The sequence below is a fragment of the Megascapheus bottae genome, chromosome 1, assembly GCF_031878675.1.
Source record: "Megascapheus bottae isolate mThoBot1 chromosome 1, mThoBot2.hap1, whole genome shotgun sequence".
NCBI classification, from domain to species: domain Eukaryota; kingdom Metazoa; phylum Chordata; class Mammalia; order Rodentia; family Geomyidae; genus Megascapheus; species Megascapheus bottae.
The window spans coordinates 43,908,869-45,062,301 of NC_143509.1; the positions used below are offsets into that span (position 1 = coordinate 43,908,869).

The 1,153,433-nt window shown below is 41.3% G+C and overlaps 12 protein-coding genes, 3 long non-coding RNA genes, 3 other non-coding genes and 7 pseudogenes across 24 annotated transcripts; 8 read left to right on the plus strand and 17 right to left on the minus strand.

Annotated features, from left to right (window-relative positions):
- The first annotated feature begins 944 nt into the window (after window positions 1-944).
- Vps8 (VPS8 subunit of CORVET complex) lies at window positions 945-232,874 on the plus strand. 3 transcript variants are annotated; one of them, XM_090343229.1, is made up of 48 exons: window positions 964-1,014; window positions 1,882-1,980; window positions 12,695-12,930; window positions 14,809-14,877; window positions 22,609-22,739; window positions 25,463-25,556; window positions 29,244-29,276; window positions 31,366-31,420; window positions 44,815-44,939; window positions 45,682-45,768; window positions 50,478-50,545; window positions 52,036-52,189; window positions 52,934-52,993; window positions 56,131-56,238; window positions 62,548-62,628; window positions 65,791-65,961; window positions 69,984-70,058; window positions 71,198-71,233; window positions 72,009-72,099; window positions 72,354-72,400; window positions 73,242-73,331; window positions 85,254-85,300; window positions 96,304-96,526; window positions 100,209-100,298; window positions 103,254-103,305; window positions 109,287-109,329; window positions 110,433-110,505; window positions 110,798-110,917; window positions 119,791-119,862; window positions 126,181-126,300; window positions 127,328-127,384; window positions 130,973-131,055; window positions 133,358-133,442; window positions 134,881-134,979; window positions 140,742-140,831; window positions 145,283-145,329; window positions 161,854-162,001; window positions 165,222-165,311; window positions 169,088-169,130; window positions 173,615-173,718; window positions 176,946-177,027; window positions 177,844-177,926; window positions 190,252-190,332; window positions 192,637-192,806; window positions 195,696-195,861; window positions 206,258-206,311; window positions 229,346-229,426; window positions 232,442-232,874. In XM_090343229.1, the coding sequence occupies exons 3-48, from the start codon at window positions 12,778-12,780 to the stop codon at window positions 232,589-232,591; spliced, it is 4,281 nt and encodes a 1,426-aa protein (XP_090199355.1). In that variant the 5' UTR covers window positions 964-1,014; window positions 1,882-1,980; window positions 12,695-12,777; the 3' UTR covers window positions 232,592-232,874. The 3 variants fall into 3 exon arrangements, with proteins under 3 accessions (XP_090199346.1, XP_090199364.1, XP_090199355.1); XM_090343220.1 differs by lacking the exon at window positions 1,882-1,980 and having other exon boundaries at window positions 945-1,014; XM_090343238.1 differs by lacking the exons at window positions 1,882-1,980; window positions 176,946-177,027; window positions 177,844-177,926 and having other exon boundaries at window positions 945-1,014.
- On the minus strand, window positions 4,294-6,834 carry LOC150069038 (10 kDa heat shock protein, mitochondrial pseudogene; annotated as a pseudogene).
- On the minus strand, window positions 127,009-184,978 carry LOC150069039 (uncharacterized). Its single transcript, XR_016537376.1, has 4 exons — window positions 184,919-184,978; window positions 134,848-134,947; window positions 129,094-129,205; window positions 127,009-127,407 (listed from the first exon to the last, which is right to left on the minus strand). It is a non-coding gene; the product is annotated as an uncharacterized LOC150069039 (long non-coding RNA).
- A 14,152-nt stretch (window positions 232,875-247,026) lies between the features above and the next one.
- C1H3orf70 (chromosome 1 C3orf70 homolog) lies at window positions 247,027-307,300 on the minus strand. Its single transcript, XM_090343262.1, has 2 exons — window positions 307,105-307,300; window positions 247,027-248,804 (listed from the first exon to the last, which is right to left on the minus strand). The coding sequence occupies exons 1-2, from the start codon at window positions 307,298-307,300 to the stop codon at window positions 248,251-248,253; spliced, it is 750 nt and encodes a 249-aa protein (XP_090199388.1). The 3' UTR covers window positions 247,027-248,250.
- A 35,227-nt stretch (window positions 307,301-342,527) lies between these two features.
- On the plus strand, window positions 342,528-342,634 carry LOC150069041 (U6 spliceosomal RNA). The gene has a single exon (XR_016538665.1). It is a non-coding gene; the product is annotated as a U6 spliceosomal RNA (small nuclear RNA).
- Window positions 342,635-345,339: 2,705 nt separating this feature from the next.
- LOC150069042 (peroxisomal bifunctional enzyme-like) lies at window positions 345,340-382,771 on the minus strand. The gene is given in 9 exon segments (XM_090330330.1): window positions 345,340-346,565; window positions 347,173-347,514; window positions 361,291-361,297; window positions 362,358-362,455; window positions 365,271-365,275; window positions 367,552-367,658; window positions 370,459-370,662; window positions 371,545-371,644; window positions 382,698-382,771. Coding segments are annotated over 9 exon segments (2,163 nt in total).
- Window positions 357,232-357,752, minus strand: LOC150069043 (proteasome subunit alpha type-5 pseudogene; annotated as a pseudogene).
- A 1,340-nt stretch (window positions 382,772-384,111) lies between the features above and the next one.
- LOC150069044 (low molecular weight phosphotyrosine protein phosphatase pseudogene) lies at window positions 384,112-384,593 on the minus strand (annotated as a pseudogene).
- A 13,422-nt stretch (window positions 384,594-398,015) lies between these two features.
- LOC150069045 (peroxisomal bifunctional enzyme-like) lies at window positions 398,016-427,438 on the minus strand. The gene is made up of 7 exons (XM_090343277.1): window positions 427,221-427,438; window positions 418,979-419,082; window positions 409,066-409,238; window positions 407,017-407,128; window positions 405,845-405,949; window positions 401,493-401,834; window positions 398,016-399,618 (listed from the first exon to the last, which is right to left on the minus strand). The coding sequence occupies exons 1-7, from the start codon at window positions 427,292-427,294 to the stop codon at window positions 398,357-398,359; spliced, it is 2,172 nt and encodes a 723-aa protein (XP_090199403.1). The 5' UTR covers window positions 427,295-427,438; the 3' UTR covers window positions 398,016-398,356.
- Window positions 427,439-429,666: 2,228 nt separating this feature from the next.
- LOC150069046 (peroxisomal bifunctional enzyme-like) lies at window positions 429,667-474,121 on the minus strand. Of its 2 annotated transcripts, none has more exons than XM_090343300.1 (7): window positions 473,953-474,121; window positions 452,113-452,216; window positions 449,477-449,649; window positions 443,342-443,453; window positions 440,412-440,516; window positions 433,249-433,590; window positions 429,667-432,586 (listed from the first exon to the last, which is right to left on the minus strand). In XM_090343300.1, the coding sequence occupies exons 2-7, from the start codon at window positions 452,171-452,173 to the stop codon at window positions 431,325-431,327; spliced, it is 2,055 nt and encodes a 684-aa protein (XP_090199426.1). In that variant the 5' UTR covers window positions 452,174-452,216; window positions 473,953-474,121; the 3' UTR covers window positions 429,667-431,324. The 2 variants fall into 2 exon arrangements, with proteins under 2 accessions (XP_090199426.1, XP_090199417.1); XM_090343291.1 differs by lacking the exon at window positions 473,953-474,121 and adding an exon at window positions 466,690-466,809.
- Window positions 474,122-474,421: 300 nt separating this feature from the next.
- Window positions 474,422-625,242, plus strand: Map3k13 (mitogen-activated protein kinase kinase kinase 13). The gene is made up of 15 exons (XM_090343313.1): window positions 474,422-474,487; window positions 476,436-476,572; window positions 581,324-581,866; window positions 589,077-589,260; window positions 593,304-593,495; window positions 597,046-597,204; window positions 599,246-599,404; window positions 601,505-601,613; window positions 607,832-607,941; window positions 611,265-611,381; window positions 612,399-612,536; window positions 614,455-615,241; window positions 617,133-617,200; window positions 617,865-618,162; window positions 619,607-625,242. The coding sequence occupies exons 3-15, from the start codon at window positions 581,392-581,394 to the stop codon at window positions 619,706-619,708; spliced, it is 2,898 nt and encodes a 965-aa protein (XP_090199439.1). The 5' UTR covers window positions 474,422-474,487; window positions 476,436-476,572; window positions 581,324-581,391; the 3' UTR covers window positions 619,709-625,242.
- Window positions 625,243-625,605: 363 nt separating this feature from the next.
- Tmem41a (transmembrane protein 41A) lies at window positions 625,606-632,820 on the minus strand. The gene is made up of 5 exons (XM_090343329.1): window positions 632,633-632,820; window positions 631,194-631,347; window positions 629,689-629,850; window positions 629,208-629,346; window positions 625,606-627,872 (listed from the first exon to the last, which is right to left on the minus strand). The coding sequence occupies exons 1-5, from the start codon at window positions 632,749-632,751 to the stop codon at window positions 627,655-627,657; spliced, it is 792 nt and encodes a 263-aa protein (XP_090199455.1). The 5' UTR covers window positions 632,752-632,820; the 3' UTR covers window positions 625,606-627,654.
- Window positions 632,821-639,006: 6,186 nt separating this feature from the next.
- On the minus strand, window positions 639,007-676,950 carry Liph (lipase H). The gene is made up of 10 exons (XM_090331611.1): window positions 676,793-676,950; window positions 662,550-662,917; window positions 659,955-660,063; window positions 654,823-654,924; window positions 651,880-651,969; window positions 650,258-650,425; window positions 649,239-649,334; window positions 646,635-646,746; window positions 643,381-643,554; window positions 639,007-641,583 (listed from the first exon to the last, which is right to left on the minus strand). The coding sequence occupies exons 1-10, from the start codon at window positions 676,839-676,841 to the stop codon at window positions 641,496-641,498; spliced, it is 1,356 nt and encodes a 451-aa protein (XP_090187737.1). The 5' UTR covers window positions 676,842-676,950; the 3' UTR covers window positions 639,007-641,495.
- An 8,992-nt stretch (window positions 676,951-685,942) lies between these two features.
- Window positions 685,943-733,935, plus strand: Senp2 (SUMO specific peptidase 2). 3 transcript variants are annotated; one of them, XM_090343352.1, is made up of 17 exons: window positions 685,943-686,266; window positions 690,296-690,351; window positions 696,759-696,892; window positions 697,878-697,944; window positions 698,990-699,080; window positions 705,083-705,248; window positions 708,336-708,439; window positions 709,614-709,708; window positions 712,611-712,662; window positions 713,217-713,280; window positions 714,333-714,509; window positions 715,866-715,997; window positions 717,263-717,466; window positions 718,872-718,951; window positions 724,564-724,648; window positions 728,563-728,658; window positions 730,107-730,172. In XM_090343352.1, exons 1-17 carry the CDS (start codon window positions 686,166-686,168, stop codon window positions 730,113-730,115), a joined length of 1,713 nt encoding a protein of 570 aa, XP_090199478.1. In that variant the 5' UTR covers window positions 685,943-686,165; the 3' UTR covers window positions 730,116-730,172. The 3 variants fall into 3 exon arrangements, with proteins under 3 accessions (XP_090199478.1, XP_090199470.1, XP_090199486.1); XM_090343344.1 differs by lacking the exon at window positions 730,107-730,172 and adding an exon at window positions 732,626-733,935 and having other exon boundaries at window positions 685,944-686,266; XM_090343360.1 differs by lacking the exons at window positions 685,943-686,266; window positions 690,296-690,351; window positions 730,107-730,172 and adding an exon at window positions 732,626-733,935 and having other exon boundaries at window positions 696,814-696,892; window positions 697,912-697,944.
- A 5,125-nt stretch (window positions 733,936-739,060) lies between these two features.
- Window positions 739,061-892,519, minus strand: Igf2bp2 (insulin like growth factor 2 mRNA binding protein 2). Its single transcript, XM_090343373.1, has 16 exons — window positions 892,285-892,519; window positions 890,639-890,699; window positions 786,774-786,822; window positions 785,687-785,738; window positions 776,728-776,791; window positions 771,995-772,267; window positions 767,732-767,866; window positions 762,337-762,459; window positions 761,769-761,904; window positions 759,944-760,069; window positions 748,399-748,467; window positions 747,056-747,172; window positions 744,533-744,607; window positions 742,350-742,481; window positions 740,917-741,030; window positions 739,061-740,114 (listed from the first exon to the last, which is right to left on the minus strand). Exons 1-16 carry the CDS (start codon window positions 892,460-892,462, stop codon window positions 740,022-740,024), a joined length of 1,797 nt encoding a protein of 598 aa, XP_090199499.1. The 5' UTR covers window positions 892,463-892,519; the 3' UTR covers window positions 739,061-740,021.
- A 1,353-nt stretch (window positions 892,520-893,872) lies between these two features.
- LOC150069052 (uncharacterized) lies at window positions 893,873-898,650 on the plus strand. The gene is made up of 5 exons (XR_016535246.1): window positions 893,873-893,906; window positions 894,181-894,302; window positions 894,473-894,540; window positions 896,390-896,452; window positions 898,520-898,650. It is a non-coding gene; the product is annotated as an uncharacterized LOC150069052 (long non-coding RNA).
- A 21,151-nt stretch (window positions 898,651-919,801) lies between these two features.
- LOC150069053 (UDP-glucuronosyltransferase 1A7 pseudogene) lies at window positions 919,802-927,343 on the plus strand (annotated as a pseudogene).
- A 2,464-nt stretch (window positions 927,344-929,807) lies between these two features.
- LOC150069054 (small ribosomal subunit protein eS1 pseudogene) lies at window positions 929,808-930,698 on the minus strand (annotated as a pseudogene).
- An 8,796-nt stretch (window positions 930,699-939,494) lies between these two features.
- On the plus strand, window positions 939,495-940,057 carry LOC150069055 (high mobility group protein B1 pseudogene; annotated as a pseudogene).
- Window positions 940,058-961,984: 21,927 nt separating this feature from the next.
- Tra2b (transformer 2 beta homolog) lies at window positions 961,985-983,037 on the minus strand. Its single transcript, XM_090343389.1, has 9 exons — window positions 982,836-983,037; window positions 972,320-972,453; window positions 970,590-970,752; window positions 969,363-969,551; window positions 967,614-967,729; window positions 965,845-965,928; window positions 964,513-964,572; window positions 963,404-963,477; window positions 961,985-963,003 (listed from the first exon to the last, which is right to left on the minus strand). Exons 1-9 carry the CDS (start codon window positions 982,869-982,871, stop codon window positions 962,993-962,995), a joined length of 867 nt encoding a protein of 288 aa, XP_090199515.1. The 5' UTR covers window positions 982,872-983,037; the 3' UTR covers window positions 961,985-962,992.
- LOC150069057 (U4 spliceosomal RNA) lies at window positions 968,561-968,684 on the minus strand (annotated as a pseudogene).
- Window positions 983,038-985,898: 2,861 nt separating the features above from the next.
- Window positions 985,899-986,002, plus strand: LOC150069058 (U6 spliceosomal RNA). Its single transcript, XR_016538410.1, has one exon. It is a non-coding gene; the product is annotated as a U6 spliceosomal RNA (small nuclear RNA).
- Window positions 986,003-1,004,501: 18,499 nt separating this feature from the next.
- On the minus strand, window positions 1,004,502-1,004,605 carry LOC150069059 (U6 spliceosomal RNA). The gene has a single exon (XR_016538446.1). It is a non-coding gene; the product is annotated as a U6 spliceosomal RNA (small nuclear RNA).
- Window positions 1,004,606-1,039,726: 35,121 nt separating this feature from the next.
- On the minus strand, window positions 1,039,727-1,049,561 carry LOC150069060 (uncharacterized). The gene is made up of 4 exons (XR_016535251.1): window positions 1,049,418-1,049,561; window positions 1,047,051-1,047,232; window positions 1,040,065-1,040,274; window positions 1,039,727-1,039,776 (listed from the first exon to the last, which is right to left on the minus strand). It is a non-coding gene; the product is annotated as an uncharacterized LOC150069060 (long non-coding RNA).
- Window positions 1,049,562-1,075,534: 25,973 nt separating this feature from the next.
- Etv5 (ETS variant transcription factor 5) lies at window positions 1,075,535-1,145,948 on the minus strand. 2 transcript variants are annotated; one of them, XM_090343411.1, is made up of 13 exons: window positions 1,145,817-1,145,948; window positions 1,142,057-1,142,174; window positions 1,141,848-1,141,935; window positions 1,141,709-1,141,756; window positions 1,141,554-1,141,604; window positions 1,113,693-1,113,822; window positions 1,112,519-1,112,806; window positions 1,098,045-1,098,304; window positions 1,095,945-1,096,004; window positions 1,088,292-1,088,360; window positions 1,087,982-1,088,151; window positions 1,081,867-1,081,968; window positions 1,075,535-1,078,071 (listed from the first exon to the last, which is right to left on the minus strand). In XM_090343411.1, the coding sequence occupies exons 2-13, from the start codon at window positions 1,142,099-1,142,101 to the stop codon at window positions 1,077,850-1,077,852; spliced, it is 1,533 nt and encodes a 510-aa protein (XP_090199537.1). In that variant the 5' UTR covers window positions 1,142,102-1,142,174; window positions 1,145,817-1,145,948; the 3' UTR covers window positions 1,075,535-1,077,849. The 2 variants fall into 2 exon arrangements, with proteins under 2 accessions (XP_090199537.1, XP_090199527.1); XM_090343401.1 differs by lacking the exon at window positions 1,145,817-1,145,948 and adding an exon at window positions 1,145,352-1,145,517.
- Between the last annotated feature and the right edge of the window lie 7,485 nt (window positions 1,145,949-1,153,433).

Genomic DNA, 1,153,433 nt, shown 5'->3' on the forward strand with positions numbered 1-1,153,433 from the left:
GTTCAAAACCTAAATGTCAACCAGGTATGTGCATGTTAAGCTTGAACTCCCCTAGACTTGTTTACCTAGCATTGTAAAAGCTGCTGTAAAACTGAGCTCAGGGCCTCTTAGTGTTATCGGGCAACCCAGTGCCCAGAGGACCAAGCTCGAGCTTGCAATGAACGACTCCTTTGCTTTTGATTGTGGTCCTTGGTGGTCTTTTGGAGGGTCTCGAGAACGGGTACAACATAGTAAGCTCAGTTGATACTCGATGTATGTTGGCATATTAGTTATTTTTTGTATTTCCTCCCATGAGTACCTGGCATTCTTTCTTCTTCCAGCTTTTTGACAATCGCCTAGCAGGTATATCATCTATGTCCTAGGGCCATTGTTACTTTTGGGGTAAATCTAAAAGCCAGTCTGTCTTGCAAGCTTTCATCTCTTTTCAGAAACAACAACAAAAATAAAGTTATCTCCTTTCAGTGTATGTCCCTTTTGTGTATGCAATTTTTTTCCCCTGAGCAATGTTGGAAATTAGGAAAATTATTTTCAATGCATAGTTATCATCCTTATTAGCAACATTTGCATGTATTACACACACACACACACACACACACACACACACACACACACACACTCCTTTTGGTTTATTGGCTGCAAACTCCAGAAGTTAGTAATTACTTTTTCAATTATCTTTTCTGTACTGGTTGAAAAATAGTGTCGATTTCTTGATAGGTAGCTGAATTTACTGACTTAGAGCTGAAAGAGTCTTTCTTTCCCCGTCACAGTCTATTATTTATTGGTCTGTGTGCTTCATTCTGACTCTCCTGAGGCTGTTATCCATTAAGAGACGGTATCCCTCTGGCCCTTTAAATAGGGGCGTGGTGTAGAGGCGCCGGCGCGGCGGAGCCGTCCCGCGACAGGAGGAAAGCGGAAGCGGCAGCTAGTGGCCCAGCACTGCGCATGCGTGAGGCCGGGCGTGGGGGCGGGATCACGTGGGCTCCGGGGTCTGGGCCGGAATGGCTGAGAGCGCAGGTAACGTATATCCTCCGTGTGGCGAGCTTGTTGTCCCGGAGGAGCGGGAGTGCCCGGGGGGTGCGGAGGGCGCGCGCGGGAGGCTAGCCTCGGTCCCCCGCCTGTCCGTGGCGCGGCCCGGGGAGCTGACAGAGCCGCGCCGACAGGCACACCGGGCCCGAGACCGCGGGCCGGACCGGGCCGGGCCGGGCCGGGCTGACCCCGGGGCCGAGGGGCGTGTCTTGCGTCGGCAGGCTTGGGGGCTCTAGGAGCGGGGTGGCCCTCCCGTCCGTTCTGGCGGAGCTGGTGTGCAGCCCGCCCGTCGAGAAGGAGATGACTGCGAGGCTTGATCCGCTCGTGTCTCCTCTGCAGAGCCAGGGTAGCAGGAGGGAACGTGGGGGCACCTCGGTCTTCGCTAGTTCTCCAAGTGTGACACTCCAAGGAGGAAGGCAAGGGCTGCCCCAGGTCTCTGAATGTGCAGAGTGCTACGCGAAGGGAGGATGCGGTGAGACAGAGGCATGTCATTGATATTATCTGGATCAGCAAGGGAGCCTTCTCCAAATAGGCAGGCCTCTCTCCCCCTCCTGACCCCCCAGACGGGAATTAGAACACACTGGAAGATTTCTGTCTTCTGCACTGCCCTTTCCAGCACCTCCTCTCATCCTTACTCCAAAGCAATGAACTATGCAAAACAAGCGTGCGGGTTAGTTTTCGGTGCTCTCTTTCAGATGTTGTTTAGTGAAAATGATTTGTCAATTGTGGGAAGTAAATCTGATATAAATGGGATGGAGGGCCGACATGTGTCTTAAGATATGTGTTTGCTTATGTTTAAAGTTTAAGTGAAGGATAGATATTGAATCTGCTGGCAATGTCTGTCCTGTTCCACAGATGCACCATAAAGACAAAGAAAATGTTGTGTGAACTATTGGTATTCATATGAATGTAGAGACAAATGTAAGCGAATGCTTTATGACCGTTAGCAGAACAGTAAGTTGATCTTCCTGTATGTGTTTCTTTGTACTTGGACCATCAGCAACAGGTGAATGCTCTCTGTCTTTCAGGATATTGGAATATGTTGGTGTTCCTTAGGTCTATTCTACTAGTCCACATTCATGACACCAAATTCATATATGTGAGTGAAAAGTAAGGCCTTTTGAACTTGAAATACAGTGTGTTTAACTTTTGATCTGCTTATAGGTTTCATAGAGTAAGATGGCATATTTTCATGACCTACAGCTTCAGATATCATCTTTACTTATGAAGTCACATTGCTCTATTCTCAACTCAGTCCTGAATTAAGGTTTAAGTTATATTCATTCCATATAGTGTGAAAATTCATTGTGGGTTCAAATCAGAAACCATAGATTTGTCTTGGTTATAACACTTAGAAATTTCTAAGATTTACTCTGGTAACACACTTTTTGTTTAGATTTTTTTTTTTCCTTTGGTTGGTCATGGGGCTTGAACTCTGGGCCTGGGTACCACTGTCCCTGAGCTCTTGAGTTCACCACTTGAGACACAGTGCCACTTCCAGGTAACACATTTTTGTTTTTTGTGTGGGGGGGGGGGGGCGTTGTGGCTTACATAGCAAAGTGGTAGCCTTAAGCAAAAAAAGGTCAGGGACAGTTGCCAGGCCCTCAGTTCCAGCCCCAGGACTGACAAAAAATCTTATTATAAAAGTAATGTGCTGAGGAATTACAGTTATAGAAGTCAGCTAACAACATTTTTTTTTTTTTTGGCCAATCCTAGGGCTTGAACTCAAGGCCTGGGTACTGTCCTTGGACACAGTTTTACTCAGGGCTAGTGCTCTGCCACTTGAGCCACAGCTCCACTTCCAGCTTTTTCTATATACGTGGTTCTGAGGAATCGAACCCAGGGCTTCATGCATGCTAGGCAAGCATTTTCAGGTAACACATTTTTAAATGAAGGCTCTTTTCTGTTACAGTGACAGAAATCTAAATCAAATGAGCTTACACAAAAAGAGATTTATTGATGCACAAAACTGGAAAGTGATAGGGCATCAATAACTAAACAACTCCCCCCCCCCCCAGCCCTGAGGCTTGAACTTAAGGCTTGAGGGCCATTCCTGAGTCTCTTTCCCCCCAGTCCTGGGGCTTGAACTCAGGGCCTGAGCACTGTCCTTGGACTTTCTCAAGGGTAGAGCACTACCACTTGAGCCACAGCACTTCTTCAGGCTTTTTTCTTTTTCTTTTTTTTTTTTTTTTTTGTGGGTCATGGGGCTTGAACTCTGGGCCTAGATGCTGTTCCTGAGCTCTTCAGCTCAAGACCACCGCCCTATCCCTTGGGCCACAGCCCCACTTCTCATTTTCTAGTGGTGAATTGGAGATAAGAGTCTCAGGGACTTTAGTGCCCAGGCTGGCTTTGAACCGAGATCCTCACATCTCAGCCTCCTGAGTAGCATGGCTTCTGGCTTTTTTCTGTGTATGTGGCACCAAGGAAACAAACTGGATCTTTGTGCATCCTAGGCTCTCGTCCCCCTTGAGCCTCTTTGTGTTGAAGGGTAGCACTCTACCACTTGAGCCACAGTGTAACTTCACTTTTTCTGAGTAGTTTAATAGAGATAAAAGTCTCTTGCTCAAGGCTCACACTCTACCACTTGAGCCACAGTGCCACTTCTGGCTTTTTCTAGGTGTGTGGTAGTGAGGAATTGAATCCCGGGCTTCATGCATGCTAAGCAAGCACTCTACCACTAAGCCACATTCCCAGTCCAAGAGTCTCACGGACTTGCCTGCCTGGCTGACTTCAAACCACGATCTTCAGATCTTAGCCTTCTGAGTACCTGGGATTATAGGCGTGGGCAATGGCCCATGCCTATATAAACACCTAGCTTATATCATTCTTCCTTTTACAAATAACCTGAGCTCTCAGTCTCCATCTCTGCTTCTTTAATTGCAAGTCTCATGCTATATATAAGTCTTGTTCTACTATATAAGAGATGAAAGATGGACAATTTCTGTTTCATCATCCAAACTGCATATTTTAGAGTAGATAGAAAATTTCTGCTTTCAGTATTTATGGATTCTAGAGCAGGGCTTTGATTGGCCAGATTGGACAAACATGTGTGCCTTATTCTTTTGGTTGGGTTCATAGGCACTTGTTTGACAATACCAAAATCACATAGTTGGAGTTGAGGAGCAGTTTCCTAAGGGAAAGATATAGGAAAGATGCTGGGATATTTATTATAAAAGGGAGATATGGGAATTATTACATGATGAAAGATCTCAGAACTTGCATGGAATGGGCACCTTCATATGATGCCATTTCAATGATGCATTCACTCTACATTCCAAGAATGTCACCATTCCTAAAAAATAATCCTTGTCATCTAGAACTAGTTTGGTGTCTCCATATTCTGGGAGAAGAACTTCATCACCCACTTTTGCATTCATTGGCTGAATCTCTCCACCCTTTTCTTTAGAGCCCAATCCCCACGGCCACTACTATAGCTTGCAATACTTTTCCTTGAGAGTTTTTGGGAAGCATAATACCTTCATTTGTTACAGTTTCAGCTGCACTACTTTTACCAATACTAGGTCAAACAGAGGAAGAAACTTTCTAAATGCTTGTCCAGCCTTGACTCTCTCAGTCCCTACTCAGACTGTGCTCTCATGTTGATACTACAAGGATGATATGTGTGTGTGTGTGTGTATGTATGTGTTTGTTGGTCTTGGGGCTTGAACTCTGGGCCTAGGCACTGTCCCTGAGCTCTTCAGCTCAAAGCTACCGCCCTACCTCTGAGTATATATGTGTATGAATGTGTTTGTTGGTCTTGGGGCTTGAACTCTGGGCCTAAGCACTGTCCCTGCGCTCTTCAGCTCAAGGCTACCGCCCTACCCCTGAGCCACAGCACCACTTCAGGTTTTCTAGGGGTTAATGGGAGATGAGAGTCACATGGTCTTTAGTGGTCGGGCTGGCTTTGAACCGTGATCCTCAGATATCAGCTTCCTGAGTAGCTAGGATTACAGGCATGAGCTACTGCGCCCTGTGAGAAGTGACATTTTAAACTTTTGCTTCCTTCTCTGTAGTTTATCACGAGGCTTCCTCTTCTTACCAAAAACCAAAGAATATTTGTTTTGCGACTTGGCATCCTTCTCGACATCTAACCAAGAAAAATTAGAATGATAGTTTGATTACTTGGGAATCAATAAAGAAGACCATCATCTACTCAGCCAATAACTGAATGAAATCCTATCTTTTGTGTATATACATTTTAGGATTTTCTCTACATCATTTATGTGAAGAGGAAGAGGAAGTATGATAGCCTTTAGGAGATCTTTGGGAGTAGAGTCAGTCTTTGAAGATATTTTTCATAGTTTCAGGGACTTATTAGAAACTGGAAAGAAGTAATCTCTCTCATTCATTTTATTGGTTACTTTGTACACATGGCATAAATTGATATGACAAATACGACATGGACATTTGTAATCTTAGTGCTTATTTTATCAATTTATGTATTGTAATAGGGGATTAGAGCTTTCTTTTCTAGAATGGATTTTTGTTGAGTATTGTTGGTGTCTGTCAGTTTGAAATAGCAACTCAGCATGGTGTACAGGCAGGTCTCAGGTACTGTTCCTTCCCTCCACTTTTCTCTTTTGTTTTTGTTGTATATATAATTTCTAAATTTTTTTTTTGTTGGTCCTGGGATTTGAACTCTGGGCCTGGGCACTGTCCCTGAGCTCTTCAGCTGAAGGCTACCATCCCACACTTGAGCTACAGCCCGACTTCCATTTTTTAGTGGTTAATTGGAGATAAGAGTCTCACAGTTTTTAGTGCCTGGACTGGCTTTGAACCTCGATCCTCAGATCTCAGCCTCCTGAGTAGCTAGGATTACAAGTGTGAGCCACTGTGCCTGGTTTTTCTGAACTTCTTTAAACCATGGATAAAATGAAAATTTGATGTCCTCAAAGTATAATCTGGGAAGGAGTCACAGCAGAGATTGACCTGTGATCTGTCTCTCAGGAAGTACATCACAGCTAGCTTTTGCTCCATGTTGGAACATCCTGCTTATTATTAATGTTGGCACAGAGAAAGCAGATTGCTGGTGTAAACAGAAAAAGCCAGAAGTGACACTATGGCTCAAGTGGTAGAGTGTTATCCTTGAACTAAGTAGAGTAGCCTGACTATGTGAATCATTCTCTTTACTGAAGATAATAGGAAGTGGAAGAGATATGTGAACATTTCTATTGCTTTCATGTATAGGCTCTATTAATTTGAAAGAATACAAAAGTCTGTGATTATGGAGTTGTGTTATATATGAGCTAAAGTATTAAAAAGTCTCTGTCTTTTTTTTTTTTTTTTTTTTGCCAGTCCTGGGCTTGACCTCAAGGCCTGAGCACTGTCTTTGCATTTTCTCAAGGCTAGAGCTCTACCACTTGAGCCTCAGCACCACTTCCGGCTTTTTTTCTATGTATGTGGTACCGAGGAATTGAACCTGGGTCTTCGTGCATGCTAAGCAAGCACTCTACCACTAGGCTAAACTCCCAGCCCCCCCCTTTTTTTTTTTGCCAGTCCTGGAGCTTGAACTCAGAGCCTGAGCACTATGCTTGGACTTTCTCAAGGCTAGTGCTCTACCACTTGAGCCACAGCACCACTTCTGGCTTTTTCTATGTTTGTGGTACGGAGGAATCGAACCTAGGAAGCACTCTATCACTAGGTCAAATTTCTGCCCAATAATTCTCTTTTAAATACAAACTTATAGTGGAACTGTGAGAGGTTGGGGAACTTTATAGAGTATGATGACTAAACGATATCTTATACCAAGAGTTGCTCATTGAGGTTCTCAGAGCTAGGGGTACAGTGTTTTTTTGACCACTCACCCATGGAGAAAGAGAAATGGGTGAATGGATTAACTAGCTACTGTGCACTTAGGCATTAGTATTGGCATTGAACAAAGCAGATCTGATCTTTGTTCTTTTGGAACCTGCATTCCAGATATGGGGAAACATGGTGGTAAAGAAGCCAAAAGTTGCTTTAACAATAATTCTTTTTTTTTTGTTTTGCCAGTCTTAAAGCTTAAACTCAGGGCCCAGGCACTGTCCCAAGATCCAAGGATAGCACTCTACCACTTGAGCCACAGTGCCACTTCTGGCTTTTTCTGTTTATGTGGTACCAAGGAATTGACTCCAGGTATTCATGCATGTTAGGCAAGCACTCTACTACTAAGCCACATTCCCAGCCCTGCTTTATTTTTATTTTTTTTTGTAGAAATATGTTTAACTGATACCTGATAAATAGGACCTGCTGACAAGCTTGGTTACATAAAAGTACAACTCAATTATACCTTGATTTACTAGGGCACAGATTTCTGTCTACTGTGAGCAAACGACACTCTCTGAAGCTTAACAATTATAGGTAATAAAAACTTTCATGTTTAATTTGCAACACAAGTGTTGTTTCTGTCTTCTTATTTGTGTATTAGTCAGCAAATATTATAAAATGTCTACATAGTATGCAAATCAGTGAGACCAGTGATGTGGAAGGAAGCGTGGCCCTGTTTTTATTGCAGTTAGGGAGACAGATATAGTTATATGGTAAGGTAACTCACTGGCTGTGATTCTAGTTGCTCAGGAGTTTGGAGGCTAGTCTAGGCAAAAAGTTCACAAGACTAATTCAACCAATAGATGGTCACAGCACCATGGCATGGTAATTGTCATGCCAACTAGGGGTGTAAATAGGAGGATTGATGCTCAGGCTAGCAAGAGGAAAAAGCGAGACCCTATCACAAAGATAATAAGAGTAAAAAGAGCTAGAGGTGTGGTTCAAGTGGAGAGTGCCTGTCTGGAAAGCACAAAGCCCTGACTTCAAACTTTAGTATTGTACACACACACACACACACACACACACACACACACACACAAAGTGCTAAAATAGTTTTAAAGACTTGTCTTAACTGAGTGAGATGTCACATGTCTGTAATCCCAGGTGGCTGAGGTGGGAAAATCACGAGTTTGAACCCAGCCTGGGCTACTGTGTGTGTGTGTGTGTGTGTGTGTGTGTGTGTGTGTGTGTGTGTGTGTGTGTGTGTGTGTGTGTGTGAGAGAGAGAGAGAGACAGAGAGACAGAGAGACACAGAGAGAGAGACAGAGAGACAGAGACAGAAAGGGGAGGGTGGAGATTGAATAAGGAGAGAGGAAGGGAAGAAGAAAGTGAGGGACTGATTTCCTGAGTAAAAAGAATGACGTTAGGGAAGGGATCATAGGCAATTTCCATTTGAACAGAGTCCATAAAAAAAAGAAGAAACTCCCATAAATGAAGAAAGGAAAGGAATGGGAAGATAAGCCAGCTTGAGTAAACCTGGAGAAATTGGAAGCTTTTCTTGAAGGACTCTGACTGCAAATAATAAATTTAGTTGTAGGAGAAAGTGGCAACTTATATATTCTGGAGTCATAAGCTTAGCATTAGAATTTTATCCTGTAGCCATGGAGGAGCTGTTAAAAATGAGTCAGACCATTTAGAGCAAGATAATAGGAAACTAATTAGAAGTTAACACTCTGTTGTACTCTCTCCCCTCCCCCCAAAAGCATAAAAAGACAAAACAAAGAAATCAGTGACAAATATTTTGATTAGGAACACCAGAATCAAAGTGAACAGCATTGTTTCTGTATAGTATTTCATGAAGTCTTTCTATCACAATCCTATAAATTAAAAAACAAACAAACTTGATTTTACCATTAAGTGAAAAATATAAAGAATGTTAGAGGATTTCAGGATCTTGGAGAATAGTTGAGAATGCTTGCAATTTAGAAACTGGTAGATACAGGTGTGATGGCTCATACCTATAATCTTAGCTACTCAGGAGGCCAAGACTTACCATTCAGGTTCAAAGCCAGCTTGGACTCTGTCTGTGAGACTGATCTCTAGTTAACCAGCAAAAAGATGGAAGTGGAGCTGTGGCTCAAGTGATAGAACACCAGCCTTGAGCAAAAAAGCTAAGGGATGGTGCTGAGGCCCTAAGTTAAAGCTCTGCTACTAGCAAAAACAAAACTGGTGCAAAAGTTCCACATTAACCTGGCTCACTGAAGGCCACTTTCTTAAGTTCTTACTCAGTTGGTTAGTGTCATAATGGGGTCATTGTTGTTTATATGGTACATATTTTTTTAAATGATCCTTGATCAAAATGTCAGATAACCATAAATCTGAACTATTATTAATTTAACACCATCCTTGGTAATGATGATTCTGTAATATTCTATATTCCTATCAGAATAATCTGATTTCACTCTGGGAGAGACTAAAAAGTATTTGATATGCTCTACTGTATATTCTGTAAGTTCCGTCTAGAATTATAAAAATCCTTCTGGACACTGATGATTCAAGCCTTGTAATTTTAGCTAATCAAAAGGCTGAGATCTGGAGGGTTGTGGTTTGAAGCCGGCCTAGGCAAAATAGTTTGTATGATTTCATCTCCAAAATAACTAGCAAAAAAAGTAAAGCTGGAGGTATTGCCCAAGTAGATGATCACCAGTAACGAAGTAAGTAAGCTAAGCAAGTATAAGGCCATACATAGTTCATACCTAGAACTGAAAAAAAAAGAAATGATAAATACTCAGATCATAAGATGGCTGGGGTAGAAGTAGTTGTAGGATTCCATACAAGAGGGAGTGATGAGTAGTTCATTGTCAGTCTTCTTCAGTCTTTTCACTGGGATAATGCTTAAGTGATACATGAACCAGTATCTGCATACAATGTGCATTCTTAAGCATCATATATTATGCACTTCATCATTGGTCTACCTATTGAAATGAAGAGCTTGCTCAATAAATATTAGGGCAAAACAAACTGGTTAAGGGAGGCGTTAGTACTTCAGAATATTGGAGATGTGGCCAGAAACAAATTAATTAAATTGTGTTGGTTTATTCATTTCCTGTTCTGTCAGGAGAAATGATTACAAAGTTAGTGGCTTAAAATAACCTAGATTTACTATGTTAGTTTTGTAGTTCATTAATGTAACACCTGTTTTACTAAAACCAAGGTGTCAGGACAGAGCTATGGTTGTTTGCAAGGCTTTAGGTGAGAATTCATTTCCTTGTCTTTTGCCTCCTCTAATGTAGAGTCTGCCTGGAACTCTTAGTCTAGCTTTGAAGCCTGCAACCAGCATTTTTCTGAACCTGCTTCTGGTGACATTGCTGTCTATGACTCTGATGTACTTTTGCCTCAGTTTTCCACTTTTAAGGACCCAGGTGCTCATACTGGGTCTACCTGGATAATCTAGAATAATCCTTGCATCTCAGGGTCCTTACTTAATCACAACTACAAAGTCCACTTTGTCATATTAGCTAACATATGCACAGGTTCCAGAAATCATGCCAGTACCATTCTTCCTGATACTGGTAGGTTTAGGCCTACAACTGTGAATTTCTGAAAAATTCACAGGAGCTGGCACAGTAGTCTTTCTATTTTTATTTTTATTCTTATTGTAAAGATGACATGCAGAGGGGTTACAGTTACTAAGTCAAGTAATGAGTACATTTCTGTTTGAACAATATCACCTCTTCCATCATTTTCCCTCCTGAACCTCTCCTCCCCACCAAGTTGTATATTTCATTTTCAACATAGTGTCTGGTGAGTATCATGGCTGATTTAGTTAATCCTTTGTCCCACTATTTCTGTGCTCCTCATTATCCTCCCCTAAATTTACATACAGGACAGGAAATAAATAAAAACCAGTGACAACAAAAAGAATCACAAAAAGTAAAATAATAAAACCTCGTTTCCATTTCTTAGAGTTCATTTTGATAAACAGTATTTTATATGATCGTAGCTATTGAGCCTTTGTGATCTCAAGAATTTCCCTCTTTGGTCTTACTGTGTGAAATTTAGAGTACTGTTTAATGTATCATTTCCAAATATAATTTTTTGTCTTTTACTCTCCATTGTCTTTACTTGTAGATTTATAGTTGATAAATTAGTCACAGTAAGAGATTTACAACAATTAATAATAAAGTAAAACAATTACAGTGCACTATAATAGAAGTTTGGTGAATGTGGTATCTCTTAAAATACCTTATTGCACCATACTCACACTTTTTGTGCTGATGTGATGTGATAACAGTGCCTGAGAGATGAGATGAAGGAGATGATGACTTAGCACTCCAGCTGTAATTTAGTGATGACTAAGTGTCATAGCTGTAACCTTTACTATTTGAGGGCTGACAACAAAGCTATTTCTTTCTCCTATACACTTTTCACAGATAGGAGATTTCTTCTTACTATAAATCTCAACAACCTCAGATGTGATTTTATTTTTCTTTTCTAATTAAGTCAAGAACTTGCATCTTTTCATTAAGAGGAGCATTCTAACGTTTCTTTGGTATATCTGAATTGAGATCATTACTCTGTGTTTTGGAGCCATTATTAAGAAAAGTAAGGGTAGTCACCCTTACTTGCTACAATATTGTAGCAATTTATCTGATCACTAGGACAGATACTAGATGATTAACTGGCCTGTGGCATATGTGAGATGGGTACACTGAGCAAAGGGATGATTCAGTGGGATGGATCCAGGACAGTGAAAGATTTCATCGTGCTACCTATACAGCACATAATTTAAAATTTAGGAAATAATTTTTTGGGAGAATTTTCCATTTAACATTTTCAGATCTTAGTTGACTGTGATGAACTGAAACCATAGAAAGTAGAACTGGGGGCCATGGCAAGAATACTGACTTATGGAAAATTTAGGAAACAAAATAGTCTTTATTTTTATCATTGCTACTATGACATTGTATATGCTTTTCTATTTTTATTTCATTCTAAATAGGCAAAGCTAATTGGTCACTTATGGCCTAATTGAAACACAACCTAGAAACATTCAAAAGAAAGTTTAGTTATTTAATGTAATAATTTATTTTTTATTTTTAAATTTTATTGTTGGGGTGATGTACAGAGGGGTTACCTATGAGGTCATGGGTACATTAGTTCTTGAACATAGTTACCCCTTCCCATGTTTTTCTCCCACTTTCCCTCTTAATATAAGAATTTAAAACATTTTTAATTTTTCAGAAATGATGGTTTTGCAAATACATTGGATTAACTTTGTCTTTTGATATAACATAGATCTATAAAATACTTGAAAAAATGTATACATTTCTAGTTTTCTTTAGTATTCTACTTTCCACTGTAAATTTCCGAATTTCTCCACAACTGGCTTTCTTCTTAGAAATCCCTGGGTGTCTGTGTATTTAGATTATCCTGGGGATGCTACTGCTGTCTCCCCTACTATCTGTTAGACCTGACCCCTCAGATGTGCCCGTGTTGTATTAAGTAACCGGGTAATCTAGACTTCATGTCTGTATTGAGATATCTGTGGGTCCAATGTGGATGCCCACAATAAAGCCTTGCTTATCACCAAGGCAACCAGAGAGCCACTCTGAGGTTTTGGAACCTAAGTGATAAATTGCAGCTTTTGGCAGCAGTTTACCTCTGTGCTGTTAGGTACATAGATTTACTTGGCACCTGGTCTAGAGCCTACCAAGTTTTATGACTGTCAATCTAATTAATTTCATGACTTGGGTGGTGGGTTACTTTCCAAAGTGTCCCTCCTTTGTGCTATCATACCCCACACCCCCTCCAGTATCCTACTCTGTACCTCAGTGTCTGATTTTTTTCCCCCTATAGCCAAGTCTTTGGAATGTCTAATTGAAAAGAAATCTAAATGATACTTTTTTTTTTTCTTCCAAAGAGATCATCACTCAGATCATTGCAGTCTAAGGCCAAAAAACAAACATTTGCTTAGATTGATGGAATACAGATACTACAAGCAATATGGAAAGTGAACCAGACTATGAGAATGTGGAACAGAACCTCTCTGCCAAGACTACTGAAGAAGAACTGAATAAGTCTTTTAATATAGAGGCGTCACTTTCAAAATTCTCTTACATAGATTTGGACAAGGAACTAGAGTTCAAAAATGATCTGGTAAGCAGTAAGGGAGATTAGAAAGTGTAAGAGGGGTGAATATGATCAAAGCATACTATATATATGTAAGGGAATATCACAATGAAACTCCTAACTAATTAATAGACATTTTTTTTTTTTTTTGCCAGTCCTGGGGCTTGAATTTAGGGCCTAGGCACTGTCCTTGAGCTTTCTCTAGGGTAGAGTTCTACCACTTGAGAGACAGTACCACTTCCAGCTTTTTCTGTGTATATGGTACCAAGGAATCAAACCCAGGGCTTCATGTATGCTAGGCAAGCACACTTAGCACTAGGCCATACTCCAGGCCCAATATATATGTATATATATAATAGGGAAGCACCTGGCCAAACTCCTAGCCCCTGCACACATACATTTTTAAAAGGATAAAATCCAGTAAAAGTTCTACTCTGTCAAGTGATGATTTTAACCAAAATGTTGCTTACAGTGTGTTTTATGACCCAAACATGCTAAGCGTATCATTTTTGCATGGGTTACTAGGAGTCTGTGCAGTTTTATGAGGTACTATCACTCTTTATTTGTGCAGTCCATTACAGTTTATAGAACACTTTGATTCATGCTGTCATTTGAGCTTATAGCTGTCACAGCACTTAGATAATTTATTTTATAGACACTGGTGTATGGCTATTAAGTGACTTCTCAAGGTCATAGAGCTAATGGTAGTTTTAGAATTTTTATCTTTCAGAGCAACTACTTCCCTCATTGATTGAAATTATTTTAATAGTTTCTGTGATTATAAGAATATTTAATGATGGTGCCAGGAGTTTGGCCTAGTGGTAGAGTGTTTGCCTAGCATGCACAAAGACCCAGGTTAGATTCTCAGTACCACATACATAGAAAAAAGCCAGGGGTGGTGCTGTGGATCAAGTGTCAAGTGGTAGAGCTCTAGCCTTGAGAAAGTTCAAGGACAGTGCTCAAGCCCTGAGTCCAAGCCCAGGACTGGCCAAAAAAAAAAAAAAAAAAAAAAAAAAATATATATATATATATATATATATTTAATGATAACTTCCTTGGCCCAGTCATCTCATAATTTATGAAATAACTGAGAAATGTCATATCAGACTTTGGTGTATTGCTTATGCCTTATGTCTAAATTTATGAAAGCAGAGAGATATCTAAAGACATGGTGTTTATCATGTTGATTTCTTCCTTGGCAGGTGCAAAAGACCACCTTTCTATAAAGAATCATGGGTGTGCAGGCAGTGCGTGCATATCCTTGAGAGTCTCTGAAGGAATGTGGATAGGAAAGAAAATGATTCTGTAGAATTTTTTTTTTTTTTTTTGCCAGTCCTGGGGCTTGAACTCAGGGCCTGGGCACTCTCCTTGGGCTTTTTTTCCCCTCAAGGCTAAAGCTTTACCACTTGAGCCACAGCACCACTTCTGGCTTTTTTCTATGTATATGGTACTGAGGAATCCAACTACTAGGCCAAATTCCCAGTCTTTCTGTAGTGTTTTGATCAACCCTTATTAGCACAGATTACTGAAGAGACTAATCTGGTAGTAGCCTTATTTTTTTTTTGTGTGTGTGGGGGGGTAATGTGTGGAGCTTGAACTCAGGGCCTGGGCACTGTCCCTGAGCTTTTTCACAGAAGGCTAGCACTCTGCCACTTTGAGCCACATAGTCACTTCTGGTTTCCAGGTAGTCAGTGTAAGAAGAGTCTCATAGACTTTTCTGCCTGGCTGGCTTTGAACTGTGAGCCTTAGACATTCTTAATAATAAGGGTTAACAGGTACAAGCCACTGGCACCCAGTCTAGAGTTGTCTTTAAATTGGCACTGTTTCTAATTAGTTTAAACAGTCTCATGATTTTAAGAGGAAAGGCATCATTATGTGGGAATTAATTTCTTTTCCTTTTCTTAGATTGATGACAAGGAGTTTGATATTCCTCAAGTTGATACTCCCCCAACTCTGGAAAGCATACTAAATGAAGTAAGTAAATATTCATGATTGCTACCATTTTGTAAGACTGATTTTTAATGCTTTCTGGGTTATAGAGTGTATCTCAATGTGGCCCAATATGGTAGCTACTAGTTGCATGTGCCAAATTTAAATTAGTTGATTTCAAAGCACCTGAAAAAGAGACCTAGTAACCACAGGTGGATAGTGTCTAGTACACTAGACAACGTAGAAATACAATATTTCTAGCAGTAGTCTAGATTGTGAGCTTGGTAAGGGCAGAAACCATGTTTTGATAAATTTAAAGTCTTTGTGCCCAGAACAATGTGTAATACTTGGCAGATTTAAAAAATCTTTTTTATTAGGGCTGAAGATGTAGTTCAATGACAGAGCATATACTTTGCATGAATGAAGTCCTTGGTTCAAGCCCCAGCACTGAAGAAAAATACCTGTATGTGCTTTATTATGTGAATTGAAATTGTAAATTCATGTCACATTGGAGATACTATGTTGGTTGTGCTTAGATATTTAAATATTTCATCTTCTGACACCCATGAATATCTTATATAATGGGCTTGATCAATCTGCCTGCTCTATGAGGGACACTGAACTTGTAATATTTATGTCATGAATATCAACTCTATTAAGCTTTCCAGATTTAAATTGCTGTTATTCTTTTCTGAATTGGGAGATTAAAACAGTACATGGGTAGTAAAGTATAGTATGAAACTCTTCAGGTGAGAGTTGTTGTTTTCTTTTTTGTGTGTGTGCTGATACTGGGGCTTGAACTCAGTACCTAGATACTTTTCCTAAGCTTTTCCCACGCAGTGCTGGTGCTCTACCATTTAAGCTACAGCTCTACTTCAGCTTTTTGCTGGTTAATTAGAAGTAAGAGTATTACAGACAGTCCTGTCTGAGCTGTCTTTGAGCTGTGATCTTAGATCTCAGCCTCTTGAATAGCCTGAATTGCAGTTGTAAGCCACTAGTGCCCAGCAGCTCAGATGTTTTGACCCCAGAAACTTGCTTAATATTTTTCTTGGAGGCTTTCACTCCTAATTTACAAAAAAAACTTTTAAATAAATCTATTGATCTATTTCAGATCTATAGTTTTGTTCTACAGAAGGTAAGGATGCAAGCATCTCTCAACAGAACCATACTGATATCATAGCTTTGAATATGCTGGGCCTCTGTCTGTGTCACTTCTTTACCTGTACACTAGGATTGTGCAGACAGTATTTCATAGGAAGCAAACTACTTGCTCTTTGAACATTTTTTTCTTATATAGCTTTGATTTCTGATATATATATATATGTATATATTCCTTTGATGTTGCTGTACCTTTAAATATATTTTAACTTTAAAAATGTTCTACATGACCTGTGTGGAGACTGAAGCATATCCAGTTTGACAAAGCTTGGTATTGTGGGTCTGAAAGAATATCTGTTACAATGAAGTGTCCTTTTTTTATTACTTTGTAATACAGAGAAAAATCTTCTATTCAGATATGAGGAATTAGTTTTAGTCAGTTTTGTTAACACGATCTTATTCATATTCTCATTTCAATTTTACCAAGTATGAAATACAAATAATTTTAGGAGGCTGTGTATAAAACTCTACTTGTAAATATTTATATAATATTTGTAAAGAAAATAATACTTATGAGTGAGATTATGGCTCATATTGAAGGCACTCTGTTCTTACATAACTTCCTTATCTCTGGGTAAAGTAAATACTGTCATTAGTGGCTTACAGAGAAGATAATTTTTTTTTATTACCCAAAGTATAATTTGGTGTCTGGTATATTTGGGTCTTGATATTTTAGAGGTAGAGTTATACACTGCTATGTGACTGTCTCCGTCCTTGACAGAGAAAAGGGACTGGAAATTGGCCACCCTTTACACTCAACTCTAGGGAGGTAGGCAGTGGATAAATGAAAGAATCTATCTATCTATCTATCTATCTATCTATCTATCTATCTATCTATCTATCTATCTATCTATTTATGCTTGCATGCATGCCAGTCCTGGGCTTGAGCTCAGGGCCTGACCACTGTCCTTGGACTTTCTCAAGGCTGGAGCTCTACCACTTGAGCCTCAATACCACCTCTGGGTTTTTTCCTATGTATGTGGTACTGAGGAATGGAACCACTGGGTCTTTGTGCATGCTAGGCAAGCACTCTACCACTAGGCCAAACTCCCGGCCCAAGAAACTAATTTTTAATTGCAGACCATTAATAATTAAGGAAGTAGGGCTGGGAATCTGGCGTAGTGGTAGAGTGCTTATCCAGTGTGCATGAAACCCTGGGTTCTATTCCTCAGTACCACATAAACAGAAAAGGCCAGAAGTGGCGCTGTGGCTCAAGTGGTAGAGAGCTAGCCTTGAGCAAAAGAACCCCGGGGAGAGTGCCCAGGCCCTGAGTTCAAGCCCCAGGACTGCTAATAATAATAATAATAATAATAATAATAATAATAATGGCCAGGAGTTTGGCCTACTGGTAGAATGCTTGCCTAGCATGTACAAAGACCCAGGTTCAATTCCTGGGTACCATATACATAGAAAAAGCCAGAAGTGGTTGTGTTCAAGTGGTAGCGCGCCAACCTTGAGGAAAGTACAAGGACAGTGCTTAGGCCCTGAGTTCAAGCCCCAGGACCGGCTCTTACTTTAACTTATTTAATCTCATGAAAGCTACTGCTGTTGATCTTTCCAGTATTCTGGTCCCTGAGAAGAGGAGTCCTATTGAATTATGTAATCAGAAATAGCTTTTTGAACCTTTTTTCCCCCTGGTATTAAAATTGGAACTCAAGAGTCTTGGACTTGCTAGGTAGGTGCTCTGTCAATTGAGCCACAACTCCAGGCTTTTTGCCTTAGGTATTTTTCAGAAAGATAGACAGGCTGTGGATAGCAGTCCTTTCACCTCTCCCCTGCATAGCTTGGATCACAGTTGTATGCTACCATGTCAGCCTTGCTTTTTTGGGGGGTGGTGATGGTCATGGGGCTTGAACTCAGCCTGGACGCTGTCCCAGAGCTCTTTAGCCCAAGGCTACCATCCTACCCTTGGGCCAAGCCCCACTTCCCATTTTCTAGAGGTTATTTGGAGATAAAGAGTTTCAGGTCTTTTTGTGCCTGGGCTGGATTTGAATGTTGATTCTCAGATCTTAGCCTCCTGAGTAGCTAGGATTACAGACGTGAGCCACCGTGCCCGTGTCCGGCTTCAGCCTTGTTTTTGAGACTTGCTACCTTTTACCAGGGTAAAACCATGAACTATGATTCTCCTTTCTCTGCCTCCTGTGTAACTGGGATTACAGGTGTTTACCATCACACTCAGCCTGTCTTTTGAATTTCTTATTGAAGTATAATGGACATACACAAATGATAACATATAGCATAGTAAATTTGTACCAACAGACTATCCTGTAACCAGAGTCTAGAAGAAGTAGAGTATTACTACATTCCAGAAGCTCTTCTGGTGTCCCTTTAGTAACAGTGACGGGGTAATTAGTATCCTAACTCTGTCAACATTGATTTGCCTGCTTTAAACTATAAATGTAGAACCCTATACTTTTGTAATACATATATACTTATATGTCTGGATTTAGTTTCTTCAATATTTTTAGGTTCATTCATAGCTTGTTTACATTAGTATATAAATTCTCTATGTATATACCATCATTTATTCATATCATTTACTATAGACAGCCATTTATGTAGTTTTCTAGTTTGTGACCAGTATGAAGAATATTGCTGAGAATATTTTTACTCACAACTTTTGGTGCATACAAACCCCTCCCATGCATTCTTTTGGGCATATACGTGGGAGTAGAAGTGATAAGTGATAGGTATAGTTTCTTTCAGCTCTCATAAATACTGCCATAGTTTTTCTCTTTTTTTCAACTTTTTTTATTGTGAATAATAGAAGGGTTACATTATATTCACCAGATAGAAGGTGCATAACTTCACAAACATTGATACCCTTTTCTCATGACATGGTCCCCATTTCCCTCTCACCCTCCCCCTGCTTATCTTGATTTCCCCCCTTCCCTATCCAATTTCAAATAACCAATTAAACACATATAAAATATATCAGATAACATGTTGAAAAATTGTAACAGTATGAGATAACCAAGGGATGGCAAAGGAGATGAGCAATAACATAGTACATTAAGGACAACAGTCACTCATTGTGACTGCCATAGTTTTACAAAGTGGTTATATTGATACCTACTTTCTTGTTTGGTGTGTATTTGTCAGCTTTTGAATTTGTTTTCCTTTTGACCTCTTGCTTAGTGGTTTCACATCATGGTTTTAATTTGAATTTGTCTGAGGATTGATGAAACTGGATACCATGACGTATATTTTGGTGATTTGGTATTATTTTTGTGAATAACCTTTTTGTGTCTGTGACTTACGTAATTGTGCCAATGTGTTTTATGCTTGTTTGTTTTGGGTTAAAAATTGCTTTTGGTTAGAATATTCTATTTTTACCTGTGGCTAGCCTCAGACTGCAATCTTCCTAAGATTATAGGCCAGTACTATTACTCCTGGCTTACTTTTTGAGATAGAGCCTTGCTAATTTTACCTGTGTTAACCTCAAAACATGATCTTCCCTTTATTAGATAGCCTCAAAACATGATCTTTCCTTTATTAGATATATTTATTGATCATCTTTTATTCTATAAAATATTGTTTTACTCTATTAATTTTTTTGATAGTGCATGGTTTCATATAATGCACCTTATTAAACTTTCATTATGGCTAATTTTTTGGTGTGTCTTCTGTAAGAAAATTTGGCCAGCTCCAAGGTAATAATGATGTCATCCTATTGGTTCTAAACCCTTTATTGTTCTACCTTTCACATTGAGGCTTGTAATCCATCTGGAAGCTTTTTGTACATATTAATGTGAGCTGTTATCCAACATACTGCTGGAAAGGGTATTTGTGGTGATGGTGTTACCTTTGTGATGGATCAGGTGATCAGCATGTATGGATCTGATCCCGTTGGTCTATTTCACTTACCCAAACATTTCCTGCCCCCTATGCAAAAATATGGGAGTTAAAAGACTCAACATCACTTTCTAGTGATTGAACCTTTGTAGTGGGGTTTGTAACTTCCTACTTTCTAATCTTCTGGCTCTCTTGTTGTCTTTTATGATTGCTCTTCTTATTCTTAGTGCTTTGCATTTCCAGATAAGTTTCTAGAAAATAACATATACAAACACACCATATAAATTAGCTGAAATTTGATTAGATGGTGTGGATTTTACACATCAGCTTGGAAAATTGTTATCTGGACTCTGTGGAATCACTTTAAAATTCAGTCTTGACATGCTCAAGTCTTACATTTCCCCTACTTTATTTATCACTTACCCTATAAGCTCTGCTTCACTCGGCGGATTGATTTTCCTTAATTATGTCCCCAGGCTGCTTAAGGAAATCAAATAAGGTTTTGATTGAGTCTCTTAAGACCTTGGTGCTCGAGTTCTTATTTCTGAATTTTTCTTCTCTTTTCCTACAGCAATTGTTTAAATCTTTTATAGCTCTCAAATAACACAATGTCTCCTTGCCAATTGCTAATGCTGTTTTAGCAGACATGTATGTGAAACAGACCTAAGCCTCAAGAGTAATGTTGATGCTGAGACCATGTTTTTCAGAGTCATTACTATATGGTACTTAAAACCATAGGTAAGGATAGGCTTGCTCAGACAGGAAGTAGGTGAGTGGTAAGAGCTAAGAATATAATTGTGGGAAACAACATTGTTTACATGGCAGAGAAGGAGTTCAAGAACATGACTGATAAAGGGTGCACATAATCTATAAGAGAACCAGGAAAAGGGATGGTGAGAAACCAAAGGGAGAGAAATTTTAGGATGTAGGGTATGGTCAGCAGGGTTAAAAGCTGCTTGGAAGACAAGAGCATGCTCACTGAGCGTAGATCATGTGGTAGTAAATTCAGCAACATTAATAGTTTCTTGGGAAGAGTAGACTACAGTGTGGAGGGGATAATGAACATGAATTATTTTCTGGAGAACTTTGTTTGAAAATGCAACCTTGTGTTTGTCCAGCTGGAAGAGGAAGTAATTTTGGTAACTCACAATCAACTTCTGCAAAGTCTTCTTATTGTACTTGATCTGGCTTTCCATGTGCATTGTGATCTCTTTTTGCTTACTTGCTGATGCTGGAAACCTTGGAATTGTCTTTGACTTCTCCTTTACCAATCGTCCTTCTTCATTTACCAAGGGCTTTTGATTTTATCCTAGTAATATTTCTTTTATCATTGCTTCTCCATATTCTATATTTCTCAGCTGGGATCTCCTTTTCTTCCTGCCTTAATTTCTCTCTACCCTATATCCTTCATACAGTTCATTTATCTCTCCAAAACATGGTTCCCTATCATGCCTGTTCACTTCTTAAAAATCTCAGTTGACTTTCATTGTGTACTACATATCTGTATTGATTTATTAAATAAGTACTAGCTTTGTGTCAGGCATTGAACTAAGCACTGTGGGTATCTGCTGCCACCTGGCTTAATGGAATAGAAGATGTTTTAGAATTTGGATTCCAGTTTATCTTTCTAGATGATCTCCAGCTTCTATTCATATATTCCCACCATGTTCAGCCACTTCATTTTCCATGGGCAGGATTCATATTATGAAGTCAGTGCATAGGTACATGATATTTCTTACACAGGATACCTTTTTTCTGTCATATTTCTTGTAGTAGACTATATTCAGTGGTATTTATTGTCTTCTAATTGAACATTAACTATTAGTTAACCAGTGAAGCATCTGCCTTTCTCTCTCTCTTTCTCTTTCTTTCTTTGCCAGTCCTGGAACTTGAACTCAGGGCCTGAGAACTGTCTGTGGACACTTTTTTTTTTTGTGTGTGTGTATCATGGGGCTTGAACTTGGCCTGGGAGCTGTCCCTGAGCTCTTCAGCTCAAGGCTACCACCCTACCTCTGAAACAAGCCCCATTTCCCATCTTCTAGAGATTAATTGTAGATAAGAGTCTCTGGTCCTTTTGTGCCCAGGCTGGCTTTGAACCTTGATCCTCAGATCTCAGCTTCCTGAGTAGCTAGGATTACAGATGTGGGCCACCAGCCCAGCTCTGTGGACACTTTATGCTTACGGCTAGTGCTCTGCCAATTGAGCCATAGCTTTTTCTGTGTATGTGATATGGAGGAATTGAACCCAGGGTTTCATGCATGCTAGGTAAGCACACTACTATAAAGCCACACTTTCAATCCTGAAGTGTTATTTTTTTTTGGTCATGAGGCTTGAACTTGGCCTGGGCACTGTCCCTGAGCTCTTCAGCTCAAGGCTACCACCCTACCCCTGGAGCCACAGTCCCACTTCCCATTTTCTAGTGATTAATTGAAAATAAGAGTCTCATGTTCTTTAGTACCTAGGCTCACTTTGAACCGAGATCCTCAAATCTCAGCCTCCTGAATAGCTAGGATTACGAGCGAGAGCCACCAAACCCAGCTGAAGTCTTTCTTTTAAGAATTATTCTACAGCTAACAGTCTGCATAACAGTTCCCTCTTCTTGCTATGAGAGAAGTTTTTGGCATAAACTGTAAATGTAGTGATATCTGTGCAGATGACATTTCATTTTGGTAATTATGTATTATACCTCTCTTGTTAATAAGAACACATGAATAGAGGTATAAGGCAGAAGCAAGAGTTTAAGTACTTTGGAAAAAACCACAACAATCTATCTGACTTGTCTCAGACTATTTGAGTTCATTGTTCTGTCTTCTTTCAATTTAGACTGATGATGAAGAGGAGTCTTTTGTTCTTGAAGATCCTACACTGCTAAACATCGATACTATTGATTCTCACTCCTATGATACTTCATCTGTGGCAAGTTCAGATAGCGGTGACAGGACCAACTTAAAAAGGTAAATATTCACATGTGGCATATGGCCAAAATATTTGATAATTAAATATGTCAATATTCCTTTATAGTACAGTATGGTTTGTTGAAACTCTTCATGAAAGTAGAAGTCCCACTTGTTTAGAAATAATAGCTTATTAGATCTAAAGGTTTAAGACCGTGTTGGGGAGAAGATAAAAAGATGGACCCCGTAACCACTGTCTTTTTTCTGTGCCCTACGCACCCCTTACACTCCCACTCTCCAAGGTCAGCTTCCGTGTTCCTTTATCTCTTGGGGTAGGTTCAGAAGAGAATCTCAGAGATGATGAACACCCCACTTCTGGTTTTCTAGTAGTTAATTGAAGATAAGAGTCTCAGGGTCTTTAGTGCCTGGCCTGGGTTTTAACTGTGATCCTCAAATCTCAGTCTCCTGAGTAGGTAGGTGTGAGTCACCATGCCTAGCTGCTTTTTACTTTCTAAATTCTTGGAGAGAAGCTGAAAAGGAAAGAGAAGTGGGGAGAGCATAATACAAATACTTCTTTGAATTTACTTACAACTTTAATGTGGGTAATATTTCCTGTGGCTTTTCTTATTGTTTTATTTGTTTGTTTTTGGTGTTGGTACTGGGGCTTGCACAGCTTGGGTGCTGTCCCTTAACTCTTTTCCTCTAAGATGGTGCTCTACAACTTAAGCCACACTTCCACTTAAATTTCTCTGTTTATTTTCCCTTCTCTTAAGTTGTGCCCATATCTTAGGGGTCATTGCTGGATATTCACTTGTTCACTGCATCTGGTAGTAGATAAATGTTTTAGATGATCTAGACAGTGCCTGCTTAAAAGTGTGGTTACCTCTGCAATAAACTCACATGTTCATTGTGTCATTTGGATCCTGGAGATCACTTCAAGTTCATCTCTAACACTCCTACTCCAGCTGAGTCCAAGCCTCCTTGTACTCACTATCCCCTGATACACAGTGCACCTTAGCATCTTCATATTTCTGTTTGTGCATGTGCCCAAATCACACATTTTCTCTTTTCTAATAACCCAAATAGAAATAATTGTTCTTCATTTGTATATTTTTGCTACTTTACTCATATTTCTATTCTAACATTTACTCTTCAAAAATTACTTAATAGTGGGGCGGGGAGCTTGGCCTAGTGATAGAGTATGCACAAAGACCTGGGTTCAATTCCTCAGTACCACACACATAGAAAAAGCTGGAAGTGGTGCTATGGCTCAAGTGGTAGAGCTCTATCCTTGAGAAAGCCCAAGCTTTCAGTGCTCAGGCCCTGAGTTCAAGGCCCAGGATTGGCACAAAGAAAAAATAAAGTTACTTGCTAGGCCCTTCATCTAGGTTATGAGGTTTCTGATGGTAGAAACTATGACTTCCTTATTTGTTTCCCAAGAGTATACTTTTTTTTTTTATTGGTGCCAGTCCTGGAACTTGAACTTAGGGCCTGAGTGTTGTCCTGGAGCTATTTTTTGCTCAAGGCTAGCACTCTACCGTTCAGCCACAGCTCCACTTCCATGGAGTTAATTAGAATTAGTTAATTGGAATCTCATGGATTTTCCTGCCAGGGTTGCCTTAGATCTTAGATCCTTAGATCTTAACCTCTTGAGTAGCTAGGATTATAGGCTTGAGCCACCTGTGCCAGGCTAGCAGTCTACTTTTAATTATACAGATTAAGTACTCAATGTTTGTCGAAAATTTAGAACTTACTTTTTGAGGCAAGTGAAGTGCCTCAACTACTTGAGAAGCTGTGATTAGGATAATTATAATTTGATGCCAATCCAGGCAGAAATGTTCATAAGACTCCCACCTCAACCAATATAAAAAGTGTGATAGTATGTGCCTGTTATCCTAGCTGTGGAAGAAATCTAAACAGGAGAATTATGTTCCAGGTCAGCCTGAGACCCTATTTTAAAAAAGGAAAAATTTAAAACAAAGCAAGCAAGCAAGCATCATGGGCAAGAAGTATGGCTTAAATGGTAGAGTATTTGCCTAGAAAATGCAATGCCCTGAGTTTAAACCCTAGTTCTATAAAAATAAGTAAGCAAATAAATGTTTCTTGTTCAGTGTTGAGTACTGTTCATGAAAGGAGCCATTAATACAAAAACCAGAGGGTAAAGAGTGAGATATTGAGAAGGTGGTTGAAGAGTAGGAAGAAAGGTCATGATAAGAAGGCAACTGGGCATCCGGTGCTTGTGGCTCATGCCTGTAATCTACTCAGGAGGCTGAGATCTGAGGATCATGGTTTAAAGCCAGCCTGGGCACAGAAGTCTGTGAGACTCTTATCTCCAATTAACCACCTGGAAACTGGAAGTGGCGCTATGACTTAAGTGGTAGAGTGGTAGCCTTGAGCTGAAGAGCTCAGGGACAGGGTCCAGTCCCATGACTGACCAAACAAAAAGAAAAGAAGGCAACTGGGGAAAATGCAGATAAGGCATGAGAAGTGCTTGTTAGCCTTCTGGAGAACAGTAGAGCCTATTGCTATGGTACTTAAGATTAACAAGGAGCCATGTGAGACAGTGGAAAAGAAATGGTGCTTCCATTCATTTCCCTACTTGTGCTTCTGTAAGGCTCAGATTGGGTTTAGAACACATCTTACTGTCTTTATACTTCTTTAAAATAGAGCTAAGAAATTACAAACAGTGCTATTTCTGCCTTTCTTCCTTCAAAGCATTGGAACCTTGCCTTTTGAACGCTTTTCATCTGTTCTTAAATGTTTTTATTTATTATTTTTTTTAGGAAGAAAAAATTACCTGATTCTTTTTCACTCCATGGATCAGTTATGCGACATTCACTTCTAAAGGGAGTTTCTGCCCAGATAGTGTCTGCAGCTGTGAGTATTTTGTTCTCTTAGTTTTATAACCTGCAATGGTGTAATGAAGTAGGAATGAGCATAAAACAAAGCACAGCTCTTCTCTTGGCCTGAGGCTTAAGAAAAATAAAATCTGGCTTTCATGGTTTTTATGTGATTATTTTTGACTCATAATACATGGCTACACATCTTGACATAGAAATTAGTACAGCCATGAAAATAGAGGTCTGCTCAAAGTTTTGGGTGTGCCTTGATGAAATATGGCAGCAAGCCTAAAAGTAAAACTATCTGCCTTTTCTTCACATTCCTTTTCAGGTTAGCTGCCATCTTGGGTGTATGGTTGAAGTAAAGTGCTTCATTTTACAAAAAAGAAATGATTGATGAGTTTTTTTTTTTTAAACAACCAAATGATTTGGAAAAGAATCCACAAGTCTTTCCATGTGCCTTATTTCATTTACTCGTACAACTTTAAAGTAGATAGAGTAGATAAAGCCATTTCACAAATTATAAAGCAATTTTACAAATGAGAAAGTAGACTCAGGAGATATTTTGTTAGGAGGCAGAAGGGTAATTACTTAGCTTTGGGGTTCTAACTCCATATCTAGTACCGCTTGTGAAAGGAAGTGGTATTGGTGAATGCAGCCATTATATGATGATCGGAACAGACTGTCTGTGACCTCTTTTACATTTAGAGTCCTGGGTTAATGTAAATATTTCATAGCTTATTAAGACAATAGGCACTGATCACACTTTACCTTTGACAAAAGCCTATACTTTTGCTAAGTGTTGCAGTTCAAATTTTCTGAATTCATTGTGCAATTTCTGCATACAATAATGTCAGATCTGCTGGGAACTTGGATGTGGTTTCATGTTCTTTCCATAGAGTTTAATTGGTATTTTGCATATTCAATTTGGTCAAGAAGTAAAGGTTTTCATTTCTTTCAAGAGAGCAAGAAATGGATACAGAATGTCACCAGGATACCAAGATCATGTAGTTTTCAGGTTTATCACAAAAGTTTTCATTACAGATTTTTAGAAAAAGAAAGAAAAGTTTTATACCGGGCAGCTAGTATATCCTACCTGCCTTGTATATATGTCAGTTTAAGTAGAAAGATGGTCAAGCAATGGAAGAAAGCTGGGCAATTGTCCTTCCTGTAGGTAGAGAGTAACTCATATTTGCCGGAATGGGAACCACCTGTTAAGGATTACATTTCGATGACGTTTTCTGAATTTAATCCTTATGTAGGTGATGAAATTCATTCCTTTCAAAATCAAGATGAACCAGTACAGTCATTTGACCCACCTGTGCAGTTTTAAAAATATTTTGAATAATGGAGACTGAACTAAAACTCAGACGCTGTCCAATGATTAGATAAATCTGTTTTTTGAAAAGGTTTCTTCTCCCTCCTGAAAAGGAGGGGAAAATTCTAATAAATTCCAGAGTGTTTGCATTCTGTTCTTATTTTCTTGCTATGGCTGAGCTCCTTTGCTATGTTCAGATGAAAACTGCTTTTGCTGCGACAGTCGTCATGTGGTGCCTTCCTAATTTTGGATTACTAGCTCAATTTAAGTTGCATGCTTTTCTGTGATGGTTGGTTTATTAACATGTAAAACTGGTTATATTGTTGGATATTTTTCCTGAATCGCAGGCCTTCAGCCTTGTGGCATTGATGTTATCAGGGCTGCTTAGGGCCTTGATCATCTTGGCTCTGGAGTCCATGCATGTAAAACACTTAGGAGAGATGAAGTTTTTGGAGTGGTGAACCCCATTGCATAATTTTGGGATCCTTCTCAAAGTGGTGTACATGTGGCTGTATTTAAAATTAATTTAAATTAACTTTTTAAGGATCTTTATCATTTTGAGGATCAACCTTAAGATACTATAGATGCCACAGTGCTGTGATTTTGTTTTGTTTTGTTTTGCTTTTGAATATGTCCAGCTCAGAATAATCTCCTTGGGGTGCTTATTAAAATACAGATTTCTGGCAACTACCCCAGACCTCCTAAATAGGAGTCTTGCAGTATAAAGAGGGGATCTGCATTTGAACAGGCATCCCTGGTGCTTGTGTTGAAGTGTGGGTTTAGAGAACCATTATCCTAAGATGTTATAGTAGTGGTATTAAAATTCCATATTTTCTAAAATGATTCCCACATCTGTGTGTTCTTAGTTTTTGAAGTCAGGTGACTTCTGGTTTTATTATTCAAGTTCCAGAATGAATAAGTTTATGTTTTTCATCAGTTGTCTCATTCCTTTTTCCCTCTCCAGAACGCAAATCATGAATCAATACTTATTGCATGCTTCTTAATTGTCTAGCATTATTAGTCATGCTGTACCTAAACATACATACATAAATCTGGGTATATGTTGTTCTCCAAAGCCTTTCCTACATTTCCATGCACTGGAACAAGTTTCCTACATTTACGGGAAGCTCTATAAAACCCAGCAAATAGATTCTGCCTTCTGAAAGATAACACTAAGGAATTAACCACATTGACAGGGACAGACAAAACAATATAAAATGATCTAAATAGCCTGACCTGGGAGCCCTGAATTTGAAACAGTTTAATCACTTCTGAGTAGCTTTGGGCAAGTCTGTCAAACTCTTTGAAATTTGTTTTCTTGATCAGGAAAACTAGAATATTACTGCTTGCCTATTCTTTCTCTCCAAGTTTGAAAAGCTCTTTGCTTCTATAATAGTGCATTAGGGTGAGTCATTATTATGTAATGCTATTTAAGATTGGAAAATGTAAAAATGCATCAGATATATACGTTTACACTTTGTCACCCTTTTTTTGGGGTGGGGGGGAATCATAGGGCTTGAACTCTGGGCCTGGGCACTGTCCCTGAGCTCTTCATCTCAAGGCTACAGCCTACCCCTGGGCGTGGGCATTGTCCCTGAGATCTTCACCTCAAGACTACCGCCCTACACCTGGAGCCACAGTGCCACTTCCTGTTTTCTAGTTATTAATTGGAGATAAGAGTCTCATGGGCTTTAGTGCCTGGGCTGGCTTTGAACTGTGATCCTCAGCCTCCTGAGTAGCTAGGATTACAGGTGTAAGCCACCTCACCCAGCTAACTTTGTCATTCTTTGTACTTAGTTTGAACCCCAGGACAATATATTGGGCTACATAGAGGAATATTTTCTATTTATGTGGATACATTGTGTGTGGGTTTAATACAAGAACCCTAAGAGGACTTTCAGTTTGTTAGTTGCTGAACTTAATGCACGTAATGCTTTATTGTCTTAGGCTGAAGAACTGATTCCATACCTCCTTCTGAGATTTGGTTTAGGGATTCGTAGGCAGTCTGCTGAACAGGAAGCTCCTGTCAGAAGTAGAATGTCTTCACAGCTTATGTTTCCCTCTTGAATCTTCACGGACTCTACCATTTTGACCCACTAGTATTATGGTGTATTTACATTATGGCAAACAGACCTCTTTCCCCTCTTTTTTTTTCTTGAAATTTCTACTTATAATCAATAGTCTTCCTGTAGCATCTGTTGCAGTTAGGAAAAATAATGACCCACTCTTCTGCTCTTTGTATGTTGTGGGTATATGAAGCTTTTGTAATTTCTTCTGGTTGAAGGCAAAAACAGAGGTTCTACTTCTTGTCTGAATTGATTAGATCAAAATGTATGTACAAAGAGAACCTTATACTTTTCAAATAAGAGTATCTTTTAAAATACTTCTTTTTTGAATTTTATTTAGGACAAAGTGGATGCTGGCTTGCCCACAGCAATTGTAAGTATACTTTCAACCTTTTGAAAGTAAGCTCTTCGTCTGATTGAGTTTTCTTAGATTTAGAAGTGGTTACACGTGCTATTATGATAATGAGTTCATAAGTCATTTTAGTCTCAGTAGTTAGATTTAAAATTTGTCCATATAAGATGTTTTCTTTTTTTCTAATATATGTTACACTTTGGTTTTTTGTTTGAGAACAATGCAGTGATGATGAGCTTTTTCTAGCTTTGTGCGTATGTGTATGTAGTGTCACCTTGATAGAATAAATTTGCTCCTCTTGGGATCTGGTCTCCCCTTCTGTCATAGAGAATGGGAAATAACATTCAGTGAAATCATTTTGAGATTAGTAGTAAAGATTTAATGACCCTGGACTCCATTGCCAAGCCTGCTGCATAGTAAATCTGTGTAGTAAACTTGTGTAGAGCTGAGGATTGGAAAAGTACACTAATGCTTCTCTTCTCTCATTTTTCTCCAGCTGCCCCATGTAGCTTTATTAGTCTTTGGTGAGGAAACTGAATTTGTAACATTTCTGGGGCCTTTTGACTCTTTGGATAAACAGGAGAAAAGTACTCTCATGCCTTCCCCACACCTACAAGGAAGCCCTTGATTGGGTTGAATAATTATCTTTTACTTTGTCTGGATACTGGTCTTTTTTTTTGTGATTGGTAGTGGGACTTGAAATCAGGGCCTGGGCATTGTCCCTGAGCTCTTCAGCTCAAGGCAACCAACCTACTCCTTGAGCCACAGTGCCACTTCTGGTTTTCTGGTGGATAAGTGGAGATAAGAGTATCATGAACTTTCGTGCCTGAGCCGCCTTTGAACCACGATCCTCAGATCTCAGCTTCCTGATAGCTAGGATTACAAGCATGAGCCACCATGCCCAGCAACCCTGGTACTTTTTTTTTTTTTTGCCAGTCTTGGGCTTGGGCTCAGGGCCTGAGCACTGTCCCTGGGTTTTCTCAAGGCTAGCTCTACCTCTTGAGCCACAACTCTGGCTTTTTTCTATGTATGTGATATCGAGGAATCAAACATGAGTCTTCGTGTATGCTATGCAAGCACTCTATCAGTAGGCCAAACTCCCGGCCCCAACACTGGTGCTTTTTTTTTTTTGTAATTAAAAGATTTTACAAACACTGATTTTTTTTTTAACATATTGCAAATGCCATGTTTAACAAACAAGTATTCAAGAAAGGAATCTTTATATCCAGTCATTGGCACATAAAACGTAGAACATAATTAAAATTAAGCTGCGACTTTGTATGTCATAGATACATATTGATCTATATAATATAACATTATTTCTATAGAGTATATATTCCATCATAGAACACTGGTGCTTTTTTTTTTTTTTTTTTTTGCCAGTCCTGGGCTTGAGCTCAGGGCCTGAGCACTGTCCTTGGACTTTCTCAAGGCTAGAGCTCTACCACTTGAGCCTCAGCACCACTTCCGGCTTTTTTCTATATGTGGTATGGAGGAATCGAACCCGGGTCTTCATGCATGCTAGGCAAACACTTGAACCACTAGGCCAAACTCCTGGCCCGCCAACACTGCTGCTTTTTAAAAGCACATTTTATTTTTGTTTTGTGGGGTACTTTTATTGAACTCAGAGCCTCACACTTGCTAGGCAGGTGCTCTGCTGCTGAGCCATACCTCCAGTCCTTCTTTATACTTTTTTTTTTTTTTAATTAGGGTCATATTTCCTGCTAGGCACACATTTGGACTGCATTTATCCCGTTCTTTACCTCCCACCGTAGCTGGGAATGCAGGCATATAGTTTGCCTACCAATTGTTTGAGAAGGGATCTTAGGAACCTTTTTGCCCGGGCTGGCTCCCAACTGCAGTACTCCTGATCTCTCAGCATTCCAAGTAATAGCACATGATATGCTGATAGTGTTTCTCTTTGGGGAAATTTAGATGTGTTCCCAGAAATAAGAGTATCTGAAGTTTGATTTCCCATTTTGCTTCCTAAATGAAATTCTTATTTATAAGGGTACCAGAGGAAGTCAGAGGAAGACAGATGAATAAACTATAATTATTTCAGGATCATTGATGTGATGTCTTAAAATGTAATTTTCCCTTTTGTTTTCAGGCAGTGTCCAGTTTGATAGCAGTGGGTACATCTCATGGATTGGCTTTAATATTTGGTAAATTTTCTAAGTACTCTCTTTTAAATATTAAGAATCCCTTCAGGTTGATAATTTTCTTTCTTTTTTTTTTTTTTTTTGGTTGGTCGTGGGGCTTGAACTCTGGGCCTGGGCACTGTCCCTGAGCTCTTCAGCTCAAGGCTATTGTTCTGTCTCTTGAGCTACAGTGCCACTTCCCATTTTCTGATGGTTAATTGGAGCTAAGAGTCTCATGGACTTTTGTCTCTGGACAGACTGTGATCCTCAGCTCTCAGCCTCCTTAGTAGCTAGGATTACAGGTGTGAGCCACCAGTGCCTGTTTTAAATTACATTTTACACAATAGACCTTTTTTTTTTTTACTTTAAATTTGATTCTTTTTAATCTTTAGGGGGTGCTTATTTATTTATTTATTTTTTTGTGTTGGTCGTGGGACCTGGACTCTGGGCCTGGGCACTGTCCTTGAGCTCTTCAGCTCAAGGCTACCACCCTACCCCTTAAGCCACATAGCCACTTCCAGTTTTCTGGTGGTTAATTGGAGATAAGAGTCTCAGGGTCTTTAGTGTCCAGGATGGCTTTGAACCACGATCCTCAGATCTCAGCCTCAGATCGGTGTGAGCCACTGCACCTGGCTTATTTATTCCTATAGTTATAAAAGTATGTGCAGAGTGGTTACTATTTCATAAGTCAGGCAGTGAGTACACTTCCCTTCCTCCCTCCCTCCTTCTCTCTCCTCTCTCTCTCTCTCTCTCTCTTTCTTTTTTTTCTTTCTGTCCTGAATCTTGAACTCAGGGGCTGGGCACTGTCCTTGGGCTTTCTCAAGGCTAGTACCCTACCACTTGAGCCACAGCACCATTTCTGGCTTTTTCTGTGTATGTAGTACCAAGGAATCAAATCCAGGTCTTCATGCATGCTAGGCGAGCACTCTACCACTAGGCCATGCTCCCGGTCCCTGTGAGTATGCTTCCTTTTGGGCAGTATCACCCCTTTCTTTGTTCACTCCCAGTGTTTTCCTCCCATTCCTGCCCACAAGTTGTATAGTTCATTTTTAACATAGTATCTACTCAAAACCCCTGTTGAACTTTATTTCTTAAACAAAACCAGAAAAACATGAAAAATGGTAGCCTCTTTCTCTTTTTCTTACACACACACACACACACACACACACACACACACACACACACACACATCCCACACACATTTGTGTATTTCGTGAGCAGAAAAGTATGTGATGTTCTTATCTCCAATTATCTACCTAAAAAGCCAGAAGTAGAGTTGTGCCTCAAGTGGTAAAATATTAGCCTTGAGCAGAACAGCCCAGGAATAGTTCCTAGGCCCTGAGTTCAAGACCTGAGACTGGCACACACACAAAATAACAGAAAGCTTTAGTCACAGCCTTATTTTGACAATACCCTACCTATTGGTGAAATTCTGCATGTTTATACCTAAAAAAGGCATCTTGGTTTGTCAGTTTCCAGTTGTGGTAGTGGTAAATTTTTATTCTGAATCCTGTTCCTGTGGTGGGCATTGTAAAAGTTCTTCAGGGAGGGCCAGAAGTTTGTCCTACTGGTAGAGGGCTTGCCTAGCATGCACAAAGTCCTAGGTTTGATTCCTTGTACCACGTACATAGAAAAAGCCAGAAGTGGTGCTGTGGTGCAAGCAGTAGAGCTCTAGCCTTGAGAAAGCCCAAGGACAGTGCTCAGGCCCTGAGTTCAAGCCCCAGGACTGGCCAAAAAAAAAGAAGAAAGAAAAAAAAAAGAAGGTTCTTTAGGGAAAGGAATTCCCCAAGGTTGCTGAATAATTTTAATTTTCTTTAACTTGTTGACTGCAAGCTTTTATGTCCATTGTGAAAACTCTCTAACCTCAAAATTCTTAGCTGATAATCACATTGCTTTTGTATTTAGGAAGAGGACATAAGTAGTTTTGTTTTTTTTTGCCAATCCTGTGCTGGAGCTCAGGGCCAGAGCACTGTCCCTGGGTTTTCTCAATGCTAGAGCTCTGCCACTTGAGCCACAGCACCACTTCTGGCTTTTTTCTATGTATGTGGTACTGAGGAATCGAACCAGGGTCTTCGCGCATGCTAGGCAAGTACTCTACCAGTAGGCCAAACTCCCAGCCCCTAAGTAGTTTTTTTTTTGGTTTTGTTTTTTGTGTGTGTTTTTTTTAAATAAAATAGAAATTACTTATGTTCTCCTTGTTTTTTTTCCCTGAGACTTACCACAGTTTAATTAGTTCTCTGCTTTGAATATGATATATGAGCAGATATATTGTTCTGTTTTTGCATCTAAGAACCATTATATATTTCTCTATCCATTTTTTGATTCAATTCTGAATCTTAAATTGTTTCTATCCTTTTAAAAGGAAAACCAATGATGTTATATTTAAGTGAGGAATGTTTGATGAGGATTGGAATAGTGTTTCTATTGTTGGTGGTGGTGGTCATTTTTTGTTTTTGTGTTGGTATGGGGGGCTTGAACTCAAGGCAGGGCCTCGTGTTCTTGTGCAGCTTTTCACTTAAAGCTGACACTCTACCACTTAAGTCCATTTTCATTTTTAGCTTTTTGCTGGTTAATTGGAGATATGAGTCTCATATCTCCAGTTTTTTTTTTTCTGCTTGAGTTGGCTTTGAACCTCCACCCTCAGATACCAACTTCCTGAGGAGCTAGATTTAGAATAGCTTTTTTTTTTTCAATTATTTTCTGAGATAGGATTTCACTATGTAACCCAGGAAGGACTTAAACTTTCCCTTCTCTTGCCCCAGACTCCCAAGTGCCGGAATTGCCTATATGCCCCACTGAAAACAATTGATAACAGAAACATAGTTTAATCTGTGTGTAACCTTATATCTTTATTTACCATACTGTAGATAAATATTGTCGGTTGTTTTTGAGCAATCTGATTTTACATTTATAAATTTTCTGTTATTCCCCAAACTTTATATAATATATAATTATGATGCCTACTGTTTTCAGATGGGATTGAGATAATCAGTTTTATTGATTGGGTACCAGAAGAATGGAAAAAATATAAGCTTTGAAGTAACTTTCAAAATGATTCTCTGAATGATAGTTTTTTCCTGATAAGTAGTTGTTATGTATTCATCATGGAAAATGTAGAAAAATATAGTTGAGCAAAAAGTTGATATAAAATGCCAAATTTTAGTATTTAGGAACAATTTAATATTTCTGTGTGACATTGTAGTTGTTTTGTTTTGTTTTGTTTTGTTTTTGTGAGTCATGGGGCTTGAACTCTGGGCCTGGGTGTTGTCCCTGAGCTCTTCAGCTCAAGGCTATCGCACTACCCCTTGAGCCATAGTCCCACCTTCTCTTTTCTAGTGAATAATTGGAGAAAGAGCCTCTTGGACTTTTTAGTGCCCGGGCTGGCTTTGAACTTTGATCCTCAGATCTCAGCCTTCTAAGTAGCTTGGATTGTAGGCATGAGCCACCGGTGCCTGGCTTTCTATAATACGCTTTTTAAAGGATCCATAGTAACTTGAAAGGACTTAGCAGAATTTAACTATCTCCTCCCAGAAGACATTTAGATTGTTTCTAAGTAAATAATATGTTGACCATCTCTGGTTCTGCATTTTTTGTGCATATTACTAAAATTGTATTACTTAGATCAGGACATGTATACTAAATAATATTTTTGTATAATTGCCTTCTAGAAAAGTTTTATTAGCTTAATTTCCTATCAGGTGTAGGAATACATTTTCTGTTAGAGCATTTTCCTTGTAATTCAGTCCTCTTATTTCACATATAAGATGATTGAAGATCATCAAACTCGGATTTGTGCTTGGATTGCACAAATCCCAATCCAGAATCAGGGAGGACTGAATTCTAGGCCATCTCATTTCCAGAGTCCAAGCAGTCCTCCTGTTCTGAGAGAAAAGGGGGCAAATTCCAAGATATGATGGGAAAAATAGGAAAACTACAGTTAATGAGGATAAAATAGACTACATGTGATTATCTGTCAGTTGGATGCATGATAATTTTTTTATTCCCACTTCCTAATACTCACTTGTCCTCAACTCTGTCTACTTTGACATTCCTTCCTTATCAAAAGGTTCTAAGAATATGTGACTGCTTATAATCAAACCCATGTTGAGCTTACTATAAACAAATTGAAATGAATACTTTAAAAACTAACAGAGGAAAAGAATACATTACCTTCTAATACTGTCTCTTTCATTTCCTTAGGCCTGCTTTCTGGGTTTTTAGATCCCTAAGCAGCTTTCTTATAGATTTGATGAAATAGTAATCTTTTATTACAGCCTCATGGAAAAGAAAGTATGCTAAAGTGACAAGGAATCAGAATATTATTGGTGTGCTTTGAGTTTTAGTAGTGTAGATTATAAATTTTACTCATTCTTTGGAGGAAGCAGATATTTAGACAGTGGTTTTAATAAATGGATTAAAATATGCAAAAAAGCCCAGAAACAAATAGCAGACACTATGAAGTGTCTAGACTAGAAGTCTGGGTTATATCTGATCTTTTAAAAATGTCTGTATTGATTCTTGAAGAAAATGTAGCAGAAAAATATACTTAAAAAGTACTATTCAAATTTCTTTGAAATAGTCATCAAAATAGTCATCATAAACTTATTAAAGTTGATATAGAATGCCTATTTTTATAGACATTTGTGTATCTAGGTTCTTACCTTATATAGGGTCTCAAATGTTCAAAGATAGATGTTTCCCTATCCCAAGATTCTTTTCTTTTTCTTTTTTTTTGGGGGGGGAGGGCAGGTTTGTCGGGGGGAGAGAAGGCTGTTGGTATAATTTAGTACATGTCCTTGTTTTCTAGCTAACTGATATGTGAGTTTACTTTCTTTTTTTTAATATTTTTTATTGTAATTAATAAAAGGGTTACATGATATTTGCCAGATAGAAAGTGCCTTAATTCACATACATTGATACCCTTTCACATGTCTTGGTACCCATTATCCTCCCCCTCACCCCCCCCACCCGTGAGTTTAGTTTCTATACTGTTACTTGAATATTAGACATTTTCTGCAGATCTAGTATCTGAATATAATTATTTTTAAAATTTTATTTTATTACTAGGGTGATGGGTAGCGGGACTATAGGGGTTTCCTTACATTTGTAAGGTAGTGGGTACATTATTTCTTGAACTTTATTACCCCTTCTCATGTTTTTCTCCCTATGAATATAATTGTAAATGTTAGAGACATCAGTGATCAAATTTAGTATCATTCTGATAGATAAGTAGATCTTGTCATTTATATCCTTGAGATTTTACCTGCATTTTCTCTGAACTTTGAACTGACTTCTTTTTTTTTTCTTTCTCTTTCTCTCTTTGGATCTTTTCTTTATGGATTCAAAAGGAAAAGGTATAGTAAATTTGGATTGCATGAGTAGTTCTTTTTCTTTTGATTTTTCAGTGCTGAAAGAGAATACTATCAATTATAGTAGATACTCTTATGAAAGAAAAATAGCTAATTGAAAATTGGTTAAAGCAGGAATTGTGAAAAATTGTAAATATTTGCATATCTTCAGTATTTTGGTCTCTTCACTAGTTTTTACTATGTGAGAACTGCCAGTTTCTTTCCTTTTTGTTTTTGGCCAGTCCTGAGCTTTAGCTCAGGGCCTGAGCACGTCCTTGAACTTTCTCAAGGCTAGAGTTCTACCACTTGAGCCTTGGCACCACTTCTGGCTTTTTTCTATGTATTATGATATCGAGGAATCGAAACTAGGTCTTGTGCATGCTAAGCAAACACTCTACCACTAGGTGAAACTCCCAGCCCCTCTAATTTTTTTTTTTTCTGGTCATGGGGCTTGAACTCAGGGCTTGAGCACTGTCCTTGGGCTTTTTCCTCAAGTCTAGTACTCTGCCACTTGAGCCACAGTACCACTTCCGGCTTTTCTATGTATGTAGTATGGAAGAATCAAACCCTGGTCTTCGTGCATGCTAGGCAAGCACTCTACCACTAGGCAAACTCCTGGCCCCTTTTTCCTAATTGATTACAGCCTTCTCTTTAAGGTTGTATGTGCCAATTGGAGGTCTTCAGCAACCTTTTTAGGGATTGAATTTCATCAGTAATGGGTTGTACACATTTTAAGCACTTGTGAATCAATCTATGAGTGCAAAATAGTATATTTTAACAAAATTTTCCTTTAGTCTTTTACTGTTATTTTTTCACAACCAGTTTCATGAGCCTTATAAAATAACTCACCTTTATTAATTTTGCCTAAAACATCCACTGTTCATAGAAAGTGCTTTCTTTTCCATTGTTGGTCAGTTCATATACCATTGTTGCTCCTCTTGGGGCAGCAACACGGGAACGGGGAGGGACACACAGGGCCAGCCTGTAGTCCCCCGGGAGCCGAGCGAGATGGTAAGTGTCGAAGACCCAGCCCTCCCCCAATCACCGGGGAAGAAAAAACCACGCTGAGTCAGAAGCAGTGTTAACCATGAAAGCGCATCAGATCTCTCTGCTGATCTCTGCTGATCTCTCGTTCTCTCTGATGCTCTCCTCCTTTATTGCGTCAGACAATTAGTTATATACTGTTAGGGTAGGAGAAGGTGGGCACTGGGAAGCTAGCCAGTAGGAAGAGGGCCTCTGTGCTACCACTAAGGGTCTGGGTGGGGCTTTCAGGTAGTGGGCAGGACAGGTGCAGGAAAGCGCGCGAGACTTGAGCTGCTGCGAGACCCGCGAAACTGCGGGGGGTTCAATCGAGTCACGTACACAGAGATGCCTTAAGAGAGGTATGCAAAAGACAGAATGCCTAGACAAAGCCCTTTAATTGCAGCTGAGCCAGAATCAGGCCTCAGAGATGGAGGCTAGGCCCCAACATACCATTTACTTGATTTTTTTCTTCTTTTTTTATTTTTGGGTTATTGTTTGTTTTCAGGTATGAGTCTTGGGCTTGAACTCAGTGCCTGTCCCTGAACTTTTGTGTTCTGGGTTAGTGCACTGTAGCTTTTTGGCAATTAATTGGAATTAAGAGTCTCTTCGATTTTCCTACCTGGTCTGGCTTTGAATCAGGATCTTCAGATTTCAGCCTCATTAGTAGCTAGGATTACAGGCATGAGCCACCAGTGCCCAGCTCTGTTTACATTTTTAAACTTGTCAGTGGATCACAGGTGTCCTAAACCTTGACACTGGGTCTTTTAGAAAGTAGCACCAGTCTGGAAGGTAGCCAGTTAGCCGTGGGGATTCAGTGCATCTTTTCTTTATCAGAAGTTGTTCAGGAGAATGGGACTTTTGAGGTAAAAGTGATTTTCCTGTTTTATAATTATTGGTGATAAATGTCCCCTAATAAGATCTCCTTTCTTATTCTCCCTTGTTCTTAGAGAATATTATATTGTGAATAAAGGAATAAGAATAGTATTGAGAATGATGAATACTGGAAGAATAGAGTTTTCTGCACATATGATCAAATTTGATTTCTTCTGGAATGTGCTTTGATTGTCTTTGGACCTTGATTAAAAGAAATTAGGGTGAAGAGAAAGAGGATCGGGTTAAATTTGATATATAGAAACAGTGAGAAATTCTTGAAGTATGTTCAAATTCAGATTTTAAGGTTATTGTAGACTTTATTATTTGTGACTTTGCTGTTCAGTATTCTTTGTTTTGCCTTATGTTATTTGTTAGATACGATCTTGCTATCCAGGTCAAACTGACCTCAACTCAGGCTGGCCTCTAATTTGCAGTCTTCTTGTCTTCTCCTAAATGCTGGGATTATAGGTGTTTGTGACCAAGCCAGGCTTCTGTGTATTCCTCTGAAGCCAAGAATATGTTGAGGATTGCTGAGCAAAGTATACTTTGAAAGATATTCAGGTTGCCTATTACTTTCATAAAATGCTTGAAACCAGAAGCATTTCAGCTTTTGGAGAAGTTTGGATTTGGGGATTATTTGCATAGACTTCACAGATTAAGAATCCCTAATCCAAAAAGTCCCAAACACTCTAAAATCTAACCCTTTTTGCATGTCAGTATGATGCTCACAAAGTATGGAGTATGTCAGAATTTGGATTTTAGATTAGGGATGTTTAACCTGTACTGATTAAGTAAATTGGGGGCTAAGAGTTTGGCCTAGTGGTAGAGTGCTCGCCTAGCCTGCACAAGGACATGGGTTCAATTTCTCTGTACCACATGCATAGAAAAAGCCAGAAGTGGTGCTGTGCTTCAAGTGGTAGAGTTCTAGCCTTGAGAAAAAACCCAAGACAGTGCTCAGGCTCTGAGCTCAAGCCTAGGACTGGCAAAAAACAAAAACAAACAACAACAACAATAAAAACTACCAAATAAAATAAATAGGCATTATTAATGGCTATGTAAAATAGATTTGTTTGGGTGTATTATGGTATTACATATTAGAGGACTTCAGGTCCTATTAATTAATTTGGTAAGCTATATTATTACCATTAGTAGTGGTTCCTTGTATTTGTGCCTCCTTGTGAATTCAAAAGTTTGAGGGTAAAGTGATAGTCTCATTTCATATTTCTTGTCTAGGTCACCTTTTTTATAAAGACCTAATTCATTTTTTTAAAAATTTTTTATTGTAATTAATAGAAGGGTTACATGATATTCGCCAGATAGATGGTGCATTAATTCCCATACATTGATACCCTTTCACATGTCCCTAATTCATTTTTTAATACTGACTTGGACAAGATCAAACAGAATTTTATATGACTTTTTAAATGAAATTAGATGTACTACTAGTTTAATATCTTTTCCCTAGAGACTCTAGGCCTTGTCCTTATAAGTTAAAGAGGTCAGGAGCAGCCTGGACAGAGCTCTTACCATTGCCTTCCTAGCTCTGTCCAGGTCCTGTTGTTCTTTTCTTGAGACTGTACCATTTATGTTTTATGTTTATTTTAGCTACATATATTTTAACCTCAGAATTTTCCAGAATTATCTGACTACTAAAGTGTTTTGTTATTCTAGTAGGAAAAACCTGTTGTATTCTCTCTACAATAAGCCTACCTTTTTTGAATTTAGTTGTAATTATATAAAAGCAAGTTTGTTAGCACAAAGATAGAATGTATAAAGATAGAATAAGAATTGAAAATCAAAGTGGATTACATTTTATATATACTCCATTGCCCATCTGCCATTGTTTGTTGGTTTTGAATGTTTGTACGTAAATTTAATTTATAAATTAGTTGATGATGGAAACATAACAATACTTGAGGGGCATTGAATTTGTCTGTGCACAGTATTATTAATTTATTCTTTTCAGTAAAGTGATGAGGTAATGGATGTTTTCTGTAATAGGTACATGAAGATAGAAAGGTTAAGAGAAATTAAGTAACATTCCAAAATTAGCCTAGATACATAGCTGAAATTCCTGCAACTCTCCAGGTGTAGTGTTTGGACTACATATCAAGTGTGGGTGTTTCAGAAACATGCTTATAGAGAACATTATAAAAATAGCAAAGAACAGGGGCAGGGATTGTGGCCTAGTGGTAGAGTGCTCGCCTAGCATGCACAAAGCCCTGGGTTTGATTCTTCGGTACCACACACAGAAAAAGCGTAGTGGTGCTATGGCTCAAATGGTAGAATACTAGTCTTCAGAAAGCGCAAGGATAGTGTTCAGGACCTGAGTTCAAGCCCAGGAACTGGTAATAAATAAATAAATAAATAAATAAATAAATAAATAAATAATAGCAAAAACATTTTTGAAATCAAGGTAAAAAATGTACATGTTGACACAGACCCAGATGATTTACTGGAAGATTCCAATGGTATAACTCCCTTCAGCAGCTATCTTACAGCTTAGCAGAAGTTTGTTTTTGGTTTTGTTTTTGCCAGTCCTGGAGCTTGAACTCAGGGTGTGGGTACTATCCTTGGACACTTTTTTCTCAAGGCTAGTCCTCTGCCACTTGAGCCACAGCACCACTTCTGTCCTTTTCTGTGTATGTGGTACTGAGGAATCATACCCAGGACTTCGTGCATGCTTCGTGAGCAGTCTACTTCTAGGCTATGCTCCTGGCCCCTGCAAAACGTTCATCAGGAAGCTAGCACTTATGGTGTGGCATGGTGGATGTATATGTGTGTGTGTGTGGGGGGGGTTATCAAGGAGAAGGAAGGATAGAGTAATAGAAGGAGGGTAGGTGAATTTAACCATAATATTCAAGGTATATATGTGAAAATGGAACTGGGAAAATTGAAGGAATTGATGGGAGAGGTGGGGGGAGAGAATGATGGGAGGGATGACATTGATCAAGATACATTTTACTCATAATTGATAGGTTGAAACCTGTTTGCACAGCTACTGGTTCAAGTATGGGGAAAGTGGAATAAAAATTAGAAATTATGAAAAAAAGTTGATAATTTAATTTCCTCTTTTGGCTAGTTTTGGTATGTGGGAAGAACCACTAGGAATGCACAGTGATACATGGCATTTTAATGTGCATGTTTGATATGGCTTTTCCTTTTCCTTTCTTTCCTTGCCACTCTCCAGTTTCCTCTTTGGGTGCGTTTATTCTCTATTTGATTATGAATCTTTATTCTCCTGATCACTCTGCCTTATAGGAATTCTTAAGTTTCTTAATTTAAATGTGACCTTAGTTAAATCAGAAAGCAATAGTGAGTGTATTGGTGGATCAGAATTCTATAGTTTGCATTTCAAAGCGATTCCATAAAGGATCTCAGCAATGTGGTATTTGAAAACTGTTCTGTACCTGAAAGGCAGTCCACCAGACTCCCTGGTGCTCCTTTGTGGTATGAAATTTCATATCAGCCTTTGTCTTTGTCCTCTTACTTTCAGTTCATCACTTGCCAATATGTGTGACCCAGAGTAGTTAGATGCATGTGCATGTACACACACACACACACACACACACACACACACACACACACACACACACACACACACCCTGTTGCTCACACATAGCATCATGTCATTTTTAAAAAATTTTTTTAATTTTAAAAAATGTTTTGCCAGGGCTGGGAGTTTGGCTTAGTGGTAGAGAGCTTGCCTAGTGTGCACAAAGACCCAGGTTCCATTCCTCAGTACCACATACATAGAAAAAAAGCTGGAAGTGGTGCTGAGGCTCAAGTGGTAGAATGCTAAGCTTTGGGAAAGTCCAAGGACAGTGCTCAGGCCCTGAACTCAAGCCCAGGACTAGCCAAAAAAAAAAAAAATGTTTTGCTAGTTCTGGCCTTGAACTCAGAGCCTGAGCACTGTCTTTGGGCTTTCTCAAGGCTACAGTTCTACCACTTGAGCCACAGCACCATTTCTGGCTTTTTCTATCTAATGTGGTACCGAGGAATCAAACTGGGCCTTCATGGATGCTAGGCAAGCACTCTACCACTAGGCCAAACTCCCCGCCCGGTGTCATGTCGTTTTGCAAACTTAGGTATGTAGATAGTCCACTGTCTATGTAGGTAGCTCTGACAAAGTAAGGATCATGGAAAACACTGAAATAAGAGACAAGAACATTAGAGAATAAGAAGTTTTAGCTGGGCACGGTGGCTTTCACCTGTAATCCTAGCTACTCAGGAGGCTGAGATCTGTAGATCACGGTTCAAAGCCAGCCTGGGCACTAAAGACTCAGAGACTCTTACCTCCAATTAATCACTAGAAAAGGGGAAGGGTTGTGGCTTAAGGGGTAGGGTGGTAGCCTTGAGCTGAAGAGCTCAGGGACAGTGTCCAGGCCCAAAGTTGAAGCCCCATGACCCACACACAAAAAAGAGTTTTAATAATTAGGATTAAAATAAGTGACAGAGTTAGGAGGAGAGCAGTCTGTATATAAGTGGAAGGAATCTATTATTGTATTATTCTAGATGTGAATATATAACTTCTAAAATAGATATTATACATTTGAATTTGTTCCTTTTTGATTTTTTGTTTTGTTTTGGTTATAGCTAGGATTACAGGCATGAGCCTCCATGCCCAGTGCTCTTTGATTTTTTTATTTCAGAAAGCCAGAAGCTAAAATGACTTTAAAATAATTATTTTCTGAGTACGATTTACAAAACAGCTATTAATTGTTTTGGAACTCTTTAAGTGAGGTTGCATGTAGATTCAGTTTATGAACACAGAAAACTACTCTTACATTGTTCACTTTACACAGGCAAAAGTAATTACCTAATATTCCCACACCTGAGAGTGAAGGTCTGAAGGCTCCTTCTGATGACTAGGTTTACTGTAACAGAAGGTAGATTTACAAATGTTTAGAAGGTTATGATGACTCTGAGTGAGAGGCACTGAGCCAAATCTAGTAGTGTTGATTGTCTCATCCTCTTGGCTCTCAGAAAGTTACAGAGGAAGACAGATTTAAAATCTCGTGGTCTAGATAAGTTAAGGGATATACAGATGTTAGGGGCGTTGAGATAACTCCTGGTTCTGTGGTTTACTTTTTTTTTTTTCCTTACATTTTGTCATATACCGCCTTTGTTTTCTATCTCTTTTTTTTCTTCAAATAGTTATAATTATGAACTCTATAAAATAAACGTTGCCAAGGAAAATCTCTTGGGCAATTTCTTCTAATTATTACATAATAAAATTTAATAAATGTTTAAGTCCTTCCTAGAAAAATCAGATGTTGATTTCTACTTGGTGATTAAGGCAAACTCAAAGATCATAATCTACTAGAGATTTGAATTATTTGCTTTTAATCTATCAAACATTATGCATGCAACACTTTTCTGAAGTAGTTTAAATGTTTATTTCAAAAGTTTATTTGCACTGCTCATTTTTTTAGTAAAATTTTTCTTCATGAGTAATACAAATGTAGATTTCAACTTAATTCCAAATGAATATATTTCTGTTTTTGAAGTTTTAAATCTGCTTACAGGAGTGGGCAATGTTCCATCCAAGCGAGGGTAACATAAGGCCTGTGTGACAGAAAAAAACATACATACTTCTTGAATGCTTCTGACTGGCTGCTTGAGGCTATCTGCCTGTATTGATAATTTAGTATGGTTTTCCACTGAAGTTACAAATATGGTAATGGCCCTTGGGGTGCAAAAGTTTCCTTACCCCTGCAAAAAGGTGGTAGTAGTGCCTGAATCCTAGCATCTTGAAAATGCCACAGATACAATTCTAGATGGGGCAGCTGAGAGATGCTTGATATAAATTTTTAGACTTTACCATTGGCACTGTTTACGCTTACCATTGATATTGTACTTCCTTGTAGGTCTTCTTCTTTGTTCTTGGTGTATGATCATCAGTGCCTAACTTGTAGTCAGTACTCAGTACATGTATTTTTTTAAATGAATGTATCTTCATCATCTGCTTTTGAATCTTTTCACTTCTAGTCTTTGGAAATATGTCTATATTATATTTATGTGTTTGTTCTCTTAACATTTCCCCCCCATTGGGGATTGAACCAGAACTTTGTACGTGCTAGGCAAGCACTCTCCCACTTGAGCTAAGATTACCATCCTACCCCCATCCTTCTTCCACTTCTTTCACTTGTCTTTGAAAACTGCTTTGTTCAGACCAGAATCAAGCATTGCGGCTCTGCCTGGGTAGCACTAGTGTTGGAGCTCAGTATGGCGCCATCTCTGCCCTCAGCATCAACAATGACTGCTCCAGACTACTTTGTGGGTTTGCTAAAGGACAGGTAAGCTGTACAATTTCTTTCTTACACAAGATAATGTTATAATCAATCTTGAAAAAAACAAATGTCCTTAGATCACAGTTTTGAAGGTAAAATATGTATTTTGAGGTACAATGTCTATTCAAGCTAAATTGAGTTTGTTCAGTATGACTTTTGATAAAAATTTTAAATTATGAACTAATCTAGAGTTTATCATTTTTATATTGGAGTTCATGAGTCTATTTTAATAAATAGCTTTCTAAAACCAAATGGAATTATGTAAAACATGGTAGTAGTACATATTTTGTGGTTGATTTTTTTAGGTACCTTATATTTTACCTCTTCTCATTACTGATAACTATTTAGGCATATCTTTTCACTTCTGAAATTGACCATAGGTTATGGTTTTTCTCATCTTCTGATTTATGTATCACTGGCTGGTTTGGTACTAAGTCTTTCTTACAATTTTTACTAGTGCTAAACAGATCCACTTATCAGATAAATCACTTACATTTTTCAGTATATGATCAATATTTGAAATCTAAGGGGCTAAGTGGGTTGGGCAGAGTGAGGGGTAGATGAAGGTGGAATAAAGGCTCATGCTTTAATGGAGCTGCAAATTCTAGGTATGTTTTAACTTTATGGTTCTTTTCTTGCAGTGTTTATAGACAAGGAAAAGATTATTTCAGCCAGAAAGACAGCATACTTAAGTCCAAAAAAAAAAGGAGCAATAAATTTGTTTTTAAAGCACTTAGTTGTCTTATAGATCACCATGTGGGATTTGGCCAGTGGAAAACTTCTCAGATCAATAACAGATGCTCATCCTCCAGGAACAGCGATATTGCATATCAAGGTAATAACTGTTTTCTTCTGCTAATCATCTTTATTAGTGTGCCTTTGTGTCTTCCTTAAGTTAAATTTATCTATATTGATAATCAGAAGCCTTCCAAATGCATTTATCACAAAGCTGAACATTATTTGATGAGCTCAACAAGAAATTTTCCCAAGTAAAAGCAGATATGGGTTAGTATTCAGTTTCTGATTGAATTGAAATCTAGTAGATACAGCAGCAAAAAGGGCAGACTATGTGATCTTAGGGCCAAGGCTGGCAACAGAAGCAGGCAGCACCCTGCTGAATACTTGTATTAAGATTTTAAAAGCTTTTTTTTTTTTTTAAACCTTGTTAGTCAGCCAGGGTTTTATTGCTAAGATGGTAGTGTGCTCTGTCTGTTGTTGGAAGTGGCCTGAAGTTCAAGGTACCAATCATGAAAGAACCAAGGTTTGGATTATGTTCGTTTATTTTCTTCCAGGCCTCTACAAGAAACACATTAAGATCTCAGTCTTGGTTTTTTCCTTCTAGACTTAAAAACCATAACCTGACTTAAGTAAGATATTTCATTTATAAGTACATATGAACCTTGGTTCTTGCATGCTGGCAAGCGCATGTTCAGAGGCATGAAAGGTAAAGGATCTTAACTAGGAAATCTAAAATCACATCTTCTAGAGTCTAATCTCATACATATTTTGTTGCTTAGCTATGTGGTGCTGTCATCCCCAGACATGCTTTTTAAGATCTGCAGCATCTGGAGTTTATATATCTGCATCTAGGTTAGTTACAAAAAAGTCTTGTGAGAAAGCAGCATTGAAGCATTTTCTAACAATGAAAACAGACAAGTAAAGTAGAGAGAATTTCTCCTCTTTCAGTACATGATGTTAATGTGTCTTGACCTGTTTTCTTTTTTTTTTTTTGCCAGTCCTGGGGCTTGAATTCAGGGCCTGAACACTGTTCTTGGGCTTTCCTCAAGGCTAGAGCTCTACCACTTGAGCCACAGCACCATTTCTGGCTTTTTCTATGAACCTGGGTCTTTGGCATGCTAGGCAAGCACTCTACCATTAGGCCAGACTCCCAGCCCTTGACCTCTTATGGCATGTGCCAACTTGTAATATGTTATTATTGTTTGTATATGGCTTATTTCTCTTAATAGATTAAGATCTTTGACATCAGAACCCATTATTTGTTTTTGTGTTTTACATATAGCAACTATTCAATAAATGTCTGATTGAAGGAATAAATGGAGTTATCTTTACTAGCTATGCCTTAGACAAGGGCTTTATATCTAAAATATACCCAGAGCTCAAAAAATTAAACCTTCCAAAAACCGATCCTCAAAGAAACAGCAACCCAATTAATAAATGGGCTAAAGACTTAAAGAGAGGCCTCTCTGAAGAAGAAATAAGTATGGCCAATAGACACATGAAGAGATGTTTGACATCTCTGGTCATAACAAATGCAAATTAAAATAACAACAACATTGAGGTTCTACTTCACCTCAGTGAGAATGGCCATTATCCGTAAAACCAACAATAACCAATGTTGGCAGGGATGTGGCCAAAAGGGAATGCTACTGCACTGTAGGTGGGGATGTAAATTTGTTCAACCATTCTAGAAAGCAGTATGGAGATTCTTCAAAAGACTAAACATAGGGCTGGGATTGTGGCTTAGTGGTAGAATGCTTGCCTAGCATGCATGATGCCCTGGGTTCAATTCCTCTATACCACTTAAACAGAAAAAGCTAGGAGTGGCTCTGTGGTTCAAGTGGTAGAGTGCTAGCTTTCAGCAAAAAGAAACTTAGGGACAGTGCCCAGGCCTTGAATAAACCCCAGAACTGCAAAAAAAAAAAAAAAAAAAAAAAAAAAAAGAGAGAGAGAGAGAGAGAGAGAGAGAGACTGTAAACATAGAGCTTCCCTTTGACCCAGCAGTTCCACTCCTGGGCATCTATCCATTTGGCCACAAGCCAGGCTACACTAAAGCCACCAGCAGGACCATGTTCATTGCAATATTGTTTACCATAGCTAAGGTATGGAATCAACCCAGATTTCCCTCAGTGGATGAGCAAATCAAGAAAACACACACATACACACACACACACAATGAAATTCTATTCTTCCACCAGAAAGAATGATACTGCTCCATTCATAAGGAAATGGAGAAAGACTTGTACTAAACAAAGTAAGCGAGACCCCCAAAATATAGGCTTCATGATTTTCCTCATTTGCCATAGTTAGAATGTTCCTTTAACTTTTATTATCCAATGGATAATAAAAGACTAATAATTATACTTGGACATGATTTATTAAACAGTGTGAACATTCACATAGTGAGAATAAAGGATATTCTCAGGAAAGAATCACAAGAGCTCAATAACTATGTGCATATGATCATATAAAATGATGCGTATTGAAATGAACTCCAAAAAATAGAAGCAAGTCGGGAGTTTGGCCTAGTGGTTAAAGTGCTTGCCTAGCATGCATGAAGACCCGGGTTCGATTCCTCGGTACCACATACATAGAAAAAAGCCGGAAATGGTGCTGAGGCTCAAGTGGTAGAGCTCTAGCCTTGAGAAAGCCCAAGGACAGTGCTCAGGCCCTGAGCTCAAGCCCAGGACAGGCAAAAAAAAGAAAAAGTCTCGGGCTGGGAGTTTGGCCTAGTGGTTAAAGTGCTTGCCTAGCATGCATGAAGACCCAGGTTCGATTCCTCGGTACCACATACATAGAGAAAAGCCGGAAGTGGTGCTGAGGCTCAAGTGGTAGAGCTCTAGCCTTGAGAAAGTCCAAGGACAGTGCTCAGGCCCTGAGCTCAAGCCCAGGACTGGCAAAAAAAAAAAAAAAAAAATGGAAGCAAGAGATTTTTTATTATACTATTTTCAGTTCTTTGTCTTTCCTTTTATTCCTTTCTGTTGCTGTTTATTCCTTATGTTGTTGTACCCTTGACTTGCATTTAAGAAATGGTGAGACAGAGGGTAAACTAATTCATCAATGAAACCCACTAGACACTATGTTAGAAATGAACTATAGAACTTGTGGGGAGGATAGTTGGGAGGGGAAAAATTGGGAGAGAATGAGGGAGAGGGTGACACTTGAAAAGGAAATACACTCATTACCTGGCTTACGTAACTATAATCCCTCTGTATATAACCTTTACAATAAAACTTAAAAATTTTAAAAGTGGCCAACGCTTTTGCAGAAAGAAATTGAAATTATTGGGGAAAACAGTAAGACAAAAGAAGTAAGGAAAGAAAAGAGAAGGATATAGCTAGGACTAAGAGCATAGTACTGCTAGGTGCCAGTGGCTCATGCCTGTTACTCTATCTACTTAGGAACATGAGATCTGAGGATAAAGGTTTGAAGCCAGCCTGGGTAGGAAAATCTGTGAGACTCTTATCTAGTTATTTAGCTGGGGATGGAGCTGTGGATCAAGTGGTAGGTCATTAGCCTTGAACAAACAAGCTCAGGGGATAGTGTTCAGGCCCTGAGTTCAAGCCCCCAGGATTAGCACAAATTAAAAAAAAATGAACAAAAAACACATACACAGTATCAGGAATTATTATATTGTTTGAGAGTGGTAATGAATGTGGTGCGTGCAAACATTGACATTAGAGAAAAAAACATGTGGTTGGATACTTCAGACATTTGATTGACAACAGATACTTGCACTTGAGTACCTTTACTCATTGTTCTCTAAACTTAATCCTTCATCCTGTCAATAACAATTTAGGCTTTCATCCTTTTTATGCCTCTGTGTGTGTGTGTGTAGCTATATAAATAGATATACAAATTTAGAGCATTTTATACAGTGCATACACAAGAAGTAGAAAAGGAAATCGAAACATGAGTTCTCTTATTCATCCTGCACTCCAGTGGACCATTTCATGTATGCTCGTGGGGGTACGTGCTTCCAACCCTGGCTTTAAGATAAAAATAGGGCTGGCAAATATCATGTAACCCTTTTACTAATTACAATAAAAAATTAAAAAAAAAAGATAAAAATAGGGCCGTTATGTACCAGGCCCATGTGTAGAGGAAGGAGACTCTTGCTTCCTGCTTTTCACCATCTGAATAAAAAGCATGCTGTTTAGGATGGCTTTTTGAGAGGCTGGGTACCGTAAATGATAGAAGTCACTTTGTGTTCTGTAATATTTCCCTTACTTCATATAACCTTAGGACTGTCATTGTGAGCACAATTATTGAGCTTTCCAGGTAGAAGTATACTCCGTGGAACATCAGTAAAGGAGGTAGCAAATTTAGGGAGTTATATGAAAAGTAGAGATGTTTTAGATACAGGTAGTCACAAAATTTATTCAGACAAGTTCATTTCCAAGTTATTATACATCCTTACTCTGTCTTTATTTTTAGAAACTGGGCAACTGCAAATAGATCCAAATGACACAAATGTAAAAAACATATCCAAGTTGTTTTAAGTTAAAAAAAACTTAATGTAAAACCCAAGAAAAGAACTTGAGGGATTTTATTAACCATTTTATTATTTTTCTCATTCTGAGGAAAAGTAGTTTTACCTTTTTAAAGATGCCAAACTACTTTTGTCTTAAGTAAGGATGGTTTTGTATGCTTAAAGTGATAAGCTAAATCTCATTTCAGGTTGTTTAAAATGCTGAGTTGTGCATGTTGTAGATTTCCACCATTTTATAGTTTTCCCCTTGATCCACTGAATACTTGGCTGGTCATTTGAAATTCTACAAGAAAATTAATTCCTTTTCTGTTTAGTTTACAGATGATCCAACTCTTGCCATTTGCAACGACAGTGGAGGTTCTGTTTTTGAATTGACATTTAAGTAAGAGACTAATGGACATTTATTGACAAATGAAAGCTCTAGCTCAGGTTTAATGATTTGAAATTGAATGTGAAGAGGTCTGGAAAGCCTGTGATTGAAAATAGATTATGGCTGTGTATTACAATTACCTGGGGAGGCATATGGAACATGTATAATTCCAGGCCTAGTTCCCTGTGATATTATCTCAGTAGGTCTGAGGCAGGATCTAGACTCCTGCTCTCCAGGGGATTCTTACATGCCATCGGGCTGGGGAGCCACTATTCTGGAATAACTCACTAAGGTTGATTTAGACCCCAGGCCTACTTGATTATTACCATAATGGCCAGGTGGAAAGGGTTTTTATTGCTTTTGAATTGCCCTGTTTACTCTTTAAATAAGAGCAAAGAATTATCTAATTATATGGAAGAATACTTACTAGACTGAAATTTAAGAAAAATGTTGAATGCAGTATACAGTTTATAAATATGTTTCCTTTAGTTTCTTCAAGGCTAATGCCTGTCTTTATTTATTGTATTCCTCATAAAGCTCCAGAAATACTGAGCACAAAGTAATTGTGAAAAATACTACTTATAGCTTGGCTCCAGTGGCTCACACCTGTAATCATAGCTACTTGGGAAGCTGAGATCTGAAGATTGTAGTTCAAAGCCAGCCCAGGGATGAATTATCTCTGAGACTCTTATCTCTAGTTAACCACCAGAAAACTGGAAGTGGTGCTATGGCTCAGTGGTAGAGTTGAAGAGCTCAGGGACAGCATTCAGGTCCAGAGTTTAAGCCTCATGACCAACAAAAGAGAAAAATACTACTTACATATTTAGCTTATGTTTATTGGGAGTCTCCTATGTGTAATCATTTATCTAGATACCAAATATATGGTTGTAAATAGGACAAATCCCTTTTCTTAGAACTTATATTCTAGTTAGAAGAAGCATAAGGACATACATAATAAGCCAACAAAGTAACACAGGTAGATCTAGATGCTGTGAAGAAACTGAGAAAAGTCAGTATGTTAGAATGCATTTGATGACAACATATGAAAGACTGTTGTAGGTAACATTTGAAAAAAGAGCTAATCAACAGATGGAAAGATCTAGAGGAAGTGCTCCAGATAGATGGTTATTCAAACACAAAGGCTTTGAGATGGGCACACTGTTGACTCTGCTGGAGCAATGCAAAGAAGCCAGGTATGGCTGGAGCTTAGATTTGTTGGGCAGTAGTGGAAGAGGATAGAGGCAGGAATCAGGTCCTATAGGACCTTTAAGATGTAGTAGGTAAAGAATTTGGAGTTTATGTACAGAGGCAGATCAGTGGAGTGTGTTTAACAGAAAAATGATGGATCGATTTGACCCGTGTAATAAAAAGATCATGCTGCTGTCATGCGGAGCTTGGACTCCTGGAGATAAGAATAGGAGCTGGAGGCTCTTGTTAATAGGCCAGGCTAGTGCCTTGGGTCATGACTAAATTGATTGTGAACTATTTGGTTACATTTTTAGGAGAGTGATGGGAGTGAGGACTTGTGAATCTAGATGTCTCTTCAGTGGCTCTAAGGGTGAAGTATGCTGCATTGAGCCTCTACATTCTAAGCCTGAATTGAAAGATCATCCCATCACACAGTTTTCCTTATTGGCCATGGCATCCTTAACAAAGGTAGGTGTGTTTAGAAGATGAAATTCTTTCTTTTCTGTGTTGATGGTCATGTTTTGAAGTTTGCATTTATTAGTTGTACAGGTTTTATTTTGATGTATTCATCTTTGCTTACAATGTGCCCTGATCAGATTTGCCCTTCTTCATCCCCTTACTCTACTTCTTCATACAATTTCAACTGACTTCACTGAACCATTTTCATATATCTATATAAAGTACTTCTGTCATATTTTACCCTCTTTTACCCTGTCCATTCACTCTCCCCCCACCTGTTTTACTTACCTGTCATTTTCTTAAATCTATATAAATTGTTCAAAGAAATATTAGTTTAGTATTTCACACTTGTATCTATTAGATTAATTAGAGATTAACTCTTTCACTCTTTCCCCATTACCCCTACCTCCTATTGTCACTTTTCAGTGGTGCTTGTTATACCTAGAAGATAAAACTTAACTTTTAGGGCCTGGAGTTTAGCCTAGTGGTAGAGTGCTTGCCTAGCATGCACGAAGACCCGGGTTCTATTCCTTGGTACCAAATACTTAGAAAAAGCCAGAAGTGGTGCTGAGACTCAAGTGGTAGAATTCTAGCCTTGAGAAAAATCCAAGGACAGTTCTCTGGCCCTGAGCTTAAGCCCAGGACTGGCAAAAAAAAAACAAAACAAAAAAACTTAACTTTTAGAGGCTTTGAATATAAACCATTTGAAAATATCAAGTTAGATATTGAAAATAATATTTTTTTCCCTTAAAGATACTGGTCATTGGATTGAAACCTTCCTTGAAAGTGTGGATGACCTTTCCCTATGGACGGGTGAGTTTGTGTCTTTCTATCTTGTTACAAAAGAAAGTACCATGTCAGGATGGAGGAAATCACTTCTCAAGAGTGAATTCTTGGGCCGGGAATGTGGTTTAGTGGTAGAGGGCTTGCACAAAGCCCTGTGTTCAATTCCTTGGTAGCACATACACAGAAAAAGCCAGAAGTGGTAGAGCAGTGGTCTTGAGAAAGCCCAAAGACAGCGCCAGGACTGGCAAAAAAAAAAAAAAAGAGTGCATTCTTCAGTTTTGTGAGATGGGCAGAAATCAAGGTAGAATGGAAGTCAGTGCTCTGATATTCAATATCTAGACTTACCTTTAAGTGATAACCTTATACTTTTATGTCTATTGTTTTAAGTTTTTCTCTTATAAACAGCATCTAGCTGGAATTTATTTTTAACCTCAGTTTGACATTCCCTGTGTATTGCTGTTTTAGCACTTTGTGGTCACACCTAATTTCATGCATGGATTTTCCTAGCCCCTTTTACTGCCCTTTAAGGATAGTAAAATTTCTTTATTGGACTTAAAGCTGGACGCTAAATTGATGTATCGAGTCCTAGCCTCACTTTTCAATGTTTAAAGGGCATTGCTCTGAGATAGCAGTGTTGCGCCAGGATTATGTCTGTTATCTGCTGCTTTGACACTCAAATACCGAAAGAACATTCCAGAATATGCAGTATCCAACATAAATTGTGCTACATGTGCTGTCCATAGCTTGTACCTCTGATAAATTACTTTAGTAGATATTTTCCAGATAGAATAGTGCTCTTATCTGTCTGTAGGTTTTGTATCTTGAATTCAATCAGCCACCCATCCAGAATATTCAGAGAAATTACATCTGTACCAAACAGGTGCAGACATTTTCCTTGTCATTATCCTCTAACTAAAACAGTATAGCCTCTATTTACATAGCATTTGTATTTCTTATTATAAAAAATGTACAGGTGATTGAAACATGTGGGAGAATGCGCATATGTTATATGCACATTATATTCCATAATTTGTAAGGGACTTGAGCATTATGGATTTTTGTATATAAGGATAGAAGGGTTTGCCATGGAATTTAAGCACCCCAGATACTGAGAGATTATTCAAACCTCAGTTTCTCCTTTGTTTCTTGCTTAGTGTTTTTTGTTGTTGTTGTTGTTGTTTTGTTTTGTTTTTGTTTTTTGTGGTCCCTTAGGAGCTTTTCCACCCCTTGTTTTTATTTGTGTGTGTGTGTGTGTGTGTGTGTTCCAGTGTGTGCAAGTGTGTTCCAGTGTGTGCAAGTGTGTGCCAGTTCTGGGCTTAAGCTCAGGGCCTGACCACTGTCCTGTGACTTTCTCAAGGCTAGAACTCTAGCCCTTGAGCCTCAGCACTACTTCTGGCTTTTTTTCTATGCATATGGTACTGAGGAATTGAATCCGGGTCTTCATGCAGGCTAGGCAAGCACTCTACCACTAGGCAAAACTCCCAACCCCCTTGTTTAGTGTATTTAGACAGCTGTGATCTTGTATTCTAATGTATGTATGAAGAGGGTACTGGTAGGTTGGAAAATGATGGTAAAGACCTCTGGCTAATTCAGGAAGCAATAGCCCCCATAACAGAGATGCATACTACTGTCTTCTTGGTATATCTCTGGGCAGTATAGGAGAAGCAACTCTGTTCTTTTAGATGGCAAAGCTGATTTACATTGCCACTAACTTTTCTTGCTTTTTTTTTTTTTTTTGTGGGTCATGAACTAGACCTGGGCACTGTCCTTGTGCTCTTCAGCTGAAGGCTACCACCCTACCCCTGGGCCTGGGCGCTGTTCTGAGCTCTTCAGCTCAGGCTGCCACCCTACCCTTGAACCAGGCTCCACTTCACATTTTCTAGAGGTTAATTAGAGATAAAGTCTCAGGTCCTTTTGTACCTGGGCTGGCTTTGAGCTTTGATCCTCAGATCTCAGCTTCCTGAGTAGCTAGGATTATAGGCATGAGCCACCACGACTGGCTACCGCAAACTTTTTTCCTTTCTTTTCTTTCCTCCTTCTTCCTCCTCCTCCTCCTCCTCCTCCTCTTCCTCCTCCTCCTCCTCCTCCTCCTCCTCCTCCTCCTCCTCCTCCTCCTCTTCCTCCTCCTCCTCCTTCTTCTCCCTTCTCCCTTCTTCCTTCTTTTTTTTTTTGCCAGTCTTGGGCTTGGGCTCAGGGCTTGAGCACTGTCCTTGGATTTTCTCAAGGCTAGCACTCTACCACTTGAGCCTCAGCACCACTTCTGGCTTTTTGCTATGTATGTGGTACCGAGGAATCGAACCCGGGTCTTCCTGCATGCTAGGCAAGCACTCTACCACTAAGCTAAACTCCCAGCCCTCCTTCTTCCTTCTTCCTTCTTTTTTTTTTTGCCAGGGTTTAAACTCAGGGCCTTGGTACTGTCCTTTATCCTCTCTGTGCTCAAAGCTAGTACTCTACCACTTGAGCCACAGAGCCACTTCCGGCTTTTTCTGTTGCTGTGGTACTGAGGAATTGAATGCTGGGCTTTATGGATGTTAGGGAAGCATTCTACCACTACCAGTATTCTACCAGCTTTAAGTTAGTTTCTTGTCTGAGCTTTTTATCAAGTTATCGGTGTTTATATCATTTTATATTTTGTTAGTATGTTTCCCCTAATGTTTATTATCAACTTTTCCAAATAAATAGAGAAGTTGAATTTTTCATTAGTTATATACCCGTCATCTAACTTCTATCATTACCATACCATTTTATTATTATACATTCTTTATGAAGTATCTATGAATCTATCTATCTCTCTACCTACTGAACTAACTTAGTTTTTCATGGAAACCAATACTGTACCGTAAGTATTCAGCATACATTTAGTAAGCTAGTTTAATATTACTTAACAATGTCCTTAATTCGTATGAATTGAGTGCCCAAATCTTGAGTGTACATTTGCCAGACTTTTACAAATACATAATATACATTTGTAAGCTAAATCCTTATCAAGATAAAGACTGTCTTCTTTAACCCAGAAAGTTCCCTGGTAATACTTCACAGTTAGTCCTTGTTTCACTGATATTTTCATGTTGGGAAAGGTTTTTTCAAGGGATAATAGCTGTTTTTAAGTAGGATTTCTGCTTTGTAAACTGTAAACTGATGTTTCTCTCACCTTTCTAATGTAGATGGATCCCTCCAGCGTTCCATTGCTGGCCTGGCACTTTGTGGCAGTGCATAATTATGTGAACCCCATGCTTGCCTTCTGCAGGGGGGATATTGTTCATTTTCTCTTGGTAAGTTCTAATAGGATGGAATCCTGTCTGTCTTGTAGTACGTATTTTCTTTCTGAATCATCAATAATTTAATATTGTGTCAGAGAAATCTATCTTATTATTTTAACTCTTTGGAGAGAGATTGATCTATTATGTTTTCATTTAAGGTTTTAATGGTTAACCTGGTTGTGGGGAAGGGAGGAACCCATGATCTTACTTAGTCTATAACCCATCATGTTTTATTCAGTTTTATTTCCTTTGGCTGACAATAACTAATAGTGTATTTCTATGTATGACCACATAATGGAGACATGTCTATTTTTTTTAATCTCTGTCTCTGTGTGTTTGTTAGATATCATTGAGTACCTATTGGGCTCTATACCTTGATGGGTACAAAAAGCAAATTAAGAATACAACATCATTTTTTATTTCATAGAACATTATATTTCTGTAGTATGCTTATTGCTACTAGAAATAACATTTTCAGTATTGAACTATAATGATGAGGTTTAAAAGTTGGTCTAACCAGGTTTTGGTGGCTCCGACTGTAATCCTAGCTTCTCAGGAGGTTGAGATCTAAGGATCACAGTTTGAAGCCTAGCAGGAAAGTCTGTGACATTCTTGTCTCTCAAATTAACCACCAAAAAGCCAGAAGTGGTTCTGTGGTTCAAGCAGAACCATGATAGAGTGGTTGAGTGTTAGCCTTTTGTAAAAAAAAAAAAAGCTCATTAACAGGGCCCAAGCGCTCACGTGCACACACACACACACACACGGGTCTAAATTAGAGTTCAAAGAGATTAAGGTGATCTAGAGAATTGTGGGCCATTTTATAAGCTCTTGGAGCAGGAGAGAAAATGAAACGTGTTATCTTGTCTCAGGTTTCTTGCTTATTAGTAAGAACAAGGTGGGGACCAGGATTTTGGTCTGTTGGTAGAGAGCTTGCCTAGCATGCATGATTCTTTGGTACCAGATACATAGAAAAAGCTAGAAGTGGTGCTATGGCTCAAGTGGTAGAGCTCTAGCCTTGAGAAAACCCAAGGACAGTGCTCAGGCACTTTCAAGCTCCAGGATAGGCAAAACAAGGCGGCACCACTTTCCCCCCATAATTTCCTCAGCTAGAATTCCAATAGTCACCTGTTAGTTACATTTCTTCTTTCATATGTGCTCCATCACTACATCCTGTTAATTCTATCTCCAAAATCTCATTTTTCCTTTGTGACTCCTCACTTTCATGACTGTTTTCCCATAAAATACCTACTTAAGTTTACCCTGAAGTAGCTTCCCAGCTAGTCTCTGGCCTGAAAGCCTTCATTTATTCGCTCACCTCTGCCTGGAAAGCTCTGTGCACTGTTGGGCTTTGTCCTGCTAATGCTTAACATTGCCTTCCCTGTTCTGAATCATGTTAGTGCTTCCTTTTACTTACATAAAATCTTTTCCTTTGTAGCATTGAACTAGGAATTGAACCTAGGACCTTGTGCTTGTTTGACAAGCTTTCTATTACTTGACCATGACTCCAGCCCACATTTAGGACTTTTAAAATTTCTTTTTTTAAAAAATATTTTTTATTGTAATTAATAAAAGGGTTACATGATATTTGCCAGATAGAAGGTGCATTAATTCACTTACATTGATACCCTTTCACATATCTTGGTCCCCATTACCCTCCCCCCACCACCCACCCCATCATGGTTTTCCCCCTTCCCTATCCAATTTCAAATAGCCAAATACAAATATATCCAATATACCAGATAACAAAGTGAGATACTGTGACAATATGATATAACCAAGGGACAGCAAAAGAGATGAGAGATAACATAGTACATTAAGGACAACAATCATTCATTATATGGCTTTTGTTTCAATATCCTGGAGGTCCTTTCAATTAGTTTCATACTGTATAGCCTTATATATCAAGGTTTTGCTCTATTGCAAATCTCTGCTAGTAGAGCCCAAGGTTTCTACTGATTATGACAAATGAAGGAAACAATTGAGCCTATGTTCCTTTGAGTCTGCCTTACTTCACTTAATATGATTTTTTCTAAGTTTTTCCATTTCCTAACAAATGGGGTGATGTTGTTTTTTCTGACAGCAGCATAGGATTCCATTGTGTACAAATACCACATCTTGTGGATCCACTTATCAACTGAGGGACATCTAGGTTGGTTCCATATCTTTGCTATGGTGAATAATGCTGCAATGAACATCATGGTGCTAGTGGATTTAGTATGTCCTTATTTCTAGACAATTGGGTAAATGCCAAGTAGCAGAATTGCTGGGTCATAGGGGAGCTCTGTGTTTAGCCTTTTGAGGCACTGCCATACTGCTTTCCATAGTGGTTGAACCAGTTTGCACTCCCACCAACAGTGTAGTAGTGGTCCCTCCTGGCCACATCCCCTCCAGCATCTGTTGTTATTAGTTTTCCTGATCTGGCACAAGAACAGGCCTGAAGACCATGGAATAGAAGTGAGGACCCAGATATTAAACCACAGACCTATGGCCACCTAATCTTTGACCAGGGAGCCAAAAAAATAGAATGGAAGAAAGATAGCCTCTTCAACAAGTTGTGCTGGCAGAACTGGTTAAGCACCTGCAGAAAACTAAAGTTGGATCCTTCTTTGTCACCCTGCACTAGAATTAACTCCAAATGGATCAAAGACCTGGAGGTAAAAGCTGACACACTGAAAACTTTACAAGAAGGAATAGGAGATACACTAGGCCTCCTTGGGACAGGTCAAAACTTTCTTTTTCTTTTTTTTTTTATTAAGCATTTTTTTATTGTAATTAGTAAAAGGGTTACATGATATTTGCCAGATAGAAGGTGCATTAATTCACATACATTGATACCCTTTCACATGTCTTGGTACCCATTTCCCTCCTCCCCCCACACCCCCCACCCGTCTTGGTTTTCCCCCCTTCCCTATCAAATTTCAAATATCCAAATACAAATAAATTCAATATATCAGATAACAAAGTGAGATACTATACCAATATGAAATAACCAAGGGACAGCAAATAAGGACCAAGAATCACAACAAATCAGAGAAAGGCTGGATAAATGGGACTGCATTAAACTGCAGAGCTTTTGTACGGCAAAGGACATAGCTAGTAAATTAATTAGGAAGCCTACAGAGTGGGAGAAGATCTTCACCAACCATACAGTGGACAAAGGCCTCATATCTAAAATATATCAACAGCTCAAAAAATTGAATCACTCCAAAACTAATCTCCAAAGTAACAACATCCCATTAAAAAATGGGCCAAAGACTTAAAGAGAGTCTTCTCTGAAGAAGAAACAAAAATGGCCTATGGACACATGAAGAAATGCTCAACATCTCTGGTCATAAAAGAGATGCAAATCAAAACAACTCTAAGATTCCACCTCACTCCAGTTAGAATGGCCAGGATCAGGAAAACTAAAATTTCTTGTCTAATATATTTCTTTTTCACTATTCTGAAAGCTCCATAAATCTAGAGACCCACTCTATTGCCAGCCACCAAGAAATTGTTTCTGCCATGAGGACAAGATCTATATATAATAGATACTTGATACATGTTTATAGAATTTTAACATGGAGAAATCCATGGTAGACAATAAGATTGAAAGTGTGGGATACATTTAAATGAAGGGTTGACAAACCAAAACCTATGGGCCAAATCTGGCTAGCCACATCTGTGGTAAATAAAATTTTAGTGGAACATAGTCATTCATATATTATTTATGATAGTTTTCTTAGTACAGTGATAAAGTTGAATAAGGTGGCAGAGACTACATGATCCACAGAGTCTGAAATATTTATAACGTGGCCCTTTGCAGCGTAATTTGATGACCCCATTAAGTTTGTTAAAGAAATGGATTTCAACGGGTGCTGGTGGCTCACACCTGTAATCCTAGCTACTCTGGAGGCTGAGATCTGAGGATCAAAGTTCAAAGCTAGCCCAGGCACAGAAGAACCTGAGACTTTATCTTCAATTAACCTCTGGAAATCGGGAAGTGGGGCTTGGCACAAGGGTAGGGTGGTAGCCATGAGATGAAGAGCTCAGGGACAGGGCCCAGGATGAGTTCAAGTCCCATGAACCACCAAAAAAAAAAATGGATTTCTAGGGCTAGGCATAGTGGTCCAAGTCTGTAATCCTAGCAGTGTGGGAGTTGAAGATGGGGAGATTTCAGTTTGAGGCCAGTTCAGGCAAAAGTTACCAGGACCTTATCTCAAAATCATGTCAGTGTGGTGGGGCATGTCTGTGGTCCCATTTGTAAGGTTGAAGGGTCATGGTTAAAGTGGGTTCAGGTGTAGCTTGGTCCAAGCATATGACTCTATCTGAAAAGGGTCTCTATAGGAAGCAAGCTCATATATTCATGGCACCTGATTACAAGAAAAAGCATGGCTAACTCTAGAAAACAGTATGGAGGTTCCTCAAAAGACTAAACATAGAGCTTTTCTATGACCCAGCAATCCCACTTCTGAGTATCTACCCAAATATCCAGAAACAAAGCCATACTAAACCTACTAAACAGCATAACTGTTCATCACAGCATTATTCACCATAGCTAAGATATAGAACTAACCCAGGTTCCCCTGAGTAGATGGTATATTTACTTGATGGAATTCTATTCTGCCTCAGAAAAAATCACATTGCCCCATTTGTAAGGAAATGGAAAGACTTGGAAAAAATTAAGTGAAGTAAGCCAGACACACAGAAACATTGGCTCCATGGTTTCTCTTTTTTGTAACAATTAGTATACGTTTAGGATTCTCCTAACAGAGGATCATAATAGCTCAAAAGCTATATACATATCCAAATGTGATCAGGCTCAGCAAAATGAACCTCAGGATATGGAAATAAGAGGTTTATCTTTGTGATTGTTGGTCTTAATGTACCATATGAAGCTATTTCTTTTTTCATCTTTTCCCTTTAAGATTTATCTCATGTTGTTACTGTATCTGACTTTGGTAGTTAGTATAAATGTTTATTGTATTTGAAAATGTGAAGGTAAGGGAAAAACAAGATGAGTGGGAGGGGGTGGGAGGAGGGAAAGAGGAGAAAAACATGGGAAGGGGTAACAATGTTCAAGAAGTAATGTACCTATTACCTCATGAATGTAACTGTAACCCCACACCTCTACATCACCCCAACAATAAAATTTGTAAAAGTATGTCCCTAAATAAAATACTTCTAAATGAAATAAAATAAGACATTAAAACTTTAAAAAAAGAAAAAGCATGGTTAAAAAGTATGTATGTTTGTTCTCTTAATAAGTAAAGGGTTTTTTTTACTTTTTATCTGAAGATTCAAAATTCAGAAATATATCTGTGCCAACAAGACAGAGGCAACATTCAAAAGAGGTGGGAATTGGGGCAAGAGTGTAGGCTCTTCATGGACTTTACAACAATCTTAGAGGAATAAGTAATGCTGACATTGATCTTACTGGTTTATGAAACACGTTGAACATATGCAGCTTATCAAAAATTTTGGTACTTTCTTATTTTCATTTGACAGATGTAGAAAGTAGTAAGTAATCACCCCTGCTCACATAGCTAGAATGATGTAACTCTTGGTCCTGTGTTCGTTCTCTGGGGAAGGTGACTGAAGACAGCACCACGTTAAGTGGTCCTGGGTTTTTTGTTAAGGAATAGAGTAAGGCCAGGTGTAAATGACAGCACTAGGATGCCAAAAGGAATTGAGACTTAAAAAGAAAAAGAGCTAGAACACCAGACAGCTGAATGGGATGTCATGAGTATAATGTGGCCATGTTTATCTTGTGCTTTGTTTCTTCCTCAGTAGAAGTGGAGATAGTAAAAGATAAAGATGATTGAGGATTCTAGCTTTTATAGATAGCCATATGTAAATAAAACGTTGATAGAAAAGCTTCTTTGGGGAACTATCATAGTATCTGAATTCAGAAAAATGTAATTTGTCATTATCATGGCTATTGCTCTTCCTCCTTCCTTCCCTTCTTCCCTCCCTTCTTGTTCCTTCCTCTTCTTTAAGATATGATTCTCACTGTTGCATAGGATTATCTGCTGGGATCCTCCCCTCATAGCCTTCAAGTAACATTTTATTTTTTATTGTTTGGTTTATCACATGTGTTATGACAGAATGAAAATTATAGCATTTACTAATACAACAAGACCACTAGCCATATATGCTTTGGGTTTGGTTACAGATTACAGAGTAAATGGTTGTTTTCATTAATATATTAGTTTCTCTTTCAGTAATTTTGGCTTGTACCAAAGGGGTGGCACTCAACCTCTAGATGATACATAAATCAAATATTTTTTAAAGTCCCTAAGACAGTAGCTAATACTTAGGCTGTTTTTATATCATTGTCAGGTTAAGAGAGATGAATTTGGAGCAATCCATGTTACTAAGCAAAAGCACCTTCATCTGTACTATGATCTCATCAACTTTACTGTGAGTATTTTTCAAATGTTCCCATTTATTTTGTGCACTTGTACTGAACCCAAGGTTTATTAAAATGCCAGAATTTTTACTATGAACCATAACCTTTAGGATCATCTTTCACATTGAATCAAGTCTGAATTTGGTGTGATGCCTCGGAATTTGTTCCTTTCAGCCTGATTTTCTGCTTGGTATTGGCAAAGTTGGTTCAGTGTCTTGATGAGTAGAAGAAAGTTTGGGTTCAAAAGAGTTTAGGTGGATCATCAGAATCATTGTTCTACTTTCTGTGTAGCCACATTTATATTTCTGAGCTTATCTTAAAAGGTTAGGACTTTGTGGTACCTGTTATGGTTGAAAGACTTTGTTATAGCCAAACACTTTGATGATTTTTTTTCTCTATATTACATCTCAGTCCTGAGATGCATTGTGGTTTAAAAGAAAAGATTTCTTTTTGTATCAAATTTTACTTTTCAAAATTTGGAGAGTAATATTCTCACAATATTTCTGGGTAGCTATTGTTACTGGTTTGTGCATATCCGTATGTGTTGTCAGGCACCAGTGACTTATGCCTGTCATCTTAGATACTTTCAGAGTGCTGTTATCTACAGGATCATGGTTTGAAGCCAGCTTGGACAGGAAAATCCATAAGACTGTTTTTTTTTTTACCCCAAAATAACCAGTGAAAAGCCTGAAAGGAATTGGTTCAAGTGTTAGAATGACAGTTGAGCCAGCCACTGAGCCTGACTAGCAGGACGAGTTCAACCCTGGTACTGTCAAAGCAAAAGGACTAAAAAAAAAAAGTGCTTTTTTTTTTCTTCTTTGATTCAATAATATATAATAATTAAGCACATAGATGCTATAGTTAGTATTTCTTTTTAATTTGTGATTCATTAATTTAGTTGCACATTGCATATTGAGATAGTCTTGTTGTGTAGCCTAGGCTAGTCTCAGACAGTTTCTCTGCCTCAGGCTTCCACGTGGTGGGTGTATAGGTTTGCATCACCAAGTCTTGTTCAAATATTACTGTGTTTGTAGGGGTGTGTGTGTGTGTGGGGGGGTGTCGTGTGTATCCCAGTCCTGGGACTTGAACTTAGGGCCTCGACACTGTCCATGAGCTTTATTTGCTCAAGGCTAGTATTCTACCACTTGAGTCACAACTCCAATTCCAGCTTTGTTTTGGAGAGGGCAGTTAATTGGTGATATAAGAGTTTCATAGATTTTGCTTCCTAGGATGGCTTCAAACACTGATCCTCAGATCTCAGCCTACTAAGTAGCTAGGCTTACAGGCATGAGCGACCAAGACCCAGCGTCATATTGCATTTTTAAATCCCCTGATAGACTATTGATTTAGAAATCAGTATCAGTTGTTTCTGTAATCTGAAAACAGAAGTGCTCCAAAATCTAAAACTTTTCTTGTTTGTGCCAAATATGCACTAAAACTTGTTGAGTTTGTGCCAAGTAGAAAATTATACCCGTGACATCATCTAATGAGTTGTAGTCAAAATGCAGGTGCACTGGAATACTGTTTTGTGTGTATAAATCAAATAAATTTTGTGTTTAGATTTAGGTCCCATTTCTAAGATAGTTCATTATATTGTTGCAAACATTTCAAAATTGAAAATAGCCTCAAATCCAAAACTCTCTGGCTCCAAGCATGAACCAGTCTTTTCACGTATAGTGGCTATCATGAAATGTAGTATAAATTTAATGTGTATTAAAAGAACATCCATTTTCATTTAGTTGACTGTTACAACACTATGTAATTAGTCTTTTATAATGTGCAGGAGATCATACAAATAAGTTATAGTGAATATCAGGGAATGTATCATTTTTAGCAACTACCAATTCTAAATTTGTCCAATATTAAAAGTAGGATTGTGGAGTTTTCCAATGTGCCTTTGAAAAGATCTTGTTAAAAATTTATATGTCCTAAATGTCTAGGTTTGAAAAGTTTTATTTTTTCCTTGGAGAAGGATTGATAGTCCTAAAAAAAAAAAAAAAAACTTCACATAAAAATTAGCTTAAGGCTGGGAATCTGGTTTAGTGGTAGAGTGCTTGCCTAGCATGTGCGAAGACCCAGGTTCAATTCCTTGGTACCACATACATAGGGAAAGCCAGAAGTGGTGCTGTGGCTCAATTGATAGGGTTCTAACCTTGAGAAAAAACTCAAGGACAGTACTCAGGCCCTGAGCTCAAGCCCAGGACTGGCAAGAATAAATAAATGAATAAATAAAATATCTTAAGACATAGAAATGATAAATATCTGAGGAAATGTCAGTGCTAGTTTGATCATTATGTACTGTATAAATTTATCAATGTATTATATTGTATCCCATAAACATGTAAAAATATGTCTCAAAAGAGAAAAATTAGAGAATTTTATATCTAATTTGATTTGTCAAAATGACACCACTGAGAAGATTTTTAAAAATTATAAAGTTAAAACTTTTAAAATTGTAGTAAGTGCTTATTAGTGAAAATTATTAAAACACCTCTGTAGAAAGATGAAGAACTCTTCCATTGTTTTTATAGAGGTTTGGAAGGAAATATAATTTTCAAAAAGCTTCTATTTTAAAATATATTGCTTCAGTGTTAACATCTGTCTTTTCACTGGCTAGGTTTGTGATGTTTAATTTGTCCTTTTATCTTGCAAATATTAAAAGTAGAATTTGAAGTTTGAAATCTTGTTAAAAATTCACATGTCCAGGGCTGGCAGCGTAGCATAGGGCTAGGGTGCTTACCTAGCATGCACAAAGACCCACTTCTATTCCTCGGTACCACATACTCAAAAAAGCCAGAAGTGGTGCTGAGGCTCAAGTGGTAGAGCTCTAACCATGAGAAAGCCCAAAGACAGTGCTCAGGCCTTGAGTTCAAGCCCCAGGACTGGCAAAAAAGACAAATCACATGTCCTGTATCTATTACAGTTATTAGTATCTCATACTATCAAAATGCCATTTTAACACTCAAAACTCAGTACTCAGCCTTGGGTTGTCATTATTACTGAGTAATATTATTGAGTATTGAGTATTATTGAGTAATTAATATTGAGATTGTGTTGCTGTATAAAGTATTGAAATGGGTAATGTCCTTAGTGTAATTTAACAGAGGGGCCAGACTTTTATCTTGTCTTGAATAATGACATGGGCCTTACTCCCCTTTTGCCCTGAATTGCAGTGGATAAACTCTCGCACAATTGTCCTGCTAGACAGTGTGGAGAAGCTGCATGTGATTGATCGGCAGACACAGGAGGAACTAGAAACGGTGGAGATCTCAGAAGTTCAGTTGGTCTATAATAGCAGCCACTTTAAGTCACTTGCCACCGGAGGAAATGTTAGCCAGGCCCTGGTAAGAATTATCCTTCATCTCAGCATTGCTATAATAAATTTGACATTTTGTTGTTTTGTTTCATAGATAGGAATCCAAGGGGGTTGTTTTTCTGCCTTGATGAGTTTCTTTACAAGGTGCCAATGTGGATGTTTTTGTAAACATTTAGGAATATAAGCCAAAACAATGATTCTTCTTACCTTTTCTTCAAAAATGTGACTAATGGGCTGGGAGTATGGCCTAGTGGTAGAGTGCTTGCCTAGCATGCATGAAGACCTGGGCTCAATTCCTCTGTTCTATGTACATAGAAAAAGCCAGAAGTTGTGCTGTGGCTCAAGTGGTAGAGTTCTAGCCTTGAGAAAGCCCAAGGACAGTCCTGAATTCAAGCCCCAGGACAGTTAAAAAGAAAAAAGACTAATATAAAGAACTTGAAACTTCCATACTTGTAAAATGAAATTGAAAATTTGTTAGAAACATCTTGTAAAATCTAAACATTGTCATAACTGGTGGTTATTATCCAGGTAGTTTTAAGGGACAAATAATAGCTGGGCACTAGTGGCTCATGCCTATAATCTTAGCTACTCAGGAGGTTGAGATATGAAGATCATGGTTTCAAGCCAAGCCAGGCATGAAAATCTGTGAGACTCTTATCTCCAGTTAACCACCAGACAACCAAAAGTGGTATTATGGCTCAAGTGGTAGGGTGCTAGCCTTGAGCTGAAGCATTCAGGCCCAGAGTTCAAGCCATATGACTGAAAAAAAAAATTGAGGCAGGTGGCCAACACGGCTTTGGAGAGATTTGGCTGATATGGTAACAGCTTGAGCAAGTACAGTACCTCTGGACATGGAACAATACAGATGGCTTTGAGAGAAATAAGGAACCAGGTAATAGATAAAATATAGGAACTTAGAGGGACACAAACAAAAGGTAGTATCCTGGGTCTGGGAGTATGGCCTAGTGGGTAGAGTGCTTGTTTAGCATGCACAGAGACCTGGGTTTGATCCTTCAGTACCTCATACCCATGTACCCAGAAAAAGCCAGAAGTGGTACTGTGGCAAATGGCAGAATGCTAGACTTGAACAAAATGTGTCCAAGGATAGTGCTCAGGCCCTGAGTTCAAGCTGGCTAATCAAGAACTCTACCACTGTCCATACATACATTTGTTCAAGTCTAGCACTCTGCCATTTACCACAGCACAAGTTCTGGCTTTTTCTGGGTATGTAGGTATGTGATACTGAGAAATCGAACCTGGGTCTTTGTGCATGCTAGGCAAGCACTCTACTACTAGGCCAAACTCCTGGCCAAGAGGTAGCATCTTAATGTAAGTTTTATTCTGTTATAAATAACTTCAATAAAGGCCATAGGTAATTTATAATTAAAGACCTTATTTGTGGTCTCAAGTTTTTCTAAAGCATTAATCTTTAGAAGAAAAAGGAGTCCATTCTGGAACATTCCTGGGTAATTTGAAAAAATGAATAATGGTGATCATATAATGAATATATATGGCATGAAGTGTAGGCATTGCTCAAATCTCTCATAACTTCAAAGCATGAAGTATATAGGAAAGTGGGTTCCAGCCCCAGAGTTTGAAAACTAAGGAAATGCAGAATAAGAAATGGTAATGCATCAAAATTCATTAAAGGAATATAATTACTTTTATAGACTTAGAAATTTTCTGTGTCTCAGTACTGTGTTTATTAGAAGTACTAGTAAAGCTAGGTAGTGGTTCACACATATGTTTCTAGCAGCATGGGAGGCAGAGATTGAGATGGTTGTTTTTTGAGGCCATCCCTATTAGAATGTTTTTGAGACCCTCATTTCAACCAATAAAATTTGGTTATGATGGGACATACCTGTAATCTCAGTCATGTAGTTAGTTAGCATCAATAGATCCTGGCTCAGGCTGGCCTGGGCATTAATGGTATTAGACAAATATTGAAAGCAAAAAGGGCTAGAGTCATGCTTAAGTAGTAGAGAACCTGCTTAGCAGGCTTAGACCCAAAATTGAAATGTAACTTAAAGTTACATTGAAGTACCCTTGTATTTTTAGCCAAGATAGAGTAATGAGAGATTGGATTTATTCTTTTACTTAAACTAACAATAACAGCAACAACAAAACAATAGGGGAAAATAGTTCTCATGACCCTGGATATCAGCAATGATGGACAACAATAACTAAACAAGGGACTGATGTTCTAGGCTGTGGCCCAAGGAGGAGGAAGCCAGCTAGAGTATGGAGGATTCTGTGAGTCAAGGAGACAGAGCTGAGATTGCAGTAAAACAGACACAGGCTGAGTTTGTGGGACTGGGTGCTAGGCCCAAGGGAGCACATGAGAGCCCCCCTCCAGTCTTCACCCAACTACTGATCTCAGGGCCAGGGAAAGAGCCATTGGAAAGATTTCAAAGATCTTTACCTAGGCTTCCCTTAAGTTTCTATAACAAGTTAAATATTACTGTAATTGTCATTCGCCACATCTATTTTGGCATATTAGTCAGTGTTAACACGATTAAGCCTTACCTTTCAAAGACGGGGAAAATTGAATGTTACCAGTTTGAAATTTGTTCAGTGTCATACCCATTGTTAGTGGTAGTGTTTGCAACTCAGATTATTAATGTGTCTCATCTATTTTGTCTGGCCTGTGCTGACCTTCATATACTATATTACTTTGTCTTATTTCCTTCTGTGTTTTGTGTTGACATTTATTTCACAGAACATGGAGGTGTCTTTTTCAGTTAACTCTACTCCTGTGAGAAGCACTGAGTCCTTTCATCTAGTAAAATGCAGGTTGCAGTCTTTTTCCTTTAGATTTGTACATTGGCATATTTGTTACTTTTCTACATCATTTTGAACAGTAAGGCTAGTTATACAGGCAGAGAATTGCTTCTTTTCTTTTTAACTTCAATATATTTATTATAAATTGTATTAGTATAATAAAACTTGCAAAATAAAAGTTAAATTTGGATAATTAGATAATAGAAGTTGCTGATTCTGGTGATTTAGTTGTTTAATCTCTCTGTCTCTGTCTCTGTCTCTTTTTTTTTCTTTTTGTGATGGTCCTGGGGTTTAAACTCAGGGCCAGGGTGTTATCCCCAAGCTGTTTTGCTCGAGGTTGGCTCTCTACCACATGAGCTATAGTTCTGCTTCTGGTTTTATTGTTAGTTAATTGAGTGTAAGAATCTCACAGAGTTTTCTGCCTGAGTTGGCTTTTTTTTTTTTTTTTTTTTTAATCTGTTAGTCATGGGCTTGAACTCTGGGCCTGGGCACTGTTCTTAAGCTCTTCAGCTCAAGGCTAGCGCTCTACCACTTTGAGACACAGCACCACTTCCAGTTTTCTGGTGTTAATTGGAGATAAGTCTCACAGGCTACCTTGCCAGGTCTGGCTTTGAACTATGATCCTAAGATCTTAGCCTCCTGAGTAGCTAGGATTGGAGGCATGAGCCACCAGTGCCCAGCTTGTTTAACTTTAGTATTTAAATCTGTGAAAAGATTTAATCTGTGTAGAAGATGTTACAATTTAATCTGTCCATTTATATGTGTAGTGCATCCTGATCAGAGTCACTCCTTGGACTTTGTCTTTTCTGTTGCTTCCACTGTCAGGTTGACAGTAGATCAGCATTTTATGCCCACTACCGAGATGAAACTATGTTAGTTTACAGTGTTCTGTTGTTCACATTCCTTTTTTATTTCCTCCTCCTCTTCCTCCTCCTCCTCCTCCTCTTCCTCCTCCTCTTCCTCCTCTTCTTCCTCCTCCTCTTCCTCCTCTTCCTCCTCCTCCTCTTCCTCCTCTTCCTCTTCCTCATGGTGGTTGTGGAGTTTGAATTCAGGGCTTTACACTTGATTGGCTTGCTTGCTTGACTGGCTTTCTACTACCTGTGCCATGCCTCCAACTTGCCTTTTTGCTGGTTATTTTGGAGACAAACTTTTTCTGACTAGCCTCAAACTGTTATCTTCCACATCTCAGCCTATAGCTGACATTATTTGTGGTGACTTCTAATACATACAATTTTTATGTATTTTTATCTTATTTCTTTATTCTTACAGGCTTTGGTTGGAGAGAAGGCTTGTTATCAATCCATCAGTAGCTATGCTGGTCAGATCTTTTATTTGGGGACAAAAGTAAGTTCTTATATTGTGTGTTTGTATGTATCAGGATAGTTGGGGCTGAAGGAGGAAGCAGGCACTGAATAATGATCATTAATGATCCAAAACTTGTAAGTCAAGTGATTAATTATTATTATTTAATTACTTTCCTCCACTGCTTTTTTTTTTTTGCCAGTCTTGGGCTTGAGCTCAGGGCCTGAGCACTGTCCTTGGGTTTTTCTCAAAGCTTGAGTCACAGCACTACTTCCGGCTTTTTCTATGTATTTGGTACCAAGGAATTGAACCTGGGTCTTCATGAATGCTAGGCAAGCACTTTAACCACTAGGCCAAACTCCCGGCCCCTCCACTGCTTTTTTTATTTTAATTAGGTGCTAATAATATACTTTTTAAAATTTAGGAATATACATGCATAACCTTCTTTTTATATTTATTTTAATGACCAGGATGGTAGTTAATTAAATATATGTACAGGTGATCTTTTTATCAAATCAGCTTAGGCTGTATTAAGGAATTTGACTTAGAATAGAATGATTTTTTTTTTGCGGTCATGGGGCTTGAACTCTGGGCCTGGGCACTATCCCTGAGCTCTTTAGCTCAAGGCTAATACTCTACCACATTGAGCCACAGTACCACTTCCGATTTTCTGGTGGTTAATTGGAGTTAAGAGTCTCATGGACTTTCATGCCTGGGCTGGCTTTGAACTGTGATCCTCAGATCTCAGCCTCCTGAATAGCTAGGATTGCAGGCATGAGCCACCTGCATCCAGCAAGCTACAAACTTTATCAATTTGTTCGTTTGTTACTTATTTTCCTTTGTTACTCAGTTTTTATTTTAAAATGGAGAAACTACTTCTTCATTATTAAAATTCTACTGAAATATTGCCAGTATCTCATAATTACCTGCATAAGGAGTGGACTTGGGTTTTCCCTGTTTGTTTCATGGAGTTAAGTCTTACTTTGCCTGTAGGCTTACTAACCTTTTAATGTTAGCTTGATTTACTTGTCAGTGTGGGTGCTTGAAGACTTTCAAATTCCAAGATAGTACTTCCAGAAATAACTAAAATAATTTTTACATAGAGATCTAAAGTTGGGGCAAATGTGTTTCCCAAACAAGTCTGTTAAAGATCATTTTCATTTCCTTCCTTTGTTTTCCAGTCTGTGTATGTGATGATGCTGAGGAGCTGGAGAGAGGTGAGTTCAAAATAATCCTACATGTTATAATTACTGTATTTATAGAATTTATATGTTTTTACTTTGATGTTGCTGAAGATTATTTGGATTGGTACTATATGTATTAGCAGATTCAAAATAATAGTAGCTCAAGATTTCTGAGTCATGAAACACTCTGGAGGTAGGAAGTCCATAGCTAGAACAGGAGCTCCATAGTTTTAAAGATGTCACTATCTCGCATCCGAATTCTAGTCTCAAGGTCATTTTGTAGTCAAGTATGATTGTTTGAACTCCAACTGTTAACTCTGCATTTCAAGCAGGAGGAAACAGACACTAAAGGCTAGCTCTTACCTTTTTAAGGTAACATCACCAAAATATCAGATGATACTTGCAATTATCATTGACCAGAGTTTAGTTACATTGTGCCAAGTTCTGGTTCAGAACTCTTAGGAAATTTTGTGTTAACTAATGGTGTGTTACTGGCTCCAGAAAACTTGGGTTTGTTATTAACTGGATATTGTGATAAATAATTATTTTTTTGGTTGTTTCTCCCTTTCATATTTAGGCCCCGTTAGTCCAACTAGGCTTTACGGTCATAGTATTCATTGCTTTAAGGAAACATCCCTTTATAATCTGGCCAGAGAAAGTCCCAATGTTGAAATAATGTTTCAGTGCCATTGAAATAATTTTAGTACCAAGATATCCAATTCTAGAAAGATAGCAAGCAGATAGAGGGAATTATGACTGGTAGTTGGGCAGGTAGAGAAGTCTGGCTTGTTTCATTTGTTCATTTTAGAGAGTGGATCATCTCCTGAAACAAGATTGTCTTACAGAAGCCTTGGCTCTGGCATGGTCTTTCCATGAAGGAAAAGCCAAAGCAGTGGTAGGTAAGTAAATATAGAGTATAGAAATTGACAGGCCACTTTTGAAAATTCTTTTATAAAGAAAATTTATGAGAATTAAGAGGCACACTAATGTGCTTCTGCTCCAGTGGATGTGGGGTGCCCTGTTACCTAACATTTGATCCTAAGGCTTATTAGAGTTCATCTGTAGTTAGTATAGGCAACCAAGAGAAGATGAGAATTCCAGCTTCTGTTCTGAAGCTGTACAATGTTTCATGATGGACTGTGTGTCTCTGCAGGGCTATCTGGAGATGCCAGTAAAAGAAAAGCTGTTGTTGCTGATCGGGTAAGTATTTTAATGGGCTAGGATGCAGTACAGATTTGTTTTCATGTTTGCTAATATCTTTGGACAGGCCTGGAAAATCATGGAGACAGAATATAAAAATAGGTCATATTATAATTATTTGATATCACTGTGAATGCTTTCTAAATTTCCTTCTTATCACTTTTCTATACTCCCCTTTCACTCTCCTGGAAAGGTAAGAAAATAGTATAATGTCGCCAAAAAGACAGCAGAAAAGTGGAGGAAATGCTAGGGATTCATGAATGGCTTGCTCTGTTAGAGAAAAAAAATACAGAGGAAGAGCCAGGTGTGGTGGCTCCTGCCTGTAATCATAGCTACTCAGGAGGCTGAGATCTGAGAATCATAGTTCAAAGCCAGCCCGGGCACTAAAGAACCTGAGATTCTTATCTCCAATTAACCTCTGAAAAACGGGAAGTGGGACTTGGCTCAAGGGTAAGGTGCTAGCATTGAGCTGAAGAGCTCAGGGACAGCACCCAGGCCAAGTTCAAGCCCTATGACCCACAAAACAACAACAACAACAAAAAACTAGGGAGGAAGATTATTGAAAACTTAATTCCAGTTTTTCATTTCCAAAGCAATATACTATGGAGGTCTAGAGCATAGAGATATTTCATAAGAAAGAACAAATTTAGTTCTGGCCTTAAGGCTGAAAGAAAGGCTAGGATTAAAAATAATTTAGGAAATAAAGCCACTAAAATCTCAAATGGTAGTTTTACTATAACATTGAAGCCTGATTTGGTATTATTTAGAAGGGCCACACCCTAAATATTTAAAAAATTTAGATATATATTTTGATTTCAAACCAAAGTTGTTTTCTTTACAGATGGTTGAAATCCTATTCCATTATGCAGATAGAGCTCTGAAAAAGTGCCCAGACCAAGGAAAGATCCAAGTAATGGAGCAGCATTTCCAGGTACAATTTGTAATAAGACAGTGCTAGGAACAGGCTGAGTCCTGGGCTTTCATATAGCTTGAGAATGTGACTTCTGTGTCTTAGTTAACATCTTTTTATATGCAAAGCTTTATTTCAAAAGCTTCGGAGACACTCTGCATGGTTGATTTTTCAGGAAGTAGTCATAGGCTGCAGAGTTGCTTGGTGCTTAACTACTTAGTGCTTTGTGGAAGGAAAGGATGTGTGGATGAGAGGACACATCTGTGAGTTAACACCTGCCAGCGGGTAACACCTTGTTAATGACTAACATTTACGTTAAGTAGGGTAGTTAGTACCTTAGTATGTCTGCTGAGGTTTAAATTTAGTTCTCCTGGAAGCACCTGTGACTCCAGAATAGCTCAGTTACAAATATACATGATCTATAAAATATGCTGATTGCAGATGTTTAGTTACCTTGGAACTTAATGAAAATGAAAGCCACTTTGAAGATAGGCATATTTATTTTCCAAGTTTTCCTATTGCAGTTATCTCCAGTTATATTGGCTGCAAACCTCTAGTTCTTCATTCTGATCCATGCTAGGGAAGTACTATACCACTGTACTACATCTCAACCCAAGCCACCTTCTCTAAATGAAAAGAACAGCAAACTTTCTAAGACGAGTTGGATGGTAAATGTTAGGCTTTGTGAGTTACAAATGGTCTCTGACATTTAATCTTGTTGGTTTTTCTGTGCGTGTGTTTCTGTGTGTGTGTGTGTGTGTGTGTGTGTGTGTGTGTGTGTGTGTGTGTGTGTGTGTGTGTGTTTCTTTGTGCTAAAGATTTAACCCAGTTACTTGCTCATGCTAGGCATACATTCTGCTTTGAGCTATTCAAGTCTTTTAAAATGTAACATTTCAAAAATGTAATATTCTTCGCTGAGCGCCAGTGGCTCATACTTGTAATCCTAGCCACTAAGAAAGCTGAGATCTGAAGATCATGGTTCAAAGCCAGCACAGGCAGAAAAGTCCCCATGAGACCTATCTCCAAAAAGCTGGGTTTAACCCAAAAGCTGGAAGTGGCACTGTGGCTCAAAGTGGTAGAGCACTAGTCTTGAGAAAGCTCAAAGACAGTGTCCAGGCTCTGACTTCAAGCCCCACGACTACCCAAAAGAAAAAACCTGTTCGTAGTTGTAAACCATATAGAAACAATTTATGGACAGGATTTGACCCTTGTGCTAAAATGGCTAATTCTCTCTCTCTCTCTCTCTCTCTCTCTCTCTCTCTCTCTCTCTCTCTCTCTCTCTCTCTCTCTCTCTCTCTCTCTCTCCTCTCTCTCCCCTCTCTCTCTCTCTTCTCTCTTCTCTCTCTCTCTCTCTCTCTCTCTCTCTCTCTCTCTCTCTCTCTCTCTCTCTCTCTCTCCTCTCTCTCTCTCTCTCTCTCCTCTCTCTCTCTCTCCTCTCTCTCCTCTCTCTCTCTCCTCTCTCTCCTCTCTCCTCTCTCCTCCTCCTCTCTCCTCTCTCTCTCTCTCTCTCGTGGCTATATATACTAGCCACCAAGTAGTAATGACTAAAATACATAAGGTTTTTGCAACCTTAAAGTTTAGGATATAGTTCATTTTTTTTCTTATATGTTAATGGAAATATTTAGAAGGAATTTAAGATTTTGAAGTTCTGAGGAGCAGGTACCAATCCTGTTTTTACACTTCCATTAGATGCTCTTTAGCTTAGAGCACAAGTATAGATAGAGTAATTAAGAGTTGGCTGGATCAATTTATATGGCTTATTAGTGGACAGTTTCTATTAGTTTACTGTAGAACAAACATAATAAATTTGTGTAATTGCCTTTTAAAAGGAATGTGAGGAGGGGCAGGAGTTTGGCCTAGTGGTAGAGTGCCTAACCCCCAAAAAGTAAAGGAATGTGAGGATACTATATTCATGAAGTACCCATAACATTTTCTCTGTGTGTGTGTGTGTGTGTGTGTGTGTGTGTGTGTGTGTGTGTGTGTGTGTGTGTGTGTGTGTTGTGTGTGTGTGTGTGTGTGTGTGTGTGTGTGTATGTGGTGTCTTTTATTCCTTTTTTTCCCCCATAACTCTTCTCTCTCCCTTTCTTCCTTCCTTCCTTCCTGCCTTCCTTCCTGCCTTCCTGCCTTCCTGCCTTCCTGCTTTCCTGCCTTCCTGCCCTCCCTCCTTCCTCCCTCCCTCCCTCCTTCGCCAGTCCTGGAGCTTGAACTCAAGGACTTGAGCTCTGTCCCTGAGCCTCTCTGCTTCAGTCCAGCATTCTACCACTTGAGCCACAGTGCCCACTTACAGCTTTTCTGTTTATGTGGTACTGAGAAATCGAACCCAGGGTTTTCATGCATAGTAGGCAAGCACTCTACCACTAAGCCACTCAGCTTCCTTTTTTATTTCTTTAAAAAAAAAATTCATTGTTGGGGCCGGGAGTTTGGCCTAGTGGTAGAGTGCTTGCCTAGCATGAACGAAGACCTGGGTTCAATTCTCAGTACCGCATACATAGAAAAAGCCAGAAGTGGTGCTGTGGCTCAAGTGGTATAACGCTAGCCTAGAGGAAAGCCAAGGACAGTGCTCAGGGCCTGAGTTCAAGCCCCAGGACTGGCTACATAAATAAATTCTTTGTTACTATGAAGGTGATATTCAGAGCGGTTAGTTATGTGTCAAGTAATGAGTACATTTCTATCACTTCTTCCTTCATTTTCTGTAAGTTTTTCTCTCTAGACCTCCTTCCCCGACAAGTTTTTATAGTTCATTTTCAACATAATGTCTAGTGAGTATCACTGCTGCACTTGTTCACCCCATTGTTCCACCATTTCTGTGCTCTCCTTTACCCTCATCAAAACCGATAAACTTACATACAAGATAAAAGGTTCAGAAGTCAAAAACAGCAACAAGGGAGAAAAAATGAAAACCAAAGGGAAAAATAACAAAAAAAGCCCTCATTTCCATTTCTTGGAGTTCATTTCAGTAACCTCATTTTATATTATCATATGCTGCACATAGTTATTGAGTGATCCTCTATTACCTATTTGTGATCCTCTCTGCATTTTATTTTATTTTTTGCCAGTCCTGGGGCTTGAACTCAGGGCCTAAGTACTGTCATTGGGCTTTCTTAAGGCCAGTGCTCTATCATTTGAGCCACAGCACCACTTCCGGCTTTTTCCGTGTGTATCGACCGAGGAATTGAACCTAGGGCTTCATGCATGCTAGGCAAGCACTCTACTAGGCCTGCATTTTATTTCATTAAAGCATTTACCTATATTCTCCATTATCCTCATGACTGAAATAGATATGTCAGTACTGAATAGATAAATAAATACAAATTAGATTTACAGCTATGTAAGCATTCTCCTGAAGGATATGCTTTGTTAGGTTAGTATTAATTTTAAGTTAGTACTCTTTTTCTTGACCAAGTGTCTATTTCATTGACTTGAATGAAAATTTAGTGCCTGGTCTGTCAGATTTAGATAGCACTAGGAATTAAGGTTTAAAATCATCTTGACAAGAAAATACATTCATAATCACTATGGATAAAACTTAGCAAGGATAAGCATCAAGACTTACACTTGATTCAGAGAATTTTATGGTATTAGATTGGTAAATTCCAGCTGCAAAGATTGAGAGCATAATAAATTTATTTGCCACAAACTTACTGTCAGCCCCTAGTGTGGTAAAGATGAGATGAAGGATCAGATAAAGTAGTTTTTTGGACCTCAAAAGTGTTTTCTGAGAGGTGACAAAGGTACACCCCACAACTGTAATAATAGGTTTAAAAATAGTTTTTAAAAATTGGGGTGTTTAATCTGCAGAGAAAGTAACATACCTCTTTATATATGATTTATTGTTTCAAAGGGAAGCCTAATGTAAGTAAGGAATTAGGACAAGGCGCCGGCCTGGTTATGCATGCTTGTAATCCCAGCACCAAGAGACTGAGGCGGAAGAGTCATGCATTCAAGGCCAGCCTGGTAGCTGTTCCTGGGAACATAGGTAACTACCAATCTAGTTTCTTGAAAATTCTTAAAACAGGTTTATACTGAGAATTTTTGTTTCACCAGCAGGTGGCACTTGTGCCCTCTGCCTCATTTATCTCTATCTTTGGTGATTTCCCTTTGGTCAAAATATCTAATACTCTTCAGCTCTCAAACATCAGTTCCCCAAACATCAGTCAGTATTTTATCCTATCTCTATTATAGACAATAACTTGTATTTTGTGATATTGTTGCCTTTTATGTATTTAAGAAAAACATTTAACCCATAAATGTATCTTATTTGTCTGATAGCTAGTGGGATAAAAGAATTACAATGTCTAGCTTAGACCCTCCTGTTCTTGTTTTGCCACATCTACTTTTATATGTGTACAAATACTTTCCATTTTTAAGGTCTTTAAACAGAAAAAAACAAACTTCCATTTTTAAGGTCTTTAAACAGAAAAAAACAAACAACAACAACAAAAAGGTTCTTTATCCCTACCATTCCTATTATCTTTGTGTCTCCTGTTTGAACTTAAACAGAATCACAAACCTGGAAAACATTGTCCTGTTCTGCTCTGTCACATCCTGTAACCCCTGCCTACCCTTCTTCCATGTCTATAAGTTAAGCAGTCCTTTGGATTCCTTATCCTTCTGGTCCACACCACCATGCAGTATATGAATGACTCCTTGAAACAGTTGCTTTTGGCTTTTCTGCTACCATACTTTCTAGTGCTTCTCTGTCTGTTTGGCTTTTATTGGATTTCTCTCCTCCTCCTCCTCCTCCTCCTCCTCCTCCTCCTCCTCCTCCTCCCCCTCCTCCTCCTCCCCCTCCTCCTCCTCCTCCTCCTCCTCCTCCTCCTCCTCCTCCTCCTCCTCTTCTTGTCTACTTAGTAAATGTTAGAATTTTTTACAATGCCTTTATTTCCTATTTTTGTATTAGTCTCTCTGAGAAAGAGAGAGAGAGCGAGCGAGCTTGAGAGCTTCAAAAATTTTTTGAGAGTATTTGTTAATTAATGCCTTTGTGTGAGAATTCTGAATCAGACTCTCTGGGATTGGCATCTAAGAGTTGTAGCCAGCCCCTAGACAATTCCTAAGCACACTAAAGTCTAAGTATCATTGCTTTACATTCTCTTCCTAAGCAATAGAGAAAAATGACTGATTAGCTCAAGTCCTGAGATTTGTGTAGCTGGTTGCCCATTTACATCTATGCTTGGATTTTTTTTTTTTTTGAGGCAGGGACAGTCCTGGGTCCTGAACTCAAGGCCTGGGTACTATCTGTGAGAGTTTTTATTCCCCCTTAAGGCTAGAGTTCCACCACTTGAGGCACAGCTCCGTTCTGGCTTTTGGATGGTTAATTGGAGATAAGTCTTATAGAGTTCTGTTTTGTTTGCCTTGGCTGGCTTTTAACCATGATCCTCAGATCTCAGCTTCCTGAAGGACTTTGATTATAGGCATGAACCACTGGCATCTGGCTCTGAATTCTTTATAGGTACCTCAGAGTTAGAATAATTCTCCCCTAATACCTTTTGCTGGGACCCTTATTTTAGTGAATGACTGACTGTACTCTCCACCTAAAGCAAGGAGTGATTTTTTTTATTATTTAAAAAACTTTAAATTCTTAAAAATTTATTGTTATTATAAAAGTTACAGCTTTATGTAACTTTTAGGTTACATTCTTTTAGATAGGTTACAGTATGTAAGTCAGGTAAATAGTACATTCTTCTTCTACTTCTACTTTTCTAATTTTCTACTCTTTTCTACTTTTCTACTTTTCTTCTTTTCTACTTTTCTACTTTTCTACCTTTCTACTCTTTTCTACTTTTCTTCTTTTCTACTCTTTTCTACTAACTTTTCTACTTTTCTACTTTTACTTCTACTTCTTCTTCTTCTACTTCTACTTCTTCTGTCCCGGGACTTAAACTCAGGCCTGGATTCTGTCCCTGAGCCTCTTTGTACTCAAGATAAGACTAGGGCTCTACCACTTGAGCCATAGTGTCCCTTCTGGCTTTTTCTGGGTAGTTTATTGGAGATTAGAGTCTCTCAAGCTTTCCTGCCCAGGCTGGCTTCAAATGGCAGTCCTCAGATCTCAGCCCTTCTGAGTAGTTAGGATTATAGGCCTGGTGCCTGCCTCAGAGTACATTTCTCTTGGAGCAATGTCACCCTTCCTTCACTAAGGGAATGATTCTTATCTCACTAAGCAAGATTCTTGTCTTTCATTTATTCCTGTCCATTATCTCTTCTGATTGTTTCTGCAGTTTGAATCCTGCCTTCTTTTTTGCCACTAACTTAGATTCTATAACTATCAGCTCTCTTAGTGTATTACAGTAGCCTCTTTATTGGGCTCCCTGAACCTATTCTTACTGTCCTTTATTCTGTTTTCCACATATAGCAGCCAGAGAGAATTGCATATCAGTGTAGATATGATGCTCCCTGATGTTAAAATATTTTGAGAACTTCCCTTTGTTCCTTGAGTAAGACTAAATTCTTTCTTTCTCTCTCTCTCTCCCTCTCTCCCTCCCTCTCTCCCCCTCTCCCCTTCTCTCTTTCTTTCTCTCTCTCTCCCTCTCTCTCCCTCTCCCAAAACACTTTCTAAGGCCTTGCACATTATATCATTACATGACTGCCTCTAATTCTCTATATTCCTACTGTTCAAGAGTGGTACCAAGGATTCAAACTCTGGGCTTTGTGCGTGCTAGGCAAGTATTCTACCACTAGGCCACATTCCTGGCCCCCATGTCTTGATTTTTAAAATTTTTGTTGCTGCTATACCCCAGCATCTAACTTAGTGTTCTTGATAAATATGTGTTGAGGAGAGTTTACAGTATACAAGCTGTGTTGTGTACACTTATTACCTTGGAAGTATGTCTTAACCTAACTCAATAAGGTTTGACCTGGGAGCAGATATTGGATTGTACCTACAACATGGCTGGCCTTGTGTGTTGTGTACCCAATGACTGTCTTATTTAAATTCTTATACCTGAGGACAATTATTATTACTCCAATATTGCAGATGGGTAAATAAGTACATAGAGAAGGTGAGTAACTTGCTCAAAACTTGCTCTACAGAATTAGTGGAGGTGTGCCTCACATGCTAAAGCACCAGCATTGAGTAAAAAAGCTAAGGAACAGTTCCCCAGTTCAAGCCTTCGTATTGGACTAAAACAATTTTTTTCAATAATTATCATAGAATTGAGAAGGCACTGAGGTTGTCTGGATCAGGAACCTTACCCCACACTCTACTACATTTTATCCAAAATTTTCTTCAGTAATCTCAGACCACTATACTGTTATGTACACTACTTTGAAATAGATTTACTAAGTGATATATATGATTTTGGAAGATAATGAAGTATATGACCTTCCCAAGGTGAAAATCTATGTGAATTAATTTTAGGATAACCAAGGTATACTTGAACAGATTCATTAATGTGACTTGCTAACTGTTCTTAAACTCAAAAGCTGGTCAGTTAGTAGTGGTAACAATATTTTGAGAAATTTTAATAATATGAGATATCTTAACATAAAACAACCTGAATATCTAAGGTTTCTAGTTAATGGTTCTGCACTACCAGGAACAATTTTAACCTTACTCATCTGTGAAGTAGAATAAGCAATAGTGACTGCCTTTCAATTCTGTTATAAAAATTAAATAAGACAGTTGTTAAAGATTTAGCTGTATTATTGGACATATATGTTGCAAATGCTAATTGAGCTAAAAGTTTTTTTTTTAAGAATATAATCTTCTAAGACCTAATAAAGTCTTATGTGAGTTGTTAGCTACTTCACTTGACATTTCCATGAGAATGACATTGTTGCAGCTGGAGGCAGGTACCTTTGCATTCAGATGAGGTCATGCCAGAGTGGACAGTGACTAAAGCCAAATACAGAGTGAGTTTGTAGAGCTTTCTTGTTCTCCCCTATGTTTCTATTGTCCTTGTCTGGCACACCTCCAGCCCCAACACTTGATTCTGATGCCAATTCTAAGAGTGACATCTTTCCTAAAGAGGTATTTTCTCATACCTGAAGAAAAGATAGAAATACATGTACACTTACAGAGAAATGTCTGTGTTTCTACCTACTCAGGGTATTTGTGTACCGATACCAGGATCACTAGCTGCTTAGCTCTGACATCCCATAGAGATTCACATGTCATCCATACACACACACACACACACACACACACACACACACACACACACAGGGTTTTTAGTTAAAATTTTGAATAATGTTCAGAGAATCAGGCTATTATTATCTGAATGAATATAAACCATGAAAATTAATGCCATTTACTTCCAAAAGGAATGATTCCATATTGGTTATATTACTTCTTTTCAGATTCTTCCTGTGAGATAGGGAAGGCTAGAGATTCTATCTTGGCAAATGTTAAGATAGTTACAGTTTCAGGCAAGTGGTCTATTCAGCCACTCAAACAATAACAGACTTAATGTAAGTTTTCTGTTAGCTTCATTTCATATTTGAAAATCTATATTGCCTTCTTTAATCATAAATATACACAAATATCTATCAAGAGAAGTGATTTACTTTGGCCATTTAAAGGCAGTGCATTAAAGAAGAGATTAAAGGTATATTTGTTCTTTCTTTTTTTTTTTTATTTTGAGAGGGGGCAATCCTGAGGCTTAAACTCAGGGCCTAGGCACTGTCCCTGAGCTTCTTTTGCTCAAGGCTAGCATTCTACCACTTGAACAATAACACCACTTCTGGCCTTTTCTGTTTATATGGTACTGAGAAATAGAACCCAGAGCTTCATGCATACTAGACAAGCACTCTACCTCTTAAGCCACATTCTCAACCCCTGTTCTCTAATTTTTCTTTTCCTTCCTTCCTTCTTTCCTTCCTTCCTTCTTTCCTTCCTTCCTTCCTTCCTTTTTTCCCTCCCTCCCTCCTCCCTCTTTCCCTTCTTTTCTTTTTTCTCTTTTCTTTTTTCAAGGCCTGGGGCTTGAACTCAAGACCTGGGCACTGTCCTTGAACACTTCTTGCTCAAGGCTACCACGTGAGCCACACCGGTTTCTGGCTTTTTTTTTTTTTTTTGCCAGTCCTGGGCTTGGGCTCAGGGCCTGAGTGCTGTCCCTGGTTTTTCTCAAGGCTAGGGCTCTACCACTTGAGCCACAGCACCACTTCTGGCTTTTTGCTATGTATGTGGTACCGAGGAATCAAACCCAGGTCTTAGTGCATGCTAGGCAAGCACTCTACCACTAGGCCAAACTCCCGTCCCCTGTTTCTGGCTTTTTCATAGTATGTGGTACCAAGGAATTGAACCCGGGGCTTTGTGCATACTAAATGAGCACTCTTACCATTAGTCTATGCTCCTCGCCCTTCTTTTCTTTTTTTTGCCCGTCCTGGGGCTTGAACTCAGAGACTTGGCAATGTCATTTGAGCTTTCTCGAGGCTAGCACTCTACCACTTGAGCCACAGCACCATTTCCAGCTTTTTCTGTGTATATGTGGTACTAGAGAATTGAACCCAGGGCTTTTTGCATTCTAGGCAAGCACTCTACTACTAGGCCTGACTTGTAGCCCTGGTCTCTGACTTTTTCATTAAAAAATATTTAGGCTTTCATTAAGGATTTTAGAAGTATTTGCCTGTAGTCTTCTGACAGAAAGTATCTTTATATAGAAATCAGAATTTTCCTTTAATAAATAATTTTTTTTCTGGCTATTTCTTTAATCATGTGCATCTTTACCAATGTTGTTATTATCATTCTTTTTAAGACATACTTGTACTAGGGTAAACCTGGAACCATAATCTGCCTATTTCTGCTTCCTTAGTAGCTGTGAACATGGATGTGTTCCACCAGGCCTAACTTGTTCACTAGCTTTTCCCCTTTAGGCTGACCTCAATTGATGATCTTGATGTCTGTTTTCTGAGTAACTGGGAAGCTGGGAATACAACACTGTCTGGGTTCTTTTTTTGTTTGTTTGTTTGTTTGTTTTGGTGGGTTGTGGGGCTTGAACTCAGCCTGGGAGCTGCCCCTGAGCTCTTCAGCTCAAGGCTACCGCTCTACTCTTGAGCCAAGCCCCATTTCCCATTTTCTAGGTTTTCTAGAAAACCTAATTTGAGGTAAGAGTCTCAGGTCCTTTTGTGTCCAGGCTGGCTTTGAACCTTGATCCTCACATCTCAGCTTCCTGAGTAGTTAGGATTACAGCGTGAGCCACCATGCCAGCTGTCTCGGTTCTTAATTTCTCTTTTGAAGATGCAGGTTTTCAAGGAGCCTGATGTTAGGCAAGCCCTTGGCTTCCTTTCCCTGTGTTGTAGGAGTCTTAGGTCTCAGTTTCTGTCTGGCATTAAAACCCAATGGGAGGAAGGGACTGGGAGCAAATGAGGGAAGGGAAGACGCTGTACAAAAGAAGATGTATTCATGACCTGACTCATGTAATTGTAATCCCTCTGTACATCCTCTCTATATAACAATGAAGTAAATTAATTTTAAAATAAGGAAGTGGCACCGTGGCTCAAAGTGGCAGAGCACTAGCCTTGAGCTGAAGAGCTCTGGGACAGAATCTAAGCCCAGAGTTCAAGCCTCATGACAAACAGCAACAACAGAAAATTAAAACCCAAGCTTTTCTGTGACCAACACCCTCAAGGGTAGTCTTGAGAATTTACTGATGTCTCTGAAAGAATGTTTCTTAGAAATCCCCAGCATTTCAGAGAGATCTTCCTCCCATACCATTATCTACCCTTTTAGATGCTCATCTTTGACCTTTTCTTTTTCTTTTTCTTTCTTTCTTTTTTTCTTTTTTGCCAGTTCTGGGGCTTGAACTCAGGGGCTGAGCACTGTTTTTGGGCTTTCCTCAAGGCTGTCATTCTACCACTTGAGCCATAACATGACTTCTGGCTTTTTCTGTGTATGTGGTACCAAGGAATCAAACGTGGGTCTTCATGCATGCTAGGCCAAACTCCCGGCCCCAATTGTCTAACCTTTTTGAAACCTATGATTTCTAGTCCTTGTGCTTGAAGAGTGAAACTAAGATTTCAGATCTGCTCACTAGAGGATGGTGTCAGGGATAGCCTTGTGTTCCTCTCAGGGCTGCACGTCATCATCAGAGTCCTCTCTGTCTAGTAAAAAGGGGCCCTTGGTTTTGACCTTTCTGTCCAGCAGGCATTGAGACCAAGTATGCGTTTTCCCATAGTGTCCTCTCCTCCAGACAGAATTGGTTTTCTGCCTAGAGCCTATGTCCCCTAGGGTTTTCAAAAGGAAAGCAATGCTCTGTTGCCAGCAAAAAGCTCAACAGTTCTATTGAAATCTAGTGCTTGGTTCTTTGACAGTTTCTAGTCATAATAATCTATTGTTTCTGCCTCAAACTATTTCCTTTGAAAAAAGCCAAAATTATGGGTTGCCACTTACTTTTTGTGAGTCCATATATGATGAAGTTAAAGCCATCAAAATATTATGAAACTGAGAAGTTAAATCAAACTTAAAATTGCTGGTTTGAAGGGTTGTGACAGTGCATAGGTGATTTAGTCACCAAGGCACTAATAGAACTGGCTGTAGTCTCAGAGTATTTTCTTCTCTGAAAGTTTTCTTTACCAAGTTGTGAGATACTTGCTGTTTGTTTTACGTTATTGTAAAGTCTATGAACTTATAATATATACATATAGCATATACACATATAGACATATAGCAAAATTTAATGATTTTCCTATGTTGCTTATTGGATTTCATACCAGTCCTTTCTCCTACTCTATATCCTTCTCCCTCTTTCTCCTGATCCTCTGTAACAAGACTGCAGCAAACACCTTAATGTATTAACATTTTTTTCCTTAAATGTATTTAGGAGTAATTTTCAGAAATAGAATGACTAGAACAAAGCATTTTTATGGCTTTAAGACTATTGGCACATCATATCAGATTACTTACCAAAAGCACAGTCCACTGTGTCATCTCAATAAAACTGCCTTTTCTATTACTGTGGATGAGGCTGTGACCAGAATGTGGCTCATGCTGTCTTTGTGGTTCCCCTACAGGATATGGTGCCTGTCATCGTTGATTACTGCCTACTGCTGCAGCGAAAGTAAGTATGCCTGGCCTGTCACCTTCAGTTGCTATTGACTCAGCTAGTGTGGTGGTTGTATAGAATTCTGTGCATTGTGTTCTATAAATTTCACTGCATAGGTTAAAAACACACACACAAATTCACAGATAGTTGATTCTTTTAACAGCATTCAATCCATTCATCTAATAAATTAACTTTTCCTAAATAGATTTTTATGATGTTCTTGTGAGCCACAATAATGGAAACAAAGAATGTAACAAGAGTAATACTACTTAGAGATCTTCAAAGTGAAAAGTGTATGATTTGTGTATATGTGTGTGTATATGCACATGCATTCTTTTGTGCATCACAAAGCACACTTTATTTCAAATGTTTTTAGTACCCCCCCCATGCTAGGTTTATTTTGCTTATGCAGTAGCAACTTTTTAGTGTTTTATTTAAAAGAAATTAGTTTAAATGAACTATTTATTAGGCTTTATTGGTTTAAATAGTAATTAAATTAATCAACATATGCTAATTCAGTTTTTCACACTCATTATAATAGGTAAATATTGTTTCAAGTCCTGTCAGATTAATATATCTAATTTTATGTAGCAACTTACTTAGTTTTTGTAACAGTGAAGTCAGTCTTATTACTCTGCATTATATAGAGCATGTTCCAAAGGCAGAAACTGATTTAATAACTTACCTAGATTCTTTTAGCACAGTGGAGATGGGGGATGGGCACGGGGGTCCAGATGCTAATCTAGACCACTAGCACACCCCACTTCATGGAGAAGATGTGGTGGGATTTAGTGAAGATAGCCCTAAAAACCTGCACACCACTGACGAGACTCCAGATTTATTTACATTATTGCAGCTGGTTCCTAACAGGTTGCCACAAACTTTGAAAATATCAGTGAAAATGATCAAGAGAACAGTTATTTGACATGTCAGAGCTCTGATCAAATCAGATAGTTGTAGCTTCTACTGACTTGCAGCTTAAATTTATTCCAGTGTATTTACTATTGTGTTATATGCAATTAGTGAAATACTTTGTGTTTATGATAGGAACATTATTGTGATTATTATATTTTACACTCTCTTCTTTATGAAGTAATAAGGAGAAGCTTCTTTCAATGTCAGGGCTAGAGATACGATTGAATTTCTGAACAGCTAGTTTACTTTTAACTGATGGACAGTGAATTATGTAATGAAACATTGCTTTTTAAAAACAAGATGATTGGGAGGGGGTAGGAGGAGGAAAAGGGGAAAAAAAACATGAGAAGGGGTATCAGTGTTTGAGAAGTAATGTAGCCACTACCTGACAGATGTAACTGTAACCCCTCTATATATTACCCAACAGTAAAATACAATTAAAAAAAAACAAAACAAGCAAAGCACTTTCCTTTTTTCCCTATGTTCCCCCTTCCTCACCCCGCCCCTCTCCTGAACATAGGACTGTAGACTTTCTCAAGGCTAGAGCTCTACCACTGGAGCCACAGCACCACTTCTGGTCTTTACTATGTATGTGGTACCAAGGACTTGAACCAAGGTCTTCATGCATGCTAGGCAAGCTTTCTTACCACTAGGCCAAACACACAGCCTGGGTCTTTTTTTGGGTGGGGGGGTGGCTTCTCCTGGGGCTTGAACTCAGGGCCTGAGCACTGACCTTGGGCTTTCCTCAAGAGTAGAGCTCTACCACTTGAGCTGCAGTACCACTTCTAGCTTTTTCTATGTATGTGGTACCAAGGAATCACACCTGGGTCTTCATGCATCCTAGGCATTCACTCTTAAGCACTAGGCCAAACTCCTGGCCCATTAATAAGGTATTTTGCATTTTGCCTGGAGCTAGCCTTAGACTTAACTATGCTTCTCCATGCCATGTCAGCTGTTTGTTGAGAAGGTGGTTTTTATGCAACTTCTTCCCCCTACCTCCCCCCAACTTCTATGGCTTAAACTCCAGGCCCAGGCACTATCCCTGAGCTTTTGTATTCAAGACTATTGAGTACATTTGAACTATAGTTCTATTTCTGACTTTTTTTAAAATGGCTAATTGGAGATAGTCTCATGGACTTTACTGCTCAGGCTGCCTGCCAGTTGCAATCCTCATATCTCAGCCTCCTTAATAGGATTATAGGCATGAGCCACTGACACCCAGCTCTCACTAACTCTTTGCTGAGGCTGGCCTCCAACAAAAATCTTCCTGATCTCTTCCTCTGTAGTATTGCTTATATATTTTAGGCACAAGCTACCATACCTAGCCCTTACCTATCTTTTCTTTTTTGTATATATTTTTATTTTTTATTTTATTTTTATTGTAATGTATAGAGGGATTACAGTTATATTCACCAGATAGACAGTGTATTACTTGTCACACATTGATACCTTTCTCATGTTTTTGTCCCCATTTCTCTTTCCTCACCCCTTCCAATCCTCTTGTTTTCCCCTTTTCCCATTACTATTTCAAATAAACAAATAAATGTATATACAATATACCAGATAACAAAGTCAGATACTGTAACAGCAAAAGAGAAGAGAAATAACAGTACATTAAGAACAGCAATCACATAATATAAAGCTCTTGTTTCCATATCCTAGAGATCCTTTCATTTAGCCTCATCCTATGTGGCGTTATGTATCTAGGTTTTGTGCTATTGTAATCCTCTGCTAGGAGAGTCCTAGGTTTGTATTAATTATTACAAATGAGGGAAATCATTGAGCCTATGTTCCTTTGAGTCTGGCTTACTTCATTTAATATGTTTTTTTCCAAGTCTTTCCATTTCCCTACAAATGAGGCAATGTCATTCTTTCTGATGGCAGCATAGAAATCCATTGCGTTCTTTTCTTAACCTAGAATTTTGTTTACCCTATTTTCACATTTAATGTCTTGTTATTTATCTTGTATTTTAAAAAGAAAACAACCTTAATAACTTATGGATTTATTTTACATTTACTTACATTGCTTTTCATTTATCCTTCACAATTAAGAGGTAATATTCTTATTTTCAGATGAGGAAGTAAAAGGTGGTATTACAGTTAATACAGATATTTAAATTAAGATAATTATAAATTTGATGAAGTTGAATACCTAAAAGACCAAGTTTTACTTAGAGCAAGAAGATATAGCTTGCCCTAAATAAAGTGGATTTTTCCCATCTAGAATGAGACCCAGTATGAAGCGAATATTATAAATTAACGAAAGAATTCTGCTTAGTAGCATGACTTGTGTTCACTGTCTCAGACACCTGAATACTTTTCACAGTTATATAAAGTCACAGTGGTTCTAACAGTTGGAAAATAGAGGGAAAAAGAAAAATCTGTATTTTAGAGTTATTTTCCCATTGTTCATCAAAATGTTTTGGAAATAAGTATTTCTTTTTTTTTTTTTTTTTGGCCAGTCCTGGGCTTAAGCTCAGGGCCTGGGCACTGTCCTTGGATTTTTCTCAAGGCTAGAGCTCTACCACTTGAGCCTCAGCACCACTTCCGGAGCTTTCTAAGTATGTGGTGCCAAGGAATCGAACCCGGGTCTTTGTGCATGCTAGGCAAGCACTTTACCACTAGGCCAAACTCCTGGCCCCAAGGAAATAAGTATTTCTTTTAACTATATTTGAAAAAAAAGTTTTTCAACTTATTTGAACCTATTTATTGGCTGAGAATGAAATAACACCAGCACTAAATTTCAGAAAAGAGTTCACTGGTGGCTCATGTTTTTAATTCTAGCTAGGTTTTTAATTCTAGTTAGGTTCCAGAAAAGGCAGAAGTGGTAGGTAGTGAAACTAAGCATTGGGCCAGTGTTTCTTTCTTTGTTGTAGATTTGAGTTCTTATACCTGCTTGTTCTTTCCATTGTGTCTTGTCTGTCTGTCTGTCTCTTTCTTTCTCTCTCTCTCTCTCTCTCTCTCTCTCTCTCTCTCTTTCTTTTTTTCCTCTTAAAGATTGAGATCCTTCATATGAGTCTGAGTTTAGAAAGGATGGAGCTGACATTTGATTCTTTGTTTCTAAGGCCATCTGTCAGTTTTCTCTATTGCAAATAGGTAATGATTAAAGATTTATTAGATTTACTCTGTCTTAAATGGTGGAGTCCTTAGAGAATTTTTTTTCTTAGAGTTGCCATGGATTATAAAAACAAAAGTGATTAATTTTCTGGGCTTAATTGAACCAGAAGATTGTGTGTATGTGTGTGTATGCACACACGTAGAATATATTTAATATATGTATTACATAGAGAGAGCTTCCTTCTATAATGACAGCTTTCTTAAATAAACTCTGTCCTCTATACTGTCTTCTTTGACTTAGTTCTTCTTATATCTAATGTTGTTCTCAAATTACCAAAGCATTTGTGACATTAATATTGCCCTAAGAAATGCTCAGGATGCGTCCAGTGCAAATCTTATGAAACTTAACTCTAGTACTCTACTAGATTCAGGTAACCTCTTCAGCACTTACCACTCTGACACAGTTGTGACACTCCTTTTTTTTGTCTAGTATCCTGGGGAATATAGTTCTAAGGAGCCCACCACTGACCCCCCTCTTCAAGGATCAGGATACGTAGACATCAGTACTACAACAGAATGTGCCATTCATTTGTCCAATAACACTACCTTCCAACCATCTCAGAGTTTTACTTATCACTACAGTTAAGCAATTCACTTTTACAGTGTTTTGGGCCATCATTTTCTTTTAGTGAGACAGATTTTTTTTTTAAAATTAAGGACAGGGAAGCATCAAATCACACAATGATTTAAATACAACCAATGATAAGACTGACTGACAGCTTCTCCCCCTCAGCTGAGCTGGTGTGGTACATGCAGGAATTTGAATGTTCTTTTATTTTTAAAAATGGCTTTACTTTTTTTTTTTTTTTCCAGTCCTGGGCTTGAGCTCAAGGCCTAAGCACTATCCTTGGACTTTCTCAAGGCTAGAGCTCTACCACTTGAGCCTCAGCACCATTTCCAGCTTTTTTTCTATGTATGTGGTACTGAGGAATTGGACCCGGGTCTTCGTGCATGCTAGGCAAGCACTCTACCACTAGGCCAAACTCCCGGCCTCTGTGGCTTTACTTTTTGACTATGCTTGGTCAAAGCAATGTGTAATAGATGCGTGAAAAAAAAATTTCTTTGGCCGGGAGTTTGGCCTAGTGGTAGAGTGCTTGCCTAGCATGCACGAAGACCCGGGTTCGATTCCTCGGTACCCCACATACATAGCAAAAAGCTGGAAGTGGTGCTGAGGCTCAAGTGGTAGAGCTCTAGCCTTGAGAAAGTCCAAGGACAGTGCTCAAACCCTGAGCTCAAGCCCAGGACTGGCAAAAAAAAATTTCTTTTGTACATTTTTTAAAATTTTTACTGTTATTTTAAAGGTAATGAACAGAGAGCTTACAAGTTACATAATTCAGGTAATGACTGTATTTCATTTTGGACAGTGTCACCTTTTGCCTCCCTGTCTCCCAATTTTTCCCTTTTATGCCCACCCACAAGTTATATATGGTTCATTTTCAGGATGGTGCCTACTGAGTATGAGAAGTGTTTCTTAAATGGGTCAATTGTATCCATAATCTAGGCTTCAAAATTAATCTTAACTCAATACCACCCTTCTTACACTTGTTTCATCATATAATTCACAAAACCTCATTCCCAGACAGAATGTTAACTAATATATATTCCTATTCCATTTACACTAATGGCTTTTTTTTTTCTTTTTTGCCAGTTGTGGGGCTTGAACTCAGGGCCTGGGCACTGTCCTTGGATTTTTTTTTTTTCCTCAAGGCTAGAACTCTACCACTTGAGCCACAGAATCACTTACAGCTTTTTTCTATGTATGTGGTACTGAGGAATTGAACCTGGATGTTCGTGCATGCTAGGCAAGGACTCTATCACCAGGCCAAACTCCTGGCCCCTACCAATGGCCTTTATGATGTTCTTTTTACAGTAGCAGGGACCATGCTTGCTTTTCTCTTGCAGGCAGTACTGATCAGTTTATTGTGAGCTTTTTTGTTTTTTTTTTTTAAATGAAATTTGGCTATATCATCTTTTTGTGAATTACTTAAAATCAGAAGTGACAGGTTTTGAAGGTTAATACTTTAGGTTTCTGTTATAACAATTTCAATCAGTTGTTTCTTTATATTTTTCAGTATTAGATAAAAACAAAGTATCTTGGCTTTTGTATGACTTTTAATGACTAGTTATATATATATGTGTGTATACTTACATACAGTGTATATATATATGCATTCATAGATTTATGAAATTCATTTATGTATATTTACATGATACACATATAAATGTATTCATATTAAATTTATAATATACCTTTTGTATCTATACACACATATATTCATGTAACATACATACATATACCTTAAAATATAGTAGCCATATAGTCAGTTTCTTTTTGAAAACAGATCTAATGTTTATGTCATTATAATTGTGAATGTTGTTTGAACATTGTTTTAAAATATGTGCTATGTTATTATAGTGAATTTTATTCCAGTTAGACAGAGAGTAAAAGAAAACAGAGATTTCCCAGCTACTTTGTGTTCATGGCACTGGAAGCAATGTCCAGAACAGATATGAAGCAGCATCCAGCACATAGATAAATGTGGCCCTGAAATGTTTTGCATAAATCCATAATGAACCTAAAGTGGGCTTTTATACATGTTGTGTTGTTCAACATCATTCTTGTTATTTGAGAAACTGTTCTTGATTATGAAATGTGGTTGAGAAGCTGGTTTTTTTTTTTTTTTTGCCAGTCTTGGGGCTTGAACTCAGGGCCTGAGCTAGAGCTAGAGCTCTACTGGTTGAGCACCACTTCCAGCTTTTTCTGTGTATGTGGTACTGAGGAATCGAAGCCAGGTCTTTGTGCATGGTAGGCAATCACTCTATTACTAGGCCAAACTCCCAGTGTAAAGCTGGATATTTTGAATAATTATTTTCTTGACAATTACATACGAAACTATAAAGAGAAGTAAGTGTACATGCCATTTTATTTTATTTTATAACATATATTGAGAGATAATTCTCATACCATAACATTCTTTCAAAGTATACAATTTTAGTATATTTGCAGAATTGTGCAGCTATCACATTGTTAAGCCATGTTTGTTTAATTTTGTTCACTGCTGAGGATTGAACCAAGAATTTTGTACATGCTGGAAAAGCACTTTATTGTTTGAGCTATACTCTCAGCCCTTTAAAGAAATTTCTGATATTACTATCAGAAAATAGCAGTTTGGCCATAATTTCTTAAAATCCACTTGAACTTTGCCTTTACTTTTATAAATAAGAGATCATCTCCAAACAACCTGGAATGGTTTCACCTATATTCAGTAAGAATTTATTTGGTTCTGGCTGTGTATGAAGTATAGCTTGGTTGTATTCTGACTGAGCATGCCCAGGTTCCTCAGCCTTTGAATTTGTGATTATCTTATAATTAAAGCAATCTTTCACATTAAAAATATTACAAAATTGATAATGTACAAAGTGAATTTAACCCTCTTTTCTGTATTTAAGTTAATTTATTTTATTATGAATATTCATAAGTATGGTTTGTGGAAAGATGTCTTGGCTGACCCTCTGTTAGTCATAATGAATTTTCTGGTCTACTGGCTGGAGGATGCTGAGCTCAAAATGGCAAATGACAGTGTTATTCCCTTCTAGGAAATGAAGTGTGCACCCTGGAGAATAGTTCCTAAATATAGAGAGAAACACTAGAGCTAAAAATTATTCTGTATACTTTTTCTATCGCATTCTTCTCCTATGCCCTGGTAAATATTCTTCCAAATGATGAGACCATGTCACAGAATTTTGTTTCATTTTTATATAGGTAAGAGCTGCTGATTCTGACTTTCCTTGATTAAAAAAATTTTTTTTCTAACCATAGCTTTAGACTGGCTAAGAAATGTGTACTCTTGCTATTCATCTTTCCACCTTGTCTGTCAACTTTTATGCTCTGTTTCGCTTTCTTTAATTCTCTTTCCCAAGAATTTTTTTGTACCAAACTCAGATCTATAATTATCTTTGTTAGAGTGTTGCGTTTAACTGTCTGTGCTTGGTGCCCAGGCTGGCAAATAGGACAGTTTCTGTGAATTTATTGCAGTCATTTTGTTGCCCTTTACTCTTTCTTTCTCTCAGTCAGATTTCATTAATCTCAGAAGCTTTGGCTTGACTCGTAATTGACACTCACAAAAATGTGATGGACTATTGATTAAAATGAAATGAACAAAAAAATCTTCTGATAAATGTGAAGTGGAGGGGAAAATGATAGGAAAATTACTCTTGTGTATTTAAGGAAGAAAGTAAGTGGGTATGGATTTTGCCCCAGGGTGTCACAAATGCTGTTCATAGAAAGTACACAGGACTTTGGATTTTGGTGTCATCGGAGCACTGTTCCCTTCCAGAACCTGAAGGGAGGCAGAGCCCTGTCCACTCCTTTCAAGAACTTCCTTGACTTTACTCTGAAACTCCTCATGAAAGACCAATACCTGTGGTTTGTGTAAACCCCCTCCATTTTCCACATGGAAAATGACATGGCACACATACAAAGGAATTGCATATGAAGACAAAATAATTTACAGTTAGAACAGACAAATTGAATTAGCATTGTTTTATATTTTTAAACAAATAAAACAATACAAATTAATATAATCTATAAAGGGAAACAAAATATTCAATTTTGGCAGTTGATGCAGAATTGAAAATGATGGATGATGTTTAATTTGCTTTTGAGGGGAAAAATTGCATAATTCTCTTGTGAAAGAGTTCTGGTGGCCTTATAAGTGGTAATGTGATACATTTTGAAGATAATTTAGTGATACACACTTGAAGTACACAGAATCCTTCATGTTTCTCACCTCATGCATGCTAGGCAAGCACTGTGCCACTAAGCTATATTCCCAGATCCTATATCTTTTCACTTGTGTTACATTTCTAAAAATCCAGTGACTACGTAATTAAGACTGCTATGTAGGAAAAGCTGTCAATGTAGGTATTTATTGTGGCATCACTTCAAATGCAGAATTTGACACATGTACCAGTACAGAAATACCTAAGCCAGCTCTGATGTTTTAGCATATTGAAGCTCCAAGATTTAGACAAAATGATTATGTTAAAGGAATACTTGCAGAGCAAGGGGCAATATAAATAAGAATAGCTAAAGTAGAAAATAGTATAGAGGTTTCTTAAAAAGAAACAAATAACAACTAGAAAAAAGAAAAAACTGGCTGGAAATAGACCTTCTGTATGATCTGTAATTTCCACTTCCATTTTGTAGAAGACACCAGTACCCTTGTTGATTATTGCACTGCTCACAACAACCCATGTTAGCAATCATTGAGGGTCCACCTGTTGATGAATGGGTGAGACCAATATATATACTCAGTGAAATTCTTTCCTTTGGACAACATGGATGGTAAAATAAGTCAGGCTCAGAAAGATGAGTGGTATATTTTCTTATCTGTTTGTGAAAGCTACAGAGCCAATGTCATAGAAGTAGAAAGTAGAAGGCTGGGAAAGTAGTTAGTGGTAGAGTGCTTGCCTCAGTACCACATACACAGAAAAGGCCAAAATTAGTGCTGTGGCTCAAGTGGTAGAGCACTAGCCTTGAGCAAAAGAAGCTCAGCGACAGTACTCAGACCCTGAGCTCAAGCCTCTGGATTGGCAAAAAAAAAAAAAAAAGTAGAAGGTAGGATAGTGGTTATCAGAGGTTGGAAAGGGCATAGATGATAGATGGGAGCTGGTGGAGAAAGGGCGATCACAAGGTATAAGCGGAGCTGAGTTTCTTGGTATACACATGTAATCCCAGCACTCAGGAAGCTGAAGCAAGAATATCAAAAGTGCCAGGCCAGTCTTGGCTTACATGAAATACTTGGGTACATTAAGATAGGCACAGTAATTTCTAGCATTCTGTAACACAGTAGGAAAGCTTTGGTTGATGACAATTAATTGTGCATTTTGAAATAGTTGAAGGGTTTTGAATATTTCTAATGTGACAAGTGAATATGGTATAGAAATGTCCGTTTCCTTATGTGATTATTACACATTGTATACAGGCATTGAAGCATCACTCCATACTCTGTAAATATGTAATTACATGTCATTTAGAAGTAAAAATGACTAAATTCAATAAACCAAACAAAATTGCATAATTTAAATTAAAGATACCAATTAGAATAATGCTTATCATATGATGTTGCATTGTAAACAGAATTCAGAATAGTAACCTGAGTATAACTAAACTGTGGATTATTTACAGAAGAAATATGAAAGAAAACACAGTGTTGAGAGCAATTTAAAATTTTTCTGCAATAAAATTGTCTTTGGTATGTAATTGACATGTCTTTTAATTATTAAATTTTATTTTCTTTGCCTATTAATCATCACTGTGTAATCTTTTTGGGGAGCAAAGGATTAGAACAAGTAAGAGCTAATTGGCTCTGCAGATCTCCTATGAAATCTTTAGTACCAGGGAGGAAGAAAAGATAAATATGAATCATCCTTTTGACTTTTCCTGCTTTATCCATGTCTGCTCTTACCTGTCACCATGGTAGTGTTGCTGCCTTTATGAAGCTGTGTGTCAGAATAAACTTGTGCATAGGATTTAGGCCTGAAGTTGGGGGTTGAATTCTAACTCTGTTATGTTTGCTGTATGTCTTTCAGCAAACAATCTAACCTATTCAGCTTCTCATATTTGTATTTTGTTTTGTTATTTTGAGACAGAGTCTCACTGTGTAGTCTAGCCTCCAACTCACAATCCTCTTGGCTTAGCCTCCTGAGTGGTAGGATTACAGGTTTTTGCCATCATCCTTACACCATCTTGTAAAAGAAGTATTAGGAAGATTGAGTATATAGGAATGTATGTATTTATATATGTATATATGCATATGTGTATATATGACTATGTGGAAGCTTTTATAAAGTTCTACCCAAATACTGTTACTACTTTTTAATAAATTAATGAGTAAGTTGAAATAGGGAAAAGATGGATAGATAGCAGACTAACTTTAACACGTATCTGAAATGTTGCTAAAATTATTTTCTTCTTGTTACAGGGATCTTTTATTTAGCCAAATATATGACAAATTAAGTGAGAATTCAGTGGCCAAAGGAGTGTTTTTGGAGTGCCTTGAACCATATATTTTAAGTGATAAATTGGTAGGGATCACGCCCCAGGTCATGAAAGACTTAATTGTTCATTTCCAAGATAAAAAGTTAATGGAAAATGTGGAAGCTCTCATTGTACATATGGATATCACCAGCCTAGACATTCAGCAGGTGAGTGTGTAGATGTCTGCTAGCTTACCGAATAAACGGTATTCTTGTATTGATTATATTTACCTGACTGATAAAGATTCACTCTGCCTTCTGCAAAATGCTTTTTATTTATTGAATACTTTTGGAAAAATATAAATTTGTATTTGTTAATATTTTTCTTTTTTTTTTCACCAGTCCTGGAGCTTGAACACAGGGGCTGGGCACTGTCCTTGAGCTTTCTCAAGGGTCACATGCTACCACTTGAGCCACAAAACCACTCCCAGCCTTTTCTGTGTATGTAATATTGAGGAATTGAACCCAGGAACTTGTGAATGCTAGGCAAATACTCTTACCACTCTTACACCCCTTGTCAATATATTTCTTAGGAGTGTGTGTGTGTGTGTGTGTGTGTGTGTGTGTGTGTGTAAAAGCTGGGGTAGTTAGTGCATGCAAGCCAGGGATTAAGTTCTCTCTCTCTCTCTCTCTCTCTCTCTCTCTCTCTCTCTCTCTCTCTCTCTCTCTCTCTCTCTCTCTCTCTCTCTCTCTCTCCCCTCCCTCCCTCCCTCCCTCCCTCCCTCCCTCCCTCCCTCCCTCCCTTCCTTCCTTCCTTCCTTCCTATTTTTCCAGTTGTGGGGCTTGAACTTAGGGTCTGCACACTGTCTTTGGACTTTTTCCTCAAGGCTAGAGCTCTCCCCTAGAGCCACAGCACCACTTCTGGCTTTTTTTTTCCTATGTACATGGTTCTGAGGAATCGAACCCAGGCCTTTGTGCATGCTAGGCAAGCAGTCTACCCCTAGGCCAAACTCCCGGCCCCCAAGTCTTCTAAAATTCTCAGTAGCTTATGGCATAGACTTTGCTTTTATTTGTTGTTTCAGAAATGCTTCTTTAGCCAGGCACTAATGGCTCATGCCTGTAATCCTAGCTTCTCAGGAAGCTGAGATCTTTGGATTACTGTTTCCAGCCAAGGCAGGAAAGTGCATGAGTTGTATCTCTAAATAAACAACAAAAAGCTGAAAATAGAGCAGTGGTGCAAATATTTCAGCACCAACATTGAGCAAAAAAGCTCAAGGACAGTGCCCAGGCCCTGAATTTACACCCTAGGATTGGCACCAAAACAAAGCAAAGCAAAACCAAACAAAAACCCCATCATCCCAACAACAAAACAAAACAGGCTTCTTGAATGATTAGTTGGTTCATTAATGTAACTTTTACCAGTAGCTCAGTTTCAGTTATAACCTTCACATGATCTATAGAGTATCTTTGTGTTCTTTTTCTTTTTGTTGTTGTGCTTAGGATTGAACCCGTGGCCTTGTGCATGCTAGGCAAGCTCTCTACCACAAGCTACATTGCAGCCTAAACAATAGAATATTTTTACCTTTAAGAAAATGATTCCACTTTACCAAGAGCTAATATATAAAGTTTTGAAATGCTTGAAGATGATAGAAAGGGCAAATTACAGAAGTTCTTAGCCTAGGCAGCCTGGCTGAGAATATGCCTCTGGTATAATTTAAATTCTCACAACATGTTTTCAGTCCCTCATTGAGAGTCATTATTCTGGCTTAAGATACTATGCAATGTAATTCTTTAATTCTACATTAGTTCTAATAATGAATGTCTTCCCACAGAAGTGCTAAGCCCTCTTGAACTAAAATATATGTGATTAACAAAGCCTTTAGAGAGATCAAAAGCTTTTTAACTACAAAATTGCATAAAAATGAAACATTTGAAAACATGGTGTTGGTCTTCCTTCTGGAACCTTTTTCTAGGGTGACTGTGAGGTACAAAGAAAAGTCAGATCTTTTTTATGCATGTCTTTCTGTTATCTGGGTAATTTGGTCTTTCTTTGGTCTGGTAACAGTCCAGTGATTTGAGAGCGCATTGTCAATCTAGTTTTCATGCACCTCTCACATGTAGGAGAATTTTTCTCTCCTGGTCTTTGAGGCTTGAACTCTTGGCCTGGGCATTGTCCTTGAGTTTTTGCTCAAGGCTAGCTAGCACTCTACCACTTGAGCCACTGCAAAATTTCCAGCTTTTTCTGAGTATTTTATTGGAGTTAAGAGTCTTACAGAGTTTCCTGACCAGGCTGGCTTTGAACTGTGGTCTTCAGATCTCCACTTCCTGAGTAGCTAGAATTGCAGGTGTAAGCCACTGGTGGCCAACTAAGGAGATTTTTTTTTTTTTTTTTTTTTTTTTGTGGGTCATGGGGCCTAAACTTGGCTTGGGTGTTGTCCCTGAGCTCTTCAGCTCAAGGCTTCTGCCCTACCCTTGAGCCAAGCCCCACATCCGGTTTTCTAGAGTTTAATTGGAGATGAGTCTCAGCTCCTTTTGAACCTGGGCTGGTGAACCTTGATCCTTATATCTGAGTCTCCTGAGTAACTAGGTTAACAGGCATGAGCCAATAGCACCTGGCTTAAAGCTTAATTTTTAGTAGAACAGTTTGAAAATAAATATAAACAAGTAAGAAAACTAGAAAAGAATCCAAACAAGTGTTGTTAAAAATCAAAAGGGGAAGCTGGACGCGGTGGCTCACGTCCCTCATTCCATTCCTGCTTTTGGCATACAGGTGGAGGTGGGCATTCTCCAGGTCCTAGCTTCCATGTTGCTTCCTCAGGGATATCTTTTTAAATATAGTAGACCAAGTCAGATTTTTTAAAGATAATGCCTATCACATTAGTAAAAAAATGAATTATTAATGTAGTAGAATCTTTTTTCATATAATAACTCACACCAATTTGTACCCCTCCTTTCTTTTAGTTACTGTCCAGCTAACCAACAGAGTGGGTCTAGTTTTGGATTCTCCAATACTTTATCCTTGGTGTCTAGAAGAGTGGTGTCTAGATAAGGGCTCTATAAATATTTATGGCACTATTTTAACTCTTCATTGAAAGTAAAATAATCTGGTGGTTCACACCAGTAATCCTAGTTACTCAGGAGTCTGAGATCTGATGATTGCAGTTGGAAGCCAACCTAAGCAGGAAAGTCTATGAGATACTTACCTCCAATTAAACACCAAATAAGGTGCTAGTGGAACTGTGACTCAAGTGGTAGTGTGCTACTAGCCTTGAGCAGAAAAGCTCAGGGACAGTGCCCAGGCCTTGAGTTCAAGCCACAGGACTTCTTCCCTTCCCCTACAAAAAGTAAGGATTGAAAACAGAAGGATAGAGAAGAAAGAAAATGAGACACTGGAAGATGTTTAAAGTAGCTATTGTATGCTAGATGCCAGTAGCTCACACCTAACTACTTAGAAGGCTAAGATCTGAGGATTACTGTTCAAAGCCAGCCCAGGCAGGAAAGTTTGGTGACGCTCTTATCTCCACTAAACTACCAAAAATATCAGAAGTGGAGTTGTGACTCAAGTGGTAAAGTGCTACCCTTGAGCCAAAAGAAGCTCAGAAACAGTGGTTAGACCCCGAGTTCAAGCTCTAGGACCGGCACATGCACACATGTACGTACACGTACACACACACACACACACACACACACACACACACACACACACACACACACAGAGTAGCTGTTGCATTATTCAAAGGAAAACGGAACCTATAGTAATATACCCAGCCATTGTACTTGAGTGTTTAAATTTTAGTGTTTATCAGAGAAGGAATAGAAAGGGAAAAGAATTCAAGATCTTCATTCTTAAAGCTTTAAGGAAAGTAATTGGTGAGATACACTAAATTGTATGAACTTTTCCTTTCTATAGATAGTTCTTATGTGCTGGGAAAATCGTCTCTATGATGCTATGATCTATGTCTACAACAGAGGCATGAATGAATTTATTAGTCCCATGGAGGTAAGTACTTATTAAATATAGGACATATTTACATTGTCTGCCGGGGCCAGCCGGCAGCAAACCAGGGTTCGCAGATTGGGGTTCCTGAAATAGGGGGCAAGGACTAGGAAGAAATAGAAGAGAGACAGACACACCGGGTCCAGGATGTCTGCAGTCCAGGTAAAGACTGCCGCGTTTATTTTCCACTCCAGCTTCTTCCCTTCTTGAGACCCAGGGAACTTCCAGGTGTTACATTCATATGGTAAATCTCAGGTCATTTAAACAGAATAAGGCCAGAAAACAATAAGACAATAAAGCCATTGTCTGATGCAAATCAAGGTACAGTTTGATTCCACTCTGGTTCCCAACAATTGTCTATTAGTTTTTCCCTAGTATCAATTTGCTTTCAGTAGTTGGTTTTCATCCAGTCATTTAAAATTTCTTATTTATTAGACTTTATACCAATTTTAGTTTGTACTCTCAAGTTGTCTTTATTGTTCTTTATTTTTTATTACTGGGGTTGAATTTCTATTACTGGAGGCTTCTTGTGTGCTAAGTATAGTCTTTACCACTGATCCACGTTAGACTTTTATGTCATATCATCTGTCATGGTGTTCTTGTATATTTGAATCTCAGGAAGCAATATGTAAAAGTGATGTTTGCCTATTTAAGTTTTAAGACTTTAATTTTTTTCTGCTAGGTCTCTTTTATATAGTAGTTTTTCAAAAGGTTTAATAAACTTATTTTATATAATTGCTACATATAATAAATTACTATTCTGTAATTCTGTTTTGAAAATATATTCTGCTGGGAATGGGTCCTGAAAACTAGCAGACAGTTACTCTTTGTAAAGTGGCTAATGTATTGATTTTCCAAATTCAGAATTTTGTAACATTTATGATGTTTTGTTTTTAATTGTCCTTGTGAAAAGAATCCAAAAAGCATTTAGGCTTTTCTTTTGCCCATTTAGTTATTTGCCTTACATTGAGGAACGCACTATGGATAACGGGTCTATGAAGAAGGTACACACAGTACCTTTCTCAGCTGCTTGCTGCTTTATTACTGTGACTAATGTAGCACAGAAGATCCAGGCATGTAGTGATGACATCCAGGCAATTTTCCCCTCGCCCCCCACTTCAAACTTAATGCAGTTCCAAACTGTCTTCAGTATTATAAATTTCAGTCATCCTGTGAAATTTCAGACTGCTGATGGATGTCTAATTTCTAGTCTTTCAATTTTGGTCACGCTTTCTTCTTTTGGTCAGTTTCTAAGAGTAATAAATACCACATTCCACTTCCCTTGATTTTGACACTGATTGTATTAATTATTCTTTCCTTCTACACCACCCAGCTGACTCCTCATTGAGGTATCTGAGAATGGTAATTGCCTCTGCAATAAGCTTCAGTACTTCCTTACATACAAAAATGTTCTCTATACCCTAATTTTCTAGTTTCTTTTAGAGAAATCTCTCAAAAGAGATTTGATATAACACATTATACACCAACTGAAATGGTTGTTGGATTTTTATGTTGCTTCTGCAATTTCTATGAGGTGTGAGTTTTATTCCTCCTATCTGCTTCATATTTGTACCTGTACGTGTCACATGGTGTACTGGCTCTTGGGGGTTGCCTTTGTTCAGAGTAGCTTTCAAGTTTAATGGCTTTCTGCAGGAGTTTGATATTTATTATTAAACAGTCATTTGAAGATTCCTATGATTCCCCTTTTTTAATTTCTGTGCCTGTATGGGAATCACTTTTCACTGTTTGAAGTTTAGCTATATTCATACTTAAAGAGGTATACATTAATAAGAGATTTCCTACCTTTTGAAAATTTTTCTCACTTTTTCAGAAGGAAAAAGCAGTTGAAATGACTATTATAGCTTGTGAAATCTAGTGCAGTTTTGGTTGTAAAAATAGGGCCAATGTAAGTTGTGAAGAAAAATTTATCTACCAACTGAGGTCCCCATGATGCTAGCCTAAGAGGAGTCAGTGGAGAAGAGCATCAGTATACAGAATAAAAGAAGAAAAGGAGATGGGTTTACATATGTGTATGGGAACACTAACTAGTGAGTAGCTCTTTTAATGGTTAGAAGTAAAGATTTATATACCAGTTTAACAAACAACAACAGGAAAGTATGCAAAGTTCTTTGGAAAGTTCTTCTTTTTTTTTTGAGGTGAGTGTCTTACTTTGTTGGTTGGCCTATTATTCTTGAGACCTTCAGCTTCCTGAGTAGCTAGTGGGAGCTATTACTACAGGCATAGAAATCATTTTGGGGAGACTTCTTGATGTAGACACCTGAATTTTGTACTTTCTGGAGTTGTGAATCAGTCCTTTCTCAAAGATGAAAGTTTCTGTGGAGGATCCATAGCATATATATACAATGCCCCTGGACACTTTTTGCTCAAGGCTAGTACTCTGCCATTTGAGCCACAGCAGTCACTTCCAGCTTTTTCTGAGTATGTGGTACCGAGGAATCAAACCCAGGGCTTTGTCCATGCTAGGCGAGCACTCTACCACTAGGCTATGCTCCTGACCAGCATGTATAATTTTTTGAGGCTGTATATATGGTCAGATAATGTCCTTTTGTTCCAACGCTATACCCAATAAGATGTTTTGATGTTTTTAGTATAAAACAGTCTCCTTACCACTTTGTTAGGATGTTATATCTTTATTAACTTGCTTTAAAAAAAAGAGTAACTTCAAGTTTAAGAATGTGAAATGCCTTAAATAAGAAATTATTATCTGAACAACTAACCTTGTCTAAATGGCTTCTTTTAATGAGGAATATGACAGAGACTTTTCTTAATAATCCTTCTAAACAGTGCATGTGAACATTACGTTTTTGTATTTATACTCAGTAGAAAAATGTCTAATTCTATCAGAGAAAGATGATTAATAACTTAAGATTCTTATTATCTCTAAAAATATTATTGTTTGAAATGATGGTGATTATTTTTCTATTAATTTTAATACAGAAACTTTTCAGAGTCATTTCTCCTCCTTTGAATGCAGGAAAAACGCTATCAGGTATTAATTTTGAAACCTTTAATTTTATTCTCTTTTTCATATGTTAAGGTATTATTTAAGCATTATAAAATTCACCAATTTTATGTGTGCATGTGAGTTTTGGTAAACCATGTATAACCAATACCATAGTCCAACCATAGAAGAATATCTCATATTGTTAATGTATCTGACTTTGGTACCTGGTATATTGTATATACATTTACTTGTTTATTTGAAATGGGGAAAGGAAGGGGAAAAACAAGATGATTAGGAGTGGGTGGGGGGAAGAGAAAGTGGGGAAAAAACATGGGAAAGGGTATCAATCTTCAAAAAGTAATATACCCACTACCTCTAACCCCTCTATACATTACCCTGACAATAAGAAAGAGAGATGAGAAAGAGAGAGAGAGAGAGAGAGAGAGAGAGAGAGAGAGAGAGAGAGAGAGAGAATTGTAGAAGGAATTGTATTTTTTCTCATAGAAAAAAGTTCTTGTCCTCTGTACTTCTAGTTTCCATGGTGATATTGTTTTTTTAGAAGCATTATTTCTACCTGTTTGTGCACATCTTACAGTTCTTTGTTACTGATTTCTAATTTCATTCTACTGTACTTTCTGATTTCTTTCTTTTTACATTCCTTATAATTTATTTTATTGACTAACGTGTAACTCTTGGGAAGAAAGTGTTGATGTATTCCACTGTGTAGTGGAATGTTCTGGTAGTTCCAGCTGTCTTGTAGTTTTGTTCAAATGTTCTATTTCCTGTTTATCTACTGCTGATTGTTTTATCTCACACTGAAAGTAGGATATTAGATTCTTTAAAGATTATTTTTGCCTTGTCTATTTCTAATTTAAAACCCTGTCAGTTATTGCTTAATTTTATAGCAAGTACTCATTAAGTATTTATCACTTAGACAAATGACAAATAATTTCATCCAAAAGTTGTTAACTTTTTTAGAACTCTGACAACACTTAACTTTCCATTCTTCACATGCTGTTATTCCTTTTGTGTGGTAATTTCTAAAAGTTTGGGCATTCTTTCTATTTCTTATAAAAATTATTTTGTAAATAATTAATTACATTGATGGCATCACAAAATTAGTTCAAATGAAAAGGTAGATCCCATCCAGTTTCCATTGAGCTGAACTGAAACAAAGAAAAACATGAATCAAATCTTTATATTCTTCAAAAATTCATGAACTGAGTTGTGTTATTTTTCCTTTAAATTCACCTTTTTTTCTCTTTCATTCAGCTGTTAAATTCACTCAACAATTTCCTTTTTTATTTATTATTTTTATTATTATTTTTCCCAGTCCTGGGGCCTGAACTCAGGGCCTGAACACTGTTCTTGGGCTTTTTCAAGTCTAGAGCTCTACCACTTGAACCACAGCACCAATTCTGGCTTTTTCTATGTTTGTGGTACTGAGGAATTGAATCTGTGTCTTCAGCATGGTAGGCAGGCACTCTACCACTAGGCCGAAATCCCGGCCAACCATTTTTTTTAGTTTTAACAGTCTAATTTAGTTATCTTTTATTGGTTCTGTTCCTCTGCTGCAACCCTTAATTTATCTGTTGAAATTTTTATGCATTGAAATATGTCTTGTTTTACTTTATTGAGGATAATTATAATAGTTCTTTTAAAGCTCTCATCTGTTCTAACATTTTGTTCATCTCAGGATTGGAGTTGTTCAATTTCTTTTCTTTTTTTTCTTTTTTCCCAGTCCTGGGGCTTGAGTTTGCGGCTCGAGCACTGTCCTTGGGCCTTCTGAAAGGTAGAGCTCTATGACTTGAGCCACAGCACCATTCCCAGCTTTTTCTTCTATGTTTGTGGTACTGAGGAATTGAATCCAGGTCTTCGTGCATGCTAGGCAAGCACTCTACCACTAGGCCGAACTCCCAGTCCAAGGAGTTGTTCAATTTCTTTATCTTAAGTTGTTTTTTTTTTCCCCCTCTGTGGTTCTTCAAATATTGAGTTGTTTTGTATTTGTCCTAGTATTTTGTTATTTTTCTTACCAATTTTTTCTTTGTTTTATCATGAAGTTTTATTATTAGTAGTATTATTTTTTTTGCCAGTCCTGGGGCTTGAACTCAAGGCCTGGGCACTGTCTCTGAGCTTCTTTTGCTCACAGCTAGCACTTTACTACTCAATCCACAATGCCATTCTGGCTTTTTGTGTTTATGTGGTACTGAGGAATTGAACCCAGGGCTTCGTGCATGCTAGGCAAGCACTCTTTCACTCACTAAGCCACATTCCCAGCCCCTCATGAATGTGTGTGTGTGTGTGTGTGTGTGTGTGTGTTTTAATAGTATTAGAGTTTGAAGTGAAGTCAGCCTCACATTTGGTAGGTTCTCTACCACTTGGGCGGTCTTTTTGTTTCTCTCTCTCTCTCTCTCTCTCTCTCTCTCTCTCTCTCTCTCTCTCTCTCTCTCTCTCTCTCTCTCTCCCTCCCTCCCTCCCTCCCTCCCTCCCTCCCTCCCTCCTCTTTCTCCTCTCCCTCCTCTCTCTCTTCTCTCTCCTCTCTCTCCTCTCTCTCCTCTCTCTCCTCTCTCTCCTCTCCCTCCTCTCTCTCCTCTCTCTCCTCTCTCCTCTCTCTCCTCTCTCTCTTCACCTCCCACAGGAAAAAATTGAGCTGAAAGGCAAAACCCACCACATCCAGCTTCTTGGTATAGGTTTTATTCATTTCTTGTGCAGGCTGGCCTCCATCTTCCAAGTACGGGGCTGGAATTTGAGGTGTAAGGTGCCACACTCTGTTGCTTTATTTTTGGGGTAGGACCTTCTGCTTTTTGTGCAGTACCGGCCTTGGATTTTGATCTTCCTACCTTCTCTCTAGTTTCTGGGATTACAGATGTGAGCCACCATGTCTAGCCTCTCTTTTTATTTCGATAGTATTATTTTATATGATCAAAAGTATAGCCTGGACTCTTCATCAGGGGTTTTTCATTCAGCTCATTTGTCTTTAGCTGGTGTTTTGGGTTGTGGAATAGGTTTTTAGACCAGGCCCAAAGTTCCCATGTTAGATTCAGCCACTGTCTCCCATATGCTAAGGAGAGACATGGTAATGGACAAAGAAAGATTTATTATATGAAAGCCATGGGAAGATAACACTTGAGTACATCTTCAGCCATATTCTGGGACACAAACATTAGCTTCAGGTTAAACAGGGAAAGTTGAAGTAGGCGGTAAGAAGATATATACCTTTAAACAGTCCCAGGTCACAAGTGTGTGAGTTGGTTGGTCATTAGCTCAGTCTCTGTCTCTGGAAGAGTTTTGTTATCACTTTGGGACAGGATGGCTGGTGATCTTTTGAGTTTTTAGCTTTTTCCTTTAAGGTGGTAAGAAGGTCTTGCCTGTCTGAGGCGCAGTTTGCATTCCACACAAGATACTTATCAGTTTTCTCTTTGTTGAAGACTGAGGTGATTATAAAATGACTGTAGCTGAGAATAGCTCAGATCAGGGCACAGGTACAAGGTCGGAGAACTTGTAGTTAATTCACAGGGCCCAGCAAAAGCATCTTTTAGGTGACCTTTTACAATTCTGATCTACATGCATGGTTCAAAGTTCACAGGCAAATAAAAACATGCAGAGCCTTAGAGTTGAAATTTTGTTCATTTTCCTTATAAAAGGTCCCTCTGTCCCCAGTCTCTTAAATGTTCATGTTTCCTGGCTTCTCTTTTCCAGTTCCTCAGCCAAAAAGTTGCTGCTTTTTCCAGGTGAGCCCTGACCCTGCTGTGTTTGCTATAGGGTATTTAGTCCCAGGCTAAAAGCCACAGTGATGGTAGTTTATTTGTACCGCTCCCTGTCTATTCTCCAGGCAGCTGAAGGCCCCACGATGCCTGTATGCTTGTCATCACACTCTAGGCATTGTTGGAGGGAGACCTCACTATTGCTCTCATCTTTTGTCCTTGGCTGGGCTGCTGGAGTCTTTTTCCTTCTTGGTGCTTTAGTGATCAGTCACAGCTATAATCTGACAGCTTGCAGATCTACTCTCTGATCTTTTCCCTTTTATTATTTCATTCTCTTCCATCCCTTTGGTCCGAAAAATATAAGGATCTTTCCACAGCTGGCTTCTGAGTGCAGGCCTCAGTGCACTTGTCCTTGGAGAAAGGCTGGAGAGGGGAGCCATGTATCTGAACTCCCCACCAGACTGATGGTTCTGTTCTTTCTCCAATAACTTTAGGAAGTTACATTTTTGTATCATGCCCAGGGTTTCATCTTTTTTTCTGTAAGGGTAAGGGAGTCATTTTCTGTATAGTCTTAATCTCATATCTAGAAACAGCCTTGAGCCTAATCTCTTTGGAACCAACTTGAACATTATTTTTCACATGAGTATCTACCAATAATGAACATGGAATATAGCACTGAAAAGTCTAAGTGCAGTTGTTGACCTTTAACTACAGAAAATGATATATACAGAGATTTAGGAGAGATTAGTTACAGAAAATGAAGCTGGGTATCAGTTTAGTTTACTATACATATACTTATCACCTCCTTACAGACACTACTGAATACTAGAAGTATAGAAATGCTCCAATTCTCTGTCTCTAAGAAGCTCATGATTAGGGGAATAGTATAGATGGCCTGGAAAATGAGTAGATTTCTAGATCATTTCTGTCTAGAAATATTCTGTCTCATATTTCTGATAATAAAATTGATTGTCTAGCTGGGTGGTGGTATGGTGGCTCATGCCTAGAATCCTAGCTACTTATGCCTGTAAATCCTAGCTACTCGGGAGGCTGAGATCTGAGGATCTCAGTTCAAAGCCAGCCTGGGGCTGTATAAAGTCTATGAGACTCTTTATCTCCAATTGATCACCAGAAAACCAGAAGTGGCACTGAGGCTCAAGTGGTAGAGTGGTAGCCTTGAGCTGAAGAGCTAGGGAAAACGCCTAGGCCCAGAGTTCCATGTCTGACAAAAAAAAGTGATTGTTTAGTAAATAAACTGAAACTGGTAATTTCATCAGTAACATGATCTGTACCTTGTGTTGGATTAAGTAACAAATTCACCACACAATGCTTATATTATTTCTAATATCCACATAGCAAAATTAGAAGTTTTAGGCCTTTATTTTTTTTATATATTTTTTATTGTAATCAATAGAAGGGTTACATGATATTTGCCAGATAGATGGTGCATTAATTCCCATACATTGATACCCTTTCACATGTCTTAGTCCCCATTTTCCTCCCCCCTCAACCCCTCATCTTGTTTTCCCCTGTTCCCTATCCAATTTCAAATAACCAAATACAAATATATCCGATATATCAGGTAACAAAGTGAGATACTGTAACAATATGAGATAACCAAGGGACAGCAAAAGAGATGAGAGATAACATAGTACCTTAAGAACAACAATCATTCATTATGGCCTTCATTTTTACCAGCTACAAATTCCCATAAACCGTATCACCTTGTTGATGTTCCTGTTCCATTCTGTGCCCTTGACCCTTGACCTAAATATCTAATTATCTTTCTGATATCCTTCACTCAGGAAAGTAGGCTTATCTCACAAAATAACATAAGCTTACATTTTTGACATAATCTAAAATAGATCCCTAAAACTTTATTCAAAATCAGTTTCTTGAAATATTTGAGACCAATGGCCTTCTCAGCCTTAGAACACAGTGGGTAGTGAAAGTTTGTGTAAAAAACGAGGAGCTATTGTGGCTATTACCTTAATATTACTTAATTATCAACTTATAGCCTGCCCTACACCTTCCTTAGGACCTAAGCCAGAGGATAAGACAGTGATGCATAAACTTCTCTCCTTAGATTTATTTCTTTCTACGTGTGCTGTTGAATAATTTATAGATTTGTGTCTGTATATAGAGCCCAAAGGGAGATTTTTTTTTTTACATTAAAGTGATCATATGTCAATTTGCTATTATTTGGAAATATGTTTATTTCACATTTAAATGCCAAGTTTTAGTCTTTGTTTCTGCATAAAGAGTATATTTCTGAAAAAGTTTTGAGAGAAATTGCTACCAATACTTTTCTTTGTTTTTTAGATGAGCAAGTTGTCATGGGCAATAAGCTTCTTGTGTATATTAGGTAAGAATTTTTGCTTATATATCTGTGACTGTATTCTTACTCTATTTCCCCCAGTGTTTGAAGAAATGTTATTATTTAATACTTGTCTATATAAAACTTTTCCATTTCCAGAGGACTTTTTTTTTTAAATGTTGGTACTAGGGCTTGAACTCAGGGCCTGAGCATTATCTCTGAGCTTCTTTTTGCTAAAGGCCAGCACTCTACCACTTGAACCACAGCTCCACTTTCAAGCTTTTTTTGGTAGCTTGGTGGAGATGAGTCTCTCAGACTTTAACTATCTTTTTTTTTCCCTTTTTCTTTTTTTGCTGGGCCAGTCCTGGGGTTTGAACTAAGGTCCTGGGCACTGTTCCTGAACTTTTTATTTTTATCCTCAAAAGTAGCTAATGTTCTACCACTTGAACCACACCTACCTCTGGCTTTTTTAAATTGGAGATAAGAGCCTTATGGACTTTCCTGCTTAGGCTAGCTTCAAACCTTGATCCTCAGATCCTTTTAGATAGCTAAGATTATAGATATAAGCTACCAATACCCAGCTAACCACCATTCTTAAAGCTCGATCAGACTGAGAAGGCAGCTATGAATGGTGTCACAGGTTCTTTCCAGATGCTGAGTATTAGGTTTTTGGATAAAGTCCTCATTGCTCTCTGTCCCTTTAGTGCTGTTGTACAGAAATGGAAGTCCTCACTCAAGCTCAGGATGGATTACTTCACCATCATTTTCTGAATGGGATGTCATTTTTTTTTTTTTACAGATACATAAGAACATAAAAATGTTAGAGGATACCGTGTGATGTTTTGATAAATGTATACATTAACGTTTAAATCAGGATGAACATATCTGATCCTTTCTTTATGGTGAAAAAAACTCAAAGTCTTGTAGTGTTTTAAAATAAGTAGCACATGATCATTATCTGTAGTTACCCTAGAACCCTATTGTGCAATAGCTATTATCTGGTCTTGAACTTGAACTGACAAAGCTGAGCCTGCTTCTGAAGCAAACTTGAATCTTAGGTTTGAGAGACAATGCAATGTGCTACTCATTTGAAAGATTTTCACTAATCACCACATCTTCTCCTCCCCCCTCCCTTCCTCCTTTTCTTTTAGCTGTTGTCTGGCAGGTCGTGCATATCCTCTGGGTGACATCCCTGAAGATCTTGTCCCCTTGGTTAAAAATCAGGTTGGTACCATTTTCACAGTATTTTTAATATATACCATTTGAAATGCACTGAATATAACTTGCAGTGGAGGATTACACTTAGCTCAGGAATTATTTCCAATATAGGAGTCTATTCACTGTCACAAGAATAAACAATTTTAGTTGATAGAGGATTCTAGAGAGATCTTATAACACAGTTGCAATTTAAACTGAATCCAGTCTACCTTTATTTTATGCAAATGGGACTCATTACTTCAGCAAGATGCTTTGAAAGCTGGGAGGAAATCATCAACAGTTGCTGTTCACCTTGCAGGTTTTTGAATTTCTGATTCGCCTGCATTCAGCAGAAGCATCTCCTGAGGAAGAAATCTATCCTTATGTCCGGACTTTGCTACATTTTGACACAAGGGAATTTCTGAATGTATTGGCACTGGTAAGGGACAGTATGATTTTATTGATGTTTTTAAAGGAGTCAGAATGTTCATTTTTTGATAGAATCAAAGAAGAAACAAGTATCCTTATAAAGACACAGTAATAGTAAATCAGTGTTTCAAATATTTGCTTTTGTTGGGCCACCCATGTTGTCTTTCTAGTTCTTTATAGTTCTCCTTCTCTTTTTTTCCCTGTCTCTGCATACTCATCAGAAAGTTAAAAAGATCAGATTTCATATGCATTTCTGATTTTATAAATTGTATGACCTGGCTTACTAAATGTGAATGAGGGCTCCATGCAGACATGGTAAGGACAATGGAAATAACTGTAGTTGAACCAGAAACATGCAAGCTTCATGCTGAACAAAACCCTTATCCATGTTTAATTAGAGATGAATTTGGATGAAGCAGGATTTCTGAGAAAGTGTCCCTAGTGGGATAATTATATAGAAGATGACAAATCTTGGGGCCGGGAGTTTGGCCTAGTGGTAGAGTGGTTGACTATCATGCACGAAGACCCGGTTCGATTCCTCGGTACCACATACATAGAAAAAAGCCGGAAATGGTGCTGAGGCTCAAGTGGTAGAGCTCTGGCCTTGAGAAAGCTTGAGGGCAGTGCTCAGGCCCTGAGCTCAAGCCCAGGACTGGCAAAAAAAAAAAGAAAGAAAATGACAAATCTTCCAAATTAAATCATACTGTAGTGTTGCTGGGGTTTTTTTAAAGCTTGGGTAAAATGGAAAGTGCTTCTGCAATAGTGGTTAGTGAAAACATCAGGTTCACAATATGTCATATACATACTCACACATGGTATTTGACTTTAACAAAAACAAGGAACCATCTAAATGTTTGTAATGATTGACTCTGAGATGGAGCTTATTTCCCTATGATATGCTAATGATATAACTTGAATAATAGCGTAAGCTACTAAATTATTTTCAGGGGCCAGGAGTTTGGCCTAGTGGTAGAGTGCTTGCCTAGCATGCATGAAGACCTGGGTTTGATTCCTCAGTACCACATACACATAGAAAAAGCCAGAAATGGTGCTGTGGCTCATGTAGAGCTCTAGCTTTGAGAAAGTGCTCAGGCCCTGAGTTAAAGGCCCAGGACTGGCAAAAAAAAAATATATTTTCAGTATTTGAGTACCTATGAGAAAGTTACTGTATCATAATTTGAATTGGTTTAACTTGAAAATTTAACATCAGAAGCAGTTAACTTTAATATCATAGGAGGAAAGGAAGAGAACCTCAGAGCTGAATTCAGGTCTAGTGAATTTAAGAGACCTGAGATGTCCAGAGAACACACTTTATGGCTGGCACTTAGAATAAAGAAACAGGAAGTGATAAGAGTCAGAGAGTTTAGACAAAGCAGTAGAGAATAAGGAATTGGGCCTAATTTTTTTGTCATTTGCAGATTGTGGGGTTTGTTTTTTTTTTTTTTGTTCTTTTTAAAACATTGTTATTTAGGGTGCTTGCACATCTGTGTGTGTGTATGTATAGATTAGGATAAGGGCCTGAAAACTGAACTGAGAGCTAGATCCAGCCCCATTTAGCCCATCCTATTCAAGCTAAGAATGTTTATAAATGTATGGTATGTATGTATGTATGTATGTATGTATGTATGTATGTATGTATGTATGTATTTTTTAAGGATTGTAAAATGCAAGAAGAATTGTTATAGAGACCATGTGTAGTCCACAAAGCCTGGAATATTTACTCCTTGGCCTTTATTTTTTCCATTAAAATTTATATTTAATAACAAAATGAAGTTATATTAAAGTACAAATAAAAACAAGGAAGTACCTGTATAGTATTAGTAATTTTCTTTAAATGAGAAGTACTCTCTATGATCCTGAGTTCCTAGCCAATGGTCAAGTTACTAACACATATTTACATGCGTGGCTAGTAGAAAAAAATATGGCTTTACAGGAAAATAGAAGTAGCCAATGAAGTTCTATGAGATAATGGAACTCTTCTCAATATTTAGAAAATTCATACTTCCATTCTCAAGATCAAGAAGCACAGCATCCTGGCCCTGTGGCTTCTCTATACAGTGAGGAAGTAATGGGGAGTTGGCAAAGAGATTGTAACAACTATTCTCTGCCCATAAGAGAAATATGTCGTCAGATTCAATTATTGTGAGTTTCTTGTATATCCTAGAATTCCTACAGAACAGTCTAAATAGTCATCCATATTGAGCACCTAGTAAAATTTCCCAGAGCTGAGCACCTGGGCTCATCAACCATCAGATCCATCAGAATTCATTGGTGCATCTACATATTTTCACATGGTCAAATGGCATCTTGCTGGGGTTCTGTGTTTCATTACTGGCTGAGCTTCTCTATCCGGCCAGGGAGGGAATGAACACTGAATTATGACCACATTGACTGGGGCAAGAGGAGTTTGGTCTAATAGTAGAATGCTTGCCTAACATGCACAAAGCCCTGGGTTTGATTCCTCAGTACCCCATACACAGAAAAAGCCAGAAGTGGTACTGTGGCTCAAGTGGTAGAGCAATAAACCGGAGAAAGCCTAAGGACAGTGCTCAGACCCTGACTGGCAAATAATAAAAAGGAACAACACTATTTCAGACCTTGCTCGCATGTATTTGAAATCCTATAAATAAAACAAAAGATTAGATTCCCTCAGCCCTATGTGGCACTTTATACAGAATGTAAACCCCGGATTAGCCTTTAACTTGCTGTAATTATTACCCAGAAACACCATACTGATTTTTTAATTATTATTTTTATTATATTTTTGTTATCCCTTAGTTAATTTTGCAAAGGATTTGCCACTCAAGAATCTGTTTATAAGTACAATGCATCTTGATTGATGTCACCCCTTCTGTTATTCTCCCCATGGGTTTTTTTTGGCCAGTTTTTTGGGGGCTTGAACTCAGAGGGGTCGGGCACTGTCCCTGGACACTTTTGCCCAAGGCTAGCACTCTGCCATCTGAGTCACAGTGCCACTTCCAGTTTATTCTGTGTATGTAGTACCAAGGAATCGAACCCAGGGCTTCGTGTATGCTAGTTGAGCAGTCTACCACGAGGCTACACTCCTAGCCCCTCATAATTTCTAAGCGACTCCAGAAAGTTTATATAGCCAAACACAGATTTCTTTGAACTTGAGTTTTAGGTCCTTTGTTACTTGAGTTTTAGGTCCTGTATGCATTATAAACAATAGTCGCCTACGATTCCTGTAGCAAACACTGACTATTTAGAAACATCGTCATAGAATGATCATGTTCTAGCAATGATGAGCCACTTGGGTGGTAGTTGATAACTACCACCAAAATATGTCATTATATGTATCATAACATTTATACTGTCAAATGTCACTACTTAATTATATTCATAGAAACAATTTTTAATATCTATTTTAAAGCAGTGACAACATGCTGCCAGAAGGAAAAATGGCTAAGGAAATTCTTTTTCATTTGCTGTCATTGCTGTCATTTTACATACATTTGTTAATTCTCTACAGTTTTAGATTTTAGCAGAATAGCACTTAGCTTAGCAGATGGCACCCTGTATATCTGTAGAGTGATGTCTTGCTGTAGCAAGGATGAGGGTGGGGGGGAGAGGGAAAGAGAGAGGAAGAAGGAGAAGGAGGAGGAGGAGAGACACAGAGAGCCAGAGACCGAGAGAAATTGATTCTCAGAAGCCAGAGTGCAAACATTAGTCTTCCTGTCTTCAGGCAGGGTCATATTTAACCCATATAAATATATCTCCTGGTTGAAGTTTCCAAATTAAGAGTTCTTACAATCTCCTTGGCAACTCATTTCAGCTTTTCTCAAGTAACTAACAGCAAAGCAGACTAGTTGAAAATCATTTATATGATGGAGGAGGTGGCATTGATCAAGATGCATCATACTCATAAATTGACACATTGAGTTGAAACCCTTTTGTACAACTACTTAAGATAATTTTAAAAGTTTTTTAAAAACCTACATTAGACTTTAAAAACAGTATTTTCTTTTACTAAGTAGCTAGCTGGACAGTTAACTATTAAGCACTTACTATTGGCCCAAGAGAAGAAACCAAAGGGCATGGCAATAAGACAAAGGAAGTTGGAGAAACCTAGCACCCACCCAACGCCACCAAGTATTCCATTTTGAATAGAACCATTATAGAGACCAAAGAGTTCATAGGTGTAAAATTCATTTTAAAGACTCTGTTGAAGGGCTGGGAGTTTGGCCTAGTGGTTAAGAGTGCTTGCCTAGCATGCATGAAGACCTAGGTTCGATTCCTTGGTACCATATACATAGAAAAATCCAAAAGTGGTGCTGTAGCTCAAATGATAGAGCTCTACCTTCGAGAAAGCCCAAGGGTAGTGCTCAGGCCCCAGAACTGGCAGCGACTCAGGTGGTAGAATATTAGCTTTGCTACTATGAGATACTGAGTTGAAATTCCAGGGCACGTGTGTGCGCACATGTGTGCGCACATGTGTGCACATGCACGCGCGCGCATAAACACACACACCCCTAATTGTGCAATGTACAGTTCATTTTCTTTTGGGAGAGTGGTGTAGAGGCTTCACACTTGCCCTAGCTTGCTCACTAGGCTGGCACTCTACCACTTGAGACACCCTTCTGACCCTGCTTTTTTGCTGATTATTTTGGAGTTGGAGTTTAAATGAATTTTTCAGCTGGAGCTGGCCTCCAGGTCTCAGCCTCCTGAATAGCTGACAAGCATGAACCACCATTTGACTTGTAGTCTATTTTCCTGATTAAGAAAGATTCATGCTAGGTGCTCACATCTGTAGTCCTAGTTACTCAGGAGACTGAGGTCTTGAGGATCATGATTTGAAGCCAGCCCAGGCAGAAAAGACTATGAGACACTTAACAGTTAACCACCAGAGAACCAGACATCGGGCTATGGCTCCAGGTGGTAGAGCATTAGCCTTGAGCACAAAATCTCAAGGACAGAGTCCAGGCCTTGAGTTCAAGATGCAAGACAAAAAGAGGGGAGAGAGAGAGAGAGAGAGGAGAGAGGAGAGAGAGAGAGAGAGGAGAGAGAGAGAGAGAGAGAGAGAGAGAGAGAGAGAGAGAGAGAGAGAGAGAGAGAGAGGAGAGAGAGAGAGAGAGAGGAGGAGAGAGAGAGAGAGAGAGAGAGAGAGAGAGAGAGAGAGAGAGAGAGAGAGAGAGACCAGTAAATTATTGTATGTGATTTTAAACATTTCTCAGAACCAAATACCTTAAATGAAAACTGTAGGAAAGATCTTGACATCTTTCATAGGTCTTATTATTCAGTATTTTCATTTCATTTTTTTTCATAATGGATACAATTTCAATTCTTCTAGGAATCCTATTTGTGTTAGGTACTTCTATAACATGCTGTTGTCTATACTGACAATCAGAATACAGTGCTATCATTTACTTTGATGTATCTGAGGCTTCAAAACCCATTTGTGTTGGGGCTGGGAGCATAGCATAGTGGTAGCATACATGAATTCCTACATTTAAATCCTTGGTACCACATACACAGAAAAGGCTGGAAGTGGCACTGTGGCTCAAGTGGCAGAGCACTAGCCTTGAGCAAGTGTCCAAGGACAGTGCCCAGGCCCTGAGTTCAAGCCCCAGAGCTAACCAAAAAAAAAAAAAAAAGGAGAGAGAGGGGCCAGGAGTTTGGCCTAGTGATGAGTGCTTACTTAGCATGCACAAAGACCCAGATTCGATTCCTCAGTAACACATATATAGAAAAAGGCCAGAAGTGGTGCTGTGGCTCAAGTGGTAGAGAACTAGCCTTGAGGAAAGCCCAGGGACAGTGCTCAGGGCTTGAGTTCAAGCCCCAGGACTGGCAAAAAAAAGAAAAGAAAAGAAAAAAGAAATATATAAAGTATGTACTTGGCAGTGTTTGGAGAGTAAGATACCTAATCCTTGTAAGCAGGCTTAGGAATTTTAATATTTTTGCAGTTCATTATGATGTTTTTTTTTTTTTTCATTTTGGTCGATCGTGGGACTTGAACTCTGGGCCTGGGCACTGTCCCTGAGCTCTTCAGCTCAAGGCTACTGCCCTACCCCTTCAGCCGCAGTGCCACTTCCAGTTTTCTGGTGATTAATTGGAGATAAGAGTCTCACAGACTCTTAGATCTCATCCTCCTGAGTAGCTAGAATTACATGCATGAGCCACTGCACCCGGCTATCATAATACTGTTCATGTCTTATTTTTTAAATTAAATTTTATTTTATTGTAAGAGTGATATCAGCGGGATGACAGTTACATAAAGTAATATGTCCAACATTGTGAACCCTTCTTTGTTTTCTCCTGCTTCCCCCCAGTTTCCTTCCCCCCAAGTTGTAAAGTTCATTTTCAACCTAGTGTCACTGTTACATTGTTTCACCCTTTGTCCTTTGTCTCACCATTTTGTTATTCCCCTTCTCTTTCCCAAAAAGATAAACATATATGCAAGACACATGGTATCAAAATCAAAAACAGCAGGGGGCAAACTAAAGGAGGAGAGAAAACAAAAGAAAAAAAATAACTTCACACAGTACATTAGGAAAAAAAACTCTCTTGTTTGCATATCTTGGAGTTTATATGGATTAGCATCATTTTATAGGAATCACATAGCCATTGAGCTATTGTGATCCTCTGCTATGATTATCCTAGACTTATTATTACAAATGAGGGAAACCATGGAGCCTATGTTTCTTTGGGTCTGTCTTAATTTCGCTTAATATAATTTTTTTCCATGTCTTTCCATTTCCTTATAAATGAGGCAATGTCATTCTTTCTAGTGGAGGCATAGAATTCCATTGTGTATGTGCATATATATACATGCATTTTATATATATATATATATATCACATTTTCTTTATATATCCATCTACTGAGGGGTATCTGGGTTGGTTCCATATCTTAGCTAAGGGTAAATAATGCTGCAATTAAGCCAGGCACAGTGGCTCACGCCTGTAATCCTCCAATTAATCTCTAGAAAACAAGAAGTAGGGTTTGGCTCAAGGGCAGAGTGGTAGCCTTGTGCTGGAGAGTTCAGGGACAGTGCCCAGACCCATGGGTAGGGCGGTATCCTTGAGCTCTTCAGCTCAAGGACAGCACCCAGGCCTATTTCAAGTCCTATGACCCATACACACACAAATAATAATAATAATAATAATAATAATAATAATAATAATAATAAGAAGAAGAAGAAGAAGAAACATTGTTGTGCTGGTAGCTTTAGTATGGCCTTGTTTGTGTTTGGGTAAATGCCTAGGAGTGGCTGAGTCATAGGGGAGCTTGATGTTTAGTCTTTTGAGAAACCGTCATACTGCTTTCCTGATTGATTGAACCAGTTTACATTCCCACCAGCAGTGTAGTAGCATTGGCTTTTGGCCACATCTCCACGAGCATGTTGCTATTTGTTTTCTTGATAATGGCCATTCTAATGGAAGAGGTGGAATCTCAATGTAGTTTTGACTTGTTTTGTTTGTTTTTTTATAGCCAGAGATGTTGAAAATTTCTTGATGTATCTATTGTCTATTCTTTTTTTCTTCTTTCTCTCTCTCTCTCTTTTTCTTTCCTTCCTTCCTTCCTTCCTTCCTTCCTTCCTTCCTTCCTTCCTTCCTTCCTTTCTTTCTTTCTTTCTTTCTTTCTTTCTTTCTTTCTTTCTTTCTTTTTCTTTTTTTTCCCCCTAGTTCTGATGCTTGAACTCAAGGCCTGGGCACTGTCTAGCGCCCTGACACTTGATCCACAGTATCACTTCTGGCCTTTTCTGTGTATGTGATACTCAGGAATAGAATCCAGGGCTAGACAAACACTCTACCACTAGGCCACACTCCTGGCCCATCTATTAACTATTCTTATTTCCTCTCCAGAGAAGTTTTGTTTTTATTCTTTAGCCTACTTATTAGAGGGGTTAGTTGTTTCTTTGAAGATTTGTTTTGGGGGGGATTTATTTTTTTTTTGAGCTCCTAGGTATCTTTTTTATATGAATGAGGCCCTTATCTGTTTTATAACTAGTGAAGATCTTCTCCCAATCTGTGGGCTATTTATCCTGCTAGCTATGTCCTTTGTCATACAGAAGCTCTGGAGTTTAATGCAATCCCATTTATTTCAGCCTTTCTTTGACTTGTGTTTCTGGGCCTTTGTTTAGGAAATTTTTACCTGTGCCAAGGAGCCCTAGTGTATCTTCTAGCCTTTCCTATAATAATTTTTTTAAAATGTCTTATTTTTGAACATTCTTTTCTCATTTGTCATCAGAATTAGGAAAGCTATTTTTCATGATGGGTTAGTTAGTACGGAGCAGTTGTAGCTCTGAGTTATACACTCAGTTATTTGAACAGGTGGCATCTTTTGGCCTTCTGTTCTCAGACCTTTGCTTTCAAATTGCCTCTCGCCATTACTTCTGTCTGCTGTACTTTGCTTTTCCTCCTTTCTCACTTATGATTGTGTGATGACACTATATTTAAACTTCTTATGATTTTTAAGGTCTTGGAAAATCATGAAATATTAAATGTTATAACATTCTGCTTGACTTCCTAAATATAACCTGTCACTAAAAGTATATGTGGAAAACTCTGATGAAGAATGGTTACCTTATTTGGGATTTTATTTTTATTCACAAGAATTTGGCCAAGCGTGGTGGCTCATGCCTGTAATCCTAGCTACTCAACAGGCTGAGATCTGAGGATTAAGGTTCAAAGCCAGCCTGGGCACAAAAGGACCTGAGACTCTTATTTCCACTCTAGAAAATGGGAAGTGGGCTTGGCTCAAGGGTAGGGCAGTAGCCTTGAGCTGAAGAACTCAGGGACAGCGCCCAGGCCAAGTTCAAGCCCCTTGACCCGCACACACAAAAAATGAATTTAATAGCTAGTTGCCCTTTAAAGTGTACAAATAATAATTACTTTTTAACTTTTCTGTCTTTCTTCTTCTTAGACCTTTGAAGATTTCAAAAATGACAAGCAAGCTGTGGAATATCAGCAGCGAATCGTGGATATTTTGTTGAAAGTAAGCATTCAAAGATTACACGTTTTAATGTTGAATTCATATTAAAATAACTGAATCATTTTATAACATGTTCTAAAATAGTCTTGTTTAGTGAAGCAATTTATTATAATCAGACCTTAAAATTATATCACTAGGTCTTGATCTGCAAGAGGTGATTAAAGTACAAGTCATTTATTGGACAAAAACCAATGTATCCCAGGATGCGGGGTACTACACTTGAGAAATGTGTATTATGATCATTATTGCATTAGTTTGATTCTGTGTAATAATAGAGACTAACTTCAGAACGCACTGAGGAAATAATGTGAAGCATCTTCTATCTCTCCCTAGCATCCCTTGGTTGCTGTGGTAATGCCATGTTTTGCCATGGCAGTCAGATGATGGGTGACACTAAAAATGATTTTGGGAACACAGAGATGATCACCCTGATCCAACTCTAACTAGCTCAGTCAAGAGCTATTTTGAGAATCTCCTTGTCACTAATGAATGAATTGAGAGACAGATTCTTGTCCTTTCCTTCAGTATGACTTTCAGCAGGCTTTTAAGGTTTTCATTCTGCTCATCTGGCTATAAAATGAAGGTTTCTTACTTATAATGACTTTTACTTTGGACAAGAGACCAGAATTAAAATGTTCTGTGATTCTGCATAGGGTCAGTGGAACATATTTACACTCATTCTTTACAATTTTCAAAACACCTTTACAATATTTACAAGATCTTATTGAGTTGTTTATTAACTATAAGACAAGCAGTGATGCATATAAGGATGGGATTGCTACCTTCTCAAATAATGCTAGTAAAATCTAAATTGTTATTATGGAGAATTTTCACCGAGATTCCCCCCAATACACTTTCCTGAATGTCCTCCCTACTTTTGGTCTGCCTCTTTATCTAATATTCTTCTATTGGTGGTATTGGATCACTTGAGATGAAGTGCTGCTGTGAGAGAAAACTCAAAATGACAACTTAATTAGAATGGAAATGAATTTTTCTCATCTAACTCTGGAAGTAAGCAACCTGACCTAGTAGGATGGTTTCAGAAACCTAGCCAGAATACATCTTCAGTCTTACCATTATACTTAGTAAATGATTTGTCTTTGGCTCAAGATGGCTGCTCAGACTCTACACATTACCTCCATGTTCCAGCCAGCCTGAAAACAGAGATAGAGAAGGAAATGATTTTCTTACTTAACAAAACTTTTTGGACTCTGTATACTGTAGTTTTGCTTATCATACTACTCAGAATTCTTTGCTGCTGAGACAGATTGAGAAATAATGTCTACACTTTGTGTAACCATATGCTTAGCTAAAAATTAGGATTTGGATTTGTAAGTTAGTAGGCATCATTAAACGTTGGCGAGTATATTGGTTTCCTTTTTTAATGTCAGAAAATATATGAGGCCAGTTACTTAACAAAGAAAAGAGATTACTTATGTAGTTCAAAGTTTTGGAGGCTAAAAGTTCATTTGTTTGGTCTCTGGTGAGGGCCAGAGCCTCTAGCTGGGTCACAACGTGGTAGATGGTGTTACAGTATGAGAGCATGTGAAAGGAAGGAATCACATGGTGAGCCAAGAAGTCAAGTCAGGCTCACTATTTTTGTAATACCCCCTTACCATTTTTGTGCCTGTCCTGAGACTCTGAGTATAAACTTTTTTCCTACTAATTATCAATTTAAACTTTTTTTATTTAAAGAATTTATTAACATTGATTTTTATACCATATTTCAAAAGACATATTTAACAAACAAGTATTCAAGAAGGGAATCTCTACAAACTTTTTATCCCAAAGCTAGTGCTCCACTACTTGAGCCACAGCTCCATTTCTGTTTTTTGGTTTGTTTGTTTTTTTTTTATGATTAATTGCAGATAAGAATCTCATCAACTCCCCTGCCTGTACTGGCTTTGAACTGTGCCACTGGTACCTAGTATAATATCTTTTTGAAAGAAAAAAAGTAATTAAGACTTGCTGAGGGAAATTCCTGGTGATATAATTTTCTCTTGCTAGATTCCACTTTTTAGTGTTCTCCCACTCTGCAATGCTAAAGTGAGAACCAAACTTCTAGTATACAAATCTATTGGAGATAAACCATATTCAAGTCATGACAGAGTATAGGAGGTAATTTCTGCTATATCTTTCTAGACTGTTTACCATGACCCCTGAGTTTCTCTACATTTTCTGGTGCTTCACTACCTTTTTTTTTATAATTGGTCCCCTCTCTCACCACCTTCTTACCCCCACACTTGATGTACATTCCTTACACAAGTTATTGGAAGCTTCCTATATTAATGATATATGTTCATTACATTGCAAACTCGTTCAACCACTATGGAAAGCAGTATGGCAGTTCCTCAAAAGACTAAATATAGAGCTCCCCTATGACCCAGCAATTCCACTCCATGGCATTTCCCAATTGTCTAGAAAGAAGGACATACTAAATCCACTAGCACCATGATGTTCATTGCAGCACTTTTTACTATAGCAAGATAGGAACCAACCTAGATGTCCCTCAGTTGATGAGTGGATCAACAAGATATGGTATTTGTACACAATGGAATTCTATGCTGCTGTCAGAAAGAATGACACTGCCCCATTTGTTAGGAAATGGAAAGACTTAGAAAAAATCATATTAAGTGAAGTAAGCCAGACTCAAAGGAACTTAGGCTCAGTGGTTTCCCTCATTTGTCATAATCAGTAGAAACCTTGGGCTCTACTAACAGAGATTTGCAATAGAGCAAAACCTTGATACATAAGGCCATGTAGTATGAAGCTAATTGAAAGGACCTCCAGGATATTGAAACAAAAGCCATATAATGAATGATTGTTGTCCTTAATGTACTATGTTATCTCTCATCTGTTTTGCTGTCCCTTGGTTATATCATATTGTCACAGAATCTCACTTTGTTATCTGGTATATTGGATATATTTGTATTTGGTTATTTGAAATTGGATAGGGAAGGGGGGAAAACCAAGACGGGTGGTGGGGGAGGGTAATGGGGATCAAGACATGAGAAAGGGTATCAATGTATATGAATTAATGCATCTTCTATCTGGCAAATATAATGTAACCCTTTTATTAATTGCAATAAAAATATATGAAAAAAAACTAAAAAAAACCCTGAAATTTACAATTCCAAAGAATTGGGGCTGGGAGTTTGGCCTAGTGGTAGAGGGTTTGCCTACATTGCATCAAGACCTGGGTTCTATGCCTCGGTACCACATACATAGAAAAAGTCAGAAATGGTGCTGTGGCTCAAGTGGCAGAGTATTAGCCTTGAGGAAAAAGCCAAAGGATGGGGCTCAGACCCTGAGTTGAAGCCCCAGGACTGGCAAAAAAAATTTTAAAATAAATAAAATTCCAGAGAATTGCAGAAATAGATTGTTTAATTCTTGCAGTGTATTACATAATGTAGCTCAGTAGACATGGAGAAATACTCTGATCAATCTCATATCATTAGGTGTGTTTAAATTATTGTGGAATCTATTAGTCCTTGCTCTTGAATCTGTTTCCTATAAAGCAAATGGTAAATGGTGCCCCACAAGCAAGGTAAATGTTAATATCCTTAATTTAAGTAATGAAATGAAAAAATGTAGCTGAAAGTCACATGTCTTTAGCAGAAGCTGGGTGGAATTACTGGGAAAGTAAATCAAGTGCCCACTGTACAGCACTGAACTCTGTGAGTGTATGTGGGCTTTCCTTAACAACAGTCTCCTTGGAACCATATCTCCATGGATACCACAGGTCTATTGCGTATAATAAAGCATCCTGGACTACAATAATGAATATACAGTTTCACAAGTGCCCTTTGCCGGACTAAAAGCAGAAAGATTAAAATAAAGGATAGATTATCAGCAAAATAAGATTTTTTTTTTGCACCAGTTCTGGGGCTTGAAATCAGGGCCTGAACACCATCCTTGATCTTTCTCAAGGCTAGCGCTCTACTACTTGAGCCACAACCCCATTTCCAGCTTTTTCTGTGTATGTAGTACTGAGGAATTGAACCCAGGGCTTCATGCACCATAGGCAAGAACTCTACCACTAGACCACACTCACAGCCAGGATAATCTTCTAATTTATCTTTTTTTTTTTTTTGGCCAGTTCGGGGCTTGAGCTCAGGGCCTGAGCACTGTCCTTGGACTTTCTCAAGGCTAGAGCTCTACCACTTGAGCCTCAGCACCACTTCCGGCTTTTTTTCTATATGTGGTACCGAGGTATCGAACCCGGGTCTTCATGCATGCTAGGCAAGCACTTTAACCACTAGGCCAAACTCCTAGCCCCTCTAATTTATCTTTGAATGGAGAATGAAGGAAGGGTCCTGAGATTTTTTTTTTTTTATAGATATGCAAGAGTACTACACTCTGATTTGTGGCAAAGTTGCCTCAGTTAAGTCAATTAGCCCAAGACACTGTCTCCTTGCTCTCCAAGCATCTGCACTTCCAGTCATTTTTATTGTGTCTTTAGTCACATGTTTACATATATAGGAACACTTGTGCAACTTCCTGTCTGCTTTTGTTCCTATTTCTCTTTCCACTTTCATACCACTACCCTGGTTCAGAACACCTTTGTCCCTCCCTGGGATTCCTGTGCTCACTTGCATGTTAGCCTCTCTGCTTGCTTTTTCTTCTATTAGGCAGATGTACAGATGAAGTAATCTAGCATCATTCTCATCACATCTGTATTATTCTGATCAGGATCATGTCTGTAACACCTTTAGCCTGAGTACTGTCTTGGGCTTTCCTCAAGGTTAGTAAATGGTCGACCACTGGAGCCATCAATTCCTGCTTTTCTATGTATGTGGTACCTAGGAATTGAACCGGGTCTTCATGCATGCTAGACAAACATTCTACCACTAGGCCAAACTCCTGGCCCCAGCTGCTCAGTTTTCTGTTTCTTTTTTTTAATTGTAATTAAGAGGGATTATAGTTATATTTGCCAGATAGAAGGTGCATTACTTCACACACATTGATACCCCTTCTCATGTTTTTGTCCCCATTTCCCTCCCTCCACCCCCTCCCTCATCTTGTTTCCCCCTTTTCCTTTCCTATTTCAAATAAACAAATAAACGTATATACAATATACTAGATAACAAGCTAAGATACTTTATCAATGAGAATAACCCAGGAACAACCAAAGAGATGAGAAATAACATAGGCCTAGCTTCTCAGTTTTCTAAGGAGCAAGTCCACATTCAGTAGGTTGACATTTGAGGCCTGATCTCTTTTGATCTGAATTTGAATGAAACTTTCCATTTTCCTGACAAACACCAGTTTTCCCATGTCCCTGTCTTTGCTCACTCCTCTCTCTGCTGACTTTTCCTTTGGCAGGGGGTCTGGAATGAGCAGCTTAGCTTAAAAGCTAATTTTTCTCATTTCTTTGCAAATTCTCTCTCTAGTAGTTGAACTATTTCTTTTGCACTGCGCTTCTGTAATTATTTGTGCCCCAAATAGTATGATCCTGTTACGCCTGTTTTTTTAGATGTGTTTATCAATCTTGCCTTCCTTTCTAGTTCATTATTCCTTTAAAGGCACCTGCCAGAGTACCTGGTGACTGAGCAGTGACTGAGATTTACTGATACACACACTCTCCATCTGCCTGTGGACAAGGCAGAAGCTATTCACTTCTTTAAGGTTGCTGCAGTGACTTCTTTTCAGGGGTCTCTACTCACAGAGCACAAAGTAGCTCTTTTCTTTCCTTGTTCATAGAAACTTTCTTTTCTTTTCTTTTCTTTTTTTTTTGCCAGTCATGGGGTTTGAACTCAGGGCCTGGACATTGTCCCTCTCCCTGAGCTTTTTCTCTCAAGGTTAGCACTCTACCATGTTGAGCCATAACACCAATTCCAGTTTCCTGGTGGTTAATTGGAGGTAAGGCCTTACCTGCCTGGGCTGATTTTGAATATTGATCCTCAGATCTCAGCCTCCTAAGTAGCTAGAATTACAAGCATGAGCCATGATGCCCTGTACATAGGAACATTTTTAGGTAGAGTTATTTAAATTTAGTTTAAATACAATTTTAGTAGGATCCTAAGAATTCAGGAGGGAAACATGATTAATATTTCTTTGAAATTATTTTTCCCCCTCTCATATGATTCAGTTCTCTTCAAGGTTGTGCTAGAAAGCTGCCAAAACCACTAAAATGTTTTCCTTTCAGAATATGGAAGTAATTGTGCTCCCTCTCTGTTACTGAACTTAATTTTTGCAAAGTCCATACAAGAATCTTTTCTGAGTCTTCAGTAATGAGGCTCCCTTCTAATTGTATATATTTTTTTCTTTTTGGCATCAAGCCAGGTGGGCATATTGAATTAATGGTCTCTTGTTTTCCAGGTTATGGTGGAGAATTCAGATTTCACTCCCTCACAAGTAGGGTGTCTCTTTACTTTCCTGGCTCGTCAGCTTGCAAAGCCTGACAATACCTTGTTTGTGAACAGAACCCTCTTTGACCAGGTGAATGTCTTTAACAAAAACTACAACTGTTTTTCTTGTTTACTGCTCATAAAAATATTCAGTTTCTTAATATGACCAGCCACTAAATAAGTACTTTATCAAGGCGAGGACTATAGAGGCCTTAGATCTGAGTTAAGCATATATATTTTAAAGATGTATCCTGAATAACAGTATAATAAGATATTTTGAGTGATTCTGATCTCTGATATCATGGAGTATGATTTGAGAGACTGACATAGAGATTCTGCTCTATGAATTCAGTTGCTTTCACTTTCCTAGAATTCTTTGTGCAAGAATTTTCTAATTTAAGAATCACCTCATCATCGTAAGATCATGATGACAGTCATCTGGAGAAGAGATTACTTTTGGAAAATTTGAATTTACTTACAAATGGCTTTTGACTCAGAAGGTATCTCTTGATCACAATTAAAGCAAAGAAATGTGTTTTTCCAGAAGAAAGCAGTTAGTATTTACTGAGTGCTTCATAGTGCCAAGCACTGCTGCCAAGTTTTGTATGTGTGTATTAAGTCAGGCCTCCAACAGTGCTAGAATGATACAGTTCTCCATTTTAAAATGATGACTAGAGAGGTTAAGTAGCTCATTTAAAGTAATACTTAGGGAGCTTTATTATCCACACTAATTTAATATTATGTGTTATTAAAGTTAGGATTCAAATTCAGGCATCATGAGTACAAAGTCAGTGCTTAATCCATGGCTTCAAAGAATTAAAAGTTAAGGAATATATAGATGATACTACCTTATGGCATTATCAGAAAACATCAACCCAACTACATTTTTAACTGAATTCCTGAACAGTAAAGGAATGTGTGTAAAAGACACATGTTACACTGTTAGTATATGGGAGTCTGGTGTCTCATGTACAAGGATAGTCTGTTGGAATGGTACCACATCCACTATGGTATATGTTACAGCTTCATGAGGAATCTTCACATTATTGCTGTTTTGATCCCAGTTGTGTTAGGGTATGCTTATTGATATACAATAAAGATGATCTCTTTTCGGCTAGGTTCTCGAATTCCTCTGTAGTCCTGATGATGACTCAAGGCACTCTGAGAGACAGCAGGTAAGAACTGCTAGGATTCTTCCCTACAGAATGAGAAAGAAATCCGAACTCACTATACATGCCTACTGGCAAAATAGTGGAAGGATCCTACATCAGAATAAATGTTTGGGCCCGTGGACCTGTCTGCATCCAGCATGACTCCAAAAGAGGGTATTGTTAGGTAGCAAATGGTAGCCTCTGTTGTACCACCAGTATCATTTATCTGACTGGCTATGCTGGCCCTGAAACACTGCTATAAAAGTTACACACTCAAATTTTATGAGGGCTCCTAGACTCCACTGCATTAGGACTGCATTTTTTTTTTTTTGCCAGTCCTGGAGCTTGAACTCAGAGGCTGGGCACTGTCTTTGGGCCTTCTCAAGGCTAGTGCTCTACCACATGAGCCCCAACACCACTCCTGGCTTTTTTCTATGTATGTGGTACCAAGGTTTCAAACCCAGGGCTTTGTGCATGCAAGGCAAGCATTCTACCACTAGGCCATGATCCCAGACCATTAGGATTGCATTCTGAAGACTTGACACTATCTCCTGCTCCTGTGATCACTGTGAGCTGGTAGCTGGTTACCATTCCTTTGTATTCATACTACTTTCTTGAGAAGCACATCTACTAATAGAATCTTTTTAAAGCAAACCAGGAGACCAGGAATGTGGCCTTGGTAGAATGCTCATCTAGAATGCACGAGCCCTGGGTTTGATTCCTTGGTACCACATACACAGAAAAAGCCAGAAGTGGTGCTGAGGCTCAAGTAGTAGAGTGCTAGCCTTAACAAAGCCCAAGGATAGTACCCAGAGCCTGAGTTCAAGCCCTAGGAATGGCAAAAATAAAAAAAGGAAACCAGGAACGATGGTACATGCCTGTAATCAAGTCCTGAAGAAGCAGAGGTAGAAATATTGCAAGTTCTAGGCTAGCCTCGACTACATGGTGAAAAAATGCCTTAAACAAGATGGCTCACCTTCTCAGAACACAGCTCAAGATTGGAGCCCCAAAGAGCATAAAGGAGCAATACTGACTACTTGACACCACTGTAGTCCAGAAACTGCTACAGAGTGTCAGAGGACAGCAAACAGTACTGTAATTTTGGCTAGCTCTTAAATTATATTGGATACAAATAATGAAGACCCCTTTGTCGGTAAGGGTAGATCATATGTACAATGATAGAAATGGTAATAAATAATAAACAGGTAACTTAAGAAAGCCTGGTGGCCAGGAGTGTAGCCTACGGGTAGAGTGCTTGTCTAGCATGCAAGAAGCCCTGGTTCAATTCCTTGGTACCACATAAATACAAAAAGCTGGAAGTGTTGTGGTGGCTCAATTGGTAGAGCTAGCCTTGAGCAAGCTCAAGGACAGCGCTGAGGTGCTGGCTTCAAGTCCCAAGACTGGCAAAACAAAACAAAAAGCCTTGAAAAATAATCACAGAACCCTAATTTTATAGAATGTTACTGGACATGGCCTTTCTGATTATATGCCTTCTTTTCATTTTAGAAATATAGACAGTTGATGCAGTAAGATGTTCAAGGAAAAACCTAGATCCTTCCATTCTAATCCAACACTTTCCCTTGTGTCATTGCTATGTAGCAAAAAAATTTGTCCATGTGGAATTTTCCAGGGCCTTGCTGAGAAGTTATTGATAGTTGACTCCCTTGTTGGTGGTTGTTTTCATTTATGTAAATGTACAAGAAGAAAGTACAACAAATGTGTCAGAACCTTACTTCTTCCTCAGTGAATTGATTCCTTTGCTGAATCAGATAGCTGCTTTTGGATGCTGGGAAGATAAATCCACAGGTTTTTGTTGTTGTTGTTGTTGTTGTTGTTCTCTTCATACTGTAATACATAATGTAGAGACATGGACAATTTTAAATTCAGTTACCCTATTTTTTTTTTTTTTGCTTCGTTTTGTTTTTTGGTCGTGGGGCTTGAACTCTGAGCCTGAGCGCCGTCCCTAAGCTCTTCAGCTTGAGGCTAGTGCTCTACCACTTGAGCCATAGAGCCACTTCAATTTCCAGTGATTCATTGGACATAAGAGTCTCACTGACTTTTGTGCCTGGGCTGGCTTTGAACCACGATCCTCAGATCTCAGCCTGCTGAGTAGCTAGGATGATTACAGGGGTGAGGCACCATCACCTATGGTTATTTTTTTTTCTATTTTTTCTATTTTCCAGCCCAGGATTATCAAACCTTCTCTGTAAAGTTACCAATGGAAAAATATTTTATAGTTTGTGGCCACATATAGTCTCTGTCTAATTTTTTATTTATTTGTTTCTTTGGCTTTACAACCCTTTAAAAAGATGACAGTTTTCAAAAAGCACCTTGCTGATGTATAGCATGTGCCAATTCTGTGTTGTAAGTGATTCCATCATGGTTGGTCTAACTTACCAGTGTGTTGTCACTGGATGTGGAGCAGGGAGATGCACAGCAGTACAGCTGTGAGATATTCCCACCACTTAGGTGGAATATATACAAATACATATACATATTACAAATAATGAGTTTGAGTATTAATTACCTTTGTTTTAAATCTGTTTAACCAAATGTCAATCTTAAGTAATTGCTGTACTTAAAAACTGCCTTACAAAGTTTAGCCATCTGCTCTAGTGAGTTGGTAATATTTACTGTAATAATGACATTCCTATTACTTTATTCCAAACTGACATGGCAGATAGGGTTCACTCCATGTTTATTGTTTATAATAGTTTGTTTTAATGATCAAAATGAATGAAATTTGGGTACTAGAATATAAAATTTGGAGAGGTTTTATCTAAGTTAAAAATAAGAAATTTAGGGCTGGAAGTTTGACCTTGTGGTAGAGTGCTTGCCTAGCATACATGAAGACCCAGGTTCGATTCCTTGGTACCACATACATAGAAAAACCAGAAGTGATGCTGTGACTCAAGTAGTAGAGCTTTGAGGAAAAAGCCCAAGAACAGTGCTCAGGCCCTGTGTTCAAGCTCCAGGACAAGAAAAGAAAGAGAGAGAGAGTGGCGGGGGGAAGGAAGGGGAGAGAGGGAGAGAGAGAGAGAAAGAGAAAGAGAAAGAAAACAAAAGGAATTTACTATGTTAGAAAAGCACTTTGTTAAATGGTTTCCTGGAATCTTTTAAGGTTCATGTGTGTTATAGCATGTGTATGTATCACAGTTTGTGTGTCCACTCACTGTTTGGGTGCTGCTCTGAAATACCCTGTTTAAATTTTTATTAATTAGCATGGAAATATAGATACTACCTATGGACAATAGATTTTTTTAAATCCTAAGATATAAAAGTGCCCAACAAAACCTCATTTCTTGAAAAGATATATGCAGTCATGTTGAGCTTGCCATGGTGGGTAGTCCGTTCTGCTTTTTAATAGGACTGTATTGGCAAACGCTATGGCCTTCCTTCCATGTTTGAAAAGCAGGGCCATCTGTCTTTTTAAATACAATGCAGTCAACAGTGTAATAGTCTAACCCCATGCATCTGTGAAAATAAGCAAAGATATGATCAAGTAAGAATATAAAAAGAGAGAACTATGTTATGGTTGGCATGAACCCTTCTAGAGCTAGCAAATAAAAATAAATTCCCCAGTGTTTTCACTCATTTATTTTATATGTTCAGGTCCTTTTAGAATTGCTTCAGGCTGGAGGCATAGTTCAATTTGAAGAGAGCCGACTCATCCGCATGGCAGAGAAAGCTGAATTGTAAGTTGTTTTCCATCTGTGTATTCATTTTCCATAGAGCTATTAAATTACATTTCCCTAAATTGAAGTCCACTTTACTGATGTTTTGCTGCTTTCTAAAATTAAGAAATATTATGCAAATAACAAAATCTAAATGTCAAAGCTTTTGCTTCTCAGTTGAATTCTAGTATTGGTAAAGTTTTCGGAAATTGATGATACCGATTTGAAATGTTTGTAGATTTGTGTTAACCTTAAAATATTTCAGTTATTTTAGATTTTTTTCTGGTGTTTTGAAACAAGGTCTTACTCTGAGCCCAGACTGGCCTTGAACTTGGAATCCTTCTGCTTCTCCTCTTTGAGTGCTAGATTACAGGCCTGAACCAACACATTTAATTTTAGAATTTGTAGGCTGAACTTAGGGCCTGGGCACAGTCTTTGAGAATTTTGCTCAAGACTTGCACTCTACTACTTTGAGCCACATTTCCACTTCTGGATTTTAGGTGGTAAATTAGAAATAAAAGTCTTTCCTTCCTAGGCTGGCTTTGAGCCGCTGACCTCAAATGTTAGCCTCCTGAGTAGTTAGGAGTACAGGCAGCACCTGGCTTAGATTTTTTTTAACTTTATATTTTCCTGATAGCTCATGGATTTTTTTTCACAAAAATAGTTTGTGAAAGGTCATTTGCTCTTGTGGTTTTTCTAGCAGGTTTCCAGACTCTTAAGGGTAACCAGTCAATGCTGTTTTTCTGCCCCCAAATTGGGGGAACAAGCAGAGGGAGTGGGGGGTCCCAGGCTCATGGATTTTTGATAATTATGTATAGTAAACAAAGTTTGACATAGCAAATAAGATATGATAGGTTAATGCGGTGTATCTAGTTTTTTAATCTTTTGACATTAATTTTGAACAGAAAAAAACAATATAAAAAGTTGCAACTTACTGTTACCTTATTGGCTTTCTTTTTTTTTTTTTTTTTTTTTGGTGCTTGATCTCAGCTCTCTACTACTAGAGTTACAGCACCACTTCTGGCTTTTTCTATTTATATGGTACTGAGAAAGTGAACCCAGAGTTTCGTGCATGCTGGGCAAGCATTCTACCACTAAGCCACATTCCCAGCCCTTGATCATTTCTTTTTTTTTTTTTAATATTTTTTATTGTAATTAATAAAAGAGTTACATGATATTTTCCAGATAGAAGGTGCATTAATTCACATACATTGATACCCTTTCACATGTCTTGGTACCCTTTACCCTCCCCCCAGCCCCCCCCCCCGCCCCCGTCTTGGTTTTCCCCCCTTCCCTATCAAATTTCAACTAACCAAATACAAATAAATTCAATATATCAGATAACACAGTGAGGTACTGTACCAATATGAGATACCTAAGGGACAGCAAAGGAGATGAGAGATAACATAGTACATTAAGGACAACAATCATTCATTATATGGCTTTTGTTTCAATATCCTGGAGGTCCTTTCAATTAGCTTCATACTATATGGCCTTATGTATCAAGGTTTTGCTCTATTGCAGATCTCTGCTAGTAGAGCCCAAGGTTTCTACTGATTATGACAAAGGAGGGAAACCATTGAGCCTAAGTTCCTTTGAGTCTGTCTTACTTCACTTAATATGATTTTTTTCTAAGTCTTTCCATTTTCTAACAAATGGGTCGATGTCGTTTTTTCTGACAGCAGCATAGAATTCCATTGTGTACAAATACCACAACGTATTGATCCACTCATCAACTGAGGGACATCTAGGTTGGTTCCATATCTTTGCTATGGTGAATAATGCTGCAATGAACATCATGGTGCTAGTGGATTTAGTATGTCCTTATTTCTAGACAATTGGGTAAATGCCAAGTAGTGGAATTGCTGGGTCATAGGGGAGCTCTGTGTTTAGCCTTTTGAGGCACTGCCATACTGCTTTCTATCGTGGTTGAATGAGTTTGCACTCCCACCAACAGTGTAGTAGTGATCCCTCCTGGCCACATCCCCTCCAGCATCTGTTATTATTCATTTTCCTGATCCTGGCCATTCTAACTGGAGTGAGGTGGAATCTTAGAGTTGTTTTGATTTGCATTCCCTTGATCATTTCTTATATAACACTGTTTTCTTAACATTTTTGTATCCATCTATATTTCTTGTACACATTATATTCAATAGTATTTTAAACCTGCTGTTAGAGGAATGGCAGGCAGATACCCATCTCTTTTAACAACAGAAATTGCAACACTCATTTTTCTTAATATTAATCTGTATGATTGAGCAATAAGCAAACCAACAACCACCTGCCTGTTGGGTGCACTGAAATTCTTCCTTTTGTGCTCTAGCTATCAAATTTGTGAATTTATGTATGAACGCGAACACCAATATGACAAAATTATTGATTGCTACCTGCGTGACCCCCTGAGAGAGGTAAGTTAAAAAATGGTTTACTTTCTTTTCCCAGTCAGCTCCCCTCATCCCAGAAGTAGTGCTTTCTCCACTTAATTCACTAGATCTTTTACTATGTTCCTACTCCACAACAAGTCTATATTGATAACTAAAATAAATATAGTCCCTGATTCTTCGGAATTTATAATTCAGTGTTAGAGACTGACAATAAGCAAAGCTAAGTGTATACTCAAGTTGTGGTAAGTGTTGTGGAATAGAGATGGGTGAACATTGAAGGATAACAGAGGCTGAATTATAACAGCACAGCCAGAGAAGGCAGAGAAAGAATCTCAGCAAAGCAACTTATAGATTGGGTTTTGTTACTTAAGAAGCCACTCAAACTAGCAACCAAAGGAAGACTTTCCAGGATAGGAAACAATATGTATAAAGGTCCTAAGATGGAAGAAGTTGACCCTTTTAAGGAACTGAGTAGTGATAGTGTAGATGAAATGAAAATTAGTATTGGTGGAGGATACTATAAAAGGGCAGGAATAACAGAATAAATTCTACTCATATTTCTTACAAGATTAAATTTTTCAGGTTTTTTCTTCATACCTAGTACATTTTTAATTTTTTTAAGTTTTATCAGTTTGATGTATAGAAGTATTAGAGTTACATTCTTGAACATTGTTACCCCTTCCTATTGTTTAATCGTGTAAGAAATGTGAGTAAAATTACTATGTCACTTAAAAACAGTGATTAGCAAACTATATTAGAACAAAACAAACTAAACTTAAATAAATTCATGCTGCTTCTAAGAAAAACATTTGAACTGGGTGTCAGTTCATAGGATCCTGAGATTTGAGGATCACAGTTTGAAGTCAACCTATATAGGAAAGTCTATGAGACTCTGTCTCCAATTAATCACCAACTAGAGCTGTGGCTCTAATGGTAGAGCACTAGCCTTGAGCACAAAAGCTCAGGGACAGCACCCAGGCCCTGAGTTCAAGCCTCAGGACAGACACAGTAAACAAAGTAGGCAAATATACAGGTTAATTAATTTAACAGTTGTTAAATTATTTGAAATACTCAATAATTGTTCCTAAGAATAGCTATTTCTAAAGAGAACAGAAAAGGTTCTAGAAGTATTTGGAAGCTTTGCACAATGCCTTGGTCTATTTTGTGTTGTATGTAATAAGAATGAATATAAAGCTGGGGGGAAAAAAGGTAGGAGTGATTTGGGAACTTGGGACAACCAAAAACAAAAGTATGATCTACTCCACGAAGTTATATTGAAGGGTAGTAACTTGAAACCAAAGCTAATTGGAATAGGTTTGTTATTTTTAATAAGCTAAGTAGTTACTTGTTCTCTTCAGTCTCTAAATAGTTTCCATCTGCAACTATTTCCCAAGGTCTGTATGTAGCCAACAGACTGAGTATTGCTCACTGAGTGAATGGTATCTTGTGTTGTGCTCTCCAGGAGGAAGTCTTCAATTACATTCACAACATCTTATCCATTCCTGGCCATAGTGCTGAGGAGAAGCAGTCTGTATGGAAGAAAGCAATGGATCATATTGAGGTACTGACCCAACAAACTAGTTAAACTTTCCCATTTGAATGGACGATGGATTATTCCAATTAACTATGCTAATTAAGCAGTGACATCTATTATTTATTACATATTTATTACATATGTTAATTTGAGGTTACAGGGAGTTTTCTATTTGTTTGTTTGTTTGTTTTTCACTTAAGACTGTGTGTGTGAGCCAGGAGCTGGTGGCTCACACCTATAATCCTCACTACTCAGAAGGCTAAGATCATGGTTCAAAGCCAGCCTGGACAGGAAAGTCCATGAGACTCTTATCTCTAATTTACCACCAGCAAATTGGAAGTGGCACTGTGGTTCAAAGTGTTGAATGCTAACCATGAGCAAAAGAGCTTCAGGACAGACCAGGCCCTGAGTTCAAACCCCATAACTAACAACCACATACTGTGTGTACCAGCAGCATGTTAGGTACAATATCAGGGTGAGAGTTGGCATAGTCAGTCAGGAGATGTGTGGTCCCCAATGGTCACCATGTTAAGCTATGGGTCTCAAGACATAACACACATCACACACATTATTTATTGTTGTTGGGCAGTCCTACACTCAGGGGCTGAGCACTATCTTTGGGCTTTCTCAAGGCTAGAGCTCTACCACTTGACCCACTTCTGGCTTTTTTCTATGTATGTGGTACCGAGGAATCCAACCCGGGTCCTCGTGCATGGTAGGCAAACACTCTCCCACTAGGCTAAACTCCCAGCCCTGTTGTTGGCTTTCTGTTAACAACAATGTAAATGCATGTTGGTGAAAAAAACTCAATGAGACCTTCCTTCAGGTTTGGGTTTTTGTTTTCGTTTTTTAATCTTTTTCCTTCTTTCACTCATTGTGTCTTCCTTTTCATGATTCTCTTCAGATTTGTAGTGTTATATTACACCTCATTCTACTTTTGCACTCATCTTTATTTTGCCCTGGTCTGCACACATGGACTCCAGATATCAAAAAAAGCAGCAATGTCTCTGCATAATGTGAAACGTGATGAATTAATCAGTGAATAGACAAACGACTCAGCAGACAGCTCATGCTGGAGAAGCAAGAAATCTTTTTGCTTTACAACAATTCTTTCTGCTGACTTTCTTCCCTACTTCTGCACATTTTCTCACCTTCACCCTTTTAATATCTAAGGCCATGATTACACTTAAATGGAGTTTTTGTTGAAGGACTTCTGGGTCTTCATTAATGTAAATGCAATCCAAAAAAATCACATAAAAAACATTATGATAGTGGGCCGGGAGTTTGGCCTAGTGATTAAAGTGCTTGCCTAGCATGCACGAAGACTCAGGTTCGATTCCTTGGTACCACATATAGAAAAAAGCCGGAAGTGGTGCTGAGGCTCAAGTGGTAGAGCTCTAGCCTTGAGAAAGTCCAAGGACAGTGCTCAGGCCCTGAGCTCAAGCCCAGGACTGGCAAAAAACAAACAAACAAACAAACAAAAAACATTATGATAAAATTTTCTCTCAAGACACAGAGTGTAAAGTTAATGATTCCTAGTGCTTTTGGGTTCTGGACCTTTCTGAGTATCTAATGAAAGACTAGATCTGTGCCTTTTAATATTATAAATGAGTTTAAATATATACTTTTTTTTGTAGTTTCATGAATCCACCCCTAAAAGCTACTCCTAGATTGTGTCTGCAGTCTCCTGACAAATTATCCCTGGTTTAAATGCTTATTTCAATATAAATAAAACTTATTTCAATAGATTATTAAAGTATTTAAAAATACTAAAAATTTAGAGCTGGATGCAGTGTCTCATATCTGTAATCCTAGCTACTTGGGAGACAGAGATTGGTAGAATTATGTTTTAATGCCAGCCAATCAGGAAAGAAAAGTTCATGAGACCCTGCCTCAACTAATAGAAAAAGCTGGTGCCTCTGTCATTCTACCTACTCAAGAAACAAGATTGTAGTTCAGTCTGATCTGGATATAATACAAGTCCCTATTCAAAAAATAACTAAAGCAAAAAGTATTAGGGACGTGGCTCACATGGTATAGAGTATCTCTCTGGCAAGCCCAGGATCCTGAGTTGACATCTCAGTACCACTAACAACCAAATAAATTTCAGAAAAGTGCTAAATTAAGTATACAGCTTAATTTAAAAAATTATAAAGCATCCAGGCACAAGTGGCCTAACTATACCTCTAGCTACTCAGGAGGCTAAGATCTAAGGACCCACCCAGGTTTGGTGCCAGCTTAGGCAGCAAAGTCTTCGAGACTCTTATCTCTGGCTAACCAATAAAAGCCAACAAAAGTGGAGTTGTGGCTCAAGTGGTGAAAAAGCCCTGAACTGAAGCCCCAGGACCTGTGCATGCATACCCCCCTACACACATACACACTTACAAAGCAAACCTTCTTGGTTTTGATTGAGAAATGAAACATCTAGTGTCCCAGACTCTTTCTACATGTCTTTTCTTGACCACAAACCCTGGCCTCTCCCCTCCTACTAATAAAAATATATCCATCATCCTGGTTTTTGTAATTACTCCCTCCCTTACTGTATACGATTGCTATAGCTTCACTCATCCCTACATTTGTTTTTGTTTTACCTGTTTGTAAACTTTACTTAAGTGAAATTACTCTTTGATCACAGTCTGGGTCTAGGCTCAGCCAAGAACCTGGTAGAAATGCAGTGTTTAATATTATTGCTATTGTAAAATATTTTGACATCTTTTAACAGTTCTGTGGCTTTTTTGTGTACTTCACATCTTGCTAATATACTTCAGAATACTTAGGAAATTGTACCAAAAAAGAAAAGAAAAATCTTTAACGTGTGTGTGTGCATGTGTACACGTGTGAGTGTGTGGGCATGTGCACGCACATGCCAGTCCTGAGGCTTGAACTCAGGGGTAGCAATCTACCAATTGAGCCACAGCTCCACTTCTGGATTTTTTGATAGTTCAGTGGAGGTAAGAATCTCACAGTGGGTGCCATTGGCTCATACCTATAATCCTTGCTACTCTGGAGGCTAAGATCTAAGGATTGCAATTTGAAGCCAGCCCAAGTAGGAGAGTTCCTAAGACTCCCTTTTCTAGTAAACTACTCAGAAAAAGCCAGAAGTGGCTCTGTGGCCCAAGTAGTAGAGTGATAGCCTTGAGCAAAAGAATCGCAGGGACAGAGCTCAGGCCCAGAGTTCAGGCACCAGGTCGGATTTAAAAAAAAGACTTACAGACTCATCTACCTGGACTGCCTTTGAACTGTTACCCTCATATATCAGCCTCCTAAAGTAGCTAGGATTACAAATGTGAGCCATTGGCACCTGGCATAACCTTAATTCCAGTCCTGGGGCTTGAACTCTGGGACTGGGTGCTGTTCTTGAGCTCCTCAGCTCAAGGTTATCACTCTACCACTTGAGCCACAGTGCCACTTCCTGTTTTCTAGTAGTTAATTGGAGGTAAGAGTCTCATGAACTTTTGTGCCAGGGCTGGTAGCTAGGATTATAGGTGTGAGCCACTGGCATCCAACTGCATAACCTTAATTTTGATTCTGATAGGCATTGTGTCAAAACTATACATCATTTTGAAGATAATTGATAATCTTTTAAAAATAATCATTCAGTATCATTCTGTAAAGTTGTATGGGTTTTCTCTGTAGAGCTTTTCCATTCTATGGTAAATTTATTGTCATAACTTTACATTATTTAATGGTAGCATTCATGTGTGTCACTGTATATATAAATCCTGCAACTTGAACTCAGAGCCTGAGCACTGTCCCTAAGCTTTTTTTGCTCAAGGCCAGTGCCCTACTACTAGAGCCACAGATAATCCATAGATCTCCACATCCTGAATGATTATAGGTGTGAGCCACCAGTGCCTGCCATGTAAATGTTACTATTTTTCCAGTATAACTCTGATGTTTACTGTTAAGGATTTTTATGGACATTGTCTTCTCTTTTTGTATGCTAAGGAGGTTTCTCATCAATGGATTTTTAATTTTCTCACTGTTCTTTTTCCCTTTTTTTAATGGTAAATTCTATTGCTGTGCAACCATCTGCAGATATATGTAGCTTGATTCTAATATACTATTTTTATGTATTGGATTTCATTTTTAGACTGTTGTATCAATATTCATGGCAAAGATCAATATGCAGTTTTCCTTTCCTAGGGAATTATCCTGTTGAGTTTTGTTTTCAGAATGTTGCTAGCCTCATAATGAGCTAAAGAAATTCCTTTCCTCACCGCCCTCCCCCCTCACATTCTCTTCATTAGGTTAGCTAATGTTACAAGCATTCCTTTCTTAGTTGCCTACTAGAACTTACCAGTGAGGGGCCAGGAGTTTGGCCTAGTGGTAGAGTGCTTGCCTACATGCACGAAGACCTGCGTATGATTCCTTGGTACCACATACATAGAAAAGCCAGAAGTGGTGCAGTGGCTCAAATGGTAGAGCACTAGTCTAGGAAAGCTCAGGCCTTGAGTTCAAGAACTTACCAATGAGTTTATCTAAGCCTGGCATTTTCTATATGGACTGATTTTTTACTACTCATTCAATTTCTTTCCCTTTCTTCTGTCCCTCCCTCCCTCCTTCTTTCCTTTCTTTCCTCCCTCTCTTCATTACTTCTCTCCTTTTTTTGGAAACAGAATTTTGCTATGTTGCCCAACCTGACCTCAAACTCTTGAACATATACAATTCTCCTTTCTCCAATTAACAGAGACCACAGACATCTACCACCATGCCCAGCAAGAAGTGTGTATGTGTGTGTGTGTGTGTGTATGTGTGTGTGCATGCATCCCTCAAGATCAAACCCAGAGATTTTTGCACATTAGACAAGAGCTCTAGCACATACCCACACCCCTAATCCATCAGTGCCTTTAATGGCTGAAAGCAAATTCATCATTTTTGTTTCTTCTTAAGTTAGTTTATTATACTATAAAGAACTTACCATTTTTCTGAATTTTTAAACTTCTAGAATAAATTTAATGTTTAGAAGTTTCTTTTTAATGTCTGCAAATTAGTGGTAATATTGCCTATTTTGTGAGATAGAGTACTCGTATGCTCTCTCTCTCTTGATATATATTAAATTAAAATAATATAGTACGATCTACAAATGTTACCCAGCACAATAATTATTGAACATATCATGTAACGTTGTAATAACTTGTATAAACTTTACTAGGTAACATACTATGCTGTTGTCCTACATTTAGTCTTTGCATTTAGTCAAGTATCACAGCTGTATTTGTCCCCACAGAGAAGGAATAATGGAAAAGGGCAAAAGGAATGTGATAGAATCCAATGTCAGAGTTTCAAGAAGAAAACTGTAGCCAGTAGTGTCAAGAAGAGTTTGAAAAATCAGATAGACTGGCAGAAGCACATCTTATTAACAATGATTAATGAACAATGGTTTATGTTCTGTAGGCACTAGGTAAAAAAGTTTCATAATAATTAGCTAGAGAAATGACAGCTGTACTCTCTCACTTTTTTTTTTTTTGAGCTCAGAGATAAAGTGCATTACAGGGAATTTGAAAAGCTTTTGTCCTTTTTGTTTGTACTCTTTAATCATGGCCAGAATCCAGAGTTTTCTAGTTTGTTTGTTTTTTTCTGAGAATTCTGAATTGCTTTAGAAATCCTTCTCTGATTTTTATTATGTGGCATATTCCTAATTTTGCTCATTTACAACATGCTTCTTAAATTATGGTGCCAGTTGTCCGGGTCTCCTGGAATGCCTAGTGTTTGCTTCTAACAGTACTAAGCTCAGTGATCATACCTCACACCATGGATAACCCATCTGTCTTTCCTTCTAACTCTAGGAACTTGTTGCTCTGAAGCCCTGCAAGGCTGCAGATTTGGTTGCAACCCACTTTTCTGCACAGATTGAAACCGTCATTGAAAAACTTCAGGTAAATATTGTTATATATTGAGGAGAAAAACATTATTGAAGAATAACTATTGAAACAGTTATTGAACCTCTAACTAAGCACTTTTTATTATAGTAACTTATTAAGTTGATAGTTGCCATTTAATAGTAAATAATGTCTACACACATGCATATATGTGTATGTGTGTATATGTTATTTGGGAACAGTATTATGAAGAACTCTGAGTCTTAAAATGAGGGATTTCATCTTTGCATAACAAATATTAACAGCAAAGAAATACTTCCAGAACTATAACCTTTGTTGATTCTAGGAACCATAATCTACACATGATCCTCTTTTCGATCTTCTTTTTCTTCCTTATGCCACAGAACCCACAACTGGCTTTTCTTGGAGCTCTTGTTACTTACTTAGAACTTCGTTATCTTCATGCTGACTTTATTTTACATATAAAATCTTAACTGGAATATAGCTGCATACTGAATATTGAGAAACTCAGTAGAAGTACCTCTAATAGGTCTAATGTTTCCTTTATCATTTTATCAGTTGCTATAGCAACATAACCAAAATGGTCACGAGGTAGATATGAGGAATAGAGCAGTTACAGGACACAAGAAACAACCCAGTGTCCTCAAATAGCAAGAATAGTTAGTATAAAACATGAAAAACAGAATAGTGAGTTAGAAGGTGTGACAAAGATACAAAATTCATTCATTTAAATATTCATTATGACTTTACTTTGAACCATAGTATACTAGATCCTGAGAATATAAGCTGAGCACAGTGACACATTACTATAATCCTAGCTATGCAAACAGTAGAGATGAAAGGATCATGTTCACGGACAGCCCAGGCAAAAAAAATTAACTGTACTCTTATATCCAAAAACAAACTGAGTGTGGCATTCACACTCCAATAATTCCAGCTACCCAAGAAGAGGCAGAAGGCAGATCATGCTTCAGGGCCAGCCCTGGGTAATAGGGAGACACTATCTGAAAAAGAACTAAAACAAAAATAGCCACGGATGTGGCTCAGTAAGTATTTTCTTTGCTGGTGTAAGGCCCCTGAGTTCAGACCCCCATACCACCTGAGATTAAGTAAACAACAAATAAACAACAGGAATATAAACTTTTCCTTTATTTTTTTCTATGGAACAGAGAAGCATTTATGTAACTACAGTACAGTGTTGTGTGAGCCACCCCATAGAGTAAAAGTACTCCAGGAACTAAAGAAAATAGTGATAGACTGAGAAAGTCTATATGTATTCCTAGAGCTGTCTGAACTGAGTCTCAAATGATTAGTATCTGGTTTCCAAACAGAATTAGAAAAGGCTTTCTAGATAATAGACGTTTGATATATGAAGACATAAAAGCAATAAATAGCACCTATATTCATATTCTCTGGAGTAAGAATAAGCAAGAAAAGGTGTTTTGGAAGAGATGGGCTTTTAGAAAACCTAGCCTGGACCTTAATACTACATATAGTACTAAGACAGTTATACTTCTCTGTTGGAAAATTACTCAAGTCAGACATTTGCCCTAACTTATAGAAACCTCTGAATCCCAAGAGGGACAGTGGGCAAGCAAGAAAGGCAGCTAGAGCACAGAGATCATTTACAGGCAAAAGTCTATGAAAAAATGTGAGGAACAAGACAGAGTGGCAGTAATAAGGCCAATTCCAGATATATTTGTATAGAATCAGGAGTGAATATGCTGAGAAAGTTTTAAAAATGACTCTCAGGTACCAGGCTTTTCCAGCAATAGGTCTTCTAACTCAAGTATAAAGACTCACCCATTAATGCAGTAAAAATGCTTGGGACCCCAAACCTTCAGTGCCAAGGATAACACCAGGGAACATGACATTAATCCCTGCTCCCAAGGTGGGAGACCCAAAAGAGAGGTCCAGAATAGTTTGACTGGAAGAATGTCAGCTCTGCCCAGGATACAGAGTTACTGTATGGAGGGACTTCATATCCAGGTTAGTGAGAAGCCACAGGATATTCCTGTTCATGCCATTCCCAACACTGGAACTTCTGTCCCCTTCAACAGTTAACAGTTCTGGCAATGTCACTATTGTGGTGCTTCTGGTGTCCTTGTCCTTTAAAATGTTAAATTAATAAATACAGGATTTTTTTCTATAACTGTAAGAATGTTAAAAGAGTAGTCCAGTAAATAAATATGACATTCATCTATCAGGTAAAATCTATAAATATTAAAGTATAGTAGAAAAGAAAAAGGTGACTATTTGTGGTCTGTTGCATCTTAGTTCTGCAGTACTAGGAATTAAGCTGTGGTCTTCATACTTGCTTACACAGGTGCTCTGTCATTTGAGCCCAGTACCACTTCTGGAATTTTGGTGGTTAACTGGAATAAGAGTGTCAAGGACTTTTCTGCCCGGGCTGGCTTTGAACTGCAACCCTTAGATCTCAGCCTCCTAAGTAGTTAGGACTATGGCCAAGAGCCATCAGTGTCTCTAGAAAGCACCTCTTACCACTGAGCTATACTTCCAGCCCTGGTTTTTGCTGTCTGTTTTTGAGTTAGGGTCTCCTTTCCTGTATAGGCACATGCCTAGGCACAGACCGCTATGTTAGGTTTCCCTATAGCTAGGATAAGGCACACATCATTGTATCCAGATCTTAGATGAGAATGGACCTCTCCCCAGGCTGGCCACAATCCCAACAATCTCAGTCTTCCAAGTAGCTAGGATTACAGGCATGATACATCAGTTCCCAGACAGGTTCACTTATCTAAAAGAGATTATATTTTACTGCAGAGTTTGTTCACCGTATGAGACTTCCATACAGATCTTATGAAGTCTTTTAGCATTTTATGACAAGCAAAGTGCCTGTGAATAAAAGTTTTAAAAATTCTCTGTGTGTGCACATATGTATGCATGTGTGCCCGCATATGCCCTCTACCACTTGAGCCACATCTCTACTTCTACATTTATTTTATTTTATTTTTTTATTTTTTGGAAGTTTAATGGAGATAAGAGTTTCACAGGCTGGGAGTTTGGCCTAGTGGTAAAGTGCTTTCCTAGCATGCATGAAGGCCCAGGTTCGATTATTCAGTACCACATATATAGAAACGGCCAGAAGTGGTGCTGTGGCTCAAGTGGTAGAGCTCTAGCCTCGAGAACGCCCAAGGACAGTGTGCAGGCCCTGAGTTCAAGTCCCAGGACTAGCTTAAAAAAAAAAAAAGACAGATTTCCTTGCCCCAACTGGCTTCAAACCCAAATCCTCTGATCTCAGCCTCCTAAGTTGCTAGGATTACAGGTGTGAACCACTGGTGCTCCACAAGAATTCTTGAAATGAAAATTAGCTACAGTGTTAAGTTTAATCAGGGGGAAAGTCAGGTAAAATAAAACAAAGTGACAAGGAGAAGATAGGAAATTAAAGACTGAATAAACATAGTTATCAGACTGACAAAGACTAATGAATATGAGAGTCAGACTTTTCAAAGATTAATACTTGTCATGTTTATATATTACAATAATGATTATATAACATTAAAAGAGTTGTACATACACACACACACATATTTTTATAGTACTAGGGATTGGACCCAGGACCTTGTACATGTTAAGCAGGAACACTACCATTGAACGCATGTTCAGTCATAAATATATATTTTAAAAAATCATATTCTAGATGAATATCATTAAATGGTTATTAACCCTTTTTTAACTTTGAAAGTCCTGTGCTCTGTACAGATGAAATGTAAATATATCAGAAATAAAGAAGAAACACTAAACTTTTTTTCTTGGGCTTCTCAAAACCTTAGGAACATGAGGTTATTTTTTTTTTAATTTAATCCACATTGCTACCCTATGCAGAAGGCAAAAAGATACAAATCTCTCCCCAACCCCCCAACCCCCCACCCCTGACATAAAGAAGCTAAATACTGAGGCTAAGTTACTTACACAAAATCCTATAGCTCATGAGTGTGCAACACAGAACCTAGATTTTCTTTTGTGTACTGCCTGCTGACACATTTCAATGTGATTGCCATTTCTTCTGCAGTTGATTATGCTGCATAGATGCTAAGCTTACTGTGGTGATGGTTTTCCATTTGGGCCTGAAACCTACACCCTGCCTGATTAACTGTCTCACAGTTGTAGGCCCTTGTCACCAGGAAGGGATGAGACAGTTTGAAACCCATCAGTGCCTCCAGAACTCGCTGTCATCAGAGCATTTTGAAGCACTGTCTCTCAGATCCTGGCTCTGTTTCCTTCAGGGCCTTTTCTGAGATACCAAGGTGTATTCCTGTGCATTCATGAGTGATTGAGACAGTGATTAGGACCACTGCGAGGGCATAAAGATGCCAGGTTCTTCTTCAGCACTCCCTAGAATGCTATATTTCCTCATGGAAACAGGTATACTGGTGGTTTTTAAAGGAACACTCTAGAGTAGTTCTTTACTGTGGCATAATTCATTTCAAAATTTAATTGTACTTTTTTGGTGTTTTCCTGTTTAGAACCAACTTCTACTTTTCAAATTTTTGAGGAGTCTTCTTGACCCAAGGTATGTTAATAATGTTTTTTGTAATACATAGGTAAGAAATTAAAAGAACTAAATTAAGATTAAGATACTGGTTCATGGTATCCAAATATTAAAATTAGCTCTCAATTTTTAATAGTAAGAATAGTAATTATTGCATAGATAAAATTGTCCATGACATGAAAATGGATATCCTTAGGTAACTCATTTTTCCATTTGAATATGAGTAGATTCAATGCTTAATCATCTATGTAAGTGAAATAATGAAGTCATGTCCTGAGGACAGATTTCAAGAAGGACTTGATGACAATGAAGTTTCCACTTTCACGCTAGCTCATGCCCTCCTGTACCTTATTCCATGGTGTAAATGGAAAGCTCTACCTTTTTTGTTCTTTTTTGTTTTGTTTTGCTTTGCTGTTGCTTTCCTTTTTTGTTGTTGTTATTATGGTACTGGCAATGTAGCTTAAACACAGATCTTGCATTCTTGCTCAGCTTGCTTGCTCATAGCTAGTGTTCTACCACTTTAGCCATACCTCCAGTTTTGCATTTTGCTGATTAATTCTTTAAGATTTTTCTGCTAAGGCAAACCTCTGACCTTGAACTAGGATCCTCCTGAGTAACTAGGGTTACAGGCAAAAGCTACTTGTATTCAACTTAGCTCTATCTTTACAGTTCTCAGCCAACCTGTAAACTGACTGCTTTAAAAAAAAAAAACTATTAGATACATTTACTTTTGACTGAATTGTTGGTGGCATGAAAAAGAAAAATTAAATGGGAGTTTTGCAAGTGCTGGTGTAAAGTTATTTTTAAAAACAAAACAAAAAAAAAAAAAACAGGAGCTGATAAAATTTGTAATGGATGTGTAGGCCAGAGCAGCTTTGCATATGACATCTTTGCTCTACTATGACTAAGAGGAATACATTGGGGATTGAGGATAATGGTATAAATACCCTCTTGAGTTTGTAATCTTGACCAGAGTATGCCTGAATATCACCAAGGATGCTTTTAAAAACACAGATACCTGGGCCCAACTCCACAGAATAATTAGAACTGGGAGAATTCAATGAATACCTAGAGAAGAGCACGAAAATACCTCATCTGAAGTTTAATATCTCTAGATGGGATATGCCTTTATATCAAACATTCCAGCCTGAAATTGAAAGTGAAGGCTCTTCACAAAACTCATTCTGCGAAGCCATCACAACCCTCATCCCAAAACCAGGAGGGAACACTGCTACACTGTTGGTGAGAGTGTAAACTGATTCAACCACTATGGAAAGCAGTATGGAGTTTTCTCAAAAGACTAAACATTGAACTCCCCTATAACCCAGCAATTCCACTCCTTGGCATTTACCCAATCGTCCGGAAACAAGGACATATTAAATCCACTAGCACAACAATGTTCATTGCAGCACTATTTATGATAGCAAAGATATGGAACCCACCCAGATGCCCCTTAATAGATGATTGGATCAACAAAATACTGGCCAACTGTCTTCAGCAACTCATCAAAAAATTTATATACTATGATCAAACAGGATTCATCACAGGGATGCAAAGCTGGTTCAATATACACAAGTCAATTAATATAATTCATCACATCAACAGGAGCAAGGACAAGAATCACATGATTGTCTCAATAGATGCAGAAAAAGCATCTGACAAGATCCAACACCCCTTTATGCTAAAAGCTCTGGAGAAACTAGGAATCCATGGAACATTCCTCAGTATAATAAAGGCTGTATATGCTAAGCTTACAGCTAGCATTATACTTAAAGGCAAAAAGCTAAAGCCATTTCCTCTAAAATCAGGTAGGAGACAAGGATGTCCACTCTCCACTCCTCTTTAACATAGTATTAGAATTCCTAACCAGAGCAATAGGCAAGAGGCAAGCAGAACTGGGATTCAAATAGGGAAAGAGGAAGTGAAACTTTCCCTCTTTGCAGATGACATGATTCTGTATTTAAAGAACCCTATAGACTCTACTCCCAGGTTGCTTGAGCTGATTTGATTGGCAAGGTAGAAGGGTATTAAATAAACCCTCAAAAATCAACTGCCTTCCTATATGCCAACAACAAGAGGATCGAGACAGCAATCAAGAAAGCAACTCCTCAAAGAAAATAAAGTACCTAGGAATTAACTAAGAGTATAACGGATCTTTATGATGAAAACTTTAAAATCCTGAAAAAGATAAATAAAGCAGAACTGAGGAAATGGAAAAACCTCCCATGCTCCTGGATTGGAAGAATTAACATCGTGAAAATGGCAATCTTGCCAAGGGCAAAATTCAGTGCAATACCAATCAATATCCCAATGTCATTCTTTAAGGAAATAGAAGGAAATTTCATATGGAATAATAAAAGACCCTGTATAGCAAAAACAATTCTTAGCAGAAAGAATAGCACAGGAGGAATTTCAGTACCAAACTTTAGACTTTATTACAGAGCTATAGTAACCAAAACAGCTTGGTACTGGCATAAGAACAGGCCTGAGGAACAATGGAATAGAACCGAAGACCCAGAAATCAACCCACAGTCCTATGGCCACCTAATCTTTGATAAGGGAGCCAAAATAGAATGGAAGAAAGACAGCCTCTTCAACAAGTGGTGTTGGCAGAACTGGTTAAGCACCTACAGAAAACTAAAGTTGGATCCTTCATCCTGCACCAGGATTAACTCCAAATGGGTCAAAGACCTCGAGGTAAAAGAAGATACACTGAAAACTTTAGCAGAAGGAATAGCAGATACACTAGGTCTCCTTAACACAGGTCGAAACTTTCTTAATAAAGACCCAGTAACACAACAAATCAAAGAAAGTTTGGATAAATGGGGTAAATTAAACTGCAGAGGCAAAGGACATTGCTAGCAAGCTAAATAGAAAGCCCACAGAGTGGGAGAAGATCTTCACTAACCATACAACAAATGCCTCCTATCTAAAATATATCAACAGCTAAAAAAATTGAATCACTCCAAAACTAATCTCCATAGAAACCACCATCCCATTAAAAGATGGGCCAAAGACTTAAAGAGAGTCTTCTCTGAAGAAATAAGAATGGCATATAGACACATGAAGAATTGCTCGACATCTCTGGCCATAAAAGAAATGCTAATCAAAACAACTCTGAGATTTCACCTCACTCCAGTTAGAATGGCCAGGATCAAGAAATCTAATAAGAACAGATGCTGGCGGGGATGTTGCCAGGAGGGATCACTACTACACTGTTGGTGAGAGTGTAAACTAATTCAACCACTATGGAAAGCAGTATGGAGTTTTCTCAAAAGACTAAACATTGAACTCCCCTATAACCCAGCAATTCCACTCCTTGGCATTTACCCAATCGTCCGGAAATAAGGACATACTAAATCCACTAGCACAACAATGTTCATTGCAGCACTATTTACGATAGCAAAGATATGGAACCAACCCAGATGCCCCTTAATAGATGATTGAATCAACAAGCTGTGGTATTTAGACACAGTGGAATTCTATGCTGTCGTCAGAAAGAACATCGCTCCATTTGCAAGGAGATGCAAAGGCTTAGAAAAGATTGTATTAATTGAAATAAGCCAGACCCAAAGGAACATGGTCTTAATGGTTTCCCTCATTTGTAATAATGGACTCTCCTAGCAGAGGACTACAATAGCGCAAAACCTAGATACATAAGGTCATATAGGATAAGGCTAAATGAAACGAACTCCAGGATATGGAAACAAGAGCTATATAATGTGTGATTGTTGTTCTTTTTTTCCCATATGTTTTTATTGTGATTAGTGGAAGGGTTACATTATATTCACCAGATAGAAGGTGCATTACTTCACATACACTGATATCCTTTCTCATGTCTTGGTCCCCATTTCCTCCCCCCACCCCTGCCACTCATCTTGTTTTCCCCACTTCCCTATCCGATTTCAAATAGCCAAATACGCATATATCCAATATGTGATTGTTTTTCTTAATGTACTATGTTATTTCTCATCTTTTTTATTGTCCCTTGGTTATTCTCATAGTTATAGCATCTTACCTTGTTATCTGGTATATTATATATATATATATATTTGTTTATTTGAAATGAATTATTGGCATACACCATGCCAGTTTGTGTTTTCCTTTCTTTCATTTCATTTCAATTCATTGCTATTATTGGGGCATGCACCCATTCAGAGCACAGTTCCTTAACATTTTAGTCAAGGCTGGCATTCTATCACTTGAACCACACTCTACTTCCTTCTTTTTGGTGTTAGTTGGAGATATGAGGAAAGTCATGGACTTTGCTGCGTAGGCTGGCTTTAAACTGTAATCCTCAGATCACACCTGCCTAATTAACTAGGATTATAGGCATGAGCCAGTAGTGCTCAGCTATATTATCAGTTTTTAAATTGTAGACAGACACATCATTTCTCTCATCTGTGTTAGCTAGTTCTCATATGTAAATACTTATGTAAACATATATATTGTCAATGCATATATACACAATTACATCAAATAAAGTATAGTATATTCAAGGGAAGATTCCATTGGTTTAACTCCTTTGAACAAACAACTTATCATAAAACAAAATGAATACCAGCAAATTGCAACTTGAGATTGTAGGGGGGCATGGAGGAGGTCAAAGAGAGGTGACAGTTATTGAAGAGAAAAGGATTGGAGATGCAGTTATACCATTCAGTGTGTCTATGTGACAATGGAACCAGGTAGTTTGAGAGGATGAGTGGGGTTGGGAGAGTTGGGGAAGAATGATGAAAGGGGTAACATTGCTCAAGATTCTGTTGTACTATAAATGGACATGTTGAATTGAAACCCTTTTGTATATAGCTATTTAAAGATAAAATAAGCAACAAAAAACATGCTATCGTAATGTATCAGAATAGTCATTTGTTGAGGTATTACAATCACTGTTTAAGCTTCTTAAAATAAAAGTGGCGAGTCACAGGAGAATGGAATATTAGAAAGACTTGCTCAGTTATTATCTATCCCTAGATTTGGGAGATGCTAGTGACTAAGTAAAACCTTTTAAAAGTACAGTGAAAGCTACAGATGTGGGTCAGTGGTATAGTGCTTTCCCATCACATTCCAGGCCTTAGTTCAACCCTCAGGAGAGGCAAGGAGGGGAGAAGAGTACATTGAAAGCTGTTTTGTTTGCTAATAAGCCACAAATCATTTTACCTCTACTTGAGAAACATGCATGCTTTATATCCCCAAACTCATGCTAACCCAGGATAATTTCTAACTCAGACAGCTGTTCCTTTCCTGTAGTGTCAGTTCACGTGCAAAGACATGTGTGATCTACCACAGAAAGAAGCAATGTGCCTTTCACATAGAAAGCCTTTGCTTCCCTTCCACCAAAAGCAGTTGACCTGGAATGACTTTTGCCTAACAGAAATTAAAGCCTCAAATTAATGGATGGATGCATTAGATCTACCTTTAATACCTTTAAAGGAACATGCTTTCATGTTGGTCCATTCACCTCGGCATTGTGAAGAACCTCAGGTCTGAAGTCCTGAAAGCATCATACTTCACCCTCTTACCTTATGTCCTATAGAGGAGTCGAGCACAATTTAGATTAGACTTTAAGTTTATGTTTGAGTTTAGTGTTTGGCATTTCAATCATTTTTATAGAAAGAGCATTTTGATTTATTATTTACTATTATTAAGTAGTTATGCAAAGGGGTTACAATTCTATAGGTCAGATTATGAGGACAATGCTTCTTGGTCAATGTCCCTCCTTCCTATGTTTTCCCCTACTTTCCTCCTCCTGTCTCTACCCTGAAGTTATATAGTTCATTTTTTAAAATAATGTACATTGAATACAATGACTAGATAAAGAGTACTTTAAATGATAATATCGTCTTAGTCCAACCTGCAAAAGCCTTTTAAATCCATAATGGAAATATGTAATGCTATTAATATGTTGAATTCTGGATTAAGAGGGGAAATGGGTTAGGAAGCTGAGAGCAGAGGGAATTTTAAAGCTTTCATCTAAGATAAGGTTCTTTTCCTTTCTAGGGGTACAGGGTGTGCATACATCTTCAAGCTTACTCAGATTACTAAACACACTCAGATATGTGGTATTTTTTATAGTTTTTCTCAGCTTTTCTTTTATATATTTCTCTGTCCCCCGTCCCCCTCCTTCCCCTTCTCATAGATTTAATTGACCTACAAAGGTATTGGTGGCATCTGTACTTGGAAAGATTAGATAGGTTTGGGGGGAGATAGGTTAATCCTCCAGAAACAAATTACTTGCCTGAATTGAGGCCAAGAGCTTGGAAAGAAAGGATTTGCATCCTCTTGGTGTTTCTCCTTTAAGAGGCTGCCATGCAGAGCCCCCCATGTTCTGTCCTGTCCCTCTCCCTTCCCTGTGTGCTCCTGCTGGCCACCAGTTTTCATGGGCTTCTAATGAATTCACATCCAGATACAGGCCCTTTGTGTAACCAGCATGCCTGAAGGACAACACAAAAGGACAGTGATGGGTTTTGTGAGGCCTTGAGGTATAAGGGGGAAAATGTGCAAGTGTATTTATATTCAAAATATTTTCCTCAGTGTTGCTTTCCTAGTCCTGTGGATTTGGTCTTTGTTAACAATGTCCTGGAGGTCTCAGAAATTATATGACTTTCTGTGTAAGAAAATAACATAGAAAATTGAATACTGCTAAAAAATGAATAAGTTTGCCAAGAAGCAAAATATAGATTATGGAAATGGTTCCACATGGGACTGTAGTTGAATCTGTCTGTATTTCTATGGGTATTTTCAAAGGGATATTTTAAGATATTGATACTCAGCATTAAAATAGCACATTTCCAAATTAGAAAATTAAGACATAATAAATATTCATGGACTTTAACATATAAAAATACGTTCCTCTTCAGTAAGTACAGTTAGTGGCTAAGTTGCTTTTGGTGTGATCAGGCCTGCTTCTCAATAGCACAGCTTTTAGTATTTTGCTGGCATTCCAGATTCATCCTTTTAACATCATCTCCTAGTCAGTTGTCTGTCTCTGTGCATGCATATGCATCTTCTTCATGTATTCAGTTCTTTATCCCTTTATAATTTATTTATCCCTTGATAATTATTTCTGGTAAAATTGCTATATATACTGTCTCCTGGCAAGATGTGTTCCTTCTACTTCATTTTCTCTCTTTGACATTTCTTTTTTAAAAAAATCTCATTTCTTTTTTCCTCCTCCTCTTCCTCCTCCTCTTCCTCCTCCTCTTCAGTGTGTGTGTGTGTGTGTGTGTGTGTGTGTGTGTGTGTGTGTGTGTGTGTGTGATGGGGCTTGAACTCTTGGACCTTGTGCATGCTAGGCAAGCGCTCTATCACTAGACCATGCTCCTGGTCCTCTTCTGGTTTTGAACCTGGTTTCCCAACCAGTCTTGCCAACGTCTAATTAGCTAATTCTCAACAAACAATAATAATTTTCCCCTCCTCACACTCAAAGTTCTTTCAGTTTTCATTACCCAGAGTGAAGTCCCCATTGTCTTGATGTGCAGGCTCCGCTTGATGGATCCAGGCCTGCCTGGCTGGTTCCTTGGCTTCTTTCCTACTGTTTACTTTTTAGAACCATATTCCTGTTGTATTCCTCCCTTTGTGAACCTATTCCTCCTCTTCAGCCCTGTTATTTTCTTGAGTATAACTTTTTTATATGTAATTAAAAGCTTTAAAGTAATATGTGTTATTTGATTTAGTGATTCCATTTTGGAAAATGTATTTTAAGGAAATATTTTGAAATTAAAAATCAATATTAAAATACCCATATTAGCTTTTCATAAGAGAAAAGGCTTATATATTTTTTTTAAAAAGGAGTCAGGTGCTGGTGGCTCATACTTATAATCCTAACTATTCAGGAGGCTGAGATCTGAAGATCCCTGTTAAAAGCCAACCTAGGAAGGAAAGTCCTTGAGACTTATCTCCAGTTATCCACCAGAGAGGTATAAATAGAGCTATGGTTCAAGTGGTAGAAAACTAACCTGGAGCCAAAAAAAGTCTAGGCCTTGAGGGAGGATTGGCACAAAAAAAAAATAAAATAAAAAGAAAGAAACAGGAAGATGGCTGATGGCCAAACTGTATGTAAAGTATGTAAGCCTAATTTAGTACCAAAGTGGCAAACAGGCAAGGATAATGTAAAAATGGTACTAATGGGGCAGCCGTTGGTGGCTCACATCTGTAACACTAAGGAGACTTAAGATCTAAGGATTGTAGTTCAAAGGTAGCCCAGAGTAGGAAAATCCTAGCCTCTTATCTATAGTAGGCTCCAGAAAGCCAAAAATGGATTTATGAATCAAAGGTAGAGCAGCAGCTTTGAGCAGAAAAGCTCAAAGTGAAATTGATAGCACTAAGAAATTTGAATTCTTAAGTCAGTCTCGATTCCTGTAATTCTAGAAATAAGATCACCATCTGGATTCTAGGTTCAAGCCCTAGGCCCAGCATGCACAAAAAAAGAAAAAAAAAAATGCTGAACTAGAAAACTAGGTAACATTTAATGGTTTATATACATATTCTGTGTGATTGAATAATAAGACAAATAGAGATTTGGATAGTTTCATGTTTGCTATGTTCTTTGCCACTATGAATTTGCTTAAATTAATAAAATGGTACTACTTTGAAAAAATTTCTTTTCTGCTTTTCACATTTCTCATACAATGAACTAATGCATGTGAGTGCTACAAATTTTAGAAACTTTGCTTTATTTTTATTTAAAGAATTTTATCCAAAAACGTATGTGTTTATTGCAATGAAAAGGATATATTTTCAGATACATTGTGGCATTTACAATTTTTTCTTTTGAGATAGATTGATAGATATAAAGATCTATCCACCTAGATATATAGATCTATCTATACATATCTTACATATGTATATATTTTCTTTGCCCTTTTCATTGTTTCTTTTTTTTTGTCTAACTCATTTTCTGCCTGCTTGATTTTAGTGGGGCATTTTATATAAATCATTTTTTCATGCTTCCATATCAATTATACTTTTTGGGGGGGGGTCAGTTGTGGGGCTTGAACTAGGCCTGGATGCTATCTCTTGAGTTCTTTCACTCAAGACTAGCACTCTGCCACATCGGACAACAGCACCACTTTTTCTCGTGGAATTCTAGTGGTTCATTGGAAATAAGAATCTCAGGCTGGGCATAGTGGCTCACACCTTTAATCCTAGCTACTCAGGAGGCTGAAATCTGAGGATCGTGGTTCAAAACCAGCCTGGGAGCTAAAGACCAGACAGTGAAACTCTTATCTTCAATAAATCTCTAGAAAAGGGGAAGTGGGACTGTGGCTCAAGGGGTAGGGTGGTAGCCCTGAGCTGAAGAGCCCAGGGACAGTGTCCAGGCCCAGAGTTCAAGCCCCATGACCCACAAAAAAAAAGTCTCAGGGCCTTTCCTTCCCGGGACTGGCTTTGAACTGTGATCCTCAGATCTCAGCCTGCTGAGTAGCTACGATTACAGACATGAACCACCATTGCCAGCCTTCAATAGTACTTTTTTAAAGTGGGTTGCCATTTAGTTAGTAATATACATTTGCAATTTATGCAAGCCCAGTTACAAATAGCATGCTCTTTGTGGTAGTCCAAGTGCCTTCCTATAACATTTCCAATTCTTTATTACTGTCATTCATTTTACTCCTCTGTAAGCTATAACTTTTACTGCCTTATATTAGTTACAAAAAGAGGATTTCATTGCATAAGCTATAATTATTGCGTATATATTATTGCTATAACTTTTGAGTGTGGAACACTTTGATAAGCCAATTAAGAGTCATAAGATTTTATTTTATGCCATTGTTCTTTCCTTTGTCAGTTCAAGTTTCTGACATAAATCACTTTTCTTTTCTCTGAAGAACTGCTTCCAACAGTTCTAGTAAGGTGAGGGTAGCAACAGTACTTTCCAAGTTTCCATTGCCTAAGAAAGAGTTTTCCTTTAACTTCTGAGAAATAATTTTGCAGGATACAGATTTCTTAGTTGGTGGTTTTTTCCTTTCAATGTTTTAAGTATTACACGCTAGTCTATTCTTTTTTGTGTCTTTGTTTTGTTCTGAAGAAAGGTATGGTGTAATTCTTATCCTTGCTCCTCTATAGGTAAGATGTCTTCACCATCCCACCATTTTCTCCAAGATTTTCCATCTTTTCTTCTGAAGTTTTAATATTTTATGTGTAGGTGTATTCTTTCTTTTATATTTATTCTCCTTGGCATTCTGTGAACTTCATGGGTGTATACTTTGTTGTCTATCATTAATGTTGGATTCAACACCACTAAAGAGGCAGGAAAGCCTGTGGTACTTCACCTCCAGTTAATCAGCAAGAACCAAGTCCCCAAAGGTTCTTATTAGAATTACAGCTATGTGTAACGTGCCACTGGTTGCCTTCTTGCCAGAGAATAGGTTTCCCTCTAGGCCAATTGCCTGTCAACTTATAGGCATTATTGTATTTGTTGTGTTACAATTTCATAAAGATTAATTTGGGTATTTTATGAATACCTGTGAATTTGGTATTTGGATCAATACCTAAAATTTTTTACCGCGCTTACTTTTGTTATCAGTGACAATCTCATTTAAAGTCTTTTTCAGGCAGGTTGGCCCACTTGAATATTTTTTGTTTAGTTGGCTCAGGATTACAGTGTGATCCCACATGGAATGTGTATGGAAAGCCGAAAATTTAGCCTAAAGGCTTGTAAAACAACTTGATTTGAATGAAAGTTGCAGAAAAAAATAAGTTTTCTTTACTCATGTGTTTCAAGTGATATAGTTGAAGTCTCAGCCTAAAATGTACTGAATAGTCATTGGAAGGCTTCTTCCCTCCCAGGACTGGGCAGAGGAGTGATGACTTAGTAAACTGACACAGCCCTAAGTTTTCATAGTGGAAGATTATGAAGTCCCCTTTCTTAGAGAGAAAGAAAAGTCAAGACTGCCCTAAATTTTAGAGTGAGGAAAAGGGTGCATATACCAGGCTCTTTACTCTAGTACAACTCTTACTTTGTCAAATACTAGGAAATTAGAACTTGAATTGTTTTTTTTTTGTTGTTGTTATTGTTGTTTTTTGCCAGTCCTGGGCTTGAGCTCAGGGCCTGAGCACAGTCCTTGGACTTTCTCAAGGCTAGAGCTCTACCACTTGAGCCTCAGCACCACTTCTGGCTTTTTTCTATGTATGTGGTACTGAGGAATCGTACCCGGGTCTTCATGCATGCTAGGCAAGCGGGAACTTTAACCACTAAGCCAAACTCCCAGCCCGAACTTGAATTGTTTTTAAAGCTGATATTTATTTTTATCCTTCCCTAGAAATGATCAATGTACAGGTTATAATATAAGACAGTTTCACAAACAGTAATGGTGAATATAATCTCAGCCTGAATCTTGGGGTTTGTGAAGTTTTTTGTTGTGCACGTGTGCTTTCTGTTACAAATGACATGTATATGCTTTGTGACAGTCTCCCTCCTATATACCCTTATAGCCAGTACTGATATTAACATAGGGATTCCCTGAGAAGTGCATGCAGTTGAGGTTTAGAAAACATAATTCTGGGGCCGGAAGTTTGGCCTAGTGGTAGAGTACTTGCCTAGCATGCACAAAGACCTGGGTTTGATTCCTTGACACCACGTACATACATAGAAAAATGCCAGAAGTGGTGCTGTGGCTCAAGTAGTAAAACTCTAGCCTTGAGAAAACCCAGGGACAGTGCTTAGGCCCTGAGCCTAAGCCCAGAGGACTGGCAAAAAGAAAACAAAAACAAAAAACATAATTCTGATAGCCATTAATGTTAGCAGTGAGCATGGTGGAGTGCAGCAATTAGCTAATAGAAGACTAACAAATGGATGTAACCAATTGTGTTTATGTTCAGGACTGATAAGCAACAGCCAGAAATAGTTACAAATTAATAAATGACTTAGCTTGTTCATTAAAATTTAGATATTGCCTGATCATTTCTTACTGAACGCATTGTTTTCCTCATAAACCAGGGGCATCAAAATCTCTTCATTTGGGTGATTTGCTAGGTCTGATGTGTATTCACATCCTCAGTTCTTCTAAACAGTTTTGTCAATAAATATTCTGTCTTGTGATTCATTGGCAGATACATCAAATCTTAATTTGCTCCATAGTATTGCATTTGGAAGACGTACTCTCAGAGGTCTCATGTAGATAGAATACTGAAAACACCTACCGTTTCTCATAAACATCTTGACAGTACACTGGCTCACCTGAATGTGAGCCTGTTGGTTAACATTCCCATTGTCTTTGTGTGTGTGCTAGTCTTGGGGCTTAACCTCAGCACTTGGATACTGTCCATGAGCTTTTGTATTCAAGACTAGTGCTCTTTCACTTTGAGCCACAACACCATTCTGGCTTTTTGGTAGTTAATTGGAGATAAGAGTCTCACAGACTTTCTTGCCCAATGTGGGATTTGAACCACAATCCTCAGATCTCAGCCTCCTGAGTAGCTAGTATTATAACATGAGTCATCAATGCCAGGCTCCTATTGTCTTTTTCTTCCCCCAGTCCTGGGGCTTGAACTCAGGGCCTGAGCACTGTCCTTGGGCTTTCCTCAAGGCTAGCGCTCTACCATTTGAGCCCCAGCACCACTTTCGGCTTCTCTATGTATGTGGTACCAAGGAATAAAACCTGGACCTTTGTTCATTCTAGACAAGCACTCTACCAGTAGGCCAAACTTCTGGCCCTCCCATTGTCTTTTATGTGCTATTTCTCATAAGATATAACCTCTCTCTTCAGAGATAGTGAAAACAAAACTGTTTCAGTCATCAAAATATGCCCACATCAATAAAACAACTCTCCAGTGGATGCCTGACTAGGTGACCTACAACTTAAGTCAACTCTGACACTGTGTACTTGTCCTTAGTGTGAACTCTCACAGGTTCAGGGCTCACAGAACTCAGGATACCTTATGTATGTATTTCTGTTTATTATGAAGATTATTTCAAAGGTTGCATAAAAGCAACAAGGAGAAAGAGATAGACAGGACAAGAAATGTAAGAAGGGGTGAGGAACTTCCACTATCCTCCAATTGCTTTCATGTGTTCAGATATCTGGAACCTCTCCAAACCTTTTCTTTTGGATTTTTATTGAGGCTGTATTATGTAGCCATGACAATGTGTAGGCATCACTGATCAACTCTTACTTTCTGCCCTTCCTCTCCAGAGATGGGAAAGGGGTATCATACTGAAAATGTTGACATTGCAGTTGGTTACATAGTTTGTTTCCCTTGGAAAGAAGATTCCCCCCACCTTCCATCTGGAGACTGTCTTATTAGCATGTAAAAAGATACTTACCACTTTAAGATCTATGTTCCAGGTGCTTAAGGTAGTAGATAAAAAAATACGTATTTCTTATATCACAACAACACAGTTCTTACACAGAGAACTACTACGTGTAGTATAGATTTATCATGAATATCTTCTAATTTCTCCACCTGGAGCTTTCTAGCAGCATATATTCCCTGCCACAGCACCCTCTAATCTGTTTTCTCTGTTTGTAGGCAGTCCATGAACTATTTATAGTTTGTTCCATTCCATTCATTGTACATTTGCTGGGTTCTATTTATCATGGGCCAGGAGGACTCTGTCAATGCTGGGGACACTGTGATAGCTGCAACCTGCTCATTTTTGCAACCTGCTCATTTCTCTAGTGGGGTTAATAAGTGTGGGTTGGAGCTGGAGTTTGGCCTGGGGGTAGAGTGCTTGCCTAGCGTGCAGGAAGACCGGGTTACAGAGAAAAAGCCAGAAGTGGTGCTGCGGCTCAAGTGGTAGAGCTCTGTCCTTAAGAAAGCCTAAAGAAACTGCTCAGGCCCTGAGTTCAAGCCAGGACTGGCAAAATAATAATAATAATAATAATAATAATAATAATAAATAATAATATAGTGGGGACACAGATATTTAAACAATGTTTAAGTGACATGTAAAAACTAAGGTGGTGATATATAGAGAGATTAGCCAGTTTACAAACTTTAGTGTTTGAATTTTGAAAGGCAGTTATAAGGTACCAAATAAAATTTAAAACTTGATTTTTAGAGCCTGGCACCAGTGGCTCACACCTGTAATCCTAGCTGTTCAGGAGGCTGAAATCTGAGGATCACAGTTCAAAGCCTGCCCAGACATGACACTCCATGAGACTTTTATCTTCACTTTATCACCAGAAGACTGAAAATGGCACTGTGGCTCAAGAGATAGAGTACTAGCCTTGAGCTGAAGAGCTCAGGGACAGTGTGCAGGCCAACAGTTCAAGCCCCATAACCAATGCCTCCCCCCCCAAAAAAAACAAAAAAAAAACTTGATCTTTGGATTTCATAGCCAATCTGAAAAGAACCTGGATTAGTTCACCAACTTACTTAGTTTATCACTGAGGCTCTGGTCTAGCTCAGTATCACAGAGCTCTTTCTTAGAAAAGATTGCCTAATCTTTTGCTGTAACTCAAACCCTTCACTAGTTTAAAAAATAAATAAAAAGAGTGCTGCTATTATTTGCAGAATAAGGAACAAACTCACATCATTCCCTTTGGAATCCAGATTCCCACCGGAGACATGCTGCCCAAGGTTACAGGTGTGATCCCTTCAGCACTCCAGGTAGCCAGAGTGCCCTGTGCATAATCTTACTTCAGTTCTGGATGGGCAGGGAAATCTGCCTTAACTTCTCTTTAGAAGGCTAGTTTCCCCAAACCATCCCTTTTGTGTTTCATTAACCCTATTCCAATTCTTCCCATTCCTTAACAGGGTTAGCAATGCATTTTTAAATTTTTCACATTATGAAAGTGATGTACACAGGAGTCACTGTTACATAAGCCAAGAGTACATTTCTTTTTGGGCAGGGTCACCCCTTTCCTCATTCTCTCCCAGTTTTCCCCTCCCGTCCCCATCCCTAAGTTACATAGTTCATTTTCATAGTGTCTAGTGAGTACCACAACTGCACCCTCTGTCTCTCCACTTCTGTGTAGTAATTCATTCCTTTTTTAAAATTATCTTTAAGTAGTTACACAAATGAGTTTCAAGTTGTGTCAGTTTATAAGTACAGTACCTCTTGATCAGTGTCACCCCTTTCATTGCTCTCCCCTATCTTTTCCAACCCCAGTTTACTTGGTTCCATTTTCATATAGGTACATTGAATACTGTGCTTGTATTTGTTCATCCTTCCTTCTCCATACTTTAATTCATACATTTGTGTCTGTGTGCATGTGACACCATATTTTTCATACATATTTATAATATATATCTAATTTCCACATATGATAGATAACATGTACTCTGAACTAGACATACTTCACTTAACATCATTTTTCCAGGTCCATCCATTTCTGTCTAAATGATAAAGATTCTTCCTGATGGATGAATAAAATTCTACTCTATAGATATATAGATACCACATTTTTGGAATCACAGCATCTGTTGTAAGGCATCCAGGCTGTTTCCATAACTTGGCTGTGGTTAATGATGCAGCAATGGACATGAGTATACAAAAAGTGAAGAAAACAAATCCTTCCAGATAAGTACCAACTAAAACTAGGGGCAAAATGACAGGCTGTATTCAATTCCAACACCTAATACTAATATACTCAATACTCCAATCAAAAGATACAGGATGAGCCGGGCACAGTGGCTCATGTCTGTAATCCTAGCTACTTAGAAGGCTGAGATCTGAGGATCAAGGTTCAAACCCAGCCCAGGCACAAAAGGACCTGAGACTCTATCTCCAGTTAACCTCTAGAAAACCTAGAAAATGGGAAATGGGGCTTGGCTCAAGAGTAGGGCGGCGGTAGCCTTGAGCTGAAGATCTCAGAGACAGTGCCCAGGCTGAGTTTAAGCCCCATGACCCACAAGTTAGGTTTAGTAATTCTAAAGAGAAGAAAGAACTCTCAAAAGGAGCTGACTCCTTTGAAAGCTGGAATGGAGAAGATTCATAGATCTTCATGTGTATCAGTTAATTTCCTTAATAGTTCCTTTGGGCCTCGGTACTTGAGTGCTCACCCTGATGAAACCAACACTCCTTCCAAAGCTTCGGTGGAGGCATCGTGGATATAGGGTTGCGTAGCTGCATATACAGCAAATGAAGAAACACATATTCTAGATCTTATTGTTAATCACTTTTATTTAAATGGAATCAAAGAGAGTAGCGCTTACTACATATAAGATATCAGTTAGCTGTGAAGATTTATTAAGTGAAAACGTAGCTATATGATGCCTGCCCTCACAGAGTTAGTAGGGATTTTTTTCCAAATTACACTTTTATTTTGTAATGACCTATCAGTACAGCAAATATAAACATACACTATAATTCATTACTTATTATCATAGATTCTTAAGATATGAATTGGTTTGTTTCCATTTAATAAAGCAATTTATGTATACAATGCATCTCAATTTAGTAGTTTTTACAACAAATAAGAAGTAATTACAGTATGATTTGACTGGTGCTTAGTTAAAATGTTCCTGATGTTATCTGATGGACTTGAACATGCAATTCTGAATGCACATTTATGTCTGATCTGGGTTTTCATGTGTATGCTCACTCCCTTTTTCCTTCAATTAGAAATGTACTGAATTCATGCTATTACTTGTTTTCAGGGAAGGTATTCATGCAAATCAAGAGTCTCTGCAGTTATCACCCAGTATTACAGAGCAGTTCATTGAGCTACTGTGTCAGTTTAAGCCACACGAAGTTATAGAGACACTGCAAGTCCTTGAGTGCTTCCGGCTTGAAGAAACTATTCAGGTAAGGCCAACAGTGTACAAAAGAAAAGAGTAAACTTGTCGTGAACATTTCCCCTTTTGCCAGATGAGCACAAGGAAACTCATCTACTAAGGTAATCACAGATATTGATAGCTAGTAAGTGGCTACATCAGATATTAAGTCAAATTGTTGGACTCCATAGTACAGATGAAATTGCTATGACAGTCTACTAAAGTCACAAGCAACATATGTTTAACCTGTTATCAACCTTTATAGAAATTCTAGCCAACTTAATGAGGCCTAGAGAAAAGGAACTTAGGAAAGGCATTCAAAGGAGAAAAGTAAACTATTATATGTAGATACTGATGATTACATAGTCCTGTGGTACCATAATCTATAATAGGCTAAATAAAAATTTAATAGTTATAGCACAATTCATTGCCTTGATGTGCTTCCTTTTTCCAAATTAAGTGTGTGTGGTATTTTATAGACTTGTATAAAGCATAGTATTTCGCTCTTTAAATTTCATTTTAAATATATCATTCTTTTCTTTTACTATCAACAAACCAATAAGTACCCTGTAATTTCTGCATTGTATTCCTGAACTGCCCACCTGCTTTAAAAAATGTTCACACAATATTTCAAACATTTAGAAATGTGCAAAATATCAAATACATATGTACTCACTACATCAATTTTAGTCATCATGTTGTCAACTGGTTTCAAATATTTATTGTCTATAAGGTTTTTGTTTTGTTTTGTTTTGTTTTCGTTTCGTGTCTGTGTGTGTCTGTGTCTATGTGTGCGCACGTGCGCATGTCTGTGTATGTCTGTCTGTGAGTGTCTGTGCCTGTGTGTATGTGTCCTAGGGCTTGAACCTGGGTTCTGGGTGCTGTCCCTGAGCTTTTTATGCTCATGGCTAGTTCTCTACCTCTTGAGCCACACCTCTACTTCTGGATTTCTTTTTAGTTTAGTAGAGAGAAGAACTTCTCAGACTTTCCTGTCCTACTGGCTTCGAACTCACCATCCTAAGATCTGGACCTCCTGAGTAGCCAGGATTATCGGCATGAACCACTGGCACCCAGGTCCTTATCTTTGATTAAAATATATTAATTGTACAAAGAGGTTTCATTGTGGTATGTTTATATAGTTATACTGTTCAAACAGTTACACTGTTCTTACACTTTCCTCTCACATTTTTCAATTCTTAATGGACTTCCTTGTTCTGTTTTCATATGTGCATATAAAATATTTGGGTGATGCATTTCCCCACTTCACTTCACCATTTCACTCTCTCCTTCTCCCTCCTCACTCTCCCAGCCCAGGCTGAGTTCAAGCCACATGACCCACAAAAAATAAAATAAAATAAAATACAATGTGGGCCAGGAGCATGGACTGGTGGTAGAGTGTTTGCCTAGCATTCATAAAGCCCCGGGTTCAATTTCTCGGTACCACATACACAGAAAAGTCCGGAACTGGTGCTGTGGCTCAAATGGTAGAGCAATAGCCTTGAGAAAACCCAAGGACAGTGCCATGCCCTGAGTTCAAGCCGCATGACTGGTAAAAAAAATAAAAATAAAACCACAGTGTGTTTGTAGATTAATTCAGAGAACAATGGCTTTGTTGTATTACACAGTTAGAAATACTTGAATTTCAGAGTTCAGGTCACATGACCTACCCTCTCCCAAAAAAAGGAAATATTTGCATTTTTAAATGTTTCATATCCCTTGTTTAGGTTTTATAATTTTTACATAATGTTCTAGCACCATATTTCTTAATTTTTTTCTAGATATCTTTATAGCTTTTTCTGTTACTGTGCAAGGAACTTTCTTAAATGCCATCTTTTGTTTACTACTGTGGCATTAGAATATGATGAATTTTCCCACTTAGAATGAGTTACCTCCATGATAGTTTATGGCAGTGCTTCCTAAGAATAATGGCAGATTATTTTCATGTTATAAAAATTTTCATTCCAGTCTTTTTCTTACCCAATATGTAGGGCTCTAGCTTATTACTGAATAAAAATGGTGATACTTTGAGTGTTGGTCCTCGTTTAACAAGTATTTGCCAAATATTTCACATTATGTGGTACTTTTTGTAGGATATTGAAAGATAACTTTTATTAAGTTAAAATTTCTATTTCTAGTTTTGGTAAATGTTCTGTTTTTTTTGTCATGAACAGGTGCTACATTTTACAAAATTATTTTCTACATTTATTGAGATATTAATGTTTTCCTCCTTTGATCTTTCAAACCCACCAATGTGTTATTTGAGCCTCTTTTTTCCTCTAATAAAGTATTTTTTTTACTTCATTAATCCTTTCAAAAGCACTTTATTGGAGCTTGTCAAAATTTGTTTCTGTTTATTTGTTCCATTTTCTGTACTTTTTTCTTCTTAGCTTTTTTGATCTATCTTTTTAATCGATTAAATATTCTTAGTTTATTAACTTTTGCTGAGACTTCATAAGGAAGTATATTTCCATTACTTTGTTCTGAATATTTTATGTGCAATTACATTTGATTAATTTCTAGTTTATAGTTTATTATTTATGTGTATATGTTAGGTTCCCTATAGTGAATATACTATACATCATTCAAATGCAAAACATTCTTTAAAAATTACAATTTAGGGACCGGGAGTTTGGCCTAGTGGTAGAGTGCTTGCCTAGCATGCACGAAGACCCAGGTTCGATTCCTCGGTACCACATGCATAGAAAAAAGCTGGAAGTGGTGCTGAGGCTCAAGTGATAGAGCTCTAGCCTTGAGAAAGTCCAAGGACTGTGCTCAGGCCCTGAGCTTAAGCCCAGGACTGGCCAAAAAAAAAAAAAATACAATTTAGGGCCGGGAGTTTAGCCTAATGGTAGAGTTCTTGCCTAACATGCACAAAGACCTGGCTTCGATTCCTCGGTACCACATACATAGAAAAAATAAAAATCCAGAAATGGTACTGAAGCTCAAGTGGTAGAGCTCTAGCCTTGAGAAAGTCCAAGGACAGTGCTCAGGCCCTGAGCTCAAGCCCAGGACTGGCCAAAAAACAAAAACAAAAAAATACAATTAAAAAATAAATTTTGTCCAATTAGAACTTTTAAATGGACCTCTATAAAACTAGAAAGTTAAATGTTTATATAGTATACATTAAACCAGCATATTGCAGTGGACTGAATTTTTTACTATGTTGGGAGATTTTTTTCCTTGTCAATGGGGTCTTTTCTCTCCATAAATAAGACTTATGATTGAGAATATTTAACTTTTGTTTTTCCTAGATTACTCAGAAGTATCAGCTCCATGAAGTCACTGCTTATTTGCTGGAGAAGAAAGGAGATATTCATGGTGCTTTCTTGATAATGCTAGAGGTAACATTTAACTGTATCTTTTTCTTGTGATATTTCTATCAATCTCTCAGTCAGTCCCTTTTCATTTCTTATATTTCATTATGTTTTAAACAAAAATACTTTTTAATCCATGAATACTTTTATCATGTATATGACTGACTACAGTTGATTTGGTGTACATATTGGTATTATGGCTTACCTCAGGGCCTTGTATCCTTGCTTGGCTTTTTAGCTCATAGCTAGTATTCTATCAGCATTTTTCTAACTGGTTAGAAATGGACTCACACAGTCTTTTCTGCCTACATTGGTATTGAACCACCATACTCCACGTCTCACAGTCTTGAGTAGTTAGACTACAGATACTAGCCACTGGCATTCAACTCTACAGTGTGGTATGTCTTTGTGGTATTTTTTTTTCAGGTAAAATTTATATACACCAAAAATAAAGATAGAAGTTTGATGAGTTTTTTGACAAATGCACATATTTTTGTAAGCTATATCCCTCAGAACATAGGAATCCTTGCCTTTACTCCAGAAAGTCCCTTCATGCTCCCACCTCCCAACCCCCCGAGAAAAACACTTATGATCGTTTCCAATATCCAGTCAGTATAACTTTTTCAACCAGCATAATGTTTTTGACACTTTTCTTTTTATACATTCATCAATAATTTGATTCTACATAGTATTTAATTATGTGATTATACCATTCTATTGAGTGATATCTGGGCTATTTCTAGATTTTTGGCTGTTATAAAATCTGTTACCTTAACTTTTATGCAAGTGTTTTTTGTACAAAAAGGTTCTGCCATTTTGGACTCCCACTAAGTTGTCCTACATTCTCACCAATATTTGGTGTTCTATCAGTAAAATAAATTTCCATTAAAATTAATTTTTTTGCCAGTCCTGGGGCTTGAACTCTCAGGGCCTGAGCACTGTCCTTGCGCTTTCTCAAGGCTAGAGCTCTGCCAGTTGAGCCACAGCACCACTTCAGGCCTTTTCTATGTATGTGGTACCAAGGAATCAAACCCGGGTCTTTGTGCATGCTAGGCAAGCACTCTACCACTAAGCCAGACTCCCAGCCCCTAAAATTATTTCTAGAGGTGGGTGCTGGTGGCCCATGCCAGTATTCCTAGCTACTCAGGAGACTGAGAACTAAGGATTTCAGTTCAGAGCTAACTTCATGGCAGGAAAGTCTTTAAGACTCTTATTTCTTCTGGTTAGCCACCAAAAAGCAGGAAACAGAGCTATAACTTAAATGATAGAGCTCCCACCTTGTTCAAAAAAGCACAGGGATAGTGCCCTGAATTCAAAATTCTGGAATGGCACAAAATATAAAACATTATTTACAGAACATATATGGTATAAACTTTACCATCTTAGTCATTTTAAATATGCTATTTACAGAAATCAACAAATTATTATGTAACTACCACCTCTACTGCCATCTATCTCCAGAAAGTTTTAATCCCAATTAAAAACTTGGTACTTATTAAATATTCCTTGCCAACTTCAGCTCCTAGCAACTACCATTCTCCTTTCTATCTATGTATCTAACTAGCTAGCTATCTTTCTAGCTATCTTATACAAGTAGAATCATGAGCTAGCCTTTTCTCTCTAGCTTATTTCACTTGGCATAATATCTTTAAGATTCTTCCAAGCTGTAATACCTATTAGAATCTTTCCCCTTTTTTCTTAAAGGTGGAATGGCATTCATTTCATGTATACACCAAATTTTGTTCATCCAAACAACATTTGGTTTAGGGCTATTGTGAATGATATTACTATCAGTTTCAAAGAGCTTACAATTGCTCCATTTTTTCCAACACTTCTTTTCTGTGTTTTTGATAGTAGCCATACTGATGGCATACAGTGGCCTGAGTTTTCTTTTTGTATTGTCATCCAGTTAGAAACAGGTGAGAGATGTCCTGCTTATTTCAAAAAAATGTTCCATATTGGCTTCTACTTCCTTTTGAGCCATATGATTCTAAAACAGTCTGCAAAGAATACCTCACAGAAGCTTTTGTATAGGGTCTTAACTTCTTTTAATCTAAAGATTACCCCACGTCTCTTTTTGGGGGGGGCAGTTTTTCTGTGGGAATACTATGAACCTAGTATTAAAGGATAAATGAAAACATTCTTGGCCTAGATATGGGAAGGAGATGCAGGAGAACCTGGCAGGGAGTAAGACTATTACTAGCAAAGCCTTGGGAATATGAAGACGTGTAGGCTACAAGGAGAGTGCCAGCCACTTTACATTGGCTCAGTTAAACCACATGTAGGCCAAAACAAAGACTTGGTTCAGATCTGAACAGATCTTGGAGGATCAGTAAGAGAACCAAAAGTAAGGAACTAATTTGTTGCATAAGACTATTCCAGTGACTGAATAGGCAGAGGGTGAATTGCAGAGAAGGGAGAGGCTCAGAGCCTTTGAAAGGTCATTGTAGGGATTGGTGTAGGTGTGAGTCTATGAGATTTTGCAGTACTGATGAAAAGGAGGGGGACAAATACAGGAACTTACTGATCATTTGACTCTGTGTGAGGTTAGTGAGAATACTGAGTTATGATTTTAGCTATGAATTTGGCCTATAGGGAACTCCAAGGGGGGTGGGAAACTTTAGGTAGAGAAATAGCAACTTGAGGACCAACTTCAATGTATATTAAGAAGCTTTTAGGCTATCAGTTAAAGTCATCTAAAGATCTAGAATTCACTACTGTAGTGGCTGCTATGACTGCCTATTTGGGAGAACCCACACCTAAAGCTATATCTTGTGTTGTGGGGGATAGGATTACCATGCTCTTTTTATTCCCATCCACCCAGTACCCCCACTTTTTTCTCATGATCCAGTATGAATTGAATAACTTTGAGCAAAGGATGGGTACGTACTAATACTCATTCCTGTCCTGAAGGGTGTCAGTGACAACTATATGGCAGTGTAAAAGAAGCATATATGGGCACATTCTTATACCCTTAGCTATACACAAATACTTGCTTCTGCATGACAGTGAGGGAGCATTCTATTCTTTTTTTTTTCTGATCCTGGGGCTTGAACTCAGGGTCTGGGTGCTGTCCTTGAGCTTTGTCTGCTCAAGGCTAGTGCTCTACCACTTGAATTACAGCTTTGCTTCCAGCTTTTTGTAATTTATTGGAGATAAGATTCTCACAGAGTTTCTTGTTTAAGCTGACTTTTAACAGCAATCCTTAGATCTCAGCTTCCTATATTGCTAGGATTACAGGTGTGAGTCACCAACATCGAGCCGAGAATATTCTTAATAACCCTGTTGCCTTTAAAATATATTAATTCAGGAGCCGGGGGTTTGGCCTAGTGGTAAAGTGCTTGCCTAGCATGCACAAAAACCCAGGTACCACATACATAGAAAAAAAGCCAGAAGTGGTGCTGTGGCTCAAGAAGTAGAGCTCTAGCCTTGAGAAAGCACAAGCACAATGCTCAGGCCCTGAGTTCAAGGCCCAGAACTGGCTATATTATATTCAAGAATGTGAGCCTGGCACTGGTGGCTCACACCTGTAATCCTAGCTACTCAGGAGGCTGAGATCTGAGGATCACAGTTCAAAGTCAGCCTAAGCAGAAAAAGCTGTGAGACATTTATCTCCACTGAACTACAACAAATAACCAGAAGTGGAACTCTGGCTTAAGTGGTAGTGTGCTAGCCTTGAGCAACAAGAAGCTCATGGACAGTTCCCACTCCTTGAATTCAAGCTCCAGGACCAGCATTAAAAGGGGGGGGGGGTTGTATAGAGAAATGTTTTTGTTACCTCCTGTCTTCTTTTTACTTCCTAGAGACTACAAAGCAAACTTCAAGAGATAACACAGCGAGGTGAAAGTAAGTTCTGAAACATAATTTGTAATTGTTTTTCTCTCCAATGACCCCATGTTTTAAAAGATCCTTGTTTCATAAACTGCTTTTAAGCAGTAATAAAATGATCATTTTATCTGTGTAGTTACTGTTTATCCACTTTAACACTAGCATATTTTAGTAGATTCTCAAGGTTTCATAATAAAACATATAAACTTGTATAGTCATCATGTTGGTAGAGCTTAATATGTAGGAAAATGGGGCACTATTCACTGCTACAAGATTATCTCTTCGGTTCTATTTCTCCGTTGATTATGTATAAATGAAATATGTAACACCCTTAAAATTTGTGTAATGTGCCGAAGAACAGCAAATGACAGTTTCTAATCAGTAATAGTGATTTGACTTTTTAAAATATTTTTTAAATTATAGTAAACACATAGATGGTGATTGCCACCATCTAGCTGCAATTTTTTCATCTCCCATCCTGAAATCTATTAGGCTGTAACTCCTTATTCCCTACTCCCCAGTCTCTCATTCTATTTACTGTCTACTATTCTCTTACTGAGTTTTATTGAAACCATATGAACAAAATTATACAGTGTTTGTTCTTTTGTTATTGGCTTATTTCATGTAATACAATGTTTTTATGCTGGAAAACATGTCAGAGTTTTCTTCCTTTTTGAAGACAAAATATGAAATATATGCATATGTATATATGCACATTGCATTTATCATTCATCCTTTGGCAGTATACCTTATGGCTACTGTAAATGGTGATGCTGTAAACTTTTGTGTACAAATATCATTTTTAGTCCCTGTTTCCATTTCTTTTAGGTATTGCTGTATCACATAATTATTTTATTTTTCTTCCTTTCCTTTCCTTTACATTTTTTCATCTGATGTTAGGGATTGAATCCAGGTCCTCACATGTCCTAACATGTGATACCTGTCTCTGTTTTTAATTTTTTGAGGTACTATGATAGTTTCCATAATAGTTGTACCATTTTACATCACTATCACCAGTGATACGTCTTCTATATCCTCACCTCTTTTCTTCTTGCTTTCTGGTGGAGCTACTATTTGAACTCAGGATTTCACACTTGCTTGCTCAGCTGATGCCCTACTATTTGAACCAAGTTTCCAGCACTGCCTTTTGCTGATTATTTTGGTGACATTCTCATAGACTTTTCTCCTGAGCCAGCTGGGAATTGCAGTCTTTCAGATCTTAGCCTCCTGAGGAGCTAAGATTACAGTCATGAACAACTATTCACAGCTTCTTTTTTGATAATTGCTATTCTAATGGATTTGAGGTAGTATCTCATTATAGTTTTGATTTGTGTTTTCCTAATAATTAGTGATATTGACCATCTTTTCATTTTTTTTTAATTTGGTTTGGTTTGGTTTGGTTTTTGGCTGCTTGTATATCTTCTTTAAAGAAAAAAGCTTTCAAATTCTTTATCCATTTTTTTTTTTTTTTGCCAGTCATGGGGCTTGAACTCAGGCCCTGAGCACCGTCATTGAGCTTTTCTCAAGACTAGAGCTCTGCCACTTGAGCCACATCTCCACTTCTAGCTTTTTTTCTATGTATGTGGTACCAATGAATCGAACCTGAGTCTTTGTGCATGCTAGGCAAGCACTCTACAACTAGGCTAAACTCCTGGCCACCATTTTTCTTTTTCTTTTGGTGTTACTGGGGATTGAATTTAGGGCAAGTCTCCTTAGCCTAAGAATCTCTATCCCTACCTCTCAGTAGCTAAGATTACATGCATATTTTCAAAATATCCTGCTGGAAAGTCGAGAAATCCTTTGGGAGGTGATTTTTAGCCTGCCCCACCTCTTTAATACAAAATATTTCTGTTTGGCCTGCACATTCCTGTGAAACACATTTATTTTAATTACCTATACATGGAAGGCTTTCCGAAGAAAATCACTCAGCCATATGGTCACATACAAAGAAGTTTAATATCATTAACCTGACAGGCTACCTCCTGGGCTGAGAGTAGCAGCTAGAGAAGACTACAAGCCCAGTTCTATTAAATTTGGGTGAGATGCAAGGGGAGCAGGGATTTTGTGGTGCTAAGATTTGTGTTGGAGGGAGAGGCGTGGGGGAGGGACACAGGGACAAAAACATGAGAGGAGGTATCAGTGTGTGACAAGTAATGCACCCACTACCTGATGAATGTAACTGTAACCCCTCTATACATTACCCCAACAATAAAATTTTAAAAGATTTGTGGTTGCAGCAGCTTGTATTATCCACCACAGACCTGAGTAAACTAATTTCCAGAAAGTGCCTGTGTCATCTGATTTCAGGGAAAGGCCATACTTTACAGCAAGGCCTAAGATGGTGAAATAGCCCCTAAGGTGGAGGAGGTTAGGCTAACAATACATAATTGATCTATGTTTCTTCATGGTTAGGTCATAGTAGAGTCTGAATATTGTATTGCTTTGGTTTGGGTTTGTTTTGTTTTGTTGTTTGGCTGTTTCTTGTTTGTTGTTGGTTTGGTTTTAGTTTGTTTGCGCCAGTCCTAGGGCATAAACTCAGGGCCTCTGCACTGCCTCTGAGCTTTTTTTGCTCAAGTCTAGTACTCTACCACTTGAACCACAGTTTTACTCTAGTCTTGTTGGTAGTTAATTGGAGTAGGATTGTCACAGACTTTCCTGCCTGGGCTGGCTTTGAATTGGGATCCTCAGAACTCAGCCTACTGAGTAGGTAAGATTATACATGTGAGCCACTAACACCCAGTTTGTGTATTGTATTTGTATTCTGCTGAATCTTTTTTTTGAGCTTCAGTAAATACTTCATTGACTTTTCTATATTGATAAATCCACCTAGACATTTAATTAGTATTTTTATTCTAACTCTGGGCTTGGTCTCAGGGCCTGAGCATTGTCCTTGGGTTTTCTCAAGGCTAGAGCTCTACCATTTGAGCCACAGCACCACTTCTAATTTTTGTCTACGTATGTGGTACTAAGGAATCAAACCTGAGTCTTTGTGCATGCTAGGCAAGCACTCTACCACTAGGCCAAACTCCTGGCTCCATTAATTACTATTTTTGAACTATCAGTTTGTGCTTAATTGATTTGATTATTAATCTTACTGTATTTTATGACATTTTTCTCCTCAAACTTATGAGAATAATTTTTTCAGATACTACATGAAAAACGGAGGGAAAAGCACGAAGTATATTTTTCTCAAATTACTGCAACAATTTATTGGTGGTATATCAAGAAAGGCCATTTTTTTTAATTCCAGTGAGAATAAATTTCCAGTAATGGTCTCATAACCAGTCTAATAATAGCCATCTGCTTTCAGATTCAATTTTGCCTATGTGCTTAAGAACTTTGAACAATTTAGTAATTGTAAGACATTGTACTTAGTTCCTATGGGTAATACACAGATGTTCAAAACACAGACCTCCCTCCCAGAAAAAGTGGCAGTCTTGTGAAGGAGGCCTAGGGAAATAAAAACATTTAATGTAAGTCAATTGCAGTGTGTGAAGGTGCAGTAAAGGTGGTAAAGGGATTTGGAAAATTAGGGAAATTTTTTGTAGCCCATTAGAGTTTGGGAAAGATGTGACAGACCTTTGGAGTAAGATTGGAAGGACTTGAGTAGACAAAGCAAAGGAAGGGTGTTCAGGGGTAAAGGAGGACATGAGCATGGAAGGGCCTCACTGCTCACCTCAGGGAGTAAGAAATAATCTGGTGAAAACAGAACCCAGAGAAAGGAGGGGGTAGGTAAGCCCAAGTCTACATACTCTGTTACCTGGGGTTAGAGCTTTACTTACTTTACTTTTTGGTTTGGAGTGAAACAAGTTGAGTTTTGTACATGGGAAGTTCCACATGCTTTCAGACTTTCAAGATTGTCCTAATTGAAAATTCAACTAGCAGATTATAAATGGAAGAAAGCTAAGGTGTATATTTGAAAGTTGAAAGAGAAATGCCCTATGTTTAAAGATTAATAGGAAAAGTTGAGCACCAGTATTTCATACCTGTAATTCTAGCTATTTAGAAGGCCAGCAAATGACAGTTCAAGGCCAGCCCTAGCAAAAAAAATTTGAGATCACATCTCATAAATAACCATCAAAAAGCTGGGCTGGAGGTATACCTCAAGTGGTAGAAAGCCAGCAGGGCAAGCAAGCTCAGCAAGCATGAAGTCCTAAGTTCCAACTCTTGATGCCAGAAAAATACAGGAAGCAATGGTAAACCAAGAAAAGTGAAATTTCCTGAGTAATCCACAAACAGATCAAACAGATGATGTCCATAGGTAAAGCATATTGAAGTGCTAAGTATAGTATGTTTTGTCTGTACTTGGAATGTCAGACATTTACATAGAAAACTCCTACTTCACGGAAAGATCTGTTTTGGAATCTATTAAACCTCAATATTAGAATTACAGAATGGAAAACTAAAGTAATACAAGAAAACTAGAGTTGATTTTCTTCAAGATGCTTTGAACTTGTAGCTTGCACAGCCTGAGGTGATATCTATACTCTTTCTGCCTCTAGGTACTGAAGAAAATTCCTCTCTGAAAGATGTTGAAAGTACTGTTGTAGAGACGATTGCACTTTGCCAAAGAAATTCCCATAATTTGAACCAGCAGCAACGAGAGGTAGGAAAATTACTTAGATACTTAAAAGCCTATTGTCTGAAACTAAGAATTCATGCTCTTTTCTGCTGTCCCCTTCACCACCTGAGTTTAATTCAGCTGGATTTTAATCACTTTTCAGTGTTCTCGGGAGTTTAAGACTCTTAAAGTAATTATAAGGAGTGTCTGGCCTCTTTTTTTCTCACAAAAGGCTTTATGTTCTCAGCTCTGGCTGTGCTGCAAAGTGTAAAAGCGGAATAATATCTCCCCAGTGTCTCTGGACTGAGGTTTTTGTGTATTCCATGTAGTGATACTGTGGGGGATTTGGTCATTTGTCTTCTGTTTCCTGTGGGTGAAAATGAACATGAAGAACTAGAAGGAATCCCTCAAGGGATACAGAGAAAGCTGGGGAAAGGTCAGAGAAGCCTGTGATATAGTAGCTGTACATTAGCATCACGGGAGAGCGGTGAAAAATCTCATTGCTCAGGCTGCACCCCAGATCAATTAAATGAGAGTTCCTGGGGCTGCGACCCAGCAATCAGTGTATTTTAAAGCTTGCTACATGATTCAGTGTCTGGAAGCACTACTGGTATGGATCCTGGACTGCACAAAGGGAACGAATAAACTAAAGAAGATTAGGTGAGCACTGGTGCGGTTTGAGGTTACAGCAACAAAACAGAAATTATGGAGAAGATATGATTGAGAGCTAAATTCTGTGGTGACTGAAAGAAGTAAAATTGTGGCTTTGAGGAGATAGATAGATAGATAGATAGATAGATAGATAGATAGATATCCATCCATCAGAGACCTTACCTAGTATTTGTGAGGACCTGGGTTAATCTCTAGCACCAGGGACTGGTAGGGAGTGGGGGAGGAGCTTGTAATGCTGTATCATGACACAGCCTCAGTCCTGGCCCCATTATACATATTTAATACTAAACTTCAATTTTTTAATGTGTTCATCTTCTTTCTAACATACTTTTGATGCTCTTCCTTCTTTGTATGAAATAGTAAAGAAAAAAATAACAATCCTGATATTTCTTTTAGTTAGAACAGTTTAGAAACTGAAGTAGGTCCACATTCACAGATATTAACAGTAAAGTATAAAATTATTACCTCCTAAACTCAAGATTTTTCTGACTTTAGTTGAACTCTATATCACTTAATCTAAAATCACTTTGATGTGGCAAAGGCGAATATAATGTGTTTTTGTTGCTACAAATTTGAGTTGAAATTTTATTTAAAAGTTGCTACATATGAGACATTTTTGGCTTTTGAAATTTTTACCTCTCTAAAATTAGGCCATTTGTTGACTATGTCTAGGAGAGGTCTACCTATTGTCTATGTTTTCCTCTCTCTTGCATGTACATATGCACACACACACACACATGCACGTGCTCTTCCTCTCTCTTCTGGAGGCCCCCATGAGGAAATACATAGATCTTTTAGCCCATCCTCTGTGCTTTGAACTATCCACATTGTTCTCATTGGCAGTTTTGTAGCAGAAGGTGGTGAGTACAGCACATACTTCCATGTGTCCTCCTCTGTCAGTACTGACTTTCCTTCATGCTTTAGTTCCACCCAAGATCTAGGGTTAGGGTATTTGTAAAATCCTACGCAACAAGAAAACATACCTGAATTTAAGATACATTGGCTTGATTTTTTTTTGTTTTTGCCAGTCCTGGAGTTTGAACTCAGGGCCCGAGCACTGTCCTTGGACACATTTTGCTCAAGGCTAGTGCCCTGCCACTTGAGCCATAGCACTATTTCCAGCTTTTTTTGTGTGTGTAGCACTAAAGAATCAAACACAGGGCTTTATGCAGGCTAGGCGAGCACTCTACCACTAGACCACACTCCTGCCCCCTTGATTTTTGTATAGTAAAGATTTTTCCTGGATGTTGGAAAGAACCAAGAATTTGGAGTCAGATAACAAAATTGCTGCAACATGATTACTTTATTTCTCAAAACTTCTATTTTTTTTTTTTTTGCCAGTCCTGAGGCTTGAACTCAGGGCCTGAGTGCTGTCGTTGGGCTTTCCTCGTGGTTAGTGTTCTACCACTTGAGCCACAACCACTTTTTTCTATGTATATGGTAACATGGAATCGAACCCAGCTCTTCATGCATGCTAGGCAAGCACTCTACCACTAGGCCAAACTCCCAGCCCATCTTTTTTTTTTTTTAATCTCAAGGGAAGGCAATACCTATTGTATATGGTTGTCAGGAGTCTGAAATGAAACTATATGTTATATGGCATTTAATTGAGTATCTAACATAATAGAAATAAATAAATGGCATATCTGTTTGTCTTAGTGAGGCCAGCAGTTTTGAAGATTATTGTCTCACAAGGCTTTCTTGCCTGGGATGGCTTCAAACCACAATCCTCAGATCTTAACCTCCTGAGTGGTTAGGATTACTGGCATGAGCTACTGGTGCCTGGCTAATTGAGATAATCTTAACTTCCTGGCCTTTAATGACTTTAGGAAATTCAAAGTAATTCTTGATGTAGGAAAAAAAAATCTTTGGATAACCTTTATTCATGAAACTTGCTTGATATTGTTGAATAAAAAAATGAAAGGGTAGATATGAGGGTTATTTATTCCCTTTTGTGAAACGTGAGGTTGTATAGATCGTTTAAAAAAGTCTGATACAGGGTCCAGGAGTTTGGCCTAGTGGTTAAAGTGCTTGCCTAGCATGCACGAAGACACGGGTTCAATTCCTCCGTACCACATACATAGAAAAAAGCCAGAAATGGTGCTGAGGCTCAAGCGGTAGAGCTCTAGCGTTGAGAAAGTCCCAGGACAGTGCTCAGGCCCTGAGCTCAAGCCCAGGACTGGCAAAAAAAAAAAAAAAAAAGCCAGAAGTGGTGCTAAGGCTCAAGTGGTAGAGCTGTAGTCTTGAGAAAAATCCAAGGACAGTGCTTAGGCCCTGAGCTTAAGCCCAGGACTAGCAAAAACAAAAACAAAAAAACAAAAAAAAAGTCTGATACATAGAGGGAAGCTTTTCCAGGCTCCTTTGACCTCCCTACCTTTTCCAGAGACACATAAAATAGTAGTTCCAAGTCTTCCTTGAGTTTTCAAGATACATCGTAAAGAAACATCTTCTACCAATGGCTTCTGTGTTTTACTGTTAGTTTTCTCTTTTTCTAATTGTTACCAAGAAACTGTAAATGAGAACTATATTTCAACTTGATATTAATTATTGAAAAAAATAACAGGACTTCAGTTTCTGTTTCGTTTCCTTTGACATTATAGGCACTGTGGTTTCCGTTATTGGAGGCAATGATGGCCCCACAGAAGCTGTCCAGCTCAGCCACTCCTCATCTCCACTCTGAAGGTAAATCCATCAGAGCTGCATCATCAACCTGACATTGATCATATATATACACATATACACATATACATATATATACATATACATATATATACATATATCAAGGCTTCCACTCTACCCCTTGAGCCAGAGCACCACTTCCAGTTTTCTGGTGATTGTTTGGTGATAAAAGTCTCACGAAGGGCCAGGAGTGTTTGCCTAGCATGCACAAAGACCCAGGTTCAATTCTTACATAGCTGGAAGTGGTACTGAGGCTCAAGTGGTAGAGCTCTAGCCTTGAGAAAGGCCAAGGACAGTGCTCAGGCCCTGAGTTCAAGCTCCAGGACTGGCACAAAAAAAAAAGTTCTCACAGGCTGGCTTTAAACTGGCTTTGAACTGCAATCTTAAAATCTCAGCCTTCTGAGTAGCTAGAATTACAGGCGTGAGCCACTGGCACCCAGCTGTTATATATTTATATTATGTATGTTTATATTTTATACATATGCTGAGAAATAAAACCCACCCAGGGTTTTATGCAGTACCACTGAGCTATACCCCAGCATGTTATTAGGACATCTTTTGCCTATTTTCTATTAGTGAAAGCATGTAGTAGTAGTAGTAGTACTGATTTAAAACTTCCCAAATTTCAAAATTCTTTCAATAATTCCACTTAGATAAATTATCTGGAATATATATAGTACATTTGTAACTTACCAATACTTAATTTTAAAATTTCAGACTTTCCTTATTAAGTTTCTAAGCTAAATAAGTCCACTATTTTCCCTTGACTCAGAGAGAAACCTGGAAACCAAAAGTAACTTTAACTTTTTGTTACAACAGCTCTGAAATCTTTGACTATGCAAGTTCTCAATAGCATGGCAGCATTTATTGCTCTTCCATCAATCTTGCAAAGAATCTTACAGGTGAGTTACAAATGGAGAAAATTAAATGTTTGTTAATTTCAACTAATGTTTTTCCAGGAGATCAGATTCATTTTCAGTGAGTCTTGAGCTTAAAACAGCTACTTTTTGACATCCAGATGTCTTACTTACAACTCTGAGTCTTAAATCTTCCCTGAAATTTTATTGATGTAGATTTGCCTGACTGAAGCTTGTAACCTGCCGTTAGGGTGTGTAAACTGTTCTGTTGTTGGGATTCAGGTACACAACCTTCCCCTTGGTGTGTTAACTCGGAAAGAATTATCATTTATTTCAGCTGATCATACTTTTTAGATCAAAAGAAAGGTAACCTAAAAATAAAGTTAATTGGCACTTCTAATCATAGATTGTCAGTAGTTTTTCTAATGCATTCTGGAACTATTTTTATATTTAAGACTCATCACTGGCCCTAAATTCTAGTCTGCTTTTTTGTCCAGAATCTTTGTAGGAAAAATCATTACCTCCTGTTTTCTTCAGCAAAAAAGCAGGAGCCTTTTCTAACTTCAATGAAGACACCCACTAAAAATATACTGAGATATTTTTAGGAAAATCTGAAAACATTTTTGAGGGAACAGCAGAAATTATACTTAGATTCAATCTTGTCTTCCCGTTCCTCAAGTGTTATAGCCACATTTAAAAAATCACTAAAACTATTGTTCTTTATAATTTTTTTCTTTTTTTCCATATATTTTTTTCATATATTTTTATTGTAATTAATAGAAGGGTTACATGATATTTGCCAGATAGGAGGTGCATTAATTCCCATACATTGATACCCTTTCACATGTCTTTGTCCCCATTTCCCTCCCCCCACCTCCCATCTTGTTTTCCCCTGTTCCCTATCCAATTTCAAATAACCAAATACAAATATATCCGATATATCAGGTAACAAAGTGAGATACTGTAACAATATGAGATAACCAAGGGACAGCAAAGGAGATGAGCGATAACATAGTACCTTAAGAACAGCAAATTTATTAACACTGATTTTTACAGCATTTTTCAAATGACATGTTTAACAAACAAGTTTTCCATATATTTTTATTGTAATTAATAGAAGGGTTACACTTGTTCTTTATAATTTTTATCTAATCAAAAAGTCCCTGTCAGGGGCTAGGAGTTTGGCCTTGTAGTAGAGTACTTGCCTAGCATGCACGAAGACCCGGGTTTGAATCCTTGGTACCATACACATAGGAAAAAACAAAAAAACGGAAGTGGTGGTAAGACTCAAGTGGTAGAGCTCTAGCCTTGAGAAAGTCCAAGGACAGTGCTCAGGCCCTGAGCTCAAGCCCAGGACTGGCAAAAAAAAAAAAAGAAAAAAAAAAAAAAGTCCTCCAAACATTTCTTCCTTGTGTTTGGGAGCTTATTAAAAAAAAAAAAAAAAAAAAAAAAAAAAAAAAAAAAAGAACATTGCTCATGAGCAGTAGCTCATGCCTCTAATACTAACTATTCAAGAGCCTGAAATCTGAGAATCGAAGTTTGAAGCCAGCCTGGGAAGAAAAATCCATGAGACCCTATTTCCAGTTAACCATTTAAAAAAAAAAAAAAACAAAAACAAAAACCTGGAAGTAGAATTGTGGTTCAAATCGTAAAGCTCTGGCAAACTCAGGCACAGTGCTCAGGCCCTGAGTTCAAGACCCAGGCCTGCCTTAAAAAAAAAAAAAAAAAAAAAAGGCTGCTTCTCTCATTTCATAGTATTCTGACATGAATGCTTGCTTAGGGCTGGAAGTGTGGTTCATTGGTAGAATGCTTAGCATAAATGAAGCCCTGTCTTCAATTCCTAATACTGCCAAAAAGAAAAGGGCACATTTATAGAAGCTACCCTTGGCTTCTATCATGTATCGAATAATTCTTCAATGTTTTCAATATTCAAGATTTCTGTCATCTATTTTAAAAATACACTTATTGCAAAATTGTAATTGTACATGAAATAATATTCCATGAGGCAGGAACACTTTGCCAAGTAAATTAGGAAAAAATGAAATTCTGAAGCCATCTCTCTTGAGAGTCATATTTTGCTTTCTGGTGAGCCTTAACTACTATACATTGTAATACATAAATGATAACAAAAACCTGTGTTTTCCTTGCAAAGTATATGATTTTTTTAGTTGCATTATAGCACATATCTTGAAGCCTTTTGATTTTTTTTTTTTTTTGGTGGATCTGGGCCTTTAACTTAGCCTGGGCTCTCTGTCCCTGAGCTCTTCAGCTCAAGGCTACCACCCTACCCCGTGAGCCACTGAGCCACTTCCGGTTTTCTGGTGGTTAATTGACGATAAGAGTCTCACAGACTTTCCTGCCTGGGCTGGCTTTGAACTGAGATCCTGAGATCTCAGCCTCCTGAGCAGCTAGAATTACAGGCATGAGCCACCATACCCAGTTTGCCTTTTGATATTTTTAAATACCCACTTTTATTTTAAGTTATTTTGGCACTCATTATTTCTAATTCCAGTGGCTAACTGAAAGTTGTTATTTCTTAAATTCCTTGATATTTATAATTATTGTGATAGTTTTCCCCTATTTGTACGAAGATTTTGGTCTCTTCAAGGTGCATTCACAGATAATATGTCAAATGAAGCTCACAACAACCTTTTTTTTTTCTTCTAAGTAAATGTACAAAGAAGTTTCAGGCCAGCAAATCAGATTATAGGTACAATGTATCTTGAACAACAATCTTCTAAACTAGGTAGTCAAATAAAAATTTCTCCTAGCTGGACACTAGTATATCATACCTATAATCCTACCTATTCAGGATCTGAGGATTGCAGTTCAAGGCCACCCTGGGCAGAAAAATCCCCATTCCCACAGGAAAACCAGAAGTGGAGCTGTGGCTCAAAGTAGTAGAGCATTGGCCTTCTGCAAAATAGCTGAGGAACAGCACCCAGGCCCTGAGTTCAAGCCCTACGGAAATTAAGGAAAAAGAAGTTAGTTTTTAGTGACAGCACCTGGACTGCTATAAACTCTGTTTTCTAATTCACATTATTTTCTTTTTCTTCTTTTTTCTCTTTTTTTTTTTTTTTTGCCAGTCCTGGGGCTTGAACTCAGGGCCTGGGCGCTGTCCTTAGACACTTTTTGCTCAAGGCTAGCACTCTACTACCTGAGCCAGCACCACTTCTGGCTTTTTCTACGTATGTGGTACCAAGGAATCGAACCCATGGCTTCATGAATGCTAGATGAGCACTTTACTACTAGGCTAACACTCACCGCCCCATATTATTTTTATTATATCATTTAACTTTTCTCCTTTGTTCCCAGACCTGTCTTTTTGAGAAATTAGTCATTAATGTACTAGTTATTCTTGCTATTTATTCATGCAGATGAAAGGCATAGTTCTTGCTCCACAAGCTCTCAAGTGAGTCAGAAAATGTTCTGATACATCTGTTCACAAGGCTCACTAATTGTGGCCACCTTTTTTGTCTTGTGTCAGAACTGGGGCTTGGAAATCAGGGCCTGGGAGCTATCTCTGAGGGTTTTGTTTTGTTTCACTCAAGGGTAGCACTGTGCCACTTAAAGAACTGCTCCACTTCTGGCTTTTTGCTGCTTAACTAAAGATATCTCATTGACTTTTGCCCTAGCTGGGTTTACAATCATGATCCTTACGTTTCAGTAGCTAAAAATACTACTCCTGAGTAGCTAAAAATACTGGTGTCCAATCAATAGTGACTGCCTTTAAGAACTGATTATCTGCTCCAAATTGTCATGAGTAGCTATCATGTCTATATCTCTATATTCAGTAATGCCAAGTGTGGTTATTTGAGCATAATATGGCTTCCTGGTTCCAGTGGATTCATTCAGATGGCAACTGGAATAAACAGGGCCAATCAGTGGCCTTTCTGGGAAATTTTAGAACTGAACTTGAGAAAAAATTCCTAAGTTTCCCTTTGGGACCCTTTTTATTTAAAGCAAAAATTTCAGGAACTGACTGTAGTTGCTTTTATATTATATGGACTAGAAATAGTGTCATAATGAAATAACCAACATAAAGAAGAAAATGGACAAAATATGTAAGAGTGTTCAAAAGGCACCTCAGCTAGAAAAGGAGACAAGGTAGAGAGAAAATGTGATGGCGTTGGCTCCTTGTCCTCATTATAGTTCTCAAGGCTTCTCACATTCCCTTGCTTGGGTCCATGGAACACCCTAATCCTTCCCAATAAGTATCTTTATTTTAGCTGGAGCTGAGTTTCCTAAAATATATATAGTCAGGGAGTCCTAGTAAAAGTATGTATCAGAAACAGAAGAGAGTATGGAAAGGTTCCCAGAGGAATCTTGGATGTTGGAGCTCAATCTTAAAAAGCCTAAAGGAGACAAGGAAGAGAAAGGAGAGGAGCCATATATTCAGTTCCAGAAGTGAAAACATGATGCACTTGGGGAATTGCAAAAGTTTTAAGTGCTCAGCATAGAACAAGAATAAAAAATGCATCTGGTACATAATATTTCTTAAATGATTAAGGAATCAGGGATCAAGGAATTCTATTTCTGACCAAGTTGGCATAACAGAAACAGATTTTCCCAAAACTAGACAAAATACATGAAATAATGAAAAAGTATAAATATGTGTAACATAATGTCTTCTTGGTTAAAAAAAAGTAGTAGCAAACAATATAGGGCTATGATTCCTAAAAAAAAAAAATACATGCTCTTCTACTGGAGAGACATGTGACCAATAAGAAATATTTAAGCATATACTTAATGTATTATTTAGCGTATGTCCCTCATAAGCTGAACATATAAGCAATTTATATGCCCATAAAATGGGCTGCTTCTTTAAAATAAAAGGAAATAAATTGTCCTACACCATATAACTTCATCAATTCAGACTGCTCTTAACAGAATACTGTAGACCAGTTAGCATAAATACCACTTATTTCTCATAGTGCTGGAGGCTGAAAATATGAGATCGTGGTTCCAACAAAATTAAGCCTTGGTGAGGGCTGCCTTTCTGCTTCACAGATGACTGCACTCTTCACTGAATACTCAGATAGATGTAGGAAAAAAGAGAAAGCAAGCTCTCTCCTGTGTCCTCTTAGCAGACCACTAGTCCTACCCTGAGAACACTCCCCTTCTGACCCAGTTACTTCCCAAGTCCCCAGCTGCTACTTCTCTCAACTCGATGGTATGGTTCAATGTACAGTTTGGGAATAGGGGGTCATAAGCATTAAGTCCATGGCACACTACAACATGGTGATCCCCAAATTGCTAAGCCAAGTAAAAGAAGCCAAAGAGATCATATATATATTGCGTAGTTCTGGTTGTATAGAATTCTAGTAGATGAAAAGCAGTCTGTAAGGAGTGAATGTAGAATGGTTACTGTCTGAGAACAATGGGCATTGGGGGTTTAGATTAATGGAAACATGACATTTTTGATGATTTCATGACAAGTCAAAACTTAGTAAATTTTGTCAGTGAAACCCTTATGAAGTGATTTGAAAAGTCAGAGTGGCTCACTCCTGTAATCCTAGCTACTCAGGTGGCTGAGATCTGAGGATTGTGGTTCAAAGCCAATCCGGGCACTAAAAGAACCTGAGACTCTTATCTCCAGTTAATCACTGCAAAATGGAAAGTGGGTCTGTGGCTCAGGGGTAGGCCAGTAGTCTTGAGCTGAAGAGCTCAGAGAAAACACCCAGGCACAGAGTTCAAGCCCCATGACCCACCAAAAAAAAAAAGGGCCCGGGAGTTTGGCCTAGCGGTTAAAGTGCTTGACTAGCATGCACAAAGACCCGGGTTCGATTCCTCGGTATCCCACATACACAACCAAGCCGGAAGTGGCAGAGACGAGACACAACCAAACCGGAAAAGTGGCAGAGACAAGACTGCGACGGCGACAGGGAGCGAAAGAAGCGAGCTGAGCTGAAGTGAACAGAGCCCAACCGAGTGGTGGCCGGAGCGAGCGGGGCCGGAGCGAGAAGGGGCCGGAGCGAGCAGAGCCAGGAGCTTGCGGGAGCGACCTGGGCCGGAGCGAGCGGGACCTGGCCGGAGCGAGCGGGGCCAAGAGCAAGCTGGAGCGAGCCGGGCGGAAGCAAGCCGGGCCAGAGCGAGCGGGCCGGAGCGAGCGGGGCCTGAGCTAGAAAGAGGGCCTAGCCGGGCCGGAGCGAGCGGGGCCAGAAAGAGAAAGGGGCCAAAAAAAAAAAAAAAACTGACAGACTCTCATTCTCATTCAAGAGAGCTGAGAACCCAGAGGTGCCTTTTCCTGCCCTTCCAGATGGTTGGTTACTCCAGATTCATGCATCATCATTAGTCTGTTACAAAAGAAACTGGGTCTTAGAAATACCATGTGTTGGTACGGGAAATATAAACACAACTACATAGACATCAAAACTTATGACTCTATAGACATAATGTTTTATTACATACATTAATATGTATCTATGATATACAAACCCTTAGCCTAATTTTGATTATGTTCTAAAAACTAAGTGCCAATGATTGTATATAGAGATTCCCTTCTTGAATACTTGTTTGCTAAACACATCATTTGAAATATGATGTAAAAATCAATGTTAATGAATTCTTTAATAAAAAAAAGAAATACCATGTGCAATAGAAGAGAGTAAAGTACTGGGCTGAAAATGACGGCTCAGGAGAAATGCTACCACCATCTCCAGTGCTGCCCTTGCCCTTTTCTGCCGCCTCCCCACCTCCCCAAGGAGGAGATGGAGGGTCTTCATCTTGAGGCAATGAATGGTGTGTTCAAGGAAAAAGCCAGCTGCCCTACATCACAGTGCCGCAGTCAACAAGCCTCAGCTTCAGCCAAGCATTTCATTCAAGTTTTATTACTTTCATTTATTCTAATTTATAGAATTGTATTAAGCTTACAGAAAAGTTTACACCAGAAGTACAGGGAATTTAATATACAGCTTCTTCTCCCCCCAGTGTTGCCCAGTTTTGGCATCTAATGTCAGTGTGGCACATTTGTTGGAATTATCACCCAAAGTTGATGCTTATTATTAACTGTATCTATACTTTACATTAGCACTCACCACTTGTGTTGTACAGTTCTGTGGATTTTGATGAAGGCCTCATGTCATGTGTCCATTAGAGTTTCATACAGAATTCTTCCCTCCCCTACATTCTACTCCTCCTCTTGGTCCTCATCTCCTAGAAACCATTGTTGTGGTTTGTAACTATATCTACAGTTTTGCCTTTTCCTTATACCTGGAGGATAATAAATTATGTCCTTTTTCACTTATCAGTAGCCAGTTAAGACTCTTCTATATCTTTTTGTGGCTTGATAGCTCATTTTTATTACTGAATAGTATCCATTCTACTCATTCATCTGTCTAAGAACATGTGGTTACTTCCAAGTTTAGGAGTTTTTAATAAAGCTGTTACCAACACTTACATACAGCTGGTCTGTGCAAATGCACTTTCAACTTATTTGGGTAAATACTGAGGTGTGTGACTGCTGAATTATATTGTAAGCCAAGTTTTCTTTGGTTAGAAATTTCCAGCTCATTGTGAGTGCTTATCATTCTGTATTCCTAGCTATGCACTTGTTAGGTAGGTGTTCTAACTTGAACCACACTCCGAGCCCTCTTACGATTTCATTATTTTCCAAATTGGGTTTCACTTTTGCCTGGGTTGGCTTGAATTGCAATCCTTCTATTTATGCTCCCTTCATAGCTGGGATGACAGATGCACCCATGGGGTATCGTGAACTTTTTTCCTAAGCTTACCTCTAATCACAGTCCTCCCAATCTAAGATTGTGTGAGCCACCTTACTCGGCTGTATATTAGTTTCTTTTTTTCTTTTTGACCTGGAGCCAAACCTCACACTCACTTGACTTTCACCATTTGAACCATGCTTTTAGCATGGGTTTTTGCTCGCTAATAAGAGAGATGGAATCTTAAAAGCTTTACTACCCAAGCTGGCTTTAAACTGCAACTTTCTGGCTCATAACTTCCTGAGTAGCTAGGAGGTTGTGATCTACCAGCACCCAGCCATTTATGAGTTTCTTATTGAAGGAAATTAAATAATTCATATACTGTTCTATATAGGGCATTTTTTAATTTTAAAGTTATAATCCATTAGTAAAGATGTTTACTTTAGGCCAAGAGTTTAGCCTAGCTGTAGAGTACTTGCCTAGCATGCATGAGAACCTGGGTTCGATTCCTCGGTAACAAATACATAGAAAAAAGCCAGAAATGGTGCTGTGGCTCAAGTGGTAGAGCTCTAGCTTGAGAAAGCCCAAGGACAGAGTTCAAGCCCTAGGACTGGCAAAAAAAAATTAAAGCAAAACACTTACATATATACTATAATAAGTACCAGAAAACATTAGGAAAATAGTAATCACCCCTTTCTGATATGCTTTTGGAAATTTTTATGTATGATACCCAGTGTGTTCTTTTCCCCCCACATAGCTTACAAACAAGTTAAAGAGAAACCTCAGCAGTTACTCATTGCTGAAGAATCTAGCTGACATCTTTGAAAACTAATTTGTAGAGCTAGTAGATTGTGCCCATGCTGTGTTGCAAGCCTTGAGCTTACTTTTACATTCTATAATTTGGATGTTCTACCAGCAGGAGGTGGTTTTCATGGTTTTGCTCTTAAATTATGTATATTAAAGTAAAATGTACTGAAGTAAATATAGAAATGACCTATTAAGAGTTCTTCTTGCCAGGATCTGATGGCTCACACCTGTAATTCTAGCTACTCAGGAGGCTGAAATATGAGGATTGCAGTTTGGAGCCAGCCCAGGCAAGAAAGTCCATGAGACTTTAATCTCCAATAAACTGTTCAAAGGGTGCTGAGGCTCAATTGGTAGAGCAGTAGCCTTGAGCACAGAGGCCAGGGACAGCATCTAGGCCTTGAATTCAAGCCCCAGGGCCAGCAAATAAAGTTCTTCTTTTCCTCAGAGTTTAACTTGGTTGTTGGTGGTGGTGTGGGGCTTGAACTCAGAGCCAGAGTACTGTCCTTGAGCTCTTTTGATCAAGGCTAGTGCTCTATCACTTTGAGTTCTGATGGTTAATTAGAGATAAGAGTCTCACAAACATGCCTGCCAGGCTGACTTTGAACTGTAGTCCTCAGATCTCAGCTTCCTGAGAAGTGTGAGCCATGGATACCCAGCAGAATTCAACCTCTTAAAACATCTCAAGGTTGATTCCATATACTGACTGTAAACAATGCTGCAGTGAATATGTCCCCTTTTGGGCACACCCCTGCCAGCATTAGTTAGTTTTCTTGGTAATGGTCATTCTAACTAGGATGTGGTGGAATCTCAATGTTGTTTTGATTTGTATTTCTTTTATGGCCAGAAATGTTGAACATTTCTTCATTTGTCTATTTACTATTCTTACTTCCTCTTCAGAGAAATTGCTTTTTAATTCTTTAGCCTACTTACGAATGGTGAGGGTTTGTTTTTAGAGGGATTAATTTTTGGAGCTCTAAGTATGTTTTAGATATGAGGTCCGTGTCTGATGTATAGCTAGTAAGAATCTTTTCCTATTCTGTGGCTTTCTATTTACCTTGCTGTATCCTTTGCCATGCACTCTTTAGTTTGATACAGTCTCATTTATGTAGCCTTTCTTTGATTTGCTGTGATTCTGGATATTAGGAAGTTTTAACCTGTGTCTAGGAACCTTAGTGTTTTTCTATCCCTTCCTTCATGGTAGCTGGCCTTCATCGAGGTCTTGGAATTGATTGTGGTGCAGGGTGATATATAAGGATCTAGCTTCATGGCCGGGAGTTTGGCCTAGTGGTTAAAGTGCTTGCCTAGCATGCATGAAGACCCGGGTTCTATTCCTCGGTACCACATACATAGAAAAAAGCTGGAAGTGGTGCTGAGGCTCAAGTGGTAGAGCTCTAACCTTGAGAAAGTCCAAGGACAGTGCTCAGGCCCTGAGCTCAAGCCCATGACTGGCAAAAAAAAAAAAAAAAAAATAAGGATCTAGCTTCAGTTTTCTGCACATGTATAGCCAATTCTGCCAGCACTATTTATTGAAGAGGCTGTCTTAGACCTGTCTCTCAGACCTATTCTTGTGCCAGTTTACCATAGCTAAGATTTGGAATCAATCCAGATGCCCCTCAGCAGATGAAAGGATCAAGAAAATGTTGTATATACACATAATAGAATTTTATACTTCCATCAGAAAGAATGTTATTGCACCATTCATAAGGAAATGGAAAGATGGAAAAAAATATATTAAGCGAAGTAAGCCAGACCCAAAGAAACATAGTTGCATGGTCTCCCTCATTTGTAGTTATTAGAATGTGCCTATAAATCTACAATTAAACATTATGGATAGTAAAAGACAAAAAAAATTATACTTAGGCATGGTTAATTAAACAGGGCTATAAACATTCACACAGTGAGATCAAAAGAGGATATTCTTAGGAGAGGATCACAAAGGCTCAATAGCTATGTGCATATGATCATATAAAATGATGTTCATCACAGTGACCTCCAGGATATGGAGGCTTTTTGTTATTTTACTTTTTGTTCCTATTTTTGTTTTTCTCTCCTTTGTCTCTTTTTTTTCTGTACCTTTTTTCTTTTTTCATATATTTTTATTGTAATTAATAAAAGGGCTACATTATATTCAACAGTTACAAGGTGCATTACTTCACATACATTGATACCCTATCTCATGTCTTGGTCCCCATTTCCCTCCCCCCCACCCCCACCCCTCATCTTGTTTTCCCCTCTTCCCTATCCAATTTCAAATAACATATACGCATTTATCCAATATGTAAGTTTGTCTGTTTGGGGGAGGGCAAGGGGAATACACCCTCTGTTTTTTTGTTGTTGTTTTGTTTTGTTTTTTGCCAGTCTTGGGCTTAAGCTCAGGGCCTGAGGACTGTCCTTGGATTTTTCTCAAGGCTAGAACTCTACCACTTGAGCCTCACTCAGCACCACTTCTGGCTTTTTTCTAAGTATGTGGTACCAAGGAATCGAACCCGGGTCTTCATGCATGCTAGGCAAACACTCTACCAAACTCCTGGCCCCAAAGGGAGTACACCCTTTGGGACAAAGGGTGAATAAATGCAGCAGTGACACTCAATAGACACTATGTTGAAACTGAATTTTACAGCTTTCAAGGGAAGAGGATCAGGAGGAAAAAAAAGTGGGAGAAAATGAGGGAAAAGGTGACACTGTTAAAAAAGAAATACACTCATTACCTGACTTACATGACTATAACCCTCCATATGTCACCTTTACAGTAAAAATAAAACTTAAAAAAAAGACACCTGTATTCTATGAATTTTGTCGTAAATGCCTGCCTTAATATTTTAGAATGCATGTGCTATTGTAGATACTATCATAGACTATTATATCCATTGGCACTTTGACTGAGAAATAACTGGTTAAAGGAAGCTTAACCAAAGCATAATTACATGAAAAGGAAAAGCACTGTTATGGTTCAGTTTTTATACAAGAAAAATAAAAGCAATTGTCTGATGCAGGCATAGCCTAAGTTGTTTTCCTATCAAAGGACTAGTTATTCATACTTTTGCCTTTCACAAATGGTCTCTACTTGTTAAGCAAGTATCTCTAGCTTAGATATCTAATCCCTAGCTGTGAAAAAAATGTTTTTCTATTAAGTTTCTCTGGCCTGATCAAACCTAAACGTGTACATTTTATTAATTAGTAGAAAAATACATGGCTATTTTGTGCCTTACATTTCCTTAGCATATGTACAGAAGAACCTATGACAAAGTCAAAAAACTAAAAGCCATCTTAGACCCTCTTTCTGAATTCAGTTTGTTCAGTTTATTAATTGGATGTTACATTTCAGTTTGATATTTTTGTGGAGTTCTCAGTACATTTAGTGTTTTCCAAATTATACATAATAAATAAGTTACTTGATGTGACCCATATGAGAATCTGTGGAGAGAAGATTGAGTTTGTGGGGATCTGTGGTTTACTGTTAGTGACTTTATTGAAGAAAAAAAAAAAACCTTTGAAAGACTGAAAGCTATTTTCTCATATCCTGTTGTCTCCAAAACTGAAGCAATTTAGTTTGTTTGGACTAGGAGGAGTTGTTGGTCAGATTCTGACATTCCACTTAATGCAGGAGATAAATAACTCAAAGAGAAACAGGCAGACAGAGAAGAAGTGAGACTGAACCACAGAGAAGTTTTGCAAAGAAAGATTGCTAAGGAAAGGGCTTTAATCATTTTTATTTTTTCTGAAATATTTGAGATACTCAGAAAGAATTTGGTGCATTTCCAGTGGAAATTACCTTTTGAATGTTAAAAAAAAAAAAAGCAACCTAGGAACATTTGGTCTTCAGATACCTTGTATTTTAAAGTAATTTTGAAATATCAAGAGTCAAATCAGAATTATACTTTTAACCTTTTTCTTCCAATTAGGACCCCGTTTATGGAAAAGGAAAACTTGGAGAGATCCAGGGACTTATTCTGGGAATGTTAGACACCTTTAATTATGAACAAGTAAGCAAGCTACTTGTTATATCCAGAAAACAAGCTACTCTTTCTCCTTTCTGTTGTATTCCTTTTTCTTTCCTTTTGCCTCTATATTTATTCTTTTAAGATTAACTATCTGCTCACTAAAAGTAGATTAAGATGTGTGTGTATTTTTTCTTGATTTTAATTTGTATACACACATGTATATTCCATAATATGTATCTAATTCAAATTCAGCTTTATATTTTGATTCATTGGCAGTGAAACTAGTGTCTTCCTTTCAAGATGAAACTATGAGAGATTTTCTGGGGAAAAAATTGATTACAAAACTGTAAGACCTCAAAAGCAAGGATCAGCATGAAATTTCAGAATATTAAATGAGTTGTTTACCTTGTTCTGAAACAGGTCATTACTATAAACCAAAAGTTGTCATTAGTCTTCCTTTAGCTCAAGACTGCTTATACTTTTAATTCTTGGTAAGAGCCAGATTGGTGTTCAGATTTTTATATCCTTAGAGAAGGTATAATTAAGGCATGTTAGATACAATGTTTTGCTTTTTTTAAAATTTGAAAGAGAAGAAAAAGAAAAATTTTAGGACACAGCTATTTTTAGGAGTTATAGTTTTAGGCTGGGCACTAATGGCTTATTCTGAGATCAGGAAGACTGTGGTCAGATGCTCTCCCACAGAGGCAAAATAGTTCACAAGAACCATCTCAGTCAATAGCTGGGTGTGATGGTACATACTTGTCATCCTAATTATAGTACAAAGCTTAAATAGAAGGATAACTGTTCAAAGGAAAAATCAGGCGCAAGTGGTAGAGTGCCTGCCCAACAAGCATGAAGCCCTGCATTCAAACTCCAATACCACCAAGAAAAAAAAAAAATGCTGGTTTGCTCAGTGTAGTTTATTACCATGGCTGTTGTAGAGTCTAGATGGTTAGAAGTAAAGCTGAACCAGGCGCCGGTGGCTCATGCCTATAATCCTAGCTACTCAGGAGGCTGAGATCTGAGCAGTTCAAAGCCAGCCGTAGCACAAAAGTCCATGAGATTCTTATTTTCAGTTAAGCATCAGAAAACTGGAAGTGGCACTATGGCTCAAGTGGTAGAGTGCTAGTCTTGAGCTGAAGAGCCCAGGGACAAAACCCAGGCCCAGACAGAATTCAAGCCTCATGAGCAACCAAATTAAAGGGGAAAAAAAAAAAAAAGTAAAGCTGAGTGAAAAGTAGAAATTTTTTGCCGACTGTGACAGAATAGGAAAACATGGCATTGACTGGGAAGAATTAGGATAGCTAAGCAGTTAAAACAAAAATGTTTGCATTATAAATAAAGTTAGAAGAGCTAAGCTATATAACAAGGAAGGGTGAGTTGCACCTCACCTTTCTCTAGGGCCCAACTGGATATCCAAATGATAGGTGTGAATGGTAGCAAGTAGTGTATTTTGACAAAAGTACTTGGGAAGCACAGAGATCCTTAAAATGACTTAATGTGATGGCAAAGAAAAATGTCTTTATGACTTAAATAATTGCAAGTGACTTAAAAGTGCTGTTAAGGAAAATGCAGTCTCTTCCAAAGGGAGATGAAAGCTGAATAGTAGCTATTAGCTTTTCAAGGGAAAGGTTATTTAAAACATTGACATGAATGCAGTTTCACTTTTTAAAAATCAGCTAGTCTATTCTCTGCTATGAAACCCTGAGCCATCCAGAGAGAAGTTATTCTATAAATGTAATTAATAGTCATTTGAAAACTATCAATACTGAATTAAGCCACAGACTGGCAGAATACATTTCTCAGGATGAACCTAGTAGCAGACTTGGGAGTTTCAGTGTATATTGCCATCATGACTGTGCAATAGGAAGATTAACTGTGTAAAGGGTCTAGTATGGTGACTTATGCTTATAATCCCAGCTACTTAAGTGGCAGTCCAGTCTGGGAGGGGAGGGTAGAAGTTAACAAGATTTTATCTCAAATACAGCTGGACATGATGGTTTGTGCCTATATTTCTGACCACTCTGAAGTTCAAGGTGGCCTTTGAGACTGGCAGGCAATAACTTTGTCTATCTGGAAAACAAACTGAAAGCAAAAGGACTAGGGTATGTGTCATAGAACATCTAGCAAATGTGAGGCCTTGAGTTCAATTCCCAGTATCATAAATAAGTAAATAAATAAATAACTGCTTAGGTTTGTGGGTTTTTGATGTCTGTTTTTTGCAATTTTATCCTTTGCAGTATAATTTGAGTTGTTTGTAGTAGAAAATAAAACAGATGTTTCTCTCTCATCTCTGTCTTGCATTTTATAACCTTTTGTTTGTTTTCTTGTTTTGATCTTTCATAGACTCTACTAGAAACAACAACCAGTCTTCTCAACCAGGATCTCCACTGGTCATTGTGTAACCTGAGAGCTTCAGTCACAAGAGGACTGAATCCAAAACAGGATTATTGCTCTGTATGTCTGCAGCAGTATAAGAGACGCCAAGAAATGACTGATGAAATTATTGTCTTTAGGTATGAGTGGGAAGGAAATTATTATTACCTGGGTAGCTTACATATGTATATGGCATTATCAGGCAAGAGTGCATGCATGCAGATTCACAGTCCAGTCATTCAAACAGAGACAAAGACAGAGTTTCTACCCCTACATTCTGCATGGGAATAGGAGAGGTGTTAGGGTGCCAAGGTAACAAATAAACTCCAAGTAATGAGAACTGTGAAGAAAAATACGACTCAACACAGGGGGTAGAAGGATGGAGTGTGCCGGAGGAGAGTGTTATTTTAGGAAAGCCAAATGAGGGAAAGCATCTCTGAGGAGATGACATTTGAACAGAATGAGAGAGGTAGGAATGAGATACTGAGAGGCGTTTGGATTCAGAGTATATTTTAGGGTAGTGCCAGCTTGCTGCTACATAAGGTATGAAGTATGAAGGAATCATTAGGTCTTTGGCCTAAGCAGTGCGTGAACATGGTACCCTACCCAAGATGAGGAAGAATAAGTGGAAGGAACTAGGGAAATCAAAAGTTTTATCATGCCAATTTTAAGTTTGACGTGGCTGTTAGACATCCAAGCAGAGTCTTCTCGTAGACAGACATTCTAGTCAGCGATCAGAGAGATGTTGAGGTTGGACATATAAATTAGGAATCATCAGCCAAGAGATGCTTTGAACTCACACTACAGAGGCCTTATGCACACATGAAGGACTTAGATGCCCAGTGCTTATCCAGGGCCCTTAATATGAAATCTGGAACCAAATTGCTTGCGAGCAAGTCTTAACTTTGCCACATACTTACTCTGAGATTGTGGACAAATTAAGCCTTTTGTCTTATCTGAGATGGGAAATGATTCCTCCACCCTAGGGTTTTGTGAAGCTGAAATTACACCTGATCAGTGTCTGGCATGAATGAGAACCATGCTCTTGTCAAATCTTGGTAGATTTGGAGTTTGGAAGAAGATGGGTTTTTAACTGAGCATTTACTGTCTATCCATTCCTCAAAGGGTTAAGGAGAACAAGCAAAACAAAGGAACTGCTTTATGGAGTTTATACTGTAGGGAAAGAGGCAGACAATAAATGAAAAGTAAAATCCTAGCTAATAATAACTACTCTGAAAAAAAATAAGGCATGTTTAAAGACACACAGCATTTAAGGCATTAGTATTTTATGTAGAGTGGTAAGGGAATGCCCCACTGTTAAAATAACTTATGAACATATAGTTTTGGAAAAGATTTAAAATGTAATAATAAAAATAAAACATGGTATACAGGAAAGCGAATAATGAAAGCACCTGATTTCCAAAGAATGGCTGAGAAAAACTTCACTGTTAAAGGTGTACTTGAGTGTCATTAAGAGACTTAGAGGGGGCCAGGCAATCTGACAGAGTGGTTAAGTGGAGATAAGAGTCTTATAGACTTTCCTGCTCAGGCTAGCTTTAAGCTGCAATCCTCAGATCTCAGCCTCTTGAGTTGCTAGGATTACAGATGCCAGCAACCAGAGCCTGGCTGATTTATTTCTTAAGGGTGTCAATTTGATAGCTGTGTCTATAGCATAGACAATGGAGGATCAGAAAGGAAAGTAGAGTGGCTAGTCAAGCAACTGTAGTAGTCTGTGAAAGATGGCTTCAGACAGTAAAAGAAAGTTAGAAAGGAGAATCTGGGATAAAATTGTAAAGCAGAGCTAATATGACTTGCTTATAGTGAGAAAGAAAGGCCAGTCAGGCTGACATTCAGATTTTGGCCTGAGAAACTGGAAGAATGTTGTTGCCATTAATTCAGATGTAGGGTGGGTAATAACACGCAGGAGAGATGGAGTAGAAATGCAGATGGAATAAAAATCAGACACTTGGTTTTATATCTGTTAAATTTAAGATGTTTATTAGACATCCAGACTAGACTTCTTCTTAAAGAGACTGGGTAGGGTTGAGAGAACAAGTTTGGGCTAAAAGTATAAATTTGTTAGTCCTGAGCCTGTAGTATTTTAAAATTATGGAACTGGAAGTATCACAGTAGCAAAGGCAGTAGAGAGAAGAGGAGCATAAAAGAAATCAGTTGCGAATAGAAAAATAGCACAGAGGCCGGGAGTTTGGCCTAGTGGTAGAGTGCTTGCCTAACATGCATGAAGGCCTGGGTTCAATTCCTCAGTACCACATACATAGAAAAAAGCCAGAAGTGGTTCTGTGGCTCAAGTGGTAGAGTTCTAGCCTTGAGAAATCCCAAGGACAGTGCTCAGGCCCTGAGTTCAAGACCCAGGACTGGCAAAAAAAGAAAAAAGAAAGCACAAAGAGAAAGAATATAAAGACTATATAAGAGACTATAAAGACTATATAAGTGATCTGTGGGCTAGTCCATCATTTTAAGTTTAAAAAAAAAAAGGAGAAATGAGTATAAGATAATTGAGTCATATTCAGTACTCAACTTCTAAGGGTTTGCTCATTCATGTAAGCACTAGGGAATTTCTTCATAGCAATGTTGCAACAATGACATTTTATCAGAGTTTCATCAAATCCTAACTCTTGCTTTGAATTTGATATGATAAACCACTAATATTATTACACACTACTTAAATTATATCAACTTTTCCCGCTACTAGATTGTCTTTTCTTTCAAATTACCTGAAATTATTTTCAAACTTTATGGTTTGGGAATGAACAGAAGTTTAACTCATGATCCAGGTGGCCTGTGGTCACAGAACTGTGATTATATTCAAGGACACAAATATGAGAGTCTGTGTTTTTATAAAGCAAAGTAAGCAGCAAGTCCATTTCCTCTCTCCATGGCTGCCAAATACAACCGGCAGCAGTCCAGCCTGTTAGGAACCTTTGCATGTATAAATACATTCCCTCACAGTTTGTGTTTGTGAGTTTTATGGTAACAAAAAGCACAAACTGATTGCCTTCCTTTTGCAGCTGTGGCCATTTGTATCATTCATTCTGTCTACAAAACAAAGAATGCACCATCGAGATCGAGGGCCAAATAAGATGGACATGCTACAAATGCAGCTCAAGTAACAAAGTAGGAAAACTAAGTGAAAATTCATCTGAAGTTAAACAAGGAAGGATAACCCCAGCACAGGTCAGCCTTGTTTCTGTGTCAAAGGGGACATTGTGTTTTCTTGAAATATCCTTTAGGCCTGTCCTCAATCTGTAGATCCTATTAGCCTCTGCAAATTGACCTGATGGGTATTGATTACAGGTGGCATCTTCTGTTTATGCTTTATTTGTGTTTATTTGGTGTTTGAGGATCCTTTCCTCTCTACTCAACACTGAAAAACTAGACCGTTCTAGAATTATTACCGTCAACTCTCCTGTACAACTGATCACACTCATAAAAAAAAAAAAGAAAATGCAAAAAAGTAAGGTGGGCCTTGCCTTGAGAAGGTCATGAGAGGATGTAGACTGAATCTGCCACTGAGAAGCTTTGACAGAGTCCCAGGACAGTGAGGACAGATGAGTATTTGCAGGTACTGAGGAGAACCTATATACCTAAGGGCTTAAAATTTCCGGATTTCCCAGGATTGTTGATCGACCAGGTTCCAGCATGTATTCTCCCCCACAAGACTGTCTCAATTGATAACTTTCTTCCAATAAATTAATTCAATGCTGGACATTTGAGAAATTTTCACGGAGTTTTGTAGCATTTTAAATTTGTTTTTGCCAATCCTGGGGCTTGAACTCAGGGCCTGAGCACTGTCCTTGGGCTTTCTCAAGTCTAGAGCTCTACCACTTGAGCCACAGCACCACTTCTGGCCTTTTCTATATTTGTGGTACTGAAGAATCAAACCTGGGTCTTCGTGCATGCTAGGCAAGCACTCCATCAGTAGGCCAAATTCCCAGCTCCTGTAGCAATTTTTTTTTTTTTTGTCAGTCCTGAGCTTGGGTTCAGGGCCTGAGCACTGTCCCTGGATTTTCTCAAGGCTAGGGCTCTATCACTTGAGCCACAGCACCACTTCTGGCTTTTTGCTACATATGTGGTACCGAGGAATTGAACCCGGTCTTCATGCATGCTAGGCAAGCACTCTACCACTAGGCCAAACTCCCGGCCCTCCTGTAGCATTTTTTTAATGCAGGCAGTAGAGCAGAGTTTGAGCTGTACTCTTTTACAGCTTTTAGAACAGAACTTGACATACCAGAAGTCAGTGCGCACATATTACAGAGTGTGATATCATTATTGTGGTGTACTAAGTTGCACTTCCTTTCTGTAGTGTGACCACATTTGTTTCTTCCTGCTCCTCAGTAACACACAATTCCATAGATGGCCTTCAATGTCTGTTACTTTGCTCTGTTTTATCTACTTTCAGTGTTATGTCAGAAGCAAAGCCAGAAAAGACCCTAGGACCAGCTATACCCAGATTAAAATTTAGACTTTCCTCACTCAGTATCACTCCAGTAATAGAAATTCCATTTATTTTTTTACCCAGTTTGTATTGAACAGTATCCCAACCCTTGTGTTAGATGCTAGGGATAAAATGGCAGACAAGATAAATGTAACTACCCTCAAGTTCTTACTTACTGCAAATATGTGATACACTAATTTGAACAGCAATTCTGCTAATTATCTGGTCACCAACTGAGTCTTGAACTCATGTTTGTAAGATTAACATCACTACGGGTTTTCCTGCTACTAGCCCATTCTATATTTATCATCTTGGCTTTATTAAAACCTGGTAAATTTGATTTAAAATATATCTATACAGCTGGGTGCAGTGCCTCACTCCTGTAATCCTAGCTACTCAGGAGGCTGAGATCTGAGGATCACTGTTCAAAGCCAACCCAGACACTAAAGTCCATGAAACTCTTAATCTCCAATTAACCACCAGAAAACAGGAAGTGGCGCTGTCGCTCAAGGGGCAGGGTAGCCTTGAGCTGAAGAGCTCAGGGATAGCACCCAGGTCCAGAGTTCAAGCCCCACGACCCACAAAAGTGTGTGTGTGTGTGTGTGTGTGTGTGTGTGTGTGTGTGTGTGTGTGTGTGTGTGTATATACTTATCTATATATATACTTATCTATATATATACTTATCTATATATATACTTAAGTATATATAAGTATATGTAATATATCATGTTGTTTATTTATAATATATTTATTATATCTTATATAATTATGTGCATAATATATATGAGTATATATATTTGTGTATATACTTAAGAATATATATATGTATATACATACATACACACACATATAATATTGAGGGTGCTCATTAAGCTTTCTCAGCATTGTATGGAACCATTCACATATTTTAAGAAAATTTAAGCCAGGTGCCAGCAGCTAACACCTACAATCCCAGCTGCTCAGGAGGCTGAGATTGGAAGATAGAAGTTCAAAGCTAGTTCACACAGTCTGTTCAAGAGACTGTTATCTCCGATTAACCAATATGTGACATTGAAAGCCACCTACAGAGTTGTGTGCTACCAAGAAAGGAATAGGAAGCAAGAAATGAAATGCATAGGACAAACTAATTTCAGCTGTAGTACTCAACTTTCTCAAAAAATGTTACTCACTTACATTAGTATGAGCAAATAATTTAACTTTAATCACATAATTTAGATTTCATCTTCAGTTATTCCTTTACTTACAGCAGATAGCTTCATTGGCACTGATTATTATTAGATAAAATTAGCTTGCTGTTGATTTTTCTGAAATTATTCTTGGGCAGTAGACAATTTGATTTGACAAACTCAAACGATAAAAACTCAAAGGGGGGGGAAGTAAACTTAACTATGTCTCAATTTCTATTATTAACAAAATTTGTGGTTCTTAAGAGCAGCCTTATAGGTGATCACATGGTTGTGTATCAGAAGCATTGATATTATTTCATTTTAAGATCAACAAAACCCCCAATGGTATTTAGACATTCACCAGAAACTATTTTGGGTAGTAGTAGGGTTTGAACTCAGGGCCTTGCAGTTGCTCTACCACCTGAGCCACATCCCTGACCCTAGAAGTTTTTTAGTATCTTATTTGAAGTTAGCCCTATCAATAGAACATGAAGCTACTTCCTTTTTCAATGGTAGGTAAATATGAGAAGATCTTGCAAACATACCTATACCTGCCTACTCACCCTTAAGAGTCACAGAGGGAGAGAGCTAAATGAATACACTAATGTTTTCTCTAGTATCTGGAGTTGGTTTTATCTCTTGGATTTTAGGGTTGTCTGTGAAAGTGTTTTTTCTTTTAAAGTAAGTTTATAAATAATGTCAGAAGGACATTTACTACTGTAAGTAGTAGAAATAGTAAGTAAGGTAATACGTATTTACTACTGGCAAGTAATTATTTAGAAATTGATAATTATTTCTATTCACTGGTCCTAATTTTTTACTAACGTTGCTTATGTATTTGAATGTACAAATGAATAAGTTGGTTCCATTACATGTTTAATTTAGAATACTGGTATTAATGACTGGTATCAGCTCCTGTTTAATAATGGTTTCATTCAAATTAAATATTAAGAAATGAAATTTCAGTTTGGAGTATTAACACCTTTCTCAAAAGAATATTTTCTAAATTAAACTTATAAATTAAGTGAAAAGTAATATGCCTTAGAAATACATAGATTATTGGTTCTAATATAAATGAAACTTTTTCAGCAGACCTTCATCCATTTTCCAATAATCTTGTTATTATACTATAGTGCCAAATGATTAATAGCTTTAGCCAATATTTCATGCCTCCTTTGGGCTAAGAGTTGTTCTTGGTACTATATAAAGTATAAATTGGTTAATAGCAAAAATAAATAAAATAGAACAGTAGCCTTATCCCCATAGAGGAGCTGGATAATAAGTAAATAAATATAATGCCAAATACATAGTTTTTGTAAAGTCTGTCGAAAGGAAACTCCACGCAGTTCAGGAGAAGAGGGTTTATTGCGTGAGGAAAGAGCAGACTCCTGCCATCCAAGATGGAGTCGGGGGAGCAAGAGGACTTAGGGCGGGAAGTGAGTGATTATATAGGGGTAGGGGTATAGACACAGCGGAGACGGATGTGATCTCAGAGGATGTGGAAATGCCTCAGTGGGGACCTCCCACTACCCCAGGCATGCCAGTTGCCAGGGTTACAGGTGCTGGGCGGGGATTTCCAGGGTGCAATGGGAGAGAGTTAAGGGAAGAAGTCATTTCTTCCAGTCGGACCTAACAGTTTTAAATTGTAATAGGTATGTAATTGATGTAGAAGAAAGGATATACTATTATGAGGATAAAAACATGAAGAAAACTTACTTTGGATTGCACGTGCATATGTATGCATATACATGTGTGTATATATGCACATTGGAAAGCATGTGGGGGGAATGCAGTAGAGATAACCCATAAGCTTTAACATGAAGGATACAAAGATAACAACCATGTGTAAAGCTTTTCAGGCAAGAGAGAATAGTAGTCACAAATTATCTGAGAAGAAAAATGATTATTTAAGAATCATTGGCTGTGCTGGATGTGGTAGTAGTCACAGATACTTAAGGAAGCAGAGATAGGATCACTTGAGCACAGGTGTTTAAACAAGAATAAAGAATGAAAATTGTAAGACCCTATCTCAAAATAAAAAAAAAAAATCAGTAGCAGTAAACATAATGGCTAAAAAGGAAAATGACAAGAAATAAGATCAAAGGGGTAAGTAGGCAAGGCCTAAGTAACACTGTCATTATTAAAATCTAAGACCCAGTCAGTGATTAAAAACAGAGGAGGTGATAGGATCCGGCGACGGTTGCGGGAAGTGGCTAGTCATCCACATCTCTGTTATCTGCCAAGTCCTCACCACTTTCCCGAGCAGTGTGTAATTATAGGTGCCTAGCAGCCTGCGAGTTTATGAAGCCATTATGATACAGAAAAGCATTGTGTCCCAGTGATCTAAGGGAGTATGACATTAGTACTAAGAAAAGATTTCAGATCTTCGTATAGAACTACCTTTAATGGAAATAAGCTAAGAACTTATTTTTTTTTAACTTTCAAGCTGGGCGTGGTGGCTCACTCCTGTAATCCTAGCTACTCAGTAGGCTGAGATTTTAGGATTGCAGTTCAAAGCCAGCCTAGGCTGGGAGTTTGGCCTAGTGGTAGAGTGCTTACCTAGCATACATGAAGATCTGGGTTCGATTCCTCGGTACCACATACATAGAAAAACCGGAAGTGGTGCTGAGGCTCAAGTGGTAGAGCTCCAGCCTTGAGAAAGTCCAAGGACAGTGCTCAGGCCCTGAGCTCAAGCCCAGGACGGGCAAAAAAAAAAAAAAAAAAAGCAAAGCCAACCTAGACACTACAAAGCCATGAAACTCTTACCAATTAATCACTAGAAAACGGGAAGTGGGGCTGAGGTTCAGGGGTAGGGCAATAAGCCTTGAGCTGAAGAACTCAGGGACAGTGCCCAGGCCCCAAGTTCAAGCCCCATGACCAAAAAAAAAAAAAAAAACCCAACAAAAAAACACCTTTCACTAGCCCATAAAATGTGAGAACATATTTTACCAGTGATTTTTTAAAGAAAAAAACACATTAAAATAGCAGCATACTGCTTTTTTAACACATTAAACTGGCAAATTCCTAAAACTAAAAACTACACATTAAACTGACATGTGTGTAAAATTGCATGTGTGTTTATTTTTGTAAGTACAGTGCTGTGAATATGTGTCTCTCAAAGTCCATGCGTTGAGAGCTCAGTCCTCAGGTGGTATATTAATGATACTTGAGTGTCCTTGGAAATGTGCTTAGGTCATGAGGTGAAGAGATCAGGGCCTACATGAGGGGCCTGGGGCTTTGTAAGATGAGAAGTCCCAAGCTAGCACTGTCCTTCACTCTCAACTTGTGATGCCCACTACCATGTTTTAGTGTGGCAAGTAGGCCCTCACCAACGTGTTCATTCATCTTAGACTTCGAGGCTTCCAACATTAGGAACCAAATAAATAAATGCCCATGCCTGTGGTAGTCTGTTATAACAGCAGAACACGGGCTAAGGAAGAATGTGAGGAGGCTATCACCTTTAAACGCTTCTACTTGAAATGCTTGTTTGTACAATCCACTATCCCTTACTTAAGAAGATATCTTTCAGAATTTAGAACTTTTGGGAATTTATAAAGGTAATACACAGACTTCCAATTCTGGATTTGTTTGGATTTTCTTGAGGGAGAAATAAAATATGTTAAAATAATGGTTCTTGAAACATTGGCCAGCAGACAGTGAAAGACAGTGATTCCTGATTGTTTAAGGAGGGGGAGAACAAATGACTTAAAACATAAGATCATAAGCCAGCTGCTGGTGGCTCACACCTGTAATCTTAGCTACTCAGGAGGCTGAGATCTGAGCATCATGAAAAGGTAAGCCCCGATAGAGACTCATTTCCAATTAACCACTCAAAATCTAGAAGTGACGTTATGGCTCCAGTGGTAGAGTGTTAGCATTGAGCACAAAGAGGCTCAGGGACAGTATGCAGGCCCTGAGTTCGAGCCTCATGACCAACAAAAAGAAATTACTGCCTAGAGAAACTACAAGCTATGAGTCCGAAGCAGGGCTAGTGAGATATAGTTGCTCAGTCTCTCACAGTCAAGGAGACAGAGCAAGAAAGCCCATAAAGCCAAGGTTGCTGGAGTTTGCAGGAGTGAATATTAGACAGAGGAAAGAGTTCTTTAACTATGACCCACTTATGTAAGAAAAAGTACTTGAGATCACAGAAGTACCACCTACACGAATTTTAAGTGGGACCTTGTCCCAAACTGACCTACCGTCAGGAATAATGCCTATTTCTGCCAACTAGCCTGGAAGGCTTTTTAATTCACAGCTCAGCACTGAGAACACTAAGTAAGATCTTAACCTGAAAAGGGAAAACCTAAAACAAACAAAAAAAATCAAACTATTTCCTAGGATTTTAACCACATCTAGAAAAAAGCTCAAGGACTTGCAAAGAATTTTAAATATAGCCAACTCCCAACAAGGTTGAACTCACATTTGTGGCATTTGTTAAAGAATTACCAGATACACAGTGAATTAAGAAAGTATGTCATAATGAAGGAAAAAAATGCTAAAACTTTAATTGTATTCAATACGTTTATGAAGCTAGCAAAAAGATTGAATATATTGAATAAAGATATGAAAGTTAGAAAAAGACCAGAATATCTAGATTAAAACTGCAATGTCTGAAATGAAGGATGAACTAGGCAGGGTTGACAGAATGAGCATTGCCTTAATGAATTTGCCTATATAGCAATGGGAATGTTTGATTTTTCCCCCCAAACTTCTAGCAGATACATAGAAAGAAATCCGTATTTGTTCATGTAGTTACCACAGTTCAGCTGTTAAAACCAAAGGTTCTCTAGAGAGAGTTTTGAAAGGAGCCAAGTAACAGTGATGATTGACTTTTAATTTTAAGAAAATGGCCTCCTGAAGACCATAAAAGGTATTTTCAATGTTAAAAGCACTATGATGTGTATGTCATGTGACAATGCCAGTTGGACTTGGACTGCATCCCCTAATCAAATGTTTGTGTGAGGTAAGAAGGACTACCCATAGCTTCACTTCAGGTCAGACTTTGCTGCCTAATAAGTTTAGGTGCCAAAAATTGTGTTAAAGCAATCCTTTTGGTTTCAGGGCTTTTAAACAATTTGTTTAGGGCATATAGGAAAAGGGTTTGTGGACTGTTCCTATCAAGAGAAAATTTGGCAGTAGGTATTTTTTAATGTTTCTGCAAAACAGGAACTTAAAATGGAAGTTTTTTTGCCAACTGATGCATATTTGGTACCTATGACAACATTTTTGATCATTAAAAATTTGAAATCTGGGGGCCAGGAGTTTGGGCTAGTGATAGAGTGCTTGCCTAGCATGCACAAAGATCTGGGTTCAGTTTCTCTTCCCACAAACATAGAAAAAAGGCGAAAGTTGTGCTGTGGCTCAAGTGGTAGAGTTCTAGCGTGGAGAAAGCCCAAGTACAGTGCTCAGGCCCTGAGTTCAAGGCCCAGGACTGGCAAAAAAAAATAAAAATAAAAATTGAAAACTAATTGGAGGTGTGGCTCAGTAGAGTTCCTGCCAATGAGCAATAAGGGTCAGATGCTGAGTTCCAGTCCCAGTCTTGGACGAAAGAGAAAATTTTGAAAATAATCAAAATATCCCAGTAGCCCATGGTAGCTTAACTTAGTAGCAGTTACCATTGTGTTGTTAGGTTACGATTTTTATTTGCTTTCTTTGTTCCTCTTATATTTTCTCAACTTCCACAAATGAATGTATTCCTTTCATAAAAATAGAAAAATTGTGGCTTGTTTTTCAAAAGGCTAAGTGATCAGGAAGGTATTCCTATTGTTTTTAAACACTAGCTCAGATTGCTGGAATCAGGAATAATTCTATTAACAAAGATTACAGAAGTTCAGCATTATTAAGGCCATCGCTCAGTATATTCTCCACATCCCCACATCTGATGTCAGCCCACCTGGATTTTAAGTGTCTTTTAAGCTGCACTGCCTGAGGCATTTCCGGGAGGAATCCTGTTAAATGAAAAATAAGACCTTTCATGAGCACTGCTGAGCCATTTCTCCCACCACATCAAACACTCTCTGACTTAATCTCCAGAGAACAGCTTTCTCAGATAAATTGTCCACCACCACATCAAGTTCTTGGCTTGTTTTAAAAAGTCTGCAGATTCTTTCATGAGGTCACTTTTTAAGCTTAAATAACCTACTTTGCTTTGAAAATCTGTTTCCTCCCTTTTCAAAAGAGCATAGCAGGAGTTAAAATTGGATCACTTTTTGCAGGCTACATCATACATCTGGAGTGATTTCCAGAGTATTAATGTTATGGTATGTTAGAGCAAGGACTGTCAGGTGTAATTTGTGCAGACCTGCTAAATCTGAAAGGGTAGTCTGGACAGCCAGCAGTTTTGATCCCTAAGCAGAGGTGTGCTTTCTGAAGTTATTCTTGCAGTCAGAGAGGAAGGGCAAAAAATGAGCCTGCAATGTGATCCTCCTTTGAATGGTGATATGACAGTGATAGGAAATGTCTTCGTCATGTATACTGCAAGCCTTTGCAATTAGACTGGGAAGAGTTAGGAGAGTCCTGAGATCCTGAGTACAATTGCTCACCTGGTACTTAGCTCCTCTTCTCCATCATTTTAGATATAACATTTACTACTACTGAATTATTTATAGTGATAATTATGTTTTTCTTTATGAATTAATAAAAAGTAAGTATTCCAATATCACATATTAGTCTGTGCCAGAATTCACTGCAGAAACATTCTAGACTTGAAATTTTCATTGTGGGAAGTTATTTTATAAGAAATTCAATCTTTAGTTGATTCAAGATTATTCATTATTTTCTGTTTCACCTCAAGTCCATTTTCATAAATTCTGTTGTTGGAGAAATAGTGTTCATTCATTTATTTATCTATTTTGCTGATCTTTAAAAAGAACTGATATTTGGCTTTGGTAGTTTTCTCTGTTGCTTCATTTTATTTCTATTTCATTGATTTCTGCCCTTTATTATTTCCTTCCTTCTACTTAGGCTGGTTTCATTTTGCTCTTCCAATTTCTTAAATTGGAAGTATAGGTTCTTTCTTTTCACTTATTTTCCAGTATAGTATGTAAAAGTGTACATTTCTTTTATAACAAACATTTCAGCTTTATCATATAAATTTCTTTAAATTTGGAGAAAATTGATATAAACTATACATTTAAAAATGTACAAATTTAACAAATACATACATCCATGTATCCATAGCCATAGTCAAAATAATGACCTGTCTATCAACACTAAAACATTGCTTAATTTCCTAACGCACTTTCTAGAATTCTAGATAAATGAAACTATAAAATATACTTTTTAATCTGATTTCCTCTACTCAGTGTTAGTACTTGGCAACTCATCCACATTATCATATTGAGAATTCTTTCTTAAGGTGGTACTGATAGCTCATACCTGTAATCCTAACTACTCAGGAGGCTGAAATCCAGGGACTGAGGTTTGAAGCCAGCCTGAGCACACAGATATGAGAGATTCTTGTGTTCAGTTAATCATCAAAAAGCCACAAGTTAGAGGTATGGCTCAAGTGGTAGAATGAAATTAAATAAGTGAGAGCATGAGGCTTGAGCTCAAGCCATAGAAATGAGGGGGGAAAATTCTTTGCTTACAATCCACTGCAAAAAAAACAAAAATTGCTGACCATTGATTACTGCTTCAGTTGTCTAACATTAGCACCAGGCTCTAACTCTATTTAATTTCTCACTATTTTATTAAAACAAGCTTGGGCCATCTGTTCCACTTTTCCTACCTAATCATACTTTTATCTTAGCTAATTACTGCCTTTTTGATCTCCAGGAATATTCCAGGTACCTAAAATAAAATCTTCTCATTAGTACTCTGAAAATGTCTCACACTATTTTCAGTTGAATATGTAAGTTATATCAGTTACAACAATCTGAGTTTAATTATTTTGAATATGGGTCAAATATAGGTAGGCTGTAACCAAAAAGGCATTCAAGTATTTGCTGTTTGTTTTTTTTTCTTCCAGATGAAGGTGTCTCCATCATATCATCAGTCCAAAGGGGACCCTCCTGTTAAGAAGGTAATTTTTTTTGGTAGGTTGTGGGGCTTGAACTTTGGGTCTGGGCTCTGTCCCTGAGCTCTTCAGCTCAAGGCTATAACCCTACCAAGAAGGTAAATTTTTTAAACCAATAATAATTTCTTTTCTGTATTTATTCTCCTCTGTTGAAGAGCCTTCTCAAAATGACATTGTTGTTTAAGCATCTTGATGCTCTCAAGGTCTTTTTCTGATTGGATAGCGTAATGAAATGTTGTTGGAACTCTGACATTTCTAGAAGCACCAATTTAGGTTAGGATCTAGCATCAGTCTCCTGGCAAACAAGTACTGACAATATTCCAGAATTACTATCATCTGTACCAGGATTGGATGGCATCATGATATCATCATGTAACAGCACATAAAAGATATTCCAAGGAGGAAGCTAATTTCTCTTAACATGATTTCCCTCTGGATAATTGTGCCTAAAGCAAGCTAACTTTTTTGTACATACCACAGGTCTGTAGACTAAGCCTGTCATCTATGCCATTTCACTTCCTGTGTATAAACCTTGTGGCTCAGATTGGCTATGAGCTTACCTACTGCTTAATGCTACTACCACAAAATGCCAAAGACTACTTAGGAAAAAAGGGAAGTTTATTAAGCTCACAATTTTGGAGGTTCAAGTCTAAGACCTAGAGGCCCCTAGGTTTAGGCCTTAGACAAGAGTGGCAAATTCACATATTGAAGTAAGAATTCACATCATGGGCCAGGAGTTTGGCCTAGTGGTTAAAGTGCTTGCCTAGCATGCATGAAGACCCGGGTTCGATTCCTCGGTACCACATACATAGAAAAAAGCTGGAAGTGGTGCTGAGGCTCAAGTGGTAGAGCTCTAGCCTTGAGAAAGTCCAAGGACAGTGCTCAGGCCCTGAGCTCAAGCCCAGGACTGGCAAAAAAAAAAAAAAAAAAAAAGAATTCACATCATAAACCGGGAGGCAGAGTGGATAAGACCAGAGCCCCATAGTCCCTTCCAAGGGCGTGCACCCAGTAACCAAGTGTGCCCGTTAGACCTTGCCGCGAGAGGTGCTTGGTGTCTCCTAGCCTGCCATCAAGGACCAAGCTTTGATTGCATAGACCTTTGTTTGAGCACATGCAACATTTAAACCGTAGTAGAGCCTAAATCATTTTAGGCTCCACATACGTACAAGAAAGATAGTAGAAGACAGATGGCAATTGTGTTTTGTGTAAGCTCTCCTAAGTCAGCCATGGGACACACTTCTAAAATAGAGATTAAAAACATGTGCTGAGATACAACCAGACTTTGAGTTCAAAGATTTACTCTTCTGCCACTTATCTGAATGATCCTAAATAAGTAAGGCTTTCTTTTTCCACCTTAATAAAATAATAATTTTCCCTCTTGGAATTGCCCTGAAGATTAAATGAAATACTGTTTTAAGTACCTAGCACTTATGTTTGATGCATAATAAATACTCAAGCTGTTGTTGAGACTGATAATAAAACAGTCTCACAACTCTTAATCATCTGTCTTTTCCATTTGTCATGTTGTTTATCTATTTCTTTGTGCTACTTACCAAGCTAAGCATTGGTCCAGTCCTCGTTCTCAGTGACTTTGGCAGTCAATGGGAAATGACTTGAGTGATTCAATGTATCCTGTGTGCTCTTTATGGCAAAAAATTAAGAAAGAACTTAGAGGAATGATTAACTGCTCGCGTGTACTGTTTATCCAGTTACAGTGAAGACAAATTTCACCACACTGGTGACATTTACTACATAAAGGTTCATTTCAAAGTGGGTTCCTGCAGCCTGTTTTTCAACCCTGATGGTCTTCAGCTCTGTCATACACCATCAGAAATGGAGCAGCGTCACTGTTCCTCTTATAGTCCACAAGTGAAACCTTTCTAAGTCATGATTAGACACAAGTTCCAAATGGTATTCTAAGGTCAGGTTACTCATAATCCTCTCTAAGCAAAAGGTAAGATTCTGTCTAAATTATTTTATCCAATCAACATATCTTAATACCTTTTATTTTGTCAGTGAGAATGCATTTCCAGTATTCAGCAGACTTCTGCGCTGATTTTCAAAATCTTAGGTATTAGTCAATAATTAAAAAGCTGGGCTTATTTGTAGCTGCCTTTGGGAGTTTGAGTTGGCTAGCTATTCCTGAAATAAGATATCTCTCTCTCTCTCTCTCTCTCTCTCTCTCTCTCTCTCTCTCTCTCTCTCTCTCTCTCTGTCTCTCTCTCTCTGTCTCTCTCTCTCTGTCTCTCTCTCTCTGTCTCTCTCTCTCTCTCTCTCTCTCTCTCTCTCTCTCTCTCTCTCTCTCTCTCTCTCTCTCTCTCTCTCTCTCTCTTGAACCCAGGGCTTCATGCATGCTAGGCAAGCACTCTACCACTAGGCCACACTCCCAGGTCCTAGGATATTGTTAATTATGACTACCAACTACTGCTAAGTTCAATGAAGCTCAAACTAAGTATACAGACTTACTAGTTTATTGTGTCTATAGTTCCTTTAACATACTCATCATAAGAGGTGCCTAAGGCAGCTGGAGACAGGGAAGAAAAGGCTGTTTTTAGCCTTGGATAACAAAGAAAAGTGTGTTACAGGTAGACCTGGGTAGGTACAACACATTGAGGAAAATGGGAGTGAAAATCTGCTAGAGATCACAGTAGTCCCAGTCTGCAGAGGCTGCTTCTCATTGGAAGCAGGAAGGACAGTTAAAGACAGTTGTCTAAGCAAGTCTTGAGGCAATTGAAGAGATAATTCAATTTTTTTTCCCAATTCTGAGGCTTGAACTCAGAGCCTGGGCACTGTCCTTGAACACGTTTTGCTCAAGAATAGCACTCTACCACTTGAGCCACAGCACCACTTCCAACTGTTTCTGTGTATGTGGTAACCAAGAATCAAGCCCAGGGCTTGGTGCATGCTAGGCAAGCACTCTACCATTAGGCCTAAATTCAAATCTTCATAATACTTCTCTAAGTGTTCTAGGTGTCCTCTGTGTTCATAGTACCCTGAAGTAATCTCTGCCAACACATTTGATATGTTGAGGTTGCCTCTGCCTAGTCCATCACTCCTAAGACATCACCGCTGACCCAGCCATCTATCCCCAGCAGAGCAATACTGTACTGTTCTCCCCAAATCAGCACTATTCTAGTGAGATTATGTGAAGTCACTCAGAACCTTAACACCTGGTTGGGCTTCCCTGATCAGCTGTGCTTTCACTTGTGCATGTATATGTGTGTCTACATGAATGTTCTAGTTCTCAACCTTAAACTATAGTCCTTCTAAACTTGCTTTAGACCCATAACTGAAAGAAGTATTTAGTGACTACTGTGAGCTTGAACCCTGCCAAGAACTGGGCTCATGTGCTCAGAAGACAGAAGCAGTGCTCTGCAGGGGCACTGCTAACTCCTTAAGACACATCATCCACAACAGTCACATCAAGACATCACTGTTCCATTCAGCTGCCATGTGTCAGATGTATGGCACACACCACAGCATGCATTTTTTTGACAGCACTGTGTCTTTCAGGTATTCTTCTCAATTGTCCTAGACTAGGAATATTGATTTGTATAGCATATAAAATGTATATAAAACATTTCTTATGTAGTTCTTCTTAGTTGGCACTCACTGATAAGGAACCTTAGCAGAGGGTTTTGTATTTTATGGGGAAAGCCTTGCCATGCTTCTGTTACCATAACAACAGAAAATCTGTCTGTGTGTCTCAGCTGGCTGGCACCAAGGACAGGTGGCTGGTCATGTCAGGACAGTCCAGAGAAACCTGAGATACAGAAAGAACTAAGATAGGCACCACATTTCTAGTCATCATTTGGGGGTGGCTTAATAAAATATATTTGCTTTTTAATTTCTCATCTCTGATTCTTTCCTGTGAAGCTGCAAGTCCTCACCAGTGACAGCCTTTGATTGATGTCCATGCTTCTTCCTAAGAATATTTGTCTTAGAAGGACTTCTGTCGAAGTGTGACTTCAATGCTGGTACTGATTTCAAAACACAACAAAAAACACAAGGCTACAGAGGAACTTCTTTGTTATTTGCTTCTGTATAGGCTGGGTTGAAAGTGTTCACCAACCAGGTGCTGTTTTATGCTGACAGAGAAAACCCAGAGTCTTGGTTGCAGATATAGGGAGGGCACTGACTTGGAAGGAAGCACGGGCATTCTTTTTTGTGGTTTGTTTGTTGTTGGTTGTAGGGCTTGAACTCTAGGCCTAGGCACTATCCCTAAGCTTTTCAGCTCAAGACTACCGCTCTACCCCTTGAGCCACAGCATCACTTCCAATTTTCTGGTGGTTAATTGGAGATAAGAGTCTGACAATTAGCATTTAAGAATCAGATGACATCTTGGATGCTTCCAGATTTTTTGTATTAGAAAACTCATCTGTGGACATAGGTTTTCAGGTCATTAGGATCAGTCCCTAGAAGTTACTAGACAGTTTCTATCACTATAACAAAACACCTGAGACAGTAAATATATAAAGGGAAAAAAAAAACAAAACAATTACTTTGGCTCCTTGTTCTGAAGGTTCCAGTCCTGCTCTGTTTGCTTTAAACACTTGCCAAGGGAGCACAGATGTAATGAGCCACATATGCCTGGAACCAAGAAACTAGCCTGAAGGCCCAATCTCACCATTTCCCTAGAGGACATCCCCCCACTCCAGTGAACCTTCAAGTAGTTCCTACCTCCAAAAAGCCACAGCACTTTCACAAAGGGAGCCACGCCTTTAACACATAGGCTTTGGTAAGAGAGGAGGGACATGCAGTATCCAAACTATAGGAGCTACAGTTGGATTTATTTTTTCTTCTTTGCCAAATTCTTCCAAAGCACTCCCCCACTGTGTTGTCCCACAATCTCACCAGAACTTGGGTTCAGCCATTCTAATAGCCGAGTAGTGGTATTTCATTTTTGAGATTTTCTATTCCCTAATTGCTTATGATGTTGGGTATCTTTTCATATGCTTATTTGCCATCTGTCTGTCCTTTTTCATGAAGTCTTCCATGTTTTTTCAGGGGGGTTGATTTGTGTGTTTGGGGGTTTTAGTGGTACTCTTAAGGTTGATGTTATGCATCTGGCTTCTCTGATTGAGCTTATGATTTGTGGCAGCTCTTCCTAGGTGTTCCAAGCTAGCCTTCACCTCACTAAGTAGCCCAGGCTGGCCTCACCTCCCAGTCCTTCTGCCTTAGCTTCCAAGTGCTGGAATTACAAACATAAACCACCAAGCCTGGCTCTACCAGTTAAACATGGAAGCATTGCTCCCTTGCTTACTTCCTGAGGTATTATTGCTATGCCTAGTGCTTCCATTAACATTGCAGACTCAACGATCAGGGTGATTATTTATTACCTTCTCTCACTTCATTAGCTCAATAAAGCTTTGCTTCTACACATTCCCTTTGTGTAAATGTGACGTATATAAAATACAGACATGTCTGTCATAGGCCCAATGTTCTGCTACATGCATATAATTTTATGTAGTTACTTTCTTAATCATGACAAGAAAAGAGGAAAATAGGCATTTATACTGTATCTCACAATTACAGAATTATCTTTTCCAGATCTTGTCTTTTTTTAATGGGGATTTAAATAAGCCATTGGAATCACTTGCTTTCCTGCTGAAGAGCCTTCATTTGTGACTTTTGCTAGGTTGTTCTGCTAGAAGCAGATTGTCAGATTATTTTATTTGTCAAGGAAAGAGAGTCTGTTTCACTGTTGGTTTTAAAAGACAGCTTTAGTGGATCTGGGATTTATGATTGGCAGGTTGTTCTTAGAACATTTCAGATGTTACTGTACTGCCTTTTTTCAGTCTTCTCTGGAACTCTCACTACTCATTCTGGTGATACTCAGGTTTCCCCAAGGCTCTGTGCATTAGTCCTCGTTCTTTTTTTTCTTCAGTTTGCATAATCTATATTGACCTATCCTCACAAGATTTCCAATTAAAAATCTTTTATCAGTTTACTTGCACAAACTATTTTCTAGTCCAAGCTATGATGCAGACCCTTTAGTGGGTTTTTATTTTGGCTGTCACCATCTCCTCCACACATCAGTAAGTGATGTCAGCCCCTCCATGTGGTCTTTGCTCTGTGTCTATTCCCTGACTCCCTATCCCTGCCATCTGGGCTTTTCCATCCCCACCTCCCCTAGTGCTTAGAAAATAGGTGTGGCTCCCTGCTGCTAGCAAAATTAAGTCTAAATAGTGCTGTTACTGCTTCCTGGTTTGGTTGGATTTTTTGAGACCAGGTCTGGCCCCTATGGGGTTGTTGTTGGCTTAGGAAGGAGAAGGGGGTGTGGTTGGTTTTTATTGGAGTTGAACTCAGGGCACCACTCACTCCCTCCCTTGGCTTTTTCACTCAAAGCTGGCACTTTTGGAACCACACCTCTAACTCCTAGCCTTCAACTTCAGATCTCCTTCCTCATCCTCCCAAAAGGTAGCATTAACAGACCCACCAGACCTTTCTACTCATGGCCTCACAGTCTGAGCATTTTTGCTCACAGCTGGCAATCTACCACTTGAGCTATGCCTTCAGTCCATCTTTTTGCTTGTTAATTAGAGATGTCTCACATATTTGTCAGACCAACCTCGTTCCAAACTGACCCTTAGATCTCAATCTCCTGAGTAGCACCTGGACTTGGCTGGCAAAACTTTGGCTATATCAGCAATGTACATTCCATCTTCATCCTCTCCTCTTTCCTTCTTCTTTAACCAAAGGAAACTAATTTTTCCTAAGTATAACCTATATGAGTACAGACCCATATAGAACAAATCTGCTGTCAAGATGAAAGCTGCTCTCAAGATTATCCAGTAAATTTTTCATCACAGATATTATGAACCACTCAGTTGTACAATTTCTATATAATTCCTTTTGTCATCCCTCTACTTAAAAGTTTAATTCACTTTTGTTTTTCTAGCTTCTTATGGTAGAAGCTTATACCACTAACATTCAGTCCTCCTCTTCCTCCTCCTCTTTCTACTCCTCTTCCTCCTGTGCCAGTACTGGAGCTTGACCAGGTCTGGGTACTGTCCCTTAGCTTTTTCTCTTAAGGCTGGTGCTTTACCACTTGAGCCACAGCTCCACTTCTGATTTTTTGCTGGTTAACTGCAGATAAAAGTCGTGTGGACTTCTCTGGCTTCTAACTAAGATCCTGAGATCTCAGCCTCCTGAGGATTGTAGGTGTGAGCCACCAGCACTTAGCTAGACTTCTTAAAGGAAATGTAAAGCTCTCAACCACCATCTAAGCACTGCTGTAGCTGTGTCCCACAAATTTTGTTGTGTTATGATTCACTTTGAAATAGTTTCTAATTTACCTAGTGATTTCTACTTTTACTTACTGGTTATTTACAATTACAGTGTTTTAATTTCTAAGTATTTATTACTTCTCTAGGTATTTTCCTGTTATAGGTTTCTGATTTAATTCTTTTCTGAGACAGCATAACCCAGAAGATGATTATCTCTGGAAAGCCACTGGGATTGCTTTCTATTACCAAGCATATGATCTAAGTAAACATAACTTATATACCAGATAAAAAAAAAAGAAAGGTTAATTTTGTCTCTTGAAAGCAGCCTTTAACTGTGTTTTTCTCCTTTAATTTAATCTGACAATCTTTACCTATCAAATAGAAAGTTCAGTCGCCTTAACATTTAATGTAACGACTATATTAATTTCTGTCATTTAGTTACCTTTTTTTTGCTTTCTGTTCATTTTGTTTTGTTGCTGTTTTGCTTCTGCATTTTGCAGTTTTGTTCTTTGTTGCCTTTGAGTTCATTTGAATATTTTTAATGTTTCACTTGAGCTTAGGGCCTGAGCACTATCCTTGAACTTTCTCAAGACTAGAGCTCTACGACTTGAGCCTCAGCACCACTTCCAGCTTTTTTCTATGTATGTGGTACCGAGGAATCAAACCTGGGTCTTCGTGCATGCTAGGCAAGCACTCTACCACTAGGCCAAACTCCCGGCCCTGAATTTTGAACATTTTTACATTTATTTTTATTCTTTTATTTCCTTTATCGCTATACATCTTTAGCTTATACCTTTAGTTGTAGATTTTGAGATTATAGGATGCACCCTTCCTTTATCACAGTCTAAGTTTGTATTTTACTATCTAACAAAAAAATAAAGGATCCTTGCAAGGCTGTAAGTTCATTTATTATCCTCCCATCTTTTTCTGTTTCACAGTATTGATTTCCCTATTCAGATTCTCCCAATGCATTCATTTGTTAGGCAGATCTTCAGATATATTTATAAAATATCTTTAAATTTTACCATTAATTTTGGCACATATTTAGTAAAATACTTTATCCTCTAACACAAATCTCTCTCATTTGAGTCATCTGTTCTTCTTGCCTGTGGGTAGCACTTTCCTCTATGTATTTACTTGACTATGGCCGGGCATTGTTGGTGCTGCCTTGTTGGGCACTGTGTTTGTTGTCTTCCTTTAAGTTTTGTTCCGGAAGACTATCAGTTACTGCCAATCAAATTCATGTTTAGAAGCTTTTTTAATTTTCATTTGGTGCCAGTACTAGGACTTAAACTCAGTGCGTGGGCACTGTCCCCTAGCTTTTTCCCCCAAGGCTAGTTAGTGTTCTATGACTTGGACTACACTGCTACTTCTAGCTTTTTTTTTTTTTTTTTTTTTTTTGGGTGGGTCATGGGGCTTGGACTCAGCCTAGCACTGTCCCTGTGCTCTTCAGCTCAAGGCTACTGCCCTACCCTTGAGCCAAGCTCCACTTCCCATTTTCTAAATGTAAAATTGGAGATGAGTTTCAGGTCCTTTTGTGCCCTGGCTGCCTCTGAACCTTGATCCTCCGATTTCAGCCTCCTGAGTAGCTAGGATTACAGGCGTGAGCCACCCCACCCGGCTCACTTCTGGCATTTTAACGGTTAATTGGAGATAAGAGTCTTAAAAACTTTCCTGTCTAATCTGGCTTCAAACCACAATTCTCAGAACTCAGCCTCCTGAGTAACTAGGATTACAGGTGTGAGCCACCCGTACCTGCCTTTAATTTACATCTTCTTCACTCTCTGCTTCCTTTCTCCCAATACCAAGTGCTGCAGAGAAGTAATCACAATGTTTTCTCTTTCAGACAGCAAATTGCTACCTAAAATGACTGCAGTCAGCACAGGCTTCCATAATTTTCCCTTTGGTTTGTAATCACATTAACTTATGTTGGGGTTTGCTATTTTAGGATTAAACCTGTTCTTCCAGTTGCTTCTGTCTTCATTCCTCTTATCAAGTCTGTGTCTGTTTAAGCTGGGCGGCAAGAGCACCACTACTCAACCTATGTCCACAGTCAGGATTCTTGCAGAAAAAATCCTCAAGTTCTGTGCCCTGTAGAAGAGCTCGTTGTCATAATTGCAGCTCCCACCAGCCCCGCTGAAGATAACAGCCAGTTAGATAAATCAGCGGGTGAGAAGCCTTAATTACATGTACAAAGTCAGTGCTTGCCCTGTTTTGATGTTTTTTTAAATAAGTCCAGGTGCTTGGCCAACAATCAAACAAATGGTGGGGTGGGCGGTATTTCTGACCAGCAATAGAAAGATGCCACCCCACTATAGGAAGCTTGCTTTGTCACTGCTTCCTGTAACTATAAGTCTTTCTAAAGGATTTGTTTGTTTTTGTTTTTGTTTTTGTCAGTCCTGGGGATTGAACTCAGAGCCTGGGCACTGTCCCTGAGCTTCTTTTGCTCAAAGCTAGCTCTCCACCACTTGAACCACAGTGCCACTTGTCACTTTTTCTTCTTTATATGGTACTGAGTAATCAAACCCAGGGTTTCATGCATTCTAGGCAAGCACTCTACCCCTAAGCCACATTCCTACCTCCTCTCCAGAGTTTTGTTGTTGTTGTTGTTGTTGGATCTTCCTCTTCTGACAAAAGGAGAAAATAATTATGGAATGACAAAAACATATCATGTAAGATGTATCCTCTGTGTTGCATAGGATGGGGCACTGGAGAAGAAGCAAGATCAGGGGGTGCCAGCCTCAGTGCCCTCTGGCTCATCTCCCAGTACTATCATAGTCATTTTTGTGGGAAGTGGCGCATCTTTGTGACCTGACATCACTGCAGAGGAGGTGGCAAGGGGCAGCCACAATTACCTTGTAATCTCTTCCCATGACTGAGAGGCAGGTTTCCCCAAAGGCCCCTCCCCACCTAATAAGTCATTTCCCCCCACCTAATAAGTCATTTCCTGGCAAGGTAACAGACATTCTACTTTAGGTATCTAAAGCTTCAAACTCCATTGTACAGCTGCCAGATAATTTTTTTTATTATTCTAAAACATTTTTATTGGGGTTTGGCCTAATGATAGAGTGCTTGCCAAGCATGTACAAAGACCTGGGTTCAGTTCCTCAGTACTACATACATAGAAAAAAGAAGAAGTGGTGTTGTGGCTCAAGTGGTAGATCTCTAGCCTTGAGAAAGCTCAAGGACAGTGCTCAGGCCCTGAGTTCAAGCCCCAGGACTGACCAAAAAAAAATTATTAACACTGATTTTTTTTTTACATTAGATAAATTTCTTTTTTTTTGCCAGTGTCAGCACTTGAACTCACAACCTGAGCACTGTTCTTGGGCTTTCTCAAGGGTAGAGTTCTACTACTTGAGCCTCAGCACCCCTTCTGGCTTTTTCTATGTATGTGGTACCTTGGAATTGAATCTGGGTCTTCATGCAACTAGGCAAGTACTCTACTACTAGGCCAACCTCCCAGCCCTGGGGTACATATTTTTACATGAAATTGCTTACAGTCCATAACTCCCAGCCCAGATAAATATTTTTAAAAATCCACTTATGAGCTGAAGAGTTCAGGGGCAGCACCCAGGCCCAGAGTTCAAGCCCACAACCAACCAAAAAAAAAAAAAGATCCACTTATTAAAAGCATAATGAGGTCATCAAATTTGTTGGGGGAGGGGGAGCAGGTATGGTCCTGGGGCTTGAACTCAGGGCCAAGGCATTGTCCCTGAGCTTCTTTTTGGTCAAGGCTAACACTCTACCACTTCAGGCACAGCACCACTTCCAGCTTTTTCTGTGTATGTGGTACCAAGGAATTGAATCCAGGGCTTCATGCATGCAAGGCAATCATTTTACCACTAGTCCACACACTCAGCCCGAGATCATAAGCTTTTACCACCACAGATTTTCCTCGAGGTTTTGCCTTTCAAAGCCTGTTAGATAGGAGTAGTCTAGAGTGAGCAGGTATGTCATATGGCTTTCAGACACTTTGGATCAATTTTGTGTGAAAGAGGGTGCAAAATGAGCAGATAAACATGAAAAATGTATTTATGTCCTCTATGTAATGCCAGTGTTTTGTGGTGTTGAGCTGATGGGTGTCTCTGCCAGAGGCCCTTGAAGGCCCAGCACCAACCCCCAGAGAGCAGGCAGCTGTGATTGCCCCTGGGGAAGCCCAACGTGCTGACACATTCCCAGAACATGAGTTTGTCAAATATGCCTCTCACAAACTCTGTTTGAAAGTGTGAGACTTCATTCCCTTATGTGTAAATTAGACCTCATCAGGCTAATGTTTAAAACTGAAAATAGCTAAAATAAGGAACCAGTGGGCAAAGGGAAACTGAGTTTTCTCCATTCCCTTCTCTTCCCTTCTCTCACATTTCCTTCATTTTTACATGAGATGGTTTGCATGGAGGATGTCTGCACAGCAAATGTGTGTCACTAATGAGCGGTGTCAGAGCCAAGTTGAGAATTCGTTCTGCGATGGCACCGGGAGTTCAAGAGCACCCTATGCACAGAATCCTTCTGCACCGGCCAGGCAGCCTCGCACTGCCTCTGTAGAGCTTTGGTTGTTTTTAGTTGGTTCTAGGGCCAGAACCCTATGGCTTCAGTTATTTCTGTCTCTATTTCCCTCTTTCCCTCCTCCTCCTCTCCCCCCACCCCCTTTTCTCCATACTCTCTTTTTCTCTCTTCCCTCATCCTTTTGGGTAGCCCTGCTGGGATGAACTTGAGAGGAAAGAGAGCAGAATCTAAAAGATGTCCTGAGGCCAGCAATCTTAGAAGACTGTGGCCAAGGCTCTGTGAGCACAGTGAGCCCTTCTCTTCCTTTGACACCATCTTTTGTGTTCCTTAAAAGTGACTTTGTCAGGCTTCCTCCACACTGATCCTAAGGCTATGCCAGGCAAAAGAAATACCTGGAACTGGACTGCCTCATTTCAGATCTGTGCTCCACCAGCCATCAGAATAACTTGTTTGGCCCAATACTGAACCCAGCCCTCAGTTTCTTGGACTACAAAGTAGCCATTTAAATGACAGCACATACCATCACATGACTGTGGTTCATGTTTGTAATCCCAGCCACTCAAGAGAATGAGACCTGAGAATTGTGGTTCAGAGCTAAGCCAGGCAGAAAAGTCCAAGAGACTCCATCTTCAAATAATCAGCAAAAAGCCAGACTAGAAGTGTGGTAGAGAGCCAGCTAAACAAGCTGAGTATGAAGTCCTAAATTCAAGTCATTCTGCATCACATGAGTATAAAGTCCTAAATTCAAGTCATTCTGCATCACACGCGCGCGCACACACACACACACACACACACACACACACCACTCTACCTCTCAGAGCTTCTTAATGACTGGTGAGATAGTACCTGTAAAGTTCTTGTGACCGTAGCTGGCAGTAGCAGTTCTGCATGAACTGTTGCTTTGGGAAAGAGATGCTCATATCTCAGAGGGTTTCAGCCAGCATTTTCCCACCTCTGCTGTGAGAGGCCACGCTGTCACTAGCATTCAGAGTTCCTGCTCATTTCCCTTGTCTGTCTAGGCAGTTTAGAAACTTGTGTGTATTTATTATTTCATTACCTAAGTCATTATTGCCTGTAACCTGTGGCGAGTTTTGTAATATTAGGATGGGGGAATGCTGGATTGTGGTGAGCCCTTTAGGAAAGGTGTCCCTTATTCACAGAGGGAAGCAGCTGTGGTTTGCTCTCATCTCTGAAGCCACAGTTTCATTTTAGGCAAGAGCTATAAATAGTTACGACGTCTGCTTTGCAATAGCTTAGGATAGGAGCCCTGTAAAAGATCATAGGATTAACAGATTTGAAACTGAAGTTGAGAGCAGGCAGGAGGAGACATGTGGGAAATAGCATTCTCCATCCATTCATACTACTACAAAGAACTGCAGCAATGCTTATAGAAGGCATGACAGGAGATGGTGTAGACACAGGGTACGGAGCATCTCAAGGAAGATGCTCAAACTGGCTTGACTTGCTTGTGCGTTCACATAGGAAGACTATTAGAGAATGAAATGTTGGGATTTGGATTTCAGGATCTTATTTGTGGTAGAGAATAAGAAATGAACAAGCAGAGCTCAGTCTTCAGAGACTGTCCGTGTCTATGTGTGCCTTGGGAGGCATCACATCCAGAGTCCTCAGAATTATTATTGTCCTGTTATGCCCAGCCTTCTTGGCAGCAGTGATCAGGTTGCTTGCCTGTCAAGGAGCTCAATATGATGGTTAAGAGGTTTGGATCCTAGGAGCCCTGGTTTCACTTGTCTTCTTCCTTCCATCGGATGTAATTATACCTCTCACTTCCACCACATCTGTGAGTCACTGGGCTTTGAAATGTGCTGGCATGTTTGCACTCTCCCTGGGGCTCTCATAGATCATCAGGACCTAATTTTCCATCGGATTTGCTTCAATGCAGAGTATCACAAGGTCACTGCCAGTGCTGTCACTGTTTCTCCCTCTGATGTTCATCTATAGTTTTAATTTTCAGCTTTTATCACTGGACTTCATTACATGAGAAGACAGAAATTTAGTCTGAACATCGCATCATTTTTTCCTTCTCTTGCAACGGGTATATAATTTCTAGTTCATTCTATGCCAAGGAACTGGAAGGGTTGGAAATGCTGGAAAGGGTGTTGGATGTTTATGTATTTTCCAAATTGAGATTTGTGTTCAGATTTTTGTTCCTCCACTTTTATGTGTAACCTTGATAGTGCAAACCCATTGCTCTGTAAAGCCTCTCTAGACTAAAACTACTTTGCCTTCAAGGCTATCATGAGTCTCTCTGACAGTACTTCTAGTTCGTTGTCCTTGTTTGCTTCTGATTATGCAATAAAAGCCATGATTAGCCTCAATAAATTACAATTTTCCTTAAACTTTCATGACTCTTGGGTGCCTCTTATCTCAAAGTGCCCACATGATATAATGTAGCTTAACATGATGTTGTCCTGTAATAAACTGGCACATAGGCCCTGGAGAGTGATATGACCTATTCAGGTTATACAGAGAGGTATGACAAGATGAGGCCAGTAGCCAGACACGGATGGCTCATAGCTATAAGAAATCCTATCTGCTGAGCAGGCTGAGATCAGAGGATCACAGTTTGCAGCTAGTCAGAGTGGCAAAATCTACGAGATACTTTATAATCTACAGGTAACTACCAAAAAGCCAGAAGTGGATCAAGTAGTAGAGCACTCATCTTGAGAAAATAAGCTCAGGGACAGCACCCAGGCCCTCAGTTCAAATCCCAGGACCAACGCAACAAACGTTAAAATTAAAAAGAAAAAAGAAACAAACACATGCATCACAGTAATTGCTGTCATTTATTAGACATCGAACAGGCAAGCTCCAAGCCTATACATTATCCTCACAACAATTTTGCAAAGTTGAGTGTTACTGGTAACAAAACAGAGAAGCTGAATTCTGCCCAGAGGCATTCATCATGAATCCAGGTTGAAGCAGGTCTGTCAGAGCTGCCCCATGCTCTTCTGCATTGCAGACGATTTATGGAGGCTCCAGAGAATCAGAAGTAGAAAAGCAGCTTACTTGCTCTCTCAGCCCTTTATCCATTTGATGGGCAGGAAATGATTCCACAGCTGCTGAGCACCAAGCAGTGCTGGACACTGGTTGAACAGACCTGTCCCTCTTCTGCAGCACCCCACTCCTATCTCCTAGCCTTACCAATTTGCCCATACCCTGGGCTTTCATTCCTCTTGCTTCTGCATGCATGGACGCATTGGGATGAGGTTCAGGTGGCAGTACTTCATAATGGAGACTGGTGCTGAGTGCTCTTCACACCTTCCTGGTACTAGTGTGTTACGAGAACAGAGTCCTGGGTATATTCTGCATGTACTCCCTTCTCTCATCTTCTCTACCACTTCACTCCCTGTGGCTCTGCCCATTCACCCCAGGTTCCCCTAAACAAAAACCACCCACTTCCAAAAGAACAAGCAGCTTCCTAAGATTGTGCTGCTAGTAATTATTGGAGCCAGGGCCAGACCTTGTGCAGAGCACAGATTCCTGCCCCAGACTGCAGCATCACCAGCCCTGGGGGAGCAGCCCTGGCCCAGCCAGCAGGCCTCAGGCATGCCCAGTGGCAGAACCACAACAGAAAGAGACACTTAACCACAGCCCCACTCATTTGGTAAATTTAGCACCTTCTTAAAGAGTTGGTGCTTGTATTTTATAACATTTGAAAAGAATTCTTTCCCCAAACCTGGGTTAAGCAAAATAAAATTGATAGTTTGGCTAAGACACAAGACAGAGTCCCAAGGTCTTGAAAATAGATTCTGCTGCTACACTTACAGTCAGCAATTTAGTGAATCAGCATTTGGGGTCCTGAGCACTGAGGATTGATCTGATCATTGGAGGGCTTGCAGCCCAGTAAGAGAGATACGGGGACACACCCAACTCAGAGTGGGGGGAGGAGAGAGAAAGCAGGCTTGCTGGGTCATGTGGAAGCAGGGAGGAGTAAACTTGTCCTTTGACAGACTTGGGGCCCCAGGGGAAGTGTTCAGGAGGGCTCGAGCTTAAACTTCCGAGTATAATTTGTACCAAATGCTGTAATTTCAGAGACATGTAGATGGTGTCAGAGCTTATTTCCACAAGGCCTGCCCTGGCAAACAGGCACTGGATGGTCAGTAACCTCTTCAGTTCTTTTTTATCACTATTGGAGACGGTGAAATCTTTTTGTGGGGTCTCAGTGCCCTGGAATCAGTGAAGCATTAGGTTCTTTTTCACTTATTATTTATCTTTGTACTTTATGGCCTGATGTAGTAGGGTTTCCTGGCACATCTGTTGAAGCATAGAGGCTTTGATGGGACAGGAGCCAGTTCCATGGGCACACAGGGCTGCATAAGCAGGGCATTGCCTACTCACAGACCTTCTGTAAACATTTGTTTTTCCAGGGATTCTGTGTCTCCCCCATCTAGCCTCCATCTCTTAAGCCCATCAGAACTGTGGACAAATCCATATCATAATGATTTATTGCAGTCTCTTGAGATCCTTTCAAAAATTATCTTACCCTAAAAATACTTCTGGGAAGAATTTCAAGGCAGCTGAACACTTATGAAGCCCCTGGCACATCTACAGTTCTGTTTTCCCTCAAATGACTTTTTTTTTTGGCCAGTCCTGGGACCATGTGTGGCTCTGTCCGTACGTGAGTCCTACCTGCCTAGAGTTCTGGGGCACCCCCAGAAGTCAACCGGAAGGTGATCCTTAAGCCCAGGGACAATGGATGAGTCTTGTTATGAGAAGGAACCTGTCACCAGCAGTTATTCCACACATGTAGAACAACTGTATTTTTCAACTTATGAGGATGCAATCATTAGAAAATAGCCTTCTTGTGGGCATCAGAGGCTCGTGCCTGTAATCCTATATACTCAGTAGGCTGAGATCTGAAGATTCAAAGCCAGCCTAAGCAGGAAATTCCGTGAGACTCTTACCTTCAGTAAACTATTTGAAAAAAATAAATGAAAAGCTATAAGTGGCTCTGTGGCTCAAATGGTAGAGTGCACACCTTGAGCAAAAAGAATCTGGGACTGAGCCAGGTGCAATGGCCCCCACGCCTGTATCCTAACTACTCAGGAGGCTGAGATCTGAGGATCAAGGTTCAAAGCCAGCCCAGGCGCAAAAGGACCTGAGACTCATTTCCAGTTAGCCTCTAGAAAACGGGAAGTGGGGCTTGGCTGAAGGGTAGGACTGTAGCCTTAAGCTGAATTGCTCAGGGACAGCACTCAGGCCGAGTTCAAGTCCCATGGCCCACAAAAAAAAATAAAACCCCACAGAATCTCAAGTCCTATCCTAGACCTGCTGACCAGAATCTTCTTCCCTGCCCTCTCCCCACCCCTGGATGGGAGACAGGGTCTCACTTTTTACCCCAGGCTGGCCTCAAACTCACAATTCTCCTGCCTTAGCCTCCCAAGTGCTGGAGTCATAGGCAAGCACAACTGCACCCAATCAGAATCCACATTTTAACAAGAACCCCCCAATGGTCTCATGGACATTAAATTTTGAGAGATTACTGTGTCAGAAAACATGAACTGGATCATCATGTGAGAGTTCTGCAGTCCTGGTGCTTAAACTCAGTGTCTGGGTGCAGTTTCGGGTGGGGGGGGCGGTTTGTTCAGGGTTAGTGTTCTATTTGAGCCCCAGCTCCATTTCTGACTTTTCGTGATCAGTTGAAGAGCCTCATGGACTTTTATGCTTGGGCTGGCTTCAAACCATGATCTTCAGATTGCAGCCTCTTGAGTAGAATTACAATTGTTGCCCAGCAATGTGACTCTTTTTAAAATATAATATTGTTATTATTAAGATTTTGAACAGAAGGATTTCCATTTCATGATCAGGTAATGAGTACACTTCTTTTTGGATAATATCATCCCCTTGCTTTCACCTAACCCTAACCCTAACCCTAACCCTCTCATCCCTGCTCACAGTTACACAGTTCATTTTCCACATAGTGTCTACTGAACTGTAACTGCATTTGTTCCTCCCTTTTTCCCTCCATTCCTGCCTCTCCCCCTTTGCCTCTTCTATAAAAAGACCAAAGGAGAAGGAAGGAAGGAAGGAAGGAAGGAAGGAAGGAAGGAAGGAAGGAAGGAAGGAAGGAAGGAAGGACGGAAGGACAAAAATACTACCACCACAAACAAAAAATTCCTGGAATTTGTTTGTATATGTAGTATTTTACATATTCAAAGGAATTATGCCTTTTGAGTTCCTCCCCTAAGAGAGTCCTCTTTTAGTCTTACTGTTTGTTTACAAATACCTAATAAGTTACCATGTCCAGTTGTATTTTAGATATAATTTCCACATATGAGAAAAACCATGTGCTTGTTTGCCACTCTGAGCTTGGCTTACCTCACTTAACAAGATTTGTTCTAGGTCCATTCATGTGACATATATTCTTTTTAATGAATGAGTAAAATTCTATTGTGTATAGGTACACATTTTTTATCCATGCACCCACACATTGTGTAGAGCATCTGGGCTATTTCCATAACTTGACTATTGTGAATAGTGCAGCAGTGAACATGAGTGTGCAAGTATCTTTACTGTATCCTAACCTGTGATGTTATGGATTTGGCTAGGTCGTGGGGAAGATGTATGTTTAATTTTTGAACCATCTCCAAACCTCCTTCGAGAGTGGTTGTACTAGTTTACATCCCCACCAACAGTGCAGTAGGGTTCCTTTTTTCCTACATCCCCACTAACATTTATAACTGAAAAATCTTGATGCTGGTTAGTCTTAGCAGGATGTTGATTTTTCACTTCCTTCATGGCCAGAGATGTTCAGTATTTCTTCATGTGTTTATTTGCTATTCTTACCTCCTTCTGAGAAGTCTCTCTTAAGCTCCTTTGCCTATTTATTGGTTGGTTTATTAGTAGAGGTAGGGTTAATTCCTTGAGTTCCTTGTGTATTTTGGACATTAGGTCTTTGTCAGATGGATTGATGGTGAAGATCTATTGGCCGTCTTTCTCGTTTAGTAACTATTTCCATTGCTGTGCAGAAACTTTTGTTTTAGTTTTTTTCTAATTTTTATTGTTATCATAAAGATGATGTAAGAGGAGTTAGTTACATACGTCAGGTAAAAGAGTATATTTCTTTTGGGACAGTGTTATCCCTTCCCTCACTCTCTCCCAGTTTTTTACTCCCATCTCCACCTCCAAGTTGTATAGTTCATTTTGAACAGTGTCTAGTGAGTACCACTGCTGTATCTGCTTCCCTTCTCCTTCCATTTCTATGCCTCCCTTTATCCTTCCCAAGACAAATAAACAAGATGAAAAGAAAACAAAAGCAGCAACAAAGAAAAGATTCATTTCCATTTGTTGAAGTTCATTCTGATAATATTATTTTTAAATGATCAGAGGCACATAGGCATCGTGCCTTTGTGTTCTTCCTTTAAGAGGATTTTAGTCTCTCTGTGAATGCCTAGAATCCTGAATAAGAAATTTTATTTCAATATAGTCTCATTTGTCAAGTCTCTCTGCTTTTTACCGTGGCCCTGGGGTGCTTTTCAAAAAGTTCCTGCATATGCCTATTTATGTTTCTCTAATTCCATCTTACAGTAGTTTTGAAATTTCAGGTCTTATGTTAAGGTCTTTATCCACTGTGAATTGATTTTGGTGCACAGTGACAAACAGGGATCCAATTTTAGTCTTCTGTGTATGGATATCCAGTTTTCTCATCACCAATTATTGAACGGGTTATCTTTTTCCCACTATATATTTTTGGCTCCCTTGACATGACTCTATCACTTCCTAAAAATGCTTATACTGATTGTACAATATATCTAATACAATACGAAAGTAAGGAAGTCTTGGGTTTTTTTTTTTCTTCTTCTGCCAGTTCTGGGCTTGAACTCAGAGTCTGAGCACTGTCCTTGGACTTTTTCAAGGCTAGAACTCTACTACTTGAGCCTCAGCACCCCTTCCAGCTTTTTTCCATATATGTGGTACCGAGGAATCGAAAACCCCGGTCTTCGTGCACGCTAGGCAAGCACGCTACCTCTAGGCCAAACTCCTGGCCCCAGAAGTCTTGGTTTTTAAAAACTGCATGCAAGATGTCTGGAGTTTGGCCTAGTGGTAGCATGCTTGCCTAGCGTGCACGAAGACCCGGCTTCAATTCCTCATACATAGAAATGCTCGAAGTGGTGCTGCGGCTCAAGTGATAGAACTCTAGCCTTGAGAAAGCCCAAGGACAGTGCTCAGGCCCTGAGTTTAAGCCCCATGACTGGCAAAAAAGAAAACTGCATGCATGTCTGTGGAAAATAATCTAAACGAGGGTTGTCATAAGCACTTACTGCTTCCATGCAGCAAACCATTTAGAGCCTACTGCATTTCCTATGGAGAGAAATGAAAAAGAACACAAGGACAGGTGTTAGTTCAGGCCATTTGTTCAGCTACTCAAGATGCTGAGTCACAAAGGTCATGAGTTTTAGGCCAGCTTGAGCAACATAGTGATCCCTGTCACTAAGGAAGGAAAAAAGGGAGAAAGAGAGAGAAGAGAGATTGGTAAGCTGATTATAATTATGAATGTCTGTGTTCCCAGCTACCTGTGAGATAGAGATAGAAGGATCATAGTTTGCAACCAAAAAAAGCTAGCAAGACTAACTCAGAAGCACAAGTCAGGCATGCTAGCATATGTCTGTAACCCCAGCTATGTGGAAAGTAGCTTCATGGTCTAAGGCGGGCCATGGAGAAAACACAAGACCACATTTGAAACGTACAGCAAGAAAACCTTAAGGAGTGGCCTAAGTGGTAGAGCAAATTCTGAGTTCCAAACTCCAGCACCACCAAAAGAAAAGAAAATACAAACAGTAATGAGACTACCATGTCCAAACAGCTTCTCTCTGTATAAATGTGTTCTTTGGATGTGACTGGCACCACCTGTGGCATCCATCATGGAATCGCATGTGCTGTTGTATATGAAATGCAGAGTTTATGAGATTTTGTACTGATAAAACCCCCTCGAGACAAAGGGTTGGTTTACACAGAAAGTGACCTTTCCTTCTTATCACTTCCATCATTGTACACTCAGCTTTTCTGATGCCTTTTTTTTTTTTTTTGTGGGTCATGGGGCTTGAACTCTGGGCCTGGGCATTGTCCTGTTCTTCAGCCCAAGGCTACCGCCCTACCCCTGGAATCACAGCCCCACTTTCTGTTTTCTAGTGATTAATTGGCAATAAGAGTCACAATTTTTAGTGCCCGGGCTGGCTTTGAACCTCAGTCCTCAGATCTCAGCCTCCCAAGTAGCTAGTATTATAGGCATGAGTCACCGTGCCCAGCCTGATATCCTTTTTATTAACTTGCTTCACCCCTTCCCTGCTCCTGCCTCCAACCCCCCTCCTGCCTCCAACCCCCCTCCTGCCTCCAACCTCCCTCCTGGGCCTTGCTTAGTCCCTTCTCTATTTGTCTCCATTAAACCCCCACCACACAATATTAGGGACCAAGTAAGGTGCAAAGCAGACAGGATGGCCAGTCCCTTGTCAAGGGCACTGTGAGATGGCAGGCCCCAGTGCATGACTGTCCTATGCCTGTCCTGTTGTCACCTTGTTTCCCAGCTTATTCCAGTAGCTCTAAAGGGATTGGATGAACCAAGTGTCAGGACCTTACTTTCTACTTTTAATGGCCTCAAAAGAGGTTATTTTTCCTCTCTGTGCTTTAGTTTGAGCTAGGTTTGCAGTATTCGTTTGACCTTCGGGTCTTTTTTAGCTTGGGACTCCCCTGGGCCTCATCCACAGTCTCTCAGAAATGTAATAACACGCACACTTTCTTTCCCCAAAAAGCTGATCATTTTTCCCACTAAATAATACTAAGGACAAAAGTTTCCCAAAGAGTGTCAGGCAAACTCTCAGAGTACAGAGGGACCTTGCGTTTCTGAAAGGCCCAGAGCAATGAGTGTAAGTAAATGAAATGAGAGCCCCAGATGCTGCTCACCACCTCCCCAGAGCCGGCGCCCCCCCCCCCCCAATACACACACACGTCAGGAGCTTGTATGGCCTGCTGGGCTGGTGGCTAATGCCACATCTGCCTTGATACGGTCTCACGTGCCATGTGGTATTCTAGAAGCCTTCTCCAGGGCTGCCATGTTCAGTATCCCCAGACCTCATCTCCACAGTTAGGAGTTGGGGCTGAGGTAGCCGCCTGCCAGGCTAGCAGGACGGATCTTACACAATGCTTGTTTCCATTCTCTTAGCCACAAGAGGCAGACACTTTGAGAGAAGGAAGCAAAGAATCGTAGATGACAAGTGAAATTTGCATACCTGTCAGCAAGCCAGGTCCTTTTGCATCGAGTCGCTTTCAGGCTTTGGGGAGCTGACCACAGGAAGTGTTCAGATCCCCACGCCCTGGCCCTGGGCCTCTGTGCTCCCCTATCCTCTTCACCATCTGCCTTGATGTCTCCCTACATGCAGGCCTGGTGATAAGAGTCACAGTTTTTAATGCCCAGGTCCCTTCAGCACGGAAGCACTTGTCACCCATGTTGGGTTTCTGTTTGGGAATCCTTTACACTCCCTGCTTAAAACCTTTACCATCTAAGGCAAAGAAAGACATCCTTACTAATCTACACAGAAACACAACTCATGCAGCTGTGGCTCAAGTGATAGAACACCGCCTTGAGCAAAAGAGCTATGCAAGAGTAGAAGGTCTTGAGTACTACCATGTGCCCCCCCCCAAAAAAAACAGTACCGAAACACTTGTGAAATCAGGTTTTCACCAATAGTATCTCCAGACCATTGTGTCAAAAGCTAGCATATGCAGCATTGTTAGACAATGTCCCATTGAGGCTGCCTGACCCTCGCCTCTCAGTAAGCTACACCCCCTCCCTCCCCCATGTGCAGCCCCATAGCAGGTTAGTGTGAGATCTAGAGTCCAAGTGTACCCCTGACTCCTGGGCTGCCTCCCTGTCCCACTTGAGTCTCCAAGTGTAAGTTGGAGCAGATCCACTGAAAGGAGAGCACTGCAATGAGACAAGCATGCTAGCAGCAAGTGTGGTTAGCTTCACCTCTCCTCAACCTGTGGTGACGTGAAGGGCCTGGAGAGCAAGACTGGCTGGAGCAAGGTCACAGAGAGGGGTTGGGAAGCCCAAACGACATCCGAGAATTTAGAGGCCATCTTGAGCCGAGTGGGTCCACAGCTAGTCAAGCTGGACACAGCTCCAAGGAAGGGCTGCGCAGGCCCGCCATTTGTAATGAATGTCGTAGAGCTTTTCCTCAGAAGAGCACAGGAACCTCCATGTCCCACTTTACTCTTGGTGGGGGCCAAGTTCAGAGGCAAGCATACATAGACAGCTGCGCAGTGGTGTTTACCTTTTTTCTTTCTTTCTCAGGTAACCTCAGAACCTGTTCTGGATCCACAGCAAATCCAGGCATTTGATCAGCTTTGCCGCCTCTACCGAGGAAGTTCCAGGGTAATGCCTGTGTTTTCTTATTTAGAAAGTCCTGGAGTCCTCATCCTAGCCTCCCTCGTGCTGAGCCTGCATCCCTGCCACGTCCCCCAGAGCACTGAGAACTTTGTGGAGGAAGTAGAGGCAGTGGAAAGATGTTGTCCCTTACTTCTGGTGGACCCTTAGAACACCAAGGGCTTCTGTGAGGCCTTTATTTATGTCAGTGACTGCCAACCCTCCCCTAAGTTCCAGGCCTCCTGGACCTCTGGATGAACGAGCTTTAGCCAGGAAAGATCAATACCACATACAGTGGCTTAAACAAGACAAGTGTCACAGGCTCTCTTCCATGAGGCTCCTTCCCAATTTCCTCCTGCTCGTGGTGTGTACTCACGTGGTTCAGTACAGTTGCTCCAGCTCTGTAGCATTCCAGCTAGCTAGGAGAGGGAAGAAAATGGGCATTAGCCCTCCCTAGAAGCAGTGTGCCCCATTCCACACACCTCCATCACTCAGAATGTAGACCCCTCACCACACCCAGCTCCTGTAGAGACTGGGAAAACTCCGGCCAGAATAAAGCCCAATAATATGCTAGAACTGTGGGAAGCAAGTGCAGAGCTAGCTACTCTTTGTGCTGTGTCCCATAGGCCCTTCAGAATCCTCTAGCTCTCAGCCATGACTAGGGCCAGCCTGAGAAGTGGCACCGTGTCCCCTCATCCAGAGCTGGCAGCTCAGCCTTCATGTTCCAGCCACTTACTGAAAAAGCTGATATCTTCTCCACTCTCCCCTCCCCCTCCCAACTACCGCTGCCCAGGGTCAGGTCTCTGTTACCACAGAAGCCATTGCCTGTCTCCTGATGGGTCAGCATCCATCCTGTCCTTTCCCCACACTGCAGTCTGGCTCCTCTTCCCAGCCCAGCTGTGGCCTGCAGCCACTGTGCACCTTCCTCACCTCTGCTACCGTCTTCACCTCCACCTCACCCAGATCCCAGCCAGCACACTGGGTCAGTGAGCTTGTCCTGGCCTATCTACTCCCGGACTCCAGCCCTGCCTGGCGAGCTGCCCACACCCACTCACAGACAAGCACCAAGGAAAAGTGGCACTCCTGCCAAGAGCTGACTTCCTAGAGGTTCCTGTCCAAGAGACTCCTCTGGCATCTCCAGGGTGTGGCCTACCCACCTTACTGAGCTAGAGACACTCTGTGCTCCCTGGCTGCAGCCGAGCACTGCCCAGGAGCTGAAGTTCTGGGCTTTCTGAGAACAGTGTTGGGCTTCAGGCTTCCGTGCCTCATTTGGGACCCAGCAGTTTCCTGGTCACTAAGTTACAGAAAGAGAACTGAGAAGTAACTTGTGTCAGGATAGAAACCATCTGTGTGTTTGCGCTGTGACTCTCATGGGTGAGGAAGTGGAAGTGCTGATCTGTTGGGAACCACGTGTGTAAACTCCTGGCAGTCCCTCGTCAGGCTGTCAGGACCTGGGAGAGTCACAACAGGGGCAGTGACATAGGGTGGGTGAGCAGAGGGGCACCTCACTGCCCAGCACAGCGTCAGTGGAGACGCTTGCCAGCCTTCCTTCCGTGCCCTTTGTGTCCACTCTCGCAGAGCACAAGCTTGGGAGCTACTGGGTACAAACCTCAGTGTACATCTCCTGTTTAGTAAGATTGAAGAAAGGAACTCGGGGGTCTTCACAGGACTCTTTTACCTCCACACCACTGGTTGTATTTGCAACAGAAGTAACAAATGGACAGTGAGCCTGGAGCCATAATGGCCTGTGTGACAGGAGATGCCTCCAGCAGTCAGAGCAGGGCAGGTGGCAGGACACAAGTGGTCAGAAAATTGTCTCCAAAAAGGCAGGACTGTAGGCCGGCAGCCTGGCTTTGTTGCAATTGCCACATGAACCACCGTATGAACCTCGTGCCTTGTGGAAGCATCTGCGCACTACCTGGCCCTGAAGGACATGCTTACAGGTCCCTGAGGCATTCAGAAGTCCCATAGACAAACATATGTGTCCCTGGGCCGGGAGTTTGGCCTAGTGGTAGAGTGCTTGCCTAGCATGCACAAAGACCCGGGTTTGATTCCTCAGAACCACATACATAGAAAAAACCTAGAAGTGGTGCTGTGGCTCAAGTGGTAGAATACTAGCTTTGATATTATGTTTTCTATTTATGACATTCTTAAATTGAAAAAAAATTCACTTTAAACATATGTGACCCTCAGGAGTCGGCTAGCTCTCTGGGCATGGCGGCCTCCCTCCAGAGTGGTCCCCACAGGCCGGGCTTTCTTCCCTTTGCCTCCAGTAGGGCCTTTCCAGGTTCCTCAGAACGTGGTGCTGGGGCACTTCACATCTTGACACCCATTAGAGCTAGGAGTTGAATCCAGAATCCAGCTGGTTCCTGCCTCCAGCAGAAGTCTCAACCCTGGCTGTGAACTCTGACTTCTGCAGAAGGCAGCTTAGGTGAAAAGAAGCTCCTGCTGTCAGAACATGGGTGCTTATGGCACCAGCCTGCCCAGTCCCGGCAGATCTTCAGATCCTAGACACCGATGAGGGGTAGGGCTGGCACTATTGGTGAAATAGCAAGCTAGGAGCTGGAGGACTTGATTTGGAGGTTCAAGTAGCATTCCAGAGCCTGAGTTTGAGCTGGTGGCTGGTGCTCCATTTGGAGCCATCTAGGTTCGGCGGCGGGGAGGCACACTGATGGAACGTGTGCTAGGAAAGTATAGAATGGGATTAACTAGGAAGGGAGGCCTCTGCTTAGTTCAGGAGAGAGGTGGCAGGGTCTCAGGACCTGTGGGGCCACAGAGCACAATTCATAAGTCTGGAGTAAACCAATCTAGTATCACTGCTGCAGAAATGGAGGTTCAAAATATCTAACTGGAAATTGCTCACCCTGTGTGTTTGTGAGACATAACCCAGGACCCCAAACCCTGATTTTCTCTCTCCTGTAGCAGCAGAACACTGACTTCTCCACATTCCTCCCCGCCCCTCCAAGGCCCCCTTGCTAGATCTGTCTCCACAGGCTTGCCTCATGTGTGTCCCCTTCTTTGCAGCTGGCTCTCCTTACGGAACTCGCGCAGAACCGCGGCAGTGACGGCTGCAGGCCATTCAGTGGCTCCCAGAGCAGCCCCGCTTTCAACAGCGTCTTCCAGAAGGAGAACTTCCAGCTGCGGCTCATCCCCCCGCCCGTGACCGAAGACTGAGGCCACCCGAGGCGTGATCCTGAGAGATAACACCCCAGGGACACATGAGACCTTGTCCCCGCAGGCCCACCTCCACTGCTCTGCGCTCCTGCCAGTGGGTCCAGGAGGGACCAGGGACCTCTCTGCCCAGCTTCCACCTACAGTCCCTTGTCTGGACTCCCTGCCTGTCACAGCTTCAAAGCCATGACTAGAATGTCATCTGTCCCTCCAAGAAATACATTTTGCCTGTTGGGACTTTTCCCATCTCCCTGCAGCCTGGAGAGTAGGTAGAGTCCCAGAGATGGCATCAGTAAGTACCATGAGGAGGGTGGCCAGACTGGAACAGAGTCAGGCTGCAGGTGACAGACTCACCACCTCCAGGGCGCCTTGGAGAGCACACCACCTGTTGATGTGTTGCTATGAGGTAGATTTGTGCTTCCTAGCCATAAACGTCTGCCAGAGGCCTGCAGGCTGCCTGGCTGATTCTCAGTCCATCAAATCATGGAGAGTGTTTGCAGCCCTGCAGCTGTAGTCAGGTTTTATCATCTCCTGGTTAGAGATGCTGGCTCCATTCACACAGCAGCTGCACCACAGGTACCGTACAGCGGCCAGCCACCCAGATGCGCCTGTGACATGGCCAGACTTCCAGGACATGTTCAGTCGGGAACCTCCTCACCCACTCACACGCCCTGTGTGTCTGCCCACTCAGGGACCATCCAGTTCTTGTTCCAGATGCTAATAAGCAAACCCAGAGGAAATGGATGAGTAAACTAGATATCATGGAGTGGGTTTTCATGCCTGCCTTGGTGTCTTTATGAAATATGGCTGTTAGGGAGGTGGAGGGAAGCCAGGCCTAGAACACATAGTGCTCTCCAGCCACCGGGCGGATGGCCAGATGTGAACTAGGCATGTGTGTGGGCAGCTCCTGAGAGTGGCCTGCACAGCCCTGTCTCTGAAGAAGGGTGTGAGGACACATCATTCTGAGGGAAGTAGTGAGCATTAAGCGATTGCCACTTAAGAGTCTCATGGCAGCTACAAACACAGTGTACAGGTGAGTAAGCCCAAGCTCACAGAGGACACATAATTTAACCAGGCCACCCCCTGAAGCGGCAGCAGAACAGGATTTGAATTCTGGCCTGCTGTTAAAGAAAAGGAACTTTATCGTGTCAAGGTACAATTTGGTAGTTGCTCTTCTCTTTCTGTAGTCTAAAGAACTAAAACAGAGGGCCGGGAGTTTGGCCTAGTGGTTAAAGTGCTTGCCTAGCATGCATGAAGACCCGGGTTCGATTCCTCGGTACCACATACATAGAAAAAAGCTGGAAGTGGTGCTGAGGCTCAAGTGGTAGAACTCTAGCCTTAAGAAAGTCCAAGGACAGTGCTCAGGCCCTGAGCTCAAGCCCAGGACTGGCAAAAAAAAAAAAAAGAACTAAAACAGAGGGGAATAGAATGGAAAAAGATGTCACTTATATAGGGCACACTTATAATTCCATTAATAGGGAGGCTGTGACAGGAGGACTGAATGTTCCTAAAACAAAAATGGGACTTGGAACTTCTAAACACACACACATACACACACACAGGAAGGATGTAGTAAATGTGTCTTATGTGGTCAAGGTAAAGTTATCAGTAAAATAGCCTTTTATAACTTGTATGCAAACTTCTTAGTATTGGTGCCCACAAAATAAAATCCATATAGATATACAAAAGACTAAAAGTAAGGGACCAAAACATACTCCTACAGAAAATCACTCCCCGCACTGCTTACACAGCATTATTTACAACACCCAAAATATACAGTCTAAATGTCTCTCAGTGGACAAATAAAGAAAACATGGGAGGTATATATGGTGGAATACTACTCAGCTTTAAAAAGGAGATCGTCTTGTTTATGACCACATGGATGAACCTGGAGGAGACCAGGTTAAGTAGCACAAGCCTCCTTCTGTGCCCACAGAAAGACAAATGCTGTGTGATCTCATAGACAGACTAGAAAGAGTGAAACTCAAGTAGACTGAGTGGTTATCAGAAGTGGGGCTCTCCAAGGAGCTGTTCTGAAAAAACTCAAGCTTGCATTTGGGGAAACATGCTCAGGAGATGACAGCAATACATTATGGGTTGGAAAAGTACTAAGAACTGGCCTTCGGTGTTTTCACCACAAAAGAAAAACAATGAAGTAATCCATGTTAATGACCTGATTAACCAAGCCACGATCGATATTTGTAGAGGATCGTGATGTACATTAGGAATCATACAGTTTTTCCTTGTCAACTTGAAAGTAAGCTTTAAAAAAAAAAAAGAAAAAGCAAAGCTACATTTTGGAACCAGCTTCAAGTCAAGCAGTGAACACCAACGAAGTGTTCCTCGTGGCCCCATTCCTACAGCAGTCCCCAAGAGTGCCTTGTCATTCAAGTCTCAGAAGGCCTGTGTGAACTGCAGCCTCTGTATTCACAGCGTGTGCACCTTTTTAGTCAGGGTTGGGTTTGAAGAGCTCCTCGTCTCACCGAGGGTAGATGGGTGCTGTCTCCTCAGTGCTGGATAGCTCAGTCCCTGCGAGGAGGCCCGAGCCCCCTCTTGTGGCACACAGCCTGAATCCTTCAGCCTCCAATTCAAAGCAAGACTTCCTGGAAGCAGCCTTGGGTCAGTGAGCACAGGTCATGTGGCAAGGCCGGCTGTGGAGCTTTCTGGGAGGTCATGGGGCATGCCACACCCTTGGCTCTGACGGTGGGCAGCAGGGTTCTAAGATGCTTCAGCAGGCGCCTGGCCTGAACTCCTCACACTGTTCCCTGGGACTCTGGGGAGGGGGGGAAGAGTTGGGGTGTCAGGCTCCTCAGCACTTAATTCCCTGGCAGGAAAGGGGTTGAACATTCAGATTGGTCAAAATCAGCAGGGCCTGGCCCTGCAAGTATGAACATTTGAAAGAACGTGGTGACAGCTGTGTGTCACACCTGCCAACAGTTCTCCCCAGCTCCTAGCTCAGCTCTCTTCGCCTGCCTCCTTCTCCGGAAGCCCCCAATCTGTACAGTCACCCCCTAACCATTCACTGCTGGCAGCCACAGACACCAGTGACCCAACAGACAGAGGCCCTGTCCCTAGAGGACTACCCATCCACAGGGAGCACGGACGATGCAGGAAACACTCCGCCAACAGTTTTGCAGTTCATTATTAAAAGATGGCCTCGAGGCGCTTAGATATGTCCACATGTCCCTGTGTCACCTTGGAGGCCGTGATGGGCTGTTCTGCTCTGCTTCATTCTGCTCTTCACATTTTAAGCAAAAGGAGGTTTGGGTTTCTCACTCACTGAACCCTGCCCTCTTGGATGGGTGCAGGCTCCACATGGAATGAATAAACGAGCCTCGCCTTGGTGTTCCGTGCTTTGATTGCGGCCTCTGGCCCCCCCCCCCCCCCCCCCCCCCGGTGTTTTGACTCAAAGCCCCAGGCACTGGGGTTAGGAAGTGACGCCCTTTAGGAAGCCTGCGATACAGAAATGCTTTGCTGCGCCCAGCTTCCCAGCTGGGTGTCTAGCACCCCAAGTCGTAGGCGGCAGGGCGCCATCCTGAACTCGGACCTCAGCCTCTCCAGGCAGGCCTGCGCGGGCCTTAGACACACTACCAACCACAGCCTCCAGAGCCACGAGAAATCTCAGTCCTGTTCTTCCAGGTAATCCTATTTTGAGATATTTTGTGGCAGTGCCACAGAGCAACCCAGAACCTATGTTTCTAGCAGTGTCTGTACTCAACCAGGAGGGAATTCTCGGGGCACAGCCACCCAGGTCCCCGTTTGCCATCTTGAAGCCAAGTGTGCCAGCCACTGCTGGGGAAACGGAGCAGAGGGAGGGGGGAAGGGCCCAGAAAAGCTGAGGTAACAGTAATGGAGGGCGTGAATGTGATCAAAGTGCCTTATGTGCGTATGTGTGTGCGGAAATATCACAGTAATAAAGGAATCCTCGTCCAGCCTGGAGGCCTCCCCTAGCCTGACTTCCTTCTGGGAAGAAGTGCCAGGCTGTGGGTTTTTTCGGGAACTGGGCTGAGGCCTGTGGAGATCATGGGGCTCCTGGCCCTGGCAGGCACTGGAGTAGACACTGTCTGGACACAGCGTCTGCCCAGGCCTCTTTCTGGGACAGCCTGTGCCAAGTCCATCTAGCCATGGATGGGTGTGTGTGCAGGACCCGGGGGGGGGGGAGGTGGAGTACCACCAAGGTTAAGAGTCACCACTGTCCCAGCCTGCCTGGGCTCCCGAGGGCACTAACCCAGCCTGACTGAGGCCCTTCAAGCTGGCCAGCCGGCCGCACCTCCGTGGCAGGTGTGTGGTTCGTGTTGTTCTTCGGTGGCCTGGCCTGGGGGCAGCTGCTGTAATCCCGTCTTCCCCAGGAGGCATCAGGCTGGGAGGCTCTGCAGCTGGGCCCTTTGTCATCTGTATCACATATGGGGGAAGCCAGAGGCTCTGGATGGCCAGGAGATAGGAAAGGACTGTTGGACTGTTTTCCTCCCAGACTAGGCCAGGGGCTGGGCAGGCTCTGGCCAGGCTGGGCTGGCAGGTGCCCACATTTGCCCCTGAGGACCAGCCCCACTTCAAGGCATCTCCTGCGTGCTTAATCATCAGTCGCTTTCCCAGCGTCTGCCCTGCAGAAGCATCCTACAAGACGGTGACTTGCCCTGTTAGCACCTCAGTGAAGGGATGATGACGAATTCTGATCCATTGGTGTCTGCTCACTATTTACTGAGTGTTGCCTCATGGGCCCAGCCATTGCAGAGGGAGAGAGCGAGCAGGACAGGCCCCGGCCTCCCTCTCAAGGGACAGTCAGGTACAATCTACACAGTCCTAGCACAGGCCCAGGTTGAGTTGGTGACCGGGTCAGGAGGGGAGGGGCACTAGACTGCTCAGAACTTCGCTTTCCTTTCAGTCTTGACCCGGCCATCTCGTATCTGGTCCGTTTTTCGTTCATCACTGCCCTCACAGAAAACAGGCCCCCGCAGAAATTGGGCCGCCGAGCAGTGGACACTGCTCCCCTGGCCCAGCGGAGGATGGAAGGTGGGCAGTGGGAGGGAGGCTCAGAGGAGCTACAGGAAGGTCCTGCAGGGAGCTCTGGCACTGTCCCCCAGCCAGAGTGCCACAAGCCCTGCTCACATCAGCCCCTGGTTAGAGGAGGCTCAGCAAGGCCAGGAGGAGATGACCACAGAAGGAAAGACGGGGGCCTCGGTGGTGTGGTCAGTGGGGACCCCACTGAACTGTGGGTCTGCAGGAAGTGTGGCTTTGTCACTTCCTGTTTCATTCCTCACCAAGGACTTTTCAGGAGCATGGCAGGGGAGGGGCGCAAGCTTGCCCTTACCACCCTAACCAAGGGTGTGGCCAGCAGAGCCCCTCCTGGAGAGGGTCAGGAGCCCCTGCACCTCTCCTCTCCTGGAGCAGCAGAGAGGAGCCCACAGGGGACAGCGCAGGCCGGGTTCTGGGCCCAGCCCCATGCCTCCTGCCCCCCTGAGCTGAGGAAGCAGCTGCCCACACAGCCCAGGCCCCGGCTGCATGGGAAATGTTTATCAGAGGTCACCTGGAGCCCAGCAGGGCCGCTGGGGAATGGAGGGGAAAGCAGACAGACCAGGGCTTCGTCAGTGAATCAATAACTGAGAGCGTGGAGACACAGAGGCAGATCTGCCAAAGCGTGTGCCCAGGTCGGGAGGCTCTGCAGTGCTGGGGCACACTGCTCATGAGCTGCCGCCCCGCTGGGCTGGGCTGGGCCGGGCCAGCTTCCCGCCCCAGTGTCCTCCACACCCAGCGGGCCAGGCAGCCTTCCTCTGGCCTGGAGGAAGGAGCAGCTGGCCTCTCCCCTCTCTGGGCTGCATGGCTGTGCTGAGTCTCCCCAACCCCTACCAGGCCACCACTGCTGGGTCCACTCCTCTCAAGTCCCTGGCACCGTAGTTGCTCACTGAATGCCAAGTATCTGCCTCTCAACACAAAATGGTGTCGCTATTGTCTTCAAAGGCATCATCTTTTTTCAAGCGCTATGTGGATCTGTCTGCCTATCTGGTGCTTGAACTCAGGGACTGGGCATTATCTCTAAGCTTCTGTGCCCCAGGCTAGTGCTCCACCACTTAAGCCACAGCTCCACTTCTGGCTTTTGGGTGGTTAACTACTGATAAAAGGCTACAGACTTTTCTGCCTGAACTGGCTTTGAACCAGGGCCTTTGGACCTCAGCCTCTTAAGTAGCTAGGAATGCAGGCCTGATGAGCCACCAGCGCTTTGCTTAAAAATGCAATTATGGAGAGAAAGGTCCACAAACTATGTATACAGCTACATCCATTCACAGCATGAACACTTGGGTGCAGCAACCAAGTCAAGCCCAGAGATGACCTATCCTCAGATTCTCCTACAATCTCCAGCACCCCGACCACATCAGCCAGAAGGCTTTTTATAGCGTTTATGAATTAAGGGGGCTTCAATTGATTTTCTCTTTTTTGGGGGGAGGGGGTCCTGGGGCTTGAATTCAAGGTCTGGGCACTGTCCTTGAGCTTTCTCAAAGCTAGCAAGTGCCCTACCACTTGAGCCACAGCATCACTTCTCGCTTTTTCTGTGTATGTGGTACCGAGGATTCGAGCCCAATACTTGTGCATGCTAGGCAAGTACTCTACCACTAGACCACACTTCCACCCTTGTGGGTTTTTTTGAGACAAGGTTGCACTGTGCAGCCCACACTGGCCTCAAACTTGAAATGTTCCTGCCTTATTCTCCCAAGTGCTGGATTGTAAGAGTATGCCACCACGCACAGTAGCAAACCCACACACAGCAGCTTTGCGTGTGCTGAGCTTTGTATGAAGGGGATGACATACCTGGTTGGTGTACATTACCCACGCGAGCCTCCTCGCTGCTAAGCAGTGTGACACATGGGAGTATACATAATCCTTCATCTACCCGGTTTTTAGTGGGTACAAGAATTGCTCCTTGGTGAAGCGCTGTGGCTCAAGGGGTAGGGCGGTTGCCTTGAGCTGAAGAGCTCAGGAACAACACCCAGGCCCACGACAAAAAAAAATTGCTTCTTGGGCTAGTCTGGTGACATTCTTTTTATTTATTTTTTTGGTGCCAGTCTTGGGGCTTGAATTCAGGTGTAGGCTCTGTCTCTGAGTATCACTTCTGGCCTTTTAGTAGTTTACTGGAGATAAGAGTTTCATGGACTTTCCTGTCCAGGCTGGCTTTCAACTGCGATCCTCAGATCTCAGCCTCCTGAGTAGCTAGGATTATAGGCGTGAGCCAGTGGCTCCTGGCACGGTGTCCTTCTTGTTCCAATGACTTGGCAGGGTAGAGGGGTAGATAAACTTGGTCATGCAGATGCTCAGAAAAGGACTAAGTGAACATGTTTGGTCTTAGAAGGGCGGTTCACCTTCTCCGGAGTTCTCCCTGAGCTTGGCCCAAAGCACAAGGCTTGGTCATTCGCTTCCTGTCCTGTAACCCACACAGCCAGGGGCTGGTTGAGGACCCTTGCAGGACCTTCTGATGCCACTGGGTGGTACTAGGGTACCCAGGCTGGCAAGGGCTCTGAAGTGAGCTTGGTCTCATGAAGAGGCCCTGATTTCTCCATCACTGAGAAGCCAGCTGCCCTGCCCCCACACGTATGTCTGCAAGAACTCTGCACCATCTCCATCGTAAAGGTCAGCTTTTGGTCCTAGGAATTGTAGGAGGCCACAACCCGGCCACTAGCAACCTTGAGGGTCTCCTGGCTTGTCAGTCCTGTTATTGACAGAAGTACCAGCCACCTCGTCATTCCACAGCTAACCTCTCCAGAGCCCCTCCTTGAGTGAACGTGCAATGACATAACCCAGGAACGCAGGATGGCTCTGGGAATCCAAAGCTACCGTGTGCTCGTTGGCTGATGATGGGGAGAGACTGGCGTAGAAATGACCCCTCTAGGACTCATGGTAATCTGAAGGAAGAGAGTTCTAGTTGGACTCAGTGACCTTATGTCTTTGCGACTCATCCAGAAATGCCTGTTGCTGGGCACATCTTCTCCAAGAGCCCAGGTTCCTAGAGAAGCTCAAACCCTTGATATCTTCCCCATCTACTCTGCAGCCTCTCAGCCACGCTGATCGCCTAATTATATCAGGTTCCCAAGCCACACCCAGGTCTCATGGAAACCGCTGTTCAGAGTGGGCACCCCTCACCCCTGCCCAAGGGCTAACCTTAGCTGACCGGCCTCAAAGTGGCTTCACTAGAACAGCCAGTACTGAAGGCTAGCTTCCCACGGCAGCAAGGTTACAGATGGCCTGGGGGTGGTGATTGGCTCTTAGAAGCTCTGACCTCAGCAGTGGAATTCACAGAGTGGCAATACTGGGAGGAGGTGGAGAGGAGGAAGTGGGGGCTAGCTGGAGGAAGTAGATTGCTGGGGGAGAATCCTGGAAAGATTTATCTTGTTCCTGAACCTTTCCTGTTGCTCTGCTTCCTATCATGAGGTGAGCAGGGAGTGTGTGTGTGTGTGTGTATGTGTATGTATGTGTGTATGTGTGTATGTGTGTATGTTTTGGTTTTCCCTATAGCATCTTTCACCATGATGCCCTGCCTCACAATAATCCTGAAAGCAGAGGAGCTGGTTGTGGATTGAAACCATGAACTTCTTTAAGCTATTTCCCAGGCATTTGCCACAGAGACAAACTGACCAACGCAGGTTGAGATGCTTTTCCAGGGCCTTCAGATGGATATATTGCTTTATAAGCTGAGGGGTGAAACAGCCCAGAAGGGTGAGCAAACCCAGTACCTGCGCAGCCTGCCCTCTCATCTAATGTGTGGCACAGAGGGGATTGCTGAGAGCTTTGCTGGCAGCTGGTGAGGCAGCAGGGTCACGTGGGAGCAGCTGGCTCCCAAAGGGCTAAGATTGGACTCCAATTCCAAGACAAGATCTGGGGGCCACATGAGAGCACTAGGCAGAGTCCAAGTCTCTGGACAAAGCCAGAGCAACCTGGCAGCATTCAGGGCTGATTTTTGTGTTTCCTCTGACATTGCAACTACAGCAGGGTAGGTCTCCATCTGGGAAACTCAGTACAGGCCAGGCCAGGGGAAGCGGGAGCCAAGCAGAGATCAACCTGAAGGCTCACTGGTGGGGAGTGATTCAGGCTGGATTAGGGAAAGTGGGGGCTGGAGCTGCTTCAGCTATAAAACCACAAAACCAAATCTGCTATTACTGTGGGAACTGCTGGGATGGAGGCTTCCCTGCCACCGGGGGAATCGTGGGTCACTGACCACTCACTGTAGCATATGATAGTCTGCTTGGTTGTCATCTCACCGAAAGATCCAGCTCTTTGTCTTGGGAGACGTCATTTGGCGTTCTACACCAGGTGATAGGCTCAGTGTCCCACGGGCCACGGTGTCTCCCCAAGTCCAAGCTTTCTGATCACAGACCTCCAGGCTCACAGGGAATCTCGGGCTGGGACTCCAACCAGCCCAGAGCATGCAGACACTGGGCCTCGAGATGAGGCCCCTGCTCATGGAAGCCAGTTCAATCCAGGACGTGTGCTCCTGGCCATGCCATCTCTTCCTAGCACAGGCCAGAGCCCTGCTTCCACTCCATGCACATGGAATGGAGTGCCGTCCACTCACTGGCCTAGAACAGGGCAGCTTCAAACCCATTACGTTGTTTCTGGCTAGAAAACTAGAAAATTCAGAGAAGCAACTGGAAAAACACCTCTAATCTCCTGCTTCTTTGCCTTTGCCTTGCTTTCTGCTTGATTTCCCACATGTGCCTGGCTCCTCAACTCACCCACCCGCTCCCCTCTTCTCAAATGATACTGAGACCCCCTCCTGCTGTGTGTCCACCGCTGTCAACAGTTAAATGCACTGCCAGTTCACATGAAATAGCCTGAGGATGAAATGCTAGCTCGTTTGCTGCAGAATAGTGTGCAAAGTCAGCATTTGTAAGACGCTACTATAAAATGCCCCTGGACTTCAGTAGTTAAACTAGTAGAATGTATGTGCAGTTGAGGGCTCGCTGTCTGCAAGTCATGTTAAAAGAGGGGTTCTCTTTCGTGAAGGCAGAAGGCACCTAGAAGGGTGAGGCAGGAAGGGGTTGTCGCGGAGGCAGCAGCGACGCCTGCGCGAGGAGGCAGGGCACAGCCAGCGAGTTGTGCTGCGGCTACGGGAAGGCGTGGGCTGGGTCAGGACAGCAGCACAGGCTGAGTGGATTCCCCGGCTGATGCCCTGTGTTTGAATCTCAACCATCTGACCAGTGGTGCCACCCGCCGCAGACAACACTACTTCATGGGCTCGTCTGACTGGGGACACAAGCTGCTGTGAAGATGACAGAGCGCAGTAAGGGGGCCACAGAGCCACAATGACCAACAGTGGTGTGATTACTGATAAACAGTGGATTTCTTTAGCAGTCCCTAGGGAGACGACTCTCAGAAGCCAACCCCAGCAAGTGTTTTCTGATATACCAGGGAGGCTCATAGTTCAATCAATCAACTCCCAAGCTTGCTATGCAGTTGTCTTAGATGCACATCTAAACCAAATACAAAGGTGTGTGTGAAGTGAGCGCTGTTGATGGGAGATTGGAGTCATCAGAAAATTCTTTTGAGCTAGACACTAGTGACTCACGCCCATAAGCCTAGCTACTTAGAAGGCTGAGACCTGGGCTCAGAGTTTGGCCTAGTGTTAGAGTGCTTGCCTAGCATGTACGAAGATTCGAGTTCAATTCTTTGGTACCACATACATAGAAAAAAGGCTCAAGTGGTAGAGCTCTAGCCTTGAGAAAGTCCAAGGACAGTGCTCAGACCCTGAGCTCAAGCCCAGGACTGGCAAAAAAAAAAAAGAAGGCTAAGACCTGAGTAATGTGGTTCAAAGCCAGCCCAGACAGCAAAGTCCATGAGTCTCTTTCCCATCCAATTAACTACCAAAGCAAAAGTGGACCCCGTGGCTCAAGTGGCCGAGTGCTAGCCTTGAGTAAAACTCGGGACAGCACCCAGGCCCTGGGTTCAAACCCCAGGACCCACACTCACATATACAAAAACCTCTTCTGACAGGGTCCCACTCCTGAGGGTGGGCAGTGAATAATGGTCCTGAAAGCCTGTGGAGTTTCGTGAAGGTTAAGTGACATAATGGATGGAAAGCGCCCAGCAAACACTGCCTTGAACTTTTCAGTTTTGCAAACATGCATTTTTGCTATTTCACACTGTGGTCGTTGCTTATATGAGACATAGAACTCTCTACGTTGAGGGAGGAAATTCCCACCCTGGAAAAACAACAGATGTGTTCTAGTACAAAAGAAATTCACGTTTATTTTACAATGCAGCGATTTCCTAAAGTGTTACACATAAAAGGAAAGTTGAGCTGTCATAGGAAAACAATACAATTTTAGGAAATTACAGAAGAGTCAACATTGTGCTTAAGACTTTAAAATGGACAGGTTTAAAAAGAATAGCACAGTAGGTGAATATTGCAAGGTCTGAAGTGCCTGAAGTGTGTGTGTGCATGCTCACACACACACAACGCCTGGCAGCCCCAAGCAGCTGTCCAGCCTGCTTCCCTCCGAGGAAAAAGCTCTGCCCCCAGAGGAGTGGGACCCGTTCCCCGTTGCCCCAACACGCTGTCACCTGCCATGGCAAGCAGTAAGCCTTGGAAAATGGTGAATTAAGTGTGAGAAAATCTAGTTACATTTGGAGTTGAAGAAAACTGACATCCTAGGACCACACCACACTAATAAAGCAAGTGGGGTCCTGCTTTCCCTGATCCCCTCCTTACAAAGCCCAACACGTACCCACCCTCCTTCCCTCTGTCCCCCAGCAATTCTGGATTAGGGGACAAGAAAGAAACAGTAACCTTTTTTCCCCCAAGACAAGGAGAGTTTGCAAAGAGGATGTGGGAATAACCAAGAGCTGGCTGCATACATAGTATTTTGGCTTGTGTTTCCCTCCTAACCAGTAAGCTCTAAAAGAGCATCCAGGTAAGTCTGGCAGCGGAAAGTGTCTGTACCTATTCCCTAACTAGAAAACTAACTTTGCCTAGGAGGAGTTTGTTCTGGTTAAGTTCCCCAAGAATTGTATTATTTCAAACCAACAAGGAGAAGCAGAGATAAATAAAAACTAAGGGCTGGGAATGTGGCTTAGTGGTAGGGTGCTTGCCTAACATGCATGAAGCCCTGGTTGGGTTTCTCACAGAAAAAGCCAGAAATGGCACTGTGGCTCAAGTGATAATGCTAGCCCTGAGCGAAAGCAGCTCAAGGACAGTGCCCAGGCCCTGAGTTCAAGTCCCAGGACTGACCAAAAAATATACCCCTCTCAAAATACACAATCAAATCCATGATCAAATCTATAAGGTATATCAGGAAACAATTGGGCTTTTGCTCTGAACTTGGGAGTTTTTATATCAACTTAAATGGCAAGTCTCCCCATCCGGGAAAGCAACTGCCTGAGGGCTGCCTTCAAATTCTTTATATCTTAAAACTTACAAGGTAAAGGGGCTGGAGGCATGGCTCAGTGGAAGAGCATCTGCCTAGTAAGTGTGAGGCCCTGAGTTCAATCCCCAGTACCACCAAGAAAAAAATTACAAGGTTAAAAAAATACCTAGATTTGGGACCCAAGGATGTGACCTAGTGGTAAAGTGCTTACCTAGCATGCACAAAGCCCTAGGTTCGATTCCTCAATACCACACAAACAGAAAAAGCCAGAAGTGAGGCTGTGGCTCAAGTGGTAGAGCACTAGCTTTAAGAAAGCCCAAAGGGGACTGTTTAGCCTAGTGGTAGAGTGCTTGCCTAGCATGCACATAGATCCGGGTTCAATTCCTCGGTACCACGTATGAAGAAAAAAGCCAGAAGTGGTGCTGTGGCTCAAGTGGTAGAGCGGTAGCCTTGAGAAAGCCCAAGGACAGTGCTCAGGCCCTGAGCTCAAACCCAGGACAGGCAAAAACAAAATACAAAAAGTAGATAGTAAAGCCTTATTTTTCAACATAGCAGACATCATAACCACATAAACTTCAAAATTCCTCTGAAGTTTCTCAGAAAAGTTATGTATTTGAAAGTTAATATCTTGGTTAGGTAAGAAAGCCAAATCCGACATTTAGTGGAATTAAGTTTCCACCCTTCCTACCAACTTTCCAAAAGTGGGAATATTTCCAGGCTTCCACTACAGCCCAAGGGAGCAGCTTATCAGGGCCAGCCCAGCCCCACACGCTCATCCACCGAGGTCCACACAGGCAAGCTTTCATCTCCGTCATTGCACAAGTCTTTTGTCAAAAACCTATTTCATATAGCTCTGCTTAATGTCTATAGTACATGTTTCCAGCTAAATATTTCCTAAAGTGCTTATAAATACTGTTATACAAATCAGCAGTATATCAGGACCACAGAGAAATTCTTTCATAGAACAGACCTAGAATTTAAGTTGAAATTACATATTTTAATATCCTATTTTATAATATAGCATAAAGCTGATTCAATCATATTTTAGTGACTTATTAGTATGAACAGTGCCAGAATTTTTTTTAAAAACTTGCTTGTGCTTATTTAGAAAAGGCTGTGTTGAGACCCAGGAGTATCTGATATTTAGAATACAATGGAACGTCTCCAATTCTATAAAATAGCAAGTGAAGCTTAGTGAGTTTAATTTTATAAATAGATTGTGCAAATATTTAAAGTGATTATTAACCATTATACCCAAAAATCGCATTAAAGAGTGGCTAATCTGAGTGGCAGTGGTGGCGTTGATAAACAGGGATCTGGGCAAGAGTCGTAGTTCCCTCCGTGAGGGGCCATGCCTGACCATGGCCACGCGTCCATGGCTTTGGATCACTGGTTGTAGACTCCTACTAGGTTATGCGGCCGCGGGCCCCTAATGACTTAGTAGAAGTCGTCCTGCCACCCCCACTCCACAGGGTTCAAGGAGCTCCCTGCAGGCACAGGCAGAGGGAGGCCCTGGCGTTGCCCTTCCAGCCCTGAGTGCAGGGGCTCGCGGTCTCCATGCCCTCAGCCGGCCATGGTTCAAGGGAAGCACTGGGAAACTCAGGCTGGGAGCAGCAAAGGTCCTTGGGGCCACATGTGGCCAGGGGAATGTCCCTCAGGCCCACGCATCTGCCTTCACCTGTGCCTGGTCACCTCTGGAGCTCCTCATTCCACCTTCTTGGTTTAACAAGTCATTACATTTCAGTCAAGGGGAGATGAATGCTGCATTCTCATTTCACACACACACACAATTAATGCTTCTTCAAAGGGAAAGGCATATCCTCTGCCTTTGAAGTCTTACACATGTTTTGGACACGTAAATCTAATATTTTCTAGTAAATCACTTAAAACTACACATGTAGAAAACAAATTCCTCCTTGAGTGCTTTGTGGAGGGTACAAAGTAAGAGGCCTCGGAGAAGATCCTCACGGAACTCTACTTTCCAAAAATACAAACTAACATGACGTAAAAGATGCGCTGCTCACTGCCCAAGCAGACTGGCTCTTGCTGCCTCGAGGAGGGGGGAGGGGATATGCTCCGCTCGTGCCTGATCAGGAGCTTCCTGGATTCAAGGTGCCTCGCAGAGCGATGTGGAGAAGTGATGGATTCAACACCGCTTGCAAGGACCATTGGTAAATCCGAAGGTGAGCATTCTGAAGAGAAGGCAGTAAGGAAGAACTGTTCACTATTGTGTGTGTGTGAGAGAGAGAGAGAGAAAAGGGGAACATACATGGACTGTGTGGACCATGAACGTTAATGTGGTAAAGTGAATAATACACAAAATATTTTCTCCTTAGAAGTGAACTATTTCAACTTTTCCATTTGCATAAAAAAATCCATGCATCATAGACTGAATTCTAATCCATTTCTCATCTAAGCCATTCTAATGCTTCATACAACCAAATGAAGCAGAATTAATCAAACCTATTAGATTCATTCCTAATCCCTAAAGGACTTTCATCTTTTAGCATTTCCATGCTAACTAAAAACTATTTTTTGTAGGATGTCAGCTGTGACTGCCTTGTAAATACAATATCTGTAGAAGTTCTTAAATGCTTCCCCCAGGTTGAAAAAATGAGGAAAAGCAGAGAAATGCCAGGGACCCCATCCACAAGGCCAGCTCCCACGAGCTCCGTGTGTCCCGTGACATGCAGACCCCTTCGTGGTGGGCATCGGACCTGGTCCCTTCTGCATCTGGTGCTCAGCTAAGGCTCCACTGGACATGGCACTGAGGCAGTTCTCTCTTCCCACGTGAAGACGAAGCCCAGCCGTGTAGCAGAGGGCTGTGTGCACACAGTCCACCCCGCAGGGGCCAAACTGGCCTCTGGAAATCCGGAAGTACACCACCGAGGCAGCGGGGGTCCAGACCCAGTGTGGCTGGTAGGGACGAGGGGTGCTGTCCACTGTTCCCGGAAGGGAGCTAACAGGACAAGGGTGCAGTGAGCGTGCCACAAAGTCACAGGAACCTTTCTGCAAGGCACCGCCTCCATCTGGTCCACTGTTCTATGAGCGTTGCAGCTGTCAACGTTCCTAATGAAATTAAGGCTGGGTCACGATTCATGACACCAGATGCTACATAAAAAGATACAAAAGAAAACCAGTACAATAAAAAGAATGTCTAAGTTATCAGCCTAATTTAGGAGTGACCACCTCAGCAGACCACTGAACTGTTATGGTTGGTAGAAGGGATAGAAAATACCAATAGCAGTGGAAAAGGATCCAACAGACAAAAGTAAAAAGTCCAGTGTGGAGCAGAGGCTGAGGCACCCCGGACTCTCACACGGTGGTTTCTATTGTTTCGATCACTTCCAGGTCAGACTGGGAAGGGGAGAGAAGGGTGCACTCATCCGGTTCCCAGCTGCTCTCGGGACTGTAATCTTCCTCGGAACTCAGTTCTGCTCCTTCTTCCGTGTCCTCATCACATGATTCCACATAGTGGGCTCCGATAGCATTGATCCCGGAGTCCTCAGAACTAGAGGGAGAAGAGCAGTGATCTATTTTTGGTGTATTGCTCTCTCTTGAAATTAAGGCATCGTGTGCAGAGACCTCGGGGCTCAGCCTGTGGGAGTGTGGCGCTGGCTGCTTCTGCACATAGCACATCTTCCCGTTAATACACTTCACCTGATAGTTGTCAATGAAGAGGTCTGAGATCATACAGTACCTCGGGGAGTCAGGGGGAAGAGGAGGCTGGAAAACAGATGCGAGTTTCAAAAAGTGTTCTGTGAGCGAGACTGAGATCTGAATGGTGTTTGCAGGCTCTCGAGGCCTGGCAGGGATCTCAGTGCTTGGGAGCTGCTCCACTGGGGTCATGGGCTGATACACGTATTTGCCTGTGGGACACAGAAAAGACAGTGAAATCTCAGAGCATGTTCTGAGGACTTGCGTTTCCTGAAACATTTTAGTAACATTGAGAAAGAAAATAGTAATAGAATCAACATTGTTGCAGTTACGTAACTTCAGTGTAAGAAACTACACTTTGCTAAATTCATATTTAAGTCATTCTAATTGCTCTGAAAGAGGTATGTGGACAATTTTTGTCCTTAATCTTACAATGAATCTTATATGCCTCATCATACTGGAACAAAGAATGACTACAGTATAGTATGGTTAAAAACACAAGTTGTAAAATAGTATACCATAAAAATAAGTGTGTGGATTCTAGGGCTTGAACTCGGGGTCTTGCATTCTTGTTAGTCTTTTCTACTCAAGGACGGTGCCCTAGCCCTTGAGCTACATCTCCACTCCTAGCATTTTGCTGGTTAATTGGAGATAAGAGTCTCAGATTTGTCTTCCTCAGGTTGGCCTTATAACTCAACCCTCAGCCTTCTAAGTAGCTAAGATTGCAGATGCGAGACACACTGGCTCTACAATCCCATTTTTATCTTTATTAAGTTAATACATTTTGAAACTGGAAGACTAAGAATGCATCATCAGAATTATGGAAGAACATTCACTTAGTACAAGGCCCTGGATTCCATCTCAGGACTGTAAACAAACAAAGGAATCTACTATCTCTGAACCACACCTCCTATGGACTTTAATTAGAACACATGCAAATATTTACTCAGTAGGCAATAGTGTTGTGATGGTCCTGGCTACCCTCCCTGGTTGGGGAAGGCATAGAGGAGGCAGGCCTTCAACCCTCCCAGGCCAGATGCAGGGAGAGAAGACAGGTTTGGACACAGTGCAGAGAAAAGATGTGGGGAGCTAGCCTTTCCTGGTTCGAGTGGCAACACAATGACAGGAATAAAGGTTTGTTTTTTTAATTCTTGGCTAAAGGCTACTGAGCTTAGGAAGCTATCTTCTATCAAACATTTATTATAGGCTGGTGCTAATGGTTCACACCTGTAATCGTAACTACTCAAGAAGCTGAGATCTGAGGACCTAGGCTCAAAACCAGTCCAGGTGAGACTCTTTCTTCCAATTAGCTACCAAAAAGCTGGAAGTAGAATGTGGCTCAAGTGGTAGAGTGGGAATCTTGAGCAAGAAAAGCTCCCAGGTCTTGAGTTCAAGCCCCAGGATTGACTAGTAGTACAAAGGAGAGTGCATGTGTGTGCGCGCACACACACACAGGATTTATTTAGTGTAACTAGAAAAAGGAGAAATAGGAAAAAGAACCATTTCCACTTCTCCAATAAATGGGAGTTAGACTTATTTTTTTAAGATAGTGAAACCACTTAAATAGTACTGGGGATTTGAACTCAAGGTCTAGTAATGGTTGGCAAGCACTTCACCACTTGAGCTACTCAGCCTTTTTTATGTTAATGGCTTATTCGGAGATTTTGCTTTACACCTGGGCCAACCCACTGCTGTGACCCTCTTATTTGTGTTTGCTGGGGTCAGTGGGAGGGGAAGAGTGCACCATTGCAGCCAGCACTGTGCAGCACTCAGCCACTGATTAACATAAAGGATCAAAACTTTTTGTGCTTTGCTTGGCCCCCAGTCGTGGGGCTTAAACCCAGGGCCTGAGCACTGTCCTTGGACTTTTTCCTCAAGGCCAGAGCTCTGCCACTTAAGCCACAGCACCACTTCCAGCATTTTTTTTCTAGTATATGGTACCGAGGAATCAAACCCAGGCATTTGTGCATGTTAGGCAAGCACTCTACCATTAGGCCAAACTCCCAGCCTTCAAACTACATTCTTGTATTTGCTGCCCAAGTAGCTAGGATTATAGAGCTTGAGTTATTATATGCCCAGCTGAACTCAGTTCTCAATAATGAAAAGTTGAAAAAAATCTCACCATAAAACTTGAAATGACAATGCTAAAAAAAAAAAAGTTGATGTGCCATAACTAAATTCACAAATTCACACACACACACATTGTAAGCCTGCAGCTCACGCCTAGAATCCTAGCTACTCAGTAGAATTCTAGCTACTGAGATCCGAGGATCACAGTTCAAAGCCAGCCCCACTAGGAAGAACGTGACTCTTATTGCCACTTGGCCACTAGAAAATCGTAAGTGGCACTACGGCGATAAGTGGTAAAGCCTTGAGCAAAAGGGCTCACAAGCAGCATCCCAGGCCTTGAGTTTAAGCCCTATGACCACTACCTCCACCAAACAACAAAAATATTTGTGGCTAATAAAAAGAAATTCACGTCTCATTTCTTTTTGGGAAATGTGATTCAATACGTCTGGTATTTCTCAAAGCCTATTCAAGCCAATAAATAAGTCGCTTCCACTATTCTACATTGACAATATTTCTAATTCCCCCTCCCTTTGATATTTGGTGATAATATACAACACACACTTTTCACAATGTCTTAATGAGATTTAGATTTATATTCTCGGACTAGATATGGGGGTACATTGGAACCCCAACTACTTGGGGGGTGGAGATTGGGAGACTGAGATTTGAGGCAAGCCTAGGCAAAAAGTTAGACCATATCTCAACAAACATGTTGCTGAGCCACACAAGGAGGCATAGGTAGGAAACTTATAGTCCATGGCTGACTTCGGCCAAAATGTGCAAAACCCTACCAGAAATGACTAGCACAGAAAAGGATGGTGGGGGGCAGTGACTGAAGAGGTAAAAGTGCACATAATAGGAAGCACATAATCTTGAGTTCCAACTCCAGTACTAGGGAAAAACAAAACAAAAAACCACCACCAAAGATTTACATCAGTATCTCGGTTTTCTGGTTAAAAACAGGAAACAGTTGTTGCATATTCAAGCTCATATAGGAAGACAGAGTTCTCAGACCCAGGCCTTGAGACCTCCTGGGCTCTGCCAGCAGGAGGAAACCATTAGTTCAGTTCTAGATAATACCCTAACATCTCAGTCATTCCCCACCACTGGCTTCAGCTGGCATCCCAACTGTAGTCAATTATAATTACACTGTAGATACAGTTGCTTAAAGATGTTTTTCAGTTGTAAAGCAAAAAAGGAAACCAAAATATAAACAAAACACCAAAACAAATATAGAAAACAAGCCAAATAAATGTGCCCCATTAAGCTATTTTATGAACCTTGTTAAACTTTTTGTCTAAAGTCAGTTATGTATTATGATCTTTTTCTTGGTTTTTTTTGGTGGGGGGGTAGTAAGGGGACCTGAACTTGGGGCCTGGGCACTGTACCTGGACTTTTTTTGCTCAAGGCTGTATGCTAACAGTCCCAGATCTACTTCTGGTTTTCCGGTAGTTAATTGGAGATAGAAGTCTCACAGACTTTCCTGCCTGGCCTGGCTTTTTTTTTTGGTGGGTCATGGGGCTTGATCTAGGCATGGACACTGTCCCTGAGCTCTTCAGCTCAAGGCTATCTCCCTACCCTTGAGCCAAGCACCACTTCCCATTTTCTAGAGGTTAATTGGAGATAAGCGTCTCAGGTCCTTTTGTGCCTGAGCTGGCTTTGAACCTTGATCCTCAGATCTCAGCCTCCCAATTAGCTAGGATTACAGGCGTGAGCCACCACACCCTGGCTTCTAGACTGGCTTTGAACCTCAATTCTCAAATCTCAGCCTCCTAAGTAGCTAGGAATATAATGCCCTGCATTCTACTTTGATCTTCAAAAATATCCTATAGGAGGAAAATAAGCCCTTTGCTTTCAAAGATAGTTTTATGATTAAGTGTATGTCCTCTTTTTTTTTTTTTTTGCCAGTCCTGGGCTTGAGCTCAAGGCCTGAGCACTGTCCTTGGGGTTTTCTCAAGGCTAGAGATCTACCGCCTGAGCCATAGCACCAGCTTTTTGCTATGTACGTGGTATGAGGAATCGAACCCGGGTCTATGTGCATGCTAGGCAAGCACTCTACCACTAGGCCAAGTGTATGTCCTCTTGATACACAAAATGTATTGCTCTCAGCGAGTACAAAAAAAATCTTAATATTAGCCTATGCAAAATATAATTAGGTAAATCTGCAGATACCAAGGAGCGGCCTGAGATAAACAATGCACAGTCCAGTTCTTTGATATCATATTTACTATGTTTCTTCTACTCCCAACCGAGTTAAAAAGAAATTGCCGAATGATTTAGCAATTTTTGCAAAGTACACTAGTCATTAAGTTGAAAAGATATCATAAACAAAAACCAAAATAAAACATTATAAAATTTTCATGGCCTGACTTTTTACCTTGCCCCAGTGACAGTTCATCAATATTTCTGTACTTTGACCTATGAGAATACTACCGTTCACACATTTTCCAATATGTTGAAATCCCTATCAGAAACTTAAGCATAGTGCCAGTTTCTTCATTTGAGAGTAATGTTTAACTCCTTAGTGTGACTCACACATTAATATATACAAAGTCCTAGTGAAAAAGGTTTATCTACTCATTTAGTAAATATCATATAGATACTGTTCATACTACTAAATCAAATGCTTCAGGGAAATAAGATGAAATACAATATGCAGCTCCATTTCTGGGAGCTTTCATGTCAGTATTGAAGGTGAAAATGTGAAACAAAACCAGTCAGAACTGGTTTAAGCTCAGGGGTGCAGACAGATGCTGCCCGGGCAGGGGAGGGAGCCTGGCTTCTGTGCAGGATCCAGTCTGGCTCCTACTATCATGGAACTTAGTAGCACAAGCAGAACTACTTCAGGCTGCTTTCAGAGCTGGGGCATGTCAGGTAAGACCCAGGGTTCAGTCAAAGGAGAGAGAAAAGGAAGAGAAAGCACAACTAAGGCTTCGTGGGGCTTGCAGTGCACAGCCAAGCAGTTCAGGGTTTGGCACCACAGTAAATTGCTGAAGATTGTAAGGTTCAAGGAGGATCTGAGAGACTCCATGTGGTAATAAACGTGTGCTGACAGACCAGGAGAGATGGGAGTTTAAAGCTTGTCCTAGATTTTCAGACATGGTGTTCTGACCAAAGCCAGAACACACCTAGTGGAAAAGAAACAAAACAGATGCATCCTATGAATACAGCCAACTGCAGGAGGTCAAGGGACACATCAATGTGACCAGCCCCTTGGCTCATCAGCTGTTGGCCTTTATAAAGTTATTAATATCCTTATATTTTCATTTACCTTAGTGTAAAAGTGATCAGCAAACTCTACACTTCATAGGTTGGTTGAAGATTAAACACAAAAGTGTGTTGGGCACTGGTGGCTCACACCTGAAATCCTACTCAGGGGGCTGAGATGTGAGGATTGTAGTTTGTAGCCAGCTTGGGCAGGAACATCCGTGAGACTCTTATCTCCCAACAAATTACTTAGAAAAAAAACTGTAAGTGGAATTGGGCTGGTCTTGAGGGAAAAAAATTAAATTTCAGGGATAGCACACAGGCTCTGAGTTCAAGCCCCAGAGCTAGCATACACACACACACACACACACACTCACACGCACGCGCACGCATACCCACAAATGCTCCTAAACATGAGCTCAGTGACTGGCACACTGTGAACATTACAGGAGGCACAGTTCCCTTGAAGGCTCTCACGGCACAGTCTATTTGGCTAGACTCTGCATACCTGTTACCTGAGTGTGGCAGGTGCACCCTGAATGAGAACATAGTTCTCTTCAGCCTTTCCTGTCAACTTCTGTCTGTGCTCCAGTGCTCTGCCACCCCACCTGCATTCCCTATCTCTAACTCCTACATTTGCTCACATTCCACTTTTCAAACTTACATTTCTGAACTTTACTTGCATGCTGGACAATTTGCTGGAGACAAGAGTTAAAAGAGCAAGTGAAATGAAACATTCCTGGTCCTGGAGCTTACACAAGGAAATCATTGCATAAAATACAAGCCATTCAAAGTGGTAGCAAAAAAAAATGATAGGAAGGATAAGCAAAATCAGAAATAGAAATGTATTTGAGATGCTTAACTTGGCCTTGAGAGGCCAAGGAAGACATTCCTTGAGGAGTATTTAGTGCCTTTCACCTCAGGAATGGGTGGGTTAACCAGGTTAAAAAAAAATGAACGTGAAGCCAGGCACCAGTGGCTCATGTCTGTAGTCCTAGCTACTTAGGAGGCTGAGATCCAAGGACCACAGATTGAAGCCAGCATAAGCAGTAAAGTCTGTGAGACTCTCATCTTCAATTCACCACCAGAAAACCAGAGTGGTGCTGTGGTACAAAGTGGTAGAGTCTTGAGCAAGGAAAGCTTGGGGAGAGCACCTAGACCCTGAGTTCAAACCCATGACTGACCCTCTCCCTCCCCCAAAAAAGAGCGCAAATGAACACTATCACAGAACAAGAAAACCTGCTGGGGATGTTACCTGGGGAGACAGGGAACAGAGATGATGCAGTAGTGATACAGGGGGTGAAAGTGGAATGCAGTGTAAACATGTATGGAGGGCTAACAATGAAGTCCTCAGTTATAACTAAGTTGAGCTAATAAACAATAAAGAATGGAGAAGGGCCCAGAGTGGCTACCGCTTGGTAGAAAAAGAAGGAAACAGGGTTGGGGTAGAGAAGTGTCATGATCCAATCTACTTTTATACTGTCTTCTATGTGCTTCTCTTTCCATTTCAGCAGTCAAAATAATCCAAAGCCCTCAGCAGAGCTCATCAATCAAGCTATCATCCTCTTCCAGTATCTTACTCAGGTATGGATTTAAATCAAACAGCCGACAGAATGAAGGAGACAGAAAACACCATTGAGCTACTTGTACAAGGCAGTCGTCCTTAACTAACAGATTACCACAATCCCCCTTGCTTCAGGGCACATTTCAGTCCCTTGAAGTATGGCAGCCTGTAGAGTGAGACTGGCTTTAAAAATAACATTTCTGTAAGTGCTGTAAGCTAAGAATAAAGAAGCTATCCACCATACTTATGAATTCACAGCAGCCAATTAGAAAAGCCAAGTCTTTAGGTAAGATACACACACATACACACACACACACACACACACACACACACACACAAACCCTTGGGTATTTTAACAAAATACTGCCTGTGAACAACTATAGGGAAGGCAGATGCAAAATGCATCCTACCTATGTAAACATCTACAGACACTCCCGAGGAAAGGTAAGTACTATGTTGTGGATACCTAGCTACATCGTGTTGGAGTTCCAACAACAGTGAGGACTGGAAGAGCCACAGAAAACACGCAACATAAACGGAAGAGAATTAGGACTTGAACAGATGGAAGTCTGCATTCCTCATGTAAAGAAAGAGAGTAAAGGATTGTGGATGCCTGACGGATGGGGAGATAAGCAGCTTGACTGGAACAGAGGGTTCTTTAACACTCGTCTCATCGCTCAGATATTTCACCAAGAGCAGGACCTTCCCTGATGGTGGGAAGTAGAATGTAGGAAGATCCAGTCTGCTGAATAAGTTGACACAACAGAACCCCTTGAGTTTTTCCTGTGCACAGAGGCAATTCTTTCCAGAAACTTGAGTTCAAAATCATCTTGATATATAAGTTCAGTGGATCTAGCCCACACTATGGGGGGAGAAGGGCACAGAGATTGAAAAGTCTCTTCCATGTCTTTTAAAGCGGCTAAGTAAGCATTTCCATATAGTGACTGTGTCTACCTTTTTCTACTTATGCTAGAAAAGTCCTACTTACTGCTGGAGCTACTCTGCAGAACCAATGGAAGATGGTATCTGGTTAGAAAGAGAGCTGGGGAAGCCTTTTTCCCATGATGGGTCACTGGGGGTAGTATGAAGCAAGAAAACCATATGTTCAAAAAAAAAAACAAAAACAAAAAGGACTGCTGATAGGATACACTGAGACTGAATACAGTACAGGTCTGGGAAGAAGGAGAAAAAACAATGGGAAAGGGGTGATTGTAGATGGTAAAATCATCATAAGGTGAGGAAAGTTGCAGGAGTATGGGTTTCATGGTTGTTTTAATAACAAAAATGAATTTTTAAAGTAAACTTTGACCTTATAGGTATTTCACAAGACTATCTCAGCTTGTTACCCTTCTCTGCCAAAACCAGTGCGCATGAGCTGTATCGCCAGACTGGACAACAGCATTCTAAAACTGTAGTATGGAAAAAATGCATTTGTGCACAAAGATTTCTGTCCTCTGCCGTAAAATAGAGAACTCAGAACATCACAGCATTGGCATCTAGCAGCATGCAGCTGTGGAGATCTACAGATCCTGAGCAGAGCATGTTATCAGCACCCATTCATTCTGTAGATAGATATTGTGAACAGGCAAAGGAAACGGCTTAAGACATCTGTCACATTTATTTATTGATCTATGGATGAGAAGTTTATAATTCACAAGAAATGAATGCTAATTAGCTAATCAGATCCAAGAGCAGTAAGATCTTGAAGCATCTGAAAGTGGCTTGGCTTAGCACAGGGCTCAGCAGGGACTCAGGAAATGTCTACTGAATTTTTAAAGTAACTGAAAGATAATTTTTTGTAGGAATCATGTCTATTATTCAAGAACCTCATTTTGAAAATATAAACTAATATAGTATTCTGGAACTTTATTTTTTAATAATCTGTCACAATAATGAAACATTCTAAATACTAATGAGTTACAATTTTAAAACATTTCTGTATGTGAATTATACTTACTGATACAATTTAAATACATATTTATATAATATTTTTGGCAGTCATGTGTAAATAATTACCTTTCATTTCTCTTGAACTTATAGGTCAGCCAATTTCAAAATTTATATCGCTGGAGAAATCCCAAGAATAGGGGTAAGAAGGAACAAATTTAGTAGCTAATAGCTAAGTAACATCTCTACTACTATCTACTCAATGGGGACAAAGCTCAGATATGGCACTATAACTAAGCCTGGAGCTCTGTTCTGGGACTACCTCTGTCAGCATGGCTAGGGTGCAAACTCTAATAGACAGCTGGACACTGCTGGCTCATACCTGTAATCTTAGCTATTCAAGAGCTGAGACCTCAGTATCATGGTTTGAAGCCAGTTGAGGCAAGAAAGTCTGTCAAAGTCTTATCTTCAACTAGCCAGCAAGTGGTAGAATGATAGCCTTGAGCAAAAAAGAAAGACCAGGGACACTACCGAGGCCCTGAGTTCAAGCCCCAGGCTGCTCCCCCCACTCCAAAAAAAATCGAATAGAGGAATCACTCCACAGTTGATAGTATGCATGTTATCAGCCGTCGATGAACTTTCCCTTCAATATGTGCCATGCTGTAATGGACAGAATTCCTTTAAATATGTTCATATTATGCATAATGTGACCTTTCTCAACACAAGGTACTAGGGGAACACTGCAGGAGGAAGAGGCTCTACTGCTCATGGCCACAGCAAGTGGGAAGGGTCCCGTTAGAACTCCATCCCAGCCATGAACCTAGGACCAGCTTCCTTCACATGCTCACAACTTTGGCCTGGCATAGTGGCAACTCTGATAAGACTATCTCCAGTCAGGAAACAGAGATCCAAAGTCCTTCTGCTCACACTAAGTCCAGCTCCCCGACACAGTCAGCCATCAGTTGTTGATTGTCTCTGCCCACCTGCATTCCCAAGGGCTGCTGCTTACAATCAACTGCAGCCCAATCTTCTCTGGTATCCCTGGATTGAACTAAACTTTCTCCAAGCAAGTGTAAACCTCAGCATTAGCTGAAAATTGACCCTCCCTTCCATCCCGCCATACCACTTCTGGGCATCTACCCTGAACATCATAACCCAGGATATGATAAGGACACCTGCTCAGCCATGTTTCATCTCTGCACTATTCACAAGAGCCAGGCGATGGGAACAATCCAATGCCCTACTGCAGATGAATGGATACAAAAATGTGGTATACACACACACACACACACACACACACACACACACACACATACAATGGAATCCTACAGACAAGATAAAATAATGGCATTTGCAGGGAAGTGGACGAATCTAGAGCGAATCATGTTGAGTGAGACAAGTGAAGACCAAAGGAACAAAAGGCACATGGTATCCTTAATATGTGGCTATTAGATCCAAACAGTACAAGAGAGAGGACTCAATATTTGCATACCCAAGGCCATGGACATGGTATAGGAAATATAAACATAACTACATAGACATAAAAATCTATGACTCTATAGACATACTGTTTTATTTCATAAATTAATATGTATCTGTGATATACAAACCCTTAGCCTAATTTTAATTATGTTCTAAAAATTAAGTGCCAGTGATTATATATAGAGGTTCCCTTCTTGAACACTTGTTTGTTAAACATGTCATTTGAAATATGATGTAAAAATCAATGTTAATAAATTCTTTGATAAAAAAAATATATCTGATTTGGGCCAGGAGTTTGGCCTAGTGGTAGAGTGTTTGCCTAGCATGCACAAAGACCCGGGTTCGATTCCTCGGTACCACGTATATAGAAAAAAGCCGGAAGTGGTGCTGAGGCTCAAGTGGTAGAGCTCTAGACTTGAGAAAGTCCAAGGACAGTGCTCAGGCTTTGAGCTCAAACCCAGAACTGACAAAAAGAATATATTAAAAAGCAGTCTAATAAACTGGGAAATCTAAAAGAAAAGGCTAAATTAGACTTACTGAAACCAAGAGTATGATATAAATCACTTAAATAAATATATGAGAAGCAATGAAATTACAGCAGTAATAAAGACCCCCAATAAAGAAGTGCCTAAGACAAGATGTGGCTGGATTCACTACCAACTTCTAAAAGATCCTCAAACTATTGCATGAAACAGAAAAGAAAGTTTTTCTATGAAGCCTATTATTAAACTGATACCCAAACCACAGGGCACAATAAAAAAATGACAGCCAATTTTCTTTTTTCCCCAATTGTTTTTTATTGTCAGGGTAATGTATAGAGGGGTTACAGTTATATTCATCAAGTAGTAGGTGCACTACTTTTCACACATTGATACCCCCCTCATGTTTTTGTCCCCATTTCCCTCCCCCAACTCCCTTCCAATCATCTTATTCCCCCCCCTTCCTTTTCCTATTTCAAATAAATAAACGTATATACAATATACAGGTAACAAAGTCAGATACAGTAACAATATGAGATTAACCAAAAGACAACAAAAGAGAAATAACATAGTACATTAAGAACAACAATCACACAAGATAAAGCTCTTGTTTTTATATCCTAGAGTTCTTTTTATTTAGTCTCATCCTATATGACCTTGTGTACCTAGGTTTTGAGCTATTGTAATCCTCTTCTAGGAGAGTCTTAGATGTGTACTAATTATTACAAATGAGAGAAACCATTGAGCCTATGTTCCTTTGGGTCTGGCTTACTTCACTTAATATGATTTTTTTCCAAGTCTTTCCATTTCCTTATGAATGGGGACAGTCAATTTTCCTGATGACAAAAATGCTCAATAAATACTTGCAAACAGAATTCAACAACACATTAAAAAGCATGAAGTGAATTTCATTCCTGAAATGAAAGAAGGATCAACATATTCAACATAATACAGCACATATATAGAATCACATTATCTCAATAGACGCAAAAAGTCTTGGACAAAATTCAACACCTTCTCATGATAAAAAGCAGAATAAAGGCTATAGTCAATGTCAAACTAATTGGTGAAAAACAGAAATCCATGTTAAATGAAATAAGCCAGGCTGGAAAGACAGTATCACATGATCTCTCTATGCAGCACAGAGACCTAAACAAAGAATGTCTCAAGTGTAGGACGGTGCTGTTTGGGGTGGGAGTCAGTAGGAGTGGGGAGGAGAAAAGGAGAGGGAGCGAATATGGTCAGTTTCATATGCATGTACAGAGTAATAAAATCTCAGAAAAATTATTTTAAAAGAAGAGTGACAACAGAAATAACAGAATTGCATTATATGCACATATGGAGAGATCACAATGCAATACCTTTGTACAATATATAAAAATTAATCTACAGGCCCAGGAGTTTGGCCTAGTTTACCTAGCATGCATGAAGACCTGAGTTCAATCCCTCGGTACCACATACATAGATAAAAAGCCAGAAGTGGTGCTGTGGCTCAAAGTGGTAGAGCTCTAGCCTTGAGAAAGCCTAAGAACAGCTAGGCATGCCAGCACAGTGGTAGAGCATTTGCCTAGCAAGTGGCATATATGAAACCTTAGTTTAACAGTTGGACCCAATACCATGAAAAAAAAAAAAGAATGAGGAGGAGGAGGAGGAGAAATAATTTATATGGACAGCCATATAGGTTGAGGCTAAATGAAAGGACCTCCAGGATATGGAAACAAGAGCCATATAATGTGTGATTGTTGTTCTTTATGTACTATGATATTTCTCATTTCTTTTATTGTTCCTTGGTTATTCTCATATTGTAACAGTATTTTACCTTGTTATCTGGTATACTGTATATACGATTATTTGTTTGTTTGAAATAGGAAAAGGGAAGGGGAAAAACAAGATGAGGGGAGGAGGTGGGGGAGGGAAATGAGGACAAAAACATGAGAAGGAGTATCAATGTGTGTGAAATAATGCACCTTTTATCTGGCGAATATAACTGTAACACTTCTATTAATTACAATAAAAAATAAATAAAAAGCAAAATAAAATAAAATAAAAATAAAAAGCAAAAAAGAAATAATCTAAATGTAAGGAACACATACAAATAATGTTGGATGTTATATTCTTATAATTCTTTAGGTTTTTAAAAAAAATTTGACAAATTAATTCTGACAAATTCGATATTAATGAAGCAAGAGAAAAATGCATTCTAAAACCTGTTTTGTGTGTATGTTGTTTTAATTTTTTAAAGAATATGGCTTTGAGCCAGGTGCCAGTGGTTCACAACTGTAATTCTAGCTACTCAGGAGGCTGGGATTAGTATCAATGTTCAAAACCAGCCCAGGCACAAAAATCCATGAGACTCTTATCTCCAATTAACTCCAAGAAAACTGGACATGATACTGTGGCTCCAAGTGGTAGAGTGCTAACCTTGAGGTCAAAAGCTCAGGGACAGCATCTAGGCCCTGAGTTCAAGCACTATGACCCACAAAAACAAAAAACATGGCTTTGTTGGGCTGGGAGTTTGACCTAGTGGTAGAGTGCTTGCCTAGCATGCACGAAGACCCAGGTTCGATTCCTCGGTACCACATACGTAGAAAAAAGCTGGAAGTGGTGCTGAGGCTCAAGTGGTAGAGCTCTAGCCTTGAGAAAGTTCAAGGACAGTGCTCAGCCCTTGAGCCCAAGCCCAGGACTGGCAAAAAACAAACAAAAAAAAACCCCATGGCTTTGCTGCTTGAATAATTTGTACACCAGTAATTAATGTCAAGAGCAGCTAATAAGAGTAATGAGAGCTTTTGATTATCTTTATTTGCTCCTGAAAGAATAGCATACACAACTACAATGCTTCCCCTCTGAGACAAATTTAGAGTTCCAGCCTTCAAAATGGATGAGCATATGCTCATCTAATTCCAGAACGAAAAGCTTCGGCAGGATGGCTGGCGCAACATCGGCATCCTGTGAATGACAACAGAGCATGAGCTGCTGAGGATAACAGCTCTCCTTCCGAGCCTGGGAGAAAACTACCTTGGAAAGAAAGCCCTGGAGGCTGACAGGGAGGAGGTACATCTGTGCCTGTAATCACTGGGGAACGCAAAAAGACTGACTCAAGCACGTAAGAAAAGAAATCCTGATTTTCATGTGAAGTTTTAGACAAAATTGCAGTCTATCAGACAGGTCTAAGCACTGGGGCAGGCTCTGTGAAGCTCTGTCCATACTAGGTATTTTGTAGAAATTTAAGATTTGGTAACAGGATAATGCACATTTTTCAGGGCTAAATAATATTTCTTTGCACCTGATGACGGTTTTGAAAATCATCTGTGAGAATGTGATGACAAGGTACTACCACTACACAAGCATGACTCTTACAGAGAAATGAAGGCCCACACCGCCCCACAGCGAGGAGGACGCATGTGTAGGTAGCGTTGCTCTGTGTCTGGACTGATTTAGCAAAGAAAATACCCTGGGAATTGTCTAACTAGGTAGAAGGCTAGATCAATGAGATCCCCAGCTGTGCTTGAAAACAACACAACCAACTGGGGAAATCTTTTTTAAATTGCTAATAAACAACCAAATAGAGTTTCTGTGAATCCTTTTTCAGACTACGATCTGAAAATGTTAGGTGGGATTACTTGATGGCTTCAAAGAAATTAATGAGTCTTTTATTACTAATTTTGGAGAAAAATGCAAGCCACAGTCTATTAAAAAATGATCTCCTACAGTCCATTGATTAATGCTGATAACTTAAAATCTACAGTTTTATAAAAATTGCAAAGGACATACAAAATGTGACGAAGGGAGAAAAGATTTTCCTTTATAGTATACCTTAAAAGAAAAAAACCTTAACTATTCATTTTAATTCCTGGCAGGTGGTTTTGAATGAGACTAGCATTTAAATCAGTCAACTCTGAATAAGCAGCTTGCTCTCCATGTGAATGAACAATATCCTATCAATTGAAGTCCTGAATAGACAAAAAGATTGACTTCTCAAGCAAGAAGGAAATCTCTTGTCTTTGGACCTTATCTGCATCACTGTCTCTCCTGAGTCTCCGGCTTACTGGTACACACAAGATTTGGACTTGCCAGTCTCCATAATCACATAATCCAATTCCTTATACTAAATTAGCTGGCCTCCTTCCATTATTGTCTCTCTTCCTCCTCTCTGCCTCCTATTTCTAGCACATGAGACTTGTTTTACCTGCAAGATGCTGCATGGCAGTATAACTTCTGCTACCAGCCCTCGCAAAATGTACTCTTAGGTCCAGTGCTGCTTTCCCTTAATGAGAACACTCGTAAAGAGAATTTCTTACCTCACCTTCAACCAACCTTCTACCAGCTGGAAGAAATAGCACTAAGAAGCCCCTATTTTCCTTCTTTTAATGGCAAACAGCACATATATTATATACTTTCAACAGATCCAGTTATGCAGCTAGACCTATTCCAATTTGACTACAACAAAATAATAAAAGTCAGATTCTTTTCTTTAAAGTATTCCATTAGATCTTTTCCTTCACTTTCCTTTTCTATTCTATCCATTCATTCAGCCATTGATTTATTGTGCTTATGCTACTAGACACGGATCCTAGTGCCTTGCTCATGCATGCCAAGTGCTCTATGACTAGACTACATTCCCATCCCCCTTTATGTTTTGAGAACAAATCTTGCTAAGTAGCCCAAGATGGCCTCAAAGCTGTGATGAACTTCCCGCCTCAGTCTTCTTATGGCATTACAGATGTGTACCCTCACACCAATTCTATTATGTTTTATTACATATTGTCAGTATGATTTTCCCTACCCGTTTTAGTTACTGTTAGGTTCACATGGGGAAAATGGCCCCTTCCCATGCTTTCCCTCTGCACACATGCCCTCTCTAGAAGTCCCCACCGAACATCTGCAACCCAGGTAACTGGTTCATCTGGAGGCAGGCTCTGAGGTCACCTCCTCATCCTCCTCAGTCACATCTCCTTTGGACCATAAGAGGTTCCCAGGCTCAAGATTACTTCTGCAATCACTGCAGCCATACCTCCTTCCCGCCCTCTCCCTATCTAACCTGTTCCATCGACACACTACATACATCTCATGGGGGGTGCTGGTTTGGTTTCTCCTAATAAACTGTCTCCACCTAAACACCCAGGTTGCAGTCTTCTTTCTCCAAGCCTTACATAATGGCACCGAAACCTAAGAGGGGTGTTGGGAGCCAGAGTGGAATCAAACTGTACCTTGACTTGCATCAGACGATGGCTTTATTGTCTTATTGTTTTCTGGCCCTATTCTATGTAAATGACCTGAGATTTACCATAGAATGTAACACCTGGAGGTTCCCTGGGTGAGGAGGAGGGAAGAAGGGGGAGTGGAAAATAAACGCGGCAGTCTCGGCAGTCTTTGCCTGGACTGCGGATATCCCGGACCCGGTGTGTCTGTCTCTCTTCTTTTTCTTCCTAGTCCTTGTCCCCTATTTCAGGAACCCCAATCTGCGAACCCTGGTTTGCTGCCGGTTGGCCCCAGCAGAGGGGACCCTTTCCTCTCTCTCTTTCCTAAGGTCAGTCTGCCTCCTGGCCCTCCTCCATGAACCCAAACTGCATGGAGCTCCCCTGCTGGACCTCTCACCTTTACATTGCTGGCCACACATTCACTACACTGTCTCTTATCTACGTCGGGTGAGTGATTCCCATCTATGGGTCCTTTTGTACCCACTCCCTCTTTCTCCCCCCCCACACCCCATGCCAGAGGGACCCCTTACGTCTTTTGGCCCACTTTCTGCATCCTCAGGGACTCCACTCTAAGTCTTCCTCACTAGATTCCCTCTAAAGGACTCCATAAAGCTAAAATGCCTTATTTTTATTGCAACAGTTGCTGCCAACACACAGTGGTAAATGGTCAGAGGATATGTTCAGGCTTTCTTTGCTCTCCTCCCTCATCCTTCTCTCTCCTGTCTCCCTCTACCTGCCCTGTGCCTGCCACGACTATGGGGCAGACACAGGATGGTGGTGGGCATTAGCTCCTCTAGAATGGTAACTTGTCTTGTAGCAGTCCCTCCTTCTCCCTCTCTGACCATCTCTGGATCAGACAGCATTTCTGCCAACTCCTAATGTCAACACCCCTTGCCAGCAGGAAGCAGCCAGAGAGAATCAACACCCTCTAACAAACTACCAAAAGGCTGGAATGTTAGGTCAGGGGTGGGGGTGGGGGAATGGTCCGTTCTTTTTTGTTCTCTTTTCCTATGAGGAGATACAAGTCTCTGCCCAGCACCTATAACCCAGGTAATTGGTGTTGCTTCCTCATCTGCCCCAGCACACCTCCTTCAGACTGTGAGGGCTTCCCAAGCTCTGAGGTCACTTCTGCATCTGCTATGGCAACACCTCCTCCCCCATCCCCAATCTGCCTCCATTATTAGTTCTTGGTTTGATTGTTTTAGTAAACTTTCTCCTTTGCCGTACCAATCATGTGGAGGTCTCCTTTCTCCAAACCTTTTAGCTACCAATACTTTAGACTTCAAGTATCATTTAAAATATAATTTAGAGATATTAAGTTTATATGATTGTGATTCTTCTTTATGCCATTTCATTTTGGTTGTGTCTGAGTAAAGGCCAAACTACCCTGCTCTATGTTCTAATTCAATGTGGTAAACTCAAATGAAAATGATTTTAAGTACATGGAATATTTAGAGCTTATTTCATTCATTCCCAATTATTTCCTTTAGGTATTCTGAGTTTTGATAGGGTGATCCATATAATTTTATACCAAATTCTATTTCTTTTTAAAATTATATTGTTTCCTATATAGCTCAGGGTCATCACTAGGAAATGGCTGCCATTTCTACTGCAGAATACTTCAGAAATAACAATTACAAGGAGATAAGTGTCATAATAGGATTAAGTAGAGAGTACAGAGCAGAAGTAGAGGAATAAAGGAGAGGATCAACTGTAGGAGGGCACAAGGGCAAAAAAAAAATCAATGAATAAGTTAAAGGTGATACTTAAACACAGATGGCTAGAAGCTTATGCTAGAAAAAGACAGGTATTCTAAGTAGACTGTGCTATGGAATACATAAGAGCAAAAACTTTCCATGAGTTTTAAAGTACTTCATAATAGTTGAGATGTCAGTTTGAGAAGCACAAAAACCCAGAGATTTGCTACAAAAGGCTATACATGCTGTATTATGGAGGTTGAATCTAAAGTTTTTATTCATGGGAAAAGGGAATGTCACTAAAGGATGTTCAGTGAAGAAGATGCCAAAGCATATATACTTTAGAAAGACCATTTCCATCAGTAAAGAAGTTCAAAAAGTCAAAAAGACAAATTGACTTGCAATAAGAGAAATGAACAAGAGCCTGAACTAAAGCAATGGCAAAAAAAAGCAGGTTAAAGAGGATAATTTCTGAATGAGTTAATAATTTGATATATAAAGAAAAATAAAAGGTCAAAGGTGATTTGCAGGTGTATGGTTAGAGCAAATGGGCCATTGGCAGTACCATTCGCCAAGAAATACATAATGAATCCTACCTCTGGGAAAGAGACTAACAGGGACCAAAAACAAACAACAAAAATTAAAAAGAACAGACAAAACATACAAAATGGTTTGAAAAACCAAACCAAAACAATTACCTCTGAGACAGAAAACAAAAGCAGCAAATGCCTCTACTTCTCCAACTTTCTGCCTTCAGACTATTTCCTGGTATATAGGTAGGAGAAGCACAAGTGAAGCCTACAATACTCTATGAAACAATAAGATGAAACTGCAAGTCCAGGGGCTAAGCACATCAGAGTACCGTAGAGTTCAGCACAAAAAGTAGCCCAACCTTGAGTATTCTTACATGTTCCTGGGAGATTGCTGTGGTTTTTATTTTCTAGTATGTTATACTTTTGTTATTTCTTTAAAAGTATTATCAGAATATAGTACTTGAAGACATGTATGATTTCATGTAGTTTCGCTAACTTCTTTTATTCTCCTCCCCAAATCAGCCAACACATATAAATTCTACCTTCAGATCATTGTTACAGTTTAAATGTATTCTCCAAAGTTCCTATGTTGAACATTTAATCCTCAATACAGCAGTAGGAAGTGGAGCCTAACAGGAGGTGAGTAGGTCCTAAAAGCTTTATGAACGAATTAATGTCATTACTGTGGAAATGGGTTAGTTATGTGGCTTGCTAGGAATTCATCCCTCCTGCCAAGAGATGATTCAACAAGAAGGCTCTCACCATACGTGGCCCCTCCACATTAAGAACTTACCACCACCTTCTACAACTATTAAAAAAAACCCTCTATTGTTTCATTTTAAAGGTCTGCAAAATACAAGCCTAAGTATTTCCTAACTGGTTTCAATAACTGAAATTACTCTTAAAAAAAAGAAGTGCCAGGCACGGTGGCTCACACCTATTATCCTAGCTACTCTGGAGGCTGAGATCTGAGTATTGTGGTTCAAAGCCAGCCTGAGCACTAAAGTCCATGAGACTCTTATCTCCAATTAACCACCAGAAAACCAGAAGTGGCACTGTGGCTCAAGGGGTAGGGCAATAGCCTTGAGCTGAAGAGCTCAGGGACAATGGCCAGGGCCAGAGTTCAAGTTCCACAACCCACCTCGCCCCTTCTCACAAAGTGAGAACTGGGAATGTGGCTTAGTGATAGAGTATTTAAGAGTATTTGCCAAGCATGCATGAAGCTCTGGTTCGATTCCTCAGTACCACATAAACAGAAAAGGCCAGAAGTGGTGCTGTGACTCAAGTGGTAAAATGCTAGCATTGAGCACAAGAAACTCAGGGACAGTGCCCAGGCTCTGAGTTCAAGCCCCAGGAAAGGCAAAAAAAAAGGAGAAAGTAGTAAAATACACACACACACACACACACACACTCTCTCTTTTTATTTTTGGTGATGCCAGTCCTAAGGCTTGAACTCAGGGCTTTGGTGCTGCCCTGAGATTTTGTGCTCAATGCTAGTGTTCTACCACCTGAACCATATTTTTGGATTTTTGGTGGCTAATTGGAGATGAGTCTCATTTTCTGCTTGGGCTGGCTTCAAACCTTGATCCTCAGATTTCAGCCTCCTGAATAGCTAGTAGGAAAAAGTATATTTTTTAATAGCCAGAATAAAGACAGATACAGAGAACAAAGCAGCAGAAAAGAAAGCCTTGGGCCCTCTTTCTACCAACAAACATCAATTCAGAGATAATGCATAGACAAATTCCCTTTGCTGAGATGCCAAGGAAGACTCTGTGCCCAGAACAGACAAGACTGGCTTCATCGGAGCAGAAGGGGGCATGTAGAACCACTTCGCCAGAATCTCTAACCGTAGCCCAGTACCCTACGCTCAAGAAGAGCGCTCGTACTTCCCAGATTTTCCTGGGGAAAGGAAAATTTGTATGCACAGCATCCCCATTTCTCTGAGAGTGCTCTCCAGATGACTGGCTTCTATCTTTCCAGCCACAGAGCTCCTAGGGGAGCAAGCACATCCTACCTTCCTGAAAGAAAATACAGATAGTGTTTTAGAATGGTACACACCATAGTTCCTCAGCCTCCTGAGTCTTCATGGAGAGAATGGACAAAAATCCACAGATAGCTAGTCACTGGAGGCTAACATCTATAATCCTAGGTACTCAAGTCTAAGATCCAAGGATAGCAGTTCAACACCAATGTGGACAGGAAAGTAGAGACTTATCTTCAATTAACTACAAAAAAAAATCTGGAAGTACAACTGTGGCTCCAATGGTAGAGCAATCAGCCTTGAGTACAAAATATCAAGGACAGTGCCCAGGCTCTACATTCAAGTCCTAGGACTGGCTAACTTCTGCCTCATGCCTGTAATCCTAGCTACTCAAGGGGCAGCAATCTAAGGATTGAGATTTGATGCTAGCCTGGGAAGGAATGTCCAAGAGACTCTTATTTAACCACCAAAAAGCCAGAAGTGGACCTGTGGTTCAAATGGTAGAATGTTAGTTCTGAGCAAAAAAGCTAAGGGAGGAAGTAGTCCTTTGGCTCAAGTGGTAGAGCGATAGCCTAGAGCTGAAGAACTCAGGGACAGTGCCAAGCTTTCCATTTCAGGCTGGAAGTTTGGCCTAGTGGTAGAGTGTTTGCCTAGCATGCACGATGATCTGGGTTCAATTCCTTGGTACCACATATATAGAAAAAGTCAGAAAAGTCAGAAGTGGTGCTGTGTCTCAAGTGGTAGAGCCCTACCCTTGAGAAAGCCCAAGGACAGTGCTCAGGCCTTGAGTTCAAGCCCCAGGACTGGCAAAAAAAAAAAAAAAGAAAAAGAAAAGAAAAGAAGGAAGGAAGGGGAGGGAAGGGAAGGAAAAGGAAAAGCTAAGGGCCAGCACACGGGCCCAGAGTTCAGGCTCACCTACCAGTATACAAAACAGCTACACCTTCCTAGGGAGAAGGGTTGGCAGACCACCTCAGAATCTCTCTGTAACCTAATTGGTGGAGGTCTCTATGAGGCCAGTCAACTAGCAAAGGCTAATGAGAGGCTTTTATTTAGTAATCAGACTCCAGCTCAGAGACAAGGGAATGAAAACTTAGGTAAAGGGCCGGGAATGTAGCCTAGTGGAAGAGTACTCGACTAGCCCTAGGTTCTTGGTCGCACATATTCAGAAAAAGTCGGAAGTGGTTCTGTGGCTCAAGTGATAGAGCACTAGCTTGAGCAAAAAGTGTCCAATGACAGTGCTCAGGCCTTGAGTTCAAGCCCCAGGACTGGCAAAACCCAAAAAATTAAAAAGCAAAATCAAACAAACAAACAAAACTCAAGGAAAGATGTTCAAAACAAAACAAAAAAAGAAACAAATCTCCAGAAATCTCCAGCCATATTATTTACCTACCTAATACACAATTTAAAATAACTGTCATAAATGCTTACTGAAGCGAACAATATATACAGTAAGGATTTCAACAGAATTAGAAAATCTTTTCTAAAAAATGTAAATCAAAACAACCCCAAGATTCCATTTCTCCCCAGTTAGATTGGTGAATTTGAACAACAAATTCTGGCAGAGATATGGGGAAAATGAAACCCTATTGCATTATTGGTGGGAATATAAACTAGTATAATCATGCTGGACAGCAATCTAAATAAACTGTGAAAAAAAGAAACCCAAAGAACACAATAATGTACTAAAAAAAACTCAAAAATTCACTAGATAGGTTTAATAGCTGATCAAACTGACAAAAATGAGCTAAAGGCCTCCCATTAGACATATTTCTACCACCTCCCAATAGTGCCAAAGGACCAATCCTTTAATACATGTACCTTGAGGGACACTTAATCAAAACATAGTCTTTTGTTATAGGTCCTTAAAGGTTTATATCAACCTCACAACATAAAATGAACATTTTATCCCAAGAGTCTCCAAAGTCTATTTCAGCATTTCTTCTGTTTGACATAAAAAGTCTCCTCTAAGACTCAAGGTAAAGTCAGATTTGATCCCCATAAAAATAAAAAAGAAAGTACTTTTAAGATAAAATACTGGGACACACACAAGGTTTATACTCCTATTTTAAAACAGCAGCTTTTTGTTCTTTTAAAGCAAATAAAAAAGCATCCTCCCCAAAATAACCAAAAACCAGCAGGGCCAACATTGGCAACTTCTAGGTACAACTACCTAAAGACAGTAATTTTTGAAAATCCCAAATATCTAGCTTCAGGGGTATACTATGGCGCTTGACCAGCTCTATTCTTTGTTGGCTGTAACTCATATGGCCCTTCTCTTGGGTTGTTTGTGGCTTTCCCTGAGGGGCACTGCATGCTACTGGCACCTCAATCCTTTCACAGTCTCTATTACAGGTATGTCTTTATACTCATTGCTTCTAGGCATCACCCAGTGCATATTTGGGAGTATACCTGTAGGGTCTCTGATCCCATAACATACTGCCTGACCTCTTAGACTGTCTTTTGAAATCTTGGTGGAAGCAGCAGTAACACTGTAATAACTCCTACAAAAGCAACATCATGTGGCTAACACCAAAGCCTCTAGCAAACACAAGCTGTACTTGGTACCTGAGCCAACTTGAAACAGTAGCCTCAAACTTCTTTGCAGAATAAGCATTGGGAAATGAATCCTAAAACCACCCTGGGTACAGAAAATCACGGGCCCTTCCCTGAAATGATTATGCCCAGAAAGTCCTAGAGAACCCGTGATGGCTGTGGTCTTCCCTCCCTGCCCCCAGGTTTTCTGAAGTTATCTTTCTTATTGTTCTAACATAAATCATTTACCTAAAAAAAAAAAATCTGTGCTAATCACTCTAGCAGCTACACCTTCAGTCACACTTCTACATGCATTTCCTTTCTGGCCATGCTGTAAGTTTCTTAAATCTTTCTACTTTGTTTCTCTTTACACTTGGTTCTCATGGTAAATTTGGCTGAAAAGAGCAAGTAATACCAGCTAGGATGTCATGCTGTGTTGAGATTTCTTCTACCAAGTAAGATCGTCTATCACTTTTAAATTTGGCCTCCTATAAAGTATCAAGCAATGATATTTTGAAGAAGCATCCAATTCCAATTTTCTTTTTTTTTTTTTTTGGCCATGGTGTAATGGAATGGCCAGAAGTCCAATTTCCTACAGAAGAGTTGAAAGTGTAGCTCAGTGGCAATGCTTATCTCTCATGCACAAGGCTCTGGGTTTTATCCCCAACACTGCCCCCTGAAATCCATGCCCTCCCTGTCCTGTCCCACCCAAAAAAGAAAAAAAGGGCAATTCCCAACACCTCTTCATTTCATCTGAACTTTCATCAGTGGGTCTTTCCTGTTTGCATTTTTGTCAGCATTTTGGTCTTTTGAGCTGCGATCACAATTGTTGACGACAGCAGAATTTCAGCCTGGAGAGGAAGAGTCCATAAGGCTCTCATTGAAGTAGGGATGTTAAATCTAACCAGCGCCATTTAGCCACATGGAGATGATAGGGTATTGTCTTCATGGTGGAGGCAGGGAAGTCTCACCTCCCAGTTGGTGGGCCTGCCTGAGTTTCTACAGACAGGGAGGAAACTTGGACAGTCCTGAACCTGCCAGTCCTAGGTCATGGACTCTCACGCTCCCTGCGACCTTGCCCCCTGACCTGACCCAGACCAGCTCAGGTGTGGGCATGCAATGTGTCTCCTGTCTGCTCCTGTTCTGTCTCCTGGCACTCCTCCCAGTCAACATGGTGTCCCATTTCAGCTCTCCACTGGAGCTGATCTGGTTCGTCAGTATTGTTTTTCTATACTTTCTCTTCTCTCCAACTCTCATGGCTCAGTTATTTTTTTATTTTTATTTTTTTGTTGTTGAGGTTAACATGAAGCTGACAGTACTATAGCATAGTTAGCTAATATTTTTTTACTTTCATAATACTAACCATCATCGTCGTAGCCTACAAAATTTATAAATGTTGAAATATACAAAAACCTCTAGTCTTGTGGAGTGCAATGGCTCATGCCTGTAATCCTAGCTATTCAGGAGGCTGAGATCTAGGGCTCAAGATCCAAAGCCAGCCTGGGCACTAAAGTCCATGAGACTCTTAACCACCAGAAAACCAGAAGTGGAGCTGTGGCTCAAGGGGTAGGATGGTAGCCTTGAGATGAAGAGCTCAGGAACAGGCTCAGAGTTCAAAGACATGCCTAACAACAACAACACAAAAACAAAAAACTCTAGTCTTATATAGAACAAAAGGTTTAACTCTTTGAACATCGACAATAAAACCATTTCTTCCCAATTGGGCATTATGTACATTTCTTTCCTTTGCTAGGATATTGGTTGTTCCTTCTTCCTTTGTTTTCATTAGATATGGGCATCTTAAGTCCTGTTTAGTTTGCCTTGTCTTGTCAAGTTTTAGATATAACACCCGCATGTCAGAGAAACCATGTGCCATTGTCTCTTTGGTCTTGGATTATCTCCTTCAACACGATTTGCTCTAGTTCCATCCATTTCCCAGAGAATGCCATTATTTTATCTTGTCTGATGTTCATTGGTTAGTTTTATGATAGTGTAGTATATTCACAGGTGTTTACAACAAGAATCTGCCTGTTGTCACTGGCTTAATAAACATTCCTGATTACACCTCTCAACACGTGGCTTCTCTGTTTTCTTGCAACATTATCCAATTAACCACCAAAGAGCTAGAAAGGGAGCTGTGGCTCAAGTGTAGAGTATAGCTTGAGCACAAAAGCACAGAGACAGTGACCAGACCCTTAGTTTAGCCTCAGAACTGGCATTAAAAAAAGAATTACTTGGGCCTGGAGTTTAGCCTAGTGGTAGAGTACTTGCCTAGCATACACAAAGATCCAGGTTTAATTCCTCAGTACCACATACATAGAAAAAGCTGGCAAAAAAAAAAAAAAAAAGAAAGGCGGTGTCTTGATTTCTACTTCATTTGAGGTTAACTTAGGAAGAAGTATGAAAAATTCATCCAGTCAGAAAATCATAAACCAACATGGATGCCTATAAATAACAAACTCTACTAAAAGAATTTATTGAAATAGCCCTATTATAAGTCTTAGTGCTTCAAATTATAATTCATTGCTGGACAGTGCCAAGAAGAAAATTATACTTGCGATATATATGGGAAAAGGCAGAGTTGGCTATTCATACCAGGGTAATTAATCCAACCGAAATCTATGAAGCTTGTGTTAAGTGCCAAGGACAAAGCTGTGTGAGAGGAAGAGAGGAAGTACACTGCTTAGTCTCTAGAATATAACAGACCTGTCTGCAGAGCCTATTAACATAGTTTAACTTAAATTTCAAATAATACTTGGCAAATTCATTGCTATAAGTAAATAACTGAATATAAAACTAAAAGAATGTTGATGAAGCAATTCTGTCATACCCATATTACTGTAAACATTTGGAATAAACTGAAAGGACTCAAATAGTTAATCAGATATTTGGATATATCCAAGTTGAATTAGCAGCAATTTTTCTACCACAATATATACTACAACTTCACATCTCCAGTAAATTAATAAAACAAATGAAAGAAATTGAGATATTCAAGACACTGTAGTTTTAAAATGATAATATTAAGATTTCAAAACAGTCAGATTGCCATCAGAAACACATCCAATATATTCTATTAAAATGACTGAATGCTGGAGCTGGGAATGTGGCTTACTGGTAGAGTGCTTGCCTAGAGTGCATTAAGCCTTGGGCGTGATTCCTTAGTACCGTATTAGCAGAAAATGCCAGTAGTGGTACTGTGGCTCAAGTGCTAGTGTGCTAGCCTTGGGCAAAAGAAGCTCAGATACAATGCCCAGGCCCTGAGTCCTGACCCAGGACTGGCAAAAATAAAATAAAATGACTGAATGCAAACGAAAGTACCTTATGTTGCACCTGCTGGATAATGGTGTTCTTGTTTTTGTTTTGTTTTGTGCACAAGTGCTTTACCACTGAGCTAAATTGCCAGCCCAAGATTGTGGGTTCTTAATAAAAATGAAAAAATAGCAGCAATTACCCCTATCTAATGAGTCTAAAATAAAGCTCATTCTTTGTATTTAGTACTGTTCAGGGATAGGAAATGTCCAGCTGGTGGACCATAGAAGGCCTTCAAAATCCTTTGGCATTCAATGTGCAATGTTTCTTTTTGACTGAGGCCAGTCTGCTTGTATTGATAATTTTGTCTTGCCTGTGAATGTTAAAAATATCCAAATGGCCCTTGGAAGAAAATATACTTTCTATCCCAACAGAAATACTGTTTTAACAACAAAACAAAAATAAACAACAACAATAAGAACAATAGAAATGTTCTCCTTTAACTGTTTAAAGGAGAAAGTATCAAATCTAATGACATAGCTAGCTAACAGCAAACAGTATTAAAATTTAGGGCTTCTGAAAGGACTAGTGCCTTTGCAAATTTTTTTGGTAGGCTAAAATTATGGTGAAGAAGTGGACCCAGCAAAAGTTTTGTTTTGAATAAAAAGCCCTGGAGTTTGAAACCAAAAACAGCCAAATTCTTTAGCTCTCACTATATTTATGCAAATCATTAAAAACTTCTGCTGTAGTTGTTGTTGGCTTAAAAAAAAAAAAAAAAAGGTTAGAGCCAGGCACTGGTGGCTCACATCTGTAATTCTAGCTACTCAGGAGATAAGGGGATCACAGTCCAAAGCCAGCCCAGGCAGGAAAGTCGGTGAGACTCATATTCACCACCAATTCACCACCATAAAACTGGAAATGGAGCTGTGACTCAAAGTGGTAGACAGCTCAGAGACAGTGTGTAGGCCTCAAGTTCAAGCTCAGACATATACATGTACTTACACACACACATATGTTATATGTATACACATAGCATATACATGTACATACATATGCTGTGTGCATATATATACAGAATATATGTGTATATATTGCATATATATATTTATATGGTTAGGCTAGATCTGTGATTCTCAGTCTTGACTGTGCAACAGAATCTTCTGAGCTCTTCCTACAAAATAACAATGTTTAGATCCCTGTCCTTTTCCATTCAAGACTTGATTTTTAGGTGAACTCAGACAGTATTCTAGCCATCAATATTTCTTTAAAAGCTCAACTGATTCCACTGAGCAACTAAGATTAAGATATATCTGTCTAAAGAATCCTGAAGGTTCAAATTTTTATCATATAAATTCTAACTCAGCTTTTCTTATCTTTTAGTTATATAGAGTAGTCTCATCTGCCTTCCCGTACTGATGCTTCAAATTAAGCCATGATTCACAGTACTGAGTGATTTTGCCACTAGTCAGTGGTATTTCTGGAGCAATGCAAAATCAGTCTTAGTATGTGAAATATATTTCCTTCAATTCCATTCTTATAAGACTTATGAGTTTTTCAGAAGCCAGACTTATATGATACTGTTCTCACCAATATGTATCATAAAAAGAAGACAGAGGAAGGCCGGGAATGTGGTTTAGTAGTAGTATTCGCCTAGCATGCTTGATGTTAAGGGCTAGATTCCTCAGTACCACATAAACAGAAAAGGTCAGATGTAGTGCTGTGGCTCCTGTGGTAGAATGCTAGCCTTGAGCAGAAGAAGTTCAGGGCCATTGCCTAGGCCCAGAATTCAAGCCCCAGGACAAAAAGAAAGGAAGGGAGGGAGGGAAGGAGAAGAAAGTGTGGAGGGAAAAAGGGAGGAAAGAGAAGGAGAGAGAGGGAGGGAGAGGGGGAGGGAAAGGGGCAGAGGAATAACATGGTTATGGTAGAACTGATGAAATTAAACTTAACATTTCAGTGCATGGAACTCTGCTCATGGAACTGAAGATAGAAACAGCTCCTGTCCTCAACTCAGCAGGTGGATCAACTCTGGCTGAGGAACCTAAATGCCTTAAGGTCACCAGAGACTAGCAAGTCCACACATTGTCTCTGGGTGCCATGTCTTCTGGTCGTCTCACTGCTCTCCATCCTGCCAGACTGTATGGAAGGCATAGCCACAAAGTAGACACACTGCAGTTGTTAAAGACCTTGGCAGATCTGGACAGTAAGTTTTTGGACTGTCATCTTACACGCAACTTCCAGCTTCAGAAGCTGGCGTAGCAAGTATTAAAAAAGACAGCAAGGCCAATATACCATCTGGCATTTGGAAATTTGAGTAATTGTATCTTTGAGGGATTGGGATCAGTTTGTGACCGACTTTCTTAAAGATATGGATCACAGTCATAAGAGGCTGACCACTGCTGCTGGAGGCTTAGGGGTACTGTGGCAAGAATTCTGTAGCATGTCACTGATTTCCTGGAGGGTGTACTGAAAGCCAGAGAAGGTGCTTCCTCACATTCACCAAAGGATTAGAGCAATAATAGGCTGAGAGAGCCAATTATCAGGTGATATAAAACATGAATTCACAGGGAAAGGTATCCTAGGACATCCAGTTACCTCTGATGGAAGGCTTTTTTTTTTTACCAGTCAAAAAAGCCCAGTGGGCACTGTTCTTAAGCTTTCTCAAAGCTAGCGCTGTACTACGTGAGCCACAGCACCACTTCCAGCTTTTTCTGTGTATGTGATACTAAGGAATTGAACCCAGAACTTCATGAATGCTAGACACTCTACCACTAGGCCATGCTCCTGGCCCCTGATAAAGGGATTTTTAAGACATAAATATTTGGAGTTGAGTTGTAAAATGAGGAAAGGGACTGTATAGTAATGCATTGTCCCTGTCATCTTCTTTATTCACCACCTGAATTCTGGGGCCTGATCCCCTGAACCCTGGTCATTGAAGTATTTAATATATTTAAGAGGATCCAGAGTAGTGGTCTGAGAGTGACCTTTCAGGATCAGTGATTATAATTGTGTGGTGGAGGTCATGATTATGAACAGTCTCCAGTATAGCTGAGCAGGCACCCAGGGAGAACTGGTCCCCAACTGCTCCCTGCCCAACCCCCTTTGTGAGTAGGGCTAGACAGGGAAAAGGCGACAGGTGCAGGGTCTTTATCCATTCTGCCTGGATCACAAGATCCTAGCCACACCTCTTATTTTTTCATGTTTCATTCTAACCAATGGGATATAAGAGTTGAGGCCGCACCTACATTCCATGCTATCTAGTAGCACTGGCATTCCTTTCTTTTCCTTTAAAACACTACTAGAAGTTGAAAGAGGTAGGGGTGCTGTGTGGTAATACAGAAAAGCAACAGGGGAAAGAGGAGAAGATGGCCTCTGTGCAGGAAGCACTGAAAACAGAATTGCAGCTCCATAAGCTATCAATACAGATGTTGGTTCAGAAAAAACTGATTTACAATTTGCCCTGGCAAACGTGCAGCAGGTGACCAATGAAAGAGAAATGGAGCACCGGGGTCCTGAAAGCTGCCTGCAGGCTTCACAGCAGCAGATCACAGAGACAGAGATGACACTGTCTGCAATCCCAACCACACAGAATGAGACCAGCAAGAACAACTGAGAGCTCGTGAAAGCCCTAATAACATGAAACTGAAGCTTCAGGAAAAAGCCAGAAGCTATGACAACCTGGAGGAAGAGACCACCAAGCTGCAGGAGAGGCTGGCAAGTACTCCTGACACTGAAGGCCAACATGAAGATCAAGATTCACAAATTCCAACAATTACTAGAGGAGCAGGTAAGAGTTCAAAAGACAACTAGGTAACATGAGAGAGTTGGTGACAACATCGAAGTTGGAGAGAGAGACACCTTTGCAGAGGACCTGAGGGTAGAGAGCTCCAGGTGGCAAAAGAAGGTCCAGCAGCTCTAGAACTATTATATTGAAGTGTTGTATACATTATATTAATAATTTCATGTCATATGTTGGTACATTCATGAGACAATTAATTGCATTGTACTAAACTATACCAGCAATAGTAAATTTTCTTATGTGAATACTAAAATGTCACAGTGGGGATATTGAGATGAGAAAAAAAACTGTGGAAAACAAGAAAAGGTTCTTTTTTATTACAAGTTTTTATTAACACTGAGTTTTTCAAATGTCATATTCTACAAACAAGTATTCAAGAAATGAATCTCTATATGTAATTACTGGCACATAAATTTAAGAACATAATTAAAATTAAGCTGAGTCTTTGTATGTCACAGATATACAAAGACTATACAGACTTCAGATCTATACATCAATATATGTCTATAAAATACATATCCCATCATAGACTTATATGTATATATAGATATATTTTTATCTCCAGATTCATGTCAATGACCTGTAATACCTAAGTATTGAGTCACTGCTCTTGTATTGTTTGGATCTAATACCCACATATCAAGGAGACCATGAAAAGGTTTTCAATGTTGAATGTTTGGGGAAAAAAAAAAAAGAAAAAACTGTGAGTAACCCAATTGGAGATGAGCTGTAATTGCAAATATATACCAAATGGAGTATACAATTGTGATCCTAAAAGAACACAGAAGTACAGATCTATAGAATATCACTTATCTCAGTATTTTTTCAGTGAACCATACTGCAATGATAGATGTTGGATATTATTTCTTGAATAAAATATTAACATTTATAAAAATGCTAACATTTCAAAGTACAGAACCTATCATGTATCACTTACTAAAGAAACAGACATTAAAATAGACTTGCTTTCTCATATCAGTCTTCCATGGTTAACCTTTCTTAATTAGATCTTCCTAAAATGCAAATATGATTTTATCTCTCCCAGGTTGCTTCACATCTCTAATGGCTACAATAGTCTTCACCTACAAGTTTTCCAGGATAGGTGTTCAAGACCCTTCATTTCTTGCTCCTGGCTTACCTTTCTTTGAATTAGTTCCTTCATCCACACATTCTATATTCCAGCATATTGGACTCCTTGAAGATCTTTAAAGGAACATGAGAACTCACATGTTATGGGAACAGGAAAAGTGAGCAATACAACTTTACATAGTTTTTATTTATGGAAGCTTCCTTCAGTTCTCAGGTCTAGGGCCACTTTCTTAGGGAGGCCTACCCAAACACAACCCTATGATCCATCCTCACACCACCTTCCACTTCTCCCCCACTGCAGTCATCATGACCACAGTTTACTATTTTTGTGGTTATTAATATCTTTCTTCATAGAAACCATAAACTCCAAGAAGGGGGAAGTACATATGTAATGTAGGTAACACAGCATACCTGCCTATCAGGGTATGACCCTGAGTTCAATCTCTAGTACCACCAGCGTACACACCTGCATGTACACACGCACACGCACACACACATGCATATGCACACACACAAATTATAATAAAGTAAAAATTGAAGGAGAAAAATCAAACCAAACAACAACAAAAACCAATTCACTATCGGAAAAATATTTGTAAACATCTGCCTAAATAATATCTATAATAGATAAAGAACTTTTACCACTCGGAAATTTAAAAGAACAATGAAACAAGTGAGCAGATTGAAAAGGATACAGACAGCAAATAAACACATGGAAAGACTTCACTATCACTAGATATCAAAGAAATCACATTAAACTTAAAATGAGATACCACTACATACATCATTAAAAATCTTGAAACTACTACAAAAAGAAATAGGAGAAACATTAGGACTTATTAGCATAGGTAGAAACTTCCTTTTTTTTTTTTTTGTTCAGTCATGGGGCTTGAACTCTGGGCCTGGGCTTTGTCCCTGAGCTCTTCAGCTCAAGGCTACCACCCTACCCCAAGAGCCATTGCCCCATTTCCAGTTTTCTAGTGGTTATTTGGAGAAAGAGTGCCAAGCTGGGTTTGAACCATGATCCTCAGATCTCAGCCTCCTGAGTAGCTAGGATTACAGATGTGAGCCATGGCCTCTGGCTGTTTAGGTAGGAACTTTCTGAGAAGAGTTGCAGGGGCTCGACCAATTAGGAAGAGAATTGACACATGGGATTACATCAACAAAAAAGTTTCTGTACAGCAAAGGACATAGCCACTAAGCTAAAAAGACTGTTTACAGAATGGGAGATCTTTACCAGCAATATATCCAACAAGGGCCTAATATCCAGAAAATACAAAGAGCTCAAGAAAATAACCCCCCAAATCAATAACCCAATTAATAAATGGGCAAAGGAGTTAGAGACTTTTCTGAAGACATAAGAATGGTCAACAAACATTTGAGGAAATGCTGAACATCCCTGGCCATAAAGGAAATGCAAATCAAAACAACACTGAGATTCCATCTCACCTCAGTAAGATTGGCCAGCACTGAGGATTAGAACAATAACAAATGCCATGAGGACATGGGGGAAGGGACGCGATTACACTGTTGGGAATATAAACTAGTGCAATCACTCTGGAGGCTGGTAGATTCCCGAAAAAACTAATCATAGAACCTCCCCATGACCCAGTCAGAATATGGTAAAGACACTTGCACATCTAGGTTCACTGCTGCCCTACTCACAATAACCAAGTTACAGAAACAACCAGATGCCTTACAACAGAATGGAGTTGTATTTATCTATCAGAAAGAATATTATACCATTTGAAGGGAAATGGATGGTCTAGAAAAAGATTGTTAAGTATAGCAAGTCAGCTCAAGAGAGACAAATGGCATATGGTTTTTCTGATGTGCAAAAATCTAAAACATAAACATATATAACATATACAGGCATATAAACATATATAGGCATGTAACATATATAGGCATATAAACACAAATTGACTAAATGATGTTATACTTAGGGGAAGAGTTCATTGCTGTGATTCCTCTGAACAGCTAACTGTTTAACAAAATGAAAACAGGGTTAGAGGTGTGTCTCAGGCAGTAGAGTGGTAGTCAATATGCAAAACTGTCAGATCAAGAGTCTGAATCCTGATCTTAAACAAAAAGAAAATCAAAATGTAAACCAGGAAGTAGAAGCATGTCAAGAGGGAAGAAAACGGAGGGGGAAGGCACCTGGAGGGAGGAAGGTGAGACAATGTAGTCATTATATTCAATATACATTAAATGAAATTGAACTGCAAAACTTGAAGGGTAGAAATGGGACAAAGAAGATAGGGGAGAGATGGAAGGAGTAATATTGACCAAGATGCACTGTACTCAGAACCTGATATGGAATTAAAACCTCTTGGTACAACAACTTAATTTAAAAAGGAAATTAAAGTGGGTATAGTGGTTCACACCTGTAATCCTAGCTACTCAGGAGGCTGAGATCTGAGGACTGAGGTTCAAAGCTATCCCGGGCACTAAAGTCTGATACTCTTGCCTTCAAGTCAACCACCAGAAAACTGGAAGGGAGGCTGTGGCTCCAGGGATAGGGCAGTAGCCTTGAGCTGAAGAGCTCAGGGACAGTGCCCAGGCCTAGAGTTCAAGCCCACAACTGATTTAAAAAAAAAAAAAAAGACTAGGCAATAACAACCTATAAGTAAAAAAGAAAAACAACAAAAAAAACACAATGAGATACTATTTAAATACACAAATCTGAGCATCTTTTAAATATAATCCTAAGGGCTGACAAGGCTGGTGGAAAAGCAAAGCAGCATGGCCACTTGAAAAAAGTGTGTTGCTTTGTTTTGTCTTAGTTTAATGTATTTATATGACCCATCAATTTGTTGTTGTTGGGTTTTTGTTTTTTTTTGTTTTTTTTTTTTTTGTTTGTTTTTTTTTGCCAGTCCTGGGCCTTAAACTCAGGGCCTGAGCACTGTTCTTGGGCTTTCTCAAGGCTAGCACTCTATCACATGAGCCACAGAACCACTTCTGGCATTTTTCTATGTATATGGTACCAAGGAATCAAATCCGGGTCTTTGTGCATGCTAGGCAAGCACTCTAATCACTAGACCAAACTCCTGGCCCTGACCCATCAATCTTATTACTAGGTATAAAGATATATGTTTGCCTCAACCCCAAACATGAATCCAAATATTTATAGTAGCTTTACTCTTAAACAAGCAAAAAATACAAGCAATTAAATGTCCACCAACAAGTGACCAAACAAATTGCAATATGTTTTTACAATGGAATATTAAACCATAACAGAAAAAAAGAACTAGTGATAACTTCGTAGGATCCAAGGACCACCTAGTGGATGAAGCCATATCCTATGTTTCCATTTCTGTAACATTCAGAAGTATCTCCAAAAGTATAGCTGCATTTATTTTTTGTGATTCCAACTATGAAACACAAAAACAGATCGTCTTGCCAGCCTGAAGACTATAATTCTAGCTGCTAAGGAGACCGAGATCTGAAGATCAAGGTTCTAAGCCAGCTAAGGAAGGAAATTCCATGAGTGTCTTGTCTCTAATGATCAAAAAGACAGAAGGAGAACTATGGTATAGTGGTAGAGTACCAACCAGCCTTGAGCAAAAACAAAACAAAACAAAGGCTAAGGGACAGAGCCCAGGCCTTGAGTTCAACCTTAATACTGACAAAAAGAGAGACAGAGACAGACAGACAGAGAAGGAGAGACAGAGACAGAGAAACAGTGAGAATGAGCAGAGACAGAGAGCGAGAAAGAGAATCAATTGCCAAGAGTAGAGTTAAGTTTTGGTAAGAGACTGTTACAAAGAGGCATGAAAGAAATCTTGAGGGTGAAAAAAATATCCTATACTTGGACAATGCTGTAGTAATACCATTATACCACTTCTTTCAAATGCACAGAACTGCACTTAGTTTTACTGTACTAAAACAATAATCAGAATTTTTGTGGTCGTGGAGCATGAGCTCAGGCCCTTGCAACGATTCTACCACTTAAACCATACCTCCAGCCCTTTATGATTCAGCTTATTTTTCAGACACAGCCTTGGGTAGTATAGACATTTCTACCTCTTCTTCCAAGTAGCAAGTATTACATTGGTGTACTGTCACACCCAATTAAAAAAAAAAAGACTGTCAATGAAAAATTAAGGTGGCAATGATAAATATCTTTCAATTTTCTAATATTCAATTTCCTAAGAAGTTTTAAGATTACTCTTTAACTACTTTCTTGAATTTAAAACATATCCAATAACTGAAAATAGTGGTCTAAATCCAGACTAACAGAAACTGACATAGCTAAAAATTCCTGATGCTGAAAGCTCTAGGGCCTCTCCCAGATAAAATAGCTTATAGCTTGCTGCCAGATGACAAAATGGATACATAAGTCACAGACTACAGACACTGTCTTCCTAGACAAGTGAAATAGGTACAAAATGGCTATAGTATTAAGTAATCTGCCTGGGTGCTTCCAGGTACATGAAACTAGACAGACATGAGAAATTCTATAGAAAGTTACACTGTAGATGAGGCTCAACATGGATCTGAACACATTTTAACTCACTTTTCATCTCAACTTAATGATTATTTTCCTTTACATTAAAGGCTCTGTGTTTCTTTGCCTTAAGCGGAACACTTATGGGGAAAGGTGTACATTTGTAGGTGCTAGTGCAAAAATTTAAATGCAGGTCTCTTGTCCAAAACTGTCAATCCACTTCCTGTTACTATAAAAAAAAAAAAACAAAGAAACAAAACCACCTGACATAAGGGCAGATGCCGGCGGCTCACCCTATAATCCTAGCTACTCAGGAGGCTAACGTGTAAGGATCAGGATTGAAAACCAGCTGAGGGAAGGAAAGTCCATCTAACCTGCAATGAATCATAAAAAGTACAACTGGAAGTAAAGTTATGGTTCAAATGGCAGCGCACTAGGTTTGAACACACAAGCTCAAAAACAATGTCACGGTCCTGAGCTCAAGCCCAAGCCAGGATCAGCATGCATGCGCACGCACGCACGCACACACACACACATGTTCAATCAATCAACACAGGCAGTGAGAAGACAAATTTGGGCTCAGAGTTTTGGATTTCGGTCCACTATTGAGTGGACTTTGTGCTCTGGAACTATCGTGGCAACCACGGTAGGAGTGCAAGGTAGAACCACATATGGTGAGATGTGGTACAAAGAAAGTCATATACCAAAAATTAAGTAAATTAGAAAGTTTCATTAAAGTATATTGTAGAGCTGGGAGGGTGGCCTAGTGGTAGAGTGCTCGCTGAACATGCACAAAGCCTTGGGTTTGATTTCTTGGTACCATATACACAGAAAAAGCTGAGAGTGGTGCTATGGCTTAAGAATAGAACACTACAAGGACAGTGCTCAGGCCCTGAGTTCAAGCCCCAGGACTGGCAAAAAGAAAAAAAAAGGCCATAATAAAGAAAGGTATATTGTAAATAAAGTATATTGTAGAAATGTAAAATTTTTAATTAAAAGTCTAATCTCAAATGCCCTAAAAAGATATATGATGTAGGATAGCTTAAAGAACTAAGGTCTTAAAAATCTATTGTTTTAGTCATTCATTCATTTATTCATTCATTTATTGGTCACACTAGAGTTTGGACTCAAGGACTCCTCAAACTAATGAGGAACTTTAGCACTTGAGTGATGACACACACCCCCCAGCCTTTAAATTTATTATTTTCTTTTGAAAACCAAACTGCTAAACTAGAGGTATGGCTGAAGTGGTAGAGCACTAGCCTTGAGCAAAAGCAGCTCAACAACCACACCTAGGTCCCCAATTCAAGACCCAAACTGGCAAAAGGGGGAAAAAAAACAAAACAAAACATAAAATGAAATATATGCCAGGAGCTGGTGGCTCATGCCTGTAATCCTAGGTACTTAGGAGGCTAACATCTAAGAGCTGAAGTTTGGAGCCAACCTGGGAAGAAAACACCATCAGATTTTTATCTACAATAAACTACTCAGAAAAGGCCAAAAGTGGTGCTGTGGCTCAAGTGGTAGAGAACTAGCCTTGAGAACAAAAGATGCTCAGGGACAGCACCCAGACCCTGAGTTCAAGCCCCAGGACTGGCAAAAAAAAAAAAAGAAAGAAATATGAACTTTGTGAGGTTATACCACTCATACAACTACAAATCAGAAACTAATCTTCTAGCGATATATATATATATAAGTAACCAAACTAGTAATAATCAAATACAAAATGAATTTAAAGCAAATAATGTGTTCCTAGATAGCTGTTTGAAACTTAACTAATAAGTTAATAACAATGCCCAGGTGCAGAGTTTGAGTCCCACAACCAAAAAAAAAAAAGTAGAAAATTTTACTGTTATTCCTCCATGACATACAAATTTGTAAAATATAGTTAATAAAGAACTTATTAATAATGCCTGATCTGAGATTAATTTAAATTATATTTTTAAATAAATGACATTTCTAAGGTAGCTAAGCAATAACTTACCTGTAAAAATCAATGCCTCTAGAAAACATTTTAAAATAAGCTCATGAAGAAATTGTGTTGATCCATGCAGATGTAAGGCTCATTAAGCCTAAAAATTATTTGATCATTTATCCTCAACCTACCCTAAGAAATTCTTTGTTGTTGGTGGTGGTGGTAGTCATGGGGCTTGAACTCTGGGCCTGGGCATTGTCCCTGAGCTCTTCAGCTCAAGGCTAGCATTCTAGCACTTGAGCCACAGAACCACTTCCAGCTTTCTAGTGGTTAACTGTAGATAAGAGTCTCATGGACTTATGTACCCAGGATGGCTTTGAACTAGGATCCTCAGATCTCAGCCTCTTGAAGTAGCTACGATTATATCCATGAACCACCGGCACCTGGTTTCCTAAGAAATTCTTAAATCAAGGAACAACTTGCCGATAAGTTTCCATGTTCAATAATTTCACATAAGGAAAGAAAATTTAACTAACACAAACTTACTAGACATAATCAATTTCCATGCCATGTCATCAAAATATCAAAAATACATGATTTGATAAAACAGGAGCGTAATTATAACAGAATACAGAACGTTGTCTAAATGTTCCCTCTTCAAATTGATTTATGAGTGATAACAAATTATGTATATACTCTCAAGATGGAAAGACAAAGCATCGGTACAGAAAAGCACCATCTTCCCTTTCCACACCTGGACAATCACTTCTCTTGTGATCCAAAGTATTAAATAATATTTGGATTTACACCACTTCCCTTGGGGAATGTCAAGTCTCCCTTAATCTGTCCCATCACCCCATATAAACAAAAAAGCAAAGGAAGGTTCAAGAGAGGTTTCTGCTTATCTTACCTAGCCAATGCTGAAGTTACTTTCTTGAATGTGACAATCTATATCTGGTTAATGTTGGAGGATGCTCAGTCCAGAAAAAAAAATAACTTTGTTTTATGGTAATGTTGATAAAATCTTCAGCTTTTTCACTCTAGCTGAAGCACTCGTGTGCTGAGGGCCCAAAGCAGGTCCCATGAATCTCAGGCACTTCCACTAAGCCCTACCCACCCACAGCATCATCTGGAAAGCGATGGAACATGATCTCTAAGCACTTTCTTTTCTAGCTTCCGTATATCTTAATGGCATATTTCTATCACAATATGAATGTATGTTTTTAAAATATATATTCTGTCACAACATTTGCACTAAAAACATGACAGGGCAGAAATATGGTTTTAATTATGCTACAGAACAGACTATTGATAACTGTCCTTAATAAGATTGGCTTCCTTAAACAAGAAAAACAAATGCTGAGCCTGGCAATGGTGGCTCATGCCTGGAATCCTGAGATCTGAAGATTGTGGTCTGAAGCCAGCACAGGCAGGAAGCCCATGAGCCCCGCCTTTTCCTTTTAAAGAATTTATTAACATTGATTTTTACATCATATTTCAAATGACCTATTTAACAAACAAGTATTCAAGAAGGAATCTCTATATACAATCAATAACACTTAGATTTTAGAACATAATTAAAATTAGGCTGGGGGTCTGTATGTCATAGACACCTATTAACCTATAGACATAAAACATTATGTCTATAGAGTCATAATGTTTTATGTCTATGTAGTTGTGTTTATATTTCCAATACCATGTCCATAGCATTGGGTATGCAAATATTGAGTCCTTACTCTTGTACTGTTTGGATCTAACAGCCACACATTGTGGATACCATGAGCCTTTTGTTCCTTTGGTCTTGACTTGTCTCACTCAACATGATTCGCTCTAGATTCATCCACTTCCCTGTAAATGCCATTATTTTATTTTGTCTGTTGGCTATGTAGAATTCCATTGTATATATGTATGTATATATATGTATACATACATATATACACCACATTGTAGTTTGAGACTCAAATTACAGTTATCCACAAAAAGCCAGAAGTTGAGCTGTAGTTCAAGTGGTAGAGTGCTAGCCTTCAGCAAAAATAAGCTCAGGGACAGTGTTCAAGCCCCAGGACAGGTATCACTCCTCCCCACCAAAAAAAGAACAGCAACAACAACAAAACCACTGGGGAAGATCTGAATGCATGGTACTTAATTATAATATCTGAATTCAATATTTAACAAATAATCACCATGTATTCCCCATGATAATTATATTTTTAAGTTCAATTACCTATCTCTTTTTAATAGAGATTTTCTGAGTATACAAAATTGTCCCTTAAATTATTACATTTTTGAAGGATACAATGATTGAGATTGGAGAATAATGTATCACTTTTACACTCTTATGGAGGCTCATATGTGAATCTGTGATTCTACTGAAGACAATTTAAAGTCAAATGCAGAAAGAAGCTACTGTTAAAGCCATTAAATGAAATTAAGCATACAGTTCCACCTTCAAATTTGTAAACACAATATGAAATGTATATTAGTTCTAAAACAGCTTCACAAACTGTTGAACAGTGTTAAGAATAATTTTTGGTTACTTAAATAATGTTTATATTACTAAATGAAGTTTGTAACAACACTACAGATAGGTAAACTTACTGAGTATATAGAAAATTACAAGTATCTTCTTAATTTGAAATAATTATAAATATATAATTATTTGCTGAAAACAAGACTAAGGCAATCTTCATTTCTGCCAACAGTTATAATACATGCCTTAGTTCCAGAACAAAGAATCAATATGAATACCATTACAGAATACCCCTAGCTACTACTAACAAAAAGCACCTCAGAAAATTCAGATTTTTTTGTTGTTGTTTTGTTTTTTTGGCAAGTTCTGGACTTGAGCTCAGGGTCTGAGCACTGTCCTTGGACTTTCTCAAGGCTAGAGCTCTACCACTTGAGCCTCAGCACCACGTCAGGCTTTTTTTTTTTTCCTATGTATGTGGTACCGAGGAATCGAATCCGGGTCTTCGTGCATGCTAGACAAGCACTCTACCACTAGGCCAAACTTCTGGCCCCGAGAATTCAGATTTTTTAAATTGATGTAACACTTGTGATTGAAGAATAGTCTATTTATGCTGTTCTCAGACTCAATACTGAGAGATAATAAATCTATAATAATTTTATAGTAAGATATATAATGCTTGATTTTTAATGAAAAAATCAAATTTACCAAATCATAAATTCACTGAATTTCAGATCAAGGAAACATGAGACAAGTTCAAATTGAAGAATATCCTGTGAAATAACTGGTCAGAGTACTTTAACAGGATCGTAGAAGAAAAAAATGGCTATGAAGACTCCTTACAGATTAAAGAAGACTCTAAATGAGACAAAACAATTAAATAAAACTTGACACATTAGGTATGATTCTGAAGCAGAAAAAGAGCATTGTAAGCATGACAAATGGGGAAATGTGGGGGAAAAAGGTAAAAAAAAATGTCAATTGGTCAGATCTATGATCCACAAAAGTTTTCATCTAAAGGTCCAAGAGGCAAACATTTAATATGTGTAGACCACATGTGGTATTTCTAGCATATTCCTCTTTGACTTTTGCTAACAACTTTTAAAAATATGAAATCTGGTTTTAATTCACAGGCCTTATTAGAAATGCTAGAGGCCAGATTTTCATAGTAACATTGAAGTATAAGGCTACCACTGACCTTTAGGAATAGTGTTAAAGTTATGCTATTTTATAAGAGTGAAAGACTTAAAGTTAGACCAATACTAGAAGTTAAACTATTTTATAAGAGTGAAATAGTTAAAGTTAAACCAATAAATCGAATGAAATCCTGATCCATGAGCAACTGATAAAAACAACTACAACATTTGACATGCACTTTTTTTTTTTTTTTTTTTTTTTTTTTGCCAGTCCTGGGCTTGAGCTCAGGACCTGAGCACTGTCCTTGGGCTTTCTCAAGGCTAGAGCTCTACCACTTGAGACTCAGCACCACTTCTGGCTTTTTTTCTATGTATGTGGTACCAAGGAATCCAACCCGGGCCTTCATGCATGCTAGGCAAGCACTCTACCACTAGGCCAAACTCCAGGCCCCCACTTTTTCTTTTTTTGGACCATGATCAGACTCAAACTCACTGATACTTGCTTTACACCTCTAACCATAATAGTGGCCTCTTGAAATCACCAATCTTCTCTCCTTCAAAGGATTTTCCTGCACATCCTCCCTCTGCATAGACAACTGTCTTCCCTTCCCACTCAGGTCTGGTATATAGTTCCTACCTACACTCTAGCTCTCAACTCAAGCATCTCTTCCTCAATCAGGTCTCCCATCACGCCTCACACTGTAAGCATCTGTATCTATAATCTGTAAGCATCTGTAATTCCAGGCTTCCATAATTTAATGCTGAACAGTGTAACCAACTGTTTAATGTCTGTCTCACTTGTTGGGAAGTAAGGTCCAAGAAAGAAGGAATCACTGCTCTGTTCCTTACTGCTATATTCCTATTCAGGAGTTTGCACATAGCAAATGTTTAATAAAGTATAGAAAGACGGGCATACTTCTTCAGGGCAGCTCTAGTAGAAAGACCTAGGACTGCCAAGCACCAGTGGCTCACATCTATAATCCTAGCTGCTCAGGAGGCTGAGATCTGAGGATCACAACGCAACGCCAACCTGGGCAGGAAAATCTGTGAGGCTCTTATCTGCAGCTCTTTGCTGGAAATAGAGGGGTGGTTCAAATGGTAGAGTGGTAGCTTTGATTGAAAAACCCAAGTGAGAACATGTGCCTTGAATTCAAAGACCAGTACTAGTAAGAGACAGAGAAAGAGGGGAGGGAGAGAAAAAGAAAGGAGAATAAGAGCAAGAGAGCAGCTAAGGCAGTGAGACATATATTAGCAGTAGACTAAAAAGTAGGACTTTAGCCAGGCGCTGGTAGTTCACTCCTGCAACCTTAGTTACTCAGGAGGCTGAGAAGCCAGTCCAGATATGAAAGTCCGTGAGACTCTCTTATCTTCAATTAACCACTCAAAAACCAGTAGTAGAGCTGTGGCTAAAAGTGGTAGAGCACTAACTTTGAGCAATAAAGCTCAGGAGCAGGGCCCACGCCCTGAATTCAAGCCCCACGACCTACAGGACATAATACAAAGAAAAAGCCAGGTGCCGGTGGCTCACACCTGTAATCCTAGCTACTCAGGAGGCTGAGATCTGAGGATCAAGGTTCAAAGCCATCCTGGGCACAAAAGTCAGTGAACCACTTATCCCCAATTAACCATTACAAAATGGGAGATAGCACTGTAGCTCAACATGGTACAGCAGTAGCCTTGAACTGAAGAGCTCAAGAACAGTGCCTAGGCCCAGAGTTCAAGCCCCATGACCACCACCCACCAACAACAAAATACAAACAAAAACTAGTAGGATCCCTATATAAGAAATACTGTCTGGAGGTGGAACCAACAGTTTTCTAACTCTAGACAGAAGCTTATGTCAAGTTTGAAAAGAAGATGTGGAATAAATTCAGAGTAGCAGGTTAGACTCAGTTGAATTTTAAGCTGCTCCAATTTTATACTCTGGCCAATGTTCTTCATAAGCACTTGCAACATACATCATACTAACTAGTGACTAATATAACTATGACAGTAAATCCAACAACATTTTATAAAAATGACCACTATAAAATACAGGCAGAACATTACTAATAAGATAAACACTGCCAAGTAGCAAAATTGATAAGCAAAGAACAAATTCACCAACTTGTCAGGGCAAAAGGGCACACCGTAACTCTAGTGAAAATATAAATCGATCAAGTTTTACACAATAAAAAGCAATTATTTAAACAAGCATGCCAACAATATTAATCTATTGCTTAATTAAGAAGTCAATTGGGGACTTGTCCTATTACCAAAATATCTATAATCAAACAAAAGAAAATGATAACCAGTTTGTTCATATCATTCCAAATAGAGAACAGATTGTAAATCAGTAAGTGACATGACATCCAAACAATGAAGCCTTCATTTTAAGAAGAAGATTAAAGTACAAGTCATGTTTTCACTCGGGCTACACAATTAAAGCTAGCAGCCATTATGTTCTCACTTAGACACACCTCTAAGCAAGCAACTAAGCTATCAACCAGTTCCTCTTCCAATATGCCTCTCAAAATATAAGCATTTAGAAGAATATTTAATGTATATTTCAAAAGCTTTAAAAAAAAAAAGCTTTTGTTTCCTGGCTTTTTACTACCTAGGAAGTCATTTTGTGTTATGTCAGTGACATCACAGAATGATCCTATAAAAATATCTTACTAGGGCTGAGGTGTAATTCAGGAGTAAAATATGCAGTTGGCATGCCTCAGGCCCTGAGTTCAATTGCTCTTCACCTTCAAAACTGAATTAAAAAAAAAACAACTAGTTTCTAGGCCTAGGAATGTGGCTTAGCAGTAGAGTGTTTGCCTAGCATGCACAAAGCCCTGGGTTTCATTCCTCAGCACCACATACACAGAAAAAGCCTAAAGTGGTACTGTGGCTCAAGTGGTCAAGTGCTAGCCTTGAGCAAAAAGAAGCTCAGGGACAGTGCTCAGGCCCTGAGATCAAGCCCCAGGACTGGCACCAAAAAAACAAACAAGCAAACAATAACAACAACAAAAAACAAGTTTCTGGGTATTACTTTTAAAATACAATGAAACATGACAAAGTAAACAGTACTCAAGATATCCATACACAGTGAGACCAAAAGAGATCAGTCTCAGGAGAAAAGCACTGAATTATAATACCCCAGGATCTCTTCATAGGTACACAAAATAATAGAATGAAAAGAACCCCAAAGGTAGAACAACAATAGGCCTCTTCTTAATTTGTCCTATTGTTTTTGTATGACCCAGTATTCTTTACCTTGTATATAACACAAACATGTGCCTACAATCAGTGGAAAGCAGGTGAAAAAGTGCAGCAGCAAGGCCCATCAGCTGCACTAGATAGTGAGAAACAGAACTAAGCAGCACAAGGGCGGTGACAGGAGAGAATAGGAAAGAGGGAACAGCTGATACTAAGCAAAAGGAAAGAAATGTACACATCACCTGATCTGGAAGAAATAGTTTTATCATTCATTTTCCAAGAGTTAAAACTTGAGGTCTTTGTAACTTTCACTATTCACAAGCTTTGTACATTACAATGATGACCCTCCAGGGTGAATGTTAAAATGTGTATATGACATCAGCTAAGTATAACAATGCCATAGTACTGTGAAACATAAGTACTCAATCTCAATAAAGAAATTGGAGGGGGGAGGAACTGAATTGTAAAAAAAAACTAGTTTCTCCCCATAAACCTAGTTACTTAGGAGATAAAGAATAAGAGGATGGCAATCCAGGCAAAAAAGTTAGCAAGAGCCTCATTTCACCAATAAAAAGCTAGGCATGATGATAAATGCCTGCCACCCCAGCTATGTGGAAAATGGTAACAAGAGGATTTCAATCCAAGACAATCACAGCAGAAACATCCAAAAATTAACAAAGCCAAAATGGCTGGGGGTATGGCCCAAGTGGTAGACCACTTGCCTAGAAAAACAGACTCTGAGTTTCAAACCTAGTACCACTAAAAAGAAAAACAGCTATGAGATAAAAGTACTCTTGGGGCCAGGAGTGTGACATAGTGATAGAGTGCTTGCCTAGCATGCATGAAGCCCTGGGTTTGATTCCTCAGTACCACATACACAGAAAAGGCCAAAAGTGGTGCCATGGCTCAAGTGGTAGAGCAATAGCCTTGAAAAAGCTCAAGGACAGTGCTTAGGCCCTGATTTCAAGCCCCAGTACCAGTAAAAGAAAAAAAAAGAAAGGAAGAAAGAAAGAGAAGGAAAAAAAGTACTCTTTATGAGTTTTGTTTTTTCCAGAGCTGAGAACTAAAATCAGGGCCTTGACCTTCCTGTCTCTTCTTCCCATGCAGCCTGTGACACCATGAGTCTACTTTTTGTCTGTGTATATCACCAGTTTGGACATTTCATCCCAGTGAAATCATATAGCACATAGGTGGGGTTTTGTTTGGTAGTGTGTGGATGTTTTCAATTTGTTTTTCTGGTGCCAAGGCATGAGCCACTTGAGCTTTTTGGCTTAAGGCTGGTGCTCTACCAATTTAGCCAAAATGCCACTTCTGGCTTTTCTGGTGGTAAATTAAAGATAACATTATCATTTTGCAATCATGGTTGGCTTCAAATTGCAATGCACTGATCTCAGCCTCTGAGTAGCTAAGATTATAGGCATGAGCCACTGGCACCCATCGCACAACACACTGGTGTAAGACTTCTTTACTCCAGACAAATTTTCTAGGCTCATCCATGCGTTAGTGTGTCTGAGCATTCCACCCACTGTCAGGTAATAGTCTAGATATGTCTATTCCGTTCTCCATTCATCCTTCAGCAAGTGACAGACATCTGAAGTCTTTCTACTGGGCTTTGATCAGTTAGTACTGCTGTAAATGTTTATATATGTTTTTGTGTGGACATATTTTTTATTGCACACGGGTTGTCTAGACTTAGAATTGCTAAACCAGACAGAAGACAGCTCTATGCTTATCACTTTGACCAACTGACAAACTTTTTTCCAAAATGTTTATACCATTTTATATTCCCACCACAATTCATAACTTTGTTATTACCTGTATTTTCATTATTGCTATCCTAGTAAAGAAATATCTCAAAAAACCCAGAAATGATGATTACTCATATAAAATAACATAGAAGTCTACTGATCAAGACATATTATATTCATAAACTTCTTTGTTAAATGGCAATTCCTTTGTATAACTATTTAAAATAATATTTTTTTGCCAGTCCTAGGCATTGTCCGTGGAAATTTTTTGAGGAATCAAATGCAGGGCTTCATGTATGCTAGGTGAGCACTCTACCACTAGGCTATGCTCCTGGCCCCAAATAATATTTTTTAAATCAAAAAAATTACAAATTTATCTTTTTTTCTATCGATGGAGTGATGGTAAGAATCATGATGAAGCCAACAGCATGGCACATTTTAGGATGTGCTGCATTTTAGAGGATAGGAGTAGAAAGGATGGAAGAAACCAAGGAAAAAGCAACACGTGGAGACACCTAAAGATCAATATCGTAGGCAGGCTTTTCCCTAATGTGCCCGAGGCTGCATCTTTTCCAGTGTTGGACTTTGGAGGTTCCAAGATTGATGGTATGGGGACATTCTCCTGACAGACTCTTGATGAAAGAACAAACTTGGTTAATCAGTCCCACTTTGGGTTTGGATAGAGTTCTAGGGTGAAAGAATAGGGAATGAGAGATAGCCAAGCTAAGATGTACTGTCTACTCACTAGAAGAAGGAAGGGAGGAAGAGTTGGATTCACCAAGCACCATATCAATGCTCTCATTCCTGATGTTAACAGCCATCTACTGGTTTTGTAGCTTTGGGGTCACTGAAGTTTGAAATAGTATCACCCGACTTTAGGACAGAAGAATCATGACAGTGTATTCCACCAGCCTAAAATCTAAGGGAACTAAAGCATCTGTCATATCTCAATATGGTTAAAATGTGACTAGAAAAACTGAATATGGAAAATTGATTTCTATCCTGATGTGGTCCCCATATACATATGTGTGTGTGTATATATATATAAATATAAATATATATATATATATTGCCAATCCTGGGCTTGATCTCAGGGCTTGAGCACTGTCTCTGGGCTTTCTCAAGGCTACAGCTCTACTACTTGAGCCTCAACACAACTTCCAGCTTTTTTCTATGTATGTGGAACCAAGGAATCGAACCTGGGTCTTCGTGCATGCTAGGCAAGCAAGCTACCACTAGGCCAAACTCCCGGCCCCAATGCAGTCTTTTTTAAAAATAATTAAAAAAAAAAGAAATATCTCATGTAACTCTAAAAGGTAATTATAAAATAATTTGATTATCAAAAAATGTACATAAACAAAGATTCACATTAAACAACAAAAGACCTAGAATAGCCAAAGCAATTCTAGGCAAAAAAAAAGCAATGCAGCTAGTATTACAATACCAGACTTCAAACTCTACTATAGAGCCATAATAACAAAAACAGGTTGGTATTGGCACAAAAAGAGACCAGAAAATCAATGGAACAGAAGATTCACAAATAAAACCACATACCTATAGTCAAATTATATTCAACAAAGGAATCAGAGGTAAACAGTGGAATAAACACAGCCTCTTCCTATCGCCACATACAAGCATTAACTCAAAATGGATCAAAGACCTCAATATCAGACCTGAAACCATAAAACTGCTACACAATAGAGTAGGAGAGACTCATAGGCAAAGGCAAAAGCTTCTTGAACAGAGTCCCAGGGTCACAACAGATTGAAGAGAGACTTGGCAGATGGGACTACCTAAAACCACAAAGTTTCTGTACAGACAAAGGCATAGCTACTAAAGTAGAAAGATAGTCAACCAACTGGGAAAATATTTACCAATAATATATCAGACAAATGCTTGCTTAATATCCAGTATCTACAGAGAACTCAAGAAACTAATCCCTCCAAACCCCCAAAACCAATCACTAACTAAAGAGAGACTTATCAAAAGAAGAGGATAAAATGGTCATAAAGGAAATGCAAATAAAAACAACCCTGAGATACCACCTTACCCCAATCAGAATCACTAATATTCTGAACTAAGACAATGACAAATGCTGGTGAGGTTGTGGAGAAAAAGGAACCCTGGTGGGATTGTAAACTAGTTCAGCCACTCTGGAAGAGAGCTTGAAGGTTTCTCAAAAAAACTAAAAACAGACCTTCCCTACAATCCCTTCATACCACTCATGGGCATCTACCGGGAGTATCATAACCCAGGAAATGATGAGGACACCTGCTCAGCCATGTTCATCTCTGCCCTATTCACAATAGCCAAGGGATGGAAACAACCCAGATGCCCTACTACAGATGAATAGATTCAAAAAATGTGGTACAGATATACAATGGAATTCTACATAGCCAATAGACAAGATAAAATAATGGCATTTGCTGGGAAGTGGATGAAACTAGAGCAAATCATGTTGAGTGAGACAGGCCAAACCAAAGGAACAAAAGGCACATGGTTTCTTAGGTGTGTGGTACTACATGCAAACAGTACAAGAGCAATGACTCAATATTCAGGTGCTCAAGTTAATTGACACGATCTTGGAGATATAAATATAACTACAAGCCATGCACAATGGCTCACGCCATAATCCTAGCCACACAGGAGGCTGAGATCTCCTCAGATCTCAAGGTTCAAAGCCAGCTGGGGTACAAAAAGACCTGAGACTCTTATCTCCAATTAATCTCAAGAAAAGGGAAGTGGGGCTTGGCTCAAACGTATGGCAGTAGCCTTGAGCTGAAGAACTCAAGGACAGTGCCCAGGCCCAGTTCAAGCCCTATGACCCACCAAAATAAATAAATCAATAAATCAAACTACATAGACTACATAGAATATATACTCTATAGACCTAATGTTATATTATATAGATCGATATTATAGAGATCGATATGTACCTATAACATACAAACTCTCAGCTTAATTTTAATTATGTTCTAAAACTTATGTGCCAGAGATTGCATACAGAGATTCCCTTCTTGAATACTTGTTTGTTAAACATGACATTCAAAATATGATGCAAAAAATCAGTGTTAATAAAATCTTTAAAAAATTGTACATAAATAAGTGAAGGTCGATCTTACCTAAACCAAACTAATTTTACAGAAGTTGTAAGTTAACCTGAACCATAACAGGTAGCAATTCCTCCTGTGTTTTGAGTGGAAGTGCTTAGACTCAACAAGTTAACCAAGTGATAATGTCTTATTATAACAGTTTGCCTGAAGTTGATGTATGACTGGTTCAAAAGAGCATTAAGAGATATATAGTTACTGCCTCTTATAATACTAATCCACAAACACATGTATTTATGGTTCATGTTGTTACATAAAAGCACCGAAACAAGTTTAAAATGGACATGCTTCATAGTAGAAATTCTAAGAATTGTTTCTGACCATATGGTATACTAGGACACCTGACTAACCTTCCTGCTGAGACAAAAAATGCAGAGAAATTAATATTCTGCCTTATGTTAATGAACTGACAAAAATAAGTAAAGAATAGTTAGCAAAAAATAAACAGCTGGATGCCAGTAGCTCGTCCCTATATTCCTGGCTATTCAAGATGCTGAGATCTGAGGATCAGAGTTCAAAGCTAGCTTAATCGGAGACTATTATTATATCCAATTAACAACCAAAAATTTAAAAAAAAGTAGAACTATGGCTTAAGTAGTAGAGCACTAACCTTGAGTAAAAAAGCAATGGGACAGTGGCCTGGCCCTGGGTTCAAGTCCCAGGACTGGTGCAAATAAAGTAATATAAATGGCAGAAGTTTAGTAGATGTGTAAAAAAGTGAACATGATGTTTCTTTAGTTGGATAAACTTTAGCTTTTTAACTATAGCCTTCTGAAGCTCAGGGTTCAGGAGACAAAGTTTAAATCTTCTTATCATAGAAGTCTAGGAAAATCATCAAAACTGGTATCCCTGTGATAGAAATATACTTACTCCTACAGATGTTTTACATATCTTGAATTCAGGACAAGTGAAGAGAGGGGAGAAAAACTGTAACCCATGAACAAAAAGTAACCTCTGCCAGACACTGGTGGCTCACACCTGCAATCCTAGCTACTCAAAAGGCTGAGATCTGAGGATCACTGTTTGAAGCCAGCCCACACAGGAAAGTCCAATAAACTACTCAATAAAAGCCAGAAGTTCAAGACCATCATGTAATACTTAGTGAGACCTTATCTCAAAACAAAACCAAATAACCATAGAAACAAGCCACACTGTTGGTGTCTCCTGCCTACTGCCTTCAAAAACAAAACTCACTGACAAACATAGGCTTAGCAAGAAAGGATGGAAAAACAATTTCTAACAATGAAAAATGCATGCTTATCATGCAGCACTTCACAGTTTATATCCTAACAATTAGCCGTATTAAAACAAACTAATATTCTGTAGCTTGAGCTGTTGTTCTCTTGAGATGTCATTAAGAAATACACAAAATGGGGCTGGGAGTTTGGGCTAGTGGTAGAATGCTTGGCTAGCATGCATGAAGACCCACATTTGATTCCTTAGTACCACATGCATAGAAAAAGCCAGAAGTGGTGCTGAGGCTCAAGTGGTAGAGCTCTAGCTTTGAGAAAAGTCCAAAGACAGTGCTCAGGCCCTGAGTTCAAGTCCCAGAACTGGCACCAAAATCAAACAAACAAACAAAAAGAAATACACAAAGGGTATCGCAGAGCCAGGCACTGGTAGTTCATGCCTATAATCCAAGCTATTCAAGAGGCTGAGGTGGAGGATCATGGTTCAAAGCCAGGCCCAGCAGAAATGTCCCTGTAGGACTCATCTCCAATTAACCACTCAAAAACTGGAAGTGGCATTCTGATATAAGTGGTAGAGTGCTGGCCTCGAGCAAAAGCACTCAGGGACAGCACCTAGGCTCTGAGTTCAAGCCCTATGACCAACCCCAGCACATACACACATACATACATACACACACATGCGTGCGCACATGCACACTAAATTTTTATAGAAAATAAAATTTTACAATGCATAGAACTGCCGATCTCTTTTTTTTTTACTTTTTTTTAATTTATTTTTTATTGTAATTAGGAAAAGGGTTACATGATATTTGCCAGATAGAAGGTGCACCAATCTCTTTTTTTTTAAATTTATTTAGTTTTTATTGTAATTAGGAAAAGGGTTACATGATATTTGCCAGATAGAAGGTGCACTAATTCACATACATTGATACCCTTTCACATGTCTTGGTACCCATTTCCCTCCCCCCCCCACACCCGTCTTGGTTTTCCCCCCTTCCCTATCACTGCCGATCTCTTAAAATCAGAAAACATTCTCATTTTACTTATTCACTTAATTTCTGTTTGTTCCCGACAGAATTTTAAATAGCTGAATCCACTGTCATCATATCCTGAGTGGAAGAGAAAGCCTTGTTGGCTATTGGCTTGGAATATCCTTAGGCAAATTTCCTCATGGAAAAGTGAAGACAGGTAGAAGTATTTACCGCAAAGGTTATAATGATTATTGAATTACTAACACATCTGTATTTGTTACTTTTCCCATCACTATGACAAAATACCTTAAGAACAACTTACAGGAGGAAAGATCTGATTATGGTCTCAAAAGATTTAGTTTATCCTTATGAAGGCATGGCAGACAGAAGGTAGAAAGTAAGACTGGGATAGGGTCTCCAGTACAGCCTTCAGACACATTCCCCAGCAACCTAGTTCCTTAGGAGAGATCTCAACTCTCAGTTTTCACAAACCTACCATAAAGCGTCACTAACTGGAGGCCAAGTGATCAACACATGAGCCTGTGAGGGACATGCCATAGTCAAACCACAACATCCAAAAGATTACAACTGTCCTGCTAACAAGTACTGTATGTGCTGCTACCGCTGAGGTTGCGCACCCATGACTGATGCACCAGTTAGATGGATGGAGAGACACTTACCAGCTTTCTCTATCTCTGGAAGAACTATGAAGAAGCTCACCGCAAACTATGCCATTCTCTTATAATCCAGATAATCTTCATTTACTAGTATTCTTTCTTTTTAATTTCCTTTCTTTCTCTCCTTCCTTCCACTTCTCCCTCTCTTCCTTCCTTTCTTTCTGTCTTCCTTCCTTCCTTTCTCCCTCCCTCCCTTCCTTTCGCCCTCCCTCTATCCTTTCCTTCCTTTCTTTTTCTGTCTGGGCTTCAGTGACAATTTTTCTGAATTTTCCTGAATACAGAATCTATAGACATTGCTACAATATGACTGAATTAAGGTTTAAGAAAACCAGCCAACATTCTCCTATGGTAGTCTGGACTTGACTATTCATTTCCTGAGAATCAGTTGTATCAAAGCAGCAGAGAAACAGAACAAATAGAATAACACAAAAAACTACAGTGTTAACTGACGTAACCCAAAGGAGTGTGCTTTCCCTAAGGTCCTGACAGCTGAATTCTCTAATCAGCTCCTTTTGTCTGCAAAAGGAAGGTATAAATAGGAAGCCAAACTGGAACCAAAAATGTCTGCAACAGCCTGGCCAGAAGGACTGGAGTGCATCCGTAGGCAGCGTTACCACCTTCTCTAAACAGTTTTGGAAAATATTAACACATTCTGCCCCTCTGACTCCCCTTTTTTCCTACTTTTTCATGCCTCCAATCCATATTCTGTAGTGTCAATCTTTCTTTAGATATGCTAATACCATCTATTAGAGGACACCAAGTCCCACTCTTTCTCCTTTCAACCTAAAAGAAACAGACATCTTTTAAGATTCCTTCTAAAGAAAATGGAGCTTTGAGTTCTGCTGGTGGCACCTCCATCATACCACTTACACCCACTCAACTCCACCTGTCACCTTCTCTTCACTTTTTCTTTCATAATGCCTCCAACATATCCAATGATGTCTTGAGAGCTCTCATTCTCTGTATTTCGCTATGCAATTGGTACCACTTGTCCAGTTCTTCAACATTTTCCTCATCACTGGTTCGGCGGAACTGAGCTCTGATGGATCAGTTCATTCAACTGCTCTGCTGTACTAATGATGATCCCAAGTCCGGCTCCCAGAATCGGAATTATGCATACCTGGATACAAATCCAGGCTCCACTCCTTGTTAGGTGCCATGGAAAGCTACTTCTTTTTGTTTTTGTTACTAACTTCATTAGGTCTTTTTCTCAACTCTAAAATGGACATAATGACTAGTACATCATTTGTGATTAGTATCTAGCATAACCATCTTACTCTGGCACAAAAAATCACTGAATAAATATTAAAACAATCATCTCTGTGTCCTACTTCTTGGCTCCTAGTATTCTACTCCCATTTTGCATTGAAGAATTTCTTATGTCTAAGAGCTTTGCTCCAAGCATAAATCTTCTACCTTCTTTAATAATAATCACTACTAGTATTTCTTTAATAATAAAGAAAGTCACTACTACTGTTACCAATGTCTAAAAAATAACCCACAGAATTGGTTCCATCTTAGTACTCTTTCTTCAGTCACTCATTCCCCTTGGCCTTCAGTCATCACCTTTCATATTTTCTTCTCTAGACAGCTCTTAGCTGGCAGCTTATGTTCCTGTATCAACTCTCGGAACACTAGTATTATAAAAGCAAAGTCTATGGGTCGGGAGTTTGGCTTAGTGGTAGAGAGCTTGCCTAGCATGCACGAAGACCCAGGTTCAATTCCTCAGTACCACATACATAGAAAAAAGCCGGAAGTGGTGCTGTCGCTCAAGTGGTAGAGCTGTAGCCTTGAGAAAACCCAAGGACAATGCTCAGGCCCTGAGTTCAAGCCCTAGGACTGGCGAAAAAAAAAAAAAAGAAAAGAAACGCCTATGAGCCAGGAGCGTAACCTAATGGTAGAGTGCTTGCCTAGGATGCACGGATTCCTCAGTACCACATATACAGAAAAAGCTGGAAGTGGTACAGTAGCTCAAGTGGCAAAGCACTAGCCTTCAGCAAAAAGTGTTCAAGGACCAGTGCCCAGGCCCTGAGTCTAGCCCCAGGACTGGCAAAAGAAAAAATTGAAAAACCTAGGATTTTCTTCAGTTAGCATCTCTCTCTTGGCAATCTCATACTTTTCCTTGCCTAGAACAATCATCTATAAATAGCTTCTATATTATGATTTCTACATTACTTCTAGACTAGGCTTCTCCTCTGAGTTCTATAGATTCCCATATCTAACTGCCCACTCAATACTATGAATGGTTTAAATTCAGTAGATCCAAACCTAGTTTAATGATTTTCTTCATAATCCTACTTCATTTTCATTCATCTAAGCTGCACAAGGCAGAAACTTAGAAGTCTAGAAGTGATCCTTAATAATTTTCCTGTTCTTTCCTCTCCAAGTTTACTCAAGCCTATAGATTTTTACCTCAGATCTACACACTGGTCTGTCTCTGCCAACCAAATTTCTTCTGTGATGATCTGCCTTTTCTACAAAAAGTTCAACTTTAACCAATGCCCAGCTGTATCTGCCTTTATGGTAAGAAGGGATGCTTTTCTTTTTAGTATTTGCAGCTTTCATGAGGAAACCAATCTTACCTTTTCATCACTTATGACTTTTCAAGAAAACACCATGGATCCTGCCCTTAGATTCTTCTCAAAGGACAGGACCCAGCTGTATTCATGTCTGTCTTGTCAGACATGATATAAACATGTCTCATTTTTCCAGGTGCTGGCGGTTAAAGTCTGAACCCTTAGCTACTCAGGAGCCTAAGATCTGAGTAGTGTTCAAAACCTGCTTGAGTAGGAAGTCCATGAGACTCTTACTTCCAATTAACCACCAAAAATCTGGAAGCTGAGCTGTAGCTCAAGTGGCAGAGCACTAACCTTGACCAATAAAGCTCAAGAACAGCAACCATGTCCTGAGTTCAAGGCCCAGGACTAGCTGATTGACGGATTGACTGACTCACACACAAGTATCTCATTCGAAGTGGAGATGTCATTCAAGTAGTCAAGTGCCAGTGTTGACCAAAAAGACCAAATGAGAGTATGAGGCCCTAAGTTTCAAGCCTTGGTACTGGTGCATATGTGCATGCACACACCCACTCACATGCACGCGCGCACACGTGCACGCACACACACATACACAAAGTCTCATAAAGAAAAGATGCTCAAGCTATGTGCAACAAAATAAAAGGAATTCTGTTAAGCTGTAATATGTTCTACTGGTGTCAAAGAAAATGATTCTTTCCAGGTGCCAGTGGCTCATGTCTGTAATCCTATTCAGAAGTCTGAGATCTGAGGATCTTGGTTCAAAGCCAGCCTGGGCATCAAAGTTCGGGAGACTCTTATCTCCAATTAAGCACCTGAAAACCAGAAGTAGCACTGTGGCTAAAAGTGGTAGCGCAAAAGCGTTGAGCTGAAGAGCTTAGGGACAGCACCCATGTCCAGAGTTCAAGCTCCACAACCGACGCCCCCCCAAAAAAATTTGAAAAGGAGAAAAGAAAATGAGTCTCGAATATGTTAACTCTGTTTCCCCTCAAGAATAATGCTACTTGGAATTCAGCACAGTGGCTCATGCCTGTGTTCCTAGCTACTCAGGAGGCTGAAATGTGAGGATGGAAATTCAAAGCCAGCCAAGGCACTAAAGTCCATCAGACTCTTGTCTCCAATTAATCACTAGAAAACAGGAAATGGCACTGTGGCTCCAGGGGTAAGGCGGTAGTCTTGAGCTAAAGATCTCTAGGATAATGCCCAGGCCCAGGAGTAGGCTGTAGCCTTGAGCTGAAAGCTCAGGGACAGTGCCTAGGCCCAGAGTTCAAGCTCCATGACCGACAAAGAAAAAAAAAAAAAAGAAAAAAGAATAATGCTACTTGGAGAGCTAGGAACATAGCCTAATGGTAGAGTGCTCACTGAGCATACACTAAGCACTGGGTTTGATTTCTTGTATCACATACACAGAAAAAGCCATAAGTGGTGCTGTGGCTCAAGTAGCAGAGCACTAACCTTGAGCAAAAATGTGTCCAAGGGCAGTGCCCAGGCCCTAAGTTCAAACCCCAGGACTGGCAAAAAAAAATAAAAAATAAAAATGTCACTTGGGTATAATAGGTGGAAAGACTTAATAATGATCAGCCAAGTGAGATGACAGCAATAGAAGCATCTGGCAGCTTCAAACATGACAGCAGCTCATGCATGAGATCCCTGAACCACTGCAAGTACAGCAAGCAGACCCAGAACCAAGAAGAAACCTTGAAAAAAGAATGAAAGTTGGTCTGACCAAACAACCAGAAAGAACTATCATCAACAATCTAGCACATTTGACATCACCCCTTTTCTAAATTCTGATTCTTTCAAACACTTAGAAAACAGTAAGTACTTGTGGAAATAACCTGAGTTACATTATATAATCTGTTACCTTTTTGTTTTAAGAGTATATTTATATAGCTAGATCATGAATTTTTTTAAAAAAAAGCAGTAAAAGTCCTGTTAGTAGAATGTCAAGAAAATGTTTTTCCAAGTTTTCCTTAATAGTGACAAGGACATGAAAAATACAGATGGATAATTGTACACTTGGGCAAACAGGTAACTGTGTGGACAACTTTAACCAACGAGTATTCATTATTCAGTTGTCATCATATTCAAAGGCGGTTCTACCAGGAGGCTTTAGGAATCTATATGTGATCTTCTATTCATCTGCTTTATCAATAACTTGAACAAAGATTTGGTACCATTGGCACCTAATATATGTATCGTAAGATTTTTTTTGGAAATAACTAATACATCTGCATAACACAGATATGAGTGTGAGTGCACATGTGCACATACACACATACACATACACACACACACACAGAAATACATTTGCCAGAATTTTAAAAAAACAGTAAGTCAGAAAAACAGGCTAAATCTCCTGAAATGAAATTTGGGGAAAATACCCAAGGGATCAGTACTGTGTCCAAAAATACTCCTATCACGTTGAAATGGCAAGATGGTATTTAATTGCTGCAATAAAAAAAAAAAACCTGTTTGATGGCTTAATTAACTGTAAGCCCAGTGCAATGAGAAGTGGATACCAGGAAAAGCAATGGAGCCCTAGCAACATCAGCACTATCTTAAAGGTGGGATGTAGTAACAGTTGCATTTTTCTCTAGAATATTTAGTGGGATAATGTCTACCTTTCCAGAACAATGTTCACAAAACCCTACCATTGGCACATGTTTAGAAGAAGAACCAGAATGCTTCAGAGCCTGGATACCATCCTATGAAAGGAGAGGGAAGGGGAATGGAACTTATAAAGAGTTCTAAACAATGGCTTCAGAGAAAAATGCTGGCAATCTTGGTGCAGTCATTCAATGAACATGAAGTTTAAATATGTTTCAGGAAAACCTGTTTCCTTCTGGAAATGTCCATGGATACAGAGAGAAGATAATCCCTGACTGCAAGAAATGCCTATGTCTATATTCAGATATGCATATCTGAAGAGCAGAAACAATCAAGGGCTGAAAAAGAATTGGATTGTCTATATGATGTCATTAGGTACAAATAGTACCAGGAGAAAAAAGGTAAAAAGCAACTGAGTCAGCTCTTTATGAGAAAGGCTGGGGAAGTAAAAAGCAATTTTATTAGACAGTAAAGTTCCCATCAGTAACAGTGTTCTCCTAAGGGATACTGCTAAAATAAATATTCATCTGGACTATACTTGACCTTCCTCACGTTCCATACTATGATCTATGCTTGCCCAGGAAACAGGCTTCACTAACATATGCTACTGTGTTCTTCAGGACCCCAAGTTTTCAGTTATTACTTTTAATTCTGTACACTGTTCTCAGCTTTCTAAATGGGATCAGGCCTGAGCACAGGAAGAATGAGAATTAGAAAGAAAAGAATACATCAATGTATGAAACATAAAAACATCACTGCTTATCCCACATGCCTTGAATTTGCAAAGAAAATACAAGAACTCACTACCCTTTAACTCACAAATAAAAATATTCAATTGCGTTCGATTTTTAAGAATTTGTTCCATACTGCATCTCTGTACGAGAGCCATTTTCTTCTCACAAGGAAAAAGTAATTTAACTTAAAACCACTTGGAAAATTGGTCTCCAAACTCTCTACTACAAGACTATGTGGGAACTAACTTTATATTCCTGAAAAGCGAAATGATTCATCAGAGTAGGCCAAATGCCACGAACTAATCTAATTGTGGAATTTTGATTAAATGGCTGCTTAAATGTAATCTATTTTTTTTTAAATCGCAGAATAAATAGAAGGGGCCTAGACCGTTTAGTTCCAGCTTTTCTGCATGAGATCACGGCCAGTTACGCTTACCCTCACTTTATTTTGTAGTACTTGCAGGTGCACACAATGGCTCTAAAGACTGCACCTGGGTTGGGTATGGAAGGCGTCCAACCTCCAAAACTGCTCCGTTTAACTTCTGCAAGCAACCTCTCACACTTGGGCGCTTTGCTCAACTCAAACACATCAAGTGGACCACGACTTCACTTCCCAGGGCTTCTTCTTTCTTACAAATGAAGAGAAGTTCAAGAGATGCCTGCACGGAGCCTCCGGACCCGGCGCAAGGCTTCCCCTCCCCGGCGTCACCACAGCCGGCCCCAGTGTCTCTCCCACTGCCTGATGTTTCGGGGTCCAAAGATAAGAAGAGGAAAAGGGGACTCGGGCTTCCCCGGCACCGGGAGCTCCCGTTTTGTGGCAGCCAGGGCCCCCCCCCCCCGCCACCCCCGGGGATCTCCTCCGGTTGCCGAGGCAGCGCCAGCGCTAGGCGTCACGCGCTAGGGCAGCTCGGGTGGACGGAGCCCGGCGCGACCCCGGCCTGCGGCGCCGCGGCCCCGGCCAAGCGCGCAGTCCCGGACGCCCCGGGAGCGCGGCGGGCCGCACGGAGCGGGACTTACAGTGACACCATCCTAGGTGACAGCACCAGTGCAGCTTGAAGCACTTGCCGTGGCTGTGCGTGGCGCAGATGGACAGCCCGTCGCACGGCTGGAAGTCGGGTCGGCGGGCGGCGCAGCTCCGCGCCAGGGCCTGCGCCTCGTCCACTTTCTCGCTCTTCCAGCCGCGCTCGGGCGCCGACGCCGCGGCTGCACTCATCTCCTCGAGGTCCGCGCGGAGCCGAGGCCCGGAGCCCGGGAGGAGCGGCGCTTGGGCAGGCGGCGCGCGAGCCGGTGACACACGCGGGGCGCGGCGCGGGCGGGCGGCGCGCAGCGGAGGCGCAGGCGGCGGGAGCTCGGCGGTCCCAGACTGGCGGAGGAGCCGCCCCGCGCGGGCGCAGCGCCGGGGCGGGGCGAAGGGCTCCGCTCCCCCGCCCCCGGTCGCCGCCGCGTCCCGCGCGCACTCGCACGCGCCTCGCCGCGCGCGCCCGGCCTCCTCCCAGCGCGTCCGCGAGCGCAGTGGTCGGCGTCGCCGCCGCTCTGCAAGGTGAGCTCCTCGCGCGCGCGCCCCGAGGTACCCAGACCTCCCTGGAGACGCCGGGGCGGCGCAGCGCGGGCACGCGCTCAGCTCACAGGCGAGCGGGCGACGCCTGGGGAACTGACGCTCGCGGGCACGCGCTCGAGAGCTGTGTCCTCCGCGTGCCCGGCCCCCGCGCCTGGAGCTTTTCCGTGGGCTGCTTCGCGCTTCTTTCACCAGGGTTTTCTAACACGCAGACACCGCCTGCCGAGCTCGCGGCTCACTTCCCCCCCCGCCCGTAGGCCTCCCAAGGAAGGGGGTGTCCCTGGGGGCGCGCACCTAGGCGGGAGGGGGGCGGCTGCCCCTGGCTCCCAGGGGACCGAGAGCAGCTGGGTTGTGGCGTGTGTGCGCATCTGCCTGCCTGCCTGCTTAACTAGAGTATGTGTGGTGGGGTCTGGATTGTTGGGTGTGTTACACTTGCCATGATTCGGGGGAGGGCGAGTGCATAATGAAGTGTATTCGTGTACATAGGATGTATGTGTATGAGTCATGGAGTGAGCGGACAGTGCATATGGTTGAGTGCATGCGATGCCTATGTGGTTGGGTTACATGGGTGGAGTTAGTTGTAGACTGCATCTGTGTGGGTATGGTTGTTGCAGAGTGTGCCTGCATGTTGCAGGTGGGTGTGCCTGGCATGGTGACCATGTGCGTGGTACCTATGGATGGAAGTGACTCAAGTGTGGGCATGCAGATGCGTCTTAATGTCTGTCCGCCTTTCAGTGTTTATGCCCACCCTAGTTAGCCAGTGTGACTGGTGTGGATGGTGACTGCCACTTCCCCCATAGAATTGGCTAGTATTCCCCTCCTGGCGGCAAGTTGCTCCAAATAGATTTTCCATGCCAGGCTCTGCTACAGAAAAAGGACCCGGGCTGGATTCAGAGAAGAGAAAACAAAGCATTTGCTCCCAGGGAGCCCTACTGGGAATTGGTGTTTCCCTGCAACCATGCCAGATCCCAGCCTGGAACAGAGAAAAGGAGGGGACAGCCTCTCCTTATTTGCCAAACACTTCTCAGGGCACAGAAAGATGCCTGTAATTACGGAGGTTCAGAGAACAACAAAGCCTTTCAACACAAATGCTGTACTGGCACATGTTTATGCCCAGGGCCCCTTCCTCCTTCACTTTATTCCTTTCCTGTTTTGCCCTAATGGTTGACTCACCCTGAATTTGAAAGAACAATATTCATCTTCAAGCCCTGAAAACCAGTGCTGCTCTAAGCAATCTTTCATAATTTCCCCTTTTATTTAACCTTGGCTTTGGAAGGGAAATGTGATTTGCATATGTCTGCCTGTAGCAAAATCTTCATTTACTAGGGGCTGGAGAGAGAGACTCCATTTGGCAGCAAAAATTATTTTCAAGAAATGGCTGGATCTAACCCATTCCCCATTAACCTCACATTGAAACAGTTGTATATATGAGGCATTATCTCTTCACCTTCCTTCCCATCTGCTGCTCCCCTAAATCCAAAAGAAGTACAACCCTGACTCATAAATTCCGCACATCCCTGCTGTTAAACTCATATTCTAACCTAGCTTAGAATAACTTAAGCAAAAGGAAGAGAAAATCAAAGAATGCATGCTATCTTATTACTGCATCAATCCAACCTCCCCCCAAATACTTTTAACAAATTGGATTGCCAACTGTTCTACTGTATTTTTCTCCGCCAATTTTATGCTCCCTCATATATCAAAGAAGGTCTAATAACAGAATCCCTTCAGGAAAGCTTCCACTGGCTTTTACTCTAGGGTGAACCATGTTATAAGATTCCACTAAAGATGAAATTGACCATCTCAAGGAGTGAAAAATGAACATGAAAAAAGATGTAATTCATCATGTTAGCCATAAGCAAGGTAACATTCCCAGATGGCCAGTTTAGGTTAGCCACACAGTTGGAAGCTGGGAAGTTTTCTAGTCTGTGGTACACATCTCATCCTCTAGCCGTGAAGAAGTTCCTGACTTCTATTGTCTGGTACAGAGCAGGAGGAGGTAAGCACAAACACACAGCTCTCCAATGGGTTATCACTATATAATTTTGAAAGTTTTGTTTAAAAAAATTAACTTATACCAAAGTAGACAGAATAATAGAAAGGAACCCTGAACCTATCACCTGGTTTTAACACATATTAATTCATTTAGAAAATTTTGTTTCACTATGGGATTGTATATAAGTGTACACAAATGTTTTTACTGAAATATGGTATTTACAGGGGAGAATTCAAATGGATTGAGAAAAACTCAATCCAACAAAATGAATACCGGAAAACTGGCACTTGAAAGATGGAGAGGGGGGTGTGGGGGGGGGAGGGAAATGGGTACCAAGACATGTGAAAGGGTATCAATGTATGTGAATTAATGCACCTTCTATCTGGCAAATATCATGTAACCCTTTTACTAATTACAATAAAAAAAAGAATTAAAAAGAAAAGAAAGATGGAGAGGAGGAGGTCATAGGGGAAGGGTAGATGGTTGAAAAGAGGAAGGCATGGAAGAATGCAATTATAAAATTCAATCTATGAAATTGAGAAAACTGAGGTAGGGATTGGGTTGGGAGAGATAGGGAGAGTAATGAGAGGGGTGACATAGAATAATGCACAGTGTAGTTATAAACTGATTTATTAAATGGTAACTCCTTTGTACAACTACTTAAACAAAAAGAAAATCTTGCTTTGTTGGTAGCTTCACACCATTCCTGATCCCTCCTCCCCATCCCACTGGATTACTGCTATTTGTGTGTGTGTATGTGTGTGTACATGTATGTATGTGCACATGTGCTGGTCCTGGGGGCTGGAACTCAGAACCTAATCCTCTCCCTTAGATTTTTGGTCAAGGCTGGCACTATATGCCACTAGAGCCATATCTCCACTTCCATCCTTTTGCTGATTGATTGGAGATAAGAATCTCAGCTTTTTCTGCCCAGGATGGCCTTGAACCTTGGTCTCAGCTTCCTGGATAGCTAGGATTACAGATGTGAGCCACTAGTTTCTAGCATGCCAATGGAATATTTTAAATTCCAGACATCACATAGTCTCATTGATAAATCTATTAACGTTGTAAGGTAAATCCAGTAGGTGAGCAACAGAGAAGCCACATTTTGAGAGGTCTAATTGGGAGCATTTATTAAAAGGCCAGCGTCTACAAGTGGACTATTGTCACAAAGGCCTGAAGCCCTGTGAATATACTTAACACTGTTAGACAACTGAGTCATGAGAGCAGGAGAGGAAATAGCAGAAAAATAATACCAACAACCCTAATGGGTTTAAAGAACATGGAGTATCAGTAATTCAAAGGATGGCTTGTCTCTCCTCTAGGCATTTGAAGTCAGCTGGTTAGGCACTAGGATGCCTGTGAGAACAAAGTAATTTATTTAGTCAGAGTCTTCCCTTACTTCATGTATATATACATATATACACATATATACATATATATGTATACATACATATATATGTATACATACATACATATATACACATATACATACATATATATGTGTGTATACATAGAGAGAAATAAACTTTGCAATAGCACATAATAGGATATCATTTGGTTATGAGGATGAGTTTATCCAGTAGCTGCTGGCTGCGTCTCTAGCTTCCCTTTAAGAATGCCACTCGCACCTGGCTCCAGTGGTTCACACTGTTAATCCCAGCTACTCAAGAGGCTGAGATCTGAAAACAGAGGTTTGAAACCAGCCCAGGCAGGAAAGTCTGTAGGACTCTTATCTTTAATTAACTGCCAAAAAGCTGGAAGTGGAGCTGTTGCTCGAATGGCAGAGTACTAGCTTTGAGCAAAAATCTCAGGGACATTGCCCAAGCCTTGATTGAGCATAGGCTCTAGGACCCACACAAAAGAAATTCCATCCTCATCTATCTGCCTAGCCTATCTGTTCACCTGCAGTGCACTTCTTCAAAGAAGCTTTTTCAGATGAAGCCAGACTATGTTTTATACACACTCTCCCTCCATATCTGCTATCTCAACTTTAAAAAAAAAATAAGGAAAAAATGTACTTATTACCTGATTTATGTAACTGCAACTGCTCTGTACATCATTTTTTTGTTATACCATATGTTTATATTTTTTATTTATTTTTTATTTTTTTATTGTAATTAGTAAAAGGGTTACATGATATTTGCCAGATAGAAGGTGCATTAATTCACATACATTGATACCCTTTCACATGTCTTGGAACCCGTTTCCCTCCCCCCCCACACCCCCCACTCGTCTTGGTTTTCCCCCCTTCCCTATTAAATTTCAAATATCCAAATACAAATAAGTTCAATATATCAGATAACAAAGTGAGATACTATACCAATATGAGATAACCAAGGGACAGCAAAGGAGATGAGAAACAACATAGTACATTAAGGACAACAATCATTCATTATATGGCTTTTGTTTCACTATCCTGGAGGTCCTTTCAATTAGCTTCACATTATATGGCCTTATGTATCAAGATTTTGCTCTATTGCAAATCTCTGCTAGTAGAGCCCAAGGTTTCTACTGATTATGACGAATGAGGGAAACCATTGAGCCTAAGTTCCCTTGAGTCTGGCTTACTTCACTTAATATGATTTTTTCTAAGTCTTTCCATTTCCTAACAAATGGGGCGATGTCATTCTTTCTGACAGCAGCATAGAATTCCATTGTGTACAAATACCACAACTTGTTGATCCACTCATCAACTGAGGGACATCTAGGTTGGTTCCATATCTTTGCTATGGTGAATAGTGCTGCAATGAACATTGTTGTGCTAGTGGGTTTAGTATGTCCTTGTTTCTGGGTGGTTGGGTAAATGCCAAGTAGTGGAATTGCTGGGTCATAGGGGAGTTCTATGTTTAGCCTTTTGAGGCACTGCCACACTGCTTTCCATAGTGGTTGAACGAGTTTGCACTCCCACCAACAGTGTAGTAGTAATCCCTCCTGGCCACATCCCCTCCAGCATCTGTTGTCATTCGTTTTCCTGATCTTGGCCATTCTAGCTGGAGTGAGGTGGAATCTTAGAGTTGTTTTGATTTGCATTTCTTTTATGACCAGAGATGTTGAGCATTTCTTCATGTGTCTAAAGGCCATTTTTGTTTCTTCTTCAGAGAAGACTCTCTTTAAGTCTTTGGCCCATCTTTTAATGGGATGGTTGTTACTTTGGAGGTTAGTTTTGGAGTGATTCAATTTTTTGAGTTGTTGATATATTTTAGATATGAGGCCTTTGTCCGTTGTTTGGTTGGTGAAGATCTTCTCCCATTCTGTAGGCTTCCTGATTAGTTTACTAGCTATATCCTTTGCCATACAAAAGCTCTGCAGTTTAATGCAGTCCCACTTATCCAGCCTTTCTCTGATTTGTTGTGATTCTTGGTCTTTATTAAGAAAGTTTCAACCTGTGCCAAGGAGGCCTAGTGTGTCTCCTATTCCTTCCTGTAGAGTTTTCAGTGTGTCAGCTTTTACCTCCAGGTCTTTGATCCATTTGGAGTTAATTCTAGTGCAAGGTGACAAAGAAGGATCCAGCTTTAGTTTTCTGCAGGTGCTTAACCAGTTCTGCCAGCACAACTTGTTGAAGAGGCTGTCTTTCTTCCATTCTATTTTTTTGGCTCCCTTGTCAAACTGTACATCATTTTTATAATGACAATAATTTTTTTTTGCCAGTCCTGGGCTTGAGCTCAGGGCCTGAGCATGGTCCTTGGATTTTCTCAAGGCTAGAGTTCTACCACTTGAGCCTCAACACCACTTCTGGCTTTTTTCTATGTATGTTGTATCAAGAAATTGAACCCAGGTCTTCGTGCATGCTAGGCAAGCACTCTACCACTAGGCCAAACTCCCGGCCCAACAATAAAATTTTTTAAAGAAAATAAGAATGAATCATTGAACTAATGTCTTTACACATTTCCCTCTTCTCTATCACACATTAAAATCTCCCTGAGGTCATGAACATGGCCTGTGTCTTATTCACCATCTCCCTAGTACATAACTCGAGTATAAATAAATGTTGACATAGTGAAAGTAGTTTCTTCTCAGACACCAAAAGGCTAGAGAAAGTTAATTTATGGTAAATTGTTTCTAAACATGTGAATAGTTCATATAGTTACTAGTATCCACCAGCCCTCTTCCACACTGACTCTTGAGGTTAACTGTGGATTAGTTAGCTACTGCTGTATAACAAGTTGCCCTCAAATTCAGACAACGTACAGCTTTTCTAGGTGAAGAACCCAGGCATGCCTGGATAGTCTACTTCAACATCCCTCACAAGGCTGTAATGCAGCTGTGACCCTGCTGCATTATCATCTAAGGGTTCACTTGTTGTTGGCCAGATTTAGCTCCTTGCAGAAGGGATGGACTAAAGGTTCAGTTCCTCACTGTTTGGCCTTCCCATACTAGCTTTACCAGAGCTAGTCTGTTAGCGTGCCCTCCATCTTGGGTCCTCAGTCCCTCCTCCAAGTCAGTTGTTCTGGCCAGGCCTAACCATAACTGGCCTTCAACCCTGGTCATTCCTCCCAATCACTTCCCAGAGCCCCATGTTATCTGTAGCCTGCAGCTGTGCTCATAAATCTTAGCCCACCATAATTGAATACTTGGCTCTCACATCTCACAAGAGCCAGTCCCCAAACCAATAAATAAATACAACCTTGCACAGAACTATCAGGTGAGAGCTAGCCTGTCCAGTCCCTACCAGAATAAACTCCTTTCACGGTACATGACTGTCTGTGTGGTCTTTTGGATGGGTGCTTTCAAAGACCATCTTTATATAGTCAAGAAAAATCAGACCTGGGCTGGGCGCTGGTGGCTCTCCTGTAATCGTGCTCAGGAGGCTGAGATCTGAGGATCACAGTTTGAAGCCAGCCCATGCAGGAAAGTCTACGAGACTTGTCTCCAATTAACCACCAGAAAACCAGAAGTGGAGCTGTGATTCAAAATGGTAGAGTGCTAGCCTTGAGCACAAAAGCTCAGGGACAGCACCTAGGCTCTTGAGTTCAAGGCCCACAACCAAACAAAAAAGAAAAAGCGGGGGCAGCGGGGGGGGGGCGGGGGGAAGGAGTCAGGGCTGGGAGTACAGCTCTGTGGAAGAACACTAGGATGTGTAAGGCCTTTGGTTAGATCCTCCATATAGAAAAAAAGGTGTGTCACAATATTTTAAATCCAGGGAAGGATTTTCATCTTTATGCTGCCTTCCATTCATTAGTAGCACATTGCTAGGACCATACCTGTGCCAGGGAAAGAGACTGCATAAGAACAGGAATGCAAGTGAGCAAGAATCATCAGTAGCTGGGTCAAAAGTTTAGCCTAGTAGTAGAGTGTTTGCCTAACATGCACAAAAACCCAGGTTCGATTCCTCGGTATCACATACATAGAAAATGCCAGAAGTAGTGCTGTGGCTCAAGTGGTAGAGCTTTAGCCTTGAGATTCCAAGGATAGTGCTTAGGCCCTGAGTTCAAGCCCCAGGATGAGGAAGAAAAGGAAGGAGGAGGGTGGAGGAGGAGGGGGAAGAAGAGGAAGAGGAGGAGGAGGAGGAGGAAGAAGAAGAGGAAGAAGAGGAAGAAGAAGAGGAGGAGGAGGAGGAGGAGGAGGAGGAAGAAGAAATCAGTAGCTATCTTTGAAGTATCACTGTACTGTGATTTGCTTTAGCCAATGAGAAACTAGCAAAGATCCCACCCATGGGAAAGGAGAGCTAGGCAAAGTGACTCAAATGTGTACTCTTAGCTACTTAGGAGGCAGATATTGGTGATTCAAGACCAGCCTATGCACAAAGCCTGTGAGATTCCATCTCAGTCAACGCTGGAGTGCGGTAGCGCATGCCTATCATCCCCAGCAACTTGGGGAGGCACACATAGGAGGGTCACAGCACAGGCTGCTCTGGACAAAATCAGAGCCTGGCATAAAGCCCCCAAGGAAGCTTGGAAATATGACATGACTCAAGTGCTAGAGTGCCTGCCTCACAAGCACAATCTGAGTTCAATTTCCAGTACTGAATTAAAAATATTCCACAGAACATACACCCTGCTTTCTTTACTTCCCTTTTCTTTCCCCCTGTGCTTGGAATCCTAAGACTACAGTATAATGAAGCCTGAGTCCATCTGCTAGCGGATGAAATGACTTGTGGAGAAGAATGGAAATATCCCCATTGATGAGCAGCCAGTCTCCAGCCAATGGTCTGTCAGTCCTAACCTAGGAGTGCTAGATCACAATAGAACCACCAACTGCGTACAGAGAATCCAGGAGAGATCTGGTGAATCAATTCAGATCATAGCTACCAGCAGAACCACAGGATAGCTAGTGGTTGTTTCAAGCTAACTGATACATCCATCAGTCCTTCCAAATAAAGGATTGGAGGACTCAAGAGGCTACTCGAGTGTTCAATGTTACATTTTACCAGGTAAAACAAGAAAAGATTTCTAGCTTGCCACCAGTGTCATCCTAGTATGGCCTCGGATGACACACCTGTAATCTACTTACATAGGACGGGGAAACTAGACTGGCTGATGGGGGTTCAAAGGAAACTCAGGCAGTAAAGTTCAAGAAACCTCTTCTTGCAAGCCAAAGACTTTGTCTCCATATAGGGAGGCCCAAGCCTGTGCTCCTAGCAGTGACAGAAGCCTCAAAGTAAGCAAGTCATTGCTCAGGTGCACACTAGGCCAGGATGTTGCTGTGCCATCCTAGCAATATCAGAACTTGAATTCAAACCCAGAAGTTTCTCTAGCATATCTCTTGCTACTCACTGTCATGGCTTGTCCAGTGAGTGATAGAACTAGGATCAGAATCTCTTAGTTCAGGTGTCACTTGTGTATAGCCAGATGTTCTCTTCCTAGTGTACAGCATATGTTTATCTATGGCTAATGGAAGCTGCTTTTGCATACCAGCCTTTCTGAACACTTTTGACAAATTGAGTCATTACACATCACTTGGTTTTCAGTTGCTTGGTTGAACCAAGCAACTAATTCCACCACTGTTATAAATAACCTGCTAGCAATTGGTCAATTAGTCATATTAAAGCAATTAGAGCAATGAGGTAGATGGTGCCGCTTCCAAATGAAGCACAGCTGAATTCCAAGGCTTTGGTGAGGAGTGCTGAGGTGGTTCAGCATGCACAGGTGCACTCTCAGCGATTGCCTGTTGTGAAGAAAGAACAGCAGTTCTGGAATCAGGCAAAATAGATCAAAGCTCAGCTATACAACTCCCTTGTTGACACAACTTGGGTAAAATTGTACACTGTCATATCTTAAGCAGGAGTTATGAGTTCTCCTATTTCACACAGTGGCCACAAAGATTAAATAATATACAAAAAGAATGAGTTAGGCACCAGTAGCTCATGCCTGTAATCCTAGCTACTCAGAAGGCTGAGATCTGAGGATCACAATTCAAAGTCAGCCTGGGCAGAAAAGTCTGTGAGACTTTCATCTCCAATAAACTACTTAGAAAAAAGCCAGAAGTGGCATTGTAGCTCAAGTGGTAGAGTGCTAGCCTTGATTCTAAAGAGGCTCAAGGACAGCACTCAGAGTTCAAGCCCCTGGATAACAAGAAGGAGAGGAGGGGGGAGAGGGATGTATGCCTGTGACTGGCACATTGTGGATGCTCAATAAATATTAGTTGCCCTCTCCAAAACCCCTCCACATCTGCAGATGTCATAAACCTAACATTAAATCTGCCAGTTCTCTCAAGGTGCTACGAAGTGATTTCCCCACACAAACCTAATCATGTCAGCTGCTATTCATCCTTTGATGGTGCTCATTACAGATTGGGCAAAGTGGGATATGCAAAGCTCTCCTCAACTCCTCCGCAGCCATCCTTTCCTGTGCCTTCAAGACTGCCACCTCCCTGGTATTTGCTTTGTTTCTAGATGTGTACTGTTCTGCCTGCCTCATTCTGTCTGCACTCCAGTTAGGCACAAGAAATCCTACTGTTTCAAGTTCTAGCTCAAATGCTGCTGAAAACCCACTAGTTTACTCTGCTCTGCATTCTTTTTTTTAAAGATTTTATTAACACTGATTTTTACAACGTATTTCAAATGTCATGTTTAACAAACAAGAATTCAAGAAGGGAATCTCTATATGCAATCACTGGCACAAAGATTTTAGAACATAATTAAAATTAAGCTGAGGGTTTATATGTCATAGATACATATTAATCTATGTATATTATATTATATCTATAGAGTATATATATCCCATCACAGATTTTTATGTCTATGTAGTTGTTTATATCTCCAAGGCCATGTCTATAGCCTAGGGTACTCAAATATTGAGTCCTTGCTCTTGTACTGTTTGGATCTAATAGCCACATATTAAGAATATCAAGTGCCCTTTGTTCCTTAGGTCTTGACTTGTCTCACTCAACATGAGTCACTGTAGTTTCATCCACTTCCCAGCGAATGCCATTATTTTATCTTGTCTGTTGGCTATGTAGAATTCCATTGTATGTATGTACCACATTTTTTGTATCCATTCATCTGTAGTAGGGCATCTGGGTTGTTTTCCATTGCTTGGCTATTGTGAATAATGCAGAAAGAGCAGGTGTCCTCATCATATCCTGGATTATGATGCTCAGGGTAGATGCCCATGAGTGGTATAAAGGGATTGTAGGGAAGGTCTGTTTTTAGTTTTTTGAGAAAGCTCCAAGCTCTCTTCCAGAGTGGCTGAACTAGTTTACAATCCCACCAGGGTTCCTTTTTCTCCACAACCTCACCAGCATTTGTCATTGTCTTAGTTCAGAATATTAGTCATTCTGATTGGGGTAAGGTGGTATCTCAGGGTTGTTTTTATTTGCATTTCCTTTATGACCATTTTATCCTCTTCTTTTGATAAGTCTCTCTTTAGTTAGTGATTGGTTTTGGGGGTTTGGAGGGATTAGTTTCTTGAGTTCTCTGTAGATACTGGATATTAAGCAAGCATTTGTCTGATATATTATTGGTAAATATTTTCCCAGTTGGTTGACTGTCTTTCTACTTTAGTAGCTATGCCTTTGTCTGTACAGAAACTTTGTGGTTTTAGGTAGTCCCATCTGCCAAGTCTCTCTTCAATCTGTTGTGACCCTGGGACTCTGTTCAAGAAGCTTTTGCCTTTGCCTATGAGTCTCTCCTACTCTATTGTGTAGCAGTTTTATGGTTTCAGGTCTGATATTGAGGTCTTTGATCCATTTTGAGTTAATGCTTGTATGTGGCAATAGGCTGGGATCAATTTTTAGTTTTGTTCATGTGGCTGCCCAGTTTTCCCAGCACCAATAATTGAAGAGGCTGTGTTTATTCCACTGTTTATCTCTGACTCCTTTGTTGAATATAATTTGACTATAGGTGTGTGGTTTTATTTCTGGATCTTCTATTCTGTTCCATTGATTTTCTGGTCTCTTATTGTGCCAGTACCAACCTGTTTTTTTGTTATTATGGCTCTATAGTAGAGTTTGAAGTCTGGTATTGTAATACCATCTGCATTGCTCTTTTTGCCTAGAATTGTTTTGGTTATTCTAGGTCTTTTCTTGTTCCATATGAACCTTTGGATTATGCCTTTTATTTCAGTAAGCAATGTCTTTGGGATTTTGATGGGGATTGCATTGAATTTATATATCAATTTTGGCAGTATGGCCATTTTCACTATATTGGTTCTCCCTACCCATGAGCATGGGATGTTTTTCCATTTCCTGGTGTCCTCTTTAATTTCTTTTGTTAGGGTTTTATAGTTTTCATTAAATAATTCCTTTACATCTTTGATTAAGTTACTTCCTAAATATTTTATTCTTTTGGAGGCTGTTGCAAATGGGATCATTTTCTTGATTTGGCCTTCTGTTTGGGTATTGTTGGTGTACAGAGAAGCTACTGACTTTTGCAGGTTAATTTTGTATCCTGCCACTTAATAAAGTAGTTTATTAGTTCTAGGAGTTTGGGAGTGGAGTTTATTGGGTCCTGCAGATATAGGATCATGTCATCTGCGAATAGGGATAATTTAAATTCTTATTTCCCTATGTGGATCCCTTTAATGTCCTTCTCTTGCCTTATTGCTCTGGCTAAGGGTTCCAGCACTATATGGAAGAGAAGTGGAAAGCGTGGGCATCCTTGTCTAGTTCCTGATTTTAAGGTAAATGGTTCTAGTCTTTCTCCATTTAGTATGATACTGGCTGTATGTTTGTCATTTATGGCTTTAATTACTTAAGGAATGTACCTACTAGTTTACTCTGCTCTGCATTCTTTTTATGCTTTTTATTTTATTTGAAGTATGGAGATTGAATTCAGGGCCTTATACTTCCTAGGTAAACATGCTACCACTTGTATTACCACTCTAGTCCTTATGCATTTTTCTGTTGCCAGTCGTGGAGCTTGAACTCAGGTCCTAGACACTGTCCCTGAGCTTTTGCTCAAGGCCAGCCCTCTACCACTTGAGCCACAGTGCCATTTCTGTGTATGTGGTACTGAGGAATCGAACCCAGGGCTTGCTAGCCCAGTCTTTATGCTGTGTGTGTGTGCGCGCGTGTGCATGCATGCACACGTGCCAGTCCTGGGGATTGAACTCAGCCTGGGTACTGTCCCTGAGCTTCTTTAATCAAAGCTAGTGCTCTATCACTTTGAGCAACAGATCCATTTCTGGATTTTTGTGGTTAATTGGAGATAAGAGTTTCATGGACTGGGGCCCGGGAGTTTGGCCTAGCGGTTAAAGTGCTTGCCTAGCATGCACAAGGACCTGGGTTCGATTCCTCGGTATCCCACATACACAACCAAGCCGGAAGTGGCAGAGACGAGACTGCAACAAGCGACAGAGAGCGAAAGCAAGCAAGCGGAGCCCAACCGAGTGGTGGCCGGAGCCAGCGGGGCCGGAGCGAGCGGGGCCAGAAAGAGAAGGGGGCCAAAAAAAAAAAAAAAAAAGAGTTTCATGGACTTTCCTGCCCTGGCTAGCTTTGAACTACAATCCTTAGATCTCAGCCTCCTTGAGTAGCTAGGATTGCAGGTGTGAATCACAGATCCCAGCTTCCTTATGTGTTTTAGTTTTTTGTTTCTTTTTATTATTCCAGATAGGACCTCATGTTAACTTTGTCCAGGCTGGTGGTATTATGGATCTGAGCTGTCACTCCCAGGTCTCTTATCTGAAGGTCTTTAACTTTCTGTGTCTATACTTGCTAATTCAAGCAGTGACTGTATATTGTTTTGTTTGGGGTACATCAGAGATACTCTATGAATATTGTCCAATGGACATATGAACATATTTATGGGCATATCAAAATATTTATGTCTGGGCTGAGGTAGTAGCTCAGTGATAGGTACATGAGGCTCAGGGTTTGATATCCCTCCCAAATTATATGTGCATATATATATACACATATATCTGTGGATGAAAATTTTATAAATAGTATATCAGGGCAAAGCACCACTTTTTAAATCTCAGATCCTGAGGATGAACAAATTCCTTTGAAGACTTACTTTAAAAACTTGCCAGAAGTCTTTCTTAGTGTCCTATTTAGGTATGTGACTGAGGGTGGAACAAACATAGATTCAAAGAGGTATTGAAGAATGACAGACCCATAACAGAGAAATATTCATGAGATCTTCCTAACCTTTTGCTGTTAGACCACCAAGGGTGTCTTTTCCACAAAAGACACCAGTAGGCCTTCATCAAAGGCAAGATTGAAAGCCAGACAGACCTTGAACCTGTCCTAGATAGCATTTCTTACAGATTTAAAGGGGGAGGATAGAAGTGGTTGATTTTTGTGGCTCACCTCTACATTACTAATCAAATTTGCCATTTGTCCCTTAGCTGCTTAGAGACTTAGCCTTTTTTTGAGGATGGGGTGGGTTATGGGGCTTGAACTTGGCCTGGGCGCTGTTCCTGAGCTCTTCAGCTCAAAGCTACCACCCTACCTCTTGAGCCACAACCCCACTTCCCATTTTCTAGAGGTTAACTGGAGATAAGAGTCTCAGGTGCCTGGGCAGACTTTGAATCGGGATCTTTAGATCTCAGCCTCCTGAGTAGCTAGGATTACAGGCATGAGCCACTGTACCCAGCTAGACTTAGCCATTTTATACCCATTTGTTGCTGTTGTTTCAATTAATGAGGCTTATTTTTATCACTATAAATATTTAGGGGATATATAATCCTCAAAAAACAGGGAGAGCACCAAAGGATCTGTGATTAAGCTGTCAAACAACCTTCCCCCAGGGGTCAATAAAGCCCTCAATGTACATATGCTTAAGTGGGCCAAGATGCAGTGCACTTCTGAGTGATGTGAGGAGGACCGACAGGAAGAGGATGAGGGGCAAGTTTGTGCTCCACACAACACAGCCTGTCCTTTATGCTCCAGCAGTCAGACCTACTTCCAGGAGCAGTGGACCACTCATAATCGGGAAACAAGAGTGCCCAGAGTGTTCTAATGTGAGGATAACAGACATTCTGCATTTCCTTTTTTTTTTAACAAAATGTTTTTTTTCCCTTTGTGATTGATACTTTAAATAATTTAGTTTTAGTTGGCATATTTCAGCAAGTAGGTAAAGGTTACAATGACAGTAAGTGAGGACACTCTGGAATGTCATGGATTATAAATGAAGCAGCCGAGGTACCACATACAGCCCGAGAAGATGCTCGGGGATTCTCAGCACTCCATCCACACCCAGGGCTCCAGACACTGATGCAGGAACCAGCTTACAATGAGGGGCTCCTTTATCTACTCTGCCAGAGCCACCAAGGGCTTTCTATCTGTCATGCCCTGGGCAGGGAGCTGGAAATGATTTTGAGGACAGACTAATACACCAATCCTAAGAATATAAGATAATTGCTTTAATTAAGGGCACTTTTTTTTTTATGTCTTGGTATTGGGGCTTTAACTCAGTATCTCAGGCTTTCACTTGGCTGTCTTATTTGGATAGAGTTCTACACTTGAGCCACATCCCAACTGCTAGCTTTTTGTTCGTTAGTTGGAGATAAGAGTTACCAGGGCTTTTCCTACACAGGCTAGATTTGAACTGTAATCCTCAGCTCTCAGCCTCCTGAGTAACTAGGAACACAGGGATGAGCTACTGACACCTGGCTGGATTAAGTATTCTAAACAGAGCATAAGAAATAGGAGAATGAAGGAGACACATTGGTCCTCCTGGAGCTATTAAAATATATTTTTCAGGGGCCGGGAGTTTGGCCTAGTGGTAGAGTGCTTGCCTAGCATGCATGAAGACCCGGGTTCAACTCCTCGGTACCACATACATAGAAAAAAGCTGGAAGTGGTGCTGAGGCTCAAATGGTAGTCTTGAGAAAGTCCAAGGACAGCACTCAGGCCCTGAGCTCAAGCCCAGGACTGGCAAAAATATTTTCCAGCAAGAATGAGTGAGCACTGGCCATGCAGAGAGGCCGGGGTGGGAGTAGGGGGGTAGGAATGCATGCAGGGTAAGAAGAAAGACAGAGGGCTATTTTGTGGAGTTGTCTTGTTGAAAATAACCTGGGTCATAGAGATTCCCCTCTTTGAACACCTGTTTGTTAAACATATCATTTGAAATATGATGTAAAAATCAATGTTAATAAATTCTTTAATAAAAAAGTAACCTGGGCCTAAGGGAATGATTGCTATGCAAAAGTACAGGTAAGAATCATTTCCATGATTAGATGAAAAAGACTTCTGTTGTCTTTCCACCACCTCCCCCCACATTGTGACTGCAGTTTGAACTCAAATCTTATGTGTTGTCCCTGAGCTTTTTTCTTTCCCCTCAAAACTGCTCTACTTCTTGAAAAGCTCAGGGACAACACATGTGGAGTTTAAAGTTCTGAGAGTCATGCTTGTGGGCACATGAGTCAAAAGCATGTGAAATTGGGAAGTTCCATAAGAAATTCTGCTTTCTCATTCAGGGTGCTTAACTCTAGCATCCACAGAGGCAAAGAAAATAAATAAGAAAATAATGAAGAATTTTAGGTATAATGCAATAAGCACTGGTGGGGATTGAGTTGTACTGCAGAGTGCCTACCTTCTTCACAGGTATATTAAAGCCAGACATGTGAAACACTGTGCTGTCTGAGTGAACTTCTATGAGAATCTTTTATAGCATTCCTCAGTGAGGAAAGAAAGGACAGAAGCTTAGGGATGAGACAGCACTGAGTTCAAATCTGATTTCTGCCACTTGCTAACCAATGACCCTACACACTGAGCCAACATTTCCTGAGCTCCTCAAATATCTCTATATTGCTAAATGCCAAATACAGTCCTGGCACAAACAGGTGATTGCAAGGTCATGTTATGATAGTGAAGCAATGGTAGCTTTCATTTCCCACTGATTTGTATTCCATGTGAATGACCTGGCTATCACAGAGCATCCCTGCTGAAACTCTCCATACTGGGTGTCCAGTGGGGCTGTGCGCCTGTGTGAATCTATCTTTTGGCCAGTGGAATGAGTGGAGGCACACAGTGCAGCCAGAGGCTGTGAGAACAAGAGTGATTGTTCTTCCAGACCTGAAGAAAGTGGAATGGATCAAAGGCATCCAGGGAAAGCCAACCAGAGTTCCTGGAGATTTACTGGGATGCACTCAAAACCCAGTTTTGCTCTTACTCATGGGTTGATCCCTCATTGTTAACACATTCTATTTTGCCATCTCTCTGTTTTGTAGCTTGTCTTTACCCAGCCTATCTGCGGCTCCCTTGATTCACTTTATAAAAACCTTCCGGATATGATCAACCTTTTCCTTCCTTTTTCTCTTCCACCTCAAATTCATAAGAATGAGGATCAGTTTCAGAAACTCTGTCTGGAGAAGGAGGAAGAGAAGGAGGAGGAGGAGGGAAGTCATATGATATTGTAGCCATCTAAACTGCAGCATTAGCAGGAATGAGTAATGAACAATGTTTCCACAGAAGGGAATGTGGGCAGGAGGCTCCATGATTGCCATGCCTGGTGCAGTGGTGAGCGCCTATCTGCTGGAGGCTGGGAGGCTGGAAGTCACAGGGCAGATTAAAAATCTGATACTTATTTTAAAAGCTAAATTTAAAAGCTGGAAGAAGAGCTGGACTTGGTAACACATGCCCATCTTCCTAGCTATCCAAAGTCTAATGAAGTGAACTCCCTGGGCAGAAAGCAAAACCCTCTCATAAAAATTACCAACAGAAAAGAGGGATGGAGACGTGGCCCAGCAGTGAGAACACCTGCCTAGCAAGCCCAGTGACCAAACTTCAAAACCCAGTACTGTAAAACGAATAACTGAAAAAAAAAACACAGATCCAATTAGCCTCCAGTCATTGTATCTACAATGGCTGATCTGGGATCTTGACATCGATGTCTGGAAAATAATTCCCTGCTCTGCTCAGCTGTAAAGGGACGAGGATAAGGCTCTTTCTTTGCCTCTTATTTCTACCTGACCTGGGAGTACCCTGTGTGGGACCGGGCAGGTTAATTCATTCACCTGGGTAAGTGAAATGAGAAGAGCTAGGACCCCTTTTCTCTCACTGGCAATACCTTCCCCAGGGAGCTGGGCTGGGGAGACTTTTATCCTCCACTCTGTGGAGAAGGCCACCTCTGTGCTGTTAGCTGCTCTCTGATTTCCAGGAGGCACAAGCTGCCACTCTAAGCCCTTATCCAACCTCCCATAGGCCTCCAAATGTTTCTATTCTGGTTTGGAAACCAAAGGTGTAAAGAGCTTTGAAAATGAATGAGTGATCTGTGGGTTTCTAACAGGATCGCTTAAGTCAATGTCCTTTTCATCATTCAGGAAAGGAGACACACAGTAAGGTAAGGAGGTAGCTTGCCCAAGGTCACAAAATCACTCCTCCCATCTCCACTCCTTGTGGAGAATGAAATAGAATTTGTTTCTTGATTCCAAGGCTGCTGCTTTTCTACCCTAGATGCGTGCAAAAAAACTGGCTTGTGCAATTATGCATCTCCAATCTTGATTACTCCTTTTCACTCAACCACTGTTGATGTGAATTGTTTTGGACTATTTCTGTCTTTAGTCTTTCAAAGAGAAAACTAAAGCAATGTTAACTTTATGGGGTTTTCAGTCTAAAATAATAGAGTATGTTTTCAAAGCAGTCTATTTTATTCTTAAAGCAACACACATTGGTTTTCTCAGTTCAGTATTTGTTATTCATATGGTCAATTCAAGATAGAAAATACTGTATGTAGATTTTAGAAAGGAACAAATCTAAGGATACATTTGCAGTTGGTAAAATTAGAGACCTACATATTTAAGGAATCAGCTAAAAAGCACTAGAAGAGTTCAAATGTAGACTTTTGGACTAGAGGTGTGGCTTAGTTGATAGTGTGATGGCCTAGCATGCACACATTATTAGTGATTTCTTATCTGTAACAAAATAAGAGCTCAATTCATCTGGTTTAATAAGAAAAATGCCAAAGGATGGATGGATAGATAGTTACATATATAGATCTAACTATATAGGTTTATATATCTATATATTTATACCAATATCTACAGTTATAGATATTTTTAAACACATTTTGAGTATTTTTCAAATATATATTATTGCAAAATACAAATTATGAAAGCCATGCATATTGTTACCAACAGAAGAAATTATCAAGTCAGAAAAAATAGCAATTTAACAGATTAACTCAACTGTAAGGTTTTGTTTTCTTTTTTTTTTTTCATTTTGTGAAGTATTGGATTGGACTCAGGGCTTTGTGCTAGCTCAGCTTGCATTCTTTCACCCTGAGCTATGCCTCCAGCCCCTAAGAGCTTAATATGTGATATATCAGAAGTGGTACAGACAGCTATTGTCATCAAGAAACATGGCATGTATAATAATTGAGATTAAAATTTAGAATCAGATATCTCAGGCAAATCTCTTAATATTCTTGGTCTACTTTTTCTTTTTATCTTTTTTTAATTTTCTTTTTTATTGTTAGGGTAATGTATAAAGTGGTTATAGTTACATTTGCCAGGTAGTAGGTGCATTACTTCTCCCACATTGATACCCCTTCTCATGTTTTTGTCCCCATTTCCCTCCCTGGTCTACTTTTTCTTATTGGTAAAATAAGACACATAATGCCTCTCTTGAGATTTTTTTTTTTGCCAGTCCTGTCCTTGGGCTTTCTCAAGGCTAGAGCTCTACCACTTGAGCCACAGTACCACTTCTGGCTTTTTGCTACCTATGTGATACTAAGGAATCAAACCCAGGTCTTCGTGCATGCTGGGCAAGCACTCCACCACTAGGCCAAACTCCCAGCCCTCTTGAGAGTTCTTTTGAGGAATAAGTAGGCAAGGTCTGTATAGTACTTAGCTGTAACATCAGAAAGATAGTAAACAGTTATTATCATGAGTCATCATGGGCAAGATAACTAGAACAAACTTATTAAAAGATCTAGAAAGATACACAGGAAAAACTTCTTGTCCTGGGGGAGAGAGTAAACAACTTTCTGATTGTAGAAACATGAAGTATTACTGTGGACAAGACAGGTGTTCAAAGCCTCAGAAATAAAGCAAATCAACTTTCAATCAAAATGTCACAAGGAAGGAGAACACCAAGTGCTGAGCCCTGATGTGGGATAGCTTTGGAAAGAGTGGTGTCAGGCCACTGGGGTGCTGGACAGGGCTTTAGGATGCTCTCTGTTGCCAAAAGGCCCTTGAAGCAAAGTGCTGGGGCTAGTTAGGAGTCAAAAGGCCATGGAGCAGAGTAAAGGCAGTCCCTTCCTCATTCAACTACTCTCCTTAGCTATGTTTGTTCAGATCCCATGGCTTTCCCCTCTCCAGCACTGGGTCCAGAGGAGTAGCATATGGGTCTGATGAGACTGTGGTTCTTCCAGGTCCCGAGTCAGCTGAGCCACTGCCCTCCACTGAGAAGACCCCTCATCTGGCTCATATCCAACCAGTCCTGCTGACCCCGACAGCCTCCTTCAGCAGTGTATCTGCATTGAACCCTGCTGGGTAACACTGCTTCTTTGTTTTTTCTACCCATTTTATTTTACTTTGCCAATCCCAGGGCTTGAACTCAGGGCCTGTCGGGGTCCTTCATCCCCAGTCCCTCTTGAGGAGGGATGGGGAAAAACACACCCCAACCAGTCCAAGCCACGAGAGGAGAGGGCCCACTGTCCTCCCGCACTCAGCCTTGCTTCTCTGGAGCACGAACAGAAACGCCATACAGCTTCATCAAGGCAGGAATCTCCCTCTAAAACTCCCCTCCTTATATTGGGTTGGGGAACCTATCAGCACAACAGGTGGGCAGGATAAAGAGGTCCACTTGTTTACCCCTAGTACAGGTCTCAGCAGAAAGTTATTAGAATGGTGTTACTCGGCCCCCAACATCTCCCCCGTTTTTATCTTAAAAAAGACAAAACTTAGGATATGTGGGGCTACCACCATATTAGATCGGCTGTGCCTGTCTTAGGTGTCTCCAAGTTCATTAGGCTACCAGCTGTCCATTTAAGCAAATCAGACCTGAGGGGATGCACCTATTTCCATGGGAGCAAATGCCCGTCTCATTAGTGCTTTCTGCGTTGACTTTGTAGGCAGGCAATAGACATATTACAATTATAGTGCATAAAAACAAATCCAAACTGATCAATCCCAAAATAGTGTCAAGATAACAATCACCCAAAGTTAGAATATTGTCATTTGTGCACATAACAATTCCAGTCCTCACATTCAAATCATTCTCTGTAGGAACCACAGTGGCAAGGACAATACTTGCAGCAGTAAAGGCAGGAAAACACCAAAGTCTCCTTTACTGATGAGCGGGAAAGCATTCTCCTCCGCCTGTACAGGCACTAGTATATACTGAGTGGCTCTGACTACAACAGAAAATAGGGAAACATTCCAACATTAAGAAAACAACATTCACACAAGCCATAGGGACTAGCAGGGCAATGGAAAAATTGGAGTCTTCCAGTCCCCCACTTTTTGTTTTAAACTACTGTCCAAAAATGACTCTGGTCCCTTCATTTTAAGGGGGTTATGGGCGAAGATCCATTTTCTGTAACTTCTTCAAGCTGACTCAGGGGCCTCGTCTCTTATATTTTGTCAGGGACTTGAAAAAGCTTTAGCCTGTTTTCAATCTGAACCCAAGCACAGGCTTTCTAAATCACTACCAATTAATTCTTTCTCGTCTGCGCTTTTCACCTGTTCTTAAACTGTTTATTCCTGTATAGACTTAGATTTACCTTTCACACACACATTCGTGGTTGTTCCAGTCTGAACCCATTTGGTTCTAAAATCTCTTTACACACATTCGTTCCCTTTCATACACACATTCGCGGTCGTTCCGGTTTGAACCCATCTCGGTTCTATTTTAAAATATCCTCGCCCTTACACTGCTCTGGCCAGAGCCTCCCGCGAGACTCCTCCCTACCTGGGACATTGCCTCGCCCTCCACGAGGTTCCTCCCTACCATGCCCGAAGTGACCCGTGCTTTGGAGGTGATCTGGGAATGATTAAAATCTTTCACACACACCTTGGCTGGTTTACACACATTCGCTGGTTTTTCAGTCTTTGAGAAGTTTTGTCTTTGTCTTCCTCCCTGTCTTTTCCTCTTTCCCTGTGAGCAATTGCAGCCTGCATTTTCCCTGGCCTTTCAGTCCCTTTTTCTTTGCATTATTTTCCTTTCAGGTTTCTCTGGTTGTTCAGTCTTTTTGTGCCTTTCAGGTTTTCTCTGGTTTTTCAGTCTTTCCTCCATGTATCTCTCACGTGGCTCAACTCACAGTCATGCCCCTTTCATGCCCCATTTCGTGCCCCACGTTGGGCACCAATATGCCGGGGTCCTTCATCCCCAGTCCCTCTTGAGGAGGGATGGGAAAAACACACCCCAACCAGTCCAAGCCGCGAGAGGAGAGGGCCCACTGTCCTCCCGCACTCAGCCTTGCTTCCCCGGAGCACGAACAGAAACGCCATACAGCTTCATCAAGGCAGGAATCTCCCTCTAAAACTCCCCTCCTTATATTGGGTGCGGGAGCCTATCATCACAACAGGTGGGCAGGATAAAGAGGTCCACTTGTTTACCCCTGCTACAGGTCTCAGCAGAAAGTTATTAGAATGGCGTTACTCGGCCCCCAACTCGGCCTAAGCACTATCCTTGGGCTTTCTCAAGGCCTAGTGTTCTACCACCTGAGCCACAGTACCACTTCCAGCATTTCTAGTGATTAATTGGAGAGAAGAGTCTCATGTGGCTTTGAACCTCTTGAGTAGCTAAGATTACAGGCGTGAGCCACTGTGCTTACCACTTCCAGTTTTTCTATGTATGTGGTACCAATGACTCAAACCCAAGTCATTGTGCATGCTAGGCAAGCACTTTTACCACTAGGCCAAACACATGGCCCCTACCCATTTTATTTTTATTTTCCAAACTTCATTTCAATAACCCCAGCCCTGCTAATATATTCATATATGATTCATATCTATAGGCTTTTGTACAGGTACTATTTCTTTGGTTCATCATCCGTTTTTCCCCTTCACTTTATCTTTCCTGACTCAAGTGACTTGGAGAAGGCTCTCTTGATACATTTTAGCTGAACTAAAAGTTTATTTTCCACATAGCAAGGCAGCAATGACCTGGTTGAACATACTTTATGGGATGGAAATAATCATTTTTCACTGTGGTCCTAAGAAAGGTCTATGCTTTCTAGATAGAGAACCTAGCCCACTTCTAGCCACGAGTTACTGAAGCAGTTAGCAGTTACTGCTCTATTCTACCAACTTCTCCATGCCATCAGTCCAAGACCCTTCTTATATATTAGCTTCTTTCCTGCATAGTCAGCCTTGGAATCTGAGCTCATACTAACTTTAGCAGAGGTTAAAAAAGGGCTGTAGAAGGAGGGATTCTTTCTTGTTGTGTTGTCCTCTGGCCTGGAGTGCCCAGGAATGGGACATGGAGGGCTAAACAGAGTTCTCTCTAATAATTGGGTGGATAGATGGCCAAAACAAAGCTCTACTCATAGTCACTGCCTTCTCCCTCCTTGGAAGAAGAAAAGAGTCTGTGTTGGAGCTGCCCCACTGTCAAAAGCCCAGCGAACAACTGCTGGTACCCTGCGCTTACCTCCTTTCTCCCTGACCAGGCAAGGCACTGGAAAGTGGGGACATCAGCCATGAAGAAAAGGAGAAAGAGGTGTATTGAGCCTTATTGTGCTTCATGCTTTTCCTTCCTCTTTCCAGCGACATGATATCATCTGACCTTTCAGTAGCCCCAGTGGCCTCAAACCCAGATATCTCTTCTTTCAACTCTTCTCACTCCATGATTTGTCATTTCACATATCTTCTCCTAGAGGGATATTGGGAACGTCCCTCCCCCATCTCCTTTCCCGTCCTCCCTCCTCTCCTCTCCCCTCTACTCCCCTCTCTTCCTTCTTTTCTCTTTGCCTTTCTCTGACTCTCCCCCACCTCTCTCATGCCCTCTTGTTGCTCAAATAGATCTATATAGCTTATGCAAATAAATTCAGGTGATTAGGTAGATTATGTAAATTATGCAAATGATGCCATCCCTTCTCTCATCTGAATTCTGTTAACACTAGGAGAAAGTAGTAATAATGGTTAGAAGGTGGAACTTACAACCAACATGCAAAAGTCAGGTAAGGAAGCTGGAATTCATTACAAAGAAAGGAAGTATAATAGTGATTTTGCAGTATGATTCCATTTTCACTGTGGATTAAAAAAAAAAAGAGGTCACTTATCTCTCAGATATCTATGAAAGCCTCAAATCTGCAGCAAATGACAGAATCCTACGATCTGGATCTACTGTAAAAATTTGTGGCCTTTAGGAAATTGTCATGCAAACTAACTGCTGTATTTTATTAAGGCTCATCCTGAATTGACTGTGTATTAGAAAAATATTTATGTAGAAAAAGCTAAACATTTAACCTTGTTGCCCATATTTTAAAGAATGAATAAGCCAGGCATTAGCAGCTCATGCCTGTAACCCTATCTACTCAAGAAGCTGAGAGCCTAAGACATGAGGATCTGTAGTCAAAGTCAGAGTAACCAAATTGGAAAGACAGATGAGCAAAACGCTGAGTAAAGCAAAGCTCTGAGTTCAAGCCCTTATACTGGCAGGAAAAAAAAAATCAATAACAAAAAAAAAAACAATTAAGCTAACTTTTCATGCACCATGTAAGAATAAATAATTGGGAGCCAGGAGTTTGGCCTAGTGATAGAGTACTTGCTAGCATGCATCAAGACCCGGGTTCAATCCCTGAGTACCACATACATAGAAAAAGCTGGAAATGTGCTGTCACTCAAGTAGAGCTCTGGACTTGAGAAAGCCCAAAGTCAGTGCTCAGGCCCTGAGTTCAAGGCCCAGGACCGGCAAAAAAAAAAAAAAAAGAATAAATCATTGAAGTTGTTTGGGTACTGGGGTTTGAATTCAGAGGTCCAACCTGGATAGGCAGGTATTCTACCACTTGAGCCATATCTGCAGTCCTTACTCTTCTGTGTTGGCTCTTTTGTTTTGCTAGTCCTGGGGCTTAAACTCAGGGCCTGGGTGTTGTCCCTGAGCCTCTTCGTGTTCACGGGTAGTGCCTTGAGCCACAGCCCCACTTCCAGTTTTTTCTGAGTAGTTTATTGCACCTAAGAGTCTCATGGACTTTTCTTTCTGGACTGCCTTCAACCACAATCCTCAGATCTTAGCCTCCTCAGAAGCTAAGATTACAGTCATGAGACACTGTACCCTCCTCCATTTCAAATCTTAAAACTCAGTTGCTGTGGGGTGCCATGCTTATAATCCTAGCTACCGAGGAGGTGAAGATTAGGAGGATCAGAGTTGGACAAAAAGTTATGGGGATCCCTTCTCATCCTATTGTGGCACATCCCTGTCATCCAGCTGTACAGGTGTAAACAGTAGGAGTAAAGTCCATAGTCAGGGCAAAAGTGTGAAACTCTATCTGAAAAATAAAGTAGGGCTGGAAGTTTGGCCTAGTGGTAGAGTGCTTACCTAGCATGTATGATGCTCTGGGTTTGATTCCTTGATACCGCATACACTGGGGGAAGAAAAAGCTGGAAGTGGCTCAAATGGTAGAGCTCTATCCTTGAGAAAACCCAAGTACAGTGCTCAGGCCCTGAGTTCAAGCCCCAGAATTGGCAGAAAGAAAGAGAGAGAGAGAGAGAAAGCAAGCAAGCAGGCACGCACAAAAGGGGTGTGTATGTAGCTTGAGTGGTAGAGAGCCTGGATAGCAAATGGGAGGCCTTGAGTTAAAACCCTAATACTAGCAAAAGTTAAGAGAGAGGGAGAGAGAGAGAGTGCACGAGAGGGGCCAGGCACGGGGGCTCAAACACATCCTAGCTACTTAGGAGGTTGAGATCTGAGGATCACAGTTCAAAGCCAGCCCAGGCAGTAAAGTCCATGAGACTCTTATTTTCAATTAACCAGCAGAAAACCAGAAGTGGCGCTGTGGCTCAGTGTGGTAGAGTTTCTTGAGCTGAAGAGCTCAGGAACAGTGCTCAGACCCAGAGCTCAAGCCCCACACTCAACAAGGGGAGTGGGAAGGAAAAAAGGAGGGAAGGAAGGAAGGAGGGAAGGAGGGAGGGAGGGAGCAAAGGAAGGAAGGAAGGAAGGAAGGAAGGAAGGAAGGAAGGAAGGAAGGAAGGAAGGAAGGAAAGAGCGGGGGAGGGAGGGTATAATTATGCTTCTTTTTTATTTTTCTCTGTGGTAATGGGGATCAAACCCTGAGCCTTGTGTCATCCATGTAACTATACCATTTGCTCTCTTATACTCTTGAAAGCAGAAAATGAACCACAAGAAAATTATTTGCATCTCATATAATTTTTTAAATCTGAGAAAGAGGTCATCAAAAATCAAACACATGGTGATCGCTGCAAATCTCATATTGTCTCTGAACCAGCAGAAAGCCCAAAGTGGAGATATGGCTCCATTAAGCCATATTGAGTGTCAATCATGAGAGTAAAATCTAAGAGATAGCCTCTAGGACCTGAGTTCAAACCCCAAACATACACACACACACACACACACACACACACACACACACACACACAGAGTAAACTAACCTCTGAGAGCCCCCAGAACACTTGTGTAACATTAATTTAGAGCCATTAAACTTGTGGATTGTGTTCTATTGTTTAGTTAAAAGTGAACTATGAAAACTCAATAGTACCATCTAGTGGAAACGTCTTCAAAAATATTCTTCACCTTTCTTAGAAATAATCCATTTCAATTGCACTTCATTAAGTCGTTCATTTTCCACCGCAGGGTCTACACTTATCTACAGATACTCCTGCGTCATTTGTAATTGCCACAGGAAGTTTAGGAGGGCATAAAAAATTAGGTTTTCTGTAAGAGTTCAGATTTGAAACTTTCATATATTATGGTAAAATACTTATGAATTTTGTCATTTTTAGTAATATTCTGGCCTCAAAGGAAAAGGATTTGTAAAAAGTAAAATACATAATTTGATTTTTTTCCAATTCTGGGGCTTGAACTCAGGGCCTGAGCACTGTCTTTGGGCTTTCTCAAGGCTAGAGCTCTACCACTTGAGCCATTGAACCACATCCAGCTTTTTCTATGTATGTGGCACTGAGGAATTGAACCTGGGTCTTGGTGCATGCTAGGCAAACACGTTACCATTAGGCCAAACTCCTGGCCTCTATAATTTGATTTTAATTTTTTGTGTAAATCACAAATAAAAATGTTTGGCTCATAGAACCTGTAGTTAGGTGATTAGGGCAAAAGTTAGGTATATTATGGAAACTTAATTTCTGTACTTTATGATAAGCAGTAATGAAGAGTTTTGAGATGGACAATGGATAAGATTATATTATATAGCTTCCATTAGTGTTCCTAAGATAGTTTGAGTGAATCCCCAGCAGGGAGAACTTGAGGTTTGGTATTTTAGATGACAAGGAAAGTAAGGTATTTATTTCTATAACAAATATGTAGAGTATCTCCTATAGCCTGACTCTGGTCTAGGTGCTGAAATTGAAAGCATATCAAATGCATTAAGTGCCTACTTTTGAGGAACTTACATTTAGAGAGGGGGCACAGAGAATAAGTAAACAAGCAAACTTTATCTTGGACAGTAATTATGCTGTGGAAAAAGGAGGGACAAGATGGGAAGTATGAAGAAAGTTAATGATAATTGTGGGTAGTCAGAAAAAGCTGTTCTAACAAGATGATGTTGAAACAGAAGTTAAAAATGAAAGGAAGAAGCTGGGAGTGGGTGACTCATGCCTGTATTCTTAGCTACTCAGGAGGCTGAGATCTGAGGATCTTGATTCAAAGCTAACATAGGCAGTAAAGTCTGTGAGATGCTTACCTTTGATTAAACAGCAAAAAAGCCAAAGTGGAGCTGTGGCTCAAGTGGTAGAGCACAAGGCCCTGAGTTTAAGCCCTAGTGCTGATGTGCATGTAGTGCACACACACATACAGATGAGATGCTCATACTGGTGATTTTAGCTACTCAGAGGCTGAGATCTGAGGACCATCATGCAAAGCCAACCTCCAGGCAGACAAAGCCAAAAGAATCTTACCTCCGATTGTCCAGCAAAAACCAGATGTGGAGGAATGGTTCAAGTAGTAGAGCACCAACCCTGAGTGAAAAAGTTAAAGCAAAGTTTGAAGCTTAGAAACAAACAAACATGAGATAAGCCTACAAACAAATATGAGATAGTAAGTGGTTCAGTACTACTTTGAGCAGGCGGGGAAGCCTGTACAATTATTACACATCAGGGTTGATGTGTCTAAAACTTTATCTTCCAATCTGGCCTCTATCAAAAAGAGGTGATACTTTAACTCTCATAATTAATTTTCATTTTATTTCTCAATTTATTCAGAAGCTAGTTAATGAAGCTATTTGTTAGAGAGTCCCTTGAATACTCTAAGGATCTCTGCAAAAGAACATTGTGAGCCCTGAGGAAGATCTGGTGCTGATATAAAGTGAATCCTAGAGAACTAGGAGAAATAGAGTCGAGAAGAGACAAGATTAGTGGCCATTACAGGAAGAAGAGTTCTGATAATGAGGATGCCAGGGACTTGGGAGTTTCTGGTTGTAAATGACAGAAACAGGAGATATAAGTATGATTTTAAAAATACTGGTCTTTGGTCAGGAGTGTGGCCTAGTGGTAGAGTGCTTGCCTGGCATGCAGGAAGCTCTGGGTTCAATTCCTTGGTACCACATACACCGAAAAGACTGGAAATGGTGCTGTGGCTCAAGTGGTAGAGTGCTAGTCTTTAGAAAGCTCAAGGACAGTACCCAAGTCCTGAATCCAAGCCCTAGGACTGGCCAAAATAAATAAATAAATAAAATAAGATAAAATAAAAATACTGGTCTTTAAGGCAGAACCGATCAGATTCCCACCTTTAGTGTGGAAGGCACTGGCTCCCCCAAAGGCTGGGTGTGCCTAAGAGGAGATAAGGAGTAGAGTCCTTTAAGGATTATTGATCTTGGCTGAAGGTCAGTCCAAAGCCATCTTCCCATCCTAGGAGCAACTCATATTTAAAATCAATTCAAAACTGAGCATGGAGGTTCACCCCTATAATTCCAGATATTCAAAAAATTAGTGAGATTCTACCTCAATCAACAAAGCTGATAATGTACATTTATAATCCCAAGTAGGCAAGAGGAGGTAGACGTAAGATGATATTGGCTCTGGAGATAAATGCAAGATCCTATCAAAAATTAAATAAATAAATAAAGCAACAAAAAGACCTCTTGAATCAATCTAGGACACTGCTGAAGGGTTAAACCCCAGAGCTCACTGGGCTTACTGGCATCTGAATCACAATTCAACTCCTCCTGTTCATCTGACTTTCTCCTCTTCCTTGCAGGTGTCTTTGTTATGAGCATTCATCACTACAGCATCCACTGTGGGCCTCCTGTTTGATATCTCTACCTTAGACCTCACAGTCTCTTTCCTGTGGAGCTTGGCCTATGACAGTTGTTCATAGAAGTGGTTCTTGCCAGCAAACTATAAAATAGGATTTTGGAACCAGATCACTGACATCCAACCAGCAAGAAAGGCCTCATGACTTAAGTCATGCTGTAAGTGCAGTATTCACAGTCCTTGGCATAACTGTAATTACAAAGGTTGAAACATTTTTGTGTGTGCTGGGTCTGGAGCTTGAACTCAGGGCCTGAGCTTTTTTTCTTTTTCTTTTTTCTTTTTCCCTTCAAGACTACCTCTCTACCACTTGAGCCACAGCTCCACTTCCTGGCTTTTTTATTTTTGGTGTTTAATTAGAGATAATAGTCTCATGGAGTTTCTAGCCCCAGCTGGCTTCCAATCACCATCCTTTGATCTCAGCTTCCTGAGTACACACGATTACAGACAGGAGCCACTGGTGCCTGGCCCTCTACTAGATTTTATATCCTAACTACTGTGACAAAGAGGTAGTCCCAGAACAGAGCTTAGGTTTAGTTTTGATGCCATATGTGAGCCTTGCCTCCTTTGCGCAGTCTATAGTAGAGATGTTATTTAGCTATTAGGTTCTAGACCGATTACTTCTCACCCCTAATTCTTGAGATTTTTCCAGTGACATCAGTCTTGACTTATATAGGTCCAAGAGAAATGAGAGGTAATTATTATAACTGATTACTGAAAAAACATAAATATATTTTAAATTATATCAAGAACTATAATTCATATACAAAAAAGGTTTTTAAAATTGTGTCTTATTAGCCATTAGACAATGTTTCATTATTATGACAGAGTATTAAAAATAAAGTTCTAGAATACTGTAATAGAAGTTTGAAAATGTGGTGAAAGGTTGAAAATTTTGCCAGTGGGATTGGGAAGGGACCCTGATAGAGGGAGTGAGGACAGTTGTGCCTAGGTACTTGAGAGGTTTAGAGAAAGTTGCTGCTGGGGGCTTTTTTTTTTTTAGCTATTCTAGAGAAATGCAGTAAGAGAAGAGAAGTGAAGGTGATTAGTTACCAATGTAAGACCAGGTGTGAACCCTAGAAGACTTCCCCAGCATCCTATAGAGACGCATCCCTTGCCACCAGGGGGAGAAAATAGAAGAATCAAACCCATATAAGGGAAGCGGGGCTCTGTAGAATGTTGAATTCTCATGGCAAATTGACTTTATGAAGCATATGGCCTTGACTGGGAAGACATAGTTTGAGGACATTTGGGTCAATGAGTACAATTTGTTTTGTTTTGTTTTGTTTTGTGGTGATATTGGGCTTGAACTCAAGGCCTCTACTTTGCCTTTAGCTTTTTCACTCCAGGCTGTCATTCTACCATTTGAGTCATACCTCCATTTCTGGGGTTTTGCTGCTTAATTGCTGCTTAAGTGTCACATGAACTGTCTTCCCAGGCTGGCTTTGAGCTATGAAGATCAGGTCTCAACTTCTTGAATAGCTAAGATTCCAGGTGTGAGAAACCAGCAGTTGGCTTTTCTGCTCAGCGTTGGTACTCTATCACTTAAGCCTTCTACCCATTTCATTTTTTTTTGTTGCTGGCTCAATGGAGATAAGAGTCTAATGGATTTGTCTGCTTAGTGCTGCCTTCTGAGGTCAGTCCTCAGGTATCAGCTTTCTGAGTAGCTAGGGTTACAGGTGTGAGCCATAGGCACCTGACTGGATCCTTTCACTGTTTCTAAGTTTTACTGTTATTGTTGTTTTTGCTTGTTTGGTTGGTTTTGGTGTTAGTTTTGGGACTTGAACCCAGGGCCTTGTGTTCTTTCTTGGCTTTTTTTGCTCAAGGCTAGTGTTCTACCACATAGCCACATCTCCATTTCTGAATATTAAAATGAGATTTCCTGAAGGCTTTGGGCCTGCAGAGGTGGTTAGACCCTCCTTGCTCACCTCTCTCAAAGATAGTTCAGAGGCTTCTGCCTTTTAAGATAGCACATGTCCAGTGTCGGAAACACTTTTCCCCGCCTCCTGGCCACCAGGACAATACTTTAGCTAAGTCCCCAAATGACCCATCCATGGAAGTGCTGACACTGGTAAGGGAGATAGGGTTTATTATAACCTCCAAGGGCCATAGGAAGAAGCCAACATATAGCCACAAAAGCCAGAAAACACACACACACACACACACACACACACACACACACACACACACACACGCACGCATGCAACCAGAACTTGAGAGTGATGAATGGAGGGTTCAGGACATAAACTTGAAAAGAGAAAGTTAGTGTGAAAACATTTGTCATAACACATGGTTCAGTGCCTTGTCACTTCAGAAGTCACTTTCAAGACAATGCTGAGTTGACACTTGGGAGCCTGGAGAAAATGAAGGCACATACCTGGTGAAGAAGAAATGCCAACACTTGCGTGGCAGATGGTGGGAGAGAAAAGAAAATCTGGATTAGAGTAGTTTGAGGCAATAGTGAACTGCTTGATAGGTGGTCAGAGCCCCAAGGGAGAAATAATGGAAGAAAAGGGGGCAGTGAGAAGTGGGGAACTGAGGATGGAGCCATGAGAGTGGGCGTGAAGTGTGAGAAGCTCTGCATCCTGTGTCAAAGACATTCATTCAACAAAGAAAATGGCTACAAGGCTCATGCTGCTGATACCAGCTGGTCACTGTCACTTCCTACATTAGTACTAGCATGAGTGGCCCATGAACCAAGTAGGTGTGACGATGGGATGGACTATGGGCTTGAGTCCAACTCTCTCAGCAAGGCTGATCCAGTAGCTGAAGGAACAATTTACTAACCAGAGGCCAACACTGCACCCTAGATACCAGTTCTCAAAGGCATCACTCAACCACTTGTCTTGGAGGATAGGTGATCCATTGTGACTAGAATTCATAGATTTCCCTTCCTGACAGGTATTCAGCACAATTTTCTAAGAACCTAGAACCCAAACCAGTAACACAAGAGCTCATTACATGAAATCAAAGAACACACTGCAGAAACAAAAGAGGTACAGAGGTGGTAATATGGCCATTGGGTCTCCCCATCCAATCACATAAAGCACTGCCAAAAATCTATTAGCCTTCCTAAGAGAAGAACATAGAGTATCTCTTTGGAAATAGTGCTGAGATTTATTTTTGAGGTAATGCCCTATAAGGATATGGTGCCAGCTTCCGTGATGCAGTTTTTACCCTAATCAAGAGCCATTATATGCTACTATGATCCCATTAGGTGGAATACGAGCTTTAAGAACCACAGATTAAAGCCAGATGCTGATGGCTCATTTCTGCTACTCAAGAGACTAAGATCTGAGGAACATGATTGGAAGCCAACTCGGGCAGAAAAGTCTGTCAGACTCTTATCTCTAATTAGCTAGCAAAAAGCCAGAAGTGAAGGCATGGCTCAAATGGTAGTGTAATAACCTGTCAAGCTCAGCTGCCAAATTCTGTTGTTTGTTTTTTGTTTTTGTAAAAGTGCTTAACCTGCTGGACCACCTGCGTGGGGTTACAATCACCTGCGTGTGGCTTCATCCTTGTAATTACTGACTGTGGACATCAAAAGGTGACGTCATACCGTGAAGACCATCTGTGGGAGGTTGTGATCACCTGCGTGGGGCGGTTACCTTTCAAAGCTCAGCCCCACTGAAGCTCGGGGCTGCTCTCTATCAGCCTGAAGGTGGAGAATGGTCACTGTGGTCACTGCACTGTTGTGAAACTGACTCCTAGCTTGGTTCACTGAGAGCTGGTGATTCTATTGCTGAGAGTTCAGGGCCCCCCAAAGTGGCTGGGATATTATAGTACAATGCCACCCTTTCATGAAAAAGCTAAGAGCACAAGCCAAGTTTAAGGCCCAGCACTGGTACATGTATCACTCAGACACACCCCGAGGCATATTGTACCCTATGAATGCCATCCCTTGGAGTGGTACAGTATTGCTATCCTATCTGTAAGTCATGTAACTTCCCCATTAGAACATGCATAAACTAGTGAGTAAGCACACAGGCACGGGGAGTGGAAACTACCACGTTTTTATGTGGAAAGCGATTTCTTTCTCTTTTTTGGGGGGTGGGGAGAGGGAAGCAGCACCCAGGTTTGATCTCAGGGCATAGCACTTTGTAGGCAGGCGCTCTATCACTTGAACCACACTCCAGTCATAGAAAGTTGAATTATAGAGAGGAGCCTGGATGAGTTTTGCAATAGCTGAAGAAGCAAGGTGGGGGCTCTGAGTCAGTGCGCCTTCCCTTCACACCTGGGATGGGCAGCCTGGGGTCTGGGTTTAGCCCCCTAGTAGTCTTTCATAGCAGGGCTTCTGGGGTCTGGGGCCTCTAAGAGTTGGCCCTGGGGACCTTTGACCTCCTGTCAATGTGGGCCCAAGTGCAGGAGCCATCCCAGGGACGCCCCCGTCTGGAGGTAGTCATGAGACAGACTAATGGATGTGATGAGGACATGAGTTTAAAATAGATCATCAATCATTATTCAGCTGTTAGTCCCTGGACATATGTCACCGGACCAAGCAGCCACCTGCCAGCAGTGCAGAGAGCAATCAAAGGTACGGCAAAGCAGATGCAGAATTAAAACCAGGATAAAAAGAGGAACTGCTAGAGGACCTAAAGGCTGCTGAACTAAGAGCTCCTGGGGCATCTGAAGCATGAACAGTCTGAAGAAGCTGGAGAAAGGCTGTCACCCAGCAGAACAGAGTAGGGTGGAACAGCTGAGAAAGGCTCGAGTGGAAGGTGACCAGGAGAGGCTCCATGCCTGCCTTGCCAGCCAACAAGGAGACTGAAGAAAGCTCTGTGATGAGTGATGAAGCAGAGAATAAGTACATTGACCCGTGACAGTTCCACGCCACCAACTATGGCACTGGGTTCACAAAGCACTGAGAAAGGTCCACAAGTTTCCCTGATGCCAATCCAATTAAAAGAGGTTCAGGACTTGAACTCAGCTTCTTCTGCTTTCATTCATTGACTAGTGCTATATCAATATAGATATTTTAAATGAACCACAGGATGGAGGCCCATGCCTAAAATCTAAGCTACTCAGGAGGCTGAGATCTGAGGATAGAGGGTCCAAGCCACTCCAGACAGGAAAGTCCAGGAGTCTCTTATCTCCAGTGAACCACCAGTCAACCAACAAAAACCTCTGAAAGTTGAGGTGTGACTCAATTGGTAGAGTGCCAGTCTTGGGTGGGGGATGGGGAAGAGAAACAAACAACAAAACAACACACAAAAATAACTATGGGACAGCAGCACTCAGGCCCTGATAGGTTCAAGCCCTGATAGGTGCAAAAACAGATAAAATTCAACAATTGTTTATAAACCATTAAGAAAGATAGATTCAGGCAGGAAGCAGAAGCCTAGTGAGAGAGTGCTTGCCTAGCATGCACGAAGCCTGGGTTCGATTCCTCAATACCTAAAGGGTTCAGTTTATATTAGTGTATTAGTGAGCCCCAATATTTCTGGTTCATAAGGGTTTTCCTGGGTTTCATTGTTTGAGACATGCTCTATTCTATGTAGGTCAGGGTGGTCTGGAACTCACTCTGTAACACAGGATAACCTTGAATTTCCATTCTTCCTCCCTCAGCCTTGCAAGCGTCAAGATTACAGACATGAGTCATGATGCTCATCTTTCTAGGTGTCTTTTAAAAGACATGTGTAAGATGGCAGAGATTCCAGGAGTCTACTGATTGTCAGAACATAATTTGCACAGACAGTTCTGCAACATCATTAATCAGGGGAGTTAAGGACCCTTCACCTTATCTCTTGTGCACAGCTGGTCCTGCGCAATGAACCACAGTGAGTGCAGCCCAAGTGGCTTTACTGATTGCAGGACATCACTGGATCTGTCTTTAAAGCTGGAGTCCTACGGCAAAGCTTCAAGGGTGCTTTGTAATGTATGTCTCTTTTGAGACAGTTACCATTAGAACACATTTATAAAACTGTCCTTTAGAAAAGGTTTTCTTTTTCGGGGCCAGGAGTTCGGCTTAGTGGTAGAGTGCTTGCCTAGCATGCACGAAGACCCTGGTTTGATTCCTTGAAAACACATACATAGAAAAAGCCAGAAGTGGTGAGGTGGCTCAAGTGGTAGAGCTCTAGCCTTGAGAAAGCACAAGAACACTGCTCAGGCCATGAATTCAAGCCCCAGGACAGGCAAAAAAAAGTTTTCTTTTTCTTAGACATGAGTGATTTAAAAATTCCTAACAGTGCTCGCTTCGGCAGCATATGTACTAAAATTGGAACAATACAGATAAGATTAGCATGGCCCGTGCACAAGGATGACATGCAAATTCGTGAAGCGTTCCATATTTTTAAGTTTGAAAGATAAAATATAAAAATTACTAACAAAAACCAGTTTTTCAAGCAAGTATATTTTCAAGAACAGGGCAAGATATCTTGAAAAATATCATCATATTAAATAGTACTGATATGAAACAATTTAGAATTAGTTCTGGTTTTTTGATACAAAATAACATGAACTAGTTTCTTATTGTAATTGGACAATATTGGGATTAAACTGTGATTGGTTATAAACACATTTGAGAATATGGTGGAAAACAAGAAATGCTCTTCTGAGAAATGCATGCAAATATAAACTATCAAAAAATTCAGGGTTGTTTCACTCATGAAATATACTCATGGTCCTCTAGTTTTAAAACTTTATAGAAATAAGAGGAAGTATACACTAAATATAAGATTCTTGTTTTTGTGTGATAACTGAGGCTTGAACTCACAACCCGGGCGCTGTCTCGGGGATTTTGTGCTCAAGGCTACCTCTCTACCACTTGAGCCACAGCTGTGCTTTCAGCCTTTATGTGGTTAATTGGAGATAGGACTCTTAGGGACTTTTTTTCTCAGGCTGGCATTTTCTATTCTGCCTCCTGAGTAGCTAGGATTAAAAGTGTCAGTCACTGCTGCCTAGCATTAAAAAAACATTTTTAAGAACTTGAAATAAAATTCACTCAAGGGTAAAGAACAGTTCATGTTATTTCAAAAAACCTGAAATGTAAAGTAAGTTAACTTGTAGTCATTTATTATAACTTCTGCAATGTCCTTAATTTAAAAAACCAAATTATGTGAATTTCAAAAGAATACCACAAAAACTCCAAACTAAACTACAATTCAAGACACATTTTCTGTTGTTGTTTTTGATGCCAGTCTTGGGGCTTGAACTCAGGACCTGAATTCTGTCTCTGAGGGGTTTTGGGGCTTTTTTTCTTTTTTGCCAGTCCTGGGCTTGAGCTCAGGGCCTGAGCACTGTCCTTGGACTTTCTCAAGGCTAGAGCTCTACCACTTGAGCCTCAGCACCACTTCCAGCTTTTTTCTATGTATGTGGTACCGAGGAATCGAACCCGGATCTTCATGCATGCTAGGCAAGCACTTTAACCACTAGGCCAAACTCCCAGCCCCTGGGCTTTTTTTCTGAAATCTAGCACTCTACCACAGTTCCACTTCTGACTATGTTTTGTTTTTTGTTTTGTTCCCAATTGGAAATAAAGATTCTCACAGACTTCCTTGCCTAGGATGACTTGAAAGCCAGATCCTCATATCTCAGCCTCCTAAGTACATAGGATTGCAGCGTGAGCCCTGGGCACTGGCCTTTTTCTGGGGGGGGGGAGGGAGGGTTATTAAAGAGGAAGGTTTTATTCCATTCATTCAAGATTTGCAATAATTTCAGATTTTTCACAATTCAAGCATTTCTACACAGGAAATCACCAGGGTTTGTCATGATAAGGAAACAGGCACCTTTACTCCACTGCATACTTTAGAAATCCTTGAAGACTAGGCTTTCTCTAAAATCCCTTTCTACACAAATGGAATACTACTTTGTATTCCTCCCATTTCACCAGAAGAGTAATGACCATAAGACTGGTTTTGGTTGTGACCATTTCCTGACTTGGGGCATAGAGCAAGAAATATTATCGAGAAGCCAGCAAGCAGCTAGCATAACTGGCACATGTGCCTCGGCCTTAGATAGAAGATGCATGCAGTATGGACAGGCAAGCTCCCCTTGAATGCTTCACCGATTGCTGTTTCACCTAGTCAGGGTTTGACCTCTGCCTGTCCTTGGGCAGCTTTCCATGCCCCTCATACAGACCCTCCCTTCTGCTGACAGCCATCTCCACTGGACACAACACAGGCTTTCCTGCTGGACAGTGCCTCCGTAGAGGCATGTGAATGTGGCCTAAAGACTTCTATATGATGAAGACTTCTATATGATGATTTTTATAACTTTTCTGAATTTGTCATTTATGAATTGATGACATATCTTCCCATTCACCAGTATACTTATTCTCCAACCTCACTCATAGAACATTACATGATTGTATGCACATGAACTTATTCCTTAAGTTTATCTGAAATGAACACATTTAGAGGATAGGAAGCACATTCTAAAACACTGTGCCCATCACATTCCTCAGGAAGAAAGATCCAAAAGGACATGTAACTGAATTATCATTTTTGTTTCTATTATTCTTTGTTGGTTATGGGGCTTGAACTCAGGGCCTCAGCACAGTCCATGAGCTCTTCTGCTCAAGGCTAGGTAGTGCTCTACCACAAAGAGCTACAGATGTACTTCAGCTTTTTTTTTTTTTTTTCTGGGTCATGGGGCTTAGGCTCTGGGCCTTGGACTGTGGGCCTGGACTTTGTTCCTGAACTTTTCAGCTAAAAAGCTACTGCCTTATGCTTTGAGCCACAGCACCACTTTCTGTTTTCTAGTGATTAATTGGAGATCAGAGTCTGGTGTTCTATAGTGCCTGTGCTGGCTTTGAACCATGATCCTCAGATCTCAGCCCCCTGTGTAACTAGGATTACAGGCATGAGCCACCACACCAGGCTGTACTTCAGCATTCTGGGTGGTTAATTGGAGATAGGAGTTTCCCAATGACTTATTTGCCCAGCTGGCAACGTTGTTCCTCAGATATCAGTCTCCTTAGTATCTAGGACTAAAGGTGTAAGCTACCAGCCCCTGTTCTAAATTATTATTACTGTGTTTTTTTTTATTTCTCAGCATTCCTACTGTGGATCCTGAGATTTAATCTCACTGAAATTAAGTGAGTTGTCCTGGAAGCGAGCATGTGAGCACAGACCACTGGCTGACCACTGATACTTCTGCAGCTTCTCTAGAACTGTGGGCAGTCCCACCGTGGAGGCATAGAACATGGGCCCACCCTGGTGCCTGGGCCACCCATAGCCATGCAAGTAGACCATGTCAATGTGCTCTGGGCTGGCAGCCATGCCCTCTCCCAGGATCCGGAAGGCTTCATTGATTAGCGCATACACGCAGCGCTCAAGGATCTCATCCTGCCTAATCACCCGGGGCTCAATCTGATAGGTTTCTCTGTACTGAGACAGAAACTTGGAAAGCCAGGGATCAGGTTTGTGACTCCTGCCTAGTGGCTTGTCATAGACATACCAGCCCTTGCCTGTCTTCTGGCCAAATCTTCCTGACTCACACAGCATGTCAGCAATTGGGCAGTACCTTGCATTGCCCCTCTTGCGGGCAGGAGTGCCTGGAGGCAATGCAGCTCCTGTAAGCCCTTGCCCTTTGCGAATTTTCCAGCCCACATCCAACCCAGCCAGGTCAGACACTCTAAAGGGCCCCATTTTAAAGCCAAACCCTTCCAGCACCCCATCTATGTCCTCTGGCTTACTTCCTTCTTCCAACAAGAAATGCGTCTGGTTGTGATACGGAACCAACATTCTGTTCCCGACAAAACCATGGCAGTTGCCTACAACTACCCCGATCTTCTCTATCTTCTTGCACAGATCCATAACAGTGGCAATGGTGGTGGGGGAAGACTGGCGGCCCGGAATAACCTCCAACAGCCTCATCACATGAGCTGGTGAGAAGAAGTGGGTACCAATCACCAACTGTGGACGATCTGTGGCAGAAGCAATCTCATCCACATCCAGGGCTGAAGTGTTGGTGCATAAAAATGCTTGTGGCTTGCACACAGCTGACAGTTCAGCAAAGACCTGCTTCTTCAGGTTCATGTCCTCAAATACTGCCTCCACCACTAAATCCACACCAGCCAGCTCCTTCATAGATGGACTGAAGGTGACTTTTGGTGCTGACCAAGCTTTGCCAGTCTGCTGCCTTTTGGATGCTTCCTTTTCCAAGATGGAAGCTACTGCCTTCTTTGCAGCTTCTAGTTGCTTTAGGTCTGATTCTACAGCAATGACAGGGATCCCGGCCTTTGCAAAGGAAATGGCAATGCCTCGGCCCATTGTTCCCAAACCTGTGGATTAGGAATGAAGAAGAGAATGACTCAGTGGCACTAAGAACTGAACAATCACCACTGGACACAGGCTTCTATGGTAATGCGTATTTTAAAATGCTAACTGTAAACAAAGGATTTCATAGCATTTAAAGGGCACATGGGAGCAGCAGAAGGCTGCATCAAATAATCATGAGGGTTTTGACCTGGAAGATATACATAATGTCACAGAAAACACAAGATTAATAATTTCCATCTAGCTATAAGAATGACAAACTTCAGCTTGAAATGCTGTCCTGATAACAATCCCTGTTAGGAAATACTGGAGTGAGAGACTCATACAGGGAAGAAGTAAGAAAGAGGAAGAGCAAGTCCAGTTTGGAATCATAGGCCCCTAGAGACCATTCCTCATACCACTAAAGGTCAGCTCACTCTGGAAAAGTTTGGTGTCTTTAGCCCTCCCATGGAATCCAAATAAAGTGAGAATGAAGAGAACTAACACAGCTTATGTTCAGTGCACTTGGATTGGCAGATAAAAATACGGTAAACCTCACACCAGACAGCCTTAAGCAGATGTAGCCCCACATGTAAAACAGGGGGAGTGCTGTGAACGCTTCCAGACACTTACCAAGAACACCAACTGAAGAGATGGGTCTTCCTGCAGCTGTTTTCCAGGATGCCCCAGAGGGAGTTGACCACTTACTTACATTCCTTTCTGCAAAGAAAGCATACTGCAGGGCTCTGGACTGCCCTGATTGTAGAAGGTACTGAAACAGCTTCTGCTCCTCCTTGATGCCCACTTCATAGGGATACTTCACAGAGGCCTGCACTGCACGGACACAGGTCTCTGGAGCAAGAAGGCCAGGGTGTTGCTTCTGCATCTTGGCAAAGGCCTCAGTGAAAATGGCGTCCATGTTGGGCAAGCTTGGAACTGTCTTGTTCAAGATTCTGCATGGGTCCACGGGTTTATCTGTCAAAAAAAGAAACAAAGAAAGGGCAGAGCTTTGCAAGTGATACTTGCACAAAGTGAAAAGGTTTAGACAGAAATAATAACAGCAGCATTAAATGGTTCCAGTTAACCATATAGACATTATGAACATTTTGAACATCTTTTACCTCATTCCTATAAGATAGCATTTAACAGATTCTATGCAATCTAACTCTCCTAATTCAAGCATAAAAATGAAATTCTCTTTTTATTACATGACTAAGAAGAATTTAATAAGCAATGAAATATTAATACATCAAGGAGATTAAAGATGACAGTTTGGGCTTAATATTTTAATTCAACACAATGTTAACTCCTTTCTAAATGGAAATAGAAACCTTTAGCCAGACACACTGGCTTATGCCTATAATTCTAGCTACTCATGAGGCTGAGATCTGAGGATCACGGTTCAAAGTCAGCACAGGCACTATAGAACACCAGACTCTTATCTCCAATTAATCAGTAGAAAACAGGAAGTAGTGCTATGGCTCCAGGTATAGGGCAGTAGCCTTAAGCTGAAGAGCTCAGGGACAGTGTCCAGGCCCAGAGTTCAAGCCCCATGACCCACAAAAGAAAAGAAAAGGAAAGAAAAGAAATAGAGGAGCTCCAGTCATGCAATCGGTTAGCTTGCGGTACTTATAAGAAAAATAAAAACCTTTAAAATCCTAGAAAAAAAGTTGGGTGCTGGTGGCTCACATTTTTAGTCCTAGCTACTCAGGAAGCTGAGCAACATAGTTCAAAGCCAGTCTGGGCACGCAAGTCCCTGAAACTCTTATCTTCAATTAATCACCAGAAAACCAGAAGTAGCACTGTGGCTCAGTGTGGTAGAGTTCTAGCCTTGAGCTGAAGAGCTCAGGGACAGCACCCAGGGCCAGAGTTCAAGCCCTACAAGCTAAAAACAAAAATCTTAGAAAAGAATATAGTCACGTTGAAAGAAACGTAAGCACACGTTATCAGTGGAAGAAAATTTAGGGGTTATCAGTAAGTTCTTCCAATTCTTCCAATAATTACTCTTGAAATTATTCTTCAAATTGTTCTTTTAATGGCCAAATGATCTTCATTACAGGTAGAAATCAAGTCAGTAAAAGAAAAATGAGTCCTTTGAGCATACTGTACCAGGCTAATTGAATATCCACATAAAATTTATAAATCAATTAATATATATAAACTATAAGATCCTTACCTAGCACCATAAATAATAACGAACTCAAAATAAATTATAAATCCATTAAATATCTAAAACTACCACATTTATAGGAGCAAATATTGAATTGTATCTGTCACCTTAGTTTAGGTAATATCTTCTTGTATGCAATGGCTTAATTGTAATTTATTAGACAAATAATATCCAATAAACTTTGAAATGTGAAAGTAAAGGGATATTTTTTGTCAATTGTGGGGCTTGAACTATGGACCTGGGTGTTGTCCCTGAGCGCAAAGCTACAACCCTAACATTGGAGGAATTTTATATAAATGGCTACAAGCAATTTTTTAAACTTTCACCATCATTAATCATAATGGAAATGGAAATGAAAACCAGAATGAATGGGCCATAAGCCTCCAAGTATTAAGATATCATTTTTGGGATTTGGTGATACAAAATTTTCTTTCTTTTCTTGCTTTCACAATCTGATGGGAGCCACCTCGTTAGGCTGAGAGCTGTCTATATGACAAAGGACTGAAGGTGGATCTTTAGCTGACAGCCACCAAGGAATGGAGGCCTTCAGTCTACCAGCACCTAAAGAACTGAATCCCCTCCAAGCCCTTGAAGCTCAGGAGCAGATCCTCCCCCAGGCAGTGTCAGAATCCTACTTGCAGCCAATGGGTACTAGTCTCAAATGAAGCTTTGTATGAAACCCTAAAACCAGAGGACTAGCTAACTACACCTGTATTCTTCACCTACAGAAACTGTTTCACAAATGCTTGATTTTTAAGCATAGATTTTGGAAATAATCATTATGCTGCTATAGATAATAAAACATAGCCTCACTCAAAAAGCTATAATAAAGAAGACAGAAATACCAAGTAGTAGAGAAACTAGACTCCTATATTACTTCTGAGAAAGGAAAGCAGTACTTCACCTGGGGAGGAAACTGAGTTTCTTTTTTTTATTCTAAGTTTAAATTTATGTTTTTGAAATAAAAAATGCAAAATAACATTTTTTAATTACAATCACCACATGGCAACACATTTTAAAATACTATTACATGCGACAGCTCCTTAGAAAAAGTTAACAAGTCTAGTCAAAACAAAACAATTAATGGATTACAAATAGCAGTTCTGTCTTTGAGTAAGGAGCTCCTGTGAAATATCAGGTTGAGAGCCAGTGAGGAAGGACTCAGACCCTCAGGGAGAGGGGAGGGAGGAAGCTGGGAGTCCCGCCTCCTGGGGAGCCCTGAGCTTCCTCTTGGGCTCTTCAGGACTCTGACTGGGAACTTTAAAGTCCTGGGTGCCTTCATCCTTTTCATGCATGTTACAGTACAAACATTAGCACGCTGTTCCTTCAATGGAACAATCACAGGCTTACCAATTGGATCACCATCAGTATTGTTTCCATCATGATTCCCACCACCTTTGGACAAGCTCCCCCTCAGAAGCTTTACTTTATGACATGGTGATTTATGCCTTGGGACACCATCCACGCCCACCTATGTGTGTATGTCTGAAGAAGTCAGTGGGTGGGTGGTCCTTCTCAGGAAGCCTGGGGTTCTGGTTTCCATTAAATAGACTGAGCCATGTCTTGTTCAGGCATCTCAAATTACAGTGTTCAGTGGATCTATTTATCATTCTTTCCCTTATATTCCACTATTTATTGTACAAATGGAATATTTGTATGTTCATGTAGAATTTCTTATCTTCCTAAAGAATCAAGTTTGAGATTTTGCTTTTCTAAAAAAAAAAAAAAATGGGCCGGGAGTTTGGCCTTGTGGTTAAAGTGCTTGCCTAGCATGCACGAAGACTCAGGTTCGATTCCTTGGTACCACATACATAGAAAAAAGCCAGAAGTGGGGCTGAGGCTCAAGTGGTAGAGCTCTAGCCTTGAGAAAGTCCAAGGACAGTGCTCAGGCCCTGAGCTCAAGCCCAGGACTGGCAAAAAAAAAAAACAACAACTTGGCTGGTCTGTACATCTCACCTGATTTGTGTAAAGACAGATGAGGATATATATGCTGGTAGATTATCTTAGCACCTTAGTTAGTTTTCTCTCTCAATGTTACACATTAGCCTTAAAAGAATCAACTTGGTTTACTCATATTTTCTCTCAAATAAAATATTTAGTTTCTTTTTCCAATAGTAAACATTTTTACAACATGCTCAAGATACACATCACAAAACCATAAGCTATGATAACACAATCTAAAAATACAGTCAATTCATTCCCATAAATTAGTTTGAAAAGGAAAGTTCAAGAGTTTGATCAAGCCCATGGATCTCAGAGTGCAGGAAAGCATGATTCCATATCCACAAAAAGCTAGGACTGTACTGTCGTCATGGAGGGAGAGAGGATCCTGAAATTCAGCACTGCTGTGTGTAACTTCTTCATAATTACTTGATTATTTTACAGGCCCCTCAAATCTTGCTATCTGTGAAAGATAGAAGTTGATAAACCTTGCCTTTCATAATAATGGTACCATGCTCGATATTTGTTCCTATTCACATTCAAGAAACTGATAGTTTCTTAAGTAAACATGAACTTCTTGTTCAGCCTAGCAATTTTACTTCTCGAAATCTATCCAAGAGAAATAAAATATCTGTACAATAGATGCACTGCCGGCAGCAAGGCGGGATACCTGATTAGGGGGTGAGGATGAGAAAAGAAAAAGACAAGACAAGTAACAGATGGGGTCGGGAGGGCTACAGTCCAAGACTACAGCCTAAGGCCGTAAGCTTAAGACCGCAGCGGTCGTTTATTTCCTGTTCCAGTTTTATATAGTCTCTACAAAACAAGAACCTTTCAGGTGTTACATTGATAATCAAGTCTCAGCAGAGAGTGATAAAGCCATAACACATTTGTATATAATGATAATCAAGTCTCAGCAGAAAGTAATTCACAATACTGACGATATAGCTCAAAGTTCATGGGCAAGACATCATACAAGACAGCTCATTTCTTTGTATGGTTATCTTACTCAGTGATGCAGATTCATGGGCCAGCCTGACCCTACATTCAGCTCCCAACAATGCATATAGATATTCAGAGCAACATTATTCATCATAACAAAACCTGAAAAGAATGCAGATATCTACTACCTGCTGAATGGATAAAGAAAACATGGAATAACCATATAATACTACTCAATACAAGGTAACGATTGATATAGGAGGAAATATACAGGATCCTCAAAGCCTGTAAATGAACTCAGAGGGAAAAGATTGCATGTAATACCTGACCATTTATATATTAAATGCCTGGAAAAGGCAAATGAATAGAGACAGAAAGTCATTATCTTCCAGTGTCTGGGGTGGGAATTAGCTGTAGTTGGTTTGGTATGAAAATAACTATTTGTGAAAGGCAGCAAGTTTCAATATTGATTTAGGACTGGGAATGTGACTTAATGATAGAGTGCTTGTCTATCATGCACGAAGTCCTGGGTTCAATTCCTCAGTACCACATACACAGAAAAGCCTAAAGTGGTGCTGTGGCTCAAGTAGTAAAGTGCTAGCCTTGAGCAAAAGGAGGTCAGGGACAGTGCTCAGGCCCTGAGTTCCAGTCCCAGGATTGGCCAAAAAGAAAAAAAAGATTTATTGGAGTTAGGTGTGGTGATTCATGTCAGGAGGCTAAGTCAGGAGGATCACAGTTCAAGGTGAGCCCGGTACAGGGCTCACAAAACCTGTTCTCAACCAACAGATGAGCATGATGTCACCTCAGCTACATGGGAGGCTGAGATCGGGAGGCTGAGATCAGGAGGATCATGACAACAGGCCAGCCTGAGTGAAAACAGTTCACAGACTCCACCTTTTGGGTTTTAACAAGTCATTAAATGAAGTTATACAAAGTTCAACATTTTTAAAGAGACTCTCTGCAGTCCATATAGTAAAAGGTAAATGAGGACAGGTCAGTGTTAACTATCCAGGAAAACAAAAAAGTGACACTAAGGAATGATTCAAACAGACTTTTATTGTATTATTTTCCCAGATTCCTTCTGTTCCCCTGAAAGGAAGAGATTCTCTTTGCCTGGCCTCCAAGAGATTCAACACGCAGTTGAGAAATTGCTTTCATAGATGCAAAGGCCTAGCTCCTCCCTAACCCTGAGAGGAGTAAGCTGTGTCTATGGAGAGGGTCTGCAAGGACAGGCAGAACACTGCCCATTCCCCGGCTTCAGGGAGATTGCTGCAGACATGGGCAGCACATCCAGAGGAAGCTCAGCTGAGACACAGCCACTGCAATACATGAGGCACCACTCTTCTCTTGGGAAACATGGTCATGTAAGTGTTTGCACAGAGTGAAAAGAAACTACAAAGAGCAAGAGATTAATAGAAGAGAAAGACTAAGGAAAGCAGAGACTTTTTTCGAGCCACAAAGTTCAAAAAGAACAAACAGACCAAGGTCTTTAGGAGAACTGCAGTTAAAAATGGCTAAAACCAAGCCAGGTGTTAGTAGCGTCACGCCTGTAATCCTAGCTACTCAGGAGGCTGGGATCTGAGGATCAGGATTCAAAGCCAGCCCGGGCAGATAAGTCTATGAGACTCTAATCTCCAATAAAGTACTCAGCAAAGTCTGGAAATGGTGATGTGGCTCAAGTGGTAAAGCACTAGCCTTGTGCTAAGGAACAGGGCCCAGGCCCAAAGTTCAGGCCCCCAGAACTAAAAAGAAAAAAAAAAAGAGCAGAAAAAACAACTTATCACAGCCATGGTAGTAGAACCAGGATCCATCATAGAAACAACAGAGCTTTAAAAGACTTAACAGTGGCACAGGTCTCGAGTTCAAAGCCAGTCTGGACTACAAAAACAAAAACTGAAACAAACCCCTGATCATCAGTTGCCTGGTTGGGGCTCCCATTTGTGGGTTCTATGTGCTCATCTATACTAGAAAGTGGGCAGAGAGTCCACAGCCTCTTGACCTGTGAACAATGAATGCGTTCCCTCTCAACGTCATGCCAGACATATGCACATAGGGACTAGAAGTCTTAATCTGTTCTGGAATAAGCAGGCTGCTAGACACAGGCAACATAATATAAGTGGTATGCTACAGAACCCTCTTCTACCAAGTGAACCTCAGCAATCTGATTTGGCCAAGGAACTCGGCATTGCACTGCGGAATTTGGCATTGCTCTGCTATTCCTAGTGGAATGCAATATCCTAGAAAGCTTCATATTTTGGGGGAATTCAAATACATAGAGCTAATGCACTTCCATGGTCAACACCGTAGGAACCCACCTCAAGTTTGTGGAGAAATCTGCAGCTATTTTCCTAATCACACTTAAAGATACATAACCTCCTACACTCCCTTCCCACCATACTTGGTCTAAAAATTGCTGACTGGAGGTGGCACATCCCTCACTTGGTATAAAATGTAGAAACTATGCTTTCTTAAGCTTCTAATTTGTTTTTAATTTAATTTTTGTGCCCTCCTTGGGCTTGAAATCAAGTGCTGGGTGCTGTTTCTGAGGAGTTTTATTCCCTCTTAAAGCTAGTGCTCTCACTTGAGCCATAGTGGTTAATTGGAGGTAAAAGTGTCATTGACCTTCCAGCCCGGGTTGGCTTCCAATACCGATCCTCAGGTCTCAGTAAGTAGATTACAAGTGTGAGCTTCATTTTTTTTCCTGCGCATTGATTATGGGAATAGGCTGAATTAGTGGAACATTTTTACAAATGAACCAAAAATTCATATTTTTTAAATACTGGGATATTATTTACAAACCATAAAAGTCACGGATCCTTTTAAGCAGGCTTGTGTAAGTGATAGGTACCTTTAGGACAAGATCATGTTTGCACGTATATGGAAAAAGTTGAAATTAGGAAAAGTGATCTCCACTTTTACCTTTGTGCCCTTTACATCAATGATCCTCAAAGTGTACTTCCCAGATTACAATGGTAGCACTGTCAAGGTACTTGTTAGAGATTCAGATTTTTTCCCTCTTATCCTACATGTACTGAATAAGAGAGGAATGAGTGTGGCCTAATATCTATGCTCTAAATAGCCCAAGAGAATCTGATTCAGAGCATTAAAGAATCATTATGCCAGATCTAGATATTGTATTACCTTCACTGAAGTATGGATTTTCCTATACACACATAGTTAAATGTTAGTTAAACTTATAGCTATATTTAAAAGCGAACATAAAAGAAAAGGGGAGAGCAGAGAGGCAAAGAAAGAAGCACAAGACCTCAAACGAAGATGAAAGGAAGAAGTATGTACAGCTAAACTATGCAGCTAATAGGGGCAAGTCTAAGTATTCCCAGTCAGTCCTCTGTTGAGCCGCCCTATTTATCTACCTTCTATTTCCAGCAGTTATATATGAAGAGAAACACCAAGAAAGCATAGGATTTGAACAGTGGTGCTTACTAAAAATAAACAGTGAAAGGGCTAAGAATCTAATCCTTAAGACAGACCCAGCGGACCTGCTCTGCTGGAACAATGCCCAAACAATGGGAACTCAACCATTGGAGCCTTTGTGTCCTCAGAATATGTTTCCAAGCCAATCAATTTTGCAAGCCCATTCCTTTTGTGGAGGAGAATATAAAGACCCTGTACCAGGAGATCTTTTGTGGTCCACATGGCAAAGGTTGAGAATAGAACCTATGTCTTCTGATGTCCCATCCTTAGTACATTTTCCCATGACATTATGCCTTCTATACTGGCTATATCTCTCTTTTCCACTGGGTAAATATAATGACTCAAGTAGTAGGAAAAGATCAGTGTTGTTTATTTAAATCATTAACTTAAGAAATTATATCCCCAATATAAGCTCTGTTAAAAATCTATTTTATTAGTGTTGCCCTCATGTAAACAGGCATTTGAACACATACATATTTATAAAATTTCCCATCTGGATGTTTCTTTCTTAGTGTTATACACAGGATTATTTCATTTTTATCAAATGATGAAAGTAAGTTTTAATGGCTGAATGGAGTTGCTTCATTTATTTATATCTGTCATCTTTGGGGCAAGTAATCCCCTAAAATTGGATGTTTGTTTTCAAAGATAAAGCTTTAGTAATCATCAGTTACTATGTCCAAATCTTTGTAATTCTGTGATTATTTCTCCACAGTAAATTATAAAGAAGAGAAATATGAGTACTTTTAAGCCTCAATCCATGACTTTTCCAATCATCATCTATTCTGAGTAGTGAAAGTTTATTTGAAATCAGTCTCAACACATTATTTTTTTCTATCCTTTCCAGTTTGCTTGACAAAACTTCATGGCTTTTAGTTTATTCATAGTTTTTTTCTTCATTAAGTTTAAAAAACCTTTCAAAGTTTGGAACACATTTACTTTGCAATCTAGCAACATGAGGAGAAACCGACAACCCTCTCCCCTCCAAAAAAGGAAAATGTGTGGACTTCTGAATGTCCAAAGTGGAGATAAACTGAATGTCTATCAACTCATAAGTAAGAAAATTTTGATTTACCTATGCTAGGAAGTATATTTCTATAGTAAAAAGCAAAAAGACATTAAAATATGCCACAACATGTGACATTTTTTTCTTTTTCCTTTTTTTTTTTTTGCCAGTCCCGAGGCTTGATCAGGGCCTGGGCACTATAAGGCTAGTGGTCTACCACTGGAGCCATAGCACCACTTCCAACTTTTTCTGAGTACGTGGTACCAAGGAGTAGATCCCAGGGCTTTGTGCATGCTAGGCAACCACACTACCACTAGGCCACACTCCCAGCTCGTTAAGAACACTTTATCGAGTAAAAGAAGTAAGACACAAAAATGTATATGGAGTCCATCTACAAAACACAAAATTACAATGACAGAAAGCAGGTCAGTAACTTCCTGAACCAAAGGAAAAGCAAGGGACCTTGGGAAGAAAGTGAGAAGCGGTTTTTAAGATGTATCTGCCAACTATCTGTGGCAGTTGTCCCTGAATGTAAGAAGTATGACCAATAGTCACCAAACTCTACACTTAGAATAGATGCATTTTACTGATTGTTGTCCTTAATGTACTATGTTGTCTCTCATCTCCTTTGCTGTCCCTTGGTTATCTCATATTGGTATAGTATCTCACTTTGTTATCTGATATATTGAATTTATTTGTATTTGGATATTTGAAATTTGATAGGGAAGGGGGGGAAACCAAGACGGGTGGGGGGTGTGGGGGGGAGGGAAACGGGTACCAAGACATGTGAAAGGGTATCAATGTATGTGAATTAATGCACCTTCTATCTGGCAAATATCATGTAACCCTTTTACTAATTACAATAAAAAAAAGAAAATAAAAGGAAAGAAGGAAAATGCCATGGAGAGAATGCCCCCCAAAAAAAAAAAGAATAGATGCATTTTACTGAGATTAAATCTCAATGAAGCTGAGGGGATGTGCGGACTATTTCTGAACTGGAATACTATGTACATAGAGGATCACAAATAAAATCAATTAAGTTTACAAAACTAAAAAATACTTAAAGCTGAGAAAATTGATAAGTACTGAAAACTGTTTTCAGTACATAGTATTCCAAGGAATTGAGGCTGGGAATAAAATGTAAGGGCAATTAGGAGAACTGAAATTGTCCCAAAGAAGTTCTGACAATTACTCTTCCTTAAATGCTTAAATGTCCCTGTTCTTCCTTGGTGAACATGTGGAAATTCTGGCCAGACTGCACTGAAGCTAGCTCTATGTTAGTTGCATTCATCTTCCCCTCCATTACTTGTTTGAGGATGAGTGAAGACTTGATGGCTTCTTTCAATGTCATACACTTGTGATAAATTTCTTGCAAGGAGTTCTGGACACCCTTTGAAGCAGAGCCAATGGTTCACAATGTACAAAAGTCCCAGATGGGTCCATGTGAAACAACTGGGGTCCTTTCCCATCAACTCCTCCAAATAACAGTGCTACTCCAAAGGGACCAGACATTGCACCTGGGTCTGCGTCTTCTTCTCCAAACTGTAGAGCAAGATTGGATACTGCTTGGCTTACACTCTCCACTGTCATTGTCTCATTGTAGGTGAACCAATGATTTTGTGTTTCCACTCTGGCTTTCACAATTAAAGTCTTAGCATCAGCAATTAGCCCACTCATGGCACAACCTGTATGCGCATCAATCTCTACAATTTTCTCCATGAGTGGGGAGGTATTTCTCTTCTCCACTGCTAAGCATACACCTTCTGATGCCTGGATCCCAAAGGCTGTAGAAACAAGCTTTATAGCTTCAATGGCATATTCCACTTGAAATCATCTTCCTTCAGGAGAAAAAGTATTCAGGCCCCTGTCATATTCAGACTGGGTGAGGAACCTGGCAAGGACTGGAGAAGAAGGCAGTGGCTACATGGGAAATTTTTAAGTCCTTAAGATTTTTATCTCTAATTAACCACTGAAAAACTAGAAGTGGAGATGTGGCTCAAGTGGTATAGCACCAGCTTTGAATGAAAAAGCTAAGGAGTATCTCCAGGTCCTGAGTTCAAGCCCCAATATAAACACACACAGACACACAGACACACAGACACACACACACACACACACACACAGTGGGTAAAGAAGTTAACATAGGATATACATGTGTAAAGTACCATGCTGAATTCTCTGTGTACAATTAATAGATGTTGGGGGGAAAAAAGAATCACAGGAAGTGAAATAGGCTAGAAAAGCAGCACAGTGGAAAGGGTGGATTTGATCAAAGACCTTTTTTTTTTTTTTGCCAGTTCCCAGGGCTTGAACTCAGGGACTGACTGAGCACTGTCTTTGGGCTTTTTTCTCAAGGCTAGCACTCTGCCACTTGAGCCACAGCACCACGTCTGGCTTTTTTCTGTATGTAGTCCTGAGGAATCAAACCCAGGTCCTCATACATGCTAAACAAGCACTCTACCACTAGGCCAAACTCCCAGCCCCTCAATGAACTCTTGTATGAGTACATGATAGTATAACAATGAAAACTGTGGGCACTCGCTCAAGAAGTGGGTAGAAATGACAAGGAAGAGTGGTGAGGGAAGAGGCGAGTTTGACCAAAATATACTATATGCATATGTGGAAATGTCAGAATTGTATAGCCAGTAAAGGTTAATAAAATATTTCTAAGGAAACCCAAAATTAATTTAGGAATATTTGGGAAAAAATCCAAACAAAGGCTATAAATACAGCTCAGTGGTGAACATAAGCATGAATGAGGCTCCCGGCTCAATTCTTTGCATGAACAAATAAGAAAAATCAAGACCCAAACTAAAACGTTTAAGAACTATTGAAAGGTAGCTTAAAGAAACTACCTTTCTTTCATTTGTGTGCATTTTCTTACAAGTTTTGTGTTGTTTTTTGGGTATTTTTTGGTGGTACTTACATTTAACTTCAGGGCCTTGACTTGCTGGGCCGGCATTTCACCACTTGAGTCCTATCCCCGGCCCTTTTTTCTTTAGTATTCTTCAGATAGGACCCATGCTTCTACCCAGGGCTAGCTCTGAGACTGTGATTTTTTCTCAGGCCTCTGTGTGTCTGGAGATACAGAACAGTAACACCATGATGACTCACAGAATTTCTGCCTGGGAACCAGACAGAAATTGAACCAGGTCTCTCTGGTCTCTAGCTTTCAAAAGCTGAGATTATAGGCATTTTCACTACTCCACTCAGCCCTCCTTACAAATTGTCTATGTATTCATACTTTCTACATAGTTTTAATACTATATATATATATATATATTACTAAAAACACACATTTTGTTTGTATGTTTATCTGTGGAGATGAGGATTAGGTCCAGAGCCTAACTCATGATAGAAAGCACTCTCCCACTGAGATATAGCCCCAGTTCTGGAAATTTATACTAGAGGATTATTTATTTATTTAATCAGTTGTGGGGCTTGAACTAAGGGCCTGGGTGCTGTCCCTTGACCTCTTTGTGCTCAAGGCTAGAGCTCTACCACTTGGACCACTTCTGAGTTTTGAGTGGTTAACTGGAGATAAACATCTCACAGAGACTTTTCTTCCCAGGCTGGCTTTGAACAGCAATCCACAGATCTCAGACTCCTGAGTAGCTAGGATTACAGGCATGAGCCATCAGTGCCTGGCTTGAAACCTTTTTATATTACTAGAAATTCTACATACCTGTATGTCATCCTCATGGCCCGGATTTAAAAATTACTCATAATTGTTAACTGCCAGAATTGTATGGATTATCAAGACTTGATCAAGACACATAATATTCTTATATGCTGCTGCCACCAAGTGGGTAAACAATGTAAAGTTGGTGAGATTGCATGTAATTTTCTTTAGAAATTAATATATATATATATATGCCAGCAAAGATAGATTAAACCTGCAATCCTAGCTACTTGGGAGGTATTGATAGGGAACAGTAGTTTGAGGTCTCTCGGACAAAACAGAAGTTTTCAGGACTCCATATCAAACAATAGCTGGGCACGGTGTGGCATGTCTGTCATCAATGGATGACAAAAATGTGGAGAACCACAAGTATAAGGACTGTAGCTCACGTCAGCCAGACATAAGTTGAGACTCTACCTTAAAAATAACATGCAAAAAAATAACATGCCAGGCAATGGGGCTCCAGTGATGTATGCCTGCCAGCTAAGCAAGAGCAAGACCATGAATTCCATCCCCAAACATTAATTTAGTATTTATAATTAAAATTTAATTTTATAATTACAATAGAAAATGATACTAATCTTTTAAAAAACCTTTTTCAAAACAAATTGTACATATGTATCCCAGGGTGGCATTCAATTTTCCACCCTCCTTCCTCTGTCTTTTGAATACTATTATTACAGAAATGTATCACCTCCTGTGCCTCTAATCGATTTCTGTCCTCACTCCTTTCCTCTTCTTTTCCTTTCTTTTCTTTTCCTTTCCTTTCTTTATTTTTGTGCTGATGCATGGCTGGAACTCCGGACCTTGAGCCCTTGCTCAGTTTTTCTTTTTCAGGATGGGACTGTAACACTTGATCCATACACTCCAGTCTGGTTATTTTGGAGAAAGAGTCTTTTCTCCACGGGTGGCTTCAGATCTCCATCCTCTACATTTTAGACTTTTGAGTACTAGGATAACAAACATGTGTCACCAGTGACTAGTTTCTAGTCTATTTCTTCAACTAGATAATTAATAAGCTAAAGATGATGAACCAGGAGAATGGGGAATAGGAGGCTATCATGAGCCTAGGTGTGTGTGTGTGTGTGTGTGTGTGTGTGTGTGTGTGTGTGTGTGTGTAATCATGCAGTGAATTCCAAGGCAGCAAGAACTTAAGTACCGAAAATCAAAGTTACATCTCAAAAAAAAAAATTAGAAAGTAGGAAAATCAATTAAGGCAAAGAATGTCCAATAGAAATTGGACATTTTCAAACTAGAACCATGGTGATCTGGTCACTCAATTCAGAGAATGATTTAACAGCCCCTTCCCCAATAAGCTCTGAATCAATCAAGCAAGGTCTGAGCAAACAAGCAGGTCCCTCAGGAAGCACAGTGTTAAAGACTAGGTGAAGACAGCCTGGAATGCAGAGGACAATAGAGAAGCCACTACCACTTGGCCAAGGCCTTGCAGTTTCTCATTAGGAGTCACCAGCCTGTCTCCCAGCATTCCTGACCTCTCCAGTGCCAGTTCCACAATTACACTGAACAGGAATTGGATGAGCCACAAAGGAAGGTGTGACTCCTGAGTCAGCATACCTATCAGCTGCCTGCATACCAAGGACTGCCTTGAATCATTCAGAGCCTTTGCTGCCACCTGGTGGACATATACAACACACTTGGTTCTGCTAGAGCCACAACACTCCCCCCAGGTCCTTTCTCTGTATCCTCTCTTGGCTCATTTAGTGCTGACAGTATCCACAGACTGAAAAGGAACAGATTAAGCCAATAAAACAAGCAAAGAAAATTTAGGGTAGCTTCAAAAGGGACTCTTGGAAAGTTTATTTGAAAAGGAATACATTTCCAATAGATTTTTTAGGGTTTACATGATATCCCAAAGAGTGCTTAAATGACTCTTTTTAAGGAACATTATAGGTCTGTAAAGTGAGAAGACCTGACAAAAACATGACTTGGTCATAGAAATGGAACTGGAGGACATAGCTCTATGGGGGTAGGCCTTGCAGAAACTGCCTGACTCCTACTGTAAAGAATGTGTTCACTCCTCTATTTCTTAACTTGAAAAACACTCACGGGGTAAAATTTCCAAATGCCTGGAATGACAATTTGTAAAACACCTCCTTTCAACTGCTTCAGTGAGATGACCAGCACCAGAGAGCCCTTTTATTTTCTAGGAATCCTTTATGCAAACACTTTAAGCACAGACTATCATACACATTTACACAATCTTCATATTTATAAAATTTGATTGCACTGACACCACTGGCAAACCTATGATGCTTTCTTCATTAAATAATACAATATATAGTAGAGCCCATATCATGATAGTGCATATTCATCTTTACCATACTTCACATTCTACCACATGGGTGATGCATAAGGTACTTAAGGAGTTCAAAATTAAAATGCAACTTGAGCTTGTTTCAAATGTGGTGATACATGTTTTTGCCAGTCCTGGGCTTGAACTCAGGGTCTGGGCACAAACTCAGGGTCTGGGCACTGTCCTTAGGCTTTCTCAAGGCTAGCACTCTACCATTTGAGCCACAGCACCACTTCTGGCCTTTTTTGTGTATGTTGTAGGCAAGTATTCTATCACTAGGTCATACTCCTTGCCATGATACATCTGTTATTGTCTTCTTATCAACAACTTGCTGGAAAAATGTGATTGCTTCTTCAAGCACATCTGAGTTCACTACTTTATCCACAATCCCCATCTTGAGTGCTTCACTGGCCAAAATATGCCTTCCTAAAACAAAATCAAAGAACAACGTGAGATGGAAGCAGAACACTGATCTCTCTCTCTTGGACACTGGAAGGCTATCTCTAAGTAGTAACATGAAGACCACTCAGACTGCCATAGGAGAAAGATCACTGCAGACATAGGCAGAACACTTGGATTCCAGTGGCAGCTCAATTTTCATGGTCAGAGCGACTTTGGGCATGGTTCCAGAACCACAATTTCCTCGCTGATACACAGGAGGAATTATGCCTGCCTCAGTAATTCTGAGTATGAGGTGAAAGTAATAAATTCTCTTTCTACTTCGTAAATCTCTAAAGAAGGACTTTATATAATTTGAATCTCTTTAGGAATTTAAGGGTTGATTTTCAGATAATAGAAGTAGTACTAACACTGTACACCAAGGACTGCAGCTGACTTTAAAAAAAAAGTCAGGGCCAGGAGTTTGGCCTAGTGGTAGAGTGCTTGCCTGGCATGCATGAAGACCCAGGTTAAATTCCTCTGTACTATATACATAGAAAAAAAGCCAGAAGTGGTGCTGTGTCTCAAGTGGTAGAGCTCAAGCCTTGAAAGAGTCCAAGGACAGTACACAAGCTCAGGATTGGCAAAAAAAAAAAAGTCCTCAAACAAAAACAGAGTTGGTGGCTGGAAGTGTGGCCTAGTAGTAGAGTGGTTGTCTCACATGCATGAGCCCTGGGTTTGAATCCTGGGTACCACAGAAAAGGCCAGAAGTGGTGCTGTGATTAAACTGGTAAAGTGCTAGCCTTGGAAAAGCTCAATGACAATGCCCTGGGTTCAAGTCCCAAGATTAGCAAAACAAAACACAAACAAACAAAAAAGTTGGTAAAGTAAGATGACATTATATAAAATATAATAAAAATTATGTAGGAGAAATGGGGCAGACTTAATATATTCTGCTACCTAGTACTTTGACCCTATTTGTCAGGTTTCTATCTATAAAAGCAGAGATGAATAGAAAATTGTTTCTTTAAGCCAGAGACCGGTGACTCATGCCTGTAATCCTAGTTACTCAGGAGGCTGAGATCTGAGGATTATGGTCAAAGCCAGCCCAGGCACTAAGTCCACGAGATTCTTTTTTGTTTTGTTTTGTCAGTCCTGGGACTTGAACTCAGGGCCTGAGTGCTTTCCTTGGGCTTTCTCAAGGCTTGAGCTCTGTCACTTGAGCCACAGCATCATTTTCCACCTTTTTCTATGTATGTGCTACCAAGGAATGAAACCATGATTGTTGTGCATGCTAGGCAAGCATTCTGCCACTCAGCCAAACTCCTGGCCCCAAGTCTGTGAGACTCTTATCTCCAATTAACCACTAGAAAACCAGCAGTAGGGCTGTGGATCAAGTGGTAGAGCGGTAGCCTCCAGCTGAAGAGCTCAGGGACAGCACTCAGGCCCAGAGTTCAAACCCCATGACCAACAAAGAACAAAATGGGGGGGGGGAAGGAAGGAAGGAAGGAAATAAAATAAAATAAAATAGTTTCTTTGGGCTTAGAAAGTGCCTTAGTGGTAGAGTGCTTGTCTAGCTCTGGATTTGATTCTCAATACCACATTAAGAGGAAAATCCAGAAGTGGAGCTGTGGCTCAAGTGATAGGATGCTAGTCTTGAGCAAAAGAACCTCAGGAACAGTGCCCAGGTCCTGAGTTCAAGCCTGGACTCAAGTTCAGGACTGGCAAAAAAGGAAGGAAGGAAGAAAGGAAGGAAGGAAGGAAGGAAGGAAGGAAGGAAGGAAGGAAGGAAGGAAGGGAGGGAGGGAGGGAGGGAGGGAGGGAGGGAGGGAGGGAGGGAGGGAGGGAGGGAGGGAAGGAAGGAAGGAAATTGTTCCTTCGAGCCCTTGGCAGAAGAATGGCCTGTGACCTTAAGCTAGCTAAACTATGATGAGGGTTCTTGGGCTGCAGTCAGTGACCCCGAGTATCAATAGCACCCTGCTTTGAAAGTAATAACACTTAGGAGTCTGGTGTTGGTGTTGCTGATAGCCTCTAGTGTTTAGTAATGTATTGGTAGCTTACTGTAGACAATAGACCATGCTACCTCTAAAGTGTGACAGGAGTTTGAGGACCGTTTACAACTGACTTTTTTTCTTTTTTCTGGTTTTGGCTTGAATTCAGTGCCTCAGGTCTTTCTTGATCAGGGCTGATGCCACACTATTTGAACCATGATTCCAGCTCTTGATGATGTTTTATATCTCTCCAGAAGTATGATGCCTTGGGAGCTCTTTACCAATGGCTAAGATATCATTGAATGTATATTTGTATCTTTGAAGGCAGGGATCTTAAGTATTCCTTGCCAAGGGGTAAGAAAGAAGAACCCAATGCCATTGCTTGCTTTCTGCACAGCACCACTCTGCCTTCTGAAAAGTGGTATGGAGTCACCTCTGGTGGTGTAAGTTCCAGTGCTGTCCTGCTCTCACAGCATTGTGTCCCCCCGTCCTGAATGTGAGCAGTACTTCAGAGAACAAAAGGGTTTCCCTGACCAGTTGTGCTGATGCTCCTTGGCTAAAGCAGTACATTTGTGAATGTGCCTTTGAAAACTGATTTCCAGGTCTCCTCTTGGAAGGAGTTGGGGGGCAGTAAGGAATGGTGTCGGGGTTGAGGTTCCCCATAGAAAAGTCACTTGTGTGACAGGTGAGTAAGTTAGTCTTGCCAGATGAAGAGGACTAAGGAAATACAAAATGGAGGACAGAAACCGGGGTCCCAATAAATCTGTGGGGCAACAATGCAGGGAAGGAGATCAACTGCCCAAAGAGGAATTGATCGGTATTTTAGCACTAATGGTATTTCCTTGGTGGATTTCACAAAAAAGAAAGAGGACCACTGCTACTCTTTCAGTGTCAATAATATTCCGGTGCTTTTGTCTGTTGGTGATGGTGGTCATGGGGCTTGAATTTGGGGCCTGGGCACTGTCCCTGAAGATTTTTGCTCAAAGTGTTGTACCACTTTGAGCCACAGTGCCACTTCCTCCAGTGCTTTTATTTCTAGGAACTAATGATCTACAGACATGGCTGTGAGTATCTAATCCTAATTCTCATGCTGAGCTTTAAACTTGTTTTGACTTGGGCTACATTAGTGTGGATGAAAAGCCAACTCTAATGGGCTTCATAAAACACCTGTGTAGATCTGTCATGGAAATCCTAAGGCACTGGAGCAGAAAGCTCTTTCTTAAGCTGGTGTGCTCACTTGCTCTCTCTCTCTTTCTCTTTCTCACCAATTCTTATTATTTTTAACTTTTCCAAAGTTAAAACATGTTTTCTTTTCTTAGAACCCTTTCCAAATGCTATTTTAAACCTCCCCAAATTATACAGTCTCCTCCAAAGATAGGTGTATGATTCTACTGTCAGCATTCTTCTAATTTACTGTGACCTTTTCTATGCAAATCAGTGCTTCACATCATTACTATTTTCACCTCTTATGTTTGTCATGCAAAAAAATAGTGGTATTTCCTGATCCAGGGCTCTGGAAAAGGGCTAACTCAATTTACTTCATTTCTTATTGTCAAAAAGGTGAGGTTTTATCCTTATTTCCACAAAAACTTGGTTATCTTTCAGAACTAAGAACAAGGCCACTAAAGAATGCCCCCAAAATGCTTTAATATTTTTTTTTCTTCCTCTTCCTCTTCTTCTTCCTCTCCCTCTCCCCCCACCCCACAGCCTAGGGCTTAAACTCAGGTCCTGAGCACTGTCCCTGAGCTTCTTTAGCTCAAGGCTTGCACTCTACCACTTGAGCCACAACGCCACTTCCAGCTTTTTTAGTTTATATGGTACTGAAGAATTGAACCCAGGGCTGCATGCTAGGCAAGCACTCTACCACCTAAACCACATTACCAGTGTTGGGAATTTAGAGACTCGTTTTACACTGTTATCATTTCTTCCTATCATTCATGCTGACTCACGGTCTGTGAATTTCTGTGGTATGTTGGATTGCAAGCATCTTGTGAATTCCACATAAGATACATCAAATAATTTAAATTCTCTAAAATGTACTGATTATATCATGCTCTAAGCCAAGTATGCATTAATATTAATCTCAGTTAATCATCACACATCACCATAAAAGAGTTGGTTATGGCTATTGTCCATGTATATGGAAATCTGAGCAACAAAATGGCAAAGCTGTTGACTTAATGACTCATAATTAATGACACCTGTCTCAACTAAATAGCTATGTATTCCTCTTCCAACTTTGCCTCAACTAAAATTCAGACTTTCTGTCCTGCTCCCAGCCACCCCTGTTTTGATACTAGGATTTGAACTCAGTAGATCCAAACTTGGCTTTTTTTTCTGCATACTTTGGAGATGGAGCCTTGTAGACTTTTCTCTCCAAGCTAGATTTGAATCAAGACTCTACAGATCTCTGAGAAGCCTTTTTATGTTTTATAGATACATGTTATTAACCTAGAATTTGGTGTTATATTATCCACATTCTGTCTGTAAGACAAAAGATGTGCATATGTAACTAATAGATTTTTCTTTTGTAATGCCTATCCTAAAGCTTGACCTCAAGACCTGGGCACTTTCCCTAAGCTTTTTTGCTCAAGGCTAATACTCTACCACTGGAGCCACAACACCATTTCAATTTTTTTTTGTGGATACTTGGAAATAAGAGTCTCAAGGACTTTCCTTCCTGGTATGGCCTAACCCTAATCCTCAGTTCTCATTCTCCTGAGTACCTAGAACTATAGGCATGAGCACCAGCACCCAGTTATAGCTAATATTTTAACCCTTGGGAAATGAATACTTTAGTTAGTTGTAATATTTACTTGTGTGTATATTATGATTTCCTACCAGATTGAAATATTTCCTATATGACCATCAGGATCCACTAAAAGCCATTTACATTTTATTACCCTAAATTGACCAGCACCTTGTACCCACATTTACATAAAAGATTTGCATATGGATCTTTAAGCTAAAATCTGGAAAGTGCTCAGGGGAGGTACTCTTTCCATTTTATAGACAAGCAAATAAAATAAAGAGGAAAGAAATTAAACTATCCCCTTACTGTTATGTGGGTAGGAAGATGATAAACCAGAATGCTTCTAAGTGCTGGCCCTGCCTCACATTGATCTAGACAGGTGCCTGAAGGTGTAGACTGACCTGAGGTTATCAAGTGCAGCAGGAATTCCAATGAGTCTGGGGAGAAGCTGGGTTCCTCTTGCACCAGGAAAGATTCCCAGTGTGACTTCTGTGAAGCCAATCTAAGTCTACCAAACATTGAAATAGAAAGGCCATTACAATGAGATCGCATACTCAGAGTTAGACAAGATTCTTCCAGGATCTCCTACACCTCAAAGTACATGTTTCATTGAACTCAGCCTGACTTCCCACAGTGTATGCTCTAGTCTTTGATGAACATAATAAATAAGGCTTTGCTAAGTGTTTATGCTCAAACACATCCCCAGCTGCTAGCAACTTTATTCTCCTAGTATAGACAAAATTAGAACCTATATACAACTTGTTTGGTCACTGAAGGAACCAGAAAGCACAAGAAAGCAAAGAAGAAATCCAGAGAATGGGACAGAATATAGGACCTATACCAGGTGTACATAAAGAACTTTTAAAGTCAACAATGAAATGACAATCCATTAAAAATGGCAAAGGATTGGAATAGACAAATCCCTCTAAAACAAAGTGGGTGTGAGAGCTGCAAATGTGACTTTGTAGTAGAATGCTTGCCTAGCATGCAAGAAGCCCTGGGTTTGATTCCTCAGTACCACATAAACAGAGAAGGCCAGAAGTGGCACTGTGGCTAAAGTGGTAGAGTACTATTCTTGAGCAAAAGAAGCTCAGGTGGGCCAGGAGTTTGGCCTAGTGGTAGAGTGCTTGTCTAGCATGCACAAAGTCCGGGGTTCAATTCCTCGGTACCACATACATAGAAGAAAGATGGAAGTGGTGCTAAGGCTCAAGTGGTAGAGCTCTAGCCTTGAGAAAGTCCAGGGACAGGGCTCAGGCCCTGAGTTAAAGCCCAGGACTGGCAAAAAAAAAAAAATAGAAGAAACTCAAGGACAGCGTCTAGACCCTGAGATCAAAGCCCAGGACTGGCAAAACATAAAACTTACAGTTTCGGCCAGGAGTGTGGCCTAGTGGGAAAGTGCTTGCCTAGCAGTAGGTTGCTTACATGGCATGCATGATGCCTTGGGTTCAATTCCTGGGTACCACATATACAGAAAAAATCGGAGGTGGTGCTGTGGCTCAAGTGGTAGATTGCTAACCTTGAGAAAGCTCAAGGATAGTGTCCAGGCCCTGAATTCAGGCTCCAGGACTGGCAAAATAAAGTGGGGGGGGACTATGAATCACCAATGAACACATGAAAAGATACTTAATATCATTAGATTTAAGGGGAACTAAATTTAAACTACTTGGGATACAATTTCAAGTGCATTATAAGAGATAGATATTTTTAGAAAAGAGACATCAGGTATTTGAGCTGATATGAAGACAAAAATCCTTATAAATTGATGGTGGAAATGCTAAATAATGTAGACAATTTGGAAAATGATTTGGTAGTTCTTCAAAGTATAAATACAGAGTGGTTTACTATACCATCCACCAAAGCCATGCTCAAGTATCAAACAAGACCAATGAAAATATATGTCCAGCAAAATCATTTGTGTAAGCTTTCAGAGCATTATTGTTTTTTAAAAAGCCAAAATAGTAAGAAAAATCTCAATGACCATCAACTGATGAAAGGTTAAACAAACTATGGACATCCTTAGAATGAAATATTCAGTCACAGACTGGAACAATGAACTGATTAATGATTCAATATGGATGAACCTAGAAAACACACTAAGTGAAAGAAGGCAGTCACAGAAGACCACATATGTTATCATCCATTTGAATAAATTACTGGTAACAGACCAATCCAGTGATAGGGAAGAGGTATCCTGGTAGTCTAGGACTGGAGAAGAAAGGGATGGAAGGTTATGACTAAAGGAGATAAGAGAAGACAGTGTTCAAAAAAGAAATGTACTAATTACAAGACTTATGTAACTGCAACCCCTCTGTACATCACCTTAGCAATAAAAATAAAAAGTTAAAAAATTAAATAAGTAGGCACAGTCTGCCTAACCCGTATTATGGAAAATCACATAGCTCATTAAAATTATATTCAAATATTATACTATATTATATTAGAATATTATAAAGTCTATTAGAAAAATATATTAGAGCTGGCTTCAGTGGCTCACATTTTTATGTGTACAATGCAACCAAATACAAAATACGTGCTTGGTGAACATTGGTTCATATCTATAAGACGGCAGGTAGATATTAGGTTTGAATACTGACATTTTTACCTACCCTACAAGCAATTAGCATTACATCATAATATGCCATCAAGGCAACTTTTTTATACTGAAAAAATAAAAAATAAAAACCATTATTTGTATACTTTTATACAAAATGTAACTCTTTGAGTGGAAATAAAAATTAAATTTGTTTTTTATGTGAAAAGTGTAAATGGGATGATGACCTAGGCCTATTGGACATAAATGTAAGATATTGTTTGAAAAATAGTACATGACAGGTCAAACAAATGCTCGTTCTGGCTGCTGGCAGCTGGTCTGCTTGTACTTTTGTGAGGCCCAAGAATGATGTTAGAAATCTCCCAGTAGTCCATGACAGAAAAATGATTTACCAGCACAGGAGGAAGCAGAGAGATAGAAACAGGGAGAGGGAGGGAGGGAGGATGGGAGGGAGAAGGAGAGGAAAAAAGACGGGGAGACACATACACATACACACACACACACACACACACACACACACACACACACACACACACACAGGGCTCAGGGCAGGCTACTTACCAACTAGAATACAAGAATCTCTCCATCTGAACAGGCACTGTCCTATCACATGACAGCCTCCCACCAATGCTGGACATATCTGAGACTTGTTAACCAGCAGCCACCACTGAAAACCATCACCTGACTGATCCTTATGACCATATTTAGAATTTGCCCTGCGGAAAGCCCTCAAACCAACATGGACCTCAGTGGATACCTGTGCATGTGCAACCCTGTAGTGACAGCCCAGGGCCAGCTCCAGTCCCCCTCCTAAAGCCACACCTTCAATGGCTGCCACCACAGGCTTCTTATTTCTCTGTAGTTCATCGACTACACTTCCCATTGGGATGTCAGGTTAGCCAGCATTGCTGAAGTGGTGGATGTCAGCACCCAAAGAACAAATATACAAGAGGAGAGGGTTCTGGTTTGAACTTTGTTCACAGGAAGGAACCTGATAACTTTTTTCTTTTTCTTTAGATTTATGATGATTAGACATTAGTTTACAAGGGGCAAGGGTTATTGTGGTATTTCAATATGCATACAGTGTACCCCCAAAACTGACCCCCTCTATCAGTCTTCATTACCTCCAACCACCCTTCCCAAACAATTTCACCTGGCTTCCTTATTCTGTTTTCATAAATGGAAATAAAGTACTTCAGCCATATTCATCCTCATTCACCCTCTCCATGAATCCTTCCTACCCTGGGTTAATCCCCACCCTCACCCCCAGCCTGTTTTATTGATCAGATCCCTCAGGGAGACACTTCCATCCTTAGATGCAGACACACCCTGGGAAATGCACAATCAAATATGAGAAAACGCATGAGAATCCTAGAGCCTTCTAAGATCTGTGGATTCTTAGGATAAAGAGCAACATTTTTTTTTTGCCAGTCCCGGGCTTCAACTCAGAGCCTAAGCACTGTCCTTGGGCTTTCTCCAGGCTTGTGGCTGCCACTTGAGCCATAGCACCACTTCCAGATTTTTCTATGTATATGATACCAAGGAATTGAACCCAGGTCGTCGTGCATGCTAGGCAAGTACTCCACCACTAGGTCCAACTCCTGGCCCTCAGTAAGATTTTTAAAACTATGTTTATGCACCAACTGGCCTTGTCATAAAAGATCCAAAGAGTTCTTTAGGTGTCTTGGGAGAAAACTGTCTATTCACCCACCACGTTTCTCATTCCTGCTCTAGTGTGCCCTATCTGTTACACTCACCAAGTTCTCACCCATAGGATTAGTTCATTACTGATCAAAGTCTGTGCCTATATTCTAGAGACAGTGGGAGAGGGTTATTTACCTACAGAGAGTTTTCCACCTGATCCAGAAATTACAGTGGCTTTCATTGTACCATCTGATAGAGCTTTCTGTAGTCCTTCTTTTATTCCATGGAGTACAGAAAAACTAAAAGGAAAAAAGTATATGAAGCAAATTAGTCAAAATTAAATTTCTACCATTTCAGAGGTTTACATTGCCTAATTCTGAACAAGTAAGCACATACACAAGGTACACATCCACTAAAGATTCTTTCACTCATTATGCAACAAGTAATAGTGTCATTAAATAAAGGCTTTTTGGGGGCGGGTGTGGTGGGTGTTAGTCCTGGAGCATGAACTCAGGGCCTGAGGTTTTCTTAGCTCACAGTCAGAACTCTACCATTTGAGGCATAGCTCAATTTCTAGCCTTTTGTTGATTAATTGCAGATAAAAGTCTCATGGGCTTTCCTGCCCCAGATCTCAGTCTCCTGACTAGCTAGGTGAACAGGCATGAGCCACTGGCACTAAGCTAATAAGCCCATTTTTAATGCAATATTATTTTATTTTACTCTGTTCTAACTTAAAACTTGTACTAACCAATTAAAAATATATACATTCTCTATGTGTTGAACAAGGAATTGTCTGATAACTTGAAACACATATCCCATTAGCATTCATCCACTAATAGTGTGCTGTAATAAAGGTACAAATATTTTCAGAAGGAAAACATCAATTTCAGTTTACCCTACTGGCAAAGTGGTAGATAATTAAATGAGGGACATTAGAAGGGACTGCTACTCGGGTAAACATTCCTTCCCACATTTTCTGAAGAATCAAGACGTCTAGTTTTAAACTACTCACAACAGAAGACTATGTAACTGCTTTGCAGTTATTACTACTTGCTAAGTAGTAATAAATGGGAAGGAAGCATATTTGGTATGTACAACTTTTAGAAAAAGTCCTTATGGTATACTTTCTTCTTTTTCTTTCCCATTTTCTTCCTGGGAGAATAGCTAGTTAGATTAGGAAGAACCATCTTTAAACAAGAAGAACAGCCATATCTTAAGGAAGATTGAGGAAAAAAGTAGTTTTGGAATGCTAACACACTGCTGTGAGGGAAATTAACTTGCCCTTATTTAAATCACAATTATTGTCTGTCTTCTGGCATTGCCAGCCAAATCTGACCCTAACAAATCTAAATGTCAAAGACAAAGATAGCAAATAATCTACATATAGCAGTATATAGATTACTTTTTCTCCCCAAACTTAGCATCTGAGGGAGTCTTCCCAGAAAAATTAAGTATAAAGAAGATTTGATACATTTTAAAAAAAGAGCAGTGTGGCCAGGAATATGGCCTAGTGGCAGAGTGCTCATCTACCATGCATAAAGCCCTGGGTTTGATTCCTTGGTACCACATACACAGAAAAAGCCAGAAGTTGTGCTGTGGCTCAAGTGGTAGAGCGCTAGCCTTGAGAAAGCCCAAGGACCTGAGTTTAAGCCCCAAGAGTAAAGACAAAAGAAGGAGAAGGAGGAAGAGGAAGAGGAGGAGGAGGAGGAGGAGGAGGAGGAGGAGGAGGAGGAGGAGGAGGAGGAGGAGGAGGAGGAGGAGAGCAACAATGTGATATGAAAGCAGATTTTCTGGATATTTCTACATAAGAGAACTAGGAGAGGCTCAGCAAAGTGATCCAGGAAAAAGGGAGTCAAGTCACAAAGACCAAGACAGGAGAATTTGCAAAGAAAGACATTCTTAAATTCAAGGTTTGCTAAAATAAGAAGGAGACTCGAGGAAAATTGGTAAGAAAATGCTTATAGGAAAGATGATAGAAACAGAAAAGTATTATTACAGAACAAACTACAACTAAGGTATATAAAGGTCATGATAAGTCAAAACCTCATAAAATAAAGGAAATAAAGTCATTGGCCTTATGTATGATAATTACCTTTCCCCTAGTTACCTTTTCCTGGTAACTCAAAAGAAATAAACAAATCTTCTAGCCTTTAGCTGGTTAAGTAGAAACCAAATTTGATCATGAAAACAGACTCTGATTATATAACAGTGAAAAGTCCAAAGGCATACAAAGTGGTCCCTCAGTGTCTAGGAGAAATTGGTTCAGACAAGTCTTCATCCCCCTAGGATACCAAAGTCGTCCTATGTTCCAATTTGTTAGACAAAATTATGCAATATTTGCATAACCTATTCACATCATTATTTCTCAACTTTTTCTAATATCCCGTGAAACAGAGATACTATATGAACAGCTGTCACACTGTTCAGGAATCATGAAACAACAAAAGTAACCCAGTGTAACTACATTTTCTATCTGTAGGGGACTGATGGACATGTAGAACCAACTGAATTAAGCCAAAATTAGTTCCATCAGTGCCCATTCCAACAAACCTGTTTTTTTAATTGGTAAATTTAGCACACTCGTCAATAGAAGAAACAGAAGAGGATAATGGCCATAATCAGTAGAGCTTTCTTTACCAGATTGAGCTGCCTTAGAGTAACTATCGTCATGAAGCAGGAAAGACCTCAGGGACCAAGAATATTTTTTTCTTCCCTTCATGTTCCCCTTCTCCCAGGTGTGGAGCATGGTTTAAAAATCACCTCCAGCGGTGAGGAATGTCGGGCACATGGGCTATACAAGGCCGAGGAATCATTTGTTCAAACCAGCCTAGACAGTCTCAGGTAGGACTCAACATTTTAAAATCTACGCATTTTTTTCAAAGTGAAAATTCAATAAATGTATGCCAGTGAATGTTGTTTTAAATGCTCAAATGGTCTTTGGCCAAAAAAAAAGTTCCTAGCTTCATACAGTGTGTGTGTGTGTGTGTGTGTGTGTGTGTGTGTGTGTGTGTGTGTGTGTGTGTGTGTGTGTGTGTGTGTGTGTGTGTACTAGTCCGGGGCTAAATGGTCTTTGGCCAAAAAAAAAGTTCCTAGCTTCATACAGTGTGTGTGTGTGTGTGTGTGTGTGTGTGTGTGTGTGTGTGTACTAGTCCGGGGCTAAATGGTCTTTGGCCAAAAAAAAAGTTCCTAGCTTCATACAGTGTGTGTGTGTGTGTGTGTACTAGTCCGGGGCTAAATGGTCTTTGGCCAAAAAAAAAGTTCCTAGCTTCATACAGTGTGTGTGTGTGTGTGTGTGTGTGTGTGTGTGTGTACTAGTCCGGGGCTTGAACTCAAGGCCTCATGATTTCTGTTTGATTACCGTGAGAGTGCTCTAATATGTCAGCCATAACTTCAGAGGACTTTCTGCTGGTTAATTAGCAATACAATTTTAAGGACCTTTCTGCCTGAACTGACTTTGAGACACTATTCTCTAGATTTCAGCTTCCTGGATGCCGAGGATTATAGGTGAGACCTATTTCTGGCTTTAAAAAAAAAAGTTCAAGCTTTATTTTAATTTGTGTATCACAGACACAATATTTGTACAATATTTGATTTTTCAAATAAAACCCCAATAAAAATCTATAGAAATACCAGCTGCATAAAAAAATTAAGGCCTTTGGAATCAGTTTCCAGGCAATGCCCTGGAATCATATTTGAAAATCTCAAGTATCGTCCAAGTCCCAGGTGTATTGCATGTTCTCCTGTGAAACAGTAAGTCATCTGTGCTGTTTATTTACTTGCATCCATACTTGTTGTTATCTCATCAGTTATATTTTATGTTCAATATTTATTAAATGTATATGTAATAGTTATATATGTATAGTTAATCATATATAGTATACATACTATATATAACCATAAACTATGGCTACTCTCTTAAACATGCATAACCATAAAGTTGTAATTGTACTTCATTCTCACATGGTTTAAAGTTTATGCATGATCTGTATTATAACACTTCCCTCCTTCAAAAGCAAATATGAAATCAGGATGTTAGTAGCATACTGGCATGCTCAAGATAGGATTAATTTTGCATATTAATTCCTAGAATGCATGTCAATATTTCTTCCTTTTTGAAAATTCTCTATCACTGAAATAGATGATTAAAGGCCTGTTTGTACTTTTAAGAATAAGATGTATTCAAGAGTAAAAACAAAAAAACTTCATCAGATTTATGGCTTGTGACAATTTTGTTTGAAAATATGAAAAAAAAAAAGTAGGCCAGACTTGAAATGACAGGCTTAGTTTCAGCAAGCAAATAGATTTTACCTGAGCATTTGTATGCATGTTTTCAGTTAATAATGTAAAACATGAAGATTCTTACTAATCTTGTGTGTGTTTGTGTGTGTGTCTATGTGTTTAAATAACATTATCAGGCATCATCCCTGTGATTTTAGTTACTCAAGAAGCTGAAGATCTGAATAAGGCCTGCAATTTGATGGCTGAGGGGGGAAAGTTCATGAGTCTCTGGTCTCCACTTAGCCACCAAAAAGCTGGATGTGGTGTTGTGGTTCAAGTGGTAGAGCACTAGCTATGAGCACAAAACCTCAGGGATATCACTCAGTCTCTGAGTTCAAGTCCAAGGAGGATCCTCCCCCCAAACACACACACACACACACACACACACACACACACACACACACACACACCCTAAAGATTGTAGTGAAAGAAAAGTTGGCTGCAGAATTTAATATTGGCAATGATGACTTGAAGACCTGGATATGGTACTCAAATGGTAGAGTACCAATCTGAACTGGATATGATTCAAATGGTAGAGTACCAATCTGAACTGGATATGATTCAAATGGTAGAGTACCAGTCTTGAGTGAGAAAGCCAAAGAAGAGGACAAAGCACTGAGTTCAAGCTCCAGTACAGGAAAAACAAAACAAAACAAAAAAGGCACCACTGCTCTGAGAAACATGTCTAGCAACAGATATGTCCTATGCTTTATTTACTTTTTATTTTTTATTTATTTTTTTTGTCCTACACTTTAAAAGACTAGCTGGGTGCTGGTGGTTCATGCCAATAGTCCTAGCTACTCAGGAGGCTAAGATTTGAGAATTGTGGTTTGAAGCCAGCCTGGGCAGGCTGGCTTATCTTTAATAAATTACTCAGAAAAAGCTGTAAGTGCAAGTGGGGCCGGGAGTTTGGCCTACTGGTAGAGTGCTTGCTTAGCATGCACAAAGACCCAGATTCGATTCCTCGGGTACCACATACATAGAAAAAAGCCAGAAGTGGTGCTGAGACTCAAGTGGTAGAGCTCTAGCCTTGAGAAAGTCCAAGGACAGTGCTCAGGCCCTGAGCTCAAGCCCAGGATGGGCAAAAAAAACCCCAAAAAACTGGAAGTGGTGCTGTGACTCAAATGGTAGAGCACTACCTAGCCTTGAGCAAAACAGGCTCAGGGATGGTGTCCAGGTCCTGAGCTCAAGCCTCAGTACTGGCAAAAAAAAAAAAAAAAGGTTGAAAAGCAAGAGTCTATCTATAGAAAAATCAGAAGACACCCTGCACCAGGATTAACTCCAAATGGATCAAAGACCTCGAGGTAAAAGAAGATACACTGAAAACTTTGCAAGAAGGAATAGGAGACACACTAGGCCTCCTTGGCACAGGTTGAAACTTTCTTAATAAGGACCAAGAATCACAACAAATCAGAGAAAGATTGGATAAGTGGGACTGCATTAAACTGCAGAGCTTCTGTATGGCAAAGGACATAGCGACTGCATTAAACTGCAGAGCTTCTGTATGGCAAAGGACATAGCTAGTAAACTAATCAGGAAGCTACAGAGTGGGAGAAGATCTTCACTAACCATACAACGGACAAAGGCCTCATATCTAAAATATATCAACAGTTCAAAAAATTGAATCAATCCAAAACTAAACTCCAAAGGAACAACCATCCCATTAAAAGATGGGCCAAAGACTTAAAGAGAGTCTTCTCTGAAGAAGAAACAAAAATGGCCTATGGACACATGAAGAAATGCTCAACATCTCTGGTCATAAAAGAAACGCAAATCAAAACAACTCTAAGATTCTACCTCACTCCAGTTAGAATGGCCAGGATCAAGAAAACTAATAACAACAGATGCTCGAGGGGATGTGGCCATGAGGGATCACTACTGCACTGTTGGTGGGAGTGCAAACTTGTTCAACCACTATGGAAAGCAGTATGGCAGTTCCTCAAAAGACTAAACATAGAGCTCCCCTATGACCCAGCAATTCCACTCCATGGCATTTACCCAATTATCCAGAAACAAGGACATACTAAATCCACCAGCACAACAATGTTCATTGCAGCACTATTTACCATAGCAAAGATATGGAACCAACCCAGATGTCCCTCAGTTGATGAGTGGATCAACAAGATGTGGTATTTGTACACAATGGAATTCTACGCTGCTGTCAGAAAGAATGACATTGCCCCGTTTGTTAGTAAATGGAAAGACTTAGAAAAAAATCATATTAAGTGAAGTAAGCCACATTCAAAGGAACTTAGGCTCAATGGTTTCCCTCATTTGTAATAATTAGTAGAAACCTTGGGTTCTCCTAGCAGAGATTTGCAATAGAGCAAAACTTTGATATAAAAGGCCATATAGTATGAAGCTAAATGAAAGGATCTCTAGGATACAGACACATAAGCCATATAATGAATGATTGTTGTTCTTAAGGTACTATGTTATCTCTCATTTCTTTTGCTGTCCCTTGGTTATCTCAGATTGTTACAGTCTCACTTTGTTACCTGATATATCGGATATATTTGTATTTGGTTATTTGAAATTGGATAGGGAAGGGGGGAAAACAAGATGAGGGGTAGGGGTGGGAGGAGGGAAATGGGGACCAAGACATGTGAAAGGGTATCAATGTATGGGAATTAATGCACCATCTATCTGGCAAATATCATGTAACCCTTCTATTAATTACAATAAAATATATATGAAAAAAAATTTTAAAAAGACTCTAGATTCATTGAAATGGGAGGAAACACAGCCGACTAAAGTAGCAATGAAGGATCATAGTATCTTTGAGGATAAAAAATTGTTCAAGTAAGACTCAGTAATAGGGAGAAATAATTTCCCACATAAAACAAGAAACAAGAAGAAACAAGCTAAGATACACTAAATATCTGTTCCTTGGTATAACAACATCAAACTGAAATAAGAGTCATATGGTTAAGACTATCAACTATTTGATTAATTTCAGGGAGTAAAGTAGCCGCTTGCCTTTATGTATAATTACCTTTCCTCTACTAACTTTTCACCCATTAACCTAGAAAAAAAATCAAACAAAACTTTTGGCTTTCAATTGGCTCAGAAACCAAACCTAATATTAAAAACCATTGATATAGACCATTGATATAATGTCCAGACTCCAAAAGGTATATGAAGTTAAGCCTCAGTATCTGTGGGGATGTCCAAATCCTCATATGTTTAAGTTATACATATATCAGCATTATCGGGGCATATAATCTATATAAGCCATACCACCCCACAAAATGTAAAAGCCATATTCCCCTCCTCTTTTATTTTTATTAGAAAATTTGAAAACCTAAGGAAGAAAAACAGGAAATGGATAGTAGCTGTAACTGACATAATTTTTCCACATTTGGCCAATGAGAGAGCAGCCTCCAAGCAAAGGGCACAGGGGACAAGGAAGTACTTTCTCCTCTTCACACTGCCAGGTATAAAGAATGGGGTCTTGGGCAGGGCCTAAAATTCATCTATTCAAGTTTGGGACTTAATGTATATATTTTGGGGGCAGGAATTTGCCATGGGGCTTGAACTCAGGGCCTGGGTGCTGTCCGGAGGTTTTGTATTCAAGGCTAATTGTTGGAGATTATGCAGACTTTGCCAGAAACCAAGCAGAAACAAGGTACAGAGAACAAAAGAAAGTTTATTGCTGGCAGCAAAGGGACTGACTGGCAAGAACCCTTCTCACACACAAAGCACTATAAGAAGTGCGGGCTATTGTCTAGGGTGATCTATATAACCTGTAGGGTTTCGGGGACTGAAAGGAGGTGGAGACCCTGGAGTAGATGTGAGGACTAGGGGCTTCATCATAGCAGACTAGTATTTATGTCTGCTGTCAAAATGTTAGACAAGGGGGTCAGGGAGGCAGGCCTAGAAATTAGCCATGTCCTACACTTACAAGGAAGGTGATTATTCATCTGAATGGAAGAAAATGTGCTTGACTAAACTAGCAATAAAGAATTTAAAACCACTTGGGGGGGGGGAAACCCACAAATGCAATCTTTCAATGATGGGAGATGAGGTGATTTTCTAAATGAGAGTAAAAATAGGAGAAAAAAGAAGGAATGAAAAGTACACCCCTCCAAAAAAAATAGTGGTGATAAAGCTGTTATACTTGATAAATCGGATGGAATGTATTAAAATCTAGATTCCATGGAATGGGAATGTGGCTTAGAGGTAGAGAAGCTGCCTAGCATGTATGAAGCCCTGGGTTCGATTTCTCAGTACCACATACACAGGAAAAGCCAGAAGTAGTGCTGTGGCTCAAGTAGTAGAGCGCTAGCCTTGAGCAAAAGAAGCTCAGGGACAATAGTATCCAGGCCCTGAGTTCAAGCAATATAGATATATAATTAGCTGAGTAAATAAAAATAGATAAAGTAAAATCTTGATTCCTTTATTACAGGGTAAAAAAATCTTAACCAGCAGCAAATTTGTATAAAGACATACTAAGAACTGTCAATGAAGAGCCAAAACCTCATGGAATGAAGAAGATTTTTGCCCTTGTGCATGATAATTACTTTTCCTCTAGTTACTTTTCACCTATTAACCTAGAAGAAATCAAGCAGAACTTCTAGCTTTCAACTTGTTAATTAGAAACCAAATCTGCTCATGAAAACATATTTTGTTTTGCCAGTCCTGGGGCTTGAACTCAGGGCCTGGGCACTGTCCTTGAGCTTTCTCAAGGCTGGAGATCTACCACTGGAGCCACAGCACCACTTCTGGCTTTTTCTGTGTATGTGGGACTGAAGAATCGAACCTAGGGTTTCATGCATTCTAGGCAAGCACTCTACCACGGAGCCACATTCCCAGCCCCAAAACAAATTCTAATCTAGACTGTTACATAATATTGAGAAGTTCAAGGCATATGCAGTCATCCATTAATAATTAACTAATTCCAAAAATCTTCAAACTTCAGTATACCAAATCTCTGGATGCTTAAGACCCTAATGAAATATATCATTCTACTTGCAAAGAACCTATCCATACCATAATCTCTACAGTACCTATAATACTCAATAAACATAAATTATTTCTAAAAAGTTAAGAGTACTACAGTTTTTAGGGAATAATGGCAAGAAGGTAAGAATAATCAAATGCTTATTAGAAACCCAGATGGGGCTTGGAATGTGGCTTAGTGATAGAGTGCTTACCTAGCATCCATGAAACCATGGATTTGGTTCCTCAGTACCACATAAACGAAAAAAACAAAAAAACAAAAAAAACCAGAAGTGTCGTTGTGGGTCAAGTGGTAGAGTGCTAGCTTTGAGCAAAAGAAGCTCTAGGACAGTGCCCAGGCCAAGTTCAAGCCTCAGCACTGGCCAAAGAAAAAAGCAAGAGAGAAACCCAGGCATCCTGCATGTAACTATATTTTGGCTGAAAGGGGGATACAGAACCTACATCTTAGGGGAATATGGGACCAGCTATATTCTGTATAAAGACAGCTACAAAAGAAAGGCTACAACTGGGCACTGGCGGCTCCATGTGTAATCCTAGCAACTCAGGAGGCTGAGATCTGAGGATTGCAGTTCAAAGCCAGCCCAGGCATAAAGTCTGTGAGACTCCTAATTCCAATTAAACACCAGAAAACCAGAAGTGGCACTATGGCTCATAGGGTAGAGTGGTAGCCTTGAGATGAAGAGCTCAGGGACAGCATCCTGGCCGAGTTCAAACACCATGACTGACAAAAAAAAAAAAAAAAAAAAAAAAAAGAATGGCTACAGAATTTGCTCAGTCCGCACCACTGAGAACAATAGATAGGCTTTGCTTACTCTGACCAACTGTTCTTCTTTTGTGATCATTTTTTTTTAAATAGATTTTGTTTGTTTGTTTATTTATTTATTTTGCCAGTCCTGGGCTTGGGCTCAGGGCCTGAGCACTGTCCTTGGACTTTCTCAAGGCTAGAGCTCTACCACTTGAGCCTCAGCACCACTTCTGGCTTTTTCCTGTGTATGTGATACCAAGGAATCGAACCCGGGTCTTCGTGCATGCTAGGCAAGTACTCAACCACTAGGCCAAACTCCTGGCCCCTTTTGTGATCATTTTCATTTTGAAAAACTCAAACAGGATAAAAGGAAAAGAGCAATGGCTACAGCTTCTATATCTCCACTAGATTTAGCCAACAGAGAAAGAAGCCCAGAGGTAGGTAAAGGGCATAGGGACCAAGAGAGTATTTTCTGCCCCTAACACTGTCAGGTGTGAAGAGGAAAATGTTTCATGTGGGCTGAGCACAACTCTTTCAGCTTCTGTGACCATGGCAGGCCTTTTTTCTTTCCAATCCTAGGGCTTGAACTCAGGGCCTGGACACTGTTCCTGAGATTTCTCAAGGTTAGCACTCTACCACTTCATCCAAAGCACCACTTCTGCCTTTTTCTGTATATGTAGTACTGAGAAATCGAAGTCAAAAGGCTTCATGCATGCTAAGCAAGCACTTTTCCACTAGTCCACATTCTCAACCCAGTAGGCCTTTTCTTTGGACAATTTTGTTGCTAGTGGTGATAAATCAATAGCCATCAAAATAAGTCTGTAGGGATGGGATGTAGCTCAGAGGCAAAACACTTGTCTAGCAAGTACAACATCTTGGATCCAATCCCCAGTAACACCCCCCTTCCCTCCCCAAAAAAAACCCCACCAAAATATAAAATAAGTTGTGGACTGTAACCAGCACTTTTTCAGAGGAATAGCAAATACATTGTGCAGGGCCTTACTTTATTTTTGAAATTATATAGTCACATACTGGAATGGCAGCTTGCAGCCAACTAGGGAGAATGAATAAAGCTGGACCAAGGTCCAAACTTGGAATTTAAGTCAGGACCTTTGGAATGGAAAGTTTATACAAGCAAACAAAAATGCAAGCTAGCAAAGCATTCAACACAAAGTTGGCACAAATTTCGTGAACCTAAGCCTGGCTCACCATCAATCTGCCAGGTTTCAGTCTGGCAGAGATGACCCAGGTGAAAAGACCCAGTACAAACCAGTTGTTCTGCTTTTTCAGCCTGCAGGGAACATGAAAATTTCCAGAGACAGGCACAGGTCTGTAGGACCCTCTGTTCTGGCTGCAGAGCCCATTACCTGATTGCACTGACAGGTGCGTTTTGCAAACGAATGAGTGCCAAGGAGTGGGGAAGCCTCAAGTACTCAGCCATTTTCCTCTGTCACTGAAGTTTCCTTAGTGGCTGTGGTTACTACTGCCTCTTACTACCATGTGCAGCCAGTTTTCTAGGAGCCCCGGGCCAACCCTCAAGAGGAATGAGCTTGATGGATCAGCGAGAGCCAGGCACAGCCTCTGCCAGCTGGAGCCTCCTCTCCTAGCCCCATTCCACCAGCCACTAGGAAGCTCTACAGATGTCTGCCACCATGCCCTGGCCCCAAGGCATTGGACTGCAACAGCAGCTGTAATAGAAAGAGATTTATTTATGTAAGATGGTCATTAAAAGACTTAGAAATAAGACTAACTGGCAGGTGATCTCAAAACACACTTTCACCCTCTGCAATTTCTTAAACAATCTGGGGGCTTCCAGGAACAAATTCTGGGTTCACTATGAGACAAGCTGTACTCACCTCAGTATTCATCAAGATCCCAATTGTGAGAAAAGCGAACTTTTCTATCAAAGTGGGTTGCTAACAAGTTCCCGATTGGCCGGATGGTTTGGTTCTTGTTATTTCTCAAGACAATATCAGCAAGTAAAGAAAACGAGGGAAAGCTTTGGAATAAGGAACTATTTATTTATTTAATTATTTATTGCCAGTCTTAGGGCTTGAACTCAGGTTCTGGGCACTGTCCTTGGACACTTTTTGCTCAAGGATAGTGCTCTGCCACTTGAGCCATAACACCACTCCTGGTTTTTTCTGTGTATGTGGTTCTGAGGAATTGAACCCAGAGGAGCTACTATCAATAGGCTATTGTAACTCTCTCTGCCCAGGTCAGCAAGGTACAAGGTAAACAGCGGCACTGAGCAGTGCTAGGCATACAACATGCCAGTTAGGCCACACTGTCCAGATCTTCCTGAGCTCAGGTCATGATTACTTCACTGGGTTGTATTTTGCTCTTCCATATTTACTTGTTCCACTGTTTTGTAATGAGGAGGGGAAATGAGAAGTTCAACTAGTCAACTAACTTCCCTAAACTAAAACCTTTTATTCTTGGGTACATAAAACTAATTGTCACCTACCTACAATTATTTTTTTTTTGCCAGTCCTGGGCTTGAGCTCAGGGCCTGAGCATTGTCCTTGGACTTTCTCAAGGCTAGAGCTCTACCACTTGAGCCTCAGCACCACTTCCGGCTTTTTTCTATGTATGTGGTACCGAGAAATTGAACCCGGGTCTTCATGCATGCTAGGCAAGCACTTTAACCACTAGGCCAAACTCCCGGCCCCTACAATTATTTTTTGAGATAAGAAAGAGTAGCTGAAGTATAACAGTAACATTACACTTAGGCAAAGGACTAATGGGTTAGTTTCTGGCTTGGCTGTGGGCAGTGCCAGCCTAGTGAGTCTTCTCTAGGAAGCACTCAGGCACTGGAGGCACTGCAGCTGGAACACCAGCTCGAAGCTGAAGTCATTTCCATAACAGGGATTTTCAATAATGAGTTGTTTTTGTGGAGCATAGTTCCCCAGTAGTTCTATTTTAGCTTTGCAGTTTTTAACTTGATTACTTTTTCTATTCAAATCTCTCAGATTGCTTTCGTCCATACATAGTATGTAATTGAATGTAGCAAAGTCTTCTTGGTCACCTGTCTTGCCTTATGAGCTATGCTAATGTCATGATTTCTTAGGCAGCTCATTGCTCATTGCTTGGGTCTGGGGCATAGCCCATGTTCCAGTCAGAAATAGCATCCTCTCAATGGCCCAGTTATCTGAAACATTTTGGTCAGCTACAGGTTTTCTGAAAACTGCTTCAGCAATGGGTAACCGGCAAGTGTTACCCAGACACACAAATAACACGGACTTGGGACTGTGCTCTGCCATTTCCCGGGTAGTGGCACTAAGGAGCAATTTTTAAAATGTAAGACTGTCTTGAAATACCTAATCAGGTCCAGACCCCAGTTTTACAGCAAAGGGCCATGCAGTTTCATGATAAGAGAAAATCTGGAGTTACAGAATAAATACATTCCTGGAACAAATAGTTAAACTCCCATTTAAAACTCCCATTTTAAAGCTTACTTAGGTCCTGAACCCCTTTTCACTTTTGTTTAAATTAAGAAACAAGTAAAGTCACCTTATCCAAGTTATCTCCTGCATAGTCAATACTTAATCTCCCTGGTACTAATTAAACGTACGAAAATTTAGCAGTTTCTCAATTTAAAAACTCCACTTAGTTTCCCCTCTGGGCCAAGAGATTTTTGGGCCATTGACCACAACCGGCTTCAGTGAAGGACCTTCAAATTTCTCAGTGTGTGGCATTTCTGCTTGTTGGAATCTAACAACAGGAACTTGTTGTTCAAGACTGAAATAAGACATGTTTCAGGAGAAATACCTCAGCTTGTTCAAGAAAATAAGAGGTTGTATGTTTTGACATTGCCTGCTAATGGTTACTTATTTCTAAACCTTTTAATGGTAACATTTATTTCAAAGCCTTTGAATGGTAAATACATCTCTGCCCCCATTCAGACTATTCAACCCATCTGAGCAGAGGGGCAGGGCCTGCTACATTCAGAGGTAAATAGGAAGCAGTTTGTCAGCTATGCCCTTGCTGGCCAGACTTTTGACTGGTAACATACCCTTCTGCATAAGTAAATTTTGCCTTGTTGAGACAATTTTTGTGTCAAGCACTGTGGTTCTCAGAGAGTATATTCATAACACCATGAACAGGGACAGATGTCTGGGGCCATGACAAATATGAATGCCCTGAGGCCTGTCTGGAACTCATGAACCACACACATCATTCAGTTCACCTAAATGCTGGTATTTGTGACAACCAGCTATTTACAAAAGTCATCACCCAATGCTTACAAATCACTGCCCTTATTTGCCCAATCTTCCCCCTGCCCCGCCTTTCCTAAGAAATGGAAATTGCTAATACTTTATCCATTGTGAAATGAGGATACAATATAATACAACATGTTTACCACAATGAAAACAATCAGCATAATAAAATGCAGATGGTGTGGATATGTATAGCCAATCTGAATGGCTTCCTATTAAGGATTTCTGAGTTGAATGTAAACATAAATTATGGATGAAATAAGTTGGACACTTGGTGACTTATGCCTGTAATCCTCGCTGCTCAGGAGGCACCATTTGAAGCCAACCCAAGGTAGGAGAGTCCATGAGACTCTTATCAACCACACATACAACTGGAAATAGAGCTATGGCTCCAGTGCTAGTGTGCTATCCTTAAATTAGCTCAAGGACATCACCCAGACTCTGAGTTGAAGCCACAGGACTGTCACCCCCCCAAAAAAATATATATGAATGAAACCATTTGTACCAATGACTGTTAAATGGTCAAGCAGTCTATAAACAGCTTGGTGACACCTGATAAATTAGCTTTTCACACTTCCATAGACTCAGCAATTAAGAAATCCTTACAAATGTAGGCAGTTTATTACTTACACAGTTGGGAGTGGGGGAGAGAATGAGAATATTATCAACTCCCTGTATTACTAGTCACATGGCATGGCACTTTACAGAGCAACTTAGAGATGTCAGAATGGTGACAGTGTAAGCCAGTGGCTCACATGTATAGTCCTAGCTATTTGGAGGCTGAGATTTGAGGATTGTGGTTTGAAGCCAACCTTTGGTCATTTTGCTAAATTATATGGGTAACCTTTTTTTCTTTCAAACTAGAACTAAACACTTGTGTGTTTAGCATAGTGACCAAAGGTAAATGATAAAGAATACAGAACTCCTGCTTGCTAGACCATGCCAATCAGTGCCTGTAGTGAGAACAGGAATGGTCACATTCCACTGCACTGGTGATATTAGCTCTAGAATCCAGAGTTATGTGTGAAATGTCACTGTCATGTCACTGCTAAGCTAATCAGGTTTTTCTAAAGCAAGGCTTTTCTTTCTTCCAAGAACAATCTCTCACAGATTCTCTTGTATGTCCTTTCCTCTTTCACTATGGACAAGAGTCCTACAGCTGGAACTAGTATGAACTGTTCAGGAGTAACACATAAATCAGGTCTGTGTGTTACAAGTACAACTTAGCCGAAGACTGTGAAGAAATGAATGTGCAGTAAGCATCCTCTTCCACAATAAAGCTGGCTGGCATCTGAGGAAAAAAGCAGCTTATGCTATTGTTTAAAATGAGATGTGGGGGGCCTGGCATGTGGCCTATCTGCAGAGTGTTAGCCTACCATGCATGAAGCCCTGGGTTCGATTCCTGTGTATGTGTACCACACAGAAAAAGCCCTAAGTGGTGCTGCCAATCAGGTGGCAGAGCACTAGCCTTGAGCAAGAGAGAGGAGGGGAAGGAGGGAGAGGGAGAAGGGAAGATGGAGTAGGGGAGGGAGGGGGAGGGGGAGGGAGGGAGGAGGGCGACAGAGCGCGCCCGCCTGGTACGCCGTCACTCCTAAGTACGGAGTGTGAGTGTGCGTATTTGCCAAGTCTCACAGGGACTTTTCGACCCACACTGGCTTTGCACCTCAGTCCTCAGAGCTCGAGCTCCCAGGAGCTAGGGTGGCCGGCCAGGGCAGGCGCTCAGCTGAGCTCCGCTCCCGCGAACGCGCGGCCGTCCGAGCGCGCAGTCCCGGGCGCCCCGGACGCGGGCGGGCCACACGGAGCGGGACTAACAGCGACACCACCCTAGGTGCAGCACCAGTGCAGCTTGAAGCTGTGCGTGGCGCGGGTGGACAGCCCGTCGCCCGGTTGGAAGTCGGGTCGGCGGGCGGCGCAGCTCCGCGCCAGGCCACTTTCTCGTTCTTCCAGCCGCGCTCGGGCGCCGACGCCGCGGCCGCACTCACCTCCTCGAGGCCCGCGCAGAGCCGAGGCCCGGAGCCCAGGACCAGCAGCACCAGAGCGGGCGGCGCGCGAGCCCGCGGCACTTCCGGGGCGGGGCGCGGGCCGCGGGGATGAGGGCGGGGTCTGTGCCGGGGAGGGGCGGGGCTCTGGGGGGCGGTTCCGGGCTGGCTGTGAAACCCGCTCTAGAGAACATTGGGACCACTCCTTTTTGTCCACCTCCTCCGGCTCACCCCGCCTCTCTGCCGCGGCCCAGTCTCTCACGCCCGCCCTTCTCGACACTCTTGGTGAGCAGCTTGCGCCTTGGGGCTCCAGATCGCTCCAGAGGAGTGAAGGTCCGACACGCCTGGGCGGGGCGCTGTGGCCACGCTCATACCAACTCCGGGGCCAGGGCAGGCAGAGCGGCCCCGAGATGAGAGGGAGAGGGAGGTGGGGGGGGTCGGTCACCGAGGGAGGTGTGAGGGCCGCGTGCCCTGTGGTGCTTGTGATGCCTGCAGCCAGTCCTGGGGCTTGAGCTCAGGGCCTGAGCACTGTCCTTGAGCTTTCTCAAGGCCAGAGCTCTACCACCTGAGCCACAGCACCTTCACTGTGTAGTGGTGCCAAGGAATCGAACCCAGGGATCTGTGCATGCTAGGCAAGAACTCTACCACTAGGCCACACTCCAGGCCCGTCCATCTGATTTTGTGTGTGTGGGGGGGGGGGGGTCATGGGGATTGAACTAGGCCTGGGCACTGTCCCTGAGCTCTTCAGCTCAAGGCTATCACGCTAGCCTTAAGCCAAGCCCCACTTTCCGTTTCTAGAGGTTAATTGACAATAAGAGTCTCAGGTCCTTTTGTGCCCAGGCTGGCTTTGAACCTTGAGCCTCAGATCTCAGCCCCAGGAGTAGCTAGGATTACAGGTGTGAGCCACCGCCCGGCTCCACCTGATTTTTATCGGAATGATAACTCACTGTCTTCTGGAGTGGTGCAGTGCATATAAAGAATGTGACTACTGAGTGAACTTCAAAACTTTGTGTAAATGGGCAAGAGAAGCAATATGGCACTGTCAGTGCTGGGAGTAAGACTCAGTGGTGGAGGGCTTGTCCAGCACATACAAGGTACTGGGTTCAATCCCCAACTGGATGAATAATAAAACAACAATACATGAACTCATTTATCTTCTGATTTTTATTTATTTTTTTATCTTTTATCTTTTTTCATATATTTTTATTGTAATTAATAGAAGGGTTACATTATATTCACCAGATAGAAGGAGCATTACTTCACATACACTGATACCCTTTCTCATGTCTTCATCCCCATTTCCCTCCCCCCACCCTCACCCCTCATCTTCTTTTCCTCCCTTCCCTATACAATTTCAAATAACCAAATACCCATATACATAATATATCAGATAACCAGGTGAAATACTGTAACAATATGAGAAAACCAAGGGACAGTAAAAGAGATGAGAGATAACATAGAACATTAAGGACAACAGTCACTCATTCTATGGCTTTTGTTTCTATATCCTGGAGGTCCTTTCATTTAGCGTCATTCTATATGGCCTTATGTATCTAGGTTTTGTTCTATTGTAAATCTCTGCAATGAGAGCCCAAGGTTTCTACAGATTATGACAACTGAGGGAAACCATTGAGCCTACGTTCTTTAAGTCTGGCTTACTTCACTTAATATGATTTTTTTCTAAGTCTTTCCACTTCCTTAAAAATGGGGCAATGTCATTCTTTCTGACAGCAGCATAGAATTCCATTGTGTACAAATACCACATCTTGTTGATCCACTCATCAACTGAGGGACATCTGGGTTGGTTCCATATCTTTGCTATGGTAAATAGTGCTGCAATGAACATTGTTGTGCTGGTGGATTTAGTATGTCCTTGTTTCTGGAGAATTGGTTAAATGCCATGGAGTGGAATTGCTGGGTCATAGGGGAGCTCTATGTTTAGTCTTTTGAGGTACTTCCATACTGCTTTCCATAGTGGTTGAACAAGTTTGCACTCCCACCAACAGTGTAGTAGTGATCCCTTCTGGCCACATCCCCTCGAGCATCTGTTGTTATTAGTTTTCTTGATCCTGGCCATTCTAACTGGAGTGAGGTGGAATCTTAGAGTTGTTTTGATTTGCATTTCTTGTATGACCAGAGATGTTGAGCATTTCTTCATGTGTGTATAGGCCATTCTGATTTCTTCTTCAGACAAGACTCTAAGTCTTGGCCCATCTTTTAATGGGATGGTTGTTTCTTTGGAGATTAGTTTTGAACTGTTGATATATTTTAGATATGAGGCCTTTGTCCATTGTATGGTTAGTGAAGATCTTCTCCTACTCTGAAGGCTTCCTGATTAGTTTACTAGCTATGTCCTTTGCCATACAGAAGCTCTGCAGTTCAATGCAGTCCCACTTATCCAGACTTTCTCTGATTTGTTGTGTTTCTTGATCCTTATTAAGAAAGGACCTGTGCCAAAGAGACCTAGTGTATCTCCTATTCTTTCTTGTAAAGTTTTCAGTATATCTTCTTTTACCTCGAGGTCTTTGATCCATTTGGAGTTAATCCTGGTGCAGGGTATCTTCTGATTTTTCTATAGATAGACTCCTGCTTTTCAACCTTATTAGATCAAAGATAGGGAAGTTTCTCCAAAGAAATCACAATCATTATCATAAAACTTCAGAGATTATTATTCATAAAATTATGAATCTCTCTATAACTTCAGGGCTACTGTTTGAGATTTTAAGGACTGTAAATAATAGCCATTCAAGTTTAGAAGAAAATTTGTACAGATACATTTCTACTTCAATTTGAAGTCAGTTATTTTCAAGAAACTTTCCAGTGAGATCTTTAATTCTCCTTTGTTGTGAGTCAGTACTGGATCTCAAACTCATGGACTTGTACTTTTGCTTGTCCTTTTCCACTGAAATCTGTCACTTCAGCCACAGCTTCATTTCTACATTCTTGCTGGTTAATTGAAGAAAGTTCTGAGATTCATCTACCTGGGATAGTGGCAAACCACAATCCTCAGCCTCCTGAGTAGCTAGGATATAAGCATGAGTTAGCAGCACCCAATGGTTGTCTTTAGTTTCTAATTTTTTTAAGTAATGTTATATATGTTAAAAGTTTTAAAATTGAACCACAATTCAGACATGCATCCATTTTTTTGTTTTAGGTATTTATTACAATGGAAAACTTACACACTAATCATTCACAATTACTCATTAGGACTATTTTGGTTTGAGAGAAGGGTCTTGTATGTTACTGTGTTAGAACTCATGGAATCAGGCTAACATGCTGCTTGCGCCTCCTGAATAGTTGCAATTTAAAGACATGTACTTCATACAAGGCTTCACTAGGACTTTTGATCACACACACACACACACACACACACACACACACACACACATATGTATGGGGTCAGTTGTGAGGCTTGAACTCTGGGCCTGGGCACTATCCCTGAGCTCTTCAGCTCAAGGTGACCGCTCTACCCCTTGAGCAACAGTGCCACTTCCAATTTTCTGGTAGTTAATTGGAGATGAGTCTCGCGGACTTAGTGCCTGGGCTGGCTTTGAACCAGGATCTTCAGATCTCAGCCTCCTGAGTAGCTAGGATGATCATGTGAGCCATTTTCCATGTAAATTCTATGCCATATGTGGACATTCTAAATGGATACTTTCACTTAGCGTAATATCTTCAAGGATTACCACATGTCATACACCAGTACTTCATGATTAAATAATAGTCCATTGTATGGGTATACTTCATTTGTTTATCAAGTAATCACTTAATGCATAGTTGGGTTGTTTTAAATTGCATACTATTATGATTCTGTCATCAACATTAGTATATAAGTTTTGCTGTTGGCAGCCCATTAACTTTTTTCATCTTTTTTTGCCAGTCCTGGGGCTTGAACTCAGGGCCTGGCTACTGTCCCTTAGCTTCTTTTGCTCAAGGCTAGCACTCTACCACTTGAGCCACTTCTGGCTTTTTCTTTTTATGTGGTACTGAGGAATCGAACTCAGGACTTCAGGCATGCTCGGTAAGTACTCTATCACTAAGCCACCTTCCCAGCTTTCTATTAATTAAACTCTGCAGTATCTGTTTTCTAATCACTATGGATGTTTCAAGATTCAAACACTTCCAAGTACAAACTCACCAAGGCTTGTCACAAGGAAACAGGCACCTTTATTCCATTGTAGAATTTAGAAATCCTTGTAGACAAGGGATTCTCTAAGATCACTTGCTGCCCAAAGTGAATACTACCTTGTATTCCTTCCCTTTGAACAAAAGTATAATGATCATAAAGAGTAGGCTTCATTGTGAACATTTCCTGACGTGGGGCATGGAACAAGAAATATCAAGAAGCCAGCAAGCAGCTAGCATAACTGGGCACATGTGCCTTGGCCTTAGACAGAAGATGTGTGCAGGATGGGCAACCAAGCTCCCTTGAGTTGCCACTTACTTGTAAAATTCGTGAATGCCTCACCAATTCATTTCACCTAGTCAGGTTTTGACCTCTGCCTGTCCTTGGGCAGCTTTCCAAGCCCTTCATACAGACCCTCACTGCTGCTGACAGCCATCTCCACTGGACACAACACAGGCTTTCCTACTGGACGGTGCCTCTGAGGACTCTAGGTGTGCAACTGCTCAGATGGTGTATATGAAAGAGATCCCAAAACTTCCATATACTGAACATGTAGTGTTGGGGCCTGACCTCCATCTCTGAGGCCTGATTCCGGCTCAGCTGCAATTAAAGGGCTTTGGTCAGGCATTCACTCCTTGCATACCTCTCAAGGCATATCTGTGTACGTGACACGATTGAGCCCCCCCGCAGCTTTGAGGGTCTTGCAGCAGCGCAGGTCTCCCGGGCTTTCCTGCACCTGTCCTGCCCAGTACCTGAAAGCCCCATCCAGACCCTTAGTGGTAGCACGGTGGCCCTCTTCCTATTGGCTAGCTTCCCAGTTCCCACCTTCTCCTACCCCAACAGTATATAACTAATTGTCTGATGCAATAAAGAAAGAGAACAGCAGATCAGATCAGCAGAGATCAGCGGAGAGATCTGATGCGCTTTCATGGTTAACACAACTCCTGACTCAGAGTGGTTTTTTCTTCCCCTGTAATTGGGGGAGGGCTGGGTCACCGGTACTTACCATCTCGCTGGGCTCCCAGGGGACTACAGGCTGGCCCTGTGTGTCCCTCCCTGTTCCTGAGTTGCTCCCCAGAGAAGCAACAGCTGGTGCCCCATGTGAGGAAACTTTGCCACCCGTGTGAGGGCTCCACGTGCTTGAGAACTCTCATTGTCTACGGAAAGACCAAGTTCCCCTTAGAGACATGTGAAGGAGCCACCCTCTGCTCCTCCCCCATCATACCCAGACCCTGAGGCCTCCGCAGTCTCACAGGCGGGTCTGGGCCTGGGCTGCCCTGCTAGTTTCCCAACCCCCACGGTGCCAGGGCTCCATCCACCAGACAGGCTTCTGCATGGTGCTTCTGAGGTCCGCAAGATATTGCAGTCTTTGTCTGGAAGCATGTCAGAAAGGCCGGAGAGCGTGACCCCAACAGACAGTGTCACTAGTGAGGCACCATTTGAACCTGGTCCGGAGTCCTGCCAGCTATTCCCGGTTAATATTGACCCGGGCGGTAACCGCCCTGCAGCTGGGTAACCATGGGAGCCTGGTGACCTTAAGAAACTCAAAAAGGCTGTCTTAGAGGATGGCCTTAATGCTCCTTGGACGGAAACCATCCTCAAAGGCCTGGCTCATCAACCATGTACTGCGGCCGATTGGATGGCTCTGGCCAAAGCAGTTCTTTCAGGCCCGCTTTTCATTAAGTGGTGTGCCCTGTATAAAGAAGAATGCCACCAACAGGCGGAGAGGAACCAACACATGCAACCTGTAGTCCCCATTACTTTGAGGATGCTTGCAGGTGTCGGAGACTGCCTCAGGGTCTCTTAACTTGTTGACTAAGACTTTTAACACGATAGGTTTTAGGCTTCTATACTCTGTCTCAGGAAAGACCACAAACACCTGGACCAAATTGCCCCTTCCCTCCCCCCCCTCCCCCCGACCAAATTGCCCATGTCCTGTTCCCACGGACTCATGCTGAAAATTTTTTTTTTTTTACTGAGCCTAGTTCCTGCCTTAGGGCTCTATATAAGCCCCTGATGTTTTTCAATAAACAGACCTTGATCAGAACTCTGTCTTGGTCTCATTTCTTTGTGTTTGTCTGTCCCACTCATTTAGGTATGGTTCCCTCAGTTGACTGAACCCCACGGGCCAGGGCATGCAGGGACCTCTGATCAATACTCAACGGGGGTCCAGCAGGCATCCATCCCCCCTCCCTATCAGGACCAGATTAAAGCTCTGGGCCTAGCGACCTGGAGAAAACTTGAGGGTCCCTCTGAGTCTCTGATAGCAGGAATTAACCAAAGACCAGGAGAGGACCTGTCCACTTTTGTTGATAGAGTTGAGGGGAGCATAAAAAGAAAGCCTCTGAGCCCTTGGAACTCCCCAGTATTTGTGATTAAAAAGCCTAATGGCAAGTGGAGACTACTCCAAGATTTGAGAAAAATAAATGAGAGGATGGAACTTTTCGGGACCCCCCAAGGGGGATGCCCTGGATACCTGCCATTCCTAATGACCAATATCTCATAGTCATAGACTTCAAAGACTGTTTTTTCTCTATTCCTCTCCACCTGGAAGATACTGAGAAGTTTGCCTTCTCCCTTCCTTCATTAAATTATAAAGGCCCTGATTTGCGTTTTGAATGGACAGTTCTACCTCAAGGTATGGCCAATAGTCCTCCTATATGTCAGAACTATGTCTAGAGTCTTATCCCCTCTTAATCAGGAGACAGGCTCACTTTTCTATGTATATATGGATGATATCATTATAGGAAGCCCAGACACTCAGCATTTAGATTGTCTTTTTAATAAATGTCTCCAACTGTTAAAAGATAATGGCTTCCAAATTGCCCCAGAAAAAATCCAAAAGATACCCCCCCTTTAAAATCCTGGGATCTGTCCTAACACTGGATGTTGTGTCTCCTTTAAAACCCCAATTATTTATCCAAGATACTTACACCCTGCCCCAACTTCAAAAACTTCTTGGTGAAATTAATTGGATGAGACCATGGATCCTCATAACTACTGCAACCCTCACACCTCCTTTTGATCTCTTAAAGGGTCTTTATCTGACCTCCATAGTAACGTTGTCAGCTGATCATAAAGAGATTTTAAATAAAATTCAATTAGCTATTAATGAAGCAGCCTTAAAGAGGTATGATCCTGCTATGCCTCTATCAGGACAGACCCTCTTTACTGCCCTTTCAGGCCAGGAAGGGGAACCTCTTCACTGGATTCACCTGTCAGTTGGAGGAACACCTAGAGTTTACTCCATGATTGACCAAATGGCAGATTTATCCACTCTTCTTTTTGGGAGTGAACCCCACTCTCTTATTGTCCCCTTTAGGATTAATGATTTCTCTTGGCTACAAAGAAATAATGCTAGACTAGCAATAGCCATGGAAGGCTTTCCAGGTAAAGTGGATTGTCATTATGGTCCCCATAAATGGATGAGCTCCGTTAGCCAGCTGGAGTGGCGACCTCCAAAACTTTTTCCAAGTGAAACCGATCCCTCCTTCCCCACCGTATTCATGGATGGAGGCAAGAAGGGGGCTTCTGTTGTTATTTTCTCCCCAGGTAAAGGCAATTCTCCTGCAGTGACCCTGTCTCATGAAATACTGGGCTCAGTACAATTTAAGGAACTTTATGCTGTGGTCTTAGCTCTATCTGAGGTTACTGGTCCTCTTAACCTATTCTCAGATAGCCTTTATGTGATCAATTTGTTACCTAACCTCATAGAAGCTCATATTAAACTTGATAGTAACCCCATCACTCCTTTGATGATTCAAGCTAGAAATTTGCTCAAAGGATTGCTTTTGACCAAAGGCAATGCCCTCGCTGACCAGTTAGCCTCTAATCCTGAATGTTACACTTTACAGGAGGCTATCTCTTTCCATCGGCTCACGCATGCCAACTGGAGGGGACTACACCACCGATTTCCCCAAGTAGCTATTAAAGACCTAAAAAAGATTATTAGGACCTGTAAGTCATGCCACCCTTTCTTACAGGTTCCACCACTCCAAATGGGCAGTGTTAACCCTCGAGGCCTTAGGCCTAATAATCTGTGGCAAATGGATGTTACACATTTTCCCTTTTTTGGAAAACTTAAATACATTTTTTAAACAATAGACACCTTTTCCCATGCCTGTTGGACTACAGCCCATTCTGGGGAGAGAGCTAAACATGCTATCAGTCATTTTCTTCAATGTTTTGCTACTCTGGGATTGCCAGACCAAATAAAAACTGATAACAGTCTATGTTTTTTAAGCAAGTCTCTTGATGACTTCTTTAAACAATGGCAAATTACCCATACTACTGGCATCCCTCATAATCCCAGAGGACAGGCAATAGTAGGAAGATATAACCATTGAAGAGCTAAAAAAGCGCCCCCATTCTGAAGCAGCAACTGTCTTGTTTATGTAAACTGTGAGTGACCCAAAAGTGCATCTAAATTAAAGAAACAGAATTGTGGTGCCATCAAGTCCCAGGAACTGACCTGTCTGTGTTAAAATTAACCAGAACTCGTGTAAATTCAAGGGATGGCATTTGTTTTCTAAAACCATAAAACTACCCTTAGACAGATAATTAGGACTCTACTGGTATAGGAATCCCCCTTAGCTCCAACTGCCCTGAACTGGCCCTAACCCCTACCTTATCTCATTCCAATAGCTGATTGCTGTGTTAATGTAAATCTGTAGTCTTTGCCTTTAAAAGCCCTGTAGAAAAGCTGTTCAGGGCTTCCTCCTGGGCTCCCGCTGTATGGGAGTGTAGGACAGAGGCCTGGAGCTAGCCTGCCTGAATAAAGCCTTGCTTTTGCATTTTGGAACGTCTGACTCTCGATGGTTTCTTGGTGGTCGTCCTGAGACTTAGGCATAACACCATGTCCTTAAATCTCAATTAATAAAACAAAAAGGGGGAACACTCCCCCCCATGATCAGCTAAAGATGGCCTTGTTTACTCTCAATATTTTAAATTTTGCCAAAGGAAAACATCTCTCACCCTTCCAGAAACACTGGACAACCTCTATTCCCTATCGAACTGTCTATGTCCGGTGGAAGGACCCCCTTAATGGGGAGTGGAGGAGCCCTGATACCCTCATTACAGCTGGAAGAGGATTTGGTTGTGTTTTCCCCACTGATGAAACAAAGCCAATTTGGGTCCCTGCAAGGGATCTTAAATATTGTCCCAAATGGGAAGGGACCCCAATAATATTGATGAGGACCCAGAAGGCTCTCTGCCTCCTGAGGATATCTCTCTCTCACTTCTTTTTCAGGATAAATAATGGACCTTACAGTGCTGATCCTGTTTCTTCTTGGAGTCAAGATACCCATCATCAGTGCAGGGTTTGGTGACCCCAGCCAGGACAGAGCTTTATTACACAGGAAAGAGCTACAAGCCAACTTCCTCTGGACTGGACTGCACAGATGGCTACCCTATGTCCTTCCATTTCTTGGTCCTATACTCCTCTTGTTCTTACTTTTAACTTTTGGGCCCTGTGTTATCAATAAGGTTACAATTCATTCAAAGCAGGATAGAATCCATTCAGTTGATGAATGTACAGGTGCATTTCCAGAGGCTTGCTACCGATGCCAATGACCCCTATGACCAAGGAGAGCCCTATGACAAGGAGGGATCCCTCGACTCCCCTTAGATGTCTCCCCGAGAGCCAATGACGGGTAAGATCTCTGGAGCGGGGCAACCTAAGACAGGCCCGGGGGTGATCTGTACTGTGGGACAGAAGGCCACAGAGCATTCAATGATGGGCAAGATCCCCTGAAGGGGACAACCTAAGACAGGGCCTTTGCGCGCTTGTCCCCCCTGTTCTAATAAACAAAAAAGGGGGAATTGTTGGGGTCTGACCTCCATCTCTGAGGCCTGATTCTGGCTCAGCTGCAATTAAAGGGCTTTGGCCAGGCATTCACTCCTAGGACAAAGAATTTTATAACTTAGTTGAATTTGTCATTTACTAATCGATGACATATTTTGCCATTTACCAGTGTAGTTATTCCTCAATCTCATGGAACACTATGTTATTATATTCACATGAGCATATTTCTTAAATTTATGTGCTACAAACACATTAAAAGGATAGGAAGCACATTCCCAAACATAGTACTCATCATAATCATCATGATAAAATGGAAAAAAGAACTTTTTTTTTTGTAAGAGAACTTGACAGAGTTTTATTGACTAAATAAACAGACAATCAGACAAATAGACCAAAAGCAGACAAACAGAAGGGCAGGGGCACACTCTTACAGAGTGTGAGTGCTTGCATGGGGAAATCAAGAAGCACACACCTTCTGGGGCTGCTGGGATATTTATAGGGTGAAGGCAGGGGTCTGGCTTCAGTGTTATACAAAGACACATGAAAAGAAGTGGTTGTTTTGTTTTTTGTTTTTTGCCAGTCCTGGGCTTGAGCTCAGAGCCTAATCACTGTCCTTGGACTTTCTCAAGGCTAGAGCTCTACCACTTGAGCCTCAGCACCACTTCCGGCTTTTTTCTATGTACCGAGGAATCAAACCCGGGGCTTTGTGCATGCTAGGTGAGCACTCTACTACTAGGCTACACCTCCAGCTCCCCAAAAGGCACTTTAACTAAATGATTATTATCGCAGTTTATCTTTGTATTTCAGAGCATTCTTACTTTGATCCTGAGATTTAATCTCATTGAAATTAAGTGAGTTGTCCTGGAAGCCAGCATGTGAGCACAGACCACTGGCTGACTCACAGTTTGCTGCTGGGCAGCCCTGCTAAGCTTGGCCACTCTTTCAGAGGGGGGTTTCCCTGGGCAGCCAGCTTTCTTAGGTAGTCGCTGGGCTCCAGCTGGGGGATATCAGGGTTCTGCCTGTGATACTTCTGCAGCTTCTCTAGAACTGTGGGCAGTCCCACCGTGGAGGCATAGAACATGGGCCCACCCTGGTGCCTGGGCCACCCATAGCCATGCAAGTAGATCACGTCAATGTGCTCTGGGCTGGCAGCTATGCCCTCTCCCAGGATCCGGAAGGCTTCATTGATTAGCGCATACACGCAACGCTCAAGGATCTCATCCTGCCTAATCACCCGGGGCTCAATCTGATAGGTTTCTCTGTACTGAGACAGAAACTTGGACAGCCAGGGATCAGGTTTGTGACTCCTGCCTAGTGGCTTGTCATAGACATACCAGCCCTTGCCTGTCTTCTGGCCAAATCTTCCTGACTCACACAGCATGTCAGCAATTGGGCAGTACCTTGCATTGCCCCTCTTGCGGGCAGGAGTGCCTGGAGGCAATGCAGCTCCTGTAAGCCCTTGCCCTTTGCGAATTTTCCAGCCCACATCCAACCCAGCCAGGTCAGACACTCTAAAGGGCCCCATTTTAAAGCCAAACCCTTCTAGCACCCCATCTATGTCCTCTGGCTTACTTCCTTCTTCCAACAAGAAATACGTCTGGTTGTGGTACGGAACCAACATTCTGTTCCCGACAAAACCATGGCAGTTGCCTACAACTACCCCGATCTTCTCTATCTTCTTGCACAGATCCATAACAGTGGCAATGGTGGTGGGGGAAGAGTGGCGGCCCGGAATAACCTCCAACAGCCTCATCACATGAGCTGGTGAGAAGAAGTGGGTGCCAATTACCAACTGTGGACGATCTGTGGCAGAAGCAATCTCATCCACATCCAGGGCTGAAGTGTTGGTGCATAAAAATGCTTGTGGCTTGCACACAGCTGACAGTTCAGCAAAGACCTGCTTCTTCAGGTTCATGTCCTCAAATACTGCCTCCACCACTAAATCCACACCAGCCAGCTCCTTCATAGATGGACTGAAGGTGACTTTTGGTGCTGACCAAGCTTTGCCGGTCTGCTGCCTTTTGGATGCTTCCTTTTCCAAGATGGAAGCTACTGCCTTCTTTGCAGCTTCTAGTTGCTTTAGGTCTGATTCTACAGCAACGACAGGGATCCCGGCTTTTGCAAAGGAAATGGCAATGCCTCGGCCCATTGTTCCCAAACCTGTGGATTAGGAATGAAGAAGAGAATGACTCAGTGGCACTAAGAACTGAACAATCACCACTGGACACAGGCTTCTATGGTAATGTGTATTTTAAAATGCTAACTGAAAAGTTTAGGTATGTAACCTACTGTAACATTATAAAGATGTTCAACTATCACAATCAGTTCTCTATGCCTTCTTAAGAAAGACTTACAGTTTATCTCATGTTGTTATTGTAGCTGACTTTGGTATTTGGTATATTGTATATACATTTATTTGTTTATTTAAAAATGGGAAGGTAAGGGAAAAATGAGATGAGTGGAGGGGGTGAGGGGAGGGAAAGTGGGAAAAAAACATGGGAAAAGGTAACAATGTTCAAGAAGTAATGTACCTACTATCTGATGAATGTAACTGCACCTCTTCTGTACATCACCCAAACAATAAAATAAAATTAAAAAAAAAAAAAGAAAAGGGACGGGAGTTTGACCTAGTGATAGAGTGCCTGCTTAGCATTCACGAAGACCCAGGTTCCAGTCCTCGGTACTGCATGCATATAAAAAAGCTGGAAGTGGTGCTGTGGCTCTATTGGTAGAGCACTAGCTTTGAGAAAAGCCCAAAGACATTGCTCAGGCCCTGAGCTGAAGTCACACGATTAGCAAAAAGAAAAAAAGACACAGAAGCTAATGGAGTTTTAAAGATCAAGATATTACAGATTTATACTCACATTCTTCTGTAGAAATGTATATATATATATACTATATATACTACATATACTATATATAAACCATATATATATATAAACTTCACTCATCTTGCTCTATATTTCTAAGTTTTAATTTTCCTACTAAATTTATTGATTTTAGCTATATTTTCTTGATTGGGATTTAATATTTTCTCCTTCATTTACATAACAAATAAAAATTCAAAATATTGGGGCCGGGAGTTTGGCCTAGTGGTAGAGTGCTTGGCTAGCATGCACGAAGGACCAGGTTCCATTCCTTTGTACCACATATATAGAAAAAATAAAAGCCAGAAATGGTGCTGAGGCTCAAGTGGTAGAGCTCTAGCCTTGAGAAAGTCCAAAGACAGTGCTCAGGCCCGGAGTTCAACCCCAGGACTGGCAAAAAAAAAAAAAAATTCAAAGAATTGGGGCCAGAAGTTTGGCCTAGTGGTGCTCTGTGCTTGCCTAACATGCACAAAGACCTGGGTTCGATTCCTTGGTACCGCATACATAGAAAAAAGCCGGAAGTACTGCTGAGGCTCAAGAGCTAGAGCTCTAGCTTTGAGAGAGCCCAAGGACCCAAGGATAGTGCTCAGGCCCTGAGCTCAAGCCCAGGACTGGCACAAAAAAAACATTCAAAACATTGTGACTAATTTAAAAATGCTTACTGAATGTAAGCAGTGAGATTTTGTAGCATTTTAAAGGATACATAGGAGCAGAAGAAGATTGCATCAAATAATCATAATCATACTGACCTGGAAGACGTGCATGAATCTCACAAAAAGCACAAGAGAATTGATTTCCACCTAGCTACAAGAATAAGCTACATCTTGAAATGTCATTCAAATAACCATCCCAATTAGGAAATACTGGAGTGAGAGACTCATACAAGGAAGTGGCAAGAAAGAGGAAGAGCAAGTCCAGTTTGGAGTCCCAGCCCCTAGAGACCATCCCTCATACCACTAAAGGTCAGCTCACTGTGGAAAAGTTTGGTGTCTTTAGCCCTCCCATGGAATCCAAATAAAGTGAGAATGAAGAGAACTAACACAGCTTATGTTCAGTGCACTTGGATTGGCAGATGACAATATGTGAACCTCACATCAGACAGCCTTAAGCAGATGTAGCCCCACATGTACAACATGAGGAGAGCTATGAACGCTTCCAGACACTTACCAAGAACACCAACTGAAGAGATGGGTCTTCCTGCAGCTGTTTTCCAGGATGCCCCAGAGGGAGTTGACCACTTACTTACATTCCTTTCTGCAAAGAAAGCATACTGCAGGGCTCTGCACTGCCCTGAGTTATGAAGGTACAAAAAGAGCCGTTCTTCCTCTTTGATGCCCACTTCGTAGGGATACTTCACAGAGGCCTGCACTGCACGGACACAGGTCTCTGGAGCAAGAAGGCCAGGGTATTGCTTCTGCATCTTGGCAAAGGCCTCAGTGAAAATGGCGTCCATGTTGGGCAAGCTTGGAACTGTCTTGTTCAAGATTCTGCGTGGGTCCACGGGTTTATCTGGAAGGAAAAAGAAAGAGCAGAGCATTGCCAGTGGAACTTGCACCAAGGGAAAAGGATTATACAACAAAAATAATAGCAGTAAGTGGTTCCAATTAAAATACCCAGATATTTAAGATAGCAAGATATGTAATGGAACATTATCAACATTCTGACCATATTTTACCTTGGTGCTGGAATATAGTATTTAACAGATTCAAGCAATTTAACTCTCCTAATTCAGGAATAAAAGTACAATTCTGGGGCTGGGTGTTTGGCCTAGTGGTTGCCTAGCATGCATGAAGACCCAGATTCGATTCCTTGGTATACCACATACATAGAAAAAGCCAGAAGCAGTGCTGTGGCTCAACTGTAGAGCGCCAGCCTTGAGAAAGCCAAAGGACGGTGTTCAGGCCCTGAGTTCAAGCCCCAGTACTGGGGAAAAAAAAGTAAAATTCTCTTTATTACATTGCTAAGAAGAATTTCATAAACAACTACTAATCTGTCAAGGAAAATAAAGAAAACCATCTTTGACTTAATATTTTATTTCAAAATTGTCTTAACTCCTGTCTTAATAGAAATAGAAACCTTCAAATCTTATACAGGAATACAGTGTCATATTGACAGAAAGGCAAGCATACACCTTCAGTGGAAGAAAATTTAGGGGTTATCAGTAAATTATTCCAATTCTAAGAACTGTTTTTTTCCAATGATCAACTGGTCTCCAACACAGAAGGAAATCATTTCAATAAGAAAAAGAAGCAGACAGTAAGAGGTTGCCTAGGTTCTGAGATCATTCTCGCATCTACTGTAGTCCTGTCTTCTGCATTTCCCTAAATAATCTGGCTCACTCCCTCTCTCTCTTCTTCTTTTTCCCCTTTGTCTTTCTTCTTTCCCTCTGTTTCTGCATGCATCATCTTGTGCAGATCCGCAGTTTGCTCTCCCCTCAATAAACTCTTTTCTGCTTATGAGAAAATGGTGCCAGGCTAATTAAACCTCCATAAGAAATAAATCAATATCCCTATATAAATTATTAGATCCTGGGGTTGGAGGCATGACTCATTCGGTGGAGCACTAGTCAATGAGTGAAAATATTGGATACCAAATTCAAGTCCCAGTCTTAGAACATTAAAAAACAACCACAACAACACCTCAGGGGCAGGGTGTTTGGCCAATGCTAGAGTGCTTGCCTAGCATGCATGAAGACCCAGGTTCAATTCCTCAGTACCACAAACATAGAAAAAGCCAGAAGTGGTGCTGTGGCTCAAGTGGCAGAGCCGTAGCATTGAGAAAGCCCAAGGACAGTGCTCAGGCCCTGAGTTCAAGCCTCAGGTCTGAAAACAAACAAACACCTTAGCTCCTTACCTAGCATCAAATATTACTAATTCAAATAGATCATAAAACAATTCTAAATGTACAATATTTCTAGAAATAAACAGAGGTCTATGTGAACTTAGTTTAGGTAATATCTTCTTGGGTTTTTATTTGTTTGTTTGCTTTGGTTTTGTTTCCTTTGTTTTGCCAGCCCCGGGGCTTATACTCAGGGCCTGGGCATTATCCCTAAGCTTCTTTTGCTCAAGGCTAGCACTCTACCACTTGAGGCACAGTATACTTATGGCTTTTTCTGTTTATGTGGTACTTAGGAATTGAACTCAGAGCTTTGTGCATGCCAGGCAAAGCACTCTACCACTAATACACATTCCCAGCCTGGTAATGTCCTCTTCTACGCAATGCTATGGTTATGATTCATTGGAGGAACAAACTTCGAAATCAAAAAGTTAAAACACTTTTGTACTTCTAAGAGCACTGGTAAGGAAAGGAAATGAAGACCCACAAAGGAAGAAAAAAATATTTTGGTAACTGGCAGAATGTTATTCATTCGCTGGGCTAGATGGCTCACGCCTGTAATCCTAGCTACTCAGGATGCAGAGATCTGAGGATCAAGGTTCAAAGCCAGTCCAGGCACAAAAGGACCTGAGATTCTTATCTCCAATTAATCTCTAGAAAATGGGAAGTGGGGCTTGGCTCAAGGGTAGGGTGGTAGCCTTGAGTTGAAGAGCACCCAGGCAGAGTTCAAGCTCCATAACGGCACAACAACAACAAAAAAGAATGTTATCCTTTAAATGTCTATTTCCTAACCACAGAACTTCTAAATACATAAACTAATGCGGCAAAAAAAAATTATAAGTGAGCTTAAGGCCACGAGTTTGGCCTAGTGATAAAGTGCTTGGTTAGCATATATGAAGACCTGGCTTGGATTCCTCAGTATCACAGCTGTAAGTGGTGCTGTGAATCAAGTGGTAGGGCTATAGCCTTGAGAACCCAGAGTTCAAGACCCAGAACTGACACAAAAAGATGTGAGCTTCAGATGAAATACTTTGAGATAGGAAAAAAACCCTGTATGATTTTGGTGGACAATCTAATCACCTATGTGACAACGTAGATCCAACAAGTAGGTCAAAAGAGGTACAACAGGAGAAGGACTCCCCCTCTGGCAACAGTGCAGCTTTTCACATGGCAGATATGACCAAGAACCAAGGTGTGCAGTGACCTCTAAATCCAGGAACGGACTTCAGATTCCATACAGCAAGAACACAGGGAAGCAGACCCCACAATGCAAGCTTCTGACTTCTACTAACAACCCAAACAGGCAGAGCATGGGTCTCCACTGAAGAGTCCAGAAAGAGTCCATCAGTCTACAGCAGGGTTTGGGGTCAGGAAAAACCCTACCAAACATCTAGCCTACAACTGTAAGACACTAAATTCACGTTGTTCAAACTGCTTGGCATGTGATAATTTGTTGTATCAATGCAATTGGAAAATGTCAACAATGTAAGCAGAGCAGCACACTCGGGTGACTCATACCCAGCCACTTGGGAGTCTGAAAGTCAAAGGATTGTAGTTTGAAGCTAGCCTTGGCTAAAAAGCTTGAGAGAACCTATCTCAAAAATGACTAGCAAGCCAGGGAGCTGGTGGATCAGGCTTGTAATCTTAGCTACTCACCAGGCTGAGATCTGAGATCTGAGGATTGGGGTTCAAAGCCAGCCAGAGCCCAAAACTTCATGAGACTCTTATCTTCAATGAACTATCGGTTCCAATGAACTGGAAGTGGTTCTAGCTCAAAGCAGTAGAGTTCTATCTTTGAGCTGAAGAGCTTAGGGACAGTGCCCAGGCCCCAAGTTCAAGCCCCACAACTGACAAAGAAAAAAGACTAACAAAAGTCAGCACTGGAGGCATGGCTCAAGTGGGAGAGAGCCAGCCTAATAAGTGAAAGGCCTGGGACCGGGGCTTTGGCCTAGTGGTAGGGTGCTTGTGTAGCATGCACAAAGACCCAGGTTCAAGTCCTCTGTACCATATACATAGAAAAAGCTGGAAGTGGTGCTGTGGCTCAAGTGGCAGAGTGCTAGCCTTGAGGAAAAAGCCCAAGGACAGTGCCCTGAGTTCAAGCCCATGGATGGAAAAGAAAAGAAAGTAACAGGTCCTGAATTCAATTCTGAGGACTGTATCTGTAACATTGGTTTAGGCAATATTTTTTAATATACAATGCCATAGTTATGGTTCAGTAAAGAAATAAAAAGCCAATAAACTTGGAAACAGAAAAGTTATGCTGTGAGAATGTGGCTTAGTGGTAGAGTGCTTGCTTAGCATGCCTGTTTTATAGGTTGTCAGCTATAAAACACCTCCTTCCAACTGCATGGGCTACATGACTAGCAACATACCCAGAGAGCCTTTTCATTCTCTATGAATCCTTTATGCAAACATTTTAACCACAAACTCTAACATACACGAGTATGCCATCCCCAAGTTTATGTAATTTGGTTGCATTGACACCATTGGAAAACCTACAATATGCAATGATGCTTTCTTCATTAAATAATGCCATATAATACAGTACAGTCACCTTTGTCATACATCCCATCCCATCACATGGATTATGCATAAGATATTGAAATGCAGATTGAATGCTCCATATTGAAATGCAACTTGAGCTTGTTTCCAATACTGTGATATATCTTTTATTGTGTTCTTACCAATAATTTGCTGGCCAAATTTGATTGTTTCTTCAAGCACACCTGAGTTCACCACTTTATCCACAATCCCCATCTTGAGTGCTTCACTGGCCAAAATACGCCTTCCTAAAACAAAATCAAAGAACAACGTGCGATGGAAGCCGAGCACTGATCTCTCTCTCTTGGACACTGGAAGGCTATCTCTAAGTAGTAACATGAAGACCACTCAGACTGCCATAGGAGAAAGATCACTGCAGACATAGGCAGAACACTTGGATTCCAGTGGCAGTACAGTTTTCATGATCAGAGTAACCTTGGGCGTGGTGCCAGAACCGCAATTTCCTCACTGATACACGGGACCACTTATGCTTGCCTCAGTAATTCTGAGCATGACGTGAAAGTAAATTCTTTTTTCTAGTCTGTAAATCTCTAAAGGGCTTCATATAATATGAATCTCTTTAGGGATCTGAGAGGGTTGATTTTCAGATAGTATGAATAATACTAACACTATACACCAGGGACTGTAGCTGACTTTAAAAAGTCCCCACACTAAAACAGCATTGGCAAAATATCAATTAAGGTGACATTATATAAAATACAATCAAAATTATGTAGTACAAAAGGGTCAGAGCAGCAAAAAGATAAAATATATGTAGCTAATAATTTTTTAAATTGTCTGTCCTAGGGCTCAATCTCAGGGTGTGGGTATTTTCCTTGAGCTTTTTTGTTCAAGGCTAACACTCTACCATTTGAGTCATAGCTCCACTTCAAGCATTTCTGGTGTATAAATGGAAAGTAGAGTCTCAAGTACTTTCCTTTCTGGTGTGGCTTTGAACCCTGATCCTCAGATCTCAGCCTCCTGAGTAGCTAGGATTTCAGGCTTGAGCCACTGCTCTCTGCAGAACATGAGACTCTTATCTCCTATTAACCTTTAGAAAATGGGGAGTGGGGCTTGGCTCAAGGGTAGGGCAGTAGCCAAGAGCTGACGAGTGCAGAGGCAGTGCCCAAGAGCTGACGAGTGCAGAGGCAGTGCCCAGGCCCAAAGTTCAAGTCCCATGGCCCACAAAGAAAAAAAAAGAAGTTAAACTATTCCCTTACTGTTATGTGAATAGAAAGGTGACATACTAGAATGCTTCTAGGTGCTGGCCCTTCCTCACATTGATCTAGACAGGTGCCTGAAGGTGTAGACTGACCTGAGGTTATCAAGTCAAGTGCAGCAGGAATTCCGATGAGTCTGGGGAGAAGCTGGGTTCCTCTTGCAGCAGGAAGGATTCCCAATGTGACTTCTGGGAGGCCAATCTGAGTCTACCAAACATTGAAATAGAAAGGCCATGACAATGAGATCACATGTTCAGAGTTAAGACAAGATTCTTCCAGGACCCCCTACACCTCAGTACATGTTTCACTGAACCAAGCCTGACTTCCCACAGGGCAGATCAGTGTATGCTCTATCCTTTGATGAACATAATAAATAAAGCTTTGCTAAGTGTTTATACTCAAACACATCCCTAGCTTCTGGCAACTTTTTCTCTTACTCTAGCATGACTATGTCAGACAAAAACAGAACCTAGATGAGCTTTTACAAAAAAAAATTAAATGATATGAGTGAATGATTCAGTTATGGACAGGCAGAGTATTTATATGAAATGGTTGAGAACAGAAATGGTTCTAATTTTAGATTTTTTCATTTTATAATGTTTACATACTCATAATGAAATTTTATTGGAAGAGGATAGAAGTCAAAAGACAATTCATTGGTGTTCCAGATCACCTTTATACTCAGAGCCTGCAGATAATTTCATATAACAGTTTGAGAATGCCTGCCTTTAAAATTTTACCCATCACAGAAGTCAGTTGTGCTTTGCCACTTGTAGCACTGTTCAAAAGATTTGGATTTTGGAGAATTTAGGATTTTGGGTATTTGTATTAGGGAGGGACAGCCTGCTTACTCTGTATGATGGAAAAGCACATGGCTCATTAAAATGGTCTATCAGAGCTGACTGCAGTGGCTTACATTTTTATGAGAAGAGTATAAACAGGATAGTGATCCAGGCCTCTTGGGCATATTGTAAGATGATATTAAAAAAAAAAACCAAGCTGGACACAGTGGCTCACGCCTATAATCTTAGCTACTCAGGAGGCTGAGATCTGAGGATCAAGGTTCAATGCCAGTCTGGGCACAAAAGGACCTGAGACTCTTATCTCCAATTAACCTCTAGAAAAAAACAGGAAGTGGGGCTTGGCTCAAGGGTAGGGCGGTAGCCCTGAGCTGAAGAGCTCAAAGACAGTGCCCAGGCCGAGTTCAAGCCTCATGACCCACAAAATAAATAAATAAATACATAAACAATGATAATAAAAAATAAAAACAAAACAAAGGTTGTCCAGTGCCAGTGGCTCATGCCTGTAATCCTAGCTAATAGGAGGTTGAGATCTGAAGATCTAGGTTCAAAGCCAGCCTGGGCACAAAAGTGAGACTCCAATTAATCACCAGAAATCTGGAAGTGGCCCTGTGCCTCAAAATGGTAAAGTGCTAGCTTTGAGCTGAAGAGCTCAGGGACGGAACCCAGGCCCTTAATTCAAGCCCCAGGATGACCCCCCCAAAAAAGGCAAAGAGATCTGGGGGTGTGGCTAAAGTGGTAGAGCAACTGCTTCGTATGTAGAAAGCACTAAGGTATAATAACACAGGGACTCATGACTGTCATCTCAACCTTAATGAAAAAATGTTACCTAAGAAGAAGGCTAGAAGAAATCCCAGATCTCTCAGGGGTAAGGAAAAAATGGCCTGTCATATGAGTGTCCCTCAAAGCACTTGGCCATGACAGGAGAAGCATACATGCTTTTTGTTGGCTGCTCACAGCTGGTCTGCTTATATTAGTAATTTTGTGTGGCCCAAGAATGATGTTAGAAATATTCAGGTGGTCCATGACAGAAAAATGATTCCCCATGTGAGAAAGGGAGGAGGAGAGGAGAAAGTGTGGAGGGAGACAAAGGGATAGACAGAGAGAAAGGGAGCGAGGGGGGGGGGCACTCAGGGCAGGCTACTTACCCACCAGGATGCAAGAATCTCTCCATCTGAACAGGCACTGTCCTATCACATGACAGCCTCCCACCAATGCTGGACATATCTGAGACTTGTTAACCAGCAGCCACCACTGAAAACCATCACCTGACTGATCCTTATGACCATATTTAGAATTTGCCCTGCGGAAAGCCCTCAAACCAACATGGACCTCAGTGGATACCTGTGCATGTGCAACCCTGTAGTGACAGCCCAGGGCCAGCTCCAGTCCCCCTCCTAAAGCCACGCCTTCAATGGCTGCCACCACAGGCTTCTTATTTCTCTGTAGCTCATCAACTACACTTCCTATTGAGATGTCAGGGAAGGCAGAATCGCTGAAGTTGTGGATATCAGCACCTAAAGAACAAATATACAAGAGGAGAGGCCTTTGAACTTTACTCACATGAAGGAACTTATTCATTTTTTCTTTTATAAAAATATTTTTATTATCATACATTAGTTTACAAGGAGCAAGAGTTATTATTTCAATATGCATGCAATGTACCCCATAAAACTGACCCCCTCTATCAGTCTTCATTTCCTCCAACCTCCCTTCCCAAACAATTTCACCTGGTTTCCTTATTCTGTTTTCATAAATGGAAATAAAGTACTTCAGCTATATTCATCCTCAATCACCCTCTCCATGAATCCTTCCTACCTTGGGTTAATCCCCACCCTCACCCCCAGCCTGTTTTATTGATCAGATCCCTCAAGGAGACACTTCCATCCTTAGATGCAGACACGCCCTGGGAAATGCACAATCAAATATGAGAAACCGCATGAGAAGCCTAGAGCCTTCTAAGATCTGTGGATTCTTGGGATAAAGAACAACTGTAATGGTAGGGAATTTGAAAATTCAGAAAAGATGAATAGGGTTCTTTGATTAAGACCATCATTCTGAGATCAAGTCATTTTTTTGGTGACACTTTATCAGCCAAATCATATCAGTTTCATCACGCATTTTGTTAAGAGCATAAGTAATTACAGTATAAAATTGGAAGGTAAAATGCATATATAGTTATGAGTGATATGTTACATAACCAGCCAAGATTAATAAATTGTAGATCTATGAGTAATGAAGTTAACACAATTTCTTATAATAATAACAGGGAACTGTGAGTCTGTAATTCTAGCTACTCAGAAAGCTGAGATCTAAGAATCATGGTGTGAAGCAAGTCTAGGCTCCATGAGCCTCTTATCTCTAATGACCAAATAGCAAGAAATGGACCTATGGCTTAAGTGGTAGAGTACTAGCCTCGAGTACAAAAGCTCAGGGACAGCATCCAGGTCCTGAGTTCAACCCTCAGGATCCCAATATTCTTCCCTGCCTGCCCCCCCCCCAAAAAAAAAGAAGAAAGAAAAAGGAAAGGAAAGAAAATAGACAGTATGGAAAATTCAAGACATATACAATATCATAAAATATGACAATCACTTTAGTGTTACTACACAGAGATTGTACCTGAAGATTTGGATACATTTTTATTTTTCAGTATATATTTATATATTTTAGTGTGTGTGCATGTGTATATATATATTTTTTTGTGGTTTTGGATCTTTTGTTTCAATACATATATAAAATAGCCGATGTGAGAACCAAATAAAAGTTTAGTTTATAATCAAACCTTGAGAGCATAATGTAAAATTTTATATTTTTCCTGTTTTCACATGACATATTTTTTTCTTTTTCTTTTTTTTTTTTGCCAGTCCTGGGCTTGAGCTCAGGGCCTGAGCACTGTTCTTGGGCTTTTCTCAAGGTTAGCACTCTGCCACTTGGGCCACAGCACCACTTCCAGTCTTTTTCTATGTATGTGGTACTGAGGAATCAAACCTGGGTCTTCGTGCATGCGAGGCAGGCACTCTACCACTAGGCCAAACTCCTGGCCCATGTTTTCACATGATATTTATATAGTGATCACTTTCCTGGAACAAACAAACATAAATTTGCTTATTTATTTCAATTCTGGAGTTTGAACTCAGAACTTCAAGATTGCTTGGCTGGCCTACCACATGAGCCACACTTTGTAGCCCAGTTTTTTGTTGGTTGTTTTAAAGATGGAGTCCTGTCTGCCTCAACTAGCTTTAAATCATGACTTTCCAGATCTAAGGTTCCTTGATCAGCTAGGATTACAGGTATAAGCCACCAGCACCCAGCTCATTATATATTAATAACAGTAAGCTTTGTACAAGTTTAAAAATTAAATATTTTTGGCCTAATGGTAGAGTGGTTGCCTAGCATGCATGAAGCCCTGGGTTCAATTCTTTGGTACCACACAGAAAAAGCTGGAAGTGGTACTTTGGCTCAAATGGTAGAGCACTAAGCCTTGAAAAAGATAAGGACAGTGCCCAGGCCCTGAGTTCAAGCTCTAGGACTGGCAAAAAAAAAATTAAATATTTTATATCTTTTTTCTGTGTACTACATGTTCTTTATCTAGCATCAATCTGAGATTATCTTTAATTTTTTTTCTCATCAATCTACCACATTTAAGTCTATAGCCCAGGATTTGTTTTCTGTTGTTTTACTTTTTTTTTTTAACTTATAGGAAAATAAAATCAGCTCCAGTTTGAGTGTCAGGCCTATCTTTCCAGTAGTTTTAGAATGAGATGGTTTTTTTTCCATGATTAACAGTAATGAACATTTATTGGATAAGTTCCACAGGCACAGAGCTAAGTAGTTCCATATAGTTTGTCATCTAATTTGCATAACAATTATGTTAATGGCTTTAAGATGTTAACTAATTGGGCTGGGAGTTTGGCCTACTGGTAGAGTGCTTGCCTGGTGTGCATGAGGACCCGGATTCGATTCCTTAGTACATAGAAAAAAGCTGGAAGTGGTGCTGAAGCTCAAGTGGTAGAGCTCTAGCCTTGAGAAAGTCCAAGGACAGTGTTCAGGCCCTGAGCTCAAGCCCAGAACTGGCAAAAAAAAAAAAAAAAAAAAAAAATTAAAAAAAAAATAATAAAAAAAAATAAAAAAAATAAACAAGAGCTCAAGTCCAGGATTGGCAAAAAAAAAAAAAAAGATGTTAACTAATTCGCTAAGACATATGATTAATCATCCACAGAGTAAGAGTTTCAATTCAGCCAGTTTGACTACAAAACCTACTTTTTTTTCTTTTTGTTTTGTTCCTTCCCTTTTCCTTTCTTTTGTTCTTTTTTCTTTTTTTTTCCTTCCCCTTCCTTTTCTTCCCTTCCCTTTTTCTTTCCTTTTTTGAGATATGGCCTTCTTATGTGTAAGATTGTTATCAAGCCCATAATCAATGCTCACCTGTCTCTTAAGTGCTGAGATTACTGACTGACACAACCATGTTTGGTCCTGATTCAAATCCTAAATACATTACTATAGTCTTGTACTTACACATATAATTAAGATTATTATCCCAAATTGACTGAAACCAAGATACAAATAAGAATACAGTGATTTCAATTTTCCTTCTATTTTTCTGAGACAGAATCTCATTGTACAGCGTAGGCTAGCTTTGGAGTTTGGAGTGACTGAGGTCACTCCTAATGTGACTTCAAGTTAAATGATTTCAGCCTATAGAAATCCAATATTTTTGGATACTGATTTCACATCACTTCAAAGTGCTAGTTCCTTAAATCTAACACATGACTGATAGATTAATTTTCTTTTTCTACAAATAAGACATCATCTGAGTAAGGAAGTTTTATCTTCCTTTTTAATTCTTCTACCTTTAACTTCCCCTTTTAACTTGCTAGGTAGGGTCTCAAATCCAATGTGAAATAGAAATTTGGTGAGGGTAATCATTCTTCTCATCTCCCTTCTCCTACCCCCTCCATCTTCCTCTTTCTCTGTTTCTGCCAGTCCTGGGACTTGAACTCGTGGCACTGTCCCTGAGCTTCTTTTACTCAAGGCTAACTAGAAATCTAACACTTGAGCCACAGAGTCACTTCTAGCTTTTTCTGTTTATGTGGTACTGAGGAATTAAACCCAAGGCTTCATGAATGCTAGGCAAGCACCCTACCACTAAGCCACATTTCCAGCTTTAATCTTCCTTTCTCTTAAGGAATGCTTTCAGTTTAACAGCTGTTTGACATAAGTTTTTGAAAAAAAAAAAAAGTATGATTAGTCCAACTACAACATTCAGTCCTGTATCTGTTAACTATAATCAATTATATTGTTTTTAAAAATGCAAAGAAGCCAGACATGGTGGCTCATGCCTGTAATCCTAGCAACTCAGGAGGCTGAGATCTGAGTCTCTCAGTTCAAAGCCAGCGCAGGCAGGAAAGTCCGTAAGACTCTTATCTCCAATTAACCACCAGAAAACTGGAAGTGGTGCTGTGGCTCAAGGGGTAGAGGAGTAGCCTTGAGCTGAAGAGCTCAGGGACAGCTCCCAGGCCCAGAGTTCAAGCCCCATGACAGACAGGAAAAAAAATGCCATGAAATGTATTTTCCTGAATCTACTTAAACAACCATGAAAGATGAGATACAGTGATTTAGTGTGTAGTCCTAGCTACTCAAAAGGCTTAGTAGCAGCCTTCTGAAGGTCACAGTTCAAAGTGAGCCCAGGCAGGAAAGTCTGTGAGACTCTTGCTTCCACCAGAAAACCAGAAGAGCTCAGGGACAGTGGCCTAGCCCTGAGCTCAAGCCACATGACTGACTCCATTCCCCAGTAAAAGAGATCAGACTAGAGGAGAGGTGGACCTAGTAGTATCAGAAAATTTAGATGGAGCCATGGGGAAAAGGCCACATGAAGACAGAAGCAGAAACTGGAGTCAAGTACTGACAGGCCACAGATTGCAAGCACCCTAAGAAGGAGAAGAGACAAAGAATTCTTCCAAGTACCTTGGGGAGGAGTGAAATACAAACTTCTGCCTCCATAATGCACCTTCTATCTGGCAAATATCATGTAACCCTTCTATTAATTACAATAAAAAATATATGAAAAAAAAGATTAAGGATGCTTTTCTCAAAAAACAAAAAACAAAAAAACAACTTCTGCCTCCAGAACTATAAAACAATAGATTTCTGCGATTTGAAAACACTCAGTCTGTGGAAATTCCACATAGTAGCCACAGAAATTTAAAATAGAAAGGGTTCTGTCTCCTCTCTCCCTCCCCCATCCAACTTTGTTGAAAGGAGTTTCATTATATAGTAGGAACAGGGAATGGGGCCTGGAATTCACAATCCTCCTGCCTTATTCTTTGAAATCCTGGGAATTATAGTTCAGGCAAGTCATCTCTATTTTAATTCTCTAGAACACTTGTGTAAAATTGGGGTCATATTTTTCCAAACTTTACAATACTGCTTCTTGTAAAGTCATTTGTCCCTGACATTTTCTACCACTCAAGCCACAGCACATTTCTGGCTTTTTCTGTGTATGTGGTACTGGAGAATTGTACCCAGGGCTTTGTGAATGGTAGGCAAGCACTCATCACTAGGCCACACTACTGACCCTGATTATTTTTGGTTACCAGTTGGATTTCTTCAATGATTACAGACATATTTAGGGTTTAATTTCTCCTTATACTGTTTTAGGCAAGCTACATTTGTCTCCTGCTTCCTTGAGTTTCTATTATCCTTTTGCTTAGTGACAATCTACAGTGATAACTTTCTGATCATTGCTTGTAAAATGTTCGCCTTGTTGGCGAACAGTGTGCTTTTCTTTTATTTTTTTTTGATCAATCCCTTCGTAGATATTTGACATTGTTGTCCCTCTTGATTCACATTTGTTTTTTATTTCAAACATTTATTCCCTCATTATTTCCTTCCTTTCCTATATTTAAGTCTATTTTCCTGTGTTTAGTTAACTATACCATATCAGTGCATCACTCATTATCATTATATTTTACCTTTCTAATACGATAGGTGAAAGCTAAGTTTTCAGCTTTTACTTCAGCTCCTTCCCTCAGATTTTATTTTTTGTCCAAAAGTGCATTGTGATGTTTCACTTGGTTTAGAGATTAGAAATGAATAATATGTATGAGTTTCTAGTTGTATATTTTGTTATTGATTTTCAGCTTTAGATACAGTTTGCAGAGACTATATTCTAACTGAAAATTGAGACAAGGGTGTATAGTCCAGTACTGGTTAACATTTCTAAACTCTTCAGGCGTGTTTGAGAAGAATGTATATTTTCCAATTGGTGAGTTTATTGTTCCTTATATGTCCACTAAGTCAAATGTGATCATTCCTAATGTTTTACTAGAATAATGCCTTTTTCTATGACATGAACTCTTTTTTTTTTACTATTGACCTATTTTTTATTTTTTTTATTGAAATTAATAAAAGGGTTACATGATATTTGCCAGATAGGAGGTGCATTAATTCCCATACATTAATACCCTTTCTCATGTCTTGGTACCCATTACCCTCCCCCACCCCCCGTGTTGGTTTCCCCCTTCCCTATCAAATTTCAAATAACCAAATACAAATAAATTGAATATATCAGATAACAAAGTGAGATACTATACCAATATGAGATACCCAAGGGACAGCAAAGGAGATGAGAGATAATATAGTACATTAAGGACAACAGTCATTCGTTATATGGCTTTTGTTTCAATATCCTGGAGGTCCTTTCAGTTAGCTTCATACTATATGGCCTTATGTATCAAGGTTTTGCTCTATTGCAGATCTCTGCTAGTAGAGCCCAAGGTTTCTACTGATTATGACAAATGGGGGAAACCATTGAGCCTATGTTCCTTTGAGTCTGGCTTACTTCACTTAATATGATTTTTTCTAAGTCTTTCCATTTACTAACAAATGGGACGATGTCGTTTTTTCTGACAGCAGCATAGAAATCCATTGTGTACAAATACCACAACTTGTTGATCCACGTATCAACTGAGGGACATCTAGGTTGGTTCCATATCTTTGCTGCAATGAACATTGTTGTGCTAGTGGATTTAGTATGTCCTAGATTCTGGATGGTTGGGTAAATGCCAAGTAGTGGAATTGCTGGGTTATAGGGGAGTTCTATGTTTAGCCTTTGAGGCACTGTCATACTGCTTTCCATAGTGGTTGAATGAGTTTGCACTCCCACCAACAGTGTAGTAGTGATCCCTCCTGGCCACATCCCCTCCAGCATCTGTTATTATTCATTTTCCTGATCCTGGCCATTCTAACTGGAGTGAGGTGGAATCTTAGAGTTGTTTTGATTTGCATTTCTTTTATGACCAGAGATGTTGAGCATTTCTTCATGTGTCTATAGGCCATTTTTGTTTCTTCTTCAGAGAAGACTCTCTTTAAGTCTTTGGCCCATCTTTTAATGGGATGGTTGTTACTTTGGAGATTAGTTTTGGAGTGATTCAATTTTTTGAGTTGTTGATATATTTTAGATATGAGGCCTTTGTCCGTTGTTTGGTTGGTGAAGATCTTCTCCCACTCTGTAGGCTTCCTAATTAATTTACTAGCTATGTCCTTTGCCATACAAAAGCTCCGCAATTTAATGCAGTCCCACTTATCTAGCCTTTCTGTGATTTGTTGTGATTCTTGGTCCTTATTAAGAAAGTTTCGACCTATGCCAAGGAGACCTAGTGTATCTCCTATTCCTTCTTATAAAGTTTTCAGAGTGTCGGTTTTTACCTCCAGGTCTTTGATCCATTTGGAGTTAATTCTAGTGCAGGGTGACAAGGAAGGATCCAACTTTAGTTTTCTGGAGGTGCTTAACCAGTTCTGCCAGCACAACTTGTTGAAGAGGCTGTCTTTCTTCCATTCTATTTTTTTGGCTCCCTTGTCAAAGATTAGGTGGCCATAGGTCTGTGGTTTAATATCTGGGTCCTCAGTTCTATTCCATTGGTCTTCAGGACTGTTCTTGTGCCAGTACCAAGCTGTTTTGATAATTATAGCCCTGTAATAGAGTCTAAAGTTTGGAATTGAAATTCCTCCAGCGCTGTTCTTTCTGCTAAGAAGTGTTTTTGCTATACGGGGTCTTTTATTATTCCATATGAAATTTTGGATTGCCTCTTCTGTTTCTTTAAAGAATGCCATTGGAGGGGCCGGGAGTTTGGCCTAGTGGTAGAGTGCTTGCCTAGCATGCACAAAGACCCAGGTTCGATTCCTCGGTACCACATACATAACAAAAAGCCAGAAGTGGTGCTGAGGCTCAAGTGGTAGGGTGCTAGCCTTGAGAAAGTCCAAGGACAGTGCTCAAGCCCTGAGCTCAAGCCCAGGACTGGCAAAAAAAAAAAAAGAATGCCATTGGGATATTGATGGGTATTGCGTTGAATTTGTAGATAGCCCTTGGCAAGATTGTCATTTTCACAATGTTGATTCTTCCAATCCATGAGCATGGGAGGTTTTTCCATTTCCTTAGTTCTGCTTTAGTTTCCTTTTTTAGGGTTTTAAAGTTTTCATCAGAAAGGTCCTTTACATTCTTAGTTAAGCTAATTCCTAGGTACTTTATTTTCTTTGAGGCTATTGTGAAAGGAGCTGCTTTCCTGATTATTGCCTCGTTCCTCTCACTGTTGGCGTAAAGGAAGGCAGTTGATTTTTGAGGGTTAATTTTATAGCCTGCTACCCTTCCAAAGTTTTGAATCAGCTCAAGGAGCTTGGGAGTAGAGTCTCTAGGATTCTTTAAATACAGAATCATGTCATCTGCAAAGAGGGATAGTTTTATTTCCTCTTTCCCTACTTGGATCCCCTTTATGCTTGCTTCTTGCCTTATTGCACTGTCTAGGAATTCTAATACTATGTTAAAGAGGAGTGGAGAGAGTAGGCATCCTTGTCTCATTCCTGATTTTAGAGGGAATGGCTTTAGATTTTCACCATTAAGTGTAATACTAGCAGTGGGTTTGTCATACACAGCCTTTTTATATTGAGGAATGTTCCTAGTTTCTCCAGAGCTTTTAACACAAAGGGGTGTTGGATCTTGTCTATGACATGAACTCTAATTACATGTTCTTTGCTACTTCATTTTTAAAAATCAATTTGAGGGTGGAGGCATGCCTCAGTTGGTAGAGCACTAGCCAGTGTGTAAATGTGTCAGATACCGAGTTTAAGTCCTGGTGAAGTACCAGAGAGAAAATCAATTTCTCCATATATCCAGTGCTTCATTCCATCTCTCAACATCATCACCACCTTAGGTCTCCAAATTAAGTTTCCAAACAGTCAGGAAGCCATTTCAAAGCAGGTTAATCAGCCTGGCATGGTGATTCACACCTATTATCCTAGCTACTCAGGAGGCTGAGATCTGAGGACCACAGTCTAAAGCCAGCCCAGGCACTAAAGACTCTGAGACTCTTATCTCCAATTAACCACTAGAAAACCAGAAGTGCTGTTGTGGCTCAAGTGGGGGTGGTAGCCTTGAGCTGAAGAGTTCAGGGACAATGCTCAGGCCCAGAGTTCAAGCCTCAGGACCAACAAAATAAAAAAAAAAATTAAAGCAGGTTAATCATGGCACTTTATTTTTTAATCTTTCTTGTTTGAAAATGAGAGGATTATAGGAGTTAAAATATAAATTATCTAAAAACACTATCTTTTGCATTTTAATTAATAACTGAACTATATACACAGACATGTGGCAGGTAAAATAAATATTACGATTAACATTTTATGTTGATTTATATTCATGATGCTAACCTCTGTGTCTTTTCAGGTTATCAATAACATAGCTGCAATACCTCTGGTGTAGCCAAATTCACCAGGCTCTCATTTTCATGTGAGATGTGTTAAAGGGTTTAATCCATTCACTCAGAAAAGAAAGACACTCTAAAACATTACTCAATGAATCATCACTTCCGATACCCCTGCCATATTTCTCCATCTACCCACAACGACCCACTGAAGCAGGTTGCAGTTTCCCATTTCTGAGATGGGTGACCCTCAGGAGGAAATTCAGGAGAATTAAATACTAAAGTCTCACAAGGATGCTCAAGAGAGATCTCTCTTTTAATCTTATAAAAACCACACAAAAAGTTGGGAGCACAGCCAAGAAGCCCAGATCTAAATGTTCTGCAAATGCCAAACTAAACAAAAAAGAAAGTGTTCTTTAGGTGTCTGGGGAGAGACCTGTCTATTCAGCCACCATGTTTCTCATTCCTGCTCTAGTGTCCCACATGTATCATTCTCACTAAGTTTTCTTCCATGGTATACCTAGTCTGTGTTTGTAGTCTAGAGATGGGGGGAGAGGGTTAGTTACCTGCAGAGAATTTTCCATCTGTTCCAGAAATGACAATGGCTTTTATTGTATGATCTGACATAGCTTTCTGTAGTCCTTCTTTTATTCCATGGAGTACAACCCCACTAAAAGAAAAGAAATTATATGAAACAAACTAGTCAAAATTGCCAGCATAGCAGAAATTTTACATTTCCCAATTTTGAACAAGTAGACACACACAAAGTGGACACAACCCCCAAAGATTCTTCTAGTGGAGGCTTTCATTCATTTATTCAACCAATAATACAGTGACACTAATTTAAATAAGCCCATATGTTTTGGGGGCTTCAGTCCTGGAGCTTGAATTTAGGGCCTAGGTACTGTCCTTGAAAGCATTTGCCCATAGCTAGCACTCTGCCACTTGAGCCACAGCTCCATTTCTGGCTTTTTGTTGGTTAACTGGAGATAAAAGCATCACGGAGTTTCTCCCTGGCTTCAAACTGTGATCCTCAGATTTCAGCCTCCTGAGTAGCTAGGTAAGAGCCACTGACATCTTGCTAAGAAAGCTACTTTTAAGTCAATGTCATTTTATTTCATTCTGCTCTAACTTAACATTCACACTAACCATGGAGGCTGAAATTTGAGGACCATAGTTTGCAGGAAACCCAGGCATGAAAGTCCATGAGACTTTTATCTCCAATAAATGACTCAGAAAATTCTGGAAGTGGCTCAATGACTCAAGTAGTAGAGTGCTACTTTGAGCACAAAGAGGTTCAGGGACAGCATCCAGGCCCTGAGTTCAAGACCCAGGACTGGCAAAAAAGAAAAGAAAAATGAAAGGAAGGAAGGAAGGAAGGAAAAAGATTACTAAGAAAATGTAGGAAGACCATAATGTCAAGACCAGGTGATGATGAGTCAAACCTTAGGAAATGAAGGAAATAAAGTAGTTGGCCTTGTGTATGATAATTACATTTCCCCTAGTTACTTCTTCTTGGTAAGTTAGAGGAAATAAACAAATCCTCTTGTCTTCGACTGGTTAATTAGAAATTAAATCTGATTATGAAAACAGATTGTGAACCATTACACAACAGTGAAAAGCCTAAAAAGGCATACCCAGTGCCTAGGAGGAAATGGTTCAGACAAGTCCCTACCCCTCAGGACACCAAGGTCCTCATATGTTCCAATCTGTTCCAATTGTACAATATTTGCAAATTGTACAAATAGCACAATATTTGCATAACCTATTCACATCATTATTTCTCAACAACCACTTCCATGAAACAGATGTGAACAGCTGTCACACTGCATTCATGAAACAGAATCATGAAACAACAAAAGCCTCTACAGGCCCAAGCAGCCTGGTGTAACTGCCTTTTGTCTCTCTTGGGGACTGATGAAGGATATGCAGGACTGAGTGAGTTTCTTCTGGGTAAAGGTTGGCCTCAGAATCAGCCAAAATTAGCTCCATCAGTGCCACTAAGAGTTTGGCTTTATCCATTGCAACAAACCACCCTGTTTTATTTCTTGGTACCTTTGGAACACTCATAAGGAGGAAAAACTGGAAAGGACAATAAGTATAACTAATAGAGCATTCTTTACCAGGCTGAGCTGCCTGAAAAGAACTACAGCTGTGAAGAAGGTAAGGCCACAGAGACTAAGAATATAGCTTTAAAGATATGTCATAGCAGGGTGCTGGTAGCTCATATTGTAACCCTAGCTACTCAGGAGGCTGAGATCTGAGCATTGCAGTTCAAAGGCAGCCGGGGCATGGAAGTCCCCAAGACGCTTATCTCCAGTTATCACCAGAAAACCAGAAGTGGCACTGTGACTCAAAGTGGTAGAACATTAACCTTGAGCTGAATAGCTCAAGGACAGTCCCCAGGCCCTGAGTTCAAGTCCCACTACCAAAAAAAGAAAAAATGTCATGAGTGCTTTCCGGCTTGTGGACAACTCTCGCCACTCCCAGGGGTAGGAATGTCTGGGCTATATAAAGCCTAAGGAATCATCTGGTCTAGCCTGCCTAGAAAACCTCAAGTAATGGGGCTGGGAGTTTGGCCTAGTAGTAGAGTGCTTATCCAGCATGCATGAAGACCTGTGTTCAATTCCTCGGTACCACATACGTAGGAAAACCTGGAAGTGGTGCTATGGCTCAAGTGGTAGAGCTCAGGGACGTACTGCAGGTCCTGAGCTCAAGCCCAGAAGTGACAAAACAACAACAACAACAACAAAAATCCCTGAAAACTCCAAGACTCAGAATTCAATAAATCTGTAAGGTTTTTTTTTTCAAAGTGAAAATTCAACAAATCTAAAGCAGTGATTTATGTTACAAATACCCAAATAGCCTTTTCCAGGTTAAAAAAAATGTTCCTAATTTCATCTAGACCTGTGTGTGTGTGTGTGTGTGTGTGTGTGTGTGTGTGTGTGTGTGTGTGTGTGTGTGTCTGCATGTGTGTGTACTAGAACTGGTGTTTGAACTCGGGGCCTCATCCTGCTCAACATGCTTGCCAAGAGAGTACTGTAATAATTCAACCACATGGCTGGGAGTATGGCTTATGTTCTCACAGACTCCTTCCTCTGTGGACTCTACCCCTCTATGTCCTCATGGACTCCTCTATGTACTTAGCAGACTCCTTCCTCATGTTTCTTATTCCAATGGGGTCCCATCTACCTCTCTTGAGCCAAGACATTCCCTTGGGATGTCTGCTATGCTCTTTAGATACTCTTCTATTCAATGACTTCATCAAGCCAAAATGACTCATTTTCTATTATAATCAAGTCTGGCCAGAGTACAATATTTTCAGAAACTTGGACAATTTCTGCCAATGCAGTGGAAAATGGTCAGAGGATAAGTTCAGGCTTTCTTTGCTTTCCTTGCTCATCCTTCTCTCTGTCCTCTCTAAACAAACTCCCTCTGTCAACCTTCACACCTGTGTTTACCAGGCCAGTGTAGCTGTCACAAAAGGAGAATGGGGAGCATAAGCCTTCCACAGGTTCAACAAAAAAATATTCAAGAAAGAATCTGTATATGCAATCACTGGCACATAAATTTAAGAACATAAAGCCCGGCGTGGTGGCTAGCTACTCAGGAGGCTGAGATCTGAGGATCAAGGTTCAAAGCCAGCCTGGGCACAAAGGGACCTGAGACTCTTATCTCCAATTAACCTCTAGAAAACAGGAAGTGGGGTTTGGCTCAAGGGTAGGGTGGTAGTCTTGAGCTGAAGAGTTTAGGGACAACCCACAGGCCCAGGGGTAGGGAGGTAGCCTTGAGCTGAAGAGCTCAGGGACAGTGCCCAGGCCAAGTTCAAGCCCCATGGCCCACACACAAAAAAATTAGAACATAATTAAAATTAAGCTGAGTCTTTGTATGTCATAGATAAATATTGATCTATATATCAATATATGTCTACACAATATATATCCCATCATAGACTTATGTGTCTCTATCTACCTATCTAATTTTTTTGTCAGTCCTGAGCTTGGGCTCAAGGCCTGAGCACTGTCCTTGGGTTTTCTCAAGGCTAGAGCTCTACCACTTGAGCCACAGCACCACTTCCAGCTCTTTCTGTGTATTTGGGACTGAAGAATTGCACCTGGGTCTTCGTGCATGCTAGGCAAGCGCTTGACCACCAGGCCAAAGTCCCGGCCCCAATATATAGATATATTTATATCTCCAAAGTCATGTCAATGATCTGGAGTACCTAAGTGTTGAGTCATTGCTCTTGTATTGTTTGGACTTAATACCCACAAATCAAGAAGACCTTTCGTTCCTTTGGTCTTGGCTTATCTCACTCAACATGATTTGCTCTAGTTTCACCCACTGGCTGGGTCTTAGGGAAGGTCTATTTTTAGTTTTCTGAGGAACCTCCAAACAGCCTTCCAGAGTGGTTTACTAGCTTACATGTGCTAGTGAGGAATCGAACCTGGGTCTTCATGCATGCTAGTCAAGCACTCTACCACTAGGCCAAACTGCTGCTACCTCTGCAGCATTTACTTTGTCAGACCCACAGAGGGATAAATAACGCTTACAAGTATTTACTGGTCAAATGTAACTTTTATTCTTAATAAATTCCAAGTAGGCCATGCTTAAAAACTATTTCTATTGATCTCCTTGTTGCTTCAACTGGAAATAAAAAGGGTCTCTCGGCAAAAACTCTCATTTAGTTTGTCCATCACCAACCCCCGCCCCTCACAAACCATGGAGCATGCTATCAGTCAACTGGGACATTCCATCCCAGTAATGAGCCAAAAGCCAATGGGGACATGCCATCCTGGCACCCCAAATGTGATGCTGTCCCAGCAGCAAGAAGAAACCTCCCAGACACCCCCAGAACAAAGCTAGTTCTGGCAATGAGGAATCTTGGAGAGGAATAAATCATCCAGAGGCAGTTGGCAAAACCTGTGCAGATAAAAAGGGGGTGGTTTCAGATCCTAAATGGAGTGCTTGCCCTTTCTAAATTAACTGGAGCTAGGAAGTCAAAGAAAAATAATTCGTAAGCATGCCTATCTAATCATATCTGTCTCTCTTACAATTGGAGATGAATTTACATCCTTGCCTTTGTTACCTGCTCTTTCTGTTTATAGTGACTCTCCCATCCATACTCTATAGTCCAGGCATTTATAGTTCAGGAAATGATCAAGGCCTCTCAGCAGGCATTTAACCAATCCAGCCCCAGCTTCTGGCTGTTATTCTTTTTGTTGTTGATCACTGGGCTTGAACTCTGGGTCTGGGCACTGTCCTTGGGCTCTTCAGCTCAAAGCTAGAGCTCTACCATAATGAGCCACAGCTCCACTTCTGGTTTTCTAGTAGTTAATTGGAAATAGGAGTCTCTTGGACTTTCATGCCTGGGCTGGCTTTGAACCATGATTCTCAGATCTCAGCCTCCTGAGTAACTAGGATTACAGGTGTGAACTACCAGCACCCAGATGACTGGTTATTCTTAACCAGTTCACCATGCTCTCCCCTACTTATTTGCCAGATGTTAATCAGTCAGGATATGATCCAACTCCAAGACCACCTGGAATGCAAGAGACAGGAATTAGCCAAGTCACCAGATTTCTGCTGTGAACAGATGAATGCTGTTTGTGGGCCCTCAATTATGTTTTCTTATTGTTTGGTCCCTGCCTTGCAAGACTTCTTTCAGATTTCATCCAAAGATGCATACCTGCAATCACCAACAAGGAAGGAGCTGGTACTACAGCCTTCTCCCAGAACAGACCACATCTTTGCCTTCTATCCACCCCTAAGGTCGATGCCCCTTGTCAGCAGGAAGTAGCTAGAGATGGTCCATTCCCCTTTGTAGCTATCAAAAGGCTGGGATGTTAGCTCTGCCTGGGAAAAATGGCCTCTTCCCTTTGTTTCCTTTCCATGGGAAAATGCATGTAGACCCCTTTCCCTTTGTTCTCTCTCTGCAAAACTGCACATGTCCCTCCCTAGAAGTGTTTGCCCAGCACCTATAACCCAAGTAATGGGTGTAGTTGGGGGCAGTGGGAGATTCCCCAAGCTCTGAAGTTACTCCCTCATTTGTTCCAGCCATACCTCCCTCTCACCTTTCCCTATATAATCTCTCTCTCTGACATTAGTCCTCTCTCTATACACAGATGCAGGCTGGCAATTGGGTTCTACTAATAAACTCTCCTCTGTCTGAACTGTGTAGTGGTCTCCTTTCAGCAACCCACAGTATGTATATTTCAGTTAATGTGTAAAACATGGAGATTCTTATTATGTGGATCGTAGTCTTTAAAAAAAAATAGTGGCTCATTCCTTAAGTCCTAGCTACCCAAGAGGCTGAAGATCTGAGGACTGTGGTGTGATTTGAATCCAGTCTGGGCAGGAAAGTTCATAAGACTCTTATCTCTAGCCACCAAAAAGCCAGTAAGTGGAGCTGTGGCTCAAGTGGTAGAATGCTAGCTTTGAGTGAAAAAGCCAAGGAAGAAAGCGAGATCCTGAGTTAACGTCCCATGACACACACGGACATGAACAGGCACATGGACAGGCACACACACACACACACACACACACTGTGAACACTACTGTTCTAAGAAACAATCTAGTAATCAGTCCTACACTATAAAATATCCTAGACTCATTGCAATGGGAGGAAACAGCTGATTAAAAGAGTAATGAAGGATTCATAGCATCTTCGAGGAAAACAGAATTGTTCAGGCAAGAATTTCTCAGTAATACAGAGATAATTCCCACATAAGATGAGAAACAAGAAGGAAGGAACAAGTTAGGATGCACTAAGTATCTGTTCCTTAGTATAACAACATCAAACTGAAATAAGAGTCATATGGTTAAAACAATCAAATATTTATTTAACCTCAGGGAATAAATGAGCCACTTACCCTTGTGTATGATAATTACCTTTTCCGTACTAACTTTTCACTCATTAATCTAGGAAAAAAATCAAACAAAACTGCTGGCTTTTGACTGGTTGAGAAACTAAATCAAGTCTTAACAAAAAACTTTGGACTATTGCACAATGTCCGGATTCCAAAAGGTATATGAAGTCAAGCCCTTAGAATCTGTGGGGATTTGTCAAGATCCTCATTTTTTATATAAAATAGCACATTCTTCACATAGAATGTACATACTCCATACCACCCCATTAAATGGAAAAGCTGTTTCAATAGTTATTATACTACATTGTTTAGGGAATGGTGAAAAGAATATCAAATTAGTACATGTGCATCAGAGATTCAAGTATCCTAGACACAACTACATTTTCTACCCATGAATGGTGGATGTGGAATCCTAGGATATGCAGAGTCAACAGACTTTTCTTCTACGCAATGGACAGCACAAGCAGCTCATGAGAGTCAACAGGAGAAAAGACTGGCTTATCCCATTCTAACCACCCCTTTCTCTTTTATTATTTTATTTTATTGTCAGGTTGATGTATTCAGTAGTTACAATTACATTTGTAAGGTAGTGAGTACATTACTTCTTGAACATTGTTACCCCTTCCTACGTTTTTTTCCCCCATTTTCCCTCTACTACCCCCTCCCAAGTTGCAAAGTTCATTTCCAGCATCTTGTCTTGTGGATATTGTGGTTCACCCTTTGTCCTTTGTCTCATCATCTTGTTTTCTCCCCTCCCCTTCCCCAATTCAAATAAACAAATAAATGTCTATACAATACACTAGGTTCCAAAGTCAGATACAGCAACAATGGGGGATAAACCATAAGGGAGAAACAACAAAATAAAGAAATAATTTCATATTAAAACAACAACCACAGCCAAGTGTTTGGCCTTGGGTAGAGTGCTTGCCTAGCATGCAGGAAGAGCCAGGTTCTATTCCTCAATACCACATACATAGAAAAAAGCCGGAAGTGGTGCTGTGATTCAAGTGGTAGAGCTCTAGTTTTGAGAAAGCCCAAGGACAGTGCTCAGGCCCTGAGTTCAAGCGACAGGACTGGCAGAGGAAAAAAAAAACCTACAAGGATAAATCTCTTGTTTCCTTATCCTGGAGTTCATTTCACTTGGCTTCATCCTATATGGCCATATGCACATAGCTTTTGAGCTATTATTGCACTCCTTTGCTAGGAAACTACTAGATGCATACTAATTACTACAAATGAGGGAAACTCATGGAGCCTATGTTCCTTTGGGTCTGGCTCACTTCATTGAATACAATTTTTTTTCCAAGTCTTTCCATTTCCTTATGAATGGAGGCAATGTGATTCTTTCTTATGGCAGCAGAGAATTCCATTGTGTATATATACCACAACTTCTTGATCAATTCACCTACTGAAAGGCATTGTCTTTTATTGGGGGGGGGATTGAAAACCTCCTAAGCTGGGCAAACAGAAAATGGATGGCAGCTGTGATTGACACAACTCTACCAGATTCAGCTTACATTATTTTTGAAACCGTATAATCAATTTACTATCTGATTGATAACTACAGTTTTTTAGCCACACGCTGTAAGGGCAGGCTACTTCCAAGTAGAGGAATGTGGCTGGATCAAAGTCCAAACTTGGAATGTAGATCTTTGGAACTGAAAGTTCCAGAGCAAAAAAGTCGCAAGCTAGCAGTGTGCAGCAGCAAGTTGGCACAATTGCTGAAATTACGCCTGGCTCCACCACCAATCAGCCAGGTCTTCGCCCTTTCTTGACCACATGGAACTGTGATTTATCTGCAGACGTGACCCAGATGAAAAGACCCAGTGCAAACCAGTTGCTTTATCTGTACATGTTGATTTCAGCCAGCCAGGAGAGTGAAAGCCCCCAGAGCCAGGCTCAGGCCTGTAGGACCCTCTGTTCCGGCTGCAGAGCCCATTACCTGAGCGCATTGACAGGTGGGTTGCGCAGGCGGATGAGCGCCAGGGAGTGGTGCAGCCTCAAGTACTCAGTCATTTTCCTCGGTCGCTGTAGTTTCCTCAGTTGCAGTGGTTGTCTCTGCCTCTTGCCCCGAGGAGCAGAGTTTTCTAGGACCCCAAAGGAGGGGAGAGCCTGCTGGGTCAGAGCCTCAGGCCAGCGGCAGCCTCCCCTTCGAGCCTCCTTCCTACAACCGCACAGAAGTGCGAAGCGGGGCGGGGCCGGGGCGGGGCCGAGGTGGGGCGGGGCCGGGGCGGGGCGGGGCCGGGGCGGGGCCGGGGGCGGAGGGCGGGGTTTCCTGGCTGGCTGGAGAACCGCCTGGAAGAGGGCCCAGCCAGAAGTCTGGCCTGGGTCTCCAGCTCTGGGCTGCCGCTGACCCTGCCCCGCGTCTGCCCCCGCCGTGCCCCGCGCGCCAGGCCTCCTCGAGGCTCTCCTGCTGCCAGGTGGTGCTCGCACCAGAGGCCCTGGGGGGTCAACGTCCAGAATTAAAGGCTTGAATCAGCAGTATCTAATGATGTCTTTTTTCTATATTTTTTTATTTTAATTAATGATGACTTTTCTTTTTTTTTTGGTCGGTTGTAGGGCTTGAACTCAGGGCCTGGGCGTTGTCCCTGAGTTTCTTTGTGTTCTAGGCTAGCTCTCTACCACTGGAGCCACAGTGCCCACTTCTGGCTTTTTTTTTTTTTTTTTTTTTTTTTTGCCAGTCCTGGAGCCTGAACTCAGGGCCTGGCACTGTCATTGGGTTTTCTCAAGGCTAGAGCTCTACCACTTGAGCCACAGCACCGCTTCTGGCCTTTCCTATCTGTGTATGTAGTACTGAGGAATGGAACCCAGGGCTTTGTGCATGCTAGGCAAGCAATGTACCACTAGGCCAAACTCCAGGCCATTTCTGGCTTTTTCTGTATAGTTTATCGGAGATAAGAGTCTCATGGACTTTCTTGACTGGGCTTCCTTCAAAATGTCATCTTCAGATCTCAGTCTCCTGACTAGCTAGGATTGTAGGCATAAGCACCTGGCATCCAATGATATCTTTGCTTTATGAAAATATTATTTTTAAAAATCTAATGTTACATCTAGAATTCTCCTAGCAGAGTATTACAGTAGCTCAAAATGGATGTACGTAAGGTCATAAAGGATGAGACTAAATGAAATGAGCTCTAGGATATGGAAATAAGAGCTTTATCTTGTGTGATTGTTGTCCTTAATGTACTATGCTATTTCTCTTTTTATTTTTTGTCCGTATGGTTAATCTCATGTTGTTACTATATCTGACTTTGTTACCTGGTATATATACATTTGTTTATTTGAAATACGGAAGGGAGAAAACGAGATGATTGGGAGGGGGTGGGGGGAAGAAAATGGGGGACAAAAACATGAGAAGGGGTATCAATGTGTGAGAAGTAATGCACCCAGTACCTGACAAATGTAACTGTAACCTCTCTATACATTATCCCGACAGTAAAATAAAAAAAAATCTAGTGTTGTTGTGCCAAGATTGTCCCATGTTCTGGGAATGACCCCCTTCACCGCCCTTGCTCAGGGCCCATGTATTAGGAATAAAAAACCCATGTTCCCAGAACTAGTCCAGACTTGAACCCCAGGTGGCAACAGCCCAATGCTCAGTGGTTAGACACCTGAGCTCTGACCAATCCTGAAGCGACCAGTGGTTCGAAGTTACCAAACAACCAATCAGGTGATTGTAACTGTGGAATTCCCCTACAAAAGCTATGTAAAAGCTTTGTTCCGGGCCTCTTAGCGTCACCAGGTACAGGTGCACGGAGGTCCGAGTTTGAACTTGTAATAAACGACCCTTGCTTCTTTGCTTTGACTTTGGCCTCTGGTGGTTCTTTTGGGGTCCTAGGAATTCAGGCACAACAGTGTCAAACAGGTCAAAAGACTAAACAATTGAACTCCAATATGTAGATCCACTTAGCCTTTTGTTTTAGGTATTTCTTAGAAGGGAAACTAAATGTTCAAGATTTCTCAGTAAGACTATTTTGGTTTAAAAAGGAGCTGAGTCATGCTGTGCTGTTGAGCTGGCTAAGAATTCCCAGAATCAGGTTAACCTGCTCTTTTAGCTCCCAAATAGCTTCAATTAGAGTCATGTGCCACCACACCAGCCACTACTTGGACTTTTGATCACTTCCTTTGGATTTACAGGTAAAAATATTATGAAAACATTTGCAAGAAAATGAAAGCCAACAACATTAACATCATTCATTTTTACTAATAATTTTATTCACATATCATTTAGACACCAAATAATTCACCTCTTTAAATTATTATTGTTTGTATACACTATGTATATGATCACAAACATAACAATAACAGAACATTCCACACCATTTTAACAGTCACTCCCAATTCAGTTTTTCCCAAGATTGTAGCCTCAGCCAATGTCAAATCTACTTTTTGCTTCCTACAGATTTTTGTCCTCTGGACATTCCATGTAAAGGGCTATACAATATATGGCTCTTCTAACCAGATACTTTCCTATAGCATAATGTTGATTATCAAATGGCATATACCAGCATTTCATTTCTCTTCATTATTCCATAATTGTGACAGTATGGGTATACCTCATTTGTCTATCAAGTAATCAATTAATACATAGATGGGATGTTTCCAATTGAAGACTATTATAATTCTGCTATTAAGATTGGGGATGTAATTCGTTCTATTGATCAGTCCATTAACTTTTAATCACATTAGAAAAATCCAAAACAGGAACTTTTAGTGAAAGAAGTATCTGTAGTATCTGTTTTGCAATCATCTTAGATGTTCAAGATTTAAGCATTTCTATATATGAAGTCAGCAAGGCTTGTCTCAACAGGGAAACAGGCACCTTAACCTCATCACAGAACTTAGAAATCATTGAAGTCTCGGCATTCTCTAGGATCCCTTTCTACACAAAGTGAGTGCTATTTTGTATACCTTCTCTTTCAACAGAACTATAACTACCATGAAGACTAGGTTTGGTTGTGAAATTCCCCAACCTGGGGCATAAAGCAAGAAATGTCACCAAAAATCCAGCAAGGGGCTAGGAATTTTGCCTAGTGGTAGAGTGCTTGCCTAGCATGCACAAAGACTGGGGTTCGATTCCTTGGTACCACATACACAGAAAAAGCTGGAAGTGGTGTTGTGTCCCAAGTGGTAGAGCTCTAGCCTTGAGGAAAAAGCCCAAGGACAGTACTCAGACCCTGAGTTCAAGCCCCATGACTGGCAAATACACAACAAAAAAAAAGAATACAGAAAAAAAAAAAGAATGCAGCAAGCACAACTGGGCACATGTGACTTAGTCCAGATCAGAAGATGTGTACAGCCTGGGCAGCCAAGATCCTTGGAATTGCCACTTAGTACTAAAATTCATGAATGCCTCACCAACTCCAGTTTCACCTAGTCAAGGTTTGACCTCTGCCTGTCCTTGGGCAGATTTCCATGCTCCTCATACAGACCCTCACTGCTGCTGACAGCATCTCCACTGGACACAACACAGGCTTTCCGGCTGGACAGTGCCTCCGAGGACTCTAGGTGTGCCAGGAGTGCTCAGATGAAGCTTGTGAAAGAGCTCCAAACACTTCCATATACTGAACATGTAGGGGACAAAGAATTTTATAACTTAGCTGAATTTGTCATTTACTAAACCATGACACATTTTCCCATTCACCAGTGTACTTATTCTTCAGTCTCTCTCATTGAGCATTAAGCTATTGTATGCACATGAGCTTATTCCTTAAATATATGTGATAGGCAGGGACAGCCTTGCATGGCATTCTGAGATCTCCACCTCAGGTGTCATCCTGATGCATCAGCTATTTCTCGCTCAAAACATCCTTTCCATCCCCCACCAAAAAAACTTTGATGTGATAGGAACACACTGAGAGGACAAGAAGCACATTCCAAAACATAATCATCAGGAGGAACCCCAAAGGCGCTTTAACTAAATGATTATTATCGCAGTTTATCTTTGTATTTCAGAGCATTCTTACTTTGATCCTGAGATTTAATCTCACTGAAATTAAGTGAGTTGTCCTGGAAGCCAGCATGTGAGCACAGACCACTGGCTGACTCACAGTTTGCTGCTGGGCAGCCCTGCTAAGCTTGGCCACTCTTTCAGAGGGGGGTTTCCCTGGGCAGCCAGCTTTCTTAGGTAGTCGCTGGGCTCCAGCTGGGGGATATCAGGGTTCTGCCTGTGATACTTCTGCAGCTTCTCTAGAACTGTGGGCAGTCCCACCGTGGAGGCATAGAACATGGGCCCACCCTGGTGCCTGGGCCACCCATAGCCATGCAAGTAGATCACGTCAATGTGCTCTGGGCTGGCAGCCATGCCCTCTCCCAGGATCCGGAAGGCTTCATTGATTAGCGCATACACGCAGCGCTCAAGGATCTCATCCTGCCTAATCACCCTGGGCTCAATCTGATAGGTTTCTCTGTACTGAGACAGAAACTTGGAAAGCCAGGGATCAGGTTTGTGACTCCTGCCTAGTGGCTTGTCATAGACATACCAGCCCTTGCCTGTCTTCTGGCCAAATCTTCCTGACTCACACAGCATGTCAGCAATTGGGCAGTACCTTGCATTGCCCCTCTTGCGGGCAGGAGTGCCTGGAGGCAATGCAGCTCCTGTAAGCCCTTGCCCTTTGCGAATTTTCCAGCCCACATCCAACCCAGCCAGGTCAGACACTCTAAAGGGCCCCATTTTAAAGCCAAACCCTTCCAGCACCCCATCTATGTCCTCTGGCTTACTTCCTTCTTCCAACAAGAAATACGTCTGGTTGTAGTACGGAACCAACATTCTGTTCCCGACAAAACCATGGCAGTTGCCTACAACTACCCCGATCTTCTCTATCTTCTTGCACAGATCCATAACAGTGGCAATGGTGGTGGGGGAAGAGTGGCGGCCCGGAATAACCTCCAACAGCCTCATCACATGAGCTGGTGAGAAGAAGTGGGTGCCAATTACCAACTGTGGACGATCTGTGGCAGAAGCAATCTCATCCACATCCAGGGCTGAAGTGTTGGTGCATAAAAATGCTTGTGGCTTGCACACAGCTGACAGTTCAGCAAAGACCTGCTTCTTCAGGTTCATGTCCTCAAATACTGCCTCCACCACTAAATCCACACCAGCCAGCTCCTTCATAGATGGACTGAAGGTGACTTTTGGTGCTGACCAAGCTTTGCCAGTCTGCTGCCTTTTGGATGCTTCCTTTTCCAAGATGGAAGCTACTGCCTTCTTTGCAGCTTCTAGTTGCTTTAGGTCTGATTCTACAGCAACGACAGGGATCCCGGCCTTTGCAAAGGAAATGGCAATGCCTCGGCCCATTGTTCCCAAACCTGTGGATTAGGAATGAAGAAGAGAATGACTCAGTGGCACTATGAAATGAACAATCACCACTGGACACAGGCTTCTATGGTAATGTGTATTTTAAAATGCTAACTGACAGTATTTTACCTGGTTATCTGATATATTGTATGTATGCTTATTTGGTTATTTGAAATAGGATAGGGAAGGGGGGAAAACAAGATGAGGGGCAGGGGTGGGGGAGGGAAATGGGGGCCAAGACATAAGAAAGGGTATCAATGTATGTGAAGTAATATTCCTTCAATATGGTGAATATAATGTAACCCTTGTATTAATTACAATAAAAATATGTGAAAAAAGCAAAAAAAATAAAATAAAATACTAACTGAATGTAAACAAAGGGATTGCATAGTGTTTAAAGGGCACATAAGAGCAGCAGAAGGCTGCATCAAATAATCATGAGGGTTTTGACCTGAAGATATGCACAATGTTGCAGAAAACACAAGAGAAATAATTTCCACCTAGCTACAAGCATGACAAGTTTCACCTTGAAATGTCCTAATAATACAACTTACATTCAGTGCACTTGGACTGGCAGATGACAATATGATGAACCTCACACCAGACAGCCTTAAGCAGATGTAGCCCCACATGTACAACATGGGGAGAGCTGTGAACGCTTCCAGACACTTACCAAGAACACCAACTGAAGAGATGGGTCTTCCTGCAGCTGTTTTCCAGGATGCCCCAGAGGGAGTTGACCACTTATTTACATTCCTTTCTGCAAAGAAAGCATACTGCAGGGCTCTGGACTGCCCTGATTGTAGAAGGTACTGAAACAGCTTCTGCTCCTCCTTGATGCCCACTTCATAGGGATACTTCACAGAGGCCTGCACTGCACGGACACAGGTCTCTGGAGCAAGAAGGCCAGGGTGTTGCTTCTGCATCTTGGCAAAGGCCTCAGTGAAAATGGCGTCCATGTTGGGCAAGGTAGGTACTGTTTTATTCAAGATTCTACGTGGTTCCAGAGGTTTATCTGGAAGAAAAAAGGGCAGAGCTTTGCAACTGGAACTTGCAATGAGGGAAAAGGAGTATATGACAATAATAACCAAAATAGGGCCAGGAGTTTGGCCTAGTGGGAGAGTGCTTGCCTAGCATGCACAAAGATCCGGGTTCGATTCTTTGGTACCACATACTTAGAAAAAGCACAGAAGAAAAGCCAGAAGTGGTGGTGAGGCTCAAGTGGTAGAGTTCTAGCCTTGAGAAAAATCCAAGGACAGTCCTCAGGCCCTGAGCTAAAGTCCAGGACTGGCAATAATAATAATAATAACCAAAATAGCAATAACCAGTTCCAAAGTAAATCCTAATCATCAAGATATTTAATGGAACACTAGTTTCAGATGCTCTGTAATATATATATATATATATTTTTTTTTTTTGCTAGTCCTGGGTCTTGAACTCAGGGCCTGGGCACTGTCCTTGAGCTTTCCTAAGGCTGGCACTCTACTACTTGAGCCACAGCACCACTTCCAGCCTTTTCTATATGGGTGGTTTTGTGGAATCAACCCCTAGACTTCATGCATGCTAGGTAAACACTTTACCAGTAGGCCATCTCTGACCCTGTCTTTGTAATTTTATCTTATAATATAGTATTTAAGAGATTGTCATAATATTAAATTACCTTATTGGGGCACAAAATGTGAATTATCTTTTTATTTCAAGGGCTAAAACCATCTTATAATAGATTAAATATTAGTCTGTCAATGAATCTAAAGAGGACGGTTTTTAGTTAATATTTTTACATTTAGCATTCCTGAAACTCATTCCTACTAGGACAACCACAAAATATCAAGGAAACAAAACATTATGGTATAGATGTATGGATAAGCACAGATATCAATAAAGAGAACTGCTAGATCATTAACTAATCATCATAGTCATAGTCAGGTTCTTTCCCTCATACTCTATCTTCCTTCTTATTTATTTGCAGTTTTCAGTTTAAATTCAAGTTCCATTGCTAAGTAGGCACTCTACCACTTGAGCCATGCCCTCAGCCAATTTATTTTATTTTATTTTATTTTATTGCCAGTCATGGGGCTTAAACTCAGTGCCTGAGCATGGTCCTTGGACTTTTCTCAAGGCTAGAGCTCTACCATTTAGCCACAGCACCACTTCCAGCTTTTTTCTATGTATGTGGTAATGAGGAATCGGACCCAGGTCCTAATGCATGCTAGGCAAGCACTCTACCACTATGCCAAACTCCTGGCCCAGTATTTTATTTTATTTTTGCCCAGCTTGGAGCTTAACTCAGGGCCTAGGCACTGTCTTTGAGCTTCTTTTACTCAAAGCCAGCATTCAACTACTTGAGTTACGGTGCCATTTCTGGCTCTTTCCATTTATGTGGTTCTGAGGATTTGAACCCAGGGCTTCATGCATGCTAGGTAAGCACTCTACCACTAAGCCACATTCTCAGCCCAATCAATTGATTTTAAACATTGTCAGAAAACAATCAGTGAAAGATTGTTGTGAAAAAAAGGGTGCTGGGATAATCAGATAGTCACATGCTAAATGAAGAAATGAAATAAATTTAGACCCTCACCTAGCACAAAACATAAAAACTAACTAAAAATGGATGATAAATCTATTGGTGGTCCAAAATTATACACATTTCTTAAAGGAAATGGAAGAACATCTTTGTAATCGTGGTCTAGGCACTGTCCTTATATATAACAGCACTTATGTGAGCCACAAAAGAAAAAATATTAAGTTGAATAATAAAAATTCTTTTTAAAAATTAATTCAGAGGGGCCAGGAGTTTGTCCTAGTGGTAGAGTGCTTGCCTAGCATGCACAAAGACCTGAGTTTGATTCCTCAGTACAACATACATAGAAAAAGCCAGAGTGGTGCTGTGGCTCAAGTGGTAGAACTCTAGCCTTGAGAAAGTGCAAGTTCAGTGCCCAGGACTGGAAAACAACATTAATTAGAAGGCACTATTAAAAAGAAGGAAATAAAGAGCTTTAGCATGGGAAGAAATATTTCAGCAGCAGGCTGAACCATATCAGTCCACAAAGTCCACTTTCTACCATTTTACTAAGAAGAGTAAGGGAATGAGTAAGTAGATTAAGAGGAGAGATCCTGAGATGGGAGACTACCTTGCATGACCTACATGTGCCCAATATAACATAATCGTTATGAAAGAGATCTAACAGAAGGGTCCAGAGAGGCAAAACAGCAGGAACCCGACTTGATCTCACACCAAAATGTAGCTTTTAACATGAGAGAAGGAGACAAGAACCAAAGTATTTAGCTGTCTCTAAAGTGAGGAATAAACCTCAGTTTATATACAGCAAGAACACGAGGAACAGACCTCACAAGCTAATGAATTCTACCAACAGTTCAAATATCCAGGAAATGGATTTTGCTTTACATTTCTCCAGCAAACTTCTATGAGATTTCAATACTACATAAAGCTATAACAACAAAACTGTATTATTCACATTGCACAGCCCTGTCATAATTTGTTATCGTGGTAGTAGAAAAAAATAATACAACATTCACATCAAATGTCTAACAAGGAGCTTGTATTTAGAACATACAAACAACTGTTACACCCCAGTGAAAAGAAATCAAACAATTCTTTGGAGAAAGAGGGATGATCTGGAGCAGATATTTCTCCAGAGCATATACAAAAGGGTGAAAAATAAATATTCACCCTCAAAGTAATGGGATATCATTTCTGAGACGAAGTTTTAAAAACTTTGGCTTCTGTTTTCTCACTTTCTCTTGCTTGCACAATCTAATGAGAGCCAATTGTTAGGTTGTGAGCTGCCTTGTGGAGAAGCCAATGAGGCAAAAATAACAATAACAACATTTGTCCACCTGAGGGCATCCACTTATTGAGACACCACCCGATCTAAAACCAGGCAATTCATCTACAATCTGGCTTGTACAACTCTACAGAGCTACACTAAAATATACAGATTTCTTAGCAATATAAAAATTTTAAATGTAGGATGGCAGCCATCTTGCCTTCCACCAGTGTCTCATCACAACCATGAAGAAAGACAGAAGGCAGTAGAGGAATGGAGGAAGACAGGTCCAAACACTCTTCACACTGTTCCAGGGTTTACAGTCCCTTCTAAGCCTTACAGGTTATACTGTCTCTCTCTGCCTTGTTTTGTAATGTGGGAATAAAATAAGGTAGTTATTGGCATGCCTGTGTGAAGAGCTTCCTGTTGAGCAAGGATCCTTCACATCTGCTGTGTAGGAGATCTTTGGAAGCACTGACTCTTTAGGAGATGATAGCAGGATTGTATTATGTATGAAAAATATGTCTGCAGTGGTATTCACAGAAACTTGTGCCACTTTATAAATGCGAGTGGAAATCTGATTAGCCTGGATAGCCTAGCCAGTCATATTGTGGTAGATGTACAAAATTAAATGAAGCAGAGAAGGAAAAGTCGCATATGCCAAGGAGTATTGATATTATTGCATAAGTAATATTCCATCTTTTGGGGTAGGAATGCATCGTAACCTGTCACATTTCAAGGTGTTTACAATCTAAGCTAATTCTTACAGTATTTATTGAATACCCATGTGATTGCTGCTCTTTGTCACCATTACATGAAAGTAAAATATAAATTGATTTATTACTATAAAAAATGTAAATGTAATTTTAGATTTTTTCCCCAGGAAGGGAAAAACTGGGAGAGAATGAGAGAAGAGATGATGCTGTTCAAAAGGAAATGTACTCATTACCTGAATCATGTAACTGTAACCCCTCCACACATCCCATTTACAACATTAAATATATATAATTTAATCACTATTGATACTGCTTAGTGTACAGCAGTAGTTTAGCATGCAAGAGGCCTTGGGACTCACTGCTCTGCATTGCAAAAAATAAAACATATCTATCTATCTTTCTATCTATCTGTTGTCTGCCTGGATAGACATCCACCTCTCTTTCTACCTACGTCTGTATTTACCTACTTCCCTGTGTACCTAAATTTACATATGCATTATAATTGTAGTTCCACATATTATGTGTAAATAAACACAAAAATTGAAAAGAACTAAGCATAACTAAAAACTGTCCTATGCAATATGAAAGGTTCTGGATAATGGAATTATGCTAAAGAGAAAGCTATTAAGCAGGTTTTTCTATTTTCTATTTTTTTCTCTCATTTAATATTTGGTCTTGGAAAAAATTGCAGGAAATTAGCCATCTTTAAGACAACGGCTGACATAACTTTAACTTGGATATCCCAGAAACTATAGCTCAATATCAACTGAAGATTCTTTTTAAGTCATTAATAAGAAGAAAAGTATATTTTAAATTTTCAAAATTTAAAATAAATTATACTCAGGTCCCATCATTAAAAGATTTTTGACCAAGTATATTATAGGATGCAGGAAATTGATGGTTTGAGGGTTTTTTTTTTTTAGGATATAAGTTGCTAGAGAGGTACTCTAACTTCTTGAGACATAACCCCAATCTTTTTTGCCTCTATGGCATGGGTTTTAAACCATGTCTAGTCCTAAAAAGCATTTCTTTCTTTTTTGCCAGTCCTTGGACTGAGGGCCTGAGCACTGTCCTTGGGCATTCCTTAAAGCTAGCGCTCTATTACTTGAGCCACAGCACTACTTCTGGCTTTTCTTCTGTGTATGTGGTACCAAAGAATTAAACTCGGGTCTTTGTGCATGCTAGGCAATCACTCTACCACTAGACCACACTCCTGGCCCTATAAAACATTTTTTCTTTTTTTGGCCAGTCCTGGGCCTTGAGCTCAGGGCCTGAGCACTATCCTTGGGCTTTTTCAAAGCTAGAGCCAAAGCACTACTTCCAGCTTTTTTTTTCTAAGTACGTGGTACTGAGGAATTGAACCAGGGTCTCCATGCATTTAGGAAAGCACTCTACCAGTAGGCTAAATTTCCAGCCCTACAAAACATTTCTTAATGCCTACCCTACGTACCATGCCCTAGGAAACAAATCTTCCTGTTTCTAGAGTGTTGCCATTTTCTGGATATTTCATATAAATAATACCACATAATGCAAAATCTCTTGCATCTGGCTTCATTCAGTGCTTTCTAAAAAGTTCAAGTGATGTGGTAGCATATGTCTCCCCTCCCCTACACTTTAGCTACACAACAGTGTGTGAACTCAGGGTCTTATGCTTGTTAGGAAGGCACTCTACAACTTCAGCCATGGCCCCAGCCCTTCTGCTTTCAGTAAGGTCTCATCTTTATCCCAGTACTAACCTGGACCACAATCCTATTTAATCCTCCTTGGTAGATGGAGTAACAAGTGTGTGCCACCTTGTTCAACTTTATTGCTTGAGGTGGAATGCTGTTACTTTTTGCTTCAGCTGGCTGCAAACTGCAATCCTTTTGAGTTCAGCCTCTCAATTACTAATGTGAGCCATTCTAAATAGAAGTACTTCATTCTTCTTTTGGTGAACAGAATTCTGTGATAAGGCTATAAAATATTTTCTTTATGTGGGTTTTTCTGGATTTTGCAGTTATGAGTAATGTTGCTATGAGTATCTGCAGACTATTTTTTTTTTGCCAGTCCTGGGCTTGAGCTCAAGGCCTGAGCACTGTCCATGGACTTTCTCAAGGCTAGAGCTCTGCCACTTGAGCCTCAGCACCATTTCTGTCTTTTTTCTATGTATGTGGTACTGAGGTATCGAACCCGGGTCTTCGTGCATGCTAGGCAAGCACTCTACCACTAGGCCAAACTCCCATCCCTGCAGACTAATTTTATGTGGACATACACTTTCACTTTTTCAGATAGATTTTAGGAATCAGATTGTTATGTTAAGAAAAATAAGCTCACAGCCAGGCGCCAGTATTCCTAGCTAGTCAGGAGGCTGAGATCTGAGAATCCTGGTTCAAAGCCAGCCCTGTTATTACACTAACACAATGGAAAGGTGAGACTTCCTCTGTCAGCAAATGATCCCACTTTCAAAGGATTGCCTTGGAATGACACCTTGTGGGCAAACAGCACACACTCTGTGTGCCAGAGCCACAGCACTCCTCCCAAGTATTTTCTCAGAACTCTCTCCTTGCTCATTTACAGTGGACAATATCTATACACTTTGAAAAGAAATAGATTATGCCATCCAACAAGTAAACAAACAAATTTAGGGTAATCCCCTAAAGGACCCTAATGGAAATCTTGGTGTCTGTGTGTATTAAAAAAAAAAGAGAAAAGTTTATTTGGAAAGGAATTCACTTAGACTAAAAGTAAGTCATCTCTAGGGTAAAAATGAATCCCAAAGGAACTCTTAGAGGAACATCATGAGTCTGTAAAGTGAGAAGACCTGACAGGGACATGACTTAGTCATTGGAACAGAAGCTCCAGAGAACACAGATTTGTGTGGGGAGTTGCAGGGCCTGACTGTGATCTTCTGTGGAGTGTGGGTTTGTTTCAATTCTAATTCTTTAATGGAAAAACAATTGTAGGGCAAAAAATTTCAAAGACATGGAAAGGTAAACTCTAAAACCTCTTTCAACTGCTTATGCTGAATACCCAGTACCCTACCCAGATCAGCCATTTCACTTCCCAGGAATCCTTACTGGAATACTTGAAGCAGAGACTAGCATTCGATTATGCATTTTCCACACACACACACCTATGATTTCATCCACTCTTGTTATACTATTGGCATTCCCCAACATATAATGATACTTTTTTTTCACTAACACATTATATCATAGAGTTTATACCTTGACAGTACATTTATCCCTAAGGTATATTACATTCCATCACATGAGATACTTAGGGAGCGCCTTATTAATATGCAACTAGTGCTTGTTTCCAAAACTGCAATACATCTATTATTGTCTTCTTACCAATTATTTGCTGGGCAAATTTGATTGCTTCTCCAAGCACATCTAAGTTCACCACCTTATCCAAAATCCCCATCTTGAGTGCTTCACTGGCCAAAATACGCCTTCCTAAAACAAAAGCAAAGAACACAAAGAACAATGTGAGATGGAAACGGAGCACTGCTCTCACGTGGACACTGGAAGGCTATCTCTAACATGAAGAAGACCACTCAGACTACCATAGGAGAAAGATCACTGTAGATATAGGCAGAACAATTAGATTCCAGTAGCAGTTCAATTTTCATGGTCAGAGTTAACTGTGAAAAATAATAATGGAACCACAATTTCCTCATTGATAAATGGGAGGAATTATGCTTACATGAGGTAAAAATAACATATCTTTTTCCTATCTATTTATCTCCAAAAAGAAGTCTATGTAATATTAATCTATTTAGAAATCCAAGAGGGATGAGTTTCACATAATGAAAAGTACTTCCATGTACCTTAAATCTAGTAAAAATTAGGGACTGCAACTGATTAACTAAAAAAAAAGTCCCCAAATATAAACAAAGTTTGTATCAGAAAAGTATCAGTTAAGACAAAATTATATAATCTTGGTTGCCATGGGCTCCTTTTCAGTAGGCTAAGATCTGAGAATCTAGATTTGAAGCCAGCAGGAAAGTTGTAAAACTCTTATCTCCAATTAACTACCAAAAAAGCCAGGCATAGAGCTATGGTTCAAGTGGTAGAGTGCTAGCTCTGAGCAAAAAAGCTCAGGATCAGTGCCTTGAATTCAAGCCCTAGGACCAATATGCATACATACACACACACACACACACACACACACACACACACACACACACACACACACACACACACACACGGTGAGATTTTTAAAAAAAGTACAATAGTAATTATGTAGGAGCAAAGGAGGAAGACTTTTGCCATATTTTGGCATCCCACACTTTGACCCAGCTGGCTTGTTAAATATCTATTTGACAAGTCCATCCATGGATGCAGGGATGATTAGACAATCAATCCTGCAGGTCCTTGATAGTTGGCGTGGCCTGTGACCTCACCCTAGCTGAACAGAGTGTTGTACTAAGGGATCTTAAGCAGAAGTCAAGGATCCTACAGCCATACTTTAAAATCTTGTTTGGGGCCAGAAGTGTAGCCGAGTGGTAGAGTGCTTGCCTAGCATGCATAAAGCCCTGAGTTCTAGTCCCCAAAACCACATACACAGAAAAAGCCAGAAGTGGCACTGTAGCTCAAGAGGCAGAGTGCTAGCTTTGAGCAAAACAATGTCCAAGGACAGTGCCAGGCCCTGAGTTCAAGCCCCACGACTGGCAAAAAAAAAAAAAAAAATCTTGTTACACAAGTAGCAATGTCTAGAGTCTGGTGATGGTGGTGGTTATATGGTGTAGCTGACAGTTTCTAGTATTCCTAGAGCACTAGAACCCTCCAGTAGAGAGCGCTACCTCTAAAGGGTGATAGAGCTACATGTGGTTTATGTCTATTGTGAAGATGATGACTCCAGGACAAGGTCTCCATAAGAGTCCTGTGTAGATATACCATGGAGATCTAAGGCATTTGGGCAGAGAGCTCTTCTGTAAGCTGCAAAATCTCATTTCTTCCCCCAGTTTTTGTTTTGTTTTATTTTTTTTTCAGGCCTGGGGCTAGAACTGAGCATTTTCCTTGGGCTTTCTCAAGGCTAGTGCTTTACCATTTGAGCCACAGCACCATTTCCAGCTTTCTGTATATAATGGTACCGAAAATTTGAACCCAGGGCTTCATGCGTGCTAGGTAAGCACTCTACCACTAGGCCATGCTCCCAGCTCCTCTCCAGGTTTTATCCATTTTTACAAAAGTTAAAAAAAATCAGAAGCCATTTTAAAGTTCCTCAGTTTCCTCCAAATATAGGTTTATGATTTTACTGCCAGCTTTTTTTGTGTGTGACCATTTCCATATAAACCAAAAGTGGTTCTCATGAGTACTGTTTCCACTTCTTGTCTTCATCATGCTAAACATGATCTAGTGCTCTGGAAAAAGAAACTAAGCCTAGTTTATTTAATTTCAATATTCAAGAAGCCATTTTTCCTCCTTGATTCCTCTAAATACTATCCTAGTTTATTATCACAGCACCACATAATTAGAATGGTTACTATCTACATTTTTGAAAGATAAGGAAGAGAAAGATAAAGTCCCGGATGAAAGATCTGATAATGAATTGCATTTGTTTGGAGTAAATGGTTTTATATATTCTTCCTTCCAAAGTTATGCAATTGAAAGTCTCCTTTTATATCCTACAAAGTAAAACATTTGGTGAACCTAGAGTTTAGTGCTACGTTGTTCAGGATCCTACTTGAAAAATAAAGGTTTTCTTATATACTAGTATCTTACTTCAGAAAGGAACAAATCAATTTCCCACTAACACTTGGAAATTCTAGTTTTGACTCTTATTGAGTTGAATTTAATGTTTTCTATGTAACCCTTGTTTCTATGAATAGTAACTTCAACTTTAAAACATCACTCAATTTGATGAGCATTTGCATGTACTCTCTTTTGAGTTTTTGTGCTCAAGACTATACTACCATTTGAACCATAGTTCTACTTTCTGCTTTTTGATGGTTAATTGGAGGTAAACAAGTCACAAGACTTTGTGTGGGCTGGTTTTGAACCTTAGTCCTTACATCTCAGCCTCCTGAGTAGCTAGGATTACAGGTGTGAGCTGCTGGTGCCCAGCTTACATTTTCCTTTAGAAGGTTCACATGTAGCATTTTCATTTAAGAAGCTCTCAGGGTAAGTATTTTTAGGATTAAAAAAAACCCCAGCAAACAGAGACAATTTAAAGCAACCACTACTGTTATGTAGGTAGAAAGGTGATAAACCAAAATGCTCCTAGATGCTAGGCCCTTCCACACATTGATCTAGACAGGTGCCTGGTCTAGACTGACCTGAGGTTATCAAGTCAAGTGCAGCAGGAATTCCGATGAGTCTGGGGAGAAGCTGGGTTCCTCTTGCACCAGGAAGGATTCCCAATGTGACTTCTGTGAAGCCAATCTGAGTCTATCAGACAATGAAGCAGATCACATGTTCAGAGTTGAAACAAGCATCTCCCAAGATCTTCTACACCCTCAAAGCATTTCTTCTGCCAGTACTGGGACTTGAACTCAGGGCCTGAGCACTGTCCCTGAGCTTCTTTTGTTCAAGGCTAGCACTTTACCCCTTGAGCCACAGCACCACTTCCGGCCTTTATGTGGTACTGGGAAATCAAACCCAGGGCTTCGTGAATGCTAGGCAAACACTCCACCACTAAGCAACATTCCCAGCCCTCAAAGCATGTTTCATTGATCTCAGCCTGACTTTCTAGATGACACACTAGTATATAGTGTTTAAGCTCAAATATGTAACTGGCTTCTGGCACCTGTTTTCCTCTGACCTGTCTCAAGACAACAAACACAGGTTTTGCAAACAATTTTCTGGGTTGCTGTGAGAGCCAGAAAGCACATGAAAGTAATGAGGAAACCCAGAGAATGGAACAGAATGTCAGGAAACTATAACTTTAAAATATGACACAAAGACTCTTAAAATTTAGCCACAAAAGAATGCAAAGTGGCCAAAGATCTTAATAGACAAATCTCCAAAGAAGAGATATAAATGGTCAATAAGTAAATAGAAATATATAAATGTCATGACCCAGTGGCTCACACCTGTAATCCTAGCTACTCAGGAGGCTGAGATCTGAGGATCACATCCGAACTACCTGGGACAGGAAAGTCCAGGAGATTCTTATCTCCAGCTAGCCACCAAAAAAAGTCAAGTAGGGCCTGGAGTGTGGCCTTGTGGTAGAGTGCTTGCCTAGGATACACAAAGCCCTGGGTTTGGTTCTTTGGTACCACATACATAGAAAAAGGACATGGTTCTGTGGCTCAAGTGGTAGAGTGTTACTCTTGAGAAAGCTCAAGGATAGTGTGCTCCAGGCCCTGAGTTCAAGCCCCAGGACTGAGAAAGAAAGAAAGAAAGAAAGAAAGAAAGAAAGAAAGAAAGAAAGAAAGAAAGAAAGAAAGAAAGAAAGAAAGAAAGAAAGAAGGAAAGAGGGCCGGGAGTTTGGTCTAGTGGTAGAGTGCTTGCCTAGCATGCACGAAGACCCAGGTTCAATTCCTCGGTACCCCACATACATAGCAAAAAGCCAGAAGTGGTGCTGAGGCTCAAGTGGTACAGCTCTAGCCTTGAGAAAGTCCAAGGACAGTGCTCAGGTCCTGAGCCCAAGCCCAGGACTGGCAAAAAAAGAAAAGAAAGAAGGAAAGAAAAGAGAAAAAAGATCTCAGTGTAATTATCCATCAGGAGAATCAAAATCTAAACTACAACAACACACAACTTCACACCTAGTAGAAAAAGTTTAATTTAAAAGGCAGAAAGTAAAACACTGAAAGTGTTTGAGAAGATATACTGACAAAAAATCCTTATATACTGCCAGTGGGAATGTTAAATAATGCAAACAGTTCACAATACAGTTTGGCAGTTTCTCACAGGTTAAAGGTCACTACTGTGACCACTGCTGATGAAAGCAAAAAACCAAATGGATAAAATAAAATGTACACATCCTTAAAATGCTGTATTCAGTCAGTAAGGAATAAAAAAACAATTCATGATTGTATACAGATTATGGATATGTATGAACCTAGAAACATGCTAACTGAAAGAAGGCAGCCATGCCAGGCGTGGTAGATCACGCCTCTAATCCTAGCTACTCAGGAGGCTGAGATCTGAGGATCAAGGTACAAAGCCAGCCGGGTACAAAAGGACATGAGACTCTTCAATTAACCTCTAGAAAATAGGAAATGGAGCTTAGCTCAGGGGTAGGCTTGAGCCTTGAGCTGAAGAGCTCAGGGACAGAGCCCAGGCTAAAGCCACATGATCCACCCAAAAAAAAAAAAAAAAAAAAAAGAAAGAAAAGAAAGGCAGTCAAAGAAGATCACAAATGTATTTATCTGAATTACTGAGCACAGGAAAATACATTGACATGGAAAGCAGACTAGTGGTTGACTGGCATTGGAGGGTTACTGATAAATGATTAAAATCTTCTATTAGTTGATAGAATGTTTTAGAATTGACTCTGTGTGTGTGTGTATGTGTATGTGTGTGCTCCAGTCCTGGGGCTTGAACTCAGGGCCTGGGAACTGTTCATAAAATTTTTGCTCAAGGCTGGTACTCTCTACCACTAAAGCCATGATTCCACCTCTGGCATTTTTGGTTAATTAGAGATGAGAGGCTCACTGACTTTCCTGCTTATGATGCCTTCTAACTGAAATCCTCAGATCTTATCCTCTTAAGCTGCTAGAAATACAGGCGTGATCCATAGTACCTGCCTCTAAAATTGACACTTACAATGGTCATGTATCTTCGTGAATATATTGCTATGATAAACTGTGCATACATGCAAGAATTATATGGTAAGTGAATTATATCTCAGTAAAGCTGGTATTCCCCAAATAGAGGACCAGCCAGTATCCTCAGTCCAGAAAACAGAGTGACCTTGCCTCTTTAACAGATTGCTGTCCCTGACTATTTAAAAGTGGCTAAAGCTCTGCCCATCATTTATAATAACAGGATGAGGGTGGGGGGAAGAGGAGGGGAGGGCAGAGGAAGAGATGACCTAAATGGAGACTTTACCAATAGCTGTCAGATACCAAGCCTCCTGTCTTACAGGAGGCTTTCCTAAAAGTCAGTCACCATATACTTAGGAGAATATATACATACACATATAGATATACATATATATATTTCTTTTTAAAACAATGAGAAAGCATTAAATTATAGCATAGACTCAGTACTGTTTATCTAATGCTTGAGAATAGAAGTGATTATGATTTCAGATTTTGAAGTACTTCTATATCCCTATGTGTTAATTGGATTATACTGGAAATCTTAACACAAATGTATAGATATATGGTTCATATATATCTAAGGCACATACTCAGAGGCATCCTTTCAACTTTGACCATCATGAGAAGTCAGGTATAAATATTTTCCACTTGAGGTATTATATCAGTTTTTAAAAACTGAATTTTGAAGTATTTTGGATTTGGCATACACAGCTTAGATGGCTATATAATGAAAATTTATGTAGACTTTTGTAAGGATATTTGACATGATATTTACAGCAAGGATAACATGATTTCTCATCAGAAACAATGAAGGCCAGAGGATGGAATAGCACATTCAAATTCATTCCTTCCTCCCTTCCCTTCCCTTCCCTTCTGTTCTTTCTTTCTTTTTGGCAGTCCTGGGACTTGAACCCAGGGCCTGGGAACTGTCTGTGAGCTTCATTTGCTCAAGGCTAGTATTCTACCACTTGAACCATAGCACCACTTCCAGCTTTTTCTGTTTATATTGTACTAAGGAATTGAACCCAAGGCTTCATACATACTAGACAAGCACTCTACTACTAAGCCTCATTCCCAGCCCACATTCAAACTTCTAAAAGGAAAAAGAACAAAGAATTATATATCCGGCATGAGTCTTTTTTGTCCTTTTTGTTCTTATTAGTATATATTTTGATTGAGTGACATATATTTATACATATTGTGGAGTACAATGTGGTATTTATAAGAATCAACATTAATGGCTGGATCAGTTAAATTTCTATATCTATTACTTCAAATACATATTGTTTCTTTGTGCTTTATAATATTGTTGTGTTTCTTTGTGTTCTGTGTTTCTTTGTGGTCTGTGCCTTATGTCTGTGTCTTATGTGCCATTGTTGTCCTAATTATATTAATTCATTATTCCTCTGAACAGTATTATAAGGATGGGAACATTATAATCATCCTTTTACATTAGCATTACATGTACAAATGGGTTTCATTTTATTTCCATAGATGTATACCTTACATTTGAATAGAAAGTTTAACCTTTCCTCTTCCAAACAGTATTGTGTGTGTGTGTGTGTGTGAGAGAGAGAGAGAGAGAGAGAGTATGTGTGTGTGCTGTCTTCCTACTATAGTTATGTAGATAAGCATAAACTTCAACCTGCTCATACCAAGGGCCCACTCCTTACCCCTGCTGAGCCCCTTATGACAGTTCCTCTTTCTGCTTGGGTCTCATAAGTATTATTATATTATGAGAACAATGAAATAAAACAATTTTAAAGATTAATAAACAAAAATTCAAAATAGGATAAAAACAAAGGAAACAATAATCCAAAATTAATTTCCTCCTAAAGAAATAGAAAAAAGGGGCTGGGAGTTTGGCCTAGTAGTAGAGTGCTTGCCTAGCATGCACAAAGACCCGGGTTCAATTCCTCAGTACCACATACATAGAAAAAAGCCAGAAGTGGTGCTGAGGCTCAAGTGGTAGAGCTCTAGCCTTGAGAAAGTCCAAGGACAGTGCTCAGGCCCTGAGCTCAAGCCCAGGACTGGCAAAAAAAAAAAACAAAAAGAAATAGAAAAGAAACCCTACACAAAGGATAAGTGACTTTTGAGAATGAAGAAAAGCCCATACATTCCTGTCTAAACAAACTCCTATATTTGCTGTTAGCACATCTGCTTTTAAAGTTCTTCAGGCAGAAAAGAAAGGATACTAGAGAGCAACTTGAATTCACATGAAAAAATATAAAAATGTTTATAAAGTTTATAAAACATAAGCATGTAAGAAAATACAAAAAAATGTATTTTAAATTTTAAATTCCTCATTTTTATCTTATTTAAAAGAGCTCTACATAATAAATACAAAAGAAAACTGTGTATATATATATATATATATGATACGTGAAGTCATAATTTGTGTAATGGGTACAGAGAGGAAGGAAAACAAAATTTTTATTTACTATTGAAATTAAAGCCAGGCACCAGTGGCTCACACCTGTAATCCTAACTACTGAGGAGGCTGAGATCTGAAGATCATGGTTCAAAGCCAGCCTGGGCACAAAAGTCTGTGAGTCTCTTGTCTCCAAATAATCACCATAAAATGGGAAGTGGTGCTGTGGCTCAAGTGGCAGAATGTTAGCCTTGAGCTGAAGAGCTCAGGGACAGTGTCCAGGCCCAGAGTTCAAGCCCCACAACTGCCAAAAAAATTGAATTGGTACTAGTCTGAACTAGAGCACTAAAAATTAAGATGCTAGCTGGGTGCTGGTGGCTCACACCAGTAATCCTAGCTAGTAATCCTAGCTTGAGAGTGAGGATCCCAGTTCAAAACCAGCCCAGGCAGGAAAAGCTATGAGAGTTTTATTTCCAGTTAATCATCAAAGCCAGAAGTGGAGCTGTGGCTCAAATGATACAGTGTTAGCTTTGAGCAAGAAAACTCAGGGATAGCACCCTAGGCCTTGAGGCCTTAAGCCCCCAAACTGGCACATGCACAAAAAAATTAAGATGCTAATTTTTATTCCCAAGACCTCCTCCACCAGCAAGAAAATAACTCAAGGACATATAATAAAAAAGAAACAACAAGAGAATTTCAGAGTACACTAAAAAGTACCTAGTTAACATAAACAAAAGCACTATGGGAGAAGCCCAAGAACCAAGACATAAAATGCAGAAAACCAACAGCTAATTGACAGAAGAGAGCTTTTCATTTAAATCAGTAAATTATTAAATGCATGCAAAAATGCATGTATACTAAACTGTAGAAATGATTAAACATTAGATGGTTAGAGAGCTCAGAGCAGGCTACTTACAAACCAGGATACAAGAATCTCTACATCTGGGGCTGGGAATTTGGCCTAGGGGTAGAGTGCTTGCCTAGCATGCACAAAGACTCAAGTTTGATTCCTCGGTACCACATACATAGAAAAAGCCAGAAGTGGTGCTGTGACTCAAGTGGCAGAGGGCTAGCTTTGAGGAAAAAGCCCAAGGACAGTACTCAGGCCTTGAGTTCAAGCCCCGGGACTGGCCAAAAAAAAAAAAAAAAGAATCTCTCCATCTGAACAGGCACTGTCCTATCACATGACAGCCTCCCACCAATGCTGGACGTATCTGAGACTTGTTAACCAGCAGCCACCACTGAAAACCATCACCTGACTGATCCTTATGACCATATTTAGAATTTGCCCTGCGGAAAGCCCTCAAACCAACATGGACCTCAGTGGATACCTGTGCATGTGCAACCCTGTAGTGACAGCCCAGGGCCAGCTCCAGTCCCCCTCCTAAAGCCACGCCTTCAATGGCTGCCACCACAGGCTTCTTACTTCTCTGTAGTTCATCTACTATATTTCCCAATCCAATGCCAGAGGTCTGAGGAGTGCTGAAGCCATGGATATCAGCACCTAAAGAACAAAGATACAAGATAGAAGAGAGAAGTGAGTCAGAAGGATTCGACTTTGCCGTTAGCTTGAAAGAATCTGGTTACTTTTAAGGTAGCTCAGATACCTTGGCACCAGAAGATAATTCATCCTGTCTTCAGAATGAAGACATTAGACTGAAGTACCATAATAATCACCAGTTTTGATAAGGGGTTAAAGTTTTGAGATATGAATTGATTAGTTAAAATAATTGTGACCAGACACTCATAGAATAAGAATTTCAACTCAGCAAAGTTGACAATGAAGCCTGATTCTTAAAAGCTATCTTTATCTTCTACTCTTCTGCTATATTACCATTACTGCCCCAATTTGACAAAGACAAGGGTATAATAATTTTATGTTTTAAATATTTCTAGCAGAGAGAAATCAGTTACATTTGGATGCTCATACTTCTTAGGAAAATGGCTAGATTCTTTTGTTCTAATAAATTTCAAACAGATACTCTCTCATTTGATTCATGCCCAAATCATTATGCTTTTAGTAGGTTTTTTTTTTTTTCCCCAGTCATAGGGCTTGAACTCTGGGCCTGGGTGCTGTCTCTGAGCTTCTTTTTTTGCTCAAGGCTAGTACTCTACCACAAACTTGAGCCATAGCGCCACTTCTGGCTTTTTTGAGTAGTTTATTGGAAATAAAGAGTCTCATAGACTTTCCTACCCCAGCTGGCTTCAAACTGTCATCCTCAGATCTCAGCTTCCAGAGTAGCTAGGATTGCAGGCATGAGTCACCAGTGCCCAGCTTTTCAGTTTGGTTTGAAACAGAGTTTTATGCTTTTGTCTGAGCTAGGTAGGACTGAGATCCTTCTACTTCTACCTCTTGATTAGCTGGGACTATAGATAGGTGTGTGTCACCACACTGTGGGAATCTTGGAGCCCTCTGGGGACTGTAACTGGCTGAAGTATGAATGATATCAATGGAAAACCACTGGCTGAATGTTTTTTTTTAATCCTATATCTAAAAGCACGGGAATATGAGTGTTTGACCTTTTACAATAATTCCTGTCAAAAGTCCCTCTGGGTAGTTACCTTAGTAAGGAAATTCCTGGATCCCTTACTGAAATTATGTAGTGTCTCCTGACTCAGTCATTTACCCTTTGGAATGTGCCTTTTTGTCAATTTTCCTATGAACTCCTTAAGTTTGCCCTGGCCAATTTGAACCTATAATAGTAATGGTTAGGGGAGAGAACTAGTGCTTAATCCTGTCTAATGGTTAAAGTCATTCTTCTCTGCATGGTGATAATTAGAATATTCATTATTTACTAAACAATATTCTAAGATATCCATGCATAACCATTTCTTTATCACCCCAGAATCTGCTGGTCCAAACCGGCACTAACCCATGGTTGTTTATGAGATAGGCTCTCATTAACCTTACCTGGACTGGCCCATGACTATGATCCTCCTGTATTTGTCTCCATAATAGCTAAGAAATATAGGCATAGTCCATCACACCTGGCATTTGTTTTGCTTTTCCTACAAACATCATATGTTTTGAATGATAAGTTTCTATTTCTTTTACCTTTTTACCTTTGGCTTTGGTTTTCCAGTTTAGAAGGCTAGCAAAGGACTCAAATATAATATCAAATATAAATGGTTAAAGCAATCGGTCTTCCTTTGTTCCCTTCACATAAGGAAAGCCTCCAATTTACCAGTTCTTTGATGTTTGCTATAGGTTTCTTAAAAAACAGTTACCTTGGCCGGGAGTTTGACCTAGTGGTAGAGTGCTTGCCTACCATATATGAAGACCCAGGTTCGATTCCTCAGTATCACACATAGGAAAAAGCCAGAAATGGTACGGTGGGCTCAAGGGGTAAAGCTATAGCCTCGAGAAAGTCCAAGGACTGAGCTCGGACCCTGAGTTTAAGCCCAGGATTGACAAAAAAAAAATGGTCACCTTTACATGAGGGATGGTTCAAGTGGTAGAACCTATCAAGTTCAAGACTTCTCATAATGCCAAAAAACTTAAAGATGAAGAAAAATTCCTATTTCTATTCTGTGCTTAGTCCTAAGAGTTTTATCTTAAATGTAAATCAAATATAATTAAATGTTTTATACTACCCTCCTTGAAATAACCACATGATTATTCTGTTGAATCTCTTAATGGGATGCATAACCCTGGAATAGGTCATTTAAACAATCTCATATTTCAAGGAAAAAGGTGATTATGTTATACCTTCTCATAACATTAGGCTTTCTTATAGAAAGGGTAGGATTTTTACATGCATGTTTATAACTATGACCAGCCTAGAGTGTCACTGTCCTTGCCAGGTATTGACATCAAGCTTGTGCTAGCCTCTCAATGGGAGCTGAGACCTGTTCCAGGTTAGTGTCCACCTAGAACCTGGGAATGTGACCTATTTGGAAACAGGGTCTTTGTAGATTTATTCAAGTTAAGCTTGTATTCTAGAGACAGTGGGAGAGGGTTAGTTACCTGCACAGAATTTTCCATCTGCTCCAGAAATCACAATGGCTTTTACTGTATGGTCTGACATAGCTTTCTGTAGTCCATCTTTTATTCCATAGAGTACATTTAAACTAAGAGAAAAAAATATATAGAAGCAAATTAGTCAAAGCTAAATTCCACCATTTCAGAGGTTTTCCTTTCCTAGTAGTGAAGAAAAAGTAAACCTGTGCAATGGATAAAACAACAAATTCTTTTTCTCCTCTCCCCCCACCCCCGCCGGCCCCAGTCCTGGGGCTTGAACTCAGGGCCTGAGCGCTGTCCTTTAGAATAGAGCTCTACCACTTGAGCCACAGCACCATTTCCAGCTTTTTCTATGTATGTGATACTGAAGAATCTAACCCATGTTTTTGTGCATGCTAGGCAAGCACTCTACCACTAGGCCATACTCCTGGCCCCCAAACTTCAAATTCTTATCATTACTTTTTAACTTAGTTAACAAATAATATGTCTACTATGAATTAGGCACTGAGATGATCAAATAAAACCACTTTTAAGACAATATTTTCTTCCACTCTGTTGTAGTTTTCAAAACTCAAAATCAACATAGTGAATTCGTAATATTTTACACATAATATTACAAAGGGCTGCCTAGTTTTTAAGTATATACAACTATCATGAAAGATACACTAATATGAGTGCTGTAATAAAGATACAAAGAAGATGATATGGGGGAAATGCAATTTCACTGGAAAAATAGAAAGGAGAAACAAACTAGGACAAGTGGTAGGGGCTGCTAATTAACTCAAATAGCTATTTCTTCTCATTTTCTTCAAACAATAAAACAGCTAGTTTTTACCTACATATTCAGTAGCTCCGAGGAAACACAATGTTTTCCAGCCTGCTTTGCAGTAAGTTCAGAAAACTAAATAAGCATATACGTAAGCATGAATGATAGAAAATTAGTTGATATATGCAACTTATGGAGAAGAGCACTTAAAATATTTCCTATTTTTTATCCTTCCCTGCTGCTGGCAGGAATCCAGATGTGTTGGCTAAATGGAGAGTATCCTTGCTGGTGCTGGCAGCTCATACCAGTAATCTAGCTACTCAGGAGGCTGAGATCTGTTGGAAATTACAAGTCTCTTACCTCCAAGTAACCACCCCAAAACTAGAAGTAGAGATGTAGCTCAAAGTGGTAGAGTGTTAGTCTTGATCAAAAAAAAAATCTCAGGGACAACACCCAGGCCCCATATCAACAACAACAAAACAAAACAAAACAAAAAAAGAATCACAATAAATGCCATGCAGTTTATCCAGGCATCAGTGATGCATGCCTGTAATTCCAGCACTTTGGGGGCTGTATAAGGAAGATAGAGAGTTTAAGACCACCCAGGGCTTCACATTGAGACCTGATTTAAAACAATAACAACAAAAAGACATGTGTTAAAGATGGCAGAGTTAAGACAGAATTTTGGAATGGTAGTACCAAACCAGGGCACTACTAGAGAAGAAGTTAACTTCTTGTTTAACTCAATATTATTGTGAGTTTTCTACGACTGATAATCCTAGTCTTGACACCTTTAGGAGATAAAAATGAGAACAGAGAAAATTAAGTAGATTAGTATATTTGTCTAGTCTTAGTATCAGAGGGAGTTTTTTCTCAGAAAAGATGGCTAAAGCCAAGACTAGACGAATCCACCAAGGAAGAAAAGTATGACCTGATGGCAGATTATCTGGATTTGCCTACATTTAAGATATAGGAAAGATGAGCCAGGAGTTTGGCCTAGTGGTTAAAGTGTTTGCCTAGCATGCATGAAGATCCGGGTTCAATTCCTCAGTACCACATACACAGAAAAAAGCCGGAAGTGGTGCTGAGGCTCAAGTGGTAGAGCTCTAGCCTTGAGAAAGTCCAAGGACAGTGCTCAGGCCCTGAGCTCAAGCCCAGGACTGGCAAAAACCAAACAAAAAAAAGATATAGGAAAGAGTGGGGTGCAGTGGCTTACACCTGTAATCCTAGCTACTCAGGAGGCTGAGATCTGAGGATCAAGGTTCAAAGCCAGTCCTGGCACAAACGGGCCTGAGACTCTTATCTACAATTGTCCTCTAGAAAACAGGATATGGGGCTTGGCTCAAAAGTAGGTAAGTAGCCTTGAGCTGAAGAGCTCAGGAACAATGCCCAGGTCCAGGGGTAGTGTGGTAGCTTTAGCTGAAGAGCTTGGGGACAGCACCCAGGCTAAGTTCAAGCCCCATGACCCACAAAAGAAAAAGAGAGAGAGAGAGAAGAAATAGGAGAGAAGCCAGGTTCTGGTGGCTCATGCCTATAATCCTCACCGAGATCTAAAGATAATGAAGGAAAACACTACTAAAAGGGTGGTGAGGGGAGATAGTAGCAGACTATATTCATTTTGCTTAGAATTCTTTATATTCTGCACAAAATCTCAGATCTTTGATATATAGGATGATAAAAATCTTCAAATAAAATTCAATAAAAGTCATATTGTTAAGACCAGTAACAAAGTCAAAGGTCAGCAAATTAAGAAAATACCTGCTTTTGTGCATAACATTACCTTTCACCTAGTTACACTTTTCCCTCTTAACATAGAAAACCAAACAAACAAAGCCTTTGGCTTTTAACCTATTAATTGGAAATCAGATCAGATAGTGAAGTAGACTTCTGAACATTACATAACATTGAGATGTCCATCAGGCATACGCAGTCATCTCTCAGTATCGTGGGAAATTTGTTCCCGGGAAAATGCCCCCAGCCAAATTCACATGTGTTTAAATCTGTTATATACGATTGCATATTTTTATATATCCTATACACATAGTCACATTTCAACTAAGATCTCATTAAACAGATTCTATATGAATAGTTGTTCCATAATTCCAAGAACAATGCAGTGGAACAAAAATAATATTTTTTTAAATCTCTACATATTTATTAGGAATCCAAGCAGTCTAAGTATAGCTATGTTTTCTATCTATAGTCAACTGAACAGTGGGTTCAGGACCCATGGATATGCAGAACTGGAAGAATTACTTCCTCAAGGAAGAATGACTTCAAAATAAGCCAAATGGCTGTAATTGACACAGCTTTATTTACTGAAAGTAACCACAGTCATGTAGCAAGCAAAGACCAGAGGGAACAGGAAAGCTTTTTTTCTCCTTCATGTTGCCTGGTGTGGAGAATGCAATCTGAGAAGATAACATGTCACAGTGCTGATCACAGGGCCTGTTTGCTCCTGGCAGATCTTCCTTTTAGATTGGTGTATGTGTGTGTGTGTGTTGGTCCTGGGGCTTGAACTTTTAGCACTGCCATTAAGACTTTTTAAAATTAAGGTTGGCACTCCACTACTTGAGCTTCAGTTAGTTCCAGCTTTTTGGTGATTAATAGGAGATAAGAGGCTCACAGACTTTCCTGCCTAAGCTGACTTTGAATCATGATCCTCAGATCTCAGTCTCTTGAGTTGCTAGGATTACAGCTGTGAGCCACTAGTACCCTGCTACACACACACACACACCCCACACACACCCCATTTCTTTTTCTTTTCTCCTATAATACAATATGCCAGACATGAAAGAACTAGCTTGATTTTAGGAAACTTTGTTTTCACCTATATGTTTCAGATGCTATGTAATAGTGAAGGTTTCTTAGTATATGAATTACAGTTATATAAAAAAAGCGCCAGCTACTGCTCTGAGAAACAGATAAGTAAAGATTATAGATTCATTGGAATGGGAGGAAACATGGATGAATAAAGAAGAGGTGAAAGAAGCTGGGTGAGGTGGCTCACGACTGTAATCCTAGCTATTCAGGAGGCTAAGATCTGAGGATCAAGGTTCAAAGGAAAAAAAAAGTGGTTCAAAGAAAAAAAAATGGTGAAAGATATCTACTAATTATCTGAAAGAAAAAGAATTATTCACACGAGATTTTATTTATTTATTGTCAGTCCTGGGGATTGCACTCAGGGCTTTCTCAAGGCTTGAGCTCTACCACTTAAGCCACAGCACCACTTCTAGTTTTCTAGTGGTTAATTTAAGAGTCTCACGGATTTTCATGCTCAGGCTGTCTTTGAACTACGATCCTCAGATCTCAGCCTCCTGAGTAGCTAGGATTACAGGCATGAGCCACAATGACCCAGCTTAACACTTGTTATAAATATTAAAACAAACTTCTAGGCACCAGAAGAGTGGCCTAGTGGTAGAGTGCTTGCCTAGCATGCCCAAAGCCCTGAATTCAATTCCTTGGTGCCACATACACTGAAAAGCTAGAAGTGGTGACGTGGCACAAGTGGTAGAGTGCTAGCCTTAAGAAAGCTCAAGGACAGTGCCCAGGCCCTGAGTTTAAGCCCCTGGACTGGCAAACAAAACAAAACACTAAACTATAAAATGCCATATTGTTAAGACCAGCCAACTCTGGGTCAAACTTCATGGAATAAATAAGCTACCTGCCCTTGTCTATGATACTGTTCCCATAGTTACTTTTTACCCAGTAACCTGTAGGAAATTAGATAAAGCCTCCGGCTTTTAACTAGTTCATAAGAAATCAGTTCTTATCCTAAAACCCAATTCTGAACCATTACATAATGTTGAGAAGTCCAAAAGTCATATTCAGTCAAGCCTCACTGCCTGTGGGGAACTGGTTCCAGAATAAGCACCCCTGCTAAGCCTAAATCCTCATGTATTCAGTATAAAACAGCATCATGTTTGCTATAATCTATGTATGCTAACATCTCTACACCACTCCCATAACATGGAAAAGATATGTTAATAGTTATTGAGTATAATAACATTGCTTAGAGAATAGTGACAAAGAGATACAGATATGGTACTTTTATTAAGGACTCAAGCATCCTGGAAATAACTACATGTTTTACCCTGAGCTGGCTGAAAGGTGAGTATGGATCCCCAGGATATGAAGGGACAACAGAATTTCCTTCTGCATAAAGGATAAGGCAACAGAGGAAAAGAGATAGGTCATTCCCATTCCAACAATCCCTTTTCTTATTTCTCTTGATGGACATTTATGTTGTGGGACCTTCTAAGCAGAGCACACAGGAACTGAATAGTGCTGTAACTGACATAGCTTTGCCAGATTCTGCTAACACACAGAGAGAGAATCATTTCCCAAGCAAAGTACACAGGGGCCAGGGATATATTTTCTTGCCTTCATACTACCAGATATAGAGAATGGGGCTTTGGCAAGGACATTTCATGAGTGCTGACCATCAGGATTTAACTTCTGACTACTGTAGGCCTTTGGATTCCAACAATTATTTCAAAAACAAAAAAATATTTCATTTGCAAGAACCTTTTAAGTTTTCCTTTGAAAAAAGCAAATGTAAAGTCTCTTAGGAAGTTGGTATCACATATCAGAAATACAACACAAAAGTGCAAACATATTTAAGAATATTAACACTTCGTATCTCGTTTGAATTTTCTTAAATTTACCTCAAACTACAAGCCAGACTTTTGTGTCCTTTTTTTATTCAAATAGGTATAATATAGTTTTTCATATTCTTATGTTACAAATGGGCTTACATTTTGGATTTTTTTTGAAAGGACTTGAATTAGAACTTTATAATTTGTGTACATGACAACTATAAAAATCCTGTTATGAGATGTTAAAAAAATATATGCACAATGGGGCCGGGAGTTTGGCCTAGTGGTAGAGTGCTTGCCTAGCATGCATGAAGACTCGGGTTCGATTCCTCAGTACCACATACATAGAAAAAAGCTGGAAGTGGTGCTGAGGCTCAAGTGGTAGAGCTCTAGCCTTGAGAAAGTCCAAGGACAGTGCTCAGGCCCTGAGCTCAAGCCCAGGCCTGGCAAAAAAAATATATATGCACTACTTAAATAAAATCAAGAAATATAACATAAAAAACCCAAAGTTCATTAAGTTAACTTGGAGGCTTGTGACTATCATTTTTTTCTTTGCCAGTCCTGGGCCATGAACTCAGGGCCTGAGCACTGTCCTTGGTCTTTCTCAAGGCTAGAGTTCTACCACTTGAGCCACAGCACTACTTCTGGCTTTTTTCTATGTATGTGGTGCCAAGGAATCAAACCCCGGTCCTTGAGCATGCTAGGCAAGCACTCTACCACTAGGCCAAACTCCTGGCCCGACTATCATTTATTTTTTAACAGAATAAGAAAATAAAATAAAATGTGCCAAACTAAACTTTAACAACGGGTTTGGTTTTATACCACTTAGCTTTTAGTTATACATGTGTTTGCATGTGTTTCTTCAATTGTAACATAAGTCATGAGGTTTCAGGTACATGGATTACAGTTTTTAAAAAATATAAAAATCAAAAGCCCAGCTCTAGATGGTTTCATTGCAGAATTCTACAAGACATTTAAAGATGAAGTAACACCTATACTCTTGAAACTCTTCCAAGAAATAGAAGCAGAAGGAGCCATACCAAACTCATTTTATGAAGCTAATATTACTCTCATCCCCAAACAAGACCCAACAAAAAAAAGAAAACTACAGACCTATCTCTCTAATGAACACAGATGCAAAACTCCTCAATAAAATATTAGCCAACAGAGGGGCCGGGAGTTTGGCCTAGTGGTAGAGTGCTTGCCTAGCATGCACGAAGACCCGGGTTCGATTCCTCGGTACCACATACATAGCAAAAAGCCGGAAGTGGTGCTGAGGCTCAAGTGGTAGAGCTCTAGCCTTGAGAAAGTCCAAGGACAGTGCTCAGGCCCTGAGCCCAAGCCCAGGATTGGCAAAAAAAAAAAAAAAAAATTAGCCAATAGAATCCAGAAACAAATAAAAAAAAATTATACACTACAATCAAGTAGGCTTCATCTCACGGGTGAAAGGCTGGTTTAACATTCGCAAATCAATTAATGTAATACATCACATCATAGAGCTAAGGATAAGAATCATATGATAATTTCTCTGGACACGGAGAAGGCATTTGACAAAATACAACATCCATTCATGTCGAAAGCAGTAGAAAAAATAGGAATAAGAGATACATTCATTAAAATAATTAAAGCCTTGGGAAGGTAGCAGGGTATAAAATTAATCCTCAAAAATCAACTGCCTTCCTCTATGCCAACAGTGAGAGGAATGAGGCAACAACCAGGAAAGCAACTCCTTTTGCAATAGCCTCAAAGAAAATAAAGTATCCAGGAATTATCTTAACTAAGAATGTAAAGGACCTTTTTGATGAAAACTTTAAAACCCTGAAAAAGAAAATTAAAGCAGAACTGAGGAAATGGAAAAACCTCCCATGCTCCTGGATTGGAATAATCAACATCGTGAAAATGGCAATCTTGGCAAGGGCTATCTACAAATTCAACGCAATACCCATCAATATCTCAATGTCATTCTTTAAAGAAATAGAAGAGGCAATCCAAAATTTCATATGGAATAATAAAAGACCCCATATAGCAAAAACACTTCTTAGCAGAAAGAACAGCGCTGGAGGAATTTCAATACCAAACTTTAGACTCTATTACAGAGCTATAATTATCAAAACAGCTTGGTACTGGCACAAGAACAGGCCTGAAGACCAATGGAATAGAACTGAGGACCCAGATATTAAACCACAGACCTATGGCCACCTAATCTTTGACAAGGGAGCCAAAAAAATAGAATGGAGGAAAGACAAGTCTCTTCAACAAGTGGTGATGGCAGAACTGGTTAAGCACCTCCAGAAAACTAAAGTTGGATCCTTCTTTGTCACCCTGCACTAGAATTAACTACAAATGGATCAAAGACCTCGAGGTAAAATCAGATACACTGAAAACTTTGCAAGAAGGAATAGGAGATACACTAGGCCTCCTTGGCACAGGTCGAAACTTTCCTAATAAGGACCAAGAATCACAACAAATCAGAGAAAGGCTGGATAAGTGGGACTGCATTAAATTGCAGAGCTTTTGTATGGCAAAGGACATAGCTAGTAAATTAATTAGGAAGCCTACAGAATGGGAGAAGATCTTCACCAATCATACAGCGGACAAAGGCCTTATATCTAAAATATATCAACAGTTCAAAAAATTGAATCACTCCAAAAGTAATCTCCGAAGAAACAACCATCCCATTAAAAGATGGGCCAAAGACTTAAAGAGAGTCTTCTCTGAAGAAGAAACAAAAATGGCCTATAGACACATGAAGAAATGCTCAACATCTCTGGCCATACAAGAAATGCAAATCAAAACAACTCTAAGATTCTACCTCATACCAGTTAGAATGGCCAGGATCAAGAAATCTAATAACAACAGATGCTGGAGGGGATGTGGCCAGGAGGGATCACTACTACACTGTTGGTGGGATTGCAAACTCTTTCAACTACTATGGAAAGCAGTATGGCAGTTCCTCAAAAGACTAAACATAGAGCTCCCCTATGACCCAGCAATTCCACTACTAGGCATTTACCCAATTATCCAGAAACAAGGACATACTAAATCCACCAGCACAACAATGTTCATGGCAGCACTATTTACCATAGCAAAGATATGGAACCAACCCAGATGTCCCTCAGTTGAGGAGTGGATCAACAAGATGTGGTATTTGTACACACAATGGAATTCTATGCTGCCGTCAGAAAGAATGACATCGTCCCATTTGTTAGTAAATGGAAAGACTTAGAAAAAATCATATTAAGTGAAGTAAGCCAGACTCAAAGGAACATAGGCTCAATGGTTTCCCTCATTTGTCATAATCAGTAGAAACCGTGGGCTTTCATAGCAGAGATTTGCAATAGAGCAAAACCTTGATACATAAGGCCATATAGTATGATGCTAAATGAAAGGACCTCTAGGATATAGAAACAAAAGCCATATAACGAATGATTATTGTCCTTAATGTACTATGTTATCTCTCATCTCTTTTGCTGTCCCTTGGTTATCTCATATTGTTACAGTATCTCACTTTGTTATCTGATATATTGGATATATTTGTATTTGGTTATTTGAAATTGGATAGGGAAGGAGGGATTGGAGGGGTGGGGGTTGGAGGGAGGGAAATGGGGATGAAGACATGAGAAAGTGTATGTGAAGTAATGCTCCTTCTATCTGGTGAATATAATGTAACCCTTCCATTAATTACAATAAAAATATATGAAAAAGAATAATTAAAGCCATATATGAAAAACCTACAGCCAATGTTATACTAAATGGTGAAAGACTGGAACCATTTACCTTAAAATCAGGAACTAGACAGGGATGCCCACTCTCTCCACTTCTATTCAGTATAGTGCTGGAACCCTTAGCCAGAGCAATAAGGCAAGCTAAGGACATCAAAGGGACCCACATAGGGAAAGAAGAATTTAAACTATCACTATTTGCAGATGACATGATCCTCTACTTGAGTGACCCAATAAGCTCCACTCCCAAACTCCTAGAATTAATAAACCACTTTAGCAAAGTGTCAGGATACAAAATTAACCTTCAGAAGTTAGCAGACTTCTTGTACACCAACAATACATGAACAGAAGGCAAAATCAAGAAAATGATCCCATTCGCAATAGCCCCTAAAAGAATAAAATACTTAGGAATATACTTAACCAAAAACGTAAAGGAATTATTCAATGAAAACTATAAAAGCCTAATGAAAGAAATTAAAGAGGACACCAGGAAATGGAAAGACATGCCATACTCATGGCTAGGGAGAACCAACATAGTGAAAATGGCCATACTGCCAAAATTAATACACAAATTCAATGCAATCCCCAGCAAAATCCCAAAGACATTCTTCACGGAAATAGAAGATATGATCCAAAGATTCATATGGAACAAGAAAAGACCTAGAATAGCCAAAACAATTCCAGGCAAAAAGAGCAATGCAGGTGGTTATACAATACCAGACTTTAAGCTCTACTATAGAGCCATAATAACAAAAACCGCATGGTATTGACACAAAAACAGTCCAGAAGATCAGCAGAACAGAATAGAAGACCCAGAAACAGAACTACATACCTATAGTCAACTTGTATTTGACAAAGGAGCCAAAGATACACAGTGGAACAAACAGCCTATTCAATTATTGGTGCTGGCAAAACTGGGCAGCCACATGCAGAAAACTAAAAATTGACTCTAGCCTTTTGCCATGCACAAGCATTAGCTCAAAATGGATCAAAGACCTCAATGTCAGACCGGAAACCTTGAAACTGCTACACGATAGAGTAGAAGAGACACTGGAACTCATAGGCACAGGCAAAAGATTCCTGAACAGAATCCTAAGGTCACAACAGATTGGAGAGAGACTCGATAAATGGGACTACCTAAAAATAAAAAGTTTCTGCACAGATAAAAGCATAGTCGCAAAAGTAGAGAGACAGCCATCAACAATACATCTGATAGTTATCAACAATACATCTGACAAATGCTTAATATCCAGTATCTACAGGGAACTCAAGAAACCAATCCCCGCCAAACCCAACAAACCATTCATTAAATGGGCAAGGGAACTAAAGAGAGACTTATCAGAAGAAGAGATTAAAATGGCAGAAAAGCATAAGAGAAAATGTTCATCATCCATGGTTATAAAGGAAATGCAAATAAAAACAACCCTAAGATACCACCTTACCCCAACAAGAATGCACATGCTATTGGAAATATAAACATAACTACATAGACATAAAAACCTATGATCCTATAGACATAATGTTTTATTTCATAAATATTTATCTATGGTATACAAACCCTTAGCCTAATTTTGATCATGTTCTAAAAACTGTCAGTGATTGTATATAGAGATTCCCTTCTTTAACACTTGTTTGTTAAACATGTCATTTGAAATATGCTGTAAAAATCAATGTTAATGAATTCTTTAATATAAAAAACAAGTCCTCAAAGAAACACCATCCCAATAAAAGGTGGGCTAAAGACTTAAAGAGAGACTTTTCTAAAAAGGAAAGAAAAATGCCTATAGACACAGGAAGAAATGTTGGATATCTCTGGCCATACAAGAAATGCAAATCAAAACAACTCTAAGATTCCACCTCACTCCAGTTAGAATGGCCATTATCAAGAAATCTAATAACAACAGATGCTGGAGGAGATGTGGCCAGGAGAGATCATCACTATACTGTTGGTGGGTGTGTAAACTCATTCAATCACTATGAAAAGCAGTATGGTGATTCCTCAAAAGACTAAACACAGTCACCTTCCCTATTACCAAGCAATTCCACTCTTTGGCATTTACCCAAATATTCAGAAATAAGGACATACTAAAGCGATGTTCATTGCAGCACTATTTACCATAGCAAAGATATGGAACCAACCCAGATGTCCCTCAGTTGATGAGTGGATCAACAAGTTGTGGTATTTATACACAATGGAATTCTATGCTGCCATCAGAAAGAACGACATTGCCCCATTTGAAAGGAAATGGAAAGACTTGGAAAAAATCATATTAAGTGAAGTAACCCAGTCCCAAGTATACACACTTATGGTTTATTTGAAATAGGGAAGAAAGGGGGAAAAGAACGTGACTGGGAGGGAGAGGGAGGAGAGAAAGGGGGACAATAACATGAGAAGGGGTATCAAGGTTCGAGACAAATGTAACTGTAACCACTTTATACATTATCCCAACAATAAAATACATTTTTAAAAAAAGTATAAAAATATTTTCCTGGGAGACAAGCTTAGTAATCAGTTGTTAGTAATCAGTTAGTTATAAAACAGGCTATCATTCATCAGAATGAAGGAAGTGTAGCTGGCTAAACAAACAGTAAAGGATTTAAATGTTGTTTAGATAGGACCCAAAATTATTCAAATAAGCATACCTCAGTGCATTAGAAAGCTTCCCAACAAAGTTAGAAATAGGAAAGAGAAAAGGAGGGGAATAAACATATTTTTTTTAATTAGAGAAATACTTGATGACCAAGCTAAGATTCAATAAATCTCTGTTCCTTAGTGAGGGAAACATCTTAAAAATAAAGAACAAGTATTTTTAAGACCAGCTAGTGAGAAGTCAAAATCTAAGGGAATAAAGGTGAATAAAGATGAAACTTGCCCTTGTGTATGATAATTAGCTTTCATCTGGTTCATTTCACCTCTTAACCTAGAATAAATACAAAACATCTGTCTTTTAAGTAGTTAATTAGAAACCAAGTCTGACCATCAAAACCCATCCTTCAGTATCTGTGAAATTTCTTTCAGGAAAAGCTTCCTCATGACAAAATGTTCATGTTCAAGTCTGTCATATAAGATTGTATCATGTTTGTATATAATCCCTAATAATAAGCCCCCATAAAATTGAAATGCCATGTAAATAATTGGTGTCCTGTATTGTTCAGGGAGCAATGATAACAGCAAAATATCAGGTTTGTTCACTAGAAATTCAAGTACCCTGCATGTAACTAATTGCACTTTATACCCATGGTTGATTGAATGGTAGATTGGGAACACAGGCCAACTGCTTTCTTGAAATCTGCCTCAAAGTGAGACAAAAATGATTTCACTTAGTGCTACTGAAGGAGGAGACTGGCTTTGCTCATTCTAATCAACCCTTCTCCTCTTTTATTTATATTTTTTAAACAATCTTGGGATTGGGAAATTATTTTATCCCCTTAACATTACTGGGTATAGAAAAGCAGTTTGGAGGCCAGGAGTTTGGCCTAGTGGTAGAGTGCTTATGTTGCATTCACAAAGACCGGGGTTTGATTCCTTGGTACCACATACATAGAAAAAAGTTGGAACTGGTGCTATGGCTCAGGTGGTAGAGCTCTAGTCTTGAGAAGCTCAAGGACAATGCTCAGGCCCTAACACTGAGTTCAAGCCCCAGGACTGGAAAAAAAGAGAAGAAAAGGAGTCTGGAGAGAAGCATTGCTGACTGCAAATTTTCATCTTCTTCAATCATAGCAAATCTTTTCTTCTGAATAGGTTTGTGTGTGTGTGCATGTGTGTGTGTGTGTGTGTGTGTGTGTGTGTGTGTGTGTGAGAGAGAGAGAGAGAGAGAGAGAGAGAGAGAGAGAGAGAGGAACCCATGTGATCAATATAGTCCAAAAAAGTTTGTGATAAATTTTCAAACAAAGAATATAAGTAAAAATATAAATACTGAAATATAAAACACATAAGGGTAGGCTGGATTTCATGAAACATTTTAGTTCTGCATGTGTCTGTCTTGAATTTTTATGTACAATGTGAAATTTTTACTATGTGGAATTTACCACATCATTTCCTATACTTTTAAAGTGCCTTGGCATGCATCAGAGTGCAAGAAACATGGCTGGCTAATCTATGAAGGATTTAAACTGGTTGAAGCAAAAAGAAGAAAGACTCAAGACTCTTGGTGAGATAGGAAGAGATAACTTCATAAATAAAATTAAAAATACAAAGGAGAAAGAGAAAGGAAAGAGAATATAAAGCAAAAAAAAAAAAGTGAAATAGGAAGCCAGGCACTTGTAGTGTATGCCTACAAGTAATCCTAACTACTCAAGAGGCTGAAATCTGAGGATTGCAGTTCAAAGCCAGCCTGGGCAGAAAAGTCTGTGAGACTCTTATCGCCATTATATTTTATATACAGGAGATATATAGCTATCAGAAAATATTGTTAATTATGGGTATTAGACTAGCATTTTTCCCTTAAGGATGGATCATTGTGAGCAGAAACCACAGTAGAAAGTGAAAATCAGCCTAGTCTAACTAGTATATAAATACTCCGAAGGTGTTATGTTTGTCCGACCAATATAATTCCATATATAACAATTAAATTTTTTAATCTTCCAATATAATTGAGTTTTCCTTCCCTTTTGGAAGGGAAGAGGCAGTACTGGAATGTGAACTTAGGGCCTTGTGCTTGCTAGATAGACATTCTATGATTGAATCCTGCCTCCAAGGCCTTTCAGAGCTGGTTATTCTTGTTTCCTTCTGTGGGCTAGCCCCATCCTCCTGCTCCTTTGGTTCAGATTCTGTCTGGGCTAGGCTGGAATTGTAATCCCTTGGATTTTAACCTCTCCTATTGCTAGGATTATTGATGTGAGCCACCTGCATCTAACTGCAGATGTGGCACACATACACATATACATACCACCAGCCTTAATCTCCCCCACTTCCAGTTGATTCACAGCTCGACTTTCAGGGTTTGGATGGTTCATTAGGGGGAAAAAAAGAGTCTTACAGAGTGTCCTGTTCCAGATGGCTTCAAATTGTAATCTTCAGATGTCAGCTTCTTGAATAGCTAGGATTAGCAGCCTGAGCCACCAGTGTACAGCCTGAATCTAATTTTGTATGAGGCAAATATTCTATTACCAAGCATCACTCTGAAGTCTTTGTTTTGTAAACGGTGTAATCACCAGTGTAAGGGCAGTCTGCATCCAAGTAGGGGAATGAAAGAGATCAAGGTCCAAACTCATATTAAGTCAAGACCTTTGGAATTGCAAGCTCATAGGAGCAATCAAAACTGCAAGCTAGCAAAACGTTCAGCACGAAGTTAGCACAAACTTGGTGAAACTAAAGCTGGCTCCCCCAGCAGAGTCTCAGCCTGTTTCCTGACCACACAGAAATGTGACATCCACAGAGATGACCCCCGTGAAAAGACCCAGCGCAAACCAATTCCTTTATCTGTTAAGCGTCGGCGTCAGCCAGATCCAGGCTCAGGCCTGTAGGACCCTCTGTTCCGGCTGCAGAGCCCATTACCTGACTGCATTGACAGGTGGGTTGCGCAGGCGGATGAGCGCCAGGGAGTGGGGCAGCCTCAAGTACTCGGTCATTTTCCTCGGTGGCTGTAGTTTCCTCTGCGGCCTTTGCCCTTGCCTCCTCTCCTATTAGGCCGGCTACTTTTCAGGGATCAGGGGGCCGGCCCCCGCGAGGAGGAGCAAGCCTGCCGAGCCAATGAGAGCCGGGCACCGCCTCCTGCCTCCCCCTTCTCCCCTTTCTGCAGCCACCTTTCACCCACATTCCCCTTCCGGGAACCACTTACCTGCTGTACTGAAGTTTGTCATCACACCTTCCCAGAGGTCCACCAAAAAGCAGGTAGAGCTGAGCCCCAGCTGGACAGTGTAATAAGCTGGCAGGCTTAGCTGCCAAATTGTTTTTGTTTTTGTAAAACTGCTTTACATGCTGGACCACCTGCGAGTGGTTTCATCCTTGTGGTTATTTTATTTAGCCAGTACTGGGGCTTGAACACAGGGCCTGAGCACTGTCCTTGGGCTTTCTCTACCATCCTTGTGGTTATTGTCATATGGTGATGTCGTGTGGTGACGACCACCTGTGTGTGGTCTTTGCCTTTAAAAGCTCAGCCCCACGGAAGCTTGTGGCTGCTCTCTATTAGCCCAAAGACGGAGAGTAGCCACTGCGCTGCTATAAAACTGACTCCCAGCTCCGTTCACTGAGTGCTGGTGACTTTATTGCTGGGGGGTCCAGGGTCTCCCAAAGTGGCTGAGGGATTACAGACAGGAGGCATATTCTGGGTTCACTGAAAGACAAGCTGTCCCATCTTCTGCGTATTCATGCTAGGTCCCCATGCACAAGACAATTACACACCACATAGCCTGTCTGGACCTAGTGAGTCACACACATCCTTCATTCCACCTAAATGCTGGTACTTTTGACAACCATCCGTGTACAGAACAGTCATTTTCTCATGGCTACACAGAAAGGAAGACACAACTTAAAAGCTGCTTGTTTGTCCAATCTTTTTTTCTCTCTCTTCTGCTTTCTCTAAGGAGAGGAGTTGCTAACACTCCATCTACTTGTTCACCAGCTGAACACTAGTTATGTGCATGACCTGCCTGGAGACTAGAGAAACCAGGCAAGGTCCCAACTCTTGGCTCCCTACGGTCCTCACTATCCATCAAATGATTAGAAATGGAAATGATTGGTATGGAAATACCTAAGAGGAAAAATATACATGAAATACTTCTTTACTGATGTCCATAAACCTTAATAATGACTAAAGATTAATTTCATGCATCTTGTTTTGCTCTTGAAGAAAAATTTTCCAACCACTAGAAATATACAGATAGAATCCCTTCAACACAACATGGACAAACAGACTCATTATCCATGTCGGAGGGTCAAGGACAGCCAAGCAGTAACAGCCCCATGCACTGCCTGTGAGTGCCAACAATCAATGCAGCCTTATGGGAGCAACCAGGTGAAATGAATCTGTGTCTAGTTCCTTTGACACTTAGAAATCTCTGAGCTTGACCTTGTCTCACAACACTGTAAGATCAAGTCTGTTCTACATAGCAAGGCTATTTTTCCTTTCCTTCCACAAGCAGTGACTTCAATTAATGTCTCTGCAGATACAATCTCCAGGCGGAGCAAGACTGCTGTACTGACCTACAGACCGTAATGTACAAAGACTGAGTCCACCTGGAGGAGGATCTAATGAGATGGAGACTATAAGCTTGTACTTAAATCATGTTTGCTGTCATTATTCCTATATTCTGACAGCCTATGACCAGCCAGCCTTCTCTCCGCAAACCGTGATTCTCAGGATTGTACTTCAATTTGTTCTGCATTATCTCTGATTGGTGGATTAGGAATAGATACAGTCAACCTTTCAAAATCTGCCTTCCTCTGAATTATTATTTTGCCCAGGATTTACATCCTTTCATTAATGGAATTTAACAGGTTCCCTAATTCACTTTCTTTTTTTTTTTTGCATGTCCTGGGAATTGAACTCTGGGTTTGGGAGCTGTCTCTGGACTCCTTTTGCTTAAGGCAAGCACTCTACCACTTGAACCACGTCTCCACTTCTGGATTTTTCTTTGCTTAATTGGAGATAAGAATCTCACAGACTTTTCTGCCCTGCTGGCTTTGAACTGCAATACTCAGATCTCAGCTTTCTAAGTAGCTAGCATTACAGGTGTGTGCCACCAGCGCCAGGTCTAAATCCCATCCCTTTTGATGTATATAATGTGTAGATGCATATAATGTGTACAATGAACTGCTATAGCCATTTGTCACTTTAAAACTAGATATAATAACTGGATTCAGATGTTAGTGATGACAAAGCAATGAAAAAATGGGTCCTCAATGTGATCTTAAAATTGTCAAATCAGCTAACTCTGTGCCTCTCAGGGTATTCCAGCTATAGAAGTCAATACATCCCCTTATTTAAGGCCATTTTATGTTACTTTTTTTTTTCAAGACAAAAAGATATACTGCCTTGCAGGGAAGTGGATGAATCTAGAGCGAATCATGTTGAGTAAGACAAGTCAAGACCAAAGGAACAAAAGGCGCATGGTATCCTTAATATGTGGCTATTAGTACAAGAGCAAGGACTCAATATTTGTATACCCAATGCTATGGACATGCTATTGGAAATATAAACACAACTACATAGACATAAAAACCTATGACTCTGTAGACATAATGTTTTATTGCATGGATTAATATGTATCTATGATATACATATAACCCTTAGCCTAATTTTTTTTATGTTCTAAAAACTAAGTGCCAGTGATTGTATGTAGAGATTCCCTTCTTTAACACTTGTTTGTTAAACATGTCATTTGAAATATGATGTAAAAATCAATGTTAATAAATTATTTTAAAAATGTACCTTCTAACTGGTGAATATCATGTAACCCTTCTATTAATTACAATAAAAAATAAAAAAGAAGAGGTTCTACTTATGAAAATTAGAAATTAAAAAAAAAAGATGTACTGCCTAGGGCCGGGAGTTTGGCCTAGTGGAGTGCTTGCCTAGCATGCACGAATACCCGAGATTGACCCGGACAATAGTTATTCTAGAACACACTCCCAGTATTTCCAAGGATTTGGAGAGATCTAAATAGCAGTTCAGTTTTTTTCTCTGAAGAATCATGATTTCTCTACATTCCTAATAAAAATCTCATTTCCTATCTCCATAGCATTGTCTATTGAAAACCTAGTGAGAAGCTTTCTGTTTTATCATTGATTGGGGGGAGTGGGGGGAAAAAGACAAAAGCTATCATCTGCCATCTAGTGGTCATGGTGGTGTCATGTTTTTTTTTTCTAGTAGACACAACACATTAAAAGCTTTGTCTGGTAAATTCCTTAAAGAGAAGATGGAAGCACAGAGACATGAAGTGGCTTGTTTAGGATCGTCCAATTCATTAACAAAGATTCAGCACCAGGAGTTTGGCCTAGTGGTAGAGTGCTTCCCGGGCATGCATGAAGACCCAGACTCCATTCCTTGGTACCACGTACATAGAAAAAGGCGGAAGTGGTGCTGTGCTTCAAGTGGAAGAGCACTAGCCTTGAGAAAGCCCAAGGACAGTATGCAAACCCTGAATTCAAGCCAGGACTGGAAACACACACACACACACACACACACACACACACACACACACACACACACACACACACACACACACACACACAAAAGGAGCCAGGAGCATAGCCTAGTGGTAGAGTGCTTGCCTCGTAGGCATGAAGCCATGGATTCAATTCCTTGGTACTCCACACTCAGAAAAAGCCAGAAATGGTGCTGTGGCTCAAGTGGCTGAGGACTAGCCTTGAGCAAAAAGTTTTCAAGGACCGTGCGCAGGCCCTTAGTTCAAGCCCCATGACTGGCAAAAAAAAAAAAAAAAAAAAAAATTCATTTTAAGGCACTGAATCACAAAATTGCGGAGGTATCCTTGCGAAAAAGGAAAAGGGGCACCCTTGATAAAATTTATCATCTGACAAGAATGGACATCTGTAACATGCCTGATCCCAAATTTCTTTATTTGTAAGACTGCATAAAAAGAAACTCAAGGACAAATGGCTTGAGTCTTAGATACTCAATCTGATTTTTAGACATGCATAAATCATGAGTTTGAAATTCTTCAATATGTGGATATATATATGCCAGTCCTAGAGCTTGAACTCAGGGCCTGAGCACTATCCTTGGGCTTTCTCAAGCTCTACCACTTGAGCCACAGCACCACTTCCAGATTTTTCTGTGTGTGGTATAGAGGAATCAAACCCGGGTCTTCATGCATGCTAGGCAAGCACTCTACCTCTAGGCCAAACTCCTGGCCCCTTAAAATATATTTTGTATTGAAAAAATTAAGTTCTTGGTGTGTGGAGTGTCTTTGTTGAAAAAGAACTGAAAGGCCAATGATAATATTAAGTTCATTTTCCACTTAACAAGGCCGCCTCTCTCACCAACAAGCTCCTGATAGACATCTGTGATCATTAGTGCCTAGCTAAGCATATCTCCTTAATAAATAAGTAAATAAATATGATCACAGTGATCAATATACAGTGTATTCATAAACTTGCATATTGAATTGAAATTCCTTTGAACAATTACTAAATGACAATAAGTAAATGAATAAGTAAATGGAGTTATGAGGTTTAGAATCTAGAACTGACTGCCACTGGCTTTGATATATGGAAGATTATTTAATTCCTCTGTCCCCAAAACTCATTAAATACATTATTGGCCCATTTAATGACACAGTTGAAAGAAATCTTTTTATTTTATTTTTTACCGGTCCTGGGGCTTGAACTCAGGGCCAGGGCACTACCATTTGAGCCACAACTCTATTTCTGGCCTTTTCTGTGTATGTGGTTCCAAGAAATCGAGCCCAGGGCTTCCTACATGCTTGGCAAGCACTCTACCACTAGGATATGCTCCCAGCCCCAAAGAAATTTTAAATTTTACTCATCTCAATTATATTGCTAGTCTGTGAAAATACTGGGTTATTTAGCATATAGACACACTGCTAACATGTTAATAACACCTCTTATGCGAGTATCATAGTCCTAAATCAAAAGCTTAGCAGTTAAGTAAATTTTCTTTTAATTACAGAAGACAAATTGAAATTGTGCCAGATCATTGGCTGTGCATTCATGCAAGCTTATCTTCTAGGGGTGCTTGGATCAGTTAAAACTGAAGGCAGATTTCACCGGAGCTGAAGCATTGCCTCACATTTTTGAGCCAATTTAAGTTTCCACATCGGAGAGAGATTACTCTGGAATGAACCCAACAGTGGTCACCTTATAACATTCACACAATCACCAGAATTGTGTGCTATCTGTTTGCTAGGTTGCCTTGCCCTAGTTTCTTCTGGTCTAGAATTTCCCTGGTCCTTTGCATTTTAACAGTAAAGTATCTTTTTTTTTTTTTTTTAAACATCCTGAAGCAGGTTTTGGGGGATGGGGATAAGTGGTGAATATTTTAAAGCTCCACTTCTGATCCACTCTACCGTCACTGTTATTTTTGGTTAACACTTTCTCGTTTTTTTTTCCAAGTCCTGGTGCTTGAACTCTGGGCCTAAGCACTGTCTTTGGGCTTTCTCAAGGCTAGAGGTCTACCACTTGAGTCAAAATATCACTTCTGGCTTTTTTCTATGTATGTAATGCCGAGGAATTGAACTGGGTCTTCGTGAATGCTAGGCAAGCACTCTACCACTAGGCCAAACTCCCAGCCAGTCAACTTTTTCTCTAAATCTAATGTGTCTAAGCTGCAAAGACAAGAGGTACAATAAATGCTTAAGCCTAAATTTCCTTTTAGTTCTATCTTTCTTCTTTCTTCCCCCCTCCCCTTCTTCTCTCCCTGTCCCCCACCTTCAGTTCAGCAGATCCATGTTCTGTTCTGGGTTTTTCTTACATAAGTAATTTACTGAGTTATCCACATTCCTACAGGGCAAAGCCTGAGTTTTATTCATTTTTCCTCAGTGCTTAGCATAACTTCCAAGTAAGGTTTCAAGTAGGACTGGTTCTCATATATGATTTGATCTTTGTCTGGAGGAATGCATAGTTCCTAAGGAACAAGGAAGCTATCAACCACCACTGATGATTCATTAAATTAAAAACTAACTCTAGCCTTTCACTATTCATATGTCAGAACGGGGAACAAGAGTTCATAATAGATAAGAGTAGCTGAGGAGCAGTAGCTAAGCTAAATGTAACGGAATCCATCTTGTTAGAACAGCCTCCATTGTGCAAGAGTTAATTAAGTCTGAGAAATCCCCTGTTTCTTCTCAGGAAAACTGAGAAATGCTCCATCTGTTGTTTATTCAGAGGAGCTAGCAAGGACGTTCAAAGGTAATCTATAGGACAACAGCTGTGTTCCACAACTAGCAAGGTCATGTAAAACTAAACTTCTGTGGCAAACCATAACATCAAAACCCATAAGAAATTGTGGAATGTCCCTATGTAAAAGCTAACCAAAATGTGAGGCTGTGAGAATGAAAACTAAAACTTGTTTGTTCTGTACTATAAAAGCTGTGCTAATTCTGTACTTCAGGCCTCCAGGTGTCACTGGTTTCTAAGGCGCAGAGGACCAAGCTCGAGCTTGCTAATAAATGGCTCTTTGTTGCTTGCGTTGATCGTGGACTCTGGTGGTCTTTTGGGGGATTGTACTTTGGGCACAACATAGCAATTAATGCACATTGAAGTGATTCAGAATGCCAGCGCTAAGTAATATCAACCCCAAGGTCAAGGTACTAGTATTGCGTTTCACATTTACAAACAGGCAGAGAGATGGGAGCTGGAAGCTGACGCCTGTAATCCGAGAATCGCGGTAAACCAGCCAGGACAGGAAACACCGTAAAGCTCAGCTCGGATTAACATCCAAAATGTTGGAAATTGCCATGCGCCGGTGGCCTATGCCTATGATCCTAACTACACAGGAGGCCGAGATCTGAGGATCCCGGTTCAAAGCCAGCCCGGGCACTAACGGTCCGGGAGACGCATCTCCAATTAACCCCTAGAAAACCGCATATGGGGCTGTGGCTGAAGTGGTGGAGTGCTAGCCTTGAGCTGAAGAGTTCAGGGACAGCGCCCAGGACCAGAGTTTAAGTTCCCAGGACCCCCCATCTACCCTCCCGGCCCCCCCCAAAAAAGTCGGAAGCAGAGCTGAGGCTGAAGTGGTAGAATGCCAGCCTTGAATGAGAAAAGCTTAGGGGCCGCGTGCAGGCCCCAGAACTTCTCCAAAAGAATAAAATACAGGTAGGCAGAGGCCCAGAGACTTGCCTCGAAGCGAGAGGGGCAGCTGCAGACAGTAGAAAGCCCCATCCCAGAGCTCGCACTCCCCACACTGCCCGGGGCGAACAGTTGAGGGCGGGTAGCAGTCACAGAATCGAAGGGTGCAGAAGCAAGCACAGAGGCCGGAGGCGAGGCGAGGCGGGTGATCGTAGGGGAAGCCGAGAAGAGTGGGGAGAGACAGACAGACAGACAGACAGACAGACAGACAGACAGACAGACAGACAGACAGACACACACACACACACACACACACACACACACACACACACACACACACACACACACACACACACACACACACACACACACACACACACACACACACACACACACACACACACACACACACACACCCCACGAGCCACAAGACGGAAGTGACGTCACGCAGCGGAGCCGCGCGGGACCCCTCCCGGATGCGACGCGCCGGACGTGACGCACGGGGAGGCGGTGCTGTGCTGCGGAGGGCGTCGCAGTGGGCGGGACGGGAGTCCGCTCCGCTCGGAGCCTCGGACGCCGGGGACAGGTAATCTGCGGGCGGGATTTCAGCGTGGTGGGCGGAGGTGGAATCCCGGGCCTGTAGGTCTGGGCCGAGAGTGACGGTGTACATGCACTCCGTGTGGCGACGGAAAGAGCTGCTCGGCTTGGAGACTCCCTGAAGGGTTGGGGACTTGGGGGACTCTGGGGAGCCGGGTCCTCGGGCCGAGGTCTTCTGAGAATCTGTGGGGGATCGACTTGGGGCACTGATGTGAGCCAGGCTCCCAGAACCCCCCCTCCCCGCCCCCGTAGCAAGGAGCCAGGATCCCGACTTCCCATCCGTAGATGGTAGCCCAGTGCCCCGCCACTGCCTGGCGTCTTTAGGAGACGGGCGAACGGGTTCCCGAATGGAAGAGCCGGACTGTGGCTCTCCTACACTTCAGTGGTAGCCCACTTTGGAATAGTGGCAGCGACTCCAGTTTAGTTGGCTTAACGAACCAGTGTTGTACGCGGGAGAGAGGCAGAACTTTTTGTTGTCTTTTAAAGTCAGTGAAATTTACAGATGTAGATGTGTGTGTTGAGCACCTCTCCCTGTGGGGAAAGAATAAGGCGATCATCTGACTTTTTTTTTTTTTTTGCACTTTCCTTTCCTTTGCTGAGAAAAAGTTGCCAGGGAATGGCACGGGGTGGTAGTGTTGGCCTGTGTCATCAAATGATAAAGATGTAGTTTTCTCACTGTGATTCTCCTTAGTACCTCTAAGTGCTTTCTTTTCAGGATATAAACTCACTTGCCGCCGCCTCCTCCTCCTCCTCTTCCTCCTCCTCCTCCTCCTCCTCCTCCTCCTCCTCCTCCTCCTCCTCCTCTTCTTCTTCTTCTTCTTTTCGTTTTCTTATGTTGGGTTACTAACATCTGAGAGATAAATGAAAATGGCAACAAAAACGTCAATAGAAATGTATAAAAATGTAGATCGAGGGCCTGGAGTTTGGCCTAGTGGTAGCGTGCTTGCCTAGCATGCATGAAGCCCTGGGTTCGATTCCTTGGTACCACATACACAGAAAAAAGCCGGAAGTGGTGCTGTGGCTCAAGTGGTAGAGCTCTAGCCTTGAGAAAGTCCAAGGACAGTGCTCAGGCCCTGAGCTCAAGCCCAAGACTGGCAAAAAAAAAAGAAAGAAAGAAAATCCAAGGGCAGGGCTAAGGCCAGGACTGGCAAAAAAATGTAGATCGAGGTTTTCATATTATATATATGCATACATAGTTGCAGGAAGTCCTTCCCTGCCAAGATGATAAATAATAATAACAAAACTAAACTAAAATGCTTCTGATGTAACAAAGAGTGAGTATGCCCTCCAAACACAAGTAGTACTACCAGATTGCTTATGGTTATCTAATGGAATATGGTGCAGATGACACATCCTGCTGTGTAATAAGATCTGGACATGAATCACCACCTACATGCAGACCCAGTGAGGTGCTTATGTCTGTGGGCTATGTGATGAAATACTAGCCCTTGAAAAGTTCTATTATCTTAGTGTAAGGTTGGATAGAGCAGAGTGGAGAGCATTGAATTGTTCTCTACATTTTGTTGTGTTATATCTGTTTGTGTTTTGTTGTCTTTTTTTTTTTTAAAAGATACTACTAAGCATTTTTAGGTCTTCAAATAGGTTGAAGGCACTAAAAGTCCTACATAAATGCTTTATTTAAAATTTACAGATTTGCCTATCTTTAATTCTTCATTTTTCAGTATCTAAATCATCCCTGTTTTTGTATGTTGTTACTATGATGTTATGTTCAGAATAATATAAACAAGATAATAGGTAATGTATTGAGACCTGAGTTAATATCATTGCCTTAGTCTGTTTTTTTTTGCCTCAGTTTGTTGTTGTAATGTCCTCTAAACTTTGCTCATCCAAGTCTCAATAGTGTAACTATTTTCCATAATGAGTTGGTATCCATATGGTAACTTAGGTATGTACATTGACATTTTTGAGGTTTTCAGTTTTGCAGAGCACTGATATCTGTGGACCCTTAACATGGACTTCATTTAAAGAATATTAATGGACAAACGGAATATTAATGGACAAAAACATGAATCAATTTGTATTGTGGCATTCAATTCCTAGCACTTTGGAAGAGGTAAGTTGTTGACTATGTTTTAGGGCTATTAAAATAGCCCTGAATGGGCAAAGGAAATTTCAGGAGTCTAATTAAAGAGATTGACAAGACTATATTGTTCCTGGAAGATTGCTGTTCCACTTTCTCACCATTTCTGGGAGTCTCCTTTCTAACACTGAGCCTGGGAGAAATAAATCCATCTGTGGATACCCTGTAAAAATTAGGCCTCAAATAGTCATTTAAATCATTTGACATCTAAGTTTGGCTGTATAATTTTGTCTTAAATCTGTTTTTCCGTTCTATTTTGTGCTTTTAAGCAAGAAGCTCTCAAAATGTCCTTTTCTTTATATTACATTTATGTTTACATTTGCATTTATTTCCATTTTTCCTCCCTTTGTCTCCTCTCTTTCCCTCTTTCTATTCTTCCTCACTTTCCTCCTCCCCTTTATTCATCTCTTCCCATCCCCAAATCCCTCCCCACTTTTCCTTTTAGGTGATGTGTTCTCTCATTCTTTTATCATTCTGTCCCAGGGTAAAGTTTTTCTTTGTTTCCTATTTCACTTTTCCTAACCCATCAGTTTCCTGATTCCCAAAACCTTAGTGTTAGCTTTTTGGTGGTGTTGGAACTTTTTAATCACTAAGCATTGTACTTACAGCTTTTTTCTGGTCTCTTGTAAGTCTGCTAGTGACTTGTTTAGGACTTGTTTAATTATTACAGGCAGTGTTTCTAGAAATTTATCTTTTACTTATATTTCCTTTGCACACAAGTATTTGCATACAAATATACTTATCACCATATCTTTGAAATGAGAAAAGACCCAGGAACAGCTCAAAGTAACCTAGATGTAAGGTTAAATAAATGCTTACAAAATGTGATACTGGCAGCTCTTAGAAGGAAGTGGGTCTAGAGATACAGATATGGAAGAATCTTCTAAGATACTAATTAACTGAGAAATACAATACAGAACTACATAGTATTTTTATTTGTGATCTTAAGCAGCATATATTTATATATATACATACAAATTTTACTCATACTTAAGGAGCTATGGACAGAATTCCGTGAGGAATGGAATGAGATGTGTAGAAGAGCAAGACTCATTTTTTTTTTTTTTTTTTTTTTGCCAGTCCTGGGCTTGAGCTCAGGGCCTGAGCGCTGTCCTTGGACTTTCTCAAGGCTAGAGCTCTACCACTTGAGCCTCAGCACCACTTCTGGCTTTATTTTTCTATGTATGTGGTGCCAGGAATCGGACCCGGGTCTTCATGCATGCTAGGCAAGCACTTTAACCACTAGGCCAAACTCCCGGCCCCAAGACTCATTTTTTTTTAAAGTAAGACTCACTTATACACACACACACAACACAATCTTGGTTTGACTATAGGCATATTTTTATTTCATGATGCAAACAAACAGCAAGGCTGTTTAACAAATTTAAGAAATTTGAAGGCTTGCTACTATTCCTATGACTTTCTGTCCTTAAAATTTTGTTTAGGAGGATTTGGTTATATAGTAACCTAAGTGTATGTGGGTTTTTTTCCAGAGCTGCAAAGAAGGATTGGTGAAACTAAGAGATTTTAAACTTTCACATTAAATTGTTACTATTAATAAGAATTTATTAGTGCTGAATGCCTAGTGCTGCCAAATTTAGTACTGTTGAACTATTTGTAGCATGTTACTGACCTGACCCAGTGATATGGTATTTTGCGTTTTGTGTTGCTTTGGCATGATTCTTCTGAGCTTCCCACTTTTTCTGAGTGATAGGGCTTTTTTCATTCTACTTTTTACTCTTGTGATGCTGAGAACCAACTCAGGGCATCACACCAACACTATATCTCTGAGCTACAGCTTGCAGCCTTGGGAGTCTATATGCCTTAAGCAAATCTTACTATCATTATTTCTCTTTGTCCTTGTTTGGTTTAGGACCTTTCAAGAAAATGACTTTTTTCTTTTTTTTTTTTTAAAACCAGTAAACCATCTTTGCTTACCTTTAGTTTACTGATTATCCACATTAAACTCAGCAAAAATGTCTGATGCATTATTTATTTTGTCTCTTATATTTCTCACACTTTAATTATGGTCCATTTGACGTAATTGTAATAGGCAAGTTAGATGATAAGAAATACAAAAATAACAGTCATTTCATTAATGTTATGTGAACCTTGCATAAAAGAATCAGCTACTTAAGATACATCCCTAAATTATTTGTTAACTATCGTAATGAAGGTCACTAAATCCAGAGGCCAAGTCAAGATTGATGGAATAATGTCAGGTATTTATTTTTCATTTTATTAATTAATTTATTTATTAGTGCTATGGATCTGGCTCAGAGTCTTGTGCATGTTGTATAAATGTTATACCATGGAGTTGGACGTCAGTACTGGCTGATACTTTCATCTATTTTTTGGGGTAATAAGGGTCTAGCAGTGTTGCCCAGGTAACATAGCTCAACCCAACTTGTGGGCTCAGTTTGTCCTCGGGCCTTAGCCTTTTACCTTAGCCTCCTAAGTAGTAGACTACAATATCACAGATTAGCAGACTATTTTGCATATGATCATCTCTGGTAAATGATGGTTTGCTTCTTAATATCCTTGGAATTCATTACTGTGTTTTCAAATGAGAAGTCACTGGTAAGGGTATCTGAAGTAGGACTTCGTTCTTGCTAAGGAAAATGGATTACCAGTGTGTTGAATTCAAGGGTTAAATTATTTTCCTAGATCAAGATGTTAAAATATGGTAAAGATGACACAGAAGATATGAACATGATGTAAAAGTTATGTGTATGGAACAGAGAAATGAGAGGGGTCATTTGGTATAATAAAGAATTAGGGAAATTTAAGGTCATCTGTAAGGTCTAAATGTCAGGGAAGTAGACGTAACCTAAGAATGAAAAACCTTCAACAGAAACAGTTATAATTGAGGTGTCTTTAAGATTCATTTTGTGTCGGGTACTGGTAGCATGATTTGTTCTATTATGTGGTAATGTCATAAGATTCTAGATTATTTGGAAGGCTTTTGAAATCCTAAAAATTTTATTACAGTGCAGCAAATTGATTTATTACAAGTATATTTATATTTTATTATTTTTGTATTTAGTGATAGCTTTAAAAAATAGCTTACATTTGTTGAATACAGGGGAATTTCATTGTTACCTTTCATATATATTTACAAGGTATTCCATCAGTCTTACTTCCTCTATCATGCTCCTGTCCCTCTTCCCCTCTTTCCAAAACATGATAGCTGGGAAGTGGGGCTGTGACTCAAGCAGTAGGGTGGTAGCTTTGAGCTGAAGAGCTCAGGGACACTGCCCAGGCCCAGAGTTCAAATCCCATGACCGACTAAAAAAACAAACCAAAAAACAACATGATAGCTAACTTTTCTTCTGGTCACTTAAATACTAACTTCACCTTTCCTATAAGCAGTATCTATATTATTTAACACCCAAATCATGACATAAAATACATTTGCTCTTATTAGGTCTCTACTTGATTTATGTATTTTTGTTTTAGACAGTTATAATAAACTTAATTAACTGTAATCTGATTCTGTGGGATATTAAAAGTTGCAAATGGTGAATGTGCTGTATCAATAAAAGAGGAAAAGAAAAAAGTCATAAAGCTGACCAACTGATTTAAAACTTACAGTAAGTAGGCCTTTTGGATTATATTAAAATAGCTCTATATTAATAGATGTTCAAAATGATAACCCTGACTAAATGTAAATAATTTATGTTCAATATTTTCTGTTGTAGATGACAAGCAAGAATGCCTGAATTTTGAGAGATCTCTCCAGTTTTTTTTTTTTTTTCAATCGAGGGGCTTGAACTCATGTCCTGGGGACTGTTCCTGAGCTTTTTCACTCTAGGCTAGCACTCTACCACTTTGAACCACAGTGCCACTTCCAGATTTCTGGTGGTTAATGGGAGATAAGAGTCTCACAGACTTTTTTGCCTGGGCTGGCATCGAGCTGTGACCCTCAGATTTCAGCCTCTGCAGTAGCTAGAATTACAGTTGTGAGCGACCAGTCCTCATTTTAATAACAAAACACAACATATTTTGACATTTCAAGAGGTTCTGTTGTATAAAGAACTGACTGAGAGTAAAGTATTCAGATTCAAATCTGAACACCATTATTTACTAGCTCTTTTAGTTAGTTATATTAAATCCTAAGCCTTGATTTCTTTACTGAATGTTAAAGAATTAGGGTGTGATATGTGCAAATTAGATACTAAGTAAATAATAGCTATTATTTCATTATTATTATGAAGCTTAGTGTACATTGAACTTTTTCATTTTCAAATAGGGCAAGGATAAACATATAATTTGTATAAGTTTAATGTTTATTAATGCTAATAATAGTGGTGGCAAGCTTAGTAAAAGCTTTATAAAAATTATAAAGTAATTCAGGCTAACCCTGGGAAAAAGTTATATGCTCATCATCCAGATATGACAGGAAGCATAAATAGGAATATCATGATCCAGGCTGGCCTGGGTAAAAAGTGTGATTCTGTCTCAAGAATAATAGCAAAAGGGGGTTCAAGCAGTAGAATGCCTGCCTAGCAAGGGGGAAGCCTTAAACTCAATCCCCACAAACACACACACACACACAGACTCACACTATATGTAGATATCAAGATTTCTATCTAAGTCTGAATATAGAGCTATATACGCCTATAGATGTAGATATAGAGAGAATGTTAAGATGTGGAAAGTAATACTTGGGCTGAGGTATGGCTCAGTAGTAGAGCTTTACTCAACACCTATAAGGCATTATTCCTAACACCACAAAAAGAAAGGGAAAAAGCAAGTAAGAAGATAACCTAAGCCTAAAAGAAGTAAAATCATGTATGATTTTCATCGCTGTTAATATATGTTAGTAGTATCGTTTATTTTTATAAACTACTGTGATATTCCTGAAAGGAATCCCTTCTGAAAAGGGATTGCTGAAACTGATCCTGTATTGGGAAGTTTAAGTAGTTCCTATGCTTTCTCATCAGAATATTTAGGATTGTTGTACAGTACAAGATTGATTAAAGCCCTAGTCCCAATAAATTTTGTTATATCAAAGTCAGTTTTATAGATTAATGGCTCAGAAGACCAAAGTTTGATTTCTAGCCCCACTTTTTTTTCTAGCCCCACTTTTTATTAATTAGCAACGACATGAATTTCTTAGTTTTCTGTGGGTACCCATTCTTTTTAATCTGTAAATTGGGAATGATAAGTAGTAATTAGGGGATTGTAATAAAGAGTAAATAAATTACTTGATCCAAAGTATTTAAATCAGACCTTAACACAAATGATAGATGTAGCAAATGTTAGTTGCTTTTATTAATAATAATACATTTATTTTTTATAATATAAAATATAATAATAACAGGGTTGGAGGCATGGCTCAGGTAGTAGAGAGATAGCCAGTGAGTGAAAGCATCAGATATCTAGTTCCAAGTCCTGGTCTCAGTATAAATTGTAATATTGTAATTATTACTATTTTAGTCCTGGTGCTTGAATTCAGGGCACTGGCATTATCCTTGAGTTGTTTTCCTCAAGCCTAGCATTACCATTTAAGCCACAGCTCTACTTCCCACTTTTTGGTAGTTATTTGGTAGTAAGCATCTCCTGAATTTTTTTGCCCAGCCTGACTTTGAACTAACAATCCTTAGATCTGGCTATCATAATTATTTTTTAAAGCTTTAAGTTTTCTTAAAAAAATAGTTTTTATGTGTATACAAAGTCATAAAAAAAGCTATAAATATAAAAATTAAACTAAGGAAATTAAGACAAGACAGATTCTGGTATCCCCGTACTGGTATAGGCACTGGTAATTGTTTACAGAGCTAGAATATCAGATAGTTACATTTTTTTCTTAATTATGTTGTACAGTGCTTACAATAATTTTGGTATATGTTTTTCATTTGAGCCTGAGTTTTATTTTTATTTGAAGGCATTATCACTTTTTCTCTTTATTCAAAAAGAATTTACAGCAAGGCATGGTGGTATATGGCTGTTATCCCAGCAATCTGAAGGCTGAGTTGGGAAAGTCAAGAGTTAGAAGCCAGCCTGAGTTACATAGTGAGACATTGTCTCTTAAAGAACAAAAACAAAGACCAGGAGTGTGGCCTAGTGGTAGAGTGCTTGACTAGCATGTACCAAGCCCTGGATTCAAATCCTCGGTACCTTATACACAGAAAAAGCTGGAAGTAGTGCTGTGGCTTAAGTGGTAGAGTGTGCTAGCCTTGAGCTGAAGAGCTCATGGGCAGTGCCTAGGCCCAGAGTTCAAGCCCAAGGATTGGAAAAAGAAGAAGAAAAACAAAGTCCAGTTGGCATGGCTTAAATAATAGAATGTCAGGGGCCGGGAGTTTGGTCTAGTGGTAGAGTACTTGCCTAGCATGCACAAAGACCCAAGTTCAGTTCCTTGGTACCACATACATAGAAAAAGCCGGGAGTGGTGCTATGGCTCAAGTGGTAGAGCTTGAGAAAACCCAAGGACTGGCCGGAAAAAAAAAAAAAAAAAGAATGGTAGCCAAGTGAGCAACAAAGCCAAGCCACAACAGGGACCTGAGTTTGAATCCTATTTCTACCAAAAATTAAATAAAGACAATTCTCTACAAAACAATCTAATATTTCTACTTTGGTAGCTTTCTATATTTCCCCAAATCAGCTTATTTATATGTTATCTTTTCTATTTAGGTGTGCTTGCAGAGATTAAAGATAACTTTAAAGACATTTTGTTATCTTGAAAAGTGATTAAATATCAAAAATTGTCATTAAATGTTTTTTATGGTCTTTAAATGATTTCATAAGAGCCATTCTTTAAATCTTTTGTTGCAATTGTGGTGAAAAATCATCAAAAGGTAGGGCCGGTTAACTTTTTGAATACTGTATCTTTTTCAAAATCTCTTTTTGTTCTTTCAGTATATTTAGTGATATCTGATTATTTACTAAAGAACTTTTAACTTCCCTTTTCAAAAGATTGATAGTAGAATTTCATTTTGTTTTATAGCATAAAGAACCAAAGTTAGCTATCAAAGATCTATAAGCACATTAATTATTCTAATTTCTTTTACTTTAGTCATGAGTCCACTGGTTATGTCTGCTTTCTTTTTAAGTCTGATCTTAAAAAGACTTCTTATAGAGTCTTAAGTAGTTAACAAGTGATTTGGGAAAGAAGAGTGAAAGTTGAGGTGAATCAGACTTTAAGAAATCAGTCACTAGGCATGTGGTTCACGCCTATAAATCTCAGGTATTTCAGATGAAAGATTGAAGGATCATGGTTTGAGGTAAACGGTTATCAAGAACCCATGTCAAGCCAGTAAGCCTGGGGTGCTATTGTACATCTGTAATCCCAGTTACACAAGAGGCAGTGGTTGAAGGATTGAACTCTCAACCTAGCCCTGGGTAAAATACAAGACTGCCTGAAAAACAACTTGGTGCTGGCATTTGAACTTGTAGGCACTGTCCTTGAGCATTTTTGCTCTAGAGTAGTGCTTTACCGCATAAGCTACCAATCCAATTCCAGCTTTTTTTGGTAGTTCATTGAAAATGAGAGTCTCACAGAATTTCCTGCCTGGGCTAGCTTTGAACCACAAATTATCAGATTCTAGCCTCTAGAAGCTGTCTAGTTATATCCTGGCATGAGCTTACCAGCACCCAGCCTACATTTTTATTTAATAGAACTTGATGAACACAATGCATCTTGACCCTTTCCTCATTCTCCCCCATACTTCTCAACACCATCCTTTCAATTAAAAAAAAAAAAAAACTTACATGCACTGAATTTTATCAATGTGTTCTCTCCCCCTTCCTCTCCATTTTTCTAGTCCTTGACTCTTTGCCCCACCTCCCACCTTTCAAGTGTTCATTTCCTGGCATTTATTTTGTTGGGCTGAAAGTTAGCCTTTCCAAGCAATTACATCTTTGAATTCTCCCTTGAGTATACCATAATTTAGTTAATCTATTTATGTACTATTGTTTGCTACCCCAAAGTATTTACTTATACATTTATAAATTCTAGCTTCCATATATGAGAGAAAACATGTATCTTTTGTCTCTCTGGGCCTAACTTCACTTAACATGTTCCCCCCCCCCCAACCACCCCCCCCCAAGTTCTTCCATTTCTTTGCAAAAGATACAGTATCATTCTTTCTAATGGATGGGTAAAATTCCCTTCTATATGTATACCACATTTTCTTAATCCATTTGTCTATTGGGGGCGTCTGGACTAATTTCATATATTGGGAATGATGAATACAAACCTTTGATAATTAATAGATTTTGTTTACTGAGAATTGGTTTCTTGACTTATTTTGTTCCTTTGAGCCATTTCACCCAGTGGTGGCTAGTCCTGGGCTTGAGCTCAGGGCCTGAGCACTGTCCTTGGACTTTCTCAAGGCTAGAGCTCTACCACTTAAGCCTCAGCACCACTTCCAGCTTTTTTCTATGTATGTGGTACTGAGGAATCAAACCCAGGTCTTCATGCTTGCTAGGCAAGCACTTTAACCACTAGGCCAAACTCCCGGCCCATTTTTTTTTTTAATGTATTGTGTGTGTGTGTGTGTGTGTATGTTGGTGTTGCTGGTATATACATTTGGAAAATAACCAACTTTCCAGCCATATGACCTGGTTCCATACAGAGAAACTCACCTTGAGAGTTTTTAGCCTCTTAGACCCTCTCTGTCTCTAGACTGTGCTGATAGAGAACTTTGCTGATGTCTCTTTCAGAAACACAATGGTCTTTCTCTGGTGGCACTGCAGGTTTTCACCATCTTCTTGGTATCCAAAATTCCCAATTCTGTCAGCATCCTAAGTCATGCTCGATAGAAACCAGTTCCTCTGAAAATCCCCCCAAACTGGGAAGTTGAACATTCCTTCTTGTTCCTTTCCATCATGAGGGACAAGTGCTAGCATTGTCTCCTAGTTTCTGGAACTCTGTCAGCGTCTGTCTGTAGATACTATTGGTACCTTTTACACTCTGTCAGTAGCTATTGAGCTCTTTTCTAGTCTCAGCAGCCTCAAAGTATCCAAAGCATGCTAGTTTCATCAGTGTTCCACCCTAGGCTAGGTGATGCTGCCAAGCCAATGGATAGAAACCAGTCTGTTGGCACTTCCCCTACAATTAAACCTTTGGATATATATATTCTACTCTTTTAGTTGATATTTACTCTTACTTGGGCAGAATTTTACACCCCCAAATGGACATATAGACTCTGTAATTATTGCCTGGACTCATTCTTCTATTTTGTAAAAATGTCTATAATTTTGATTGTGAATGAAGGGGGATAGGGGGTGTTAGGATGATTGTGTGTGTATGTTCCCTCTTCCCTTCCCCCACCCCTGCATCCTGGGACTTGAACTCAGCATCTGGGTTCTGGATCTTGCATTTTTCATTTTTGTAGTCAAGGTTAGGACTCAGCCAGTTGAGCCAAAGCTCTATTTCCAGCCTTTTTTTTGCTCGAGCGCTCGGGGGCGTGGGGATGGGGGGGGGTGGGAAGCGTCCTAGGGCGTGAACTCTGGCGTGAACTCTGGCCTGGGCGCTGTCCCTGAGCTCTTCAGCTCAAGGCTATCACCCTATCCCTGGCCTGGCTGCTGTCTCTGAGTCCTTCAGCTCAAGGCTACCACCCTATCCTTGAGCCACAGCTCCACTTCCTGTTTTCTAGTGGTTAATTGGAGGTAAGAGTCTCTTGGCTTTGTATTGCCTGGGCTGGCTTTGAACCTTGATCCTCAGATCTCAGCCTCCTGAGTAGCTAGGATTACAGTTGTGAGCCGCCACTCCCGGCCCATTTCCAGCTTTTTGATTGTTAATTGGAGATGGGGTTTTCACAGACTTTCCTTCCTGGGCTGGCTTCTATGTACAAACCTTAGAAAATTGCCTACTCAGTAGCTAGAATTACAGGCATGAGCTACCAGTGTCTGGCTAGGATAGTAGTGGTTTATATTTGTTTGACTAATCTACGCAAAGTTTTACATTGCATCTTTGTAAAAAGAAAAAGATGGCACCAAAGGCTCACAAATGTAAGCCAAGGTGATTGAGATTGGGACAACCACAGTTCCAGGCTAGCCCAGGCCAGAAGTTCCTGAGACCCCTTCTCCAACCAACATGGTAGCATGAGCCTGTCATCCCAGCTAGGTGTATTGCTGAGATTAGGAGAGTCAAAATTCTGGGCCAGGGCTGGGAATGTAGTGGTAAAGCACTTGACTGGCATGCATGAAGCCCTGAGTTCAGTTCCTCAGTACCAAACAGAAAAAGCTTAAAGTGGTACTGTGGCTCAAGTGGTGGAATGATAAGCTTGAGCAAAGGAGCTCAAGGAAAGTGCCCAGGCCCCGAGTTCAAGCCCCAGAACTGGCATACACACACACACACACATGTGCGCACACACACATACAAACACACAGATTCTGGGCCAAAAGGCTTCATCTTAATGGAAGACCTGGTTGTGGTAGTTCACATTTATAGTCTCAGCTTTGACAGAAAGCATAAAATAGGTGGATCATAATCCAGAGTCATGCCCAGGAAAGACCCGATCTCAAGGGCTGGAAAGGCTGTACCGAAGTTGTAGCTTAGTGGTAGAGCACCTGCTTAGCCAGTACAAAAAGTTCCACCAAAGAGCAGGTGTGAGGGGGCCACTACACACTCATCAGTAAGAACCTGGATAAGCCAGGTGCTGGCAGCTCATGCTTATAGTCCTAGCTACAGAGGAGGCTGAGATCTGAGGATTGTGGCTAGCCTTGGGAAGAAAGCCCGTGAGATTCTTACCTCCAATAAACTACTCAGAAAAAAGCCATTTGTGCAGTGGCTCAAGTGGTATAGCGCTAGTCTTGAGCACAAAGATGCTCAGGGACAGTGCTCAGGTCCTGAGTTCAAGCCCTTGGAGTGGCGCGCATGCACACACACACACACACACACACACACACACACAACCTGGATGAATGATCTTTGATGGATAATTTGTAGACTGAAATAAAACTCAACAGTAAGTTGTAGGGCTTGTGTTAACTTGGATTACTCTTAATGTTGAGTAAAAGTTGTGAAGCTTGGTGTTGGGGGTGTGGCTCAGCACGAGCCAGTGAGGGAAAGCATCAGGTACTGAGTTTGAATCATGGTGTCCGATAAAAAGAAAAAGTTTAAAAATTGTGAAACTTATTGCCCTTATAAGAACTTGAATGAAATGTAGAATGATACTAGGAATAGGTAAAATATGGAAAAAAGCATTATTTCTTAGTGTCAGTAATTGTTTTTGATTGTCTGGAAAGCCATGAGACTTTTTTTTCTTTTCTTTTCTTTTTTTTGGTGGTGGTGGTCCTGGGGTTTAAACTTGGGCCTCATCTTTGCTAAACAACTGCTTTATTACTTGGGCCCAACTATGGAATTTTTCTGTGCTTTTTTTTTTGTCTGTTGTGGGGCTTGAACTCTGGGCCTGGGTGCTTCCCCTTGAGCACTAGCTCAAGGCTAGTGCTCTATCACTGAGCCAAAGCACCACTTCTGGGTTTCTGGTAGTTAATTAGAGATTAGAGTGTCACAGTGTCTTTTGTACCTGGGCTGGCTTTGACCTTCGATCCTCAGGTCTTAGCCTTCTGAGTATCTAGAGTTACAGGTGTAGCCACCGGTGCTCATCACCCATGGGATTTTTAAAATTTATTTTTCCATATGAAGTTCTTTCTCTCCTGGGTACTTGGAAGATTGCCTGCCACATAGAGACCAGAGAAATATATTCACCTGGATAGCTTAGTCTTCCAATTAAGCCACATGACTCTAGAAACATGTTCCTTTCCAGTCTCTAAGATGCAGATAGAAGATGGATGCTCTGGCTGGGAATGTGGACCAGTGGTAATGTGCTTGCCTAGCATGCTTGAAGCCCTGGATTCAGTTTCTCAGTACCACATAAACAGAAAAAGCTGGAAGTGGTACTTGGCTCATGGTAGAGTGCTAGCATTGAGCAAAAGAAGCCCAAGGACAGTGCTCAAGCCCTGAGTTCAAGCCCCAGGACCGGAAAAACCATTGTAGGGGTGATGGTGAGGATTGTAAACTTGCTTGTGGATTAGCATTGGAAGCAATTCAAAAGACTGGCTACACTCCCTACTTTTTTCTCATGACCTCTGGATCCTTAGGAGGAATGACCTAACTAAAATGTTGCCATGACAGTGCTGTTTTGGATCAATTTCCTCAGTGTGGGCTGCAGGTTATACTGGTGAGAAACAGTGCCTCTAGGAAGGATTGGGCGTAGCCATTACTGGATCTAGATCTGCTGTCCTCAGCTTCCTGGACTGTTCTCCTTGGCACGCTGTGTATCTCCATTACTGTATTATCATCTGACTTGGAAATCATTACATTCCTACCTGTCTTATTAAACTGCTTATTCTTCAAGTGCACATTCTTTGGCATCTATGATGCTTAAAACTTTTCTGCAATGAATGCAAATGAGTTCTCCCTTCTAGGATATACAATAAATTTAGTCAAAATGTGTACCCTTATATGTAAAATACGTGGCCAAACAATACTTTTTTGCTATAACTGATGGATGCATTACTTGTTAGAAAAATGGTTTTCCAACTTGAGTGTATATCAGAATCACCCAAGGAATATTTAACAGAAAGTAGAGTGTGTCTGTGCATGTTTTAACCAAAACAGGTTTCCGGGCCCTGTCCTGGTGTCTGATTCAGGGGGTCTGGGTGAGGAGACCACAATCATTTATGGTTTTTTTTTAAACTCTTTTCTTTCCTCCTTCCCTTTTTGATCTTATGAGACTGCTTCTTATTATGTAACCCAGGCTGGACTCAAACTTGTGATCCTCTTATCTGGTGGCATGAGCTGCCACCCTGCCTGAGATTTACATTTCTGTCAAGTTTCCAGAAGATGCTGATGCTGCTCTTTCAGGGACCATAAGTTGAAAATCACTGCATTAGAAAACTTCTGGGAACAAAAATACAGAAATACATAATGAAGATAATGAAATCACATATCACTTTCTTCTAGGTGTCATTTCAGGAGTGCTTGTTAAAGAAACAAAAAAGATCAAAGGAAGCTGGGGGTGGAGGAGCCTTCCTGTAATCCCAGCTACTCTGGAAGTGGAGAGAGGAGGATCATGGTCTGAGGCGTCGGGACAAAGTTAGCGGGAGACTATCTGAAAACAAAGTAAAAGTAAAAGAACTGGTGATCCAAGTGATAGATCTAGAGCCCTAAGTTCAATCCCCAGTATTGTACCAAATAAGTAAGTAAGTATTTAATATGAAACAAAGACTTAAATAAAGACTAATTTTTAACATAAACCCTATTACAAATGGGATACTAACCACCTTCACGGTCCTATCTGTAAAATGAGGGTAACAGTCTAGAAGCATCTCACAAAGTTGTATTAAAGTATACAGAACAGTGACTTGCTAATACTGTTCTTAAATTTTTGATTGAGATACTTCAATACTAACCAGAAAAAAGAGTGAAATTTGAGTAGAACTTATCAATTTAGGAGTCATTTAGTCAACAAGAGAAAGCCCTAAACAAAAAAAGCAATAAATGGATGGTTCCTTACTTGAGAAACTGCAGTTGCATCTGAGAAACAAAAATGTATTTAGATTTTGTGTGTTAAGAGTTCAGTTGTTGAGAGGCTGGAGGCCTGGTTCAAGTAGTTAGTATAACAGTACTTGTCTAGCAAGCATAGACCTTGAATTCAAGTCCCTGTATTGCCAGGCAAGTCAATGAATAAATGTAAAAGAAAAAAATGAGTTTAGCTGGGCGCAGTGGCTCATGCCTATAATCCTAGCTACTCAGGATGCAAAGATCTGAGGATCAGGGTTCAAAGCCAGCTTGGGCACAAAAGGAACTGAGTGTCTTATCTCCAATTAACCTCTAGAAAATGGGAAGTGGGTCTTGGCTCAAGGGTAGGGCAGTAGCCTTGAGCTGAAGAGCTCAGGGACAGCGCCCAGGCCGAGTTCAAGCCCCATGATCCCCCATACCCTCCCAACAAACAAAATGAGTTTAATCTTTGATAAACACCATTTATTTTCACCAAAAATAAAGTTGGGGGAGGGTTGGTTACAAATATACTTGAGCTAAAGTATATGAAGCAAAACAAAAATCTACATTTTTGAAATTCAATCCCTCAGCCCCCCCAAATGGAAACATTTTACTAATAGTCTGAAACATCTATAGTCTAAAGTGAGCTAAAAACAGATTCAAACTCACTTTCAATTATATTCTCACCCCACATTGGTAAATATGGAAGGCTACTGTGATCAAAAGTATGTTGGCTTCCTTCATCCACCAGTCAGTTCTGCAGTGGACTCCGGCTAGGTATCCTCCATTGAAGACAGTTTATGGTCTTATTCCCAGACTGCTCCCATGTGCTTCAGGAACCAATTGCAAGCTCTTAAGTTGGTTAACCTGTGCTTCTGACTGAACCGCTGTAACTCGGTTCCCACAATCCCTACTCTGAGTTCAGTTCATTTGCTGTAGTCCTCCCTGAATCAGGGATATGCTCACACTTTAACTCACTTATTAACAGAGGACAAATATGAAAAGATACATAGGACATGGCCTGGTGGAAGAGGGGAGGGGCTCCCATACTCTGTGGGGTGCCACTATCTAGGAACCTCTTCATGTTCAGCCATCTGGAAACTTCCCCTTAACTGTCCTTTTGGATTAGTGAAAGGCTTCATTCTGTAGGAATGATTGACTACATCACTTTCAGTAGTCCCTCTTTCCTCTGTGGGGATTGGTGGTTAAGGCTGGCAGATCAACTTTTTTAAGAGTGTGTGTGTGTGTACATTTGTGCATGTGTATATATATGTGTGTGATGGTACTAGGTAAAGTTAGAGTTACTGATGGTAAAGTTAGAACTTCTTGCTCAATTTTTTTTACTCACAGCTAGTGCTGTACCACTGAGCCACACTAGTCCAGCACTTTGCTGATAAATTGGAGATACAGTCTCAGATTTTTTTCCTCAGGTTATCTTTGAACCATATTCTCAGATATCAGCCTTCTGAGTAGCTAGGATTACAGGCATAATCTAATGTTATAGTCCTTTGTAGTGGCATTCTGCAGCTATCTAAAATCTGCCAGCCATCTGCCAATTCATTGAAGACATGACTTTGATGACTTCAAGAATTTGGGGAAACAATTATAAATTAAATGCTGTATTTCTGGAAATCAGTTTGTCCTCTCATTTGCCTCCCCCCAACCTTTTCTTTTCTTTTCTTTCTTTCTTTCTTTTTTTTTTTAACAAGTAGATGGGAATAGGGAGGTTGAAATGCAGGAGAGAAAAAAAGTCCTTTGGAGAAAGCAAGTTTTTATTATTTTCTCCCTCCCTTCCCCAATTAGTACATTTTTATTCTGGCTTTATTAAAAAATCTGAATTGCAGCTACATGTGGATTTGGTGCCCATTTCCCTAAAAAAGATGGTAGGAACAGGAAACATGCTGAGTTTGAGCAAGGAAGGACAATCATTAGACCTTTAATTTAGTTCTGTAATTAATGTGACTTCATGCTGGTCAAGAACAAAATTATAACCATTTAAAGATCTTATTATGCTTTATTTTCTATTCCAGAATGTGACAACACTTAATTCCATCAAACAGACTAAGTGTTCTGATGAGCTGAGTGGGAGAGGTTGATTTTATAAACAGAAAAGGGCTAAAAAAAAAAAAAGCAGAAATGGGAGCACTTTGGTCATTTCTAATTTACTTTCCTTATGTGGAAGGGACGAGAGAGAGCAATGGGAAAATACAATAGGAAAATAAGTAACTTAATATCAAGTTACTTCAGCTCACTTTTTAAAATTTTTGATAGGGATTAATGTAGAGGAAACTTCAATATCTTGCCAACTGAAACTAGCCTCTTTGGGAAATTTGGCACTTGTCTCAGTATCCTGATTTCTCAGAAGGTCAGAGGAAGTCTAGTTTCAGTTTGATGTGGTGGAACTTTACCGTGGATGAATCCATTTTGATTTTTCATCTGGCATGTGGGCCCAGTATGAGAGCTTAGCCCCAAACAGTGACCTTCTGTATTTTTTACTTAATATACCAAATTAGAATGTCTAAGCATTATTATAAAATGGTGCATTGAGATGTTCTAGGAAAGGTTGTGTGTGTGTGTGTGTGTGTGTGTGTGTGTGTGTGTATATATATATATATATATATATATATATATATATATATTTCGCGTCCTGGGGCTTGAACTCTGGGCCTGAGCACTGCTCCTGAGCTCTTCAGTGCAAGGCTAGTGCTCTATCACTTGAGCCATGGCACCACTTCTAGTTTTCTGGTGGTTTATTGGAGATAAGAGTCTCACAGACTTTTGTTCCCAGGCTGACTTTGAACCTTGATCCTCAGATCTCAGGCTCCTGAGTAGCTAGGATTAGAGGCATGAGCCATAGGCGCTTGGCTTAGAAGAGGTATTTTAAAAAGTGGTGCACCTGCCAGGAATGTGGCCCAGTGGTAGAGTGCTTACCTAGAATACATGAAGTCCCGGGTTCCATTCCTTGGTACCACATACACAGAAAAAGCTGGAAGTGGTGCTGTGGCTCAAGTGGCAGAGTACTAACCTTATCCAAAAGTGCTCAAGAACAGTGCTCAGGCCCCGAGTTCAAGCCCCAAGACTGGCAAAAACAAAGACTACAGAAAGTGGTGCACTTTTCTCTATTGAACTTTCCCTCATTACTTTTCCCCTACTCTTTTGTGTCCTTCATCTCAACTTCTGAAACACCAGTAAATTCTGTAGAAACTGAGATTGTGAAACTTTACCTTTGTTTTTTTCCCCCCTGCCATGAAAACAACTTTTTAGAAAAAAACAGCTGATTGGACCAAAATTCCAGGGCAACACTTACTGTACTTTCACCTTCTGAAACTGGGGAAGAGCTACCCAGGGTGAAACTGGAGATGGGGCTAGAGAGGGGTTCTCTCTCTCGCACTCCATCCCTCCCTCCCTCCCTCTCCTCTGCCTTCTCTTCTCTCTCTTTCTACAGTGTGTGTTACAGCTTCTGCTGGCAGTCTTGGTTTGCTAATCAACTTATACTGGAAAGAACAGTTTCCTGTGAGACTTAAAACAGTGAATGTAAAATCTTTCCCATGAAGGCAGATATTCTGCATTTTCTTGAAAGAAAACACATACAGTAATGGGTTTATACTAAGTTTTTAGATAATTAAGACTAAGGTAACAGAAACCAAATATGGACTCATTCTCATATCTCTAAACCTTGAAAATGGGACTGCTCAATGTCCTGAAACTTTTTCTTCTGGCCATACAAATATGTGCCAAGTATATTTTAAATTTGTTGTTGTTGTTGTTGGTCATAGGGCTTGAACTCTGGGCCTGGGCACTGTCCCTGAGCTCTTCAGCTCAAGGCTAGCACTCTACCACTTCAAGCCACAACCTCACATCCATTTTTCTGGTTAATTGGAGATAACAGCCTCACAGATTTTCATGCCTAGGCTAGCTGATCCTCAGATCTCAGCCTCTTCAGTAGCTAGAATTGCAGGCGGGAGCCACCAGCACTGGTTATTTTAAATTTTTATTAGTATCAGTGACTTTTACAGTGGTGTTTTGTTGTGATATTTACATATACATAATGTTCTTGGATCAAACTGACCCTAGAGGTATATATTATTCTTTTTTTTTGTCAGTCATGTGGCATGAACTCTGGGTGTGGGTTGTGTCCCTGAGCTCTTTAGCTCAAGGCTCGTGTTCTACCACTGGAGCCACAGTGCCATTTCCAGTTTTCTGGTGGTTGGTTGGAGATGAGTCTCAAGGGCTTTCATGCCTGGGCTGGCTTTGAACTATGATCCTCAGGTGCTACCAGCACCTACTCTTTGAAACTCCATTTTTCCTCCCCTTCCACTTTATAGTTTAAGGGGTTTCATTATGCCATTTTCAGTATAATGTATATCTGTCATATTCTACCCTCTCCTTCCCTGCTTCCTCCTCTATCTGGTTTCCCCCCCCCACATACATGGAGCATGATATCATTATATGATGTTAATTATATTTAACTGATTCTTTAAAATGCTTAAGGGACTGAAAAAACCTTTAATTTTGCTTACAGTTTTTAACTTGTTTTTCCAAGTTCCAGGTGCAGAGACAGGTCACACTTGGCATACCATTGCCATGTATCATGTGAAAGTAGTTTCTGTTTGAAAGTTCCAATAGATACTCCTGAACTGACAGGGGAATTCCAGTGAGGCCACTGAACCATTAAAACTTGAAAGGAAAAACAAAGGGGACAAATGCCTTCGTGTAAACATTAACCCATCTGCCTTTAACTGCCTCTTTCTGTTTGATTTGCTTTACTACTAGAGGGAGAGCTGGAACTGAATTTCTTTTGTTTTTTACATAAAAGCAATAAATTTAATTTGGATGTTTATACCTTTGTAGCATAGACGTGTTTCCTTTGGATTGTCAAAATGATCAGTGTTTAGAAAAATGGCTTCCCACTGTCTAGCTCATAAGATACAGCAACATGTACTGGCAGCAATCTTAAAATGTTTTCCTTGATAGTTTAACTATACCCAGTTCTTGCTTGTAACACTTTATAAACCTGCCCTTAAAGGACATCAACAGGCATTTGAGTGGGCAAATACACAATGTATTTGTGTGTACAAAGCTGTACTACACAATGAATTAAGCCTCTGGCTGTCATTCTGCAAATGTCTTTTTATGTCTTTTATGGTTTAAATATACAATAAAATGAGTCTTAAAATCCATTATTTCATTTAATGTTAGAATTGATACATCTGGTACCTCCTAAAGCATATTAAACTTAAATTTGAAAGCTGTCAAATCTTTTTGGGAGTTGTATGAGTCTGAAAAGTTCTGAAACCTGGTTAGACCCCATGCCTGAACTCCAGTCCAGGAGTCCCATGTGAGGTCTGGCCATTCATCCCATGTGCCAAATAGACATGGTGAAGGACAGAGAAAGACTTATTTCCCAGCAGTCATGGGAAAGCATCTCTTGAGTACATCTTTGGGGACATATTGGTCTCAGGTTCATAGGAGGACTTAGAGGCAAGGGATGAGAAGTGTGCACAGTTAAAACAGTCTCAGGTTACAGGTGCAGCACGGTTGACTGTTTGCTCATTCTGGATGTCTTTAGCTTTCAGCTGTGTCTTCACAATAAGATGGCCTTGACTGATGATAGGCCATTTGCCTTTGTCTCAAGATGCTTACTGGTGATTACTGTTCTTCATGGAACCCAAAGTGATGATAACATGACTGTAGCAAAGAATGGGTCAGATCAAAGGGTACTGATCAAGGTGGCGTCTGGATGTTCAGCTGTTAACTCACAGGCCCAGCAAGAGCAGCTTTTAAGTTATCTCTTACAATTCCAAATAATTCAGTGCTTTCTGAGCATTGATTCCATTGTAACACATTTCTGGGATATGGGTTTTTTGTTGTTGTTGTTGTTTCGTGTGTCTGTGTGTGTGTGTGTGTGTGCGTGGTTTACTCAATGTTATAGACTTAGATTCATCTAAGGCTCAATAGGTGTAGCTGTTGGTTTTCATTTCGCTGTAACACTGCATTGCATAAATAGTCTAGAATTTATCAGATGAGTTAACTATTGTTTTTTAACTTCAGTCTTCTAGATATCAGCCTCCTAAGTTGCTGGGATTATAGACATGAGCTATTGGCACCTGTCAAGCCTTGTGGACTTTTTGTATGTCCTGTTTCTTGGACAACGCACTTGATGGTTTTAGGGATTTTTTTTCCTTGTCCTCATTTCCAGAAAAGTCACTCTAAGCCCTTATTTTTTTCCGTCTTCCTTGCTGCTACTCTTATTCCTTTTTCTACCCCATGGTTCAGTGTTTGTCCTCTTCTTCCTCATTCTCTATAACAATCTTTCTCACTTAAACTCTTTTTTTTTTTTTTTTTTGCCAGTCCTGGGCTTGAGCTCAGGGCCTGAGCACTGTCCTTGGACTTTCTCAAGGCTAGAGCTCTACAACTTGAGCCTCAGCACCACTTCTGGCTTTTTTCTATATGTGGTACCAAGGAATCGAACCTGGGTCTTCATGCATGCTAGGCAAGCACTTTAACCACTAGGCCAAACTCCCGGCCCCTCTCACTTAAACTCTTATTCTCTATGTATGAATGCCTTTTGGATAATTCAGTGTTTGAGAGTCATTCTGTATTAGGCAGTTATAAGCTAACTAATCTCTAATGGCTTTCATAGTACTGGGCTTTTTGTTTGCCTGCTTTTTTTGGGTGGGGGTCATTTTATGGGACTTGAACTCTGAGCTTGGGCAATGTCCCTGAGCTCTTCAGCTGAAAACTATCACCCTACTTCTGGGCCTGGGCATTGACTCTGAGCTCTTCAGCTCAAGGCTACCACCCAAACCCTGGAGCCACAGCACCACTTCTGGTTTTCTAGTGTCTAATTGGAGATAAGAATCTTGGTTTCTTTACTTTTTCTAACTTCTAGAGGCCACAGATTTCTTCAAAGGCAGAAAGAGTTAATGCAGGCCTCAGCTCTGTGGTCACAACTGGGAAAGGCTCACTGCTTTTAAAGGACATGTGTGATTCTATCGCACCCATCCAGTTCCCCATTTCATGGTTCATAAGCTCAGTCACTGCTACAAAGTCATTTTTGCTGTATAAGATAACAAATTTGCAGGTCTGATAATTAGGGCATGAACATTATTTTCCCTTTCCTTGTTATCAGAGAGAAACCCCAAAATAGTAAAAGGATCAGATTATGTTCAGAGACTCAGATGAAGAAGATCCAAAGACCATCCCCAAATACATTGCCTCAGAGGGAATAAGATAATGTTTATAAGTGTATTAGGGCAATAAATGCATAGTAAAGATTTATGCGTCAAGGGTTCATAATACAAGTTGCATAAATACAGAAGCTCATGGGGAAATTGCTTAGATAAATTAGGTGGGCCTATGAAACAGTTTGCCAAGAACAGAAGTTGGGACTCAAGTGCTCTCTTTAGATCAGCAGATGATCTGCATGTGAGAAAGGGCTAAGTTTACCAAGTATTCGGCATTATTCTTGTCTGGGTAACAGAGATGATGGAGGCTGCAGAACAGAAACAACTCTCTGTCCTCTTGCTGCCATGATAGCACTTGTATAGATTGTAAGCAGGACCAGAAACTTCAATTAAAGTGGAGAAAAAAAGATACCTGATGCCCAAAGAACTATCCTTCCCCCACCCTATAACATCTGAGAAAGAACTGCCCAGTCAAAGCGAAGCCCAGCCAGCAGAGATTATGAGAATTTCCAGGCTTTTCCTCTGCGATCTTCCTTACATTTGTCTCTTTAAACATACTTCACTTGACCTTTGAGAAGTTGCTGATAAGTGTTGTGGAGTTAAATGAACAAACCCTCCCACCTGGCTATTGGGTGGTAGCTCCCAAGGCTGCTGGATGAGTGCTTCCGCCAACTGATACAGAAACAGCCAGGAAGGGGACAAAGTTTAGTCTGTGAGGAAATAGTTTGCTGCTGGCAGTTTCATGCACTCTGTTCAGACTTCAGCTTGGTGTAAGTAGCTCTTTGTTTTTAAACTACTATAACATTGTAACTTCAAAAGAATTATAAGAATAATTTCCTAAGATTAAATCTTGGCTCTGAATTAGTACATTAGACTTATATAAAAGTTTCAACAGTTCACAATAGTTTTATTTTTAAAAAGAAAAGCCATGACAAATTTTTATCAGATATTCTGTTAAAAACAGATCCTGTTTACGTAAAGTGATTTTGAATGTCTTATGTTGAAGGAAGTTGTTTTACAACTATAAAGTATATGAATTCATAGTTGATGCTCAGAAATTTAGTACTTCCAAATAATGCTTAGATTTTTGTCCCTTTCTCCTTATAGTTACTCTTCTTTGAGGTAAATTTGTGTAATAAATTCATGATAGCAAATAATTTCTCTGATTATACTGGAGATTTTTCTGTTCAAAGAAATGACATGAAAGAGAATAAAGTAGACTCTAAAGTGTAACAAAATGTTAGGATCATAGATTTAAGAGCCACAACATAGAGGGGAAAACTGGGAGAGACCAAAGGAAAGGGTGATATTGTCTAAAAAGAAATGTACTTACCACCTGCTTATATAAGACACTAATCCTGCTATAACCCTTTATAATAACAGTAATGATACTTAATAAAAAAAGAACCACAAAATATATTTTCAAAGAGTAAAAACTTTGTCAAATGGGTGGAATTTACAAGCAGCCAGAGAAATTTCATGCAACTTTGAAATCTTTTTTTTTAAGTGTACATGGTAACATCTATACTGATTTGCCAGGCAGACATCCCAGCACTATAATGTAAAATACCTTTCATATATGATAGTAGAGTTGTGATGTTTTTAGCTGTTCTTGTTTTAAGTTGAGATTAGGGCTCCAGGAACCAAGCAGTATTACACAAACATATTGACTTTATTGAATGTAGCCTTTAGTGTTGTAAGGTTTCATATTTCCTTTTCCCTTTACTACAATGTATTTAAAAATTGGTACATGCTAGTTTTATTAGTTTGATTATAGAAATATATTTAATGTCATTGATATGTAAAAGCTCCAAAGGCTGGCTGTCAGCCATAAACCTTTGAAATCTGTGGAGAGTGCTGAGGAGAGAGGTTGTTCCTGTAGAATGTTTTTCATTCCTTGTCTTCCTTTAATACCTTGGGGACATTCTGACTATTTCTCCAGCCTGCTTTTTACTTCCGCCCAGACAGTGGTACTGGTCGCCAGCTGCTTCTTGCTGGAATGGACAGGACACCGTGTTCTAGCAGACTGAAGTAAAAACCTTGACTCACCCTTTGGGTTGCTCAGTCTCAGTGACTCCAGCTTCCCAAGCTTCCCTAAACCAATAGCCTTTTCTGGACAAGGATATTTATTTAGTTGTTAGTTCATGAGGCAAGACTAGGGAAGGGTAAATGTGCCTTTGGAAATAAGCCCAAGTGGCAGGTGGCAAGGTTACGGGGGAGAGGGGAAAACAGTGCTCTTTTCACTGGATTAGAAGCCTATCAGTCTTTTATCCACCCAGAAGGTAGCACAGCAGAGGTGGCTCACGCCTGTAATCCTAGCTATTCAGGAGGCCGAGATCTGAGGATCAAGGTTCAAAGCCAGACCAGGTCCAAAAGGACCAGAGACTCTTATCTCCAGTTAACTTCTAAAAAACAAGAAGTGGGGCTTGGCTCAAGAGTAAGGAGGAGACTCTCTTTAAGTCTTTGGCCCATTTTTTAATGGGATGGTTGTTACTTTGGAGGTTAGTTTTGGAGTGATTCAATTTTTTGAGTTGTTGATATATTTTAGATATGAGGCCTTTGTCCGTTGTTTGGTTGGTGAAGATCTTCTCCCACTCTGTAGGCTTCCTGATTAGTTTACTAGCTATGTCCTTTGCCATACAAAAGCTCTGCAGTTTAATGCAGTCCCACTTATCCAGCCTTTCTCTGATTTGTTGTGATTCTTGGTCTTTATTAAGAAAGTTTCGACCTGTGCCAAGGAGGCCTAGTGTATCTCCTATTCCTTCCTGTAGAGTTTTCAGTGTGTCAGCTTTTACCTCCAGGTCTTTGATCCATTTGGAGTTAATTCTAGTGCAAGGTGACAAAGAAGGATCCAGTTTTAGTTTTCTGCAGGTGCTTAACCAGTTCTGCCAGCACAACTTGTTGAAGAGGCTGTCTTTCTTCCATTCTATTTTTTTGGCTCCCTTGTCAAAGATTAGGTGGCCATAGGTCTGTGGTTTAATATCTGGGTCCTCAGTTCTATTCCATTGGTCTTCAGGCCTGTTCCTGTGCCAGTACCAAGCTGTTTTGAGAATTATAGCTCTGTAATAGAGTCTAAAGTTTGGAATTGAAATTCCTCCAGCGCTGTTCTTTCTGCTAAGAAGTGTTTTTGCTATACGGGGTCTTTTATTATTCCATATGAAATTTTGGATTGCCTCTTCTATTTCTTTAAAGAATGACATTGGGATGTTGATGGGGGGCCTATATACACATGAAGAAATGCTCAACATCTCTGGTCATAAAAGAAATGCAAATCAAAACAACTCTAAGATTCCACCTCACTCCAGCTAGAATGGCCAAGATCAGGAAAACGAATGACAACAGATGCTGGAGGGGATGTGGCCAGGAGGGATCACTACTACACTGTTGGTGGGAGTGCAAACTCGTTCAACCACTATGGAAAGCAGTGTGGCAGTGCCTCAAAAGGCTAAACATAGAACTCCCCTATGACCCAGCAATTCCACTACTTGGCATTTACCCAACCACCCAGAAACAAGGACATACTAAACCCACTAGCACAACAATGTTCATTGCAGCACTATTCACCATAGCAAAGATATGGAACCAACCTAGATGTCCCTCAGTTGATGAGTGGATCAACAAGTTGTGGTATTTGTACACAATGGAATTCTATGCTGCTGTCAGAAAGAATGACATCGCCCCATTTGTTAGGAAATGGAAAGACTTAGAAAAAATCCTATTAAGTGAAGTAAGCCAGACTCAAAGGAACTTAGGCTCAATGGTTTCCCTCATTCGTCATAATCAGTAGAAACCTTGGGCTCTACTAGCAGAGATTTGCAATAGAGCAAAATCTTGATACATAAGGTCATATAATGTGAAGCTAATTGAAAGGACCTCCAGGATAGTGAAACAAAAGCCATATAATGAATGATTGTTGTCCTTAATGTACTATGTTGTCTCTCATCTCCTTCGCTGTCCCTTGGTTATCTCATATTGGTATAGTATCTCACTTTGTTATCTGATATATTGAATTTATTTGTATTTGGATATTTGAAATTTGATAGGGAAGGGGGGAAAACCAAGACGGGTGGGGGGTGGGAGGGGGAGGGAAACGGGTACCAAGACATGTGAAAGGGTATCAATGTATGTGAATTAATGCACCTTATATCTGGCAAATATCATGTAACCCTTTTACTAATTATAATAAAAAAAAAGAAAAAAAAAGAGTAAGGAGGTAGCCTTGATCTGAAGAGCTCAGGGGCAGCATCCTTTCTGTGCATAGAGAATATCCTTATATTTGAAAAGCTAGTACATGACATGAATTACTGGTATACAGATCTAATCCCATTGTATATTTGGGCTATCGTTTATATAACCAGTCATATAGCTGGGGATATTTGGTTGTTTAAATGGTCTATTATAAACAATGCTGATGTTCATAACCTTGTACATATATCATTTCACATATTCATATGTATATGTTTTGATTAAACTCTCCAATGTAGAATGATTGGCTTTGGCTCAAGTAGTAGAGGACTAGCCTTGAGCAAAAAAAGCTCAGGAATAGCACGGAGGCCCTAAGTTCAAATCCCAAGACTGACACCAGAAAAAAATGTTTCAGTGCAATTTTTGTTTTTGATAATTTATAGCAAAATGTGTTAAAGGTCTTAAGTTGCTTATTCTTTTTTCATCTATTTCTCATAGTAAAATGCATTTATTAAGTACATTTCTCCACCTATAATGCTGCATTAGGTAGATTTCAGATTATTGAATTTCCTCTAGTAAATTTCAGTTTAGGTATCAATGAGATTTCTGGATTAAATAAGCAGAGAAATGAGCAAACACACCCTTGAAGCAAAATAAACCTGTGAATATTCAAGTAGTAGGAGAGAACACAAATACAAAGACAGAGAGGTGATGCATGCCCTCTGTTTTGGAAAGGGAGGGAAAATGCAATGATCATATTATTGTTCACTTGGAATTCAGACAAAACATTTGGGAAGAAAGAGAGGATCACTTTATAATCCGGGTCTCTGAGTTAATTAAGTGGATGAAAGAGGACTGAGCATTTTAATTTATGTCCTTATTGTTCATTCATTAGCAGCAGTCTTCCTCTGGACAGAATTCCTATGCCTCAAAGCTGAGCTTGTGAGGGTGAATTTGCTTCCACTGTCAGTCAGCCAAAACTCTATGCATGCTTGGACCAGAGACTCAGAAGCAGGTGAAACGCTTGTTCCTTTTTCATGAGGGAATTTCCACTTGGTACAGGGGATTCTGCAGCAGGAGCCCCTCTCTTCTTGGATCCATCCGCCTATCAGTGGGCATTTATGAGTAAAGTTGCAATAAAAATAAGAAAGCTACTATCTCTTCAAGGCCCCAATTTTATTTCTTTTGTACATACACCAGGAAGTGGGCTTGCTGGATCATGTGCTAATTCTGCTTCACATACTGGTTTGATTATCTGACTAGAAGTTACCTGAGTTCCAATTTCTCATCCTCATCAATGTTTAACTTTTCCAAATCAATAGCCATCCCAATAACTATGAAATAATACTTGGTTGTGTCTTCTTGATGATTAGTGATTTGAACATCTTAGGTGGGAAATGTTTATCATGTTTTTTTAATTAAAGAATTTATTAAGATTAATTTTTACATCATATTTCAAATAACATATTTAACAAACAAGTTTTCAAGAAGGGAATCTCTATATACAATCACTGGCACTTAGATTTTAGAACATAATAGAAATTAGGCTGAGGATTTGTAGATACATATTAATCTATGTAATAAAACATGATGTCTATAGAGTCATAAATTTTTATGTCTATGTAGTTGTGTTTATGTTTCCAATACCATGTCCCATAGCATTTGGTTTGCAAATATTGAGTCTTCACTCTTGTACTGCTTGGATCTAATAGCCACATATTAAGGATACCTTGTGCTTTTTGTTTCTTTGGTCTAGACTTATCTCACTCAACAAGATTTGCTCTAGATTCATCCACTTCACTGCGAATGCCATTATTTTATCTTGTCTGTTGGCTATGTAGAATTCCATTGTATGTATCTACAACACTTTTTGTATCCATTCATCTGCAGTAGGGCATTTGGATTGTTTCCACTGTCTGGCTATTGTGAATAGTGCAGAAATAAACATAGCTGAGCAGGTGTCCTTATCATATCCTGGGTTATGATGTTCAGGATAGATGCCCAGAAGTGATATGGCGGGATCGTAGGGAAGGTCCATTTTCAGTTCTTTAAGAAACCTCCACACTGCTTTCCAGAGTGGCTGAACTAGTTTATAATCCCACCAGCAATGCAGTAGGGTTCCTTTTTCTCCACAATCCCGTCAGCAACTGTCATTGTCTGAGTTCAAAATCTTGGCCATTCTTGTTGGGGTAAGGTGGTATCTTAGGGTTGTTTTTATTTGCATTTCCTTTATGACCATGGATGATGAGCATTTTCTCGTATGCTTTTCTGCCATTTTAAATTCTTCTTTTGATAAGTCTCTCTTTAGTTCCCTTGCCCATTTAGTGATTGGTTTGTTGGGTTCGGGGGGTTTAGTTTCTTGAGTTCCCTATAGATACTGGATATTAAGCATTTGTCTGAGGTATTATTGGTAAATATCTCTTCCCAGTTGGTTGGCTGTCTTTCTACTTTAGTGGCTATGCTTTTATCTGTGCAGAAACTTTTGATTTTTAGGTAGTCCCATTTATTGAGTCTCTCTCCAATCTGTTGTGACCCTGGGATTCTATTCAGGAAGTTTTTGTCTGTGCCTATGAGTTTGAGTGTCTCTCTAACTCTATCGTGTAGCAGTTTCAAGGTTTCCGGTCTGACATTGAGGTCTTTGATCCATTTTGAGCTAATGCTTGTGCATGGCAAAAGGCTAGGGTCAATTTTTAGTTTTCTGCATGTGGCTGCCCAGTTTTGCCAGCACCAATAATTGAATAGGCTGTGTTTGTTCCACTGTATATCTTTGGCTCCTTTGTCAAATACAAGTTGACTATAGGTATGTGGTTTTATTTCTGCATCTTCTATTCTGTTCCATTGATCTTCTGGTCTGTTTTTGTGCCAATACCATGCTGTTTTTGTTATTATGGCTCTACAGTAGAGTTTGAAATCTGGTATTGTAATATCACCAGCACTGCTCTTTTTGCCTGGAATTGTTTTGGCTATTCTAGGTCTTTTCTTGTTCCATATGAACCTTTGGATTATATCTTCTATTTCAGTAAAGAATGTCTTTGGGATTTTGCTGGGGATTGCATTGAATTTGTATATCAATTTTGGCAGTATGGCCATTTTCACTATATTGGTTCTCCCTACCCATGAGCATGGGATGTCTTTCCATTTCCTCGTGTCCTCTTCAATTTCTTTTGTTAGGCTTTTATAGTTTTCATTAAATAATTCCTTTACATCTTTGGTTAAGTTATTTCCTAAGTATTTTATTCTTTTGGGGGCTAGTGCAAATGGGATCATTTTCTTGATTTTGCCTTCTGCTTGTGTATTGTTGGCATACAAGAAGGCTACTGACTTTTGCAGGTTAATTTTGTATCTTGCTACTTTGTCATCTGTGAATAGGGATAGTTTGATTTCTTCTTTCCCTATGTGGATCCCTTTGATGTCTTTCTCTTGCCTTATTGCTCTGGCTAAGGGTTCCAGCGCTATACTGAAGAGAAGTAGAGAGAGTGGGCATCCCTGTCTAGTTCCTGATTTTAAGGTAATAAAGTTGTTTATTTTTAATTGCATTTAGAAACAGAACATAAAGCTGAGTACAGTGACTCATGCCTATTATTCCTGCTAGTTTGGAGGTAGAAATTGGGAAGATTAAGCCTTGAGGCCAGTGTGGGGAAAAAGTTAGTGAGCCTCCCCTCTCAGTGTGCCTGCATGTGCCTATGATCCCAGCGATGGAAGAGGCCATAATTAAGAGACTTGAAACTCTACCTGAAAAACATAAGTAAAAGCCAAAAGGGATGAAAGTGTGGCTTGAGTGGTAGAGCACCTGTCTTGCAAACAAAATATATTCATTATACAAGGTCCTGGGTTCAATCCCCAACATTGTAAAAACATAAAAAGAGAAAAACAAGCAAGCAAGCAAGCAAAGGCACCCCATTTCCAGTGTTCCCTAGTAGTCCCTCACAGCCACCATTACTTTTGTATTTGTTTGCTGAACCATTCTGGCTCTCTTGTTCTTGGGTGTTGTGCTAGTCATCCTTCTGTTACTATAACACATTAATAATCAACCTATAAAATGAAGAGGTTTATTTTAGCTGGCACAATTTAATCAATGATCAGGTAGACACAGGTAGTAGGCCTTTGGTGTTACAGGCTGGGCAACAAGCATACTATGGCCAAAGTGTGTGATATGAAAAACCCATTTAATGACCATGATGAAAAATAAAAATAAAAAAGTTAGAGACCAGAGCCACAGTCTCTGTGACCAGAAGGCCTCCCACTGGACCCTGCCTCTTAAAGTGTCTATCACTTCCCAACTGTGCCATTTGCAAATTTAGTCTTTAACCATGGGCCTTTGGGGAGTATTTAAGGCAACAACAGCTGAATTAAAATAACATGGAGGCCAGGAGCATGGCCTAGTGGTAGAGTGCTTACCTATCATGCATGAAGCCCTGGGTTCTATTCCTTAGTACTACATACACAGAAAATGCTAGAAGTAGTACCTTGGCTCAAGTGGTATAGCGCTATCCTTGAGAAAGCTCAAGGACAGTATCCAGGCCCTGAGTTCAAGTCCCAAGACAAGCAAAAAGAAAAAAGAAAAAAAAAAGAAACAAGAAGAAAAAGAAATTGGATTTTTATGAAGATTAAATGAGGTAATGTATATTATATGCTTAATACAGGGGTAGTGTGATAAGGCCAAAACCAAAAAACTTGAATTTCAGGGAAAAAAAGTAAAACTGTCATTATTCTTATGATATGATTGTGTAGACAAAACATTTGTAAAATCTATTTTTAAAAATCAACTTGAGCTACTTGAATTTAGCAAAAGCACAGGTTGCTTTCAGTAGAAAATATAGCAATCATTAGAAAAGCTAAAACAATTGGAAAACATGAAAATATCATCATCAAAAATACTAACTTTGGGCCAGGAGTTTGGTCTAGTGGTAGAGTGCTTGCCTAGCATACACAAAGACCCGGGTTCGATTCCTTGGTACCACATACATAGAAAAAAGCCAGAAGTGGTGCTGAGGCTCAAGTGGTAGAGCTCTAGCCTTGAGAAAGTCCAACAACAGTGCTCAGGCTCTGAGCTCAAGTCCAGGGCTGGCAAAAAAATAAAATAAAAATAAACTTTAAAAATTTACCAAATTCAACCAGTGGATGGTAACTCACACCTCTATTCCTAGCTACTCAGGAGGCTGAGATAATGAGGATCACCATTCAGAGCCAGCTTGGAGTGAGAAAGTCTGCAAGGCTCTTATTTCCAATAATCACCAGAAATCTGGTGCTCAGGGCCCTGAGTTCATGCCTGAAATCCTAGCTACTCAGGAGACTAAGACCCAGAGGATCATGGTTTAAATCCAGCTCAGGAAGAAAAGTGTATGAGACTTATCTCAAAAATAACCAGCAAAAGGCAGGACTGGAGGCATGGCTCAAGTGGTAGAGAACCAGTCAAGTTAGTTAGTTGATCACATGCTAGGCCTTCAATTCCAGGAATAGCAAAATATGTTTCATATTTTGTACAATCAAACAAAAATTTAATCAAGTATATAGAAATATATCTGTGAGGCTAGATGCTGGTGGCTTATGTGAGTAATCCTACTACTCAGGAGGCTGAGATCTGAGCATCACAGTTCAAAGCCAGCCTGGGCACAAAAGTCAGTGGGACTCTTATCTCCAATTAACCACCAGAAAACCAGAAGTGGCGCTGTGGCCCAAGTGGTAGAGTTGAAGAGCGCAGGGACAGCACCCAGTGCCTGAGTTCAAGTCCCACAACCAACAAAAAAAGAAATGAAATGAAATACCGTTTGGCTCAAGGGTAGGGCGGTAGCCTTGAGCTGAAGAGCTCAGAGACAGCATCCAGGCTAAGTTCAAGCCCATGACCCCCACACACAAAAAAAAAGATCCAGGAGTTTGGCCTAGTGGGGGAAAAAAAGTAAAGAAAAGAAAAGAAATACCTCTGTGAAAAAGCACAAAATCTCTATCCTGATGAAAAAAACTTATTGAGAAAAGGATTGAAAAATGCAAAATACCAAGTGCCATATGTGTATATCAATCTCTCTGTGTGTTTTATGCATATATGTGTGCATACACATGCACATTGCCATGGGTTGTAAAGCTAAAAATTGTTAGGATGTCCATTCTCTCTAATTCAGTCTGCAGGTCTACTCTCGTGCCTATCAGAATTCTAGCAGGAATTGTTGAAGAAATTGATTTTAAATTTTATGTGGAAATGTAAAATGATCTTGAATGCTGAAGTTATGAATTAGCAAAAATCATCTTGGAAAAGAACAAGAAGATGAGTGAGACTTATGATACATGCTTTCAAGAGTTAACTATTTAAAGCTATTATAATTAATGGGATATTGCCTTGAGGATAGACAGATCAGTGGCACAAAATTGTGTAGCCAGAAACAAACCTACACATATAAAGTCAATTGGATTTTGATGACGGTGGGAAGACAATTCAATAAGAAAAGGATAACCTTCAATGTGTGCTGAAACAAGTACATTTTCCTGCAGGTGAGAAACAAGAACCTTCACTCTTGCTCCATATATAAAAATAAACAGGAGTCATATAAATCACAACCAGGAGGCTAGAGAAAGAAGAAAATTGAGAAGAAATATCTTTCTAAACTTAGTTATGCAAAGATTTCTTAATAAAGACTTACTTAATGAAACTAAGTAAAATTAAATTATCCTATACATTTTAAAACTTCTCAGGACCTATAGTATGTTAACGTTTCTAATAAAAGGATCATATAACATTTCCCCAACTTTTTGGCCACAGAATCCTTTTCTTCCATCTTGGAATATTGAACTAAACTGCAGGACTGAATAGAATATACAGAGAAAAGTGTTGCTTTAGTTCTTTCCTTAAAACATGCTGTGTGCGTGTGTGCATGCACTCACCTGTGTATGCCAGTACTGGGGCTTGAACTCAGGGCTTTGTGCTCTTACTTGGCCTTTTCTGTTCACACCTTGCACTCAACCAGTTGAGCCACAGCTCCACTTCTGCCTTTTCAGGGGGTTAATTAGAGATAAAAGTCTCATATACTTTTTTTTTTTGGACTGGCTTTGAATCTCATCCTCAGATCACAGCCTCATGAGTAGCTAGGATTATAGGTATGAGCCACTGCACTCAGCTAAAACATACTACTTGTGAAAACTATATTATTCATTATTAGTTTATCTCTTTTGGATGCAAATTAATGTAATTGGATTTATTTCCTTCTTACAAGTAAAGAAAACTCCTTAACTATATTTCCTCTGTACATATCTTTTATAATAACATTAGAGTAAAAGAAAGTAAAACCCCTTTCTTCCAAAGAACTGTGATATTCTCTGTCTCATATTCATTGCCAGACAGCCAACTGTTTCAGTTATTATTGATTGCAGGATTTTTGACTCATTTGTCATCAGAATAAGAGGAATAAAAAGTGATTGATTAAAGGTATACGGCATTTTATACTTTCACTGCAGCTGGTTCCATGCATTTAGTATGGTTAACTGTGCCTTGCTTTCTCACTGCCTTTCAATTTCTAGGCCATTTGCTTCTCTCACTGTTCAGTTTCTGTAATTCTCTTTCTTAGCTCCTAATTGTTTGAAGGCCTGTATATTGGCAATCTTTAGTCATTCTTGGTTTCTGTGGCATACCTGACATGTGACTCATTTCTCACTGACCTATTTAGTTTCCTCCACTTGTTGTTGCTATTGATGAATAGAAGGTTTATGAATATGAGTTGTCACAAAAGAAGTAGGAGGGGACAGAGCCAGACATGAGTGTAGATACTCAGAAGGCTAGAATCTGAGAATTGAACAGATTTATATCTCCAATTGACCAACAAAAAACCAGAATGGGATGTATGTTCAAATGGTAGAGTGCTGGACATAAGCAAAAAAGCCAAGTGAGAGTGTTGAGATCCAGACTTTAAACCCCTGCACCAGCACACACAAAAAAAGGAGAGGTGAACTGGGCACTAATGGCTCAGGCCTATAATCCTAGCTACTCAGTCGGAGGCTGAGATCTGAGGATCACAGTTCAGAGCCAGCCCAGAAACAAAGTCTGCAAGACACCAGAAAACTGGAAGTGACTGTGGCTCAAATGATAGAGCACTAGGCTTGAGCTGAAGAGCTCAAGGACAGCACTAAGGCTCAGAGTTCAAGCCCCATGACCAAAGTGGTGAGGGTGGAAAAAGAAGGAGAGGTGAGGCTGACTGAGCAAAAAGTTCAAGAGACTCCTCATTCAATAAAAATCTGGGCATTATAGTTCTCTAAAGTCATGGCCAAGAGCTAGAATACCTATCTAGCAAGCTTAAAGCTCTGAGTTCAAACTCTAGTATTGTAAATAATAAGTCAATAAGTAAGTTAATAAATAGATAAATAAATGAAGGTGAATAGAAGAGAAAGCAGAAGGAAACCAGAGCCACCTTGCCTACATTTGGTCCAGTGTTCATCCTGTCCAGGAAAAAGATCTTAGGAAGAGAGTAAAATGATATATAATGCTAGAAAGGTTGTAAAAGAGAAATGAAGTTTAAGGATGTGTCCTAATAGCTCTGAGGTATGTTTTTAAGGTTCAGCTACAGTAATAAATGCTTGTTTTTCCTGAACATGGAAACTAGTAGCCAACTACAGAAATGCCATGTATTAGCTGAGTAGAACTCACTAGGATGAATAGAAGTTGAGGCTTTAATAATAAATATGCTAATCTGTCTTTTGATAGTAAATTATATTCTTTTTTTTTTTTGCCAGTCCTGGGCTTGAGCTCAGGGCCTGAGCACTGTCCTTGGACTTTCTCAAGGCTAGAGCTCTACCACTTGAGCCTCAGCACCACTTCCGGCTTTTTTCTATGTATGTGGTACCGAGGAATCGAACCCGGGTCTTCATGCATGCTAGGCAAGCACTTTAACCACTAGGCCAAACTCCCGACCCCAATTATATTCTTTTTTTGCCATTCCTGCCTGGGGCTTTAACTCAGGGCCTGAGCACTATTCTTGGGCTTTCTCAAGGCTAGCACTCTATCACGTGAGCCACAGTGCCACTTCTGGTCCTTTCTATGTATGTGAATCAAACCTAGGGCTTTGTTCATGCTAGGTAGGCGCTCTGCCACTAGGGTATGCTCCCAGCCCCTGATAGTAAAACATAGTCTTTTAAAGAAAAATTGTGATTCTTCTTACCACACAAATTATCTGTGTATATATGTGTGTTTACAGTTGTGTATGCATATACTTACACAGGGAACAGACTCTATCCTAGACACTTTCTCATGCACTCTTTTAAACATCTACCTGTTTCCTGGGTTCTGCACTCTGGAAAAACTGGATCATAATCACTCTGCTTCATCACAGAAACACCAATGTAATTGTAACCATATAACTTTTTACTTCAATCACTATTCTATAATTTGAAGAACAAATCTCGAGTGCTCTATTATAAGATATGCATCAATAATTTCCACAGCAAAATGATGTGACCAATTCTGGTAAATTTTTTTTCAGAATTCATTTGCAATACACCCTGATTAAAAATAATTTACACAAGCTGTTTTCACCACCATCAAAGACAATTATAGAACACCTGAAAGGAACAGCCAATCTCTTGCCTATTTCTCAATATATGCAATACAAAGTAAACACTGTACTTTCTGACATACCTTATCAAAGAAAAATAAACAGAACACTTAGGCAAATAAACAGAGGTAGGATGGCAACCCAGATGATAAAAAGAATTATAACTTAAAAACCAGTTTTTGGTTTGTAATAAAATAAGATGGCCTGTTGAAAGAAGGAAGAAGTACTAAGGCTACTAAGGGTAACATGGGGAAATGTTTGTATAATTCTAATATTTACTAACTTGGAGATGGGCAGTCTCTCTGTCTCTGTCTCTGTCCTTGTGTCCTATTCTTTATGAGCTTAACCTTCAGAATGAAAGGTTTAAAAATAATTGGACCCTATGTTTAGGCTGCCTTCCCATTGTACTTGTAGTTTTCAGAATTGTGTTGTGTGTGTGTGTGTGTGGTGTGTGTGTGTGTATCAGTAACAGGGCTTGAACTCAGGGCCTCATGGTCTCACTCAACTTTTTCACTAAATATTGGTGCTATAACTGGAGACATACCTCCATTCCAATATTTTGTTGATTAATAGGAGACAGTCTATTAAACTTTGCCTAAGGTAGCTTTTTTTTTCTTCCAGTCCTGGGCTTGAGCTCAGAGCCTGAGTACTGTCCTTGGACTTTCTCAAGGCTAGAGCTCTACCACTTGAGCCTCAGCACTATTTCTGGCTTTTTTCCATGTATGTGGTACCGAGGAATCAAACCTGGGTCTTCGTGCATGCTAGGCAAGCACTCTACCACTAGGCCAAAACTCCCGGCCCCTGCTTAAGGTAGCTTTAAGCCTTGATCCTCACTTCTCAACCTCCTGAGTAACTAGAATTTCACAGATAAGCCACTTGTACCATCAGAATTTAATGATTTGTATAGGTGCCAGTGGTTCATGCTTGTAATCCTAGCTACTCAGGAGGGTAAGATCCGAGGATCATGGTTCAAAGCCAGCCCAGGCATGAAAGTTCATGAATCTCTTATTTCTAGTTAACCACCAGAAAACCAGAAGTGGTGCTATAGCTCAAAGTGGTAGAGTGCTAGCCTTGTGCTGAAGAGCTCAGGGACAGTACCCAAGCCCAAAGATCAAGCCCCACAACTGACAAAAAAAAAAAAAGAAAAAAAACTAAAAGACATTATGAAAGCCTATACTCAAAAGTTACCTTTATTTTATAGCATTTTCCTTATGCCTATTAAATGAACTTGTTCATTTTGATCTTTATTTATTTAATTTATTTTTTTTTACCAGTCCCAAGGCTTGAACTCAGGGCCTGAATACTGTCCTTGGGCTTTCTCAAGGCTACTACTTGAGCCACAGCACCACTTCCAGCTTTTTCTGTGTATGTAGTACCAAGAAATTGAACAAATGGCTTTGTGCATTCTAGGCAAACACTACCACTAGGCCATGTTCCCGGCCCCTTGATCTTTTTCTGTTTTTTTTATTTTAGCATTTCTTTTTTCTTTTCTTTCTTTAAATTTTTTTTGATGGGATTGGAGTTTGAATTCAGGGCCGTTATTTTGTTTGGCAAACTTCTCTCCTGCTTTGTGCAATATTTATTTTGAAATAGGGTCCCAGGTTTTGCCCATGCCCTCACCTAGATCACAATCTTTTTGTTTTAAGTTTCCTGAAGTAGCTGGGATGAGGTACATGCTACAGCAGCATGCACCTGTCATCCCAACTTCATCCATAAAAAAGGACTCTCTCAAAAATATTTTTTGTTGTCATTCCATTTGGCCTGGAACCAAGATCTCATCTCAACTGGGTTTAGTAGCTAGGAGTCCAGTTGTAAGCTACCATTCCAGGTTTTAGCATTTGTTTTGGATTTTTTAAAAATAATTTCCATTTCTGTGGTCAAATTTCGCATTGATTCATGCTTTCCTTTTCTATTAGATCCTTTTTGTGTGTGAATATACTGGGGCTTAAACTCTGGGTCCTCCCCACATCTGGCTTTTCTCTCTCAGCTTTCTTAGCTTTTAGCTTTTTCTCTCCTGCCATTCTCTCAACTCTCTCTTCCCCCACCCTCGCTCTGTCTCTCTTTGCTTTCAGTATCCCCAGTTTTCTGTCTCAGCATTCTCTTTCCCTCTCTCTGCTTTTTCACTCATAGCTGGCACTCCACCACTTGAATCACATTTCCAGTCTGGCATTTTTGCTGATTAATTGGAGATGTAGTCACACAGACTTTTCTGCCCAGGCTTCAGACTTCAATCTTCTAAGTCTCAGCCTCCTGAGTAGCAAGGATTATAGATTTGAGCCACTAAGGGTCAGATAAGAACCACTTCTTTAGAACAAGAATTGGACACCTTTTTCTATAAAGGGGCTTGAATTTCAGTGACTTCCGCCCTTGCTCAGCTTTTTTGCTCAGAACTGGTGCATTATACCTTCACTTCTGGTATTTTTCTGGTTAACTGGAGATAAAGGTCCCTCAGATTTGTCTGCCTAGACTGGCTTTGAACTGCCATCCTCAGATCTGTCCCCTGAGTAGTTAGGAATTATAGTCATGGGCCATCAGTGACAGGCTGTTTATTTTATAATAAAGATTTATTGGAATATATGATGTCCATGTTTGTCTGTTGTAGATGGCTATTTTTATACTATAGCACTGAGTAGTTGAGATGCAGATTACGTGGCATAAAAGCCTAAGGTATTTACTATCTAGTCCTTAAAAACTCCTTCACTAGGACACACACACATAAACAACAATAACAACAACATTAAAATCCACTGCAGCTTTTTTGCTTGCTACTGATAACTTGCTCTCAGGGAAGCCAGCTGCCCTGTCATGAGGACACTCACATGGTCCTGTGGGAAGGCCCATGTGGCAAGGAACCAGAGCCTCTTGCACATAGCCATGTGAATACACATTGAAATATACCTGTAACCCCAGTCAGATCTTCAGATGGCTGTATCCCTTGTCAACAAACAGTGCAACCAGTAACCAGAGGGCAAGTATCACCTAAGACATTCTCAGATTCCTGACGCTCAGAGCTGTGTGAGATGATAAACATTTGTTGTTTTCAACAGGTAAGTTTTTGGAAATTGGCTATGCTATTTGCAGTTTTCAATGCAAGTTTTCAGGCTACTATGCATGTCTAATCCATATCATAGGCTTTTGCTATTAGAAACATACTGAGAATTGAGACCGTCTATGTAAAGAAACTGAGCCAGATGCAGTGGCTTGCTCCTGTAGTCCTAGCTACTGTAGTTGTGATTACAGGCCAGCATGGGAAGAAAGTTATCAAGACCCTATCTTAAAGAACAAGCCTGATGTGGTGGTTCTTGTCTTAGTTATTGTGGAGGTAGGAGGATTGTGGTCTGAGGCCAACCCAAGGAAAAAGGTATGAGATCCTGTCTGAAAATATAATGAAAACAAAAAGGGCTGGGAACGTGGCACAAGAGATAGAGCATTAGTGTGAGCCTCTTAAGTCTCTTAACATGTCACACAATATATGTATGATCATATGTTGATTTTTAAGTTTATAATCTATGCTTATTTGAGTCACCAAGCAAGATGTTTGCTATGTAGGTTACTATTATTTGTATAAAAAGGAGTAATGTAAGACTGCACACGGTGGCAAATACCTGTAATCCCAGTCACTCCCAAGATAAAGGAAGGAGAATGTGGTCCAAGGGCAGTATAGGCACTCTATCTGAAAAACGAAAGGACTGGAGTGTGACTCGAGTGGTAGATCATTTGCATAACAAGTTTGAGGCCTGGAGTTCAATCTGTAAAAACCAACAAAACAAAACATGGAATGATATCATTATAATTTTTACTAGGTGGGCATCAAGGCCTTTACACACTTTACATATATATACACACAGACATATATATGTGTAAGATATGTGTATATTATATATATACATGTATATGTGTCACACACATATATATGTAAAACAAGTTGTTTCTAGTTGGAATAGTGTCCAAGTGCTGTGAACATATTAGTTTTTATTGTTGTATAATAATATTATCAAAAACATAGTGGCCTAATTTGACACATTTATTACCTCAGTCACTGAGGCCTGGCCTCATTGTATCCTCTGCTTAATGTCTCACCAAGTCTCCACCAAGGCATTGTCCAGGGCTGATTTCTCTCCTGAAGGCCCCTGGGGAAGTTGTGGTTGATTACAGCACTGGCAATGGGGGTTATATTTGGAGGACTGTTTGTTTTTCCTGCCTGATGACCTCCAGGTCTTAGGGGCCACACCCTAGTTTCTCACCATGTTCCCCAACCTGGCCTCTGCTTCCTCACAGGTAGCCCGGGAGACTCCAGACAGTTGCCCCAGTTTTGTATAACACAGTCACGTAGTTAGTTATGTGTTTGTAATCATGTTCCTCCCAGCACCTTGACCTATTGCTGAGGAGAAATCCTTCTTCCCCTTAGGGGCAAAGATCCTGCAGATGTGATCAGGGGGAGCTCATGGCATGGGGACCACCTTAAACATATTTCTGTCACAGAGACTTGGAAAGCATGCAAATCCTTCTTGCAGGGCGAAATGAATGCCTCTCCAACCATGGTTTCTGTACTTAAGAAGGCAATGTAACACATTCCTTTTTTTCCCTAACTCTGTGCTGCAAGTGAATGACTCCCAACAGGAATATTTTTAATGAATAGAAATGAGATAGTAAAAAGCAAGAGATTAAAAGATATATATCTCATCCCAAAAGATAGCTAGAAATGGCTTGGCATTCTGCTGAGTAGACTGCGATAAGCAGAGGCTTCCTGCATATGTGAGGGTCAAGGTGCTGCTTTTAGCAGCATAAGCTGAGCTAATTTCTGAGTTTAAAAAGCCCTGTGATCTATTTCAGTAGAGGTAGTAGACCCCAAGTTTACTCCTTTAGTAAATTCTCTTGAATGTCTCCCATTTGCAAGACCTTTTGCTTGGCACTATTCAACCTTTCATGTTTGTGGTTATTAGAAATGCCCATGGGAATGAGTATCACCCTCTCCTGCTAGAGGTATACCTGCCTATCCTGCTAACCCTGGCATGTGATGTTTTTCAAAATTTGGTAGAAAATGAGAATGAACAGGTTAGTTAGAAGGAAATTTGGAAAGTAAGTGATATGGACCAACTTTGTTGTGCTATACATGGCAGTAGGTACAGTAGTAACCATCGGAATCCATCTTTCCCCACTTCCTCTTTATACCTCAACCAACATTCATTCAATAATTTCCTTCTGCAGTCTTACTTCCTTTACATCTTGTCAACCTTGGCTCTTTCACTTCTTTTTTGTTTTGGCTCTTGTACTGGGACTTGAACTGAGCCATAGTTCTACTTCTGGCAGAGGACACAATGAGGCCAGGCCTCAGTGATTGAGGTAATAAGTGTGTGTTGAATTAGGCCACTATGTTTGTGACAGTATTGTTATACAAGAATAAAAACTAATATACCCACAGCACTTGGACACCATTCCAATAGAAACAACTTGTTTTATATATTATATGTGTGTATGCATATACATGTATACATTTGTGTATGTATATATGTATAATATACACTTATATATCTTTTTTTTTTGGTGAGTCATGGGGCTTGAACTTAGCCTGGGCACTATCCCTGAGCTCGTTAGCTCAAGGCTACCACGCTACCCTTAAACCAAGCCCCACTTCCCATTTTCTAGAGGTTAAATGGAGCTAAGAGTCAGATTCTTTTGTGCTGGGGCTGGCTTTGAACATTGATCCTCAGATCTGAGCCTCCTGAGTAGCTAGGATTACAGGCATGAGCCACCATACCCGGCCACATTATATATCTTCTACACGTGTGTGTGTGTGTGTGTGTGTGTGTGTGTGTGTGTGTGTGTGTGTGTGTGTAAAGACCTTGATGCACACCTAATAAAAACTGTAATGATATCATTCCTATTTTGTTGGTTTTTGCAGATTGATCTCAGGGCCTCAAACTTGTTATGCAAATGATATACCACTTGAGTCACACTCCAGTCCTTTTTGTTGTTAATTAGGAATAAGAATCTTTTCCTGTCTAGCTGGCTTTGAACATAGATCCTCAGAAATCAGCCTCCTAAGTAGTTAGGATTATAGGTGTGAGATACTGGTGCCTAGCTTTGTTTACTTTTGACTGCCCAGTACACCTTGATCCTGTTTCTGCTAGTATGTTGATTGCTTTGCTTCATTTGTTGGGTCTTCATTGTTGATTAGAGGTTTTGATTCTTCTCTGTTGCTCTTCAGTGCCCACAATCCCAGCTTAACACTTAACTCGTTGCTTTTTGTGTGTGTGTGTGTGTGGTTGTGGTGGTGGTCCTGGGATTTGAACTCAGATTCTCATGTTAGCTAGGCTTGCTTGATTAGATGATGTTCTTTCACTTGAGCCATACCTACAGCCTAGCTTTTTGCTGCTTTTTTCTAGTCTGGGGCTTGAACTCAGGGCTGGGCTTTCCTGAAGGCTAATGCTCTATCTACCACTTGAGCCACAGCACCATTTCTGACTTTTCTATGTATGTGGTACCAAGGAATCGAATCCTGGTCTTCGTGCATGCTAGGCAAGCACTCTACTAAACTCCAGCTCCTTTGGTGGTTATTTTGAGAATAAAGTCTAGCAGATTTTTCTAGATAGGTTCCAAACTGCAATTCTCAGATATCAGCCTCCTGAGTAGCCTGAATTACTGTTCTAAGCCACTGGCACCCAATTTCATTTCCTACTTAAAAAAATATATTTTAAGCTCATTGATATTTATTACTAATCATACTTCAGCAATTATTTACACATTGGCAATATGTTTCTTTTTTTGCTGCATCCTTTTCAAAGCAGCATATTACCATGTAAACAAAACAATATTAGCTCCTCTCCAAGGAAAAACTGGTATCTTACTTTGTTTTTATTTTTATTTCTTTGATGTTTAAGATGAATGTTGGGCTTGGGTATTGTTTCTTAGCTTTTTAATCATGGCTGTAACTTGACTGCCTGATCCACATCTCTACTTTCACCTTTTTGCTGCCTAGAGATGAGAGTCCCATAGACTTTCTTGCCTGGGCTCCCCTTGAACGTTGGTCCTAAGGTCCTTAGCCTCTGGGGTAACTAGGATTGGAAGTATGCACCACTGACACTTGGCTAATTGTATTTTTTTGTGTGTGAATTACTTGTTCACAAAGCTTTCTCCTTCCTTTCATCTTATTATTATTTTTTTTGCCAACTGTGGGGCTTGAACTCAGGGCCTAAGCACTGTCATTGGGCTTTTTCAAGGCTAGAGCTCTACCACTTGAGCCATAGCACCATTTCTGGCTTTTTCTATGTATGTGGTACTGAGGTATCAAACACGGGTCTTCATGCATGCTATGCAAGTACTCTACCACTAGGCCAAACTCCCAGCCCCTCACCTTATTTTTTTTTTTTTCCTGCTTTTCTATCTTGATGATTCTTGAACTTTTTTCTTCCAGTTGAGGAGCTTGAACTCAGGCCTTGGGTATTGTCCCTGAGCTTTTTTGCTCAAGGCTAGTACTGTACCACTTTGAGCTACAGTGCTGTTTCTCATTTTCTAGAGATAACAGTCTCATGGACTTTCCTGCTGGGGCAATATAAGAACAATACAGATATTTGTATTTATAGCTCAACAAAGTCAATGATATTGTTTGGTACAGTGTGTATTTCACTTTTCTGATAGCTTTGAAGTATGTTTTTTTCAAGGCAAGGAATGCAGACTTATTTTGCATAAGAGCTTGTTCACTTCCTTAGAGAGTTCTTTCCTAATCAGCATCCAGGATTCTAGAATAATAAGTAGATTAATTAAAGGTAAAATAAGACACATGACTCAATTTACTTGTCTGAGTTATACAAATTATTCTTTCAAAAAATTTCCAGCAAAGTGGTGCTGTGGCTCAAGGGGGTAGGGCAGTAGCCTTGAGGTGAAGAGCTCAGGGACAGGGCCCAGGCCCAGAGTTCAAACCTCAGTTCCAACAAAAGAAAAAAAAATTCCAACACATTTTTATGTTTGCAGTAGATGGCAGCAGCATCAGAAGTGCCTTCCAGCTCAGAATAGAATGAGGCATTTGTAGCAGAAAATATAATAAAGGAACTTGCCCTAAATGTAAGTTCAGCCTGAAAGCTGTGAATATTTTATAGCCCAATCAAGCAGTGAGCTGCAACAAATGCTCTCCTGGGGAAATGCATTCTAATTCTCAAATGCTACCATGTTTAACAATTAGAGTATGTTTTATTGTTTTTATTTCCTTTTTCCAGGAATCTTCTTTTTCCTTCTAGCTTTTTTTTTTTTAAATCTCTATAGTGAAAGCCACTTGAAGTCAGCAGCCTCTGCTGGAGGAGTGGCCTTTTGAAGGTAACCTTTTAATACAGAGCCTTGAGTAGCATGAGACTGAAAATACATGCTGAGAAAATGTGGCTTTTTTAGGCCACTGATTCCATTATGAATAGTCTTCAATAGGACTTCCTTTTGCTAATATTAAATTTAGAGCCAGTGTGTCTCCTAGAGTGTTTAGTATAAGTCTCTAGATTGTATCATTTCCCCCAAGCTTAGAGAGAGAGGCTTTGTCTGAAGTCCATTTAGGGCAGGAGCAAGCAATACTACCTACCACAGGGATATGCTGCTTTTGTATTCAAGTGGGCTTTATGCCCCATAGACCAGGAGTAATGGCTGTAAGATGTGCCCAGCGGTTATGGATTTTAAGGATGAAAAGAGGAACATTTGCTACTCTGGACAGCTGAAAGGTACTAGTGATTTTAATGTCTGAGAGACAAGATTGTCCTGCATTAGATGCAACCAGAGACCATAAGAGAAACATGGAACCAGTAGCTCTATTTCTATTCCTTATTAAGATTTCCTTGGAGTAAGAAAGGAAGATTGAGATTAGACAAAGTAAAAATGGTCTGGAGTAGTTTTCCACTGCAAAGATTTAGTGCTTTGAGGCTAAAAACATACTCTCTTTAATTCTAACTGGGCTATGTTAATCATGATGCAAACTAAGCAGCAATGACAGAAAGTTTTGTGACTAAAGAAAGAAAAATGTTACTTTATTCCTCATTCACAATGCTGGTATTCTAGGAGAGCTCTATAGGCACGAGGTACTAAATGGTTCAAAGCCAAAGGTTGTTTCTGTTTAGTTGTTTTGCATTTGTCCAGGATATTGTTGTCACCTAGGTGTCAGCATAGGAATGAGGGTGGGGTAGTGAAGGGTCCAGAACAAGGAGCTTTTTTCTAAGAAAACTTGTAAACGTGTAAACAGCATTCTCACATCTCAGTAGCTAGCACTAAGTCTTGTGGGAATAGCTGCAGACCTGAGAGTAAAGAACTCTTCAGCAGAGGAGCCATTTATCCACATAACCTTTAAACATGGAGACAGGAGTCAGTGGTTCTTTAAAAGGAAAGGAAGATTAGGTATTGGAGGACAGTATCTACCACTGTGCTGTCTGTTACAAATTTAAATTATGATGCCTATTTATTGTCATTCTAACCCTGTGAAACAGGTTAAAAAGAGAATCTGTGATGTATTCTTATGTTTATGTATAATAGCATATGCTAAATTATCTTTAAAATAGATGACATACAGTGAGAAAATCTGTATTATTAACTGGCACTAGTTGCTCACGACTGTAATCCTAGCTACTCAGGAGGCTGAGATATGAGAATTGTTTTTTGGAGCTAGCCCAGGCAGACAGACCTGAGAGATTAACTCCAATTAGCCAGCAAATAGCATGAATTAGCTGGGCATGGTGGCTCACGCCTGTAATCCTAGCTACTCTGGAGGCTGAGATCTGAGGATCAAGGTTCAAAGCCAGCCCAGGCACAAAAGAACCTGTGACTCTTATCTCCAATTAACCCCTAGAAAACAGGAAGTGGGGCTTGGCTCAAGGTAGCCTTGATCTGAAGAGCTCAGGGACAGCACCCAGCCCAGGCCAAGTTCAAGCCCCATCTCACACACACACACACACACACACACACACACACACACACACACACACACACACACACACACACACACACCATGAATTAGAGGCATGGCTCAAGTGGTCAAGTACCAGCTGTGAGCAAAAAAGCCAGTTAAAATCACTAGATCCCGAGTTCAAGCCCCCCCCCACTCAAATCTGAATTTTCATTTATGATTATGCTCCCTTCTCTATTCACAGACTCTGCCATATTTATTACTTATTTAGAAAACATTATTTGAAAAATCTTTCTCAGTTTAGTTGAGGAGATAGGGAGTAAAACAATTGAAGTAGTAAAATGAAAAAAAAAAGTTTTAGATAGTTTCAAGTCCAGGGCAGGGAAGTACTCACAGCAATTCTGCCATATACTACTACACTACTCTTTTGGCCAATGTGATTACTTATGTAATGGAAAACCAAGAGCTTTCCACTCTGGCTTCATCGTTTGCTTGTAAATTATTTCTTGGGCATATCATGTAACTATATGAATGAGAAAATGTCAAAATGGATTTTCCTTGAAAGATTTTTGGGTTATTTTTTCTTTGCTCCTTTCATTAGTGCTAACAATAGACATGTGAATGAAGTGCTGAATGCAAGTCTTCACAGTATCTATTATCCATACATATGGATAGTAGCATAAGACCATTTGAAATTTACTGATTCAGAGTTCACATCTTACCCTCTCTAACTTCTTTTTTGGCTGCACTTGTACACTATAATTGTGTGTGGGGTGTGTGTGTGTGTGTGTGTGCACGTGTGTGTGTGTGTGTGTGTGTGTGAGAGAGAGAGAGAGAGAGAGAGAGAGAGAGAGAGAGAGAGAGAGAGAGAGAGAGAGAGAGAGCGCGAGAGCATACACGCATGTGCATGGGTGCCAGTTCTGGGGCTTGAACTCAGGCCTGGGCATTGTCTGAGCGTTTTCACTCAAGGCTAGAGTTCTACCACTTGAGCCACAGCTCCATTTTTAGCTTTTTATGGTTATTGGAGATGAGAGTCTCATAGACTTCACTGCCCCGGCTGGTCTTGAACTGAGATCTTTAGATCTGAGCCTTTTGAATGCAGTAGCTGGGATTGTAGGCATCAGCCCCTGTCACCTGGCATTGTACATGGAATCTTATAGTGAAATGAAAAGTACTAGAATTACAGTTGATATGGGTTACTTTGGCAGAATTGTCCCTGCTTTTTGCTATCCAGCTTCCCAAGTCCCTCCCTCTTCTGCAGGGGTCAGTTCCACTGCATGGCTTTATTATAGCCAACTCTAACTACCCCACCTAAAATGATCCTACACCAGGAAGTAAGGAAAGACTTAATCCCAGTCCTTGGTAATATGGTGGCAATGCAAACTGGGAGTGGTAGAGCACACTGCAGCATAGAGACAAGGTGTGTTTGTGTAAGGACAAGCCTTTATTCCCTTCACAAATAAGTACCTTGCCAAAAGCCAAGCAAACCACAAGTACTATGGTCTGGACAAGGAAGAGCAGGTCCTCGCCTTTCTTTAGCCTGTGACTGTACATTCCAAGAGCTCTTGCTAGAGATCTGTGTGAGGTATCTTTATCCTTGATATATTTTTCCCCAAGGGATTGATGTTTTAAGGGCCTCATACATTTGTCTACTAAAGGTCTGGTCTGCTCTTACTGTCCTTATGTCAATAGAGGGCAGCAGAGAGCACCATGCTAAACTGATCTGGACAGTTTCAATTCCCTCCCTGGTACCTAGAGAGAAAATCATGGAGGGCTTTCTTAGTTGCAAGTAAGACCAGAGCACTTCCTGGAATGCTGGGTCTGTACAAAATGTTTAATTGTATAGAAGACAGTTCTACGTACAGAAGGAGTTCTTTGACCTGAGTTTCAGTTAATTTCTTTGTAGTATTTTCCAATCGCAAGTAAAACATTCCTCTCTGCCTCACTAACATAGCATTCACACCATTTTGTATGTTTATTCCTCTCACCAAAAAGCTCAATTGGTTTTTCATCACAAGATTGCACTTTCAAAATTCACTATAGAGAACTGGAATGTAGCTCAAAGGTAGAATGCTTTGCTAATATGAATAAAGACTCTGGATTTGATCCCAAATATTACACATACATACACTCACAAATAAATAAAAATTCATGGGGCTCAGAGTTTGGCCTAGTGGTAGAGTTCTTGCCCAGCACACACGAAGACTGGTTTGATTCCTTGGTACCAAAGGCATAGAAAAACTGGAAGTGATGCTGTGGCTAAAGTGGTAGAGCACTAGCCTTGAGGAAAGCCCAAGGACAGTGCTCAGGCCCTGAGTTCAGTCCCCAGGACTGATAAATAAATACATAAATAAATTAAAATTCATCTTTAATTTATTCACTAAATGATGGAAGGACATGGCTTTACAGGGGGAGGCAAAAGGCTAATGGAAAGAATTTAAAAAGTAGCCAAGGAGTGGTGGCTCATGCCTGTAATCCTAGCTACTCAGGAGGCTGAGATCTGAGGATCAAGGTTCAAAGCCAGCCCAGGCACAAAAGGACCTGAGACTCTTATCTCCAATTAACCTCTAGAAAATGGGAAGTGGGGCTTGGCTGGTAGCCTTGACCTGAAAGAGCTCAGAGACGATGCCCAGGCCTAGGGGTAGTGCCTCAGCCTTGAGCTAAAGAGCTTAAGGAGAGTGCCCAGGCTGAGTTCAATACCAATGACCCCCCCACACACACAAAGAATTAAAAAGTATAATTACTATTTGGCATATTACAGTTAAAGAAGCATAATCAGAGTTGGACACTGGTGGACACTTGTAATCTTACTGACTCAGAAGGTTGAAATCTGGACAACTGAAGTTTGAAGTTAACCTATATAGAAGAGTTTGTGAAACTCTGTCTCCAAAATAGCCAGCAAAAAGGAGAGCTGGAGGTGAGGATTGAGTGGTAGAGTACCTGTTGAGCAAGCAAGCTGAAGATGCACAAGGCAAAAAGTTCAAGTCCTAGTTCTATGAAAACAACAACAAAATATAGAAAGTTTTCAGTATATTTCAGCATTTAGATCAATTTAGAGTGGATAAACCAGTCTTCTCAGAAACTTAATTTTCTAGCGTGTAAAATGGGCCTGGCAACAGCTATAAAATGCAGAAGATTGTTTACTAGAATGCCTATGATCAGAATTGTTCCTAATGATTAGTTCTGGAATTTAGAAATCAGAAACTCTAAAAGCACACAGTGTAAAGAAAATAATTCGACACAAGGTTATGGTATATATATACTATGGGGCATAAAGAATAGCAAAAAAAAATGGCACTGTGACTCAAAGTGGTAGAGCACTAACTTTGAGCCAAAGAACGCAATGCCCCACAGCCCACCAAAAAAAAAAAAGTATAACCGTTGGGGCCAGGAATGTTGCTTCGTGGTAGAGTGTCTAGCATGAGCACGAAGTCTTGGGTTCAATTCCTTGGTACCACATACACAGAAAAAAGCCAGAAGTGGTGCTATGGCTCAAGAGGTAGAGAGCTCTACCCTTGAGGAAAAAAACAAAACAAAACCAAGAACAGTGCCCAGGCCCTGAGTTCAAGCCCCAGGGCTGGCATAAAAGAAGAATAACCAAAAAAGATATTTGTAATATATATATGTATCACAGAATAGTAATATTTTAAAACTTTCTGTATCATAAGAAATATAAGGTTTCTAAGAAGGCCCCAGCACACACATATATGAACAAGTTTCCTGAAACAATATAATTAACTTTACCACTTGAGATATACTAATTTTTATCCTATTTTTATCTCATTTTGAAGATAGTGTTCTTATCTTACCATTAAGGTAATTTCATGACCCATTGATGGGTTACAACTGCAGTTTGAAAACATTTTCCTATATTTTCTGTCATCATTTTGAATCTATTAACTATCCACCTAAAGTGGATAAATTCTAAATATTTAAAGATACAAACATAACACTTTTGTTTTACTTATACAAAACATTACTGTTTGTACTGTTTACTATTTTCCTTGTAAGTAGTAATAAGTGGATGGGTGCTGGTGACCCATGCCTATAATCATAGCTACTCAGAAGGCTGAGATCTGAGGATCTCATTTTATTTTATTTTATTTTTTATTTATTTATTTTTTTTTGCCAGTCCTGGGCTTGAGCTCAGGGCCTGAGCACTGTCCTTGGACTTTTTCAAGGCTAGAGCTCTACCACTTGAGCCTCAGCACCACTTCCGGCTTTTTTCTATGTATGTGGTACCGAGGAATCGAACCTGGGCCTCTGTGCATGCTGGGCAAGCACTCTACCACTAGGCCAAACTCCCGGCCCTGAGGATCTCATTTTAAAGCCAGTCCAAACAAGAAAGTCCATGAGACTCTTATCTCCCTCCAATTAACCACCAAAAAGCCAGAAGTAGAGCTGTGGCTCAAGTGATAGAGTGCCATCCTTGAGTTTAAAAAGTCAGGGATAGTGCCCAGGCCCTGTGTTCAAGCCCCAGGACTGAAGGGGAAAAAATAATAAAAAGTGTCTAGGTGCTAGTTGCTCACAGCATTCGTTCTAGATATTTTGGAGGTAGAGATAGGAAGTATTGTGGTACCAAACTAGAAGGAATTTAGTGAAAACTCCTGCTTGGCAAAGTGGTGCTCACTGTTGCCACAGCTCTGAGAATGGGAGGATTATGGTTCCAGGCCAGCAGATTGTGAAACCCCAGCTCATCACAAGAAATTGGTGGTGGTGTGTGCTTGTTATTCCAGCGATGGTAGGAAGCATAAATTAGGTGTATAGACTGAGGTTCAGGCTGGTCCAGATGCAAAGCAAAATCCTATTTCTAAGAAAACCAGAAGAAGCTGGGTGCCAGTGACTGATGCTTGTAATTCTAGCTAATTAGGAGATTCAGACAGGAAGGATCATGGTTCAAAGCCAGCCCGGGCAGAAAACTCTTCAAGACTCCATTCCCAATTAGCCAGCAAAATGCTAGATTGGAGGTGAGGCTCAAATTGTATAGTGCCAGCCAGGAGCAAGAAAGAACAAGGACTGGAAGGCTAGTGCAAGCCCTAGTACCATACAAAAACACACATATAGCAAAAAAAAAAAATGCTGGTGATGTTGGCAAGCCTGTGTAGAAAGTGTGAAGGTTCCTTTTCAACCCCTTACTGTTAAAACACACACAAAAAGCACACACGCACACACACAGAGACTCCCAGCATCTGGGATTGTAGTGAGCACCAGAGGGTACCCAGAATTTGTGTGTGTGTTGGGCTGGGGGGGGGGCGGGGGGGGGGAAGGAGGCAGGTCATGGGGCTTGAACTCAGCCTGGGCATTGTCCCTAGGCTCCTCAGCTCTAGGCTACCACCCTACCCTTGAGCCAGGCCCTACTTCCCATTTTCTAGAGGTTAATTGGAGATAGTCTCAGGTCCTTTTGTGCCTGGGCTGGCTTTGAACCTTTATCCTCAGATCTCAGATCCCCCTGAGTAGCTAGGGTAACAGACATGAGCCACAGTACCTGGTACCAGAATTTTTTTAAACATGAACTTTCAGAGAATAGTTTTTAATCTTTCTCTGTTTTTTTTTTTTTGTGGTACTGAGAAGTTAATCCAAGGCCTCAGACAAACTAAGCATGGGCTATATCTCCAGCCACAAATTATGAATTCTGTGTGAATGTAAAGTATAAAGCTTCCTTTTCCTCTTTCATTGTGTAAAGTGCTTTTATAAATGAGACACTATTTTTAGTTTTGGGTATATGGCAGTTTGCCAGTTCATATTTTATACAATGATGTATTTCAAGGATGTTAAATATTTTAGTAGTTGAGAAGTCCATTTGCTTTTAACTTGTTTCTGTGCATTTGCATTATCAATCAATGAAGAATTCTTATGTCTCTCATTTGTATTCATTCTTTTGATAGGAATAAAGTACTAAAACGTGATTAAGCTGTTACGATTTATTTTCAGCAGCAGATAAAATCTCAAGCAATTGCTTTTCTTCAGCTGACTAGATGTATTATTGCCTTGGAAAAAATATTGAAGGGTTCAAATCCAGTTATCTAATGATATTCTTCTAAGTCTGCTTTTTTTTTCATGTAAAATGATTGAAGAGTTTTTACCAACATGAAACCTTTATCTTTTTTAGAGTATATACATATGAATTTAGTATTTACTTGCATTACATTCCTTTTCAAAAAGAATTTGAGGGCTGAGAATGTGATAGAGTGCTTGCCCAGCATGCATGAAACCCTGGGTTCAGTTCCCTTTGAGCAAAAGAAGCTCAGAAGCTCAGGGTCAGTTCCCAGAGTTCCCAGGCCCAGAGTTCAAACCCTCAGGACTGGTTAAAAAAAATTGAAGTACTTTTCATGAAGGAAGTACATACATACATACATATGCATGCATATATACATCTGCTTACATACACATATAGAATGAAGTTAAAAAAAGAAGTAAAGTAAAAAAGAAGAAAGCTAACATAAAAATGCTAATCACAAAAGCACATGTATGGAACATAAAATGGATCTAAGCATCCTACTAGCAAGTTGGGGGGGGGATGTGAATTCAGTGGATTATGGTGTTGTCATCTAATAATTTCTTAATTCCAGAAAATTTCTCTGGTACTAAGTTGTAAATTCCTCATATCAATTTCTTATGTAGGGGATACCATGCAAGATAATGGGCAACACAGAAGAAATATTGCTCTTGCTTATAATAATTCTTCCCAAGGCAAGACTCAATGAAAGAGAATCTGCCAAGAGGTACTAGGCTAATGATAATTAGATACCACATAGCTTTTCGAATATCTCCCTTAATATAAGCACAGAGTTTAGTGACACTTCAAAGGATGCTTTTCCTTAGATGTTTCTTTAAAATAGTTTTCTCAAGTAGGGCAGACTCTGTTGATGGGGCTAGGCACCAGTGGGAGAGGAGAGGATGTGTGAGGGTGAATATGGATGAAGTAGTTTGCTTGCATGTGTTAAAATGGAAAAGGGCAACTTGTAGAAGTTGTTTTGGTCAGAAGGAATGGGATAGGAGAGAATAATAGAGATAGTGTGGTTGATACAAGTGTAGAAAAGTTATAGTGGGACTCTCATGGTGCAACTGACATATACTAAAGACTAGTTTTTGGACATTAATGGGAGCTGGACAGAAAAAAAAGTAGTCTGCTGAGGTGTGTGAATATGATATTCCCTTGTTGACTAAGGATCACCATTCAAAGCTAGTCCCAGGCAGGAAAGTGCATGGGACTGTTATTTCCAATAAACTACCAAAAAAAGCCAGAAATGTAGCTGGTGCTCAGGTGGTAGAGCACCAGACTTGATCATACAAAGCCTAGGGTCAGTGCCCAGGCGCCAAGTTCAAGCCCCAGAACTGGCATGTGCTCACACACACACACACACACACACACACATACACAACCACACACAGCATTGTATTTGTGCCTGCAATCCCAGTGTTCAAGGCTAGTACTCTGCCACTTTGAGCCACAGCACTACTTCTGCTGCTTTGGTGGCTAATTGGAGATAAGAGTCCAGTGAACTTCCCTGCCTGTGTTGGCTTCAAACTGTGATCTTCAGATCTCAGCCTCCCTAGTAACTAAAATTACAGATGTGAGCCACTGGCACCTGGTGAATCAGATAATTTTTATCAGATTATACATTGAGCCAACAATCTTATTGTATCTGTTATCAGAAAAACAGAATCTGGGGGCTGGGAGTTTGATCTAGTGTTAGATTGCTTGTCTAGCATGCACAAAGACCCAGGTTTGATTCCTCTGTACCACATACATAGAAAAAGCCAGAAGTGGTGCTGTGGTTCAAGTGGTAGAGCTCTATCCTTGAGAAATCTCAATGACAGTGCTCAGGACCTGAGTTCAAGCCCCAGGACAAGGAAGAAAGAAAGAGAGAGAGGGGGGGGGAAGAAAAATCTGTTTTGTTAAATTGTTACAGAGACTATTTAGTGATGTTGCTAATTAATGTGTTAGCTTCTATAACAAGTGGTCTTAAAAAAAAACACCCTCGTTTACTGAGTTATGACTAACATACAAAAAGCAATAGGTATTTAATGTATACCACTTGATGTACTTGCTTATCTTTCTGACATAGTCCATAGCAAAACTACAGGGACTTTTCACTCCTCTGTGTGATTCTGGAAGGAAAAGTGTGTGTGTGTGTGTGTGTGTGTGTGTGTGTGTGTGTGTGTGTGTGTGTGTGTGAGAAGGTCCTCAATCCTCAGATCTCAACCTCTTAAGTAGCTAGGATTATAGCTATGAGCCACCAGTGCCCTGCTGAAAATGTTTTATAGATCTGATTCATTCTGGGCACCAGTGGCTCATGCCTGTAATCCTAGCTGTTGAGATCTAAAGATTATGGTTCAGAGCCAGACTGGGCAAGAAAATTAGTGAAATGCTTATCTCCACTTAACTACCAAAAAGCTGGAAGTTGAGATGAGACTTTAGTGGTAGAGTGGTAGAGCATTGGCATTGTGCAAAAATTCTCAGAGATAGGGCCCAGGCCCTGAGTTCAAGCACACACACTCACACACACATACCCAAGTGGAAGAAATGTCCAGACCAGAGTCTACAGCTGATTTTGCTGCTAATAAGACTCTTTACTGAAACCAAATTTGCACATAGATTCATTAAGAATCCTTTTGGAATCTTGCCCTAACGGAATGAAAAATGTTGGCTCAAGCAAGGAGAAGATGCTCTGTCTTATTTAATTATAGGAATAAATTATGCTTCCACATCACAAAGGTCAACAGCAAGCCAGGTGCGGTGGCTCAGGCCTGTTATCCTGGCTACTCAGGAGGCTGAGATATGAGGATCAGGGTTCAGTGCCATCTCCGGCACTAAAGACCTTGAGACTCTTATCACCAATTAACCACTAGAAAATGGGTAGTGGCCCTGTGGCTCATGGGGTAGGACAGTAGCCTGGAGCTGAAGAGCTCAGGGACAGTGCCCAGGCCCAGAGTTCAAGCCCCACGACTGACAAAAAAAAAATGGTCAGCAGCATGTTATTGTTACATAAAATAATTTGTTTTAATGTTACTTTAGATAGCAATAGCTCTTTGAGTTATTTTCTTTTTTTCATTTACGTTCATTTCTTTTTTTAATATTTTTATTGTAATTAATAAAAGGGTTACATGATATTTGCCAGATAGAAGGTGCATTAATTCACATACATTGATACCCTTCCACATGTCTTGGTTCTTCGAGTTACTTTCACACACTCTTTCCCGGTTATTTTTGTTTTCCAAGTCGCCGTTGTGGAGTGCATGCATGCTCACTGTTTACCAGTTTTAGACTTTCTTTGATTAAAAAAAAAAAAAAACAACCACATCAGGCCTGTCGCTAAACAGCAAGTAAAGGGTTAAAGAACATATCTCTAAAGAATAAAAATGTGGTTTTATATGCATTTTTGATCGCATTGATCCCACCAAAAACTCCTTTTTAGATTCCTTCATTTAATGGCAACAATAATGTTTGTATTACTAGCCCCGCCTGAACACGTGAGCCTTTTTTCTCCCTTCCTCCCCGGACTCGGTTTCCCCGCCTGCCCGCCGGCCCGCGGGCCCGCAGGCTGCCGGTCCGTCTGAAGGCCGTGGCAGGCGCCTGATTGGCGGGCTCTGTTTATTCTGTGACCAGATTCCTCCTGGAAGGAGGCGGGCCCTGGCTGCCCGCAGCCGATTGGTTGGACCCGCTCGGGGCCTTCCCCCTGCACTCCCCCCTCCCCGTTTTTTTTTTTTTCCAGGGCACACACGGCGACGAAGTCGGTGCGGAATCCTAAACCAGCCCGGCTCCGCTCCATTCATGAATCCATGACGTCAGCACGCCGGTGGGCCCCGTCGCGGGGGCTGGGGACTGCGTGGGTGGAGCCCCCGCCCCCGTGCTTCCCCAGCGCGGCGAGGCTCCCCCAAACCTTCCCGAAGCCAGACAAATGCAACGGCGTGTGTAGGAATTCTTCATTGTCGTGAGTGTTACACGCGGGGTTCTTCTGCCAGCGTTTGTCTCGCGAGGACGCACGGGGCGCGCTCGTGCTGCGGGCTGGGGAAGGCAGGTGGGATCCTTGCGGGGACGGGATGCGCGCGACGGGGACGAAACCCGACCCCGGCTGCCGCGCGGCGCCGGGGCGCTGACAGCTGGCGCGTCCTTCGCCGGCGGCCGCGGGCCGTGGACGTTTCTCGCCGGGGATTCTGCCGGTTGGTGGGTGCTGGCGCGCGGGCGGTCTCGCTCCCGGGAGACCCGTTCTCCTCGAGATGAGGGGACCCCGGGAAGGGGCCGGGGAGAGCGGGCGGGCCGGACCCGGCGGGCGCCAGCGTCGCCGCGAGCACTGGCCGGCGCTCGCTCGCCCGTCACCTTTGTTTCTCCGTGGCACACCCGTCCCAGCCGCAGTTCGGGGAAAGACCGATATTTCGGTCCAAGCGTTTTCCCAAAGCCTTTGTGATGGGAGCCGTTGGGGTGTTTGTAGCTCTTCTTTAAGTCACTCCCAGCCTTTCGTTTACACAGTCAGATACTGAAAATTCTGCACCTGGGGCGAAGGGACGTGAATTGCCCTTAAATTCTGATGGTTAAACTGTTCCCGGGCCATGTTCCAAAATTACATTGTGTAGAAAGGCACCTGAGCATTTTCCTAAGGAACTTCCGACGGAAAATAGCATCTTTTCCCACTGCGTTGGGGAAAAAATGGAAAAGTTCTGGTATGCTCCACGTATGAAGTTGGTTTGATAATTTGCTCATCGTTTTAACAAAAAGTCTCTGAGGTTGAATTTGTTTTCCACGGCGCAGGTTTGTGCTGGTGAAAATTGTGATACCGAAATAGGGAGAAGTGACATTGTGGCATGTTCTGTCCCTAGGGCAGTGCCTCACACCAAATAATATAGTAGCATTTCTAATGCTAGTCTGCAACATGCCCTTGGGTTTTCTTCTTTCCTCTGAAAGAGAAAGCAAAATGCCTAATTTATTATCACTTTGTTCTGTTTACCTTGTATAACCAGCAGTTTTGAGATTAAAAAAAAAACATGATCTTTTCTTGTGAAGGAAAAGGTGTTTTGGGGATATTTTTGGGATTATTCTTCTTAATGAATCATCCAACTGTAAACTTATTTAAATTGAAAGCTGTCATAGCTGGGTACCAATGGCAAATGCCTGTAATGCTAGCTACTCAGGAGGCAGCTGAGATGTAAGGGTCACAGTTTGAAGCCAAGCCTGGGCAGGAAAGTCTGTGAGACTCTTAGCTCCAATTAAACACCAAAGGGCCACAAGTAGAGCTGTGGCTCAAGTGATAGAGTGCTAGCTTTGAGCAAAAGAAAGAGCTCAAGGGCAGCACTGAGGCCCAGAATCAAATCCCCAGAACTGGCACACACCCGCGTGTGCACACATGCAAACACACACACACACACACACACACAGAGTCATAGATAGGTAAGGATGTAACATTTTATTTTGTTTCTCAGATTGAGAGAACAGTTCTTCATTTTGTTTTGCCCAGTGCATTTGAACTCATTAGAAGGGAAAACCTCTGCCTATTTGTAGATCAGATCTTGGGCCTGTACTGAGAGAAGTATAGACCCACATAATGTTATTTTTATTTGCTGAGTTGAGATAATATTTAGATACATTCACCTATCATTGTATCACTGTAAACATCATGACTTATTTTCAGCATTCTTATACCTTCACAGATTTTGTTGAAGTCAATTTCAAGATTATATTAAATTATTGAAGCTCACCAGACCAAAGGACTCATTTCTTGGCATTAAAAATTGTTTATATAGGACTGGGAGTTTAGCCTAGTGATAGAGTGCTTGCCTAGCATGCACAAAGACGGGTTCAATTTCTCAGTACCACATATATAGCAAAAAGCTAGAAATGGTGCTGTGGCTCAAGTGGTAGAGCTCTAGCCTTGAGAAATCCCAGGGACAGTGCCCAGGCCCTGAGTTCAAGGCCCAGGACTAGCAAAAAAAATTGTTTATATAATCAAACTCATCTGAGGAAATACTCATTTGACTCTCTTTTTATGAAGATATTGTCAAGTGAAAGCTCTGTCTCCATTAAAGATATCTAGTCTGCACTTGGTTTTATTAAAGTAAAACTGTCTTTTTAAGGCACAAAGTAGATGTAAAAATCCACATTTCTCCTGATAGCTATGCACAAGATTATATTTATTTTCATGTATAGTGTACTTGTAGGAAAAAACAATAACTCTTAATTGTTTAATATCAAACAATAAAATCGTGTGTTATCAGTGAATGTCAATAGATGGCTTTCTGTTTAAAAGTTGAAGCTACTCCAGAAGCAGGAATTAATTTATTTAGTAAATGTAGTCAGACCAGAGCCATGTCCTAGGGACTGTAAAATATATATATAACTAAAAAATAAATAAAATGATTTTTAAGGACAATAAACGATAGTCACAGGCCTCTGACAGCACATTCTAGGGATGTCAGAACTGGTTAGTTTGGTTTATACTGGCTACCTACCCTCTTTCTGTGGGCAACAGCTGAATTATTGTTTAGGGATCTCAAATAAGTCTGCCAGGTGGCATAGCCCTTCTCTTGTCATTTTGATTAACATTAAAGACCATTCCCCCAAAAAGTGCTGCTTAAAAACAAACAAAACCAAAACCAAAAAATCTAAGCCATTTAAAGGATATCACACTTCTTCTCTGCTTTGCTTATGACTATATAAATATGGAAAAAACACAAATTTGGTAGTTGCAATGTTTACTCTCAATAAATCTAGATGTTAGTTACATAAGTAGATTATATATATTTTGTGCTGATAGTGTGGTTTGAACTCAGGACCTCATGTTCTCTCTTGGCTACTGAGCTTGAACTCTAGGCCTAGGTGCTGTCTTTGAGCTCTTCAGCTCAAAGCTAGCACTCTTACCACTTGGAGCCACAGCTCCACTTCTGGTTTTGTGGTGGTTCATTGGAGAGGAGAGTCTCATGGCCTTTCCTGCCCTGGCTGACTTTGAACTGTGATCCTCAGATCCCAGCTTCCTGAGTAGCTAGGATTACAGGCATGAACCACCAGAACATGACTGCGCGTGCGCTTGTTCCCTCCCTCCCTTCGTCCCTCCCTCCCTCCTCTCTTCCCCCCCCCCCTCTCTTTCTCCACTGGCACTCTACCATTTGAGCTATAGCTCTGCTGACTCTCTGGTGGTTAATTAGAGGTCAGAGTCTCATGTACTTTTCTGCCCTGGCAGGTTACAAACTATGATTCTCAGATCTGTCTTCTGAGTAGCTGGGATTCCAGGTGACAGCCAGCAGTGTCCCGCTCAGAAGTAAACTTTAATATTAAAACTACTTGTGGAATTTCCCCTCAATCTCCTTGCTAGGGGGTTGGCCTAGTGGTAGAGTGCTTGCCTAGCATGCACAAAGACCTGGGTGGTAGTCATGAGGCTTGAACTCTGATCTTGGGCACTGTCCCTGTGCTCTTCAGCTCAAGGCCAGCACTCTACCAGTTAAGCCACAGCACCACTTCCAGTTTTCTGCTGGATATTTGTATATGAGTCTTTCAGACTTTGTGCCTGGGCTGGCTTTGAACTGTGATCTTCAGATCTCTGCCTCCTGAATAGCTAGGATTGTAGGCCACCAGCACCTGTCTAAGAGCATATTTCCTTTTGGACAGTATCACCTCTTCTCTCACTTGCTCCCAATTTTTCCCTTCCATCCCCACTTTCAAGTGGTATAGTTCATTTTCAACATAATATCTAGTGAGTATCACTACTGTATTTGTTTACCCTTTGTTCCCTCATTTCTCTGATGCCTGTATTTTTTACATACACTAATTTAAAATATAGTCCTTATGATATGAATTAGGCACCTATTAATTTTATAGACAGGATAAAAATGCATAGAAAGTTTGTTGACTCAACTAAAGATAGTCTATAAGGGGGTATTATATTTAGTTCTCCCCTCGAATTATTTTTTCTGTCCTCTCTTCTGTATTCACATGGATGTTGAGCATTGGGTTCTTCCATTCATTGCAGCTGGTCTAGTCTAGCTAGGCAAAGACTTAAGGTAAGCTTGATGGTGGGCTTATTACAGATAGGGTTTAATGCTGGCTTAATGGGTTCAATAGAAGACAAGAGAGTGAGAGTAAAGAGTATTTTCATGTGCTAAGAAATCATAGAATTCGAACTGCTGATCTGCCGACAGAAAAGGCCCTAAGAAGATCAAAGGCCAACATAATGGATATGAGAGAGTGAAAAGACTTATGAGCAAACCTTGATGGAAAAATGAATGAAAAAATAAATGACAACACTTGCCAATTTACCTGTCTTCTTTCTTTATCTAGCCAGATCATTACATTAAAATAGATTAAAAAATCAACATGATATTTTGTTTACCCTGATGCAATGATTGTCGCTATCTCAGGTCATCTTGGTTAGGCAGTTACCTTCTTGATTGCCTTATTTTTCCTCAGCTTTGATTTTTTTTTTTTGCCAGTCCTGGGGACTGAGCTCAGGGCCTGAGCACTGTCCTTGGGCTTTCCTCAGGCTAGTGCTCTACCACTTGAGCCACAGCACCACTTCTGGCTTTTCTATGTATATGGTACCAAGGAATCGAACCTGGGTCTTTGTGCATGGTAGGCAAACACTATGCCACAAGGCTAGACTCCCAGCCCTCAGCTTTGATTTTTAACATGAAATTATCCCTAATGATTTCAAATACCCTTTTTAACTCTAAAAATGTAGAATTCTGGTTGTCAAAAGTAAAAATTTAAGTGAAAAATTTTAAGTTAAGTGAAAAATTCTATCTGGTTAAAATGCACTTTTTTTTTTTTTTTTGCAAGTCCTGGGGCTTGAATTAAGTGCCTGGGCACTGTCCCTGAGCTTCTTTGTGCCCAAGGCTAGCACTCTACCACTTGAGCCACAGTGCCACTTCTAGTTTTTTCTGTGTATGTGGTACTGATGAGTTGAACCCAGTGCATGCTAGGCAAGCACTCTACCACTAAGCCACATTTCTAGCCAAAATGCACTTTTATTCCAATTTTTTCACAGTATGAGTTCCATAAGATGCTGGTACAACTGAGGAGAAGATAGGGTCTGAAATGTTTCCGATGAGCAAAAGCAAAAGGTTAAGTTACTTTCATATGTGCCCAGGAACTTCCTTCTAAGAGCATATCCAATCAGGAAATAAGGGTCCTGATCAGATGTGACCTTGCCATGTTTGACATGCATGTGTAAATGTCACTTGTCTTGGCCATGTATTCTACAGTCAAGAGAGATCTTCTGTTTGGACAGATAATTTGGTGGTTTGGGCTAGTAGAGGATGGTGTCACAGGCTATCCAATAACCTCAGTTTGGTGGGGTGTTACAGCCTTTGCCTCTGTTTTTATTTTTTTATTTTTATGTATTTTTTTGAGACAACTTCACTATCTAGCCCAGGATAGCCTCAAATTCTTGATACTCCTTCCTTAGACTTCTACCTCCTAGGATTATAGGTATGTATATGTAGTCTTTGTTAATGCTCTTAAGTGAAATTCACCCTAATTCACTCTTTCTATCTTAAATTCCCTTCTTTTTTTGTGTGTGTAAGTGTGCTGGTACTGCAGCTTGAATTCTTAGCCTAGATACTCTGTATCTTAGCTTTTTTGCTCAAGGCTAGCACTCTGGTGCTTTGGCCATAGTTTCCCTTCTGGCCTGTGTGTGTGTGTAGCTTTTTGAAGATTAGAGTCTCACACATTTTCCCCACCCAGGTTGTGGCTTCAAACCAGTCTTCAAATCCCAGCCTCATGAGTAGCTAGGATGACAAGTGTGAAGTGGCGCCCAGCTCTCTCGCCCTTTTAGTTCAAGCTGAATTACTTGATAAAGATGAAGACACAAGAGAACGAAGACTTTAAATCCATAAATAATCAGTCTTTGTAAAAATAAGATACTATTTTATATAATAGTTGTTAGTTTTTGAAAATTATCCTTTTTATAGCTTCCCACATAACAAGTTAAATGAGTTAGTATTTTGAATTGGCAGATTTTAATCAAAGAAGAAAAGGTCACATTATATTTTATAAAACAAATTTTAAAAATTACAAAACAGAAACCATCTTTTCCTTTTTATATTCATTTCTCCAACCTGGAATTTTTCTGACATTCTTTTTCATTTATGTAATTGCTAGCCAGAGGTGGAGGTTCTAATTTGTAGTCTTAACAGCTATTATAATTTATAGCATAGTTTCACTTAGAGACAATACTTAGTTGTGAAACAAGATATAGAAAGCAATCATGTTAAAAAAAAAAGGCAATCACGTAAAAAAAAGAAAGCAATCATATATTGCAGAGCAACTCTAAGAGAATGTTCAGTAACTGTGCAATTTTAATTGTTAAAAAAATTTATGGAAAAAACAATGTAGGACTTTCTGCTGACAGATGGCAATTGTCTCAATGTGCTAATTTGTGTTGTGATTTCCTAGGCTGGGGTGTTGGCAGAACTGAGCCATTCTGAGAGGAGATTTTAGTGAAATTCTGCATTCGAAAAAAGATGAAAGAACTTGAAGAATGAGTTGATTGAGGAGCCAAAGGTGAAGAACTAGAGAGAAAGGCGTTAGGAGGAGAAGAGGACAGAACCCAGAGCCCACATTGCTGAGTAGATGAGGCAGGTGGCAGCCAGGATGACAGTTTTCACCTTAAACTAGAGGGAGTGGGTCTGGGAGCAAAACTGAAAAAAGACCATTTTAAAGTCCTAAAGGGGGCTGTGACAATTCCTATTACTAAAGAGAGCTCAATTTGTAAAATCAGCCCACTGACACTTTCTATTGCCCTGAGGCACTGGGCCTGAATATTTAGTAGCTGCCTAGCCTGCCTTTAATGGGACACATTAAGCTATCTGTAGGCATGGATAACTGTGGATAATTGAGACTAGTGAGATAATGCTTACCAAAGTACAAAGCCAGGATTTCACTTTGCAGAGAAATTAATCTCTTGATTAAACCAAGATTAAGCATTTTACTAATTACTCGCCAATTATTTCCTTTCATATAATAAACTTAACTACATTTGCACAGTAAGAAAAAACAGATGCAACATACCTTAAAATATTTCTGGTCACTACTTTCAAGCCTAAATTACAGACTCCTTTAATCTTTGCTAAGCAGAGAAACTCCTGGGAAATACCCACTTGAGGGTTCAGCTGTTGGGACTATGAGCCAATTTGAAAACAAATTTTATTTCTTTGCCAGCTTCTCTTTTCCCCCCTCCTCCTTTTTTTCCCTTTCTTTAAGCAGTTCCCCTTCCATCTGTTTCTCTATGAAATGAAAAGGTTGAACAGTTGCTTATGTTAAATTCTGAAACTGTCTTAATCTATATCAAAGCCTTTGAGATCAGATTAGGTTTCTTGGAGAAAAAAGAATCATATAACTTACATTTTCTGCAACGATTTCCTTCAATCAGTACTTCTGCCACAACACCTTGAAACAGTACTAATTTTCCATCACTCACTTTCCTTTGACTACATGAATGTGAGTGAAGTGACATGGACCTGTAGTCAGACAGGAGGATCCTTTTAGCCCATGAAGCCATGAGACCGTCTCATCTTCAAAAAGAAAAGGAAGGAAGCAAGGGAGAGAGAAAGAAAGGAAGAGGTGGGGAGAGCGGAAGGGGAGGACCTATTCACATTGTAAAGATTTCTTTCAACTGAATCTTACACCTTTGATACTGACTTTGGGTAGAATTCAGCTTCTTTTTGTCCACATTTTTTAAAAATAGAAAGCTCTTGTGTTTTCCTAGTAAGTAGAATATTTTAAAAAACATAAAACCGTACCCAAGGTTGTAAAAGTCTTCAACCAGGTCTTCCCTCTATCTTTCTCTGCCACCACATGAGAGGGAACGCATGTCCTGGTGCATGGTGTCAATAACACCAACAATGCTGTTGAGAGGAAAATCCCAGGATTTGTTAGGCCTTGCTTCAGAGTCATCGTCTAGTCTTTATAGGTTTCTACTCTAGTGACAAAGCATCATTACGTTGAAGAATTTGAAATGTTTGACTCAGAGATCTAGAAAAATGGCAGAATAATCTGCCGCTATACCATATGTCTGGCTTTTTGTACTGACAACCTCAGCTAGCATCATGGATCAATGCGAGGCAAGATGCAAACACCAGGAGGGAAAATCCAGGGATTCTTTTTCTTTAAAAAAAAAAAAAAAAAGGCGCGACATACTGGCTCACTCCTGTAATCCTAACTACTCAGGAGGTTGACTGCTGAGGATCTCAGTTCAAAGCCAGCCCAGGCACTAAAGTCCATGAGAGTATTTCCAATTAACCACTAGAAAACCAGAAGTGGTGCTGTGGCTCAAGGAGTAGGGCAGTAACCTTGAGCTGAAGAGCTCAGAGACAATGCCCAGGCCGAGTTCAAGCCCCACAACTTACAAAAAGAAAAGAAAAAAAAAGTAATCTATGGCATACATATGTTTCAAGGGTTGGAGGAGCCATGCCTAGGTCTAGAACGTAAAGAAGAATGGTAGAACTTCATTATTATTAATGCAGAACAAAGAGGACCATGTGGAAGAAAAAGGAAGATACTTCAAGGAAACAGAGGACATATAGGAGGGTATACTGCTTTAAAGCCTCACTGAGGAAGTGAGCATTATAAAACAATTATTTACTTGGTGCTGATGAAGTTATACATTTGAGTTGACTGTGCTGAACTGTGTTCTACTGCGAGGGAACTATAGTCTCAAGGATTCCTTCCATTTTCTAAGAAATCTTCTGAATAAAATAATCTATTCCTGAGCAGTAGCAGCCAAGAATTTGCCAGAGACCAGACTGCTGGTTTTGAGATTTTTTTCTTCTTCTTTAATGTATTATTGTTTGTCACAGGAAATAATACAAACAACAAAAAAAACCATTCAACAAGAATTTGTTCAATTGCTTGTATACATAGACCTTTGAAGGATGGTGCAAATTCAAACTATAGCCCCTTTCTACTCACAAAATGAGACAGCGTCGACCTTTGCACCACCAGGATGCTAATTAGAATGGCTTGACAAAAATTGTCCCAAACCAAGTGACCAGAATCTGTTTTCTAACAGAATCCTTAGGCAGATCTTGTATACAGAAAAATTCTGGAGCCCTGTACATCAAGGATTCTCAGACTTTAGCTTGTTAAAATGCAGATGGCTAAGATCTGCACCAGCATTTCTGATGGAGGAAATGTGAAGAGTCCTCTGAGAATTTTCATTCCTCTCCAGTTTGCAGATGCTGCTGCTGGTTTGGAACCACACTTTGACAAGCAGTTCTCTGGCTGGCTTACTTCTTAGCAGCTTCTCTATCTACAAGACACATAGAGATACTGCTAAGAAGTGATTGAAACTTTAAGAGGTGAGACTTCCCGGGAGGTTTTAGGTATTGGAGCAATGATCTCAAAGATCATACGACTTCAGTATCTTTTTCCTTCCCTCGCTGCTTCTTGGCTACCTTGAGCTGAGCAGCTTGTGCATTCTGTACTCCAGACATGATGTGCTGCCTTGCCACAGGCCAAACAGCAACCAGCCAATTTGTCATGGCCTTGAAAATGATGAGTCAAAATAAACCTCTTTTTATAAATTGGTTTTCTCAAATGTTTGGTGAACTAACCGAAAAGGATCTTGAAGACTTGTGTTCGTGGTCCACACCTGTGATTCTACCTACTCAGAGGACTGAGATCTGAGAGTCAAAGTTTGAAACTTGCCTAGGTAGACAAATCTTTATCTAATCTCCAGTTTACCAACAAAAAGCTGAAAATGAAGGTATGCCTCAAGTGAAAGAGTACTATCCTTAACTGGAAAAAGCTAAGCAAGAGTTCAAGGCCCTGCATTCAAGCCCCAGTTCTAGCACAAAACGGGTGCAAGGGCATTGAACTATTTTGAACTATTCTAAGAATTAATTCAATAATTCTTCAGTAGAGCATTGTAATGTTCTATTAAATATTCAACTATCCCACAGTAGGTCCTAAGGAGATATTCCTAAAAGAAGTTGTGTGTATAAAAGTATACTTATCGTATGATTATTTTAACAGAAATAAGGACATGTTTCCCTATTGGTGAACAGTCTTCATTATTTATAGATATTGTATTTAAAAATTTTACTTAGAATCTAAATATTAACTCAAAGTTAATATTCTTAATGCTTTTTATAATCCTTTGCAGATAAATACAGAGCAGCAAACTTTGAGTCATCTGATAAACTGCCAGACTAGGTCAAACAAGGCAAGACTTGTTGTTTTAACTCTCCTTTTGTAATAAATGTCCTTTTTGCCTTCTACCTAGTATCTTGTTGGTGATTTTGCCGTACTAGGCCCAAGAGTACTGCTGCAGCAGTATGTGGCGTTCCTAAGGTCCAGAAGGCTGTGATGTGCTACAAAGCCATTATTTAACCCTTTTCTGTTGCTATAACAGAACATTGAAGACTGAGTAATAGACACAGAAAGAAATTTCTTTCGGCTCATGGTTTGAAAAGTCCAGGAGAATGTTGCTGGCATGTGCTTAGCTTCTTGTGAAGGCCATATGTTATCCCATGAATGGTAGAAAAGTGGAAGAGCCAGCAGGTACTCGCAGAAGAGAAAGCACAGAGGGTAGTGCCAAAGAGCAGCCTGCTCTCCTAAGAACGAAGCCATTTCTGTGAGAACCAACCCCATCTCATGGGGTATACAGCAGTTCTTCTTGAAGACTCCATTTCCCAACATTAATGTGTTGACAGCCAAATTTCAGTATGAGTTTCAATGAAGACAAACCACATTGAAAATCATAGCACAAGTCTTAGGGAGAAAGTCTTGATGTTAAGGAAGTTCCATTCAAGTGTGAGTTTATTAGGCTAATGACAACATTAACCACAAGTAAAATGTTAATGAATCAATCAATAATGTAATGTAAAGGGGGAAGGGAAATGGGGACCAAGACACGTGAAAGGGTATCAATGTATGGGAGTTAATGCACCATCTATCTGGCAAATATCATGTAACCCTTCTATTAATTACAATAAAAATATATGAAAAAAATAATGTAAAACAAAAGTTTTTCCTTCCACCTCATCCATAGGTTGGATAGTTCCTTGTGAACATATTATCTAATGAGTACCACTGCTGCATTTGTTTACCCTTTGTCCCTCCATTTCTGTGCCCCCCATTATCCTCCCCAAGACAGATAAATGAACAAACAAGACAGAAAAAAAAAGAAAAAGAAAAATAGAAACAAAGATGATTTTTTTTACAAGTTTTCACATTTTCCACATGGTTGATTAACCTCTCAAAATCAGACAGGTGAGAGTTGTGTTTGGTGTTCTTTTATTATCTTGAGGACTTGAGCCAGGTATGTGATGTCTCCAAGTTTCTTTACCATGGTGGTAGTGGTGGCGGGGGAGAGACATTATTGAGTCTAATGAAGATTAAATGAGATGAAGTATATGAAGACTGAACAAGTATACAGCACCTACTAAATCCTGAATGAACAGCAGTTGTTCATGTTTTAGCTTTTCCCCCTACATTTATTGCTGTTAAAAGACTACCAGTTGATATCCGGGTGATTTAAAAAAAAATAATAAGAAGAAAACAAGAGGAAAAAATAAAGTATTATTCCTGTTCCAAGACTGATGCACATATATCAATCGTATGATACATATGATAAGAAGGCGGGACTTTTTTTTTTTTTAACTTTTCTGTCTCGGTACAAAAAAAAATTTCAAGGACTTCCAGGCATGGTGGCTTATGCCTGTAATCTTAGCTGCTCAGGAGGCTGAGACCTGAGGATCAGGTTCTAAGACAGCACGGGCACTAAAGTCCATGAGACTTTTATCTTTAACCACCAGAGAAGCGGAAGTGGTGCTGAAGAGCTCAGGGATAGCACCCAGACCTAGAGTTTAAGCCCTATGACCAACAACAACAAAAAATTTCCAGGACTCCAAAAGGTCTTGTTTAGCAGAATTGTGCGTTCTCTATTTTTCATGTTAAAAGTTAAAACTGTGAAAAAATTTTAAAAAATAGTTAAATAAAAAACCCAATCATGCCAAACAAAAAAAATTCTTTAAAACAACTGTAGCTGGGCCCCAGTGGCTCATGACTGTAATCCTAGCTACTCAGGAGCCTGAGATGAGGATCACAGTTTGAAAACAGCTTGAACAGAAAAGGCTGACACTCTTGTCTCCAAATAACCACCAGCAAACCATAAATGTCAGTGCGGCTCAAAGTGGTAGAGTGCTAGTCTTGAGCGAAAAAGCTCAGAGACCTTTCCCAGGCCCTGGGTTTCAAGTCCTACAACCACCACCAACAATAACAAAAAAAAGAACTGTAGTTTCCAAATCTTGAAAACATTTTGTAAGTAGAATAGCATTATAAAGAGGTTTACCAATCTCTTTTAATAGATGGTAACTAGAGTCTCATTTGCCACTGCTTTTAATCGTCTGTCAGATGACATAGAATGACCACTGTGGAATTTCACTCTGCTTATAAGAGGATGTGAATGAAAGAGGAAAATAATGTCTTGTTATTATGAAAATAATTTGACCTCAGGCCCTCTAAGAAGCGACCAGACCCCAGGTTTCCTCAGAGCACACTGAAGACAAAGGGTGTGACTGTGAAGTCACAAAAATAACAGCCCACATCTGTGTGTGCTTGTTACCTGCCACACAGGCCATGGGGCTTTATATGTGTAAACATCACTGGAATTCTTTGAGGCAGTGTTATTGTAATTACACCTTCCAGGTAAAACCAAAGCATAAAGAAAGTAAAACAACCATTCAGATTCATTTAATCTGGTTCCAGGGCCAAGCTCTTTACCATGCCACTATCTAACTTCTCTCCTCGGAAAGTTGAGTAAAATTTTATTGCGAAAATTACATTTTTTTTCTTAAAGACCTCTTATAAGCAATCTTAAGCAAGCATTTTTAAAAATCCTTAAGCAGGATTTTATTCCTGTGAATATTTTCAGCCTTTACTTCTTTGTAAGAAATTCCTTCTAGATTTTCTATTTAGAATTGTTTCTTTTCTTGCACCTGCATCGGAAGTACCACTTCCCTGCATACTTTTCTGTCCAGGGTTCCTATCAAGTTCTCCATTTTTCAGATCAAAAGACATTTTCCCCTTCCCTTTTTTCTTACTGAGATAAAATATGCATTGCATAATCATGGCAATTTTAACCATTTTTCACTGCACATTTGTTGCACTGAATATATTCACATTGTTGTGCAACCGTCAGTGATCACTACAAGTCTTTGATCTTCCCAAATGAAGATGCAATGGCCATTGAACAATAACTCCCCCCTTGCCTCCTTTGTGGACCCTGGAAGCTACCTTTTTCCTCGCTATCTTTACCAGTTTGACTGCTCTTCTTCATCGGTTGTATGAAACCATACAATATTTATCCACTGATAACTGACTTATTTCACTTAGCACAATGTGTTCAAGGCTTATCATTTTGTAGCATGTTCTAGAATTTCCTTCTTTCTCATGCCCATGATGAAGATGTTATGCTGTTTATGAAGAATAAATTAGGGGCTGGCATATAATATGTGATTGTTGTCCTTAATGTACAATTGTTATCTCTCATCTCTTTTGCTGTCCTTTGGTTATCTCATATTGTTACAGTATTTTACCTTGTGATCTGATATATTATATATATATGTTTATTTGGTTATTTGAAATAGGGTAGGGAAGGTGGGGAAACAAGATGAGGGGCGGGGTGGTGGGAGGGAAATGGGGACCAAAACATGAGAAAGGGTATTAATGTTTGTGAAGTAATGCACCTGCTATCTGGTGAATATAATATAACCCTTTTATTAATTACAATAAAATATATGAAAAAAATTAGGGGCTGGGGTTTAGCCTAGTGGTAGAGTGCTTATCTAGCATGCATGAAGACCCAGGTTCGATTCCTTGGTAACACGTACATAGAAAAAGCTGGAAGTGGTGTTGTGGCTCAAGTGGTAGGGTTCTAGCCCTGAGAAAACCTAAGAACAGTGCTCAGACCTTGAGCTCAAGTCCAGGAATGGGAAAAAAAAAAAGGAGGAGGAGGAGGAGAATGAGAAGAATAAAAGAAATAATAATTTTAGCCAGGTGCTGTTAGTTCACACCTCATCTGAAATCCTAGCTATTCAAGAGCTAAAATCCAGTTTGAAGCCAGCCTGGCAAGAAAGTCTGTGAAACTCTTGTTTCCAATAAGCCACCAGAAGTAATAGAGGTATAATTCAAGTGGTATAGCATCCGCCTTGAGCAAAAATGCTACAAGACAATGCTCAGGCTTTGAGTTCAAGCCCCAGTAGCAACACACACACACACACACTACTAACAGCGTACAACTCATTTACAATACACTTAAAGTTCTCAGGCCAGGAGTGTGGCTTAGTGGTAGAGTGATCTCCTGGCGCATGCATGAAGCACTGGATTCGAGAACTTTATACCACATACACAGAAAAAGCTGGAAATGATGCTGTGGCTCAAGTGATAGAGCACTAGCCTTGAGCAAAAAGTGACTAAGGACAGTGTCCAGGCCCTGAGTTCAAGCCTCAGGACTGGCCAAAAAAAAAGAAAAAAATATATATATGTATGTATGTTCACAAAGAGTAAGGTAAAATATTATAACGTATAAGGAAAGGACATTAACCTGCATTATGCCTTATTAAATAGTTACTATTTTCAACATTTTTAGCTAAGCCATACTTTTTTGGATTTTTCTTCCCTTATTATTTTATTTTTCAATTAGCATATGTATGTAGCAGGGAGGAGCTTCATATATTTCCACATGTGCATACAGCACATGCTGAACAAATTCACCTCCTTTTCCGGGTGCCCAATCAGCATTATTTTCAGCTCACAATACTGCTTGGGTTAGTATAAGAATTCAGTATAAAATTTATTTAAAAACAAACAAACCACGTGTATACTCTAACCTTTCACTAACCCTGGCCTCTTTCCTTTCTTGTGCTTTTTTTTCCCCTTAAGCTTCTTTCTCAGGAAAGGCTATTTTATGGAACTGCTCACCAAATACAAAGTATATAGATTTTACCTGATGCTATAAAGGAAGAAACTAAAACTGAAGTACATCCTATTTCAGTACAATCGCTTTGTGTGAGGGCAGAGGAGGGCAGGAATTGGGTTCAGTGGCTGTGTCGTAGTCTTGAGAAGATTTTTTAAAATAGAGTCTCACTATGCAGTCCAGACTGGTCTTGACTGTGGTGCTCAAATGATCCTTCAGCCTCACCTTCCCAAGTAACTAGAGGTATTGGGCATGTGCTATGGCACCGGATTGGAAATTTCTATGTAGAAAAATTCCTATTATTATTCTGGAAACTTATAGAGAATAGAGTCATTTGGAGTCTGCTGTTTCATGACTGCTGTATATTTTGCTGTGTGTTACGCACTGAGGATTTAATGGTTAGGGTTAGACATATTGTGCATAAAACATAATATATTACATTCAAAATAATGAGTTGGTTGCTGTTCCAGGACTTATTTCATGTTGTGTGGCTCCTGAAGTACAGATTACAGGATTCAAGCATGAGCATGGCACCTCTATCACAGAGCTAATAGATGAGTAAGGAAGGTGGTAATTAAAGAGCAACTATGTAGAGGGAAAGGTGGGGAATACCCACAACTAGAGTAGGATCTGAAGAGAACATCTGACCCAGACACTTCCTCCAGAAGTCTGAAGGAAGTGGTAATGGTGGTGAGCCATAAAGAACAACAAGAAGGGATGGTTGTGTGTGTGTGTGGTGTGTTGAGTGCAAAGAGGATTGCAAGAACTTAAGAGGTGAGAAAGAGGGAAAGAAATTCAAAGCACAGAAGTGAATCTTATTGGTGAATTGAAGGACAATATCAAACATGAGACAAGAAAAGCAAAGCCTCTGGGAGGGTTGCACTTAGTTGAAAAGCTGGAGATTTTACAAAGCTCAGTAATATATTCAGAAGGTTATGCTGGAAAAGGCATAGAGAGGATGGAATAAAGTGAAGAGACAAGAGAAGGTTAAAGTAATCCAAAAGTGATATGTAAAAGAGTGGTTCAGGTGGAAATAAATGCTAAAATTCAAGAGGTATTCAAGAGAATGGAAGTTTGGGTCAGGGAAGAATATACACAGAATATCCACATATCTGAGACTATAAGTCAGAGGGACTTACATCTTAGTAACAAAGGAGAACAGGAATGGGATGCAAGGTGGAATTAAGCTGGCAGACACCACAGATCTCTCATTTAGAAATATCTGCTTATCCTTGTCTCTTTAGGCACGCCTCCCTATATATCTTCTTACAGATGCATTGTGTGTGTGTATGCATTATTCAGTTTTGGAGTATGAATTAGTTTTTCATTATTGTAACATGTACCTGAAATAACTAACTTATAGAGAGAAAAGATTATTTTGTCCTGGTTCATGATCAATTGACCCCATTGTTTGGAGTGTATGACACAATGTGTTGGGAGCACTGACAGAGGAGTCCTGTGGCAGCAGAGTAAGGGAAAATAAGGGGTTGGGATCCTAATACTGTTCCAAAAGGCAAGCTCCTAATGACCCCATTTTTCCCTGTGCCCTCTTGTAAAGATTTCACCAGCTTCTAGTATCACCATAAGCTAGTGACCGAGGGGGGCTTTTGGACGGCATTCTAGGTTCAATCTATTACATGTTCCTTGAGGTTAGAATGAATGGAACTATTGCAGTATGTGTTCAGGTAGAAAGTGTTACAGTGGACTAGGAAATACTAAGCACATTACTGTCAGTGTTGGTGAAGCTAGAGCATGGGGGTAAGGGTGGAGGGAACTCTAGTGTAAGTTTCTCAGACAACATTGTTCCCTGTTGTAGAACTCTGAAGAACTGAGGGAAGTCTAGGTATGTTACTTTTTCCTTTACTGTTCTTTTTCGCTTTTTGAGTCACCATTCCTGCTTCAACCCAGTCCTAAAAGCTCCCATCACTAATATGAGTGGGTATATCAAAACATCTAGTAGAGGGGCCGGGAGTTTGGCCTAGTGGTTAAAGTGCTTGCCTAGCATGCATGGAGACCCGGGGTTCGATTCCTTGGTACCACATATATAGAAAAAAAATGCCGGAAGTGGTGCTGAGGCTCAAGTGGTAGAGTTCTAGCCTTGAGAAAGTCCAAGGACAGTGCTCAGGCCCTGAGCTCAAGCCCAGGACTGGCAAAAAAAAAAAAAAAAAAAAAAAAACTCTGGTAGATTTGCAGTTTTCTAAATAATCATAAGCATTTTAAACGTATTTCCTTATTTCTTTTTTCCCTCATTTTCCAAGTAATTAAATATAATTGTGTAGTTATATTCTCCAAGGGGAGGGGCTATGTTCACATGAACCTAGTTTGAAATAGATGGACCTGACAACCTTGGGCAAATTATATAATCTTTGGTACCTCAGTTCACTCATCCAGAAAAGGATATTGCTAATGTCCATAAGACACAAAGACTAATGAGAAAAGGCTATTAAAGGTTTGAGCATAATAGGGCCTTAAGTGTTATTGGCAGAAAAGAGTAAGGGAAGCAGGTGATGTCCAAAAAGAAAATGTACTCATTATTTGACTTATGTAACTGTAATCCTGCTGCATATCACATATCTAATAACATTAAAACAATTTTAAAACGTTATTGGAATTTTCCTCCTAAGGTATAAAAATTTACCAAAATATGTTTGAACGTGGATTATAGTTGGCACTTTTGCTTGGTTTTTGATCATTGTAAATTTAGTTTTCAGTACTTTCAACATAATTTCTGTAGAAAGCTGCTTGAAATAGCATTTATTTATCTTGTATTTCATTTACATTCCTCTTTCTTTGCAACATTCTAAGCTTCACAGTTACATGCTCCCTAAAGGAATTTGCTTGATCACAGCTAACTGGTTCAGATTATTAGTTTGCTTGGTCCCCTTTTTATTTCTCACATGACAGGTATTACAACTCCAACATCTAGTCTTAATTCAGCTTTTTTGTTTGTCTTTCTTTCTTTCTTTCTTTCTTTTTTGCCAGTCCTGGGGCTTGACTCAGGGCCCACATTTCCACTTCTGGCTTTTTCTTTGTTTGTGGTTGAGGAATCAAACCCAGGTCTTCATGCATGCTAGGCAAGCACTATACCACTAGGCCATACTCCCAGTCCCTCAATTCAGCTTTTATTTGTGTATGTGGGGGTCATGGGGCTTGAACTCTGGACCTGGGCATTGTCCCTGGGCTCTTCAGCTCAAGGCCACCACCCTACCCCTAGAGCCAAAACCCCACTCCCCTTTTCTGCTGGTTAATTGGAGATAAGAGTCTCAGGGTCTTTAGTGCCCAGGCTGGCTTTGAACCACAGTCCTCAGATCTCAGCTTCCTGAGTAGCTAGGATTACAGGTGTGAGCTACTACGCCTGGCTTTCAATTCCGCTTTTAAAAAAATAGCATTACAAAATGCTTAACCTGCTCGATCCCTTGCGAGTGTTTATGACCACCTGTGTGTGGTTTCATGCTTGTGGTTCTTGACTGTGGGCATCGTGAGGTGATGTCATAAGGTGGCTACCACCTGAGTGTGGTGTTTCCCTTTAAAAGCTCAGTCCCACTGGAGGTCGGGGCAGCTCTCTATCAGCCTGAAGGTGGAGGGTAGCTGCTGCTGCTGCTGCTGCTGCTGCTGCGCTATTAAGGCGACTCCTAGCAGGTCATCACAGGGCCAGGAGTGGGGCCTAGTAGTAGAATGCTTGCTTAGCATGCACAAAGTCCGTATTGTGGCTCAAGTGGGAGAGTGCTAGGCTTAAGAAACCTCAAGGACAGTGCCCAGGCCTTGAGTTCAAGCCTCAGGACTGGCAAAAAAAAAAATCATTAGAGTTCAAGATTCTTGGTGGCTTCTTTTATAAAATGTTTTTTCTTGAAATTCCACATGCCCAGGCCCTGAGCACAAACCTCATGACTTGGAAAATAAAACACAGACCAGTCGGACATGCCTGCTTCAAGGATTAGCTCCCTCCCTTCCTCTCTTCATTTTCCTATCTGGCAGTCAGAAGTGTTTGTATAATGCAACTCTGTGTGCTCAGTTTGGTGTGACTGGAGGTATGTAGACCTTTACATTGCTGGGTTTTGCATTTTCAAAGTTATTTACACCACTCAGCAACCTGGCCCAAGATAAACAGTCCTGTTCCTTCCACAATAACTTGCCATGTTCTGTTACCATTAAAAATTTGCTCTTCAGAAAGGGTGATAGTTCCTTTTTCACTTCTATTAATTTTGTTCTCTCCTTGTTTCACAGTCTCCAGAACTAATCAGCAAGAGAGAATCTGACACTTGAAAGACACAGTTGAGATCACTTAGATCACTCCTCTTTACCAAACAAGAACCTTTAATGTCTTTTTTCTGACAGATGTGTCCCACAGAGTTACAGTTGTGAGATAAGCTACTCAATTTTTGTATTATTCTGATTCCTTATATGCACAAAATTTAAAAAAATTAAGTAGTTGTACAAAAGGGTTTCAATTCCAGAAATCAGGTTATGAGTACAATGTATCTTGATTAATGTCTCCTCTCCCCACTGTGATTCTCCTCAATCATTCCCTGTCACATCCTTATATCCGTTGTGTAGTTCAATTTTTACATGATGTGCATTGAATATAATGACGGTACTTGCACTTCCTTTTTGTTGTTGTTGTTGGTAATGGGGCTTGAACTCTTGGCTTGGGAGCTGTCCCTGAACTCTTCAACTCAAGGCTACTGCTCCACCCCTTGAGCCACAGCACCACTTCCAAGTTCTTGCACTTTCTTCTTATTTCCATTTGCTTCTCCCTTTCAGTTCCCTACCCAACATGCTTTAGCATTTTGTTAAATGGTTACTTAGTTGTTCAGAGGAATGACATCATTGGACTTCTTCCCTAACTATCCTTTAGTCAATTTGTGTGTATATGCTTATAAGCATATTTTTGTTTTCTTATATTTTAGATCTAATTTCCACATATGAGAGAAAACATGTGCTAAGTCCATCCATTTCCCTGTAAATGACGTAATATTATTATGTCTCTCTGTCTCTGTCTCTCTCTCTGTCTCTCTCTCTCTGTCTCTGTCTGTCTGTCTCTGTCTCTCTCTGTCTCTGTTTCTCTCTGTCTCTCTGTCTCTCTCTCTCTCTCTCTTTCTCTTTCTCCCTCCCTCTCTTGCCAGTGCTGGGGCTTCAACTCAGGGCCTGGGCACTGTCCTTGGACACTTTTTGCTCAAGGCTAGTACTCTGCCACTTGAGCCACAGCGCCACTTCCGGCATTTTCTGTGTATGTGGTTCCAGGGAATCAAACCCAGTGCTTTGTGCATGCTAGGCGAGCAAACGCTCCTGCCCCCTATTATTTCTAATGAATGAGTAAAATTCCGTTGTGCATATATGCCACATTTTCTTATGCACTCATCCATTGTAGGGCATCTGGACTGTTTCCATAACTTGACTATTGTGAAAAGCAATGATCATAGATGTGCAAGTATCTTTACTGTATTGTGACTTGTAATATTCTGGATAGATACCTAAGGATGGGATGGCTGGATCATGGGGTAGTTCTTGTTGTTTTTTGGTTTTTGTTTTTTTTCCAGCCAGTCCTGGGCCTTGAACTCAGGGCCTGAGCACTGTCTTTGGGGCTTTCTCAAGGCTACAGCTCTCCCACTTCTGGCTTTTTTCTGTGGATATGGTACCGAGGAATCAAACCCACTCTTCATGCATGCTAGGCAAGCACTCTACCGATAGGCCAAACTCCTGGCCCTCATGGGATAATTCTATGTTTAGTTTTTGAGGAATCCCCAAACTGCCTTCCAGAGCTGTTGTACTAGTTTACATTCCTACCAACAATGTAATAAGATTTCTTTTCCCCGACATCCCTGCCAGCATTTATTGTTTGAATTCTCAATGCTGAGATGAGATGGAATCTCAGTGTTGATTTGGTTTGCACTTCCTTTATGGCCAGGGATATTGAGCATTTCCTCCAGTGTTTATTGGCCATTCTGACTTCTAAGAAGTCTCTACTTAGCACCTTTGCTCATTTATTAATTGATTTTGGGGGGATTAATTTCTTGAGCTCCTTGTATATTTGCTCACAGTTTTATTTCCCCAGAGCTGAGACCAAACCCAGGGCCTTGCACTTGCTAGGCAAGTGCTCTTCCACTGACCTAAATCTCCAACACGCCTCGCCCCAAACCTTTTATTTTTTTTTGCTAAAAGGATCTCAGAGATCATGTCCTTTCAGTTCTTTTATTTGCAGAAGAGGAAATTGAGGTTCAGAAAGGTTAGGTGACTCGCCCAAGGCTAAACAATTTATGCCACAGCTGGGACTCCTGATTTGTGCTAGCATCTTTCCAGATCATTAAACTGAAAAATTGCTGAAATCATAAATGTTCAGTAGTGCAAAATGCTATTATGCAGTGTCTCTATGCTTTAGTATGCAGCATATTTTAGCATAACACATATTTATTTTGCACTATAGAGAAACCTGTTAACTGTGTTCTGAGATAAATTTCCTGCTTCATACAGGACTCCCCCACCCCCACCCTGCTTCCATTTTTAGAGGGATGAGGGAAAAAGAAGTCATCAGTCTGATATTCATCCTTATAAATATCTTAAGAAGTCATTTGGCCACAAAACCCACCACAAAAACTCGTTTCTTTGCTGGCTGCAAGCGTTGTGGAGTGGCATCAGTTCTGGGCTGTCAGTGGGGGTGAGGGCGAGACCTGGCCTCTCCTGCCTCCTGGAAGGACCTTATTTAATGGGAATCCACAAAATTTATTTTTGTTGTTGTTCTGTGAAATTACTCACTAAAAGCTTCCGGGATTATTCTCTTCTACCTCTTGTGGGAGTGAGGGGATGATGTTGCTGGAGAGGGGGTGTGTGTGAAATAGAATATTGATTGGATGTGATGAGAGATCCTTTGAGGATTTCCATGTAGTGAACAGACTTGGACCGACTTGGGAGACATAGGGAAAAACATTAGAAAATGGAGTAGTATAAAAAATGGACAAACAATACTCTCTGTTTCAAGGAACAGCCAGGAGGCTTAGAAAGGGAGCCTGGCAGCAACTTTGAGTCTGTAAGCCAGTGAACTAACTAGCCTGGGTGACTTTTTAGTTATGATATAGAAATAGTCATTTAAGGATTATCCGATGCATTAGCAAGAAAGGCAACAGCTCTGCTCAAATTTCAAGCTTTAGATCTCATGACACTGTGAGGACAGATAGCCAGCCTCTTGTTCCCCAGAGGAAGAAAGATTAATCTCTTTATTCTTTGTTTTGTCTTGCTGTACTTTGTACCTCTATTATAAGCTCTGAGCTCAGTCTGCCTCCATTTAGAGTGAATGTGTTTGTAGTTCTCTCTCTTACTAGGTCCTACCGTCTACCTACCGACTAGGCTTTAAATATGAAGAATAGGGACCCATTTCTTGTTTGCTTGCTTTTTTAATTATGAAATATGTCAAGCATACTGAAAAATAAACATGATGCAACCCTTTCATCTCTGCACCCTCACAGAGCTTCAGAAAGTGCAGTATCTAGCATGAAGGTAGAAAAGAAAAGAATTATTGAATTGTGGTACCGACTTCCTTCTTATAGTTGTTTAGTCAGCCTCGTTATCATCTGCAGGTTTATGAGAAATCAAACTCCTTTCTCTTAAGGATGGAAGGTCTCCCGGTCAGTGCAAATCTACTCTGGTATTTATGGACCTCAGCACTGCTCAAGATGTCTTTGAGCAGAGGTGGCCACATTCAAATTCTTGGTCTTGGAGGTAGCAAAGTAGTTTATTTTTTGTTTTTTGTTTTTTGCAGCTATAAAGTTTAAATAAAGCAGCTAAGGCAAGACATGATTGTGCGTGCTTCTTGTTTCAACAGCTAGGGACTTGGAGGAGAGAGAAACACTGAAGCCCAGGAGTTCAAGATCAGTGTGAGAAATATAGCAAGAAGCCATTCATTAAAACAAAAAACAGCCGGCTGGGCAAAGTGTCTCCCACCTGTAAGGTGTCTTCCACCTGTAATCCTAGCTACTCAGGAGGCTGAGATCTAAAGATAAAGGTTCAAAGCCAGCCCAACCACAAAAGGACCTGAGACTTTTGTCTCCAGTTAACCTCTAGAAAAATGAAGTGGGGGTTTGCTCAAGGGTAGATAGGTAGCCTTGAGCCGAAGAGCTCAGGGACAATGCCCAGGCTGAGTTCAAGCCCCATGACCCACAAAAAAAAAAAGGAAAAAAAAACTTAAAACACAGTGAAACAATATATGTGTATATATAGTCAGCTGCTCAGATTCATGGATTGTACATCTGTGGAGCCAATCAACCATGAAGTAAAAATGTAGTTAGGAGCCTGACATCAGTGGCGCACGCCAGAGACCTACAGGATCTAGGTTTGGAACCAGCTTGAGCAGAAAATTTTTTGAGATTCCATCTCCAACCAACCAGTAAAATAGTAGATTGGAAGTATGGTTGAAACAGTAGACCAGCAGCCATAAGCAAACAAGCCAAGTAAGAGTCAAGGCCCTGAGTTCAAGCCCCTATACCAGTACAAAAAACAATGTACTTGGGTCTCCCATGGGTACATTTACACTGAGCATACACAGACTATTTTGTCTTATCATTCTTACCTTCACTATACACTATAACAGCAAGTAACATTTACATTCCCATTGTGTTAGACAGTATAATTTAAATCATTTAGATCATTTAAAATATGAAGAGGATATGTGTACCTTATATGCAACTGTCACTTAATATGAGATTATCTACAGATTTTGATCTGTGGGGAGTTCTAGAACCAATCCCCTTGGCTATTGGGAGACAACTGTATAGCTAATGCAAATATAGATTTGAGCTTTCATGGTGGACAAAGCTCATCATCAAATTAATTGTTCACTCTTGATTTATTGAGAAGTCCAAGAGTGGCTCATGGGGAAAAAGAGGGTCTTGAAGAAAGGGACTATTAGTTAATATGCAGACTTTGCCAAGAACCACTTAGACGTCCAGATACAGGGAACGAAGGAAGAAGTATAATGCCGAGTGCACGTGAGAAGCGCTGGCTATTGTCTGGGTTGACATATATAACCTGTGGGGTTTAGGGGGTGGCGAGGAGGTGGAGACGCCAGGATGGATGTGAGGACCAGGGGCTTCATCATGGCTGATGAGGATGTATGGATACTGTCCACATGGCAGATAAAGGGTGTCTGCAGCTGTGCAGGCCTGAAGGTCGGCTGTCCCAGAGAAGGGCTGTCTCAAGGTAAAGGGGTGGATACTAGCTACCTACTGCCCTAATAAAAGGGCCTGGCATTGCTTGTGCAGGGGGCACACAAAACTATGAGAGAGGAGGCCCTAGATGTACACCATCACCGTCAGGGACACTGTTGGATGGAGAGAAGACTGGGAAATTAGTTTTCATGCATATTTACATTAGGGAAGGAGGAAAAAGAAAAGAAAATGATAAAGCTACCCTTGAGGGACCTAGTGGTAGAGTTTGTCCTAGTGGTAGAGTCCTTGTCTAGCATGCACGAAGACCTGGGTTTGATTCCTTAGTACCACATACATAGAAAAAAGCCAGAAGTGGTGCTGTGGCTCAAGGGGTAGAGCTCTAGCCTTCACAAAGCCCAAGGACAAAGTTCAGGCAAAATAAATAAATAAATAACCAACCAACCAACCAACTACCCTTGAGAAAAATTACTACTGGCTATCAGGTTAAGAATAAAGTAAGCCTGGGGCCAGGAGCATAGCCTAGTGGTAGTTTGCTCACCTAGAATGCATGAAGCCCTGGGTTCAATTCCCTGGAACCACATACACAGAAAAAGCAGGAAGTAGTGCTGTTGCTCAAGTGGTAGAGCACTAGCCTTGAGCAAAAAGTGTCCAAGGGGGGCTGGGAGTTGGGCCTAGTGGTAGAGTGCTTGCCAAGCATGCACGAAGATCTGGATTGGATTCCTCAATACCACATGTATAGAAAAGCCAGAAATGGTGCTGTGGCTCAAGTGGTAGAGCCTTGAGGAAAGCCAAAGTTCTCAGGCCCTGAGTTCAGTCCCCAGGACTGGCAAAAAAAAAAAAAAAAAGTAAGACCATACTATGCACAACTCTCCCAACTTGAGCATAGGAATTATTTGAAACTTTTTCCTTGTGTTTGTCTTACCCACAATTTTTAGAGTTCCTTGTCAAATGTCAGTGAACCTATCTCATTACCTCCTTGCATCTAGTCCTCCACACAGAAACCTCTCTCGGGGGCAGGGGGAGGGTAATGGGGACCAAGACATGTGAAAGGGTATCAATGTATGTGAATTAATGCACCTTCTATCTGGCAAATATCATGTAACCCTTTTATTAATTACAATAAAAATATTTTTTAAAAAAAACCTCTCTCACCATTCCAACCAGCAAGTCCCTATATTCCATCAGTTCTGTCTCATAACTGTCTTTAATATTCTTTCCATTCTCTCTGAATAGCTCTGTTTCTATGCTCTAACCTTCCTTCTTCTCTCTACTTATTTTTGTGTGTATGTGTTGGTTGTGGGGCTTGAACTCTAGGCCCTACACGCTTCCCTTGAGCTCTTCAGCTCAAAGCTACCACCCTACCCCTTGACCCACAGCCCCACTTCCTATTTTCTAGAGATTAATTGACAGTCTTTCGTGCCCGAGCTGGCTTTGAACTGTGATCCTCAGATCTCAGCCTCCTGAGTAGGATTACAGGCATGAGCCACCGTGCCCGGCCAATCTACTATTTTTAAATAAACCATCTTTCAGATTTAATCATGTCAATTCCCTTTGCCTTTTCACCATTGTCTATACAAACAAGGGGAAAAGTCCCCTTGGTGACCTATTCAGCCCAGTCTTCTACATCTCCCATCAACTTGGCTAATGGTCCTTCCCCTCCCCAAATAACTATGTGATCTCTTCATCCTTCCATGCTTCTTTGAATGCCAGTCCTTCTGTTACTCTTTATACCTCTTTATCCTAGATGGCAAAATTCTGTCTTTCTCTTTCTTTTTGACAGGGGAGCCAGTACTAGAACTTGAACTCAAGCCCAAGGCTTCAAACTGTGATTTCTCAGATCTTAGCCTCCTAAGTAGCTAGGACTCTAGGTGTGAACCTCTAGTACCTGACAATTTCCCCTTCAAGAGCTTTTTATAATGAGTATCAAATAGTTACTCACCTGTCTCTCTTACGGTGAACTCAGCACGGGTGCACTGTGGTTACCTTTTCCTTGTCATTGTCACTTAGCAGAGAGCTAGCATTCTAGAGGATTACCAAAGTGTTCATTGGACCAGAAAGTGAGCAAAAAGACCACCTTCCTCATAGAAAAGGGTATGTGTTAATGAGCATTTGTACAAAGGAGAATTGGAGTGGTTAAAAGGCCAGTGCTGAGGACTCAATATGGCCCATATGACAGGAGGACATAGGGTGGGAGGAGGAGTCAAGGATTTGACTCATTTTCCAAAAGGAGGGGGGGAGTGAAGGGACCCCTTCCTTGACTTCCCCCCAAATCCATCCCCTATAGGCATTTCCCATCTTCATGACAAAGGAGTACTTGACCCAAGGGGGGGGGGCTGTAAAATCCCTGATAACAGCTCAGATTACCAAGAGCAGTTAAACCATGTGGAGTTACCAGAATTCCCCCCCCCTTGGGTCAAAGGGAGGAAACTCCCTCCCTTTCCTTTGTTGTCAGAGCAGTGCACCAGAAGCCCACCAAGATGATAGGTCCATTCACACAGCGGAAGGTGTCAGTGGTTGCCTCAGCCATCAATCAACTATGTTGAATTCCATTGGCCACCTGTGTATGGACAAGCCCAACCACGTGGCTGGGGCCTATAAAAGTAGCCTGTAAGATCAGGCTGGGTCGCTCTCTCACTCACATCTTAGAGACAGCCCTGGGGGGTCAGTATGGTTCTCCATGCTAGGCGCGGAATAAAACTCTGTTTAACTTCAAAAAAAAAAAAAGTGTGTGTGTGTGTGTGTGTGTGTGTGCGCGCGTGCGCATGTGCGTGTGCGCGCGCATGTGTACGTGCTGATCCTGGAACTTGAAATCAGGATCTGGTCTAGTGCTCTACCACTTGAGTCACAGCTCCACTTTTTGCTTTTTAGTGGTTAATTGGAGATTGGAGTCTCTCCAATGTTCTGGCCTGGGCTGACTTTGAACCATAATCCTCAGCTCTCAGCCTCCTGAGTGGCTAGGATTACAGGTGTGAGCCAGTCTCCTAGCTAAAGACCGTAAATCTTTTGAGAGACAAGACAGGTCTCAGCTTTCAGTATTCAAGAAATATGTACAAAGTTACATACTTTAACACTTGTAATTGTATTCTTTTTATAAGAATGGTCTTAGGTGCTTATTAAAATAGTTTCTTGGAACTTCGTGATTATTTTTTTTGATAAACTTGATTTGTAGTAGTTTTTCCCCCTTATTATTTCCTGTCGGGGTCCTTCGTCTTCGTCCCCAGTCCCTCTTGACTAGTAGGAGGGATGGGGAAAAACGCCCCAACCAGGACGAGCCGCTAGAGAAGAGGGCCCACTGTCCTCCCGCACTCAGCCTTCCTTCCCTGGAGCACGAACAGAGATGCCATGCAACTTCATCAAGGCAGGAATCTCTCTCTCCCTAAACCCCCCTCCCGAGGAAGTCCCTCCAGCTAATATACCCTCACTCTAGGTCCCAGCAGAGAGTGATAAACAATAACATACTTGCAACCAATGGTAACCAAGTCTTGTGCCCTGCCTCTTGGGCCCTGCCCTGTCTCAACAGAAAGTTCTTAGACAAGGCATTACTTGGCCCCCAACAATTTCCTTCTTACTGTTTTCAGTCTCATTTTTATACTTGCTTACACCATCTTTAAAAGTACCTTATTTTGCTGGGCTCAGTGGTTCATGCCTGTAATCGTAGCTACTCAGGAGGTTGAGATCTGGGGATCAAGGTTGAAAACCAGCCCCGGCACAAAAGGACCTGAGACTCTTATCTCCAATTAACTTCTGGAAAATGGTAGGGCTTGGCTCAAGGGTAGGATGGTAGCCTTGATCTGAAGAGCTCAGGGATGCACCCAGGCTGAGTTGAGGCCCCCATAATAAAAAAAAAAAAAGAAAGGTACCTTTATTTTGGGCCAGGAGCATAGCCTAGTGATAGAGTGCTTGCCTAGCATGCATGAAGCCCTAGGTTCAATTCCTTGGTGCCACATACTTAGAAAAAGCCAAAGTGGTGCTGTGGCTCAAGTGGCAGAGCAAAAAAAAATAAATAAGAGTCCAAGGACAGTGCCTACGTCCTGAGTTCAAGCTCCAGAACTGGCAAAAATAAATTTAAAAAAAAATAAAAGTACCTTATTTTGGGGAAATAGTCCAAGGCAGTTAAGGTTGTAGCAATAGACAGAAGAGAGTCATCAGCGGCAAGGACATCTCATTTGAGAGCTGTGCAAGTGTGCACAAGTACATGCACAAAGGTCATGCAGCTCCTTGTGAGGTTAACTTCTCATGGGTACCTTTTATGATAAATGGTATTGCCATATTCTTTCCAAGAGCTATTTGCAAGTAGGTTAAAAAAAACAACAACAATAGGTGGATGTGCCCTAAACCTATTGTTCTCTCTCCCTTGAGGACTTAATTTGTCTTGAATTATTTCACCCCTAAACTCTCCTCAGAGGTTGCATGAGAATCTTCTTTATGGTTTTCCCAATTTAGGACTTTGTATGAGTGTTGCTTTTAAATTTCTGAGAGTTGCTGCTGAACACCTGCCAGTGCTGTATGGTGCTGCTGAGGCAGAGCCGCTTTTCTGCACTCAGAGCTGCCATTTCTCAAGTCCTTCCTGTGGCTTGCTGCCCTGATAGATGGAGTCTCCTGGGAGAGCCTCATGGCTCTGTCCTCTGTCCATTACCATGTAAGAGGATTGTAATTTATAGCCCCAGATGGTGACTCCCCACCCCACCATTTTCTATTTATTTCACTAAAGCAGCAGAAATATTAACCATTAAATTGCTTTCCTCTTTTCAGTTGCTATTTGCAAAGGACTTTGTATAAGAATACTTGTACTTAATAAAATATTTTGTTTTATTTATTTATTTTTAATATATTTTTATTGTAATTAATAGAAGGGTTACATGATATTTGTCAGATAGAAGGTGCATTAATTCACATACATCGATACCCTTTCACATGTCTTGGTACCCATTAAAATATTTTGTTTTATTTGCATTAGCATATAGTAATGGAATAAGGGTGTTTTTATTATGATAATCCCATAGCTTCAATAATTTTTTAAAAAAGGTCTTATTAGAATGTGAAAGACATTGTGCATGATAAGAAAAAAAAAACACTACATGATCAGCTAGAGAGGTCCTCTCTATGTAGAAATGATTTTTCTTTTTTTTTTTTTTGCCAGTCCTGAAGCTTGAATTCAGGGGCTGGGCCCTGTCCCTGAGCTTCCTTTGCTCAAGGCTAGCACTCTACCACTTGAGCCACAGTGCTACTTCTGGCCTTTTCTGTTTATGTGGTACTGAGGAATCCAAGCCAGGGCTTCATGCATGCAGACAAGCACTCTCCCACTAGGCTACATTAATAGTTCTAGAAATGAAATTTTGAGATAATACAAATTCTGATTAGATTCCTGACTTCTTTTTGCTTTTTTTTTTTTTTTTGCCAGTCCTGGGGCTTGAACTCAGGGCCTAGGCACTGTCCTTGAGCTTTCTCAGGGCTAGTGCTCCATCACTTGAGCCACAACACCACTTCTGGCTTTTTGTGTGTATGAAGTATGAAGGAATTGAATTCAGGGCTGCATGCATGCTAGGCAAGCATTCTACCTACCACTAGGCCATACTCCTGGCCCAGATTCCTGAATTTTCATTAGGAAGGTGTCAGCTATTACTCTTAGTTGGTTGTTAAAGCTTATAGCTCTAGGCCTCAAATGGGATTCCAGAATATTCAGACTCTAGGCTCTTGCCAAAGAAGATAACCTATAATTTCCAGCTGTTGTGTATTTTTGAAATCTTGAGCCTAATAAATAATGACCAGGGAAGAATTCCTGAAGGAACTGAAGCTTGCGTCCTTTTGGATTAAGTCAGGCTACCGAAAAGTTTTTTATTTGACTATCTTACTATAACGGCTGTTTTTCTGCAATTTCATGAATATCACCTTGTAAGGAAAAGTACTCTCAAGAATTGTCTTGGGAAAGATGCTACTACATGTTCTTATAAGGGTATGGTTGAAGCTATTTTATCTTCCTCATTTGGCATATATCAGTGAAAGGAGTCAGGCCATAGTAGTAGATATTGCTTTTCCTGGATTATTGGTGTTTTATCTTAGTTGTCTAATGCATTATGCATTTCTCTTTATTTTTGAAAAGCCCTGTTTAATGAATATCTTCAAAAGTTACTGTCCAATGGCTTTTATTTATTTTATCATTCTATTAGCATGTTCTTTTTACCTCTTTACTATATAGGGTGTATTTTTGTCAAGAACCTTTAGTCCTCTTTACAGCAAAGTTCATATATGTATTTTTAAAAATTGAAATCTAATAAGATGCCAAGTTTACTTAGTCTATAATACAATCACAACATTATTACATTTACATTTTAGTGTTTATTTAGATACAGTTTTCAACTCTTAAGGTCTTTAACAATGCCACAATGCGAACCATAGACAGCATTTATTAGACAGGATGTAGAGGCCAGATGACGCCCGAAAGTCTTACTGTGTAATTTAATCTGGAGTGCTGTGTTTGGCTTCGTTGGAGTCTGAGTGTGCATATATAATTAGGTGCACATGTGTAAAAAGCCTAGCCCTGATAGGAAAGCTAGGGAGGAAGATCATTAGCAGTGATTAGATTTGTCGCTCCAGCTGGGCAGTGTGCCTCTGAATTCCATGGGCTTTCCCCAGTGTAAATTATTAGACTGACTCAGCTGCTGTTCAATTCCCCTCTGGCTGAACTACTTTTGCTAATGCTGTTAAGCTGTGGCTCAGAAGGCAAAATATCCCGAGGTACTAGACTAATTGTATGCATATAAAAAGGAAAAGCCTCTGTTCCTGTCATAGCCAGATCATGCTGGCAAGTAATTCTCCCAAACCAAAACAAAACAGAAAAATGAAAATAAAGAAAAAAAGACATATCTACCAGGCTTTGGAAAGTTTTAGTAGAATGAAATAATTCTTTTCAAATGAACAGGAGGGATCTAATCCAAAGAGTTTTAATTCAGGTCAGTTGAGAGTATCTTCTTTTTAATCTGCTGCTGTTCTGAAATTAGTGAAGACTAAATGAATTAACCCCTCTCTGGATCAGATACTGTGTCTTTCTTCTTGATTGATTGAGAGCCAAGGGGTAGTCTTGTCTGAGGCTTTTTGGTGGTAATAGTAAATGAGAATTATGGAAAGTTGAACCTTTATAATACAGCACAATAATACAGCATAATATTCTCACCTATTTGTTGATTGAGTAGAACCTGCAAGCTCCAGCAAATGTTGTGTTTTCATATTCTCCGCTGACAGTTAAAGCTCTGTGTATAGCTCTGTGTATATTGCACTAATGTAATTCAAAAAGGCATGGTGAGGTGATAGATACAATAATTAGCATGATTGCAGTAAACATTGTGTTCACAAAGCACATCATCACATTATACAATATTTACTTGCAAATGTATTTTTATTTTAAATATAATTTCTGTTCATTATACCTTAGTAAAGCTAGAAAACAAAAACAAAGGAAAACATTTTATTATATAAAATGATCAATGCATTAATACAAATAAATCAAATGATCCAATTATCTATTGTAGGTCAGGAGGATAAAATAAATGCATAAAGTACAGAAATTGTAATTGATTGTTTTATCTTTTTCCTTTTTTGTTTTTTTTACCAGTCCGGGGCCTTGAACTCAGGGCCGGACCACTGTCCTTGGGCTTTTCCTCAAGGTTCTAGTGCTCTACTACTTAAGCTACAGCACTATTTCTGGCTTTTCTATATGTGTGGTACCAAGGAATCGAACCTGGGTCTTCGTGCATGCTAGGCAAGCACTCTGCCACTAGGCCCTATTTTGTCTTTTCAAAAGAGAAGTCACTAACGCCTTTTTTCCATACTGTTATCAAGTAGCAAACTTGGCTACCTGAGCTTTTTAATGCTCCTTCTTTTCCTTTTTCTTTGAGAAAGGTCCCCTCCCCACCCAGTCCTGGACTTGAACTCAGGGCCTGAGCACTATCCTTGGGTTTTCTCATAGAGCTCTACCACTTGAGCCACAGCACCACTTCTGGCTTTTTTTCTATGTATGTGGTATCAAGGAATCAACCTGGGTCTTCATGCAAGCTAGTCAAGCACTCTACCACTAGGCCAAACTCCTGGCCCAAGAGAAAAAGGTATTCTTTTTTTTTTTTTTTTTTTTTGGTCAGTTGTTGGGCTTGGGCTCTGGGCCTGGGCATCGCACTACCCCTTAGGCCTCAGCTCTACTTCTGTTTTTCTAGAGGTTAATTGGAGATAAGAGTCTTAAGGTCTTTAGTGTCCCGGCTAGCTTTGAACTTTGAGTAGCTAGGATTACAGGTGTGAGCCACCAGTGCCTGGCTTCCACTGATGCCAGCACCTTATAGGCATGCAGCACATGCTCTGTCTATACCACTCTCCCTGTCTTCATCAGCAGTGGCAGAAGCAGCAGCCATGCCTACACTGCATAAACGGTAGCCTCAACCATGCATCCACTTAATGTTAATTAGGTACAGCTGAAAATGGACTCCCTGGCCCCCTAGTAGTGAAGACTATGAGAAGGGGATATATGAAACACAACCCTGGTCTTTGGTAAGCAAGAGTGACTTTACAAATTAGGTAAAGGAATCAGCACAGTGATGGAGAAAGTCTGGCGGAGGTAAATTGGTTCTGCCTGAATGCGAGAGCTGCCTTACATTTGTCAGGCTGTGGAAATGATTGGGTTTGGGGTTCTGTTAAAAGTTAAGGTTGGCAATGAGGTCAACTGCACCCTTAACCTAAACTGTTGTTGAGAGCCCCATCCTTAGTTTAATGTTCTGCTAGCTCTGTCTTGAAATCCCAAGTTTGTTTCTGAAGAGTGAGGATTAATTTCATAGCCAGTCCTGTTGGCAACGTATAAATTGTCATAAAGTCTTAGATGGGATCCTCAGTCACAGTGCCTCTGGAAACACTGAACACTTCCTGCGTCATGACTCTATGTTTAAAGCCTGGCATGTGGATTCCTAATTAGGTACTGTTAAGAGTCTGAAAAATGGCTCTGAAAAATACCATGAATGATTCAAGGGAAACTCTGTCTCAATTTTGTACTGCCAAACTGTTGTTTTGCTAATCAGGTACATATTGTATTGTATTAATGTAATAACATGAATTCAGAAAGTACATATTTTTACTCATTCCAGTTATTATTGTATGATCACTGCATATACAGTGAGCAATAATTTTCATGAGGAAATCATTTTGATCAAAGAGAGTTGTAACCTAGCATTCACAACCTTTTTTTCTTTTTTTTTTTTTGTCAGTCCTGGGGCTTGAATTCAAGGCCTGGGCACTGTCCCCGAGCTTCTTTTGCTCAAGGCTAACAGTCTACTACTTGAGCTACAGTGCCACTTCTGGCTTTTTCTGTTTATATAGTACTGATGAATCAAACCCAGGTTTCCTGCAAGCACTAAGCCACATTCCCAGCCTATCACAGCCTTTTGTTATTGGTAGTGGGGGCGGGGCTTGAACTCTGGGCCTGGGCACTGTTCCTGAGCTCTTCAGCCCAGGGCTACCACCCTACCTCTTGAGCAACAGTGCCACATCCGGTTTTCTGGTGGTTAATTGGAGATGAGTCTCATGGACTTTTTAGTACCTGGGCTGGCTTTGAACTGAGATCCTCATATCTCGGCTTTCTGAGTAGCTAGGATTATAGACGTGAGCTACCTCGCCCAGCTATCACAGCCTTTTATAATTCATAACCTAATATAATTACAGTGGTTCTGCCCTCAATATATCTTAGGTTCTGACTCTTCCAGACTGCTTACTATTCTTGGGAAATGCTATTTATTTTTTTCCCTCTCCATTCCTCTCTTCATGCAGCTTCCTTTGCAAGAATACATGCCTTCTGGGTCAGGAATCTGGCCTAGTGGTAGAGGGCTTGCCTAGCATGCATGAAGACCCAGGTTCAATTCCTTAGTACCACATACATAGAAAAGCTGGAGGTGGTGCTGTGGTAGAGTGCTGGCCTTGAAGAAAGCACAAAGAGAGTTTTCAGGCCCTGAGTTCAAGCCCCAAGACTGGCAAAAAAGAATACATACTATCTCCCAAATAGTTCCTGTCTCTTGCCATTTTCCACTTTTTCTCCATGAATCTTACTCTTAACATCTTACCATTTTGTTGCTCCAAAGTTTCTTCCTAGTTGGGTACCGATGAATGGCTCACGTATGTAATCCTAGCTACTCAGGAAGCTGTGATCTGTGGATCACAGTTCAAAGCCAGCAAGACAAAAGGCTATAATACTTTTATCTCAGGTTTGACCAGCAAAAAGCTAAATGTGGAGGTAGCACATCAGTCTTGAGTGGAAGAAGCTGAGGAGGGAGAGCACACTGCCCTGAGTTCAAACTTCAGTACTAGCACACACAAGAAGTTTTTCTTCCTCTGTGAATTTTTTTTTAATATTTTCATCAGAGATCCCTAGAGGCTGCTTCTTTAGCTGAGCCTTGACTCATAAGTGTACCTAAAAGCTCAATTCTATCTTGCATTGTAGTTACTTGTTTACTTACCTATCTGGCATACTAGTTGGTTTGCTTTTTGCCTAATCTGTCTATTCCATCTTCTATGGTATAGTATCCTAGTGTCTGGCCCATGATAACTTAATGAGAGAATTGGAAAGACTATTGTAGTCCCTTCTCATATATGTGTCTGTATACACATCTATATGTATGCTATATGTATGTGTGTATACATATATATGCATGTATGTATACATATAGATGTGCCAGTATATGTATATGTATAATGTGCCAGTCATGGGGCTTGAACTAAGGGCCTGGATGTTGTCCCTGAGTTTTCTTGCTCAAGGCTAACATTCTACCGCTATTCTGGTTAATTGGAAATAAAAGTTTCATGGATTTTCCTGCACAAGCTGGCTTCAAATCAAATCCTCAGATCTCAGACTTCTGAGTAGCTAGCATTACAGGTGTGAGCCACTGGTATCCAGTCTGTCTTTTGTATATTTAAAACACGGGGTTGTAATCTCCTAAGGTGAAACAGTCAGTTTACATTAGTTGATGTTGTTGGAAGTAGTTTGACTTTGAGATGCATTTGTGCAAGAAAGCATAGCCTAGCTACAGAGGAATTGAAGCCCTCTAGAGTTACAGTGTAGTTATTCATAATATGAATCTGTTCAATAGCAGAAGAGTTTTTTTTTTTTTTAAGAGCCAGGAAAAATTTCCCCAGTGTAAAGTCAGACAAACAGGAAGCCAAGGACACCACTTGGCTCTCCATTTAGTCATTCCAAGGTAGCAATTTACTTTTCGACTTTTCTTTTTGTAGCACCTCACTTAATTAAATTATACTGTCATGTCAAGAAAAGGCTTAAAATAAAACCATTGACATGGAAAGCCTATTTAAAAGTATGCCAATTGCATTTACTTTAGTACTTACATTCTCAAACTAAATCCTAGTTAATATGAAATTTGAATCTTTTATTATTTTCTTATATTAGTAAAGAGTAAAGAAGAGAAAAATCAGAGTACAAATCTACTTGTATTTAAAAATTATCATACTACTCTGAACTTCTCTGTTACCATAACCAAACATGCTTTCCAATTTTGCCCAATATATATGTTGGATAAAGGAAAAAGCCATACATTTGAAAGCCTAGATGTCCAAGGTATTGTAGGTTGGTTCGTTTCTGAATTTTTGGCACAAGCTATGGATAATCCTATTGTCATATCAGTAAAGTTGCATTTAAAAAAAAAAGTCCAGACACCAACATTCAAGGACAGTGCTCAGGTCCTGAGCTCAAGGCCAGGAATGGCAAGAAAAAAAGAGGGTAGAGGTATGACTCAAGTGGTAGAGTAACCATAGAGCAAATGTGAGTCATTAGTCCAAACCCTGACACCAGCCAAAAATGACGCTTGGAAAGGAAGAAAAATTATTTTGTAAAAACGTAATGCAAGGGGCCGGGAGTTTGGCCTAGTGGTTAAAGTGCTTGCCTAGCATGCATGAAGACCCGGGTTCGATTCCTCGGTACCACATACATAGAAAAAAGCCGGAAGTGGTGCTGAGGCTCAAGTGGTAGAGCTCTAGCCTTGAGAAAGTCCAAGGACAGTGCTCAGGCCCTGAGCCCAAGCCCAGGACTGGCAAAAAAAAAAAAAAAAAAAAAAAAAAAAAAAACGTAATGCAAATCCTACAGATTATAATGGAAACATATACTTGTTCAATCGTTGGTAAAAGAAAGTTAACTGTAGGCTAACCATACAATTGTGCGTGAGCCCTGTGAGTAAGGTAACGTTGCTCAACTCTTTTTTTGTTTTGTTTTGTTTTTGTCAGTCTGGGGACTGAACTCAGGGTCTGAGCACTGTCCTTGGGCTTTCCTCAAGGCTAGTGCTCTACCACTTGAACCACAGTACCATTTCTGGCTTTTTTCTGTGTATGTGATTCTGAGGAATCGAAGTGAGGTCTTCATACATGCTAGGCAAAGACTCTGCCACTAGGCTAAACTCCCAGCCCTCTTCTTTTTTTTTTTGACTCCTGGATCTTGGTCCTCAGTCCACTAGTTCTGGAGTGACAATTTCCAAAGATAGCTTCCAGATTCCTAAAGACATGTAACCTCAACTGAGCTAAACTCATTTCACTTTATACTCTAGACTCATGATTGCCAATTTTTGCTTAGAAACATCCCCAAATTTTCTGTCTTGAGGGTGTTAAGTGATTCTAAATACTAGATTAGTTGTAGTGTTCATATAGATAGCCAGTTACCATAAAAAGTATGACTGAATTTGAGCAGATTTTGCCACAACATACATAGTAAATGGGCTTTATCTTCACCAAAGATACTCTATTGAAAAAGTGACAAATTTCAGTGCCCTTAGATGCCTATTCATAAATGCTAGGGTTCTCTTATTCTATTGCTTAGGGCAACTAAGGGACTTTACCTTCAGAATGTTATTTGCTAGTCTCAGCACTCTAGTTAGGAGGAAGAAAAACTCAAATCAATCTTCTTTGCCCCACGTTCTGCCCTTATTAATTCATAAATGGTAAATAAAACTATGTAGTAGGTTGCCTTTTGTGTTTGCTTTTTTTAGATTTTCTCATAGAATCTTTTCTTTTGGTCTAAGACTGGGACTCAAACTTGTACCTGATGTTTTCACTCATTGGCTAGCGCTCTACCAACTGAGCTATGCCTCCTTGTACTCATTATATGACTTGTTGAAGACTCCCAAAGCCAGAAACGAAGCAAGTGTTTCTGACTTAGAACTTGTGTTTTTTCCACTTGCACCATGTTTTAAGTATAATGTAATAAATATGGGTAAAAACACCATGTCTGGTATAGAGGGCTTCAGTAGTGATCACTATAGCCCTAGAAGGAACTGGGCAGTAATGATAGATGATTCACTGATGTAAGTTTTACTTTATGACAACTCATTAACAGATGGGGCGTCACCAGGAAATATTTTCTAACCCAGAATCTACAACCCTCAAGCAGTGTTATAATCATCTGTCTCCAGAAGGCTGAGATGGGGTTAAAGATGGATCAAAGGATGAGATGACTCAGGAATGTGTGGTCTGCTGTTGGGTTGTATGCTGAGGCTTTTAAGAACCACCAATGCTGAATAATATGTGTTCGCAATTATAAATTAAGATATCAACCATAACAAGTTTTGAGACCATTTTTTAAAATGCTACTTATTTATTGAAAGAGTTTATTAACACTGATTTTTATATCATATTTCAAATGTCATGGTTAACAAGTATTCAAGAAGGGAATCTCTGTATGCATCACTGGCACATAGATTTTAGAACATAATTAAAAATAAGCTGAGTGGGGCATGGTGGTTCACACCTATAATCCTAGCTACTCAGGAGACTGAGATCTAGGGATCAAGGTTCAAAGCTAGCCTGGGCTCAAAAGGATCTGAGACTCTTGCCTGCATTTAACCTCTAGAAAATGGGAAGTGGGGCTTGGCTCAAGGGTATGGTGGTAGCCTTGAGCTGAAGTGCGCAGGGACAGCGCCCAGTCTGAGTTCAAGCCCCATTAACCCCCCCCCCCAAAAAAAAGCTGAGAGTTTGTATGTCATAGATATATATCAATGTATATAATATAACATTATGTCTATAGAGTACGTAGCCCATCATATATTTTTATGTCTATATTTCAGACCATGTCAATAACCTTGGGTACCTGCTCTTGTACTGTTTGGATCTAATATCCACATATCAAGAAGACCATGCGCCTTTTGTTTCTTTGGTCTTGACTTATCTCACTCAACATGGTTCACTTTAATTGCATCCACTTCCCAGTGAATGCCATTATTTTATCTTGTCTGTTGGCTATGTAGAATTTTTTGTATCCGTTCATCTCTTGTGGGGCATCTGGGTTGTTTCCATTCTTGGCTATTGTGAATAGTGCAGAGATGAAAATGGCTGAGCAGGTGTCCTTATCATATCCTAGGTTATGAAGTGGTGCTGTGGATCAAGGGGGCAGGGCAATAGCCTTGAGCTGAAGAGCTCTGGGACAGTGCCCAGGCCCAGACTTCAAGTCCCAGGACAGACAAAAAAAAAAAAGATACACTGTTCTGTAGCACAAAGTTAAATCCATACTCCAAAGCAATGACATGAGCCAAGCAAAACATTGTTTTCTGCCAATTTCAAATTTTTGTTCTTATTCTTAATTAAAGCACAAAATGTTCTATCATGTTTTCTAGGGTACCATTTTGTTGAATCAGTACTTTAAAACATGCAGGCCTGCTGCTATGAACAAAAGAAATATTAATAATAAATATAAATGTCTAAGGTATAGGATCTCTCACTAATTTGGCTTTAATTACTTCTCCATTAAAACGACATTAAGGGCCAGGAGTTTGGCCTAGTGGTTAAAGTGCTTGCGTAGCATGCATGAAGACCCGGGTTCGATTCCTTAGTACCACATACATAGAAAAAAAGCCAGAAGTGGTGCTGAGGCCCAAGTGGTAGAGCTCTAGCCTTGAGAAAGTCCAAGGACAGTGCTCAGCCCTGAGCTCAAGCCCAGGACTGGGAAAACAAAACAAAACAAAACTTGTCATTAAATCCAGAGTCTAGAATACTTGATCCTCCTACTTATTTGTAATATAGTTTTCTCTGAGAAGCAACCTGAGCTACTGGTGATTAGGTTAAAAACAAAACAAAACTTTCTAGTTTTACCCACCTTTTCCTCCATGTTTTAGGCCTTTTTCCTACACTAGTATTGTAATAAAGGGACTTGGATGAATTAATGGCTAGCAGTAATCTAATTTCAATTTAAAAATTTAAAAAAATTTTAAATTCAGAAAAGACCATTGAGCCCGTTTAGATATTTGATAATTATCCCTATCTCTTGAGAATTTGAGACAACTGACTGATCATTTGTGTAAACAAACAAAAAATACCTGTCTTAATTTGATCCTGAGGTATATCATCTTTAGAAAGAACTGTATTTTTAACACTTGAAGATACTACATTACTCAACTTTCATCATAAAACTATTGTTTTAAAAGTTTGATATGAATGGATTGTGGCTCTAATGGTAGAGCACCAGCCTTGAGTGAAAAAGACAAGCAGGAGTGTGAGACCCTGAGTTCAAGTCCCAGTACAGGCACAAAAATGAATGAATGATGAATAGTTTGATGTATTTAGCTAATTCCCGTGTACATTGGGAAGCCACGGCATCAGTGGATCCTCACAGGAAGCGTACATCCATCTGAATCCAGTACACAGAGCAGTGATCACCCATAGGACTCTGATGAAGGACCTGTTCTATCTTGCACTGTTCAGCATGGTTGCTATTGCCATGTAGATGCTGAGGACTTAGAACCGACTCATGCAAATGAGAAACTGAACTTTTCATTTTGTTTTATTTTAATCAGTTTTAAGTTAAATATCCACATTTGAATATAGAGACCTAATGATAAAAACAGATTGGAGTAGGCCCTATAGTAGTAGATGTAGTTTAGAGTTCTCTACATTCTAATCACTTTTTTACCTTTCATCTTACATTTAGAACCTCAGATGTGGGTCCACAGTAAATACAGTCATCATATCCAATGTACATATGTGATAATGGAACCACAGGATGGAAAGAGCCTGGGAAAGTTAAAGGAGAACAATGGACGAAGTGGCATTGATTAATATGTATTGTACTTATAAACTGACTTGAAACCTCTTTGTACAACAATGTAAAGATAATTGCTTTAAAAAGATGAATCCCTTCTGTATATCTTTCTGACATATCTTTCTTAATTGGATAGAAATCCATTACAATACTGCTGCTGGTAGAGTGTTATGATTAAGGGTTCATACTTGGATTTGGACTCTGGAACTAGAGTAGAGTCAAATAATTCCTGTCTTCACCGCCTAGATGCTGTCAGTGAGTTATTTAATCTCTGCACTCCACTTCTTTCATCATTTGTTGTCAGGATATTAAAAGTACTTTCCCAATAGGTCAATGGGAGGAATGGAGAATGGAGTAAATATAGGAAAAATATTTGGAGATGTAAGTGGCATAATAACTAAAAAAGACTTTGTTGTTGTTGTTTCTGCTGGACCTGGGGCTTGAAGTCAGGGCCTGGATGCTGTCCCTGAGTCTCTTTGTGCTCAAAGCTAGCACTCTACCACTTGAACAACAGCACCATTTCCAACTTTTCCTGAGTGGTTTCTAGTCCAGTCTGACTTCGAACTACGCTCCTTAGATATCAGCTTCCTGAGTAGGTAAGGATCACAGGTGTGAGCTACCATCACCTGGCAGGCGTTAGCTATTGATTTTTGTTGGTTTGTTTCCCTTTTTTTTGTGATGCTAAGAATTGAACCAAGGACCCTCTGCCACTGAGCAATATCTCCAAACCAGCTATTGATAGTAATGCTTATAGTATTAACGTATGTGTATGTTCTGTACTAGGTGCTAGGCTACATAGGGAAAAGAAAAGGAGAGATAAATAATATTCGATTCTATCAGTGAATTCACAAACCTGAGAATTAGCCATTTCTCTGAAAAATACAAATCATGGCTCATTTACTCCCCTCTCCAGTCTGAACAATCCACTACTAAACAAGACTAGAAAAAGCTGTGCAAGCGTGGCAAAAGGACCTGGCAGCAACTTGTCTGCCAAGTGTGAGGAGGGCTTACTTACCCAGGAGCAGTGTGTGAAATCTGTGGCTTTGAGAGAACTTCCAAATCTATCATTGGAGTCTGTTACCGATATCCTTCAATAGCTCCATATATCAAACGGGCTCTGACAGGATGTAGTGCAAAATAAGCCCAGAATGTATTATGCTCATATTTCTACATTCTATTTTATGGCCTAAGCAAATAATGATTATGAATTGATGGATAAAAAGAGAATGTTTGATACAATTTCATTCAAGAGCATTTTCCCTCTTCTTTCTCATTTGCTCACTCATAACAGTCCTAACAGCAGAGCCAGCCAGTTCTTCCAAAGCAACACAGCATCACTGCCCTAAGGGAAGCATCTGTTTAATGGGAACCACCAGCACCAAGATACTGCTTCATATCCTCTCATTTAATCCTCACAAAAACCCCTTGAGGAAGCCTGTTAACACCATTTTCCAAACCCACATGTAGCAAATTGACTCCTATAATTATTTAGTCACAATTTAGATTTCATTTATAAAATGGTTCCCCCCGCCCCCAACATACTATGTAGTATTGAGATAACAGAATTGCTATGAGGGCCGAAGCAATTTGAATCCGGAGTTCACGCATTTTACAGAAATGCTAAATGCATCACCTAAAACTATTTATTTATTGCCAGTCTTGGGGCTTGAACTCAGGGCCTAGGCACTGTCCTTGGACACTTTTGTTCAAGGCTAGCCACTTGAGCCACAGGGCCACTTCTGGCTTTTTCTGTGTATGTGGTACGGAGGAATCAAGCCCAGAGCTTCCTGCATGCTAGGCAAGCACTCTACCACTAAGCTATGCGGCCAGCCCTCTAAAACCATTTTATATGATTTTTTTTTTCTAAGTTGGGGAAGGGTTGCTATTGTACAGATTTCTAGCCGTAGAGCCATAGAAAGCTTCTTAGATTTTGCCATGTGGAAAGCAAAGACAAGCTTCCAGAAGACAGTTACACTGCCAGGACAGTGGTGATGCATGCATAAGAGCTCCAGTAGGCTGTCTCCTGAAGGCAGACAGGCTTTCTGTGTTCATAATATGGTGTAGAAACATGCAGAGCTCCAATCTCCATGGGGGTGTGTGTGTGTGTGGAATTCCACAGTCTCTCTTGGGAATGCAGCTGTGCAGTGGTTCTCATATTCTAATTGCGCTTTTGTTTCCCTAATGATATTTTCTTGAACCAATAAAATCGTCTCATAATTAAAAACATATTAATGCCTAAATTATGAGAAATAATTTTTTTCTCACCAAAATGGTAGGAACTGCATAGTTTAATGTTTTCCAAAATACTATAGCTACATTGATCTTACTTTAAAAAATATGATTAAAACTTTTAGTTGGGTGTTAGTGGCTCATGCCTCTCTCATCCTAGCTACTCAGAAGGCTGAGATCCTGAGGACTGTAATTTGAAACCAGCTCCAGAAGAAAAGTTTATCAGATTTTTGTCTCCACTTAATCAGCAAAATGCCAAACCAAAAGTATGGTTTAGTAGTAGAATGCCAGCCATGGACAAGCAAGCTGTAATTAGAGCCTGAGACCCCCTAGTTCAAGCCTGCATTAACACACACACACACACACACACACACACACATACACATCAAGCATGGTGTACATCTGTAATCTCAGCTACTTGGGAGACAAGAGCAGGACCAGAAGTTCAAATCAAAGTCAGCCCACCATAGTTATTAAGACCTTATCATCTCATAACAGAATAAGAGGTCTAGAGGAATGTATTAAGTTTAGAACACTTACCTAGGAAGCACATGGCCCTATGTTGAATCCATAGTTATATGTATGCATTACATTTGTAAATATGCCATATGTATATTCCATATGTACACTTCTCTGTGTGTGTGTGTATGTATCGTGATTACATGGCTGACTGAGAGCAGAGCTTTCTGTAATTTCCCAGTATCTCTAGAGAGTATCCTACTACATATCATTAGTTTAGGAAAAAAGTCAAAATTTAAAGTATAACTTCTACAGAATATGTTTTGCTTTTGAGACATTGTAGTAAAAAACTGTATTGAACAATTATAAGTTTAGTACTGACTATACTTCAATATTATTAAAATACAGTATACTAAAATATTATAAAAAATACAGTGCCTGAATCAGTGTTTTGGGGCTATGATTATTGAATGAAATATCAAGAGGATGGAAGCTAAGCACCAGTGTTTTATGCCTGTGATCATAGTTACTCAGGAGGCTGAGAGCTGAAAGATTACAATTGGAAGCTAACCAGGACAGAAAAGTCCAAATGACTCCAACTCCATTACTCATCAAAAAGCTATGTTAGCCAGGCGCCAGTGGCTCACACCTGTACTCCTAGCTACTCAGTTGGCTGAGATTCGAGGATCACAGTTCAAAGCCAGCCTGGGCATGAAAGTCTGTGAGACTCTTAAGTTAACTAGCAGAAAACTGGAAATGGTGCTGTGGCTCAAGTGGCAGAGTGCTGCCCTTCAGCTGAAGAGCTCAGGGACAGCACCCAGGCCCAGAGTTCAAACCCCATGACCAACAAAAAAGAAAGAAAGAAGCCAGGTACAGTGGCTCACACCTGTAATCCTAGCTACTCAGGAGGCTGAAATCTGAGGATCAAGGTTCAAAGCCAACCCAGACACAAAAGGACCTGAGACTTATCTCCAACTAACCCCTAGAAAATGGGAAATGGGACTTGGCTCAAGGGTAGAGTGGTAGCCTTGAGCTGAAGAGCTCAGGGATAGCGCCCAGGCTGAGTTCAAGCCCCAAGATCCACAAAAAAAAAAAAAGAGAAAGAAAAGAAAAGAAAGACAGGAAGGAAGGAAGGAAGAAAGATTGATTCCCCTAATACCAGCAGTCCTCACATGCTGTCGATTGCTATGTCCAAGTTAGAGAAATGAAGAGAACATTAAGATGGCAGTATGAATTCATTTTAAGAAATATTTTCATCTAGGTGCTAACGGCTCACACCTGTAATCCCACCTATTCAGGAGACTGTGATATGAAGATTGTGGTTTGAAGCCAGCCCTGGCAGGAATGTCTGTGAGATTCTTATCTTCAGTTAACTACCAAAAAGCTGAAGTAGAGCTGTGGCTTTAGTGGTAGAGTGCTTGCTGCCTTGAGCACAAGGCACAAAAGCTCACGTCCTGAACACACAAAAAGAAAAAGGAAGAAAGAAGGTTAAAAAGGGCCTGGAGTGTGACTTAGTGGTAGAGTGCTCACCTACCATGCACAAAGCCCTGGGTTTGATTCTTTGGTACCACAAACAGAGAAAAGCCTGGACCGGTGCCATGGCTCAAGTGGTATAAAGTACTAGCCTTGAGCTTTCTCAAGGACAGTGCCCAGGCCCTGAGTTCAATCTCCAGGACTGCCACAAAAAAAAAGGAGGAAGGAGGGAGAGAAAGAAGGAAGGGAGGAAGGAAAGAAAGAGAAGGAAGGGGAGAGAAAAAGAGGGAGGAAGGGAGGGAGGAAGGAAGGAAGGGGAGAAAATGTCTAGAGAAGATTGATTGGGAAGAACTCATGATTAATAAATCTTATCACAATAATGTTCAGTATAAGATTTTATTCAACTGAAGACTTCCTTTATGGGGCTAAATTTCCCAAAATCCTTTTTTTTGTCTTTGTTTTTTCTTTTGCCAGAACTCGGGGCTTGGGCACTGTCCCCAAGCTCTTCAGATCAAGGCTACCATTCTACTACTTGAGCCACACCACTTCCAGTTTTCTGGTAGTTAATTGGAGATAAGAGTTTCTTGGACTTGAATGCCCGGGCTGGCTAGCTTTCCACCATGATCCTCAGATCTCAGCCTCCTAAGTAGCTAGGATTGCAGGCATGAGCCACCAGTGCCTGGCACTTCTGGCTTTTTCTGTGTGTATGTGGAGGAATCAAACCCAGGTCTTTGTGTGTGCTAGGCAAGCACTCTACCACTAGGCCACACTCTCAGCCCTCCCAAAATCTTTACTCAAATATATTATAGAAAATTCAAGATCTGATCATTTTAATATTTTCCTCTATTAGAAACACAAGAAAAGCTGCCTCATAAAGAGCCAAGACTCTTGAGTGCCATTTGATCACCTTGCCTCTCTGTTCCTCTTTCTCTGCTGTTTCCTGGGATTTGGGCACAATCCCAATGTAATTTTTAGAAATTGGCAGTGCCCTGCCAATGCACAGCTGTTTCTGTCTCCAACCCTTGCCTACTAATTTTCACAAACCACTTCCTCCTATTGGGGCCAAGAAAGTCCCAGGGCAGGGAAAGTGTGCCCTCAGAGCACCTAGAGGAACACCCACTATGTAAATGGAATAATGGAGCTTGTTAAGATTGGTTTAGGAAAGAGGGAGGAAGGAGGAGGATGGAGGGAGGAAGTTTGATCTAGGTACATTGTGTGGACATGTCCAAATAAAACCCCCTTTTCAGCTACCTGATACTTTTTTTCCCCTGAAAAATCAAATAGCCAGGTGTCAGTGGCTTATTTTTGTAATCCTAGCTACTCAGGAGGCTGAGCTCTGAGGATCAAGGTTTAAAGCCAGCACAGCCAGGAAAGTCTATGAGACTCTTATCAGCAAAAAAAAAAAAAACCAGAAGAGAAATTGTGGCTCAAGTGGTAGAGTGCCAGCCTTGAGTTTGAAAAAGCTAAGGTTCAGAGCCCAGGTCCTGGGTTCAAGCTTGGCACCAAAAAAGGAAAGAAACGGAGAGAAGAGGAGAGGAAAGGGGAGGGAAGGGGAGGGCAGGGCAGGGCAGGGCAGGGCAAGGCAGGGCTAATGTTCAATTGCCAGGAGGATACCTCAACCAGATTTGGAGAAAAAGGGCAAAAGACAGTGAGTGATAGTGGGCGGCTTGAGTTCCTTCAGTTTCCACTCTGCAGCCTCTTGACTGCAGGGTAGTGGGTGGGGATGCATACAAACACAGATAAAATGAAAATATTCTTAGCCTCCTCCACGTTTTTTAAACATAGAGTCAGCTCTGATCATATTTGAATATAGTCATGGTGATGAGTTTTCTTTCTTCGTTCTGTGCCTCTTGATTTCTGTGCCTTTTGTTGGTTCACATTAGACCTGACATCCTAGGTGAGCATGAGGGAAGTATCTGTACATCTTTATGTACACTTGAGGGTGACCTCACTCTGCCCACTCTGTGTAGGACTAAATCCCAGTAGCTAACCTTCCGCTGCTCTATTGAGGGGTTCAGTGTCACCTCTCCAGATGGGTGCTAGGTTCCTTAGGAATAGCTTTAGCTCATCTACAATTCCACTCTGAAGTCCGACTGTAATTACCAGTGGTTATGATATTGGGAGCAGAAAAAGAGACAGTCAAGGCAAAGGCCCCTCCTGTAGAGCATCTGCATCACTCACCGTGGCCCTGAGTGTGTTCCTGGGCATCATATCATAGCCCATGGCCCTTGGAAGACTTGTATGTGAACAACAGGCTGATGACTGAATGGGCAGCCAGTCAGAGGGGCTAAAGGATATCTGGAGAGCTTGTGCAGGCTGCATGGAGCCTCTGATTAGGTGTTGCACTGATATAGCTTGTGGACTGTCTAATGAGTTTGCAAGTCCTATAGCTCTCTCCTAGAGGCATTTTTATAGCCCCTGCACAATGTACCCCAAACAGTGCTGTCCCTTGGAACCCCTCCTGTCTTAATGGAGCTTTGCTTTTTTTTCCCCCAGTTCTGGGGCTTGAACTCAGGGCCTGGGCACTGTCCCTGAGGTTCTTTTGTTCAACACTAACACTGTACCACTCGAGCCATAGTACCACTTGAAACTTTTTCTATGTATGTGATACTGAGGAATCGAACCCACTTTGTGCATGCTAAGCAAACACTCCATCACTAGGCCACATTCCCATTTCCTTTTCCACCACTAGGCCACATTCCCATTTCCTTTATCTTTTTTTCTTCAATAAATAGTTGCTATTGTACTTTCCCATGTGGATTCATTGTTTGAGACCATAGAGACAAAGAAACCTGTCTAGGTGTTGCAGGGTTGTTGTTGTGGTTCCCTCCCCCCCTCCCCCAGTATCCATAACCTGGCCATTTGTTTCTTTTACTTTCTTTCTTTTTTTTTTTTTTTTGCTGCATCATGGGACTTGACCTCGGCCTGGTCGCTGTTCCTAAGCTCTTCAGCTCAAGGCTACTGCTCTACCCTTGAGCCAAGCCCCACTCCCTGTTTTCTAGAGGTTAATTGGAGAATCTCAGGGCCTTTTGTGCCAGGTTGGCTTTGAACCTTGATCTTTATATCTCAGCCTCCTGAGTAGCTAGGATTACAGGTGTGAGCCACTGTGCCTAGCTTCTTTTTTTTTTTTTTTTTTTAATTAGACTAGTAGAAGGATCTGGGATGAAGAAGAAACTCATCTCTCCCCCCACATCCTCCACTAGTGAGTTGTCATACACAGTGAGTCACCAAGCTCTAAGATTTGGTTCTTCTGTAAAACATCCTGGTGTATTCTATCCCTTTGATATCCTCAGTTCCTTGGTCTCTTAAGTGTCACTCTGTGTATGAGAACTGGACTCAGCTCACTCTGTGTGCCCGTGGGACCAGGTCAACTTCCCACTCAGTTAGATTCAAGAAGTTTGTGGACTTATTGTGTGTGAGTTCATTCCAGTCTCATTAGAAAAGCAAACAAAAGGAAATGTACCAGTATGACTATGAAGTCCTAGTATTTGCTTAAAAGAATAAATGGTACAAAGAGGTGTTTAGCTGAAATCTATGAGTGCTGTCTAGGACAACAGGAGGCCTCGTGGTGAGGATTGGAAATACAAGCTTAGATAGTTGGCCAGGCTAGGTACTATGAAGTCAGCAGGCTTAGGAGAGCATTATCTGAGAAGTTAAAAGGTGAAATCACTCAAGGTGGTGGCAGGTGACCACAACCCGAGGAGTAGTGGTCAGTAATGACAAGGCTTTGAGATATGCACAGAAAAGAGTAGGCATGGGAGGATGGGATAGGGGCATTGTGTTATTTCAGCCAACAGCCACTGCTGAACCAATGGGCTTCAGCTTTCCATGACTCCCCCCACCTGCCCCCACCCTACCTTTTATTCCTAGGTAGTGTCCAAATGCCAGATTTCTTCATGCCCTAGAATTTAAAACCCTTTAACCTCATCCAGTTAAAGGGATATCACTGAGAGAAAATTGCCTGCCTTGTTATCCCCACTTTTAGAGCCACGTGTGGAAGCCACTAGTTCATTGTTTCTGGGCATCTTCTCTCTCACATGCCCTCATTTTTGCTTCCCTGTCTCTGCTAATGCTGTTATTCCTTCCTGTTTTCTTTCCCTCTGTCACACATCTGACAACCGATGGTTTGTCTCTCGTCCAAACTCTCTTCAGCCTGCACTAAACAGGCTGGAGCTCTGTGTAATGTGACAGAATTCATTTGTCACGGGGGAAGGACAATCATTCCCTCAATGTGACTTAAATAGTTTGTAAATTTCTAAAGCATGAGAGCTATGTCTTCCAAAGACTGTGTGGTACTAAAGAGAGTAGGGATTAGGAAAAAATAACCTGATATTTCATTCTGGCTCTGTGACCTGGTGGATACCTCTCTCTAGGCCAGTTTCCTTCTGTGAAAAACTGAATTTATGGTTCTCTACTGTTTCACAGACATTCAATGCTCCAATCCAATAGTGTCCAATAACAGCATTTGAACTTTATTAAGCACTCCTAAGAGATTTCATAGGCTGTGAGAAAGATAAAGGAAACTGCTCATCTGGATTTGGAGCTTGATTTTAATACCTGCTAATATATATTTTTTTCCCATTCTATCAGTTGTTCCTTTACTCTTAATTTGTTTCCCTTTTGCTTTTCAGGAAGCCTTTTAGTATTTTTCTTTCATTTTCCACTTTGAGGTTCTCAATTGTACTGTGGAAAATTTCTTTTGGTCAGTCATGTGGCTTGAACTCTGGGCCTGGGCACTGTCCCTGAGCTCTTCAGCTCAAGGCTAGATCGCTACCATGTTGAACCGCAGTGCTACTTCCAGCTTTTCTGTGTATGTGGTACTGAGGAATCAAACCCAGGGCTTCATGCATGCTAGGCAAGCACTGGACCACCACACCACACTCCTAGCCCATGTGAACAAATTTAAGACTGATTTTTCATGGCTTGGCTAAATCTAGAATAAGTCTGTATTTTTAGAAGCTAGATAACCCCAAGAAAATGTTGCTGATCTGCAGATCAGAAGCAAAGAATACTCTGATTTAGCAGAGTATGATTTTTTTAAATATTTATTGCTCAGAAATTTGTCTTAGTATACACACAAGAAAGACATTTATCTACATGGTTCAGTGAATATCTTTGAAAATAAAGCAATATCCCAGTGGATAAGACAGCAAAGCAAAGGGGAGGGCATGTTGTAACTTACAATAACAAGTGTGTTTATGTGTGTGTGTGTGTGTGTGTGTGTGTGTGCATGTGAGTGTAAACTAGATTTCCTAGAAAAAGAGATTATTCTTTTGTTTAAAAAACAGATATTAGTGACATTGTGGCTCAAGTGGTAGAGCGTTAGCCTTGAAGTTAATTACTCAGGGCCAGCACTCAGGCCCAGAGTTCAAGCCACATGACCGCCTCCAAAAAAAATGATAGACGAGAGAGAGGACTCAATATTTGTATACCCAATGCTATGGACATGGTATTGGAAATATAAACGTAAATACATAGACATAAAAACCTATGACTCTATAGACATAATGTTTTATTTCATAAATTAATATGTATCTATAATATACAAACCCTTAGCCTAATTTTGATTATGTTCTAAAAACTAAGTGCCAGTGATTGTATATAGAGATTCCCTTCTTGAACACATGTTTGTTAAACATGTCATTTGAAATATGATGTAAAAATCAATGTTAATAAATTCTTTAATAAAAAAATGATAGAGTGGTTGGGATATCTTGAAGATCATGACCTAAACCTCAGTTATATCTAACCATCTAAAATGAACTATTTTTGGCTATATCCTCCCAGTCTCTTTTCTTAGATGTACGTTTGTCTGTCTTTTAAAGTAAGAGAGGCCTGGCTCAAGTGGCAGACCAGCCTTGAATGAAAAAGTGAAGCAAGAGTATGAGGCCCTGAGTTCAAACCCCAGTACCAGCACCAGAAATAAATACAATAGATTAAAATTTCTAGCTAATTATATCTAATATAGTATATATATTCATATACCATATGTGTGTACATAGATACTGTTTTACCCTTTGTATTAATAAGTCAGACCTTTTTCACATTAGTTTTCTCTTTTATGACATGTTTTCATGGCTGCACAGTATTCCATCTCATGGAATAATAAGCCTTGTAACATTCCCCCTTGCTTCAGTGTTGGTTTTGTTTTGTTTTTTGCCTAAGGAGGAGTACAGTAGTATGGAGAGTAAGCAGTGGTCCTCTTCTCATTGTGTCTTCCACGCAGGTTTTAGAGCCCTCTCTTACATCACCCTCTGAGTGTCATCTCAGGACCTGGGCCACACTCATGGCACGATGGCCAGCCCGCAGGAGCACCCGAGCTGCTCCCCTTCTCCATGCTCACCTTTGAGTGAGAGCCACACTTTCCCTGGGCTACAAGATGAACTCACAGCCACGGGGAACCACCCTCCACCCAAGCTCCTGGAGGACCAGCCAGAAAGAGGTCTGGCACGTACTGAGCTAGTGGACGCTGTGAACAGCCCCGTCACCGCAACCGTGTTGACCAGCATCAGTGAGGACTCCAGAGACCAGTTTGAGAACAGTGTTCTTCAGCTGCGGGAGCAAGATGAACCAGAGGTGGCTGTGTCTCAGGGGAACAGCAGTGCGGTAGATGGTGAGAACACAGGTGGAGCGGAGGACATCAAGATTCAGTTCAGCAGGTCGGGCAGCGGTAGCGGGGGGTTTCTCGAAGGTCTCTTCGGATGCCTGCGACCTGTGTGGAACATCATTGGAAAAGCGTATTCCACCGATTACAAACTCCAGCAGCAAGGTGAGCAGACCCCAAGACACCAGCTCCATCCTCCCTCTGCTAGGTAACTTTGGACATGCGGATGAATTAAAGAACTGGGTCAGGTGACTTCTCCGTTGCAGTTTCCCAAGGACTTCTGGATGGCGCAGGTCCAGGTGGGCCTTTGTCGGTGGAAGGCCATCTTTCATAGTCGTCCACTCTAGTGATGTTCAATGGAGAGTCCATACCTGGCATCATAAAAGGAAAATACTAGAGCTCCTGTTATTTGATCTCTTCTTAAAAGTTTTCTATTCTCGTGTATGTTTTGTGTATATCTTATGAGATATGAAAATATTTTAATATAGTTACAAAAATAAATACATAGTATTTATATGTATAAATATAAATACAAATAAATACGTATCTTTTTTATATAAAATCACATAGTCTGATGGTCAGCTATTTAAGGGCTGAGGCAGGAGGGTTACTTGTGCTCAGGAGTTTGATGCCTTGAGATTGATTCAATCTCAATAAATAAATAAATAGAGAAGAGGAGAAAAGGGGAAGAATGGAAAGAAGAAAGGGAAAGAGATGAGAAGATATATTCCTTAAAAGCAGGTGCTGATGATTTATGCCTGTAATTCTAGCTTCTCAAGAGGCTCACATGATACAAAAATCTAGAAAATGAAATGGAAAAAGAAAAGAGAAAGAAAAGGAGAAGAGAAGAGAACATTAAAGGGCCACTGAACTAATTCAAAGCCAGACATAAGCTGGGCCCTGGTGGCTCACCTGTAATCCTAGCTACTCAGGAGGCTGATCTGAGGATTGTGGTTCAAACCAGCCCAGGCACAAAAGACTGTAAGACTCTTATCTCCAGTTAACCACTAGAAACCAGAAGTGGCACTGTGGCTCAAGTGGTTGAGGGCTAGCCTTGAGTTGTAGAGCATCCCAGGCCCAGAGTTCAAGCCCCACAACTGAACCAAAAAAAACCAAAAAAGATAGAAGCCATGCACCACACACCATATGTTAATGTTCCGGAAGGTTATAGCACTGCAGTAGATATAATTCTTATCTTTGAGTAAAGCTCATAGTTTAAAGAAAAAAATATCTTAAAAAGCATATAATTTCTAGGTCATACCGATTTTTCCCCCTTCTTTTCTCTTGGCCAACCTAGGGATTAACCCAGTTCCTGGTGCTTAGCAGATAAGTAGTCTGCCATTCGAGCTACACCCTCACACACATCTTGCCTTTGTCAATAGTAAAACTTTAACTCCCAACATTGTATGACATGTAGAGTCATATAGTCCAGTCTAAGTATTACACATGTGAAATAAAGGCATCACAGGGCCCTGGTAGTCTCTATAACTTAGCTATATTCCCTAAAAGCACTTTTTTCTGATAGCATAAGTAATATATGTTTGAACTATGAACACTACAGATGCATTTCCTCCAAAGGTGAAGATCCTCAGTCTTTTGAAAATAACTACCACTAATGTTTTAAGAATATATTATCTTAATATATATATACATATATATGTGTGTATATATATGTATAGATATACATATATATATATGTATATATATATAATCTTGGGAGCCAGGAGCATTGCCTAGTGGCAGAATGCTTATGTAGCATGCATGAAAACCCGGGTTCAATTCCTCAGTACCACATACACAGAAAAAGTTGGAAGTGGTAGTGCTGTGGTTCAAGTGATAGAGCTCTAGCCTTGAGAAAGCCCAAGGACAGTACCCAGGTCCTGAGTTCAAGCCGCAGGACTGGCAAAAAAAAAAAAGAATATATAATCTTGGACTGGGGTCGTTGCTTAGGGCAACGAGTTTGGCCTAGTGGTAGGGTACTTGCCCAGTATACATGAAAACCCAGGTTTGATTCCTCGGTACTACATACATAGAAAAAGCTGGAAATGGTGCTGTGGCTCAAGTGGTAGAGCGCTAGGCTTGAGAAAGCCCAAGGACAGTGCTCAGGCCCTGAGTTCCCAGGACTGGCAAAAAAAAGTCTTGCCTAGTGAAAGTTTTTGTTTGATCCTCAGAACTGAAAGAAAAGAGATAACTGTTTCACTTCATAATGTGTATATTTTCCATTTCTTATAGAAACAAGTTCTCATTATGTAACCTGGATTGGCTCAAAACTACTTCTGCCTCAGCCTTGTACTATACTCACCATAAACATAATTCTTATTTTTGTGTGTGTTTGCCAGTTCTGGGGCTTGAACTCAGGGCCTGGGCACTGTCCTTGGGCTTTTTCAAAGCTAGCATTCTACCACTTGAGTCACAGCACCACCTCTGGATTTTTTTTTTTCTGTGTATGTGGTACAGAGTAATTGAACCCAGAGTTTAATGCATACTAGGCAAGCACACTACCACGAGCCCATGCTCCTGGCCCCAGCATAATTTTTTTTTTTTTTTGTCAGTCATGGGATTTTTAACTCTGGCCATGGGCCCTGTCTCTGAGTTTTTCAGCTCAAGCTACTGCCCTACCCCTTGAGCCACAGGACCACTTCCCCCAGCCTAATTCTTAAAGATTGCTTTCTTTAAACTTGCTTTTGTGTCAAGGCTAGCACGCTATCACTTGAATCACAGCTCCACTTTTTATTTTTTTAGTGGTTAACTGATGATTTGAGTCTCACAGACTTTCTTGTTTGGATTGGTTTTGAATCTCAGTCCTTAGTTCTCAGCCTCCTGAGTAGCTAGGATTACAGGAGCGAGCCACTAGTACTCAAATTAAGGATTATTTTTAATATTCATATAAATTATCTAATTGTGCTGATATTTATTTAAGCAAATGTTCAACATTTAATTTGTTCCATTTTTAGCAATGATAAGCCATATTGCATTCATTGGGTTAAAATGATTTGTTGTTTTAAGGGTTTTCTGTTCATTTGTTTATTTGTTTTATATTTACCCGTAGCAGGGTTTGAACTGAGGGCCTCAACTGTGCTCACCTAACATTCTGACATTTGATCCATGCCTCCATGTTATTGATTGGATATGGAAAGTCTTAGACTTCTCCCCTGCTTTTGAACTGTGTTCCGCCAGATCTCAGCCCCCTAGGCAGGATCACAGGCATGAGCCATCACCATTTAGCAGTAAGGCTTTCTGAAAGTCAGGCAACTGACTTTCTGTTTTAATTTGCTCAATAAGAAAATTTAGAAAGAGGGGCCGGGAGTTTGGCCTAGTGGTAGAGTGCTTACCTAGCATGCATGAAGATCTGGGTTCAATTCCTCGGTACCATATACATAGAAAAAAAGGCTGGAAGTGGTGCTGTAGCTCAAGTGGTAGAGCCCTAGCCATGAGAAAGTCCAAGGACAGTGCTCAGGCCCTGAGCTCAAGCCTCAGGACTAGCAAAAAAAATTTTTTTAGAAAGAAAAAGATATGAGCCAAAAATGAGAGTGTAACTAAGTTTCAGATTCTTGTACCACCCCTACTTACAAGTCTGTTAAAAGAAACTGACATTTTTTATTGTCCTACCGATTTGCATTTGAGTTAGCTTCCAGTTGACCACGTAACTTTCAGAAAGGCTTATTTCAGGAATAATTAAGACACAGAATGATCAGTTTAAGATTCTTCTGAGGGCATAGCAGGTGCTTCGCTTTCCAGCTTACCACAGGACGTCCCATTGAGGGCTGGTGCAAAGAGATTTGCCAGCCAGAAACTAAATGTCAAATTTTCCTTGTTAGCTCTGGGATCAAAGAGCTTATCTTTAATCCTGCATCACAGTCAACCAAAGGATAACACATGTAACAGATGTGCCCCTATATTTAGTATTTATTGGGAAATCTTTAAAAATAATCAATGCTGTCCTAATCTCCCTTTTAGTATATCCGTAGTGAAGCCAGATAAGCTAATACGGAAATCTTCTACAGCCAAATAATTTGGAGTCTCAAAGCAGACATTCTCACAGTCAGGTCTGAATAAAGAAGAGAAAATATTTACCTTAAAGTAGATGGGCCGGACACTGGTGGATCATACCTATAATCCTAGCTACTCAGAAGGCTGAGATCTGAGAATCTCAGTTTGAAGCATACACCAGGTAGAAGAGTCTGCGAGTCCCTTATCTACAATTAACCATCCAAAAAAAACCCCCAAAAAGCTGGAAACAGAGCTCGAGCTAGAATGCAAGTGATAGAATGCTAGCCTTGAGTACAAAGGCTTAGGGACAGCAACCAGGCCCAGAGTTCAAGTCCCAGGACTGGCACAAAAATGAAAGAAAGAGAGAAAGAAAATAAGGAAGGAAGAAGGAAGGAGGAAGGAAGGGAGGGAGGGAGGGAGGGAGGGAGGGAGGGAGGGAGGGAGGGAGGAAGGAAGGAAGGAAGGAAGGAAGGAAGGAAGGAAGGAAGGAAAAAGGTGAGCATGAGAGTGTTTGAGAGTGTTTTCTATCCTGTGAATCATGGTGGATGTGGGAATTAAGACAGTGGTCACAGCTAAGGGACAGTGTCTAGTCCCTGAACTCCAGTACCAGTGTGCATGCCCACGCGTGCGCGCATGCACACACACACACACACACACACACACACACACACTCGGAGAGAGAGGGAGAAGTCATAATAATTAATCAAAGAAAAGATTAAAAACTAAAGAAGAGTACTAATGAACAGGAATAAAACAGCAAAATGTCCGTGACTAACCCTAGAGAATATAACCAGTTCTCTATTATTTATTAGGCTAGTTGTCTCACTCAACAGTTACCAGGTGCCCAATTTATGTCCCTATTACGTTTTTTTTTTCCTTGCCTCTTTGTTGTTCTTTGGCTTCCTCCTAGTCACTGGCAGAGGGACATGAGACAGGAGGAGTAAATCCACATCAAGCAGTTTTACTTCTGCTAATTATTAGTTCAAGGGAAGATATGGATAGAAACATAGTGGAAACATTACTTTCTTTATTTTCTACTCTGCTCCTGAATTGCCAGGGCAGTTCAATGCTTTTGTTTTGCCATGGATAATTGAGACTTGGCTCAACAAAGCACAGGCATGAACCACCATCAGTAGAAGAGAACTTTGTTCTTTATTAAAATATCGTGACTAGGATTTGGATGCCAAGTGCATCCAAATCACCTACTTTCAATAATGACTTATTTCTCATTTTATAAATATACTAGGCATTATAATTGGCATTATTTCTAATAATATAATTATAATCTAAGCATCATTAATCAATGTAAAAGAAAGAATTATTTTGTAATCACTAGCTAGTAATATAGGTAATTAGCTTGCATCTTTTTTCATACTATATAGCAAAATAAATTCCACATGGATATAACCCCTCTGTAAATCACTTTTACAGTAAAAAAGAGTAATTTAAAAAGTTCAAAAAGGAGAAAAATTAAAATTAATTTTAGAACAGTAAATTTTAGAAGCTAGATATTTTAGAAGACTAGATACTGAGAATTACAAAGGAAATTATAAATGTATAATTTATATTCATATATTTATAATTGTAGATATTAATTATATAAAACATTTTTTTTGCCAGTCCTGGGACTTGAGCTCAAGGCCTAGACTCTGACCCTGAACCTCTCTGTGCTCAATGCTAATACTCGATCACTTGAGCCACACAGCACCACTTCTGGCTTTTTCTGTGTATGTGGTACTGAGGAATTAAACTCAGGGCTTCATGCATGCCAGGCGAGCTCTCTACCACTAGGCTGTGCCCCTGGCTCCAGTCACTGTTCTTTACTACAGGTTACCTATTCATATTCATCCATCATATAAAATTATTTTTTTTTTGCCAGTCGTGGGCTTGAACTCAGGGTCTGAGCACTGTCCTTGGACTTTCTCAAGGCTAGGGCTCTACCACTTGAGCTACAGCACCACTTTCAGCCTTTTTTCTATGTTTGTGGTACCGAGGAATTGAACCTGGGCCTTTGTGCATGCTAGGCAAGCACTCTACCACTAGGCCAAACTCCGGCCCCTAAAATAACTTGTGTATAGAAATAATAAAATTAAACCAGGCACTCATGGCACACACCTGTAATCCTAACTACTCAGAAAGCTGAGATCTGAGGATCACTGTTCAAAGCCAGCCCCATCAGAAAAGTCCATGTGACATTTATGTGTAATTAACCACCAAAATGCCAGAAGTGGAGCTGTATTTAGCTCAAGTGGTAGAATGCCAGGTGAGCAAAAAGCACCCAGGCCTTGAGTTCTCAAGATGTAACACCGGCACCAAACCATAATACTATAAGAAAAAGATATAAAATGGTCTCATTTGCATCAAAGAGCTATTCTTAAATTTTTTAGAAACTTCAGAAACTAGCAGATGAATGGACAAAGAGGTTTTGACAAGTCATCCAAAGCAGATGTGACAATTAAACAAATGTAAAAACATTCTTGTATTACTGACAGTTAAACTAGCTCAAAATTATAAAACACTTTTTATACATGTAATTAAATTAGAACCAAAAGATAATTAGGAATACTCACTGCTGGCACAATTGTGGTAAAGCCAACACATTCATATCTGTCACCATCACCAGCCACAATTGGGAAGATCTGTAAGCAACCAGTAACATTTGTAATGAAAACTATTGCTAAGAACAAGTGGCTACCATTTATAATCCTAGCTACTCAGAAAAGATGAGATCTGACCATCACTGTCTGAAGCCAGCTTGGACAGAATAGTTTCTCACACTCGTCAATTAACCAGAAAAAAAGCTGGGCTGGGGCACGGCCCAAGTGATAGAGCTCCAGCTGTGATGGAAAAAGGCCTAGTGAAATCATGAGAAAGAAAGGAAGACCAAGAAGGATTGATGAGTTGCATTCCTTTTTAAATTCCATGAGATTAAAAGTGCACATTGACTGAGTTTTTTTGAGATACTTTATCTAAAAGAGCATGCTATTTATTATTGGCTGAAGGAAGAGTACCAGCCTTAAATGGAATAATCCAAACAAGAGCATAAGGCCCTAAGTTCAAGCCTTAGTAGCAGCACAAAAACCCCAAAATAGGTAAGCTTATGGTGAGGTGGTGGCATTGTAGGAATATCAAGATACGTTTTATTTAGGGGAGATTATACTGGAGATCTCTAAACTGCTCCAATGCAGCAGTTAAAAGTTGATTTAAACTAATATGCAACCATGTCTGTTCCTTCCTACCAGGGCCCCTAGAAAAGCTGGGTTTGGGGTAGGAATTGGTCAGTAAGGGTCATCCTGAATGAAATTGGCACCTTCAGTGCAGTCCACAGAATGATCCTTGGGAAAATCTCCAAGATCTCAAGTATGTTTCTTGCTTGTGTGCCTAGATACTTGGGAAGTGCCGTTTGAGGAGATCTCAGAGCTGCAGTGGCTGGGTAGTGGAGCTCAGGGAGCTGTCTTCCTGGGCAAATTCCGAGCGGAAGAGGTGGCCATCAAGAAAGTGAGAGAGCAGAACGAGACGGATATCAAGCATTTGAGGAAGTTGAAGCACCCTAATATCATCGCATTCAAGTAGGTCAAGCCTTTACAAATGAAAAAAAAAATTGGGATATTTTTTGTCTCCCAGTAGTATACACATAAGTTCTTGGTTTGAAAGGTATTTCCCAAACACTTGATAAACTTAGTACTGTGCTCGGTTGAGGCTTTGGGAAGGTCCTGAAGTGCCATTTAATCTGAGTCGTGTCCTTAAGCATCTTCTGATGTAGAAGTTCATTTTGCCAGAGTGTGTGCTGAATTGAAAGAATGCGTATGAGGCAGGGAGTGGGTCCCTGCCAAGCAGTCAGATCTACATTCATGTTGAGAAGACGGGAGAGAGCTTTAACTCCCATTGTATACTGGCCATTGGTTGCCTACTAGGCTCAGAGGTTGAGTGACTAAAATAAAATGCTATCTAAACCAATTATAATTTTTCCAAAGATGATAAATTTCAGAAGTTAACAGGATGATTAAGTAGAAAAACTAATGGAGAAACCACTTGCCTGCCTGCCTGCCTGCGTGCCTTCTTTCCCTTCCTCTCCCCTCTCTCCCTCCCTTCTTCCTTCTGTCCCTTCCTTCATTATTTCTTTGTTTTCTTGTGCCTGTACCGGAGCTTAAACTCAAGGCCTACATGCTGTCTCTTAGGTTTTTTGCTCAAGGCCAGTGTGGTACCATTTGAGCCACACTTCCACTTTCAGCTTACCTCAATTGCCTAGGCTGTCTTCGAATTGTGTTCTTTAGTATCCCGGAGCAGCTAGCATTATAGACAAGAGCCATTGGCCCCTAACAACAGATTACCTTCTTTTCTTCGTTTTATTTCACTGGCATAATCATACTTCCTATATGCTATGTCCTCCTCAGTGGAAGAATGGGCCAAGAACTTTTGAATTCAGATTAGTAGGCTGTTGGAAAGAACATTCTGCAAATTGGCATGGCTTTTTGACCTTCTAAAATGATTCAGCTGTGTGTCTCAGACAAGAGAGCTTTCTAGGAAGATACTGTGCAATTCTACAAGGATACGGGGGTGAAATGTTTTCTTTTTCCTTTCTTTTGCTTCTTCCTCCTTCCTCCAGTCTTTGTCCCACATTGTCCTTCCACCTGCATAGGCAGCTTTCAGCATCATTGGGCCAGTATGGCTGTGCTGGTATCCAGCTCTTTAAGCTGAATGTACTTGAACAGTCTTTACCTCTACATGGGAAACAATAGTGAGATTGTGTCCCTGCCCCTTTCAGCACACTCTTGGGGCATTGTGCAGTGTTATCTTTGCAGCCATCTGTGCCATGTGTTGCTTGGCCATTGAATCACATTCAAGGCCGTCTGGAAGATATGAGAACATGATTGAATTTTCAAACATCTCTATGGATACTGATTTCTGTGTTTATAGCTTCTTTGGAAATTAGTAAGAACCATGTCAGTAAGGGAAATGCGAGATAAGAATACTATAGAGTCTTTTCATTCCATTTTTGAAAGTAGTCTTTGAAGAAAACCCATCCTGACTGTTCCTAATAAAATTCAATGCCAAAGGAAGAAACGGTAGCAATTAGAAGTGATTATAGAACTGTTATTTATAGCACTAAGAAGTCTTGTCATACTGGAGAGCTGATGGAATGATTGCTTCTCTTTTTTGCAGTTAAAAAAAATGAAAAGTTTATAACATCACTGTTAGACTCTTTTTGGCTATGTTTGTGACAAAGTAAAACCTAGTTGAATAAGCTGCTGAGTACTTGCAAACCATATTTATCTTAATATTTTTAAGCATATTACATTATTCCTGACCTATTCATGATTTCTGCAATTATAATTGAAATATCTATTTAGTTGCGTATAATTGTGCTTTACTGAGCTTACCTGAAAGTCAAATAACAGAACCTGGATTTTGTTTCTTCCAGGTGCTAATGGCTCATGTCAGTAATCCTAGCTACTTAGGAGACTGAGATCTGAGGATTTTGGTTCAAAGCAAACCTAGGCAGGAAAATCCATGAGACTCTTTTTTCTTTTCTTTCCCTTTTTGTCAGTCATGGGGCTTGAACTCTGATCCTGGGCACTGTCCCTGAGCTCTTCAGCTCAAGGCTAGCACTCTACCATTTGAGCCACAGCTCCACTTCCCATTTTCTGGTGGTTAAATGGAAATGACTCATGGATTTTTAGTGCTGCCTGGGTTGGCTTTGAACTGTGATCTTCAGCTCTCAGCATCCTGAGAAGCTAGAATTACAGGTGTGAGCTACCAGAGCCCATCAATGTGACTATATCTCTAGATAACTAGGAAAAAGCTGGAAGTAAAAGTGTAGCTCGAGTGGTAGAGCTCCAGTCTTGAGGAAAAAAGCTAAGGGACAGCACCTATAACCTGAATTCAAGCCCCAGTACAGACACACACACAATATGTTATTTTTAAAAACTAAAGAGGGCTAGGAGTGTGGCCTAGTGGTAGAGTGCTTTCCTAGCATGCACAAAGCCCTCAAGATAGCAGTGTCCTTGGAAGTGCCAGCACAGGTACACCAGAGGTGTACTCTACTAATCTTCTAAAGCATTTCCTAATCCAGTCAGATTGACAGTCAAAATTACACAGCGGGTTGGGGACAAAGACAACTAAACACATAAACATGCTTGAAAGCTGTGAGATATTCTTTCATCTTATTGTCTTTCCTCCTACTCCATGCTTTGTATATTTTATTTGAATACCTTTTCCAGCTATGAAAGTTGAGATCAAGTTTAAAACTTTTTTTTGTCAGTTATGGAACTTGAATTCTGGGCCTGGGCACTGTCCCCAAGCTCTTCAGCTCAAGGCTATCGTCAAGTTTAAATTTGTCAAGGATTTGCTGTGAACCCCAAAGCCTCATGAAAGAAAATGAAAAAAAGAACTCAAAGATCATTCCCTGCAAGGAGTTCATAACCTGTATGGGCAAAAAAAAAAAATGCTTATAAAAAATTCATGGCTCATGCTTGTAATCCTAGCTACTCAGGAATGTAAGAGCTCAATACCAATGTTCAAAGCCTACCTGAGCAAGAAAGTCCAAGAGATTCATCTCCATGTCTACTGAATAAATCAGGGATTGAAATAATTAGGAAAGGCTTTATGGAAGATATAGGAATTGATGGAGATATAGAGTATATAGATGTACAAAATATAACCCTACTTTTATTCTCTAAACAAAAATGTTTTTCAAATATTATGTAAGACAGAAAATTGATTTTATTGTTTTCTGGACTTCAGCTTTGAGCAATTTTAAATTCAATAAATGGAGTAGAGGCATGTCTCGTTGTTAGAGCACTAGCCAATGAGTACCAAGTTTGAGTCCTAGTCACAGACCCCCCCCCAAAAAAAAGAACAAATAATTAAAATAATATTTTGTTTGAATTTTCTATACTATATATATATTACTTTCTATTTGTTTAAATGAAAAAATAAATTATTTTAATATTCTAAAACTATTCAGTATCTTATACAAAATGGATGTTTGTCCCAGGACTGAATGGTCCCATATACAACCATCAGAAACAGCACAACATAAAGATATCTGAGCTGAGGAACACAAAACAATAATTGTCTATGTGCATAACAGAAAAACCTATAGATATTAATTCTAACTTAAGACTCAAACTGTTTTCTATATGAATTTTTTAAATCATTTGGGGCTGGGTCCCAGTGGCTCATGCCTGTAATCCGAGCTACACAGGAGGCTGAGCTCTGAGGCTCAATGGTTCAAAGCCAGGAAAAGCTATGAAGCTCTTATCACAGAAAAAAACTAGAAGTGGAGCTGTGGCTCAAGTGGTAGAGAGCTAGCATGAGCAAAAGGAGGTTATGGACAGTGCCCAGGTCCACAGTTCAAATCTCATGCCCAGCGGGGGGGGGGGGGGGGGACAAATAAGATCATTTGGGTAAAGAATTGGGCTTACCTAAATATTCTACCACTTGAGCCACAGCTTCTGGCTTTTTCTGTTTAGGTGGTACTAAGGAATTGAACCCAGGGCTTCATAAATGCACTCTACCACTGACCCACATTCCAAGTCCCTAAATAGTCTTAAGAAATGAACATATATGTGTATGTATATATTTATACATGTTTATGTTTTCTTGGAAGGGGGGTGTGTACTCAGGCCCCGTGTTATTGTATCATCATGGAGTACTGTGCCCACGGACAGCTTTATGAAGTCTTGCGAGCTGGCAGGAAGATCACACCTCGATTGCTAGTAGACTGGTCCACAGGAATTGCAAGTGGAATGAATTATTTACACCTCCACAAAATTATTCATCGTGATCTCAAATCACCTAAGTGAGTGTTAGTCAATTTTCTTACCTTTTTTTTTCTTTGTTGCTTAAATAAGGAATTTCTATCCACTTACTTGAAGTTAAATTCACGTTCAGTCAGTCTGTGTCAACCGAGGGATAATTTTATTTTCATCCCATTTGCATTACTAGTGACTTATTTGTGTGGTACATGGTACTAGTTTTCGTGTTTTGTTGCTTATAAATTATTGACTATGAAGTAACATTCATTGTCCTCAGATAGTCACCTTCCGTCATCTCAAACAATGAATGCCAAACTTCCTACTTGGAGACTGGTTCATTTACCTACTGTATTCAAAATGAAATTTTTGATGACTTGCAAAAATGTATACAACAGCATAAAAATAAGTGAATAAAAAACAGGGTCAAAGAAAGTAAAAACTAAAACTGGTTCACAGAATGTATGCTATAAGATTCTGTGCAGGGGCCCGGGAGTGTGGCCTAGCGGTTAAAGTGCTTGACTAGCATGCACAAAGACCCGGGTTCGATTCCTCGGTATCCCACATACACAACCAAGCCGGAAGTGGCAGAGACGAGACACAACCAAACCGGAAAAGTGGCAGAGACGAGACTGCGACGGCGACAGAGAGCGAAAGAAGCGAGCTGAGCTGAAGTGAACAGAGCCCAACCGAGTGGTGGCCGGAGCCAGCGGGGCCGGAGCGAGCAGGACCGGAGCGTGCGGGAGCGAGCCGAGCCAGAGCCAGCGAGGCCGGAGCGAGCGGGGCCAAAGCGAGAAGGGGCCGGAGCGAGCAGAGCCAGGAGCAAGCGACAGCTGGCCGGGCCGGAGCGAGCGGGGCCAGAGCGAGCGGGGCTAGGAGCAGGGCCGGGCCGGAGCGAGCGGGGCCAAGAGCAAGCTGGAGCGAGCCGGGCGGAAGCAAGCGGGGCCAGAGCGAGCGGGCCAGAGCGAGCGGGCCAGAGCGAGCCGGCCGGAGCGAGCCGGCCGGAGCGAGCGGGCCGGAGCGAGCGGGGCCTGAGCTAGAAAGGGGGCCTAGCCGGGCCGGAGCGAGCAGGGCCGGAGCGAGCGGGGCCAGAAAGAGAGAAAGGGGCCAAAAAAAAAAAAAGATTCTGTGCAGTTGTTTGACATGGACTAAAGATGTGGCCAGAGGAAATCAACAGTTATACAGTTTGCAGTAGTTCTCAGGGAAATAATTATTACAACAACAAAGTTGTTCTACTAATCTCTTCTTTCAAAATAATTACTTGGTAACTGATAACTAACCACCCTAAGAGGTGTTTATTCAACTCCCCAAATTTCATGAAGGAAAGAAAGAAATTAAGTTTCCACGTGTCCCTCATTTTTAAGCATTATTTTTATTGTTTTCCATTACCAGTTGGTTTACTGTAGCAAATTTTTAAGAATTTGCCTTAGCCCAGCACTGTGCCTCATGCCTGTAATCCTAGCTACTCAGGAGGCTGAGATTTGAGGATCACAGTTCAAAGCCAGCCGGGGCACTAAAGTCTGTGAGACTCTTATCTCCAGCTAACCACCAGAAAACCAGAAGTGGTGCTATGGCTCAAGAAATAGGGTGGTAGTCTTGAGATGAAGAGCTCAGGGACAGCACCTAGGCCCAGAGACCCAGCCCCATGAAAAAAAAGAATTTGCCTAACACTTTTATAATTTACAACTTTTTTTTTTTTTTTTTTGCCAGTCCTGAGTCATGAACTCAGGGCTCAAGGCTAGCGCTCTCGAGCCACAACACCACTTCTGGCTTTTTCTGAGTAATTTGTTGGATATAAGAGTCTCATGAGACTCTTTTCTGCCCAGGCTGGCTTTGAACCACAATCCTCTGATCTCAGCCTCCTGAGTATATAGGATTACAGGTGTAAGCCACCAGCACCCAGCACATTTATATATCCATTTATAACATTTATATATCCATTATCACATCTTCTTGGATTCTGGAAAAAATGGAATATAGATGTGTGGAACAGATGTGACAATATTACTATTCTAATTGTAGATATGAGAAACAAGAGGCTAGAACTTGAATCCACATCTTTTGAACCAGACTACTAATATGTAGAGCTGTCAGTACTTTGGATTTCAATTTATTTTATTTTATTTTATTTTTTTGCCAGTCCTGGGTGTGAGCTCAGGGCCTGAGCACTGTCCTTGGACTTTCTCAAGGCTAGAGCTCTACCACTTGAGCCTCAGCACCACTTCCAGCTTTTTTTCTATGCATGTGGTACCGAGGAATCGAACCCAGGTCCTCGTGCATGCTAGGCAAGCACTCTACCACTAGGCCAAACTCCCGGCCCCTATTTTTAAGGATTAAAAAAAAAGGTTGGGCCAGGTGCGGTGGCTCACGCCTGTAATCCTAGCTACCCAGGAGGCTGAAATCTGAGGATCCAGGTTCAAAGCCAGCCCAGACACTAAAGTCTGTGAGATTCTTATCTTCAGTTAACCACCAGAAAACCATGAGAATTATCTCCAGTTAACCAGCAAAAGCTGGGAGTAAAGCCGGTCACCACAGCTCACACCTGTAATCCTAGCTACTCAGGAGGCTGAGATCTGATGGTTCAAAGCCAGCCTGGGCACTAAAGTCTCTAAGACTCTTATCTCTAGTTAACCACTAGAAGACCAAAATGGCACTGTGGCTCAAGGTAGGGCAGTAACCTTGAACTGAAGAGCTCAAGGACAGCATCCAGGCCCAGAGTTCAAGTCCCACAACCAGGGGGAAACAAAAGTTGGCTCTGGTAGGTATGTCAGATAATTCCTATACAAAGTTAAACATGATTGTGTGGAACTTACTTAAGCCTCGATTTATTACTTTTTACCCTGATTAGCACTGATGAAATCCCAGACCTCATATTAGCCCTTTAATGTAATGAATCATCGATGTCACGGCCGTATTCATGATTTTAATTGGCTGTGGTTTAAATAATTTTTTTAAAAAAAGGTTTTCTTAATAGATTGGCTGACAATAACAAGGACAAAAAGCACATTCATATATATATAAATATTATTAGCTCCACAATTTTATTAGACGCCCACAATCCCCTTATCCAAAACTTGGGAGCGAGATGGTTTCAGTGCATTTCCTTAGACATCCAGCATTAAGTCTGGAGCTAAATCCTGTAATCATCCACAAGAACATACCTTTAACAAAACCTAGTGAAATACACACACACAATGGGATGAAGTTATTTTGCCTTAAGAATGCTTGTGAAAAAAATGTAAGACAATTTTGACAGCTTTGTTGCATTTCTTGAATTGCATATAAAATGTTATAAACCAAATTGTCTCCATTTTATTAAAGAAAAAAAAAAGAAACTGGCTTAGATAAGTTAACTAACTTGGTCAAGTTGACACAGTTAGCAAGGGGTGAAGACAGGGTGAAGCCAGCTGTTAAGATCCCTGTTGCTCAGCTGCCTGCTGTGTCCATGATGCAGTGTCCAGCATAGAGCTAATGCCCAGGACACTGGAACTTGCTAGCCAAATGTCTAGGGTAGAAGGCAGCAAACCAAATCTTGCTTTCAGAGTTATCACGATGACTATGACTAATGATGTGGATGTGTTCTTTATTTCTTTGTAGTGTTTTAGTGACTCACACAGATGCAGTAAAAATTTCAGATTTTGGTACATCTAAGGAACTCAGTGATAAAAGTACCAAGATGTCCTTTGCTGGCACAGTTGCATGGATGGCCCCAGAGGTGATACGGAATGAACCTGTCTCTGAAAAAGTTGATATTTGGTGAGTGGCACCCTCTGGACCAGCTCAAGAGCCTTTTTCCACTTTCACCCTTTTTCTTCCCCCAACTTTTTATTTTTTTCTTTCTTTCTTTCTTTTTTTTTTTTTTTTTTTTTGTGGGTCATGGTGCTAGAACTCAGCCTGGGCACTGTCCCTGAGCTGTTCAGCTCAAGGCTACCATCTTACCCTTGAGTCAAGCCCCACATCCCGTTTTCTGGAGGTTAATTGGAAATAAGAACTTCAGGTCCTTTTGTGCCTGGGCTGGCTTTGAACCTTGATCTCAGATCTCAGTCTCCTGAGTAACTAGGATTATATATGTGAGCCACAGCACTTGGCCCCAGAACATTCTTTATGGTTGATTTTGGGCTCATATTATCTGAAATACTACCCAAAATGATATGTGGTAAGATGGATTGAATGGGGGATGGGGTGGAATTAGGCTGAGAATCCAGTCAACAAATCATTATCCAAGAACTTGAAGAACTTCCTGGAAAACTGAAACTTTACTTTCAGTGCTCTAGAATTCTTTCTGGAACATATCACTTAATTCTCCCCTTTTTAAATGGAATACTTTAAAACTTACCTCTTCTTAGTCGGACACAGGGGCTCACACCTGCAATCTCAGGAGACTGAGATCTAAGGATTGTGTTTCAAAGCTAGCCAGGGCAGGAAAGTCTGAGGCTCTGATCTCTAGTTACCCACCAGAAACCCAGAAGTGGTTCTGTGTCTCAGAGTGGTAGAGTGCTAGTCTTGAGCAGGAGAGCTTAGGAATAGAATCCAGGCTCTGAATTCAAGCCCCATGACTGACAAAAACAAAACAAACAAAACTTACCTATTCTTGACACTGAAGACCATCCTTGCACAAATAAGGAATGTCTGTTGCTATGGTACAGTGTATCCTCTGTGTCCACCTGGGATGTGCAGACACATTAGCTTTTTACTGAGTGCTCCTATGGACTGTGCTTTATTATTATTATCATTATTATTTAGCAACCTTTCTTCTCAGGATGTAAGTCTTACTTCTTAATAATATTTTCTCCTGTAATTGCTTTTATTCTACCCTTAAAATTAGCAATTAAATTTTAGGCTTTACCAAAAATAGTAGCATGTGTTAAAATTGCATGTAACAGCATAATGAATAGGCTGAATAGAAATGAATCATTTGTAATTTGGATAATTACTGAAGTTTCCTTTTTAAGGATTATATCAATTTATGTTCCCACCAGAAGTATGTAAGGGAATTTTCTCAGTCTCTCCATAAGATATGTTAAAATTGTATATTTTGGACAGTCCTATGGATAAAAAAATTGGATCTTGTATCTTATAGTTTTCATGTCCTCATGTTATTTATGCCTTTTATATGTTTAAAGAATCATTTGCAGGGCCAGGAGTTTGGCCTAGTGGGAGACTGCTTGCCTAGCATGCACAAAAACCCAGGTTCGATTCCTTGGTACCACATACATAGAAAACAAAGCTGGAAGTGGTGCTGCGGCTCAAATGGTAGAGCTCTAGTCCAAAGACAGTGCTCAGGCCCTGAGCTCAAGCCCAGGACTGGCAAAAAAAAAAAAAGAAGAATCATTTTCAGTTCATGTACTTTTGCTCTGATCTTTATTATCAAGTTTGGTTTTTGTTTTTGTTTTTTGCCAGTCTTGTGTATGCTAGACAGGTCTGTAACTCTGAGCTTTTTCTTCAGCAGAGCTTGCTCCAATTGTCCCAACAGTGATTATTAAATAAGCAGTTTTAACTCAGCAGTTGTTAACACTCAATTATACATTCTATCCTTATATGGATCTGGTCTCTTTCTGGATTTCTATGCCAGTTCATTAACCTGGTTGTCTATTTGTGCACCAGTATTACTTATTTTAATATCTGGCAGTATTTGTTACTCCTAGTTTTCTTTTTCATAGATGTATTCTGCTTTTCTGTTTTCCGTATAGCTGGATTTAACTTTTCAAGCTGGGTGCTCATGTCAACTTAATTAAAAATTAATAAACAACTGAAGTACAAATCAGTCCTTCTGAAATGTCTTTTGCTACTATTGTAGGTCTTTTGGTGTGGTGCTTTGGGAGCTGCTGACAGGAGAGATCCCCTACAAAGATGTAGATTCTTCAGCCATTATTTGGGGAGTTGGAAGCAATAGCCTGCACCTTCCCGTTCCTTCCACTTGCCCAGATGGATTCAAAATCCTTATGAAACAGACCTGGTAAGATATATTTCTTCCAATGTTCTTTCTTTCTCAAAGGCATATATAAAATGTCTCTAAAATAGCAAAGCGGTCTACAGCATGTATTAAGAATGAACCACTTATTTAGGAATAGCTTGGGATACTGGGGTGTCTCATAGGAATAAAGACACCAACTCGAAAGGAACTGAAGGCGAGGCAAAGTTTACTTCTGCAGAAGGGTGGGCCACCCCCCAGAAATCTGATAAGCAAGCACACAGATCAAGCAGGCTGCTCCCTAACTCAGCAGGCCCCACCCTTCTGCTTGTATTGCCTGAGTTCAAGTTCACACTGTGCAAAAGGGTGTGGCTCAATTAACAGGAAGTAATTAAAAGTCAAGGAGCTTCTAACAGGATGTCTTAATTAAAGGGCTCAGAAAAGGGATATATGTAACTAAGTGTAATTAACAAGAACCAAGACACCCTGGCCAAAGCAGGAACTCTTCAGAACATCAATTCTGTCAAAATTAACAGAAAGGAAGTAAACTACTTTGATATTTTGTTGGTGGTGGTCTTGGTGGTGGTCATGGGGCTTGAACTCTGGGCCTAGGCTCTGTCTCTATGCTCTTCATCTCAGTGCTAGTGTTCTACCATTTGAGTCACAGCACCACTTCCAGTTTCTGGTGGTTAATTAGAGATAAGAGTTCCATGAACGGGCCCGGGAGTTTGGCCTAGCGGTTAAAGTGCTTGACTAGCATGCACAAAGACCCGGGTTCGATTCCTCGGTATCCCACATACACAACCAAGCCGGAAGTGGCAGAGACGAGACACAACCAAAACCGGAAAAGTGGCAGAGACAAGACTGCGACGGCGACAGAGAGCGAAAGAAGCGAGCTGAGATGAAGTGAACAGAGCCCAACCGAGTGGTGGCCGGAGCCAGCGAGGCCGGAGCGAGCGGGGCCAGAGCGAGAAAAGGGGGCCTAGCCGGGCCGGAGCGAGCCGGGCCGGAGCTAGAAAGGGGGCCTAGCCGGGCCGGAGCGAGCAGGGCCGGAGCGAGCGGGGCCAGAAAGAGAAAGAGGCCCAAAAAAAAAAAAAAGAGTTCCATGAACTTCCATGCACAGGCTTGGCTTTGGACTTCAATCCTCAGATCTTCTTAAGTAGTTAGGGTTACAGGTGTGAGCCACCAGCACCCGGCTTTGATTTTTTTTTCCACCAGTCCTGGGGCTTGAACTCAGGGCCTGGGCACTGTCCTTGGACAGTTTTTGCTCAAGGCTAGCACTTTGCCACCCAAACCACAGTGACATTTCCAGCTTTTTCTGTGTATGTGGTACCAAGGAATGGAGCCCAGGGCTTCATGCACACTAGGCGAGCACTATACTACTAGGCTCCCAGCCCTGATTTTTTTTGCCAGTCCTGGGCTTGAGCTCAGGCCTGAGCACTGTCCTTGGACTTTCTCAAGGCTAGAGCTCTACCACTTGAGCCTCAGCACCACTTCTGGCTTTTTTCTATGTATGTGGTACCAAGGAATCAAACCCGGGTCTTCATGCATGCTAGGCAAGCACTTTAACCACTAGACCAAACTCCTGGCCCCTGATTTTTTTTTTTAAGACACTTTGTTTTACATCTAATGGTGGAAACACGAAGAGCCTTGCACTTTGAGAACCTAGGTTAAGATATTGCTCTTGCCTTTTAAAAATTATCTATTATAAATTGGGGTATGTCATTCAAATATCACTTTCCTCATCTATGAAATAAAAATGCCCTTTATTCATGGAGTCATTGTGTTGCGATTAAAATGAACAAATGAAGAATCTGATATGGCTTCATGAAATAGTAGACTTGAGCAAATGAGAACTGTATTATTTTACCAGTGAAGTGTGACTGAGGGTAGATTTCCATCACATCAGTGTCAGAATCTCTGAAGCATGTTTTCCTTTTGCCTTCAGGACATCAAAACCTTTGGAAAACAACCATTTTAGAGTAAAAAAATGTTTCATAAAATAAGATCTTTATCATCCTGGACACAATTTTGGAAAATGCACAAACACCTCTCTCTCTCTCTCTCTCTCTCTCTCTCTCTCTCTCTCTCTCCCTCTCTCTCCCCCCCCCCCCTCTCTCTCTCTCTCTCTCTTTTTACTATTAGGCAGAGTAAACCCCGCAACCGACCTTCATTCCGGCAGACACTCATGCATTTAGACATTGCTTCTGCAGATGTACTTGCTACCCCACAAGAAACTTACTTCAAGTCTCAGGTAAGTCAGGGAGGGACCAAACATACAGGTAGGGACTCTCCATGAGGCATGAAGAGTCTTAGAAGGATGCTGTACTTAGCATTACGGCAGGAATGTAACTTCATTGTGAAATAATAATTATGAAACTTCACACAAGTGAAATGTGGGAGTTTGTTAGGTACTTGATATACATCATCTCATTTGAAAAGAATATATATATTAGAATGTCATTATTAATGGGTTCTTGTAAAATTATTGAAGACCATAAAAATATAATGTACCTGTGTTGGAATGAGAATTAATGCTGACCTTTATGAAAATGTTTTTTCTGAAAACACTAAAACTTAAATACAGAAGAAGAAAGTTATATTATAGAAAGTAACACAATAGAACTAGAACCAGAGAGAACTCCAAATTTATTTTCTTATAGCTCCAGATCAAACATAATTTACTGTATGTGCTAAAATCTTCTCAATATATGTAGCAAAAAATAGCCAGAGACTGGTGGCTCCTAAGTAATCCTAGATACTCAGGAGGCTGAGATCTGAGGATTACAATTCAAAGCCAGTGTGGGCACCAAAGTCTTACTTCCAATTAACCACCAGAAAACCAGAAGTGGTGCTGTGCCTCAAGTGGTAGAGCGGTAGTCTTGAGCCGAAGAGCTCAGGGACAGCGCCCAGGCCGAGTTAAAGCCCTAGGACTAACAAAACTAATATTAAATAAATAAATAAATTCCACTTAGTTCACCATTCTGTGGGTTGATAGTTTACAGGCTAGGAAATTCTTCTATCTGCAGCTCACCATTCCTGCAGTTGTCCAGATGGCATTTCCAAGTCTGAGCACCTCCATTCTCCTGGTGGCCTCTAATCCCCCAGCTGCCACCAGTATGCAGCAAAAGTCACCTTTTAACAAGAGTATTTCAACCATACATTGTAAGGTAACAGATCCAGACATGAGAATGATGTGCTAGTATAAAAATATAAATGGCTGGGCACCAGTGGTTCATACCTATAGTCTTAGCTACTCAAGAGGTTGAGATCTGAGAATTGCTGCTTGACTTTCCAGGCAGTAAAACTCATCTCCAGTTAACCACCAAAAAAAAGAAACCAGAAGTAGAGCTGTGGCTCAAGTGGTAGAGTGCTAGCCTTGAGCAAAAATGCTAAGTGGAGCAGCCAGGTGCGTGGTTCATGCCTGTAACCCTAGCTACTCAGGAGGCTAAGATCTGAGGATCAAGGTTCAAAGCCAGCCCAGGCACAAAAGGATCTGAGACTCTTATTTCCAAGTAACCTCTAGAAAATGGGAAGTGGGGCTTGGCTCAAGGGTAGGGCAGTAGCCTTGATCTGAAGAGCTTAGGGACAACACCCAGGCTGAGTTCAAGCCCCATGACCCACCAAAAAAAAAAAAAAAAAAAAGCTAAGTGGAGTGACATTGTCCAAAAAAATGCACTCTTGCCAAGTGCCAGTAACTCATACCTGTGTTCTAACTACTCAGGAGGCAGAGATCTGTGGATTGCAGTTCAAAGCCAGTTAGGGAAGGAAAGTCCATGAGACTCTTAACTCAAATTAACCTGGAAGTGGCTCAAAGTGGTAGAGTACTAGCCTTGAGCATAAAAGCTCAGGGACAGCACCCAGTCCTTGAAGTCAAACCCATGACTGACAGAAAAAAAAAGAAATTTACTCTGTATCTGACTTAGGTAACTGTAACCACTCTGTATATCACCTTTTTATAATAATAATGAACTCGGGGACAGTGTCCATGCCCACTTTTGTAAAGATAGTTACCCCATGGGAAGTGGAGAGTACCTCATGATTTAATTACTTCCTGAGTTTTCACCTCCTAACATCTTCCTGCTGGAACTTGAGATTTCAACATATGAATTTGGGGTGGGGAGACACACACGTGGTAGCATCACTTAATATTCATTATTTCTTCCACATTTTCTTCCCATATAAAATTTCATTTTTGTCTAAATAGTTCTAAATCTCTTATCCTTGCTAGTTCCAAGAAATAATTTTTTTCCAGGCATATAAAAGCTGATACATCTCTGGGTCTGAAGTGAAGACTTTCTCTGACAATAACACCTTTATGCACAGGCTAGTGAGGTACTAGGAAAAGCAGTCGACCTGGCCGGAACCCCTCTCACTTACTGAATAACTTAATGACATTGACTGAGTCACTAAATTTTTCTAAATCTCAGCTTGTTCCTCTAAACACTTCTCTTACTTAGGGACTTTGTGTAGGGATCAAATGATAAGATAAAAATGCAGGCGCATTACAAACTATTAAGTTTTCTTTGGGGGATAGGAATGTGACCTAGTGGTAGAGTGCTTGCTAGCGTGCACGAAGCCCTAGGTTCAATTCCTCAGTACCACATACAAAGAAAAAGCTATAAGTGTAGTGCTGTGGCTCAAGTAGTAGAGCACTAGCCTTGAGAAAGCTCGAGGACAGTGCTCAGGCCCTGAGTTCAAGTCCCCGGACTGGCCGGGAAAATAAAAACCCAAAAAACTAAAAGCAAACTCTTTGATTAGGAAATGCTATTTTCATTTCCCATAAAATTATATATTAAAAAAAGTTCCTTTTGATTTTTTGGTTGTCACCTGGTGGCTAATTTCCTGCCAGATTCTTGAGATGAGTAAGTTGGCAGCTAAGGAGCACTAAGTAACTGTGTTTGACATCCTCTTGCCCCAGTAGGGAAGAACTGGATTTGCTCTTGTTTTAGAGGGCTTGAACCTGAGGCCTTTTCCCTCCTGCTTGCTGACAGGATTCCCTTAGCATCAGTTATTATGCATAGTTTATAATCCCTGGTCTCAGTTTGCCACCTCAACTGTCAAAAGTGCTGCCAGGAGTGTAGCCAACCTCTTCCTGGGAGACAGACTTCATCTGCTGCTCAGAGTAGCATTTGTATAAAGATGCAGTGCGCATAAAACAGAGATGACAAAGTAGCCAACTCCATGCAAGATTAGAGTCTGTTAAGACAATCGCCTCATTCCCTGACGATCTCTCATTTTCTCCAAGGAGGCAATTACTGTTCCCAGTATCCAATAACATTTTATGAGGCTTTAGAATGTAGGCCTTGTCCTACATTCCAGCTGCTGGGTAGGTCACATGCCCAGCTTCTAAGCCCTCTCATTTGCTCTGCCTTTGTACCATTCTGTCCGAAAGACCATCTAGATTTGGGTTTGGGAGATACAGAGGGCTAGACTTGTGGGTAATATCAAGAATAAGGGGCCAGGGAGCATAGCCTAGTGGTAGAGCGTTTGACTAGCCTGCACGAAGCCCTGGGTTCAATTCCTTTGTACCATGTGTACAGAAAAAGCTGGAAGTGTTCATGTGGCTCAAGTGTTAGAGCTTTTTGCCTTGAGAAAGCCCAAGGACAGTGCCCAGGCAGGATGAGCAAAAAAAAAAAAGCAATAAGTAGGTGCAGGTGCAGGCATGGACACTTTGAACCTTGATCCTCACATCTCAGCCTCCTGAGTACTACAGGAATATACCACCAGCGCCTGACTGGTGTTTTTTTTTCTTCCTTTCCTTTCCTTCCTTTCTTTTCTTTTTTTTCCCACCAGTCCTGGGGCTTAAACTTAGGGACTGGGCATGAGCTTTTTCAAAGCTAGCACTCTACCCCTTAAGCCATAACAATATTTCTGACTTTTTATGTGTATGTGGTAAGCAAGGAATTGAACCCAGGGCTTCAAATTCATGCTAGGCAAGCACTCTACCACTATAGGCTACACTCCCTGCCCCTTTCTGTTTCTCAAAGTAGGCTGAAACTAAGTCAATTTCTTTCTTTTGCTGACTTTTAAATTATGGTAAAATAAGTATAGTACGAGATTTTGCCATATAATTCAGTGGCATTCATAATGTTATGAAAGTACCTCTATTATTTCCAAAAATTTTATCACTCTGTTAAGCATTGACTGCCTGTTCCCTCTTCCTCTAGGCTCTAATAATCTCTGTTTTAATTTCTGTCTCTATAGATTGGCTTATGCTAGCTATTTTATGTAAAGTAAATCATACATTGTTTGTCCTTTACTGCCTGGTTTTTGTTTCTCTTAGCATTTTCGTTAAAAATTCCTCCATATTGTAATGTGTGTCTGCATTTCATTACGTTTTTGTTTTTTTTTTTTTTTGGTGCCAGTCCTGGGGCTTGAAGTCAGGGCCTGAGCGCGCGCGCGTGCACCCCCTGCCTGATCTGTATGTCTGATTCTTTGCCAGCAGAGGGAGATCAATAGTCTTTTTCTTGATTTCTTTTTTTTAAAAAATAAAAAAAGTTAACATTTGTAATAGAGGGAGTTTCGTTATGATGTTTTCATACATGCGCACAGTTTACTTTTAATACTTTGAACAAATTCATCCTTCCACTGTATGCCCATTGCTCCTCTCCCTTCCCCTTTTTCAAATAGCATGTGCTAGATTTCCTTATGCTGCACTTACACAAAGTTTCATCTTAGAATCTACTCACAGGTTTTTGTTTATAAGAATACTTTAAGCCCAAATTTGACGCTCTCTCTTATCCATCCTTTATCAGCCTTTGCTTGCCTTATCTCTGCATCTCTGTTTCTTTGTTTTTCTCTCTGTCTTTCTGTCTCTGTGTCTCTGTCTTTGTCTCTCTCTGTCTTTCTCTTCTGTTTTAGTCAGCCTTGCACTGTGACTCTACCTCTCTCTTGGAATGGCAGGCATGTATAGCCACTCTAGGCCTCTTGTTCTCCTAAAGCTCAATTCTCTCTCTACTGCATGACTGATCTAGTGACTGGAGAGCATTGTTGCCTGGATCCTACCTGAACCTTCCTTTAGATGTTGTTGATGCAGGTGATATCAAAAAATGTCACTTAAAGCCAGGAGTGCAGCATAATGGTAGAGTACTCACCTAACATACACAAAGCTCTGGTTCCATTCCTAGGTACCACATACACAGAAAAAGCCAGAAGTGGTGCTGTGGCTCAAGGGGTGGAGGTCTAATCTTGAGAAAACTCAAGGACAGTGCTCAAGCCTGGAGTTTAATCCCCAGGAGTGGCCAAGAAAAAAAAAAAAAAGTCACTTAACAATAGGATAAAATGTTCTCAACTTTGGGTAGATTTTGGTGCCTGAAAGCTGATAGACAGTTAGTAGAACCCTCTCTCCAACATACATATGAAAACCTGGCATATTATTAAAAAATAAGCAAGACAATCTTTTCCTAAATAGTTCTGATATAATTTTATCTGCAATAATAGGTGAGGGCTTTCTGTTTTTGCTTCGTGAATCAGTGGAGCTATACCACCTCTTACGGGGTAGACCCTGTCTCCAACATACATATGAAAACCTTGCATATTATTTTAAAAATTACTGGAATTTTTTTTTTGCCTAAGGCTTGATCTCCAAGCCTGAGCACTGTTCTTGGTCTTTCTTCAGGCTAGCACTTTACCACTTGGGCCACAGCACCACTTCTGGCATTTCTATTTGGTAACCAGGAATTGAAGCCAGGTCTTCATGTATGCTAGGCAAGCACTCTACCTATAGACCAAACTCCCGGCCCCGAGTTTAATTATATTCTGTATGCCCCATACAAGTGGAATCATGCGGTGTCTGTCCTCCTACAACTGAGCTATTCAGTTAGCATAAGTTCAAGTTTTGTCTTTGTTGTCACATATTGATGATTTTTTCTTTCTAAAAGAAGAATAATATCCTATTATATGTGTATACCATGTATTTTTTAACCCATCCACTGGTAAAGATTGCAGCTAGTTTTGTAAAGAGTAGTGAATAGGAGAATACTAATACCTTGTCAAAGCCCAGATTTCTTTTTTAAAAAATCCAGATTTCGATTTATGTGGATAAATTGCCTATAAATGAGATTGCTACAATAAAGAAAGGCTAACATACACCTGAAGGTAATAGAGTCATTCTTTGGAACTAACTTACATAATTGGAGGTGTTAGCCTTCACTGGAAGTTATCTTATTTGCCTTACCTCTTGGAATGGTATCTGCTACATAAGGAAACTTTTCTAGTTAGCTGTTAGAAGCTATTGTAGGCCACATTCCAGCAGAGCTTTTCCTGTTTCCTAAAATTTAGATTAAATTACTTTGAAATCTCTGCATTGTGCAAAGGCCAGCATTCTGTCACATTCTGGTTGTTCCTGGCAGGTTTATAATTTCAGGGCCACTGGCTCTGCTGCCTAAAAGTCTTGTCCCCTCTTCTTCCATCTTGTGGCTGCTTCTTTTCTTTGTCCTGTCACGTGAATTTCACATTTTTCTCATCCAGGCTGAATGGAGAGAAGAAGTGAAAAAACACTTTGAGAAGATCAAAAGTGAAGGAACCTGTATACACCGGTTAGATGAAGAACTGATTCGAAGACGCAGAGAAGAGCTCAGGTGAGCTCCTCTCTGTACTCTGCCTCTTCTTCCCCCACTCACCGAGTCTTCAGATACTAGCAGGAACACCTTATAAATGGACTTTCACCTTCTACACACCATTGGCCTCTACACTGTGTCCTTATACGCTTTAAAACGTGCCCTGAGATTCCCTATGAAATCTAAAAGGCTTGTTCTGGAGGGGAGTCGGGGCTTGGGGAGAGTGGTAGTTACTGGAGGCTAGTGTTGGGGGTGTGGAGAAAGGTTTATTAATGGGTAATTCCATAGGTGAAAGAATTTGTTGTTCTACTATACACTAAGGTGACTGTAGATAATAATAATTATAATATACTGTATTTTTTATTTAGGAAGGTACAATAAAGAATTTTGAGGCTGGGAGTTTGGCCTAGTGGTAGAGTGCTTGCCTAGCATGCATGAAGACCCAGGTTCGATTCCTCGGCACCACATACATAAAAAAAAGCTGGAAGTGGTGCTGAGTAGAGTGCTGGTAGAGTGCTAAGCCTTGAGAAAGTCCAAGGACAGTGCTCAGGCCCTGAGCCCAAGCCCAGGACTGGTAAAAAAAAAAAAAAAAATGAATGCTTGACCAGGAAAAAGTAATAATTATTTGAGAGGATAAGTTGTCCTTGATTTGATCATTATGCAATGTATACATGTATTGCAACACCAGATGATATCCCACAAATATCTACAATTTTTTTTTTGCCAGCCCTGGGGCTTGAACTCAGAGCCTGGAGACTGTCCTTGGACACTTTTTCTCAAGGCTAGCACTCTGCCACTTGAACCACAGCACCGCTTCTAGCTTTTTCTGAGTATATGGTGCCAAGAAATTGAACCCAGGGTTTCAGACATGCTAGGTGAGCACTCTACCACTAGACTACACTCCCAGCCCAGCTACAATTTTTTGTATATACAATTTTTCCCCCAAGTATAGTGATATGCCTGCAATCACAGCACTTGAGGAGAGAGGGCTGAGGCAAGAGAATTGCAAGTTTGAAGCCATCCTGGGCTACATACTGAGACCTTGTCTCACTATGTTTTTTAAGTTTAAACAACAATATAAAGATTGCTCTATTTTTTTAAGGAAGATTCTTTTCTTTTTCTCTTCTCCCAACTCTGTTCTATTAGTTTATGATACTCTGCAACAAGGGGTTTTTCTACTTGTCCATTCAGCCACTGTTCTAAGTGCCACAGAAGACTAGAAATGTATGACGATTTAGTCCCTGACCTCAAGCTGCTTATAATCTATTAAGGGATATAAGACATATCCATGGAAAGCCACTGTCTTAAACAGTTTGGCTACTATGCCCTGATTTCTAAGACTTGGAAGTTTATCAATGTAAGAAATTTACTGGTGGAGGCAACGCAGTTCAAGATCAAGGCACTAGAAAATTCATGTCTGTTGAAGGCCTATCTTCATGCATAAATGGCCCCTTCTGTTACCTCACTTTCTAGAAGAGACCCCTCAACCTCATCTATAAGGGCATAAATTTTATTATGAGGGCCCGTTTCTCATAAGCAAATCATTTCCCAAAGGCTTATCTCCTAATATCTCCACCTTGGAGTATGGATTGACTGTTTCATGAATTGATTGATTTTTTTTTGACAGTCCTATGACTTGAACTCAGTGCCTGAGCATTTGAGCTTTCTCAAGGATAGAGCTCTACCACTTGAGCCACAGCACCACTTCCGGCTTTTTCTATGTAGATGGTACTGAGGAATTGAACCCAGGTCTTCGTGCATGTTAGGCAAGCGCTGTACCACTAGGCCATGCTCCTGGTCCTGGAATATGGATTTAATGTAGGGTCACACCATCCATACTAACAAGCAAGATAGGTATACATGACATGGACAACTGTAACCATAGTGTTTTTGTGAAATCCTTATTTCCATTAATGTATGAATATGTTAAACTTTTTTTTTTACTAATATGATACTAACACTACATCAGCAGAGGCTACAAACAAAGCTGGGCACCAGTGGCTCATGATTGTAATCCTAGTTACCCAGGAAGCTGAGATCTAAGCGCAATGGTTCAAAGCCAGCCTGGGCAGGAAAGTCCATGGGACTCATCCCCACTTAACTACCAAAAAGGCTGGAAATAGCATATGAGCATATGATAGAGTACTAGCCTGAACATAAAAGCTCAGAAACAGGGCTGGGAGTTTGTCCTAGTGGTAGAGTGCTTGCCTAGCATGCACGAAGACCCGGTTCAATTCCTTGGTACCACATACATAGCAAAAAGCCGGAAGTGGTGCTGAGGCTCAAGTGGTAGAGTGCTAGCCTTGAGAAAGTCCAAGGACAGTGCTCAAGCCCTGAGCCCAAGCCCAGGACTGGCAAACCTATGACTCTATAATCATAATGTTTTATTTCATAAATTGCTATGTTTCTATGACATACAAACCGTTAGCCTAATTTTGATTAAGTTCTAAATACTAAGTCCCAGAAAATGTAATTAGAGATTCCCTCCTTGAACAATCGTTTGTTAAACTTGTCATTTAAAATATGATGTAAACATAAGCCATATAATTAATGATTGTGGTTCTTAAGGTACTATGTCATCTCTCATCACTTCTATTATCCCTTGGTTATCTCATATTGTTACACTATCTCACTTTGTTACCTGATATATGGGATATATTTGTATTTGGTTATCTGAAATTGGATAGGGAACAGGGGAAAACAAGATGAGGGGTGGGGGAGGGAAATGGGGACCAAGACATGTGAAAGGGTATCAATGTATGGGAATTAATGCACTATTTATCTGGCAAATATCATGTAACCCTTCTATTAATTACAATAAAAAATACATTAAAAAAAAAGCTCAGCAACAATGCATAGGTCCTGAGTCAAAGCCCCAGAAAAATAAAGGCTACAAGCAATGCACAAATTTAATTCTGTTTTAATTGATGATCCTCCGCTTTCTGTATGACTGACTAGGCCTTAAGGATAAAACAAGTGGAAAGCTAGGATTTTCCATCTTCCACTCCTTGTCTGAGTTAAATAAGAAAGCCTCAAAAACAGAGGACCATGGGCCGGGAATTTGGCCTAGTGGTAGAGTGCTTTCCTAGCATGCACAAAGCCCTGGGTTCAATTCCTCGGTACCACATACACAGAAAAAGCCAGGAGTGGTTCTGCTGCTCAAGTGGCAGAGCGCTAGCCTTGAACAAAATGTGTCCAAGGACAGTGTTCAGACCCTGAGTTCTGGAGGGAAAAAAAAAGACCTTGGGGCAAACGCTTTTGAAGTAAGCCATCTTATCCTGTCTTTTATTAGAACTGGCCTTTATTCTCTAAATTAGAAATCTCTGCTGTGATGTCTTTGCTAGGCATGCACTGGACATTCGTGAACACTACGAGAGAAAGCTGGAGCGGGCTAATAATTTATACATGGAGCTGAGTGCCATCATGCTGCAGCTGGAGATGCGGGAGAAGGAGCTCATTAAGTATGTATGCAGACCCGTGCGGATCCTCAGTGACTGGTTCTTAGCAGAGTTGTTCTGCTCTACATTGCTGCTGGTCTGAACTGGCAGATAAGTCATTCACTCAACATTCATCCTGGGGTGTGCACAACTCTCTACATGGGTGAGGCGGAATGAGCAAAGCTGCTGCAGAGCTGGATAGAGAGGACCACACCCTGAAGCAATGCAGAGTTCAGCAAAGAGGTCTTCATATCAAGAATTTGGTGTGGAAGCTGGGAGTGTGGCTTAGTGATAGAGCACTTGCCTAGCATGCATGAAGCCCTGGGTTCCATTCCTCAGTACCACATGAACAGAAAAAGCTACAAGTGGCACTGTGGCTTAAGTGATAGCTTTGAACAAAAAGAAGCTCAGGAACAGTGTTCTGGCCCTGAGTCTAGCCCCAGGATTAGGGCGGGGGGGCTGGGGGAAAAGGAGGAGGAATTTGGTGTAGTTAACAAGACACTTACTGCCACTTGAAGTCAAGTGGCTGCTGAAAATGGCCTAAGCTATCCTGGATGGTGGCCAGAAATCCCTGGAGTCCTGGCTGCTGAAAATAAGCAGTGTCTGTCCTCATCCTGTGCTGGGGAAGAGAAGGGCAGTGCCTGAGTCCTGAGCTGCAGAGCAAGAAGTAGTTAAGTTATCCTCTTGGGGTTTTTTTGTTTGGTTGGTTTTGTTTTGCCAGTCCTGGGGCTTGAACTCAGGTCCTGGGCCTGTCCTTGTGCTTTCTCAAGGCTAGCACTCTACCACTTGAGGCTAGCACTACTTCCTGCTGTGTGTGGTACTAAGAAATCGAACCCAGGGGTTTATGCATGCTAAGCAAGCACTTTGCCACTAGGCCATACTCCTGGCCCCATGGATTTTGTTTTCTATTTAACCTGCTTTGCAAATAGTCTATATCTGTTAACTGTGACCAGATCTATGGGCCACTGGTCTGTGAGAACATTCTACTCATCCTTTCTGTCCCCTGTGGTTGACATGTCACTTTTTCTTTCATCCTTGCAGGCGAGAGCAAGCAGTGGAGAAGAAGTATCCTGGAACTTACAAACGACACCCTGTACGCCCAATAATCCACCCAAATGCCATGGAGAAACTCATGAAAAGGAAAGGTGTCCCTCACAAACCCGGGCTGCAGCCCAAGCGGTAAGACACTTGTACCCACCTGGCATTCAAACAAATGGGAAGAGAGCCCCTCAAAATACATTCTTAGGGCCAGGAGTTTGGCCTAGTGGTAGAGTGCTTGCCTAGCATGCATGAAGACCTGGGTTCAGTTCCTCTCTACCATAAACACACAAAAAAAGCTGGAAGCGGTGCTGTGGCTCAAGTAGTAGGTAGAGTGCTATCCTTGAGAAAAAAGCCCAAAATCAGTGCTCAGGTGCTGAGTTCATGCCCCAGGACAGGCAAAAAAAAAAAAAAAAAAAACATTCTTAGAGCGTGGCGATGTGATCATTTCTGTTGTTCAGCCTTAGCACTTCACTCCAGACCAAATTAAAAAAGGGGAGAAAGAGCTGGGCGCCGGTGGCTCTCACCTGTAATGGTAGTTACTGAGGAGGCTAAGATCTGAGGATCACTGTTCAAAGCAAACCCGGACATGAAAGTCAGTGAGACTCTTTTTTTCTTCTTCTTCTTTTTTTGCCAGTCCTGAGCTTGGGCTCAGGGCCTGAGCACTGTCCTTGGACTTTCTCAAGGCTAGAGCTCTACCACTTGAGCCTCAGCACCACTTCCGGCTTTTTGCTATGTATGTGGTACCAAGGAATAGAACCAGGTCTTAGTGCATGCTAGGCAAGCACTTTACCACTAGGACAAATTCCCGGCCCTCAGTGAGACTCTTATCTCCAAATAACCACCAGAAAACTGGATGTGATGCTATGGGGGTCAGTTCGGTAGGGTCATAGCCTTGAGCAGAACTCATGGATAGTACCTAGGCCCTGAGTTCAAGCCCTACGACTGACCGGAAAAAAAAAAAAAAGAAAGTGTGGCACAGACCTAGGAATTTCATTTGTCTTGGCATACAGTCTAGATTTCAAACCTAGCTCTGCTTCTGACCCTGGGTGACTTGGGTCATTATGTGACACCCTTCCACCATCAGAGCCTTAGGGCTGACGCTGGCCAGCTCAAGCTGCGCTCTAATTCCTAAAATATGGCTTTGGCTCTTTCCTATTGTTTCCATGCCGCAACATGACCATCCAGTATTATGGGTTTGATCCCAACACCACAAAGGATGTGTGTGTGTGTGTGTGTGTGTGTGTGTGTGTGTGTGTGTGTGTGTAAGTGTAAGCTTGGGAAATAGCCAGAAGCTGGTGGCTCATGCCTGCAGTCCTAGGTACTTAGAACTAAGATATGAGGCTATGGTTCAAAGTCAGCCTGAGCAGGAAAGTTCACAAGACTCTCAATTAATTATAATTAATCTCCAATTAATCACAGAAAAAGCCAAAATAGTGCTGTGGCTCAAGTGGTAAGAGTCCTAGCCTTGAGTAAAGGAGCTCAGGGACAGCACCCAGGCACAGAGTTCAAGCCCCAGGATCAGCAAAAATAGATAAATACAAGAAAGTTTAGGAGGTATTTCACAAATTTGAATAAAGGGTTTTTGTTTTGTTTTGTTTGTTTGGCTGTTTTACCCTTGACTTCAGGACCTTATACTCCTGGTTTGCTTTTTTTTTGCTCAAGCTGGCATTCTACCATTTGAGCTACTTCCATCTTTTTGGGTTTTTTTGCCAGTCCTGGGCTTGAACTCAGGCACTGTTCTTGGCCTTTCTCAAGGCTAGAGCTCTACCACTTGAGCTGTTTCTATGTATATGGTACTGAGGAATCAAACCAGGGTCTTTGTGCATGCTAGGCAAGCACTCTACCACTAGGCCAAACTCCAAGCCCGCACTTCCAACTTCTTGCTGGAGATAATAATCTCGCAGACTTCCCTGCCCAGACTGTCTAGGAATCAGGATCTTCAAGCTCTCAGCCTCCTAAATAGCTAGGATTACAGGCGTGCGCCACTGACATCCAGCTTGAATGAGTTTCCATATTTAAAAAAAATTTAAACTAGTTTTGTTTTGTTTTTCTGCAGGCCAGATCTATTGAGATCTGAAGGTATTCCCAGTACAGAGGTGGCTTCCACCACATCCCCTTTGTCTGGAAGCCCCAAAATGTCCACCTCTAGCAACAAGAGCCGGTATCGAAGCAAACCCCGCCACCGCCGGGGGAACAGCAGAGGCAGCCATAATGACTTTGCAGCAGTCTTGAAAACCCAGCCAGCCCAGGACACTTCACCCCATCCCTCTTACCTACACCAGGTTCCACCCCAGCCCCCTTCTCTCTACCCCCATAACCCTGTGCAGCAGCAGTACCAGCAGCACCCTCCTGCCACGTCTCAGAGCCACCAGCACAGACTCAGTATGCACAGACAGGACATTGCAGCCTGCGCCAACAACCTGAGGTACTTTGGACCAGCCGCAGCCCTGCGGAGCCCGCTCAGCAACCATGCTCAAAGACAGATACCTGGTTCTAGCCCCGACCTCATCTCCACAGCCATGGCAGCAGATGGTTGGAGAAGTTCTGGGTCCGATCAGGGCCAAGCTGGCCTTTGGGACTGTTGTCATGCCGACCCCTATGACCCCTGCCTCCAGTGCAGGCCAGAAGAGTCTGGATCCTTAGACCTACCCACTACGGAGCCTGTGGGGAGGAACCCCGACCTTCCCAAGTCACCAGCACACAATCCCCTCTCAGAAAATGCCCAGGGCTCAGAGAAAATGAGAGAAAATGAACTCAGTGGCTGTACAGCGGCATCATCCCTTGGCTCCTCTCATCACGTTACCCCCCCAGTGCTACCTCGGAAAACAAGGGCCCTTCAGAAGGTAAGGTGTAATGATGTGCTTCAGAGAACGACAGAGCCAGGCATGTTGGACACACTCCGTAATGTTCTTTAGAAGTACACCTGTTGGGCCGGAAGTTTGGCCTGGTGGTAGAGTGCTTGCCTAGCAATCACAAAGACCTGGAAATGGTGCTTTGGCTCCAGTGGTAGAGCTCTAGCCTTGAGAAGGCCAAGAACAGTGCTCAGGCCCTGAGCTCAAGCCCATGACTAGAAAAACAAAAGTAAAGAATACTTTTTGAGTGGGCACTGGTGGCTCACACCTGTAATTCTAGCTACTCAGGAGGCTGAGATCTGAAGATCATAGTCGAAACCAGCCCTGGGCAGGTACATGAGATTCTCATCTCCCATTAATCACAGAAAAAGCTGGAAGTTGCATTGTGGCTCGAGCCTTGAGTGGAAAAACCTGAGGGAAAGCACCCATACCCTGAGTTCGAGCTCATGTACACACATACACAAATGGGATAACAAATACAAAACAAATGTCTTTCACTTTAAAAACAACATCTGTAATCCCCTGTCAGTTAGCAGCATGATGCAACTAGTTCTTAGTCATGACGCCTGTTTCCACCTTAACCCAGTAGGAGCCGTTCTACCATGGTGGTAGCCAGAAGGCCTTAGGTCAAATTTGGGCTCTCCCACTCAGCACTTCTTGAATCCCAATTCCCTTGCCTGTACAATGGTCTGATTGTTTGATGTGGGGACTAAATAAGTTAAATATGAAAAAACACTTAGAATAGGACTAGGAACATAGCAACTTCCCAAAAACTATAGCTCATCTTGCTATTGCGTTTAAAAAAAAAAATGTGTGAAAAGTGTTTGGGGCCAGGAGCGTCGCCTAGTGGTAGAGTGGTTGCCTAGCATGCACGAAGCCCTGGGTTCAATTCCTCAGTACACATACACAGAAAAAGCTGCAAGTGGTAGTGTGACTCAAAGGGCAGAGCACTAGCCTTGAAGAAAGCCCAAAGCCCAAGGATAGTGTGCAAGCCCTGAGTTCAAGCCCCAGGACTGGCAAAAGAAAAACAGTGTTTGGAACACAATAATTGTCCATTCAGTTCTATATAGTGTTCTATATCCTCATTGTTGATCAGGTACTTCAAAGAAGGAAAGAAAAGATCTAAAGTACAACCATGTATGTTTGGTCAACTAGACCTTTAGTAGAAAAATCAAGTTCAAGATGGGACTATTCATTGTCTCAGGTGACTTGAGCTAATATATTTTTCATTCCCCCAGTCCTGTGGCCAGTACATGCCTTGGTAACAGCTTTATTAAGATATAATTCACATACCTTACAATATTCCCATTTGAAATGCAAAATTTAAGGTTGTTTCTGTACAGCTCTCTAGTCATCAGTAGATGAGCAGTTTTAAAGCATTTTCAGTTACCTTATGTAACATATACCTTTGAACCATCTGCCACCATTTTGATGCCATCTGCGGGTGCTAGGCCCCAGAACACATCCCTAGTACAATGGGCCTCATTGGAATGGCACACTCACTCACTTTTTATGAGATCCTCTCCCACATTCATCAAGTTGTTAGTAAATGCCTTTTGATAACAAGTCTTTTTCCTAAAAGAAGTCCTGCTAAGCATTGTTGCTGAAGTGGAAGAGTGCTTTTCTAGCAAGCATGCAGCCCCCATAAATAAATAGCTGGGCATGGTGGTGCATGCCTATAGTCCCAGCTACAAAGGAGGCGTAGATCATGGTCCAAGGCTAGGCTAAGCCAAAAGTGCAATACCCTGTCTGTAAAATAACGAAAAGAAAAAAGGGTGGCTAGGGACATGACTTTGTAGAGTGCCTGCCTAGCAAATATGAGGCCTTGAGTTCAAGTCCCAGTACTGCCCAAAATAATGAAGTCTTTTCTTCTTCTCCCCAGAGTGGAGATGACTCCTCGGAAGAAGAAGGGGAAGTTGATAGTGAAGTTGAATTTCCACGAAGACAGAGGTAAAAACCAGCAAAAACGCATGGTGGTTTGAGTGAAAGGGGAGAGATCCTGAGTTTGCCCGCTCTGTCATTGCAGCCACTGGGCTCTCTCTGGGCTCACCTTCATAGGGAAATTGGAACTGACTGCATACATGCTTTTCCTTGGCCACCTTACCCAGTCACTTCTGCCCAGCAGGCCTGAGGTCATCTGAACTTTCCCATAGGAAAAAGTCAAGCATGAGCTCCATGGTGATAGCTGAGAGTGCTTCAGGAAGTTCGGGGGGGATGCCATGCTGTTTGTAGGCAATTTTATTGGTGTGTAGTAGATCTCTGTTGTGTTAGAGTCTTCTTATGCTACTCTAACACATACCACAGACTATGTGGCTTCAATGAGTTTATTTCTCACAACCCAAGACCCAAGTAACAGCTGACTCTGTTGTCAGTGAGAGCACTTGCTAGACAGCCACCTGCCTGAAGCGTCCTCATGTGCACAGAGATGAAGAAACAGAGATGGAGAAGGGATAAGATTCAGTGCCAAGTACCTCTTTATTGCTTTAAAATGACATCATTCCTGCCTGTTCTGGGGGCTGAGGGAACTAGACTATCACTCACCTAGACCCTCACAGATAATGTGGGCATGTGGTTTCTCCAGTGGCTCAAGTCCTGTGGCTCTCTGTTCTTCTAGGCCCCACCGCTGCATCAGCAGCTACCAGTCATACTCCACCTTCAGCTCTGAGAATTTCTCCGTGTCGGATGGAGAGGAAGGAAATACTAGCGACCACTCAAACAGTCCTGAGGAGTTAGCTGGTAAACTTGAAGACCGCCTAGCGGAGAAGCTAGACGACCTTCTCTCTCAGACACCCGAGATCCCCATTGAAATTTCCTCACACTCGGATGGGCTCTCTGACAAGGAGTGTGCCGTGCGCCGCGTGAAGACGCAGATGTCGCTGGGCAAGCTGTGTGTGGAGGAGCGAGGCTACGAGGTGGGGCCTCTCCCTTCTCTGCCACTCTTCTCTTCCTGGCTCTTTTGGGTTAGAATCTTTTTAAGTCCTTCAAGCGTTTACAATTGAACCTAGGGTCCAGGTACTGTCCCTGAATTTTTTCACTCAAGGCTAGTCTAGTTCTGCCAACTCATGCCACTGCACCATGTCCTGTGTTCTGGTGGTTAATTGGAGATAAGAGTTGCAGGGACTTTCCTGCCTGGGCTGGCTTCAAACCACGATTCTCAAATCTCAGCCACCTGAGTACCTAGGATTACAGGCGTGAGCCACTGGCACCTGGCTTACAATTTTCTTATAATGAGTATAATCCACCCCCACCTTCATATAGTAGGAAAAACAGATCAGCAGAGTCCCAGAAATGAGGCGAATTTTTCCCAAATCGGACACACACACTGGACTACTCAAGAACTCTTCATTCCAGAATTTAACTAAAACCCCATTGGTTCTCCACCCCATCTCCCAACCTGGTCCCTCCCCCAGGTTCCTATCCTTTCCTGGACTCTACAGCCATAGCATACATAATTCTTTGTTTTAAAAAAATGTTTTTGGGACCGGGAGTTTGGCCTAGTGGTAGAGTGCTTGCCTAGCATGCATGAAGACCCGTGTTCAATTCCTCGGCACCACATACATAGAAAAAAGCCGGAAGTGGTGCTGAGGCTCAAGTGGTAGAGCTCTAGCCTTGAGAAAGTCCAAGGACAGTGCTCAGGCCCTGAGCTCAAGCCCAGGACTGGCAAAAAAAAAAAAAGTTTTTGGTACTAGTACCAGAATTTGAATTCAAATCCCTTCCCTCTTGTTCAGCCTTTCTTACTTATTTCCTAATTGGACTTAAGGCATAACTCTAGCCCAGCTATTTGCTGATTAGTTGGAGATGGAGTTTTACAGATTTTTTTTTTTGCTTCAGACCTCCTTCATCCAGGTCTCTGCCTTCTGAGTAGCTAGGACTGCAGACAAGAGCCACCAGCACTCAGCTTTCCACTCTTTATTTCATGTACAATTTTGCTGTGGAAGAGACAGGAGCATAGTGGTTTGGTGTGTCCCCTGGAATCAATTTCCTAGATGTACCCCAGCCATTCTAGGTGCAATGTGACCTTGGATATGTTACATAAACTCTCTGAAGGTCACATTCCCTATCTGCAAAGTGAGCACAGTAATATCTAGCATATCTGTGAGGTATGATCTATCTCAGTAGAGTATTATGAAATAAATGGCTCTACAGGTCTGCAGTACTCACCACCATGCCTGGAGCCCTAGCCCAAAAGTGGAAGTATGGCAGTACAGCTCCAGTTGCCACAGCCTTCATCAATTCTGTCCCACCAGGACAAGACCCAGACCCGTTCTCTTTGCTGGTGCTTCCGCCAGCACAGTTCCAGTTCAGTAGCTGCTTGTGGAGGAATTGTAGAAATGACTTCACCTTTCTCTTCTGCAGAACCCTATGCAATTTGAAGACTCGGACTGTGACTCCTCGGATGGGGAGTGCTCGGACACCACAGTTAGGACCAACAAGCTCTACAGCTCTGCTACTTGGTGATGAAGGAACGCCCTCCGGAAGACCTCATGACATGTTTTGAATCTACCCCAGCCCTGAACTCTTTGCTGTCTCTCCTTGCTTTTTTCGTCTGGGAGGAGAGCCACCCCATCTTGACTACCCCTAGAAATGAGCTGCAATAACAGGAACATGAGACTCCGTCAAATCTCTGGAAAAAAAAATCTCCAAATGAAATTTAAGTCTCATTGAACATTTCAATCAAGAATGGCAGGGATATATTTTATTGAATATTCTATCTACTGTAACATTGATATTTATTTTTGTTGGACATTTTAACACTTTGTACTGTAAAGAGTGAACTATATATATGGTATATAGAAAGACAATAATTTCTTGCAAAAAGAGAGAGAAAGAAGGAAAAAGAAAAGAATGAAATGAATTAGACGCAGCACCCTTGGGAGTTGGTGGGGACAGGAGGTATTGATTGCTGCTGCTTGAACAGGGACCAGGTCCTTTGCCTGTAAGTGACTAAAGAAGAACCACAGCCAAGACAAAGCACAGTAAGCTTTTTAGAACACAAAGAACAGCAAGAGAAGAAGCAGTGCCAGGTAATTTGTGAACAGACCCATTAGGTTGGCCCTGCGTGTCAGGTGGGAAATGGCCTGGCAAAGTTTGGTGAGTAGATAGGAGCCACATGAGAGATTTGAGAACATGGCCTCCTAGAGGAGGAGAATCAAAACAACCAAACTGTAAATTGGATTGCTTTTTTTCTTTTTTTCACTTGAAGCTGCATTTGAAAGTGAGGCTTATAGATAGTCAAGCTTTGTCCACAGCAAATCCTTCCCCTTTTAATGTCGTCATTGACACAACCTTGACCAATGTATTGATCGTTCCAGAATCAAGTGCCATTTTCCTCCACCTGTTGACTACTTCCTTTAGGAAGCGTGGAGGGGAGGTTCTCCTGAGAAGGAGAAAAAAAGAAGAAAAGGAACATCTGTAACCATGTTAGACAAACAAATGCAGGATTTATGTGTCCTCATGATGAAGATGGAACCAACCCTCTCTGGACCCAGATTGTTCGTCTGCTAGAATCATATTGATTCAGACAGGAGGATAGATTTTAAAGGCAGCTAGGAAGTATGTGTATGTCTGTCTTCTGTCTAATGTCCAATCCCAAACCATCCCCTTGTTTTTATTTATTAATTTGTTGGAAGCTTTAGTCAGAATAGAAGCAACCCTTCTCCCACTATAATAGAATTTGTGTTCAACACTACTTGTAAACTGTATCTTACTTCACTCTGAATTGCTGTAGTTTTGATTAGCTAAATTTGGAGATTTGTGGAAAGAACAAATGATGCTGAGCAGGAATTGGAAACATTTTTACATTGTCAAAGCATGAAGTTCTTCCTGTCTTCAGAGGTACTTCCTGGGGCCTTTAAGGAAAAGTTTTATTTTTGAGACAGGGGCTCACTAGCTAGCTCAAATTAGCCTCATATTCACCGTCCTCCCCTAGCCTCCTCCGAGCTGGGATTTACAATGTGGCCGTCCACACTCAGCTTCTGGAAAAATTTATCTTCAATTTTGTATACCAGCAGATGTTGAATAGAATTCTCACCTGTGTCTCTGAGATAGGCTACTGTCAAACAGCCTCTGTTGACTGGCTGGATACCCACAGTGAAGCATGAGAAGACTGTGAGACTGGTGATGTTTACATAAAGCATTCCCACACAGGTGGGACTGGTGCCCCTCCTCCAAGCGTCCCTGACTGCATCAGCCAAAAAGGAAAGGCAGGAGGGAGTTTAGAGCAGTTCTTTTGTTTGTTTGTTTGTTTCCTCCATTTGTTTACACTTTGTGTTGAGACACTGACTTAAAACTTAGTGTCTCTAATTTACAGTCCATAGGTAGAATGAAGGAAAATGTTTAATTTATACAGAGAACAGTATTGTTGAATTAAATTATTTCATTTTGTATCAAATTCTGTAGCTGGACTACATGAAAGACCTTAAGTTATGGCATTTATTTTGTCTTTGTTATTTTATTTTATATTATCATTCTCATTTTCTGTCGATCAGAAGGTGTGGTTTATGATGTAGCACAATGATTGTTTATTGCTAACTATGAATTAGTATGGATTTTGTGATTTAAATGAAAGCTTGAAAATGGAACTGCCATTTGGTAGCTCCGGGTATTATATACTCATCGTAGCTGTAACCCCTGGTTGTCTGTGTACAACAGCAGTGACCTGAGGAACTTGCTCTGTCCTGAAGCCCAGAGCGTACCTTGTAACATGTTGTGCTTGATCTGATCATGGAAGCTCTTGGGGGGGGTGGGGGGTGGCTTTTGAACCAATAGTTCAAAAGGGTAAACTGTCTTAAATTTCTTAAGAAATAAAATCATGGGAAGCAAAATCATTACAAGCAAACAAAGAATGTCCTGAAAGGAAAAAACAGACCTAGAGAGCTTTTTCAGGAGACGCGTGGGTTGGACTGAAGAACTGGCAGCATAGTAATTTCTTTCCTTCCAGATCTAGCCTTTCTTCCCAATCTAGAGGAACAGGAGACAATTTTAAAGGGGAATATGTATGTATATATACACATGTATATATGATATATATATGATCTATGTGTGTGTATATATACACGTGTATATATACTTATGGCCCATTATAAAATGCCTATGATTCCATCCTATAAGACATTAAACAAGGCCTAGACACTTAGAGGACCAAGGCTGGGAAGGAGTCCTGAAAGGCTCTATTTCCCTTGCTCTAACTTCAGATCGCCCAGCACATTGAATCTCTCTGGTTTACTTCTTGAAATGGAGATGTAATTATTCTGTGTCCACTTTCTGTTCAATGTAAAACACCACATTTTAAAGTTGCTTCTATGTTTTGGCCTACTTTAATGGCAATAGCAAAACATGAGGATCAGCTTACTCTGTTTTATACATTTCAGTGATGGTCAGCTCCCTGTTTTGATCAGTGTTTTTGTATTCCGATCTTGACTGTCTGCCTTGTTCATGTCACTTGAAGTAGATGAACTACTCTGTGCGTGTTAGGGAAGTAGTGTTGGATGTTCACTGACTGTTTTATCAAGATTTGAATCGAGTCCACATTAAACACTTTTTAAGTAAAACTGACTAGAAGTTTTGAAGAAGAATAATGTCCTCAGTCAAGTTAAAAGTTCACAAACTCTGTCCCAACCCTGTCTTTTACTGCCTGCCTTGTGAAACCAGGAAAATCTTCAGTTGATTTGTGTTGCTAGAGAACTGCTGCACAGTCATCAGAAGTGTTGATCAAGAGCTCAGGGAATTTAAGAGCCAAGTCTTCAGATCTGTCAGCTGTGACAGTGCTTCGAGGAGCCCATAGACTGAGATTTCAATTTTCATAACTGATTGCCACTGTAAGCCTCCTTGGATAAATGTTCGTATTCATTGAGCGTCTGTTTTTGAGCAACTACAAGATGAAATTCTATTTGTATCCCAGTTGAACATTAGCTTTTAATTTCTCTTCTAGAGCCAGCCCTTGAATAATAATTCCTCTTAAAATTGCTTAGCAAAAAGGAGAAGCCTTACCACACTGAAGCTTAGACCTGTTTGCAAGATTATGGAGATCGCCTTCCCAGGAAGAGACCATGCTAGCTAGCCAGGTTGGGAAATAACTTCAGATGGCCTTCTTCAAATGTTTTTAAAACTTTTCAGTACATTCATCCTTCTAGGATTAAGGACACTTTTCATGGGCTTTAGTAAGTATGGGCATTTACGAAGAGCCTCATTGGACTAGATAACTCCCCTGTCCTGATGGTTTGTGGTTGTCCTATCCCCTACTAGATAGTGTTGATACTGCCTCAGTGTGAATGTATTCTTATTCATCAAATGCTCTACCTTTCCCTCCCCCATGCCGTGTGTGTGTGTGTGTGTGTGTGTGTGTGTGTGTGTGTGTGTGTGTATACCAGTACGGGTGTAAACTCAGAGCCTTGCATTATTGCTTGGCTTTTTCAGTCAAAGCTGAACCTTTTCTAGATTTTTGGTGGTTAATTGGATAAGAGACTCAGAGACTTTTCTGCCCCAGCTGGCTTTGAACCGTGATCCTCCTCAGATCTCAGCCTCCTGAGTAGTTAGGATTACAGGCATGAGCCACCAGCACCTGACTCTTTTTCCTTTTTCTTAAAACATTGCTAACTTGACCTTCCTGACACTGGATTGCCAAGTACAGAACCTATGTGAAATGAAGGGAATATTTCCCTATCCCATGGTTTAAGTTTTGTTTTTGCACTGGGGCGGAATTCCCATCTTCCACCTCTGTCCTAAACACCAAGCCCAACATCATTTATTGAACATCAGATTGTTTCCTTCTGAGCAGAGGCACAGCCTCAGAACCTCTCATAAGCTGGCATTTAGAGCATCCATCACTGCTGGATTGATGAGCAAAGCAAAATCTGTTTGCCATGTCAGCTCTAAGCTCATAATTCATTTCCCACAGGTAGTTTGGGATCTTCCATTTCCCTGAGGGGAGAATGAGAAGTGTACACTAGTGTTCTCCTTATGCTGGAGGGACAGTCCCCTGCTGGAAACGCCTCTACTCTGAACTGTACTTCCACCTGAGTAACCACCAATTCCTGATGAGTCCAATTTCTAAATGTCTCTTTATTCATATTCTCTTGAATGATTGTGCCCCCATCTTGTAGAAACAGTTAATGTGTGGAACCCCAGCTACTTGCTTCCTCTCCAGATGCTGTGAAATTAATGTGTGATATTCTTTTCAAGACATTGTCCTGTACTGTCAGTATGAATTAGTGCCTTTCCAGGCAGCAAGGTTTTTCTTTGCTGAGGTCATAGAACAAATGTCCCAGTGTACTCACACCTCTGTGATAGCAACCTCTTAGGCTGGCCTAAGACAGTCCTGAGTTGGCTCATTTGCATGTTAGGACTTATACTGCAAAAGCCTGTTTGAATCACAATGCACAGTGGAAGACCACTGTGGAACCTGGAGCTTTTCTCAGGGACATGGCAGAAGAGGGGGTCTCTGACATCTCTGCTCTGAGAAACAGATAAAGGAGTCGATTGATTGCCATGTGGCCCAGGTTTAAAGGCAAGAATTCATAGGCCTCGCTCCAGGCAGATGGCAAGGCCACTATAAGAAGCTCCCAGCAGAATCTGCTCTACAGGACCACTTCTCAGCACTCTGAGAATCACTAGCTTTGGGACCCAGGCTTCTCTGTCCAGTGGCCATAGTCTTCCAGAGCTTACAAGACCCAGTGTGTGATCGGGAAGATATCCCGTCTTGACTACATCACCCCAGTGGCTCCCCACCGCCCCACCTCTTGAGTGATCTCTTCCCACAGTGTAGGAATGGGAAAACCCTCCTTGATTCTGAGATTTGAATCCTATTCATGTAGAGGAAATGATTTTTTTTTCTTGATGTGTCTAAGTCTCAAAATGAATCCCCTTCTCTGTCTCCCTTGTCGTCTCCTATATTGTCAGTTCCCTGTAGAGTTCTGATGTTGGCTCCCTTTATGTTGAACAGCAGTGGGAACAAGAATGACTATCAACGCAAACACAAATGCATGAAATTAAACAAAAAGTGTACTTCACTGTGTCTTGTGTCTTGTCCTAAAGGTGCTCTTTGGGTCCTGTAAACTGCCCCAGCTGGGTCTCAGCATTTGTTTGAATGTGAGGAAGAAAAGGACTGGGCTTCCAACAGCTAATCCTCCTTTCAGTCACAATCAGGAAGGGAAGAGAAGCATTTTCATTCCAGTTTCTTCTTGTCTCTTTCACAAAAACCTACACAGCCACCCTGTGTCTTCTGCTATTTGGCTTCCCTTCCTGTAGCTCTTCGATGTCACTAGTGACCTCACTATAAAGTTCGAAGAGGAAAACAGGAAGCTGGAATGATTTTAAAGTGTTATATGGGAATTCAATTGCAAGAAACAGAAGGTACATTTTGAGAGGTCAAAGTGGGAGTATTTATTAGAAAGCCTGCAACAGCAGATGGACTCATTTCTCAAAGACCTGCAGCCCAGAATGTAACTTGCACAAAGCTCTTAAAAGCAAAATCCACATGCTTGGAGTAAGAAAGAGTCAGGTGTGAGCATTCTCTGGAACAAAACTTTCCTGGGGCTGAACAGCAAGATACCTGTATATTTTCTGAAGCAGCACTATCCTAGAGCTAAACACCTGCATCACCCTTTATCTCACCTCTAGGTTTTTTGAAACTGGGTGGGAAACCCCCATCACCCAGTTAGGTATCACGATGGCTATGAGGACAAGCCATGTCGATGAAATCCAGTATCCTTATTTTAAGGATTTGGGATTGTCTGACTTCTCAATTTTGATTCCCATTGTTTAGGGTTGAAAATTAGCACCAAGTAAGATTTAGTTGTTACAGAGATACCTTTTGAGAAATCCTTTTACCTGTAAACTTACACAGGTAAGGCACGTTTTTGTAGTATGATACAGGAGGACAAGAGAGTGAGGCTGGGGGTGAAGGAGGGAGTTGATTTGGAACTCATTTGCAAAAGAAGAAAATGTCCTCTTTCTTCTTTCCCTACACCAGAACTCTTAAGATTGACCAGTTTCAAAGTCCAACCTGCCTCCTCCTCTCATTATCTCTCTCACCTCCACTCTCATTACCAAGACTTAAAAAAAAAAAAAAAAAAAAGAGATGAAGCATGGGTCAGGAAGTAGAGTGCTTGCCTGGCAGTATGAGACCCTGGGTTCAGACCTCAGGATGGGTAAGGGAAGGAGCAACATGAGCAGCTTTCAAGAAGCTGAGGCAAGATCTCAAGCATAAAGAAACACACTTTGAAAATTAAGAGCCTTGGTATGAAACAATAAAAAAATCACTTGGGAACTTATTTTTCCTATGGAATATGAGAGTTGCTAAGCATGTAGAACAAGATGCCTACATTAAAACCCTTAGCAAGAATCTACATGTAAAAAATTAGCAGATGATGACCCATGCCAGTGGACCCTTCCTGTCTGATACAGGACCACAGAACTGGTCAGTTCCAGTGCCAAGGGCTACCTTCCAATATTACAGTTATAGGGGGGGTAGTGACAGTTTTTAGGCAATTGCCATATAGCACAACCAACTTCTTTGAAAAATACAACCATTCTTCAGCTATCCTCAGTAAAAGACGAAAAAAGAAATATGTGCAGAGGGTACACTGACTGACAGCCCAGAATACTGACACTGTTCTAGCAGAAGGAGATAGAAGGGATGCTCAATGCAGAAAGGACTTACTAGAAAATGATCGTTCAATTCAGATGAGACAAGGAGCCTGCCCTGTCCAGATGGGTAAACATTTATCCACAACATATCCAAAACACAGTTTGCTCTATTCATATTTAATAGTATGCAACCATGAGATCTGACATACGGGGTAACGTCAGTGTGTCTGAACACAAGAGCATCACAACACATTTGAGCTATAGGTGCGAGTCCTGGACAGTTGGTCAGTTTGTTTCCCTTGGCTTACTGAAGAGGTAGATCATCAGCAAAAAAGAACAGAAGAAAGACTCTTGAAGATAGTAATGACATAAAGAGTGAAGCAGTGATGTGGGCTCATAATGAAGCGCTGATAATAATCACATCCACGATGAATGAACCGGACAACATCTGCCACATGGTCTATTACTTTGCAGGGGGAAATCTGGACAAAGCCAACCAGTATCTTCTTCCAAGGCACCCAGGGGTGGGCAATGGCAAACCCAACAGACCATCCAGAGTTCTTTGTAATGGAGTAAAACAGAAACAGGCATTCTAGGAAGCCGTCCACTTCATCCATTTCACAGAGTCCTGTGAAACAAGGGCCAGATTGAGAACAGGATATTGTTCACCTTGTAGACCAGAGTGTGCTTTGTTTTTTGGGCAAGACATAGCACACATATGAACAGTGTCCATGTCACCTGTTGAAGGTACCTGAAAAACAGTGAGGGTCTTTAAAGGCAGCCCTAGAGTCCAGGGCTATGGCACGCAGAAAACCTGATCACGTGTCTTTTCTACTAATGTGGTTAGTGCTGCTTGTTTTACTCAATTGCAGGTGTTTCTGGCTACATTTTTTAATGAGCGTCCCAGGAACCAAGGCCAGCAAAGCCATGGCCAACAGCTTAAAGACAGTGCTCCAGGAGAACAGAGCATCCAGGGAAGTGACGGTTGAAAGGATGGAGCCTGTCTGCACACAGATGAAATTGTATGGGATCAAACCTGGAAGAAAAGGCGAAAGTGCAGGAACATTAGGAAAATAATAGTTCAACAATAACCAAGAATTCAGAGCAGTGACTTGTGTTCCACTCACACCTGACCTCGAAACACAGCCCTTCTCTCCTTTCTACTCTCTTCCCTCCTTTTCTCATGTCCTTCCTTTGAAAGAAAAGAACTTGAGATGGTGTACCCAAATACATATACATTACAATAAGATACAAGTTGGGGCTCATATCTATAATCCTAGCTACTCAAAGACCCAGAAAGTTATAACCAGCAGAAACAAAACTAGGCTGGGATATGTGGCTAAGGTGCCAGCCAAGGAAGCCCAGCAAGAGCTCAAGGTACTGAGTTCAAATCCCAGTACCAAAAAGAAAATTAAAAGTTAAAACTTCAATAGCAAAACCAAGTGAATACAAAAGTCAAACATAACTCAGGCAGTGAGTTATTCACAATGAGGCTAATATATTTGGAAATGGGCCCAAGGCTGGTTCTGAGTAAATGTGGTTCTAGATGTCTATCAGCCAAAACTGAGAACCACCTCGCTACGAAATTTACAAGATGCATAGGCTAAAAAAAAATGGTTAGTTAAAAGACATTACTTTCCCTACTTTTCAAACTCTAAAAAGTCATCAAAGCAACTGGATTCCAAAAGTCTGGGTAGTGGTTGGGCAGACTCATGGTAGCACACACCCCTATAATACCAGCATCCAGGGCAACTGAAACAGAAATAGGTTCTAGGTAAGCCTGTTCTACATAGCAACATCCTGCCTCAAAAAAGCAATACACACACAAAGGGAGAAAGAATGAGAAGCAAGTAGGGAAAGAGGAAGGGGAATGAGGGGAGCACGGTGAGGAGAAGAAAGAAAAATCTACATTCCCAGGCTCTACCCCAGAGACTTCAGTTACTTGTTTCTAGGGTATGGCCCAGGAACCTGCATTTGAGAAGCTCTTCTCACCTGTGCCCTTGAGCAGCTGACTGACTTAGGACCCCCTATTAATCCATTTCTCTTCCTTGGTAGAGGAAGCGTCTGAGAGGTGATGAGCACCCTACCACTCAAGGCCACACAGCGTATCAGACACAAAGTACCTCTGGTTCCAGGCTTCAGGCCACCTGGGAAATGGCAAGCTGTGTACCTCCATTAGGCGAGATTCTATGCATCCTGTCTGAAAACTGATATGACCAAAACAGCTTTGATTTAAGACCTCGATGTATTTCAGGCATTCCCTATTAACAGCAGCTATTCTTGATCTAAAAGCCCTGACTGACAATCCCTCCACACTCTAAGAAGCTTGGCCAGAAGGCAACGTGTGCTTCAGGCTTGCAGAGCATCTTACCAATAAGAACCGCGAAGAAGAAGTGCACAATGGGAATGTTCAGTATTGGCGCCGAGAGGTTCAAGAACCAGTTTGGTGTCATGGGGAAAAGTCTCAAGAACAGTAAAAAGAAGAATAAGCTGTTTCTGTTCTCTTCCACCTGTAGAAAGAGTCAAGCATTAGGAAGCCAAAAGGGTCTCAGGAATTGGTCTAGATATTTCACATAGTGAATTCCTACTCTTCCCACGGCCCTCTGCAATAGAGACTATTTCCTCCATTTTAAGAAGAGGTGTGGGAAGATGGGGAGAAATCAGGAACATCTCCCGAGGCCACAAAGCAGGAAACATAGGGAAATGGGATTTGATCCCACGTCTGTCCCTCTTGAAGACATCAAAGAACCCCTTGGACTTAGAGGGCAGGGAGAGCACTATGGGAAGTCTTGCTCCTCCCCCCTCTGAGGCCATGAGATGCCATTCAGGGGCCCAGCACATGTGCTCCTTACCTTTCTCTGCAGCAAGGCCACTTTATCAGGAAAGTAGGAGACCACCAGCTGTTTGCCAAAAATACTGGAGAGCAAGTAGCAGATTGTGGCACCCACTGAGGTCAGCACGCAGCACAACAGAAGCCCCATCCATGGCCCAAACAAGGCACCAGCCAAAACATTCTGCAAAGATTAAGCCAGGAGAATGACTACTACTCAGCCAACTACTCAGCTACTCACTATCAATTCCCTCTCCTCCAGGGGCTTTCTCAGTCAAAATTCAACCCCCACTTTAAGGTAGTGAATAAAAACCCAAGAAACAGGGCTGGGAATGTGGCTTTGTGGTAGAGTGCTTGGCTAGCATACACAAAGACCCAGGTTTGATTCCATGGTACCACATACATCTGGAGGTGGTGCTGTGGCTCAAGTGAGATCTAAGGAGTGCAGTTCAAAGCCAGGGAAGGCAGGAAAGTCTGTGAGACGCTTATCTCCTAGACTTCTCAACCACCAAAAAACTGGAGCTGTACTCAAATATTAGAACACTACACTTGATTTTTAAAAAGCTCAGGGCCCAGTGCCTATAATCCTAGCTATTCAGGAGGCTGAAATCCGAGGATCTCGTTCAAAGCCAGTCCAGACACCAAAGTCCATGAGACTCTCATCTCCACTTAAACACTAGAAAACCGGAAGTAACACTGTGGCTCAAGTGGTAGAGCACTAGCTTTGCAATGAAGAGCTCAAAGCCAGTGACTAAGGCCAGAGTTCTAGAGTTCTAAGCACCAGGACTGACCCCCCCCCCCAAAAAAAGGCAACAAAACAAAAACCCTCAGGGTCAGCATGCAAGCCCTGAGTTTAAGCTCCAATCCAACACATACATACCATACACAGACACAAAGACAGACACACACACACACACACACACACACACACACACACACACAGGCTTAGTGTCACAAGATGAAAAAGTGAACCCATACTTCCTAAATGCATTTGGATGACATTCTGCCAAAGCTCAGGATCCAAGAAAGAAAACAAAAAGTGCTATGGGCACCTGTTGAGTACCTACTGTGTCTTCTGAGATTCCTTACTACAAGCTGTGTCCTAGTCTTCCATTACCTCCACTCTACTGGTGAGAGATTAAGCCTCACAACCGCAAGATCACACCAGGCAGAGCCATGATGGAGCCTTTAAAGGAAAAAGACAGAACCGAGGCAGACCCAAGGAGCGCGCTCCTGCCCTCCAGTAGCACACAGCCACCCGCCATCCTTGGGCACACATTTACTTTTCTTTCTGTTTCGGAGAGAAAAAATTTGCTTAGATAAATCCAGCTTGAATCTAGGGTGGACAAATGGTGCCAGGGAGGAAGAAAGAGAGCAGAACACAAGGAAGCGGGGAGGGCTCCCTGCTCTGTCACTAGAACACCTGCTGTTTCATCTCATCCTCCCATGCAAGAACTGTGCGAGGCTGGACTGTAGGCATGTTATGTAGATGGGGAAACAGGGCTGGGAGGAGGAAAGGACACTGACCAGGAAGCTGGAGCCAGGGATAGCAAAGCCCTGTTTGTAGAGGTAGGCGCTGCAGAAGAGCAGGAACACATAGGCCTCGTGCTCCTTCCGGTACTCCCGCAGGACCTCCGAGAGCTCTCTCAGTTCTGATAGGTCTGAGGGGAACCACAGCAACCTGGAGGGAAAATAGGGCAGAAACTCAGTCAGAAACAAGGGTCCAGATCCGCCTAGGGCCTAAGAAAGTTACTTGCTATGTCTTCTTTCCAAAGTATGTTTCTAAACATGTCCAGCATCTGGTCTATGGGGAAACACATAGGCTCAAGACCATGGGTGATGTCACAGCAGAGGCAGCCAGAAGAATCCTGGTTAGGAAGCAAGAGACCTGGGTTCTTCTACTTTCCTTTTGTGTAACCTAGCTTGGATCGAGCTAGTCCACAGGTCTCACTTTCTTCACCTAAAAGCGGAGAGGAGGGCTGCTAGATACTTGCTAAATTTACTTTAGCTCTTAGATTTTATGACTTATTTTTGGTGCTAGGATTGAACTCCAGGTCCTCTCACATGCCAAGCCAGGAGTTCTACCACTGAGCTACAGCCTCAGCTCCTTTCTGATCTACTCTTAAGAGGCGGCTGGATGTATTTCCCAACAAGCACTAAACATCTCAATGTCCAGTCCCTTCTCCCACAATCCCTGAATAATTCAGACATCATTCTGCTGGCTAACACGACTATTTTATCATTCACTAACAAGCCAACTACATCTCTCCCACACTATAAACACAGCTTTCAATGTGGCAGCCTTGAAACCAATTCTTTCAAAGAGCTGCTTTCTTCACCTGGCTCAGTAGACTCCGAATCTTGTGCAAAGGTCACAGTGTAAAGGCTACTCGACCTCTGCCACGGGAGCAATCATTGAACCCATCAATGATCAATTACAGTTATTCTCAAGAGAATGCTTGACTACGTGCATCAAACACCCACAACAGAGCCTTCCCAGTAACAGCAAAAAAAAGAACCCGGTAACTGGATACACATGCCCTAACATCTGAATATCAGTAAACCCTTCAATAACGTAACGACGTGCCGGGCACACCTCCATACCCTTGTCAGACAGTGCGCAGCAATGGTGAGAACCGGCCGGTAGGTAGTGCTGCCCCCGGCCTCACCCCGTCGACAGGGAGAAGGCCGACAAGGAGGGAGGGCCAGGGAGGAGACCTGATCATCACTTCTTGAACCACTTTCAGTCCGGAAGTCAGGTCTTCCCAAAGGCGCCCGCGAGGGATGGCGCAGCCTGCGCCCTGGGGACACACGGGTCCACCCTGCGGGCCCGAGGCCCGGCGGACGCGCGCCCACACCGGAGCGACTCCGGCCCCGGAACGGAACCTACGGCCCCGACGCCCCATCCTCGGCCCCGGCTCTCGTCCACCGACCCACGGCCCCATCGCACCACCCTCCCCACGCACCGGCCTTCGGGATCCTCGGGAGAACCGAGTCGGGGCCCGCGGGGCAGCCGCGTCGACAGCATGTACAGGGCAAAGGTGCAGCCGGAGAAGACCAGGAGGAGCCCCAGCAGCGGCCGCATGTCGGCGTCGCCCCGCGGACCCCCGCCGCGGAGGCGCTCGGCAACCTCGCGGAGCGCCGAACACTCCGGGAGAGCTGCCGGAGCCAGCGGAGCCCATTCGGGGACGGACAGGGGCGGGGCTGCCCAGACCACGCCCACCCTCCCGCCCCGCCCCGCCCACGCTCGGCTCCCAGCGGGTCCCACCAGTAAAACCTGTCTGGGAGTCCTGAGAGGCCAGTTCCCGTATCCGTTCCTCTGTCTGCACTTACTCTGCAAGTGTGGAACTGTCACCGCGCCACCTCGCTGGGTTGACCCATGAACTCTGCCCACAGCTAGCTTGCAGCCTCTTTTTCTTTTCTTTTCTTCTTTGCCTGTCCTGAGGACTGAACTCAGGGCCTGAGCACTGTCCTTGGACATTCCTCAAGTCTAGAGCTCTACCACTTGAGCCACAGCACCGCTTCTGACTTTTCTATGTATGTGGTACCGAGGAATCCAACCCGGATCTTCGTTCATGCTAGGCGAGCACTCTACCCCTAGGCCGAACTCCTGGCTAGCTTGCAGTCTTGTCTATAGCCTCTGTCTGTACAACGCACAGATGAAACTAGAGGCTATAATGTGTAACAGAGTCTAGAGGCTATAATGTGTAACAGAGTCTGGACGTGCCAAGTTCAGCACCTATGTGTCCATTACCCCTAATCTTTACAGCCAATCTACAAGGTAAATATTTTCCTCTGTATTTGGGTGCCAGTCCTGGGGCTTGAACTTAGAACCTGGGTGCTATCCCTGAGCTTTTTTGCTCCAAGTTAGTGCTCTACTGCTTGTTCCACAGCTTCACTTTGGATATTTGGTAGATTATTGGAGATAAGAGTCTCAGGGACTTTCTTGCCTGGGCTGGCCTTGAACTACAGTCCTCAGTTCTCAGCCTCCTGAGTAGCTAGGATAACAGGCTCGAGCCATGGGGGACTAGCTCTTTTTCTGTATTTAAGAGATGAAAACTCAGAGTCTTGGGGCTGGAAAATAACTCGGTGGCAAAACACTTGCCTAGCAAGCACAAGGTCCTGGGTTTGATATACACACACCAAAAAGGGAAAAGAAAATTAGAAATATGTAATTCAGAATCTCAGAAATACTAAAATAGCATCCCTCAGAAGAAACAAAATAAGACTTCAAGTCAACCTGGGTCCAAAAGACCACAGTGGCCCTTACACAGAGTAGATCATGGAGGATGTGGAGTTTATGGTTATTCTCAAGAATGAGCCAAAATTCCAATGGCAGAGTAAGGAGGAGCAGGTAAGCCCAGACTTCAGTGAGGCCAAAAGGATATGAGAAGGAAGTAGGAAGTTGGGAACAAATTGGAGAGCACTGAGGGTAGACTAAGAAGTTGAGGTTTCCATATTGTAGATGGTAACACACCAACAGAGATCTTTAATAAGGACTCAGTTCCTAATTTAGAATGGGCACTTTGGCAGGTGATGAGAACAGAAGCTAAATGAACCCCTGTGCCTGCTCTGATGAGAAAGGACACAGGCCTCACAGGATCCCAGTAGTGGAAGCAGAGGGGAGGTAGGGAATGGACAGACCGAAGTACAAGATCCTGGCAACTGCACATCATAATGATGCTCACAGGTGTTTCATTGGCTTTGTTTTGATATTAACAGGTTAGAAACAATCTGAATGCCCATTACTTGGGGATCACATAGTTTATGGTATTTTGCAAATAGATACTAGAAATCCTCCAAAAAATAAAGAGAAGAAGTAAAGCTTTCCCTCAAGTGGTAGAGCACTATCCTTGATCTGAGAAAAGCCACAAGGCCCTGAATTCAATAAATAAATAAATACGTAATTGTTAGATAAATGGCTAGGATTTAAGTCAAACAAGTTGCAGAGCTAATTGTATACTCTATCTCATTATCAAGTAAAAAAATGATACATGTTTTTCTATTCAGGCTATTGAAGTAGGGTCAGGCATGATAGTACATGACTGTGATCCTAACACACACAGGATAGGGAGTGGATGGAGAGTTCAAGGCCAGTTTGGGCTATCTAGACCTTTTCTCAAGAAAACAAAAGATACTGAGATATTTATAAATGAAAGTATTCAATGTCTTGGATTTCCATCAAAATAGTAAGACAGGGGGGAGGGAAATGGGGACAAAGACATGAGAAGGGGTATCCATGTGTGAGACATAATGCACCTACCATCTGTCAACTATAACTGTAACCCCTTTATACATTAAAATAAAATAAAGTAAAATAAAAAATAAGACAAGGGTTTGTGAATAGGGATAAAATCAAAACAAGATTGAGTATGGCTGTGAGTTGATTATTATTAAAGCTGAGTGATAGATATTTTTTTCCGTTGATCAGACATAGGGTTTGAACTCTGGGCGAGAGCACTGTCCCTGAGCTCTTTTGCTCAAGGCTAATGCTCTGCCACTTTGAACCACAGCACCACTTTCATTTTCTGGTGGTTAATTGAAGATAAGAGTCTCACAGATTTTCCTGCCCAGGATGGTTTGAACTGTGATCCTCAGATCTCAGCCTACTAAGTAGCTAGGATTACAGGTGTGAGCCACCAAGTCTTAGCTTGAGTAATAGATTTATGGAGGTGGGTTGTATAGTAGTTTTTCCATTTCCGAACATTTAAAATTTAGGAAGATGGAGTAAATGGCCTCAACTCTGTATTGCAGCTGAACACACACCATGGGGTTTTATTGTTTTTGAATATTTTATTATCTTTAAGTAGTTGTATAAAGGAGTTGCCATAGGACAAAGCAGTTTATGAACACAGTGCATCTTGATCAATGTCACCCTTTCAACATTCTTACCCACTCCTCCCAACTCACCCCTTCTCCTACTTTCCTTAATTTTTAGGATTATTATTGAATTTTTTGGCATTTAACGAAGCAGGTTATGTGTATAAATGATCTGTGGCATCATTTCAACATCTTCACCCCCCCTTTGGCCCACACCTTCCCTTATTGTTCTCAATTCTGTGGTATATATAATGAATTCTTGTCTTTATTCTCTCCTTTTCCACCCTTCTTTATTCCTCTCTTCTCTTCTCCCCACGCCCCTTGCACTGGCACCCATTTCCTGGCACTTATCTTGTTGAGCTTTGAGTTAATCTTTCTGAAGAATCTCATTTGTATTCACTTGCCTACCACCCAGCATGTTTACTTTTAGATTTATAGGCACATTCTTCCTACCACAAATAAGGGAAACCATGCAACCAGTATTTCTCTGCATCTAGCTTACTTCACTTAATATAGTTTTTTCCAACTCTTTCCATTGCCTTACAAATGACACAATACCATTCTTTCTGATGGATATATATATATATATATATATATATAATCACATTTTCTTGATCCATTCATCCATTGAATGGATGGCTGGTGGCTTTACTGTAGCCTTGTTTGTGTTCCTTAAATACCCGGAAGTGAAATGGCTGGGTCAGAGGGTAGTTCTATGTTTCTTTTTTTCTTTTCTTTTTTTTTTACCAGTCTCAAAGTCAGAGCCTGTCAGTCTCAGAGCCTGAACACTGTCTTTGGGTTTTCCTCAAGGCTAGAGCTCTACCACTTGAGCCTCAGCACCACTTCCAGCTTTTTTTTTCTATGTATGTGGGACCAAGGAATTGAACGCAGGTCTTCATGCATGCTGGGCATGCACTCTACCACTAGGCCAAACTCCCGGCCCCTCTATGTTTCATTTTTTTTTTTTTTTGCTTGAGCTCAGGACCTGAGCACTGTCCTTGGACTTTCTCAAGGCTAGAGCTCTACCACTTGCGCCTCAGCACCACTTCCAGCTTTTTTTTTCTATGTATGTGGTACCGAGGAATCGAACCTGGGTCTTTGTGCATGCGAGGCAAGCACTCTACCACTAGGTCAAACTCCCGGCCCTGTTTCATTTTTGAGGAACCTCCATACTGCTTTCCAGAGCACACACGATGTTAATTCATGCCTCCAACAATGTTCTTCCTCCCATCTAGCCGGAAGATGCTTTTATCAACTTCCAGGACAATGGTTGCTCTGCAAAAAAAAAAAAAAAAGCCTTCTCCAGATTCCACTGTCAGAAAGTTGTTCTTTTTTGTGGTCAGGGCTCTCTGAGAAATGCCTACACTCCTATTACATACACATGGACCGTGTCCTTACCATCTCCCCAAACAGCAGAAGACGTCTCCATAAGTAAGACTGTCTCATCTGCCTTTGCCTGGCCCCAATCCTAACCTTGTCTTATCTTATAATTGGCACACAATAAATGTTTGTTAAATTAGTGTGTTAAGTCTAGGAAGAAAATGATTAGTTGTTTGGTACATGTAGACTTTTAGAAACCACAGGATTTGGGAAGGAAAAGACTACATGAGGAACTAACATGACTGAGCCTGGCCTGGGAGAATTTTGGAGCAAGGAATGGAATAGGGAAGAGGGAAGTGATGTTTCCACTGGCTGAGGAGGAGACTGAAGGGAGACATAATGGAGCATGATCGGGATTAGGCATGACAGAGCGAGCGTATGCCCCTCTAGTGAAACAACAATCCCTCTCTCACTTATCACCGAATGGATAAACAGATGTTCAATGTCCCTTGTACAAAGTCTACAGCAGTAAGCCCATGCCTGCCTCCTCCTGAGCTCATGCTCTTTCCTCTAGCCTGCACTCCACTCAACCAGCATTAAAAGGCTGGAGCTCAGACCAAACAGATTTGGAGGTTGTATTAGTCAACATTGTGCTACTGTAGAAAATAATTATAATGATTATAAGACAATCAACTTATAAATAGGAAAAGCTGCCAGCCATGGTGGCACAACTTGTAATCCCTGGTGCATGGGAGGCAGAGGCAGGAGAATCACACATGTGAGAGTGTCTCAAGAAAGGAGACAGGGTTGGCGTTTGGGGAACACTTACTCCATAGTTGTTGGTCTAGAAGAGACATTATCTGAGGGTAGTAGGGAGCTCTCCTAGAGATCTCCCTCCTAATGGCCTAGGAGAATGAAGATGAACAAAGACAACAGTCACTCAGGAAGCAGCTTTCATCATACAGGCATGAATTTATTCCATGTAACAACCTTCATTAAAGAGATTCTTTTTTTGGGGGGGGGGTTCAGTGCTATAAATTGAACCTAGGCCCTTGTATATGATAGACAAGCTCCCTGCCTGTGAGTTACATCCCTGAAGTAGGGATTCAACAACCCTCTTACAGTTAGGAAAACTGTTGTTTAGGAAGAGTTGAGCAATTACATCAACAGAGCAATAGAGGTCACACACCAGAGCAACAGAGTTGGAATCTCTCTATGCATTATCTTTCTGAGAATGATAACTGATACTAGACATGGTGTGATACCAATACTTGGTAGTCAGAGTCAGGAGGATCATAAGTTCAAGGCCAGGCTGGACTACATAACAGAAAGAGGAGAAGGAGGAGGTTCAAACCAGAAGGCTGGCAGATAGTGGGATCAATGAGAAGAAAGATCTCCATTCAGGGGTGTTAGATGAGAGCAACAGAAAGAGTACTGGGAGCCCACGGAGACTGTTTTTTAAAAACAGGAACAAAAGACAGTGTCAGAGTATGAGAAGAAATCCATAGGGAAACCTGAGGGTCACTGGATTTGACCAACATAAGAGAGTAAGCCCTTTCAGAAGGCACCAGCCTGCCTTTCTATAGCTGGCTCCAAGCCATCTCCTGGCTGCCCAGGCTTACCCCCTGGTCTCCTGCCCTGCTCAGGAGGAAAACCCACTTCAGATTTCCCCACTTCTTCCCTAGTTGCAGTCTCCCTAACCCTCCTGGCCCCAAGCCCAGCCCACCTAAGACCCACATCCAACTCATTTCCAGTGCAGAGCCATGTCACCTAGCAAAGGACAGCTGTAACTCCTGGCAGGGCACATGCTGGACCTAAAGAAAGACAGAAAAGTGGGAAGAAAGACCAATCAAGAAGTTCCAGGGAGAATTAACCAAGCACACATCATGGCTTTGTGGCAATAGAATCCAACCTTTCCTAGCCATGGAAAGGAGAAGTTCTGCAGACTGGTACGAATGGCCTCCCACCTAACAGAGGTGATTGAAGGAATGGCTGCCTTCCCCGAGAGGAAGCTTCTAAGGCTGTTTTGTTTTGTTTTGTTTTTCACCCTGGCCTTTGGGACAGGGACACCCATACAGCAAGTGGCCAACAGCTCAATGAAGATGCCCTGTGGAGAGAGTAAGGCACAACAGTCAGGTTAATAAAGGCCTCCACACTCGTACTGTTGACAGTACCAGAGGTTATAGCTGTTTCTCAATTAAGGTCTCAAGCTCAGCTCTTTCCAAGCTTGTTCACTTCCATCACTGTAATGAAACAACCAGGACAGTCAACTTACAAAGAGAAAAGGTTTATTTTGGCTCACAGTTCTGCAAGTTCCAGTCCAACATCAGGTGGCTCTAGTGTTCTGGGCCTCTGGCAAGAGTAGCTGGTGATGTTAGGTGTGGTGGAGCAAGAAAAAAAGAGAGGAAGAGCCTGTGGTCCCACAATCCCCTTAGAGTGCCCCGCTCCAATGACCTAAGGGCCTGGCTATGAGCCCCATTCCCAGTAGTGCCAAGCTGGGGACCAAGCCTATAACATCCATCTTCATACCATTGGGGTTCGCCAGGATTCTCAAGTGCTTTGTCTCTGTCTCTCTGTCTCTGTCTTTCTGTAGAATGAGATTTGCATTTATATAAGGGATCTCTGTTCTGGGCTCCAGAGTTTTCCTGGCTAAGGTGATCTGTGCAGGAATGAGAACAGGTATGGGGATCCAAGGTTTTATGGTTTTAAGTTCGATTGTTTGGAACTAACACCTTGAAGTATATTGATTCTCAGTCGGAGAGGAGTTGACTTCATTCCATGTTTCTCCACAGACATTTGTTAAGCAGCTACTTTGTGCCTGGCATTATGTTAGATGCCAGGAAGATGGCAGGGAAGACAGTTGCTGCTCTATGGGGTTTATGGTCTTGAAAGGATTATAGACATAGAAATAATTCAGTGAACCAGGCACCCCATGGCTCATGCCTGCAATCCTAGCCACTCAGGAGGCTGAGATACTAAGGATCAAGGCTCAAAATAAGCCTGGGCACAAAAGGACTTGAGATGCTTATTTTTAGTTCTCCAGCAAAAAGCTTGAAGTAGAGGTGTGGCTCAAGTAGTAGAGTACCAGCCTCAAGGAAAAAAAAAAAAAACTATACAACAAGTGCCCAGGCCCTGAGTTCAAGCCCCAATAAAAGCACAAATTAAAAAAGAAGTGAGTGGTTGGGAGAGAATTGTAGAGGAGTGAAGTTGATCAGAATACCTTGTTTGCCAGGGTAGAAATGTCATAATGAAGCCTCCTCCTCGTGTACAATAATGTATACTACTAAAATAATAAAATAAAAAGGGAAATCGGGGCCTCTCAGCATGCCATTCGCTATCCCAAACTGCTGAGGAACAGGGTGAGGAAGAGGAAGACTCACGAGAAGTGTACATGGGCCAGTGCCTCTGAGCCTCCCTCCATAAGCAAACAGACGGCAATGAATCGACATGCAACCCGGAAAACATATGCCACACATAGACACTTCTACCATTTATGAAACGGAGGCCATTTCTCTACAGACAGGAAGCTTTTCACAGAACGCAGGGAGGAGGAAGGCATTTGGCTGAGCATGAGGAAAACTGCCAGTGGCCCTAAGCAATCCCAGATCCCCCAGCAGTGGGGGGCATCTGGCCTCTGGGATTGTCCGCCCTTGGTTCTGTCACCTCTGGCCTTGACGTCTGCTGTCATGTCAGATTTGGGGAGGCCTAAGAACTACCACGTAGAGGCCTGCGCGCTCCCGGAGTTCCAGTGCACACACTCAAGTCAGAGCAACGTTGAACCTTTGTTCCCTCAGTCAAGTGTGAAGATGTAGAGTTGTTTTTCCATTTTGTGTCTATGTAGTATTTAAACCTTCTTCGATAACCGTGAATTAGCAATAAGGAAGACTCAACTTTTCTGAAGTATTACTTAAAATGAGATTTGCCTGGGGCTGGAGCTATAGCTCTGTGCTGTCCTGGCTCCATCCTGCATCTTGCTCCCTCCCCAGTGCCCATGTCCTCCTCCTACCCCTATCCCAGGATGCTCTAGGGGTGCAGACCCCTCCAGGAATCTCTATCCCTTCAGAGAAGGCAAAAGCCAAGGGGTGTGGCTTTTTCACACAAATAGTCTAGGAAGGAAGTTGGTGCTCATGAAAAGGGGCTGCTACTTACTCACCTGACCTAAACCATATCAAAATAAATAACAAGCACATTCACATCCATCGCACATCTTACAGATGTGGACCCATGGGATTTCCAAAAGACTTACCTCCAAACCTAACACACTCAGTTTCTCCCTCCTTGGAGAATCTGACATAAGAAAAATATGGAGTCTATGATGTCTCCAGCTCATCACCCTTTCCTTTAAGATACCTGCCCCCAGTTCTGAGGGCCCGAAATGGCCCTCTGTGATGCACAGCAGAATTGACAGATCTGAACACACAAAACCCCAGGATGCAGCCAGACAAAGCTCTGGGCTGCCAGAGCCAGGTTATTTCTGTCTTGCCCTAGTTAGGAGCTCCCTCCCCAGGACTGTTCCAGAAGCACAGGTCCGTTGACATTTTGCAAGGTGACATTAGTAGGACGCTGCTGAAAATAACCTCAGGTTTTTCTGTACTTTTTGAGCCTTGCGGAAGAGGCGATGCGAAGCATGTTGGAGGCTGGAGATGCTGTTTGCTTGACATGGCTGCTGCCTCTGAGTGCTGCCAGTGGCTACATCCGCTGCTTTGGGCACAGAATAGGTTGGAAGACTGTCTCAACATTTTCCATCAGAACAAGATCATACCGACACAATTGTGCCCTGCAAAAGTAAGACCCAATGTCCTTGTCAATAAAATAACCAAACTCTGCCCTTCTCATCAAGAACGTTACATTATATCCTCAGGACACAAAATTATATAATCATTTCTAATGGAATCTGAAAACATTATGGCAAGTAATACATTAGCAAGAAGAAAATACCTATAAAATTGTATTCATCATACAAATTCAACTAGGCTAAAAAGAGAAGTAAAAACACAGTTACCTTTGTGTGGGCTGTCTTTCTCTCTCTGTCTTTCTCTCTGTCTCTGTCTCCCCCCTCCCCCCCTCTCTCTCTATCTCTATCTCTATCTCTCTCTCTTCCCCCAGCACTGAGGCTTGAATTCAGGCCTTGACTGGATTCCCCCTACCCCAAAACTGATATCTACCAAGTGAGCCATACCCCCATTTCTGACTTTTCTGCCCAACTGGGCTTCAAATGCATTCCTCAGATTTCAAGCTGCTATGTGGCTAGGACTATAAATGAGCCACCTGTGCCCAGAAGTGGTTATGTCTGAATAATATTTTTCTGCTTCCTAAATCTGTACTTGGAAGATTTTTTTTAAAGAAAGTAAACATGTATTCCTTGAAAAGCTAGGACGCAAAGGTTTGACAAGTCCCACAGCATTGTGATATAATTACTCTTCTCTGAGAAGAAATTTGTATTATTCAATATTTTACAGTGCATTAAACCTTCAAGAAAAAAGAAATCCACAAACATAAAATATCTACTTCTGACCTGTCCCACAGATTGAATGCCAGGATTAAGCAGTGGAGTGGCATTTGTCACAAGCACGTGCAGCTGGCTGGTGAACTGGTTTTCTGAGAATAAATTATTTACCTCTGATTACTTCCAGGTGAATGTTCTAAAAGCCCATTCTCAGCGCAGCTAGCAACTTTATATTATTGGCATAATGCTTTTACATTGTCAACAAGAAGAAAAGTCCATTTTGTTGACACTTTAAAAAACATTAGGCTTTGTTTTGGCAGTTTGCCAAGTGGCAGAGCATTTTCTTTTCTTCAACAAAACATCACCTTGCAAGCAGCCAGGGTGGACCTGTGGATCCACCACAGTATCATTCATTCCCTTAGATTACTGGCACATAGTTTCCTAGAATTACTGGCTACTTAATTTTTTTGCCTTGTTTTATTACTTGTTTTGGTTTGTTTTATCTTTCTTGAGGGAGATCTGGAGCATCTTCTGTCTTAGCCTCATTCATGCTAGGATTACAGGAGCGCAATGCACTAGCCTTCAGCTGAAGAGCCCAGGCACAGAGTTCAAGCCCCACAGCAAACAATAAAATAGGCTGAAATCTGAGATCATGGTTCGAAGCCAGCCCAGACAGAAAAGCCTATGAGAATTTTATCTCCAAATAACCAGGGGGTGGAGCAGGTAGAAAGCCAGAAGTGGAGATGCAGCTCACGTAGTAAAGCACCAGCCTTGAGAGGGCCCCTGAGATCAAGTCTGAGTACCAAGACCAAAGCAACAACAAAACAAACAAGAAGACTGGTTAATATCCAGCAACATCACTGGAAAACAAGGGTCTGGCCTGAGTTTGGTAATGCATGTCTATTATCACAGCACTTGGGAAACCAAGCTAAAAGGTTCGAGAATTTGAAACGATCCTGGGCTACATAAAGAGATCCTATGTCCAAAAAAGAGGAGGAGAAGGAAGAAGAAGAGGGGGAAGGAAGGAAGGAAGGAAGGAAGGAAGGAAGGAAGGAAGGAAGGAAGGAAGGAAGGGAAGGAAGGAAGGAAGGGAAGGAAATGAGAGTATGGGGAAGAAGAGTTTGTCACCTGTCTGGATGGACAAGGGACGTGAGCTTCATCCGGAGGATCCTGAGTTTATACCTGGGGCCTACCAGAGCCCCTGTAGAGAACACCAAGGACACATTTGCCACTTGATTCAGGTCTTGATTAAATCTTGCCAGCAGACTCACTTGCTGATATTTCTGAAATGTGGCTGGTTCACTGGAAGAAGGGAAAATAGAAGACATTTAAAAAGTGGGGTATATGAGTTGGGTGCCAGTGGGTCATGCATACAATCCTAGCTACTAAAGCAACTGCAACCTGGGAGATTGAGGTTCAAAGTCAACCTGGAAAGAAAAATCGGAGAGACTCTGTCTCCAGTTAAGCAGAAACAACAACAACAACAAAAACATTGGCACTTGACTCAGTCTCATTTTGTGTTGTCAGTTAGCTAGTGAAGGGGGTCTTAAAATGGAGTTTTTCAGTGCCAGGCACCAGTGGTTCATTCCTGTAATTCTAGCTACTCAGGAGGCTGAAATCTAAGGATTATGGTTCAAAGCGTGAGACTCTTATCTCCAATTAACTACCAAAAAGCTAGAAATAAAGCTGTGGATCAAGTGGTAGAGTGCTAGCCTTGAGCCAAAAACAAAACAAACAAAATAAAACAATGCTCAAGGATAGTCCTTGAGTTCAATCCCAAAAAAGTAGGAGGTGTGGCTCAAATGGTAGAGCACCAACCATAAGCCAAAAACTAAGTAAGAAGGTGAGGACCCAAGTTCAAACCCCAGTACCACAGTACCAGCCAAGGGGGAAAAATAATATAAATTTCTAATGAAAGAAAGCTACTTTTGTACTCTACAAAGCATTGGTTAACTGACATCTACCTGACCACTATCACTTATAGTGCCAGTATACTGTGGCTCAAGTGGCAAAGCGCTAGCCTTTAGCAAAAAGTGTCCAGGGACAGACAGTGCACAGGCCCTGAGTCCAAGCCACAGCACTGGCCGGGAAAACAAAAAAAGAAAGAAAAAGACAGACAGACAGAAAGAAGGAAAGAAAGAAAGAAAGACCCAACCAGAGGCTCCACACCATTTGCGGGAGCTCTCCACACATCCTTTGTCCTCTCTGCCTGTCCATTTAGGTCCCGCCTCTGGGATCCAATCTGCCCTGTAACTATGTGCAAGTCTTCCAGGGTCCAGGATGACCACAGGCTGAATGTGTGACTGCTCAAGGTCATGGGAAGGGATACAGCGCCACTTCTAGTTTTCTACTGGAGATAAGAGCCTCATGGCCTGGGAGTTTGGCTTAGTGGTAGAGTGCTTGCCTAGCATGCACAAAGACCTGGGTTCGATTCCTAGGTACCACATATATAGAAAAAGCCAGAAATGGTGATGTGGCTCAAATGGTAGGGTTCTAGCCTTGAGAAAGCCCAAGGACAGTGCTCAGGCCCTGAGTTCAAGCCCAAGGACTGGCAAAAAAAAAAAAAGTCTCATGGACTTTGGTGCCTGGGCTGGCTTTGAACCTCAATCCCCAGATCTCAGCTGCCTGATTAGGTATTACAGGCCTGAGCCACCAAGCCTGGCTCAGCACTTGTCTTGTATGTTGCTATCCCATTATGGTTTTGAAATTAATATATATATTTTTGCCAGTTGTGTGGCTTGAACTCAGGGCCTGAGCACTGTCCTTGGACTTCTCTCAAGGCTAGAGCTCTACCACTTGAGCCACAGCACCACTTCCAACTTTTTTTCTATGTATGTGGTTCCAAGGAATCGAACCCGGTTCTTTTTGCATACTAGGCAAGCACTCTACCACTAGGCCAAACTCCTGGCCCTAAAATTAATATTTTGAATCAACAATAGCTTTCATGGTTTAGATCGGGAATGTCCCCAAGGGCTCTTTCACTCAAGGCTGGATCCCACAACTGTCAGCTGAATGGGTCATGAGGACTCTCTTCCTCAGTGGATTCATCCATTGGACAATGGGCTCTAAGGAGGCAGGACCTTGTTGGAGTGGTCACTGAGGGTGCACCTTTGAAAGGACTGTCTTGTTCCAAGACAACTTTCTCCCCACCACCACCACTTGTACACACTTGTCTCCCTTCCCTCTTCTCCCCCCACCCCCTCTCTCTCTGTTTCCTGACATGAAGTGATCAGTTCTCCCATGCCCTTCCACCATGATAAACTGCCTAACCTTGGCCCAGATAAAGAAACCACAGATTGCAATCTCTGAAACGCTGAGTCAAAATAAGACTTTTCCCCCTTAGTTGACTTCCTTAGATATTTTGTCATAGATCTAGGGGAAATGGGGGAGCATTGTACATTCATGAAGTACGATGTGACATTCTGATATATGTATACAACATGGATAATCAAATCAGCAGTTTCCTGTATAGTTTAAGCTTTACAACATCAAGAATGATTTGTGTGTGTGTGCGCGCGTGCGCATGTGCGTGCGCGTGTGCGCGTGTGCACGTGCGTCACTGTGGTTGAACTCTGGGCCTGGGCACTGTCTCTCAGCTCTTCAGCTCAAGGCCTGGGCCTGGACATTGTCTTTGAGCTCTTCAGCTTGAGGCTACCGCCCTCCCTTTTGACCCACAGTCTCACTTCCATTTCCTAGTAATTAATTGGAGATCAGAGTCTTACATTCTTCAGTGCTCGGGCTGGCTTTGAACTGCAATCCTCAGATCTTAGCCTCCTGAGTAGGTAGGATTACAGGTATGAGCAACCACTTACCATTGACGTTTTTTAATTAAATGTTTGATCTACTGGGCACTGTTGGCTTGCACCTGTAATCCTAACTACTCAGGAGGCTGAGATCTGAGGATCACAGTTCAAAGCCAGCCTAGGCAGAAAAATCCTTGTGAGCCTCTTATCTCTAATTAATCACTCAAAAATCAGAAGTGAAGCTGTGGCTCAAGTGGTAGAGTGCTAGCCTTGAGTACAAAGAGATTCTGGGACAGTGTCCAGGTACTGAGTTCAATCCCCACAACTGACAAATAAATAACCAACCAAACAAACAAACATTTAATCCAAGGAAGAAGGAACAAGAGAAAAACAGAATAATCAGGAAGAAGGAAAAGAAGAAGGAGGGAAAAAAGCAAAGGTAGCCATTGTACCAATTACATTCCTAGAGCACCTGAGAAATCAAAAGCCAAAGGAAACAACTCAGCAATATATTCAATTGTGAATTTTGCAAAACAGGGAAAAGTATCATCTTATAACTAAGTAGCCATACCCGAGATTTACTTTTTCCAAATAAAAAATGTAACTTGAGAAATGCAAACTGATAACAACTCAACTTACTGGTTGATTTTAGACTCAGTGGTGTTTCCATCTCTGTCTGTCAGTTTGACTATAATGGACCCCCTTCTTATGTTCTTGTTCCAAGACAAAATATCCAAAGAATAATGATATACTGCAAAACAGAGAACACATGGGAGAGGGATGGCCTTCAGTAACACCCCCCTTCCCCCCGCCAGGCCTGGCACCCAACGGCAGCTTCCCTAATAACTCAGGGTCCTTTTCTCTTCTTCTGGAGTTTTTCTTAAGAGATCCAGGGCAAGTGTTGTTGCTGTTGATGTGCTTGTGTATGTGTGTTTTCTATGATTTCTTTCTCCTCTTTGACAAAGATGGCAAGAGTGCCAATAGTGTTTAATGGGATCCAGTTGCCATGTTCACACACCCCAAGTTCCCATCTTATGGCCACAGGTTCCATGGCTTAATGCTATTATGATTGGCCCACTTCAATTCCTTCCCACATTAGGATAAAACAACCAAGTAGCCACTTGAGGCACCCCACAAAAGTCTTTTACAACATGTACCATCTCCATTAGCCTACCTGGCCTCCCTCATCTCTTTCTCATGCACCTCCAATCTCTCATCTCTTTCTAGACCAGGCCTTCCCTGGCACACTTTGTTTGGTCCACTTTGCAAATGCATCATTCAGTTGGTTAGTTTAATATTTCTTTTCATCTTTTCATGAGAGATACCTTTTCTGGCTCTCAGACTAAATCATCAGATCTCCTTTTTGGGGATCCTTGTCATGCTATAGACTTCCTGTATTACAAAATGAAAAAGAAAAAGAAAAGGGGAAATAGTGGGTATATCTGTCTAAGTATTGCTTGAATAGTAACTGGTGAGTTTCTATAGATAAAATTAAAATATACTACAACAAGAATGATCATTCCACTGGTGCAGTGGCTCGTGCCTGTAATCCTAGCTACTCAGGAGGCCAAGATCTGAGGATAGTGGTTCAAAGCCGTCCAGGGCACTAAAATATGGGAGACTTTTTTTTTTTTTTGCCAGCCCTGGGCTTGGGCTCAGGGCCTGAGCACTGTCCTTGGACTTTCTCAAGGCTAGCACTCTATCACTTGAGCCTCAGCACCACTTCCGGCTTTTTGATATGCATGTGGTACTGAGGAATTGAACCTGGGTCTTCATGCAAGCTAGGCAAGCACTCTACCACTAGGCCAAACTCCTGGTCCCCTGGGAGACTTTTATCTCTAATTAATCACTAGAAAATAGGAAGAGGGGCTATGGCTCAAGGGGTAGGGTGACAACCTTGAGTTGAAGAGCTCAGGGATAATGCCCAGGTCCAGGGGTAGGGCGTAGCCTTTCAGCTAAAGAGCTCAGGGACAGCACCCAGGCCCGGAAAGTCCCATGACCCACACAAAAAAAAATCAAAAGGGGATAAGCCCTGCTGTGAAATACACACATTATAGGCACCTTGCCTTGGCTAGACTTGCAAGCAAAGGGAGAGAGGCTCAGGGAGATTCCAACTCCATGAAGGAGCAAGTCAGCTGTACTTGGCATTAGTTACCTTTCCATGGTTCACTTTAGCTCTTAAGGTGCCATACAAGCACCAAGAGTCAGATCCTGGCCTGCCACACAGGGCTCCAAGGAAGAGCCCAGTGAGGTGCTATCTCTTTTAAAATGAATGTTCAGACAAGGTGCTGATGGCTCATGCCTATAAGACTAGCTGCTCAGAAGGCTGAGATCTGGAGGACTGAGACTTGATGCTAGCTCAGAAGAAAAATCCATGAGACTCATCTTCAAAGGAAGTAGCACAAAGTTACTCTGGAGCAACTAGTCAAGTAAACAAGCTGAGAAAGCACACTGAGCTCAAGGCCCTGAGTTCAAACCCCAAACCGATCATAATAATAAATAATAGAAAAGATTAAATTGATTAATTAAAATAATATAATAAAAAGGAAAAGAAAATGGTTGTTCCGATTATAAGACAGTAAGGAAGAACACACATCTGCCGATAAAACCTAACTGTGGGCCAGGAGTTTGACCTAGTGGTAGAGTGCTTGCCTAGCATGCAGGAAGACCTGGGTTCGATTCCTTGGTACCACCTACACAGATAAAGCTGGGAGTGGTGCTGTAACTCAAGTGGTAGAGCCTTGAGAAAGCCCAAGGATAGTGCTCAGGCCCTGAGTTCAGGACTTGGATTAGCCAAAAAATAACAACAACAACAAAAAAACCCTAATTGTATCCCAGAGTGTTAATCACTCCCCCCATTAGCTCCCACCTGGATTTCTCAGTCTCTTTAGGTTATCATGGTTCTTAGACTGCTAAAACTGACCCATAAATGACCCCCTGAATTTTCCTACATCCAATTTCCTATCTCTTGAGGAATGAAACAATTTGCTGGAAAATTGTGACACTAAACTCCAGTTGATTGATCTTTTCATCCTAATACCTTGGAAGATAGGCATTATTGCTTCTATTTCACCACTTAGGACCTTGAGACTCAAATGACTGAGGACACGCAACTATTATGTGACAAGATTTGTTGTAGGTCCCTCTAGTTCCAAAGGTCAAGCTTTACCATGGCCTTCTGAGGTGATTACATCCCTAAAATCAAAGCATTGGGCAGAAAGGCCCCCCATGTGCTCCACTCACTGCAGAATGGCTCCTTCTCAGCTGTGTCAAAGAATGCTGTGGCCATTGGAGGATCTCTCTCCCGCAAGTAGTCCTTCCAGTTATCAGCATAGTAGCCTATAAGGGACATTCGAGGATTATGACATCAACATTATGCAAGTGTACACAGATATATTAACTTAATGACAGTAGATTCCTGGGAAAACTCAGTCATAATTCCTTAGAAAGGCTAAATCAAAGTTCAACAAAATAAACACCAGGAAACTGGGGAGAATGAGATTAAGGGGAGGGAAGAAGACAGATGAAAAGAAGGGGGAGAGGAGAATGCAGTACAAAAACAAAAAACAAAAAACACCTCAACATATAGCCTACAAAATTAGGGAAAGTGAGGGAAGGGATGGGCTTGGAGGGATGGGTGAGAATGCAGAAAAGAATGACATCGATCAAGAAGCATTGTAGTCATAAACGGCTTTGTTGAATGGCAACTACTTTGTACTTTGAGTGCAAAAATGGCAGGGGTGTGTCACCAGGCCTGGTTCTGACACTGTTTACAATTAGAAGACTACAGTTCAAAGAACAAATTGATTAGGAAAAAAAAAACTGATTAGCCAGGGATGGTGGTGCATGTCTATAATCTCAACATACCTGAGGCAGGAGGAGCATAAGTTCCAGGGCTATGTAACAAGAGCCCAGCGCCCCCCCAACAATTTTTTTTTTTTTTTTTTGCCAACCCTGGGGCTGAAACTCAGGGCCTAGGCACTGTCCATGGGCTTTCTCAAGGCTAGTGCTCTACCCCTGAGCCACAGCACCACTCTGGCTTTTTCTGAGTCTGTGGTACCCAGGGCTTTGTGCATACTAGGTGAGCATGCTACCATGAGGCTATGCTCCCAGCCCAACAATTTCTTAATAAAATAAAATCAAGTGTATATAGACAAATTCAAAAGTTTGGATCTACTTTCAGATGGTTAAAAAGGTCCTGGAATTTATACCAAAAATCGATTCTTTGTTCCTTAGAGGGATAAACGTCATATTAGACTTACCCAGAAGGGGACAGGCCACCTTTTGTGGGGTGCCACAGCTGACGCATTTGCCATTTCTATAATCCCTGTAGGAATCACAGGGGTAGGCGGTGATGGCACAGCTCTTTCTCAGCGAGGCGAGGTACAGGTACACGGACCTCTGGTGGTCACACTTGAAATACTGAGTGCCTTGTTGTAAAGGGAAGGGTAATGGTAGAGCAGTTGAAGCATTAAATGTATCATGTCTCCTGCATGCCAGGCACTGTGTTCTTGATTCCATTTTCATCCTCGTGAAACCCCACACAGCTAGATGCTAGGAATTCGTGCCTACAATCCTAGTTACTCAGGAGGCTGAGATCTCAAGATCAAGGTAGACAAGTCTGAGAGAGTCATATCCTATTAATGAGCACAAAGCTGGGAGTGGCCCCACGTATCAGGTGGTAAAGAGCCAGTCTTGGGCAAAGAGGCCAAGATAAGTTCAAACTCCAGTAAAGTAAAGAAGAAAGAGAGAAAGAGAAGTTGCGGGGGGGGGGGGGGGGAGGAGTTTGGCCTAGTGGTAGAGGGCTTGCCTAGCATACATGAAGCCTTGGGTTTGAGTCCTTGGTACCACATATACAGAAAAAGCTGGAAGTGGTGTTGCAGATCAAGTGATAGAGTGCTGGCCTTGAGAAAACTCAAGGACAGTGCTCAGACCTGAGTTCAAGTCCCAGGACTGGCAAAAAATAAAAATAAAAAAGACCTTTCATTATGAATCATCACCAGCTCTAATCAAGTACTATCTTGAAAAGAATTCTGTGTTTCTGCTTTCCCTAAATAAGGGTGTGTCCTGTTCTGTTCACTGCTGAAACTCTGAATCCTAACACAATAAAATTTAGTGGGGTATGAGTGGGAGAGCACTTGTGAGGCCCAAGATTCATTCTCTAGTATCAAAGGTCTAAGAAGAGGAGAGCCTTAAGAGAAAAAATCTAAGGGACAACACCCAGATCAGAATTTAAGCTCCAGTACTGGTACAAAATCTAAAGTATAGTAATTCTCTGAGGAGGGCTGAAGGGCGCAGCTCACTAGTACAGTGCATGCTTAGTATGTGTGAGGCCCTAGGGTGTCCATGTGAAATGGGAGACTGAGGAGGCAGGAGATGAATTGGACATAAAGAGATGCCAGTGTCATTCCCCCCCCCCCCCCCCCGCAAAAAAAAAATGACAGTGCGATGGGTGCCAGTGGTTCATACCTGAAATCCTAGCTACTCGGGAATCCGAGATCTGAGCATCAGTTTAAATCAGCCTGGCATAAAAAGTTTATTGCCAATAAACTACCACAAAAAGCCAGGCACTAGTGGCTTATGCCTGTAATCCTAGCTACTCAGGAGGCTGAGATCTGAGGACTGTGGTTCAAAGCCAGCTCAGGCACTAAAGACGGTGAGACTCTTATTTCCACTTAACCACTAGAAAACCTGAAGTGGTGTTATGGCTCAAGGGGTAGAGTGGTAGCCTTCAGCTGAAGAGCTCAGAGACAGCACCCAGGCCCAGAGACTAAGTCCCACAATCAACAAAAAACAACAACAAAACCTACCCCTTGAAGAATAATGACAGATTTTTTAAATATGTCCTTGTCAAAACGCTATTTTACAAAGTATCTGCACTTACCTCCAAATATCGTTTTGGGACAGCCGGGTTGATCTAATCCTCCATTTGGGTAGAAGTCTATGCTTCCTAATGGCTCCTTGTAGCCCAGTGCTAGAAGAGACACAAGACACGTTTGTACTGCTTGGTACTTTCCACCTTTATATAGCAGGGCGTGGGGAGGTGGGGATGTGATTCAAGTTCTAGAGAGCCAGGCTTGAGCAAAAAAAATGTATACACAAAAGTGCAAGGCCCTCAATTCAAGCCCCAGTGCTGACACCAAAAAAACCTATCTGTCTATCTATCTATCTATCTATCTATCTATCTATCTATCTACCTACCTCTCTAGATATTTGATTTAGTCATTCTCCTTAGATACACCCTTTCAGTCTGTTAGAAGTGGAAGAACACTAAGTGGTGCTCAAAGTGGTAGAGTACTAGCCTTGAGCACAAAACCTCAAGAACCGTACCCAGGCCCTGAGTTCAAGCCCCACATCCGGGAAAAAGATAGAATAAAGTTGGGATCCAGGATGATAAAAACAAATGGAAAACACTTCTAGAAAATGAGGGTCTTACAATTATACTTAAGAGCCTTTAACTACTATTACTTGCATGAGGAACAGGAACTATTTCTCTCTCTTTTTATTTCTTATTAACCCTGTTATATTAAAATAAATCCTGATAAAATTTGGGGGAAAATCTATATTTAGATGGCACCAGTGGCTCACACCATTCATCCTAGCTACTCAGGAGGAGGCTAAGATCTGAGATTTACAGCTCAAAGCCTACCTGGGCAAGTCTGTGAGACTCTTATCTCCAATTAACTACCTCCAAAAAAGCCAAAATTGGATCTATGTCTCAAGTGGAACACTAGCCTTGAGCAAAAAAGCTCAGAAACACTGTCTTGGCCCTGGGATCGAGCTCTAGGGCGATACCAAAAAAAGAAAAGCTAAACCTGAAATCTGAGTTCACATCTGCCTGACTACCCTTGTACTCTTTCCCTCAAAATTCATTTTCCAAGAATAAAAAGTAAATTACTTTATTCCTTTGAGCATAAAAATAGCACTGAGAGGTCTGGGAGTTTGGCCTAGTGGTAGAGTCCTTGCCTAGCATGCACAAAGACCTGGGTTCGATTCCTCGGTACCACATACATAGAAAAAGCCAGGGGTGGTGCTGTAGCTCAACTGGTAGAGTGCTAGCCTTGAGAAAGCCCAAGGACGGTGCTCAGGCCCTGAGTTCAAGCCCCAGAACTGGCAAAAAAAAAATAGCACTGAGAGGTTGCACTTTTGCAACCTATAGTACCATGCAGCTGCTTCAAAGACAGGCCTTTCTCTGTAAGGGCCACATCAGAGTGCCCACGTCAGAGGGTCAGGGCTTGAGTTTCTTTTGTTTTGTGTCTGGTGGTGCTGGGCATCCGGAGCTACATTGCCAGCTCTCAGTCAAGCATATTGGCCACTGGGCTGGTGCCACATAATTTTATCGCCTGCAATCCTAACTACTCAAGAGGTTGAGATATGAGAATCATAATAATTCAGCCAAAACAAACACTTGGATTTTAAAAATGTATTATTATTATTGCCAGTCCTGGGGCTGGAACTCAGGGCCTGGGCACTGTCCCTGAGTTTATTTGGCTTAAGGCTAGAGCTTTACTGAGCCACTTCTGACTTTTTCTGTTTATGTTATACTGAGGAATGGAACCCAGGGTTTCATGAATACTAGGCAAGCTCACTGTCGCGAAGCCACATTCCCAGGAAGCCAAACAGACCAAAACAAAAAAAAAAACCAAAAGACAATAATTAAAAACAACAAAACAAAAAAAAAAACTGGCAATGAAGTTGTGGTTGTTGAACTGGTAGTTTGAGGAAAAAAGCTAAGTAAAAGCACGAAGCCTAGAGTTCAAGCCCTAATACACACACACACGTTTTTTAGGTGGTCATGTCATACAGGGAATGTACAATTAAATGAACCTCTCTATCTGTTTTCTCCCTTCCTCCCCAGTTCCTACTCCAGCTCTTCTCCCAGACCTCTGGTTATGGCAGACTCCTATCCAAACCCATATCTGAATCAGCATCCCAAGAGACAGAAATAGCCTCGGAAGATCCTCAGAGAAGAGCCAGCATGGTGGCTCATGCTACGCAGGAGGCTGAAATCTGAGAATCAAGGTTCAAAGCCAGCCCAGGCAATACAAAGCCTCGAGACTCTGATCTCCAATTAATCACTAGAATATGGGAAGTGGGGCCTTTGCTGAAAGGTAGGGTGGTAGCCTTGAGCTGATAGAGCTCAGAGACAGCGCCCAGGCCAGAGTTCAAGCCCCATGACTCACCCTCCCTAAAAAAAGATCCTCAGAGAGATAGGGTTGCTCCTGGAGAATTGCAGCACTTGAATTTACCTTTTAGCTTAAGGAAATAACAAAAGCCAAGACACCCAGGAAATCCTGTACTTCCAATCCAGCTGCATTCAAGGAAGCACATTCTGAGTGGAGAAATCCTGTCCTTGATTGGATGATCACTTTATTTGTTTGGTGCCAATCCCGGGGCTTGAACTCAGGGCTTGGATGTCCTGAACATTTTTGCTCAAGGCTAGCATTTTACCACTTCAGTCATAGCTCCACCTCTGGTTCTTTTGAGCCATAGCTAACTGGAGAAACTGGATGTTCCTGACCAGGCCGGCTTTAAACTGTGATCCTCCGATCTCAGCCTTGTAAGTAGTTAGGATTGCAGGTGTGAGCCACCAGTGCCTGACTTATGATCACTTCAAAATAGGGCACACTGGAAGGTCATCCCCGCTCCAGTCTGCGATGCTGGCGGGCCCTGCACTACCTTCCCTTCCCTTCCCCATCTCTGCAGATGTGGAACCCTTCCCTGAAGGAAAAGTGGGCATGCCAGGAACCAGCTCTGTCCTGCCTGCCTGTTCCCAGGGGGAGACTCTGGGAGCAGCGCTTCTGACTCACAAGGCCAAGAATGTTACCATCAGTGTCGGAGTGGATGACGTCCACAAACTTCGCATCGCTGGGGTCTAATCTCTCCTGGGGAGGTCTCCCATTGAATAAAGGGCCCGCAGGGTCCAGACCTGGAAGGAAAAACAGAGTGGCTTGGCAGCCCCACGCCATGAGTCACCACTGCACAGCCCTTTGATCCCTCCAGGTGAGGTGCTCACTGGCTGCTAGGCACTCTCCCGTGCAAGCACCCACATTCCTAGCCTGCTTTTTTAGGGCTCCTGTGCACAGCCCTGTGGCTCTTTCCCACAGTGCAGCCTGGGCAGTCCTCCTGAGAACAGCATGCAGACTCAGAGGGCAAAAAAGCAGGACAAATACTGGATTCCCCTTTATCCATTTTAGATGATCTAGAAATTCCACTCGGCCCTCTATTCTGATTATGAATCACTCTTTTATGGCTTCTGCTTCATTCATAGGTTAGCTTATTTAACCTACATTGCAGACCTGAGAGGGAGACAGGGTAGCTGTTAGGATTCCCATTTTACAGATGGCTGAACTGAGGGTCAGGGAACTCAAGCATCTCAGTTCAAACCTAGCCTCAAAGGGTATCACATGGAACTCTTGCTATGAAGTCGTTAGAGGCTAGAAAAGGCTTTACTTACCAGAAGCCTATGATGTCACAAGAGAATATCTGTTTCCTTTGAGGCTTTAATCCATGAATATAATTTTAGTTTTTGGAACTACCCAGTAGAGCAATTTTGTTTTGTTATTGTTTGCTCTGCGTGTGTGTGTGTGTGTGAGTGTGTGTGAGTGTGTGTGTGTGTGTGTGTGTGTGTGTGTGTGTAGTGTGTGTGTGTGCTGGGACTTGAACTCAAGGCCTTGACTTTTTTTCACTTAAGGCTGATGCTTTATCACTTGAGCCACACCTCCTCTTCTGGCTCTTTGCTGGTGAGCTGGAGATAAGTATCTCACAGACTTTTCTGCTCACACTAGCTTCAAACCTTGATCCTCAGACCTCCTGAGGAGCCAAGACTATGGGTGTGAGCCACCAGCGCCTGGCTCTAGTAGAATCTCTGTGTGAGCATTGTTTGGTTTTTGTACTCAACTCAGGCTAGAAGTTAGGCCTTTATGCATGCAAAACATGTCTCCACCACTTTGTACCACTTGAGGGGTCATGTGACAAGACAGGAGTGTCATCTCCTGTCTCCAAAGAGAACATGTTTCCCTGAAAGTTACTGTTTTGAGCTTCAGCTCACCATCCCTCCTCCCCCCCCATGCTTCACAGAGGCACAATTTTTTCTAAGTTTTCTTTGCTCCACTCCATCCTACACTGCCAGCCTGTCTTCTGTCCACTCCCAATTGAAATTGGTGTGGGAGGGGACGGGCCAACACCCTGGCACAGGATTTCCTCAACACAACAAGGAAGTCTCCATATCTCTACAGCCCACAGCATGCTCAGTCTACGAAAACAATGAAAGCTGGGTGTCAGTGGCTCACACCTGTAATCCTAGCTACTCAGGAGACTGAGACCTGAGGATCACATCAGGAAGAAAAATTTATGAGACTCTAATAACTCTCTAATCTCCAGTGAACTACCAAAAAGTTGAAAGTGGAGCTGTAGCTCAAGTGGTAAAGAGCCTTGAGCAAGAAAGCTTAGGGACAACATCCAGGCTTAAGTTCAAGCCTCAAGACTGGCACAGAGCAAGCAAGCAAGCAAGCGAGAGAGAGGAAGGAAGGAAGGAAGGAAGGAAGGAAGGAAGGAAGGAAGGAAGGAAGGAAGGAAGGAAGGAAGGAAGGAAGGAAGGAAAAATGGAGCTAAGCACCAGTGGCTCACACCTGTAATCCTAGCTAGCCACTCAGGAGGCTGTGATCTGAGGATTACAGTTTGAAGCCAGTATAGGCAGGAAAGCACTAGAGCACTAGCTTCAAACAAAACAGGCTCAGGAACAGTGCCCAGGCCATGAGTTCAAGCCTCATGACAGACAAAAAAATAAGGGCTAAGCATTGTGACTCAGCCCTAAGTGAAAACCTAATAATATATTTTTTTCAAAAGTAGAAATTCCTGGGCTGGGGGTATAGCTCTGTGGTAGAATACTTGCCTAGCATGAATGAGGCCCTAGGTTTGATCCTCAGCACCACAATTAAGTACTTAATTAATTAATTAATTAATTAAGTGAGAGGTGAAACCAGGATGATCAGAAGAAAGGGCTATGGAGGAGATGAAGCAGCCATTTGGGATCCAGATAATACCAAACTTATTGGGGGGATTTGTGGCAGCAGGGAGCAGGCTACATCCCCAACCCATCACCTCCAGTGAGGGGAAGGGAGGAGAGAGGGGGTGCTTGACCTCTGACGCTGCTCTTGATCAATCACAGCATTAATCTAAGAATAATCTTAGAGCTGTGATCGATCTTGGGACCCAGAGAGGATGTGGTGTTATCAGCACATGGAGGTAGAACATTGAGCTAAGGTTCAGCCATGGAATCCACAGAGCAGGTTACTTGTATAAGAAAAGATAAAGAGCAGGAAGGGAGAACTGAACAGACCAATAGGTTTCATTCAGGAGGAAAGCCGGACAACCAAGTCTCCAGCCTCGCTGAAGGAAAAATGACACACCTCTGTTACCACGAGGGTCTGTTTAGCGTGAAGTCAGCAAGGACAGAAGGAAGTGGGGTGAGATGGAGGCTGGGTGGGTGAGCAATGTTATTTTGAATGAGAAGTTTCGAGGTTTCCACGGCATCTGGGTTCACCCAGGGGAGGCAGCGTCAGGCATGACCTTGGTCTTGGCTCTCTTGGAGACCACTGGATGCGTTTGTTAAGGGGAGAGGGGAAGGGACATGGTTCTGTGGGATCAGTAGCAAGGATGGTTGGAAGATATGGCTGTCAGGGGGTAGGTTCCAGAGTAGAAGGAAGGTTGGCATGGCGTGCTCCCAGTCAGAGGCCAGAAAGCAGCACAGTTCACTTTCATAGGAGTTTGGAAAACAGGTTTGTTGTGAGGTGTAGAGTTGTAGGTAGGCCAGAAAATGGATCATCTTTAGTCAGATTCATGTCTTGAAATCTAGCATGGCAGTGGTTTTACACCACATGACCCATCCATTTCCACAAATTAAGACTTCTTCCTCCTCCTCCTCCACTTCCTCTTCTCTCTCTCTCTCCCTCTCGCTCCCCCCTCTCTCTGTCTCCCTCTGTCTCTCTGTCTCTCTCTCTGTCTCTCTCTCTGTCTCCTGTCTCTCTCTCTGTCTCTCTCTCTGTCTCCTCTCTCTCTCTCTGTCTCTCTCTCTGTCTCCTGTCTCTCTCTCTGTCTCTCTCTCTGTCTCTCTCTGTCTCTGTCTCTCTGTCTCTCTCTCTCTCTGTCTCTCTCTGTCTCTCTCTGTCTCTCTGTCTCTCTCTGTCTCTCTCTCTGTCTCTCTCTCTCTCTCTCTCTGTCTCTCTCTCTCTCTCTCTGTCTCTCTCTCTCTCTCTCTCTCTCTCTCTCTCTCTCTCTCTCTCTCTCTCTCTCTCTCTCTCTCTCTCTCTCTCTCTCTCTCTCTCTCTCAGAACTGGCCTGTGGCTTAGGAAAAGTCCCAGCACCAGAAGAGAACTAACATAAGAGCAGATGAGGACAGAGGCAAACACAATCCATGACCTCTTTCTACTCAGAAGAAGCTTAAAAACCAAACCAAACCAAACCAAACCAGGGTGTTGCCATATAGCTCAGGCCGGTCTCAAACTTGTGATTTCTGATTTCCTGCCTCACTCTCCTCAGTGCTGAGACTAAGGACATTTTAAAATGTACAGTGCTTTCTAGAATTTAGTAATAATACATTTTGAAAATTGAAAAGCATTTTTGTTTTCCTAGGAAAGCAGGCAATCTTGGCCTTGAATTGATCGATTGATTGATTGATTGTCCATAATGGGACTTGAACTGGGTGCCTGGGTGCTGTCCCTGAGCTCTTCAGCTCAAGGCTACCGCCCTACCCCTTGAGCCACAGTGCCACTTTGGCCTTGAATTTAAAGGACAAAAAATCATGCAGGACACTGTGACTCCATGTATCCAGACTAGAGGACTAGAGGGAGAAGCTAGCCTGTGTGTGTGTGTGTGTGTGTGTGTGTGTGTGTGTGTGTGTGAGAGAGAGAGAGAGAGAGAGAGAGAGAGAGAGAGACAGAGAGACAGAGAGACAGAGAGACAGAGAGACAGAGACAGAGACAGAGAGACACAGAGAGGAGATAGAGAGAGAGAGAGAGACAGAGAGAGAGGCTTTTGCCACATTTAAATAGCCCTTTCAGAGTAGGTCCCTAATTATGGATTGTTTGAATAAATTATATTCCCACCTAGATATTCTCTGGATTTGAAACTCCCAGAGTCTGATAATGGATTTTGGGAACAGTGATAGAGAACCCTTTTGTCTGAGAGAGCCACCCTCTGTCTTCTGAATATCTGTGGAAAATTCCTAAGCTCCAGGCAAGTGATCCCACGGAGGAGGCGAGTCTCTGAGGTTTGACTGGTTGCATTTCTGAGTGTCTTCATTGTGTGTTAGCTGGAAAGTTGATATCTAGAGAATAGGCTCAGCCATTAAAATTCCCATCTCATTTTCCTACCACAAGACTCCAGCGGTGTCTGGGGACTGCAGCGTGCTACTGATGCCAGCCAGGCCATCCTGAATTCACTGAAAGGAAGCAAACTCTCTGTTCTAGGACCATAGATCAAATGTCCCCAAGAGACATCGCTGCTTCTCTAGACATACAAGAAGTAAGGTCCATCACCATTCTTTTCTATGGCACATACAATTTGTAAATATGTCACTTGTATTTTATCTGAGGTTGATGGGCACTGATGGCTTATGCCTGTAATCCTCGCTACTCAGAAGACTGACATCTGAGAATCATGGTTCCAAGTCAGCCCAGGAAGGCAAGTTCAGGAGACTCATCTCTAATAAAGGTGATAGTGAGCTGTGCCTTAAGTGATAGAGTGCTATCCTTGAACTAAAAAAGCTCAGGGACAGTGCCTAGGCCCAGAATTCAATCACCAGGACTGGCACAATAAATAATAATAATAATAATAATACTCTTACTTTACCAGAAGAGGAGGTTAAATATTTGGAAGTGTTGTGTTGGATTGCCTTTATAACCTTCCCTTGGGCAATGCCTATCTGAACAGCTCCCCATCCACAGCCCGGAGCCTTACCTGTAATTCTCCCCAGCTGCCCGTCATACATTTCTCCCACAAATCCAGATATGTGGGCTCCCAAACTTACTCCAATCATATAAATGTCATCAAGAGAACCGCCTTCATCCTGGAATTTCAAGAGGCCCATCGTTATCAATTATCTACATTAGAGAAATTTCTGAGATCAGAAATTCGTATCAGGGAAATATTCCTAAGTATTGCACATTTATTGTTGCAATTGTTATTATTTCAATGTCACAACAAGCATGGGAGTAGAGTTCAGGGCTGGGATCCTTGTCTAGCAATGTGCAAAGCTCTGGGTTCAAGCCCCAGAAACACATACACATACACACATGGGCACACGTGCCTCACAGTATATTACAACACTCCTATGATAGAAATACTATTCCCTTTTATTTTTTTTTATTGCCAGTCCCGGGCTTGAACTCAGGCCTGGGCACTGTCCTTGGACTTTTTCCTCAAGACTAGCACTCTACCACTTGAGCCACAGCATTGCTTCTGGCTTTTCTCTGTGTATGTGATGTGGTACCAACGAATCAAACCTGGGTCTTTGTGCATGCTAGGCAAGCACTCTATCACTAGGCCAAACTCCTAGCCCCATTCTTCCTTCCTTTCTTTGTATGTGTGTATGTGTATGCCAGTACTAGTGCTTGAATTCAGAGCCTGGGCATTATTTTTTAACTTTGTTTTTGGGTTTTTTTTTGGGGGGGGGTTTTGCTCAAAGATAATGCTCTACTACTTGACTCGCAGTTCTAACTGTGATTTTTTTTTTTTTTGCTTGTTAATTGGAAATAAGAGTTGCATAGACTTTTCTGTACAGGTTGGCTTTGAATCAGTCTTCAGATCTCAGCCTCCTGAATAGCTGAGATTATAGGCATGAGTTACTGGTGCCTGGCTTTTGTCCACGTCCATCACATTCTGAGCTATCTTTAAAGCCTTACAAACTAGGGGCAGGATTGACAATACATCCTGAGGGATTCCTTTATCTTGATCCTAGCTCAGTCTTAGGGGTTTCCTTAGAGAGGGAAGGAAGAAAGGGGGAAGATGATCCTACTATCCACAGGCTACTGCAACAGCGCGTCCTGAGCTAGCCTAAGAATCTCTCTCTGTGAGAACCTAGGAAAGAAGCTCCTCTTTCCTTTTGAGACCCTAGGAACAGCAAACCTAGATGAGGCAGTGTGTCTAGGGGAGGCAAACTCAAGCAAAATACAGAGGCATGTTCTGGTAAATGTCAGCCAAGTCCTTGTCAGAAAACTGAACAATGAGAGTCTGGAATGTGGTCCTACTAGCTGCTAGGTCTGCTTCTGTAACTACATGCTTGCTTAAATGGGGAGATATCAGCTCAGGTGTAATGGCCTTATGACCGAGGAAAACTGCAAAGTTTCCAGAGTGTAATTATGCTGTCCTGAGAGCCATGGTGACAATGTTAGAAAAAAAAAAATGAGCTAATAATACTCTGTTAACCTAACTGCTGAATCCCATTTCTCTAAATCATTTGCTTAACTTGTTTTGTAATTGCTTGGCCACCTGCATGTGGTATATACATAAGGATCTGAGCTACCAAGCCAGGTGGTGGTGGCTCACGCCTGTAATCCTAGCTACTCAGGAGGCGAGATCTGGAGATTGAGATTCAAAGCCAGCCTAGGTAGAAAAGTCAGTGGGACTCTTATCTCCAACTGACCACCAAAAAGATGGAAATGGGACTGTGGCTCAAGTGGTAGAGCACTAGCCTTGAGCTGAAGAGCTCAGGACAGCACCCAGGCCCAGAGTTCAAGTCCCATGACTGACAAAGCAAAAACAAAAAACAAGCAAATCCCAAACCCTGAGCTACAGAGGCTTGGGGCTTGGGGCTTGGGGCCGCAGTCTAGATCTCTACTCTAGGACTCAGCCCCTACCCCTATTATGGGAAAAAAAAAAAAAAAAAAGACTTCTTTTTCTTTTCCATCACTGAGTAGTGAACTTGCTGTCTGTCAGGTATGCTACATTTCTAGGGCTGTAAAACTCATGTCAAGCCAGCTACATGGCCACCAGGCCTCTCTGAAACAGTCAGATTTCTGTCACTTAATTTTATTATTGTTAAAAGGGTCAATTTGTGAGATAAATCACTAAATAAAATATAAGGTTTTTCCTTTAGTATCTTCTAAAGACATACGTCATCTCCTGGGAACATATGTCCCTCATTTATGGTCTTAGAGAAACTAGTCGGTAAACAAATAACTAGAGTAGTGAAAAGACTAGCTATAGATGTGAAAGAAATTTTAAGCATTTAAACCAGGAAACCTACCCAGAGCCTCTCCTACTTGGTAAACATCATTATTTGAATTACCAAGAGATCTCCCTTTCTCAAGACACTGTCATCATCTGTGGATAAACTATCCTAAGTAAGATGGAAAGCTACATCTACAAGGACAATGTTACTTCCTTCAATCAGTGTCTGGGGCAGTATACAGCCTTACCTGCAATTCTTCCAGACCTTGCCTGCATCATGTTTGGATTTACAGAACTTTAACTACATAGCTCTTGGCTATGTAGTTTTGGAAAATTGGCCAGTTTCGTTTTGACCTCGAATCATCTAAGAGAACTCTTTCTTACCAACATCTTGTCGATAAATTCCTTCAAGATGAGAGCTACTTTTCTGGTCTTACTAGAAGCGTGTGTGTATATAACGGTTGTAGCTCCTCGATTCCAATCAACAACAACCACATTCATGTCTTCTACAAGGAGCAAACCCTGTACTAAGTCTTCCATCCAGACTGGAGGAGAGCCTGTTGGCCTGAATCCATGGACAATGAAGGTGGTTTTCTTGGTCACGTTCAAGTTCCCAAACGCTGTGGAATTGATGACTTGTGCACAGCTCAGGTTTTCCCTCGTGTACAGCATTAACTTCACATTTAGTCCTGTGCCAACCACGGCACTGTGGAAGCTCAGCTTGGTGAAGGAAGGGCATGTCTCTTCTGTGTCTGAAAAAAAAAAATGAGACTATATCACATAGCCGGACACTAGTGGCTTATACCTGTGATCCTAGCTACTTGGAAGGCTGAGGATCTGAGGATCTGCCAGCCCAGGTAGGAAAGTCCATAAGATTTTTATTTCCAGGGCCAGGAGTTTGGCCTAGCGGAAGAGTGCTTGCCTAGCATGCACGAAGACCCGGATTCAATTCCTTGGTATCACATACATAGAAAAAAAGCTGGCAGTGGTAAAGTTGCTCAAGTGGTAGAGCTCTAGACTTGAGAAAAGCCAAGGACAGTGCTCAGGCCCTGAGTTCCATCACCAGGACTAGCAAAAAAGAAAAAAAAAATCTCCAATGAACTAGCAAAGCACAACAACCAACCAACACACACACACACACACACACACACACACACACACACACACACACACCCCAGATGTGGAGCTGTGGTTCAAGTGGTAGAGCACTAGCCTTAAGCAGAAAAAGCCAAGTGAGTGTGAGGAGTTAGCAAAACAAATGAACAACAATAAAAATAGAGGCAAGAGTGCCCTGGGAAACATCTTTCCTGGCTTCCTCCTGACTCCTATTCTCAGTGGCTCTCTACTTGAATTCCCAAAACCTTTTCCTTCTTAATTCTGAGGTTCAGTGGAGCCCATGTCTGGGAGGGGGTGGGGGTGAGTCCTTGTCTGCCCATATTTAGTAACCCAGGGTCTTTCTTGTATGCATTTATTTGAAACTTCTTGCAAAGACCTTTGTACTTAGGAATAAGAAAAGTTCCAAAATAGAATGAGAGAAAAGAAAAAGCATAAATAAATGGTTTGAGGGGCCGGGAGTTTGGCCCAGTGGTAGAGTGCTTGCCTAGCATGCACGAAGACCTGGGTTCAATTCCTCAGTACCACATACATAGAAAAAAGCCGGAAGTGGTACTGAGGCTCAAGTGGTAGAGCTCTAGCCTTGAGAAAACCCAAGGACAGTGCTCAGGCCCTGAGCTCAAGCCCAGGACTGGCAAAAAAATAAAATAAAATAAAATAAAATAAATGGTTTGAACATTAAGGAGACTTTAAAATCCTTCACTCTAAGCAGGGCACTGATGTGGTAGAGCACCCCTCTTCCTGGAGTTTGAAAACTTAAGCAAGAGAACTCTTTGTCCTTGGACTTTCTCAAGGCTAGAGCTCTACCACTTGAGCCTCAGCACCACTTCCAGCTTTTTTCTGTATGTGGTACCGAGGATTCGAACCTGGGTCTTCATGCATGCTAGGCAAGCACTTTAACCACTAGACCAAACTCCCGGCCCGAGCAAGAGAACTCTTGAGTGCAAGTCCTGCTTCCAGCCCCCCAAAAAAACAAACAAACAAAATCACTCTAGAAGAAAGGTGTTCTGCCTTGGTTTCCGAATTCATGCTTTCATATATCTCCTCTACACATCAGGGAGAAACGTGGGAAGCATCTGTCATGTAAAGACCCCACCTCCCTAGGCCCTTCACTTGCACTTCTGGGAGACTGCTAGCTGCAAGCTGACTGAGGATGTGCATGGAAACTGGTCCGATGTGTGTGGAGAATGTCCTGGAGCTAATGAGTGACTGTGGAATGAATCATCCTGTTAAATAGAAGGTGCCAGGGAGAGCTGCGGCCTCCCTCCGGTCTTAGTCACCAACAAAGCGAGGCTATGTGTCTGTCAAGCAACTGACTCATCAGTTGTCCCCTTTCTCCAGCCACCTAACCATTCAAGGGAGGAATGTGGAGAATTAATTCTGAATGAGGTCATACTGGAAAAGAAAACATTCCTTCTTCAAGAAAATTGCTTAATTGACTATGAGCCACGAAATGCTAGGCCAGGGGTTCTAAGCCACAGACAAGTCCTGAGGGCTCCAAGAAGAGTTGTGAGATTTAGGGTTAGAATTATGGATCAGCCACAACTACCCTTTCCCTGCTCCTCTACCATTCCAGGCAGTCCCTCCAACAAATGTCAAGCACGGTCAAGCCAACCCCAGTGTCTGTTTCTCACAGGACCTGAAGTGGCATACTTGGATTTAAACTGTACTGCTTCAGGGACTGGTACTGCTTCCCTGGAGTTCACCACCTCTTTTTGATTGATAGCTTGTTTGCTTGCATTTGTGTGATTTTTTTTTTTTTTTTGTCTGTTGTGGGACTTCAACTCTGGGACCGGGTGCTGTCCCTGAGCTCTTCAGCTCAAGGCTACCACCCTATCCCTTGAGCCACAGTACCACTTCCAGTTTTCTGGTGATTAATTGGAGATAAGAGTTTCATGGACTTTTTACTGTCCAGGCTGGCTTTGAACCTTGATCTTTGAACCTTGATCAGATCTCAGCCTCCTGAGTAGCTAGGATTGCAGACGTGAGCCACCATGCCTGGCTCTGTGTGTGTGTGTGTGTGTGTGTGTGTGTGTGTGTGTGTGTGTCTGGGTGTCTGGGTGTGTGTGTGCGCGCACGTGTTTAATCATATGGGGAAGTTATTTATTTGCTTGCTTGCTTGTTCATTTGTTTGTTTCATTAGTGCTAGGGCTGGAACTTTTATGGCCTCATATTCTTGCTTGGCATTTGAGGTCAAAGCTGGCATTTTACCCCTTGAATCACACCTTCTGGCTTTTTTTCTTTTTTTTTTTGCCAGTCCTGGGCTTGAGCTCAGGGCCTGAGCACTGTCCTTGGACTTTCTCAAGGCTAGAGCTCTACCACTTGAGCCTCAGCACCACTTCCAGCTTTTTTCTATGTATGTGGTACCGAGGAATCGAACCCGGGTCTTCATGCATGCTAGGCAAGCACTTTAACCACTAGGCCAAACTCCCGGCCCCCCTTCTGGCTTTTTTGATGGTTAATTGGATATACAAGACTCTCGGATTTGTCTGACCAGGCTGGCTTTCAACTGAAATCCTGAGACCCTCGGGCTCCTGAGTATTTAGGATTACAGGTATGAGTCACCAGTGCCTGGAGAAGTTTAGTTTTATATGAAAGTTTTCAGTTCTGTCATGAGGTGCAAATGTGAAAACTGCAGACTGTTCTGTTACTTCAGAACTAGGTTTATTTACCAGTGTGTAACTTTGGATCTGGAAGCACCAGTTATAGGACTGTGAACTACTCATGCAATGTTATCTGCAGTATACTAAAATATGCTTAAACAAGACACACAGGAGGGGCTGGGAATGTGGTAGAGTGCTTGCCTAACATGCATGAAACCCTGGGTTCAGCTGTTCAGCACCACATAAACAGATAAAGCCAGAAGTGACACTGTGGTTCAAGTGGCAAAATGCTAGACTTGAGCAAAAAGCTCAGGCCTAAGGACTGGCACCAAAAAAAAAAAAAGAAAGAAAGAAAGAGAAAAAGAAAAAAAGAAAAGAAAAGAAAGAAAAAAGGTGCACGCACACACACACACACACACACACACACACACACACACCCCAACCAGGTACCAGAAGTACTGCTATCTAGAAGGCTTGCAGAAATATAACCCTGCATTTCCCTAGGAGCGATGGTTCTGTAATCCCAACTGAGTGTGTGAGGCCACTTTATAGAACATAACTACCACAAAAAACAAGAATGCCTGCAGGATGCTAGCTACCCGGGAGCCTCAGATCTGAGGATAGTAGTTTGAAGCCAGCCTGGGCAGAAAATTCTGTGAGACTCTTACCAGCAATTAGCCAACAAAAAGCCAGAAGTGAAACTGTGGCTCAAGAGGGAGAGTGCCAGCCTTGAGCAAGAAAGCCAAGCAATAATACAAAGCTCTGAGTTCAAGCACACACACACACAATGCATGTGTAACCATCATTTTATGGGGCTGGTAAAATGGATGGTTCAAGTGGTAGAGATTTGCCTAGTACAAGCATAATGCCATGAGTTCAAGCCCCAGCATCACGAGGGGAGGGGGGGAGAGAGGGGATCATCTTTAGTCGGGCACCAGTGGCTCATGCTTGTAATCTTAGCTACTCCACAGGCTGAGATACGAGGATTGAGGCTCAAAGCCAGCCTGGGCAGGAAAGTCTGTGAGACTCATCTCCAATTAACTACCAAAAAAGCCAGAGCAAAAGTGTGACTCAAGTAGAGTACTAGTCTAAAGCAAAAAAGCTCACAGACAGCACCCTGGGTTCAAGCTCCAAGATGTGACACCAAAAACAAACAAACAAACAAACAAAACTTATCTTCTGCATGTAACCAAGCCCAGCAACATGAACCTATAGTCCCAGCAATTCAAGAGCTTCATGTAGGAGGATGACTTGATTTCTGAAGTTCCAGTCTAGCTTGGGTAATAGATTGGTAATAAACTAATATATCCTGGAATCACAGTTCCCTAGTTATATAGTTTGACTTCTTCTGTGTAGTACTTTGCTTCCTAGCTCACTCATTTTCTGGGCTTCTCCCTTCCTCTAGGATGTGCTATTACTTCCAAAGGGGCCAGCTAACTTGTATGTCTTGTACGTCTTCTTTGGGATTGTTCTGCTGTTTTGTTGGGATTGCTCAAAGGCAATCTCAACAGAGAACAACCAAGTAACCACAGAACATGCTAGGCTGGTTTTTAAAGATTCCCTTCTGCTATCAGTTCATTTGGAATAGGATAGATCAGGCCTGTCCTTTTCAGGCTGCTTTGAAATTCACTTCTACTGAAGCAACATCCCCTGCTGCCAGTTAGAATTACAATTGGATGAATGATGTCCACAATATCATTTGAGGCGAAACTTGGATTCCCATGTGGCATTTTCTTTCTTAAGTTAAAAGGAACATATATAAGCTGGGTGCAGTGGCTCATGCCTGCAATCCTAGCTACACAGGAGGCTGAGATCTGAGGACTAAGGCCTGAAGCCAACCTGAGCAAAAAATCTGTGACACTCTTACCTACAATTAACCATCAAAAATAAATAAAATAATTAATTAATAAGCTGGAACTGGAGTTGTGGCTCCAGTAGTAAAGCATCAGCCTTGAGTGAAAAAGCTAAAGGAAAGTGCCCAGGCCGAGTCCAAGCTCCAATACCAATACACACACACACACACACACACACCACATCACCACCACCACCAATAACAACATATCCACATTAAGCAATCTTCTCTAACTTTGTTAGCAATAGCTTATTTGTATGTGAAAACTGACTACACCAATTTGTTATTTTTGTTTTTGTTTTTTGCCAGTCCTGGGACTTGAACTCAGGCCTGGGCACTGTCCTTGAACTTTCTCAAGGCTAGCGTTCTACCACTTGAGCCACAGAATCACTTCCGGCCTTTCTGTGTATGTCGTACTAAGGAATGCAACCCAGGGCTTCGTGCCTGTTAGGCAAGCACTCTACCACCAGGCCACACTCCTGGTCCCACACCAACTTTTATCCTGTCCCTGGCTGCTTTCCTGCCTAAGAGCTGGGGAGAGTGGTTATGATCATGGGCCACAAAGCTGAAAAATACTTAAATATTTACCATATGGCTTTTATGAGAAAAAAATCGTCACCCCAATCTACAATAATAATTCTTCATCCTCTTCTCTTTCCCCTTCCTTATCTTCTTCCTCTTCTTCACTCTTCTTTTTATGTACATATGTATGCATGAATGTATGTATGTATTTATTTATTCTTTGGTCAGTCCTGGGGCTTGAACTCAGGACCTGAGCACTGTCCTTGGGCTTTTTCAAGGCTAGCATTCTACCACTTGAGCCACAGCACCACTCTCAGCGTTTTCTGTTTCTGTGGTACCAAGGAATTGAACCCAGGGCTTTGAGCATGCTAGGCAAGCACTCTTACCACTAGGCCATGCTCCTGGCCCCTCTTCTTCCTCCTCTTCCTCCTCCTTCTCCTTCTTCTTTCTTCCTTTGTTTCTTTCTTTCCTTTTTTTTTTTTTTTTTGCCAGTCTTGGGCTTGAGCTCAGGGCCTGAGCACTGTCCTTGGACTGTCTCAAGACTAGAGCTCTACCACTTGAGCCTCAGCACCACTTCCAGCTTTTTTCTATATATGTGGTACTGAGGAATTGAACCTGGGTCTTCGTGCACGTTAGGCAAGCACTCTACCACTAGGTCAACTTCCGGCCTTCTCCTGTCTTTTAACAGTACTACGTCTAAACTTAAGGTCTCCTCCTTGTTAAGTGAGTAGCTGCACCACACCTCTGGCTCTGATTCTTACTATTTTTCAGATAGGGTCTCACTTTCTGCCAGGCACCCACCTGAGTGTGATCTACCTGGACTTCTGGTAGCTAAGACAGAAGACAGGTGCAATCATATTCAGCTCTGCGTTGAGAAAGGGTCTCAGAATATTGTTTTTGGTCTCTAAACATAAATCATGAGCACTTAGCCTTGGTTTAACATCTCAAATAAAAAAGATTTTAGAAGAAAGCATTAAGTTTGTGGTCCAAAACCATAGTCTACTTGCTTTATGAACCCTGGTAATTCATCAGCTAATGCCTTTGGGTCTCATTTTGCACTTGTCAAATGATTATAATAATGTTAATTTGTCAGGCAGTGTAATACATATTGAACTAGAAGCAAAAGAAAAAACATGTAAGTGCATATTACCAAAACATCTCCTGAGGAGATAGGAATGGGATTTGGTGATAAAGGACCTGCTAAGCATGAGACTCTAGTTTCAATCACCAGCACCACAAACCAAACAAACTCTCTTTTTTTTTTTTTGCCAGTCCTGGGGCTTGAACTCAGGGCCTGGGCATTGTCCTTGGGTTTTCTCAACGGTAGTGCTCTGCCACCTGAACCACAGCACCACTTCCAGCTTTTTCTATGTATGTGGTACCGAGGAATAGAACCTGGGTCTTCGAACATGCTAGGCAAGCACTTTACCACTAGGACACACTCCTGGTCCACAAGTGCATTTTGAACTAAGCTCATGAAAGCTCTACAAACAGACAAAAGAACTGACTATAGAGGCCAGAAGTGTGGCCTAGTGGTAGAGTGCTTGCCTAGCATCCACGAAGCCCTCGGTTCAATTCCTCAGCATTACAGAAAAAGCTAGAAGTAGTGCTGTGCCTCAAGTAGTAAAGCTCTAGCCCTGAGAAAGCCTAAGGACAGTGCTCAGGCCCTGAGTTTAAGTCCCGGGACTGGCAAAAAAAATGACTATATAAACTCCTATGTCATTCAGTCTCTTCATACAAACCATTGTCAACTCTCACAAGCTGCCTACCAAGGCCTAGGCCTCCAAAGTAGAAACTGCTGTCTGACTGGAAATGCCTTCTCCCAATGTACAATAGCATAGATGATAAGACAAAAGCCTAGAGCACCTTGAGGCTGGGAGTTTGGCCTAGTGCTAGAGTGCTTGCCTAGCATGCATGAAGACCAGGGTTTGATTCCTTGGTACCACATACATAGAAAAAGCTGAAAGTGGTGCTGTGGCTTAAGTGATAGAGAGCTAGTCTTCTGCAAAAGAAGCTTAATTGTGCTCAAGTTCTGAGTTCAAGCCCTAGAACTGGCAAAAAAAAAAAAAATAATAGGACACCATTTTTCTTAAGTTAAAAATGAAAGGTTGAATGTGTTCTTCATTCTCTAGAGATTATATCAATATTTTCTGCGGGTAAATGTCTTTTAGTATAGTGGCTCATGCCTGTAATCACAGCTACTTAGGAAGTTAAGATTCAGAAGATCAAAGTCTGAAGCCAACTTGGGCAGTCCTCAAGACTCTATCTCCAATTAACCAGCAAAAAGTCAGACTGCAGGTGTGGCTCAAGTGGTAGAACAGCAGCTAAGCAAGCAAGACATGCAAGCTCAAGAGCCTGACTTCAAGACCCAGTACCCCCCCCCACACACACTGTTAACAAAAGAGATTCCACATACTGCAACAGATGAATCTCATAAGCTGCATCAAGAAAAGATTCCTTTTGAAAGTATTATAAATGAAAGAAATGCCAGATGACAACTCATTCCTATAATCTTAGCTACTCAAAAGGTTGAAAATTGAGAAGCCTGGTTTGAAGCCAGCTCTGGACAGATAAATCCATGAAACTTTTATTTCCTATGTACCAGCAAAATCCAGAAATGAGGGCATGGCTCAAGTGTTAGTGCCAGCCTTAAGCACAAAAGCTATGTGAGAGCATGAGGTCCTGAGTTTAAGTCCTATAACAGTGCAACACACACACACACACACACATACACACACACACAAATAATAATAATAGAAAAAAATTAAAAGAGAAAGGTATTCATTATGGGACTAATGTAACTATAACCCCTCTGTACATCACCTTTACAATAATTTAATAATAATAATAATAGAAAAGAAAGAATCCAGTCACACACACATGCAAATGTATTATAATTTCATTCTTACGAAATTTCCAGAATAGCAAACTCTCTAAACACAGAAAATAGGACTGGGAAGGTGACTAAGTAGAGTGCTTGTCTAGCATGCATAAAGCCCTGGGTTCCTCTGTCACATAAACAGAAAATGCTAGAAGCAATGCTGTGACTCCAGTGGTAGAGTGCTAGCCTTGAGCCAAAGAAATTCAGGGACAATGCACATGCTCTGAGTTCAAGCCCTGGTACTGGCAACAAAACAATTTAAAAATAAAGGCAGAAAATAGATGAGCAGATATTAAGATCTGAGCAGGACAAAAATGAATGTTATAAACAATCATGACTTTCTTTTTCCAGTGCTGGGAATGGAACCCAGGACCTCACATATGCCAGGCAAGTACTATGCCACTGAACTATACCCTTATCCCTAACTGCACACTGTAAGTAGGTGAATAGTAATGTAAATGAATTATGCTCCAATAAAGCTGTTAAAAGGCAAAACAAAACAGATGGTGGCACTTGCTTACTTGGGAGATAGATGAAAAAGGATCATTTGAGCCCAGAGTTCAGGCCAGCCTGTGAACATTGAGAGAATCCATCTCAAAAGACAAAATGAAATAAAACAAAACAAAAGCTTCCAGCCAGGAGCCAATTGCTCACATCTATAATCCTGGCTATTTGAGAGGCTATGACCTGGAGAGATCCTAGGCAGGAAATTTCAAAAGATTTTTATCTTTGATCAACCAGCAAAATGCCAGACTGGAAGCATGGCTCAAGTAGTAGAGCACCAGCTATGAGTGAAAAAGCCACGTAAGATCTCCAAGCCCTGAGTTTTCTAATGAGGTTCTGAGGTAAAGCCTCAATAAAAGCAAACACACACACACACACACACACACACACACACACACACACACACACACACACACAAAACTCCTACACACATAAAAACAAACCCCCCAGAACAACACTAACAAAACTTGAATGTTTTTGAGGTAACTCTCTATGGTCACCGATTCTGGATCCTGGTTTTTGTTTTTGCTTTCAAGGTAGAACAAGGATCTCATCTCTACCACTACAGATTAAACAACCTCTTGTCTCCATACCTGTCTTACCCTTACTTTCCAACGTCTACCTTGTTTTACCTTTGCCAGAAAAATCTGGGTTGGCTAGAAGAATCTGGTTGGATAGATTTCTTCCATGAACTTATTTGGTATGAATTCCAGTCAAATGGAAAAGTATAATTCCAGGCCCTGGATATAGATCAGTGGTACAGTACTTGTCCAGCATGTGTTAAAGTCTTGAATTTGATTCCCAGCCAAGACAAGGGAGGGAGGGGAAGAGAGAGAGGAGGAAAAGGAAAAAGGGAGAGAGGGAAGGAAGGGAAAAAGTATGGAGGAAAAGAAAGAGATAGAAAAGAGGCAAGAATGGAGGAAGACAAAAGAGTAAGTCATGTCTGTTAGTCCTACTCCCTTTCTGAGGAAAGTGCCTGATCATCCTTCTGCTCTGTTTGCTCTGAGCCTTCTTTTTTAAAAGCCACACAGACGTGGAACTAAAATTGCTTGTGCTGTCACACCCAGATTGACTCCTTAGCTTCTACTTTCATTAGGAGGGCCTAATTTAATGTCTCACACTTCTCACTGGGATGAAAATCCTTCTAAGAGAGGAAACTCTTCATTCACAGCCAAAGAGGTGTCTGTGAAAAGCTGGAATTGTAGGCAAAACGACCCTTGACGTGGCTGCTGTGGAAGTGAGAAAAGGGAAGATCTGAGATTTTACGAGTCAGTAAGCAAAGGTGGGTTCACGGTATGAATCACTATATGACTGAGTTGGCTTATTGTTAACAGAACAAAATAACACAAAACTCGTTGCTGAGCACTAGCAGCTCACACCTGTAATTCTAGCTACTGAGGAGGCTGAGATTTAAGGATCTTGATTCCGAAGTCTCTTATCTCAAACACAAAGAGCCAGAAGTAGAACTGTGTTTCAAGTGGCAGAGTGTTAACCTTAAGCAAAAGAGCTCAGGAGTGACTCCAGGCCTCATGTTCATGTCTTAGAAATGGGAGGTGTGTGCAAGTTTGTGCACACACACACACACACACACACACACACGCACGCACGCACGCACAACATCTAACTAGGCACTGGTGGCTCATGCCTGTAAATCCCCATGACCCACAAAACAAAACAAAACAAAAAAGACAAGATTTATCAGTGGGCTATCTGTAATCAACAAACATGGAGGTGTTACAATGTAGATTCTAGTATTTAGCTCCAGATTCAGAGTCAGGATTTTTGGGGTGGAGTCTACATTTTTAATCACTCTCTCCATTCTTGGATGACTGCTGCACTTTCGAGCTCTCTAGGCATTCCGTGTCCACTAGTAAGATGACAGCAAACATTCCTATCATGACTTCACCGAGATTAGCATAGCAACATAAAGATCTTTGAAGTGAATGATTTATTTATGTTCTTGGGATTTCTGAATCCCAATCTTATTCTTGCTAATTTTGTGAGTGCAAGACAAAGAAGAAAGAAAAAGTCTAAGTATTTGTGACTAATCATTTCTGCTATTACAAGCATATGATCCACCTAACTCCCCCACACAAAAGTTTCAGCTTCATTGTTTTGTAGACATTGAAATGTCTAGATTTAGCTTACAGCTACAGAAGGGTTTTTTGTGAGTGGTGTGTATCTGCTTAGGTGCTATCTTATAAAATCACCTAAAATAAGGCTTCATTGATGAGAAGTAAAAAGGCAGGTCACAAACAATTTATCATTACTCTAACTTTGTAAATATAGATATGTAACAAGAGACTGGAAGGAAACATCCAGAAAGCATCATTAAGTTTCTGTGTTATGATTTTTGCTCTAATTCCTTTAAAATACTGTTTAGTGTGTGTGTGTGTGTGTGTGTGTGTGTGTGTGTGTGTGTACCAGTAGTGAGACTTGAACTAAGGGCCTATGCTCTCTCTAGGCTTTTTCTGCTCAGAGCTGGCATTCTACCTCTTAAACCACATTTCCAGTTCCAGCTTTTTGCTGGGTAATTACAAGTGTCTCTGGGATTCGTCTTCTGGGTTGGCTTAGAACTGTGATCCTTAGATCTCAGCTTCCTCAGCAACTAGGATTACAGGCATAAGCCAGTGGTTCTTAGGATACATTTATGCTTATTTTTACAAGTGCAAACTTATAATAAGCATATGTCTCAAAATATTGACTTCTCAGTATATGTCATCATTATCATAACTTCAATTTACTAGGAAAAGAAAGAATCTGTATAGTGAGGACTTGAAGGTATAGCTTATAGTTAAAGTCCTTGCTTAATATAACATAACTATATCTATAGGCCTGAAATCCTAATATAATTGAAAAAATTACTTCTAAACTTTATGGGTATTATCCATATAGTTTTAACAGCTGTAATTCTAGCTTGCAAATTTGAGCCCTAATTTTTTCTGCAAAGCATCAAAATTATTTTAAAAGTTACTTAAAAAAAATAAGTTGAGTGCCTAGTGGTAGAATGCTTGCCTAGCATGCACCCAGGTTCAATTCCTCAGTTCCACATACACAGAAAGAGCCGGAAGTGGTGCTGTGGCTCAAGTGGTAGAGCTCTAGCCTTGAGAAAGCCCAAAGACACTGTTCAGGCCCTGAGTTCAAGCACTAGGATTAGAAAAAAAAATTTAAGTTGAGCGTGGGGAGTGTAGCCTGGTAGTAGAGCGCTAGCATGCTTGAAGCACTGGGTTTGATTCCTTCAAATCACATACATAGAAAAAGCCGGAAGTGGTGCTGTGGCTCAAGTGGCAGAGTGCTAGCCATGAACAAAAAGTGTCCAAGGACAGTGCCCAGGCCTTGAGTTCCAGTCCCAGGACTGGAAAAAAAAATTAAGTTGACCAGGTGCCAGTGGTTCATGCCTATAATCCTAGCAACTCAGGAAACTGAGATCTGAGGATTGCTGTTTAAATCCAAACCAGGCAGAAAAGTCGGTAAGACACTCATTTCCAGTTAACCATCTAAAAGCTACAGATTAAATGATAAAGCACTAGCCTTGAGGGAAAAAGTTCAGGGACAGCTCTGAGGCCTTCAGTTCAAGCCAAGAATTAGCACAGAAAACAAAATAACCCCACTAAGTTGATATGACCCATTCCCGGTCATGTCTGGCTTTTTATGGTTAATTAGAGATATGAGTCTCTTGGACTTTTCTTTTTCTATTTTATCTAGCCACAAGTTATTTCAAAAAACAGATCATTATCTCTGCATACAAGGCCTCTATTTTACTTTTCTTATTTTCCTTCTTTCTTTCTTTCTTTCTTTCTTTCTTTCTTTCTTTCTTTCTTTCTTTCTTTCTGTCCTAGGGTTTGAACTCAGGGCCTGGGCACTGTCCTTGAGCTTCTTTTGCTCAAGGTTAGCATTCTACCACTTAAGCCATAGTGCCACTTCAGGCTTTTTCTGAGCATGTGGTACTGAGGAAAATGCAGGGCTTCATGAATGCTAGGCAAGCACTCTTCTACTAAGCCACATTCACAGTCCTTTATTTATTTGTTCCAATTTTAGGCTTCAAACTCAGGGCCTCACACTCTTTTAGCCTTTTTTTTGCTTAAGGCTGGTGCTCTGCCACTTAGCCACACCTCTACTTCTTCCTTGTCCCTTTTAACACTTATCCTTTGGGTTTCGGGTGTAGCTCAGTGGTTGGGTGCTTACTTTATATTTATATAACCCTTGTTTCAATACCTAGCCTCAAAGAAACCTATAAAAAGTTGTTTCTTTGAATAAAATTCATAGAAATGATTTTTATTAGCTCAGAAGTCATATCTTTTTTCCATATTAGAAGTTATATCTTTATGGATCTTAATATGTAACATATTTCCCTTTGCCCTTCAAAACACTTCATTATCATAAGCCCTGTGAGAAAGTGCTGAGTTCCTAAGAAATGGTTTTTCTTAAGTATTTCACTATATTTCTGTTGCCTAATGATGTTTAAGTTATCACAATGCCAGGCACTAGTCTAACCAATTTAAGTATATGAAATTATCATTTTTATGTAAACCATTTAAGTACACACTCTGTATGAAAATATAAAATAAACCTCCCTAACACAAAATAAATTCTAAAACTTTCAGAAAATAAATCAATTCATTTCAAAAGAGTTTGAAAGAAACAGAAATGTTAGCTATGAAAGGAACAGTATCTTTGTTTTTGTAGCAATATTTAGATTCTTTTCTCTTTTTAAAATTGTTATTTTAAAGGATGTACAGAGGAGTTACAGTTACATATGTCAGGTAATAAGTACATTTCTTTTTGGACAATACCTTCCCCCTTCTCTCAGCATATTTAGTTTTTGTACATGAGAAAAAACTAATTTAAACAATTAATGTCCCTCTAAGACTTAGAAAGAATGGTCCTGTAGCTATGCTTTTATCTGATAGTAGTTTCGAAGTAGATTAACTGAATAAAAGGTTTCTAAATATTAAAAACAAAAAATTAATGTCCCTTGATTTTAGGAGCAGGTTTTCTTAAGTATTAGGAGATTTATTTTACCTATATGTCTCTTCCTTAAAAATGACCATACACAAGTTTAAAAGTCCAATGAAAGAAGTAGGCTGAAGACTGAGAAATGACAAGGCTTTAAAAAAAAATCAGTTAAGATATCATGGAATAAATGACCTACCTGATTTCACCAAACACATCAAACTGAGGAAAAGATATAGCTTCAACATATGGATCTGGAGAGATGAGATGTGGCATTCACGGGGACGATCTACTTCGAAGAGCCTGGGTGAGAGTTTCCACTTCGGTTGGGCTTTGCTTACTGGGAGCTCAGATCTCTAATCCAGAGGTGTGGTGACAGCAGGAAGCCGGGGGTGGGACTGTGAACCCTACAGACAGGGTTCCACCCCTTCAGAGCCCTTGACTCCTCCCCCTTTTCAATACAAGGTCAGGTGCTTTCTACCTTACACAATTTTATGCAGATCTGAATATAATTTGCATTTGAAGGATGACGAGTTCAAAATAGTTTCATTCTTTGTGGGAGGTTTATTAGTTGTTTGGCTTGGGTGTGTTGAAATCAAGTGTGAGCTGAAATCTTCCCTCCACTCCTTATTGTGAATGAAATGACAATCCAGTTAGTATTCTGTTGGCCTGAATTCACAAAACCACTTTTTAAAAAAATGTTAATTGATAGAGGATAGTCCTAGATTTTTATTAAATGCATTTTGTTATGTCTAATTATATTTGCAAAATATATCTATGCATCAGATTTTTTAAAACAAAATTTTTTGTACTATATTTAAAAGTAATATTAGTCTCGTTCCTTTTTCTTCATTTCCTTCTTCTTTCTTTCCTTTTTGTTCCCTTCCTTCCCTCTTCCTTTCTTCTTTCCTTTCCTCCCTCCCTCCCTCCTTTCTCACCTCCTACTTTCTTACCTCCTTCTCTTCCTCTTCCTCACATATTTCCAAGATAGTTAAATGGACTAAATGAGAAAATATAGCTGAATCCTTAGTTTCATGGCTATTCCAGAGCAAGGCCTTCTTCTACCAATACTACCTACCTGCTCACACAACCAGAATGTCCCCTCCTTTCCACAAGGTAAGCTAGCCTAAAAACCTAGTTACTCAGATCTCAGCATCTGAGGACTGGGGCTCACCCTAGCTCAAGCAGACAAATCTGGGAGATTCTTGGGCATAAAACAACAAACAAGCAAGAACAGAAGGCCCTGGATTCATGTCTCAGAATACACACACACACACACACACACACACACACACACACACACACACACTCAGATTCATTCCTGTTTGGAGGTCTCTTCATGCTGTAATGAATTAATTAACCTCTTTGCTGTGTGCTTCTTTCTTCTTCCAGTGTGCACAAGTACATAGGAATTAGGGACCGAACCTTTCCCTTCTTTTTCATTACTGGGTACAGTATTTAGTCTTAAATATAATTCCCAAAGGGAAAAGGAGAAGCCAAACGAAGAATGGGTATGACTGTAATGGATTAAGGCAAAGAGCTAAGGGGCTCGTGCCTATAGTCCTAGCTACTCAAGAGGCTGAGATCTGAGGATCAGGGTTTAAAGACCAACAGGGCACAAAAGTCCAAGAGACTCTTACCTCCAATTAACCACCAGAAAACCAGAAGTGGTGCTGTGGCTCAAATGGTAGAGAAGTAGCCTTGAACTGAAGACCTCAGGGACAGGTGCCCAGGCCAAGAGTTCAAGCTCCCATGACTGACAAAAAAAATAAATAAATAAAAATTATCATAAAGAATGTTAAAGTTGTGTGTACTTAGGTGTGCTGGTGCTGTCGTTGTAAATCTAATCCACAGCCTCAGGCACACAAGATAAGGGCTCCACCTTTGAGTTATAGTCCTAACCACACAGGTGGTCCTTTATTAATGGAAACATTCTGTACACAAGCAGAGCCAGGAGTGTGGCCTAGTGGTAGAGGGCTTACCTAGCACCTATAAAGCCCTGAGTTCAATTCCTTGGTACCACATACACAGAAAATGATGGAAGTGGTGCTGTGGCTAAAGCCTTGAGAAAGCTCGGGGACAGTGCCCAGGCCCTGAGTTCAACTCCAGGACTGGCCAAAAAAAAAAAAAAAAAAGAAAGAAAGAAAAGAAAAGAAAAAAGGAAAAAAAATCTACATAAGCAATAAGATCACACAGAACTATGCATGCATATAATATACGCATAAGATATAATATACATACATGCTTACATGTTGCATGAATAAAATCCAAATGAGGTCTTTGGATTTTACCAATGTCAAGTTTTTGGTTTTGAAAGTACACTTACCAGCTAAGCAAGATGCTAAAAGTTGAGGAAAGAAGGTTAAGGGATTCAAGAACTTCCTTGTACTTTTTGCCAGTTCTGGGCTTGAGCTCAGGGCCTGAGCATTGTCCTTGTACTTTCTCAAGCTCTACCACTTGAGCCTCAGCACCAATTCCAGCTTTTTCCTATGTGGTACCCAGGAATCGAACCCGGGTCTTCGTTAGTGCTAGGCAAGCACTCTACCACTAGGCCAAACTCCCGGCCCCTCCTTGTAGAATATTTGCAATTTCTTTTAAATATGGTGCGCTAACAGATTGTGCTACTGGAGCTCCTATTTTTGCAACTTCTGTGACCCAATAATCATTTCAAAATAAAATGTGTTTAAAATATTTTTTAAAAAGGTCAACTCACAATTCTTTGAAAGTTTTTTATTTATTTATTTTTTTGTCCGTTCTGGGGACTGAACTCAGGGCCTCAGCACTGTCCTTGGGCTTTCCTCAAGGCTACATAGCTCTACCACTTGAGCCACAGCACCACTTCTGTTTTTTTCTAAGTATGTCCTACCAAGGAATCCAACTCAGGGCTTTGTGCTTACTAGGCAAGCACTCTGTCGCTAGGCCACACTTCCTATCCTGTTTTGTTTTGTTTTGTTTTACATCTAGAAATCACTGGTCACAGAGAGCAGAATAAAAAGTGGGTAGAAAAACTTCTAAATGAGTGGGCAAGAAAGACAGAAGTGGGAATGAAAAGGAAGGGAGGAGAGAAGGTTTTATGACTGTGTAGTTTCCTCAGCCAGGAAGGTGACCTCTGGCCCAACCCATTCCTGGTATGTAGGCTTTGTGGTGGCTCCCTCAATAAAACACCTTTGTCCCTGGAGTCCAATTTCAGAATACCATGTCTGTTTCCTCAATTTATATCCTACAAGGAAATTAAGGTAAACGTTCTCTGGAACCACACTATTTCCCCCCCCCCCATTTCTTTTCTTTTCCTTTTCCTCCCCTTCCTTCTCTCTCTGTCTCTGTCTCTGTCTCTCTCTGTCATGGGGCTTGAACTATGGGCCTGGACTTTGTCCCCTGAGCTCTTCAGCTCAAGGGTAACATTCTACCACTTGAGTCACAGCGCCACTTCCCCACTGGCCCCCCTCACCATTTCTTTCATTTGTACATGCTAGACAATCTCTCTACCATTAAGCTACATCCCTAAACCTTTAAAACTTTTATTTTCAGACAAGGGTTATTAATTTGCACAGGGTGGCTTTGAATATTTGATTGCAATCTTCTGAGTTGGTGAGATCTTGGGTTTGTACCAGCTGGCTTGTTTCATTTCTTCATTCTTTCCTTTATGTACATTTCTTGACTCATACCCCTTTAAAATAAATTAATAAGGAAAAAGTAGGACACAGCTCCTTATTTCAAGGAGATAGCTACATTAATGATGATAGTGGTATTTATAGTATTATCGGGTGGTGGTTTTAACTAGATAGCATTCTTGACGTTCCAACAACAACAACAAAAGAATACTATATAATTTGCAAAGAAATGGATGGATCTAGAGAAAAATGATGTTAAGTAAAGTGAGTCAGGTCTAGAGAGACAAAGGATACATGTTTTCTCTCAAGTTTTTTTGGAAGTTAGACCTAATTTATAAATGTACAAGTGGACACATACAAGGGTGGTTGGCAGTGTACGCATATGTATACATTGAGGTACAATATTTGCAGGGGAGAATTCAAGTGGTGTAATTTCTTAGAAAAACAAATTTAGAGGCCGGGAGTTTGGCCTAGTGGTAAAGTGCTTGCCTAGCATGCACAAAGACCCAGATTTGATTCTTTGTACCACAAAAAGCCAGAAGTGATGCTGAGGCTGAAGTGGTAGAGTTCTGGCCTTGAGCCAATGATAGTGCTCAGGTCCTGAGCTCAAGCCCAGGATTGGTAAAAAACAAAACAAAAACCAAATTCATACCAAAACATGAGGAGTGTCAATGTGTGAGAATAATGCACCTACTACCTGGCGAATGTAACTGTAACCCCTCTATATATTACCACGACAGTAAAAAAGAAAAAAGAAAAAAAAATTCATGGACCAGGAGCATAGCCTAGTGGTAGAGTGATTGTTTAGCATGTACAAACACCCGGGTTCAATTCCTTGGTAGCAATGGTGCTATGAATCAAGTGGTACAGTGGTGCTGTGGCTCAAGTGATAGAGCTCTAGCCTCAACGACAGTGCTCAGGGCCCTAATTTCAAGTCCTAGGACTGGTTAAAAAAAAAAAGAGGTATTGGAGGGAGGGGGGTCTAGAGGAAAGAAAAAGATGAATGAAGAGAGGAAGGGGAAATGTAGTCATATTGAATACATATCCTGTGAAGTTAAGACAATAGAGGGGAGGGATTGGGTGGGAAGGGAGGAGGGTGAATCAACCAAAATCCACTGTATTCATACATTAATTTGGGCAATAATATTTCCTTTGTACACTGCTTGAAGATAATAAAAATATATTTTTTAAAAGGGGTATTTAAGAGGGTAAGGGAAGGAGTGGCATTATCCAAAAAGAAAGGTACTCTTTATCTGACTTACATAACAGTAACTCCTCTGTATGTCACCTTTATAATAGCAATTTTAAAACTTCAAAAGATAATTCAGGATTACTCAATAAAAATATTTTATTAAAATAGGCTTTTTTTGTTTGTTTTTTGCCAGTCCTGGGCTTGAGCTCAGGGTCTGAGCACTGTCCTTGGACTTTCTCAAGGCTAGAGCTCTACCACTTGAGCCACAGCACCACTTCTGGCTTTTTTCTATGCATGTGGTACCGAGGAATTGAACCCAGGTCTTCGTGCATGCTAGGCAAGCACTCTACCACTAGGCCAAACTCCCAGCCCTAAAATAGTTTTTTTTTTTTAAATGAACTCTGCTGGGTTCAGTGGCTCAGGCCTGATATCCTATCTACTCAGATCTGAGGATCATGATTTAAAGCCAGCACGGGCACTAAAATGTCCAAGGGACTCTTATCTCCAATTAATCACCAGAAAATGGTAAGTCGCATTGTGGCTCCAGGGATATGACGGTAGCCTTGAGCTGAAGAGCTCAGGGACAATGCCTAGTACCAGCATTCAACTTCCACAACTGACAAGAAAAGAAAAAAGCTCCAACAATCGTATATAAAGTATACAAATCAACTATATTTACCTACTAAATTACATACAAACTAGGGATCTCAGGCACTGCAATTAGAAAATTTCCCACTTTAGATAGCCCTGAAAGGAAAACCCACAGGAGTCTTATTTCTATTTAACTACCAAAAAAGCTGGAAGTGGGGCTGTGGTAGAGAATTGAGTACAAAAACTTAGAAACAATGTCTAGGTGCTGAGTTCAAGCCTCAGGACAGGAACACACACACACACACACACACACACACACACACACACATACACACACACACACACATTATTATCAGTCAAAATGTTTGGAGGCCATCTCTTCATCTATTACTGGTTGCTGAATTACTGAATTACAGAACAACCTCCCTCACCCCTTCTTCCCACAACCTCCTTACTGAATGAAGCTTGAACTCAACCTGGGCACTACCCCTATGTTTTTCTGTCAAAGGTGGCACTCTACCACTTGAGTTACAGCTCTATTCCTAGTGTTTTGATGATTCATTGGAGATAAGAGTCTCCCAGTTGGGGGGTGTGGGGGGGGGAGGGAAATGGGTACCAAGACATGTGAAAGGGTATCAATGTACGTGAATTAATGCACCTTCTATCTGGCAAATATCATGTAACCCTTTTACTAATTACAATAAAAAAATGCAAAAAAAAGTCTCCCAGTTTTTTCTGCATGAGCTGGCTTTAAAATGGAAGATAAGAGTCTCTTGGACTTTAGTGCCCAGGCTGGCTTTGAACCATGATCCTCAGATCTTAGCCTCCTGAGTGCTAGGATTATGGGTGTGAACTACTGCATTTAGCCTGAGTAACCATTTTATGGTAAATTACTAACATTTGATATTGATTGTGCTGTCATGTTGTTCTAGAGTGCTCTTAGATTTTATTCTAATGTGTCTTGTCTGTTTTTTTTTTTTTTTTTTTTTTTTTTTTTTTCCTGGAGCTTGAATTCAGGGCCTGAGCACTGTCCTTGGGCTTTTTCAAGTCTAGTGCTCTACTATTTGAGCCACAGCACCCTTCCAGCTTTTTCTAAGTATGTGGTACCGAGAAATCGAACCTGCTAGGAAAGCACTCTGCCAGTAGGCCACATTTCTAGCCCCTGATGAGTCTTTTTTTTTTTTTTTTTTTTTGGTGGGTCATGGGGCTTGAACTCTGGGCCTGGGTGCCGTCCCTCAGTCCTTCAGCTCAAGGCTACCGCCTTACCCTTGAGCCAAGCCCTGTTTCCCATTTTCTAGAGATTAATTGGAAATAATAGTCTCATGTTCTTTAGTGCCCCAGCTGGGTTTGAACCTCTATCCTCAGATCTTAGCATCCTGAGTAACTAGGATTACAGGCGTGAGCCACCATGCCCGGCCCCTGATGTGTCTTCAATCTTGATGGCCAGACTTAGAATAAATCGCTATTCAAAAGCAACTTCTGATTTTTCTGATTTGAGTGAAAATTGGTCTTTCAGTTTGAAGAATCTAACTCCAATTCTTGGTGAGCTTCTTGGACTGGCTACTTGGAGATGAAGACTCAGGCCCAAATAAGCTGTTCTGCATAACACCATTTGTTTTCTTCTTCCAGCATAGCTTAGTGAAAAAAAATACTTGCTTAAGCTCAGCGACTGTAATTCTAGTTACTCAAGAGATTGAGATCTAAAGATCCAAACTCTGGGTCCCTGTATGGTGGCTCACGCCTATAATCCTAGTTACTCAGGATGCTGATATCTGAGGATAGAGGTTCAAAGCTAGGTTGGGCAGGAAAGCCTAAGAGACTTTTATCTCCAATTAACCACCAGCCCATCCAACCCACCTCCCTCCACCCCCCCACAAAAAAAAAACAAAAAACCTGGAAGTGGAGCTGTGGCTCAAGTGCTAGATTTCTAGCCTTGAGCACAAAGGGCCAGTATGGTACCCAGGCCCCAAACACTTTACCACTAGGCCAAACTCCCGGCTCCTCCAAAAAATTCTTGTTTAGCCTTCTCAAGGCCTTGGATCAAGTCCCTCTTCTCACCTAAAAAAGGAGGGTCCAACTTGGCCACTGTGTATTCTGTATATGCCACCGGATGCCTCAACTCCCTGTCCCCTAACCACCTCATTTTCCTCTAGAAGTCCAGGCTGCTTTTCCCATTGACTAAATTTATCCTGGCTTTGGTTCTATTTTTTTTCACTGATTCCCTCTCCTCCGTTACCTCTGTTTTTGCATGTTAACAAAGTCGTTATCTTTTTCTCTCATTTGTGTATTGGTAGTTTAGTACATAGACTAAAAACTGTCAAGACTTTGATGATAAAAACCGGGTGCCTAGCTATTCAGAAAGTTGTAATCTTAGGATCGTGGTTCAAAGGCAGCCTGGGCAGAAAAGTTCAAGACTTTTTTTTTTTTTACATGAGTTTTTAGTGTCGGGGTAACGTATAGAGGGCTTACAGTTACATTAAGTCCAAGACTCTTATCTCCAATTAACTAGTAAAAAACTGGAAGGGGGGGGGGCGGCAGGAGTTTGGCTTAGTGGTAGAGTGCTTGCTTAGCATGCAGGAAGACCCATATTCAATTCCTTGGTACCACATGCATAGAAAAAATGCCGGATGTGGTGCTGAGGCTCAAGTGGTAGAGCTCTGGCTTTGAGAAAGTCCAAGGACACTGCTCAGGTCCCAAGCTCAAGCCCAGGACTGGCAAAAAAAAAAAACCTAAAACAAAACAAAAACCAACCAACCAAACAAAAAAAAAACTGGAAGGAGAAGACAGCTTTGAGCAGAAAAATCCTAGAGAGAGCATAGGCCCTTAGTTCAAGTCTCGCTACTGGTGCACACGAGTGTGTGTGTGCGCGCACACACACACACTAAACAGTATTTTAAAGGAATTAGAGCAGAAAATCATAACACAGAAACTTAATGATGCTTTCTGGATGTTTCCTTCCAGTCTCTTGTTACATATCTATATTTACAAAGTTAGAGTCAGGGAAGGATTTGTGGGATATGAAAACCTTTGAGGACTGGAGTTTTTTTTTTTTTTCCTATTGCTAAACTTGCCTTGTAGAGGGTAATTAATGAGAAGTGTGACTTGACCTCTAGATGTTCTAGGGAGGATAATGAGAATTATGCCAGTCCATAAATGTGTTTGCTGGTCCATGGAACATAAACTGTATTAGAAGGCCACAGGTAGTTTCTCATCTCATCCTTATTCATTCCTCCCCCTCCTTCATTTTCCTGGTGGTACTTGGGTTTGAACTCAGAATCTCATATTCTCTATCACTTGAGCCATCCTGGTTTCTGTGACACTTTCCCTAGAAACTACCCTTTTCCTGCGAGGCTCTCACGTTTTCCTCTTGAGCTCCACTGCACTTTGCACACTCATTTAACTCAGCAGCCCATTATCCAGTATTCTACCTCGTAATTATCTGTATACTTATCTCTCCTCTCAGATTGACCTCAAGGGCGTGGGACTGGCGCTGGTACTCAGACCTAGGTTCAAATTCCAGCAGTGGAGTGCCTGGCTTTATTGCTCTATACGCTATTTCCTTGATAGTCATTAGGTTGCCGAGAAACTGGGCGAAAACACAAACAGAATATGCGAGGTATATGCAAAACGAAGGGCGTTTAAACCCACGTATATTTGTTAATAGACGTGATCTATCTTTATCGCAAGCATTCAGCACCGACAGAGCTCTGGACAGATAAAAAGCAAACGAAAAAAAACCAAAACAAGTCTCCCTCCAGACCCCAACAACGGCACACGCGATCAGTGGGCCTTGTCTCCCCGGCCGAACCAGGATTGGCTGAGCCGAAAAGAAAGCCCCGCCCACAGACCGCCCAGTCTCATCAGCGATTGGCTGAGGACCGTCTGGTAGGCGTTCTTCCGGGGCTCCTGAACTGAGGGAGGTACCAGAGTGCGCATGCGTGGATGGGGACCGAAGCCTTCCGGCGGGGAGGGAGGAGGTGACGTTGGAAGCGGTGGCGGGCGGGGGCCCCCCATAGTTAAGGGGACGTTGAATGTAAGGGCCCTCGGGGTCGCGTCACCAGCCAGCGACTGAGGCTTGGTGGTGGTGGTGGCCGTAGCGGCGAAGGCGGCAGCGGCGGCGACAGCTCTGGGGTTTGCGTCTCGGGGTGTGTCGGCCGCCGCTGCTGCTCCGGCCTGGAATGTACAGATGGCTGGTTAGGATTCTCGGCACCATTTTCCGTTTCTGCGACCGGTCGGTGCCCGGAGCTCGGGCGCTCCTCAAGAGGCGGCGCTCGCACAGGTGAGGCGGGCGGGGGCTGGACGCGGGCAGGGCGGCTCCCCTCCCCGGCGGCGGGCTCCCGGCCCCGCCCGCGGAGCGTGGGTCCCGCGGCGCGTGGGCCCCGCGGGCCGTGTACCGGGGCGCGCCTCCGGGGTGGAGGCCCGGGAGCCGCGGGTGGCGGGAGCCCCGGTGACGTCGCCGTCCCGCTCGCCGTCGTCGTCGTCCTCGGAGCCACCGGTGATGGCAGCACCTTGAACGTGCTTATTCCAAGTCCAGGCTGGGGGCTGAGCACGCAGGAGGTCGGCGCGGCGTGTTTCACGGGAGTCACGATTAAACACGGGCGGTGGAAGGAAGCTGGCTTGGTTGTGATTGTAGCGTCTGCAGAACACGCTTCCCAGCTGCGGACTCGGTACCTGCAGCTGAGCAGAGCGAGGTTCCTAGCTCGCCCGGAGTCGAATTTTGACTTTCAGTCCTGTGCTCCTAGCGCCAAGAAACAGCACCTGTCTTCTTTAAAAGCAGCTGTCCGACAGTGTGCTGGGGGCCAGAAGGGGGAGGGAGCGTTGTTCTGTGTGCCTTAGACCCAGGATAAAAGAAAACAATATTCGGTTCTGTGCTCCAAAGAATCAGTAGCACATACATTAAAATTCCGTTACAATCTGCTCCTTCGCTTATGTATGTATTTATTTATTTGTGGCGCTGAGGTTGGAACCAGGGACTCTTATCACGGAACCATACCCCCAGCTTCTTTTTAAAATATTTTTTTTTGGGGGGGGGGGGTTCGGTCATGGGGCCTGAACTCTGGGCCTGGGCGCTGACCCTGAGCTCCTCAGGGTCTCTATCACTTGAGCCACAGCGCCACTTCCGGTTTTCTGATGAGTCCCAGGGACTTTCCTGTCCGGGCTGGCTTTGAACTGCAGTCTTAAGATCTCAGCCTCCTGAGTAGCTAGGATTACAGGCATGAGCCACTGGTGCCCGGCAAAAATTTTTTTTTATTGATTTAGCAGTTTTTGATTTAGTTAAATTAGTTATACAGAGAGGGATTTCATTGTTACATTTGGACACATGTTCACAATATATCTCAATGAGTTTTATCTCTGCCATTCTCCCACGGTTTTGTTTCTGAGATAAGATCCCCACAGTTGGAGCAAGCTGAACTTGAACCAACTGTGTAGCCCAAGTTGTCCTGGAATTTGAGATACTCCAGCAGCAGTCTCCCAGTGCTAGGATAACAGACTATTAGGGCTGTCCTTCCCGTCATCCGTCTCAAAATCAAAGGTGATGGATAAAGGTTGGGGGAGCTTGAGAGAGTGAAATGATTACTACATGAGCCTAAGGATATAAAAAAAGAAATTAGTTGGGGCCGGGAGTTTGGCCTAGTGGTTAAAGTGCTTGCCTAGCATGCATGAAGACCCGGGTTCGATTCCTCGGTACCACATAGAAAAAAAGCCGGAAGTGGTGCTGAGGCTCAAGTGGTAGAGCTCTAGCCTTGAGAAAGTCCAAAGACAGTGCTCAGGCCCTGAGCTCAAGCCCAGGACTGGCAAAAAAAAAGAAATTAGGTGTTTGAGTTGCAGTATATATTCTAGAAATTCAAAGTTTCTACCTTTCTGTAGGGTTGATCATTTGAGAACATGTCATTCAGTGTCTAAACTAATGCTTCATGGATGTAAGAGTAATATTTGTTTATTCTACTCTGAGGGTTTTGTTCAGAGTCTGGCATATGATAGGCATTTGGTACATATTTACTGAATTGGGGAGTTAATGCTCTCAAACTTACCTACTCATTTTTCTCTCCCCCCTCCTGACCTGACCTGCCCTTACCTCTTTGATTTTGAGTCAGGGTTTCTTGTAAAGACTACTCTGGCCTTGAACTCCTCCTGCCTTAGTTTCTTGAGTGCTGAGATTATGGGCTTACGCAGCTGTGCCAGGCTTTATTTCTTTTTATTTTTTGACAGTCCTGAAGCTTGAACTCAGGGCTTGGGCACTGTCCTTGGACACTTTGCTCAAGGCTAGCACTCTGCCATTTGAGCCACAGCTCCACTTCCGGCTTTTTCTGTCTATGTGATATTGAGGAATCAAACTCAGGGCTTCATGCATGCTAGGTGAGCACTCTACCACTAGGCCATGCTCCTGCCCCAGTCACTATTCTTTACTACAGGTTAGCTATTCATATTCATTTGTTACCTAAAACAACTTTTTTGTATGTGTGTGCCAGTACTGGAGCTTGAATTCACACAGTCTTGTGCTTTTGCTTGGCTTTTTCTGATTAAGGCTGATGTTGTATCACTTGAACCACATCTCTACTTCTAGCTTTTTATTGGTTAGAGATAAGAATCTCACAGATTTGTCTTTTCTGGTTGGCTTGGACACTTGATCGCTAGATCTCAAGCTGCTGAGTAGCTATGATTATAGGCATGAGCTACCAGTTCCCAGTAAAATAACTTTTTTTTTTGGAGCAGGGTAGAGGGAGGGGTTGTGGGGCTTGAACTAGGCCTGGGCGCTGTCCCTGAGCTCTTCAGCTCAAGGCTACCACCCTACCCTTGAGCCAAACTCCACTTCCCATTTTCTAGAGGTTAATTGGAGATAAGAGTCTCAGGTCCTTTTGTTCCCTAGCTGGCTTTGAACCTGGATCCTCAGATTTTAGATTCCTGAGTAGCTAGGATTACAGGTGTGAGCTACTGCACCTGGCTAAAATAACAAAGGCTACAGGTATGGCTCAGTGGTAGAGTGTTGGCTTAGCACACAAGCCCTGGTTTCTTTCTTTTTGGCCAGTCCTGGGGCTTGAACTCAGGGCACTGTCCTGAGCTGCTTTTGCTCAAGGCTAGTGTTCTAGCCACGGGCTTTTTCTGTTAATGTAGTAAGGAATCAAACCCAGGGCTTCATTCATCCTAGGCAAGCAGTCTACCACTAAGCCACACTCCCAGCTCCTGCAAGCACTGGTTTAAGAAAAGAAAAGAAAAAAAAAGCAGTTATATAACACTCCTTTCTAGTTAAGAAGGCTGCTTACGTGTCAACTGAAGTAAAAAAAAAAAAAATTTTTGCCAGTGCTGTGGCTCATGCTTATAATCCTAGCTACTCAGGAGGCTGAGATCCGAGGATCATGGTTCAAAGCAGGCCAGGTAGAAAAGGCTGTGACAGTCATATCTCCATTAAACTACTTAGAGCTCTACCACTTTTGAGCTACAGTGCCACTTCCTACTTAGAAAAAGAGGGAAATAGTGTATGGCTCAAATGATAGAGCACTAGCCCTGAGCCCAAAGAAGTTCAGGGACAATGCTCAGGCTCTGAGTTCAGACCTTGGGATTGGCCAAAAAAAAAAAAAAAAAAAAAGCTGGGAGCTTGGCCTAGTGGTAGAGTGCTTGCCTAGCCTGCCCAAAGACACTGTTCCATTCCTCATTACCACATACATAGAAAAAGCTGAAAGTAGTGCTGTGGCTCAAGTGGTAGAGCTCTATCCTTGAGAAAGCCCAATGACAGTTCTCAGGCCCTGAGTTCAAGCCCCAGGATTGGGGGGAAAAAATCTTTCTTTTAGGGTCATTGTTTCAAGAACAAGTTGTCTGAATTTTACCAGATTATAGATTATTTAACAATAATGTTAAATCTTCAGGTTAAATGTCTTACTATAGAAAAACATTCACAGGGCTGGGAGTGTGGCCTAGTGGTATAGTGCTTGCCTAGTATGCACAAAGCCCTGAGTTTGATTCCTTGGTACCACATACACAGAAAAAGCTAGAAGTGGTGCTGTGGCTCAAGTGGTCTAGTGCTAGCCTTGAGAAAGCCAGACAGTGCTCAGGCCCTGAGTTCAAGCCCCAATACTGGTGAGCTAGAAGGAGAAAGAGACGGGGGAGGAGAATAGCAATTACAATATTAGTTGGCTGTCACTTTATGACAGAGTTGATGGAAGAAGGATGTTGTATAATGAATAGTTTGATTTTGGTTTGTCCAGCGTCCTTTACATGTAATAAGCATGTGCTCTACAAGTAAATTGTACTCCTGGCTTTGACTAGAAACTTTATAGAAATAAATATATCTTTTTTCCCCCTCTCTTTTCAGCACTCTGTTTTCTCCAGTGGATACTGATGAAATACCAGCTAAAAGACCAAGATTAGGTACTAAATTTTATTTTTATTTTATTTTTTACCATGACTAGGTTTTGAATACAGGGCTTTGTGCTCTCCTGTTGTCTTTTTCACTCAAGCCTGGTGCTCTGTCTCTTGAACCACACTTCTGTTTCCAGCTTAAAGGCTAGTGCATTGGAGATGCAAGTGTCTTGGATTTGTCTGTCTGGGCTAGCTTTGAACTTTAGATATCAACTTCCTGAATAGCTAGATTAGAGTTTAGGCACTAAGTTTTAAAAAATTCAATAGGATTATACCAGCATCCAGCTTAGGTACTAACTTTTAAAAATTAATTGCTTAATAGGAAAAATAATAGTTGTTTAATAGGAAAAAATTTTGGAAGAAAATTCAAAAGCTTAAATAAAGTGTATGCAATGAAAACGAAGTCTCTTTCCTTCTCTATTGTCTTTTCCAGACTTACTTTACCAGGGGCATGGTATCTTCTCAGATAAATAGATCTATGTATTGGATGCATTTAAGGTCTAAGTACTTTCCTTGGAAATAGAGGTGCTGTCTGTCTGTCTGTCTATTTTTGTGTTGGTCCTTGGGCTTCCCAAGGCCTAGATGCTGTCTGTGAGCATTTTTGCTTACGGCTAGTGCTCTGCCATTTGAGCCATAGCTCCACTTTTGGCTTTTTGCTGGTTAATTGGAAATAAGAGTCTCTTAGACTTTTTTTGCCCAGGCTGGGACAGCAATCTTCAGACTTCAGCCTCCTGAGTAGCTAGGATGACAGGTGTGAGCCACAAGCACCAGGCTGAGATGCTTCTTATTTTTGAGATGGAAACATTGTAAAAACCAGTTCAAAACTGAGTATTCAAGTTTAACTAGTTTCATGAACCAATCTATTTTTTGTAACATTTTACAACCATATATGTAATGGCTTAGAAGGATGTTGAAGATTAAAGGGAAAAGGCACCGTAGAGTAATATATTCATCATTTTCAATAGTGACTGCATTTTGATCAGATGTGATCATTGATTATGGGCCTATGTTGATAGTCATTTAAATCCAGTGAGTACTTGGTCCACCATGTCTTTATATAGGGCAGTGTGTTCTACAGAAAATACAAAAGTGAGAAAAAATGGGGTCTTTATTCCTAAGGGCCTTGCTTGCATGGTTATTTGGCAGGAGGTATAAGTATGTAAGCAATCTGATGTCACTGAGGACATGATAAAATAAGGAAGGCAGTAATGAAATCCTATCCAATTTCCATCTGCTTGAAAGTTTTATTAAATGTTTGATGAAGGACTTAATATGTGAGATGGATCTTGAAGGATGGATAGGATATCAAGAGATTAAAGGGAAAGCATTCTAGGCAGAAGGAACAATATGAGCGAGTTGTAAATTCATCAATAGAGTTCAGGGAGAAACTGAATGAAGGCAGGTTAAATTATACATTCTAAGTAAGAAATTTATGCAATATTTGTTATGACAGTATTTCCCATATAAATTCAGGAAATGATTTTAGAGGACACACATTTGCAACATGTTATATCTAAATCATGATTGTATACTAAGAAGGCTGTATTTTTTTTTTTTTTTTTTTTTTTGCCAGTCCTTGGACTTTCTCAAGGCTAGAGCTCTACCACTTGAGCCTCAGCACCATTTTCGGCTTTTTTCTATGTATGTGGTACCAAGGAATTGAACCCGGGTCTTTGTGCATGCTAGGCAAGCACACTACCACTAGGCCAAACTCCCGGCCCCATGCGGCTGTATTTTTTTCTAATTATTTTGAGTAAAATCTTGATTTAGCCCTAATTATATCTTTAATACTTGTCAGATATATGATGATCTCTTTCTCTTTTTCTTTTTGGTCAGTCATTTGCCTGGGTGCTGTCCGTGAGTTCTTCAGCTCAAGGCTATGGCCCTACCCCTTGAGCCACAGGGCCACTTCCAGTTTTCTGGTGATTAATTAGAAATAAGAGTCTCACAGGTTTTGTAGCTTTGTAGTGTCCGGGCTGGCTTTGAAGTTGTGAACCTTAGATCTTAGCCTCTTTAGTAGCTAGGATTACAAGCATGATTTACCTTGCCCGGCTTGATCTCTCTCTCTCTCTCTCTCTCAATCTCTCTCTCTCTCTCTCTCTCTCTCTCTCTCTCTCTCTCTCTCTCTCTCTCTCTCTCTCTCTTTCTCTCTCTCTTTCCCTCTCTCTCTCTCTCTCTCTTTTTTTTTTTTTTTGCCAGTCCTGGGTCTTGCACTCGGAGTCTGAGCACTGTCCTTGGGCTTTCTCAAGACTAGAGCCCTACCACTTGAGCCACAGCACCATTTCCAGCTTTTTTCTATATATGTGGTACTGAGGAATCCAACCGGGATCTTAGTGCATGCTAAGGTAGCGCTCTTACCACTAGGCCAAACTCTCAGCCTTGATCTCTCATTTTTGAAAGAAGCCCCGCCCAGCCAGAATTTAGTGTGGATTTGTGTTTGTTTGGTTTTTAATTTTGCTAGTCCTGGGGCTTGAACTCAGGGTCTGAGCACTGCCCTTCGGCTTTCTCAAGACTAGCACTCTACTACTTGAGCCATAGTACACTTCGGGCTTTTTCTGTGTATGTGTTATTGAGTAATGAAACCCAGGGCTTCATGCATGCTTGGCAAGCATTCCTACCACTAGGCCACACTCCTGGCCCTGTATGTATGTTTTTGCATGCATGCACGTGTGTGTGTGTGTGTGTGTGTGTGCGTGTGTGTGCGCGCCCGCGTGCGCACGCATGCGTTGAGAAAGGGGGATGCATTCTTTGCAGTATTAAGGATTGACTCCAGGACCTTCCTTATGCTGGAGAACAGCTCTCCCATTCAAACTAAGCCCCTAGCTCTTTTGTTTTGTTTTTGAGATAGGGTTTTATCAGCATTTTCCTGGGCTGACCTTAAATTAGTCCTCCTATCTCTAGGTTCTGAGTAGCTGCAATTTCAGGCTTATGCCTGGTTTAACATTTTCTCTTTCTTTCTTTCTTTCTTTCTTTCTTTCTTTCTTTCTTTCTTTCTTTCTTTCTTTCTTTCTCTGTCTCTCTCTCTCTTTCTCTCTCTTCTCTCTCTCTCTCTCTCTCTCTCTCTCTCTCTCTCTCTCTCTCTTCTTTCTTTTTTTTTTGTGGGCTTGAACCCTAGGCCTGGGTGTTGTCCCTGAGCTCTTCAGCTCAAGGCTGTTACCCTACACTTGAGCCATAGCCTCACTTCCCCTTTTCTAGTGATTAATTGGAGATTAGTCTCAGGTTCTTGGGTGGGGGGAGGGAAACAGGGACAAAAACATGAGAGAGGGTATCAATGTGTGAGAAGTAATGCATCTACTATTAGGTGAATATAACTGTAACCCCTCTATACATTACAATAAAAAAAAAAAAAGAGTCTCAGGTTCTTTAGTGCCCAGGCTGGCTTTGAACCATGATCCTCAGCCTCCTGAGTAGCTGGGATTACAGACATGAGCCACCGCACCCGGCAACATTTTCATTTCTTTATAAAGCAGATTATGTTGGCTTTTTTATTATGGTTATAAGTTAAAATTATCTTTTACATGCATTTACTTAAGTTAAAAAAAGTCATTTTTCATGATAAATAATAGTTTTTGCTTGGATGTAGTTTAAAAATTTGATGGTTATAGAAGGTTCTTGAAATAATTATTGTAATCATCTGTTTTATAGCTTTTTGTGTCAAAGACCTCTTACTTCATTATTTCCATAAATGTTTATAAAAATCATGCTTTATAACTTACGGTTGATTTGTCTGCACAGCAAACTGAAGAGGGGAATCTGAGCCAAAGAGAAAGTAATAGGTACCAGAGACAATATATTTGTAAATGCCTTTTAATTCTGAGCAATAGAACTTCCTATAAGGTTGGCTGTCAAGCACAGTTTTACTCAAGGAAGTGAATTTTTAATTTAAGTCAATTTAAAGAAAATTTCTATTTAACTGCACTTGTCTGAAGGCTTGTATATTGGATAACTCAGTAACTTTTGCTAAAATAATTGTTTTGTGTTTTGCAGCATCTCATATATTTTATTTTTTTGTCAGTTCTGGGGCTTGGCTTCTTTTGCTCAAGGCTAGAACACTACTACTTGAGCCACAGCACCACTTCTTGCCTTTTCTGTTTGTGTGGTACTGAAGGATCGAACCAGGACTTCAGTCATGCTAGGCAAGCACTCTACCACTAAGTCACATTCTCAGCCCTTCAGATATTTTGTTAAAAAATAAAATTGCTGGGGCTGGGAGTTTGTCCTAGTGGTAGAGTGCTTGCCTAGCATGCACGAAGACCCAGGTTTGATTCCTCGGTACCACATACATAGAAAAAAAGCCAGGAGTAGTGCTGAGGCTCAAGTGGTAGAGTGCTAGCCTTGAGAAAGTCCAAGGACAGTGCTCAGGCCCTGAGCCCAAGTCCAGGACCGGCAAAAAAAAAATGCTGGTTTACTACTGTAAGGTACTTAGGAGGCTGAGATCTGAGGATCATGGCTCAAAGCTATTTAGTATAGTTTCAGGAAAAGAAGCATTCATTCCTTTTATAAAAAAACAAAACCAAGATGGGCCTGATGTACATGCCTGTAATATCAACAAGTCAGAAGGCTGAGGCGAGAGGATTTCAAGTTGGAGACCAGCCTAGATCACACAACAACACCCTTTGTGAAAACATATGTATTACACACACACACACACACACACTCAGTGAGGTATTCTGATATAATTTTAGGACATATTCAGGTTTTGATAATAAGAAATTATAATACTTATTATTTTTTAAACCAGTTCTGGAGTTCGAACTCAGAGTCTCTCACTTGCTCACCTTGCTTACTTACTTGGCACTCCTTGAGACCCACCTCTAGCCCAGCTTTTTTTTTTTCAGCCCAGCTTTTTTGCTATTTATTTTAGAGAAAGAATTCAGTGAACTTTTCTGCCATCCTCTGGGTCTTTGGCTCCTGAATAGCATGAACCACTGGCCCTTGCTTTACAATACATTTTAGTGTCTAGTTTTTGCTGTATTGTGAAGAGTACCCCTTTGTTTTCTTGGGTCTGAATGATAGTCTGTGGATTATGCAACAAACCCTAATGCTATTTTCCCCTAACTTAGCCCAGCAGAATATATAATAAGCACAGCATTACTATAGGAATAACTTGGAATTCTTTCTGATTTCCAAAATGAAGAACGAATTATTAGCAAACTTTGGTAGTTTTTTTTTTTCCTCTTTGAGACAGTGTTTCTCTATGTAACCCAGGCTAGATTCCAATTTGCTATCCTGCTTGCCAACTCTTAAGTGTCAACCTCCCAAGTGCTGGGATTCCAGCATCATTATGTCCTGTGAACTCTGATACTTTGATTACTGACTAGCAAATTACTTCAAGTTAGATTTTGTTTACCTGGACAACACATAATTTTATTCCCCAAGTTTTTCTTCTATTCATTTGTTTTCCAAGTTATATTGTTTGTCCAAAATTATTCCTTTTTTTCTGAAAAGTATTTGTTTTATATATTCTGGAGTTCTTATTGCTCGAAGCCATCATTTTGGGCTTTTTTCTGAAGTAAAAAACTAGTACTTTATCATATCTGTAGTTAAGACATAGAAAGGAAATTGTGGACAGCTCAGAGGAAGTGAGAAAGAGGTAGTTTTGTAAAAGAAGGAAGTGGAGAAGCACTAAAATCTACTCTTTTCTCTTTTGTTTTATAGTCTTTGTTTTTAATGGCAAGAAGAGATAAGTCTAAGTTCACTGGACATTAATCAGTAGAGAGATAGTCTTGATTCTTCCTAGGTGCTTAAGAGTGATATATTTTATCCTTCACTTAGCCAAGATATAATAGAAGAAAATAAGCAGTTGTTGAGAACTATTACCTTACCCTCCCGGGAAGAAAGGGTAAACCAGTGAGAAAATGGCAGTGTTCCCTGTAGGATTCAGCCATCCCTAGTGATACTTCCTCCTTGTTTAATTATTCTTACAGCTTTCGTAAAAAATTTACTTTATTCTGGAGAGCTTATTGTTTAGAAGCTGCTACCAGGATAATTCATTGATAATCATTTATGATATTTGTAGCATCTCATTTTATTAAAAAACACGTACACACATGAAAAATGATAATACATTTACTCTGTTAGCCCCAGTCCTGGGGCTTGAACTCAGGGCCTTTGGCACTGTCCCTGACCTTCTTTTGTTCAAAGCTAGCACTCTACCACTTGAGCCACAGTGCCACTTCTGGCTTTTTCTGTGCGTGGTGCTGAGGAACGGAATCCAGGGCTTTGTGCATGCTACCAAGCACTCTACCACTAGGCCATACTCCTGACCCCACAAAAAATATTTTTGTAACTGTTTTTATTTCAGTGTTTAAAAATAGGACTTTAATAAAAATTCAGAGTGCTACTTACCAAGATATAACTTGACTTTTTGCTGGAAGTTTATTATTCTATGTTTATAGTTTGTTGACACTTTCTAGATTGCTTTATTCACCAAGTGAAAAACAGTCTCTACAATGCTGCCAGCTTATTTGGATTCCCATTCCAGCTGACCACAAAGCCCATGGTGACTTCTGCTTGTAATGGAACACGAAATGTGGCCCCTTCAGGAGAGGTCAGTAGTGAATGGGGAACCATTGGGGGAATATTGATTTTGTTTATGTTTCTGCTGAGTACGAAACCTACGGTCTTATGCATTCTAAGCATGATTTCTATGTCTGAGATACACTTCTATGTCTAGATACACTTCTAGGGCTGCTGATTTTTTGTACTTAATCATTAGAATTACTTTTAGAAATATTTGGATATTCTCTTTTTAGTTGTTAACATATATAGATTAACATCTTTCCAGACGTTTCTTTCATGTCTTTTTTTTTTTTTTTTTTTGTCGGTTGTGGGACTTGAACTCCGGGCCTGGGCGTTGTCCCTGAGCTCTTCAGCTTAAGGCTACTGCAGATCCACTTCCAGTTTTCTGGTGCTTAATTGGAGATAAGAGTCTCACCGGCTTTAGTGCTCAGACTGGCTTTGAACCCCGATCCTCAGATCTCAGCCTCCTGAGTAGTTAGGATTATAGGCCTGATCCACCGTGCCCAGCTTGGCTGTGTTTTCTAAAGGTCAGGAAATTCAACACCTAAGCTTTTTTTTTTTGGCCAGTCCTGGGCCTTGAGCTCAGGGTTTGAGCACTGTCCTTGGACTTTCTCAAGGCTAGAGCTCTACCACTTGAGCCACACAGCACCACTTCCAGCTTTTTTCTATGTATGTGGTACCAAGGAATCGAACCTGGGTCTTCATGTATGCTAGGCAAGCACGCTACCACTAGGCCAAACTCCCAGCCCCATCTAAACATTTTTAAAGTATTTATAAAGAATCAAAAATATTGTTGCATCTGCTTTTCTAATTTAAATATGTGTAAAGAAGCTGGAATTAAATATTTTGCATCTTTTTATGAGTTCTGACAATTGTTTTATCTGAAAAGATAGCATTTCCATGAGCTGATTTGGGAAATAATCATCAATGGAGTGATCTTTTAAATTAGTTTCTTTAGCAAATTGAAAAAAAATTTGTTAGATGCTACACAGGTGATTCTGTTTGATTTTAAGGTATTTTCGAACTCTTCATCTTGTGAACTGACAGGTTCTGGATCCCGGAACAACATGCTGAAACTGGGTGAGGTGGTCAAAAGTAGTTTTTGCTTCCCTGTACTTCCTTCTGCCCATTTCCCCTAAGTTTTGAGAATATGAAAGGAAAACACCAGATTGGATTGGGATGAGAATAAAGACATATTCTTTCTACCATTCTAAAAGCAAATGCAGGCTGAGTAAGTATCTTTATGCAAAATGCTTGGGACCAGAAGTGTTTCAGGTTTGGGAATTTTTCAGGTTTTGGTATATTTACCTTTCTGATCAAAAATTTTGAAATATGAAATTAGAAACTTTTTGAGCATCAGCACACAGATTTTCTGATAAGGGATGCTCAATTTGTAGTTTTCCTTATTGTCTTATTGCTGTGGTTTCTATTTTATCACCAATGTTAATATGTCAAGTTACAGTCATTTTTTAAAAAAATCCTGATAATCACATGCCAGGCACTGTGTTGTTATCAGGAAAATATTCTTGTCTCTAAAGACTTCATATTATGTGCTAGACAACTTTAGTTGGCATTTCTTACAGATTATAGATTAGGGATTTTTGTATCATCATTAGGCGTTGAAATGGAACTATAATTATTATATGTACAAATTATGACAGGTTCAAATGAAAATGGGAAGAAGCCAGAATTCTGAAAAATGTTTGTAATGTGTGCCATTGTAATGTTGCAAGTAGGCTTGAAAAGTTTGAGGAAAAAGAGGAAGTTAGTGAAAATGTTAGAAAAGTAGTGATTCAGAAATCAGAAGTGGAAGAAATCAAAGAAATGCTTCTCAAAGACTTATGTACCTCTGGTGGCAAAGATAAAAAAAGAGACGCAAGCCCCATGTCTTGTCTTGCACATCTCCAAAGATGTAATAGTTAAAAAAAAAAAGGTACTTCTTTGAAGTTTTAAGTTCCTACCAATAAGCAGTATCCCCAGCCCTTCTTTTTAACTTTTTTTAAAAACAAGATGCTGCATTCTTTGCTATTAATAGAATTTATATAAACTGCTCATAAATTTTCTATCCTAATGCAGACCATTCCCATGTTTGTTTTTTTCCAAATCAAATTCATTCTTAAAATAGGTAATAAATCTCCTAATGGGATAAGTGACTATCCAAAGATCAGAGTGACAGTTACCCGAGATCAGCCACGTAGAGTCCTGCCTTCCTTTGGGTAAGTAGTACATTCTTAGGCATTCTCATTTTTGTTCTGTTACAGACTACCATTAAGTACCCTGAGGAGGTGAATAACTTGTTGAATAACATGGCTGGGTAGAAACTTGAACTGAGGTTTTGTTACTTTCTATTATATTTTCTGTTCATAGTGATTTTATTTTGAGAACTTTTAAACATTGCTTTCTGTCTCCCCTCCCTCCTATTTATTTATTTATTGTCAGTCATGGCGCTTGAATTCTGGGCCTACGCACTGTCCTTGAGCTCTTCAGCTCAAGGCTAGCCCTCTACTCCTTGAACCACAGTGCTACTTCCTTATATATATTTTTTATTTTGGCAATTTTTAAGTTATACAATTTATCTTTCCTCTTTCCCTGTTCTCCCTATTGTTTTTCTCCAAGTACCTTGTTCTTATAAGGATACAATGTCTTTTCTTATTTTAAAAGCTGTTTACCATATTGGGTTTTTTTTTCTTTCCCCTCAGAAGTGTGGCTTGCATTACAATCTCACACTCTTGTCATTGTAAAGTTTCTTGACTGGTTTTGTCTGTTTTCTTTGACTGTTCCTCTGAACGATAGCACTCCCTTGGTTTATTTTGGTCTTATCTTTCAGTTAGATTTTTGGTTCAAATATCTGACCAATCATTGGCTTCCTAGTTATATTTAATCTTGAGATGAATGACTAGTTGTAAAGTTAGGAGGAAAAATGCAAAGTGATGGGAATATCTGTGTCAGAAAGTGAAAGAGGGTGCTGAGAATATGGCCTGGTTGTAGAGTGCTCACCTAGCATGCATGAAGCCCTGGGTTCGGTTCCTTGATACCTCATACACAGAAAAAGCGGGAAGTGGGGATATGGCTCAAGTAGTAGAGTGCTAGCCTTGAGAAAGTCCAATGACAGTGCCCAGGCCCTGAGTTCAAGAAAGAAAGGAAGGAAGGAAGGACTCAAAAACTGGTGAAATGCTAACCTGACATAGATGGAAGCTTACAGGGATCTCACTAACCGCACTGGGGACAAAGAGACAGGATTACAGATGATGATAATAGTAAATACTATGAGGAGGAAAAAAGTCTATTGGAGAACAAATGATAGAAAAATGACTACTAATTACTGATTTTGACACAAATCTGAATTGAATTGAAGCTAATAAGTGAAAATGTGTTAGGATATGTTTACATAAAATGAGAACATCTTCCCACAAATTACTAATTATAAAGGGGAAAGAGTAAAAAAAATTTTTTTAGAAACCTGTCTGATATTACATTAAGGAATTCAAGGTAAATCAGCAGAGTGGACACTGGTGGCTCATGTCTGTACTACTAGGTTGAAACTTTAGGGTTGTGATTCAAAACTAGCTTGAACAGGAAAGTGTGAGATTTCTTTTATTTTTTGGCAGTTGTAGGACTTGAACTCTGGGACTGGGCTTTGTCCCTGCACTCTTCAGCTCAAGGCTATCACCCTATCCCTTGAGCCACAATACCACTTCCGGGTTTTTTTGTTGTTTTGTTTTTGCTTTTTTGCCAGTCCTGGGCCTTGAACTCAGGGCCTGGGCACTGTCCTTTGGCGTTCTCAAGGCTAGAGCTCTACCACTTGAGCCACAGCACCATTTCTGGCTTTTTTCCCCCCTATGTATGTGTTACCGAGGAATTGAACCCAGGTCTTTGTGCAAGCTAGGCAAGCATTCTACCACTAGGCTAAACTCCAGGTCCCTGGGTTTTTTTTTTTTTTTTTCCTGGTGGTCAACTGGAGATAAGAGTCTCATGGATTTTACTGCTCAGGCTGGCTTTGAACTGTGATCCTCAGATCTCAGCCTCCTGAGTAGCTAGGATTACAGGCGTGAGCCACTGCCCCTGGCTTTGTGAGATTTTTTGCTTCCAGTTAACTGCCAGAAAAACTAGCAGTAGAGCTGTGCTTCAGGGGTAGATCACTAGCCTTGAGTACAGACACTTAGGGCTAGTGCCCAGACCTTAAATTCAAGCCCTAAAGTAGCAATGGAAAAAAAGAAAAAGAAAAACAAAAAGGTTAACAGTGGGATGAATTACCATCATGGCCTCTGAGATGTACTATCCTGAGAACAAAATTACCATGAGCCAGGCACCAGTGGTTCACTCCTGAAATCCTACTTAGGAGGCTGAGATCTGAGGATCGTGGTGGTTCAAATCCAGCCTGGGCACTAAAGCCCTGAGACAATCTTTTTTTTGGTGGGTCATGGGTCTTGAACTCTGGGTCTGGGCACTGTCCCTGAGCTCTTGCACTCCGGGCTACTGCCCTAAGTCCCAAGATTCTTATCTCCAATTAACCACCAGAAAATTGGAAGTGGCACTGTGGCTTGAGGGGTAGGGCAGTATCCTTGAGTTGAAGAGCTCAAGGACAAGGCCAAGCCCAGAGTTCAAGACCCACAACTGACAAAAAAATAAAAAAAGAAATCATCATGCAAAAATGAAATCAGCCTATGAGAAAATTGGTTGGTTAAGATCCATTCTGCAAAAAATCTTTACTTTTCAAAGATAAAGAATGGTAGCTGCTTAGAGGCTGAGATCTGGGAATTGTCATTCAAAGCCAGCCAGGGCAGGAAGGTCTAGTCTGAGATTTTTTTTGCCAGTCCTGGGGCTTGAACACTCAGGGCCTGAGCAGTGTCTCTGGGCTTTCTCAAGGATAGAGCTCTACCACTTGAGCCACAACACCACTTTTTTTTCCCCCCCCTATGTTTGTGGTAGTAGGGAATCAAACCTGGGCCTTCATGAATGCTAAGCAAGCATTCTACCCCATGGCCAAACTCCCAGCTAGTCTGAGAAAAAAATAAAGGGAAAGAGGGACCTGGAGTTTGGCATAGTAGTAGAATGCTTGTCAAGCATACATGAAGCCCCGGGTTTGATTCCTCAGTACCATGTACATAGGAACTGGTTCTGTGGGTCAAGTGGTAGAATGCTAACCTTCAGAAAGCTCAATGATAGTACCTAGGCCCAATGTTCAAGCCCCAGGACTAGCAAAAACAAAAAAGGCCGGGAGTTTGGCCTAGGGGTAGAATGCTTGCTTAGTACCCACGAAGACGAAGGTTTGATTTCTTGGTACCACCTGCATAGAAAACAGCCGGAAATGGTGCTGTTGCTCAAGTGGTAGAGCTCTGGCCTTGAGAAAGCTCAAGAACAGTACTCAGGCCCTGAGTTCGAGGCCCAGGACTGGCAAAAAAAAAAAAAAGGAGTTTCATGGTCTCAACCTGGGCACAGGATCGCGCCTGTAATTCTAGCTACTCAGGAGGCTGAGATCTGAGGAGCACTGTTCAAAGCCAGCCCAGGCACTAAAGAATGAGAGACTCTTATGGCCAATTAATCACTAGAAAATGGGAAGTGGGGCTGTAGCTCTTGGTAGCCTTGAGCTGAAGAGTTCAGGGACAGTGCCCAGGCCCTGAATTCAAGCCCCATGATCCACAAAAACAACAAAAGCAACAGAAAAAAGTGGGAAGTTGAGCAGTGATGGCTAAAACAGAGTGCTAGCCTTGAACACAAAAAGCTCAGGGACAGCTCCTAGGCTCAGAGCTTAAGCCCAGGGCTCCCGTGCTTCCCTCTGATATACAGAGGGGTTACAGTTACATGTTTTTCTACCACTTTCCCTCCCCCCACCCTCCTTGAGCTTTTTTTGCGCAAAGCTAGTACTCTTACCATTCATGTTATAGCTCCACTTTCAGCGTCTTTGGTTTTTTTTTTTGGTCGGTGGTGGGGCTTGAACTATGGGCCTGAGCATTGTCCCTGAGCTCTTCAGCTCAAGGCTGCTATCCTACCCGTTGAGCCACAGCGCCACTTCCGGTTTTTTGGTGGTTAATTGGAGATGAGAGCCAGCCGGAGACTTTAGTGCTCGGGCTGGTTTTGAACCTGGATCCTCAGATCTCAGCCTCCCAGTCTTTTACACATTTCTCTCTTAGGCTCAACATAGACTTTGAGAAATCAGGTCAGTTTATAGAAAGGCTCCATATGACGGTGGGATGACTGTCCCGTTTCTTAGAAGAAATTCTTTGGGATTTGGCCAGGTCTGGTATTATTTGCAAATGTAACACAGTAAATGCTGAAAGAGCCCCTGGGCTTGGCGCTCCAGGAACGGCGAGCGCAACGGTACCAGTGCTAGTGCTGGGACCCGTATGTAGTACCGGCTTCCCAGAAGGGCCTAGCGCGGGCCCAGCGCGGGCCCCTGGACCAGGGCGCCGCCCGGGCCGCTGCTCGGGCCGCTGCTCGTGCCCGGAGCCGGTTGGGGCCATGGGCTGGGACAGCGCAGCCGCTGACATGCGCGTGAGTGGCGCTGCCATATCAGCCTGAGTCTTCATGTACATGAACATTTGTTACTTGGTTTGTAGTAAAAGTTATTTTGATGTTCAATGTGTACTAGAAAAGGGAATATTACTAAGGTGTTCTATAAATGTCAGCGACAGCTGATAGTATTTTATAGGCAGGCCTTACTGGTTTTTTGGTTTACTTTTGATTGATTTGTGAGTGAAGAGTAAGTTCTGAAGTTTTCTTCTGTAATTTTGGGTCAGTTTGGATAATTTACGCTTTCCTTCCTTTCCTCTTCTCCCCTTTTCTTCTTTCCTTTCCCGTTTCGACAGTGCCTTGCTGTGATAGCCCAGTTGACCTTAAAGTCCAGATCCTCCCCTCCTAATTGCAGACCTTAGAGGCATGCACCATCACATCTGGACAGTTTATTTCTTAAGAACAAGCATATTAGTCAGTGCTGGTGGCTCCAATTTATAACCACTCAGAGTGCTAGCTTTGAGCTCGGATAGGCACGGGGACAGAGCCCAGGCCCTGAGTTCAAGCCCTAGGACCAAATGAAAAACCAAAGAAAGCATAATAGAAAGGGGAAAAAAAACACAAAAAAGAGTGGGGGGGGGTACTGATTTAACATTGACATAGTATAATGTTAGTTTCAGATCTTTAAATTTCTTCTCCTCCTGGGCCAGGATCCACCAAAGTTTACTTGTTATTGTTTTATTATTTGTCTTTTTGTTCTGTTTTAATCTTTAGGCTTTCTTTGTTTTTATTGGTATTGATATTTTAGATTTGGTGTGATAATTTATTGATGGGTTGCTTCAGATTGCGTTTTTTTTTTTTTGTAGAGATACTATGTAAGTAGTAGCATTCTTTTCAAAGTATCACATCAGAAACATGGTAGCAGTTTGTTGTATTATTGATTATGGCAGGACAGACATGTTTTTGTCACCAGCAACAGTGACTGGGGCGGAGTAGGATTGAGGCTCCATGGCTAGTTTCTCTTTATCTTATTAACAGGATAATGTATGGGGGGGGGGTGTTACAGTTGCATTTGGAAGGTAGTGAGTACATTACATCTTGAACATTGTTACCCCTTCCCATGTTTGTCTCCCATTTTCCTCCTCCCCATGGCTAGTTTCTTTAGTGCTGTTTTTTTTTTTTCTTCTTTTCTTTTCCTCTTCCCTTTCATTCCTTATTTAGCAATGCTGAGGACTGATGTAGTACCTAGTGGATGCTCAGCAAGTGTTCTGTCATTGATCCATCCCTTCCTCCCCTTTTTGCTGAGATGGACTCTTGTTTCATCACCTAGATATTTACTGAGTACTTATTGCTTATGTCCTATAATAGGCTATAGTGGTGGAAAGATGCACTCTCTAGTTTTACAAAATTTAAAGTTTAGTGCATGATCTAGACATTAAACAAATAATCATTCTGGTGTTACCCAATGACTAAAGGAACAGTATAGTTCAGGGGTAGAGTTAAATGCAGCTGAAAATCTAGACCTGAGGAAGGTTTCATGTAGCAGCCCTAGTGATTGGACACAGACATTCTATAGTGGAATACTTGGGTGTCCTATAAAGTACAGATGGATCTAACTTTTCAAAGAGGCAGTTGTCTAAGTACCTAGCATGGTTAAGTTAAGACAGCTTAATCACAGTGTACTTTCTCTCAATTTCTTAATTTTTCTTAATACTGTAAGCAGTTTGGTGATACATTTCTTTATTTTGTGTATGCATGCGTCTCTCAGTTTTACTTTGAAATCAGAAGGCTATAATAGAAGACCAATTGGCCGTCGCCATAGCAGAGGCAATTCAGAGAGCTGCTTAACGTGGAGACCTCAAGAACAGGGTATAACAGAGATTTCGGAAGAAGGTGGCAAGGGTCTAAGGCGTCCCCATTGCACTGTAGAGGAGGTAAGCCCTTTTCACCTCATTTCTTTTTTTTTTTTTTAAAAGAGTATAGTACATTGTGTGCTAAGGTAAAAATGCCACAAGGTAACAAGAGGGAACATAGTGGCTCAGTCTCCTAGTGTCCTTTCAGTACCCAGTTTGACTCTCAGGAAGTAACCATGGTCACTGCACAGTCTTCTAGAGACATTCTGTACATACAGAAATTACTAGTCCATTGTCAGATACAGTTATTTCACTGTAAAGGGACAAGGAATCTTAGTAGGAAGAGATAATTATAGATTCTTTGGGGTACCTGAATTATTCCAACTTGTCTCTCTGTCTCTCTCTTTTTCTCTCTCTCTGTCTCTCTCCCTCTCTCTCTCTTTCTGTTTCTCTCTCGTTCCAGTCCTAGGGTTTGAAATCTGGGTATGGGCACTGAGTTCTTTGCTTAGAGCTAGTGCTCTATAGCTTGAGCCACTGGTCCACTATCAGCCTTTTTTTTTTTTTTTTTTTTTTTTGCCAGTAGTCTGGGCTTGGACTCAAGTTCTAAGCACTGTCCTTGGATTTTCTCAAGGTTAGAGCTCTGCCACTTGAGCCACAGCACCACTTCTGTGTTTTTGCCATGTTTGTGGGACCGAGGAATCAAACCTGGGTCTTTGTGCATGCTAGGTAAGCACTCTACCACTGGGCCAAACTTCTGGCCTCCACTACCAGCTTTTTGGTGATTAATTGGAGATAAGAGTCTCATGAACTTTCCTGCTATAGCTGTGTTTGAATTGTGATCATCAGATTTCAGCCTCCTGAATAGCAAGGATTACAGGTATGAGCCACTGGTGCCCTGCCTAATTTGTTTCTTTTATAAAGTATAGTAACTGACTGAATAAGTGAAGTATATGGTGTGCCCCTCTGCCTTTTCTTTTCCTTTCAGAGCTCTTGGCATGGAGATATTATCTTCATTTCATTCTTTGTTTTCACTTGCTCCAGGGAAATTGAGGATTATTTTTACATCTGGCATTACCCAAGATCATCAGCTGTTTCAGTTTGCTAGATGGTTTTCTGAGCCACTTTTAGTTCATAAAAGAAATATTTATTTGAATCTCAAATATTGGCCTAGTTGTCAATAACTCAAACAAATGAACAGTGGTGCCAATTATGGTGGTTCATGCCTGTAATCCTAGTTACTCAGGAGGCTGAGATCTGAGCATTGAGGTTCAAAACCAACCTAGGCACTGAAGTCCGTGAAACTCTTATTTGCAGTTAACTACCATAAACCCAGAAATGGTGCTGCTGTGGCTCAAAGGGTAGGATGGTAGCCTTGAGCTGAAGAGCTCAGGGAGAATACCCAGGCCCAGAGTTCAAGTTCCACAACTGACAGAAAAAAACAAACAGTGGTCTCTACCCATATGAGACTTTTTTTTTTTTTTGCCAGTCCTGGGCTTGAGCTCAGGGCCTGAGCAATGTCCTTGGACTTTCTCAAGGCTAGAGCTCTACCACTTGAGCCTCAGCACCACTTCTGGCTTTTTTCTATGTATGTGGTACCAAGGAATCGAACCTGGGTCTTCATGCATGCTAGGCAAGCACTTTAACCACTAGGCCAAACTCCCGGCCCAAAAGTTAGTCAGATTTTTTTTTTTTTTTTTTTTTTTTTTGCCAGTCCTGGGCTTGAGCTCAGGGTTTGAGCACTGTCCTTGGATTTTCTCAAGGCTAGCACTCTACCACTTGAGCCTCAGCACCACTTCCAGCTTTTTTCTATGTATGTGGTACCAAGGAATAGAACCTGGGTCTTCGTGCATGCTAGGTAAGCACTCTACCACTAGGCCAAACTCCCGGCCCATATGAGACTTTATATAAATAATTGCAGTTATACAAACAGGCAGAGAGGAATGGACTACAGCCCATGACATAAATTTTAAGTAGTCTTCAGTCTCTTATGTAAGAAATCACAGAGATAGCACTAAGCAAACGTCTATGAGTATTACACCGAGGATACATTCTAGAAATACTGGCAAGGATATTTATATTGATTAAGTGTGTGATATAACATACAGGGAAAAGCCTGAGTTCCAAATTTTGGACTTAGTTCAGTAGATGTCACTGATCAAGATACCCATGTGTTTTAGGGGGAAGGTATTGACTTCATTTTTGGACATTGCCCGTGAAATATGCAGGAAGACTTCTATTGTAGACTCGTGGATATAGGCAATGGGAGCTTTGAGAAGGCAGAGTTACAGGTGTACTTTTTTTTTTTTTTTTTTTTTTGCCAGTCCTGAGGCTTGAACTCTGGGCCTTGGTACTGTCCCTGAGCCTCTCCGTGCTCAGTGCTGGTACTCTTAACACTTGAGCAACAGTGCCACTTACGGCTTTTTCTGTTTATGTGGTATTGAGAAATTGAACCTAGGACTTAATGCATGTTAAAAAAGCACTCTACCACTGAGCCTGAGCCACCTTCCCAGCTCCAGAGACACATTCTTGAATTTTCTCCATAAGGTTATTTAAATCAAGGGAGCTGATGAGATTATTCAGAGAAAGAGTGTAGCGTAGGAAAAGAGTTAGGCAAAACCATCAGCATTATGACAGGAACAAGAAGGGATAATCTTCAGTGGAGACTGAAAAGAAAAGAATCAAGCGTTTATTGTTGAGGAAGGGAAGGTCAGTTAGGTGAGGTGGTAAAGGGAAACACATAAAGTCTGAAGAAAGGCAATATATTGGATGTGGTCATAGGAAGGCATTGGTGACTTTGGTAAGAACAGTTCTGTTTTGGAGGCTGCAAATTCCAATTATCAAGGATGTTATTATATGTTGTAACATGTATTATATTCTTTATTAAGTTTTTGTTAATTGTTTTAGAAATACAGATATGATGAAGGTCAAGCAGGTCACATGAATGAGTGAGGTGGGGCGGAGAGCATGCTCATCTAAAGAGGATAGATAGGTCTGCATGCAGAGTTCTACATTATTGATCCAGTTTTTCAAGAGAGCAGATTTTAGATTTTTTTTTTCCTTCTAAGTGTAAAGTTGGCAGTTAACTGAATGAAATCTAAAAAAATTATACTGGCAAGTAAAACACATCGATGGAGTTAGTTCTTATATAACATGCTTTCTTTTATGCAGGGTGTTCAAAAAGAAGAAAGAGAGAAATACCAAAAGTTATTGGAGCGAATTAAAGAAAGTAGCCATGGGAGTTCTGTCCCTCCTTTAACTCCAAATCATTATAGGTAAGAGTGAGCAAATTTGACAAATGCTTTATTTGGTATCTTTTTCTTTGCTTCTGGAGAGAGATGAATGAACATGACTTGTTGAAGAAAAGTTACCATTGAGGGAAGTTCTCCTACAATTTATATGGACATGTAGCTAGTAATGGATGATGAGGAACAATAACTTTATTGAATAGAGTTTTTTGTTAGCTTTAGTCCAGGTGAACCTGTTTCTCCTGCCCTCAGTCTTACAAGTGCTCAGATTATTGGTATGTAACATCATGCTTAGCACAAACACAAGTGACCTCATAGTTGAACTTCTGACCTAAAAAAGTCCATCATTGGTTAAAAGGGCTTCGAGGGGACAGAGAGATTTTCCAGTCTCCCAACACACTCATTTTTCACAAACTTCTGCCTCTTGTCTCCTGCCCACCTCCTCAGTTCTCTGTACTTCATTTCTTTCTTTCTGCCCTATTTCCACTCTTATTCCATCACACACAGCCCCTGAGACATCTTAGGGCTTCCATTTTACCAGTTGTTTCTACTTTAGAGCTAAGATTAGAGTCAACCAACTCATAAGAATTTCCTTATGAGATTACTTGCTAATTAAGTACTCTGCTAATTTGAGTAAGTAGATGAGAGCGTCAAAAGGAGGTGGTGTCTAGCTTTATATTTGCTTGTGAGAAGAGGAGAAAAAAGTGTGAACTCAAGATTCAGGTTCATTTTATAATTCTTGTAAGTCTTGCATAAATGCCGAGAGCCTATTAATTTTTTTTTTTTGGTCGTGGGACTTGAACTCAGGTCCTGGACACTGTCCCTGAACTTTCTTTTGCTCAAAAATAGCACTCTACTACTTGAGCCACAGCACCACTTCCAATTTTTTCTGTTTATTTGGTACTAAGGAATCAAACACCAGGGCTTCATGAATGCTCGGCAAGCACTCTACCACTAAGCTACATTTCCAGTTGGGGTCTGTAAATGATATCATAGCTCTTTGAAGGTAGAGGAGTTACAAGGCTGATTTAACTTATTAGTTCAAAACAAATTATTTGGGAATTTTAACTGGTTTAAAGATTTTTTTTCCCTTTCCGCTAAGGTCTTTTAGTGTAGTGAGTTAGAATGTTAATACTGTCTCCATTTTGACTAGGCACTTTGCTTTTGTAACTGATCTTCCTCACTTTTTTATGTTCCTAAGTTCTCAAAGAAGTCAGATGGAAACATTAAAGACCAAAGGCTGGGTGGAAGAGCAGAATCATGGTATCAGAACAACTCAGTTTGTTCCAAAACAGTGTGAGTTTTTTCTTCTTCATCTTTGATTTGTGCCAGTATTGGGGCTTGAACTCAGGGCCTAGGCACTGCCCCTTAGCTTTTTCACTCAAGGTTGGTGCTCTGCCACTTGATCCAGAGCTACACTTCAAGGTTTTGGTGGTTAAGTATAGATAACAATCTTTCCTGCCTGGACTGACTTTGAACTGAGATCCTCAGCAGCACTTGAGTTGCTAGAATTATAGACGTGAGTCCACTGGTGCCTGGCTTTGCTGTATCTTAATATATTGATCGCAGACCATGTTAGAGTATGTCCATGAATCCAAAATTGAGAGTGAGAGAACAAAAGACATAGTATGAAAGAAAATGTACTTATTATCTGACTCATATAATGTAATCCCTCTTTACATCATCTCTCTCTTTTTTTTTTTTTTTTTTGGCCTGTCCTGGGGTTTGAACTCAAGATGCAGACACTTGTCCTTGAGGTTTCTCAAGGCTTGAGCCACAAACCAACTTCAGCTTTTTCTGTGTATATGGTACCAAGGGCTTCGTGCATGCTAGGCAAGCACTCTATAATGAAGCTACATTCATGCCCCCTTTATATCATCTCTATAATAATAATAAAGTAAATTTATTAAACTTTTTTTTCTTTTTTTTCTCTTTTGCCCAGTCCTTGGGCTTGAACTCAGCTCTTGAGCACTGTCCATGGACTTTCTCAAGGCTGCAGCTCTACAACTTGAGCTACAGCACCACTTCTAGCTTTTTCTTTTTTCTTTACCTTTTTTTTGTGTGTGTGTGTGTTTGTCATAGGTCTTGTACTCTGAGCTCTTTAGCTCAAGGCTACCACCCTACCCCTTGAGCCACCTCTGGTTTTCTAGTGGTTAATTGGAGATAAGAGTCTCATGGACTTTGGTGCCTGGGCTGGCTTTGAACCTCAATCCTCAGATCTCAGCCTCCTGAGTAGCTTAGGATTATAGGAATGAGCCAATCTGTATGTGGTACCAAGGAATATGCATGCTAGGCAAGCATTCTACCACTAGGCCGTGCGCCTGGCCCCAAATTAATTAAATTTAAAGAAAGAAAAATTGACATTCAAGTGAAAGATGATGTACAAAGCTTAAAGAATTTCATTAAAAAAGCTGTCAAAGGTGCCAGGAGTTTGGCCTAGTGGTAGAGTGCTTGCCTAGCATACACAAAAACCCTGGTTTGATTCCTTGGTACCACATACATAGAAAAAAGCTGGAAGTGGTGCTGTGGCTCAAGTGGTAAAACTTGAGAAAGTCCAAGGACAGTGCTCAGGCTGTGAGCTTAAGCCCAGGACTGGCAAAAAAAAAAAAAAAAAAAAAAAAAAAAAAAAAAAAAAGGTGTCTAAGAGCCAGGAGTGTGGCTTAGAGGTAGAGTGCTTGCCTAGCATGCATAAAGACCTGGGTTCGATTCCTCGGTACCACATACAGAAAAAAAAAAAGCCAGAAATGGAGCTGCGGCTCAAGTGGCAGAGCTTTAGCTTTGAGCAAAAAGTATCTAAAGATAGTGCCCAGTTACTGAGTTCAAGCCCCAGGACTGGAAACAAAACAAAACAAAACAAAACAAAAAAAGTCAAATTAGAGTACAACAAAACAAATACCAGCAGACTGGTACTTAAGAAGTATTGGAGGGTGGGGAGATTGTCCTAGTGGTAGAGTGCTTGCCTAGCATGCACGAAAATCTGGGTTCAATTTCTTGGTACCACATACATAGAGAAAAGCTGGATATGGTGCTGTGGCTCAAGTGGTAGAGCTGTAGCCTTGAGAAAGCCCAAGGACAGTGCTCAGCCCCTGAGCTTAAGCCCCAGAACTGGCAGGGAAAGAAAAGAAAAGGCTGTCAAAGGTAGGCCCTGGTGGCTCACGCTTGTAATCCTAGCTACTCGGGAGGCTGAGATCTGAGGATCAAGGTTCAAAGCCAGCCTGGGCACAAAGCCCATGAGACTCTTATCTCCAATTAAACACCAGAAAGCCAGAAGTGGCACTGTGGCTTAAGAAGTAGAGCGCTAGCCTGAGCCAAAGAACTCAAGGACAGTGCCCAGGCCCAGAATTCAAGCCCCAGAATGGGGGGGGGGGAAAGCTGTCAAAATAAAATAGGTTCATAAAAGTTATCTTTTTTTTTCCTTCCCATTTGAGTTTTCTTAAGGCTAGTGCTCTAACACTTGAGCCACATTACCACTTCTAGCTTTTTCTGTGTGTGTAGTATTGAGGAATTGAACCTGGGGCTTCAAGCATGCTAGGCAAGCACTCTACCAGTAGTCCACATTCCCAGCCCCATAAATGTATCTTAATTCCTAGGCTCTTAAATAGTACATTATTTGATGAGTCTAAAATTAATTTTCTTACATTCCTTATGTTAACTTTCTTATATGACTACGTGAATGATCCACTGAGTGACTGAATCATACATAGCTTATCAAATGAGCAGATGAATCAATTATACTAAAATTTTTCATTTAAGAAATAAAAATTGTTGGCCACCCACAATGGCTCATGTCTGTAATCATAGCTACTTGGGAGGCTGAGATCTGAGGATAAAGCTTCAAACCCAGTGTGGGCACAAAAGGATCTGAGACTTATCTCCAATTAATCACTAGAAAATGGGAAGTGGGGCTTGGCTCAAGGGTAAGGCTGTAGCCTTGAGCTGAAGAGCTCAGAGGCAGTGCCCAGGCCAAGTTCAAGCCCCATGACCCACTGGAAAAAAAAAAAAAAAGGAAGAAAGAAAGAAACAAAAATTGTACCTTTTTTTTTTTTTTTTAAATAAAAGGCTAATTTATATGCAGGCTAGCTAGCATCTTTGGGATTTACTTTAGCATTTCACTGTGAATGAATGTCCAGATACTTTGAGAGTTGATATTCTAACTTAAAAATTAATTAATAAGATCTTTTCTTTGTGGTCATCACAGATAGACTTGTTGAAACAAGGGGACCTTTCTGTCCAGTGAAAAGTGAAAAGAGGTACATGGCTTATTTTACATTTTTATTACTAAACTTCCCATTGATATTTATGAACAGCTGTGTCTGAGGAATTGTAAACTCTCTACAGTTCTGCTTGCTGGCTAGTATATATGGAACCTAAGTAGTTCCTGAATCTGGTACCTTACACTCCATTGGCAGGTATTTCTATCACCAGGACACTGGGACTTAGGAAATAGTGTGTGTGAGTGAGTATGAGTGCTATCTCTGATACAGAACAGTGGAGGTAGCTGACCTTGCTGTAGGGTTTTAGATGGTGGTTAACTTAGGAGGGTTTGTCACCTGTGGCCCAGGGGTCAAATCTAGATCATTTGCCTTGTTTTCATAAAGATTTAATGGAACATGGCCCCATTTATTCATTTGAATGCTGTTGTGGCTGCTTTCTGAAACTAGAGTGGTAAATAAGATGTGACAGAGACTACAAAACCTGCAAAGCCTGAATTGGACGTTTTCAGAAAGATTTCTAAAACTAGTTTAATAGTACCAGCTTATAATTAGTAGAGGTCTATATTCTCTTAATTTTTTTTCCCCCTCAGATGTTCAAAGGGGAAAAGCTCTGACATTGAAAAGATAGCTGTAATAAGACCTGAAATTGACAATGTAAGTAGAAGTAAATTTTATATCTGTTTTCTCACTGTTTACATTTGTCACCCATGGAATAAACAAGAAAGATGATAGTGAGATTTTATATATATATATATATATATATATATATATATGATAATGAGATTTCATATATATATATATTCTAGTTCCATTATTTTCTTTGAAAAAGCAGCAAACTTGGAGGATATATAGATTTTTCTTTTAAGTTGCTGCTAGGCAAGGACTCTAGCACTTGACTCGTGCTTCTGGCCCTTTTGCTATTTTTCTAATAGCCTTTTGCTTTGTGCCCCTTATCTTACTCTTTACATCTCTTCACATAGCTGGGATGGCAGACATCACCACTCAGGTGATGCACTCAGATTGTTATTGATTGAGGTGGGGAGGGGTTCGGGAATACTGGGCTAGCCTCATCACAGCCCTCCTGATCTCTCCCTCTTGAGTCCCTGGGCTTATAGATGGGATCTGTCATAGTTGGAGTTGTTGGATTTTTATCTCTTCTTTTATCACCTCTCTTTATAAGAGAAACTGGTCTGACTACATACTGTTTATCTGTTGTATGGCTTCTCCTTGCCTCTCCCCCCTCCACTCCAGGGACTTGAATTCAGGGCCTAGGTACAATCCTTGAACTATTTTGGTTCAAGAATAACATTCTACCACTTGAACCACAGCCTCACTTCTGGCCTTTTCTTTTTATGTGGTACTGAGGAATCAAACCCAGGGATTCATGAATGCTAGGCAAGCACTCCACCAGTGACACACATTTCCAGCCATTGGCTTTGCTTTTTAAAAATCATTCTAAAGTATCTCTTATCCACATTATTTTTAATTGTGATAAAAATTGAGAAAAAAAACCTTTCTTGCTATTTATTGTGTCTGTTAACTCTTTTTTTTCGTTTGCAGAACAGGCAGCTATGCAACCTGTTTTACTGACTTAGGGGAATTCATTAATTCTTTTATCTTTCAAGATATTTGTACTGTTTTATGTTTCATTTGTAATATGTACAATATCAAACATGTCAATAGAATATAGAACCTTTTTTAATCAGAAAAGAGGACATCAGCTGGAACCAGACCTATCAGAAGAAGTGTCGGCTCGACTCCGCCTGGGGAGTGGAAGCAATGGCTTACTCAGGAGGAAAATGTCAGTAGTTGAGGCAAAAGAAAAGAATTTCTCAGGCAAAGAGAAAGACAGAAGAACAGATGATCTCCTTGAGCTTACTGAGGTAGTGTTTTTTGTATTGATCAGAATTAAAAGAAATTTCTGTTACTCTGAACTTAAATGCATGGCTTTTTGTTTTGTTTTGGGTTTCACAAGGTGAGTATTGAATGTGTGTGTGTGTGTGTGTATTTTTTCTTTTCTTTCTTTTTTTTTGGGGGGGGCAGTCCTAGGCCTGAACTCCACTCATCACAGTGACTATGTTTCTACCTTTCACATGTGTTATTATATAGTAGGGAATTAGCAATGAGTGCATTGCTCTTGTTTTTTTTTTTTTTTTTTTTTTTTTTTGCCAATACTGGGGCTTGGATTCTGGGCCTGAGCACTGTCGTTGGACACATTTTTGCTACTTGAGTCACAGGTTTTTTGAGTATGTGGTACTGAGGAATCAAACCCAGGGCTTTGTGCATGATCCTGCATATTGGGTCCTCCTCTATTATTTTCTTGGTAGTGGTGATCTTATGTCTTGAGTAGTTACAGTATATTTGGCATGGAAGCAAGAGAGAAAGAGCCATAAAGAAAGAAATGTAGAGAAACAATGTAGAAAAACAGTAAAAATATTTGAGAGGTTGGGAGTTTGGCCTAGTGGTAGACTGCTTGCCTAGCATGCACAAAGACCCAGGTTCCATTCCTTGGTAATACCACAAACATAGGAAAAACTGGAAGTGGTGCTGTGGTTCAAGTGGTAGAGCTCTAGCCTTGAGAAAGCCCAAGGACAATGCTTAGTCTCTGATTTCCAGCCCCAGAACTGGCAAAAAAAAAAAAAAAAAAAGAAAGAAATTTTGTTTGAAGTTTACAGGTTCAGTTTTGTACTTAACTATTGTCTGCATAGTTCTTTAAAATAATGAAACCATATGACAAGTAGATTGTCATTAGTAAGACTGTAGTTATAAATGAATATTTTATCCTGTTATTTAGTAGATCTTACTATATTTTTCTCAGGTGTTGCTGTTATGAAAAACAACTTTCCTTCCTTCCTTCCTTCCTTCCTTCCTTCCTTCCTTCCTTCCTTCCTTCCTTCCTTCCTTCCTTCCTTCCTGCTTTCTTTCCTTCTTTTCTTCCTTCCTTCCTTCCTTCCTTCGTTCTGTCCGTCCATCAGTCCGTCCTTTTTTTCCTGCCAGCCCAAGGGCTTGAACCCAGTTTCACTTCAGGGTTTTTTTTTTTTTTTTTTTTTCTGGTTAATTGGAAATAAGATTCTCTGATTTGAAGCTCAAGGCCACTGTCAGCCTTCTGAGTAAACTAGGATTATAGCCTTGAGTTATCAGTGCCTGCTTTTTTTGTTTGTTTGCTCTTTTTAGTGTTAAACTTTAAATGTCTGATAGTAGTTCTGCATTAAAGGACCAGCCTCTATACTTTCTAACAGGACATGGAAAAGGAAATCAACAATGCCCTAGGCCATGGCCCACAGGATGAGATCCTAAGTAGTGCTTTCAAGTTGAGAATTACTCGGGGAGATATCCAAACCTTAAAGAACTATCACTGGCTCAATGACGAGGTAAATTGTCTTTTAGTTCCCCTTTGATTATCATTTTGTTTAACTGTTTACTATGTATAACCAAAGTGATTTTGACCCAATTGTGAAAGGATGGTAAAGCAATTTTCAGTTTTTATTTCTTGTTCTGCCTTCCCACCACCCCAATTTTAGGGGTTTAACCCAAGCCCTTATACATGCTGGGCAAGTGCTTGGCCACTGAGCTACATCCTTAATTTACTAGTTCTTGAAGCAAAAACATCTAGAACCTTAAATAACTTATAACTTACTGTTTTCCACAGCAGTTCTCTATTCTGCATCTGTTCTTATGCACTCCTTCATTTATTAGTCTCCACTTACATTTTCATAAGTGCAGGGTGCACCAGGAGAATGGCAAGTTGTTGTTGCTGTTGTTTTGCCAGTCCTAGGGCTTGAACTCAGGGCTTGGACACTGTCCCTGAGCACTTCTGTCACTTGAGCCACAGCCTTCTGCCTTTTTCTGTGTATGTTGTACTGAGGAATTGAACCCAGAGCTTCATGCATGCTAGGCAAGCACTCTGTCACTAGGCAACACTCCTGTCTCTCTTCAACTTTTGTAAGCGAGCACTATTCCCTTCCATGAGGTTGAAGCACTCATAGCATTCACTTTCCAAAGGGCGCAACTCTTAGTATTGTCATATTGGATATTAGATTCCAGTGTAAAACACATACATTCAAATTATAGCATGCCTTATATAACTTGACTAATCTAATTTGTATCTTTGCCTATTCAGGAAAAAGCCAGCTCTTAGTTCTTGCCAATTTTCCAGTTGGTCCTTTCCCAACCTAGTCAGTTCTTGCATTTTCTCTCTTTACCTTCCCTCCCACTCCCCTACCATGTCCCAAGGCCTACTTTCTAATAAACACATCTTATTAAAGCTAGACTAATTTGTTTCATAGAAAATTTGGGAAATTCTGGAAAGATACATTTTTCAAAAATGCTATAAATATTTTGGCATATCTCTTAGATTATATGCTTAAATTGAGGGATAGTTTTGTAGCTATTTGTTTTTACATATTTTTCATGTGACACAATTGTGTTCACCTTTTTTCCTTTTTTTTTGTGGGAAAGGAATTTGTGATGCTAGGCACTGAGCCTACGGCCTTGCAGATACTAGGTTAGTGCTCTGCTACTGAGCTAAATTTTCAGGCTTTTATTCTTGTTCAATTTCTGCCATTTTGCTCAGTTAATTATTTTGGTACTGTTACACTTTCCAGGTTCCAACTTGTACTCTCTTGGTGTTTTACAGGTCATTAATTTTTACATGAATCTTCTAGTAGAAAGAAATAAAAAGCAAGGCTATCCAGCACTTCATGCATTCAGTACTTTCTTCTATCCTAAATTAAAGTCTGGGGGTTACCAAGCAGTGAAAAGATGGACCAAAGGGGTAAATCTCTTTGAACAAGAACTTATTCTGGTGCCTATTCATCGGAAGGTACATTGGAGCCTGGTGGTGAGTTGAGAGGGTTAACTGGTGGCAACAGACTACCTCCCTTTCTCTTCCTTCCCCTCCCCTCCTTCCTTTTCTTAGGATTGATCTTAGGATTTCAAATATACTAAACAGCCACCGTGCCGTTGAGCTACATCCCCAAGCCCAGACAATTGACTTAAATATTTATTGGAAGGCCAATAGTGTGTATGAAAAGACCCTTAGCAGAACCTCTCCTCAGGTCTGGAGTTACACAACATAGAAGCTGGAAGACATGGTTTCTATACTGGGAGGTTTTCATTTTCAACCCCAGAGTTTATTTAGTTAGTTTTGCTTATTAGATGGTATAGACTTATTATAGAAAGGTGAAGGAAAGAAAAATCCCACCATATTAAAAAGATGACTACAGTTTTGGTGAAAAAATTTCTAGGCCTTTTATCTTAGAATAGTACTGTATAATATTAAACTGATACTTTCTATGATATTTTATAACTTGCTAAAAATCATAACTAAATTCATTCATGTTGGCTTGGGAATTTTTTTTTTTGTGGGTCATGGGGCTTGAACTCTGGGCCTGGGCGTTGTCCCTGAGCTCTTGAGCTCAAGGCTACCATCCAATCCCTGTTTTCTAGTGATTAATTGGAGATAAGAGTCTCATGCTCTTTTGTGCCTGGGCTGGCTTTGAACCTCAATCCTCAGCCTCCTGAGTAGCTAGGGTTACAAGTGTGAGCTACCATGCCTGGCTGAATTTTTTTTTTTAACCAGTCTTGGGTCTTGAACTCGGCCTGGGTACTGTCCTTAGGCTTTATTTGAGGTTAGAGCTCTACCACTTGAGCCACAGCACCACTTCTGGCTTTTTCTGTGTATGTTATACTGAGGAATTGAACCCAGGGCTTCATGTATGCTAGGCAAGCACTCTACCACTAGGCCACGCTGTTGGCCTGAACTTTTAATCAGATGCTTTTGGGGGAAAGAAAAAATATTTCTCTTAGTTAATATTTAAGATATTTCTGGCTAGACATGGTGGCACACATTTGTAATCCCAGCACTTGGGCAGGCTGAGGCAGGATGACTGAATTTGAGGCCAGGTTGAGTTATGAAACAAGACCTTGTCTCAAAAATTGTACACTAAGCCAGGTGTGGTGGCTCATGCCTGTAATCCAAGCGGCTGTGATCTGAGGATCACAGTTCAAAGCCAGCCTGGGCACTGAACTGCACATGAGACTCTTATCTCCAATTAGCCACCAGAAAATTGGAAATGGCACTGTTGCTCAAGTGGTAGGGCAGTAGCCTTGAGCTGAAGAGCTCAGAGACAGTTCCCAGGCCTAGAGTTCAAGCCCCATGCCCAAGCAAAAAAAAAAAAAAAAAAGAAAGAAACAAAAACTGTCCCCTAAATGATGTTTCTATATGTTGCATTTTCCCATTCTAGGTGATGGACCTAAGAAAAAAGTGTCTTAAGTATCTGGATTCTATGGGACAAAAGGGCAGCAAGATCTGTGAAATTCTTCTGTAAGTACAGGCCGCAAAACTTCACTGCTGTTTTATTATACTTTCGTTAGTTAATCTCCCTTGTGTTTAATTCTAGGGAGCTCCAGATGTAATTGGCTTTTTTTTTTTTTTTTTTTTTTTTGCCAGTCCTGGGTTTGAGCTCAGGGCCTGAGCACTGTCCTTGGACTTTCTCAAGGCTAGAGCTCTACTACTTGAGCCTCAGCACCAATTCCAGCATTTTTCTATGTATGTGGTACTGAGGAATTGAACCCGGGACTTGGTTAGTGCTAGGCAAGCACTCTACCACTAGGCCAAACTCCCTGGCTTTTGGTTTTTGCTATTGCTGTTTTGTTTTGCCTCTTTAGTCATATATATCATATATCATATATATATATATATATGGTCTTAGGGCTTTGAACTCAAGGCTTTCTAAGGCTAGCGCTCTACCACTTGAGCCACAGCACCACCTCTGGCTTTTTTGTGTGTATGTAGTACCAAGGAATCAAACCCAGGGCTTTGTGCTGCTAGGCAAGTACTCTACCACTAAGCCACGCTCCTGGCCCTAAAATCTATTTAAGTATATGATTTTGGTTATGTAATGTTTTTTCTTCTTCAGTTGTGGGGCTTGAACTCAGGGCCTGGGCACTGTTCCTGAGCTCTTTCACTCAAGGCTAGTACTCTATCACTTTGAGCCACAACTGCATATCTTGTTTTTGAGTGGTTAGTTGGAGATAAGAATCTCACAGGACTTTTTTGCTGGGGCTGGTTTCAAACTACAGTCCTCAGATCTTGGCCTCCTGAGTAGGACAGATTATAGGCATGAGCCACTAGTGCCAGGCTGGATATATGATTTTGTCATTAGGTATATACTGTCCATTAAAAAAATTAAATAGCAAATATTAACTGTCTAGAATAAGCTTTATTGTGATATTTTCATACATATATGTGATGTACTTTAAAAATATTCTTTCCCCTCATTTCCTCTGATTCCTTTTTGGCCCTCCTGCTGGTCCCCTTTCTCCTTTTTACTTTCCTATCTTTTTTTTTTTTAACCTAGATTTCATATATAAAAAGAACCATGGAATAGTTCTTTCTGATTCTAGCTTATTTACAAGCCCCATGACCCACAAAAAAATAAGAACTTTTTTTTAATATTGTATATGTTTATTTGAAATAGGGAAGGGAAGGGGAAAAAACAAGATGATTGGGAGGGGGTGGGGGAGGGACACTGGGAGATAAATATTGGAAGGGGTATCAGTGTTCAAGAAGTAATGTACATTATCTGAGGAATGTAACTGTAGTCCTTCTTTACATCACCTGGACAATAAAATACAATTTAAAAAGAAAAAAAGAATAGTAGGACGCTCACTCTGTGAAATGAGAATTGTTTTGATCACATGTAATCATGTGAATACTTTGTCAGGATCTTCAACAGAAATAGAGGCACCTTGTAGCTTAAGCTCCATTAGTCTCAAGGAAAATCTGGTTATGCTTCTAAGCTTTTGGAGTGGGGACGGGCCTCATCCTAGGCTTCTGCTATTCAAGAGACAGAAGTTGCATCTGGTCTAGTTTCAGCTGTTTGAGGAAGATACTTTTCCTTTCTCTAAGACCCAGGCTCCTGACTGAGTCCTGCTAGAATCACTGTGTTTCCTTCCACTGGTTCCAGTTCTTTAATGCTAACACCTTGCTTGTGTCTCCAGTGACCACTGGTCACGTTTTTGTAAATTCATTCTTTTTTTTTTTTTTGCCAGTGATGGGCTTGAGCTCAGGGCCTGAGCACTGTCCTTGGACTTTTGCGAGGCTAGAGCTCTACCACTTGAGCCTCAGCACCACTTCGGCTTTTTTCTATGTATGTGGTACAGAGGAATTGAACCCCGGTCTTCATGCATGCTAGTCAAGCACTCTACCACTAGGCCAAGCTCCCGGCCCCTTGTAAATTCATTCTTATAGACACTAGCATTACACCAGCATTATTTTTAACTAATTATATATATAGCTTCATCAAACCTCACTGAAAACCTGTAGGCTTGACTGTACTTGACTGTGTGTGTGTGTGTGTGTCTGGGGCTTGAACTCGGGGCTTGGGCACAATCTCTGAGCTTCTTTTTCTTTTCTTTTATTTTTATTAAAGAATTTATTAACATTGATTTTTACATCATATTTCAAATGTCATGTTTAACAAGTATTCAAGAAGGGAATCTCTGTATACAATCACTAGCCCATAGATTTTAGAACATAATTAAAATTAAGCTGAGAGTTTGTATGTCATAGATGCAAATTAATATATGTAACAAAACATTATGTCTATAGAGTATAAAGCCGATCATGAATTTTTATGTCTATGTAGTTATGTTTATATCTCCAAGACCATGACCCAAATATTGAGTCATTGCCATTGTACTGTTTGGATCTAATATCCACATATTAAGGATACCATGCACCTTTTGTTCCTTTGGTCTTGACTTATCTCACTCAACATGATTCGCTCTTATTTCATCCACTTTCCAGCAAATGCCATTATTTTATCTTGTCTGTTGGCTATGTAGAATTCCAGTGTGTGTATGTGTGTGTGTGTGTATGTGTGTATGTGTGTATGTATGTATATACATGTATATATATATAATATATATATATCACATTTTTTGTATCCATTCATCTGCAGTAGGGCATCTGGGTTGTTTCCATTGCTTGGCTACTGTGAATAGTGCAGAGATGAACATGGCTGAGCAGGTGTCCTTATCATATCCTGGGTTATGATGTTCAGGATAGATGCCCAGGAGTGGCATGGCGGGATCATAGGGAAGGTCTATTTTAAGTTCTTTGACACAGAACTTTCTTAAGAAAATCATACAGATTACTTTGTAGGGTGCTTATAATAGATTAAAAAGATAGCCTCAGTTTTATTACATTCATGTTCCTTTTATTTTTTTCCTTCCTTCCATAATTTTTGAAAGGTCAGTTTCTATGGGCATCTGAATCCACTGTTTCAGAATATTTTTAGTCAAGTTTGTCTCAACATATTTTCCATAATAATCTCCCTGGGAGAAAATTTTAATTCTCCATAACAAGGAGAAATACTACTCAGGAATAAGATTTATTTGTGACCAAGCACAGTGTGGTTCATTCCTCTAATCCTAACACTTGAAAAGCTAAGATAGTAGAATTTTAAGTGTGAAGCCAGCCTGGGTTATAGTCTGTCTCAAACAAAAAGCAAATCAAACCAAATCATCAAAAAGACTTGTTGGCTGGATTAAGTTTTATTTAGAAGGGTATTGGAATATTTCAGATTTTTACCGTTTTTTTCTTTTTGTTTGTTTTGTGCAGGGCTTAGGCTTGAACTCAGACCTTAAGCCTTTTTGCCCCTTAAGGCTAGCACTTTACCCTTGAGCCACAGCTCTACTTTCTGGCTTTTTTTGTGGGTAATTGGAAATAATAGTCTTATGGACTGTTCTGCTCAGTATGGCTTTGAACTGCTACCCTCAGATCTTAACTTCTAAGTACTTAGGATAATAGGCATGAGCTACCAGGGCCCAGCAGATTTTTATGTTTTGGGAGCCAGTTTTTATCCCTTTGGGAACATTATTGCTCCAATTAATAGTATATTTTTGTATCCTAATACAGCCTTACTTTGCATACCAAGTGGGATAAGAACTAAGATATCTAAGCTGGGCGTGGCACAGTGGCTCTTGCCTGTAATCCTAGCTACTCAAGAGGCTGAGATCTGAGGATCCTGGTTCAAAAGCATATTGAGCAGAAAAGTTGGTAACACTCTTATCTCCAGGGCACTAAAGAATGTGAGACTCTTATCTCCAATTACTCTCTAGAGAACTGGGAAGTAGGGCTGTGACTTAGAGGTCGGGTGGTTCCCTTGAGGAGCAGAGTTCAGGGCCAGCTCTCGGGCTCAGAGTTCAAACCTAAAGACCCACAAAACAACAACAACAACAAAAACAATAAAAATAAGATACCTAGTTTGCTGAATAAGATAACTGTGATGTTTAGATAAAAATCAATCTTAGTACATAGATAAAAAATCTGTTAAATGGCTGGGCACCTGTAATCCCAGCTGCTCTGGAGGCTAAAATCGGAGGATCGCAATTCACAGTCTGCCTGGGCACAAAAGTCCATGAAAGTCCTTGAGACTTTTTTTTCCCCTTGCGACTCTTATTTCTAATTAACTACTAGAAAACTGGAAGTGGTGTTGTGGCTCAAGTGGTAGAGCATTAGCTTTGACTGAAGAGTTCAGGGACAGCACCCAGGCCCAGAGTTCAAGCTCTCCCCGCCCCCCAAGAAAAAATCTCTTGTGTATGTAGTAGTGACTAAGGAAATTCTCCTCCATAATCATAATGCTATTATCACACTTAAGGAACTAATAATCAGTAATGTATATCAAATGGCCCACATTCTGATTTCTCCAGATATCGTGTGTGTGTGTGTGTGTGTGTGTCAGTCTTGGGACTTTAACTCTGGGCCTGGATGTTGTCCCTGAGATCTTCAGCTCAAGGCTACCACCCTGAGCCATAGCGCCGCTTCCGGTTTTCTAGTGATTAATTGGAAATAAATGTCTCACTGTCTTTAGTGCCCATCTTTAGTGCCTGGGCTGGCTTTGAGCCATGATCCTCAGATCTCAACTACTCCTTAGTAGCTAGAGACCTAAGCCACCATGCCGGCTTCCAGATATCTTTTTATATCCTCCCCAACTCAGGAAACAGTCAGGATTCTCATATGTACTTTAATTCACAACACTTTCCATTTTGTTTGTGCTAGCCATGGCATTTTTTGGAGGAAGGTGGTGAGGGAGGGAGATAGGCCTCAAACTTACCTTCTTCTTGGCTTAGGTTCCCAAGTGCTTGGATTCTAGGTAGAGTGTTACCACAATGACAGTTGAGATATGTTTTAGTATACTAAAATATGTTGCTGATTGTTTTATTGTTATTACAATGTTTATGTACAGAGGGTTGCAATTAAATAAGTCAGATCAACAGTACCCTTTTTTTTGTCATTTATGGGGCTTGAACTCAGAATCTGGATAGTGTCCCTGAGTTTTTTTTTTTTTCAAGATTAGCACTCTACCACTTTGAGCCACAGCACTACTTCTAGTTTCCAGTGGTTAAAGAGTCTCGGGGCTTTTTCCTGCCCAGACTGGCTTTGAACTACGATTCTCAGATCTCAGCTTCTTGAGTAGCTAGGATTACAGGTGTGAGTCACCAGTGCCTGACTTTAAAGAGAGTACATTTCTTTTAGGAAAATGATTCTTCTTCCCTTGCACTCTCCCAAAAAATATCCGTTTTTAAATTCTGTTTGTGAAGGTGGTATAGAGAATTAGAAAAATACATAGCAAATTGGTGAAGACAAAATAGTGAAGACTCCTAGAATGGCTGTTCCAAATATCTTGCTTTTTATACCATTTTATACATTTTTGACTCTTTTAACAAACATACACAGACTGTATTAGCAGAGAAAGTAAACCCCACAAATTAAGTTAAAAATACCCTAAAACAGTCACAATTTTGAAGAGCTTATGGACATGGGTTTGAGAATGGTGTATTTGTGAAGCTACATGTAATCTTTGTCATCATGGTCTCTGTGCTTGGGATTTGGTGATACATTCATTTTTTAATTATTGTTTTCTTTAGTCAGTATTTACAGGATGAAAGTAAGACCAAAAGAAATGTTGAGCTAAATCTTCTAGAGTGGACCCACTACAGCATGAAGTCACATGTAAGTGAGGGTCATCTGTCTCTGTTTCACTGACTTTGTTACATTTACTGACAGTACTATAGTACTCAATCTTTTCTTCCTTCTTTCCTTTGCTTCAGTCATTCCCTTTTAAGCATTCTCTCCTAAAGTATATTATTTGCTTTTTGTTGTTGTCACTGCTTTTACTGAGAATTGACCTTAGGGCCTCAAACTTTTTTTTTTTTTTTTGGTCAGTCATGGGGCTTGAACTGGGCCTGGCCATTGTACATGAGCTCTTCAGCTCAAGGTTATCACCCTACCCCTTTAGCCTCAGTGCCACTTTCAGTTTTCTGGTGAATAATTGGAGATAAGAGTCTTAGGTCCTTTTGTTCCCAGGCTGGCTTTGAACCTTGATCCTTAGATCTCGGCTTCCTGAGTAGCTAGGATTACAGGTGTAAGCCACTGTGCCTGGATCCTCATGCATTTTATTTTTATTTATTTATTTATTTATTTTGCCAGTCCTGGGCTTCAGCTCAGAGCCTGAGCACTGTTGTTGGACTTTCTCAAGGCTAGAGCTCTACCACTTGAACCTCAGCACCACTTCCGGCTTTTTTCTATGTATGTGGTACCGAGGAATCGAACTCGGGTCTTCATGCATGCAAGGCAAGCACTCTACCAGTAGGCCAAACTCCTGGCGCCTCCTCATGCATTTTAAACATACAATTTACCAGTGAGCTAAACCTGATCCTAAAGTGTGCATCTTTAAGTGTTACCTACTTCTGAATTTTTGGTCATTAACCAAAGTAGTTGCTCCTTGGATTTTTTCTTTTTGTTTAAAATATAAATATTAAGCAGGAAAATGCAGTGACTGAGTTTGAGAACTGGCTCAGAGGTGTTGTGAGACTAAAGAAAGGCATACAGAGAGTAGAGGTATGTCTGGCCTAAGTGGTAGAGGGCCAACTCTTGAGCGAAAAAGCTAAGTGAAAGCACAAGGGCCTGAGTTCAAGTTCCAGTCCTGGCATGCACACACACATATAAATTTATGTACAAGCAGATTGTGGTAGTTCAGAGTATAATTTGTTGGTGTCTTAGTGACAGAAGCATAGTCCTAGATGGCCAAAAACCCCCAGAACTCCATGGTTTGGGTGAAAAGAACTTACAAAGGATAGAAATGACTTAATTGAATCAAGAATTATCTGGAACTAATATCAAAGACTTTGGGAACATTCCTTAGTAATTCTCCAACAGAGTTGTGAAGTTCTGCATACCGTAATAGCTTTCAGCTATTTATAAATGTGCTGGGAAAGTATGGGGGAAATTTCACAGGAAGTTACAACCATTACAACTCAAGATGGCTATGTCAAGCTGAATCCCTATACTTATCTCTAGCACATCTCCCATAGAGGTGAAACAGCCGGGCGTAGTAGCACACACCTAGAATTCCGGCTACTCAGGAGGCTGAGACCTGTGGATTGTGGTTCAAAGCCAGCCTGGGCACCAAAGCCTGTGAGACTCATCTCCAGTCAACCACTAGAAAACAAGAAGTAGGGCTATGGCTCCAGGGGTAGGGCTGTAGCCTTGAGCTGAAGAGCTCAGGGACAGTGCCCAGGCCCAGAGTTCAAGCCACATGACCAAAAAAAAAAAAGGAAGTGAAAAATATATATATATTTTTTCCCAGTCCTGGGCTTGAGCTCAGGGTCTGAGCACTGTCCTTGGACTTTCCTCAAGGCTAGTGTTCTACCCTGAGCCACCGCACCACTTCTGGCTTTTTCTACGTATGTGGTACCTGGGTCTTTGTGCATGCGAGGCAGGCACTCTGCCACTAGGCCAAACTCCCGGCCCTAGAACAATAATTTTAAGTCAGCTATTTTTCCTGGTTGGTGCTATAAAAAAAAAGTTTTTGCCCAAAATTTGTCTGGGACTTTGTTAGGTTATAGGGTTCCATGTCATGAATCAACTCTGAAGCATGCTGATTGAGAATGAACTTTTCTCTCTCACCAGATTTGCATCTCAGTTCATAGTTTTCGAATGTCTCCATCTTTGAATCCTAATGGCATCCCTCCAAGTCACATGAGCCCAGCTTTAGCCTTCACCTGAACATAACAGCACAACTCTCTTCACCTAAGAACATTTTCATTTCCAGATTAAACAATTTGAATATGAGGTCCTGAAATTAACTGAGGAAAGGACAAATAGAAGTAGCGGCTAAGAGGATGAACACTGTTCTCTGGTGTGGCAGTGTAATAAAGAAAACATAGGAGTTAGGAGCATAGCCCAGTGGTGGAGTACATGCATGAAGCCCTAGGTTCCATTCCTCGGTACCACACATTCAGAAAAAGCCAGAAGTGGTGCTGTGGTTCAAGTGGCAGAGCGCTAGCCTTGAGCAAAAAGTGTTCAAGAAGAGTGCCCGGCCCAGAGTTCAAGCCCTAGGACTGACACACACACACACACACCCCCCCCCCCCCAAAAAAAAAAGCGAGAAAGAAAACAGTCTTGGTACATTTGAATTTGTGGTTCTGTCTACTTAAGACTGGATTTGGGAGAAAAGTATAAGAAATGTAGCTCATTGTGAGTGGTGTGTCATTTTCATCTTACAATAATCAACTGCATTTTTACATTTATTTATGTGTATTGCACTTACTAAAATAAGTGTTATAACACCTGTTCAAAGTCCCTAGCCTCTTTTTTTTTTTTTTTTTTTTGGCCAGTCCTGGGCCCTGAATTCAGGGCCTGGGCACTGTCCTTGGGCTTTTTCAAGGCTAGAGCTCTACCACTTGAGCCACAGCACCATTTCTGGCTTTTTTCTATGTACATGGTACCGAGGAATTGAACCCTGGTCCTGGTGCATGCTAGGTAAGCACTCTACCACTAGGCCAAACCCCCAACCCTCAAAGTCCTTAGCCTTTGAACTGTAGGGTTTTTTTTGGGGGGGGGAGCATGGTAATGGGGCTTGAACTTGGCCTGGGTGCTGTCCCTGAGCTCTTCAGCTCAAGGCTACCACCCTACCCTTGAGCCAAGCCCCACTTCCCATTTTCTTGAGGTTAATTAGAGATAAGTTTCAGGTCCTTTGGTGCCCTGACTAGCTTTGAACCTTGATCCTCAGATCTCAGCCTCCTCAGTAGCTAGGATTACAGGGGTGAGCCACCATGATGGCTTTGAACTGTGTTTTTGTGAATAATAATGGAGGATTGTCACCAAGTGTTTTGTTCTGTCGTGAGCTTTTACTGTCAGTTATTTATGACTGGTGGCCTGGGTTTATAAAGAACTTGGGGGCCTATATAGGTTTAGAACCTACCACCTTTCACTTTATTCTTTCAGCTACTTTGCTTCAAGTTCTGTCTGCCTCAGAAACGTGGCATGGAGGCAATGTCCTCTTTGCTTAGAGCATGTCAAAGGCCTTTCTTCGTGCTTCTTGACACTGTGGGGCCTCCAGCAGTCCATCTGGCTGGAAGTTAGTTATTGCATGGTCAGTTGTATTTTAAGCACAGATTGACCTGTACTTAACACCTTCCCTCCTCTTTTTTTTCCCTCCAATATTTGGAGCCTGAACACTGCCCCTGAGCTTTTTTTTTTTTTGCTCAAGGCTAGCACTTGAGCCACAATACCACTTCTGGCATTTTCTGTTTATGTGGAAATGGAAAATAGAACCCAGGGCTTCACTCTACCACTAAATCACATTCCCAGCCCCCTTTGACCCCTTTTACAGTTGACTGCCACTTCTGAAATAATTTGGACTCGCATTCCTGTTTCCAATTGGTTACCCCTGGGGACTCAGCATGCTAGACTTGTTCACTTCAGTGAATCCCCAGCCCTGATTTAATTACTTGTGTGTGTATATGTAGTAATGTACCTTTATTATACTATTTTATTACAGTGATACTTAGGAAAGTCTAAGAAATTTGTATGTAGTGATATTCATTCACTTTCTTTTTTCTCTTTTTGTTTTATAATTTTAGGAGATTCCTCAACAGTTGAATGGGAGTGATTGTGGAATGTTTACTTGTAAATATGCAGATTATATTTCTAGGGACAAACCTATCACATTTACGCAGGTGAGTGAAGCATCGTCCTTGTGAAACATTTTGTCAGTGCCTGGCACACTTCAGGTTCTCAGTTAGTACTTGCTCCACGACAGTGTGATTGTTCTGAACCTCAGGGATTAGCCTGCTTTTATCAGAATTACGGGTGGTCCCAGCATCTATCTTTGGTGATCGATGGGATAATTTGCTTGTCTGTGAACTCCAGTGATTACTAGTTTCTGTGTATTAGGGTTGTTATTAAAGGGAATATGTAACAAAAGGAAAAAACTCAGGCTTTGTAAGGAAGGGAAGAAACCATAGGTTTGATATGGGACCATGAGTACTGCATTTCCTCTTTGTTCTGCTTAGTGATTGGGTTCTCCAGGGCTCTACATTTGAGTGGAAACTTGAGAATATTAGAAATTCTTAAATTTCTGTTTGTAGCCATAGATTGACCATTACTAATTTTTTTTTTTTTTTTTTTTTGCCAGTCCTGGGCTTGAGCTCAAGGCCTGAGCACTGTCCTTGGACTTTCTCAAGGCTTGAGCTCTAGTACTTGAGCTTCAGCACCATTTCTGGCTTTTTTTCCTATGTATGTGATACCGAGGAATTGAACCTGGGTCTTCGTGTATGCTAGGCAAGTACTCTACCACTAGGCCAAACTCCCAGCCCCTACATTTTTTTTCTTATAGCTAGGCACTAGTGGCTCACACATGTAATCCTAGCTAGTTATCAGTCTGAGATCTGAGTATCATACTTTAAAACTAGCCCAGGCAGGAAAGTCTAGGAAACATACCTCCAATTAATCTCCTAAAAGCTGGGATAGTGCCTAGGCCATGATCTTAAGCCTCAGAACTGGTGCCACATTTTTTTTTTCTCTCATTATCAGACTTCAATATGATATAGACATACTGAATTTATTTATTTGTTTATTTTTGCTAGTCTTGGGGCTTGAACTCAGGGCCTAGGCACTGTTCCTGTGCTTATTTTGCTCAAGTCTACCACTCTACCACTTGAACCACAGTTCTACTTCTGGCCTTTTCTGGTTATGTGGTGCTGAGGAGCAAACCCAGGACTTCATGCATGCCAGGCAAGCACTGTACCACTAAGCTACATTCCTAGCCATGCAGAATGTATTGAGTAGTAAAACTGAAACCCCATTCCATGCTTTGGGGGAACATGAAGTAATTAGGATCCTATGCTAAAATCATATACTTCTAATAATAAAGCATTCATTATTTATTTATTTTTGCCAGTTCTGGGCTTGAGCTCAGGGCCTGAGCCCTGTTCTTGGACTCTGTCAAGGCTAGAGCCTCAGCACCACTTCTGGCTTTTTTCTATGTATGTGGTACTGAGGAATCGAACCCAGGTATTTGTGCATGCTAGGCAAGCACTCTACCACTAGGCCAAACTCCCAGCCCCCAAATGTAGTTTTTAATGGATGTTTTGAACTATTTAAATCATAACTTATTGCTTCACAGATCTGCTAGAAACTCACTAGTAGTATGTCAAGCTATTTACAATGATTCATCATGAATGCCTTACGATCTGAACTTCTGACTTCATAGGTGGAGGTGACAGTTGAATTGCAGGTAGTTTTGATGTTGTCTTGTGTTTTACTGCTACTTGCAGTGATTATCAGTAAAATCAATAAAATATCAAGCATAACATGTTAATCTTTTTTTTTTTTTTTTTGCCAGTCCTGGGCAGACTCAGGGCCTGAGCACTGTCCTTGGGTTTTTCTTAAGGCTAGAGCTCTACCACTTGAGCCATAGCCCCATTCTGATTTGTTTCTGTGTATGTGGTACTGAGGAATCAAACCTGGGTCTTCGTGCATGCTAGGCAAGCATTCTACCACTAGGCCAAACTCGGGGCCCCAGCCTTCTTCTTCTTTTTTTTTTTTTTTTTTCAGTGCTGGGAAGTGAACCTAGGGCTTCTTAGACATGCTAGACTTTGCCTTACCACTCGTCACCTCTCTCTCTCTCTCTCTCTCTCTCTCTCTCTCTCTCTCTCTCTCTCTCTCTCTCTCTCTCTCTCTTCTTTCTTTGTGCCTATTCTGGGGGCTTGAACTCAGGGCCTGAGCACTGTCCTTGAGCTTTCTCAAGGCTAGCGCTCTACCACTTGAGCCACAGCACCACTTCCAGCTTTTTCTGTGTATGTGGCATCAAGGAATTGAACCTAGGGCTTTGTGCATTCTAGGCGAGCACTCTACTACTAGGCCACACTCCTGGCCTTGTTTTTCTTTTTCTTTCTTTCTTTTCTTTTTTTTTTTTTTGTTGGTCATGTTGAACTGACTGGGTTGGCCTGGGAGCTGTCCTTGAGCTCTTCAGTTCGAGGACCCTTGTGCCAAGTCCCACTTCCCATTAATTGGAGATAAGAGTCTCAGGTTGGGCCGGGAGTTTGGCCTAGTGGTAGAGTGCTTGCCTAGCATGCATGAAGACCCAGGTTCGATTCCTCGGTACCACATACATAGCAAAAAGCTGGAAGTGATGCTGAGGCTCAAGTGGTAGAGCTCTAGCCTTGAGAAAGTCCAAAGACAGTGCTCAGGCCCTGAGTCCAAGGCCAAGACTGGCAAAAAAAAAAAAAAAAAAGAGTCTCAGGTCTTTTGTGCCCTGCTGGCTTTGAACCTTGATCCTCAGTAGCTAGGATTATAGGAATGAGCCTGGCTTTATTTTTTTTTTTTTGAGATAGCTTTCTGTTGTACCTGTGTCTTACCTAGCCTCAAACTTGATCCTCCTTCTCCTGCCTCCTGGGTGTACTAGTGAACATAGGCCTGTCCTGTGCTATCCCCTGCTTAACGTCTTATTCTTTGATGCTGCTAAGTATAAGTAACAAGGAATCAATTCTCCGCTCCTAATGACATGAAAGTTCAGGGGAAGAAGCTTTTTTTTTTTTGCTTTTTATTAATTAATGCTGGTCCTGAGACTTGAAATCAGGGACTGGGCACTGTTGGGAAGAAGATTTTTTTGAGGTGTTTGGGATTGAACCCAGGGCCTATCACATGCCAGAGAAGTACTCTTCTCTCTGTTAAACCATACCCCTAACTACTAAAGGTCTCTCTCCTTTTTTTTTCCATTTTTTTTAATGTTTTGAAAGTATATGTAAGTAGAAAAATTACCCAAAGGGCCACTACTTGGACATTTCCATTTTGGGTATATATATTTGCCAGTCCTGGGGCTTGAATTCAGGACCTGAGCACTGTCCTTGGGTTTTCTCAAGGCTAGAGCTCTACCCCTTAAGCCACAGCACCACTTCTGGCTTTTTCTATGTATGTGGTACCTAGAAATCCAACTTGGGTCTTTGTGCATGCTAGGCAAGCACTCTACCACTAGGCCAAACTCCCAGCCCTAGGATACATATTTTTACTGTGAAATTGCATTATATTATGTAATTTCAATCCTGCTTTGGTCTTTTAACATGTAAACATGCTTACGGTCCCTAAATGTAACTGTACATGAAAGTTGTGAGTAGCAGCAACTACAATCCTCGTAGTCGGGACACAGACAGGGTTGAAGGTTTGAGGCCAGCGCAGACGACATGGTTAGTTCCAAGATAGGCAGCATAGTGAGACTTCGTCTCCAAACCAGACAGCAGACCAAGGCCCATTATGCTTTGTTAGTTTACCACAGCAGAAACGTGAATGCTGCCGGGCGCGGTGGCCCACGCTACTCAGGAGGCTCAGATCTGAGGATGGAGGTTCTAAGCCAGTCAGGGCACTAAAGAACGTGAGACTCTTATCTCCAGTTGGCCAGTAGAAAACGGGAAGTGGAGCTGTGGCTCAAGGGGTAGGGTGGTAGCCTTGAGCTGAACAGTGTCCAAAACAGTGCCCAGGCCCAGGCCTCAAGTCCCATAACCCACAAAAAACCCAAAAAAACAAAAGAAGGCACTGCTGACTTACAGGACATTAACACCCTCGTTTATTGACACGATTACGCCTCGGGACTGTGGCGATACGCTCGCTTGTCAGTGTGTGACACTGTGTGTGGGGTTATTCTCACAGCACCAGATGCCTCTCTTCCGGAAGAAGATGGTGTGGGAGATCCTTCATCAGCAGTTGCTGTGACACTGCCCTGCCTGGTCCTCTTGCTGCTGCTGGTTCTTCCATGGACATTTCCATATACCTCATGCATCGTGGGTTAAAAAGCCTCCACCTCATTTCTGTCCGCACAGGTACTGAGCTGTCAAAAGTGCATGAAGGCCCTTGGCCCCAAGTCCTCCTCCGGGGCGGAGGAGCTGCCTGCAACCCTCTCTGCAAGGCTGTGCCTGCTCGGAGCGTGGACTGTGCAACCCACACAAGAACAAACGCTAATTGATATTTTTTATCTGTTTGTTTTAAAGAGTTATTTCCCTAAGAATGTGGGAAATGCAGGATTTATTCTATGAATTGTTTTTTCCTGTGTGTTTGTTCAGTTGTATTCTTTTTTCTCATTCATTTGTAAACATAGGGCAGTGGCATTTTTCATTGCTCTTTTACAGTTAACTCATTTGAACTATTTATTTCTGAAGTGTAATCAAACTGCCACTCCTTGCTGAAGAGCGGAAGGGAGGTCAGCTGGAGGAGGGAGGAAGTTTTATTCACTTCTCTAACGCTGGAGCAGTAACTGCCAACTTGAAGTTAGGGGTCTTTTTTTTTTTCTTTCTTTTTTTCTTTTTCTTTTTTTTTTTTTTGAGGCTTGAAAATGCCAGAAGAAGCGGGAACGCTGTTTGCAGGGTCTGGTTGCCTTTTAGAGGAAGTCAGCTACCATGGCACAGCGTCATGGAAATGTGGCAGGGAACACTGGCTGTCCACACCTGACCTTCAGGAGTCGCCGTCATCTTAAAGAGACTTTCGTTTCTGGAAACGAGGTGACCTGGCCCACTGTTGAAACTGGATTCCAAGTAACCATAGCCCCCAATCTTCATTTTTGTCCCGAGTCCGGTTGAACATAAACCTCAGAATTACAAGAGCTCTCCCGAGCTGTTTATTTCAAGAGATGCTATTCAGTTTAAAGCTATTTTTTCCTCAAAGTTTTTGTTTTTAATATATAGTAAGCTGAAATTAAGTTTATACTCATTACCACCCTCTCACTCTGCCCCCACTGCAATCGGAAGAAGACTTAGTAGTTGGCTCTGAGGTTGCCAGTTATACAAAATTCTATTTTGCATATAAGAGTTTGTATTTAACTTTTTTTGTTCATTAAAATCCTTACAAATGTGGTTATACATTTTTACTTTCAGAAAGTTTTAGAGTTGGTCAGAAAACATATTTTGCAAGATCTAGTGCCTAGTGTTGCTTTTCTGATGTAATAAAAGGTTGGCTGGCAGAACCTATGTGCTGACGTGGCTCCATCCTTCTGCTTCAACCATCTGAACCTGTTCTGCACTTAAGTGAGAGGTAACTGGAAGCACTGCCTATGTGTAGGTGTGAGGCTCCTCCTCCTCTCTCTCTCTGGCTGCTGATTGCAGAGTGAACCTGGTTGAGCTGTTTTCTTTGACACTTGCTACAGTCTTGGCACATGTGTGAACGGCTCTGCCTTCTGGTGGCCAGACCAGCAACCATGCAGCGTCAGAAAGCTGATTGTGCTAAGGTCAGGGCCCACTTGATCCTTTTCCTTTTCTAGAACTTGACCAGTGAGTTGTGGGATTGGGCAACTAGAATAGCCAGAAGAACCCAGGGTTGACTGGGTCCACACTGTACTATAAATTCCTGCTTCCCTTAAATCTGAGGGGTTAAGACCTTGATTAAGTTAGTTTGCTCCAGGTTGGGTAATTACTGTTGGAATGGTGACTTGGATTCTGCCCAAGTAATGCCAGCATTAATGTATTTGAGGGGCATTTTTTTTCAGTGCCTTGGGTTTGAACTCAAAGGCCTTGTGCGTGTTAGACAGGCACAGTGCCACTTTGTCATGCTCCACCCCAAGGAACTTGTTAGAAATGACTTCGCCTCCCCTGGACTCTCCAGGAGAGCTCTTCATAAGCTTCCAGTATAAAGAACTTGACGAGTGCAGTGTGTTGAGCTGGAGTGGCACTCTAAATTTCTCCACTGAAGGTGACAGGCTGCAGACAGTGGTTTCTCTAGACACTGACACATCTCTGTGAGTGCAGGGACCGATGTTGACAGCAGACCTTCTGTCTTCCAACTGTTTATGAGAAAAGTGGTCAGGTAGCTGGATGCTTGTGGCTCACCTTGTAATCCTGACTACTTAGGAGGCTATAATCCAGAGGATCCATGTTCAAAGGCAGCCTGAGCAGAAAAGCAAAGTCCTCAAGACTCCAACTCCAATTTAACCATCATAAAGCCAGACTGGAGGTGTGGCTCAATTAATAGAGCACTGGCTTGGAGAAAACAAATGGAATGAGTGTGAGGCCCTAAATTTAAGCCTAGTGCCAGAAAAAATAGTGATCAGGGGATAAAACACTAGGTATTGTGTCCTTACCAGTATTAGAGCCTGCCTGCCTTCCTTCCTTCCTTCCTTCCTTCCTTCCTTCCTTCCTTCCTTCCTTCCTTTTCTTTCCTTCCCCTCCCTCCCCATCTCCCTCTCTCTCCTTCTCTCTTTTCTCTCTGTAATGGGTTATGCCCCTGGAAAAAGCTGCAGTGAAGAAGCTGAGAGCAGGAAAGTCTGAGATTTTTATTTGCAATTAATCATCAAAAAAATCCAGTGGAGTTGTAGATTAAGTGATGGAGCCTTAGCTTTGATTGAGAAGGCTAAGGTATGGTGATCAGGTCCTGAGTTTCAGCCCCATACTCACAAGTGCATGCACACACACACAATCAAGTTGGTTTTGTTTTTTTGGTGGGTCATGGGCTTGACCTCTGGGCCTAGGTGCTTGTCCCTGAGTATTTCAACTCAGGGCTAGCATTCTTATCACTTTCTGATCAATTTTTTTTTTTTTTTTTGCCAGTCCTGTGCTTGAGCTCAGGGCCTGAGCACTGTCCTTGGACTTTCTCAAGGCTAGAGCTCTACCACCTGAACCTCAGCACCACTTCCAGCTTTTTTCTATGTATGTGGTACCGAGGAATCGAACCCAGGTCATCGTGCATGCTAGGCAAGCACTCTACCACTAGGCCAAACTCCCAGACCCCCCTGGATGAATTTTTTTTTTTTTTTGCCAGTCCTGGGCTTGAGCTCAGGGCCTGAGCACTGTCCTTGGACTTTCTCAAGGCTAGAGCTCTACCACTTGAGCCTCAGCACCACTTCTAGCTTTTTGCTATGTATGTGGGGTACCAAGGAATCGAACCCGGGTCTTCGTGCATGCTAGGCAAGCACTCTACCACTAGGCCAAACTCCCGGCCCCCCTGGATGAATTTTTAATAGACCACTTATTGTCCCAAAACAAATGGGCTCTTTACCTGACTTATGTAGCTATAACCTCACTTTTATAATATTACAAAAATGTTAATACCAGTTACTAAAATAGTAGGTCACCATAATTATTTCCTTTTGAAACAAGGCCTATATGGCTCCAGGCTGGTTTCCAAGTTTCTGTGTGACTCAACTCTCAAACTTGCCATCCGCATAACTCAACCACTAGAGTGCCAGGATTAGACAGGTAACGCCATAGTTAGCTCCACGTGCGCGAGTGCGTGCATGCGGGGGGGGGGGGGGGGGGCATGCACATGTGCTGGTACCAGGCCTTGAACTGAAGACCTCACTCTTGATTAGCATTGTGAGTAATGGCCGGTGCTCTATCACTTGACCATGTCTCCAGTCCAGTGTTTTGCGTTAATTGGAGATGGCGTTTTACAGACTTTTCTACCTTGGGCAGCCTTTGAACTGTGATCCTCCAGGTCTCAGCCTCCTGAACAGCAAGGATTACAGGTATGAGCCACTGGTACTCCCCCCACCCCCATGCTCTATCAGTTCCTTTCTGTGATTTTAAGTTCTCTCTCTTGACAGGCCTCTTCCAAGCTGCAGCTGACATGTATCCTTTCCAAACACAATGGCCAATTGTTGATACAAATCACATAGGGCAGAATTAACTGACAAAGTAAAAAAGATGTTTGGGCCTAATCGTCAAGCCTAGTGAGGTGTGACCATATTAAACTATGGGACACATTCTCAGTGGGTACAGCCCATGGGAAGGATTGTAGCTTACAGGCTGAAGAAAAGAATCTTTGTGGTTGAGCTGAGTCTCCATAGCTCTTTTACATTTGGTGTAGTCATGTGTAGCTAGTCAAGTCAGGAAGCCTGGCTTTTTTTTTTTTTTTTTTGCCAGTCCTGGGCTTGAGCTCAAGGCCTGAGCACTGTCCTTGGACTTTCTCAAGACTAACACTCTACCACTTGAGCCTCAGCACCACTTTGGCTTTTTTCTATGTATATGGTAGCAAGGAATGGAATCCAGGTCTTCTTGCATGCTAGGCAAGCACGCTACCACTAGGCTAAACTCCTGGCCAGGAATCCTAGGGTTTATAACAGAAATCAATACCAAGTTTGTAATGGTCTGAGGCCATGTGTGGTGCATAATTAATTCATCAGCATCTAGTTCACTAGTCAAGTTGTTCTTGCTTTCCGTGAGAAGGGATGGGTGTGAAGAGTGCCTTCTGCTGCTCCCAGCCCAAAGCCGAATAATCTAGCACGTGGGATCTGTGCAAGCCAGTGTTGAGAATCTTTGCCAACAGGCCAGGCCAGCTGGTCTTGCTTCTGATTTCCTCTTCTCCATGTGGCCCATCTCTTTTATTGCTGCAACTCAAGGACCTTGTTTCAGAACCTCCTGCCCTCGTGCAGACTCACAGCAAGTCTTTTGAAAGTGGGCACCTATGGGCTAAATTTGAAATTCTCCAACATGGGCTAAGTCTGCAAGACAGGTCCACAATCCCTTTTTACCCTTCTGATATCTCACATTGAGAGCCACTACCAAGCCTGCTGGTCTGTCCTTAAAGACAGGCTGTTTTTCTTGTCCATTTGCTGTAGACCTCAACCAGGGACCCGCTTTCAGTAACCTGTGGCTGTCAGCCATGGTTTGTCTGTACTCTTGAGAGGGCAGTGAATTTTAGTCCTAAAGTAGGTACAGAGGTTTAGAATGGCCACAGGAAGGGCCATCCAGCCCTGCCCAAATTCTTGCATAGCAGCGCCTTAGCAGTTGAGAACAACTGTTCATGCAAAATTAGCATTGCTGAGAGTAGAAATGAGAAACTCGGGAGCAGAGATGTGAGTGAGGAACAGATCTTCAGTGATTTAGGAAGAATGCCATCAGCTCACCATCTGCCCCTGCTCTGCCGTGCTGCTCAGGCTCCGTCAGCACCTGGGCTCCAGTGATCCACTTCAGCCTGTGAAGCCCGGACTGCAGATGCCCAACCCCACCCCTAACTAGAGCCATCCCAAATACAGGCTTTTTAGTAGCTGATTCTGGGGACCCCATGGGGTTATGAACAACAAAAGCACCATTAACCTTTCCACAGTTCACTGGTGCCATGTCAGGAGCGCACCCGCACCTAGCGCACCTAGCAAGGTAATTCTTCCTGTCCTGCAGACCACATCGGATAACTCTGCCTGTCTGTGAAGCACAGCAGATTTCCCCCTTCCCGCATGTGTCAACAGGCTTTTGGATGAAGAGGAGGCTGCGGGCAGGGGCTACAGCAGAATTCCACTGACCTTCCCAGCTGCCTCCCCAGGGCTTCCCGGGGCTGTGGTCTGTTCTGTCCCCAAGTCCTCTGAGGATGACCAACACCCTTAAGGAGGGAGGAAAGAAGACACTAACACACCAGGATCTTGTTAGCTGGATATATTTGTTGGGTTTTTTGTTTTTTTGTGTTTTTTTTTTTGTTTTTGTCATAGAACACTGTTTGCAGTAGAGGAAACTGGCATTGCAGTCTGGTGGTATTATGATGGCTTGTTCACATAAACCAGTACATGTTCATCCTTTAGCGCAAAAAGCCCTAATGGCGCGTACCCTATTGAAATTCAGGACGTCTCCAATATTTTCTCTCTCTGTTTTTGTCATTTTTTAAAAAATAAACGTTTTCAAGGTTTGTCCAAAAGAAGGCCATCTAGGTTCTTGGCTAGCGGAAGACAATTCAGAACAGTTGTTGCACACTTGGACTGTCGCCTTTTCTAGGCTGGCAGTTGATTTTTTTTTTTTCCAACTCATTTTTATTAAAAAAATAAAAAAATGCTCCAACTATCAGTTTTACAAAATCTCTAAGGGAAACACAAGAGCAAGGTGCTGAGGTAAAAACACCTGAGGTAGCTTTTTTTTGTGTGTTTTTCTCGTTAAAAAAAATCTGTAAATTTAACGCCCTGGGCCAACAACCTTGTGTACATTGCAATTTTCTTCCTTTTTTTTCCCCCTAAATAAAGAAATCATTTCACTTGAACGTTAATGGCTTATATACCAAAATGTAAAAAAGACAAAAATACATTCTTTATGGAATTTTTGTTTGGTTGGCTGGTTGGTTTGGTGGGTTCCTGTTTTCCTCTTCCAAAATGCTAGGACAAGTACCATTGACTCTTGTTCTTTTGAGTAACCAAGTGTAAGATGAGGCTGGTTTGTGTGTTGCACGTTTGTTCCTTTTGTGTGATGTGATGATACTCAGAGCACTGCTTTGCCTGGGGGGGGGGTGCGTAGATGCAGGGAAGGAGGGAGGGAAGGAAGAGGGAGTTCAAAAGAATGGGGGTGGGAAAGGGGCAGGGAGGGAGATAAACAGAGAGAGACAGAATTATATAGCAGTATGCAAAAAACCAGTTTAAAACCTGTGAAGCAAAGAGAAATGGGGGGGTGAGCTAGACAGGGCTGGAAAGGGGCAAGGTCCCCGCTTCCAGAGACGGTATCCCTTCCGTTGACACACACAGGTGATCCACAACTGCCCTCAAGTGTCCTCTGACAAGATTTCCCTCTGGTGAATTTTGTGCGGGTGGCCTCAAAGCTCCTACACTGCTAGACCTCCCGAGGAAAGACGTCTACAACCGCCTGCTTCCTCTTCAAAAAGAAAAAATTAACCGAGTAAAGATGGGAGTTAGTTATCTGATATATTATTTCTAAAATATATTAATGCTGCAGGCACCTAGTGGACCCCACAGGCCACACATCTTAACCCTTTCCCCGTCTAATATGTACACGCGTACAGAGCGGATTTTGCACAACCAAGAAAAGGGATGGAATTCTGCTTTGATCACGCTCACCTATGTTAGTTCAACCGGAAGGGATAGCGTCGTGGGAGTTTGGGAAAGAGCTGAGTGGATGGTGTGGGGCGCTGGGAAGTCCGGGGAGGCAGTGAGCCTGGCTGGTGGTGCGGGGGACTCGGCCTTGCCCTGCCCTCCTCAGCCCTGTGGGCGGGCGCGGTGGGCTGGGCCGCCTCACAGACTTCTCCCCGCTCAGGATGGTCTTTGGTTTGCTCCCGATGGCTGGCTGTGTTTGGTCTGTGTGTCGGGTGTTGGGGGGGCTACATTCATCCGTTGTTTGCTGGTGCCTGGGGGGCCTCACTTGCTGCGCTGGGAGGCCACTCCCTGAGGGTATTTCTGCTCCTGCTGCTTCACCTGTTGTACGATTTCCCTGATCTTGCGCTGTGCAGTCTGCAGAAAAGGGAGAGGGGGTGGGAAGCAAGCCAGTTCTGAGAACAGGAAGGAGGCAGAGGGGCTCCAGGACTTGGACTCAGTACTTTGGGCCCTCTTCTGCCTGGCAGTAAAGAATAGTGATAGTCCCTCCCAGGTAAAGGGATGGGGGCTTAGCAGCTTCCAGATTGCAGAGGACAGGGCAGGGGGTAGCAGCAGGGTGACTGGGGACCCTTTCTAGAAAGTTGGGAAGAATGGTGAGTGTGAAGGGAGGCAGTGCTAGGGAGGAGAAGGCAATGAAAAGCCCAGCCTCACCACACAGCCACTGCCCTGGCCACCCTTCTGAGGGCCCAGCTGGGTGTGGCCAGGGAGCTCAAGTGGGGTCTCCGAGGACACTAGGCTGGGGGTGGAAGGACAGCTGGGAAAGCCGGCTGTCCAGACACTGCCTGTTTCTCTGGCTTAGGCCTGGGACTACTTTCTCCCCAGATCCAATCAGCAGAAGCCCCGTGAGAACTAGGCTAAACTTTGCCTGTGGGAATGAAGAGAAGTAGAGGCTCCCTGGCAGTTTTGTGAGACTGGCCTGCAGGCTGCAGGCTGAGGGTGCCCTGGACCCTGGACGTTTCTGGGTGCCCTGCCTCAACGGTGTATGCTCTCTGTGGGCTCTGCTAACATTCCTGGATGCCCAGAAGGCCAGGAGGAGTCAGGAGCAGCAGGGAGGGTGGCCACTGTGGGTGGGGATGTGGCCGCTGATGGAGCATGAACTGGACATGAGCTGAGGACAGGAAGGGGACTGGCAGGAGGCAGGCCGCCACAGGCTTTGTACCTGGCTAGCAAAGAAATGTCCGATAATCCTGACGACCACTTCCTCATTTTCATCGGGCGTCTGGTCCCGAGGCACGATGACCTCCGCGCTGGTTAAGTTCTGCAGCTCATTCACCTGTGAAGGGAGGGGAGGCGTGAGTGTGGACCGGAGCCCCTTCCCGACCCCTTCCCAGCCACCAGGAGCAGCAGGGAGGCTGGAGATGCCTCTCCTCCCGTCACACAGGCTTCTCGCCCCAGCCACAGAGCACAAGTGGGGTTTGCCCCACACCCTGGAGGCTAGCCCCAACCCTGGGGTTGCTCTTCTGTCTGGGGCACATGCACCACCACATGCGCACACGCACACGTGCACACACCCCTACACCCCCCCCACACACCACCCGGCCACTGAGAACTCAAGGTAAGAAGGCTGCTCCCAGATCAGGTATGATGGACCCGAGTTCAATTCCTACCCCCCAACACACAAAAAAGGGGGCACTCCTGGGCATTCTCTCTGGCTGCTCACAGTGAAGGGTGGTTGCTCTCCCCTCACCCGGGGGCTGAGCTGCACTTGGCTGCTCCTCACATTGCTCCCCCTTCCCCTCCCCAGGGATCCAAAATGCCGCCCTGAGAAGCATCAGAAAGTCTGGGCCCCTCTGTGGAAATCCACTCCCAGTCCCCTGCTCTGCCCTCTGGCAGATAGGGTAAGCCTCAGGGAATGCAGTGAATTCAGTGTCTGTTTCTAAAATAGGCAAATAAGACAAACAGGCCCAGAAGTGTATTCGCTGCTGGACTATATGCTTCCTCCTCCTGCTGCGCACTCAGCGCGTGGCCTGGGCTGTAGGCTGCATTCCGGGGTCCAGGAGAGGAAATAATCTGCATTCCAGGCAACTCTATTCCTTTGCAGAAAATGTGACCTACTGAGCTCTCCCCCACCCCCAGGCCCTGCCCCTCCTCCAACACAGGCACTCTGCCCAACACACCAGGCTTGGAGTGCCCGGAGCACCTCAGCAGCTCATGCCACAGTGCTCACTGTCTGATCCAACAACCCACTCATTCCTACAGGCTCCAAAGCAGATGCTCTGGTACTTCCCCAACACCCCTCTTGGAGGGTTGTAAAGATTGAATCTGGGTCCACCTTCAGACTGAAAACATGAAAAAATCCCAACTGTAACCCTCTGAATATCACTTTTTTTGGATATTTTTTATTGTAATTAATAAAAAGGGTTACATGATATTTGCCAGATAGAAGGTGCATTAATTCACATACATTGATACCCTTTCACATGTCTTGGTCCCCATTACCCTCCCTTCCCCCCCCCCCACCCCGAATATCACTTTTATCCTAACCATGAGTCTAAGGCTCTGACCTTATTCTGGGAGAGAAAGAGCGGCGGGAAATGCAGAACTCAGGCAAGGCATCAACCAGGTGGTAAAGGGAATCCAGAGACCACTTACAGTTTTGCCACCTTTGCCAATCACGCGGCCAGCTGTAGAAGACGGCACTCGAATATGGGCTTCCAGCTTTACCTCTTCTTTGGGGTTAAAGAAGTTTTCTTCTTTCAGTTTCCCAAAGATCCTTCCCTGGGCCTGAGAACAAAATGAGAGCGTGGAGTGAGGCCGCTGCAGACCATACGTGGTGAGGAGTGCTGCTGAAAGAAGCAGCCCGCAGGGGACACCCCATCTCCCATCCCAGGCCCGGCTCATGGGGGTATGCCTCAGCCCAGACCCAGGGGGTGCTATGCCTGCTGTATCAAACCATGGCACTGTGCACAAAGCATGCTGTGTCCAGCGGGGGACTGGAAAGCCCCACTTCATCTTCCTCCCATGTCCCTGAAATGTGGTCAACTGAACTTGTTCAGGTGTTTTTCATTCCCTCCCGCTAGTCCTTTGGTTGTTAAAGGATTGGGGGTGGGGGTGGCGGGCGGGTTAGTGATAGGATTCAAGGAGTAGGAGTATGACTCTGCTGTGTGTGTGTTCCTAAGGCCTTATACATGCTTACAGAAGTCATCATTTCAAATGTGTACCTGAATGGTTGGTTGTGGTGATAGGATTCAAGGAATATGAACATGAGCCTGTGTGTGTGTGAGCACGTGAGCACGTGCGTGCGCGCATGCACATGTATGTCAAGTCCTAAGGCCTTACACATGCTTATAGAAGTCACTGTGTCAGAGTGTACCTGAATGGTGGGTTGTGGGGCCACCAACCACTGTGAACATTTCCACCCATTCTTCCAAAAGGAACCACTCTCAGTAGTTTTGATTCTTCCGAACCCCTGCTCTTCAGCAAGCATCATTCATACTGACCCATCTCTATGGATCTACCTCTCAGTCTGTCATCTCCTGCATGGCCCTTGTGTCTGCCTTCTCCCACTTGGCAGGGCCTTCCAGGGTCACCCTTGTTATAGCATATATCCATATTTCTTCTTTTTTTATGCCCAAGCAATATTCCTTTATGTGGATATATATTTTGTGTTTCCATTCTCTAGCTGAAGGGCTTTTTTTCTTTAATATATTTTATTGTAATTAATAGAAGGGTTACATTATATTCACCAGATAGAAGGTGCATTACTTCACAAACATTGATACCCACTCTCATGTTTTTGTTCCCATTCCTCCCCGCTTTTTTAGAAGTCCATATGTGTTATTTGTTTCCACCTGGTTAAATTCTAAGCATTTTTAATTGTCAAGAATTGTACTTTTACTCTGAGAAAGTGAGGGAAGGGGACACTGTCCAAAAAGAAAAGTACTCTGTCTGACTTACGAAACTGCAAGCCCTCTATATATCACCTTTATAGTAACAAAATCAATTTTAAAATACTCCTTTAAAAATAAAATTGTGGGGCTGGGTGCAATGGGTCATGCTACTTGAGAGGCTGTGATCTAAGGATCTCGGTTCAAAGCCAGCCAGGGTAATAAAGACCTTGAGACTCCAATTAACCTCCAATTAACCACTAGAAAACCGGCAGTGGTGCTGTGGCTCCTGGAGTAGGGAGGTAGCCTTGAGCTAAAGAGTTCAGGGACAGCGCCCAGGCCCAGAGTTCAAGCCCCATGAGCCCTCCACTCCCCCCCCCCCCCCCGCCAAAAAAAAGAACTGTGAATTGTAGGGGCCAGGAGTTTGGCCTAGTGGTAGAGTGCTTGCTTAGCATGCACAAAGACTGGGGTTCGATTCCTTGGTACTACATACATAGAAAAAGCCTGAAGTGGTGCTGCGGTTCAAATGCGAGCCTTGAGAAAACCTCAAGGACAGTGCTCAGGCCGAGTTCAAGCCCCAGGATTGGCAAGAAAAATTTAAAAAAGTACAACTGTGCTTTTATAAATACATAATCGTAACTTTTTCAAAAAGCTCAAGTTGTCTTTTTCCTAGAGGAAGAAAAAGAAATAGCACCTCGCCTAAAAACCTGTAGGCCACCACACTTTACCCCTGTGAATGCCTGCAGCTTGAAGAGGGGGTGGGAACCCCGCGAGTCTGAGGATTGGGAGGGGCACAACAGAGGCTTCTTCCCACAAGAGAAGGAACAGCAGGAACGCAGGGGACCGAGGCTGGGACAGATGAACAGCTAGCCCAGGCAGGAAAGTGGAGGGTGAGCCTCCACAGACGTATGTCAACTCTGGGAGGTGGACGAGGCCCTTGGCACTGACCTTGAACTGGGCTTCGGGGGGTCCGGTGATGATGACCATCCTTTCGCTGACATCCGGGCCTTCTGCTGGGGCGATCTGCAGTGCACAGGAAAGGAAAATGCTGATGCCCAGCCCATCCTGCCTGCCCAAGCAAGGGCAGCACTCTGGTACTATGGAGATTGCAGGGCTTCTGCACCACACTGGGGTTTGTTCTACAATGAGCCATCTCCACTCCAGCAAGCCCAGAGTGCCTACTAACCCTGAGCCTGAGCTCTTCTGGAACACAAACCATAGACCCAAAAATAATTTTTTGTCGTTGTTAGAGGTCCTCATAACTTACTTGCTTTGGCGTATCTTGCCTTATTCCAAAACAACAATAATGAAAAAACACTTAAAGTAGCTTAAAAAATACAAAATTTGGGCTGGGAGTTTAGCCTAGTTGTAGAGTGTTTGCCTAGCATGCATGAAGACCCAGGTTCGATTCCTTGTTACCACATACATAGAAAAAAAAAGCCAGAAGTGGTGCTGAGGCTTAAGTAGTAGAGCTCTAGCCTTGAGAAAGTGCAGGGACAGTGCTTAGGTCTTGAGCTCAAGCCCAGGACTGGCAAAAACAAAAACAAAAACAAATTTGTCAGGTGCAGTGGCTCATGCCTGTAATCCTAGCTACTCAGGAGGCTAAGATCTGAGGATCACTGTTTAAAGCCAACCCAGGCATGGAAGTCTGTGAGATTCTTCTCCAATTAGCCACCAGAAAACTGGAAGTGGTGCTGTGGCTCAAGGGGTAGGGAGATAGTCTTGAGATGAAGAGCTAAGGGACAACACCCAGGCCCAGAGTTCAAATCCCATGGCCAATGACAAGAAAAAAAAAACCCCAAAATAGAAAATTAAGTGGGCACCTATAGTCACAGCACAGAACAGGGAAGAAGATCTTCTCATCGCACTCAGGGGGCACGAGCACCTGGGCAGGAGTCTAACTAGTTCTGCACAGTGGTGCTATGCACAGCATGGCACACTGGAGGGCTCTCATCCCACCTGGGGTGAGTTCCCAGCTGCAAATGCCATAAATGAGGCCTCAGAGGGGAAAATGTCTTCACAGCCTCACTGTCATCCTTCTGTATTACTCAGAATGTTTCGTTTTCCTTCAGCACACTTGCTGGGGAGAAATTCCGGCGATTCTTGGGGAGAATGTGTAAGCATTCGTTCTCTCCAAGTCATGGGACCACTCACTAGGGATTCCGAGTTGTCTCAGGGTAGTGAATTCTTTTCTGTCACAACAGAAACTCTTGTTGGCGCGAGTGTTTCACGAGGCTGGCGTTGTGTGTGAGTCAGCACTTGGCGGAGGACAGGGTGAATAATGCTTCCTTCCCATCAGCTCCTCTCACCATGGAGAGGCAGCGACCAGGGCCTCCGAACAATGATATCATCCGCTTGCTTATCAATGATGACTTTATCATTGCCCTTCAGGGTTTTCATTCATTATTTTCTCACAGTTTAAAGGGTTTCTTTTGGGTTTTAATATAACACAAAAGCAGTGGCACCTGAATTTGGTGCCTGGGTGCTGTCTTCCTTCAGTGTTTTTGCTCGAGGCTGACGCTCAGCCACTTGAGCTATATACATCCACTTTTGGCTTTTTGCTGGTTAACTGGAGAGAAGTCTCGCAGACATTTCCTGCTGGGCTGGTTTCAAATGGCAATCCTCAGCTCTCAGCCTCCTACTTAGCTAGAATTTCAGATGTGAGCTGTCAACACTTAACTCAGGTTTTTCTTTTTCATTTTTGTCAGTCATTTTTCTCTTCTTAGTAGTACTGGGATTTGAACTCAGGCGAGTGTTCTACCACTTGAGCTACATTTCTAGTCCCTTTTCACATGTTATTCCCCCCCTCCCCCAGTCCTGGGCTTGAGCTCAGGGCCTGGGCAGGATCCTTGGACTTTCTCAAGGCCAGAGCTCTACCACTTGAGCCTCAGCACCACTTCCGGCTTTTTTCTATGTATATGGTACGGAGGAATCAAACCTGGGTCTTTGTGCATGCCAGGCAAGCATTCTACCACTAGGCCAAACTCCCAGCCCCTGCATCTGTTATTTTTCACACAGGGTTTTGTGTTTATGACCCACAGTCCCACTAGTTTAGCTTCCCACATAGCTAGGCTAACAGGCACATGCCCAAGTGTCCAGTATTATGTTAGTTGAGATTGAGTCGCACAGGTTTCTTTTCCTGGACCGGCTCAAACCACATCCCCCCTATTTCAGCCTTCTGAGTAGCCAGGATTAACCAAAGGCATCAGTCAAAGGCACCTCACTGGCTGGATCTTCTTGAAAAGAGAGGCTAAAGATAATTTCAAAAGACAGGATGTTCTAGTCCCTTTTTTGAATTCAGTTAGTTGAACAGAAAAAAAATAAGATGCAGAAAAATGAGAGCAGCTGTGCGTGAGTCTTAGAAACAAATGTTGCAGGCGCCCTGTGAGACTGTGTGTGTGGGAGAGTGGGAGCTGGCCTGGAAGGGCAGAAAGTGTGAGGGCACGCATAGGCCGGCGGGAACAGCCTTACCTTGATGGAGGCTCCAGCAAATCGGGCGAGCTGTTTGATGTGTGCCCCCTTCTTCCCGATGATGGCCCCCACAGCCTGGGTTGGGATGAAGAGGTTCACGACCTCCTGCTCAGGATACTTGAAGGGCAAAACAAGACAAGCGTCACTCCATCTGCACACCAATGAAGTCCTTAACACCCACCTAGTTCCTCCTCAGAAGGAAGCCCCCGCCTACCCAAGAAGCGGGCCAATGCGGCCCAAGAGATGGGCAAGGCCGAAAGCCCTGTGGAGTACAGGATGTCACCAGGCGAGCTCCTCTTGAGCCCAGTGTGCTCGACACAAACAGCTGCTGGCCCAAGACTTCCCAAGATACATGGATCTGATCAAGATTGCTCCTGCCTTCCACTCCAGAATCAGCACACTGATTCAATGTATCTAGCCTAAAGTCAGTATCTCTGGGCGAAGGATAGGAAAGCCACTCAGCCCACTGTGAAGCCAGGGTCAGCGCGTTCACAAGGCAACAGAACCTGCCCTTACCAGGTTCTGTGGCAGCTACCCAGAGAGACAGGCAAGCCACCTCGCAGGCAAACCCAGCCAGGCCTCTTGGACAAGGCTGCCCAAGGGTTTTAGTTACAGGAATCTATGAGGACAATGTGATCGCCTTGGTTAGACTTCATTTGAAGACTGAAATAGCTCCTTATGGCAATGCCTCCTAATTAGCTTTCTATGCATGCTGGCTGACCTTCAGTATTGGGGTTTGAACTCCTGGCCTTGGGCTGTGTGTGTGTGTGTGTGTGTGATGGGGCTTGAACTTGGGCCTAGGCACTGTCCCTGAGCTCTTCAGCTCAAGGTACCATCCTACTCTTGAGCCAAGCCCCACTTCCCGTTTTCCAGTGATTAATTGGAGATAATAGTCTCACATTCTTTAGTGCCCCAGCTGCCTCAGATCTCAGCCTCCTGACTAGCTAGGATTACAGGCACGAGCCACCAAGCCAGGCTGGGCTCTCGCTTTTATTGGTGGTGTTGATGGCTGGTGCTCTACTACTTTGAGCCATACCTCATCTAGCATTTTGCTGGTTAATTGGAGATGTCCAGGCTGGCTTTGAACCTTGATCCTCAGTTTCCTGGAGAGCTAGGTGTGAGTCACCAGCACCCAATTCTAACTAGCCTATAATGGGCCATATGGAGGCACGAGCAGAAGAAAGGAAGCGGCAGCACACCGAGCTGGCTGGAGAAGTGTCACTGCTGGGTGGCCCAGCAGCACAGCTGATGGCATTCATTCACCCCGTAGGCTCCCATCAGCCAGTCCAGCGGGGACCCTATGGGCTGAGGCCAAGGAGGGAGGAGCGGTGGCTGACACTTACAGAGTGATGGTGCGGGAACGGGCTGAACTGGTGATGCGGATACAAGCTGGAGAAGTAGCCGGAGTGCGTCTACAGTAGGAAGAGAACAGTTGGTCAGTGAGTGGATATCCCCAGGAACAGTCCTTGTCCTGGCGCAGGCAGGATTCCTCCGGACCTGTCCCTTTGTACCTGCAATCTCTGCTCCGTCCCCGAGGCTCATCACTCCACTCAACACCTCTGAACCTAGCCTCACTTCCTGCTCGCTAGGGACTCAGTGCAGGAGTGGCTATCGCCCACACCCACTCCCACACACTCTCGGGCCTGCCTTGGGGAGGGACAAGAGCAGTGGCTTCTATTTTCCGAAGAATTCTGAGTCTCCAATCGCGGGGAACAGCCAGTACTGGACAATTCGAAGGGCTATTCATAACAAGCAAATGCGCTCCTGGGAAGGCAGGCAGCAGCAGCACTGAGTTTTCAGAGGGAATGGAGAGACTAAGAATGGGGAAACTGAAAGAGAGACAGAGAAAAAGATGGATGGATCAATATATGTGAACATGGGGACAGGAAGGCCAGGCACAGGGCAGACATGGACAGAAGAGAGGAGAGCGACAGGGAGATTAAAGTTTAAAAAGTAGCCATTTAATTAAATCCAACCATATACCAAGTACTATGATAGCTATCTTCTATGTATGTACTACTTAAACGCTCATAATAGTCCTGCAAAATAGGAATATGCTTGATTATATGTATATTTTTGTGTGTGTGTGAGAGACACTGGGATTTTGAACTCAGGGCTTCAAATATGCTAAGCAAGCACTAACCACCAAACCATGCCTCTAACCCTGATTTTTGCTTGTTTTGAGATGGGGGTTTGCTTCCGGCCTGGACACAGTCCAAACCACTCTATCCAATCTTCATTGAGAAAAGCCTCGTGTCCAGGGGCGGGGGAGCGAGGGAGGTAGGCGGGCTGGCTTCAAACCACTATCCTAATAATCTTAGCCTCCTGGTAGCTAAGATTTCTGAAACTGTTATTGTAAAGGTGAGGTGCAAGGGTCAGTTACATAAGTCAGGTACTGAGTACAGTTCTTTTTGAAGTGTCACTCTTCCCTTGTTGTACAGTTCATTTTCAACATAATGTCTGCTTATCACTGCTATGTCTGTTCACTCTTTGTCCCACCACTTCTGTGCTCCCCTTACCTTCCCCCAAACAGGTAAACTTACACACAAGACAAAAGGAACAGAAATAAAAAGACAAGGCAACAAAAACTCTCATTTCCATTTCATGACACCCATTTCTATCAACATCATTTAATACGATCATATGCACATCTTAGTTAAGATTTTATATTTTGTGATAGGCAGGACACTGACCAGAACCAGAAAAAGAAAGACTAGTTAACTATGTCCTAAGGCCAAGAAGGAAGGTCCTCCACTTGGCACCACAGCACATGCAGCATTACGACAGGCCTCCAACGAGACAATTCCACAGTGTCACACATGGATGGAGCTTGCGGTTAAGGGACCTAGCTTTAAGCTGAGGACTTCTGAACAGATCTCACAATAACTGGTGCTTATCCTTTGTCTCCTAAATCACAAGCTGGACTCAATCAAATTATAATTCCCCTTTAAAACTCCTTAGGGAATGTTCCTGTTTTTGAGCTCAGAGAGAGCATAGCCCTGAGTACCATGAGATGCCCAGGTGCTCCTTGGTTTGACCTGGGAGACTGCAGTGACGTCTCACGCCCACAAGAGGGTGCTACAAGGCCAGTGGTCTCGGCATAAGTTTTGAAGAGAGTAGCTGAAGACATCCCTCTGTCCTTTTATTTTTTTAAATTTAAATTATAAAGATGGTGCACCAAGGAGTTATAGTTACATAAGTGAGGTAAAGAATGCATTTCTTCCTCCTCCTCCTTCTATTTTTTGCCAGTCCTGGGCTTGAGCTCAGGGGCTGAGCACTGTCTTTGGACTTTCAAGGCTAGAGCTCTACCACTTGAACCTCAGCACCACTTCCAGCTTTTTTTTCTATGTATGTGGCACCAAGGAATCAAACCCGGGTCTTCATGCATGCTAGGCAAGAACTCTACCACTAGGCCAAACTCCCAGCCCCCTGTCTCTATCTTAAAGACTGTTTAGGAAGTGTACCAGCTCAGACTCTTTCCTGTGTACATACTTACCTGTCCTGGGCTAAGCAGGGAAAGGGGAGAATTCCTGCAGCGTTTGTACTCAAAAGCTCTAACAACTACAGAACAGGTGTTCCTGTCCTCCTCTCACCTGGAGTGCCACTCCTTCTGCAGTCAGCAGAAATGATTATTTAAACCATGATTTGCCTTTTCCTCCTCCAGCTTGTGTGAAGCCAAGAACAGACAAGCCCCAGCACGGCTCCATTCTGGGTTCAGTTTTTCTAACATAGACACTAACAACTTTAAACCTACCACCTGGGGAAGAAGAGATTTTTTTTTTCTTTAAAAAAAAATTGACTGTAAGGAGTAATGGAGGGGAAGAATGTGACCCAAGTTCAGAAATATTGGGACAAAACCTTTCACTCTGTATAGTTAATAAGTGCTAATGATACTTTAAAAGTGAAAAGGAGAGCAAATCCCATTTCATTCATCAATCGCAGATACAAGATTGTCATAAGGGAAAACTCTTGAACCCAGCAATCCAAAGTTCATTTCTAGCTGAGGCTGTGACTTAAGTCTTTGTATAGTCTTAAGTTAGTTTTTGGAGCCTGAAGTGTGAGCTGAATGGATTGAAATAATATTGTGACTTTATATATTGTGAGGTTCGTTCAACTCTTCATTCATTCACCAAGTGTCTGAGCACCTTTTATTTGACAGGCACTGTTTGAGGAGATGGAGACACAGATGGGAAGATAGAAAAGGTCACTGCCACCAGGAGTTTATGTTCTATTAGGTAGACAGATGTAAATGATAACAAGCTGGGTGATAGCAAGATCTGATGAGGATCATAGTTCAAAGCCAGGCTGGGCAGAAAAGTCCAGGAGATCCTTATTTGCAATTAACAGTAAAAAGTTGCAAATGGAGGCTGTGAGTTTGGCCTAGTGGTAGAGTGCTTGCCTAGCATGCATGAAGACCCGGGTTTGATTCCTTGGTACCACATACATAGAAAAAGGCCAGAAGTGGTGCTGAGGCTCAAATGGTAGAGCTCTAGCCTTGAGAAAACCCAAGGACAGTGCTTAGGCCCTGAGCTCAAGCCCAGGACTGGCAAAAAAAAAAAAAAAAAAAAAAAAAGGTTGGAAATGGAAATGGAGTTGTAGCTCAAGTGGTAAAGCACCAGCCTTGAAAGAAAAAGCTAAAAACTAAGCAAGAGTATAAGGCCCTAAGTTGAAGCCCCAGTACTAGCACACACTCACAAAGTCTTAGTGTGACTGAGAACGAAGTGGTGGAGTAGAGACAGGCAGCTGGGGAGCTGAGGGGCAGGGCTCTGGTTGGAGTGGTCAGGGACAGCTCTTGAGCTGCTGGATTGGGCACATGCCGAGTAGGCGCCCCAGAGGTCCACAGACAGGCAGAGGTTGGCCTGTCTGAAAACCAGGGAAAAGGCCAGGAAAGCAAGGACAGAGGTCCTGGGCATGCAAAGGGAGCACCTGAGGCCCAGGTCCACACCCGGGCCTCCTCTGGCCTTATACTCACCTCAAGAATAACAAATATGCACCAAACCTACAGTTTGGTGGCTATGCCTCTGCCACAGTCGCTCTGGCACCAGTGGAGAGCAGCACAGCTTCTGGATCCTGGGAAGCTCTGTCTTCACTTCACATGAATGAAAGACTATTATCAGTCCTTGTAGGGTGCATGCATGACAGCCAATGAACATTCATTTACAATTAAGTGTCTCATCAGAGACCACTTTCCTTTTCCTATTTCTCCTCAAATGAAAATGGGCATTTCAAGATATGCTTTCTTGGAGCCAGGAGTGTGGCCTAGTGGTAGAGTGCTTGCCTAACATGCACAGAGCCCTGGGTTCTATTCCTTGGTACCACATACACAGAAAAAGCCCAAAGTGGTGATGTGGCTCAAGTGGTAGAGTGCTAGCTTTGAGAAAGCTCAAGGACAGTGCCCTGACCCTGAGTTCAAGCCTCAGGACTGGCAAAAAAAAAAAAAAAAAAAAAAGATATGCTTTGTTTTGATGATCAAAAAAAGTAACCCATAAGTGACTTGAGGAGAGCAGGCTACGTCACCTGGCATCTTATCCACAGTCCTAAGGGCTGGGCGTCCATAGGGAACCCTGCGTCCCTGTGGCAGTGGGATTCTGTGACCCTGTATGTTGTGTGGTGGAGAAGGGACTTCGCTTTGGAGAGTGGGAAAAGCCTGTCTGGCAGCAGGGCAAAAGAAGTGGTGTTCTAGTGAAGGTATGTGGCCAGGCATGCCCTGCCAACTTAAGAGGCAGTCGGAGGGGCTGGCATCATCCATGGCCTCATTTCAAATCTCCAGGTTGAGGGCTTCCAGTGCCCACCTTCCTCTGCATTTCACTGTTGGGGGTTGGGGGAGGAATGAACAGCAAGTGACAAATTAGCAGTGACATGAGCTCGGCCTGCTCTCCTGGGAGACCCTCAGGGCAAACTGCGTGTGGCACTGGCAGGTAGGTGAGGGCCTAAAGCTGGTGACTGGGCAAATGAGAGCGCAGTGGGGCTGGGGCCAGGCAGATGTATCGTATCAAATATTGAAATAGCTTTACTAGAATGACAGATGCCTCCCAGACTATAGAGACGAGGCTTCTCCCCACAGGGAGCCAGGAAGTCGGGACTAGCAAAGGAGAGGACTTGGTGAGAGGGGCTGGCTTCGTGAAGACAGAGCTTCCCAGGATCCAGAAGCTGTGATGCTCTCCACTGGTGCCAGAGCGACTGTGGCAGAGGCATAGCCACCACGATGCTCTTCACCCAGGGACCTCAGGAGCTGTCAGCAGCTAGAACTGGGAAGTTTGCAAGCAGCAGAAACAAGACTGGAGCACAGCTCTCTGTGCCTGACTCCATGTCCCGGGATCTCCAGTATCATACCAACACTGAACACATTGGGAACACTCTGACCTCCTTGAATCAGGAGTCTGGGTGTATGCAACGAGAAAAGCTTCTCCAAGGAACAACTTATGATGCCTTCTGTTGAGTCTATTTACATATATGAACAGACAAAATTCATTAGGCGTGGGTGTAAAGAACCAGCAGTGCAAAAGAGAGGAGCAAGGCTGAGAAAGGCAGGCTAATGATTCCAGTTAAGTCAATTCAGGAATGGATAGCTCACAAAGAATACAGAAACCAATGGCAAGACGACAGGGAAACCTGGAACCCCTTAGAAATCACAAAGACCCAGGTTCAATTCCTCGGTACCACATACATAGAAAAAGCCGGAAGTGGTGCTGTGGTTCAAATGGTAGAGCTCTACCCTTGAGAAAGCCCAAGGACATTGCTCAGGCCTGAGTTCAAGCCCCAGGACTGGCAAAAAAGAAATAAAAAAGGGCTGGGAGTTTGGCCTAGTGGTAGAGTGCCTGCCTAGCATGCACGAAGACCTGAGTTCAATTCCTCGGTACCACATACATAGAAAAAGCCAGAAGTGGTATGATGGCTCAGGGTAAAACACTAGCCTTGAGGAAAGCCCAAGGACAGTGCTTAGGCCCTGAGCTCAAGCCCAGGACTGGCAATAAATAAACAAACAAACAAATAAATAAAATTCTTGCTAGATCATAAGAGAAAATACAAATATATTTTAGGAAGTAAAAAGTGAAGTTTTTTGTTTTGTTTTGCTAGTCCTGGGGACTGAACTCAGGGCCTGAGCACTGCCCTTGGGCTTTCCTCAAGGCTAGAGCTCTACCACTTGAGCCACAGCACCACTTCTGGCTTTTCATTCTATGTGGTACTGAGGAATTGAACACAGATCTTCATGCATTCGAGGCAAGCACTCGGTCACTAGGCCAAACTCCCGGCCCAGCAGTCTGTTTTGTGTAACTTTATATATGTGTGTATACGTATGCACATAGTAGGTACATGTATATATGTATACAAGTTATGTATATATGTGTATACATATATATTATCTATCTATCTATCTATCTATCTATCTATCTATCTATCTATCTATCTATATAGTAGAGAGACATAAAACATTTCTCTTGAATAACAGGTGCAAGGTCTCCTCGATATGTAGACATTAGACCTAAACAATGCAAGAGTGATGACTGAATACTCAGATATTTCAGGTCATTGACATGAATTTGGAGATAGAAATAGGGTCTGGGAGTTTGGCCTAGTGGTAGAGTGCTTGCCTAGCATGCACGAAGACCCGGGTTCAATCTCAGTATCACATACATAGAAAAAAGCCGGAAGTGGTGCTGAGGCTCAAGTGGTAGAGCTCTAGCCTTGAGAAAGTCCAAGGACAGTGCTCAGGCCCTGAGCTCAAGCCCAGGACTGGCAAACAACAACAACAACAACAACAACAACAAAAAAAACCCTACTTGGAGATAGAAATATATCTATATAGACATATAAGTCTATGATCCATATGTATGACATATAAAGACACAGCTTAATCTTAACTATGTTCTTAAATTTATATGCCAGTGATTGCATGTAGAGATTTTTTTCTAAATTCCTTATTTGTTGAACATGTTATTTGAAGTATGACTCTATAGACATGTTTTATTATATAGATTAATATGTATCTATGACATATAAACCCTCAGCCTAATTTTAATTATGTTCTAAAACCTGTCACGGATTGTATATAGAGATTCCCTTCTTGAATACTTGTTTGTTAAACATGTCATTTGAAATATGATGTAAAAATCAATGTTAATAAATTCTCTAATTAAAAAAACTCAGTGTTAATAAAAAGTTTTAGAAAATTTTCTCCTTTGGTGCTAGGGATTGAATTCAGAGCCTCACAAATGCTAAGCAAGCATTCTAAAATTAAAATTTTTTTTGTGGGTCATAGGGTTTGAACTTGGCCTGGGCGCTGTCTCTGAGCCCTTCATCTGGAGGTACCACCCTACCCCTGGGCATGGGCATTGTACCAGAGCTCTTCAGCTCAAGGCTACTGCCGTACTCTTGAGCCAAGCCTCACTTCCCGTTTTCTAGAGGTTAACTGGAGATAAGAGTTTCAGGTCCTGGCTTTGAACCTTGATCCTCAGATCTCAACCTCCTGAGTAGCTAGGATTATAGGCATGAGCCACTGCACTGGCAAAATGGATTCTTTTTAAATAGAAAAATACAAAACCAACAAAACCCAATCAAAAACGTTTAATAAGAAACTGAAAAGGTTACAAAGATATTTGTCTCAACACATGGTGCTAGTTTCAGATGTTTCATGAATGGAATTGATCAACTCTTCCAAGAATAGCAAATTCCTATGTATCTTCTTTTCTCAAACAGCAAAATTTGGACATCATTCTTTAGGAAAAAAGGCAAGCTTGCTGTTAAAGACTGTCGATGATGATGCAGAGCTACAGTAACTGCTGTGTGGACAAAAGGCTGAATGGAAATGGGACAGAGTCCAAAAATACAACTTAGTAGAAATTTAGCCCATGAAGAAGTTGACATTTCAAAACGAGGGATAAATGGTCAATTACTCAATAAATGATTTGAAAGAAACTAGGTATTCATATCAGAAAAAAATTAGATTAGATTGCTACCTCAAAATGTCAGTCAATATAAATTCCATATGGATTACAGATGTAAACAACTGTCCCCAAACCAATAACCAAACATTAGTATCGAATGTTTTTACAGTCTTGGATGGAGGGAACTTTTCTCTCTAGTGTGGCCTTAAGTCCATCAGGAAAACACCACTGGTTTAACCATCTTCATTTTACATAAACTGTGTTGGAAGAAAATCTGTGAATATTTAAAATGCATAAATATGTCACTGCTATAATTCCAGTCTGAAGAGACTTTACTTTCAAAAATAATCCTGGACTTACTTTGTAAACATATTCATTTAGCTAACAGGGAAAGCCTGGAACCAACCCAAATACCTTAAAATCATTTGCTGGTTAGAAAAATGATGGTAAATTCATGCAGTGCTATTACTTTCAAAGTGTCGAGGTTGGAGGAGATTTGGATAAGAAAGATTGAAGGGAAATTTTACATTTTTCTTGTTTAAGTACACATATATATCACAAAATATCACAAGTAAATCAAAGAGCAACAACAACCTGGCATGAACTATTTACATCACAAGTGGTTCACAGCCTTATTGTGTCATGGAGGTTAAAAAGGAAAAGTAAAAAATAAAGTCGCTACATGCAGACTTTGACCTCATAATGACTCTATGATGTCGGTATTATCTTTTCTCTTTGACAATGAGACTCAAAGGAGTTAAAACTCACTTGCCCAGGGTTAAAAACAGCAAGTGAAGTGCAGAAATACACACAGGGGAAGTCTACAGGAATCTGTGCTATCTGCTTCTCAACAGACTAATCTTGAGATCCTTTGTTAGTTCAGAAAATCTTTTTCTCTTCTTTATGATGGAGTCTTGCTATGTTCCCCACGCCGGTCTTGAATTTGTAACCTCAAGAAATTATCCAACTTAGCTTCCTCAGTAGCTGGGACTATAGTCCTGTACCACTCGCTGTTTATCAATGTAAAAACTTATTCAAGAACAGAAACGGATTTTTTTTTAGGTCTGAGACTAGGACTCAAACTCAATATCCGCCAGTTTCTCTCACAGCTAGTGCTCTACCAACTGAACCATGTCTCCAACCCCAAGAAAGGAACTAGTTATTTAATTAAATAGGTAACAACTATTTTCTCAGGTGTAAAGGAGAAACTGACGAGCAAAACTATTTCCACGTTTAGAAACCACTGTGCTATCACATGAAAATCAATCTTGTTTTAATGTAGAATTCAGCAAATATTTTCTGTGCAGGGCCAAATGGTAAATATTTATTTAGGCTTTGAAGCGCACATGGTCTCTGTTGCATCTCCTCAACTCTGCCTTTCAACTGGAAAGCAGTAATAGACAATATGCAAATTCTTTTTTTTTTTTTTGGTTGGTAGTGAGGCTTGAACTCTGGGCCTCAGCACTGTCCCTGTGCTCACCACTTGAGCCTCAGCACCACTTCTGGTTCTTTGGTGGTTAACCAGAACTAAGAGTTTCCATGCCTGGGATAGCTTTGAACTGTGATCCTCAGATCACAGCCTCCCGAGTAGCCAGATTACAGGTGTGAGCTATTTTCTTTAAAAATCATTGTTATGTCCTGATAAAACTTAATTTACAAGAATAAGTGGTGGTCCAGATTTGGCTGACCCCAATTTAGTTTTGAATTTTTACAGTGCTGGGGATTAAATCCCAGAGCCACTTAGCTACACTCCCTAGGCCCCTAGCAGCTTGTTTATTACTCTTTCCCCTGACATGATTACCTAAGACTCCAATGATGGCCTGGATTTTGGCGGGGGGGGGGGGGGGGGGGGGGCAAGGGGCAGGGAAGGAGGGCAGTCCTGGGACTTGAACTTAGGGCCTGGGTGCTGTCTCTGAACTTCTTTTTTTTTTTTTTTTTTGCCAGTCCTGGGCTTAAGCTCAGGGCATGGGCACTGTCCTTGGATTTTTCTCAAGGATAGAACTCTACCACTTGAGCTTCAACACCACTTCTGGCTTTTTCTAAGTATGTGGTACCGAGGAATGGAACCCGAGTCTTCGTGCATGCTAGGCAAGCACTCTACCACTAGGCCAAACTCCTGGCCCTGAACTTTTTTTTCAAGGCTAGTCTTCTACCATTTGAGTCACAACTCCACTTCAAGGTTTTTGGTGGTAAGAGAGATTCTCACAGACATTCTTGTCCCAGGTGGTTTCAAACCTTGATCCTGAGATCTCAGCCTCCTGAGTAGCTAAGATTAGAGGCTTGAGCCACCAGTGCCCAGCTGATGGCTTGGCTTTTGCAGTCATCTTTACTGGGGCCCTGTTTATAGTTTCTTTTCCAGGAAAGATGTTTCTTTATGCCCTTTAACTAGACCAAACTGTTGTTCTTGAACCTTACAAAGAAGTGGGGAGGGGGTGGGAGTGTAATCTAGTGGTAGAGTGCTTGCCTAGGATGCACAGAGCCCTGGGATCAAGTCCTCAGTGCTACATACTCAGAAAAAGCCGGAAGTATATTATGGCTCAAGTGATAGAGCACTAACCTTGATCAGAGTGTCCAGTGACAGTGCCCAGGCTCTGAGTTCAAGCTCCAGGACAGGGCCCTCCCCCCACCAAAAAAAAAAGTGTGCGGAAATGTGTACATCTCATAGCTGTCTTAGTCGCTGAAGCATCCATGACTGTTACAACTATCACAGCAGCTCCCATCACAAAGCTCCAGCTACCACAAGCTCCTTCCACCACAGCCCCACACAACACACATTCACATATGGCTTGGTGTTGGACTCCATTCTTTGGTGGACTCAACTACAGATGATATACAGTGATACAGAAATGCCTCACGAGAATTGTCTAATGAACAAGATTCTTACACAAGGCTTACGTCTATGCCACGGAGGAGCAAGTGCCACTCATGCTTGTGCTTTGCAGGTAGAACAGCCCAATGGTCAATTCTATCTACCTACAGAAAAGCTACACAGGAGATTCATATCAACACCAGAATGCCAACACCAGAAACCAACTCTAACAAGGAAGCAGGGATTGAGGTCATGTTCCTATTTCCATAATACTAATAGAGGAGGGAAAGGAAACTTGCTTTAAAAATAAACAATATTAGGAGTAAGATAGAGGGCTGTCAAGATTCTCACCCTTAGTAATGACATCTTCAGCAACGCTTGAGAATAAGAACTAATGAAAGCCATGCCAGTCACTTTTTTTGTCTTAAATTATAATTCAAACAATGAATACTTATTGACAACCTGCTAAACATGGGCCATTTAAAAACACTGTGTGTTTTCCTTTAAAAGTGGCTAATATAACTCATTTGAATTGTAGACATAGGTGAGAAATTGTGTATGTGTGTGTGTGTATGTATGTCTGTATGTATGTATGTATTTCAAGAATCATTCAGGTAGCTCAATACTGTAATATATGATTAACACTCATCAATGGTGTTTGAACAAACATACTTTTTTTTTGGTGGTTGTGGGATTTGAACTCTGGGCCTGGGTGCTGTCCTTGAGCTCTTCAGTTCAAGGCTACTGTCCTACCACTGGGGCCACATAGCTACCTCCGGTTTTCTGGTGATTAACTGGAGCTAAAAATCTCATGGACTTTTTAGTGCCCAGGCTGGCTTTGAACCATGATCCTCAGATCTCAGTCTCCTGAATAACTAGCATTACAGGCATGAGCTACTGCACCTGGCAAACACATATTTTTTATTTCTTTAACAATAAAATAGGCTTTTAGTTAGTAAGTTTATAGTAGATTTTTCTTCATAGGTATGACATACTATGTTTAAGAGCATATTTAAGAGCATATTGAAGATAATTTAATATCAATTTGTCAACTACAAAAAAGTTCTAAGAGATTCATGCTATCATCACTCATGAGAATGGCCTCCAGAGGCAGATTTTACATCAACACAACAGAGCAGTGTTACATCAGGAGGTGCCCAAAGCAGGGGTAAACCTCAGTGCTGAGCTACTTACAGCGAAAGGGTGGTAGGGGCCTGCAGGGGGGACTCCACGGGGCCCAGCTGGCGGAGGCAGAACCGACAATCCTGTTGAAAAGATGCCAAGTGCACTGAGGTTCAACCCTGGAATCAGACTGGTTTGCTGTTGGGAAGAGAAATGAAGGGAAAAAACAGATAAGAGGAGGAGACTGGAGAGACCCAACTCTGTGTGGACAGTCCCAAGTCTTCCCGTCAACTCCGCCCTAGCGTGTGGGCCTCTTCCTCTTGTACTCAGGATGGAGGCCAAATCTTAACCTGCCACGGTGTTTCACAGCTTCTGTGCCACTTTGGGGAATGTCTATTTTGTTATCATTGTCAACAAGGTCCTTCTGGAAGACCAACTCAGCCACCTCTCTCCATCCTGTGTCTTATTAAACTCTCCTTCCCACCTCCTCAATCCTACTCCTCTAAAATCCCCAGGCTACCTCTCTCACCTCTGGACCTGGCTTAAGGCTGGGCTTGTGTTTTGGGGGCTCAAGCCATCTGCAGCTCCCAGCTTTCCAAGTAGCTGGGATTACAGCTATATAGCACTGTGCCTGGTGATTTTAGTTTATTTAAATGGTGGTGGAGACTGGGAAGTAAAGCCAAGGATTCATACATTTAAATATGAATTCCACCACTGAGCCATACACCCAGCCCAGGGAGGGGGAGGGGGAGGGGGAAGAGAGAGGCAGAGGGGGAAGGGGAGAAAGGAAGTGGGAGAGGGAGGGGGGAGAGGGAGAGGGAAGAGAGGGGGAGGGAGAGGGAGGAGAGGGAGAGGGAGGAGAGGGAGGAGAGGGAGGAGAGGGAGGAGAGGGAGGAGAGGAAGAGAGGGGGAGGGAGAGGCAGAGGCAGAGGGAGAGGGAGAGGGAGAAGGAGAGGCAGAGAGAGAGGGAGAGGGAGAGGCAGAGGGAGAGGGAGAGGCAGAGGGAGAGTATATGAGAGCTTGAACTCAGGAGTCCTGATTGCAGGTAGTCACCCGCATGTCATGCCCAAATTGTCTTACAAGTTGATGCCTATGCTGGCATGGACTTTGACCCTCCTATTTACAATTCCTGTAAAGCTAGGATGACAAGTGTGAACCACCATACCCACCTATTGGCTGAAATGAGGTCTTACTAATTTCTGTTCAGGTCAGCCTCAGATTGTGATCCCCCAATCTCAGAGCACCTAGCTAACTTCAAAGCACAGCTTTTAAAACATTTTTAAAGAGTAATAAGACAATATTACAGAAAGTGTAGGAGGTATGAAAAACTCCACTTTCCTAACATTACAGTTATCTTTCCTTTTTGCCAGTCCTGGGCTTGAGCTCAGAGGCTGAGCACTGTCCTTGGACTTTCTGAAGGCTAGAGCTCTACCACTTGAGCCTCAGCACCACTTCTGGCCTTTTTTTTTTCTATGTATATGTGGTACCGAGGAATCAAACCCAGGTCTTCTTGCATGCTAGGCAAGCACTCTACCACTAGGCCAAACTCCTGCAGTATCTTATCTGTAGCCTTCCTTTTTGTTCCATATTACTTTACATAACTGTAACTCTAGTTACATATACTCTCATATTTTTTCTTTATTTAATAAACATTGTATAGGAATTTCTTCATCTCAAAGGTACGAGCCTAATGGCTTCACACTACTGCGTTCAGTTTTGGGTTTAACATGATTTACTAGTTGATTTCTTAATTGTTTTAATGCCTTTACCCAAGAAGCTGAGAAAACTCTGTTCTAAGGCACCTTTTCCTCAGCTGAATGACAATTATTCTTAGAAGCTGTGTCTTCTCTGCAAATCCACCAGTAAGCCATTGGAGGAAGAGGCCTAAGGCACTTACGTTGACAGCCAGCATATCATTTTCAAAGGCCTCGCGAAGCTTTTTCATGATCTCCATTTCAGCATTTGCACAGGCCTCAATTGTGCCTTTCACAGTGATGGTTCTTTCAGGGTTGTAGATGCTCAAGTCCTGCAAGCTAGCCAATGGAAAAGAAAGAGAGAAATTTCCTTTCTTCACAGAAAAAATGAAATTACATATCCCAAACAGAAGACTGGATTCTCTTGCAAAATACTGTGATGCAGAATCTCTACTATTTTATCTGAAACCTTATCAGTAACTTCCGTCCGTTCATATTTAACTGACTAGTCAATTGGGGTAAGTGGGCCTTTTTTGGGGGGGTTCTTCTGGAGGGTGCAGTTGTTTTGTAGTACTGTAATAAAAACCTACAGCCTCATTCAAGCTAGACAAGCACTCTTGCCACTGAGCCATCTCCCCAGCCTTTGTTTCTGATCATAATGGAGAGAGTTGCATCATGGCACAGTGAATAAATGCAGCTGATTAAGTTCAGGATGCAGAAGTGCTGAAATGATTGATTAAGAGATACAACTAACATTAACAGTTAACTTACGATGAGATGGTTATCTTGGTCCCTGTCTCATGTTCAATTTTCTTCAAATTTCTGCCTTCTTTGCCAATTAGTCTTCCAACCAAGCCATTGTGGGCCAAGATTTTCAAAGGAATCTCTTCAGCTCTAAACAAGACAACAGTAATTTAACAGTTAAGATATAGCATACCTTTCCTTTTTCTTTTCTTTTCGCTTGGTATTATTGTACCCAAGGCCTTGGGTTTGGCTCAGCCTGTGTTTTTAGCTAGGGTTCCACTATTTAGCCATTTTTCTACTCTTGTTTTGATAGTTAACTAGCGATAGAGGACTTCTCTACCCAGGCTGGCCTTGAATGAGTTCCTTTAGAGTTCACCTTCCTGAGCAGCTAGGATTATGGGCAGAAGTCTTGAGCCACCCGGCTTACTCTGTTTTGTTGTTGTTGTTCACATGCTAAGTGGCCATGGACTTTAGGTGAAGCAGGTCCTTCACCAATTCCAGCTCATGAATTCTGAGTCAACTTCCTTGCAGTAACTGGTTAGCAATGGATCCATGAGGCAGAAATGACCAGTGAGTTATGAGTTAAGCACAGATCTATCATATGATTCGGCAGTCCCACTCTGGGCATACACCTAAAAGACTGGGAAACAAAACTAATGGAAAACAAACTGCAAACTCAGTCACAGCAACAATATTCACTAGCAGTGAGACAGGTAAATACAAAATGCCCATCATGAATAAACTGATAAACATATGTGGGATACAAACACAATGAAATGTTGTGTAGACTTAAAGGGAAGTGTTGGGGACCGACTGTGGGGTCAATGACCTTGGACCTGACCTTGGACCTACACAACTGTATACACAAGGAAGTAACTCTTATCATGATGACTTTAAGCAATGTCAATCAGTTCTTATCATGATGACTTTAAGCAATGTCAATCAGTTCTTATCATGATGACTTTAAGCTATGTCAATCAGTTCTTATCATGATGACTTTAAGCAATGTTAATCCTTTCTCAATTATCCTATATGTGATTTGTTTACTATTTTGTATGAATGTAGCCTCTGGCAGTTCCCTAGTTTTAAGAAGAGTATTTAAGGTCGGAACTTAAAATAAAGGAGACAGTCTTAGGCAGCAGTCTGGAGCTCACAGACTTCTTGGACCGCTGACTTGGGCTGTAGTCCTCCCGAACTCCATCTGTTTGTCTCTCTTCTATTTTTTCCTAGTCCTTGCCCCTATTTCAGGAATCCCAATCCGCGAACCCTGGTTTGCTGCCGGCTGGCCCCGGCAGGGAAGGAGGTCCTATTTCATTTTACAACGTGGATGAACTTGATGCTTAGTAAAATAAATCCATCACAAGAAAATAAGTGTTGTGTGATTCCATGAAGTGAAGTATCTAAATAATCAAACTTGTAAGAACAGAAAGTAGAATGGTTTACCAAGGGTGAGGGAAGTTAAAAAAATGGAGAGCTATTTCATGGTTACAGAATTTCAGATTTGCAAGATAACAAAGTTCTGGATATTGATTTCACAATAACGTGAACGAATACGCAATTTATACAATTTAATTGTATAAAAAAATGGTTAAGATGGAGCCAGCTGTGGTGGCTCAAGCCTGATTCTAGCTACTTAGGAGGGAGACAGATCAGGGTTTCACAGTGTGAGGCCAGTTTATATCCAGAAAATTCACAAATGCTGGGTGCTGGTGGCTCATACTTGTAACCCAAGCTACTCAGGAGATTGAGATCTGAATATCAGGATTTGAAGCCAGCCCAGGCCGACAGTCCATGAGACTCTTATCTCTAATAAACTGCCAGAAAAGATGCAAGTGGGGCTGGGGCTCAAGTGGCAAAGTTCTAGTCTTGAGCAAAAAAACCCCCAAAACCTCAGGGACAACACTTGAATTCAAGCTCCTGGAAACAAAGGAAGGAAGGAAGGAAGGGAGGGAGGGAGGGCGGGAAAAGTTACAAGACTTTATCTCAATCAATGGCTGAATGTGGCAATGGTAAAACCACTGGAAAAAAGCAATAAGAGGATCAAAGTCCAGGACAGCCAGACCGAATGGGAGACCCTATTTGAAAATAACCAATGCAAAAAGGGGCTAGTAGAGTGGTTCAAGTAATAGTCTGCCTAGCAAATGAAAGGCTCAGAGTTCAAACCCCAGTATGCCAAAACAATTTGGTTAACATGGGAAATTTTATGTCATATGTGTTTTAGCAAGATACTTTAAAAAAATTTTTTAAACAAGAAGTGATGCCCTCCTTCAAACTTGGAATATTTTTCGGTGGGAACGAATGCCTGAAATTTAATAATATATCATCACCAAGAGGATGGGAGACATCATGAGGAAAGGAAAAGCAGAAAAATGTCCTCTCAGGTCTTTGAATCCATGACTCACATGGCCTTACAGTTATTCTAACTTAGAGCTTCCTGTTATGAGACATACTTATTATTTCTTACTATTTAAGCCACTTATGTTTCCTATTACTTGGGACTAAACTGCTGGACAGATGCATTAGTACAGAAAAAGCTTGGAAAATTATGCTTTTTAAAAAAGCTCCGCCAGAATGTAACTTGTAGAGGGCAGACTGTTTTGTTCAATTTGTTCACGACTCAGTTCTTGGCATGCAAAGCAGTGCCTGGCCCATAGAAAGGTACTCAATCAATACTTCAAAAGGGAGCAATAGTAAAGATTAGAGTCCCAGTTCTCCTGCATCTTTTGCCCTCTACTTACTCCCATCGGAGCTTTGTCATCTACAAAGTAACATTTTCCTGAAATGCTCATGTCCCTTCTTGTCCCATAAAACCTCCATTCGGGGATTAGGGCCTCACATGACATGTAGTCATAAGACACTGCACTTTTTCACTGTAGCATTTCTCACAGCTGTACTTAATTACTTACTGGTGTAATTATTTCTTTAGTGAGTGTCTCTCCCATTGGACTGTAAGCTCCATTAAAATCCATCATGGATTTTACTTATGGCTGTAGCTTCAACCATCATCACGATGCTTAGCAAAGTGCAGGTACTCCAAAACCTTCATTTCAACAGTGAGCTACGTGCCAGTGGCTCATGCCTATCATCCTAGCTATTTGAATAGCTGAGAACTAAGGGTGTGGTTCAAATTTAACTTAAGTAGGAAAATCCAAAACTCCTATCTCACTTGACCAGCAAAATAGGCAGAAATAAAGCTGTGGCTGAAGTGGTAAAGCACCTGCCTTCAGTAAAAAGCCAATGGAGATTATGAGTTCCTCGGTTTAAGCCCAAGTAAAGGCACACAGAAAATAAAGGAAAGGAAAATGGAAAAGGAAAAGGAAAGATCAAAGATATTCAAACACCAGCTTGGCTACACATTAAAACTTAAAACTCACTTTACAGATCAGTATATTTGACTATACTTTGCTGACTTGCTGCATCTCAGTCAAAGGAAGAGGTAGGATATTATCTATAAAATTCTCAATAATTTCTTCTTTGGAAGGTTCTATAAGTCCCAGGTATAGCAAGTAACTGATAGTGAAAGGAAAAGATTTCTTCATGTAATCTAAATATGGATTTGCAAAGTTCCTCTCACAAACGGCTTTCATCTTCTTGGCTTTAGAACCATCATGTGTTACATTATCTGCCAAATTAGTTTTAACATTCAATTCATAAACTATCACCACTGCCCACAAACAGGTTTTTGCTAACTTGACAGTCTTTTAAAATACATCATCTAGGACCAGGAGTTTAACCTAGTGGTAGAGTGCTTGCCTAGCATGCACAAAGACTGGGGTTTGATTCTTCGGTACAACATACATAGAAAAAAGCCGGAAGTGATGCCGAGGCTCCGGCGGTAGAGCCCTAGCCTTGAGAAAGTCCAAGGACAGTGCTCAGGTCCTGAGTTCAAGCCGAGGACTGGCAAAATGAATAAATAAATAAATAAATAAAAATTAAAATACATCATCTATGTTATACTATTCATTCATTATAATACAAAACCAACTCGTTTAGAAAGATCTTGTATTTGCCATACAAACTGATACAATGTTCATTATATCACAGAACCCTAGAACTACTTCATGAAAGAAAGGGAGGAGGAAGATAGAAGGAAAAAAGATAAAAGAGTAAAGCTGCCGCTTATTTAAGAAAATGTAACCTAATTTAAGAATGCAAATCATCTAGAAGCATGATGGAAAAAAAATATCCTGACTATTTGGTGGCAATTTACACCCTTTCTTTTGTTATTGTTGCTCTGTGTGTGTGTGTGCACATGCGTCAATGCTAGGGATTGAACTTAGGATTTAGGCACTGTCCCTGAACTGTATAGGCTAGAGCTCTACCATTTGAGCTAGAGCTCCACTTTAAGCTCTTTTTTCTTTTTTTTGGTAGTTACTTGGAAATACAAGTGTCATAGACTCCCTGCCTAGGCTGGTTTTGAACTGTGATTTTCAGATCTATTGAGTAGCTAGCATTACAGGCATGAGCCACTAGCACCCCAAAACAATGTACACTCTACACCTACATTGTGCAACAGCCAGTAGTCATCTAAGTGACTACTGAAATTTAAATTTATGAAAATAAAACATTTTGTTCCTTACTGTCCTGGTCCTATTTAAAGTATTAGATAGCAACATGTGACTAGTAACTTTGGGGAGCGAGGGATAGGCTGGAACCTGAACTCAGAGCTTAGGTGCTATCCCTTAGCTTTATCACTCAAGGATGGCACTCTTCCACTTCTGCCACAGCTTCCACTTCTGGCTTCTTGGTGATTAACTGGAGAAAAGAATCTCATGGAAGCCAGTGGTGGCTCACGACTGTAATCCTCACTACTCAGGGGGCTGAGATCTGGTTCAAAGCCAGCCCAGGCACTAAAGGACCTGAGACTCTTTTTTAAAAAAAAAACAAAACAAAAAACCTTTTTTGTCAGTCCTGGGCTTGAGCACTGTCCTTGAACTTTCTGAAGGCTAGAGCTCTACCACTGGAGCTTCAGCACCACTTCTGGCTTTTTTCTATGTATGTGGTACTGAGGAATCGAACGTGGGTCTTCGTGTGTGCTAGGCAAGCACTCTATCACTAGGCCAAACTCCCAACCCAAGACCTGAGACTCTTATCTCCAGTTAGCCTCTAGAAAACGGGAAGTAGAGCTTGGCTCAAGGGTAGGGCAGGAGCCTTGAGTTGAAGAGCTCAGGGACAGCGCCCAGGCCTAGTTCAAGCCCCATGACTCACCAAAAAAAAAAAAAAAAAACCACCCCAACAACAACAACAACAAAAAACCCAAAAAGCCTCATGGGCTTTCTTTCTTGGGCTGGCTTTGAACCACTATCCTCAGATCTCAGCCTCCAGAGTGACTAGGATTAAGGGTAGGCAACCCTGGCACCTGGATAACACATTTCTTGCTTTTCCTGAGCTGAGTACAGAGAGCAGTATCACACATACTTACAGTTTGGTCTCATCAGCTTCTTTCTGCATGATTTCAAGAATCATGCGGCATGCTTCAGACGTCCCCTCTGGGGTAGCATGAATGGTGACAGGCTTCTCAGCAGCTCCAGAGTTTTCCTTTCTATGGATGTCTACCCTGTAGGAAAAGGATCAAAAAGACCTGAGTACAATGTTATCAGGAATAGGACCCAAGAAAACAGCCAAAGGACAGCAAGGACCCAGACAGACCAGAAAGCATTATTAGTTCATCTGCAGCCAACGCCATCTCCAAGAAGGAGGCATGCAGTACATGGGGTTTTTTTGGTCAGACTTCACTCCCCTGCATCTCTGGTTAGAAGGGGACTATTCTTATGGAGTGCTGTGGGACAAGGGCACCACATCAGCTTGGTGGTGAAGCCTGTTTGGTAAATGACCTACTTGCATAGTCTTCTAAATGACTGCAGAAGTGAAGCCAATGGTGGTACAGTGCTGCTCTCTCAACTGACCATAGCTCTTTTTTTTTTTTTTTTGGCCAATCCTGAGGCTTGAACTCAGGGCCTGAGCACTGTCCTTGGGCTTTCTCAAGGTTAGAGCTCTACCACTAGAGTCACAGCACCGCTTCCAGCTTTTTTCTATGTATGTGGTACTGAAGAATCGAACCCTGATCTTCATGCATATTAGGCAAGCACTCTACCACTAGGCCAAACTCCCAGCTGATTGCAGCTTTTAAAAAGCTGTATGTTAATCCAAATCCAAATACCAAATTCAAGTATGCTTTATATATTCAAGTGTGGATGGAAAACAGAGGCATGCCCTTGCTCTGCTTCTCTAAGCTTTTGGTTTCTTTTCTATTGGCAGCCTTCCTCTCTGCTCTTAAAATTAATGGCTCAAAGGCATGGAGGGCCGGGAGTTTGGCCTAGTGGTAGATTGCCTGCCTAGCATGTACGAAGACTGGGGTTCAATTCCTCAGTACCACATATACATAGAAAATGCCGGAAATGGTGCTGAGGCTCAAGTGGTAGAGCTCTAGCCTTGAGAAGACCAAGGATAGTGTTCGGGCCCTGAGTCCAAGCCCAGGACCGGAAAAAAAAAAAAAAAAAAAAAAAAGCTTGATGACATTACCGAACTTTTTTGGGTAGTGGTGGCCCTACTTGTTTTTGTTAACTTTCAAAAATCACATAATTGATTGCATCTCTTTTTGGCTATCACAAAGCCCACACCCAAGTCTTTGGACAATTTCTTTAAAATGGACATATCTGAGAGCTAATTGCACTTCAATTTAAACTTGTTCTATTTTTCAAGCTAGCTTAAATTATTATTTTTTTTGTCAGTCATAGGGCTTGAACTCTGGGCCTAGGCGGTGTCCTTGAGCTCTTCCGCTAAAGGCTACCACCCTACCCCTTGAGCCACAGCCCCACTTCCCATTTTCTAGTGGTTAATTGGAGATAAGGATCTCAAGGACTTTAGTGCCCAAGCAGGCTTTGAACCACGATCTCAGCCTCCTGAGTAGCTAGGATTACAGGCAAGAGCCATCAAGCCCATCTTTAAAACATTTTTTAAAATAAAAAGAGATATACATTAAAAAAATCACTTACAATGAAACAAACATGGTAAGGGAAGAAAGGGCTTTTATTTATTTTTTATATTTTATTTTAACCAATTCTGGGGCTTGAACTCAGGACCTGAGCACTGTCCTTGGGCTGTCTCAACATAGAGCTCTACCACTTGAGCCACAACACCACTTCCGGCCTTTCCTATGTATATGGTACTGGGGAATCGAACCTGGATCTTTGTGCATGCTAAGGCAAGCACTCTACCACTAGGCCAAACTCCCAGTCCCAGAAAGGGCTTTCAAAATGAAAGCAATACTGGGCAATAAATATAGTACTTCAGCATTCCCCTCCTGAGAAACCTAACTTCCATGTTAGGTTCTATACTTGAGGGTAACTCAGTCACTTTGAAGAAAATAGGATTTTTCTCTTTCCGATTACTGGCATTCACTCAGTGGCCTCAGTCAAATATACTGGCATATGTAAATAATGTTTGCCAATAATTTGTGCTTTGCAATTTAAGTGCTTTCATATTCATGATTTCATTGTGTATATGTGTTTATCTGTCTCATTGTGTATATGTATGTGTGTACTTGCTAGTACCGGAGCTTGAATGCAGAGTCTCATGTTCTCACTTAGCATTTTGCTCTACCACATCTCCATTTCTGGCTTTTGCTGGTTAACTGGAAATAAAAGAGTCTCACATACTTTTTGACCCTAGCTTTAAACTTCAATCCTAAAATCTCAGCTTTCTCAGTAGCTAGGATCACATCTGTAACGTACTAGTGCCTTTCATTGATGTCACTTAATCATGCCTAACAGTTGTAATTCTCACAATAAAGAAAACCATAACAAGCCGGGTGGGCGTGGTGGCTCATGTCTGTAATCTCAGCTACTCAGGAGGCTGAGATCTGAGTATCATGGTTCAAAGTCAGCCCAGGCATGAAAATACATGAGACTCTTGTTTCCAATTAATCACCTGAAAACTGGAAGTGGCACTATAGCTCAAGGGGCAGGGTGGGAGCCTTAAGCTGAAGAGCTCAGGGACAGTGCCCAGGCCCAGAATTGAAGTCCTATGCTCAACAAAAATAAATAAATAAACCCCTTTTTGTATAGAACAAGTAACTGATGTTTGCTTTAAAAAAAAATCTCAGCCAGGAGTTTGGCCTAGTGGTAGAGTGCTTGCCTAGCATGCACAAAGACCCAGGTTCGATTCCTCAGTACCACATACACATAGAAAAAGCCAGAAGTGGTGCTGAGGCTCAAGTGGTAGAGCTCTAGCCTTGAGAAAGCACCAGGACAGTGCTCAGGCCCTGAGTTCAAGACCTAGGACTGGCAAAAAAATCTCTTGCTGGGCAAGGGTGACTCCTACCTTTATTCCTAGCTCCTCAGGAGGCTTAGTTCTGCAAATCTTGTTCCAAAACCAGCCTGAGCAGGAAAGTCTGTGAGACTTTCATCTCCAACTAATTAGCCCAAAAGCCAGAAGCCAAAAAAAAAAAAAAGCTCAAGAACAGCACCTAAGCCCCAGGACCATTAAAAAAAACAAAAACACCCCTCCAAAGATTCTATATCAATTAAGTAAACTTAAACCTGAGTAATTAGTTCTAAGTCTCATATTTTCTTCATTACATTTTGTCCTGTGTGGTCTTAATATAAAATTCAACTCCACAAGACATTCTATCCACTAACTACTACCACCAGTTTAATATTTCAAAGAAGAAAGCCAGCCACAAGACCAGTGTACTCTCTTCTGGCTTGCTGCCACAGTGACTCACACTCACCACTTCTATTGAGACTACCTTGGTGGTCACAAGAATGGAACCTCAGGGTTCTGACTCAAGGCAGTAAATAAAGAGCTAAGATGAGCAACTTCTAGCATCCCACAGAGCTTCGTACCTCAGAGGTGTTAGTACTAGTTGCATTCACATCATTAGTTTGTTTATAGGACAATCCTTGGCTAAGAGGTCATCAGGCTTTTTTTATGTTTTAGTTCTAGTCCTGGAGCTTGAGCTCAGGGGTTGGACACTGTCCCTGAGCTTTATTTATTTATTTTTCCTTTTTGTTTTTTGTTTTTCCCTGGGTCAGTTGTGGGCCTTGAACTCTAAGCCTGGGTACTGTCCCTGAGCTATTCTGCTCAAGGCCATCGCTCTAACACTTGAGCCACAGTGCCACATCTGGTTTTCTGGTGGTTAATTGGAGATAAAAGTCTCACAGAATTTCATGCCCAGGCTGGCTCTGAACCATGATCCTCACATCTCAGGCTCCTAAGTAGCTAGGATTACAGGTGTAAGCTACTGGTGCCTGTTGTCCCTGTGCTTTTTATGCTTAAGGATCTACCACTTTAAGCCACAGCACCATACAGTTTTGTAGTAGTTAATTGGACATAAAAATCACATGGTCTTTCATGCCCAGACTGGCTTTGAACTGAGATCCTCAGATCTCAGCCTCCTGAGTGGCTAGGATTACAGATGTGAGCCACCTGCACCAGGCCATCCCTGCTTTCTTTATAGACCTCTAGCCTTCCAGGAAGACATGTTAGGTGATTAGCATGAAAGCTCATCACAACCTCCATAGTGATGTTAGTCTGTTAGTAGTCCTGTTGAGAGAAGCCCCAGTCTCAGAGGGCACAGCACCCCCCACTGCTGATGTACGTGACAGTGTTCTGAGGGTGGCTGTGGCCCCAGGACTCAGGGGACCCCTCAGGAGGAAGCAAAGGAAACCCCGGAGGCACATACCGGGACTGGGTCTGCTTAGTGATGTTCTTTATGGTCAAGCCCTCCTTTCCGATGATGGCACCAACAAACTGGGTGGGGACCAGGATCCGCAGCGGGAAATCAATCTGTCTGGCCTGAGAAGAGCCCCCAGGGGCATGGCCTTGCTCCCGGGAAGAGTGGTCCCCACGCTGGGCTCGTTGAGGGGGCGAAGGGGAGCTCACCTCTTCATCGGGGATGTAGGAAATCTTGAAGGAATAATTCTCAAACTGATGCCCACTTAGCTTCTCAATGGCTCTGAAATGCAAGAGGGTTGAAGAAGCTTTGTCAGAGAGGAAAATCAAGAAAGACCTATTTGCTTTTGTTTGCCAGGCGCTGTGTGCGCGCTGGTGCCAGGCACTGAGGATACAGAGATGAGCAAGACAAAGAACATCTTTGCTCCCTCAGAGCTTGTGGCTACCAGACAAGTAATCACACTGTCTAGGCTTCAGACTTAAGACACAATTTGTATTCTGGCTTCTTCTTCTTCACCACCCAAGACCTCACCAAACCCAGTGAATACTGGTACAAAATTACCATTCATCTTCTTTTTTTTTTTTTTTTTTGCCAGTCCTGGGCTTGAGCTCAGGGCCTGAGCACTGTCCTTGGACTTTCTCAAGGCTAGAGCTCTACCACTTGAGCCTCAGCACCACTTCCGGCTTTTTTCTATGTATGTGGTACCGAGGAATCGAACCCGGGTCTTCATGCATGCTAGGCAAGCACTTTAACCACTAGGCCAAACTCCCGGCCTGTCCATTCATCTTCTTAATCATTGACACATAATCGATGATTATTTTAAATGCTAACATAAAATATTTAAATTTCTGAGAGAATCCCTAACTATATAAACGTAAATTAGGAAAATCATAATTTATCCTGGCATTTAGTTCCTCTCTTGCTTACATATCTTTTTCCTTACTAAAAAACTGATTAAAACTGCATACTATTTTTGAACCTTTAAAAACCAGTTAATACCCTAGATCTAAACAATACAAGAGCGATGACTGAATACTTAGCTATTCCAGGTCATTGACATGAATTTGGAGATAGAAATATATCTAAATAGACATATACGTTTATGATGGGATATATATATTCTACAGACATATATTGGTCTATTGTATGGATCAATATGTATGACATACAAAGATTCAGCTTAATTTTAATTATGTTCTTACTTTTTTTTTTCTATGTATGTGTTCCAGCCCGGGAGCACTCTGGACCAGTCCACTAGGCCCCTGTTCAGTTCAGCCCCAAAGCCCACGGGCCAGGCTGTGGCTGGGGGATCCCAGGATGTCATGGGTGCAGACACGGCTGACCAGCTGTGGCCCGGGGCCCACCAGGCCTGAAGGCCCAGGAAAATTGTGTTTGCAGATGAGCTGGTTCCCAAGCCCTCCCGGGCGCCCGACTACAAGCTGTGAAGCTGTGGCTTCCTGGATAAGCTGGCTCGCTGTCGTTACCTAAAGGGCAAACTGAGGCATCTCAAGACTCAGATCTGGAAATTTGATGGTCAGAGAGCCAGGAGCTGCAGCAGGGAAGTCCTGGGCCAAGAGTGGACAGTACCCTTCTCCCACTCCACCCTCCCTCCTCCCAGCAGCCGGCATCCCCTGGGCCCCCAGCCCTGATGTTGTGGGGACCCTGGAATCTCAGGGCATCACCATGCAGAATTCCTGGCCTGTTCTCCACCTCAGTGGAATAAACATGGACACAGCCAGGCCAAAAAAATTTTTTTAATTAAAAAAAAACAGTTAATACCCGCTTTGCAATTAAGATATACTAATAAAAAGTTGATATTCTAAACATCTCCCATGTCATTACTTTTTGGAATAATTTTAAATGGCTATTTAAAATTAAAATTTTGTTACTATAGTTTTTTAGGTCATTCTCTATTGTTAGACATTTAAGTTGTGTCCAATCTTTTACAGTTTTTGTTGCTGTTGTTTTTGGATTTTTTTTTTTTGGGGGGGCGAGTCATGGGGCTTGAACTCGGCCTGGTTGCTGTCCCTGAGCTCTTCAGCTCCAGGCTACCACCCTACTCTTGAGCTAAGCCTTACTTCTCATTTTTCTAGAGGTTAACTGGAGATAAGAGTTTCAGGAGGTCGTTTTGTGCTCGGGCTGGCTTCGAACCTTGATCCGCAAATCTCAGCCTCCTGAGCAGCTAAGATTACAGGCATGAGCCACTTAATTCAGCTTGTTTTTGGATTTTGTTTGTTTGTTTGTTTCAGGTACTGGGGCTCAATCTCAGGACTTGGGCACTATCCCTTAGCATTTTTGCTCAAGACTGGTACTCTACCACTTGAGCCATAGCTCCCCTTCTGGCTCTGGGGTGGTTAATGAAAAGTAAGAATAGACTTTCTTGCCCAGGTGGTTTGGACACTGATCCTCATATCTCGACCTCCTGAGTAGCTAAGATTATTGGTGTGAGCTTCCAGCACCCAGCTTACTGTTACTCTTTGTTTTGTTACAGGGCTGGGGCTTGAACTCAGGGCCTGGGCTCTGTCCTTGTGCTTTCTCAAGGCTAGTGCTCTACCATTTGAGCCACAGCACCACTGCTGGCTTTTCCTATGTACGAGGTAGAGGAATCGAACCAGGAGCTTCATGTATGCTAGGCAAGCACTCTACCACTAGGCCACACTCCTGGCCCTACCATGACTCTTAATCACTGCTGAGTGTTCCTCTGGAAGGGTTTCAACACTCACTATCCCATTAGAAATTAAGAGAATATTTAGGTCCTTTAATCTTAAAATCACATTTTGGTGGTTTTGGGTTTGCACTTAGAGCCTCAGCTTTTTTTTTTTTTTTTTTGCTTTTTTGAGATAGGGTATCATTTTTTCCTCAAGGTGACCTGGACTCGATCCTCCTACTTAGATCTCCTCTTGTAGCTGGGATGACAGGTGTGAGCTACCACATTCAGTTTCTTCTATGGAGATTGTGTCTCATGAATATTTTTTTGGGGGGTGGGGTGAGTCATGGAGCTTGAATTCTGGGCCTGGGTGTTATCCCTGAGCTCTTCAGCTCAAGGCTACCACCCTACCCCTTGAGACACAGTGCCACTTCCCATTTTCTAGTGATTAATTAGAGATAAAAGCCAGCCCGGGCTGGCTTTGAATCATGATCCTCAGATCTCAGCCTCTTGAGTAGCTAGAATTACAGATGTGAACCACTGTACCCAGCTGTCTCATGAATTTTTATGTTTGACCTGGCCTGGAACCTAGACCTTCCCTATCTCAGTCCCCCAACTAGCTACGGATTTTAGGTTAGTCATACTATTTAAAAATAGCTATTAATGTGATAAGGGATGAACAATAATAACTACTACACTAGGGTAACATTCAGGTTTGATGAATATATCTTCTGAACTGAAGAAGGGTGACAGGGTACCATGTACAGATAGAGTCTACCGAAAGTGGTAGCTCTATAACGATGAGAATGGTGAATTAGTGGTATATCTTCTGCTTAGTTACATAGGCAAAGCTTAAAAACAAATATATTTATCTTTTTCAATGAAAAATCAACTTCCTTAAAACAAGAATACTCTGTTCAAGGACAGCACTTCTGGAAGTTTATAAGACTATCAATGGCTGGGCCTGGTGTTATGTACTAGTCATAAGTATTGCATGCCTGTCATCCCAGGGGAAGCAAAGTAGAGAAGCAGAGCCCAGGCTAGTCTAGGAAATTAAACAAGACCCTACTAGAAAATAATGAAGGCAAATGGGACTAGAGGTATGGCTCAAGTGAAGAATGCCTAACTAGCAAGAGCAAGACCCTGAATTCAGCAAGACTGTGGATTCAATCTCCAATACTCCCCAAGAACCACAATCCTCAAAATTAACCATCCCTGAAGTTATATATGGAGATTAAAATAACGAATGCAGATTGGGAAAGGGAAAGGGATATGTATGAGTAAAGAACCCAAACCAGTACAGCTCCCAGACAATTCAGCCTAACTGTTGTCACTGAGGGTAGATGTTCTTTTTTTTTTCCCTTTCTTTCTTTTTTTCTTTTTGGTCGTGGGGTTGGAACTCTTGGTCTGGGCACTGTCTCTGGGCTCTTCAGCTCAAGCTTGGTGCTCTATCACTTTGAGTCACAGCACCACTTCCAGTTTTCTGGTGGTTAAGTAGAGGTAAGAGTCTCATAGACTTTTTGTGCACAGACTAGCTTTGAACCATGATCCTCAGATCTCAGCCTCCAGAGTATCTAGGATTATAGGCATGAGCCACTAGTGCCTGGCTTTCATGTTCCTTTTACTATTGCATACAGGAAAAACTGTTGTTTCAGTATTCATTCAATGAGGATGGACAGCCGCCTCTGGAATTTTCTCATGGTGTATGAAGGAAGGTCCAGGTAAAAGGAGTTTAGGATGGTCTAGGAGACACAGTGCCACAGAGCTAGTGTCTTCTTTTCTTGGTCATGGTATCCCATGACTCTTGCCTTCTTCTGACGTCAAAGTTCAGCACTGTTTAAGATGGAGACTCTGTACACTTACCAAAGAGACTAGCCTGAATGCCTTAGAGCATCACTGATGTGTCAAAGGTGACAGAAATACCTGGAGGTATGGCAGTAAAGGCAGCTCAGGTGCCATGATGCTCTTTGGCTATGTCAAAATGGGCATGGATCACTAATAGTCTCTTCAGAAAAGGTTTACAAATGCAGAACGCAATAGAATCTAAAGACAAACCCAAATAAATGTGCAAGGAAACAAGCGCAAAGCCACTTACATTTTTGCTTCTTCTCTTGTTGCATAGGTGACATTGACAACAGCAGTTTCTGTGTCTGTGTTGACTGTGGAGAAGCAAAAATGACATTATATTTCTGTTATTTTTCTCTTCTTTCTGAGAATTAAGTTTTTATGTCTCTTAATCGGTACTGACAGCTTGCCTTTCTGACTGCTGCCCACCCTCAAGCTGGATTTCTAGGTTTGAGTTTTGGATTTGATTGAGCAGACAGAGCCCTGATATTGCCCTATCTCTCTAGTTTGTCATCCACTGTGACTTCATCACCCTGTGAATTCATCGACCCGATGTGACATCACTGAATCACTGTGACTTCACACTGACACAGTGATACAACAGACCAATTTTGACCTCATATTGTCGTTGTGACATCATAACCATTGTGAACTTCCATTGCATTCTAAGATCACAGACACATTGTAACCTCAAATTCCCATTGACACCTCATAACCATTGTAACTCACACTGTCATTGTGACATCATAACACGGCATAACCTCATATACACAGTATGACCTCACACCATTACTCCTTCATATTGCCACTGAAGCATCACAAACCCATTGTGACTTTATATTCCCCATTGGTATTTGATGACCATTGGAAGTCTCATTGCTAGTCTGGTATTACTGACCCCTGCACTGTGACATCATTGATCCACAGTGGCCTCATAAGCAATTGTAACCTCACATTGCCATTGTGACATCACCCGCCCATTGCACCTCATGACAGTTTGTGATATCACAGACCCTATTGGGCATGTGGCATACATATACACAATGGAATTCTACTCATCTATCAGAAGGAATGATATTGTATGATGATACATCAGGAAATGGAAAGACTAGAAACAAAGGCTACATGGTTTCCCTCGTTTGTGGCTAGAGTGTGCCACAAATCTAGAGTGTGCCTATAAATCTATAAGTAAACACACTGCAGGCAGTTACAAATGAATTAACTGACATATAATAGACTCTATGGAGAGCTTAAGTGTGCTTCTTTAGAAAACAAAATAGGTACCAGAAAATAGGTACTTACAAGGCGGGGGGGGGGGGAGGGGAGCCCTGAGAGAGAGAGTGGGGGGGGGGAAATGAAGGGGAAGGAGAAAGGATGCAGTCAATAATTCATGGTCAATAATTCATAGTCAATAAGAAAAATAAGGGAAGGGCAGGTCAAAGGGGGTTAAAAATGTTGAAAGAATTACAAAGATCAAGATGTATTATATACATAAACAGCTTTGTTAGATGGCAAAAAATGATTCAATACATATCCTAAAACATTTAGAAAAGTGAAGGAAGGAGTAGGTTGGGATGCATAGTATTTATAAATTGCTTTGTTGAGTAGCAACTTCTTTGTACAAATATATATATATATATATATATATATAATTTTTTTTTACTGCTCTGCCCCTGGAGTCATAGCCCTACTTCTGGTTTTCTAGTGGTTAATTGGAGATAAGAGTCTCAAGGTCTTTAGTGATTTGAACCATGATCCTCAGATCTCAGCCTCTTGAGTAGCTTGGATTATAGCTCCCAGCTAATAAAAATATTTTTAAACTACATTATCATTTAAAAACAACTATTATCTCTGGTTCTAGATAGACAGAGCAACCTTAAGAGAAAAATATACAAAACATCACATTGGCCAAATTCTACAGTTATTTTGCACTCCAATTAATAGTAATTTGCAAATCAAATGCATATATCACATCTTTAATAAACTGCACATACAATAAAGCTGCACTTTCACAAACCATTCACATGAGCAAATGTATATGTACATTTTCTTTATATGTTTTTTAATTGCTTTTTTTTTTTGCCAGTCCTGGTGCTTGAACTCAGGGCTTGGGCACTATCCTTGAGCCTCTTTCTGCTCAAGCTAGGACTTTCTCAAGGCTAGCACACTTTACCACTTGCCACAGCACCACGTCTGGCCTTTTCTGTTTATGTGGTACTGAGGAATCAAACCCAGGGCTTCATGCATGCTAGGCAAGCACTCTACCATTAGGCTACACTCCCAGCCCCTTTATATTTCATTTTAATGTCTACATAAAATTGTAGTGAGCAAATACAACTAGTTGTTATCCAGTTGGTGAATGTATTATTCCCAGTATTTGTTATTCTAGATGGTGCAGAATTCTATAAATCATATTTGTTGCAGAAATCATTTGATTTTGTGTTCCTTTGAACTTTTTTTTTGGAGGAGAGTGTTCATCATGGGGCTTGAACTCAGGGCCTAGGCACTGTCCCCCTGAACTTTTCTACTCAAGGTTTGAACCCTAGTGCTATAATGCCACTTCTGATTTTCTGGTAGTTAATCTGAGATAAGAGTTTCACAGACTTTCCTTCCAGGACTGGCTTCAAACTATGATCCTCAGATCTCAGCCTCCCGAATAGCTAGGATTACAGATGTGAGGGCTACTGGGACTTAGGTGAACTTTTTCAATTACTGTTTTTATAAGACTCTAACCTCAAACAGGTTTGGGGACCCCAAAACAGTAAAAGTTTTGGGATAAAAATACTATTTGTAGGGCGCAGTGGCTCACGCCTGTAATCCTAGGTACTCTGGAAGCTGAGATCTGAGGATCAAGGTTCAAAGCTAGCTGGAGCACAAAAAGACCTGAGACTCTTATCTCCAATTAAGCTCTAGAAAAAGGGAAGTGGGGCGTGGCTCAGGGTAGAGTGATAGCCTTGAGCCAAAGAGCTCAGGGACAATGCACAGGCTCATGGGTAGGTTAGTAAGTAGCCTTGAGCTGAAGAGCTGAGGGACAGTGCCTAGGCTGAGTTCAAGGCCCATTACCCCCACAAAAAAAACCAAAAACAAAAAACTGATGTCTAATAATTGCAAATGGTTTCTGCCTTTGTAGGGTGGGAGCTGTCTGGAAGAGCTAAATCCATGTTACCAATGCTCAGTGCTGACCACTGCCAGGGAACTTGTGTACCACTCTCTAAGGCACACTCACCCACAGACACCCTCCCAGTGCAAAACAGGGGAGGTCTGACCCACAATCATCCTTCTCCTGTGGGTGAAAGCATACAGGACACTGCAGAGCCTTTGTATTTGATGCCTTCTAGGCTACAGATTGTGGCTGCCAGGAGAGGCTGGGTTTGGGCCTCCTGAATAAAGATATCTTCTACAACCCCAGGCCTACAGGGTTTGTCCTCACTTCACTGTTGTATTTTCTATTTTTCACTAATGTTTATCTCTAGGAAATGGGGCAGTTTTTAGATTCGGGAATGAGTTGAGCTTTATTCACACTGTTTATTTCAATGGACCCAAAACCCATATTTCCTACCACTGTAGAAACATGTTCTGCAGGATCAGGAATCTCTTACAAAAGAACAAAACAACAACACTGCAGTTCTACCCTCACAAGTGTGAGGCACCTGAAAACTAGGTAATTTCCAGGGCCCAGGGACCCAACTAGGTAAGCCGGAGGATATGTCTTCCTCATGTAGTACTATGCTAAATGCGTAACCTGCTTTAAACTAGTAACTTTTGGGGCTTTTTGAGTCACTATGTCGCCCAAGCTAGCTTGGAACTTGTGATTCTCCTGTTTTAACCTCTGTTTGTTTGTTTGTTTGGTTGGTTGGTTGGTTGGTTGGGTCATGGGGCTTGCACTTGGCCTCTCCCTGAGCTCTTTTGCTCAAGGCCAGTATTCTACCATTTTAAGCTACAGCACTGCTTCCAGTTTTCTGGTGGCTACTTGCAGATAAAGAGTCTCACAGCCTTTCCTGCTTTAAACCTGATCTTCAGGTCTCATACTCCTGGGTAGCAAGGATTACAGGCATGAGCCACTAATGCCTGGGCTTGCCTTAACCTCTTGAGTACTGAGAATAAAGGTATGAATCACTGTGATAGGCTAAGATAGTAACTTTTTTTTGGTGTCAGTCCTGGGGCTTGACCTCAGAGCCTCGGCACTGTCCCTGAGTGTTTTTTGTTCAAAGCTAGTGCTCCTCTACTTGAGCCACGGCTCTACTTCTTCCTTTTGCTTTTCTCTGTGTCTGTGTAGCCATATTAATATCATCTGTGGGCTATGATTTTTTTTTTAATCTTAAGTATCTGCATTTTGAGCTGTCAGTTGAAAAGTAACTTAATGAATGTTTGCTAGTGACTCACACCTATACTTCCTATTTTTTGCTGCCTAACTGGAGGTAAAAATCCCATAGATTTTCCTGACCAGGCTGGCTGAGATCTTTGGATCTCAGCCTCCTGAGTAGGCATAAATTAGTAATGTTTAGAAGGCGATCTTGCCTACTACAGTCAATTATTCAAGTTGTCTTCTTTTTCATGCTGAGAAAAATAAGAACTGAAACAATGAATTTTTGTAAATGATGTCTTCATCCTAAACTATTTCCCCTTTTCCTTTGGTCAGGAACAAGCAGGAACATGAAGCTAAATAATAATAATAATTGTAATGTTCATGGAATAGAGAACACCTGAATAATTCCTATTTTAAATCTAGGGGCTTTGCCAGCGCCATGGCTCACACCTGTAATCCTAGCTACTCAGGAGGCTGAGATTTGAGGATCAAGTCTCAAAGCCAGTTTGAGCACAAAAGGACCTGAGACTCTTACTTACAATTAACTTCTAGAAAACCAGAAATGGGGCTTGACTCAAGAGCAGGGAAGGCTGTAGCCTTGAGCTGAAGAGCTCAGAAACTGCGCCCAGGCTGAGTTTAAGCCACAAAAAACAAACAACAACAAAAAAACAGCAAGATAAAAACTAGGGCTTGGGAGTTTGGCCTAGTGGTAAGAGTGCTTGTCTAGCATGCACAAAGACCCAGGTTTGATTCCTTGACACCACATACATAGAAAAAGGCAGAAGTGGTGTTGTGGCTCAAGTGTTGAACAGTAGGCATTGAGAATGCCCAAGGAAAGTGCTCAGGCCCTGAGTTCAAGCCCTGGGACTGGCAAAAACAAACAAACAATCATATTGCTAGGTGCTGGTAGCTCATGCCTATAATCCTAGTTACTAGAAGGCTGAGATCTGACAATCAAGGTTCAAAGCCAACTGGAACAAACAAATCCAAGAGAATCTAATCTCCAAATCGCCAGCAAAGAAAAAAAGCTGGAAGTGCTGACATGGACATGGCTTAAATGATAAGACTGAGAGCTTGAGGCCCTGAGATCAAGCCCCGTTCTGGCACACACGCACACACACATACACACATACACACACACACACACACACAAGATATATATATGAGAGAGTTCATTCTCTATGAATTTGCCTAAGGGAAGCTTTAAAATCCCTAAGAAAATACCTTACTCAGATTCTCTTTAGGAATTACAACTAGTTAGTGATATAGAAGAGAAAAAATAATCCTCATTTTGCACATGTGGAAACTAGATCAGTGAGGTTGAGTAACTTTTCCAAGGGCCAATAGCAAGTGAATGAATTTGCACTTTGCTTTTCTAGGCCAAGGCAATAATAATCCTTATCACATTGTCTTTAATATGAAGATCCTGGGATCAGTATTTCTGTGACTCTTAAGGAGCTATACAAGATATCAGCTTTAGACACTGTTTTTCTATCCAGTTAAAAAAATCATAGCACTTCATGCTTTAGAGGAATAAATAAAGACAACAGGAAGAAATAGTGTTTTCTGTACATGTATAGCACTATTTCTATGCTGGTGGTTCTCAAACCTGAGGGTATACAGAAACCACTTGGAGTGGTTTACATAGTGGTTATAGTTAGCCCTTAAAAAAATCTGTATTTTGATGGAAACCAGTGGCTCATGCCTATAATCCTAACTAGAGCTGTGGCTCATGTGGCAGAGCACTAGCTTTGAGTATAAAATCTCAGGGACAGGGCCAGGAGTTTGGCCTAGTGGTTAAAGTGCTTGCCTAGCATGCATGAAGACCCGGGTTCGATTCCTTGGTACCACATATATAGAAAAAAAAGCCAGAAGTGGTGCTGAAGCTCAAGTGGTAGAGCTCTAGCCTTGAGAAAGTCCAAGGACAGTGCTCAGGCCCTGAGCTCAAGCCCAGGACTGGCAAAAAAAAAAAAGAAAAAAAAAAATCTCAGGGACAGCTCCTAGGACTTGAGTTTAAACCCCAGGACCAGCACCAAATAAATAATTTTTCCCCCCCCAAAGGGTCTGCATTTCCAAAAGTACTATCAGAGATTCTTTTTTTTTGTCTTTAGCCATTTATTAACTCTCTGACAGAAATAATTTAATAATCATTTTTTCTAGTCTTTTGAAATATATAATACATTATTGTTCTCTTTAACCTATAGAAAACTGCTGTGTAACAACCACTGGTCCATCTTTCCTCATCTCAATTTCAGCCCCCAGGCCTTTGACAACTGCCATACTGGTCTCAACTTATGTGAGGCGAACTGATCTCTTTTAGATGCAGCAGACTAGTGTGATCACACATTTCTTTTTTTTTTTTTTAATAAAAGGGTTACATGATATTTGCCAGCTAGAAGGTGCATTAATTCACATACATTGATACCCTTTCACATGTCTTGGTACCCATTACCCTCCCCCCCACGCCCCACCCGTCTTGGTTTTCCCCCCTTCCCTATCAAATTTCAAATAACCAAATACAAATAAATTCAATATATCAGCTAACAAAGTGAGGTACTGTAACAATATGAGATACCCAAGGGACAGCAAAAGAGATGAGAGATAACATAGTACATTAAGGACAACAATCATTCATTATATGGCTTTTGTTTCAGTATCCTGGAGGTTCTTTCAATTAGCTTCATACTATATGGCCTTATGTATCAAGATTTTGCTCTATTGCAGATCTCTGCTAGTAGAGCCCAAGGTTTCTACTGATTTTGACAAATAAGGGAAACCATTGAGCCTAAGTTCCTCTGAGTCTGGCTTACTTCATTAAATATGATTTTTTCTAAGTCTTTCCATTTCCTAACAAATGGGGCAATGTCATTCTTTCTGACAGCAGCATAGAATTCCATTGTGTACAAATACCACATCTTGTTGATCCACTCATCAACTGAGGGACATCTAGGTTGGTTCCATATCTTTGCTATGGTGAATAGTGCTGCAATGAACATTGTTGTGCTAGTGGATGGTTGGGTAAATGCCAAGTAGTGGTATTGCTGGGTCATAGGGGAGTTCTATGTTTAGCCTTTTGAGGCACTGCCACACTGCTTTCCATAGTGGTTGAACGAGTTTGCACTTCCACCAACAGTGTAGTAGTGATCCCTCCTGGCCACTTCCCCTCCAGTATCTGTTATTATTCGTTTTCCTGATCCTAGCCATTCTAACTGGAATGAGGTGGAATCTTAAGAGTTGTTCTGATTTGCATTTCTTTTATGACCAGAGATGTTGAGCATTTCTTCATGTGTCTATAGGCCATTTTTGTTTCTTCTTCAGAGAAGACTCTCTTTAAGTCTTTGGCCCATTTTTTAATGGGATTGTTGTTACTTTGGAGATTAGTTTTGGAGTGATTCAATTTTTTGAGTTGTTGATATATTTTAGATATGAGGCCTTTGTCCGTTGTTTGGTTGGTGAAGATCTTCTCCCACTCTGTAGGCTTCCTAATTAATTTACTAGCTATGTCCTTTGCTATACAGAAGCTCCGCAGTTTAATGCAGTCCCACGTATCCAGCCTTTCTCTGATTTGTTGTGATTCTTGGTCCTTATTAAGAAAGTTTCGACCTGTGCCAAGGAGGCCTAGTGTATCTCCTATTCCTTCCTGAAAACTTTTCAGTGTGTCAGCTTTTACCTCCAGGTCTTTGATCCATTTGGAGTTAATTCTAGTGCAGGGTGACAAAGAAGGATCAAACTTTAGTTTTCTGCAGGTGCTTAACCAGTTCTGCCAGCACCACTTGTTGAAGAGGCTGTCTTTCTTCCATTCTATTTTTTTTGGCTCCCTTGTCAAAGATTAGGTGGCCATAGGTCTGTGATTTAATATCTGGGTCGTCAGTTCTATTCCATTGGTCTTCAGGCCTGTTCTTGTGCCAGTACCAAGCTGTTTTGAGAATTATAGCCCTGTAATAGAGTCTAAAGTTTGGAATTGAAATTCCTCCAGCGCTGTTCTTTCTGCTAAGAAGTGTTTTTGCTATACAGGGTCTTTTATTATTCCATATGAAATTTTGAATTGCCTCTTCTATTTCTTTAAAGAATGACATTGGGATATTGATGGGTATTGCGTTGAATTTGTAGATAGCCCTTGGCAAGATTGTCATTTTCACAATGTTGATTCTTCCAATCCAGGAGCATGGGAGGTTTTTCCATTTCCTTAGTTCTGCTTTAATTTCCTTTTTTAGGGTTTTAAAGTTTTCATCAAAAAGGTCCTTTACATTCTTAGTTAAGCTAATTCTTAGGTACTTTATTTTCTTTGAGGCTATTGTGAAAGGTGTTGCTTTCCCTATCAGAGATTCTTAAGCCTAAGAGTCTTACTCGTTGTTGCCGGGTGCCTGTGGCTCAGGCCTGTAATCCTAGCTACTCAGGAGGATGAGATCTGAAGATTTCGGTTTATACCCAGCCTGGTCACAAAAGTCTGTGAGACTCTTATCTCCAATTAACTACCAGAAAACCAGAAGTGGCACTGTGGCTCAAAGTGGTAGAATGCTAGCCTTCAGCTGAAGAGCTCAGGGACAGTGCCCAAGCCCAGGATTCAAGCCCCACGACTAACACACACAGACACACATGAATTTTACTCATTGGGAAACACACTAGAAATCCAACCTTCTCATACAGCTTTCCCAATGCTTCAGTACATTGCAAAGTATAAGAAAAATGGCCTGAAAATTATATTCCTGAGAAATACTATACAGATATATACAGATCACTCCCTCATGGGGGCAGGGGCGGGCAGAGATAGAGATGGGGGGGCAGGGAAGAAAGCATGTAGAAAATGACATGAATTTACTGTTTTGCCTGGAGTTGACCCCAGCCTCTAAGAAATAACAGGTGACATTGCTCCAAAACTCAATAGGATGATCTCATGTATTACCTTGTTCCACATTCTCCACTGTCCCATACTGAGCCAACAGTCCATCCAATACCTGTTAAAGAAAGGTTCAGTGTGAGCATGGAAGAACAAATTACACTCATAGAAAAAATGATAGCGATTTCCCTCCAGAAAATAAAGTAAAACAAGGACACAGAGAGAATGTAATCATTGATATTTCAAGTTTTCATTGAAAAAAGAAGTGAATAAGCACAAACGTGTAGGACTTTGTTCACCGGCTCCTAAGTAATGTACACACTAAGATGACAACACAGAACTGCGAGCTGGGAGCTGGGAGCTGAGAACCCTCACACTCATGGTGATGGTTGGAACTTCTCTTGAAAGGCACAATGCAGTACAAGGCTCACTTCTCGTTCTTGGGAGATTTAACAGTCATTCCTTTAGCGTTCCTCCAGAGATCTGCTTGTTTCACAAAGTAATGGTATGTGTATGTCTGAAACTTTCCGTGGTTTTTTAAAAAAAGTTTCTTTTTTTAAAGTAATGAAAACATTAGATAAAACACTGTTTCCTTTAAGCTATTTTGATTTCTTCTGAGTTGGGGAATAAAACACAGGGCAATCTGTTCTTAAATAAGCAATAAGGCCTCTCCCCATAGTCTATCTTATTTTACATTAAGATAGCAATCTCAGAAGATGTTTTAGAGCTCTGAAAATACATAACTGTCATAGCAACTAATTCAAAACACAAAACTTGCTCAGACTAACAAAGAACTTTCTATTCTGTTGGTCTCCCCTTCTCTCCTCCCCATCAGAACTGGAAATGATAAAATCTCTTGCCAAATCAGGTGATAAAAGCCACCAACCAGGTACAATTTTTTTTTTTTGCTTCACAGCTTATTTGTTGGTGCTTGGTGGCCTGGTAATTGAGAGAGCAGATTGGAAGAGACCTAAGTATATTCATCAGTACAACGGAAAGATAAAACCTGAACTCATGACCAGTCATATACATGGACACTGGGGTAAGGCAGGACCCAGAGGCTTTGAGGAGAAGCCTCTAATTCCCACATGAGAAGGGGAACTCAAACAGGAAGAATGTGTTGGTAATCTCTTGGAGAGTGACATGGGCTTACCTCCCATTGCAGGTGAGGAGGGATGTTTCGAATCTGAATTTTCCTGCTCCTGTAAAAACAAAAACCACAATAAATAACACTTTATGCGGGACACCATCTTCAATAAAATAGGTTTAAGACCATGACTGAGTCCATTTGCTTATTGTGCTTCTCAAGGTGCCCACAGAAGACTGCCTGTACTGAATCACCAGCATCATGTTCTAAGATTTTCAATTACCTGGAGGAAAACATTCCAAGAAATTCTAACAAGCGAAAGAAACAATGAATACATGCAGATTTGCCTTTTTGATTTCTGACCAAAATTGTTAGAATTTAAGTTATATAGTCCCAAAGGGTATCTAGGTCCAAACATGGTAAGTGAAGTCACACTTAACATTGGTTTTAATGAAATTAGATCAATAAAAATTGATGAGACCTCCAATATGTATATTTATAATATATATGTAATATATATAAATATATATTATATATAATACACACACACACCAACAATAACCTTTTCCTTTTTGTGTATCCTTCAATTTTCTTCATGCAAAATGTTTGTTACAGTAACATCTGTAGAGCTGAAGTGGTGGCTCAAGTGGTAGAACACCAGCTGAGAAAGCACAAGGCCCTGAGTTCAAACCCCAACACGATACCCACCCCTCAAAAAAAGAGTTACCCTGGAGAAACATTTGTATATTCTCTACAATCTCTGTGTTTAATTTTTCCTCTGGAGTGGGAATGTCCTGGAGCTCTTTTTGTGGGTAGGCAGAGAGCTTACTCCTATTTTGTGTCCGTTCCCTAACGGTCGACATTTTCATTCAGAAGTGTTCACAATCACATACTGTTGGTCCAATGTCTTGGAATGATTTCCACTGTTTCTATTTTTATGTAAGCATTCAAATTAGATTTTTTAATTTTACTTTTTTTTTTTGCCAGTCCCGGGGCTTGAACTCAGAACCTGGGTACTGTTCTTGAGCTTTCTCAAGGCTAACACACAACCAATTGAGCCACAGTACCACTTCTGGCTGTTTCTGTGTATGTGGTACCGAGGAATCGAACCCAAGGCTTTTTGAATGCTGGACAAGCATTCTACCACTAGGCCACATTCCCAGTCCTGTATTCTTTAAAAATACAAATAAATAAGTGTTTATATTTTAAGAACATGCTAACTTCTGAAAAAAAAGATGCCTTAAGCATTTAGTGAGGGCAACAGGAACATAGCTTGGATTTTTTCCTTCTCTTCTTACTGAAAGTAGAACAACACCTAAAGTTAGGTAAGGGTGATCTATTCTATTCTATTCTATTCTACTTCATGATTTGCCAGGACTGTGATTTGAATTAAGTGCCTTGTGCTTGCTAGGCTAGTGTTCCACCACTTGAGCCATTCTATTACCCTAACTTTTTATTGGTTATTTTGGAGATGGCCTACTATAGATTCTTCTGTCTTGACTGGCTCAACCCTCTAGATCTCAGTCTCCTGAGTGTTTAGGATTACAGGCATGAGCCATGGGCATCTGGCCAAAAGATGCTCTTTAGCATCTAGACAGGACAAAAGCAGAGTAGCCCTGGAGCATCTCTCCTGGTTGGGAAAGTAGTTACTTGAATTCTATATCCTGGTTAACTATTGTTACAGTGTACATGAGTGTACCATCAAATTGTAAATGACCACAAAATATGCTTCACCTTGATTCATGAAAGTAATTAGCTTGAAAGTTTTCAAGGCCTTTCCACATATAAATGCTTCAGGATACTCTCTGAATGCTATTGTATTTGTACTGTAGATATCCAGAGGTAATGGAAAGGTTCTGAGTGAATGAGATAAATATTAAATCTATAATTTAATTTCGAGGACCAGGCAGAAACTATTTTGTTATCACAGAATTTGTTGCTAAAACAAGTAGACAACTAGCTTAATCATATTTAACAACTGACAAGTCTTTGTGAAAAATGAAAAATTCAAACTGTGTTATTTTTTTCTTAAAGCAAAATACCCACTTGCATGTGAGAATGTTAACACTTTGGTTTTCAGACACAAGGTTAATTAAGCACAGGTTTGATCTGCTGCCTTGAGAAATTTAACTCAAATCTTCACCCCAGCAGGAAGAGCTTGTGTAGAAAAACAAGTTAAGAGGAACTGTGGAAACTTATCTATTAAGAAGCCCAAGTTCCACTGCTAAAGAATCCAAGGGAAGGGCGGGCAAGCAGAAGGGCCCTATGAGAAAGTCCTTCAGGGTTTAATGAGGGATTTGATGCAACTAGGTTTTGTTTTTTCCCCATAGCAATTTGAGCTTTATTATATGACACTGGCTCTTCATCTTGGAGGGAAATTAAAGTACCTTAGAAACTTGTCTGTACAGAAAGGCAGGGATGCTAACTGACTCCAAGGGCTGAAAACACAAGAGCTCCCAGCCTTACCCACCTCAAGTCCAGTAGTCATTGTATTGGACCCCCAACACATTCAGAATGTTTGAGGTACTTTATGTTTCCCAATCCTTATTAGTCTGAAAAGTTCCCTTTAAGATCTCTGGACATTTTGTGCTGAATTGAACTATGGCCCAGGGCTACTAAAAGGAAGAAAATAAATTCCTGGTGGTAGCTGAGTCCAATCCTCTACCTACCTATTGAAGTTCGCTCTCTCCTTCTATCACACACATTCACACCCTGAGAATAGCGGTAGTGTTATGAACCAAATCATAAAACAATTCAGCCAGCTGTCGTGGTGACCCCTGGTAAAGAGGAACTAGTCAAGGATTTAGAAATTTTCCTTGTTTTCTAACTCATGCCTACAAAATGCCAAGCAGTCCCCCAAATTCAGGCTTCGTGAGTGCTCAGGGTCAGGATCACTATTTTTTTATTTTACTTTATAGTAAAGTCTATAAACAAAGCAAGACTCAATAGCAAGAAAAATTGCAAACATATTCCTTGGATTTTTTTTATTATTGTAATGTATAAAGAGGTTACAGTTATATTCACCAGATAGTAGGTGTATTACTTCTCACACATTGATACCCCTTTTTGTGCCAGTCCTGGACTTGAGCTCAGGGCCTGAGAGCCACAGCGCCACTTCCGGCTTTTTTCTATGTATGTGGTACTGAGGAATCGAACCCGGCTCTTTGTGTATGCTGGGCAAGCACTCTACCTCTAGGCCAAACTCCCGGCTTGATAACCTGTTTTCTTTTAATTACCAAAGATTACTACTGCATCAATACAATAGAGAAACACAGTGGAGATTTGAAAGTCTAAATCCCACCTCCAACACCTTAAGTGTTAGATGCTTGGTCTAAGTATTAGTACCTCAGACACAAGGCAGTGAGACAAAATGATGGGCAGTTAGATAAAGCTCTTTCCAAATCTAAGACTGACCACTAATTTTGGTAGTAAAACTGCTACAAAGATAAGGTAAGGCTGGGCACGGTGGCTCATGCCTGTAATCCTAGCTACTCAGGAGGCTGCAATCTCAGGACCAATGTTCAAAGCCAGCCCAGGCACAAAAGGACCTGAGACTCTTATCTCCAATTAACCACCAGAAAACTGGAAGTGGTGCTGTGTGTAAAGGAGTAGAGTGGTAGCTTTGAGCTGAAGAACCAAGGCCCAGAGTTCAAGTCCCACAACTGACAAAAAAAAAAAAAAAAAGACAAGGTAAAAAATAGGATAGGCATGCACAAAGACCAGGGTTTGATTCCTCGTTACTACATACATAGAAAAAAAGCCAGAAGTGGTGCTGAGGCTCAAGTGGTAGAGCTCTAGCCTTGAGAAAGTCCAAGGACAGTGCTCAGGTGCTCATGCCCTGTGCTCAAGCCCAGGACTAGCAAAAACAAAAACAAAAAAAGGATAGGAAGAGGAGTATCCCCACGTGGATAGAGCAGATACTGAGCAGATAAAGAAAAAGAGAGAGAGAGAGAGAGAGAGAGAGAGAGAGAGAGAGAGAGAGAGAGAGAGAGAGAGAGAGAGACAGACAGACAGACAGACAGACAGAAAGAGGGGGGGGAAAGGAAGGAAGGAAGGAGGCTGGGAGGAAGGGAGGGAGGGAAAAGGGGAAGGGGAAGGGAGGAAGAAAGGATATTCTCTACAAATCTTGTATTTCACCTGTTACAATTTTCAACAACCCAATATGCATGTTAGATGACAAAGTATGCAGGATTTTATTTGGTGTTTACAAACCAAACACCATGGATTCGTGGCTCCAGTTGTGTTAAACCCATCCCATCTGGTGTACTTTCTGCAGAAAGCACTGTCTACACCATCATCACTATCAGAGTTATCTTGCACACTCTCTGGTGCCTGCACTTGGGAGGTATAAGGTTTTTTTATGAAAATTACTGCAAATAAAGGGTATTCACAGCTGTTACAGCTTATCTATCCCCTAAGAATATGGCTGGAGAAGTGAACCATAAATGTGATCAACCTCCTCACAAGACCCAGAAATGAACTGTCATTCCCCACACAGCAGGGTGGCTACAGGTGAAATGTTGGACAGCACAACATAACCAGCAACATTAGTTTCCTGCTCAAAGGCAATTTTCCTTCTATTGACTTCCTTCCTCAGAAAAGGGAACCTTGCAGCTCTGAAACTGTGGGGGTAAATAACACTTTACCTTTCTCTGTGGCTGTGTGCACTTCACCACAGGGGAAGTCAACTGAGTCCTCAGTTCTCTGACCTGCAGTTGATGGGTACACTTAGCCAACAAATCACATTAAAAATTAAAAAAAAAACAAAAACACCTGGCGACTAGGTGCTCGTGCCTCATGCCTGTAATTCTAGCTATTCAGGAGGCTGAGACCTGAAGATTGAGGTTTGAACTAGCCTAGGCAGGAAAGTCCATGAGACTCTCATCTTCAATTAAGTATGAAGAAAGCCTGAAGTTGACTGCAGCTCAAGTGATATGGTTTTAGCCTTGAGCAAAAAAGCTCAGGGACAGTGCACAAACTCCAAATTCAAACCCTAGGGCCAGCACATTAAAAAACAAAAACAAATACAAAACAAACAAAAAACAACACACACACACACACACACACACGGGCGCGCGCACGCACACACAAACATACACAGGCCCAACTGACATTACAGTACTTTTCATGGGTATTTATCGCACTTCTCGAGAGTACAAGTGATAAATAGGCGTATTAAATACACATTATACGAGGAGTGTTTAGGTTATAGAGGGTATGAATAAAAATAAATGACATAATTGACTTGTGTGTTTTGTTTTTGGCAGGACTAGGGTTTGAACTTGGCTTTGGACTTGCTAGTAGGCTAGGAGATGCTTTACCTGTGAGTCATGCCTCTAGTCACATTGGTGCACTGGTTACGTCTGAGATGCAGTATTGCTTCCTGCTGAGTAAGTGACTGACTGCACAATCCGGCCATTTTAGGCTTCCTGTCATGGCTGTGATGATAGGCACATGCCAATGCATCCAACCTTCACTCCACTGAGATGGAGTCTTACAGAGGATTTAGTCCAGGCTGGCCTGAAACCAGGATCTTTCCAATCCCAGCCTATCAAGTAGCTAGGATACAGCCCTGAGCCACTAGTATGTGGCCATGATTCATTAAAAAAAATAAAAATAAAAAACTACAAGTATTATTTTACAAATGTACACAAATAATGTCTCTATCAAAGTATTGCCTTTAGAAGATTACTTACTAATTCTAAGCATTCCTCTTTTCAACACAGTATGTATGTGTTGCTGATACTGGGGCTTGAAGTCTGGATGCTGCCCCTCGGCTTTATCACTCAAAACTGGCACTCTTCCACTTGAGCCGCTTCTACTTCCAACTTTTGGCTGGTTAGCTGGGAATGAGGCTTCAAACCAGGACCTTCAGATCTTAGCCTCCCCAGCAGCTAGGATTGCAGGTGTGAGCAACTGGCTCCCAGCTCTCTAACACATTAAAAAAAATCCTTTTAAGATATTTTCCGGGGCTGGGAGAATGGCCGAGTGGTAGCGTACTCGCCTAGCAGGTACAGTTCCCCGGAACCACATACACAGAAAAAGTTGAAAGTGGTGCTGTGGCTCAAGTGGTAGAGTGCTAGCCTTGGGCAAAAAGTGTCCAAGGATGGTGCCCAGGCCCTGAGTTCAAGCCCCAGGACTGGAAAAAAAAAAAAAGATATTTTCTGTAGTATTTACCCCATAAACATTGATGTAAATGACTTGCCTCTCTTCCCCCCAACCCTTCTTTCCAGAAAGAAACAAAACTCTCTCTTGTGCCTCTGCCAACATTGGTCAGCAATTGTCTGGGGAAATGGACTACCTTAGTCCAAGAACAGTGCCCAGGCCCTGAGTTCAGGCCCCAAAGGTTGGAAAAAAAAATCTCCATTCAATGCCAGAGATAGACTGCAAGCTAAGAAAACTGGTGTGTAAAACCTGGAAGAAGCCAGGTGTGGTGACTCATGCCTGTAATCCTAGCTACTCAGGAGGCCGAGATCTGAGGATCAAGGTTCAAAGCCAGCCCCGGGCACAAAAGGGACCTGAGACTCTTATCTCAAATTGACCTCTAGAAAATGGGAAGTGGGGCTTGGCTCAAGGGTAGGATGGTAGCCTTGAGTTGAAGAGCTCAGAGACAGTGCCCAATCTGAGTTCAAGCCCTATGACTCACCTCCCCCCGCCCCCCACATCCTGGAAGAAAAGAACCCTAGGGCGAAGAAGTTGTAAAAATATCTATAACAGAGCAAGGAGTTTGGTCTAGTGGTAGAGTGCTTGCCTAGCATGCACAAAGACCCAGGTTCGATTCCACATACATAGAAAAAAGCCAGAAGTGGTGCTGAGCTCAGGTGGTAGAGCTCTAGCCTTGAGAAAGTCCAAGGACAGTGCTCAGGCCCTGAGCTCAAGCCTAGGACTGGTAAAAAAACAAAAAGAAACACCTATAACAAACATTCTCAGGGAAGGACTGTGCACAAGCAGGATCACATGCAGTAGAAAGCTAGAGCCAAAGCAGCATACAATCAACTGCCTAAAGTTAATTAGGGACATAATGCAAAATGCAAACACAGGAAGTGACACCCAGGTACCTGAGACCACAGAGCATAAGCAGACACCTCTGTCTCAGCCTGCCCCTGGGAAAAGCCCATTAAAGCCCATTATGGTAGTGCAGAGAGGGGGCTACTATGACCTACTATAGGAGACAGTTGGAAAGGAGTAAGATGAACAGGAACATTTCTGTTCACTTCACACTGTGCTAAGCCAACTCAGAGGAAGGTACAGAGGAAAGTCCATTACTGCAAACCTCTGCTTGCTAGGAAGTCAGACTAGGGGATGAGGAGGCCGGGACACCAAAACCACCATCCAAGGTATTGCCAGTGATAAAATGGTAATGGTGGAGATGGCCTTTAGAAAACATTTCTCCACACAATATCTTATTTAATCCTCACCACGGTAAGAAAATCAGAAGAGCATTTAAGTCATTTCCCATTGTCCTATAGCTCCAATGCAACCAGTTTAGAGACATATCACATGTCCGACTGTAAGGATGGTAAAAGACTTTGAACTTTCCGGGGTTCCAAGAACAATGATAACATGCAAATGAGCATCCATGCTCAAGACAGACATGCTAATAAATGTCTTTATGTATACCAGCACTAATGCTTGAAAGAGCCCTCACATTGGCGCTGGGCTGGTCCAGGCAGAGTTGCTCTCTGTCTCTCACTTGCTGCATGAATGCAGGTAGGTGTTAACTGTTTTTCCACTTTTCAGGTTGGAGAATTTGAGAACAAGAATCTGTCTGACACTAAGTCACTAGTCTCACTGCTAATGTGATATAGTGGAAGGGAAGTGGGAAGAGATGCATTCACCTAGCTCTAGAGAGCCAGAGGGGAAAGCTTCCTCCAGCCCTCCACTGCAGTGTGTGGCTCAAGAGCAGGTCACTATGATCGAGAGACAGGTCACTCTGAAGCCATGCTGCTGAACCACAGCCCTCCCAACTGACATTCAACAGCTTCTGAAGAACCTTAGTTTAAGACCTCAGAATAACTTCACACGCAGATTAGGAAAGAAACTCTCGAGTTGTTGCACTGCTCACCTTGGGCTACACAGCAAGGCTGGATCATTATACTTAAGGTCTCAAACCAAAGAGGGAATCTACATAGTAGAGTGATGAACAGTCTTTGAACAGTCGAGCCACACTGTGGCTGATGCAGCCTGGCAAATGTACTTCAATGGCAATCTGATCAAAAGTGAGAAAGGATGGACCTCTGGGGTGCCTTAAAGGGTGTGTGTCCCTGTAAGAAGCCCCAAGCACCATATTTGAAATTTTAAAAATTTACTATGTAAATCAGTAATGCCACATGTAAAAGATGAGGCCACTTCCAGTTTTCTAGTGGTTAACTGGAGATAACAGTCTTACGGTTTTTAGTGCCCTGGCTGGCTTTGAACCGTGATCCGCAGATCTCAGCCTTCCTGAGCAGCTAGGATTACAGGCATGAACCACCATGCCCAGCAATAAAATCTTTTAGTAAAAAAAATTTTAATGTTTAATATGCTAAGCAAATGAAATGCAAGTGTGTGTGTGTGTGTGTGTGTGTTTGCGCGCGCGTGTATGTTGTTTCTGAGGCTTGAACTCAGCCTGGGCACTGTCCCTGAGCTTTTGAGGTTGGCATTCTATCAGGTGAACCACAGCTCCATTTCTGGCTTTTTGATAGTTACTTGAAGAGATAAGAGTCATGTGGATATTCTTGCCCTGGCTAGCTTTGAACCATGATACTCAGATCTCAGCTTCCTAAGCAGATGTAGGTGTGTGTGAGCCACCAGTGCCCAGTTCAATGCCTTTTCTAAAAAGAGGGGAGGGGAGGGGACAATTTGGTGGGGGTTGCACAGAGCCTCTACTCCCATTGGAAAGCTGTAGAAATGGTCTCAACATCAGGTAGAGAATTCTGGCCCCATTCTATATAATTATATTAACATATTATAAAATGTACACATTACATATATACACACAGACATATGCAAATATCCATACACAAATCAAGTTATGCATAACTACATAGCTATAACTGAGTCATAAAAGTCTCCTACAATAAGGTGTTTCTAAGACTAGATTTGATTATAATAAAGAGAAAACTGTTAGCCATAAAACATCATTATTTATTTATTTATTTATTTTGTCAGGTGATGTATACAGTTACATTTGTCAGGTAGTAAATACATTACTTCTTGAACACTGATACCCTCCTACATCCGGTTTTGTGGGCTCCCCCTTCCCAGTCCTGGGGCTTGAATTCAGGGCCTGAGCACTGTCGTGGGGCTTTCTCAAGACTACAGCTCTACCACTTGAGCCACAGCACCACTTCTGGCTTTTTTTGTTTGTGGTACCAAGGAATCGATCCTGGGTCTTCATGCATGCTAGGCAAGCACTCTACCACTAGACTAAACTCCCAGCCCCACAAAACATTATTTTGTCTTGTCGTCAAAGGAATATGTCATTTTTGTCTTGCCTTTGCTGATTAAGAATTGAAAACTGTTGAAATGTTTCTTATTGGCTAGAGAGAAAAGAATAAAATCTAATGAACACTGTTAAGTCTTGTAAACTAGGATCCATTTGTGTTTATGTGGGAAAATATCTGTGAACTGTGGACATGTTTATGATTCCATCAAATATAGTCAACTACACCAGGGACATAACCAAAATTACTAAAACAACTAAGTTTCTATTCCTTGGAAATAATAACTGCTTCGTTTCATGGCAGCGGCAGTCAAAAAACTTACCAGAAAAAGGCATCTTCACAGATGTTAGGGCCAATAAGGCTCTCAGGAAACATTCCTTTTATATATAAGCACCCAGAGAAGGGATTTCCTCAGAGACATATGATAACAGTGTTGAGCATAAGAAGCCCGATCTGTGAGTCTCAAGAACGCTAAAGCTTCTTCCCACCCCAATGCCTCCACTGGTATAACCTGCCCAGGGAAACTCCTGACTTTCTGGTTCTATGCTCCAGGCTGCGGGTTATGGGGACATTACCTTTGAGACTCAGCTCTCACTGAGTGTACTGAGTACACTCTGGTACTGGGCTCCAGACTGCCTCTTGGGGATAAACACTACTTCCTATACTCAGTAGGCACTAAGCAGGCATGCAGCTTCTTCTCTGCTGCAACTTCCCATGTACTGAGAGTTCCTTGAACTAGACAACAATCTTCAGGGAATCAGCTCTTAATCTTTTTTGCGGGGGGGGGGGGGAAGGGGGATGGAAGAGGATGCTGGGGGTTGAAGTTGGGGTATTACACTTGTTTAGCAGGCACTCTACCTCTTGAGCCATACCTCTGATACTCTTTTGCTTTTAAGTCTTGCTTTTTGCCTGGCTGACACCACATTTCTCTTATTGATACTTCCTGAATAGCTGTGAAGACCTGGGCATGCTTGATTATGATGGGGTTTTGAAAACTTTTTCTCTTTGCCTGAGGTAGCACTGAACTGACCTCAGCCTCCTGAATAGCTGGGATTACAGGCAAGAGCCACCATGCCTAGCTCTGACTTATCTTGAAAGAAAGAATAGACAGTATCCAGGTGGAAAAGGGGACTTGAGGGCTAGGGAACATACAGATCCACAATACACTGCTTACCTGACATGCGTGAGGCCCAAGGTTCAATCCTGGCACTACTAAACCAACCAAATGACTGACAGACTGATCAATCAACCAATAAATGGGGGGCAAAGAACATTCTACTTACAAGAGCAACCGGACAAGTGAGATTAGGAGGTAACCCTGGGAGGGCTACACAGGTTTAGTATGGGCAAACTTAGGGAAACCAGAAGAGCCTAAACTAGTGAATGACAAAACTGTACCTAGACAAATTACTGTATGCTAAGTGGGGCTATCATAAGCAGGAGATCAGAGCAAACACACGCTAATGCTAAGAAGTCCTAAGAAAGCACCAAGACACAGATTGGGAAAGAACCAAAAGAGGAACAGAGCCTTTCAGAAAGCTCGGGAGCAAAAGCAGTCAGTTGAGGTCTGTCACAGAGGCAGACACAGAGACAATCTTTGAGGTTGTCCTATAGATTTTTTTGTCCTCTGGGGCCAGGTAATTAAACTGGCTCAAGCTACTGGCCCGCTGGAGTCTTGTTTCCCTTGAGTTGTGAGCCCTCAGGACCGCAAGAAGCAGGTTTGAGAAGTGAGGGTCTGAACAAAGCAAAGGGATAATCGCTATTGCCCATTCTTCTGTCTCTGCACCTGAGCTTGTTGCCCTGAAAGAGGTAGAGACAGTACAACCTAGAAGATGAGGCTAGAGTCAAAGGTCCAAGTCTGAAACCCACTCAGCTGTTTGAGTATGGCAGAGTTGCTTTAACTTCACTGTCTCAGAATTGTTAGATTAGACAGGAATGCATTTCAAGTGCCTGTAACAGGAACTTGGTGCAAAGGCCACACAGGTAGTGTTCTCTGTGAAGGATAGGTATTAAAGTGTTCTATCTAAAAGGTAGGCCAGGCAAAGATTCACAGGAGCACTCAAATGATAATGAATTTTGGAATGGGCTGTTTCCCATAGATGACTGCCTCAAAAATTCATATCCACAGGGGCTGGGAGTTTGGCTTAGTGGGAGAGTGCTTGCCTAGCATGCATGAAGCCCTGGGTTCGATTCCTTGATATCATATACACAGAAAAAGGCAGAAGTGGTGTTGTGGCTCAAGTGGCAGAGTGCTAGCCATGTGCAAAAAGTATCCAAGGACAGTAGCCAGACCCTGAGTTCCAGTATCAGGACTGGCCAAAAAAAAAAAAAAAAAATCATCCATAGGGCCAGGAGTTTGGCCTAGTGGTAGAGAGCTTGTCTAGCATGCATGAAGACCCAGGTTCAATTCCTTGGTACCACATACATAGAAAATGCCAGATGTGGTACTGTGGCTCAAGTAGTAGAGCTCTAGTCTTGAGAAACTCCAAGAGTAATACTCAGGCCCTGAGTTCAAGCCCCAGGACTGGCACAAAAAAAAAATCATCCATAGCTCTCCTCGTGCAATGACTTTGACATTTCTCTCACTGAATGATGATGTTCTATGTTCCCACTCCTGAAATCCAGTCAGGTGTATGACCACAAGGAAAGTGAGCCTCTAAAGCTAAATCAAAGCTTCTCTTAGGAATGCTTGCTCTTAGGCCCTACCCACCATGCTGGAAGGAAAAAAAAATAACCATATGGAGAGGCCATGGTTCTAGACAACAGCTGAGAAGGTTCTAGCTAACAGCAGCCAACTGCCAAATCTGTGGGTGAGCCTTCAGCTGCGAAATCACTATGGCCTCTTTATCTTCCCAGCAGAGGCCCTAGATATCACAAAGCAGAGACAAACCATCCCATGGTACCCTATTCCAAATTCCTGACCCACAGAATCTATGACTCTGTGAGGTACAGTTAATGCCACTTAACCTGGGCTTGCTGAGATGCAGTAACAGATCATTTATATACAGGTAGCAAAAGGCCCTGGAAAGGTTGGGGGTGGAGAAAAAACAAGATGAAGGATTTCAGTAGGCTAGTCTTAGTGTGGGGGGCTGAGAGTAAAGACAGGCAGACTTATCAGAGACCAATAGGATTATGAGATGCAGACAGTGAATGTTTGGGCTCAGGTGTCAGGAGCAGATGGGTGTGGTATCAGATTACAGGGCACAGATTGTAAGTGGAGGTTGAGGAAAAGAAACATTCAAATGATGCCAAGGTCTAATGGCAGAACCTCTGACAGAGTTAGGTTCATCCAGAGGGGAACAGTTGTTTTTTTGTTGTTGTTGTTTTTGTTTTTCTAGTGGATAGTGGGGGTAGAGGAGAGAAAGTAAATTACATTCTGCATATGATGAATCTGCATCAGGTCTGGACAATCTAACAAGTGTATAAAAACAAGTTGGAAATTCAGAATGAAAACACTGGTTTTGGCTGAAACCTGTGCTAAGTAAAGGTCTCACATTCACAAATGGCAATGTTTAAGGAAAACTGGTGAGAGGGTATAAGCAAGGCTGATCCAAGAGGCAGAATCCTAAGCATACAATGTCATAGCCAACTTCGGGTAGGGTGTGATATCATTATTAGTGCAATGCCAAAGAGAGGTCAAGGAGACAATGACTGACACAAGAGATAGGAACCTACCAAACAGGGAAGGGAGCCAGGATTAGAGTTGGCCTGGTCTGCCCTAAGACCAACCACCAGAGAAATAAAACACAGAAACTAAAGAAGTCTTGACTTATAACAAAGCTTGCTTAGTACCTTGGACTATTCCTCAATCCAAGAGTTTCCTGTGAGCTCCTGAAACGGTAAAGTGAGCAGGAATTATTAAAATGAAGTGGTGACAGGCCAGGAGTTTGGCCTAGTGGTAGAGTGCTTGCCTAGCATGCACAAAGATGGGGGTTCAATTCCTTGGTACCACATACACAGAAAAAAGCCGGAAGTGCTGCTGTGGAGATCTAGCCTTGAGAAAGCCCAACGTTAGTGCTCAGGCTCTGAGTTCAAGGCCCAAGACTGGCAAAAAAAAAAAAAATGAGGTGGTGACAGGCACACTTCTAAAGGTATAAAGTAGGTGTCGGAATTTCAGCCACTTACCTAGCTCACAAAGATGAGAGTGCTGAATAGGTCCCAATATAATTCTCCAGGCACCCCATCTGCCCCCATGAAAGAGGAAACAAAGGCCACACAGCAAGTGAAAAGCCAAAGCATGATTAGAACAAGGCCTGCCTACCTTACTGGGAAGTCCAGTTGACTGGATTCCTTTTGTGTCAGTAGTAAGCTCTTTGATCTCTAACATATAGAAGCTTGTTTCTAGGGAGGCTGTGAAAATAGATTTTCTAATGATCGTAAGGATCTCTGAAACTCAAAAAGAGGAATATGAAAAAAGAAAAAAGTAGCCACCTGGATTGCAAGGGAGGAAAAAAAAACCTCCAGGAACAATGCAGGGAAGGGTGGCAGCCAGGAGAGCGAAGGCACTGGGCTGTGGGTGGAAAGGCTTGGAGAGCTGGCTGTATGCCAGCAGCAGCTCTGAGCTTGGTTGCCCCCTGCTTTCACTATGGGCAGTCTCTGCATAAAATGGCTGGGTTGCACTGGGACTCTATGCTCCAAAGACAGGTGGATTACTCACAGGTGGAGTTTATGAACAAAAAGGCAGTATGGCAGGTTAGAGCACCTCAGGGGTTCCCAAAAGTTATGAAAAGTTACATTTTTTTGTTGTTGTTAGGTGTGTTGGGACCGGGGCTTTGTGCATCCTAAGCAAGCACTCTACCACTAGGCCACACTCCCAGACCCACAGTAGGATTTTTCATCTTTCTCAGTTTATTATTCAATTGACATTGTGACTACTAAGTCTTGTTAGAGTGACGTTGATCTTAATAGTATAAAGCTGAGACCCAAACCAACCAAATACTTCTGAAAGGGCCAGTTTTTTTTCTAACTTTTTTGGGGGTATGGGGTGGGTGGAGGGGGGTCATGGGGCTTGAACTCTGGACCTGGGCCCTGTCCCTTAGCTCTTCAGCTCAAGGCTACCGCCCTACCCCTAGAGCCTCAGCCCCATTTTCCCTTTTACAGTGATTAATTGGAGATGAATCTCATGTTCTTTAGTGCCTAGGCTGGCTTTGAACCGCAATACTCAGCTTCCTGAGTAGCTAGAATTACAGGCGTGAACCACTGTACCTGGTGAAAAATGTTTTTTGGAGGGGAGGGTGTCATGGGACTTGAACTCTGGCCTGGGCTCTGTCCCTGAGCTCTTCAGCTCAAGGCTACCACCCTACCGCTGGAGCCACAGTCCCACTTCCCATTATCTAGTGATTAATTGGAGGTGAGAGCCTCAGCTTTGTATTGCCTGGGCTGGCTTTGAACCGTGATCCTCAGATCTCAGCATCCTGAGTAGCTAGGATTACAGTTGTGAGCTACCATGCCCTGCTGAAAAATATTTTTAATAAGACAAAAGTATACAAATCCAGCCATGAAATCAGTACTATAGCGTGAACTGCTGTACCAGGAACTCCAGGAGGAAGAAATATTTTCTTCCCTAATTTAATGTAAGGGGTCTGTGGAAATAAAAGATGTTTAGTCAATGATTCCTGTGAGATCATCACAGAAAATGCAATGTGTGTTGAGAAATACTTTCTTTTGAGAATAGTGATTCTCCCCGCCCCACCCGCCCCACACCACTATCACAATGCACAATGTCCTCCTTCCTGTTCTTATCCTGTCTCTTCTATTCCTTCCACAGCCACTGTCTCTGCTGTTCTCTCAACATTCACCAAGGAACCTGAGGAGCCTATGAAGAAGTCAGTCAGAATATGACACCACCCTGGGGCTGGTAATCTTAGCTACTCAGGCAGCTGAGGTCTAGATTGTGGTTCAAAGCCAGCTAGGACAGGAAAGTCCATGAGACTCTTTATCTCCAATAAACTACTAAAAAACTGGAAGTGGCTCTGTGGCTCCAAGTAGTAGAGTGCTAGCCTTGAGCTAGCCTTGAGCAAAAGAACTCAGGGACAGCACCCAGGCCCTGAGTTCAAGCCCCACATTTGAAAACAACACCACCAACAAAGGCACCCTGGGATCCTCTCAGGCTTTGCCAAAGAAGGTGGACCTTCAGATTTGCTTATCTATATGGAGTGAAGGCTTGAAAATTCACCTATGCTGCTGCTGCTCCTCCTTCTTCTTCTTGTGCGTGTGTATTATGGAACTTGAACTCAACCTGAGTGTTGTCCCTGACCTGAAGAGCTACCACCCTACCCTTTTTCCCATTTTCTAGAGGTTAATTGGAGATAAGATTCTCAGGTCCTTTTGTGTCTGGGGCTGGCTTTGAACCCTGATCGTCAGATCTCAGCCTCCTGAGTAGCTAGGATTACAGGTATGAGCCACGGTGTCTGGATTCCTATGCTCATCTTATTTTGCCAAAAACAAAGCAGAAAATGGCAAGTGACTAAGAAATCAAACTTTCTTCATTTCTATATATTTCATGAAAAGAGACTCAAAATCAAAGACACTGAGAAGTCGCTAAAAGACTATCGGGGCCGGGAGTTTGGCCTAGTGGTAGAGTGCTTGCCTAGCATGCACGAAGACCCGGATTCAATTCCTTGGTACCACATACATAGAAAAAAGCCAGAAGTGTTGCTGAGGCTCAAGTGGTAGAGCTCTAGCATTGACAAAGTCCAAGGACAGTGCTCAGGCCCTGAGCTCAAGCCCAGGACTGGCACCAAAAAAAAAAAAAAAAAAAAGACTATCGGTATCAAGTGGGCATCATTTACTGCTTGCGCCTCTCCCACATCCTGGGAACTACAAGTTTGAGGGGTTTAGGGTTTTGTTTTGTTTGGCTCTGTTAATATTTAAAACACGGCAGACCAAGAAAGCGCTGTGTATTAAACTACCTATAAATGAAGTCAGTGCAAAAAGTACAAACACAAGCATACCAAATAAATTTAGCAATCTAGGAAAATAAAAAGCTTTCTACGACTAGATGAAGTGGGGGGTATAAAACTTGGTAAAAGCTAAGTATTTTATTTGTATTGTAACTTGCAAATTTGCATGTAAGTACTGGGAACCAAATTTCTGATGACCAATAATTAGGTACTATTCAGAAGACTCCTTTAATTCCCTTACTTCACCACAAGAGGGCACACATTTCCTTCCTAATAGTCAAGGGAAAGCCTTAAATTCTGCCAGCTGTCTACCTCTGCTGGCAAACCTCTCTTCCAACCCACTGTTGCCCCACTCCGTATTCATGACAGTCATCTGCACCTGCGCAGTTAAGTAAGATAAGCCACTTTCACTATCTTTATCTCATTTAGTTCTAGCAAGTTATTTGTGAGGTTGGATGGGACAAAAAGTTTCAACTCCCTTTGAAGGGAGAAAAATATAGAACCCACTTGCCAAGGTCAAAAGCATCATACTATTAAAGCCCAAACTCAAGCAAATGTTCTGGGCCCCAAATCCTATACTCATTTTTCTTGTTTCCCTATATGTATATAATAAAAACCTATATCACAATCGTGCCATGCTTATTACCCACCCATTCTCGTTTTTCTGAATGGAGAATCATCCAGGAAGATCAGATTGCTTGCCTTTGCAATGCTAAAGCTGTTTCTGTATTTTTTAAGTGTATGTTAACACCTAGCAATTCCTTTTATAGGTTTCCGAATAAAGTGAGAAGTATGCTGACTCTTGCCACAATATTCTAAGGTGGCCACAGACAAGAATAAGATTGTTACTTATACCAGGAAAGCCAACTGTAAGGACCAAACATCTTTGGATAGATATGTTCAGGCTAAAACCTAAATCTAAGGGTCCATCTGTGCTTAAGAGTAGAGCATAATATGAAGGGATCAGCTGGATTCAAATCCAGATTTTACCGCTAGAACTGTGATCTTTACTCAGGTCCATCGTGTGTTAATCTTCTGTAACATAGAGGAGCAATATGGCTGCCTGTATCTCAAAGTGTGACAGAGACCTCCTGGGACAAGACTGTTACCAGATGAAAGTGCACACAGGCAACACTCAAACTATACAAGGCAGTCATTACTCTAAAAGGATTGTTACTCAGGTCACTGATTACTAAAGCAAACACATGGCTACACCCTAGTGGCACATGCCTGTAATCCTAGCTACTCAGGAGGCAGAGCTGAGGAGTCAGCCTGAGAAGGAAAGACCACGAGACTCTTACCTTCAATTAACCACCAAAAAGCCTGTAGTGAACAGTGGCTCAAGTAGTGGTGAAACACCAGGCTTAAGTGAAAATGCTCAGAGACGGTGCTCAGACCCTAAGTTTAAGGCCCAGGACATTCTCTCATTCTCTCTTTGTCTCTGTCAGTCTGTCTGTCTCTCTCTTTCTCTCTCACTCACTCACTCTCTCTCTCTCTCTCACACATTCACACACACACACACACACACCCCACATTGTCCTTTTTGTCAAACATACATTTATATAAAGTTTAAATCCATTAAAATGTCTTTTTGTGTGCATAATGAATTGTAATTGTCTTAAAAGATTTAGAGCATAAATATAAGGAGTATGGTTCTATTTTGCTCATCTCCATAGTTCCTAAGACTCTCCTAAAAGTCCACTCTTCATTTCTACACCACACCCTTAATTCATATCCATCACCAGGGACTCCAACTTGGCCCAAGAGCAGGACTCGTGAACTTTATTGAATGAATGACTAAAGAGATGCAAAAATGGTATAGCTATGGGGCCAGGAGCATGGCCTACTAGTAGAGTGCTTGCCTAACAGGCATGAAACTCTGGGTTCAATTCCTTGGTACCATATTAAACAGAAAAAAAATTTTTTTAAGCCAGAAGTGGTGCTGTGGCTCAAGTGGTAGAGTGCTAGTCTTGACAAAGCCTAAGGACAGTGCCCAGACCCTGAGTTCAAGCCCCATGACTGCCCCCTCTCAAAAATATGGTGTTGCCAGGCACGGTGGCTCTCACCTGTAATCCTAGCTACTTAGCAGGCTGAGATCTGAGGATCGTGGTTCAAAGCCAGCCCGAGCACTAAAATCCATGAGACTCAGCTCCAATTAACCACCAGAAATTTGTAAGTGGCAGTGTGGCTCAAGGGGTAGGGTGTTAGCCTTGAGCTGAAATGCTTAGGGACATCCAGGCCGAGTTCAAGTCCCACAACCGACCAAAAAAAAAAAACAAAATAAAACCATAAACACAGGGGAAAAAGCAATGTATTCCAGCTACCCTGACCCCCACACATACTTTGCCAACACCCTATAGCTCAGCTCTGGAAAATATTGGGCTGTTCTAGTATGGTCCACTTAAAAGTACTTCTTTCCTCCCCTCCATCAGGACTTGGGCTCTGGTACCACTAGGTCTAAGATGGTACTGGTCCTGGCCTCAGAAGTTTTCCCATGGATATAGTTCATATTGTATCTTGGTCCCAACCTGAGATCCTGGTAGGGAGCACCCTGGAGGGAGAAAAGGGATGACAGCATTTGCAGCTAAATACCTACTTTCCGTTTAGGTTTCACAGGCAGGATCTGCAAGATCAGACTGCATGATGCTGGGGAACATGCCTGAGTTAGTTTGGCTTCCACAAGATTGTAACAAGACTCCTCCTTTTGACCCTGATATGTAAAACTGTGCCATCAGAACTGGGTTGGCAAATCCATGCTAAGAAGGAGCATGATCTCAGCCTTCAAAATTAGAACTAGAAAAGCCCTTTCCAACCTAGGAGAGTAGCTTACTCCTAAATGTCTCCTATATAGGGCTTTTAAAAACTTTTCTTGGGACCCAATTTACAAGTCTTAGCATAAAATAGCCCTCTCTCTTTTTTTGATGTATTAATTTTTAGTTCTTTTTATATACTGCTTTGATCGGACCCAAATACATTTTCTCTTTCCATGATGTTTACATCCTTCACATTCTTAGAGACTGTTATCATATCCCCTTTAATCAGCCTTTGGCCAAGCTATACATATTTAGCTCCTTTCATCTCTTCCATGTCCTTCCTTCCAGCAGGGCTGGCTTCTCTTTCGATTCCTTCCAATCTGTCAACATCTTTCTGGAATTGATACACACCCCGGCTTAATAAACACTCTAGGTAGTCCTGTTTCCTAACAGTTTTCCAAAGACTCCTATAGTGACAAGAAATTAGACCAGGGCTCAGAGATGGCTTACATCCCAGATCTGCTGCAAACGCCTCAAGCTGTCCCTGCTATAAAAATGGGAGTTGTACTTCTGGTCTGATCAATTGAGAACAAAATACAAAATCACTGTAAGTGGCATTGTGGCTCAAGGGGTAGGGCAACAGCCTTAAGCTGAAGAGCTCAGGGACAACACCCAGGCCCCGAGTTCAAGTCCCATGACCACCACCACAGCAACAACAAAAATACAAAATCACTTTGTAGATAACAAAGTACTGTGCATATGCCACTTATGTAATTAAAAATGAAATAGATTCGAAATAAGCATGTTGAATAATGAAAATACCATCTGATTGTGACAATGGGTATAATGTCTATGCTACTATATATATGCATTGGCTATTGTTTCAATTTTAAATATTTGTTCATTTATCCATTTACTAAATGTATTTCAGAATCTCTGTTATGGATAAAACAATAGGCTTTGAAAGTCAGAGTCAAGCAGGTAAGGTAGGAATGCACATGAATGAGATGTGCAGCTTTCTTTTCAACTCCCCAGAAATACATCAACTGAGCTGGTGAGGTGGCTCACACCCGTAATCCTGGCTACTTAGGTGGCTGAGATGTGAAGATCAGGATTCCAAGCCAGCCTGAGACTCTTATCGTCAATTAACCATTTAACAAACTAGATGTGGAGCTATGGCTCACTTGGTATAGGTCTAGTCTTGCACAAAAAAAGGTTTGAAGGGCCAGGAGTTTGGCCTAGTGGTAGAGTGCTTGCCTAGCATGCACAATGCTCTGGGTTTGACTCCTTGGTACGGCATTCACTGAAAAAAAGCCAGAAGTGGTGCTGTGGCTCAAGTGGTAGAGTGTTAGCCTTGAGGAAAGCCCAAGGACAGTGCTCAGGCCCTGAGTTCAAGCCCTAGGACTGCCCCCTCCAAAAAAAGCTTAGTCAGTGGCTCTGACTTCAAGCTCCAGAACCAAAAATCAATCAACCAGATTCACACAAAATATAGTGTCGAGACATCAAATTTGTTAATGGCATCAGATGATGTGCAAGAAAATGAAATAAGGATCTCAAGAAGTTACCATTTCCATCCCAAACGTAGTTGCTTCTGCTACCCCTTAGATTAGGTTTTATGTCACAACACTGAGGTGATTTTTCTACTTATTATTATTATTGCCAGTCCTGGGGTTTGAACTCAGGGCCTGGGCTCAGTACCTGAGCCTCTCTGTGCTCAAGGCTAGCGCTCTACCACTTGAGCCACACTTCTAGCTCTTTTTTTTGGGGGGGGGTAATGGGGCTTAAACTCTGGCCTGGATGCTGTCCCTGAGCTCTTCAGCTCAAAGCTACCGCCCTATCCTTGAGCCACAGCCCCACTTCCAGTTTTCCAGTGATTAATTGGAGATAAAGAGGCTTTGTATTGCCCTATTGCCAGGACTGGCTTTGAACCTTGATCCTTAGATCTCAGCCTCCTGAATAGCTAGGATTACAGGAGTGAGCCACCCCATCCGGCTTCGGCTTCTAACTCTTTCTGCGTAGTTTGTTGGAGATGAGGATGAGAGGGATTGATAACAGCAGAGAAAACAGTTGGTCTTTGTAGCCAGTGCCTTCCTTTCTCACAAGTTTTAGTTATTCAAGGATAAACCTTATGCAGTTTTCTGGTCTGCATTTCCATGTTTGCAGTTGCATTTCAGTCCACAAACACACACAAAAAAGCAATCTGCAAACATTCCTGTTTCTCTTAAAGTATGCAAGATCACCTCTGTTTCCTTCTCTGAAGTTTTCCCATAAAAATGAATAGAAAACTATCAAGTGTAGGGTCTGATCCAAGGTCATTTACATCCTTGGGCTGTTGGGCTAGCTTGGTGAATACTGACATTGCCCTCCCTCCTTCTGGATCTGCTTTTCAGTTTGTGGCTGATGTGCCACCCCCATGGCTGGTGCTAGCCCAGCCTGCTGAGACTGCATGGCAACTAGGGCTAAGTCCTGCCCCTGTTCATCCACTGGCTTCCCCTCTGCCCAGTACCTGCATGTTGCCTTGGCAGTCTTTTTGGGGGGGAGGGGATCCCTCTTCATTGCTTGCAGAGCTAGGCGGGGTTAGAGGGTCTGTTGGGACTAGCCTTTGACAACCGTGGATAGTGGAACATGTGTGTGCTGTCGTGTTCTGTGACAAAGCCAGTGGGGGAACACAACTTCTAGGAAGCCAGCTGCCTTCACAATGAAGTGGACCCAAGGGAGAGGAGGTGCTCAGTGTTGGTGACCCACTACCACTGTGAGCCAGCCATGGGTCTGGGTAGTGGCTTTCCAGTTTCTCCACCTGGTTTAGTGGCTTCCAGGATAGTCACCAAGCTTGCAGGGCCATCTTCAGTGTGTTGCAGTCTTGGTGGCAGTTCCTAGGACAGCACAGCGTGGAGGGCTGTCTTTCACCTTGGGAAATGACCTGTACTTAGGCTTGGGCCTCATACCTTGTGTAGTTAAAAAAAAAAAAAAAGATTTGGGTGGTTTGTTTTTGAGAAGGTTACGTTTTGTTTTTGTTTCTTTTTGCTTTTATCTTGGCCTTTCCTCTCTTTGTCTCTTCATGTAGACCAGGTATTTGAAAGGGCAGACAATAGCAAAAAGTGTACTGTACAGCTTGTTGATATGTGATTATAGGAGAAACTGATACCGTGGATGGGAAATGGAGTTGTGGGTTCACCCTCCTTTCCCTCCAGTTCAGAACCTGTTGTTTCTCCTCTCAAATATGTGATTGTACTAGTTCTTTCCATATGAAAGAATTCTTCCTTATTTAAACTTTTTTTAAAAAGTTAAAAAAAAAAAACCTATTCAGCATGGTGTCACACTATACCTTTTCAGGTGAGGTGAGAATGTATGCAAGATGAACTGAACTCCTTCCAAGAGCTACAAAAATAAATCCCCCAAATGGCAAGAAAATAAGTATGATTTTCAAATAACAAAAAGCCCTAAAAATTATCCTTATCAAGGCTTTTTATATATTATTGGTGGTATATAGAAATAACTGTGTCTGGGACTTAACAGAATTCGGAAGAACGTGCACCTTGGAATATGGATTTTAGTAGTAGCTTTAATAAAAAAGGCAATTACAACCTCCTCAAATTTATCCCAGAGTTCTAAAGCCCAACTACCTTGTAGGTCACAAATCCTCACGCATTTAAATCATGAGGCATTTAAACCAATTTGCAGAAAATCTCGTCTTTTTTTCTTTTAGCATGTGATGAAAAGATACCTTTCCAATTACTTGTTAATTTTTTCTTTTAAACTGAAATCCTCCAAATTGTGTCCAGTTTTAGCTAACATAGTTATTGAGTGGCAAATAGATCTTCCTTTGAAGCTAATGGAGTCTTGTCTTTCTCCTGGCTCCACTGAATCACCACCTGCCCCCAATGCGCTTCCTGGCCAGGATGGGAGAAGCTCTGAGCACAGAGCTCTAAGGGAAGGCTGCTGCCGGAGAACATAGGCAGCGATAGAAGGAAAGGTGCAGCCCACAGGCCGCCTAGGGTCCAAGGCCATCTGTCAGAGTGCCCAGGACACTGGGTGGAAGGAAAATGGTTGTGCATCTTCATATTTATTCAAAATGAGGTATTCCAAATTTCTGACTGTTTACTCCCCCCCACACACACACTGTTTTTTCTTTTTTTAATTGTCAAAAGCAAAGGGATCCTAAAAATACAAAGCACAATTTTGACCAGCTTATAATTCCTTGGCAAATTTAGCAAGATCCATGTCTTACCAGGTGAAGAATAACATATATATCTATCATTTAATTAACAGCAAATTGCTACGTATTAAGCATTGTACTGGGCTGAAGAACCTGAAAGGAGTGACACTTAATTTACAACCCTGGAACACAACTAAAAACATTTTCTCCTTTGGATTTCATTTCTATCTGTAGATCTGTAGAGAGATTTACTCACCTTCCAACTTAATATTTTTTGGCAACAGTTCTGGAGCTTAAACTCAGGGCCTTGTTCTTGCTTGGTTTGTTTGCTCACTGCCATCATTCTACCACTTGAGCCATGACTCCAGTCCAGCTTTTTTGCTGGTTAAGGAGAAGGACTTTCCCAAACTTTTCTGTCCAGGTTGGCTATGGAGCTCAGTCCCCTAGGTATCATCCTCATGAGTAGGTAGGATTATAGATATGAGATAATGATGGTAATAGTTTTAACTGGTGGACCCCTTTTCTTTTTTTTTGGCTGTAAGTCTGTGGTGAACACCTTTTCTATCAAATATAAAAACAATCCATTTCCTGGATAGTATCAAGCATAATCCTTTGAGCTCATTACCAATGTCCCTGTGTATTCACTGGTGGCTTGCCTGAAGTCATACACCTGGTAAGAGCTAGCGCATAAATGTAAAATCTGGGCCTACTCAACGGGACCCATGGTGTGTGTGTGCGCGCTTGCGTGCACATGCCAATCCTGGGGCTCCAACTCAGAGGCTAGGCACTTCCTTATGCTTCTTTTGCTCAAGATTAGCACTCTACCCCTGAGCCATAGCTCAATGTCTACTGTTGTTGCTTGTAGGGGTAGTAATGTGTGTTGAACCCAGAGCACAATGCTAACTAGGCAGCTATGCTCCAAGCTCTTTTTGCTTTAGTTATTTGGGGACAAAGTCTTAATTGTATATCCAGGCTGGCATGGACTATGATTCCCCCTATTTTACACTTCCTGAACAGTGGAGATGACAGGCACAAATCAATACTCTAAGCTACTGGCTGAGATGGGGATCTGCTGTTGGGGGTGGAGAAGGGTGTGTGTGTTGGTCCTAAGGCTCAAACTCAGAGCCTGGGCACAGTCGCTAAGCTATTTTTGCTGTTAAGTCTATAGTCACTCAAAAGACTGTCAAAATTCCTTGTAAATGCCTGGATATTTTCTTCTTGAGGAACTGTTCTACCAAAACATAGTGCAAATTGTCTCAGAAGGATACAAATTTCTCTTGGAGATAAGTGTAGCAGGTTTTGCAGCCAACCACTGGTAATTTTGTAAATCCAACAATACCATGCAGAGAATACCTTGAGGCTAGCAGAAGTATAAATTTTAATTTTATTTTAATTTAATTTTTTTTGTGGGTCATGGGGCTTGTACTCGGCCGGACACTGTCCCTGAGCCCTTCAGCTCAAGGCTACCACTCTACCCTAGAGACGTCCCATTTTCTCGAGGTTAATTGGAGATAAGAGTCTCAGGTTCAGGCTGGCTCTGAACCTTGATCCTCAGATCTCAGCCTCCTGAGTAGCTAGGATTACAGGTGTGAGCCACAATGCCTGGCTTACATTTTGATTTTATTATACTTCCTAAATCTTTTTTTTTTTTTTTGTACCAATCCTGGGGCTTGAACTCAGGGCCTGGGCTTCTGTCCCTGAGCTTCTTTTGCTCAAGGATCGCACTCTACCATTTGAGCCACTGTGCCACTTCCGGCTTTTCCTGTGTATGTGGTACTGAGGAAACAAACCCAGGGTTTCATGAATGCTAGGCAAGTACTCTACCACTAAGCCACATTCCTAGCTCCTAAGCATCCTAAATCTTGAGCCTGACTTTTCAGATTCATCTTCGTTTCTTACCTTTTTCAGAATTTATGGGATAAACACCTGATGAAAGAATAAATTGGTTATCAGCAGGGGAGGCATACCTTTGTCCCATGGCCTAAATAAAAACAAACAGGAATCCACTATGAACACAGAAGAACCATGGACTCCATGGGATAATGGACAGGGAGAACTCATATCCCAGAACCGAAAGTATGGAAAGGCTGACAGCATCAGAAGTGGTAATGAGTATTACAAAAATGATCATGATATGTGACCCACATAGTCACACGGGACCCCACAGTAAAGGAGCCACACACTTGGCTTAAGTGTATTGTCACGAAATAGAAATTCATCATAATTTATCTTCGATTATGTATGTAGCTAAATTCAGTGGAGCAAGGGAACATGTGTAGGTACAGAAAAAATATATTCAATACCATGTTGTCATTCCTGGGCACTGATTTACCTAGGGCCCTGGGGGTGCTACATAACTGCAGGATTTGCTTGGCAAGTTTAAGGTAAGCATAAACATCTGATTAAGTAGAAGTGCAGTATCAAGAAGTCATTCTTTCCTCTGGAACTAGAACTGGTTTGAACATAGGCAAAATGGCAGGCAGTACCCATGTGAGCAGCCACAAAACTCTATAATATCCTTCTTTACTCACATTACTTCCTCACATTAGCCATTCCCCTTCCACTGAAAAATGGTGGGGGTATGATGAAGCAGGGAAGGAAAATGGGAAACCCGTAGTCCATTTAAAATTAGTCTTGCTCATTGCTAAGCTGAGGAGAATGTGCACATATTTAGAGGTACAGTCAACATCGTTGAGTTAGCTTGATGCAGAATTTCTACTGTTTTGGTAAGAACAACATATGATCTTCAAAATGTGAACCTGTGTAATTCTGGTGATTCTGTATACATGCCTACTAAGTATTGCATTTTATGCTGTATTGTATAATATAAGAGTAAAAGGCAAAAATACTAATAATTACAATTTTCTTCACTTAGGATGCCATTAAATAGCAAATAAAGCACATTGTGATAAGTGAAAAGACAGTAGAAGGGGAAAAGAAAACCTTAATTTTAGCAATACATACCAACAATCTTTAAACATCAAGTTAGTCCAAATAGATTTCCAAGTTTTTAAAACTGCCTGAAGGGGTTTCCTGTAAGGGGCAAATGTGCAGACAGACCCTGAGATATGGTTGATACATTTTTCAGTGCAAAGCTCTGTAGGACACAAGCAATAGCCTTGGCTTTGGCAATGACTTACTGTTTATGTGCACCTGTCATTTTGGCACTCCAAAGGCAAGATATAACTTATAACACTTGATAGATGCTTTAAGGTTTAATTAGCCTAAGTACTTTCACATCCAGTCTTTATTTTATTCCTACCATAATGGGATGGACCAAGGATTTTGTTTTTGCTAGTCCTGGAGCTTGAACTCAGGATCTGAGCACTGTCCTTGGGCTTTCTCAAGGCTAGAGCTCTACCACTTGAGCCATAGCACCAATTCTAGCTTTTTCTATGTATGTGGTACTGAGGAATTGAACTTGGGTCTTCTTGTATGCTAGGCAAGCACTCTACCACTAGGCCAAACTCCCAGCCTGGAAAATTACTTTTAAATGTAGTTTTTGTTGTTAGTATTCCAATGATAAAAAGTAATGTATCTTTTAATAGTCTTGATCTTAGTGGTGGATACATGGGTATTAACTTTATACTTATTTGCTAAACTGTATGTTTATGGTTAGGTGCCAGTGGTTATAGAAATCTTAGCTACTCTGGAGGCTGAGATCTGAGGATCATGGTTCAAAGGCAGCCCAGACAGGGAATTTCATAAAACTCTTATCTACAATTAACCACCAAAAAGCTGGGCTGCATCTGTGGCTCAAGTGGTAGAACATCAAACGAAAACCATTATGTTGGGTTTCATAAAAATTTTGTATAATAATATAGTCTGCAAAGAAAAGGAAAAAGAACAAGAAGACAAGTTAATGAATATCCATTGTAGGAAAGAAAGGTTAAAATTTCCCATGACTCCATCAAAGGAAACTAATATTAACAATGGGATGGCTTTTCCCTTCTTTGTTTTTGTAAAGAATTATCTCAAATTCATTTCCAAAGCGACCAGAGGGCATTTCTTTTTGTTTTGTGGAAATGATACTAGTTTGCAGAGGTCCAAGACCCTGCCGCATGCTCAGTAGCCAGGAAAACCCGGGTTCACTGGGTTTGAGGTTTTGTCCTCTCATTACAAGTCCTCTGCACCTATGCTGATCACAAGAATTTAACTTGACAAATAGGGAAAATGGTAAAAGACAATCCCCCATGAACTCCCTGTCACCCTAAGAAGGGACAGTGAATTGTGTTTAGAGTTAAGATCAGAACTTCCCCACAGAACTGATGGTGAAGGCACCATCAGTTCCTTGTGAGATGTAATGCCAGGTCCAAAGAGTCACCAGGGAAAGAGAATAAATGTTTCTGAGGTACAAGGTTACAGGGTTTGAGGTTAGGAGGGAAGTTCTATAAATATTTACTGAAAAGAACTGCCTGCTAACTGGTTGAAACAGCAAGGTGTGGTTTTCTTTCCACCCCCAGAGATGGCTGAGGAAGTTGGTGGGACAATCCAGTGGGAAACACTGTCCAGCCAAGATGGAAGCAAGAGAATTTAAGAATGCCTGGGATGGGCCAGGAGTTTGGCCTACTGGTTAAAGTGCTTGCCTAGCATGCATGAAGACCAGGGTTCAATTCCTTGGTACCACATACATACAAAAAAAGCCAGAAGTGGTGCTGAGGCTCAAGTGGAAGAGCTCTAGCCTTGAGAAAGTCCAAGGACAGCGCTCAGGCCCTGAGCTCAAGCCCAGGACTGGCCAAAAAAAAAAAGAATGTCTGGGATGACTCAGAAATGAGTCCAACCATCTTCTGACCATCCTCTCTCTGTTCCACCCTCAAAACTCCCACTTCTGTTCACTGGAGCAGGAAGGCAAAGAGGGGATGTTCACACAAAACACTGGCCACAAAGCCAGAGGTTGGGAGAGCTGGCCACACACACAGTTCTGGTCACAGTCTACAATCTAACTCTTCCCAACAGGTTGAAAAATCACCTTTAATACTACGGATACCCCTGGACAAAAATAAAAATCATGGACTGACAGTAGGCTGTACACAGAGGAAAGATACAAAGTCCACACCTCCTTCAGTTTGGTGGGTGGTTTGAAAGCTTCTTTTTTTTTTTTTTGCCAGTCCTGGGCTTGAGCTCAGGGCCTGAGCACTGTCCTTGGACTTTCTCAAGGCTAGAGCTCTACCACTTGAGCCTCAGCACCACTTCCGGCTTTTTTCTATGTATGTGGTACCGAGGAATAGAACCCGGGTCTTCATGCATGCTAGGCAAGCACTTTAACCACTAGGCCAAACTCCCGGCCCTGAAAGCTTCTTTTTAGGCCAAGACATGCTCATTTTTAAAGTGTTGCTTGCTAACAGAATCAGCCAAGAAGCAAGGTTTGGGAAGACAACTTTCCTTCAGGTAGAACCACAACTGGACCACTCCAGACCAAAGAGAATCTGCCCTATTATATAAAGGATTCCAAAGGTGGTGATTACTCAACCTATGAGAGAACATGGACGTGTTTATTAGCTGTCATTTCATCAGAATCTGCCTCCATAACACAAAGCAAAATTCAATTCTAAGCTAATCCTTGGTTTTGACACAATAAAGCCATTATTCATACAATTTACACTATAGTCTATGAGGTCTGACACACTGCACTGGGGATATCCTCAGTGGGTGGGGGAAGCCATCTTCCAGTTCTGCTACAATCGATGGGCTACGGGACAAGCTCCCACAGCTGTGGATGGGAAACCAGCTGAGTCCAAACATCAGCATTCTTAAGGGAAGATGCACCAGATGGCATGGCAACTCATCAGGCTTATGTAAAGCACATCCTCTAAGGAAAGACAGAGGTTCAGCTACAAGATGATTACACTTCTCAGCAACATGGGGAGACCAACCAGAGAAACTGCAATTCAGATGAGGGGAGGGGTAGGGGGAAGAGAACACAAACCTGTTATGAGACCTAGTTGGATCTATAAGTTTTGTGAGCGCTTATGAGGCAGGCTGTATATGGAGGTAGGCTAGAATCATGGATGAAGGCAACAAGAAACATGCTACAAGCTGAAGACAATTATCCCAACAATTATCAATAGAATTACATGTTCATAACTTTTTTTTTTTGCCTGTCCTTGGGCTTGAAGTCAGAGTCTGGGCACTGTCCCTAAGTTCTTCAGCTCAAGGCTACAAAAAAAAAAAAACTCAAGGCTTTTTCTGTGTCTGTGGTACCAAGGAATCAAACCTAGCACTCTATCAATACGCTACGGGGCTTGAACTCTGGGCACTGTCCTTGGGCTCAAAGCTAATGCTCTACCACTTGGGCCACAGCACACTCCCGGGTTTTTTGGTGGTTAATTGGAGATAAGAGTCCTACCACTTTCGTGCCTGGGCTGGCTTTGAAGCACGATCCTCAGATCTCAACCTCCTAAGTAGCTAGGACTACAGGTGTGAGCCACCAGTGCCGGGCTTGGAGATTAATTCTAGTGGTTAAATGGACTTTAGTGTCTGGCCTGGCTTTGAATTGAGATCCTCAGATCTCACCTTCTGAGCAGCTAGGATTACAGGCATAAGACACTGGTGCATCACGACTTTTTAAGCAAGCACTCTTCCACTGCCTTAGGAAATTAAAATTTTAGTACTTAGGGTGTGAACCAAGTAACAGCGCTCCTGTTAATGATGAGACACTGGGTTCAAACCCCAGTTCTGCCAAAAAGAAAAGAAAAAATTCGGATTTTAAAGATGTTAGATATGTGAAAACTGTGAAAACTGGTAACATTCAGATTTCTCACTTCTTCCAAACTTTATGTAATAATACTTCACCCCAACTGTGGACTTGAAGATTTGGTTATTTAGGTGAGACCATCTTTTTTTTTTTTTTAAATGACATTTTAAATCTTAAATTTAATCACAATGTGTCTTCTTTTTTGTTTGTTTGGTTTTTTGCCAGTCCTGGGCTTGAGCTCAGGGCCTGAGCACTGTCCCTGGATTTTCTCAAGGCTAGGGCTCTACCACTTGAGCCTCAGCACCACTTCTGGCTTTTTTCTATGTATGTGTTACCAAGGAATCGAACCCGGGTCTTTGTGCATGCTAGGCAAGCACTCTACCACTAGGCCAAACTCCAGGCCTGAGAGATGGTCTTTTTATTAGAGGTTTAGAGTATGTCTATATGTGTGCATGTGTGCACACAGTGGCTAGCTGGGTTTCCTCAGTACATTGGGAGTGTCCTAAACGTGACAGAAGTTTTTATTTTCTACCAAGTGCAGGTAAATCAGGCCTAAAACCATAACTACTCAGGAGGCTGAGATCTGAGAATCTCAGTTCAGAGTTAGCATGGGGTAGGAAAGTCCTAAAACTCTTCAATTAACCAAAAAAGGCCGGAATGGAGCCCTGGGTTAAATGGTAGAGCACTAGCCTTGAGCACAAAAGCTAAGGAACATTGACCAGGCCCAGAGTTCAAGCCTCAGGACATATGAAAAACAACCACCCTTCCTCCCAAAAAAGGTCAGAAGTGGAGGCAGGGATCAAGTGGTAGAATGCCAGCCTAAGTGACATAAAGTAAGGGAGAGTGCCCTAGCCCTGAATTCAAGCCCCAATACCAGCACATAAATTTTTTTGTCTCTTTTCTTTTGACTTTGTCTTTTTTTTTTCATTATTTCTTTCTGTGATACTGGTGTTTGAATTCAACGCACAGCATTTACTAGGCATGCTACTATTTAAGCCATGCCTCCTGGCCCACACCATCCCCTACCAATCTCCCCCACCCCCCCCATCCACAGCCCCAAGGAATCCTCTAGTCATACTGCATCAGTGGGGAAAAAAAAAAGGCAGAGGAAGAAATGAGTACTGCATAAAGGCTATACTCTTAGGCATACTATGAGGTTCCAATGTCTGAGCTCAGTATATCAGAAAACAAGTACCACTGAATCTAATACCAGTAATAGCAAGTGGCACCTAGGAAAATATGCCACAAAGCCTTCTGCCCTTACTATGGTGAGAAGTCAAATCTTTCAAATATCAATTCCCTTTCCACCCAGGAAGTGCTTATATAAAAGTTACCTTCCCAGTTATAGAATTATTTCATTTCTAAAAATGTATAGCCAGCAAATTCTAGACCAGTAGATCTGGCACTATTAACAGATTAAAGTCCTTGACTCTAGATTGAGAATATTCCACTGCCATTTCCCCTGCCCTGTGCAGCCCACACTGTGGTCACCTGGTTCCTATTTCTGGGAAACCCTTTCCCGAAGTTCTTAACACAAAGAACTCCAGTCATTGATAACATCAGAAATTTCACATAGTCCTCTGACCTGCCATTAAAATAATTTAGGTGCCTGGAATTTGGCCTAGTGGTAGAGTGCTTGCCTTGCATGCATGAAGGCCTGAGTTCAATTCCTCAGTACCACATACACTTAAAAAAAAAGCCAGAAATGGTGCTGTGGCTCAAGTGGTAGAACTCTAGCCTTGGAAAAAGCCCAAGGACAGCACCCAGGCTCTGGGTGCAAGCCACAGGAGAAGGAAGGAAGGAAGGAAGGAAGGAAGGAAGGAAGGAAGGAAGGAAGGAAGGAAGGAAGGAAGGAAGGAGGGAAGGAGGGAAGGAGGGAAGGAGGGAGGGAGGGAGGGAGGGAGGGAGGGAGGGAGGGAGGGAGGGAAGGAGGGAAGGAGGGAAGGAGGGAAGGAGGGAGGGAGGGAGGGAAGGAGGGAGGGAGGGAAGGAGAAATAAGCATAGTAATCTAAGAATTCCATTTTCTAGGTCTTGATTTTTATTGAGAAGAATAATTTAACCTAAACATTTACATGCCAAAGCTGTGCTGTAAAAGGATAATTACGTATTTAGTTTATCAGTTCTTGGCCTTAAAAACAAATGTCAGGAAGGGAAAAACACTGGGAAGTTGGGATTAGAGATACTAAAATGCATAATCAATTACTGATTAGACAGTAATGATAATGAATTCTGTAGTTTATGGTTCAAACAAGCAATTAGCATCATTAGAAGTATAAACAATTAACAAAAGGGCTAATTGCCCTCTGAATAGATATTACCCTGGAGTCCTTGCACTGTGGCAATCCATCCTCAAATCTCTATGGTAACTCCCCAGAGATTTTTCTCCCAGGTGCAGTGGCACTAATACATGCTTATTGTTTATGAACATATACTCCTCTGGGTAATTTTGGGGGAAAAAACAACCCTCAAGTTGTTTTCCTACCCAGTATGAAAAGTAAAATTAAATCTACAACTGGATTTAGAATTAGCCAAGATATGGTCTCTCATTAAAAGGCAAAGAAAGGCACTATTACACTTTAGCAAAGTTACAGGGTGTTCAAAAGGTCCTTGACATCAAGCCAAGAACATAAATAAGCTTGTTCAGAGAGAAAAGAGCCTGTTAATGTGATAAAGCAGGCAAGCATATATCCAACAAAAATTAAAAGTACACCCACAATACAATAGCTTCTCTGCATTTACCCCCCTTATTGACTTAATATGTGACTAAAAACTCAATGGTAAGACCTCCTGCCTCAGTTATTCAAATTTTAGCTCAAACCCGAAATCCTTGGAAGACTTGTTAAGACAACTTTGCAGGATCCCTTCTCCCAAACTCTAGTCTCCAAATGAAACCCAAGAACTTAATTCTTTTTTAAAAAAATTTTATTGTAATGTATAGATGGGTTACAGTTACATTTGCCAGATAGTAGGTGCATTACTTCTCACACACTGATACCCCTTCTCATGTTTTCTCACCATTTCCCTACCCTACCCCCTTCCAATCATGTTTTCCCTGCTTCCCTTTCCAAGAACTTAATTCTTAACTAGTTTCCAGTTGGTGGTAAAGGGACCACACTGAGAATAACTCCTGACTTTTCCACTTCATGGCATGTATAAACGTAAGGGGAAGCTCAGTTTGTGAAAAATGTCTCGGTAACAAGGAAAACTGCATAGTGAAATTCTTCAATAAATGTCCATACTTTGCCCTTAATGTTGGAAAATACCCTGTTGATCTTGACTGAGGATAATCCTCGAGGGTATTTGAAATTCCCCAAGGCAAAGGAAATTCCCTTAATCTCAAACCCATGTCACCTGGCAGCACATTTGTTCCACCACCTCTAGCACATTAAAGTTCTAGATATACATCTAGGGTTCAAATCCTGGCTGTTTTGTTTCCTAAGCTGTTAAACTCTTGAGCCACAGATTCTTGTAAAACTAGCCTAGCAATACTTACAACTTTACACTTCATAGTGTGCCTAGACAGAATTCAGTGAAAGGACACTTCTTTAGCTTTAGCCCAAAAACTAATTCATAGAAAACCCTGAAACAATCAACACTGTCATGCCTGGTATTTACTGAAGATTTCTACACTTCTCTACCCAGGTCACTTGTAATCCAGGAAAACTGTCTCCACAAACAATTGCCAGCTGCTCTAAATTTCCAACAAGATTTCAAGACAAAACAAGAGTATTCTCCTGAGAAAATATCATTCACAGTCCTCTTGGATTTCATGGTTCTCTTGCCATTCCTGATTCTAGGCTCCAATACAGTCCCCCTTAAACAGTCATACCTCTTCTATCTGGTGCATTTTCACCTAACACTCCCTGCCAACCTCAGTTTTTCAAGCCCTATGACCTACAGAGGGAGGGAAGGAGGGAGAGGGAGAGACAGATAGGGGGAAGGGAAGGAGGAAGAAGAGCAGGGACAGAGTTGGAGAGGCTGGGTAGATACAAATACCCCCGCAGACACCTCAGTACCAGGGAACTGGACTGACACATGTAAATGCCTGGTGCTGAGAAGGTAATTTCTTTATTCACAGTTGTCTATTTTACAAGAACCTTTGGAAAGGCAAGGTGCAAACAGAAAGAGCTAGCTGCACTTTAACTCACACAAGGCCTCTGATTCTTTAGTAATATTCACTGATAAAATGAACAATGTAACACTTAGGTTTGTCTTGTCTGGCAGCTCCCTGAGTTCTCTCTGTGGAGAACTAGAAATTAAAACAGTGTGGGCCTGGAGGTATGTATAGTGCCTGCCTAGCAAGCTTCAAACCTTGAATTCAGTTGTCAGTATCCCCTCCCCCACATACACAGCGTTAAATAGTCATATCTTATTTCTTGTTTTTGTTTGAAAGAAAAGTTTTAAAAATGGTCTAACTAGCTTCTGGCCTTGGGGAATATATATATGTTCTGATTTTATTTCATTGCATTGACATTAGAAAGTGGGATTGATGCTGTTATCTGCATTGGAGTACAAAAAGAAACGTTTTATGGACTACCTGCTCTCTACTAGCAGAAAGTGAATGGAAATGCTTTCTAATTAATGTATTTTTTTGTTTGGTTGTTAGTTTATAAATTAATTAGGTCATTATTTCTTTAGCTTTATTATCCAACATTTGTGAACTGGTATATGCTCAGTGATGGAGACAACAGTTGCAAATATACATCTTCATTCTGTTGGATCTTGAATATATAAAACATGTGAGAGAGGAGAGACTCCAAAGGGCTAAGTAATTTATTGCCCAATTATGACATCAGACCCATTCAGCCATTAAAGTTAGTGAGTTTTCAAGCTGTGGCTCCCGCCTGTAATCTTAGCTACTCAGGAGGCTGAGATCTGAGGATCGAGGTTCAAAGCCAGCCCAGGCTTTGAACATGAGACTCTTATCTCCAATTAAACACTAGAAAAACAGAAGTAGGGCCCTGGCTCAAGAGGTAGGGTGATAGCCTTGAGGTGAAGAGCCCCAAGACTCCCCACCGCAACTCCAAAAATGTGTGTTTTCAAAAATTTAAAGACTTGTATATAAAGATTGCAGTAAATAATGAATAGTGCAATTCTACTTTTGTAAAAGTGCACACAGCTATAATAACATTAAGCAGCTTATTACTAATGATTCTCTTTAGGTGACTCTATCTGTAGTTATCTGTGTATGTACGCTTGAACTCAGTGCCTAGGTGCTGTGCTGTTTCTTTTGTCACTCAAGGCTAGCCTTCTACCACTTGAGTCACAGCTCTACTTCTAGATTTTTGCTAGTTTACTGAAGATAGTTTGTTACAGACTTTTCTGCCCAGGTTGGCCTTCAATCTTGATCTTCAGAGCTCAGCCTCCTAAGTGGTTAGGATTACAGACATGAGCTACCAATTCCTGTCCTAACCTTAATGCATCAGTTTTAGAATTAAAAAATTTTTTAAGTGAAACAAATTTTATTCACATGAATTTCAAATGAATTATATATGTATAGGTAATACTCTGAAACAGTTTTTTGCTGTTAGTTGCAGGTGAATTCTCAAGGACTTTTCAGCCGTCATAAGCCAAGATCCTCAGATCTCAGCCTCCTAAAAAGTTAGGATTACAGATGTGAGCCATCAATTATCAATCAAATCTTGTTTCTTCTTTTCACATCAGCCTGCCTCTTTCTTTGAGCTCCCTCATTCAATAGCTTAGTTCAGACCTTTTTGCCCAACACCTCATCATATCCATCGCTTCCTACCTGGCCTTCCAAATTTGTGAGTCTATTCCAGCAGGGCCACCTGTTTAATGTCTCTCTGTTAATCAGAAACTCGGACAAATAAAGCATAGAATCTTAATGTTTTATCCAGCACTAAAAATCCTCCATTGTTAGTCTTTTCTCTGGCCTTACAAAACCAGCCTCCTCTCATGACATATTATACACACTTGTGTTTCCAGACTGTTTTTTTTTCCAAGACACAGTTTTGCTATCTAACTGAGGCTGACTTCAAATTCATTATTCCCATTTCTCAGTCTCTCAAGCACAGAGGTTTGCATCAGTACCCAGACTACTTTTGACATGTTTTCCATGCATTTAGAATCTTTCCTTCTTCCCACACTTCTCTTCCATTGAATTCTACTTACTCAGATAAACCAGTATGACTCCTACGCTTCCGTGGTGCTATCAGAAAAGCTATTACAATCTTGTCTCTGTACTTTAATCCATTCAAAAACTATTTTTGAGTTCCTATGATATGCCTGGCAATAAGCTAGTTACCAAGCATGAGGCAATTGGGAGAACAAAACAACAACAAACAAAAACACAGACAAGGTTCCTGTTTTTATATTCTGAGTCTTTACTTTCTTTGGGCCTGAATTGGGGCTTGAACTCAGAGCCTCTTGTTCTTGCTTTTTGCTCAAGGTTAGCACTCTACCACTTCAGCCATACCTTTACTTTCCAGGTTTTTTTGCCTGTTAACTGAAGATAAGAATCTCTCATATTTGTTTACCCAAGCTGGCTTCAAATGGAGATCCTTAAATCTCAGCCTCCTTAGTAGCTAGGATTACAGGTATGAGCCACTGGTGCCAGCTATCTGAGCCTTATCTACCCAATTAAATATAAACCTTTGAGAAGCTGCTGTATCACACCCTGCCCCCCCCCACCCCTCACTAGTTACTAGCATGCTATCACATAGCAAATGCTTAGTAAATGTTTGCTGATTTTTGGTTGGTTATTAAAGGTCTAATTTATGGGCACACATCTACTCCCACCGGCCTGTGACCACAGCTATTTACATATTTGACTCTTATCTGAAGAGACTAGTTGTTAGTAACAGTATGTTCTAAAATCAATCAGGCTCAGTGGCCACCTGACCAGGAACAGTCATTGTCTTTCCCACAGAGATTGTGAACAGTTTTGCCTTAGGCACTGAGAGTGTTTATGAAACCCTGATCCACAAAAGCAAAAGGCACCCTTACCAATGGGAACAGGAGGGAGTGGGCAGATGTGGGGGTGGGGTGGGGAGGGATCTTCCTTCTTATGGCCAGACAACAGAAACGGAGGTTTGGTTCAGGTTCCACTCAATTAGTACTTCTCGTAACCCTTTCATCTCATATAAATTTGGTATGCAAAAGATCTTTTAAACACCAATTCAGCTAATATTTGTGGAACACCAAGAAGAGGCAACATACACAGGAAAAGCATGCATGAGCTTTGGGACTATAGAAACACGGGTTTGATGTCCAGATTGGCCACTATCTGTGATGAAAGACATCTGACTTGCTCAACTTTGGTTTTCTTCTCTGTAAAACAAGGACAGGGCCATTTGCCTCATGGGGTTTGCTCCAAGGATTAAGTAAGATAATGCATGTAAATGAAGTGCCAAGCACAGAGCAGATGTTCAAAAATTGGTAAGCTGTTGCTATGGATGAAGGATAAGATTCACAGGACAGTGGTGGTATTTGTAGCACTGCTTCATACCCAAACTTCAAAAGAGACTCTATCTATCTATCTATCTATCTATCTATCTATCTATCTATCTATCTATCTATAATCTGTGAATTCCTACTAGCCTATATTACTACTAGAGTTGGCATTGACTCTTTAGAACTTGGAACCCAAAACCAGTATAAGAAGACAGTGGCTTATAGGTCACTGTGAGAGGACCTACCTGATACACGAGAGGCACACAAACATTTGCTGAACACATGAGTGAACTCTGGCCAGGAGTATAGCCAAGTGGTAGAGTGCTAGCATGCATGAAGCCCTGGGTTCAATTCCTTGGTACCATATACTCAGAAAAAGATGGAAGTGGTGCTGTGTCTCAAGCAGCAGAGCACTAGCCTAGAGCAAAAAGTGTTCAGGGACAGCGCTCAGACCCAGAGTACCGGCCCCAGGCCTGGCCAAAAAAAAAAGAGGGAACTCTGGTTACAACTATATACTGAATGTAACACAATACCTAGGATAAATGTGATAAATATTACTATGAATAACCAAGAGAGGGATATAGGACAAATATTTCATTCTCTCCTAAGAACAAACAGTAACTAAGTATTGACCAGAAAGAAGCTGGTATCTACTCTTAATCAAACATGTACCACTGTTGATCTTGGTCCTGCTCCTCCACAGACTCAGAGCTGTGTGCCACATACTATATTTGGGTGGCTTGCAAGTTAGTAAAGGAAGTCAAGAATAAATGCCATTCTTTATCATTCTGCTTAATAAATATATCTCAATTCTCAAGTTCGAGAGGGAGGGGGAATCACTTTAAGAGATAAAGGAAGAGCTGTGTTGTCCTCTGCCACTAAAAGTGGAAAGTTCTCCTTCCATAACCCCAAGGTGACAGTATCTGAGACACACGAGGAGAACTGAAAAAGCCATAGATGATCTTACTAGAATTTCGTGCTTGCATATACATGTGACAGGGCCAGTACTTACGCTTCCAATCTCTCAAAAGTCACTCATAAATCCACAAACGAGACATATGCTGCGGACATATGCTTCATGAGCAAGGACGCTGGCTGTGCTGCTAGGCTTTTATTTTTTTGTAGTGAACAGATAATGAATGACAAAACCTTTCTTAACATTTGTCATAACTATTATGGAACTTAGACAAAAGTAGAGAGATGGAATTACCCCAGCTTTAACAGTTCAATTTGTTTCACATCCCCTGACCTATACGCTTAATATAAAAGCCAACCCCAGATAGTGTAACTTTTAGTTATAAATACATCAATCTGCATAAATAAGACAGTTTAAGTAAACACATTAGCATTATCATGCATTAACAAAGAACAATGTCTTTATATTAGAATATATGCCTTAATGTTAAAATTTCCCCAACTATTTCAAGGTACTCATCTTCTTATAGATGGAAAACAACTGAATGTTCACAATGGAAGAAGCATGTACCCTGCAGAAGACACTCATCTTTCAGTTTTTAGCTATTTCTCAGTTCCCCCTTCCCCAGTAACAACTTTAAGGAACACCTTTTTTAGGTACAGCTTGTATACTGTAAATTCATCTACCTTACCTCCCTGTCAGCCACTAGGTAGTTTTTTGAGTCTATGGATTTTATCTTGACTGGCCATTTATATTCTACCTTCCCTCTTACGCAAGTTCAATTTGTCTGTCCCTTGACTCACTAAGGTAGGAATTTAGCATTATCTGACAGGCACTCATAGAACAAATTCACCAGCAGACAGTCCCTGTTATTTTAACTTGGGAGCTGAATATCAACCATTTCATTTTTATTTTATCTGTTATAAAGCCCAGCGTTAAATTAGTCACCAAACTCTTATTATTGTGTAGCATAGTACCAGATACATGTTTCCAACAAAACTTTTTTCCTCTCCTCACTTCTACCTTGATATGCCTTTTGTTAATTGTATTAGGAAGGTTTTTTCGTTTGTTTGGTTATGTTTTTTTTGTTGTTTGTTGTTTGGTTTTGTGTGGGGGGGGGGTTTGTCTTGAGACAGGGTCTCACTATAAAGCCTGTGCCTCCCACGTGCTGACTTTGTTGCATATATTACCATGCTTGGCTTTACTTCTTACTATTTTTACGCTTTTCAAACACTGCTTTTGGAACTGGTTAAGATCTAACTGCAAACTTCTTTCCAGATATTCTGATACTGTGCTACCCATGTCATAAATCATTTTTTTTTAAATCCCTCCTATTTTGGTATGATGATTTGTATAGATGTGACAGATGCTTATACTGGTATTCCCAAAAGTCTGCTTCTAGGACTCATGCTAAAGGATGAAGAAGCAGAAGAAACACATAAAAGGTGACTTGAGTGACAATGTGTAAAATTTACTTCCAAATCCACAAGAAAATATATGAGCCAGGCGCTGGTGGCTGATGCCTGTAATCCTAGCTACTCAGGAGGCTGAGATCTGAGGATTGCTGTTCAAAGCCAGCCCGAACACTAAAGTCCATGAGACTCTTATCTCCAATTAACCGCCAGAAAACTGAAAGTGGTGCTGTGGTTCAAGTGGTAGAGTAATAGCCTTGAGCTAAAGAGCTCAGGGACAGTGCCCAGGCCCCAGAGTTTAGGCCAGACAGAGAGAGAGAGAGAGAAAGAGAGAGAGAAAGAGAGAGAGAAAGAGAGAGAGAGAGGGAGGGAGGGAGGGAGGGAGGGAGGGAGAGAGAGAGAGGGAGGGAGAGAGAGAGAGAGAGAGGGAGGGAGGGAAGAAAGGAAGGAAGAAGGGAGGGAGGGAGGGAGGGAAAAGTATGAGTAAGATCTGCAAAAAAATATATATATAGTGATTTATGAGTTAGAGAACTAAACCTAACACAGCTGATAAGAAATACAGAAAAGGGAGAAAAGAGACATAGCAGCTATTTCCCTGAGATCTGAGGCTGACACCTTAGTAACAATATTGTTACCTTGAGGGGATGTGTGAGAGTGTGTATGACAACTTCAGGAAACAAGGACTACAAGTTTTTTGCTAGAGGTATAAAATATATGAAATATTCCCTCTCTTTCTAAGTGCTGGCTTCTGGTGGCATCAGTGGCTTTGCTCTTGCCCAAAGAAAATATCCTGTAAGGAGTAACATGACAACCCAATCTTTCCCAAGGAAGGACTTCACATGCAGAGGACATTCCTTTCTCCCTTCAGAGTCTAACAAAACTCTTCCTGCAGCAGAGAATGTGATGATCAATCATCTATTTTGAATCTAATCTCAGTCTTTGCAGTGTTGAGCTTTCAGGCATTCATTTGTCCCTGCTAAAATGCTTTATCTCCCTTTTTTGTGTTCTTCCTACTTGGATGCTCATTAGAATAATCTGGATTTTTTTCTGCAGCCCAGTAAAGTGTCCAGATGACCACATCCTATATTGACATAGTGATTCTGACCTCATAAGATACTGTACACATAAGCATCTCCCAGATTCCTGCCAAAAATATAGGAAAGATAATAAAGGTTTATTGTTTTATCTCAAAAAAAGAGAATAATCTGGATTTTTTAGGGTTAATAATTTGAATTTATGGCCTTGAAGATGGAGTTCTCCAGTGCTGTAGCACTGAGCTACACCTTCAACCTTGGATAGGGTGTATGTGTGCGTGCACCTGCCAGTCCTGGTGCTTGAACTCAGGGTCTGGAGATTGTCCCTGAGATAAGACTCTCATAGATTTTCATTCCATTGGCTAGCTTCAAACCATGGTCCTCAAATTTCAGGATCCTGAGAAGCTAGGATTACAAGCATGAGTCATTAGCTCCCAGCCCTGGGTAGTGTTTTATAAAAACAGTTAAATGCATGGCATAGATTCTAATTCAACTGGTCTGAGACTAAGCCCAGGCATTAGTATTCTTTAAAAGCTCCCCAGTGTAACCTGAGAGTAGTGGCAGGAGGGGGAAAACAGGGAAGAATGAGGGAAGGGATGACACTAACCAGGAAGTGTACTTATAACCTCATGATCTGATTTATGGAATTGTAGCCTCTTTGTACGACTACTTAATAATCACATAAAAAATTCCAGTGACTCACACATGAGCTAGAGTTGAAAAATCAGTGGACATACACAAATATTTTTGACTCTTACATCTAGTCACATCAGTCTCCCTCCAGTCTTTCAGCTGGAAGTAGACCTGTGCCTCAAGTGGTTGAGCATCATCCTTGAGCAAAAACAGCCAAACAAGAACATGAGGCCCTGAGTTCAAGCCCGAGTACCAGCACACACACACAAAGTAAGCTTTCTTCAGGCCTGGAATTTAGCCTAGTGGTAGAGTGCTTGCCTAGCATGCACGAGGACCCAGTGTACCACATACATAGAAAAAAGCCAGAAGTGGTGATGAGGCTCAAGTAGTAAAGCTCTAGCCTTGAGAAAGTCCAAGGACAGTGCTCAGGCCCTGAGCTCAAGCCTAGGACTGGCAAAAAAAAAAAGTAAGCTTTCTTCAAGGTTGAGCCTCCACCATGTAGTATACCAAAATTCCCTTTCCTGGGAGGTCCTTAATCCTTTAACCATTTCAGACATATTTCTAGTATTAAAGCTTTTATATTTCTCCAGTGACTTACTTGGTGTTTATAGAGATATTCAGCATCACAGTCACAATATGATGGTCTTATCTACGTTCATTGCTATAGCTTGTGCTTCCAGGTTTGTCTTTCCACCTTTGATTAACAGTCCTCTGGACTGGATATTATGGGACTTCACTATTCTCAAAACCTGTGGTGGCTGCAAAGACAAAACGTCCCTCTCCAAGCTGAACCTTCAGAAAATGACCTGCAAAGGCAGGAAGAGCCCCTAAGTCCAAGAACCAGACCAGAACTGTCAGCCTAGGGAGACGTCTCACCACTCAAAAACCAAACTGACAACCCAGTTAGAAGACTAATCATCAGCCACTGAGAATCATTGATCTTTCCTTTTCTTTCTCTTTCCTTCTTTCTTTCCTTTTTTTTTTTTTTAAGTTGGTTGTCGAGTTTGAACCCTGGGCCTGGGTACTGTCCCTGAGCTCTTCAGCTCAAGGCTACTGCCCTACTCCTTGAGCCACAGCACCACTTCCTGTTTTCTAGTGGTTAACTGGAGATAAAAGTCTCACCGTCTTCAGTGCCCAGGCTGGCTTTGAACAGTGAACCTCAGATCTCAGCCTCCTGAGTAGCTAGGATTGCAGGCCTGAGTCACTTGCCCTGTTGTCATTGACCATTTCTAAATGGTACTTTTTGTTACATAGTATATTATGTTCATTGCATAATTGGGGGGGGGGGAAGTATGTTCAGTAAGAAGCTCATCCCTCACCAAAAAAGCAACAAAGACATTGTTAATACTTAGACAGCTTTTATTTCAGCCATTTCTGCATATATAGGGTTCTGGAAGGCTTCTGAGCAGCAGTGTAACACCATCAGGGAGGCTGGATTACAAGGCATCTCAGGTACAAAGTTAAGACTTTCTGGGCATGGAAGAAAGCAGGTGAAGCTGCTATAAACACATGCACGGCTTCCCCTGTGATGTAATGACTGAACCTGTACAGATCACAAGAGACCTCGGCTACTTGATGCAGATCCACTAAGAGGCCCTGTGGGATGAGTGGAACTTGAGGAGGAAGCACATGGCTGATGAGGGGGAAATGCTCCCACGCTCAGCACAGGAGATCTTGAGGGAGGAAGAATGTCCTGTAAAGTGGCAACAGGTTGTCAGCAAGGGATCCTATCTTGGGACAGGAGTTTGTTTCACAGGACTGGAGTTTTCTTGGAGACCATCCTCACCATGATTCCCAGGAGAAAGACTCCTAAAAATAGGCCATGACTGCACATCTTTTGTATGTGATAATGATGTTACAATAAAACAGCTCATAGTATGACAGCTCCTGCCTATTAGTCACAAGCCATGTTGACTCAGATCACAGCCTCAAGAAGAGCTTGACCTGTGTTACAACCCACTGACAGGCTCACTTTGCCAAGTTCTAACAGCCTTGCTCCCTACTCTTGAGACAATGGGGCTCTGTCAAGGAGCAGATGCCAAAAAACGCAGAGGACATTTGCATGCCTCTTCTACCCCTATGAGGTGTTTACTATTTTCTTCCAAAAGCCTCAGTCCAATGTGTTATTTCGTCCCCTTCTTTCCTTTGCTAATTTTAACTCAATTCCAAATTATTATTTTCAATTCCCAGCTCCTCCCACCCCTGTTTATGACTGAGGAATGAACGTAAGCACAAAACATCTTGTGATGGCCTCAAAATAGAAAGCAAGTTTAAAGTTTTATTTTTTTCTGTCCCAAAGCTGCCAAAGCACTGGCTGTCTTAACTTCTCCTCTATACACTGTTTCCCCTCCCTCCCTCCTTCCCTCCCTCCTTCCCATCCAGCTATATTTAGTAAAGTCCAAATAAGAGAGATACATACAAAGCAAAATATCAGTAAACCCCAGTTTTAAAAGCAAAGCTCATGTAAATATTGGAATAACTAATGAGAAGCACTGTTCTCTAAAGACGGCCCAGCCTCAGCTTTTTAGCAAGCGACAGGTGCACCCAGGAAGGAACACACCACCTCCACTCCTCAGTCTCCAGTCAGTCCTCTCCCTTGTTCCCACACTGTCCCTCTTTCAGTGCCAACCGGCCCTCCTCTTTCTATCAATGCTTCAGCCCAAAGTCCCCACCTCATACCCCACACGGTTAGCACCCAAAGGCAAAGAGGCAAACTGAGACAGACATGTCTTAAAGGAAGGAAGCTGGGTGTCAGGGGCTCACACTCGTCATCCTAACAACTTGGGAGAGTAAAGTTGTTGGGTTCACGGTTCAAGGCCAGCCAGGGTAGAAAGAAAGTCCACAAAACTTCGGTTAAATCAACTGAAAAAAAATTTTTAATAAGGATAGCAGCGGCTTAAATAAAATTATTATACCAAAGTTAAAAAAAAAAAAAGTATGGGGCCAGGAGTTTGGCCTAGTGGTAGATTGCTTGCCTAGCATGCACAAAGACCCAGGTTCAATTCCTTGGTACCACATACATAGGAAAAAACCAGAGTGGTGCTGTGGTAGCCTTGAGAAAGCCCGAGGACAATGCTCAAGCCCTGAGTTCAAGCCCCAGGACTGGCAAAAAAAAAAAAAAGTGGGGGAACTGCTTCTGAATGAAGAGATGGATACAGCAGTGAATGCATGTTATCCTAGTTACTAGAAACTCTAACAAAGATGGATATACACCTGCATATACACCCACACAGGAAGTGATACCCTATTCAAAAACTAAGGCGCATATAGAGATTCCCTTCTTGAACACTTGTTTGTTAAACATGTCATTTGAAATGTGATGTAAAAATCAATGTTAATAAATTCTTTAAAAAAAAAAAAAACAAAACTAAGGAGCAAAAATCAGGGCTCAGTGGTAAGAACGCCCACTTAGGAAGTACAAGGACCTGAGTAACTGCCATCAGTCCAACAATCAGTGATGGGATGGATTGACATTAGAAGACTAAGTCTAACCCAAGCTTCCTCAGGGTCACAACACTGCTCAGCTTCACATCACACTTCTATCTCTACTTCTACATCTCACACATTTAAACTTTTAGGCCTTTGATGGCTGGAGGTAATTCTACAGGGTTGAGGACAAGGCACTTTGGCTCTAGTTTTCTACTGGGGCTGATGAGATTAAAATGGCAGCAAATTTTCCGGAGGGTGGGAGTTGTCCCTAAACCAAAATACAGAATGCTATAAAGGAGAGAATTCAGTTGGTATAAGGAGCAAAGGTTGTAGGTGTAGTATGTGAGTGAGAACAGGTCTATAGCTTTCTTGTAAAAGAAACCTGTGATTGTGGGGCTGGGAATATGGCCTAGCGATAGAGTGCTTGCCTTGCATGCATGAAGCCCTGGGCTCGATCCCTCAATGAACAGAAAAAGGTGGGAGTGGTGCTGTAGCTCATGTGGTTGAGTGCGAGCCTTGAGCAAAAGAAGCTCAAGGACAGTGCCCAGGCCCTGAGTTCAAGCCCCAGGACTGGCAAGAAAAGAAAGTTAAAAGAAAAAAACATTTTTAAAGAAACATGTGATTGCCTTACATATGTACCCAAACCAAGAGCAAGAATGTTGGCAAGAAACACATAACTTGTAAGAAGCAAAAATAGCAAGATCATCCTTTACCGAATGCTTTCATTTTAGTGGAGTATATGTTGCCACATTCAATCACTAATTTAATTCTACTATCAAAGAGAAAGCCACTATCAAGTATAATCCAAACAGTAGTAATGATCACACTACTGTTATAACACTGATGAGGCTGATATCTGAAGATAGAAGCTTGAAACCAGCTTAGGCAAACACATATGAGAGATCCTTATTCCAGCTAACTTGTAAAAACACTGAAATTTTTTTAAAAAGAGGGCTAGAATTGAGGTATGATTCAAGTAGTAGAGCCTCAGACTTCAGTGAAGAAGTTTAGGGAGTGTGTGAGGTACTGAGTTCAAGCCTCAATATCTGCTAAGGGAGGGAAGAAGAGAAGAAGGGAGGGAGAAAGGGAAGCAAGGAGGGAAGGGAGGAAGGACCTCTCATCTACGTTGTACTACATTAAGATGAAACAACTCTGAAGTCCACCACTGCATCAGAACTTTGAGACAGAATTTTATGATATGGTCTAAGCAGGCAGGAAATTTGTGATTCTCCTGACTTGGCTTCCTAAGTGCTACTATCACAGGTGTGAAACACATGTTAAATTTTAAAATATTTGCAATATAACAGTATAAAATATGGTCAGTAAACTATGGCTGAATTGCAAAGTCCAGTCAGCCATCTGTTTTGTTGTTATTGTTGACAGTCCACAAGCTAAGAATGTATTTTTAAATAGCTGAGCAAAAAAAATATATCCCATGATGAGAAATTTTGCATGAAATTAAATTTCAATATCCATAAGATTGTATTGGAACATAGCTCCACTTGCATTTTAATACTACCTGTGGCTATTTTTTTGTGGAGCAAGTTAGTAGGAAAGTGACTGTATGGTCTACAAAGTCAAAACTATTTACTATCTGGCCCTTTATATGAAAAGTCTACCAACCTCTAGTCCAGAGACAAACCTTAGGTGTGGAAAATTGACACTTAGCAGTCACATCTATTAAAAATAAGTTAAGAGCTGGGAGCGGTGGCTCATGCCTATAATCCTAGTTACTCAGGAGGCTGAGATCTGAGGATAGCTTTTCAAAGCCAGTCCAGGCACTAAAGACTGTGAGACTCTTATCTCCAATTAGCCACTGGAAAACTGGAAGTGGTGCTATGGCTCCAGGGGTAGGATGGTAGCCTTGAGGTGAAGAGCACCCACGCCCAGTTCAAGCCCCACGACCGACAAAAATAAACAAATAAGTAAGTTAGACTCATAGCATTATTTATTATATTGTCTTTAGAGATGAGAACCCAGAAACTTTGAAAATGGATTGGCCCAAGGTCACGTTGCTGCTAAATGGCAAGGCTAAAGCTGTATCCTAGTTTTCTGACCTACATCCTAAAGCGTTCACATTACAAAACTCTTTCTTCTTGGACATCTGCCAAGTGTGGCTGCCCAAAGTCTTTTAAACAATCTCTCCTTATTTGATAGTTCACCATGGTGTAAAATTCACCCTTCCTAAAATAGGATTGAAAACAAATTCCCAGCCCTATTTCCTGTAGGGTAGACACACATGATTGTGGACTCAGTGGTTTCCTATCTTGGCAGAGGCAATTCTGGCAGAAGCTTCTAGATAGTGACAGAGGTGGCAGCAGTTTTGGCAGACTAGTTCTGTGGAGTTCCTAGAAGCTCAACCTGGGGTCTATCTCTGCAGCCTTCTAACACTTCTGTGATCTATCCACACAACTTCTACCTGTTCTTTCTGAATAATCTTGCTACTATGCATTCTGCTCTCCACAACTGAGGTCACAGGCCAAGAGAATTGAAGTGCAGAGAAACTCATCATACCAGCACATTTCCTAAAAGTGGGAACACACAATCCCATTTCCATCAGCTATTACAAGATATCATCCCCCCAAAAAAAGTCTAGCCAAGTAGGGTGGTAACCCTGAGCTGAAGAGCTCAGGGACAGCAGAATTCAAGCCCCACAACAGACGGGGAGGTGGGGAGTCTATTTGGACCAGGAGTTTGGCCTAGGGGTAGAGTGCTTACCTAGCATGGACCAAGACAGGGGTTCGATTCCTCAGTACCACATGCACAGAAAAAGCTGGAAGTGGTGCTGTGGCTCAAAAGGTAGAGCAGTAGGCCTTGCTAGGCAGTGCCCAGGCCCTGAGTTCAGTCCCCAGGACTGGCAAAAAAAAAAAAAGTCTAGCCAAGAAGCTCATACCTATAACCCTCGCTACTCAAGAGACTGAGGTTCAAAGGTAGCTCAGGCAGAAAAAATGAGATTCTTATCTCCAATAGCAAGCCAAGAGTCAGAAGTGGAGTTGTGGCTCGTGTTTCATCATTAGCCTTGAGTAAGAAAAGCTAAGCAAGATCGTGAAGCTGTGAGTTCAAGCCTCAGTATTCATGTGCTGGGGCAAGAAAGGAAAGAAAAGGCAGGGCCAGAAGGGGAAGGGAGAGGAGAAATTGAAAACTTTGCCCAAAGTATTTTTACTGTTAATTAAAAATCCTAGACAAGATATATAGCATCTCATAAGGAAGCAATGAGAAGACATGTGGGTGGCAGTAAATACATAGGTAAGACATGCTGGATGGCACTCAAGGTGAAGGGGGATGACAGACATAAGCCTTTGGGACAGTGTATTAATCCAGGATTCAAATTAACTGGGTATAGAAAAAGAAAATGATGATAAGTATTATTAAACTTTTAAATTATTGGAAGCTTAATATCACTTAAATATATGCATTTAAATTTTGGTATATGTATATATTTAACACACAAAGATATAAGAGAATAAACAGTAGTCTGGAAGATTTCAGGAAGCTTCAATAAGCAATTTGTAGGTTTCCACCATGTGACTAAAAGCAGTCACGCCCTCTAGTGACATAGTACCAAACACTTTTTTTTTTTTTGGCCAGTCTGGGGGTTTCAACTCAGGGCCTGAGCACTATCCTTGACCTTTCTCAAGGATAGAACTCTACCACTGAAGCCAGAGTACCACTTCTGACTTTTTCTATGTATGTGGTACTGAGGAATCAAACCTGGGTCTTTATGCATGCTAGGCAAGCATTCTACCACTAGGCCAAACTCCCAGCCCATAGCACCAGTACTTTTACATTGAGGTGCATGGCAGATCATTATACACCTTTAAAGGAATGAATCAGGGCTGGGAATGAAGCCCTGGGTTTGATTCCTCAGTACCATACAAACAGAAAAAGCCAGAAGTGGTGCTGTGGCTACAGTGGTAGAGTGCTAGCTTTGAGCAAAAGAAGCTCAGGGACAGTGCCCAGGCCCTGAGTTCAAGCCCCGGGACTAGTGGGAGTTTTAAAAAAAAAAAAAAGACTAAATCCACTAAAGGAAAATTAGGAGGAACTAGCAAGTATTTCTAAGAGTCTGTCTGAAGTTCTTCAATGGCTAAGGTCAAATGATAAAATAAAATGACCTTTAGTTTTAAGGCCATTCCTTCATTTGATCTCAAATCCACTTTATAGACAAACTGTTCTCAAATGATAAGAATAGGGCCGGGAGTTTGGCCTAGTGGTAGAGTGCTTGCCTAGCATGCACGAAGACCTGGGTTCAATTCCTCGGTACCACATATGTAGCAAAAAGCCAGAAGTGGTGCTGTGGCTCAAGTGGTAGAGCCCTAGCCTTGAGAAAAAAATCCAGGGACAGTGCTCAGGCCCTGAGCCCAAGCCCAGGACTGGCAAAAAAAAAAAAATCCTCCAAATGATAAGAATAGCCCATGGGCCTGGGAGTTTGGCCTAGCGGTTAAAGTGCTTGCCTAGCATGCACAAAGACCCGGGTTCGATTCCTCGGTATCCCACATACACAACCAAGCCGGAAGTGGCAGAGACGAGACTGCAACAGCGACAGAGAGCGAAAGCAAGCAAGCGGAGCCCAACCGAGTGGTGGCCGGAGCGAGCGGGGCCGGAGCGAGCAGGGCCGGAGCGTGCGGGAGCGAGCCGAGCCAGAGCCAGCGAGGCCGGAGCAAGCGGGGCCGGAGCGAGCTGGGCCGGAGCGAGCGGGGCCGGAGCCAGCAGGGCCAGGAGCGAGCGGGAGCCAGCCTGACCGGAGCAAGCGGGGCCGGACCGGAGCGAGCGGGGCCAGAAAGAGAAGGGGGCCCAAAAAAAAAAAAAAAAAAAAGAATAGCCCAAACCTAGGTACATAAGGTCATATAGGATGAGACTAAAATGAAAGGATCTCTAGGATGTACAAACAAGAGCTTTATCCTGTGTGATTGTTGTTCTTAATGTACTGTTATTTCTCATCTCTTTTTTTTTGCTCTTTGGTTAATCTCATATTGCTACTATATCTGACTTTGTTACCTGGTATATTGCATATACATCTGTTTGTTTATTTGAGATAGGAAAAGGAAAAGGGGGGGGAATAAGATGATTGGGAGGAGTGGGGGGAAGGAGATGGGGACAAAAAACATGAGAAGGGGTATCAATGCGTGAGAAGTGATGCACCTACTACCTGGTGAATGTAACTGTAACCCCTCTATACATTACCCTTGACAATAAAAAATATGTAATATATGCTTCATTATATATGCATACCTATGAAGGAAATTAAAGTTCTGTATAAAAATGTAAAAAAAATAAGAAAAAATTCTTTTTGATCACAGAAACTGTGTGAATGAGTAAGATGTGTCTTAGTCACACTTACTGCCTACTAGGTATTATCCACAAAAACTATGATTAATGAGCTATCTCTTGATATTTATTTCTAACAACTTCTTCAGCCCCTGGCTGCAGCACCTGGACACCGTGGTTCACACCTGTACTTCTATATACTTAGAAGGTGGTGATTAGGAAGCTCAAACTTTAAGGACAGCCTAGACAAAGTTAATAACACCTCATCTCCAACAAGAAAAACTCAGTATGGCGGCAGGCACCTGTCATTCCAGCTAAGTGTGAAATATAAACAGGAGGGTCACTGTCTAGGCTGGACTTGGCAGAAACATACGGCCCTATTTTACAAAAAAGAACACTAATACAAAATATTAGTTAACATTCATTAATGATAGTTAATATTAATAGCTCATACTACAAAGGGCAGAAACAGAAGCACCTGTTTGATAAGTACAAAGGTCTAAGTTCTAACCCTAGTAGCACCTAAAAAAGAATAAAATGTACACACAACATGTATACAATCCAATTACTCCTTGGAAAAAGACATCTGACAGTTTCCACTTTAGATTCATCCAGACAACAACAATACATGTCTCATATGAAGGGAAATTTTGGTGGATACGGAATTCACATCAGAATATGAAGCCTCAATCCTTGTGCTACCAGCGTAAAGACTTAGATTCATCAAGCAGGAAAATCCAACCCCAAGCAGCATTTCTAGTAACCTACAGGGAAATCTGCTTCTCTCAGAGAAAACAGAAAGTGAAGGAAAGGTAAAAACCAGAACTCACAACTCCATCATGCTAGTTCGAGAAACAGTAATGTGCTATTATAATAGCAGATCATCGGGGTGTGTGCGAGTGTGTTTATGTATATGCATGCTTACACACGTATGCACTGGCTTGAACTAAGGGCCTTACCTCTTCCTTGTCTTTTTCACTAACAGCTGACACTCTACCACTTGTGCCATACCTCCAGTGGCGCCTTTTTGCTAGTCAACTGGAGGTAAGAGTCTCTCAGATTTGTCTGCCAGGGATGGCCTCAAACCTTGATCCTCTGATTATAGTGTGAGAGAACAGTGTTTAGTTAGTATTGTGATTTTTTTTTCAGATATGCCACCTTAAAATCTGAAGAGTTAACTTGCAAAGAAAAATTCTTCTTGGTAAGGCAAAAAGAACTAGAAAGTTGTAAGTTCTGTAACAGACACTCACACTGCCTCATCATCCCCAAGGTTGGGTTCTAGGAGGCCTACTTATGTCCCAAGGCTAGACAGGTAACCCAAATCCAGCCACTCATCCTTTGTCACAATAATTCCTTTTACTTAAGCTAATTCGATTTGGTTTCTAGAGCTTGGAACCAAAGGTCTCTAAATAACATTTAATAACCTTTGTCTTTTGCTTTTCCACACAAAACTTTTGGCTCCAATAGAGTAAAGAATTTTTTGTCTGTTTTGTTCATTTGTGATAGTCTAGATGCTTATAATAATGTCTTGCCCATCACTGGTGCTCAAAAATGTTTACTAAATAACAAATATTAGCCTTTCTTAATAGTTTTCTCCATGCCAAGTTTCATTCAGTGTACATATCCCATTTACTGATGAGAGAAGGCTCAGCCCTGCAATTTGGTCATTATTATCTGTCCACATAGTCTCTGAAAGATTTAAGGTCATTGTTTGCAAGTATCTTCCTCCTTCTTCTGAGTCTGATTCTCCTTCCTCTCCTTTCCTTCACATGACAGTGTTCCACTACTACATTTCCTGTATATAGTGCTCTGTATTCTTATCTCACAAGCATTCTTACCTCTCTAATGGGATCATCCTTCTATCGTTCTTTTCTCCCTTTTTCTTCTATCCTTCCAAATGTTTCTCAATAAAATCTCGGGCTGAGCCATCTACTAATGAGTAGACTATTTCATTCCTGCCTCACAAGCAGGAATGCAAATGATGCCCAGGACACTACAGAAGAGCTAGGAAGACCGGAACACCAATCAAGTTCCCAAGCATCACAAAGCATATGTTCCTGTCCAGCAGGCCAAACATCAACATCCCTCCCAATCTCTTCACTACACTGCAAGTAATAAGATGGCCATATCTTTAAAACTCCTGAATGCTATTCTTAGCTGTTATAACTAAACCATTTACAACTGCTCTGTGTGCTCATCAGAAAGAAAAAATAGAGGGGCTGGGAGAACAGCCTAGTGGTAGAATGCTCGCCTGGCATGCACGAAGCCCTGTGTTTGATTCTTTGGTACCATATACAGGAAAAAAAAAAAAAAAGCTGGAAGTGGTGCTGTGGCTCAAGTGGTAGAGCACTAGCCTTGAGAAAGCCCAAGGACAGAGCTCAGGCCTCAAGTTCAAGCCCCAGAACTGGCAGGGAAAAAAAAAAAAGGAGCTGGGAGTTTCGCCTAGTGGTAGAGTACTTGCCTAGCATGCACAAAGACTCAGCTTCAATTCCTCAGTACCACATACACAGAAAAAGCCGAAAGTGGTGCTGTGGCTCCAATGGTAGAGGTCTAGCCCTGAGAAAATCCAAGGACTCACTCTGAGTTCAAGCCCCAGGACTAACAACAACAACAAAATAACAAAATAGACCATTTACCTTTCTCTGTTAAGGAAGAATAACTTTAATAACCACAGTAATATTACAATAAATGCAACGTTGATGTTACTAACTTGAGCTTTTGGCAAAAGTTAATTTTTAAGTCCTCTAAGTAAGTTACAAGGCAAATAAATGTTACACCGTATATATACTTCAAATTCAAATTATGTACTCAAATAGAGACCTCCAGTGAAGTAGATTGTTTTGAGAACTAGAACATTTGCCCAGCTATATGTACTTGGCAATCCATTATTTATGTTCAAATATCACTCATTTCAAAATAAAACACACACAAAAGATTTTATGGGGGCCGGGAGTTTGGCCTAGTGGTTAAAGTGCTTGCCCAGCATGCGCGAAGACCCGGGTTCGATTCCTTGGTACCACATACAGACAAAAAAAAAAAGCCGGAAGTGGTGCTGAGGCTCAAGTGGTAGAGCTCTAGCCTTGAGAAAGTCCAAGGACAGCGCTCAGGCCCTGAGCTCAAGCCCAAGACTGGCAAAAAAAAAAAAAAAAAATGTAAAAAAAATGTTAAAAAAAAAAAAAAAAGATTTTATGAAAGCTTAAATTCCTCACATTAAAACTAAGTTAAGGGCCCGGGAGTTTGGCCTAGCGGTTAAAGTGCTTGCCTAGCATGCACAAGGACCCGGGTTCGATTCCTCGGTATCCCACATGCACAACCAAGCCGGAAGTGGCAGAGACGAGACACAACCAAGCCGGAAGTGACAGAGACAAGACTGCAACAAGCGACAGAGAGCAGAGGCGAGCAAGCGGAGCCCAACCGAGTGGTGGCGGGAGCGAGCGGAGCCCGGAGCCAGCGGGCCGGAGCGAGCGGGCCGGAGCGAGCGGGGCCAGAGCGAGAGGGGGCCGGAGCGAGCGGGGCCAGGAGCGTGAGGGAGCGAGCCTGACTGGAGCCAGCGGGGCCGGAGCGAGAAGGGGCCGGAGCGAGCGGGGCCAGAAAGAGAGAGAGAAGGGGGCCAAAAAATAAAAAATAAAATAAAATAAAATGTTAAAAAAAATAAAAAAAAATAAAACTAAGTTAAGCGAGGCCAAGGAGAGACTTATTTAGAAAAGCTCATATTAGCTGGGAGTTTGGCCTAGTGGTAGAGTTACTTGCCTAATATGCACAAAGACCAGGGTTCAATTCCTTGGTATCATGTACATAGAAAACAGCCAGAAGTGGTGCTGTGGCTCAAGTGGTAGAGTACTAGCCTTGACAAAACCCAAGGACAGTGCTCAGGCTGTGAGCTCAAGCCCCAGGACTGGCAAAAAAAAAAAAAAGGACATAAGAACAATTGGCCTATTCCTACAGTTTCTTGCAGCTTCTTTAATTATCTCATCTTCTCATGCTACATTTTTCCCCTTGTCAAAACTACTCAGTGTCACATCCTGGGCTTGACTGAATGCTTACTGTTTTCCCCCTATGTGACCATTCATTAGGTCAAGTCTTTCAGGCTAAGTACTGCAGCAGCAAGTGCCCCAAAGCCCTTATACCATACTTTTAAGGTGTGGAGCACACTCTAGCCACCAAGTGAACTGATAGGACAAAGGCAAGTACTCTCTCAGCTCCGTTCACAGAATTCTTCTCACTTCTGCTCCTTCCTTCCAGGAAGTCCTGATGCTGCTGGTTCAGGAGAGAAGCAAATCTCTTTTGATTTGCTGGAATGAGAGCTGTCAGCTGCTCCTCATCTCTCCTCAACACAGTGCTCAACACAAATCCTGGGGAAGCTCCAGGTGTGTGCCTTCCACAAGGGTAAGAACTATGGCATCATCTTTATTCACAGAGAGGAGCAATGGGTGGAGGGTCCAGGGAGATGCAGCAAAGCAGGGAGATTAACACAAGGTTTGCATGATTTGGGTATCATTCACTAAATATAAATGTCTCCTTGTTTTCCTCCAGTACTGCAGAAAAAAGTAAAAACAACTCGAACAACTAGGCCATGCCCAAAGACAAGAGAATAATTAGATAAACTAGTGTGGGGGGTGTTTAAAATGCATTTGAGTTAGAATCTTGTCTCTACCACAACTCTCTGGGTAAAATCTGGCAGGTTACGTCAGTTCTGTGCCTCAGTTTCTTTATTTGTACAATAAGAGTAACAAGAGTGACTTGGAAGAACTGTACAGAAGTTACAGGAAATAAACATGTATTTGGGACAGTAATAAGAGCTCAATAAATGGTGGTGTAATAGCTACCCACATAATTGCTACATGTGCTGCTTTCTAAAGGAGTTGCAAGAATTGCGACTCCTCTATTCAGAGAACATTTACTAAAATAAATGAGGATCTCAGTTCAAAGCTAGCACAGGCACTAAAAAGTCCACGAGACTCTTATCTCCAATTAACCACTAGAAAACAGGAAGTAGTACTGTGGCTCTAGGGGTAGGGCGGTAGCCTTGAGCTGAAGAGCTGAGGGACAGTGCCCAGGCCCCAAGTTCAAGCCCCACGACCCACAGACTTAGGGCCACCTAATTTTTGATAAAGGAGCCAAAAAAAAAATAGAATGGAAGAAAGACAGTATCTTTAACAAGTGGTGCTAGCAGAACTGGTTAAGCACCTGAAGAAAACTGAAGTAAGATCCTTCTATGTCACCCTGCACCAGGATTAACTCCAAAATGGATCAAAGACCTCAAGGTAAAAGCAGATACACTGAAAACTTTACAAGAAGGAATAGGAGATACACTAGGTCTCCTTGGCATAGGTCAAAACTTTCTTAATAAAGACCCAGAAATAAAAAATCAAAGACAGTTTGGATAAGTGGAACTACATTAAACTGCAGAGCTTCTGTATGGCAAAGGACATAGCTAGCAAGCGAAATAGAAAGCCCAGAGTGAAAGAAGATCTTCACTAACCATACAACAGACAAATGCCTCATATCTAAAATATATCAACAGCTAAAAAATTGAATCACTCCCAAACTAATCTCCAAAGTAACAACCATACCATTAAAAGATGGACCAAAACTTAAAGAGAGTCTTCTCTGAAGAAGAAATCAGAATGGCCTATAGACACATGAAGAAATGCTCAACATCTCTGGTCATAAAAGAAATGCAAATCAAAACAACTCTGAGATTCCACCTCATTCCAGTGAGAATGGCCAGGATCAAGAAATCTAATAACAACAGATGCTGGTGGGGATGAGGCCAGGAGATATCAGTACTACACTGTTGGTGGGAATGTAAACTCTTTCAACCACTATGGAAAGCAGTATGGCAATTCCTCAAAAGACTAAACATAGAGCTCCCCTATGACCCAGCAATTCCACTACTTGGCATTTACCCAATGGTTCAGAAACAAGGACATACTAAACCCACTAGCACAACAATGTTCATTGCAGCACTATTTACCATAGCAAAGATATGGAACCAACCCAGATGCCCCTCAGTTGATGATTAGATCAACAAGATGTGGTATTTATACATAATGGAATTCTATGCTGCTTTTAGAAGGAACAACATTGCTCCATTTGTAAGGAAATGGAAAGACTTGTAAAAAATCATATTAAGTGAAGTAAGCCAGACTCAAAGGAACATAGGCTCAATGGTTTCCCTGATTTGTCATAATTAGTATAAACCTTGAACTCTCCTAGCAGAGGTCAAGGTCATACAGGATGAAGCTAAATGAAAGGACCTCCAGGATATGGAAACAAGAGCTATAAAATGTGTGATTGTTATTCTTAATGTACTATGTTATTTCTCATCTCTTTTGTTGTCTCTTGGTTATTCTCATATTGTTACAGTATTTTACCTTGTTATCTGATATAGTCTACATATGTTTATTTGTTTATTTGAAATAGGATAAGGAAGGGGGGTAAACAAGATGAGGAGAGGGGGGTGGGAGAGGGAAATAGGGACAAAAACACGAGAAGGGGTATCAATGTTTATGAAGTAATGCGCCATCTGGCATACATAATATAAATCTTCTATTAATTACAATAAAAATAGGGAAAAAAAAGGTTGGATAGGATCAAGCAAAGAGAATAACCAATTCTTAAAAGGCAGACTAGAGGCAGAGGCTCACGCCTGTAATCCTAGCTACTCAGGAAGCTGAGATCTGAGGATCAAGGTTCAAAGCCCGCCGAGGCACTAAAGACTGTGAGACTCTTACATCTCCAATTACCTCCAGGGGTAGAGTGGTAGCCTTAAGCTGAACAGCCCTGGCACAATGCCCAGGCACAGAAGTAGGGTGGTAGCCTTGAGCTGAAGAGCTCAGGAACAGCACCCAGGCCTAGAGTTCAAGCCCCAAAATGGACCCCCCCTAAACAAACAAACAAAAAAAGGGCAGACTAGAACATACCAAAGGGAGAGAAGGAAATTCATTCTGTGCAAGATTGGAAATGGCAAAAAACAAAGACTAATAAGATTATTTAACAAAGCACATGTTATTAAAGGTCTAAGTTTCTGGGTGCAAGTAGCTCATGCTTGGTATCCTAGCTACTCAGGAGGCTGAGATCTGCAGTTTCAGAAATTAGTCACCAGCTTGAGCAAGAAAGTGAGACCAAAAAGCCAGAAGTGGAGGCCCTAAGTTCAAGCCCTAGGACTGGCACCGGAAAAAAAAAGTCTAAGACATTTGGACTTTAGCTTAAAGATAAATAGGAACCACTACCTGTAGGGAAAAGAATATGCTGGGATTGAATTTTTTAAGGGAAAAAAAGATTAGAGACTAACATATAATAAACTGTCAGAAAGGCGAACATTTAAGGTGGTAAGTCTTAGTTGTTGATTAAATGTGGTGAAGGATTAGAAACTGGAAAAATGAACACCAGGCTAGTGAACAGAGCCATGAAGTTGATGATGATACAACTGAGGTCAAGGATAAGAGGACCTGGGGGAAAAGCACAGGATGCTTAGCTTCAAGCATGTAATGAATGTAGTGAAGCAGCTTTGGGACATTCCAAGGAAACTAAAGTAGGAAATGTGGATCTGCATTGTGAATCCAGAGTGGGCTTGAGCCAGATATCTTGGCTCAAGCCACAGGAAGGGCTGTGGCACTGGAGGTGAGCAGAATAGACGGGTCAGGCAAAGAACAAGGCTGGGGGTGGGGGCAACAGATGCTATAGCCATCAGCAATTCTCAAAACGATGACACTATTTTCATCCTCATCACTTTTGTCAACAACTTTCTCAAACACTGAGATATTCTTTTTATGTACCATCTGTTTCACAAATATTTAAGACAGCTTATGGTAAAGACACACAATACAAGAGTGATATAAAAGTGAGATGAATAAATCAGACTAAGCATATATGGAATTAGGATGAGGAAAGCAATAAAGAAGCAGTGCAGGAGAAGAGAGAGAATATAATTGTGCAGGCCAAACAAGACTACAGAGTTGCTACAGTAGAAATTCATATTTGACTTTGAGCTTACTAGTGACCAAGTGAAAAGACAGCTAGTCATTTTTCATAAAAAGAAGCTATAAACCCCCTTCCTCAAAGTTAACTGATTTATCTGAGACCCTCAAAGATAAAAGATAAGTAACCCTCTTCCCACTACACCAAGCTGCTTCAACATGTAAACAGTCTATAGCTAGCCAAGATTCCCAGCAAGGTAGAACAGAAGAGAAACTAGGCAAAGAAGCAGGTTCTAGTACTAGCTTTTATACTAATCACAGACCCCTATAGTAGATCATGTTAAACTTCGTGTCTTATTTGCTCAACTAGAATATAATTGCATACCAATATAGACTTTTCATGCTGTAATTCCACAATCCAGTACATCTTGACAGATATTGGCAGTTAATATCTTCTAATGATCCCTGCTGAAAGACCTCAAAATCCTGCTCAAGAATGTTCCAGGTAATCACCAAACAATCGACTTGGCTCAGGAGGTTCTCGAAAGTGCTCCAGGGTAACACATCATCATGTTGTGGATGTGGTGCATGCCGTACTTCATGGAATTCTCTCTTGAATGGGAAAGGTTGAGGTGATTTGACTTAAGCTGCTAAGGTATACAGACATGCAATAAAGATCTTTTCTTGCAGAGTGTTCTGTTTTGTTTTATTTGGGGTGCAAGTCTTTGGAGGAGTGACAGTCCTGAGGTTTGAGGTCAGGGCCTGGGTGCTGTCCCTGAGCTTTCTGCTCAAAGCTATCCCTCTACTACTTGAGCCATAGTATTCCATTTTTGACTTTTTAGTGGTCAACTGGAGAGAAGAGTCTTGACGGCTTTCCTGCCTGGGCTGGCCTTAATGTTAATTCTCAGATCTTAGCCCCATGAGTAGCTAGGATTACTAATTATAGACTTCTTACAATTATTTAACTGCAAGGGGGTCAGTTGTGGAACTGGAACGCTGGGCTTGGGTGCTCTCCCAGAGCTTTTCAGCTCAAGGCTACCGCCCACAGCACCACTTCAGTTTTCTGATGGTTAATTGGAGTCTCACAGAGTACCCAGGCTGGCTTTGAACTGCAATCCTCAGATCTCAGCCTCCTGAATAGCTAAGATTACAGGCGGGAGCTACAAGCACCTGGCTTATTTAACTTAAAATAAACTACACTGTTAGCTGAGTGCAATGGCTCACATCTATGATCCTAACTACTCAGGAGGCTGAAACACAGAGGACTATGATTTAAAGCCAGTCCTGGCAAAGTATTATGAGACATCAACTAACAAAAAGCTGGGTGTGGAGGTTCCACACCTGTCATCCTAGCTACACAGGAAATATAAAAAGGCAGATCATGGTCCAGGTCAGTAAAAATGAGGCCCTATTTGAAAAATAATGAAATTAAAAAGCTGAAAGCATAGTTCAATGGCAGAGTACCTGACTAAAAAGTATGACGCCCTGATTAATGCCAAAATAATGATAACGGCAATATAAGTTTAAAAACACTTTCAAACCATCTGCTAGAAGAAATCTAGGGAAAACACAGCACTATATGCCACACCTAAAATCTTTAGGAACAACTCAAACTTTAAACTTTGTTTTGTTTTTACATATGTACCACAAGAATTGTCACAAAAGTAGACATAATGAACCATAACTCACTTTCAACAACCATCAATGTTTTGCCATACATGTTTACAGCATCTAACTTTAAAGGCCAAGAATTTTGGAGCTAGAGTTCAAATGCTTCTGGAAAAATACAGGTTCCTAAGGAAACATGCTCATGCCCATGAGTTAATGCATGTTCATATGTGCCTGCAAACACAGTAACTTCCAAGCAAAATCCAAAAACAAACTGGATCAGAAGCTGTCTTCTAGATTCTTCTACTCAAATTATGGTTCCTTATCAGCAGCATCCACATCACCTACGAGCTCTTCTACTTTACTGTCTTCCTATTCTCCTTTGCAATGCTTCTCATAATTATGTTGCCCAGAAAAAGACTCAAGTGTAACAGTGCCCTTTCCACTTCCAAGAGTAATCTTCAGTTAGCCAGTGTAATTTATAATCTAGTGATTTTTCTTATCAATATCTTCCCTAAATAAATGCTCATGCTTACTTAAATGAGGTATTACAATGATGTTTACTTCAACACTGTTTGGAATTGAAAATAATCGAACTGCCCACCAATAGGACAGGAAGATAAAAATTAGTACAGAGTGATTAACAGAGATTTAGATGAATGAGCTAGATCATAGGAACTTCTAAGAGAGCTATAAGGTGAAAAAGTAAGTTGCAGAATATTTCTCTTACCAGGACAACATTCCTTTTAACATGACAATATTCACTTAAAGCAAAAAAGGAAAAAATTTACAAATGCTTCATTATGTATTCTCTCTAGATACTCAGATTCATGGATGAAGGAAGAAAAAAAAGTGTGGGAAAAAAACGCCAAAAGGAATGGTGGTTATATTTGGGAAGGAATGAAGGGAACCAGGATGAAGTGCAGGATGAAAAGCACAGCTACAGTATCTATTTGCTTACTAATTGAAAGGAAAACGCATCATGCAACTTTTTAAGATATAGTATTTGGGATATATATATAATAACAATATATATATAATAGTTTTTTGTTTTATTCCGGTTGTGGGGCTTGAACTCTGGGGCGTGGGCGCCATCTCTGTGCTCTTCAGCTCAAGATTAGTGCTCTATCACTTGGAGCCAACATGCCACTTCTGGTTTTCTGGTGGTTAACTGGAGATAAGAGTCTCAGACTTTGGTGGGGCTGGCTTTGAACCATGATTCTCAGATCTCAGCCTCTTGAGTAGCCAGGATTACAGGCATGAGCCACTAGTACCTGGCTAGTACAGTGTTTTTATTTAGTTCTATTCCCGAAATATTCATGTAGAAAAAAAACACTACCAGGGCTGGGAGTTTGACCTGGTAGAATGAGTGGTAGAGAGCTTGCCTAGCATGCACAAAGACCCACGTTCGATTCCTTGGTACCACATACATAGAAAAAGCCAGAAGTGATGCTGTGGCTCAAGTGGTAGACTGCTAGCCTTGAGAAAGCCCAAGGACAGTGCTCAGGCCCTGAGTTCAAGCCCCGGGACTGGAGGGGGGGGGGAGATCTGGCAATTATAAGCATTTGGAAATGAGATATTCTAAGGTGACTGTCATGTTTTCTGGTGATTTTCTTTGTGGCATGCATTCAACTGGCACTGGGCATATTTTACATAATTCGAAAAATATCTTCTAAGGCTAGAAATGTGGCTCAATGGCAGTATGCTTGATAGTTTGCATGCACAAGGCCCTGGATTTGGTTTCTAATACCTCAAAATAAATAGACAGTGTTCACACTAGGTGCCAATGGCTCATGACTATAATCCCAGCCAGCTATTCAGGAGGCTGAGATCTGAAGATAGGCTCAAAGGCAGCCCGGGCAGGAAAGTCCATGAGACACTATCACCAATTAACCACCCAAAGAAAAGTCAAAATGGAGTTGTTTTTGGCTCAAGTGATAAAAACAAAACAAAACTATGAGTGCCAAGTCTTGTGGAAAAACTTCATCACCAAAAAAGAAAATTATTTTAAGCATCTCACAAACTTTCTAAGAATTGTTTCTTTTTACATTGTTCTGAAAAGTAGCATCATAGTGTGTGTGTGAGAGAGAGAGAGAGAGAGAGAGAGAGAGAGAGTGTGTGTGTGTGTACTAGCTGGCTTGCTTTTGGGAAATATGCAAAATGAGCTCCGGAGAATTCATAGTATGACTAAGAAATGAATTAGCTTCTTTTTTTTTAAAGAACCAGACAAAATGCATATATTGCTAGAAAATAATGAATCAAGATTAACTCATATGAAATGGAAAATATGTTTTCCATAACCCTTTAAAACATGTACTGGCTCTGAGGGCCTGCTAACTTTTTAAATCCCAACTCAGTAGAGGAAGACAAGTTCTCCCTTCTTTTGAGAATAGAAGTAGAAGAGCTTGTGCCTGTAGAGATTACTGGTGCAAATGCCCTCTGTGTGCCAGGGTCTAATAGGGCAGGAACTACTTCATGCTGTAGACAATTACCAGCCTCACCCCCCATTTACTTGAATGAGAAGCCAACAGGGTGCAAGTACTTTTAGACCTGCTTAGGATCGATCACACAGCTAATTCCCAGCATCAGACTTGGTGACTCCTTCTAGCTCTATCCTTTCTTCTCTGTTGTAGTAACACCCAGGCCTGATGTTTACCACATGTTTACCACAGAAGGTTCTGAGGTAAGTTTTTCTGATCATCTCTGCTTGGAATTAGCCTTTTGACGATCACTTTCTCCAAAGCACTGTGTTTAGGAAGCTTATTTATATTGAAAGTTATAGTCCCACCCATTAATTTTGAACAGCCTTGAAACGGTGTTTCCCCATACCATGGCACTTACAAGGTAGTCATCAGGGAAAAAAAAAAAGTTACTACTAGTAATTTTATTACATCACCAAGAGTTTAGAACATAAATTAATAGGCACAACTACCCTAGTCTTGCCTGAAAATACATGACTAACCGTGTCCACACAGTGACCATAACATCTCAAACGTAAGACTGAGGGGGTAGACCGGCACTGAGCCATGAAGGATGCTGGCTTTGAGGCTTGGGCCCCAAACAGCATCCACTAGAGATTTCAATCCAAAAGATTTGTTTGTTTTTAGACCTAAACCTGGGACTCAAACTTTGCACCTGCAACTATTGTTGTGCTCCATCCTCATACTTAATTTTTCTTTTTGGGTGAGAAGGGTAGTAGTAGGATTTGAACATAGGGCTTTCTGCTTGTTAGGTAAGCATTCTACCCCAACCCTACCCATATTGTTTTTTTGCAAACTTAAGCTGGAGAAAAGAATCAATTTTCTCTATAGATTAACACTGACCATAATCAAGTCCCCTTTCTACTTACTGGAAACCCACCTCCAGTAAGGGGAAAAATAAATACACACACTCCCCCACTAGCACTAACATAGACAAAAAGTATAAAAAGACCAAAAAGGAGGGAGCCAAGTGTTGCTGTGTGTCAAGTCCTGGTTTCTGAATATCCTTAAACTCATTTCATTCCAGCCACAGCTAAGTTAAGAAAAAGGAATGGGGAGTTCCTGTAACCCTCAATTGAGAGTCTTAATGCAAGGGCTGAGAAGACTGCCTGACCTGGAAGGATAAAATGCGTCATGCCTAAGAAAGTAGGCCAAAGGTAAGCAGCTCCCAGCTCACCAAGGCTGGTTCTTGGCCCCTCCTCCCCTCTAGTTTTCATCTGAAAAACTAGGTTAAACCGCTTTGCTACCAGGTGTGCCCAAATCCCTTAAATAGGCAGGTCTGAATCCTGCATTGTTTAATCACTTTTGGTTTTAAGCAGAAGTGGGTTCTCCAAATCCCTAAATATAGTAATTTTTATCACCACGTTTTAGAGAGCAACAATTCTCAAAAACAGGTTGGTTTCAGGCTATACATAACAAAAAGCTTTTTTTTTTTTTTTTGGTCGTGGGACTTGAACTCTGGACCTGAGTGCTGTCCCTAAGCTCTTCAGATCAAAGATATCACCCTATGCTTTGAGCCACAGTACCACTTCTGGTTTTCTAGTGGTTAATTGGAGATAACTCTCAGACTTTAGTGCCCAGGCTGGCTTTGAACCAAGATCCTCAAATCTCAGCCTCCTGAGTAGCTAGGATTACAGGTGTGAGCCATCACACCTGGTTTTGAGGGACTTATAAAAATATTAAATCTCTTCAAATAGCCCCATCAATTAGACTAATCAATGGGGGGAAATTCTGCATCACAAAAACAATGGGGAAAAAAATCTCACTTCCTTCAACCTCAGCCACCATTCAATCTTGATTTACCTTGTAGATTTTATATGATCATTTTCATATCTTTTCTTCTTAAAATTTGTTTTGTTCCATACAAAACTGGACCGAAGCTATTCATGTTATATCTGTTTCACTCTTCATGCTTTGAATAAAACAGTATTGCCAGCTACAAGAAACCTGTTTGCCTTAATAGAAACTCAAAAAATTAATGTTTAAATATACTTGAAGAATACTTGAAAAGGGTTACCTTTTTAAAATATCTCAAGCCAGGCACCAGGGGCTCATGCCTGATGCTAGCTACTCAGGAAGGCTGTGATCTGAGGACTGTGTGGATTATGATTTAAAGTCAGAGAAAGTACAGGGGACTGTTACCTCAATTAACCACCAAAAAGCCATGAGTGGACCTGTGGCTCGAGTGGTAAAGCACTAGCCTTAAACAAAAAGGCTAAAGGACAGTGTCCAAGCTTTAGGTTCAAGCCTTGATATCTGACTGACTGACAGACAAACAAAGCAGACAGTCACACATACACAAACAAAAATCAAATTGAACAGACTGGAATAGAATGAAATAAAAAACACTAGTTCAGGGGCTAAGTTTGGCCTAGTGGTAGAGTGCTTGCCTGGTACACATGAAGACCTGGGTTCGATTCCTCAGTACCACATACATAGAAAAAGACGTGGTGCTGTGGCTCAAGTGGTAGAGCTCTAGCCTTGAGAAAGCCCAAAGACAGTGCTCAGACCCCTGAGTTCATGCCCCAGGACTGGCAAATAAATAAACAAACAAACAAATAACTTTTAAGCCATTGTTTTGCCCCAATTTTTAAGAAAAGAACAAGATTTTGACATCAGAAGTAAGGATAATTTTTTTCTTTGGAAGGAGAGGAGATACTGGGATTTAAATCAGAGTCTCATACTTAGGGCAAATGCTCTACGATTTGAACCACGATCCTAGCCTTTTTTGCTTGATTTTGGTTTTAGTTGAGTTTTGCACTTTTGCCCCAGTTAGCCTTGGACCATGATCTTCCTACCTACTTCCTCCTTATTGCTAGGAAAATAGTGTGAATTACTGTGACAGTGTGAAAATAGTGTGAAACTGTCTTGCTTTATTGAGATAAGGTCCCTGTAAGATTTTTTACCAGGCTAGCTTCAAGCCACAATCTTCCCATTTTGCCTCCCAAATATCTAGGATCATAGATTGCTGCATCACATCTGGCCCCTTTTGTAGCCCAGGCTTGCCTGAATTTGCTCTGTAGTGTAGTGTGATCTAGAACTCATGATCCTACTATTTCCACCTCCCAAGTTCTGAGATTACAGGAATATACCACTGTGTTTGGTTTAGTGAGGACATTTCTATATAACAGCAGTACTTCCTAGGTCAGTGCACTCTAGATTCAACTAATACCTTTCTGAAGATGGGCCATATCTTTCTACAAAAACCTGCAATAGCCAGGCACCAAAATGTATTACTCCACTGCTCTGTCCTCAATACCTGGCATATCACAAGCAACCAATAAATATCTGGCAAGTAAGATTAAGATCTGGCCTGTAATCCTAGCTACTCAAGAGGCTGAGATCTGAGGTTCTAGGTTCAAAGCCAGCCTGGGCACAAAAGTCTGAGAGACTCTTATCTCCAAATAATGACCGGAAACTGGAAGTGGCACTGTGGCTCAAGTGGTAGAGCGATAGCCTTGAGCTCAAGAGCTCAGGGACAACACCCAGGCCCAGAGTTCAAGCCCCACAACTGAAAAAAAGACAGACAGACAGACAGACAGACAAAGACACACACACACACACACACACACACACACACACACACACACACACCACACTACACAGGCAAAGAGACAAAGAGAGACAGAGAAATGGAAAAATAAATCCACCTTCCAAGGGTGAAAATGGAGGCGTGTCTCTCTACCACAATTCAACCAAATTCAACAAGATTCTCTTGCATCAAGCATAAGCCAGCACACAGATAAAAGGTGAAGTGTGCCCATCTTTCCCAGATCCTATCCACTCTCCAATAGGACTATGAAAATGGAGGAAAGGAGAACAAACCATGAAACACACACACATACATACATACATACATGTACTTAAGTATCCTAACTCGCCATTAAAAGCTTATGGTATCATATGACTTTTTAATTCCCATAACTTCACTTCTACAGAAAGACACATTGTAAAACAGATGCTCTGGGGGCTGGGAGTTTGGCCTAGTAGTAGAGTGATTGCCTAGCATGCATGAAAACCAGCTTCAATTTCTCAGTACCACAAACAGAAAAAGCCACAAGTGGTGCTGTGGCTCAAGTGGTAGAGCTCTAGCCTTGACAAAGCCTAAGGGCAGTGCTTGGGCCCTGAATTTAAGCCCTAGGACTGGCTGGGGGGTGGGGGAGAGATGCTCTGGCTCCAAGAACACACCCTACATCCCTAATTCCTTTGCTCTTATGAGAGCTTTGCTCTATCAGAAAGGGAAGACAGGAAATGGAATAAAACTAATCTAGGATTGGAAAATACAGGAAAAAATGGGAGGCATAATATTCCTAAATGTAATATAGATCCCTTTGAATATTTTGAGACAGTAGAGACTATGTCTTCAGTTCAGAGCCTCATCAAATCCAGATGCATTTTGGGTGCTGAATTTCATCTTAGTACAGATATTATTGCCATCTGTTTCAATGTGTGATCACAAACAAATTACTCACCAAATTATAGAAAATCTTGTGACAAAAAGATCATTTGTGTAATTGACTCAGATACCATCGAGTTATGACCCTCCTCCAAACATAGTAGCTATACAGAACAAAAGTCTAATTTTGAAATTAGGTTTCTTCCTTTCTCCTCACGGCTAAAATTTAAAAACAAAAAAGATGGGGAAGTGGCTCAGGTGTAGGGTGGTAGCCTTGGGCTGAAGAGCTTACGGACAGTGCCCAGGCCCAGAGTTCAAGCCCCATGACCTACAAAAAAAAAAAGACATTTTTAACATGGATGTTATCAAGGGCATAATCAATTATTCAAGGATGGTAGGTGGGACTCAGAGGCAAGGTACTTACTTCTAGCATTTGTGAGGCACTGGGTTTGGTCCTCACCACCAAGGGGGGGAAAAAATTAAGAATACAAAAGCCTGACTCTTGCCAGGTGTCAGTAGCTCACAGTTCAAAGCCAACCCAGGCAGGAAAGTCCACGAGACTTATCTTCAATTAAGCATTGAAAAAGCTGGAAGTAGTAGAATGCTACTACTTGAACACAAAGGCTCAGGGACAGTGCTCATGCCGAGCCCAAGCGTCAGAACTGGTGCATGCAAGCATGCAAGCACACACATACGCAGATTCTCTAAAACACATAAGCTCTTTGCTCTATGGATGGCCCATCAATAAACAAACAAATTATGTATCATATGCCACATAAGCTTTAGCAAAAAATTGGGGGGTACACACAATGAGGACAGACCTAATAGGTATATCTGAGACGCCTAAAGCCTTTTTTTTCCCTTTCTTCAACCCTGGTAATCATCATTCCATTTTCCTATAAATTTAACTACCCTAGGATCTCATCTAAGTAAATTCATACTGTATTTTTGTTTTTCTCTGACTAGCTTATTTCATTTATATGGATGTTGTTAAGAACATATGTTGAAGCATGTGTCTTTTAAAGACTCAATAATTTTTTACTGTATGTAACAAGTTTTGTTTTGTTTTGTTTTACCTGTCCTGGGGCTTGAACTCAGGGCCTAAATGTTGTCCCTGAGCCTCTTTGTACTCAAGGCTAGTGCTCTACCACTTGAGCTACAGCACCACTTCCAGCTTTTTCTTCGTAGTTTATTGGAGATAAGAGTCTCGGGACTTTTCTGCCTGGGCTGGCTTTAAACTGTGATCCTCAGATCTCAGCCTCCTGAGTAGCTTTCGGATTAGAGGTGTGAGCCACTGGAACCTGGCAGAAGAACTACATCTTTGTTCATTCATCTATATGTAGGAACATTTGTATTGTTCCTATCTCCTGGCTCCTGCGAATAATGTTTCTGCAAACATGGTAGGCAAATATCTCTTCAAAACTCTGATCTCCTGTCCCCTGCTTATGCTGCTGTCCCCTGAACATGGGTAAGGGTAGCAGAAAACAGAAGTAGCCACTGGCCATACCCCCTCTCTGCAATCCTCTGCCCTTCCCTCCCAGGGATTTGTGAGCCTTCTCCCTCAGGGTCCTTGTTTGCGTCTCTTTAGCCTTCTCCCTCTACTGTCTGCTGCCCCTCCTTGGGGAATTGGTGATTTCTTTTTGTTGTTGTTCCCCTCCCTACGGGGGGGGGGGCAGTGGGAGGAAATCAAAAGATTCTGTCCCAGAGGGGGATAATGGGGAAGATCTGAGAATGGGCAGAAGCAGGCAAGGCAAAGATTGCACCTTCAGTAAGGTAGGATTGTTGAGGTTAGGCCCTAGATACCATTCTACTTGAAATTCATCAGGGGCAAAGTAAAAATAAAAAACAAAACAAAAAAAGTGGAGCAAGGGTTGGGAGTTTGGCCTAGTGGTAGAGTGCTTGCCTAGCATGCACAAAGACCTGGGTTCGATTCCTCAGCACCACATATGTAGCAAAAAGCCAGAATTGGTACTGTGGCTCAAGTGGTAGAGCCCTATCCTTGAGAAAATCCAGGGACAGTGCTCAGGCTCTGAGCCCAAGCCCAGGACTGGCAAAAAAAAAAAAGTGGAGCAAAAGGAGCCACTAAGGGCAGAGGCAGGATATGAAATTTTAGGGCACCAGGGTAAAGGAAGGAAGCCAGGGACTAGAGGTGCTTCCTGGGGGTGAGCAACAGCCACAGTGTCCCCTTCCCTCCTCCACCGCAGCTCCAGCTCTGGTCTTTTCTTTTCATTTCTCTTCCCCATGACTGAAGCTGTAAGCTGTGGCCCTGGCCATGTGGTAGTGTTCTTGTGTCCCCAGCTTGTTCTTCATCTTCCACTCCCTCATTCTGTGTGGCCCCCACACTACAATAAATTTTAAATAAAAATAAAAAGTCTATTTTTGCCTTTTTTTTTGGTGAATTACTGGAGACTGAACTCAAATCTTTATATGGGATAGGAAAACAGTCTACCACTGGGCTACATCCCATCTTATTTATTTTTGAATTATTTTTTTCCTGTAATTTAAGGACATTAAAGTGACAAGCATCCAAACACATGGAGAGCCAGGACTGGCCAGTATTGTGGGAAATGAAGTGAAAACTTTTATTCACCTTAGGTTTTTCCTCATTCCTGTGTACATCGTGTACATTGTGTAGATCCAGAGCCGAGAGTCCTACCACAGCAATTCCTTGAGGACTCACCTTTTTTTAATGAATGAATGAATTTATTTATTTATTTTTGGTGGGTAATGGGGCTTGAACTCAGCCTGGGCATTGTCCCTGAGCTCTTCAGCTTAAAGACTACAGCCCTACCCTTGAGCCAAAGGCGGTAGCCTTAAACCAAGCTCCAATTCCCATTTTCTAGGGGTTAAATGGAGTTAAGAGTATCAGGTCCTTTTGTGCCTGGGCTGGCTTGGAACCTTGATCCTCAGATCTCAGCCTCCAGAGTAGCTAGGATTACAGGTATGAGCAATTGCACCTGGCTGACTTGCCTTTTTTTTTTTTTTGCCAGTCCTGGGCTTGAGCTCAGGGCCTGAGCACTGTCCTTGGGCTTTCTCAAGGCTAGAGCTCTACCACTTGAGCCTCAGCACCACTTCCAGCTTTTTTCTATGCATGTGGTACCAAGGAATCGTACCCGGGTCTTCGTGCATGCCAGGCAAGCACTCTACCACTAGGCCAAACTCCCGGCCTCTGACTTGCCTTTTTATAGCTAAAAACTTTTTCAGAAAAAAAGGGGGAAGGGACCTACAACTTGTCAGGAGGCTGAGCTCTGAGAATTGCGGTCAAAGTCAACCGAGGCAGAAAAGTCATCTCCAATTAACTACTAGAAAATAAGGAGTGGTGCTATGGCTCAAGTGGTAGAGTGTTAGCCTTGAGCAAAAAGGCTCAGGAATGGCACCAAGACCTTGAGTTCATGCCCTATGATTGACCAAAAAAAAAAAAAGAAGACATGTCAGGCTATTATAGGAGGAATTTTACATCTCAAATGTCACACAATAAAGTCCTAAGCCTCAGCATCTCAGCTATGACTGTATTTAGAGATCAGGTCTTTGAAGCGGCAACTGAGTTAAAATGAGGTTATAGGCTAGCCTTGAATCCTGTATGATGTCCTACAGAGAAGAAATTAGGATTTCAACATGTCGTACTTATTCTTTAAATGTTTTGTTGGGGTTTTTTTGTTTTGTTTTTATAAATTTTACTGTTGTTTCAATATAATGGACACCAATCAAATTTTCACACTTCCATCTCTATCCTCACTTGTTAAAGTAGGTTCAGCAGGTTTCACTGTTGCATTTTCATACATGCATACACAGTACACTTCAATCATTTTCACCCTCATTGATCCTTCCTGCCATTGACTCACCCCACCCACTGGTGCCAGTCCTCCAACACTGTCTGTTCAAATGAAAAAACTTCTGGACACTGGTTCTAAAACACTGTGAATATATTTAAATTTTCTGGACTGTATATTTAATATGGATACACTGTATGTGTTTTTACCTACCTTCCCTACACACACCCACACACACACACACACACACACACACACACACACACACACACACAAATGATGAAATGATGACAAGGTCAAAAAAGCACAATGACCCATGGGGTGGTACTGCATATCTTCCTGCAGGCTAACACAGGTATATTCTTTTTATTTTGTGGTACTAAGGATCCAACTCAAGACCTCACTTACATTAGGGCAAGTCCTTTACCCCTGAGCAAGACCCCTAGCCCTGATAAATTTTATTAATTCAAAGGCAGGTTAACCAACCAACACTTGGTTTAACCTAACAGATAACCCTCCTTGTTCACCTTGTTCTTAAGAATATCATTCACTCAAACTTTACAAGAAAGAATAGGAGATACACTAGGTCTCCTTGGCACAGGTCGAAACTTTCTTAAGAAGGACACAGAGGGGCCGGGAGTTTGGCCTAGTGGTTAAAGTGCTTGCCTAGCATGCATGAAGACCCAGGCTCGATTCCTCGGTACCACATACATAGAAAAAAGCCGGAAGTGGTGCTGAGGCTCAAGTGGTAGAGCTCTAGCCTTGAGAAAGTCCAAGGACAGTGCTCAGGCCCTGAGCTCAAGCCCAGGACTGGAAAAAAAAAAAAAAGAAGGACACAGAAACACAATAAATCAGAGAAAGTCTGGATAAGTGGAACTACATTAAACTGCAGAGCTTCTGTATGGCAAAGGACATAGCTAGCAAGCGAAATAGAAAGCCCAGAGTGAAAGAAGATCTTCACTAACCATACAACAGACAAATGCCTTATATCTAAAATATATCAACAGCTAAAAAATTGAATCACTCCCAAACTAATCTCCAAAGTAACAACCATCCCATTAAAAGATGGACCAAAACTTAAAGAGAGTCTTCTCTGAAGAAGAAACAAAAATGGCCTATAGATACATGAAGAAATGCTCAACATCTCTGGCCATAAAAGAAATGCAAATCAAAACAACTCTAAGATTCCACCTCACTCCAGTTAGAATGGCCATGATCAAGAAATCTAACAACAACAGATGCTGGAGGGGATGTGGCCAGGAGATATCATTACTACACTGTTGGTGGGAGTGCAAACTCTTTCAACCACTATGGAAAGCAGTATGGCAATTCCTCAAAAGACTAACCATAGAGTTCCACTACGACCCAGCAATTCCACTACTTGGCATTTACTCAATGGTTCAGAAACAAGGACATACTAAACCCACTAGCACAACAATGTTCATTGCAGCACTATTTACCATAGCAAAGATATGGAACCAACCCAGATGCCCCTCAGTTGATGAGTGGATCAACAAGATGTGGTATTTATACACAATGGAATTCTATTCTGCTTTCAGAAGGAACGACATTGCTCCATTTGTAAGGAAATGGAAAGACTTAGAGAAAAATCATATTAAGTGAAGTAAGCCAGACTCAAAGGAACATAGGCTCAATGGTTCCCTCATTTGTCATAATCAGTAGAAACCTTGGGCTCTCCTAGCAGAGATTTACAATAGAACAAAATCTAGAGACATAAGGCCGTATAGTATGAAATGACCTCCAGGATATAGAAACAAAAGCCATATAATGAGTGATTATTGTCCTTAATGTACTATGTTATCTCTCATCTCTTTTGCTGTCCCTTGTTTATCTCATATTGTATTTCACCTTGTTATCTGATATATTGTATATATGTTATTTGGTTATTTGAAATAGGATAGGGAAGGGGGGAAAACAAGATGAGGGGCAGGGGTGGGAGAAGGGAAATGGGAACGAAGACATGAGAAAGGGTATCAATGTATGTGAAGTAATGTACCTTCTATCTGGTGAATATAATGTAACCCTTCTATCAATTACAATAAAAATATATGGAAAAAAGAATATCATTCATTCACTATATATTCATCAAGCATAATACATTTCTAGGGCTCTTTCTACAATAAACATTAGATCATCTTATTAATTAGTAATTGCAAGGAGCATTTTTTTTATTTCTTGACTATCTAAAGTCTTACAGAATGACTGAGTGCTACAGAAAAGTAACATAAACCCCAGGACCTGTCTATGGTAAATGAGAGCAGAGTAGAAGTCAAAAAATCAAATGAGATCGGGAGTTTGGCCTAGTGGTAGAGTGCTTGCTTAGCATGCACCAAGACCCAGGTTCAATTCCTAGGTACCACATATATAGAAAAAGCCGGAAGTAGTGCTGTGGCTCAAGTGGTAGAGATGTAGCCTTGAGAAAGCCCAAGGACAGTGCTCAGGCACTGAGTTCAAGCAAACAAAACAAAAAATGAAGAGCTAGTCATTGATAGCTTATACCTGTAATCCTAACAATTCAGGAGGCTGAAAATTACAGTTCAAAGCCAGCCCAGGCAAGAAAGTCCATGAGACTCTAATCTCTAATTAACCAACAAAAAAGCCAGAAGTGAAGCTGTGGTTCAAATAATGGAGGAACCATCCCTGAGCAAAAAAAGCCAAGTGACAGTGCCCAGCTACCGCGTTCAAGCTCCAATACTGGCACCAAAGGTGGGGGAGAAAACAGATTAAGAGCCACTGTCACTTAGAAATGCACAATTGTGAACAAAATGAGAAGAGTCATACCCCATCAACATAAGACACCATAAAACAACGTACAAGAACAAACAGCATTCAACTTACACTGACATCCTCCTCTCCTAAGGAGCTCAGCGAGGATATCCTACTGCCCGTGAACACAGAAGCACAGAGGAGCTGTTCAACACTTTGGTCACAGTGATTTTAAACACTACTCAACAGTTACAGAATTATTCAAATCGCACAGCATTTCAAGGGGAAATTACAAATAGGGTTTCCTAGTGATTTTCATTGGAGCTTTCTTGAATTGGAGGTAAACTTGCTATTCTAAAGTATCCAACAGCATAATTTTGTGCCTCCTAAATTAAGAAGTGTGATATAACAGAAGGAATGCAAGCTTTGCAGTCGGATTAAATTCACATCTAAGGGAGGGGTTGGAGGGAGGGAAATGGGGACAAAAACATGAGAAGGGGTATCAATGTGTGTGAAGTAATGCTCCTTCTATCTGGTGAACATAACTATAACCCCTCTATTAATTACAATAAAAAATATATGAAGAAAAAACAAATTCACATCTAAAGTTTTTCTCCTTTCTTGCTGGTGGCCTTGGAGACTGGAAATCTGTGTGAACTTCAGTCTCTGTTCTGAGGAATTAGGGGCCTCCCACTGCAGGGCTGTTAGGAGATAAGCAATGATCCACACAAAGCAACTGGCTCAGTAAATGGCCTTTATTTTTCATGCCAGGCATGAAAAAGACCTGTCACCCAACACATGCACATGCTGAATACATGTGGCACTCAGCAAGTGTTCAACGTAAGCTCCAGCCCATCCATCAGTCTGCACAGTGGCTCATGCCTGTTATCCTAACTACTCAGGAGGCTGAGATTTGAGGACGGCAGTTCAAAGCCAGCCCAGGCATGAATATCTGTGAGACGCTTATCTCCATTTAATCACTAGAAAACCGGAAGTGGCACTGTGGCTCAAGGGGTAGGGCAGTAGCCTTGAGCTACTCAGGACAACACCCAGGCCCAGAGTTCAAGTCCCAGAACCAGAAAAAAGGAAGGAAGGAGAGAGAGAGGGAGGGAGGGAGGGAGGGAGGGAGGGAGGGAGGAAGAAATGTTCCTTAGGGTTAGGCTTAATGGTAGAGTGCTTGTCTATGCATGAGTCCTCATAACATAAACAAAAATAAACAAAATTTAAAAAAATTAACTCAGGTATGATGCTTCCCTCTTCAAAAAAGGCAATGGTCTAGTGCCGATCACTTTAGTGAAACCCAAGTGAAAGGACAAGCTTCGTCCCAAACAATAAGGAACTAACTGACAGATTAGGCCAGGCAAGGGAAACTTATTCCCATCAGTTATTAAAAATAAGCACAGGGGACTGGGAAGTAGGATCCCATCCTTAAGGCACCATAATTACTCAATAAAAATCTCAGAGAAACAACTGTCTCTGGACCTGTTGTCCAAGTAGGTATAGAAGCTCCGGAATTTGACAGCTTTATGTAGTATGGTCTTTAGGCAAATCAAAGAAGCTTACTGTATTTTCTTCTCCCACCCCTCCCCCCTTCTCTTTTTTGAGCTAGTCCTGAAGCTTGAACTCAGGGTTTTGTTACTGAGCTTTTTTACTCAAGTCTAGTACTTAATCACCTAAGCCACAGCTTCATTATTGACTTTTTACTGGTTAATTCGAGTTTCACAGACTTTCCTGCTCAGGCTGGCTCTGAACCTAATCCTCAGATCTCAGTCTCCTGAATAGCTAGGATTACAGGTGTGAGCCACCTGTGCCTGGTAGCTGACTGTGTTTTCACAAATTATGCAAAGGCGGTCAGAACAGGTTCTAGAGACCTGGGGTACCCACATATCAGATATACCTGACTCCACACTCACACAGTTCCTACATGTAACTTATTTTTACTAAAGATTTGTCATGGGCTGACAGAATTTAAAGCAGGAAGGAATGTATGTCACTGAAGACAGACTAATGGCCAGATGGATACATCGTGAAGCTGTTTAATGACAGGCTCAGAATCAGAAAAGGCTGAGGCCATCATTCCTTCCACCAGGCCTTATCATCTCATTTAATTATCAGTGAACAAGCAAGTCTTCTATCAATGTTTTTTTTTTAAGCTTTTCAAACTTTTGGCTTTATTTCAAGGTTATCTTTCTTTTTAAAAAAAATTGTCTGGGCCGGGAGTTTTGCCTAGTGGTTAAAGTGCTTGCCTAGCATGCATGAAGATCCGGGTTCGATTCCTCGGTACCACATACATAGAAAAAAGCCAGAAGTGGTGCTGAGGCTCAAGTGGTAGAGCTCTAGCCTTGAGAAAGTCCAAGGACAGTGCTCAGGCCCTGAGCTCAAGCCCAGGACTGGCAAAAAAAAAAAAAAAAGTTGAATTTAAAAAAATTTGCTGAGTAGCAAACACACTCTCCACCCACTTTGTTTTCCCCTGCTACTCTGGAACTCTTTCTGCTTAGGTGTCTGCTTTCTACTTCAAGAGCAAGAAGGGCAGATAGAATTCCTCGTGTCAGTCTCACCAATCAATAGCCCAAGTACTTAAAAGTAATTTACCAAAAGCTTCCTAACCTGGGTATGGTGATGGAGAGCAATCGCCCCAGTCCCTACACCCCTGATGGAGGAATGTTCATGCCTATACTTCGTGAAAGGAGGCAGAAACTAAGAGAAGTGTCCTATCCAGGGTCACACGAGCTGTAAGGCATACAGCCAGATTGGACCAGTTCTTCTGGCCCAAGTCCAATGCTCTTTTGCCCATACTCTCACAAGCCTGTGCCAATTTGGCCACCCCAGAGAGAACACGTAAGGGTCCTCTCTTAAAATGCCATCTAATGACTTAACAGGTGTATGGGAGTTTTCAAATCTGGTCTTTAATCCACTGACACAGGCAGCACTCAGCAGGAACAAAGGCCAGAAGGAAAAAAATCAAAGATATATACCTTCGTTTAAACTGCTCGCAGAAAGAGAAATACTGTTGTTTTCACTAATGACAGGCAGATACTTTCTGGGTTCTACTTCAGGTTTACTGTCTCTCAAAGTACACTAGGAATGACAACCAGACATTCCCTCAGACATTCTAAGAAACTAAGGCTCTCCTAGTTGTTCCTGTCCAAAGTACATTCTCAAAGTACATGGTATAATGAATATTTATTATACACTAGTTTGGGGAAACTATGCTCCTAGGACCAAATGCATTTTTCCTCAACACTGAGACCTCTGGGGATAATCTAGGGTATATAATACACTCACGCAAATTTTATTGGACTTGGAGCAAAACTTTACTCTTTTAAATGACCGTGGAGGTTTGTAATTATTTTATTGCTGATCTTATAACATGTTATTGGTCCCATCTATGAATTATTTGATGCCAAGGCCTTGATCAGGAAGTTAACACCCAAATATGACATTGTTCCTATGGGAACAATACCTCTGTCTTTAAAACACCTGTTTGTATAGTGGGGGGGGAGTATTTTGTTACTCTTGTTATTAATGCATTGCAATATCATGAAAGCAGAGGCTATCTATTCAATATAATCCTGATTCAGCCAAATGTAAGTTTTCCTTTATTTAATTTTTAGAAGGAAAAAGCTACAGAGGACAACATATATTACACCCCAAATGTCTGTTTTCCCCTAACATAAGTGGTTCTCTCAAATGGGAGCCCTTAAAAATAGCTATGCTCAGACTGAAGGCATGGCTCAAGTGGCAGGGTTTCTGCTTGGCAAATACAAGGCCCTGGGTTCAAATCCTAATACCACCAAAAAAAAGTGCAATTTGGGCACAGGTGGCTCATACCTGTAATCTCAGCTACTGAGGTGACTGAGATCTGAAGATCATGGTTCAAAGCCAGACCAGGCACCAAAAATCTATGAGACTCTTATCTCCAATTAGCCACCAGAAAACTAAAGGTGGTGCTGTGGCTCAAGTGGTAGAGTGCTAGCCTTGAGCTGAAGAGTTCAAGCTCCACAATAGACCCCCCCCCAAAAAAGTGCTATGGTAGACCCTACCCCAAATCAATAGATTCGGACTTTCTGGGGGGCAGACCCTGTGAGTATATGTTTTCATGAGCTCCCCAAGTAATGATGAGGTGAATCCCAAGTTGAGAACAATCTCCCTATACCAATGGCTCAGATTCACTTACCTACCTATCTTAGTTAAAACACAGGCTACTGGTCCTATCTATTCATTTTTGATTCAGTTGATATGGAACCTGTTCTACATATAATGTGGAGGCCGCAGGTTGGTCCAAGGGCCATGCAGACAACTTATATACAACATTTTGCCTAGCTGAAAAAATATCAATGATTATTCGAATTTATTTGCCTATTTACTTCTGCTGATAAACTGGAGCTTGAACTCAGGGCTTTATACTCTCACTTGGCTTTTTGGCTCAAGGTTGATGCTCTACCACTTGAACCATACCTCCATTTCTAGCTTTTGCTGGCTAACTGGAGATAAGTCTCAAATTTTCCTACCAAGGCAAGCTTTTGAACCATGTTACTCAGATCTCAGCCTTATGAAGAGCTAGGATTACAAGCATGAGCCACCAGTGCCCAGTTTTATTTTAATTGTTAAAGTTTAGTTCATTCCTTGTAAAAGACTAGTAAGATTTCAGAAAGGTTTGCAATAGTATCTAGGTCAAAGAACATTTTCTGCTTAACCAGCAAGTAAAACAGTTAACTCAGTGGGGCAATAATGGCTCATATCTGTAATCCTAACTTCTTAGAAGGCTGAGGTACAAGGATCACAGTTGGAGCCAGTCCAGGCAGGAAGTCTGTGAGACTCTTCTTTCTACCACCAAAAAGCTGGAAGTACCAAGACATGTGAAAGGGTATCAATGTACGTGAATTAATGCACCTTCTATCTGGCAAATATCATGTAACCCTTTTACTAATTACAATAAAAAAAAAAAAGCTGGAAGTAGAGCTGTGACTCAACTGATAGAGTGCTAGCCTTGAGCAAAATAACTTGGGAAGAATGCCCAGGCCCTAAGTTCAAGTCCCAGGACAAGAGGAGGGAAAAGGAATAGTTAACTTACTTTATCTGACAAATATATAAGTTAAACCAGAATAAATCAGATACCATTCAATTCAACCCCTTGGAGTAAGCACCTCCCATGTGCAAGGCATTAGTTGAGCACACATCATGATGAGTAAATCATTCTTTGCTTCCTGGAAGAATACACCGACTTTCAGACAAACAATTGCTGTCCAGTCAGGTGGTGACCAAAGAGGTAAACACAGATCTGGAATGGGAGCTGGTCAGAAGGCTCTGAGAGAGTTTCTACACAGGACAAGGAATTTTAGCTGAGTGTTCAAAGGGTACCCAGGAGCCAGTTTTCCAATATCCACAATAGAATTTTACAAAACTAATGCCATTAACCACCTGTCCCACAGGGGGCATTTCTGGACCTTGTCCCCAACCATAATAGGAGTGATCAGGAACTAAAGCTAATATGACTACTAGGCTAAAAGCAGACTCTGAAGTTTATCTACCTTTGTACTTTTTGTAACAGTCCAGTGTTTCCCACATAGGGATCAATTGTTGAATACCTGGGAGTAAATGTGAAAAGATACCATGTGTCCCCAGGAGTGCACACAGGTAGAGAGAAGGGGGGTCAGGTGGTGACCACCAGGCTTTCGCAATCTAAACAACAACCACATTGCAGCTTTAACACACCCCAGACATTAACAAGTGTTCTTGACTAACCAGAACTATGGTAACACATTATTAAGCTAGTGTTGGGATGGTCGGAGTGAGAAACAGCATCTTCTCTATGATTTCTTTCTGTGTAATCTGGAAATAGTACCTACTAAGAAACTCTCAGAGCCTAGCCCATTTGTTAATACAGGGGCAGAGGTATGGCTTCTGCACCTTATTCTGAGACCTGACTAGAGAGTCAGGTCTATTTTTCACAAATGCAGTTTCCCAGACTCAATCTCAGATGTTATCAACAATGCTTTTTTTTTTTTTTTTTTTTTTTGGTCGTAGGGCTTGAACTCTGGGCCTGGGCGTTGTCCCTGAGCTCTTCAGCTCAAGGCTACCTCTTTATCCCTTGAGCCACTAAGCCACTTCCAGTTTTCTAGTGGTTAATTGGAGATAAAAGTCTCATGGTCTTTAGTGCCTGGGCTAGCTTTGAATTGTAATCCCCAGATCTCAGCTTCTTGAGTAGCTAGGATTACAGGCATGAGCCACTGCACCAGCCTCAACAATACTTCTTTTGCAACTAAAATGATTTTTGTTGTTGTGGTTGGCCATGGGGCTTGAACTCTGGGCCTGGGCACTGTCCCTGAGCTCTTCAGCTCAAGGCTACCACCCTACCCCTGGAGCCACAACCCCATTTCCTGTTTTCTAGTGGTTAATTGGAGATAATTGTCTCATGGCTGGCTTTGAACCACGATCCTCCTCCAATCTTAGCCTCCTGAGTAGCTAGGATAACAGGCGTGAGCCACCGCACCTGGATAACTAAAATGAATTTCAATTGTACCTTTAAAATGCAAGAAAGAGCTGGTGCTGATGGCTTACTCCTAAAGTCCTAGCTACTTAGGAGGCTGAGATCTCAGGATCATGGTTCAAAGGAAGACTGGGCAGAAAAGTGCCCATGAGAGTCTTATTTCCAATCAACTACTCCCACTCCAGAAGTGGCACTGTGGCTCAAGTAGTAGAACATTAGCTTTGACAGGATAGCATGCAGGCCCTGACTTTTAAGCCCCCACACTGACCCCTCCCAAAAAATGCAAGTATAGAATCACATGTTAATCCCAAATTTTAAAGTACCAGTGGCTATTACATTCCTCTTTGTGAATATTTCTCAAGTAAATGTACTGAAGAAAATGCAACACATTTCGCTTTACTTAATGGTGAAAACTGGGATCAAAGTTGTTCTCATTTTCTGTCAATTGTTTGAACAGATAGATTTCTAGCCACTTTCTAAAGTTAAAACACTATTCTCATGCCTGTGAGTCTAGCTACTTAGGGGGTAGAGACCAGGAGGGAAACCATCTTAGCCAGAAAGTTAGGGAGACCCCATCTCAGCTAACAAGTTTAGTGTAGTACTTCACTGCTGTGACACCAGCTACAGGAGAGAAATAGGTAGAACTGGAACCAGAGGCTAGCCCTGGGCAAAAATACGACTTTCATGCCCATGTTGGCTTCAAACCAGGATCCTCAGGGCTCAGTCTCCTGAGTAGCTTGGAAAGTAAGTCACCAACACCAGGCTGAGATATAAATCTTTTAAATGTACCTAAATATCCTAGTAATTAGGATCTGATCTTCCTCTTACAACAACTAGTTCCAATCAAAAACAGTCCCAAAGTATTTAACTCTCATTATCAAGAATGGCACACCATGGGTTGGGAGTGTGGTCTAGTGGTAGAGTGCTTGCCTAGTACGCATGAAGACCTGGGTTCAATTCCTCGGTATCACATATGTAGAAAAAGCCAGAAGTGGTGCTATGGCTCAAGTAGTAGAGCGCTAGCCTTGAGAAAGCCCAAGGACAGTGCTCAGGCCTTGAGTTCAAGCCCCAAGACTGCCCTCCCCCACAAAAAAGACTAGTACACCCACTGCAGATCTCTGAGGACTTAATCCTCTGATGTTCTCAGAGATCAGGCTCCAAGCAGTCAATGTGGAAGCATGCCTGATCATTTGCACTCTGCTTTGCGTGGCTTCCAGGATCCTGGACTCACACTGTGAATGTCTCAATCGCAAACATCAGTTGCACTAGCATTTCTGAAAGTCCAGACAACATAGAAATTATTACCACACACGAAAGCCTTCCCATACACCCAAGGACACTCAGGAGTCTGGCATCCACAGGAACTCTGTGGAAACTCCGTCACAGGGTTTCATAGATTCTGACACATATCTGGCCATGTCAGGAGGCCTGGGAAACAGGATCTGGCTGACTACCAAGTAGGAAATATTCTCTTCTACCCCAAATGCTGTTCCTCTTGACTTGGAAAACAAACAGAAGAGTATCTAAAGGAAAAAAAAAACTGAGACTACCTGAGACTTGACCAAGTCACTAGAGGTGACTCAGCCCACCAGACAAGGTCTGATTTTCTCAGCTTCCTTTCTTCTAGGTTGGGATTATACCAAGAAGAAAAGACACTAGGAGAGAAAGTAAGAAGAAAGGAGGGAAGGGGAGGGGGGTGGGAAAGGAACAAAGGAAGGAAGGAACGAAGGAAGGAAGGTAGGTAGTCAGGCTGGCTTGATTTTGGGAGTGCATACCTACATGCACTCAAAATATTAAAAGTCAAAACTAATTTTTAAAAAGTGTCTATTTGGCCAGGAGTTTGGCCTAGAGTGGAGTGCTTGCCTAGCATGCACAAAGACCCGGGTTGGATTCCTCAGTACTACATACATAGAAAAAAGCTGGAAGTGGAGCTGAGACTCAAGTGGTAGAGCTCTATCCTTGAGAAAGTCCAAGGACAGGCCGGGAATTTGGCCTAGTGGTTAAAGTGCTTGCCTAGCATACACGAAGACCCGGGTTCGATTCCTTGGTACCACATATATAGAAAAACCCCGAAGTGGGGCTGAGGCTCAAGTGGTAGAGTTCTAGCCTTGAGAAAGTCCAAGGACTGTTCTCAGGCCCTGAGCTCAAGCCCAGGACTGGCAAAAAAAAGAAAAAGGAAGTCCAAGGACAGTGCTCAGGCCCTGAGCTCAAGCCCAGGAATGGCAAAAAAAAAAAAAAAAAGTCTATTTAAAATAGTGTCTACAGGCATGTTTCATTTGGTCCTTGGAGCTCATTTAATTCTCTTGCACCTGTTCTCTTTTAACCTCCTATCTGGAGAGGGTTATGAAAATCTGAAGTAAATCATAAAGTCAGTATCTCTGCTTATTAAAATATAACTGAACTTCCAGGCACCACTGGCTCAAACCTGTAATCCTAACTACTGAGGAAGCTGATATCTGAGGATTGCACAGTTTGAAACCAGCCCAGTCAGAAAAGTCCATGAGACTTTTTTTTTTTTGGGGGGGGTGTGGGTCATGAGGCTTGAATTTGGCCTAGGCACTGTCCCTGAGCTCTCCAGCTCAAGACTACCACCCTATGCCTGGGCCTTGGGTGCTGTCCCTGAGTTCTTCAGCTCAAGGCTACAGCCCTACCCTTGAGCCAAGGCCCACTTCCTTTTTTCTAGTGATTAATTGAAGATAAGAGTCTCTGGTCCTGGGCCAGGAACTTGGCCTAGTGGTTAAAGTGCTTGCCTAGCAAGCATGAAGACCTGGGTTCGATTCCTTGGTACCACATATATAGAAAAAGCTGGAAGTGGTGCTGAGGCTCAAGTGGTAGAGCTCTAGCCTTGAGAAAGTCCAAGGACAGTGCTCAGGCCCTGAGCTCAAGCCCAGGACTGGCAAAAAAAAAAAAAAAAAAAAGAGTCTCTGGTCCTTTTGTGCTCTGGTTGGCTTTGAACCTTGATCCTCAGATTAACCACCAGAAAAAGCTAGAAGTGGACCTGTGGCTCAAGTAGTAGAGTGCTAGCCTTGAACACAAAAATTCAGATTTAAAAAAAGGAAGATACATCACAATTTAAAAATGTATAAGAGAGAGGGGCCGGGAGTTTGGCCTAGTGGTAGAGTGCTTGCCTAGCATGCAGGAAGACCTGGGTTCAATTCCTCAGTACCACATACATAGCAAAAGGCCAGAAGTGGTGCTGTGGCTCAAGTGGTAGAGCCCTAGCCTTGAGAAGATCCAGAGACAGTGCTCAGGCCCTGAGCCCAAGCCCAGAACTGGCAAAAAAAAAAAAAAAATGTATAAGAGAGTAAGAGAGGGATTATTCTGGATGTACTCTAATTAACTAGGATATATCAACTGGACAGAAAGTTTAATGCATTTGCCCATAGTGTATGGCTGTTTGTTTGTGCTGACAGTTCTGGAAACTGAACTGTCCCTGCTCGGCAGGTATTCTACCACCGCATCCATCCAGTTCTCCAATTCTTCCTTGCACTTTTTTCTTTTTGCTATTAGCTCTGTGGCTTGAACACAGGACCTGAGTGCTGTCCCTAAACTTCATTATACTCAAGGCTAGCACTCTACCAGTTGAACCAGCTTTTTCCAAGTAGTTTGTTGGAGGTAAGCGTCTCGAAGACTCCAAGGTGACTACGAATCGTGATCCTCAGATCTCAGCGGCTTGAGTAGCTAGGATTATAGGTGTGAGCCACCACTGCCCAGCTGTACTCGTTACTTTTATGGCAAGGTCTAATTTCCACCTGAGTGCACCCTTGAGCAGTGATCCACCTCTCCTGGGATTCCTACTGTAGCTGAAATGACAAGTATGAAGCATGTGCCCAGCTTCTTCATATTCAGATGTAGTCTCAGAGGACTTTTCGGCTTGGGACGGCCTGGAACTACAATCCTCATCTCAGCATGCCTCTTCCCCCCTGGGAGGACATATAATGTCACAAGCACACAACCATTGGAGGAAAAGGGGTCTCACAGGCATGCCTGGTTGACTCAAAATGTCACCCTCAAAGTCTCAGAATCCAAATAGCAAGGATTATAATCAAGAGCCACTGTAACTTGTCTCCTCATTTTGTTTAACAATAAAGCAATCATCTTTCCAGGGCAGGTAGTGTGGCCTAGTGTATCTAGTGTGCCTAACATTCATAAAGCCCTGTGTTTGACTCCTCAGTACCACATAACAGAAAAGGCCAAAAGTGGTGCTGTAGTTCAAGTGGTAGAGTACTAGCTTTGAGAAAGCTCAAGGACAGTGCCTAGGCCCTGAGTTCAAGCCCCAGGACTGGCCAAAAAGAAAAAAAAAAATCATCTTTCCTTCCTAAAGAGCAGACAATCCAAAGGAAGTCTAATGTTCTCTAAGTCATTATCTCTACATGCACAAAAAGAATCAACTAAAATAACTTTCTACTTCACATAATTCACGTTATCTGGATCTTTAAGAAAAAAAGGTAAAAAGGGTTATGGGAATATGCATAATGCAAATAAATCAGGCACTGAATGTCAATAAAAATTTTAAAACATCACTACTATCCACGTGGGAGGAGGAGGAGGTCAGAAGATTGTTGGAGTAAACAGTGAGATCCTCTCTAAAGAAAATAAAGCCAACGAATGTCAAAAGATAAGAAAACTTACATGCTATATTTGACTTACATCAAAGTAACCAGACGTTCTATAGATAAAGTTGAAAGGTTTGCATGAATTTAGAAAAAACAAAAACCTCATACATAACAAATTACTCCATATCAGTATGGATTTGTTTGATATGAAATATAATATAAATCAGTACTAAATTTTTTTTTTTTTGCCAGACCTGGGCCTTGAGCTAAGGGCCTCTACCACCTGAGCCACAGTACCACTTCTGGCTTTTTTCTGTGTATGTAATACCGAGGAATCGAACCCGGGCCTTCATGCATGCTAGGCAAGCAATCTACCACTAGGCCAGACTCCTGGTCCCGAACTAAATTTCTTTAAGAAGTTCAAAGGGTATGGGGCCAGCAGCATGGCCTAGTGGTAGAATGCTTGCCTCCCATGCATGAAGCCCTGGGTTCAATTCCTTAGTACCACATACACAGGCAGAAGTGGTGCTGTGGCTCAAATGGTAGAATGCTAGCCTTGAGAAAGCTCAAGGACAGTGCTGAGGTCCTAAGTTCAAACTCCAGAAGAAGAAGAAGAGGAAAAAGAAGAAGAAGAAGAAGAAGAAGAAGAAGAAGAAGAAGAAGAAGAAGAAGAAGAAGAAGAAGAAGGGGAAGAAGAAGAAGGGGAAGAGGAAGAGGAGGAGGAGGAGGGAGGAAGTTGTTTTGTTGAAGAAACTGAAGTTGCTAGAATACCACTATAAATGTTTGTGCTATTTTCCTAATGTAATTTTTTTTTCAAAGGTAGGTGCCAAAGATCTGAGTGCCTGATGCTTTGGGTTTTTAGTAGGGGAGGAAACTAGTCCTGTCTGACATCAAAGTGACCACTGCATTCTGCTGGAGAAAGACTTACTCATATTTGGGACAGTAAATGGCATATTTCTTAGAAAACCAATGATTTTAAAGAGGAGTAAATATATTTTCCTCATGTAGACCATGGCTAACCACAGTATGGCATAATTCGGGAGAAATCAGACCTCACCCAGTTACAAAAATAGCAAGGATTCTTGCTGCTGGCAGAAGAGTGACAAATATCTTTATTGATACTAGAAAAGTAGTGTTTGAAAACTTTCAATCAGGCACTTAAAAGTCAGCAGAGAAAGAAATAATAAAACTGTTGTTGCTGTTTTAACTGTGTTCTTGTAAAAGGTGAAATAACTGAACTCATCCTTGCAGAGGAAGAATGGGAAGAATTAAAGAAAAAAGCTGAGAATAGAAAGTAACCATGTATCTCTTTCTTGGATACTCTGAACTGGGCCTTAATTTTCTAGTTTATAAAATGGGTAGGAATATCTTCCTTGCTCACAAGCACTGTGAAAACTTGTAAAAGAATACAATAATCTAACAATAAAAAATAAAAAAAAGAATATAATAATCTATTACAGTTATTTCATAAAGAATTCCAGGTCTAGCCAACAATATGAATACTACTAATATAAGGCACTCAATGATTGTCAGGATTAGCTCCAAATGAAGCGAGTATCTCTTTACTAGTTGACTTCTGATTGGCTTAAACACAAAGATAATTCCCCCAAGGACAGTCTTCTCAAATAATCCTTCCCAAAGTATATTAGGAGACTTAATATCTCATGTCTAACAGTGAAGACATGTAACCCACAGACTGGGTCATAAGAGGCAATATGGTGTTACTCTCTCTTGCTTTGCTGGGTTACTCACTTTGGGGGAAGCATGATGTCATGTTGTGAGCAGATCTGAGAAGCTCATATTACAAGGAGCTTGGGTCTGAGGTCAACAACAGGAATGAGCCTAGAGGATGATCTTCCAACCTCAATTGACTATAACTTCCTGAAGCACCTAGCTAAACTAATACCATATTCCTGACTCTCAGAAAATGTGTGATTTAATAAATGTGTGTTGCTTTAAATCATTAACTTATGGGTTCATTTGTATACAGCATGTCACAACATAGATCACCTGACAGCATCGTACTTTGCTACTTCCATGGTTATGGATTTCCTTCTCCAATGGTAAATGACCTTGTTGTATTTTGGATCTTGTCTTCTACAGAATGAGCATCCCTAATCCAACAATCTGAAATCTGATGTTTGAAGATTAAAAAAAAAATTGAGCATCAACATGAAGACACAAGCAGAAAATTTTACTCCATGAAACTTTATATGTAACGTTAATGAAAATATTGTATAAAACTTCCTTTTGGTTATATATACAGTATGCATGTGAAACATAAAGGAATTCTGTGTTCCATCTCCTGTCCTAATCCCAATATATCTCATTGTGCATAGGCAATAATATGCCAAAATTTAAAAGAAGCAAAATCTGAAACACTTCCAAACATTCCAAATAAGGTATATTCAACCCAAATACTCATTTATGCCTTGACTCTTATATCCACCCACTGCAATATGAAATATCTGACTTTCAAATAAATTTTTCTTCTATAATTCTCAGATTTTAGTGCAATTAAAAGCTTTACATAGCATTCATATAGAATTTTATAAATCTAAGAACATATCAGCTCATTTATTTTGTAGACTGAGGTTTTTTTTTTTTTTTTTTTTTGGTGCTAGTCCTAAGGCTTAAACTCAAGGTATGGGCACTGTCTCTGATGATTTTTGCTCAAAGCTAGTGATCTACCACTTAAGCCATGGCTACACTTCTGGCTTTTGGTGGTTAATGGCAGATAATGTTCTCATGGACTTTCCTGTCCTAGCTAGCTTCAAACCACGACTCTCAGACCTCATCCTCTTGAGTAGCTAGGATTACAGGCATGAGCCACCAGCACCTTGCATTTTAGGCTGATTTTAAAGATGTGTTTCTACTAAATCTAAACCTCTTTCTGATGCTTATTCTGTAGCTCTGTCCCATGACTCTTCAGCCCACCTTAAGATTGAATTAGATTTCATTAAAATGCCCAAAAAGAGATTTTATTCCACAGGTCTAAAATCCAGTCAAAAATTAGGAAAAGCTATTAGCAAAAGAATAAAGTCTTTCAACTGCTTTTTCCCCTTAAAGTTTGAAAATATAGAAGAAAAGTCAGAAAGGAAGAAAAATAGGTAAATTATTAATGCTTTTTTGTTATGGCTTCAAAAATTATTTTCAGGGCATTGAAAAAGTAATTGTGGAAATAAAAAAGAAAAATCATCTCTCAAGGAATTTCAAGTGTTTAAGTTCAAAAGACAAGCCAAAAAAACAAAAACAACAGTTAATTTTTTTTTTTTTTTTTTGCCAGTCCTGGGCTTGAGCTCAGGGCCTGAGCACTGTCCTTGGACTTTCTCAAGGCTAGAACTCTACCACTTGAGCCTGAGCACCACTTCCAGCTTTTTTCTATGTATGTGGCACCAAGGTATCGAACCCGGGTTTTTGTGAATGCTAGGCAAGCACTTTAACCACTAGGCCAAACTCCTGGCCCCACAACAGTTAATTTTTGTGGCATCATATGGATCTATCACAAACAAGGCCAGATTTCCAGTCTTCCACATTAGCATCTGTTACTTCCCATAAGTACTTCACTAATTTAAGTTCTTCAAGACTTTGCCTTACCATTATGAAGTGACTGTAAACAAAGTATTTCATTATGCATTAACATACAAAAAAACCCCAAAAGATATATTTTTAAAATGTAATTCCAACTGTAGAATAATCTTTAATTTAGGATTTTTTATTTTTGTTTTTGTTCTGGAGCTTTAACCCAGGGCTTGTGCTCTGACCCCTAGCTTTACTGCTCAATGCTAGTGTTCTACTATTTGAGCTATAGATCCACTTCTGGTTTATTGGTAGTTAATTGGAGATAAGAGTCTCCTAAGACTTTCCTGCCTTGGCTGGCTTTGACCTGAGTTCTTCAGATCTCAGCCTCCTAAGTAGGTAGGATTATAGGCATGAGCCATTGGTGCCCAACTAGTTTTTTTGTCTTGGTTCCCCTCCTCCTTCAAAAAAAGGGTCTTTAGGCAACTTGACAGTTTTCTTTAACTTGGTCTTAGTGAGCATTTACTGCAAAAGCAGAATCCATATGGTCTTCAATGTCCTCTACTTAAAACCAAGAAAGCGCAACAGTAACCAAAACATTTTTCAAATATTTTTCAAAGCATCATTTTTCACCAATGAATTTTCCTACTGGTACCCTCTGCTTTTAAAACCATTTACCCTATCCTAGACATTTTCAGAATAACTCAAGTTCTTCTTTTAAAACGTGTTTGCCAGACACATGAGAATCATACTTTCTTAGGAAATGGCAAAAAACATTCTCTATAGTTGGCTTGGTGTTAATTAGAAGGGGAGCAATTTAGATTAATTTGGAGATATGTTCCTCCAATTATTTTTTAAAGTTGTTGTTTCTCATAAATCTGTATTATGAAATACTATACACATTCTCAGAAGATTGTCATACATTCAGTATATGTACAGTCTGTAATTACAAAAGGATTTTAGAGATGGGCACCAGTGGCTCATGCTTATAATCTGATATCTGAGGATTTATCAGCCAAGGCAGACAAATTTCCAAGACTCTTATCTCCAATTAATCAGCAATAGGTCAGAACTGGAGATGCAGTTCAAGTGGCAGAGCATCAGCCTTAAGTAAAAATCAAGCAAGAGTACAAGCCCCAGTCTCCACACATACACATACAGACACAAAAGTGGTTTCAAAAAACAGAAATATAAAATTATTACATAAAGGTAAGAATGTAGCCAGGCACTGGTAATCAAGCTAGGAGTATGCCTGTAATGATAGCTATTCAGGAAGCTGAGATATGAAGATCACTGTTTGAAGCAAGCGTGAACAGAAAAGTCCATGAGATGCTCATCTCCAATTAACTAACAAAATGTTAGAAGTAAGGGATAGGAAGGGAAGGAAAAAAACTCATGAAGAGCCTGGCGGTGAGTTCAAATGTCCAGAACTGGCACAAAAAAATAAAAATGAGAAACATTCAGGGTACTTTCTAATTCTACAAATTTAGATGGAGGGCAGTTGCTTCAACAAAGAACTAGTTTTATTTTGAGCTTCCAAATAACTATCATCAGTAGACAAGAGACATATGAGTTCATCAAGTTCATGGAGACTTTTCCCTGTCACTCACAAATGCACATGTGAGAGATATTAAAGACCGTGGGCAGTGCCATCATCACTTTGTAGCTAATATAGATTTTCATGTCAGAATGTGAACTGACAACCCTCGGGGTCAGACCTAACTATAGCTGTGCTTCTTTGGATCCTCACAGTGGCTATCAAAATCCCTAAAATGTTGTTACCACTTAAAAGTGTGAAGATTTAACATAAAAGCTCTAATTTAGCCAGTCAGGTGCCAATGGCTCATGCCTGTAATCCCAGCTACTCAGGAGGCTGAGATCTGAAGATCATGGTGCAAAGAGAGCCAGGGAAAGAGCATCTGTGAGACTCTTATTTCCAGTTAACCACCTAAAACCAGAAGTGGCACAGTGGCTCAAGTGGTAGAGCACTAGCCTTGAGCTGAAGAGCTCATGGACAGCACCCAGACCTAGAGTTCAAGCCCCAAGACCGACCAAAAAAAAACCCTCTAACTTCTGTTTTCTCTTGAAAAATTAGATTTGAGAACGTTGATCCTACATTCCCCATGAGCAGCAAGTGGCTGGAGCTGAGTAATAAATATCTCCCATGTACTTCCCAGAAACCTTCTCGCCATCTTTATTTCACCCACAGGCACTGGCCCCTGCAGACAATGCTGTGATCTTTAAAACAACCTTACTGTGAAAGTTGTGTGGACTTCATATTTGAAGTCACTGATCTTGAGAAGACAGAAAGGTGGAAGTGGAGCTCTGATAGCTTCACCCCACACTTGAGCATCACCCGTGGGACTCAGAAGCCAAATTCCAAGGTCTTTCAGGGCTCCCCAAAAGTCTTTGGCCACAGATAGTAATATTATTTTTTCTTTTCTTTTCCTATCCTGGGGCTTGAACTCAGGGCCTGGGCAATGTCTCTGAGCCTCTTTGTGTTCAAGGCTAGCACTCTACCACTTGAGCCACAGTACCACTTCTGGATTTTTCTGAGTAGTTTATTAGAGATAAGAGTCTCTCAGACGGGTCGGGAGTTTGGCCTAGTGGTTGAGTGCTTGCCTCGCATGCATGAAGACCCGGGTTCGATTCCTCGGTACCACATACATAGAAAAAAGCCAGAAGTGGTGCTGAGGCTCAAGTGGTAGAGCTCTAGCCTTAAGAAAGGCCACGGATAGTGCTCAAGCCTGAGTACAAGCCCAGGACTGGCAATAAATAAATAAATAAATAAATAAATAAATAAATAAATAAATAAATAAAAAGTTTTTAAAAAAAAAAAAAAAAGAGAGAGAGTCTCTCAGACTTTCCTTGCCCTGGTTGGTTTTGAACTGAAATCCTCAGGTGTTAGCTTCTTGAGTAGCGAGGATTACAAGCATGAACCACCAGCTCCCGGCAAGATAGTAATTTTTTTTTGCCAGTCGTGGAGCTTGAACTCAGGGCCTGAGCATTCTACTTGGACTTTTTCTCAAGGCTAGAGCTCTACCACTTGAGCCACAGCACCACTTCCAGCTTTTTTCTATGTATGTGGTACCAAGGAATCAAACCCAGGTCTTCGTGCATGCTAGGCAAGCACTCTACCACTAAGTCAAACTCCTGGCCTGATTAGTAATACTTTTACTTTCTTGGAGTAATATCTTTTCTTTATTCCTGAACCAGTATCGTGTGATGAACTATACATTATAATATGATGGCTCATGTCCTGTCTTATTGGACATTAACTCTGTGTATACGTGTGTATACGTGTGTGTTTGTGTGTGTGTGTGTGTGTGTGTGCATGGATGTATACATTCTTGAACTCAGAGCATTGAGTTAAATCACTTGAGCCACATCTCCAGTTCTGCCTTTTTTCTCCCTAGTCCTCTAGTCCTGGGGCTTGAACTCTGAACCTGGGCACTGTCCCTGAACATCTTTTACTCAAGGCTAGTACTCTGCCACCTAAGCCATAGCACTACTTCCAACTTTTTCAAGGGCAGTTTATTGGAGATAAGAGTCTCACAAACTCTTGCCCAGGCTGGCTTGAACTGTGAGCCTCAGCCTCAGATCTCAGCCTCCTAAGTAGCTAGGATTACAGGCATGAGCCACTGGCCTTTGGCTCAGTTCTGGCTTTTTGCTGGTTAACTTAAGTCTCTTGATTGGGAAGGAGTAGGGGGAAGGAAAAGGGGACAAAACTATGAGAAGGGTATCAATGTGTGAAAAATAATATACCTACTATCTGATGAATTGAAGTCGTAACTCCTCTATACATCACCCCCACAATAAAATAAAATTTTTTTTAAAAAGTCTCAGAGATTTGTCTGCCCAACCTGTTTTTAAACTGTGATTCTCAGATCTCAGCCTCCTAAGTAGCTAGGATTATAGGTATGAGCTACTAGTGCCTACCATGGCTATTGAATCTAACCAGTTTAAAATGTTTTCAAGATCACCCCTGTGCTCCTAAGACCCCAGTAGTTACAAGAGATAAAGGAGGGCTGATTTCCTTAGGAAGGGTACGGAAGGTAGGAAGGCCAGCCAGCTTAGATCTCCTAAGGCAGAAACTTGTCCCTCACTAGTGAATGGGTTCACTCACTAGGTTTTATGTTCTTTCTTTTTTCTAAAGTGAAAGTTACAGATGATAGGTCACTCCACAGGAAGTATATGCAAAAGTAACTGAAGCAAGTGTTATTATATCTGCCTCAAGAAGGAAGTGTGGATCTAATAATACAGGGCCTAATCAAGGAATGAATTCACTCAGAATTATAGTGTAGGATAGGTATTTACAAACTTTTTTTTTTTAAGTAGTGCACTTTTCTAAACCAAGTTCTAAACTGAATTCTAATATATAAAACAGCAGTGCAGCTGTTTTCAGGTTGTAACACAAGCGTGAAAAGTCAAAGTTTCCAGCACATACAAGTCATTGATTCATTATCTCCTCAGAATGCTATGTTGGTGTTAAAAGCAAGCCATGGAAAGAAAAGTTTTAACTATGGCTCACGATTTTTTTTTTTTTTTTAAGGTTGTGGGGCTTGCACTCAGGGCCTGGGCACCATCCTTGAGCTTTTTTATTCAAAGCTATTGTACCACCTCTTTGAGCATCAGCATCACTTCAGGTTTTCTAATATCTCATTATAGATAAGAATCTCAAGGACTTTTCTGCCTGGGATGGCTTGAACCAAGATCCTCAGATCTCAGCCTCCTGAGCAGCTAAGATTTCAGCTACCAGTGAGGTTGGTATTTACACCTTTAGCACCACTGTTACATGAAAACTAAAGCCACAAATCCATTTTTTTCTGTACCACTCCTGGGACTTTAGGAGTGGTCCCACACTTTTTTCTTTTCTTTTCTTTCTAGTTCTGAGATCTGGACTCAAATGCCATTCCTGACACTTTCTCTCATTGGCTAGTACTCTACCAACTGAGCCATGCCTCCAAACCCCCATGGCCTTTTTGCTCAAGGCTAGCACTCTACCACTTGAGCCACAACTCCACTTCCAGTTTTTACCTGTGGTTCATTGGACGTCAAAGTCTCACAGATTTTTTTGCCTGGGCTGGCTTCAAACTGCAATCCTCAGATCTCAACCTCCACTCTCATATCAACTTAAATATCTAAATTATTATTGTGAAGTCATTATTGAAATAAACATATTAAAAAATTAAAACAACAAATCAGATACCAGTGGCTCACACTTATAATCTTATGTGTATATGTAAATCAGGAGGCTGAGATCTGAGAATAGAGGTTCAAAGCCAACCTGAGCAGGAAAGTACATAAGACTTATCTTCAGTCAACCACCAAAAAGCCAGAAGCAGACCTGTGGCTCAAGTGGTAGAACACTAGTCTTGAGCAAAAGAGCTAAGGGACAACACCCAGAGCTTGAGTTCTCAAGCTCCAGTACCAGCACAGAGGGAAAAAAAAGAAAGAAACTAAATATGCAAAAAATTTAAGAATAACAAGCAGTTAACTTTAAAAAATATTAAGCAAGTAGTATGCTGTTCTTCATTCCTTAACTGGGAGAATAAACCCTATATTTTGAAATATCTAAGCTTAAAAGTTGGTTTCTAAAGATGATTTCATCATCTTCAGTAGTGGCACAATATAGAGAGTTTTAAAAGGCTTAGTTTACAAACTCGGTGTCCCTGACTTTCAGACATTGCTATCAGTTAGAAGGGAAAAGAGGCCAGCTGGATCCAGGAGAGAGGTCAGATGATTTACACATCCACAGAATTGTTTTCTATCTTTCAATGTTTTGTTTTGCAAAGATGTGTTCCTTTTACAAAGGAAAACACAACTGCACTTTAGAGGAGAAAGAATAACCTAAACTATCAACACCAGTGGAAATTCTTTCTCAATTTTTTTAACTACTTAAAAAGTCTTTAACGTGTGACCCCATGCCTACTGCAAGTCTGCTGTGCATTCCAAGGAAGCATGTGCCACACAACCCATACATTCCAACACATTGAGCAAGCACACACACGCAGCCTAGGCCACCCCAGACCTCAGCCAACGAGGGGGCACCAAGACTGGAGGCAGGCTGACACACAAGGTTAAGCACCCCAACCTTCCCTGCATCTCAAAGAAATGCAAAGAGGAAAAGTGTCCAGTTCACAATCTCAGGGGGGGAAAAAGGTAAACACCTTTTTGTGGGGCCACTATAGTTTTTAAATGTCAAAGGACACAAGTTGCTAGGGACCTGGGTCAGACTTTCAGTCTTCCCCACCCTACCAGTGAAGAGCAGTCCTCCCCTATGTGTTCTGGAATTCCAGAGCACCCCACAAGCTATACCACAGGGTTCAGAGATGAAGTCTCTGCTGCTTGTATGGCTGCTCCCCACTCCCTGACATCCTCCTCCTCCTCCTCTTTTCTTTCCTCCTTGCTTTCTTAATAATTGAAGAGGGTAAACTGCACTTTTTCTGTGCAAATCTTCCTTTCACCATCTCTATATCTGACTCAAGAGGTACAACATACTCTACTACAAAACACTGTGTATGAAGATGGAAAAAAAGCATTCATTTTTCAAGACATGTAGTGTGAATATCAGAAAGATAAAGTAAAAAGTCTCTGTTAGACAAAGGAGTTCTTTTCAAAATACCCTCTGCTTAATGAACCAATACGAGGGTAGCCTGTCCACACCACTCAGCCTGTTTACTTCATTTCTCAAAGAAAAAGAGTAAGAGAAGACAGATTACTTAAAAATGTATCTTCTGAAGAAAAAGAAATGTATCTTCTGATGATATATTAAGCTCTATTTAGTCATCCACTGACAAGTCATTTTTAACCTCACAATAAATTTCATACTATATTCTGTTCAAGCACTACCTCTTCTTATAGATTTCATTTTATTAGTAATCAAAGTCCTTTGTTACCAAACAAACAAAAAATATCATGAATATAAAGGTGCTTAAGTATTGTGCTTAAAAAATAATCTTGGGGGGGAATAAATAATAATAATAATAATCTTTCTAGTCCCTGTGCTTCTTTCTTCTCAGAAAGGTTTATTTGTTTCCAATGTTTAGATAATCTGATTCATGAGCTGTAATTTCAAGGTTCTTGTATTTCCTCTCTAAATTACTGACATTTAAAAGAAGAGGGAAAGGAAAACAAACAAACAAACAGGGAAGCATGGCAAACTTGTGTAACACTGCAGGTGCTAACCAAAAAAAGCCTTAGGTATTTTTCAGAATATAAAAAGACTTTTTACACTTAAAGTATGAAACACAGACCTTCCTCCTATGTTAGACATGTGGATCTTTTTGTCCCTTTAACCACAATCATTTTTAAACTCCATTTTCCTTTTATATAATTACAAATGCCTCCACTATAGAACTGCTTCCAAAGAGTTCCTTCAAATTATGATTAGCATTATAACTGTTTTTCAATCACATTAAACAGGACACTCTCTGAATTCCACTTTTTCATCTTTCTCAGCATATTTGCTGCATTCATATGAATTTTTTTCTATTCTGAGTTAGACGTAATATACATAGTTACTCTACAACCTAGATACAAACTGTCACAATTTTCTACTTTACTGCTAAGGTGCTGTTACTGGATTCAAAATAGATGGACAATAAAGATAATGTCATCATAGCTCAGTTTTGGTCCAATGGAAGGAAGAGCTGTTTTGGAGTTTCAAGCTTTATAGCTCTATCTGCAAAAGGGATTAAAAATAAAGAACTCTCCAGGCTGTTGGGCGGGTAAAATCAAAGGCCTAGTCCAGTGCCTAGCACATAACAGCTACTCACTAAGTATTTAGTTTCATTCTTCCTCTTTCCCATATTGTGAGTCAGAATTTCATGAAAAAAAAAAAAGGCCATACCCACTCTGGACTGAACTAACTCAAAGAATTGTATTGGGAGTTGGAAGTAACATTCCCTCGCCTACTTTTTTTCTTGATAATCTTTCCTGCTTTTCCACCACCATACACACGATAGCCCACTAAAATCAAAGGAAAGGAGGATAAATTAGGTGGGAAATGATAGGTACTTCATGCACACATGCCTAGCTATTTAGTATCTGTTATTGAGTGCTTCCATCATTAATGAAGAAACTGTGGTCTTCTCCCTCCTCTTCATACTATCACCACAGGAGAGGAAAAACACCTTATTTTCTACAGAAAATGAAGCAGAGATGCAACCGCTGAGGCAGAACTGGGGAAAGACCTGGCAGCTCCTTTCAAGGAAACAATTAAACCAAACCACAGAACTGACCTCCTTGTAGTGGGCTCATAGTCTAGACCAGGGCTACCCTCATTGCCTACTCTATGTGGCTCAGGTGTTGAGAGAAACGTTAGTCTATCAATGCTCCCTTCCCTAACACAGAAGAATACAATCACTGAAAACACAAGCAGCGGGAAACAGACAAAAATAGAACTTCCTTGGTTATAGAGCCCCGCTTCTGTCTATGATGAGCATGAAGATAGCAGAGGGTAATACTGGCTTTGATTTTTTTAATATACCTATAAAACAAAATACAGATCATTCAGACTGAGAGTAAGAATAAGATGACTGAGCTGGGCACAGTGGCTCACACTTGTAATCCTAGCTACTTGGGAGGCTGAGATATGAGGATCAAGGTTCAAAGCCAGCCAAGGCACTAAAGTCCACGAAACTCTAATCTCCAATTAACCCCTAGAAAACCAGAAGTGGCCTGTGGCTCAAGGGGTAGGGTGGTAGCCTTGAGCTAAAGAGCTCAGGGACAGCGCCTAGGCTCAGAGTTCAAGCCCCACGACTGACAAAAAATAAATAGAATGAGAATATTGCAAAGAGTCCATTTAATCCTATCACTCTTTTTGTTGTTGTTTTGCTGTTTCAACACTGAGGTTTGAACTCAGAACCTTATGTTCTCTAGACAATACTGCACCAGTTGAACCAATCCTCCAGCCATTCCATCACTCCTGAACAGCATTCAAGGCTTACAGCCCATTTAGTAAACTTCTTTAAATTAGAAAATTAAGTGTAAGTGAAGTACAGTGGAATGACAATCAGAAGACCTAGGCTCTGGGCTTAGGGTATAGTTGAAGAGCAGAGTTCTTATCTAGAAGACGTGGGTTCTAGCTCTATGATTTTATTTAGCTTGCATTAGGCAAATTACTCAATTGCTCTCAAACTAAACTTCCTCATATGAGAAAAATGATAATACCAATTTTCCTATCTTTTCTACAAATTATTATTTGAAATAAATAATATATGGAAGCAACCTGAAGAGACTCACTAGGATGACTGTTAAGACGCAGAAACACAAAAATATATTTCCTACAATATTGTTAGCATTATTTACATAATAACACATGGGATCACAAAACAGCCTTTTTGAACATATAAAACTAAATTTATTTTTTAAACTTAAGCTTCCCTCAAGGTAAATTCATGCTTAGAAGGAGGTAAAAATTACATGACAGGAAAAGCTGCAAATAACACTCAAAACTGCAACAGACCCATATAATTTTTTTTTTCTGATAACTAGTTGCAGGTGAATACAGAATATCTAAAACACACATCTGAACTCTTAATTTTCATTTATTGGGTTGATTTAAAACCTACTTTATAACAGATTGGAAAAATCTTAATTACACATGTTAAGAAATTAAGAGAAAACCTAGAAGCAAACAAACAAAATGTATCTCAAGAACACAAACTTAACCAGGACTGGTATTATGCATATGTAAAGCCAGCACTCAGGAGGCTGAGGCAAGAGGATGATCACAAGCATGAGACCAGCCCAGGAGAGAGGGAGGAGGGAAAAGGTAGAGGGAAGGAAGGAGGGAAGGAGGGAGGGAAGGAGGGAAGGAAGGAAGGAAGGAAGGAAGGAAGGAGGGAAGGAGGGAAGAAGGGAAGGAGGGAAGGAAGGAAGGAGGGAGGGAAGGAGGGAGGAAGGAGGGAAGGAAGGAGGGGAGGAAGAAAGGAAGGAAAGCAGGCAGGCAGGCAGGCAGGCAGTGATGGGAGTGACAAAAAGAGAGAGAAGAAAAAGGAAAAAGGGGAAAAGAATGCAAACTCATTATTCAGTGAAAAAAAATCAGATTGGGAAGGTGATGCACAGCTACTGGCTTTTGGGAATAAGGGTAGCTTTTGGACGTGATCACCTCCCACTAATACAAAAGCATTCATTTTCACTGATCTACTTACTCAGCCTCAATATGCTATCAAACTCTGAACCAAAGTAAAGACAGTTATAGTATAATTCCTCCTCCCTTGCATCCAAAGCAACAGAATGTAAAATTTTATGCAAAAGAAAATAATTTCACTATTTTATGGTGAGACCAAACTAAAATCTATAATCAAAGCAGGAAAAGTAAAACCTTAAAAATAATGCTGTAAGCACTCTGCAATTTTGTTACCCAAAATAGAACCCATAGAGTCCATGCCACCAAATGAAAATTATAAGTTTGTAAGCATCAACTCAAGTTTTATAAAGATTTTATTTTAAATGTTTTAATGGTAATAAATGGGAGCAAAATCTTATCTCTTTTTTGTACTTGTTTACTTATTCTGTTTAGTGACATTATTCTGAATGAGTCCCCAAACTAATTTGAACCCGAGGGTGAATATAGAAAGGATAAAATTTGACCAATAATTTTTTATATTAACATAAATAAACTCCCATCTCTCAAGTAGAGAAGTCAGTCATAGTTTTTGAGGTACTATGCTTTTGACTGGAAGTTTTAGACAGTAATTAAAAAAAAAAACTATTGTTTAGCATAAATGGCTCATGTCTGTAATTCTACTTAGGATATAATCCTAACTATTTGAGAATGAGATCGGAGGATCACAGTTCGAAGCAAGCCCAAGCAGGAAAGTCTATGAAACTTTTATCTCCAACTAACCACCAAAACCAGAAGAGGAGCTGTTTCCAGGAGTAGAGAACTACCCTTGAGCACAAAAGATTCCAGGGACCAGCATACACACAAAAAAATAATAAATTCTGTTTAGCCAAGCCTACTATTCTCCAACAGAAAAAAAGAAAAAAGTAATGATATTTCTTTGTTGCTTAAACATAAATTTTAAATATATTTTAAATGTGTAATACAACTTTTTAATAACTTCCAAATAAATCATTTTAATGCTATGTTGCATCCAGTAAGAGTGATCCAGAGCATTTGTGTCATACAAAATAATTGACTTTCAATGTATAAAATTTCTAAATAAAAATGCATAATGTTAAAATTTCATAAAAAAATTTTAAAATGGGGGCCGGGAGTTTGGCCTAATGGTAGAGTGCTTGCGTAACATGCACGAAGACCCAGGTTCGATTCCTCAGTACCACATACATAGAAAAAAAGCCAGAAGTGGTTCTAAGGCTCAGGTGGTAGAGCTCTAGCCTTGAGAAAGTCCAAGGACAGTGCTCAGGCCCTGAGCTCAAGCCCAGGACTGGCAAAAAAAAAAAAAAAAAATTAAATGGTTTGTAAAATGAACACAGTGAGAAGCTAAGGCAGAAGAATCAAGAGTTTAAGGCCAGTCTGGCAACATAAGAAGACTCTGTTGAAAAGGGGGGCGGGGGGGAAAGAGAGACCAAAGGGAGGAAGGGGAAAGAGGAAGAGGAGGATGACAGGTTATAAAATCCTTAAGTCCTTCACAAAATCACTCTTGGGAGAGAATACCAAGCTAATTAGGAAAGAAGGTAGATTTTACATTGGATAGTTCTTACAATACCATGTGCAATAAAACAAATAAGCAAGCAAAATCAAACAAAAACTCTACATGTGTCCGTGCTTCAACTTCTACAGTAAGGTTAACAACCTACAAGAGGAGCACTCAGGGAAAATACCACTATATCTGATTCCTTTACAAGATTCAATTGCCTAGCAGTTTTCATTACTCTGGACTGGACTGAAATTAAGAGAAACTGTTGCTCAATTGAAGATCTCCTGTTCTCTCTTAATACTATCTGTCTGAAACTAATGTCCCTCACAAAATACACAGGTTTGTACACACCCCACTGAATCAGAGATGACACACTTAGCTCAGTAATATCCTTTAACAACTATGACAAATTGCTCATCTACTTTTTAGGGTTTCATTAGCAGATTTGCAAGAGTGATTCAACTGCAGACTGCAAATATTTTAAAAGTCTGAGTGTTAATATGCATAAATTTTTCTTAGAGAAAAACCTATATTTCACAGCTTTTGTAACTTTCAGGAAATGTGCCTAGGTTACCATCCTTTGATGCACAATTAAGTATCCATAATATTGTCTAACTCACTAAACACACACAAACCTGTTTGCTCAAAGTAATAATAAAATGCTAATTTTGACATCTCATTAGTTCTCAATCTCCTAATCTCTTTAAAAAATTTAAAGTTAAAAGCATTTCTTAAAATATACAATACATTTCTTAAAATATACAATACTATTCTTTAGACTACTATGTATGAAAGGCTTACTTTAAATATTACTAATCTTTCTTCATTTTCTATTAAATGTTAATTTTAGTTTAACATAAAACTAGTTATGTTACTGGTCACATTAACTCTAACCACAAGGAAATATAATTATGATTATTATTGAAAAATACAATTTAGGAAATGTACTGCACATCAAGAATTAACTTTTAGCATTGAAACTTAGGTGTTTGGCTATCATATTCCTCCATTAATAGTCCATCTACAAGTTAAAATTGATATCAAGTGAACTGAAAAAAATCAAGCAAGTAAGATCTACTTTGATTTGGAGATGTTATTACTTCTTTAATATTTAAGTAAACAAGGCTTTTTAAAAAGTTAAATGATTAGTCTTAAAAACAAAGCTAGAATTTTAAACCTTCATCACTACATAAACTATCAAGTTTTTTTCTTTTTTTCTTTTCCCTTTAACTATAATACTTAATTCTTGAGTCATAAAAGTGAGTGCTCTCTAGAATATGAAAAATTAATCTTTTTAAAAAATAGGCAACTAAACATTCAACCTTAAAACAAAATAAACAGTAACCTTAATGATTGTTTATATTTCCTCTTTAATAACTATGATAAATGCTATACTTATATATTCTATTTTCATTACAGCTACAAAATTAAATCTAGGAATTAATTCTTAATTCAATAAATGCTTCAGATAGGAGGCTACCATATGATTTTAACATAATAAAGTCTTCTCTGTTTCTAAAACATTAAAACTTGATGCAGCAAAAGTCTTTGTTGTAAGGAGGGCTTGAGGTTGGGTGGGTTTTTCTTTTTCTTTTTTCTTTTTGGTATTTTATTCATCTATACACAATGTAGTACATACAAGCAAAATACAATTGAGATACTGTTTTCTTTAACATTCCTATATGAGACCAAATTCATTTGCATGGGAGACAGCACAATTACTGATTTTTAACTCATGAAAGACAAATTCATAGCTTTTCCCCTACACTATCTCCTAGTATTTGCACCAAGTCAGTGGAGGCATACCCCAGCAATGCTTAGTTACTTCCTACAAGTGGGCAGAAATTGCATTTCTCAGTTTTATTTCTCACAGAATCATTCAACTTTACTTTCAAAAAGCACATTCAAGTTAGCCTGTCTTAGTTCAAAACAACTGATGCAATATGGGTGTGTATACATGTATGTGTGTGTATACATGGCTTTTTAAACCTCAACCAGCACTCAAAATGAATTTCTATCAAGGAAGCTGGGACACCATTTAACAGTCTTTTAAAAGTTATCAAATGCTTCCTCTTTTATTAATACATCTTTGGTCCATCTATATTACCAAGATATATTTTAAAAAAGAAAAAAAACAACCAAAGACTTCCATTCAGTAGACTGAAATCCAACTTAGAAAGAGAAATAGATACTTTGTACATGGTTTACATTACAATGATTTGCATTTAAGAATGAGGCACATGTGGCAAAAAGAAAAGAATTTTCTGAGTGACTCTGAGAAAATAGTGGTATCTGGTCTGTCTGCTGGAAAACAAGAAATGATATGTACCAAAAGACCCTATTGGTAAACAAACAGCATACCAATAATTTCATAAATGAAGATTAAAACTACCTCCCTTCAAACTATCATTGGCTTTAAAAATCTATTTGGGCTATTAATGCTACTTCTCGAAAAATCAAAGAAACAAGTATAACATAAAGAAAATTAGTACTCAATTGTTGAATCATGTTTTAAGTAAGCAGGCAATAAGAATGAATTGTGTTCTTCCCGATTTCACTCCAACTAACACAAAAACCCACATATAGAACTGACATACTGTTTACAAATTTACTTATAACTTGTTAATTTGCATAGAAATGCACCAAGAGAACAATAAAATATATATAAAAGCTTTGGTTTGAAGTGTTACAGTAGCTTAGTTTTTGAAAGCCACCAGCCTAGTACTTCATGAGAATGTACAGCTGCCTCGTCCCAGGAGTCTGAACCAGTTCACAAATCACTAGTCATAGCTATCTCTCCCTTAGCCTGCAGTACAACTAGCAAACTTCTGCATTTTAAACTAATAAAGGGAAGGAAAAAAGATTAAAACCATCCAATCAGGAATAACACAACCCCCACACAACAGCAGCTTATGCATACATTTGGTATGTTAGCCATCTTCAAATGCAGTGAATCATACACAGTGCATTTTCAGCTGCCTCCTGGGCATTTCATATCACCAACATGTACTGAGGAGCACTGGGTAAGTCCTAGATTGTTCTTTACTTAATCTACACTAAGATCTTGGGACATGATTCTAATTCTGAACCCATATAAGCAGAACAAAGTTATTTCAATGACATTCCAGGTAACAGCAAATAATGTCTGCATTTTAGGGGAAAAAATAAAGATAAAAAGCAGTGTTTGCTGGGTTCTGGTTGAGGTTAATGGCTTTAAACAAACTAGTATTTCACTTATATTGAAAATGTACAATGTATCATAAAATAATGGGATTACAAATTATCCTAAGTTAAAATTCTAGTGATTATTACTAATTTTAATCATCAAAGAATTCACAACACCTAGGGAGTCAACAAAAGTTGATGCAGAAATACAAAACACAAAATATTTGGGATGGCACGTTATTCAATATGTTCATCAAATTTTCATGTACTGGGGATGAGCAACTTAACCTTAAATACGTATTCAGTATAGTATAAAACTGCCACTTGGGCTTCTCAAGTAAGAAATGTCAGAAAAGCATACAAATTGGAAATACCTTTGAAAACTAGTGATCTACCAGTTTTCTTTAGACAGTGCTAAAGAAAAATAGAAAAATTTGGCTTACTAAAACCCAGTTCCATGTTGTATCTTTTACAACATAAGGAAGAACAAGTTTAACATGACACAGGAAACTGCAAATCATAACTCTCATCTTTTTTTTTTCAAATAAAGATACTAATTTTCTGATAGGTCACAAAAGATGTTGTTCTTTAGTTAAGATGTATGAAGAAATGCACAATGTTGTTTTTTAAAAAAAAAAAAAGCACCTCTTCAACACATCCCAACATTTATAAAAGTAGGGTAACTTGTTTCAAAATCTACTCAATCCTGAAAAACCAAAGAAGTGGCTAACCCTATAGACCATCAGGTAGTAACTTCATTCTGGCTCTTCACCCTCAGCTGTTTAATGAGTAATGGTGAAGAAATGTATGGGAATGGGACATAAACTAAGCTGGGACACAGAGAATGAGTTTTGAAGGAGTAATAAAGGGCCCAAATTTAAAGTCCACGTTAAACTTTAAACAAAGATGCTTGCCCCACCCTCTTCCTTTAGGTAACTCTCAAGTGAGCAAATCACCAGGGAGAAATCCCATCCCCACAAAACTTAAAGATAGTACACTTCCATTTAGCTGTAGATCTCACTGTGCCTGGAACGTTTTCTTAACAACAGCAACAATAACAACAAAATGCTCAGCAGCAATTCTCAGCTGTCTCAGTGACTGTTCATCCACAAAAACGAACTAAGAATGCTACCCAAAAATATTGACCCCTTACTGATTTTTATTATTCCACATTAAACTATTCAAAAAAAAAAGAAAATTAATCGCGTAGTTTGGTTAAGCAATTCAGCTGACACAGTAAATATTTACTCTTAACATCTCACAGGAAGTCTTGACAAGCATTTGTGGCCATTGTGCTAGGGTAGTGATGGGAGTGGGAAGCAGGGTCGGGGGGAGGCAACTTTTGATAAACAAGTTAACTGGTCCCGGAGAACTGAACCTAATAGATAGTGTTTTCTCCACCCGACCCCCTCCATTAGATACCAGATATTTTCCAAGCCCAGTAAACACCTTATATAATGAAAGTAAAAAAAATAATAAATAAATAAATAAATGTAACTTTCTAGGCTATGTATCTCTACTAAGAAGGCAAACGAAAATCCTTTTCAAAACTAAGGACATGTTTTTAAAAGCTGGTTTGGTTTTTTTTTTTTTTTAAGTTATACGTAATCCCAAAGCAAAAAAAAAAAAAAATCTAAGCAAATTATATATTTACCTTAGCTTTTTAGAGACTGAGTAATCAACTTCCATGATTTTCCCATGCAATTCCACTTTACCTTTAAAAACAGAAATTTAAAGCACTCAGAACCTTCCTGAGACCAAACTCACAGGGGTCTTGGAGGGGCACGCACACGACTCTTCGGTTCGGGCTCCGCCTTCGGGCGCCCTCCAGGGGTCTCCCACCCAGCTCCAACCCAGCGAACTGAATGCCCGGAGTAATCGAAGGTGGGCTTCCCGACTCTCGGGACCCGAGGGGAAGGGTGCGAGCCGGGCTCCGACCCCAGGTAGAGCTGTGGGTGGCATTACCGGAAAAACAAATTTAATAAAGAGCGGCGCCAATTTGAAAGGATGAGCTCATTTGAAACTCAAGCTGCAAGGCTGGCGCGGCCCCGTTCCGGAGCCGGCCCCCACCTCCCCATTCGGAAAACCCGGGGACGCCAAGGCTCCACCACGTGCGACCCCCTCCCCACCCTTCCAGGTGGCCCCAGAAAGATGCACCGAAGCCCCCCGGGCGTGCAGCCGCCACCAGCCCCGGCGCGGCCCGCTTCAGGGTGTCACCTTGGCCTGGCGGCCGCCCCGCCCCCACCCCGCGCGCTCGTGGGGAAGGGGCTCCGGCCGAGCGGGGCTGGGGGCCCGGGGCCCGGGGCCGGGGCGAGCGCGGCTCCGCGCGCAGCGTGTGCGCGAGGGCGAGCGGGGCAGAGCGCGCGCGCGAGGGCGTGTGTATGTGTGTGTGAGTGTGTCGCTCTCCGACTCCCGTCTGGGCTCCGGCGCGCTCGCGGGCCCCCCGGTCTCCGCTTTCCCGGTTCTCAGCCCGGGCCCCCACCGAGTTGAGACAGGGCACCTCGTAAAAAGGTGCTTCTGGCCGAGCGGGAGGCGGGGGGGCGGGCGGCGGAAAGCCCCCAGCCCCGAGTTCTTCTCAATAAAATCGGACAAAAAATTCAGGGAAAAATAGGAGCGCTTGCTCTGAGACCAGCGAAGGGACAGAGCCTCGGGAGAGCAGCGAAGGAGAAGGGCGGCCGTGCGGGGGCTGGGCTGGGGGAGCCCCGAGACTTCGAGGGGGCCATCAAGGTGAAGCCTGTGAGGTGTCGAAAGTGGGGAGGGGGGAACACGGTGAGGAGGGGGCTCAGAACCACAGTGCGGCTCGGCGAACGCCGCCGGCGGAGAGGTGCTGGGCACGAGGCATGGGAAGAAGGAAAGTCCGGCCAGGAGAGGAGGAGATGCCGGATTTGGGGGGGGGGTCTCTGGCAAAAGGGGTGACGGGAAGGTCAGGAACCCGGGGGGGGTGGGGGGCAGAAGACTGTACAAGAGTGGGGGTGGGGGGCCTCTGTGGAGAGCTCCTCGGAGCACTGGGGGTACTCCCAAAGAGCAAGCTAGTCCTGGGGACCCCCGGAGGGCCACGGGAGGTGCCCTGGGGGTGCGGCCCGGAGGGCGAGGGGTGAGCCCCGGGCTGCGGGGGGAGGGGAGCGGGCCGTCCCGGGAGCGGGCAGGCGGCGAGAGTTGAGCTGGTGCGTGGAAGTGAGCGTGCGGGCACGGGAGCCCCCGCCGGGCGCCGCCCGCAGGGCTCGGCCTCCGTGCGGGCTCGGTCCCGGCTGGAGCGGGACGCAACGGAGCGGGGGGGAAGGGGCAGCGCGGAGCACTCACCCGAGAGGGTCTCGATGGCGCGGATGGCCCAGTTCTGGTCGGGGTAGTCCACGAAGGCGTAGCCAGACTTGAGCAGGACCTGTCCCGCCAGGGGCAGCTTCCTGTCCCCGAAGAGCTGCCGGAGGTCGTCGGCGGTGACGGCGGGGCTCAGGTTCCCGATGTAAAGCTTGTTCATCATCCGTCTCTTCCCCGAGAGCCCGTGGCTCCCCCGGCCCGGTACCCGGCGCTCCTCGCCTTCTCCGCGGCCCTCGACTCTCCTCCTCCTCCTCCGCCCCCCCTCCCCGCCCTCCGCCCGCCCGCCACCCACCCCCACCCTCACCCTCAGCCTGGCTCCCCCCACCGCGGCCGGCCCGGCCCGCCCGGGGGCAGAGGCGGAGGCGGGGACTCGGCGCGGCTGCCTCCTCGGGGCAGAGTCCCGGGCCGGGCGGCGGCGGCGGCGCGCGGACAAAGCGCTCCCTCTGCCTCCCTCTCTTTCTCCTCTCCAGGCGGTGGCGGGAGGAGGAGCAGCGGCGGGCGGCGGCCGCGCACCCCGCGTTTGTCTGTGTGAGAGTTTGTACGGGCGTGTGCGCAGCCGAGAGTGAGCGAGCGCCCCCTCCCCGCCCCGCGCCCCCCGGCCGCTCCGTACGCACCGCGCGGCTACCCGGGCTCGGGCCCCGCACCCGGCGGGCGGAAGCGGGACTCGGTCCCGGGTGAGAGCTCTGGGCTTCCTCACCCCCCCCCCACACCTCCAGCGGGCGCGGCGGTGAGGCCGGGCGAGCGGCGGAGCGCGGGTGGGAGCGCGCGGGGCCGCGGCGAGGCGCGGGAAGGAGAGGGGCTGCGAGCGGGCTCCGAGAGGGGTGTGCGCCAGGTGGACCGGATGTGGTGCGCGCGGCCCGGCCCGCGGGAAGGTGTGTCGGGGAGGTGAGCGGCGCGGGCCGGCTGGGAGACAACTTTGGCGGCGAGTTGGCGGAGACTCACTCCCTGCGCGTGCCCGGGCGGTGCGCTCGACCCGAGACCCGCGCCCCGCGGCGCGCGTGGTCCGAGGGCTGAGTCAGAATCGGGCGCCCAGGACCACGCCAGTCCTTCGGGGACACCCTCCTCGCACCCCAGGGGAGTTGTTCTTGGCCCGGGGCCTCAGTTTCCCGCCCCGCTAGTGGAAGCGGACAAGGCCGGAGCCCTCACGTTCTGCCCCGCCAGGACCCCGCGCGCTCGGAACCCCGCGGCGGACCCCGGGCTGGCGGGGGCGGCGGCTCCATTCAGGGGAGTGCGGAGGCTTCCCGGGCGCCCCCTTCCCCTCCGCCCAGCCAGGTGACGGCGGGTGCCGAGCGGGCCCGGGGAACGGATGCTCGCTGCCAGGCTGTGCCACCGGCTTCAGTCCAAGGGCCGGGGGCCGGGTGGGGTGGCGAGGGTGCGGGAAGCGGGGGCGCGCGGGCCGGGTAGGAGTTCCCGGAGCATTGGGAGGGCCAAGAGAGGAAAGGAGCCTTTCCAGGCGGAGGAAACGGCGTGACGGACGGAAGGGGCCGCAAGGCGATGACAGGAAGAGCCAGCGGAGCCCCTCGGCGGGGGAAGGAGCCTGACACGCTGGACTGGACACCGGGTCCGGGGCGGGAAGACTACAGAAAGGAAAATAGCAGCACCCAGAGGTGAAGGAGGGGACCCCTCCTGGCTCGGCAGGGCTGGTCTTTTAAAAGACCAGATGAGAGGCTGCAGGGGCGGGAGGACGGGTTTCTGGGACGGAGCTGGTTTGGGTGTGCTGGCTGCGTCGTGAAGTCTTCTAGTTTTCCTGTTCCTGAGGCAGATTGAACGTAGTTTGTTGCACTTCGTATCTTTTTCCAATTCTACCTGTTGATGATTGTCCTTCAGGTGGGTAGCCCAGCTCCCAAGGTATTCACACCGGCTTCCTCTTCTCTGCTCCAGTGGTACAGCCTGGAACATTCCAACCCCTGGAGCCTAAGTTTCATCTATAAAGAGAAGATACAGCAACCAACCAACCCTGGTAGAGCTGTTGGAAGGGCTACTGGAAGCAGTGTTGAAGCACTGTGAGACCCAATGATTGTTTCAGTCTTTGCCCCAGGAATTTACCTATGAGTTTTAATTAGTTGGGGAGGGGGCAGAAATCACAAGCCCATTTTCATCTAGACATTGGCAGTTATTTTAATTCTGGCTTTTGTCAGAAGTAAATAATCATTCTCATACTTCCATCTCACAGGAAAATGAATTGATGTTACTGCTCCTGACATTGGAAATGAACTTTGCCACCATTCCTAAAAATTCTAGGTAAACTAGTTGTGGATGTTCCCTTACTAGAATGTGGAGGAAAGTCACAAATGAAGCCACTGTGTGTGTGTGTGTGTGTGTGTGTGTGTGTGTGTGTGTGTGTGTGTGTGTGCCAGCCAGCCACACTATACTAGGAACCAACTGTCTTCAGGGTTTTTGCACACGTTCCCATATTCAGTATGGTCCCCATTGTGTGACAGGACATAAATACCCATGTTTCCTTCCTTATTTACAGTAAATCAAAGCTGCATATTCTAAAAGAGATGAGAGTGACAGAAATAGGTGGTCTCATTTCTCTCTGAAAGGTCAGGGAGACTTACCGTATATAATTTCAGACATTACAATTAACTTGATCCCATTATAAGACTGTTAAAGTTTTAAACTTGAGTTTCTTCTTAGCAGAAATGGCTTCTGGAAGACTTCTTTCTCTGTTAAGAAGGTTGCTTTCAATTTTTTTCTTCTGGAAAAAGTACTTGGTGCTTTCTGATCTGACATGTTGTAAACAGTGTTGCTGCAGAAGTGAAGGATGAACAGTGATATAGGTGAACAATTTCCCAAACCCCTGACTTGCAGAACTACAGATCCTCATCTTAAGGTTCAGAGTTGTACCCTAAGGTACAATTCTTAGAGAAAATGTAGGGATGGAGAAACCTTTATTACCATCTTTTCCTCAAAAGTTTCAAAGGTAAGAGAACTACATGGTAATAAGATAGATGGGACCAGATTTCTGCATCTCATTTTATAAGCTGGAAAGCTAAAGTCCAGGAAAGCAGAACTTCTTCATGAGCACAAAGAGGGCTTAAAACACACCTAGGTAAAATTGTATCCTGGGAGTCTATGAATATATTAAATCTTCATCTTAGACTTTTCATAAGGTGCCAGAGCACCTTAATGGCATTACTGTCATGGCCTTAAATTTTTGGATCTACAAGACCTTTCTTGCTGAACTTGATGGGAATCAATGCAGACAGTATTTTTACATAACCTGAGGAGTTGGATGAAAAAATAAAAATGAAGCCTGTTTACTGGAGGGTCCGGGCAAACTCAGCATGGAAGTAATTTTGAGATTATCATTTCAACACTTCCACTACCCCTACACCATTTTTGTGCCAATCTTGGAGCTTGAATTCAGAGTCTGGACATTAATCCTAAAGTTTTTTGCTCAAGGCTGGCACTCTATCACTTGAGCCACAGCTCTGCTTCCAGCTTTTTGGTGGCTAATTGGAGATATGACTCTCATTGGCTTTCCTGTCCAGCGTGGTTTTAAACCACAATCCTTAGATCTTAGCTTCCTGAACATCTAAGATTTTAGGCATGAGCCACTATCACCTAGACCCTTCACTTTTTCATATTTTTCCGATGCTGGTCTATAACAAAACTCTGCTCCTTTCCCTGGAATGTGTTTCCAACCCGGGAGACACTTCCTTCTTCTCTCCTTGGGACGAGTATATGTACAGAACTTCATACTGGTAGCTGTGTGTAGTAATTGTTGCATACACTATGAATGTACTAAAATCTCAGAAGCACACTTTTTGTTTATTCTTTGATTTCTTTTTGTGATTCTGGGGATCAATCCCAAGCAGGTATTCTACTACTGAACTATGGGATGTGAATTGTATCTCATTTTTTAAAAATGATATGACAAAAATCTTCTCTATTACATAGTTTTAAAAGAAAGAAATCTTTCTCCTCTTTGACTCTCCTTTGGTCTTAATGAACCTGGTGCATAATAAGGATTCAGGTAGCATTCACTGAATAAATAATAACCATCTAAAACCTCAGATTTATATATGAGAGTACATATCTTGTACAATCTTTTTTCATGTTGAATTCATTCATCTACTTACAGCACTACATGAAGCCAAACAATAAGTATAGAGTGGATAATAATCCTGATCTTCAGAAGTTTATGGTAAGTGGTGGACGCAAATATGGCCTCACTTTTGTAAGAGACAAGTGCCACAGTAGACTTTTGGCCTAGCGACACAGAAGGGAGGTTTTTTGTTTTTTGTTTTTTCAGTTGGTCATGGCCTGGGTTTTGTCCCTGAACTCTTTAGTTCAAGACTAGCACTCTGCCACTTGAGCCACAGAACCACTTCTAGTTTTCTGGTAGTTAACTGGAGATAAGAATCTCACAGACTTCATGCCCAGACTGGCTTTGAACCACAATCCTCAGACCTCAGCTTCCTGAGTAAGATTACAGGCTTGAGCCACTGGCACCTGGCTCCAAAAGAGAGATTTAGCCAGACACAGTGGCTCACATCTGCAGTCCCAGCTATGCAGGAAGCAGAGATTGGAAGGACCATAATATAGCCTGGACAAAAGTATCCCCATGACAAGAAGCCAAGTGGTAATGAGTGCTTATAGTCTTAACGACGACGAGAAACACTTTAGGTAAAAGCCTCGTGATCGGAGACCAGCCCAGCAAAAATTTGAAAAAAATAATCCTACCTGAAAAATCAAAAAAGGACATAGATGGGTTGCAGCTCAAGTAGTAGAAAACCTATCCTAGCAAGAGAAACCCTAAGTCCAAACCGTAGTACTACCAAAAAGAAAAAAAAAATGATTTTACATTGACAGGGATCATGGAGGGACAGTGGTAAAAATGGGTTTTGAAGAGTCAGTAGAGATTTGCTACATTAAGAGAAGGCATAAAAGAGGAAATGCATCTTAATCTCTAAGAATACCATGTAAAAGGCACAAAGGCATAAAAATGAGTCGCTTTTCACCTGAAGTCAAACCCAAGAATTTATTTAGAAGTAGCACTTAAAAATAATGAACTGAGAGATAATATAAAATATTCATAGAGGGGCCGGGAGTTTGGCCTAGTGGTTAAAGTGCTTGCCTAGAATGCATGAAGACCCGGGTTCAATTCCTCGGTACCACATACATAGAAAAAAGCCAGAAGTGGTGCTGAGGCTCAAGTGGTAGAGCTCTAGCCTTGAGAAAGTCCAAGGACAGTGCTCAGGCCCTGAGCTCAAGACCGGACTGGCAAAAAAATAAAAATAAAAAATGTTCATAGAATCAGGCTGGGACCATGGTTTAGATGATAGAGCACTTACCTAGCAAGCACAGACCCTGAGTTCAAATCCCAGGACCACTAAATGTGTGAGGATATGTGTGCATGTATGTATACATTCCCAGAATCTCCAGAGTGGTTTACAGAACACCCAGCATGGTGAATGAATGACAAATGATCCAAATCAAAGGCCCATTGCTGGGAAACTTCAAGCTCAAATTATAAAAGCATGGGTCAAAATGCCAGCAATTTACACACAAAGGGTTTGGAAAGGAATAGAAACTGGACTTTTCTAAAAGATAAACTAGAAGGCAACCAAGCAATCCCTTTAAAGCTGGAAGTTATTTTCAGTCTAGAATTTGAAACCTAGTAAAATCAACTAAAAAATCATGCAAATATTCCCCCCATTTGGGGAAAACTACTGAGAGATAAATACCATCCATATCATGAGAGAAGACAAGAGGTATGGAAAAAAGGAAATCCAGAGGCTAGAAATTCAGCCATCTAGAAAGCAACCAGTGCAGACTGGACCAAGAAGATAGGCGGCTCAGAATGAAGAGGAAAGAGAAAGAAAAAACAGTAACTCTCTTAAATGAGTGGATATTAACTTCTGATAGAATGGCAGACATGGAGTGAGGGCGCGGGGGGAAATCACAGGTATATGGAAAACCAGGCAAATGGAAAAACAAGGAAATCATTAACTCGAAAAACACATGATCTTACAAGAAAGGAGCAATGTTCATAGACACCACAGTGAAAATATTTGTACAGTTATAATGTAAACACTAAAGTATTATCCAAATTATATCAAGAGAAATTCCAAATCAACCAGAAAATGCCATTCAAAAAATGAGCAAAAGGTATGAATAGATTATATAAAATAAATTACAAATAAACTCACTCATTAATAATCAAGAAAATTATACTACCAAATTGACAAGCCTTTTTAAATGATACCAGGTATTGAAGAGGTGGGACATGGACTGCTTACAAGAGTATGTGTAGGTACAGTCACTCTGAAGAGTAATTTGTCCAGATCAAGTAAAGCTGAAGGAGCAGGCTCTGAGTACTGCCTGACATCATGCTCACAGGTGACTATTTTCTTAGTATTTTCTCTCTTTCACGCCTATAATTGCCCTTCCTTAGAACTTCCCTGGAAAACTTGCCTTTTTCTTTCACAGAGAAAATAGAAGCAATCAAAAGGGGGAAAAAAAACGAGATGAGTGGGAGAGGTTGGGGGAGGGAAAGTGGGAGAAAACATGGGAACGGATAACAATGTTCAAGAAGTAATGTACCCACTACCCAATGAATGTAACTGTAACCCCTCTGTCACCCCAACAATAAAATAAAAAAGAACATTCTAACCTATCTGCCCACAATCATGCATCTATGCCCATAGATACTGCTCCTCTGTATGTCCTAGAAGACATAAAGTATACATTGAAACAGCAATTGGTGATTTTATTGCCTCTAGGAACAGAGAAAAAGAAATAGAAGATGGAAGGAGCACATGGAAATCGTTTTATCTGTTTTCTGTCTTAATTGCTGGGCATGTGTTTGTATTATTTCCTCTTCAGTAACAGAATTCACACTATGAGATAGAGATTATTTTTAAGTTGTATTATGTTTTATAACCATTAACAAAATTAAAAAATACAGACCCACTACTGGAAGTTCTGAATCAATAATTTTCTATTTTATAAAACATCTACATATAGCTACATATGAATAGTTGTATATATAAGTATATTTACACATGTCTGTATATGTGTATAGATATGTATATGTATACAATATATTTTATGTGTATAAGCTGTATACACACATATAAGTGTCAGACCTATCAGTAAGTTTTAATAGTTTACTCATTCCCCAAATGTCTGTTTTACATTTGTTGTTTTTCTTTATTTTTTCAGACATTTAGGAGTAAACCACAAATAGGATACACAGACACGCACACACGCACACACACGTGTGTGGTGTGTATGTGTGTGTGTCTGTGTATCCTTCCATTTATATCTACTAGAGAAGGATATTTTAGAAATATAAACTATAGTGAATAAAATAAATCTGAACAATATAATCTGTAAGCTTCATTCAGATATTTTCCAATGTGTCAATAATATTTATTATAGCAAAAGAAATTTCCAAGTCATTTTTGCATTTGACTGTCTCTGTGCTTTATCTGGCAGAGTTGCACTATCCTTTTTTGGTTTTCTTGATGTTAATATCTTGATGGATGCAGTTGTTAGCTTTTTAGAATGCTCACAATATGGGTTTGTCTGACAAACCTTAGGATACACAATTCCTGCAGTAACACACCAGGGTACTGCTGGGCTCCGGTAATGTGCATTGTGTCAGGAGGCAGTGAGGCTGATTGGCTCATTTTGGTAGCACTAGCTTTGTGCACTAGGTTAAGGTGTTGCATCTATCACAATTTTATAAAGTATCTTCTGGAGAGATACTTAGAAACAATGTAAATACTTCATTGCTCTTTAAAATTTTAAACACCAATTTTAATATGCCTGGATTCATCGTGTTTATAATAATGAGTAGGAATTCTAATTTTGTTATTCCTTTTATATATATTAGGTGGATTTCCATGATAAGGAAAGACGTTATTCATCATTATTTTTGTAAAGTTCTTTTGACCATTCATTATAACAATGTAGATTAATGGATTCTTACTTTATTCAAAGTGCATGTTTACTATAAATGTTTACTATTATTAAATATTCAGGTGTCTAACTTATCCCAGGTTTGAGAAATAAAGGCCCCTTCAAACAGATACATGTGAGCTTACTGTGTTGTTCCCAGTGGTACATTCTCTGCTTCAGTCCTATAATCAGCCACTTAACCAAGAAGCCCTAATACTTCTTAGCAGAGAAGAGTATGCAGAAAACAAGATCCTCATGCTAGGTGTGTTCACTGCTATTAGAATATCGTTGGTTTTAATCCCTCTTAATTGAACAAATAGGAAATAGGTGATGTACGTAAACATACACATCCATCTATGCCCATCTAGTTAGTGCTATATTAAAAATCACATGCTCACAGTAATACCTCTGAGGTCAATAAAACATTGTGTGGTTCATTCCCTCACTCCTACTTTTTATATTTGCAAGGAGCCTGACTCACATTATGAGCAATATATTTATGTGCTAAATGTTAGAATACACAGAATTAGTCAACTTCTTTGAAAAAGTTTATTGTTTAGCCTATTGTTAGCTAATATTTATTGAGAGCTCCTTATCTTTAGCCTAAGAATGTGTAATCTGAATACAGCGTTTAAAGGCTGAACCACCCAGACACTTCATGCCTGTAATCCTAGCTACTCAGGAGGCTAAGATCTAGGGATCACTGTTTGAAGATAGCCTGTGCAGGCTGAGACTTTTTTTTCCAGATTTTTTTTTATTGTAATTAATAGAAGGGTCACATTATATTTACCAGATAGAAGGTGCATTACTTCACAAACATTGATAGCCTTTCTCATGTCTTGGTCCCCATTTTCCTGCCCCCCACCCCCACCCCTCATCTTATTGTCCCCACTTCCCTATCCTATTTCAAATAACCAAATAAACATATATACAATATATCAGATAACAAGGTAAAATACTGTAACAATATGAGATAACCAAGGGACAGCAAAAGAGATGAGAGATAACATAGTACATTAAGGACAACAGTCACTCATTATATGGCTTTTGTTTCTATATCCTGGAGGTCCTTTCATTTAGCATCACACTATATGGCCTTATTTACCCACTCGTCCAGAAACAAGGACATACTAAATCCACTAGCACAAGGATGTTAATTGCAGTACTATTTACCATGCAAAGATATGGAACCAACCCAGATGCCCCTCAGTTGATGAGTGGATCAACAAGATGTGATATTTATACACAATGGAATTCTATGCTGCTGTCAGAAAGAACGACATCACCCCATTTGTAAGGAAATGGAAAGACTTAGAAAAAATCATATTAAGTGAAGTAAACCAGATTCAAAGGAACATTGACTCAATGTTTTCCCTCATTTGTCATAATCAGTAGAAACCTTGGGCTCTCCTAGCAGAGATTTACAATAGAGCAAAACCTAGATACATAAGGCTGAGACTCTTATCCAGCAAAAAGTTAGAACACCTTTGGCTCAAGTGTTTGAGTCAGGCACTGGTGGCTCATATCTATCTGTAGTCCCTGACCTTACTTGTTTAAGAGTGGTTGATTTATTCATACTTCTATCTTTGTTACTTTTTTTTCCTTTTATTGTTGTTATCTAAAATATTAATGTGGTTGCAACATACAGTCAAGAGATCCATCCACTTCTCATTTTTCTTTTTCTTTTTTGCCAGGCTTTCTCAAGATTAGAACTATACCACTTGAGCCACAGCACCACTTCTGGCTTTTTCTGTGTATGTGGTATGGAGCAATCAAACCCAGGTTTTCGTGCATGCTAGGCAAGCACTCTACTACTAGACCACACTCCCAGCCCTCCTGTGTTTCCCTTAGGCACAATACGTGCATATTTTCTTATTCCTCTTCTTTAAACATAGCACACACTACTACTAATACACTTTTATACTTCACTTAACAATACTTTCTTACAGTCATTTTATTAAAGGTTTATTGTCTTTTTTTTTTTTTAAAAGAACTACAGCCAGGCATGGCAATGCTTAGTTGAGTCCCAGCTTTGTAGGTGGCTAATGTAAAAGTATTATGAGACCATGAGACTCTATGTCAAAAAATCAAACAAAGTGATTGTATATAGAGATTCCCTTCTTGAACACTTGTTTGTTAAACATGTCATTTGAAATATGATGTAAAAATCAATGTTAATAAATTCTGTAATAAAAAATCAAACAAGAAGGGCTGGGATGTAGCTAGTGGCAAAGCACTTGCCTAGCAAGTATAACTTCCTGGAAAGAAAAGACAAAAAAAAAAATCAAACATGAATGGCAGCGCCTTTGTGTAACTACTTTAAAATAATTGTTTTTTAAATCAAAGAAGATCCAGGCACTGGTGGCTCACAGCCTATAATCCTAGCTACTCAGAAGGCTGAGATCTGAGGATTGCAGTTAGAAGCAAGCCTGGGCTGGAAAGCCTCTTATCTCCAATCAACCACTCAAAAAACTAGATGTAGAGCTGTGGGTCAAGTGGTAGAATGCTGGGACTGAGCATAAAAACTCAAGGACAGCACCCAAGCTCTGAGTTTAAGCCCCAGGACTGGTGCATGCACACATGTGCACACACACACACACACACACACACACACATCAAACAAAAAGCAACTCCGTGGTACTCATAAGCCATGTATGTTGGCATGTCGATGGTTTCCAGTATAATGATGTACTAAACAACTCTATATGTATGTGTTGCTTGTTTTACTGTTAGAGGCTTATCTTCAGAGTAAATTCTTTTTTTTTTTTGCCAGTCCTGGGCTTGAGCTCAGGGCCTGAGCACTGTCCTTGGACTTTCTCAAGGCTAGCACTCCACCACTTGAGCCTCAGCACCATTTCCGGCTTTTGTCTTCGTGCATGCTAGGCAAGCACTTTAACCACTAGGCCAAACTCCCGGCCCCCAGAGTAAATTCTTAATACTGAGATTGCTAGGTCAAAAAGTAGCATAGACATAAGTATATATGTGTCTAAAATATACATTGTGTAGCAGGCACAGGTGTCTCACACCTACAATCCTTGCTACTCCAAAGGCTGAGATCTAAAAATAGAGGTTCAAATATTTCACAGGCAGGAAAGTCCGTGAGACTTTATCTCCAAATAACAGCCAAAAAGAAAAACAATTGAATTGAGTTAAAATCATAGAGTCACAACCATTTGAAGCCAAGAGACATCTTCAAGATCCTCAAGTGTTATCAGCTTACTTTATGGATACATAGTGTAGACTCAGGGCATAGGTGGGATGCTGTTCCTTTTTGATACTGAGGATTGAACCCAGGGCCTGGTACATGCTAGACAAGTTCTCCATCATTATTGTTGCGGCTTTTTTTTTTTTTTTTTGGTGGAGCTACATAGTACAGTCTCCTCTTCGCCTTTCAACAATATCATCAGCCAGTTCTTAAGTGGCAGCATTTCTTTAATTTTTCCCCATATACCAGAGTCCATCCTTCACCCATTCTTCACATCGTTTGCATATGCAGTCTGATGATGCCCAGAGGTAAATGTGTGTTTGCCCTCACAAGTGCTGGAGTTCAGACTCAGGGCCTGGGCACTGTCCTTGAGCTTTTTTGCTCATGGCTGGTTCTCTAGCATTTGAGCTACACACCTCCATATTTAATTGGAGATAAGAATCTCATGAGGGGGCCGGGAGTTTGGCCTAGTGGTTAAAGTGCTTGCTTAGCATGCACGAAGACCGGGTTCGATTCCTCGGTACCACATACATAGAAAAAAAGCCGAAAATGGTGCTGAGGCTCAAGTGGTAGAACTCTAGCCTTGAGAAAGTCCAAGGACAGTGCTCAGGCCCTGAGCTGAAGTCCAGGACTGGCAAAAAAAAAAAAAAAAAAAAAAAAAAAAGAATCTCATGGGTTTTCCTGTGCAGGCTGACTTCAAACTGTGATCATTAGGGGCCGGGAGTTTGGCCTAGTGGTTAAAGTGCTTGCCTAGCATGCAAGAAGACCCAGGTTCGATTCCTCGGCACCACATGCATAGAAAAAAAGCCGGAAGTGGTGCTGAGGCTCAAATGGTAGAGCTCTAGCCTTGAGAAAGTCCAAGGACAGTGCTCAGGCCCTGAGCCCAAGCCCAGGACTGGCAAAAAAAAAAACTGTGATCATTAGACTTCAGCCTTTTAAATAGCTAGCGGTACAAGTGTGAGTTACATGCTTGCAGCTTATAAGCATGGTTCTGATTGAGATCTGGCCCTCACAAAGTGAGATGGGATTATTTGTGAATCAGATCTGGAGTGAAATCTGATGATGTGACCTGGAAAGGATAAGAACTTGAGCTAGGCAAAACCTGAGGTGATTTGCAGATATGTAGATGGTGATGGTTACAGATTTGTTTGGGACCTCTGCACTGGACACTTAAACACTTGAAACATTTATGCTTGCTGGATAGCTGCAGATTATATTTTTTCTCCCCCAATATGCCCCATAAAAACCAAAGATAGAATGCAGAAGGGAAATAGTCAAAGTAATAAATTGATCTTTTGTCTCAGTGTCTCAAAAACTAGTGTATAAATAGTTATTTTGCCCAAATAAAAAATTGGACTGGGGCTGGAAGTGTGACTGGGTGCTAGGTGCTTGCCTAGCATGCATAAGTCTCTGTGTTCATACCCAGTACAGTAGAGAGAGGAGAAGGAAGAGGAGGAGGAGGAGGAGGAGGAGGAGGAGGAGGAGGAGGAGGAGGACGAGGACGAGGACGAGGACGAGGACGAGGAGGAGGAGGGAGAAGAAGGGGAAGGGAAGGAGGAGGAGAAAAATGAGTTGGATATAGCACATAACTTTACAGCTAAAGCAAGCAAAATTTCTAGAAGTCTAGTCTCACTGTAATTTTTGGGAAATGTTGATATAGACAACACAAAAAAGAATTATCTGTCTAGGCATCTGTGGCTCTCACTTGTAATGCAAACTACTCAGGAGGCTCAGATCTGGAGGACCCAGTTTGAAGGCAACTGGGAAAGGAAGTCCTCAGCCAAAAGCCAAGTTGGAGGTATGACTTAAGAGCTACCAGTGAACATGCAAGCCACATGAGAATTGAGGCATTGAGTTCAAGCCACAGTATCAGCACAAAAACAATAGAAATGGTGGAACTTTTTTTGTTCAAAGCCATTCAGAGAAAGTTTCAGAAGTCCTCATAGTTTCTAAGAGTAGCAAGGGCAGGGTGTTGTTGAACACGTACCACATTCACCTGATTAGTCCTCAGGGAAGTTCTAGAGACTGAACTTAGGGCCTCACATGTTCCAGGCAAACACTATCATTTGGGTTATACTCCAGTCCAAGTAAATTGTTTTAGGATCAATACCCTATCTACATTTTTTTTTCTAAATTGTAGTGTCAGAGGGGTTACAGTTACATTTGTAAGGTGAGATTTTCTTTTCTAAATTCATGGTACTAAAATATATAAACTAAATTCTACTTTTATTAGGAGTTATGTTTATATCCCAGATACCTCTGATAGATTGTTTTAGTTTTTTCATATATCTGTAATTTTTAAAAAATTTTACCCTAAGTGATATACCTCCTCTTGGATAATAGTCTTTAAAAACTGCTCTCCTTTATATGAAGCACATTTTAGCAAGCATGCCAGAAGTAACCTCAGAAGCAGCTAATTTGACTAGCTAATTATCATTAAAATAAACTGCAAAATAAGTACCTTATCAAAACTAGAATCGTCTTTGTGAAAAGTTTGTCATTATCTATATAGGTCATTTAAAATAATACATGACTAATGTATGTTTAAAAATCCTTATGGGGGCCAGGAGTTTGGCCTAGTGGTTAAAGTGCTTGCCTAGCATGCATGAAGACCCGGGTTCAATTCCTCCGCACCACATACATAGAAAAAAGCCGGAGGTGGTGCTGAGGCTCAAGTGGTAGAGCTCTAGCCTTGAGAAAGTCCAAGGACAGTGCTCAGGCCCTGAGCACTGGCAAAAAAGCCCAGGACTGGCAAAAAAAAAATCCTTATGGGTCTGGGAATGTGGAATCCTTATGGGTCTGGGAATGCCTAGCATGCATGAAGCCCTGGGTTCAATTCCTCAGTACTATATGCACAGGCTTTTTCGCCAGGAGTTGCTCTATGGCTCAAGTGGTAAAGTGTTCATCTTGAGCAAAGGAAGCTCAGGGACAATGCTCAGGCCCTGAGTTCAAGCCCCAGGACTGGCCAAAAATTAAAAGTAAACAAATAAATAAATCTTATACTGTATATAAAAAAACAATGTATAAACCCTTGTTACAGGTATTTTTTGGTGGTTGTTCATTTTAAAAAGAACAAAATAGCCAGGTAGTAGTGTCTCATGCCTGTAATCCTAGCTAACATCTGAGGCTGAGATCTGATGATCAAGGTTACAATTCAGATCTGGTAAATAAATTGCTAATCTCCAATTAACCAGCAAAAAAGCCAAAGTGGAGCCAGGCTCAGTGGCTCAAGCCTGTAATCCTAGCTACTCAGGAGGCTGAGATATGAGGATCAAGGTTCAAAGCCAGGCCGGGCAAAAAAGGACATGAGACTCTTATCTCCAATTAACCTCTAGAAAACAGGAAGTAGAGCTTGGCTCAAGGGTAGGTCGGTAGCCTTAAGCTGAAGAGCTCAGGGACAGTGCCAGGCTGGGTTCAAGCCTCATGACCCACACACAAAAAAAAGCCTAAATGGAGGCATGTGTCAAGTGGTAGTGCTAAATAATCATTAAACCAAGTAAGAGTATAAGCCCCTGAGTTCAAGCCATAGTTCAGCACAAACATATACATATAAATGTATATATATATATATGTTTACTATATAAACATATATATATATACATATTTATTTATATAGTAACTTACTTACTTGGCCTCAAGCAAGTAAGTAAAGATGTAGAGATGAGCCTCCTCCCTCTAGCACACTACAGAAGATTCTCGGAGTAACTTGGAAAGGTGAGCAGAGCACTATGAACTATCTTCTGAGTGTGCTGCAGTTTGAGCAAATAGCAATCAGCCATGGGCTCCAAGAAAGCCCACATTTACTGAGAACCATCTTCTGTGGCAGGCAGACTCCCCTCCAGCAGGCAGTGTCTTCTCTCTTCTCTTAAAGCAAATAGCCAAAAAATTCAAGGGACTACCTTGTACCTATTCTGCTTTAGTAGTAAAGTAATAACTTCTTTGGAACTCCTCCAAGAACAAAGACTGAGCTAATGGTCAACCAAGCCACACACCTGGGACCTGGGCCTGCTTTAACTCTGCCTTTCTCACTTCCTGCCCCAATTCTCCCTATCTAATCTGAAGCCAGTGCCTGTACCTCTGGAGTACCATGTAGTGAAATACCTTTCTCTATTCCTTACCATGTGTCTTTAGCATATAGGGACTAGTGGCCTCTAACTTTGCAACTCCCAGACTTGCAACTCCCAGACTTGGAATTCCAGTTTCAATACCATGAGGGCAGGGGGTTGAATGGGATTGCAGAAACCAAAAAGAGCCTTTGCAGAAGTAGGAAATGATCAGGTATACGGGGCCCTCAGACTGGGAGAAGTGTTTCCTATAGAGTGGAGAAATGAGAGGAGAAAGTGGGGAAGGTGAGATAGATTTGAGTCAGCCACCACACCTGAAGGAAAGATCAACAAGAAACTTCCAGAAGGAAATGATCAAAAAAATGAAGAAAGCTTGCAACGTAATTTTAGGAAGTGGGTAGTGTATAGTGTAATGTTCACTGTGATGTGACCCCTCCCTACATCATAGCAGACTTGAACACACTTACGTTCTCTGGGAGTTGGGGTGGGGAGGGGGTTGAAAAAGTAGAGACCGTATGGGACACATTGAAGAACAGAGCCAGCTTCAGAAAGGTTGGCGCTACAAGGATAGGACGGTAGCCTTGAGCTGAAGAGCTCTGGGACAATGTCCAGGCCAAGTTCAAAGCCCATGACCCACGAAAGAAAAAAAGAGAGAGAGAGAGAGGGGGAGAGGGAGAGAGAGAGAGAGAGAGAGAGAGAGAGAGAGAGAGAGAGAGAGAGAGAGAGAGAGAGAGAGAGAGAGAGAGAGAGAGAGAAAGGTTGGAGCTGGGCAGCTCATCCTCCCTCAGAAACCCAGGCCCTCTTGAGCCACTCCATGGAGGGCTTGGCATAGCTTCCAACCAGACTTGAAGAGGCTGAAAGAGTAGCCCCAGGTGGTCGCCCAAAGCTCACCCTGAGGATGGGCTGAAGACCAAATGACTTTGCAAGCATACTTTTCAGGATTTTCCTTCTCTTCACCTTAGTCACATGGGATTTGAACTAGAACCTTGTGTTGGGTAGGCAGGCACTCTACCACTTGAACCACACACCCCCTAGCCCTTTTTCTGCTTTTTTTTTGTCGGTTGTGGGACTTGAACTCTGGGCCTGGGTGTTGTCCCTGAATTCTTCAGCTCAAGGCTACCGCTCTTACCCCTTGAGCCACTGCACCACTTCTGGTTTTCTGGTGATTAATTGGAGATAAGAGTGTCATGGACTTTTTAGTGCCCCGGCTGACTTAGAACCGTAATCCTCAGATCTCAGCCTCCTGAGTAGCTAGGGTAACAGGTGTGAGCCACCCACCTGGCTGCTTTATTTTTCAAGTAGGGTTTCATATTTTCTGCCTAGAGCCCCCTTCACAGCTCTATCCTACCTACATCTTTCCCTTAGCTAGGACTACAGGATCAAGCCCCCATACCTGGCTTATTTGTTGAGATTAGCTCCCCCACTCCCCCCAGCTGGCCTTTAACCATGATTCCCCAGATTTTTACCTCACAGGTAGCTGGTATTGTAAGAGGCAACTTAAAAGACAATTGGCTAAGCCCTGTAAATTACCTAAAAACTCCCCAATTGGCATCTGTGCCCTTTGATCTCAGCTACTCTGTTTGAAGTCAACTTTACAATCACCTGGTGCTCCAAGGCAGAAGATTTACAGATATCTCTGGTGTGGAAGGCAAACTGCCCCTAGAACAGGCAATGCCTTCTTTTATCATCAAACATCCCCCCAAAACTCAGGACATCACCCACCAGTAAGTTGTTCCTGTTCCCCTTCCAAAGGGAAAGTCCTTCGAGGACTAAAGATTGAGCTAATGGTCAACCAGGCCACTCACCTGTGACCTGGAACTGTTTTATTTCTGCATACCTTTCTTACCCCTTCCCATTCTCCTGTGTAATCTGAAGTCAATGTGTGTATTTCTGATGTCTTCCTATGGCTGCGATGTAATCAATTTTCTTTCTCTGTTCTCCACCAGGTATCTTTATTTGGCACATATTGGAGACAAATGTCTAAGTCTTACTTGGGACAGAATTTTGGGCATGGACTATAAAATCCCAGTTTTAATAGTACAGATGTAAGCACCAAGTAACAGAGACAAATTAAAGGATAATTTAGACTTAAAGGGTAACCTGTGGCTAACTGGGTTTTTTTTTTTAAAGATATTTTTATCCATCCCCAATATGACTTTCCCTTCAGTTGATCACCTAATCACTTCCTACTGCCTTGCTACCACTTTCTAACTTTATCCCGTTTTGTCATTTTTGTTTCTTCTTCCCAGCACCCCCTCTCCAAAAGTGAATCGGCAGAAATCCTGGCTATTTCATATTCCTATTTTTTTTCCATTTGTCATTCAGATTTGCATTTACCTGGAACTCTAAAGATTCCATAGCAGATGCTTGCTGTTCGATTCTTAATAAAAAATTAAATCATCTTTCAGATCCCAAAATTCCATTGCCTCTTCCAACTTGTTTTTCAAAGAAATTTATGTGTAAGCATTCTCCACTCTGTTTTAGTCTATAAAAGTTTCACATTATTGCCTTCAAATGATCATTTTGGAGATCCCATTGAAGCAGTTAATGGAAATCCAAATATTCCAATGGAGAAAGAATAAATTGGGATAGCCTTTTAGTCAAGCAATTTGGCAATGCAGTACTTACCAAGAATGTTTAAAATGTTTATAATCCATTTAATCCACTGAACTCACAATCTTCCCACCAGAAAGATTGTTTCAGCCAACAGTGGGCTACATACGGATAGTAGTCCCCATAGTATGGCTGACACAGCCTTGCAATGTTGTAGCCATCTCTGTTTGTTTAAGTCCACCGGATGATTTCACACAATGTTAATATCACCTAACACCACAGATCTCAGACTAAATCTCCATCATTAAGTGATGTATGATTGAAATCAAAAAGGTGGTCACACACAACAATATATTTATTAAAACATTATTTGTATAGCAAAATGGATACAAATAACGTCTAGCAAAAGGAAAATAAATTTTTATAGCCATATGATGATTACATGGCAGAACTGGAATCATAGCTCAAATAGAAGGAGCTGCTTCTTCAGCTTGCTCAAAGTCTTCAATCCCCAAAACTGTAAAACATAGATATCTAGACAGATACAGAGAGATAAATAAATAAAATGATGTTGCAGCTAAAAGTTATGTTTTTCCCTGAATGTAGTTCCTATTTGAAAATATCTAGAAAGCAGGAGTAATTCTGGTGTTTTGCTTTGTTTTTAATTGTTTTTTGTTTGTTTTTGTGCTGGTGTTGGGGCTTAACCTTAGGGCCTCGACACTATCCTTTAGATTTTTTGCCAAGACTAATGCTCTACCATTTAAACTATAGCTCTATCTTCAAGCAAGAATCCCTCCTAGAAAGGAGAGAGATTACAGGGAAACTGATTGACCTCTGAACTAAACAAGTATGAGACTGACTTCATCAATAAATAAATTAAAAATATTGATCAGCTGGAAGCCAGTGGCTCAGGCCTGCAATCTTAGCTACTCAGGAGGCTGAAATCTGCCAGCCCAGGCAGGAAAGTCTGTGAGAGTCTATCTCCAATTAACCACTAGAAAACTAGAAGTAGTACTGTGGCGTCAAGTGCAGAGTACTAGTTTGATCAAAAGAGCTCGGAGACAGGCATCAAGTTCACGCGCTATTACTGATTTAAAAAAAAAAAAAGAAAGGAAGGCAGGGAGGCAGTCAGGTAGGCAGGCAGAGAGGAAGGAAGGAAGGAAGGAAGGAAGGAAGGAAGGAAGGAAGGAAGGAAGGAAGGAAGGAAGGGAAAGAAGGAAGGGAAAGAAGGACGGGAAGGTAGGTTTAGCTGCAGGATGTAGATGACAGAGGAACTACCCAGGATATTTGAAAAATATCTTATCTAAATAATAAAGGGAAAATACTGAAAAAGTAACAGCTCTAAGAACATGGGGAAAATATTTTTTAAAATCTAAAAACGTGTCATCAAAAGACAAAGAAACTCAAAGAAATAACACTGTCCTTGGGCTTTCCCAAGGCTAGCACTCTACCACTTGAATCACAGCACCATTTCTGGCTTTTTCTGTGTATGTGGTACTGAGAAATCAAACCTAGGGCTTCATGAATGCGAGGCAAGCACCCTACCACCAAGCCACATTCCCAGCTCACCTTACAATTGTTTTAATATAATTTTAGTGTTATTATTAAGTGTTGTACAGAGGGATTATCATTTCACAAGTCTGATTAGGACAATTCTTTTTGGACAAAGTCACCCCTTCATTCCCTTTAACCCAGTTTCCCCTTCTCATTTCTGCCCACTGAACTTACATTTTAAAAATTGTATGATTTCATGAAATCTATACACCTGTTTGAGAAGCCATACTTTGAATTCCAGGTTTTCATTTTTTCTTACATTAGTAACATGCTGTACGATGCTCTCTCACACTCTTAGATGATTTGGTAGCAGGAAGCCACAGCTCTAGGTGAGCCAGGCCACTCTCCAATTAACCACAGGAAAACCTGAAGGGGTAGTGCTCAAAGTGGTAGATCTCTATTCTTGAGCAAAAGAACTCAGAGACAGGCCTTGAGTTCAAGCCCCATGGCCAACAGCAACAACAAAGAAACAAGAATAAATGAGAAGCATAAAGACTTTATCTGAAATGATAGACAACCTATATGTCTATATTAGTTAAGTTTGTCCAGAGAAACAGAATGTGTGTGTGTGTGTGTGTATGATATGTATGAAGAGATTTATTAAAGGGACTAGCCCCACGATTTGCAGAGCAATCAGTAAGCTGAGCCCTCGGAGAGTTGACCATGCAGATGTCTCCTGAAAGCCTGCAGCTCATGGCCCAGGACTGATGTTTCACTTCCAGACTGAGGGCAGTATTTACTTTTTTTTTTTTTTTTGGCTAGTCGTGGGCTTGAGCTCAGGGCCTGAGCACTGTCCTTGGACCTTCTCAAGGTTAGAACTCTACCACTTGAGCCTCAGCACCATTTCTGCCTTTTTTCTATGTATGTGGTACCGAGGAATTGAACCCGGGTCCTGTGCATGCTAGTCAAGTACTCTACCACGAGGCCAAACTCCCGGCCCCTGAGGGCAGTATTTAAAGGAAGCACTAGCAGAGGAATTCTATCTTATTTGGAACACCATCATTTGTCTTCAATTTAGATCTTCAGCAGATTGGATGGCACCTATCTACATTAGACAGAACAATTTTGACCTCATTCTACTAATTTTGATGTTCATCTTATTCAGGAACACCAGGAACGATGTGTAGCCAACATCTTGTTGCCTCATCTCATTGATAAACAAAATGACTTATAGGGCTTTCCAATGGAAGTAATAATACAGCCACTGAATCACATGTGCACATATGGATACATGTATGTCCAGCTTTGAAACATGGTTTTGCTATGTAACTTCTTGCCTCAGCCTCTCAAGTGATATGATTACATGTATACACCATAATGCCCAGCCCTAACATGCTAAATTTTTTTTTGGCCAGTCCTGGACTTGAGCTCAGGGTCTGAGCACTGTCCTTGGACTTTCTCAAGGCTAGATCTCTACCACTTGAGCCTTAGCACCATTTCCAGCTTTTTTTTTAATGTATATGGTACTGAGGAATCGAACCCAGGTCTTCGTGCATGCTAGGCAAGCATTCTACTACTAGGCCAAACTCCTGGCCCCCTAACATGCTAATTTTAAAGACTAGAGAAATGATTATAGTAAGCAGCTGAATGGAAAAATGATTCATGAAATACTAGATTTTACCTATGGTTATACTGAGATTAGATAGTCATAAAGATGAAAAAGGAGGGCTGGGAGTTTGGCCTAGTGGTAGAGTGCTTGCCTAGCATGCACAAAGATTGGTGTTCAATTCCTCGGAACCACATACATAGAAAAAAAAAGCTGGAGGTTGTGTCATGGGAGAGAATTTTCTATTTGTGTGTGTGTGTGTGTGTGTGTGTGTGTGTGTGTGTGTGTGTGTGTGTGCCGGTACTAGGGCACACACACTTGAACCAAGAGCCTCTAGCTCTCCCTTAGCATTTTTGCTCAACAATAGTACTCCTTGAGCCATACCTCCAGTTTCTGCATGTTGCTTGCTAATTGAAGATAAGAGTCTCTCTGGATTTGTCTGTCTAAGCTTACTTTGAACCTCGATCCTCAGATCTCAGCTTCCAAGTAGCTAGGATTACAGGCATGAGCCACCAGAGCCCAACTCCATTAATTTTTTTAAATAATCAAATTCAAATCTGAGAATCCAGAAATTCAAGAAATAGCAGCACCAATACACTGTCTACACAGAATAGCTACTGAGAGAGTGATTGCTCTTTGCCTTCAGTTTAGTTCCTGCCAAGCCGACTATTGTAAACAGGGTTGATTGCAAGGAGTCTAGGAAGTGATCACTAGTAAGGGAGTTGGGGAATGAGGATGGGAAAGCAAGAAACCTGTGGGGGGGTGCTTTAATGAAAGGGCCACCACAGAGAGCAACTGAGTCATAATGTGGGGGGGGGACAGGGCTTGTGAGAGAAATTTGTGGAATGAGCCTCCGGCTTCCATCACTTAGAGGATGAAGTGCCCATTTACCATTGGTTGAAAAAGCTGCTCCTGAGCTATTACTTTCTTTGTATTCTGAGCCTGCCCTAAGCAAGGGCCAATCACACAGGAATGGCTGGAGTCAGGCCCTCAGGCAGAGTCACAGGTGCTTCAGTGAGAGGATGTTGGCTGTGTGGGGACAGTGAGTGCTGAGGGATGGCACAGGGCCCTGACAAAATCTGCAGAAGTTACAATTATGGAACACCTGCTGTGGTCTTGGTACATGGAGAATTTTTCCTCTAGTCCCTACAACAAGTGTGTGTGTGTGTGTGTGTGTGTGTGTGTGTGTGTGTGTGTGTGTGTGTGTCTATGCTAGTCCTGGGACTTGAACTCAGGTCCTGGGCACCTTCTCTGAGTTTTTACTCAAGGCTAAAGCTCTACTACTTGAGCTGCAGCTCCATTTCCAGCTTGTTTTGGTGTTCAATTAGACTCAGACTTTCCTGCCTACACTGGCTTCAAACTGTGACCCTAAGATATCAGCCTCCTGAGTAACTAGGATTACAGGTGTGAGTTACTGGTTCCTGGTTACCTACAACAGTTTTACACAGTAAGTACTATTGCTGAATAAACTGAATTTCAAAGAAGTTATGATATTTTCAAAGCCATGCAGGGCAAGGTATGGAATATGTTATTTAATCTATAACCATACGATTTTCCCTTTGAGTAAACTCAGTCCTGAAAGCTTCTTATGTGGGTCTATCAACAAAGTGAAATGGTGACATTGAAAGGTAGCAGAACTCCAATAATATCAAAAGTAGCATGCACATCTAGAGCTAATTGTGCAATCAGTAAGTACTAAAATCTGTTAAAGAACGTGAGGGCAAGAGGGCATCTCTATGGCAGAAGCACAATACCACTGGAGATTCTTGACAGAATAAAATCACATTAACCATGTTACAAGTGATTAAAGAAGTCATGACCATGAAAGAATTTTTTTTCCCAGTCTTGGGGCTTGAACTTAGAACCTGAGCATTGTCCTTGGGCTTTCTCAAGGGTAGAGCTCTACCTTTTGAGCCGCTGTACCACTTCCAGAGTTTTTCTACGTATGTGGTACAGAGGAATCAAACCCAAGTCTTCACGCATGCTAGGCAAGCACTCTACAACTAGGCCAAATTCCCAGCCTGAAAGAAAATGTTATCAGTGCACATGGAGCAGCAAGTTTGGCTTTGCCAATCCCTTTCTCCAAATCCTTCCAATAACTCCCTGCTGCCTTCAGTGTAATCTTACTAGTAGAGTATTTTAGTACTTTAAAACTCAGCATCTTCCAACTTCTCCATGCTCATGCTTATCTTCTACCACATATCACAGCTGTATGAAACCACTTGCTCTGCTTGCTTACTTGCTCTGTGTGTGTGTGTGTGTGTGTGTGTGTGTGTGTGTGTGCGTGTGTGTGTGTGTGTCCTGGGGCTGTTCCTGAGCTCTGCTCAAGGCTCTACTATTTAAAACACAGCTCCACTTCTGGCTCTGTGCGTGTGTGTGTGTGTGTGTGTGTGTGTGTGTGTGTGTGTGTGTGTGTGTGTGTATAAGTAATTGGAGAATAAGAGTCTCACAAAGTTTCTTGCCCAGGCTGGTTTTGAGCCATGATCCTCAGATCTCAGTCTCCTGTGTAACCAGATGAGATGACAGACATGAGCCACTGGCACCATTGCCCATTTCTGTCATATCTCTGAGGCCTTGTAATGGCAGTTCCTGGAATTCCTTTTGCTTTTCTACTCTCCTTGTGGAAATCCTACTTACTATTCAAGGCTCAATTTCATCATTTCTTTCTTTCTTGTTCTTCCTTCCTTCCTTCCTTTCATTAGTCATAGGGCTTAAACTCAGGGCCTGGGCTCTGTCCCTGAGCTCTTTTTGCTCAAGGCTAGTGTTCTACCACTTGAGCCACAGCACTACTTCTTGTTTTCTGGTGGTTAATTGGAGATAAGAGTCTCTTGGACTTTTCTGCCTGGGCTGGCATCAAACCAATCCTGAGATCTCAGCCTCTGAGTAGCTCGGATTAAAGGCTTGAGCTACCAGTGCCCAGCTAGTCATTTCTATTACAATATTTTTCAATCTTTTTCAAACCATACCTGTAAGTGATATACGTAAGTATCTCATACCACTCTTCCCTTTGACAACTGCAGATGCATACAGCACACGCAATCAGTCTTCCGAATCTCTACCATCTGGGATGATTTTGTATTTTTTCATAATTTATCAATTATAGATTATGGAACCAGCCATCTTCCCTCTCCTCCAAATGGAAAATGGTCTCATAGTCTCCTTTTCCCTAGCAGCTCTGTAATCCTTCCCTGCTAAATACCCAAGGTGAGACACTATTCCATAGGAAATTCTTCCAATTGCCAGGCCAGGCTAATTGCATTCTCTGTTCACAAAGTACCTTAGGAACACTTTTGTGCTGTTTATGAAGTGTTGACTTTATTGTTAATTTCCCATTGAGTTCTTAGTGGAAACAAGTATATAGTATGTTGTAGAGCACCACCCTGTTGCAGGCTCTGTACTAGTAGTACAGTTGTGTGTGACATAGGACTATTATCCCCAAGAGAAAAAGAAAGAGGACAAAGGGATATGTAACTCATCAAGCAAAGCTCTGCTAGTGAATGGTGATACTGTAACTACAAGGCTGATCTGATTCCCATCAGCGACCCTGTCCTTCTGCCATGAGGCTCAAGGCAGAGACCATATCTGAATTCTACATCCAGCATGGCACCTAATTTATGGTATGTTTTAGATTTATGTTTTAGATGTGAATAAATGAACCAAGGCTCAAGAAAAGCAATAATAACAAAAAAAATCTTCAAACCGAGATTGCTAAGCAAACAATTAGGAAGAATATTGCCAAGCCAGAATCAGTGACTCTCAGGAGCCATCAGGAGGCTAAGGGTTGAGGTTCAAAGCCAGCCCTAGCGGAAAAGACCATGAGACTCCTATCTCCAATTAACCACCAGAAAACCACAAGTGGTGCTGTGGCTCAAAGTAGTAAAGCTGCAGCCTAGAGCAAAAAAGCTCAGGCCCAGGCCCTGAATACAAGCCCATGACTGACAAAAAGAGGGAGAATGACAGCCGGGCTAAGTGGCTCATAACCGCAATCCTAGCTACTCAGGAGGCTAAGATCTGAGGATGGAGGTTCAAAGCCAGTTTGGGAATTAAAAAGTCCCCAATCGAGACTGTTATCTCTGATTAATCACCAGAAAACTGAAGCGGCACTGATGCTCCAGGAGTAGGGCCATAGCCTTGAGCCAAAGAGCTCATCCAGACCAAGGGGTAGGGTGGTAACCTTGAGTTAAAGAGCTCAGGGACAGCACCTGGGCTGTTCAAGTCCCAGGACCGACAAAAAAAAAAAAAAAAAAAAAGGAGAATGAAAGAAGGAGAAAAAGAAGAAGAAAAGAGTAGGAAAAGGAGGAGGAGGAGGAAGAAAAAGATGAGGAGAGGAGGAAGAGGAGGAAGAAGAGGAGGAGGAAAAGGAAGCGAAGGAGGAGAAGGAGGAGAGGAAGAAGAAAAGGAAGAGGAGGAGGAAGAAGAAGAGGAAAGGAAGGGAAGATGGGAGAGAGAAAGGAAGAAAGGAAACATGACATTCTTTGTGTAAACTCTGCCCTTCCCTTGTAAAACAGTTATGTGCAAACTCTTTCCTTCCCTTGTAAGACAGCTCCTTGAGGACAGGAAGCACAGCTCTCCTATCGTTTTATCTTCACTGTGCAACTGTATATATCATAAAGGTAAAAGCTCAATTAGTATTTTGTTAATTTTTTAAAAGTCAGAGTCCTGCCGGGTGCAGTGGCTCACGCCTGCAATCCTAGCTACTCAGGAGGCTGAGATCTGAGGATGGTAGTTCAAAGCCAGCTGGGGCACAAAAAGACCTGAGACTTATCTCCAATTAACCTCTAGAAAATGGGAAGTGGGGCTTGGCTTAAGGGTAGGGTGGTAGCCTTGAGCTGAAGAGCTCAGGGACAGCATCCAGGCCGAGTTCAAGCCCTGAGACCAACAACAACAACAAAAAAAGCAGACTCCAGTCAGGAAGCCATTAGAACCCATGACTATTTGGAAAAGCCCACAAAAGCCCTCCAGCTAAGAGATCCCGCTGAGCCTAGCATCAGATAAACCCTACCAGCGTCAGACATGGGGCTGACAAGAAACTCCAATGACTCATCTTCCTGCTCCATTAGTCTCTCACCCAAAGGAACCAGACAGGCCCACAGGAACCACAGTACAATGGTTGTTGAATAACGCCATCAAATTTGGGTGGTTTGATATATAGCAACAGAATAGCAAAACTGTATCTTCCCACTATTCCTCAAACACCTTTTTCAGATAGTTAAAAGTCAGGATTTTTGTGAGTTACACATAGAAAAGGAATCTTTAGAGATTTAAAATTACAATCTAAAGATAAGAATGATCGTGAGACTTATCCCTGAAATGTTGTGTAAGAGGAAGACTGAAGAGGAAACCAAAGAGTACTAAGCTCTTACCTCATCAAACTGACGTGGTTTTTTTCCCTCTTTGAAGGCAGAAGAAAACCATGTCATGACTTGCAAAATTACACATCCCCACAATTCCCAGGATATCTCTGGAATATAAAGACCACTATATAAGGAGCAGAGAAAATCAGTGAGTACAAAAAGAAGAATTTAAAATGAGAATGTGGATACACAGAAAAAGTGAATTTAAACATTAACAAAGGAAACAATTTAATATCATAAATACAATCCAGCCTGGGGAAGAGGTTTTTCAAAATGCAGGTCATGGAAGTAAGTTAGGGCTCTCAATATATGTTTTTTTTTTTACAAATTCTCTGTTAATTTTAATATTTAACAAATTTTAGGAGCCATTGTGTTAAAGAAGAGTAACCCAGTTGATAACCCTGAATCAAAAGAAAACAATTTTGGATGTTTTACTCAAAGCACTCAACTGAGCCCTTTACGTAAAACAACAACGGAGCTATTGCATTTAATCTTCACAAAACTGGATTTTCAGATGAGAAAAGTGAAGCATAGAATATTTAAGTCATTTGTGCAAATTCTGTAGTGCCATTGATCAATCTATGTTTTAAAAAATGAAATTGAGCCGGGTGTGGTGGCTCACGCCTGTGATCCTGGCTACTCAGGAGACTGAGATCTGAGGATCAAGGTTCAAACCCAGCCGGGTCATAAAAGGACCTGAGACTCTTATCTCCAATTAACCTCTGGAAAATGGGAAGTAGGGCTTGACTCAAGGGTAGGGTAGTAGCCCTGAGCTGAAGAGACAGGGACATCGCCCAGGCTGAGTTCAAGCCCATGACAGAAGAATAAGAAGAAGAGGAGGAGGAGGAGGAGGAGGAGGAGGAGGAGGAGGAGGAGGAGGAGGAGGAGGAGGAGGAGGAGAAGGAGAAGGAGAAGAAGAAGAAGAAGAAGAAGAAGAAGAAGAAGAAGAAGAAGAAGAAGAAGAAGAAGAAGAGGAGGAGGAGGAAGAAGAGGAAGAAGAGAAGGAAGGAAGGAAGGAAGGAAGGAAGGAAGGAAGGAAGGAAGGAAGGAAGGGAGAGAGAAATTGAAGCTAGGCACTGGTGACTCTTGGTTGTCAAAGCTACTCAGGAAAACGAGATCTGAAGGTCCTGCTATGAAGCCAGCCCAGGCAGGAAAGTTGGTGAGACTCCATCTTCAAAATCCCACCAAATCTGTGGTATGAATGCATCACTTTCCTCACTGCTGTTTTTGCCCTACCTGTTCTTCCACCTGCTGTGTTAGGAGGAGAGTATAAGGTCTAAGTAGCTGTCTTGCTCTGGGTTGCACTTCCATGGCTCCCGCAGTCTTGCCTGCCCTGCTCCCTCTATGGGCATGTCTGCTGCTGGTGGTACCCATGGACGGCAGCCACTGGCTCTCCATGCGCTCTGTGGTGGAGAAACTGGTCCCCCGAGGGCATGAGGTGGTCTCAGTCATTTCAGAGGTCAGTGGGCAGCTGGGACACTCACTGAACTTCACCGTGAAGACATACTCACCTTCTTACACGCTAGAGGATTTGGACAGGGAGTTCAAGATGTTTGCTGACATCCAGTGGAAAAATCAGGACCAAAGTATGTTTTCTCTAGTAATGGGATCTTCTAATAGAGTTTTTGAGTTGTTTTTTTCACATTGTAGAAGTTTGTTTGATGACAAGGAATTAGTAGAATTCCTAAAGGAGAGTTCTTATGATGCTGTGTTTCTGGATCCTTTTGATGCGTGCGGCTTAATTCTTGCCAAGTATTTATCACTCCCATCCATTGTTTTCACCAGGGGACTATTTTGTCATTACCTTGAAGAAGGAGCCCAGTGCCTCACTCCCCTTTCTTATGTTCCCAGACTTCTCTTAAAACTCACAGATGCCATGACTTTCCAGGAGAGAGTATGGAATTATATAAATTACTTGATCGAGCATACATCATGTCCATTGTTTTTCAATGCCTCTGAAATCCTTCAAACACTAGTCACCGTGTATGACCTGTTTAGCCAAGTGTCGATTTGGTTGTTGAGAACAGACTTTGTGTTGGAGTTTCCCCGACCCGTGATGCCCAACATGATCTATGGTGGAATCAACTGCCACCAGGGAAAGCCACTGCCTAAAGTAGGACTCGTCTCCTTGGCAAACTGAACATTACTAGGCTTTGGGCATTAATTGGTGTGTTATTAATTTTCACTGAAACTAGGCCACATTCCTGATCTAGTTTAATGATTTTTTCTTCCTATGATTTTTTTAAATGTATGACAATAGTTTATTGTGGTTTAAAGTAGATTTTATGTAGCTGCCCTCATTGATAAGTACACATGTTCAAATGATACGATTTCATATTACTTCCAGGCTGCATTTATAACATTGTTTTTGGTAAAACAGGAAATATATGAAATGTGCCCTTTTACTAAGGCTATCTATGTTACTTCTACAGGAAAATATTCTTTGGCCATTTAAATATCCATTATGCATATACCCACTTAGAATAAATAGTATGTGTATACATATACTGAATGGGATAAGAATAAATTTCACACCTATTAAATGCAAATAATAAAACACACAATGTGAAAAAGAAAATCCCACTAAATCTCCAATTAACCACCAAAAAGCTGGAAAGTGAAGCCATGATACACATGCTAGAAAAGAAACTCATGGATAACCCTCAGGCCCTGAATTCAAACCCCAGGACTGGTTACAGACACACACACATACACACACACACATCAAATTGAATATACTGGAATAGAATGAAATAGAAAACACGAGTTCAGGGGCTGGGAGCTTGGCCTAGTGGTAGAGTGCTTGCCTAGAATGCATGAAGACTGGGATCTTCGATTCCTTGGTACCACATACATAGAAAAAGCTGGAAAATGATGTTGTGGCTCAAGTGGTAGAGCTCTAGCCTTGAGAAAGCCCAAGGACAGTGCTTAGGCCCTGAGTCCAAGCCCCAGGACTGGCAGAAAAAAAGAATGGATTACAATTTTTTTTTTAAGTAATGAAGGGAAAAATGCAAAGGCAGATCAAGTTCAACTTCTGGATGTAAAAAGTATAAATTACAACAATCCTGAAAACATTCAATAAGCAGATGTGTTTTGTTTTGTCTTATTTATTTATTTTTTTGCCAGTTCTGGGGCTTGAACTCAGGGCCTGGGTACTGTCCTTGGAAACATTTTGCTCAAGGCTAGCACTCTACCACTTGAGCCATAACACCACTTTCAGGTTTTTCTGTGGTACCCAGGAATCAAACCCAGGGCTTCGTGCATGCTAAGCTGCTAAGCAAGCACTTTATCAGTAGGCCACACTCCCAATAAGCATATTTTGACCTAGCTCATTTCTGTAATCCTTGCTACTTTGAAGGCTGAGATATGGAGGCCAGTGGTTCAAAGCCAAATCAGGGAAGAAAAGCCTGAGACTCCATCTCTAAAAAAAAAACTAAACAGTCAAAAGCCAGGTGTAAAAAAAAAAAAAAAAGTCAGGCTTAAAGCCATGCCTCAAGTGGCAGAAACGCATGGCTCTGAGATTCAGACCCAGAAAATGAATAGAGAGAGACAGACAAAGAAGCAGAGAGAGAAAAAGTGCAGAGACAGAGATAGCAACAGAGAGACAGAGATACAGAAAGACAGAGACAGAGATAGCATGGTACCTGTGGCTCAGGCTATAATCCTAGCTACTCAGGAGGCTGATTGATTTGAAGCAGAAATGTTTGTGAAACTCAGTTAACCAGTAAAAATGTTGGACTTGAGGTATGGCTGAAGGTATAGTTGAAGTGACAGACACCAGCCATGATCAAAAAGGCTGAGCAAGAGCTTGAGGCTCAGAGTACAAGTCCCAGTACCAGCACTCACAAAAATAAAGGGGAAAAAACAGTAAATGTAAGACTATATAATAGAGAGCCAGGATTGTAAATGTAAGACTATATAATAAAGAGTTGGGTGGTGATCCCAGAACTTAGGTGACTGAAGCAGGGAAACATCTGTAATCCTAATTACTTAAGAGTCTGAAATCTAATGATTATATTTCAGTGCCAACCCAGGCAGGAAAAGTCTGTGAGACTCGGATCTTTACTTAACCACCAAAAAGCCGGAAATTGACTTGTGGCTCAGTGGTACAGCACTAGCCTTGAGCAAAAAGCTCAAGGACAATGTACAGGCCCTGAGTTCAAACACCAGGAGCAACAAAAAAAGAAATATGGTAGGCTGGGAATTTGGCCTAGTGGTAGAGTGACTGCCTAGCATGCATGAAGACCCAGGTTCAATTCCTTTGTACCACATACACAGAAAAAAGCTGGAAGTGGCATCGTGGCTCACATGGTAGAGCTCTAGCCTTGAGAAAGCCCAAGGACAGTGCTCAGGCCCTGAGTTCAAGCCCAGGACTGGCAAAAAAAAAAAAAAGAAATATGGTTAAATCAATTATTCAAAATTCAATAAAAATAAGCCCAGTGTACCCTTGGTATTGGTGTTCTTAGAAATGGAAGCTGAAAATCTTCAAAACTAAGTCCAATTATTAGAAACATAACATTGACATTAAGTACCTTGAATATTTAAGAAGAGTAGAAAAGGATCTGAAGTCACTTAGTTTCTTCATCATTCTGTGGCTTAGTCAGAAGGCATCATTGCTAGCACATCATATGTCTTCCCATGTCCTGTGATTAATGTTAGTAAAAAAAAAACAACAACAAACCCAGTCCAGCCACAACTGCTAATAAACCAGATTCTTCAAGAATTCACATCCGAGTCATCTCATCAAACAAGGAACTATAGCTAGCTGAGGGCAAACAGGAGATATCATTCTTTCTGACAGCAGCATAGAATTCCATTGTGTATAAATACCACATCTTGTTGATCCACTCATCAACTGAGGGACATCTGGGTTGGTTCCATATCTTTGCTATGGTAAATAGTGCTACAATGAACATCGTTGTGCTGGTGGATTTAGTCTGACCTTGTTTCTGGACAATTGGGTGAATGCCTAGTAGTGGAATTGCTGGGTCATAGGGGAGCTCTATGTTTATGGAGCTATTGCCGCATTTGTTAGGAAATGGAAAGACTTAGAAAAAATCATGTTAAGTGAAGTAAGCCAGACTCAAAGGAACATAGGCTCAATGGTTTCCCTCATTTGTCATAATCAGTAGAAATCTTGGTCTCTCCTAGCAGAGATTTGCAATAAAACAAAACCTAGATACATACGGCCATATAGTATGACGCTAAATGAAAGGACCTCTAGGATATAGAAACAAAAGCCATATAATAAGTGATTGTTGTCCTTAACGTACTATGTTATCTCTCATCTCTTTTACTATCCCTTGATTATCTCATATTGTTACAGTATCTTACTTTGTTATCTGATATATTGGATATATTTGTATTTGGTTATTTGAAATTGGATAGGGAAGGGGGGAAAACAAGATGAGGGGTGAGGGTGGGGGGGAGGGAAATGGGGACCAAGACATGAGAAAGGGTATCGATGTACGTGAATTAATGTACCTTCTATCTGGCAAATATAATGTAACCCTTCTATTAATTACAATAAAAAGATATATGAAAAAAACAGGAGATGTCATGGTCAATGGATTCACATAGTTATGGAAACTGTTTGTGATCCTATGACTAGTTGCAAAAATGAGGACTGTAATATTTAGGAATATTTCTTCCTTATTCTGATAGAAATACATTTCCCTTTTTAATAATTTCCAACATCAGATATATTACTAGTAGCTAACTTCACATGTCAATATTTAAAATATGAAAGGGTGTGTGACTCACCTACAGGAGGAATAAACTCAAAGACAAATAAGGGATTTTGCACACTCCACGGGGGGGGGGCAAGATTAGAGTGATTTTGTTTAAATGAGGGAAACTACACAGAGCCAGGATTTAAAATTTTTTTTATTCAAGAATTTATTAACATTGATTTTTATATCACATTTGAAATGATGCATTTAACAAACAAGTATTCAAGAAGGGAATCTCTCTATATAATCACTGGCACTTAGATTTTAGAACATAATTAAAATTAGGCCGAGGGTTTGTATGTCATAGATACATATTAACCTATGTAATAAAACATTATGTCTATAGAGTCATAGATTTTTATGTGTATGTAGTTGTGTTTATATTTCCAATACCATGTCCATAGCACTGGGTATGCAAATATTGAGTCCTCGCTCTTGTACTGTTTGGATCTAACAGCCACATATTAAGGATAGCATGCACCTTTTGTTCCTTTGGTCTTGACTTGTCTCACTCAACATGATTCACTCTAGATTCATCCACTTCCCTGCAAATGCCATTATTTTATCTTGTCTGTAGGATTTCATTATATATATATATATATATATATATATATATATATATATATATATATGCCACATTTTTGTATCCATTCATCTGCAGTAGGGCATTGGATTGTTTCCACTGCCCAGAGCCAGGATTTTTTTTTTAATCTTTTTTTTTTTTTTAAACCAGTCCTGGGCTTGAGCTCAGAGCCTGAGTACTGTCCCTGGACTTTCTCAAGGCTAGAGCTCTACCACTTGAGCCACAGCACCACTTCTGGCTTTTTTCTATGTATGTGGTACCAAGGAATCAAACCTGGGACTTCGTGCCTGCTTGGCAAGCACTTTTACCACGAGGCCAAACTCCTGACCTAGAGCCAGGATTTTTTAACTTGGAAGTTTGACTAAAAAAGAAATGGCCAGGGGCTGGGAGTTTGGCCTAGTGGTAGAGTACTTGCCTAGCATGCACCAATACCCTGTTCAATTCCTCGGTACCACATACATAGAAAAAAGCCGGAAGTGGTGCTGAGGCTCAAGTGGTAGAGCTCTAGCCTTGAGAAAGTCCGAGGACAGTGCTCAGGCCCTGAGCTCAAGCCCAGGACTGGCAAAAAAAAAAAAAAAAGAAAGAAAAAGAAAAAGAAATGGCCAGGCATCATTGGCTCCTATCCATAATCCTAGCTGCAAAGGAGACTGGGGTTTTATCTCTAATTAACCCCCAAAGGAAATCTATGGTTCAAGTGGTAGGGCATCAGCCTTGAGCAAAAAGCTAAGGGATAGGCCCTGAGTTCAAGCCCCAGTAAACACATACACACATGTACGCATGAGTGCACGTGCACACACACACACACACACACACACACACACATACGCATGTGCACAAATGAGAGGGAGAGAGAGCTTTAACAAATGAACAAAATAAGAAAGTTATAGTATGAAAGGATGAATTTAACTTAAAATATAGAAATTCTGGAAATATTAAAATTAACATTTTGGAAATGACTGGCTGGCTACAATCCTAGATACTCCAAAAGCCAGTATCTGAGAATCACAGTTCAAAGTCAGCCCAGGAAGGAAAGTCTGAGACTCTTACCTCCAATTAACCACCAAAAAGTTAGTTGTGGAACTGTGGCTCACGTGGTAAAGTGCCAGCCTTAAGCAAAAGAACTTAGAGACAGTGCCTAGGCCTTGGATTCAAATTCTGGGACTAGCACAGGTGCACACACACATATAATAGTAATAATAATAACAACAACAAATAATGAAATGTTTCAACACACCGTTCTCATCAATAGATAGTTATCCAGACTCCCAAAAAATCAACTAATTAACGTCAGAACTAAGTGATGCTACAGAAAAAATTAACTTAATAGACCTCTACAGAGCTTTTCATCCTTCTCAGAAGTCCATGCAATTTTCTCCAAAATATAGCATATTTTATTCTTAAAGCAAATACAAGAAAATTGAAATGATTCCTTGTATTCAATCAGACCACAAGGGAACAAAAGAAACTCCAGAAAAATCTCGAGACTGAGCAATATAGTGTCCAGTGACCAGAAATAAGAAGACAAAATTTTGGGGCCAGGAGTGTGGCCTATTGGTAGAATATTTGCCTAGCATGCACAAAGACTCATGTTCGATTCCTCAGTACCACATACATAGAAAAAAGCTGAAAGTGGTGCCGTGGCTCAAGTGGTAGAGCTCTACCCTTGAGAAAGTCCGAGGACAGTGCTCAGGCCATGAGTTCAAGCCCAGGACTGGCAAATAAAAAAAAGAAAAAAAAAAGGAAACTAGGAAAAGAAACACACTTCAACGTAACAGAGAATAGGAAATATATATGACAAATCAATAGTCAATATCATATTGAATAAGAAAAAAAAGCACTTTTTCTACACTTAGAAACAAGACAAGGATGTTTATTCTCTCTACTCTTATTCAATATAATATTAGAATTTGCTGGCCAGAACAATGAGGCAGGAGAAAGAGATAAAAAAGATTTAGACAGCGAAAGAAAAAGTAAAATCATGCCTATTTGCAGATGATACAATCCTATCATAGCTGGGTGGGTGGTTCATGCCTGGAATCCTAGCTACTCAGGAGGCTCAAATCTGAGGATCCTGGTTCAAAGCCAGCTGGGTCACTAAAGACAGTGAAATCCTTATCTCCAATTAACCACTAGAAAGCCAGAAGTAGCTCTGTGGCTCAAGGAGTAGGGTAGTAAGAGCTCAGGGACAACTCCCAGGCCCAGAATTCAAGTCCCACAACCAACAACAACAAGAAAAAAAAAAGTGGTAGGTTTTCTGTTTATCATGAATGAACAGGCAGAGAAAGAAACCAGTAAAACTCTGTCTCTAAATTAATCAGCAAAAAGCTGGGCTGGCCTGGCTGCCTTGTGCCAATGGATTCTGGGTACCAGTCATCCTAGCTGCTCAGGAGGCTGAGGATTGTAGTTCAAAGCCAGACTAAGAGGAAAAATCTGTGTGACTTTTTTTGGGGGGGGAGGGTGGGTCATGGGGCTTGAACTCTGGGCCTGGGCACTGTCCCTAAGCTCTTCAGCTCAAGGCTACTGCCCTACCCCTTGAGCCACAGCCCCACTTTCCCATTTTTTGGGGGCTCTACCACTTGAGCCTCAGCACCACTTCCGGCTTTTTTCTATGTATGTGATACCAAGAAATAGAACCCGGGTCTTTGTGTATGCTAGGCAAGCACTTTACCACTAGGCTAAACTCCCACCCCCTCCCCAACTTTCCCATTTTCTATTGACTAATTGGAGATAAGAGTCTCATGTTCTTTAGTACCCCAGCTGGGTTTGAACTTTGATCCTCAGGTCGCAGCCTCCTTGAGTAGCTAGGATTACAGGCATGAATCACCACACCTGGCTAGTCTGTGAGACAGTTATGTCCAATTAACTACCAAAAAGTTAGAAGTGGAGCTGTACCTCAAGTGGTAGAGCATTAACGTTTAGCAAAAAAAAAAAAAAAAAAAAAAAAAAGCTAGGGACAGAACTCAGTCCCTCAGTTCAAGTCCCAGTACAGGCACCAAAAGGGAGAAGATAAGCTGGACACTGGTAGCTCATACACATAACACTAGCTACTCGGGAGGCTGAGATCTGAGGACTACAGATTGAAGCCAGCCCAGACAGCAACAGCAAAGTCCCTGAGGCTTTTTTTTTTTTTTTTGGCCAGTCCTGGGGACTGAACCGAGAGACTGAGCACTGTCCTTGGGCTTTCCTCAAGGACAGTGCTCTACCACTTGAGCCGCAGTACCACTTCCAGCTTTTTTTTTTTTTTTCTCTGCCAGTTCTGGGCTTGAGCTCAGGGCCTGAGCACTGCCCTTGGACTTTCTCAAGGCTAGAGCTCTACCACTTGAGTCTCAGCACCATTTCAGCTTGTTTCTATGTATTCAGTACAGAGGAATCAAACCCAGGTCTTCGTGCATGCTAGGTAAGCACTCAACCACTAGGCCAAACTCCCAGCCCACTTCCAGCATTTCTACCTATGTGGTACCAAGGCATGGAGCCCGGGGCTTCATTCATTCTAGGCAAGCATTCTACCACTGGGCCAAACTCCTAGCCCCCTTAAACTTTTACCTCCAATTAACTACTGAAGAGCTAGAAATGCTATAACTCAAGAGGTAGAGCATTAGACTTGAGAAAAAAAAAAAAAAAGGCCAGAGGGAGTGATATTGTCCCAAAAGAAAATGAGCTCATTAACTGCTCTATGTAATTGTAGCTCCACTGTACATCACTTTGTAACAACAAAATCAAGCTCTAGGACCAGCACACAAAAAAAGCTGGCCAGGAGTTTGGCCTAGTGGTAAAGTACTTGCCTAGCATGCAGGAAGACCCAGGTTTGATTCCTTTGGTACCACATACATAGAAAAAAGCCAGAAGTGGTGCTGAGGCTCAAGTGGTAGAACTTTAGCTTTGGGACAGTACTCAGGCCCTGAGTTCAAGCCCCAGGACTGGCAGGGAAAAAAAAAATGGAGAAGCTTCCAGTTGCATGTTACTTTTTTTTTTTTTAAGAATTAAGAGTTTTAGGGAAAAAAGTTTAAACTAACTGGCACATAGATATTCATTATATATGTTTTCTCTGTACCTCTGTATATGCTTGAAATGTTGCTTGGAAAAAAGAAGTGGAAAGGTATGGAAGTAGATAGAAGATCTTGGCTCTCAAGTCCCAGAGTGAGGATAAGAACTAGAAAGAAAGGGGCCAACACTCCTAAAAGAAGCTACACATTTTGAAATGCTGGCAGGGCAAAGGCCAGCCTGTGTCTTTTCATTTTTATTATCCCCCTCTAGTCTGACAAATACTCTTGGCAAACAAGTAAGCATTCTATGACTTCTGTTGAATGGATGGAGTTAATAGCCAGTCTTGCTTCCAAAGCAACAGTTGGCATCAGTAAGACGTATAGTTCAACATTCCTGTTTAACAAGGTTGCTTAGAATTTTCTGAATGGATTTCTCTAAGGACAATTGCTTCCCTGTCTTAAAAAAAGAAAAAAGCCATCGCCTCTGAATAAACAGACATTTATGTTAGACTCCTTAGCACTGATTACATCAGCATCTTTTCTTGATTCAAACTTGCCATAATTAGCTGCCTATTTTATTTCCAAAAGACAGTTTTATTGAGATGTAATTTATATACTTGTTAGCTATTGCAACTGCATAATTCAATAATTTATATTGCTACATTAAAATTGCACTATTAATGGGATACCTTGTGATATTCCAATGTATGTATTGAGGACATGTATTGATCTGTCTCCTCAAGCACTGATCATTTTTTTATGGTACAAATATTCAAAACCCTTCTAGCTTCTAAAAAACATACACATCATATAATCTAATTATCTAAGACTTTCTACTATGCAATAGTTCACCAAAACGGCTTGCATCTACCTATCACTTTGTATCCATGGATCCTTTTCTTCCTTCTTATTCTCCCCCACCCCCTGGCAACCACCATTCCACTTTCAACTTTTGATTTTTAGAAACAAACAATCACAAATAGGCATTTTATTTTTCACTACTAAAAAATCTGAATGTTAAACAGATCCATCAGCTCATTCAACTTTAGCACTAGTCTTGTCCCCAGTGGCTTTTCCACAACTACCACCTTCACCATGAAGCTCCATGAATTTTTCCAGTTCAAATATGGGTTTCTTCAGCATTTTTTTTCTTTTTTTGTGGGTCATGGGGCTTGGACTCTGGGCCTGGGCACTGTCCCTGAGCTCTTCAGCTCAAGACTACCGCTCTACCCTGGAGCCACAGCGCCACTTCCCATTTTCTAGTATGTTTTTGCTTTTCTGCTGGATAAATAGACTGGCAAGCTTTTTCTGTGTTTTCCCCAATGCTGTCTGGAATCAATTTACAATTAACAACTTATTGATTAACAACTTTATCAATTAACAACTTCTTTTGAGTCATTTGTCTGCACTCCTCGGGTCATGATTTCCATCATCTTCTTCCAGATGTGAGGACGTGGTGCTGCTGAGCAGGAGGTCTTGTGGATCTGGTTGTTTTAGCTAGACCAACACAGACCAGGCGAAGCAGATACCCATCTGCAGTGTTGACATCAACAGGAGCTTCGGTCATGGTCTGCCACTTTTTGACCACGGAGTACATTTTGTCTTGGATGAAATCCATGCCATGGAAGTTGGCCAGGGAATTCTTGCCCCAAAGATCCTCAATACTTAGCTTGAATTTTCTAAATGCAGATCCGTGAGGCTCACTTCAAACACCCAACCCTGGAGGCCAGCAGACATAATTTTGCTTCCTTGAATCCTCGTGACTAGTGTTCTCCCAGAATTTTCTATATTCAACATGGCCAGTGCTTTCCTATCATACCAGTCTTTCTTAGAGAATAGATCTTCCTCTTCCTTCTCAGCTCTCTTTTTTCCACCTTCCATAAAGCATTTGCTCTTGCCAACCACCATGGTGCCACTCAGAGAGCCAAAACGGTTCGTCAATTTTTATGACAGCAACTCCTATGTAGTCCATGTATGAGTGAGATCATTCACTACTTGTCTTTCTAAGCCTGGTTTATTTCTCTTAACATAGTGCTAGCCAGCTGCAGTTGTGCGACAGGATTTCATCATGCATGGCTATCACGTTTTCTCTATCATTCAATAACTTGGATTGTTTTCATTTTGTGGCTATTGCAAAAACTGCGGCACTAAACATGGCATCCATATGGGTTTGGGGGTTTTTCTGGAACATTGGATTAATTTTAATATACTCAGTTAGTGGGTATAATTTTGAGGGAATCCATACTGTTTCTATAATGGCTATACTAATGTACATTCTCCAATGCTCACCAGCACTGGTTCTCTTTCAATTTTTCTTTTCTTTTCTTTTTTGCCAGTCCTGGGGCTTGAACTCAAGGCCTGTGCACTGTCTTTGGGCTTTCTCAAAGCTAGAGCTCTACCACTTGAGCCACAGCACCACTTCCAGCTTTTTTTTTCTATGTATGTGGTACTGAGAAATCAAACCTGGGTCTTCGTGCATGCTAGGCAAATAGTCTACCACTAGACCAAACTTCCGGCCCTTCAACCTTTTATATTTGTCATTCTTAATGAAGTAAGGTGATATCTCACTGACTTTGATTTGTACTTCTTTGATGATCAATGGTGTGGAGATTTTTTTTAATACACCTGTTGGTATCTAATACAAATGTATACTTAAATCTGTTGCTCATTTTATTTATTTTTATATGCTGGTAATAGGGCTTGAACTTGGAGGCTCACACTGTCACTTGATCAATTCAGAGTCTCATACTCTTGGTTTTTTTCCATTTAAGACTAGAGCTCTGCCACTTGAGCCACTGCACTACTTCTGGCTTTTTCTATGTATGTGGTATTGAGGAATCGAAGCCACGTCTTTGTGCATGCTAGGCAAGCACTCTACCATTAGGCCAAACTTCCAGGCTTTCTGCGTTGTTTCCTTTGCTATGTAGAAGTTTTTTAGTTTGATATTATGCCATTTGTGTAGTCACCTCATTTTCTATGCCTTTCAGATATTGTCCAAATGAAAGGGAAATGTGCCCAGGTTATGAATTTCTGCCCTGTTTTCTTCTAGTACTTCCATAGTTTCAGGACTTAGATTCTTCGATCTGTAGTAAATGTGTAAAGTTGTATAGCTTTTATCACAGCCCAGTTTTAGAACATTCCTAGCACCCCCCCCCAAAGTAACCTAATGCCTATTTCTAGTTCAGCTCCTCCCCCTCTAGCCCCAGACTGACTTGTTGTCTATTTCTATAAGCTTTCCTTTTCCAGGCAGTTGATATAAATGGAATAGTATAAAATACAATGCCTTTGTCAAGCTTCTTTCAGTTAGTGTAATTTTTTGAGCTTCATTCCTGTTGAAGCATGTATTAGAACTGCATTCCTTTTCATTGCCAAATAGTATTGCATTGTATGGAAATACTATATTTTCTTTTTCCATTCATCAGATTGTGGATGTTTCAGTTGTTTCCAATTTGAGCTGCTATGAAAAGCCTTACTATTGGCTGGGTGGAGTGGCTCACACCTGTAATCCTCGCTACTCAGGAGGCTGAGATCTGAAGATCTTGGTTCAAAGCCAACCTGGGCACTAAAGTCTGTGACACTCATCTCCATTTAACCAAGAAAACTATAAGTGGTGCTGTGGCTCAAGGGGTAAGCTGAAGAGCTCAGGGACAGCGCCCATGCCCAGAGTTCAAGCCCCACAACTGATAAAAAGAAAATTCTTATTAACATCTGATTACAGCTGCCTCAGTGGTTCACGCCTGTAATCCTAGCTACTCAAGAGGCTGAGATCTGAGGATCAAGGTTCAAAGCCAGCCCGGGCACAAAAGGATTTGAGACTCTTATCTCCAATTAATCTCTAAATGAGAAGTGGGGCTTGGCTCAGGGTAGGGTGGTAGCCTTGAGCTGAAGAGCTCAGGGACAGAGCCCAAGCAGAGTTCAAGCCCCATGATCCACCAAAAAAAAAAAAAAAATCTGATTACATGATTCTGTTTGTTTGCTGGTTCAGGAGTTTGAATTCAGGGTTTGCTTGCCTTGGTTGCTCAGCTGGTGCTCTTTCATTTGAACCACACCTTCAGCCTAGTTTTGTTTTTTGCTGTTTATTTTGGAAATCAAGTCTCATGGGCTTGCTTGCTTGCTTGCTTGCCTGCTTGCTTGCTTTCTTTTCTTTTTGACAGTCCTGGGACTTGAACTCAGAGTCCTAGGCACTGTCTCTGAACAATTTTTACTCAAGGCTAGCACTCTATCCCTTGAGCCACAGGATCATTTCTGGCTTTTTCTGTTTATGCGGTAGTTTTAAATTGATCCCAGGGCTTCATGCATGCTAGGCAAGCACTCTAACACTAAGCTACATTCCCAGTCCTCTCAGGGACTTAAAAAAATTGTATTGTTACTATTAATGTGTCATACAGAGGAGATACCATTTTATAAATCAGGTAATAAATACATTTCTTTTTTTTTTCAACAATGTCACTCCTTCCTTTACTTTCCCTCAGTTTTCCCATTCTGTCTTATACCACAAATTATCTACTCATTTTCCACATGGTGTATACTGACTTAATCACATGATTGCATTTATTTGTCCTTCCCATCTCCCTTTCTGCATTCCTCCTTGCCTGGCCCTCCGGCCAAGAGATGAGAAAAAAAAAAAAAAAAACATCACCACCATCACCAAAAACATCACCAGAACATCTCATGGACTTTTCTGCCTAGGTTGTCTTCAAGCCTCAGTCCTCCAGATTTTAGACTCCAAAGTTGCTAGGATTACAGGAACCAGCCATTAGCATCCAACCTGATAACAGATGCCCATGTAAATAGTTTTTAAAATTTAAGCTGAAGAGCTGGGCTTGGCGGCTCACACCTGTAATCCTAGCTACTCAGGAGGCTGAACTCCGAGGATCGAGGTTTAAAGCCAGCCGATGCACTAAAGACTGTGAGACTCTTATCTCCAATTAAGCACTAGAAAATGGGAAGTGGTGCTGTAGCTCAAGGGGTAGAGTGGTAGCCTTGTGTTGAAAAGCTCAGGGACAACACCCAGGCCCTGAGTCCAAGCCCCACGACCAACCAAAAAAAAAAAAAAAAGTTAAGCTGAAGCAAAAGTTCATAGTATAAGATAAAATTTCATTATATTTTCAGTCCTACTTTGATACAGCATAAATATAGCATAAACAGCTTTTTTATAATAGTAAAAAAATATTAACTTACAACCAAAGAGACTTATTCAAAGAAAACAATAAAACTTTAAAAAGATAAATGAGGGGCCGGGAGTTTGGCCTAGTGGTAGAGTGTTTGCCTAGCATGCACGAAGACCTGGGTTTGATTCCTTGGTACCACATACACAGAAAAGCTGGAACTGGTGCCGTGGCTCAAGTGGTAGAGCACTAACCTTGAGGAAAGCCCAAGGACAGTGCTCAGGCCCTGAGTTCAGTCCCCAGGACTGGCAAAAAAAAAAAAAGATAAATGAGATGGGGCCGGGAGCTTGGCCTAGTGGTAGAGTGCTTGCCTAGCATGCACAAAGACCCAGGTTCGATTCCTTGGTACCACATACTTAGAAAAAAAAGCCGGAAGTGGTGCTGAGGCTCAAGTGGTAGAGCTCTAGCCTTGAGAAAGTCCAAGGACAGTGCTCAGGCCCTGAGCTTAAGCCCAGGACTGGCAAAAAAAAAAAAAGATAAATGAGACATGAATACAGCTGAGACAAGTGCTAATTGAGAAAATCAGTAAAGACAACATACTTTGTAGTGAATATATGTATGTGTGTATATATATTTTCCAATTCAATAAAGATTTTAATACTCTGCATTAATCATTATATTTGGCACTGGAATAAAGTATAAATAAGGTAATATTCTCTCCCTTTTTTGGAACCCAGGTCATGCTGGGAATATATATGGTCTACCATTGGGCTATACACACACACACACATATATACATATATATAATTTGGTCTTATGGAATTTTCAAGTATTAAGACAACTGTGTGAAAGAGAACTAGCTTATATTCCTTACATCATAAGCCCCAGGAAAATATATTTATTTGCTCTGCATTGGTGATCTATTTCTGCACAGCATATCATCCCAAAATTTAGTAAAGTATAACAAAAATAATTTATTTTGCTTAAAAAAATGTAATTGGGAGATGGATGACAGTGGCTCCCACCTGTAATATAATATAGCTAATATAGAAGCTGAGACACAAAGGATTGAGGTTCAAAGCCAGGCTGGACAGAAAAGTCCTCAGTTCTGTTTTCAAAATAAGCAGCAAGGCTGGGAGTTTGGCCTAGTGATAGAGTGCTTGCCTAGCATGCAGGAAGACCCAGGTTCAATTCCTCGGTACCACACACACAAAGCCCTGAGATCAAGGCATGGAAATACAGGGGGTGGGGGAAGAGTCTTAAGTAAAGAATTGATCATTTTATGGGCTAGAAGTCTGGTCTAGTGGTAGAGTGCTTGCCTAACATGCAAGTCCTACATACTACACATATAGAAAAAGCCAGAAGTGGTGATGTAGCTCAAGTGGTAGAACTCTAGCCTTGAGAAAGCCTAAGGACAGTACTCAGGCCCTGAGTTCAGTCCCCAGGACTGGCAGAAAAGAAAAGAATAGATAATTTGGGAAAGGCCATGTCTGGACCTAAACAACTTGGAAAATTCAAATGGGTAATGATGACTTAAATGGCCGGAGGTTGGAATTCCAAGAGTCATCTTTCTTTAAGAACTCACACCAAATATCCTAGATAAATGAATTTTTTATTAAAGAATTTATTAACGTTGATTTTTACATCATATTTCAAATGATGTGTTTAACAAACAAGTATTCAGGAAGGGAATCTCTATATACAATCACTGCACTTAGTTTTTAGAACATAATTAAAGTTAGGCTGAGGGTTTGTCATAGATACATATTAATCTATGGAATAAAACATTATGTCTGTAGAGTCACAAATTTTTATGTGTATGTAGTTGTGTTTATATTTCTAATACCATGTCCATAGCATTGGATACACAAATATTGAGTCCTCACTCTTGTACTGTTTGGATATAATAGCCACATATTGAGGCTACTGTGAGCTTTTTGTTCCTTTGGTCTTGACTTGTCTCACTCAACATGATTCACTCTAGAGTCATCAACTTCCCTGAGAATGCCATTATTTTATCTTGTCTGTTGGCTATGTAGAATTCCATTGTATATTTAATCCTTGTCTTTCTCTTCTTCATCATCCTGGTTAATCTGAAATTAACGTAATTCATAACTCTCTTTGCTGTTAGCAAATACAGGTAAACAGTCATGTAGCTTATTCTTGAAATATTTTTGGTAAGATATTTTCAAATGCATTTTGGAGAAAGGCACCTCTGAGGTTACAGTGACTGTGCTCTTCTCTCGACCAAAATTCCCAGCTTTCTTGTTCACCTTGATTCTGTCTCAGAGAGAATGCTCAAAATTGGCAGCAGCATCCATGATTCCATCTTTTTTTTTTTTTTTTTTTTTTGCCAGTCCTGGGCTTCGGCTCAGGGCCTGAGCACTGTCCTTAGACTTTCTCAAGGCAAGAGCTCTACCACTTGACCCTCAGCACCATTTCCGGCTTTTTTTTCTATATATGTGGTACCAAGGAATCGAACCCGGGTCTTCATGCATGCTAGGCAAGCTCTTTAACCACTAGGCCAAACTCCTGGCCCCCATGATTCCATCTTTTACAGGGTGGGTGCAGTCCAGACACAGAGAGCCCTCGGTGCCCAAACTGTATCTACTTTTTATCTCAGAAGATAAATGTGTTTATTTGTCACTGTCAAGATGATAAATGCTGGCTCGTACCTGTAATCTGAGATTTGAGGATTGTGGTTCAAAGCCAGAGGGGGTAGACAAATCCATGAGACTTTTGTTCTCCAATTAGCTAGCAAAAAAGCCACACCCCAGCTGAGTGTGTGGCTCAAGTAGCTGAGCTCCAGCCTTGAGAGAAAAGAAGTCAAGAGAGTACAGGCCCTCAGTTCAAACCCCACTATTACACACACACACACACACACACACACACACACACACACACACACACACACACACACGGAAAAGGAGGAGGGGGAAGCAGGAAAAGAACAGAGAAAAATGAATGGTAGACTGCTTTGAATACATAAAATAGAAAGAACAATGGCTTTTAGGTAATCAAGTGCACCTTGCTTGTCTCGGTGGTTCCTGTTTCCTATTCCACCATGAATGGACCAGGGCCCAGACAGGAGAACAAAGATCCTATGACACTATTACTCTTTTCTAGGAATCAACTCCTTTCCTTCCATGGGTCATGGGGCTTGAACTTTGGGCTGGGGCATTGTCCCTGATCTCTTCAGCTCAAAGCTACCATTCTACTCTTTGAGCCTCAGCCCCACTTCCCGTTTTCTAGTGATTAATTAGAGACAAGAGTCTCAGGGTTTTTCATGCCTGGCTCTGAACCGAGATCCTCAGATCTCAGCCTCCAGAGTAGCTAGGATTACAGGCCTGAGTCACTGTGCCTGGCTTTTTTTTGGCCAGTCCTGGGCTTGGGCTCAGGGCCTGAGGTTTGCCCTTGGGTTTTCTAAAGGCTAGAGCTCTACCACTTGAGCCACAGCACCGTTTCTGGCATTTTTTCTATGTATGTGGTACCAAGGAATCGAACCCAGGTCTTTGTGCGTGCTAAAGGCAAGCACTCTACCACTAGGCCAAACTCATGTCCCCCCCCCCTTTTTTTTTTAATCAAAAGTTAACTGCAGTGTCAATCACCTGCCTGGACTCTGAAGGACTTTGTTCCAAAGTTTGAATCTGATCTTTATGAAAATTGTTAGTTCCAATTCAGAATAAGCCTTCCAGAAAAGATCTACAGTGAAGCTTATTCTAAATGTGCCAGAGTTCTGTGAGATATTCTTGGCAAGTTCTCCTAAGTACTTGGTTCAGCTAGGTGAGTTTTGATTAGTTACAAGATCTAAACCAATGCACAGTGGTTGAGTTTCCTCATATTAACCACAGCAAGTCTTCATACCCAAGACCTTGTGTAAATAGGTAGAATGGCTTGGTGTGACTATCTCTCAATAATAGCTTAATTGATACACAATTCATATACCATGCACCTTTTAATAGTATAGAAGTTGTTTATGTATTTACAAAATCATGCATCCATCATTACAATTTTAGAATAATTTCATGCCTCAGGAAAAAAAATCCACCCCTTTTTCTATAATCCTCAATTTGTAAATTCCTTCATTATTGCACAACCATCAGTTTACTTTTTAATCTCTATAGATTTGTCTATTCTGGGCATTTGGAGTCATTCAATCTGTGGTATTTGTTGCCTGATTTCTTTCACTTAGCCTAATGTTTTCAATTATGTAATTGAGAACATGTTGAAAATATGTTGTCACATGTATCAGTGATTCATTCCTTTTTATTGATGAATAATATTCTTTTATGTAGATAGGCTGTATTTTATTCATTCATTCATTGGTAAACATTTGGGTTGTTTGAGTTTGGAGTCCATTATGAGTAATGCAGCTGTGAACTTTCAGTACAAGTTTTTATGCATACATGTGTTTTGAATTCTGTTTGGTACATATGTGAGAGTAGAATTGCTAAATGTTGATCTGTTCTTGTCTTCTAGCTCTGTCATCTTTACTCACTCCACATTCCTGGCTCTGGTAGAAGGTCTTGTCTTTCCTGACCTTGATCTATAGCACAGAACCTCTTTAAGGGTTCTGTCTTTGCTAGGAAAGGCACACAGAGTCAGTTAAGCTCCTTTCCTATGCCTGAGTCACCTACCTCACAGCTCCCAACAACCAAGCTCCTGATCTGCTTGCACAGCTCGTGCTGCCCCATCTCCCAGTCTCCCCTGTCTCCCAGAACTGTAGAAGGTGAGAGCAGGTTGGAGTAAGCCAGTCCTCATTGTGAAACCTGGGTGCTCAACCATGTCATAGCTGTGTGGCAGATCTGCTACTTCTTTTTTTTGGTGAGGGGGAAGGAGGTTTGGTCGTGGGGCTTGAACTCTGGGCCTGGACGCTGTCCCTGAGCTCTTCAGCTCAAGGCTACCACCCTATCCCTTGAGCCACAGCATTACTTCCAGCTTTTTCTATGTATATGATACAGAGGAATCAAACTCAAGGCTTCATGCATGCTAGGTAAGCTCTCTACCTCTGGGCTGAACTTCTGATGCCATATTTTTAAGCAATTATCTTCTAAAGAAATGAAGAAAACAGACTTACACTTAATTTTATGCTTACCTCTCCCAGTACTTTTTTCATATTCCAATGAATACAATAAATATTTTTAAGAAGTAAGTCATAGGAGCTGAGAGTTTGGCCTAGTAATAGAGTGCTTGCCTAACAAGCACAAAGACCCTGGTTCAATTTCTTGGTGCCACATACATAGACAAGCTGGGAATGGTGCTATGGCTCAAGTGGTAGAGTGCTAGCCTTGAGGAAAAAGCCCAAGGACAGTGCTCAGGCCCTGAGTTCAAGCCTCAGGACTGGCAAAAAGATATAAATAAATAAAGTCATAATGCCACTCCAGGCACCCAGAACATTACAAGTCAGGATGCAGTAAAGATGCTTGCACATCCATGTTCATTGCTGCACTAGTCACAAGAGCCAAGCTATGGAAGCCATAACAGATGCCCTACCACAGATGAGTGGGTCAAGAAAATGTGGTACCTATACACAAAGGAATTTTACTCATCCATTAGAACAATATGTCATTTGCTGAGACTGGCTGGGCCTAGAACAATGTCATCATATACATTGTTCCTGCAAACTTGCCAGGAGGAGTGCAAGTGCAAGAAGTACCCAGATGCTACAGCCACCTTTGCAGAGTTTTCTAAGAAGTGCTCAGCGAGGTGGAAAACAGTGTCTGCTAAAGAGAAAGGGAAATTTGAAGACATGGCCAGGGTGGATAAGGCTTGTGATGGAAAAGAAATAAGAACCTACATCCCTCCTTACAGGGGAAACAGAAAAGAAATTCAAGGATCCCAATGTGCCCAAGAGGCCTCCTCAGCCTTCTTCTTGTTCTGTTCTGAATATCGCGCTAAAATCAGAGGGGACTCCCTGGCCTGTCTTGTTAGTGATGTTGAGCAAAAACTGGGAGCAATATGGAACGAACAAACAGCACTGCTGCTGACAGCAGCCTTATGAAAAGAAGGCAGCTAAGCTAAAGGAAAAATACGAAAAGGATACTACTGCCTGCTGAGCTTAAGGAAAGCCTGATGCAGCAAAACAGGGATTTGTGAAGGCTTGAAAAGAGCAAGAAAAGGAGGGAAGAGGAGGAAGATGAAGAGGACAAGGAAAAATAAGTAGGTTCTAGTGGGTTTTTTTGTTGTCTATAAAGCATTTAACACCTCTGCCCAACACATACAACAAACTCCTTTTAAAGAAAAATAAATTGAAATGTTAGGCTGTGTAAGATTTGTTTTGAAACTGTGCAGTAGCTTTTCAGTAGTGTATACACTGTCTAATGTGTCTTTATAGCCCTGTCCTGGTGGTATTTTCAATAGCCACTAATCTTGCTGGGTAAAGTGTGGAGGTGGTAAATTGGCATGGAAATTTAAAGCAGGTTCTTGTTGGTGCACAGCACAAATGAGTTATAAATGGGGACGGTAATTGTTCCATCTTCACTTGTCTGACACAGCTTCTACAAAATGTGTTGTTCTGTTAACTGAACATCATTCTATAATTGAGAATCGAAAGTTTTAGCTGTTTCATCGACATTCTGAATGCTTCTAAGTAAATACAGTTTTTTTATTTAATAAAAGTTAAAAAGAGGTCCAGAGTTTGCCTAGCATCCACAAAGCCTTGGGTTCAATTCCTCAGTACCACATACACAGAAAAAGTTGAAAGTGGTGTTGTGGGTCAAGTGGTAGAGTGGTAGCCATGAGAAAACTCAAGGACAGTGCCCAAGCCCTGAGGTCAAGCCCCAGTGATGGCAAAAAAAAAAAAAAAAAAAAAAGTTCAAGGACAGCACCAAGGCTCTGAGGCTCCAGGACTGGTACAAAGGAGAAATTCACAGGATGCTCAGATCCCACAGTATGCAGCAGAGCCAGGGAGGACTGGGCAGGGCCATCAGAGGATGTGAGCTGAGGTACCACCGGCCAGTAATACATATTTTGTTCCTCTGGCTGCTTTTTTCTTTTTCTCAATTTCCACAAAAGTGTCTGTGTTGTTTCCTGACATGTTTGCTTTTTTTTTTTTGGCCAATCCTGGGCTTTGGGCTTAGGGCTTGAGCCCTGTCCTTGGACTTTCTCAAGGCTAGAACTCTACCACTTGAGCCTCAGCACCACTTTCGGCTTTTTCTATGTATGTGGTTCCGAGGAATCAAACTCGGATCTTCGTGCATGCTAGGCAAGTACTCTACCACTAGGCCAAACTCCCAGCCCATGTTTGCTTGCATTTATTTATTTATTTATTTATTTATTCTAAAAATTTTCTTGGGATTGTTGGAGCTTCTTGGATCTATGGATACACACACACACACACACACACACACACACACTTTTTTTTTTTTTTTTTTTTGCCAGTTCTGGGGCTTGAACTCAGGGCCTGGGCACTATGCCTGAGCTTCTTTTGCCCAAGGATAGCACTCTAACACTTGAGCCACAGTGCCACTTCAGTTTTTTTTCTGTTTATGTGGTACTGAGGACTTGCACCTAGGGCTTCATGCATGCTAGGCAAGCACTGTAGCACTAAGCCACATTCCCAGCCCTATATTTGAGGAATTTTGCAAATAAGTTTTTTTTTTCACATTTTCTTTTTTTTTTTAATTTTTTATTGTCAGAGTAACACATAGAGGGGTTACAGTTACATTCACCAAGTAGTAGATGCATTACTTCTCACATGCAAAATAACATTTTCTAATTATTTAAATGTTATATTGTGACCATTAGTCAATATCTTCCTGCCTCCATGTCTTTCTTCTCTCCTCCCAGTGTTCAGAATTCCATATATAGTAGATGGCATGATATTGGCCAATTGTGGCTGAGATTTGTAAGCAGTCTTTCTGCTTTCCCTCAGGATATTATTTAGATTGTGGCTATGTTACACATTTGAGACCATTGTTTTTTCTTCTGTGTCCAATATATTGGAAATTTTCTTTGCTATATTATAGTTTTGGTTTCTAGAATTTTCATTTGATCCTCTTTCCTTTGTACGTCTTCTATCTTTAATCACTTCCTTTATTGTGTTTGCCTTTTCCTTAAAATAGTTTATCATGTTTATAATACAAGTTTAATGTCTTTGTTGATAAGGGTATAATTTCCATCATTCTCCTGGTTATAGCTCAAACTATTCTGCTTTCCTTCATGTATAGTATTTTTAAAATTTGTATGTTAGACATTAGAGGGCTACATTGTTGAGTGTCTAGGGTTTTTTTTTTTTTTTTGGCAGTCCTGGGGCCTGAACTGAGGGCCTAAGCTCTGTCCCTAGCACACTACCACTAAAGCCACAGTGCCACTTGAGGCACTTCTGTTTATCTGGTACTCAGGAATGGAACCTAGGGATTTACGCATGCTAGGCAAGGATTCTACCACAAAGCCCTCCCAGCTTCAGGATTTTTTTTTTTTTTAAAGACAAGTTGTTGCCATGTAATTTATACAGGCCTTGAACTCCTGGTCTCAAATAATTCTCCTGCCTCAACCTCTCCTGTAGCTCATCTACTTCCACATCGGGCTTTAACTTTCTTAGAGCTTGTTTTGTTTTGCTTTGTTTCTAATAGGGAATTAGCTTGCTTGGGAATTAAATCTTCTAAAAGTTGGTTTTAAGTTCCCTGCCCCCAGAATAAATCTAGAGTCATCTTTAGCTCTGGAGATGTCCTTGCCCCAAATTGGGGTCTCTAGGAAGCATCTACCAAGGCCTGACATTTCTTCAAGTATTTCCACTCTGGCTTGTTGAAACTTTAATACCTCTCAGCCCTGAATGAGTTTATATAGTTATTTAGCTCACAGCTAATTGATAAGTGTTCTTTCCCTGGCCACTGGGCCTGATCCAGTCTCTTAGAATCCTGTCCTATGCTTGTATAATTCAGTATAAATACTCAAGAAAGTTCCTGTGTTGACATCTGGAGTGTCTACTTGGCATTGTCTCTCCCTTTTTTTTTCAATCTGTCTCATAAATTCCAGACAACTAAGTAGCCCTAAACTCTGACCTCTGTCTTTTTTTATTTTTTTAAACCAGTATTGGGGCTGGAACTCAGGGCCTGAGCTCTGCCCATTAGGACTAGAGCACTAGCCTTGAGTGAACGAGGCTCTACTCTCAGGACTTTTTGAGTGTTAAATGGAGATAAGAGACTCATGAGCTTTCCTGCCTAACTGGATTCCAACTGCCTGGATCTCAGGCTCTGAGTAGATGGAATTGCAGGAGTGAGCCACCAGTAGGGACTGACCTCTTAGCAGGGACACTGCTGGCTCCGTTTTAGGCTATGGCTCAGATCAGAAATTGGCTCCAAATAGAAATCAGAGTATAAGCCAGGTGTTGAGCTGTGGCTCTAAGTGGTAGAGTGCTAACCTTGGGAGAAAAAAGCTCCAGGCCTTGAGTTCAAGCCCCACAACTGATTAAAAAAAATTTTTTTTTAAAGAAATCAGGCTATCATGGCTCACCTTTGTTGCTCCTTCTCTAGGCTCACTGAGTTGTGTACTAAAGCTATGAAATTTTCTATGCTAATTACACCTCATTAAGCTCATTAAAAAAAGTAAAATAAAGGTACTTTGAGACAATACAACATTGCGAAGCATTGCAGGCACACAAATATATATGGAGATAATGTAGGAAATACCTTCATGATTACCATACAGACTAGAAAATAAAACAATGCAGGCCAGGAACTAGTTGGTGTCTGTAATTCTAGCTATTCAGGGAGGCTAAAATCTGAGGATCATGGTTTAAAGCTAGCACAGACAAGAAAGTCTATGGAGACTCTTTAATTGACCATTGAAAAGCTAGAAATGGAACTGTGGCTTAAGTGATAGAGCTCAGTAGCTCAGGGACAATGCCTAGGCTCCGAGTTCAAGCCCAGTATCAACACACACACACACACACACACACACACACACACACACACACACACACACACACACACAAAAGGAAGAAGAAATATAGACAAGAAAGAAACAGACAGAAAGGAAAGAAAGAAGGAAGAAAGGAAAGAAAGAAGAAGTTTAAACAACTATATAGAACATCCTCTCCCACATGGCAATCACCGCCTTGACCCATGTATTTATTATCCTTTGTTCCTGTCATCTTATTTCATACATATGAATTCTTTTACTTTATGGATATGCATCTCAACAAGCATTGTCTTTCCTCTTTTTTTTTTTTTTTGGCCAGTCCTGGGCTTGGGCTCACGTCCTGAGCACTGTCCTTGGACTTTCTCAAGGCTAGAGCTTTACCACTTGAGCCACCACTTCTGGCTTTTTTTTTTTCTTCTATGTATGTAGTACCGAGGAATTGAACCTGGGTCTTTGTGTATGACAGGCAAGCACTCTACCACTATATCCAACTCCCAGCCCTGTCTTTCCTCTTTATTGTTAAATTTGACCTGAATGTTTCGCTTTAGAGTTTTCCCTCCATCTCCCCTCCTTTCCCCCGCTTGCTGGTACTGCACTTTGAACTCAGGGCCTAGGAGACGTCCCTGAGCTTTTTCACTTTGGGCTGGTGTTCTACTTGAGCCACAGTTCCCCTTCCAGCATTTTGGTAGTAAACTGGAGATAAAAGTCTCCCGGACTTTCCTGGTATGGCTGGCTTTGAACCACGATTCATAGCTCTCAGCTTCCTGAGCACCTGAATACAGTCATGCTTGCATAGTCTAGCTGTTTTTAAGTGACATGATCAGAAATAGGTGAACCCACAAACATACTTACAGTTTTGTTCAGTCTAGCTTTAGGATTGTACAGAAATACAAAACTTATCAGAATCTTTACACTTTGAACTATTTTCCCCTCAGGAGAGAATGCCAAAGAAAGAATTGTCCTTTATTCCTTTGCCCATAAAGAAAAGAACTAGTGAACGCACCATCTTTTGGCAAGCGGCATGAAGGCAATTTGCAAGTCTGGCCTAGTGCCAGCAGGAGCGGAGCCCTGAGTGTGACAAGACTGCGCCCACCAGCCTGAGTCAGCCGGTCTCCAGTGCCCAGCGCCAGCAACTTCCTGTCACAGAGTAATTCACTGAATACCCTGTTACATTCCACTACATGGAAGAAACCATTTCAGAGAAATTCACCAGCATTGATCCCATCGGAAGAGGCAGAGATCATTGTGGTCCAGCCCAGAAGCTCTGTCCATCTTCCAAATGCCAGGCTCATGGGTGCCCTGAATCCTCTAGCTGAAAATGCAGTGACTTCATGGGGCTGTTATTTGTGCCTTTTTGATCAGTTTCTGCTCTGTGCTGCTATTGGTATTTCAGTACTTTATTTTCTTTATTACAAAGGATACCTTAGGGTTGGGTATATGCCAGGTTCTGTTTGTGTCTTTGTGCCGCGGCTCTTACTTTCTCTCTCAATGCATAAATGTGTATTTTTAAAAACCCCAATGACTGGGCTGGAAATTTGGCCTAGTGGTAAGAGTGCATGCATAGCATTCCCAAAGACCTGGGTTCTATTCCTTGGTACCACACACATAGAAAAAAGCCAGAACTGGTGCTGTGGCTCAAGTGGTCGAGTGCTAGCCTTGAGAAAGCCCAAAGACAGTGTTCAGGCCCTGAATGCAAAAAAAAATATCTTTGTGTCAGTCTTGTTACTTCAACTCAGAATTTGGTGTTCCTACATGTCTTTTTACACTTAAGGCAGATACTCTACCATTTGAGCTCTGCTTCCAGTTTCGGCTTTTTCTTGATTACTTGGAAGTAAGTCTTATAAACTTCCCTGCCTTGGCTAGCTTATGAGTCTCAGCTGGGCCCAGTGGCTCACACCTATAATCCTGGCTACTCAGGAAGCTGAGATCTGAGGATCGAGGTTCAAAGCCAGCCCCAGCACTAAAGACCCTGAGCCTCATATCACCAATTAACCACTAGAAAAGTGGAAGTGGGGCTGTGGCTCCAGGGGTAGTGTTATAGCCTTGAGCTGAAGAGCTCAGGGACAGTGCCTGGTCCAGAGTTTAAGCCCCATAACCGACCAAAAATAGAAAAATGAGTCTCAAGATAGATTTTTGTTGTTGCTGTTTTGGGGGTTTTTTGTTTTGTTTTGTTTTGTTTTTGCCAGTCCTGGGCTTGAGCTCAGGGCCTGAGCACTGTCCTTGGACTTTCTCAAGGCTAGGGCTCTACCACTTGAGCCTCAGCACCACTTCCAGCTTTTTTCTATGTATATGGTACCGAGGAATCGAACCCGGGTCTTCGTGCATGCTAGGCAAGCACTTTAACCACTAGGCCAAACTCCTGGCCCTCAAGATAGATTTTGTAAGAAAAAAATTCACAAATTAAGAATCACATCTTCATTTTTGTTTTCATATAAGAATGTAAGCATTTTACTTAAATTTTACTGTTTGCAAGTAGTCTAGAAATTTGTTTTAAAGTCTTCAAATACCTTGAAGAAGCAGTAGACTGTATATTGAAAATCATGCTAAAATAAAGTAGAAAAGTGTTACGTTAAAAAAAAAGAATTACATCTTCTTCAAGATGGGTACAATTATAATTCTGAACTTTAATGTCCATAAAAGTGCAAAAAAAAAAGAAATCTATAACTAGGTCTAGTTGATAAGTATAAAATTCCATATCTTAAAAAGAATAGCAAACTTATATTTATGTTTCTATATAATATTGTAGAAAATAGCTCATATAGTTTTCAAAAAGGAAATTCAGTGCCTAGTGGTAGAGTGCTTGCCTAGCAGGCATAAAGCCCCAAGTTCCATTCCTCAGTACCACCTACATATACAGAAAAGGCTGGAAGTGGTGCTGTGGTTCAAGTGGTACAGTGCTATCCTTGAAAAAGCCCAAGAACAGTGCCCAGGCCCTGAGTTCAAGCCCCAGTCAGAAAAAAAAAAAAAGAAAAAAGAAAAAGGAAAATCAGATGTTTGTGGAAACTCGGGTTTTCAAATTGAAGCACATATTCAAAATGTCAGTTTCATCTAACTGCCTAACAATAGAGGAAAAACTATCAAATAACTTTCTAAAGATTAAATAAAAATAATGCGTAAACAACTATGATCCTCAAATTCCAGCCTCCTTAGTAGCTAAGATTACAAGCCTGAGTCCAAATCTAAAATAACACAAACACTTTGCTCATAGAACAAATAAGTCAGCAGCACAACATTCACATTCTCTAGTTATAATTCCACACTTCAGATTTGCAACTTTGGATTCATGTAAATCCTGAGAAACAAGCTAATCATTGCAGCCACTAGCAGGACCACAGAGGTAAACAGAACTGAAGCTGCAGAATTAGGTTTGGTTTCTCTTACCCTTTGCTTATTCTAAGCAGAGTTTCATTTTCATTTCTATTGTTCTTCTTTGCTATAACAGGCTCCTCCTCTGCCCACTTTTTCTTTTCCTTTTTTTTTTTTTCTTTTTTCTTTTTTTGTTCTTGTGCTAAGTACCAGGGCTTAACTCAGGGCCTGGACACATTCATCAACTATTTTGCTCAAGACTAGCACTCCACCACTTGAGGCACACCTTCATTTCTGGCTTTTTGGTGGAGAACTGAAAATGAGAGTATCATAGATTTTCCTGCCTAAGCTGGCTTTGAACTGTGATTCTCAAATCTCAGCCCTGTTGGAAGCTAGGGTTGCAGGGGTTAAGCCACTACTGCCAGGCCTCCTCTGTCCCCCCTCCCTCTCTCCCTCTCTCCCTTCCCCCCTCCCTTCTTCCCTTCCTCCCTTCCTTCCTCCCTTCCTTCCTCCCTCCCTCCCTCCCTCCCTCCCTTCTTTCTTTTGCCAATCCTGGTGTTTTTTCAAGGCTATTGCTCTACCACTTGAGCCACAGTACCACTTCCGGCTTTTTCTGTGTATGTGGTACTGAGGAATCTAGCCCAGGGCTTCGTGAATAGTAGGCAAGCACTCTTTTACTAGCCACACTCCTAGCCCTCTGTCTCTTTCTTGATTTCCTTAAAGGTCATTCTATGTCAGTACTATGTTAAATTACCTAAAATGCCATGTGGCAAGCCAAGAAGTAGGTGGAATTCAGCAGACATAAGAACATCAAGAAGAAAAGCTTGTTTCAAGTTCCCAGACCACATGAAATTCAGAAGCATTAACTAACCTTTTCCTTCTCCACTTATTTTTCTAATACTGTGAGTCAAACCCAGAGCTCCACACACACGAGACAAGCACTCTCCCACTAACCTACACAGTAGTAGCCTTTTAGCAAGTCATTTTGAAGATTAGAGATAAATTGAATGCTGAAAAAATGTTTTGCAACTTTGGCACACACACACACACACACACACACACACACACACACACACCTTTGTATTTATGTTTTTCTTTGCTTCAAATCAAGTATAATAAATATCCTTATCTTTCATTGTGTATGTATATGTATAGAAAAACACACCAAGGCCAGGATTTTGGCCTAGTGGTAGAGTGCTTGCGTAGCATACACAAAGTCCCGGGTTTGATTTCTTGGTACCACATACATAGAAAAAGCCTGAAATGGTGTGGCTCAAGTGGTAGAGCTCTAGCCTTGAGGAAACCCCAATGACAATGCCCAGGCCCTGAGTTCAAGTCCCAGGACTGGCACCAAAAAGAAGAAAAAAAAGAAGAAAAACACACTCTCATGTATGTGTATACAGTATTTTTGTTGTTGTTTGGTGGTTAATTGGAGTCTGACAGAAAGTTTGAACCATGTCATTCATTTGACTATATAAAAATAGAGCAATAGCTGGGTGCTTGTGGCTCATGCCTATAATCATAGTTATGCAGGAAGATGAGATCTGACAATTGTTGCTCAAAGCCAGCCTGGATAGGAAAGTCTGTGAGACTATTATCTCTACAATTAACCAACAGAAGGCTGGAAGTGGTGCTGTGACTCAAAGTGGTAGAGTGAAAGACTTGAGGAAAAGAAGCTCAGGGACAGCGTCCAGGCCCTGAGTTCAAGCCCCAGGACTGGCAAAAAGAAAAAGAAAGAAAAAGAAAAATTAAGAGGCTGTCAGAAGCATGACCTAGTGGTAGAGTACATGCCTGAAGGCATGGGTTTGATTCTTCACAGAAAAAAGCCGGAAGTGGTACGATGGCTCAAGTGTTAGAGTGCTAGCCTTGAGAAAGCATATGGACAGTGCCCAGGCCCTGAGCTCAAGCTCCAGGATTGGCAAAACATGCAAACAAACAAGATGATTGGGAGGGGTTGGGGGAGGGTAATGGAGACAAAAACATGAGAAGGGGTATCAATATGTGAGAAGTACCTACTACCTGGCAAATGTAACTGTAACCCCTCTATACATTACTCCAACAATAAAATATAAAACAAAAACAAACAAACAAGAAAAATAAAAATTAAGAGGCTTGTTAAGAAATAACTGATTGGAGTTTTCATGATTCAACACCTGCTTTTTGTTTTCTGTGACAGTAGCTAAATTGCTGCCATATCCAAATCATGAGCTTAAAACTCCCTATGCTCATAAAAGCATAGCTGCATATAGACTTAGTTTTCTTTATATTTCCAAGGCAGTTAGAAATAATTTAGTTGTGTTTGATTTATATTTTAAGTCAACTCTTCATAGTCTTGTTATGAAATGGAAAACAAACATAAAAGTATACAATGTTTCTTCCAGGTATAAATAATAAATGCCTCAAAAATGAAAAAAAAAGGAAGGAAGAAAGAACTCAGGGGCATTTGGCTTTGTAATCCTAGTTACCTAGGAGGCTGAGATCTGAGGATCAAGATTTGAAACCAGCCCAGGCAGATAGATCCTCAAGATGCTTATTGCAAATAAGCTAACTATAAAGCTGGAAGTGGTGGAACTGTAGTCCAGGTGGTGGATCACCAGTTGTAAGCAGAAAAAATGCTGAATGAGAATGAGAGATCTTGAGTTCAAGCCCCAGTTTGGTACAAAAAAAAAAAAAGAAGAGGAGAAAAAGAAAACAAGAATACAGAATAACGAATCCTGTTGAAATCATGCACTGTCTCCCTCCAGGATACCTTACTCATTTGGCTGGCAAGGTGCTGTGGGATTCTGGCAAGCATCTGATTCCTTGTCCCTTGACTCTCTACAGGATAATTTGACTCCTCTCAGAATTATGTCTGACCTTCCCCAGTGTAAGAGAGCTTTGACTTCTTTTCTGACTGACCTAGCTTTGTTATGTAAAGTTTGTCACTTCTGTAGCACAGAAATCAGCCTGAGAGTCCAGGTACTGGTGGCTCATGCCTGTAATCCTAACAACTCAGGAGGCTGAGATTTGAGGATTGTGATTCAAATTCCACCCCGGGCACAAAAGTCCATGAGACTCTTCTCTCCAATATTAACCACCAGAAAACCTGAAGTGGAGCTGTGGCTCAAAGTGGTAGGGCACTAGCCTTGAGCTGAGGAGCTCAGGGACAACATTCAAGCCCTGGGTTCAAGCCCCTGCTTCCCCCTGCCCTGCCCCTGACAGAAAGAAGAAGAAAAAGAAAAAAGAAATCCACCTGGCTCTATATGACAGGCCACTAATCCAGTGTTGTGAATACCACAGTTGAGGATCAGACCTTGGTCGTCCTATCTACGGCCTCCTGCAGAACTATGCCATTCCCAGCCTATTGGGTAAGATAGGGTGCTCACTAGCTTTTTACTCTACTTGGCTTCAAACTGCAATCCAAATCATCTCAACCTACCAAGTAACTGGGATTATAGGCATGTGCCACTGGTGCCCGACTATGAGTTCATAATAACAGCTTGGGAAGTGAGAAGTATGTGACAGGAGTGGGTTGTTGGATGTGTGCCGTTGAGGACTCTCTTGTCCCCGGCTCCCTTGTCTTACTGTCTGCCTCCTGTCCACCATGCAGTGACTGCTTTGCCCTGTCATGTGTTTCCTTACAGTGGTGCTCTACCCCTGACCATCCACTGGAACCTCTGAACTTCTTTCCTCCTTTATACTGCCTTTCTTTCTTTCTTTCTTTCTTTCTTTCTTTCTTTCTTTCTTTCTTTCTTTCTCTCTTTCTTTCTCTCTTTCTTTCTCTCTTTCTTTCTTTCTGCCAGTCCTGGGGCTTGAACTCAGGGCCTGAGCACTGTCTTTGGGCATTCCTCAAGGCTAGAGCTCTACCACTTGAGCCTCAGCACCACTTCCAGCTTTTTTCTATGTATGTGGTACCTAGGAATTGAACCCGGGTCTTTGTGCATGCTAGGCAAGCACTCTACCACTAGGCCAAACTCCCAGCCCTTTATATTGCCTTTCTCAGAAATTTGTCATAGGACATAAAACTCACTGACACAGAGCATTTATTGGTGCTTTAGTGCCTTCTCACTGCTGAATAATATTCCGATGCATGGATGCCCGACATTTTATTTACCAGCTCATCAGTGAAAGGCACATTTGGCTTGTTTCTTTCTCTTTAGCTATTATAAATAGTGCTGTTATTCATGCACAATTTTTGAGTGTCTCTTTTTGGTTTTCTTGGTTATAAGCCTAGGAATGGAATGTGGAGAGCTATATACTAACTTTTACAGGAACTGAAATAAGATTCTTTTTTTTTTTTTTTTTTGGTCAATCATGGGGCTTAAACTCTAGGCCTGGGTACTGTCCCTGAGATTTCACAGTGCCTCTTCCTGTTTTCTGGAAGTTAATTGGAGGTAAGAGTCTCACTGACTTTTCGTGCACAGGCTGGCTTTAAATCCTGATCCTCAGATCCCAGCCTCTGAGTAGCTAGGATTACAGGCATGAGCCACCGGGGCCTGGCTGAAATATGATTCTTCATAGAGCATCAACTTATACTTCCACCCACGTTATAGAGGCTTTCAGTTTCTCAACACTATCATTTTGTGTTTCTGTGTCTGTTTGGTTTTCTGCTTGCTCCTGGGACTTGAACTCTGGGCTTGGGCATTTTCCTTGAGCTCTTCAGTTCAAGGCTATTGCCCTACCCCTTGAGCCACAGTGCCACATCCAGTTTCTGATGGTTAATTGGAAATAAGAGCCTCATGGACTTTAGTGCCTGGGCTGACTTTGAACTGATATCCTCAAATCTCAGTCTCCTGAGTAGCTACAGGCATGAGCCACTGTGCCCAGTTGCTTGTTTTAAATTATACCTAGATTAGCCATTAACTAGTTGCTCCGGTAACTGTGGTCAGGGCTCACAACTAGATGCCATCTCAGTCAGAGAACTGAGGAGTCACTGCTGTCCTGAGTCTGGTGACAATACCTTAATCCAAAGAAGTGACCTGACAGAAAACTTCAGGTGTGTACTGACACAACCAGCACAACATTTTCATTGGAAGGAAAAGCTGGCCACACAGCAAGAACTCATCAATTACTTCAGCGGGTCATTGAAGGACAGCCACTCACGGCCATAATGAAATGGATGAGCAGGGGCACTAGAGTGGTAGAGCACTGCCCCAGAACCTGGATTCTGGACATGCTGGATCTCATTTGGATGTGACTGACTGCTCCGTTCATAGATTTGGTTTCAGTCATCTGCCAGTTGTTCTTCCTCTGTGCTGGTGTGGATTTCACATATTGCTGAACAGCAGCGGCACAGATTTCCCAAACATTCCTCCCACGATTGTGTTTCTGAGTCCTCTGAGATCACCAGCCAGTGTGTGGCCCACGTGCTGTGTGATGCACGGCCTAGGCATGTGGCGTGGCCGATGTTCGGGAGAGAAGCGCAAGGTCTATCAAAGCCATTATGAACCTCAGTGGCTCCCTGATTAGAAGACACGTTTCAGCAAATATGGTCAGAACAACTAAGCTAATTCTACATGAAGACCTCAAGACACCGAACATGGGCAGATAGCTATGTTTCTTGGTGCCACTCCAGAAGGGCAGTTAGAAGCCTGGTAGAAACTCTGGTGACCAGTAATGTGATGGAAGCCAGGAAAGGTGGTTTGTAAAACCGCACCTATCTAACAAGATCAGGTCCCACGCCTTCCCCTAAACAAACTGGACAGGGTTGTGTGCTGGAGTGGCTGCAGGAACAACTCTCAACAAGACTACCCATTCTGGGCCGGAGTTTGGCCTAGTGGTAGAGTGCTTGCCTAGCATGCACGAAGACCCGGGTTCGATTCCTTGGTACCACATACATAGAAAAAAGCCAGAAATGGTGCTGAGGCTCAAGTGGTAAAGCTCTAGCCTTGAGAAAGTCCAAGGACAGTGCTCAGGCCCAGGACTGGCAAAAAAAAAAAAAAAAAAAAAAAAAGGGTACTCATTCTGCTTGGATCATAAGATTCTAGCCACACCCTTTATTTTTCCATGTTTCGCTCTAACCAATGGGAAACAAGAGTTGAGGCCACGCCCACATTCCATGGTTGGCTTCCACTACTACTAGCAGTTGAGAGAAGGAGAGGTGCTGGTGAGAGTACTGAGGTAACTTTGGAGGTACGGCTGGTGGTGACTGTGAGAATAGAGGTGATTTCAGAGAGCCTGGGAATGTGGCTTCCCCACCATCCCCATCCCAGCACTGGGACATCTAAGCAAACAAGATGAAAAATGTTAGGTGCAGGGAAAAAAACTACTGCCAAGAATACCAACAGAGGAATTATCCTGATGGACCTGCAGAATCCAAGAAAAAGAAGAACATTAAAAGGGAGGTGACCCCAAGACCAACACGGGACTGTAACTCAACTGAGGGTGTGGCCAATGATCACACTGTCCCCTGAGCCACTCGTGACTTTGGCACAGTCAGAATTGTCAGAGTCGAGTGTCACAGGTCCCAATAACACCAAGGACCTGAAAAGGCACTACCAAAGTCTTGTGCTTGCCCTGGACTCCAGCAGAATTCAAAGCCAGAGGCTGTGGAATAAGACCAAACAACTGAAGAAAGACCTGCGGGAGCAACAAGGGAAAGAGAAGGAGAAGATGGCCTCTGTGCAGGAAGCACTGAAAACAGAACTGCAACTCCACAAGCTATCAATACAGATGTTGATTTCAGAAAAATTCGATTTACAATTTGCCCTGGCAAATGTGCAGCAGGTGACCAATGAAAGAGAAATGGAGCACCGGAGTCCTGAAAGCTGCCTGCAGGCTTCACAGCAGCAGATCACAGAGACAGAGATGACACTGTCTGCAATCCCAACCACACAGAATGAGACCAGCAAGAACAACCGAGAGCTCGTGAAAGCCCTAATAACGTGAAACTGAAGCTTCAGGAAAAAGCCAGAAGCTATGACAACCTGGAGGAAGAGACCACCAAGCTGCAGGAGAGGCTGGGAAGTATTCCTGACACTGAAGGCCAACATGAAGATCAAGATTCACAAATTCCAACAATTACTAGAGGAGCACGTAAGAGTTCAAAAGACAACTAGGTAACATGAGAGAGTTGGTGACATTAAAGTTGGAGAGAGAGACCTTTGCATAGGACCTGAGGGTGGAGAGCTTCAGTTGGCAAAAGAAGCTCCAGCAGCTCTTTTGGAGCACATGAGCAACTGAGAGAGGAGAAAGAACAAGGGGTGAGACACGTGTTGGATTTAGAGACCAACCTGGTGGAACTGAGACAGAAGCTGGCAGAGCCGTAGTCCCTGCAGGCCCAGGCCTACCAGATGCAAAAGGAGCTCATGAACCTGGAGGAACAACTTCACATTCAGGTAGAGGAAAACCAGAATCTCCATCTCTAGAAGCTGGAGAAGCAGTAGCAGCTGTGGATACTGGAGAAGAAGGCCAAGGAATCAGATCAACATGCTAAGGAGAGATACAAGATCCTTGAAACTATGCAGCGACACACACTGGGGCACAACTGAGAGCTGAAAGACCAGCTGGCCTAGCTGCAGGATGCCTGCCACCAGCTGAGTGGTGAGAAGGAAGAACTCACCAACATCCTGTACTCAAAGGTTCAGGGAAGACAAACTGCTGAAGAAGCTGGACCAGTTAGAGGAGACAATTGAAGATTGGAAAGAGGTGGCCGAGTTAAAGAACCAAGCAACTCAGAATTTATAGGCACTCCATGACCGGTACCTGACCCAGCTGCAGGAGCTCAGAGCCATGTGTGAACAGTACCAGGCTTTCAAACAGCAGCTGACCTCAGAGAAGGAGGCCCAGCTGTTAGACAGCTGAAGCAGGAGCGGGCGCAGAGCACGGTGGTGAAGCAAAGAGTATCTCAAAAGTTACAGGACACTTGAAGTATCTGGAAGCAACAACAAGCAGCTGCGGGCCAGCTGTGCCCCTGGCTTTCCCTAGAGAAGGTGAAGGAGTAAGAAGGGTGAGGAGGCAACTCTACTTGATAGGACTGTCCCAGAGGATGTAGACAACGCAATGGAGACAATTGAAGTGGAATTTTTATCGATGGCTGAGTCCAAGGTGAAGTTCAGCTGGCAGGTGCAGCATCAGCAGGCCCACCGTGGGTGCCTGGTCACCATGGCAGCCCCGTGCCAGATAAAGTGGAATGCTAGGCCCTCTTCCCCAAGAGCTAGAACTATGGCATATCAAGAAGTAGGACATAATCTGTGACATACAAACTCTCAGCTTAATTTTAATAGTTCTAAAATTTCTGTGCCTGTGAGTGCAGATAATCTCTTCCCGAATGCTTGTTAAACATGACATTTGAAATATGATGTAAAAATCAGTGTTAATAAAATATTTTAATAAAAAAGTAGGACATACAGGTAGGTGCAAAGAAGCTGAAAGTCTGCTTCATTCATGACCTGCCTGACAAGGTGGATGACCTTCAGCATCGATGCAGCCAGCGGGCGGAATACAGCTGATGAGCACCATCAGAGTCCGTAGTTTTTTCTTTTTCTTTTTTTTAAAAAACCAGTCCTGGACTTGAGCTAAGGCCTGGGCACTGTCCTTGGACTTTCTCAAGGCTAGAGCTCTACGACTTGAGCCGCAGCACCACTTCAAGCTTTTTTCCATGTCTCTGATACTGAGGAATCGAACCTGGGTCTTCGTGCATGCTAGGCAAGCTCTCTACCACTAGGCCAAACTCTGGCCTCCATAGAGTCTGTAGTTTTCTCTAAAGAACAGATGATAGCCCTGGATGAGCTATATCAGGAGAGGATGAGCATGTCAACCAGCTGTCCCAGGAGGAGAGAGAAAAGGAGCTAGCTGGGTGTGGTGGCTCACGCCTGTAATCCTAGCTACTCAGGAGGCTGAGATCTGAGGATCATGGTTCAAAATCAGCGACTCTTATCTCCAATTAACCACCAGAAAACTGGAAGTGGTATTGTGGCTCTAGGGGTAGCGGTGGTAGTCTTGAGCTGAAGAGCTCAGGGACAATGCCCAGTCCCAGAGTTCATGCCCCATGGCAGACAAAGTTAAAAAAAAAAAAAAAAAAAAAAAGCCCGGTGTTGTGGCTCACGCCTGTAATCCTAGCTGCTCAGGAGGCTGAGATCTGAGGGTCAAGGTTCAAAGTCAGCCCGGGCACAAAACGACCTGAGACTCTTATCTCCAATTAACCTCTAGAACAGGAAGTGGGGCTTGCCTCAAGTGTAGGGCGGTAGCCTTGACTTGAAGAGCTCAGGGACAGGCCCCATGACCCACCAAAAAAACAAAAGCTGCAGAAGCTGCTGTTGCATCTTGCAGGTGAAGGCAGAGTGCTTGGACATGGTGGCAGTCACCCAGCTCCCTGCTGCCGAGGCCCTTAGACCTGCCAGGATCCACAGAGACAGAACTTATGGGGGCCTTGAGTATGTCCTGGTGGTAGAGGGCTTACCTAGCATACACTGAAAAAGGCCAGAAATGGTGCTGTGGCTCAACTGGTAGAGCTTTAGCTTTAGGAAAGCCTAAGTACAGTGCCCAGGCCCCGAGTTCAAGCCCCAGCACTTGCCCCCCCCCCAAAAAAAAAGTTATAGAGGCACAGCAAGGTTTTGAAAAGATGCAACTTGAAGACAATGTGCAGCTAGCCCAAGGAGAGGCTGGCATGTTGTGCCCCTTGGAGACCTCCACCACACAACAGCCACTGCAGCCTGACCTCCAGCAGCGCCAAGAGCTTGTAGGCTTGGCTAACGAGTGCTCCTTTCCCAAACTGGCCTTCAACTCAAAACTTAAAAGTATAGGCAAAGCCATTGTGCCCAGCTCAGCCACTAGTTTTGTGAGACAGGGCTATGTAAGCCAGACTGGCGTGAGGTTTGCAATTCTCTTGCTTGAGCCTCCTGAATGCTGGCATTACAGGAATGTACCATCTTGTCTGGCTTCACTTCAAAAAATGAAGTCTAATTTTTTTTTATGTTCAGTGTCTATTGTTTAAATTTTGAACCCACATTTCTAAGTACTTCATTAGGTTTTTATTTTTTCCTCTTGGAGGTTTTAGAGTTAAGATCTTTGATTAGTGTTTCAATTTAAGAAGGGACACAAAGGGCTGAGAGTTTGGCCTAGCATGCATGAAGACCCAGGTTCAATTCCTTGGTACCACATACATAGAAAAAAGCCAGAAGTGGTGCTGAGGCTCAAGTGGTAGAGCTCTAGCCTTGAGAAAATCCAAGGACAGTGCTCAGGCCCTGAGCTCAAGCCCAGGACTGGCAAAAAAAAAAAAAAAAAAGGACACAAAATCCTTATGGGAAGTCCGTCAGGTGACAAAATGGACTTCACCGGCTGCAGGGCTGAAATACAGTTGTGTTCTCCAATACTACCACTCACTCACGTCTTCCCACTGCCTTTACGTCTTGGAGTCACTGGTTACTAATTTAGTGTGGATGTCTACAACCGACCAAGATTACTCACAGGTACAGAGGCTTAGTGTACAAGCACACAGGATTCTTAGCACTTGCATCACAACAGCTGTGTGTGTGTACACACCTCACTCCTGCAGCATGAACTCAGGGCCTGAACACTGCTCCTGAGCTGTTTTGCTCAAGGCTAGCTCACCAGTTGAGCCACAGCTCCACTTTCAGCTTTTTTGGTAGTTTAGGCAAATGTCACAGCTTTCCTACCTCGGTTGGTTTCCAACCATAACCCTCAGATCTTAGCCTCTTCAGTAGCTAGGATTCCAAGTGTGGGTTAATTTTTTTGCCAGTCCTGGGACTTGAACTCAGGGCCTGAGCATTGTCCTTGGGCTTTCCTCAAAGCTGGTGATCTACTTGAGCCACAGCACTGCTTTCAGCTTTCCTAGGTATGTGGTACAGAGGAATCAAACCCTGGTGTTTGTGCAGTGAATTATTGGTCTCTTTTGGTATGTCCTCTTTGACTCTCATTTTGCTATCTCCTTCCACGTTTTTCCTCATCTCTTGCCTTTTGCCTACAGGAAGTTAGATGTTACCGAAAGCAGAGCTTTGAAATGCATTTAGTTGGCTGGTCTTGGCCCTATGTTTGTGTCATCACCATGACAGGAACATGCAGTACCTCGCTGTGCCAAAGGAGTAGAAAAGCTGGCCGTGTTTGAGCTAATATTTAACAATGCCTGAGATGCCTTTCTTAGTTATTACGAAGCAATAGCAGGTGTACCACAAAGGAGGAAAAGGCTAGCAAATACAAAGGGACTTCCCAAATTGTATGAACTATGAATGAGTGGTTTGCAGAATTCTGTACATTTTGTTTGATGGATTATAACACATGCCTGCAAATGTGATAAAATTCTTTTAATAAGTCTTAACCAGGGCCCATTCAGCACCCCCAGCACTACAAGATCTTACATTTAGAAAGCATCTAAATTGACAGCCCAACAAGCTGAGGGCGTTTTTGTACCTATACACACTGCTTGGCAATCAATAGTTGGCTCTTGTAGAAGTTGATTTCAAATCTCCAATGATTCCATTTCATGCAAGTCTGTAATAGATGCTATCTCTGTATATTACCTAATACACATCTTCACTCACCTGCTGTGCCTTTTAGAAGGGACCTTATTTTCCTCCAAATACATGGCAAGTTCATCCCACATTGCAAGTGTCCGATCAATGCAATTTTCCTTTACTATTTCCTTAGCCGGGCACTGGTGGCTCATGCCTATAAGCCTGGTTATTCAAGAGTTTCAAAGCCAGCCCAGGCACAAAAATCCTGTAAACCACCAGAAAACCACAAGTACACTGTGGCTCCAAGTGGTAGAACAGTAGCCTCGAGCTAAAAGAACTCAGGGACAGTGCCTAGGCCCAGAGTTCAACCCCCACGACACACCCAAAAGTACTCATCTGACTTATAAAACATAAAGCCTCTGTAAATGGCCTTCATAAATAGTAACCTAGCAAACATGAAGCCCTGGGTTCTATTCCTCAGTACCACACATACAGAAAATGCTGCAAATGGCAGTGGCTTAAGTGCCAGAGTGCTGGCTTTGAGCAAAAAGTGTTCAAGGACAGAGCCTAGGTCCTGAGTTCAAGCCACAGGACTGGCAAAAAAAAAAAAAAAAAAGCAGCATATGTAGGTATTCACGTGTAGGCACAAGGAGTAAAACTACATGCAGAATGTCATTTCCAAAGAAATCCCTGGCAACTTTACAATGGAAACTTATCTGTCGGGTTGCATGTTCTGAGATGTCACTGTGTAGAAGCAGTCTTGCAATACATATTCCTTCCAGATAAATGGATATTGCTTCAGATGTTTATCATAATGGTGGATACATTTCTAGATCAGGAATATATTAAATGCTAAGGACCATACCCTATTTATCTCAATAAGGTAGACTGGTCTGAATATGTATCTGCTTAAGTAGTTATACTTGTCAGGTTAGTGGCGCTCACTTATAAATCACAAGAGTGCAAGTTCCCAAGGAGTGTACATCAGTGTACCTAGAGTGTTTATTCCAACACAGCTGAAGTACTCAACATGGAACACTACACAACCACAAAAACAAAATTGTCACTTGCAGGAAAATGGAACTGGAGCTTGTTAAGATAACAGGTTAAAAGACTCCAATTGCATGTTTAGTTCACATGTGGAAGGTATACATTCTTGGGCATAAACATGTAGAACTTGACTAACAATACAGCTCTTTGGAAAATCATGGTCATTTCAAAATAACTGTAATTACATATGCGGCAGCATAAAGAACCAGCAAAAGTTAACAGGAGGCTGGGAGATGGATATAGATTAAAGCATTAAGCTTGGCTCTTGTGGCTCATGCCTATAATCATAGCTACCATACACAGTAATATAGGGGCATTCAGCACAAAATATATGCACATCTGATATATTAGTGAAAGCCCTTGGTACAATTGAGAGAAAAATGAATGACCGCCATTGGGAAGTCAAGAGGGCGTACATGATCAATGTATATTTGCATGTAGAACTGAACAATGAAATGAAAGGGAGCAGCTAGGAAATAGGGCTGAGGTGGAGACATTGTATTCATGAGTGGAAATGTCACCGCAAAAGCCCTCTCCTATACCTTAGGGTCTGTGAACATGAAAAGGACCACCATCATGGCTTCATCCCTACACTATTTACTGTACAAATACTTGAATATTTACACTGTAGTTAGTTTACTATGCTACGGTTATACTTAAAGACTTGGAGTTGTGTCCTGAAACAACACTGCTGGCAAGAACCAATTTAAACATGGGGGGTGAGGGGTCATTTGGCCTAGTAGTAGAGTGCTTACCTACCATGCATGAAGCCCTGGGTTTGATTCCTTGGTACCACATACACAGAAAAAGGCTGAAGTGGTGTTGTGCGATCCAGTGGTAGAGCACTTGTCTTGAGAAAGCTCAAGGACAATGCTCAGGCCCTGAGTTCAAGCCCCAGGATTGGCAAAAATAAAATCAGGGAGACAGCTTAGCTTAGCCTAAATGCCTACTACCCTACCCATGGGCCCAGTTCCCACTGCTATCTAGTACTACATAGAAAAATGATTTAATACAGATATCCTAAGGGACACATAACACACTATATGGATAGGAGCAGTTGTTCACCCGGGATCTGTGACTGCAGGAGACATGTGGCGTGCTGTTCCTATGGCACCTGGCCAGGTAAAGAACATTTCATATTACTTTCACAGTGATATAAACCCTTGCATCTATCCTTTTCACCCCAGGATTATGAGAAATGAGTTGAGCACACAGCAGGAACTAGCAAAACCACGAGTTGTGTCAGGTTCCAAGCCTATTGCATAGTCACCTAGTTCTTTTCAGCCCCATTCTGACTCCCCATCCTAAGTGTCCTTGGTTCCCATACACCTATTTAATCCCAAGAGAACATCAGTATTTTGAGGTTCTTTCTTTATCCCATAACTAGGTAAATGTTGTCAGCATGACTTGATCAATGAATTATTTTACCAACCTTGTATTTCTTTCCAAGGCCTGAGCACTGTCACTGGACACTTTGTTCAAGTCTAGCGCCCAGTCACTTGAGTGCCACTTGGGGCCTTTCCGTATATGTGGTACCAAGGAATCGAACACAGGGCTTTGTGCATGTTAGTCTATGCTCCCGGCCCCTATATTAATCTAATGGCACCTGACATAAGGACATTATAGGTCCAGTGGCACCATTCTAATACCCAGTGATGTCGGCACTAGTCCATCCTTTTTTCCCCACAAGCCAGCTACCCATCTATACTGTCTTAACATAAAATAGAGCTTGTCTGACTTTATTCTTTATAATCCAACTCCTATATCTGGACCAAATCCTGAAACTCATTTGCACATAAAACGGAGGTCTTTTGAGAACAGACCTAGAAGACATAATCTACCTGCCCAATGGCTAACAAGGTATTTCCACCTGTTCATTTGAAATAAACAAGATGTGAAACTCTACTGCCTGTAACATTACATTTGGGTATGAAAATAACCTAGACACAACAAACCGGTACTAAGGACATACAGTGCATCTCTTCCAACCATATTGAAGTGTGAGTGCATGCAGGTGACCACTATATTTACTCTCAATTTACCTGAGAATATACACATTATCTTAAGCCAGGTGCCAGTGGCTCATCTCCTCAGGAGACGGAGATCAGAGGACCTTGGTTTGAAGCCAGGACAGGAAAAGTCCAAGAGACTCTCTAATCAGAAAAAAAGCTGGAAGTGGTTGCTTAAGACTACTGCCAGCTGCATGCAGTGGCTCACGTCTGTATTTTAGCTACTCAGGAGGCCAAGATCTGAGGATCATGGTTCAAAGCCAGCCTGAGCAATAAAGATGAGACTCTTACCACCAATTAACCACTAGAAAACTGGAGTGGCATTATGGCTCCAGCTGAGCTTAGCTTAGGCCCAGAGTCCAAGCCCTACACCCAACTGACCATAAAAAATACATTACACATCAAGGATTAAACTAGGGAGAGGCTCTAATGACAAGGATAAAAACAAGCCGACACTTTGCAAACTAAGCTGGACTGGCAATTTTTCTCTTCATTTACATTTATTTAAACACAGTTCTCAAAACATTTGAGTGAAATTGGGCTTCCTTTGGTAAGCAAAGGACCTGAAAATATTTAAAAAATGAACAGGCAATCATCAGTTCATCCATGACACAGGTATAGTGTTCCCTTATCTTATACCATACTTTGAAGCACCCAGTTTAGTTTTTTCAGTCTAACGCTAGAAGAACAAGAGTACATTTCAGGTGGAATGTATTATCACATGCTGACAACTAGTTGAAACACCATTATCTCCTTGTAACAGCTTCAAGAACAACCTTTAAAAGGCATACATCTGTAACTCTTCTCTCTTATTCCCCTGCTTACAGGTGTATATATAATACAGATTACATGAAGGTTGACAAATCCACATTTATATAAGCATTTAAGCATTTGCTGTGCTGCAAATTTTAACTTCTAATACTAGCAGAACAGAGTTACAGAGCATTTTTAAAACAGTTGCAGGTATATTAAATATGGTACGTTTCATGGACTGGGGGAAAACAGGTATTTTGCCTTTAAATTTACAACGGACAACATATTCTGGTTTTCCTAATCATTGATATATTAGGAAGAAAAGTAAAAATCAAACTGTTTATTGTTGCTTTTGCCATTTGGTAACATTTTACACACAGGCTTTGATCTTCAGAATACCCTGGATTCAGTAGAAAAACCTTTTAAATGAAGTTTTGTACAATAGAAACTTCTTAGCAGTCAAAATTTAGACTGTAAAAAAATACATGCAAAACATACTTTTCTGAAAACACTTAACTTTGAACTTGAACAAAGCACCAAACTACACAAATGCAGAATGAAAACAGCATTTCAACTCCACCAAAAGTAGTCATCATAAAAGGTGTAAAAGTCACCTAACTCCACTAGGCACTGTTCACTTTTTAAACAGGAGACAATAAAAAATATTGTCAACAAACAATATTCCAGCTCTATGGCAGGTTTCAGAAAGTTTCCAAGTTCATGCTTTAATATCGACCTGAAAAAGATAAAAACACATTAATATTAAAAGATTATCTAATCTATGTTAACACTAAAAAATGTTTATTAGACTATTCTGAATGCCAAGGATGAACTTATACACATGTATGAAAAAATACTTCACAGTTCATCATGCCTACCTATGTGGAGATTGAAAATCCAAGGATTATGGTTTGATGCCAGCCCAGATAGAAAAATTCATAAGATCCCTTGTCAATCCATAGCTGACTGCCTTGGCTCAGTAGGGTATCTACCAACAAACGAGGCTGAGGCCAACTACCAATGCTACCTTACTCAGAGCACACTATCTCACAAAGACACAGCTACCTGAACTAACCCACTAAGTGCAATAAATTGGCCTATCTATGCCTTGAAAAACAGATCAATACTAAACTTACGTGGTGAATAGGATCTAGAGCGGGAGCGTGACCTGTATCCTCCTCGACTGTAATAAGGAGAAGGTGATCTTCTTCTGCAAACAAATGAGAAGATTGTATTAAGTCATGATTAAACTGAAAGACAAAAACTACAAACTAAATGCTTCTGCATTTGTCATGCTATCTCAGGACCTTGATTAAACCTTGAGAATGAAGCATATTATTGGTCTGTATTTCCTTCCCAGAGACTATCATTTAACAGTTCTATGAAGTAAAAGAAAAATTCACTGATCCCAACAATATAGGTAGTAACACTGAAAAAAGATAATGCTTACTGTTTTTTTTAAGTAATCTGGTTTTGTATTATTTGCTTATTGAAATGCTTATCAAGCACCAACAAAATTTAAGCACAAGAAATTTGTGCTTACATTCTAGCTATATAGATTGATACTTGAGCTAGAGTGAGCCAGGGGAGACAAATTCTTGAGTCTCAGATTTATCTCTAATTAACAAAAAGCTGGATGTGGAAGTGTGGCTAAAGTGACCGCAACAGTCAAGAGAAAACTGAGAATGTAAGAATCAGAGTTCAGTGGGGGGAGTTGGCGCAAAGAATAGACGCATGCTCAAGTGGAAAAGTGTTCTCTTTACTCTAAATTTCAGCCCTAGTTATGTGTGTTCATTTACCTCCAAGGACCAATTTATTCCTCTCACCAAAACCCATTAAAACTTACTAAATAGAAAACAAAAAACGGTTACCCAGTCTGGTGTCTCATCCATTTAATTCTAGCTTTCCAGGAGTTTGAGCATACAATTCCAAGACCAAAATCTCCAATTAACTAGCAAAAACCTAGACAGGGAGTTGGCTCAGGTGGAAAAATATCAACCTTCAGAGGGCAAACATGTGAGGCACTGGCTTCAAGCCCTAGTACCAACACACAAAATAAAATGGTACTGCTTAAGTAATTGCTTAATATTAAAGCTAAAGTAATTTTCTAAACAATTTACAAAGCCCTCTATATACTGTCTTAGCTTTACCTGGTATATTTTTATGAACCCCAAGAAATCCAATGTTAATTTGTGGCTCTACTTAAGTCAATTACCAAACCTCTGTATGTGAGGATGCCTAATACCTGTAAATTTGGTCCCGGTCTTGTGCAGCTCTCCATCCGCCTCCTCCACCACCTCCTCCCCTGTGAACACAAAAAAAACAAATTGAAGTTATGATCAAAACTCCCAAAGTACAAATGAACCAGACATTCTTATAGGTAACAAAATAAAGAGATCATTTTTGCCACCCTAAATGTTTGGAAAGGGCAGAAAACTTCCTCTGATGGCTAAAATTTCTATCATCAGAACACAAAATATTTTCTAAAGAAGTCCAAGTATATTACAAATTCCCTTACTACTACTTAATGCAATACTTCAAGTTTTTTATGGTTACAATATGGAAACAGGCTTGTATGATCATCAAAAAACTATACAAAACAGAACAATGGGGATCATGGAGTCTGGCTTAGGGGTAGAGTGCTTGAAACCCTGGGTTTGATTCCTTGGTACCACACATAGCCATACACACAAAGCTGACGTGTTGTTGTCTCAAGCAGTAGAGCACTAGGCTTGAGAAAGCTCAAGAACAGTGCCCAGGCCCCGGAGTTCAAGCCCCAGAACCAGCCAAAAACAAACAAAGAAACAAATTAAATAAAGTGGGCCAGGAGCATAGCCCAGTAGTGGAATGCTTGCCTAGCATGCATGAACCCAGCACCCTCAGTTCGAGGGTTTGAGTCCTCAGTACCACATACTCAGAAAAGGCTGGAAGTGGTGCTGTGGCTCAAATGGAAGAGTCCTAGCCTTGAGAAAACCCAAGGACAGTGCTCAGGCCCTGAGTTCAAGCCCCAGACTGGGGGGGTATGTGGCTCACATCTGTAATCCCAGTGATCAGAAGGCTGAGATCTGAGGATCACAACTGGATGCCAGCAAGGGTATGAAAGTCTGAGAGGCTTATGCACAATCAACAGCCAAAAGCCCAAAAGTGAAATTGTGACTCAAAGTAAAGTGATACAGCCTTGTGTAAGAAAGCTCAGGAACAATGCCCAGGCTGAATCCAAGCCCCATGACTGACAAAGGCAAATCAATCAATCAATCAATGCTCTGCGCCAAGCTATCTAGAACAATTCGTAAAGTAGGGACTAATGATCATTACTACCTAAATAGATGAAGTTTCAAGTATTCAAAAATATACACACTGAAATAAAGTCACCCTCCCACATTGGTAAAATCAATCCCAGAGCCCCAAAGATGATAAGCAGGCACTCTTAAAAACCTCACTCAGCAGTAAAGCTCTCTATGAAGCCTGCTGCTGGTAGCAACACAGACCTTGACTTCAAGCTCCAGTACAAGCACCAAAACAAAAAAGCCACAGTATAGTTTTGATTTAGATTAAGTGACCCTTGTACATAACTTACCTGTACGATCTGCTGTAGTAATCCCGATCATCATATCCTCGATCATAGCCTCTGTCATAATAATCACGGCGACGTGAGCTGCCACTATAAATAAAACATTATCTTTAAAAAAAAAATTTGGGCCAGGTGCAGTGGCTCATGCCTATAATCCTAACTACTCAAAGAGGATGAGATCTGAGGATCACAGTTCAAAGCCAGCCCAGGCAAGAAAGTCCATGAGACTCATTTTGAATTAAGTGCCAGAAAACCAGAAGTAGAGCTGTGGCTCGAAGGGTAGGTCAGTAGCTTTGAGCTGAAGAGCTCAGGACAGTGCCTAGGCCGATCCAGAGTTCAAGCCCCACAAGGGACCACCCTCCCCCAAAAGAAGGGGTCTATTTCCCTGGATGACTCTGCTACTTAAAACTGGTTCAATAGGGCTGGGAGTTTTTGCCTAGTAGTAATTACATACATAGAAAACGTAGTGCTTTGGCTCAAGTGGTAGAACTCTAGCTCTAGAAAGCCCAAGAATAGTGCTCAGCCATTCAGTTCAAGCCCCAGGACTGGCAAAAAAAAAAAAAAAAAAAAAACTAGTTCAAAATACATATAGGATCAGAACACCATGCAATTTGGCTCATTCAAGTCTTACAGGCACCATAATAGCCAAGCTTCATAGACTCAACTAGGGCAAATGTTTCTTTTATTCTGCTGGGTAAATATGGAGATTTCTACTAGAAGGCTTTTTCAGATGTAAAATGTAAACATGTCCGTTACAACTCTTACAACACTGAACGATATTTTAGGTTGAGGAACAAATCCTGACTTGCTTCTCATTAAAGGCTACTCACTAAAAACCAATCAATTCACTAATTTCATATATTTTCCAGAGAAATGCAAAAACAAAAATCTTCAGAAGTGGGTTTGGGAAGTGGGTTCAGCTTATGAAAGAGAATATAGCAATCATACCTTACTGTAACATTACATTTATAACTACAGACTGAATTGATTTAAAGTTTTCAATGTATACATTTAATATGTAATAAAAACTATACTCTTTTCATAATTCAACACAACAGCCAAAGCCACAATAGCAAAGCCTATCTTCCATACAGTTAAAACTGGCACAAATAAGATTTATATGCATCATGCCAATTTGTTTATAATGCAGGGAAGATTTACCCTGCAAAACTAAAATTCACACATAACATCACTTTTCAGTGAAGTAGGAAATGATTTAAACTTATCAAACAGAACTTACAGAACAATCTCAGCGAGGAGGCACACTTGTAACCTAGTACTCAAGAGGCTGAACCATGAAGAACCAGTTTCACTGTACATAACAGTGGTACTGGGGTTTGAACTTAAGATTCCCCACTTGCTAAGGCTTGCTTAGTTGGTGACATACAACTTGAACCAATCCTCCAGTCCAATTTTTTTTTGCAAATTATTTTGGAAGAGAAAGATATCAATATTTCTCCCTGGTTGACTTAAAACTGAGAGCTTCCAGTGCCAGGAGTTTTGGCCTAATGGTAAAGTGCTTGCCTGGCATGCATGAAGACCCAGTTTCGGATTCCTCACCATCACCTACATAGCAAGGACAGTGCTCAGGCTCTGAGTCCAGATGTCAGCCTCTTGCAGGTATAAACCACTAGCACCCAGCCTGAATATGCTTTTACTCAGTGAAGGAGATATGAAAAATTAACAGTACATTAAATGTCAAAGATCATCCATATACACTGTAAAAACTAAACATTTTGGTTGTACCTTAAAATAAAACAAATCCCTCAACTTACTAGGTAGGTCTTCCCATGTAAATTCCTGGTGTTGGGGTATGTGGTCTCTTTGTTATAGAGAAATCAACTCTTATCCTACGCCCATCAAGCTCCATTCCATTGGCACGTTCTTTAGCCTTCAAAAGATAAATAAATGGTTACATACAAACTGAACAAGCCACTACTTACCCTGTTAAACAATGGCTAACTGAACATTCCGGTCAACTATATCCTATGCTGTAACTCACTTTAATTTACAATGTTTCCTTGTCCTCTGATTATCACCTTTAATATATCAACAGTAACAAAAACTTACTGACCAGCAGACAAGCATATATTTTTTTTTTACATAAACTCATTAAAAAAAAAACAACAAACCTAAACTAAAGCTGGGGTGCTGGTGGTGGCTTATGCCTGAAACCCTAGCTACTCAGGAAACAGATCTGAGGATTGTTATTCAAAGACAGCCCAAGCAGTGAAGTACTTAAGATTGATTTCCAAGCACAAAGGTCTCAATTCAAGCAGCAAGAACAGGAAAAAAACAGATACTGAAATATAATTACATAAACTTATAAAATGCTTAAGGCAACTTTATTATAACTAATTACAAATCTGGCTCTGGTGTGGCTCACACCTATAACTGTAGCGAGGCTGAAGTCTGAGGCTCATAGTTCTAAGCCTGCCTGGGCAGAAAAGGCCGAGTCTCTCGCCTCCATTTCACCAAGAAAAAGCTGTAAGTAGGTGTGGCACAAGTGATGAGTATTTTGAGAAAAATACTCCAGAACCAGCAAAAAAAAAAAAAAAAAAAAAAAAAAAAAAAAAAAGTTTATTTAGTTTGGACATTCAAACTACTTGTTTCTAGTCCTGCAGCAAAAATGAAACGCAGAAGTCTGTATATCAGCAGCCTTAGGCAAATGTATCTTTTAACTTTCAATGTGTGCATACTCCAAGGTCACCTATTATATTTAGCTGTATCTAGCCTTTTTCTTATTAAGTACTGAACATGGCAGGGTATTGGGAAAAGTTTTCAATTAGCAATAATCGCACCTTGGATAAACCTCATTGGCTATGATACTGCCAATGCGCGTAGCAAAGTACTGAATAATTTTATCCACAGTCCAATTTCTAAGGCTTTACCATTAACTGTCAGATTTTCTTATTTCCCTTAATGTCTGAATTGTACAAAATATCTTACCATATTAAATGATCACTTTCTACATCTTCCTTTAAGTTACACATCTGCTAATACTTTTTTTGTTGTTGCTTTTTTTGTTTTGCTAGTTGTGGGGCCTGAACTCAGGGCCCGAGCCCTATCCTTGGAGTTTTTTCTCAAGGCTAGACCTCTACCTTTGAGCCACAGCACCACTTCCAGCTTTTTTCTATGTATGTGGTGCCGAGGAATTGAATCCGGGTCTTTAGGCATGCTAGACAAGCACTCTACCACTAGGCCAAACTTCCGGTCCCTACTAATACCATTTTCCATTCTAGAATACATCTCAATGTATTCTAAATCAGAGAATTACCAATATTCTTATGTTTTTATTAAACATACCACATTATATAATGATACACTGTTTGGCATGAATATAAAATTTTCCACTGAAGTGGAAACTAATTTATTGGATTCAGTATAAACTCAAAAGGTGTACCTAACAACTGGTTATCCTATTTATCAGATACAAGCAAATATGTCCTTATCCATCTGCCTGGCCAATTATTACATAGGACTAATGCTTTAAATCAAAGTAAAGACAGGTGACTTTTACTTACTTCCTTGGCATCATCTACATTTTCAAAATACACAAAGGCAAATCCTCTGGAACGCCTAGATTGCTGGTCATACACAATGGACACATCCGCAATGGGGCCGTATTTAGAGAATACTTCTCTGAGATCTCTTTCTGTGGTATACAAGCTCAAACCAAACACGCCAAGACAACAGTTGGGATCAGGATTTGCCTGAAAATAGGAATGTGAATTGCAAAATTATGAAAATCGGTCAATAGTTAGAGTTATATATACATTAGGGGTTCAGTGTATGCTTACCATGAGTTTAATTCACTGTAACAAAAAACACAACTAGGGATCAGGAGTGTGGCCTAGTGGTAGAATGCTTGCCTAGCAAGCACGAAGACCAGGGTTTGATTCCTCTGTACCACATACATAAACACACCCCTATATCCCTTATATCACAATGCCTAATACAATGTAGTTATAACAAAAAGAATTTTAAATGTATCAATGCATCGATACCTGGAACGTTAATAGGGAGAAACAAGACAAAACTAGTATTACATGTTTTAAAAATAGATTACTATCAGTCCAGTTGTCACTGAATTGATTTAAGGGTTTCTAATTATTTCATATTCTAATCATTTCCTTGGGAAAATTCCATCCCAATTTAAGAATATAAGTCCCAGGGCTGGGAGTTTGGCCTAGTGGTTAAAGTGCTTGCCTTGCATGCACGAAGACCCGGGTTCAATTCCTTGGTACCATATACATACAAAAAGCTGGAAGTGGTGCTGAGTCTCGAGTGGTAGAGCTCTGGCCTTGAGAAAGTCCAAGGACAGTGCTCAGGCCCTGAGCTCAAGCCCAGGACTGGCAAAAAAAAAAAAAAAAGAATATAAGTCCCATGCCACCACAAACTTCTTAGACCAATATAAGCACATTTGCTACCATCTCATTTGAGATTTTTCCTGGAAGTGTTAGGTGGTAATGTCAAATTCAGGAAAAGCCCAGAAAACATGAACATTAGTGTGAACTATGGATTTTGTAAGAATATGCTAATGAATACTTATTTTAGTTTGATGGGCCAAGCTTTATCCGTGTGTGTTATGCCCACTAAGTGATATCCCAGATCATGAGAAAGGATTACTTGAAAATGAATTCTATATGCCAAAGAATCTCTAAAGACTTTATTGGTAAAACATCATTGTCAGTTCTAAGTGAAATGGAGGACTAAATAGCCCATCCATTGTTTCAAGATTTTCACCTTACCCGATTCCCAACATGACGCCTTCGAGTAGACATAGGAGAGTGACTGTGGCTGTGCCGTCTACGATAATCTCGGCTGTAAGACCTGCTACGGGAACGTCTATGGGAGCGGGACCGAGACCGTGATCTTGTATAATGCCTCCGAGAGCTTCTTCTAGATCTAGATCTGCAATACAAAGGCTCCAAAGGTTATGGATAACTGAAACAAGACATATCTTTCTATTCTTCCATTACTCCAGTTTAACTACAAAACAGACATCATCCAGTTACTATCTTGGATATCAAACAAGATCAACTTTTTTTTTCTTGAATTAATCATTTCTGCTTTGCTTTAACTGTAAAAACTACAACCTCACCCAAGAATACAAAGGAAAAATGTATATGGGGGAGGGGGAAGGTTAATGTGTGTTGTTAGTCCAGTCCCAGAGCAAGTATCCAAGGCAAGTGTTCTACCACACTGAGCCACAGCTTCACCTCTCACTTTTTTTGGTGGTTAGCTGGAGGAACATGTATCTTGGACTTTCCAATCTGGACCAGCTTCAACCCTTACATCTCAGCCTGTATAGTTAGGATTACAAGTGCGAACCACGGGTGCCCAACTACCATTTTTTTTTGGTCGGTTATGGGGCTTGAACTCTGTACCGGGGCATTGTCCCTGAGCTCTGCAGCTCAAACCCACCCCCCTAACCCTTGAACCACAGGCCCACTTTCCATTTTCTAGTGATTAATTGGAGATAAGAGTACTATATACATAGAAAAAGCTGGAAGTGGTGCTGTGGCTCAAGTGGTAGAACTCTAGCCTTGAGAAAGCCCAAGGATAGTGCTCAGCCCCAGGACTGGCAAAAAACCAAAACAAACAAACAAAAAAAAACCAAAACAAAACTCAAAGCAAAACAGGACTTTACTAACTTGGTTTTTGTCCACCTTTCCACCTCACAATATTGCCCTTTAGTTTTATGTCTTCCATTATGCCCACCACTCATTTATCACAGTAACAGAGTCACTGCAGGTAATTTACTATAGGTTACTTTCAAAAAAATCAATGTATAGGGCAGGGAGCATAGCTTAGTGGTCATGCACAAGGCCCTGGGTTCAATTCCTGCGTACCACATACTCAGAAAAAGCTGGAAATAGCACAGGTGTTGTGCAGGTAGCAAGAGTGTTAGCCTTGAGACAAGTGACCAAGGACAGTGCCTAGGCCCTGAGTTCAAGCCATCGGACTGGCCAAAAATGACTAGGCAATCCAGCATGCACAGCACTTTAACAAGTACAGAATCACTTGTTTTATACATTAATTCACATTTCTTTATGAAGTTACTGAAAGCTGATGTTATGTTCTTCAACATAACTACCCTACTAATAATTCAACAGTTTACTAGTCTTCTCTCAGAACATAAGATTCATTAGGAGCATTAGTGTTAAAAGACCAACCAGGGGCCGAGAGTTTGGCCTAATGGTAGTGTGCTTGCCTAGCATGCATGAAGACCTGGGTTCAATTCCTCAGTACCACATATATAGAAAAGGCCAGAAGTGGTGCAGTGGCTCAAGTGGTAGAGCTCTATCTAGCTCCACTTGAGAAAGTCCAAGAACGGTGCTCAGGCTCTGAGTTCAAGGCCTTAGGCCTGGCAAAAAAATAAAATATCAACAAATAGTATACTTTACCTACCAGGTCTACAAACCACATACCAATTTCAGAGCTAAAGAAAAAGAAGAAAATCCCAGGATAATCTTACCTAGACTCAGATCTGGACCTTGACTTTGACCTGGAACGCCTGGAATCTTCCTTGGAGCGAGATCTTGCAGGGGTATGCCTTGCAGACTTCCCCGATCCATGTGCACTTCCACTTCTGGAAGCAGAACGGGATTCCTACACGCAGATGTCAAAAATTTAATTGTATATTTTGCAGGAGACTTTAGGAACAAATAAGCTGTTGTGAGATAAATGGTGAGGGAGAGCAATCCTCTTCCAAAAAGACAAGAAAACATAGGTAAGGGCAAGAATTGAGTATACCTAATATAATAATTTGTTTCAACTAGCATAATCTTTCACCCTTCTGGAACAGGGATAAGTTATCTAACCCCACTCTCTATTAAAAAGTGATGCCAAAGACAAGGAGGTACAGGTAACTGTTTAAGGATTATACTTTGAAGCTATTACTTCATAGATACTAAGATGAAAGAACTATGAAGCCTGTACTTTTTAACTACTTTAGTTAAGTCCTAATCAAAAACAAAAATCCTACAAAATTTGTACCTTTAAAAATGCTTTGATTTTTTTCTAGTAAGACCTCAAAAATTTCAAGTTATATCATTTATTGCTAGGTAAGGGGGAAAAAAGATAGCTTCCATCTTGAATCCTCAAAGTAGAAGAAGCCTACTGAAAAGCTAGGACCAGCTAAATAGACCTTAAAACTTCATCTAGCCATGTGAAATTCAAAGCAATCAGATGAAGCTACAAAAGGCAGTGAACCATGTAGAGGCTAAGAGTAGAGAGGATACCAAAGAGCTACGTTTTTCTCAACTGAATAGAGGAAAGCCAGTGCAAACTTACGGGAAACCAAGAGTAAAGCAAAAACATTACATAAAGGAATCATTATAATCCGTAACTACTGTGCAGTTACAACTTTCCTAACTAAAACTCTACCTAACTAGATGGCAAGTGCCACAGAAGAAATCAAAAGAATAGCTAAAGAGAAGAATTAAGTTTCCAGAGAATCTTCCAGCCCAAGATATGGGAGAAATGGCTGGCCTAAAAGCAGAACCATTTCAAATAATACAATATGAAGCCACTGTAGAGCCTTTTTTTTTTTTTTTAAGTTGAGGCTTCCAAATTTAAGTTCTCATAGTAGATGTCCCTCTAGGGCAGATCCTGGAACATTACTGGCCATTTTACAAAAGAGTGTTTTAAATAACAGCCCTCAAAATATTATAGAAAATAAACTCATTTCTACAATGCTCAAGATTTAAAAGGCTTTGTTGTTGTTTTGGTCAGTCGTGGGGCTTGTACTCATGGCCTGGCCATTGCCCCAGAACTTTTCTGCTAAAGATTAGCACTTTATTCTCTTCACTTTGAGCCACAGCTCCACTCTGGGTTTTCTGGTTAAATGGAGACTTAAGAGTCTCAACAAATTTTTCCTGCTCTAGCTGGCTTCAAATCTTAACTTTCAGCACCCACCTCCAAATTTATACACTGTCTATACAACATAGTAATGAGAAGCTAAAGTTTAACGTTTACTAAAACAGAAAAGTTTAACAGCCAGAAAAAGGAATTTAGTTATCCGGGCTGGCTGCCAACAACTAGACACTTCAAAATGCTTCAAATCACTATAAAACATGTTATACAAAGTGACAGGAACTGTGCTAGCCTTTTCCTTTCTACCAGACTCTTCCTATCAATGATTAAAAGATGTGGTCCTCAATTCCTCTATCAAATGCTGAGAACAAACATTTTAGGAAGGCAATTCACCTCCTCTTTCTTTCATTGAAAGATGGAAGCTTCTGTCATTTTACAACAGGCAAAAAGCTAATCTATAAGAGGAAATCAGAAACTCAAAAGTTAACTAACTCAGGTGTTTAGAGAAATTGATAAGTAGAAAACCAGCCTAACAACTTTGAATATACAATAGGTAGAAAACGCATGGTTTCTTTTTAGGCCTTTTTAAGTCTAATTCCAAACTAAAATATTTCAAACTGTCCAAAAAAGAGAAACATATTTGTATTTTAGGAAACAAACCTTAATGAGATCTCTTAAAATGCTAGTATAACAACGAGAGTATCTGCAATATCTTAAAGAGCTCATTCAGCCCCCAAATCATTAAGGTTATATGGTTGAATTGTGCGCAATCCTACTTGTTAGGTCAGAGATAAGAAAAACATGTACTGCTACAAAGACTTGTAAAATAGTTGACATAACCTGCACTTTCTTGTCAAGACTTCAGAAGTCTAAGCCCTTTGACAGTTCTGATGTCCTCATTAAGCTAGTTTGGAAAATAAGAGGAATTTGTCCAGAAGAAATTAAATCCACAGAGATCAGCCCAAATACAAAGCACAGCATTAACTTTAAATTTCAGTGTAAAGGCAGACCTCTTCCAGTTTATGGAGAAAGCCCCCAAAAACAAGTATACTTCAAATTCTACTCAGTATCAACAAAACTACCAGTCACCACCAAAATACTCCCGATACTAATGCTTAAGGGCTCAAGTAAGCATGATTGAAACAAACCACAAGCTCCCTAAAACAGTTTTTTCACTAATGAATTTTTATTAATGAATCCTAGGCCTTTACTAAGACAACTTACAAAGAACTCATCAAGTTAAACAAACAAACAAAAAAACCCACCTTCTAACATAGTATCAATCTACAACTCTATTTTGAACAGTAATATCAGAACTTATCTAAAAGAGGTAAGTAGGAACAACCATCCAATCCCTTTATTATACAAAGTAGATGCTCTGGTTAGAATAAGAACACAATACAGAGTACATAAAGAGGCTTGCACTAAATCTCTACAATATTTTACAGTACAGAGTTCCTTTTAATAGGACTGTAGTGGGGGAACTTTCTTAAAAGTTTATGTTCATAATGCTTCACTAACTCTGTCAGTTTGATTTTTTTTTCTCCTTAGCAAAGACATCTTTGAACTTTTATCTCTAGTATGGTCCCTATTCTTGCCCCTAGAATTTATAAGCCTGATTGTACAGTTTCCAAATGGTAACCAAAGGCCTACCTTCCCTTTCTGCAATGGTGGGGGTGGAGAAAAGGACTAGACTTTGAATACAAAGATCCTTCAGACAAGGGTGAAAACAAAAATTAATACATGTGGTCTATTAATGAACACCAACATTTTAGTCTTTACTTCTTAGACCATATAATCATATTCCAAATATTTTTTCAGCTTAGAGGACTAAAAAGTGTCCACTAAGATAACATCAGCTATGTGCCTGCCTTTTTGAATTTAAGGAAAAGTTAGCATTCATGTTATTATTGGGGTGTTACAAAGTAACAACTGGAACAGAAGTAAAAGCAAAAACTACCAATAGAACTAATTTTCCTTATGTTTGCAAGTTGCAAAAGCACAAAAAGCATACATTATACAACTTGTCATTACCTTTTAAGTATCAAAAGAAGTATCTTTGCATTCTTCAAAATTTATTTTATTTTCCTAGATCTTTTAAGATCTAAAAATTCCCGGGTTTTAAAAAGTGGGGGAGCTAAGGATCATGGTTCAAAGCAGGAAGGAAAAGTTCATAAGACAGCCACCAAAAAGCCAGAGTAGAGCTGCAGCTCAAGTGGTAGAGCCCTAGCTTCCAGTGAAAAAGGCTAAGACAGCAGTGCTGAGTTCAAGCCTCAGTACTGGCATGCACAAACACTTAACAGTAAAGTTGTTCAAAGCACAGTTGTAGCTCATGCTAACATTTAATTCACTAAACTTCAAGAAAGATGTCAACCGTGGCCTCTTCTGATGAAAAAGCCAACTGTTAGGTACTGCTGGATGTTATCTGATATATAGACATGTTTCATTCAACCCAGGGTAACATTTATAACTGACTTTTCCTACATAGCTAAAATGAAACAGAAAGGAAAGCAGAACTTGAGTTTCATTTTTTCCACCAAGTAGGAGGGGTGAGGGTGACAAACTAGAATAATCCATTTCATGATCTACCTTTCAGTATGCTAGCTAAATGTTGTTAGTGAAAAAAAAAATGCCAGCTATTACTATTGTACTTGAACTAGCTACTCTCTCCACTTTTATGAGGACCATCTCTTCTAAAGGAAGCTACAGTGTTTTAGAAGAGATCTTAAGTCATTCAGCTCAAACAGGTAACCAGAACCAGCAATCTCAAATCAGGGCCTATAAATGGTCACAGCCTTTTCAATCCAAAAGAAGCTACCCAGTTTGATACTTTGCTCTAGTTTTGGAGTTACATCCATAATCACCCCAAATGGTACTCTAGAAAACCCTGGCAGAAAACATTCTACAATACACTATTCAATACTGAACAAAAAAAGTCAGTATACTCTAAAAGTCCCAAGGGATGGCACAGACCACCAACTCTAACTTGAGGTACTCATGCCCCAGACCAGCAGTTTGACAGATGAACAATCTAAGGGACAAGTCAACTATCACCCATGCTGAAGAGTACACTGCTGCCTGGTATATGACCACAAAGGTTTATGGTTATTTTTAAAGAATTGCATTTCAATCATTTGACTAGGCAGTTAAAATTAGAATTACCTAATTTAAACGTTTCCCTTGGAAGGCACTTCTTTACCCTGTATATATTTTCTTCTATTAAACAAATAATGCATGCATGTTTAGCAAAATATACAGGGACACATAAACAGACTAGTAATTACTTAGCGTAGTGCTTTCTGATTCCAGATTACTTCTTATCTTAACTTCATTTTTATTTCTTTTCTTCATTCTTCCGTTTCAAATTCTGACTTCTTTCATCTTCCCCACTTCACACAAATTGCTCAATATTCTACAAGTGGGACTTCTGGTCTGATAATTAGCATGCATTCTTTCTTTTATTTTTTCAAATTTCAGCTTCACTTATTCCTGAGCTTCAAATACTCATTTATAAAACTTGTCAAATGACGACTTCCGCATTTTCCTTCTTCACCATTAACCTTAATAGAAAAAGAACAGGATGAAGAATATTTTAAAACTCCAGGATAAAATCCAGTGCCAAAACTGAAACTAGAAAAAAAAATCCCTTTTGTCCTTTGGATTAAAAAAAATATATATGCAGCTCAAAAAACTGAAACTATACTTTTGTTGGTTCTAGAATATATAATATGGTAAATAGCCATTTGTTTACTACAAATATTTATCACGCTTAAGCTGAATGTGAAGTGCGGCCATTGAACATTTAGTAAATGTTCATTTAACATTTTTAAGAACTAATTACATCTCACACTTCTATTATATTTACTAGGTATCAAAAGTACATCTCCAATAAAAAAGTGATACAATACAAAAGTGCATGAAAGAAAAGCACGGACAATCCATTTGTACAATATGAGGATGGCTGGGGTTGAAGAGTTAGCAATACTGTGACTTGTCTAAGTAAAATAAATGACTAAATGTCACACATTTTGCCCTGTGTATTTGAAAGAGTATCAGATAATGTCAGGGAACCTGACAATTTGGATTTGGATTTCAATTCACCCCTGGAAAAGCTATCCACCCAATTATGTAACTAAAAGCACAAAAAAGTCAACCAACTACTCTATGCCAGTAGCTATCAAGGAAAGGAGAGCAAACTTGAATACAACAGTGGCATTTTCAAATAGTTTTGTTCTTTTGTAAAGCTTTTCTCTCAGTGAACAAAATACAAAATACTCCTGGTTGTCTAAAGAAGTTCTAGCCTTAAAAGTGACAGTATTAGGGAGATCAAATTCAGTAGATCAGTTAATAGTGTCTGTTGAACACTGTAAATAAACACTGCCTACATTAAAAACGTTTTGTTTTCTTTGTTATCCTGCACTGTATTGTACTGTATGATTTCATTGAAGAACATTTCCTCCTACATTTTCCTTCAGGGAAAAAATTTTGCTTTTAAAAAAAGTTTGAGGCTTTGTACCAATCTGGGCATAGAGACAACCACAGCTACCCAGGGTGTATTGTCTTTTCTAACAAAGCAACAGCACAATTTCCAACCTACTTTAAACTATTTAATCTGGAAAGATTTTAAATAGCTTTTTATTTAAGGGAAGCACAGTTACTGGTTTTAAAGTCTATTACTAAAATGTAATGGGAAATATTTTGCTGGCAGCACAATGTAATCATGGAATCAGAATGCCCAAGCAGGTTTCCTTAGGGCCTCACAAGTTTTGTACCCATTCAGGGATTAAATGCAGAAAATACTAAAACAGAGACCAAAGCTCAAGATGCCTTCCTGCTGTTATTTCATTGCCCACCTCCAACCTTTCCTTTTTGTAATCTACAAAAACCACTACTAGGTAATATTTTATTTTATACTCACTTCAACTCAAGCAGCCACCTCATAAAACTGGAAGACCAACCATTAAGACTCATTTTATGCATTTGGCTAAAACAGACCCTACTTAGAAATAAGCTTGTTTCATCAACACTATTTTTGTTAAATGTTTATAAGGGCTACAGCTAGAGTCCATTGAGCATGCACAAACTGATTAAACTAACAGGGCAACATTTTAATAATGGAGAAATATGAGCAACAAAAAACTCAAATCTTGCTACATCAATAAGTACCATTTCATTTTTTCTGCAGGTTAACAGTTTACTATAACAATGGATGGGAAAATCCTCAAAGATAGTAAGTATGGGGAGTGGGAGATGTGGTATTGAACCGGGACCAAAACAACAAACCACTGCCAGACATGCCTAAAGCAGATATAAGCCTGTACTTTTATGAAATCTGCAAAAACATCACTCTTAAGTTTATATCGATGAAACATTCAGTATTTTCCTACAAATGTAAGTTTTATTGCAAAAGGGGAGAACCTCATCTAACAATGTTTATAAGATCTGAAAATAACCTCCAAACCCCAATTCAAAGAAAAGATTTTAGGGAATTAGGATATACTAAATAACTTTTAGCTTGCAGCTTAAAGACAATTCTAATGAGGGGCAATGTCTATTCCTGTATGGCTCACACTCTCAAAATACTAACTTGTTTAAAAACACTTAAAATTCCAAAACATCAATCACCATACTTTGTAAATTACAACGATTAGGTATCTGATCCAATAATACAATGCCAGAGTTCAAGAGATAATATATAGTTCTATCCTCAGGCACACTATGAAATATGAAAGCATTAATACTCATCACTTAGCTTTGAAACTTTTAACTGGGAGGAAAATGAGGAAGCCTACACAAACAAGGAAATTCCATTAACATTTTCTCACCAAAAGAATTCATCAAATTCATTTTGATAAAACCCATTAGTACTTACCTTGTAAAAAATAATTTCATTCCTTTCTAGTTTCAAACAATGTCCACAGTAATGAAATACTGTTCCAAAACATTACTTAAACCAAGGAAATATATTCATTTCAACCTGGTTTAGCGACAACCCCAGGCACAATGTAATGAAACAATGTAAAAGTATTCTTAAGAGTTAGAAAGGGGGGACCGGGAGTTTGGCCTAGTGGTTAAAGTGCTTGCCTAGCATGCATGGAGACCCGGGTTCGATTCCTCGGTACCACATACATAGAAAAAAGCCGGAAGTGGTGCTGAGGCTCAAGTGGTAGAGCTCTAGCCTTGAGAAAGTCCAAGGACAGTGCTCAGGCCCTGAGCTCAAGCCCAGGACTGGCAAAAAAAAAAAAAAAAAAAAGTTAGAAAGGGGCTGTAGTTTTGTGTTCAAAACTACTCATAGGAAAGGCATCTTAAGACTAAACAAAACAAAACAAAAAAACCGCTAAGATATTCTATTCAAGAGTTATTTGCTGGGTTCAATTTTTCTTTCTTAAAACCTATTACCACTGCAATCTTGAAAATGCCTGAAAGAAACTTAAAACATGGATTCTTAAAATAAAGACTCATGTACAACACAAGCTGGTGACAACTTCAGATGAAAGAATTAAACCTCCCACCAAACCAGATGGCATACAAACCTCAACCCTATACACTGCCCATTATTGGGTTTTAAAGACTTATTGTACCCATTACATTATACCTTTAAACTTAGAACCGGTTTTCACATTCTTTAGACTTCAGCATTGTGGAATGACACAATGAATGCTTGATCTTTTCAAAGAAAAGGTGCCATTATCGACCCCTTTACAAAATGTGAGACATTTTTGGAATGTACTAAGAGACTAATATAGAGATGACAAAGTATTTTTCCATATGGTTTGGCCATATAGGAAGCTAGTTAACTTTAGTATAAATCAACTTTGAGGCCGGAGTTTGGCCTAGTGGTTAAAGTGCTTGCCTAGCATGCACGAAGACCCGGGTTCGATTCCTTGGTACCACTAAGTAGCCATATATTCATCCAGTAAGGTATTAGTTACCAATATTTGTTTCAATATTTTCAAGGGAATGGAATGTATGGTTGTAATAATACAGGGCTTGAAAAACCTTGCATTAAAAAGTGCCACTCAGGGCCGGGAGTTTCGCCTAGTGGTTAAAGTGCTTGCCTAGCATGCATGAAGACCGGGGTTCGATTCCTTGGTACCACATACATAGAAAAAAGCCGGAAGTGGTGCTGAGGCTCAAGTGGTAGAGCTCTAGCCTTAAGAAAGTCTAAGGACATTGCTCAGGCCCTGAGCTCAAGCCCAGGACTGGCAAAAAAAATAAATAAATAAAAAATAAAAAGTGCCACTCAACTTTGTGGTTTTTGCCAAACGTGTGAATTTCTTTCCTGTGTCTCCCAATTACTTTAAAGTTATAACTGGAGGAGGTGGGACTGTAGCCTAGTGGTAGAGTGCCTGCCTAGCTTGCAGGAAGCCCTGGGTTCGATTCCTCGGCAGTACCCACAGAAAAAGCTAGTGCCCAGGTCTCGAATTCAAGCTCCAGGACTAACCAAAAAAAGTTACCAGAAAAACACAAATGTCAAACAATGCAGAAGTAGCACAAGACTTCTCTTTCAAGAAATGAATACTATTATGTACCAAAAATGTCATTTTTAAAATATAACACTCATCTTTCCAAACTTAGCAAATATCTGTTTCGTTTCAGTGAAGAGCACCTCTAGTCAGAAACCAGTTTTCTACAGAACTCCCTGAACAGAGAAAAACTTTAATAGGACTTAAAAAAGCAGGTAAGTATACATGCTAGTGACACTGGAGTCTATTAAGAGGAGGAAAAAACTTGCCAATTTCTTTTTTTAAAGTGTCCATTTGGGCTGAGATGTAGCTCAGTGGCAAAGCGCTTGCCTAGCAAGTGCAACGTCCTGGGTTCGATCCCCAGTGCCAAAAAAAAAAAAAAAAGTGTTCATCTGAACATGAAGACAAGGTTTTGATTAGTCGATACCATTTCCTCCCCCCCCAAATTATCTAGTTGACCGCTAAGATATTTGAAACAGACCGAAAATTAACACAAGAGATTAAACTGGCTTTATGATGAGGAAACTTAAGTTAATGCGTGTTATTTTTTAAAAAAATTACACTTAACGTAGAGCCAGAAAAGAAAAAAAAATCCCAGTTATCCTCTAATAGCAGTTAGCACTACTACTCTGGTCCTTTTGACTATCTTCTAGTTATTTCTCCGTAACTTCCAAACACCATGTCCAGAATTTAGAAAAAAAAAAAAACTGTCTTTTCCAAATCGAGCACTCAATCCAGCCATGTTATGCAGTTCCGACAAAAATGTAGGAGCTGTCAAATGCAATGCAATCCTATACAAACAAATCAACTCCTGCCAAACTCTTCCTCTGCGAGTCCTTAACAACCCCCCCCCCAGCGCACCATCCATTTTGTTGTTCCCCATATTCAAAAACGCCTCCAAAGTAATGGCGCCAACAATCGTTGCCCGCCCACTTCTTCCACACAATACCCGGGGGAGGAAGGGGGGGGATCCCAGCCACCGAGCTGTCTTACTCGTATAGAACACTGACAACGATCTTAACGGCCAAACCGGTTTGGTGGTCAGAAGGTGGGGGAGGAAACGTAAAAATCCCTTTATTCCGGGCCAAACACCGAAGCCCGCACGCGACCCGACCGACGGGCCCCGATGGTGCATCCTCGGATACGATCCCCACCTCTCTCGGGCGCCCCTCCACGGCCCCGACGCCCGTCCGCCCCGGGACCGGGCCGCTCCTCGGAGCACCGAAACCCTCGCGTCGAGACCCCACCACGGGGAGGGTGGCGGGGCGGAAACCAAAGTCTTTCTTCTCCTCCGGCCCCCACGTGGCCGCGGGAGGCGCGGCCCGCGGCGGGCCCGGCCCGTCGGGCCCCTCCGCCATTTTGTGCCGCTGGCAGAGCGCCCGGCCCGCCAGCCCAAGATGGCTGCGGCGCGGCTTCGCGGGAGAGCAACGGCGAAATAAGACACCGTCCCCTCCCCCAACGCCGAGGGGACGCCGCGGCCATTTTTAATTTGTGTCCCCCCCCACCCCCCGATAACGGAAAAAACGGCCGCCTGGGTTCGGAGCTGCAGGCCCCGCCGACGGCCGCCTTCGCGCCTCGACCCCTTCCCGTTGCCCCCGGCCCCCGTCCTTCCCGGCTCCGGAGCCCACAGCGAGCCCGAGCTCGCCGGGCCTACAGCAGATGCAAGAGACTGGCCATCGCACCGCCTCCCCCGACACCGCCTCGGCGTACCCGCTCGCCGTAGTTCTGCTCGCCGCTGTCGCTCATGACTCCTGCCTGCTCTCGCCGCTCGCCGGGCTGCAATCGAACCTGCCAACACTCGGGCACCTTCTTTATAGGAGGCTCCGCCGCGGCTGAGCCGGTGCACCGGATGCCGACCCGCAGACACGAAGCGCTCAGTGCCACCTCCGCTCGGGCTCTAACGCTCTCGGAAGTGACGCGGCGCCCCTTAGCTCGGCTCCGCCCCTCCCCGAACGCGCGCTTTCTTCAGTCCCGCCCTGCCCCGCCCTGTCCCACCCCAATCCGCCTTTCCTCAGAAGCAAGGCGTGATCCAAGCCGGAAGTGACGTATCACGCCCCGCCCCCTCGCGCGGCTCCTCCTCTTACCACCCGGCCTCTGGGAGGCGGGAAAGCCAGCTTTTGCGGTTGGCCCCGGAGTTGGTGGCGTTGGGGCATCGGGAGTCACCCAGCAACTTCTGAACCCTTTCGTGGGAAACCGTCCTGGGTGGGAGGACAGAGAAGGCAGTTTCCCTTTCCCCACCCTTTATTCTTTCCTGTGTGTTGAAGTTTCCGTCAAGAATTGATGTTAGTGACTAGGAATGTACAGTGACACCATAAAGGAGGGAACCCTGCACCCCGAGCCACGCACATATTGGCTGGATATAGTGGGAAGAGCCCAAACTTGATCTCTCTGTACTTTGGTGTCCTTAATTTTTTTTTTAATGTAAGGGGGTGTGGTAGCTTGCTCGCCTAGCATGCACAAAGCTCTGGGTTCGATTTCCTGGTACCACATACCCAGAAAATGCAGAAGGTGGTACGGTGTCAAGTGGCAGAACACAGGCCTTGATCAAAGAGTGTCCAAGGATAGTGCCCTGAGTTCAAGCCTCAGGACAGACAAAAAAAAAAAAGTAACTGAATGATGAAACAGAAACTTGTAAAGAGCACTTCAATGTTTAAAAAAAAAAAAAAGGCCGGGAGTTTGGCCTAGTGGTAGAGTGCTTGCCTAGCATACACGAAGACCCTGGTTCTATTCCTTGGTACCACATACATAGAAAAAAACCAGAAGTAGTGCTGTGGCTCAAATGGTAGAGTGCTAGCCTTGAGAAAGCCCAAGAATAGTGCTCAGGCATTGAGTTCAAGCCCCAGGACTGGGGGGAAAAAACAGCTTAATTTAGATCTTTCATACAATTCCATTTAAAATGTACAATTTAGGTGCTTTTTAGTGTATGTAAGGTTCTGTACAACCATCCCAACAATCAATTTTAGAGCCATCTCCCAGCTGTTTTCTACCTCCTACCAAACCTTCACTACTGTAGACAATTGTCACAGATCTACTTTCTATCTGTAAAGTTGTCTATTCTGGACATTTCCTATAAATTGTAGCACAGGATATGTAGCTGTAACTAGATTCATTTGCTTATGTTTTCAGAGCTCAGCCAACCTCAATACAGTTAGGAAATGGGCCAGAGATGACAGAAACAGCAAATACAATACCAGCAAGCTCTCCATTGGAGCTGAATTGGGATGCTGTGGAGCTGAGAACACTCAGGAGACAGAATACAGGACCTGAACATGGAAACACCTGACAATGTCTTCATGCACCTAAGTTGGTTCAGGCCTAAATAGGTTCAAGACAGGGAGCAGGGTCACAGGAAACTCCCAGTCCCAGGTATTGGACTGACAGGCTAGTAGCTTATCAGTCATGTTCCCACCCCTGTCTCCTGTCCCCAGTATCTGGGAGAGGGGGCTTCACCTTCTCCCAGACCTTCATTCTTCATAGTCAAAGCTTTCCTAAGGCAAACAGAGCCCTCAGTCTGCATTTAATAAATAGCCTCCCTCACCTCTAGGCTATTCAGCACTGACTAGAGAATTCCCTCCCTCCCAGCCAAAGGTGCTAGGATGTCTCAGAAGCCAACAGCCCCCAGCAAATGGCTAGGCAGTGGCATGGCTGTGACTCAGTTTCCTCAGACATCTTACTTCACAACCATGTGAAAGGTATCTCATTCCTGTAGTTAATTGTATTCTACTGTTTGGACATATCACATTTCATTCATCATTTGATGGACTTAATTGTTTTAGCTCTTTTGGCTATCATGAATAATTATGCTATTGGACAAATTTTTATGTGTTTTTAATGATCTTATGCTAATACCTAAAATGGTATTGTTAATGTAGCAAAACACAATTGGTTCATCTCTTGGTAAGTCCAAAGCCAATAAACACAACCCAAATACAAAGAGTGAAGAAAGGGTTATTACTTGCAACAAGTGAGAACAATGAGGTTACGGTTTTGGCTTATGGTTCCTGGTACATTGAACTTTCATAATGGCAGAGTGGAATGCCTCCCCTGCAGAGAATTTAGCATTATAAGAAAAAATGTCTCTAGATCACCTAGAAAAGGGACTGGATAGTTTGGGGATAGTTTAAGTTAGTTCCTTCAACTGGTTATGATGGAACAGACATGTAATTTACTCTGGAGGCTGAGGTAGGAGCATGAAGAGTTAGAGGTTACCTGGGAGCAGAGTCTGTAGTCCCAGCTACTCAGGAGGCTGAAAGCTGAAGATTAGGATTCAAAGCCAGCCCAGCAGACAACTCTTTTGGATGCTGGTTTCAGACAAATGTTTGGGATGCTAGTTTCTGGTTAACCCCCAGTTAACCAGCAAAAAGCTGGAAGTGGAGATGTAGCTCAAGTGGTAGCGTGCCAGCTCTGAGTGGAAAAAGCCAAACAAGAACTGGAGGCCCTAAGTTCAAGTCTAAATAAATATGAGGTCTTTATTTGAAACAAAGAATTTTGGAACTGGACTGTTCCTCAGTGAAAAGTGCTTGCCTGGTCCATGAACAACCTTCCCTGCAGTGCAGAGGAAATAATGACAGCAAAATGCAGTCTGCAAGCTGGGTACCAGTGGCTCATGCCTGTTATACCAGCAACTCAGGAGGCTAACATCTAAGAATCAGAATTCAAAACTAGCCCACGCAAAAAAGTCCATGAGACTCTTAATCTCCAGTTAACCTGCGTAAAGCTAGAAGTAAAGCTGTGCTCAAGTGGTAGGGCACTAGAGCACAAAAGCTCAAGGACGTGCTTGAGTAGGCAGCACATAGACTGAAATTGGAACAATACAGAGATTAGCATGGCCCCTGCACAAGGATGACACACAAATTTGTGAAGCATTCCAAATTTTTAGTAAAGTTTTTACCTTTAAATTTTTTTATGGTAAATAATGTTTTATTACATAGATTAATGATTAATTTGAATTATGTTCTAAAACCTAAGTGCCAGTGATTGTATACAGAGATTCCCTTCTTAAATACTTGTTTGTTGAACATGACATTTGAAATACATGATGTAAAAATCAATGTTAAGGGGCTGGGAGTTGTTTGGCCTAGTGGTAGAGTGCTTGCCTAGCATGCACAAAGACCTGGGTTTGATTCCTCGGTACCACATACATAGCAAAAAGGCAGAAGTGGTGCTTTGGCTTAAGTGGTAGAGCCCTAGCCTTGAGAAAATCCAGGGACAGCGCTCAGGCCCTGAGCCCAAGCCCAGGACTGGCAAAAAAAAAATCAATGTTAATAAATGCTTTAATAAAAAATAAATAAAATAAAAACTAAAGAAAAAAACCCCCAAGGACAATGCCCAAGCCTTGTGTTCAAAGAAAGAAAAGAAAAAGACAAAAAACCTGGAAGAATGAAGGATGTTAGCACTCAAGCAGACAACTGCTTCTCCCTCGCTGCATACAGCCACTACAAGAGAAAGCTAAGTGCTTATTTTTCTGCTTAGCAGCTGTTTTTAGTAACTTGTGGCTTGCGTGTGTGTGTGTGTGTGTGTGTGTGTGTGTGTGTGTGTGTGTGTGCGCGCACGTGCAAGTGTTAATTCAAGGACTTGAATGCAGGGCCTAGGCGCTGTCTCCTAGCTTTTCCCACTGAAGTCTGGTGCTCTACCACTTGAGCCATACCTCCATTTCCAGCCTTTTACTGGTTAACTGGGGGTTAAACTCAGGGCTTAGGAACTGACCTTGAGTGCTTTTACTCATGGCTAAGTAATTAAACTGAGGGATCAAACCTGGGTCTTCATGCATACTAGACAAGTACTAACCACAAGGCCCAGCCTAGGACATCACTCTTTCTATGCAGGTGCTACAACTTCATCAGCCCTCTTTCATGTCTTTTTTTTTTTGCCAGTCCTGGGCTTGAGCTCAGGACCTGAGCATTGTCCTTGGGCTTTCTCAAGGTTAGAGCTCTACCACTTGAACCTCAGCACCACTTCCTGCTTTTTTCTATGTATGTGGTACAGAGGACTCAAACCCGGGTCTTCATGCATGCTAGACAAACACTCTACCACGAGGCTAAAATCCAGGCCCCATGTCTTTTTTTTTTTTTAATCTAGATTTTACTTATTAAAGAAACACATGATACTTACCTTTCTGAATCTGACTTATTCTGTTAAATAGGATACTAGATTCTGTTTTCCTGCAATGTATAATCTTATTCTTTGTTATGGCAGAATAAAACTTCTTTGTATAGATACAACACATTTTCCTTGTCCATTCATCTTGGGCAGATTGCATAACTTGAGTCTTGGGATAGTATAGATACAAACATGGGTGTGCAAGTATCTCTATTGTAGGCTGACAGATTCTTTGGGGTACATACAGAGAAGAAGTACAGCTGGATCAGACTGTGGTTCTGTTTGGGGAGGAACCTCTGTACTGATTTTCTTAGTGACTACACAAACTTCCCACCAACCGTGCGTAAGCAGCCACCTGTCCTCACCACAAACACCATTCTAGGAAGCATTTGGTGTTTGTTTTTGATGATTGTCATTCTAAGGAGGTGAGATGAAATCTCATTTTTTTTTCCAGTCCTAAGGCTTCAACTCAGGGTCTGGACACTGTCCTTGGGTTTTCTCAAGGCTAGCTTTCTACCACTTGAACCACAGCACCACTTCCGGCCTTTTTTGTGTATATGGTACTGAGGAATGGAACCTAGGGTTTTGTGCATGCTAGGTGAACACTCTACCACTAGGCCACTCTCAGCCCTGAAATCTCATATTTTTTTAAAATTTGCATTTTCCTTACAGCTAAGCAACGTGTGTGTGTGTGTGTGTGTGTGTGTGTGTGTGTGTGTGTGTGTTGGTCCTGGGCCTTGAAATGAGGACCTGGATGCTGTCCCTGAGCTTTGGTGCTCAAAATTAGCACTCTAACCACTTGACCCAAAGCTCTACTTTGAGCTTTTTGGTGGTGAATTGGAGATACTTGTCTCATAGAGATTCCTGCCAAGGTTGGCTTCAAACTGCAATACTTAGATCTCAGCCTCCCAGGATTACAGGTGTGAGCCACTGGCATCCCAAAAGCAATATTTCTCATGTATTTATCAACCATTTCTACTTGCAGTTTTTAAACCTGTTCAATTCATTTGGTATTTTATTGATTCAAGTATTTGTTTTTCTGAATGTTTTCTTTTCCTTTCTTTTTTAGGTGTGAGGTCAGAAATCAAACTCAGTATCTAACTCTTTTTTTTCCAGTCCTGAGGCTTGAACTCAGGGCCTGAGCACTGTCTTTGGGCCTTTTCCTCAAGGCTAGTATTCTACCATTTGAGCCACAGCACCACTTCCAGTTTTTCTATGTATGTGGTATCAAGGAATAGAACTCAGGTCTTCATGCATGCTAGGCAAGCACTCTACCACTAGGCCAAACTCCCGGTCCAGTACCTACCTTTCACGCATTGGCTGGTGCTCTACCCACTGAGCCATGCCTCCAATCCCTATTTTTTGAGTTCTTTATATATTCTGGATATGAATCCTCTGTTAGATACATAACTAGCAAAGATTTTTCATTTGAGTCTATTTCATCTATTGTTTTTTTCTGTGCAGAAGTTTTTAATTTGATTCAAATCCCATTTGCAATTATTCTCCTGATTTGTTGAGCTATGGGAATCTTACCGGAATGTAATTGCCTATATAATAATCTTATAGTTTTTTTTCCCTATGTTCTTCTCTACTAGGTTTTGTTTTTTTAAAAATTGGTTGTGGAGCTTGAACTCTGGGCCTCGGTCCTGTCCTTGAGATCTTCAGCTCAAGACTACCATCCCACCCCTTATGCCTCATCACCACTTCGCATTTTCTAGTGGTTAATTAGAGATAAGAGTTTCTTGTTCTTCAGTGTCCGGGCTGGCTTTGAACTGAGATCCTCAGATCTCAGCCTCCTGATTAGCTAGTATTACAGGTGTGAGCCACCATGCCTGGCTTCTACTAGTTTTAAAGTTACAACTCTTAAGCTCATTTGACTCTCTGGCTTGATGATACAAAAGGCAACTGAAGTCAGGTGCTGGTGGCTCATGCTTCTTATCCTTGCTAGTGAGAAGGCTGAGTTCTGAGGACTAAGGTTCAGAACCAGCCTAGACAGAAAAATCCATGAAACTCTTATCTCCAGTTATTTAGGAAAAAGCTGAAAGTGGAGGTGTGGCTTAAGTGGCAGAATGTCAGCCTTGGGAAAAAAGCTAAAGGACAGTGCCCAGGACCAAAAAGCTAAAGGACAGTGCCAGGGACCTGAGTTTAAGCCCTAGTACTGACATGCATGGATGTGCACACACACACACACACACACACACACACACACACACATATACACACACACTGAAAGTGAACCTTGAATGACAGTGAGTTTTATTTATTCCTAATTCTAATAAACTGAGAACATCTTGATAACAGATGGGAAAGCAATATTCTTTCATTGTATCACATCAAAGTTACTTAAAGTCTTTGGTTCTATGTGAGAGAAATTTTATTCTTTGTTCAGTCCAGAAGCCATCACGCACTAACTCACTACATTGATGAAATTCTGCTGTAAGGACCTACAGATCAAAGTGCAGGTGGTACCTTAGAAGCCTCAGATTAAAACAAAACAAAACAACAGTATGCTAAAAGGAGGTAGGAAAATAACTTCAGGAAATCACAGCTCAGTGAAGTTTCTGTAAAAGCTACTAATCCCTCTCCAAATGGAAAAACTCATCATTACGTCATGAAAACTGTAGCTACTTAGGAGTCTGTGAGATCCTGGTTCAAAGCTAGCTTGGGAAGATAATCCCAATATAATATTTCATATTATCAAAAAAGCCCGCAGTCAGGTATGGCTCAAGTGGTAGAGTATTTGAGTAAAAAAAAAAAAGTCAAGGGCACTGGGAGTGTGGCCTTGTGGTAGGGTGCTTGCCTAACATGCATGAAGCTGTGGGCTTGATTCCTCGGTACCACATACACAGAAAAAGCAGAAAGTGGTGCTGTGGCTCAAGTGGCAGAGCTCTAGCCATGAGAAAGCCCAAGGACAGTGCTCAGGCCCTGAGTTCAAGCCCCAGGACTGGCAAAAAAAAGCCAAGGAAAGTGAGAAGACCTGAGTTCAAGTCTTCTCCCTGCCCAACCACACAAAAAGTTCACAGGAGAGGAGCAGTTGTAATCTTATAGACATAGTTATAATTGAAGATGTAATTGAGTTGCCCTCAGAATTCAAACCCATCAGGAATCTAGATTTGGCTAGCTGAAGTATAGCCTTCTATAGACTAAGGTAATGGCATAATTAAGAAGACAACAGAGCAGTTTACATTCTGGTGGGTGGGAAAATGACAGGGGCTGTGCATCTTCATTATGGCTAGTTAGCATCTTAATTTCTTCCCTACATTTAGGGGAATTCTCCACTGGCAGTAGGCTTGACCTTTCATAAGCTGTGGAACCCAGGTACTTATTTTCCCAGATTTGCCTGCAGCTAGGTAATATCCCATTCATTCTTGGAATGAAAAGTTAATGATGGGAAGAAACAGATACACCACACATATTCCGGAAATGGCTACAGCCCAGCATGGCAGTAGGCTAAATTTAAAGTCAATGGTTTTGATGCTCATAAGCTCAGTGGCAGTAGCCGAAGTGTCTGTCAGGCAGTCTATGGGGTCATTTGGAGGTATTTCCTGGTGTTTCTACAACTGCCCTTTGTTCTTAACATTTCAAAAGATTCTAAAATGGAGCGCCAGCACTCATGGCTCATCTTTGTATCCTTAGATATGCAGAAGGCCAAAATGGGAGGATTTAAAGCCAATCCCAGGTAAGAAAGTCTATGAGATGATCTCCAATTAACCACCAAAGAGCCAGAAGTGGAACTATGGGTCAAGTTGTAGGCACCAGACATCAGTGAATAAATTGAGAGACGGTGCCCAGGCCTTGAGTTCAAGCCCTAGGACGGGCACATAAAATAAATACAAAATAAATATAAAATTGGGGCCGGGAGTGTAGCCTAATGGTAGAGTGCTTGCCTAGCATGGCCCAGACTGTCGCAAAAAAAAATAAAAAAAATAAAAAAATAAAATTGTGCAATGTCTTGAATAATTTATATAACCAGTGTTCACTGTTAATAAGAATTCTAACAAATAGAAGCTTAACCTATTAGTGTATAGTTTTGTTATCACATTTATTCATTTATTTTTACTTATATGTATATATGTGTATATTGATTGGGGTGGGTACTAGCATTTGAACTTAGGGTCTCATACATACTTTGTTAGTGCTCTATTACTCGAGCCTGTTCTCAGCCTAGGTTCTTGCTTATTATTTTTAGAAATGGAGTCTCTAGAACTTTTCTGCCTGGGCTGGCTTCAAAATGTGATTTTCTGGTTCTAGAATAGTTAGGTTTACAGACATGAGATACTTGTGTCTGGCTTCCTTTTCTTTCCTCTTCCTTCTCTTGCTCCTCCCCTCTCTTCCTTCCTTCTTCCCTTCCTTCTTTTCTTTCATTCCTTCCTTATTTCATTTTTTACTTTCAGTACTGGGGATCAAACCTTAAACTCAATGCTGGGCAAACTTTTTTTTTTTTTTTTGTCGATTGTGGGACTTGAATTCTGGGCCTGGGCACTGTCCCTGAGCTCTTCAGCTCAAGGCTACTGCCCTGTTCCTTGAGCTACAGTGCCATTTCCAGTTTTCTGGTGGTTAACTGGAGATAAGAGTCTATCAGTCTTTCAGGTCAGGCTGGATTTGAACCGTGATTCTCATATCTCAGCCTCCTGAGTAGCTAGGATTATAGGCATGAGCCACTGGTGCCCTGCCTGGGTAAACATTTTACTACTGAGCTACACCTCCTAGTTCTTTTTTTTTTTAATTTTTTTTATTATCAAGGTAATGTATATAGGGGTTACAGTTACATTTGCCAGCTAGTAGGTGCATTACTTCTCAGACATTAATACCCCTTCTTATGTTTTTGTCCCCATTTCCCTCCCCCCACCTCCTAGTTCTTAACTTCTCTATAGACAACAATTTATATTAAAAATTAGTTCCATGATATTGAAGAGTACATAAAATGATGCCAACTATATGAAATGTGGCTCCCTCAAGGTGATGTTATGAAGAAATTGTTTTTAATTTTTTACATTTGCCAGGATTTTCCAGACTTTCTTCATGGGAATGCACTGTATTAGGAGCAAGAAATCAGTTTAAACCAGAAATTAAAAACAAAAGCCAAGAGTTTAACGTTTTTTTTTTAATAATTAAAGAAGTCTTTGACTTATATTTTTTCTACCTTTGCCAAGAATATGATTTTCACTCATTTCTTCAATGAGAATTCCTATCTCAGCTAGAGTGTCAAGTCTTTATTTATAAACACTTCCCTTGCTTGACCTTCGTCGAGCTTTTCTACAAGTGAAAAACAATTTTCCCTTTCAGGACACCAATAACTGAGTTACATTTCCTGTGATAATGTGGAGAAATTATTGATCAGTTTTCATGTTTTGTTTTGTTTTCTCAGTGAAGAGAAAGCATTGTGCTTATTTACGGGAGCATGGGGATCAGCAGTGAGGTACAAGGAACTGATTCATAATCCTGCCCTGCCAATGATTGCTCATGTGGATTTAAATAAATTCACATAATCTTTGTAAAATTTTCCTCATCTGAAGGGTCATGGTAATAATCTCTGAATCACAGGGTTATTGTAATAATTCGATTTTTTCTTGGTTCTGGGATTGGAACTCAGGGACTAGGCACTGTCATTGAGTATTTTTGTTCAAGTATGACATTCTACTATGGGCTTTTGGATAACTTCAAACTTTTGTCCCCAGATCTCAGCCTCTTCAGTAGTTAGTATTAGAGGCCTGAGCCACACGCAAGTACATGGCTTCTTCTCTTGCTTTTTTTTTTTTTTTTGGTCCGTTCTGGGGCCTGAATTCTGGGCCTGGGCACTGTGACTGAGCTCTTCAGCTCAGGGCTAGCACCCTACCACTTGAGCCACAGGACCACTTCTGGTTTTCTGGTGGTTAATTGGAGATAAGAGTCTCATGAAGGGCCAGGAATTTGGCCTAGTGGTAGAGTGCTTGCCTAGCATGCATGAAGACCTGGGTTTGAGTCCTTGGCACCATATACATAGAAAAAAAAAAGCTGGAAGTGGTACTGAGGCTCAAGTGGTAGAGCTCTAGCCTTGAGAAAGTCCACGGACAGTGCTCAGGCCCTAAGCTCAAGCCCAGGACTGGCCAAAAAAAAAAAAGTTTCATGGACTTTCTTACTGAGGCTGGCTTTGAACCGCAATCCTCAGATCTCAATCTCCTGTGGAGCTAGGATTACAGGCATGAGCCACCACACCTGGCATCTGAATTTATTTTTAAATGTCACATTAAAACACTTATCTGAGTTTTTGACAATCTAAGCTTCTGAATTTTTTCTTTATTTACTTATTTTTGTGGGTCTTGAGGCTTGAACCCAGCCTGAGTACTGTCCCTGAGCTCTTCAGCTCAAAGCTACCACCCTACCCCTGGGCCTGGGCGTTGTCCCTGAGCTCTTCAGCTCAAAGCTACCACCCTACCCCTGGGCCTGGGCGTTGTCCCTGAGCTCTTCAGCTCAAAGCTACCACCCTATCCCTTGAACCACATCCCATTTCCCATTTAGTAGTGATTAATTGGAGATAAGAGTCTCACATTCTTTAGTGCCCAGGCTGGCTTTGAACCTTCATCCTCGGATCTCAGCCTCCTGAGTAGTTAGGATTACAGGCGTGAGCCACTGTGATGGGTGAAGGGCTTGTAGAAGCTCCTTTTTTTCCTTTATTGTTACTGGACTTGAAGAAAGTGCAGAGTGGGGGGAGGGCGTGGGAAGGGGTGCTGTCCTGCAAGAAAATGCGGTGGTGGAAAGTCTGTGAATACTCAAACTGGGCTAAGAACAAAATTCTGAAATTCTTTCCTTCTCCCCTCCCCTCCATTTCCCTTCCCTTCTCTCTTCTTTCTCCTTTCATTCCCTTTCCCTCCCTTCCCCTCCCCTCTCTTCTCTTCCATTCTCCTCCCCTCCATTCCCTTCCCTTCTGTGCTGGATAGTATGTGCCCCAAATCCCAGAACATGGATGCAGAAAGCAAGAGGATAGAGATTCAGGCTAGGCTGAGTGAGATATTTTGTCAGGAAATAAAATAAAAAGAATAGCAGGGCACTGGTGGCTCACAACTATAATCCTAGTTACTCAAAAGGCTGAGATCTGAGGATCAAGGTTCAAAGCCAACTGGGACATGAAAGTTGGTAAGATTCTTATCTCCAATTAACCTCCAGAAAACCAGAAGTTGTGCTGTGGCTCAAGTGGTAGAGTTTTAATCTTGGGCTGAAGAGCTCAAGGACAGTGCCCAGACCCAGAGTTCAAGCCCCACAACCAACAAAAATAAATAAATAAATAAAACAAAAACAAAAAACAAGGGATGTGGCTCAGTGGTAGAGAACTTGCTCAGAATATATGAAGCCCTTGGTTCCAATCCCAGTACTAAAATAAAACAATCAAAAGCAAAACAAGTGAATAAAAATAAAACCTATGTTATTGCTAATTATTCTCCATTAACACACAATATTTTGGTGTGTATGTGTGTGTATGTATGTGTATGTGTGTGTATGCATGTTACTGAGCTTATTTTACTCAAGGCTAGCACTCTACCACCACTTTAGCCACAACACTTTTATGGTTTTTATGTGGTTAATTGGAGATCTTAGCCTTCTGGGTGGTTAGAGACATGAACTTTGTCTTTATTTTTGCTTCCTTCCTTCCTTTTTTCCTTCCTTCCTTCCTTCTTTCCTTCCTTCCTTCCTTTTCTTCTGCTTGTTTGCTTCTATGCTGAGGATGGAGCCCAGGGCCTCATGCATACTATGCAAGTATGCTAACACTGAGCTATAAGTACTGGTTGTGTGTGTGTGTGTGTGTGTGTGTGTGTGTGTGTGTGTGTGTGTGTGTGTTGATTTTCTTTGGCAGTATTGGGGTTTAAATTCAGACTTTGATAGGCAGGTATTCTACTACCCAAGCCACATTTCCAGTCCCTTTTGCTTAAGGTACTTTTCAAATAAAGGTTTGAATTTTTGCTCCTGTCAGCTTGGACAGTGCTGGACCTATTTATACTTCCTTCATTGCTACACTAAAGTGTATAGCACTTTGCCCAACTTTTCTTTGATTGAGATGAGATCTCATGAACTTTTTGCCTGCCATCATACTATATGATTTTGCAAGCAGCCTTCAGAGGACCTAAATTTACAGGCATGATCCACTGCCCCCAGCTGTACTCACTGTTTTAATGGGTTACTACTTATGCTAGTAGGAGTTAACTTATTTAAAAACCATGACTTTAGGCTCTGGAAAGACTGTGGAACTCATCTCCCATAAACTAGTCAGAAAAAGCCAAAATAGCACTGTGGCTCAAGTGATAGAACATGAACCTTGAACAAAAGAAGCTCAGGAACTATGTTCAAGCCCTGAGTTAAGACCTAGGACAGATGCACGTGCGTATTGGCTTTAAAGCAATTGCATATGTGTTAGGCCCTGCCAGAAAACCATGCAGTGCTTATTGGCAGCAAAGGGACTGGCAAGGCCCCTTCTCACAAATGAGAAGCGCTGGCTCTTGTCTATATAACCTGTGAGGTTAGGAGTAGAGACATCACTGTGGATGTGTGGACCAGGGGCTTCTTGGTGGGTTAAATTTATGGCTGCCGCCCAAGAGGCAAAGCTAAGGGGGATCTTATTGTCTTATATGGTTGTAACTCCCCCAAAGGAGGGTCATCTCAAAGTGAAGGGGGTGGAGGCCTGTTATTATTATTATTATTGGAGGCCTATTGTTTACTGCTTTACCAAATGGCTCTAATGTTGCCTAGGAGAATATGCTCTGCTATGAGAGAGGAGGCTATTGGACTAACAAGATGTCATAATTACATGATTTTAGAATAGCAGGTACCCACCATCTGCATGTTTCACATTAGTTTTCTTTTCATTATCTTAAACTATTGTATTTTAGAGGAAAAAGAGAGAGAAGAAGAGAGGAAAAGGGAAAGGAAGGGAAAAGGAAAAGGAGAAAAGGGAAAGGAAGGGAAAAGCTTCAGAGGCAAAAGTTGATTAACAAAAATCATTTTACGAGCTGGGAGTGTGGCCGAGTAGTAGAGTGTTTGCCTTGCATTAAGCCCTAGGTTCAATTCCTCAGTACCACACATACACACACACACACACACACACACACACACACACACACACACACACACACACACACACACACAAAACCAGAAGTGGTGCTGTGGCTCAAGCAGTAGAGCACCAGCCTTGAGAAAGCTCAAGGACAGTGCCTAGGCCCTGAGTTCAAGCCCCAGGACTGGCAAAACAAATCATTTTACAATGGAGGGGTGGTACAAGGGCATGGGTAGCAGTCACACTTGCTTTCTAATTCCCATACAGAAGAAAAAAAAATACATTTCCAAAAGCACTCAACACAGGAACTGCTTCACAAATGATGGCAAAGAAGAATGAATTCTTTCTGGTGCTCTGCCTCTTGCATCACACTTCTACTTTCTTTCTGCTTGTTGGTACCTAATTGGGAAGAAAAGTCTCACAGACTTTCCTGCTCGGGCTGGCATCAAACTTTGATTCTCAGAGCTCTGTTTCCTGAGTACTTAGGATTTCAGGAGTGAGCTTCTGGTGCCCAGCTTCTGTGGCCTTCTTGTTGCTTCAATCTTCTCCCTGTCACTTTACCCCTGGCCTCTTCAAGGATACCTCTGAAGAGTTGCAACGAATCTGGTTTTCGAGCCCCTAAGTCATTGCTTTAACAGACCTCTTCCCATCTTTTTGAGTTTCTTCTCTTGATCCCTCAGAAGCCCAGGGTGGCTGTGTGGCCAGGGCCATTTTGAAAAGCCAATAACTTGCAGTGAGAGCACTGACCATGGCCACACCAGGACCATGGCGCTTAGGGGCTAAGATGGGACTTAGAGGCCGATGTATCTGTGGAGATGGCCTCAAAAGGAGCCTATGAGGCCTTCCTTGGCAAAGAGAAAGAAGTGTGCCAGGTGAGGCCACACTGTTTCTTCTTTCTCCTTGTCCTCTCCATCCCCGGCAGAGATCAGACCTTCAGTCTGCATAAACATAATAGGCTCACTCAGCCACAGCCCATTGACATTTATGAAACGAAAGGTCCTTCAGGTAGTTGGTCAGGATGTCCTTTGATTGTGAACTTAATGCACTATTTGGGATTTAAGAGGGACAGTTTAATAGAGACATTTATTTGATTCTCCCACATCTCATCATTTCTTGTGGATAATGGGCTGCCAGCAAGAATATCCCTCACACACTCAGTTACTCCAGGTAAGATAAATGGAAAATACAACATTAGAAGGGTATTTCTTTATATTGCAGGCAGAGAATATGGGTGACTTAGTAATAGGTGCAAAGACCAAGAAATAGGTAAGCAAGTAATCCTGCAATGATAACTCCAGGGAAACAGAAAGTCTGTAGGAAAAGAAATGAAATCATACAGTATACCCAGACTCAGGTCCAGCTGTGTGTTGGTACTGAGTGTCCAGGCCACATGATAGTGACTACTAAATAAAAGGAAATTATATGTACGTGTGATGGTGGGAGAACTGTGTGTGTGTGTGTGTGTGTGTGTGTGTGTGTGTGTGTGTGTGTGTGCTGTGTTGGAAATAGATTGAGATGTTGAAGTGTCGTATAAACATAAAGACACCAACTAGAAAGGAACTTGGCAAGGCAAACTTTACTTCGAGTGTGGCCTAGTGGTAGAGTGCTTGCCTAGCATTCACAAATTTGTACCACACACTGTGGCTCAAGTGGTAGAGGCCTAGCTTTGAGAAAGCTCAAGGACAGTGCCCAGCCACCGCCCCCCCCCCCCGAAAAAAAGAGGATGCACTATCTGCCAAAAATCTGGGAAACAAGCACATGGAGGAGGCAGGCTACTCCCATTTTGTCCCTGATCCAGCAGGCCCTGCCCTGCTCCTCACATTGTCTGAGCTCAGGTTCACAATCTGCAACCGGATGCGGCTTAATTAATAGGAAGTAGTTAAAAGTCAAAGAGCTTCTAACAGAATACCTTAATTAAGGTACAGCAAGAAAAGGACATAACTAAAATGTAGTGAACAAGACACCTGGCAGAAAGCAGGAATCCTGCAGAAAAAGAATTCTCTCAAGATTAGGAAAGGAAGAAAATTACTTTGATAAAAAAGAGGTCTTTCTCATAGCTAGTATTGAGATTAGGATTTGAATTTGGGGGCCTCACACTCTCTGAGTGGCTTTTTCCACTCAAGGCTGGCTCTCTGCTACTTGAGCCATACCCCCACTTCTGGTTTTCTGATAGTTAACTCTTCTGCCCAAGCTGTCTTCAAACTGCAATCTCAAATCTCAGCTTTTTGAGTAGCTAAGATTACAGGCATGAACCATCTGAACCTAGCCAGAATACTAAATCTTTTTTTTTGACAGTTCTGGGGCTTGAACTCAGGGCCTGAGCACTACCCTTGGGCTTTCTCAAGGCTCAAGCTCTACCACTTGAGCCACAGCACCACTTCCAGCTTTTTCTATGTATTTGGTACCTAGGAACCAAACTTGTCCTGCATGCTAGGCAAGCACTCTACCACTAGGCCAAACTCCTGGCCCAGCCTCCTAATTTTTATCTTGGTAGGAGTTTAATAAGCAATATCTCAAATTGAAAAATGTCAATCGCAGCATTTGTATGGCTTTTAGAAAAAAAAAAGAAGAGATTAAAGTGGTTGCTTCTAGAAGGCAATCATCAATCATGGGAACATAAGGAATTATTTTCTGCATTGTAAGATCTATACAACCCATGACAATATTATTTGAAAATTGTAGTGTGTGTGTGCATTTGATTTAAAGAAAAAGGCGAATCAATTTCATATGCCTGCGGCTAGTCTCTCCTATGAGCAGAAGGGGCAGGTAGAGCCTGTGGGGGTTGGGGGTTGGGTATTTGTCTTGTAGCTTCTGTTAGCCAACACCGGGGTCCTCACAGCCCATCAGGATAGATTTTGACCCTGGAAGAGCTTTTCCCTCAGTGTGAGGACCTGCGGAAGGATAGAGGACACCCCACACTTCCTTTCCCTCTCGTCTGCGTGCAAAGACAGTGGTGTAAGTGAAGGATCTGCTTTCTTTGCCCCTCGGGGATCATTCATGGCAGATACTGGAGAACTTCCAGCATGAGCCAGGGCCAGCTTCCAGTGCCACACTTGGACGGCAAGGGAGAAGTGGAGGAGAATTTCTGATCCCTCAGGGTTCTGCATAGTAGCTTACTTTGAAAACATTCTCGCTCTGTGGAAGCTGGTGAAAGCCTCCGATGGCAATGCCATGGTAAATGCCAGGGTGCAGCGTAAGTTAAGGGGACAGCTGGTGGCCTGCTTCTTTCTCTCCTTCCCTTCCTCCACCCTCCTTCCATTCCTCCCCCCCTCTGCTCCCCCCCGTCAAGGGACCTATCATTTGGAGTATCAAGTGGGGGTACAGAATAGGCTTGTATGTGGCACTACATTCAGAGGGTAGAGATGGGTCCAGGACAGAGGTACAAAGCGTTGCCCTTGTGGTCCTAATGTGCTCACCCTCATGGAAGCAGGAAGCTCTGGGACCCTGACAGTGGGATCCAAGTCCAGAAGGATGAGCTAGCTAGAAGGGTGCTTGGCAGTTCTCTTTTTCCATCTGGCCTGAGGAAACTGAGGCTTGGAGTCCCAGAAAAGCTTTCTGCAGTGAGTCTATAGAGACTGTGGTTTACAGAACAGACCTTGGCGAAGAGAGGAATCCAGAGGAGTACCCCATCTTGGGTCCCTAAATCTGAAAAACCAAGCCTTGATTTTCCTAATCCTTATTCTTCACTACAGGCATAGCTGACATTTATGAAAGCTCGTTTTCCTTCACTCCTTCCCATTTTCCTTCCTTCTTTCCTTCCCTCCCTCCTTCCTTTCTTCTTTGCCTTCTTCCCCCTCTCCCTCCTTCCTCCCTCCCTCCCCACCCCCCTTTCTCTTTCTTTCTTTCCATTTGTCATGAGCAGGCGAAGTAATTCACCAATAGGCAGATAATATGATGCAACATAGTTTATTGATTTAACAGGTTGGTAGAGTTGACATTGTGTTCTAGTTCCTATCTTCTAGTCCTAATCCTATCCTGCCTATCCAGCACACCCTCTGGACTCACCTCTCTGACATCTCTTAGTCCCAAAGTCAAACAGGGCCTGTCCATCAGGTGTTAGATGTAGCTCCCAGTCTTGCTGTGATGTGAACTCCGGGGCCACACGACAAGTCTCGGTCCTTGTTGGTCTGCTCTCGGGCAAGGGGCATCCTCTCCTCCTTCATGTTTGATTTGGATTGTTTACGTCTTGGTCCTTGCTCAGTCTGGATTGGTTACACCTTTTAGTCGGTGGTGCCCAGGGATGTGCTGGTTGCTTGTTCTATCTATTCTGCCCAGGTGTCTGGGCTCCAGTGATACTTCATCTTGTAAGCCAGGCTCCTGACCGTTCCTATGGTTACAGTTATATGTGTCCTTGCATCATAGTTTATCTCCCGTGTCCATAAGCCTCTGGTACAAGTTTGTATTGGCAATATATTTCTTAGTTTCATTTCATTACTGTATTTTATTTAATTACTCTCCTCATATTATTATATCACTATTTTATATCATATTCATTTAGCATTCCACAATATGTTCATCATATACCATTTTCATATTATATTTATCATATCCATCATGCTAACATTTTCACCCTGTTAAATGCTCACAACACTATTTGCACTCAGGGCCTCAAGCTCTTACTCAGCTTTTTTTGCTCACCGGTAACATTCTACCACTTGACCCATGTCTCCAAAATAACATTCTGCTGGACTTTCCTGTCTGAGTTGACTTTAAACTGTGATCCTCCGATCTCAGCCTCTTGAGTAACAGGATTAGAGATGTGTCTTTGCCACAGTTACTTTTTTTTTTTTTTCCAGCCCTGGGCTTGAATTCAGAGCCGGGGTACTGTCCTTGAGCTTCTTTTGCCAAAGGTTAGTACTCTATTACTTGAGCCACAGCGCCACTTCTGGACTTTTCTGGGTATGTGGTACTGAGGAATCAAACCCAGAGCTTCATGCATGCTAGACAAGCACTCTACCACTAAGCTACCTTCCCAGCCCAGATTATTTTCTCTCTCTCTCTCTCTCTCTCTCTCTCTCTCTCTCTCTCTCTCTCTCTCTCTCTCTCTCTCTCTCTCTCAATAGATTTTACTAACACTGATTTTTTACATCATATTTCAAATGTCATGTTTAACAAAAAAGTATTCAAGAAGGGAGTCTCTACTAGATCACTCCTTTTATAACAATCCTGTGCTAATCAACTTGAGGTCCGACAAGAATGACTTTAATTCCTTCCATGACCTTTCTTCCTTCTGAAGGAGATACCATCAGTGACCTTTCCAACAGGCTCCACCTCTTAAGAGTCTCCTCTTATTTAATATTGCCATGTTGGAAACCAAACTCCAATAAAGCTTTTGAACAAACCATCCCAATTGCCTTTCTAATCTGTGTATGTGTGTGTGTTGGTCTTGGGGTTTGAACTCAGGGCTTGGGCTCTGTCCCTGAGCTTCTTTTGCTCAAGGCTAGCACTATATCACTTGAGGCACAGTGCCACTTCCAGCTTTTTCTGAGTGGTTTGTTGGAGATAAAGTCTTATGGACTTTTCTACCTGGGCTGCCTTCAGATTGTGATCCTCAGATCTCAGCCTCCTAAGTAATAAGAATTACAGCCAGGAGCCACCAGCATCCAGCTAATAATTTTAAAATATAATTTTATTGTTATTTTAAGGTGTTGTACAGAGAGGTTACCATTTCATAAGTCAGGTGATAAGTACATTTCTTCATTGGACAATGTCACTCCTTCCTTCCCATTCCCCCACTTTCCCTCCCCCATCCTGGCCCACAAGTTACATACGTCATTTTCCACATAGTGTATACTGAATAGTATGATTGCATTTATTTTCTTTTCTTCCCTCCTTTTCTGTGCTCCCGAAAGGGAAAAAAAAAACACAACAACTCAAAGCAAAACACTACCACACCACTATCACCACCACCAACAAAACCCCATGCCTCTATTTCCTGGGTCCAGTCTTTTATTTAAGATGTTGATTTATTTGGCTTATTAGACCTGCCATTACCATGATATAATTAACTAATTTTGTGGGTTTTTTTAAAGTTAGAACTGCCCATGGGGGAAATGCCAATGGATGGATGGTATCTTTGTGGCTAATGTCAGAGTAGTTGTCATCAGCAATTTTTTTTTTTTGCCAGTTCTGGGCTGGAGCTCAAGGCCTGAGCACTGTCCTTGGACTTTCTCAAGGCTAGAGCTCTACCACTTGAGCCTCAGCACCACTTCCGGCTTTTTTCTATGTATGTGGTACTGAGGAATCAAACCTGGGTCTTCATGCATGCTAGGCAAGCATTCTACCATTAGGCCAAACTCCTGGCCCTCATTAGCATTTTTTATTAAAGAATTTATTAACATTGATTTTTACATCATATTACAAATGACGTGTTTAACAAACAAGTATTCAAGAAGGGAATCTCTATATACAATCCCTGACACTTAGGTTTTAGAACATAATTAAAATTAGGCTGAGGGTTTGCGTGTTTAGATACATATTAATCTATGTAATAAAACATTATGTCATAGAGTCATAACCTCATCAGCATTTTTAAGTCTCCAGAGGAGTTCTTAGTCAACGCCATGGGCCTCAATGCAGAAGCACTAACTGTACAGCAATAAGCTGATGCTTTTTCTGAGAGTCTGGGAAAAGAAATCTGGGATGCAAAAGTGAGGCTGTTTTTATTTATTAGGGTTGTGTGTGTGTGTGTGTGTGTGTGTGTGTGTGTGTGTGTGTGTGTGTGGTACTGAGGATTAAAACTGGGATCTCATTCATGCTAGGCAAATATTCTACCACTTGAGTCATGCTCTGTGGCCTGATTTTTGGCTTTGAGACAGAATTTCACTATGTAGGCTGGTGTCAAACTCCCAGTCCTTCTGCTGTAACCTTCCAAGGGCTATAAACCACATCTGACTCCAGACGTGAGTTCTCAGAAGATTTCATTGTGTTAACCTGATCTTGGTTAACATCTCACTGACTAAAGGTGCAAGATTTTCAGTGGATTTAGGTAGAGTTGAACTTGGGCTATCAGAGGACATTAGAGAGAATTCCAATTCCAAGAGTATATTGTCATTGGCTTAAATCCCTCCCAGGTGGCTTTATCTCTTTGGCTTAAAGTCAATCAGCTTTGTCAAAGTCCAGTTACTTTTTGAGGGAAGGAAAGGAACTATGAATCTGAAGACTGAGGTGCATTTTTTTTTTTTTCACACACTGCTCTCATCAGCTGGCACTGCTTCAGAGCTAGCCAATGGGAGCAGAACATAAGCCTCTACGCTGAGCCTGTGGAAGGATGTTTCTGGCCACAAGGTGGCGCTCCAAGCTTCCTAGACTGGACTACCCTCCCATCCTTCCTAGCAACAATAACAAAAATCTGGCCACAAAGAGGTTGTTGCTTCAGTGAAGAACCAACCATGTTGCTTCGTGGTTCTTCCAGAAATGAGACAACAGAATAAATATCAACAAATCTTTAAAAAATCTGCGGTGGAAGAATCTTACTTTGCTGAGGTGTGTTAGTTAGCAAAGTTACAGGATGAAAGAGTGACTCAAAGACAGAGGTTTTTCTTTTTTCTTCTGGTGGATCATTGGAGATAAGAGTCTCAGACTCACAGACACAGGCACCAGCACCTGTCGTAGACAGATATTTTAAAAGTCATCCTTGCCTGGTATAGTGGCACAAGCTTGTAATCTCTGTGTCAGGAGACTGAGATCATGGATTCTAAAAGACACCTGGCTTCAAACAACAGATCCCCTAAAAAAAATCCACCATCAAAAAATTTCCCCAAACGAAAAAATCAACAAAACAGAAAAGAATGTTATCTTCTGTGTTTGATATTTGGATTCTATTTCCAAATTCATTTTGTTTTATTTTATTTTTATTTCAAAAACTAACAAATGTTTATTTTATTACACTTAAAATTATGAAAAAGTTATAAAAATTATGAAATAATTATTTCATAGAGATAATTAAGATTTAACAGACGTTCTACTTTAAAAAAAAATTTTAGGGGTGGGGAGTTTGGCCTAGTGGTAGAGTGCTTGCCTAGCATGCACGAAGACTCGGGTTCCATTCCTCAGTACCCCACATACACAGCAAAAAGCTGGAAGTGGTGCTGAGGCTCAAGTGGTAGAGCTCTAGCCTTGAGAAAGTCTAAGGACAGTGCTCAGGCCCTGAGCTCAAGGTCAGGACTGGCAAAAAAAAAATTAACCAGCTAGTTCATAGAGTATATTCCATCTCACTTAATGACTTACTTGCACATATTTCACAGAAAGCCTAGCAAAATATGGAACGCTTCATGAATTTGTGTGTCATCTTTTCTCAGGGGCCATGCTAATCTCTTTATTGTTCAAAGTTTAGTATATGCACTGCTGAAGTGAGCACTAAGAGACTTTCTTCTAATCATTAAAAAAAATATTTTTTTTTGCCAGTCCTGGAGCTTGAACTCAGGGCCTGAGCACTGTCCTTGGGTTTTCTCAAAGCTAGAGCTCTACCACTTGAGCCACAGCACCACTTCCAGCCTTTTCCTTATATGTGATACTGAGGAATTGAACCTGGATCTTCGTGCATGCTGGGCAAGCACTCTACCACTGGGCCAAACTCCCAGCTCCGAGTTTCTTCTAATCTTGCTCCCGAATATCTACTATGCATCTTTCTACAGTTAATAAAATTAAAATCATAGGAAATGATCCCTGTTGTATCTGGCTTTTCCTTTCAATGTTATGTTTTGATCATTTTTCTATTTTTGTTAAACTTCTATAAAAGACATATATTTCAATAATTGAATAATAGTCTTAGAGTAGATATATCATATCACAATTGATTTTACTAATCTATTGCAGGACATGTATGTTGCTCTTGAGTTTTCATTACTGCAAATGACATGTGGCAATCTTGGTTTTACATAGGTTGTTATTTCCATTACTAGGCTGATTGTAAGGTCAGAATTTATGTCCGAAAGCTGAAGACAGATTATACTGGATCACATAGTTGATTATTTAATAGAGACAATTATTGACCTGGTCAGTGTCAGAGTCAAGGAGTAAAATTTTTTATAATATCTTTTTATTGTAATTAATAGAAGTGTTACATTATATTTGCCAGATAGAAGGTGCATTACTTAACAAACATTGCTACCCCTTCTCATGTTTTTGTCTCCATTTCCCTTAAGGAGTAAAATTTTTGAAGACAACAGAAGGCAGCAGAATAGGCCTTGAGGGACCTCATTTCTATTTGGGCCTGTCTTACCCTGGCAAAAGCCAGAATGATTGAAGGAAAAATGCAAATATATGAGCAAGTTGAGAGGAAGGATGGAACATGGCCAGGTCTGGGGCTAGCCTGGGGTACCTTGGGCCTGCCTGCATGGAGGGCCAGGCAAGTGGAATAATACAGAGAGGCCCACTGGGGAAATCTCAGGTGGAAATGCAAATGAAAGCATCATAAAGTAATATTCTAAGCCAGGAGTTTGGCGTGGTAGAGTGCTTGCCTAACATGCACAAAGACCCAGGTTCAATTACTTGGTGCTACATACATAGAAAAAGCCAGAAAAGGTGCTGTGGATCCTGGAGCTCTAGCCTTGAGAAAGCCCAAGAATAGTGCTCAGGCCCTGAGTTCAAGCCCCAGAACAGCCAAAAAAAAAAAGTACTATTCTAAAGATGGGAATTATCACCTTTAGCACTTCATTCCGAATGCTTGAGCCTAAAACAACTCAGCTCCAGAATCTTTTGGTTTTCAGATCGGTTATGGTCTACATTAATTATATAATGTCACCAGCAGGGGCTGGAGGCAGACCTTATTATACTCAAATGCATCGCTGAGAAAATACTTGCTTATTTCTAACACAGGTGATATATAACGACTAGATAATTCTGAATAATTCAGACCAGATTTTACTACCCAGTGAGTTCAGGAAAGTCAATTTCCTGCTAAATTATATATGAAAACCACTTTGGAGTTTATTGGATTTTGGAATTAAAGAACTGTGGAATTAGCTGGGTGCAGTGGCTCATGCCTGTAATCCTACCTACTCAGGAAGCTGAGATCTGAGGATTGTAGTTCAAAGCCAGCCCAGGCACTAAAGACTGTGAGACTCTTATCTCTAATTAACTACCAGAAAACTGGAAGTGGGGCTGAGGCTCAAGGGGTGAGGGTGAAGAGCTCAGGGACAGCACCCAGGCCCAGAGTTCAAGTCCCATGACAAAAACAAAAAAAAGAAAAAAAGAAAGAAAGAATTGTGGACCTAGATCCTTTCAGATTATTTTAAATGTGGTTCTAACATTTTCTGCTTGTTCTTAAAAGATCACGCCGGAAGTCGGAAGTGTCTGAGAAGTTGGAATTCCCTCTAGCAAAGGAATTGGTCATTATATTTCCTTTCTACCACAAAGGAAGCCCGCTGAAAACTCAGCCACAGCTTACACCTCTGTCAAAAGCTTCAGCCAGTTTGTCTCAGAAAACCAGAAAGTCTTTAAAGACTTGTAGAAAAATCAGCTGTTCAGGGGAGGAACATGGCCTAGGGAGCATGGCCTAGTGGTAAAATGCTTGCTTAGCATTCAGGAAGCCCTGGGTTTCATTCTTTGGTACCACATACACAGAAAAGGCTGGAAGTGGCCCTGTGGCACAAGTGGCAGAGCACCAGCCTTGAGCAAAAAGTGTGCAAGGACAGTGCCCAGGCCCTGAGTTCAAGTCTCAGGACAGGCCAAAAAACAAACAAAAAAAAAAAGAAAAGAAAAAGAAAAATCAGCTGTTTTGATGGGCCCCAAACTACACAGATCTCATTTGGACCATCCCATAATTCCTTGCAGTTTTCTCTTAAGCCAAAAATATCACATTGATCATTTCACACAGTAATTTGGTACACTATAACTTTCCAGATAATAAGGGTATTCGAGCTATTTGGATAAATGAGAATCTCAAACTTCTATCACCTTTTCTAGCAGTCTCTCCCCTAAAGCTTAAAGACCCTTCCTTAGTAAGAAGGAGGCCACTTGGTTTTCTCCTGATTGACTGAGCTCAATTAGCTTCATTTGCTCAAGAACATTACAAGCTTCTTATTAAATTTTAAGGAACTTGTCTTTGTAAAGAACTTTCTGTAGAACATGGTGTTCAATAAAGAAACACAATGATTAGAAACTGTAAAATTCAGTTTTGTTTCAAGGATGGAATTTTTTCTCTAATTCACTCATTAAATCATTTAGTATATCATCACTCAGTTGCTCATGTGTTCATCTACTCTTTATCTAATTCATAGTTCGTTTGGTTTTTGTATTTGGTTGTTTTAGTACTAAGGCTTGAACTCAAGACCTGGAAGCCCCTTACTTTTTCTTGCTTAAGTCTGATGCTCTACCACTTGAGCCAAAGCTTCACTTTCAGCTTTTGTTAAAGACTAGTTAAAGATTCTCATTGACTTTCTTGTCCAAAATGCTTTCAAATCATGACTCTCAGCTCTTAGCCTCCTGGGTAGCTAGGATTACAAGGTGTGAGCTTTCAATGTCTAAATTTACAAATAATTTTATTTTTTAACATCAGTGCTAGTAGCATATTTGTGGAATTATCTCCCCCTCCTATTCATTTTCTTACTGAAGTGGTCCATTCTCCATTGGACCTTTTCTGGTTCCTTCTCAGTTTTTAGTTAGATTTGTGTCCATCTAGGGCTTGAGGGAACCATCCAACCATTTAACTTCAAGTGAAACCCAGAAAGTCCCAGTATGTGAAGGTCAGGAAGCTGGAAGTAGGGACTTCAAGGAGAGAGAAACTGAAAGGCAAGATGACAGAAGCTTCCTGGAAATGCCTTTGAATTTTTAAAATCTCTTGTTACTTACCTTATTTATAGCTGTAAGGGACTAATCATTCTTCTCTATCCATCCCAGTGCCTGGTACATAATAGGTTATCAATGACTATTGATTGACTAAGTGAATAACTGTTTGACTAAGGGAATTAACTGACTAACTAAAAGAGAGATAAACGAAAGCTGGAATGATAAGAATCAGCAAAGGGTCTTATCAGCAGAACTTGGACAGGAACTGTGGTGTCAGGGTGGAAGGAAATCATGACCTGGAATCTGAACCACTAGGATCTTAGTGGTGATAAACACAACCTTTTGGCCTTCTAAGGAATCACAGAGGTGTTTGTTGGCTAAATAATATTGAAGTTCTTGCACTCTAATTTTAGTTCTTGAGCAGAAACCACAGCAGCATCCATCTGAGGAATATGAATCTCAATTCTGTGGTAGGTGCTCAGCATGGAAAATGTGCCTGGATAAACTGCTAAAAGGGGAAAGAAAGAAAAACCAGAAACGAAACTAATGATAGGTGATTTATTACTCTTCTGGAAAATCTTAGCTGAAAGAATTGCTGTTGTTCCCTAAGTAAACCTCAAAGTCCCCCAAATGGAGAAAGATTTGGCCTTGTGGCCAAAGTCTCTTGGCAAAGTCTTTTGGCCTTGTGAGTTTGTTACCTGGGATGGCTGGTTGGTTCTTTCTGCCTGAGACCAACTAGGGGAAGCTATAGGGCAGCCCCAACCCTTGTTTCTGGAAATCTTAAGTCTTTCAGGTGTTAAAATCAAGATTGCCAGTGGCTGATCTGAAATGAGATGATGTCTGTTATATCCAATTAAGCACACACACACACACACACACACACACACACACACACACACATGTCAGTACATTTTAAGAAGCTGGTGGCCAGTGGCTCATACGTATAACCTTAATTTCTTGAGAGGCTGAGATTGGGAGGGTCCTGATTTGAGGCTAGAATGGGCAGAAACGGTCAAGAGACCACTCAGTGCATTGGGTATCTCCTCTGGGCCTGGGACTGGGATTTAATGCTGTCTTCGTGGCTTATTTGGAGCCAAGGGGAAGCAAAGTTAGAATCAGAGTTTTCCTAAAGGCTCCAATCAGCACTGCCAGGATGAAGAGCTGTACATGGTAGTGGTGTACTTGTTGTCATAGCTACTTAGGAAGTGATGAGGTCTGAGTGCAGGTGCACACACCTGAGCAAGAATCAAGAACTTATTTCCAAAGTAGTTGTTTAGGAAATGCAAGGACCTGAGTTCAAACTCTAGAACTGCCAAAACAAGAATAAAATTAACCAAACACAAAAAAGATGTATTCACAAGGGATATTTCACACACACACACACACACACACACACACACACACACGCCCCTCACTGTATCTATCCTCCCTTCTTTGGAGTTGCTCAGGAGAAAGACTTGGGAACCAAGAGAGGCACATCTGTGCCTCTTGTTTGGGAGGATTTAGGGAGGGGATGGGCACAGAAGGGACAAGAAAGGAGATTTCTCTCTGTAAAACCTCCCTGGAAACCCTGCTATGAATCTGACTTCTGGTGTCAGCTTTCCCATAATCACAAGGGCTGCAGGGAGCACTAAGAGATGGGAAGAATGTAATGTACTTTGTGTCATCTTTGATTACATATATATGTGTGTGTGTGTGTGTGTGTGTGTGTGTGTGTGTGTCAGTATGTCAGTTCTGGTGCTTGAACTCAGGGCCTGAGCACTATCCTTGGGCTTTCTCAATGCTAGAGCTCTATCATTTGAGTCATAGAACCACTTCTGGCTTTTCTACGTATGTAGTACTGAGGAATCTTTGTGTATGCTAGGCAAGCACCCTACCACTAGGCCAAACTCGTGACCCGGACAGGACGTTTTTCAGGAACAGTCACACCCATTCTTGAGAGTGATTCCTGTCCTGACCTCTTTCGTAGGACTCCCTAAGTGTTGACGTGCCTGTTGGGCTGCTCCCGGCACCCCTGGCCTGCCTACTTGCTGTCGGCCTCATGGACTGGAGGTTCATTATTTCCCAGCCACCCTCAGACCAGTAACAAGCGTTGTCCATCTTTCCTTCAGAAACCACTAGATGGCAGGACAAGCCTAGCATGATAAAGGGGATCTCTAAACTCTTTCCAGGTGGATTTATCTGCAGACTTTTGTGGAAATAGAGTCAAAGGTGAGAGTTCTGTAGAATGTCTTGCAAATCTTTGGTCTTTTGCTTTCAAGTAGGCAGTCATTCTCTATATTCTGGGCATCTTCTCTGGGCCTGGGATGGGATTTGGCGCTGGCTGATTTGGGGCCAAGGGAAAGAAAAGTACTCAGTACTCAGTACTGTCTCTACCCTCACAGAGGGAGACCTCCATGTGACAGTGAACCTTCTGGAAAGAGGGTTCCCGGGCCTGTTTCCCCTTGGGAATTGGACTCCTGTTTTGGTGCTGACTCTCCGGCAGCTGACGGCTTTCCCTGCCATGCATTCATCATCCTCTCACTTTTGCAGCTCTGAGGACAATCAAAACTGTGGAAGCAGACAAGTTACCCAAGAAGACCCGGGGCACTGTTAGGAAAAGGAAATGGGTCTGGGAAGTGCTCTCAAACAAAGCTCACTCGCAAACATAGCAGAATACCCTGGCAAGACAAGTCCTCAAGTCATGGACTCCTTGAGCCCAAGGAGAAGTGAACAAGAAAACAAACCATGAATTCTGGAAATACCATTCAGAGGTATCAATACTATAAGCAAGATTATCTTTCTGGGCAGACATAGGTTGCTCAAGACTATAATCCTAACTACTCAGAAGGCAGAGATCTGATGATCCTGACTGAAGCCCCAGAAAGAAAGTCTGTGAGACTATCACTAATTTACTATCAAAATGCTAGAGATTGAAGCTGCTCAAATGGAAGAGTACCAAGATTGAGTAAAAAAGCTAAGGGATAATACCTAGATCCTGGGTTCCACCCAGTATCAGCACCCAGTATCTCACACACACACACAGACACACAGACACACAGACACACACACACACACACACATCTATATGTTGCAGAAATGTAGATAACTTGCTCAAAGTTCTGTAGTTATTTGTCAGTAGAGAATGTCTGCAAAGTGTGAGCTTCTGGGCTGGGAAGGTGGTTTAGTGGTAGAGTGCTTACCTAGCATGCATGAAGCCCTGGGTTCAATTCCTCAGTATCACATAAACAGAACACACACACACACACACACACACACACACACACACACAGTCCATCTTGACGAATGAAATTTCAAGCTGTGAAGTAACTGGGTCTCCTCCTCCTCCTTCTCCTTCTCCTCCTCCTCCTCCTCCTCCTCCTCCTCCTCCTCCTCCTCCTCCTCCTCCTCCTCCTTCTCACTGTATAAATGTTAACCTATACCACTGTATCTAAAGATCTATCCTCAGACAGTTGGTAAAATCACATCTGCTTATGGGTTGTGAAACTACAACTCTTAACTCCCCCTCTCAACTCTCCCTTTCTCCCAGAAGAAAACACAGGAGAACAAAAACCAATACAAGGCAAAGGACAAAGCAGTTCTTAGGGACCAGAAGCAATGCAAAAGTCTTACATGTGAGCCAGGCACAACACCACTTGCCTGTAAATCCAGTTACTCAGAGGCTGAGGCAGAAGGAGCTCTCTCTCCTTTTTTTCCTTTTTTCTTTTTTTTTTGCCAGACCTGGGGCTTGAACTCAGGACCTGAGCACTGTCCTTGAGCTTTCTCAAGGCTAGCACTCTACCACTTGAACCACTTCACCACTTCAGCTTTTCCTGTGTGATATGGTACTGAGGAATTGAACCCAGGGACTTTATGCATGGTGGGTAAGCACTCTACCCCACATTCTCACTCCCAAAGGATCTCTTGTGCCCAAGAATATCCTGTGTAAACAAAACAATACAAGACAAACAAACAATAACAAAGCTAAATGACATGTGTGCCACTTGTTAATCCTAGCACTTAGAAGGCTGAAGTCAGAGGACTGAGGTTCAGTGATAGTTTGGAGGGAGTACATGGGAAACTATTTCTCCAAACCATAACATCCCCACAATATAACAAAACCCAAACTCCCCAAACAACAACAAAAATCTCTGTGTGTACAGAAATAGAAAACAGCCAAGATGGGCCTTGAGGTAGAAGCAAAAACCTTGGGATGTAATGGATGACCAGAGGCCAAAAGATGGAGTACAAGGTTGAGTGTGACCATCTTCCATGAAAATCTAGAGATCTTCCAGGAAGCCTTAGGGGTATGGAATGGTCAGGAGGACAGGCTGGTAAAAGAAGGAAGCAGACCAGACATAACCCAGAAGGGAGTGGTAGAGATTCTGACAACAGGCAGTGGATGACACCTTCCTGTCATATTGTCATGAACAATCCCAAAGACAACCACTTGCAAACTAGCCTCAGACAATCCCAAAATGGCAGCTTCCTGGCCCTAGGAATTGACATCTGAGTCTGCTGATTGAGTAACGGGATACGGACTTGGTGATGTAGATTTGGTGGGGAAATGGCCTGATTATGAGCTGAAGGAGCTGGAGCTAGACCCCAGGATCTTCCTCCACCCTCTGTGACAGCTGGGGTGTAGGAGGCAGACACTGTGGGGTGGAGAGGCTGGTAGGCAGCTGCTGTTCCTACCTATGTATCATAGTCAAGGATGTTTTCCATATTGCTTCCAGCCAGTGCTGGGAACGGGGGGAGGAAGAAGAGGAGTGTAGCTCAAGTGAAAAGAAAGGAAAAAAGGCCTTGAGAGAAAAAGGAAAAGTGAGAGTGCCAGGTCCAGAAATGGCACACACACTGGCACATGCACATATACATAAAAAAGAGAAAAAAAACCCAACTTTTTTCTTCTGGGCATTGATAGCTCACCCATGAAATCCTAAGTACTCAGGATCCGAGAGACTCTTATCTCCAATTAACCAGCAAAATGAAAAGGCTAAGTGAAAGTGTGAGGCCCTGAGTTCAAGCCTCAGTAGTTACACAAGCGAAGGAAGAAAAGAAGGAAGGAAGGAAAATGGGGAAGAGGAGGGAACCCACACACGTTGAAAATTGTGCTTTTATGGTTACCAGACTATTCTCTCTCTATAATGTTGGTATAAATGACAAAGAATTGCTGGTTGTTTCTTCATCTTCTTTGACTAAGCTGGTCCCGTTTCCCAGTGGTTGGTTGGTTGTCACCATTACTGTTTGCAATGGATTGTAGCTATGTGACTGAGTTCACAGAGTGACTCTCCTCGGCCTGTCACCCAGCACCTCCCCAAGGACTGTCCTCCTGTGGCGATCCTCCGTCACATCCCCTGCCTTCGATCCATGCACTCAGCCTGAGGATCTTGAAAGCCACATTTGGGATACATGGAACCCAGACACCCAAATCTCCTCTGGGAGGACAGCCACTCACAGATTAGAAACACTTGTTTTGGGCTTTATGCAAACCAGAAGTTTTTCTGTAGGTCTAGAGCACTTTATATTGCATGTGTGTGCTTATGATAGCATCTAGGACTGCCTTAACCAACCTAATAATTTATGCCCATTTTATAAATAATCATACTGATATTCAGACAGGGCAAGTAATTGACCCGATGTCACATAACTGAAAGGAATGAATATGAGCCCAAGTTTAACCAGCTTTCAAGCCCAAACCCTTAGTATAACATCTGTTTTCAATATAGCTAATACATTCTTTTTTTTTTTTTTTTTTTTTTTTTTTTTTTTTTTTTTTAGCCAGTTGTGGGGCTTGAACTCAGGGCCTGAGCACTGTCCTTGGGCTTTCTCAAGACTAGAGCTTTACTACTTGAGCCACAGCATCACTTCCAAATTTTTCATGTATGTGGTCCCGAGGAATTGAACCCAAGTCTTCATACATGCTAGGCAAGCACTCTACGACTAGGCTAAACTCCTGGACCTCTTTTTTTTGTGTGTGTGTGGGTCATGGGGCTTGAACTTTGGGCCTGGATGCCGTCCCTGAGCTCTTCAGGTCAAGGCTACTGCCCTACCCTTGAGCCACAGCCCTATTTCCCAACGAGTGATTACTTGGAGATAAGAGTCTCAAAGTCTTTAGTTCCCTGATCCTCCTCTGCCTCCTGAGTAGCTAGGATTACAGGTATGAACCACCTGCGCCCAGTGGAGCTAATATATTCTATGGTGCCATTTTGTAATTTCTCTTATTATCTAACCCTCTTCTAACTTCCATGGGAGTCCCCAAAATGCAAGCAAGCAGGAGGAAAAGAGCTGAATCACGGGGAGGGGTCTGAGTCATGAGGATCTTACTCTTAATACCAAATCGCTTAGGAAGAAATCCTCAGGCCACACCCAGCTCCTTTCTGAGACCCACTACCGTCCCAGCAGAGGAAAATGGAGCTCGCAGTGTGTGGGAATCCTGGGGTTGTTTTTGATTCTCAATGGTGTCTTTCCAATTGCAGTTTTGGCTTGAACTCTGTGAACTGCTCAGAGAAGCTGTGGCTACCTTTTTGTTCAAACAGACAATGGTAACAATAACAAAAGAAAATCAGATGCAGGTGAACATTTATTTTTAACATTTCAGAGGCCAAATGTGGATTTAACATGAAAATCAAGGCCCTCACTTCCGCCTGCTGTCTTCCTGAGTAGCCTGGGTGCTTTGAGCCAGCCAGGACTTGAGCAGGTTTGGATTCCATCCAAAGAAGTACATCACTTAATGAAGAAGACAGTTCAGTCTTTCTGGAGCCTTCTTTGGGTGAAGAAATAAGGCATTTTGTTTGGAAATGGCATTAAACTTGCATCCACTGAAGTGTGATGAGATTAGGAACCCAGGCTACTGTAGCTAGCCTGAGAATGGGCAGTTTTCTTTTCATCCTCCTCAAGGCACGCTGAAAGTGTAACCCATATATAACAAAGTAAAAATCCTTTTGAAACCAGTAGGAAAGCTCGTTTGGAGCAAGCTTCTAGTTTGTTCTGTGCTTTCTTTAGAAGCTCACAGATAGCTGGGAGGGTTCATGTGCATGAGAAATGTACCCCTTACCTTACCATCATTTCCTGACAAGCGTCATCCTCAGCTGTGCAGGATTAGAGAAGGAACCAATTCAGAAAGGTGAGTAGCTGCTAGAGAGTTCAACTATTAGACCTAACAATTAAAATCTCAAAGCGGGGCCCATCGTTTGGCCTAGAGTGCTTGCTTAGCATGCATGAAGACCTAAGTTCGATTCCTTGGTATCACATGCATAGGAAAAAGCTGGAATTGATGCTGAGGCTCAAGTGGTAGAGTACTTTGAGAAAGTTCAAGAACAGTGGTCAGGCCCTGAGATCAAGCCTAGAACTGGCAAAAAAAAAATCTCAAAGTGTGGGCTGAGAATGTGGCTTAGTGGTAGAGTACTTGCCTAGCATGTATGAAACCCTGGGTTTGTTTCCTCGGTACCACATAAATAGAAAGAGCTGAAAGTGGCACTGTGGTTCAAAGGGAAGAGTGTTAGCCTTGAGTAAAAGAAGCTCAGGGATAGGATAGTGTTCAGGCCCAAGGACTGGAAATAAATAAATAAATAAAATAAAAATCCCACTGAACTATGGTGTGGATAAATATTAATTCTACCCCCCACCCCCCTTCGGTTTTCTATCTGCCAGGGAGAAGCAGAAATGATGCTTGCTTTCTTCCAATAACTCTAGCAGCTTCAGTTTTCCTATAGTAACCCAGAACGTGAAAAGTTATGAGTTCATGGTGACGACAATGATAATAGATATCATGGCTTAAATTTCTTTGGAGGTTCACTTAAAGCTAAATTGGCTTTCTGATAAAATATGGCTTTCCTTTGCACTCAATTCTTTTCTTTTTTTTTTAAAGGTTAACATTAAGTTACTTTATTGTACCCATTCAGATAAGATAGAATTGCTATTTGTGCTTCTTAACACTCTACAATGTGTCATTCTTTTTTTCTTTTATTGTATTTTATTGTCTGGATAATGTATAGAGGGGTTGCAGTTACATTTGTCAGGTAATGGGTGAATTACTTCTTGAACCTTGATACCCCTTCTCAAGTTTTTGTTCCCCTTTCCTTCCCTCCATTCCCTCAATTCTTTTCTTATTTGCTTGTTTTTGTGTGCAGGTTCCTGAGTTTGTTACTGAGCTTTTTTTTGCAACCGATTGGCATTCTACCACTTGAGCTACAGTTCCACTTTCAGCTTTTTCTGATAGTTAATTAGAAATAAGAGTCTCACAGATTTTCTACCTGGGCTGATCTTTCCGCCTTGATCCTCAGATCTTAGCCCTCTGAGTAACTAGGATTATAGGCACGAGCCACTGGTTTCTGACTAGCACTCAATTATTTTTTAATTGGCAAGTCTTGGAAAAAAGAGAAGAGAAAATGGTCTTCAAAGCCACGAGTTGCCTTTCTTCTTTCAAGATACCTGGTCCAAATCTTGCTTATGTTTCATTTTATGTCTTTGTGAAGCCAGGGCAAGTGCAGGTGAGGGCAGGGTGAGGTTAGCTTTAAGCTGTCTATCTCTACCACGTGGGTAGGGCTGCCTGAGACAGAGCTCATGTTGCTGTTGTCTCTGTTCTAAAGCTTCTCCCTTGTTCTCTAGCTAGTCAACCTCCCCATTCCCTGGAACTTACTTCTTTCCCAGACAAAGAATTCAGTTCTTCCCAAATTCATAATCTCCAGCCCTGTATACTACCTGCAACTTCTATAAAGCCCAATAAGGGTAAAATTAATAATCAATCCCTCTCAAGCCAGTTTCTTCTTTTTTTCTCATTTTAGGAAAGCCCTTGCCAGTGTCCAGGAATGCAGATTAGGAGTTGACACTGACTCTTTTCCTGCTAACCTCCACATTGGTCATCACAAAATCCTATTTGTCTTTTCTCCTAAACTCCTTTTGCTCACTCTCTCTGTTCCATCCTAGTTTACAGCCTTGTACTTACCTTTTGGTCTTTGGTCTCCTTATAGATCTTTCTTCTAAACTATCATTCCATTCCTCTGTGTGTGTGTGTGCGTGCGTGTGTGTGTGTGTGTGTGTGTGTGTGTGTGTGTGTGTGTGTGTGTGTGTATACATGCCAGTCTCATACTCTTGGGTGGATTCTGCTCTAGGCTGATTAATCTATCATTTCAGCTATATCTCTATCTCCAACTTTTTGGTGGTTAATTGGAGTCTAACAGACTTTTCTGCCTGGATTGGCTTGGAACTATGATCCTCGGATTTCAGCCTCCTGAATAGCTTGGATTGTAGGTGTGAGCCAGTGGCATCTCGCCTCATTCCACTCTTATTCATTCTTCTGATGAATATGCACAGTGCTCCCACTAGTGGTGATATTTCACCAGATGCCAGGAGCATGCTTAACATTGACATGATCCAGCTGGGGAGGCAGCTGACTCACAGGCAACTAGAGCCTGGGGATGAATGTGGGGATGGAGAAAGCCTCAAGTGGCAGAATCCAGATGGGGTGAAGGAGTCGCAGAGGCCTATGTATTCCTGACTGGCATCATTTAAAGTGACGCTTTAATCCTGTTTCAACTAAAAATCAACCTATTATTTTTTACTCTACTACTTTTTAAAATTATTACTATTGCTCATTCAGATTCAATCTTTTCAAGCTGAGATCGTAAGGTTTTCTCAAATGGTCCCATCTCATTTTCAGGATGAGAAAATGGTGTTCCTCCAGGAGAGGAAACAGAGCTGGAAGCAGTAATGACAATAGTGATAAGAGCCCTTCATGAAGACTGCACATGCCCAGACTGTCTTTTATGCTCATTCTTCAAAACACTCGCTAGGAAGGAGGTACGGTGTTTGTCATCACATATGGAAAGAGAAACCAAGGCATGGGAGGGAGAAAGGGCAGAATCTGGGTTCAAATCTAGGTAGTATAGCATCAGGCCCCCACAGGTGACCATTCAACTATGGGATGTTAGAGTCTTTACCTGCAAATTCCCCTCATTTTCTTTTCTTATCATACCCTATAGATGTGTGTGTGTGTGTGTGTGTGTGTGTGTGTGTGCACACATCCATGTGCCTGCGTGTGCCTGGGTGGGTGGGTGCCGGCTCTTAGGCTTGAACTTGGGATCTAGGCTCTATTCCTGAGCTTTTTTGCTTAAGGCTAGCACTTTACCTCTCCACTTCTGGTATTTTTGTGGTTAATTGGAGAAAAGAATCTTACAAACTTTACTGCCCAATCTGGACAGGATCCTTAGCTCCTTAGCCTCCTGAGTAGCTGAGATTACACGTGTGAGCCACTGGTGCCAGGCCACGCCCCCCCTTTTTTTAATAGAGCCCCTTCTGTTCTAAGAAGACTAGGTATAGATGTGTTCCCGTGTCCACACCTTTGACCGTTCCATAGTCAAATCCTTTTTCTCTGACACTCAGTGTTCCATCTCTACAATTGTTGTATTGTCTTCCTCCTCAGAGAGTCATTCTAAATATGCAACATTCACACATATGATATGTGATTGTGTTTTGCAGATTCTAGAGTCCCATACACTTGCAAAGGAATCAATATGTCAATATTGTGTGTGTGTGTGTGTGTGTGTGTGTGTGTGTGTGTGTGTGTGTGTGCGTGTGCTGGTCCCAGGGCTTGAACTTAGGCAGTTTTCTTGAGGTTTAGGCTGATGTTGTACAACTTTGAGCCCTGGTACCATTTCTAGCTTTTTGGCAGTTAATTGGAGATAAGATTCTCATAGACTTTCTTGCCCCTATTGGTTTTGAACCACAGTCCTCAGATCTCAGTTTCCTGAGTAGCTATTATTATAGGTGCAAGCCACTGCCATTCAGCTCAAGATGTTTAATTCTTGTTTTCAAAGAAATGTTTCTTTGAAGGCCCTATGCTGCTCAGCTTTCTTGCTCCTGGATCACACTCTACCACTTGAGTCATACCTCCAGTCTGATATTTGGCTGATTAATTGGAAACTTTGGATTTTGGATTCCTGCACTTTTCTGCCTAAGCTGAAAATCCTCTGGGTTTCAGTCTCCTGAGTAGTTAGGATGTGAGTCACCAACACTCAGGAAAAAGTAAAAATATTCTCATGCTTTCTCTCCAGTCTGTATTTCACTGTATCAAACTTTGCTTTCACATTCACTGGAGAACATGCCTGTCTTTTTAAACCTCAGCTTCCTCATCTGGAAAGTGGGTACAACACCACCTGCTCTATAGGATGAAAGTGGGAAGCAAATGCACAGCATTTATGAGGAATGAAACACAACATACACAGTCCAGAATGTACGTGGTATTGTATGCCATCCCAGACCTTGACTTTCCTTTAGCTATTGAGAATAAATTGTCTTGGCTTCCCATCAAAAGGGGAAATTCCAAGATTGTGCCTTCTCTCTTCCTCCATTTTTATGTAAAGGAATGTATGGCACCTGTCTCCTCAGAGATTCTGATTTAATTCAGCCATTAACACTACAGTATTTGCTCTCCAAAGAAAAATACTTTCCATGTCCCCTTTGTGTCCTCCGCACGTACATCCAACAGCAACCTCAAGCCAATTTTGAAGCAGTCGAACATTTTGCCAACTTAGCAGAGCTCTGGGGCCGGCGGAGTGCTGGTTCAGCTGAAATGACTTGTGTCTGGCACAGAACCTTCTTTTTTGATTTTGGCAGAGCTTGAGGGAGTGAAAAAGCTGGGTTAGTGTGAGGGCTGGGATTAGAATTTGGGACTCCACAGATCATACTGTTAGCACTTCTTCTCTTTGCTAACTTTATGAAGTTCAAGAAAAGCTTTCTGGGGGAACAGCACTCATTTATTTGCCAAAAGCTAAGATGGGCCAAGGAAGATGTAGTCAGCATTTGGAATCTTCTTGCCGTAGAATTTAACAGCCAAGGAGGGAAAGAGAATCTGCTGGGGTGCTGGGAAGCGGGTGGGGGCATGTGGGGAGTGTGTGAAAAGGATTTGGAAGGATTCGGTATGCTGAACAGGCTTGGCTCCCCTACTTCCACCCCCACACATCTCCCACAAGCCACCCCTCCTTTCCTCTATCTAGCACAGGCACCCTGTCCTGCCTCTCATTCTCTTCCCCCTCTTGTCTGTTCTAAACCCTGCTGCCAGTTTTCATTCTCATGCTTTCAACAGGGTGAAGGCTAGCTAGAGGCCAGGGCTCATGCGTGTGATCCCAGCTTTTCAGGAGGCTAAGATTTGAAAATCCAAGTTTGAAACCAACCCAGGCATGAAAGTTCATGAGACTCTCATCTCCAATGAACCAGCACAAAGCTGGAAGTGGTGGTGTGATTCAAGTGATAGAGTGCTGTCCTTGAGTGAAAAAGCTAAAGGACAGTGCCCAGGCCCCGAGTTCAAGTCCCATTACGGGCATGCACATGTGCCTGGGTACAAGTGCACGCATGTGCACATGCATGCACATGGATACAATTGTTCCAGGCCATTTCCAAGCACCATGCTGAAGGCATCCAAAGGCACTGCTGGGTGCTGGTGGCTCATGCCTATAACCTTAACTTCTCAGGAAGCTGAGATCTGAGCATTGCTGTTCATAGCCTAGGGAAAACAAACCCACAAGACTCTTATCTCCAAATAACCAGCAACAACCTGGAAGTTGCTCAAGCACTAGAACATCATCCTTGAGTGAAAAAGCAAATTGAGAATGTGAGGTTGTGAGTTCAAGCCCCAATATTGATGCGCACGTGCACACACACACACACACAACCATATTACCTTTCTGTCTTCACCTTACATTTCACCTTCAGCCAAGCCTATAATGCCAATCAGCTACACACATATCATCCTCCTGGCAGGCCAGTTGTATTCTAACCTGGTCCCTCTGCCTCAGTTGCATTCCCACCGCCCCCCGACATATAAGCATCCATCTTTGTCTAGTGAGTTCTTTCAGGGCCAGATTCCAATACTGCTTCTTCTGTGAATCCTTCCTCTACTCCTTCAGGCAAAGGCTGGCACTCATTCCTATGTGCCACTGGGGCATCGGGGGACAGGACTTACATGGCGCTGTGCATGTTTTACTTCATGCCAAGTGTCTTGTTCAGCATATATTCCTTTATTTAAATATCTGTAGGCTTGATGGGACAAAGACTGGGGAAGCCTGAGGCTTGAGTTTTCAGCAGTATCAGGCTCACTGATTCTGCCTTCTCTAAGTTCACAAAATGCATCTACCCAGTCATGGGTCTTGGTAAATGCCTTTGTGTTTATCTCGGTCAGCTGCTCCCTGTGAATGTGTCTGTCTTTGAGAAGGTGTCCCACTTGACAGGCAATTCAGCTCAGTGAAGAGACAATAGTTAGACTCATTATTTGGCAAATGTTGTGTTGGACTCTGGGGGACCTACACATGACTGTGACCGACTCTGAGTCTGCCATGGAGGTCTTCACAGTGAGCAAGGGATAGACAGAAGGCATGCAGGTTGGTAGGGTTCTCAGAAAGCTTGGGAATATCAGGGTGGGCTTCTTGAAGGAGGTGATCCTGAACTGAATATGAAAAACAATATAGGAAGTATAACCTAGGCAATTTCAAGCTACTTTGGGCATTCAGAACTGGAGGATTATGGGATGAGAAAGGATAAAGATATTGATGGAGGAGATAGCATATGAGCTGGGCTTTGAACTTGAGTAGGTTTGGGATAGCTAGAGACTGCAGGAGGGCGTTTGCTGAAGGATAATCAACAGAGGGATGGTGTGAAGAAAGGCATGGCGGGGTGGGAAGTTTGCTTTAAGTGCTTGGCTTCTGAAAGGTTGTCATGAAAGAATTAGCTAAGAGATTGGTCGTGGGGAATGATGGTACTGGAGTAAAGCCAGGGGCCAGGCCACAGAGGCTCTAAATTTCTCCAAAGAGAAATCTGGAATGATATAGTAAGACTTTGCATTTCCTACTAATAAGGCACCAATAGGAGCCAGCAAAACTACAGCAGATTGCTTGTGATTTTTCTTTTCCCTGCTCCCACGTTGGTATGGCCAAGCTAACTCACTGCCTAATAACTGAGGCAGGAATTAAATCAACCTAGAGCCCTGCAATGCTGAGACTCTACCCTAGGATAGAGTGTGCTCGGCTGGACAAACAGTCAGTAAACATGTCCCTCCCCTAAGCTGGCTGCCAGTGGCTTATTCTTGTAATCCTATCTACTCAGGAGCATGAGATTTGAGGATTGTGGTTCAAAGCCTGCCTGGGTAGAAAAATCTGTTAGAGTCTAATCAATTAACCACCAAAAAGCAGCAAGTGCAGGTGTGGTTTAAGTGGTAGAGTGCAAGCTTTAAGCAAAAACAAAACAAAACAAAACTAAGAAACACACCTAATCCCCGAGTTCAAGCCTCAGTACTGGTGCATGTGCATGTGTGCATACACAGACACACAGACACAGAGAGACAGACAGACAGACACATACACACACACACACACACACACACACACACACATTCCTGTTCTAAAGGAATAGCTTGAGTACTCTTCCCTGGCTAGTGTGTTCTTAAAAATTGTGGCTCTTGGGGCCTGGACTTTGGCCTAGTGGTTAAAGTGCTTGCCTAGCATGCATGAAGACCCGGGTTCGATTCCTCGGTACCGCATACATAGAAAAAAGCCAGAAGTGGTGCTGAGGCTCAAGTGGTAGAGCTCTAGCCTTGAGAAAGTCCAAGGACAGTGCTCAGGCCCTGAGCTCAAGCCCAGGACTGGCAAAAAAAAAATTGTGGCTCTTGAGGTTGGGCAATTATGATGGGCCAGAGATACACTGGGAATTGACAGGCCTCAGGCTTCCTACAAAGTGGCTGGAGGAGTCTTAAGCCAGTAGCCAAAGGTGAGGATATGGCATCGTTCATCAGTCTCTTTTTTTTGGGGGGGGGAGGGTCAGTCCTGGGGCTTAAACTCTGGGGTTGGGCCCTGTCCTTGGCCTTCTTTTGCTCAAGGCTAGTGCTTTACCACTTGAGACACAATGCCACTTTCCAGGTTTTTTGTTGTTGTTGTTGTTTTTTCTGAGTAGTTTACTGACTGAGCTGGCTTCAAACCAGGCTCCTTGGATCTCAGCCTCCCAAGTAGCTAGAATTATATATGTGAGATCCCCGTACTTGGTCCATCAGCTTCTTACAGGCACTCCAGTTGACTAATTCTCTTTCTGTGCTTAGTCCTGGATTCTGTCAGGTGTGAGGATCTGTCTGACTGAGAATTCACACAGTTTAGTAAAGAACAGTGCATGGCAGTCCTGGGACCTTGACCTCAGGTTTGATATTGGGCTCAGCCATAAGCAGGGGCTATGGCTGCTATTTTGTGAAATAAATGGCTCTGTGGAAACTGTGGTGTTTCAAGGCCTAATTCGAGATCAGGAAACCTGGCTTTATACTTTTAACTAAGAACTGAAGCTTAACGTTCAGTCACAACCCACACTGCATCTTCCTTCATGACCAAAAACCTGTGTGATTTTGCTAGATTTTGACCTAGAAAGCATCTTGGCTATGTATTACTAGCTGCCCAGAGAAGGGTCAAAGGTTTTCCTCCCTTCCTAGAACTCTGGGACCACATTTTGTGGGGGCAGACTATACTTTAGTCCACTTGAGAAACTGCTGAGCTACAGTTGTGTTCCAATGGAAGCACAACTGCCACTGTTTCAGTCTGTTTTGCTGGGGCTGGGTAAGATGGCACATATAAAAACCCAGCTATTCAGGAAGAATAGGTAGGAAGAATCTCAGTTTGAGGCCAACTCCAGCCAAACTTGTGAGACCCTAAATAACTAAAGCAAAGTAAGGGGGGAAGCAAGGAAGTGTGACTCAAGTGGTAGAGTGCCTGCCTAGCAAATGTGAAATCCCAGCTTCAAATCTCAATACTCCCCAAAGCAAACACAAACACACTGCTTAAGTGCAGCAGGAAGCATGGAGAAGAAGGCTCACCAGTAATGGTATATCTGTCTGTATGTGGCGAAATGCCAGCTCCTACTGAATTAGATAAAAGTGAACAGGCACCACAGCAGTCAGGGCTCTCAACCTTTCTTTTCCTGGGGTGACTATTCTCAGGCAGGATTTGCCTCGGTGATTGTAAGATAGCGCCAGTTCTACTGAGCTACTTATTTCACTCATGCCTAATAGGGAATGGAGAATAGTTTATTTTTCAGGGTCATTAACAAAAGCCTTATAATGGATCACTGGCCTTAACCAGGTTGTGTGCCCCCTCACCCAACCAATCACTGCCGATGATGCATTGCAGTGGAGTTATATGTGCCATCTTTTGGGGAGGGGTGGGGAGAGGGAGTCCTGGAGCTTGAATCAGGGCCTAGGCACTGTTCTCAGACACTTTTTACTCAAAGTTAGCATTCTGACACTTGAGCTACAGCAAGATTTTGGTTTTTTCTGTGTTGAACCCATGCTTTGTGCATGTAAGGCAAGCACTCTACCATTAGGCCACACTCCTGACCCCATTTTTTTTTTTGGAAGGTGGTTGCAATCATTTTATATCTCTGTTTTGAATATTATTATTATTATTATTATTATTATTTTGTTGGTTGGGGGCTTGAACTCTGGGCCTGGGCACTGTTCCTGAGCTCCTCAGCACAAAGCTATGCCCTACCTCTGAGCCCGGGCATTGTCCCTCAGCTCTTCAGCACAAGGCTACCACCCTACCCCTTGAGCCACAGTGCTACTTCTGGGTTTTTCTAGTGGTTGGAGATAAGAGCCTCAGGTCCTTTAGTGCCTGGGCTGGCTTTGAACCTTGATCCTCAGATCTCAGCCTTCTGAGTAGCTAGGATTATAGGTGTGAGCCACCGCTCCCAGCTTTAATTAATTAATTTTATTATCTTTAAGGAATTGCCATTTAACAACGCAGTTTATAAATACAATGTGTCAGCCAGGCAGTGGGCTCATGCCATACACAGAAAAGGCCAGAAGTGGTGCTGTGGCTCAAATGTAGACTGAACGACAGATTTTCCAGGGTCTTGTGGGGATCTTTGCAATGGACTCCATAACACAGCTTGAGGCTATGTTGCTTGTACTTACTACCCTTGCCTGTCTAACCCTTGAACATCCTTTAATGTTCTATCCTGATTAAACTAAGCCATTCATGATAGCTGAGCAGTAAGAACAGAGTGATGGAGACAATTTAAATCTTCTAGCAGCCAGCCTTGGAGAATACCTTATCTTAAGTTATGGAGACAGTCCAGAAGTTTATCCTTTTAACTTTGCTCATTGGTTCATTTCTTTTTTTTTTTTAACTTTCTTCTAAAGGAATCTAGATTAGTATAGACTCAGATGAAGACCTCAGATTCTGCATTTCATCTGGGTTTCTCTGTATGTGTGAGCTTTATTCTGATGCAAGGATATGTGAAAGTCCTGAAACTCAGGAGGAGGATCTCTGATGGGTCAGGCATACATAGCTTGCCTGTCTTTTGGACCAATTATTTGCTTAATTATGTCATGTTCTGGATAGTACACTTGGGGTTAGCCATCTCTACTCTTGGATTCAGTAGTCACAGGCAAGGGTGGGAGCCATTGCTCCCAAGAGTGGCCTTTTATAACTTTTTCTTTTGTAGTCACAACCTTTTAATTGTTAAAGGTGATGCGCAGAGGGGTTATAGTTACAAAAGTCAGGTAGTAAGTACATTTCTTTTTGGATAATGCCATCCTTTCCCTTGCTCTCTCCCAGTTTTTCTCTTCCATCCCATCCACAAGTTGTATACTTCACTTTCAACATAGTACCTAGAGAGTACCACCAGCCTTTTATATGTTTACCACTTTCAGGCTAGAAGGGTCTACATCAATTTGGAAGTCATTAGAAAAGCAAATTTATGGATCCCCTCTCCAAGATCTCCTGAATCAGAACCTGGGGGAGAGGCCTGGTGATCATGTATTCTGAGGTTCCCAAAGGTTTTCGAACCATTGAATCACTGTTATACTAGGTCTAAACCCAAACACCATAGTAATTCCAAGATGAAGCAAGAACATTCAGCCAGAATGAAGCCTTAAAATGTAAGGACATCTTTCAGAAGACTTTTATAAATTGAAATAAATAAATCTTGGACTGGGAGTTTGGCCTAGTGGTAGAGTGCTTGCCTAGCATGCATAAAGGCCCAGGTTCGATTCCTTGGTACCACATACCAGAAAAAATCTAGAATTGGTGCTGTGGCTCAAGTGGTAGAGCTCTAGCCTTGACAAAGCCCAAGGACAGTGCTCAGGCCCTAAGTTCAAGCCTGGGACTGGCAAAAAAAAAAAGACCTTGAAATAAATAAATCTTACGAAATAACAGTGTAATTACAATGAAGAATTTTTAAAACCCATAGTCCAGGTGGATCAACTGCTTTTCCCTTTTAGTCTTTTCCTTCTTAGTCCATGAACATATCCATCTGTAACTAACACAGATACAATTTTCTTTTCTCTTTCTTCTTTCTTTCCTTCCTTCCTTTTTTTTTTTTGTGGCTCATGGGGCTTGTACACGGCCTGTGCACTGTCCTCGAGTTCTTCAGCTCAAGGCTACCACCCTACCCTTGAGCCAAGCCCCACTTTGATTTTTCTAGAGGTTAATTGGAGATAAGAGTCTCAGGTCCTGGGTGGGGGTAGGGGGAGGGAAATGGGGACCAAGACATGTGAAAGGGTATCAATGTATGGAAATTAATGCACCATCTATCTGGCAAATATCATGTAACCCTTCTATTAATTACAATAAAAATATGGGGAAAAAAAGAGAGTCTCAGGTCCTTTAGTTCCCGGGCTGGCTTTGAACCGTGATCGTCAGATCTCAGTGTCCTGAGTAGCTAGGGTTCTAGGCGTGAGCCACCATACCCAGCGGGGAAACTCAAAAAATTTAAATCTGTCTATGGACCTTCCACTGTAGCCCAGTTACTATTTCCATTTTCTTTTAATTTTTTCTTATAATATTATTTACATAATTGGAATGGCAGCAGACATTGTCCCTACATACCTTTTGTATGTGTGTGTCTGTGTTTAGAATTATAGCACAATCATTTGTCACTACTTAACAGTTCCATAGCTATAATTTTTATCTCATTCAAGCTGGCCAGCAAACAAACTCAGCACAATTTATTTAGCCAATCTCTTATGCTGAACATTAGTTATATCTAGTTTCTGTGGTGATAAACACCTTTGTGTATAAAGTGATTTCCCCCCTCCCCACATTTTGAGCTATTTGCCTAGAACAGATTTCCAGAAGTGGATTTACAGGGTCACAGGATCACCCAACCTTCAAGAAAGAAATGGGTCTTAATGTATTTTGCCAAATTTCTTCCCAAAAGTTTGCACCAATTTTCATTGCCACCAGCTATGTGTAAATGTGCCAGCTTCCCCACACTCCTGGCAGTTTGAAGAATTTTAATTAAAATTTATTTATTTTTTTGCCAATTTAATAGGGGAAGAACTTTACCCTGTTTTAATTTGCATTTTTATTACTTACCTAATATTACTTGATAAAAGTTTCCCATGTTGCTGTACAGTTCTTAATAAGCCCTTTTATGGCTGCCAAGGCCTTTGATGGCTGAGATTTAATGGGTGAACATAAGAGTATGGCAGCCCAGTTCAGATACCACCAAGGGCAGCAACAAGGTCAGGAAGGCTTGCAGACAGCTGGTCAGGAACTAACCTCCCGTTCTCCACATCCTGCTCCTTCTAGGCTCATCTTCGGTGTCATTGTGCTTCCTCCCTGCCCTTCACTATCTGCATCCAGTCAATAGTCAAGTCCCCTAATTCCTGCATCTCAGTCCTTTCTGCTATTACCCGAGCTCAGCTCACATTTCTTTTTTCTGGTACTAGAGTTTGAATGCAGGGCCTTCAACTTGCTGGGCTGGCTTGCCATAGCCTAGCATTTTATTAGTTACTTTTCTTTCTTTCTTTCTTTCTTTCTTTCTTTCTTTCTTTCTTTCTTTCTTTCTTTCTTTCTTTCTTTCTTTCTTTTATTTTGTGGGTCATGGGGCTTGAACTAGAGGCCTGAGTGCTGTCCTTGATCTCTTCAGCTCAAGGTTACCGCCCTACCCCTTGAGCCACAGCCCCACTTTCCCTTTTCTAGGGATTAATTGGAGATTAAGAGTCTCACGTTCTTTAGTGTCCAGGCTGGCTTTGAACTCCAATCCTCAGATCTCAGCCTCCTGAGTAGCTAGGATTACAGGCATGGGCAACTGCTCCAGGAATATACTATTTTTTTTAATGGAATTTCTTAGACTTTTCTATCCAGATTGGCTTCTGATTCTGATCTTCCAGATTTCTGCCTCCTGAGCAGCTTAGCATGAGCCACCACATCTATCCATCATCTTTTTTCCCCCTGAAATTAGTGTGCAAGCTTCCTTGTAGGTTTGATTTTCTTCTAAAGCATGCTTCACATTACATGCAGTCCTATTTTTAAAAACTCAGAGATAAGCTAGGCACTGGTGGCTCTAACTAGAATCCTAGTTCCTCAGGAGGTTGAGATCTGAGCATCACAGTTTGCAGTTAGCCCAAACAGGAAGGTCTGTGAGACTTTATCTCCAATAAACTACCCAAAAGCCAGAAGTGGACCTATGGCTCAAGTAGTAGAGCATCAGCCTTGAGAGAAAAACCTAAGGGACAGCACTTATGCCCTGAGTTAAAGCCCCAGCAGCCCCAGCAGCAGCAACAACAAAACACACACACACACACACACCCCTTCTCTTAGAAAAGTTAAGGCAGGGGGCCGGGAGTTTGGCCTAGTGGTTAAAGTGCTTGCCTAGCATGCACTAAGACCCAGGTTCGATTCCTTGGTACCACATATATAGAAAAAAAAAAAGCCGGAAGTGGTGCTGAGGCTCAAGTGGTAGAGCTCTAGCCTTGAGAAAGTCCAAGGACAGTGCTCAGGCCCTGAGCTCAAGCCCACGACTGGCAAAAAACAAACAAACAAAAAAAACCCAAGGACAATGCTCAAGCCCTGAGACCAAGCCCAAGTCCAAAAAAAAAAAAAAAAAAAAAAAAAGAAAAGTTAAGGCAGGTGCAAACTAATTTCCCACAAGTTTACAAATGTAGGAAGAAATGCTTGCTTTTCCAGAAATATGTGTGTGTGTGTGTGTGTGTGTGTGTGTGTGTGTGTGTGTGTTTCAAAGGCTGCAAAAAGTCACAAAGAGGGCCCAGAGTTTGGCCTAGTGGTAGAGTGCTTGCCTAGCATGTACGAAGACCCAGGTTTGATTCCTAAGCACCATATACATAGAAAAAAGCTGGAAGTGGTGCTGTGGCTCAAGGGTAGAGCTCTAGCCTTGAGAAAAGTCCAAGGACAGTGTTCAGGCCTTCAGTTCAAGCCCCACAACTGGCAGAAAAAAAAAATCACAAAGAGAAAGAAATTGAGAGTGATCTCAATTGTTGTTGATTTTCATGGAGTGACTGATTAAAACAGCAAGTTCTGGCTTCTGATCATTGAGTCCAGCTGCAATAGTGCTTTGATAAATTGAATAGGACACTAAGTTGGAACACTTGTTCAGGAATTGATTTCAAGTACTTCCTCATTGTCTTAGTGGGATAAAAAAAATTGTAGCATTCATGCACTTTTGAATTCTTATACTGTACTATTAAGTCCAAAACTTTTCCAATGAAAGTACCTGCTGGGTGTATGACAAAATAACAAAAGATGTTGAGAACAATAGAGGGATAATTGTGACTTTTTCATCACTTTTTCTTTCCTTTCTCTTTCTTTCTTTTATTTTTGGGGCGGGGAAGCCTGAGCAATTTTTTTTTTCCCCAGTCCTGGGCTTGGGCTCAGGGCCTGAGCACTGTCCTTGGGTTTTCTCACAGCTAGAGCTCCACCACTTGAGCCACAGCACCACTTCTGGCTTTTTTCTATGTATGTGATACCGAGGAATCAAACCCGGGTATTCATGTATGCGAGGCAACCACTCTATCACTAGGCCAAACTGCCGGCCCTGGCTTTTTTCTTTTTTAATGCTTTTTCTGGGGCTTGAACTCAGGGCCCAGGCATTGCCTCTTACCTTTATTTGCTTAAGACTACTGGTGCTCTCCACTTCTGACTTTTTGGTGGTTCATTAGAGATAGAGTCTCACAGATTTGTCTGCCTGGGCTGTTTTTGAACTATTCTCAGATCTCGGCCTCCAGAGTAGCTAGCATTGAGGTGTGAGCTGCTGGCAGCCAGCAGGGACTTGTGGTCGTCTATAGCCTTTTCTGTGCTATATCACTTAAGTGCTTTATCACTTAAGCCACATCTCTAATGCCTGTTCTTGTTTGTTTGTTTGTTTTGGTGGTTAATTGGAAACAAGAATCTCTGATTTGTTTTTGGCTGGCGTCAGAGATCTTCAGATCTCAGCCCCCTGAGTAACAAGGATTACAGGTGTGAACTACCAGCACCCAGTTAGGTTTTGTTTTTGTTTTTATTAGAAGGGACTGCCAACACAGAATTATTTATTATGGACACCACCAGCACCCAGCTAGTTTATTATTGTTGTTGTTGTTGTTAATTACTGTTGTTGTTAGAAGGAACTGCTAATACTGAATTATTTATTATGGACTTGGGTGTTTTACCACTAACTAGCTGTGTGTGTGAGGTCAGATATTTTCCTTTGTGTCCTCAGCAACTTTGCAATAAGAAGATAGGAATGTGTTGCCAAATGTCACAAGGAGAGAAGAAAAGATGCCTTTTATGTTTGGAGATGCATCTTTGCTAAGATTGTATTAGAGAAAGTACCTTGTTGCCATTTTTGATCAGGAAAACTATCAGGCCATGTGATTGCCGATACTTTTTGACAGCTTTCTGTCTGCCTACTGGTGCTGTGTCACTTAGTTACAGATGCCCAAGCTACAGATGTAATACTAGGTGTAAGGACTGAATATTTACATCTACAAAATACATACAAGCTATGAGTGAATGAGAAAGGCTGGGTTAAAGTCCAGTAGGGGACAGTGTAGGCTGTAGTAGGTACATTAAGAAGTGTCCTGTTTTTGACTTTGCAAATTCAGTACCTTCTTCCTGTTGCTATATAGGAATGTGAGCCCATGCGTCAGTATGAATTCTGGGGGCTAAATATAGCATCTACTTCACCTGAAATTCTGACCCTGTATCAGTTGAGCATACCGCTATTTCTGGCTTTTTGCTAGTTAATGGGAGATAAGAATCTCCCAGGCTAGCTCTTAATCTTAAAATGTTAGGCTCCTGAGTAGTTAGGATTATAGGTATGAGCCATTGGCACTTGGCTCAATTCTTGGAATTTTTTTGAAACAATTCACACTCTATGTAGATTGAGATAAAATATACAAAGTTGATTATCTCCACCAAAAATAACAGCACTGTTTCCTGTATTCTTCCTAGATAAGCCACAAAATATTTTGTGTGTGTGTGTGCATTCTGGGCCTGGGTGCTGTTTCTGAGCTTCTTTTGCTCAAGGCTAGAGCTCTACCATTTGAGCCACAACTTCATCTATGGCTTTTGGGGGCATTTATTGGAGATAAGAGTCTTACAGACTTTAATGCTTCCCACGGTGATCTCAGATCTCAGCTTCCTGAGTAGCTAGGATTAGAGGTATAAGCCACTGGTGTCTATTTATAAAACATTTATTTTCATAGATGTGGCTCAAAAGCAAGACAGACAGTATTCACCATCATGGAAAAAGCCAGTGCCCATATGGAGAGCCTTTGATTCTTCCTAAGTTTCAACATTTACCTAAACACTTAATAAAAATGTGTACTCAAAAACTGTACTGGGGGTACAGCACAATGGGAGAGTGCCTGCCGAAAATGTACAAGGCCCTGGGTTTGATTCCAATACCACTGATTATAGACATAAAGCAACAACCAGGTGTTGACTAGCAATGCTAAATTCTTCCTTCCAAACTTTAACTGTAACTTGTTCCTTTGATAAAGACAAAAATCTGGGCTGGGAGTATGGCTTAGTGGTAGAATGCTTGCCTAGCATGCATGAAGCCCTGGGTTCAATGCCTTAGTACTACATAAACAGGAAAAGCCAGAAATGGTGCTGTGGCTCAAGTGGTAGAGCTCTAGCCTTGAGCAAAAGAAGCTTAGGGACAATGCCTAAACCCTGAGTTCAAACCCCAGAACTAGAGAAGAAAGAAGTCAAAAATTATTCTGAAATCTTTGCTTGGTAAGCTCATAAGCTTCTCTTTCCAATAATTCTCTTAACTGTCCATAACAGATTTAGTTTGTTTTTTGTACTCAAGGCTTCGTATATGCTAAGCAGTCATCTGTCACTGGGCTGTATCTCCAGCCTTTGTTTTTAAACTATGTAACACAGGGTAGCTTTGAACTCATGACTCCTTGCCTCCACCTCCTGAGTGCTGCCATTACAGATTTTATTTTTTGCCAGTCCTAGGGCTTGAAATCAGGGCCTGGGCACTGTCCTTTGGCTTTCTCAAGTCTAGCCCTCTACCACTTGAGCCACAGCATCACTTCCACGTTTTTCTGTGTATGTGGTACTGAGGAATTGAACCCAGGGCTTCATGCATACTAAATGAGCACTCTACCACTAGGCTGGCTACTTCCCAGCCCCCATTACAGATTTTTTTTTTTTTTTTGCCAATCCTGGGCTTGAGCTCAGGGCCTGAGCACTGTTCTTGGACTTTCTCATTGCTAGAGCTCTACCACTTGCGCCTCAGCACCACTTCTGGCTTTTTTCTATGTATGTGGTACCGAGGAATCGAGCCCTGGTCTTCGTGTGTGCTAGGCATGCAGTCTACCACTAGGCCAAACTCCTGCCCGCCTCCCCCCATTACAGATTTTTTTTTTTGGCTTCTTTTTTTTTATTTTTTATTGTAATTAGTAAAAGGGTTACATGATATTTGCCAGATAGAAGGTGTATTAATTCACATACATTGATACCCTTTCACATGTCTTGGTACCCGTTTCCCTCCCCCCCCACACCCCCCATACAGATTTTTAACAAACATTTAAAGCCCCTTGTAGTATAAAAGTCAATAGTGGGATTTGTTACAATATTTTATAAAATGTATTTCTTCTACATCATCTCAAAATTCATTTCTCAAACAAACAAGCAAACAAAAATCTGGTAACTCTATACCTGAGAACTGGACCCACAGTGATAATAAATGTTATGTCTAAAATGACTTAAACTAAAAAATGATTTTTTTATGTGAAATAACTAGAACATATGAATTAGCAGGCTAAATGGACTAATTGTTACTCAGTCACTTGCACTATATCTGGCTCAGGGTCAACAGACTCTAGATGTTAGCTGTCATTATCATCATCATCATTATTACCTAATAATGATGTAGCAAACTCGGATCCATTAATGACTGCAATGGAATCATAACATAATTATATAATTTTGTGCTATTCAAATTTAATTCCTTTAAGAGCCAAATCATAAAACTGGAACATTTTGGAGAATCATTGACAACAAGAAAAAAGGAGTGGGGGGGGGGGGCGGCGGAATGAAGCCTCACTGTGAACTTGACCTTTATCCAACCCCGGTGAGTTCTGTGCTTCTCTGCCAAGACCCATTCCTGCTCACAATGAGAAGTGTGTGAGTGCCAGCGCTGTGTGTTACTTAAAGTCAGACACACTGGGTGACAACAACCAATACAACTTTTCTCACATAGGTATCTAGATTTCTGGCTTCTTTTTAGTGTGTGTGTATGTCTGTGTGTGTGTGTGTGTGTGTGTGTGCACACACGTCCGCGCGTGTGCTGACATTGGTATTTAAATTCAGGGCCTATGCCCATCTTTCGCTTTTTTTTTTCTTTTTCTTTTTCTTTTTCTTTTTTTTTTTGCCAGTCCTGGGCTTGAGCTCAGGGCCTGAGCACTGTCCTTGGACTTTCTCAAGGCTAGAGCTCTACCCTTGAGCCTCAGTACCATTTTCGGCTTTTTTTTCCCTATGTATGTGGTACCGAGGAATTGAACCCGGTCTTCGTGCATGCTAGGCAAGCATGTTACCACTAGGCCAAACTCCCGGTCCCTTTTTTTTTTTTTTTTTGGTGGGTCATGTAGCTTGAATTCCAGTAGTTAGGATTACAGGTGTGAGCTACTGGTACCCTGAAGCATTTCTTTTTTTTTTTTTTTTTTTTTCTTTTGCCAGTCCTGGGCTTGGACTCAGGGCCTGAGCACTGTCCTTGGGTTTTTTCTCAAGGCTAGAGCCCTACCACTTCTGGCTTTTTTCTATGTATGTGGTACCGAGGAATTGAATCTGGGTCTTCGTGTATGCTAAGCAAACACTGTACCACTAGGCCAAACTCTCGGTTCCTCTTCTTTGTTGTTGTTGTTTTTGGTGGGTCTTGGGGCTTGAACTCTTCAGCTCAAGACTACCATTCTATCCTTGAGCCAAGCCACTTCCCGTTTTCTAGAGATTAATTGGAGATAAGAGTCTCAAGCCCTTTCGTGCCTGGCCTGGCTTTGAACACTGATCCTCAGATCTCAGCCTCCTGAGTAGCCAGGATTACAGGCGTGAGCCACCACACCGGGCCTGGTGTTCCTTCTCATACATGTTTTGGCATGAAATTATTAAACTTGTTGAGGGCTGGTGAATGGATAAGTGGTCACAAAGATGAGTACAGGTATTTGAGAGTCAAGGGAGAATCAGCCTTGTTTAAGCTGCCATGCTGGGGATCAAATTCTAGGGCCTTGTGCTTATGGGATAAACATTCTGCCACGAAGTCTCATCTTCAGACCTAAAGAAAAAAACCTTAAAATGCTTTTACATAAATCAGAGGATGACAAGAGAGCTGGGTGAGGCTAGGAGATGGAAGCATAAAGGAGAAATTCTGAGTCATACTGACTGTGGAATGATTAGACTAAAGATTTCAAAATTTCTTTGAAACTTGTTCTAGCTGAGTGTTTCTGATGCTGCAGTCCCAAGTGATCTGAGGGCTAGATCTCTATTTATTATAAACATGAATTTTGTGTTGTCCTTTTATTACATTTTATATTGGATCCTACTCCCTCCCTCTTTTCCTTCCTTTCCTCCCTTCCTTCTTTCCTTCCTTCCTTGTTTCCTTCCTTCCTTCCCTCCTTCCCTCCCTCCCTCCCTCCTTCCTTCCTTCCTTGCTTCCTTCTTTTTTCCTTCCTTCCTTTTTTCCCCCTCTCTCCCTTCTTTCCTTCCTTCCTCCTTGGCATCTATATTCTGGCTGGGCTCACAATCACAATCTTTCTGTGTTAACCTCCAGAGTGCAGGCATGCACCACCACACTTGGCTTAATCATGTCTGTGTTTCTGGAGTCTAATTATTTTAAGTAATCTACCAAAATATGCTCTGTATATTAGCTGTAGATGCTATATCCATTTCATTATTAGTATAGCATCATGAATAGCATATCCATACCTATAGTTCTTTTCTTCACTACAATTATCCCCTAAGGATAAATTCTGTAGAGTTTTGATTTTGAGAATGTTGAGTTTAAAGAGATAATAACAATAATGATTATTTTTGCCAGTCCTGGGCCTTGAACTCAGGGCCTGAGCACTGTCCTTGGGTTTTCTTATGGCTAGGGCTCCACCACTTAAGCCACAGCACCACTTCTGGATTTTTTTCAATGTATGTTGTACTGAGGAATCAAAAAACCTGGGTCTTCTTGTATGCTAGGCAAGCACTCTACCAGTAGGCCAAACTCCCATCCCCTAATTTTTTTTTTATTTGTATTATCTTCCTAGAGGTTTTATTTTTGTTTGTTTTGGTTGTTTTTGCCAGTTGTGGGGCTTGAATTCAGGATCTGAGCACTGTCCTTGGACTTTTCTCAAGGCTAGAGCTCTACCATTTGAACCACAGCACTACTCCCAGCTTTTTTTCTATGTATATGGTACCGAGGAATCAAACCTGGGTCTTCGTGCATGCTAGGCAAGCACTCTACCACTAGGCCAAACTCAGTGGCTGAGCATGGTAGCACACCTTTATCCCAGAACCACAATGGGTGTGCACACTGGCATATGCCTGTCAAACCCAGTCACGTGGAGAAGCACAAGAGAATTGCAGCCCAGGCTGGCCCAACATGAACAGAAACTCCTATGTCAACATTCAAAATACAAATAAATAAAGCAAGCTAGCACACACACAAGCAAAAAGGCAAAGGGAGCTGGAGGTATGGCTCAGCGGGTAGAGCACTTCTCTTGCAAACATAAGGCCCTGAGTTCCCAGGACTGTCAAAAAGAAAGAGAAAAACAGTTGACTGGAAAAACTGTAAAAAGTATTGCTACAGGGCTGCGAGTTTGGCCTAGTGGTAGAGTGCTTGCCTAGCATGCATGAAGACCCAGGTACAATTCCTCGATTCAACATAGGTAGAAAAAAGCCAGAAGTGGTGCTGTGGTTCAAGTGGTAGGGCTCTAGCCTTCAGAAAACTCAAGGACAGTGCTCAGGCCCTGGATTCAAGCCCAGGACTGGCCAAAAAAAAAAAGTATTGTTAGAGTTACTAGTTTTGCCATCTAAAAATGAGATGTATGAAAGCATCATTTAACCTCATTGGACAAAGTACAAAGAGACATAAGCAGGCTATACTACAAATAAATAAAAATAATAAGCAATTTAAAAAGACCCTCTATGTTATTAATCTTCAAATATGCAAACGTTAAAACAGTAGAAAAAATTATAAAAATCCAATTCTTGGAAATCTGCAGGAAAACTGAAATTCCACTGCTGAATCTGAAGGCCATGTAAACTTATACAAACTTCTTGGAAGACAGGGATGAGGGAGTAGGTCATTGGTAGAGACTTGCCCAACATGTTCAAGTTCCTGAGTCTAATCTCCAGTAACACACACAAAAAAAAAAGAAAAGAAAAAAGAAAGAAAGAAACAAAAACTAGGAGGGCTGGTAACATGGCCTAATAGTAGAGTGCTTGCTTAGCATGCACAAAGCCCCGGGTTTTATTCCTCAGTACCACATATACAGAAAAAGCTGGAAGTTGTGCTGTGGCTCAAGTGGTAGAGCACTAGCTTTGAGAAAACCCAAGGACAGTGCCCAAACCCTGAGTGCAAGCCCCAGGATTGGCAAAACAAAAAACAAAAAAACCAACAGAATAATGATGACCAGTTGCTAGATTGGGACAGAAAGAGCAGAAATGAGAATCTCTGTCAACATGAATACACTAGGACTCAAGGGTCCTTTATTCTTGTGCTGGCCTTGAACTGAAATCCCTTGATCTCTGTGAGTAGCTAAGATTATGGGCCACCATACACACCAGAATGGTTACTCTTTTAAAATCTTAGTTTAGCTTGAGATTGTGCTCAGGCACTTTAGTGTATCTCATTATGGTCTTCTTCTGGTTATATTGTTATTATTTGTTTACTTTTCTCTCTCTTTTGTTGAAGCATGAATTCCTTTTTTTTTTTTTTTTTTTTGCCAGTCCTGGGGCTTGAACTCAGGGCCTGGGCACTGTCTGTGGATTTTCTTTTTTTCTACTTTGCAACTAAAGTTTCACAAATACCCTTCAAGGTAAACAGTTTTCATCAGCAGTATCTGTCCGTAGATTTTCTTAAGGCTAGTGCTCTGCCACTTGAGCCCCAGTGTCATTTCCAGCTTTTACGGAGTATGTGGTACCAAGGACCCGAACCTAGGCTTTGTGCATGCTAGGTGAGCACTCTACCACTAGGCTATACTACCAGCCCTAATGATAGTCATTTTGCTGTGCATTAGATTTCAAAAACATATTCTTCCACAAGTGTAAATGAATTGTATTCATGTTGACAGGGACTCTCATTTCTGCTCTTTCTGTCCCAATCCAGCAACTGGTCATCATTATTCTGTTAGTTTGTTTTGTTTTGTTTTTTGCCAGTCCTGGGTCTTGAACTCGGGGCTTGGACACTGTCCTTGAGCTTTCTCAAGGCTAGTGCTCTACCACTTGAGCCCCAGCACCACTGAGGGCTTTTTTGGGGTATGTGGCACCAAGGAATCGAACTCAAGGCTTTGTGCATGCTAGGCAAAGCACTCTACCACTAGGCCAAACTCTTGGCCCCACTATCCTGTTTTTATGGGTTCTAATATTTTGGATTCTCTATATGAGATCCCAAAGTATTCGTCTCTCTGTATTATTTCTACACTTTGCGGCCACTGTTTTGAATTCTGAGTAGAAATTTTGAGTGGAGGGAGAGCTGGATTTCTTTCCTCCAGTCAGGAGGATCTAAGGAAACCCCTGGCTGACCCTGAGGAGCCTTGGCAGATGGACAGAGAACAGACCTTTCCTTCTCCCCTGGGGCCTCCCCCAGGACTCAGGTCCTCCTTGGAGAACCTCTGGGGGTCTGCTTGGGCAGCTGCTTTCCTTTGGTGCCACTTTCTGGGCAAAAAGTTCCAGTGTTTGGATTTTATTATCCAATAAAATTAAGGAGGAAATGCTGGGGGGAAAAATCACAGCACACTGTTGTTACTCTTGTGAATGAATAACATTGCTTACAACTAGACTATTAATGTCTAAATGGATTTTCTGTGCTCCAAGCCAAAATACATTTCATGAAGTTACAGAGATGGCTGGTATCCCAGTTAATAAAAACAATCATGGGCGAAGGGTGAGTGGTCCAACAGAAGAAGTTGGTTGATTCTGGGCTGCTGTACTTACTGTTTCAACACTGACTTGATTTTATTAAAAATTTGTTTTATTATTAAAAAGTTGAATTAAGGGCTGGGAATGTGGCTTAGTGGTAGAGTGCTTGCCTGGCATGCATGAATCCCTGGGTTTGATTCCTTAGTACCGCATACACAGAAAAAGCTGGAAGTGGCACTGTGGCTCAAGTGGTAGAGGCTAGCTTTGAGCATAAGAAGCTCAGGGACAGTACTCAGGCCCCAAGTTCAAGCCTTAGGACTGGCAAAAAACAAAACAAAACAAAAAAAGTTGAATTAAATACTTACTAAGAAATTCCAATTCTAAAAATATATATTTATTGAATAAATTCTTGGAGTCATAAATACATCGATAGAGTTTATGGACTACCTTAAATAGTGTTCAATATTGTATTATCAACTAATTCAACCTAATTGTAAATAGAGATGTTTCATTTCAAATCACATTTATTTCCTGTGTTAGAGGAATATGCCTCATAGATGAATGTATAGTTCTGGGATTTTAGCTCAATACTGAAAAGAGACAAGTCTATAGATTCTGATAGTGGAGAAGACTTTAGCTTAAGTATTATTATTATCAGGAATGATTTATACAATCATCTTCTTTCAAAAGTTACTGTAATAAGTCAGTTTGGCTGTAATTCTAGCTACTCAGGAGACTGAGATCTGAGGATCAAGGTTCAAAGCCAGCTCCAGCACAAACAACCAAAGACTCTTATCTCCAATTAACCTCTAGAAAATGGGAAGTGGGTCTTGGCTCAAGGGTAGGTTGGTAGCGTCGGGTGAAATGCTCAGGGACAATGCCCAGGCCCAGGGGTAGGGTGGTAACCTTGAGTTGAAGAGCTCAGGGATGGTGCCCAGGCTGAGTACAAGCCCCGTGACAAAACAAAACAAACAAACAAAATTCAAGTCATTGTGCTGAAAGTTTGAAAGATGGGACTTGTACCTGAAAAGGTAACTCTACATTTTAGTCTTGGAAATGTTCCTCAGAAGCTGGGAGTGGTGGCTCACGCCTATAATCCTAGCTACTCAGGAGGCTGAGATCTGAGGATCATGGTTCAAAACCAGCTGGGGCACTAAATCTGAGACTCTTCTCTCCGATGAATCACTAGTAAAAGGAAAGTGGGGCTATGGCTCAAGGGGTAGGAAGGTAGACTTGAGCCGAAATGCTCAGGGACAGTGCCCAGGCCCAGAGTTCAAGCTCCATGACCCACAGATACATTCATACCTGAAATGTTTGCCACTTAGACTCTCAAGACCTTCTGTTATGGCACAGTACAGACTGGTCTGGGCCCCTTGCTGAGCAGTTTAGATGAAGAAGGAGAAGAGCTGCCATATCAAACTCCTGACAGTTGAGTGCTGCATCAATTCAGATTTGACTGTGCCAGGGTGGTCAGAATACACTGTTACGCCAGAGCCTGGGATACCAAATAGAGCAGACAGACAGTACTTGATTTATACCAAGTAACTTGATTTGTAAAGAAACATGTGACCCCTACATGTGGCCCACAGTGGCCTCACACTCACTCCCAGAAGTTCACACCTCCACTTTACAGAATCAGCTCAGGCCCAGAGAGGTTTCTATAACCACACCCAGTTCCAGTCACCATCATGGAAGCAGGTCCTGTCCAGGAATGGGACTCTGGAAAACAATTCCTGTTCTGAGGCCACAGCCGCTTTCTGCACACTCATGCCTGCACACTTACCCTTCAGCCTCCTGTGCAGTTCCCGGGTGAAGAGAATGTTCGCTAACTTGCTGTGACAGTAGGCCAGAGCTGCACTGTAGAATCTCTCCCCCTGCGGGTTATAGAAGTAGATCCTTCCCAAGTGATGTGCCAAGAAAGATACATTTACTACCCTTGATAGGGCTGACTCCTTCAGTTTCTCCAGCAGCAGATGCGTCAGGAGGAAGTGACCTGTGGAAGATAACCAGGACGAACCTGAGTTCATGACCTATGTGAGGATGCCTGTTCAGCAAATGGTGGTGGGAAACTGGATGTCCAGGTACAGGAACTGTGGTGGGAAACTGGATGTCCAGGTGCAGGAACTGGAGATGGACCCCATTTTCCCCTGACCTCCCACCCCATACAAAACTCAACTCAAAAGAGGATCAGTGACCTCAGTGGAAGACCTAAAACTTGAAACCTCTAGAAGAAAACACAGGACAGACACTTCAACATCTAGGCATATGCAATGACTTTCTGAATAGAACTCTAGCAACTCAGGAACTGACTGATGAGATAATAAGTTTACATGGGAAATACCATAAAAAAGAGATAGTTACAGAATTGTGAAACCTGTCACCTGTCACCTGTCATCCAATGGGATCAATATCCAGAATATATAAAGAACTAAAAAACACCAAAAGAGCAAATTACTCAATCAATAAACTGCATGTGAATAAACTAAACAACTCTCAAAGAAAGTACAAATGAGGCACTGGTGGCTCATGCCTATAATCCCAGCTACTCAGGAGGCTGAAATCTGAGGATGATAGTTTGAAGCCAGCCTGGGAAGAAAACTCTGCGAGTCGTTTCTCCAATAAACTATTCACAAAAGCACCCCCCCCAAAAAAAGGTACAGTGGGTTAGATCTGAGTCATCAAATTGGGAGTGCTATTTATTTTTTGGTAATAAGCATATATCCTCTCCCTCACTCTTACTCTCACTCTCTCTCTCTGTCTCTCTCTCTCTCTCTTTGAGTCAGTCTTGGGGCTTGAACTCTGAGCCTGAGCACTGTCCCTGTGCATTTCAGCTCAAGGATACCATCCTACCCCTAGGCCTGGGCACTGTCCCTGAGCTCTTAAGCTCAAGGCCACTGCCCTACCCCTTGCACCACATCACCATTTTCTAGAGATTAATTGGAGATAAAAGTCTCAGGTTCTTTGGTGCCCTGGCTGGCTTTGAACCGAGATCCTCAGGTCTCAGCCTCCTGAGTAGCCAGGATTACAGGCGTGAGCCACCGTGCCTGGCTATTTCTCTTTTTTATTGTTATTATTAAGATGTTGTACAAAGGGATTACAACTTCATAAGTCAGGTTATGAGTACAATGCTTCCTGAACAATATCACCCCTTCCTTTGTTTTCTCCTATTTTCCCCTTCCTGTCCCTGCCCAGAAGTTGCACAATTCATTTTTTTACATAGTAGATGATGAATGTAATGACTGAATTTGTTTACTCTTCCTCCCTCCATTTCTGTACCCCTTTTGATCCCTCCCAAATAAAACCATTTTGCAGTTTCCTGGGAACTAGCACTATAGATGTTCAGAGGAATTATGCCTTTGGATTCCTTCCTTAAGTGCATTCTCCTTTAGTCAGTTTATTTATATGTAAAATTCACAGAGCCCTACATGAGTTATCACGTCCAGTTGTAGCTTACATCTAGTTTCCATAGAAGAGAAAACCTGCACCATTTGTCTCTGTTTGGCTTACTTCTCTTAACATGATTTGTTCTAGGCCCATCCATTTCCCTGTGAATGACATATTATTCTTTTTAATGGATGAGTACAATTCCACATGTTCTTGATTCACTGTACAACATTTCAGCTGTTTTCATAACTTGGCGATTGTGAATAGTGCAACAATGAGCATGGTTATACAGGAGAAGCTACAGTTTCCATTCTCTTGTTTTTGTTTTTTAATTTTGGAAATGTTCAAAAACAAAACAAAACAAAACAGCTAGATCAAGCTTGGCTTGGTATACACTTGTAATCCCAGCAACGAACTGGGACTTCCAGGAGGCTGAAGCGAGATGATCCCTTGAGCCCACAGACTGAAGACCAATGTGAGATCCTGTCTCAAACAACAATAGCAAAGCAGCACCAACAAGAACAAAATTAGACTAAAGAACTGGGAATGTCATCTAGACTTGGGTACCAGTCTTGCTTGGGACCCCCTGATACCTTTTAGAATAAGAATATCTATCTAATGCATTGTGTTTGGAAGCAGATAATCTATTTTCTGGTTTCACAGATCCACAGATGGAGGAGAATTTTGCCCAGGGCATACCACATCTCAAGTCCCACCCATAACTAATTTAGATGATACAATTTGGGACTTTTTGAGTTGATGATATTTAGAGTTTGATGATATTTTGAATCTGAAGTGGATGTTGAAATGCCTTTAAAACTTTTGGGGACTTTGGGATCACGTGAATGTATATTGTACATGTGAAACAGGTATAAAATTCATGAAGAAAAGAGACTATCTTGGTTAGCTAGTGTTCCTCTCAAAGTTATATTCTTTCCAGAACCTCAGACTGTGACCTTATTTGGAAATAGGATAGTTGTAGTCAAGGCATAAATGAGATGAAATTATATTGGAATCGGATCTTATTCCAAATATCTGGTTTCCTTAAAAGACAAGAAGACAGAGCGATACACAGGAAGAAGTCTTGTAACAATGGAGGCAGAGATTAAAACCATGTGTCATCTGCAAGTTGACACACACCAAGCACTGTTGGTAACACCAAAAAGTAAGAAAAAGACATGGAACCAATTCTCTGTTAGACCCTAAGAGAGCATGACCCCACACTCAGCTTGACTTTGAGCTTGTAGCAGTGAATTTCTATTCTTTTAAGCCACACAGGTTGTGGTAATCTGTTAGGATTGCACAACTTGTGAACTGAAATGTTACATATTTTAAAAAGCATACAGAGGAAAATGGATGTTGGAAAAATATATAATAATAAAAGGTCAACATTTCAAACATAATTTTATCTCATTTATTTATAGATGCAGTAAACAATAGTTTTGAATGTGATGCATGATTATGTATAATTTCTAAGTTAAAACCTTTTATTTTAGAACAGTTTTATGCTTACAGAAAAGTTTCAAAGAGTCAGGTGCTGGTGGCTCACAATCTTAGCTACTCAGGAGGCTGAGTTCTGAGGATCGCAGTTCAAAGCCAGCCTGGACATGAAAGAGGAGAGATTCTTATCTCCAATTAACCACTCAAAACCCAGAAGTGGCACTGTAGCTCAAGGGGTAGAGCAATAGCCTTGAGCTGAAGAGCTCAGGGACAGTGCCCAGGCCCAGAGTTCAAGTCCATGACCAACAAAAAGAATAAAGAAAAGAAAAGTTGCAAATAGTACAGAGAGTTTTCCAGAGCATTCTTTCTTCTTTGGAGAAGGAAGGAAGCAGATGGTACCTTCCAGATCTTCAAGTAGTGTGATACTGAGGAGAAAGCTGTGGTTTGTCCTCAGGTTAAAAACTAACCTGCTACTTCCTGCCTCAGTTTCCTCATTTGAAAATAAGGATGTGAAGATAAAGTAAGTCTGATCTGGTCCTGTTTGAGCTCAGTGGCTCAGGGGAAGACATTTGTGTCTCTCAGACAATGCAAGTCATTTTCCTTCTCTGAAAGTGGGGAAAATAATGCTTTCTATACAAGGTTAGGCGTAGGAAGGAAGGTTTTAAATTCTAGGCTTCAGGGTTGTCAGTTCTTTCCTTTCTTTATCCCTCAACCACTTTTTCCAGGCTTTCCCTTGAGCTGAGTTCTATTGCTTGGAAGCATGTCAAAAGCAGATCAAATATCTACATCACATGGTTAAGTTCAGATGAAAACTCCTTCTGAAATACATAGCTCCTGGGACTAATAGTGTAGTGTGTGTGTGTGTGTGTGTGTGTGTGTGTGTGTGTGTGTGTGTTGTGGCAACGAGGAGATCGATGACCCCTTTAGGGACCTTCCACTCTTGAGATGCTTTGCAACAGGGAAGCAGAATATAAGCTGGATGCTTTTATTGGGAATAGTCCTCCGCTCTGTCTGGAAAATTCCAGGAGGAGGCTTCTTCAGTACATATGTCTGAGAAGAACTGATTTGTTCTAAAAGGAGCAAGTGTGTGGGTTGCTGTGCACCACTGCTCCTCAGCACCCTCCCCTCGCCCCCACTGCTGCCAACACCAGCTTGGCTTCAGCTGAGGAACCTCTGCTCCTACCATCCTCCCTTCCAGGCTCCCTCCACTCTCATTGCCTCTAATGACAAACATCTCAGAACACACGTGTTCATGCTGGTTGTTGCTTAGGTCACTTAGTCAATCTGTCTCAATCTTGGCTATACTTCAGAATCTCTGGGAAAGGCAGGAAACAGAGAGCATGATTTTAAGCAGAAGGATTTATGGGTCCCTGAAGTTTACTGATCTAGGAAAGGCATAGGTTTTTGTTGTTGTTTGTTTTTTGTTTTGTTTGTTGGTTTCTGGTTTTTTATTTATTTTTATTTTTTGTCAGTCCTGGGGGTTGAATACAGGGCCTGACCACTGGCCTTGGGTTTTCTCAAGGCCAGAGCTCTACCACTTTAGCCACAACACCACTTCCAGCTTTTTCTATGTATGTGGTACTGAGGTATTGAACCGGGTCTTGGTGCATGCACTCTACCAGTAGGCCAAACTCTGGGCCCTTGTTTTTGTTTTTCAGAAACTATCTGGTGATTTGAAGTTCTACTAGGTTTGAGAGCCATTGCCTCAGATGACTTCTTGTAGAAGGCAGAGACATAGTTGTCCTTGCTCATTGCTGTATTCTATGAGGACAAACACATGTTGACTAATAATCAAACTATGTCATGGAGGGTTGGGAAGAAGAGGCCCATGTGCTGGGCTCTGGGATCTCCATTCTTACCTTTACAAGAATTGCTCACTTTTATCTGTTAATTTATCAGTTATTTAAAAAATACTTCCAAGTAAAATATGTGCTGTACTGTAGATCTTAATGTCCCCCCAAATCCCACATGACAGAGACTTGGTCACCAGCTTGGTGTCATTGAGAGTGATGGGACTGTTAAGAGACAGGACATGATGGGATGTCACTAGGTCATTAGAGGTGCGCACAGGAGGAGAACTGTGGCCTCCAGGTCTCTTGCTTTTTGGACACAAGGTGAGCAGATTGCTCGGCTGCACTCTCTTGGCCACCAGAAGCCAAAGCAATGGATCCATCTGATCTGGACTGGAACTTCCGAAACAATGAATTGAAATAAACCCTTTCTCTTGTAAATTGATCATCTCAAGTATGTATTATAGTAGCAAAGAAAATAGACTGACACAATATGGAAACTCCTCATTCTTGATATAGCAGGAGAGTTCAAGAATAGGAAAGAACAGGGAAAATTTCTTGGGCTAGGGTAGAAAAACAAGGATTCCTGTGACAAGATATAATATATAGTCATTAAAAAAAAACCCTCAGCTTTGTAGTTTGAGACAAAGATTGTATTTATGAATTTAGAAGAGTATTTATAATACGTTGTTGAGTAGGAATGGGAAATTATAAAACTAAGATGTACAATGAAGCAATCTTATATATTATATATGTTAAACGTCCACATATGAAGTTATATATGTACATATGAAATCTCCTGCAGGAGGGTTTTACAAATTAGTTATAGATTTATTTTATTTTATTTTTGTTGTTGGTACTAGGCTTGATCTCAGGGCATTGTCCCTGATCTGTGCTCAAGGCTGGCACACTACAACTTGAGCCACAGCTCCACTTCCAGAGTTCCTGGCTAAGCAATTGATTTTTTTTTTACACTTTTTTTTGTTGTTGTTAGTCCTGGGGCTTGACCTCAGGGCCTGGGCACTGTCCTTGGACACATTTTGCTCAAGACTAGTGCCCTGCCACTTGAGCCATAGCACCACTTCTGGCTTTTTTTTTTTTTTTCTGTGTATGTGGTACCAAGGAATCGAACCTAGGACTTCGTGCATGCTAGGCGATCACTCTACCACTAAGCTACACTTCTGGCCCTAAGTAATGGATTTTTAAACATTCTTTTTGTTTATTTCCCTAATTTCTATATGTGTGTGCGCACACACACACACACAACACATAACAAGAACAATGTTTTCAAAACACTAGAATTTTTTTTTCTTGTACTTGAACTCAGGAAGTCCCACTCTTTCTTTTTTTGGGATCACTGGACTTGAACTCGGCCTGGGCGCCTCGGCATTGTCCCTGAGCTCTTCAGCTCAAGGCTACCGCTCTACCCCTTGAACCACAGTCCCACTTCCCATTTTTTAGAGGTTAATTGGAGATAAAAGTCTCAGGTCCTTTGGTGCCTGGGCTGGCTCTGACCCTTGATCCTCAGATCTCAGCCTCGGGCATGAGCCACCACACCAGACCCTCTCACTCTTGCTTAGCTTTTTACTCAAGAGTGCTGCTGTACCACTTGAGCCACACCTCTACTTCCTGATTTTGGCGGGTTAGTTGGAGATAAGTCTTTTGGATTAATATGCCTGGGCTGCCTCTGAATTGGGATTTTCAGACCTCAGCCTCCTGAGTAGCTAGGATTATAGACGTTAGCTACCAGTACCCAGCAAAAAACTAAAATTTTGAGGAAAAGTACTGAAAAAGGAACAGTAACCAAGTAAGTTCCCTATCCCAATGCAAATGCTTCTCTGTGTTTGTACACATCTGTGTGTGCCCTCAGGCGTGTGCTTGTGTATATATGTTATATAATGTCCAGACATTATATGTTATAGATTGTAGATAATATAGTATTATCTATATTGTAATGATATAGTATAATATATATTATATAATATATAACACATATAATGTCATATCTGTATTTCAGTACATTATTGTTACATTGAATTGTTTTTCCCTGTTGTCTCATTTCATTCTCACTACAGCCCTGGTTTTGAGACAAGGCTTGAATTACTATACATATACTGGGACCAGAGGCTCAGAACCCAAATTCAACAACTGGTACCTGTCTGAGATGGATGGAATCCACAGGCCTCTGAGCCAGAGTGTTCTTTCCCAGCATAGACCTTGTTCTGAAGGAGGCTAAAAACAGTCATGGTAACATTCAAGGCTCTTCTTGACATTATAACTTTTTAAAATGATACTGGAGAAGAAGAGTTGAAGATAAGCAAAGATGTCCATAAAAATCTGTATGTAAACAAAACAAAACAAAACATGTTACAAAAGTCTGGTCCAATGTTAGTTTTTTAAAAATACATATTTGCATAAACACATGGAAAGATCTGCCATAGGATATATTGTCAAGTGCACAGAATGCATTGTATAAGAAAAGTGACGCTGGGGGCTAGTAGCTCACATGTGTACTCCTAGCTACTCAGGAGGCTGAGATCTGAGGACAGAGGTTCAAAGCCAACCTAGGCAGACAAATCCATGAAACTCTTATCTCCAAATAACGAGCAAAAAACTGGAAGTGGAGGCGAAGTGCATGTGACAGCCTAGAGTCCAATGGCAGTACTAGCTCACACAACAACAACAAATTTCTAAGGGCAGAATGAGGGAGAGTAAGAACTTATGTTTGTGCTTGTTTTAAGTGAAGAAATATTAGGTAAGTTTGAGGAGCAGTTAAGAAGAGTGACTGAGAGAGTATTTGAAATATATTGTATACACGTGTGGAAATGTCACTGAGCCCTACCCTTTTTGACAGCTAATGTATGCTAAAACAGAACAAATGCAGCAATGGGACTCAGTGGATATTATGTTGAAAATGAGCTATGCAACTTGTAGGTAGGGACAGGAGGGAAAAACTGAGAGAGAGTGGGGAAAGGAATGACGTCCCAAAATCAATATATTCCTTACCTGATTTATATACCTTTAACCCCTCTATATATCACCTTTATAATAACAATGAAAAAAAAAACATTTAAAGAAGGATATACAGACAGCAAGAAGGAACTACCTGCAAAGGTGGAAATGGCTGGGAGATAACTTGGATATTATTATTATTATTATTATATATTTTTTTTGGTCCTCAGGCTTGAACTCAGGGCCTGGGTGCTGTCCCTGAGATCTTCAGCTCAAGGCTAGTGCTCTACCACTTGAACCACAACGCCACTTCTGGTATTCTGGTGGTTAATTGGTGATAAGAGCCCCACAGACTTTTGTGCCCAGACTGGCTTTGAACTGTTATCCTCAGATATCAGCCTTCTGAGTAGCCAGGATTATAGGTGTGAGCCACTTATGCCCAGATGAATTATCTTTTTAATACCACTTTAATTTCAAATCATGTGGCCGGGAGTTTGGCTTAGTGGTAGAGTGCTTGCCTAGCATGCACAAAGACCTGGGTTCGATTCCTCAGTACCACATACATAGAAAAAAAAAAAAGCTGGAAGTGGCGCTGAGGCTCAAGTGGTAGAGCTCTAGCCTTGAGAAAGCCCAAGGACAGCGCTCAGGCCCTGAGCCCAAGCCCAAGACTGGCAAAAAAAAAAAAAAAAAAAAAATTCATGTAACAAACATACCAAAAACGCTTCTATTTGGGTGATGGAGAAACGGAATATTTATTCCCTTCTTTCCATACATCTGTATTTTCTCAATGTTTTGCAAGAAAGGAGTTCTTTTGAAACATTTTTTCAAACTCTTATTATTTATGGATGAACAGGGGGTTTGAGCTTTCTAAAGGATTTTTGGCAAAAAAACAAAAAAGGCATCATATATGATACTGTAAAAATAAATCTGTTTTTCACCTGAAACTGTTTATTACTCTTCTCTTGCCAGGCTGCAGAGATGAATTTTGGACCTGGTTTCCTTTTTCAGGAAAACAGCAGGCCCAGAATTCCCTGTGGAACTGCATTCAGGATAGCACTCAGCTCAAGGTGAAAACAGGTTTCAGTTTGGGTGCCAGTCTTCTCTTAGCCCATTGTTGGTTGTGATAATAATGAGAACAGAATCTCATACCAGCTATTCTTCCAGAAGAATGGGAGGGGTTCAAAGTTAAAGTCCAAAGATATTATCTGGGCCTTTAGTGCATTGGATTAATTGTGAATTTAATCTACTTTTAACTCAATTCAAATACTTCTCCCTCTGTAAATGGTTCTTCCTTGGTTTCTCAGCTGAGTTGTCGAAGTTGTATCTGTGCAGTCTGGCTGAGTGTTTTGTTGACACATTTTCTGGGCAAGGCTATTTGAGAAACACTGACATTTCCCTTAACTTCCTTTTCAGGCATCATCCCAGTTTGTCTCCCTATCTCTGTTGGGGCTCTAGTCTCTTTCTCAGAAGGGAAGAACCTGCCTTAATCTTTATAATTGATTTCAGGGTTTCCCCCCCTCTTTTCTTTGTTTCCTTCTTCTAACCTGACTCAGCCCAAGCAGGTTCTCACCAAGCAAAACACCACATCCTCTGCTTTCTGATTTGAAGGGATCTTTTGTAATTTGCCAGTAAAGAATTACGTCAATTGGATCGTTGCCACCTAAAATCTTAAAGATTACTGATATTAGCTTCCTACCTTTCAACGAGAGCAAATTAGATGTCTCATTGTTACCTAAGTGAAAAGAATGGATCGATGCAGATGGAATAAAAGGGAGAGAAGGAGTTCTAGCCATACGCATTCTCTCTCTCCCTCTCTCCCTCTCTCCTTCTCTCTCTCTCTCTCTCTCTCTCTCTCTCTCTCTCTCTCTCTCTCTCTCTCTCTCTCTCTCTCTCTCTCTCTCCTCTCTCCCTCTCTCTCCCTCCCTCCCTCTCCCTCTCTCCCTCTCCCTCCCCCCCTCTCCCTCTCCCTCCCCCCTCTCCCTCTCCCTCCCCCCCTCTCCCTCTCCCTCCCCCTCTCCCTCTCCCCTTTTCCCTCCCCCCCCCCTCTCCCTCCCTCCCCTTCCTGGCCACCATGATGTGAACACTCTCTCTTTTACTTCCTGGTCCTGAAGAGGAGAATGGAAATAAAGGAGATCATTGTCTAGCCTGGTCTGGAGGGAACAGGTTTAAGACAGGTTTTTGTTCCACCAGCAATGGGTAGCCTGTACAGAGGTTTGTAATTGGGCCTCAGAAGACAGAGTTTTGTCCCGATGCCATATTTTACTCACTGATGGAGTAATCTAGGGTACGTTGTCAGTATTTAAGACTAGTTTCTCTCATGTGTAAAACTGGTGTTTTAATAACAACTTTACAGGGCTGAATGAAATAATGCTGGTGAATTCTTTTTTTCACAAATGAGAACCTGGTTCTCAACTAAGATGCTATCTACCTATGTAGCTTAGAGGACCTGTGAGCCCACCACGCCTGAGGAGGCAACACCTACATCTACCTGTATCTACATGCCTCTGGTGGGGCCAGCACCTGACTGTTGTGGGCTTCCCTGAGAGACCAGCCACATTGTTTTGACAAACTCAGGCAAGGCAGAGACTGAAGGACAAAGTTCCCACTTGTACACAATGCTCATTTTCAAGAAGGAGAGGTACTGGTGACTTGGTCTGTCACTGGGCTCCACCAGTGATGGTAGTTTGGACATCATCCCTGGAAGCCTGCTTTCCAGTCATAGCTAGAAAGGGTCTCTGACCGAGTTTCTGGGGACATTTGGATGTATCACCTATTTTTTTTTCCTTTCAGGATGTCCTGTATCCCTATAGGCAAAGTTAATATCTCTGGTTCTTATTCACTCAGGGATAGCAGCATCCCCTTGTCTCACAACTGTCAGAAAGTTTTCCCCACACCTACCCTATGCCTTCCAGAAGTAGTACCTCCCTGATGGATATCCACTAGAAATGCCAGGGAGGGCCTTATAAAGTGGAATAAGCTTTGGATCAGTAGAAAAGGATGCGCCTTAACTAGATCCATGAGCTAAAGGCAGTAATTACATGGATAGAAATCAGTTTCCCTCTCTATGACATGAGAGAGCAAATCCTCTAAGGTCTTTTCCCTGTGTCTGTTTTCTAGGCTGTGCTCTCCGCCCACCCGACGACCCGAATGACTTAATAATGAGGAATGAGGCTGTCTGTGACACTGATCCAGGGAGGCTTTGCATTCTTTTACAGATACCCTTCTACACTTTTATGAATACATAGTTTTGTGTAGTTACAACCATTTCCTTGTTCCCCCCTCCATTTTCTCTTTCATTCTTGTTCTTGTTCTAGCTCCGTATGTTGTCCTCATCCCCTATTCTAATTCTCACCGTAAGCCTCTTTCTATGGTATTTATGTGTGCTAAAGTTTCACCCATTACAAAAAAATAAAGCCTTTAACCAATTTATTTCTTCATTACAAAGTAGCTTAAAATTGTATGCTGGTATTTTCCTTTTAATTTTTAAAATTATTTAATACATACATAAATTAATAAGAATAATGTAAAGTATTCTCACTTTTTACCCAGATTTCTCAAATGTTTATGGTCATCTATCATCTGTCTGTCTATCTGTCATTAACCTAGCTTAATAGAATATATAAATGTATATGTATATATGTGTATATATATATATATATTCTTGAACTGTTGAACACAGGATTCTTCTTTACCCCTAAATCCTTCAGTGTGGGGTTCTTAAAAACTCAGGAAGTAGAGGAGAAGTATTGAGAGCCTGGGGTACATTTTGTTTTCTGTACCTTTTGTCTTGGATGTAAATTTATCGTTTGGGGGAGGGTAAGGGGAGCACAGAAATGGTGGGACAAAGAGTGAACAAATGCAGCAGTAGACGCCATGTTGAAACTGAACTATTCAACTTGTGGGGAGGGTTAGGAGGGAAAAATTGAGAAAATGAGGGAAGAGATGACACTTCAAAAAGAAATGCACTCATTATCTGACTTATGTTACTATAATCCCTCTATACATTACGTTTACAATAACATTAAAATTTTAAAATAAGAAATGGGTAATTCCTCAATTTGATGCTCCACAATGACCAGTGTGAAGTCATGCTTCTGTCACAGACATTGCATACAAATGATGTTTCCTCAGCATGGTCTTCCTGGAGGCATGTCATATTGATTTGCCCTGTTGTTAGTGCTATGGACTTAAATGGCCCCCATAAATTCACGTTGAAATTCTAGTTCTTTTTTATTTTTTTGCCAGTCCTGGGGCTTGAACTCAGGACCAGAGTGCTATCCTTGGGCTTTCTCAAGGCTAGAGCTCTACCACTTGAACCACAGCATCGATTCCAGCTTTTCTATGTATGTGGTACTGAGGAATTGAACCCAGGTCTTTGTGCATGCTAGGCCAGCACTCTACCACTAGGCCAAACTCCTTGCTGAAATTCTAGTTCTCAGTGTGCTGGCACTAGGAGATGGGCTTCTGAGAAGTGATTAGGTCAAGCAGTGGAAACACATCAATAGAATTAATGCCCTTATAAAAGAGACTTGAAGACTTCTCTGACCTTTTTTTCTCCACAGGAAGAAGTTGACAGCGTAGAAGATAAGCTTCACCAGAACCTTACCATGCTGGTGCCCCAATCCCAGACTTTCAGTCTCAAAAAATTACAATAAATTTCTGTTGCTTATTTTATTTTGTTGTAGTGCCCTTGATTTAGACAACCAATGACATTCAATTTGATCCACATTCCTCCCCCATCCCACACCCCTGTGCATTTTTATTTTTGGCAGTCCTGGGACCTGAATCAGAGCCTAGGCACTGTCCTTGGACACTTTTTGCACAAGACTAATGCCCTGCCACTTGAGCCACAGCACCACTTCCACTGTGTGTGTGTGTGTGTGTGTGTGTGTGATACCAAAGAATCAAACCCAAGGCTTCATGCTTGCTAGGTGAGCACTCTGCCACTAGGTTATGCTGTCAGCTCCACTAAAAGGTAATATTGATGAAATTTTACATAAAGTCTTAAAAACTTTTGTCCATATATAATGCTATGTCAAAGGAGAGAAGAAAAAGCTACAGTGAAAAGATTTAATAGTTAAGAAAATCCAGTGCTAGGTGGCTCATACCTGTAATCCTAGCTACTCGGGAGGCTGAGATCTGAGGATCATGGTTCAAAGCCAGCCTGGGCACTAAAGTCCGTGAGACTCTTATCTCCAGTATACCACTAGAAAATCAGAAGTGGTGCTGTGGCTCAAGGCCCTGAGTTCTAGCCCCATGACCCCTGCAACCAACAAAAAGAAATATTGTTACAAATTGTTGTATAGAAACTCATTAATAGGAGACTTTACTTTCCTTAGTTTGTGACAGATCATGTAAACAAATAAGCACTGATAGGTAAAATCTTTTTTTTTTTTTTTTTTTTTTTTTGCCAGTCCTGGGGCTTGAATTCAGTGTTTGAGCACTTTCTCAAGGCTAGAACTCTATCACTTAAGCCATAACACCATTTCTGCCTTTTTCTATGTATATGGTACAGAGGGATCGAATCCGGTCTTCATGCATGCTAGGCAAGCACTCTTACCACTAGGCCAAACTCCCGGCCTAGGTAAAATCTTTTATATATTAGTATTAAGAATTAGTAAGCAAATTTGGCATGCAAAATTTTGACAGTACACTGTGAAAATAATGCATTCTCTCCATCCCCAAAGATGATAAAACATTCAAATAAACTTGATTATTAGGCCATAAGAAAGCATGCTAAGTCCAATATATGATAGAACTAATAATAATGAAGCAAGGCTCTGTGGCTTATGTCTGTAATCCAAGCTACTCAGGAGATTGAGATCAAGGCTTGAAGCCAGTCTGGACAAGGAATTTTGTTAAGATTTATTTTCAATTAACCACCAAAACATGGAAAGTGGAGCTTTGATTCAAGTGATAAAGCTCCAGTCTTGAATGAAAAAAGGGAGAGCATGAGACCCTGGCTTCAATCACGAGTTCTTCCACAACACAAACTAACAACAACAACAAAAACCACAATAATTTTTAAAAGTCAGGGAATTAGGAGACCCTTCCAACCTGTATGAAAAAAAAAACCCAAAAAACTCTTTCTTACATATTTTTGGGGTTAAGTGGAAAATAACAAGCTATGGTCAATTTAGAAACAATAACAAAAACATCTTAGTACTCGTGAAATAGAGCTAAAGCAATACCCAGAGGAAATTCTTATCTTTATTTACATGGAGAAAGAAGACAAGGAAATTAATTAACCATTTGATTCCAAAATTAGAAAATAAATAAACCAAAGGAAAGTAGAAGGAAAAGGCATAAATTTAGTGTTAGAAAATAGAAAAGTAGTAAAAACAAAAATAAATCAAAACATAAAGAATAAATTAAGATAAAAATAATTAAGTTGATTAAAATGTAACAGATCTTATCATCAAAAGAAAGAGAGATAGATGGAGAATAACAACTTCCCCTAAACGTCTACATGCTAATTTCCAGAATCTATGAATACACTACCTTACACAACAAAAAAAGGACTTTGCTGTAATGATTGAAGTGCAGGATCTGACCATGGCATATTACCCATGTGGGCTCAAGTTAATTTCCTGAATTCTTAAAATCCAGGGACCTTCCCCAGCAGAGGTCAGGAAGCTATTGCATTGAATGACCAGTTAACATTCGTAGTATTGAGTTTTCCTGCCTTTGCTTACTTGGAGATGGAAATAGAAGTCATAAATAAGTGAAAGACCATAGATGGCCCTAGAAAGAAAAGAAAGTCTCTCCCAGCACTCAAGAAGAAACAGCTATCACCCAACAGTGGGTGATGTTAGGCTGTGCTCAGGTCAAACTTCCCACCTACTGAATTGTGGCATAGTATGCATCCACTGTTCAAACCACCAGGTTATGCTGATTTACTAAAGCAGCAGTAGAAAAGTAATACTAAGAAAAAATTCAACTTCATCTGGGAAGGTGGTTTAGTGGTAGAGTGTTTGCCTAGCATGCATGACGCCCTGGGTTCGATTCCTCAGTACCATATACACAGAAAAAGCTGGAAGTGGCACTGTAGCTCAAGTGGTAGAACACTAGCTTTGAGCAAAAAGCAGCTCAAGGACAGCGCGCAGTCCCAGAGTTTAAGTCCCAGAAGTAGATGCCTACCGAGCTTTATTCCTTATTCCTCAAGCTTGGTCTTTTTTCATGCTTTAAGAAATATTTAGGGTCAGGAGTGTGGCCTGGTGGTAGAGAGCTTGCCTAGCATGCACAAAGTCTGGCTTTGATTCCTTAATACCACATACACAGAAAAAGCCAGAAGTGGTGCTGTGGTTCAACTGATAAAGAGCTAGCCTTGAGAAAGCCCAAGGACAGTGCCAGGCCCTGAGTTCAAGTCCCAGGACTGGTTACAAAAAAAAAAAAAGCAAAGAAAAAGAAAAGAAATATTTAAACATTTTACTTGAGTAATCTTTTAGAATACATATCTATCTATTGGCTTTACCTCCTGCCTAAACTCTCAGTCTTTTCTTTAAACAGCAATTCTTTCTTTTAATAACAATTCTTTTTTCTTGTGAGAGAGAACAAACTGCCTCTTAGTCCAAAGAATTGGTTTGAAACTGACCCCAATTCCTCCTCCATGGTTAGATATGTAAATCAACTTTAGAACCATCTCCCTGGCTCCAGCAATTGGTTCAGGGATGAGGTATAACCCAAGATAAACCAATCAGAATCAAGATGATTGAACTCTAAAATCTTTGTATATTTGTATATATAAAAATCTGTGTATATCTTGAGGTATATTTCAGAAGAGATAGTCTTTTTCCATTTGACTTGAAGCTATAAAAGTATAATTTGGGCTAGGAAGCCATTATAGTAAAAGGTGGAGAAAAAGAAAAAGAACAGACTAGGTATTGACAAAATTATCAATTATGTCCTACCTCGGGCTTGCACGTGCAACCAATAGAACACTGACTAAAGAAAAACAAAAAGAAACAATTCCACCAGTCCCCAAAGTGATTTGAAAATAATGTTGTTCTTTTTTTTTTAATCACATGTAGTATTCTGATGTTAACTTGTCCCGCTAATCTGACACATTGACCCATTTATAGCTTCCAATAGACATAAACTAGAGGAAATTGTTTTTCAAATGTCTTATTTGCTTACTTCCATATTTAAATTTTTTATTTATTTATTTTTTTTGGCAGGGCTTGAACTTGGCCTAATCATTGTCTTTGGGTTTTCTCAAGACTAGAGCTCTGCCATATGAGTCACAATACTACTCTGGCTTTTTCTATGTATACAGTACTGAGGAATCGAACCCAGGTCTTCGTGCTAGGCAAGTACTCTACCACTAGGCCAAACTCCCAGCTCCCAATTTTTTATTCTTTTAGTTGGTCATGGGGCTTGAAGTTAGGGCCTGCACACTGTTGATGAGTGAAAAAAACTTTTCACTCATGAACAGTGCTAGTACTCTGCTACTTGAACTACAGTGCCACTTTTGGTTTTCTGATGGTTAAATGGAGATGAGTCTCATGGGCTTTCTTGCCTGCTTGTACAAGCGCACGCACGCGCACACGCAGGCACACGCAGGCACACACACACACACACACACACACACACACACACACACACTCCAGCATCAACAATATTGTTGTCAACTGGCATATTATTCTTTAAGTAACATAAGTAAGTACAAAATATACTTAACCGGAACATAACCATGGGAAAATACCAAACAGATCCTGCTTGTAACGGATTCTATCAAACAAGATTGGAGAAAGTCCATGGATTTAGGAGCCAAGTATCTGAATATGGGGGAGAGGGGTGGTAGAGCAAGTTAAGCCAAGTTTTTTTGTTGTTGTTGTTGTTGTTGTTTTTTTCCCAGTCCTGGGCTTGAGCTCAGGGCATGAACCCTGTCCTTGGACTTTCTCAAGGCTAGAGATCTACCACTTGAGCCTCACCACCACTTCCGGCTTTTTTCTATGTATGTGGTACCGAGGAATTGAACCTGGGTCTTTGCGCATGCTAGGCAAGCACTCTACCACTAGGCCAAACTCCTGGCCCCCAAGTTGTTTTTTTTTTTTTTTTTAACAGGAGTTCATTATATAATATTTCTACTTTTCATGGGTCTGAAATTGTTACAAAGAAAACTTTTCAAGCAAAAATATATATATATGCCTTTATATATGTCTTCAAAGGTATATATAACATAGAAACTCCCATGTTTTCATTTGATGTGCATCATTCAGTTAAAATCTATTTTTATCAAATCATATTATGAAATGCTCATCACAATTACAGTTAATACTCATCTTATTTCATATTATAATAGGATCTCACCCTCCTATTAACAAAAAATTATATGCTAGCTACTGGATCAATTAGTTTTAGCAGAATGTACCTTTCTTTTTAATTAAATACATGAAATTGAATCACAATGGCATCATGGAGCTATTTTGGCCTTTTAAACACATTACTTAATTACATTATTCCCAAAAGCTGACCACTAGAATTCAATACTTACATGAACACCCATTTGTCAAAGGAGTACCTTACCTTCAGCAATACTCATCACATTAATAAAATAGTTGGAAATTCGAGTCAATTTTGTAATTTGGGTAATTGTAAAATAATGAAGACTACCATTATCATGTTGCTTTCTTATATCTGTATTTGGCTTTATATTGGTTTGTCTGCTTTAGCAATCTTTCTTCTTTCTCTTTTTTTCTTCTTTCTTCCTAACAGTGTCATGTTTTATAGTGCAGGCTGGCTTTGAACCTCACACTACCCCAGCTTCTTGAATGCTAAAATTACAACACCATACTTAGCTCTTCAGAAATATTTCTTATGATACATACAACAAAATTCGTTATCTTAGGCTTCATCCCTTGAAATTTGTGGTAATAGATTTCTTTGATTGAAAAATGACATCAGACTCTTCCTGCCAAGAATTAAGTCAGAGTCTGATTTTGCTGATTGGTTTGACAATCAGCTTTGACAGAAATGTTCCACTGAACATTTTCTAGAATTATATTATTGAATGATCTAAATGGAATCTTGGAAGTTTTGATAAATAGAGTTAAAACATACAATAAAGCAAAGGCATTTAAAATTGAGCGACGTGACAGACTGATGCTAAGATGGCCCCATAATCCTGGCTTCCAGATAGCCTGGCCTTTGTGTAGCCTCACTCTTTGAATCTGGTTGGGACATATGACTCTCTTGGAGCTCAGAATGGCAAGGAGGATTGAGTGTATTAAATTCTAACAGAGAGACCTCTGAGGAAGCAAGTGGTTGTCCTGGGAAGACACATATGGCAAGGAATTAAGAGTGACCTTTAGCTGGCAGCCAGTAAAGAGCTGATACTGTACTGCCAACAACCACGTGACTGTGAAGCTCCTCCCCCAGACATGCCTCAGGAACTCTTGAACCCACAGAAGTTGGGAGAACATGAATGTATGGTGCTAATCCGATATGATTGTGGCAGTCATTTGAGTATAGCAATTGATAGCTAGTACGTGTGTCAAAGGTATATTGAAATGAACCCTTCCATATTTGAATGATTTCAATGATGAAATGGGGTACAGGAGGAGTTACAGGTACAATGTTGGCAGTTGCTTGCAAACTTAAGTAGGAACCAGAAACACGTAGAGGTAAAAAGACAGCCTGCTGGGTCTTACCTGTGCAATTTCTGGTTCTAGGTGGGTCCTGGAAATTTCCATTTCTGACAAATTGTCAGTTGATGCGGATATGGCTTGTCTGGACTTCACATTTTGAAAGCCAATAATGTAGTTATTTGGGAACTCAGTCTTAGTGAAGCTTCTTTGGTACATTTCTTATAAATTGAGATTGTTAATCAGATTCTACTGACTAATATATTGTTTTTCAATCTTCTTTTCTTGTTTTGTGTGTGGTGTGGTGTTGTGTCATATGGTGGTGTGTGTGTGTGTGTGTGTGTGTGTGTGTGTGTGTGTGTGTACCTGCCATTGTTGGGGCTTGAACTAAGAACGTGGATGTTGTCCTTTTGAGTGGTTTTTATTGTTGCTGTTTTTGCTCAAGGGCAGCAATCTACCACTTAAGCCATAGCTCTACTTCTCGCTTTTCAGAGAATAATTGGAGAAGTAAGTATTCTGGAATTTTCTGACCCAGTTGGCTTCAATACATGATCTTTAGATCACAGCTTCCTGGGTAGCAGAGATTATAGATGTGAGTCACTAGTGTCTAGTAATCTTTTCTTTTTTAAATTAATTAATTTAATTTTTTAACATACATTTGTAAGATGAGGGGGTTTATTGTGGTATTTCTTTTCTTTTCTTTTATCAGTGATGGGACTTGAATTCTGGGCCTGGGCGCTGTCCCTGAGCTCTTTGGCTCAAGGCTAGCATCCTACCGCTTGAGCCATAGTGCCACTTCTGGTTTTCTGGTGGTTAATTGGAGATAAGAGTCTTACAGACTTTTATGCTAGGGCTGGCTTTGAACCATGATCCTCAGATCTCAGCCTCTTCAGTAGCTAGGATTATAGGCATGAGCCACTGGCATCCGGCTTTTCTGTGTATGCTATTTCTATGCACGCACACAGTATACTTTGAACAAATCATTCTTGCATTGCTCTTTCCTCACTTTTCAAACAACATTTGGTGGGTTTCATTATGTTGTGTTGATATATATATGTATACATACATATATATGTACATATATGTATATGTGTATATATAGCTATCTCAACCTTTGCTCCTCTTTGTTCCTCACTATCCTCTTTTTAACCTCTCACTCTTTCTGATTACCTGTAGATGGTCCCTTTTATATTCATGCCCCATTACCATTGCTGGTATCATTATTACTATTACCGTCATCATTCTAGATCTAGATTCCACAGGTGAATGAGAACGTGTGATAATCGGGCTTTTTACATTAGGCTTATTTTGTTCAACATGATGATCTCCAGATTCATCCATTTTCCTTTAGTGACAATGATTTCATTTTTCTTTCTTTTTGGCTAAGTAATATTCTATGGTATATAACACACACCCATATAAATATATAATATTTTATCCAATTAATCACTTTTCAACAAAATTGAGGGAAGACTGATAAGCCGCTAAAATAATTTTGGCCAAGTGTTGATAGCTCACGCCTGTAATCTTGGCTACTCCAGAGGCTGAGATTCAAAGGACCATAATTCAAAGCCAGTCTAGACAGAAAAAGTTTCAATATTCCATTTCCAAAATGGTTATCAAAGAGTCAGGGTATGGGGCCCTGAGCATAGCCTAGTGATAGAGTGCTTGCATGCCAAAACCCTGAATTTGATTCCTCCGTACCACGTACTAAGTAAAAGCTGGAAGTAGAGTTGTGGCTCAAGTGGCAGGGCGCTACCCTTGAGCAAAATGTGTCCAAGGACAGTACGAAGGCCCTGAGTTCAAGACCCAAGACTGGCAAAAGAAAAAAAAAGTCAGGGTGGATCCTGAAGTGTGGCCTAGTGGTTAAAGTGCTTGCCTAGCATGCACGAAGACCTGGGTTTGATTCCTCGGTACCACATACATAGAAAAAAGCTGGAAGTGGTGCTGAGGCTCAAGTGGTAGAGCTCTAGCCTTGAGAAAGTCCAAGGACAGTGCTCAGGCCCTGAGCTCAAGCCCAGAACTGGCAAAAAAAAAAAATTAAAATGTAAGTGGAATGTGAAGTTTGGCATATAACTTGGAAGCCTTTTCAAGAATGGAGTGGCATTTCTATTTTAAAAGAAAAACACTAAAATTTCTTCTATTCCTAACTATTTATTGAAATGAGCAAAGTTAGAGTAATCCAAAAAAGTGGTTACAAACGGATTTGAAAAATGGTGTGAACATAATTGAAGTTTCTTTCTCAATTGGTTCTCTAGCTTGTAGTGATGAATCAGATATCCAGGCTTCTTCTCTACTCCAGGGATTTGCCATCATTCATACTCAGAAGGGCAAATGTAGGAGGTACACCAGTGAGATTATATATATATATATATATAGTTATTATTAAGGTATAGAACAGAAGGGCTACTATTTCATAAGTCAGGTGCATGTCTTTTTCCATATATTTTATTGTAATTATTAGAAGGGTTACATTATAGTTATCAGATAGAGGGTGCATTACTTCACAAACATTGATACGCTTTCTCATGTCTTGGTCCCCATTTCCCTCCCCTACCCCCATCCCTCATCTTGTTTTCCCCCCTTCCCTAACCAATTTCAAATAACCAAATATGCATATATATAATGTATCAGATAACAAGGTGAAATACTGTAACAATAGGAGATAAACAAGGGACAGCAAAAGAGATGAGAGATAACATAGTACATTAAGGACAACACTCATTATATGGCTTTTGTTTCTATATCCTGGGACCTTTCATTTAGCATCATACTATATGGTCTCTAGATTTAGTTCTATTGTAAATTTCTGCTAGGAGAGCCCAAGGTTTCTATTGATTATGACAAATGAGGGAAATCATTAAGCCTATGTTCCTTTGAGTCTGGCTTACTTCACTTAATATGATTTTTTTCTAAGTTTTTCCATTTCCTTACAATGGGGCGATGTCATTCTTTCTTACAGCAGCATAGAATTCCATTGTGTATAAATACCACATCTTGTTGATCCACTCATCAACTGAGGGGCATCTGGGATGGTTCCATATCTTTGCTATGGTAAATAGTGCTGCAATGAACATTGTTGTGCTAGTGGATTTAGTATGTCCTTGTTTCTGGACGAGTGGGTAAATGCCAAGTAGTGGAATTGCTGGGTCATAGGGGAGTTCTATGTTTAGTCTTTTGAGGAACTGCCATGCTGCTTTCTTTCCATAGTGGTTTAATGAGTTTGCACTCCAGCCAACAGTGTAGTAGTGATCCCTCCTGGCCACATCCCCTCCAGCATCTGTTGTTATTAGACTTCTTCATCATGGCCATTCTCACTGGAGTGAGATAGAATCTTAGAGTTGTTTTGATTTGCATTTCTTTTAAGACCAGAGATGTTGAGCATTTCTTCATGTGTCTATAGGCCATTCTTATTTCTTCTTCAGAGAAGACTCTCTTTAAGTGTTTGGCCCATCTTTTAATGGGATGGTTGTTACTTTGGAGATTAGTTTTGGAGTGATTCAATTTTTTGAGCTGTTGATATATTTTAGATATGAGGCCTTTGTCTGTTGTATGGTTGGTGAAGATCTTCTCCCACTCTGTAGGCTTTCTAGTTAATTTGCTAGCTATGTCCTTTGCCATATAGAAGCTCTGTAGTTTAATGCAGTCCCACTTATCCAGACTTTTTCTGATTTGTTGTGTTTCTGGGTCCTTATTAAGAATGTTTTGACCTGTGCCAAGAAGACCTAGTGTATCTCCTATTCCTTCTTGTAAAGTTTTCAGTGTATCTGCTTTTACCTCGAGGTCTTTGATCCATTTGGAGTTAATCCTGGTACAGGGTGACAAAGAAGGATCCAGCTTTAGTTTTCTGCAGGTGCTTAACCAGTTCTGTCAGCACAACTTGTTGAAGAGGCTGTCTTTCTTCCATTCTATTTTTTTCGGCTCCCTTATCAAAGATTAGGTGGCCATAGGTCTGTGGGTTAATATCTGGGTCCTCACTTCTATTCCATTGGTCTTCAGGCCTATTCTTGTGCCAGTACCAAGCTGCTTTGGTCACTGTAGCTCTATAATAGAGTCTAAAGTTTGAAATTGAAATTCCTCCTGCGCTGTTCTTTCTGCTAAGAATTGCTTTTGCCATACAGTGTCTTTTATTATTCCATATGAAATTTTGGATTGCCTCTTCTATTTCTTTAAAGAATGACATTGGGATATTGATGGGTATTGCGTTGAATTTGTAGATAGCCCTTGGCAAGATTGCCATTTTCATGATGTTAATTCTTCCAATCTAGGAGCATGGGAGGTTTTTCCATTTCCTTAGTTCTGCTTTAATTTCCTTTTTCAGGGTTTTAAAGTTTTCATCAGAAAGGTCCTTTACATTCTTAGTTAAGTTAATTCCTAGGTACTTTATTTTCTTTGTGGCTATTGTGAAAGGAGTTGCTTTCTTGATTGTTGCCTCGTTCCTCTCACTGTTGGTGTAGAGGAAGGCAGTTGATTTTTGAGGGTTAATTTTATACCCTGCTACCTTGCCAAAGTTTTGAATCAGCTCAAGGAGCTTGGGAGTGGAGTCTATAGGGTTCTTTAAATACAGAATCATGTCATCAGGTACATGTCTTTTTTTAGGCAGTGTTACCCCTTCCTTTGCTTTCCTCCAGTCCTTCCCTCCATCTGCTTCTTAATAGTCCTTGCTCAGAACTAACATGTTATTTCTGCTTATGTTTAACTAGGGAGGAATGAATAACATGACTATTACATCCAGCTTGGTCCAATGAAGAGAGGAAGAGAGAAGGAAAAAAGTACTGTGAATAAGGAACCTTTATTCTGAAGAATTATTAGCAGGAATCGAAATAACTACTGATCAGGAGTCAGAAGTGAAGATTTAAAGAAGGGTTACTATCGTAGGACAGAAAAAGGGTTTTCAAGAGAGAGGTCTACCTTTTCTTTTTCTTGACATCTGACTTCATTGGCAAGATGTTTGAGGGTCTTGAGGACACCATTAGAGTCAATGGCTTGTGAGAAGGACCAAAAAAACAAACCCCCCAAAACTATCATTTTCAATGGAAAAAGACAGATTAAAATCAGTGTAAGAAAAAGGCAGATAGGGCAAAGTCTGGAAAACTCTGGGCTCAAGCTTCTAGTTCTAGAGACAGATGAACAGTACTGGATTCTTCCAGCAATGACACATGGAAACATGAATGAAGTATTGCCAGCTAAAGTTGCTCACCTCAGTTTAGATGGGAGGCGCCACACTGGCAAAGCTGTCTACATGGTGACAACAGTTACTCAGGTTCCAGGCCATCATACCATGCAAGCCATCATACTGCACAGCCTAAGTTTCTCAGCAGGAGTCACGCTGTTAGCATAGCACAGGTTATTTGTCATGGCTCAGGGCCTGGAGTACACAGAAATATCTTATCAAGAAGAATATTCCAGGGCTGGGAATTTGGCCTAGTGGTAGAGTGTTTGCCTAGCATGCATGAAGACCAGAGGGCGATTCCGTGTACCATATACGTAGATAACGCTGGAAGCGGTGCTATGACTCAAGCGGTAGAGCTCCAGTCTTGAGAAAGCCCAAGGACAGTGCTCAGACCCTGAGTTCCAGCCCCAGGACTGGAAAATAAAAAAAGAATATTGCAAAAGTTTAAAGGTCATTTCTCAAGAGCTAGGTAGGAACCAAACCTTTTGGAATGTGCAAAAAGACGTGGTTCACTGAAGGACAGAGGAATTCCTTTCTGATGGAACTTGATAGAAACCCACCCTCTTATGCTGGAGAAGCTGTTCTAAGGACCACTATAACCCTGCTGGAAGGGTGTGGTATTGACCACGGGGGTTGTTGGCTGTTGTGCACTGCAGGAGTCACCCAAAATACCAGGTGCGAGAGGAAGTTATCTGCTATGCTGTGCAGTGGCTGAGCAGTGGAGAGAAAGAAAAAAATGCTCAGCACAGGATTCTGCGCAAAGCAAGGAAAGCCTCCTCTCCTTCAATATCACTCTGGAGCCCTCTTTACAAATCATCAGAACCAATCATCAAAGGAAACAGATATATAGGGCTGCAATCAGTTTCACAGAGAGAGCAAACAATAAAGGGTGCATTTGGGACAAGATAATGCGAGCAGCCATAGTGCAAGGGATGCTGGGAAATACAATCCTGTGTATATTTGTCTACAATCTTATGACTAAGGGAGAAGAAAAGGGATCACATGGGCAGCGGTTGTCATTTAATTCAACATTGAAAAGTAGACATAGAACTTATGCTATACACAATGTCATTCTTGAAACGAAGTAAGAGAAAAGCAATAATTCTTCATGTGTCTCATTGATAAACTCAATTCTGGCAAAAAATTCTTTTTTTTTAGTAATTATGTATTAGATTTGGTTATAGGCTAAAGGAACTATGAACTAATAGTTTACTATAACCATTTAATATAAAAAATTTTTGTAGGTCATGGGGCTTGAACTCGGCCCGGGCACTGTCCCTGAGCTCTTCAGTTCAAGGCTACTACCCTACCCTTGAGCCAAGTCCCACTTCTCATTTTCTAGAGGGTAATTGGAGATAAGAGTCTCAGGTCCTTTTGTTCCTAGGCTGGCTTTGAACCTTGATCTTCAGATCTCAGCTTCCTGAGTAGCTAGGATTACTGGTTTGAGCCATTGAGTCAGGCTAATACAAAATATTTTTTTTTGTGCTAATATTAGTCTTGAATTCAAGTTCTTTCACTTTTGTTCAGGTTTCTCACTCATGGCTGTCTATGTTCCCAGGTACAGAGTTTTGCAGGTTAACTGAAGATTTTAACCTTGTAGATTTGTGGTGTAGCTTTGTCCAAGCTGGCTTAAAATCATGTTTTTAAAATATCCCCTCATGAGTAGCTAAGATTACAGGCATGAGCCACAAGCTCCTGGAAATAATATGGAATAAGCTTAAAAGTGCAAGGCCTGGGGCCGGAAGTGTGGCCTAGGGATAGAGTGCTTGCCTAGCATTCACAAAGCCTTGGGTTCAATTCCTCGGTATCACATACACAGAAAAAACTCGGAAGCGGTGCTGTGGCTCAAGTGGTAGAGGGCTAACCTTGAGAAAGATCAAGCACAGTGCCTAGGCCCAGAGTTTAAGCCCTGGGACTGGCACATACACAAAAAGAAATGTCATGCCTTATTGGCTAATGAACTTGATTCAAATATTTTTCTGTATATAAATATGATTAGATACTATTTAAAAGTAAGACAAAGACTTCCCCAAATAAAAATATATCATGGTAAAAGTGTTTTGGAGAGCTTATGTGGAAGTACAGATTCCAGAAGAAAAGGAAGAAGCGTGGGGCAGAGGGTGTAGCTCAGTGGTGCAGCATGTGTCTGGTGTGTGTGAAGCCATGGGTTCAATCACCAGCTCAGGAGGAGAGAGGGAAATGGTAAGGAGACTATTTGGCGACAATTAGTGGTGATATTTTGTGTCGTGGTAATTAAATTGCAAGTACGTACAGAATCTGTTGCTAAATTAGAGCAGTATTTTTAAATGTCAGAATTTATAATAAATTGGAAATTATATTCTTTCTATAAGATGGCAGACAATATTAAATGTCAACTTAACATAGTGCTAAAAGGTTCCTAGCTTCGAAAAAAAATCTTGTAGAATGTAAGTTAAAGAAATATGAAGTCTACTGTTTCCTTTTTCATCACTGATCCTCAACAGGCAGCTTGGTATATGGCATGTGGTAGGTCCTTCCTAAATACTATTTGAGAAAATAATGAAGGGTAAATAGAGGTAAAAACATAAGCAATGCCCTTCTAGAATAGGTATAACTCCATACAATCTTTTGGGGGAGCTTTGTTATTCCTATAGATATATTATCCAAACAGTGTAAGTCATTATTTACTATGTTTGTTCATTAAGTAGATTTAAATCTTCTACTCTATAGGAGATCTAGCAAGGGCTTAATAGAATAGATATGGTCTTGCCTTCATGGAATTTACAGTCTATTTAAGAAAGACTAATAACACAAATGAATGAATAAGCATTGTTAGAAGTTCTATAAAAATAAAATGAAAACTTCTATTTTTCTCCCCCTCCTCCTCCTCCTCGACCTCCTCCTCCTTCTTTTCTTTTCCTCTTCCTTTTGCTGGAGCTTGATTAAGGGCTTCATGTTCAATATTCTCCCAGCTGAATCACATTTTGCTTAAACATAAAATTTAAATATGTGCTAAAATGAAATAACTGGGATTGAAACCAGAACTTTCCAAATGCTAGACAAGTGTTCTACTACTTTTGTGACACCCCTAGCTCCTCTATGTGGAAGATGCGTTGTTTGTGTTCTCGTGGGGTAAGCTGGGTGATCGGGGATGGACTCTGAGATGGTGTCACATTTTAGATCCAGGCATCAATTCATGACCAGGATGGAGCAGGAGGTAGGTAGGTACAAATGAGACACCAAGTTCAAGTGTCAACTTAAGGAAGGTTACCAAAGACATGAATCTGGTGACTCTGCAAAGGCATCTATTTCCACTACCTGGCATGGTCACACTTCCCTTTTCCAACCAATACTTGTACCCTTCCCAATTTCCTGCCACTGTGGAAAGATTTCTGTCACCATAGATTTTTGTTCTTTTTCTTTTCCTCGTCCTGGGGCTTGAACTTAGGGACTGACTCTGAGATTCTTTTTTCTCAAGGCTGTTACTCTACCACTAGAGCCACAGCTCCATTTCCAGGGTTTTTTTTTTCATAGTTAATTGGAGATAAGAGCCTTGTGGATTGCCTGGATTGGCTTCTAACTACAATTCTTACATCTCAGCTTCAGGAGTAGCTACAGGTGTGAGCCAACAGTGTCCAGTTGTCATCACAACATAGGTTTGCCTATTTTAAGATTTCATGAATTAGATTATATATATATATATCCTAGCTAATATATATATATATATATATATATATATATATATATATATATATAGTAGCTAGGATTACAGGCATGAGCCACGGCACCCAGCAAAAGGATCATTTTGAGACTAATCCATGGGGCTATAGCTCATTCTTTTATTTATGTATTTATTTATTTCATTTGTAGGGGCTTGAAGTCAGGGTTGGGGTACTGTTCCTGAGCCTCTTTGTGCTCCAAGCTAGTGAGTGCTCTACCACTTGAGCCACAGCGCCCCTTCCAGTGTCTGAGTGCTTAATTGGAGATAAGAGTCTCACCAGGACTTCTTTGAGGAGGGGCCTTCGAAACTTGATCCCCAGACCTCAGCTTCTTAAGTAGCTAGGATTGTAGGCGTGAGCCCCTAATGTCTAACACATAGCTCACTCCTTATATTTCTGAGTTGAGTTTTGTCTAACTTGCTAATGAATATATATTTTAGAGGCTGTTATTATTAAAGATTCTTGCAAAAGTCTTTTTGCACTACATGCTTGTATTTCTCTTGAGTAAACATTTAGGATTGGAGTTACCAGGTCACAGAATAGATGTATACTTTGCTTTGACAGTCTCTCAAAGCAACCATTTCTCACTCAAACCAGTATTGTATCCACATTGTTACAAGCCTTTTTACCTGAGTTATTCCAGTGGGTATTATTTAAAAGCCCCAAACAGTGGGATGACCTGGAACTTTAGAGAAAAATCACTTGAGAGTCGGATGTTGTAGCCCATACCTATAATCCTAGCAGTGGGGGGATGGACTGAGTCAGAAGAATTGAGTTTGAGGCCAGCCTGGGCTTCAGAGATCCCATCTCAAGCAAAACAAAACAAAACAAAATCACTCTGACTACAACACAGAGAAGAGGTTGGAGTAGGGCAAGGGTAGATAGACTGCTGACTAGCAGTGCAGGTGAGAGTTACTGTGGATGGAGATACCGAGGGTGGAAATGATTAGAGAGATAATCAGAAGGTAAAATTAGTATTTTGGCTACTGATTAAGACCACTAGAAAGGCCCACATTCTTTTCTTGGGTTTTATTTGTTTTTGTATTTTGGTGCTGTTCCTGGGGCTTGAACTCAGGTCTTGAGTGCTATCCCTGAGTTTTTGTTTTCCAGGCTAATTCTCTACCACTTTGAGCCACAGCATCATTTCTAGTTTTTTGATAGTTAATGGGAAATAAAAGCCTAACAGATATTCCTGCTTGAGCTGGTTTGGAACTGCTATTCTTAGATCTCAGTCTCTTGCGTAGCTAGGATTATAGGCATGAGCCACTAATGAGTGATTTGATTTTTGAGGATGCACATCATTTACTGTTAGATACACTTTTCTCTCCAACCAATGTGATCCCTTAACCATGTTATAGGTATACTATGGAATAGCATACCGTCATTAAAAATGGCATTGCAGGCTAGGAGTTTGGCCTAGTGGTGGAGTGCTTGCCTAGCATGCACGAAGACCCGGTTCGATTCCTCGGTACCACATACATAGCAAAAAGCTGGAAGTGGTGCTGAAGCTCAAGTGGTAGAGCTCTAGCCTTGAGAAAGTCCAAGGACAGTGCTCAGGCCCTGAGCTCAAGCCCAGGACTGGCAAAAAAAAAATGGGGTTGCAGAAGAATATATATATATATACATATACATATATATATATATATTTTGATTGGTCATGGGGCTTGAACTCTGGGCCTGGGAGCTGTCCCTGAGCTCTTCAGCGCAAGGCTAGCACTCTACCACTTAAGCCACAGTGCCATTTCCCGTTTTCTGGTGATTCACTGGAGATAAGAGTCTCATGGACTTTTTAATGCCTGGCTGACTTTGAACCGAGATCTTTAGATCTCAGCTTCCTGAGTAGTCAGGACTACAGGCCTAAGCCACCAGCACCCAGCTAGAAGAATATTTCTTGATATAGAAATATTTCAAAAAAGGGGCCGGGAGTTTGGCCTAGTGGTAGAGTGCTTGCCTAGCATGCATGAAGACCCGGGTTCGATTCCTCGGTATCACAAACGTAGCAAAAAGCCAGAAGTGGTGCTGTGGCTCAGGTGGTAGAGTTCTAACCTTGAGAAAACCCAAGGACAGTGCTCAGGCCCTGAGCTCAAGGCCCAGGACTGGCAAAAAAAAAAAAAGAAAGAGAAATATTTCAAAATACACCATTCAAAAAATAAGTTAAAAAAAAACCTGAATGCAGTACAGTAAGTCTATTTTGCAGTTAAACAAAACAAAACCAAAATCCAGTTTCTAGGCCAGTCACTTAGAAAGATATATAGGGAAATGTTCATTGGTCTTTAGGTTGAGTTTTCACAATATTTTTAAATTTGAGCCACAGGTTTTTTTTCCTTTCCATTTTTTATACAAAAAAACCCCATATGCTAATTATATAATATGTAAAAATGGTGTGTTTTTTTGAAAAAAAGTTTTTTCAAAAAAATGTAACATTTCGAAAATGAACATTTAGGAGCACAAAACAAGTAGATCCTCACAAGGCTGGGAAGATAAGGATAACAGCATCTTGATTTTCTCTTTTCTTCTTGAATGGCCACTGAAACCTTACACATCGCAGACAGGAGAGCTGGCAGGGATTCTCTAGTGTTCTTCAGATGTTGAGCCAGAGGGTGGAGGGGCTTTATTAGAGGCTGTGCTAAACTCAAATCGGGGACTTTGAAATCCATGGCGCCTTCTTTGGTCCATGTCCCTACTTTCCTATTGTGCTGGTCTCTGCCAGTCTTCTCTCTCTATGCAATGGCTTGGACAGGCCATCCATAGCATCAGCGCCGCTACCCAACCCCAGTCCTTGCCCTGCTGACACATCAGAAGCATCTGCTGCAGCAGTTTATCTTGAGTGTCCCAGAGCTTGGTTCTTTTTTCTTCTATTTATACTTATTCTCTTAGTGATTCTAGTCTCACCTTTAAATAGTGTGTGTGTATATGTGTGAGTGTGTGTGTGTGTGTGTGTGTATGTGCACACACGTATGCATATACCATACTTGGGCTTGAACTCGGGGTTGGGCACTATTCCTTAGCTTTTTTTTTTCACTCAAAGCTGGCATTTTATCACTAGATCACGGCTCCATTTCTGGATTTTGGGGGGTTAAATGGAGATAAGAGTCTCATGGCTTTGAACTGTAATCCTCAGATTTCAGTCTCCTGAGTGGCTAGGATTACATGTGTGAGTCAGGGGTGCCTGGCCATACTAACACACCCTGATTCCTTTCTCTAGCCTCAAACTCCCCTAACCTCCAGATTCCTATATCCTAGTTGGTGCTCCCATTTTATTCCCAATAGCCACCTCAAAGAGAATATGCCCCCCTCACAATGCCTGTTCTCCCCACATCCGACACCGAGACACTCCTTCTCAGACTTTTCTTATTTCAGTTAAAGGCCACTTCAACCTTCCTTGTGCTCAGGCCAAAAAACTTTGGAGCCATAATTGACTTTTTTCCCTCAAATGTCTAAAACCCATTGGTTCTACTTTAAACAAATATCCACAGGGTCAGGAGTTTGGCTTAATGGTACAGTGCTTGCCTAGCATGACAAAGGCCCGGGTTCGATTCCTCAGTACCACATACATAGAAAAAGCCAGAAGTGGTACTGTGGCTCAAATGGTAGAGTGCTAGCCTTGAGAAAGCCCAAAGATGGTACTCAGTCAGAGTTCAAGCCCCAGGACTAGCAAAAACAAAACAAACATATCCACATATGCCCTCTTTATGCTCTTGGTCTGAGTTACCCTCTTGGTCCACATGGATTCCTGCAGCAACCTACAGTGTGTCTTCTTGCTTCCTCTCCAGCTCCCTACCATCTATTTCAAAGCAACCCTGGTTTAAAAATGAGGTGCTGGTGGCTCACAGTTTGTAATCCTAGCCACTCAGCAGGCCAAGATCTAAGGATTTCAGTTTAAAGCCAGCTTGGGCAGGACAGTGTAAGAGTTTTTAATCTCCAATTAACCAGCCAAGAGCCAGTGGTGTGGCTTAAGTGGTAGAGTGTCAGGCTTGAGCAAAAAAGCCAAGTGAGAGCTCTAGGCCCCGAGTTCAAACCCCAGCACAGGCACTGACAGAAAAAGTGATCCTTTAATATGTGCATCTGATGATGTCGCTTCTAAGCTCAAAAACTCTGTAAAGCTAAATATGGACTATGGCAAAGTGGAGAAGTCCTGAAACGCTTACCTGGGGTGATACCACCCCAGCTAGTTTCCCGACTTCACATCTCGCCATGTGACCCAGTTTCACAGCTTTTCTATAAACAACCCAAGGACGCTCCAAGCTTTTCAGATATCCATCCAGCAGCGTTTCCTACGTCTTTGCTCAACTGGGAAGTATTCTCTGACCTCCCTGTTTATAACAGCCTTTCACCCTCACCATTCACTGTCACATCCTTTTTTTTTTTTCCTGTAGTACTTAGCACCTTCTAACAAATATTATTCTATTTCACTTTTTGTCTGTCCCTCTTCCCTTATATAAGAATTGTATTTGCGGGCCGGGAGTTTGGCCTAGTGGTTAAAGTGCTTACCTAGCATGCACGAAGACCCGGGTTCGATTCCTTGGTACCACATACATACAAAAAAGCCGGAAGTGGTGCTGAGGCTCAAGTGGTGGAGCTCTAGCCTTGAGAAAGTCCAAGGACAGTGCTCAGGCCCTGAGCTCAGGCCCAGGACTGGCAAAAAAAAAAAAAAAAAAGAATTGTATTTGCTTTTCCCTTGCTCTAATTTTAGAGCAGTACTTGGTATCAAATAGGTACCACGTAATGTATAATATTCAGTATGTTATACTTTGTATTCTAGTTTTACAGTTTCCCCAATTAGCCTATGAACTGCTTAGACGCAGGACATATTTTACTGCAATTTCTCCCCAACTTTAAAATGTCTATGTAGCACAATCTCACATGTAATAGGCCACTGATAAATTATAACTGAAAGATGGAAACAAGACTTACCATAATCATGGAGACAGGCAAACATGCTCATCAGGAGTACCTTGGTAATTGTTAAAGGTAAGTGAAGGTATCACCATTGATGCCAGCTCTATGCCCCTTGGAATTAACTGCAACTGTGAGCAGTTCCCAGCATGCTCACCCTTACACCTAACTTCCTCTCTTTCTAGCAAGAAGTTAACATCCTTAGGGCTAATCTTCGACCCACAGAGGCAGGGGTTAGTGGGTAAGTCCTCACCCCTCACCAACTCATGGTGACTAGAGGAAGATGGAACCAGTATTTAAAGATGAGCTGAAATGCATCTTAAACACTCAAGAGGTTATCCCATGCATCACAATGGTCGGAACATACCTTTACTTCCTAAATGCCTTTTATATTATTATTTTGGACCTCTAGCAGTCTTGGTATCTACTAATTGCTCAGTGTATATATGGAAAGTGAATACACTTGTATGTTGAACATGGGATTGAGCTGTCTTTGGAGCTTGCTCAAAAGTAGTGAGGAGGCTATTCTGTCACGTGGGTGCAGGGGGGCTGTGAATGGCTGGTGTTGGAGGCTTAAACTAACTTTATTGCTCATGTTGGACCCCTATCACTTGAACCATACAGCTTCCAACTTTCTGCTGGTTAATGGCGATGAATCTAGTGGGCTTTCCTGCCCCAATTAGCTTCAAATTGTGCTCTTCAAATCTCAGCCTCCAAAGACAGCTAGGATTACAAGTGTGAGCCACCAGGGCTCAGTGAGGGTATTTACTGATGGAACTGCCCCACCTCCATACACACACACACTCCTCCAGGAGTCTCCTTTCCTCCTTATCTCTTACCATTGGACATGGGAGGCTTCGCTGTGCCAGGAGGCCCTGAGACTCTGGTTCAGTCCTGGCAATCAGCAAGATGGTGCCAGAGTCCCCAGTGCCCCACCTCTATAAGAAGCCACCAGGAACATTCAAAGAAGAAAGTCATTTTGGAGGCTAATGATCATGAATATTTTCAGATTCAATTTCAACAAAGTGTAGCATTTAAGAAAGCCTGCCAAAAAAAGGTAATGGAGATTTAAAACAAAAACAAAAACATAAAACAGTACTCTGTAAAGTGCTAAGGGTTAGCTATCTTGAGGTTCACTGCCAAGGTCAATAAATCAAGGCCTGGGTGTGTAGAGCCAGCTCTTAAATTGGAAGAGCCAAGGAAAAGATGCCCACTCAAGAGGCCCCTGCTGGACAGGAAGTTGTACTGTGATCAAGGGACAGTCCACAGGGCACCAGTGGCTTGTAATCCTAGCTGTTCAGGAGGCTGAGATCTAAGGAAGCAAACCCTGGTAGAAAAGTCCCTGAGATTTTTTTTTTTTTTTTTTTTTTTGCCAGTCCTGGGCTTGAGCTCAGGGCCTGAGCACTATCCTTGGACTTTCTCAAGGCTAGAGCTCTACCACTTGAGTCTCAGCACCACTTCTGGCTTTTATCTATGTATGTGGTACCGAGGAATCGAACCCGGGTCTTCATGCATGCTAGGCAAGCACTTTAACCACTAGGCCAAACTCCCGGCCTCCCTGAGATTTCTTAGATCCAATTAACCAGCAAAGAAACTGACATGGAGATGATGGTGCCTAGATGAAGTTTAAGCCTCCAGTACTGGCAGGAATGTGGGGATACATGAATGGGTGTACACACACACACACACACACACACACTTGCTTGCCATTGAGTGACCCTTGTTTCTACCATCCATTTAAAGCGCAGTATACTTATACTGAAGAAAATACTGTTTATACTTGTATTAAAACCAATTATTTGTCCAGACTTCTCCCCTTTTTTTCTTGTCTTTTAGAGGTCACACACTGAACACCTGCCATCTATATTGTTGAGTAAGGGGATCTCTCTCCAAGGTTTCCAACCGTTTTGAGTCCATGAGTCTTTCTTCCTTCCACCAGTTTACGTTTGGCCAAGCTGTGTTAGGATTGATTCTGCATAGTCTTGGCTTTCAAAACCACATTCTTTTGCCTTCACACTACCTCTTTGTCATCTAATAACTGAATAAGCATTGTCTCTGTGGCTTGGCTTATGAAAGGAAACCCAGATGAAGAATAAACTTCACATTTGTTGGCTTCCTCTCCCAGTGCCCAGCACTAGCAAGGCAGCAGTTTGGTAACCTCCTGTCTTAGGTTAACGATCTGGGCCCCCGCCCAGGCTGGATAATGAGACCAAGAATAATGGGGAGCTGACTGTCAAAACCTTATCCTAGGGAAGCCAAGAGGAGAGCCCCTTTGTCCTGCATCCCCACCCCAGCCCTTTTTTCTCCAGTCATCTTTTCTTAATCTGTTGAAGCTAATGGGGTTTATGTGACAGACATTTATTCTCCACAAGCTCCAATTCAGGCAACTGTGCATCAATTCAGTCTGGGATGTTTTTACACTTACAGGCTTGTAAAACAGTAGAAGAAAGATAGGAGATAGCTTACAGAAAGCCTTCTGTTCTAGGCTTTTATAAGGATCTGCTTTATTTTTTCTACTGTAATAAGAGTCTTGAAAAGGCCAAATTAAAGGTGCAGGATGGAAGAGGAATATTAAACGGCATAATAATTCATACAACTCTACAAACTTCTGTTCTCTCCACAAATTTCTCAAGTGATACAGCTAGGAGAATGACACTTGGAAAATATATACATTGTGGCATGGATTTTATTTGCTTGTTTGTGTTTTAGGACTTAATTGTCAGTAAAAAAAAATTACTTGTCAAAATGCTAAACCTGTTGTTTGAAAATTTTGGTATGGTCTGGTTTTTTTGTTTGTTTGTTTTTTTTACTGGTATCCTTTTTTTAAATTTTTTGCCAGTCCTGGGTTTGAGCTCAGGGCCTGAGCACTGTCCTTGGACTTTCTCAAGGCTAGAGCTCTACCACTTGAACCTCAGCACTATTTCCGGCTTTTTTCTATTTATGTGGTACCGAGGAATCGAACCCTGGTCTTCATGCATGCTAGGCAAGCACGCTACCACTAGGTCAAACTCCCAGCCCTTCTAAGAGGCTTAGCTAGAATAATTCTAGAACTTCTAAGTCCTATAATTAATATTTTCCCACAATTCAAAGACAAAACAAGATATGCTTAAAAGAAGTAGTAAGACTTAGTAACTAAAACTTAGTTACTAAGAGTTAGGGTTAGCGGAGTCTACAGACTGGGAGACACTGCTCCACCTCCTATCTTCTTGGACCAAAGTTTTGGGAAGAATTTCCAGGCATTATTGCCTTCACTGACTTACACCTCCACCATTCACTGGTAAGGCTGAGTAGCTAGATCACCTAGGGCAAGAAAGAGAAGAATTTAGGCACTTGGTAAACGAAAAGCAAATTTCTTTATTGTACACAGTACAGAATATAACGCAGCTTGGCAGGATGCATACAGCCCTGCGTAGAGGAAAGTATTTCAGATCAACCAGCAGGTTTAAAGCCTTTCTGCACTGTAGACTTTCCACACTCTGGAAAAGAAGCAAACAAAACAATCCCCCTGGAAACCCTGGGAAAACAACAACAAAAACTACCATCTGGGAGGTGAATGAATCCCATGGGAATGCAAGGGTGACAACTGCCATCCTAGGGCCAGTGACAGCACAGGCCACGTGGTTTCAGCAGCGGAGGGGCAGCTCAGCGACAGAAAAGTATTTTCATACTTGGTAACAGAATAAATTCATTAAAAAAAAGTCCCAAACCAAAGTAAAGAAAGGGGAAAAAAATAAAACCAAATCTATACAGCATTTACAACAAATAAATCTCTAGCCAGCTGGGGGTAAAATATCTATGTATAGTCTATATGTAGATTAGAAAGCTATAAATATGGTTTAGAAAGAGTCCTTTGATTAGAGTATACAATGCTAATTAAGGCCCAAGCTATAGGTTTGACACCTTTTGGGACTAATTAGCTTTCAAAAGAGGAAATCTTACATTTCCATAGCTATCAAATGCACCACCCTTCCCCTCGTCCCTAAGAACATCATCACAAATGCACTGTTGGTCATACGAGGGACTGTGAAAGCTCCATTCAGAGAAAGGCAATTTGAAGCCACGCCTCACACTCACACCGGACACGAGGACTAACAGTGTCATGGGGGCACAATTCCAGCAACAGGAAGTCAGCAAGGTGTGATCTCTCCCCAGTGACTTTTCCTCTACTCCAAGCTCAACTTTCATAGAGCTTACAATGTTCCCAATATAATACAGCAATCAAAAACCAAATTTTTTTTAAAGAAAAGATATGTATGTCTGGGGGGAAAAAAGACCCAGAATGTTAGCAATGTTTTACCTGTCAGTGCCACACATAAAATCTCAAACCCTACTGCAGCACTATGATGCATGGTCTTAACTCTTAAGATTGGAAGGAAAACCAAACATGGGAGAAACAGAAAGGTCACTAATCATGAGGTGAGAACCCTTGAGAGCAGAATCTGTAGGGTTCCAACTAGGTGATCGGGTTTCAAATGGACGGGGTGTCAGGTATGTACATCTGCTCCCCAGAGGGGCTGAGTTAGTGAGCGTGAGGAACTGTACACAAGCTTGTGTCCAGGTGGCCCTGTACACTCCAAAAATGTACAACTCAGGTGCAAATGCTTCATCGGGTTGTCTGGTATAGAAAGCACAAAAGCAGGCAACAAAAGCAGGTTTTTAATGTGGGTGCGGGTCTTTATGTGGGTGCAGGGAGGCCGAGCAAAGTCCCTCTCAAGCTGCAGCGTCTTCATAGGCTGTCACTGCTCTGCCGAAGGGACACAGTGCAGTTACCAAAGGTATTTTTTTTTCTCCTTTTTAAATATTTTTTGTGGGTTTTTTTTCCTTTAAATACCAAAACTACAAAAATCAGTTTATAAACTTTTTCCAAAACAACCACCAAAACAAAACAATCCCCTTGACTCAAAGCAAAACAAAATACTGTCAAAAGTATTGATCGCCCTTCTAAAATGAAAGCCATTCGCATTCAGCCACTTGATTGGGAACAGAGAGAGGCTGGCTCTATACTTGGTGACCACATGGCTAGAAGGTTCCCGAGGGTAGCAAGAGTTTGAGAACCACAGTGGGGAACAGCTGTCTTGACTTATTGCCTCCCTCCCCAGGCCCACCCTTTTCTCAACCAAGGGGGAAGCATTTCAGACTGAGCTAGAAGAACTCTCGTTACTTCAAGTCTTCATGATCTGAGCCTCCTCAACTCAGCTACTTGCTTTTATATGAGCTTATGTTTTCTTTTTCAAAAAATTGTGCAAGTCAGAGAGCCCTTCCATGTCAAGGCATTTAGTAGTCTATGATCAATGCAGATTGTCTCACACAGTCCTGGTTCTGCAGGTACTAAGCTTACCAAGGCATTGCTTTGCATAAATTTTCCATAGTGGTAAGGAGGCTCCATTTCCATCTCTTCCCAGAAATCTAGTCAGAATCAGAGTCGAGGTGCCAGCCTTTTTTGGCGGCTGTCTTCCCCTCCCTGTTTCCACTCTCCAGCCAGGTATCTGTCTTTTAAGGGTGTCAATCCCAGAGACGGCTTAGATTCTCCAAATAATACTCAAAGGGCAAGCTTTAGGAACAGCCAAGAACACAAACAAAACCACTGCCCTCATTTGCCTGAATGGGAACTGCTAGCTCTAGGGTATGGCTGCTCAGCCACTCAGAAATTTAGTAAGCAAAGCCTTCAGCATAGGCGAGGCTGTTACAGCGATCCATGTCCAGGAGGTAAGCAGGGCTGTCTTCAAAGTGGGTCAGTGGCAGAGTGTCCTCCTCATTAAGGGGGCACTCGGACTCCGCCTTCAGGAATGGACGCTGGTTGTCCGGGAAGGCCATGGAGAAGAGGGCATCTGGGTCACAGACAAATTTGTAGACATATCGTTCTCCGGCCACCTGTACGAGAAAGACACCTTGCGATGAGCTGCGGGACCAATGGAAGAAAATTTCTATCACAGCAACCTGTGTGAATCGCATTTCGCAAACACAGCCATTGTGTCAGGACTGTCAACTGAAGCCACAATGGAAAGTGTACTGTGGATTCTGCAGGCTATCTGTCAGTCCTCAGACCCTGGAACCCCGAACAACCAGCATCAGCATGCTCCCACTTGTTACGCTGTCAGTAGAGACCCAAAGTGAGTTTTCTCCTAAAAGAGCCTATCTGGTGGGAATTTGAAAGTCAAATATTGTCTTTTTAACTGCTGAGCTGTGGTGTCAACAAAACACTTGATAGATAATAGGTCTTTAAGATTTCTCTAAGTAAATCCGAATGATTTGGCTAATCAGCTGCTAATGAGCTCAATTGGTTCTTGGCCACCTGAGAGGAGGGTGACTTAAAATTTCATTACTGGCTTAATGCCTGTAATTCTAGCTTCTCAGAAGGCTGAGATCTGAGTAATTTCAAAGGCCACCTAGGCAGAAAAGTCTGTGAGACTCTTATCTCCAATTAACCAGCAAAAAGCCAGAAGTGTAGGCGTTGTTCAAGTGGTAGAATACCAGCTTTGTGTGGAAGATTTTTAATGTTCCAAAGCCAAAGCAGAATTGCTTCTGGATGTACTTAACAGTTTTCAATCATTCATTACATGGATCTGCTAGTTACACTGATAACTGTCTCTAGCTGAATTTTAAGGATTGCAACATATAATCAAGGTTTCATCATTCAAGGGCCTGGTCATGTAGCTGACAAGATACATGACACACAATATGTGAGTGAGTGTATATCTACCCTGTAAATCAAAGCTGATCACCAGCTTCTATCAATGCAAAAAGAAAAAGAAAAAGGCAGCTACAGTTCCTGATAAAATACAATCATTTCAGGCTTTAAAAATGCAACCTATTAAGTTTAAGCCTATCCTTTCACATCCTTCTGCTGTGATACAAAATGTTTCTTTTAACTGGGGAAAGGGGGAAAAAAGGCTTTGCTTCCCACATTCGTTGCTACATGCTTCTTTGTACAAGTAAACAGTGACCTTGTCCTAATTGGGTCTTTTCCCTCCTTCCTATCCCAACAGATCTTTCATTGAGGGGAGGGGATGTGTAAGACAAGGTCTCCCTTTGTATCGCAGTTTGGGTTTAAACTCATTATGTTCTTGCCTCAGCCACCAAAAGTGCTAGTATTATGGTCATGTGCCCACAGGCTCAGCTTATATAGGTTTTAGGTGACTTTTTTCACTTGAGCTTATGTCCCCAGCTTTACGGCAATACTTTCTTTGCTCCATCACCAAAATACCATATCTGTACCAAAATTCCTAGGTACTCAAATGTCAGAAATCAGAGACTGTGTTTACAAAATTGGACAAGTGTCCAGACCAAAAATCAGGTCTCAAGGACAGCAGATGTACACAATTAATCATCTTGACTGAGCTTTCCAACTCCTCGAATCACTTCATGTATTACAGTGAGCAGGAGGGCCTAGGATACAGACTCTCAGTTTCCCATCCAAAAAGTAAATGTAGGATAACTACGCTTTCCACACTGAACGGGGCCATCATTTGCTTTTTTTTAATGACTTCTCATTCAGTTATGGGTCATATAAAACAACCTTCTTCCATGTTTTCATTTCTGAAATACGTCCACATATATTATCCTGCAAGTTCTCCATTTTTACTGCAGAGGATTTGGGAGGTTGAGTGACTTTCCCCAAAGGATAGGACAACCACATTCCCTGCTCTTCCTGTACTCTTTCTTCACCTGCATCATTCTCAGAATTGATTTCTCTTCCACTTCTCCTTTGGATACCTAGGAACGTGTCACAGGGCAACTCACATCTGTCAGCTTCAAGTTACTGTGTCTGCATTACAGTTTCTCATGCCGAGTCTAGAGCTGGGATTAAGAAAGGAATAATAATTCCTTCCTGGGTTTAGGATTTGTCCCACTGTCATTAATATAGGAAGGGCCGAGGAGAGGTCAGGGGGAAATGGGAAGTGATGCTAACGGGTATTAGGGCAAAGACAAGTTCTGAAATGCATTACAGTGATGGCTGCACAGACTAACCAGCCAAGTATATACAAGTATTACAAAACATTAAAACAAATAAGGAACACTCAACCTGTACCATGCTAGATAAAATTTCAGGAGTTGTTTTTTTGTTTGTTTTGTTTTTCCTAGTCCTGGGCTTGAAACCAGGGCTTGGGTGGTCTTTTTTCTCAAGGCTAGCAGTGATATACCATTTGCACCACAGCTCTACTTCTGGCTTTTCCCGTGTATATGGTACTGAGGAATTGATCCCAGGGCTTCATAGGCATGAAAAGCAAGTACTCAACTACTAGGCCACACTTCCAGACCCAAAATGAAGGGGGTTTTTTTGGGTGGGGAAGGGGGGGAGCTAGTCGTGGGGCTTGAACTCAGGGCTGAGTTTTTCCACAAGGCTAGTGCCCTACCACGTTGAACCATATCACCACTTTGACTGTTTAAGGCTAGCATAACATTCTACCATTTGAGCCACATCTCCTTTCCCAGCTTTTTGCTGGTTAACTGGAGATAAGAGGCTCCTGGATTTGTCTGTTTGAACTCAATCCTCAAGGTGTCAGCCTGCTGAGTAGCTAGGCTTGTAGTTTTTTTTTTTTTAATTGGCCCTCTCAAAATATGCTTTATTCTCTTATATTTTAAACCACTGCTACTAAATAATCATGACTGTCATTCTATTTTTTAATTTTTATTTTTTGCCAGTCCTGGGCTTGAACTCGGGGCCTGAGCACTGTCCTTGGATTTTCTCAAGGTTAGAGCTCTACCACTTGAGCCTCAGCACCACTTCTGGCTTTTTTTCCCCTATATATGTGATACTGAGGAATCGAACCCGGGTATTAGTGCATGCACTAAGCGTTCTACCACTAGGCCAAACTCCCAGCCCCACGACTGTCATTTTATAAACCTGAGTGTTTTGTGTTCTGGTTTGTGCAAGTTGGAAAGAGAAATGAGATTTTCTTAATTCCTCTAACCTGTTCTTTTTAGCTGAGCTCTCGCTGTTGGCCAGGCTACTCATGATCGTTCCTCTGCCCTAGCCTTCTCCCCAGTACCTGGGGTTATGAGTGTGCCACTTTACCTTGTTCTGACATCGTGTGTGTGTGTGTGTGTGTGTGTGTGTGTGTGTGTGTGTGACCCCAGAGCTTTCCTCCTAGCCTTGACTTTTAAGTTGAGGTGTTTCTGTTGTTGTTGTTGTTTTTTGCCTTGGATGTGAACTCGGCCTGGCACTGTCCTTGGGCTTTCTCAAGGCTAGAGCTAGAGTTCTACCACTTGAGCCACAGCACCACTTACGGCTTTTTCTGTGTACGTGGTAGCAAGGAATTGAACCCAAGGCTTTGTGTCTGTTAGGCAGACATTCTACCACTAGAGGAAGGCCACACACCCAGATCATGTTGAGGTGATTTAACAACTAACTACTTCAACCAAATTCTTCGACTTGATTCCTTCCGGGGCTCTTTTATGGATACAGGTTTGGATTATTTTTGTAACTAGATGGCATTTAGGTAAAACAGGAGAGGTCAATTTTCCTATTATTTCTTCCACATGCAACTTCTGGTTTGCATCCAAGAGCATTCAAAGGTGTTCTTACTATTCCATTTCATTCTTGTCTTGTTTGTGTTTTCAACATTCTTTCTTACCACAAAATTACTTATAAGGTTAACATTGCAGAAGCCTTGGACATTTTCTTGGAAAGTGACCAGCCATGGTCTACCTGCCTCTCATACTCACCTTCTGCATGATGCCCTTTTCATAGTAGTAGCGTAGAGAACGACTCAGCTTGTCATAGTTCATGGCTGGCCGATTTTTCTGGATGCCCCAACGTCGCGCAACCTGAAGGGACAAACCAACAATAGAAACACCTTCCCTCGGTCTGCAGTTTCTCTTAATCCCAAGACTGCCAGTTTTGTAACCCGACTGCTTTTGGCCAATGATCCATATCTCTGATCCAGAAAACACTGAATTCCCTCAAGACCCAACACTGAACAAAGGTGATGATTCAGTCACATGTAAGGAGGTGTGACAAGAGGGAGAAGAACCCAAGTACTTTAAGATTGCAGAGGACTCACTCTCCCAACTGTTTCTCCACATATGAATTATTGACCAATACTCATGGACCATTAACATGTTCCCATTAAGTGCTATGGTTTCTGTAGCAGTCGATAAGGAATAATTAGAATGGTCATTCCTGAAACATTAGAAACACACTAGTGAGTTGCTAATGGGCCAGCAGAGCAAAAGTTCAATTCTAATAAGATTGTAGAAGGGCTGAGAGATGTTTACTTATTGCAGTTCATAGACTAAGGGGCAATCAGATCATTTCAGCCCACTGCCATCCAAATCTCCTGCTCCCAGCAGATTTGCAGAATGGACCTTAAAGCACATAGCACCATTATCCACTTAATGAAAAATTAACAGGGCTTCCCAAACAGTTCTGAAGTACATTATATCCAACCCAGTCCATCTGAGGTACAGTGATGGGGAGGTATAATTGGAGCTTTAGGCAATGAAGCTTTATAGTCATACAGCAAGAAAACGTACAAGTTTACTCAATTATCAGGGTAGCCAAATAATTTCTGTTCTCAAGCATTTCAATTTCCAAACTCCTACTTATGAAGATGTCTACAAGGAAGCAGAATAACAAGCCTGAAAATGTGGGTTTTCTGAGATCTTTAAATGTATGCAAACTGGGACTCATAGTTTGAACATTTTAGGACTTTCCCCAAACCATCTTGTTTTGGAGACAGGGTCTCACTATATAATCCAAGCTGCCTCAAACGTGCAATGTCCCTGCCTCAGCCTCCCAGCATTGGATTTATATGTAGGTAGGTATATGTTTAATTCCTTTGATTTATTTTTTAAATTGTATAGTTATTATAAAGATGATGTACAGAGGGGCTACAGCTGTATAGGTCAGCTGAAGAGCTCATTTATGTTTTTTTGGGTTTTTTGTTTGTTTTGCCAGTCCTGGGGCTTGAATTCTGGACATGAGCATTGTCCCTGAGGTCTTATGCTCAAGAGGAGTGCTCTATCACTTCAGCCACAGCTCTGCTTCTGGCTCTTTTTGTAGTTTACTATAGATAAGAGTCTATGGACTTTCCTGTCTGGGATACCTTTGAACCACACAATCCTCAGATCTCAGCCTCTTGAAAAGCCAGGATTATAGCCGTGAGCTATGGGAAAGAATACATTTCTTTTTGGTCAATGTCACCCCTTCTCTCACTCTCTCCCAGTATTTCCCTCCCATTCCCATCCTGAATTTTTTTTTTTAAGCTGAAAGCTGAACATGGAGTAAGAGAGGAAAAAAAACCCAAGATTTCATAAAGTTTTTCCTTAAAGTATGTGGGCAGAATAAAAGTATCTTCTAAATTCAGAATTCTCAAAAATGTTTAACAATACTAGAGATGATTTGATAAGGATGCATCTGTCCTAATTATACTAGAATAATCCAGTATACTTTTTTAATAGAAAATAAGATGTTTATTTTGTAATAAAAAACAGAAAATAAAGTATATTACTGTTAGTACTTCACACATTTTGGTCGTGCTCAAATTTATAAATTTAACGTTAGTTAAAAAATAATCATTAAATTACATATTTAAATAAGAAATGCCAAGTACATGATTAAGATGAACTCATTTTTTCCATCCAAAGACTTCCATGTGTAAATAATACCATAGAAAGTACTTGTAATTCAAATGCTAATTTTTTTTTTTTTGCCAGTCCTGGGCTTGAGCTCAGGGCCTGAGCATTGTCCTTGGACTTTCTCAAGGTTAGAGCTCTACCACTTGAGCCTCAGTACCATTCCAGCTTTTTCTTTTGTATGTATGTGGTACCGAGGAATCGAACCCGGGCCTTTGTGCATGCTAGGCAAGCACTCTACCACTAGGCCAAACTCCCGGCCCTCAAATGCTACTTTTGACTTCCAGTATACTTATTGCTAGTCTGTCTTGCAAGAAACCCTGTGAAAGTTCCATTTCTATCTGTTGTCTCCTACATGCCCTTCTGGAATATATCTGCTCCCAAGTCTCCCTGTTTTTCATATTGCAAATATTCAACAAAATTAACCAGACATGGTATCTTTGCTAGAGTAACCATTTTAAACTAAAGGAAATAGTAAAAATCTGCTAAATCAATCTAATTCTAACTTAATTCTGTGCTGTTGGAAGAGAAATTACACTCCCCCCCCCCCAAAAAAAAAAACCCTAACCTTTAACCACTCACTAACAACCACAATCTAGAGTTCCAAAAGAATCCCATCCTCATCATTTTACTCAGGGATGGGAAACAGTTTTGAACATTCTTCAACTCCAAGGATGACCTCTGTGCTGTCATTTGCATATGCAATCGCTTACTGGAGAGGTTTTATATATGCACAGATTTCAGAGCAGCTCTGGTAGCCATAGTTACTGACTCATCCTCTAGGGCCTGAGCCCTGTGATTTAGTAAGCTCTCACCAAGCGGCTCCTTCTGTAGTAATACAGGAACCGGCACAGCTCCAGAGCAGCTGGAGACAAGGGCTGCCCTGCTTCAGTACTGTGGGGAGCAGGGTAGAATACTGTCAGCTCTTTCAATTCTCCCATTCGTTAACTCAGAGAGCACACATCTTGGAGGCTAAAGCTGAAGGAGTTAAAAAAAACAAAAACCAAACACCAATTTCCTCCTCCCTTTTAAACAGACAGCAGCCCCAGCCCATCCTTGAAAACCTCCCATGGCATCAGTTATCTGCCACATGTTCAACAAACAACCCTACCCCCCAAAATATTCATTAATGCAGATTCACAGTTAAAATGGCTCCAGATTAAAGCCGAGTCAGTCATAATTGAGAGGGTGCTAAGCTGGATGACTATCAAAAGACATTTGATTAGGGGGCCTGCCAAAACGCAGTTCTAAAACCACAATTTCCATGCACAGTGTAATGGATATTATGGATAATTACCCAGAGTGCACTACTCAGCCACACAGCTGCCTACAATTACGTCCCCAACAGCTTCCTCCTCCGCTTCACCCTTCAAGCTCCCCCCACCCCCCATGACAACTTCTTACAGCTTTTTCCAGGAGTTGGCATCTTCCTGACATTCACAAGAACAGAGCCTTCAGTTACACAAGAAGTAGAGAGGGAGACGTGAACAAATGTTATGGGTCCCGAGATTGAAGCGCACGTGCACGCGCATGCACACGCACGCACACGCGCGCACACACACACGTGCACACACACACACGCGCGCTCACACGCACACGCACACATGAAACCCAGTGGCCTGGCCTAAGAAAGCAGAATAGGAGCAACCTAGCCATTTTAGGGAAGTCTGAACAGGTGAGGCGAAAAGAAACACTGCCCAAGGCCACCACAGGCCTCATACACATGATGGGATTGCTTGGCATTTATGAGCATTCCGGGTTAATATTAGTTCCTTTATTAAAGTAAGGAAACAGAGGCTCTCTGCCATCTGTTCATCATTTTCTTTACCACTCACAGGACAGCAGAAGATTCAATAACAGTCTTACAAAGGGTCATAACCAGGTTTACCTGCAGCTGGACAGCCTGTGCTCAGGCCCGAGGCAGTGGCAATAAAGTAATAAAACCTCCAGTTTGTGCAAGGAGATAAATCAATAAGGGCTACCCACACAAAGGAGTTACTTTCAAAAAGCCTCATGGAGTTGAGGTGACATGCTTTCTTCCAGCCTCACATAAACCAGGCCACATTATTAGGGAAGCAGGGAGGTGAAGAATGGGCTTATGTGGGGTAGGCAGCTCTCCAGTAGGGCGAGAAAGAAACCCTTAGGAAAACGCAGCAAACTCTGGCTTTGAAAGTAGATTAAGCCTAATTGGAGGTTGCCTACAGTATACTCAATGTTGACATGGATCCATTTACCTGACTGGGAAAATCATTCATACAAGCTTTCTTTGTTGTGCTTTTTACCATTTTTAATAGTCTGCCTTATTCTCCTACCATTACAAGATTCTTCATAGGTCTCCAATCTATACTTTCTCATTTCCACTTTCAGAACATTTCCTTCTTCCAAACCAAGTACCCAGTTGTTACCTCCTGCTGTTACTCCCATTGCCAACCAAGCCCTGTGGTGTGCGAAAGTGAGCCCTGGAGGTAAATGAACATCTAAAATTGCAGTCTGTGCTCGAATGCTTTCTAAGAGCACTGTTTTCATTTCAGTTACACATTCAACCCAAAGGTATTTGGGTATCTTTTGATCTGCTAGTTTAGCACACTTGCCTAAATACATGCTACTAAAAGAGGTATATGTCAATTTGGAAGCTCAGTTATTTCCTTTCCACTTATAGAATTTCTTTTTCCTGTGTGATGATACTGGAGCTCAAGATACCCATCATGCTCTCTCGCTTGACTTTTTCACACAAGCTAATATTCTACCCCTTGAGCCACACTTCCACTTCTGGTTTTGTGCTGATTAACAAGTTCTATCTCATGGATTTGCCTGCTCAGGATGACTCAGAACAATGACCTGCAGATCTCAGCCTCCTACCTACTCACTTGTAGATTTTTTTACCATCTTGACCAAATAGATCCTTGCTACTCACTTGTAGATTTTTTTTTACAATCTCAAATAGAAATTAGAAGCATTACTTTTTTTTTAGATGTGTTATACTGACAGCATGGATTTATTAAGTCATTTTTAGGAAGTGTTATATTTTTTCCAGTGAAGAAATGAAACTGATTCTATCCTGAGTCTGTCAATAGTTCTGAACACAAAAATATAGCGACAGTCAGGTGCCCGTGGCTCATGTCTGTAATCTTAGCTACTCAGGAGGCTGAGATCTGAGGGTTGCAGTTCAAAGCCAGTCCAGGCACAAAAATCTGTGAGACTATTCTCCAATTAGCTACTGGAAAATTGAAAGTAGCGTTGTGGCTCAAAATAGTGGAGTGCTACCCTTGAGCTAAAGAGCTCAGGGACAGCTCCCAGGCCCAGAGTTCAAGCCCCATGACTGAACTATATATATTTATTTTCCTATCAACAAAATAATGGGATTTGTATCATTTCTTCAAATGCTGTGATGTTACATAAGATACCTCAAACAACGTTAAATTCTTTCCTCCCCCATCAAACATGGGCCTTGAACTATGAGTCTAGGCTCTGTCCCTGAGCTCTTTTATTGTTGTTGTTGTTGTTGTTCAAACCTAGTATTCTATCACTTGGAGCTACCGCACCACTTCTGGATTTCTGGTGGTTAATTAGAGATAAGAGTCTCCTGTTCTTTACTGCCTGGGCTGGCTTTGAACTGCTAGCCTCAGATCTCAGCGTCCTGAGTAGCCAAGATAACAGCCATGAGCCACCTGAGCCTAGCACAAACCATCGCTAGTCATTTTACTTCTCTAGGACAGAGTCATGTGAAGTAGCGGTAGAGTAGTTGCATTATCAAAATGTCACACTGATGTGTTTCTTTAGCCTCAGATAAAAGGAAGAGACCAAAATCAAGTTTGTGTTATTGAATATTTGAAAAAAGCTTTGCAAGAGAACAGGATTTGGATGTAAATCTTCATGGTCTCACCACTAATCAGCCCAAAAATGTTTTTAGTAGCTTGCCTATTTTTTGTAAATTCTCATTTCCCTTCCTTTATCTTTCTTTTGCTGTTAGGGATCAGAGGCTTTGCACATGGTCGGCAGGTACTTTTGTCAGCTCTATTTTTCAATGCATTCTCTTGTGAAGCCTTCTGTCAGTCCTTGTATTATAAACTATCCTACTGGCCAGGTCAGAAAGAGAATGACAAGAAGGGTATAATTCATATAGCACAAAGACTCTATGTAACACCTAACAACAAACAACACGGACAAATAAAAGAATCACCAGAGTATAGCTTCCAGTACCTACCTCCTCTGGTTCTATCAGCTTGAACTCCATGCCTCGCCCTGTCCAGGCAATGAAGTGGGCATTGGCTGGGTCATCCAGAAGAGTGACCAGGAACTGCCACAGCTGAAGGGAGCCTCGTCGCTGATAAGGGGGACCCTCCCGATACAGGGTGGGCTCCTGCTTGACTTTGCCTGTTTGAAAACAAAGACATGTGCAATGGCTTAGTCTACATTTGGGGGAAGGGAGCTGTTATTACTGGGTAACCATTTAGCTTGGTGAGACAGTGGAGTCCTGATACCACTTAGCATCAAGCCCTGGATGACAGTCTTACCTTCCAGTCTCTCAGGTACAACACAGGTGTCATCGAAGTATAACCGGGGATCTTTTTCATAGGAAAAACCTAAAGGAGTGTAAAAGAGAAAGATCACAATGCTTAACAGGTCCTCTGGCTTTGTAGTAAAACTACGGACTGAAAGGCCATAACAGGATTCCATCATTTCAGGTCCTAAGACCTACAACTGTGTTTCCAGGGACTTCCAGAGGACTTGCCTATCAGGTTCTGATGCAATCACCCGTCTGGTTTAGGATAATGCCAGGTCCTACGATCAGAGCCAGAGCTGCAGGAAGCACTGCATCACTGGCAAGTTCCTTCACATCTTGCTTACGAGGTCTGCGTTAAGTCAGTGTGGCTGTGACTAAGCCTTAGAACTGAAAAGACATCTTGTCTATTTTGGTTGACCTAGATGGATACTTTATTTGATCTGCACATAATCTGCTATTTTCCTTTGATTTCAACTTCGCCTACAAACTTGTCCAGGTCACCTACAGACCTCTTTTGATTATAAAAGAGCTTGGAAGATAAAGAACACTACCTTGCCAGTCTGGAGCAAGCTTGTCATCCTAGCTATTCCGGAGGCTGAGATCTGAGAATCCCACGAAAAGTCCATGACTCTCATTGCCAATTACTACCAAAAAGCTGGAAGTAAAGAGGTGGCTCAAATGGTAGAGTGCTAGCCTTGAAGTTTAGACACAGTGCCTAGGCTCTGCGTTCAATCTCTAGAACTGACGTCAAAAGGGGGGGAGGGGGAAATGGGATGATCGTCCCTTTCTAAAACTCTTTAACATGTATTCATTACTGAGCATCATGTTGCTAGCTAAAAACAGACCTCTTGATCCTGGTTGAGAATCCAAGCTCCCCGCAGTCCAGCCTGCGTCCCAGGACCAGAGCTGGATGGACAGTCATTTCTCACAGATTCTCTCAGGAGGAGGCCCTACAAGCTACTCTCTGATAAATGATCCCTCCCTGGGCTCAGTTGATCCATCTGGCTGTACAGTAAATTATTTGTGCACCGATACAGAGCAGGGAACATGAAAGAGAAACACTCTAATTTTCCTTAGACACTAACAAGAGTTTCCAGTGAATTGAAAAATTCCTGGGTAAAAGAGTTAAAGATGTGTCCCTGCTATTTTTCTTCACAACCAGCCCAGATCTACTAGTCTCTCCTCTGCAGGACCAGCATTATTTTAAGGAGCCTGGAAAAAAACCAGCCACACCTGGAGGCTATGGAGACTGTTTTGAAGTTTGTTATTACTCATCTTTGTTTCCTCAGCCCCAAGCACCATTTCTCTGCTGCTCAACTCTATGAAAGGAAGTCTCTTCCACTGGCATTTATTTATTATTGAATTTACTTTTTAGATAAGGGACTAAGCTGGAAGAGCAGGTAGCCAGGAGATACAGATTTGTTTATTTACCACTAAAAGAGTCACATAATAAAGGAGAATAGAAAGGACACAAATATAGTGTGCAAGTTAGAGGGTAGTTCTGGAGCCAGACTGGTAGACTCCAATTAACTGATTTTGTTGTTGTTGTCATTGGCTTTGGTCCTGGGGCTTGAACAAGGGCTTGGCTCTGTCACTGAACTTTTTTTGCTCAAGGCTAAGCACTCCACCACTATGACCCACAGTGCCACTTCCAGTTTTCTGGTAGCTAATTGCAGATAAGAGTCTCACAGTGAGCCTGGGCTGGCTTCCAACCATAATCCTCAGATCTCAGCCACCTGAGTAGCTAGGTGTACAGGCATGTGCTCCAGTTTCCTCACTAGGGAAGACTAAAGAGAGAATAATTCCTACTCAATGTTGTCACCAGAATTCAATGAGTTAATTACATAGTGGACTTCACTGATCAATTGCTGAGTCTTTACAACTCAGTGCCAAGAATAGCTCCTGGGACTTTAGTGCCTAATAAATGATAGCTTAAAAAAAAACCACAGTAATTGCTGTTGTGATAAGGACTATTAAAGCAATTAACTGGAATGTGAGAAGCTCTACTGCATATCCTCAGTCATGGAATCTAAATTCCTTGAAGAGAAAAGACCATATACTGAGCCAGGTGTGATGGCTCACGCCTGTAATTCTAGCTACACAGGAGGCTGAGATCTGAGGATCTCCGTTCAAAGCTGAAAAGACCCTGAGACTCTTATCTCCAATTAACCACTAAAAAAACAGGAGTAGAGTTGCGGTTCAAGGGGCAGGGCGGAAGTCTTGAGCTGAAGGGCTCAGCGAGTGCAAGCCCCACAACTGACCAATAAATAAATAAATCATATACTGTCCTTGAGTTTAGTTAAGTCTGCCATACACACGTGAATATGTGGATTCTGTAATTTCTATTAAAAAAAAAAAGATTTAAACAAAACAGTATTGCCAGGCACTAGTGACTCATACCTATTATCCCAGCTAGTTAGGAAGCTAACACCTGAGGATTGAAGATTGTGGTTCAAATCCAGTCTGGGAAAGAAAGTCTGTGAGATTCTTATTACCAGCCTTGAGTGAAAAAGCTAAGGAACAGCTCCTAGACCCTGAGTTCAAGCCTCAGTATTGGCATAACAACTAATACTGACTTCCAGTCTTCAGGAGCTTCTTGAATCCAGGGCCTAAGCACTGTCCTTGGGCATTCCTCAAGGCTAGTACTCTACTGCTCGGGCCACAGCACCACTTCTACCTTTTTCTGTGTATGTGGTACTGAGGAATTGAACCCAGGGCTCCATGCATGCTAGGCAAGCACTTTACCACTAGGCCAAACTCCCGGCCCCAACAAATGCTATTTTTTTTTTGGTAGTCATACTTGAACTTTGGGCCCGAGCTGTTCAGCTCAAGGCTAGAGCTCTATCTCTTGAGTCACAGCACCACTTCCAGCCTTGATGTAAAGGATTCAGTAACTCCTGATATTTTTTTTCCCCAATGGTGGTACTAAGAAACTCATTTTAAGTAGATATACTTCATGTTATCAATAAGACATGATGCATTTTAACTCTAGTGCTAGGAAGCTGTGTATTTGACATTCCAGACACAATAAAGTCATGAGAAGGAAACTATTTCAAAGCTTACACACCTGTCAAACTTGTCACATTATTCTTTTAGCTTTTCAGCCTCTGAGTAAGGATAAAACATTCACAACCACGTAGATTGTGATTAAATCTTCAGTTTAGGTTTTCAAAACAAATCAAATGAAGGTTTGCTATGGGGAGTTTGGGCATATTTTGTGATTTCTAGCTCATGCCACATGTGGTCCTCTAAAACATCTGGAAGATGCTATTGGTTTAAGTCAATTTTAGTCAGTTGAATTTACACCCAGCAGTTATTTCAGTTGTGGCCACAACCATCTAATCACTCACTTAAATAAGGGTGGCAGGAAGGAAGAACCTGCTTGTGGGGCAAAGTGGAAATGAAAAGAATCAAAACATTACTCAAGAACTCCAGGTGAACACAGACAAGAATGATTATCTTGGCCATCACAGATGATAATCAGAAACATTTGTTTTGCTAGACAATCCATGCCAGAGTAATTTAAAACAATTAAAACTGCAAGTCTCTTTCAAACTAATAATGTCTTCAGTGTGTATGTGTGTGGGGTCAGGAAAAGAGATGGGAAAGAGTAAGGGAGAAAAATATACACAAACTCATCAGATAGTCTGTGTATAGTAAGCAACCCAATGCCTTACTAAAAATATTTCCCTAAGAGCATGCTCCTTCCTAAATGTTGTAATTATGCAAAACGTTTTCCTCGCTCTCTTCTCCCACTCCCTCCTTGTTTGCCTGCTGCAGACATCAATTGCTTCTGTAGAAACATCCAGGAACCTGGAAGAGAGCCACACACAGCTGTTTCTATCACAGCCTCGCAGCCGCGTCTATCATAACCAGTGGTCCTGATCTGGCCATTCCTCTTTCGAACATCATCTAAAATGCTACCTACCAGCAGCTTTCAGTATTAGCTACTCTCAGATCCTATCCCGGAATGGCTGGTTTCATTGCTCTGGGTGAAAACTGGACATCATAAGCTTTTAAGGCAGGCATTGGCGGCTTATACTTCTATATACTTGCTACTCAGAAGGCTGAGATCTGAGGATCATGGTTCAAAACCAGCTCAGGTAGGAAAATCCATGAGACTCTATCTCCAACCCAATTAACCGGCCAAGAGCTGGAAGTGGAGGTGTGGCTCAATTTGCTCAAGTCTTGAGTGCAAAATCCACTTGAGAGGCGAAAAAATACAGCCAGGTGCAGTAGTTCACGCCTGTAATCCTAGCTACTCAGGAGGCTGAGATCTCAGGATCACGGTGCAAAGTCAACCCAGGTTGACTTATCTATTAACCGCCAGAAAACCATAAGTTGGGCTGTGGCTTAAGTAGTAGGGCGGTAGCCTTGAGCTGAAGAGCTCAGGGACAATGCCCAGGCCCCCAATTCCAGTCCCAAGACCAACCCCCTCCCCCACTTCAAAAAATAAATCCAATTGAGAAGACCAAGGGCCTGATTTCAAGCCCCAGCACTGGCACCAAAAAATAAGTAGACAGGTAGGTAGGTAGGTAGGTAGGTAGGTAGGTAGGTAGGTAGGTAAGTAGACAGACATAGACAAACAATGTCCTCCAGGTGATTCTAAGGAACAGCTGAAGTTGAGAATCTCTACAGGGAAGTGGCATCACATCTGCAGGGCTTAAAAAACAGTGTGTTGGACTCTACCTCAGAGCTTCTGATTTCATAGGTCTAAATTGAGTCCCGAGAATCTGCACTTCCAACAAGTTCCTAGTAAAGCTGATGCACAGGGCTGGGGAATCACACTGCCCTAAGAGTTTAAGAACAGATGCATTTGGCAGAAAATAAAATAGTTATCTAGGGAACCTGGTCTAATGAAAAAACCTTGATTACAGTCTGAAACTTACCACACAGCTTACAAAGGTAACTTTTAAGCTCAACCTAACTCTTAGGGCCTTTTATATCTCGCAAATTTTATCTTAATCCTCAACAGGGCTTGTTTTTGTGAAATGAGCTAAGCGATTTGCTATTGTCATTCATTCACACTGGAGCTATTCATTCAGCAAACGCTCCTTACAGCTCTGACAGCTCAATTATCCACTCCCTCTTCTCTAAATCCCCATCAAATTAATTCTTTTAAGAGATCCTAAATTCTAAGTATCTGTGAGGATGCACAAAACATCATACAACAGGACCTTCCTCACAAAGTAAAAGAAAAATAGCAATGCTTTGAAAGCCTCATAATCCCTGTTAACCTAGAAGCTTTAGGAATTTAAGCTTAAAAATTAATCAAGGGGATCTGAAAGGACTTAGTTGGATAAATGCCTATTTCTAATTTGTCTATCACCTGAAAAATATTTACATTTTCACAAGAAGTAATCACACCCATGCAAGAAGGTGCTATGCAGCCACTAGGAGGAAAGCACCGAGGAGTATCAGATTGTGTGGGTTACACCGGCGGCGTATGGTGTGGAGGGAGGAAGACAAGACTGTGGATGGTGGAGGCCTGAGGGCTTGACTCAAAATTCTGGCTCAATCTGCATATGAAACTTAGCAAATCTTTTAACATTTCTGGGTCTCAGTTTTGAAATTATACTAGATAGCTAGATGGCTTGTGGGAGGACGAAATGACTTGAAATACATGTGAAATGTATTAAAAATTGAATGGATGACTGCTGCTATTAAACGAAATAGCCTATACAATGATTGGTACAAATCTACCTTCATATATGCATAAGAAGAAAAAAAACACAGAAGCTAGGTACCAGTGGCTCGCATCTGTAATCCCAAGCTATTCAGGAGGCTGAAAGCTGAGAATCATGGTTCAAAGCCAGCCTGAGTCCATGAGACTCTGATCTCCAATAAACTACTCAGAAAAAGTTGGAAGTGGTGCCATGGCTCAAGTGATAAGCGTGCTAGCTAGCCTTGAGCAAAAAGTTGCTCAAGGGCAGAGCCCAGCTGAGTTCAAGCCCCAGTACTGGCCAAAAACAAAAACAAAAAAACACCCACACCTACATCCACACCATACTGCAACTATATAGCCTATGTATTGATTATTTCTGGACAGTGATATTTCATTTATCTATGCTTGTCTGCATCTTCTAAATTTTGTATAACTAGTTTGTGTTGCTTATGGTAAGAACAGAATAAAGAAGTTCATAGCTCAAAAATAAGCTACTCTGGGAAGCAGATTCCAGCTCTGTTCTGACCACTTCCTTGAGATCATATGCTGCAGAACAACTATGCATCTATTTGTTCTAAGTTACCCTTACCCAATTAGGTCAGTGCTAATGAAGGCAAAATCACAGGCTCTACTCTGCCCACTGCTCTTGTTCCTAATTATAGTAAGATTATCTTCAAGACTTGCTCAATTAGCTGGTTTCAAAGGGACTGGGCTTAAAAACTTGAACAGACACAATGGCCTTAAAATAAAACTATCATCTTTACATACAAATAAACATGATGATGTAATTAATTCAGGCATGTGGGTAAACTGCTTTATATTCATTCTTATATTTCTCCTTTGAGGTACTCTTAATTTCTGCAATTAGCAAGTATTTCTTTGGTGGCCATCTATATAGCATTTTGTCCACAAAATACCTCTAAATAGTCACATCCATCTCCTTGATCCATTCCCCACTTCCTTACCCAAGGCAAAAACTTTAGTTGAAAAATTATTTAAAATAAAGAAGAAAAAGCTGGGAATATGGTGAAAGTGACAGAGCACTTATCTAGAATGTGTGTGGCCCTAAGTTCAGTTCAGTATACCAATAAACAACTAAAATACTGTTTTTCTTTAGACAAGGTTTTGCTAAGTAATCCACATTGGGTTTGCCCCGTGATTTCTGAGGGCTACCATACTCAGCTTTAATATTATTTTGTAAAATGTCCCTTTAAAGCATATCAAACCACCCTCACTGACCTAATTCCCAAGTTCTAGGCTGACCTATACTTTATTCCTATGTGGAAACCAAGTGAGTGAGTTCCTTTTACCTTCATATTGTCCTATGAACTCATAAAGTTCAAGTCACTGCTATTAAAGATGATAATGAAACCAAGTGTGGTGGTGCATGGCTGTAATCGTAGCTATTTGGGAGGTAAGTGGGAGAAAGTGTCAGACTCTACCTGAAAAACAAACTTTAACAAAAAAAGCAGGGCTGGGAGTTTGGCCTAGAGAGCTTGCCTAGCATGCACAAAGACTCAGGCTCAATTCCTCGGTACACATATATAGAAAAAAGCTGGAAGTGGCTCTGTGGCTCAAGTGGTAGAGCTCTATCCTTGAGAAAACCCAAGGACAGTGCTCAGGCCCAGAGCTCAAACTCAGGACTAGCAAAAATATAAATAAATAAAAATTAAAAAAGCAAAAAGTTTGGGGACATGGCCACTGGTAGAGAGCTTTGCCTGTCAAGTATAAGGCTCTGAATCCAAAGCCCAGTACACACATGAAAGAAAGGAAGGGAAAAAAGAAAAAAGAAAGTTCTCACAGCAGTGAAGAATATGCCTCAAAACCTATATGCAAAGCATCTGAAAATTACCATCAATTAGCTCTTGTATTTATGAGCTAGGAAAGTGTATTCTATAATCTCAAATCTCATTGTACGGACAGTAATTTAAAACTTGAACATTAAAAAAAATCAACCAATCAGCCAATTAATCAATCAATCTCAAATAAGTTGCTTACCTTCATGGCTGCTGGAAAAATACCCCCCTCTCATGTAGGATGACTGGCAGTTAGGCACTTCTGAAAGAGAGACACAGGTGAACTCTCATCAATAATTTCTGCAGAAACAGCACGCTGCCATCTTGGTAGTAAACCCTTCACCTTCTCATGGTCACTTTCACCCTATGAACTATGTGGAAATAACCTAGTTACTCCTTACCAAGAGTCTTAGGGGGAAATAAATGATGCCTCACTCTTACAATTCACAACCCTTACTAATCAGTAAACACCGTGACAGAGCTAATGGGAGGGAACAAAAACTGGTTTTCCTTAAGCTTCCCAGGCTTTAGAAGGAGAAGCAAGATGTTTCTTTATATCTTTCTCAACTTACTCTCTTTTATAGCTGAGGGTTACATCCAGTTCTGCTCCAAGGGGTGGGGCTATTTTTAGATCAAAGGGATTTGAAGATTTGAAACTCTGAAGCCAGGACAAGAACCAGCAGAGGTGAAGACTGCAGTTTGGTAAGTGCATTTCCTCCACATTGGGACTATCACATGGAAATTAAACCAAACTCAGGTGATCTTTTTCTTCAGATTTAATGCTATCAAGTCGTCTATGAGGGAAAAGTGGACTGACTGGATTTTGCCCATGAAGGACAAAAGCTTTTCCAGGCAATATCCCTCAGATCAAAGATAATATGGTACCATCTGTTGAGTGTCAGACTTCATGGAAATAGAGTGCAATATAAAATGGTTAGGAAGATTGAAATGTCAACAACCCCAAAGGGAAAAGTATTGCTAGACACCCACTTGAAAAGTACATCAAGTACAATGGCCTTCGGAAGGCTACTAGACACCTTTACAAGGCTCATCTCATCTGACTAATTTTTCTGCCATAAGACTCAGATGTATGTCTCCCTCAACCTGCCTTCTCAGCCCTCCCCATGACCAATTTCTGCCAGAATAGAGCAATTTATATTACTTCAGAGAAAGCCACAGCAAAGTTTATCCTATTTCAGCTGCAAAAACCATTCATGTCCATACTACACAATGCTTCCCCCTATTTTAAGAAAAACACCTAAAAGAAAGTTTGAAAAAAAAAACCACCAGCCACCCTCAGATTGCTTTAGCACTAAGAAAGGAGAGGGAACGTTTGTTTTAAGATCATTTCTAAAGGGGAAAGAGAAAGCAAAACAAAAGAGCCAAATACTTTCTAAATGTGTAAGGTGCTAAATTCCAATTCTCCTTTAGCCTAATTATCTAATTTAATTAATAACCCTCACCCATGACAGGGCATTTTGAAGCAAGCAGTGAATGAGGTAGGGAGGGAAATTTGGGACAGCTTCACCTTCTTTAAATACTCAAGTTTCTAGGCAAGAGGTGTTCCCTAAGGAAACAAGTACTTGTCCCATAAGGAAACAAGCACTTGCACATGTTACATCTCCCACAGACAAAAACTTCAGTTGCAATGAACTGCAAAGGCCTGTGAATTCCAGGAAGTAACCAAGGCAGGCTTTTCCATGGTATAGTTAGCACCCTGTAAAGTGTCCAGTGTTTTCTCAGAACCAAACACTCATCTCCACCAGTGAACTGTGTCTTAAACCTGGACTATTTCTTAAAGTCCTGCGGTGCTTAATGAGTCTGTTGCATTAAAAAAAAAAAAAAATCAAAGCCACCAAACAGGACAGGACTAAAGTAGAATAATGGTATTCCTAGGTCCAGTGACTCTTGGACTGGACTGTGTTAAGCCTTGACTGAGGCCCCAAGCAAGATGGAACCCCAGTCATCTTCAGGCCAGACTCATTGGTACTTTGTACCAATTCTGGATGCCTACTATACCTCCTACACTGCTTCTCTCTTTTGTTTTGTATTTAGCTATGTATAAATACAGCAGACATGCTGTAACTAACTTCATACATTCTCTAAGGACCCTTTTCCTTTTCCTTCTGGTGGTGTAATTGAGGATGGACCCTTAGTACTTTCCATGCTATCTACCAACCTACATATTAGTGTTTGGAAGCCCATCTTATGACTTTGCTCCTCAGAGCCTGGCAGACAGAAGAGAATACTGAGTAGAGATGAATGCAAGAATAAAGAAACAACAATGTGACATTGCGCTCACCTGAATCAACGCAGTAATCCCGGGGTTCCTGCTTGATTCCCATTGGTGACTGGAACCCATGAGCAGGGGGGCCTGGCATCCCAGCAACCCCATGTTCATACAGTGGGTCATGGTATTCCTGCTTGAATCCCTGAGGGGGCGGGGGAGCTGCAGGGACAATGGGTTCTGACATTTGTCGGTGGTAACTGGGGCGATTATCTCCAGGAACTCCTGACTGAGGAGGGAAGGGGTGGCAGGGTTCAGACAGTTGTCTCTGAAATCTGTAAGAAAACAGAATACTGTTTAAAGTATGATGAATAAATATGACCTTTGATCAGACTGAATATGAATAACCAAGTAATTCTGCACTAACATACAAATACTTTCTATGGTAGTTCATCTGTCACCTATTGATAGGATTAAAATTTAAAACTGAGGAATCTACATTCTTTTTTTTTTTTGGCCAGTCCTGGGGCTTGAATGCAGGGCCTGGGCACTGTCTCTGAGCTTCTTTTGCTCAAGGCTAAGCAGTCCAACACTTGAGCCACAATGTACCTTCTGGCCTTTTCTATTTATGTGATACTGAGCAATTGAACACAGGACTTCAGGATGCTAAGCAAGTACTCTACCACTAAGTCACATTCCCAGCCCAGAACATTTTTAACCAGTTAGAAAACAAAATTTAAAAAAAAAAATCTTCAAGTAGCAATCAAAATAACCCTCCCACACCCAAAAATCCTAGGAATGAATGGGAAATGTGCAGGACATGTAAGCATAGATCTTAGCTGAATGCTAGCAGTCCAGGTCTGTAATCCTAACTGCCCCAGAGGCTGAAACCTGAAGGGTCAAAGTTCAAAGCCAGTCTGGCCAAAAAAGCCCAAGACTCTGTATACAATCAACCAGGGAACAAAAAAAAAGGCTGGAGATGTGGCTCAAGTAGTAGACCACCAGCCACAAGCAAGAAAACTAGGTGATTGAGGTGTTAAGTTGAAGACTGAGTGGTAGTAAAAAAATACAAATAAAAATTTTAAATTGTTTTATGGGGTTAAATATTGTGGCACATTCCTGTAATATCAATATTTAGGAAGGTGAATGTTGAATTTGAGGCTAACTTGGACTATATAGGCAAAACCCTACTGAAAAAAAAGAATGGAAAGAAAGGAAAGGAGGAAGGAAGGAAGGAAGGAAGAGAGGGATGGAGGAAGGAAAAGAAGACGGGAGAAAGGGAAGGAGGGAGGGAAAAAGGAGGAAGGAAAGAAGGAAGGAAGGAAGGAAAATTACTTTCTGAGGAAAGAAAGCCATCTAAAGCAAAAGCATTTAAGGCTTTGAATTTGTTGATTCACTAAAAATGATTCTATAAAAGGAAGTATCTTTCCAATCAACTTGACAAGATAACTGTACATTTTATTTAAAAGATAATTTCTTTCCCTCTTTTGAGATAGACTTTGCTATGTAACCCAGGCTGATGTCAAATTTTTGATCTTCCTGCCTCTGCCTCCTGAGTGTTGACATTCTAGATCATATGCTACCATGCTTAGCTAAAAAGGAGGTAATTTTTGTAATGAAATAATGACCTATAAGGTATCACATCCTTTACACTGCTATACTACTTAAAACACTTAATATGTGGAATGAAAAACTGACTGTCAAATAACTAACTACAAAGTCAAAAACTGTCAAGTATTAAGCACATTTCAAAATTTACTACTTACTCCTGTTAGTATTTCTAACTGGTGAGGAGAAAAGTTAGATTGCATTTTATATCACATGCCAAAATCAATTTCATATGGACAAAGACCACAAGAAGTAAAATCATAATGTGAAAATACATATATATGAAGATGTACATAATTTTGGAATGAGAGAAAACCTACAAAAGTACCACATCAACAGCAGAACCCATAAAGATAAGCATGTTTATTCATACCTCAGTGTGTAAATTTCTATGAGCCAACAAAAAGAACAAAACCCTCAGAAACAAAACCTATTAGAAAACATCAAAGTGGGAGAAAAATATCTTCGACAGTCAGAAAATGCCAGAAACAAAACCATAAGTAGCCGGGCCCAGTGGCTCACACCTATAATCCTAGCTACTCGGGAGGCTGAGATCTGAGGATCAAGGTTCAAAGCCAGCTAGAGCACAAAAGGACCTGAGACTCTTACCTCCAATTAACCTCTAGAAAATGGGAAGTGGGGCTTGGCTCAAGGATAGGGTGGTAGCCTTGAGCTCAAGAGCTCAGGAACAGCGCCCAGGCCAAGTTCAAGTCCCATGACCCTGGCCCTTGCCTAGCATGCACAAAGACCAAGGTTTGATTCCTTGGTACCACGTACATAGAAAAAAGCTGAAAGTGGTGCTGTGGCTCAAGTGGTAGAGCTCTAGCCTTGAGAAAGTCCAAGGACAGTGCTTAGACCCTGAGTTCAGGCCTTAGGACTGACAAAACAAAAAAAATAAGATACAATCATGGTAACCAAATTAAGATTTACATCTGAATAGTAACATTGCTTGTCTAAGAAAGATGATCTTAGATCACTTTCTTTTTTTTGCTCATCTATGGTTGAACATAAAGTATTCAGCATTTGTACAACAAGGTAAAGCAAGATTAATACCTGAGTATTCTTAGTACTCTTCACTAGTCAGATCCAGCCAGATAGATGGCTGTTGGTGTCAGGGAAGTCTGAGCCCTTCAAGTGATGCCACTTACTAGGGAGGTGGTACTTGGGTTTGTTTCCTTATCTGTGACAAGGAAGTATATTATCTTGTAAATGCTCCTGGAATGAACCACAATCATGTTCATGAAGTACTGCTATTGCCACGCCCTAATTTTTGACATGAGTTGTGTTTCGAAGGCTAGGTATGAAGGGTAGAGACAAATGGCCCTCAATTCATTCACAATGTCTGTATTAGGCACTAACCTATGCAGACAAAGAAAAACACTTGTAGCTGGGTACCAGGGGCTGACATCTGTAATCCTAGCTACTCAGATCGCTAAGATCTGAGGATCAAAGTTCAAAGCTAATTAGAGCAGGAAAGCTTCTGAGACTCTTATTTCCCATCAACCTCCAAAAGGCCAGAAGTGAAGCTGTGGCTCAAGTAGTACAGAGCTAGCCTTGAACAACAACAAAAAAGCTCAAGAACAAAAAATAGAGCTCAAGGACAGCACCTAGGCCTTGAGTTCAGGCCCTATGACTACATACACACACGTTTGTGATTTCCTTAAGCAGGAGCTGGAACTAGGGCTCAAGGGGAAAAAATACATCATCATAACAACTAATTTCAGTGAGTTTGAAAGCTTTCACTTTCATTTTTATTTTGATGCTGGGGTGAAACCTAGGGTCTTCACCCATGCAAAGCAAACGCAAAGCTACTGAGCTCCATTCTCAAGACTCCCCATATGTAGGTTTTCTCTTTGCTAATTCCAAGACTTAGCTTAGGTGATGCTCCTAGCACTTGAATCAAACCACTAGGCTTAACATTTTGCTGGTTATTTAGAAGATGGGAATGAAGACTTTTCTTCATGGGCTGGCTTCAAACCTTGATCCTCCAGGTTTCAGCCTCGTGAGAAGATAGGGTTACAGGTGTAAGCCACTAGCATCCAGCTCTCAATATTTTTTTTTTTGAAAAACTAACAATATAGTCCTTATATCATTAAGGACTTATTCTAGTTTTAGCTTGAATCTTACTAATTGATTCTATCTAATAATCTCCGACAACGGGTGTAACAACAGATTTCTAAAACATTGAAATCTTAAAGTACAGGGATCTTGGTGCAGACAAAACAGTACATCATGCTCTCAGGAGATCGTCTACCATTGCACCGCCAGCAGCACGTGAGACCATGTTCCAATGTGATCTCTGAGCAATTTTACATATCCATAGCCTTTCATCCCAGACACAAAACCTATGAATCTGCCCAGCCATCATTTTAAACACATTTTTACCAACTGTATAAGGTTTGACAGGTAGGAAGCCCTTCCCTGGAGTGTAAGGTACACTTAAACAAGGTTGTTGTTATTTAAAGAAACCTTTCAAGGGTCTCTGAAGAAGTGTGAATTTGCAACTGAGGTTTAGGTTTGACATTTAGAACGTAGGCGCCAGCAGCATGCAGCAAACCTGAAGGGAATTTCTTTCAGAACAGAAACAAGAAGATAATCTTCAGGCTTTGTTTGTATTAGATGCCCAAACTTTCTGTTACTTGGAAAGACGGTTCATAAGAGCCACCGTCCTCCCATGTTTTCTTTCCCTGTCCCTTTGCCACCATCTCAGTATGTTCAAAGGTGACCTCCACAAGTCACTTCCTCTGATGGCTCTGCAATGGCCTGTCTCGCTCAGTTCTTAACAAGAGCCTTTGTCGCTGGCAGGGCTGATAGTCCCACTTGTGCTTAAGACTCATCTCATTTTCCAGAACGAAACTCTAGAGTCAGCCTGGGGGGCCTCTTAGGAAAAGTCACTTCCACACTGGCAAGGGCCAACAGTTCTCCTTCCCCAACCCCCACCCCAGCCCCATCTCTCTCGCCAAAGATCAGAGAAACTCAGAGGCCCGGTGTCCGCAGGGCACATTCTGTCTCTGGGATTGCTTAGCCCTGGTTGTTTTTGAGAATCCACGTAGGGTAGCCCCCTTACACCAACATATTCCCAAGAAAGATTCTCCACTTGCTCTTGTAATTGCTCCTATTAGTAGAGATTAGTAAAGTAATTCAGTTCTTGTTCTCAAAATATATTATGTGAAGTTTACTACTGACCTTCATTTGAACCCTCTCAGCAATCCGTTTGAAGTATCTAAGAATGTGTCATCCACACAAAACAGCTACGACAAAGATGCTGCTTTGGACGAAGGCTGGCTAGCATTCCCAAAGGAGCAGTTCAGGCCCTCCCAGCCTCTCCTGCCCACCCCCACGTCCGACCCCACCAGCTCAAGTGGGATGAACTCACATTCAGTAAGCAAAGGCAGACGCAATATCCAATAAGGGTGGTTTTTTTTTTTTTTTCTTTTTTGGTGCCAGTTTATTTAAAGAGCCAGTTATTTATTTATTTGTCAGATTTTTATAGCCTTTCCTCCCAAGAGCTCACCCACGCCACCAACATTTGGTTTACGTTATGAAAAACCGTTCAATGCTTTTTCTGCATTTCCTTTTTGGCTTCTGCTGCCAACACACAGAGTAAACACAATGCTTATGGGGGGGGAGGGAGAAAAGTACAGATCTGATGAAGGCTGCACAGTGGTCACGGGTGCCAGATGAAGTGATGACAGGTCAGAGGTTGGTTTGGAGATGACATGTAAAATCTGTCAAGAGCCATACCATACACTTAAAGCTTTCTACCAAGGCTAAGGAAAGATAATAGAAACTGAGACACAGCACAACTGATTGAAGGCTCTGGCTGAAGCCAAATACCCAGGGCTGAAGCCCAACCTATCCTTTAACTTAAATGTATGGCCTTGAGTGAGCTAGGTAACTGTTCTGAGCCTTAGTTTCCCTCTATAACAAGAAAAACGACCAGAGCCAGGCATGAGTGGCTCATCCCTGTAATCCTTGGCTGAGATCTGAGGGTTACAGCTGAAAGTCAGCCTGGGCAGGAGAAGCCATGAGATGCCTTGGGCACAAAGAGGCTCAGAGACAGTACCTAGGCCCTGAGTTCTAGCCCCGTGACGGACCCCTCCTCCCCATCCCACTCTAAAAAAAACCAAACAACAAAAACCCCCAGAACATTTGTCTGAAGATATACTGTAAAAATGACATGAAGTAATCAGTGTAACAAGGCCTGGCCCACTAGGTTCTTCAGACACATGACCTGAAACCATTCCATCTTCTCCCTATAATATCCCAGTTGAAATCAGAAGCTATACAATACAAAGACCTATGACATCTAAACAAGAGAGCTCATTAACTGCCTGCAACATCCAATCTCCTTTTTCAGAAACAATGCTGTTTTATTCTTCAGTATCTAACTTTGTGGATCATGAGGCTTGAAATTGGCCAGGGCACTGTCCCTGAGCTCTTCAGCACAAAGCTACCTCCCTACCCTTGAGCCAAGACCCACTTCCCATTGTCTAGAGGTTAATTAGAGTTAAGAGTCTCAGGTCCTTTTGTGCCCTGGCTGGCTTTGAACCTTGATCCTCTGATCTCAGCCTCCTGAGTAGCTAGTTTTAAATCTTAAGACTAAGAAAATAAACATTAATGTGAAGAACTTGTGTGACGCTACTGTTTATTTTCCTGCTGTGAGGAATCAAACCCAAGGCTTCATGCATGCTAGGCAAGCGTTCTACCACTAAACCAGAGTCCCAGCCCAAAATGAAGATTAAGCATAGTTTATGGAAATAAAAATAATGTTTAAAAAGTCAAATGTCGGGGCAGGAGTTTGGCCTAGTGATAGAGTGCCTGCCTAGCATGCATGAAGACCCAAGTTCGATTCCTTAGTACCACAAAACAGAAAAAGCCAGAAGTGGTACTGTGGTAGAGCTCTAGCCTTGAGAATGCCCAAGGACAGCACTCAGGCCCTGAGATCACACACCCCAGGACTGGCAAAAAAAAAAAAGAAACTGTCTTTAGAAGCTAATATTTAGTGAATACCTTCAGTCCTGATGTAATTTTATTTAGTTCATATACATCTTCCATTTTCAGACAAAGAAACAAAACCTAAATAAAGCCAAGTGTGCCTATCTCATGTTCCATACTAGCAGAGCTGGAATTCAGTCCCAGGTCTATGAATCTGTCTGACTCTAGAACCATATGCCTAATGTATTTCTGTAAAACTGTCAAATACTCTGCTAGTGACATTTTAAAATCTCACTAGTTCAATCTCTTAAGCTTAGAAATTAAGAATTTAAGACCTTGCAAGGTCAAAAGAAATAACAGAAAATACTTAGAACTAAACTTGGAACTGAAGCAGTACCTGAGTAAGGAGATCCAGTATTGATTGTCTAAACAGGATACATTTGGGGGGAGGAAGGAGAAGCTACTAGCAGACAATGTGACCTTAGAAAACCTTAATGTATGGTTCTCCCAGACTTAACACCCTTACATAAAAAGAAAAAAAATGTTAAAAATTCGGAATTAGGGGCCAAGTGGCAGAATGCTTGCCTAACATGCATGAAGGCCCAGGTTTAATTCCTCGGTACCACATACATAGAAAAAAGCCAGAAGTGGTGCTGTGGCTCAAGTGGTAGAGTTCTAGCCTTGAGAAAGCCCAAAATCAGTGCTCAGGCCCTGAGCTCAAAGCCCAGGACTGGCCAAAAAAAATAAAAATCTGAGTTATAGAAACAAAGAAGTCAGAAAAGCACAACAAAAAGAAAATGTAGCCAGGCACAGTGGCTCACACCTGTCATCCTAGCTATTCAGGAGGCTGAGATCTGAGGATCACAGTTCAAAGTCAGCCTGGGCAGGAAAAGTCCATGAGACTCTCATCTCCAATTAACCACAGACACTGGAAGTGGCTCAAAGTGGTAGAAGGCTAGCCTTGAACAAAAAGAAGCTCAGGGACAGTACCCAGGGCCTGCATTCAAGCCCCACAATCAACAACAACAAAGTCAGACTGGAATACATTGCAAACATATGGAGGAATGTAATGATACTCCAGCACCCCAATAACTAATGTGTGCTAATGAAGGAAAGGAAAAGACAGCTATAGACATTATAGAAATTTTACAAAGAATACTATGAATAATTTTGTCAATTAATTTTAAAACACACGAAAAGTGAACCAATTACTAGAAAAAATATATTAAATTTACTAAAGAAGGTAAAAATCTACGAAAAAACTAACTAATGAAAACACTGAGTCAGTAATTAAAAACTTCCCATTAAGAAAAAAAGGGGGGAGGCAGGAGAATGGCCTAGTTGTAGAGTGCTTGCCTAGCATGCACAAAGCCCTAGGTTCATTTTCTTTTTTTTTTTTTTGCCCGTCCTGGGCTTGAGCTCAGGGCCTGAGCACTGTCCTTGGACTTTCTCAAGGCTAGAGCTCTACCACTTGAGCCTCAGCACCACTTCAGGCTTTTTTGTACGTATGTGGTACCAAGGAATCGAACCTGGATCTTCATGCATGCTAGGCAAGCACTTTAACCACTAGGCCAAACTCCCGGCCCCCTAGGTTCATTTTCTTGGTACCACATACATAGAAAAAACTGGAAGTGATTCTATGGCTCAAGTGGTAGAGCTCTAGCCTTGAGAAAGCCCAAGGACAGTGCTCAGGCTCTGAGCTCAAGCCCAGAACTGCACTCTCCCCCTCCCCCCAAAAGTTACATCCAACAATTTTATTGGTAAATTCTTCAAAAAGTTAAGGAATAAAGAATTCCATTTTCCCTTGAAGTATTCCAGAATATAGAAATATATGGTCCTTTCATGACCATAACCTCAATGCTACAAAGAAATTGTGAACAGAGACGCCAAAGTCTTAAAAATTTGAGGTCAAGTTAATAACAATGTACAAAAGGAAAAATATAACTAACAAAATACAACATAATTAACAGAACAGGTAAGACATAATTAACAAATTGGGTTTGTCATTAGAATTTGGGGGCTGGAATGTAGCTCCCTGGCAAAGCACTTGCCTAGAAAGTGCAGCACCCTGGCTGGGAGTTTGGCCTAGTGGTTAAAGTGCTTGCCTAGCATGCACGAAGGCCCGGGTTCGATTCCTTGGTACCACATACATAGAAAAAGGCCGGAAGTGGCGCTGAGGCTCAAGTGGTAGAGCTCTAACCTTGAGAAAGTCCAAGGACAGTGCTCACGCCCTGAGCTCAAGCCCAGGACTGGCAAAAAAAAAAAAAAAAAAAGGAAAGAAAAGAAAGTGCAGCATCCTGAGTTCAATCCCCAGAACCAAAAAAAAAAAAAAAAAAAAAAAGCAAAGTTGAGAAGTGAGGGAAGGGGAGGGACGAGTAAGAATGTTGAAAGGACACTGTTTTCATATACTGCTTTGTTGAATAATAAGTCATTTGTCAGACTCCTTAAAGAATAAAAATATTTAAAAAAAAACAATTCAAGGTTGGTTTTACATTATTTCATAAGGGAAAGAAATCAGGTCTGACAAATGTTTATTTCAATTCACATTAATATCTTTTTAGCTAAGGTGGAAAAGGAAATTTAGTTAATGTGGTGTGATCAACAGGTAGTAGAAACCTACAATAAACATTATGGGAAATGCAAAAACAAAACAAAACAACAATAACAAGAACTTTTTTTTTTTTTTTGCCAGTCCTGGGCTTGAGCTCAGGGCCTGAACACTGTCCTTGGGCTTTCTCAAGGCTAGAGCTCTACCACTTGAGCCTCAGCACCACTTCCGGCTTTTTTCTATGTATGTGGTACCGAGGAATGGAACCCAGGTCTTCATGCATGCTAGGCAAGCACTTTAACCACTAGGCCAAACTCCCGGCCCCAAGAAATGAACTTTTAAGATTCAAAACTAATCAACATCTTGAACCACAAATAACACTTCAAGAAAGTACACTGTTCAATCTGTCAAAGGAGGTTTCAATGAGCAGCTAAGAAACTCCATTTTGGATCCCCAAGTGAATCTGTACTGTCATGCATAACATGCTATTAACGGGGCACGTGGAGAGAATATACGTCAGACACATCCACTTTTATTCCAGGCCAGGCTACACATATGACTCAGTCAAGTTCTTTCCTCTAAAAGCCACAACATCTGAAGGGTGAAAATGAACAGCAATTTAATAGGGAAGGACTTTTTAAGAGAGGAAGCAGACACAGAGAAAAACTGGAGTCTATAAAAATCTCTTAATTTATCTACTATCTTTAAGGAATGAGTAATTTCTAGTAAATTCCAGAAAACTTAGCTCATCCCTGTAAATTTTCAGGCCTAGATTATAACCCTGGAGGAAAAAAACTTTCTCAAACAGGTTAGGTAGTTTCCTGTTTCAGAATGCTGACTTCTTACTGACTGGGAGCTATATGCCAACTGTCCGTAACAAGAATGATCACTCACTATACTACTGGTGTTCTTAAAATAATCAGGAAGCAGGTGCATGCATGTGTGTGTATCCCCATCCAAGTACTGGGATTTGAACCCAGGGCTTAAGAACTGTCCATTAGCTCTTTCTCTCAAGACTGGTACTCTACCACTTGAGCCACAGCTCCACTTCTGGTTTATTAGTGGCTAATTGGAGTAGGAATCTCACAGACTTTTCTGACTGGGCTGGTTTCTAGCTCAGTCTCCTGAGTAGCTTGGATTACAGATGTGAATTACTCACATCTGGCTTCAGAGAATTTTTCTTTCAGTGGTACTTGGGTTTAAACTGAACCTCAAACTTGCTTTATTGATGTTCAGCCACTCGAATCAACCCTCCATCCAGCCCTGCTTTCTACTGATTTACTGGAGTCTATTGAACTTTTTTTTTTTGGCCAGTCCTGGGCTTGAGCTCAGGGTCTGAGCACTGTCCTTGGACTTTCTCAAGGCTAGAGCTCTACCACTTGAGCCTCAGCACCACTTCGGCTTTTTTTTTCTATGTATGTGGTACCAAGGAATTGAATCTGGGCCTTTGTGCATGCTAGGCAAGCACTCTACCACTAGGCCAAACTCCCGGCCCTCTATCAAACTTTTATGTCTGAGGTGATTTGGAATCTCAATCCTTTAGATTTTAGTTTCCTGAGTAGCTCCTTCAAGAATACTTTCTTAAATTTTATCTTATTGATTTTTGCTTTTTTTTTTTTAAATGTCAGGTGCATGAGAATAGTATATTTCAGCAAATTCTTAGAGGACTCATTTTTCCATTGGAGCCCTTTCAGTTGACTTGTGGGACTTGATCTTCAACTTGAGATGTAATAATGAGAAACCATGGGACTACACTAAGGGCCTGACGTAGGAATAGCTTCTGCTCTACCCAGCACACGTGACTACATCCCACAGTCCCACAAAAACCCCTGAGATTGGGTGGCTGAAGGAAATGCACACCACTCTGAGGAGCAGCTGGTCTCTCGGGATAAATGGAACATGTTTGAACATGCCAAATTGCATGGTTTTCCCTTCCTTTCAGGGAGGAAATCACCAATATAAATCACAGCTTTCAAGCACAGTGTTTATCTTCCAAAAATAAACTGAGTTGTGAAGAATTATATACTAGGATTATATGAAACATTAAGAATGTACTTTGATGAGATTCTATTTTAGTTGTTTAAAGTATAATCCTTGTAAAATACCATCACTATCAACAAAATACACTGAGGTCAAATAAGATAGAGATAAATGTAATCTACGGAAAGAAGCCTAAATCAGTTTTTATACTCAAAAAGCAGAACCTATATTGAACTGTAACCCCTATGTACAACCTCTTAATAATATCAAAATAATTATATATGCACACATATATGTATATTTGTGTATATATATGTATATGTGTGTATATATATACATATATATGGCAGACTCTACATTCAACTGAGCAGATTAAACACACTTCGGGCAAACAAAAATCAATGCATTGCCACAAAGGTTTAGATTTAGGAAAACTCGGGAGGATTTTGTAGTTTAAGACATGGGTAAGAGGCTAGGTGTTATAATCCTAGCAATTTAGGAGGGAAAGAAGAGGAAAATCATAGTTCAAGCCAGTGGGGGCAGGGAGGTGAGCTGTGGGTACTCTCTCCAAAATATAAGGCAAATAAAGGGATGGCACATGGGTCAAACATACCTGCTTAATATAAAGCAAGTGGTCCAGAGTTCAAATTCCAGTATGGGCAAGGTAAGAGAGAGGAAAGAGAGGGAGAGAGAGAATATGTTCTAGTATGAAGAGATGGATAAAATTAAAATTCAAGGTCAAAACTGTTTCATCTTTTTCAAGCTGGGTACTGGTGGCTCACACCTGTAATCCTAGCTACTCAGAAAGCTGAGATCTGAGGATCTCAGTTGAAAGCCATCCCGGCACTAAAGTCTGTGAGACTCTTATCTCCAATTAACTATCAGAAAAAGACTTTTGTTGGTGGTGGTTTGTGGGGCTTGAGCTCTGGGCTTGGGAACTATCCCTGAGCTCTTCAGCTCTACCACTTGAGCCAGGCTGTGGACTCAACAACAACAAAATAGTCTTTTTTAAATGCAAATTCCAGGGCTGTGAGTTTGGCCTAATGACAGAGTGCTTGCCTAGCAGCAAGGGTTCAATTCCTTGGTACCTCATACATAGAAAAAGCCACATGGGGGGCGGTGGGGGGAAGGGTAAAGGGTACCAAGGCATGTGAAAGGGTATCAATGTACGTGAATTAATGCACCTTCTATATGGCAAATATCATGTAACCCTTTTATTAATTACAATAAAAAATATATTTAAAAAATTAAAAAAAAAAAAAAAAAGAAAAAGCCACATGGTGCTGCGGCTGAAATGGTAGGACTCTAGCCTTGACAAAGCCCAAGGACAGTGCTCAGGCCCTGAGTTCAAACCCCATGACTGGTAAAAGAAGAAAAGAATTGCAAATTCCCAAAGAGAAAGGATGATCAAAATGCAAATTCCAAAAAAGAAAAGAGGGAGGGAAAGAGGGAGGCAGTGAGGGAGCTAGAGAAAGAGAGAAGGAAAGAAAAGAAATAAGGAAGGAAAGAAAGAGAAAGGCAAATTCCTTCAGGTGCTACTACTAGCAGCTCAAACCTATAATCCTAGCTACTCAGGAAGCTGAGGTCTGAGGATTGGGGTTGGAAATGAGTCTATGATACACATATGTCCAATTAATCAGCAAAAAGCTAGAAGTGAATCTATGCCTCAAGTGGAACAGAAGAGACTAAGGGATAGTGCCCTGGCTCTGAGTTTGAGCCCTAAGACTGTTACAAAAAAAATAAATAAAATAAAGGTGCTAGCTTTGAGCACAAAAGCTCAGGGACAGCGCCCAGGCACTGAAGTCATCAAACTCCATGACTGGACCCCCACCAACCCAAAAAAAAGACAGGAAGAAAAACTTAAGAGTATTGAAGGATATTTCTAATTAACAAAGAGGTACTAAAGAATAGGGGTGAGGGTAGAGGACAGAGCTAGACCATGTTTGCTCTCCACATGAGACAGCTATACATTCAGACCCCCCAACTCAGTAATGGGCTGAGCAGAGTCCGAATTGTGATCCTTCCTTTCCCACACCCAGGGCCCTCTAAGTACCCTGAGCTTTGAGATGGAAGTACTCTAATACTGTGGTACACAGTACTATTTCTACTTTATCCATTCAAGAAGCCCATTGAATATTTCCCTTCAGACTCCATTTCTATCTCTCGACTCTACAACATCAACCCAGTATATGTGAAATCATTCTACTCCCACGGGCAAAGCAAAGTGTAGAGAAAGTTCAAGATGACAGGCAGATATCAAAGGGACAGCCCCTAAAATATGCAACATCCACGTTCTGTTCTGGCTCCTCTCCCTGAGACCCAAGCCTCTTCCTTTCTTTAGAAGACTCAGCAGCTTGGAGGCGGACTACTCTATTGTCAGACAGAGCTGTGAAAGGACAAATAATTTCCAGTGGAATTAAGGTATTTTTCCAACTCAGCCAACCATTAATAAAGTGTTATACTAGCTTTTTGGATTTTTTTTAATGTTATTAAAACAGATTTAACATGAAATTATTTTTCTTTCTTTCTTTCTTTCTTTTTTTTTTTTTTTGGACAGTCATAGGACTTGAACTCAGGGCCTGAGTACTGTTCTGGGATGTTTCTCAAGGCCAGAGCTCTACCACTTGAGCCACAGCACCACTTCCAGCTTTTTTCCATGTATGTGGTACCAAGGAATTGAACCCAGGTCTTCATGCATGCTAGGCAAGCACTCTACCATTAGGCCAAACTCCTGGCCCTCTTCCTTTCTTTTTTTGCCAGTCTTGGGGCTTGAACTCAGGGCCTGAGCACTGTCTATGGCTCTGCCACTTGAACCACAGCACCACGCCCAGCTTTTTCTGTGCATGTGGTAAGCACTCTACCACTAGGCTAAACTCCCAGCAAAATGATTTTTCTTTATGGTGTAGAACCACACATGTGCTAAGTATTTCAGATACTGAACTATCTGCTATCTCACCCTTCTTCCTCAATTAATAATCCTATATCCAATCAGCAAGATGCCATTTAGAAAAAAACGATAAAACCTACTGAAATAAAAATGGTGTCTCGACCAACTGGCAGGCCTGTAGGGTGCTTTTTGCCCACAGAGTGGTTTTGTTTAGTCTGCAAAGTACTGTTACTGTTTTTTCATTCCAATTAGTTGCCGACTTAAAACAAGTCTATACTTATATAAAAATCCAAATTTCCCAATTATCCTGTCGAACAGCAAGCTTGTACTATAAGGGAACAACTGGCTGCTGTCTCTTTTGTTGAGTTCCCCGTCCCAACAGAGGCCATCTCCTCAGCCACTTCCACCCCCACCCCACCCCAAACCCCCAACACTCAATGCTCAATACTTGGACCCTGTCTAGTACGGGGTACAAGCAGGTCCTATTCATCTTATTATTTATAGATAGGTACCAGACCAATCTGCCTGGCTCCTGCTTCCCAATGAGGAAGGAGGAGTTGAGAAAATCCAGAGCAGCATAGCGCCCACCTCTGTTCTGACGGATACTGGTTTTCAGGCATCATCTTTGGCATCTGCAGGGGTTGATGTGGTGGTCGAGGGATGGCAAACGTCTGCGGCTGTGGTCCAGGTTCTGGAAGCGAATGGGGGGTGGGAGCAGGGCCCACCCCAGGTACTGAGCCAGCTCCAGGGGTATGGGTCGAGGGGGGCAGAGTAGCTTGAGGTGGGGGAAATAGGGAATTCTGATGGGTAGGTGACAACGGAGTGGTAGGAGGGGTTAATGGCTTGAACCCAGAGGGAGGCTTCCTATCATAGGCACTGTGAACAGAAGAGAGAAGGAACCATTAGGCTGCAGTGAAGCCATTAGTATGGTTACCAGGTCCAGTGTTCAGCATTCATGAAGGAAATAACAGCATTAACATAGTTAAATTTCTAGCAGCCCGGAGGGAATATTTGTACCTCTGAAAAGTGACAAACACACTGCGTCACGGGGACTTGTTTAACACATCTAGTGATTTTTTTTCAAAGATAATTTTAGTCTCTGCTTCCGGTTTCTTTTTTTCCCTCCTTCTAAAAGAATTCTCTGTGCCTGGGTAGAGGTAGAGGGTGAGGGGAGAATGTACATCCGGGCATTCTCGGGTTCCATCTCCTATGTATTCCAGGGCTTAGGGGAATGAGTAAGAATCTTGGTGGAAGGTAAATTTCTGATATAACATCACTTGAATTAACAATCCTCTGCCTCCTCCTCTCAGACAGATCTATGTTTACCTTCTAGAGCAAAGAACAATTTAAAATTAAAGCTTCAATCCCAAAGCCTGGATGTTCCTAGGTAAAGGGCACAAGAATGGGACTTTTTTTTTGGTCTCTTCTGATTTGAAGATTACTTCCTTGGTGCGTTAAAGTTCACATTAACATATGATAGACATGAAGAAGAATACATTCTCTGCCTGTTTTGAAGCCACAGATCAAATACCCCAGTATTCTGGACACTTTGACTGGCAGGGCCTGGAATGGCCTCAGGTTAGATCCCTGTACAGCTATACCATTTGTTGCTGTCGAACACATTTTTCTTTTTGTGTATAGCCCAGTGGTTCCACATGGACTGTGCTATACCTAGAGGATTACACTGGGTAATACTGAGAACATTCAATGTAATGGCTACTTCCAGAGCCTTTCTGGGCAGCCTTCCTCTGGCCCCACTTACCAATAGTTGTAGAGGCACTTTTCTCCATAGTTAGCACCAAGAGCCTGCTCATGGCTACAGGACGACAGCTCAGAGGAGGGGCTATGCACTTCCCTCTTGATCTTGGCCGGAGGTGGGGCATGAAGCACCACTGAAATCAGAAAAGTCAAGTTAGTTTAGCAAACAATGCCTTCCTCTTTCTTAAACTGTCCAACCAGCTAACTGTTCTTAGAACTCAAGTCCAGTCACAAGTCCAGAAAGTAAAGCAAAACTTTTAAAAACACAACCTTGCAACAAAATCCAATTTAGAAGCTAAATAATTTCAGAGGGCCTTTCAGCCAAAGTAGAAAAAGTTAAAATGGCTACTGTCTGTCCAGCTACCTCGGAGAGCAGGAAGGAAAAACATGAATTAAACTTCTCTGCTGGCCACTTCCACTGCTTTGAAAGTCTCACTAAAAAGATAATCACATGGGAAGCCAGTGCCTCACACCTGAAATCTGAGGGCTGTAGTTCCAAGCCCACCCAAGAAATAAAAAGTTCATGAGACTCATCTTCAATTAACCACCAGAAAACTGGAAGTATAGCTATGGCTCAAAGTGGTAGAGCACTAGCCTTCAGTGAGAAAGCTCAAAGACGCTGCCCAGGGCCCTAAATTCAAGGCTCAAGACCAAACAATAAAAAAAAATTTGAGGGCCGGGAGTTTGGCCTAGTGGTAGAGTGCTTGCCTAGCATGCACGAAGACCCGGGTTCAATTCTTCGGTACCACATACATGGAAAAAAGCTGGAAGTGGTGCTGTGGCTCAAGTGGTAGAGCTCTAGCCTCGCGAAAGTCCAAGGACAATGCTCAGACTCTGAGTTCAAGGCCCAGGATTGGGAAAAAAAAAAAAATTTAAAGCGAGGAATGAGCTGGGCCGGGTGGCTCATGCTTATAATCTTAGCTACTCAGGAGGCTGGGAGCTATGGATTGCAGTTCAAGCCAGCCTGGGCACTTAAAAGTCCAAGAGACTCTTATCTCCAATTGACCATCAGAAAACCAGAAGTGGTGCTGTACATCAAGGGTTAGGGTCAAACCCCATGACTGACGCCCCCCTCCACACACACACACACAAAAAAGCCAGGAGTTTGGCCTAGTGGTAGAGTGCTTGCCTAGCATGCACAAAGACCCAGGTTCAATTCCTTAGTACCACATACATAGGGAAAAAAAAAAAAAAAAGGCCATAAGTGGTGCTGTGGCTCATGTGATAGAGCTCTAGCCTTGAGAAAGCCCAAGGACAGTCAGGCCCTGAGTTCAAGCCCCAGGACTGGCCAAAAAAACCATTTTTTTAAATAAAGTTAAAAAAAAAAAAAAAATGACAAGGCAAGCTGTAATGGCGAATGTATCTACCTATTACCTCCTGGAGGCTGAGATCTTAAGAGATCACAATTTGAAGGTAGACATGACTCTTATCTCCAATTACCCACTCTCCCTGTTCCCCCACCAAAAAAAAGCTGGAGTGGAGCAAAGGCTCAAGTGGTGGAGCACCAGGCGTGAGCAAAAAAGGCCCAAGTCCCAGTATCATCACCAAAAAGAAAGAAAAGAAAATATATCTCACTAAAACGTTGACTCCTATTATGCCTAAAACATTTAGGAGTTTAGTGAACTGTCAATGATTACAATAAATAGAATTAGCCATACGATCCCTTCTATGTGGGAAGACTGAATGACTTGCCTTCCAGCCAACATTTAAGTCTATATCTCCAAGTTCTGGGCTCAGCTGTCAACCCATTAGATTGACGCCATCACTAACGACAAGATATAAAGTTGTCATGGCAGTGACTGGAGAGGACAAGTTTTCATCACTCTTACATAATACCAACCGCTTTTCCTGAATACATGCAATAGAAGTTGAGAACAGATTATATTTAGAAGTCTAATATTAGAGTCTTGTGATATTTTTTTTTGATGGTGACATCATGGAAACCAACGTTCAATTGTTATTAAATGTTTTCAGATAGAGAAAAACCTAAGTTTATGATTGAATATTGTTAGTAAATAAGAAAAGAGAGCTGGACAAAACAATATAATGAGTAATTTGGCAACTAGAAATATGGCCACACTGGTCACTGCCTCTCCTACCAGTCTTTGATTATAAAGTTTTGGTTAAATTATTAGGAAAGGCAATCAAATTTCAATTTAAATAAAAGTTACACAGCCTAACTACACAGAAGGCTGAGCTCTTAGGATCATAGCTCAAGTAGGAAACTCCATGAGATTTTTATTTCCAGTTAACCAACAAAAAGCCAGAAGTGGGGTTATGTTCCAAATAATAGAGCACTAGCTTTGAGCAAAAAGCCTCAGGGACAGCACCCAGGGCCTGAATGCCCTAGGGCTGATACCAAAAAAAGAAAATGGGGGAGGGAGGACAATCACTGCTTTAGAACGGATTAGAAAGTAAATATGTACAGTATTATTCAATTTCCTCATTTGGAGTTTTAGAAATAGTTAGGAATATAGTTCTGATAGGATTAACCCTAGAGTATAAACCAAAGTTGTCAATTATTATTGCCAATCTTGAGCTCAGGGCCTGAGCGATGTCCTTGGACTTTCTCAAGACTAGAGGCTCTACCACTTGAGTCACAGCACCATTTCTGGCTTTTTTTATGTATGTGGTACCAAGGAATTGAACCCAGGTCTTGGTGCATGCTAGGCAAGCACTCTACCACTAGGCCAAACTCCCAGCCACCAGCATTATCTATTTATCTATTTAAAAAGAGAATCTCAACTTCTAGCTCACTCTTAATCGGATTTCTGCAAATCCAAATAGAGGGCTTAGTGCATGCCACACCATCTTCTCTATAAGTTGGGTAGTATTTTTTTTTAACCATGAAATTGTCTTACACACGGAATCTTATGTTCTTATACAAAAGGGGAGTTCAAAAAATATAAATTAGGGTTTGTGGCATGACTCAGCTGGTACAGTGCCAGCTAATGAGTGAAATCAAGTATCTGAAAGCAAGTTCGAGTCTTGGTCCTATACAAAAAAAGCAAGCAAGCTAAATGAGGGAATGACAAAATATATTCTCAGTACCTGCAAGTAGGGAGCATATGGCCCTATATAAAGCTAACCACAATTCGGTCACACACAGATTCTCCTCTCCACCCACTGAAACTGGTACAGAATCCATCAATTAAAGGGGATAAGAAAACTGAATGGCAGGAATAAGATTGGAAGTTTAACAGATCCATGTGGACAGTAGAGCCATAGGGAAAGGCCCACAATCCAAAGTTTCATTGGTCAAGAGGACATATAAAGGGTTCAAAGTATGGTATCCATCAGAGACTTATATTTAGGCAGAAACTCAAAAACCCAAGGAATTCTTCTTGTTTTCATTCTGTTTCCTCATTTGTATCCATCAGAGACTTAGATTTAGGCAGAAACTCAAAAACCCAAGGAATTCTTCTTGCTTTCATTCTGTTTCCTCATTTGTAAAATGAAGTCTGCAATGTAGCCTTGAGAAATAAAAGAAAATGGCAACACCTTGTAGCTGGTGCTATGATGATACACAGAACCTGTGCTTTCAAAAATAGAGTATTCACCTTACACAGAAGATGTATGAAATGAAGACAAAAACCTAAGACCATAAAAGACAATGGAAATGGAAAACAACAACAACAAACCACAGAGAGAAGTGAAAAGAAAGGCTAAAAAGGTATTGACTATTTGAACAGATACACATCTACAATTTAGAGCTTTCAGTTCAAGCTCAAGCGCTAGAAGATAAGCCCACAAAATCCATGGATCCTTGACAGTAATTCCTAATGTAGATCATCTTCTTTGTAAAACATGTTCAAATTTCTTGCTTTCCTTCCTTCCTCTCATTTCCTTACTTTCTCTGAATGCCTTCTATGAGCCAATCATTCTAAGATGCTGGGTACATAAGTATAAGCCAAACAGATTTAGTGTATCATCAATACATATGCAATGTATTCATAATTAGTGAGACTTGATTTGGGGTGTTTAGTTGTTGTTTGGTTTTGTTTTGTTCTGTGCTTGTTCTGGGGCTTGAACTCAGGACCTGGTCACTGTCCCTTAACTTTTTCCACTCAAGACTGTGGTATTCTATCATCTGAGCCACAACTTGACTTCTGGCTTTTTTGCTGGATAAAGGTCCCACAGACTTTGCCTGAGCTGGCTTCAAATTTTGATCCTCAGATCTCAGCCTCCTGAGTAGCTAGCACTACAGGCCTGGGCCATGGTACCCAGCTGAGGGATTGGTTTTTTTAACGTTTCCTCCTGGAAACAGTTCAGAAGTAAACTGTGGCCTTAGAATGCTTAATTCAAGCCCTTACATTTATGTACATTTGCTCATGTGAACATATACTCCCTGGCTAGAGCATGCCTCAGATACCTAAGTCTAAGAACATGCATTCCCCGCCACTCTATCTAGAACATCAGAATGCCTGGGACCAGCCAGACACTGGTAGCTCATACCTGTAATCCTAGCTATTCAGGAGGCTGAGATCTGAGAATTGTGGTTTGAGGCCAGCTCAGACAGGAAGGCCTATGAAACTCCTATCTCCAATTAATTACCCCCAAAAATAGAAGTAGAACTGTGGTTCAAAATGATAAAGACCTATTCTTGAACACAAAAGCTCAGGGACAATGCCCGGACCCTGATTTCAAGCCCATAATCAATAATAACAAAGAATGTCCAGGCTACCTTTACCCCTGCTGGCAACAAACCTCTGAATCAAGAGATTTTTTTGCTGTCCTTACTTCCTATTCCAGTGTTCCCCCCTACAGTCTCATTCTTCTTTCTCCAATCCAGCCAATTATAAAGTGTTCAAAGTCATCACAGTTTCAATCTGCCACCGACTTTATAGTGAGTACATAAAATATTTCTATTGCTATGGAGTGTTAAAGAAATTGCCCATCAGTTGTACTGAGGTCTGAAGAATACCTCTCCTGATTCACACATGGGCTTTGCCTGCCTTCCACCAGTTGTCATTGTTTATGTGTTGTTTGGGGGTTTTCCTCCTCCCTTCTTCAGTTTCATGACTTTCATCTGGGACAGACTCATCTTTCCCAAATCAGCTGTGCAGGCCGAACTTTGACAGAGGGCCTTATTTGGTCACACTCAACAGCCCCAACTCTCTTACGTTACATGGAAAGTTATCTCATGATGGAAGTTGAGCAGAACACTGACACCTGCTTCCGCATGGCAGGCCATGAGGCTGTATCTCAGGTGGCCTGGCGTTTCTGCAGAGGCTCCATAGCACTTCAGCATAAATGTGATGTGGACTGTTCACTAACTGCCATGGCCAGAAATTCCTCCCAACGCAAGCCATTATTCTACAGCAAACACTTGTTCCAAAGATTATTACTCTATTGGCCACTAGCTGTGTGTCACCACTCCTAACTTAGACCATTACCCTTCTACTACACATCCCTCTGGAAGACACAGGGGGATAGGCAGGCAATGCCTGAGACATCTGGCCACACTATTTTCTGGTTGTAGTAGGTAGGAGGAGTAAGAGTGCAGGCAGAAGCTGGATGGTAGTGATTTATGCCTGTAATCCCAGCTATTCTGGAGGCTTGAGATCTGAAGATTGCAGTTCGAAGCCAGCCAGGGCAGTAAAGTCCATGGGACTCTCTTATCTCTACTAGAAAACTGAAAGTGGCACTGTGGCTCCAAGAAGCAGAGTGCTAACCCTGAGGAAAAAAGCTCAGTAATGCAACACACATGCACATGCGCGCACGCACACTCACACACGCACACACAAACCCACACAATGCAGGCAGAGAAAAGACAATCAAATAAAGGAACATGTTAATATAGAAATGACACTGCCAGTATAGAATTGAAGCCAGTGAACCTTTCTTTGATTTACCCTTAATTTGTCGGAGTGCCCCACTCCCACAAATTTGGGCTGGAAGTTTGGCCTAGTGGTGGAGTGTTTGCTTACCATGCACAAGGGCCAAGGTTCGATTCCTCGGTACCACATACACAGAAAAGACAGTAGTGGTATTGTGACTCAAGTGGTAGAGCACTAGACTAGAGGAAAGCCTAAGGACAGTACTCAGACCCTGTGTTCAAGCCCCAGGACTGAGAAAAAAGAAAAAGAAAAATCTGGAGATTTTTGAAGTCACCAGAGGGAATGTTTTCTGGACCTGAGATTTTAAAAACCAAAAAGGGCTGCAAGTGTGGCTTGAGCGGGTGGAGTGCTTACATAGCACTCTACCACATACATAGAGAAAGCCAAAAAATGGTGCTGTAGCTCAAGTGGCAGAGCACTAGCCTTGAGCAAACACGCTCAAGGGCAGTGCCCGGGACTTACTTTCTAACTCACTCTTGTCTTTTCTTAACTCTGGGCTTTTCTGACAACCTGAAACAAAGCTCACAGAGCTAATGATTGAGGAGAAAAATTAAGGCTATTTTGTTCCTACTGTATTATCAGAAAGGACCACAAATATTTTTTCATTTTAGAACTGAGCGGATTAGACTCATTTCCAGCATAAAATACATGCAGTGGTAAACAAATAATACCTTGCCCCTGGGGCAAGAGGTTTACCAGGAGATCCAGGTGGGTAGGTGGCATTCTGGCATGGCAGGCTAGGGACCAGGCTATAACTCTAGTCCTAGGTAATCAGAAGGCTGAGATCTGAAGATGGTGGTTAGAAGCCAGCATGATTAGTGAAGTCTATGAGACTCTTATTTCTCATTTACCACCAAAATGCCAGAAGTGGAGCTGTGGCTTAAGTAGAGAGTTAGCCATAAGCAAAATAAGCTCAAGGACAGCACCCAGGCCTTGAGTTCAGGACCAAAGATCAGCACCAAAACAAATCCCAGTATTCAGAAAAAGAGATCCTCACTGAAGAGTTCCAAACCTAATACAAAGCATATTGAAAGTCAACTGAAGAGTTAACATTGATCCTGCCTGGCAACAGCTTCCCAAAATAAAAACTGTCAATGTTATCCTTTTATCTAGGGGGCTCAAGTTCTAAAAGCAGGATAGGAGAAGGTACAGGGAAATGTACCGTTTCAGCATCTAGCAAAGTACAATCACAACACAGTAAACATACATTCTCAAATTCTCAAAGCCACTTTCAAAAGTCAATTACTGGACAATCTGTTCCAAAATTTCATAATGAGTCCCTGAAAAGCCCTCTCTTCAAACATATCAACTGTTCTTGTGATGTAAAATAAACATCTGACCCTCCCTCTTTTTTTTTTTTTTTTTTTGGTGCATCATGGGACTTGACCTCTGGGGCTTTGGTGCTGTCACTGAGCTCTTCAGCTGAAGGTATCACCCTACCCCTGGGCCTGGGCGCTGTCCCTACACTTTTCAGCTCAAGGCTACCTATCTACTCCCTTGAGCCACAGCCCCACTTCTCATTTTCTAGGGATTAATTGGAGATAAGAGTCTCCTGGTCTTCAGTACCTAGGCTGGCTTTGAACCAAGATCCTCAGACCTCAGCCTCCTGGGTAGCTAGGATTACAGGCTTGAGCTACCGCGCCGGGCTAAAAGAACAAACATGGAGGAAATGTGTAGATCTATATATTCACTTTAGATGTACCCTAAAAAAAAGGAACTATTTTTTAGTCAGCTATGGGACTTGAACTTTAGGCCTGGGCACGGTCCCTGAGCTCTTCAGCTCAAGGCTACTGCCCTATCCCTTGAGCCACAGCCCCACTTTCAGTTTTCTGGTTTTTAGTGCCTGGGCTAGCTTTGAACTGAGATACTCAGATCTCAGCCTCCTGAGTAGCTACGATTACAGGCCTGAGCCACAAAGTTTTTAAAGTCATTGCTATAAGAGGGGAGGGGAGGGAGATAAGGAGTCTATTATAGATTAAAGATAAATGAAGGGGGCCGGGAGTTTGGCCTAGTGATTAAAGTGCCTGCCTAGCATGCACGAAGACCCGGGTTCGATTCCTTGGTACCACATACATAGAAAAAAGCCGGAAGTGGTGCTGTGGCTCAAATGGTAGAGCTCTAGCCTTGAGAAAGTCCAAGGACAGTGCTCAGGCCCTGAGCTCAAGCCCAGGACTGGCAAAAAAAAAAAAAAAAAGATAAATGAGGGGTACACTTCAGCAGCATTATACACAGAGAATGAAATGATAGAGAATTAGTATGATCCCTGAGCAACAATGACACTTAAATTCAAAATGAACAAGGTACAAATCACATGTATTATGGATGTATAACTCCTAATATCATTTTAGATCAAATAAACTACCAATATCAGCTATAAGTGACAACTGGGAACAACTGGGAGATTGTGAATATTGCTGAATAAAAGTTAATTTATGGGAGTCAGGAGTTTAGCCTGGTTGGTAGAGTGCTTGCCTAGAATGCACGAAGACCAGGGTTCAATTCCTCGGTATCACATACATAGAGAAAAGCCAGAAATTGTGCTGAGGCTCAAGTGGTAGAGCTCTACCCTTGAGAAAACCCAAGGACAGTGCTCAGGCCCTGAGCTCAAGCCCAGGACTGGTAAAATAAACAAACAAACAAACAAACAAATAAATAAAATTTAAAAAGTATATATGTATCTATCTATACACAAATACGTGTGTATACATACATATGCAAGAGAACAATTAAAATGTAGCAATCTCTTAAAATCAATAAAACAGATATTATATTCCATTTCCCCAAAGAAATACACAATTATTTTTGAGAAAAAAATCATTTATGAATAACTAACAAGCATGTTAAATGTGAACTTCAGGGGCCGGGAATTTGACCTGGTTCGATTCCTCAGTACCACACACACACACACACACACACACACACACACACACACACAAGCTGGAAGTGGTACTGTAGCAGGAAGCCCAAAGACAATGCTCAGGCCCCAAGTTTGGAAGAAAGAGAGAGAGGTGGGGAGAGAACGAAAGAAAGATGTGTGAACTTCAGATGTGCACTGGTGGTTCATATCTGTGAACCTAGCAACTCAGGAGGCTGAGATTTAATGACTGTAGTTCAAAGTCAGCCCAGGCAAGAAAGTCTGCGAGGCTCTTCAATTAAGAACAAAAAGCTGAAGTGGAGCTGTGACTCAACTGTCAAAGAGAACCAGCTTTGAGCAAAAAATCTCAAGGATGGCATCCAAGCAGAGTTCAAGCCCAGGACTAGCATGCATGCACATCCACACCCACACACCAAGTGTGAACTTCAAACTCATGTATTTGCACAAGAAAGTCACCCTTGGCTACTACCAAATTGGAAAGATAATACAGACTGGGAATGTGAAATTACACAAGAATAAATGTTGGTCATACTCTAACATTTAAGACTGTGGTTCTCAAATATTTTATTGGCCTTGGCTCACTTAGAAAGGACAAGGGAAACACCCTACAGCCCACAATGAGAACTGCTACTAACACCACTGAGATTACTCCTGGCAGTTAACTTCCAGTGCCTCTGCAAAGAGACTTACTTCATATACATATTCACGACATACTACATCAGTGTATTCAAGACCACAGTCCATTTGGGGGGGCGGAATACGGAGACATTCAATTCTTTTTGACTGCACTGCCAGAACCAATGTAAGAATGTATTTATTTCATTAATAGAGCACTATGCAGCCAATACCAACTTGTTGTGGTTGGTAAAATTAAAAAGAATTATGATCGCATGCCAGTGGCTCATGTTTGTTATCCTAGCTACTCAGGAGGCTGAGATCTGAGGACTCTGGGCACTAAAGCACTAAAGACCATGAGACTCTTATCTCCAATTAACTGCAAGGGTGCTGTGGCTCAAGTGGTAGAGCAATAGCCTGAACTGAAGAGCTCAGGGACAGCACCCAGGCCCAGAGCTCAAGCCCCATGACTGACAAAAAAAAAAAAAAGAATTCAATGTTTCTCCACTGAGGTTCTTCTCATTCTGTTATCCCAAGCAACTGTTTTGGCCACTTCTTCCTATAATGGCTAAATAGAGACAGAACCAGCCAGGAGAGGGAGACTGAACTGAATGGCCTCAGTTTTTGCTGTTCTGGAGCATTTGATGAGGTGAGGGGAGGGGACAGCGAAGACTCTGGGAATCGGGTACATCTGGCCCCACTAACTTACCAGGCTGCGGGATCCAAAAAGAAACGTGGCACTGAAGATGTAAATTGTAAATATAAAGAAAGTCTGCCAGCTTGGAGAAATCCCTGTGTATTTCTGTCCTAGAGAATGAATGACTGAAGACTTGGTTGTGGAACCAAGGCCCGGCATACAACCCATGGGAGACACACAAACACCAAATGCAGCCAATGCCTACACAAACAAGCCTCTTTAGGGTTTGAGGGGAGGCTCATTCTGCAGTCTCAAATTGCAAAGACTGCAGCACCATTTGTCACGGGCAAAGTACTATACCAAGAAAGCAAGGCGTCTGTTCTGGGATAGGATTTGATATCTGTGTGTAAAAGGAAAGTTCTCTCCAGAACTGACACAGCTGTATCATCATTTAGGAGTTTAAATCAGTGATGTTGGTAGGTGGTTTAGCGTCGACTATTCCAAGGCATCCCCCTCCCCCCCAAGTTATTTGTCTAGTTTCTTGACAAGGACCAAACCATGGTAGCCTATTTCAGGGTCCCAGGTGTAGACTCAATAAGGTGGCAGAACAATTACAGAAGGCATTCTTATTGAGCAATATTGTTCACAGACATATTAGAGGGGCCGGGAGTTTGGCCTAGTGGTAGAGTGCTTGCCTAGCATGCACGAAGACCTGGGTCGATTCCTCAGTACCATATACGTAGAAAAAGTGGAAGTGATGCTGTGGCTCAAGTGGTAGAGCTGTAGCCTCGAGAAAGCCCAAGGACAGTGTTCAGGCCCTGAGTTCAAGCCCAGGACTGGCAAGGTGGAGGAGAGGGAGAGGGAAAGGGAGAGGGAGAAGGAGAGGGAGAGAGGGGGGGAGGGAGGGAGAGGGAGAGAGAAAGAGAGAGAGAAAGAGAGAGAGAGGGAGAGGGAGGGAGGGAGTGGAGGGAGGAAGGGAGGGAGGGACAGGGAGAGGGAGAGAGAGAGGGAGAGAGGGGGGGATGGAGGGAGAGAGGGAGGGAGGGAGAGAGGGAGAGAGAGAGAGGGAGAGAGGGAGGGAGGGAGAGAGAAAGAGAGAGGGAGGGAGCGAGAGAGGGAGGAAGAGGGAGAGGGAGAGGGAGAGGGAGAGAAATTAGAAGCCAACAAAGCTAGTTCCTGGAACATTTGGCTCCAGGAATCAGATTTCTCCTATGCAAGGGGGAAAAAAAACTAGTCAGCAAAAGATGCTTCAGAAACTGGTGTGTGGACCAAAGGCAAAAAAAAAAAGAAAAGAAAAGACTTTGCTGTCAGCATTTAGCTCCAGAAAACTTGGGGCAATACAATCAAGTAAAGAAAAAAGGCTCTGAAGTTAAAACGATGATATGACCTCTGGGAAAAGGCAGAGTGAACACATAGGGATTTTACATGGATGTAGGAACAGGAATAACCAAAAATCACTATTAAGATTTTGAAGGGGCAGGGAGTGTAGCCTAGTGGTAAAGTGCTTTCCTAGCATGCACAAAGCCATAGATTTGGTTCCTCAGTATCACATACACAAAAAAAGCCAGAAGTGGTGCTGTGGCTTAAGTAGTAGAGCACTGGTCTTGAGCAAAAGTGCTCAAGGGCAGTGCCCAGGACCTGAGTTCAAGCCCTAGGACTGAGGAGGGAGGGAGGGAGAGGGGGAGAGGGAGGGAGAGGGAGAGAGGGGGAGAGAAGGGGAGAGGGGGGAGAGAGGGAGAGGGAGAGGGAAAGAGAGGGAGAGAGAGGGAGAGAGAGAGAGAGGGAGAGAGAGAGAGATTTTCTGAAATTTTGCCTGGAACCAGTGTTTATGGCTGTAACACTAACTACTGAGGAGGCTGAGGTTTAAAGCCAGCCTAGGCAGCTAAGTTTGTGAGACTCTTCTTCCCACCAGCAAGACAGACTTATATATCACTTATATTCACTTATATATATATATGATATATATATATATCATATATATATATGATAGAGCGCTAGTCTTGAAAGGGGGAAAAAAAAAACCCATCGACTGCGCCTAGGCCCTGTGTTCAAGCCCCAGGGCTGGCACAAAAAAGAAAAAAAATAACTAGGAAGATTAGCAAGATTTGATGACACTTCATGAAAATAGCTGGCGACTTACTGAAGTAAAGTGACAAGCAAAGTTTTAGCACCAAATCATGGCAAAGCAGTAACCAAATAAGTTAAGAAGACATCTCATCTATGAAAAGCAGATGAAGTTACAACAAAATAACTGAAAATTCAGGAGCCAAGATCTTTGGGGTAGGTTTATGGGGACAAAGACCAGGAACTTGGTGAATTATTAAAAATTGCTACACATTTGGGGCTGGGATCATAGCCTAGTGGTGGTAGCATGCTTGCCTAGCATGCATGAAGCCCTGGGTTCAATTCCTCTGTACCACATACTAAGAAAAAGCCGAAAGCGGGTGCTGTGGCTCAAGTGGCAGAGCACTCACTAGCTTTGGGCAAAATTTATACAAGGGCAGTGTCCAGGCCCTGAGTTCAAGCCCCAGGACTGGCAAAAAAAAAAAAAAAATGTTGCACACTTTGAGAGACTCTATCTTCCCAGAATTGAGACAATTCATAAAATGGGTTGGCAAAAACACACGCTTGACAAGAACTTTGGAAAGCTGCTTTAGAAATCTGAAAATGGAAAGCCAGGGGCCTGAATGTAGTAGTTAGAAACCAAAGGAAAACAAGCTTAGAAAAAAACTCTGGACCAACTATTTTTTTGAGGGGTGTCAGGAGTAGGGTCTTGAACTTGGGGCCTGGGAACTGTCCCCTTAGCAGCTTTCTCACTCAAGGCTGATGCTACACCATTTGAGTTACAGCTCAACTTTTAGCTTTTTAGTGGTTAACTGGACAAAAGTGATATCATAAAGAAAAGACCTGTAAAGCCTCTCTCCCATAGCCTGTTTCCCTCAGATAACAAAAAATCTCTGCTGTGAACTAAATTAGCACAACGGCAGTGTATCGAGATCATGGCTGATGTGTAGGCACATTGCGTGTATAAGACACAGCTTTCTCTGGGGACATGCTGGGTGCTCGGGAAACTATGCTTCCATGACAAGATGTTCCCCGAGGGCACACTGTGGAGGGTAGTACAGAGGGAAGTGTTTCTATGCTACGCTCCGTTTGCATAGGGTTTAGTGTTACACTATTTTATGTCTTTACTACTCCCTAGAAGGTGGATTACAGTTGTAATATGGCTTCAATAATGTTCTTGAGAAGCCCGAAGGTGTCAAAACTCTTGGGCAATGCCAGCTAACGGGGCTCTGGATTGTAACTGTCATTTGATCCCAGAACAAAAGCCTTTCTGGTTAAGATGAAAGCAGGAAAACAAGGGCTTTACGCTCCTAATTTCAAGTTATTTGTAGGAAAGAATATTGGCTTGGGCGAGGGAATGAACACTCCAAATTCCATAGGAAGCTTGAACTCCACCCCCTCCCATTTACCTGCCTTCTAGAGAAAAAAAAAAATGTGGCTCAGAACAAACGATGCCCCAGTGTTCAAAGGACGACAGCGGGACAGAAGTGGGGACCACCTAGCTAAGAACAGAAGTGGTCCTCAAAGCTGTTTACTGCTTCTATTTCAGGAGACTAGAAACCACTTTAGCCCTCTAATGTCTGAGAAGGTCCAGGGAAAAGCTCAGGGTAACGGCCCAGAATACAGGAATAGTCCTATTGGCCTCTTATAGGCCTTCAGAGCAAGAGCCATCAAGGAGCAGGATATGATGGCTTATGCCTAAAGTCCTAACCATTTGAAGACTTACTGAATTTTCTTTCTTTTTGCTGGTCCTAAGACTTGAACTCAGGGCCAGGGCACTGTCCTTTTGCCTCCTCCCCCACCTCGCCCCCCAAAGCTAGTGCTCTATCACTTGAATCATAGCTCTGCTTCAAGCTTTTTGATAAGTTTCAGACTTTCCTTCCTGATCTGGCTTCAAACCCAACCACGATCTCAGATCTCAGCCTCCTGCGCAGCTAGAATTACAGGCATAAGCACCCAACTTAAATTCAGTCTTTCAAGGAATCACTTCCAAAATCGGTTATCAAATAAGGACGAAGACTGAATGCCAGTGTCTGCCATGGCCAATACCAAGGCCAATGGTAGCAGACTTCTTTTTTTTTGACCCAGATGATCTAGTTTTAGATTTGCTTCCTTTAACACTCTCCACACTTCAGCTTAACTCTCAAAATAGCTTGGATCTGTGTAGTTCCTTTTCTCCAAAAGATGCATTTATACCAACCATTTAAGATTGGTGTTTTATAGAATTCTAAAATGGGAACCTAGGGACCTCAAGTGTAACAGCTAGTTATTAAAGGGGAAAGGAGTTTAGAATTTAAAAAAAAAAAAAAAGGACCAACTTGTTTTGATGTAGGGATCATGTCATCAATAAATATGAGGCTCTTCCATTTAAAAAAATAGAATGACTATTTCTAAATAATTAACTCTCACACCCCAGAACTGATACACTACAGAAAAAATGAAAGCATATAATAGCCAAATAAAATCTTGTCCACATGTCAGAGCTGACTCCAAGGAGAGCCAAGATAAAAATAAGAGGCTTGTCTGGCTCCTAACACACCATCTCTGTCAACTGTCATGAGCTTAGACCTAAGGCCCAGAGCTGGCTCACCATCTGGCATTTTGGCAAGATAAAAACGTGGAGATGTGGCTCAAATGGTAGAGTGCCAGCTTTAAGCAAAAAAAAAAAAAAAAAAAAAAAGATAAAACAACAACAACACCTAAGCCCTGAGTTCAAGACCCCAGTACCAGCACATGCACACACACAGGCAAATATGATAGCTGATGACACCAACAGATCTGAATAGGACCTTTAGAGCATTTTACCATTTTTCCTTGACAACTATTTCAAGGAATCTTAGTATTTCATCTTACCAATATAATAACCTCATGGACCTCATGGACCTCAGGACCTCATGGAGAAAAAGGACTAGAGTCCTGTTCTCTTATCCCAGTGTTATGTTGATCGCATGGCTTCCTGTGTGGTGAACAGGCTTTTGTTGGTGCTGGTACTGGGCTTGAAGTCAGGGCCTAGAAGCTGTCCCTTAGCTTTTTCACTCAAGGCTAGCATTCTACTTATGTGACCACAGCTCAAATTCCATTTTGGTGGTTAACTGGAGATAAGAGTCTTATGGACATGCCTTTCTGGGCTTTCTTCAAACCTCAGATCCCAGCATCATCATTAGCAAGGAATACAGGTGACTCACTGGCATCCAGCTAGTGCTTTTTTCTTGAAGGAAAAACACTGCTTCCCCCAAAAAAACCTTCTAAAATCTAAAAGCTTTATATTCTTCCTTCTATAATTCACTCCCAATTTATATAAGTGTCAACTAACCTGGCACTAAAGTGAAATGTTAACAGTCCTTGAAATAGCCCTATGGAAAATCTTATCTTCTACTTTAAATTTAAAATTCATCCTTAAAATCTTGACAGGAGAAAATCCAAACCCTGGGGAATTCAGCTTCTTCACAGAGCGATCCCCTTCTGTCTATAGTTTGCCCTTCTCTTCCAAGCAGGAACTCGGCCAATGTCATCATGGCCCCTAGGAGATGCTTAGTTCCCTAGCACATACAGAGACCTATTGCAAAGCACAGCATTAGCTGTTCAGCCTACACAACTGAAGAACACCTGCTATTGTATGTGTCTGAGAAACTAATTTTCTTTTAAGATCATCCTCCCAAAGACTCTCTTCAAGATCTAGGTTTTTGGAAACTACAGAATTACTTCTCTATAAATTAGGAGGATGGTGTTGCCGTACTGGAACCCTGTTGGAAGATGGAGTAAGAAAAAGACTACAAGAGAAAATGTACTAGTAAAACAAATAGCAGCAACAAAACCACCATCCACTGCTCTGGTATTGTGGTTCATGCCAGTAAATCCCTGTAATTTCAGAGACAGGAAAATAGAGGTTCAAGGCCAGCTGCGGCAAAAAAAAAAAGACTCAATCTTTAAAAAACAAACCAATTGATGAGCCAGTGGCTCAAGTCTATAATCCTAGCTACTCAGGAGATTTGAGCATCACAATTGGAAGTCATCCAGTTGGCCTAGTGGATCTGTGAGACTCATCAAATAGCCACCAGAAAATAGGAAGTAGTACTGTGGCTTAAATCGTAGAGTATTATCCTTGAACAAAAGAGCTCAGGGACAACACCCTGGCCCCAAGTTCAAACCCCAGGACAGACAAAACAAAAAGAAAAAAAGAAAGACACCCAAGTGGCAGTAGTGCAAGCCTATAATTTTAGCTATTTAAAAGATAGAAATAGGAATGTGTTCACAAGCCAATGAGGGGGAAAAGCAAAAGACCCTATCAGACAAAATAAATAAAAGCAAAGGGTGTGGTTTAAGTGGTGGAATCCCCAAAGTTAAATCTCCAGAACTGAAAACAAAGTCCACATTTACCATTTTACTGGCTGTGTGCAGAGGAGGAGTGGAGGGCCATAAGAAAGCATGACACACTTTACTTAGAGTCAGTTGGAGCCTAAGGAAAATTATTGACTATTTCAACAGTAGTGAGAATTACAAAGCAGGGATTCATTTTAGTGACAAAATATAGAACATGTTAAAAACCCTATGCTGTTTTCTCTGCATTTCTCAAGAAATAAAATTCCATGGCTGTTGAAAAAAAAAAGGGGGGGGGAAGAGAAAGAGAAAGGAACTGAGGGATAGAAATTTTTTGTTTTAGATATCCCTTAGCACAGCACAATTAACTCCAATTATTCTGTGTCAAAGTTCAGATTACAAACCAGTTGCTGGTGGGCTCAAACCTGTAATCCTAACTACTCAGGAGACTGAGATCTGAGGATCAGAGATTGATGCTAGCCAGGGCAAGAAGTCTTATCTCCAAGTAACCACCAAAAAGCTTGATCTGGAGCTGTGGCAAGGAAAAAAAAAATTTTTTTTAAAGCTATAGGGGGCAGCACCCAGGACCCCCAAAAAAAATTGGATTAGGAAATTTGGAGTGGGCTTCACAATCTAATCTCTAATTTCTCCCTCTTCATTCTGCCTATTTTGTGGTAGAGTATAAAAGACCCTGGTTAAGTGCTCTTTCAGTCTATTACAAAGCTTTTGCAGGCACTCAGCTGAAAAGTGTTTACGTAAGCTAAAGTCCTCCTGAGCCGGGCTGGAGGAGCCCCTATCTGCTCCCCCCTTCTCCCCGATACAGTGGGTCACCTTCTGACAGGCTTCAAATTCTCACAAAAGACAACCTGCCCAGGCCTGTTCTTTTTTCTTTCTTTCTCCTTCTTTCTTTCTTCAATAGGAAAGGGAAAGGGAACTTGTAAAAACAATTTATAGCAGGAGAAATATTTGAGGGGAGGAGGGCTCAAAATGCAAATGCAGTCTTTTGATGGTGAGGATAAAGAGCAGGCATGAAGAGCTTTTTGAAAATCTTGAGGAAATTGTGTATTGGATCATTTACTGTTGTTTTGTTTTAAAATGATTGTCCTTCTTGGAGCAAGCCACACAACCATTTGGGAGTGTCCTGAGAGCTATCTGTGGGCCATGATGTTGGGAAGATGGTGTTCTACTTGTGGGTGATGTCTGAACTTAGGGTCTCCTGTTAGCTCAGTTTCCTTGCGTGCTGGTGCTTTAAGGATAGGTGTGTGTGCCACCTAGTACCAGCCCTATTACCAGACGGGGAGGTGCTCAGGAGCTATGTTTTTTTTGTTTTTCTTCTTCTTGTGGAACTTCCTGGGATGTCCATTTTGAGAGGCAGAGCAGTTGATTAGTGCCTACCTGACCTCAGTAGGAAGTGAAACAGGAGACAGAAGGGAGAAGGCTGAGGAGTAAAGAAATTCCAGCTTTGTCTTCCTCATTGAAAGTCTAAACAACCTGCCCCAGGCAGGTAAACACCTGACCTTTCAGGTCTGCATGGCTGGGAGGGAGGGGAGACAGCAAAAGAGCAACAGCAGAAGAGCTGGCAGCAACCTTCAGCCGCTGAAGCCACAACTTCAAGGAAGCAGATAAAAGGCCAACATCCTCAGATCAAGTCTCAACAAATCTTTCCAAGGGAAGCTACACCACCTTTCTAATATTGCCTTTAGGCAGTCACAGTCTAAAAAGGGAGGGGGGTGGGGGAAACTCCAAGCTTTGTGGTCTGTAGCAGCCCTTCCTCAGAAACCAGGCCAAGCATCTGGCAGCTTGAGAGTTAAAGACAGCACTTAAAAGAAAACTCAAACCCCATTAAGCCAGGGATTGGAGAACAGGGAGCTGCAGGGAAGCCAAAGGAAACTAATTCTGGAGACTCTCCAAGCTGCCAATCACAAGCATATTTCTAACAGTCCCCATGTTGTTTGAGTTGGTTGTTTTTCCACAGGCTGCACAATGGGGTCTGGTTATTCATTGAAAAAGTCTGCAAGCGAGCCCCGCCCTCCATTCACGAGCAATTTGGAATGCCCCATTCAGGCAAGGGGGGAGGGGAGTCTGCAGCTCAGCTAGCTCAAACAGACCTAGCAGTGCCTAGCACCCAGCTGTCCCTACAGGGATACTTACTTGCCCAAGGCACTGGCTTTATGAAAAAAAATTCAGACACTGCTGGGGTTCGGGACCACTCTGCACCCATCCTAGAATCCCAATGGCCAGGACCAAGACTGAAATCTGCAAGGGTGCAAATCTGCTGAAAGTTAAGACTTGGGAAGTACTCTCTGGCCAAAGGGGAAAGGGAAAGGTAAAAGAAGTATCACCCCTTGTGGCTTCCAGCTGAGAGAACAGACTTTGCAGGGTTGGTTTGGGGTTGTTTTTTGTTTTTGGTTTTTTTTTTTTGCCCCAGGGCTGGGCTGATTTGCATGGGACAGCTCTCTCTGAAGCCAGTCCCTCTAGACTTTTTTAGCCATTCATCACCAGTAGCTGCCCCAGAAGCCTCCTGGCCTCTTCCCCAGGGAGAGGGCCTCTGGCAATACCAGGAGATTCTCTCTTGCAGAGGGAGTGACAAGCTAGCTCATCTTACTTTTTTTTCCTTGGCTCCTGAGTGGTTCAGAAAATACACTTCTAAAGGCCCAGGAGACATCAAAAAGGAAGAAATGTTCAAATCTGGGACTGGAGAGTAAAATTCATTCTAAGGCTTCAGAGAGTACAAAGCTAAAAAAACTGGTTTGGTTTCTTAGGAAGATTTTTTTAAAAAAATAAACCTTCATTAACTACCATGAGGGAGAACTGACAGAACCAGTCTGACAAGTAGACTTTATTTCATGAAAAAGTGTTTTTCTTTAAGAAAAGAAAACCCTAGAGACAACTTCCAGCTCATAGATTTTTTTTTTCCCTCCTTTTCACAACATACCTGGGTTGTTTACCTCTTTTCATTGCTGGCTCTATTCTCTGAGATCTTTCTGATCATAACTGTGCCTTGGCTGTTAGCAGGTCAGTCTCAATCTCCAAGCCCTTTAATACCAGATCTCAGTGTGTTGCACAGAATTTTCCCTATAGTTTCCACCTAAGCAAGAGAGCCTCCTTTGTCTACAAGAAATGGAGGGTGTATTTTTTATTTTTTTTTTGACAGTCCTGGGCTTGAACTCAGGGCCTGAGCACTGTTGTTGGGTTTTTTTCTTCAAGGCTAGAACCCTACCACCTTGAGCCATAGCACCACTTCCAGCTTTTTTTTTTTTTTAAATGTATGTGATACCAAGGAATCAACCCCAGGTCTTCCTGCATGCTAGGCAATCACTCTTACCACTAGGCCAAACTCCCGGCCCGTTTTGGTTATTTTTAATGGGGGGGAGGGGGGCTCTTCTTCCTTTAACATCTAGCTCATTGTCATCTACCTGCCAGGCCCAATCATGTACTTACATTGCAGTTATGACTTAGACACACACATGCATACTGACATTTCTCCTGTGTGCCATGCATACACACACTGGGACCTAATGTCTTGCCACTTTTTCAGGAGAGCCTGGATGGTAAGGACAATGATAGAAACTGACGACCAAAGCCTGTGTTAAATGAGCTTGATGAGTTCACAAAATAAATTTTTTAAAAAGCAACCTAATCCGGTAATGGCATCAGCAGGCCTGGCCCTCATCCAAGAGCTGGGAACTGCAACATGAGAAGACTGAGCAACTTGGATTCCAAGTGGAGAAGTACTGTGCGCCAGGGCACAGATGGGGCCCAAGCTGCCTCAAGGGCAGCCTTATGCCCGAGAGGGGGCTGTCAGTTTGAGGTTGGAAGTACTTTGCCACCATTAAACCCCAAGAAACTGTGGAGCAAACAGTTTCTGGGCAAAATAATAACAACAATATACCCTAACTTACCCCAGGCTCCAGTAAGTGATTTTTTTTTCCCCTCCTGGAGCTTAAACAAGGAGGGTACTACATGGTGTACAACTGGCAGATAATTCAAATTTTCAGCTTTCTCAAGCTAAGTGCTGTAACCTTGGAAAACTAGAGGCTTAAGAACAGAGGGTCAGTGGTAATTCCTGATTGACTGTCGGATTTTGTTAATTCTGGCACCTACACAAGTGATCTGCATAGCACAAATTAATCCTACCTCAAGTCTTAACCAAACACAAAAGAATAGAAATGGCTAATGGATTTTAAGAGCAAAGAAACGGAATTAAAACAAAAATCTGTTGGTTTGTTTTCTGCCCGTACTTGGGCTGGAACTCCAGGCCTGGCTGCTGTAGCTTTTTAAGTGAAGGCTAGTTCTCTACCACTTGAGCCACAGCTTCACTTTCCGCTTTTGGTGGTTAACAGATGAGTCTCATGGACTTTTGTTGCCTAGGCTGGCATCAAACTGTGATCATCAGACCTCAGCCTAATAAGTACTTAGGATTATAGCCATTGTGGAGGTTTTGTTTGTTTGTTTTTGCCAGTCCAGGGGCTTGAACTCAGGGCCTGGAGCCATGAGCTCCATGAGCTTTCTCAAGGCTAGCACACTATGACTTGAGCCATAACACCACTTCCTACATTTCTATGTATGTGGTACCAAGGACTCAAACCCAGAGCACCCTGCACGATAGGCAAGCACTCTACCACTAGGCCATGCTCCTGGCCCTGCCATTGTTTTAAATATGCCTAGCTGAACCAAAGTTAGGAGAAAGACTTTGTTAAACACTTAGCAAGTTTAGATTAATGGCCACTTTAGAACCCCTACTAGTCTCAAACTTGAGACTATAAAAGTCCATAAAAAAAAAAAAAGAATTTCAAATTATTTCACCTTCTCTGTGGTGAGCTGGCTAAAACCAAGTCACAATGCCAAACCTGGGGGCCAAGTCATCTTTCCATCTTGTTTTCCCTCACACTTTTTCCCTTCTCTCTCCCTGTCTTGAGGATGACTCACTCCAGCAAAGCACAAACTGGAGCCCTGACTTTGCCAGGCCTCTTCTTTTGAAGTTTCTAGTAGCTTTTTGTTTTGTTTTGTTACCTTTGGACCTGAAAAGATTTTAAGAAAAACTTTTTCAAATAGAAATGGCCCTAGACCACAGAGCAAGGAAGCATCAAAGTTTCATCACTCCCACCTGGGAGCTGATGATATCCTCTGTACAGAAGATAAGCACTGACTGCCACACTTATACTACCTCACATATTAAAACAGGAAAAGAAAAACCCAAAATTTAAAAAATAAAATAAAATATCCCAGTGGACTAATCATAGGATTGGATCAGCATGTTTCAGGCTCAAGGGCTATCCTCATGGTTAATCTTACTTCCCCCTACTGCAAAGAATTTATGAAAAGTTGATTTTATCAGTTAATTAGCTGGTCCTTAGGAAATTACTTGTACTTCCTCTAGTTTCTATTCTTTTTTAAAACAGATCTAAAAAGAACACTTCAAGCAAGGGAGAAAAGGGGTCATTTGTGTTTTAAAACAATTCTCTAAATTGTATTTTGATTCAGAGACCATGGATTTACCATCCTCACTCACAGGACTGAACCTAGGACCTCAAGAAGGCTAGGCATAGGCAAGCACTTGAGTCACATGCCCAATACAAGGTTGTAATTTTAAGATAGGATTCTTTCCGTGTTTTCTTAACATAAAAAATTTCAATTATTCAAGAAGTTAATTGACTGTTCACAATACTACCCTGAAAAAAATGACTGTTTCTGTTTGTTGGTTGATTGGTTTTGCCGCTCCTGGGGACTGAACTTAGGGCCTAAACACTGTCCTTAGATTTTCCTTAAGGCTAGTTCTCTACCACTTGAGCCACAGCACTACTTCTGGCTTTTCTATGCATATGGTTCTGAGGAATCAAACCTGAGTTTTCATAAATGCTAGGTAAGCACTCTACCACAAGGCCAAACTTCCAGCCCCATGTTTTTTTTGTTTGTTTGTTTGTTTTTTGGTTTTTGTTTTTTTTGCCAGTCCTAGGCTTGAGCTCAGGGCCTGAGCACTGTCCTTGGACTTTCTCAAGGCTAGAGCTCTACCACTTGAGCCTCAGCACCACTTCTGTCTTTTTTTTTCTATGTATGTGATACCAAGGAATCGAACCTGGGTTTTTGTGCATGCTAGGCAAGCACTCTACCACTAGGCCAAACTCCCAGCCCCCCAGCCCCATAGTTTTTAACTCAGAACTAAAATCCATACTAAGAATACAACTACAATGCATATAATCCTAGCTGTTCTAGAGGCTGAGATCTGAGGAGTTCAGTTTAAAGCCAGCCTAACCTGGCAGGAAAGTCTATGAGAAGCCGGAAAGAAACTTTGACTAAAGCACTAGACTTGAGTAGACAAAAAAACCTAACGGAAGCACTCAGGCTCTGAGTTCAAACCCCAGTATCAGCACACACACACACACATGCACCTAAGTAGCCAGTTCTGAAAAATAAATGTAACATCTATAACATCTACCCAACCCCACAATGAAGTGCTCCATTCCAGTTTTTGCTGATGGCTTTTTTAATTTTGTGCAAATATATAGTAAAGATGTACATGTATATGTACTAAACCAGATTCCTTGGTTTGATAGCTCTATTGGTTAATACATACTTGGTTCTATAGATATACACACAAATACATATCTACTTATTTATAAATACGTACACACATACACATGCTTTTATTTTACTGTATATGTATACTTATTTACTGTATATTTATACTCTGTGTATATTATGATACTATATATTTATACTGCAACTAATATCTTCAAGGAAACCACTTTTCACCATTTTTTTATATTTTATACCTCTTCCAAATCCTTAATGGAAAAACTCAAAGCTCCAAGACACATAATAACTTTCTCAGAATCATAGAAAGAAGAAAACTTAGGAGTTCAACTGGATAGCCAGACTCCCTAAGGCTTCTGAGTCTTCCCCAGGTATCTGAAACGGGTGAGAGCACCTTGAATGCAATAACCCCATTGTGTGGCTTGTTGAGTACTTTTTTAAGGGCAGAAACATTTTCCCCCATCTCGGCAAACCCCTGGTTGGTTTAGACAGCTCTCCAGACCTTTGGTAAGTTAGAGGTGGGGCAAGAGAATCTTATCTCCACAAGGGATCAGCAACTTAAACAACCTGGGATCTTCGGCGATAATGAGAGAACTCATGAGGGATAATAAGAAGCATTGGCAAATTCATGGGGCACATATTCTATTATCCTGAATTTGAGTTTTAAGAATTTCCACATAGGGGCTGTGGGCTCACACCTGTAATCTTAGCTATTCAGGAGGCTGAGATCTGAGAATCACAGCTCAAAGCTAGCCTGGGGAGAAAAAAATCCCTAAGGCTCTTGTTTCTAACCATCAAAAAGCTGGAAGTATAGCTGTGGCTCAACTTCAGCGGGAAAAGAAAAACTAAGTAACAGCACCTAGGCCCAGTGCTGGCAGGTAAAAAAAAAAAAGGTATTTCCAGGTAAGTGATCCTTGATTACTGTGAGGAGTATGTGTGCCCACACAGGTAGTGGAGTTTGAACTTGAGCCCTTGTGTGCTCGCTTGGCAATTATTTCCCTTAAGGCAGGTGCTCTCCCACAGGAGCCACACCTCTAACCTCAGCTAACTGATGATTAGAGATAAAGTGTCTCAGATCTCAGCCTCTGGACTGGTTTTGGTTATTGGTACCTAGCTACAGTCTATTTTTCTGAGAGGTAAAGGGAAAAATCTGTCAGCTAGAGATAAGCTGCACTTAATATGGTTTCATTTGTTTAAGTCACACTTTAAACGATTGATTTATTTTTTTTTCCAGGCCTAGGGCTTGAATTCAGGGCCTGAGCACTGTTCTTGGGCTTTCTCAAGGGTAGTGCTCTACCACTTGAGTCACCTTTTCCAGTTTTTTCTGTATATGTGATACCAAGGAATTGAACCCAGGGCTTTGTGCATGCTGGGCAAGCTACACTACCACTCAGCCACATTCCCGGCCCTACCATGGACTCTTATAGGTAAGAAACTTAAAGTCTGGAAACTTTCAAAACATAATTTCTTTAACAAAAAGCCATAATCTTCAAAATCAATATCCAAACACCATACCCACATTTTTCCTTTCCTACTTTTCATACCTATTCAGTTTCATCATGAAAATTTAAAGCCTTAATCACTGTTAGTAGGATAGGCTTACTATTGCCAGTAACCTTTGTTATAATTTTTCTTCTACACAAAGGAAAAAAATTGCTTTCACTGATAAATCTAGTGTTCCTATCATTGATTGGGTGATCCAAACCAGTGTTAAAGCTTCATTAATGCTGGTAGCTCACATCTCTAATCAGGAGACTGAGATGTGAGGATGCTGGTTAGAACTGAAACCAGCCAGGGCAGAAAGAAGTCTGAGAGACTCCGATCTCCAATTAACTACAAAAAGCCAGGAGCAGAGCTATTGCTCAAATGGTAAAGAGTACTAGCCTTGAGCAAAAAGAGCTCAGGGACAGAGCCCAGACCCTGAGTTCAAGCTCCAGGATCAGCACTTTTTTGAAATGTGAATGCTTTTCTTCTCTCTACTGGAAGCCATAGATTCTTCCAGGAGGATATATCTAGAGTGGGGCAGTCCTCCATATAAGGTTGTAAAAAGCGCACACTGAGAAGCTGCGGGCAATGCTGACTTGTCCCAGGCTTCCTTGATGTGAACCCTGATCTGCAGCCAAACATAGCAGCCTGAATGAAGGACTCCAGGCTGCGCCATCCCACACTTGAGCTCTTGCTTAACATCTGAAGTAGTTGCCTTATTTACAACAAGCCGTCCTCTCTCACTGTACTTTCAGAAGACTCAAATGGAAAAGAATTATCAGCAGGCTTTTTTAATGCTACTCAACCATCCATTTTATCCTTAAAACACTGTTAAGCTCAACCTTAAGGAGTTAAAGCAAAAAGCAAACAAACACAAACATACACACACACATACAACATACTTAGTGAACAGGGACATCTCCTCATAGCACCTCCTTTTAAGGTATTGTATTTTAATTAAAGAACTTAGCACATTCTATTCACTAAGCAGGAATTAAAAGAAGCCAAAATACATTTATTGATTTCTTCACTTTACTCTGTTCCCACAGATAAATATCTCCTCAAATACAAATCCTGTATACAGGCTGATTTCTTGCCCTGAAGACCACACAAGGGTTTTGGCATATGTAATCAGTCTGGATGTGGCCATCTCACTTCCCTTTTAACTTCTTTGGGTCACAAAGAAAGCAACACAAGTGTCATATAAGCATTTCAAAGAAACTCTACCAAGAAAGTCACCTCCAAAACAGACTATAGATTATGCTTCTCTGAGTAACAACCAGAAAGGCTCGGCCAAACTGTCAACACAGAACAAAGTTAAGATCAGTAGCACTGTCTTTCATCTTGCACGCATGTGCACTCTCTCTCTGTCTCTCTGTCTCTCTCTCTCTCACACACACACACACACACATTTGGGTTATCTTTAGCCTTTCAGTGGCAAGCTTCCCAATCACTTGAAAGCAATCAAAGGGCGATAATTAACAACCATTTCCTTTCATATAGAAAATATCCACAGCAAGCTGTGGCAAAGCTGAGGTAACCATGTATCTGTGGCTAACAGTCTATTCCCTTTTAAAGTTTTATGGCATTGTGCCTTAGACTTTAGGCCTATCATTAAAAAATACGTTTAGCTGCTACTCTTCTGTTCTTTCATTTAATTTTATAGATTTAGAATACATGGCTTTTACATACTCAAAGATCTTCTCTTCCCCCATGGCATTTTACACAGACACACACACACACACACACACACACACACACACACACACACACATAAAACAAAGCTGGGAAGAATTAGTTGGTGCAAAATGAGAAATCAAATCCTTGCCTGGCTCAGGTGCTTGCTATTATAAACTATGACTAAGAGACATGAATTTCTCTATGATGCAACTCTCAAGAGAGGCAGCATTTTCTCCGGGCCTCTCTTAAACCTGCTCATTCGCCAGTGACTAATGCTCTCTAGAGCAACACTGTGCTGCTCGAATTTCATCAGCCAGCCTTGTCCTTGATAACTCTGCCTGGACCATAAAAGCACTAAAACCTGTTGAGGACAGCCCCCCAAAATCAGGGCCCAGCTAACAATGCCCTTGCCAGCACCAGCACCAAGGGTTACTTTTGGAACTCCTCCTGGCATTTTATTATCTCAGGTAATGACCACTTAATGACCATTTTAAGCAGAAGATTTTACTTCTACTCTGAACAGTAAAACTGTAGCAACTACACCAAAAAAGTAAGAGCATCAAGTCACCCTGTACCTACCCTCCTTTTGTAACTTGTAAGAAACAAAACTGGGGGCCAGGAGTTTGGCCTAGTGGTAGAGTGCTTGCCTAGCATGCACAAAGACCTAGGTTCGATTCTGCCATACCATATACATAGAAAAAAGCCAGAAATGGTGTGGCTCAAGTAGTAGAGCTCTAGTCTTGAGAAAACTCATGGACAGTGCTCAGGCCCTGAGTTCAAACTCCAGGACTGACAAAGGGAGGGAGGGAGGGAGGGAGGGAGGGAGGGAGGGAGGGAGGGAGGGAGGGAGGGAAGGAGGGAAGGAAGGAAAAAATGAAACAAAACTGGAAGTGGAGCTGTGGTTCAGGTGGTAGAGTACTCGCTTTGTCAGGTCAGTGACCAGGCCCTGAGTTCAAGCACTTACCCTTCCCACCTCCTCCCCCACACACAGAAGAGGAAGAGGAGGAGGAGGAGGAGGAGGAGGAGGAGGAGGAGGAGGAGGAGGAGAAAATGCAACTGAGATGTTGGGTAAAACCATAATTAATGGAGTTTTCTATTAACTATCTTCTAGACAATGTCAGATTTATCAAAGAAAAAACCTCCTCCACCAGAGCATGCTAGGCACCAAACCCAAGACCTTGTACATGCTAAGCCAGTGCTCTAAGAGGGAGGCTATATCCCCAGTCCAAAGGCTTAACTTATCAAAACAACAAAAAAAAAAGCTAAGAAAGTGGATGAATAATACATAAGATGTTTGGTCTAACATCATATATCTTTGTAATTTCAAGCTTCAAGCTTGGTAGTATTTTAAAGTAAAAAAAACTTAACCTGTAATTATATTCAGTAAATCTTGCCTACAAAGAATAGAAGTGCTTCAGAAATAATTTCAATATGGAACGCAAGTTTAGGATTCATTCTGAATAATTGAAGTAAATTACATGTACATCACTGTCCAAATCTGTTGCCTAACACTGAAGAATATTCGAGACACAATTAACTGGAACTTTTTTCTGGTGGGTCATGGCACTTGAACTCTGGGCCTGGGCACTGTCCCTGATCTCTTCAGCTCAAGGCTACCACCCTACCCCCCTTAAGCCACAGCCCCACTTTCCATGTTCCAGTAATTAACTGGAGAAAAGAATCTCCCATTCGTTAGTGCCTGGGCTAACTTTGAATAGAGATCCTCAGATCTCAGCCTCTGGAGTAGGTAGGATTACAGGCCCGAGCCCCCCAAGACCAATTTAAGATCAAGTATATCACCATTAGAAAGGTACTTACAGTTATCAGACTGAAAATCTGGGACAAACTGTTCATCATCAGGAACTTGTGCTGGAAAAGAGATTTAAAAAAAACAAAACTTTAGACCTTTACATTTTATTAAAAAGCACAGTAAAAATGTTTTATATGGAAAATGGGATAGTCAAGAAACTTGCCTTCAGCTAACCAAGCCTCTTGAAGCTGACTGAGATCCTGAAACAATTCTGGAATTTAAAAAAAAAGAGAATGAAGGGATATTTTTCTGCTAGGGAAAAGAGAAGTCTAGAAGCTACTAGGAGGAGAAAGCTTCCCTACCTTCAGAATCATGAGCCAGATCTGTGTCCAAAAATTTCCTCTTTCTGTCACTCACAGGTCGCCCCCGACATTCCTCTGATCGAGATTTCTGAAAGAAGCCAACAGACCCAAGACTCAAGTGTAGTAAAGTGGTCCAAAGGGAGTGGAATCAAACTATAGAGGGATAACCAAAAAAAAAAAAAAAAAAATCAAAAGCCATAGAAACTTACCCCTGGGACCATAAAAGGGACTTGCTGATCATAAAACCCATCCATGGTGCTTTCAATGTCTCTTTTATCACTTTGAGAAGTTTCAGCATTGAGCAATTTCTGAGAGAAGAGAGATCTCCTGTAATAAGAATTTGGGAGATTTTAGCTGAGTAGGGAAGAGAGAGAAAATTAAATCACTTTGTAGTGGTTATTCTTTAGGGCTTGATCGTAAGGTCACTACCTTGATCTTGTAAAGCCCACTCTTAAGTAACCAAATAGTAAGCTTTAGACTGATAGTATGAAAAAGTCATGACAAGCCAGGTACTGGTGCTCTGGCCTGTAATCCTAGCCACTCAGGAGGCTGAGATCTGAGGATCTAGTTTCAAAGCCAGCCAGGGCCAAAAGTCTGGGAAACTCCTATCTCCAATTAACCACCAGAAAACCGGAAGTGGCATTGAGGCTCAAAGTGTGCAGTGCTAGCTTTGAGCTGAAGAGCTCAGGGACAGCGCCCAAGCCCAGAGTTAAAGCTCCATGACCAACAACAACAAAAAATTTCACAATGTACTCAGGGTCAAGTTCATTTAACCACACACAATTTTTTTTATCATTAAAATTGGTACTTATCATTTTCTTATCATTAAGATAGTGGTACTGCCAGTCTCCTACAAAAGAACAACACACACACATACACACACCCCAAAAGACACATATACTCACACACACACAAAAACCCCACAACTTATTTTCGTAATAAAAAAAGTGATATCCAGCCAGACTCCAGAAAGCCTGTAATCCTAGCTACTCCAGAGGCTGAGATCTGAGGACCAGTTCAAAGCCAGCCCAAGCAGATTCTATCCTCGAGATTCTATCATGAATTACCCAGCAGAAAGCCAGAAGTGGAAGTGTGGCTCAAGGGGGCAGAGTGCCAGCCCTGAGTGAAAAAGCAAGCAAATATGGTGCTCAAGCCCCAGTACTGGGGTGGTTGGAGAAACACAGGAATTTCTAGTTCTTGGTACAGAAGATTCTCCAGGACCTTTTGTAGAGGTTTTTTGTTTGTTTGTTTTTTTGAGATAACTTTGACAGTGCAGTGACAGGAAGTAGAGAAACTGGGTCTAAGTTTTCCAAGTTACTGGAAATTAAAAATCTGACACACACTGTTTCTAAAAGTATTTTTTAGGTCGGTGGTAAAAACTGTGTATGGCACCAGAAATAAATGGTTTAGAAGTATACGTTCATATCACATACTCTCTCTCTTCACTAAAATCCTAAACCTTCTGTCTGTCCAAACAGGTGTGTGAGTCTCTTATGTCATAAATATCTCCATAACAACTAAAGATATATCTTCAACTTTTAAAGAGCTATCTATGAAAAGCAATGAGGAAAGAAAACTAAATTCCACTGTACATAGTTTAAATGCATCTGTACCAAAGACCTTTTATTTAAAAAAAAAAAAAGCATTAAAAGCAAAAGATTCATGGAAAGAAAATTCAGCTTGTTTTTTACAGCTGACTCAAACTTCCCCCCAAAGAAATATATATATATATATATATATGGGCCCCAAAAGAAATATATATGTATTCATATATTATGCATATAACTCATTTCTGCACTGGTAGGTGTCCTGGTTGAAGTCACAAGTGAGGAGAGAAATTAAGTAACCATTTTAGGAAAGTGCCACCTTCCTAAACACTTTTAGTCTCCAAATGAAAACCAATTAGGTCAACAAAAAGGGGAGTCTTTTACTCTCACTCCATCTTTCAACAACACAAAATGCATAAAGAAGAATTTCTTTAACTTTTATATACACACTTTGAACAGGGCACTTTTTCTTCCAGTGGACATTTCCATCCAATTTGTTTTTCACACTGTGTGAAACATATCCAATTTTCATAAGCCAGCAGGATATAAGAAAACACTTCACCCTGTCTCTTTCTCAGCACTTGGCCCAAGTAATCAGATATTTTCAAAGTCAAAGGCGAGTGGAGCAAAATAGCACAGCTCATAACTTCCTAGAAAAACACTCCTGCCAGCCCGAATGCCTTCCAAATAAGCGCAAAAACGTTCAGAAGAAAGCTTCTCACGCAAATGTCACCCAACATGCACACAAAATCTCAGCAGCCTTAGCACTGAGTTCAAGTACAATCAAAACTCTCTATCGACTTTAAAATAAAATAAAAAATCGTGGCCTTAGAAATGCCGTGAGGGAGAGGGCAGGAGACGAGGAAACCCGCGGGTGCGGTATTTTCGGCACACGATGAAAGTACTTCATCCCCGAAGAGCAAAGACATCTTCTCAAAAATGCAATAAAAAGAAACTGCCGTAAGCGAATTCAAAAGCAACTCTGCGGATCTTTCAGGCAGCTCTGAGTAGAAGGGCTGGAAACATTGTGTTCAAAGTATTCACTTAAAGCCTAAAGGGAAGGCTCGAGTTCATCCAGGAGTTTCAACCACTTCCTTTGTGGGGCCCCCCGCCTCCCCACTCCCGCCCCACCCCCACTTTCCCAGGTGCCCCCAGGAAAACTTCACCCCGCCGCGGCGTCGCGGTGGAAGCCCCTCCCCTGTGGCGCGCAGCGGGCCTGGTTTTATGAATGGGAGAGCGAGCCGCGGCCGCCACCTCAGGTAGAGGCTGTAACTGGATCCCCAGCGCAGGGCCCCATTCACAAAACAAGACACACTTCCACCCAATTCCCAGCCTTCCCCATTCATGAAAACTCCTTCAGCTGCGCCCCCGCCCCCACTGCACGCCCAGCGCCTCGGAGCAGGCCCCTCACCCAGCGTTTTGGGAAGCAAGCTCAAAGCTTCATTCACAAAAAAGGGGAGGGGGGGGAGGAGGATAGGAAAAAAAAAAAGCCGCAGGGAGCAGCGAGCCAACCAAAGAAACCCGCTTCATTCATAAAAGTCATCCACATTCATAAAAACGAGGTGCGGCGTCAGGCGCAGCCAGCCACTTCCAATCCCCTCCCAAGCCTGAACATCTTTCTGACACCCCCCCCCCTCCCGGATCAGAAATCGGGGCCCCACCCCCCATCCCTGAAAACGCAGCCAGATCCTGAATCCGGCGCGAGGCTCCGGCATCAACCCGTCCAGCTCCACACCCCGTTCCTTCCCCAACCATCCCCAGGCCGCTGTTGTAGCGCTCCCCGTTTTTTCTTCCCCCTCCGGAGTCGCCGCCCGATGCCCTCAGCCTGCTTGGTGGGTGAGAACGGGGGTTGGGGGGGGGACTGGATGTCCACTTTCCCCAATACGAAACTTGCAAGGCCTGAATAAGTTCCCGGCCGACCCCCAGCCCGCAGACTGCACACGCCGGCATCGTTTACCTCCTCTCTCGATCACGGTGGGGGGGATCTCAAGTACTCCCCCTTCGGACTGCTTCCCGCCCCCTCCTCCCAAATGCAAAGCTCCGCCAAGCGTCTCTTCTCGCGAGCCTCCCCAAGTCCCTCCGGGGTTTTCGGATCTCTAGAGACTAATAAAGCCCCGCAACTCTGCGCCCCCCATTCTCCACCCCGGAGCCCCGCACCCCGCGCTCCGGCGTGCCTCCCCCGCGATGTGCGGAAACCCGTGCTCCTGGAGCTCCGGAACCGTTAGCCCGACGCCTCCCGGGAACCGGACCGGGCCCTGGGGGGAGGGGGGATACAGCCTCTGGCGGGGCTCAGCGCAGATGTGCAGCCCGACTTTGAGGATGGCGAATGAGCCCGTGAACTCTGGTTACCTGGGCCTTTCAGACCCGTCGCAGAACGTCTTGCCTAAGGTCCCCCCCCACTCCTCCCGCAACGCCCCCTCACCTGAGGCAGCAGCCCTCCTCCCCTCGCAGCGGCCCGGGCGGTGCTGGCGCGCTCACGCACGCGTGCACCGGGCCTGGGCGCCTAGGCGACTGGCCGGACCGAACCGCTCCAGAGACCGAGAACCGCTCGGCACACCAGCGGCTGGACTCTGCGCTTCAGCTGCCAACCAGGCTGGAGCGCTGGCCCGGCCCCCCCGCCGTCCCTGGCTCCGCCCGTCGCCATTGGCCCACGGCCCTAGCCCAGACTCGTTCCCATTGGTCAGCAGCTGTTCCCGCGGCTGTCCATCACTTCTTGTTTACCCTGTCTTCGGACAAATCCAACCAAGCCGCCCCAGCAACTCCGGCCCCCATTGGTATAGGGTCGGTCTTTCTCCACCCACTCAGGGGTCTGTTTTACATAATTTATGCACCGGGGGACATTGGCCAATCAGCACAAGCTTGTTTATATAATGAATGTAAGGACGTTTTTCATTCATAAAAAACGCGACCTGAGGTGTGGGGGGGGGGAAGCTTAGCTGAGTCAGTGAAGCACTTAAAGGGGCCGAGGCTGAGGGGAGCCGCGCTGGCTTCCCGGCCTCACCCCACCTCGCTGGTCTCTCCCTTCCACCCTAACACGGCTCTTTCCCCTTCCTCTCTCGCCCCTGCTTCTCCCTCAGCCACGCCACGGGCCAGGATCGGCTCGCTTGGCGCCAGACGTTCGCAACTGCAGCACCAAGCAAACTTATCATTTTAGAATTCAGGCGAGAGAAATTCGTCATTCCACAGGGAAACTCGCTGACCGACCCGGGCGTTCGGCCCGCAGAAACACAGAAAACGGAAACGGAACCCTCTAATCCTCGTTACCTTTATAGGAGAGGCCTTAATTTCTTTTCACCGGGTTTCCAGTGGAAAGAAGAAGCAGTTATCTCCCTGGAAAGTCGAAGCTCGCAGAGATTCGAGTTCCTATTTTACATTGGCAAGGCCCAAGGCCCAGCCAGATCCCCTTCTCTCCTGTTGAACTGCAGCCTGCAGTAAAACCCACTCCTTGCGAGTGGGTTCTGGCGAGACAAAGGGGTCGCTGCTCAGTGGAATTCTCTCCGCGGACAGCCGGGGCCGGAGAACTCAGGAAACAAATCCCTCTCGGAGAAGCGGGCTGAGTTAGACCTTCCCTCCCCGCGCCTCGTTTTCCGTTTAAGTGCAGAATGCAAGATGGTGAACTTACAGATTAGCTCGTGCGCAGCTGGGGACGAGGAGAAGCCAGCTCAGTTTGCCACACGAGAGGACACAAACGACAATTGCTGAAATTCTTAACGGGGCGTTCCGGGGAAACAAACAAGCAATCCCTCTCTACTCCTTCCCCTGAAGGTCTTACGAATGGATCGCTCTCCTACTAGTGGGATTTCTGCTCTCATCTCACCATGTGTCCTGCCCCTCGCCCCCGTGTGTGTCAGAGCTGGGGAGAAAAGATGCCCAACATTAAGAAGGCCCCCTAGCAAAGAGTAGCTAACCCTGGAGACTGCCCCATCCCGCATGGTGGGGAATGCAGGCGGGATTTTTAGGGAGGGGACAACAAGAAAGAAAAGAAATTAAGTCAAACTAGGCACTAGTGGCGCACACTTGTAATCCCTAGCTATTCAGGAGAGTGAAGACTGGGGGCATCAAGGTTCAAGCTCAGGTAGAGCAAGAATGTTTGCTAGATTCAATCTCTAAAATAACCAGGAAAGAAAAAAAAGCAGGAGGGGGAAGGGAAGTGGAAGAAAAACCATGGAGGGAAGGTAACAATGTTAGACAAGGAATTACTCACTATCTTGGTATGTAACCCCTCTATACATCACCTGTACAATAAAATTAAATTAAAAAAAAAAACAGGGCTGAAGGAATAGCTAAAGTGGTGGAACACCAACCGAGGAAGCAAAAGGCTCTGCGTTTGAACCCCAATAGTTAAAAATTAAGTCAAAATTTGGCCCCTTTCTCCAATTGTATATTAGATACGGGATCCTTGGTCCTTTGGGCTTCTGGAACTAAACTACAGACCTTGCGCATACTGGGGACCCTGTACCCCTTGAGGCATGCACTGGCCTTTTTATTTGCATTGTGTCTTTGAAGTAGGGATTTTTCTAACCTTGCCCAGGCTGGCCTGGCTTCCAGCGTGCTTGCTGCGTGCGATCTTCTAGCCTCCACCTCTGGAGTAGCTGGGATTGCAGGTCATGCTTTGAACTTTGAAGTAGCAGTTCTTTGATATTTAATTTCCTGGTTAAGCATTGTGCTTTCTACCCAAGCTTTTCTGTGTTTCTTTCCTTATTTCCCTGGCAGCACTAGGCAGTGTTGGGTGGCTGGAGATCTTACGCGTGTCCAGTTGTGCCCTCAGCTTCTTGCTGACATCTCTTCTAGATGGAGGATCCAGGTTAGCGCCTAAATCTTTCTTTGCTTGCTTTGTCTACTCCTTCAGCTGTCTCACTCCCATAGCCTTCTCCAGTTTCTCCGGAAGACCTTCCTCTTTAGGTCTCTCAAATTTCTAGATGTATGGTTATAGCCCATAAGCCTTGCCATGTAAGCTAGAGCAAACCAAACATACTTTGAAACTTTGACTGAGGTAAAAGAGTTCAGGACACTTCACAGAAGGTTCCTCTATAGGAAGAAGCTGGAAATTTCTGGATCAAGTAGCAACCATGGCTAAATCTGGGAAAGAGGAAGAATTCAGTGATAGGTTTGTTTGTTAAAGAGCCTCTTTATAGTCCAGGCTGACTTCAAAGTTACAGTATAGCCCTGGGTCACCTGGAACTCACAATCCTCCTACTTCTGACTCCCAACTACTGGCATTATAGGCATTGTACCACCCCACCCAGCTTAGTAATAGTTTTCAAGTAGAATGTCATCAGAGATGGGGAAAAGGCTTGCCCAGCATGTACAAGGTCCTAGATTTAATCTCCAGCATGGCAAGAAAAAAAAGGTTATCAGATACAAGATCATGTTTAGGGATTTATACTAGAATGGTCCTATTGTCAATTAATTGTTTAGTTATCTAGGAAATATTTATTTTGTAGCAAATATTCACCCAGACTTTGTGCTAACACCCTCCTCCACAAGTTACAAAGATAAATTAGATCACTAGACCTAGCTATTACATTGAAGGAGTGGATAGGTTACTGTAAAATTGTGTGTGTGTGTGTGTGTGTGTGTGTGTGTGTGTGTGTGTGTGTGTGTATACTGTGGTTTCAGCCCAGGGCCTTACCTCTTGCTTGGTTTTCCCATTCAGGGCTGGCACTCTATCACTTGAGCCATATGTCTACTTCCAGCTTTTTGGTGGCTAACTGGAGATAAAAGTAATGGATTTCTTTTTCCTGCCCAGGCTGGAAACTTCAGCCTCCTGAGTAGCTAGGATTATAGGTGGGAGTTACCAGCAGCCAACTTCCTGTACAAATTTAATAATTGAAGTTTACTGAGCACTTAATATAGGACCTGTTCATGCTATATATAATTCTCCACAGATTATGTTAATTTCCTCCCCACAATAATGGTACTGAAATGGTCACTGCTATTCATATCTCAATTTTATGGATGAGACACAGAAAGATTAATTTGCTAATGTTGATAGAACTTGTGTGTAGATTACTGAACCTGCGCAAGAGCCAAGATGGCTCACCTTCCCTCCCCCCACAAGAGCCCATTTGTGGAACACCTGGCATGTCACCAGAAAACAACATCTGAACCCATAGTGGCCTGTAATCCCAGCCATTCAGGAGGCTGAGATTTGAGGATCGAAGTTTGAAAACAGCTTGGGCAGAAAATCCAAGAAACTCTTACCTCTTATTAACCAACAAAACCCAGAAGTGCAAGTGTTGCTCAAGTGGTAGTGTTAGCCTTGAGCAAAAAAGCTAAGGGACAGTGCCCAGATTCTGAGTTCAAGACCCAGTACAGACACAAAATGTACCAAAACAAAAACAAAAAACAGATTTCAGGACACAGGAAAATAGACTTTAAGTCAGAATAGTGTTAGGATATTGTTCCATCAAAACAATGCTGTAGTTGATAACGGGTCTTCCATTCCAGTGGGGTTTTTGTTGTTTGTTTTGCTTTTAGTGTAGTGGAGAGAGACGGATGAACTCTAAAGATTGTTCCAACTTTCAGTGACTGTGATTCTGGAAAGCTAGAGCTATGTTTTGAGGAGGACCCTAAGTCACTTTGTCCCTTGAGGAACACTTCTGTATCTTTTGAATTCTAACTTAAAGTTCCTCTCTTGGTGTGATCACCTTGGCTCTAGGTAGGAAGAGAGGGATGGAACATGGTAACCAAATGGACCCAGGATTTCATTCCTTCTTATTAAATGTTTACTAATGTTTTCCCTTCACCTCTATTCTTTCCTCTCTCCTTCTGATGACTTACCTCTCCCTCTCCCATTCCCATCCCAAACTCCTCTGGTTATCTTTGGCTTTATAAGAGTTAAGGTTCCGTGTTCAGAAGTTCTTTGTGTAAGCCAGGTGCTGGTGGTTCATGAATGTAATCCTAGCTACTCAAGTGGCTGAGATCTCAGGATTGAGATTCAAAGCCAACTCGGGCACGAACGACTCTGAGACTCTTATCTCCAATTAACCATCAGAAAACGGGATGTGGCTCTGTTGCTCAAGAGGTAGAACACTAGCCTTGAAATGAAAGCTCAGGAACAGTGCTCAGGCCCAGAGTTCAAGCCCCATGACCGACCAAAAAATAAAAAATAAAATTTAAAAAGTTCTTTGTGTAGCGTGTGGAGGCTTACCTACCGAGAGTAGTATTTACATAGGAGGTTTCCTGGAGCACGTGTTCTCTTTATCATTCCTTCTCCTCCTGGAGAAAAACAGTCGGAAAAGAAAACAAAAAGTGGGAGCTGCCTCTCTGGAACATTCATCTAGTGTCAATGTAGCCTTTGTCCTCAGGCAGGAGCAAAACGCAATCACAACAAGAAAAGTAGACCCTTGTTCTTTACTCTTGCTTTATGAAGGCGACGTATAGGATCTTGTTGGCCTTTAGGGGACAGCTCTGACAGTGTTCCCTAAAATGCCAAAGCAAGCAAAGGTTTAAAGCAGGCAACATGCCTAGAGCCCATCAGCAGCCTAGTGGTGAGAAATGGGGTGGGGTCCTGAGTTGGCCCCCCTACTGGGGACTCACCTTTATTAGAAATGCTAAGGCGTGTGTGGCCTTATCTAGGGATTAGAGTTTGAGTGAATAGCCTCAAAGTTTGAACTCAGCTTTGAGCAGGCTAAGCACAGGCTCTACTAGAATCATGCCCCAGCCATTAAAAAATAATCTTCTATGACCTTTGCCCAAGTCCAGCTTCCAACTAACGATCCCCTTTCCTCTGTCTCCCACATAGCTGGGATTACAGGTGTGAGCTATGGAACCTGGCTTCCATTCTGATATAATGTGGAGGAAGACACTGTCCCAAAGGTTCAGATGATTTTTCTTGTCTTCAGAGGAGAAAGAATTCAACCTCCTTACTAGAACCCAGAAATAAATGCCCTAAAAACAGAGGAGTGAAGAATGTCTTACACAAGTCTTACACCAATTAATATTAAACAAATAGGGGCCATGTTGCCTCTTGGGAATAGTCATAGCTGACAGTTCCAGGGAGCTAGACTAGGCCAACTGTTTCACATATATTAACACACTTGAGTCCCAGCAACAACTCACTGAGGTCGGGGGTGGGGGTTGGAGGGCAGCTATTAGGATCACTTCGCTTTTGCCCAGATGAAGAATTATAGGCCAGAAAGGGCCACTAAATTTCTTCAGGTCATAGAGCTAGCACAAAGAAAAGAAAGTGTACAGAGCAGGCTACTCTCAGAGCCTGCGGTGGAGTGCCAGGCTATGCTGAGTCAGCTTCTCTTCTGGAAGCAGTGTGTGCCTCACGACATACAGCAACACCCAAGGAGCCAGGCTTTGCTGCTATTAGCTCATTGCAGGCTCCAAACCACCTGGAGGTGTTGGAACGGATAAGGGCCAGGAGACACAGACATTAAGAGAAATTTGCCACAGGTTACACAGCTCAAAAAAGCTGGAGCCAGATCTGAATGCAGATCCTAAACACAGCCCTTGCTCTCCAGCCCAGTGACATTTCCTGCTGTGGCAATCTCTCACTCTATCATCTTATCTTGTCTCATCTTGCCTTGGGGCTCACTCTGCTTGTTTATCCGCTACTCCCAACACAAGTGTTTCCTTGGGAACTTGCTCTAGCAACTTTAGGCAGACTTCTGAATTTCTTTTGTAGTTTCATTTTGTCAGTCCCAGGGCTTGAACTCAGCCCTGAGCTCTTTTTGCTCAAGGCTAATGCTTTACCTCTTGAGCCACAGCTCCACTTCCAGTTTTTGAGTGGTTAATTGGAGAGAAAAATTTTACTGGGACTTTCTGCCTAGGTTGGCTTCGAACCGCTAGCCTCAAATCTCAGTCTCTGAGTAGCCACGATTACAGGTATTAGCTATGAGTGCCTGGCTTTTTTTTTTTTTTGCCAGTCCTGGAGCTTGAACTCAGGGTCTAGGGATTGTCCTTAGACACATTTTGCTCAAGGTTATCACTCTGTCACCTAAGCCACAGCACCACTTCTGGCCTTTTCTGAGTATGTGGTACTACAGAGGAATTGAACCCAGGGTTTTGTACATGCTAGATGAACACTCTACCACTAGTCTACATTCCCATTCCCCTGGCTTTTTTTTTTTTTTGTGGGTCATGGGGCTTGAACTAGGCCTGGGCACTGTTCCTGAACTCTTCAGCTCAAGGCTACTGCCCTACCCCTGGGCCTGGGCGTTGTCCCTGAGCTCTTCAGCTCAAGGCTACTCTCCTACCCTTGAGCAAAGCCCTACTTCCCATTTTCTAGAGGTTAATTGGAAAGAAGAATCTCTGGGCCTTTTGTGCACGGGCTGGCTTTGAACTTTGATCCTCAGATCTTAGCCTTCTGAGTACCTAGGATTACAGGCTTGAGTCACCATCTTGTTTGTTTGTTTTGCGCCTGCACTCAGAGTCTGTTTTGTGCCTGTACTCAGAGTCTGTTTTGTGCCTGTACTCAGAGTCTGGACATTGTCCTTTAACTTTTTTTTTCCTCAGGGTTGGTGTTCTACCACTTGAGCCATACCTCCACCTCTGGCTTTTTGCTAATTAATTGAAGCTAAGGGTTTCTTGGAGATTACCATCCACCCTGGCTTGGATCTTCAATGATCCTCACATCTTCTTGAGTAAGTAGGATTACAGGCTTGGCAGCAGGATCTTCATAGTATCTCAGTAATCCTGAATTTTCTCTAAGCCCCCTGGATTCCAGTCTGGTCACAGATACAGTTGTTTGCTCCTGGAGCCAATCCTATCCCAGCATCCTGCTGTACCTCTGAGCCCCATGCGAGGGACCCTCAGGCTATTCGATAGGGTGGATGTATGGGGGACATCCCTGATCTTTACTTTTCTTACTTCCCAATCTTAGATTGTCAAGCAGAACTTCTCAGTGCTTTAAGAGCTCAACTTCTTCAGCCCCTCATATCTACCTTAAGTTTTAGCTTCTGATTGACAAGTATGCCTAATAAGCTTGAAAAAGCTTCAAGGAGGCCTTGGATAGGGCTGAGAGCTGAAGGGCCTTCTCTAATGAGGAAGTAGAAGAATTTGAATATGTAGACTTGGCAAAATCTAT

Excerpts from the sequence above, each read along its gene's own strand:
- C1H3orf70 (XM_090343262.1), bottom strand. The coding sequence starts at position 307,300 with ATGAGTGCAGCCGCGGCGTCGGCGCCCGAGCGCGGCTGGAAGAGCGAG. Across the intron at positions 248,805-307,104 it reads TCACCTAGGATGGTGTCACT|GCAAATACGTGTATCAGCCC; the intron begins GTAAGTCCCGCT and ends TGTGTCCCACAG.
- Igf2bp2 (XM_090343373.1), bottom strand. The coding sequence starts at position 892,462 with ATGATGAACAAGCTTTACATCGGGAACCTGAGCCCCGCCGTCACCGCC. Across the intron at positions 748,468-759,943 it reads GCCCCTACCACCCTTTCGCT|ACGCACTCCGGCTACTTCTC; the intron begins GTAAGTAGCTCA and ends TTCCTACTGTAG. Across the intron at positions 747,173-748,398 it reads CGTTCCCGCACCATCACTCT|TATCCTGAGCAGGAGGTCGT; the intron begins GTAAGTGTCAGC and ends TTGCCCTTCAAG.
- LOC150069046 (XM_090343291.1), bottom strand. The coding sequence starts at position 466,763 with ATGACCGAGTACTTGAGGCTGCCCCACTCCCTGGCGCTCATCCGCCTG. Across the intron at positions 433,591-440,411 it reads ATTTGCCCAGCAAATAATTG|ATAAACCTCTGGAACCACGT; the intron begins GTAAGAAGACAA and ends TTTTTCTTCCAG. Across the intron at positions 432,587-433,248 it reads CTCTTCAGTTGGTGTTCTTG|GTTTGGGAACAATGGGCCGA; the intron begins GTAAGTGTCTGG and ends CCTAATCCACAG.
- Tmem41a (XM_090343329.1), bottom strand. The coding sequence starts at position 632,751 with ATGCGGCCGCTGCTGGGGCTCCTCCTGGTCTTCTCCGGCTGCACCTTT. Across the intron at positions 629,851-631,193 it reads TCCCTGGCTCCAGCTTCCTG|AATGTTTTGGCTGGTGCCTT; the intron begins GTCAGTGTCCTT and ends TAATCTTTGCAG. Across the intron at positions 627,873-629,207 it reads CTTCTTCGCGGTTCTTATTG|GTTTGATCCCATACAATTTC; the intron begins GTAAGATGCTCT and ends CTTTTCTTCCAG.
- Vps8 (XM_090343220.1), top strand. The coding sequence starts at position 12,778 with ATGGAAAGTGAACCAGACTATGAGAATGTGGAACAGAACCTCTCTGCC. Across the intron at positions 70,059-71,197 it reads TCTTTTATTTGGGGACAAAA|TCTGTGTATGTGATGATGCT; the intron begins GTAAGTTCTTAT and ends TTTGTTTTCCAG. Across the intron at positions 110,918-119,790 it reads TTCTGAATGTATTGGCACTG|ACCTTTGAAGATTTCAAAAA; the intron begins GTAAGGGACAGT and ends TCTTCTTCTTAG.
- LOC150069045 (XM_090343277.1), bottom strand. The coding sequence starts at position 427,294 with ATGACTGAGTACTTGAGGCTGCACCACTCCCTGGCGCTCATCCGCCTG. Across the intron at positions 419,083-427,220 it reads CCACCTGTCAATGCGCTCAG|TGGGGTTGTACTCCATGGAA; the intron begins GTAATGGGCTCT and ends CTTTTCTTTTAG. Across the intron at positions 405,950-407,016 it reads ACTTGACTTGATAACCTCAG|GAAGGCGTATTTTGGCCAGT; the intron begins GTCAGTCTACAC and ends ATTTTGTTTTAG.
- Senp2 (XM_090343344.1), top strand. The coding sequence starts at position 686,166 with ATGTACAGATGGCTGGTTAGGATTCTCGGCACCATTTTCCGTTTCTGC. Across the intron at positions 705,249-708,335 it reads CCCATTGCACTGTAGAGGAG|GGTGTTCAAAAAGAAGAAAG; the intron begins GTAAGCCCTTTT and ends TCTTTTATGCAG. Across the intron at positions 714,510-715,865 it reads ATCTCCTTGAGCTTACTGAG|GACATGGAAAAGGAAATCAA; the intron begins GTAGTGTTTTTT and ends ACTTTCTAACAG.
- Map3k13 (XM_090343313.1), top strand. The coding sequence starts at position 581,392 with ATGGCCAGCCCGCAGGAGCACCCGAGCTGCTCCCCTTCTCCATGCTCA. Across the intron at positions 597,205-599,245 it reads TCTGAAAAAGTTGATATTTG|GTCTTTTGGTGTGGTGCTTT; the intron begins GTGAGTGGCACC and ends CTACTATTGTAG. Across the intron at positions 611,382-612,398 it reads CGGGAGAAGGAGCTCATTAA|GCGAGAGCAAGCAGTGGAGA; the intron begins GTATGTATGCAG and ends TCATCCTTGCAG.
- Etv5 (XM_090343411.1), bottom strand. The coding sequence starts at position 1,142,101 with ATGGATGGGTTTTATGATCAGCAAGTCCCTTTTATGGTCCCAGGG. Across the intron at positions 1,141,757-1,141,847 it reads TCTGGCTCATGATTCTGAAG|AATTGTTTCAGGATCTCAGT; the intron begins GTAGGGAAGCTT and ends TTTAAATTCCAG. Across the intron at positions 1,141,605-1,141,708 it reads AGAGGCTTGGTTAGCTGAAG|CACAAGTTCCTGATGATGAA; the intron begins GCAAGTTTCTTG and ends TCTCTTTTCCAG.
- Liph (XM_090331611.1), bottom strand. The coding sequence starts at position 676,841 with ATGTTGAAGCTATATCTTTTCCTCAGTTTGATGTGTTTGGTGAAATCA. Across the intron at positions 650,426-651,879 it reads TCCCAAAACGATATTTGGAG|GCACTCAGTATTTCAAGTGT; the intron begins GTAAGTGCAGAT and ends CTTTACAACAAG. Across the intron at positions 643,555-646,634 it reads ACTGAGTCTAAAATCAACCA|TGAACCAGCCACATTTCAGA; the intron begins GTAAGTTGAGTT and ends CCCTTCTTCCAG.
- Tra2b (XM_090343389.1), bottom strand. The coding sequence starts at position 982,871 with ATGAGCGACAGCGGCGAGCAGAACTACGGCGAGCGG. Across the intron at positions 972,454-982,835 it reads AGCAGAACTACGGCGAGCGG|GAATCCCGTTCTGCTTCCAG; the intron begins GTACGCCGAGGC and ends ATCTGCGTGTAG. Across the intron at positions 967,730-969,362 it reads ATGTAGATGATGCCAAGGAA|GCTAAAGAACGTGCCAATGG; the intron begins GTAAGTAAAAGT and ends TATCTTTTGAAG.